Genomic DNA, 1,070,254 nt, shown 5'->3' with positions numbered 1-1,070,254 from the left:
CCTGTAGAGAAACCAGGAATTATATTGTCAGAAACTTTTCTAAGCTTGTTTTCTAATTATAAACTTAATGTAAGCACGTGGAAAATTTGAAAAGTGCAGATATGCATTTTAAAAGACATAAAAATTATTCATAATTCCCATCACCCAGATAAAACCATAATTAATTTTTTTAAATACAGCAGACTTTATTTAGATTGATGAATTAGAAAATTCATAGGGAGACAATAAACAACTAATATTGCCATTGTTTATACATTTGTAGAGCTATTTTTCTTTTTTTAACTTTTATTTATTTTAAATTTAAATTTATTTATTTTAATTAGAGGCTAATTACTTTACAATATTGTATTGGTTTTGCCATACATCAACATGAATCCGCCACGGGTGTACACATGTTCCCCATCCTGAACCCCCCTCCCACCTCCCTCCCCATACCATCCCTCTGGGTCATCCCAGTGCACCAGCCCTAAGCATCCTATATCCTGCATCAAACGTGGACTGGCGATTCGTTTCTTATATGATATTATACATGTTTCAATGCCATTCTCCCAAATCATTCCCCGCTCTCCCTCTCCCACAGAGTCCAAAAGACTGTTCTATACATCAGTGTCTCTTTTGCTGTCTCGCACACAGGGTTATCATTACCATCTTTCTAAATTCCATATATTTGCTGTAATCCCTTTTTATAAAAATACATATTTATTGTAATATTAAAGTTATTATATATATATTATTTTGCCTCTTATTTTGGTTTTTCCCTTAATATTGCATGAAGATCATTTTCCAATTTTATGAGTATTCTTTGCAAACATTATTCCAATGAGTGCATAATACCCCATCACGTAACTTCACCTAAGTATTCCTCATTGTTGGTCATTTGGTTTAGCTTCTATGCTATCTTTTAAAAAATGCTTCAGAAAACATCTTAGTGCATAATTCTTTACACAGATCATTGATTATTACTATTGTATAAGAACCTAGATGTAGAAATACCAGATCAAGAAAATTAACACTTTTAAGACTCCTGACACACAGTAAATAAAACCATATATATCAATGACTTAGTATAGTCCCTGACATAAAGTACTAATTAATGCCAATTTTTAATAACTTGCCATTCAAAAAATATTATATTTTATTTATATTCTTATTGTCATCCCCCTTTAACTAGAATTTTGTTAGAAAAATATCCTTACAAGAAACTCTACTCAATGTTATATGCCAGCCTGGATGGGAGAGGGGTTGAGGGGAGAATGGATCCATGCATATGTCTGGCTGAGGCCCTTCACCATTCACCTGAAACTATCATAATGTTGTTAATCAGCCACACTCCAATATGAAATAGAAAGTTTAAAGGTTGAAAAAAATATCTCTGAATCTCCTTTGACACTTGAGGGTAGATCCCAAGTTCTGATCACCCAACACCACCAACTACGAACCTACCCAGGTTCTGTATTAGTTTCAGGTGGGGCACGTGTGATTTCTCATCTCTCTGCACTGAACATTCAGAAATGTTCCAAAGTTCAGGCAACCCCTCTCTAAACCACAGCCTTTAGTGCCATGCTGTGTGTGAAAGTGAAAGTCTTAGTCGCTCCGTCATGTCCAACTCTTGGGGATCCCATGGACTGCATAGCCCGCCAGGCTCCTCTGTCCATGGGATTCTCCAGGCAAGAATACCAGAGTGAGTTGCTGTTCCCATCTCCAGGAGATTGTCCCAATTCAGGGATAGAACCGGGGTCTCCCACACTGCAGGCAGATATTTTACCATCTGAGCCACTGGGAAGCCCATGGCACACAGAGTGCCATGCTGCATGTAGTTTACATTTTCTGAATTTGGGGATAAGGTAAACTGACCTGATACCCAGAACTGAACAGATGGCACATATATTCACATCCAAATGAGAAACGTTCTACGTGGTTGGTATCCTTCAATGAATAAATTTCTACTTTATCCAAACCTTGCCAATAAGAAATTACCAATGTTATTTTTCTATTCCATAAGGCACTCAGCATACTGTTACTGTGAGTATTTGCTTCTTTCTCCCCTATTTTTAAAGGCATTTTTGGTTTAATGCATAGGGTTGTATTATAGTTGCCTTGCACTTGAACATAGGGATGATTTATAAAGGTTTCTTACAAGTGTGTGCTATGCAATCTGAAAGGGCTGACCTTTTGTCACTCTTAAAATTGGGAAGGAATTAGCTCATTAAAAGGCAGTATCATATCCCTTATTCAGCTGTCATGAAGTTCGACTTGAAATACAATGTATTTTAAGCCTAAGCATATATTCTCTCAAAGTATGAGTATAGTATCATACTTCATACTATTATAATAGTTCAATATGCTTTGTGTAATTCTATAAAATTCCACCCTAATGTTTCTTAATAATAGCAACGATTCAGCTGTACTACAAGAAAAATCATGTCCTCTCCCTTAAAGGTTCACCATGAATTCCTCTTGCTTTATTACTAAGTCTATATATGGCTATTATCCAAGTCCCTTAGCACCACTATTCCAAGCGAATTTTACTGTATAACATCATGAGCTACACACATAACATCGATTAGAATAGTCAATTCACTTCTGAGGTCAAGAGTGGGGTTTCTTCCCATTAGGACATAATTCTATACAGCTTGAGCCGTGTGTTCAGCGTCAGATTCATATTTTAGTTTGTGACAACTGAAATACTGCAAATAGTGAGTACTCAAGATAGAGTTGCTGTTGTTGTTGTTCAGTTGCTAGGTTGTGTCCAACTCTTTGAGATACCATGGATTGTATCACGCCAGGCTCCATGGGGTTCTCCGGGCAAGAGTCCTGGAGTGGGTTGTCATTTCCTTCTCCAGGGGATCTTCCCAGGCCAGGGATCAAATCCATGTCTCCTGCATTGGCAGGTGGATTCTCTACCACTGAGCCACCAGGGAAGCCCCAAGATAAATTAAGTAAAGACAAATATTAACCTATGATCCCAACACATATGGTCTGAGAACTTTCTGTAGGCAAAAAAAAAAAAAAAACACATCCTATTCATCACTATAAGTGCTTATCACAGGACACATAGTAGAGATGAGTTTTGTAAAAGAAAGGGAAAGAGAGAAGAAGTTAAGGAAAAAGGAGGGAAGGGATGGAGGGAAGAAGGAAAGGGGATTGAAGTAATATACCACACGCAACAACTTGTACTTAAGTCCCCTACTCACATGTTTCTGGCCAATCGGCCCTCAAACTTTGGTGCCATCATTTATGCTGCTTATGACCACTATCATACTTGACCTTGGCATAGTCACCTGGATTTGTTTCCTTTTATTGCTGATTTTGACTTTGTGATACAACCTTACTAGTTGTTTGTTGGACTGTGAACTCCAGGCACAATCACTACGCTAGTCTGCTGTTCAAATGGATTGCTTTATTTTGTTGTTCCAGGATCTTCTCTGGGTGTCGATGGTTTGGTTTGGAATTTTCTAAACTGGACCTTGGTTAAATCTGCTATTTAAGCAAGAAGAGCCAAATTTTCTTGTTCTTAATACTAATCTCACAAAAATTCTGACTGGTCCAGCTATCACAAGAGAATATACTCAGAACTCCATTTTTAGCAGTCCTGAAAGTAATTAGAAATATCTTTATAAATATAGGGTAAGCAAACAATAGAACTCAAAAAGTATTCTTATGTACAATTTAAGAAGAACTTTAGATATGCACAAAGAATAATTAGCATGAAGATAATCTAACAGGAAGGACAACCAAATGCACAAACTCAAACTTTCTGGTTTCTCTCTTTCTGTCTCCCTATTACATATTTAACAGTTTTTAACTATCTAGTTTACCCTCTAATTTATTTTGAAATTTTTTCATTCATATTTTTTATTTCCAAAGAGCTATGACACAAATCCCAAGTTTCTCCATATCTTTAAGAGCACATAAAACCAGGGAATTTGAGGGTCAAAATACTTCAAAGGAATTCCAGAAAAACATCTACTTCTGCTTCACTGACTATGCTAAAGACTTTGACTGTGTGGATTACAACAAATTGTGAAAAATTCTTAAAGAGATGAGAATGCCAGGCCACCTTACCTATCTCCTGAGAAACCTGTAAACAAGTTAAGAAACAACAGTTAGAAGTGGACTTGGAACAATCAACTAGTTCCAAATTGGGAAAGGAGTACATCAGGCTGTATACTGTCACTCTGCTTATTTAACATCATGAGAAATGTCAGACTGGATGTATCATAAGCTGGAATTGAGATTGCCAGAAGAAATATCAACAATCTCAGATATGCAGATGATACTACTCTAATGGCAGAAAGTGAAGAGGAATAAAGAGCTTCTTCATCAGGGTGAAAGAGGAGAGTGAAAAAGCTGGCTTAAAACTCAACATTCAAGAAACTAAGATGATGGCATCCAGTCCCATCACTTCATGGCAAATAGATGGGAAAAAAGTGAAAACAGAGACATTTTATTTTCTTGGGCTCCAAAATCACTTCGGATGGTGACCGCAGGCACTGCATAAATAAAGACGCTTCCTTCTTGGGAGGAAAGCTAAGATAAGCCTAGATAGCATATTAAAAAGCAGAGGTATCACTTTGCCAACAAAGGTCAGTATAGTTAAAGCTGTGGCTTTTCCAGTAGTCATGTACAGATGTGAGAGGTGGGCCATAATAAAGAAGGCTGAGTACGGAAGAACTGATGCTTTTGAATTGTTGTGCTGGAGAAGGCTCTTGAGACTTCTTTGGACAACAAGGAGATCAAATCGGTCAATCCTAGAGGAAACCAACCCTAAATATTCATTGGAAGGACTGATGCTGAAGCTGAAGCTCTGATACTTTGGCCACATGATGCGAAGAGCCGACTCACTGGAAAAGACCCTGAGGCTGGGAAAGATTGAAGGCAAGAGGAGAAGAGGGTGGCAGAGGATGAAATGGTTAGACAGCATCACTGGCTTAATGGACATTAATTTGAGCCAACTCCAGGAGATAGTGAAGGACAGAGGAGCCTGGAGTGCTGTAGTCCAAGGGGTCACAGAGTCTGACACAACTTAGTAACTGAACAACAACAACAATATGTGATTCCACCTTCAGTATATTTGATTTCAGAGCAAATTTAAGATTTTGGAAAAGTGACATGGCTCAAAAAAAGGGAGCTTTATTGTGGCAGATAGATTACAAAAGAGCGAAGGAAGCAATGAGGCAAGGAGACCAACTGAGATGTGTAGTCAACTGTGTGCATGCTAAATTGCTTCAGTGGTGTCTGACTCTGTGCAGCCCTATAAACTGCTGCCCACCAGGTTCCTCTGTCCATGGGATTCTCCAGGCAAGAATACTGGAGTGGGTTGCCATGCCCTTCTCCAGGGTATTTTCCCAACCCAGGGATCCAACCCACATCTCTTATGTCTCCTGCATTGGCAGGTGGGTTCTTTACCACTAGTGCCATCTGGGAAGCCTCGAGTAGGGGTAGCAGTTTAGTCCCTAAGTTGGGTCCAACTCTTTGAGACACCGTGGATGGTAGCCTGCCAGGCTCCTCTGTCCAGGATTTTCCAGGCAGGAATACTGGAGTGGGCTGCCATTTCCTTTTCCAGAGGATCTTCCCCACCCAGGGATCGAACCTGGGTCTCCTGCATTGCAGGCAGATCCTTCACCAGGAAAGTCACAAGACCAATTTATATTTTATTCTTCAAGCTTTTCTTTATTTTCTAATTCTTAAGAAATGAAGACATATTTTAAAAAGTCAAAATAATGACTCAGAGTTAGCACTGATAGAGAATGCAAGAATGAAAAAGGAATCACACTACGATCAGGACCTCTTCTCACAAATTGGATTAGAGGACATCGCAGCTCTATGGATGTTCTGAAGGCCAAGAGTTCCAACTAGCTCTGCTAAATTTATTAAGAGAATAGAAATTCTCTTGATCAGTCTTGTCTTTGTCCCTTTCTGTGAACAACTGTGGAAGTAAGAACACAACCATATATTCACTAAGGGGACCTTGACTTAGGAAGTATTATATTTTATGGAACTTTTCTTTTAATTGCAGAGATTTTCTATTTATTGAAAAACATTTGCATTGACTTTGAATGAAATAAATAATCAATTTAATGTCTCTGAAATTCTTAACTACCTATATTGCAGGTCCTGTATATCTAGGAAAACACAATTCACACACTCTTGTTTCAGGAAGTGAATAGTCTTTTGGAAATATCCCAGCCTTGGTGGCACCGCTTTGTCCTGTGAGTGTCCACGCATGTCACCAAGTATAAAATGCACGTGGACTGCAGTGTGACCATCTCCTGAGCAGGCCTGAGGCTCTTTCCCCAACCCCTGGGTACCTGAAGTTTAACTAGCCTCCTGAAAAATATTTCTTATCAGTTATCTACCTGGAAAAATTATTAACCATGTTCTTTAATATTTACTGAGATTTGTATTATAAACTGTATACCAATGTTCTTTTTGACATTGATTTCAAATGTCATGAGAGATATTTAAATGAAACATAATTAGAAGAGGCAAAATGAGAAAAAAATAAAAGAAATATTCCAGCCTTCCCTAGGCCCAAAATGTGATTCCTGCTGCCATTTTTCACCAGTTCTTTCTCATAACATTCCATCTTTGGCATCCAGTTCAGTACTTTCTCTGCTCTCCTGTACTGCTTAAGGTTATATTGAGCTTTTATCACTCTCTTTGAAATAGAAATTGACCTGCTGTTTACAACAGTACTGTTAAGTAATACAATTAAGTATTTGTATTCTCTCCTCTCTCCAGTCTTCATTGTCACCAAATAAAACTTCATACACAGTGTTTCCCATATTTAAGGGTTAAACTGGAAAACCTGAATCAGCTATAAAGCAATCCATCTCGGGGCATAAATTTTCCTTGGTGCTTTTAGTTTATTTATTAACCTGGGAAAGTCTCTCTCTTGAGAGATTCTATGGATTTACAAAAAAAAAAAAAATTAAATACTGTCTTAAATTCTTCCAATGTCAATGTTAAATTTTACAGTATATATATACAATGATCTGTTAGAACGGCTACTATTAAAAAGATAGAAGATAAATACTGGTGAGGACATAGAGAAAAGGAAATCCTTGTCCCCTTTGATGGGAATGTAAATTGGTATAGCCACTGTGGAAAATGGTATAGAGTTGCCTCAAAAAATTAAAAATAGAACTTCCATATGATCCAGCAATTTCACTTCTGGGTATATCCAAACACAATTAAATAACTATCTCCAAGAGATATATGCGTTCCTATGTTCACTGAAGCATTGTTTACAACAGTCAAGGAAACAACCTAAGTAACTATGGATGGATGAGTGGATAAAGAAAATGCAATAATTACAGCTGACCCTTGAACAACATAGGTTTCAACTGTGCAGGTCCACGTATATCCAAATTTTTTCAATAAATACATACTACAGTACTACACAGTCTACAACTGGTTGAATTCAAAGATGCAGCACTAGGGACACGCAGTGCCAAGTGCCTGGAGAATCAGCATCCTTAACCCCTAGCTTGTTCAAGGCTCAATTTTATGTAAAATGAATATTAATCAGCCAAAGAAAAAGTCCCACCATTTGCAACAACATAGATGGAACCTATGAGCATTATGCTTCGTTCTAGAAGTCAGAGAAAGATAAATATTGTATGAGCTCACTTACATGTGGAATCTTAAAAAAAAAAAAATTGGTGGCTGCAAGAGTTGAAATGAAGGTGAAAGTGAAGGTAGAAAAAGGATAAAAATTTCCAGTTATCAGTGAATAAATTCTGGTGACCTAATGTACGGCATGGTGACTATAGTTAATAATGCCATATTATACACTTGAAAGTTACTCAGAGTATCTTAAAACTTCTCATCACACCCACAATAAAAGGTAACTATGTGAGATGAATTATCATGCTGTACACCTTAAACTTACACAGTGTTATACGTCAATTATATCTCAGTACAGCTAGAAAAAATGTCACATTATACCTACCTTATGAATTAGAACCATTAATGATAGTCTAGAAAATAACACTCAGAATTACTATTTAAATTAATAAAAGAAATACAAACTAATACCATGAAAAGAAACAGAATCTGAGAGGCCAATTTTGTCATTTTTATTATATGGATTTACTAAAATCCACAATTCTCTGAACTATTAAGGATTCAAAGCAGCAAATACAACTCACCTCCTTTTTTTCTTAAACAAAATGACCAAAGAGTCTGTAACATTTAGAAAACTAAGTAATTACTTTCATGGTATTAGAGTGGGTTTTGATTGATTTATTTTTATCCTTCCAAGAGAAATCCTTTTCCTTAACAAAAATCCTTAAAATGCCACCTGAATTTTCACAAACAAGACAACAGCCACCCCTGACTTTTCAACTTTTAAACTGGATGAACACTTGTAGGTCTTACTTGACCTCTCAGCCACTTTTGATATGGTGACTATTTCCTCTACCTTGAAATTATTTCCTCCATCATCTTCTAAGATTCTTCTATCTTGGATTCATTCTTCTATGGTACTCTTTCTTAGCTTCCCTTAAGCTTTATAGTCCTCCTCTTCCCTGTAAATACAGTTTTTACCAAATTTCCTTCATTTATACACTTCTGATTCCTATTAACCCTTTGTCATGAAACATCTTAACCAATCTTGTGATTTCAACTACCATCTGTTCAGCAATGAGTTTCAAATCTATATTTGTCTCTCAGATCTCTATTCTAAGCTCCAACCCATATATCCATATGTTTATTATACATCATTCATCTCTAAAGCAATAGATCCCCAACTGAACTTACCATTTTTCCCTTATATACCCATTCTGTCAAAACCCTTTAATGTGGATCATTACCTAACTATTAGGATGAGCCAGAAACTGAGCAATCAACTTTAACCATTCTATCATTTCCATCCAGTATTTAATTTTTCATCCTGTCCTAATGATCTAACCTCCTTAATAGATCTTTCACCAACCCCATTCTCTCAGTTCCTACCACTGCTACTGTAGCTCAGACACTCATCACCTCTTCCTTGCAATCAATCCCCAACAGCCTCTTAACAAGTCTCCCAAGTTTATTCTGAAACTTTTCTATCCCCATTTCATACTGATCCAAAGTTGTTATTCTTAACTGAGCAACTAAAAGCTTATATAAATGTTAGGGAAGGAGTAGGGTGAAAGAAGAGACTCTTCTTTAATTAAACAAATCATATTACTGATAAAGTAATTTAAAAATTTTACTGGAGAGTAATAAATTTTATGTTGAACTTCAGATCTTTTAAAGAAAACCACATTATTTCTATGTATATTGAAAAAGGGTGTGTATTTTAAAAAGAAAGAAGGGAAAAAAACTATATTGCATAAGATTCTTTAGTGGGTCCATATTATCTTTAGAATAAAAAGCCATTTGTTTAGCATGTTTTATAAGGCTCTCTATGATCTGGCTCCTGTTGATCTCCCCCAGCTTCTCATCAGTGATCACTAAACATAATACTGCACAGAGCTACAGGTGATAAAAGGCTATTTTCTTTGCACATGATATTTTCTCTATTTAAAATACTCATCCTATAGGCATGCACACACATACACACATATTTCTTTCTGGCTAGTATCTTCTTCTCTTCAAGAAACCCATCAAGTAAAACTGCCTTTAGAACATCTTTGACAACAAAATAAATTATTTCCAGTATTAAAAAAAAATGCCTCTCTCTGCTCTTATCTTTAAATATTGAGTGAATTCCTCTGTTATATTACTCATCACACTAGAATAAAATGCTTGCTTTTTTATCTATATTGCCTTCTACACAGTGAGCTTCTTGAGAACAAAGATTACATTTTTCATCCCTATATCCCCATTATCTAACCTACTATTTAATAAGTGTTTTCTGAAACCACTTTTTTAATGTTCTGGTAAACAAGAAACAGTAAACAAATACCTTAACAGATTTGTTTTGAATAATTCATATTTGCAATCCTTTAGCTTATAATGTAATACTTAATACTAAGAGAATAATCACTATATGACTAATTGCATTCTACATATTATGTAACAGAGAAACTGAAGTCTAAAGTACTCAATGAAAGTCATTAAAGATAAAATAAGACATAAAATTCCATATTTTTTAATTCTGAAAAAGTAAAAGCTAGCCAGTTAGTCAAATAAATTAGGTTTAGTTCATTTGGTGATTTTCTCTTTAATTGGCTTTAAAACTCAAATTTATAAGCCTATTAACAAAAGAAGACAAATTGCTTCTAGTAGACAGAACATAAGGAAATTCGGTGACTGCAAACTAGCCTGAATAAATTGTATTGCAAATCATTTTTGGAGAAAAGTAGCCCAATTAAGGAAGATAAACTTGCTATTATTAGCTAAAATGATCCATTAATGTTTTTATTATTATGTGTATTAATTATTATGCAACCAACTAGTTAGGTCAGCTCTGATTTGTTCCAATTGAACATACAATTAACAGTTGAACATAAATTGAACAGAAAATTAACAGTTAAATTTGAGGAATCACAATAATGATGTATTCCTGACCACTGTGAAAATATGTTTAAAACATCTGACTGCCTGCCAAAGTTGTTTATCATCTTAAGCTAAAGAATTGCACAGGGAGTTGAAGAAATGAAAACAGCATTTGTTTATAGCTCACCTGGCCTGTTACACAACTACTGTATACACAGTGTGTGATCAGAATCCAGGTTAAGACAACAGCTTTACTGCCACCAACACAGTCAGAGAAAAGAGTCATCTCCAAGGTCTCACAATGCTCCCTGGCCATGGCCAACACCTGGACATTCAGGCCACTGGTACCCAATATGCTATAAATCAGGGGACAGAGCGTGGCACCTTTACTATCATTCCAGATCAACTCTGCTAACCTTCTGTGGTATCCCGGCCTTATTTCCTTCATTGTCTAACCCTCTAGTTATCCACTTGAATTATTCATTCTTCCATTCACTTATTCTTTCACAAAAAAATATATTAAGTTCTCACCTTGCACAGGCTCTGTGTATCATGCACAGTACACGGAGGATTCAAGATGAGGTTCCTGCCTTTATGTAAGATTTTATATTCCATCTGAGGAAATAAGCATTACTCACTTAAATACATATAATTCTTAACAAGCATCATAAGGAAAAAATATACAGGATAATGAAGATATGAAAAAGTGACAGAAGGATCTCTTTTAATTCCTCTTAGTCTTTCTTACTTCTCTGCTCAGTAATTGTCTAGTAGCTGTCCACTGACCAAAGCTTTCACACCTGAAACACGAAGATGTTTGAGAAATATTTTCAAGTGGCAGGGATATTCCTCAGATGTATCTAAATTTTTTTAATATTTTAAGTACATGCCTTTAAATTTCATATATATTTTCAGGTTGTGCAATTTCTTGGAGTAATATTTATCATAAGCTTATTATCTATTTTGTAAATGTAAGAAAGAGATCTTTTGGTCAGTGACTGGCCTTATAGGAGCTTTTGGGCCTAGTCCAAATGTCAAAGTTTTGATGGAGTTATCCAGAAATTAAGGTAAATGTGAAAAGTTAGCTAAGACTCCTTTTCATTAGAGTTGACAGGAGAGAAAAGAAAAATAGTTTTTAAAAAATCTCATGGCTATCCTGTAGGATAATAATAAAGTTATCTTGTGAGAGACAGTTCATTACTATGCATTAAAAATGGCCCAGCACTCACATTATCACACTTCTATGCCAAGGTAAGATTCAGCCATACCAGGATGGTATTTAAAGCATCAGAAACTGTAAATCAATGTCCACTGTTTAAAAACCTGAGCCTGACTGGTTTTGCATATGCAACAAATTCTGTAAAAACTATTAATTTAACAATTTTCAGTTCCACCTATTCAGAGTTAGTGTTACATAAACTGTCAACCATAGTCAGGTTGAAGAGAGGATGGATATACTCAGGGGAACCTATCTTATCAGTCTGCCCCGCATCATCTGTTTTAAAGAAAGGAGCTGACAAAGTCAAGGACAAAGTAAGGAAAGCTGCAGAGTTTACGAATCTCTCAGGTTAGGGTTTTACTGCTTAAGTACAGATGCATCCTTGGCTTTAAGATCCCCCTTTCACTAACACAAACTCCACTCCACCTTTCCTAGCACCAAGGAATGATTTTACCACTGAGGGCAAAGATCAATAACATGTTCTAATTTGGGACACAAAGAATTTTCCTGGGGGACCAAAGATTATGATATTACTTCCAGGTAACAGGGCTTTTTCCAGTTTTTTGAAAAATTCAGACATGAGAATACTGCTTCATAGGAAAGTAGGAAAGGCAAAGAAAACCAGAGCAGCCCTTAGTCAAAAAGATCTTAGAGGTCAGGCATCCCCTCTCAAGTGGCACAAGTTTTTGGAGCTTTTGTCATGCCTGCCGCTGCCCAACGCTGTCTGACCTACTTGACTTTGAGCCGGTTCAAGTCTTTCAGATCGAACCACCTGCTTAGTGCCTCCCCAGGACCTTGACTAGGCTGACTGCAGCTTCCCAGTAGCCTGCAACAGGCCTGACCAGCTCGTTAGCCAGAACTGGGACGCCGCGGGCTGATCCAATGCTCCCTCCTAACTCGTGCGGCTTCTCACCTACCAGAAGATGTCACAGCCATGGGCACAAGCTACTTCTAGCTTTGAAAGCCACAAACACATACACAGTCCCTGATTTTTGCAGAGCCTTACCCTGGGCATTCATACTTTATACTCTTTTGGATCAGCTCAAAACTTCTCCTGAAAGAGCTCCCAGTTTGTGTTTTGTACTTATTCTTCTTTCTGCCAAGGATACTTTTCTGCTGCGTCTCACCACATTACATCATTTTTATTGATTTATATTTCCCAACTCGGGGTGAAGGTTTTCTACCTATTTAGATATCCTAAACATTATTAATTACCTATGTACATCCTGTTTAACACAATGGTAGGTACCACAATAGCATCACTTGTTCGCTCAAAGAGTTTTGAGACTGTTACTTTGATCACCATATGAGAGTTAATACTGTGGTTTGGAGATGACAATGATAAAAATGCTATATATTTAGCAGATACAGCTTACTAAACCACATTCAAAATTGGAGAGTACCATACTAACCAGTGTAAAGTGTTACTTCCCTGCATGAGTGGCTATTTGCAAATATAGCTGATATACAATGTGGCAAACAAGAAAATGGTATGACATACGACAGTAGAGATGCTGCAAGAATTGCCATGCAGGCACTATACTGCTGTTCTCAAGTACTACCTACCATAAATTCTCACAAGATTAAACTGTCTACCAGAGGAAGCAATGAACCATTTTCTTTATGCTTCTTCCATTCGGCCAGAACTCTAAAATTAAAATAGAGGAAGTGAAAAAGAGCCTCTACTTTGAAATCAGAGTGGAGAGCACCAAAGAGCACATCTGTGACTGGTTCAAACTTTGGATGGACTTACGTGACCTTGGACAGGCCTTCTCAGGTGGCGCGAGTGGAAAAGAAACCCCTTGCCAATGCAGGAGATGCAAGAGATGCAGGTTCAATCTCTGGGTCAGGAAGATCCCCTGGAGGAGGGCATGGCAATTCGCTCCAGTACTCTTGCTTTGAGAATCCCATGGACAGAGGAACCTGGTAGGTTACAGTACATAGGGTCGCAAAGAGTCTGACATAGCTGAAGCAACTTACCATGTATGCACACATGTGACCTTGGACAAGACTGAATCTCAAAATTCTCAGTTGCTTTCTGCTTTTATTTTTATTTTTTAAGGAATTATTATTATCTTATAATTATTATTATTAATCTCTCTATTAATGTGAGGATATTATAAAACTTTCATGTGTCACTAAAAATGAAATATGTATGTGATAAAACTACATAATTTGACATGTGATATATAAAAAATTCGTTTGAAATGTCATAAAAGAAATACTGTGGATGCATATATATGGTTACTAGATACGCACAGCACAAGTGTGCCACCACTCCATTTCCTGATATTATGAGCTTCCTAATTATGCCTAAGAGAAGTTTCTTCAGTATTTACTATAAAACTGCCTTGGTGGTGCCGAATTCTCTTAGCGCTTACTTGTCTATAAAGCTTTTGATTTCTCTATCAAATCTGAATGAGAGCCTTGCTGAGTAGAGTATTCTTGGTTGTAAGCTTTTTGCTTTCGTCACCTTAATCATGCCACTCCCTTACAGCCTGCAGAGTCTCTACTGAATAATCAGCTGATAACTTAAAGGGTATTCCCTTGTATGTTATTTGTTGCTTTTAATATTCTTCTTTGTATTTAAATTTTTGTAAATTTTAAACCTCCAGTTCTTATATTCTAATTAACATGTAAGGAATGAAATAAAAATTCATATAAATTTTTAAGATATAAGAAGAAACTTCAAGAGAATTATCTTTCCAAACACTCCCCAAGTACATGCCTATGCATTCAACTTTCAAAGAGCACATAATTTAACTCTCCTCTGACTTTATTGAAACTGTAATCAAAAGTTTTGGGAACAGAACTTTGCAGTGTATATCTTAGCTTTGCAACTAAGTGGGTCTTTTTTTACCTTGAACAAATTATTTAAACTTTTTGAATCTCCATACCTCCATCTGTAAGATGGAGCTAATAATACCTCCTTGACAGATTTGCGAGCTTCCAACAGTAAAATGTTAACTCTTGTCTAAAAGAGAAGGTACTCAATAAAATTTCCCAGTTTCTCGCCTAGCATCCATGCTTCCCACTTTGTTAAAACCAAGCAAGAGAAAGGAAAACAAAAAAGTGTACTATATACATTTTTCCTTTTCACCCAAAACTACCTCATGAAAATTCTGCAAAGTATCTTGATATAGCTATAATATATTTTTATAACTGCATTATATGCAGCTAGCATAGTTCAACCATTATAATGGATATTCATTTTCCTCCCAATTTTTCTTTGCTTAATTAAACGTCCTTATATATGCATACTTTAACTCTCTGGTTTAAATAACCAGAATGGGATTGATAGATCAAAGGGTATAAGGTATTTTCCTTTTTTATTATAATAACTGTCCTAACCCCCCAAAATAAGTAATTCATATATCTACTAGCAATTTTTGAAAATACAGTTTTCTTTATATCCTTGTAAGCAGTAGGAAGATTTCAGTCTCTTTTATTTTGGCTGATATAATAAGGCTATAATGACATCTTATTGTTAATTTAGTTTGCATTGCCCTGACTTTTAGTGAGTCTCATCATTTCATTTTTCTTTGTTGACCTTTAAGATTTGCTGTCCTATGAATTGCCTATTCATGTCCTTTGTCCAGTTTTTCAATTAGAAACATACCCTCAATGATTTTTTTTAGAGATACTTAGTATTTCATTATTTAGAAAAGAAATAGAGTCCATCTGTGTTTTTGGTAAATGAACTTTTAAAGCTTAATGTAGTCTTTTCTGGCTTGTTTAAAAAGTTTTGTTAGAAATCCATAAATTTACTCCCTTTAAGTTTGTTTTATAATAAATCATGTATTAAATTCTGGTGGCAGATTTCCTGATATTGAATCATCATTCATTCCTAAAATAAAATCTTTATCATAGTGTATTAATTATTTGATCAATTGTAAGATTCTTTTTCTAATATTGAATTCATTTTTCAACATATATGTTAAAATTTCAAATTGATCTAGAATATTTTCTCTACCTAAGGGATACAAAAATGTAACACTTATGATCATTTACATGTATATTTGTGTGTATATGTACATATACATAGTTTTTTTCAAAACAACTTTTCCCCTATCAAATCTATTCGAAATTGAAAATGGCATACTAAAGTTTCATTGTTAATGTAAATTCTAATAGATTTTATTTTCTAATAGATTTTAGCTTATATATTGAGTTGTATGTTTGGTACACAAAAGTTTATAATCAGCATATCTCCTTCATAATAGAAATTTTGTTATTATATAATCACTCTTCATCCCGATTAGTCATTATATTTTAATTTCAACTTCTCTAATATAATTAATGTTATTCCTGCTATATTTTATTTAGATTTACCTTGCTTCTCTCTGCCCATATATTTGCTATAATGTGTTTCCTATAATGTTAGTACATGGCTGTGCTTTTTTTACTTCAATTTGATGATCTCTTTTTTTGTAAAGGGAGATTTCAATTAACATTTAATGTAATGACAGATATAACATTTCATTCCTTATGTTACATCAGTTCTGTGACAGTACTTATTTTAAAATAGGAATTTGTTCCAACATGACTGATATATTAGGGAAAAATTTGGACATAAAATAGATTTTATGCTACTAAGCAACCTAGATAGCATATTGAAAAGCAGAGACATTACTTTGCCAACAAAGGTCCATCTAGTCAAGGCTATGGCTTTTCCAGTCATCACGTATGGATGTGAGAGTTGGACTGTGAAGAAAGCTGAGTGTCGAAGAATTGATACTTTTGAACTGTGGTGTTGGAGAAGACTCTTGAGAGTCCCTTGGACTGCAAGGAGATCCAACCAGTCCATTCTAAAGGAGATCAGCCCTAGGATTTCTTTGGAAACAATGATGCTAAAGCTGAAACTCCAGTACTTTGGCCACCTCATGCGAAGAGTTGACTCATTGGAAAAGACTCTGCTGCTGGGAGGGATTGGGGGCAGGAGGAGAAGGGGACGACAGAGGATGAGATGAATGGATGGCATCACTGACTCGATGGACGTGAGTCTGAGTGAACTCCAGGAGTTGGTGATGGACAGGGAGGCCTGGCGTGCTGCTCTTCATGGGGTTGCAAAGAGTCAGACACAACTGAGCAACTGAACTGAACTGAAGCCCTCATGTCGCAGTTACTGAGCCTGTATGCTCTAGAGCCCACACACGGCAAATAAAGAAGCCCACGTGCCACAACAAACCCTGGAAGCAGCTAAATAAATAAATAAATTTTGTCTGCTTATGAATTATTTATAAATATTTTCAAAAACCCTAAGTATAGGCAGACTACTGTACTGGCTGAATGAGCCATATAACTAACACATAAACACACCATGCTAACAACTGGGACATATGTTGGCTACCTCAGTCCACAGTATGTGTTATCCTACATGGTTCTGACTTCCTATTCTTTTGAATTAAGAACTTCTCCACGTTAAAAAATACTCTTTTAACATTCCAAAGATGGCTAAGCATCCACGTTCAAAAACCTGTAAGTAGAGCCTATAAAAGAAAAGGTTTAAATATTGTAGAAAATCTCAAAATCAAGTGTTCTGAAGGAAATAAGGGAAAACATGTGTCTCCCAAGCAAGAAGCATAAGGGAATCCACATTGTGGATCATCAGAGACAATTTAGCAAAAATAAAGTCTATGCTGGGAATGGCTTCAAATGCTGTGAAAATAAAATATAAACAAAGTCTAAAGAAATAGAAAAAACTGAAAGATTGTTGAGTATATGAATTAGAGACCAAATAGCATAACAATTGAGAACAACCTTTCTCACAAACAGAAAGTACAATTTATATACTAAGACTTCATTCACTAAACACTGCAGCTCGTGGTGGTTTGTACCTATTGTGGTGGGGCGGTGGGGGTGGGGGGTGGTAAATTAAAGGAAGTAAAATTAAGGACTTCCCTGGTGGTACAGTGGATAAGAATCTGCCTGCCAATGCAAGGGACACAGGTTCGATCCCTGGTCTGGGAAGATCCTACACGCTGCAGGGCAACTAAGCCCATGTGCCACAACTCCTGAAGCCTGTGCTCCTCGAGCCTGTGCTCCACAAGAAAAGCCACTGCAACGAGAAGCACACACACTGAAACTAGAGAGTAGCCCCAACTCTCCACAACTCGAGAAAAGCCCAAGCAGCAATGAAGACCCACTGTAACCAAAAATAAATAAATAATTTTTTTAAAGAATGGAAGCACAGATGAGAAAGGAAGATTGAATAAGAGCATCTCTGTCAAGAGAAGGCTTGCCATTTAATTTTTAATAGTAGAGAGGTAAGAAAGATACGTATCTGATTAAGAGCCTCATTAACATAACTATTAAAAGTGGGAAAATATAGAATATACCAATTAATGTAAATAAATAATGAAATGAATCATAAGCCTCTAGCCAGTTGAAATAAGGAAAATGTAAAATGCAGTCAATTCTTTAACTCAACATATTAATTTCTAAAAATGACTGTCTTTTGCAAAATCATGCAATTGAAAGGCTTGTAGAAAAACTGGAGTTGGACGTATGACACTGAAAAATTTTGTCAGTGACACATTAATAAAAAGATTGTAACCTAATAAAAATGGGAGGGCAATTTTCTCTCTTTTATATGCCCCCAGATAAAACTATTTAAATGCTTTTACTTTTCTTCCTCTTATCCACTATAAACTCTCAGGTTTTGCTCAAACAGTGTACTTTAGGTTGTAGGCTAATATTCAGTCTTCATATATCCTTTTATTTTCAAGACTCCATAATTAACACTACATTAACAGTCCAAGCAGTAGGATATTATCATCCACATAGATTTAGCTCCAAATCCTTTTCTCCTCTCTGTGTCAGGGTGTCTCTTCTATTTTACTTGTGGTTTGAATATGTTGCTTTCTCAGTTCTTTTCTTCTAATGCAGCATATACTCCACCATTTGCATAATCATAAATATCTTTCCTACATTCTGAAATATGAGTATCTTTTGTGAGCACGTTAAGATTGCTGGCTTGAAGACTTTCTCCTTTCAAGACGTTACTCCACTCTCTTCTATATTACCTTTTATAGATGAGAAATCCATTGACAGATTTCTCTTTCCTTTGTAAGAATATTTTTTGGATAAAAGTTTATGAGGATCTTTTAAAAAACATCCTACTATGAAATCCTTAGGTGTATGTATTTTCTCCTCAATTCTACTTGAACATCATTAAATTCTCTTAAGTCTCTCTTCATCTCTAGGAAGTTTTTTATTGTTGGTTTAATCATTTATCTGCTCTTTTTTCTCCTTCCAGAACTCCATTTCTTCACATATTAGTCATCTTCCAAAGTCCTAAAACTTCCATAAATCTATTTTTATAATGTACGCATTGAGATCTTTCTTTCCTTTGATCTTTCAAGCCACTAATTTTCAGGTCAACGTATTCATTAAGGTTATACTTAAGGCATAAGTATAAACTCAGTTGCTCAACACAATTGCAGTGTATTTCTTTTTTATTTTATTTATTTATGGCTATGCTGGCTCTTCGTTGCTGCGCTGGCTTTTCTCTAGTTGCAGCAAGCTGGAGCCACTCCCTAGTGGTGGTGTTCGGGCTTCTCATCGCACTGGCTTCTCTTGTGAGGCACAGGCTCTAGGGTGCTTGGGCTTCAGTAACTGCAGCTCCCAGGTTCCAGAGCACAGGTTCAGTAGTTGTGGCATTCAGGCTTAGCTGCTCCGCGGCATATGGGATCTTTCCAGATCAGGGATCGAACCTGTGTCTCCTGCATTGGCAGGCAGATTCTTTACCACTGAGCCGTGACAGAAGCACTGTCGTGTATTTCTTGATCCCATAAAGTGTAAGTGGTAAAAGTTAGGGGGAGTCTGCTGTGCTCAATCAAGCTTGTTTGGCAGAAACTTGTTATCTTCAACATAAGGTTTCCCAAATCACCTTAGACGTCTCCATTCAGCCAGCAAATGGGGAGAGATTAGACATCACCACTAGAAGTCTGTCAGTTCTGGAGCTGGTGCGCACATCACTTCTAGTCACACTCCATTAGCAAGAGCTCTAGTGAGGGTATTCATTAGGGTGAAAAGGGCTGGGGAATGTAATCCACCTACGTGGCCAGGACAAAGAAGGGCCAAGTTGTGTGGAACACATCACAGTCTCCGTTACCTTCAATTCTTCTGGTAAATTCTTCAATTAGAAAATCTTTTTTCTTTTTTAAAGGGAAACAATAGATTTTATTTTTGTTTGTTTCTTTGTTTTAGCTTCAAAAGACTTCTTGAAAAGTATCTGAATCTCCTTAGAACCCTAGATTTCAGTTTCAAATTATTATCTATCTCATCCAGAAGTTCAATTCTGCCTGACTTGTGTCTTGTTTGTTCCGACCCATCTTCCTCTCTAGTTGCTGGACTCCTTTACATGTTTTTGGCTTTGTTTCATTTTTCCTGCTCAGTGGCACTTAAAGCATAGTACCAAAGTGGTGAAAGTGATACATATATTGGAGGCCCAACAGCAGTATAGGAAGTCTTGCACCTGTCATTCTCTCCCAGACTTGGGTACACGAAAGACAATCTGAGGATGGTCCAGTTCTCTTTTGCTTTATTATTTCTCTCTGGAAAATGTTATTTCCCCTTTGGAAACTAATGGAAACAACGCCTACAAATATGGTGATCTTCCACTAGGTTTCCACTAATTCTAAAGGGCCAAGATCTCTACAGATTACGGTGATTAACAATCTAGCCCAAGGCTCCTTTTAGTGGTGCTGGGCCACTTAGCCCATCAGAGTGGGAGACATGAAGGCTTCATTTCCACCCAGCCGTTCCATGGGTTCTAGCAGCCATTTGAGTCAGGAAAGACAGTTTGGATGGAGTAGGTAGGTAGTGAAAAGGAAGAATACCCAGTTTAGTTTACCATCTTCCTAGAATCTCATGTTTTTAATCTTTGCACATTAACTTAGAGAGACATTTTTTTACCCAACAGCAAAAATGCAGTGTCAATCTTTTAAACTCTACCTGCTTATTCCTGTGTTATTTAATGAAGAAATATATGAACAAAATGCAAAACACAAAGATTCTATGATATGTTACAAGAAATATAGTTGCATCCACCCCAAAGATATATAGTAACATAAACTCAATTACTGATGAATCAAGATCTTATTATATGCACCTTGGTAAACAGCCATGATTCCAATGTAATTATCATTAACTCTATAAGCAGAATTAGGCCTTTTTTTTTCTTTTTTTTAAGTAACAAAATCTTCTAAACTTTCATTTTTTACCATCAATATTTTAAAATAGACAAAGTTTAGAATAAAATGCTTAATTTATCACAAATTTTAAAAGTTTGTCAATTCAAATTAATAAGATTTTATTCTGAAGACAAAATATAAAATAAGGTTCTATATAACAATAATATTCATGTGTCCTTATATTGGAATTTAGTAATCAGTACTTCCTAGATCTATTTATACTTATTATTTTCTAGAATAATCATGAATAATAAAGGCATTTTCTATTCTCTATGATTTTAACAATCACTCATTATAATTAAAATGGCTTGAAAATATCTTATTTGCCCTGGAATGAAGAAAAAAACTTAGAACTAAAAGAGCTATTATTTTGACTTGAACAACAATTACCCTTTTGCTCCCATCACGACTCTTTCTTACTTTCAATCCGGGGTTTGGTAATTTGAAAAAAAGAAGAGACAGGTAATGAAAAGAATTATATGAAACTACCTCTTCTTACCACCATTTCAAAACTTCAGTTTTAGAGGCCTAGTGACTGCAGTATTTATTATTCAATAAACTTGTAATTTCTAACAATGAAGCCAAATTTTATAACAATCAGGCCATTTGTTTTTCCCAGGAAACTTGCCATAATAGAATTACCTTTCAAATTGCATACTATTATTATGGAGTAGTATTAAAACACTCCTACTGTGAGCATTAATTTGCACAAACCACCACTGTACTTGCTACTCATGGGAATACAAATAACAAATTACACTTTTGAAAACTACATTTGAATTTGAAAATATGACCAATATCACTTGTTATCCCAAACAAAAGGAATTGGCTGTGGTAACTGGGTAAAAATATGACTGCTAACATCCAATATGTTTTCCAATTAGAGGATTTCATGTGCAAAAAAAAAAAAAAAAAACTTGGTTAGTTATAATTATGAGGGTGTTTTTTTGAGCCACTCTCCACGTTTCTCCTTTGCGTTCGTGGGTGCTCAGTCACGTCTAACTCTCTGTGACCCCATGCATTGCAGCTTGCCAGGCTCCTCTGTCCATGGTATTTTCCAGGCAAGAATACTGGAGTGGGTTGCCATACCTTCTCCAGGGGAACTTCTCAACCCAGGGATGGAACCTGCATCTCCTGTATCTCCTACATTGGCAGGCGGATTCTTTACTACTGAGTCACCTGAGAAGCCAAGATATCTTTGAGGGGTTCTTTAAACCAGCCCCATCTGAAAATGGAAAACAGTGTGGAGGATGTCAACTGGGAGGAATTTAGAATGAAGCTTAAGAGTACACACTGTTTCCATTCTCTTTCCATAGTGAATTCAGTTTCCATTTCAAACAAGTGAGGCTGAGCAGTTTCCTCACATGCCAGAAAGAAAAAGAAATGTGGTTGTTATTCTCCAGCAAAGTCCTCACACAAGCAGGGGAGTAAAAGGAAATTTCACAGGGATGTTAATTCTGCCACTAACTGTTCTGCTATCCACTTTCCAGGTAAACAATGAATTGCTAAGAACATGTGAGGCAGAAGGTAACAGCTTACGTAAGGGCAAAGAAACATGGAATCATCTGGATAATTGATGGAAGAGTAGGCTGTACCGAGTGGGTGCCATGTAGGAGGAAAAGGTACCAGGACATGAAACTGGAAAATCAGGGGCCAAATTACTTAGTTCATCTCCACAAAACATCCTGCATATTTAACTTCATATGCTTTTAGGATGTGAAATAAGGAAAAGCCTCATGCACACACACAAAAAATGGCTTCCAGTTCAATTACTTCATATGCTTTTAGGATTTGAAATAATGAAAAGCATAGAGGAAAAGCCTCATGCACATAAAAAAAATGGCTTCCAGTTCAATGGAGATAACAAGAAACTTGATTAAGAAAAAAGACAGACTCAAGACATATTTATGGGAAGAATCAAAAGGACTTTGTGTCTGATGAAAGGGACGTGGCAGGAAAGATAAAAGGAATAGGCTAGGATAAAAAGAGAAGTATAAAATGATTTTCAGTCTTCTCATTTGGAGACTGGGTAACTAGGAGGAGGAATGCAAGAACAGAAATGTATTTGAGAATGGGTAGGATGAATTAAGGAAATTAATTTTAAACTCTTTGAGCTCTTGGATATAGGACATTCACCTCAACACTAGCAAGTCTTATAATTCACATTCTGGGGACCTCCCTGGTGGTCCAGTGGTTAAGACTGCCTTCCAATGCAGCGGATGCGGGTTTGATTCCTGGTCAGGAAGCTAAGATCCCACACGCATTGCTGCCAAAAAACCAAAACATAAAACAGATGAAAATACTGTAACAAATTCAATAAAGACTTTAAAAACGGTCTACATTAAACAAAATTTTTGTAATAAAATAAAAATTAAAAAAAATTCACCTTCTGGGTGATTACAATTTGCTCAGTCATGGTGAAATACACCATGGAGGAGCAGGGATAGAACATCATTGAAAGTCGCCAGTGAGTTGCACTTGGAGATCTGCTTAAAGGACCAACAGGAGAGCCATACTTGCCTTCCTACCAAAAAATCCCACTCAAAATGCAGATTGGTTCAATCACTACGAAATTCCTCAAAAAGTAAAGTTCCTCAAAAAAACTAAAAACAGAGTTGACATGTGATCCCACAGTCCCACTCCTGGGATATATCCAGACAAAACTATAAAACAAAAAGATATGATACATGCACCCCTATGTTCACAGCAGCGCTATTTATAATAGCCAAGACCGGGAAACAAGGTAAGCGTCTGTTGACAGATGAATGGATAAAGACGATGTGGTACATATACACAATGGAATATTACTCAACCATAAAAAGAATAATATAATGCCATTTGCAGCAACACGGATGGACGTAGAGATTATCATACTAAGTGAAATAAATCAGAAAGAGAAATACAAATGTCATATGCTATCACTTACATGTGGAATCTCAAACATAATACAAATGAACTTATCTAGCAAATAGAAACAGGCTCAGAACAGACTTGTGGTTTTCAAGGGGGAGGGGGCCTAGGGAAATGGAAGGATTGGGAGTTTGGGATTAGCAGCTGCAAACTATTATACACGAATGGATAAACAACAAGGTCCTACTATATAGCACAGGGAAGTATATGCAATATACTGTGATAAACCGTAATGAAAAAGAATATATATGTATAACTGAAACATTTTGCTGAACAACAGAAATTAACAAGATATTGTTAGTATCAATTATGCAGTGTGCTTCAAGTCACTTCAGTTCTGTCCAACTCTTTGCAATTCCATGGACTGTAGCCTGCCAGGCTCCTCTCTCCATGAGATTCTCCAGGCAAGAACCCTGGAGTGGTATGGTCCCCTCCAGGGGATCTTCCCAACCCAGGGATGGAACCTGCATGTCTTAGGTCTCCCGCAATGGCAGGCAGGGTTCTCTACCACTAGCGCCACCTGAGAAGCCAGTACCAACAAAAATCCCACCAGTCAGCTAGTACCCAGGATACCATCAGTGGAGTCCCCAAACAAGCAGAACAGTCTGTACAGGAAGGCACGGTCCTTCCTTAAATACTCGGTTGAGGACACTGACAAGGGCGAGGTGTCCGCTCGCCAAGAGCTCAAGTACTGAGGCTCTAAACCCAGCTAAGAAACATGAATGGGACCTGACCAAGGCTGGAAGGATGCAGGGTTTGGGCCCACCAGCACCCGCCCCGTCACCCTCCCCAACATCATCAAGGACGCGCAGTACCTCAAGGGGAACAGAGCAGCATGGCTGTTGGTCTCCAGGAGCCGCCGAGCAGAACCGCTAGACAAGGAGCACATGCAGGGCTTTGCGCCTCGACCCAGGGGGTGGGGCACTGCGCGGATCCAGCCGGAGCGTCCGCACGCCCCACGCTGTCTCTACGCACGCTGGCCTCCTGCCCCGCCCGCGGAGCCCAGCTCCTTGTGGAAGTCCGTGTCTGCCTCAACCTCCAGGTGGCACCTGAAGGGTCCTAAACAGGAAGCAGGGCCACGTAGTAGAAGAGGCGCGGTGGCCAGCACGCCCGTTTGTCGTGAAGGCCCCGTGGGTGAGTCCTTCTACTTCACCACCGCCCTGAGGTCCACACCTGTGGCCCGGCCGCGCGTGGGTGTCTGACCCAGAGCGACGCTGCAGGCAGATAGCTGCCCCAGGCAAGTCTCGGCGGAAACACGCAAGCACAAAGACCTGAAGGAAGGCGTCCCAGCTTCAGATAATTTCCAAAATTGGTTATAAGCAGCCTTCCAGTTCCTCTTCCCTGGCGCCCTAGTCCAGCGAGCAACCGACCGCAGCCAGGAGCTCTCGCGTCTTCCTCGCCACGCCTCGCCAGACTGTCCAGACCCATGTTGTCCCACCTGACAGATTTCAGGGCCCACTCCTGCCATCGCTCCATGTGAGTGATGCCTTTTCACTCGATGCCTTTTCTTTCCATATCTGTTTCAAGATTTCAGAGCAACACAAATGCCCTCGCAGCAGGTACTTATTTATCTGTCTGGTGGAAATGGCTTTAGCAGTGAGACCCAACACTTTTTCATTTTTTTCAGAGGGAAACTCAAATGCCCCAAATATTTTAAATTACTGCATTAAGAGGTTTACTGAGTACATTTTTTTTTCTTCTTCTCAATTTTAGCGGGCTAGAATCAGGCTCCATCCATTGTTTCTGTCCATTCTGTTTGTGGTATCTCCTACTCAAACTTCTTTCAAGTTAGTCAGTAACACTTGACTTGATAATAGAAAAGCAGCCCTCCTAGAAAATACATCATCTAGCTATCACTGTCAGACAAAAGACTTAAAAAAAAAAAAAAAAAAAAGGGAAAAGGCATTCCTCACTTTCTCTGTCCACTGTAGATTCCCATGCAATCTACAAGAGTGAAACTGCTTTCTTTAACGTATGCCTTGAGTGATATTCTAGTTGAGAAAACTGGTAGCTTCTTTATACCCAGCCTACCAGGAATATTTAAGAATGTGGCTTTTTCTGACTACACCCCTCCAGTTAACACTATCTGCCACTTTGTGTGGCACTCTCTTGCCTTGTAAATACTAACCTCTGCTGCTATTCCAACATATGCAAAATTGTGGTGATTGAAGCTGAGGTTCAGAATGTTTTGAAAAGTTTAGATAAGAAACCAGTTATAATAAACTCTCCTTTCACAATGGTTCTATGAAATCATGACCCGTTGACCAAGGCAGGCCGTTTACTCTCTGTCTGTGGAAACTTTAATACTTGTGATATGTGCAGCACCACTCTCTCCTGCAAGTCATGAAAACTCTCCTTTCCTCCTGTGGCTTGCCTGTCTCCCATTCTAGAGTTAGTGGTTGGGTACTATAGGACTAGAAATGTGTTTTAGTTTGCTATGGTGGCCAAGACAAAGTACCAAAGACTAGATGGCTTAAACAGTAGAAATTTATTTTATCACAGTTTCAAAGGCTAGAAGTCCAGGATCAAAGTGTCAATAAGGTTGATTTCTTCTGAGGTCTTATTCTCTGGCTTGTAGGTGGCCATCTTCTCCCTATACCTTTATATGGTCTTCCTCTCTGTACACATCTACATCTAAATTTCCTCTTATAAAGAAACATGGCCATTTTGGATTAAGGCCCACCCTAATGACCTCATTTTAATTTTGTTGTTGTTCAGTAACTAAGTCATGTCTGAACTCTTTGTGACCCCATGGACTGCAGCATGCCAGTCTCCTCTGTCCTTCACTATGTCCTGGAGTTTGTTCAGATTTATATCCATTGACAGTGATGCTATCTAACCATCGGATCCTTCTCCTTTTGCCTTCAGTGTTTTCCAGCATCAGGGTCTTTTCCAGTGAATTAGCTCTTTGCATCAGATGGCAAAAGAACTGGAGCTTCAATTTCAGTATCAGTCCTTCCTGTGAACATTCAGGGTTGGTTTCCTTTAGGGTTGATTGGTTTGATCTCCTTGCAGTCCAAGGAATTCTCCAGAGTCTTCTCCAGCACTGCAATTCAAAAGCATCAGTCCTTTGGTGCTTAGCCTTCTTTATGATCCAACTCTCACATGCATACATGACTACTGGAAAAACCATAGCTTTAAATATATGCACCTTTGTTGGCAAAGTGGCGTCTCTGCTTTTTAATACACTGTCTAGGTTTGTCATAGCTTTCTTTCCAAGGAGCAAGTGTCTTTTAATTCCATGACTGCAGTCACGATTTGCAGTGATTTAAATACATCCTTGAAGAACAATTCCAAGAATACAGTAACATTCTGAGTTACTGGGGGTTAGCACTTCAGTATATGAGTCTGGGGAAAACACAACTTGGCCCATAACTGGATGAACCAAAGTTGGCCAATCAGTATATCACATATGCCTAAATAGAGAGGTTGGCCCCATTTGAAGATCTTTTCAAGCAAGATTAAGCAGTGTCTTTTTGAAGATTGGTAAGAATGTGGAAAAAAGATCATATTCTACTTTCTCAGATCCAGAGTTCCAAGAATGATACAGATTTGGAGTTTACCTTTAAGGTTATAAATATTTTTTTTTTTTTTTTTTTGCTAGGTAGAGAAAACTGTTAAGCATCAACATGAGGAAAACAGACATGAGAGAGATATGGGGAGAAAGAGAACTATCCCTTTCTGATATTATAATATGCACATACATCCAGCATGTCTAAACTAGGGAGCTTCTGTAATATTTATAAGGCCATATGTTTTTCTTTTACTACTTAGCTTGGATCTGACACTTTCAATTGAAGTGTCATTTTCACTTCATTTTCAATTGAAAAGCCTAACTAACTAACCATGGAGAAATAGATACATTTGGTAACATAGGTTAGGTAGACCAATGGTTTATACTGCTGCAAATATGAATCAATCATAGATTACCAAGCACTGTTAACAGTCACTGTGTGTACATGCGTACTAAGTCGCCTCGGTTGTTTCCAACTTTTTGCAACCCTATGGGCTGTAGCCCCCCAGGCTCCTCTGTCCATGGTATTCTCCAGGCAAGAATCTTCCTGGCCCAGGGATCAAACCCCATCTCTTGTGTCTCCTAGCATTGGGAGGTGAGATCTTTACCACTAGCACCACCTGGGAAGCCCTAACAGTGAGTGCTCCTCCACAATTACTCCTGAGTCCTGGAGAAGCATCTCACTCAGACACCTGCATGGGTTTCAAGTTTCTTCAGCAGTTGTGGCCTGAGATTTTTTTATTACTGAAATGCTTGTGGTCTCACATTCATGTCGATCAGTTCAGAAAGTTAGATGATCACACAAGATAATCAAAACATGCACCTTTTAACCATTTAATTTGTTTCATAAATTAATCTCTTTATTTTATGTAGGTCTCTCACCATGTGTAGGCTTTTGGTGACTAATTTCCTTTTCATATTCTTGACCTCTCAGCTTCTCGCCCGTGCCTCCCTCCTCAAGTCCAGCCATTTGTTTCATTTGTTTTTCAAACTATACTCTTTATATCTCTGGGGTAACTACATGAAGTCAGTGAGTTCTTTATGTTCCAAAGGTACCTTCATCACCCTAGAGTGGATAATATCACAAAACAATAACAAACCCTGGCCTGAATTTAATCTTCTGCCTGGCTTATATTTAACATGGTTCAATTTGTCTATCTCTCCTTCAAGTCTCCATCTACTCATTTTTTAAACATGTTCTCTAAGAACATAGGACTCTTCATACTGGCTATCCACCAGTAATAGCTTTGGCATCTCTAAACCCATCTCGGAGAAGGCAATGGCACCCCACTCCAGTACTCTTGCCTAGAAAATCCCATGGATGGAGGAGCCTGGTAGGCTGCAGTCCATGGGGTCGCTGAGGGTCGGACACGACTGAGCGACTTCACTTTCACTTTTCACTTTTATGCATTGGAGAAGGAAATGGCAACCCACTCCAGTGTTCTTGCCTGGAGAATCCCAGAGACGGCAGAGCCTGGTGGGCTGCCGTCTATGGGGTCGCACAGAGTTGGACACGACTGAAGTGACAGCAGCAAACCCATCTAGCAATTCTTTGAAGAGTTTACACTGCTCCTCCTTTCTCACATCTGCTCAGATTTTCTGTAACTGTTTGGTATCCCTCTCATAAGTATGATTGGAGTGAAAGTAAATGGATTCCAAAACCGTTCTTGCCTAGAAGCTGGGAATTAAGATGAATGATGTTAGTCATGCAGCCCAGTCCCAAATCTGCTTAAACTTCATCCAGCATCTAATCCAAATTAGAATGGGATCTTCAATCACATATCAAAAGAAGTTAAAAGTTTCAAAATTTACAATTTGAGCCTTGAGGCATTTCATTAGATTAACAGATGGTATGCTACATATTGGGCAATACAGGAGCTAAAAATGGGATTGGCAAGACTACACTCACAGGGATCATTTCTACAGTTTGTTACTAAAGAACTTTTCTTGCACATGTAGAGCAGTGATAATCACTGATAAACCGGTGATCTAGTAAGTTAGAAAAAATGGTGAAGGGACTGGCTATTGTGGATGTTTTGTGTTTTGTTTTAGAGGAACTCTTTGTCTACAAGATCAAGAACCTTTAAAATAACATAAAAAATTCCAGAATTTACTAGAATAGTTTAAAATTTTTTCAAGTGTAAACAGTACAGTAAGCTTGCTGATTGATTGAAATCAGGTGGTAGGTATGTTGCTGCCTTTTACGACCCTATGAACTCTTTGTGACCCCATGGACTGTGGCCCCCCAGGCTTCTCTGTCCATGGGATTCTCCAGACAAGAATACTGAAGTGGGTTGCCATGCCCTCCTCCAGAGAATCCTCCTGACCCAGGGTTGGAACCCACATCACTTATGTCTCCTATATTGGTGGGGAGTTCTTTACCACTAGCACTGCCTAGGAAGCCAAACAGTTGAGTAAACTTACTAACTGATTGCAATCAGGTGGTAGGTGTGTTATATTAGTATCTATGTTTTTTGAATGTCTGAAATACTTCATGATGAACTATAGTAAAGAACTTTTAAACATGCCAACCTTGGACCCAACCAAGTACCAAGGTGTTTCATTTTGAAAAACTCTGGTTCCCCTTTCCCTCCCTAATTTGGAAACTGAGAAATAGATACAGAAATCAGATAATAATTATAACATCATCTTTATCATTTGTGAAGCCGCTTGGGTAATGTTGCTTTAGGTCTCGAGTCAAGTGCCTTGCTGACCCTGACCTCCAAACTGAGGCACTCACCCAAGCCCTGGCATGGTGGACACCTGCAGAAGCAGAGCCCTCCCTCGTGACAGCACTGGATGGAAGTGTGTCTTCTCCGCAGGCAGGAAGATGTGAAAATATAGGAACAAGTGGCTAAAATGAGTAGAAGGAGCCTGAGAGAGCATCTTTGAGTACTTGAAATGTTCTATTTCTTGATCTGTACTGATTTTATAAATATTTAAAAATGAGAACATCTATCAAGCTATCAAATCTATTAAGATTTAAGGAGTTCTCCATATATGTTAGTCTATTAGGACTGACACCTCAGAATACCACAGACTGGGTGGCTTCAACAACTGAATCTATTTTTTTTTTTTTTTTCAGTTTTGGAAGGCCAGAAGTCCAAAATCAAGGTGCCAGCAATGTTCTCCTAAGGCCTCTCTTTTTAGCTTGCAGATGGCCATCTTCCTCCTGTTTCCTTATATGTTTTCATTTTTTCTATGCATACCCATGCTGGTATCTCTTTATCTTCTTATATAAAGAGGGCAGTCATACTGGAAAAGGACGCCACCCTCAGGACTTCATTTAACTTTAATTGCCTTTTTTAAAAGCACTGTCTCCAAATACAGTCACATTGGGGATTAAGGTATGATTGTGAGGGTTGAGGGGCACCATTCAAGCCATAGCACCCTATATCTGGTATACTTCAATAAGAAAGTTAAAAAGAAAAGCTGAAGCAAATTCCATAAAAAGGGAACACTTCAATGTAAACAAAGAGGCAGAATTCACTGTATGAATTTAAGACATCTCAAACTTTTTAGGAAAAATTTTTATAATGGAAGCAGGTGTGAAGGGAGAGATGGGAGGCAGATGGGGGTGGGTAACAGGAAGGAGGTAAGAGATAAACAGATGTGGAAAGGGAAGAGAAGGGGAGAGAAAGGGAACGATGGAAAGGGGGAAGAAAGAGAAAGGAGAGGAAAAGGAGAGAGAGAGGAAAAGAAAGAATAAATATGACTCTATAAGAGTCAAATATATGGCTTGATGATTAAATAAATGAACTCTAGAAGCTGACTGCCTGGGCTTATGTCTCAATACAGTCACTGAAGAACTATGTGACCATGGGGAAATCACTACTTCGTTGCATGAAGTAAAGAATATACCTACCTCATGTGATAATGGAGAAGGCAATGGCACCCCACTCCAGTACTCTTGTCTGGAAAATCCCATGGATGGAGGAGCCTGGTAGGCTGCAGTCCATGGGGTCGCTAAGAGTCGGACACAACTGAGTGACTTCACTTTCACTTTTCACTTTCATGCATTGGAGAAGGAAATGGCAACCCACTCCAGTATTCTTGCCTGGAGAATCCCAGGGACGGGAGAGCCTGTTGGGCTGCCGTTTATGGGGTTTCACAGAGTCGGACACGACTAAAGTGACTTAGCAGCAGCATGTGATAATATACAGAATTAAAAGAAGTGATCCATGTGCAGCTTGGCATATGTTTAAGCAAGTACTGTATAAACATCTACTATTATCAGTCAAGTTTAAGACTTCGATCTGGGATCCAATGTATAAACAATAAATGAGGACCTACCTCCCTCTATGAAGACCCAAGGATGGTGCACAGCTTGGGAAATAGACCATTCCCTTTTTCAATCCCATGCTTGCTCCTTCTGCTTGGGCCTAGGTTTGAATAATCACAGCCAGCTCTGAACATAGAACTAGACAGATTGTTCCACTGAACTGTGCTGAGGTGGCTGGAATGTACACTATAGTTCTCGTGTGATTTTATTTACGTCTGATCTTTCCCAGCATAAATCTGATTTCCCATCTAGGAAGTGCTGATATCCTACCTTTCTATGATAAAGCTAAATGAGAAATCTGCAGTTCTCAAATGTAATTTTTTCGACATGGGTTATCTTGCTAAGTTTTTTTTTTTTTTTCTTTTTTACACTGAAGCAACCAAACAAAACAACACCTCAGCAAAGGCCTTTTTATTCCCCTCTAGTTCACTGTGATACAGGTTGACAGAGCACACCAGCCCAGAGGAGAATCCTTGCTGAAAGATGAAAATGCTAGCATTTTGTTCATTTCCTACCTTGGCACTTCCGGAGGCTACAACAGCATGCTCTAACTGGGAGCTGGAAAACTGCAGGTAATGTTTACTGTGTCTGTTTATTAAAAGGTGTTAACAAGTAATTGCATGGCATCACCCACTTAGACACATCTGCAATGGTATTTTTACCCTGAGTCTGAGGAATGTTTCCTTGGCATAGATTTTTAAGAGCTTTTAGAAAGAATATGATTCTATAGTAGATGCCAAATTTGTGGCTTCATCCAGTGCAATTCAGATGGCAGACAGGATGTGGTTGAGCAGTTATGGGGGTTGCAGTGAGTCAGCTATGGAGACAAATGTTTCCATGGTGACCTTCCCCATTCATTCAGTATGAGGCCTCCTCACACCCATGAGAATTAATGACATGGCATTAACACTGATAATCATAATGAAGAGAGCTGTCTGACAGTGGGGCAACCCAACCCTGACGTTAGTGAGGAAATAAGATAGAGGAATTTAGCCAGTGTGTAGAGGAATAAAATATTGAACTACAGCGAAAGGAAATCCATTTCTTTTTCTTTTATAGAACAGTTTTCCTGCCAGAATGGACCCTGCTGCTGACAGGCTTCTATAGTCTCCCCTCTGAGAATTCTTTTAGTACTACAACCAAGTGGGGGTGGAAATAAATAACCCAAAGAAGTGATTCACTGGAGGTCAAAAGAAACAGGATGAGAGAATATAGAAGGGGCACAGACTTAAACTCCACTCAGTCGTCCCAGTTTGTTTGTTTGTTTGCTTGTTTAAATACTTTAAAATGTTCCTTAGGAGGTCCTTTTAGGAAAAAAATCTTTCTCCTGAAAAACTTACCTTTTTCTAGAGCTTTGCAAAACTTTTGTTCCTTTCAGGGAAAAAGTGCTTTTCACCTTGTGCTAATAGCGGCACTTTACTTCTGTGTGCAGAGATGTGGGGCATTGTACAAACAAAGAATGTGAAACACTGGGAGTCTACCCTCTACCTCAGATGCCAGCCTGAGTAGAATTACAGACACAAGTTTTTCAGAGCAGGATGTAGCTTTTTCACAGGCTCCTAGAGGACCGGGCCTGGTGATTGACTCCGTCAGTTGCATGGTTATCTCCTTTATGAAATTTTAAAATTCCATAGAGCAAAAACTTCATCTTACTCATCTTTGGCATCATAAGCCCCACTCCCAATGCACATGCACACATGCAAATACTTGTGCACACACAAACATTAATCTAGCATCCTTCTTTATGCACCACACACCACATTACTACATATCTATTCATGAGTGGATTTGATTAGCCCATAAAACCTCCGGTGAGGCAGTTAAGCAGTTTGTATATGAAGTTTTAGAAATCCATAGAGCTAAATTATGACAGTTTTTTAAACTGTGTAGCACTGTTTTGCTTTTTGAAATGTTTAGACAAGCAGATTTGACACAAATACAGTAAAGCCTGAGAGGTAGTAAATGAAAAACATGTGTGAAAAAAATCAAGACACTCTCAAGACAGCTGGACTATTCAGATTGTTTAAATAACGTCTACAGAATGCTGATGCTGGACCTACCGTGACATTTATTAATCCATCAAATATTTATTGAGATCCTACTTTAATAGCTGTTTGCTCTGTGCCAAGCACCATTTTAAGTCCTTTATCCTTAGTAACGTATTTAATCTTCTCTAAGACGTAAACATTATTATTAAAACCTATCTTTCAAGCAAGTAAACTAAAATACAAGTAATTTAAGTAACTCATCAAAATTGACACAGATAGTAGAGGTGGAGTCATAAATTGAGCCAAGCAGCCAGGCTCCAGATCATAAGCTCTTAACCCCTCTGTGATACCGCTAATTCTTGGGCTGGGAAGTCAGAATAAAGCCATAATCAGGAGGTACGTCCTTTTTCATTGTTTTCATAAAGCTTAGAGTTTTGAAAGAGAGACATGCTGAAAACAACCAATTACAGTCACAAGCAGCAAGTGCTATATGAGAGCCAAGGAAGAACTATAGGGACAGAGCAACATAAATCATCCTAACCTACGGACTATGAGGCTTCTCACAACGAGGAAAAGATCCAGAGAGTAAATGAGGTGCCATTTCCATACCAACTTTGTTTCCTGATTGTTGTTGGTGATGAGGTATGAATGGCTGAGCCAGAGGGGTTGAGTCATGTTCAGGAGGGAATCTTTCCAAGTAATTCCTAAGGTCAACTGATGAGAGACACACCTCTGGTAAGTGTGTCACAGGACAGAAAGCATCTGACTAGACAGGGACCAGCATACCAGGCGAAATGTGTCAGCCTGGTTGACTCTTGGGAGGGAGTTGGGAGAGAGACTGTTGGGAGGGAAAATGTTTCCACAAAGCTAGAAGCATAGATGTGGACATTCTAGAAAACAGGGCAGTAATAATACTGAAAAGCTCTGCTAAGGTAAGAGAGAATGCCGTAGATGTGACAGATTTTGGGGAGCCAGGCACCTGCTAGAGAAAGTCCCTCTAAAAGTCAATCTAAATCCTGGTGATCATTACACATTTATATCCATCACCGTAATAGTACATATTGAGCAGTTTCTGTTTACCAGACTTTATGCTAAGACTAAGGGGAAACAATTATTATTACTACTGTTGTTGTTGTCATCATCATTGTTGTTGTTATCCTGATCAAAGTTATGACACAGGAGAGCTGAGGGCCTGACCCATGAACATTGCTCAACCCCAGAAGTTATTTGTCATTTATGGCTGCTGATTGCCACCTTTTTGACTCTGAAAGTTGATAGTCAAATCTAAGGGAATATATTGAAAAAAAAATGACAGTTTTTTTGCTCACTTCAAAGTCTTTATGAATTTCAAGTATTGGTTGATTAGCTTCTTTCAGGCAACACTCATTACAGCAGATTATGTAGGACAGGGCACAGTGGAGGTCAGAAGAAACCCTAAAACTGGGGAAAAGTATATTTTAAAACATTAGGGAAACAAATAAAATAAAAAGAGTCAAGAGGACAAACATAAGTATTAGCACTCAGAACAAGCCAGGAGTTTTAGAGGCCCCAACAAACAGCTTCCAGATGATCAGCAGAAAAAGAAGGGGTAAAAGTAAAATGTGTGACCAAAGAGGCAGGCTATCTGAAAATTGCCAGGCAAGCCAGAGCAATGTAGAGACAAAGCCAGACTCATAGGACATGAAGCCAGGACCCCTGAGCCCAGGCTGCCTGCTTTCTTGCCCCTGCTTGTCGGGTTCCCTCCCATCCTGCTGAGAATGAATGAGCTTGCATGGAGACCCACATATGGGGAGAGCAGAAGCAATAACCATAAGGGAATCTGTAAGTGGGGGCAGGAGCTGCTACATCAGAGTTAGTTTAAATGGTTAATGGTCTTCCAGTGTTTCCTAGGTATACCTCAAGTGACTGAAGTATTTAGACTAAAATATTCATTTTTAAGAAGTAAATGACTGAAAAATCATTCTTAAAACCTTATGAGATACGAGGGGCCTTATTTGGGAGCCACAGAATTTTAATGCTTTCCAGTACTTTCCTTCTGCAACTTTGCAATTGCCCTGTACTTCCCTTCTGCATCCTCTTCCAACCATCATCACTTCTAGGCTCTTCAAACAGACCAAAAAGTGGCAAATGTGGAACATCATTTGAAGAGTGTATTGCTCCTGACACCCATGTTTAAAGGCATGTCTTTCATGCCCTTAATTGTACCTTTACATTTAATTATAATTATGGGGTTAGCCATGGAGAAGGCAATGGCACCCCACTCCAGCACTCTTGCCTGGAAAATCCCATGGACGGAGGAGCCTGGTAGGCTGCAGTCCATGTGGTTGCTAAGAGTCGGATACAACTGAGCAGCTTCACTTTCACTTTTCACTTTCATGCATTGGAGAAGGAAATGGCAACCCACTCCAGCGTTCTTGCCTGGAGAGTCCCAGGGATGGGGGAGCCTGGTGGGCTGCCGTCTATGGGGTCTCACAGAGTCGGACACAACTGAAGTGACTTAGCAGTAGCATGGGCTTAACCAAAATGTTCATTAAGGTTTATCATAATCTTATGGAAAATCCCAATGAACTTTTTGGTCAACTCAATACTTTACAGGATATTTGTTCATCTTTCATGCATCATATCTAGGACTGCTAAATATTGGGAAAAGTGATTTGAACATATCCTTTATCAAATGCCAATGCTTAGATAAATGTATTTTCACTATCTAGGCACATAGTACTTAACTTTGTTATTCCTTTTTTAAAATACAGGTTCTACATAAGGTTATTGAATTCAAATAATAAATTCTTTGAAAATCTATACCTGAATGAGTTTCAAGGAGAGTCCTCAAAACCTAACCAGTTCACTAACATTGTGAACCAGGCAGTGACTTCCTTATTTCAACAATAGGAAGTATTTTTATGACCTATAGTACCTTGGGTGGTACTTTAGGGATATATGAAGCAAGAAGTTCCTTCCCTATTTGCAAACCTCTAGCTACAAATTATGCCCTTGGCTGACTGGCTTATTAAGGATTTGATGTATTGTCTTTTGTCCTTTGGCTCCTGTCACTGTCTTCACTTTCCTGTCCTTTTCGCGGTATCTACTGGATTCTGGAATCTCTTTTTGGTTGCCTTTTCTCCCTTGTACAAAATGTTGTCTTGTCTTCTCAGCATTTCAAAAGGTTTCCCCAGTGACTTGAATTTGAAGAAAGCTGCAGGGTCGTAGTTCAGTGGCAAGCTTAGAATGACAGTGAAATCCCTAAACAGGGACTACTCTTTCTGAATAAAGAAATCTAAAAATAAAAGCTGTCTGCAGCTGGGACTGTGTGCCAAGACAACTATCACTGAAACGCAGAAGAAATTGAAAGCATAAATAAAAAAACAACCTTGCTAGAAAGGACTAAGTTGTTAAATTGGTTCCAAGATAGAAAACTAGAAAAGGCCAATTTCATAGTAGGTGGTTTATCACTCACAGATAGTTTAATGTAGTGGAAGTTTGATTCATCCAAGAAACGTCAGCCCCGAGATCGAAAGGACACAGCAAAGAGACTCTAAGTCAGCCTGACTTCCTGAAAACAACTGGAGAAACTTCACGTTCCCAGGGCACCACTTGCTGCTTTTCTTCCTTCTACACAATGAACCCTGGTTATTTTATTGATTTCTTTTCCACCAAAGAGCTTCCTTGGGATGGCAAATTTTTTAAATCATCAGAACAAATCCCAAGTCTCCCTCTCACTAAACCCATTCATGCCTGGCATATGATTTCACAACATCCTAGTTTGGGGCTCCTATAAGCTCACTCTGACTGCTATTTCAGTGCACTTGACCTCCAGTTTTTCAATCCCTCCCTCTTAATTCTGCCTATCATCCCCATATAGTTTCACTTCCTTTTCTCCTGGAAAAGTTTAGACCACCCCCTTGGTTATCATTTGGTATCCATTAGTGAAGTCTCAAATCCCTATACCCACAACTGTGATAACACTTGAGGAAAAAGAAGTATACAATTATGCAGCTAGTGCTATTGGAAATGTGTGTTTGTCTTTTCAACTGGACCATCCATTGCTGCTCAGCCATCCGATGTGTTACTCTTTCAGCTCCTTCAACTATGAGCCACAAATATGACTTCAGATCTAAACCAAGCTTCGAAATCCTCTTTATTCTGTATGTCCCATTTTTTCTAAAGAGATGATCTGTAATGGGGAAAAGTGGGGCTCTCTATGGCACACAAGACTACAAATTATTTCTATCTACATGGCATATCACATACTCTGTACCAGGATAATTGAAAAAGCACTTCTTCTAGAACTTTTTATTTGATCACCCACTTTTATGGTTTTCCTTCAGATTATAAAATCGTGCTTATTTCTCTTAATTTAGAAGGAAAAAAAATGTCTCAAACCTGTGTTCCTTCTCTAGCTGTTTCCTGCATTCTCCATCCTTTTATTGTGAAGGGTAGCCTTTACCTACTGTCTTTACTCATTCACTCACTTTCTCACATTTCACTTATTTTAATGAATATCATTCTTTTACATCATCATTAAAATAATGCATGTACCCATTTTTAAGTGAAGAATAGTAATTTCCATACCTCCTACTGTCTACCTGCTGCTTTGACTATTCTTGGCCCCCTCTTTTAACACGTTAGGCTACCTAAATGCTACCATTTTAATACATCTCTTCACCAATGGATGTATTTTTTTTTCTTCCCTTATTTAATAGAGTAGGTTCTTCAGTTCTGACAGAGCTTTCTAAGTTCTTGTGTATCTGAAAATGTTGCTCTTCTACCCTCATGCTTGATTAATAGGTGGTTTGGGTGTTGAATTCTTTGTTGAAAAACAATTTCCCTCATAATTTTGAAGCCACTACCCTTCTATCTCTAGCATCAGTTGAGAAGTTCAATGTTATTGCAATTATTGTTCATTTTTTATAGTCAATTTTAAACTTCAAAAAAATTCTCAAACATAAGGAGAAGTGAATAAGTAGCACAAAGGATTTCTTTCCTGTTCCATGTGAAAATATATTGCCAATCTGAAGGCTCAATGCCCTGAATACTTAATCATATATCTCCTACAAAGACATTCAACATGCTCCTACATTAAAAAAAAAAACAAAACAATACAGTCATCAAGATCAGAAAGTAAACATTGATGCAAAATTATCAGCTAACTGGTTTAACACTTTAGGCCACCACTTTGGACCCTATTCAAGTTTGCCAATTGTCCCAATAATGTTTATTAATATTTAAAGAATCCAGTTCAGAATCACCTCTCACAGGGATCTTTACTCTCCCTTCAGTTCAGTTCAGTTCAGTTCAGTTGCTCAGTTGTGTCTGACTCTTGGCGACCCCATAAATAGCAGCACGCCAGGCCTCCCTGTCCATCACCAACTCCCGGAGTTCACTCAAACTCATGTCCATAGAGTTGGTGATGCCATCCATTCATCTCATCCTCTGTCGTCCCCTTCTCCTCCTGCCCCCAATCCCTCCCACCATCAGGGTCTTTTCCAATGAGTCAACTCTTCGCTTGAGGTGGCCAAAGTACTGGAGTTTCAGCTTTAGCATCAGTCCTTCCAATGAACACCCAGGACTGATCTCCTTTAGGATGGACTGGTTGGATCTCCTTGCAGTCCAAGGGACTCTCAAGAGTCCTCTCCAACACTACAGTTTAAAAGAATCAAGTCTTTGGCACTCAGCTTTCTTCACAGTCCAACTCTCACATCCATACATGACCAGTGGAAAAACCATAGCCTTGACTAGACGAACCTTTGTTTGCAAAGTAATGTCTCTGCTTTTCAATATGCTATCTAGGTTGGTCATAACTTTCCTTCCAAGGAGTAAGCATTTTTAAATTTTATGGCGGCAATCACCATCTGCAGTGATTTTGGAGCCCCAAAAAATAAAGTCTGACACTGTTTCCACTGTTTCCCCATCTATCTGCCATGAAGTGATGGGACCAGATGCCATGATCTTCATTTTCTGAATGTTGAGCTTTAAGCCAATTTTTTCAGTCTCCTCTTTCACTTTCATCAAGAGGCTTTTTAGTTCCTCTTCGCTTTCTGCCATTAGGGTAGTGTCATCTGCGTATCTGAGGTTATTGATATTTCTCCTGGCAATCTTGATTCCATCTTGTTGCTTCTTCCAGCCCAGCGTTACTCTCTTAGTCTGGGCCAATTCTTCAGTTTTTGCTAGGCTTTTATAACTTTGACACTTTTGAAGAGGATGGGTCAGCTATTTTGTGGGACAAATAAATGACCCTCTGATTGGGTTTGTCTTGTGATTAAATTCAGGGGATGCATTCTTGGCAAGACTATAACATAAGTGATGCTATATCTCTCTCAGTGAATCATAACAGCTTTATAATACATGGCTTCCCTGGTGGCTCAGAGGTTAAAGCGTCTGCCTGCAATGTGGGAGACCTGGGTTCGATCCCTGGGTCGGGAAGATCCCCTGGAGAAGGAAATGGCAACCCACTCCGGTATTCTTGCCTGGAGAATCCCATGGACAGAGGAGCCTGGTGAGCTACAGTCCACGGGGTCACAAAGAGTCAGACATGACTGAGCGACCTTTCTTTATAATGCATGATACATCTCTATCCATTCTTTAACTTTTAAACCTTTAAGCCCGTGTCATTATATTAAATATATATATATCATGTAGACATGTAATTGAGGACTTCTTTATCTGTTCTGACAGTCTTTGCCTCTTAATTGGTACATTTAAATCATTTGAATTGATTTTGATAATTGATTCTGATAATTGATTTTGAATGAATTTATAATTATTGATACTGCTACTGCTAAGTCACTTCAGTTGTGTCCGACTCTGTGCGACCCCATAGACGGCAGCCCACCAGGCTCCCCCGTCCCTGGGACCCTCCAGGCAAGAACACTGCAGTGGGTTGCCATTTCCTTCTCCAATGCATGAAAGTGAAAAGTGAAAGTGAAGTCGCTCAGTCGTATCCGACTCTTAGCGACCCCATGGACTGCAGCCTACCAGGCTCCTCCATCCATGGGATTTTCCAGGCAAGAGTACTGTAGTGGGGTGCCATTGCCTTCTCCGATAATAATTGATAGAGTTGCATTTAAGCCTACAAACTTACTATTGGTTTCTGTTTGTCACATTTCTTTCTTGACTTTTTCCCTCTTTTACTTCTTTTGGATCATATAATTGTAGCATTCAATTTTTTTCTCCACTGTTGGTTTATTAGCAATATCTATTTGTTATATATATATATGTATATATAATTACTATTTATTTATTTATTTTTGGCCGCACTGGGCCTTCGTTGCTGCTTGAGGGCTTTCTCTAGTTGTGGGGAGGTGAGACTACTCTCTAGTTGAGGTGTTCAGGTTTCTCATCGCCGTGGCTCTCCTGTTGAGGAGCACAGGCTTCTAGGTACGTGGGCTTCAGTAGTTGCAGTACTTGGCCTCAGTAGTTGTGGCTCACAGGCTCCAAAGTGCTGGCTGCATGGTTGTGGTGCACAGGCTTACTTGCTCCACGGCCATGGCATATGGGATCTTCCTGGACCAGGGATCAAACGCATACCCCCTGCATTGGCATGTGGATTCTTAACCACTGGACCACCAGAAAAGCCCCTGTTTTATATTTGTAGTGACTTCTCTACAAGCTACAATATGCCTGTCAACTTTTCACAATTTGCTTTTAAAATTATTAAATTATTTAAGCTATTTATTCTTGATATACCTCTTTATGTATAATGTGAGGACATTACAGTATAAACTTATATCTCCTGCACTTCGTACTCTTATCATATACTTTACTTCTATATATGTCATCAGTCACAAAATACATTGTCATTATTTTTGCTTTAAATAGTATAATATCATTTAAACATATAAAAAATAAACAAAACAAAACAAAAAGAATTTTATGGAAGTTGAAAAAGTTCTGGAGATGGATGGCGGTCATGTGAATGTACTTAGTGTGAATACATAGTGTGAATGTACTTAATACTACTGATCTGTACACTTAAATATTAAAATGGTAAATTTTATGTTATGTATATTTTATTATTTAAAAAGAAGAAAATATTTTATATTTACTACTAATTTACCACTTCTGGCACTTTTGAGTCCTTTTTATACATATAGTTTTCCCTCAGGGAACATATACCTTCAACCTAAGAACTTTAATATTTTTTGTAGTTAATATCTGCTTGCGATTCTTCCAGCTTTTCTTTCTCTAAAGAAGTCTTGCAACAAAAGCAAAAGTAAACAAGTAGGACTACAACTAACTAAAAAGCCTCTGCCACAAAACGAAAGGCAGCCTACTGAATGGGAGAAAATAATTACAGATCATACATCTGATAAGGAGGTAATAGCCAAAATATATGAAGAACTCATTCAAATCAGTATCAAAATACCATTAATTAGATTAAAAATGGGCAGACTATCGGAACATATATTTTTTCCCAAAGAACATGTACAGATAGCAAACAGGTGCATGAAAAAAAATGCTTAAAATCACTAATCATCAGGGAAGTGAAAATCAAAACCACAGTGAGATATCTTCTCATGGCTGTTAGAATTTAAAAAATAAATAAATAAATAACAAGTGTTGCCAAGGTTGTGGAGAAAAGGGAAGCCTTGTACACTACTGGTAGAAATATAAATTGGTGCAATCAGTATGGAAAACAGTATGGGTGTTCCTCAAAAATGTAAAAAAAGAACTACCATATCATCCAGCAATTTCATACTTGGGTATTTATCCAAAGAAAACAAAAATCTGAAAAAAAAATGTGCACTTCTATATTAATTGCAGCCAAGACATGGAATCAAATCTAATTGTCCATCAATGGAGGAACAGAAAAAGAAAATGTGACATATACATACCATGAAATATTATTCAGCCTTAAAAAAGAATGAAGTCTTGCCATCTGCAACAGCATGTGTGGACCTTAAGGGCATTAGGCCAAGTGAAATGTCAGACAGAGGAAGGAAATTGCTATATGGTCTCACTTATATGTGGAATTAAAAATAAAAGACAAAACAGAGATCATAAATACAGAGAACCGACTGGTAGATGCCAGAAACTGGAAGTGGGCAAGTGGGGAGGTGGGCAAAATGGATGAAGAGGATCAAAAGTTACAGACTTTCAGTTATAAAATAAATGAGTCCTGCGGCCATAATGTACAGCATGGTGACTGTAATTAATAATCCTATATTGCATATTTGAAAGTTACTAAGACGGTAAACCAGTCAATCCTAAAGGAAATTAGTCCTGAATATTCATTGGAGAAGGAAATGGCAACCCACTCCAGTATTCTTGCCTGGAGAATCCCATGGTCGGAGGAGCCTGGTGGGTTACAGTCCACGGGGTCGCAAAGAGTCGGACACAACTGAGCAACTTCACTCACTATTCATTGGAAGGACTGCTGCTGAAGCTGAAGCTCCAAAATTTCGGCCACCTAATGCGAAGAACTGACTCATTAGAAAAGACCCTGATGCTGGGAAAGATTGAAGGCAGAAGGAGAAGGGGATGACAGAGGGTGAGATGGTTGGATGGCATCACTGACTTGATGGACATGAGTTTGAGCAAGCTCCAGGAGTTGGTGATGGACAGGGAAGCCTGGCTTGCTGCATGCAGCCCAGGGGGTCACAAAGAGTGGGATATGACTGAGCAACTGAATTGAGAGTAAATCTCAGAAGTTCTCATCACAACAAAAAAATTATAACTATGTATGGTGACAGATGTTAACTAGACTTATTGTCCTTATCATTCTGTAATATATGCAAATATTGAATCATATTGCACACAAGAAACTAATATACTGTTATATGCCAATTATATCTCAAAAATCTTTAAATTTAAAGCCTTTATTTGCCTGCTTTTTTGGAAAATATTTTGTTGGATGTAAAAATTCTTTTAGCATTTTAAGAATACTGTTTCATTACTTTCTGACTTGCATGTGTCTGAAAAGCAGTCATCTTATTATGTGCTTATTTTGCCTGTGGCAGGTAGGACTTAACTCATTTGTTAAGGAACTACAGTGCTCTGCTATCTGTTGGCCAGTGTCTGAAAATAATTGTTTCATATATTTGGTCCAGTTTTCTAATTGTTTGGAAGGTCATGTCCTATACCAGTTTCTCCCTCATGGATAAAACAGAATTTGCCATCTCAACTCACAAATTACGTTATTATGTAAATACATGTTTTCTTCCTATTAAAATACAGATATTTTTCACCTGGATTTAAAAAAAAATTTTTTTTAACCAAAATGAAACTATAACTTTCTATTTGTTTTCTATTTCTCTTATCTACATATTTGTTCCTGTCTTCTTTCTTGCTTTCCTTTTTCGAAATTAACCTGACTTTTTTCTTTTGAATGTGTCTGCTGGCTTTTCAAATGTACATTTTTACATTATTTTTAATGAATGTTTATGGGATTACAACATGCATTATTAATTTACCATGATCCACTTAGAGTTAATTATATAGCATTTTAAATGAAATCTAAGAAATTTGCAAAATGAATTCCTTTTATCTACTCCTGTCCTTTTAGTTATTGCTGTTGTATATATTATTTCTACAAATATAGAGTTTGTAGTTTCAATCATATAATTTTTTTCTCAATCATAGGTTTATAGTTTTGCTTTTGTCATATGACTTTTATAGAAACTAACAGAATATAATTGTATATTTAGTTGTGTATTTACTGAACACTGGTGAAAGAGATGGAGTTAAGAATATACTTGGGTCCTCATATTCTGAGAATTCTGTAGTCTAGGCTTCTTGTCATTCCATAAAGGAAGGCCACTTCTCTCCATCTCTTCCATACTTCTGTTTTTATTTCACTGTAGTAAAGATTTTTTAACCAGAAGCAAAAGCCAGACTCTGAAATGTTTCATCTCTATTTCTTCCAGTATCTGGTGTGTTCGCTGTAAAAGGAAAAAAAAAAAAAAAGTGTCAGTTTCTTTTGTCTTTTTCTTGCTACTTTGCTGACTCTTCCCCTGACCTTCTTTTGCTGTTTGAAGACCATATTCTGTCTTGGTATTATCCATTAAATGGGGTTTGACTTATGCCTTATGTCTCATTCTGCTTTAGCCAGGCTGAGCTCCTTGTTTCCTGAATTCACCCTGCTGTTTTCCCAGCCTGTTTTGTCTGTGGTTCTCCTTTGGAGGGACAGTACCTTCATCCATTGACCATCTGGAAAAACACCTTTGAACATTCAGGTCATGCATCTTCTGCACCCACAAGGCTTCTGTTTCATCTCCTCTCTCCCAGATGGTAAAAACCATACCTTCTTTTGGGCCTCCAAGGTGCCCTGCATATCCTCCTGCCTTTGTTCTCTTAACATTTAAATGTACTTGTTTGTTTATCTGGCCTTTACCAGTAGTTTTAGATCCTAGAACACACCTCTTTCCCTTTTGTTTCTAGCACTGTGTCAGCACTGGGAGTAGCTGAATGAAAAAATAACTAATTAACTGAACATATGAAGGAAGAAAATGGCAATCCACTCCAGTATTCTTGCCTGGAGAATCCTGTGGACAGCGGAGTCCGATGGGCTGCTGCCATGGAGTTGAACACGACTGAAGCGACTTAGCATCCATGCATGCATTGGAGAAGGAAATGGCAACCCACTCCAGTATTCCTGCCTGGAGAATCCCAGGGACAGAGGAGCCTGGTGGGCTGCCATGTATGGGGTCGCACAGAGTCGGACACAACTGAAGTGACTTAGCAGCAGCAGCAGCAGCAGCATGAAGGAAGGAATATAAGTTTGAATGTATTATGTTGTAATGGGTAATTTTAAGGTAATAAATATTTAAACAATAAAGCAGTATCATAAACTGAAGTTAAATTGATAAGAAAATATAAAGATAATGTCACAAAGAAACAGTTAAGAATTGACCAAATCCTAGTTGAGATCTCTAAATATAACTTGGATCCCTGTGTACAAGTTTTTCCATTTTTTTCCTTGTGAAATGTAGATTGGCATGGAATCTATAGCTGATTGGCACAAGATGCTCACAGCATCTGACCAAGCATAAGAAGCCAGCATAAGAGAGTTCAAGAAAAAGAATGCCTTCCCTGGAAAGACAAAATACAAATGTGCTCAATCATTTTAGGAACTGGTAGAGGAATGGATTTAAAATTCTAAAAAAGTTAAGTCCAAGACAGAAAAAAAAAAAATTGTCTCTTAAAAATCAGTGTTTCAATGATGAACAATTTTGGCCAATTAAAGTTTAGAGTAATTGCTATGGTGATTTTGGAAAAGAATGAAGCTAATGAGTTTCTGAATGTCAACTGCAATTTTTGAGTACTTTTAATTTGCAATCTCTTTATTTAATGGAGAAAGCATTGAAGATTCAGTCTGGATGTATTCAAACTGCATTTTAGTCTTTACAGCTGTACTTTACCATAGGAATTAGGTTCTACTCTAAAATCCATTCAGTTTTTGGAAGTCAAGTCTTAGATATCCCCATTAAGAGTGTCAAATCATATACTGTGTCAGATTCCAAAAATAACTTTGCTCAGTGTTATACAGGATAAGAATCTGGCCTGATATACTAATCCTCTGATCTAGAGGAAAATAGTTGACAGATTGCTTGACCTAGCAAATCATTCAGATAACTCTGCTAGGAGCAATGGCCCTGCCATTTTTTTTAATATAAATTTTTGATTCCTATCAATTTCACTGAAGGAAACTTTAAGAAAAGGGTCCAAAGATTTTTTTTTAATTCACTGTACTTTAAATGTCTATTTCAAGTAGATAGAAAGCAATCCCCTGTCTTTCCTAGTTTTGCAGAGGCAATTGGAGGAAATAATAAGAGTGACAATTTGTCTTTTCCTTCCTTTTTTAGATATTAATTATGATAAATGTAAAAATACAGCCCAGACACCTACACATTTAAATCTACTTCAGCCTAGACATTTACCTGAAGATCAATAGCTTGAAAAGCCTCGTAAACCATGTGCATACATATAATTGGTCCTTTTCCTCTCACTTTAGAACTTTGCTTTTTATTTCCTAGTATTGATGTCTACAGAGAAAGGAATGAAATGACACTACAAAGTCTAACGTACCAATCACATGAGCCCCGTCATACAAAGAAGAGAAGTAATGAGCTGACTTTTCTCATTTTTCTACTTGCATTTTCCCCTCTTGATTTTTAGCACCAAGCTAATATTTGATATCAGAAAAAAAGCAACGGAATGAAAACACGAAAAGCCCAAAAAAGTTATCAGACCAAGGATGACTTTCTGTGCTTTTCAGATTCACACTGCCAATTATTTCAAGGATAAGAAACTCAGAGATACAAAGATTACCTACTCCTACAAATACATTATTTTCCCCTTAGTTGTCAGGATGGCAGGCAACACAAAAACAAACATGAAAAATATCTGTTTTCAATGTTTTTATGTTCAGTTAGTGGTTTTCTAGTCCAACATTCACTAAAGCAAACTACTGTAGAAAAATGCCTGCCCTGTGGTTTCACTCTCTCTCCCTCTTGTAATTGAAGGTCTAATGAGAGATCCCCCTAGTTCTGAGGTTTTAGTTAACATGTGTAAGACTGATTTATGAGCTTTGACCTTTCCCTGATTAACTCAGGGCCATTGATCTTTGCTTTCCTTTTTTTTAAATTTCATTTTTTATTTTTTGTTAGTATCATCCATTCTTTATTTTTTTAATTGAAATATAGTTGATGCTATGGTAATTTCTGCTGTATAGCAGTGATTCAGTTACAACATATATATTCTTTTTTAATGTTCATTTCCATTATTACTTATCCTGAATATTAAGTATAGTTCCCTGTGCTATATAGTAGGACCTTGCTGTTGATCCATTCTATTTATGCCTGCATCTAATAACCCCAAACTCCCTGATCTTTGAAGTAAGCTTTGATCAAGATAAACACACATACACAAATGAAGAGTTCAGTACAATTACTTAAGCCCTAGAGGACATTAAATTTTAACAAGTAATATGTAGGTAATGGTCCATGTTATCTACAGATCTATTAAGACATTATATCTAATTGTCTGTACTTTTGCAATAGACATTCTTATGCTCTTTTCTCCATCAGTATTTGATAAATTGTAAGCAAGAACTTGTACCCCTCTCCAGTAGTAGTCAATTGTCACAGCAATATTACATTTAAGTGATTTTTTTAGACTCTCTCAACATACTACTTTAGTGGGCCTTCAAAATATTTTTCTGTAAACAAATAACTTTTCAAAATCATACCATGGTATCTAAATAATTTAATAATATTTTAGAACTCTAAAGGCTTTAAAGGTTTTACAAAAAAAAAAAAAAAAGATTTCACAGACAAGCATCTTCCTTTGACATAAGAGATACAAAGCCCTGAGAGAGGAAATGATCTGATCAAGGTCAAACTTTGAGTTAGTGAACAAGTCAGAACTAGGAAACAAAGACTTGTCAAGTGTGAGATATCACTAAATAATGATAAGATGTCCGAACATTTCCATTATCTTTCTTTTTTCAGCTGTTTATATGTTTAAAAGCTGTTTTTAATGGGTTATTTCCTTACCAAGCCCCTAAAATATAACCTTTTATTTTCAAACTTTAGGGTTTTTTAAATTTAAAAATGTACTTTCTATTGAAGACTTAAGGATTTTGAAAGAATAACTTGGAATTTGAAAATGGACTTTAGAACTTTAGAAATGCTTGTCGCTTTATATGTCCCCTGAAAATCTATTTGGTATTCAAGATGTTTATTCATCAAGAATTTAGGGGGGTACTTCATTATTCACATGCATGATTGATAGCTGTTTCTGATTTTTTCACATTTCTTACTTTAAACCCAGCTGGTATTTGGTGGCAAATAGAAGACTGAAAACTAAGAAAAAAAATTTATAAATAGACAAGTTGAATAACTTTCATATTTCTTCAGGGAGATTTATAGGCTGTTTAAAGGAGTCACAAATTTGTATTTCTGGAAACTGACCCATTGAACTAATCATATTCTTTTTTTCTAATGTGAACATCTTTGCAAATCCTTTACCTTTTTTTTTTTTTAAGTTGCTATAAACAACTTTTATTTTTTATTTTTTAAATTTTTAAATTTTTTATTTATTTTTTTTTTTTACTTTACAATATTGTATTGGTTTTGCCATACATCAACATGCATCCGCCACGGGTGTACACGTGTTCCCCATCCTGAACCCCCCTCCCACTTCCCTCCCCATACTATCCCTCTGGGTCATCCCAGTGCATCAGCCCCAAGCTTCCTGTATCCTGCATCGAACCTGGACTGGCGATTCGTTTCTTATATGATATTATGCATGTTTTAATGCCATTCTCCCAAATCATCCCCCTCCTCCCTCTCCCACAGAGTCCCAAGACTGTTCTATACATCTGTGTCTCTTTTGCTGTCTCACATACAGGGTTGTCGTTACCATCTTTCTAAATTCCATATATATGTGTTAGTATACTGTATTGATGTTTTTCTTTCTGGCTTACTTCACTCTGTATAATAGGTTCCAGTTTCATCCACCTCATTAGAACTGATTCAAATGTATTGTTTTTAATGGCTGAGTAATACTCCATTGTGTATATGTACCACAGCTTTCTTATCCATTCATCTGCTGATGGACATCTAGGTTGCTTCCATGTCCTGGCTACCTTTTTTTTTTTAAACCCTTTAATTTTGGAGAAGAGTATATTGCTCATTTTGTAGGACCTTGTATCTAATGAAGTAGCAGACATTAAGCAAATGTTACTGAAATTTATTTGAGACTATGGCCTGGGATTTTTCATTGTACAAAGTATAGTCTGACATTTTAAAATTATATTTATACATGTTAGTGCCTTACCACTTACTTAGTCACTAGTGAAAGAAATAGACTACAGATTTAAGAAGTCAAACCATAGGAGACCAACAAAGCCTTTAAAGGCTCCCAGTTAACAAATTTATTAATTGGTATTTTTATAACTGCTGTGTGTATGTATATATATATATACTTTTATAACTGATTTAATTTCTGTTCTCTTTGTTATAGATTAAGAAGTGATTTGACACTGCCCTGATGGTACAGTAGATAAGAATCTGCCTGCCAATGCAGGGGACATGGGTTCGATCCCTGGTCTAGGAGTATTCCACATGCCATGAGGCGACTAAGCCCCTGCACCACAACTACTGAGCCCTTGCTCTAATACACACACACACACACACACACACACACATGCCTGCTGCTCCTTGTCAAAAGATGTGCATGAGTTCTAAAGTGAGTAATTGTCTGTCCTGCCCTTATACAGTTTGTACCCAGCTGTTGCTCTGTGACAGAAGTTACTCTCTACGGGATATAGCTTTGTATGTAGATCTCTAGTCTAACAGTTAAAATGATGCTTTTTATCATAACCACAAAGCACTTAATTGCACAGAGTAATTTAGGAAAGCGACTCTGGGTCAAGACAGATCGTAATCTAAGGCAGATAACACTGATGTAGAAAATGTTCAGGGTAGGCAGACAGCAAAATAATAAGCTATGAGTAATTACAAAGATAAAAATTAACAGCTTCACTGTACTTTTGTTCAGGATAAATGCACTTCGGACAACTCACCTTTCATTGCTAAATTCTTTAAAGGGATTTCAGCAGCTATTATTTTCTCACTGAGCTGTCACTACTCCAGAAATCAAACTTTCAGAGCACTTTATCACTGGATAAAGGGATAAGGGATGGGATGAAGAATATGGCAAAAAATAATTAAGTTCAAAGAGTCATTTCTGTGCAACATCATTTGAGCCAATTGTTTTCACCCCATATACCATATACATAGCTAATTACTAAAGATCATCCTCCTTCATACAAGGGATGACTATAATTATCAAGCACTTTTTTGTATTCCTTGATTAAAAACAATTTTTAAATTGATTAAAAACACAAGAAGAAAATTTATCTGGGGCTCAATTGCCTGGTATACTCAAATCTCAAATTGCAATTAAATGAAAGGAAATGATCCTATCAAGTACACAGGAAAACCAGAGGATAGTGTCAGTTGAAGGAATTGTTACACCAGGTCTCAGTTCAGTTCAGGTTAGTCGCTCAGTCATGTCCAACTCTTTGCGACCCCATGGACTGCAGCATGCCAACCCTCCCTCTCCATCACCAACTCCAGAAGATTTCTCAAACTCATGTTCATTGAGTCGGTGATGCCATCCAACCATCTCACCCTCTGTCGTCCCCTTCTCCTCCCGCCTTCAGTCCTTCTCAGCATCAGGGTCTTTTCAAGTGAGTCAGTTCTTTGCATCAGGTGACCAAAGTATTGGAGCTTCAGCTTTAGCATCAGTCCTTCCAATGAACACCCAGGACTGATTTCCTTTAGGATGGACTGGTTGGAACTCCTTGCAGTCCAAGGGACTCTCAAGAGTCTTCTCCAACACCAACAGTTCAAAAGCATCAATTCTTCAGCGCTCAGCTTTCTTCACAATCCAACTCTCACATCCATACATGACCACTGGAAAAACCATAGCCTTGACTAGACGAACCTTTGTTGGCAAAGTAATGTCTCTGCTTTTCAATATGCTATCTAGGTTGGTCATAACTTTCCTTCCAAGGAGTAAGCGTCTTTTAATTTCACAGCTGCAATCACCATCTGCAGTGATTTTGGAGCCCAAAAAAATAAAGTCTGACACTGTTTCCACTGTTTCCCCATCTATTTCCCATGAAGTGATGGGACCAGATGCCATGATCTTCGTTTTCTGAATGTTGAGCTTTAAGCCAACTTTTTCACTCTTCACTTTCACTTTCATCAAGAAGCTTTTTAGTTCCTCTTCACTTTTTGCCATAAGGGTGGTGTCATCTGCATATCTGAGGTTATTGATATTTCTCCCAGCAATCTTGATTCCAGCTTGGGCTTCTTCCAGCCCAGCGTTTCTCATGATGTACTCTGCATATAAGTTAAATAAGCAGGGTGACAATATACAGCCTTGACGTACTCCTTTTCCTATTTGGAACCAGTCTGTTGTTCCATGTCCAGTTCTAACTGTTGCTTCCTGACCTGCATACAGATTTCTCAAGAGGTGGTCTGCTATTCCCATTTCTTGAAGAATTTTCCACAGTTTGTGGTGATCCACACAGTCAAAGGCTTTGGCATAGTCAATAAAGCAGAAATATAATTTTTTTCTGTAAGTGTCTTGCTTTTTTCATAATCCAACAGATGGCAATTTGATCTCTGGTTCCTCTGTCTTTTCTAAAACCAACTTGAACATCTGGAAGTTCATGGTTCACATACTGTTGAAGCCTGGCTTGGAGAATTTTGAGCATTACTTTACTAGCGTGTGAGATGAGTGCAATTGTGCAATAGTTTGAGCATTCTTTGGCATTGCCTTTCTTTGGGATTGGAATGGAAACTGGCCTTTTCCAGTCCTATGGCCACTGCTGAGTTTTCCAAATTTGCTGGCATATTGAGTGCAACATTTTCACAGCATCATCTTTCAGGATTTGAAATAACTCAACTGGAATTCCATCACCTCCACTAGCTTTGTTCGTAGTGATGCTTCCTAAGGCCCACTTGACTCGCATTCCAAGATGTCTGGCTCTAGGTGAGTGATCATACCATCATGATTATCTGGGTCATGAACATCTTTTTTATATAGTTCTGTGTATTCTTGCCACCTCTTCTGCTTCTGTTAGGTCCATACCATTTCTGTCCTTTATTGAGCCCATCTTTGCATGAAATGTTGCCTTGGTATCTCTAATTTTCTTGAAGAGATCTCTAGTCTTTCCCATTCTATTGTTTTCCTCTATTTCTTTGCACTTATCACTAAGGAAGGCTTTCTTATCTCTCGGTGCTATTCTTTGAAACTCTGCATTCAGATGCTTATATCTTTCCTTTTCTCCTTTGCTTTCACTTCTCTTCTTTTCACAGCTATTTGTAAGGCCTTCTCAGACAACCATTTTGCTTTTTTGCATTTCTTTTTCTTGGGGATGGTCTTGATCCCTGTCTCCTGTATAATGTCATGAACCTCCATCCATAGTTTGTCACATACTCTGTCTATCAGATCTAATCCCTTGAATCTATTTCTCACTTCCACTGTAAAATCATAAGGGATTTGATTTAGGTCATACCTAAATGGTCTAGTGGTTTTCCCTGCTTTCTTCAATTTAAGTCTGAATTTGGCAATAAGGAGTTCACAATCTGAGCCACAGTCAGCTCCCGGTCTTATTTTTGCTGACTGTATAGACTTTTCTGTCTTTGGCTGCAAAGAATATAATCAATCTGATTTTGGTATTGGCCATCTGGTGATGTCCATGTGTAGTGTCTTGTCTTGTATTGTTGGACAAGAGTGTTTGCTATGACCAGTGCATTCTCTTGACCAAACTCTGTTTTGCCTTTGCCCTGCTTCATTCTGTACTCCGTGGTCAAATGTGCCTGTTATTCCAGGTGTTTCTTGACTTCCCACTTTTGAATTCCAGTCCCCTCTAATGAAAAGGACATATTTTTGGGGTGTTAGTTCTAGAAGGTCTAGACCAGGACAGTGGTTCTCAAACTCTAAAATAATCTGAATCAACTGTGTTTTCTATTTTATGCAAGCACAGGAATGCTAAACTGCTTCAGTAGTGTCCGACTCTTTGCAACCTTATGGACTGTGGCCTGCCAGGCTCTTCTGTCCATGGGATTTTCCAGGCAAGAATAGTGAAGTGGGCTGCCATTTCCTCCTCCAGGTAATCTTCCCACCCAGGGATCAAACCCACGTCTCTTATGTCTGTCTCCTGCATAGGCAGGTGGGTTCTTTACCAGTGGTGACACCTGGGAATCAACTACAGTGTTTGCTAAAACTCAGATTTGCCCACCCCCAGAGGTTTTGTTCCAGTATTTGCATTTCTAAAAAGTCCCAGGAGATGCTGATGCTACTGGCCTCCTCTAGGCCATGCTTTGGAAACACTTGATTAAAGCATCCTATCACTGAAAACGGTTGACAATATTGTGTCTCAGTATTTACCTAAAGGAGAAAAATCTCTTTACATCGTGGTTACCATTAAAAATGTGACTTTCTCATCAATAAGATCCCAATAACCTTCCTCTAACTTTCCTTGGCTTCCCACATAGATCATTGGTAAAGAATCCACCTGCCAAGCAGAAGACACAGGTTCGATCCCTGGGTCAGGAAGGTCCCCTAGAGAAGGAAATCACAACCCACTCCAGTATTCTTGCCTGGGAAATCACATGGACAGGGGAACGTGGTGGGTTACAATCCATGGTGTCCCAAAGAGTCAGACACAGCTTAGCGACTAGAGAACAACAACTTTCCTTGTTCCACCATTCATGGAAAAATACAAACAAAAAGAAGAATAAAGATAAATGTAATGTTTAAGTTCATATGTTATGATGAGCATTTTGATTACAACCTACAAGTATTTGTCATTCTCCATTGTATAGAATCCATGCAGCTGGCCCCCTCCACCAATGAGCCTCGCTTAGAATAAGTCATTTAGGTTAAACTCATTCCTCCTGGGCATCCACGATTGACTCAGAGAAAAATTTAGAACTTCAATTCAGCAGTTTGGGAAGCAACGTTTGCTTTTCTCCAAACCTGAATTAAGAAACAGGTCACTCCAGAAGCTACTGGCAGCCACTTTATAACCATAAGGCAGGACAGACTGAGGGCGAAGCTGAAACTGTGGGGAACCAGAGCCAGGAGAATTACAGAAAAATAGGGCTAGACTCCTCACTGAACAAAACCTGAAGCCCAGACTACTGCTAAAACTCTCATAATAAACTCTTCACTTTCATAATAAAGTGAAGTAACTACTTTTAATCTTTAAGCCAGTTTAGGTTAGGTGTACTGTACTTTAACCAAAAATAACACAAATCAAAAGAAAAGAAAAAAAAAAAAAGACTCCTACCTAAAGAGGTACAGACAATAGTAAGAAAAGACCAGAGTTAACTGAGTAAACCAAGCAGTTAGCATATTGGGAGGATGCAAATTCTCCATAAAAATGTACTGATAAACATTCTACTTAAAGTGAACTTTGGCTATTCATACATTCAAGGATCAAGATCTTATTAGTAAGAATTCTGAGGGAAAAAAGTTTCAATTGCAGGTAGTAGAGCCTGGAGAATTCCCCAAAAGGATCAAAGGAAAGAAAGCATCATCTTAGAAGAGTTAAATGTATAAGCTATTTCCATGGCCACCCTAGCTAAACTTAGATTATCTATCTAGAAAAGGAATGTAGTTTCCATTCATGAGTGCAGTTAGTCATTCTTAATAATTATTTTTGTCAACTTTACAAAGTCTGAAGTAGAGACTACTGACAATATACCAAGCTATTGTCACATATAGGTATCTGGACTGAGTAGACTACCGATTATAGTGTTTTGAGCAGAGTGAGCCAATTCAAACTGTCTTACTTTCACTCAACTTACAAAATTTCACCTTAACCCAAATTTACTTCTGCCTAAATATGTTCCATTTTTACCAACAGAAAACAAAAACAGAGCCACGAAGAGTGAGCGATCCAAGGAGTCAAGAAAAATAAACTTAATTTGACAGTTTGCCAATCAGACGAGAGACCACTTTCACTTGGCCTAAGGACAGATTAAGCCCAGTAAACCCAATAGTAATTAGAAAGAAACTTTAGGGGTGAGAACATCTGTTGAAATCCTACCTCTGCTATTCAACTTTGGACAAGCTATTTAACGTTCTTGAATACTAGATTTATCATCTGTAAAATAGGGATAACATGTAATTCATAGAGGAACTTTTCTGGTGTGAAAAATCAAATAGGACAGCATGTGAAAAGCATCTCACAGTGCCTGATAGATGTGTGTGCATGTGTGCTCAGTCACTCAGTCATGTCCGATTCTTTGCGACCCCATGAACTGTAGCCCACCAGGCTCCTCTCTCCATGAGATTTTCCAGGCAAGAATACTGGAGCGGGTTGCCATTTCCTCCTCCAGAGGATCTTCCCAACCCAAGGATCAAACTTGAGTCTCTTGCATCTCAGGCATCTTCTGCATTGGCAGGCAGATTCTTTCCCGCTGTGCCACCTGGGAAGCCCAAATGCCTTCTGGATATTAGGTGCCTAACATATGATGGTTTCCTATTTTTCCCTTACCCTAAATAGCTCAATAGCCTCTTAAAACAAAATATAAAACCATTATATTTCACCAAATTCTTTAAACTCTTCATAGAGGAGGGCAATCTGAGCTCTGTTGACCATAGGTGCCCTGAGGGCATGGCTATACTGGAGGAGTTTTCATTTTGAGAGTCCTCTAAACAGTATTGGGCAAGGGGTGCCTACTGGCAAAGGAAATCATAATAATATCCAGGGCAACGTTCAGGCATATACAAAAAAGATAACAATTAGTTCCATAGAAACCATAGAAATACAAAGTTTCCTATTAGCAAAAAGGCAGAAGTTCTTTATGTTCCACTTGACCAGCAACATTAGCATTTGACATGACTGAGTACATACACACACAGTGTGACATGAGACCCAAGGACTGAGTTTGTTCATGGAAAGTAAGTCATCAGACAATGAAGCTGCAGGAAGATTGTGTAGCCTTTTAGGATTCATTTATAAACACAGCCTCCTGGAACACCTCTACAAAGCTGGTGAAATTGTGGTCCTTTTTATTCCCGCTCACCAAACAGTAATAATCTCAAACTGCTGAGTTTAAGAAGAAAAAGGATACCTTACCAGCTTTTACATGTACCAATCCTGCTGATTTTTATGTACTAAAACCTGCACTATTGGAAATTCTATCCATCAGATGTAATGTACATTTCTAGGTCTATATTTACAAGGTATGTATTAATGGATGGGTGGCCAGAGTTTTGCTTTGTTTTTTTCTGGTTGTTTTAACATTATTTTTGTCACCTGCAATGTACTTTTTAAAAAACCTTGTCTGAATCATAGGTTCACCTGAGAAAATTGTACAATATACTCTGAAAAACAGAATGTTTAGTATAATAGTTTTGTGATTTTGCTGCCTGCCACAGTCACCTCATTATTGAAAAGGTATACCTGAGTGTTATTCAGAAGATGTAGTGTTATAAGAAAATTTAATTTCATGGGATATTAATTTATAAAGCATTCAAAAATTTCTATCATATTTATGATGAATTTGTAGGACACTGTTTGCCTAAAAGAATATAGAGAGATTAAAGAAAATATTTGTCTGGTGTCTAGCATACAGAGATGATTTTCTTCAATGAACATGGTTGGATTCCCAGTTCTGCCATTACCAGCTAGATGACCTTGAACAGATAACCTGACAATTCCACACAATCAGGAACTAAAATTAGAGAAGGATCAGTAAGTACCACAAAGATCATTGTGAAGAACAAATTAAATAATAAATATAAAAATATTTTCTAAATTTTAGAGTACTGAAGCAGTTTTGGAATATTAATTGTCTGTATTCAAGCACCTCAGCTACTTATACCTGTGTGACCTTGAGAAGTAATTTATTCTGCCTAAGAGCCCAAGTTTTGCATCTATACATTGCAGAAAAACAGTAACAACACCTATCTTCCTATCATATCTGCAGAATTCAAATGAAATTGTACTCTCTAAAAGAGCATTGTCAACTGTAAAATATTATAAAATTTTAAATGGATAGATATTCTTGTCCCAGTTACACTAATGTGATTTCTTAAAACAGAGAGACAGTTTAGTTTAAAATATTAGATTATAAACTCCATGAAGTTAGTGATTCTGTTTTGTTCCTTGATGTATCTTGAACTCCTAAAACACTGCCTGATAAACAGGTGCTCAGTAAATACTTATTCAATAAATATTAACATAAATATATAAAAAAATATATGATGAAGTTTCTATGTTAATAGGGACAGGTTGAAAAAAGGAGATTATGATTATTGTGCTACTAAGAAATGAAATGCAAGCTTCCCTGATGACTCAACATGAAAGAATCCACATGCCAAAGCAGGAAATTTGGGTTCTATTCCTGGGTTGGGGAGATCCACTAGAGAAGGAAACGGCAACCCACTTCAGTATTCTTGCCTGGAAAATCTGGTGGATAGAAAGGCCTGGCAGTCTATAGTCCTTGGGATCTCAAAACGTTGGACACAACTTGCAATTAAACCACCACCACAACACAAGACACCAACTAACAATGAGAAAGAAGAATTTTTTCTGGAGGATAAGGAAATTATTTAAGAGAGGACCGTGTACTTTTATTCCATGATTTACATTGGGAAAGAATAGTCATATTACATTCTCCTGGGGGCCAATAAATATATTGGTTTTCTTCCACATTTGTGAGGAAGAAAACAGATCAATGAAAATAAACTAGAAGCAAGCATTTGGCAATCTAGACATCTTTTCAAGAAAGAAAATGTGATGTACCTCTTCAAATTGATGTCCTTTTCTCCCTACACCCTAAGCTAAATTAAGTAATTACTGCTCATAACAGTGACTCTGAATTCTCAACGGAGTGATATCACATTTAGTGTTGTCCTTTCCAGTACAGGGAAATGTGTGTTTCATAAATGTATCCCACAATAACAAAGAATCACTACTTTTTAAAGTTATGGTATTTACTTTTTTCCCTCCAAACATTTTAATTAAGCATCTACTATGTGTTGTGAATTGTAGATAGTTCAAAGAAAGAATAAATATGACCCATATTATAATGAACTTTGTAGCTCAGTGAAAGAAAAGAAATATTTAACCTCTTTTTTGTTTAAATTACTTTATTCATTCAACCTATTTTCCTAGACAATTGATAAATATATATCAGGCTTATTTTCTGTAAAATTTAAAACAACTAATTCATATTAATATACACCTGGGTTGATATTCTGCATTTTCCTTTCCAGATAGCTTTGCTATTTACTATTAGTTTTTTGTTTGCTTTTGTGTATTTTTATGTGTGTGTAAGTGTACTAGTCAAGGTACAATATTGTTTTCCTGCATTACTTTTCTGGCCGCTTCCAATGTATATTTCTATCCAAATATTCATCTGCAGTGTATTATAATTATCAATTTACTTGTCTGTCTCACCAACAGCTATTGTTATTATTGTTTAGTCACTAAGTCGAGTATGACTCTTCTGTGACCCCATGGACTGTAGCCTGCCAGGCTCCTCTGTCCTTGGGATTTCCCAAAAAGAATACTGGAGTGGGTTGCCACTTCCTTTTCCGGGGGATCTTCCCCACCCAAGGATCTAACCATCATCTCCTGGGCGGCAGGCAGATTCTTTACCACTGCACCATCCAGGAAGCCCACATAGCACAGTACCCAGGATATTATATACACGGATTAAATACAGAAGGATGGGACTTCCCTGGTGGTACAGTGGATAAGAACCCATCTGCTGATGCAGGAGACATGGTGTGATCCCCGATCCAGGAAGATTCTACATGCTGTGGACCAACTAAAGTCCATGTACCACACCACTGAGTCCAGCTCTAGAGACCGTGGCCACAACTGAAGCCTGTGTGCCTAGAACAGTGTTCCACACAAGAGAAGCACCACCATGAGAAGCCTCTGCAGCACAAGAAAGAGTAGCCCCACTCACTGCAACTAGACAAAACCTGCGCGCAGCAAAGGAAGACTGAGCACAATCCCCAAAAAAAGTAAAAAAAAAAGTAATTTTTTTTAAATGTAGAAGGATGAAAGAAAAAAAGAAGGGAAGGAGGAAGAAGATAAACATAAATACATGTCGTGATTTATTCTAAGTGATCACATGATCTAAATAAACATGGAGAAGGTTTAACAAGTGAATATATTGATGCCAAATTATGCTAGAGATTTAAGAGCACACAAAAGCAAAACAAAGTCATAGGTGGTAAGTTTAGAATCAGGAATTAGAACATGTCTGTCTACATGTCCTAGTTAACCTTATACATTCTTTGTTGTCGTTCAGTTGCTAAGTCATGTCCAAATCTTTGAGACCTCATGAAGTGCAGCACTCCAGGCTTCCCTGTTCTTCACTATCTCCCACAGTTTGTTTAAACCCAGGGATCAAGGCCAGGTCCCCTTCACTGAAGGCAGATTCTTTACTGTCTGAGCCACCAGGGAAGCCCTATGTATTCTTTATGCTACACAAAGAGAAGTCACAGCCTCCTCAGCGGGATGGGGTCTACTCTTGCAACACAAGTCACCTTGAGCCACCAGAGGTTCAGGTTTCAGTAGCCAGACTAAAGCAGAGCATTGCGGTTGTTACCTCAGTGACACAGCAGGAAGTAGAGGAAGCACTTAATCATCTCTTTATTTTTACCTTTTTGTCTAAACTACCTCGATAATTGGCTTACATGGAGAGCTGCCAGAGGAAATTTGCCCAGTCTTAACCCTTGGTACCAATTTCTTCATTATTACCCACCCCCACACTCTAAGTAAACAATGAGACAACTAGAAACTCACTGAGAAAAGTTCTGCCAAAATTACATGCCTGCTGCTTCCAGACTTGAGAAGCAAACTCAAAAGTGATTTGCAGGGAAACAAAAGCACAGATAAAAATCCAGTCTGGTGCAGTCCTACAAAGCAGGTTTTACTGGTAGAGTGGCAATCTCAGGACTACACAATGGGAATGCTCCATGCTTCCGCCCTAAGGGCATGCCCCAGGAATCTGGGATGGCTTCCCACCACCATCCTGTCCTCAAAGGACATTTCTCACTGGTATCTGTTAGGACACCTGGAAAGATAGTATTTTACCAAAATAAACTTTTTTTTTTTTATTAAAAGTTATGATTGCACCTGCAATACAGCCCAGCATGTGGCATGTCAGCTTTGTTGTACATTATTTTCTTGTTACTATTCCAGGAAAGATCTCTATCGGTGACTGCCCGTGGAGTAGGGAAAAAATCCGAAATGGAGTGTTATAACTTATAGCCTAGAGGATATACAGAGAAAAAAAGAGCAACAACAACCTGAGATTCCATATCCTCCTTTCCCTTACAAAAGGGAAAGATTTACCTGATTTTGTATAGCTTAGTTCATACACGCTAGGATATTTTTTTTATAAGGCTATGAGAAAAGAAAGTGCTACATTCAAGCAAATTAAAAATGTTTAAAAAATGTGGACAGATAGTGCCAAATTACACACCAAAAAATGCTTTACTTGTATGACCTTTCCAATCTTACCCAAACCCCAAGCAGTTCATCCTTCATGTTGGCTTGTGTGCAGGCTTGGGAGGCTGTATTTTTCTCTCTGTCCCATCCTTTGTCTTTCTAAAGTTTAGTTTAACTGGTCCCTACTCAGAGACGCTTTTCTTCCTACTGGCTTCCTTACGGGCTTTCTCTATCAGAATTCTTACAAATTATTAATATTTCATCTATTTTCTTACTTATATCTATTTCCTTCAGGGGAATTTATGTTCCCAAATGATAAGTACTTTCTCTGTCTTATAGATCATTGCATTATCAAAACCTAGCTCTCTGCTTGACAGATATTAAATACTCAGATACTTTGCTGAATGAATTAATGAATTGTACAACCCGGTGTTAACCGTATTTAGTTTATTGTCCTTGATATTTATTTAATGCATAATCTTAAGAGTTAATTTGTTGTTGTTGTTTAGTCACTAAGTCATGTCCGACTGTTTACGATCCCATGGACTGTAGCCCTCCAGACTCCTCTATCGATGGGATTTCCCTGGCAAGAATACTGGAGTGGGTTGTCATTTCCTTCTCTAGGTGGGGGATCTTCCCAACCCAGGGATCAAACCGACATCTCATGCATTTTCTGCATTGGCAGGTAGATTCTTTACCACTGAGCCACCAGGGAAAAAACCCTAGGAGTTAATCAGATCAGATCAGTCACTCAGTCGTGTCCAACGCTTTGCGACCCCATGAATCGCAGCACGCCAGGCCTCCCTGTCCATCACCAACTCCCAGAGTTCACTCAGACTCACGTCCATTCAGTCAGTGATGCCATCCAGCCATCTCATCCTCTGTTGTCCCCTTCTCCTCTTGCCCCCAATCCCTCCCAGCATCAGAGTCTTTTCCAATGTGTCGACTCTTCGCATGAGGTGGCCAAAGTACTGGAGTTTCAGCTAGAGCATCATTCCTTCCAAAGAAATCCCAGGGCTGATCTCCTTCAGAATGGACTGGTTGGATCTCCTTGCAGTCCAAGGGACTCTCAAGAGTCTTCTCCAACACCACAGTTCAAAAGCATCAATTCTTCAGCGCTCAGCCTTCTTCACAGTCCAACTCTCACATCCATACATGACAACTGGAAAAACCACAGCCTTGACTAGACGAAACTTTGTTGGCAAAGTAATGTCTCTGCTTTGAATATGCTATCTAGGTTGGTCATAACTTACCTTTCAAGGAGTAAGCGTCTTTTAATTTCATGGCTGCAATCACCATCTGCAGTGATTTTGGAGCCCAGAAAAATAAAGTCTGCCACTGTTTCCACTGTTTCCCCGTCTATTTCCCATGAAGTGATGGGACCGGATGCCATGATCTTCGTTTTCTGAATGTTGAGCTTTAAGCCAACCCTTTTACTCTCCACTTTCACCTTCATCAAGAGGTTTTTTAGTTCCTCTTTACTTTCTGCCATAAGGGTGGTGTCATCTGCATATCTGAGGTTATTGATATTTCTCCCGGCAGTCTTGATTCCAGCTTGTGTTTCTTCCAGTCCAGCATTTCTCATGATGTACTCTGCATATAAGTTAAATAAGCAGGGTGACAATATACAGCCTTGACGTACTCCTTTTCCTATTTGGAACCAGTCTGTTGTTCCATGTCCAGTTCTAACTGTTGCTTCCTCACCTGCATACAAATTTCTCAAGAGGCAGATCAGGTGGTCTGGTATTCCCATCTCTTGAAGAATTTTCCACAGTTTATTGTGATCTACACAGTCAAAGGCTTTGGCATAGTCAATAAAGCAGAAATAGATGCTTTTCTGGAACTCTCTTGCTTTTTCCATGATCCAGTGGATGTTGGCAATTTGACCCCTGGTTCCTCTGCCTTTTCTAAAACCAGCTTGAACATCAGAAAGTTCACAGTTCACATATTGCTGAAGCCTGGCTTGGAGAATTTTAAGCATTACTTTACTAGCGTGTGAGATGAGTGCAATTCCTCCCCTAAATATCTTTCTTTTTCCTTATTTTTTAGTTATAACCACATGGATTTGTGAGCATTAAATGAAATATTATGACTAAATAGTACCATATCTAACAAAAAAGAATTCGGAAGAGTAATCTGTTGTTATTGCCTAAATTAGAAAAGGGGCAAGCAGATAGGTGAATGGGTGTACCCAATCAGGCACTTATCGGGAATTATATATTCACTCATGACAAGTGGAGGCAATTTTGAGTTGTTGATTGGCAGTTTCATGAAGGCGTAAGACCACTATCTACTGACCACAGTTTGGTTAGGAGGTGCACACATGCCTCTAGGAGGAAATCATTAAGGATACTTCTCCCTTAAGACAGTCAAGGGATAGGATTTCCACAACTTATTTTATTCAACTTCTTCTGGATACAGTGATGTCTTCTTTCTCTAGCTCAGCCCTGGAAGGAATCAACTGTGAAATGGCTGTGAGATGGATAAGGTTATCTCTGCCCATCACTACACAGCTAGAGAAAAGGAAAGGTCAGGAGAAAAAAATCTAAAGCAGAATACTGAGTCATTCTACTGTCTTTGTGAAGGAAGACAAATTTGCTGGAGGCTCATGTTTGACTTGAAACATCAAAGATGAGATTTATTCAATTGAAAAATATGGTCAATTTTTTTAAAAACCTAAAATGTTCTACTTTGGTATATATTTGTGTATAAACTTTCTTACTTTCCCCATAGAAGTAAGGAATCTTCTGGTAATGAATTATAAATTCATTTATAAATCATAAAAGTGATTTCTACTTTATAAATCATATAAGCTAAGCTAAGTCACTTTAGTCATGTCCGACTCTGTGTGACCCCATAGACAGCAGCCCACCAGGCTCCCCTGTCCCTGGGATTCTCCAGGCAAGAACACTGGAGTGGCTTGCCGTTTCCTTCTCCAATGCAGGAAAGTGAAAAGTGAAAGTGAAGTCGCTCAATTGTGTCCGACTCTTAGCGACCCCATGGACTGCAGCCCACCAGGCTCCTCCACCCATGGGATTCTCCAGGCAAGAGTACTGGAGTGGGGTGCCATTGCCTTCTGAATTAAAAATGTCACAAAGAACAATACAATATTTATTCTAACTTTGAAAATGTGTGCACATTTACATTTGGTAGCCAACATAAAATCTATACATTTTAATTTTTACCTAAAATTTTTTTAAACTAGACCTTTTCTGGTTGGAATTGTTTAATTTTTTAATCTTCTATTGCTTTGTAAAACCTTTAGCAAAGTGTATTATACAAACTCTATTTCATACTCTAGTCACAGGTCTACAAGAAGCTCTTTATATAACTAAAATAGATGACATACCAAGGTCAATATTTCCATTGACAGTGGGTCTAGATCTGCCTAAATATCCAAAGTATTTGAAGGTATGTGTTGGGAGTGGGTGGTGTTAGTATGGTTTTTTTGGATAGAGCACATCCAAAAAAAGGTTTCAGTTTATTGTTCAAGGAGTCAACTTCCTACTTTTAACACAGTGACTCTCACTCTTGTGATATACAGCCTTCCCTTTTTATTATAATTATTTTGTTATAATCTTTTTATGATCCTGAAATAAAGTTATAGATTTTGTAACCTACTAACACACATAATTCAAAAAGGAAAGAAAGAATACTTGAACACTAAATTATAAACTCATCTAAAGAAAAGGATTTGTATTTCAAGAATTCTTTGGAAGTCCAGTGGCTAACTAAGCTTTCACTACCAAGAGCTGACTTTGACCCCTGGTCAGGGAACTAAACTCCAACAAACTTCATGGCGCAGCAAAAAAAGGAAGAAAAAAAGACTGTATTTCAACAGGTAGGGACTTAGGAACTAGCACACCAAAAGACATATTGAAATTGTTAGATGCTTGCACCTATGAAATGGCAACCCACTCCAGTGTTCTTGCCTGGAGAATCCCAGGGACGGCGGAGCCTGGTGGGCTGCCGTCTATGGGGTCGCAAAGAGTTGGACACGACTGAAGCGACTTAGCAACAGTAGCAGCATGTGAAATGAATTAGATATAATTTTGATAAGCAGAGTGAGATGAACTCATTTTGTGTAACTATAAGAAAATGAAAGAGGACAAATATGCATAGATGTTAGAAAAAAACAAAACTGGTTTTACAAAAAAGTATGTTAAGTGGAATAATGCTCCATCCTACCCCAAGATTCCACGTCTTCCCTGAAACATGTAAATATATATATATATATTAAGGCATATGGCAAAGAGAAACGAAGGTGGACTACAGATTTCTAATAGGCAGATTATCCTGGATTGTTTGGGTAACATGAGGGCCCTTAAAAATAGAACAGAGTCAAAGTCAGAAGAGATGTGGAGACAAAATCAAGGTCAGAGTGATATGAGACAGACAAGGCTCACCTTCACTAGCTGTGAAGACGGAGGAGTAAAGGAGTGCTGGCAACCTTCAAAAGCTGGAAAAAGCAAGGAAATGATTCACCACCGCAGCCTCCAGAAAACACCACCGTCCTGTCAAAAACCTGAATTTAGCCCAGAGAGAACTGTGTCAGATGTCTAACTTATAGAACCACAAGATAAGCAATCTTTTCTTGTTTCAAGCCACCAAGTTTGTGGTAATCTGTTACAACAGCAATAGAAAATTATATAATACAACAAGTAAACATTCCAATCTTATATAAGAAAGGGGGACATAACCTTAATTGAAATAAAGATGATAAATAATGACAAATTACAAACTTTTATAAGGGAGAAGAAAAAGGGGGATATATCATACTCTCACAAAGAAACTATGCTTTATAGCGTCAAAATATTTTTTTATTTTATAGCATGGGATGACACACAGATATCAGAAAGTACACCTCACTTCCTGGTAGCCTACTATCTGTCAAGGCATATATTAGGCTCTAGTACTTAAAATTTGAAGTATATCCCTCTAATGGTTTGGGGAAATAAAGGATGAATTGGGAAGAAGTAAACAAGAAAACTTTATAAAGCAGTCTATAGAGAAGCTGTCCATCTGTCCTCCAGGGACAGTATCGAAGTCTGAATAACAACCCAAAATTATATAAATAATTTTCTTGTGCTTTTCTACAATAAATGTCTTACTATTAGATGATAGAATAATTTAAAATATGCAGATTCTAAGTGTTATGGGCTAAACTGTGTTCCCTCAAACACAATTTTTTTGACCTGTATGGTTATAATTTTCTTCAAATTTGGAAAAAAATTTAGCCATTATTTCTTTAAATATTTTTTCTGCCTCTCCCACTCTGGAGACTTCAAATATGTGTACATTAGGCCACTTGAAATTGTCCCAGAGCTAGATGATGCTCCATTTGTTTTCTTTTTAAGTCTTTTTGCTACTTTTTTCATTTTTGATGTTATATTCTTGTATCTATAGATTCAATAATCTTTTCCTCTGTAGTGCTTCAGTTCAGTTCAGTTCAGTTCAGTCGCTCAGTCATGTCCTACTGTTTGCAACCCCATTAATCACAGCACGACAGGCCTCCCTGTCCATCACCAACTTCCGGAGTTCACTCAGACTCACATCCATCGAGTCAGTGATGCCATCCAGCCATCTCATCCTCTGTCGTCCCCTTCTCCTCCTGCCCCCAATCCCTCCCAGCATCAGAGTCTTTTCCAATGAGTCAACTCTTCGCATGAGGTGGCCAAAGTACTGGAGCTTCAGCTTTAGCATCATTCCTTCCAAAGAAATCCCAGGGCTGATGTCCTCCAGAATGGACTGGTTGGATCTCCTTGCAGTCCAAGGGACTCTCAAGAGTCTTCTCCAACACCACAGTTCAAAAGCATCAATTCTTTGGCGCTTAGCCTTCTTCACAGTCCAACTCTCACATCCATAGTCTCCTATTAATACCATTTAGTAAATATATATTTTTAAATCTCTGACTTTGTAGTTTTCATTCTTAGAAATTCTATTGGGTTCTCTGTTATATCTTCCAATGTTCTTACTATTACCTTCTATTTTGGGCTTCCCAGGTGGCTCAGTGGTAAAGAATCTGCCCACCAACACAGGAGACACAAAAGACGCAGGTTCAATCCTTGGGTCAGGAAGACTCCCTGGAGTAGAAAATGGCAACCAGCTACAGTATTCTTGCCTGAAAAATTCCATGGACAGAGGAGCCTGGTGTGCTACAGTTTCCATGGGTTCACAAAGAGTTGGACATGACTGAGCCACGAGCACACACACACATGTTCAATCTTTCTCCTAGCTACTTTAACATATAGAGTTACAAGTATTTATATAGAGTTATATTAAAGGATTTAAATATCCTTGTTTGCTATTTATCTTTTCTCACTGGCTCATTTTGATTGGCTGATTTTTCCCCTTATGATAAGTTGTGTTTCTTCCACTCTTTTTGTGTCTATAAAAATTTTATTAGACATCAGGCAATAAATATTTTACCTTGTACAGTGCTGGATATTTTGTATTATAAAAATATTTTGAGCTTTTTCTGAGATAATGTAGTCTGATCCTTTCGAGTCTAGCTTTTAAGATTTGTTTATGCAAGACTATAGTCGTGTGTATTTTAGTTAAATATTCCCAGTGCCATGACTACACCCTACTACCCAGGGCCCTGTGAATTGTGTAGTTTTCTAGCTTGGCTGATATGTACATTCATTATTTCCCATTCTAAGTGTTCTCTTTTATTATTTTGGGTATTCTTTTCCCTCAGTTACTCTTAAGGTTATTTTCTCAAACGCATGTGCTGATCAGTATTTTGCTGACTGTAAGTGGGTGATTCTCAGTAGTTGTCCAGAATTTTATTTTCATGTAGCTATCTCTTTTTTGGTACTCTATCTGCCATGTGAACTTAAATTACTTTCTTGTCGGAATGTTGGGGCTTCCCTGAGAGCCCAGTTGGTAAGGAATCCGCCTACAATGCTGGAGACCTGGGTTCTATCCCTGGGTTGGGAAGATCCCCTGAAGAAGGGAAAGGTTACCCACTCCAGTATTCTGGCCTGGAGAATTCCATGGGGTCGCAAATAGTCAGACATGACTGAGTGACTTTCACTTTCTTTTCTCGGATCCTTAGCTCACTCCCTCAAATTAGGAAGTCCACTGATCTCCACCTAAGTTTACCCTCCATATGGTCTGGACATTCTCTCAAGGTTGGCACAATCAGAGGGCTCACCTCATTACTTTCCTGTCTGCCAGAGATCACTGTTCTTTGTATTTGAGGGTAATGTCTTGAAAACTGTCCTTTCCTAATGTGTCCAGAGTTTTAGTTGTTTCAGATTGAAGGGTAGATTTTATTTTTCTTTTTCTAACTTGGCCACAAGTAAAGTCAGTGTGTCTTTTAAACTACATCTATATCTATCTATATGGATTTTTCACATATTCAGTTTTAAAATTGGAGTTTAAATTCACAGGTCTAATCTATTTACATTCATCATTATTGCTCATATGTATGAATGTTTCACCAATCTTTATTTTTGGTTAGTTTCTTTTTAATGCTTTCTCTCTTTAACAAAAAGTTTTCCTAAAGAAGATAAGAAATTAACAAATTCTTAGAATTCTTTAATTCTCCTTCACAGCAATTCAGTTCAGTTTGGTTGCTCAGTCGTGTCCAACTCTTTGTGACCTCCTGGACAGCAGCATGCCAGGACTCCCTGGAACTTACTCAAACTCATGTCCATTGAGTCGGTGATGCCATCCAACCATCTCATCCTCTGTTGTCCCCTTCTCCTCCTGCCTTCAATCTTTCCCAGCATCAGAGTCTTTTCAAATGAGTCAGTTCTTCACATCAGGTGGCCAAAGTATTGGAGTTTCAGCTTCAGCATCAGTCCTTCCAATGAATGTTCAGGACTGATTTCCTTTAGGATGACTGGTTTGATCTCCTCCAAGGGACTCTCAAGAGTCTTCAACACCACAGTTCAAAAGCATCAATTCTTCAGCACTCAGCTTTCTTTATAGTCCAACTATCACATCCACACTGGAAAAACCATAGCTTTGACTAGACAGACTTTTGTTGACAAAGTAATGCCTCTGCTTTTTAATATGCTGTCTATGTTGGTCATAACTTTCCTTCCAAGGAGTAAGTGTCTTTTAATTTCATGGCTGCAATCACCATCTGCAGTGATTTTGGAGCCCAAAAAAATAAAGTCTGACACTGTTTCCACTGTTTCCCCATCTATTTGCCATGAAGTGATTGGACCAGATGCCATGATCTTCGTTTTCTGAATGTTGCGCTTTAAGCCAACTTTTTCCACTCTCCTATTTCACTTTCATCAAGAAGCTTTTTAGTTCCTCTTTACTTTCTGCCATAAGGGTGGTGTCGTCTGCATATCTGAGGTTATTGATATTTCTCCCAGCAATCTTGATTCCAGCTTGGGCTTCATGCAGCCTGGCATTTCACATGATGTACTCTGCATATAAGTTAAATAAGCAAGGTGATGATATGTAGCCTTGATGTACTCCTTTCCTCACAACAGTTCACATCATATAATTTTTTTCAAGATTTTTTTATTCTGGATTATTGTGGATGTATTTCTTCTTTTTATTTGGTCTTAAATGGCTACAATAAGAGCCAACTTCACCAAGTCAGTCACCTTTAATTCATGTATCTTCTGCAGCAACTGTTGGATTTTTCTCTAATTTTATTTTATTTAAAACTGTAGTCTCTGTGAGTCATTGCATAGCAATTCTCTTGAGGCTTTCTGTGTCTTCGAATTTTTTTATTATTATGCTGGCATATTTGAAAACTCTTTAAATTATTTTTCTTTAGTACTTGTAAAATATCCATTTATTATCTTCTTATATATGTTTATTGACCAATCTGATATCAATCTAGTTTTAGAGTCTTTGTTAGTGTTCTGCCCTGGAAATCTTTATATACATATGTGTGTGAATTTGGCTAGCCACACTCTTGTCTACCTAATTTGGCTTTTTTTTTTTTTAATATAGCTTCCATAATTTTAAATTCACAATCTGTTTCTACGGCTATCTGTAATCCAGAAATTCCTTTTATAATGGCTGTGCTCCTCAAGTGTCCTGCTATATAGTTCTGTGAGCTCTTTTTCACCAGAGCTAGTTCCTAAGGTTTGCTGCCCATTAAAATCACCTGTCAAGGTCCAACCTAGATAGCATATTAAAAGCAGAGACATTATTTCGCCAACAAAGGTCCATCTAGTCAAGGCTATGGTTTTTCCAGTGGTCGTGTATGGATGTGAGAGTTGGACTGTGAAGAAGGCTGAGCGCCAAAGAATTGACGCTTTTGAACTGTGGTGTTGGAGAAGAGTCTTGAGAGTCCCTTGGACTGCAAGGAGATCCAACCAGTCCATTCTAAAGGAAATCAGTCCTGGGTATTCATTGGAAGGACTGATGCTAAAGCTGAAACTCCAATACTTTGGCCACCTCATGCGAAGAGTTGACTCATTGGAAAAGACTCTGATGCTGGGAGGGATTGGGGGCAGGAGGAGAAGGGGACGACAGAGGATGAGATGGCTGGATGGCATCACTGACTCGATGGACGTGAGTCTGAGTGAACTCCGGGAGTTGGTGATGGACAGGGAGGCCTGGCATGCTGCAATTCATGGGGTCACAAAGAGTCGGACACGACTGAGTGACTGAACTGAACTGAACTGACTGAAAATCACCTGTGGATTTTTAGAACTCCCAGAGTCAAGTCCCACTTCATAGCAATTAGATCAGCATTCTAGGAAAGGGAACCACATGTTAGTATTATTTAACATTTCCAGGTGATTTCAACACGCAACAAATTTGGGAACCAGTGTTCTAGAAGTATCATCCATGCTATCGAGTAGTGTATTGCCCAATGTGCCGTCTCAATGAGTCAGGTAGTGCATGTGAGGTGGGGTTGGTGACTCCTAAGCTGAAGAGCTCCAAATACCAGAAAAATCTCTCCTATTCCAAAAAATCTCAGATCCATGCTTCACCTTTCACCACCCTTGGCAGTATCAGCATTAGAAGGAGATATTCCTTGTATTATAATTCTTTAGTACTGAACTGTATAGAGAACCACTTAATCACCCGGCCACACCCTACACCAATAAAATCTGAAACTGTTGGGGGTGGGACCTAGGCATTAGTATCTCTTAAAGTTCCATAGATAATTCCATTGTGCAGATAAAAACTGAGTACCACTCTCCCAAGAACTTGGAAAATGGAGTGGAGACACAATTGCCTGAAGACAGATTGTCTCCACCTATTTTTCTTAGATTCTTACAAAGAATTAGCTGTTTTGTTTTATAGCTCAAATTTGACCCTTGAGACATTCGGACAAGAGTTCTGAGCAGGGATTTGGAGCAGGTGTTAATTGCAGCAAGATAATGGGGGACAGAGAAGCAAAAACAAAACTATGCTATCCCAACACGAGTATGCATACATACCAATTGCTGAAAGAACAACAGAGAGGTGATAACCCAGATTTCTCTCACAGTGCTCTTCATTTTCCTGTTCTGGTTGCTGAAGGTTGAAAGTAAAGGAGGATTCTAGCAGTTTGGCTAATTTAGTATCTTGGCTGAAATTAGCATCAAAATCAGTATATATTAAAACCACTTCAAAAAATTAAATAAAATAAAAGCTTTGTACATAATGAAAAAACAGAGTTAGACTCTGGGTTCAGATGACATTTTGAACATCTTGTGGGCATATGAACATCATGCCAGATTTCTTGTTATATAATTCCTTGTTATGTAGACCTGCCCTGCACATTGCAGGACATCAGTCATCTCTGGCTCCTGTTTTTCCCTCCAAATAATAATCGTATGTTGTTTTTCAGTCACTACATTTGTGTTTGACTCTTTGCAAACCCATGGACTATAGCACAACAGGCTCCTCTGTCCTTCAGCATCTCCTAGAGTTTGCTCAAATTCATGTCCACCAAGTCAGGGATGCTATCTAACCATCTCACCCTCTGCCACCCCCTTCTTCTTTTGCCTTCAATCTTTCCTAGCAACAAGATCTTTTCCAGTGAGTCAGCTCTTTGCACCAGGACTGGCACTTCAGCTTCAGCATCAGTCCTTCCAAAGAATATTGAGGGTTGATTTCCTTTAGGACTGACTGGTTTGATCTTGCAGTCCAAGGGACTCTAAAGAGTCTTCTCCACCACCACATTTCGAAAGCATCAATTCTTTAGCAGTCAGACTTCTTTATGCTCCAACTCTCTCATCCGTGCATGACTACTGGAAAAACCATATCTTTGACTATTATGGATCTTTGTCAGCAAACTGATGTCTCTGCTTTTTAATACACTGTCTAGGTTTGTCATAATAATATATTGTGCCAAAATGTGAAGAGTCCTACAAGCCCTGAAAAATCTGAACCTTATCCTAAAAGTCACTGGAATATGTTAAGGTTTTTTTTGTTTGTTTAAAATACAAAGTTTAACTGAACAGTAATGAAGTAGACCAGGCTATCAGTTCCTTAAAGGAAGCATCACTTTGTGCCTTGACTACACCAGGGTTTAGTCAAGAGTATGGCAAACAGTAGATAATAAATAGATAGGTAGACAGATGGATTTAGACAGATGGATGTTTGGAAATAAAGAGAAATAGACAGGGACAGAGACAGAGAGAAGAACAAAAGAAGCAGGAAGACCAGTTAGAGGGGGCTAATATAGTTATTTATTAAAGTAGCAAATTAAAGTAATAATGAGGGAATAATAGCCAAATAGATGAGAAAATTTTGAAGAAATAGTCAATAGTTCCTGTGGAATAGTGTGATATAGTCAGAACAAGAATTCTGTAGCCCAGACATAACCCCTGATTTAGGTAATAATTCCTTTTTTTAATTATTATTTTTCCTCTATGTGGTTCATTCTTGTTTTGTTTTTCTGGCCATGCTGTGCGACTTTCAGGATCTCAGTTCCCTGATCAGGAATTGAACCCCAGGCTACGGCAGTGAAAGCCCAAATCCTGACCCTTCAGCCACCAGGGAACTCCCAGTAATTTTTTTAAGCACAGAGAAAGCACAGTAATATGAGAGGCCCAAAGACAGAGCTACTAAATTGTTCGTTTCTGTAGAATATGCATAGTTTCTCAAACTCATCTATATTTTTTCATATCATGTCACAGCATACTCAGGTGTATAGTAAAACTTCAACAAATACTTGCTGAATTTATATAAATAAGCAAGACTTTGTCTTATTCATGTAATCAAGCTGCTCAAATTTCTGTCACTTGCAGCTTCAACAATGGGTCTCTCTGATGTTAGCTGTGATCAAATGAGCAGGGTTTGGTGCACATGTACAACCATTTTTTAATTGTTCATCTAATTTTATACTTTATAGTTGTGGATTTATGCCAGTTCTTTTTAGAGTGATCATATTTTAAAAATACCTACTCACATAGCATTAATTATCAAAACCAGTAATATGCATATTTAAAGGAAAGATTAGGGTGTGGCAGAGGAATTTGAAGGGTGTTGCTTCCCTGGTGGCTCAGAAGATAAACCGTCTGCCTGCAATGCAGGAGACTTGGGTTCGATCCCTGGGTTGGGAAGATCCCCTGGAGAAGGAAATGGCAACCCACTCCAGTATTCTTGCTGGAAAATTCCATGGATAGAGGAGCCTGATGGGCTATAGTCCATGGGGTTGCAAAGAGTTGGACACAACTGAGCAACTTCACTGGTTCACTGGTTCACATGTAAGAGATATACCTTACTAATGTAGAAGTGAAGTTAACAAATGTGGCAGTTTATGAGAGAATAAAATCAATGGGAATGTGGGAGATAAATTAGGGAAAAAAAGCAAAAGGCAAGAAAATTTAGAGAGAGGAGGTCATGGATGTCGGTGCAAAGAAGAGGAAGCCTCTGACAAATAGAGTGCAAAGGGTTAACACTAAGTGCAGGATAGAGAAAAGCAGAGTAGAGTAGATTATAGAGAGCTTAAAAAAGAGAGAAGAACATGAATGAGGAATGGCTTGGTCGTTGATTGATTGAGATAACTTGGAACACCTTACAGAAAGATATAAAGAAGAGGGGGTTAGTGAGGAGAACAAAAAAAATTAAACACAAAAAAATTTTGCAGCATTACTCACAAGGTATTATCGTAAGATATGGAAACAACCTGTGTCAATCAACAGATGAATGGATAAAGAAGTAGCAAATACATACAATGAAATATTATTCAGCCATGAGAAAGAAGGAATGCTACCATTTGATCTTGAAGGCATTATGCTAAATAAGCCAGAGAAAATATTGTATGATCAGTTACATGTAATGTGTGATCTAAAGAAGCTGAACTCATAAAAACAGATAATTTAATGGTGGTTATCAGGGATTGGGTTGGGGTAGGACAGGACTGGAGAGATGTTGGTGAAAGAGCAGGGGAAAAAAAGCTACAAAATACAGTAAGAAGAAAACAAGTAACCAAAGGTACTTTAGTAAAATTAAAGTCACAGTGTTAAAGTTATTAAGTGAAACAACAGAACTGAGGTTGTGCTGCAGAGATAATAACTGAACTCAGAAGGCTGCTGCTGCTGCTAAGTCGCTTCAGTCGTGTCCAACTCTGTGCGACCCCATAGACGGCAGCCCACCAGGCTCCCCCGTCCCCGGGATTCTCCAGGCAAGAACACTGGAGTGGGTTGCCATTTCCTTCTCCAAGGCATGAAAGTGAAAAGTGAAAGTGAAGTCACTCAGTCCTGTCTGACTCGGCGACCCCACGGTTCTGCTCTGCTGCTGCTGCTAAGTTGCTTCAGTCATGTCCAACTCTGTGCGGCCCCATAGATGGCAGCCCACCAGGCTCTGCCGTCCCTGGGATTCTCCAGGCAAGAACACTGGAGTGGGTTGCCATTTCCTTCTCCAATGCATGAAAGTGAAAAGTGAAAGTGAAGTCGCTCAGTCGTGTCCGACTCTTTGTGACCCCATGGACTGCAGCCTACCAGGCTCTTCCGTCCATGAGATTTTCCAGGCAAGAGTACTGGAGTGGGGTGCCATCTTTTAGATAAGAGAAGTCAAACTGCAATAAAACACAAAAGGAAAACACAAGTGTTTATAAGTGTTTCATATCATGTTTCCAATTAGCAAATTTGTTTATTATATCTGACTGCAGAACAAAAAATAAGCTTTCAAGGGTGTCAGAGAAAAAGTATACCTGGGAGGATATTGAAGAGGGCAACCTACCTGTGCTCTCAAATCTAACATAGAGAAACTAAATTACAGAAACAGATGAGAACTAACTGTTGAATATTCAATAATTATGGCAAAGTCTTGGACACAGAGACAATCAGAGCACCTGTGGTTAGCAAGACCATCAAAATGACAAGGTGGTTTGTTCCCAGTTCCTCATGTGTTAATCTTCCTTTTCAGTCCATCTAATTAACCTCCCATGTTCTTTGCCTTCTGAAGGCCTTATCTCTCTTCCCCAGGGTCTGCCATTGGATAAGCATGGATAATTGCCATTAAAATGTTAGTTGATAATAGATTAAGGTGTTTTGCATTTAAACAGAAAACACTTGTACAAATCCTTTCAGACAAGTAGAAGAAGACAGGTAGCACTGTTTGTTTAAAAAATGACTGAGAGAAGTCCGAGATGTCAAGACTGCGGGTCTCCCCTGCGCCCTTAGATACACATTTTTTGGGCATGTCTATAAAGAAATATACATTTGCCATGCCCTCCCAAAGAAATATTTTATATCCCCAAAGTCTAAATGAAATTAAAGAAATTTGAATTAAACTTAATATTCATCATCCTTCATGCCCATATTTGCCTTGATGGAATTATAAGTAGTGGGGAAAATTTTAACAAAATGGGCAGGATTTTACGCAACAGAAGGAAAAAATGACTTAAAAAGAGAAATGTGGTAGTACAGATTAATGTGGGTGGTGAAAATCTACATTTTCAAAGTTAATAGTGCTTTAAACGATGTTGAAGGCTAAGATAGCAGTCAGAGTGGGTAAAATGGAATATAATTGGAATAAAGGAGAAAAAAGCATAGGCAGCAGAAAGGCATATAGGATAGTATAACCTTACAATGATATATATTTCTTAATAACTTACGGCAAATCTTGATAAATTGTAAACTATTTCTCCCACTCCATTGTCTTTTTACATACGTTGTGACTCTTACCTATTCACAGCAGCAGATGAACTTCTTCTCGTCATAAGAGTAACTGAATGTGAATACAGTCTGAACAGAGAAGTCTTTCTGAAGAAAGCTGTTGTATTCTTTATTGGCAGATACTGTCTCACACACACAGTGCATACACAGATCTCTGATAATATTTTACACCCCATTTTGTGAAAATAAAGTATTTTATAAACACTAATTAAATATCACAGAAGCTCCTATTAACAACATCTAAAAGAATACAGTGAACCTACCAGTTCCACAGAATGAAAACCACAATTACAGAAATTTAATCAAACTGATTACATGGATCACAGCTTTGTCTAGCTCAATGCGACTATGAGCCATGCCATCCATGTAGGGCCACCCAAGACAGATGGGTCATGGTGGAGAGTTCTGACAAAACATGGTCCACTGGAGGAGGAATGGCAAACCACTTCAGTATTCTTGCCTTGAACACTATGGCAACAGAGAACAGAGAACCCCATGAACAGTACAAAAAAGCAAAAAGATAAGATACTGAAAGATGAACTCCCCAGGTCGCTAGGTGCCCACTATGCTACTGTAGAACAGTATAGAAATAGCCCCAGAAAGAATAAAGAGGCTGAGCCAAAGCAAAAACAATGCCCAGTTATGGATGTCACTGGTGATGAAACTCTGATGCTGTAAGAACAATATTGCATAGGAACCTGGAATGTTAGGTCCATGAATCAGGGTAAATTAAAAATGCTCAAAAAGGAGATGACAAGAGTGAACATCGATGTTTTAGGAATCAGTGAGCTAAAATGGACCAGAATGGGGGAATTTAATTCAGATGACCCTTATATCAACTACTGTGGGCAAGAATCCCTTAGAAGAAATGGAGTAGCCATCATGGTCAACAAGAGTCCGAAATGCAGTACTTGGATGTGATCTCAAAAATGACAGCAGGAGGAGAAGGGGACACCAAAGGATGAGGTGGTTGCACGGCATCACCAACTCAATGTACATGAGTTTCAGCAGGCTCCGAGAGTTGGTGATGGACAGGGAGGCCTGGCGTCCTACAGTCCATGGGGTAGCAAAGAGCCAGACAGGACTGAGCAACTGAACTGAACTGAACTGAACCAGTCCTGCAATTATTGGACAAGCATGCAGAACACAAATTCAAGAAGAGTGTTGTGACCTCCAGATATCTATTCTCTTCATGGTTCTGGGAAATCTATTACAAACCTCTCTTATCATATATCTGATCAAAAATAAGCTGTATTTACATGATTATTTAGTAGTTGTTTTGAATCAAACTATCATATTGTAAAGATATTTGTCAAGTTCAGTTCAGTTCAGTTGTTTAGTCATATCCGACTCTTTGCGACCCCATGAACTGCAGCACGCCAGGCCTCCATGTCCATCACCAACTCCCGGAGTTTACCCAAACTCATGTCAATTGAGTTAGTGATGCCATCTAACCATCTCATCCTCTGTTGTCCCCTTCTTCTCCAGCCTTCAATCTTTCCCAAATTCATGGTCTTTTCAAATGAGTCAGCTCTTCGCATCTGGTGGTCAAAATATTGGAGTTTCAGCTTCAACATCAGTCCTTCCAATGAACACCCAGGACTGATTTCCTTTAGGATGGACTGGTTGGATCTCCTTGCAGTCCAAGGGACTCACAAGAGTCTTCTCCAACACCACAGTTCAAAAGCATCAATTCTTTGGCTCTCAGATTTCTTTATGGTCCAACTCTCACATCCATGCATGACTACTGGAAAAACCACAGCCTTGACTAGATGGACTTTTGAAGGCAAAGTAATGTCTCTGTTTTTTAATATGCTGTCTAGGTTGGTCATGGTATCTGGTCCCATCATTTCATGGTAAGTAGATGGGGAAACAGTGGAAACAGTGTCAGACTTTATTTTTGGGGGGCTCTAAAATCACTGCAGATGGTGATTGCAGCCATGAAATTAAAAGACGCTTACTCCTTGGAAGGAAACTTATGACCAACCTAGATAGCATATTCAAAAGCAGAGACATTACTTTGTCAACAAAGGTCTGTCTAGTCAAGGCTATGGTTTTTCCAGTAGTCATGTATGGATGTGAGAGTTGGACTGTGAAGAAAGCTGAGCACTGAAGAATTGATGCTTTCGAATTGTGGTGTTGGAGAAGACTCTTGAGAGTCCCTTGGACTGCAAGGAGATCCAACCAGTCCATCCTAAAGGAGATCAGTCCTGGGTGTTCTTTGGAAGGAGTGATGCTAAAGCTGAAACTCGAATACTTTGGCCGCCTCATGCGAAGAGTAGACTCATTGGAAAAGACTCTGATGCTGGGAGGGATTGGGGGCAGAAGGAGAAGGGGATGACAGAGGATGAGATGGCTGGATGGCATCACTGACTCAATGGATGTGAGTCTGAGTGAACTCTGGGAGTTGGTGATGGACGGGGAGGCCTGGCGTGCTGCAATTCATGGGGTCGCAAAGAGTCAGACACGACTGAGTGACTGAACTGAACTGAGGTTGGTCATAACTTTCCTTCCAAGGATTAAGGGTCTTTTAGTTTCATGGCTGCAATCACCATCTGCAGTGATTTTGGAGCCCAGAAAAATAAAGTCAGCCACTGTTTCTACTGTTTCCCCATCTATTTGCCCTAAAGTGATGGGACTGGATGCCATGATCTTCGTTTTCTGAATGTTGAGCTTTAAGCCAACTTTTTCACTCTCCTCTTTCATTTTCATCAAGAGGCTCTTTAGTTGTTCTTTACTTTCTGCCTTAAGGGTGGTGTCATCTGCATATCTGAGGTTATTGATATTTCTCCCAGCAATCTTGATTCTAGCTTGTGCTTCATCCAGCCCAGTGTTTCTCATGATGTACTCTGCATATAAGTTAAATAAGCAGGGTGACAATATACAGCCTTGATGTACTCCTTTTCCTATTTGGAACCAGTCTGTTGTTCCATGTACAGTTCTAACTGTTGGTTCCTGACCTGCATGTAGGTTTCTCAAGAGGCAGGTCAGGTGGTCTGGTATTCCCATCTCTTTGAGAATTTTCCACAGTTTATTGTGATCCACACAGTCAAAGGCTTTGGCATAGTCAATAAAGCAGAAATAGATGTTTTTCTGGAACTCTCTTGCTTTTTCAATGATCCAGCGAATGTTGGCAATTTGATCTCTGGTTATTTATGAAGAGGTAATCTTATATACTATTCTAAAATGTTGCCCTCAAATGCAGTTTAGGTTATTTTTTTTCTATCTCTAATATTGTTTCAAGCTTTTTTGTTTTTACAGTGCACTGTTTCTGATTCTTCCTTTCTCCTACTTCCTTTTCAGTATTTATTTCCTCTCAATATAATGTGCCATCTTTTAGTGATTTTGTGTTCAGTCCATCTGTTAAAGTTCTGTTTCTGTATTTTTCTTCCATTCTCTCAATCTAGTAATTATCTTCTCTGGATCATCTGTTTTCTCAGTATTAGGGGATTCCTCGTATTTGCAAGTCGGAGAAGGCAATAGCACCCTACTCCAGTACTCTTGCCTGGAAAATCCCATGGATGGAGGAGCCTGGTGGGCTGCAGTTCATGGGGTCGCTATGAGTTGGACATGACTGAGTGACTTCACTTTCACTTTTCCCTTTCATGCATTGGAGAAGGAAATGGCAACCCACTCCAATGTTCTTGCCTGGAGAATCCCAGGGACGGGGGAGCCTTGTGGGCTGCTGTCTATGGGGTCGCACAGAGTCGGACATGACTGAAGTGACTTAGCAGCAGCAGTATTTGCAAGTAATATTGAAAGTTGATAGTAGATCATAATAAGCCAGGCCCAAAATACAGAAAGAAAAGGACTAGAGAAAGAGGCCAACAGAAGAGTAAGTAGACTGGGTCAGTGCGAAGACTTCCAGTTTTAAAATTATTTGGAATTTTCACTTATTGGTCTGTTTTTATTTGAAAATTTTTCTCTGTGATAGTCACTCAAAAAATATGTTTAAAAGAGAAAATAAACTATGTTAAGTAGTTGATAAAGTGATGGTGCACACACTATTTTTTCCTTTTTGGAATGTCAGTATCTGAAGAACATCTGAATGTGTTCTATTAGTATAGTATAGCTTGTTGACTTCATCAGTTAGATGTCAGTATCTTCCTCTTGTAATTGTTTACAAAAGTAGTTTATGATTTGTCATCTTTCCTGCAAACTGTCCTTTGGCAATGCCTGCACTTCCAGCCAAATCATGTGGTATGATTAAGGTTTGAAGGGCCCTAATAAATAGTAGAATCTCCTTGATTAGGAGTTATCTCACTTATCTGGAGGATATTGTGTTAGTTTCCCAGGACTGCTGTAAGAAAGTGTCATAAACTCTGTGACTCAAGACAGTAAAAATGTGTTATCTCACAGTTCTGAAGCCATAAAGTCTGAAATCAAGATGTCAGCAAAGCCGTACTCTCTCTGAATGCTTTAGCAGAGGATCCTTCCTTGCCTGGTGGTAGCTGGCAATCCTTGGGTTCCTTGGCTTGTGGCAGAATAGCTCTAATCTCTGCCTGTGTTCACATGGCGTTCTTTCTGTGTGTGCATCTGTGTCTCTTTTTCTCTTCTTGTAAGGAACCCAGGCATTGGATTATGGTCCACTTAAATCCAGTATCACCTTGTCTTAGCTTGATTATTTATGCAAAGATCCTATTTCCAAGTAAGGGTTAAGACTTCCACACATGTTCTTTGTTGACACAATGCACTGCATACCAGATGCCTTTCCTTATGTTTCCCCATGTGAAATCACATTGATGAATTATCTAATATGATGCTATATATAATGGAGATGTTTAATTCACTTGATTTGATTTTAATTTCTACACATAAAATGCTGTTTACCATTAGTTAAATTGGTGGTATGGGTCTTAAGAAAATTGCCAATGGAAAGGATTTTCTGTTCTCATCTGTGAAAACAGGTTGAAATGAAAGTTTGGTAATGACATGTTATTGGATATTTTATATATTGGTCAAGTAATATTTTTGCTTTCATTTTTAATACATTCTTTAGAAACACAAAATCCTTTTTAAAATAAATCAGACTGTGCTAAAATATCCAGGAGTAAACACAGAGTTTATTATTACAAAATAAACTGCTGCTGCTGCTGCTAAGTCCCTTCAGTCGTGTCCAACTCTATGCGACCCCATAGATGGCAGCCCACCAGGCTCCCCTGTCCCTGGGATTCTCCAGGCAAGAACACTGGAGTGGGTTGCCATTTCCTTCTCCAATGCATGAAAGTGAAAACTGAAAGGGAAGTCGCTCAGTTGTGTCCAACTCTTCGTGACCCCATGGGCTGCAGCCTACCAGGCTCCCCTGTCCATGGGATTTTCCAGGCAAGAGTACTGGAGTGGGATGCCATTGCCTTCTCCAAAAAAATAAACTAGGACTACTTTAAAACAAAGTAAGGTGACTCAGGCTTCACTTGAATGGAGAGCAGATGTAAGATCTGAATATTCAATAACTACTGAGCAGAAAGAGTGAACCTCTATTTTTTGTTTGTTACAGTTAATTATACTAATTAAAATTAGAACTTCCACCATTAAAATTACCCACAGCTGTATGGTTCTTGCTGCTATTGTTGGTGCACACTGAAAATATTCCAACAGAGGGCACCAGGAATTGTCTGTGATTAACATACCCACACATTCTTGTCACTTTGGAAAGATTGCAGACAGCATAACTAATAAAGTTATTGTGTTCTTGTGAAAGAATAATAGCATGTTTGAAGAGACTGTATTAACCCTGTTGTAAAGTATTGCCTGCACTCTGTATTAAAGGAAATGAAATAACAAAGATAAAGTGTTTTTAATTCTTACACTGTTTGCTCTTGCTTGTTTTATTCCATTTCAATTTACACCTATATTCAAGAACACACAAAAAATGTATCACCCACCTCAAAGGCAGTTTTATTTTTCCTACACACTTTTGTAACAATTTGATGCTTTAAAGAACAAATGTATAATTTAGCTTAAAAAGTGATGAATAAGAAACATTGTCCAATCTCAAAAACTGTGAACTCAATTTGCTATGTTTACTATTATAAAAGAAAAAAAAAAAAAAAAGAGGAGGGAAGATGGAAGGGAGGGGGAGGAAAGACAGGAATAAGAGAGAGAAGAGTTTTGTTATTTTGTTTTCCTTTGTTGACCTTCTGAAATTTCTATTTACTGGATAATAGTATTGATAACAGGTTATATCATGGCTGTAAACTCCTAGAGAATATAATAATAAGCAAACAATCAGTATTTCTAAAATCCCAAGCTTGAAATTAGAAAATTTTAATATCAGACTGATCATTATTAAGGCCATTAATGCCAACAGTATGTTCACAAACATGAATAGTCATCCAGACCAACAACCTCTATATATAATGAAGAAATTCTTTGAAAGGAGGATAGTGTGAGATACAGAAATTATGGAAATTATTTGAATATTTCGCTATTTTGTGATAGCTTAAAACAGGAAAGGGAATTACTGAAATTTTAGACTACAGAATTTATATTTACAACATTGCTGCTACTCCTTTGTCATATTACTTACCTACGATAAAGTTATGCCTGAAAATAAGTAATATTTACATATTGATTGCTTCTCTATTCATTGTGGTCTAACAAATCTTCAGAGTGTAGCTCATGAGTATTGATGTATGAAAATAAATTGGATTCCAAACAAATTTTTTAAATGTTCAAAGTTAAAAATTTGAAATTTTTTTTAATGAAAAAAAAATCAGAACAAGATGAAGCTCCAAGGTCCTGAGTGGCAGCTGATGGCCAGTTCAGGCATTATTTATTAGATATGATCCAATACTTAAAAATCAGATCAAATTCTCTTTTATTCTTAATGGATATCATTTGAAATCATCCTTGTGTGGTGATCTAGTAAATATAAAATCAGTTACCTTTTTAAACAACTTCTTTTAAGAGCAGAGTTCTATTGCATTCCCATCTCTCTCTCTTTCTTTCTAAGATGTATCTGTAAAGACATTGGCTTCTCATCAGCAAAAACAGCAGCTGGAGAAAGGCCTTCCTACGTATTCTGTCAGGGGAACTGCAAGGTTAGGTGAGGTTGTAATAGACATAAAGGATTTACTGACATAACATAGATTGCATGCTTTCATTCTCTCTGTTATTTGCGCCTTTCTCTTTTAATGGAAATGAAAACAATTATAGAGCAGAAAAGATAAAGCTCTCCTCTGAGAGTACTGTATTATGGTCCATAAAGAGGTATAAACTGACAAATATACGTATAAGGTAGGTATTTACACATCAGATGACACTAAACTTAATTGCTATTTTCAAATTTTGTAGGAAACAGCTGTGAAAATCAACCCAAGCCAACAAATCAATAATAGTCTATATAAGTTAAGGAAGGTTTTATTACTACTCTTTATTTCAATTCACATGCTTTCTGAAACTGCTATCAATTATCTGGCATTCCGATATTTCAAACGTTGTTAATAAATTGTTTCTTTCATAAATTTACCACAATTTGGACTTTCAAAATGATATTGGGCTTCCCTGGTGGCACAGTGCATAAGAATCCACCCACCAGTGCAGGGGACACTGGTTCGATCCGTGGTCAGGGAAGATTCCATGTGCAACTCAACAGACATCTAAAGCCCATTAGCCACAACTACTGAAGTCTGTGTGCCTAGAACCTGTGCTCCGCAACAAACAGAAGCCACCCCAATGAGAAGCCTGTGCACTGCAACTAGGGAGAAGCTCCCACTCCCCGCAACTAGAGAAAGCCCGCACACAGCAACAAAGACCTAGCACAACCAATAAATAAATAATAAAAATAAAATTAAAAAAAAATTCTCGTTAGACAAAATTCCCTGAATCTAGCCTTGAAGATTTCCTTTTGTATGCTGACAGTTCTTCAGTGTGTAAACCCCATCCTAAGTCCTGTGGTACTATATCAATCAAAAATTGTTCAGCAAATTGAGTCTCAAATCTCAATCTAAAAATGAAAATAGAACTGTAAAAATATACTTGATAGGGCTGTGTTTAATATATGGGATGCAAACATTATGAAACTGACTCTGTTTGATTCATACTTAATGAAAGAATCATATAGAAGTATGGAAGTGGCCTCATCTGTCAAATTCAACATTCATTTTAAAGTAACATTTTTAACTTTAAAATTGAATCATATTTCTTGCAGTAATTTTAGGAAACAGACTTCATTAAAGCACCATAGATTGAACTCTTGTGTTTATTTCCACTCCCTCTAGAAATGAAAGGAATGGAAGTCATGGAATTGTAATGATAATAAATGAATTAACCCTCGAGGACAAAGAGAATTAGAAAGAAGACAATAGCAAGTCAAAGATGGGGACACATTTTTGAAAATAAAAAGCAGGTGAGAATAATCAAATTGGCAGAGCTAAATGAAGATAAAATCTAGGCCTGCAAAGGAGAATTTTGAAGATTAGCTATCAGACTCACTTCCTCAGAATCCCAGAAAATCTAGGACAGAAGCTCTCAGGACTGGTTCAGGCAGAGGCGTGCCCTGGATCCATGGACCCTCAGATCAGCTTCCCACTCCAGCAGAGGGCCTGAGGTTTAATCAGGGATACTGAGGCATTGTACTCACAAAAGAAATACATTAAATGAAAGACTAAATGCTGAATATAGGCATAGCTCATTTTATTGCACTCTGCATTATTGTGCTTCATAGATAGTGAGGTGTTTTTTTCTTTTTTCTTTTTTAACAAATTGCATGTTTGTGGCAATCCAGTGTCAAAGCAAGTTCATAGGCATCATTTTCCCAACACTCATTTACTCACTTCTCGGTGCACAATTCTCACAATATTTCAAATTTTTTCATTATTATTATATTTGTTATGGTAATGGGGGTCTTTGATGTTATTATTGTAATTGTTTCTGGGGTACCACCAACTGCACCCGTGTGTGCTTGTGCTAAGTCACTTTAGTCATGTCCAACTCTTAGCAACCCCATGGACTGCAGCCCGCCAGGCTCCTCTGTCCATGGGATTTTCCAGGCAAGAATACTGGAATGTGTTGCCATTTCCTTCTCCAGGGGATCTTTTCAACCCAGGGATTGAACCCATGTCTCATATGTTTCCTGCCTTAACAAGAGGGTTCTTTGCCACTAGTGAACAGCAAACAACTGATAAATGTGTCTGTCCTGACTGCTTCCAGAACCAGCTGTCCCCTCATCACTCTCTCTCTCCTTGGGTCTCCCTATTGCCTAAGACAATCAGATCAGATCAGATCAGATCAATCGCTCAGTCGTGTCCGACTCTTTGCGACCCCTTGAATCGTAGCACGCCAGGCCTCCCTGTCCATCACCAACTCCCAGAGTTCACTCAGACTCACGTCCATCGAGTCAATGATGCCATCTAGCCATCTCATCCTCTGTCATCCCCTTCTCCTCTTGCCCCCAATCCCTCCCAGCATCAGAGTCTTTTCCAATGAGTCAACTCTTCACATGAGGTGGCCAAAGTACTGGACTTTCAGCTTTAGCATCATTCCTTCCAAAGAAATCCCAGGGCTGATCTCCTTCAGAATGGACTGGTTGGATCTCCTTGCAGTCCAAGGGACTCTCAAGAGTCTTCTCCAACACCACAGTTCAAAAGCATCAATTCTTCGGTGCTCAGCCTTCTTCACAGTCCAACTCTCACATTGATACACGACCACAGAAAAACCATAGCCTTGACTAGACGAACCTTTGTTGGCAAAGTAATGTCTCTGCTTTTGAATATGCTATCTAGGTTGGTCATAACTTTCCTTCCAAGGAGTAAGTGTCTTTTAATTTCATGGCTGCAGTCACCATCTGCAGTGATTTTGGAGCCCAGAAAAATAAAGTCTGACACTGTTTCCACTGTTTCCCCATCTATTTCCCATGAAGGGATGGGACCGGATGCCATGATCTTCGTTTTCTGAATGTTGAGCTTTAAGACAACAATAGTGAAATTAAATCTTTCATGACCCTAAAATGGCCTCTTAAATGTTCAAGTAAAAGGAAGAGTCATATGTCTCTCATTTTAAACCTTAAGCTAAAAATGATTAAGCTTAGTGAGGAAGGCATGTTAAAGCCAAGGTAGGCTGAACAAGGTAGGCATTTTGTGCCAAGCAATTAGCCGAATTGTGAACGCAAAGAAAAAGGTCTTGACGTAAATGAGAAGTGCTACTCCAGTGAACACACAAATGATCAGAAAGTGAAACAGCCTTATCTCACCAGCCACAACATTACCTTAAACCAAAACGTCATCCAGAGCAAGTTCCTGACTCTTTTCAATGCTGTGAAGACTAGGAGAGGGAGGAAGCTGTGGACGAAAAGTTTGAAACTAGCATAGGTTGATTCATGAGGTTTAAGGAAAGGAGACATCTCCATAAAAGTGCCAGGTCAAGCAGCAGGTACTAATGCAGAAACCACAGCAAGTTATTCAGAGAATGTACCTAAGATAATAAAGGTGGCTATACTAAAGAACAGATTTTCAGTGTATATTAAATAGCCTTCTATTGGAAAAAAAGATGCCAGCTAGCACTTCTATAGCTAGAGAAGAGAAGTCAGTGTCTGGCTTCAAAGCTTCAAGAGACAGGTTGATTCTCTTGTTGGAGGAGTGACGTAGTTGTTAACTTTGAAGTTGAATCCAATGCTCATTTACAGTTTCAAAAATCTCGGACCCCTTAAGGATTATGTTCAATCTAATCTGCCTGTGCTTTATAAATGGAAGAGCAAAGCCTAGATGACAGTACTTCTGTTGATAACATGATTTACTGAATATCTTAAGCTCACTGTTGAAACCTACTGCTCAGAAATAAAGATTTCTTTCAAAATATTACTGCTCATTGACATTGCAGCTGGTCACCCAAGATCTCTGATGGAGTATACAAGGAGATTCATGTTGTAGTCATGCTTGCTAACACATCTATTCTGCAGCCCAGGAATCAAGGAGTAATTTCAACTTCCAAGTCTTATTATTTAAGAAATACATTTCTCAAGGTTATAACTGTCATAGATAGTGATTCCTCTGATGGATTTGGGCAAAATAAATTGAAAATTATCTGGAAAGGATTCACCATTCTAGATAGCTCTGTATTTCAAGAGAAGGGCTTTGTGCTGCATCAGATTTCTTAAAGATAATATTCATTTGGGGGAAGAAAGGGCAAATAAGAGGGAAGCAGGGAAGAAAAGGAGGAAAGGAATAAGGGACAGAGAGAAGGAAAGAAGGAAGAAAGGAAGAGAAAGACCAAACATAGGCAAAAATACCTATCTTTTGCATTAATAACTTGAGTTCAGAATTCCCATATATAGAAAACATAAAATGTTTTCTTTCATCATCAAAAAAGGAAATATAAATATTCTGGGTATATATGAGATATAGTACTAAGTGAAAGTGAAATGGACCAGTACAGTAAACAGTTACATGATTCACAGAGCAAGGTGGCAGAGCACCGAGGGCCATCTATCAAAAACTTTGAAAATAGTTGGATTATAGCAGATAATCATGGGACTCTTAACAGTTAGTATACAGTGGCAGGCATCACTTTTTGAGATGTGTTGATAAAATGAAATTTCTACATTTAAATAATTTTACCTAGAATTTAGCATTCTATCTCCCATCATGATAAGGAATCATATCTTTTTGTTTGTTGGTTTTCAAATGGATACCCCGATAACATCTAGTGTTCTCCCCTGTTTTCTAATAGGAATCATTTCAATTCCACTTTTAATAGCTCACAAAAGAGGCTCTGATTTATTAACCCCTGATCAATTTTTAAACTGACCTTTAGTTTTTAAGCTGACCTTTAGTTTAATCCAAGTTTATTGAATTTTTACAAAATAAAAATAAAGGAGAAAAGTTGAGAGTCAATATAACAAGAGCAATTCTAAAGGAAATTCACATCTACAATGTCTTTCCTGAAATTCATGGAGCAAGCTATGTATCAAAGTTAAGAAGTTTCAGAATTTTAAAACAGTGAAGTCATACACACACCATATATCACATTCTTCTATAGGTCATATGTAGAAGAACTGTAATCAAATGCTATTGTTGCAGGGAAATGTGTTAACATTGATAAGTGTGTAAAATAGAGATCATAAATTACCTCGTGTTCAGCTAGGTTCTGCCATCATGTGAGTTTCAGAGCATCTTTTGGTATTCAGATTATTTTGGATTTCAGATGTGCAGGAAAAGCATGATGGACCTGTAATTCCAATATGTTGAGAAGAAGAAAAGAAAATGGTGGCATTAAACAGGAGAAGAAAGCCTTCAATATGAAAAAAAAGCATATGCACACATTTTAACAGATTCCCATTAAACTTCAAAGCACTGATAAAATAGATATATGGTTGGTAGATTTCAATTACTGTATTTCAATTCATTTTTCTGGAATTTTAATAAAATAGCTGTGCATTTTCTGTGAAATGTAGCTATGGATCATGTAGTCAATGTTGTTTTTAGAGGAAAAAACTCAAGGATTATGAATGATGGTATGGTAGGCAGAACCATAGAAATTACAATATACATATTTAAGATAGCATACTTAAGATATATTCATATATACTTATATTAAAGATAGCAATTTATGTTCCTATTACATTGGAACATCATTATGATACTATCATTAAGTCTGTGTAGAACAACCTTATAGATAAGACTATCACAGTGACGTCTTTCACATATAAAATGTAGTACATTGAGACTGAGAGCAAACTGACTTCTGCTTTCTTTTAAATGAGAGAAAACAAGAAAGCAGGAAAGGAATAAGAGAAAAAAGGAAGAAAGGGAGGGAGGGAGAAGGTATATTTCATTCTGGTGAATAATGTATTAGATATTTCATGTATGATGGTAGAAATTGTTAGCTCAAGTTTCCTGCTTAAATTAAAATATGCAGTTAATTTCAGCATGGTTTTTGTATGCAATTTTGCTTTTTAGAAACTTGATTTTTATTCAAATTAAATTGGACTTTGATAAGTTGAAAAGAAATTGGGTGCACAAAGTAGCCTGAGTACTTATGAAGTTGATACTATTAAATGCCATGTGCCCATTCCTGCTGCTGCTGCTAAGTTGCTTCAGTCGTGTCCGACTCTGTGCGACCCCATAGACGGCAGCCCACCAGGCTCCCCCGTCCCTGGGATTCTCCAGGCAAGAACACTGGAGTGGGTTGCCATTTCCTTCTCCAATGCAGGAAAGTGAAAAGTGAAAGTGAAGTCGCTCAGTCGTGTCCGACTCTTAGCATCCCCATGGACTGCAGCCTACCAGGCTCCTCCGTCCATGGGATTTTCCAGGCAAGAGTACTGCAGTGGGGTGCCATTTCCTTTTCCAGTGCATAAAAGTGAAAAGTGAAAGTGAAGTCGCTCAGTCGTGTCGGACTCTTAGCACCCCCATGGACTGCAGCCCACCAGGCTCCTCCATCCATGGGATTTTCCAGGCAAGAGTACTGGAGTGGGGTGCCATTGCCTTCTCCGGTGCCCATTCCTACTCCTAAGCAAATATAAACTCTACTGTTACTCTGTAAATCATCTAATGAGTAAGTCTTTTCATTTCTTTAACACTGTCTCCCTTAAATTCCAGAATGTTAAGCCATATAAAAAATTATTGTAATTAATTTCAAAATATAGTAGAAATAGCTTTGTATTAGGCATGGTCATTTAAGCCTAGTTGAGACTAGATGAAAGAAGAAAAGGATAACTATTTAAACAACAAAAAACCATTCTGCTGCAGGCCCCATGAGAAGTCATGTCACAAATGTTAGTATTATTTAACCTTCATCATAACACCCTCATATGTATACTATTGTATATTTTATAGATAAAGAGATTTATCCAAGTCACAAGTGTTACCAGTTTTTCTGTCTCTGGATTGGTAGCCTTTTCTTAATATCAGACTAGCACTTCTTTTTGTCCTCAGTCTGAAAAAGGTTTAATCTACAGAGCCATGTAAATATTTTCCTGATGCTAGGAGCTTAGTAGAATTCTCAATTAAATTCTCCCACTAAAACATCAAACCATACAGGTTCTCCCCCAAAGTTTCTGGCAACAAGCCTATCGAATCACTTCGGAGCTACACAGAGTGTAAGAAATTGAATCAGGAGCTCAAGTGCTTAATTTGTGCTATTATCCCCACACATCCAGGCTACTACTTGTTTTTAGCTTCACATATTCCCTAATCTGCACTCTGGGGCTCTCAATGCCTGTCATCCTTGTATCTCTCTATTAGACTGGGGCATTTTAGATTGAAGGAAATTAGACATGCTTCAAAAACAGCATCTCTGAAATATTATTATGGCCTCTTGCAACCTACATTTCTGTCTCTTTGTCCAGAATGTTCAGGAAACTTCAAGTAGTGCCCAGATGTTTTGAGACATTTGATTAGCAGGAGTTATTTCTCTGAAAGTGTGAGGGATTTATTTTGAGATGTGTGCTGTTACTCTGACTGCTGCTATAAAGCAGTGGGTTGTTCTTTCCTTTTTGCCATAGGAGTACTTTATAATTTCAGTAAGATTCTCTCTGCATGAAATAATGTGCTTTAATGTGGATTTCCTGCAGCAATCCACAAATACTTCTCTGTGGGACTTTATGTTTCAACCAATTCAATGTACTCATATCACTTTTAAATTCATTTTTACTTACATTTTTATAATGTTCACCTTGACTAGTAATTTTAGCTTTATCATAGATATTTTTGGTCATATTCTCTCTAAATCTTAAAGCCCTAGAACTCTGAACCACGAGGCAAAAAGGTTTTTGTTTTTTTTTTTTCCTCTTGGAACTCCTTTCTCATATGGAATGACAAGTTTTAGGTCATAAAATATTAAATAAAAATGAAAAATTTCCTCAATGTTAACATGATTAGATTGGATTAAAAAAAATAAAAGAGTCTGGCTTTTGATAACTTGCATTACAGTTTGGCCAAGTTAAAACAACATTCTTATTTGGGTATATTGTACATATATATATTTTTCCAACCTCTGGACTGGTTCTTTTGGTTTAAGCTTTATAATTCCATTTCCAATTTCAATAAACTTTATTGGCATGGCAAGGAATGCGAGCATGGTTAGAATCCATAAATTATGTTTGTGACTTTAGGGCAGCAGGTTTCACAGAGGAAATGGGATTTTTTCCTTGCATCTTCATTTTCCATTAAGTAAGGGAAATGGAAGAGAATATTTCAGTCCTAGTAAGACACAGCAGGAGAAGGAAAAAAATGAACTTCTCAGAAGGACTGCTTTTTGCAATGAGCCATGAACCAGAAGCAAACATTGTCTTTAAAGGAATAAAAGAAATACCAATTTAATATTTTATATCAAAATAAAATGTATATACAGTAAAATATGCAGATTCTGTGAGACCTGAAATTTAATACAATTTTGTGGACCCTACTTAAGAAAAAAAATTACAAGTAAAATTTAATTAGATTTAAGATGATAAAAAAAAGCACAATAACAGTGTATTTTTAAAAAACTGACAAAGATCACAAAATTCAAGAATTATTAATGTTGCTAATTATAATAATTAACTGCTCATCATACCTGTATAATATTTTTTTCTTTATGTGATAATTTCTAGGAGAGAAAAATATATGGTGTATTTACAATTGTATATGCTGTGTTATTTAGTATGTTTCCTCCAGAAGAGGATTTCTGTTTTTTGCAGGCAGCCTCCCATTACTTTCAAGTGTTTTATATTTGGAAAAATTATCTCACTAGCTTCTGGGTTAACACATTTCAGAACTTTATTCTCCTCCACAACCTACCTATATACTTTAGTGTCGATTACTGTAGAGCAGGTCATATACAATTTTTACTCTTCCATCTTCATGTCATGATACTGGGGAGTCAGCACAGTACATCCATGGAGGTCATTTCTACACCTGGACAACCAGGAATAACTTACCATGAATGTGATTGCAAACCACAAAAATGTATTTCACTAAACCAGGATTTCTCAGCCTGGAGCTACTGACATTTTGGGCCCAATAAATCTTTGTTGGTGGGAGGGAGGGGCATTCTTTGAATTCCAGTGTTTGGCAGCCTCCCTGGCTTCTCTATGCCAGTAACATTTCCACCTTCCAACCCAGTTGTGATGCCCAAAAATGTTTCCAGACATTGCTGAATATCTCTTGATGGGCAAAATTATCCCCAGCTGATAATCAATGCATTAGATAATCCATTGTGTTTCCAATGCATCTACTTAACTGAATACCAAAAACTTAACCACTACCTAGTATCTCTCAGTAGAACCAAACATGGAACAGGAAAAGATGAAGAGGAAAGACACAAAATCATAACCAATTGCATATATAATATCTTTTTTCCCACAAATTTTACAAAAAGCTTATGCTTATAGGAATACTTTATTAGGGGCCTCGCATGGTATTGGAAGGGTGGTCAACGCAAGGGGCATTATAAATCAGGGGTCATTCACTTTACTAAATCAGTTTCTGTTTGTACTTGAGACTGGAAAGAAAATAACTTTTGATACTTTTATATTTTATTATTCAACGTTTCCCTGAACTTAGATAAAATGTTCCTAAGAGGCAGTGGTTGTTTAAATTGTACTGAATAGGGAAAAGGCTGGGTTTCCTCATTCATTATTACTTGCCTGGGTCTCTAGGGTGATGTGGCTGAAGGTCTGTTAGTGAAAAACATGTGTAGTGTTCAAATAATAAGGAACTGAGCATTAAGTTAAATAAGTTTCTTGCCTGCAGTGTGATGTTTTTCAAGCATAGTTGGCAACAAAGCCTGTTTTCATGGAACACTCATTATCTCACCAGACACTCGTTATCATTTGGAAAAGAGTTTGATAAATGATGGTGTTGTGGTAAGAAGGGTTAGAAGATGGCATTTGGCACGAGAGAGTTTGGGGTTCAAATCTTGGCACAGCTTTTTACTGCAATATGATCATTACAAAGACAATTAACCTCCCCAAGTCTCTGAAATCTTATCGGCAAAACTGGAATCAAAAGACCTGCCCTACTGCATTTTGTGAGATTTAAAGATAGCCTATAGAAAGTACATTATACACTGCCGGACACATGGTACATGTCCCATAAATTACACCTCCTATTAATGTTTGAATGTGCTCCTTCAAAGCACTTTAAGGAAGCATTAATCTGAAATCATAGGGAAGACATTTGTATGGAGTTGTAATTCTATTAGTTTTTACTGAACGTAGATTGATTCACTTTCTAGGGAGAATGAAATCTGCGTGGATTTGTTGAACCCCATGAAATGTTCAATAGTTATTTGTGTAAAACTCTCAGCTCTAGATGAACCAAACAGCTTTTTCTAGTAGAGAATGATTCATTGTTAATTTAATACAGGCTTACATGAAATAATAGTATTCTTAGTAAGGTTATACGCCAAGTATCAAGCATGGTTGTGTCTAAGTGGGTAGGGATTGTAATGTTTAACAGTTTTCTTCTTTCTAATTTTTCTGTAATCAACGTGTATTATTTTTATAATGAGGAGATAAGTTATTTTGAAAACTTAAAATAGTAACCCCCTGAGTTTTTTGGTGCTAATATTCTGGTAATGCTTATGATCCTAGTAGGAAGAGGATATATCTATTTAGGTAGTGCTAACAGCAACAACAGATAGAAAATACAGTTCTTCCAAGACCTAAAAATAATCATAGCCTTTAAAACTAAAATTGATCTTTAGGATCATCTTTCCCTGTACTTTCCTGTGAAATATGAAAAAATGGATTCCTGGAAGCTTAGAGTACTTGCAAGCAGTTAGTTAATGACAGAACCCGGACTCGTGTGCTTTTCAACACATTTCTGTGTAAGAAAATAATGCAGATCCAAGGTGACAGGGAGAAGTGTTGATTAAAAGGAATGTTGATGATTCATGGCTGTCAGTTCCATAATTCATGTTTTAATTCAAATTGCCCTACTAGTAGAATCCCAACTGCCTTGTTTCTTTGCCTCTTAAAACGAACTCTTAACAGCAAAAGTCTAAAATAGTCACAGACTGTCTTATGATCTACCCCAATCCCCATCTCCCTTTTAGCAGTTTCTCCCTGGTTGTGAATCTACTTCTTCTCCCCTCTCCACTGTCTTACATTATTCCTGGTTGCTAGAAGTCTCTATCCTGGCCTTCACTCAAAATCTCCCCATTTCAAAATATTTAAAAGGATCCCAGTTTTTTCCCACCTTCCCTACCTCCGGTTACTTGTTAACTCCAACTTAAGCTTCAAGATTTACCTCAAATCTGTGTTCCTGTCTCTCAAGCCTACACCCAGTTCCTAAAGAAGCATTGTGTTTTTCCGTACAGTTTTCCTTTATTAAAATTGTGGTGCATTTCTTTCCCCAACTGGCATATGAGTCAGACAAGTCTTCTCCATTTTTGTAACAAGTTAACCTGAAATAGGTTGCTAAATAAATAGTGCCTGAATAAGTGAATTAGTCTCGCTGAGGTAGTGTGTGACTGCTACATGTTTAGGGGACAAGGATATTATAAAAATAATTCAAAATGAAGTGTGAATGACTGATAGATCTTCCACTCTACCCTCACAGAAACATCTGAATGCTTGATAAGATACCATAAAATGATGGCATTTTAGACAAAGTGACTCTGGAGAGGTCCTGTAAATTTGTAACATATCGGCAACCAGGTTGCCTGTTTCATAGATTATACTTGATGTACACAGTGACTAGAATAGTCTGGTACAAGAATCTACTGGAGCAAAACACTGGGAAATCCTAGCAAGGCATTGGAAAGTTGGAAGGAGAGGAAGAAATGAGAACACACTGCTCAAACAACTGGTATTGCAGGTCTTAGAGCAGAAATGGACCACAGAAACCTATGTTCCTCATAGAGGTTTGGTCACCAAACTGCTCTTTAACTGTATTAAATTAAATACACCCTCTTCTATGTTGACATCGGAATAAATTTCATCCTCCAGTTAAACATTTTAGTAGCAGAACCTGACAACCCAGATCCCAAATTGTCCCCATTAAAAGTGAGAGAACCATATGGGAGGGAAATAAGCTGAGAGAAGATATTTTGTCTGGAAAATGACAGAAATTAATTGCTTCTCTATGTTTTCACAGGGGGCTTTTTTTAAACCTCAATTGTGCCTCTCATTTTTGCCTTTACTCCTCGTTCTTTCTCGCATATCATCCTTCACATGCCCACACTTATCATTAGATGATAACAAGTTCTTGGAGGTATGGGACCCTGTGCATTATCTCCTTACCCCTCAATGTCCAGTATAGAGCATTAGATATAGGAAGAAAGGGAGAGGGAAGGAGGGAGGGAAAGCTGCAGAGAGGAATTGCCCTGTTAGTAAAGTACTGATTGTGGGTATATGGGGTGAACGGGTCGCTGTTGGGGAGTGGAGGTAACTGGATGAGCTGCAGTTGGCAAAATGGAGGTTGAAGATCAAAAGGAAGAAAAAAGGAGATGGAGTTGATGGACCAATTGCAAAATTAGTTTCAAATTCAATTGTATTTTCTGTGATTACTACTAAGAGTTTTGCAGCCTGGTGTCTCAATTTGTATTGAAATGCATGTGTGCATGCTAAGTCACTCCAGTTGTGTCTGACTCTTTGCAACCCCATGGACTGTAGCCTGCCAAGCTCCTCTGTCCATGAGATTCTCCAGGCAAGAATACTGGAGTGGATTGCCATGCCCTCCTCCAGGGGACCTTCCTGATCCAGGGATCAAACCCATGTCTCTTAACATCTCCTCCATTGTTAGGTGGGTTCTTTAACACTAGTGCCATCTGAGAAGCCCCTGTACTGAAATAGTTAAGGCCAAATTTTCAATTTATTCTACTGCTAAATAACTAATCTTCCCCTGGGCTCCTTAGTAAACTCATCAGCAGCCATATTACTACTGGACAAAATAGCTCTGTGATAGCTCTCAGTTCAGTTCAGTTCAGTTCATTCACTCAGTTGTGTTCGACTCTTTGCAACCCCATGAATCGCAGCACACCAGGCCTCCCTGTCCATGACCAACTCCCGGAGTTCACTCAAACTCATGTCCATCGAGTCGGTGATGCCATCCAGCCATCTCATCCTCTGTCATCCCCTTCTTCTCCTGCCCCTAATCCCTCCCAGCATCAGTCTTTTCCAATGAGTCAACTCTTCGCATGAGGTGGCCAAAGTACTAGAGTTTCAGCTTTAGCATCACTCCTTCTGAAGAACACCCAGGACTGATCTCCTTTAGAATGGACTGGTTGGATCTCCATGCAGTCCAAGGGACTCTCAAGAATCTTCTCCAAGACAAAAGCATCAATTCTTTGGCGCTCAGCTTTCTTCACAGTCCAACTCTCACATCCATACATGACTACTGGAAAAACCATAGTCTTGACTAGACGGACCTTTGTTGTCAAAGAAATGTCTCTGCTTTTGAATATGCTATCTAGGTTGGTCATAGGTTTCCTTCCAAGGAGTAAGTGTCTTTTAATTTCATGGCTGCAATCACCATCTGCAGTGATTTTGGAGCCCCCAAAAATAAAGTCTGACACTGTTTCCACTGTTTCCCCATCTATTTCACTTGCCAACTCAGGTGTAATTTTTCTTCACTGAGAAATCATACCTTTTGTATCTGAATCATGTACTTTCTAAGGCAGAATAGGCTGAAATTAAAGGCATTTATAATGTCTTACCTTGTCTCCTCAAACATGTCTATTTTCTAAGATTTATAGATTCTGTACCAAGATTTATTTTCTTGATTGTTCTATCAAAAATTTGGAAGACCTGGTTGGGTCATCCTTATCACTTTCTCTCACCATTATCCAAGGATAACTGGCAGAATGTCACGTAGAGGAGATAGAAACTTAAAAGCTACTAGAATTCTGTGATTTAGAGATGAATAAACTTAGACCAACTCTTTGCGAAGTTGCTCAGTCGTGTCTAACTCTTTGCGACCCCATGGACTGTAGCCTACCAGGCTCCGCGGTCCATGTGATTTTCCAGGCAAGAATACTGGAGTGGGCTGCCATTTTCTTATCCAGGGGATCTTCCCAACCCAGGGATCGAACCCGGGTCTTCTGTATTGCAGACAGATGCTTTACCGTCTGAGCTACTGCTGCTGCTGCTACTGCTGCTAAGTCGCTTCAGTCGTGTCCGACTCTGTGCGACCCCATAGACGGCAGCCCACCAGGCTCCCCCATCCCTGGGATTCTCCAGGCAAGAACACTGGAGTGGGTTGCCATTTCCTTCTCCAATGCATGAAAGTGAAAGTGAAGTCGCTGAGTCTCGTCTGAATCTTAGCGACCCCATGGACTTCGGCCCACCAGGCTCCTCTAGGAGAAGGCAATGGCAACCCACTCCAGTACTCTTGCCTGGAAAATCCCATGGATGGAGGAGCCTGGTAGGCTGCAGTCCATGGGGTCGCTAAGGGTCGGACACGACTGAGCGACTTCACTTTCACTTTCAAACTTAGACCAGATTTTAACCAATAGCTTTTATGGTAATGCATGGTACTTTTCCGGAGAAGACAATGGCAACCCACTTCAATACTCTTGCCTGGAAAATCCCATGGATGGAGGAGCCTGGTAGGCTGCAGTCCATGGGGTCGCTAAGGGTCGGACACGACTGAGCGACTTCACTTTCACTTTCAAACTTAGACCAGATTTTAACCAATAGCTTTTATGGTAATGCATGGTACTTTTCCGGAGAAGACAATGGCAACCCACTTCAATACTCTTGCCTGGAAAGTCCCATGGACAGATGAGCCTGGTAGGCTGCAGTCCATGGGGGCGCAAAGAGTCAGACAGGACTGAGTGACTTCACTTTCACTTTTCACTATCATCCATTGGAGAAGGAAATGGCAATCCACTCCAGTGGTCTTGCCTGGAGAATCCTAGGGACGGCGAAACCTGACGGGCTGCCGTCTATGGGGTTGCACAGAGTCGGACACGACTGAAACGACTTAGCAGCAGCAGCAGAAGCAGCAGCAGCAGAAGCAGCAGCAGCAGCAGCCTGGTACTTTTCAATGGTAATCCCTGGAAACACTCACCCTGACAAGTGGTTAATTAGCACATGCTTGAGTATGTACTATTAAATCTTAAGGCATTTTAGCTTTCTGCAACTTTGCATTTTTCATCTAAAAAGTTTTAAGAAGCAGGGAATAGAACCTCTTAACCTATTTTACGAATCTACAAAGCTTGAGTACCCATTCTCCTGGGACAGTTTTGTTCATTTATTGGGAGACTTAACTCTTGGTTTACAAAAATGAAACCAATACATTAAAATATAAATAAGTAAATGAATCAAGGAAAAAGGAAAACCAGGGTAGAGTAATACAATGATACCACTGGAAATTGAGTATATAACTACGAAGACCAGTAAAATGTACATAACTGTTAAATAAAGACCACAAATTTAGCAGAGTTCCCCAGCATCCAAAATAAAAAGGGAAACCCAGAGAGTTACACAATTATTTATAATATATAAGTAGACAAGTTTCAAAGAAAACATTTTTTATCTATCAGACAATCTTTTCTTATACTGAGTCAAAATTTTAATTTCGGTAACACTATCCCCAAAATGAATTGAACACAATCTTGGTTTCAAATGCAAAATACAATAAAATTATTTATTTTGTTATATTTTTGAGAGATTACAATATAAACTATAATGATGGCAGTTATCTCTTGGCCATCTATATGTTTTGCTTGTTTATCATCCATCTCCCTCTGCTAGAATATAAACACAGAGATTTTTGCCTACTTTGCCCCATTTGCTTAAGGAGAATTGTGCCCAGCACCACGACGCACACAGTGAATATTTATTAAATAAATGAAGAAAATAATCAAGTTGTGTGGGACAGACTTGCAGGAGAGGTGTCTGAGTCACACTACCCTATTTAAGGGGGTAAGCCAGTAACTAGGTCCTATGCTGTCAACCTGACTGCAATTTATTTACTGAGGTATTTTACAATGGAAAGACAACATTCTGAATATGAGGTTATCAACTTAGCTTTCCCTTCTTGATGCTATCTAGAAAGGGAGGAAATCCTCAAACACTCAGGTCTAAGATGAAGTAACCAGCTCTAAGCTTCCCATGTGGCATTAGTGGTAAAGAATCCGCCTGACAATGCAGGAGACATAAGAGACACGAGTTCAATCCCTCAGTGGGGAAGATCCTCTGGAGGAGGGCATAGCAACCCACTCCAGTATTCTTGCCTGGAGAATTCCATGGATAGAGGAGCCTGGTGGGCTACAGTCCATAGGGTCACACAGAGTCAGACACGACTTAGTGCAACCAACTATTTTAGAGGGCAATCTCACTTTACCCAGGACACCTTGGATTTAGAATAACAGCTCTCATTGCTGCAATAGTAACTGAGCTTTGAGTATCATATGATGAGTTGTAAACCTAAAACTTCAATATCTCTGGGTGTAAGTAAGTGAGATTGATACCTATTTATTATGCACAGAAGAAAATATTTCATTAGTAGGAAGACCATAAAAAGAAGTAAACTAATTAAGTCTGCATTCTTGATCAGTATTGTAATTATAAAAAATGTATTAGAAATGAAATAAAGGCAAAAAATGGGCTTCAATATCTTGCATCAGAATAATACTTTTAAACCCCAATGTCTGTACAAGTCAAGATTTTCTTACTCTGTTTTGTTGTTCTTAAACCTTCTCTCCAGGGGTTTGTTCTCTCATTATCTCAGAATTCTACATCTTTTCCTGCTAGACTATAAAGCTATTTGACCTTGAAAGGTCTTTTCATTCATCCATTCATTCATTCCTCAACTCCATCCATCCATTCATTTTTTCCTCAACTATCATTAATTGAACAACTATGAGATTAATTATTTCATGGGTGGAGATAAAATGATAAACAACACACAGTCATTGTTGATGTGTGTATTGTTTGACTTCCGTTAAATTAGAGTGACAGCCTATGCACCAATGAAGCAAAAATTTGGTTTCTAAGAAGGCAATGATCCCCAGAGTTAATGACCAACTGATTCACATAAAAAAGATTCAGATAAGTGGATATGATGTCATTGTCTGTGGGCCTTCTGGAAAATAGAAGAAATATATTCTCAGCCATTTCAATAGTTTATAATCCATAGAAGACAGGACAGTGAAAGTTACCACAGGAAATATACCAAATGGAAATGACGGTTAATCTTCAAGATAGCTATGATAAAGGCTGTTTCCTAGTTTATGTGTTCCTCTGACTGAAGAATATAGTTATACCAAAAAAGAATGTGATTGCTAGCATTTACAGTAAATGATTTGTAACAGGTTAACAAGTGTATTCATTGTAAATACAGAAAATTACAAGTATATTTTAAAAATTTTATAAAATTTCTATCACAAGTGAATCTTTGTATGGTAATTCAATATATTTTTGTCATTCCAAATGAGAAGGTTTTTTTAACTTGGAGGAAGTTTATTTTATTTTTTCCAGTTTTATTGAATATAATTGACATATAGCACTGTATAAATTTAAGGTCCATAGTATAATGATTTGAGTTATATATGTCATAGGATTACCATAATAAATTTGGTGAACATCCATGGTGTTGGAGAAGACTCCTGAGAGTCCCTTGGACTGCAAGGAGATCCAACCAGTCCATCCTAAAGGAGATCAGTCCTGGGTGTTCATTGGAAGGACTGATGTTGAAGCTGAAACTCCAACACTTTGGCCACCTGATGGGAAGAGCTGACTCATTTGAAAAGACCCTGATGCTGGGAAAGATTGAGGGCAGGAGGAGAAGGGGACGACAGAGGATGAGATGGTTGGATGGCATCATCAACTCAATGGACATGGGTTTGGTGGACTCTGGGAGTTGGTGATGGACAGAGAGGCCTGGCGTGCTGCAGTTCACGGGGTTGCACAGAGTCAGACATGACTGAGCGACTGAACTGAATATCATCTTATATAGATACAAATAAAAAAAAGAAAAATATTTTTTCCTTGTGATGAGAACTGAGGAGTTACTCTCTCAATTACTTTCATATGTAACTTACAGCAGTGCTAATTACATTAATCATGTTGCTTATTACATCTCTAGTATTTATTTATCTTATATCTAAAAGTTTGTACCTTTTGACCACCTTCATCCAACTCCCTGTGATCCTCCTCTTGTAATCACAAGTATGATCTCTTTTTCTATGAGTTTGTTTGTTTTGAAGTGTAATTGATCTACAACACTATGTTAGTTCCTAGTGTACAATGGAGCGTGATTTAATGTTTCTATACATTTCAATATGATCACCGTGACGATTCTAGTTACCATCTGTCACCAAATAAAGATATTACATTATTGTTGACTATATTCCCCATGCTATACATTTCATCCCATGATTCATTTATTTTGTAACTAGAAGTTTGTACCTCTTAATTTCTCTCATTTATGTCTCTCATCCTACACTCCTGCCTCTTCTGGCAACTACCTGTTTGTTCTTTATAGCTATGAGATTGCTTCTGTTTTGTTGTTTGTTCATTTCTTTTTTTTAGACTCTACACATAAAAGTCAAAGCATATAGTATTTGTCTTTCTTTGTCTGACTTAGCTCACTTAGCATAACATCATCTATGTCTATCCATGTCATCACAGAAGGCAGGATTTCATTCTTTTTATGACTGAGTAATATTCCATTGTATTTAATATTCCACTGTGTGTGTGTGTATATATATATATTGCATCTTCTTTTTTGAATTCAACTGTTGATGCCCACTGAGGTGCTTCCATATCTTGGTTACTGTAAATAATGCTACAATGAGCATGGAGTGCAATATCTTTTTGAATTAAAGTTTTTGATTTCTTCAGAAAAATATCCAGGAGCAGATTTGCTGGATTGTATGGTAGTTCTATTTCTGATTTTTTGGAGGAACTGCCATTATTCTCTATAGTGGCTGCACCATTTACATTCCCACAAACAGTATATGAGGGTTCCCTTTTCTTAACATCCTCACTGACAGTTGTTATTTCCCGTCATTTTTTACATTTGATTTTTATTATTTATTCATTTTTGGCTGTACCGGGCCTTTGCTGCTGCTTGGACTTTTCTCTAGTTGCTCCTCTCTAGTTGCGGTGCGCAGGCTTCTCGTCGCAGTGCTTTCTCTTTGTGTGGAACAGAAGCTCTAGGGTTCACGAGATTCAGTGGTTGTGGTGCCTGGGCTTAGCGGCTCTGTGGCATGTGGATTTTCCCAGATTGGCGACTGAATCTATATTTGCTCCATTGGCAGGCGGACTTTTTACCACTGAGCCACAAGGGAAGCCCTATTTCATGTCTTTTTGATAAAAGGCATTCTGACAGGTGTGATGAGAACTCACTGCGGTCAAAACAAATGCTTTGAAATGGCGTATTTCTTTAACTCTGGAGACTGGGGCCAGAGTGCCTGGATTTGTGCTTTAACTCACCACTTACTTAAACAAATTGCTTGATATACTTGAGCATCAGTTTTCTTATTTTTTATTTGAGTTTGTACCATGGGCATAATAACTTAAAAGATCAATTGGGATAACCCATGTGTATTAAGGTTTCCATCTATGCTGAGAAATCTGTATGCAGATCAAGAAGTAATAGTTAGAACCGGATATGGAATAACAGATTGGTTTCAAATTGGGAAAAGAGTACGTCAAGGCTGTATATTGTCACCTTGCTTATTTAACTGATATGCAGGGTACATCATGTGAAAAGCTGGGCTGGATGAAGCACAAGCTGGAATCAAGATTGTCGAGAGAAATAACCTCAGATATGCAGATGATACCACCCTTATGGCAGAAAGTGAAGAGGAACTAAAAAGCTTCTTGATGAAAATGAAAGAGGAGAGTGAAGAAACTGGCTTAAAACTCAATATTCAAAAAATGAATATCATAGCATCTGGTCCCATCACTTCACAACAACTAGATGGGAAATAATGGAAATAGTGAGAGATTTTATTTTCTTGGGCTCCAAAATCACTGCAGATGATGACTGCAGCCATGAAATTAAAAGGCGCTTGCTCCTTGGAAGAAAAGCTATGAGAAACCTAGACAGCATATTAAAAAGCAAGAGACATTACTGACAAAGGTCTATCTAATCAAAGCAACAGTTTCTCCAGTGGTCATGTATGGATGTGAAAGTTGGACCATAAAGAAAGCTGAATGCCAAAGAATTGATGCTTTTGAACTGTGGTTTTGGAGAAGACTCTTGAGAGTCCCTTGGACTGCAAGGAGATCCAACCAGTCAATCCTAAAGGAAATCAGTCCTGAGTGTTCATTGGAAGGACTGATGCTGAAGCTGAAACTCCAATACTTTGGCCACCTGATATGAAAAACTGACTCATTGGAAAAGACCCTGATGTTGGGAAAGATTGAGGGCAGGAGGAGAAGGGGACAACAGAGGATGAGATGGTTGGATGGCATCACCGACTCGATGGACATGAGTTTGAGTAAACTCTGGGAGTTGGTTGGTGATGGACAGGAAGGCCTGGTGTGCTGCAGTCCATGGAGTCGCAAGGAGTCAGACACGACAGAGCTATTGAATTGAACTGAACTGAGCCATGCTATAACAAATTATTACAAACTTAGTAGCTAAAAATTATACAAATTTGTTATCTTACAGTTCTGGAGGTCAGAGAAGTGGACTTGAGTAGACGAAAATGAAGGTATCAGTAGGGCTGCATCCCATGTGGAGGCTCTAGAGGAGAATCCATTCATTTGACTTTCCCAGCTTCTGGAAACTACTTTCATTCCTTGGTTCCTGGTCTCCTTCTCTGTCTTCAAATATAGTAGTGTAGCATTTTTCTCTCCTCTCTCATTTCTGCTTCCATTTCTCCATCTTTTCTCTCTTACTTTACTGCTTCTGTTTTATAAGGATCCTGTGAATTACTTTGAGCCTATCCAGATATTCTGGGCTTCTCTGGTGGCTCAGAATCTACCCGCAATGCAGGAGACCCTGGTTCAATCCCTGGATAGAGAAGATCCCTTGGAGTAGGAATGGAAACCCACTCCAGTATTCTTGCATAGAGAACCCCTTGAACAGAGGAGCCTGGCAGGCTACAGTCCATAGGATCACAAAGAGGTTGGCATGACTGAATGACTAACACACACAAAAAAATGTTCCAGAATAATATTGCCATCTCAAGACCCTTAACTTAATCACATCTATAACATCTCTTTGGCTATGTAAGACTTCCTAGTGGCTCAGACAGTAAAGTGTCTGCCTACAATGCACGAGACCTGGGTTCAATCCCTGGGTCAGGAAGATTCCCTGGAGAAGGAAATGGCAACCCACTCCAGTACTCTTGCCTGGAAAATCTCATGGATGGAGGAGCCTGGTAGACTACAGTCCATGGGGCTGCAAAGAGTCGGACACGACTGAGCGACTTCACTTTTGGTTATGTAAGGGAATGTCTTCATGTATTCACAGGGTCCAGGGATTTTTTGGGAGGGGAGTGAGCTTGTCATTATTCCACTTATGAACTCACACAAAGTGTTTCTTCAGTTAGCTAATATTATTATTTCTGGGGGCTTCCCTAGTAGGTCAGTTAGTAAAGAATCTACCTGCAATGCAGGAGACCTGGGTTCCATCTCTGGGTTGGGAAGATACCCTGGAGAAGGAATGGCTACCCACTCCAGTATTCTGGCCTGAAGAATTCCATGGACTGTGTAGTCCATGGAGTTACAAAGAGTCACTCACGACTGAGTGATTTTCACTTTCACTTTAATTATTTCTGGGGCTTCTCTGGCAGCTCAGATGGTAAAGAATCTGCCTGCAATGCAGGAGACTTGGGTTTCGTTTTATGCACATTTCCACTGGCAACCAGCTTTCTCTAAAGTTTGTAGAAATTAGTTAAGTGACAATTTTCCATTATGCAGAAACTGAAATAAAACTAGGCTTTGATCAACTCAGCCTCTGATTCTTTTCCCAAACAATTGTAGTTTGTCATCTTTTGACTTTCTGCTGAGATGAGTGGACCATTGCTTTTTACAAACAGTATTTGTCAACAAGTAAAGAGCTAATTGACTATTTTATCATGGGCCCAAAGAAATTACATGTGATTTTAGTACTCCACTGTGTTTGCATGCCTATTTTGTAATGAACTCTTCTTTGCATTTATTTAATTTAGGCAGTTGTGAAGATTTAGAAGCATATAAATGTTACAACATAAAGTTATTTTATATGTCCTCCAACAAGTCTTCTCAGGTGATTTGAAAACATTCAACAATGAAATGAGAACTTATTTCCAGGATAAAACAGGTATTGCAGTTATTGAGAGGAACATCTTAGCAAACTACTTCACAGAAAGCCTGTTCAAGGAAGTTCAAGCACAAAATAGTAGTTTATATCTCATGCCTTTTTTCCCCATGCCAGTCACAACTATCATTTTCTTCAAATATAGGTTAAAACTAGTCATCCCTGAAAGATTTTCTCTCCAACTGCAGTTCACCAGGACCTAATACTTTGCTTTCTGTTTCTTCACATTTTGAATATATTATGTATTACACACACACATCCACACGCGTATGGCTTTTTTCCCACCTCTCTCTTTCTCTATTTTTTTGGTTTGTTAATCTCAAATGTAAATGGCTAATTCCTCTGTATCCCTGTAGAGTAACTAGCGCTGTGTTGTACACTGAATCAGTTCAATTCAGTCTCTCAGTTGTGTCTGACTCTTTGTGACCCCATGACTGCAGTACGCCAGGCTTCCCTGTCCATCATCAACTCACAGAGCTAGCTCAAACTCATGTCCATCGAGTCGGTGATGCCATCAAACCATCTCATCCCCTGTTGTCTCCTTCTCTTGCCTTCAGTCTGTCCCAGCATCAGGGTCTTTTCCAATGAGTCAGTTCTTCACATCAGGTGGCCAAAGTATTGGAGTTTCAGGTTCAGCATCAGTCTTTCCAATGAACACTCAGAACTGATTTCCTTTAGGATTGACTGGTTGGATCTCCTTGCAGTCCAAGGGACTCTCAAGAGTCTTCTCCAACACCACAGTTCAAAAGCATCAATTCTTCAGCATCAGCTTTCCTTATAGTCCAACTCTCACATCCATACATGACTCCTGGAAAAACCATAGCTTTGACTAGACAGACTTTTCTTGGGAAAGTAATGTCTCTGCTTTTTAATATGCTGTCTAGGTTAGTCATAACTTTTCTTCCAAGGAGCAAGCATCTTTTAATTTCATGGCTGCAGTCACCATCTGCAGTGATTTTGGAGCCCAAAAACATAAAGTCTCTCACTGTTTCCATCATTTCCCCATCTATTTGCCATGAAGTGATGGGACTGGATGCCATGATCTTAGTTTTCTGAATGTTGAGTTTTAAGCCAGCTTTTGCACTCCCCTCTTTCACTTTCATCAAGAGGCTCTTTAGTTCTTCTTCATTTTCTGCCGTAAGGGTGGTGTCATCTGCATATCTGAGGTTATTGATATTTCTCCCAGCAATCTTGATTCTAGCTTGTGCTTCATCCAGCCCGGCATTTCACATGATGTACTCTGCATATAAGTTAAATAAGCAGGGTGACAATATACAGCCTTGATGTACTCCTTTCCTGATTTGGAACCAGTCTGTTGTTCCATGTCCAGTTCTAACTGTTGATTCTTGACCTGGATACAGATTTCTCAGGAGGCAGGTCAGGTGGTCTGGTATTCCCATCTCTTTCGGAATTTCCTACAGTTTGACTGTGATCCACACAGTCAAAGGCTTTGTAGTCAATAAGGCAAAAGTAGACATTTTTCTGGAACTTTCATGCATTTTCAGTGATCCAGCGGATGTTGGAAATTTGATCTCTGGTTCCTCTGCCTTTTCTAAATCCAGCTTGTACATCTGGATGTTCATGGTTCATGTTCTGTTGAAGCCTTGCTCGGAGGATTTTTACACTTTACTAGCATGTGAGATGAGTGCAATTGTGCAGTAGTTTGAACATTCTTTGGCATTGCCTTTCATTGGGATTGGAATGAAAACTGACCTTTTCCAGTCCTGTGGCCACTGCTGAGTTTTCCAAATTTGCTGGCATATTGAGTGTAACACTTTCTCAGCATCATCTTTCAGGATTTGAAATAGCTCAACTGGAATTCCATCACCTCCACTAGCTTTGTTCCTAGTGATGCTTCCTAAGGCCCACTTGACTTCACATTCTAGGATGTCTGGCTCTAGGTGAGTGATCACACCATCATGGTTATCTGGGTCAAGATCTTTTTTGTATAGTTCTTCTGTGTATTCTTGCCACCTCTTCTTAATATCTTCTGCTTCTGTTAGGTCTATACCATTTCCATCCTTTATTGAGCCCATCTTTGCATGAAATGTTCCCTTGATATCTCTAATTTTCTTGAAGAGATCTCTAGTCTTTTCCATTCTATTGTTTTCCTCTATTTCTTTGCATTGCACACTTAATAAATGCTTGCAAATGACAAAATGAATTCTTTGCTTTGGTTAAAGAGGACTTCGGCACTAAAATGAGCCCCTATGTTTGTGTGTAGGTTTCAGTGGTTCATTTTCTTGTCAGGCTTCCCCTGGTTATGAATTTAGTGGCAGTGCCAACAGCGTAAAGGGAGGATTTTATTGGAGAACATTTGGAGGATTAGAAAAATCTCCAGAGCTTTGGAAGCACCACATTTTGTGTTCAGATTTCTATTGCATTCTGTCTCAAGACCAGAATAAGCAGAGACGAAAGATGGCAAGATCTGCAGGGTTCCATATGTGAAGCCAGCCCCTCCAAAGTGAGTGGGAGGAAGGAAAGAACATGATCATTAGAGAATTTCTCATTCATCTGTATTAATTCTCCCCAGGCTGCAACTTTGCATATAGGCTTTTAACCCTGCAAAATGTGTTATGGAATACAGGATGTATTTGATTAGTTTGAAGAGTTATCATCTTTCCTGGATTTTACTGAAATAAAAAACAAGCAAACAAACAAATACCCCAGGATAATTTGTCCATTCACACCATAATCATTCAAACAGGATTCAAAGAGATTCTATACAGCTAGTGCCCTGTATGTCTTTTTTTTTATTTTTTTATAGTGAGCCATGGGGAAAATAAATACTTTTTTTGGCATGGAAATTACTTACTAGATAAAGGGTGAATAAGACACCATATAGTATCCCAGAAAAGGTAATTTATCAAACACATAGGGTATCAAGAAGACCAAACATTTTTTCCCCTCAGAGTTCCATCTTTTATTAATATCGTTTAGTTGTCTGCTGCTGCTGCTGTTGCTAAGTCGCTTCAGTCGTGTCCGACTCTGTGAGACCCCATAGGCGGCAGCCCACCAGGCTCTCCCATCCCTGGGATTCTCCAGGCAAGAACACTGGAGTGGGTTGCCATTTCCTTCTCCAATGCATGAAAGTGAAGTTGCTCAGTCGTGTCCAACTCTTCATGACCCCATGGACTGCAGCCTACCAGGCTCCTCTGCCCATGGGATTTTCCAGGCAAGAGTATTAGAGTGGGCTGCCATTTCCTTCTCTGTCATTTAGTCTAGGCTTTTTGAAAATGGGAAGAGACACTGAAGTCAGAATACACCAGCTCTGGAAGTGACTGTCACCGTACCATCCCTCTACGTGCATGCCAAGTTGCTCAGTTGTGTCTGATTTTTTTTTTTGCAACCCCATGGACTGTACCCAACCTGGCTTCTCTGACCACAAGTTTCTCCAGGCAAGCATACCAGAGTGGGTTGCTGTGCCCTTCTCCAGGGATCTTCCCGACCCAGGGATGGAACTGGGAAATACCCCCCATCCCTCCACCTCAATCCAATTCACACTTGTATGATTGGCTTCCTTTTTGACCCATGCTTGTTAATTATATCCAGCTGTAGGCAAATTGTTCTTCCAAATTGGCAACACTGAGCTCTCTGCTGCTGCTGCTGCTGCTACGTTGCTTCGTGTCTGATTCTGTGTGACCCCATAGACCGCAGCCCACCAGGCTCCCCCGTCCCTGGGATTCTCCAGGCAAGAACACTGGAATGGGTTGCCATTGCCTTCTCCAATGCAGGAAAGTGAAAAGTGAAAGTGAAGTCGCCCAGTCATGTCTAACTCTTCGAGACCTCATGGACTGCAGCCTACCAGGCTCCTCCATCCATGGGATTTTCCAGGCAAGAGTACTGGAGTGGGGTGCCATTGCCTTCTCCGGAAACCTTTGGAACATGCACTATTTTGACTAGTGTTTCCTGAACTAATCCTCAGTTATGGATATTTCAAAAGGTTCAAGGGACTTCCAAAATAACTCTGGGTTTGAGTACAGTGCATTTCTTTCCATTTGATCCCAAATTACCTAAGAACATACAGAGAGGAGAATTTCCCTAGAGACAGGCACATAGCAATCACAATTCCATTTGTTTCTGGATCCTCTGGTGTCAAGATCTCAGTAGTAACTGGCTAGGTCCCAGCACTAATCCTGGGATCACAGGGCTTTGCTCTATAGTCTCCAACACTCACCCAGAACAATATCTTTCAAAGGCATAACAGACACTTTTTTTTTTTCCTGGAAGTCTCTGTTCTCTTGAAGGGCTTTATTGTCAGAAATTCCCTTCTCCTCCCTTCCTGGAGGACTCTACTGATAGCATACATACCCATGCAAGGCTGTGACTGTAAGGAAGTGTTTCTAGTACCCACCCATCCCCCCCACCACCATTCAAAGAGGAAATAGAAGCGTATTTTCATCCAGCAGCTAAGAAGCTCTATCTGATGAATTGGTATTGAGAATTTTGGCACCTGATTCAAATGAACATTTTTAGAGATGAGAATTAGGTACATAGCCATGGAGGAGGGTGGAGGGAAAATAAGATTCAGAATTAGAATACGCAGGTCAGTGTGACAGCTCTGCTACTGACCAGCATCAAACTGGCCAAGTATTTTAATCCCTCTAAACTTTGGTTTTCCTTATTAGTTAAGTGAAATTAATAATGCTACCTGCTCTACCTGCTTCACAGGGTTGGAGTGAGGATAGGTTGAGATCATGTGAATAGGCATTACAAACAGAAAGAATCATATAAGCAATCAATTGTTATTAACAAACAGAATATTATCTAATTGCTTATCAATGCATGCTGTGAGTATACTTGTGATCTGTCATTGGGTAAATAAAACCTTGCTTCTTCTGGGTATAGGTTTGTCCATAATCCTTAAGTGAAACAAGAGAAAGAGAAGAACATTTACTCAGCATTTAATATCATCTGGGCCCTTCATATCCATTCCTATAAATAATTTTATACCTAAACAGTTTATATATATTAAAATATACTATATTTCATTCAGTCCTCTGAAAAATCTGATTGATTAGCTGCTGCTGCTGCTAAGTCGCTTCAGTCGTGTCCGACTCTGTGCGACCCCATAGACGGCAGCCCACCAGGCTCCCCCATCCCTGGGATTCTCCAGGCAAGAACACTGGAGTGGGTTGCCATTTCCTTCTCCAATGCATGAAAGTGAAAAGTGAAAGTGAAGTCGCTCAGTCGTGTCCGACTCTTCGAGGCCACGTGAACTGCAGCCTACCCGGCTCCTCTGCCCATGGGAGTTTCCAGGCAAGAGTACTAGAGTGGGGTGCCATAGCCTCAGCCCTTAAAAGGTACTTAAAGCAGTGCTTCCCAAATTTTGTTCCTTGGAAGCGTAGTCCTGAGAAACACTTCTCTTTTAGAGTTATCTAGTCCAAAACTTTGAGAAACAATGTATTCTCTTCCTCCCTCTAGCAGATGCATTTTGTCCAATAGCATCCTGGTAACTGTGGAAAAGTTCTACAAGAGAAAATCCAGCTCTAGTAAAGGAATCTGTTTAACTTTGCTCAATCCAGAGTTCTCCAAGCTTATTTGATCTGGAGACCCTTATTTTCCAATTATACTTGCTAAATTTTGATAGAACTGAGATTCTACAGAAAACATTTTGGCAAGCATAGATCTAAATTCATGATTACTGTTCTGTTCAGTTCAGTTCAGTCGTTCAGTCGTGTCCGACTCTTTGGGACCCCATGAATCGCAGCACGCCAGGCCTCCCTGTCCACCACCAACTCCCGGAGTTCACTCAGACTCACGTCCATCGAGTCAGTGATGCCATCCAGCCATCTCATCCTCTGTCATCCCCTTCTCCTCCTGCCCCCAATCCCTCCCAGCATCAGAGTCTTTTCCAATGAGTCAACTTTTTGCATGAGGTGGCCAAAGTACTGGAGTTTCAGCTTCAGCATACTATTACTCTGTGGCAAATCTGCAATCAGAATGCAAACCTGTCTTCTTTAAAAGGACACACTAAAACTATATATCAAAAAGGGTTGGAAAATAGGGAAGGACAGTCATAAAATTTCATTATCCTACATTTACTTCTAATTATATCAGCATTATAGTTTTTGGGTTTTTTTCAGCCTCCCCCCTCCCCTTAGTTGTAATCTGTATATGTTGACTTTGTCTTCTGATTATTTACATACAGTAAAACATGTACAACATAAAAATGATCACTTTAGCCATTGTTAAGTGCACAGTTCCATGGCATTCTGTACTTTTTACACTGTTGTGCACCGATTGCCACCGTTCATCTCCAGAACATTTTCATCTCCCCAAACGGAAGATATATCTGTATTGTCTTCTGATCTTTTTTACTTAATATTTTATCAGAAACATTTTTCCACTTTGCAACTTACTCTTTTTTTTTGCAACTTACTCTTTAAAAAAAAAAAAGAAAAAAATTTCGTTTCTAAAGGCTGTGAAATATTCAATCCAGATAATACTTATCTGCCTATGGTTGGGGAAAGTGAAGGTGAAAGTCGCTCAGTTGTGGCTGACTCTTTGAGACCCATGGACGGAATTCTCCAGGCCAGAATACTGGAGTGGGTAGCCTTTCCCTTCTCTAGGGAATGTTTCCAACCCAGGGATCAAACCCAGGTCTTCTGCGTTGCAGGCGGATTCTTTACTAGCTGAGTCACAGGGAAGCTCAAGAATACTGGAGTGGGTAGCCCATCCCTTCGCCAGCAGATCTTCCCAACCCAGAAATCAAAGTGCGGTCTCCTGCATTCAGGCAGATTCTTTATTTTTATTTTTAGGGCAGATTCTTTACTAACTGAGCTATGACGGAAGCCCACCACTTTTGTATTATTTCTAGTTTTCTCTCTTGTAAATGATAAATAACTGTGTCTATAACATTTACCATATTTTGGATTATTTAGAATAGCTAGTAGATTAAAGAATATGAACATTTTCGTTTTTGGACATGTTGACCATCTTTTTTTTTCCTGTTATACCAAGTTTACACTTTTATTGTTTGATGGCCATATTCACCCATTCTTTCAAATGAACAAAGACCTAGTAAATTCCTAATATTTGCTGAGTAATGTGTGAAAGGTACACATATATTTTACTCAAATCATTTCAATATACTGTAGACAGCATTAGGTATTGTGGCCAGCATTAGTGACAACTAAGGGCAAAAGTACTGATTATTTGCCCACAAGTCTTACTGCATTTCTTTGATTTTTAGTGAGAGGCATCCTTGCTAGTTTGCTGATTCTATTTGAGGATTTCCTTCTCTGTCTTTGTTTTCCCTTGCCCACTTCTTACTCATGTATGTACTGTTGGACAAATTACTTAATCTCTAACTTTGTTTCCTCACTTTAGTGGTGCTGCTGCTGCTGCTAAGTCGCTTCAGTTGTGTCCGACTCTGTGCGACCCCATAGACAGCAGCCCACCAGGCTCCCCCATCCCTGGGATTCTCCAGGCAAAAATCCTAGAGTGGGTTGCCATTTCCTTCTCCAATGCATGAAAGTGAAAAGTGAAAGTGAAGTAGCTCTAGTGGTAAATAATTCACCTGCCAACGCAGGAGACACAGAAGACACGGGTTCAAGACTTGGGTTGAGAAGATCCCCTGGAGTGGGAAACGGCAACCTACTCCAGTATTCTTGCTTGAAAAATTCCATGGGCAGAGGAGCCTGGCAGGATACAGTCCATGGGGCCAAAAGAGTTGGACATGAATGAGCACTGAGCATGCATGCATGCATAGGATTATTGTCTGAACTCAAGTAGACTTTGTATATCTTAATGTCTCAATGAGATATTGTATGTCTTAAACCAGTGCCTAGTACATTACAAGCACTCTGTAAACATGATCTGTTACTGTTATTACTTCTAAGATGGAGAAAGTGAGATGAATGCTCTATTAGTTGACTCAAGGAGTGGGCAAGCTAGAACTATGTGCACTTTGCCCTGGCACTGTATGTCAATTTTTAAACAAGCTTTCTCTGTGTTTAAACAAACCTACTGAGTCATGAACTTCCTTCATCTTTCTTTCAGGAATAGAAGAAGAGATTAATTAGTATATGGATGGTGGTGGTGCTGGGACATTTGTTTTTCCTGAGACACATTGCTGCTAAGTTTTACAAAGTTCTGCTAAGTCCTTTAAAAGAAAAATATATGTCCTTCAGTTTTTTGTTATCTAATATTCAGGAATATTCTTCAATCAAAGTAATAGGAACATTGATGTGCTAGGAGTTATAGGTTGATGACTTAAAAGATTATACGTTGCACCCTAAAGAAGAATGAACTTAATGCTGAATTGAATTGACAAGGGTCAACGTGCCAAGAAGCTAGCTATACAATGCCCAATTATGTTTAATCAAGCATCTATCCGTATCAAATTTTTAAAGAAGCTATTTTTCTTGCTGATATATTTTCCTGGCTTTATATGTATATAAAATGAGCTCTATCATAAGTTTGGTCTTTAATAGAAGAGAAGAGAGAAGCGGACGTGCTCAGTCATGTCTGACTCTGCAATCCCTGTAGCCCGCCAGGCTTCTTTGTCCATGGAATTTTCCAGGTAAGAATACTGGAACAGGTTGCCATTTCCTCCTTCCGGGACTCTTTCCAACACAGGGTTGGAAGCTGTGTCTCTTGAGTCTCTCACATTGGAAGGAGGATTCTTTACCACTGCACCACCTGGGAAGAATGGGGTCTTTAACTGCATATACTTAATCTGAATAAAGGAATATATGTCCTGGCAAATTGTGTGAATGTTATATTAAACTGAACGTCACACTGTCTTGATTTACAAAAGCTAAAGATGTCTAAGTAACTGACAGATGTCAATCAACAGATTCCATTGTTCTAGGAATGGTATATATGACATCAAAATTCTGAATAAAAATTGTTTCTTCAATTGTGACCAGATCTATTTTATTTGCTATTTTACAAAAATGAATACAGTATACTCTATACAGTCTTTTCATAGAAGTAAGTAAGTGTGGCATATGGTGAAACCACTTCAAGCTGCTGAAGAAGCAGCAAACTGTAAAATACTTTACTGTCATAATATAGCATTATTTTTCTGCGTACAAAATCTTTCGTTGCTGTTTTCATTGTCCCCATTAAGTTCTTTCGCGAAATAATTAACGTCTTAAATAGTTCTTAGATATTAAAAACAAAACAGAAACCATTTCCCACTCCAGCAGACCCTGTGAAAGGCAAGGATAATAAGCCTTGCAGTTCTTAGGTTCTTCCAGAGGGAAGAAGTGGAAAGAGGCCGAAGGTTTCAGAAGTACAAGCAAAGTCAGTGAAGCAGAGAGTAAATTATTCGGCAAATGATAAACCAGAAAAAAAGACATGCCAGCTGTTCACACTGGAAAGTTACTGAACGTTTATTTTGGTTCAAGTTTTATTTTTATATGAGGAAGGAACAATAAGTTTTCTACGGGGGTGGGGTGTCTTATTCCTTATGACATCAATAGGGAACAGGGTTTGCGATGCAGGTGGGTGTTTCCTCTGGGCGCTTTCCTCTACGAGTGTAGACTCGTCCTTCTTGCCGGCCACCGCTCCGCTGGGACCTCTGTCTTGGGGACAGAACCCCGAGACCCCTCTGCGTGGGCGACGGGGTGTCTCTGCGATCGCCCCCTGGGGCTCGGCCACGCTGCTTTCCCAACTCCCGCTTTTCAAACTGCAATTTCTGTAACAGGGCAGCCAACGGCGCGGGTCCCCTTTCCCGCCAGCTACCCGCGAGCGGCGGCGGGCGGCCGGGCTCGGGCGGCGAACAAAGGCGGCGCGGAGCGCGGGCGCGCGGCCGGGGTTGGCGCGTGTCTCTCCGGCAGGAGGCGGCGGCGGCGCCGCGCCCGAGCCTGCATTCCTCAGAAGCGCCCGGAGCCCGCGGGGCGACGTCACCCCCGGCTCCGCCCCCGTCCCTCCCCGAGCAAAGTAACTCTTGACTAACAGGAGCAGCCTCTGCCGAGCATGGAGAGCAGCCGCCGCGACCGGCCGGCGACACGGGCGACGCTGGCGCCCCAGAGGTAGTTTGGCTCCCGCCGAGCAGGAAAAAGTGCGGGCGCGCGGCTATCCACTCCCGGCGCTTACCCCGCCAGGCCCGGCTGGCCCCTCAGCGGTGGGTTTCGCTGCGAGCCTCCCGGCAGCTCTTTGCAAAGCGGCTTGAAACTTCTCCCAAAGTCGACATGGATACGGCGGCGGCGGCGCTGCCCGCTTTTGTGGCGCTCTTGCTTCTCTCCCCCTGGCCGCTCCTGGGGTCGGCCCAAGGCCAGTTCTCCGCAGGTGAGTGGCCGAGGGGGCGTCCGGAGCCCCGATGAGTGCCCCCAACCTGAGGCTTGCCCGGGGAGGGATCGGATTCCTCTCCAGGACCGGTGGGCAGAGGTTTGGGGGGCGGGGGGAACGGGCAGACGGAGAGAGGTCCCCCGACTTTGTGCCAGGTGGGACGCGGGGCGCCCGACTGGGCGCCGTGGCGCAGGTAACTTTCCTCGTTGCGCCCCATTGTTCCCGGCGGAGGCTCGCCCCGGGCGCAGGCGGGCCGGGCGGTGCGGGAGTGCGGGCGGCAGTGCTTTTCTTGGGAAACGCGGAGCCTCGGCGTGTCGCGCTGACTGCACCGCGCCGGGGAAGAGAGAAAGAAAAAGTAGTAAACGACTCTGGGGACGGCTACTCTGTTGCTCGTGGTGCGGGCTTGTAGCTCTCCGCCGTTAGAACATTAAAAAAAAAATTTTTTTCCCCTCGGGAAGCCATTGTCAGAAAGGTGGAGACTCGAAGGGACCGACCTCGGCGTGCTTTGCCAGGTGCTTTTTGTCCTGGGAATAACCTCCCCTGACTATTGTCTAACTACTTCCCCGTCCCTCCCCCAGTCCTTTTCTCGTTCTCTAGCGCGGGGCTGCTCGTTGGGCTCGCCCCGTGGGTTAGGGCACCGCGCGCAGCAGGTTCCGTGTGTGTGTTGGCAGAGCCTGTAGGATGTTTTGAAACATGATTCTGAGGAGCCACACCGAGCGGTTCTGGGCAGCGAGGTTTGGGCGCCGGGTCGGGGAAGCCTGACCCGCGCGGGGTGGGAGCCCGTTCCTCCCGCAGAGCCACCGCGAAGCTGGCGTAGCTCCTCCCGGAGCCGGCCTGCCTGCTGGGGGCTGTGAACGACTGCCGCCCGCCGCCAAGAGAACCCCAAAGGAGGCGTGCAGTGAGGTCTCGCCAGTTAGCCCTTTTGGGTTCTAGTGGGTTCTGGTAAAACCACTTCGACAAGTCCGTGAAACCCCATTTCGCCCAGTCTCGTCCTCCGTTCCCTGCCAGTTTTGTCATCCTTCCTGTCGGTGGTTTCTTTCGTTCTCTCCTCTGGGGGCTCTGAAGTTTCACCAGGTGGACGCTGAGGAGCAGGCTCCCGGGCGATCGTCTGCCTCCCGCCGGTCTAGACAACTTTTCTGGCCTGTCCACCCTGCTCAGCTTGGCTGGCGAGCGCGTCTGCTGCCTTGGTTCTCAGTGCAGATGGAGACGCAGAGGTGGCCGAGGGAAGCTGCAGAAGACGCGGGAAGCGGCAGCCGCGCTCCTGGCTGAGGCCATGGGACGCGGAGAACGGACGAACTTTGCACTGTCGGTTTCTCTCCTTGTTGTGGCTGCCTGGTTTCCTGGAAATAAACTCAGATTGTTGGTTTCCGGAGTAATGTTTATTTCTCTTGCGTCCTCTTTCGGCCTTCCCGCCCCCTTTTAGAACTCTATAAAAGGAGTTGGACAACAGATTCAGATGGCAGCATGTGATGTGTACTCAGGCAGATTATGAAATGCAGGGAGTACAGGGAAAGTTATGTATACAGGTGATGTTTGCAGAGGACTACAGCTCTGTGCAATGAGTGAACCGATAGCTTAATTTTAATTCTTTCTGGAGTAAGCATTCGTGCAAGCGTCTCTGACAGGTAGTGCTGGTTAGTATTGGAAGCGTGCTTGATGTAAGACGTTGTATGTAGGCAAGTTGGAAGTGGGTATTGATTTCTGCACAGTGTTTGTCAGTGCACGCAGAGCTTACCCTTGAAAAGGCATGTAGTTTGTTAATTGAAAGTTGGAATTCTACCAGTTGCATGATGAAACTTACATGTATTCCAAATTTGCAACTATTAATGTTTGAATAGCTGATGGATATGTTTTTATCAGTGAAGAAACTTTCCCCTTTTCTCCTTTCATATGTTATTTACTCTTTACTGACCAAATAAATATTAGATTTCCTCCAGCAGAATGTATAGATGAGCTTTTCTGATCCTTGGAGTTCAGGTATCTCTAATGAACAGTTGTGTTCTTAGACGTCCAGTTTTAAGTAATTTAAATAAGCCCGGCTTTTCTTTATTGACAAAGCAAAACACTTGACTTTATATTTAAGTAAAAGAATGTGCAAGCCTAGTAAATGCAATTCTGGCAGGACTATATCTCAAAATTTTACTATTCAGGATTTGTCTATATGCCCAGAAAAGAATGCCTTTTATTCCCAGAGTTCAGATTGTGGATCTGCCTTTCTCCATAAATTAAAAATTTGTTTTTTTAAAAAATTTCTATTTTCTGCCTCTCCTAAGTCATTTGTTATTCCACTGTCATCAGATTTTATGGCAATCAGATTTGTTGCAAAAACATAGAGTCAGAGATTGCAAGTGTATTCTTTGTTGCATTTTTTTCTTACTTTCTACTTTAAATGATGAACTTTTATTTCATTCCAGAAATTTAAATAAAAATGCTTTGAAAGTGTAAAACAAATACATGTTCAGAATTGTAAACTCTCCTGTTAAATATATTTTAAAAATCACACTATTTAGGCCAGTTTTCACTTTTAGATATTATCATGTGGTTCCTAATGTAGTGATAAGCTTCAAAAGCAAAATTTGAAAGACTACAGACCCTTAGATCTTTGATATATCATGTGCTCAATCTGGTCTGCTTTGTTTAGGCCACAGTTTTAGGAATGTTTTCATCATTTGTGACTTTTCCCTTAGCTGTTGGAGTTAAGGTGTAGAAATGCTACGTGGTGACCCTCTTGAAAATCTAAACTTCTAGAGCTTCCTGTAAATCTCAACTTGTGTTCTTTCAATTTGATCACTCACTTAAAACAGCACCTAAAAATGTGTCATATCTGTGTTATATCTGGGGAAATTGAGGCATGGAAGCACAAAAATGTACTGAAGTTTATTCATTGGGTGTATAGGTGTTATCTCTTGATATCACAATGTAAGAACGTTTTCTGTATTAGGACTCAGATGGCTGACAAAACCAGTCACAGATGAGGTAACTGGAGACTCAGCTTTCTCATCTGCAAAATGGGGATAATGATACCTGTTCTGACCTTTCCACATGGTTTTTACGAGGATGGGGTGAAATAATTTATGTGAGCTGGCCCTGTACATTGTCAAGCTTCATGTAGCTATCTGGGATGTAATCATCATATATTAAGGTAGCTAACTGCCTTGACTTCAATCTTTTCTTGCTCCCACATTCTCCCCCGTAAGTTCAGGATGGTGTGTGTGTGTGTGTGTGTGTGTGTGTGTGTATTTGTGTGTTTCACTCGGCCAGTCATTCATTTTAATTGTTGTTGAACATAAACATCCCAGATTGGCCAGACCATAATTTTATCAGCACAGTGAGAGAAATTATCTTTTATTTATTTATTTTGAACTTACCTCCTGTAAATCCTTACTTGAGTTGAACCTGTAGAAGAGTCACTATTAACATTCGTAGTATTCCAACTATAGAAGAAATTTATTTTTAGTCAGTTTCTTTAACTGTCTGTTTACCTATTGGCTATTCAGCCTGTTCATCTCAGTGGGAGAAAAATGCAGCTTTTTAGATGCAGTCTTATCTGTGACCTAGAGAGGGACTGTTGTCTCTCTAGTGTGATGTGAGCCTGGAAATGCAACTCCAGAGCCTGCCTTGGATATAGTTCCTGGCATGTCACACTGTAAGTGTTTACTCACTTGATCCCTTAGAACCTTGCAACTCATCTAAGCAGAGCCACTTTCTCAGTGTCTCATTCCTTACTGTTCCATATGTGAGTTAAATTTCTCTTATACTTAATATCTGTACTGGCAAGATCCATTAGAGACAGCTTTTTAAAGGGTTGCCTGTCAGTTTTCTGGTTTTGATTGGCCAGAATCTCGATCCCTCAATTATTAAAACTGCAAGTTCTAAACTATTATTAATATGTAACCATACATTTCTGGGACTGGTTTTTCTTTCACTAGTCTCCATATATCTGATTCTGTTGATTTTGCCTAGATTGCAAGATGTTGTTTTGTGTCTGGCCAATCCAGACGGGAAGAGGCAGGTCTGGCTGCTGTTTGGGCTTTGGCATATGTGCTCCTGACAGCTCTTCTCTTTATATTCATAAATATGAATTTGAAAAATAAATCAACCCCTCTGCCACTCTACCCCCTCCCACGCTTCTTCCCCCTCCCCTCTAGCAACAACAAAGCCCACATGCACATCTACAAAATCACAGCCTTTTTGTTTTCACCACATATCTTTTGGTGCTGATCGTGTTCTTAAAAACTGGAACTATGACTCAACCATTACCCGGAGCAAACACCAGTCCTCCTACCTGATCTTATATTTCAGGCAGTCATGGTTTACTACATGTTTTTATGGCCTTTAACAAACATTTGATTTATGTGGTATGGCCCTATATAGAGAAACTAGGTTGTTTCCTTCTAATGCTTCTGAAGTGCTGTGTTCTAGGTCTGCTCAAGGTGGTGATACAGACAGTGTAAGTCATGCTAAATATGGATCTGCTTCTCTGAGGCATGGAAAATGCTGTCCTTCTCTGCCTGCGCGCTTCTTATTTCCCTTCCTTGTTCTTCACTGAGGGCAGGAAGAGGAATACTGGAAGACTGAGAGCAGGAAATCATCAAGGGAGTTTACAGATTGTTCTTAAAGACAAAGCAAAGAACACTGGGATCTTGTGTGCGCGTGTTAATCTTTCATTTAATTTTCTAAAGGGAAAAAAAGCCCTATTTTTTAATTTGTTTATTGGAATCAGCCTTTGCCTTTGTCCAAACACATTCATTTCTTATTCTGTGGATATGAAAACTTCCCCCTGTGTATTCCTCTCAGACTTTACCCTTTGATCATGTGTCTGTTTTGTGTCCCTTTATCAAATGGTATTTCTTTTTGCCTAAAAAGGTTGTAATTGCTTGTGAATGTGTTTTCTTTTTTTTCCATCAAAACTCATGTTGTTTGTCATAGTTCTGAATAATAGTATTTTATCAATTCATGATATCTTGAGTATTTGATATCAAAGTAAGTACATCAATCAGGCTAATTTTTATTTCAGTTGAAAGTAGAAATAAGCTTGTAAATCCATGAAATAATCTTTTAATGTTGCAGAGTATTTGTGCTTGTATGTCTGTAGAAGTAAGAGAGACTTTGAGTTCCTTTTTGTAAATGGGGATAGAAAACATTTGAGTACCATACTGCCCATTATTTTGAGATAAGTGACATATATCTAGGCTTTGGAAAACTTTAAAAGTTATGTTTGGATGTGTGATATCAATGAGAACTGTAGAGGTAGATAGTTTACAAGGTTCAAATTTCATCTTAGTGGAAATGTGTTTTTATGAAAAATGCTCTTAAACAAACATAGTTTCACATGAAAAGTTTTATTAGTTCCATGAAGTTCTGTTGGGAGGGATATGTTTATTTTTCTGTAAATATTCTTATGGAGATTCTTTTGATTTGTTGTTAGTATTTTAGTAATAAAAACTTGACCTTACATAATTAAAAAAGTTTTGTGAGGTTTTGCAGATTGTTGAGCTTCTGGGAAACACTGGGCTTGGGGTGTAAGAATCACATTGATCCTATTGTGGAACATTGCCATTTCCCCACTCTACTCTAGTTGAATTTTCTGGCATTCTCTTCTGTATGTTGCTAATCCATCAAAATTACACGTGGCTTATCATGTCACTTGCAGTTGTTTAGGAGCAAATTAAGTGGTCTTGAATGAAATAATCCATGTTTCTACTTTATATGATCATAGACAGAGCTCTGTTAGTAAAAATGATGAACAGAGCAGTGCTGACTAAATCCTTTTACAGGTATCATTCTAGGAGTTATTTTCAAAAGAACCCAGATAGAAATAAATCCAAATAAAATAGTGTTTAGAATTACCGTGTGCATTTATTTTGTTGAGAAAGTTGAAAGATGTAAATATGTTCTTATGTATATATGTTCATACATACACACACATATCTTAACAATGATAGAACATCATTGTCCAAAGGTTCAAGTGAGAAGGAAACCAAGGGTATCTACAGATGGAATCAAATTCCTATACTTATATTCTAGATAGAGTATTTTTAAAAAGAGTGATTTGTTTTTATTTATTTCATTTATGGCTCACTGGGTCTTTGTTGCTGTGCAAGGGCTTTCTCTAGTTGTGGAGAATGGAGGCTACTCTCTAGTTGGGGTTCATGGGCTTCTCATTGCAGTGGCTTTTCTTTTTGTGGAGCACAGGAGCCCTGACTCACAAGTGGCACGTGGGCTCAGTAGTTGCTCAATAGTTGTGGTGCCCGGGCTTAGTTGCTTGTGAGATCTTTTTGGAAAGTGAAGTGAAAGTGAAAGTTGCTCAGTCGTGTCAGACTCTTTGCGACCTCATGGACTATAGAGTCCATGAAATTCTCTAGGCCAGAATACTGGAGTGGGTAGCCTTTCCCTTCTCCAGGGGATGTTCCCAACCCAGAGATTGAACCCAGGTCTCCCACATCACAGGCGGAGTCTTCACCCGCTGAACCACAAGGGAAGGCTAAGAATACTGGAGTGGGTAGCCTATCCCTTCCAGCGGATCCTCCTGACCCAGGAATCAAACCAGGGTCTCCCTGAATTGCAGGTGGATTCTTTACCAGCTAAGTTATGAGGGAAGCCCGGGTTCTTTCTGGACCAGAGATCAATCTGATGTCTCCTGCATTGGTAGGTGGATTCTTTACCACTGAACCACCTGGGGAGCCCTAGATTATTGAGTGTAGAGAACTATTTTGTCTATTGCGTAGATGAAGAAACTGAAATGGAAAATATAGGAACTATGTAATATAGAATAGACTGCCCTATGCTGCTGCTGCTGCTAAGTCGCTTCAGTCGTGTCCGACTCTGTGCGACCCCATAGACGGCAGCCCACGAGGCTCCCCCGTCCCTGGGATTCTCCAGGCAAGAACACTGGAGTGGGTTGCCATTTCCTTCTCCAATGCATGAAAGTGAAAAGGGAAAGTGAAGTCGCTCAGTCGTGTCCGACTCCTAGCAACCCCATGGATTGCAGCCTACCAGGCTTCTCTGTCCATGGGATTTGCCAGGCAAGAGTACTGGAGTGGGTTGCCATTGCCTTCTCCAAGACTGCCCTATTCCATACTTTAAAGGAGAAACTAAGAAACCTAACTCCAGATTGGTGTCTATTTATATAAACTCTTGCCTATGCAGCCTGCTTCTTAACCAGATGCTTGCAGGCTGATTCTCCAAACCCAGTCCAGGGCAGCAGCTGATGAGCTGCAAAAATTCCCCTAATCCTTGTCGGGTGGTAGGGTGACATGGCAGCTGCTTAAGTGGACGGCTGGCCACAGCTTCTTGATATGACTCGACTTAGGTCATTTGACAAATTCAAGAGTAGAGAGAGGAAGACTTTCTAATGTCCTCACTGCCCATTTAAGGAATGATGGCTGATTGCTTCATGGTCATTGGATTTGTCAGTGGCAAGATGCCCTAGAATATAGCTACCTGAATTATGGTCCATGAACTGGCAGCATCAGCATCACCTGGGAACTTGCAATGATTTTGTGATCACATAACAGAGCCCACGGCAGACCTACCAATTGAGAATCTGCATTTTAACAAAATCCCCAGGTGATTTGCTTGAACAGTTAATTTTTGAGAAACCCTGCTCTAAGACAAAGAAAGCTCAGCTTGAAAAGATGTACCACATGCACCTCACTGTAGAATTGTAAGAGTACTGTGAAAGGATTAATTACAACATGAAATAAATTTCCCTGGAATTATATTTCTGATCAGTATTACTTAATTATAATTTATCACCCAGACACATCAAAACAACGAAACTATTCAGGTTTTTTTTTTTTTTTTTTTTAAAGAATACTCAGACAATTTTGAAAGAAATATTCCATAAGAGAATAAAAATAAGACTAAATAGGTTTGATTATGAATGTATTATATAATATTCGAGGGTAAACATATTATCTGAGGAACCAAGCATGATAAATGCCAATCATTTTTACATTGCACATTGACATATTGATATAGAAGACAGTATTCCCTCTTTTTTTTTTTTTTTTTTTTAACCAGTGGCTGCAGTTTCTTGTTTTATATTTCTCTTTTTCTTCTAAGTGTAATTTAAGGATCTTTGTAATAAGGAGCTCATTTATAGGATAGTCAAATTTAATGAATAGGAGTTAGGTAGAATGCATTAACTATCACTGATATTCTTTTTACTATCTTTTGTGCTCATATTTAAGAACAGAGATTCTTGTCAGTTTTCTCCAGAGAAAAATTATGATGTAATAGACAGTGTACGCTATTCATGTCAAAACACAATTTTACTTGCATTTTATAGCTTGCTTTAGCATTCTTTGAGAAAATGAATTTTCCCAGAAGACCTAATTGCCTTCTTATTAATAAGCCTGTAAGTGTGTTTTATTATCCAGTTACTATTCTAAATGTGTCTACTTTTGCTGGCTGTTTGAACAGTGAAGTCTCTGATTAAATCACAACTGCTCTATTTGTTTTTGCCATTCACAAGTGACTCAGAAAATACTGGCATAATGACCTGGTTATGGCAGAAACTAATGGAAAACAAGAGATATAAATTAATGTTAACCCATGATAGTTGGTTGTATTGTGATATCAGGAGGTGGGGTTTGGCTCAGTATACAGCAGAATTCTCTACATGTTTGATACTGTAAGTGAAAGTTTGCTTAACCTTTATTGTTTTAAATACACAAATATAGTTGCTAGATTAATGTATAAACTACAAATCAGTGATTGCCACATTTATTCGACTTAGACACTAGTGTTCTATGGAAAAGGTTTAATTCTGGACGGATTAGGGGTTAGGGGAGAGCTTGATGATGGAGAGAAACTCTGACAAGTACTCGCATGCATCTTGAAGAATTTTAGTCTGAAGTCTCTGATTTGTTACCTTTTCTAGTTGTACACCAAAGTCTAGAGCTTGCTGTTCATACTCGTTCTACTTTTATTCTTGTCAGCAAAAATTAGGTCCATTTATTCCCTCATTCACTGGAGAGGAGAGAACAAAAGCAGTTGCCAAAACAAAAATAGAAAAAAAAACAACAATAGGAACTTCCATCTACTGAGTGCCTGCAGCCTGGTAGGCCTTATGGTCAGTATTTTACATAATTTAAAATCCTCACTGTAATCCTTTAAGATTGGAGTCATCTCTGTTTTGCAAACTTCAGCCTAGAGAGATTAAGTATTAACTTGCCTTGGGTAACAGTGTGAGGACTAGGAGAGCCAAGATTCATTATTGAATATATACACAGATGTAATAGTCAGTGGTAGAAAATGCAACCTAGACTGCTTGCAACAAAAGGGGAATTTATTGTCTCTCCTGACAGTTCAGGTGGAGCTTTACTTAGGAGTTCATATAATTGTTTTGGGATATGATCCTTCTCTGTCTACTCAATGTAGTTTTGGGGTGTTCTAGAACTTTGGTCTTAGGCTCCCTGTAGAGGTGAGGTGGTGGCTTCGGCAGCTCCCAGATTCTGGTCCGTTAGGATTGTGTGAACTATGTGCTGGGTCTCTGAAGGGGCTCTGAGGGTCACTGGAATGGGCTTCAGTCAATCCTGTGTCCAGCTCCTAAGGGGAAGTATGTAGATTGGCTTAGTTTACTAGGATTCTGGACTCAGCCCTAGATCCCCCAACCAGGTCATGGGAGACTGTGGATCGAACCATGAGTTGTCAACAAATCGAGGAATAGGTTCTGGAAAAGCAGCCAAACTGCAATGTGGTTGCTTGAGATAGAATTAAGTAAGCTGTGAGCAGTGAAAGTTGAGAGGGGTGCGCCTGTCCTGTGTGTGTATTTGTAGTCCTTCTGAGCGGGGTGAAAGGAGGTGCTGGAGAAAAGACAGTTGGAGCTCCCTGATCTGGACTCCTAGGTGGTAACATCAGGGAGCCATGGTGGCCTAAGCCTTAGCCTCTAAGGGGAAGGGAATAGGTCAGGAAGAGAAGATTAGAGGCAGTCTGCTTCTAGCAGATTTGTGTGTTGCAAATCAGCTAGCTGTTCATCATTTAGGGAGTGTTTCTTTGGGGTCCTTAAGCCCTACTTTAAAGCATGCATATTATTATTTTCACGATTGTATTCTCTTTGCCTTAGTATTGAATAGGTCCAATATTAAAATTTGACAGAATTTTGAGTTAAGTTTTGAGTCAAGTAAAGCTGGCCCTGAGTGAGGATCAGGGGCCCAAATGTGACTGTGCCGGTTTAGAGCAGTGTGCCCTCTCTTCTCTGGCCAGGGCAGCTGGCCTGGCACTTAGGGGTGAAGGCGGTGCTTGTGGAGGAAGTGTACTGACTGCTGTGTGTTCAGCATGCTTCCTTTTGTCACTGGAGGTCTACCTTCACACTCCTTTGTCTTATCTTAAAGAACTTAATGAATTGTTATTTTCTTCCCTGTCCATTGGCTGCTTGCTTCATGACTCGTTTTTACCCCTGAGTATATCTTCATCAGATGTGATAACTGTGACTCTTGTATGGTGAAGTAACACTTTGCCTGACAGCCTGGTTGTTTGAAGCAGATTGCTGTATAGTCTTGACCCATTTTTGCCCCTTTATCTAAACTGACATTTAAGTACTTAGGAGGTATAGGAGGTGAAAGATTTAGCAGTGATCTATTCAGAAAGAACAGGATGCTTTGGGTTCTTTGGAGGTTTCTGTACAGAAAATTTTAGTACACAGAGAACTGATTTCTGTAAGACTGTATTCCACTCTGAGCTCTGTCACTTTCTGGCTTTGAGGTTTGGAGTAATTCCTTTCAGTTTGACCTTAACTTCCTTATCACTAAAATTGGAATATTACAATAAAGTGATTTTATTAACTTCTCTGGTTACTCAATAGGACACTTTTAAAGGTAAAATGAATAATATATGTGAAAGTACTTTTCTGATTAGAAAGTACCATAAATTTTTTTGGGGGGGGAATATAAACTTGGGTAATGAAGATATTATTGTTGTTGAAGGCATAGAATACATGGTGAAAATGGAAATGAAAACAATAATGAGATGAAAACTTTGTATATTTGTATATCTAAGTTATGGGTTGCCATCTAAGTTGTTTGCATATCTAAGTTTTATCTTGGAGAAAGTGGTATGGAAAAGGAGTCTGTAAGGTTCTTGTGAACAAGAAATTTTGTTATGTATCATGAAACTTAGCCACCAAATTTATTTTCACATATATGTATTTCATATATATGTATACAAATTACTCTCTAATGCTCCAAAAGACATTTTTTCCCACTAGATATGTTAATAAAGATTGTGTGTATGTGTGCGCTCAGTCACTCAGCTGCATACTACTCTTTGTGACCCCATGGGCTGTAGTCTGCCAGGCTGCTCTGTCCATGGAATTTTCCAGGCAAGAATACTGGAGTGGGTTGCCATTTCCTTCTCCAAGGAATCTTCCCAGCCCATGGATGGAACCTGCGTGTCTTGCGTCTCCTGGGTCTCCTGCATTGCAGGCAGATTCTTCACCCTGCACTATCATCACCCTAATACAGATTGTGTGATTATAAAATATTTTTACTGGTAATTTTTGAGCGTACGTTTTAAGGACTGTTCTCTTATATGGCAAGTTTTGTGTATAGTTTTTCTTTTTGAACATTTTTTATGAAGAGAGAAAAAATATTCTTGCTCTCTGAGCTGGCTGGCCTAATTGGTGAGAGCATGATTTTAAGGTTTGCATTGATGTATTTACTTAACCACTCCACAGTTCTTTGAGCATATCTACTATGTGTTCGTGCCATGGCAGAGGCTGGGTACACTGGTGGGCACAGATATGACTATTATGACAATTAAGGAGCAGCAGTCTTTGCATAGCTCCACATTTAGCAACTTAGGGGTGAAGCCATGTCTGTTTTGTGACTGACCTTACCCCTGTGGCTTGGCAAGTCTCAAAGCCGAAGCCTGCCTCTTACAGTTTGTGGGTCCACAATGCAGTGTGTCAGCAGTCTTTCCATATCCTTGAGTGTACACACAAAAGACTAGAAAGAAGCCTACCAAAGAAGAACTATGCAGAGATATTCCACAATGATAGTAATATCCCACCAAGTGGAAATTCCCAGAAGTTGAGTAATTGGAAGTGTAAACAAGTTGGGTAGAGGAGGGAGCATGTTTATTTTTTGGAAGCTCACTTTTTTTCTTTTGGAAGCAGAGGGTTGGGAGATGTCCTCATAGAGGACAGTGTATGGAAATATGCCCGCACAACCTCAGCATCGTGTGCAGAGGCTCTGGTTTTTGGCCACAGATTTGTATTGGCCGCAACCTACAGCTGCTTATCAACGGCTCTTGGTGCCGAGTCTAATCTGCCTCCTCTCTGCTGCTTCAGTGGAGCTCTTTGTCCTGAGTAGTGGGCAGCCACTAGGTAGGGGATCTGGAGAGGGAGCCAGGAATCGGGGTGGACCTTGACCATCACCCAAACTGCCCCACACCTGCATCCTGGAAGCAGAGCAAATTCTATTCCCGGCTCTTGGGTCAATCATTTTGAAGGGGAGCAACAGTTTTGTCGTTTCAATATACCTATTGCCCTACTAGAAAATGGAGATTCCAAAAATATCTGTTAAACAGGGTACACAGCACTTGTAGTGAGAGAATTAAGCAGAAAAGTAATTTTAGAGGTGTGTAAACTTTTTTGAAGCAAAGTCAAAATTGCCAAGTTACAAAGACCCAAGCTTCAAAAATAGAAATTTAGGAAACTGTTTAAGTCAAGTCACTAACATTTTATGCCCATTTCATATTTAAGCAAAGGATATTCATTGACTATATAGCATAATATTTAAGATTACCCACTTTGGAAACTGATTGCCTGAGTGTCAATACTAGTTCTAACACTTTCTTGATGGCCCAACCACATTCCTTCAGTTTCCCCATCTGGTGGGATGATTCAAATAGTGTCTGGCATACTAAAAAAAAAAAAAAATTCACCTTAGCTTTTATTATTGTCATCATCATCATCAGTTTTTTTTTTTTGGAGCAGAGAAATATTATTGCAGGGCCAAGCAAGAGGAACGGGTGGCTTATACCCCAAAACCCCAAACTCCCCGATGCTTTTTAGGGAGAACTTTTTGTAGGTGTAATTTGGGTGTGTGACTGTCCTTTGATTGGCTTGTGATGAGGTCAGAGGGCAGTGTTCCAGGAATCTTGTGCTCAGCCTTAAGTTACCATCCTCCATCTTGGTTTGGGCCTTAGTTTCAGTTCTCAGGACTTAATGAAGCACAAGTTCTTGATGTCTTGTCACAGAATTCAGTCAGAGACAAAGTGATAGGTAAGAAGTGGTCTTATTTAGAGAGATACACTCTCCATAGACAGAATATGGCCTGTCTCAGAAGGCAAAGGACCTGGGGAGGGAAGCACACTCCACAGAGAGAGTGTGTGGGCCAACTCAGAAGGCCAGAAGCCATCATCAGCATTATTACTGAACTGAATTAAACAATGTTTGCAGAATATCCTGACCCGTGCTGTTATCTTTTAAAATTTCTAACTGCATTATCTTTTACTTCAAAATAAAACAAGCAGAGAGTACATAATAGAATGCCTAAAATAGATCAGCATGTCTGCTGATTAACGAAGACCACGGCAAGCACTATAAAGAATATAATTCAGTGTTTATGAAAACAAGAGAAAAGATACAGTGATTCCTAAGAATCAGAATCTTAGGATGAATGACAAAAACCAAAACCAAAACACTATGAAAGTGAGGGGGGAGGTGGGAGCTAGAGTGAATGTGTGAAAAGGATTCAGTTTTTAGTATAAACTACCTAAAACAATCTGTGGAAAATGCATTTAACATTTTTTAGGGATCTTGGAAGCAAACTGTGGAATAGTTCCTAAAGAGATGGGAATACCACATCACCTTACCTGCCTCCTGAGAAATCTGTATGCAGGTCAAGAAGCAACAGTTAGAACTGGACTTCGAACAACAGATTGGTTCCAAATTGGGAAAGGAGTACATCAAGGCTGTATATTATCACCTTGTTTATTTAACTTACGTGCAAAGTACATCATGCAAAATGCTGAGCTGGATGAAGCACAAGCTGGAATCAAGATTGCCAGGAGAAATATCAATAACTTCAATATGCAGATGATACCACCCTTATGGCAGAAAGTGAAGAGGAACTAAAAAGTCTCTTGATGAAAGTGAAAGAGGAGAGTGAAAAGGCTGGCTTAAAACTCAACATTCAAAAAATGAAGAATATGGCATCTGGTCTCATTACTTCATGGCAAATAGATGGTGAAACAATGGAAACAGTAACAGACTTTGTTTTCCTGGGCTCTAAAATCACTGCAGATGGTGACTGCATCCATGAAATTAAAAGGCGCTTGCTCCTTGGAAGAAAAGCTATGACCAACCTAGATAGCATATTAAAAAGCAGAGACTTTATTTTGCCTTCAAAGGTCCGTCTAGTCAAAGCTATGGTTTTTCCAGTAGTCACGTATGGATGAGAGAGTTGGACTATAAAAAAAGCTGAGCGCTGAAGAATTGATGGTTTTGAACTGTGGTGTTGGAGAAGACTCTTGAGAGTCCCTTGGACTGCAAGGAGATCCAACCAGTCCATCCTAAAGGAATTCAGTCCTGTATATTCATTGGAAGGACTGATGCTGAAGCTGAAGTATCTGTTCTTTGGCCACCTGATGCAAAGAACTGACTTACTGGCAAAGACCCTGATGCTGGGGAAGATTGAAGCAGGAGGAAAAGGGGACGACAGAGGACAAGATGGTTGGATGGCATCATGGACTGAATGGACATGAATTTGAGCAAGCTCCAGGAGTTGGTGATGGACAGGGAATCCTGGCATGCTGTAGTCCATGGGGTCGCAATGAGTCAGACCTGACTGAGCAACTGAACTGACTGAGGGAACTTGGAGGAGTTGGGGAATTTGGGGGCATTGGTGAAACAGCTTAACTCCTAGAGAGATTTAATCTCAATTAAAATATGAAAACTCTAATTTGAGAATGAGATTAAAGTGAGAATTGACCAGAAAGTTGGAGAATGTGATCTATACCCTCAATAAGTGTCCAATCCAGTGAGACTTGGTAATGTCTTGTCTTGGACTAGCACTCAGATATGGAAATGAGATCATTAGAACTAAAGAGCGCTAGGGAGGCTCGTTGACTCCTAAACAATGTTTTCTGCCTAAAGGATATAGAAAAGGAAATCTGTACTGCTTCATCTGCATTTGATGCATGTTAAGTAAATGCATTGCTGCCACTTAGAATAGTGATTTACCTATGAATTTTAGATAACATTTTTTGTTTTCTTTTTGTTGATGTTTAGTTCTCCTCTGCCTAGGTAGTTTCAAATCTGTTTAAACCCCTAGGCTTTTTCAAGCCCTTGTCAACAGGGTTAAGGCCTTTTAGAGTCCTGTTGTACAGAGCATGGGGCTCCTTGAAATGTTCTCAACTGTTAGCTTACTTGCAGAATTGCCCTTTGGCTAGTCAGTGCAAAGGAAAGCCTTCTAAACTTGAGCAGGGATTTCACGTCCAGTTTAAGGTTTGGATCTCGTTCTCTTTCACCTTATTCTAGCTTTAATTGAAATAAACTTCCCTTTTCCATGGGTTATACCTGTGAAAATATTTGTTCTACAGATATAATTAAACATTCTTCTCAACTCTCAGAGAAGCTGTTTGTACTGCAGGGTTGAAGCTTGCAGAAATAAGTGTTCATATAACTATAATAATAATGCAGTTATTTTGTCCTGACTGGATGCTTCTACTGACATGGGTCTTTGTGATTCTAATGGCAGCAAGTGTCTTCATAAGCTCCTCTCCATTTACAAAATAAGTTTTTTGAGATGTTGTCATTTTGCTGCACTGTTTGACCAGGTTCATGTCTTAATAAAAGGGAACTTTAGAAAACAAGCTTTTATAGCACGTGCAATCTTAAATACAGATCCATTCAAAAAAGGGGATGTGTACCTTGACTGCCCTCTGCTCCAAAATCATGACCAGGTTATTTGGAAAGCAGATTGACCCTTATATATTTCACAACAAACATATAAGGGATATTCAATCAGAAAAAGATTATTAATTAAGAATGGCAGAACTATGTATAATAGACCATATACTTAAATGTATACAGGAACTATAAGTTTTAGCTAGTGTGGTTGCAACTGTGGCTTCCAGTCTTCTTGCCTGAGGGAATTGGACAAACCCATAACCAGGTGCAGATATTTCTTGAAGAACCAGGTGCTCTGACTCCTTGCTCTTAAGGCAAAGTCTCTTGGATTCTGAGTGTAGATTGTGTCCTTTCCTAGTCAATTCTTATCAGGAATGCAGATCCTAGGGTAGGCCTGCTTTTAAATATGCTGTCTAGGTTGGTCATAGCTTTTCTTCCAAGGAGCAAACGTCTTGTAATTTCATGGCTGCAGTCACCATCTGCAGTGACTTTGGAGCCCCCAAAAATAAAGTCTCTCATTGTTTCACCATTTATTTGCCATGAAGTGATGGGACCGGATGACATGATCTTAGTTTTCTGAATGTTGAGTTTTAAGCCAATTTTTCACTCTCCTCTTTCACTTTCATCAAGAAGCTTTTTAGTTCTTCTTCACTTTTTGCCATAAGGGTGGTGTCATCTGCATATCTGAGGTTATTGATATTTCTCCTAGCAGTCTTGATTCTAGCTGGTGCTTCATTCAGCCCAGCATTTCTCATGATGTACTCTGCATATAAGTTAAATAAGCAGGGTGACAATATACAGCCTTGACGTACTCCTTTCCCGATTTGGAACCAGTCTGTTTGCCGACCAAGGTCTGTCTAGTCAAAGCTTTGGTTTTTCCAGTAATCATGTATCATGTGAGAGTTGGCCTTTAAAGAAAGCTGAGTGCTGAAGAATTGATGGTGAGAGTTGGACTATAAAGAAAGCTGATGCTGAAGAATTGACACTTTTGAACTGTGGTGTTGGAGAAGACTCTTGAGAGTCCCTTTGACTGCAAGGAGATCCAACCAGTCAATCCTAAAGGAATTCAGTTCTTAATATTCATTGGAAGGACTGATGCTAAAGCTGAAACTCCAATACTTTGGCCACCTGATGCGAAGAACTCACTCACTGGAAAAGACCCTAATACTGGGAAAGATTGAAGTCAGGAGGAGAAGGGGATGACCGAGGATGAGATGGTTGGGATGGCATCACTGACTTGATGGACATGAGTTTGAGGAAGCTCTGGGAGTTGATGATGGACAGGGAAGTCTGGCGTGCTGCAGTCCACGGGGTCGCAAAATGTTGGACAGGACTGAACGACTGAACTGAACTGAGTGGAGGCCTGGGAATTGCTTGGAGGGCTGTTGTTCACTTCTTAGTGAAGAAAAGTACATAGGGCGGTGCTTTGGATTTCCCACAAGTACATGCTGTTCACTGAAGTATCTATTTAAGATCTTCCCTCTTCTCTGGGCAGTTTACTCTCAGCTTGGAGTCTGGACAGTAGTAGATAGAAGCACTCTATCCAACCCCATCACTCATTCATAATTACACCACAAGCTTCTGTGGTTGCTAGCACGTTTTAGAAAAACACGTAATTTTATTGAGTGTCTCATGTTGCTTTCAAATATAGTCAAGTAAAGAGGAGGAGAGAAGTGAGTGGCAGGATGTCATATCAGTGTTTATTTTTTCAGGTGCTAATTCCTTGAAAGCAGTGAGAAGTTTCCTTTGAGGTGGAGACTTATAGCTGTTGACATCCTCATCTATTGTTGGGATTACAGGCCTACCAAGCGTTGTCTTTTATGTGAGCAGTGTCAAAAAGGATATATCTATTCTGTACATTATGGCAAGAGACTTAAACTTTAATGACAGCATGTCAAAGATAATATCCTTTTGAGGTTGTTAAAATAGGAGATACCAGTCTAAATTATTAGCCCTTTACTTTCAGCAGTACCTTGCTGGGGCAGGCAGCATTTCTGTGTGCATTCATATGCTTGATTAAGATCCCTTTTAGAGCCGGTGAGCAAGGGGCCTCTTCATTCACCAAGATGTCTATGGGCAGAACTTGTATCAGTTCTTTCCTGTTAATTTGGTTAAGTTCACCAAGCATTTAGTACCTGTCCGTTTTGTGTCAGTCAGTGTTTTTAACCCAGAAAGCAAAAAGATGAAAACATTGACTACACAAGGATCTAGAGAAGTGAAAGTGAAAGTTACTCAGTCCTGTCCGACTCTTTTCAACCCAATGGCCTATATACAGTCCATGGAATTCTCCAGGTCAGAATACTGGAGTGAGAGCCTTTCCCTTCTCCAGGAGATCTTCCCAACCCAGGGATTGAACCCAGGTCTCCCACATTGCAGGTGGATTCTTTACCAGTTGAGCCACCAGGGAAACCCAAGAATACTGGAGTGGGCAGCCTGTCCCTTCTCCAAAGGATCTTCCTGATCCAGGAATCGAACTAGGGTCTCCTGCATTGCAGGTGGATTCTTTACCAGATGAGTTACCAGGGAAGCCCTTAAGATATGATTCAGAGTAGGGGATACAGTGAGAGATGGACAAGGGGAAAGGACAGTCACTTACTCTTGGGGTAATTAGTTAGATCTTTCCGGATCAGAATGATAACCATGGCAAAATTCCCTAAAATGAGCACACAGTGCTCATGGAAAAATGAGGAAGTAGTGGTGTTGATTGTAAATGTTTAACCATGAACTCCCCCCACTCCCAAAAAGAAAAGAACCCACCAAAGTTACAATTCTAGCATTTGCCGGTTTCCATCTTGTATATAGTCCCCACTATGGCTGATTTCAAATACTAATATGATATTACAGACACAGAGTTGGGAAGAGGTGCATGGGAGCATAGCACTGAATAGTATTTGCACCATACAGATACAGGAGAAAGAAATACCCTTGAAAGATAAATATGGTATTAATAGTAAAGTATAGTAAAATAATTAGGAGGTGAAAAGTTTTAATACTTCTGTTTTAAATATAATTTATTCAAATGTAAGTTTTTATGATTTCATTTTAAATGGCTGTAAGGAACAATTGGCTTGCAAACTTGCTGAAAAATTTAACTGTTAAGTACTGGTATGGGCTTGCTCCAGCATACTACTCAGTGTGTCATAATCTTGGATATGGGTGTGAGGGACACAGTGAGTGACTCTTCTTTAATTATGGAGCCTTTATAGAACACTCTTTCCAAACAACATAATTCAATTTTTCATTTTATTTAAAAAAATTTAATTGGTGGATAATTGCTTAATGATGTTGAGTTGGTTTCTGTTGTACAATGTCATGAATCAGCCATGTGAAAGTGTTAGACACTCAGTCATGTGTGACTCTGTGACCCAACGGGCTGTAACCAGCCAGGCTCCCCTGTCCATGGAATTTTCCAGGCAAGAATACATGTATCCCCTCCTTCTTGAGCCTCCCTCCCACCCCCGATCCCACCCCTCTAGGTCATCACAGAGCACCGGGCTGAGTTCCCTGTGTTACATAGCGGCTTCCCACTAGCTGGCTGTTTAACACATGGTAATGTATATATGTCTGTGCTACTCTCCCAGTTCATCTCACACCATTCTTCCCCTGCTGTGCCCACAAGTCCGTTCTCTACCTGCATCTCTACTTCTGCCCTGCACACAGGTTCATCAGTATCATTTGTCTATATTCCATATATATGCGTTAATATGTGATATTTGTTTTTCTCTTTCCCAAACTAGAATTTAGTGTGAGAAAGACTAGTCCATCTTGAAACCCTTTTAGTGAGGATTTGGTTATCAACAAGGTTTAGGTTCCTCAATGTAAAATGCTGATGGCAGAGGCTTTGGAATGTCTACTGTGGAGCCTAATTTCAGGAAGAGTCCTGAGAAGACTGTGTTTCTGCTTAACTCAAGTTTCCTTACTGTCCAGGGTACACATCTTTAGTAGTAGGTGTTGGTCTCAGTTCAGACTCTCCTTAAGAGACTGTTGCTACTGCTGCTGCTAAGTTGCTTCAGTCGTGTCCGACTCTGTGTGACCCCATAGACGGCAGCCCACCAGGCTCCCCCGTCCCTGGGATTCTTCCAGGCAAGAACATTGGAGTGGGTTGCCATTTCCTTCTCCAATGCATGAAGGTGAAAAGTGAAAGTGAAGAGACAGTTAGAGCCCTGCTAATCTACTTAAAGAGTGAGCTTTTCAATGCCTTTGAATTATGTACATTTTCATGCTAAGCATAATCTTTTCCAGAATATTACACAGTAGGTAGTGGGTTTCCAGCCACTATGGCTTGAAAATTATTATATAATCCTGGTAATAACACACTGCTTGTGGCCTCTCCAGCAATTGTGTTACTCAGAAATATTTGGAGAATAAATATCAGGGACAGTGAATGGATTTGTATCACATTCTGCTGTACATTGTTGTACAGTAAATTGGTAAATTTTTTTTAATGTATATGAAATTAACATCTACAAAATCTATCTTTTATATAAAATATATATCTGTTAATTTATTTGAGGTTTCGGTTTAATGATCTTTTGTTATTATTATTTCTTATTGAATTATATAGTTTAGCTTAAGTTACTTTTCTGGTTCTTTGATTTAAACATTTTTTCATTAAATTAATTTCTACCAGTGTCACACAAATGAAATGTTTTAACATATGCTCTTTTATATTTATTTCTATAAGCAAGAATATTCCATGTTCTAAAAAATGTCCCCTAGGTTAATCCTGCTAAATGAAAATTCCTGCGCATTCCTGTCTGCTTTTGTTAGGCTCTGCCCACAATGAATTTAGTGTTTAAAAGTAAGATATGCATACTTTAGAGTACATTGCAAGATATTTTTTATGACATTGGCAGATCGTGAATATATTGTGTATATATATATATATATTTTTTTTTTTCTTTTGGTGGGACACTGTATGTTTGTATGTGTGTGAGTTTTGATTGAGTTTTGTAATATATAGCAAAGTACCAACAGTGCCCAAGTGACTTATTTTGGCAAAATTGATTTCTCTCTGTACATCTTATCTAAAATCTTTCATCTCATATCTGGGGAAAATCTATCTTCCCTCCTATAGGACAATTTCAAGAACTTGGAAGCATTCCAAACTTAACAATTTGAAACTAATAACAAAATTCTTCCAGTCTGTTCAGAAGAAAATACAAATTTTAATTCTTCTCAATTAGTAGTCTCTCATTCTTGAATAAACAAAGTGAGAAAAAAGAGACAAATATTATTCAGTATTATAAATGTGTACAGGTATACCTCAGATACTATCCATTTGCTTCCAAACCTCTGCAATAAACTGAACAGTGAAATAGAGAATCACATGAATTTTTTTGTTGCTCAATGCATATGAAAGTTATGTTTATACTATACTGGAGTCTATTAAGTGTGCAGTAGCAGCATGTCTAAAAAAACAGTGTACATACCTTAATTAACAAATATTTGATTGCTAAAAAATTCTGATCATCTTCTGAACCTTCAGTGAGCTTCAGTGATGTAGTAGTAACATCAAAGATCACTGATCCCAGCTCATCATACATATAATAATAATGAAAAAAAATTGGAAATATTATGAGAATTACCAAAATGTGACACAATGGCATGAAGTAAGTAAATACTGTTGGAAAATGGCGCTGAAAGATTTGCTCAATACAGCATTGTCAGAAACCTTTAGGTTGTAAAAAAAAATCTCAATATCTGACAAGTACAGTAAAGTGCAGTAAAATAAGTTATGCCTATAGTACATAATTGAAACTTTGCTTTTTGCACTTACAGGGTCATAGAAAAGAGGCGTATGTTAATATAAACTCTCAGGGATTTACTTTATAAAATCAATTTATGCTGTATGACCTGGGATCAGTAGACTTTAAACTCAATCTCTTATCTTTATGCCTAGAATACTCTAGCAATTAATTGTTATTCACAAAGATGACTGACTTAGCTGTACAATCAAAGATTTAATTATGCTAGATATATTGCAATTCAGAAGGTTGGAAAGCTTACCACTAGTGGTCACGGTGATTCATGGTGATTAAAATTAAAGACTCCCTCCCCTCCTAATTCTGAGTTAACCACATGATTGTATAACTTGGGACAACTCATTTCACAGCATCTGTTTTTGAGAGACAACTTCCACTTTGTTATTTTATATCTCAACAATGTTTATGCAGCAGGACCTGATAAAGATCTGTAATTCATTTCTCCCTGTATTTAGCCACCTTTTCAATGAAGCCTGATGACGTGACACAACAATTTTTATCTGAGCATCAGGAATTTACCTGATTCTGTGTCAGTAACTGAAGCCTTTGCTGTGTATTTCTCTGGGCTGTTTATGTGTCCAGTCTAGATTTTGATTTCGAGGGCAAAAAAAGAGCCGTTTTAATGTTTTAGGTCCATTAACCTAGGATGACATTTATAGGAAGTATTATTTTCAATAACTAATATTTTAGTGTTTACTGGGTCTAGCTCTGAGCTAAGAACTTTATTATAAGCCTCAGCTTAGTAGTTTCAAAATGCACGTAACCGCTCATTTTGTGAATACCAAATTCAATGTAGTTGGTAGCAACCAGTGTTTTACAAAATAAAGTAGAAGCGAATATAACAACTATAGTAAAAATAAGCATGCATCTCATAGAGGAAGTATTGTTTCATGAAACTTTGGTTTTAATTAAATAGATTTATTTATCTTTATGTTTCTGTGTATAATATGAGAGACCAAAAAAATTGGGAAAGCCTCTACATTTTTTTCATATAATGCTCACTACAATCCTATGAAGTAATGCAAAGTCTGTGATGCGTCCCAGGTCAAGGGTTTATAAACTCCAGGGTCATTCTTTAGCTGTTATGTTCTGGCACTTCTAGTTGATTGCAAGAGCACAGGTTTTGCTTAATTTGGTAAATTACTGATTTAACTTACCTGGGCCTCTTCCCTTGTCCTCCCTTTGGGAATAATGCCACCACTTCCACCGTAATTCTTTACGGGTTGAAAGTGTCAAATAAGGTAATTTATATAAATATGCTTTTTTAACCTTAAAGGAGCTACAAAATAAGGTATTATTATTACTTCGGTAACTTGCTCTCTGGCTCTTCAAATGCTTATTTGACTGCCAGGTTTGACTAGAGATGATTGGATTTGAGTGCCTCTTAAAGTAGTCTACAATTCATTGTTTCGAGTTGAGATCATTCCTGTTGAGTACTTTTTATAGTTTTTTGACAAGATGTTGTGAATAAAGTAGCTATGATGTTTATTTACCGTTTCTTTTCCTATTTTGGCATTACTCTATATAAAACAACAGAAGGCAAATAAACTTTGGACATACCTATACAAGCTCATTATCCACATTTGTCTTCAAATAAGCCTGCATCTTGGTTTTAAAGGAAAAATAACACTGTGCAAATAAAACTTGATTTTCAACAAAAGTTTTAAATACCAATGGGTGATAGTCAATGGAAGATCTAAAAAGTTCTAAAAGAAAGATGTCTACGACCTATAGAAATACAACAGCAATGGAACAGAAAGCAAATGTAAAACCTCTAATTGATAGTAAAACTTTTGAGTGGAGGTGATTTAATAAATAAAAGTAGCCAGTAAAGTAGCTAGTTGTCTCCTGCCTGTCTCCCCTCCTTCTGTCTCCATCTCTTTCTTTTTCACTCTTTTTCTTTCTCTCACTCTCTCCTCCAAGTCTTCTGTCTTTCTATCTATGTGGCCCTCTGATCAAACTTCTTATTAAGATGTATGTTTTTGTTGTTTAGTTGCTAAGTCGCATCTGACTCTTGTGACCCCAACGACTGTAGCCCGCCAGGCTCCTCTGTCCATGGGATTCTCCAGGCAAGGATATTGGAGTGGGTTGCCATTTCCTTCTCTAGGGGACCTTCCCCTCCCAGGGATTGACCTGAGTCACCTGCATTAGCAGGAGGGTTCTTTTTCACTCTGTATTTACCTTGTGGCCTAATTTTAGAATATAATGATAAAAACTTACATATTTTACATTTTACACATCAGTATGGAATAACCTCATAACAGTATACATTCGGAGCCTTAGAGTTATGAACGTTATCGTCCTTAAACAGATTTCTCAGCATTTGGAGGAATCGGCAGATATCTAGACAGAGGAGCATTCATGCTTCTCTTCTCTGCAGTCCCTTAGTCTAGTATTAACTAAAAGAATAGGAGGATATTGGGATGCAAATTAGCCAGAGGATGGCTCTTTGCCATGTGTTGTTTATTGAGCTGAGTAAACATCTCCCGAGTGGGTTGGAGGGAGGTGTTAGTTTAAGTGCGCAGGAGGAGCCCCCATACTCCAAGTGCTGAGCTTTCTCAAAGAAATACCCTAAATGTACATTCCTGGGCTCCTGAAGGGAGGGGCAAGCCTTCCGGAACTGTCCTTAAATTGGAAGTCGGGATCCTTCGAATGTAAGTGTGGCTATGATTTATCTTTTTACAAATTGAGAAAAAGAAAATTTTAAGGAAATAGGATAACTGCAGTTGCAGGGGATTTATTTACAGTTCCTACGAGAACTAATTGTTTTACTTTCTCACACTTCAGCTATAAACGGTACGCTAATAGCAAAGTACCCATACCTATTCATGAGAAAAATCCTCTAGAGAACTTAGGCTAGTCAACATGTTAAAAAACACTTATAAAAAATACTTCAAAGTCTAAAGAAAAGTTTCTTTTTTCTCTTTTGGCCGTGCCATAGGTCATGTGGGATCTTAGTTCCCCAACCAGGAATTGAACCCACACCCCCTGCATTGAGAGTGCAGAGCTTAACCACTGGAATGCCAGAGAAGTCACCAAATTTTTTTCTGAAGTATTCAGCAATTCATATTTTAAAATGATTATTCACAAAGTCCCCTCACACCACATCCAGTTGCTGAGATTTTACTCTTGAGTTAGTTAGATCTGAAAGAAGCTGAAGCTCCAATACTTTGGCCACCTGATACTAAGAACTGACTCACTGGAAAAGACCCTGATGCTGGGAAAGATAGAAGGCAGGAGGAGACGGGGACGACAGAGGATGAGATGATTGGATGGCATCTCTGACTCGATGGATATGAGTTTGAGCAAGCTCCGGGAGTTGGTGATAGACAGGGAAGCCTGGCGTGCTGCATGCAGTCCGTGGGGCTGCAAAAAGTCGGGTGCGTCTGAACTGAACTGAACTGATAGAAAGGGAGGATTGAGTTAGTTAGATCTGATAGAAAGGGAGAGGAAAAAAGTCTTATGATAAGTGACCATCACTTAAACTTTGGGTCTAAACTAATAGAAGAGGGCTCATCAAAATAGGCATGAATTCATCCTGTGAGAGAATGTGTAATAAGAGTGATGGGATAATGAGAAAGGACAGGAAATGGAAGAATTCAGTTAAAACAAGAAAGCCATAGGATTTAAGCCTATGACTCTCATTTTTTATGTTACTTGGTTAAGTGTGAAATTTTACATTTACTTGTTTCAAAGCAAGATAAAAATCTCAAGTATTTAGAGCAATTTTATTTCCGTCTACTTTATGGTAAAAGTTTTATTTTTTCAATGTATAGCCAGGGATTATTAAGTTAAAAAATATTTTAAAAAGGCATTCACTTTAACTCCTTTCCTGGCAGCTTAAAGCTATTAAGATTAATGTTCTGTTATTGATTAGCACTTACATGTTTATTTGGTACCTCTGAGGTGAAAATTTACTTTACTGCTGATAGCTAGAATAGTCATCTCCAATTTTGACAATTACTATAAGGCAATTTTATAAGTGATTAGTCCCATGCTGTTGTGTGTGTGGGAGGGATATAGCATAGAGTTATTTTGTTACCCTTTTGGGATATTATCCTTTTTAGTTTATAAGTAATCTAATATTTGTTACCTTTAATGTTTTACTGATTCAAGAGTCATGCTGGCCTTCTTTAGTTTACTGTGATGCCAAGCATTATAAACATATTCTGAGTAAAAATTTCTGAGAGGAACTATATTCTCCATTTATAAAGAATTTTTTTTAATAATATGAGAGCAATTCCACAAGTCACAGCTGAAAATACCATGTTACATTCATTATCATTAGCTCATTATCCTACCTTGTGTAACATTTATTTAAAAATAGAGTTAGTTTATACAGTGTTTATTTGTTTAGAAGATTTTGAATTTCATAGGATAATAATAATTTTAAAGGCTGTGTAAGTGTTACTAGTGGTCAAGCTAAAGAAAATGACATTATTTCAAATATTGCTGCTTTAGGATCTTCTGGAGAAGGCAATGGCACCCCACTCCAGTACTCTTGCCTGGAAAATCCCATGGACAGAGGAGCCTGGTAGGCTGCAGTCCGTGGGGTCACTAAGAGTCAGACACGACTGAGCGACTTCACTTTCACTTTTCACTTTCATGTATTGGAGAAGGAAATGGCAACCCACTCCAGTGTTCTTGCCTAGAGAATCCCAGGGACGGGGGAGCCTGGTGGGCTGCCATCTATGGGGTTGCACAGAGTCGGACACGACTGAAGTGACTTAGTAGTAGCAGCAGCAGCAGCAGCAGGATCTTCTAGGACAAGGCTATGTAAGGATTAAATCTGGACTTGGTCTCAAAACCCCAAATATATTTCATTTGGCTTTGATATTTTATATTAAGAATAGTAATTTATTAAGTACTAATTATGTGTATAGCATTTAGTTAGAAACTGTCAAGCAAAGTATATGATAAATTCCTTACTAGATGAAGTATATAACAATCATAGGAAGACTTACATATTCTTTGTTTTCTACTTCACTACTGGATAGGATTTTATGACTTAGCTTCCTCTCTGTCTGACCTACTTTTCATCCTGAGGACTTAAGGAAATGTTTTTTTTTTTTCCAGCCATCAACATTACTGGAATCTAAGATGAGACTTCCTTATTAGGCCTATTTCTCCCAAGGTTTTGGAGGACTCTCCATGAATCTTTAAATAGATATTGAACATTTTCACTGTGGCATGTTTTAGGGACTGAGGACATGGTCCTTTACATCATGGACCTTTCATCATGGTCCTTACAATCTAGGGTAGACTGATGTTAAACAGACTTATAAATCATTTAGTAACCATAAGGTTGTTAAATTCTATAAAGCAGGGGTTTCCAGCTTCCTGGATCTAATGCCTGATGATCTGAGGTGGAGCTGATGTAATAGTAACAGAAATAAAGTGAACAATAAGTTTAATGTACTTGAATCATCCTGAGACCATCTCAACCATCCCTCTTCTCCTCCCACCCCCCACCCCGCCACACCACGCCCCTCAGTCTGTGGAAAAATAAGTCCTCCATGAAACTGGTCCCTGGTACCAAAAAAACATTTGGGACCACTGCTGTAAAGAATTGTAGGGAGAAATATAAGGAGAAGTTCTCTCAGGATTACTGCCCTTGCCTTGGAGTCATTGAGAACCCAAGAGTGAACAGGAATTTTTGACTTGAAGAAAGCTGGATGAAAGATACCAAGTACAGAGCACAGTCTGCATGAAGTCATGGAGACTGGAGAGAAGATGGCATTTTGCAGCAGCTGACAGAAGCCCACTATGGTTGGAGGGGAGACTGTAAAGAGGAGCTTGGCTCTAAGAAGTTGTGATGATTTTCTTGAAAGGAAAAAGGAAACCAAAGTGGGAGAAAGACATGATCAGATTTTCATTTTATAAGGATCATTGTGAGCACAGGTGTGAAAAATGGTTTGGATAGGACAAATGGATTTGGGGGAGACAAGTTAGGAGGAAATTCTTGTAATCTCAGGAATGATAGTGGTCTAGTTGTAGGTAGGATGGGAGAATAGATAGGTAGGAACAGTTAACATTTACTGATAGATTTGTGGGGACTTAGAGGGAAGGATAGAGAAGGCAATGGCACCCCACTCTAGTACTCTTGCCTGGAAAATCCCATGGACGGAGGGGCCTGGTAGGCTCTAGTCCATGGGGTCGCTAAGAGTCGGGCACCACTGAGTGACTTCACTTTCACTTTTCACTTTCATGCATTGGAGAAGGAAATGGCAACCCACTCCAGTGTTCTTGCCTGGAGAATCCCAGGGACAGAGGAGCCTAGTGAGCTCTGAATCGACTTAGCAGCAGCAGCAGTAGAGGGAAGGATGAGAGATGGTGCCCAAGCACTTGATTTGAACTGTAACATTTACCAAGACAGGAAACTTTAAAGTTGGATATTTTGGATCTTTGCCTCCCAGAAAATTTAAAAACAAATTTGCATGTTACTTTCCCCCTGCATAATTCTGTTTTATGCATCATGACTGCATATTCTTTTCAATATTGTTTCCCTTTCTACTATGGTATGTGTGTTAGTATATGTGCATGTGTGTATGTTGAAAACTTAGTCATTAAAAATTACCCCTTTCAGTTCCAAACAGCTGGTTCCTTACCCCTGCATGGGGAGATGTTGATTCTTTCTCCTTTATACTTTAGCTTCCTTGAGAGATAACCTTGACTCTTTCTGAAGTTCTTCCTTTGTTACCTTTCTCTTTTTTAGAGCATATGCAAACACATATAGATGTCTGTGTATGCCCCAACCCATCCACACATACACAGTTTCTTTTAGATTGCATGGAGTTGATATATAATAAGATACAGAAAAGGAAGAAAACTTTAAAAAAAAATTGTTTCCTCTAATGAGTTGTCTTAGAAAATGCACACATACTAGAAGGCTGAGAACTGAGAATTGTTTTTTTTTTTGAGGGGAGGCAGTAGCAAAGATTTTGTTATATAAATAAATATATAGTAGCATTTGGCTGCTTACTAAAGTCAGAAAAATAGGAGTTCAACCCTTATTTTTCCCCACATACTTTCAGGGCATTATAACAGTTTTAATGTGAATTGTAAAATGTAGGAGGTAGACTCTAATTCCCTTTCACACACATAAATCAAGTTTCAGGTTCTTTCGGAAATGTTTACTAGAAAACATCATGGGCAGACTTTAAAATGCTTTTGGATTGCATGACGGCATGGTGCCGCTGCGATTGAAGGCTTGTAATATTTTATTTTCTTTCCCAAAGAGTCAAGATAAATCCTGTAAACGTTTTTTCTTGTTTTGTTGTTTCTGTTGTACCATTGTATTTGGCCCTAACCTTTTACCCCCCAGGAAACAAAAGTGTTTTCTTACTCTGGGTGCCTGCTGAGTCCTCCAGCTGTTGGGCAGTGGTTTCAAAGCTGTTCCTTATTTACACACTGTAATTTTGGCTTGTCAGAAAACTTCCCGAGTCTTGTCTGCTGTTCCCAAGTCTTGTGTGCAGAGTAATACTATGAACAGTAAAGGATGTGTTTTGAAGGGGAAATCTCTGTCAAAACTTACTAGAATGCAGCTTGTTTTATTATTTAACACAAAATCTCATATAATTAAATTATTTTATTGTTGTTGTTTAGTCGCTAAGTTGTGTCCAACTCTTTGTGACCCCATGGACTATAGCTTGCCAGACTCCTTTGGCCATGGGATTTCCCAGACAAGAATACTGGAGTGGGTTGCCCTTTCTTTCTCTAGGGAATCTCCTGACCCAGAACCCGGGTCTCCTGCATTGGTAGGCAGATTCTTTACCCCAGAGACACCAGGGAAGGCACATAATTAGATTATTGTATGCTTTTAAAAAACTGGTCATGATGAAATTCAACATAAAACCTAGTCTACAAAAACTCAAGCAAATTAATGAATAGCCTGTTCCAGTATCTACTCCTTATCCCTTCACCATTAACAGGAAACATGTTAAGCCATGAGTATATGCTAGGCACTGTTTTGGGGTCTATTTAGACTCTGTCCTCCAGGAACTTCAGTCTGTTGAAGGAAATAGACATGTAGAGAAATATTCTAACCCTTTTAGGAATGAAATGCTGAGAGAGGACAGATTGGAGAGAAACTGGCTTTCCCTGGAAAAGTCGAGAAATGTGTCACAGATGAGGGAACAGTTGTGTTAAGTCTTACTCTTGGAATTTCCAGATGAAGAGCAGGGGAGTGGCTTAAATATTTACAGTATTTACCAGTTTGATAAATTTGATTATCGTGTTGGGTCTTGGCATTGTGAGAACATACTGAAGAGACAAATTACTCTATTGGGGAGTGGATGGATGGATGGAGTTTACCTAGTAAGTGATAGCAGTTTGAGATCTAAAGATGTGCAGGAATTAGAAGGATAAGAGAGAGCCAAGTAGGATTTTCTAGGCACAGGGAGTAGCCTGTGAAGAGGCCAGAGATAAAGCAGTAAGAACTGCATCTGGTGTTTTGAAGACAGAGATGAATGTGGCAGTTTGTGGGGGCTAGAGTGAGTCAGAAAACTCTTGGGTCTTGTTCCGAGGGGTGTTGGAGACAACCTCATACATTGAAGGATTTTAGGCAGGGGAGCGATAGGATCAGACTCCTGTAATAAAAGGACTATGTTAAATTCATTTAAAAAATTGGGAACATTGTGAATCAATTCACAGGGGACGCTTTATCACCTAAAACTCTTCCTGTCTTGATGCTCAATACTTAGGCTCTTAGTCAGTTATGCTTAGGCTTTGGTTAGCTTTTGTCATCCTTTGTGTGTGATAATTTTGGCTACCCTTGTCCTTTCTGCTATCAGCCATTCTCTTCCATATTCATCATGTTTGTGGTAGACAGAGCCCTGGCCAGGATGAAGGGCAATTGAGAAAATAATAAGATAACGAATTATATATTAATATAAGCCTAATGTATAAGTTGGTGGTACGTTTCGGTGTTCACATGAGTACTTGAGTCTGTCTAAATTAATCTGATGTTCTCATCCCTGTTTTCCAGCTCAAGAATCAAATGCAGGTAAAATAATTGGAAATTATTGGTATAATCCAAACTACATTACAGTTGTCAAGTGTGGTTACATGGGAGCCAGGCTGCTTTTGTGTGCTTCCTCATAAACATTCTTTCCGTATTCTTTATCAGCACATAATCCTGAGACACAAAAATCTATTGTGTCCCACTGGGAATATGAGAAAATCAAACCTATATGTTGGCTTTGCTCTCATTTTGCTCCTGGTTAGGAACTACTAACATTTCTATATTAATCACCCTGGTTTTGAACTGAGATAAATGTTTTCAGCAAGATGTGTCCTACATTTTCCTCAAATATATCACTGTACCCATACAAGATTATTTTAAATACAGATTACAAATAGATGTCTGTTTTCATGCGCCTGATGCTATGCTTTGTGGGTACTTGTTAGAAATGTTAATTTGATAGATATTAGCCTAATATTTCAGAGAAGGCAATGGCAACCCACTCTAGTACCCTCGCCTGGAAAATCCCATGGACGGAGGGGCCGGTGGGCTGCAGTCCATGGGGTCGCTAGGAGTCAGACACGACTGAGCGACTTCACTTTCACTTTTCACTTTCATGCATTGGAGAAGGAAATGGCAACCCACTCCAGTGTTCTCGCCTGGAGAATCCCAGGGACTGGGGAGCCTGGTGGGCTGCCGTCTATGGGGTTGCACAGAGTCGGACATGACTGAAGTGACTTAGCAGCAGCAGCAGCCTAATATTTAAGTATGTACATACCACTTCCCCATTTGCCAGATATTTTATATAAGTTAACACATTTTATCTTCACTGCATCATATCCTGCCACTTGAGGACACAGGAGAAGGCAGCCGTCCGCCAACCAAGGGGTGATGCCTCAGGAGAACCTTGCGATCACTCTGATCTTGGACTTCCAGCTTCCAGAACTTCAAGAAAATAAATATGTTGTTTAAGTCATCTAGTATGTGGTGTATTGTAATGGTGGCCCTTACATGTTAACACACAGATTTTTGCATATGAAGAAATAGAGGCACAGAGAAATTAAACAACTGACTCAAGGTCATACAGCTAGAAAATTACCTAGTCAGGGTTCATGGAAAGTGTGATTATTTAATCAGTGTAGTTAACCACTCTGCTGTACTGGTTCTCAAGCAGACAGAGCCTCCCACTGCCTGGGCCTGGCTTGTGTGACTCCATCCTGCCTCTGGCATTTTCCTTTCCCTCCTTTCCTCTGCCCAGCTCTTTGCTTTCTGGTGCACAGTATCCATGGCATGTTTGCTTTGGGCCGTACTGTACAGGAATGATAGATCTGCAGAATCCCTTACTTTTATCATGGTTAGTAATTTGTGTGGCTCAAGCAATTTCATGGTTCAGAATGAGCAGGGTCAGCAACACTGTTGACATTTTTCTTGTCATGCATTAACTTTTCAAATGATAGCAAAGCTCACCTTCATTTTCTCCCCCAGCATTAGTCTCATTGTTTCTATTACAGGATGCCTTCATACTATATCCTTGCCATCTTTTGAAAGGAATTTCTTTCCAAGGACAAGAGGGAAAGGGAGAAATTAGAGGAGAATTTGTTTGAATTAAAGTGTCCATGTTAATACCCAAGACTGGTCTAACTGATGAATTGAGCACTTTTTAATTATTTTAAAGTATGTTTAAAATAAAAATATTTTGAAGTATTTAAAGTACTTTTGTTTAAAGTAAACAAAAGTAAACATATGTTAACATGTTGCATGTTTTAAAATGGTCTTTAAAATACGATAGTGTTTTTGGTAGATGCTAATGTCTCATTAAACATAAATAAATAGTGCCGTTATAAAAATGCAGTGACCACTGAGGGTATGTTGTGGGATCTTGTCTGAAAATACATATAGAATGAACCATATACAAAGCTACCTTGGGATTGGTCTGGGAAATAATCAGTTTATTTCTGAGATTATTAACTATTTCCTATGAATTTGCAAATGTGTAGGTTGTATAGGAAAGCAAAATTAATAAATGAATACTTGAATTCTTGTCCTGATTCTCCTTTTAAGATGTAATTAAAGGAAGACTACTTTGTGTACTTTGTCAAGGGCCTTTCATATCCATATAATTTAGACATAGATGAGAAAAATAAAATTACACCATAGTGATTAATGTTTAGATTTTATATTTTACTTACTTTTATATGATTGACTATTACATGATAAACAGAGTTTAATTTCTGAAACTATCTTCATATCACTTCACTTTTTGTTATGATAGATTAGAAGAAACAAGAGGTATTGTGCTTTACTCTAAGTGTGAAATTTTAAACATAAATTGCCTTAGAATGATTTATGATGTATTTTTTTCTATCATAGAATCACTTTGTTATCTCTGTATTTCTATTTATAATTTCAATAGAAAATATATTTTATTTTTAAAATAAGACATTTGACTTTATTATATAGTTACTTTATTTAATACCTGAATGTGCCCTCAGTTTTATGTCACTGAAATTGGTTGCTGTGGAAATATTTTCAAAACACTATGCTTATGATTTGTGGAACGTATATTAGAGAATTGTTCTTTTTTTTTAAAGTGCAGTCTTTTCTCAAGCCTACTCACAATAAAAATAAAAGGATATAATTTATGAGAAAAAGAAACAGGAGAGTTTTTTTTCCTTCCCATTAGAGGTCAATGATTTTATGTCTTAGTGTAAATTTTGTTTATGTCTGTAAACTTGGGGATTTTATTTGCTAGTGACAGATAAAAGAAAGTAATTACTGCATTTTTTCATTGTAGATGAAACTCACTTTTAAGAATTTTAATCAGATTTTAAAGAATTAATTGACATTTAAGTTTATTTATTGAAAAACTTCAATACCACTATAATAATATAAATATAATGATTTTCTTCATGAACCATATTCCCACAATACTCACTCCCAGAAATGCTAAATCTGGGCTACCTACTGGCAAAACTAACTCTGTAAATAGGATTTTTTTTTTCTCTGCATTCAAGCAGTTTTAACATGGACTTATCTAACATGACTCTGATATTAACACCAATTCCAATGCACATTTATTTTTCAACACCACCAAGGAGTTTATTCAGTTCTTACACTGTTTACCTGGGAGATGACATCAGACTCTGGCTCAGTGTGTAAAGAATCCACCTGCAATGCGGGAGACACAGAAGACAAAGGTTTGACCCCTGGGTTGGGAAGATCCCCAGGAGAAGGAAATGGCAACCCACTCCAGTATTCTTGCTTGAAAAATCCCATAGACAGAAAAGTCTGGTGGGCTGCAGTCCAGTGGGTCACAAAGTGTTGGACACAACTGAGCAACTAAGCGCCACAGTTTAAAGGCTCAGTGCTGTAAGGCTGTTCCTCTTCCTTCAGATGCCAATTGCAAGTCCAGGGTGTCACCTCTGTTTCTGATAGACTGTAGATTGCTGGTTTCTACATCCTCCTTGGTTTCAGTTAATATGCTAGAGTGGCTCACAGAACTCAGAGAAACATTTTACGTAGTAAATCACTGGTTTATTATAAAAGGATATAATTCAGAAATAGCCAAGTGGAATAGATGAACATGGGAAGGTATAGGGAAAGGGCTCAGGGCTTCCATGCCATTTCCAGGCACCCAACTCTCTCCCAATCTTCATGTGTTCACCAAACCAGAAGATCTGTGAAACCCATTCTTATTGAGTTTTATGAAAGCTTCATTAAAGGAGCGTGCATGCTCAATCGTGTCTGACTCTTTGCGACCACATGGACTGTAGCCTACCAGGCTCCTCTGTTCATGGGATTGTTCTAGTTAGAATACTGGAGTGGGTTTCCATTTCCTCCTCCAGGGGATCTTCCTACCCTGGGATCGAACCTGCGTTTCCTGCATTGGCAGTCAGATTCTTTACCACTGAACTACATCACCACAGGGATAAGATTGATTAAATCATTGGCCCTTGGCAATCAAGTCAACCTCCAGCCTCTCTTCTCTCCCCAGAGGTGTGTGTGTTTTGAGGGGTAGGACTGAAAGTTCCAACCCGCTTGTCATGTGATTGGTTCCCGTGGCAACCAGCCCCTCCTTCTGTGTCCCTCTCCTGCTTTTCAAAGGTCATCTTCTTTGCATAAACTCAGGTATGGTTGAAAGGTATTTGTTATGAATATCAAGACCTTTATTGCTCTGTTCACTTAGAAAATGCCAAGGGTTTTAGGAGCTTGTACTAGAAAGAAGGATGAATACCAATATATATTTCGTGTTATAAATGACAATATCACAGTGCTCAGTTTGCAAGGTGAGATGAAACCCTTGTTTCAAGGATAATTATCTGCTATTGTTTAGGTTCCAAAATGTTCTTTTGAATCCTAGAGTAGGCAACTGGTTTGTGAATGTCCTGCATCTATCTATTCCCCATTCTCACTTCCAAGTATAATATTAAGCAGGCCTGACCCTGCTTAGCTTCTGAAATCAGACTCGATTAGGCATGTTCAGGATGGTATAGATGTAGACCATTCCCCGTTCTGACAGCAGCATCCAGACTTTGGATTGTGAAAGTATACCTCCATATTATGTTAATATGTAGTCTTGGAGGAACTTTTAGTTAAGGTGTCCTTTATTCAAAGGTGGGTAACTAAGACACCCTAGGGAAATAAGAGTCCTACCCTAGAATTTCTTCAAGTGAGACAATAAAGCTAACAGCTGCTGAAATTTGTAAGATTTAAAGAGTGAGAACCCATGGTACCCATCTTACCTGCCTTGTGGAGAAAACAGAACTGAACTGAACAGAGAGAGCAACTGAACATTTCCCACCATGTTGAAAATCCCTGGTTCCAATTATTAAAACTAAGGCCCAACAAGCCCAGAATGGAGTTGCTTATTCTAAGCCTCAGGTCACCAAACCAAGATTTAATTACAGTTTTATCTCCCCAAAGTGGAATTAAACTAGTCTATCAGGAATCACCTGATCAGCTGTAATTAGGTAGTCTGTCTGATAGAGCCTAAGGAAAGTAACAGTGCAATAACCATTCTTTCTTTTTGGCCTAGTGTTCCTTGTTTCTGCTAGGAACTATAAATGTCTTTCATTTTGTACAGTTCCTTAGAACTGTTATCTGTCTGCTAGATTGGGTGCTGCTTGATTGGTGAACTATTGAATAAAGTCGATAAGATCTCCAAAATTTATTCAGTTGAATTTTTTTAACTCAACTGTTTATGAGAACTAGCTCTTCCCTTGCATATCCTATGATATATCATTCAACATTTCCTTTGCTTCCACAAGTCAATACATTTCTCCTTTTGCTTAAGCTAATTTGGGTTCAGTTTCTATCACAACCAAACTGATAATCAAATAGTTTTCTTCTGTGTTCATATTTTATCTCTTTAATTCATAGATTATTTTCAATAGTTATAAGCATAGCACACATAGTTTTGATTCAAGCTTTTTTCTAATTAATATGTGTAATAACACATTTTTCTTAAATATTTTCTTTGTTTTTGTCATAAAAACATGTATGCTATATTAATTCATACTATACCTTGTCATTTAACCCAGGTTAAATATTTATTTTTTTCACACCTTAAATATTTTTTTCTTTGCAATTAAAGATTACAAGGAACTTTGTGCATTTTTACTAGTGTTCTCTGGGTTAACTTCTAAAAGCTTGATTCTTGAAAAAAAGATGAAACTATTTAAATGCTTAACTTCATTTTGGATTCCTGAATGAATATTCTACATTTGTATTGACAGCAGTAGATGTTTACATTATTTACCTACAACTGTACCAGCTTTCGGAGAAGGCAGTGGCACCCCTCTCCAGTACTCTTGCCTGGAAAATCCCATGGACAGAGGAGCCTGGTAGGTGGCAGTCCATGGGGTCGCACAGGGTCGGACATGACTGAGCAACTTCACTTTCACTTTTCCCTTTCATGCATTGGAGAAGGAAATGGCAACCCACTCCAGTGTTCTGGCCTGGAGAATCCTAGGGATGGGGAAGCCTGGTGGGCTGCTGTCTATGGGGTCGCACATAGTCAGACACAACTGAAGTGACTTAGCAGCAGCAGTACCAGCTTTATTATAATTTTAAAAAATTAACACATTTTAATAATATATTCTGTATTTAATTGCTTATTGAATCCTAAGTAGTTTTTGTTTAGACTCTATGATCTCTCTCATAATTTTTAATACTTTCACCCTATTTCAGTCCTTTATTAATTTACTCATTATTATTGGAATACATTCCTAGCTGACATTTAGTGTATTCAGTCCTCCCATTGCCACTCATATTTCATCTCCTTCACTTATTAAGTGAATCACCTTGAGCAAATATTAAATTATCAATTCATTAATCTAGATGGGGCTAACATTGTTACCTATCTTGGAATGGCATAATACATGTGGAGTACTTAGCATGGTTTCTGGCACTTAGGATGTAAGATAATTATAAAAAATTTATGCTTCCCTTGAAATCAGTAGAATTTGCCTACTCTAGGGTATTTGTCTTTGTGGGCTTATAACTGGTTTCATTATTCCTGGGAGTATCTTTTCTCTTTCTGAGCTATCCTTACATAGCTTCTTTCCCTTTTTTGGGTATACCTGGTTCACAGTTACTTGGAGGATAAAGATTACTGACAAAGAGAATATAGATTATGAGGCAAGTATTAAATTTTTAGATTGCTTAAAATTCTAATAGTCTGACAGAGTCCAGTTACTCACATTAGGTGTGCGTTGTCCCCAAAGAAATGTTGACTTTAGAGAGAAAAATCAAATGTGTGGTATAGCAGTGTCAGAGTTGGGATGCAGGCACTTAATGATATATATTTTTTAACCACACTGCACCATATGTGGAACTTCCGAACCAGGGACTAAACCAGTGCCCCTGCACTGGAAGCACAGTCTCCACCTGGAAAGTCTGGTACCTGCTTTTTTTTTTCCTCACAGAAATCAGAATAATGAAAGAGCATGGAATTTGATGGTGGTGGTCTAGTTGCTAAGTCGTGTCCAACTCTTGGGACTGCATGGACTGTAGCCTGCCAGGCTCCTCTGTCCATTGGATTTTCCAGGCAAGAATACTGGAGTGGGTTGCCATTTCCTTCTCCAGGAGATCTTCCCAACTCAGGAATCGAACCCAGGTCATCATCTCCTGCACTGCAGGCTGATTTCCCAACTGAGCTACAAGGGAACCTTTTTGGTGCTCAAATAAAACTGAATACAGATCCTCTGCCAGTTGCTAGTTACTTTAGTCCAACCATTGTTTGACTTCTTCTTGGTTCAATATGAAGATTAAACATACCCGTTTATGCCTCTGTTATAAAGAGTAAATGAAAAACTGTTACCTAGATTTTCTTTAAAGTATATTCAACCCTTGAGGAAAACTGGTGTTAGTCTTCATTCTTAGAAAGTGTTTTCCATGACTGCTTTTCTGATTATTGTTAACTTATTCTTTAATAATATGTTTCCAGCAGGAGCACCATCCTGTTTCTTCTTGGACCCTGTCAACTTTCCTCCTCTGCTTCTACATCCTCTCTGTGGTGATTGCTTCTAACTTTGGTCCTGGTGGAAGATTGCTCCCCATCTGCTACCTGGGATCTCCCTTTGTTCACTAGCATCCCTCACTGTGAAAGCAATTGTAGCTCAAATGATTCTCTTTCCTTTTCTTGCCTTTTGCGTCTTTGTTTCACTTCTTTTTTATTATGGCCACACAAGTTATCTCTGTGTCTCTTCTCCATGAATGGGACTTTGTATTTAAGGTATACAACATGATTTGATAAGCATATACATAGTGAAACGATTACTACAGTTCAACTAATTTTAACTTGTCATTTCCTCAATAATTACATTTGTGTGTGTGTGTGTCATGAGTGCACCTGAGATCTACTTCCTTAGCGTATTTCCAGTGTTCAAGACAGTATTGTTAAGTATCTGTGTCATTTTCAATGAATAATTTGTTAGATAAAGCATTTTAATGATACAGATCTTATACGATTATGTTAGTATTGGCTGTTAAGCAAGCTTTCCCCTCTCTATTTTTCCCCCCCAATAAAGGGAATTGTTAGAAATTTGATGGCAGCCTAACTGAGTGAAGATTTAATAGCACAAGCACTAGTTACTTGCATAGAACCTGACAACAAATAGTAGTATGTGGCATTATAAACAGTTGTTCTGTATTTATTTATTTATTTATTTTTCTGTATTTAGAATGTTACTACTTAAGTTGTTTTTTAAAATGTGATCATGGGTTGATTGCAACAAAGCAATAAAAAAAAATACTAGGTACTTCTGATGATTTTCTTAATGATATAGTTGAGCTGTAATTATATAGCTTGTATATATTTGTGGATAGCATTAAAACTTCACATGATTGAGATTGTTATGTGTAGATCATTATTGTATGTAGACCATTTTTATTGTAGGTTCAGAGACTTCACTCTAATGCTTTGAATCCTATGAGCATCCTGTTGAGATTGCCTGCTAGATAAAATGGAAATTTAATTTTTATGGGTTTGTATGTGTTTTGATATTATGGCAGTTAAGGTTGTGAATTTGATTTACATCTTCTGAAAGAAAGGAACAATTGACTTTTAAAATGTGATTTTATTTGAACAAACTCTACTTAATAAATTTATTTTTGAGGACAGTATTCAAAGACAAAATATAGATGGGGATAATTTCCTATTGCCCCTCTACATTTCTGAAGTATAACAATATTTTCTTAACATTTTGATTTTTCAATAGAGCTTTAACAAAAAAGTCATTAACAAATGCCTTATTTGCATTTTAAAACTTTACAAAGCATTACTCAGGAAACATTTTCTTCCCTAGTTTACTTTTGACTCTGGGAACAAATAGTATTAGTATTATCATTTGATAGCTGGCTCCACAACAATGAAAATAGCATCACAGATTCAGTTTTACTCAAATTTGTTGAAGCTGGTATTAGATAGTTTAACTTGTTAAAACTTGGAGACAGATGTTGATTGATGGTTAATAATTCACTTGAAGATATAGTTAACAATATAAACAGAATTTAAGATAACCTGTAAAACATTACTTTTTGAGAAGATTTAGATTTCATTTTTACTCTTAGGAGTGTCAAAATGTTTCTAAGCCTTTACTCTTAGGGCTTCTTAGGTGGCTCAGTGGGTGAAGAATCTACCTGCAATGCAGGACATGTAGGAGACTCGGGTTCAATCCCTGGGTGGGGAAGATCCCCTGGAGGAGGGCATGGCAACCCACTCCAGTGTTCCTGCCTGGAGAATCTCATGGACAGAGTAGCCTGGTGGGCTATATTCCATGGGGGTTGCAAAGAATCGGACATGACTGAAGAAGCATTTACTATTAAGGCTTCTATAAAAAGTTGTAGAAAGAAGAATTAGTGGAACTGAAACCCACTATTCTTGGGAAAATTTAGCTTTGATAAAAGATTACTGCTTATTTAACCTGTTTTATACTGTCTTGGAAATAATTTAAGACCAAGAGTTATGGATAAGCCCATGAATGCCACATAAAAAAAAAAAAACAAACGCTTTTTCTTTTTTGTATTCGTTTGATAAACATGATCATTGTAACATGTGTATCATTAATTCCAATATTTGAAGAACACTTTGGTCAGTAGTCAGGGGATGTTTCTGAGGAATCAAGGGACATTGGGGCTATATAACAAAACCATGAAGAGGAGAAAATACATTGAAAAGGAAATGACTGACTCTGGAAATTACCAGGACATCCTGTGCAGGATGTCATTACCAAAACTGTTCCATTATTTTCATAAAAAGATAAAATCTATACACACCAGAGGACAATAGCAAACTGAGACATAATTGGCCTGCGATAATCAAGGACATTTCATATTGCATTAGACTAGTACTTTTAATTAGAGTTTCAGTTTAATTAGAGTATAATTCTCAACTATTTGTAGGCACTATCTGATGATAAGAGTATAGAAGTTTTATTTAAGACTTCATAGCACGGCAACCCACTCCAGTATTCTTGCCTGGAGAATCCCATGGACAGAGGAGCCTGGCAGGCTGCAGTCCATTGGGTCGCACAGATTTGGACACGACTGAAGTGACTTAGCACACACACATCAAGTGATAGCCACAATTGCTTGCAGAGTAACATTGAATGCACAGCATTGTACAATAGGGAAATGTGTGGTTTCCTTTTCCACATTAGATTTACATTTCTGTGCTGTTTTTTCTCCCCTTGTTCATCTTTATAAGTAAATAGTTACTCAAAAAGAGAGCCAGGCTCGATATTACTACACTTAAACTATTCTTATTCATAATATATGAGGAAAAGAAGATGAGAAGAAAAGGAAATAAAAAATCAGAATTGTTATTTTTGAATTATATTTCTTTCATGAAAGGCTTTTTTTTTTTTTTTTTTTGCTTTTAAACAGTCAGAGTAGCAGAAAATAGATGTAAATGAGTCAATAGGATAAAATGTGTTGGCAGAAAAAATCCCTCTCTTTGAGGCCTTGATATTGTAATGTATTATTCAAGCATTTAAAAATGAATAAATAGAAAAATTACTGGGCCTAATGTTGGTGGTATTACTGCACTCCTCAGAGCCCATGTCTAAATACTAAATAATTAGATATTCAGATTCATAAAGTTTTATTTTATCAAGAATCCTGCATCTAAGGAAGTTCGTCCTAACTTGGCTCAGTTAGGAAAACCGGGTAGTGTCGGCGCATCAAGGGCTTTTATGAGCAGGATACCACCTGGTTCCTCCTTGCTCTGACTTCATTTGTTGTTGTCTGGGATAATGAGAACTGTTCATTGGCTTAATGCCCTGACTTGTAAGAGACAGATGCTATCAGATCCCTTCTGTCAGAAGGATTCCCAGAATAAGCCATTCAACCAAGAACAATCGGTGTCTTGTTGATTGCAAACAGTAGGGAATTCTCTGTATTTTCTCGTACCTTGCTTTTTCTATTTGTGTTTGTCCATTGGAAGCAGAAACTGTTCACTGACTGACTAAATGAAGGGGCACATCAGTGGCTTTTTCGTGACTTGGCTGTTCTTTATCACCATAATGTAACCACTCAGTTTCTGAAAATGTCCACATTGCCAGTACATGTTTAGGGTTTCTGTGGAGCTTATCTTCTGGTGTGTGTTTCTATTTGTCTCTTCTGCTATATACATCTTGTTTTAAACAGATCTCTATTTATAGTCCTTTTTCTTTTTCCACCTCCTCCTGTTTCTTACTGTATGATCATGCGTCATTCACAGTCAAGATTTTCTTTTGTTCTGTTCCCATTAGAGTAGTTTAAGCCATACATTGAGGCTGAAAACAAACACAGTGAAGTATAATGTAAATGAGGAGAGGAGATAGATAGAGCCAGACCACAAAGAATGTTTTTGACTTCACATTTTGGTGAGGATAGGCTTTATAGCTCTAGCTATTTCACTTGGTACTTCACCTCTTTGGAGGGATGGAGAATATTGTTCAGCATTGTCTAGGTCTTATTTGGACTCTTCAGTCACTCTTTCTTTCTTGAATACAGCAAGAACATGCTTACTGTCACTAGGAGTGAGGGTTAAAAACAAGCAAACAACAGCACAAAAAGAAACCCTGTAAACTGCTAATTTGTATTAAATGCGTGGGATCCGTGCAGCAGGATTTATATATTCGTTCATTTATTTATATATTTTATGTTTTGATTAGAATAAAATTATATTCTGAGAAGAAAATGCACAGCAGCCAGATGGTCCATTTTAGAACCACTCTTGAGTTAGTTAACAAGCCTTTAATGAGCATTTGTGTTCTGGGAAATAGTATGCTGTATAGTTCTGGAAGAGGTAAAAGACCTATAAGACCTTTTAGTTTTGTAAATCTTGTTGGAGACTCTTGAAATTATATTCAAAAAATTCTTGGTAGAAACTGAAGACAAGCTCACATGAAGTTAACAACGTTAGCAGTTTAAAACAAATGAGTGGAAGGGATGTAATGTGATCAAAATATGAGGAAACTGAGGAATGATATGTGAATCTGATCAAGAAAAAAGGAAATAGATTTAGAACTGGAAGAGAAAAAGGTATGAAAGTGTTTCTTAATAAAGGGAGCCTTGATACCACAATTTTTGCAGTACAATGTTGCAGATGTTGCATGGGGAAATAGGAAAATAACTCAAAAAGTGAATCACCATTCACACACTCTCTCAAGATCTGGATTAGTTAGTCTTTTGGCAGAAAAGACTTAACATTGTTGTAGCTTCTAAGTATGTTGTTGTTCAGTCGCCTAGTCATGTCTGACTTTTGTGACCCCATGGACTGCAGCACGCCTGGCCTCCCTTCCTTCACCATCTCCCAAAGTTTGCTCAAGTTCATGTCTATTGCATTGGTGATGCAATCCAACTATCTCATCCTCTGATGCCTTCTTCTCCTTCTGTCCTCAAGCTTTCCCAACATCAGCTTGTAAGCATTCAATACTATAAAGTGAAGTCGCTCAGTTGTGTCTGACTCTTTGCAACGCCATGGGCTGTAGCCTACAAGGCTCCTCCATCCATGGAATTTTCCAGGCAAGAGTCCTGGAGTGGGTTGCCATATCCTCCTCCAGGGGATCTTCACTACCCAGGGATTGAACCCAGATCTCCCGTGTTGGAAGCAGACGCTTTTACCATCTGAGCCACCAGGGAAGCTCCAACACCATAAAGCAGTATAAATACAAAGTATTTGGTATGCAAAATTGCAAAACATTAAAAAGATAAAGGATCTCATGTTCTAAATCTTGACAAAATCATTAGTGTATGAGATGAGGTGAGTGACCAGTTAATTGAATTTTAGTAATTGGTTATATATTTAGTTTTTATGGTAGAACAAAGTTGAATATGTTACATATGAGGTGATGAAAATGCATATTCAAAATTACTTCAAAAGATAAAGTGTAATTAGGAGTTTTAAATAATTTTGCTCTTTGAAATTGGAATTGGAAATGCAAGCCTGTTTGAGTCCCATGTCTGTATTCAAACTGTTGTGAGGACTCAACAATGAGTAAAAAATAGAGGATTGTCTTTCCAGTGTATTGTATGTACTGACCCAGCAATGGGGGTTACAAATTTCATTGATGAACATGACTAAAAGAGTGACTTAGAGAAGAGGGATATAATGGTGAGTAATGAGAAGTGAGTTTGGAGAAGTAGTGGAAATATTATTAAGGGCTAACATCGACCCCTGTAAGGTTTTAGGCCTTGTATAGTGTGATGCATTAAGACTCAGAGTTGGCCTTGGTGATTGATGTGATTTGGGGAAGCGTCCTGGTACAGAGGGTAGAACATTGGACTAGAAGTCGTGAACCCTGTGTTCTGTAGCTTCTGCTCCATCTCCCAACTAGATATGTAAACATAGGAAGTTACTTCACCAATTTGAGCCTTTGTTTCTCATCAGGAAAACATAGATCATGATACAGATCATAGATATGATCATAGATCACCTGACATAGGTCAGGTGTCCTTGGTACTTGGTAAAGGTCATTCTAACAATTCAGTTATAAGAAGAAACTGAAGGTGTATGGAGGAACTAGAGACATAATCATTAATTCACGTGTGAGGAGTAGGGGCTTGGGCTAGAATGACATTTCAGGATGAAGAAAGGAGAGATCAGGGAGATATGGTTGTGGTAGAAATGACAGAGTTTGCAGACAGCTTGAAGTTTGAGGATGAGGAAGAGGGAAAGAGACAAAAATAACTACATTTTGGAGCCTAGGGGATTGGGAGGACTATGAACACTGAATGAACCCTGCTGACAGTTAAGGGAAATTTGCGAACACTTGCTTATTGTTGGGGGAAGAAGACGAGCTCAGGTTTTCACATGTCAAATTGTAGCTGATGTCTGAGTGAGATGCCCTGGAGGCATTTGGAAGTATCTCAGTAAAAGAAGAATGGGAGCAGTCAGGTGTGGTGGTGGCTCCTGGGTGTCAGCCACAGACTCTTCAGAACTAAAAGTGAACGAGCTCATTGAGGAAGGAACGGGAAGGAAAAAAGAGTAGGGACCTAAGGTTGGAGGGAGAGTGATGGAAAATTCTTTGTGTAATTTACAGCCAGTGTGTGAAAGTTAAGGCGGGTAACAAATTAGAGAAATGGGGGCCAAGGAGACCCAAGAGATCGAGAAAGCCTGTGATAATAGGTGACCTGAAGTAGTCTCCTTGTACTATTTCCAGGCTATGGGGGTGGCAGAGGATGACATGGTTAGATAGCATCACTAACTCAATGAACACGAAATCTGAGCAAACGCTGGGAGATAGTGGAGGACAAGGGAGCTGGGCGTGCTGCAGTCCATGGGGTCGCAGAGTTGGACATGACTTAGCAACTGAACAACAACAGCAAAGTATAAGAAAGAATTTTTTGGAAAAAGTAGCAATTATAATTATCCCCTATTTTAGCCACAGGACAGAATATAGAAATTCTAAGCAGGAAAATAAACAGTATGAAGTAAAATTCAAGACACTCAATTTAGTGTGCCAAGAGAGAAGAAAAATATCCTCCCTCACCCTGAAGTCTGTCTTCAGTGAGCAATTAACAATCCCTTCTAATGCTTTTTTCAAATCTTACCTAAGCTGCACTACCCTTTACCCAAACAAAGCATATCCCTTGCAGCAAGATAGAAAACCTCTGTGTGACATCCCCACTTCCTTAACTACTGCGATTAAAAATATACCCCTTCCCAATCTGTTTACTACAAAGAGGCCGTGGACTAGCATTGTTTGATCACGCCTCATCTGTAAACACTGTGTGTGAGTTCAAATGGATTTTGTTACAGTGGAATTTGGACAGTGGGATTGAGTCAGTACAGGACTTTATGATGCTGTTTAGTTTGTAAATAAGAACTTGAAGTAGAACTTTCGGTAACATCTACCTGAGGATGGCAAAGATTACTCTCTTACTCCCGCTCCCCAGCTAATTTTCATTGTTGTGATCATATCAGAAGTCAAGTGCGGATTTTTTTTTTTTTTTAAATCTGAGACATCTAGTCAGTTTCAGTAACTTGGCACTGGAACTGTATATTTTATTGAGGCTGGGGAGGTAAAGCACTGGTGAACATCTGGACTATTGAGTACACCACTAAAATTGCCGCAGGACCAGAGGTCCTCTGGATCTCAGATGGGCTAGTCCCTGAGCAGTATTTTTTTTTTTTTTTTTCAGCTAGAACAATACCACGTCCAGTCTGGTATAGTCAGTGTTTGCTTAGGAGTCGGTACCCCTGCCTCAGTCCCTTCCCTTCTACCCATTGAGAACTTGTGGCTTTCTCTGTAGCTCTTTTGAAAGGAATGGGGATCCTTCTATCTTGGGCGAGGAAGATAAAGCTGGCAGGATGCTGAAAATGGGGGTGACGGAGAGCTGAATACTCAACTTGCTTAGTCCAGGGAGAGGAATGTCTGCTGACTTTTGTATACTAGGAATTTTATTCTGAACAGTATATCTCATTCTACAACTGAATGCACTTCTTAATTTGCTTGCAAATTAGCAAAACTTTTACAATATTTTTTTACTACTTTTTTTCCCTAGCTATACTTCTTTTCTTTGATGTGGCAGAACTATGAAAATGTTCTGCTAAGTAACATAAACCCAAGGCATGCTTATCTTTCCTTTGGTTGAAAAACAAAGCAGTGCCCCACATGTATTTGAGGTCATGTCTCTTCTAGAAGCGGCAAAAGCATCATAAAAACACAAAATGGCCTATATCCACATTCTTATTTTGCAGTATTATTCTGTTTGCCTTTGTCAGGATAAAGGTCATGTTAGGTTTCCCTGAAAACGTGTATTCCACTTTCCAGAGGAGATAGGTGACCAACGGCATGTGAGAGCTGTTCCAGCATTAGTAAGTAAAAGTACCAAGCAGTACTTCAGGTAGGGGGCAGTTCACAGGGAGGGAGAATAAACCACTGCAAGCATCTGCCTCTGACTCGTGGATGCATCCCATTGCAGCCACCAAGGCTCAGACATAATAATGGTTCTGGACTGGATCCAGCGAGGAGGGAAAAAGTGAGGTTCTTATGTGTACGCTGATTTCACTATCAGAGAATAAAGTGTGGGGAGGAGAGATGTGGGGAAGGTGGGAAGGAATCCATGAACCACAGCAGAATTGTGCCAGTTCTTAAATTCTTTGGTCTTTGTTTTGTTCTTTTTTTCATTGAAGATTAATATCAAAACAGTCTCTCCAGAGATTTCCTATGTTCATTAATTCAAGTCAAGAAGAATGCCTTGCCTCTTCTTTCAATTACTTTATTTAAATAGCATCAACACATCCCTCTACATGTAGTGCCTCATTCTTTCTCTGATTTAATGGTAGTGACAATGGCATATGGAGAATGACTCCAGGGCGTGAAGCTGTTAATGCCTCAGAGTTGAGCTCCGCCTCTTCTCAGACCTGTGAAATGAAGGTGGTTTTTGAATAGGAACTTTATTATCATCAACTTTGCTCTATTCTTCATAGAAAAAAATGCCACTGTTAAACTGGTACATTTGAATATGTTCTGTATGTGCCAAGTTTATATCACAAATATTAGCTGCTTTTTTACACAAAAGAATTGTTCCTTTCTGGGTGTTTTAGAAAGCACTAGGTAAGTGTGTTCTTTTCTTTAGTGCTTTTAAATAAGATTAGTTGATTTATGGTAGTTACTTCTCTTGAAGTTTAGCTTTTAGACTTTAATGTATAAGTTACAAAAAAGAGATGGCAGTTTATGGTAAATGTTGACTATAACGGTGAAAGTAATGGTGCTACCTTTTTTCCCTCTCTGGTGCAATATATCTGCAAGAGATTCCTAAATGTAACTGTGTGTATTTTTTTTTTTAACAGAATTTTTTAGCTTCCTGAATTAAACTTGGCTTGCTTTATTTGGCAATAAGTATGTGACCTTTTCAAATATTTAATTCAAGGTAATTTCACATCAAAGTGGTTAAATATTTTTATTCTGTGTGGCATTCTTAACTGTTCTGCTTCTTAAAATCACGTTTTAACTTTTTATTGCCTCTTTATTAAATATTTGGAAAATCAAACATATGTAGGCATTCCTTTTTATGTAAGAGTGGTAACTAACAACTTATTGATAGTAAAATTTGATTGTTTTTAAAATTTCAAGGTTGATTTTTTTTGAAAAGCAGTTTAGAAATAACCTATATTTATTTACATTTATCATTATCTAGACCTTAATATCATATGGTCTAAATTCCTCAGTAATTAATTGCAGATTTCTAGGACTTAAATAAGTAATAAAATATAAACCTCAAAAATACTCAGGAATTTGTTGAATCGAATCAAAATGAAGTTATGTTTTTTTAGCCACGAGTGAGAACAATTATTTTCAGAGGTCTACCAAGTCATAGTAAAGACAGTGTTGAAATAAAACTGAATCTACATATTTTATACACTTGTGAAATGAAACCTGCTTTATTAAAATAGCTTTATGATTTTCTAGTGTGTTATTTATCTAAAGATTAACACCTACATGACAATGCTGCTTACATAGTTTGAGTTGACCTCAGACAGAACGGATACTCTCCAATGCACAGGATGTACTGGACATATTCATAGTCAGGTACTATGTGAGATGTTTTTGAGGGTCTGTTTACATGACCCTGATACAAACAAAATTTCTTCTTACTATGAGAGGAAATGGTGCTGGTGAACACAAGGATTGTTATGGAAAGAAGTAGATCATGGGCAGCAGAATTAGTCTGCTAATTGCCCTCTTTGGGGAACTGCAGAATAAGATAATGAATAAAATGTAACAGAAAAAACCTATGTTGGGAAAACATCCTTTCTAATCTTTTGATCTGTCTGTCACAACCAGTGCTAATTTTGAATAATTGATGCAATGTTGATGAAATGGCATTAGTGTAAGTATGAAATACCTTACAGAGATACTGAACATGGTACTAGCATGTGGCTGTAAACCCTCTCTTTTATTTGGAAGTGCCATCTGTTTCCTCCAAAAGAAATTTAAGCTGTTTTTCCCGTCAGTGAAATATGGTTGACCGTTTACTCAAAATGGTATTCCAGCTCAGTCCTTACCTCTGTGCTTTAGATCTATTTTAGGCAGTAACCACAGGGGTGCCCAGGAGTGCCCAGGAGTGTATCTTAATCTCAACATTTTTATAAGCAGCTGTGTCATTTGCTCACACATGCTTCATACCAGTCCTTCAGAGTTCCAGTTACCAGATGATTCTCTTTCCTTCCTCACTGTCTCTTTAAAATTTCCCATACCTGTACCTCCTGGCTATTCCAGTTGCTTTAGCTAAAGCCCTCAGAATATCTTTTTTGGACTATTGCAATAGGCTCCTTATCTGCTCTCCTGCCTTGGCTGTATAAATGACCTGCTCTAACCAATCCATCTTTCACTGCACTCTGAAAGTGATTTGTCTGACACAAAAATCTGATCATGTGGGTTCTTTCTTAAATGTTCACTGCTTCCCTGTGGCCAAAGGAATATAGCTTTACATCTTAAATGATTTCAATGTATGAGGCAAGCTTTAAATATATTATCTTGTATAATCCTCACAGCAAGTAAATGAGGTACTTTGCTAACCCTTATTATCTCCATTTTACAAATAAGGAAACAGACACACAGAGTTAAAGTGTCTGGCCCAAGGTCACGTAGCTGATAATGACAGGGCCTGAATCTGGCCCAGGGAGCCTGTCTGTAAAAACTACACTATGATGCTTCTAACTTCTTAACTTCTCATAAAGGCAAGGTTTGAAACCCAGAGTGGATGGAGAGAGGTCGTACTCATTTTATATCTTCTATACTGTGTGTGTGGCCTGCCTTGCCACTCACTTCCTAAAAAAGTGATTGTTTAAAATTTTACCATATAAAATTAATGTGGAAGGGTAATAGTTCTTGGTCTGAGAACTGGTGTATCATAAATCTTAATAGTTCTTAAGATATCATGTTCCTTGTATGGCTTAAATTTTAGTTGAGCTCATAGACATTTTTAAGTGTACTTACAATACTCATACATGCTCTTTATTTTTTTGGGGGGTAGTGTCTCTTTTTGTCTTTGTGTAGTTGACAGTTTGGGGTATACATTTTGCTCCAGAGAGAAATATAATGACACTGAGCCTTGGTATAAAGATTCTTCACTTCTTGCTCCAGCCTGAGGCAATCATGAGTTTTCAGTTGTTGCAGAAGTTCAGAAAACTTAAATTTTGATAGACAGAGCCATTGAAAACTTTTTGTCTTAAAGTTTGATTTGAGAGAAGGAATATACAAATACAAATAGCCTCATTTTACCAACTCCTTCTCATTCTTTCAATTTGCAGTTTATTCTAAGCATTTATTCAGTCTTCTGAGGTCATTGATTTTTCCTTCTAGTGTCAGATAAGTTAGAAAGACTATTTTTTCCATTGAAAAATGTGTTATTTCTTGGTCATAGTTTAAACTTCTGTGAATGACTCCAAACAGGTCAATGTCTAGTCTATCTTCCATATGCGAATCCTTCATCTATTTGATGAGGGCCAGCCTTTCTCCCTGTGTCACCTCTCCTTTAAATAATTATTCAGCTTCCTCCCACAATACGACTTTCAGGTTTGTTTGTTTGTTTTTGCCATCATGGTCCCACTTTGAATTTGAAGACCCAAGTATATTATAAATAGATATGGTTTAGTGTCATCTAGCCCGGAGAAGGCAATGGCACCCCACTCTAGTACTCCTGCCTGGAAAATCCCATGGATGGAGGAGCCTGGTAGGCTGCAGTCCATGGGGTCGCTAGGAGTTGGACACGACTGAGCGACTTCACTTTCACTTTTCACTTTCATGCATTGGAGAAGGAAATGGCAACCCACTCCAGTGTTCTTGCCTGGAGAATCCCAGGGACGGGGGAGCCTGGTGGGCTGCCGTCTATGGGGTCACACAGAGTCGGACACGACTGAAGTAACTCAGCAGCAGCAGTGTCATCTAGAATATCAGATATCTTAAATAGAACCTCATTGTTGGTCCCTGTTATGGCTGAATTGTGTCCCCTCAAAATTCATGTGTTGAAGTCCTAACTCTCAGTATCTCAGAACATGACTGTATTTGGAGATACTGCCTTTAAAGAGACACTAATGTAAAATGAGATTATGAATGGGCTCTAATCCAGTGCACCTGGTGTCCTCATAAGCAGAGGTTAGGAAAGGAAAAAGAAAATGAAGAAATTAGGGCACAGTCAAGTATAGAGGGAAGTCCATGCAAGGACACGGTGAGAATCTGCCCATGTGTAAGCCAGAGAGAGAGGCCTTTTAAGAAACCAGATCTGCCAACACCTGGATCTTGGACTTCTAACCCCAGAATTGTAAGAAAAAAAAAAAAAAAAAAAATATATATATATATATATATATATTTCCAGTCACCTAGTCTGTGGTATTTTGTTAGGGCAGGGTTCATAAACTAGTATAGTCCCTAAACTTTGTACCCTAATTCCTCAAGCCCAAGATGATTATTGAATCATGTGGCCCTGGTAGGTTAAGTGAAAAGGAATGATTTATGCACAAACTCACAATTGAGATTGTACAAAATGTGAGGCTTTGTTTTTGTGTTATTTTGTCTTGAATGTCTGTTTTCTACTTTGAACTGCATAGTGAGAGACAGCAAAGAATCTGCCTGCTGAGCAAGAGACGTGGGTTCGATCCCTGGGTCAGGAAGATCCCCTGGAGAAGGGAATGGCAACCCACTCTAGTATTCTTGCCTGGAGAATCCCATGGACAGAGGAGCTTGGTGAGCTACAGTCCACGGGACTACAGAGCTACAGACACAACTGAGTGAATAACACACACACACGCTGTAGAAATAAGTGTTCATTTTTGAGTGAAAACAGTGGAAGTTAAAAAATATGGCTTTTAAACGTAACTGGTAACTTCACAGGATAGGTTTTGTATAACGTAAATGGGAGCTTCACAAGATAGGTTTTGTGTGCTGATGAGCAAGGTATTCTAATTATTTGAATCTTGAGAACATTTGCTTGAGTTGGTGTTCTGGAGCTTGAGAGATTTTAGGACCATCAAAGATTAAGAGTTTTAGAAGTTCTAAAATTCTCCAAGAGCTCCTTGAAAAATAACTAGCAACAGATGAGTCATTTAATATTTCTGAACACCTTGATTTCTGATCATAAACTGGTACCATCATGGATTCTGTGATATATAAACAGATTATGAAATTACCATTTGTATCCATCATAGTAAACATTGACTTGGGAAAGAATCATTAGTGGATGTTACATTGCGGGCAGAACCATTTTGATGGAGAGTAGAATATTTGCCTGGTCTTAAAGCATCACTCTACAGATTTTTACTAACTGTAAGGGCAAAAAAGAGTACTTGTATAGTGGAGAACAGACTTAAACATCATTAAGGTGGGGCACAAAGATATCATGTGCATCTGGGTATAATATGATAAGAAAAACAAAATTATTTTTGTTATGTTCTGATTATGAGTAAGTTACCTGAATCTGATCATGAGGAAACATCAGATAAACCCAAATAGAGGAATATTCTTAAAAAAAAGAAAAACACCTGGCTTGACTTCTTCAAAATGAAAATGTCATGAAATACAAAAAAAACTGAGAAATTGTTTTGGATTAAAGAAGTCTGAGAGATGTGAAAATTAAATGCATGATCCTGGGTTGACTCCAAGACTGGGAAATATAGGTGAAAAAATGTTATTGAGACAACTGACAATGGAACATGAACCATGAATTATATCAGGGATCAGAAAAACCTTTTATCCTGTAGTTCAGTTCAGTTCAGTTCAGTCCCTCAGTCGTGTCCGAGTCTTTGCAACCCCATGAATCGCAGCACACCGGGCCTCCCTGTCCATCACCAACTCCCAGAGTTCACTCAGACTCACGTCCATCGAGTCAGTGATGCCATCCAGCCATCTCATCCTCTGTCATCCCCTTCTCCTCCTGCCCCCAATCCCTCCCAGCATCAGAGTCTTTTCCAATGAGTCAACTCTTTGCATGAGGTGGCCAAAGTACTGGAGTTTCAGCTTTAGCATCATTCCTTCCAAAGAAATCCCAGGGCTGATCTCCTTCAGAATGGACTGGCTGGATCTCCTTGCAGTCCAAAGGACTCTCAAGAGTCTTCTCCAACACCACAGTTCAAAAGCATCAATTCTTTGGTGCTCAGGCTTCTTCCTAGTCCAACTCACACATCCATACATGACCACTGGAAAAACTATAACCTTGACTAGACGGACCTTTGTTGGCAAAGTAATGTCTCTGCTTTTGAATATGCTATCCAGGTTGGTCATAACTTTTCTTCCAAGGAGTAAGCGTCTTTTAATTTCATGGCTGCAGTCACCATCTGTAGTGATTTTGGAGCCCAAAAAAATAAAGTCTGACACTGTTTCCACTGTTCCCCCATCTATTTCCCATGAAGTGATGGGACTGGATGCCATGATCTTCGTTTTCTGAATGTTGAACTTTAAGCCAACTTTTTCACTCTCCACTTTCACTTAAGGGACCAAATAGTAAAATTTTTAGGCTTTGCGGGCCATAGTATCTCTTTTGAAACAACTACCTAACCCTGCCCTTGTTTGCTTTGTTGCCATGGACAAAACAGAAAATGGGCATGGCTCAGTTCCAGTAAAATTTTATTTACAAAATCACTTGTGGGTCAGGTTCAGCCCAAGAATTTGCTGAACTCTGTATTATGTAATCATATTGTATCAATTTTAAAGTTTCTGAATGTGGTAATAGTATTGTGGTTATAAGAGTATTCTTGTGGTTTGGAAATACACACCATGGAAATACTGACGGGTAAAGTGCGTGCTATATGCAACCAACTGCTATTGTTTAGGAAATGTAACTAAATTGTATAGAGTTACATAGAATAAATATTGTGGAAAGGGAAAAAAACAAATGTGACAAAGAACGTTGAAAATTCCTGTATTTGATTAATAGAGGATGTGCAGGAGTTCTTTGTATTATATTTGCAACATTTATGTAAGTTTGAAATTACTTCAAAATAAAAATATAAAAGCAAATTAACAAAGTTCCAGGTACTGAAAGGAGGTAAAGAAACAAAAAACAAAAGTAACAGTCAACACACACGTGCACGTACACCCACTTCCAGTGTGTTTGGGTGTGTTGCACCATCTGTGACATGCAGAGCCATGTGAATAAACAGAAGCTACAAAACCAGGCTTCTAGGGGACTATTCAAATCAAAGGCAGAATTCATGAAGGGGGTGGGGGCGGGAAAGAATGGAATTAAGAACAAAGGCTCAGCAGAACCTCCTGATTTCACAGGGCTTTTATGTTCTCTTGAGGGACCGAGCCTTGTGGAGAAAGCAAGGGTAGCTTCTGCTTTTGTCTGCTTTCCTTCTCCTCCTCCCAGTTTCTGTGTCTCTTTCCTGTTCTCTGTACATCCCTCTTCAGCCCTTGTGTTTCAGTTATTGGTCTGTTTTTTAGTCGTATTCTTCTACTTTTCACCTCCCCTCTCATAATTTGCTTCTGATATGTTCTTATACATTAACTCTGTTACAAAAACTCTTATAAGAGAAACATCATCAATACAACTGTGTTCAGAGCCTTTGAAACCCAGCCCCCAAACTGCAGTGAAAATATCCAATATTAACCTCACATGCATTCGCAGATATCCACTGGACCTCTAGCTTGTGAATAAAAATAGGAAGGAATGTGGCTCATCTGTGAGTCCATTAGCTTGGTCCATTTCACAGTCAGGCCACTGTCTCTTTATTGATTGGCCTGCTTTTGGTGTGTGTGTTTGTATTTTGGAGGTTGTTTTATATCTATTATGTGCATTTCTGATTTCCATTTTTCACTTGTGATTGTTTCCCTTTGAAAGTGAAGTCGCTCAGTGGTGTCCGACTCTTTACAATCCCATGGATGGTAGCCCGCCAGGCTCCTCCCATGGGCTTTTCCAGGCAAGAATACTGGAGTGGGTTGCCATTTCTTTCTCCAGGGGATCTTCCCCACCCAGGAATTGAACCCAGGTCTCCTGCATGGCAGGCAGACTCTACCATGTGAGCCACCAGGGAATCCTTTAATCCTTTTGTTTCCCTTTAAGACCTCTCTTTTCCCCACTGATTTACTCTCCCTATCTACTGAAGCGACTTGCAGCAGCAGCAGCAGCAGCAGCATACTCCCTATCATGTCTCTATTGTCCCATTTGCACCTTGCCCCAAACTCTTCTTGATAGCTGTTTTTCCTTTTTTGTTGCATATAAAAAAGTATTTTATATGTTAAAGATATGTATGTGATGACTTAATATATGTACACATTGTGAAATGAGAACCATAATCAACTAATATATTCACCATCTCACATAAGTTACCATGTTTAGTGTGTGTGTGGTGATAACACTTAAGATCTTCTCCCTTGGCAAATTTCAAGTGTACAATTCAGTATTGTACAGCAACTCTACATCATCACCGTGTTGTACATTAAATCCATAAAATGTATTCATCTTATAACTGAAAGTATGTACGCTTTGACCAGCACCTCCCCATTTCCACCCTCCCCACCACCCCCACCAGTTCCTGGAGACCACTCCTATTCTCTGGTTCCATGAGTTTGACTCCCCCCACCCCACCCCAATCATATTGTTTTTCTTCTGGAACAAGATTGTTCCATCCTTTTCTACTTTTATTTCATAATATCTAAACTTCTCTGCCCAACTCATTTTCATCTATTCATTTCCTGCTCCAGTTTTTGCTTCTAAATGTATTGAAAATCAAACACTTTAATTTGTTCAGTAAAATTTTACACACACATAAAATCACATAGTTAACTAGAAAACTGAATATTCTGCAGATGCTTTTTAGGCATATTTATGATAGTGGTTGGGCTTCCCAGGTGGCTCTTGTCTTCCAAGCAGGAGACCGCAGGTTTGATCCCTGTGTTGGGAGGATCCCCTGGAGATGGAAATGGCAACCCACTCCAGTATTCTTGCCTAGAGAATCCCATGGAAAGAGGAGCCTGGTGGGCTATAGTCCATGGGGTCGAAAAAGAGTCAAACATGACTGAGTGGCTAAACAGCAGTAACAGCAGCAGTGTGATAGTGTTTGGGAAAATGTTGCATATATGTGCTCTGAATGTTTTTATCTACTGGTTTCAATTGTCAGTTACTCTCAGGCATACTAAACTCATTCAAGCTGAGAGAACACTGTTGAATAAAATTTATTTTTAAATGTGCTTCAGTGGTGTTTGTTGAAGGCACTATCATGTATTCTAACAATAGGATATTTTGACTTTCCAATTAAAAGAGACATAGTGTTAGTCGCTCAGTCTTGTTTGACTCTTTGCGACCCCTTAGACAGTAGCCCACCAGGTTCCACTGTCCATGAGATTTCCCAGGCAAGAATACTGGAGTGGGTTGCCATTTCCTTCTCCAGGAGACCTTTCTGACCCAGGGATTGAACCTGTTACCTCCTACACTGGCAGGTGGAGTTTTTACCATTGAGCCACAAGGGAAGCCCTAAAAAGAAGCTCATTATAGATTAACAAAATGATTTCATAGAAAAGAAAGCAAAGCTCAAACAGCAATTCGTAATTAGCATTCATGAAACAGAGAAACAGCTTTAGAGCTCAGAGGAATCTTAGTCATTTAGTTGGGTCCTACTCTTTGCAACCCCATGGACTGCAGCCCGACAGGCTCCTTTGTCCATGGAATTATCCAGGCAAGAATACTGGAGTGGGTTGCCTTTCCTTCTCCAGGGGATCTTCCTGACCCAGGGATCAAACCCATGTCTCTTGCTTTGCAGGCAGGTTCTTTGCCATCTGAACCACCAATGAAGCCCCAAAGGAATCTTAGAACAGTTCAATAAACTCCATTATACAAAAATAAGGAAACTGAGGCCCAAGGAGAAGTAACTTAACTGTTTTAGTGAGGTCTGAAGGAGATCACTGAAGTAGATTGCCGGGAGAAATATCAATAACCTCAGATATGCAGATGACACCACCCTTATGACAGAAAGTGAAGAGGAACTAAAAAGCCTCCTGATGGAGGTGAAAGAGGAGAGTGAAAAAGTTGGCTTAAAACTCAACATTCAGAAAACGAAGATCATGGCATCTGGTCCCATCACTTCATGGGAAATAGATGGGGAAACAGTGGAAACAGTGTCAGACTTTATTTTTTTGGGCTCCAAAATCACTGCAGATGGTGATTGCAGCCATGAAATTAAAAGACGCTTACTCCTTGGAAGAAAAGTTATGACCAACCTAGATAGCATATTCAAAAGCAGAGACATTACTTTGCCAACAAAGGTCCATCTAGTCAAGGCTATGGTTTTTCCAGTCGTCATGTATAGATGTGAGAGTTGGACTGTGAAGAAAGCTGAGCACCGAAGAATTGATGCTTTTGAACTATGGTGTTGGAGAAGACTCTTGAGAGTCCCTTGGACTGCAAGGAGATCCAACCAGTCCATTCCGAAGGACATCAGCCCTGGGATTTCTTTGGAAGTAATGATGCTAAAGCTGAAACTCCAGTACTTTGGCCACCTCATGCAAAGACTCTGATGCTCATTGGAAAAGACTCTGATGCTGGGAGGGATTGGGGGCAGGAGGAGAAGGGGACGACAGAGGATGAGATGGCTGGATGGCATCACTGACTCGATGGACGTGAGTCTGAGTGAAGTCCGGGAGTTGGTGATGGACAGGGAGGCCTGGAGTGCTGCGATTCATGGGGTTGCAAAGAGTCGGACACGACTGAGGGACTGAACTGAACTGAACTGAACTGAAGTAGATCATGAGTTTTGCTTTTTTTCTTAACTGCATGGGATTGTTAGTTTACCCTTATGCTTAGGAATGAGATTTTATAAAATATTTTGTTAGTTGCAAAGTTTTTATTGTATTAGTTTTTTATGGCTGTTGCAACAAATTGCAACAAAGTCAGTGGCTTAAAGATGACAAAATTTATTAATTTGTATTTTTAGAAGTTAGAGGGATCTCACTGGGCTAAAATCAAGGCAGGTCCTGATTTCTTCTGGAAGCTTTAGAGTAGACCCATTTCCTTACCTTTTCCTGCTTCTGGAGGGCACCTATCTTCTGTGGCTCCTGGTTCCCTTTGTCTGTTTTTAAAGTCAGCATGGTCAGGCCACACCCTTGTCACAGTGCTCTCTCTCAGGTTCTCTTCTGCTTCCTCTTCCATGTTTAAAGATACTCATGATTACATTGGGTTTACCAGGTAATTCAGGATAATCTCCTCCACTCAAAGCCAGTTGATAACAGCCTTAATTCCATCTGCAACCTTAAGCCCACTTTGTCACATAATCTAACATATTCACAGTTTCCAGAGATTATATTTTCTGGCTGCTATATTAGGATATAGACACTTCTGGGCTGGGTTGCGATTATTCCATCACAAGTGCTAGTCTAAGTATTTGTGTTAAAATAAAAATGAGAATAGAAACACATTTGTTTGGCGGCACAGATATAGACTTATTTGATTGTTTAATGTTCCGATTTCTTCCATATGGAAGAAATATCCTTAACCCTTATGTTAGGGCATTTCCTTAAAGGTACTATAGGATGTTAATAAATAACAACAGTATAAGAAATGGCCAGTGTTTTGTTTCATTGGATTTGAAGTGGCTTTCTGGGTGAGGATATAAATTATTTTGGAGGTATTTTCAAGTTATTGGAAGTTGAGCAACTCAGGCATGCTCTCCTTGTGCACATTCTTAGCTTAATAATTTATAACAACAACTTCCCTTAGCATATATATCCAGCTAACCACAAAGATAACCTTTTGTTTCTTGATAGATGGCTTAATATATGCTTTCTAGCTAGATAAAATAAATGGAGGAAAGCACTCATTTATAGTGGTCAGTTCTATTTTGTTCAAGGTTAGATACTGGTCTGGTTTTGTTAATCTTGCCATGGATATTGTGATCTTATTTTTCTACAACTCTGAAAAGTGCATTTATCATTGCTATCAACAAACTACCTTGTTTCAAGTTTGTGAGATTTATTTATCATAGGGAGCTTCCATGAGAAAGGAACTTGTGTTGATGAAATCAGATACATTACTCTTTTTGGGGGGGAAAAGTTGTGTATGTTGAATTTCTCTAGCTTGAGGCAGTGTTTCTGTTTGGTACAGAGGTTTCAGAAAATTATTTCTGATTGAGATAGAATTGCAAATCTGTGATTAAAGGAAAGTGAAAAAACACTAATTAGGTGGGAGATAGGAGAAAATAGTACTAGTAACAGTCTGTGTCTTTATGGGGAGTAGGAGTGGACATAAATATAAATGAATGGCCAAGGCAGAGGTTTAGATGCTGTCCATGGAAATTATGGAATTCCTGGTGGGTTTGTTAGGAAATCCTTTTCTTTAAATCTATCTCCATGATAATTTTGTAATCATAAAATTTTATGGTCAGAGATATAGATTCAACAGTATTATAAACTTGAGCACTGAAAAGAATGTCAGTCTAAATAGAGACAAAGTACATTATCTGAAAATAAACTTTATATAATAAGAAATATCCAGTGGTGCTATTGACAGGCAGTTAAATGAGGGTCCTAATAAACTCCTGCTGAAGAGTGTAGTTAACTAAAAGCTTGGAATTCAAGATATGTGTGATGTTGCCAGAATGAAATTTGTTCAAGATTGTGTGTGCTTTATGTATATATTTGTAAACAGAGAAATATCAGCTTCTTAATATTTGGAGAAACAGTGAATTCCAAATTAGTTAGTCCTGATGACTCAATTACCAATAAAAAAGACTTGTCTTCTTTGTTGTCAGGTAAGATTTCTCAGATTAGAATGGTCTTTGTTTGATGAGAACTTGAATGTCTACTAATTGCCTGGTATGCTAGATGGCATCACTGACTCAATGGAAATGAGTTTGAACACGCTCTGGGAGATGGTGGAGGACAGGGAAGCCTGGCACATTGCAATCCATGGGGTCACAAAGAGTCGGACATGACTGAGCAACTGAACAACAGCAATGCGAGGTGGTGGCGTTCCCTGATGGCTCAGCAGTAAAGAATCCACCTGCGATGCAGGAGACTTGGATTTGATTCCTGGGTCAGGAAGATCCCTTGGAGGAGGGCATGGCAATCCACTCCAGTATTCTTGCCTGGAGAATCCCATGGACAGAGGAGCCTGACAGACTGCAGTCCATAGAGTCACAAAGAGTTGGACACGACTGAAGCGACTGAGCATGCACACATAGCATGCTAGGTGGTCAACAGAGGATACTGAATATAAGCAAATTTAGCCCTTGACCTCGTGGACATTATAGTCTCGTGAGGAAGATAAATATTAAGTAATTTACACGCTGCTATGAGTATATTGGAAAGCTTCTCCCAAAAAAGTAAATTTTGATTTGAGGGACAAATAACAAATAATAAAGCAATGAACTAGAGGAGGGCACAGAGTTCAATCTGAGGGAACTACATTTGCCAAGCCACCAGGGCTTCCTTGGTGGCTTAGACAATAAAGAATTCACCTGCAATGTGCGAGACCGGGATTCGATCCCTCGGTTGGGAAGATCTCCTGGAGAAGGGAATGGCCACCCACTCTGATATTCTGGCCTGGAGAATTCAATGGACAGAGGAGCCTGGTGGGCTATCGTCCATGGAGTCACAAAGAGTTGGACACAACTGAGCGACTTTCATTCTCCGCTCTACAAGGACTGTGTGACTAAAGGTGCTGGAAACCATAAGAGTACAGAGTGGAAGAGTGTGTTGAGTGAGATGAAGATGGAGAGGAACATGATGCTGAGGTTAGGGATAGACAACAGGAAGTCATTCAAGGGATGTAAGAAGGGGTAGTAATGGTGGTGATAAAATTGCATTTCTGTTTCAGAAGATCATTTTGTCTGCAGTGTAGAAACTAGAATGGAAACAAGTAGGAATGGCATCATAAAAGGAGTTGAGACCTTTGTAGTTAGACAGGTGAGAGAAGTTGATAACTTGGTTTTCTTAGAATATGGAAAGAAGTGGATGGATTTGAAAGAAAGTTAAGAAGGTAGAAATCTCAAGATTTGATGATGGATTTGATGGGAGATGAGAGAGAAGGTGGAGTTATGATTGTATCCTTTTTTTTTTTTTCTTGGTAAATCTAAATGATAGGAATATTATTTGCTGAGAGAGGGAGCCCTGGAAGTGGACCACATTTGATGGTGAGGGGGGATGTAGATCATAAGCTTAGATACAGATATGTTACAAATGCCTTTGTGACAAACAAGTTGAGAGATCAATTAGGCCGTTGGATATATAGGTCTAGAGTACAAAGGGAATGTTTGGGTTAGAGAACTTTATGAGACATCTGCTTAGCTTGTAATTGAAGCTTTTACTGCTAAGAGATTCCAACATTTAATAGCCAATGAGAGGACAGTGAATCTGCAAAAGAAACTTAGGAGTGGCCAGAAAAGTTGGAAGAAATATTAGCTACACATCATGGAAAGCAAAAATGTGAAGAGAATGGAGAGGTCATCAGTATTAAATTCTGCTGAAACATCAAGAAGAGTGAAGGCTGAAAAATGTGCATTGCATGGGTGATGTGAAAGTTACCTGTGACTTTTAGTCAAAGTGTAATCAGTGGTATGAACCGGCAAGGTTTCTTATGGTGGGTCATAATTCTTCTTGGAATGGATACTTAAACTTTCCAGAAGTGGTCATTTGCTGTTTTATAGAGTTCTCATCTGTATGCAGGGCTTTCTTTCTTCTTCTTTCTCTCCCTTCTTCATTTACTTTACCCTCTCAGAACCAGAATAGGATTTGCCATTGTCAACAATACACTGTTTGCCCTGCTATGAACACAGCTTTTCTTTGTTCCTCTTATCTAAAATCCAAAATAAAATAATAAAAGCTTCTTTTGTTATTTTTAGTACCTCTCAGGAATCTTAATTCATTCTCAACTTTAGTCTGCCAACATTGAGAGCATGTTTCGTTTGTGTAATTTTATTCTCTTAGTCTTACTTAAATTTTTTGTATATTAAATACTTTGGCTCAAAGAAAGTACTGTTTGTATTGCTTTAAGTATACCCTACCTTTTCTATCTCATATTCAATTGTTTGTTTGTTAGAATGATCCATATTCCCTTTACTCTGTACTTGCAAAATCATTAATAGTGTTTTCCTATCCCCAGTGAAAAACAATTTATTTTTAAAATGTCTATATACATGACTATGTAACTATTGTTCCCCTTCCTGGTTATTAGGAAGGAACCTAATTCTTTCCCATGTTTTTAGTCACTTTGCATTTCAAAGATTTTCAAAAATTTAAAAATTTCTAGTCATTTTATGCATTTCAAAGGCTTGAAATGGAGCTACTGCCAGTTGTTACCCTAGGGCCAATAGGAGTCTTGTACATTATGCATAGGAAATTTTTCAACTGTAATTGTTTTATTCTTTAGATTAAAAAAAAACCTGTTGGTATACTTGCCACTCTTGCTCATACTATTGTCTTCTTTAATGTCAAGACTAACTTGCACTGCAATTTGTATGAATTGTCTGACACATGAATTAATAGGTACGATATTGAATATCCAGTGTATTTTTCTTCTTGTGAGGTTTCTCCTGTTTGTAATTGTAGCATTGATAAAGACTTGGAAGTAGTTATTATGAGACAGATTGAATCAAGTAAAGTGGCAGTAACCTACCACAAAGACAAGCTCAGTAATTTTTTCACTTACTCTGAATCACAATTGTCAGGGCTTACTGCATGGGCAGGCAAGTTGTACAGTCACATGGAGCCTCAAATTCAGAAGGGAATACACGCTTGGGGTTTAATGGCCTGTGATTGCTGTCTTGAAATTTGTATTAATTTTGAGTTTTGTAAATGGAACCCCATGGAAAAATGGAGCAGGAAATTAAGACTTGGGCCCTCAACTCACATGTGGTCCACCTCCCGTTGCCTCTTGCCGCTTTGAGATGGGTTCTTGGCCACCTGTTCCACTGCCACCCAGTCCAGTGGGCTTCACCCTCTGTCCCTGGAAGGGAGCTTGGGTGCTGGTGCGGGGAGAGTTAAATCTCAGTGTGTGCTTCCTGCTTATTGAGTTGCAGTAAAGGGGCCCAGACACTTTTGAGAGGTTGTAATCACTCCTTGAGTATTTATATGTCTAAGAGAGCTTAACATTAAATAGCAAATAAAATATATTATGATGAATTGAACACTGTGAAAGAAAGGTATTGACTATCTGGTGATGTCCATGTGTAGAGTCTTCTCTTGTATTGTTGGAAGAGGGTGTTTTCTATGATCAGTGCATTCTCTTGGCAGAACTCTATTAGCCTTTGCCTTACTTCATTCTGTACTCCAAAGCCGAATTTGCCTGTTACTCCAAGTGTTTCTTGCTTTCCTACTTTTGCATTTCAGTCCCCTATAACGAAAAGGACATCTTTTTTGGGTGTTAGTTCTAGAAGGTCTTCATAGGACTTCATAGGACTGTTCAACTTCAGCTTCTTCAGCATTACTGGTTGGGGCATAGACTTGGATTACTGTGATATGGAATGGTTTGCCTTGGAAACGAACAGAGATCATTTTGTCAAATGATCAAAGATGAGCCAAAGATGGAGAAGCTCTATACAGTCAGCAAAAACAAGACTGGGAGCTGACGGTGGTTCAGATCTGCTGCTGCTAAGTTGCTCCAGTCGTGTCTGACTCTGTGCGACCCCATAGACGGCAACCCACCAGGCTTCCCCGTCCCTGGGATTCTCCAGGCAAGAACATTGGAGTGGGTTGCCATTTCCTTCTCCAATGCATGAAAGTAAAAAGTGAAAATGAAGTCGCTCAGTCATGTCCGACTCTTAGCAACTCTTAGCGACCCCATGGACTGCAGCCTATCAGGCTCCTCTGTCCATGGATTTTCCAGGCAAGAGTACTGCAGTGGGTTGCCATTGCCTTCTCTGTGGTTCAGATCATGAACTCCTTATTGCAAAATTCAGACTGAAATTTAAGAAAGTGAAGAAAACCACTAACCATTCAGATATGACCTAAATCAAATCCCTTATGATTATACAGTGGAAGTGAGAAATAGATTTAAGGGACTAGATCTGATAGAGTACCTGATGAACTATGGACGGAGGTTCGTGAGGAGATAGGTTCGTACAGGAGATAGGAGTCAAGACCATCTTCAAGAAAAAGAAATGCAAAAAAGCAAAATGGCTGTCTGAGGAGGCCTTACAAATAGCTGTGAAAAGAAGAGAAGCGAAAAGCAAAGGAGTAAAGGAAAGATATACCCATTTGAATGCAGAGTTCCAAAGAATAGCAAAGAGAGATAAGAAAGCCTTCCTCAATGATCAGTGCAAAGAAATAGAGGAGAACAATAGAATGGGAAAGACTAGAGATCTTTTCAAGATAATTAGAGATACCAAGCGAACATTTCATGCAAAGATGGGCTCAATAAAGGACAGAAATGGTAGGGACCTAACAGAAGCAGAAGACATTAAGAAGACTTGGCAAGAATACACAGAAGAACTGTACAAATAAGATCTTCATGACCCAGATAATCACGATGGTGATCACTCACCTTGAGCCAGACATCCTGGTATGTGAAGTCAAGTGGGCCTTAGGGAGCATCACTATGAACAAAACTAGTGGAGGTGATGGAATTCCAGTTGAGCTCTTTCAAATCCTGAAAGATGATGCTGTGAAAGTGCTGCACGCAATATGTCAGCAAATCTGGAAAACTCAGCAGTGGCCATAGGACTGGAAAAGGTCAGCTTTCATTCCAATCCCAAAGGCAATGCCAAAGAATGCTTGAACTAATGCACAATTGCACTCATCTCACATGCTAGTAAAGTAATGCTCAAAATTCTCCAAGCCAGGCTTCAGCAATACATGAACCGTGAACTTCCAGATATTCAAGGTGGTTTTAGAAAAGGCAAAGGAACCAGAGGTCAAATTACCAACGTCTGCTGGATCATGGAAAAAGCAAGAGAGTTCCAGAAAAACATCTATTTCTGCTTTATTGACTATGCCAAAGCCTTTGACTGTATGGATCACAATAAACTGTGAAAATTCTGAGAGAGATGGGAATACCAGACCACCTGACCTGCCTCTTGAGAAACCTGTATGCAGGTCAGGAAGCAACAGTTAGAACTGGACATGAAACAACAGACTGGTTCCAAATAGGAAAAGGAGTACGTCAAGGCTGTATATTGTCACCCTGCTTATTCAACTTATATGCAGAGTACATCATGAGAAATGCTGGGCTGGAGGAAGCACAAGCTGGAATCAAGATTGCTGGGAGAAATATCAATAACCTCAGATATGCAGATGACACCACCCTTAAGGCAGAAAGTGAAGAGGAACTAAAAAGCCTCTTGGTGAAAGTGAAAGAGGAGAGTGAAAAAGTTGGCTTAAAACTCAACATTCAGGAAACGAAGATCATGGCATCTAGTCCCATCACTTCATGGCAAATAGATGGGGAAACAGTGTCAGACTTTATTTTGGGGGGCTCCAAAATCACTGCAGATGGTGATTGCAGCCATGAAATTAAAAGACGCTTACTCTTTGGAAGGAAAGTTATGGCCAACCTAGACAGCATATTTAAAAGCAGAGACATTACTTTGCCAATAAAGGTCCGTGTAGTCAAGGCTATGGTTTTTCCAGTGGTCATATATGGATGTGAGAGTTGGACTGTGAAGAAAGCTGAGCGCCGAAGAATTGATGCTTTTGAACTGTGGTGTTGGAGAAGACTCTTGAGAGTCCCTTGGACTGCAAGGAGATCCAACCAGTTCACCCTAAAGGAGATCAGTCCTGGGTGTTCATTGGTAGGACTGATTTTGAAGCTGAAACTCCAACACTTTGGCCATCTGATGTGAAGAGCTGACTCACTTGAAAAGACCCTGATGCTGGGAAAGATTGAGGGCAGGAGGAGAAGGGGTTGACAGAGGATGAGATGGTTGGATGGCATCACTGACTCAATGGACATGGGTTTGGGTGGACTCCGGGAGTTGGTGATGGACAGGGAGGCCTGGCATGCTTTGGTTCTTGGGGTTGCAAAGAGTCGGACATGACTGAGCAACTGAACTGAACTGAAAGAAAGGTAAAAGCAATGTTTCCTGAGTTTTGAACAAGGATCCTGCATTTTCATTTTGCTTTGATCAAATTATATAGTTGGCCCTGATAACTGTTAATAGTGAACTAAAGCCCAGAAACAAACTTCACCTTTGCAATTTACTGACAGTGTTACAAGATTAGAGATGAGATGAAACATTTTCAAAATGTTTAGTTTTTTTTGAAACATGGTATAGGAATGATTTCGTTGTTCTTAGAACCCAATTGTTTTATGATAGTAGTTGTCTTTCCACAGGGCATGCTACTAGTCTTTCAATTTATGTTTCATTTAAAAAAGACTTGAAATTGAGCTATCTGCACTCTCACAATAGTAACAAAAGGAATTTGAATTTAAAATATAGATTTTCAAAATTAATTTCAAATATTGTACAATTATGTTTATTCTTTTTTGAAAAATAAGCTGCTTGTTAGTAATTGTTTAATAATAAGTCTTCTTCAAGATCTTTTTTAAAATCATGATTGCATTTCATGACAGTGTTGGGTGACTTATTTTTAAGTTGAGCACAATCATTCATTACCTTTCTCTGGCTCCCACTGTGCATTTCAACCATTCTTTTACCCTCAGTTCACTTAAGTTACCATACTGCTTTTGTTGGACAATATAAGTTTTATTTGTTTTACTGATGGTCATGTTTGCTTTGGACAAGGCCTTTTGATACATAAGAGTAGTGAAGGGCTGCCCATGGCAAATTCTCAAACCTCTTTTCAACATTAAAATGAAACCCAAGAGAAAGAATAAATTTGATTTAATTTTTCCATCTATAACATGTGTGACCTCTGTTATTCCCACTCCTGTAGAACAGCAATGTGTTTGTTGTTTTATTTTTATCTTAAAAAAAACACAAAAAACCTCAGTGACTTTATTTCTAAATTTAAAAAATTGATGTTTATTGTAAATTTTCGGTATAGCTTTTACTTTTTTTGCTTTCAGAGATATGCTTTGTTGATTTTATACAAATCAACTTTTAGCTTTCTTTAATGTCTGCTAAGGCAGAACACACAAACGGACATTTTGGGCTATTAATGCGCGCCTCTCTTAAAAGCTGGGCATGGCAACCCACTACAGTATTCTTGCCTGGAGAATGCCATGGACAAAGGAGCCTGATGGGCTATGGTCCATAGGTTCTCAAAAAGTCGAACATGACTGAAGTGACTTAGCAGACACGCTATGCCAATATTTATCCATTTTATGACTTAGCATTTTCTTATCTAAGTGAAGTCACTCAGTTGTGCCCGACTCTTTGCGACCCCATGGATAGTAGCCTGCACCAAGCTCCTTGGTCCATGGGATTTTCAAGGCAAGAGTACTGGAGTTGCCATTTCCTCTCTAGAGGTTAAATTTACCCTTTGACTTAATATGTGATTTTTCAAATGATTTCACCATTGAAACAATTGTTTATCTAAATAAAGATGCAAAAAGCTTTTGTGTTGATTGTAATTTGGCTTTTTGCCTAAAATATTATGCAATAATAAATAGGTGCTTGCATACTAGCCAGCTATGTAGTTTTTCCTCTAAATTTGTCATGGAATTTAAAGGTGAAATCTTTTATTTAAAAGTAAAGTTTCACTTTATTATAGAGAAGACTGAATTATCTTATGGGAATTATAATAAAATTTGAATTAAAATGCTTCAAATTTTGCTTTTATTAGCTACCTTAATTTTATGTTGTGGTTATCTAAAAAGGGACATTATTTAACATTAATGTAAAAATTTGTTTTATATAAAACTAATTAAAAAGTGTGTGTTAGTTGCTCAGTTGTGTCCGACTCTTTGTGACCCCCTGGACTGTAGCCCGCCAGACTCCTCTGTTCATGGAATTCTCCAGGCAAGAATACTAGAGTGGATTGTCATTTCCTTCTCCAGGGAATCTTCCCAACCTAGGGATCCAACCCAGGTCTCCTGCACTGCAGGTGGATTCTTTACCATCTGAGACACCAGGGAAGCCCAGTGATGTAGAACTATATACCAATAAGAATTCTTAGAGTGGCTGGTGGATGTTGGCTAGGTATGGTGTGAAGGTATAGTTTACAGGTAAATTGAGGCTTTCATGATTTGAAGAAGTGAATGTATATCACGGACATGAAACGTATGTAAGTAAGCAGAGCTCCAAATCTTAAACTGGTTATTAACCCTCAGAAACACAGGTTACTGGGTGGTGAGTACACTAACTATTCGTTTTGACTGTTTTGATACCGTCAATTCAAGTGTGAAAGAGCACAGAGTGAGGCCTGGGCAAACATGGAAGAGCACTGCTGGGTTCTCCCGGTTGTGAATAAGTTCCGTCACCTCTAAACCGTTTCCTAGGGCTTCCCTGGTGGTGCTTGTGATAAAGAACCCGCCTGCCAATGCAGGAGACATTACGAGATGGGATTCGATCCTTGGGTTGGGAAGATCCTCTGGAGAAGGAAATGACAGCCCACTCTAGTATTCTTGCCTGGAGAATCACGGACAGAGGAGCCTGGCGGACTACAGTCCATAGGGTCACAAAAAGTCGAACATGACTGAAGTGACTTGTTAGCAACCATTTCCAATTACTCTATTTGCCACATAGGGGCATCACTGTTTAGAGTTTTAAAAATGTTTCTCCCTCTTTTGTGGTGATATTTTATTGAGGACAGGTGTGTACTGTACTTTCTCCCCAGTAAGCCAGTTACTCAGTTACTCCTTCCACGTGGCATACACGGTGGTAAGTGCCATAGGTGTGGGACTCAAAAAATGTTTCGTTTAGAATTAAAATATGCTGTGTTTTCCTTTGATAGTTTTCCATTCTTCCCCTGTTTTCATTTTGCATTCTTCATTTCTCATTCTAACTATTCTCTTTTGTTTCTAATGTCCCTCTCCTGTTACTCTCTAAATCTGTCCTGTCCAAATGGTAGCCAACTAGCTAAATGTTACGTTTAGCCCTTAAAATGTGGCTAGTCTAAATTGAGATCTGAGATAAATGTAAGTTGCATAATGGATGTGTTATGAAGAAAAGAATGAAAAATATGTGCATTTTTATGTTGGTCACATATTGAAGTGATAATATTTTGGATATATTGCATTAAATATTATCAAAATTAATGTCATCTGATTTTTACTTTATTAAATGCAGCTAACTAGGAAATTTAGAGTTATGTTTATGGGTGTAATTATATTTCTTTTGGAATGTGCTTCTCTGGATCCTTTTATTGATTTTTTTACTTGTCCTCCTTGAACAACTTCCTTCCTGTTTTATCCTCATTGCCCCTTCCCAAAATTTTTAGAGGTCAGAAATTAGAAAAAATGTTTACTCTCCTGAAACTGTCTTTAAAAATAAACATTAGATTACATATTTAGCAACAACAAGCCATGGAGTATTAACACATGCTACCACATGGATGGACCTCAAAAATATTATGCTAAAAAAATATATTATGCTAAGTGAAAGAAGCCAGTCACAATAGAACATGCACTAAATGAGTTCCCTTATATGCAGTGTGTAAAAGCTCTCTAGAGACAAAATACATCAGTGTTTACCTAAGGTAGGGGGGAAGGGGTTGTGAGGAATGACTACTGGTAGGTAGTAGGTTTTTAAGAGAGAAGAGCTGTAAAATAATGGTGATATTCGAGCAACACTGAATATACCAAAAACCACTTTAACAGAGTGAATTTTGTGGTATGTGAATTATATATCAGTAAAGCTGTTAAGGGCTTCCCTGGTGGCTTAGAAGATAAAGAATCTGCTTGCAGTGCAGGAAACCTGGATTCAATACTTGGGTTGGGACGATCCTCTGGAGAAGGAAATAGCAACCCACTCCAGTATTCTTGCCTGGAAAATCCCACGGACAGAGGAGTCTGGTGGGCTACCATTCATGGGATTGCAAAGAATTGGACACGACTGAGCGACTAACACTTTCATTTCAAAGCTGTTAAAATAATACCAGATCATGCTCATCACATCCAAGTGTCATTCAGTTAGTCTTTTTGGTGCTCTGCTTTCCTTTTTGTGCCTCTTAGGGCAAGTTTGCCTTATTCTTTACAAATCAGTTTAGCCTTCTTAGAAATTAAGTGTCTTTGTTAATGTTAGTAGTAGTGGTTAGGTACTTTTGTTTTAACAAAGGAAAACATAGGTCAATATGTGTTGGAACTTTTGTAAGCATTTACAATCCCTTTTTCAGATTGATGTGTGTTCAGAACATATTTTAATGCCATTTCCCCTAAGGGGACTTGTGAGGCAAATGTATTTAAGTGTCATTTTAATGCCTTTTTATAGCTTTTATTTATTCCTTTACACCTCCATGATGTTCCAACATCTGATGAATTGTGGCTTTTCATTAGGACTTCTGGATTTCTTATGTATAAAAACAGAATAATAAAAGAGAAAAAAAATCTTTTCTTCCAAGATGGTTATACATATCTATTTATATTACAAGTGGATAAATATGTATTTTTTCTAAAAATTCTGGACAATACATGCATCTGTGTAGTGAAGAGAAACATTTCGATTAAATCAGTCCATTATTAAAAAAAAGAAAAAGGATTAGTGTCAAAATTATTTTTAAACAATTTCTTTCAAGCTTCATTTTATTTTTTTCCAGCTTAATTTTTCTTTCACCATTTTCATTTAAAGATGGCTGCAAATTATAAAAGCTTATGAAAATATTATTTTTATATTTATATCTATAAATGTTCACTATTTTAATCTGTCCTCCATTTTGAGGTGCTTGCTTTTCTAACCTTCAAAGTAAGTACCTAAGTATGTGTGTGTGCTCAGCCATGTCCAACTCTTTGTGACCCCATGGACCATAACCTGCCAGGCTCCTCTGTCCATGGAATTCTCCAGGCAAGAATACTGGAGGGGGCTCCCATTTCCTACTCTGGATATATGTAAATAAACATTTATAAAACTAATATAAATTTTGACAGATGCTACTTTGAGTCTCTGTGTTGATTTTGGTAATTTTTACAATATTTCTAAGTTTTTCATTGTGATTGTATCTGTTATGTGCTCCATGATCATTAATCTCTGATATTATTATGCATGCTGGAGACTTAGATATTGGTTGGGATTTTTTTAGCAGAAAAGTATTTTAAATTAAGAGATATATATATATATATGTATATATTTTAGACATATTGCATTCTTAATAATTGACTACAGTTTGGTGTAACATAACATTTATATGTACTGGGAAACCAAAAAAATTGTGACTTGCTTTATTGCAGTGTTTACTTTATCGCAGTGTTCTGGGACCGAACTCGTGGTATCTCTTGGAGGTATGCCTGTGCTAGCAGCTTCTTTTAGTCCATAGAGGGTGGACTTTGCTTTGGGGGCCATTGCTTCCTCACTGGTTCAGATGACTTTGTTGTTCCTGTGAGTTTCAGGTAGTCTTTTAATAGCAGCTCTGGGTACAAAGGTTTCAAAGTCATCTTTTCAGAGAACTCACATGGGGAATGACTTATATCATTTGGCTCCAAGGTGGAACATGGTGAGGTGGACGGAGATGCCCTGAGGGTTGTGAGCTTCTTTTCCTTTGTTCTTTTTTCCCATTGTAACAATGGATGGTAAACTTTGCCACATCATGAAAAGTGAAAGTGAAAGTCGTTCAGTCGTGTCTGACTCTTTACGACCCTATGGACTATAGTCTATGGAATTCTCCAGGCCAGAATACTGGAGTGGGTAGCCTATCCCTTCTCCAGTGGATCTTCCTAACCCAAGAATCAAACCAGGGTCTCCTGCATTGCAGGTGGATTCTTTACCCACTGAGCTATAAGGGACACTATGCCACATCTTGGTACCTGACTTGTAGAAACTGTGAATATTACTTAGTGTGAGAATCTACTGACAAGGAGGTTTTGATTTATTGGAAATTAAAACTCTGAGGAACATATAATTAATGATTTTCCAGATGAGAAGTCTACCAAAGATCCCATCACACCTAGTATCCCCTTTCTTCCTTTCTAATATACGCTAGGTAAATTTAATGCATAGTACCCATCTTTAAAGGGGCTTCTCTGGTAGCTCAGTCAGTAAAGAATCTGCCTGCAGTGCAGGAGACCTGGGTTCAATCCCTGGGTCAGGAAGATTCCCTGGAGAAGGAAATGGCAAACCACTCTAGTATCCTTGCCTGGAAAATCCCATGGACAGAGGAGCCTGGTGGGCTGCAGTTCTTGGGGTTACACGATTGAGTGACTAACACTTTCATCCATCTTTAAAATCCTAAAAATTCCCATTCAAAACCCTAAAAGATGATGCCATCAAAGTGTTACACTCAATATGTCAGCAAATCTGGAAGACCCAGCAGTGGCCACAGGATTGGAAAAGATCAGTCTTCATTCCAGTTCCCAAGAAGGGCAGTACTAAACCATCAAACAGTTGCACTGATCTTCCATGCTAGTAAGGTCATGCTTAAAATATTGCATGCTAGGCTTCAATTACACAAACCAAGAACTTCCAGACATCCAAGCTGGGTTTAGAAAAGGCAGAGGAACCAGAGATCAAATTGCCAGCATTCGCTGGATCATAGAGAGAATTCCCTTGGAATTCGCAAGGGAATTCCAGAAAAACATCCACTTCTGTTTTATCCAATGTGCTAAAGCCTTTGACTGTGTGGATCATAACAAACTTTAGAAAGCTCTTAAAGAGATGGAAATATCAGACCATCTTACCTTTCTCCTGAGAAACCTGTGTGTGAGGCAACAAGCAACAGTTAGAACCCTGTATGGAACAACAGATTAGTTCTCAGGATTGAGAAAGCAGTATGACAGGGCTGTGTGTGGTCACCTTATTTATTTAACTAATACACTGAGCACGTCATGAGAAATGCTGGGTTGGATGAGTTAGAAGCTGGAATCAAGATAGGCGGGACAAACATCAACAACCTCAGGGATGCAGATGATACTATTATAATGGCAGAAAGTGAAGAGGATCTAAAGAACCTCTTGATGAGAGCAAAGGAGAGTGAAAAAGCTGGCTTAAAACTCAACATTCAGAAAAGTAAGATCATGGCCCCCAGGCCTATTACTTCATTGCAAACATAAGGGGGAAAGGTGGAAGCAGTGACAGATTTCCTCTTCTGCTCTCAAATCACTGTGGATGGTTACTGGAGCCATGAAATCAGAAGACGATTACTTCTTGGCAGGAAGGCTATGACAAACCTAGACATCATGTTGAAAAGCAGAGACATCACTCACTCTGCTGACAAACGTCTGCATATTGAAGGTTATGGTCTTCCCAGTGGTCACAGATGATTGTGAGAGCTGGACCGTAAAGAAGGCAGAGCACCAAAGAATTGATGCCTTTGAACTGTGGTGCTGGAGAAGACTTTTGAGAGTCCCTTGGACCGTGAGGAGATCAAACCAGTTAATTTTAAAGGAAATTGACCTTGAACACTCACTGGAAGGACTGATGCCTAAGCTGAAGCTCCGGTATTTTGGTCATCTGATGTGAACAGCTGACTCATTGGAAAAGTCCCTGATGCTGGAAAGATTGAGGGCAGAAGGAGAAGAAGGCGCCAGAGGATGAGATGGCTGGGTGGCATCACCGAGGCAATGGATATGAATTTGGGCAAACTCTGAGAGATGGTGAGGGACAGGGAGGTCTGGTGTTGCTGCAGTCCATGGGTTTGCAGAGTTGGATGATTCTGTGACTGAAGAGCAACACCCATCTTTAAGGGCTTCCCTGGGGCTCAGACTTCCCTGCAGGCTTCCCTGCAGGCTGCAGACAGCCTGCAATTTGGCAGACCTGGGTTTGATCTCTGAGTTGGGAAGATTCTTTGGAGAAGGAAATGGCTACCCACTCCAGTATTCTTGCCTGGAAAATTCCATGGATAGAGAAGCCTTACAGGCTTCAGTCCATGGGGTGGCAAAAAGTTGGACATGACTGAGTGTTAAACACAGACACACACACACACACACACACACCCATCTTTAAATGTTCCAGTTTTCAAACTATGAGGATGAATTTTTTATCTGCATATAATTTTAAGACAAACACATGTATTTTCAAAATTCAGTTGGTTTTAGTAATCAAAGGATTTTTTTTATTATTTAATGACCATGAGAATAGTTATTGATCAATTTGTGTTTGCCTTTTTATTGGTAATAAAGATGGGTGTAGGGAACAGGAAGAAGAAGAAGAATATAATGGATTTTTTTCATATGTTTAACAAAGAATTACATTTAAAAATGGTCTTGTTCTTTCAAGTGGTATTTTTTTTTTATTGTGAACAGTTTAAATGAGATAACCATTTATTTCTAGTCACCCTTGAGATATCTAGTGTATGATCTTTTCTGAGGTATTTTACATTTCTTAGTATAGAGTTTATCTATCTTGCACGTGTTTTGCTATGTATCCCTAATCTGTGAGAAGATTTATAGCTTTTTATTAACTTTATTTTGTCTTTGTTTTATAATGAAGATGAAACACTGGTTGGCTTAATTTCAAGGATAAGCCCTGCCTGTCAGATGAGTTACTCTTCATCTCCCTTTCCTGGCTTTGTTTCCATCTGTTCCCCAAAACATTTACATCTTTTCCAATTTTTAGTTTTAGTGAGGGAAAGGGACTGATTTTGTTGTTGTCGTGTACCTTTACAACTCACACCATCAGATTCAGGTAAGATAGCTGGAAATCTGCCCGTATGGAAAGTATAGTGTTACCCCAGTAGAGAAAGTTGAGAATAGGAATCAGGTTTTTTGGCCTTATCGACCGCTTGTACATTTGACAGTACAAGGTATTTGAGGGCAGTGCATGTGGAAATGTTAAGGAGTTAACATTAATAGTCCTGTGGCTAAACAGATGGTGTAATTAGCCCACAATGGGAAGAGCAGCATTTTCATGTTTGGATAAAAAGGGCTCACTGTGGGTGGTAGAGTTAAGAGGTTCCAAATGACAATATCTTATAAAGATAAGGACAGTGACGCTTTCATACTTCATGGTTTAGGCGTTCATGTACATATATATAAACTCTCAGCCTGTTTTATTTAAGTATACTAACTCTTGTTACATTTAGGAATAATTCTCTGTTAAGTGAATTCAGCTTAGTCCAGGAGATATGGCCAAGTACTGTGGAGGATTCAGAAAAGAATTTGGTCTTTGTACTCAAATAGCCAATTTTCTGGAACGTGTTCATAGGTTAGTGGCAAATAGAGGACCTGACAGATATTTTTATAGCAAAAGTATATTGTAAATGATTAGTTCTATGAGTTACTTATCCAAGTTCAATATTCCTCAGAAGGAAAATATTTTCAATAAGATAGTGGAAAGTAGTTCAAGGACTGTGTGTCTCTTCATCATCTAATAGTGTCATTGCTTTTCTATGTGAAATAGTTTGCTTTTGTCAAATGTCATCTATTCCAAACTATATATATTTTTATGTGATACAAAAATGATACAATAAGCAAGAAAATACACTCAAATGGATAAAAGGGCCATGGCAAGCCCTTCTGTCTGTATAATGTGAACATGTTTTCCTCAATAAAAATTTAGAAGTTGACACTGGTTGTATTTTGTTCCAATTGATTTTACTCAAATTTTTTAATAATGTAAATTTAAGATAATATCAGATACTTTGGTTAATTATTAGAGAGATATTTGGAAAGACTTTTTTTTTTCCCTTGTCAGCCCATCTGCTCCTATGGTACAATCATAATGCAGAAACATTGACATCTCAATTATTTCCATGGCAACAAATTGATGTCAGGATCTCACATTTGACTTCACTGCAGGACCAAATATAATTTGGATTACAGGGATGGATTGGGAGTTCTTATTGAAGCACAGGTCTTTAAGAAAGAAGATTAAATATCTTTGGGAAATAATTTTAAGCCTTTAAAAAATGTAAGTGTACTTTTAAAGAGAAAAGTATGAGTATACCCAAAGTATATGAATACTCTTCTATCTTTCTGTGTATACAAAGCCATGAGGAAAGGCATTTACTGTCTGACATTTGCAAGTAAGAGTTTGCATCTGATTTATTGTTTACTCAAAAACTTAGAAAAATAGAAACTTAGGCAGTTGTCTGTAGCACCCAGAATAGTAAAGGTCCAGAACCATCTTGCTTTTAGTGAAGTAGTATGTATAAACTATCAGTATATGGTAGCTCCGCCTTAAATGATATACCCTGTTTTTGATTGAGGATATCATAACGATAGGTGATCCTGCACACTGTATGGATGGCATAGCTTTGGAAGATTTTGTGGTACTTTGCCTTCCTTCTTGTCTCGTTTTGTGCTCCAGTGAAGAATATTTAGTATTTTACTATTTATTCCAGTTATGAGTTCTGTCCATTCTTTATTGCTAATGCTCAGGGGAAACAGTTAGATTTGATTCCTATGAAGAAACTTCTGTATTGAATCTAAGTTATTTCTGACCCTGTTCCATAGCCCTTGGTGTATAATTTTTAAGTTCGTATTCAAGCTCATGAGGGCTTCTGCCCTCTCTGACTATATATTGAAGGCAGACACCATGTCTTTATACTCTCAGTGTCTGGCACATAGTGGGTACTTTGTTGAAAAATACATGTGATCTCATGGATTGTCAGGGTATTACAGATTCTCCGAACCTTGGCAGTGTCACTCCATGCCACATATTGTGTTTTGCAGGTTTAAAATTTTGGTTTAATCTGTTTTTAGGAGACTGATTCATTATAAGTAAACTGAAAAGAAACTGACTCATAATGTATGCTTGGAGATAATTTCCTGATTCTATCTATTAATTTCTTTTAATAAAAGTCAGTGAAAGAGATAACATTATAGATTAGATGGTTTCTAGGTGAACCCACCCTACTCCAGTACTTTAGCCTAGAAAATCCCATGGACGGAGGAGCCTGGTAGGCTGCAGTCATTGGTGACGCTAGAGTCGGACACGACAGAGTGACTTCACTTTCACTTTTCACTTTCATGCATTGGAGAAGGAAATGGCAACCCACTCCAGTGTTCTTGCCTGGAGAATCCCAGGGATGGGAAGCCTGGTGGGCTGCCGTCTATGGGGTCACACAGAGTTGGACACGACTGAAGCGACGCAGCAGCAGCAGCAGCAGGTGAGCCAGTCCTGCAACTTGATGACAGCTGAGGGAGCCAGGTGCCCAGGACCCAGCTGGCCCTCAGGCCCTTCATTTAACCTAGAGAGAATAATTGTATAGGATCAATAGGAAAGCATGTTCTCACAAGTACCAACCAGGTGAATTCCCAGCTCACAATAATTATCCCTCTTTGAGAACAGCCCAACCACAGAGGTGGACCTGAAAAAATGATATGCAGTGTCCTTGGCACTTATCCCTGACCTCTGGCCACCTCTTAGGGGTAGACGACTAATCTAAACTGTACAGGTTTTGAAATGGGAATGGGGAGGCTGAAGCTGGCTGAAACTCTTACCTTAATGGCAGTGTCCATATACTCCAGTTGCTGAAGCCTCTGTGGACGGTGACCCATGGAGACTGCTGCTGCTGGTAGATCTCCGAGGTGGGGATGGGGAGAAGTTCAGTGCTGTTTTGAGGCCTGGACCCTACAGTGGGCAGCCGTGACGAGGGCTCTGGTGCTCTGGGAACACACTTGTCCCTGGGGCCCCAGGTCACCTGCCGGCCCCAGGCTAGAGGGCTTAGAGGGCCTTGGGGAGAAGCTGAGATCTGCCTCTCATCGCTCTCTAGGCCTCGAGGACCACCTCAAGGCTCACTGTTGGTGGAGCAGGGCTTCTAACTCGCGCTGCGTCAATGGTCGCGCTATGCCAACTGAGCCAACGGTTGCGTGCTCAGTACTTACAACCTTGGCCTCCTGATTCTCAGGCCTTTAAACTCAAACTGAATTGTACCACTGGCTTTCCTGCTTTTCCAGCTTGCAGACAGCACATCATGGGACTTCTCGGCCTCCATAATCTTGTGAGCCAATTCCTGTAATAAGTATGTATGTATATGTATATACACACACACATATATATATATATGTTATTAGTTACACGTATATAATATATAAATTACAATATGTATCCCTCTTGGTTCTGTTTCTGTGGAGAAGCCTGAGTCATACGACAACCAGCAATTATGTTCTTCTCTTCCCCTAAAATGACTTGCACATTTTCGCCCTTTCTCTAATTATTGCTTCAGACAATAGAGTATGAGTAAACTTGCAATGCTTCACTTGTGTATCATGTTCTCATTTCCCGGAGAATACACTCTGGGGCTCTGTGATGATGATGGCCCTTGTATGTCAAAGGTTTACTTTGTACCTGTTGTTGTGCTGAGTTCTTTATTACACTATCACGTTCAAATTATTTTAATAACCTGGGCGATAACTACTCTTGCTTTCCTATGTGACAGAGTGGGGAAAAGAGGTAGAGAAATGTGCAGTAACTTGCCTCAAACTACATCCTGGAATAAGTGGACAAGCTGGGAGTTGAATCTGATTCTGGAATCAGGACCCTTGCAATTGGGCTCATATCGAGATGGATAGATTTTTTTAAAATGTGGATATGGGGATTTCCAGGTCACTCAAGTGGTAAAGAATCTGTCTGCTAATGCAGGAGCCACAAGAGTTGCAGGTTCAGTTCCTGGGTCAGGAAGATCCCCTGGAGCAGGAAATGGCAGTCCACTCCCCAGAGGAGCCTGGCGGGCTGCAGTCCACGGGGTCAGAAAGAATAAGACACGACCGAGCACGCAAGCAAAGCACAGTGCTGCCTTCTAATTTTTATTATTTTCAGTATTGGAAGGTGAGCTTGTTTCCAAATCCTGAGAAAGTCTCACTATAGTCACAGCCTGAGTGGGAATGGTAGTTTCCTGTCTGCAGTATCCCTGCTTTCAAGGTCGCAGAAGCAGAGAATTGGCATGAGGCTGAAAAGAAAATGAGTGTACTTAATGATAAGAATTTTAATGAGATTTCAAATGAGCAAATATACCCATTTTGGGATCATTTAATTTTTTTTTTCCACGCAGCTTAATAGCATTGCAGTAAAAACTTACTAATTTAAGAATTGTGGGCAACACCTGTCTGAATTAACAAAGTCTAAATTGTAAAATAATTTTGTAGAAATTAAGTTTTATTATTTTTCTGATACCTATAATTAGCTTGTCAATTAGGAGCTGAGAAAACTAAGCTTCTGAGTTACTAGAATAGTTCATTTTACATTAGTACTCTTATCTTCAATCTTCTTTATGCTATTAATTGCCTTTTAAATTACACTAATATTTTCTACAGAGAGATCAGTTCTTTGTAAAAGGCTTTCATATGTAGCATTATGTTTAATACTCACAAGAACCCCTACTTTTTAGACTAGTCAGTTTGATGTGAAAGGAGAACAGAGATGGTTTCTTCAGGACAACATGGCTGGTTAGCCAGTGCCTGGTTGGAACCTGTGTCATTTGAGGCATTTTATTAATATTACCAACACACAAATATTTACTGTTTAGACAATCATTTTTGAATTATCATCAAAGTTTGTTTAACAGCATCTGAATTTGTGTTTTTCCCTCCTCTTTCCTTCCCTGCCCTTCCTTTTTTCCTTGCTCTACTCCCCTTTCCATCTATCCGTCAATCCTGATTTATGTCTACGAAATGTGCAAAGAATGTGTTTGTGTTAAGCAGATTTTTCAGCTTTTCAATTTTTTTGGTGGTCATTTAAAATTTTCACTAAATTCTTATTACAATTCAAATTTATTCTCATTGGATCAGATCATTTTAGATTGTGGTTAAGTTATTGATTGAATTTGTTTTCTAGTGTTTTGTTATTTGGAATATCTATCTAGAACTAATTTGAAATAGTCTCTGTAATTGACTATTGTAGTGTTTTAGGATAAGAATAAAGTAGATCCGTCTTCTGTCCTCTATAGTCTACTTGTATTCAGAGCTCTGAAGATTTTAAGTAATAGAATTGGCACTGTTTATTTTGAACAAAGAAACCAAAATCATTGTAAGGACAGTGCTGTGCCTAGTTGGTATGGGACAAAATCATGTCCCTTAGTAATCAACTAGAGTCAGGAGCTTATATCTGTCTTCATTCCAATGAAGATAGACATAAAATGGAGACTTCCTTACTATATTGTTCCTTGTCAATGTATAATCTAGAATTATTTTCTATAGAAAAAATGTTTTTAACCTGCTAGGGCTGTTTGGTTTTCTTGAAATACAGTTCATAATGGGAAGGTGGCACAGTTCTCTTCCTTATGCATCAGTTAGCAGCATACTAAGTTGGATTCTCAGTGTGCATTGTATTTTAAAAAAATTTCTCCCGATGATTCTTATGTGCAACCAGGGTTGAGAAGCACTAATCTAGAGCTTGGACATAGCTCAAATACCAAAGTTTTATTGCTTATTATAAAAGCAAAATTACAAGGTAACTATTGTTTTTACTACTGATATATTCTTTTGCCAAACTTTATTGCAGCATATGGATTTCATTCAAAGCAATTTATTTAGGTGTGTTCTGGGAGGTACTTGTTTATCTTTGTTAAATTAAAAACTAAAGTAAATGTATCATACAGGAAGCACTCTAAAGGCAACCTAAAAATAATACACTAACATTTCTTCAAGGCTTATTCTATGCTCAGTTTTGTGCTTAGCCCTATTATAGTCTTTAGTCCATTTAAATCCTCCTAACACCTTAGAGAAAATCTAATACTTCATGCAATGGAAGAGGAACCAGAAGCTGAAATTTTATCTGCTTGTCTAAAGTCATGGAATAAGTAAAGGGTGGGGCAGGGGCTGATGGGTGCAAACAGTTGGGAGACCCAGAGACTGTGCAGTAAATCCCAGTTCTCTGCTTCTCTCAGAGTGAGACGTGTTTAATCCCATCCCATCCTTTGTGTGAAATGTTTTTCTACTTTTATTGTGCAGCAAAGAAGTGGAATGACTCTGGGTTTTTAATCTTCAGATTCTGCCATAGAATCTGTAAATAAAATGGTCAAATCTATTATTTGTGATGGTTAGAATTTTTATTAGACCATTATATAGTGACTAGCATTTTTTGAATGGTTAAAATGTGGTTACTTAACTTTATGATATCATTCAATCATGAAGTCTACAGGTTAGTTGTTTTTAGCTATTCTGTATGCCTGAGGAAATAGGCTTAAGGAACTTAAGTGTCACAGTGAACTTTGAACCAAGGCTCCTCGCAGTGTTTATTCTTAACCACCTTTTGCCTATGAGGTAGCGGAAAAGTTAATAGAAATTAAAGAGTGCCTTGGAGAATAGCATATAACCTTCTCCAGAAGCTTTTTAAAGTTGTATCTCAGTCAATACAAGAGACTTAGCTAGCAACGAACACCATGAATTAACTTTCTCAATGTCAGAACTTGGTCATATCTCTTTAATCTGTTTTCATTTTTTTACTTACTTCCTAGTGTTAAACAGTGAAGGAATAAGATGTTCACTAATCATGACCAGTTCACAATTTTGCTGTGGTTTTTCAGTATGTTTTGCTCATTATTTGGAAAGTGAACGTTGCTCAGTCATGTCCGACTCTGCGACCCCATAGACTATATAGTCTATGGAATTCTACAGGCCAGAATACTGGAGTGGGTGGTCTTTCCCTTCTTCAGGGGATCTTTCCAACCCAGGGATCAAACCCAGGATTGGAAATGGGCCCTCAAAAGAAATCTTGTTGTATTTTATCCTTTTGTGGCTTGCTTCATTATAGATGTAGAATTTAAACTTAAGAAAATATGCTCGTATTATTATATTCTCCAGTGATTAAAGCTTAGGTTTTAGAAGAGGTACATAATTTTACCTTATCTAAAATTTTTAAAATATGGAAGCTCATAAAGAGAATACAGTGAATCCCTACAATACTTTGGTAGTAAAGACACAATGAATAACCAGCAACACATTAACTCGGGGGAAAACGTGATTTTAAGGTTATATCAAACATACTTGAATATACTTAAAGTGAAAAATTGGAAAACTTATATGGATGGCCTTTCTTATTTAAAAGGCAGAGGGGCTTTTATGTGAGAGTTAGAAAATCCAGAAAAAGTGATGGGAGACCCAAACAGACAAACACAGGAAATATGATAAGCCCAGACTTGATAGTGGCAGCGTGAACTGGTGACGAGCATTCTGAACTGACCGAACACTGATGCTGACTTTGAGAGTGGGTTCACACTGCCACGCGTCCTGTCCTCAAATAGTCCTGGGATCACTAGGACATCTCCTTGTGAGACTGTAAGCAACTTGAGAACAAGAACAAGCACTTTCTTCTTGTATCCTGAGGAATTAACATAGTGCTTGGCATTTGTAGGCTCTGTTAAGTGTGCATCAGTTCAGTCAGTTCAGTCGCTCAGTTGTGTCTGACTCTTTGTGACTCCATGAATAGCAGCATGCCAGGCCTCCCTGTCCATCACCAACTCCCGGAGTTCACTCAAACTCATGTCCATCTAGTCAGTGATGCTATCCAGCCATCTCATCCTCTGTCATCCCCTTCTCCTCCTGCCCCTGATCCCTCCCAGCATCAGGGTCTTTTCCAATGAGTCAACTCTTCGCATGAGGTGGCCAAAGTATTGGAGTTTCAGCTTTAGCATCAGTCCTTCCAGTGAACACCCAGGACTGATCTCCTTTAGAATGGACTGGTTGGATCTCCTTGCAGTCCAAGGGACTCTCAAGAGTCTTCTCCAACACCACAGTTCAAAAGCATCAAATCTTTGGCACTCAGCTTTCTTCACAGTCCAACTCTCATATCCATACATGACCACTGGAAAAACCATAGCCTTGACTAGATGGACCTTTGTTGGCAAAGTAATGTCTCTGCTTTTTAATATGCTATCTAGGTTGGTCATAACTTTCCTTCCAAGGATTAAGTGTCTTTTAATTTCATGGCTGCAATTAGGACACATAATTAAGAATATATCTTAATTTTATTAAGAGTTTAATAAAAATCCTATTGAGAATCATGTTACAGTAGATGATGAGCCTTTAATTCAGGTCAGTGGTTCTTAAACTTTTTGGATCCATAAGGATCCCTTTATGATTTTTAAAATTATTGAGAACACAAAAGAACTTTATGTGGGTTCTATTTACTGATATATCCCATCTACCATGTAAGAAAACTGAGAAGTTTAAAAAATAATAATTAAAAAGTTCATTACTTGTTAACATAAAACATACTTTTGTGGGAAAAAAACCCTGCATTTGCAGAACAAAAAATTTAATGAGAAGACTGGCATTTATGTACATCTTTTATGATTCGCTTTGATTTTCTAGTTCATTAGAAGACAGCTAGGTTTTTATATCTGCTTCTTCATTGTCTTTTGTAATATGTTCTTTTGGTGTAATATATGAGATAAAAGGGAGGTGTATTTTAATAGAGGATGTTCTTTGATACTGCACTAATATGCTACAGATTGTAATTTCTTAAAAGTTAGTTTCAATGAAGAATTGAAACATCTACATTGAACATTTTGTACCTTGTTACAGTAAAATATGTTTTGCTCTTTGTATAGATTTTTACCTATGCATGATTTTATAGCATCATGTATTGACCAATTGGGAAATATCAGTTCTCTAAGTTAAGCAGATCTGGATGTGGACATATTTTATTAAGTGACTAGTCAAGCAATAACATTTCTTAATGTCAGAAGATGTTTTAAGTGTTGGAAAGCTCTCAGGCTCAGGCTGGTGGATTAAATTTTCAAGATACTGCTACTGCTACTGCTAAGTCATGTCAGTCATGTCCGATTCTGTGTGACCCCATAGACGGCAGCCCACCAGGCTCCTCCGTCCCTGGGATTCTCCAGGCAAGAACACTGGAGTGGGTTGCCGTTTCCTTCTCCAATGCAGGAAATTGAAAGTGAAAGTGAAGTCACTCAGTCGTGTCCGACTCTTAGCAATCCCATGGAATGTAGCCTAGCAGGCTCCTCCGTCCATGGAAGTTTCCAGGCAAGAGTCCTGGAGTGGGTCGCCAGTGCCTTCTCCATTTCAAGATACTAATTTTCACTTAAAATTTCAATTTTTATCATTGGCAACAGACACTGTCAGTTATTTTCCTTGAAGTGACAGGTTCACTTGCTCTTTCCTCCCCAAAATGTCAGTCATACCCAATTCTGAATAGGTTGTCTTCAGTCATTCATTCAAGTAAAACACAGTGTTTTGTGGAAAGAGTGGCTAGTTCACCGCATATCTCAGTCTCATAAGTGCTTTTTGTTTGAGACGGTTATCCCATTGTATTTTGATATGCAGTGGAAATGCTTTATCCATTTTTCCTTCCTTTACTGTATAGGATATTAAAATGGCATGTACTCAAGGATTGTGATTTTAAAAATTAATTAATTTTACTGGTTTATTAAAGACCTTCTTAAGTGAAACTGCACTTTATTTATTGCGATTGCATGTCTCTGAATGTCTGCTAGTAAAATTTGGTGTCTCTGTTTTGATTTATGCTAATGACATTCACAGCTTGACTCAACATTGCTTTTGCACCATCAGTGAGAAAGATAATAGTGTCTTAGTATCATTATGAAAACAGTTTTGACGTCATGATTCCTAGAAGGGTCCTAGGGAACTCATACTTTGTGTAGCATTGGTTTAGGGGAGTGGTTGTCATGTAGATGTAAAGTAATTGTTCTTTATGTAAAAAAAAAAATATCTTGATACTATCACAAGTAGAATTTCTTCCATGTATTAGAATAAATGGTTTTGTTTAATTGGTTCAATAACAGCTTGAAAAAATTAAATTGCTATTACTGAGAAGAGGATAATTTGTTTTTAATTTTCAAGTAAATCAAGTACAATAATGCCTCACAGTGCATTTCTTAATAGTGATCTCGCTTATCATTACAACTATATATGTATCCTGAGAACCAAATGCTGTTTGAACGTGTGACATACTTCTTTACTGTCAACGTATTAATTGTTTCTCTGCTTATAGAGTTTTTGATTTGAGTTTTATTCTCCTACAGATAGATTTCACACAGTAAGTATATGGACAAAAATAAGTTAAGGGTAAATGTGTTTTTTTCTTCAGTTATTGCATTCACATAATCTACACAAAAGTATTAAATATTTATTCCTAATTTTGGTTAACAGTCAATTTAAAAAATTGTACCATGAGGGAAAAACCTATATATTTTAACCTGGGATCAGAGACCAGAGTATATAAATCTTTCTAGTATTTTCTGTTTTTTTTTTTTTCCCCCTCCTTTTCTTTCATGTTTCCCCTGTGGGGAATAAAAGCAACACTAAAGTATGAGCTCAAACAATGAGAGAAGTGTCCTTCTAACAGTGATAATGCTTAAAATGCATTTTCTTTTCAAGTTTTATGAAAACTTAAAACAGTTTCCATAGATTGATAATCAAACACCAGGAATGACCAAAATAGTAAATTCTAATGAAATAATGAAATATAGGTATAAGTCTGTGTTTTCATAATACAAAGTTATGTAGATAAAGGAATCATTTAATAAGTGTTGTATAGGAACCTGTTTTCAACTGTGTGCTGTATGAGATTTTGTGAACCCTCTCTTGATTCATGTGCATGGTTATTTTTAAAAGTTACTCAGTACATTTAAATACAATTTTTAAACCTGGAAGGCTGTCAGAAAGGAATGCACGAGAAGTTGATGTGATCTTTGCCACTTAACACATGGCTAAATATTTTGTTAGGGGCCCACTTTTGAATGTTGTCTTGGTTAATATTTTTGTGGGCTAGGTTAATGATTACAGTTTGGATTGTAAATGATATTTGTAATTTCTTGCCCCTACCCCACTCCAAACATACAGAGTGAAACACCTTTGATCCCTGATGGCAAAGAGCTAGGACCTTAAAGAGCTGCACACATAAATAATTTATTTCCAATCATTATTTAGTGCCTCAAATATGCCATGCTCTGCGCTGGGGCTAAAGATAAAAGAGTAACAGGATAAGGTCTTTATAGTCTAACAGAGGGAGACAGTAGGGAATGTAAGTGAGAAAAGTGTTATGAACTCTAGAATAGGAATAGATACAGGGGGTTCAGTAAAAGCTTAGTTTTATGGAGAAGTTCTTGTTGTTTATCACTCCGTTGTGCCTAACTCTGTCCCCATGGACTGTAGCCCACCAGGCTCCTCTGTCCATGGAATTCTCCCGGCAAGAATACTGGAATGGATTGCCATTTCTTTTTCCAGGGGATTGTGTCAACCCAGGGGTCGAAGCTGGGGCTTCTGCATTGGCTGGTGGATTCTTTACCGCTGAGCTACCAGGAAAGCCTTATGGAGAAGACAGTATGTGAAATGAAAAGACCAGAAAAGTCTGTGTAGAACAAGTGACCAACTGCAATTATATGTACCCAAATGATGTAATCCTTATAAATAGCAATCATATATTGATTCTTTAGGTCTCTGGAACCAAAGTTGTTAAAAAATGAATAGTTCTTAGTTTAGTCCACAAAAATTTATGAAGCATCTATTTGGGTTTTGGTGAGCATTTAATGAAATAACCTGTATACAGTGCTTAGCATGGTGCCTGGCATATGGTAGATGCTTGTTTTATGTCAGCCATTGTTATTTTGTCTTAAACTGCTTTAACAAATCTCATGGGAGTTAGACCTCAAAATAACTCAAAAAATAAACTTTCTTATTTCCCAGTTAGGTGGAAATCTTGGCTTTCTTGCCTAGCCCTGTGCTCCTAACCAGGAGAAGCTTGCCTACTCAAGCTAGTGTTGATACTGATTTCGTAGAAAGTAATGCTGTCCAACTCTTTTCCTTTAAAGTGGGATAATAAATATTTTCTAATCCCACACTGTGTACACAGTGCTGTGCTGTGTTTTAGAGGTAAGAAACTCGAAACTGAAATTATATTTGTCCTTAAGGAGCTTACATTTTATCATCCTAAGAAAGATAAATATTTAAATAACTAGGGATAGAACACACAGTTTAAAAAAAAAGAGGATTGATTATTACTTAGCTTTGTCTCATTTAAGCTTTAGATTTTCTGAGGGGTAAAAAACCATAAGATTGTAGTTGTTAGAAAAGACCTTTGTTAAAAAGATGTTTTGAGCATTTCCCCCTACTGTTTTCCTTAGTTTTATTTGCAAGCCAGAGCAGGTATTAAAGATGAAGTGTTCTGGTGGGAGCGGTAGCCCGGAGCGCTTGAAGCATTGCTAATTTCAAACCTTGTAATTTAGTTAAATTGAAACATAACTGCATTTAGATGAATGGGCCGCTAGTTTTCCTTCCCAAAGCAAACATGCCAACCTTTCATTACTTCTTGTCTGCGCTATGGCTTCTGTGTAATTCCGATCTGCTCATTTACACATAATTGACATGTTATGGTGGTGCAAATTTTTTTATTTTGAAAAAAAAAAGCTTCAAAAAAATTAGGGATGCTTTCTATAGCATACTGCATCAATCATTTTACATTTTGAAGTGAAAATGAGGGAGTGATTCCAGGTAACTTAGTGTTCCTGTGGAAGGTGGTTTGGCTCAAGCGTTTTTAAACCGGGAAATGAATAAGTGACACAGTAGGTCTGATTACAAACACAGTTTATCTTCATTTGGAATCCATGACTTCTATTAAATTTAATTACTTCCCCCGTGGCTTCTATTAAATTTAATTAATTTCCCCTGCAGCTGGCATGGTGGAGGTGCTGCTGCTAAATGAAGGTGATTGCTAATTGAGGGAGTTTTCTGTAAGAGGTTTTTTACCCATTTTCTCTTGTTTATTTGAAAATCTCTTATCCAGCCAGATAACTCAGGACATTATTCAGAAGTTACAGGTTGCAAAGTCATACATGAGTTCATCAGCATTACTTAGATCTGTGGGGCTTTTTTGTTTTGTTTTCTGTTCTGATCCTTCAGTTAACATGTCTTTTTGGTGAGAGGCCAGCCTAGGATTCTAAGTAAGGGAAATGTGCCCGGTCTTAACCTAGACAAGATGGGATCTGTTAGGCCAATCTTCACGTGGAGGTTTCTGGCAGCTATTCCAAGGTCAACTGCTGTTCAATTTCGAAACACGGAGGAAGAGAGGCAAAGCATTCTGCATTTGTGGACAGTGTATTACCTGTCTAACAATTATTATTTGGGGAACTCTCTCAAATTAGACAATCTTATTATTAATATGATTTTCTCACTAGGGAGTTGCATGATAATATAAACATCAGTATATATTCCTAAGGCAAAGCCAAAAATTTCAAAACATTTTTTAAAATCAGGATATTAAATGTTATATACCTGTTGTGTTTGGTTTCTACAAGTTGGCCACATGTTAGGGAAAAAAAATGTATAATGTAAATAGATCAATATTCATTTAATGCATTTTTATTCTTAGCCTTTCAGTTTTTATTAGAAAAGAGCTTTTATTTTTGAGCATCAGTGTGTGCCAGAAATTATATATACATTGTATATACATATATATATATATACACACATAAGTCATATATATGTATATATATGTATGTGGTGGTGATGGTTTAGTCACTGTCATGTCCAACTCTTGTGTGTATACATATTTTATATATATAATATATACACATTTACACACACATGTATATATATGGGCTTGCCTGATGGCTCAGCGGTAAAGAATCTGTCTGCAAAGCAGGAGATGCGGGTTCCATTGCTGTGTCAGGAAAATCTCCCAGAGGAGGGCGTGGCCGCCCACTCTAGTATCCTTGTCTGGAGAATCCCACGGACAGGGGAGCCTGGTGGGCTACAGTCCATAGGCTTGCAAAGAGTCAGACATGATTGAAGTGACTAAGCACACACACATACATATATATATATATATATATATATATATATATATATAAATTAGCAGTCCAGCAGAATATTCTTTACACATGTAAAATTGAAGTTCAAGTTCTTGTTTTTTCTGTCAATAATTAAATGCCCATTTAAGTGGTATGTGAAAGTCCTGGCTTTGGAGGAAATTCTGTTCTTCTTTGAGTAGACAATACTTGGGTAATACTCCTTTATCAACAAGCTCTTTTGAAAGCTATTTTCTGAGTTTTTCATTATCTCATTCTCTTTTTATTCTCCTGCTTTCCTGGCTACATCTGCTTAACTCAAACTGGGAAGGCCATTATCTCTTCAAATTTAAATTTTAGTTTAATGTCCTTGGGCATTCATACTGTCCATGTTTAACTCAACTGTGGTGTTTATCCATGACTTAGACTGAGCTTATTAAAATACAAAGTACAAAATATAAATTATCTGTTTTTTTTTTTTTTAGAATGACCAAAATGTTTTGCTCTGCCACCATTTTAAAGAAATTAATTTATTTGCTTCTTTTTAAAGCTGTTTACTTATTTTGCTGCACAGGTCTTGGTTGTGGCACTCAGGTTCTTTAGTTATAGTGTGCAAACTCTTAGTTGTGGCACTAATTACCTGATCAGGGATCGAGTCTTAGCCACTGGATCACCAGAGAAGTCCCTCGATTTGTTTCTTATATTTTTCCTTTGTGAGATGTAGCTTTTCTTGCTATGTTATGATGTAATTATAATTCGATTTGCCATCTTTATTTTAAAATTGTAACCGACTTCTGAAGTTTCAAGCTTTAGAATTCTGCTAAAAATATACATTTGTGTACTATTTACCAATACTATCAGAATTTGAATTGCTTTTCCAATAAATCTTGAGTTTTCTTCTCAATTAGTCATTAAGCGCCTGATCGTTACTTCTTAGACACTGTGTTAATGTACTGGCTTTACTAATTAGAGCCATGAAAATGCAAAAGTCAATCAATGAATAAATTAGTGCTCTTTGGTAACCCTTTATGTGCCTGTGACTATCTTCGGTTATTCTGTTCTGTACATAGTAAGAGATGGCCCTACCATTTTGGCACAGTTTTTGTTCAAATGCATTTTTTTGCTATGTATGAAGACACAGTTTTATTGCTTGAAATCTCATCATTGCATAGGAGAAATGATATAGGTGGTTGGTAGGGTGCAAGTATCTGGGGTTAGAAACAGCTAGGTGTGTTTTACGGGCACCGTTGGCCCTGTTTCTACAAGGAAGAGACTTACGGGTGGCCATGTGGTTGTGGGCGGGAGGCCAAAGGGCTTGTTACGAAGCTGCGTTTGATAACAAGCACATGTTTATTTACTTGAAATGTTGTTTAATTGAGGTGATTTGGGAGGCCTTAGAAAAGGAGGGAGGGAGGTTGTTAAACTATATTCCTTGCACACTGTGGTCCCACCAATGTTGAAGGAACGAGAGATAAACAACCGAGATAAAATAATGGAAGAGAGAGTTAAAAGGAGGGAGGTAGGTTGTTAAACTTTATATTCCTTGCACACTGTGGTCTCACCAATGTTGAAGGAAGAAGAGATAAAAAACCGAGATAAAATAATGGAAGAGAGAGTTACAAAAGTCATATAGTACAAAAAGGGGTAGACAGTATACAGAAAAGTGAGGTGACTGTGGCAGTAAGGGTAGAAGGATTTTATCCGGCAGGAAAGAGGATTTAGTGAGGGAAATCCACCTGCTTAATTTATTTATGGTTCCAGAACTAACTTTTGCCTTTTACAAATCTGCATCTCTATTCAGAATTGTAAATAGCATGTTAGTCGCTCAGTTGTGTCGGACTATTTGTGACTCCATGGACTGTAGTTTGCCAGGTTTCTCCGTCTGTGGGATTCTCCAGGCAAGAATACTGGAGTGGTTTGCCATTTCCTTCTCCAAGGGATCTTCCTGACCCAGGGATTGAACCCAAGTCTCCTGCACTGCAGGAGGATTCTTCACCATCTGAGCTACCAGGGAAGCTTGTAAATAGCATAGTAGTATCGTCAAGTATTTTGAGGACATGTCTATTAGTATTCATCTTTGTCTTTTTTGCTATTTGTTCAAATAACTTTTTAGGACCTGAGATTTGACTTTTGATTATTCTTTGGTTGATCTGGATATGGAAATCTGAGGAATGAAGGGTTAGTTATGCTTGTTATTTGGATGTGAGTAGCTACTGAGTGTTAGTGGTGGCTGTAGTATCTTTTGAACTGAGTTACTAGATATTCTTTTCTGCTGGTTTGTCTTTAGGATGCTGATGCAGATCATTTGTGCTTTCTTAACCTGTTCTTATTACTGTGATAGTGAATAAAACTAGCTGCCTAGCTTTCATGTGTAACCACCCTATACATGTCTACTTAAATTGCTAATCTGTGATTACCTTTTGGGAGGTCAATATTAGTGAATCTATCTTGTTAACCTTTTCTAGGGAGAAACTGATTATATTATACATTAATTATTTTGTCTTTTTTCATGGAACATAGTTCCGATTCCTAAGCTAACATAGATTAATGCTTTTCTGGGTTGTCTAGAGGAGATAGGTAAGGTCTTAACGTAGGGAGGCCAACAATGGTCTTTGGAAGGACCCTTGAGTGTGAACTCCATTCCTTCCTGGCATGAAAACAAGTTCAGTTCAGTTCACTTCAATCACTCAGTCGTGTCCAACTCTTTGTGACTCCATGAACCCCAGCATGCCAGGCTTCTCTGTCCATCACCAACTCCCGGAGTTTACCCAAACGCATGTCCATTGAGTCAGTGATGTCATCCAACCATCTCATCCTCTGTCTCCCCTTCTCCTCCTGCCCTCAATCTTTCCCAGCATCAGAGTCTTTTCAAATGAGTCAGCTCTTCGCATCAGGTGGCCAAAGTATTGGCGTTTCAGCTTCTGCATCAGTCCTTCCAGTGAACACCTGGGACTGATCTCCTTTAGGATGGACTGGTTGGATGTTCTTGCAGTTCAAGGGACTCTCAAGAGTCTTCTCCAACACCACAGTTCAAAAGCATCAATTCTTCAGTGCTCAGCTTTCTTTATAGTCCAGCTCTCACATCCATACATGACCACTGGAAAAACCATACCTTGACTAGACGGACCTTTGTTGGCAAAGTAATGTCTCTGCTTTTTAATATGCTGTCTAGGTTGGTCATAACTTTCCTTCTAAGGAGTAAGCGTCTTTTAATTTCATGGCTGCAATCACCATCTGCAGTGATTTTGGAGCCCCCCAAAATAAAGTCAGCCACTGTTTCCCCATTTATTTCCCATGAAGTGATGGGACCAGATGCCATGATCTTCGTTTTCTGAATGTTGAGCTTTAAGCCAACTTTTTCACTCTCCTCTTTTACTTTCATCAAGAGGCTTTTTAGTTCCTCTTCACTTTCTGCCTTAAGGGTGGTGTCATCTGCATATCTGAGGATACTGATATTTCTCCCGGCAATCTTGATTCCAGCTTGTGCTTCTTCCTTCCAGCCCAGCATTTCTCATGATGTACTCTGCATATAAGTTAAATAAGCAGGGTGACAATATACAGCCTTGACGAACTCTTTTTCCTATTTGGAACCAGTCTGTTGTTCCACATCGAGTTCTGTTGCTTCCTGACCTTCATACAGGTTTCTTAAGAGGCAGGTTAGGTGGTCTGGTATTCCCATCTCTTTCAGAATTTTCCACAGTTTATTGTGATCCACACAGTCAAAGGCTTTGACAAGGTCAATAAAGCAGAAATAGATGTTTTTCTGGAACTCTCTTGCTTTTTCGATGATCCAGCGAATGTTGGCAATTTGATCTCTGGTTCCTCTGCCTTTTCTAAAACCAGCTTGAACATCTGGAAGTTCATAGTTCACGTATTGCTGAAGCCTGGCTTGGAGAATTTTGTGCATTACTTTGATAGCATGTCGGAGAAGGCAATGGCACCCCACTCCAGTACTCTTGCCTGGAAAATTCCATGGATGGAGGAGCCTGGTGGGCTGCAGTCCATGGGGTCACTAAGAGTCGGACACGACTGAGCGACTTCACTTTCACTTTTCACTTTCCTGCATTGGAGAAGGAAATGGCAACCCACTCCAGTGTTTTTGCCTGGAGAATCCCAGGGACAGCGGAGCCTGGTGGGCTGCTGTCTATGGGGTCGCACAGAGTCGGACGCGACTGAAGTGGCTTAGCAGTTGCTAGCATGTGAGATGAGTGCAATTGTGTGGAAGTTTGAGCATTCTTTGGCATTGCCTTTATTTGGGATTGGAATGAAAACTGACCTTTTCCAGTCTTGTTGCCACTGCTGAGTTTTCCAGATTTGCTGGCATATTGAGTGCAGCACTTTCACAGCATCATCTTTCAGGATTTGAAATAGCTCAACTGGAATTCCATCACCTCCACTAGCTTTGTTCGTAGTGCTGCTTTCTAAGGCCCACTTGACTTCACATTCCAGGATGTCTGGCTCTAGGTGAGTGATCACACTGTTGTAATAATCTGGGTCATGAAGATCTTTTATGTACAGTTCTTTTGTGTATTCTTGCCATCTCTTCTTAATGTCTTCTGCTTCTGTTAGGTCCATACCATTTCTGTCCTTTATTGAGCCCATCTCTGCATGAAATGTTCCCTTGGTACCTCTAATTTTCTTTAAGAGATCTCTAGTCTTTCCCATTCTGTTGTTTTCCTCTATTTCTTTGCATTGATCGCTAAGGAAGGCTTTCTTATCTCTCCTTGCTATTCTTTGGAACTCTGCATTCAAATAAGTATATCTTTCCTTTTCTCCTTTGCTTTTCACTTCTCTTCTTTTCACAGCTATTTGCAAGGCTTCCTCAGATAGCCTTTTGATTTTTTGCATTTCTTTACCATGGGGATGGTTTTGGTCCTTGTCTCTTGTACTACATCACAAACCTCATTCCATAGTTCATCAGGCACTCTGTCTATCAGATCTAGTCCCTTAAATCTATTTCTCACTTCCACTGTATAGTCATAAGGGATTTGATTTAGGTCATACCTGAATGGTATAGTGGTTTTCTCCACTTTCTTCAATTTCAGTCTGAATTGGGCAATAAGGAGTTCATGATCTGAGCCACAGTCAGCTCCCGGTCTTGTTTTTGCTGACTGTGTAGAGCTTCTCCATCTTTGGATGCAATGAATATAATCAGTCTGATTTCGGTGTTGACCATCTGGTGATATCCATGTGTAGAGTCTTCTTCTCTTGTGTTGTTGGAAGAGGGTGTTTGTGATGACCAGTGCATTCTCTTGGAAAACCTCTATCAGCCTTTGCCCTGCTTCATTCTGTACTCCAAGGCCAAATTTGCCTGTTACTCTAGGTGTTTCTTGGTTTTCTACTTTTGCATTCCAGTCCCCTATAATGAAAAGGACATCTTTTTTTGGTGTTGGTTCTAAAAGGTCTTGTAGTTTTTCATAGAACCATTAGCTTCTTCAGCGTTACTGGTCGGGGCATAGACTTGGATGAACAGTATGGAACAGTATGAACAATACGAAAATAAGTACTTTTTATCAGTTGAGTTAATTTTCTAATCTTTGGTTTTCTTATTCATGAAAGAGCACTTCAGAACATCGAGGACAGCCTGACTTAGCTCTTTGTTGATACTTCTGCCCAGTGACATGTTCTCCCTGCACTGCTGAAGTTTATTTCATTCTTTCATGTCTTCTGAAATGCACCACTTAAGGACTAATGTGGGTGATTCTCTCCTTTAAAAAACATCAAATGCTTTCAGGGGTTTAAGTGGCTACCCAAAATTCCTATTGTAAGTAGGATGTGAATAAACTCTTTATTGAAAAAGAAATACAAATTTTAAATAAATGAAAAGATGCCCAGTTACCCTTATAATAAAGAAATGCAAATTAAAAGTATAGAGAGATGCTACTTTTTTCACCCATCAGATTGGCAGATGTCCTTTGCTTTGTTAGCAAAAGTTTTGGAAGCAGACGTTTCCTTACATGTGGTTGTTTGGTTTGCGAGTTGGAACATACACCATGGAGGATAATTTCGCTATGCCCATCAAATACAGATGTGTCGTGTGTGTGCTTTCAGTCGCCCAGGCCTGTCCAACTCTTTGTGACCCTGTGGACTATAGCCTGCCAGGCTCCTCTGTCTATGGAATTTTCCAGGCAAAAATATTGAAGTGAGTTGCCGTTTCCTACTCATGAGGATCTTCCTGACCCAGAGACTGAACCTGAGTCTCTTGTGTCTCTTGCATTGGCGGGTGGATTCTTTACCACTGTGCCATCTGGGAAGCCCCTGATACAGATGGGTATATCCAACAACAGCTCCCCTGAGAATTTATTAAAATTATGTATGTACAAGGTGTTCATTGCAGTATGTTTTAATAATGAAAGACTGAAAAGCAGCTAAATGTCTAACAATAGTGAGCTGCTTGATTCAATTATAGTCCATTCATACAGTGGGAATATTTCCCAATTGTTAAAAAAATGAAATAATGAGGCAGTCCATTATATACTAATATGGAAAGGTGTTCAAGACATTTTATTAAAGATAATTTTTTTTAAAAGGTGCCTCACACCATGTATAGTTTGTTGGCTTTTCTATTAGACAGAAAACAAAGTGTATTCCCATTTGCTTTCATACACACATACATACATATAAAAATTGTTTTTTTAGGAAGAATCCATAAGTAAATGATTGCAGTTACCTGTGAAAGAGGAAATTTTCACTATATTCAAAATTTAAAGATAATTTTGGAACATGCATATGTATCCTCTATTTTATTGTTTTTTGTTCAGTTGCTAAGTCATGTCCAACTGTTTGCAACCCCATGGACTGCAGAATGCCAGGCTTCCCTGACTTCCATTGTCTTCTGGAGTTTGGTCAAGTTCATGTCCACTGAGTGGGTGATGCTGTCTAACCATCTCATCCTCTGCTGCCCTTTTCTCCTTTTTGCCGTCAATCTTTCCCAGCATCAGCATCTTTTCCAATGAGGCGGATCTTCACATCAGGTGGCCGCAGTATTGGTAGTGTCCTCTGTTTTAAGTGAACATCTTGAGAGTCCCTTGGACTGCAAGGAGATCAAACCAATCCTAAAGGATATCAACCCTGAATATTCACTGGAAGGACTGATGCTGAAGCTCCAATACTTTGGGATGAGTTAATTCTATTACAGTGTTTCCTTCTTAACACTTAGGTGAAATGAGTTGCCCTAAGGTGAGGGAGAAGTTTTGAATCAGAAGGAAGAAGGAATATGGCAGTTGCCTACCATTCAGTCCTCAGAGAAGCAGGACATTACCCATTCCCTACAGTGGGGATGTCTTGGAGCCCTTGGGATATCTGAAAATTAGGTAGTAGGAGCTTTGCAAGGAAATGGAGGTAAAAGGATGCCAAAGGCTAGTTTAAATTACTTTGAAAATTTGCCTACAGCCTAGTAACTCCAAGCAAAGCAAAAGATAGAATGGGGACATTTTTCTTATTCTTTCTTCTGCTTCTCATGTGAATCAGAATTTAAATCAGATTCAGAACCACAGTTTAAAGCAAAGCTTTGAATTAGCACATGGTTGAGGTATATTACAGGCCAAATATATTTAATTATCTACTCTGGGAACCTTAATGTTTAGAGTCTGGTTGCAATGGGTTTTTACTTTCAACAGACTAATACTCAAACATTTGTAAGACTAATTAGGAACAGCATGTAATCATTTGCACGCTCCTAGACCCTGTCATTCAGTGTGTACTTTACTCTTTGCTGTTTGGCTTTTTTTTTTCATACTTTCTCTTTACCCTAAAGCATAGATTTTTTAAAAATGCTGAAATTATACTAGAAATCAAAAGATGTTAAAGGAGAATCTATTATTGTAAACCTATTATAATTCTTTCAAGGTTGAATTAGCCCTACGTACTAAGGCTGATGGTTTTAAATTATATCACTGTGAACAGTTTTTCATTTTTCTTAATTTTTTATTAAAAAATATACTACTTGCCATGGGTAGAATTTATCATGGCTCTGGGAATTCACTGGTTAATCAGAGTTTTGGTGCTGTTTAATTTGTAGTTTTATAGAAAAAGATGTTTATCTACTTTGTTCCTTCATAACCGCCTCCCCATGCCCTTTGGCAATTTAATTGTAAAATATTGTGAAGTAGGAGGATAGTGGAAAGATACATAATGCTCAACTGTTGTTTCTCTCTTAGTCAATTTATGTTTAGTAAAGAACTTTACCACCATTTATTGGAGTCTTGATCTCTTAGGAAATATTTCTTATTTTTAAAATAAGAATTAAAATTAAAAATAATTCCTTGATTGATGCTAAGAATTTTGTAAGCAAATCTCAGTGTGCCCCATGTAGTATAAACATGTCATTGTGATGCTGAAAGCTCAGCTTCTCTGTACACTGGTGCTGAATCAAAACTTGGAAACAGGGTTTTGGATGAGGTAGAAAAGGATATTTTTATTGCTTTGTCAGGCAAAGGGGGACACAGTGGACTGATGCCCTTGAAACCAAGTGTCTCAACTTGGGGAAGATAGTGACAAGTTTTACAGTAAAAGAGGGCATGATCAGCTCACGGACATTCTTCTGATGGGTTGGTGGTGAGGTAAGTAGGAGTCAGCACTATCAACCTTCAGGTTTAACTAGTCTGGGATCTGCTAGCTTGTGGGCAGCATACCATAACTTCTTCCACCTGGAGGGGCTTACAATATCTGCAGAACAAATCAAAGATACTGTTGTGTTCATCCATTGATGCCCCAAGGCTGCTGTTGACTGTTTCTTCCTGGTCTCACATCCTATCCCTTTCGTAATTAACACTTGCTTGAATCTGCCCATTGGAATTTAGGGAAGGTCATTGAGGTGAATGAAGGAAGTTTCTTATAAGTAAAGAAATGCAGGGCACAGGAAGGCCATGTGCACAGGAGCCCCACAGGGCTCTGCATGGCATCAGTTGTATACTGGAAAGAACTTAAGATTTGGAGATCTGATTGGAATACTGACCCATAGCTTCCTAATTATACAGCCATATTTAAGTTATTTTTCTTTTGAGGTGTTTATTGTATACCCAGCATAAAGTAGAAGCTCTGTAAATGCTAGCCATTATTTAATTATAAAAATAATTTAATCAACCAGCTGCTTGATCACTAAGAGCTTGAGATGGTACTTGTATTTGGTAATTTGCTCACATTTCAGTTTTAGAGCCGTAAGTTGCAGGAAAGAGAGCAGGGTGGGAGAGGATATTCATATCCCACGTATCAGGTAAGTCTCTGGGATGGCCACCAAGAGTGGGTTCTTGGTTTTTTGCGGGAAAAAATTCAAGAGCAAGCCACAGTAAAGTGAAAGTTTTATTCAGAGAGATACACACTCCATAGACAGAGTGTGGGCCATCTTGGAAGGCAAGAGGCAGCAGGATATGGGGTTGTCAGTAAATTTTATAAGGGTGACTAATTTCAACAATACATAGAAGAACTATACAAGAAAGATCTTCATGACCCAGATAACCATGATGCTGTAATCACTCACCTAGAGCCAGACATCCTGGAATACGAAGTCAAGTGGGCCTTAGGAAGCATCACTACGAACAAAGCTAATGGAGGTGATGAAATTCCAGTTGAGCTATTTCAAATCCTAAAAGATGATACTGTTAAAGTGCTGCACTCAATATGCCAGCACATTTAGACTCAGCAGTGGTCACAGGACTGGAAAAGGTCAGTTTCATTCCAATCCCAAAGAAAGGCAATGCCAAAGAATACTCGAACTACCGCACAACTGCACTCATCTCACACACAAGCAAAATAATGCTCAAAATTCTCCAAGCCAGCCTTCAACAGTACATGAACCATGAACTTCCAGATGTTCAAGCTGGATTTAGAAAAGGCAGAGGAACCAGAGATCAAATTGCCAACATCTATTGGTTCATGGAAAAAGCAAGAGAGTTCCAGAAAAACATCTATTTCTGCTTTATTGACTATGCCAAAGACACTGACAATGTGGATCACCACAAGCTGTGAAAAATTCTTCAAGAGATGGGAATACCAGACCGCCTGACCTGCCTCTTGAGAAATCTATATGCAGGTCAGGAAGCAACAGTTAGAACTGGACATGGAACAACAGACTGGTTCCAAATTGGGAAAGCAGTACATCAAGGCTGTATATTGTCACCCTGCTTGTTTAACTTATATGCAGAGTACATCATGAGAAATATTGGGCTGGATGAAACACAAGCTGGAATCAAGATTGCCGGGAGAAATATCAATAACCTCAGATATGCGATGACACCACCCTTATGGCAGAAAGGGAAGAACTAAAGAGCTTCTTGATGAAAGTGAAAGAGGAGAGTGAAAAAATTGGCTTAAAGCTCAACATTCAGAAAACGAAGATCATGGCACCTGGTCCCATCACTTCATGGCAAATAGATGGGGAAACAACGGAAGCAGTGAGAGACTTTATTTTTTTGGGCTTCCAAATCACTGCAGATGGTGACTGCAGCCATGAAATTAAAAGATGCTTGCTCCTTGGAAAAAAAGTTATGACCAACCTAGACAGCATATTAAAAATCAGAGACATTACTTGGCCAACAAAGGTCCGTCTAGTCAAAGCTATGGTTTTTCAAGTAGTCATTTGTGGATGCGAGAGATGGACTAAAGAAAGCTGAGTGCTGAGGAATTGATGCTTTTGAACTGTGGTGTTGGAGAAGACTCTTGAGAGTCTCTTGGACTGCAATGAGATAGAACCAGTCCATCCTGAAGGAAATCAGTCGTGAATATTCATTGGAAGGACTGATGCAGAAGCTGAAACTCCAATACTTTGGCCACCTGATTGGAAGAACTAACTTATTTGAAAAGACCCTGTTGCTGGGAAAGATTGAAGGCAGGAAGGGAAGGGGACAACAGAGGATGAGATGTTTGGATGGCACCACCAACTTGATGGACATGAGTATGAGAAAGCTCCAGAGTTGGTGATGGATAGGGAAGCCTGGCATTCTGCAGTCCATGGGGTTGCAAAGAGTCGGACATTACTGAGAGACTGAACTTAAGTGAATTTCCTAGGGTAATGAGTGGGAAAGGTATTCCAGCTATTTTGGGGAAGGGGTTGACATTTTCAGGAATTTGGCCACTGTCCACTTTTTGACCTTTATGGTCGGCTTTGGAGATGTAACGGGGCCTGTAGGGGTGTCATTTAGCTCTCTGATGTGTAGCAGTGAGCTTTTACTTGGTCTCAAGGTCTAGTGGAAGTCCCCTCCTCTGCTATTTTGAACCTGTTTGGTTTAATCAGTTTATGTCATGTCTTCGGGCTATGTCATTCTTTTAAAGGTTTTGCCCTGCTCCCTTCCTGTTTCAATATGTCCTTTTTCTTCAGACTTTTCTCAGGCTAATTTGGTACCTGGGGCAGCCTTCATTCACTGTTTATATATCTTTGTAAATTGATAATGCATTGCATCTGAGGTGGGGCAACAGCTCTCTGACTTGATCCCCAAATCAAAGGAGGTAAGATAAAAGGCAGATGGAGAGAGCTAGTAGTAGTTAGCTGGATAGAGGCAGAGAGACAAATGCTGACTGGTTCTGTGTTCTCTGTTCCTGCCCGTGGCAGGCAGCCAGCTGTTTCCTTAATTCCAACTTCTCTGTGCCCTGGCAGTGATACAGCACATTCTTCTTAGAGAAATCCCTTCTGGCAATGGCATTTCAAAGAAGAAACTTAAGAGGAGAAGAATCATTTTGATTTAGACTGTTAATGTGTGTGTAAGAGTAGGTAGTGAAGAGCCAGGGATTGGCAGCCAGTTAAAAATGGCATGCTAAATCTTCGTTTATTCTTTCACTCCTATGCAGAGGTTGGAGTGTCAGTGGGGGTCACCCAGAGACAAGCCTGTCTTTCAAGTCCCGTGAGGTGACATGGTTTATACAGTAAATCAGCCCCAACATATTATTAATACATTCCTTTGAACCCCGCACTTCTAGGAATAGCGACACCTCCTGGCCAATGGTGGGATTTTTTTTTTTTTACGTTCCACTCATTGGCTCTCCTTTGGGCGCTCGTTCTACAAGGATGCAGCACCACTCAATTGGGAAGAGCACTGCCTGTACTGTTGCTTTGGGTGGACCTTCGTTATTTCCCCACCTGCCTCTCATTTAATTTTACCTCATTCAGTTTCTTTCTAGCAAGGGTTTCTCTATCTCCATTCTTTTCTCACCACTTTTTGGCCAACTAAATTTTAGGAAAATCATTCACAAAAGCAACATAGCGTACCAGTTAAGGCTGTGGAGTGCCATGCCTGGATTTTTGATTCCTGTTCCTATCTGGTGGTCTTGGACAAGTTAGCTGGTACTCTGTGCCCTTGCTTTCTATAAAATGGGGAAAAATAATACCTATCTTACAGGCTTGTTTTGAGGCTAAAAAAAAATGATGTATGTGAAGTTCTCAGCATATCCTTTTATGCAAAAACATTATTGATTGTTTGCTTTTATTATTTAGCTGCCACTGTGCCCTTTCATTTATGTACCGTAAATAATTTCAGTTGATAAAATTAGTGTCAGTATATTGTCTTTTTTTTTTTTTTTTTCTGGCAAGCCAATTAGTTGGCTTCTCTTCTTAAACTACATTCAGTCCTAATGCCAAAATATTTTATTTCTGGTTCGGCTTATGTGAGAGCTCAATCGGATGACTGGAAACGCAGGTTGTTTTCCCTAGTTTCTCAGTACTGACTCTTCTGGCAATACTTGGTCCAGCTTCACAAAATGGCCAAGCGATATTCCAATATGAAAGGGGTTTACTACTTCTCAAAAAATCATGATTGCTCTCCTGCCCTTGGTCCATCAGCTCTTTGTGATTTGTACCTTGAGAATAATCTCTAATGATTGTTTGGGTCAGCATCTCTCTTTCAAGTAACAGACAAGGAAGTGCTTTAAAATCACCTCCTAGCAAGAGAGAAAACTATCATTTTCCTTTACTTTCATCAGCTGACCCAGGCTGTTCTGTATGATTCTTGGTCTTTGCCCAGCTTCTTCCTGGGTGCTGTAATAAAATCAGACCTAAACCGCTGGCTAGTTATATTGAGATCATTCCCACACCAGGAAAATTGTTAATTATTATTATTGATGATAGATGTACATTCTACCTTCAGTTGGTTTTTAGTCCCGTTGATTTTTAAGAGAAGCTATTTAAACATTTTGTGGGACTCAAAATATTAGACCCCTGTCATGATGGCTATTGCACGCTCAATTTTTGGAAGGTTTAAACTTTGGAATTGTTTTAAACAACTGAGGAACCTATTTGACAGAATTTCAGCCATAGGCATTTAAAAAATTATAAAAAAGACACATGAGGTTTACACATGAGGAATATTTAAATTCCTTTCTTGAAGTGAAGTAATTCTGTTTATTCAGGTTTTTTTTTTTGGAATGAGCTTGCATAAGAGGGGGCTTTCGTGGTGGCTCAGATGGTGAAGAATCTGCCTGGAATATGGGAGCCCTGGGTCCGATCCCTGAGTTGGGACGATCTCTTGGAGGAGGACATGGCAACCCACTCCAGTATTCTTGCCTGGACCATCTCCTTGGACAGAGGAGCCTGGCAGGCTATAGTCTATGGGTCGCAGAGTCACACGACTGAGTGCCTATGCACGGAATGGCACAGCATAAGAGGAATTCTGGTACGTTGATTTTTTAAAAAAATAAACTAGATAACATTTCCTGAGTTTTTGAAGTGTCAATCATACTGCATGTGCACAATCTCACTTAACACAATGCTTTCATATATATATATACACACACACACATATGTATATGTGTGTATATTTATACCTGTTAAGTTCTATACCTGATTCATATAGCAAGTAAATAAATTGAGATTTCAGCAAGTGAAGCGGTTTGCTCAGGGTCACATAGCTATTAGTGGTAAATCTACCCTACTCTTGCTTACAAATTTGTTCTACTATATTATACGTCTGTCCAGGTTCAGAAGTATCTCCTTACACACTAGTATGAGTAGTTTTGAACCAAGTAAAACACCCTTCTTAACGTGTATGCTTTCTTGTCTATCCTGGCTGCTTTACTCAGGAGAAAAAGCCACATCTTGTAATTGTGCTCAGAGACTGGGTTTTAGTACATCTACCTGCCTTCTCAGAGATGTTGTGAACTGTCCCAGAGACAAAACAGTATTGTCGCTTCAATTCATCTGGGTTGTTTTGTAGGCTAGTTTGTCATCCTCCTGAAGGAGTGATTTTACTTGTGTGATTCCTAGACTGTTGTTTAACTGGATTAAAAAGTACACATGTCAGGCACTACTGGCTAATGATGGTTGGGATCACATTCTCCAGGACCGTCTGGGAGATCTCTTCCTTGGGACCTGGGTGGCTCTGTACAGAACTCAAAAGAAAGCTGTCCTTCTGTCTTCTCTGTTATGACTTTCTGAATTGTGTTCCTGTGACATTATCTGCTCTGCTCTAGTGCCTTCCTCCTATCTGTTCAAAAGAGGGTGGAAGTTTCTTCACAAATGTCTTAAAAAAAAAAAAAAAAGGAAAGGTTAGAAAATGCTATAGAAATTGAATAATTAAAGAATGAAAGATAAAATAGTTAAAATAGTAAACTCAGAATAAATAAAACTATAAAATCAGTTAAATGAATACATTTATTAAGGAAAGAAAATTTAAAGTAACAAGACAAATGCTAAGTAAAAATATAAAAGTTAAGTTGAGTAAAGCACATTGCTTTAAATATGTGTGTGTGTGTGTGTGTGTGTATTTTTGGACACAACATACCTGTATGCTAGAATTAACATCGGTTGAGACTAATCTCGTGTTTCATGCTTTTGGTTACATGACTTAACCAAGCCCTTTGAGAGAATATTAGACTTTGGAAATCTTGATGACCACCTTAAATAGCTTCATCTTGGGAGGGAAATAGGGACGTAAGAATGTTTTTGTATGGTTCAGATGAGAGCTAATAATCTTGTGGTTTGTAATGGATCTAAATGGTTCTACAGTTTTTCTCTAGTCACTATTTTTAAAAAAATTTATTTATTTTTTAACTGAAGGATAATTGCCCTACAAAATTTTGTTGTTTTCTGTCAAACATCAACATGAATCAGCTGTAGGTTCCCTCCCTCAAAATGGTCCTACAGTTTTATATAGACCATGTTAAATTATGGCTTTTTGCTATATAACTATAGTTCTACAATAATAATAACTAGCATTAGTTTAGCCCTTTGTCTCAATTACTTTATTGTATTTGCAAATGTATTTTGATTTTACATATTGCAGTTGTTCAGTTGCTCAGGCATGTCTGACTCTTTGCGACTCCATGGACTGCAGCACTCCAGTCTTCCCTGTCCTTCACCATCTCCTGGTTGTTACAGTAGTAATATCCTGTATATCCCGGATATTACAGTAGTAATTCCTAAAAGGTTGAGTTTATGTCAGCAGCCTTTTTTTCCCTGTAAGACTGAATCCTATTTAAGATATACCAGGGTATGCATACAATAATGTTATCACAATTTACCTGCTTCGTAAATGAGGAAGCAGTGTTTCTCGTCCTTCCTTGTATCGAAGGTAAGAAAATGTATAGTACATTTTCCTACTATTTCTACAAAGATTGGTGGTATAAAACAGTAATTTTTTTCTTGAAAATGCCAGGCTACCATGGGTACCCTGTCCTTGCTTGTGCTCAGTTGCTTCAGTCGTGTCTGACTCTTTGCAACCCCAAGGACAGTAACCCAACAGGCTCCTCTAACCCAGGCAAGAATACTGGAGTGGGTTGCCCTGCCCTTCTCTAGGGATTGAACCTGTGTCTCCTGTGGCTCCTGCATTGCAGACGGATTCTTTAGTGTTGAGCCTCCTTGGAAGCCCCTACCCTGTCCTTAGGCCAAGTCTTATTCATTTGAGTATGTCCCTTGGCTTTACAAGGAAGCAGTTTTACTGTTGAGTATCTGTGATTTAAAAGGAGAGCTCATGTTAAGTTTTACTGTGCACTTAAATGAGGTTTTATAAGAGATACTAGCTTCATTAAAAAAGAAAGAAAGAAAAACAAGCAATTACGTCCCGTAGGATGCTAGACTATTAGATGGTTTAACAAGAGCATGTCTTGAACTTTTCCAGTTCACAGTGAGGATTGCGTTTTAGTTGATACGTTCTTGACGTTATTTGTAGCATCTGATAAATTTGAAAGCATATTTAAAAAATGATTTTATTCTGATATCATCAGACCTGACCACTAGTTGAGCAGAGAGATTAGGATCTTAGTTATTTATTAAATGAAACATTTTTCAGACTGCTTATAAGACTGCTCATAAGATACCGATAGTTTGTATTTTTTTCAAAATGTGTTTAAGATATAATAGACATTTGTGTTTTAAGACAACACAAACATATTTAAATAAACATACTTATTTAACACAACACAACATATTTATTTAAAATTTATAAAGAACCTCTCTAAAGAGCATCTCTAACATAATACAAAATTTGAATATTTGCATAATAGTGAATAATATTTTTTAAAATTACCATGTTGATTAATATTTATTTTTGTCTGGGAGTGTGTGATAGACATTGGAGAGGGAGTGCCCAGTATGTACTTGCTCTTTCTGGAAGATGCCATGTATGTTCGTATATCCAGACCTCTGCTTAAGCATCCTTGGTGCCAGTCCAGGGCCTGGTACACTCTAGGCTGTTTAATCAATATTTACTGAATTAATATCTGCTTTTTCCCACTGTGGCCTTTCTTGTCTTTTTCCCATGGCAAATTTCTGCGTATATTTCAAGGTCAAATCTAAAAGTCGCCTCTTTGTGGTTTCCCATCCTTTTTTTCAACAGAATTAATTCTGTGCCTGTTTTGTTACACTCTCATAATAGTATCTAATACGCTACATTGGCTATTGTGTTCTTTCTGTCTTTTTTACTATCATTAAAAGCGTGTAACATGTTTTAGTTGGCATTACATCACAAGGTTTTAAAATACTCCTTGATAAAATAGGCACTCAATACATGCTTGTTGATTATAATAAAATATAACAGGGTTTGAAGGAGGGTGATTTGGGAAGGAACTCACATGCATTGACTGCCTAGTGTATGGTAAGCTCTTCATTAGTTACTTGAAAATTCAATGCCATGTAATAGTTCAGATAATCTTGGAAGAGAGGAGATACTGTCTTTATTTTACATCTTTTACCTTCAGTGAGGGAACTGCATGGCTGACAAGTACAGAACAGTCTTAGACTTTCTCTTCTTTCATCTCATATCAAAGCTGTATTAAACTGTCTCCTGAGATTTTTTTTTGGCAGGTTTTTTTTTTTCCCTTCTTAAGTCATTGCTAAGCTTGAATGGTAGAGTCTACTATTTTCAAATCTAAGTTTCTTCACTTAAGTTGCTCATATTATAAAAACATACCCAATTTCATACTCATTTATCATGGAGACTCCATTCTTCCGACAAGTAACATTTTCATCATTACAATCAGATGCAAAATCTCTTACAAACTACTGTGATTTGAATTCTGATCCTTTATGACTAAAATCGGAGAAGGCAATGGCACCCCACTCCAGTACTCTTGCCTGGAAAATCCCATGGATGGAGAAATCTGGTGGGCTGCAGTCCATGGGGTCGCTAAGAGTCAGACACGACTGAGCGACTTCACTTTCACTTTTCACTTTCATGCATTGGAGAAGGAAATGGCAACCCACTCCAGTGTTCTTGCCTGGAGAAGCCCAGGGACGGCAGAGCCTGGTGGGCTGCTGTCTCTGGGGTTGCGCAGAGTCAGACACGACTGAAGTGACTTAGCAGCAGTAGCATGACTAAAATACCTTGGGAGTGAATTAAAAAATGAAAACAACACCCATAATTTAAAATGAAATGTATATAGCATTGAAAGTTATGTAGACATATCTCATGATAGTGGATATTCTCACTTGTATTCGATCTCTATTACTTTAAGTCTTTCAAAATAATTCATTCATAATAATACACAATGCATTGTGTAGAGTAAATTTATATTCTCAATCACTAAGGCAAACCTCTGGAAGAGCCTATGCTATATACAAACATTTACATATATGCACTTATATTGACTTATTTACAGTGATGCCTATTTCTTTAAAACACTCTTCTGCCCCTGTTTCTCACCACTAGATTGCATTGAAATGCATTGTAAGGAGTATATTCTATAGCTGAATTGGATGGAGATTTGCTTTTATTTACCAAGCATTAGTTTGATATCACTTTGGAAGTGGTACGGTTACCTTTCTTTCATTATAGTCTAACCCTTGCTGTTAAAAAGGGAAGTTTAATGCCCTATTTCCGTATTACTACTTTTTAATTAATAGGACATTATCAGGGAATATGAATATTTTTATCAGGAACCCTAGGAAGTTTTGAAGAAAGTGAAAGTTGCTCAATCGTGTACAACTCTTTGCTACCCCATGGACTGTAGCCTGCCAGGCTCCTCTGTCCATGAAGTTCTCCAGGCCAGAATACTCGAGTGGGTAGCTGTTCCCTTCTCCAAGGGATCTTCCCAACCCCAGTATTGAACCCAGGTCTCCCACATTGCAGGTGGATTCTTTACCATCTGAGCCACCAGGTAAGCCCAAGAATACTGGAGTGGGTAGCCTATCCCTTCTCCAGGGGATCTTCCCGATCTAGGAATCAAACTGGGGTCTCCGGCATTACAGGTGGATTCTTTACCAGGTGAACTACATTGGTAATTGGCTCAGGTGCTTGGAATAAAATAGTAGTCTATTTGAAGCCATAGGTTTGATACCTCGTGGACCACCTGGTGGTTCCCAAAAGGTTGCTTCTACCTCAGGCATTTTGAACTTGATATTTGCATTTGCTCTACCTGGAATGACTCTTTGCTGCAGGTCTTCACACTGGAATCCTTCATCCGGTCATTCCAGTTCCTCTGATGGGAGCATGCATACCCACTGTTCTGCCTTACATTCTCAAATTTATCTGCCATTGCTTGTAGAGTGTAGATTCTGAATATTTCATTGTGTTGTTGCATTCCAAATGCTCAAAACAGTGCCTGGCATTTAATAAATATTTACAGAACAAGCTGGAAGTTTGTATAGATAATTGGGCCCACGATCTTTCTAGTAGTCTACTAATGATCTGCATCTTTTGAGTGCTAGAATGGCTTCCCCTTAGCTTAGGGGTATGATGCTCAGTGATAGGGTAGTCCTGCTGTAGAATTCCGAGCAGCTTCAGTGGATGAATAGACTCAGTATGAGCCCTGAGCAAGGGAATCCTTAGAAAGAAGATTCATCAGTTCACATTGTCTACAGATTCTTACATGATTTCTTATATCACTGTATATGGATAGGACAGTGCTAAGTGATTGTCTCTTGTCTTGCTAGCTGATAGTGGTGGTTGGTACTGTAAGTGGGGAGGTTGGTGAAGGAAGAGGTTAAGGAGAAAGGACTAATTCTGGTGTGACAGTCATCTAGGATGGAGAAGACAATGGCACCCCACTCCAGTATTCTTGCCTGGAAAATCTCATTGGCGGAGGAGCCTGGTGGGCTGCAGTCCATGGGATCACTAAAAGTCGGACACAACTGAGCGACTTCCCTTTCACTTTTCACTTTCATGCATTGGAGAAGGAAATGGCAACCCACTCCAGTGTTCTTGCCTGGAGAATCCCAGGGACAGGGGAACCTGTTGGGCTGCCGTCTATGGGGTCGCACAGAGTCGGACACGACTGAAGTGATTTAGCAGCAGCAGCAGTCATCTAGGAACTGACAGAAGTTTTAAAATTTTACTTTGAGGAACACAGAGGTAATTAATAAATTGATTAAATCAATTTAAGTAATCTCTAAGTAAATTAATTACATCATGAAAGTTTTGAAAAGCGTCTTAGTATTTTTACACTGTCTTCTTCCTGGCGAACACATTTCACTTGTCTAGGGTTGAGTACAGCGATTATTTTCCAGGATATTGATGTACCTTCCCACTGTCAGTAATGGCAGGAAGTGTGCTGGCTGAGAGGAGTGGCTCTGCGACCATGAATGTAATTGCAGAGCATTTCTTGTGTGCTTTATAGAAAGTGGTTGGGAGAGGATGGTGGCTAAGAGTTTGGGTTCTAGAGTCAGATTACCTGGATTAAAGTCCTGGAACTGTCCTTAGTATCCAAGCTGTTTAAACTTGATTGAATTATGTAAAACCTTCCTAGATTTTGTTATTTGTGAAGATAATGATAATGTTTTCTTCATAGAGCTGTGACAAGGATTAAATGAGACAATGCATGTGAAACACATAAGCATTCTCTGGCACATTGTGAGTGGCAGTAACTGTTATTATTAATACAATCACTGCTAGTTCTATATCTTTAACGTGTGCCTGTTCAGTACTGATGCACATTACAACACATTATCAGTTCAGTGCAGTTGCTCAGTCATGTCCAACTCTTTGTGACCCCATGGACCATAGCATGCCAGGCTTCCCTGTCCATCATCAACTCCCAGAGCTTGCTCAAACTCATGTGCATTGAGTTGGTGATGCCATCCAACCATCTCATCCTCTGTCATCCCCTTCTTCTGCCTTCAATCTTTCCCAGCATCAGGGTCTTTTCCAATGAGTCAGTTCTTCGCATCAGGCAGCCAAAGGATTGGAGCTTCAGTTTCAGCATAGTCCTTCCAAGGGCCTCCCTGGTAGCTCAGTCTGTAAAGAATCTACCTGCAGTGCAGGAGACCCAGGTTCGATTCCTGGGTTGGGAAGATCCCCGGAGAAGGAAATGGCAGCCCACTCCAGTATTCTTGCCTGGAGAATCCCATGGACAGAAGATCCTGGCAGGCTATAGTCCATGGGGTCACAAGAGTTGGACACAACTTAATGACTAAATCACTACCAGTGAATATTCAGGACTGATTTCCTTTAGGATTGAATACATCATGGGAAAATGCAGTAGAGGATGGTCATAGTCCTTCAATTTATTTATGTTTTATGTTTTGAAAAGAGAACTTGTGCTTCAACAGTTACAATGCTCGCTAAGTGGAAGACACCCTATGGAAGGTTGAAATTAATGAATACCTAAAAATCTCAAAGCTCTGAAGTCTTCAGAGTGTTTTCAGTTTATTCAAAAAAAGAAAAAAAAATTTCCTTGACAGTTCTAATTTGAAATAGGAACACTGTGTATTTAATTTCAGGTAAATCAAGAAAAAATGGCTTTAGAAGGTTATCTTATGCAGGAACAAAAATTTTCCTTTGTTTTCACCTCCTTCCCCCGTGGGGGAAGGCCTTTTTAGTTACAGATGACAAGATGTAGTGACAAAATGTTCAGTAAAACTTTAAAACTATAGCTCTTTCTTTTGAAAGTGTTAGATTTCATTCCTATATAATTTTAAAGAAAAAGTGAGTATTGAACGTGCTGACTCTATTCATTTTCTCAAAGCAGAAAGCACTTGTAGGAGCATGGTGTGTGATAGGGGTCATAGGGAGTTATAAGAAGTTATAAGGATTAGGCTACATTTGAATTTTTCACTTAAGAAATAATTAAAACCCACTGTTGGGTGCTGAAAAGAATAAGAAGGTGAATAAGGCCCAGATGCTGTTTTGGGATGTTTTGGGATGTATTTCTTCCAGGTAGAGACCTCAAGAAGAGCTTTAAAATAAGCTGGTTTTTGAACTGGATTTGGAACTGATAAATACCGGTATACATTGGAAGCCATGAAGGGGAAAAGCATCCTTGATAAAGGGCCTGGAATGTGCAAGGACTAGACTGAAATCAGAGGATTATATATGGGAAATAGTGCGTTATGGTTTATTTCTCCAAGAATACTAGTCAGAAGAGATAACATGCACAAAGAGGTTTCTATGGTGAAATTGTTATTGAACTGATTTCATGTACCCAATGCACAGTGAAACCAAATAAAGCAAAATGTCAGAGTGTGGAGCACAGAAAAGTTTATTGTGGGGCCAAGCAAGGAGAACAAGTGACTCATGTTCAAAAGTTCTGAACTTCCCGAATTTTTCCCAGACTTTTTTTTTCTGAGAAGAAAAATTTTTATAGGCAAAATTTGAGGTGAAGGCTGTAGGGTGTGTAGCTTTCTTCTGGTTGGTTGGTGGTGAGGTAGCAGGGGATGCTCCTGGATCTTGCCCTCAACCTGAAGTTGCCATCATCTGAAGACCCTGATGCTGGGAAAGACTGAGGGCAAGAAGGGAAGGGGGCAACAGAGGATGAGATGATTAGATGCCATTATCAACTCAGTAGACACATGTGTGTCAGTCGCTCAGTCACGTCCGACCCTTTGAGACCTCATGGACTGTAGCCCTCCAGGCTCCTCTGTCCATGGAATTTCCTGGCAAGAAAACCAGAGTGGGTTGCCATTTCCTTCTTCAGGGGACCTTCCTGACCCAAGAATCGAAGCCTGGTCTCCCGCATTGCAGATTCTTTACCATTTGAGCCACAGTGGACATGAGTTTGAGGAAACTCTGGGAGATAGTGAAGGACAGGGAAGCCTGGTGTGCTGTAATTCATGGGGTCAGATACAAGTTAGCAACTGAACTACAATGAACAACCTGGGTGGGAGCTTTTAGTTCTGCAGAAGAGCTAAAAAATATTGCATTTATATTACTTCAGGGTGAATCAGGACCCTGCCCCAAGGCTGCACTAGTGTTTCTTAGTTCAGTCAGTTCGGTTCAATCACTCAGTCCTGTCTGACTCTTTGCGACCCCATAGACTGCAGCATGCCAGGCGTCCTGTCCATCACTAACTCCTGGAGCTTGCTCAAACCCATGTCCATCAAGTTGGTGATGCCATCCAACCATCTCATCCTCTGTCATCCCCTTCTTCTCCTGCCTTCAGTCTTTCCCAGCATCACGGTCTTTTCCAATGAGCCAGTTCTTTGCATCAGGTAGCCAAAGAATTGGAGCTTCAGCTTCAGCATCAGTTCTTCCAATGCATATTCAGGACTGATTTCTTTCAGGATTGACTGGTTTGATCTCCTTACTGTCCAAGGGACTCTCAAGAGTCTTCTCCAACACCACAGTCAAAAGCATCAATTCTTTGGTGCTCAGCTTTCTTTATAGTCTAACTCTTACATCCATACTTGACTACTGGAAAAACCATAGCTTTTACTAGATAGGTCTTTGTTGGCAAAACAATGTCTCTGCTTTTTAATATGCTGTCTAGGTTGGTCATGGCTCAGACAGTAAAGCGTCTGCCTACAATGTGGGAGACCTGGGTTTGATCCCTGGGTCCGGAAGATCCTCTGGAGAAGGAAATGACAACCCATTCTCGTACTCTTGCCTGGAAAATCCCATGGACGGAGGAGCCTGGTAGGCTATAGTCCATGGGGTCGCAAAGAGTCGGACACGACTGAGCGACTAAACTTTCAACTTTCTAGGTTGGTCATAGCTTTTCTTCCAAGGAGCAAGTGTCTTTTAATTTTCATGGCTTCAGTCACTATCTGCAATGATATTAGAGCCCCCCAAAATAAAGTCTCTCCCTGTTTCTATTGTTTCCCCATCTATTTGCCATGAAGTGATGGGACCAGATGCCATGATCTTGATTTTTTGAATGTTGAGTTTTAAGTGAACTTTTTCACTCTCCTCTTTCACTTTCATTAAAGGGTTCTTTAGTTCCTTTTTGCTTTCTGCCATAAGGGTGGTGTCAGCTGCATATCTGAGGTTGTTGATATTTCCCCTGGCAATCCCCTGATTCCAGCTTGTGCTTCATTCTGCCTGGCATTAAGCATGATGTACTCTGCATATAAGTTACATAAGCAAGGTGACAATATACAGCCTATCGTACTCCTTTCCCAATTTGAAACTAGTCCATTTTTCATGTCTAGTTCTAACTGATACTTCTTGACCTGCGTGCAGATTTCTCAGGAGGCAGGTCAGGTGATCTGGTATTCCCGTCTCTTTAAGAATTTTCCACAGTTTGTTATGATCCACACAGTCAAAGGCTTTGGCGTAGTCAATAAAGCAGAAATAGATGTTTTTCTGGAACGCTCTTGCTTTTTCGATGATCTAGTGGATGTTGGCAATTTGATCTCTGGTTCCTCTGCCTTTTCTAAACCCAGCTTGAACATCTGGGATTTCATGGTTCATGTACTGTTGAAGGCTGGCTTGGAGAATTTTGAACATTACTTTGCTAGCATGTAGAAGTAAAGTATTTTAGAGATGAGTGCAATAGTGTGGTAGTTTGAACATTCTTTGGTATTGTCTTTCTTTGGGATTGGAATGAAAACTGACATTTTCCAGTCCCGTGGCCACTGCTGAGTTTTCCAAATTTGCTGGCATTTTGAGTACAGCACTTTCACAGCATCATCTTATAGGATTTGAAATATCTCAACTGGAATTCCATCACCTCCACTAGCTTTGTTTGTAGTGGAGGCCCACTTGACTTTGCATTTCAAGATGTCTGGCTCTAGTTGTGTGATCACACCATCGTGGTTATCTGGGTCATGAAGATCTTTTTTGTATATTTCTTCTGTATATTCTTGCCACCTCTTCTTTTGTATCTTCTGCTTTTATTAGGTCCATACCATTTCTCTCCTTTATTGTGCCCGTGTTTGCATGAAATGTTCCCTTGGTATCTCTTGAAGAGATCTCTAGTCTTTCCCATTCTGTTGTTTTCCTTTATTTCTTTGCATTGATCACTGAGGAAGGTTTCATCTCTCCTTGCTATTCTTTGAAACTCTACATTCAGATGGGTATATCTTTCATTTTCTCCTTTGCTTTTAGTTTCTCTTCTTTTCTCAGCTATTTGTAAGGCCTCCTCAGACAACCATTTTGCCTTTTTGCATTTCTTTTTCTTGGGGATGGTCTTGATCACTGCCTTCTGTATAATGTCATGAATCTCTGTCCATAGTTCTTTAGGCACTCTGTCTATCAGATCTAATTCCTATTTTTCATTTCCACTGTATAATCATAAGGGATTGATATAGGTCATAGCTGAATAGTCTGGTGGTTTTCCCTACTTTGTTCAATTTAAGCCTGAATTTGACAATAAGTAGTTCATGATCTGACCCACAGTCAGCTCCTGGTCTTGTTTTTGCTGGCTCTATGTGGCATCTCCATCTTTGGCTGGAAAGAATATAATCAGTCTGATTTCAGTGTTGACCATCCGGTGACGTCCATGTGGAGCATAGTCTCTTGTGTTGTTGGAAGAGGGTGTCTGCTATGAACAGCGCATTCTCTTGGCAAAACTGTGTTAGCCTTTTCTCTGGTGCAAACTTGCCTTGATTTACTCCTCCCTTGTTTCTGGATTACTTCTCCCTTGTTTCTGGATTACTCCTCCCTTGTTTTTGTTTTCCCTGCTTTCCCTCATTAGTAGCTGTTTGAATCTGCCCTTTGGAACTCAGGGAAGGTCTGGTAGGCTAAATGAAGCCTATGTCCTACAGACAAGAAATAGGGAATACAGAAAGGATTTGTATTTAGGAACCCCACAGGGTCCTGCTCAGTTTCAATGTTCCCTATTCCTTTTTGGAAGAGAGAGGACACCAGAAGAGTACTCCAGTGGTTTAGGCCTAAAGAAATGCAGATTTGATTGAGAGAGAAGAAGTGGCTGGGCATCATAACCAGGATTCTTTCAGGACTTGTAAAAGAAGGAATCCTTCTGAACTGCCACAGGTATCCGTTACTTATTTACTTTCTAAGCCCTATCAACCCCGAATATTCATTGGAAGGACAACACTGAAGCCGAATCTCCAACACTTTGGCCACCTGATATGAACAGCTGACTCACTGGAAAAGACCCATGTGCTGGAAAAGATTGAGGACAGGGGGAGAAGAGGAGGAAAGAGGATGAGATGGTTGGATGGCATCAGCAACTCAATGGACTTAAGTTTGAGCAAACTCCAGGAGATTGTGAAGGGCAGGGAAGCCACGTGTGCTGCAGTCCTTTGATTCACAAAGAGTTGGAGAAGACTTAGCAACTGAACGGAGAAGGCAATGGCACCCCACTCCAGTACTCTTGCCTGGAAAATCCCATGGACTGAGGAGCCTGGTAGGCTGCAGTCCATGGGGTCGCTAGGAGTTGGACACGACTGAGCGACTTCACTTTCACTTTTCACTGTCATGTATTGGAGGAGGAAATGGCAACCCACTCCAGTGTTCTTGCCTGGAGAATCCCAGGGACGGGGAAGCCTGGTGGGCTGCCGTCTGTGGGGTCGCACAGAGTCGGACACGACTGAAGTGACTTAGTAGTAGTAGTAGTAGCAACTGAACAACAACAAGCCCTATTTTATTCAGGCATTGTGAGAAGTGTACCTTGAGGTCAAATGCTGCATTTTTGAGAGCCATAGACCTTATCTTAATTCTTATGGATGTTAACTTGACAAGATAAGCAGGCTTAAACTTCCTGTCTCAAAATGATTTTTCAGTAGTCATTCTTTCCCTTCTGAAGATCTTTACTTTCTTGCTATAAAAATGAAAATTTTATCCACATTTTATTTCTGTAGTTCTCTGAAGAGTAATTTAATGTCTTATTTTTCCTTAAGATTTAAATAAATTAAAATCTATGTTCACTGCTCTACATTCTAGTCTGAAGAACTCAAGAAATGTTTATTGAAAACACTGACCATCCCATCTCAAATAGAAATATTGATCCAGTAAATTATTATGAAAAGACATAAGGTTTGTTCAATATATAATATTTAAATTGCTCTGAAATATATCATTTGACTCTATATACTGGCATAAATGTTATGAAACTCATGGTTGTATTTTTTCTTTCTCCTTCTCTGCTGTCTCTGACATCTCAATGAAACTACAACAGAAACTATTAAAGTTCCAGAATTTGTCCATAATGATTCGTTAGAGTTTAGTCACTTTATAAAATGTTAAACTTTTCTTTTGCCTTTTATAATTTTTAGGTTGATGGTATTCCTGGGTCATGAGAAGAACTGAAAATAGTTTTTATTTATTGTTAGCCACACAGCTGTTATTACTAACCAGTGATCACATCCTCATTTACAAAAAAACAAAAAAGAGAAAAAACTCAGTTTTCTTTTTATAAATCAGAAGAGCTGGACTTCCCAAAGTTTTTCAGCCAGACATTTTAATTTGATCTTAGGTGCTCAGAAAAGAATACACCCAGCTTTACACATCAAAGGGTTTTTAACTGCCAGAGAAAGCTGAACTTGTTTTAAGATGACTGTTGTGAGTTTGGCCGCATAGATTAGGGAACACATAAGAGTAATTTTGAGAATTTTTATTTTAGCACAGTATTTTATTTTACCACACAGTATTTATTTTACCACTGATTTCCCAGGTTATTATGTTAGTCACTTTAAGCTTTTAGCCTCTGTTTTCTAACATTTCTACAGATCAGAAATGCTCAAGTTTATTTTTTCTAAAAACATCTGTGATATGTTATAAACTATTTTGAGATCTTTGGGAAAAAAGCATTCACCCATACTATAATGAATGGGACCAATAATTTGTTAGTTAAGAATCTTTCGCTTTTAGGCAAAGGTCTGACTGAGGAGGAAAGGAATGTGTTAGAAACTTACATGGGAATTTAATGATGTCCAAGGATAAATTGAATAATAAACAAGTCATGGGGTGGTCAAGAATGCAGTCTGACCTCTGGAACAAGTAGAACAGGGACACAGAAACCCTTAGGGTGCTATCTTCATTTCACTTCTCTATGTCACTGTGCTTTGGCTTCATTTTTCTTTCTTTGAGGAACACTTCTTTTTTCCCCCCACACAATAGTACGACTATTGAGAATTCTCAAATTTTATATCCTAATTTCCATCTGTGGAGTGAGTCTTGGTGGTGGTTTAAGTCACTAAGTCGTGTATGACTCTAGTAACTCCCTGGACTGCAGCCTGCCAGGCTCCCCTGTCCGTGGAATTCTCTAGGCAAGAATACTGGAGTGGGTTGCCATTTCCTTCTCCAAGGGATCTTCCTGATCCAGGGATCGAACCTACATTCTCATGCATTGCAGTCTCCTGCCTTGCAGATGAATTCTTTACTGACTGACCCACCAGGGAACCAGGTCCAAAATTCTAGGCAGAAAATTCTGATGTGTTGTGTTTGGTTCCACCGTGGTGCCAATTCACTATGGTAAGGGAATGGTTAGAGGAACGGACATTGCAGTTTCCTGAATAACCGTGTTGATTAGGAGTAAGGCTCCTGTAAAACCTTCAGATAGATGCTGTGCAAAAATCCTATGTGTGGCAATGCCAAAAATAATGATATGCATGTGTTACTTGATTTGAAGTTTCCTTAAAAAATTACCAGTAATTGTATCTGTATGAATTATCCTAGTGGCACATGTTTTATTTTTCAGAGTGTAAGACAGTTTTGTGGTACTTCAGATCTAGAAAGTGGAGAGGAATAAATTTTTATTTCAGAATGATTATAAGGTATTGACATCAATTTATACACACACACATGCATGGACACACACAAGAACTACAGCATTAAAGTCATACCTTAAATAGCATTAAAAATGTATGAATGGGGAAAAAGAATGCATCATGAAAAATTAAACTTTATCTTTTATCAATACACTTAGAAAGACTACAACATGAAAAAGGGGTTGCAGGCAGACGGTTCTTGGAATAGAGTTACAAAGCAGCTCTGTTGGCTCCTAGTTTCTGGCTTGGGCTCTAAAGTGGGTGAGACTTTGTATGTTGCTTAGCAATGTGTGTTTTTTCTTTAAATGGATCTCGCCCTCATGAATCATGAATTGTTAGTTTACAACAGTAAGGTGTTCTTGCAAGCCTGCCAAAACAGTAACCAAACCCAGGCCCATTTTTGTATCAGAAGGATTTTAAGAACAGAATTTTAGCTTCTCAGTTTTATTGTGGAACTTGAAATATTATCTACTGATCATTCTGTTATTATAATTATCCTCTCACTGTGCCTTTTTTTTTTTTTAACGGAGATCTTTGTGATTCCAGTTGAAAGCAAACAACAGTGCTGATTAATTCCACTATTTAGCAACTCATTTGGGGTTTATTGTGTGAAGTGGGAAGCAAAGAGGTGCTCCCTGGTTTAGTTACGGAGTCCTTCCTTCCTGAAATGGATTGTAAATCTGGAAGTGTGAGTATTCGAGAAGATAGTCTTGAGTGCTTTGTAAAAAATCTCATTCATCCTATTCAACAAGTTTTGAATCTCTCAGAAGAGTGTTCTGTTTGATTGAAAAAAAAAAAAGATGAAAAAACTCAATCAAACAATAAACACTCCCCCCCCCCCCCATTTCCACTAAAAAAGAGAGAATCTTTTTTTTTTTAAATCCTTTCATCCAGATGGGATAAAACACTAATATCTTCTACCGTAAACACCAGTGTTCTTTTTCAATACTAATGGGATGGTTTCTGACAACCAGCCCCCCTCTTTTGTTTCTATACCCTCATTTGTTCCCACCTTTACAAACTAATAAACTCAAAAATTGTATTTTCCAATTTTATTTTATGTGGTGAGATCCCCTCCAAAGGACACTTTCTTGCTTTTATCATTTTCAATACAAAGTATTTTAATAGTTTTCTTTACCAGTTAATGTACTAAACGTACAGTCAATTTTCTTTGTTTAACGATGACAAGTGGGGAAAAATAAACTTACTGGATTGCCTGAATATTGGTTTAAAATGATCTGAGAGTGAATGCATGTGTGTATATGAGCAACTGGAAGCTGATGTCTGAGAGGCAGATGGGCCATTGAGGCAGGAAGGTAGGTTTTCTCACCTGGGCACAGACAGTCTCTTTCAAATACCAACACTAGATTTTATCAGTTTCCCTAGAGTTGAACATGATTTATACTAAGAACAGCCATCTCATCTCTGTCTTCATCTGGTTCAGATATGCACACACTGTGGCTTTCTGTCCTATGCTGTTCACAGTCTGAATGTGCTACTTCAGTGCTAGTTGGCTGATCTTTTCATGGCTTAGTCTTGGTGCTGCTATTTCCGTAAAATCCTGACTGTAAGTGGCAAATATGAAAGTGTCTCTGCTTTCTTCTGAGCACTACATAATTCTGCTTGTACTTTCTGTTGTAATTACCACAGATCAGTCTGTGTTGTTTTATGTTCTTGACCAGCCTTCTCCATGCAACTCTCTCTGTAGGTATGTGCAAGGTCTCATTCACCAAAGTAAGACTTACACAGTGTAGGGTCTTCTGTTTGCGTGCTTGCTTAGTCCCTCAGTTGTGTCCGACTGTTTTTTGTGACCCTATGGACTGTAGCCCTCCAGGCTCCTCTGTTCATGGGATTCTCCAGGTAAGAATATGGAGTGGGTTGCCATTTCCTCCTCCAGTGGATCTTCTCAACCCAGGGACTGAAACTGAGTCTCCAGCTTCTCTTGCATTGGAAGGCAGATTCTTTACCACTGAGCCACCTGGGAAGCCCTAGGGTTTTGGATTTCTTAGGTGGTAATTAAACAGTTATTGATTTAAAACAACAATTGATTCACAGATCAAAGAAGGAAAAAAAAATAATACATTTTAGCTTTTTACTAGGAAGACTTTCAGGCAAATTTGTGCAGATTTAAGTTTTGTATTTATGTTAATGATTACTTTCACTCTGTGTAGGAAAAAAGACCATCCTCAGAATTCCAGCCTCATTGATTGAGACAGTTTATGTTTTTATCTTTCAATCTGATTTCATCATTTAGGATGACTATTTTTCTCTGTAGACTTTATAGCTAAATAAAGCCCTTTCCTTTTTCAGGGAGAATGAACAGTGATATTTTAAATAATAGGCAAAGTAGACTGAGTATGCATGAACAGTATTTGGAAATGTATTGGCATAAACTCATGACAAAATAGATCTTATACATACATGTTCAGTGTATGATCATTCCTTTGCTGTATTCATTGGGCTTCTTTACTAAGCATCTACTGAAGCCAACCTCCTGGGTTACCACAAGAGGAAGGGGGCCATTCTCTGGTGGGCTAGTGGTTAGGCTTCTGGGCTCTCAGTGCTGTTCAGTTGCTTGTGGGGGAATTGAGATCCAGCAAGCCGTGTGGTGCAGCCAAAAGCAAAAGAATTTGGAAAAGAATATATACATATATGTATATGCATAACTGAATCACTGCTGTATACCAGAAACTAACACAACATTGTAAATCAACTATACTTGAGTTAAAAAAAATAAGGATATGAAAAGTGAATAGTGTAGGCAAAAGGGTGGTCAGATGAAAAGGTCACAGATGCTGTGCAACATTTAAAATTTGGCACAAGCTGTGATGCGTCAGGTTAGTTACCTGCTGCTGGTCTTTGGTAGGGTTCTGGTAACGAGGAGGAGACAGGGTGGTTCCAAAGTGACAGGTTTGCAAGGCATGGGAGCTGCAGACCCGTGCTTGTAGTGATCCTTTAGGACTTGCAGAAAACGTCTAATAGGGACTGTGGTCTTTGGTTCAAGCCACATTTGTTCCGAATGGAAAAAACTTTGTTTGGAATGTTTGGAATTTTGAGGAGGGAGAGTTTGAAGGAACTATGTTAAGAAAGTGGCACCTAATCAGTTTTAAATGGTCGTTACTTTATAATAAATAGAATTCATTAAATGTAGTATTGGTAAAATGCATTTTAATTATTTTTTTTCTGACAAGATACAGTGTCTTCTGGAATGTTAGCATCTATCTTGTGTGTGTGTTTTTCAATAAAAACCTTAATTAAAAAGCACACTCACTTGCACCTGATCTCCTTTTACTTCCGTTTTCATCCCCTGGATATGGGTAGAAAGTAATGCAGTACATTATCTCAGACTGAGAAGAATTGCTCAGCATGTCTCTGGGAATTAGAGATGAAAAGGCCGTGTTCTTCTTGGCTTTTTCACACCTCAGATCAATGAGATTTACTGTGGAATGCAGTTTGTTCCTCAGGGAGGAAAGGTGAACTCTGACTTCATGACACTATTATTAGGAATGAGAAAATTAAGGAAGAGGGACTGGGTGACAAAAATACTACTGTGATAAAAGAAATATGCAGTGTTGTTGCCTAATTATTAAATATTTGTTTGTTAAGTGAAGAAATGAAGTTGGAGTGATTTATAATAGTGATAAGTCCAGAAACCACGTCTAATGGTACACCCACAGATTAGTTGCTTGTATTACAGTGATCTGTGCCTGTTAGCATTACTAAATGACTCCCATGTTTTCCATTATAATATTATTGTTTTTTGAGTTTGCATTATTCACCATTATGTGTTTTCTATGTATAAACAGTATATAAACTTCTCTTTGGAGGTGCTTTGGATATTTAATAGCCTGTCCTTGTGTGAGGTTCAGGGAGAACTGTTATCCCTAGAGCAATTTAGAAATTAGAGTTAACTCTTTATTATCCTCCTATATAAGACCTTCGAAATGGCTCATATTATCTTAAAATGTTAACTCCTAGGCTCTCTTCAGAGAAGGCAATGGCACCCCACTCCAGTACTCTTGCCTGGAAAATCCCATGGACGGAGGAGCCTGGTAGGCTTCAGTCCATGGGGTCGCTAAGAGTCGGACACGACTGAGCGACTTCACTTTCACTTTTCACTTTAATGCATTGGAGAAGGAAATGGCAACCCACTCCAGTGTTCTTGCCTCGAGAATCCCAGGGATGGAGGAGCCTGGTGGGCTGCTGTCTGTGGGGTCGCACAGAGTCGGACACCACTGAAGTGATTTCGCAGCAGCAGCAGCAGGCTCTCTTACCTCTCACAACTGCCACATCTTTAATCTTGGACCACTTCTTAAACCTAACTAGTTTGTTTTCTGGAAATATAAACATTAACCCAAGGGGGGAAAATAGAATTACTTTTCCATTGCATAATCAGAGTATATACAAAAATAAGAGGAAAATATAAAATTTAAATAAAGTTTTCTGCTTCACAGGATTTATATCCATATATGACATAAGTAAATATGTGATTTGTCCTTAGTAAATATCTGTTGAATGATGACAACATTCTCATTTGTTTTAAATTTTTTTAAATTAGCTTAGAGAGTGAAAAGAATAAATATATAAAATCTTTAAGACATAGGAGTTCATACTAAGGAATTTAAAAAATAGAAAGCTTGTAACCCCACTAGTCTGAAAGAAATATTACAATTTTGGGGGAACCTATCCTTTCCATCTTTTTTTACATGCATGTCTTTATGCATGCATAGTAGGTATGTTTTTTGTGTATCCATGCATCCTCCTTGCTTTTTAATTCTAAAGGAAAGCCAAGCTATATTGAATCTGTAAACTTGTTAATTGAAAAATCAGTTCAGTTCAGTTCAGTCGCTCAGTCGTGTCCAACTCTTTGCAACCCCATGAATCGCAGCACGCCAGGCCTCCCTGTCCATCACCAACTCCTGGAGTTTACTCAGACTCACGTCCATCGAGTCAGTGATGCCATCCAGCCATCTCATCCTCTGTCCTCCCCTTCTCCTCCTGCCCCCAAGCCCTCCCAGCATCAGAGTCTTTTCCAATGAGTCAACTCTTCGCATGAGGTGGCCAGAATTTCAGCTTTAGCATCATTCCTTCCAAAGAAATCCCAGGGCTGATCTCCTTCAGAATGGACTGGTTGGATCTCCTTGCAGTCCAAGGGACTCTCAAGAGTCTTCTCTGACACCACAGTTCAAAAGCATCAATTCTTCGGCGCTCAGCCTTCTTCATAGTCCAACTCTCACATCCATACATGACCACAGGAAAAATCATAGCCTTGACTAGACGGACCATTTATAGTTTTATTTTCCCCAGTCACTTGCAAAAAAGAAACATCTGTATACCACTGTAGTAACGGTAGATCTGGTTTTAAACCTCATTTGGTTCAGACCTTCACCACTGTCACCCAGGCTATTGCAATCACTTCCTCACATACTGTCTTTCTCCTTTGTGGGTGGCCCTCTACAATCTGTCCATTGCAGTTCTGCTAACCTGGTCTTTCTAAAACAAATTTCATTGGTATCCCTCACCTGTAAGGTAGGTCTTGGGATACTTGGCATGACATACAATGCCAGTCGTTACTGAGCACTGTTGACCTCTCCAGCTATTCTCTTAGGACCCTTCTTTAAACCCGATACTCCCCGAAAACAAAGTTAATCCAATTTTAGTCATTCTTGTTTGTGTACCTGCTGTTTTCTTTGTGTGATGGTCTTCATTCTATCTTCAAAACTTAGTTCATATGTCAGATTTTCTGGGAAGTCTTTGTTAACTACCTTCCAGAGTATAGTGTTTATTAATCACTTGTCTACTTGCTATACACAAACTGTGGTTTTCTCATACTGTGATTGCTTACTTATTTCTCTAGCTCCCTTTATGGCAGCCACTTTTTTGTTTCTGTATGTCCATTATCTAGTGCAGTACTGGTACTACTGGTACTGAAATCAGTGTTTATTGATTTTAATTATTTACTGGTGACTGGATTCATTGAGCTCTGATATCACCTAAGACATTATCAGCTCCAAATATTTAATTCCAGTCATCACAGACTTAACATAGCCAAGCTTTTTAAAAATCATACATATAATAATAAAGTTTTTCATTTTATATTTTAAATTATTTTCAATGGTTTTCATTAAAGCCTTCCTATGTTTCTTATACCTAGCTATATTCACACAGTCTACTGTGATTGAGGGAATAAAGTCGAGTTTCTTATAGGTGGAGATTTAATGTTATTGTAATTGTAACAGTTGTTGGATTTTGCTTCATTTTTGTATGATGTTATTTTCTACAAGGCTCTCCTGCTGCCTCTTGGGCTCAGGTGCAACTCCTCAGCTCAAGTCTGTTCTCTCAGAAGAGAAGGGGACTTGACAACTGGAAATTATCCTCAAGAGTCATCGCTGCCAAAGTGGTTTGTGAGAGTGATTTGTGAAAAGAATGTGTTTTTTTTTTCCCTCCCTTCACTACTGTACATATCAAATGGAGCCTTTTTTTTTTTTTTTACTACTGAAATACAAATGCAGTGTTTTGTGTTTATTAAAATAGTAAACCATTATTTATTAAAAGGAAAAACTTTTTAAAATTGTGGTAATTGTCTTATGCCCTTGGGCATTAAGCACAATTTTTTTATAGGATGCCTCATCCAGGTTTTCCTCAAGATTGAAAAGAAAAATTCTTAGAGAAAAATCTCCTTTCCTTTTATTTTTCACATAGCAGCCTTGGCATTGGAGAATTCTAAGGTTGTTGAGGAGATTTGGAAGATGACATGCAGAGAATAGCTCTTCCAGGTTATGCTGACCCTTGAATCATGTGAGCAAGTGAGCAGAAGTTAAAGAAATGTTATCAAAGAAAAAGCAAGATTACCTGCTTTAATAACACCTAAGCCCAACTGTGTGCTTATGAACAGTTCTTGCGGTTTCCTCATTCTGCTGTATGTCGTCAGGACTCCAGTTGCTTTTGTTTTTCACATGGATTGAAGGATATACGAGCTTTTGAATGAAAGAGAAACAGGTTTTAATTTACCAATTATTAGTTATATGACCTTGGCCAAATTGAGTTGTTCTGTATCTAAGTTTTCTGAACTAAGAAAACTGAAAGGAAAAAAAAAAAAAAGGGAACAAAAATGGCTAAAAGTTAATAGGCCCCTAAAGGAAGCAGAAACCACAGTAACTGAGATTCTAATGCCCTTGGGTCACTACTTGGGAAAAAAAAGAAACTGGTTCCATTCAGTTTTCTCTTCTAAAAAAGAGAACATTTTCATTGACTCTATTTTTAAATATTAAATGACATTAAATATTCATATTAAATGAAAAAATTGGAAGTTAATGTTTGTAAATATTAAATAATATAAAATTAAAAACCTGTACATTTTAGAGTAGTGCTGCTTATAGGATTTGACACATAATATGTGAATTTACAAAAAATACTTAGGTTTCTTTCTTTTTGCAAAATGTGATCCTTTTTAGAGCAGTTTTGTTTTTCATTTTCTAAGCCACGTTTAGAAATGCTTGCAGATGACTTTATTACATTTGGTCAGCTGGACAGAGCAATGAAGAACTATTCTCTAGAAGAGGAAGTTTTGAAAATAAGTTGTAGGAAAGCAAAGCAATCCAACTTCTTTTTTGATTCATTTTTTTAAAATTAGGTGAATGATATACAATGTTGCTATCTAAAAAATCTTTTATTCTGAGGAAATTTCATTTGTGTACACTAGCTAAGAAAAAAAAATTAGAAAGTTAAATTGGCTGATGAAGGCAAGCTGAATAATAAACATTGCAGGAGGATGGTATGTAATAGAGAAAAAAGAACTGCTTCACAAGGAGAAAGGGGACCTAGGATAGAGATTCTCTTTCATCATTTACTGAGTCTGGGAAAGTCAATTAACCTTAGAGAGTCCCCAGTGTAAAAGGAAGCTGAGTGACCTTTCCTACCTAGAGATAGGGGTCCGATTCAATTAAAATATTGATACTCCTTTTCTTTCTTCTATTTATATACTTGGAGAAAATGGAGTGTTTTTCTGTGAGCTTTCGTTTCATATAATATTACAAATATATTTAGTACAGATAGGCTTGTTCCTTAGAATTTGGGAAATATCAAATAGAATGTTTTTCTCCACGTGCAGTTTCTTTTAAAGGCTGAATGGATCTAGTTTCTTTTTTTTCCCAATTAACGCCCACGGGTCACCAGAATCTCAGTACTCTCTGCTTCCTTTAAGGACCTATTGACTTTTATTAGTCTTTTTATTTTTTTTTTGGATCAGGGTTTTAAGGTCAATTCAATAGGATAGAAAGAGAAAAATTAGGAAATAAACATCAGTTTGAATATGAAAAAGTCAACAGAAATGAAGCTTTGTTTTGACAAGTTGGTTCAGTAGGGCAGTCCTCATACAGTGATCATTCAAGGCTCAGCTTCACTTGTATCCACATATAGACGTCCTACCCTCACTAAATTGTAGTCTAGGTTAAACAAAAAGTAACCTATGCTTAAATGATCCTTAAAGTCTTTTCCAATTCTGAAGTCTAATGGTTCTGTTACACACAATAGGGTGTAGTCTTTGGGAAGATGAAATTCCTCAAATGTGTCATATCATTCCATCTGAATTGTCAAGTGAGTTCAAAGCCATCTTAACGCAATACTGTTGATACCACAGAGGTCCTGTCTTGAGATGAAGGGTGTGAAAATATCCAAGCATATGCTGAGGCCAACTGTCCTGAGACTCTAGAGGACATTCCTGTACTGGGTGGAGAATTGTGCTCAACGGGCTTGAGAGTCTATTGCAACTCCATAGATGCTCAAATTTTTTCATTTTAAATAAATGAACATTTAAAGTGGATCCCTGCATTTTCCTAGAAAACTAGGGAGGACTTCATTGAGCTAAGGGGCGAATTAATGTTTTTTTTAATACACTGGTCTGAGCAGCACTCCATGCTGATAGGTACTTGGCAGGTAACTCTGATATTTAGTTTGTCTGTCTTTATGGGATTGCTTTGAGCTCTATTAGGAGTCAGGTTAGAATGTCCATGCCTTGTCCTGCTTCAGTGGTATGTAGGCGGGCTTAAATACAGTCACCATCCTCAAATAGTTGGTTCTAGTAAATTAAAAGCCCTCTACTACTGAGGAAATACATGGGTTGTAGATGCCGAAATAAACTGGGTTAAAAATAATTGTTACACAAAAGAGATGCTAACTGAAAGAGGCACGTATCCTTGCTCTCCCAGCAATTTCTCACTTGTAAATGGCATCTCTGAAGGGACTTCCAAATTCCTGGTGCGGGCATGGAGAGTAGACAGCTGAGTCACAGCTGCTAAAATCAGACGATGCCTCTGTCCCCATCTCCAAGGGAAGAAATCAAGAAAGAGATGAAAGAGAACTTGCGCCAATATCTTACTTAAAATTCACTGGTTTCAGAAGTCTATGTGATTCTTAGGCTGAGAGGAAGCCATTACTTGAATAAATGGGAGTGTTGGAACATGAAATCTGCTTTTCCTAAGGGACCTCTTGTAATTGGTCATAGTTTGTGCAAAAATGTATCTCATTTCTCCAGAGATCTTTCCTGTGCTTGTAGGAATGCCTGTGGTAGCTGGCTCATGGCTTAGGGCTGCTTGTTTAGTTTGCATTTTCACTTGGTAATACCTTGCTTGCTTGTTGGCTTTTCTCAAGTTGAATGCCACTCTTTCCTTTGAAAAGCTTATTCCCATCCCTTTGAGGAAAGCTCAGAAATGCCAACTTTGCTTGGATTTGGATCCTGGATTGGTGCCTTACTAGCAATGTGACCTTGAACAAATTGCTTAAGCTCAGATAAACTAAACTTATGTTAATTTCTTCATCTTTAAAATGGAAGTAATTTTTTTTTTTTTTTTTTAGTTGCTCAGTTGTGTCCAACTCTTTGCAACCCCATGGTCTGTCCAGGGAACTCTCTAGGCAAGAATAAAATGGAAGTAATGTTAGTATCCACTTTTCTTAGGTTACTAGGAGGATTAAATGATTTACTTCATGTAAAGCATTGAGAACAGTACCTCACCCACAGTAACCACTCAGCCATTGTTAGCTGCAATTACTGTATTGCTGTTGCTGCAGTTTCATCTCTACTAAAGTCACATCTCTTTCTTTTACTACTCCGGACACTTTTATACTTCTGCTGCTGCTACTTTTACCCTGTACCTAAAGAATATCCCCTTATGAAAATAGCATTGAAGATGAGTACAGGGAGATGCTAATCTACCAAAAAAGTTAACACTCTAGCTAGAGGAAGAGCAGTAACAAATCAACATTTGTTCAGCATCGCCATTATAAATATTGTTTTAGAAATTCCTGTGAGTTTAATAATTATACATACACTTACATACGTAATTATACATACACTTACACACAAAGGAGAACAAATGTAGCATTATATAGACATTATGAATGTAGGCTTTGGCTTCCTTGGTGGCTCAGTTGGTATAGAATCTGCCTGTAATGGAAGAGACCCTGATTCGATCCCTGGGTCAGTAAGATCCCCTGGAAAAGGAAATGGCAACCCACTCCAGTATTCTTGTCTGGGAAATCCCACAGACAGAGGAGCCTGGAGGGCTACAGACCATAGTCCATGGGATGAAAGACTTGGATGCAACTTAGATAGCATCACCAACACAGTGGACATGAATTTGAGTAAACTCTGGGAGATAGTGAAGAACAGGGAAGCCTGGTGTGTTGCAGTCCATGGAGTCAAAAAGAGACACAACTGAGTGACTGCTCAACAACGATACTTTGAAGCCCTGGTACCATGAATCGTAACTTTATTTTATTTACAGCATTAGCAAAATGGCCGGGTACTATAAATTTTAGGAAACTAGTAGCTATCCTAAATCTTGAGTTCAGTTCAGTCGCTCAGTCATGTCCAACTCTTTGCGACCCCATGAACTGCAGCACGCCAGGCCTCCCTGTCCATCGCCAACTCCTGGAGATCACTCAAACTCATGTCTATCGAGTCGGTGATGCCATCCAGCAATCTCATCCTCTGTCGTCCCCTTCTCCTCCTGTCCCAATCCCTCCCAGTGTCAGAGTCTTTTCTAATGAGTCAACTCTTCACATGAGGTGGCCAAAGTACTGGAGTTTCAGCTTTAGCATCATTCCTTCCAAAGAACACCCAGTACTGGTCTCCTTTAGAATGGACTGGTTGGATCTCCTTGCAGTCCAAGGGACTCTCAAGAGTCTTCTCTGACACCACAGTTCAAAAGCATCAATTCTTCAGCGCTCAGCTTTCTTCACAGTTCAACTCTCTCATCCATACGTAACCACTGGAAAAACCATAGCCTTGACTAGACGAACCTTTGTTGGCAAAGTAATGTCTCTGCTTTTGAATATGCTAATTAGATTGGTCATAACTTTCTTTCCAAGGAGTAAGAGTCTTTTAATTTCATGGCTGCAATCACCATCTGCAGTGATTTTGGAGCCCCAAATCTTAGCAATATGTAATAAGAAAATATAATGTGGGAAAGCCTAGAAAGAAATATACACCAAAATGTTTGCACTGATTCTTTCTGGTTGGTAGGAATATGTGTGAATTTTTAATTAAAAAAAAAAAAAACAAAAGACAAAAATCTGATGTGTATTAGTGCTTACTCTGTGTTGTGAAGGCTTCCCTGGTGGCTCAGCGGCAAAGAATCTACCTGCAATGCAGGAGACACAGGTTCTATCCCTGGTTGGGAAGAACCCCTCGAGGAGGGCATGGCAACCCACTCCAGTATTCTTGCCTGGAGAGTCCCATGGACAAAGGAGCCTGGTGGGCTACAGTCCCCTGGGTCACAAAGAGTCAGACATAACTGTAGTGACTTAACATGCCTGCACGCATGTGCTGTGAACTGTGTTAAATATTTTATTTCATGTTAACAATAACTGTTGGCTTTACACTTTGTATTCTTACCAAATATTTTCATTCATCCCTTCTGAGATCCATAAAGCCTTTCTGAGTTTGTGAATTCTAATGCATCTAAAGATTGCAATTGCAAAAATGCATATCAAATTGTGCATATAGTAATTTCCTGTTACTGATATCTGCTTGAAGCTATCAATATGTAGAGAATAGTTTTGATCATAGGACTGAAATAAAGCTGCTCTCAATTTTGGAGTGGAAACTTGAACAGTCTCCTCCTTTCTCTGTGAGAAAATACATGTTTATATATTCTGGTGTATAATGTATACAATCATGTTGACTGGTTTAGGTCTGACTTTTCTCCATGGTAACATTGAGCTTTGAGGGGAAAAAAGATATGCCTGACATCCTGGGTCCTTAGAGAGATTTACTTTGTGTCTTAAATGTTTGAGAAGAGGAGTGTGTTCATTGGTTTTCTTTGGAGGCTGTGGTTGTTATTGTGATTATAAATTTAAGTCTGGGAAGAAAGTTTTACCACTGAAGTCTCAGCCAAGTTAGTGATTGGGCAGGAAGTCAGCTCTCCTGCCTTCAATTACTTACTCTGCAGTTCCCTTCCCCTGCGACTTCTACATCAGTGTTTTATAGTACTATAAAATTTTATTCTTTGACTCACACAATTCTCACTTCACCCTTGGAGGTGTAATTAATGCCATTGGGTCAGATTCAATAGTCTTTCACTCACTGAGCTTTTGTGGTCTTTAAAGAAATCAAAGATATCCAGTTCAAGACTGCATTTAGTAGACATTGCTGCAGCCTGAGGCAAGGCCACATGCCAAGTCACTAGCTTTTAATGACTTTTAATATTTTGGTAGAAATAATTTTTCTTGAAAACATGGCTGTGTTATAGCCAATATCTCCACAGCAAAAACAAGTGTTTTGTTCTGTGTTTACAAGATGCTTCAAATACATGAAAAGCACATTGCAGTATGCAACCTAGGCAATCCCTTTTATGGACTACTGAAGGGAGGGTAAGGATGGGATGCAGAATCTTATACATGGATTATGCTCATCATGTGGGGGGATTCTTGGTTATAGATATAATCGCAGCAAGGAGAAGGTTCCTAGTCTCATACATTTCCCTTTAGATGTGGCAGTTAACAGGTTAGAGGTTAAAACTTGTTGATAAAGAATCTGAATGCTTCTTACTTGTGTTAAAACCTCCTGTGTATATATCTGGGCAATTCTTACAGTGATACAACCTCATATGATACATGGTATCATGAATGGTTGGCCACTTGATATGACTGCCACTTAGATTGAGTAGGGTACAGATTCCACTATTATATCCATGTAGGCCTCACCTTAGTGGTCTCTGCCACTGCATCCCTCAGCTCTTCCTTTGGACTTTCAAGCTCTTAGTCTTTAGTACAGCTCCCCCACTTCCACTGCTCCCCCAAGTTGCTTCTGTTTCTTCCCCAAGAGATGCTTTCATTCCTCTGAGTCTCTGTCACACGGTGTCTGCAGCCCAACAGCCCTTCTCCCTGTTATAACTCACTCTATGGAGCATTTCCTGAAAGAATTGTAGTCAAATACACCTACTTGGAGTATCAGCTGATTGCTTGCTCTAAACCATGATTGTCATGCCTCAGTTCCTCCAGCTCTACTTCCTCCATGCATCATCTTGGTTTAACTAGAATACATGTTAACATCTAACTTGTAGACTAAAATTAAACACAAAATTGAGAGATAAGATCAGGGGTTTGAAAGGTACTTGAAGTTGGAAGATATTTTCCTATTTCTTCTAATAAGGTTATCATGTGATTTCACTAGTTGATTGAATTATATTCCACTAGTTAAAAATGCTGTTTCTTGAAATAGATTTTATTTTACTAATATCAGATTATTAGAAGAATATAATATTAAAAGTAGTAGCCAGATAGTTATAATCATAATCCGAGCATTTCATATGGAAATACTTATATGTCTGCATTCTCTGACAAAGTTATCAACCCATCCTTTGAAGATAAAGTAGCATCAAAAATGCTTTTGACATGTTTAGCTCTCTATTACGTTGTAATCTGTTTTGCAAACTGGTTGTATCTTCAGGTGAGGCCTGAACTTACTAAAGTGGTAAGTGGAAAGGATCTATGTTTTATTATTAGATGTCAGGAGAATACTAGAAAGTTATACTCAAAGCTATTCTTTTAGATAATTTTATTTTGGACTGATTTACAATGCTATTGCTGCAATCAATCTTATCCTGAATGGTTTATCATAAACTGTTTCTTCTTATAAGCAGTTTTTCTTTGTTTTCCCAATCTGGATAAATAGCCAGTTGAAAGAACTGGTGGTTATGGCAGGATACTTTTATATCCTTCATTGCCTGTGACCCCAGTTCTTCTTTCCATTTGTCCACTGATTCAACATTTTTTTTTTACCTCTATCTTTGAATCTTTTTATTGTCTTAACATTTGCCAAATAATTGCTAGATTATGTCTTGCCTCTTAAAATGTACTCTGTCTTTATCTTCGTAAGTTGATAGTATTGAACATTTATGATTTTCATGTGAATTAAGTAATAAAATACCTTACTTGTGCTCATTAGTGAAAAGTTTCTGGTTTTAGTTGTGAAAAATTTTTCTGTAAATGCCCTCCAAATTTGAAGGTAATCTTTATTGTCTTTGGATGTTATTGAAAAGACCCATACATAATTTGTTTCACTCTTTTGGAAGTTGGTTGCCCTAGCTTGTTTTGATATTATAGAACTCAGGAGGACTGCACATATGTGAACATTTTTGTAGGGTAGATTTCAAGAAGTGTTATTGCTGAATTGAAAGGCAAGTGATTAAAAACCAAATTGCACCCCCCTTCCCCCACCAAAACAGTGCCATTTGCCCTCCTATTTTTAACCCATGCAATGTCAACAACAGAAGAGCCTGGTGGGGCTACAATCCATGGGGTAGCAAGAATTGGACATGACTTAGCAACTAAACCACCACCACCAAGTATTATTAATCCTTGAAGATTTTGCAAATGATATGGAGAAAAAATTCTCAGTTTTGTTGCAATTTGCCTTTACTCAAATAGTGAGGATGGCAAACTTTTCTTAAGTTTACTGAGACATTGATTAGGGGCAATTTGTTTTTATGAATTATTTGCTAGGATAACCATGTCCTTGTTAGCTTTACATTGTAATAATGTCTTTTATTTTATCTATTTTTAGAGCTTTGACAGTTTCAAAATACAAGCTACGGCTTGAGGTGAGAAGTGAGGCAGTAAAGCTGTCCTCCTGCACAGCAGATACCAGACTTCAGATGCTATCTCCATACTGTCACTGCTTTTAATCTATTATTCAGATCTGTATGCCGGCTCTTCACCCCCTCATATTTGAAAATAAAAATTTTCCAGATTTTTTATGGTTCATTATGAAGAAGTGTGTTTGCCTTTTATCTGTAAACTGTATAGTTCAATGGTCATTTACAGTTTAAAGTTGGTCATTACATTATAGAGCAAAAACTGGAGGGAAAATTAAACATGTTAAGTAAATGAGATATAATGCTTCAGTCAATCATGTGAATTTGATGAGACAAGGATATTTCAGGTCTGTAGGTATTTTTATACCTACTATTCTTGGAAGCCAAGAGCCCCTAATACCAATGGAGTCTGCAACAAAAGTTAACTTCCCTGTATGAAATTATTCTTCCAGGTCCTTTCTGTACTGAAGCATTTTTTTTTATATTTTTGAATTTCATCTGAAATTCTAATATAGGCAGAGTCAACATCTTTAAAATATTTTTATTATATAAGAATAGTTGAATTGTGGTAGTTTACATTTTAGAAGTTCTACTAGGGAGTAGAATCAGTGGTGGTATGAATTTTTGACATATAATGGAATTTTTTTTTTTATCATATAAGCTGCTTTATCTTTTTTACAAAGGCCCAGGAATGATAGGATATTGTTGTAAGCTTGTTTGTTTTCTAATCCTTCAAATTTTGGTCATGTTACTTTAAAAGTATCCTGTAAATATAAAACAATAACAGGAATCTCAGATGTTTTCCTTACTGAAACCCTAACTTAATGATGCCTTAAATGTGTATAGCATGTGGATTTACTATTCACAGGATATTGTGGAGAGATTTTCAGAATTAATTGGCACAGTATTCCTATGTAGTAGGTGGAAATAGAAGCCAAACTGGCTTTTTTTTTTTTTTTTTTTTTAATTGAAATGAGAGAATAAGGATATAGGCAGGCCTGAATCTCACTTGGTAAAGCCCTATGTAAAAACCTTATTCATCGTTCTCCCAATTATGACTCTCTTCATTAGGTTAGAATGACAATTGACTTACACGTTGCTTAAATGTCTGTGTTGAGCATTGGTTTTTGCTGGTTGAGAGATCTTTACTTTATGTGGTGATTCCTCTAAATGGTTGCCGTATGCACTGTCCTGATAAAGAAAATTTGAGCAGAGAAATTCATTGTAATACAGGCCTCAACACTGACTTGGTCAGAAGTTGATATATTTAAAGGCTAGTGAAAGTCTCAGCAAAACATTGGTTAAAGCCCAGATTGCTTCCTTTATGGGAAAGGGGCAGAGATCTCTGACAAGGTCTCTTAACATCACTCAGTATTAATATAAAGATTGCTTGTGTTTGGGTGAGTGGCTTGTTTGCTGGGAACCTGGTAAAAGGCCAGACTGACTGTTTATATGATGCTTAGAATGAGAGAACTGGTTAATACATTGGAAATCAGTAATTAACATACTGACTGAAATGATGATATCCAGCTTTTTAAAATTCTAAATAAAGGAAATGGCAGAAAGAACCATAAGTCTTTGCTCCTTAGAATGTTTTAAGAATGGTGGAAAATCCAACATTCACTTGTACAACTTCTCTAGTACACCAAGTCTAGAAAGATTTCAGTAGTTAAAGGGCTTCGTATTAATGAAAAAGAGAAAGTTTTCTTTTTACTTTCAGGATGCATTTTAATTACTAAATTAGTTGGTTATCTTTTCTTCAAAGTTTATTTCTGCCTTACACAACTGAATTGTTAAACTTCTTCAACTGAGAATATTTAAGATTCCTTTGCCAATATGATAAAAAAATTTAATTCAAGGCCATAAGGCAGATCTTTGCTATTCCTCTAGAAGGTTGGGTTATGGAGTTCCGTTTTACATGGCTTCAGCATTTTGCAGAACTCCCTTCATAAATGAAAAATGATCCATCACCCATCATGCTTGAGCTGAGTCAGGAGCCACTGCTGAAATAAGCCAGAATGTGTCTGATATGGGTGAAGTGTAGCCTACCAGGAATCCCTCCCTGAGAAACAAAACAAAGAAATGTTTAAATGTGAGCTTGGATGGTTTCCAATTTTACCAAAGTGTAACTGTGGCTTCAGTTGTGAATTGTATTTTTCAGTACATTTACTCTCTATTACTTTGTTCACTGAGTTTGTCTAGATTGTGTATCTAACACTAAACAAAAAAGATGAGATTTTACTAGGAGAGAAAAATTTTTACTGGATAAAAAATAGGAGAAGAAACTTGGGTAAATACATTAATATGTTTTGCAAAAACACCTGGTTTCTTACCCTAGAATTCCTGTAAGGGCTACTGCAAAAATGGCCAGAACAAATTGCTTTTGATTTATTTTAATGTTTTTAAAGAAGAAAAGTCACTTGTTTATACATGTTTTACGGAAGATGAGGTGAAAGTGAAGGTTGCCAAGCGAGAGTGATAGGATAGTATCATATACTTTCTTAGGCGTCAGTCGCTGTATTGAAATAAAATTCTTTGCTGAAGTTACTAGTTAATCAGACTTCTCTGATAGCTCAGTTGGTAAACAATCTGCCTGCAGTGCAGGAGACCTCGGTTCAATTCCTGGGTCAGAAAGATCCACTGGGGAAGGCATAGGCTACTCACTCCTGTATTGTTGGGCTTCTCTTGTGGCTCAGCTGGTAACAAATCCACCTGCAATGTGGGAGACCTGGGTTCAATCCCTGGGCTGGGAAGATCCCCTGGAGAAGGGAAAGGCTACCCACTCTAGTATTCTTGCCTGGAGAATTCCATGGACAGAGGACACCACTGAGCAACTAACACTAGTAAGGAGTCTTTCCTATTGCTAGCATCAAGCCTAAGGGACTTTGATATGTAATGTGGTTCTAAGTTTACTACATTTTATCCATAAAGGTTGTAGCACCGCCACACCATTACATGGGTAGGAAGGGTAGGTGCTGCTCTCTTTGTTGAGTAATGGCTTGAGGTTGTGCTGAAAATATCTAACGACTCTTCATTTTGAGAAGCCATTTATTTTCATGGTTGAGAGTAAAGAACCTGTATTCAAACCTGGGTTCAAATCCTGACTCTGATATTTACTTGCTTTGTAACCCTGGGCAATTTTATTTTTCTCTACTAAGAGGTACTTTTCATTAATATGTTCCTTTTACATTTTAATAAAGCTCTTTTCATCTGTGAAATCATTTCTATGGCTGTTTGGCATGTAATCATCCATTAGCTCCATAATGAGGTTGGACGAAGTCACATATGTACTGTCAGGGCTGCCCAGGTCTCCAAGGCTTATTTTTGGAACTTCAACTTGTACCTGAGACCTGAAAATTAGGAATGAAGACTTGGATTATGCACGTCTGACTTCTGGGTACCCTTCCACAATGGACATGTGCTTGGGTATGTTTGAGACAGAGGATTGGAATCCTGTTTTCTTTTATCTACTTCCTTGATTCACACAATTACTTTTAATTTTATTTCATTTATAGAAAAAGCACCAGACCAGTGATCCATAAGAGGAGATAACAAATGATTGAGTGAATAAATGTATTTGGGTTCACACACATTATGTGTTTAAATATTTGCATGCAGGTATGCATGAATATGATGGGTCATAATGTAAAATATATTTCCTTTTGTCATCTTAAAACCTTGAAGCCCAGAAAGGACCTTGAAAGTGTTTTCAGCTCTTGAATATTCTCACTTTCTGATTTAAACCACTGTCCAGCCAGACAGTCTGATTTGCTTTTAGACATAGTACTGTCATTCAGACCCCATTTCCAGCTTCAGTTTCTTGGCTGCTGCCTACTTGGTATAAGGGAAAGAAAATCAGGTCATATGGAAGTGAGCAGGTCTTTGGAGGAGAAATCAAAGATCTTTGGTTGAAAGCTTTAAACCAGACTGTGTACTACCTGTAATTTTCAAGAATATTTAAGATCAGAGTGATCTAATCCAGATGTTGATGAACTGTGGCCTGCAGGCCAAATCCAGGATGCCAACTGTTTTTATACCTTTTTTTTTAATTGAGAAAAAAAATTTTTTTTGGCTACTTCTTGTGGCATGTATATTCTTAGTTCCCCTGCCATGGGTTGAACCTGTGCCCCCTGCAGTGGAAGCACAGAGTCTTTACTGGACCATCAGGGAAGTCCTGCCATCTGTTTTTGTAATAAAAGTTTTGTTTGAATACAGCTGTACCTATTTGTTAGGTAGTCTCTGTGGCTACTTTTTGCTGCAGTGACAACAGTTATGTAGTTGTCACAGAAATGATATGGCCTGCATAACCTAAAATATTTATTAATTGGCTTTTGATAGACGAAGTTTGCTGTCTTAATCTAAAGGAAGGTTATTTCCTTACTGAAAACATATCTGATGAATATTCAGAGAAAACTGGTTATGGTAATATAATATTTTCTTTATGGGGACTCTCTTTAGTCTTTCTGGGTAAACTGTGTAGAAACTATAAGTTTCTTTCTTCTGCTGTTTAATATGTGCAGGAGTTTGCCTCTGTATAGTGTATATACAGAATACATTGTTAAGAATGGAACATAAAAAAATAAGGGTGCTGTTAAAAAACTTGTTGAATGTTAGGGGGTTTATGTGTATTATCACTAATCCTCATACAACTGTACTGTAACTATTATTATCTTGATTTTATTGGGAAGGAAATTGAAACTCAAGAAAATCAGATAGCAAAGCTGTGTATGTGCTCAGCCGTCTCAGCATGCTTCATCTAGAAATGCTGTCTCTTCTTCTACCGCATCATGACAGTATATGCCAATTTGTTAAATTCCTCGTGTGTGTGCGCGCGTGTGTGTGTGTGTTCAGTCACTCAGTCATGTCCAGCTTTTTGCGACATCATATAGAGTGTAGACCTCCAGGGTCTTCCGACCTTGGGACTTTTTCAGGCAAGACTATTGCAATGGGTCGCCGTTTCCTTCTCCAGGGGATCTTCCTGACCCAGGAGTGGAACCTGTGTCTCTTGCGTCTCCTGCCTTGGCAGGTAGATTCTTTACCACTGTGCCACCTGGGAAGCCTTGAAGTTGAGGAGATTTTAATATTGCTTCTTTGCAAAGATGGAGGGAAGTAAAATTGGACTTATTTTTCTATTCTGGTTAATTTAGTCTTATTAAAGGAAGATTATTTGGCTAGTAGTATAGCATTTGCTTCAAAACAGACAATTTGAATAAAAGTCTTACTAGCTAAATAATCTTGGATTATATATATTATACATGTATTCTTGGCTTGAAGTGGTATTAGATAATTTATGGGTGTGTTTGAAATGAGCTCTTGAATCATCATTGAGTCATTTATATCTATCAATAAATGATGGGTTTGAATTTCCATAAATGTATTTCAAGTTCCTTTTCCTTTATGGAAGAGCTAGGCTGAAATAATATTTTCTTATACTAATTAACTACTAGCAGGGCAAAATATGTTTTTCTGGATCTGAAGTTATTACCTTTAACCTTTTTTCATAAATTGTCTTTAGATCCTCTTTGTTATTGAACCAGAGCAATGTGTTAAATATAAGTGACTCATACTTATGAGCTCGAAGATATTCATCCTTTTCATCTATTTGGATTTTTTTTCCTATTTGAATTTCTGTACGTAAATTGAGAACAAGCATTGCTTACCCTTAGGTTGGAGATAAACTTCCTAAACACTGATTATGATGTGTTGATTCTTATTTTGTACCTTCAATATTCCAAAAAAGTTGAATGGGAAAAACAATCTATTAAGATGTCCCAGTAGGTTTCAGAGGAAATATGAACTTTATTTAAAAGCATCAATTTTTATACTTTTCCAATAATCTGTTTTTCTGGAAATAGACAATGTTGCCTCAGATTATAAGTGGAATTACATTTAAGATATTCAGTAACAAGTTACTTTTCTGTTCTTCTGAATTTTTTTTTCTGTGAAACATATTGGCTTCTTTGTAATGCATTTTGGGGCTTATACCAGTAAAAATATATTATGGTTTTGATTAGCATAGATACAGATCATCTATTCAAAGCTAGTTTGATTTAGTATTGCATGTGACCTAATGTGACACGTATTACCCTTTCTTTGGAGGATAGATTGTTTCTTAATGGAGGAAAGATTATTTCTTAATGGAGGGTTGATTATTTCAAAGTTGGTGGTCACTTACATGAGCAAATTTGTGTATCACAGTTTAATTCACAATTGGAAAATATTAATTTGTCCATTTTTGAGGGTCATAAACAACAGTATTTATAATATTGCATTTTGCCAACATATTTTATCTAGAACTTTTTCTCTTTTCAGAACCCTGTGTATTCCAACTTAAGAAAATAAAAATTAAAATGGCCTCTATCTTTAGCTAAATGAGGCTTTTTCTTTACAAATAGTAAAGAACCATGAAATATAATTCTATATGTTTCTTGCTATTTACTTCAGTCAGAAAATTAAGACTTCATAGATGCTTTGAAGGGGTGGATGTGGAAGGTCATAGTACAATGGCTTTTGAAAAAATGTCCTCCATAAAATGTTCAGAGTTGTCTGGGGGACTACTGACTTTTTATTTTTCTCCAACTCAACTTGGTTCTAAATTAACCTGACCCTGAGTTTTATGGAAAGTTTTGATATCAGAAAGTATTTGACTTTAATATTCCTACTCTCACGCTTCCCCGGTGGCACTAGTGGTAAATAACCTGCCCGCCAATGCAGGAAACGTAGGAGATGCAGTTCAGTCCTGGAGTCAGGAAGATCCCCTGGCGGAGGACATGGCAACCCACTCCAGTGTTCTTGCTTGGAGAATCCCATGGACAGAGAAGCTTGGCAGGCTACAGTCCATAGGGTCACACAGAGTCGGACACGACTGAAGTGACTTAGCACACACACTTTGATTCTTATACGATTTCACAGAAAGGGTCTCTGTTTCCATACTGCCTCATAGAGCCATCACCATCTGTTTAAATAAACACTCAAGAATCTCTCTAAATTCTAGATGTTTAGGCAATATAATTTTCCAGAGAGGAATATTTTAATTTTTTATATTTTTGTATTTAATGTTAGTATACATCCTTTCAGTGGGAATGGAAAGAAATTTAGGCAAGTCTAGATTAGCTTGATTTTTATTTTCAGAGGAACAGCTTGCAATGCCCCACAAATGGGTTGTGCCAGTGGAAGCAGGCCATTGTGTGACACATCTGTACCTTAGCTGGCTGACGACTGGCATAGAGGAATTAGCAATCTGTGAAATGGCTCTTCAGAAGTAATTTTCCTCCGAGGGTCGAGGAACTTGCGGTTGTCATTTCACTGAAATGGTTTTGCTTCTACTTGCAGTCCTGTCACCAGCAGCAAACACAAAAACTGAAAATGTAAGGTGTTTCCTTGTTCATTTTTCATCCTCTCTGCCTAAGTAAATTTCTTGAACATCATTTCAGTGTTGCCTCCTTTTGTCTAGCTCAGTGGAGCTTTGAGTTTGTACGTTAGGTTTTATTTATGAATTAGAGCCTTGCTAAGATCTCTCTTTTAAATAGGTCATAATACTATATATAAAAATGTCTTAAACAGAGGGACATGTGTGTAGAAGATGATGTATTAAAGAAGACTTTGTTTTTAGTCTAGTGAGCCTTAAAGGTAAACTAAGGTTATGCAAAGTTAGCTCTAGTTACATTAAGTGCTGTCTGTTGTAAGGTTAAACCAAGTTATCTACAGACATTTTCCCCCATTACTCTTTAAACTTCACATAGCTTCTGGAGTGTTATTTTTGTTATCATTATTATTAATGTGCCTTGAACTGGATCATACTCCTGGATGAAACCCTTTAATGACTTCATACAATGATAGACTAAACCCTAAATATTTTACGGTGTCTGAAAATCTCATATTTAGTTTTTTGTCCCTGAATGCTTTTCATTCTCATTACACAGAATTGAGATTCTTCAGCATCTCCTGTTCCTTTAGATTTGTTATGCCCTTGCTTTTGCTTTTTCTCTAATTGCATTCTGGCCTGGCACATCCTTACTCATTTTTATAGGCATGAAGCCTTCCGAAACCAACTCAGGTATAGGCAGCCAATTCATTTGTCATTTGTGTTCTTTGTGGCTTTGGTCATACTATTATGATCCCTTGTTGTTGTTCTTTAGTTGCTGTCATGGCCAACTCTTTTGCGACCCCATGGACTTTAGCCTGCTAGTCTCCTCTGTCCATGGGAATTCCCAGTCAAGAATTCTGGAGTGGGTTGCCATTGTGTTCTCCAGGGGATCTTCCCCACCCAGGAATTGAACCTGCATCTCCTGTATTGACAGATGGATTCTTTACCACCGGGCCACCAGGGAAACCCATGATCCCTTGTAACATACTGTATTTTATATATATACACTTTCCCACTCATGTCCATCCATTCCATTCATCAGGCCAGGAATAGTATTTTTGGTATTTCTTATTATCTAGTCCAGTATACTGTATTAGTTCTTAACCTTGAACTTCAAAATTCTTTACAAAAAGATTGATAAACATCTTTTGCTGCTGCTAAGTTGCTGCTAAGTAGCTTCAGTTGTGTCCAACTCTGTGCAACCCCAGAGACGGCAGCCCACCAGGCTCCCCCGTCCCTAGGATTCTCCAGGCAAGAACACTGGAGTGGGTTGCCATTTCCTTCTCCAATAAACATCTTTTACCAAAGATTAATTCCTATGCTACCTATGTAATGCATAGATATATTGTACTTCTTAGATTAGAACTTATTGTAAATTACAAAATAAAAAATTATCTTAAAGACAATTCTTTTATCACCCAAGTCAGATGGACCAGGAACTTTTCCTAAGATTCTTGACTAATATGGCAGTGATGTGCAACAAATAACAAGGGTTGACCCACTTATTTTGTATAGCTACACTTAGTTGTTATTGCTAATAAGAATCCTGGAGGCTAAAATTAACAATGGCCATGAAGGACAGCAATTAAGGCCATTTGTCTTCTAAATGTGCCAATGTAGGTTCCACTGGTAGTTTAAATTTATATATGGAAGTCACTCATACTATTACAATGGGCAGTGAAGGCCCTGAAGGTATGTGTTGCAAAGCAGTAAGTCATTTTAGGGTCATGATAGCAAATTATATGTTGAGACAAACTTTCCCATTGCTATGGAAAGATTCATTTCCTAACAACCTCTTTTCACTGATTAATTTTAAATTAAAAAGTACATCATTTTTCATGACAGCATTTATATAAAGGCTATTTTAGGCGTATTTAAATGACAGTATTAAGACTTCAACCTGCTGAAATTTTGTTATTGTAAAGGATTGATGTGGCCATAAGAGTGATTTGGGGATACCCAAGTCGTATTCCACTTTTGATAAAGATTGCTCAGGCCATAGTGTGATCTGAACATTTCTGACTGCGTTTTTTGCCTATAACACTGGCTTGTCTCTGTCATTGGTGAGAAATATAACTTTTATTCTCAAATTGATAAACTTTTGATGAGGGAAATGAATTCTTCATTTACTGAGAATTTATAGGCCTAAAGTTTAACGGCCCCCCTAGCCTGCTTTTAGTCAGAGAATTCAGAGTTTCTTCACAAGGATCCCCATGGAAACTAAACAAAAAAGCTACTTGAAAGGAGACAGGTTATTGGTTTTTCTCATTAAATCCACTGCTGGATTTTCATTAGTTCTAATCCATTTTCATTCAAGATTAGATATATAGGCCAGTTCTGATTTTCATGAATTGAATAAGTGAAATATGTTGAGTTGTGTCTGCCTGTATATGCAGTCTGAGATGCAAAAGTAATTATTCTTCTGCCATGAAATTACCCCAGAAAATAAAGCCAGGAAAAATGACTGATGTAAAGGGGAAAGGCCACCTCCATTTTTTAAAAAAGAGGTTATTAAATAAAGTGAAGGTGCTGAGAGGGATGGTAGGTTAATCTGATCCGGTTTATGCTTCATTCAGTTTTTCCCCACTTTTGTGTCATAATTGTGTATGAAAGTAATCTAAATAAAGTATGGAAGCGTGTTTCACTGACCACAAGCACTTTAGACCTTATAAAAGTTTAAGTATTTCGTTTGCTATTATGACTAGATTTCAAAGTGTTCTTTTAAAGCAAGAAATTTGGTAAAACTTAGATATTGTGGGACTTCCCAGGTAGCTCAGGTGATAAAGAATCTGCCTGCCAGTGCAGGAGCCACAGGAGACCCGGGTTCGATCCCTGGGTGGAGAAGATCCCCTGAAGAAGAAAATGTATACTGGAGGCAACTCACTCCAGTATTCTTGCCTCAAAAATTCCATAGACAGAGGAGTCTGTCAGGCTACAGTCCCTGGGGAACTTGCCTTATAAAGACAATTTTCACTCTTTTCCTTCCTTCCCTTCCCCTCGATAAAGCTGTTAAAAATTATTTAGATTCCTGGTGGTTTATATAGTTAAATGTATCTTCTATTATTCATATTTAAAAATCTGTGCCTCAGCCTTACTTCTGAGGCTCAAATCAATCTCTTATTCAAACAAGATACTGATAGAAGTTTCAATGTATGTGAACATTTAATGAAAGTAGTAATAGATAGAAATACTGTTTACTATTAAATTTATGAGTACCACAATGTACATTGCAATCTAAGGTGTTTTCCAGCACATCTACTGTTTAGAATATAACAGTAATTCTTCTTTTCTCCTTTAAGGTGGCTGTACTTTTGATGATGGTCCTGGAGCTTGTGATTACCACCAGGATTTATATGATGACTTTGAATGGGTACATGTTAGTGCTCAAGAACCTCATTATCTGCCACCAGAGATGCCTCAAGGTAAGAGTCATTCTGCTTACTGAGGTTGGAAAAGCCCTTTGGAATATGTAGCATTTTCTTATATTAGGTTATAATATAATAATTTGTTATAACAAACTACTGTGGTCAAACTACTTGACCCCATCAAAGACCCTCAATGGATTCTTTGCCTTTTCTTGAATAACTTTATCTAATCCTTTGCACCTCAAGAAAATTCACTGTAATCTTCGTTATCTCTGACCCTGAAAAAAGGTAAGTATTAGTGCTTATTTTCCTGTTTAATAAAAAAGCAAAATGGAAATAAAACCAAACATAAAAAAATAAAAAGAACATCCAAAATCCTTTCAAAACTGTCTACATTGTGAGATCAGCTCACTTACTACCTCTTCTATTAAATCATGAGATTTGATGTAATCAGACCACTTTAATGGCAGAAAGCAAAGAAGAACTAAAGAACCTCTTGATGAGGCTGAAGGAGGAGAGTGGAAAAGCTGGCTTAAAAACTAAATGTTAAACAACTAAGATCATGGCATCCGGCCCCACTACTTCATGGCAAATAGAAGGGGAAAAGGTGGAAGTAGTGACAAATTTCCTCTTCCTGGGGTCTAAAATCACTGCAGATGGTGACCAGAGCCATGAAATCAGAAGACAGCTGCTTCTTGGCAGGAACCTAGATAAACGTAGACAGCGTGTTGAGAAGCAGAGACATCGCTCTACCAACAAAGGTCCATATAGTCAAGGCTTTCCCAGTGGTTGGTTGTGAGAGCTGGACCATAGAGTAGGCAGAGTACCAAAGAATTGTTGCCTTTGAACTGTGATGCTGGAGAAGACTCCTGAGAGTCCCTTGGACACCAAGGAGGTCCAACCGGTCCATCCTAAAGGAAATCAGTCCTAAATATTCATTGGAAAGACTGATGCTGAAGCTGAAACTCCAATGTTTTGGTCACCTGATGAGAACAGCTAACTCATTGGAAAAGTCCCTGATGCTGGGAAGGATTGAGAGCAGAAGGAGAAGAGGGTGTCAGAGGATGAGGTGGCTGGATGGCATCACCGAGGCAATGGCTGTTGAATGTGGGCAAACTCCGAGAGATGGTGAGGGACAGAGAGGCCTGATGTGCTGCAGTCATGGGGTCACAAAGAGTTGGACGCAACTTGGCGACTAAACAACAGCAACAACCAGACTGGAGAAACTTTCTTGTTTCATGGTAGGGAGAGAGCTTATCTCATGCCATTGGCTCTCAGGAGAGACAGGCTAGACAGAGATGGAGATGGAGAGGACTTTTGTGAGTTGACTGTAGAAAAATAAGGCTGAATCCTGCTTTCTTTACCTTGATCCTGTTACATCCTTTGCATTTTGGTTTTGTGAAATAGTACATCTTCTTATTGTTTAAGCCAGTTCAAATTGTGTTTTCCCTTAATTATTAATAACATAGGATCTTAACATATACATACCATTTTGTACACTGCTGCTGCTGCTAAGTCACTTCAGTCGTGTCCAGCTCTGTGCGACCCCATAGACGGCAGCCCACCAGGCTCCCCCGTCCCTGGGATTCTCCAGGCAAGAACACTGGAGTGGGTTGCCATTTCCTTCTCCAATGCATGAAAGTGAAAAGTGAAAGGGAAGTCGCTCAGTCGTGTCCGACTCTTAGTGACCCCATGGACTGCAGCCTACCAGGCTCCTCCGTCCATGGGATTTTCCAGGCAAGAGTACTGGAGTGGGGTGCCATCGCCTTCTCTGATTTTATATACCAGCAGGCTAATATTTGTGTCTTCATTTCCAGACTAGTTTGGAATTAATGTCAACCTCTGTGTGTATATTATTAAATTGAAAAATTGAAACTGCAAATAGAAATTTTAAAATACTTTACTAAAGAGAGTAAATTACTTTCCTATTACTTAGAAATAAAATATGGAATATAATTATGTATAATCACATATATAATATACAATATACTGATATTTAATAATGTAATATATTAATATACTATGCAATAATACATCATCATTGTTTTATAGTATATTATATGTGTTTGATGAGATATTTGCCTCTTAGTAGTAATTTAAATTTTAAAATATAGTTTCAGTGTTTTAATCATAATATTATACACTTCAATTTTTCTTACTGTTTCACCCCATGGTGTACTCTTTGAGAGTAGTGTGAATTAAATCTGCTTTCTACTCTAAATTGTCACTTTTCATGGGTGGGTAGACAAATGGATACTTCTGTAGCTGAGCTGAGCCATAGTTTCCAGAGGAATAAATTGGTACTAGGCAACTAGTACTCTTTTCTTCTCATATTTGACCCTTATGTTGTCAGTAGACTTATTTATTTATTTTTGCATTCTTTATGATTTCCTTTATTAAAATATTAAAACAAAACAGGTAAAACAATAAAATAGAAGCCATGATAATGTTTTATTTGGTGTAGTTAATGACTATAAGGAGGTTTCAAAGAGTCTTCTTAGCTTGCTGCTAATATTCTATGTATGACCTGGGTAGCATGGTCACTTCATGAAAATCCATCCAAGCTATGCTTAAAATTTACTTTTTATTTTTTTTTAATTTTAATTTTACATTGAAATATAGTTGATACACAATATTGAGTTAATTTCAGGTGTACAACAAAGTGATTTAGTTGTACATACACAAATATCTATTCTTATTTAGATTCTTTTTCCATATAAGTTATAACAGAATACTGAGTAGAGTTCCCTGTATTGAAGAGTAGGTCTTTGTTAATTATCTATTTTATATTTAGTAATATATATATGTTAATCCCAAGCTCCTAATTTACTGCCCCCCCACCCCCACACACACTTTACCCTTTGGTAACAGCAAGTTTGTTTTCTGAGGCTGTGAGTCTGTTTTTGTTTTGTAAATAAGTTCATTTGCAACATTGTTCTTTATATTCCACATATAAGTGACATCATATGTTATTTGTCTTTCTCTGTCTTACTTCACTTAGTATGATAACCTCTAGGTCCATTTATGTTGTTGCAAATGGCATTATTTCATTTTTGTGGTTGAGTACTATTCCATTGTACATATATACCACATCTTCTTTACCTATTCATTTCTTGATGAAAATTTAGCTTGGCTATTGTAAATAATGCTGCAGTGAACATTGGGGTTGCGTGTGTCTTTTCGAATTATGGTTTTACCTGGATGTATTTCCAGGAGTGGGATTGCTGGATCAAATGGTGGTTCTGTTTTTAGTTTTTTAAAGAACCTCCGTACTGTTCTCCATAGTGGCTGTACCAGTTTGCATTAGTGTATGAGGGTTCCCTTTTCTCTAAACTCTCTCTAGTATTTGTTGTTTGTGGACTTTTTGATGATAGCCATTCTGACTGGTGTGAGGTGATACCTCACAGTAGTTTTGATTGCATTTCTATAATTAGCGATGTTGAGCATTTTTTCAGGTGCTTTTTGACAGTTTGTCTTCGTTGGGGAAATGTCTATTTAGATCTTCTGCCCATTTTTTGATTGGGTTATTTGTTCTAGACTCATTTAGTTGTGTATTGTAGGTTTGTATTTTCCCTCAAAGGTACATAACCTTATTTTCCTGGTACATTTTAGTTAAAGAAACTTCTGTAATATTTTATCTGCGCTTTCTCTGAGATATATTTAGACTGAATTTTTATATAAAAGTAGAAGGGGTGGGCTGGGATGCACATATTTTGACTGTTTATCATCAGAGAACAATCAGAAAGATGTTGATTTATGGAAATGTTACCATTGTTAATTACCATTGAAGATGGGTAATGAATAGCTGAAGAGTTACTGCTCAGATGACCTTGTTGGTTCACCTTTGATGAGCAGCTTAATCGGTGGTTACAGTACAGAATGATGTGCACAGAAAATGAAAGTGTTTGAAATTCAGCCACATCTTTCAATTAATAGGACATTAAGTAATTAATCATGCAGAGGAGGGAAAAAGGTCATGGCCATTTTATTTTTGCAAATGCAATTTGTATTTGGTTTTTGTAGATGTTGAAGGAAAGTATCTATGTATCAGTTCTTCTTTTTCTGTTCTCTTTTTATCATCTACACCACTTTTTTTTTCATTTTCCCTCTGATATTCCTTTAAAATACTCACTGAACATTATTCATAATTTGGAAAAAAGGAGATACTTAGATTTAGCCTATTAAAATTTTATAAATGATCCATTTATTTTAAAATAGACATGTTTATTTTTCTCACTTATTAAAAATGAGAAAACTCAAACATATAGCAGCCCAAAAGTAAGGCTGAGTCTCTGATGCAAACATTTTTTTTCCCCATGGAACTATTTAAAACATTAAAAAAAAAATAGAGTATAGTTGATTTCCAATGTTGAGTTAGTTTCAGGTATATAGCTAAGTGAATCAGTTATACATATTCTGGATTGGCCAAAAAATTAGTTTTTGGGTGTTTCTGTAAGATGCCTAGTTGGCGCAGTGGTGAAGAATCCACTTGCCAATGCAGGAGACATCCCTGGGTTGGCAAGATCCCCTGGAGGAGGAAATGGCAACCCACTCCAGTATTCTTGCTTGGAAAATTCCATGGAGAGGGGAGTCTGGAGGGCTGCAAAGAGTCAGACATGTCTTAGCAACTGAGTGTGCGTGCTACAGAAAAATCCAAATGAACTTTTTGTCCAACTCAGTGTATATACATTTCCATTCACATATACATATACATGTACATATGGCTTCCCAGGTGCTGCTAGTGGTAAAGAACTTGCCTGTCATTGCAGAAGATGTAAAAAGAGATGTGGGTTCGATTCCCAGGTCAAAAAGATCCCCTGGAGGAGGGCATGGTAACCCACTCCAGTATTGTCTGGAGAATCCCATGGACAGAGGAGCCTGGTGGACTACAGTCAGTAGGGCCCCAAAGAGTTGTATACCACTGAAACAATGGTATTTAGCATGCATGCACGCATACATGTACATATATTCAGTCTTTTTTAGATTCTTTTCCCACATAGACCATTACAGAGTATTGATAAGAGTTCCCTGCGCTATACAACTATTTTATAAATATAATGTGTGTATATCAACCCCAGTCTCCCAATTTATCCCTCCCTCTCTTACGCACTTTGTTTTCTACATCTGTAACTCTTTTTCTGTTTTGATACATGTTTATTTGTACCCTTTTTTAGGTTTCAGATATGAACAATATTATATTTGTCTTTCTCTGTCTGAATTCTTCACTCTGTATGATAATCCCTATCTAGGTCCATCCATTGTGCTGCAGATGACACTATTTTGTTTTTATTCACTGAAAAATATTCCACTGAATATGTACCACATCTTCTTTATCCATTCCTCTGTTGACTGATGGGCATTTAGGTTATTTCCATGTCCTGGCTATTGTAAGTAGCACTGCAGTGAGCATTGTGGTGCGTGTATCTTTCTAAATTATTATTTTCTCAAGGTATATGCTAAAGAGTGGGATTGCTGGATCATATAGTAGCTTTATTTTCTGTTTTTTTTAAGGAACTTCCGTATTGTTCTCCATAGTGACTATACCAATTTACATTCCCACCAACAGTGTAGGAGGGTTCCCTTCTTTTCACACCCTCTCCATCATTTATTGCGTGTAGATTTATTGACGATGGCCATTCTGACTGGTGTGAGGTAATACCTTTTTGCAGTTTTGATTTTAATTTCTCCACTAATTATTGATGTTGAGAATCTTTTCATGTGCTTTTTAGTTATCTGTATGTCTTCTTTGGACAAACGTCTATTTAGATCTTCTGGCCATTTTTTTTTTTATTGGATCATTTGTTTTTTAAATATTGAGCTGCATGAGTTGTTTGCATATTTTGGAAATTAATCCCTTGTCAACAATCTTGTTATTGGACTCTCTTTACAATACTTGGACATTGTTAATTGGCATCTGTTTGTTGATCTTTTTGTCATAAAAAGGTAGCAGGGAAGAGATAAGAGAGAATAAATAGATTAGATACTAAAAGAATGAAGATGAGTAGAAAAGAAAATTACTTCTTTTTGTTTGAAGACATAATGCTGTTAATGATTGCTTAAAGTGTTCTTCAGCAAAGCTGCCTTTGTCAGCTGATAATGATGGTGATTGAAAGGCCAGTGTAGGACATTTAAAATAGCATGCAAAAAAAATGAGTATATCCTAATGGCCAAAAAATCATATGAAAATGAGAGTACCTGCTCAACTCTTACATCAAAGGAATACAAATTAAAGCCACAACACGAAGAAGCTACAACACATGGAGCAAGAGGATGAAAATTAAAATTTCAAGTGTTGGTGAGAGTATGGAGCAAGTGAAAGTCTTCATGTACTGAACTTTGGTCAAGTATCAATCTGTATAACCATTTTGTATAGCCTAATTTCCCGGAAGACCCATGGAGTATCAGCCCAGCAGGACTCAGTACACATGTTTTCTAAATAACGTGTACAAGAGCACTTACAGCATTAGTATCCAAAATAGTCCGAAACTGAAAACAATTCAAATGTCTGTCAACAGTGCAATGAATAAAATCCTGATAAATCCACATAATGTTGCAATGTAAATGAACAAACTGTTGCTATATATGATATGAATGAATTTTACACACATAATCTTGAGGGAAAGAAACTAAACACAAAAGGGTATGTACTTTTATTTATGTAAATTTCAAAAACAGGCAAAACAAATTGATGATATTAGAAGTCAGGATATTATTTACCTAACAGAAGGACCTGGAGGGGTGGGGAGTGGTTAGTGCTTGGAAGGTGACAGGAAGGAGATTTCTGGATACTGGTAACACAATCTTTCTTGATCTACATGGTTTATTCACAGATAAGCTGAAATTGAAAAATCATTGAAGTGTATAATTATGAGTTGTGTTCTTTTCTCTATATGTCTTATATGTTAATAGAAAATGCCAAGAAGTAGAATAAATAAAATCACAGCTCACAAGGATACTTTGGGGAAACTAGACAAAGAATTAAAAGATGTTACAGATTAGAATGAAAATATATAATAGGATACCTCAAATGGGTTCAAACTCCTTTTTTTTTTCCCTCACCAACCTTTATCCCTTTTCCCACATTCAAAGATAATATGCTCTTTGACATCTCTGAGCCTTTGTATTAATATGTTTCCTTTCCTCTGTTTAGGCAATTATCTGTTTATCCATTCATCAGACTCCTACCCATTCTTACTATGTCTGCTCAAGTTCTATCTGCTTTGGGAAGATTCTCCTGGCTGGCATGGAGTTTTTATATATTTCTTCTGTCCTCACTTTTCAGATATGCTGTCCACTGTACCTGGTACATGCTTCAATTGCAGGCTGTTATAATACTTTAAAATATCTCCTTTTCTCCACCAAACTATAATGTCCTCATGAACATAAATCATATTTTTCATCTTTGGTTTTCCAAGACACTATTTCATTTTACTTAGGGAAAATGTCAACTTATATAATGTGGTTTAAAATATTTTGGTCAAGCATTAAACAAAAAACGTCTCCCTCTTGCTTTAAAATTAATTGAATTAAAAATACCTTACTTCTCAATCATTACATTCAGTTCAGATTTTAATGTAATTAGAAGATCTTCATATACTTAATAATATTTAGCTTTTGCTTTCATAAATGATTTCATCTATTTATTTTGGTTTTAATTTTAAATATTGTTAATACTACCAAGAAGGAGCTCGTTTTAAGGATCTCTCTCTTTTTCTTTTGTCTTTTACTAGTCAAATTAATTCCAATCTTCTACTCCTTAAAAATCTAGGCTATAAAAATCTAATCCATAAAGAATGAGAGGTGTTGCAGGGAAGTAGAAATTGTTCTTCGATCTCAAATACATCTGTATTCTTGACCTTGTCAGATGTTCCTGTCTACTTATGACATCATGAAACGAATTCACTGGACCATTTTGCTACATGTTCTGACCTAGATCCGAGCATAGACATTGTGATTGACATCTCAATAAATTTATCTTCATCTGTAATTATGACTCCTTTTTCCTTTTAACAGGTTTTGTAAAATGACTAATTAAATTTTAGTTTAGAGTCTCTAGAGTACTCATCTGACAGTTTAAAATTATGCTATGCTGTATTCTACCTTCAGTCTAGTACTTTTCCCCGATGATAATGTAAATCACTATGCAGAGTCCCTTCTGTAAAATGCACACATTCTGTCTATCTAAGTATCTGTTTATGTCTGTCTATCACAAAAATAAAAGCCCTTTGTTAATAAATTAATCTGAAGGTTGAAGAAAGAAACCATTCCTCCTAGGTTATAAAGCTTAGTGAGGTTGTGATTCAATAGTTTAAAAGCCCAACTAAGTATCAATTCTGCCCCCTTGTCAAATCCTCAGACTGAAATTTAGAGAGCAAATGGCATTACACAGAGAAGAATGAATACTGAACAATACTAATAAATGTGCCTGTAAATTCATTTATTATTTTTGGAAGAGTGTATCTTTTTTTTAAATTTCTTTTATCCAAGAGTTTATAAATACAAATAATTAGCCAGGTTGTTAAAATAAGTTTTGTCTTCTTCACATATTTATTTGAAGAGACTAAATGTTTTTTGTATTCAATAGTGAGCATGCATAGGTCTCATGATTTTGTGCCTGGTTTTCTTCTGACATTGTATCATATAGGGAAAAACAAATGAAATATTATATTTAAATAATAATATTTGTTAACTAACACAATTTCAGCTAGATTTTTCTATATAGCAATAGTCCCTTAGTTTTCTAGGTAAAGACTTACTCACAACTTACTAAATAATACTAGTTATTCAGTATATCACATTTTAATATATCTAAGAAATTTCAAGGGAGTTTTTGTGTTGTCTTACTGTTTGTAGTCGATAGTCTGTCTCATTGGGAACCTTAATCACTCATTAAAATGAGTGGGTAGCCTTGCAATCACCCTCTTATGACAGTTGATAATAAGGCATGTGTTTCTACAAGATCATAATTGCTAAATTCTCACATATCTGAGTTAACAGAATTATTTGATATCAAATCTGTCAGAGTCAAAATATGGCAGAAAGTGGTAGAATAAAGTTATGTGCATGTAATGTTGGTTAAGTGTTACAGCTAGTTTTGTTTATGTTAGAGGATAAAGCAAATCAGGCCAAAATGTTGGTTTATTCTGTTTGCCGTCTGGTTATTATTGTCTGTTAATACTAGCAAAGATACTGTGTTGTGGACCTTGCAGTTGTCTTAAGCACCACTTGAGAGATGGTTTATAGTGGAGAGAAGAAGGGAAGGGTGGCAAGGAGAGAGAAGGAAAGGATAAGAGAATAACTTAACGTTAGTTCATTAAAACAGATGGAAATACTCTAAGTATTGAATACAGGCAATAGAGTCTAAGAAGGGGACAGAGCCTAAAACCCTCAGTTTAAAACTAGAAGGCTATGCATCAAAATCATTTGATTTTTAGATTTAAAAAAAAAATAGTAGAGTTCTCTTTTTGAAAGCAGTACTTCTCAGCACTCAAATATGTAAAATTGATAACTAAGAGCCATGGTCCCAGAACTTGCTTGCTTTGTACTCCCTAACATCCCTACCCTACCCCTTTCTCCACCACCCAGTTCCATCAAAATGGCTTCTCCAAGAAATACTTACGGAAGTAACATTCCAAAGGACAGCTTTAAATAGTTAAATGCACATTCAGCACTTCAGATAAGCCTGCTCCCATTGGCTATGACTTATTGGTAGTTTACTGGGTTCCTACTATACCAGGGACATGATATATATTTTTAATCCTCATGTGGACCCTGAAAATTAGTGACAGTTTAGAGATAAGTGGAGTGAATAACTTGCTTAAAGCTGCTTAGGGATCAAATTTGAAGTTGGGTCTATCTGACTAATATCACAATTATTCTTGCTACAGTGCTATCCTTCTTGATAAATTGTGGTGTAGCTGATGTATTTTCTTCACTTGGTCTTGCATCTTTAAATCCCCTATAAAAGGAGCTATGTATTAGGTTTATTCCACAATGTTTTCCTACAACTTTGTCTAGGTCCTGTTTTTTCCCAAAATTTAAAAGCTTGAAATGACTGTCTCTTAATCTTCACATGAAGTGGAGTCTGAGACTTGCTGTTTGGAATTGCAGTTGAGCTTTGGGATTTCCTCATGGTATTCTCACCCACTAGTAAGAGGAGCTGACCTTTCTTTGACTTACCTGTATGTTATTTTTAGTTATTTGATGAACACTTGCTGCATGGCTGTCTAAGCAAAACCTTGGAAACATATATATTATCTGCTGTCTCATTAGAGCATTTATGGTAGAAGGAAAAATTTTGGACTAAAGAACTCAGACTAAAAATTAGGGTTTGAAAATAGTTTTAAGACATTGTTTGCAATAGGATATTTTCGGACCTGAATTATGGGCTTATTTCAACATGCTCTTCCAAACCATATTATCATGTGTCTGTTGGTGCTTTTGCCCTCAGCACAGAGAAGATAGTTTACCACATTTGAGTTGCTTATTAAAAACAGTAGGAATCGGAGGCAGTGCAGGGTCAGAGAGTGAAAGGCTGTAATGGACCCTGTGAAGGGTGAGCTACTTCATGAGGGCAGGTTTTTAATGTAAGTACTGTTACCCTTGTGCACATAAATGCAGCGTGAAGAATGTCTAAATTACAGTGGACAGAAGTGGCATGCTGAGACAGGAATATTTTCCTGTTATTTCAGGTACGTAATGTATCTGAGTTAGATATGTCTCTGTATATCTCAGGGGGAGAAAACAGGTCAGTATTTAAAAAAAAGAAAAGAAATTAATATTGGTGTCAGTGTTAGAGAACTTCCAATCTCCTAAATGAATTAGGGGTACGAATACAGAGTAATTTCAAAGACTATCCAGTCATCTTTAACATGTGCCTTAAAATCAATACATGGTCTAAGGAAACAAAATTACTTTTCCTTGGAGGGGAGAAAGACTGAAAGTACAGTTATGACCTTATCCGTCCCTCTCCAAAAATAAACTTGCCTCATGATGGCTAAAGAACTCTTTTAGACATTCTCAGCTTCAAAGCTTTGTCTTCAAACATTAGAATGCCAGGGGAAACAAATTACACACAAAAAAGCAATGAAATCTAAGTGATTAAATTAGAGGTTATTTAAAGATATGTGATGTTAATTTTCTCCTATAGTTAATGTTGTAAAAAATACAGAGCTATGTGTATATATTTATCATTACATTAAAAAGATGCTTTGAATATCTTCGAAGATTGTCAGTTTTCAACCTTGTATATGTCGAGAGTATGTTGACAGACCTTTCCCCCTCCTTGAAAGAGGAAAATTATTGATTATTTAGTTATTATAATAATTAAATTATTATTCCCTTGTTATAATAGAAGTGAGATGTTTTATACATTAAGAGCATGTGACAACTTATAAATGCCAGCAGCATCATGAAATCTTCACCTGGGGATGTAGATTAAAAAGATACACTGACTTGCTTCTTGTAGTTTATGGACTAAAGTAGGACAATTCTACAAATTTTATCAAGTAAATTATATGTTTCTGTTCCTCTCTTCCTCCCCTAGTTCTGAAATAGTTGGTGGATTAAATAGAAAAGTGGAATGGCAAATATGGCTATTTAAAAAAAAAATTATATTTTGAGTGCATGGTTTTTATCCAAGCTAGGGTAGACTTAATGGATAATTTTTAAAAAATGCTCTTCTGACCACTTAGGCATTTTTACATGTCATTTCACTTAAATTCCATAAAAGCCTTTCTAGGTATGTATTAACACATCTTTTAGATGAGGGAACTGAGGTTCAGCGAGGCCAAGTAAATTTTCAGAGGTTTCATGTCTTGGGAAACTCAAGACTGGGAATTCAAGTATAAACAGATATAGCATAAAGATCTCACTTTTGACCTCTCTGTAAACAAACTGGAGTACAGATCCTTCCTTTAGAGACTACAGAAGAAAAAAAGCTTCAGGGCTGACTTGAAAGTATGGCAAAGCTTCTCTCTCATGTTTTCTCCAGCTCCAGATGGTAGAGAGCCCAAGTCAAAATGTCTTTGAATCATAAATAAAGAAAGCTGCTTTCACACAAGAGGAAGACCAGGATTGCTAATTAAGTGATGTCCTTGAGGTTCCAGGTTCTTTTGTCTCTCAGTTCCTCTACTGTTAAGGTTATCTTTTAACCTCAGGCTTGCTCCCCTCATGGGTATAAGATCTGTAGGTATTCTAGGTATTAATTTCAGACACTGAAAAAAGAGGTTGTCTCTTCATTATGTCTGTTTTTTTTGTTTTTTAATCAGCATAAAGAACTTTTCTGAGATGCCCATCAACAGATTTATCTTCTTGTCTAATTGGCCAAAATCATGTCCCATACAACCAGTGGTGAGCAGAGTAAAACATGATTGAGTGATACTTTCAAGCCTGTACTCCTCTCCAAGATGGAGCAGAGGTTGAAGTTAGTGCCAGCTTCTTCTGATCTTGTTGCTGCTGCTGCTGCTGCTACTGCTAAGTCGCTCAGTTGTGTCCGACTCTGTGCAACCCCAGAGACGGCAGCCCACCAGGCTCCCCTGTCCCTGGGATTCTCCAGGCAAGAACACTGGAGTGGGTTGCCATTTCCTTCTCCAGTGCAGGAAAGTGAAAAGTGAAAGGGAAGTCGCTCAGTCGTGTCCGACTCTTAGTGACCCCATGGACTGCAGCCCACCAGACTTCTCCATCCATGGGATTTTCCAGGCAAGAGTACTGGAGTAGGGTGCCATTGCCTTCTCTGGATCTTGTTGCTAGACAGGTTGTAATGGAATAAAGATGGGGAGGATACTGGGTAGGTAACAACAATGCCATTACAGAACTATTTGATGCAGATATAGTAGGAAAGGGATATAGGTAGTAGAATTCAGAAGCTGTGACATTTAGAAGAGTGGACAAATAAAGCAATTATCATAGCAACATGATATTCTCTAATGCATTGAGAGCCTAGTGTCACTTTTTCCTTGATTTCAAAGCATTTACTGTATCTGTAACTTGAGAAGTGGAAAATCTTCCTGCCCTATTTCAGTTATCTGGACTTCACTTGTGGCTCAGCTGGTAAAGAATCCACCTGCAATGTGGGAGACCTGGGTTGGATCCCTGGGTTGGGAAGATCCCCTGGAGAAAGGAAAGGCTACCCACTCCAGTAGTCTGGCGTGAAGAATTCCATGGACTAGTTCATGGGGTCGCAAAGAGTCAGACCTGCAATTATTACTATTGAGGGATTTTATATTCTCTCTTGTTTTCTTATGACATAGAAGAAATAAATTAATATACTTTATAAAAACTCAAAAGTTATAATGTAGATGAACATATGCTAAAGATATATTAATTGATTAATGTAGAAGCCAGGAGGATGGTAAGGCTTGTTCAAAAGATTTTAGGAACAAGGGAAGCATTTATAGGCATGAAAAGAGTGCTGTAGTAAGATTCCTAATTTTATACTAAATAAGTTAATGTCTAACAGGGTAATACATCTGAAACCTTTGAGGTTATCTTTACTACCAAACAGAAATCATATGCTACTCTACTAGACAAAATTTATTTGCTCTTTAAAATCTCATTTGTATTGCCATGAGCTTTCTGCAAGTTAACATCTTCTCTCACAGATTTATAAAATGTCTTAATCAGTAATGAATAGTGAATCAGACAAAAGTACATACAGTTAAAAAATTAGCTGCTCCTTGAGTGAAGAATATGTAGTCATTCTTTTGCCTAGTTTTTTTAACTTTTTTTTTTTTAACCAATTCCCCGTTATGAACATACTCTCCAAAGGTAATTCTTGTTAAAAAGAACAACATAAAAAATAGCTAAAATGTATGGAGCATGCAAACAATTATTTTTAGTTTCTATGGTCTCACAAATTAAGGGAACAAATCTTTGTGTTTGTGCAAAGTCCTTTTGGCAGCAGCAGTAAAGAGCCTGCCTACCAACGTGGGAGACTTTGGAGATGCAGGTTCGATCCCTGGGTTGGGAAGATCCCCTGGAAGAGGGCACGGCAACCCACTCCAGTAGCCTTGCCAGCAGAATCCCTGGGACAGAGAAGCCTGGTGGGCTATGGTTCATAGAATTGCAAAGAGTTGGACACAGCTGAAGCCATTTGGCATAGCACAAAGCCCTTTAGGAAACTTCACAGTTTATGAGCAAAGGTTTTTTGAAATTTTTATTTTTCTGAATTCAGAGTCTTAGCATGCAGGCAGAATCTAAAGAATTAATGCAGATTAGTCACTTAACTAGGGCTTCCCTAGTGGCTCAGAAGGTAAAGAATCTGCCTGCAATGCAGGAGACCTGGGTTTGATCCTTGGGTAGGGACGATCCCCTGGAGGAGGGCATGGCAATCCACTCCAGTATTCTTACCTGGAGAATCTGCATGGACAGAGGCTACAGTCCATGGGATTGCAAAGAGTTGGACACGACCGACTGACTGAGCACAGCACTTGACTAAGATAGCAGCATAGGTGACTGAGGACAAGGGATAATATCAATATTTTAATATTACATATATTAATATTTATTACCATAATATTTATATTGATTTCTATTAATATTTAGTATTTAAAAATAAAAATAGATTCTATGAAGTTGTGTTTGTTTTTAATATCAAAACCATAATAAAATCAGTTTAATGCACCAAAGAAATTACCTGAAGAGATACAAAATCTATGCTAAATTACACAGAAAGTTAGGAATAATTTTACAACCTGTTGTTAAGAGGAGATTGAAACTGCTAAGATCAATTTGTTTTTTAATATAAGGAAAACGTACTTCCAGTCTGGCATTCATGTGATATTTGGCAGTAAAAGCGAAGGAAAAAATCACAAAAAAGCCTATCAAAATTGAGTCAAAGTTTTCAACACAGTTTATTGCTTCTTTTTGGGACTCATTATTTGCAGGTATTTAGTTCAGTTCAGTTCAGTCACTCAGTCATGTCTGACTCTTTGTGACCCCATGAATCGCAGCACACCAGGCCTCCTTGTCCATCACCAACTCCTGGAGTTTACCCAAACTCATGTGCATTGAGTCGGTGATGTCATCCAGCCATCTCATCCTCCTTCCTCTCCTTTTCCTCCTGCCCACAATCCTTCCCAGCATCAGGGTCTTTTCCAATGAGTCAACTTTTCACATGAGGGGGACAAAGTATTGGAGTTTCAGCTTCAAAATCAGTCCTTCCAAAGAACACCCAGGACTGATCTCCTTTAGGATGGACTGGTTGGATCTCCTTGCAGTCCAAGGGACTCTCAGGAGTCTTCTCCAACACCACAGTTCAAAAGCATCAATTCTTTGTCGCTCAGCTTTCTTCACAGTCCAACTCCACATTCGTACATGACCACTGGAAAAACCATAGCCTTGACTAGATGGACCTTTGTTGGCAAAGTAATGTCCCTGCTTTTCAATATGCTATCTAGGTTGGTCATAACTTTCCTTCTAAGGAGTAAGCGTCTTTTAATTTCATGGCTGCAATCACCATCTGCAGTGATTTTGGAGCCCCCCAAAATGACACTGTTTCCACTGTTTCCCCATCTATTTCCCATGAAGTAATGGAACCAGATGCCATGATCTTAGTTTTCTGAATGTTGAGCTTTAAGCCAACTTTTCCACTCTCCTCTTCCACTCTCATCAGGAGGCTTTTTAGTTCCTCTTCACTTCCTGCCATAAGGGTGGTGTCATCTGCATATCTGAGGTTATTGATATTTCTCCTGGCAGTCTTGATTCTAGCTTGTTCTTGTTCCAGCCCAGCGTTTCTCATGATGTGCTCTGCATATAAGTTAAATCAGCAGGGTGACAATATACAGCCTTGACATACTCCTTTGCAGGTATTATACTTTAAAAATATCCAAAATAAATTTTTCTCTGCAAGCTTGTTACAGTTTCTTATGTCCACTGAAGTTTTACCTGGACTACTTTGTTTCAAAGTTCTGAAATAATCATACTTATTTTTTCCTTGAAGACAAAATTACTGTCTTTTCCCTGGTACATAATTGGTCATCCCTTGGTTCGTGGGCAACTCCACTTAATGTCAAAAGTCTGTTTCAGAAAAGCAGATATTCTATGTGAGATTGCTATATAACAAGAAGTCAATTTCCTATTATTTTAAATGAGAAAAATTTTAATGTGTCACATTGCTAACCAAAATGCCTGATCTGTTAATTAAAACATAATGAAAAGACAGCAAATGTAATAAGTTATCAAAGTAGGTGGTATAATGCTTGTTGGAGATGTCTGGATGGCTTTACTGACTCGACGGACATGAGTTTGAGCAAGCTTCGGGAGTTGGTGATGGACAGGGAGGCCTGGCATGCTGCAGTCTGGGGTCGCAAAGAGTCAGACACGACCGATCAACTGAACTGAACTGAACAACTGACAATGCTTGAATTTTTTTTCCTCATCCAAACAATTAATATGATTCAAATAATTAAATATATTAGAGTTTCTTTGTATGGAATAGATTGCTTTGTATTCATTATATCTGCACACATACCACCTGTAGTCACACTGAACTTTTCAAAATAGTCACACAATTCTGATGTTTCAGTCAGTTCAGTTCAGTTCAGCCTCTCAGTTGTGTCCGACCCTTTGCGGCCCCATGGACTGCAGCATGCCAGGATTCCCTGTCCATCACCAACGTTGGTGATGCCATGATGCCATCCAACCACCTCATACTCTGTCGTCCCCTTCTCCTCCTGCCTTCAATCTTCCCCAGCATCACGGGCTTTTCCAATGCGTCAGTTCTTCGCATTAGGTGGCCAAAGTATTGGAACTTCAGCTTCAGCATCAGTCCTTCTAGTGAATATTCAGGACTGATTTCCTTTAGGATTGACTGGTTTGATCTCCTTACAGTCCAAGGGACTCTCAAGAGTCTTCTCCAACACCACAGTTCAAAAGCATCAGTTCTTTAGTGCTCTGCTTTCTTTATAGTCCAACTCTCACATCCATACATGACTACTGGAAAAACCATAGCTTTGACTAGATGGACCTTTTTTAGCAAAGTAATGTCTCTGCTTTTTTCTTAGTTTTATTTACATGCTATATTGATTTTTTGTGTGTGTGTGTGACATAAGTAAAAATATTTTTTAAGGAAAAAATAATGGCAAAAACCTTTGTTTTGAGAGATATCTTTATTAAGTTGGATATTAAAACAAAAATTATGCTACTGAAAAAAATGTTAACAAGGGAAACCTTTTGTGGGAACACCTGTGGATGGAATGCGTCAGAAGTTCACCTGAAGCTAGTTGTCAGGACAAAGGATTTTTTTTTAATTTATTTTTTATTGAGATAAAATTAATTGATAACATTATATGTTTCGTGTGTACACCATTATATTTCTACTTCTATTTACACTAGCGTGTGCTCACCACCAAACATTTATTTTCTATCCATCTCTGTACAGTTGATCCCCTTTGTCCATTTCGTGACCCCTGACCCCCAGGCTCTTCCCATCTGGTGACCACTGTCCTGTTCTCTGTATCTGCTTCTTTGTTAAGACAAAGGTATAATTTTTTAAAAAGAAAAAATGTTAATTTGAAATTCTTGATTCAGTTGTTGGTAAAGAGTAAGCTTGTTAGGGTATGAGTATGCTTTCTAAATTAGTAGCTGCTTCAACAAATATATGATTCTTCTCTGAAATGTTTAAGAAATAAATTCAGTATTAACTACAGATAACATTTGGTATCCAATTTGTCTCCTGGTTCTAGTGTTTTACTCTGTTCCATACAGGGCTAAGAAGTAACAGAATTTTTAGAAAGTAAAAACCTGTTTAAACTGTAAAAGACTTGTGAATGTAACCCTATTGCTGATTTTGATTTTCAGTTTTGTAGCTTAAAACACTGATATCTAAAATGATGCTAAAGGATATGGCAGTGTTCATAAAGTGATATAGTTCTTGAAAATAAAGAGACTGATGCTTAAAGTTAAGAGTAAAGTGAAAAAAATACTACCATTAACTTTCATGCACCGTGTTTGGTACATAGACCTGCAATAAGTAATTGTTGAATGAATGACTCAATATGAATGAACTTTTCTCAACTTTTTTTCTTGAAAGTGTATTATTATCTCGAAATTAAAATTATTTTTTCCTGAATAAATAGAAAGGTTGATAATACTGATAAAAAAGAGAAAAGGGGGTGCTTTAATATATTCTACTGCTCAACTGGCCTCTTAAAATATTTCTATGTAGATGAATGGAGTGGGTCTGGGTCTGAGTGGTTTTCCAACCCTGTTGTGTTTCCTCCTTTTTCTATATGGAGAAATGATCTTTGGTACTTATCTAGTCATTTTTGTACTATTTTCTCATGGTTAACACTATAATAATATTTTATTGTGTTATGTGTATGCTATGTGAAAGTTTTGGAGTTTTCGATCTTCGCAGCAGTTTTGAAAGATGGTATTTCATATTGTTTTATTATTTAACTTGGCTCAGTTTAGTTCAGTTGCTCAGTCATGTTTTACTCCTTGTGACCCTATGGACTACAGTATGCCAAGCTTCCCTGTCCTTCACCATCTCCTGGAGCTTGCTCAAACTCATGTGTATTGAGTTGGTGATGCCATCCAACCATCTCATCCTCTGTTTTCCCCTTCTTCTCCTGCCTTCAATCTTTCCCAGCATCAGTGTCTTTTCCAGTGATTTGGTACTTCTGTTTAGGTTGTCAAAGTATTGGAGCTTCATCTTCAGCTTCAGTCCATGTAATGAATATTCAGGGTTAATGATTTCCTTTAGGATTGACTGGTTTGATCTCCTTGCAGTCCAAGGGACTCAGTTTTAGAAGATGATGTTTCATATTATGTTTTATTGTTTAATTTGGCTACTGAGAGTATAATTGTGACAACAAAACCTTGCTTGATGTCATAGGCACTGCTTTTTAATTTTTTTTGTTTGAATTACTCAGGTAGATTCATTGCCAGTGAAATCGAGACAGGGACTCCTTAGCTTGGTAGAGGTGACTATTTCTTCTGTTCTCTTTTACTCAAAACTAAAATCAATGAAGACAATAAGCCAGTGGGAAGAGAGGACTATTGCTCTTGTATGTCACATTCCTCATCATAAAGTCCAGGTTTCTCTCTAGTCACAGTGTTTTATAGAAACCATTTGTACTGAAATCCGTTTAAAAAAATAGGACAGCTTTCATGTTTCACTCTTGTTGCAGGCTGAGCAATTTTTTTTACTGAACCAATGGCAGTGATCTAGATGTTGTTTGGAATTTCAAATGCTCGATATCTGAGTTTAGAAAGTGGATACCTACAGGCCCCAAGAAATTGTTTGAGTGGAAAAATAAAGAGAAATGAGTTGTCAACAAAATGATTTATAATTTTTATATGCTGCTTTTAAATATTCACTACCCTTTTTTTGTACACTTGACTATATGTGCTTCTACTATAATACTATACTGTAATAATATAATAATGCTAGTATACCATAAAAGGCATTTTCCCTTTGTGCTCAATTTTTCTTGTATTTTGACACTTGAAACCCCCAGATTCAGTTATTGTAAAAACTGTTTGGGTAGTAGCACTAGGCTAGTACCCTTAGTTCATCAAAACGAGTTTCCATTTAATCCAAAAGAGACTTCATAGATTATCTCTAGACCATCTTTTTATTTTACAAATAGAATACTGTAGGAATAGGTGAACTGACACAGAAATTAGAGTCACGTGAATTCAGATACAGCTTTTATTGCTTGCTATTTTGTCATGATACAGAACCTTTTTGAACTTCCATTTTCTCATTTGGAATAATAAAACTCTCTCTCTCTCCATCCCTACTTCCCTCCCTCAGTTTTTCTGTTCCAATGAAAGGGAATGTTTCTGCAGCATTTGGTAGTATCTAGCATGTAGTTGATACTTATTAAATATTATCTCTCCTCTTCCCTCTGGCCCAAGGTGACATGGCTGGTTAGTAATCTCATTAATCTGTAAGAAATTGATTTGAATTTCTTTCACTTACCTTTTTTTTAGGAAGGAATAAATTGCCTTTCCCCATTATACTTTTTCAGCAGCTCATTAGGAATTATTTTATGTCCAATTCAGAAAATTACCTTTCCTACATGACTGTTCACTGAATGTAGGTGCTTTGCACTATGACACATAATGATATCTGAAAATGATTTCCATAGAACAGTATTGTGGGTGAACTTGAACATCTCAAATATTATTCTTAACTAGGATAGGTTATTTAAGATATGAAAGAATTTGGGGAAAGGTTTATTTTTTCTCAGTTTATTAAGACTTTCTACATAATTATTTTTCTATTTGGCTTACTGAAGTGCTCTGTGATTATTCTTAACACTTTAAAAATGAAATACATCATGTAACTTTGAATTTTATTTAGTGTTGAAAGCAGCTGCAGCCTCTGACATCATAAAGACATAGAAAGAAGATGTATAACAGCATTTGAAATATGGAGAAACTGGAAACATTTTTTTAAAAATGCCTTATTCTACCAAAGCTGTGTCTGTTAGTATACAGATATCATCAAGCAAACACTCGTAAATATCTAGAATTGAAAAATTGCCTCTGAAACTGTCTGATATGGTTTATTGTTATTATTTTTGAAATCTGAATTTTCTATCATGCAAACTGATTTTTGGTTTTATAGCTTAAAGTAAATCTTGTGTACATACTTATGTAGCATCTACATATTTAGGGCAAATTTTAATTTTTTATCAGAGACCAGAGATATGCCCAGGTTGTTAGTTGTAAGTTCTTGTTCTAATGAGTAAATAGATTTTGTTGGCTCTTTTGATATCTTGATTTCCTTTTTTGAAAAATGAGAGAAAGGTAAGTTCAACTCCTCTGCTGTTTATATATCACATCTACATATTGTGTTAATAATGAATTTTCATGGGAGATATGAACCTTTCGAAATGTCATATTGTATATGTGGTGTTTGTGTCTGTGTGTAGGTATGAATGTAAAGTTTCCAGGGAAATATTAGATGCTGAATATCAGACAAAGTCACACAGAAGAGCACAGAATTTGTTAGAGTCCAAAATTCGATGGTTCTGTAAGAGGAAATTTGAGTTTTTAATGGGGAACAGAACTCACACTTTGCTCATCTCCTGGTCTGTTATTTTGTACTTACTCAATCAAAGATGATGTCTTTCTACAAAGTCTCCCCTATGTCCTTTTATCTCAATAGCTTCAAAGGGAGTCATATCTAGAGTTTAAAGGATTTAAAAATTCTTTATTTTCAAAGGATTTTTCTGTGAAACTTTCTTACTGTTAAGAATGTAATGTTAATTTTTTTGCTAGATGAACCCATTTTTTGATGTTCTTCTTGCCACACAGTATTGAGACTGAAGCCTTATTTTCAGGACTTTATAACAGGATGAACATGAGTTAGAAAGTCCCTTCCTTACTTTGTCTTCCAAGTACGTGTTCGTGGGACAGCTTAGATAAATTGCTTCAGTGTGTTCTCTACTTTTGCAACTCACTGTTGATTGTTTCAGGTAAAACTATAAGTAAAAGCAAGCAGAATAAATAAGAACAAAACATTATTAAACAGAAAAATAAAGACTGAGGGGATTTACTCTCCACTTTATGAAGTGAACACCGTGGATTCACTTACCTTAGACTCAAAACTTTTTCTCCTTGAGTTAGCTAACTAATGTTCAGTTCAGTTCAGTTCAGTCGCTCAGTCATGTCCAACTCTTTGTGACCCCATGAATCGCAGCATGCCAGGCCTCCCTGTTCATCACTAACTCCTGGAGTTCACCCAAACTCATGTGCATCGGAGTCAGTGATGACATCCAGCCATCTCATCCTCTGTCATCCCCTTCTCCTCCTGTTCCCAATCCCTCCCAGCATCAGGGTCTTTTCCAATAAGTCAACTCATCACATGAGGTGGCCAAAGTATTGGCGCTTTAGCCTCAGCATCAGTCCTTCCAATGAACACCCAGGACTGATCTCCTTTAGGATGGACTGTTTGGATCTCCTTGCAGTCCAAGGGACTCTCAAGAGTCTTCTCCAATACCACAATTCAAAAGCATCAATTCTTCGGTGCTCAGCTTTCTTCATAGTCCAACTCTCACATCCATATATGACCACTGGAAAAACTATAGCCTTGACTAAATGGACCTTTGTTGGCAAAGTAATATCTCTGCTTTTGAATATGCTATCTAGGTTGGACATAACTTTCCTTCCAAGGAGTAAGCGTCTTTTAATTTCATGGCTGCAGTCACCATCTGCAGTGATTTTGGAGCCCCCCAAAATAAAGTCTGACACTGTTTCTACTATTTCCCCATCTATTTCCCATGAAGTGACGGGACCAGATGCCATGATCTTCGTTTTCTGAATGTTGAGCTTTAAGCCAACATTTTCATTCTCCTCTTTCACTTTCATCAAGAGGCTTTTTAGTTCCTCTTCACTTTCTGCTATAAGGGTGGTGTCATCTGCATATCTGAGGTTATTGATATTTCTCTCGGCAATCTTGATTCCACCTTGTGCTTCTTCCAGTCCAGTGTTTCTCATGATGTACTCTGCGTACGAGTTAAATCAGCAGGGTGACAATATACAGCCTTGACGGACTCCTTTTCCTATTTGGAACCAGTCTGTTGTTCCATGTCCAGTTCTAACTGTTGCTTCCTGACCTGCATATAGGTTTCTCAAAAGGCAGATCAGGTGGTCTGGAATTCCCATCTCTTTCAGAATTTTCCACAGGTTATTGTGATCCACACAGTCAAAGGCTTTGGCATAGTCAGTAAAGCAGAAACAGATGTTTAGAGAGAACCAAATGACCTTCAGTTCAGTCCAGTTCAGTCACTCAGTCGTGTTCAACTCTTTGTGACCCCATGAATTGCAGCACGCCAGGCCTCCCTGTCTATCACCAACTCCCGGAGTTCACTCAGACTCATGTCCATCGAGTCAGTGATGCCATCCAGCCATCTCATCCTCTGTCGTCCCCTTCTCCTCCTGCCCCAAATCCCTCCCAGCATCAGAATCTTTTCCAATGAGTCAGCTCTTCGCATGAGGTGGCCAAAGTACTGGAGTTTCAGCTTTAGCATCATTCCTTCCAAAGAACACCCAGTACTGATCTCCTTTAGAATGGACTGGTTGGATCTCCTTGCAGTCCAAGGGACTCTCAAGAGTCTTCTCCAACACCACAGTTCAAAAGCATCAATTCTTCGGCATTCAGCTTTCTTCACAGTCCAACTCTCACATCCATACATGACCACTGGAAAAACCATAGCCTTGACTAGATGGACCTTTAGGAATCTGCAAATATCTTCAAACTGTAAAAGATTTAATGGTATGAGGAAATATAGCCAATGCCTTATGAGAGAAAGGAAATGATCAAAACATTTCTTTACTATGAGCATGTTGTTTTGGAAGATGGAGGCTCTAGGTTCTAACACTTATGACTTGGAAATAAATCCATTTGATTTGGACAAAAGGTCCTATCTTTAAATATAAAATCAGGACATTAATAGTTGCCCTTTATTTCCCAAATGCTAATGTAAGGAACAATATAATACATGGTTGTGAACATACTTTGGAAACAGTGAATGTAGATTTTAATAATCCCAACAAGTACCTCAGGTATCATGTTGGTAATGACATGGATTGGCCTTGTGTCTCTAGTTATTCCATGTCATTTCAGTAGCCAGTACTTCAAAAGAGAGAATTATATGTATGGTTCATAGAAGTGCATCACACATCATGTAATTGATTCATGGCATTTTATCCTATGACTGTAAGTAGCAATGGCAGAGTATAAAGAGAGAGTGGGAAGCAAGAACCCGGTACCCTGGAGTGTGTGGAAATAAACTGGCTGAAATAAGAGTTGACTGAGTTCCGAGAAGAACAGGGTAGAGCTTTAGTCAGAAACTATAGAATCTACAAGAAGAATTTCATGGAACTGAGGCAAGTGGCCAATAATTAGGCACTATATTTTACTTTCTTTTCCTAATAGTGCCTATAGTTGTACTTTACTGTGATAAATATTCAGTAATTAAAATAGATTCTTGCAGTTTAGTTTCTGAGGTCATTTTAGTTATAACAAATGGCTCATTGTTTTATTTTGTTATTTTCAATCTTATTTGAACTTTACATAATGTAACGACAGTACTGGAATGGAGGTAAAGATAGAAGATAGTTATATGTATGTAGCTGCTGCTGCTGCTAAGTTACTTCAGTTGTGTCTGACTCTGTGCGACCCCATAGACGGCAGCCCACCAGGCTCCGCCGTCCCTGGGATTCTCCAGGCAAGAACACTGGAGTGGGTTGCCATTTCCTTCTCCAATGCATGAATGTGAAAAGTGAAAGTGAAGTCACTCAGTCATGTCCGACTCTTCGCGACCCCATGGACTGCAGCCTACCAGGCTCCTCCATCCATGGGATTTTCTAGGCAAAATACCGGAGTGGGGTGCCATTGCCTTCTCCATATAGGTAGGACTAGCATTTAAAAAAAGAAAATGGAACATACCAGGAAGTGACAGTATTCTACCCTGTAAAATTTCCCCCAGAGTGAAATACATATAATTTTTTTGTTGTATAGCACATTTCATGAGATTATTTGGACTTCTTTAAAAAAGAGAGAGATTCTATGTGTGTATTAAAAGTAATTATTTTAATTAATAAGCCAACAATTGTTAATTATTTTAATAATAAAAAATTAATTACTTTAATTATTTAATTAGTGGTTGAGACTTCACTTTCCTGAGGGGGCATGGGTTCCATCTCTGGTTGGGGAACTAAGGTTACACATACTGTGGTATGTGGACAAAGAATGAAAATAAAAGTAAACTAGTAATTATTTTGGAGAATATTCTTTGTTTTCAGTTTCCTGAAAGGTGTTTTTCTCAACATTTCTTCTTTATATTTTCAGTGGAGATTTGTCATGCTTATTTTTGTTCTTCGATTTTATAACTAATATATGCATAGCGTACAAAAAGGTAAATAACACAGAAGATGGTTTAAAATCACAAATAAGTCTCATAAACAAAAGAAAATCACTATCAATATTTGATGTTATTTTTATTTTGCTCCCAGTGAGAATTTATATGTACATTATATTAGTATTGGAGAAGGAAATGGCAGCCCACTACAGTATTCTTGCCTCGGCAATCCCATGGAGAGAGGAGCGTGGAAGGCTATAGTCTGTGCTAAGTCACTTCAGTCATATCTGTCTCTTTGTGACCTCATGGACTGGTGCCTGCCAGGCTCCCCTCACCATGGGATTCTCCAGGCAAGAATACTGGAGTGAGTTGCCATTTCCTTCTCCAGGGAATCTTCCTGACCTAGGGATCTAATCCTTGTATCTTAGATCTCCTGTCCTGCATTGGCAGGCAGGTTCTTTACCACTAGCACCTGGATGGGGTTGCAAAAAATTGGACATGACTTAGTGGCTAAACAACGCTGTATTAGTATAGTCTTTATGTGTTCATCTCTGTGTATGTATATGTATGTTTACATGATGATGTAATGACTACATAGGATAAAAGACTCTTTTTTTTTGGTTGTTAGTCACTCAGTTGTGCCCGACTCTTTGTGACCCCATGGACTGCAGGCTCCTCCGTCCTCAGTCCATGGGATTTTCCAGGTAAGGATACTGGAGTGGGTTGCCATTTCCTTCTCCAGGGGATCTTCCCAACCCACGGATCAGAACCCCTGGGTTTCCTGCACTGCAGGCAGATTCTTTACTGACTGAGCTATAAGGGAAGCCCTTTTTTTTTGGTTACCTAATATATTATCTGTTTGTCCTCATGTTGCAAGATATTTTGGGGATGGGTAATGTACAAAGATTCTTAATCATGTGAAAGTGATATACATTTTAAAATATTTCCACAATACTAGGCATATATATTTTTCCTTCTTTTTTATTATCCTTAATGCTGCAATAAATACCCCAAATTTTATAGTTTATAATTGTTATCTCTGAGCAGGGTGGTTCAGTGGGAATTACTCAGTCTTGTCCAGAAGTGCAGCACCGCTTGTGCTTTGTTTACCTTACTTTACTATATGTATTCTCTACTGTGTAAATGCAATAATTTCTATATATATGAATGAATGTAACTTATAGTTCATACTTATTGAAAATTTAACTTTCACTTCAATATGTGTAGTTAATTTGTTGTATTTCTGTAAATATTTGTGAAGCCCCAGATCCTCAAAACATACTATATCCACAGATTAAATCTAAAACATATTTCTTGACTGCATTGGAGTTGAACAGAGCAAAGAACAAGTCTTCTTTTTCACATTAAGAAAGGAAAAGTTTTAATGTATTTAAAATGCAACTTGATTTATATGCTTATAACGGTTCTGAAGTTGATTAAAGTCGGTGGAGTGAATGAAAATTTCGTGTAGTTCTCATTTTACTTGACCTTCCATGTTAATTAGGACATTTTCCCCATTTATTTTGGAGCTAAGTATATTTTCTTTGTCTAGTAAATCGCTTTGATTCTACTTTTTTGGCTTCCTCTTGCTTTATGAAGTTGATCACTTTCAGATCCCCTTTGACTTTCCTCAAGGTTTTAGGTAACACTAAAGCACCATGATGAAGATAATGCAGCCAGTTCTAGTGGCCGTCTACTACTTACCAGCTTGTTCATTCATACACTTTACAAATAGTCATTTAATGTGTGCCAGATATTCTTCCTGGCACTTGGGTTGAATTCATGAACAAAATAGATGAAGTTTCTTTACCATCAAGGAGCTTATGTTTTGATGAGATGAACGATAATAAAAAGTTAGAAGTAAAATATACAGTGCTCTTGAGTGCTATGGAGAGGACTTAAAAGACTGTGACAGAGAAAGCCATGCAGATATCCAGGGAAAAAGCATTCCAGGCAGAGGGATCAGCCAGTGGGAAGTCTGAAGGAGGAGCGTGTCCACATATGGTCTTAAGAAAAGTGAGCGTGAAGGAGTGTAGCAGAAGATGAAGTTGCAGCAGAAATGGTGATTGTATAAGCCATCAAGAGGACTTTGCAAGGTTTTAAGTGGAATGATGTGATTTAACTTGTGTCATGATGGAGTCAAACTGACTAAATGATGTGAAGAGTGGACACTGGGATGGAGCAAGAGTAGAAACAGAGAGACCAGTTAGGAGCCTGTTGTGATAATCTAAGTGAGAGAAGATTGTGACTTCGGACTAGGGTATGGTCAAAGGAGGTATTTAAACATTAGGGTTAGTGGAACTGGGTGACAGATTGGATTTGTGGTGTCAAGTGTGAATAAAAAGTGTTTTGGCCTGAGTACTTTGAAGGATGAACTGAGATGATGATGAATGTGGGCAGGGCAGATACTTGGAGAAGTACACAAGTTAGGTTTAAGAGATGTTGAATTTGAAATACCTACATGTTTTCCAAGTCTGTTATTTAGGGGAGAAGAGTACATACTTCTAGAGTCTTCAGAATGTAGATGATAACTTGAAACCATGAAAACCAGATGAGCTCACAATAGTAGGTATGATTAGGGAACAGAAGGGCTCCAAGGACTGCACCAAGGATTACTCCAGTGAGTACGCATCAAAGATGAGGAGAAATATGCAAAGGGAACTGAGCAGTAGTAGCCTGTGCCATCAGAGGAATATGCCCCTTATTGACAAATACAGCAACAATTACTGAGAATGATGCAAGTGAATTTGGAGTGGAAGAGAATTATAAAAATATGTCTGCTGTTCTATCTTTATCAATAAAAGAAGGAAAATGATATGAAGCAAGGTGTGAAATTAATATTAAAATGTACACTGGAGAGGTCCTGGAAAATTGGAAGATAGGGACATTTTTGTTTCTGTGGCTGTTTCTGTCTTTTTATGTAGCAGGTAAAATAATGAAATACAATTAATTGAAATATGATAAAAGATAATCATACATGCAATAGAAATATTTTTGCTACTGAAGAGATAGTTTTTGTGCTGAGATCAAGGGATACCCATAAGTCTGCACAAGCATTGTCTCATAAATGAACTTGGAGTGACCACTAACACAGGAAGAACTGAATGGTGAAAACCCCACATTCTTGATCATTGTTCTTCAACATGCATTTATTATATAATTGCTTTAATAGTTTGTACTGTGCTCAGTTGCTTAGTCATGTCCAACTCTTTGCAACCCTGTGGACTGTAGCCTTCCATGCTCCTCTGTCCATGGGATTTCCCAGGTAAGAATACTAAAATGGGTTGCCATTTCCTCCTCCAGGGGATTTTCCCAACCCCAGGAACAACAGTGTCTCCTCTGTTGGCAAACAGATTCTTTACCACTGAGCCACCTGGGAAGCCCCAATGCTGTATTATTATTAGCATAATGGAATATTAGGGTACTAGGTCTAGAAGAGAAGATAATTTCAAGTAACATTTAGGGAATGCTTTAAAACAATTGTTGAATTCATGTTTTTAAAACTGTCTACATTTTAGAATAAATGGGGATTCTTTATAAAGGACCATTGCCACATCCTCAGAAGCTCTTGTTATAATTGGTTTGATTTCAGGCCAGGGCATAGATACTTATTTCAAGTCTCCCAGGAGGTTCCAATGTATAACATCAAGCAGTAAACTTTAAGTAATGGAAGAAAAGAACATGTTTATCTGTGTATGTTTTGTGTAAACCATCTCCAGCATTTTGTGTTACAGTGCTTTATCCTGTTTTATTTATAGATGTATTAAATATGGAATCAGTGCCTGATTGATATATATGTACTGCACAGCAAAATGTGAATTGACGTAGAGGTGTATGGCATAAAGTCAGGGAATGAAGTTTAAGGCCTAAGCCTTGAAATTGTATTTAAGCATAACGTCATTGGATGAAATACTCTGAAAATAACATGTGAACAGTTGAGTTGGTTGACTAGCAGTTTTAGTACACAATTTTTAACCAGAACTTTTGGTGTGCTATTGTGTACTTTTCTTTTACTTCGAAATACTAACTAAAAATATACTGGAAGGCTTCCCTGGTGGCTCAGTGGTAAAGAATCTACCTGCCAATGTAGGAGACATGGGTTTGACTCCTGTTCTAGGAAGATTCCAGGGGCCACGGAGCAACTAAACCCGTGCGCCACAGCTATTGAGCCTGTGCTCTGGGGTCAGGGAGCCGCAACTGCTGAGCCCACGCACCTCAGCTGTGAGGCCTGTGTGCCCTAAGAGCCTGTGCTCCCCAACAAGAGAAGCCATAGCAATGAGAAGCCTGTGCACTGCAACTAAAGGTAGCCTCCATTCTCCACAACTAGAGCAAGGCTGTGCAGGAAAAAGACCCAGCAGAGACAAAAATAAATTAATACGTAAAATTTAGAAAAATTACAAAACAACAACAATGAAAAAACAGTTAAAAATATACATATTGGGATATTTCCAATCTTAGATTACCATTTCCTGTCTTGAAATTGCTTCTTTTACTTTCCAACGTTTACCGTGTTTGGTGCATTCACATGGGACTATGCTACATACCCAAAGTCACATATACATACGTACCGGTCTTTTCTGTTCATTTTCCCATTCCATATTCTATTCAGAATTTTGCAAGGGGGCAGTTGGAACAATTTATGACATTGACTTATTAGAAGTTTCTTTGTGAAATGCCAAGAAGTTAGATACACTCCTTTGAGAGCAGGGTAAGGGTGTATCTATGTCCCATGGAGTAGTTATTTGTATCCATCATGTGTGAGCACTTAAAATACAGCCTAACTAAAATGGTCTGTCCTAATTATCATTATCTATCTTCAGTAACTTAAAGTCAACTAAAAAGGACCAACTCCAGATAGCCTTTATTTGTCTTTAGGTCTCTGACTTACTCTTTAACTCTTTGGAAATTCGAGGATTAAATGAACAATGTATGCAGTGTACTTACTGTACCTCTGTCATTTTTCTCTTGGCTTTCCTGGATATATTTAATGTGGGAATGGATCGAAACCTAATATTGCTTAATTCTCTTGTTTTTGCATGATGCTGTGGATGTGTATATGAACCACATCCAAAGCATTGAAAAATCTTCTCTATAGACTCTTCCTCTGTTTTACTTCTTTATTTTTAATTTGTGTTTATCACCATTCATTACCTAGTATTCTTGTACCTTGCCTCTGAAGTCCATTCCTTTATTATGATGTAAGCGCCTGGTAGCAGGGATATTCCTAGAAAACCTTATTTGGCAGTTTAAAAGTTCTGTCGTCATAGCTTGTGCATAGAATAAGAGAAATGGGGCTTAAGACTATGTAGACCAGTTAATTTGTCCTAGAGAAAGGCGTGCTAATTGGATAGTCCCAAAATAAAAGGGATAAACCTAAGATAACTGGGACAGTGTTCATTCTATACAGTTGTGTGTAATCTGTAAGCATCTTTCCTCACAATAAAATTCCATTAACTCATAGCTTAAACAGTTTTATCAAAGAGCTGAGAATTTGGGATGAAGAGTGAAATCTGAAATGGCCTGTCTTCTTGGGATTAAATACACATTTACTTGTTATTCAGGGAAGCAAAAATTTGATTTAGTGGTTACAGTGTTCCAGGTATCCCATTTTGACCTTTTGGATAGGAGGAGGCTGACTAAGCAAAGAGATGAGCTGGGGTGGAGGTATGCTGATGGGATGTGAGAAGGACAGTGGCAGATTGTGGAGGATTTGGAAATGTTACAAGTTGTTACAGTAACTACCATTCAGATCTATAAGAGTAATAACAAAATTACAACAGTAGTCAAAATGTAAATAGATTGCATTAAAATATTTTTATGAGACTGTATAAAATTAACATGTGCTAAGAAGCTATGCAATGTGGTTTAGAAATGCTTTGCAATGAGTGCTATTTCATGTGATTGATATAGAAGTAGCCATTTATTTTACCAACTCCACATTACAGTACAGAGAGAGTCCAAACTGATTAAACAGAGGTGACTAATAGAATGAATTGGCAGGATAATAATGGAGAGGGGGAAAAATCAAAGAGAAATCAAGTGTTTCTTAAGTCTGTTGTTGTTGGGGGCAGTGGGAGCGGCAGAGTGTGGAAGAACATGGTTTAATTCATAGACAAATCCCAGTATTTATATTTATTCAGTTTCAATTCACTGAGTTGTCTGATTATAATTGAGTTGTTCATATTGTGCTCTTGAAATGTTTTGAGGCAAATGAAATCTTCTAAGAATTCAATTATATTGAAACAATAGCCATGAGACATTATAAAGTTATTGCCCATGCTAACAAAGGGCAGAATGGGAAAACATCATGAGTATTTAGTAGTGTTGCTGTGATGGCCTTGAACCAAATACTTAAAATTGTTTTCAAGGTATACAGACTTTAATAGTGATGTTTTGGTAATAAATCATGAAGATAATCTGTTTATCCTTAAAGTAGTAAGGTAAAAGTTCACTTTAATGATGTCAGTGGATTCTTTTATTTTTTAAGTCTAGTAAGACACGTCTGAAACTGGTTTACACAATGATGATTTTCCGGGTGGTACTTTTTTAATAGAAATTTGAAATGTTTAGGTGAAATTTTATTTTTTTACCAGATTTTTTTAATACAGATCATTGTTTATGCTTTGGAAATGTGATAGGCAAATTAATAAACCATCTAATTGCATTTTTTATTTATTTTTCTACTGCATACTGAGTTGCTTCAGTCCTCTCTGATTCTTTGCAGCCCTATAGACTATAGCCTGCTAGACACCCTTGTCCGTGGGAGTCTTCAGGCAAGAATATTGGGGTGGGTTGATGTGCTCTCCTCCAGGGGATCTTCCTGACCCAGGGATGGAACCCATACCTCTTATGTCTCCTGCATTGACAGGCAGATTCTTTACTACTAGCACCACCTGGGAAGGCAGCCAACCTTTTTTCTATTGTCAGTTTATTTTTATTTTTAAAATAGAGATAACACTGAGTTGTAAGATTATGTTAGCTTCATGTGTACACAGTATTTCTACTTCTGTGTACCCTACACTGTGCTCACTACCAAAAATTTAGTTTTCGTTTGTCACCAATCAGTTGATCCCCTTTGCTGACATCACACCACCTTCTTCTCCACACCTTCCCCTCTGGTAACCACTACTCTATTCTTTGTATCTATGTGTTTGGTTTGTTCATTTATTTTGTTGTTTATTAGGTTTTTTTTTTTTTAATATATATATTACATGAGTGAAATTGTACCGCATTTGTATTTTTTTCACCTGACTTATTTTCAGGTGATAATCTTGAATTTAAAACTTGAGTTTTCTTGAGTGGGAAATTTTCATCAGAAAAAAAAATAATGTCCATTTAAATAGGTTTTAAAGTAGAAAAATGCAAACTTGATATGATTAATTATCTTAATGTTAAAAAGGCACTGCTTCATGAATAATATTACTATGAAAAAACTACATAAGACCCCTAAGACCTATAAAAGAGAAATATTTTATTTAGAAAATGAAAAAAAAAATATCTGGAGCAATAGCTTAGGGAACTGTGAATTCCATTCCCCACTTAACTGTTAATTCTGTAGCTGTGAGCAACTAATTTAACTTTCCAGAACCGTTTCCTCATTTGGGTAAAGGATGAATAATACTTTCCAGCCACATCAATAACAGGGATGCCCTGTTGGATGATGATGTTTATTTAGTACATTAAGCTCTGTAAGTGGGAGGGCAAGTACTGCAATATGAGCTCAAACTGTTACCACTGATGCTTGTTTTCTTTTTTTTTTTTTATGTTTATTTAGGAAGATATTTATTTTGCATCTGCTATGTGCAAGAGGCTAAACTACATGTCCTTCCTGATAGATTCTAAGCCCCTGATGTTGTTTCCATTTTTTACTTATTATTATAGCTTGTCTAAGATCTCGTTTCGAATCTTCTACGTGGAAGTAGTCAGCAAATATTTATTTAGGCCATAAATATGAATGATATAATTTTATAAACATACCTTAAGACATAAAGTGTGTGTGTGTGTGTGTGTGTAGGGGGGAGACAAACTGAATTAGGAGGGATTTTTTTATTTGAACAAGAGCTCTAAACTTTATTTGCCTTCACTGTTAATTTCCTTCATGATTAAAGTGTGCTTTGTCTTCAGTTTTTCAGTCTCTTATGTGCTTTTGTTTTACTCTCGGTCTTTGTTGTTTCTGATTTTGAATGGTTTGTCTGTTTACCAAATTGTTGGCTTTAAAGGAAAGGGACTCATGTTCCCTACTTTTTGGTTAGTATTTATCTTCCCTCAGTGGAACAAAGTGCACAATTCTGGAGCAGATTTCAGAAACATGACACCCATATCTCTATGGCATAGGCCACACTAGGTGTGCACTGAAATGCAAGACAAGAGCTATAACTTAAAAACATTTTTAAGAATTTCTAAAGCTTTTTAAAAAATTGAATAAATTTTCACAATCTGTACAGTTCTCAAAAAATATATGTTGAGCTTGGAAGAAGGTAATTTCTATTAAATTTAATCTACTAAATGTAATTATTTGGACATGCAGTACAACTAAATTTCTTTTAAATATCTACCTCTATGTCAAGAATTTAAGGATAAAGAATAGTTTTCACCTATAGCATTTTATTTTACAAGGTGAAAGGCAAAATTAAATCTAGACTTATCAGATCAGGGCCTGATGTATTTTGAATATCTTATAGATGTTTATCCATAGTGTGCTTTCTACTGAGGTTTTACTTAGAATGTTCAATCTTTGAACCTTATTTACATACAGAACCTTTCATTTTCTCTTCAGAGCTCTTTGAAGTTAAACTGTACTTTGGAAAGATCCTACTTTATAAAATCATTATTATTGCACTTGTGAAAACTGCATCTCTTCAGGGATATATAAGTAGGAAATGATTCAGTGAAACTTCAGTTGAGAGTGGTGGGACAGTGATGAGGCAAAAATCAGTATATAAACGTAGTTTCACGACAACTTTTTTTCCCTTGGTGAAATGCCTGCTATATCTTAAAGGCTGAAAGCTTGACTTGTGAAGTGGTGGTGGAATTTAAATTGCATGCAATGTCAAGGCTCTTTTAAAGAAAGTGAATTAAGCCAACTATGCAGTTTAGCTCTTTGGTGATTTTTGTTCTTTTGGAAAGATGTGAAGAGTTTTATTTTTATACATTCTCTGAATAATGGAAAGATTTTCTGGTATCTGAATTTTAAATAGCATTATTGTAGTCTGTAATCTTATATAGTACTTTGGACTAGGGAGTGCTTTAGAAACCTAGCTCAACTTCCTTACTTTACAGATATGATAATTTTAGTCCCAGAGAATTTGCCATACTTGCTTGGTGAAGAGCGTAGAGCTACTTAAAGTTAGGTTATAATAGGGATGGCTGGTACCTCACTTTGTTCCTGTGACTCTAAAGAGTTAAAGAAAAGGACTTCTGACTCAGTGCTCCTCATTCCAGTTACTAGGAATCTTGGGTCAGTAGCACGCACTTTGTGTTAAAAATAAATTGGAAGTAACTTGAAAATAAAGATAAAGCTTCATGGGGGAAAATTAGGAATACTCAAAGGAAGCTACAACTAGTCAGAGGAAGCAACTGGTACAGACAGGATCTTGCTCACTGGCCTTGTCACAGATTTGCCTGCGTTTTTGTTTTAATTTTTTTTAGCAGGAGTTAATTATTAAGGTCCCTCTCTCCCTCTATTGGAATTGCTCTAACACTAATTGATTTTGTTTTGTTTGTTTAATTAGAGTAAGTGTGGATCATGGCCCTGCCTTTTTCTTTTCATTCCAGATCCCACTTCAATGTATTTTCTTTGCTGTCACTCTAAATTCAGTAATTCTCTCCTTCAGTCTCTGCTTCCTATTTCCCTGCTTATCCCCAACACCCTTCCTTTTCCATGTCTGAATTTCAGTGAAATTGATTTTATAATTTCCTGACATTTGTAGATTTAATACCAATGACTTATAAAATAAACTCAACAATTCTAGAAGGAGATGACATCTGTGCATTTTGCATTATTTTTGATTGTGGAAGTGGGGAAGGCTATAGATGTGCATTAGAGAGTAAAATCTTAAAAATTAGTTGCTGGATTCACTTTATTTTAATTGCTTTATAAAATTGAACTCACATTGTAACTCATTAAGAATCTTTTTTTCTCAAAGGTTCTCTCCAACTCTCAAGTAGGGCATTACCTTGTATTTTTTATAGTAGTTAATGGTTTCCATTTTAGTGCTGTTATTATGTTCTAAGAGACCTGTATTTGATGTAGAGCTCTAGTATTAATGAGGCCCAAGTTACGGATCTGATTTATATGTGAAACAAACTTGAAGGAGAGACACTTTTTATTGCCATACTTACTATTATCATTTGTTTTAATATGGGCCTCTGTCAATATGACTCAGAGATTCAGCAAAGGGCAGTGGTAATCAAACTTGCCTACTTAGACTCTGAGGAAGCTTAGAAAAATACCTGTGCTTGTTCCACCTGAGAAGAATTAAATTTAACTTCAGGGATATGGCAAGAGTGTTGGTTGTTTTAGAAGCATTGCAATATATCTCAGGGTGGAGAGTGTTGGATACACTAAGAGGATCTCTGAATTCACCAGGATTTGGCTTTGAGAAGTTAACTGTTTTTGGCCCAAGTGGGTATTCTCATGAGTGTGTTACAGAGCTCTAAAATTTCTAGAATCCTGTGATATCTTGGTAATCTTTCTTTAAGTTAATGTTGTCAAACTGGATAAAATCAATGATAGAAGGGCCTTGGATAATTCGGTACTGCTTATTGGCAATGCTGGAAAAACAGCAAGACTACCACCTACAGTAGAATTGCATTTAATTTAACCATACATCATATCAACAAATATTTATTTAGGGCCTGCTGTGTATCAGACATGGGATTAGAGAAGTGGACAAGAAAGCAAACTATTTTGCTCCTATGGAGTTTAGATCCTGAGGAAGATGCCACATAACAACGACCAAAGTACTCTCTCTTTTTTTGGCCACACCAGGATATGTAGGATCTTAAAGTGTGGAGTCTTCCACACTTGTTCCACAGCTGGACATCCAGAGAAGTCCTGGAAATCCCATTTAGTAGGTACCACACAGCTCCTGTCCTCCATGCACCCATACCCAATGTGACTAGTGTTGAACAGTTGAGCATCAGATGAATAGTTGCCTTGGAGTTAGAAGTCTGCTTCTGTGAAGACAGGTATCATCTGACAGTGGAGTCATGCTCTGCATCTAAAGAAGCTGATACTGTGAGCTGGAGGAAAGAAACGACAAGATGAAGGGAGTAGCAAGTCCATGTTTATTATCTCTCATGCATGTTCACTGAGTCTAAAAGCAGGCAAACTGCTTTTAGATTATGGTGATTCTAATTCACTCTCTTATGCTTGCTTCGGCAGCACATATACTAATTCACTCTCTTTTCTGGTTCTTGAAATTGATTTGATATAATTTAAGCATGCACATGAGCTGCCTCCATATTGTCATGGTATATTATTATTGCTGTAAAGGTGCAAGGCACTGTGGACACAAAAGCTCTGGGGTTGGAAAGACTTGCTTGATTTTTCAACTTTATCTCCTATTAAGTTACCCTATATTTCTTTTGGCCTTTATTTACTCAGTCATCAGGTTGATAAAATAATGTCCACTTTGTAGGGACATTGTCCAGGTTTGATATATGCAAACCCCTTAGTCTGGTACTTGGTGTATATATACAGATGCTTGTTGTTGTTTTAGTTGCTAAGTCATGTCTGACTCTTTTGCGACCCACTGGGCTCCTCTGTCAATGGAATTCTCCAGGCAAGAATATGGGAATGGGTTGCCATTTCCTTCTCCAGGGGCTCTTCCTGATGCAGGGATCGAACTCATGTCTCCTGCATTGGCAGGTGGATTCTTTACCGCCGAGCCATCAGGGAAGCCCATATAGATGCTTAGTGAGCAGAAATATTTGCATTATTATGGAAAGGAGCAGCAGTTTTTATTTAATACTTGAAATCAAGAAATAGAGCCATTATAAGAACTTCAATATACCACAGCAGAAGAGGTGTGTGACATAATTTGTGTAAATCCTTTGGTTTAAGGTTGGAGTGTTTTAACTAAATCTGTTGGATTTCTTAGAACTGCTTTGGATAGCTACAGTGTTTTTGCCCAAGTGACTCAAGCTTTCTTTTTTACAGACTTTTCCAAAAAAGTGCCCCAACATCTGTAATTTACCAGCTAGAGAGGTGGTGTTAGTGGTAAATAACCTGCCTGCCAATGCAGGAAATGTAAGAGACACATGTTCAGTTCCTGGGTGGGGAAGATATCCTGAAGAGGGGCATGGAAACCCACTCCAGTATTCATGCCTAGAGAATCCCATGGAGAGAGGAGCCTGGTGGGCTATGATCCATGGGGTCACAAAGAGTCAGACATGACTGAAGCAACTTCAGTCACACACACAAAGAACTGGTCAGAGTCGTAAACTACACAGAAGCATCTAGGATTCATTTCCTTTCTGCGCTTATCTTAGGCTTCTTTGTTTGACCTCTTTGTGTGTTAGTTGCTCAGTCATGTCCAACTCTTTGTTATCCCATGGACTGCAGCCCGCCAGGCTCCTCTGTCCATGGGATTTTCCAGACAAGAAAACTGGAGTGGGTTGCCATTTCCTTCTCCAGGGGTTCTCCCTGACCCAGGGATCGAACCTGGGTCTCCTGCATTGCAGGCAGACTCTTTCCATCTGAGCCAGCAGGGAAGTGGGTCTTTGACCTCTATACTGACAAGTTTTTCTAATGGTAAAGGGCCAGTTCATCAGGTGTACTCTGTGGAAGGGCTTATCTGTCTACTACTCAAATAACTCCAATCTTCTGACTGATTTGATCATAGAGGAAATCTCCTGGCTTAGTTCTTCCCATAATGTTTGGCAAAAAGATTCAGAAACTTGGAAAGCACTACTTTCTGTGGCTTGAGATATGGTGACAGGTATCACAGCTGTAAAACTACTGATAGTTTCTTTTAGAGTACTTATGGATAGCTTGGAATTTGGATACCAAAACCTGATTAGGGTTTAAACCAATCTTATCAGGTTTTCCTTGTTCTTGATTTAACTTAAACATACAGAACTATTGTCTTGGAGAATACCCAACCTTGGAGCTAGGAAAGGGGCCTGTTCTCTTTGTTCTAAAAGACTGATATTGACAGGTTATGTAACAAACACATAATCACAGTCCCAGAGTGCCAAAACGCTCTTAGTAGGTGAAGTAGGCCCACCACAGTAGTGGTTATGTACCATTGAAGAGCTCGTACACATGAACATCAATGGTCACTGACCAGAGTAAAAGCCATTTCCACTTCAGGTCAGTTTAAGACTTTGGAAGAACTTTCATCATCTAAATTTTAATCCTCTGAAAATATTTTCATTTTGCCAATAAATTTGTTCTTAGATAAATAATACCTAAATTTTCCTTTCACCTCTACTTCTATTCAAGTGAAATAAAGCCTCAAATAACACATTAGACCTTTAAACTTTTAACTCAGAAATGACTTTTAAACTGAGTATCTTTGATTATTTCAGGCTCTGGATACAATTGTTAGAAAAAATAAAATTGAGCTTGTGGATTATACCCAGATTAGAGCTTGAATTATGCCTATGATGCCTACAAGATTTTGTTCATGTCTGTGGTACTTCCTGTAGCCTGTTTTGCTAGGTTCTACAAGACTTCCAGGACATTGGAAATTGGTTTGAATCACATTATTTATTAGACATTGTTTGTCATTTTTGAAATATATTTAATGCAGATATATGCAGATACAGTGTGTTTATAATAACCTGTTCTCAAATTGGCCACTAGCAATACAGAAATGTAGTTCATTATAATCACACAATGACTAGGAAAAGATGAAGTCATTGATTCCATCACAGCAGTACCGTTTAATAAACTCAGACTTGGATACATGAGACAACAGGAAAATGAAAGTTTTTTTAAAAAAATGGATTCAGAATATTAAAGACATTAAAAAGCCTATGGGTCACCCTAAAAGGAAAGCCAGTATGTGGTAGAAATGATGTGACTATTTATTATGCATTTAAATGAAAATGTGGATGTGTAAACTGTACTTACATAGGTGAATTGAATAAGTGAGATAACTAATTCTTATCCATATACTTTACAGTAAATGATCTAGGTATTGTTGCTCAGGAAGTGTTGTTTGTTTAATTTGTTTTGAAGAAGTCAGTGGTCATTATTGACTATTGAACAGCTTAATAATGCTTCCACTTTTCTTTTTCAAATGTTTTCAATAGCTTATCAAGATTTGTGAGATGTTTGTGAGAATAAATTGAACCTGTTTTCATGCAGGTGACAATCTGTTATGTGTTTCTAATGATATGTTTTTATAGTCATTCAGTATTTTACTGCACAATATTTGTTGAATCCAGTAAAAGTAACGCAGACTTCTGTAACTGTCTGGCAAGTTTATGTATGGATCATTTTTCCCCCATAATAGGACAAGAAGTAAAATGTAATTGTTTGAATGCCATTGCTTCTAAGAAATATATAAAAATATGAAACTTAGCATTGAGAATGTTTAAGAAAATTAAGCCTTGAACTCCATATCACAATCTGTTAGACTTTAATTATATAACAGTACAAAATAAGTTTCCACGTTTGAGTTACTATAACTATATAATAATGCAATGATAAAATTTGAATATGATCTGTTTATTGCATAAATTGCTAGATATCTAATTTGGAGATTACAGAAACACCAAAATGTTTACATTTTTGTTCCGTTAATTACTTGCTCAGGGCTTTGGTTTCCTTATTTTTGTAATGGAAGGGGGAATGAGTAAATAATTTCCTTCTATTTCTGAAATGCTGCAAATTTGATAAGGTAATGAACCATGAGTGTGAGTATGGGGGTATCGTTGGTAGGGTGTTGGTTTTTGAAAAGTAGCATTTACAAACTTAAATTCTGGGCCTAAAGGAAACACATAGGAAATTCTCCAGATTTACCAAAGGGGAACATCCTCCTTGATAAGTTTTCTGGAACTGTTTGAATTATATCCCCTGGAGAAGGGAAAGGCTGCCCACTCCAGTATTCTGGCCAGGAGAATTCCATGGGCTGTATAGTTCATGGGGTTGCAAAGACTCAGACACAACTGAGTGACTTTCACTTTCACTTTGAATTGTATTGTGAATAGTTTTACTTCACCATGATTGATCAAGCATCAGTGGTAAAAGTAATAGAAATGAGTGGTCAGGAAACTGATCCCCATATAAAGAAGATGCAGTGTTTATGCCTATTTCTAGTGAGACTGGAAGTTATGAACCCCAGTATAGGGAGGGACCTGATGGAGGCCTCCAGATGTTCAGATAGGAATGGACGCAGTTACTTATTATACCAAGCAGTTTAGAACAGTCCATTGTTGGGACTATCTAGACTAGATTATGTTATAGTTTATTTCTTACAGATTACATGTCTATAACAGTTCGTTGGGAACTTTGTATTGATACCCAAGAGACCCATTCTGACTGAGGCTCTGCATTTTTTGTAGTTACACCATTTGGATCACTGAACTTTCTGTATCTCAGTGATAAGAGAAGACAGTGACTAGAAAAATATCCTTTCAGCTGCTTTTTTCATTGATCAGAAAAGTCACATTATATCTTCTAGCTGCAAGTAGGGTAGGAAAATGTGGACAGCAGATGGAATGCTTGATGCTCATCACTGCTGTGACACAAAGATGCCACAGAAGCAGGTTGCCTGCGTCTTTTTAAGTCAATATAGTTGTATTAACTAAAACAAATTTGACTTTTAATAGTGGATTTGCAATGATTCTTCTCCTTTTTATCTTGGCTTCTCTTTTTGGTACCAGTTCTCTTTGATTTATGATGCCTATTTCATGATAGTTCATTTTCCAATTTACACTGTCATCTCTGTTTGAGGGGAAAGTATATGTACATTTACTGTGTACATTAAAATTATAGTCTTTACCTCTGGTATTCTTTGAATAAAAATTTGCACACACATATATGTTTATGTATATTTATACACACATATATATGTTTATATATTTATACTCTGTAATTTTTCTCTTTGCAATTCTGGCATTAAGTATGGTTTCTACCTCTATTTATAAATGTAATTTTGTTTGATACTGGCTGTTTTAAATTTTTAATTCAACATTTAAAATTCATTTCAGTAAGCTTGGTAATTCAGGGGTTCTTAATCTGTCTTTTATATATAGAAACCAAGACTGCCATTATTCTTTAGCAAAAATTGCACATTCTTTTCCTTAATTCTTCTCAGAGGTTAATGAGGAATTGGAGTTGTGTTTAATAAGTGACTGAGTATAATTTCAATGGTGTTTATAAATTCTTTTCAGAATAGTATATACTTAAAAGGACCTGATTATATCTATATTCTCAAGTTTACAAATTATGTTCACATAAGATTCTGTTCTGTGCTCTAAAACATGAGAGACGGATTTATTTTAATAAAATCTGGTTTATATCTTACTGTGTTAAAATGTCGAGAATATATGAGTGGGTGGGAATGAGCTGAAAACTATAAAATTTGTTATTTGCAGGGCATTTATTTGGCAAAATTTTCTTTATTTAGATGAATTAAACAATTTAATGTTATTTAAATATGAAAAATGTTCCATATTTATTGAAAATTATACTTAAAGTATAATTCACTGTGCTTAGTGGCTCTTGTAGAATAAACTGTGTTATGAAAAATTAAAACAAAATAGTGGATAGTAGCTAGATCCTGTTTTTGTTGTTGTTGTTGTTATTTATTTTGTTTTTAAATGGAAATAGAAGTTTAGTTTCATGGAGGAAGACTGATAACCATTCCTAGGCACAAAATGGGAGAACAGACTTTCTCACAGGTAAATATTTTTCTCTCTTGAGATAGTAATTTTATGTGTATGTTTTGTCCACAACTACCTATATGTAGAATTAAAAATTGTATTGTTGAAATAAATTCTGGAATCCTAATAAACTGTGTTAGTTATAAGACATTCTAAGTAACTGGAGAGCTAGTCCTTATAGATTTATATACTTGACATTTGGCTATGTTCATTTCAAGTAGTTAATGGTACCTAATATGCTCTGAATTCTTAAGTGTAGGAAAGAAATAATAGGGGTAGTGTATGTTCTAGTCCCATTTTCAATATTTCTAAAAAAGTTTAAAGGCTGTTGTATATTTATCTTGCAAATTTGTTCATTCTAGCAAAATATTGAAAGCCTTGGATATTTATTAAAATTGTATAATTTAGAATTGTGAAATAAATTATTTCATGTTACTCAGAGCTCTCAGTAGACAACATGTTATTCAGAACTTTGAATTGTCCGTATTTATATATCTGAAAGAGTTCCAGAAAAACATCTATTTCTGCTTTATTGACTATGCCAAAGCCTTTGACTGTGTGGATCACAATAAACTGTGAAAAATTCTGAAAGAGATGGGAATACCAGACCACCTGACCTGCCTCTTGAGAAACCTATATGCAGGTCAGGAAGCAACAGTTAGAACTGGACATGGAACAACAGACTGGTTCCAAATAGGAAAAGGAGTCCGTCAAGGCTGTATATTGTCACCCTGCTGATTTAACTTCTATGTAGAGTACATCATGAGAAACGCTGGGCTGGAAGAAGCCCAAGCTGGAATCAAGATTGCCGGGAGAAATATCAATAACCTCAGATATGCAGATGACACCACCCTTATAGCAGAAAGTGAAGAGGAACTAAAAAGCCTCTTGATGAAAGTGAAAGAGGAGAGTGAAAAAGTTGGTTTAAAACTCAACATTCAGAAAACGAAGATCATGGCATCTGGTCCCGTCACTTCATGGGAAATAGATGGGGAAATAGTGGAAACAGTGTCAGACTTTATTTTTTTGGGCTCCAAAATCACTGCATATGGTGATTGCAGCCATGAAATTAAAAGACGCTTACTCCTTGGAAGAAAAGTTATGACCAACCTAGATAGCATATTCAAAAGCAGAGACATTACTTTGCCAACAAAGGTCCGTCTAGTCAAGGCTATGGTTTTTCCAGTGGTCATGTATGGATGTGAGAGTTGGACTGTGAAGAAAGCTGAGTGCCTAAGAATTGATGCTTTTGAACTGTGGTGTTGGAGAAGACTCTTGAGAGTCCCTTGGACTGCAAGGAGATCCAACCAGTCCATTCTGAAGGAGATCAGCCCTGGGATTTCTTTGGAAGGAATGATGCTGAAGCTGAAACTCTAGTACTTTGGCTACCTCATTTGAAGAGTTGACTCATTGGAAAAGACTGATGCTGGGAGGGATTAGGGGCAGGAGGAGAAGGGGACTACAGAGGATGAGATGGCTGGATGGCATCACTGACTCGATGGACGTGAGTCTCAGTGAACTCTGGGAGTTGGTGATGGACAGGGAGGCCTGGAGTGTTGCGATTCATGGGGTCACAAAGAGTCAGACATGACTGAGCAACTGAACTGAACTGATATATCTGAGACTAAAAAATATTGAGTACAGAAATGTTATATTAACAACAAGCTCAGGCTAATTTTGGTCATACATTGCTATCCAACCCAGCTTGGTTTCTAAGATGTTAGTTTCATCAATGTTTGTCTAAAAGCATAGACAAGCACACTGAAGTTTTATTGATGCTTAGGTCAACATTAAGAGAATCACACGGGATCCAAGAGATTATGAACATTTTGAAGAAGTAGTCTAGGATTTCTGCCAAGGGAAATAGAAGATAGAATAAATTCGGAGGTGAGTAACTGGCTTCATACTTAACATCCATATTAGGTTAATACTCGATGTGTTTCTCAAATGCTAATTAGTGATTCACATTGACATTATGTAATAGGAGCTGTCATCATGTCTTAATGTTCTCTGATTGATGAAATTTCAAGAAGATGGTGTTGAATAGGTCAAAATTTTGGAGTCTTGTCTATACCGCTTACTGGCTCTTGATTTTAAGGCATTGCTTCCTCATCTTGAATACAAAGATTAAGTGAGGGTTAAATGAAATAATATATGGCAGGGCTATGCAGATGACACTACCCTTATGGCAGAAAGTGAAGAAGAGCTAAAGAGCCTCCTGATGAAAGTGAAAGAGGAGAGTGAAAAATATTGGCTTAAAGCTCAACATTCAGAAAACTAAGATTACGTCATCCAGTCGCATCACTTCATGGCAAATAGATGGGGAAACAGTGGAAACAGTGTCTGACTTTATTTTTTCAGGCTCCAAAATCACTGCACATGGTGATTGCAGCCATGAAATTAGAAGACCTTACTCCTTGGCAGGAAAGTTATGACCAGCCTAGACAGCATATTAAGAAGCAGAGACATTACTTAGCCAATAAAGTTCCGTCTAGTCAAGGCTATGGTTTTTCCAGTGGTCATGTATGGATGTGAGAGTTGGACTATAAAGAAAGCTGAACACCTAAGAATTGATGCTTTTGAACTGTGGTGTTGGAGAAGACTCTTGAGAGTTCCTTGGACAGTAAGGAGATCCAACCAGTTCATCCTAAAAGAGACCAGTCCTGAGTGTTCATTGGTAGGACTGATGTTGAAACTGAAACTCCAATACTTTGGCCATCTGATGTGAAGAGCTGACTCATTGGAAAAGACCCTGATGCTGGGAAAGATTGAAGGCAGGAGAAGAAGGGGATGGCCGAGGATGAGATGGTTGGATGGCATCCCCTACTCAATGGACATGAGTTTGAGTAGACTCCGGGAGTTGGTGATAGACAGGGAGGCCTGGCATGCTGCAGTCCATGGGGTTGCAAAGAGTCAGACACGACTGAGTGACTGAACTGAACTGAACGGAACTGGGCTTAACAGTCTGGTCTTATACATATTAGGAGATCAATTACTGTTGCTTGTTTTTCTGATAGTAAAATGAACAAGAACTGGGAAATAAGAGGAGTTTATTTTTTTAAAACTTCGTTAGATTAATGTTAAAATCATTGGAATTTTAAGAGATGTTCTTTTAAACATTTTTATTCTTAAAAGATCATGCATATCTCAAACAACTTTTCTATTATAAAAACGTTGTAGGATCTAACCTTGAGCAACAAGGTGATAAGCATGGTTATAAGCAGGAATATATGCATGACTATAAACATGCTTATATTTGAAGGGAAATAAGACATTTCTGTTTATTTTGGATAAATGTATGTTAATGAAGAAGGCTTTCCCTTACTTTGAAGCACTCAGGAAGCAGTGGATTTAACCACAATAGAAAATGTCTGTGAAAGACACCAGCCTTCTCTTGAGTCTAGACTAAATGATAATTCTAGTTGATCAATTTACTGAAGTATTACTGTGTAGCCTATGGCTAATGCCTCACTAATGAGTTGGGTAGTAAGCAGACAGTCACAGATCTGTTTCAGATATTTTTGTTGACTTCCAAACACACACGTTTTTGCTTTTGGATGGATAATAAATGTTATAAAAATTGTATTCTTTAGGGAAAATTGCATTACACCATTATATAGAGAATAATATTAGATTTACTCAAAGATAGAAAATATGCTTTTTAAATCAAATAAAATGAAAACGTTAACAAATTTATAGAGTATAAGTACTATTACAAATTTAAAACAAGAATTTTTGCAGTCTATTGAAATGCATGATTCTTAAATATTTTATCTTGTGCACAAAATACAATATAGTAATCCATGAGGCACAAAATGTAAGCATAAAATAAATGAAATAATATCATGTGGCAATCAAACTGGAAAATGGAAACAATTTCTTAAAATTAACTGTTTCCTACTTGATAAAGCACTCAGGTTCAGCAAGGCAGTGATTTTTCTAGTGTTATATAAAGCTTCCCTTAAGTTATTCACCATTTGTTTTCTTGGACTGCCAGGGATGGAGCAGGTACAGAGTACTGGGAAATCATGTTGTTCTTTTTCAAAGTGTGACCCAAGGGTCCCCTACATCAGAATTTTTTTGGGTGCTTATTTTAAAAGGGAGACTTCTGGGCCCAAACTTCAGAAATTGTGCTTGTTGATGAGCACAACCATTGTGTTGGGTGGTTGCCCTCCAATTAGAATCCTAAGCCACACTTGAGTGCCGATACCATGGGAAGTCTGTACGTTAGTGAGGCAAAGGTAGATAGTGTGTGGTGTGCATCACACATCCTTCCTAACTAGCATGATTCCCACATGATGGAAATCATGGTGACTCAGATGGTAAAGAATCTGCCTGCAATGCAGGAGATCTGGGTTCGCTCCCTGGGTCAGGAAGATTGCCTGGAAAAGGAAATGGCTACCCACTCCAGTATTCTTGCCTAGAGAATTCAATGGACTGAGATTCCTGGTGGAAATCTGGTAGCCCTGGTGGGCTACAATCCATGGGGTTTGCAAAGAATCAGACATGACTGAGCGACTAACACACAAAGACTTTTATCCATGCGTGTATCACTCTTCCCACTTTTCTCCTGCCTTCAGATCTGAGCAGTTGATTATATTTTCAGGAACTGCTCTTCCCATCAGAGATTTATTACTGCTTTCTAGCTTCTACCTGCAGCAACTTAAAAATTGAAACAAGCAACTCACTTCGTATTATCTTTCTGCCTACCCATGTGCTGAGATGATGCGCTGGATATTTTTGTCATTCAAATGAACAAGAGTTCTATTTGCATGACTTATCAAGATTATTGTTTGCTTTGAAACAGCAGACTGAATGTCACTTCCAGATAATCTGCTACTAAGGACAGTTTAGTGCCTTTGAGTTAGTCCACTGTCCGGTGACAATCTCTGGTAGAGTAAACTTCCCAGTCTTTGGAAAATGCGCCAGAGCTGTGCTCGAGGTTACTTCTTTCATCTTTTTCTTATTCTTCTGCTGTGGCTGAAACTTAGGGATGTACAACCCCTTCTACTAATATTTCTTTGTGGTTGGAGCAGTGTTTTCATTCAACTGCTCACACCTGGGTTATTCTGAAGAGATCGCAGGTATTGAACTCTTCACGTGCCACAGAAGCCTCGAGGTATGGTGCAGGAAGAGGAAGGAACAAGTTGCATAGAGATGTATGAGAGAAGCCCTCTCCATTGATGGTGTCTGAATAGGATTATAGGTTCTGGCCTGAATCTGCCCTTTCAGGGCTAAGGACCGTTACAGTAAACCGAGATTATCATGGATCAAGTGAAATTCAGTCTCTGCTTTGTTACAGCTGCTTAGATTATCACTGGCTGCTCTTACCACTCAACTTCTGAATAAGTAAACCTCTTTTGATGTATTTGAATATTTAAGGTTGTAAAAACACACTGAATTTAACTTTCAGAAAAGTTTACAATTCTGAAATAGATTCTTAATTGATGCAGGCTCTTTGAGTGGGCCGGTTCTCTATGAGTGGCTTCCAGGTGGCGCAAGTGGTAAAGAATACATCTGCCAGTGCAAGAGACTCAGGGTTTGATCCCTGGGTCGGGAAGGTCCCTGGAGAAGGAAATGGCAACCCACTCCAGTATCCTTGCCTGGAAAATTCCATGGACAGAGGAGCCTGGCAGGAGTCCATGGGCTTGTAGAGAGTTGGATGCGACCAAAAACACACACATAAGTGACATTTCCTATTATCATTCATGTATTTCACAGAAATTTCATGAGTGTAGGCATGGCAAAGAAAGATGATTGTATGGCTATATAACATCACTACTAGTTATTATTAAAACTTCTAAGTACTTTCAGTTCAGTTCAGTTCCGTCGCTCAGTCGTGTCCGATTCTTTGTGACCCCATGAATGACAGCACGCCTGGCCTCCCTGTCCATCACCAACTCCTGGAGTTCACTCAAACTCATGTCCATCGAGTCAGTGATGCCATCCAGCCATCTCATCCTCTGTCGTCCCCTTCTCTTCCTGCCCCCGATCCCTCCCAGGATCAGGGTCTTTTCCAATGAGTTAACTCTTCTCATGAGGGGGACAAAGTATTGGAGTTTCAGCTTCAGCATAAGTACTTTATATATTCCTAAATGTGATGCTGCATCTTAAATTTCTAAAAAAAAATGCACTGATAATAGAGATTTATAATCAAGTTAGGCAGACAGACATAAAGTATAATTTCAGTATAAGATGTATTACCAGTATAATATGATCAATAATAAGTTAATTATAGTAAAGTACTTGAATGGAAATATTGTATCATTTTTCTCTCATTTTGAAAAATAAAGACAGTTGCTCTTGAATATTTATAATTTGTAATTATAATTATGAATATTTATAATTATCTAAGGATGCATATTTATCATCATTTGGGTTGTGCTGCTCTCTTTTTCTGGTTACAGAAAGCTATTCTGTAAATACAAGTAGGCTCAGGCTGGGAACAGCGTGTACTGTGACAGTGTCCAGAGATGCTGAATTCTTATCACACGTGGCGGGACTAGGTGTCTGCCTGCTGAGGCTCCCCACATAGGCTGTAAGAGATTTCCGTCTCTCCTTGCTCCTTTCCTACTCCTGCGTTCCTTGCCTTCTAGGGGAAGTGACTCCTTAGATCATGTTATACTCTTCGTAAAGGGCAGTTAGAGATCAGAGGTCCGTGATCTCTATTTTGCCTTTTTTCTACTGCTTAATATTGTGATATCAAATGAGAATATTAAAATATGAACTCTGATCCATGGCTGGTTAAATAGTTTCTAAGTAACAACTACAGAATGAACACATTTAGAGTCCAGATTTAATAGCGTGAGAGATGCTGCCTTGCATTGTTTTATTCTATAATTGCAGATAAAGGAAAAGAAAATATGGAAGATGAAAAATGTCTCAGTTCTTAGTTTATGAGGGATGGATCCTTGTACCCTACCTTTCTCTCAACACTTCTGGGCTCCATCTCATTTGTAAATTGTGTCTAGAAATTTTCCAAGTCCCAGCTTCACCATAAAGTACTACTCTTATGTGAAGTACTGAAATTCACATTTCTTTTATTCTTTCTTTGAAGTTTAGCATTTCTTCCCTTTTAGATTCAGAAAAACTATGTACCATGTTAGAAAATGCATGAGGCTAAAGTGGAGTCAGAAGTCATAGTTTATAATTTCAACTTTGATCTTGGTTATTATCTTTGTGACACGGAACCAACTGAAGTATTTCTAGACTTACATTGTGCATATGACTTTGTAAAGCGATCTGAAGTAGAAATATGGATTCAGGTATCATCAGCACAAATTGATGGCTGAAGCCATGTTTGTGTGGAAGATTGACCATGAAACATTGCAATTTCTATTGTGAATAAAAGACACTCAGATGAAAATCTTTAATTGAGGGATCAGCAGAGAAAGGAGCGGCCTTAAGGAAATTGAGGAGGATCATCAGAGAGGTAACAGGAAAAATAGCAATAGTTGTGTCAGAAGTACAAGAATTTCAATAACAGAAGAAGGTAAATTCCTCCTGTTTCTATGGAAAGATGTACAAAAATGAGAAACACCCTATATGCATGCTAAATTGCTTCAGTCATGTCTGTCTCTGTGCAGCCCGCCAGGCTCCTCTGTCCATGGGATTCTCTTGGCAAGAATACTGCAGTGGGTTGCTTTGCTCTCCTCCAGATCTTCCCCACCCAGGGATTGAACCCTCATCTCTTATGTCTCCTGCATTGGCAAGCTGGTTCTTTACCAAGAGCACCACCTGGGGAGCTCCAATAGATTCATTATTAAGGACTCAGTGATCATGGTGGCACTAGTTTCACCCAGAGAAGTGGACAAAAAAGCAAGGTTGCGGTGAAGTGTGCTCACTGTGCAAGTGAACGTGTGCCTTCAATAAGCTTAGGTGGAAACTGGGAGAAAAACAGGAGATAGACAGGAATCTGGACTGAAATGAGGGGCTGTTGTGGAAATGGAGGAGGTTGTATGCAGGGGCTAATCGGTGGAGAAGGATAACAAAAGATAGAAGAGAGAATGGGTAGAACTGTTGGAGGAGAGAATGGGGAAGGAAGTGAGGTCCTGCATCTGGAGAGAAGGCTTAGCCTTGAGCAGTATGAGTAACACCTGTGGGTTAGGTGTTTCTCCCTCTGGCTCAGTTGAACACATTGTATGGACTGATTCTCCTGTATTGACTTTGCCCCAAGCTATGTGCCTTTTAGTTGACTCACCGATTTTTATCATCTTGAGAGCAGATGGTTTGAGAGTGACTAGGGAAAAAATAAGCAATAGTCTCACCCACAATATGAGATTACAGCAGAAAAAAATGTTTATGTCTAGAAAAATTTGGAACTTAAGTGAAAATATGTTTTTAAAATTTCCTTACATTCTTTTTCTTTCTTTTCCAGTTGTTATAATTTTACAATATGATACGTACACATACACACTGACACCTTATTACTGGTGGAGAGAGGCTGCTCTGCACACACTCAGTTCAGTTTAGTTCAGTTCAGTCGCTCAGTCGTGTCCGACTCTTTGTGACCCCATGAACAGCAGCACACCAGGCCTCCCTGTCCATCACCAACTCCCGGAGTTCACTCAAACTGATGTCCATCGAGTCGGTGATGCCATCCAGCCAGCTCATCCTCTGTCGTCCCCTTCTCCTCCTGCCCCCTAGGCCCTCTATAAATATGTGTGGATTGTGCCTTATGAAAGGCATTAGAAAATCTTTCTTGGATAAAATTGGAATGAGAAAATACAAGACTGACAGTGTCCCATTTTAAGTATTTCAATTCTGCTATTTTAAATTTTAAATAATTTGGACATCATGGATATAAATGTACTTTTCTGTAGTCTTTGGTAAAATAGTTTGCTTAGCAGCTTCAGCCTATACTGTTTCACTTTTCTATACAACATAATTTACTGAACTCAATTGTTCTGAGTGTAGGTGTAGGAAAACTCTTTCATTTCACAACATAACATTTCCAGGGTAAACGCTGCTAAAGAGAGAATGTTTAAGCAGTGTACAATAATGAAGTCAATATACCTTTAAGAATTTCAGAGTTAGCTGTTACTATAAGGAAAAAGTATTTTTTTGTTCCCTCCAGTAAAGTGTTAAACTCATTAAAATGTCTGCTATGCTTAATTTCTATTAAATATTTGCCAGTGAAATAGCTATACTTGTTTTAAAACATGCTATAATTTGGACTTAATTAATTCAGACTGACCTTGACTGGGTAAGGGCTCACCATTAGAGACTGAAAGCATGTAATTAAAGGGCAGTTCAGATGAAAATAGTTTGGGCTTGAATCTGAGCTCCATCGTATACATCAGCTATGTAGTCTTTTGTTAGTTTAACTGTCTAGGATTCATGTTTCATATGAAACAGGAATTTTTACCTGCACATGGAATGAGTTAAAATTTATGAAGTGCTTAGCACATTGCCTTACTCTTTCTAATGATGGTAGTCATTCTGGTTGCTGTTTATATTGATTCCTGTGTTAGATAGTAAAAGAAAACTGAATAAAAACCATAACACATCCAAAATATATTATGTAAAGAAGTGCACTCTATAAGAATGAGTATCTTAGGAATCTCATTTTGTTCAGAGGAAAACCATTTCTATACGTAGAAAAAACAAATATGTTAAAATGTAAGTAAACAGTGATTATCTCTGGGTGGTATGGTTATAAGTGCTTTTAATTTTAAAATTTTTTGCATTTTTTCATATTTTCTGCAAGTAATGTGTATTACTTTTGTAAGATGTATGCAGCAAATTGTTATAATACAGATCATTCTAAATATGAAATATTTAGAGATTAAATGCAAAGTTTACAAGAGTATGAGATGAATCTTTTTATATTTGGGATGCAATTCCCTTCTAAAAAAATGAAGTACTTTCTGGATTTAATCAATGAACATGGTAATTAACTGGGCATTTTTAGCAGATTTTACATTCTGGGATAAGATTCTTTTGCCACCCTGCAGCACACTTTTGAGATGGCTCATTGTTAGTGAGTGTTTATTCAAGACACGAAAACCAGCATTTTAGCATGGAAATTGCTGGGTAAAGAAGGGTAAAATTAAAATAAGACAAAAACCAAACCAGACTTCACCAAATCATGTACAAATTATTTCTGGAAGGTTTTTTGTCTCTTACTTTATTAACAGTAGATCATCATGAGATGATTTCAAACTCCAGCATGTGGGTAGTGTTCTTTCACTAGAGTTCAGTATAAACATGGTTATTAATATCATTATGACTGTGTTTTGTGGTTCCTTTTCATGCTTATGTTTTTTTTATCTTGAGAATTCACATTTATTGGGAACATGTGTCACAGTCTCTCTCAATAACTAGTTAAGGAGGGAAAAAGGATGAAGAATTTTTTGGCAAGAATGCCTAAAGTAGAGGATCACATACTAGCTGGAATAAGTTCAGGCAGTCTTTTCTTGTACAACTGTTCAGCAGTCCACTGGCCACATGGTCAAATTTGTTACTCCAGTTTATTAATTGTAATTGCATAAAACACAAAGTTTACTTAGGTGGTCAGCCCACAAATCACTATGTAAGTAACATATGTGTATCAGGATCAGTGACAATCTTTTCCCTTCTTTCAAAATCTGTTGGTGAGCCATTGCTGCTCATTTGTTTTGGTTCAGTACACGGCAAGTAGGTAAGTTAGGTTGTCTCCTTGTCTCCCTCTGGCCAACCTACATGACATTTTATATAAGTGGGTTATCTAAGAGTAAATTGTCTGGCAAAGATGAAAGCACAGTGAAGAAATAGAAAGTGATAGTGCTGAAAGTAAAGTTTGAATCGAAACTAAATGGAGTTAATAGAAAAAATTGCTGACCATGGAAATGTTGACCTTCCGGCTCTTTAGGAGACCAGATATGTGGCTGAAGGAGAATAATTTGTCATAAATGAGAAAAGAGATTGTGACAATAAAGGAAAAGATGTCCCAGATGTGATACCAGCAAAATACTCAGATTAAAGGAATTCTTGCAGTTATTTCACTGACATCGCAGGTAGATTCTTCACCAGCTGAGCTACCAGTTTCTGACACCAACAAATTATGATGATATCAATCATACATTGTGAAAACAAACAAAAAATGAAAAGTTATTAATATACAAATATAATCATTTTAGGGCTTCTCTTGGTAGCTCAGCTGGTAAAGAATCTGCCTGCAATGCAGGAGACCCCAGTTCGATTCCTGGGTTGGAAAGCTCTGCTGAAGAAGGGACAGGCTACCCACTCCAGTATTCTTGGGCTTCTCTAGTAGCTCAGACGATAAAGCATCTGCCTGCAGTGAAGGAGACCTGGGTTCTATCCCTGGGTCAGGAAGATCGCCTGGAAAAGGAAATGGTAACCCACTCCAGTGTTCTTGCCTGGAGAATTCCATGGACAGAGGACCCTGGTGGGCTGCAGTCCATGGGGTTGCAAAGAGTCGGGCACAACTGAGCGACTACCACACAACACATGACGCTTTATGGAGGCATAAATACTTGTTAGCTCCTCTGTTGGAGAAGGCAATGGCACCCCACTCCAGTATTCTTGCCTGGAAAATCCCATGGATATAGAGCCTGGTGGGTTACAGTCCGTGAGGTTGCTAAGAGTCGGACACGACTGAGCGACTTCACTTTCACTTTTCACTCTTATGCATTGGAGAAGGAAATGGCAACTCCAGTGTTCTTGCCTTGAGAATCCCAGGGATGGGGGAGCCTGGTGGGCTGCTGTCTATGGGGTTACACAGAGTCGGACACAACTGAAGCGACCTAGCAGCAGCAGCAGCAGCAGCAGCTCCATCTGTAAGATTTATGAAGAAAAACAAGCACTGTTTAAACTACTTTTAATAGTTTTACAGTTCAGTTTTAATTTTGAGATAATTGTAGATTCTCGGGAAATTTCAAGAAATAATAAAGCTCTTTTATGTTTTTCATTCATTTCATCTTGATGATACCCTCTTACATTGTTTGTATCTATGGTATAGTAGCACAATCTGAAAAATTACATTGACACAATCTGACCTTATTTAGATTTCACCAGTGTGAAATGAACTTATATGAACTTATATATATATGTGTGTGTGTATATGTTCATGTGTGTGTCTGTATGAACTTCTGTGCAATTTTATCACATGTATATTCGTATAACCATCACCATGGTCAAGAGATATTGAACAGTTTTGTCATAACAAGGATCCTACAGGCCAACCTTTTATTGTCATATCTACTTCTCCCTGACCCTTCATCAATACCCACTGGAAACTGCTAATCATTTGGCTTCACTAATTTTGTCATTTCTAGAATGTTATTGCGTATGTATGCATGTAGTTATCGTGTGTGTGTGTGTGTACTCTGTATTTTTGAGGTAAACTTTATTTCACTTTGCATAATTTCCTTGAGATCCATGCATATGACTGAGTGTGTCTGTAGTTTCTTTTTATTGCTGAGTAGAATTCCATAGTATTTCTGTGCCAGTGTTTCGTTAACCATTCTCTCACTGCAAGACATTGTTGTTGTTTGCTATTTGGTGTTATGAATAAAGCCACTAAAAACACTTCTCTACATGATTTTGTATAAGTGTAAATTTCTGTTTTTTTTTTTTTAATATAAATACTTGAGGGCAGTTGCTGGATAGCATGGTGGATGCATGTTTAGTTTTGTAAAAAATGGTCGATCTGTTTTACAAAGTATCTGAGAAATTTTGTATTCCCACCAGTAGTACACAAGAGTTGATATTTTGTAGCATCCTCTCCAGCACTGGGTGTTAGCACTATTTTTTAATTTTAGTCATTCTGATTGTTATTTACTGATCTCATTGTGGTTTAAATTTGCATTTCTCTGATGGTTGAAAATACTATTTTTCATGTGTTTATTTGCTGTCTCTAAAATGTCTTCAGTGGGGTGTCTCTTTCCCCTTTTTAAATTGGATTCTTTTTTAAGTGTTGAGTTTTTCATGTCCTTTACAAATTTTCTCAACAAAATTTAGCATTTTATATTTGAGTGTACTAAGTAATTATTAGTTTTACTTTTTAAATTTGGCTGTAAATTTATGACTGAAAATAAGAACAGAGTTTTGACAAAAGTTTTTAAGAACCTCTGAATAAACATAAATTTCCTTGTTGATGATAAGGATCTATTTGGACATATTTAGGTTCAGTTCACTTCAGTTCATTTGCTCAGTCATGTCTGACTCTTTCAACCCATGAACTGCAGCATGTCAGTCCTCCCTGTCCATCACCAACTCCTGGAGTCCACTCAAACCCAAGTCCATTGAGTAGGGAATGCCTTCCAACCATCTCATCCTCTGTCGTCCCCTTCTCCTCCTGCCCTGAATCTTTCCCAGCATCAGGGTCTTTTCCAGTGAGTCAGCTCTTCCCATCAGGTGGCCAAAGTATTGGAGTTTCAGCTTCAACATCAGTCCTACCAATGATCACCCAGGACTAATCTCCTTTAGAATCGACTGGTTGGATCTCCTTGCAGTCCAAGGGACTCTCAAGAGTCTTCTCCAACACCATAGTTCAAAGCATCAAATCTTTAGCACTCAGCTTTCTTTATAGTCCAACTCTCACATCCATACATGACCACTGGAAAAACCATAGCCTTGACTAGACGGACCTTTGTTGGCAAAGTAATATCTCTGCTTTTTAATATGTTATCTAGGTTGGTCATAACATTCCTTCCAAGGAGTGTTTTTTAATTTCATGGCTGCAGTCACCATCTGCAGTGATTTTGGAGCCCAGTAAAATAAAGTCAGCCACTGTTTCCACTGTTTCCCCATCTATTTGCCATGAAGTGATGGGACCAGAGGCCATGATCTTAGTTTTGTGAATGTTGAGCTTTAAGCCAACTTTTCCCCTCTCCTCTTTCACTTTCATCAAATGGCTCTTAGTTCTTCTTCACTTTCTGCCATAAGGGTGGTGTCATCTACATATCTGAGGTTATTGATATTTCTCCCAGCAATCTTGATTCCAGCTTGTGCTTCCTCCAGCCCAGTGTTTCTCATGATGTACTCTGCATATAAGTTAAATAAGCAGGGTGACAATATACAGCCTTGACGTACTCCTTTTCCTATTTGGAACCAGTCTGTTGTTCCATGTCCAGTTGTACCTGTTGCTTCCTGACCTGCATACATATTTCTCAGGAGGCAGGTCAGGTGATCTAGTGTTCCCATCTCTCTCAGAATTTTCCACAGTTTATTGTGATCCACACAGTCAAAGGTTTTGGCATAGTCAATAAAGCAGAAATAGATGTTTTTCTGGAACTCTCTTGCTTTTTGATGATCCAGTGGATGTTGGCAATTTGATCTCTGGTTCCTCTGCCTTTTCTAAAACCAGCTTGAACATCTGGAAGTTCATGTTTCACGTATTGCCTAAGCCTGGCTTGGAGAATTTTGAGCATTACTTTACTAGCGTGTGAGATGAGTGCAGTTGCGTGGTAGTTTGAGCATTCTTTGGTATTGCCTTTCTTAGGGATTGGAATGAACACTGACCTTTTCCAGTCCTGTGGCCACTGCTGAGTTTTCCAAATTTGCTGGCATATTGAATGCAGCACTTTCACAGCATCATCTTCCAGGATTTGAAATAGCTCAACTGGAATTCCATCACTTCCACTAGCTTTGTTTGTAGTGATGCTTTCTAAGGCCCATTTGACTTTGCATTCCAGGATGTCTGGCTCTAGGTGAGTGATCACACCATCGTGATTATCTGGGTCGTGAAGAAGTTTTTGTACAGTTCTTCCTTGTATTCTTGCCACCTCTTCTTAATATCTTCTGCTTCTGTTAGGTCCATACCATTTCTGTCCTTTATTGAGCCCATCTTTGCATAAAATGTTCCCTTGGTATCTCTAATTTTCTTGAAGAGATCTCTAGTCTTTCCCATTCTATTGTTTTCCCCTATTTCTTTTCACTGATCGCTGAGGAAGGCTTTCTTTTCTCTCCTTGCTATACATTGGAACTCTGCATTTAAATGTGTATATCTTTCTTTTCCCCTTTGCTTTTCGCTTCCCTTCTTTTCACAGCTATTTGTAAGACCTCCTCAGACAGCCGTTTTGCTTTAAGCATTTCTTTTTCTTGGGGACGGACTTGATTCCTATCTTCTTTACAATGTCATGAACCTCCGTCCATAGTTCATCAGGCACTCTGTCTCTCAGATCTAGTCCCTTAAATCTATTTCTCACTTCCACTGTATAGTCATAAGGGATTTGATTTAGGTCATACCTGAATGGTCTAGTGGTTTTCTCTACTTTCTTCAATTTCAGTCTGAATTTGGCAATAAAGATTTCATGATCTGAGCCACAGTCAGCTCCCGGCCTTTTTTTGCTGACTGTATAGAGCTTCTCCATCTTTGGCTGCAATGAATATATTCAGTCTGATTTAGGTGTCGACCATCTGATGATGTTCATGTGTAGAGTTCTCTCTTGTGTTGTTGGAAGAGGGTGTTTGCAATGACCAGTGTGTTCTCTTGGCAGAACTCTATTAGCCTTTGCCCTGCTTCATTCTGTATTCCAAGGCCAAATTTGCCTGTTACTCCAGGTGTTTCTTGACTTCCTACTTTTGCATTCCCATCCCCGATAATGAAAAGGATATCTATTTTGGGTGTTAGTTCTAGAAGGTCTTATAGATCTTCATAGGACTGTTCAACTTCAGCTTCTTCAGTGTTACTGGTTGGGGCATAGACTTGGATTACTGTGATATTGAATGGTTTGCCTTGGAAATGAACAGAGATCATTCTGTCTTTTTTGAGATTGCATCCAAGTCCTGCATTTTGGACTCTTTTGTTGATTATGATGTCTACTCCATTTCTTCTAAGGGATTCCTGTCCACAGTAGTAGACATAATGGTCATGTCAGTTAAATTTACCCATTCCAGTCCATCTTAGCTCGCTGATTCCTAGAATGTCAGTGTTCATTCTTGTCAGCTCCTGTTTGACCGCTTCCAATTTGCCTTGATTCGTGGACTTAACATTCCAGTTTCCTATGCAGTATTGCTCTTTACAGCATTGAACCTTGCTTCTATCACTAGTCACATCCACAGCTGGGTATTGTTTTTGATTTGGCTCCATCCCTTCATTCTTTCTGGAGTTATTTCTCCACTGATCTCCAGTAGCATATTGCGTACCTACCGACCTGGGGAGTTCGTCTTTCTGCGTCGTGTCTTTTTGCATGCTCAGTTTTATAGCCCCACACTGCTAAGCAAAGTGAGGACTATCTTTAGAATTATGACTGATACATACTTTGTTAGGAGGGATATGCAGGATGCTGTAGAAGCTCACAGCCGTTGAGAATGTGTTGGCTCATTCAGTATCTGTATATGAATAGAAGGTAGCCAGGCAGAGATAGGTGGAAAGGCCACCTTTCAGGCAGAGAGAACTTTATATGCAAACAGTTAGAGTTATGAGACATGGCAGTTTAGAGGAAATAAAAAGTTCAGTATGGATGAAACATGATGCAAGGAGGGATGGAGAGAAACTGCAAAGAAAGGAGGAGACAGGGCCAGAAAAATATCGTAATATGTGTTAAAACACATGGTCTTTGTACTGTGGTCATGGGAGAGACCTAGTTAAAACAGATTCACAGAGATCCCTTTGACCACAGTATGGAAAATGAATTGTAGGACAATACAGCTAGAATATTTAATACTTTAAAGAAATGTTTTACATTCAAATGTAAATGTTTTGATATGTGTGTGTTTAGTGGATGATTTTTATTTGCAGACTAATTTAAATAATTATATACTAACTTAAAGCCCCAATATCAAAATGTATAAGTGCACATAAGTTGAGCTACTCTGTTTAAAATTGAGATGGATGGTCCAGACTCTAGAGCATCATCTGATTCTCCTTTCCTATCTCATCATATCTTGACTGCATTTTTAAAATCTCAAGTAGTGTCCCTTGTAGGCTAGAGTGCATGGCAGAGAGGCCCCTTATCATTTCAATCATGACATTTTAGCTTTTACTTGTTTTGTGTAAGTTTCACTGCATGATTTCATTTTTATAAAAAATCTCCCTGAGAACATATTCAAAAATCCTTACTCTAAGGGCTCTGGAAATTTAAATTGGTAAATTCTGATTTAGAGAAGGAAAAGTTTAAACCCTGGGATATATTTTTAGTAAGAACTAGATGAGAAAGCAAAATTTGAGAAATTTTATTTATTCAATTTGACTTGTGAAAATTATGTGAAAAGCTGATGATCTGTCCTCAGAGATATTTTTTATTTTTGAGGTTTATTTCCAACATACTTAACAGTTATCTTTCAAATTTTTCAGATCTTTAAGGGATTATACTGAGTTTTCTGTATCCTGTCTGTCTGAACATGTTGTGTTTAAATTTGCATTTCATTTTCTGTGGTATAAAACTCACCAATCCCCTCACATAAAATAGGAATACTGTTGTGTTTGGATTTGCAGATGTTTTCGTTTTATATCAAGTCACCACTCATTTTGACATAGTGGTGTTATCTTTTACTTCCTTCATGTTCTGAGATCCTTACTCTTGATCAGATTACTCATTCTTCAGGCCACTGGACTTCTTCTAGTAGGATGTGGTAGAAGTTACTATTTTGAAATTGAATATGTCATTTTTCGAACATTTTTAGAATCCTTGCTGATTTTAGGATTTGCCTCAGTGGTGTAATTCAATACCTAGCAAAACATCACACATTCTTGTGTTTACATCAGTCCAGTTCAGTTCATTCGCTCAGTCGTGTCCAACTGTTTGCGACCCCGTGAATCGCAGCATGCCAGGCCTCCCTGTCCATCACCAACTCCCGGAGTTCACTCAGACTCACGTCCATCGAGTCAGTGATGCCATCCAGCCATCTCATCCTCTGTCGTCCCCTTCTCCTCCTGCCCCCAATCCCTCCCAGCATCAGAGTCTTTTCCAATGAGTCAACTCTTCTTATGAGGTGGCCAAAGTACTGGAGTTTCAGCTTTAGCATCATTCCTTTCAAAGAAATCCCAGGGCTGATGTCCTTCAGAATGGACTGGTTGGATCTCCTTGCAGTCCAAGGGACTCTCAAGAGTCTTCTCCAACACCACAATTCAAAAGCATCAATTCTTCGGCGCTCAGCCTTCTTCACAGTCCAACTCTCACATCCATACATGACCACTGGAAAAACCATAGCCTTGACTAGATGGACCTTTGTTGGCAAAGTAATGTCTCTGCGCTTGAATATTCTATCTAGGTTGGTCAAAACTTTCCTCCCAAGGAATAAGCGTCTTTTAATTTCATGGCTGCAGTCACCATCTGCAGTGATTTTGGAGCCCCCCAAAATAAAGTCTGACAGTATTTCCACTGTTTCCCCATCTATTTCCCATGAAGTGATGGGACCAGATGCCATTATCTTTGTTTTCTGAATGTTGAGTTTTAAGGCAAGTTTTTCACTCTCCTTTTTCACCTTCGTCAAGAGGCTTTTGGTCTCTAAAATTGAAAAAATAGAGGTGAAACTATCTTTCTTTCTTTTTTAAAAATTTTAGGTTAGAAAATAGGAGCAAAAGAATACTGCATTAACTGGAGATAAAAACTATCTTTCTGGCTCCTAAGGAGTTAGTGTGGTTTGGAAATTCAAAGATCTATTAGGCCAATAGGTAATAAGAGTTTAGTGATAATTTTTTTTTCTATTTTAAGTTTAAATATTAAAGAAAATTTTGATCCCACAGGATTTTTTTTTTTTTTGCCATGCTGAAATATAGGCACAATGTTTGTATTTCTTTCAGTTATTCCAGAGAAGGTAGAAATCTCAATTTTTATATTAGCTTCTTCTTTTAAAAAAGTTGACTTAAATGTTCATAAAATACTCTACTGACTGCAGAAAACAGTTCTCTGGATACTGTGTATCCTTTGAAAACTTTGATCCAGAATATGCATTTCTGGATTTTATCAATGTTAGTTTAATGGATGAATACTTCTGGGTACTCATCCTTACCGTGTGTCCTCTTTTTATTTTAGAGCATTTTGATACTGTGGATATATCTACCTGTCCTTAAATTTTATCTAAGTTCTTATCCTGCCCACTGTCCCCCTTTGCAGTCCCAACACCTGTAATATCTGCTGACTCTTTTTTTTACAACAGGCTGAAGCTTTTGAAGTTTAAGAACATTTTTATATCTGACCCCTATTGGTACCTTCAGTACCTTCTTACTTGACTGTGAGCTAGCACCTTAGAATCCAGTAAAGATTTAGTGTCTTTGCTCATCTAGCTGTTCATTCTGGCCTGTTATTTTTGGCTCTTCTTCTGCTGCCTGGAGTTCTTAGTTCTTACTTTCTGACATCGCTATCAATTGCATGCATGTAAGTCACTTACATGGACTTGGTACATGGTTTTCTCTCAGTACTGGCCACAAAGAAAATTCTGCTTCTTGTTCTGGAACTGGTGAGTAGATTTCCCATTTGTCCTGATTTTCCTGGGATGGTCCTGGTTTGTACTAGTTACCTGGGCACAATTATTTATAGTACACGTTTCACCCTGTGTTTTCATTTGGAGGAAGACTTAAATGGTCACCTCGGGTCTGTCGTTACTGGAGTTTTCATTGTTGGAAACCTAGCCCAAACCTCAAGTAGGTTTCAAATGTATAAAATTTTATTATTGCTCAAATAAAACAAAGCAGGCTATAACACCTATGTCTTTTCATCAAAATTCTGCATGTATTTTACAACTAAAGCCTATGATGTGCACTGACTTTTGTTGAGTAGTGTGAAACTATAGTTGTGTTACCTTTCCCTCTTAGCAGAATCAGCTTCTGAAGATATGCTTATTTGTTGTTTACTAAGGCAGTAAAACAGCAGAAGCTCTTTACCTAAATTGTCTCAGTGGGCCTCTCACCGCGTTTCATTTATTCATTTATTTATATTTGATACAATAAAACAAAGATAAGAAGGCAGAGATCATGAAAGGATAAAGCTAGAATGAATTTCTGTTTTTTCCTGTTGATAAAATCTCTCATTCGTCTTCAATCGTTCATTCAATTATAAACCACTATCCCAGGGATTTAATTCTTGGGAAACAATTCCACTGGGGAATACTCACGAGCAAATTTATTTCTAATTTTGTTTCCTGCTTACATTTGACTAAGTGAAAGAGCCTAAGAGGTATGAAGAATAGCGACATCACATGTTTTAAGTTTTGCTGGAGTACTTCCCATTGCCCTTGGTTGACTGTGAAATGTTTTTTTTTTTTTTTTTTTTGTCGTTTCTCTGGATTTTGCTCTTGAGTTCTTTGGGACTCTCACAAGAATTTTCTATTATACCATATTCATATTTCTTTTCATGATTTCTCATTTACCGTCATTTCTTTTTTTACCTGTAATTGCCTTCTTGTGTAGTATAAGGGAGGGTGGGTATGGTATGGAAATCTCTGTTTGCAAAAGCCCACAGCAATTACTAGCATTCTTAGATAGTTGGGTTTTCATTTACTTACTTATTTAATAAGGACACAGTCATTCCTATGCTGTGGTGCCACATATTTTTATTCATTGGTAGCCAAATTAGTGATTATTTTTCTTATCAGTGCTCAACAGGATGTTTGATTTGCTCCACCTCCAATTTAGAAGTTAAACAAATTACAGACCTTCCAAGTTTTCATACATGACTTATTAAAGGCATAGCTAAAAATACTTAATAACTAACTGAAAACTAATTCTCTTCAATTTGACTGCTAGGATTATATTTCTGTAAAACTTCTCATATAATGCAAGAAGGAAAAAAATAAGAAGTGATTGTATATTTTTAAAAAATAGATTGAAGTATTTCAATTGAAAAATAGATATTTGGGTTGTAATTCTGATAGAAAATTTTTGTAAATTGTTATGGCTGGAATACTTACTATGAATAAAATACAATAAACATAAGTCTTAACTGCAAACATATGTAAAGATTTAAGGGAGAGGTTTTGGTATGTTCTTCCTCCTGGAGGAGGCAACACAGCCCACTCCATTATCCTTTTGATATGTTCTTTCTCCTGGAGAAGGAAATGACAACCCATTCCATTATTCTTACCTGGGAAATCCCATGGACAGAGGAGCCTGGCGGTCTACAGTCCATGGGGATTGCAGAGTCAGACACGACTGAGTGAGTAACACTTTGATATGTTAAGAAGCATTTCAATATATTGAACAACCATTTTATTTGAAAGTGTATGGTTTTTTTTACTGGCGTACAGATGGTAGGTTTGGAATTAAAAACTCTAGAAGTCTTCATCAGTATTTGACTAAATAACTCATTTTTGGCATAGTTTATACTTAGGGTTTTCTTTAATCAGATGTATTAGTTAGTAGTGCATTCTATTTTATATGGGCTTCCCTTGTGGCTCAGCTAGTAAAGAATCCGCCTGCAGTGCGGGAGACCTGGGTTCTATCCCTGGGTTGGGAAGATCCCCTGGAGAAGGGAAAGGCTACCCACTCCAGTATTCTGGCCTGGAGAATTCCATGGACTATACAGTCCATGGGTTCGCAAAATGAGTTAATTGGATATATATTTAGAAATAATGTAGCTTAATTTGATATTTTTATCCTAATACTGCTATAGTGACTTTTGATTATTACTGTTCATCACAGCCTTTTTTTTTTTAACCAAAGCATTTATGTTCGTGTGAAATCTGTAATAGATGGCCTCTGCTGAGAGCCTTGTCTTAATGTGTGTGTGTGTGTGAGTTGCTTAGTCATGTCCAACTCTTTGCAACCCCATGGACTGTAGCCTGCTAGGCTCCTCTGCCCATGGAATTCTCCGGGCAAGAATACTGGAGTGGGTTGTCATTCTCTTTTCCAGGGGTTCTTACTCAGGGATTGAACCTGGGTCTCCCGCACTGTAGGCAGATTCTTTACCATCTGAGCCACCTGGAAAGCCCATGTCTATGGGTAGGGCAAAAAGTTCATTCGGATTTTTTCATACTATCTTATGGAAAAATCCAAATAAACTTTTTTGGTCAGCCTAATATTTTTTGTCATGTTTGGGTTATTGACATAATCAAATTTCTATGGGTACTGTATTTCTGACAAAGGAAGATTTCACGAATTTTGAATAAACTTTTTGAGCAAAAATGATAACAGCTATTTCATGTTTCTAAAAAGTAAAATGAAGTTGCTCAGTCATGAGCCTTGTCTTAATGTGTGTGTGTGTGTGTGTGTATGAGTTGCTCAGTCATGTCCAACTCTTTGCAACCCCATGGACTGTAGCCTATCAGGCACCTCTGTCCATGGGATTTTCCAGGCAAGAGTACTGGAGCGGGTTGCCATTTCCTTCTCCAGGGGATCTTCCCAATCCAGGGATCGAACCCAGGCCTCCCGCATTGCAGGCAGATGCTTTACCCTCTGAGCCACCAGGAAAACCACCATGTTCCTAAGTCATAGAATATTATGTTTCAATGCTCGGCTGCACTTTTAAATTTCAATGAAAATGTAGAAATTGAAGTATTGTTAATACATAAATGTAGGAAACTTTTAAATTTCTTAAAGTGTTTGTTTTCAGAAAATGGAATTTACTATCTGAATTTGTCCTGGCTAAATATAGTGTACATATACTTACATATTTTGTGCAAGAACAATAATCGAAACATGTATGAGGTGTGAGATTGCTTTACCTTTATATGCATCTGCCGCCCCTTCCATCTCACATGCTTATTCATATAGAGACTTACGGATTTAATGAAAAACCTAAAGTTCTGTGATATAGGGTGGACTTCTTGGACTTTCCAGATGACACCAGTGGTAAAGAATCCATCTGCAAATGCAGGAGATGTAAGAGACACTGCTTCAATCCCTAGGTTGGGAAGATCCCCTGGAGGAGAAAATGGCAACCCACTCCAGTATTCTTGCCTGGAAAATCCCATGTAAAGAGGAGCCTCGTGGGCTACAGTCTTTGAGGTCACAAAGAGTCCAACACTATGGAGCATGCACACACTGTATGCTTGTGCTTCTTAAAAACATATAAGCAGACAAATGAAAAATAATCTCAATGTTTTACATTGACTTTTCTTGACTATAGATTTAATTCCAGTTCTATAAATTTAGAGATACCTCAGAATGGTAGATATTGGCTTTGCAGTGAATTAGTCCATCTTTCAGTTGCCTGAATTAGCAACATTTTTAAGGTACCATTTTGACAAGGCAGAAGGTATAAACAATGTATTGATGATATTCTCATTAGCTCAAGGAAAAATGTCAGAATTCCCCTGAGTCACCAAACAAAGCCACTGTGATAATAAATGATCCGTCTTCTCACCTCTCCTCCCCATTATTCCTGCCGTCCCACCAAGCTTGCTGATAAGTGTGACTAAGACTTTTTTTCACAGTGACAGATCAGAGATTAAAAGAGTAATTTATATTATTGTTTCTAGTGAGATTGTAATAGTGACATTGTAATTGTCATTTGTTAGGAAGCCTCATTTACTGTTTAATGTGCTTGAGAGTCAAAGTATTATCACTTAAGGTTAGACTTTTGATGCATGCAAATTCATATTTTTTTCATTCCTTTACTATTATTAATAGGGTAGCAAGTATGTGGTTCTCATTTGTCATAGATCTGCTGTGTGCCAAGCCTCATACCGAGTGCTTTGTTGATACTTCCCCATATTCTGCATGCCAGACCTGTGAGGCTGGGTATGTTATCCCTATTGGATAGGTAAAGGACCTGTGTTTTAGAAAAGAGAAAATAATGTACTGAAGATCACATACTGACATGTATTGAAGTGAATTGGACTGACCCCGTCCGAATTGTTGGGAATCACTTTAAGCTTTATAAGTGTTTTATCTTTCCCTAAGGTCTGTCTGCTTATTGAAAACTAGAATCTGCCCTATATTAATTTGTCAGGCAGCTAAAAAGAAAAAATTCTATTTATGTAATTTATGAAATGTTTTAGATTGGGACTTTACAGCAGACTATCTATTAATAAGATCATTATACTCAGGAAATTAATTGACGTTTTTATTATACTATAGGATGTATCAGAAAATTGGCTAAAACCTCCAATGTTTTTTTTAATAACAGGATTACTCGCTGTCAGGCAAAAAAAAAGACTGCTCCTCAGTGTTCATCTTTTTGTTTTCCTTTGCTTCCTTGATTATTTAAAATATTTGTCATTTAGGTACATCTTTCAATTTCAGTGTTTTTCAAACTTTTAATGTATAAAACACATGGCGAAATGAAATGATCTCTAAAGTTTTTAAAACCTCAGAACTTTGTGAAGCTGTAGCCACTCAGCAGCCTGACAGGGCAATATCAGCACTATAATACCCTTGTCTCTCCCTTTTCTTTTCTGCTTCTGGTTGTTATTCATTGGGATATTTTTGAGACAGCAGGTGTATACTAAGGTGAAAGTACATTTTTACTGCTATTCACTAGAAAGACAAAGGTAGATAAATAAAACATTTATTGCCTGATTTATATATCCTTTTAAAGTGTAACTTTAAAAAAATAGGTAAAGTAAGATTAAAAAAAGAACACCAACCACTTTCCTTTGTAGTTAAAATTGAGTGCTTCTATTTTGAGGATTTGATATATATAATTCTAATGGAAATAAAGCTTATACATTGAGATTCATTATCTTGGAGCATTTGGTATAGCAGACAAGGTTGTATTAAACACCTTCATGGTAATAAGATGTATCAGTGAGAAGGGATACAAATGCAGATAGTGTATTCTTCCCCTGTGTGGTGATTAGCACATATATTATCTCTCCAGTCTGAGTTATGTACTGAAGAGAAATCCTAGATAGTGTTGGAGGAGAAATAAATTGGAAAACATTCTTGTTTCTCCTGAAGCTGAGCTTCACATCATAACTTAATTATTTGTGTCTCAGATGTTGGGATTTTCTCAAATGTCAGTGATTCAATTAGCCGATACTTATTGATTCCTGACCCCTTCTTTAGTACAATGCTGGATGCTGTGGTTTGAAGCAGTATAGAATATTGTCATCAGCAAGATGGCTTGTCTTCTTGAGGAGATGGCAGACACACACAGAATAATTAAAGAATAGACAACAGGATGAAAGCAGCTACCATTCACTCGATATTTCCTTTGTGCTTGTCTCAAAGTTCAGTGTTTCATGTATATAATGGGAACTAAAATGCATCTTCTTGTCCATACCTGAAGGCTCAATTCCCTTTGGTTTCACATCAAAGAGAAGCATATATTCAATATCAAAAAACATTTAAAATAGTATGCATGCATTCACTGAAGACTCCCGCAGATTTATGTGTGAGTGTATGTGTGTGTGTATGTTTCAATGTTTGTGTGTATGATGTATATCATGATAAGTGGAAAAATTGCTTTTAAAACTATCTCTTTATATGGCTCCTCAAAGGTCCCCGTCACTAATTTTGGCTCTAATTTTATCTCTGAAAAATATATTATTTATATTGGCTTTATATTTAGAAACCTACCTTTTAACCCCCATTCTTCTACATTCAGGGTCATTGTTTTCTGTTGCCCAGATAACTTTCTGTCCTTTATTAAATAAAAAATATAGTTTCTCTGCTGCTGCTGCTGAGTCACTTCAGTCGTGTCAGACTCTGAGCAACTCCATAGACGGCAGCCCACCAGGCTCCCCCGTCCCTGGGATTCTCCAGGCAAGAACACTGGAGTGGGTTGCCATTTCCTTCTCCAATGCATGAAAGGGAAAAGTGAAATTGAAATCACTCAGTTGTGTCTGACCCTCCGCGACCCCATGGATTGCAGCCTACCAGGCTCCTCTGTCCATGGGATTTTCCAGGCAAGAGTACTGGAGTGGGGTGCCATTGCCTTCTCCGATAGTTTCTCTAGATTAATTTAAAAAATTTCCCCTCTATTCTCCTTGTCCACAGGGGTATGACAAAAACTGAGGAATATAAACAAAAGTCCTCCTTAGAAATGAAGGATGGTTGAAGAGAGTGGAAGAAAGACTGACAATAATAGTTTTATTTTGCTGAGGCTGACTGCATATCTTCTGCACTGTGGGGTATCACCTTGTGTTTTACAATATTTTGGAAAACACAAATCTCCCGTTGGTAGAAAATTCAGGATAAGGAACCTGATGTAGGTTGAGTTTAATTTTGAGAGACGTGTGTGATTTCTTAGGCTGAGTGGTGATGTGAGGGTTTCTGAGAGAGGGAGCAGCATCAGTGGATGCAAGAAGGGTGATGACATAAGAGAAATATTCCCCCTGGTACTGTTGATCAGATATAATTGTTGACTTGTTTACAACAAAGAATCAGTGTGAGGGATTTGAGCTTTGTGGGGAGGAGTGGTAAGAAGAATGATGAAGTATTTTTGATATAAGAGGCCAAAGCATAGAAATTTGTTGGTTTTTCAGATATTTCTATGCAATCTCTGAAACATTTAAAGGGATAAATCTGTTCCATTGTATGAGTTCCCAAATTGTTATAATTCAGGTGGTGTTATCCCTGTTTTGCAGATAATAAGCCCAGTTCTCTATAAGGGGAAGCGAGTTGTGAAAATCACTTAACTTTCAAGCCATAGAGCCAGGATTTGAACCAAGTTTGATCTCACTTCAGAATTCATTCTTTTAACTGTATGCGTAAAAATATAGACAACATTGCAGATGTTGCTTAATCTGTCCTGTTTATTTCAACTAAACTTGGGAGAAATAATAACTTTGTCCTTATGTATTTTGTTAAGCAGCTAAAAATGCAAACAACTCTTTCACATAATTTATGAAATGTTTTTGGATAAAGAAGGTAACAGCTGAATTTCTATTTAAAATTTTTATTTCAAAGGATTTGTTAATAGAAGTTTTATCATACTATAGAAGTAGCCTATATGAAATACCTTTTTGTGTAAATTAGGTCATCTTCTATTTCTTTATTGTATTGTATTATTTAAATGTTAGAAAACCTTGTATTCTTTTCATTAATGATAATATCTATTGATTTAAAAAAATGTTTTATCTAGACATACGTCATCTGTCTTACTGTATTGTTCAGATATCCAAAACAATGTTCTTTAGAAAGATAGGGGACATTTTCCTTCATTTCTGAGTTTAAAAAGAGTATTTTTGAATTTTTACCAATCAAAAAATGATGATTGATGTATGTTTTGTTAGCTGTGCTTTTGAAGATTTCTTCTAATTAAGAGACTTCTTGTTTGAAAATTTGCTAGAATGAACTTGTTAAAAAGATGATTTTTTTAAAGTTTTCTTTGAAATTATAACAACTTTTCCTGTGGTTTTCCCATTTAAATTTTGTTCTCAATTTGAATTTTCTGCTTTAAGTGGGAATACATTTATAGTTTATAATACACTTTAATACAATTGATAATACCCTCTTCTACAGTCAGCACGTTGCTACTCAAGGGTGCAGAGATGATGCTGGGGAAGAGATATAACTACATGATGGCTTTTTTTTTTCTTGATGTAACTGCACTAAATTTTAATATTGAGATAAGTGGCCAGTCAGTGGTTATACTTCTTAGATTAGTTTTGTAGGCAATCAGAATTGACTATCTTCTCCATTCACAATTTTATATAGATTTGGTTTTGGGGCTTCTGGCAAAGTGCTATAGGCATGAATGGAAAACTTTACCTTAGTAACAAGTCAGAACTATCTTCATTTACTCATCATTCATTATTTAATTTATACTTTCATATAACTTTCACTGTTACGTAGATAATTAGACTTACGTCTAAGATCCCTGGCTTGGAAAGATCCCCTGGAGATGAAAATGGGTACCCACTCCAGTATTCTTGCCTGGAGAATTCCATGGACAGAGGGGCCTGGTGGGCTACAGTCTAGGACATCGCCATGAGTTGGACAGGACTGAGAAACTAACACTTTTACCTTTTTCACCTCTAAGATACTCAATTGGTGAAGATAACTAAGGAGTAAAGACTCCTGCTGCCTAGGAATGCAAATATGATTATAAAATCAAGTTCACAACCAATAAACCTAGATTTCCTAGTCACTGAGGCCTATATTACCATTCTAGTTGAACTTCAAATTATATGCAAGCTTCCTGGCACCAACTTGAAAAGGAAATACATAATTAGTTGTTTAGTTTTAACTACTTCCGCAGAAAGAAAAGCCCTCCCTAGTATTAGATTCTAAGGCTGAAGGCAAAGAGGAAGCCATATAACATAAAGTGATGGTTCTCATTTTACGGACATGACTCTGAGTAAAATGTTTTTCTTTAGAAAAAGAAAGTATTTTCCTCCAAGAAAATGAATTTACGTTTGTACACAATTTTGCTCCAGTGTGCTTCTACTTGTTTTCTCACTGTGTAGCTGTCTGTATTATAAATGATAAGTCTTCTTTGAGGGTGAGTATTATTAAATGAGCTAGGCATTGCTTCTCAACCTATAGTCTATAGGTACTTTCTCTGAGTCCTATGAAAGTTTAAAATTTTCTATGTTTTTTGAGTCTAAAATTAATACTATACACATTTAAGATAATATGGGTGGTTAAGAAATAATTCAAAGGCATTATTTGCATTTGTGTTCATGTTGTAGCTTTGTTAATGGAAAGTACAAATTGCATCTTGGTTTAGGGCACAAATGAAGGTTTTAACAGCAGTTCACATAGGGAAAAGTGATGGAAACCTTTAGCTACTGTGTGGCAGAAAATAAATGTATAAGATTGAGAAATTATAGTAAATTGGACATTTTATTAGCTTGAAAAAAGTCATTAACAGTAAATATAGTAAATAATCAGAAAAGTAATGTTTATAAACAACTTTAAGTTTTTCCTATTATTGTATTTTGGGACACACTATTAAATTATTGGTCCAACAAAAGCATGAATCAGTGGCTAAAAATCACTATCAAAGAAAAATAACAATGATGTATTAATACTGACTCAAATGATGTTTCATTTTGATCAAAATCAAAAGAAGAATCAAATCCAAAGTGAAATATAATTATACAATACAGTATATATGTTTTCACATAGTGTTCACTATATAATATTTGCAGTGTTGATTCTACAAAACATAATTTATGACATTAAATTAGTATTAATTTAAGTTTTACTGATTTTTACATTTGTGTGGATAAGAGTATGATAAACTTGTTATAATAAGTTAATACTCAGAGATTATCTGTGCATAATGTAAATTAACACTGAGGTCCATGAGAAAGTTTTCCTTTTTAAAGATTAGTATTTTCTCGGGTTTAAGAAACACTGAATCAGGTTATTTCTAAACTGTTTGCTGCCCATAGGGACTTAAACCATGCTTTCTTGCACATTTAAGTTGATTAAAGTAAAAGTCATAATGCTTACTCATTGCTGGGTCTGCTAGAATGAGGGGATTCCTTTCCTTGTGTGACTGACATACTGAGACTGGTGCTTGAAACAAATGTTTATCAACAGAGTAAGTCTTGAAACCCTATCTGGTTGCCATGTTTACGTTATGAGCCATATGGGTTTACTCTGACAGTTCAGACCAATGAACTCTTAGCTATTTTTACTGGTTTGATAGAGAACCAAGAAATAGTTTATGCTTAGTTGAAATGCCATATTTTAGGAGGAAATTCTAGCCACTGGAGACTTTTTACCCTTCTTGTAGGTCATCCAAATGAATCTATTTAGTTGGTCTGAGAATTAGATTCCTCAGGCATCTGCATCTCTCCTTTGCTCACCTCCTGAACAGTCGGCATCTCTCACCATCACCCTTTTTATCTCATTTTCTATTGGATGGCAAAATTTTGGATTTTGTATTGTTGGGGTAGTAATTTTGATTTTTGGATTTCATCCTACATATGATGCTGGGCACCTGGAAAGGTAGGTGGAACCACTCTTTCCATTACTGCCTTAAAGAACTTGATCATGAAGTCATTTCTATCTGTAAAAGGAGAATCAGAGGCCCTGTGGTCGGACTTAGTGCCCCCTGTAGAGGGAAGTCTTGAACCTCCCCGCCAACCCAACCCAAGGCCAAGATTGATATCAGAGTGAATTTCTTCATTCAGCAAATGTCAGTGCAGCTAGTTTATCCATGAAGTTGTTTGTTTCATTTATTTATTTATTTTCATGTTTTCAGGTATACAAGGACACTTACGTGCTTTTCTGGGTTCCAGGAAGCAATTTTAGGCCAAAACTACTGTGGAGACAATAGTCACACTAGTGTTTCAATCACCATTAGTTCCAATTTTTCCTCTCTGATACATTTGTCTGTTTTCAGTATCTTCTCAGTTTTTTCTTCCCCAGAACACATTGTCTTTTAAATTGAATGCTGCTCAGGATAAATATACAGCACACTCAACCGGGAATTTTGGTTTTGTATTTGAAAAAAATAAATCAGGAGACAACTGTTCGGATTCGGAGATGTGCTTAGTGAAGATCAAGAGGTGAATATACTCGAGATACGCAAACTAGTCATGTGTGCTTGTGAGTGCAAGATTAAGTAGCTTTCATCCAGCTGTAGACAGAGTCTGTTGTGAGGTCTTGGAAATCACCCAAATTATTAATTGCTATTGAAATAATACTTCAGTAAAAGATAGTAAAAACATTTGGAGTTATCAGAGATAGCCATGTAAGTTAAAAGTTTAGAGTGAATTTCTTTGGAAGTATTTCTGTCAGTATTAGGGATAAATGGTTTGCAGTTAGATTGTTGTGTTCCATGTCCCATAATAATATATGGAGTGACATTAACTTGATTAAATCTAATCTGTAGTACCATATTTATAAAATATTTGAGATTTTGTTGAAAAGTTTATGAAAAGCAAAAAACACAGTAAGGTTGTGGAATTTGCTTCAGTTCAGTTCAGTTGCTCAGTCGTGTCTGACTCTTTGCGACCCCATGAATCGCAGCACGCCAGGCCTCCCTGTCCATCACCAACTCCCGGAGTTTACCCAAACTCATGTGCATCGAGTCAGTGATGCCATGCAGCCATCTCATCCTCTGTCGTCCCCTTCTCCTCCTGCCCCCAGTCCCTCCCAGCATCAGAGTCTTTTCCAATGAGTCAACTCTTCGCATGAGGTGGCCAAAGTACTGGAGTTTCAGCTTTAGCATCATTCCTTCCAAAGAAATCCCAGGGCTGATCTCCTTCAGAATGGACTGGTTGGATCTCCTTGCAGTCCAAGGGACTCTCAAGAGTCTTCTCCAACACCACAGTTCAAAAGCATCAATTCTTCGGCGCTCAGCCTTCTTCACAGTCCAACTCTCACATCCATACATGACCACTGGAAAAACCATAGCCTTGACTAGATGGACCTTTGTTGGCAAAGTAATGTCTCTGCGCTTGAATATTCTATCTAGGTTGGTCAAAACTTTCCTCCCAAGGAGTAAGCGTCTTTTAATTTCATGGCTGCAATCACCATCTGTAAAATGTATGTGGAGATGATTCACAAATGTGTTTATAATAAGCTAAGCTCTTTTCTCTAAGATACAGAATCATACATCCAATAGCCTACTTGACATGTTCTGTGGTATGTTTCAATAAAATTAATGCCCCTTCTTCCTTAGGTGATATTTATTATTCTTTTTGGCAGTCTTTCCTATATTTGGTGAATTTCTTACCTTACAAGTTCTCATGACTTCAGAAAGAAGTCCAACACCTTTAAGCCATCCTTGTAGCCAGGATATTAATAGGTGACCAAATCTCCACCTCAGACCACTTAAATGAAGTTTGATTAGGAAGCCATTGTCTGCAGAAAAAAGACATCATGAGGATTTCCTTCTGCAAAGAGTTGAAGCATAGACATCCACGGTCAGCAAAATATAGGACTCAGCCTGGGTTCTAGGAGAAGTGTTTGTACTCAGTGATGGGTCTCCACTAATATTTTGGTTATTGTTTGGGCTTTTTAGTTTTCTTTTTAAGTATGTTTCTTTTTTGTTGAAAATGATGTAGTAGCTTCTGTTGTTTACAATAAAAAACTTGAACTGAACTTTCCTCCCAAACTGATCTCTGTCCAGTATGCCAAGACTCAGGAAATTGTACCACTGTCTATTTGGGTATATGAGCAAGAAACATAGTGGTACATTCTGGACCCCTGTCTATTCTTCACTTCTGTTTCTCATTCACATCAGTTCTCGTTGATTTTTTTACCTCTTGTGTAGGTTTTAGATGATTGCTTCATATTTTCTTTGTCATCTGCTATCATAATTAAATACAGAATTCTCTATGAGAATGCTGTTACTATTTCCTAACTGGTCTACACACGGCAGGCAAAGTGATTTTCCAAAATTTAAATCTGATTTAGGACAGCAGTTTCTGCTTCCCCCAGCTTAATGCTTTTCTGTGTCTTTCTATAAACGGTGAAGATGAAGGCAAAGGTCCTTATTTTGTTTACAAGGCCATCTTGGTCTGTTCACGTCCTTTATCTCTGCTTCATCTCCCCCATTTTCTCCAAGCAATTAAAAAATTTAAGTTATGTGTTACCTTTGTAAACTGAATTTCTTATCCACTTTGATGGCAGTATAATATACAGACTAAAGAAGATGGATTTAGTATTAGATTTGGATTGACTTCTGAGCAAGCTACTTTTTTTAAACCCCACATTCTTCCGTATCATATTAAACACTTACATATTTGATATCTTTCTCACTAGAATGTTGGATGAATTAAATAAGATATTTTAACTGTTTTATACAGTTCCGTTAGTAACTTTCCACTTAGCCTTCACCATCAGTTCCATTAAATGTGACATCTGCTCTGTGTAGATCACTATGCCTAATCCTAGCAGTAGCCCCTAAGACCTTTCCTTTTTTGAGCTTGGAAGATTCTATGCCTTATAGACTCGAAGGTAGGAAATGTAAAATTTGTAACTCACCTAGAAAGGTTCATCGGAATTTCCTAGAGAAGGTAGAAATTAGGCTTTCAGGGGAGAAAAGGAGACCACAAGTCTTTCAAGCAAAAAGGAGGGGTAAAACAAGGCAAAAAATACATGTCTATCATTATGAATTGTGAACTATGAGTTCATGCTGATGATTCATTGCAAATAACACATTGCAATGTTCATATGAACTATACTCGTGAGGATTCTGGGTACCAGGTAAAATGCATGGTATTATCTGTGTCTGTGCATACACTTGGTTGCATTTAGTGGATGTGTATGTATCACCATGATTAGAGTACTTGTAGAGTTTAGTCACTACTTGTAGGACTATTTAAAAAGCAATCCCTTTTTTAAAAAAGTTAGGTAAACAGTTCTTAGGGAGATATTTGATAATATTATAGTTAGAAGGAAAAAAAAAAATGCTGGAGACATAACCCTGCTTCTGGTTATTCCCAAGGGAGAAAAACTGGATCCTATAATGGGTGCTTAAGGTGTTTACACTTACGAATGTTACTGAAATCCTAAAGTACATCTCAATAGTAGAGAGAGTCAAAAATTTGAAGTTACTCAAAGTTCCCTCTTCCCTTCTCCATATTCTCCCTTTTGTGGGGAGGGGGTTATGGGTTGGGAAACCCCTGTACTTGATTGTTGGTCAGAGTTCCCACTGCTACTTGTTTTTTGGCTGAAACTATTTTCTATTTTAGCTTCTACAGTACATCCCAGAGGGAAGCTTTACAAAGTTAGTGTGGGAACAGAAATGCAACAGTTTCTCAATGTTTGTGTTCACGCATTGAGCCTTAAGTTAGCATTCATGAAAACAAAGTTTAATCCTTAGCTGCTCTCTGGACAGCAAGAGCCCTGTTGGAATGGAGGCCATTTGCACACTTGCAGCATGCAGTTTTTGTGGATATATTTAAAAGGAATGTTTTCTTGGAGGAATAGCCTTGGGTGATTGTATTTGCTAAGAGGAAGTTGAATAAATTGTCCACAGTCAGAGGAGTATTTGCACACTCTTTCTTTCCTCACCAGTGGTCGATATGGTACTTCACAATTGACCAGGTATGTTTTAGGGGTGTCTTTTCTTTCTTCTTCTTCCTTTTTTTTTTTTCTTCTGTTTTTGTGTTTGATTGTTTTTAAATAATAGCTGGATTGGCAGCATTGGAGAGATGGATTAGCTTATCTTAGAAAACATTATTATGCTTTATTCTAGTATTGGGAACCACTAATTCCACTACAGCTATCAAAATTAATGTAGGCTTAGAAGACTTCTAAGGGGTCTTGGATTTTTTTTAAAAAATTGTATTATGTCCTTGAATTATAGAAGATTAATCATCTTGTGGCCAAAAGCAACAATCTTAACATTTGAAGTGAAGATATCATTCTCTTTTGCTTTTATGTTTCCTAGGACTTTGGTTTCTTTTGTCATATTTGGATGGTTTATGAAGATACCTGGGGAGACAGAAAATAAACATAAATCCGATTTTATTTTCCACTGTGTGTTTCCCTCTTTTCTTTTGTCTTTCCAAATTTTGCATTTAAAGTGGAGGCACTTCATTCCTCTCTTTTTTTCATCTTGCTTGGACCCTCTATTTCTCCATACTCAATTTCTCATTTTTCTCTCATGTTTTGTGTTCTCATTCTCTTTTGCCCCACCCTCTCCCCTCATCAGTTTGTATTATCAGGCAGGCACTGTTTTCAAAAACAAGCAGATAGATTTTTGGTTTAAATAATATTTTGTAAGTAAAAAAGTTAAAATACATTTTTACTTAGTTCCCATTTCTGTAATCCCTATGACAATCCTCTCAAATAGTAATTTATTATATCTATGACATTTACTTTTTCTGGGACTGACTTTCATCAGTTAAGTGGTAGAGGAGAGGTGGATGGTTTGAAGTGGGTGGTATCAGCACCAGGCTGCAGAATCAGGTCTTTGACTTCAGAGTATGACTTTTTTTCTTTTTTGGCCATTTCATAGATAGGAACATGATTTCCTTGGGATGAGAGTAGAATAAATCTTATTCCTTTTTTTCAAATCTTCTATAAACTGTCTCCTATTGTGATTTCACTTTGAAAGTGAAAGTCGATCAGTCATGTCCGACTCTTCGTGACCCTATGACTATTCAGGCCATGGAATTCTCCAGGCCGGAATACTGGAGTGGGTAGCTAGTCCCTTCGCCAGGGATCTTCCCAACCCAGGGATCGAACCCAGGTCTCCCACACTGCAGGCAGATTCTTTACCACCTGAGCCACCATGGAAGCCCAAGAACACCGGAGTGGGTAGCCTATCCCTTCTCCAGCAGATCTTCCTAACCTAGAATCAAACTCGGAATCCTGCATTGCAGGTGGATTCTTTACCAACTAAGCTACCAGGGAAATTTAGAACTTTAGAATTTAATAAAAGAAGCAACTTGGAACTCTTATAGACTGATTATCCTTGAACCTGAGAACTCAGCTGAGAAATCTCACTCAACCTGAGTTCTTCTCTAATTGATCATCTTTTGCCATTTGCTTATTCAGGAGTAGTTGTTGACTCATTACTAATTTTGAGTCAAAATAAAGCTTTGTTCTCCTGATATATGGCGTATTAAAATTTTTAAATAGATTTTTGGTACCCTTTAGGCACATAGTGACTACTGAGGGAAGTACTTTGTCTTTGGGAATATCCATTTATATGGAAATAAATAAATACTGCACACTCATTCTGGACTGACCTTAAGTTCTGGTCTTTTATTATTAATAGAATTAAGGTATATCCAGACAACAGGCTGAACTTGATAATATGATACTTAGGCAGTTTCCAGAGACTTCTACCTTCTCATACCTTTCAGTGTTCTTTCTAGTCTCAGTTCCTTTGAGAAGGAAAGTGATGCTGACAAAACTGGCTCTAGAATAAAGACTCTCTTGCCTTTTGGGGTAAATGCAACTCTGTTCATTCTCTCTGAAGTTGCTTTTCATTTTAGCAGCTACTTCTCAAAACATTTCAGTACCACATAATACAGAAGCTCCACAGCTTGGAGAGCCATGGCAGGAGTGCCAGAATTTCAGAAATTGGAGAAATCTTCCAACATGTGTGGGTGCGTGCTGAGTTGTGTTCAGCTGTTTGCAACCCCAGGAACTGCAGCCTGCCAGGCTCCTCTGTCCTTGGAATTCTCCAGGCAAGAATATTGGAGTGGGTTGCCATTCCCTTCTCCAGGGGAATCTTCCTAACCTAGGATTTGAACCTGTCTCCTGAGTCTCCTGCATTGGTGGGCAGATTCTCTACCATTGTGCTACCTGGGAAGCCCAATCTTAGTACAAGCAATCTTAAACTTATTTATCCTTTTATAACTGTTGCTAAGGTTAGGTGTGTATATGTGTTTCCAGTGTGTATTTCCAGATTTTAAAGATAATAAAAGTGAAAGAGGAGGATTAGAAAGAAATAGGAAGGTGAGAGCTGGGAAGGAGGGTTGATTCACAGGGGATAAAAAGGGTTAGGTAGAGTTGTGAAGGGAAGGGTGGAGAAAGTTTTGGCTGTCTCTGTATTGGAAGTTTTTAAGTTTAATACTCATTAGCATTATCTCATTTTTAACCTTTGAAAATGTTCTTTCATGCATTGTCCAGTATGATTCTCTGAACTATTTAACAGAGAAAGGAATGAATATGACTGAAGGAACACATATTAAGGATCTGCCTAATCAGTGTGGTTTAGTACATCATAGACACAGTCTCATTTGGTCCTGACAGCGTACCCTAAGGGCTTTAGGCATTTCAAGACAAAGAAACCAAGACAGAGAAAGGTTTAATTATTTGCCCAAGCTAGAGAGTTGAAGAGATGGGTTATAGTGGGTAGGGGAAACTGGCATCCTAAAAAATCCTGATGAGAAAAGTACAGCAGGTTGTAAAATTTGCCTGCCTTTAAGGAGGGGGGTATAATAGAGGTGAAAATTAAAATTCAGGTGGTCAAAGGGCTAGTTGGGTTCATGCTTTTGCTTTCTAAGATGTAGTAGGGGAAGGAGATAAAACTGTAGTACAGTGTTTGGCCCAGTTTCTAGATCTTAATGTGTAGCAGGTAAACTTCCTGAGGTGACTAGTCTCCCAAGAAAGAAAAATTTTGTGCTCATTTCATCTGAAATCTTCGTACAATTCTGTGTTTTATGAACATGTTAGATGCTGTTCTTGAAGATAAAATACATTTTATTTTCAAATGTTAAGATAGCTACCTAGAACAAACACAAAGCCCTTACTCAGGAATTAAGAGAAATTGTATTCCTGCATAATGTGGATAAAAAAGTTCAGACAATTAAACAGACAGAGCTTCCCTGATGGCTCAGACGGTAAAGAATCCGCCTGCAATATGGGAGACCTGGGTTTGATCACTGGGCTGGGAGGATCCCCTACAGGAGGGCATGGCAACCCACAGCAGTATTCTTGCCTGGAGAATCCCCATGGACAGAGGAGCCTGATGGGCACAGTCTATGGGTTCGCAAAGAGTTGGACATGACAGAGCGACTAAGCACACACGCACACAAAGTTGTTGGACTAGAATCCTGTGAAGTTGCAAGTTTAGTTCTTTTGTGTTGGAGCTTGGGAGACAAATGTAATTTTTAAAAATGTGTGCCTCATTCTGTCTTTTAGAAACAAACTTAGTGGAAGGCATTATCTTAAGTAATAGAATAGGGGGAAGGAATAGTTAGGGATATTGGGATCGACATGTACACTGAACTGTATTTAAAATGGATAACCAGCAAGGTTCTACTACTGTACAGCTCATGGAACTCTGCTCAATGTTATATGGCACCATGAAAGGAAGGGGATTTTGGGGAGAATGGATACATGTATATGTATGGCTGAGTCTCTTCACTGTTCACCTGAAACTATCACAACATTGTTAATTGACTATGTATCAATACAAAATAAAAAGTTTTAAAAAATGAAATAATAGAAGTTAGATGTTTGAAGAAAATAATAACAGACTGCAACAAAAGTGAGGGCACATCCATCAACCTTACCAAAATCATGGGATCTCTGGAAGGAAATGTCAGTATTGAAAACATTGTTTTGTTTTTAAGAACATTGTTTAAAGTTATTTCAGATTTACTGTCTTACTCCCTTCTTGTCTTTGAAAAACAGTACTGCTATAACTTTTGAAATTCTTCATCTTTTTGCTTGCTTTTTTCCCCCTTCTTCTTCTTTTTTTTTTTGCTTTAGTTGAGTTCACTTAGACTTTACCTGTGCAGAATTCCTCTGTTAAGTGCTAGGAGGAAAAAGAGGTTTCTGATCTTGAAAAGACTGCATGAGAAAAGACTGCATGGCGGGGGGGTGCTCTGATCGATATGGTACATTTGTTACGTATGAGAGCATTATGGAAGTGCTGCAGACATGCGAGCAGAAGGCACAAATAGGTGGTTGCCAGATGTCATAAATTTTCCGCTCCGTCTGAAGGCTCCTGACATTATTCTAGAGTTTTGAATGAACAAGATAAAGTATGATTTTAATGTGTGTGTGTCGAGTTTTTCAATCAGATAAACAAAGTGGATTCAGTAAATGGCAAGGGCTATGAAGGCAATAACAAAGAATGGCATGTTAGAAGGAATCTTGGAAGGAACTACTTTATTAACAGACCAGGGAATGCTTCACTGATAGGTGGTATTTGAGCTGAGACCTGAACGATAAAAATAAGCCAGCTGAGGAGAGATTATTCCAGGCAGAGGAAAACCCAGTGTAAAAACACTGATAAGAGATGTAAACTTGGATTTTTAAAAAGCAGAAGTCCACTGTAGCTGGAGCAGGCTGAGGAAGAGAAGGTAGGAGATAATGTGAGAGAGGAAGGCAGGGGCCAGGTTGTACTGAAGCTGATAGGTTAGAGTGAAGAGTTTGGGTTTAATTCTCACTACAGTGTGGAGATGAGAAAAGATGAATTGTTTTGGGAAAATCTGGCTGCCTGTAGAAAACTGTTGTAGGACTGCTAATATAGAATTCATGAAGCCTGGTAGGAGTCTATTCTAGTTGTGTTCCTGAGAAATGATGGGAGCTGGGTGAACCAGCTAAGGCGAAGAAATGTTGGGTGGACTGAGGAGACAGTTTGGAGGCAATACAGATTGTTAGTGACGTACAAGAGGAGAGTGAGGGAAAGATCGACCTGCTTTCTAGGTTCTTAGTTTTAGTAACTTGCTATATTATGTTGCCACCTAATCAGATGAAGCAAAATGGGATGAGGAGAAGAAGCTTGATGAAAGGAAATGAGAAGCTGAAAAATATTGTGAAAAGCAAGACATTGCCTTCAGTTTAGTAATGGCAACATAAATGCTTAGGGATATTAATCTTAAACAACAAAGAAAAAAAAAATCGTCCCTGATGGATTGGGAGCCAAACTGTGATTTCGGTCGTCACTGTTCTCTTTCTCGTGCTCCTGATTATGGCTTCTGAAGCTGGCTGGGCACGAAACTGTATTAGTGTTCAGCGTCTTGAGTTTTTTCCCATCAACAGTTTCTGGCATGTTTTTTGTTTCTACTGAGAAAACCTCACTCACTGCCAAGAACTAACTGTTTTGCACAGTGTGTTGGTGCTTTGGTAGCTTTTGATAACTCTTCAAAATGGTCTTCAGAACACACAAACATGCTTTTCTTATTAAGATAGAACATTACTTAGACTTTGGACTTGGCTCTTCCTGGGTCTGTTCTTCTCAGCCTCTGTAATCACATGAGCCAGTTCTTTCCAATAAACCTTTTTGTGTGTGTGCGTGTGTGTGTATCTATTTCTTTCTCTCATGAACCTTGATTAATACACCCTTTATACTGGTATAAAAATATTCAACTTTTTCAATTTTTATTCTCCAGACATCCAACATCTCAGTAAAGACTTTTGTTTCATAAAGAACGTCTATATACCATGCAGCAACTGAATGAGTAGATTCAGTATAAATATGTACACTGATAAGGTTCTCATTATAGCATGGAGTTGAAAAGAATTATGCATGTTAAAATATAGTGATTCTTCACATGTACTCCAGGGACTGCTGTGGGTCCTCAAGACCATGTCAGAGCATCTGTGAGGTCAAAACTACTGTCATAATGACACTGTTTTTCTTCTCATTTTCTCATGAGTGTATGGTATAATTTCTCAGAGGCTACATGATATTTGATACTACAACAGATTGAATGAAGAAGATATCTTCTGTTAAGTCATACATTAAAGAGATTTGCAAAAATATGCCTCCTTTTATACCATTTTTTGGGCAAAATGTAATTTTTCATAAAAATATTTTATTTGGGTTAATATATAATGGATTTATTATTGTTAATATTAACTGAATTGACAATTTTTTTTTGAAATTTCTTAGTTTGAATTTCTACTATGGTCAATATTGATAGAATTCACAGGAACAAAGGCTCCTTGATATTCTCAATATTTTTAAGACTGGAAAAGAGATCCTAAGACTAACATGTTTGAGAACCATTGCTCTAATAGAAGGTTTTATATATGTAGTCAAGAGTGACTCTGATCAAAATGTTAAGTGTGTACTTCCAAACATTATATACTCTTTTCATCAAATGATTCTGTTTGGAAGCAATATAAATCAGTTCCAGTTGTTTGCTTTATTTTTGTTGTTGTTCTGAGGTTTTCTGATAATTTATCTCACATATAAGTAGAGTTGGTACACTCTCAACAGTTATATTTTAAGAGCTAGTCTCTTTGTCTCCTCATTCATTCAGTCATTCAACTAACCAACCAACTAGTATTCACTGAATTTCTATATGCTAGGTCTTTGCCAGATGTTGTGTCAGTTCATTGTTGAGCAGTGCTAAACTATCCTTTATTATCTGCTCTGTAAGAGCGCAGCTTGACTCTTTAAGCATTTCTTCTTTGAAACTAGCACAGTGTTAGCTTTGTCAGTAGAGGGCCCCAAGGGGGCATTTCAGTGGAAAGGAGCTTCTAACTCTTGATTGAGCTGTGTTTCTATTTAGTTTCTTCTTGATGGTCCCACAGGGCTAAAAGTTTCCCAGTGCTTGCAGTGTCTCAGAGATCTTGCAGCCCCAGTGCTGGCCTGGTGACCACCTTTCTGTGGCTCTGCCCAGCATTCACACAGCTCACCCCAAACCTGCAAGTGTTTCCTGCTTGGCGGCAGGTGTGGAACAGCTCTAGCCTGAGTGACTCAGCCAGGTCTTCACCACCCGGGGGCTGCAACCACATCTTCTAAGCGAGTCTGATTTTCGGCAGTCTCTCTCCCTGTTCCACATTTTTGTTCCTTGGGTATTGTGGTTATCCTTTAGGGTTCTCTTTATACCTTTAAAATCTCTATACTCTTGGATGAAATGATTGTATGGCATTGTCGACTCAATGGACATGAGTTTGAGCGAACTCCAGAAGATAATAAAGGACAAGGAAACCTGGTATACTGCAATTCATGGGGTTGCAAAGACTCGGATATGACTGAGCAACTGATCAACAACATCACCCTCTTATAGTTAATAATTCTTTATATTGTACTTTTGCTGTTACATTTTTTTGCATGGCTTTTCTCTTTTGATTGGACTCTTGAATGAATCATGTACTTTCTAAGAGAATATTATTACTCTTTTGCAGGATATACATGTTCCTATGTAAATTATTTAAGATTTGTGTAAAGGCAGTGTATAATTAAGGGATAGAACAAGAAAGGCTGAAACTGTATATCAAAGGCAGGGAAAGGTCAGGGTGGGCTGGGCTGAAGAAGAATAGTGTAATAATTGACCAGGGGCTAAGATGAGGGGAGGCTTTCTTATAAGAGATTGAACCCATTCTGGAGAAGGAAACTGGCGTGATATGTGGGGAGAACAGTGAGTGCTCTTGTCAGGTTGGTGAAGCTGGTTTGTGAAGAGAAGTAGTGAAAGGTAATGTAGATGTAGTACTTTGGGTAAGATCATGGAACGTGGTTAGTACTAAGCAGAGAAGTGGAAATTTCTCTCTGCTTACTTTACAGGGAGAATACAATGGATTTTGAATAAAAGCTGACAATGAAAATATTGTTAGTGTTCAGAAAGATATATATATATGTATATATATATAAATGAAGGAAGTTTAGGATGAAGTGTAGAAACCTATTTATCATTCATTATTTTCTTAGCAGTTAATCCTATTTTCTCTGTTACTATGTTTTTTTCCTAAAAGTATAGCATAAAGATAAAATTTTCATTAATACAGAAAATTCATAGGACATTGTTTGTTTATCTAGATTTTGGACTGCCGTGTTTATTAATATGGAATTTGTTTTCTTTGGCTTTCTAAGTAAAAGCTAAGTACTTGCAGCCTCTCTTTTTAATGAATTGAAGTAAATAAGAAGGTCCTAGTTTTTGTATTTTTTTTTTTGAAAGCCAAGATGCTGTTAATCTGTGGGATACAAATAGGATTAATTTTTAAAAGGCAAAAAAACAAAACAAAACAAATTCCGTGTTTATTTCCTAAGTATTTATCATTATCCATTTGATGGTCCTCATGTAAGATGGCATTCATGTAGTCTTTCTTTCTTTAAAGTACAAATCGATTGCATGCCTACTGTAGAACATTCAGTGAATATGTGTGAACGAAAATAAAACAGAAGACAAAGTACAGCACCCCCCTGCCCTGATAATACAGTTGACATTTTGTATGCATTTTTGTTTTCTTTCAATTGTATCTACATGTTTATGTGTTCATATATGAATACACCCACTCACTTATACCAATGCTTTTATTTAATATAAATATATATTTTCATAAGTGAGTATAATATTTTATAACCTGTTTATTTTACCTAACATATTGTATTTTCCATTAAATGTTTTTAATAATATAATTTTTAATGACTGCATAAGTGTTCATCAAACTTTTATCATAATTTTACAAATTGCCTATTATTGGAATTTTAAATACTTTTTTTCCCCTTATTTTAATGAGGAAAATGAGAATTTTTTTTTAAGCCTTTATCTTTGAACATACACATGATTATCTAGTGTACCTTCCTAGATTTGGAATTGCCAGAGCAGAAGGCATATAACTTTTGAAAGATTTTTGATTCTCATTGGCAATTTGCTTTCCAGAAAGCTTATACTTTTTAAAAGTTTTAATTATAAGCATTTATGTTTTCTTCCTCTGTCTTAAATGATATATTTGAGAACTCTGTTGCTCAAGAGACTGTAAGGAATATTTGTAAGGCCACACTAAAGAAGTCACGTTTATTAAAATTAGTACATTATATCTACGTGCACACAGATGTTTCATTATTAAGCCTTGAGATAGCTAAATTACAGCTGAATAGAACTAAACTCATTAGAAATCTGAGGGATTAGTTAGCTGATAACTAAACAATAGTAAATACGCTTAAATTACAATGTGAAGAATGAGGAAGTGCAGACTGTAGACTTTGTTGATTCTATGTCTTGGTAGCCAGTTATTCTGGGAGACTGTGGAAATAATTTTTAGAAGTTGATAAGAATAGCATAGTGTTCTCTGTGTTTGGGATGATGGAAGGGAATCTTGGGTCAAACAGGTAGCTACCTCCATGGTGCCTACAGGGCAAATTGCCACTAATATGAAGTCAGATGGCAGAAGGATTTAGATGGCTTTTTGATGCTACTGCTTGTTTCCTCCTTTTTGGAACTGTGAAATAAATGCATGATACTCCATAGCACTCAGAAAATGTAGCAATAGTCAGGCTACATTGAAAGAAGTTCATTTAGCAGAAACATTTTATAAAAATGAAATATCAACACTTGTAAAACTTTATTTAGCCTGCATTGAATGTCCTTGAAATGCTGAAACAATTTGGCAAGGTTTTATTTTGTGACTTCTAATGATCAAATTGGTATTCCTACAAATTAATATACTTTGCTTATCCCATTTTCTTAATAAGAAAATTATTGTAGCTTAAAAGTGCAACTGGCTGAAAATGGCTAAATGGTCTTAATGGTAAATATCATACTATATAAATAAAATGTGAGACAAAATATTTTATTTCAAAGTTTATTTCATAATGGAAGAAAATAATTATTTGAAAGCCTATAAGTCATTTAGAGAGCACTATTTGAAAATTGACAGAAGTCATAATTGATGCAGAGTTGTAAAAATAATTTAAATCCACTAATGCCATAATGTGTCATTGAAAAAATACTGATAGCCATGGAGAAATAGGTCACTACGTTTGTGAAGAAGCTGAGGCCCAATAACACTAAGTCACTTATCTAAGATCTCAGATCTGGTCCTTCTTAAAAGCCATAATTGATCTGTTCTGCTGTGGTGAATCTGAAAGACATCTTTGTAGTTCAGCCATGGGACTGCAGAATGTGAGTATAACCAAGAACAGAAGCATCCTGCTTCTATAAATTGGTTTGGGATCCAGAATATCTTATTTGAAAGAAAAGGACAAAATTTCTTCAAAACATACAAGGATAGTTTATTCTATGAATGTGCAATCTGTGAAAATCGGGAGCGGGGGTTATAAGAAAAGAGAACTGAGAAAAATTAAGGGAAAGTAATGTCAATGATGATCACTATAGTAAGCTTATTCTGTCCTTGGCTTAAATAACTAACAGTGTTATCACTTGAAATCTTCACAAAAGTTCTGAACCATATAATACCCATTGACCAGGAATTGTTCAGACTTGAAATCTTGAATTCTGGTTTCTTAAATAGTTGAAGCCCTCCTATGTGCTATGATTTGAACTTGTAAATTGAGGGTTAATTGAACTGGGTTGATGGGAAGTCAATGAGTGGTTAGTGTGCCATGGAAACAGTTACTATGTTTTAAGGAGGAGACACAGAGGGTTGATTAATTCCTCAGGTTTGTCAAGAAGAGAGGTCAAAGTGTAACCTTTGTGGGTTCTGTAACACTACATATAATACATTTTGCAGGGGGAGTGTTAAAATTACACCCTAGGGAAAAATATTTTACAATAAAATTTGTGTTCTACCTTAAGTGTGATAAATGGGTATCATTACTTGAAATGTAAATATTTACATTTTTGTAATATATGACTTTGTTAACATCCACAGGGACATGAGAAAAACTGGTTGTGTTTTTTTTTTTAAAGCTCCTTGGACTAATATCAGCAGTTAATGTTCAAATCCCATTTTTACACTTAGCTCTGTATGACTTTGCTTGCCACACAAAGAGTGTGTGTTTGAGGGTGGAAGTATGAGGAACTGGGAGGTTGAGATTCTTTATGTTATTTTCCTCCTCCTGTTAGATTTCCAAATGAATATTTATTAAGCCAAACGTAGTGGAGTAGATTAGTGATTTCAAACCAGGTATCTGGAAGCTCTATAAGACCATAGAGACTATTGCAGATTCAAGGACAATATAAGTGGTGATTAGCTGTCAACTTAGCGGAAGAGGCTCCAAGTAGGTGAATCTGCTTTGTGTCAGATTCTCAGTTCTAGAAATTTTGGCATTTTTACACTTCAGTCCTCACACTTACACTGCAAAGTATCCTTATTCCTTGAGCAAGTCCAGAATTCTTAGTACATTGCAAAAGGTCACACAACTTGCTTACATGATGATCCTGGAATCTGAGATCAGAAATTGATTCTGATCTGTACTAGTAGCCCCTCTCTGAGTTAAAATTATGAATGGGGAAAGAATAATACACTCCCTCTGTAAATCAGGCCAATAATACATTTCTTTGATTGTTTGCTAAAAGACCTTTGTTTAGCAAGAGTAGAGATAATTTAGGGTGGGAATCTGGATTGAACCCAGCTCTGCATGATCTGTTTGACTTTAAGTTACTAATTGTGCCTCAGTTTCCTAATCTGTAAAATAAGAATAACAGATTATTGTGGAGAGTAAATTAATTTGTACATGTTATGTACTTTGAACAATGTCTGTTACTCCCTATGAATTCAGTTCATCTATTCACTTGTTTGATATCTTTCTATATCTCTGTTCTGGAAGACATAGTCTTTTTAAATTAAATTTAATACTCAGAATAGATTGGTATCATTTTTAGCTTTATTTCTGTTATTATATTTTCCCTTTTGCTTATATATCTATTTGGTCTTATTTTATGTGATGTCATTTCAGGTTCCTATATGATAGTGGACTCTTCAGATCATGACCCTGGAGAAAAAGCCAGACTCCAGCTGCCTACAATGAAGGAGAACGACACTCATTGTATTGACTTCAGTTACCTGTTATACAGCCAGAAAGGGCTGAATCCTGGCACTTTGAACATATTGGTTAGGGTGAATAAAGGACCTCTTGCCAATCCAATTTGGAATGTGACTGGATTCACGGGTAGAGATTGGCTTCGGGCTGAGCTAGCAGTGAGCACCTTTTGGCCCAATGAATATCAGGTAATCATCTGTTCTTTTCTAGTTCATGATTTGATGTCCTTGGATCTCACTGTGTATATAATACTTAGAGGTAAATACTAGCCCCATAGGGATGAGAGATGATTTCTTTAGTCCTCCTCCATCACTGTTCTGGAGAAAATGTTTAAATACATTGGCACAAAATCTTCAAAGTACAGAAGATATTTCAACATATGGCAAAAGGTAGTTTAGGTACAAAATTTGTTGGTTGTTTGGTGAAGAGCTGCTTACTGACAGACATATTTCTGTATCTCTGTTCTGGAAGAAATAGTCTTATTGAGTTGAGCATAATATTCAGACCGGATTGGTTCAATAACTTCCTGAAAATAATATTCAAAAAATAAAAATGAAATAGGGCTTCATGAAATGTCTTAGCTAAGGAGAGGCATCTTCAATAATTTTAAAGTATTTTGTCAGTTACATAAAGTTAAAAGCAAACAAAACCTCACCAAGAATTTGAGTTCTGGCTTCAAGATAAAACTAAAGGATTTCAGTAAGAGTTTAGAGTCTTCATTCTAGTGACTAAGTGACTGCTTCATTCTATCCCATTGCCACTTGACTGTCTAATTACTCATTATGACTCGAAAGTCTCTCTGTACATGACCTATCAGGGCTTTTCCAGCCCAACCATTAAAAAAAAACAATCAACCAAAAACGTGGTCCATATGTTGGACCAACCAAACGTGGCCTTTGGATTCCGCTCCCCACAAATGCTTGATGTAATTATGAGTAAACTGGACAATGAATAGTGTCAGTACCTACATTGTGAGTTGTGTGACTGAGTTTATATGGTTTAACCAAAAAAGTCCATTTACCAGTTTGGAAAGTTGTTAAGTAATCTTCATGTGAGGTTCAGTACCTGCTAACAGAAAGTTACCTCTCCTGAAAATTCACTTCTTTGCTAGATTTTGGAATTTAAACTTTTAAAAGATTTGCCTATTTGTATCTTATTATAGAGCTTAACAGAGATGGGTTATGTAAAAGTATATTTTTATTATCATCGGTGAATAATTTATAAGGTAATAACAGTTTTATTTCTGCTTTTAAAAAAAGCATGTTAAGCTTTTCTTTATTCCTGGGAAGAAGGGTGAGGGAATCAATCCATTGTTTTAATTGCTTTGTTTTTGAATTGATTTTTTGTTTGTTTGTTTTATTAAAAGTCTCTTACTTCATAGTTATAGTTCTAAAGGTAAGGTTCTCCATTTAGGGTTATGTGTCTATGAAGATTTCAGTGGATTCTTATTAGGTGCTAGTTGATTCCATTATTCCTGAGCAGAAGGATGTTTCTCAGCAATCCTGGAGAGCCATCTGCTTCTTCAGGGCGCACAGCTCTGGGAGGGCTGCGTATGTGGTAGGTGAGTGGATGGAGCTGTGTAAAACTAATGCTAAGAGCACTGAAGCAAGATTAATGGGCTCATCTCTGACAACAGTGGGCTGATGGCTGTCATTGCTGGGTCAACCTCACAGCACATTGTTTTTATACTAATTTCTTTATAATCTGTTACTAGAGCTTAACACAACATTGAAAAGAAAAAGCTCTGATTCAGCAAAATATAGCTGCCAATGAATTCAGCCTCCTTAAAATAAGTTAAAGCTCAGATAACAAATCTAGCAGAAATATTAAAAATTTGGATTCTAGAGTCCAGTTGCTTATATTCAACCCTGATTTTTGTTTGCTACCTGCATAGACAGTTCAAAAGAATGAAACTGTTAGTTATATCTTTGGAAATAAAAACCCATAGAGGTAGATTTTGGTAAATTCAACAAATAATGTATCTGTGGTATCATACTGCTGATCTTTTGTAACTTAGAAATAGAATACATTATGCTTTCTCCTATTTTTTGGTAAGATCTATCTTTGAATCATTGATATAACATTTTCTTTCTCTCTCTCTCTCTTTTTTTTTTTACCAACTTGTAATTTCTATTTTATTTTGTTATTTTTAATTGAAATATAGTTGATTTACAATGTTATGTTAATTTCTGCTGTACAGCAAAATGATTCAGTTATACATATATATTTATCTTTTTAATATTCATTTCCATCATGGTTTGTCACACTTTACTGAACATAGTTCCACAGTAGGACCTTGTTGTTTATCCATTCTATTTGTAATAGTTTGCATTTGCTAATTCCAAACTCCCAGTCCATCCCTCCTTCCTCCAGCCCCTCCCCCCATAACATTTCCTTATGGTGCAGATTTCTGTAATGTTACTTTTAATGTTGAGTTATAATACCAAGAACTGGATAAATGTTTCTTTGTTCAGTCTCATTTTTCATGACAGAGCTGCCTAGGTTACTTCTACCTGAGGTACTTTCAATAAAACTGTGCAAAAGGAACCTGTGCAAGTTTCAACCTGGCCAGTGAGATCTTTTTGCGGATCTCTTTGAGAAAATGATTGCTAAATACATAGAACCTGTGGGTAAATGTCTCTTTGTTGCAGACTAAAATTTGAGCAATTTCTTACGTGATTACTTCCACATCCTTTTCCTTAACCTGCAAAGCTTAACAATCAATGAGAGAAAATAACAGAGTAGAATATTTTTTATTCATGTGTTTAGTGCTCAGTAAATTACTTGATTGATGTTTTCATCAATTTTTGTCATTCAGATACTAGTAGTATCTGTATATCAGTTATTAGAAACAACTATATTTATGTAGGATTTTTGCTATTAGGAAATAACATGAAAAACTTTTGACTATTGTTTAATGCAGAAACTTTATGTATTTTTAAAATTAAAATATAGCCATTGCCATGTGCCATTTTACAAATCTACTCTTTATTCTTAAAACAATACCATTTATTTTTAATTTTTCCAGACTCTAGGTTAAGTAGAATTGTGATATTCTTAGAAATTGATCTCCTTGGTTCCACAATTTTCTCAACTTCTCTTCTCCAGAGATCTTACACTCTCTGGACTTCTTTAACCTTTTTTGTTTGTTTGTTTTAACTTTCTCATTTTTCTAACTGCCTTTTCTTTTGTTTGTCTGGTGAAGACGCCTATCTTTCTTTGCTTGAACCATTCTGTATCTGACCACCCATCTTGTACAACCCCTTTTCACCCAACTTTAATAATAACAACAGAAGCAATCAAAAATAGGCTGAGAATACTACTACTTTTAATTATTAATAGTATGGGATAACCTTTGTATAAAAATCACAATCCTGGAAGTGAAAACAAATGGTCCTTACAAGCCAGTCCTTCTCTTTTCCATTTTTCTGTTGAACTAAATATCTGAAAAAGATACAATATATCTTTGGTATGGTTTTCCCTTCCCACAGATTCCATCTTATCAGATGCCTAAAGAGAAGATTGATGTGGTAATTTGATTACTAGTTTTCAACCTCAAGAAACCTCAGATTTGAAAAAAAGTACATGAAATTGTGAAATAAAGGCAAAAGTGATTCTTTGAATAATGAATTTTGGTTATCTGGAAGATTAGGATAAGGGCCCATGGACTCTGGGGCCAGCACTTCCTAGGCGAATCTTGACTCTACTATTTAGCAGATGTACAACCTTGGGGCTGTTTTTTAATCTCTTTTACTGTAGTTTCCTCATCTGAAACATGAGGATCACAACAGTACCTGTCTCACTGGGTTTTCTAAGTATTAAATGAGTTAATACATACAGAGTGTTTGGAACACTCTATCGTAGGTGTTTATACTAGTAAACTACTCTTACAGTGGGTGTTTATCATAAATTAGGTTAACATTATGTTGAATAAGTAAAAAATAACTCTATTGGATTTAATAACTGCTCAGCATTTTTCTTTAATTGTGAAACATACTGTATATTTTTTAAATAGCAGATTTAGGTTCATAGTCAATTTGAGAGGAAGGTATAGAGACATCCTTATGTATCCCTGGTTCCCACACATGCATAGCCTCCCCCATTATCAACTCCTACAAGAGAGGTGTGATTGATGAACCTGTGTTGGTTATGATAGATGAACCTGTATTGACACATCATAGTCACTCAAGGGCCTTCCCCAGTGACGCTAGAAGGAAAGAACCTGCCTGCCAATGCAGGAAACATAAAAGACTCAGGTTCAATCCCTGGGTTCGGAAGATCTCCTGGAGGAGGGCACGGCAATCTATTCCAGTATTCTTGCCTGGAGAATCCCATGGACAGAGGAGCTACAGTCCATAGGGTCTCAAAGGGTCAGACATGACTGAAGTGACATAGCACAGCACAGCACAATCACTCAAAGTCTATAGTTAATGTTAGAATTCACTCTTGGTGTTATATATTCTAAGACTTTAGACAAATATATAATGACATGTATTCATCATTATAGAATCAGAGTATTTTCACTGCCTGAAAAGTCCTTTGTGTTACACCTCCTCTCTCCACCCCACTCTCTTTTTTTCTGGTTTTTAATTTATTAAAATGTCTAATTTTTTTACACATTATTAACACATCATGCTAACTTCTGGAGATACACGGGTAAAATCCCTCTTTTCCTGAGGCTTACAGTCTAGCTTGGCCCTTTAAAAATGTAAAGAGAAATAAATGTAAAGATAAAAATGTTAATCAGAGGTGGGGTCTGCCTTTAAGGAGCCTCGTCCAGATGGGCATGTGAGATATGTGTAGATAAAACTTTGAAACAATATATATTTAATAGCAATTATTAAATGACTTAAGAGGGATAGATATAAAATGAGGTGGGAAAAATGAAAACAAAAGAATTGTTTCCAAAGTAATTTGAGACAGAAATGGAACTAGAATTCTTGCCTCTTGATTTCTCTGTTCCTTGATTAGTTTGCTTTCTAGCGTATCTGTTTTGGTTAACCAGCACTGTCTATAGTGAAACAGGACGAGCAAATGTGAATTAATTTCTGACATAAGTGTTGCAGTGATACAGTAATGCATAAGGAATTATTTCTCACCTGTGTCTTCAGAACAATAGATGTCTTTTTAGCTTAGTGTACTAATTACAGAAAGTAGCATATTACATGCATTTTTTTTTTGCCATGGTTACAAGTTGCTATTTCCTCCTATTTTTATCCACCTTAAGTAAGTACTGTAAAATTTTAAATTGCTCGCTAAACAGAAGCAAAAATAAAGAAAACAAAAAACAACCCAAATATCATGAGGTATTATCTTAGTGTTGAATCTGAACTGAAGAATAGCACACCTCTAAGAATATAATTTTCTCCACTCTGGAAATCTGACCTGTCTTGAATGTGTAAAACTAAATTCTGCTTTGGGATTAAACCCATTAGTTTCTTACTGAACAGTGAGGTTGTTACCAAATGAGGCAGGCAGACATAACTTCCAAAACTATTAGTGGAAACCTAATCTGCTGTTTTCCATTAACTGGGTGCACATCATTAATCACAAAAATGATGCGTGATGAAAACTACAGGGGTTTGGCCTGAAATTGGAAAGTGATAATATAGCAGAATGTGCCTTTTTTTTCTCACCCCCTAATTCACTGAGAAATAAACACTGAACTTTTGCAAGCCATTTTCTTCTTAACATTTTCCACTGGTTTAAAAAAAAAAAAAAAAAACTGTAAGAACTGGACAAGCATGGGGTCTTTTATTTTTGTTTCCATTTTAAAGGTTTATGTTAACATGTACTGCACTGATATTTTGGCAGTGGAATGTTTGTTGCACTCCAGAGATACTGCTGCTTTGGATCCAAGAAGATTGGGACTTAAACCAAATGACTGTTTACATAAATAAAAAGTCTCTAAAAGATTACTCTTGAAGGAGAGGGGCTGAAATAAGAGCATGCTCATGAACCATCCATGCAAAGCATGAGGAAAAGAGGATAGCACTCCTGTGCCATAGCTCTTGGGATGCTTCCAATGTTTATTGGTCTTTAGCCAACCTTGTAGAGCACCACGGAAGAAAGGAGGTTAGCAGTATTTTTCTTTCCTAGATGGATTTTCTTTCCTAGTCTGCTTGAGGCACCATAACAAAATACTACAGACCAAGTGACTTAAACAACAGAAATTTATTTCTCTTACGGTGTGAAGGCCAAAGATCAAAGTGCTGGTCTATTTGTTTCCTGGGGAGAGCTCTCTTCTTGGTTTGCAGATGCCTACCTTCTCCCTGTGACCTCACATAATAAAGAGAGAGTGCTCTGGTGTCTTGTCCTCTTCTCCTACAGGCACCAGGCCAATCGGATTAGGGTCCCACTCTTTTGAGCTCGTGCTAAGTCATTTCAGTCATGTCCTACTCTTGCGACCCTATGGACTATAGCCTTCCAGGCTGCTCTGTCCATGGGATTTTCCAGGCAAGAATAGTAGAGTGGGTTGCCATGCCCTTCTCAAGGGGATCTTCCCACCCAAGGATCGAACCTCAGATGCCTCCTGCATTGGAGGCAGGTTCTCTACCACTAGCACTACCTGGGTTCTTAATTACCCCCTAAAGGCACAGTCTCCAAATACAATCACATTGGCAGTTAGGATTTCAGCATATGAATTTGGTGAGGTGTTGTAGGGGACACAATTCAGTCCATAACACTAGGTATATCTTATAGGTGTAATGTCGTCATTTACAGCCATTATAAGTGACTCTGGCTCATTATTTTATATGACAGTATTGCAGATATTATGAATTTTTCTGTTCAGTAGTCATTCTACTTACTTTCCCCAACTTACTTTGCAGATAGGAGTGGCACAGCACTAGCCAATGAGTTATGATGGAAAGTCAGCTGGGAGACTTCTGGGAAAGATGTTATTCTCTGATTAAAAAGAGATCCATGTTGTTGCATGAAAACATGACGCTTGGCCCAACTGTAATTATTTTGTAACTCAGAGAAAGAAGATAACAAATTGAGGGTAGCAGAAGAAAGTATGGAAGGATCCAGGGTCCTACTCTCAGACAACAACAAGAGCAATAAAAATAGTATTATAGCAATTTTTAGTTGAGTATTCTCCCATGCAGTTTAAGACATCCTATTATATCATGTCATATCTTTCTTGAACTGTCAGACACTCCCACCTCTCAACACATTGTTTGTAGATAGCACAAGTGAGATATATGGCAAAATTAAAAGTATTTGTATCTATCTATGAATGAAGCAGTTAATATTTTTCAGTCCAGTTGCAGAGAGAAGACAAAGCTATATACCTGAAAATGTAAATAGGACTATGATAGAATGAATCAATGATTGAAAGGAATAGAAAGAAAGGAAGGAAGGATAATTTGTTGAGATTCTACTATGTATAAAACACTGAGCTGGATACTTCCATATATGTCACCTTTACCTTATTTTAATACTTGATCAAGTGTTAAGTGAATGTTTATTATCTTCATGAGCATGGACTCAGTTGCTGATTATGAAGTGGTCAAAATTATTCCCCTTTTCTTCTTTACTAGTTCAATTCTGTTTTAAAAAATTTAGACTTCAGCCATATCAGTGACATCTGAAGTTAATCATAACTAGGCTTGTTTAAGTTCTGGTAACAGTATTTGCCTAACATGGGCATTCTGGCTCATTTTTACAGTAGCACCATACCTTCTGTTTGATGGGCTGTTAACAAAACAGCTTTCTGCTGCTCATTTTTACTCTTAGTGACTCCCTGTTTGTTTCACTGAAAGTACTCCCAATAGATTTGACAAAACTTCCACATTATTATTGTCATTGTTTTTCTTTAAAATTATCATCCTGCCAGGGTGACTTCTCTCTGGTTGTGTCAGTGATTTGCCTTTATTATAAAACACCTGCTTTACTTTCCCTTTGGACTCTGTTTGCTTTGACTCATTGATGAAAGTTACAGTGTGTAAACAAATTAAGAAAAGAGTCCTAGTAACACAATTACTATTGCAAGTATATGACAGAAGTCTCTTGTTATTCTACTATATTATACTTGTTTTCATTTAGTATAACAGGAACTGCCAAGTATCTCTTCACTAATTTTTTGAGAAATATCTCCATGAATTAATGCACTTCCCATTTAACAGATTGGAAAAATAATGAGCAGTAAGCAGAATTAGGCAGTATTGTTCAGTTGATGACTTTTCTTAGGAGTTTATTTCATCCAAGGGGACTGAGGAAGACAGATGTTCCAAAGAGTGGAATAGATGCCCATATTTCTCTTGCTCACTCACTTGTGTTCAGCTCAGCTTGTTGATTCCAGATTAATGCAGTTCTGATTCCTTGTTTTCCATGCCTCTTTATCCATCCACTCCAATATTCTTGCCTGGAGAATCCCATGGACAGAGGAGCCTGGTGGGCTGCTGTTGATAGGGTCACAAAGAGTTGGCAACTGAGCACCCACAAATGGGCTGATCTTCATTTACCAAGATGAACAAAGTATATATCCTACTGGGGGAAATTGATTATATTCTTTGCAGCCAAAGATGGAGAAGCTCTACACAGTCAGCAAAAACAAGACCTGGAGCTGACTATGGCTCAGATCATGAACTCCTTATTGCCAAATTCAGACTTAAATTGAAGAAAGTAGGGAAAAACACTAGATCATTCAGGTATGACCTAAGTCAAATCTTTTACGATTATACAGTGGAAGTGAGAAATTGATTCAAGGGATTAGATCTGATAGAATGCCTGAAGAACTAAGGACGGAGATTCGTGACATTGTTTAGGAAGCAGTGATCAAGATCATCCCCAAGAAAAAGAAATGCAGAAAGGCAAAATGGTTGTCTGAGGAGGCCTTACAAATAGCTGAGAAAAGAAGGGAAGTGAGAGGCAAAGGAGAAAAGGAAAGATACACCCATTTGAATCCAGAGTTCCAAAGAATGGCAAGGAGAGATAAGAAAGCCTTCCTCACTGATCAATGCAAAGAAATAGAGGAAAACAGTAGAATGGGAAAGACTAGAGATCTCTTCAAGAAAATTAGAGATACCAAGGGAACATTTCATGCAAAGATGGGCACAGTAAAGGACAGAAGTGGTATGGGCCCAACAGAAGCAGAAGATACTAAGAAGAGGTGGCAAGAATATACAAAAGAACTGTACAAAAAAGACCTTCATGACCCAGATCACCACGATGGTGTAATCACTCACCTATAGCCAGACATCCTGGAATGTGAAGTCAAGTGGTCTTAGGAAGCATCACTACGAACAAAGCTAGTGGAGGTGATGGAATTCCAGTTGAGCTATTTCAAATCCTGAAAGATGATGCTGTGAAAGTGCTGCACTCAATATGCCAGCAAATTTGGAAAGCTCAGCAGTGGCCACAGGACTGGAAAAGGTCAGTTTTCATTCCAGTCCCAAAGAAAGGCAATGCCAAAGAATGCCCAAACTACTGCACAATTGCACTCATCTCACAGGCAGCAGGAGCTGCATGGGCTGGTAAAGTAGTGCTCAAAATTCTCCAAGCCAGGCTTCAGCAATACGTGAACCATGAACTTCCAGATGTTCAAGCTGGTTTTAGAAAAGGCAGAGAAGCCAGAGATCAAATTTCCAACATCCACTGGATCATCAAGAAAACAAGAGAGTTCCAGAAAAACATCTATTTCTGCTTTATTGACTATACCAAAGCCTTTGACTCTGTGGATCACATCAAACTGTGGAAAATTTTTGAAGAGATGGGAATACCAGACCACCTGACCTGCCTCTTGAGAAATCTGTATGCAGGTCAGGAAGCAACAGTTAGAGCTGGATATGGAACAACAGACTCGTTCTAAATAGGAAAAGGAGTATGTCAAGGCTATATATTGTCACCCTGCTTATTTAACTTATATGCAGTGTTCTCAGTATCATGAGAAACACTGGGCTGGATGAAGCACAAGCTAGAATGAAAGTTGCCAGGAGAAATATCAATAACCTCAGATATGCAGATGACACCACCCTTATGGCAGAAAGCGAGGAAGAACTAAAGAGCCTCTTGATGAAAGTGAAAGAGGGGAGTGAAAAGAGTAGGCTTAAAACTTGACATTCAGAAAACTAAGAGCATGATATCTGGTCCCATCACTTTCTGGCAAACAGATGGGGAAACAGTGACACATTTTATTTTGGGGGGCTCCAAGATCACTGCAGATGGTGAATGCAGCCATGAAATTAAAAGATGCTTGCTCCTTGGAAGAAAAGTTATGACCAATCCAAACAGCATATTAAAAAGGAGAGATGTTACTTTGCCAACAAAGGTCTGTCTAGTCAAAGCTATGGTTTTTCCAGTAGTCACGTATGGATGTGAGAGTTGGACTATGAAGAAAACTGAGCACTCAAGATTTGATGCTTTTGAACTGTGGTGTTGGAGAAGACTCTTGAGAGTCCCTTGGACTGCAAGGAGATCCAACCAGTCCATCCTAAAGGAGATCAGTCCTGAGTATTCATTGGAAGGACTGATGCTGAAGCTGAAACTCCAGTACTTTGGCCACCTGATGCAAAGAACTGACTCATTAGAAAGACCCTGATGCTGAGGATGATTGAAGGTGGGAGGAGAATTGGACTCCAGAGGATGAGATGGTTGGGTGGCATCACCAACTCAATGGACATGAGTTTGAGTAAACTCCGGGAATTGGTGATGGACAGGGAGGCCCGGCGTGCTGCAGTGCATGGGATGCAAAAGAGTCGGACACAACTGAGCGACTGAACTGAACTGGGACAGAATCCCTAGGCAAACACAAAAATACAAGATACAAGAATCATTTCCTTCTAATCCATTTAATCTGACAATGCTATACCATTTATAATTACAATATCATATCAGTAAGAAAATTATAGATAACAGGTTAAAATCAGTTCCTCCTCAGTTATATTGTCTGCTTACTTTGATGGTTAATTAGAATTGGTGGTTGTTTCCATAGGCTTTCGAGTTTCTGTACAACTTTAATTTCTGTGCTTCCTCTGTCCATTTTCTTGTCAAAGACTGATTTTTCTTTATTTTAGACTGCATGTGGTATGTAACAAAATATTGCCTCATCAAGGGAAAAACAAAACTAAATTGGGTGACAGTATGTTTTTATCTAAAATTTAATTTTTTTACTGTGGTGATTTCAGTTTCCATTCTTAGAACATAATGGAAAAAGGAAGGGTTGTAATTATGTCTTTTAGTATAAGCTTTTCAACTGAATGAATGTAGTTGGTAGAAAATACAAAGGAAATGTCAGACATATTTGTAGTTTCTATCTATTTTACCATTCCTTTTGATAATGTATAGAATAATTATTCTGTTGTTAGTAATACAAGTGGGAAATTAAAGGAAAATAAACTTTGGACTTTGTAAATTAAAACATCCACTTATGTAATCTCGTAGACAATTTGTGGTTCATTTTAGCTGTCTTGATTTTCAAAAGGAATTTTTAAAGCTGTCATTATAAAACTAGCTACTACATGTTATTTCTGCATTTAGTTATATAAATAACCATTGCACACACCACTGGAATTCCCTGATGAGATTTAGATTCCTAATATTCTTTGAATGATTTTTTAAAAAATCATTCTTCTCAGGTTTCTCAAAGCAGTAAATCAATTCTCATTTTATGTTTAAAAATAAGATGTATAGTCATAAATTTATACCAGGTAATGATTCAATAAAGTAATAAAGAGTTGAAAATTCTATCAAAGAGTTGAAAATTCAATCAAAGATTGGTTCAAACTTAAACATCTTTAGATCCTGGAGTTTTGCAACAACAGCACAAATATAATACTTGGAAATAGATATAGCGATTCTCTGGGTTAATATTTATTAAGACACTTTTGGTTTGGCTGTGAACTTTGACTAGTTAAACATATGAAGAGGTGAAGCCAGTTTAGGTCCATAAGTATTGGAGTGAATTTCTACCCTGTTTTGTTTTGGTTGCTGTTCATTTTATTTTATGTTTTTCTCTCTTGTTATCTACTGCCTTGTTTTGGGGAGGGGACAGGTTGTAAGCAAAACATTAAATACTTAAACAAGTAACTATTTTTTGAGTATGTCTATAATGTTAAATATTGTGACATGATGCATGAGAATTAGAAGGAGATGGTCTCTCTCTCTCTCTCTCTTTTTTTTTTTTTAATCTCAGTAGAGAATAAAGGTGAGGGCATTTTATGTATTGGGTAAAGTTTTAAACTAGAAGTTTTTCAGTCTTTGTTCAATCCCAGGTCAATTGATCATTAGGTTCTTGTTCACTGAGTGACTACTTTGTGTGATCTTTTGAATTTTAGTTGCTAAGATATGGGGCAATAGCTAGTCTACTAATTATGCATCTGTTTTATGAGGTAATGAAAGCCTCAAAGTATTCTGTTTAAAGCTCTTATTTACAAATGAAAGACACCAACTAAAACCAGCAGAGACAAAGATGGAATTGGAAAGATTTGGGATTCTCTTACAGCATGTTAGGGAAGTGGAATATCTAACCCTGAGGAAGGTAAGTGTCCCAGAATAGCAACAACAACATTGTCTTTCTCTCTGTAGGTCACTGTGAATGACTCATTAATTTATCTCTTCCACAAGTATTTATCAAGCAATCTAATCTCTGCCAAGCACTGTTCTGGCTGCTGGGAATATATAGTTCTAAATAAGTGTCAAGGTTCCTGTTCGCCCAGGAATTCTACTCTAGTGGTGGGAGGGAGGAAAAGAGATGAATAAGTAAATGAGCAAAATGTCAAATGGAGTAAGTGCCGAGAAGATAATGTGAGAGCTGGAGTTCTAGAAAACATCTTGGAGTAGGTAGTTCAGGAAGAACCATTGGAGAAAGTGAGTTTCACCTGGAGATCTGAATGGCAGAAGGGACCCAGGCTTGCAAAGACCAGGGAAATGGTGCAAAAACAGAGCAAGCAGCAAATAAAGGCCCTAAATTTGGGGAGATTGGCATCGTCCTTGAACAGAGGACAGGTGGTTGTTACTGTTCAGTCACTAAGTTGTATCCAACTCTTTGTGACCCCATGGATTGCAGCAGGCTAGGCTTCCCTGACCTTCGCTGTCTCCCAGAATTTGCTTAAGTTCATGTCCATTGAGTTGATAATGCCATCTAACTGCCTCAACTTCTGTGCAGAGGGTGACATGGATGAGGGGACAGTCGGAGCAGTGGTCAAAGGAGACCTCTTCTAGAATGAGATGCATCTAATTTTAGTTCTGTGAAGCTCTGCCATCCAAGAAACAGTTTGAACACTTTTAGAAGATTTTTGTCAAGGGATTCTGTTTACTCATTTTTGGTCTTATTTTGTACATCTACCAGATTTATATTCTTCTGTAGTCTTTTTCACTGCTTGCTCTCTAGTCACAGCCCTGCTTGCATATCATCTTGATAATGGTTCCCTGACTGTTTTCCCTTGCCTTAAATTCTGTTATAAATCAGTTACATTTGGACAGATGCTATTTCGGTGATATTGACCTTCTCAGATTTTGTCAGTGTTTCCTTTAAAGTCAAAATGTTTAGCCTTCATTTGAGGGGCTTCATAATTTAGCCTCAGGCAATTACTTCAATCTCTCTACTAATTATTTTTTACACACACCTTCTGCTTTAGTCTGAAACGTGCTTTAGTTGTTCTTTGGTCAATTTGGGCACTTTGTGTGAATTTAAACATTATATATATATACACACACACATATATATAATGCTTATCTATATCTTAATATGTATAATAAATACCTATATAGAATATGTCTACCTTACATATAATATTACATATATGCCTATTTATAATTATATGTTATATATATAAATATATGTGTTATATATTATCATGCTAGATAGCTTCAGTCATGTCCAACTTTCTGCAATCCTATGGACTATAGCCCTCCAGGCTCTTCTGTCCATGGGATTCTCCAGGCAAGAATACTGGAGTGGGTTGACATTTTCTTCTCTAGGGGATCTTCCCAACTCAGGGATCAAACCTGCTCTTCCTAGCGCAGGGGTCAAACTGGCGTCTCTATGTCTCCTGAATTGGCAGCCGGGTTCTTTACCACTAGTGCTGCCTGGGATGACATTGTATATTATACGTGAAAGTGAAAGTCACTCAGTTGTGTCTGACTCTTTGTGACTCCATAGACTGTACAGCCCATGGAATTCTCCAGGCCAGAATACTGGAGTGGGTAGCTGTCTCCAGGCCAGAATACTGGAGTGGGTAGCCGTTTCCTTCGCCAGGAGATCTTCCCAGGGATTGAACCCAGGTCTCCCACATTTCAGGTGGATTCTTTAGCAGCTGAGCTACTAGGGAAGCCCAAAATATATATCTTCTAAAATGCCTTTGATTTTTCCTTTCTCTTGTCTAAGTTCTGTTTTTGCTTTTAGACCCAACTTTATGCTCACTTCCACCATGAGGGCTGTGCTTTGCCACTTCATTTCTCCTCGTTATCTGTATTGCTTCCATTGCTATTTAGATATATAGCTTATAATGTTTCAGAGAGTCTTGTATTTTGTGCCCCTTGTGAATTATAGAACCTCTTTGAAAAGGGACTGGGTTTGCCATAAAGACAGTTTAATATTTACATTGTGCTTTGTATTTTGAAGGCAGTTTGATGACTTAAAAAAGTTATCTGCTCAGTAGCATTGAAAGGTCATTAAAAGTAGGACTACTTTTATTTTAGAGATGAAGACTGAGAAAGGATAATTGACTTATTTAAGGTCATGTTGCTAGCTAGGATTGCGTTGGGTTTCCTAGAGGTAAATTCTAGTTCCTTTCTAGTGTGCCAGGGTGTGTCTTTGTTGATAATGATTTTTCAGCCTTGGTCTCAAAGGACAATTTGATTTTCTGATTGTATATTAAGTGATGGTATAAGAGTAAGGTTATAATTATTTCACTTCCATATACCACTTCAGGAAGTTTTTTCTTCTTATTATTTGCTAATATTTCTTTAGAAACATTGAATGATTTTATGGTTTGTCTATTAAGAATTGACTGGCTGAAGTAAGCTGAACACTTAAGGGCCAGTCTAGAACTTTGGTGGACTGGATTTCATTTCTACAAGCAAGTGTTTATTTTGTTGTTATTGCATGCTTTGCTCTAATCTAGGCTCTGAAATCGGAGAAGGCAATGGCACCCACTCCAGTACTCTTGCCTGGAAAATCCCATGGACGGAGGAGCCTGGTAGGCTGCAGTCCATGGTGTTGCTAAGAGTTGGACACGACTGAGCGACTTCACTTTCACTTTTCACTTTCATGCGTTGGAGAAGGAAATGACAACCCACTCCAATGTTCTTGCCTGGAGAATCCCAGGGACGGGGGAGCCTGGTGAGCTGCCATCTATGGGGTCGCACAGAGTCGGACACAACTGAAGCGACTTAGCAGCAGCAGCAGGCTCTGAAATAAAACAAGTATGGAAATAATTTCATACCTTTTTTTAGGGAATATAAAGTCCACTCAGGAAACTGGTTATGTGCTGACAAGTTTTGGTGGTAGGTGATGCTTAAATGGGGTTCTGTTTTACATTCATCTCATGATTAAATGGGGTTCTGTTATACATTTTTCTCTGATTTTGCATATATTTGCAAATGCCATAATACTGGAGTGGGTAGCAATTCCCTTCTCCAGAGGATCTTCCTGACCTAGGGATTGAACCTAGATCTCCTGCACTGCAGTCAGTTTCTTCACCATCTGAGCCACCAGGGAAGCCCAATAAAACAACAGGAAGAAACAAAAGTCTTCTGAGGGAGATAAACGTCAGTATTGGCTCTCGTATGAGCTCCAATAGGGGAGCAATACACAGGCTCTGTGGTCAGAAAAAATGGAGTGGCATCTGGGTATGCATAGCAGGAGTGAAAAGGAGTTCGTTTCCCCATGATGAGGCATAGACAGTGCCCCCAGCAGTCCGAAATGGGAATGATCATATTGTGTGAGGGGACAGACACTGCTAAGTCGCTTCAGTCGTGTCCGACTCTGTGTGACCCCATAGATGGCGGCCTCCCAGGCTCCCCCGTCCCTGGGATTCTCCAGGCAAGAACACTGGAGTGGGTTGCCATTTCCTTCTCCAATGCATGAAAGGGAAAAGTGAAAGTGAAGTCGCTCAGTCGTGTCCGACTCTTCGAGACCCCATGGTCTGCAGCCTACCAGGCTCCTCCATCCATGGGATTTTCCAGGCAAGAGTACTGGAGTGGGGTGCCATTGCCTTCTCCAGGGGACAGCCACATTCATCTGCTGAAGTGGAGGGTTTTGACATGAAGAGGAATGAAAGATGACATTGAGTTGGTTAGACTTTGTTATTTAGAAGTTTCCAAATTCAGGTCGTGAGATTTGTTAATCTGATTCCTAAATGTTTGTGAACCACTCAGAAGAGTTAATCAGTGGAGCAGTGTGATAACAGTGATGATTTTTGAAAGTCATTCTTTTGAAGACTGAACTCAGCAGATCAAAGGTAGACCTCAACTCAGCGTTTGCTGGTAATCCCCATACTGCTATTCTTCAAGCTCCATCTGTTCAAATGAGACTCTTGAAGTTGTGACATTCAACGTTTTTGGATGAAAACCTGTGGGGGGCAAGGGATATTTTTGTTATTTAGTTCCCTTTCTGCTAGGTAGAGATTTATTTATTATGAAAGGTAATCAGGTTTTGCAGACAAATTCACATTTTTTTTAAAAAAAGTCTATTCAGGGATTCTGCCTTTGTCAACAGAATTACTAAATTTTGTTCATTTAAGCTTATTCTTTCCACTGAGATCATCGGGGAACTTTCTTTTATTATAAAGGATGAAGGCTGTCCAGGTGATGCTCTTCTCCTCCATCTGCCCATTAAATCCTTAATCTCTTACACCTGGGTGGCTTCTAATCCTTTATTTGCTTTATGTACCAGTGGTTTCAAGTTGGACAAGTTCTGTGTCAAATATGCCAACAGAGTTAAGTTTCCTTGTGCCATAAAAGGGTATGCTATGCCCCAAGATCTCCTGGAAAATAAAGTAGATTGTTGTTCACAAATGGGTCTTCTGGTTTTAATGCAGCCCAGTTAGTAAATGGCATTCACTCACTATACAACCAGGAGTGCCGTATTGATTGGCAACAGGAAGCTCCTTGTTCATGTTGAGAGTTCCTTTTGCTGGGTTGCTTGCCTCTGAGAATTGTCAATGTGCTGCCTTTGTAATGCAGTAAAAGGTCCTTTCTGCCTTTTTTCTTTTTTTTGCTATTTGCTTCTCTGTTTGGAGCCCACTGATGGACTTGAGTTATAAAGCCCAGAAGTTTTACATGAGTTTGTTTTTGGATGTTGTTTGGTCAGGGTTCTGTTTGGAAGAAAGTCAGGAAAATAATACAGGAGGCAAAGTTATCCACTGCTTCTTAGTTATCACTGTACTACCTTAAATTCAGTGGGCTACCTTGTCAAGAGTTCATGCCCTGAATTGAATTTCAGGCTTGAACCCCACTCTAGTTCAGAGACAGCTCACATTGCAGAAACAGTCTGCTCAGTTCAGTTACATAAACCTTCCTCACAAATCATCTCTATACCAGTGAGAGTTTGTATCCATCAGCTTACCTTGTGGGATAACTGGGAATCAGGACAGGCACAACCCATTTCCTCTGTTCTTCAAGTAAAACCCTATAGAGAATATAACTAACTTGATAAAAGACAGTGCTTCTTAAGTCAAGACAGGGTATATCTCACTTAACTTTAAAAAAAAAAAAAGGGGGGAAGGAAAAAAAGCATTTTTCCTCGTCCAGTACTTTTGGGTCTCTATTTAGCTGTCATATAAATGTATGGCATTGGTTTGTAGAAGCAGAGGCTGCAACATTTTATTTTTTCATTTCCATTGCTAAAAAAGACAGAAGATAGGGAGATTATTTAAACCATAATTTGTGCTGGCATTGCCTGGAGGAGGTGAACTGGTATCAGCCTATTTGAAAATGGAAAAATTTTCCATAAAAATGGTGTTAGTTAACTTTGAGAAGTTTTTTAAAATTATGAATGTTTTAATTTGGAGGGAATCACATGCATTAAGAGTGACACTTGGACTTTTTAATTACAACCTGACCACATAAAATTGCTTTAATTCTTAACTGTTATCAAAGTTCTCTCCTTCAGCAATACAAAGTGGTTAGGACCCTGAGAAGTTAATTATAGCTTCTGGCAGCACTTGCAGTGCGAGAAGTTTCAAGCTGTTTTTCTGAGCAGCCCCCGCATCCTGGTTTCTTGTTGCTTTGGATAGGGTTTGAGATCCTCGCTAATGGACCTGTGCTTCCACATCTGGTCTCTGACATTTCCCTACTGTTTGGAACTTTCCCAAAGACACCTGACTCTTCCTGGACTCCGGATTTTCCCACCCTTCTCTGCCTTCAGTTTTGCTTCTAAGGCCTCTTTATGGAGACTGAAAAAAACTGGAGATCTCAGAAAAACATAGAATCTGTCATTTTCTTAAGAAATGATGCAAAAATTTTTTAAATCCAACTCCCCAAATCAAATTTTAAAAACTCACCCAACATTAAAAAACTGGAAATAGAACTGCCATATGACCCAGCAATCCCACTGCTGGGCATACACACCGAGGAAAGCAAAACTGAAAGAGACACGTGTACCCCAGTGTTCATCACAGCACTGTTTATAATAGCCAGAACATGGAAGCAACCTAGATGTCCATCAGCAGATGAATGGATAAGAAACCTGTGGTACATATACACAATGGAGTATTACCCAGCTATTAAAAAGAATACATTTGAATCAGTTCTAATGAGGTGGATGAAACTGGAGCCTATAATACAGAGTAAAGTAAGCCAGAAAGAAAAACACCAACACAGTATCAGTTCAGTTCAGTTGAGTTGCTCAGTCGTGTCCGACTGTTCGTGACCCCATGAATTGCAGCACGCCAGGCCTCCCTGTCCATCACCAACTCCCGGAGTTCACTCAGACTCACGTCCATCGAGTCAGTGATGCCATCCAGCCATCTCATCCTCTGTCGTCCCCTTCTCCTCCTGCCCCCAATCCCTCCCAGCATCAGAGTCTTTTCCAATGAGTCAATTCTTCACATGAGGTGGTGAAAGTACTGGAATTTCAGCTTCAGCATCATTCCCTCCAAAGAAATCCCAGGGCTGATTTCCTTCAGAATGGACTGGTTGGATCTCCTTGCAGTCTAAGGGACTCTCAAGAGTCTTCTCCAGCACCACAGTTCAAAAGCATCAGTTGTTCGGCGCTCAGCCTTCTTCACAGTCCAACTCTCACATCCATACATGACCACAGGAAAAACCATAGCCTTGACTAGATGGACCTTTGTTGGCAAAGTAATGTCTCTGCTTTTGAATATGTTATCTAGGTTGGTCATAACTTTCCTTCCAAAGAGTAAGCGTCTTTTAATTTCATGGCTGCAGTCACCATCTGCAGTGATTTTGGAGCCCCCCAAAATAAAGTCTGACACTGTTTCCACTGTTTCCCCATCTATTTCCCATGAAGTGATGGGACCGGATGCCATGATCTTTGTTTTCTGAATGTTGAGCTTTAAGCCTACTTTTTCACTCTCCTCTTTTACTTTTATCAAGAGGCTCTTTACTTGAATTATCCAGGCCACAATTATGGTGTGGGTAGCTGTTGCCTTCTCCAGGGGATCTTCCCAACCCAAGGATCGAACCCAGGTCTCTTGCATTGCAGGTAGATTCGTTACCAGCTGAGCTACCAGGGATGCCTTAAAAACAGTCTTAAGTACTAGTGAACAGGGAAGCCCTATAAACAGTCTACCTACTAGTGAAAAATGCCTAAATTAACTATTTAAGCCAGATATAGGAGAAAAGGAAACTTTAAATCCTCTAAATTACTAATAATGAATCTAGTATTTTGGGTGATTCATGCAAGATAGGAAAAAAGAAAAAGGGAAGTCTGTTCAAGTCTCTCCATTAGTCAGTTTTATTTCAGCTGTTAATTGTTCTGCACCAAAATGACAGTGATAAATCAATGAAACAGTGGATCTGGGGTTCTTAAAAATGTACTGAAAGGCATATTAACCTTTCTTTTTTCAAACTTGCAAACAGTTAACTCTCCTCTAAAGCAATCAGGAAGAAAATGCTTAGAAGTCACGGTAGAATAAAGAATTATTTTTATGTTCAGGAACATTTTCATTTAAGAGAAGAAATACAGAAATAGCAAGATAGACACAATGCTGTGATATCCAATCAATCTTTAAACTGCTATGAATAGAATGTTTCATTTCTTGTAAGTTTTGTTTTATAAAGCGTGTTTCTTACCTTTTTCCTTTTTAGATTGTCAACCTGTTACTATCATCTTAGAAGGACCTGGGAACACATACTGATTGTGTGTTGAAATGAATTCTCTGGGAATTTAATGTTCTTCTCAATTCTCTTGAGCAAATGAATCTTGAAATGGTTTTTTTAAAATGCACTGTCACAAATAGACATAAAGATGGCTTTTAAACTTAGTAATTGGTAGATTTACACATGTTTTCAGCTGAAAGGCTTTAATGATTATTTTATCCAAGCCCCTGATTTTGGAAACTCATTGAGGCTACATGATCTCTGTGCCATAAAGAGAAAAGTGTCTGGGTGGGCCAGGACTTCCTTTCTGTTCAGTTTCAAGATAACTAATCATTTAAAGTATTTTACAATCACATACCTTCTTCCCTTTAAAGTGAAAGATTGTTTTGTGTGTTTTTATCATTTGTATCCCTTGAAATTACTGGTTCTATACAATATATCCAGAGAAGGCAATGGCACCCCACTCCAGTACTCTTGCCTGGAAAATCCCATGGACGGAGGAGCCTGGTAGGCTGTAGTCCATGGGGTCGCTGAGGGTCGGACTCGACTGAGTGACTTCAATTTCACTTTTCACTTTCATGCATTGGAGAAGGAAATAGCAACCCACTCCAGTGTTTTTGCCTGGAGAATCCCAGGGACGGGGGAGCCTGGTGGGCTGCCGTCTATGGGGTCGCACAAGAGTCAGACACGACTGAAGCGACTTAGCAGCAGCAGCAGCATACAATATATCACAGATAGTTAAACAAGTTAAAATATCTGTAATGTTTTGTTTCCCTGGTGTTGAATGCTGCTACCTTCAGCATTGACATAAATTAAAGAAAATATTACTCTGAGTGTTATCCTAATTTTTTTTTTTCATGAAGAAGCGTGGTCCTTGTTCTTAGTATTATACTTTGGTTGTGCTTGGCATGATTATGTGGAAAGAGCTCTTACCTCACCCCATTTACTACTGAAGAGCAAAAAGCACCAGTGGGGCTCTCTTACTGTTTTTTAAGTAAACTACCGGCAAAATATGGAACACGCTTCATAGTAGTTTTTATGCTCTAGAATTGCATGAGTCATGGGCTGTGATAGGATCTTCCACGATCTATTTTATTCTGACCACAGTGCAGCTTTTGTTTTTTGACTGTAAACACCTCTATTATTTCAACAGGTATTAAGACTTCAAATAATTGTTAAGTGAGTGTTGTAATTGAGATAATCGACTCTTGGAACTGTAATAACAGTGGAAATCTTTTGCTCTTTAAATTCTGTGTAAAAGTAGTCCAAGCATTTTAAAGAAAAACTCTCCGTTTTAGAAAGAGAAATTTGGTTCAACAATTTATTTTAATGGAATAAAATTAAATAATGAGTCTTCATGCCACAACTTTAACTTAAGTCTTCCAGCTTAAAAAGAAAATCAGTTTATAGGAGGGATTATGTTAACCTCTTGAAGTAGTACAGAGTCACTTTTACTTAAAGACTACATGATTTATAATCAGAATAATATGAGTGAACATTGAATGGTATTCCACCCATATTTAAACACCCGGACAGTGGCATGGAAGAGAATTAATGAAAAATATAATAGGGCAATTACACTTATGGATATGATCTCCAAGTATTTATTCCTATCTCCCTCTTCAGCCATAGGCACACCTTCATCCATATCCCCCTCCACCAACCAAGGACATCTTCCTATAGACTGACAGCTGTTTTAACTCCTTAAAGGAAGAGCAGTAATAGGGGTTCATTGTGAAATAATCTCATGTACACAGAGTTCAGTGGATAAAAACGGGGACTAACTTTGAAAGATCTGGTTGGAGCAGAACTGATGGGGTATTGGAATTAGCTTACTAACTTAGAAGACTCTTTCAGTAGTTTAGGTCAGAGATAGAAATGGAAATAGGATGAGATTGATAGTGTAGACTTGAGTGAAATTAATTAATTTTCCAGAAATGGTTCAGAGATGGAATTGTCAGGAGTTAAAGTTTGATTTTGCATGTTAGAGAAAGAAGGCAGAGGTGATACCATGATTTCTAATTGTGCAAGCATAGGGAGTGTGATGCAATTTATTTTGATATTGGTTATTTCAGAGGAAGCACATCAGTGTATTTGTGTATGTGTGTGTGTGTGTGTCCTGGGGGTTGTGGATCTGGATGATGCTCATTTAGTTGGCTATGAGTCATCTGTGTGAGGCTGACTCATAGTTTATCCTGGGCTTCCTGGTGGCTCAGACCATAAAGAATCTGCCTGCAATGCAGGAGACCTGGGTTCGTTCCCTGGGTTGGGAAAATCCTCTGGAGAAGGGAATGACTCCAGTATTCTTGCCTGGAGAATCCCCATGGACAGAGGAGCCTATTGGGCTACAGTCCAGGGGGTTGCAAAGAGTCAAACAGGACTGAGTGACTAACACTTTCACCTTTTTTAGGGATATTTTTAAAAAGTCAGGAGAAAGATTTTAACTAGAAAACAGATTTGGAAGTCATCAGCATGAAGATGCCGATAAAAATCAGAGGAAGCTAGTATTACCCAGGATGAATAAATTGAGTGTGAACAGAGTTTCATAGACATTATTAATCTGTAGAAGAGTCCAGCAAGTCAAGTCTGAAAAGGAGAAAGAAGGGAAATACAAAGAAGAGAAAACCATGAAACTGAGTGACAGGAAATTGGAGGGTAGAGAACATTCAAGGAGGGTAAAGATAATATCAAATTATGCACAAATCTCAAAGAAGATAAAAGGGGTTTATTGACTTTAATATGAAAGACTTTACTTTTCATTTCTTAATACAGGTTTTGAGTAAATAGAGTGAATAAAGCAAAAGGAGGGTAAACAGGTCTGGGGCAGAGAATATTCCTCCCCACCCCCACTCCCAGCATCTTATAAAAATGTTTTTTTTTTTTCTCCTTTGGTTTATTTAGTTTGCTTTTTATTTTTGCTTGTTCACAATTGTTAATTTACTGGTAGGAATTTAAATGAATGAAACGCTCCCTAAGATCTGCTGTTCTTAGTAGATGTTTCTGAATGTGTTACAAAGTAACCTACCCTATGTAAGCAAGACAATAAATGTAAATGATTTTACATTTTGTGTATCTATTTTAGGTTAGCTAGATCATTGAGATCATATCCTTATCCTAAAAGAATAAAATAATAATAGTTTTCCAGCAGTAAAAACAAAGCATTCCAATTATCAAAGAATATAGCAGCAGTGATGCTTCTTTTTAAAGACTATGTATATTAAGACAGAATTCTATAAACTGTATTTATTATAGTTCGATGTGAATTGTAGAATAAAAGTTTCTTCTAAAATGAAGAAAACATAATTTTTGCCTTTACATCGCCCCCAGAGGCTCTGATTTCATCAATATAGAGTGGGGCTTGAGACTGAATTCCACTCTCTAGTGAACTAGATCAAGCCAGGACACAGAATGAGAACCTTTTGCAGCACTGCCCTGAAGTGGTTCTTCTTGAATTTAATGCCTATCTTACCTAAACTTCTCCTGTCCTACAATCTTTAACCAGTTTTGGTGGAAGAAGTTGGAAGGGGTTTTCTTTGGTGAGCCTTAAAGCAGCCTGTTTCTTTAAGCAGCAGACCTAATCCAAACTTACTGAATCTTAGAAATTTGTGCACACTGTGTACTGTACTCTTAGAATTTATCTGTGTGTTTTAGTATAGCAACACGTATCTGTGTACTTTAATATAGCTTCCATTCCTTCTTTCCTCCTCTGTCCTTCCTGCATAAAATCTTCTGTATCCTCTTCATTTACCCTGACACATGAAAGGAGGTTTACAGAAACCTCCTAATTGTCTTATATAAATGACTGTGCTAAACTGAATGGTTAATTACATTAATGGTGTTTTACATTTTATTTTTCTGAATTATCTCATATTTCTTGGATGGTCAAGGCCTCTTTTATCTTTTAATTAGTGAAAACAAATCAGTGCCATAAGTCTCTATTAAATTATTTTAAATTTGAAGGACAGTAGTTTAGAATATTCATATGGTGACACATAGTTTATTGTATATTCTATTTCTCAACTGCAAGCTAATCATGATGTGGTTAATTTGTGAAGGAAAATTCAATATTCATAACCTAAGGATTTCCATATAGTATAATAAAATCACATATTCAGTTATATACCTGCTTATGTAGGATATTATATACTTCCTGTTCCATACTATAATTTGCCCAAATGTATTTTTTTGCATTACATTACATTAATGCTCTGGCTGTATTCTCAGAGATATATGATTTCTTTTTGAGTTGGTCAGCACTCTGTCATATTTTCACATTTGCAGGATTATAATAATTTCTACAGTCATGAGTTATTTAATAAAAATTAAATCTAAGATAAAGCAGAGGCAGGATATATATCATACAAATATTATATAAACTATACATTTAGCATATCTTAAGCCATCACAGTGGATAAGCAAAAATTAGGCTCCTAGCCTGTGTGATTTTTAGCTAAAAGTTTTGTTGGTTACTGCAAGTTTACCTCAAGTTCAAATATACTGTCTATTTACCAAAATGACAGAGATGAAATGTACTTAGCATTATCTCTTGTCCTAGAACTTTAGTAAATTGACTTAATAGCACTCAGTGTGTCAAATGCAAGCGGAGAACTGAGTCTGTCTTCTGTTATGTCCTTTTTGCACTTAAGTTCTCTGTGCTACTCAGTCACAAAAGGATTGCTGAAATGAATCAAATTCTATAATCAGTCACTCCTCTTTCCTCAGATGGTTTAATTATTATTGTTATTTAATTTTAGCTGACCAAACAACCTGTAACTCAGATAATTTCTCAAGAAATATTTTGATCTATTATATTGCTGTGGAAGAGTTCTGAGTTTTACTTTCCCTAAATTTTATTGGCTACTTTAATTCTGTCATACACAGGCTGGTAAATGATGTTTGCTATTTCTGGTAAGGTTTTAGAAATCTCAGCCAGGTGAAACAAAGAATAGCTTAAGACAGTCTGGAAGACAGAATCATTTTTGTAACCACAAGCTACCTCTAGTTGCTTTATACTGCTGTCTTTACTTGCGTCATCTATTTTGACATTCGCAACTGGATGAAGTGAAATATCATGTCCAGTTTATAAAGGAAGAAACTAAAAACTTGGTGAATTTTATTTAACCAGGGTCACAATGGTAGAAAATTTCACTTGTGTATTAAACCCCAAACTGTCTCACTCCAATTGCTATTCTTTAACCACCAAGACATTTTTTTTTTCTTTAATAAAGGTTTCTGGAATTCCTTCTGACAGCTAGGCATTCTTTTAGATGTTGAAATAAAAATATGAATAACTCAGTACTGTTACTTTAGTTTCCTGTCTTTTGGGGATACTGGAAACAAATGTCATATTAAAGGATTTATGTTTGAAACATATGGCATAATTCTTATGAGAAATGTATGGATTACAATCATGAAGTCAACACACAATTATATAAAAACTTATTTATATATGTGTTACTAGTATTTGTTTTATTTTTATTGTGAATATTTATTTTACTTATAAGAAAAATGAAATAAATCCTATAGTGTATATTAATGTATATCTTTATATATACTCAACTACTTCTATATATATATACTTTATTCTATATATATATACTTTATATATACTCAACTACTTCTACTTCTTGTAGATTTATAAAATATATAGTACTTATTCTTATGGGCACCGGACCAACTTTTTAATTCAGAATTTTGTAGTATCTTGTTAGTAGTCAATTCTAGCCTCTACTAAGAATGCCACATAGTTGTTTTCCTCACTAACAATGGTGTATTTTATTTCTCTCTCATGCTACATTGCAGTGGCATGAACTTCTAAAATCATAGATTTTACCTAAGTAGTGAAAGGAATTAAAAGTTCTGTTGAGAGGACCTTGCTCTTTATCTATAACAACAGAAGTAAAAACAAATGACTATCAGGGCCAAGTTGTGTGAACTGGACCAGTTGCAAGAAAATTGAAAGAACCAGAGAACGAGGGAGAATATTCTTTTAATAAAACACTGTGTCAGTCAGTCACAACACATATGCAAGTTGATTTCAGGGAAAGGACCCCTGATGGGTGATCCCGACTGGGAAAGAGTATAGTACTCCTGAAGAGATTGATAATTGTAACCAGAGCAGCATTAGAAGTATCTGTATGATGTAGGAGCTGTTGTTAATAAACGCTAGCTATCAACAGATATTGATGGTAAAATAACATGACTGTATGGAGCGTCTCTGAGTTCAAATTCCGTAGCTCAGCCTCTTCCAAGTGACGTGGCTTTGAATATGTTGTTTACTGTTTTAGTTTTCTCTTGCTGCCATAATAGATCAGCCACAAATTTAGTGACTTAAAACTCCCAAGTGCATAATCTTAGAGTTCTGTGGGTCAGAAGTCCAATGTGGTCTCAGTGGGCTAAAATCAAGATATGTGTAGCAGCGTGTTTCTTTCCAGAGTTTCTTGGAGGGAGTATTTCCTTGGCTTTTCTAGCTTCAAGAGGCTACCCACATGCATTAGCCCTTTGTCATTTACCTCTTCAGAAACTATAGCAGCAGGTTGAACCCTTCAACATGGCATCACTCAGATTTCTTCTGAAGTTACATGCCTCTCACTTTCATCTCCCTCTTCCACTTTTGAGAACTCCTTATGATTATATTGGGCCTACTTGAGTAATCCAGGGTACTTTCCCCATCTTAAGGCCAGCTGATTAGAAACCCCTTAAGTCCCTTTGCAAGCTTAATTATATCTGCAACTTTAATTCCCCTTTGCCATACAACATCATAAGCACAGTTTTTGGGGATTAGCATGTGGATATTTTCTGGGACCATTATTCTGTCTACAATACTCATCTTTTATTTTTAGTTCCTTCACTTGTAAATGAGACTGTTGTGAAGATTAACAGTGAAAACAGTAAATTGTACTAAGTGCCTTATCTGCTGCTGCTGCTGCTGCTGCTAAGTCACGTCAGTCATGTCCGACTGAAGTGTGTGACCCCGTAGACGGCAGCCCATCAGGCTCCCCCATCCCTGGGATTCTCCAGGCAAGAATACTGGAGTGGGTTGCCATTTCCTTCTCCAATGCATGAAAGTGAAAAGTGAAAGGGAAGTCGCTCAGTCGTGTCCGACTCTTAGCGACCCCATGGACTGCAGCCCACCAGGCTCCTCCATCCATGGGATTTTCCAGGCAAGAGTACTGGAGTGGGGTGCCATTGCCTTCTCCGAAGAGCCTTATCCAATGACTGGTATATAGTGGTTAGCATTCAATAAGTGGTATCTGCTGTTACTTCTTGCTTCCTGCATTGCCTTTCCTATTATGCTCCCACTTCTTATTCTGTATTTCAGAAATCAATCTTTATAGGTTTTCTCTGGTGATCAGAAGTTTCAGATGTGTTGCCTTCATACCGATAAGCATATGAAAGTGAAAGTCTTAGTCGCTCAGTCGTGCCCAGCTCGTTGTGACCCCATGGACTGTAGCCTGCCAGGCTCCTCTGTCCTTGGGATTCTCTAGGCGAGAATATTGGAGTGGGGTGCCATTCCCTTCTCCATGGGATCTTCCCAATGGGGACTGAACTGGGGTTCCCCACACTGGGGCCAGATTCTTTACCATCTGAGCCACCAAGGAAGTCCAACTACTAAGCCTACTGAGAGGCTTAAATAAGTTAGAAATTTTGAGAGCTTAAAAAAATTAAATTGCTTATATGTAGAATCCTTTAAAGCACCCTCTAATTCTCTATCCTATATCCTAATTCTTCCATTCCATGAAACTACATCAGTGTTTTCAGACTTGAGCAGGTGTCAGAATACCTGAAAGGTTTGGTAAACTTAGATTTTTGGGCCCAATCCACAGAGCAGGCTCTTTAGGACTAGAGAGATTAAATTTCCAGTGTCCCAGGGGGTATTGAATGCTGTTGGTGTGGAACCACTGTCCTTTGAGAACCACTGTTCTAGAAATAACCGTGAAGACAGTGTGGTTTATTTGGCTTTCTTCCTGTGTTCAATTAAGTGTATCTCTTTGTTTTCTCTTTTGCTTTGGTTGTTAGCTCTTTAAATACTGATAAGACTTGGGTAGTGGTAGAAAGTGTTAATTTTTAATGGAAATGTATAAGCATTTTTTAAAAATCCCAGAATGCAAATATGGTCTCTAAAACATTGTATTTGAAGTGAAGCAAATTATAACCACTGAGTAGATATAAAAAATTGGAGCTTAGATATAAAAAAATAGCCAAGGAAGTCTATCTTTCATGTGGATTTTTTCCCTTATTTCCCATCTTTTTTTCAGTCAGTTAAGCAGGCAGTTTTTCAATTGTGAAAATCATAAAACTGAATGGTTCTCCATCTAATTGTGTTACTGCTTCACAAATCAAGTACCTTTTTAATAATACTGTCTTGAAGTTAATAAACATAGTGCTATTATTTTGCAACATGACATTTATGCATGAAAAATAAAATGTTAAATTAATAATGTTGTTTGACACATCCTTGAAATTGTCCTTGAGTTATAGTACTATAAAATACCTAACAATTTGTGGCATGTTTAATCTTAGATTTACTTTGCTGTAGAACCCTAAAATAAGTTTCTGAAACTTATTTCATCTCCATAAAGTATATTATGATGGCACAGGTCAAATTTTCTGTGTTTATCTGTGTGGTAGAGACTGATATCTTAAAGGGAGGAAAAAGACGTCAGAAACATTTCCTTAAAAACTTCAAAGTTGTTAAAAAAGTTCAGCTGTATAGAATCAAGTGTTCTTTTTAAATTAATATTCTTTTAAAGAAATTTAGGGTCATTTCATTGATTAGACAATAACAGAGAATCAAATATACTGTTGAAATACTTTGAACTTTTGAGTGACTTAAACTCCTCAAGTCAAACATTCTCAATACTTTTTAAATAAACTTAAAATGGAGTTGGATTTTATAAATTCAATTTGTGGCTCATTTCCTAGAAGACTGTCCCTTAAAATAGACATTAATTCATTGCTAATGAGTTATATTTGTTGTAAAATTAATGTTGATTGATAGATCTTAGTGAGACACAGCTCCCAGAAGTCTGATATCCACAAGAATCTCTAGAATTTAGGGTCTACATTGGTAGTTTGTAAATGTTCAAGGGCCTAAGAATGATTTGATTTGCTTCTTAAAAGTCCAGGCCCAAAGGATCCCACTGTGCAGAGAGTATGACTCACTAGATCTTCAGTAGAGTCTAGAAATTCTCATTTATAGCATTTATTTTGGGTGGTTCAAAACAAATTATTCAGGGATCCCACTCTGAGAAGCACTGGTGTAGGTTATAGCAATGGTGGGCATAGATTTGATGGGAGAAAGAGTGGATCATTTAAGATGGAAAATGGACAAAGGGCAATATATTGATGAAAAGGAAGAAGAAAAGTGAAGAACCTGACCTAGAAAGTGTGTGTGTGTGTGTGCATGTATATATACATATATATACATAGAGAAAGGTATTAGGGAAGGCCAAGAAATGAGTCTCGAGTAACATTGATGATTATGAAATAAATAAAATGAGCCCCCAAATTAGAATAGCCAGTGAGTATACAGTGAACTAGAAACTTTCACTGAACTAGTAGAGCCAAGGCAGTTTACTGTCAAGAAGCAAGCCAGGCACCTGAAGAATGACTTTTGTGTCTAATAATTAGCCTGTTTCAATGAAAAAGGCTCTGATAGAGTTTTGAGTGAAGAAGCCATATCTCAGTGGGTTTGTAAGTTACTTAGATATTATAAAATACAGGAAGTAAGTAGACAGTAGAAATTTGGATGAGAAGAGTAGATTTGGACAGTAGCCATGGGATAATCATGATCCAGTGAAGGGTTCTTAAAAATGAGAGGAACTACTTGAGTATCTTTATAAAAGGCTGAGAAACGAGCAGAAGACACAGAAGAAATTGATGACAGATGAAATGAGATTCCAGGAAGGCAAGCAGTAAAAGCAGTGAGTTGGCCATGAAAAGGTGAGGTGAACTCCTCCTTCAAGAATGATGGAAAGCAGTAGCAATATTGGTATGCACAGAAATTTATAGCTTGGTAATAAGTTAAAGGAAGTGGTGTCCAATTTCTTTTATTTTTTTATTTATTGATAAAGTTTGAGGCTTTGATAAAGTGAAGAGGCTTACTGTATATGTGAGTCTGAAGAATAGACAGTGCAAAGGAATCAAAGTTACAAGTAAGAGAGGAACTTAGATTATCCACTGTGATAAAGTGTTAGCTCAATGGAGCATTCTCTAAGGTGCAAAAGCAGAAGAGGAGAAGGAATTTGAAATTATCATCCTTGGGAGAAATTCTGCTTTTGTCCATGAAAGATTAACTGTTGTAGGAGTTGTTCTCCTGGGCAAGTTTTTAGGTGTTGGACATCAGGCAATACAGTATTGTAATCTCCGAGAGATGAGAAACAAGTGAGATGATCTTCTGATTGTCCCAGTTTATAACCTGGAAGTAGTAACCAAGCCTGGCACAGGGAGGGGACCTAACCAGAATCCAGCACTTTCACTGAGATCTTTATTCTCTCAGGAAACTGAGATCAGAGTTGAGGGGCCTAAGTGGTGAGAATTGGTAGGGCAGGGAAGTGTAGAGAAAGATGCACAAATAGAGAGCTCCAAAGATTTGCAGAAAGATCCTTGCATATACACCAGTGAAACTGCAAGAGGCAGGATAAAGAATCCCTGGAAAGCAGCAGGACAAACAATTCTCAGAATTCACCCAGAGTTGAGGCTGATTTGCATTTCCACCAGTCAGGGTGGACAGCCTTCATTATACACAGAGTATTACCTAATGCTCCACCTAGAGTTCTCAGAATGACATTGTCTTACTGAACGAGTAAACTGGCCTTATTTTAAAGGCCAAGGCTTAAAAACAACGCTTCAGAGGGTTATATTGAATCATATATAATGGTGTGTGACACCCGCCCCCTCCCCACCGCCACAAAAGCTCAAGACTCTTTAAAGAGATACAACAAAATCCAGCACCAAACAACATAAAACCTACAATGCTTCAGTTCAGTTCAGTCGCGCAGTCCTGTCTGACTCTTTGCAACCCCATGAATTGCAGCACGCTAGGCCTCCCTGTCCATCACCAACTCCTGGAGTTTACTCAAACTCATTTCCATTGAGTTGGTGATGCCATCCAGCCATCTCATCCTCTGCCGTCCCTTTCTCCTCCTGCCCCCAATCCCTCCCAGCATCAGGGTCTTTTCCAATGAATCATCTCTTCACATTAGGTGGCCAAAGTATTGGAGTTTCAGCCTCAGCATCAGTCCTTCCAATGAACATCCAGGACTGATCTCTTTTAGAATGGACTGGTTGGATCTCCTTGCAGTCCAAGGGACTCACAAGAGTCTTCTCCAACACCACAGTTCAAAAGCATCAATTCTTCAGAGCTCAGCTTTCTTTATAGTCCAACTCTCACATCCATACATGACCACTGGAAAAACCATAGCCTTGACTAGACGGACCTTTGTTGGCAAAGTAATGTCTCTGCTTTTGAATATGCTATCTAGGTTGGTCATAACAATGTTTAGCATTCAATAAAAAAATTATCTTGCATGCAAAGAGGCAGGAAATGATGAACTATAAGTAGTAGTTGGAAAAAATAATCAAAGAAACATACTCTGGAAAGACACAGATGATGAAATTTGCAAACAAAGTTGTTAAACAACTATTATATCCTTATGTGCCATATGCTGAAGAGACAAAAGAAAATTGTGAGCATGAGAAGGAAAGAAATGGAAGATACAAAATTGATCCAAATGGAGCTTCTAGGGATATTCCTATTGCTATGAAGTCATAGCCATAGAAAGTATCAAAACTGAAACAAAAAGAGAAAAAAATGTGAAAAAAGAAGAACAGAATCTCAGTGAGCTGTGGGTCAGTATCAAAGAGTCTAACGTGTAATTGGGGTCCCACAGTACAAGAGAAGGAAACAGAAAAATATTTATAAAAATAATGGTTCAATATTTTCTAAATTTGTTGAAAACCATAAACCCACAGATCCAAGAGGACAATGAATTCCAAACAGAATGAATGGAAATTAAACCACACCAAGGTACAATCATAATGAAGTAACTGAATACCAGTGATAAAGAGAAAAACTTAAAAGCAGTAGAGGAAAAAGGCATAGCCCCACACTCTTCTGTGGAAGAGAATGTTCATAATAGAGGCTGACTAGACTCTAGTTTCACCTTGGGGTGGGTAGAGACAGCCAGCAGCATTCAGAGCTTGTTGATTGGGTCCCACTCAAAGGGGAATTTTGCAATGGCAGAGGTCTTCCAGAGGGCAGATGGAAGAGCATTTGGGGGAATTAGGGAGAGGGAAGGGAGTCATCGAGTAGAACTCTGAAACTAAGAGGGACCCTCTGGTTTCTGAGGATTACCAGGATTGTAAGGAACAGCATTAGTGTTCTTGCCTTGATTTATGACATTCTGATGTTAGAAGTAGCTGAGAATCTCAGATAGTAACCAGTGTGGCTTCAGGACAACCATATGCTTCACTGCAACATTTGCACAGGGCTGGCAGAAATCACTTTTTAGCTGTTCTTGTAAAATTTTGGTAGAAAAAAGAATTGTCTTCCTCTTCCTATTGTGTATGAGTACAGAATATTGGTATGTAAACCTAGTAAAACATAAGAATATTCAACTTTATGTATTCATGGCAAAGCACAGTGCCTGGCCCATAACTTGGGATTTAATAAGATATTTAATGGACTTGTCCATGCTCTCTTAATTGGTGGCATCTATTTAACCAGAAACAAACTGAGATTTAAAAAAATCCACAACAAACTCCACATTTTACTTAACAGCCAAGCAGAATCACAGTGGCCTGAAGTTACACAATTGTATGGCAGAGCCTTATGGAAATATTAGTTGCAGTCTCTGTTCCTGAACTTTGAAGGGAAGATGATGCTTCTGACCTACTTTGTATGTTATTATGAACAATAATTATAAAACTTCATGTACTTTATAAAATGTTCTGTAAATGCATCTCTTCTATAAATATCACGCTGACTTTTAAATGTAGGGCATTCAGTTTTGGTCCTCCCAAAGTCGTATAAAATTGAGAAAAATCTTCAAGAGTCTTGTTGAAAAGTAGAAATGTCCATTGTAACATTCTATACCATTCATTGAGTGCACATTTTAAGCAGGGGCCATATGAGGCCCAGAGTTGTAGAGGATAGAGTTTCTGTCCTTTCAGAACAAATATGGGTCAGTACTGATCGTCAGTATTGATGGTCACATCAGTATATGAAAAGTAGCATGTGATTAGCATGTGTTATGTACTGTGGCTGTGAACTGAGGAGGCTGAGTATGGAGGTGGGCATCTAATCAACATGATGTAGAAAAGATTTCCCTGGTGGTTCAGTGGTAAAGAATCCACCTGCCAATGTAGGAGATGTGGGTTTGATCCCTGGGTTTGGAAGATGCTCTAGAGGAAGGAATGGCAACCCATGAGAAATCCCATGGACAGAAATGCCTGGTGGGCTACAGTGCATGGGTTTGCCAAAGAGTTAGACAGGACTTAGTGACTAAACAACGACAAGAAGAACAAATACTAAAGATTTTAAGGATTTTAAGGAGGGATTTGAATGGTTAGGATTTACTCCTGGAAACAGGGAATGGCATTTAAAACTGTTAGGGAGTTGAGAAATGGGCTTTTTCAATGAATTGGAGAAGTCCAAACCAATAGAATTTAGGATTGGTTTTGGAACAGAGAGCAAGAATGGCTTCACAATGGAACCAGACTGTGAAGACCTGTGAATGCCAGACTAACTAGTTTGAGCTGCATCCAGGAAAAAAACAGAAAACTACTCTGAAGTGATGAATTTACCTGTGATGAGTAGCTTCAGAGCCTTGCTTTAGGACAGTTTAAGTTTTTGCCATTTCAGGAAGATCCCCTGGAGAAGGAAATGGCGACCCAATCCAGTATCCTTGCCTGGAAAATCTCATGGACAGAGGAGCCTGGTGGGCTGCAGTCCACAGGGTCGCGAAGAGTCGGGCACGACTGAGCGACTAACACGCAACGCGTGTCACTGGCAGCTTTACAGAGTCAGTTATCCTTGTTAGTGGGCTGTTGTAGTAGTCCAGGTAGAGAGGGCTAATGGCCTACAGAGTGGAATGCAGTGTGAAAGAGAAACGAAGGGGGGATATGAGAAATATTGCTAGGAAGTGTTTATACTGTACAACACAATGAGTGAATCCTTAGATTAATGAGTTGCTGCTTTGTTGTTTCCTTCAAGAGCAGTTTAATTATTTCTATAGCTAGTTACTTTCCTAATAAATGTTATTAATTTTAATTTTAGTGTAAATGTGCATATTGTTTCCATTTCTATTGTTTTTCTGTCTATATTACTGTATCAGAAAATGATCACTTAGGAATGATAAATTTATGGAGTAGAATACTGAAAATTATTTCACCTACTCGGCAATGTTTATGAATTTATAATAATAATGATTTGCATATAAAACTTTTACATGGTTACACAGTTGTGAAACTCATCTCATAAATCAAGCAGGTACTCATTGTATTTTTCTTTACTGAGCTAGTTTTACTTCTAGGTTACTGTTTCGGACTCCTGTTTGCTGACTAGACTGGGCTCTACTGCAGGGCTTCTCCGTTTTGGTTCCTTTTCATCCTTGTCATTTTCTAAATTGATGGGGGCTCCCCGGGAGGAAATGGTCTTTGAAGGACATCTGTGCACTCAGGACTCTGTAGCAAGGGCAGGTCAGGAGGGAGCCTAGGGGTGAATGTAAAGCTGGGTTCTGGCTGTACTTGCCTTCCGCAAAGAATGGGGCGCTTTGTCCAGGCTAAGTGTGGCTTGTTTTAACTAAGCGCTTATGGTGGGCTTGCTTACTGAAATGCCCATGTAATAAGTACCAGCCTTTGGTGTACTTACTTGTAGGACTAGTATACTCATATTTATTATGTTAATTTTGCCTCTAATCTCTTTCAGCAGTTATCTCATTCATTTTGATCCCAACTGCCATTTCTTTTTATTCTCATAGCTGTATTATTGTCTTGTTTTTCTTTTCTGGTATAGTGAATATGGCTTCCCTGGTGGCTCATTGGTAAAAAAATCCACTTGCCAATGTAAAAGACATAGGTTTGATCCCTGGATCAGGAAGATCCCCTAGAGAAGGTGGCAACCCACTCCAGTATTCTTGCTTGGGAAATCCCATGAATAGAAGAACTTGGCCAGCTAGAGTCCATGGGGTTGCAAGAGTCGGACACAACTCAGCAACTAAACAACAGCAACAGTATAGTGAATACATGATGTTGTAAGATACTTTTGGAAAAGAACTCATAGTATTTTCTGGAGGTCTCTACTAATTAAACTTTACAGAATACCTGTGAGGTAGATAGGACTGGATAAGGATATTCAGCAAACGATTCACTGGAACACGTTGTCTCTCTGTTATGACAGAAGATTATTATTATGTTAAAATGTTTATACACTGAGTACATAAATTTGTTGAGATTGATGTAAATCCAATCCCTTAAAAAATATGAACAATATGAAATATGGACAATAATTAAAGAATTATTTCAGATCCACACACTGATCATCTTTTGGATAGGTTTGTTTCCTTTATCTTGCTTCTTAGGGAGCCATGTAGGGTGGGAGCAGTGAGCTACAGAACTGGGATTCCAACAACTGAAAAGCTCTGGTTCTTGATAGCATGATTCAAAAATTATAGCAAGCTCCTCGACCATGTGTGTGACTCATATGCATGTATGTAATAGCTTAATTGACTTATATAATTAGTATTTATCTGTTGATATCCTGACAATGTTTGTTGAAACTAAGGCAGGAATTTATGCTTTGGTAGAGCTTGATGTGGCTCCTCTGGATTACTTTTTTTTTTTTTGAAACGTAATTATGCTAAAGAATTTCTGACTTAAGTGAAGAAGCTTCACTATGTTTCTTAGTTGAAAGCAAGATCTAGTCCTAATGTGCCTTAATATTTCCCCCACTTTAACATATGGATTCTCTGGGAGATAGTAAGTAAGTGACATAGAAAGGGAAAACTGGCAAGGGAGGTTTTCCTGTCTCTTTCTCTTTTTGCTCAATTTATGCATGCTACCTTTCTCTTCCCACTCCTCCTACTTCCTGCAACTGTTGAACAAGTAAGAAAGTTCCAGTCTTAGATTCCCATTCTATCTATACACATAACGATAGAAGATTAATTCTGGTGGAGATTCTTGAGTGTATCAGAGAAGCTTAGGAGTTGAAAGAACATTTAGTCTGTGTCAGCACATGGTGGCTACTCTGAACCTCTCTGTGTTCTATCAGGATTACAATAAAGAGGGATGTATGGTGGGCTTGGAATCCAAAGAATGACAAGTGCAGATAAAGGTTGTTTTAATGTGTAGACATATGGACTCTGGGCTTCCCAGGTGGCGCTAGTGGTAAAGAACCCACCTGCCAATACAGGAGACATAAGAGACACAGGTTCGATCCCTGGGTTGGGAAGATCCCCTGGAGGAAGGAAAGGCAAACCATTCCAGTATTCTTGCCTGGAGAATCCCATGGATAGAGGAGCCTGGTGGGCTATAATCCATAGCGTAACAAAGAGTTGGATATGACTGAAGCAACTTAGCACACAACGTGCATGCATGCATATGGGCTCTGGGTTGATGGGAGGTGTTCTCTTATTGCTGCTATTTAAGGCAAGTACTCCTTCCTGGGAAGGACTTATGGGAAATAGAATTCTAACAATAATATTATATAAAGTCCTGATTCTGGACCTCAAGTGCCAAGTATAAGGGACTTCTTAGCGGCTGGTAAGATGGAGAGTGAGGTAGTAAAAGTGAAATTAAAGGAAAACTAACATGTCAACCATTTAGCCTCAGAGAGCCTTCCTTTGGGGCTCCAGAAATCTGATTCACATGCATTTAGAGGGAATGGTTAGGGGGTGGGTAATGGAGGTTATCTTCTTTGTATGCTTAACATACAGATTATTTCTGAACAGACAGAAGACTAAAGATTGTTTTCTTTGCCATTAGACCCAAAAGCTCAATCCTGACCTCCTGTCTTTGCCTTGTTTGGAGAACCTTAGCCTGGACAGGCCTGTTCTCAGGTCATTCCCCCAACTCCCTATGTGGCCCCAACCTCCGCGGCCGCCTTGGCTTTGGATGGCCATTTGATCCCTGACCAGCTCTGCAGGGTTCTGCAGAGTGGATCCAGTTAGTGGGGTCAGACGATGTCAAACTGTCTTTTTGTGTTGGTGTAGAGAAATAATTGCTGTGTTGTGCCGTAAAATTTGGCTGAATATTTGCAAGTGTAGATTTCTCTTGCCAACTCTAATTGTGTTAAAGTTTCAAAGTATGAAATCACTATTATAAGTTTTTTCTTGAAAGTTTGATTTGCTTAAGTAGCAGAGTATTTTTTTTTGAAAAGAAGCATTCAAGTAATTTGCTATAAAAAGTATGAAAAATAGATTTTGAAATTACTGTAAAGTCCTAAACATCTAACATGACTATGATGACTATATTAGCATTTTCTAGATTTTTCTAAGTATGTTTTATAGTTGTAATCATAGTATAAATAAGCTTTCATTTCCAGTTTAAAAGTCTAGATATTTTACTATAATAAAGTTTTCCCATTTCATTTTGACTTTTTGTGTGTGTGTGATTATAATTTAAGACTAGAAATTATATTTGAGAAAATGTTATAGTTAACTTAGTAATTCAGTTGATTTTGTATTTTTTTCCTCTTAAGGTTTGTGTAAGTGAAGTGAAGTGTTAATCACTCAGTTGTGTCCGACTTTTTGTGACCTCATGGTCTGTAGCCTGTCAGGTTCCTCTGTCCATGGGATTCTCCAGGCAAGAATGGTGGAGCGGGTAGCCATTCCCTTCTCCAGAGAATCTTTCTGACCCAGGGATCAAACCCAGGTCTCCTACATTGCAGGCAGATTCTTTACCAACTGAGTCACCAGGAAGCCCTAAATTTTGCATATATAGTTTTAATTTTATCATATTTTATTTTATGTCCTTATACCTTAATTCCCTCAAGATGACATTTGACCTCAAAAAAGATGACTCATGAGCTGCATTACTGTTAAACTGCTTTCTAAAAATATTGTCACCAAAAGTTATTTTTAAACTTCTGTTTTATTAGGTAGTATTATTTTATTTTCTTTGGTAACATTTCCTGGTAGTCCATGCATAAAGAGGAGAAGGGTAGTGATGACCACTAAGGTTAGATATAAAAGTGCTTTAAAATGTGCTCACTGACACTGAGAAGCTGCTATTTTCTATCGCTGTGGTATCTGCCAGACCTCTGGGGATGGATCTGCAGAGTCTTGCCCCCAGTCCTCTAAACCCAGAGGAACACTGGCCAGAGGAGACTGATTTAAGAAGTGCAGATGTGGGTGATTTTTTTTTTAAACCTTGATATTTTCATAAATCCATGATTTTTAAAATGTTACTCCTGCTAATAAAGGTAAACAACAAAAGCTTTTCTTTCTTTCTGTGTCTGTTTCTCTGTTTCTGACTCTGTCTCTCTGTCTCTATGTCTCCTTGTCTGTATGTCTCTGACTCTCTCTCTGAGTCTCTTCTAGCAAGTCAGTAATTAACAGACACTTTACTGCCTCATCACTTCTTTTTCTAGTCTGCAGGTAACTATTATTTACAAGTATATTGATAGTGAGATGCTTAGAGATGACTGGTGATGGAATTTGAGAACTGGTTAATAATAAAAGCATTAGCGTTTACCATGAATTTTTTCCTCCAACCACTGAGTAAAATTTGGGAGGGAAATGTGTAGTAGAAATCATATATAACTATTCTTAAAATACAATAAATAACATTTTAGTAGTCATTTTGGTGATGCAGTTTTGCATTCCTTTTCATGCCTATCTAAAATGTTTCAGAAGAAACTTGATGAGAGTACTTTCTTCCATTGTTTTCAATTAAAGAAAGGGAAAAAACCCAAATAGCTTTCTGGTTTACTGCTAAAGTATATCTACTTGGCTTCCAACTGCATTGATCCCTATTGAAGTGGCTGTTGCTATAACAGATTTACCTGATAAGCAATTCTGTAGTCTACTAAGGAAAACCATTCTTTGGGGAATGAGTCCATTTACTTTGTGTTTTTAATTAAAGTTGTCTAGTGCTGGAGTGCCTGTTGCTTTTATATTTTTCAAACATCACAAGTCAATTCTCTTTTTTTTTAATTTTTCTTAATGTAGGGTCTGATTTACATTATTTTTTTTTGTCATTGTTAATTGGAATCAGGCTGTAACACATTCAAAGAACAGACTTAAGCACTAAGCGGTTTTTCCAGGCAGCTTTTATAAATCTGTCCTCAGTAGAAATTTGGGAGAATTGTTCCTCCAGGGACTGGTGTGATTTCCAGCTCTGAGTTCTGTTATATTCAACATATAATGGCTCACAGTGTGAGCTACTTCTAGTCTAAATAAGTGCTTAAGACATATCTCAGGGTGATTAATGACTTTGTGGGAAAGGTAAACACAGCATTTTGTAGATTGGAGACCAGGACAAACCAGTCTGATTCTGTTCCCTTCCCTGGCCTCCTGGCCCTGGTCCCCTTCCTGGATTATTCTTGTTGCTGATTAGAAGTCTCCATGCTTTTTTCTGTAGAGTATGTTGGGGTGTAACAGCAGCACTGACCTGAAATCAGGAGGTTTGTATTGGAACCAAGGATAGTACATTGTCTCTAATACATTTTGATGTATTATTAGATGTTATTATTATTATGTTAGATGTATCTCATTATCACAGCCTGTAAAGAATTTTTTCCCCCATGTTTTTCTCAGCCAGTGTATTAGATACTGTCTGCAATCTTTTGTATGTTTGGTAAGTATTAGACAGTGATGTTCTCTTTCAAGTGTTTGATAATAATAATGAATAGACTAAAGCTCAAGACCGAGCTCTGTGGCTTTGTGCAGGATGGCTTCTTTCTGCTTGATAGCAATGCATTTATCACCTCTTTTTCCAGTATAGAGGTGAGACTAGTCAGAAAGTGACATCATTATGTTATTTTCTATCCCTCAATTCTGCACATTGCCCATAAAGGTAGTACAATAGATTTTACAAAAAATGCTTTAATGAATTATGGGCAAATTATGAACTGCATCATTTCCTTTATCTATTATTCTTGTACTTCTAGCTTTTCTTTGGAATTACTCAGAAAATATTCGTTTAAATATTAATAGAATTTCACTGAGGACTTAGAAGCATTGATTTGGAGGGCTTTTTAACTCAATTTGTTAAGTTTGTCAAGTAATGGGACTGTGTTTGTCCTTGTGTTCGTGTATTACGCTCATTTTTATTATTCTCAGTGTCAGCAAATAGCACATGGGATCATTCAGCTGTTCATTCAACAAATAGTTTTAAGTACTAGAAAGGAAATCATATACTTCTCCAAGTTTTCTCCATAACTTAAGGGTATAATTTATTTGGACTAGGGGGCTGGAATTAATTCAAGATTGCTATTAATTTAAGCCTAAGCTATTGACTGAGGTCATTTCATAAATCATGGTACAGTGTTATTCTAACCACACAGAAACTAATGTCTGTTCTTTCCTCAACCTTCACTCCTTTGGCCAGGAGTCTGTTATGAGCTAGCTGCCAAAGCTCAACATCAACTTTCCACCCTAGTTATTGATCTCATTTCAGAATCAGTCTCTGTATTACTATTGCTAGTCAGGGTCAGCAGGAATATTGTTTTGAGAGAGCTGGTCACACATTTCATTAGGTAAAATACGATTGTTCTGACCACTTTTCTTTTTAAATTGATTCGCAGTGTTTTGCCAGAGCTCTTGCAAGCCTGTTCTCTAATAGAGGACAAAAGATAACCATTTTCTTAGATAGTTTTTCATCATTTTGTTATCTCAATCTGAAAGTGGCATGCATTGACAGCTGTTCCTACTGTTAATGTGTTATTTTCTTTTGTCAATGTACTGAGACTGACTTTTATTTGAAGGGCTCATGCAAGTGACCTTGGATTAGACTTCACAGGTAGTATTTCTTAAACTTAGCTCCAAGGTAAACTTCCTATGTTTCCTTTACTGAGTTACTTATTTTCCCCCTCAATCAACTGAAGCAGACGGCTGTTTTCACCTTAGTGAAACTCTTCTTTCAGGTTCACACTCTTGTGCCATACTGTAAGAAATAGACTTTCCAGGCAGCAGATCATGCACTGTCTTTCAGTTAGAGAAGATTTAAAAAAAAACTTTTCTAAAGAAATCTCTATTCCTGTGGTATTATTGCCCTCTGCAACGAAGGGGTACCCAAGTGGACATGGTCAGATCTTTTTAAGGCAATAGTCCTTAATTCTTATTAAAGTATATAGGCTCCTTATACACAATTTCTTAAAATTTAGAGTTGTTGAAACATGTGTGTGTGTGCATTTAAATGGCATTGTTGAATAGTTTTATGCCATAGTCCTTTTCAGGAAGGGAACAGTCTTGAACTCATTGGAGCCCATGATTTGGAGAAATAATATTTGAGGAAGATTGCTTAAAAGGTAACTGATCCTTTTTATCTCTAGGTTCCCATATTATCTAAAATCTATCTCCAAATCAAACCAGATCTTCAGAGACTAGCACAGGAACACATCAGCTTTTCTCCCAAAGAAATTGTTTTATTGAATTAAATTACACTGGGAACTGCATGTTGCATTTATTGCTAGAAAGCTGAGAACCAATTTATGGCTCTCTAATATGAAGTATATAAATTTTATGGTAAAAATATATGAGCTTTATTTCTGGCTCTGATATCTTTATTCTCATTTTTCTCTTTCCCTCTGATTTTACACTTGTGGAGTTTTCTTGTGGCTAATGTATCCTTTCAGCTACTTTTAGTCTTTTCTAGAAAAGAAAGGAGACAGATCTAAATAAATACATATAAAACATCTGTAAGTGGAAAAGAATAGTTATGAAAGAAATAAATTTGTTTTCTTTTTGAACTTCTCTTGAACTTCTGTGTTTAAATACAGTATTTTTGCTGCCTTAAATAAGATGTACTGGTAAATGCTGTTAGTAGACATAAGTAAATTTGTGTTTAAATTACTCACAGATATCATAAAACTTTACATATGTTGCCTTGAGCAGAATCTTATGCACTTGTGTATTCAATAATTTAGTACATTGGCATTTGTAATTAAGATGTAGTATCTCATAATAACAAATTATTTTAATATTTATTTAATATTTAATTGATGCTAATTGAATATTTAATATAGTTTTAAAGGTTTACGTGTATTATTACACTGGTTAAATTCTACAAAGGAGACATTGCTTATATATAATACCCCCATTTTGGAAGCTTGATTGGTTTTGGTTTGTCTGAAAGAACAAAGAAAAATATATCGTGTGCAAAGAAAAATACAATACTTAATCTGGAAAGAACCTGGAGCATTGCTTATAATATGTCAGATGTAGCAAGTTGTCATTTTAGCCCAATGAAAAATTAATATCTAAGGGTACCTTAGAAAGCATTTTGTCCAGCCAGCTTTCTCCTTTTATAGGTGAAAACAATTTGGGGCCTAAATTTGCCACATTTGTGATATTGTACAATGAATTAGTGACAGTGGGATTTAAAGTCCTAACTTTCAATAATAAGTGCCCTTTGTATTGTGTCGTGTCTCCCATTGTTGTGGTTTATTTTCATTCCAGAACATTCGGATATTAAGTCCCCATGTAAAGTCTACTCATTGAACCATGCTTACCTCCTGCCATAGAGTTGAGTAATCTAATCCTATTCCCTGTGATTACCATCAGAAATGTCAACTCCTGGTTTAGTATTTTTCTCCTTTCAGTCCCTCACTATTGTAACCATTCCTAAAATTAATGCACTGCCCTCACTTACTAATTTATTAGTTCTTTTCTCTTTACAAACAAATACAGATGGGGGCTATAGGTACTTGAACCCTTCTTTACCCTTTTTAGGTAACATTATGGAACTTAACCGTTGGTTGTAAACAAAGACACAAAAATTCCACAGATAAATAAAAATATACAGTAAACCATCTTAGGGCTATGAACATTCTGCTTCACATTAAAAAAAGTAAACAGAAATATATATAGAAACAATTCTTGCAGTGTTGCATGCAAAGTAAGAGCACAGGCTTCAGAACCATTTGAGTTCATTTACTGAGCTCTATGATATTAGTCCTGAGTTTGATCTCTGGGTTGGGAAGATCCCCTGTGGGAGGGCACGGCAACCCACTCTAGTATTCCTGCCTAGAGAATCCCCATGGACAGAGGAGCCTGGCGGGCTACAGTCTGTGGGGTCACAAAGAGTTAGAGACGACTGAGTGACGAAGGATAGCACAGCACAGCACGTGAAATTAGTCAACATTTGTGAAGCTTAGTATCTTAACCTCCAAAATAGATTTAATACCTGCATCTTAAGTGTGTTGTTAGAAAATAAAATGAAGCAGTGTCACGTACTGCACACGCTATTGAAACGCATAGTAATGTAGATGGTAAGTGTTCACACTAGCGCCTGATGTATTGCAGTCACACAGATTTACTTATTCTTCATTGGGGAAACAGGAGCATAAGAGAGCTTATGGTGTAAATGAATTGATAGTATTCCAACGTGCTTTCAAATGTGATTCTGTTGAATAATTTTAGTTATCAGACCTCAGCATCAACAAAAGGGCCAAGTTCACTCATACTGCTTTTGTTGGTTAGCTTAAACCAGAAATTGCCTTTTAACTTTTTTCATGATAATTGAAAATGATACAGACAGATATTTACTTTATCTAAGTGAAATCAGGCTATTTCACTTACTACTCTTTCCATGAGCTGGCCTACAAATTTAATGGTGAGACAAGCTACTTGTGAGTTTTAGAAGGTATTTCTGAATCATCTGTTTGGACCCAGAATAAAATGCTTTCAAATCTATTTCTGTGGTGACCAGTGGAACAACCTGGGCTTTTTATTTGAGTGTGAATGCCAGTGATTTCCTCTGCAGACCTATCTGCCAATGGGACAGACATAATTTTAAATTTATTTAGGGGAATTGTAAGCCCCAGTAAGAGTTCACTATGGCTGGATAGTAAATTTGAAAATGATCAAGAATTTTCAAGTTATGTTTTTAATAATTACTGAGATGTCTTTATAGGGTCATAGTAATAATTTACTTAACGGAGTATTTGATTATAGTTGTAGTTTTCTGATTTTTGTAAAATGACAGTTTCTTTAGGCGATGAAAAATGTTTCATTTATCAGAGACAAAGTCTAGGCAGGGAGAATATACCCTCTGGTATCCTAGGAATGCACTTCTTTTAGGAAAATAAAACAGTAACAATTTGGTAATGCAATTTAAAACATCTTATTTATTTGAGATTGTAGGTCATTATTATTTGAAATAGTGGGTCTATTCTATTGGCCAACATTTTAAAAATTATAATTGTATTGTAAAGTAAAGTCAAGTGAAGTCGCTTAGTTGTGTCCTACTCTTAGCGACCCCATGGACTGTAGCCTACCAGGCTCTGAGGAGCCTCTCAGTCCATGGAATTTTCCAGGCAAGAGTACCGGAGTGGGTTGCCATTTCCTTCTCCAGGGGATCTTCCCAACCCAGGGATCGAACCTGGGTATCCCACACTGCAGGCAGATGCTTTACCGTCTGAGCCACCAGGGAAGCCTATAATTGTATTGTAAAAGTAGAATTTAAACATCAAGCAGAGTACATCATTTGAAATTTAAACGTCATGGAGAATGCATTATGTGAAATCCTGGGATGGATGAAGTACAAGCTAGAATAAAGATTGCTGGGAGAAATATCAATAACCTCAGATATGCAGATGATACCACCCTATGGCAGTAAGTGAAGAACTAAAGAGCTTCTTGATGAAAGTAAAAGAGGAAAGTGAAAAAGCTGGCTTAAAACTCAACATTTAAAAGACTAAGATCATGGCATCCAGTCTCATCCCTTTATGGCAAATAGATTGGAAAACAGTGGAAAGTGACAGACTTTATTTTCTTGGGCTCCGAAATCACTGCAGATGATAACTGCAGCCATAAAATTAAAATACACTCGCTTCTTGGAAGAAAAGCTATGACCAACCTGGACAGCATATTAAAAAGCATAGATGTTACTTTGCTGACAAAGGTCCATCTAGTCAAAACTATGGTTTTTCCAGTAGTCATGTGTGGATGTGAGAGTTGGACTGTAAAGAAAGCTGAACACCGAAGAATTGATGATTTTGAAATTGTGGTGTTGGAAAAGACTCTTGAGAGTCCCTTGGACTGTGAGGAGATCCAACCAGTCAATCCTAAAGGAAATCAGTCATGAATATTCATTGGAAAGACTGATGCTGATGCTGAAACTCCCAGTATTTTGGCCACCTGATGCAAAGAACTGACTGGAAAAGACCCTGATGCTGAGAAAGACTGAAGGCAGGAAGAGAAGGGGATGACAGAGGATGAGATGGTTAGATGACATCACCGACTCGATGGACATGAGTTTGAGTAAGCTCTGGGAGTTGGTGATGGACAGGGAAATCTGGCATGCTGCAGTCCATGGCTTTGCAAAGAGTCGGACACAACTGAGCGAATGACATGAGACGTTAAACATTTGCCTTTTACAAAATAGGAGCTTGATTTTTAGTGGTTTATGTTGTTTTTACTCTTACTGTAATATATTCAATAAACTATGTTCACTAATAATTTAAAAAGGAACCGTGGCTTATCTGTATATATAAGTTTATAATAATAGTTTTAAATTTTATTCACTGCATTATTGTTATTCATTTTGACAGTGAGAAGAAAGCTTGTAAAGTTCATACTATTGTGGGACTCTTGAGACATTACAGTAGTAAATTGCTTCTTTTGCATTGATTAATATTTCATGTATCCTTACTAGAATTCTTCTTAACTGGGTATTCCATGAGTGTATTCAAGGGAGATGATTCTAGATAGTCTTGTAACCGAAATGCATGACTGTTTTTCCATTTCACACAGACATCCTTTGGTCTAGAGTTCAATATTAAAAGTGATTATAGCCGAAGACAGTGCATGTTAGATTGTAAATTTGAAGGAGTTGTGAAGACTCAGGTTTAAAATCTGGGTTCTTTGTATAACTAAGTTGTCCAATTTTGATCTTCTGCTGCTTGTAAATTTAATTTTACATACTTCATTAAGGTAGAGAATGTATGATTTTGAAACAGTGAGATTTGGGACTTCACAAAGATGAAATACTACTGCTTCCTGAAATACTTGAGATATTCTTTAATGTCATACTAAAATTCCATTGTTTATTATTTTTAACTTATATTTTCATGATTAATCCATGTGTGGTTAAATCCCTTATAATCAACATATGCAAAACTTTATGATTGATTTTAGAGTTCTTGTTTTAGAAGACTGAATTGTTAATATAATTAAGGGTGCTGTTAATATTCCAATACTTATTTCCCTAATAAACTTGCAATTAAACCTCTCAGTTTGATTAAGTTTAAGTGCATTTGTTCCATCTTTCCATCAAATAGAATGAATAAACATGTGAAGTTTGCTAAAAGCACACAGCATTGGCCAGAGATTATATAATAATAGTCTTGGAAGAGAACCAGAGATATTATAATCACAGTTCACTGACTATGAGTAATGATTTCTTCAAAGTTGAGAACATGGTGTGCTAGTGTTTTTTGAATCCTTAGACTTTGATCGAGGAGGGGGGCTTCAGAGCTTAGGCCAAGGTGCCAATAGAGATTTGCACCTGATCAGACCTTTCTTTCTTTTTTTGTTTTGAGTAGATAATAGGTGCTTCTGCCAGAAAACCAGATGAAAGCCTAGCAGGGGAGATTACTACATTAGTTTTATCAGCTACCTTTCAGCTATGGCTATTATAAAGCTGATAACAGGGTGGGGGTGAATGAAATCATCTGTTTTCAACCTCCCTGTGGTGCTTTCATCATGATTTGTTTAAGTACCAGGAGGACCATGTCTACAGTTAGGACACCTGGTCGGGCCCCTTCTCCATCGCTGTCAAAGTTTAAAGTGCTTAACTAGTAATCACTGCTCTGAGTCTAAGGCAATAGGGTACCATGTTTCGTTTGGTTTTAACTTGGCAGCTGCTGTGGCTTCTTTGGCACCTGGTCCTCTGCCAGCCATCTCAGTTACCTTGGATTAACTTCAGATGAGTTTTTTTTTTTTTTTTTTTTTTGAAATTTGTCTTTCTCCCACTGTTATCAAGGCAAAAGGTTGCAGTTTCTGTTCTCTTCCTCCATAGACTGTAACACTAAGGCAGCCTTGTGTGTGTGTATGTGTTTTCTTTATAATTTCTTTCAAGGCTGTCCTTGATGATAAGGATTTGAATGAAGGATGTCTTCCTTGCCACAAGCTGACAAGGGCCACCTGATGCAAAGAACCAGCTTATTGGAAAAGATCCTAATGCTGGGAAAGATTGAGAACAGGAGAAGAGGGTGACAGAAAATGAAATGGCTGGATAGCATCACTGACTCAATGGACATAAGTCTGGGAGATAATGAAAGACAGGAAAGGCTGGTGTGCTGCAGTCCATGGGGTCGCAAAGAGTTGGACATGACTTAGCGACTGAACAACAATAAAAAACAAAGCAAGAGCTGGTTTCTTTGTTGCCTGACTGGTTCAGTGATTCCTGTATGACGAGATTTGTTTTGTATGACAAATTTGTTTTATATGACAAAGCCATTTGTATGACAATGGCTACATTTAAACAGAATGCTTCCTGGGATGGTTTTGCTTCTATTTTTTGAGTGCAGAAATAAATTAAAAATTTCCTTAGTAGCATTTTAAATAAATGTGTACTGTTTAAATACTCTTTAACTACTCTTCAAAAGCGCATTCTAAAAGTTAAGACTCCTGGGTGTTCATATTATACATTCCATAGAGACATGTGTATATATGATGTTTTTGAGTTTTCTGGCATCTGTACCATATGTGGAAATGCACAGAATGCCTCTCTGATGTGAAGTGCGTTTAGTTTGTAGCATGTTGGCTCTTCTATTAGTGTTTACTAATTACTTATGCTCATTGCATATAGTTTTGTAAAGTAGGAGAATGAATGTTAAGTATATTGATCTTTGAGCCAGTTGAACTCAAAGTTGTAATACTGAAATCTTTTGAATCCAGTTTAACCTATATGCTTCTCTTTATTTTTTATCTGAGAAAAATATGATGTTGCAATTTAGACATTTTCTAAGGTTTCCTCAGTACTGAAATTTTAGATGACTTGAAATATAATTTTACTATTTAAAAGGATTATGCTGTGTGCTGTGCTTAGTCGCTCAGTCATGTCTGACTCTTTGCGACTCCATGGACTGTAAGCCACCAGACTTCTCTGTCCATGGGGATTCTCCAGGCAAGACTACTAGAGTGGGTTGCCATGCCCTGTTCTAGGGCATTTTCCCAGGCCAGAGATCGAACCTAGGTCTCCTGCATTGGATTCTTTACTGTCTGATTCTCCAGGGAAGCCCAAGAATACTGGGGTGGGTAGCCTGTCCCTTCTCCAGGGGAACTTCCTAACCCAGGAATCTAACCAGGGTCTCCTGCATTGCAGGCAGATTATTTACCACTGAGCTACCCAGGTAGTCCTAAAATGATTATATTTATACAGTAATAAGTTTGCATTTTTTTTCATAATGTATGATTGACATCATCATGATTTGTTGGTGTCAGAAACTACCCAACTTACAGCATCATTCCTATGGGAAAGCCTAATGCTCTTTACAGCTATCTGTAAGATGTGGTTTCTGGGAAACCCATCATGGGCCAAAAGTAAAGGCTGCCTGCTATGGGTTAAAGATAATTGACTAGAAAGTAGATTCAGTGGAAGGGAAAGTTAATTCATTTAAAGACTTTTCTTGTTGCCACCGAGAATGCTAAATTGATTTTGCCTTATTGTATAGAAAAACTGCATCACATTCATTATACCGGAGGAGTTACTTTTGGAGAATATATTGCCTTTTAGTTGCTACATCAATGATTTTAAGATACTTAAAAAACAACGATCCCAAATTTAACATCTGCCCATTCTTTTTTTTTTTTTTCATCTGCCCATTCTAATCCCTAGGACTTATGCAGGTGGTAAAAGAAATGTAAATAAAGAAAGATTTTGCATAACTGTAGCTGGCTACTTTATACTTTCAGTTATCAATAGTTTAGGTCTTAACTGTTTATATTTACTCTTTATACTCCAACTGTGTCCAATTTTTGTGTTTATATCAGTACCACATCATTCTCATAATTTCTCTAGTTGGAAATGTTGCAGTTGAAACTGATTCAACTTTATCATAACCCAAACTACTCTTCATTTTTTCATGATAGAATCAGTTTTTGAATTGCATTGTCTTTGTCATGTTTCATGTCTGGGTTACATTCTTTATTGCCACCATTACCTAGATTTCTATATGTCATTCTCTTGATTAACTGGCCTATCCGGCATCAATATCCACATTAGGGCATCCTGCAAACTGGCTTTGAAGCATCAAAACTGTATGCCTGTTTTTCTGGCCCCTCTAATCATACCCTTTGCTTTTGAACTGTGGTGTTGGAGAAGACTCTTGAGAGTCCCTTGGACTGCAAGGAGATCCAACGAGTCCATTCTGAAGGACATCAGCCCTGGGATTTCTTTGGAAGGAATGATGCTAAAGCTGAAACTCCAGTACTTTGGCCACCTCATGTGAAGAGTTGACTCATTGGAAAAGACTCTGATGCTGGGAGGGATTAGGGGCAGGGGGAGAAGGGGACAACAAAGGATGAGATGGCTGGATGGCATCACTGACTCAATGGACGTGAGTCTGAGTGAACTCTGGGAGTTGGTGATGGACAGGGAGGCCTGGCGTGCTGTGATTCATGGAGTCGCAAAGAGTCGGACACGACTGAGCGACTGAACTGAACTGAACTGAATCATACCCTTTAATTGTCACCTTCTTTTGAGCCATTCCAGCCTCACCTCTGTGTTTCAACATATCTATGTAGCTACATCTACATAACCCACATAATGTCTTTTTGTACCTTCTCCCTGTACCTTCTTTTTGTACCTTCTCTTTGTACCTTCTTCTCTTTTTGTGTTTCACCCTGTCTCTGGCTTCTTGATTGTTGAGTGAATGAGTGATAGTGGCTCTGTAGTGTCTGATTGTTTGCGACCCCACGCGCTGTAGCCCGCCAGGCTCCTCTGTCCATGTAGTTCTCCAGGCAAGAATACTTGAGTGGTTTGTCATTTCCTTTATTGGTGGGATTGTCTGTATTTTAGGTTTGTAGCCAAATGTCCTGCTGTATTGCCTGATGTTATAGATAGGTACTTTTCAAATTTATTTTTTCTTCTGTTGAGCACAAGATTCATGTTTTCTACTGTAACCTGTCTTCCCCCTATTGTCTTGCTCATTGCTGGGCACAGAATTAGTTGCTAAAATTAGGAATTGCTGCTTAAACCCTTAACTCAGTTTAAGTACTTATATATTTTTTATTTATGCTATCTAATGATATTTGTTTCACAGATATTTACCTATTCAGAACATTCTTAGTTTTAGTAGTTAAAATATCACATAATACTTTTTATACATGTAATTTAGAAATTTAGTTTTCATGTATTTTCAGTGACAGGTTTACAGCATTTACTTGTAGCTGTTGGCTTACAATTAGTCAATTTCATTCTTATTCTAATAATGAAGAAATTAATGAATTTAATGAATGGACTAGTTACAAATTTTTGCAGGACAGCAATATTCCAATTTTTTTTTTTTTTTGAAATAAAATTGACAGACTCCGGGATTTTAGAGTTGAATATTAGAGGGCATTTTACTAAACTTCCTTTGTTTTATCAAAGGGAATAAATCCCTGCCCTCTGGAACTTTTCTGGAACTAATTAACCCTGAGCTTGTGAGCTTAAGACACTTACCACGTTACTCCTGTCTGGTTCTAACTTGACAATGAAATTACTGATTGGTATGGTCTCTTTTTTTCTGTCTGTAACATCAGAGAGATAGCTTGTACATATGATTTTCATGAGTGTAGAAGTACAAAAAATGACTGAAGAAGATCAAAGATAAATGTCACAAGTCATCTTCAGTGACTTCATATTTATATTTTATTGGTGGAAAGAAAATGAAAATACTAATGACTGTTTCCCTCAGGAATGTTAACATACAGTTCTGTCTTTCCTGTCAAGGTAAGGAAAGAAATCTGAAAAGTATCTCTCAAGGCAGTACATTAAATCTTTTACTTTTGTTTTTCAAGTCATTAATAAACATTTGAATTATCTTATTTTGTCTTTAGAAAATACATAGGTAGCAAAAAAAATGAAATAGTAAGAATAGATTGAATATACTGAAAATATTTTGCTTTAGATGACATTTATATTTAAAGAGGACTTAGGACTCCAGATAAAGGACTGATTTAGGGGTAGATGATCATATTATTGTACTACAGTAATTTAACTAGAGCCATTATGTTTTGGAGATTGTAAAACAAATGAATTGTTAAAAATAATTTTACTGTTCACTGGGGCACAGTGATTATTACAGAATAACGATAGTTTCTATCTGTAATGCAGTTGGCAAACAAGTCAATTGCTTTATTCTTTGCATGTCTCTGATGCTTTGTCTTTCTGTATATGGACCCTGATTCCCAGGAAGACTGAAATCAAGTATTTCTAACAGTTCTCTGTCTTATATAAACTTTAATTAATGATTCTCTCACTTTCTTTGTGTTTTTTGCTTCCTCTTATGTAAGAAATATGTCTTTTTGTGTTCAATAATGGATGACCCTTGAAATTTAGTGACAAATGTGGGTTAATTTAAGTCATCATCATCAATTTAACGGGCACCTCTAGCAATACGTTTTTCATTTTTAAAAAATTGTAGCATGAAGCAAAACATGTTTCTCTGGGGAACAGCAATGATTATTAGATAATCACACACCTCTGGGCATAAGACTGGAAAGGTATAAACAAATGTATCCATTCCTTTGACACAGTGATTATTTCATAGCAACTGAGTACTTCATTCCAGTCTTCCCTGCCACTACTATCTCATTTTCCTGTTACTCTATTAGACTGAAAGAGGAAGAATAGAAATTTTCTAAGGTGCTAAAACACGATGCTGATAGTTTTATGATGGTTCAGTGTATATTTCAGCCGAACTGTACATTTCCTTATAATCACAAGAAAATCAGAATGGTCCATTAACCCAAGTAGTCTGAAAATAGATCTATTTAAGCTCTTTTATTTATTTAATTTATTTATTTATTTAAGCTCGTTTCTAGTTAGACTTACCAGATCTATTTTCATAAATCTCAATTTTTAACTTATATACTATTGCTATTGACAGCTTTGATGTGCACTCTTGCGTGTGTATATTTGCACCATCCTTAGGATATTTAAGCAAGAAATGAATATTTTACTTAATGTTTCAGAGTCTGTACATAGACATGGTTCCAAGACCACAGACAAGGGAGTTTTATATGTTTTTTCTACTAACTGTGGAGTCTTGTGGGTTGTTTGGTCAACTGTTCAGTACAAACTTTTCAGGGGAAGATGCTTTGTGACTTGTAGGTAGTAACTATATGTTGGAGGAAGAGTTATACACTTTTAATGAGCATGGACTTTGGGATTAAATCCAGTTAGAGTAAAATCCCAGCTGAATCACTTGCTTTCTCTTTGCTTATACAACTTATTTATTGTGTCTAGACCTCAAATTTGTTCAAAAGTGCCTAAGGTACTGTCTGGCAAATAAGTGTTCAGTGAGTAGTAGTTCTTTGTTTTTCTGTCTCGTGTTTGCCATCATGTTCGTAACTTTGGTTGGACTATGTGCTTTGGATGGTTAGGTGGGTCGGATGTAGTGGTTAACAGCTTTGTAGAGAGACAAAAATAAAGACACCCAGGCATTGTTCTATCCCTGTGGATAACATGAATTGATCAAGAGATTCCTGAAATCCTGAAAGGTCATTGTAAATGTTTCTTGTCAGCATATTGGAGGTCTTTCCTGAGAGCTGTAGGAAGCCTCACTGAAGCCATGACCTTTCTTAACTGGACTCTAATCAGAAGTAAAGAATGTAATGAATGCCTATTCCATGTTAGAATAGTTCACATGTTATCATGAGATCTCCTTCAAATCAGCTCTGTGTTTGAGAGAATGAATAAGGCATATGAGAGGTTCATGAATTATCACATAGTAAAATCATGACCCAGGACCCCAGCTTAGGTGGGTCAAAGCTGAATTATAAACCTAGTCATGGCTTTCTTGGGTTTGTGTGTTTTACATATATGTGGCCACATGTTTTTATTTTCTGTTTTTATTATGGATGTGAAAAACAAATATAAATAAAGGAGAGAGATCTTTGCTCCTTTGAAAGGCGTAAGTTTTAAATAATACAGTAGTTAATAGGTTTTGGTGCAGTAATCAATTATAGAAGAATAAGGGAGAGAGAGAACATAAAATATTTCATACTTTATTGACTGACCTAAGTAACTTCCATTCTTATAAATTGGTTTTAGAAATGCATCACAGTTTTGCCTGTTCAAAGATGCATTTATGGCATGTAGATGAATCAGAGACTTTCTTCCTTTTACCATTTACTTTGTAAAGACTCATCACTGATATTGATTTGTTATTTTCTGGGTATGCATTAATCTGTGGATATTTTGTTTCTGCTTGTTCCTGAAAACCTGTATATCAAAAGTATCATTTAATTAGCTGTACTGTTATAATATTAATAACATAATAGCCAATCTTATAATAAATTATAAAATGTTTCATTTTGCTATTTGATAATCTCTAGAACAGAGTGCGATCTAATTTTCAGGTGAACTGCTTAGCAATTCTGCCCCCAACCTCAATTACAGTCTTCTGTATACCTTCATATGCTACTTTAATTTCATGTTTTCACTTAAATCCACAGGCAAGCCCTGTTGGTTAAACAAACTTGGAAATGCTTGGAAGCATTGTTTGAAGGAAGCATATAAAAGCTTCTGTGTTGAGACCTGGTTTAGTACAAGATTATTTTATTTCTTGCACTCTGTATGCCTTGCCTAAATTCTTCCCTTTAGTATCATTTTGTTCTTACTTGTGTAATCACTACCCTGGTCTTCCAGACATGTTGCCTTCCCTCCTGGTGAAACAGAATCATAATTCTAGAGAGACGTTACAAATATTACAGTTCAATGATTTAATTTTATAGGAGAAAACATTATGACCCAGAGAGAGTGACCCAATATCACCTGTCAGTGGCATAATCAGGATTAGATCCTGGCTCTGATTTCTGAAACCAGTGTTCTTTAGCTCATATATACCTGTATAGACCTTTTGAGTGTATTTAAGTTTTGACTGTTAGGCGAGCACATTATTTAATTTTTCTCAGCTTCAAGATATGACTATTAATAACTGTGCTACCTACCTTGCAGCTCTTTTGTGTGGAACAAATAAAAGAAAGTGCATTGAGGTACTCTACGTTATGGTTCTTAGCAATGATGACTTGCAAATTTAGTGCACTTTATAGCCCTTCAAGTTTGCTGTTAATCTGTGGTAGAGAAAAGATGCCCTTATGGAAAGAGCAGGACAGCGTATATCACCATTTATATGATATCATTGTTTAAAATACCAGGTTGTTTTTCTATAAAGGAAAGATTATTTCTTTAATCTTGGTTTTTTAAATTAATTTTATTTATTGTAATTGGAGGCTAATTACTTTACAATATTGTGGTAGTTTTTGCCATACATCAACATGAATCAGCCATGGGTGCGCATGTGTCTTCCTGTCCTGAAACCCCCCAGTCACGTCCACAACTGGGTGTTGCTTTGGCTCCATCTCTTCATTCTTTCTGGAGTTATTTCTCCACTGATGTCCAGTAGCATATTGGGCACCTACTGACCTGGGGAGTTCATCTTTCAGTGTCCTATCTTTTTGCCTTTTCATACTGTTCATGGGGTTCTCAACACAAGAATACTGAAGTGGTTTGCCATTCACTTCTCCAGTGGACCACATTTTGTCAGAACTCTCCACCATGATCTAAGCCACAGGGGCTGACTGTGGCTCAGATCATGAACTCCTTATTGCCAAATTCAGACTTAAATTGAAGAAAGTAGGGAAAACCACTAGACCATTCAGGTATGACCTAAATCAAATCCCTTGATTATACAGTGGAAGTGAGAAATAGATTTAAGGGCCTAGATCTGATAGATAGAGTGCCTGATGAACTATGGAATGAGGTTCGTGACATTGTACAGGAGACAGGGATCAAGACCATTCCCATGGAAAAGAAATGCAAAAAAGCATAATGGCTGTCTGGGGAGGCTTTACAAATAGCTGTGAAAAGAAGAGAAGTGAAAAGCAAAGGAGAAAAGGAAAAATATAAGCATCTGAAAGCAGAGTTCCAAAGAATAGCAAGAAGAGATAAGAAAGCCTTCCTCAGCGATTAATGCAAAGAAATAGAGGAAATCAACAGAATGGGAAAGACTAGAGATCTCTTCAAGAAAATTAGAGATACCAAGGGAACATTTCATGCAAAGATAGGCTCAATAACGAACAGAAATGTTAGGGACATAACAGAAGCAGAAGATATTAAGAAGAGGTGGCAAGAATACACAAATCTGTACAAAAAAGATCTTCACAACCCAGATCATCACGATGGTGTGATCACTGACCTAGAGCCAGACATCCTGGAATGTGAAGTCAAGTGGGCCTTAGAAAGCAGCACTACGAACAAAGCTAGGGGAGGTGATGGAATTCCAGTTGAGCTATTTCAAATCCTGAGAGATGATGCTGTGAAAGTGCTGCACTCAATATGTCAGCAAATTTGAAAAACTCAGCAGTGGCAACAAGACTGGAAAAGGTCAGTTTTCATTCCAATCCCAAAGAAAGACAGTGCCAAAGAATGCTCAAACTACTGCACAATTGCACTCATCTCACATGCTAGTAAAGTAATGCTCAAAATTCTCCAAGCCAGGCTTCAGCAATACGTGAACGGTGAGCTTCCAGCTATTCAACCTGGCTTTAGAAAAGGCAGAGGAACCAGAGATCAAATTGCCAACATCCGCTGGATCATCAAAAAAGCAAGAGAGTTCCAGAAAAACATCGATTTCTGCTTTATTGACTATGCCAAAGCCTTTGACTGTGTGGATCACAATAAACTGTGGAAAATTCTTAAAGAGATGGGAATACCAGACCACCTGACCTGCCTCTTGAGAAATCTGTATGCAGGTCAGGAAGCAACAGTTAGAACTGGACATGGAACAACAGACTGGTTCCAAATAGGAAAAGGAGTTCATCAAGGCTGTATATTATCACCCTGCTTATTTAACTTCTGTGCAGAGTACATCATGAGAAATGCTGTGCTGGAAGAAGCACAAGCTGAAATCAAGATTGCTGGGAGAAATATCAATAACCTCAAGTATGCAGATGACATCACCCTTATGGCACAAAGCGAAGAAGAACTAAAGAGCCTCTTGATGAAAGTGAAAGAGGAGAGTGAAAAAGTTGGCTTAAAGCTCAACATTTAGAAAACAAAGATCAAGGCATCCGGTCCCATCACTTCATGGCAAATAGATGGGGAAACAGTGGACACAGTGGCAGACTTCATTTTTCTGGGCTCCCAAATCACTGCAAATGGTTACTACAGCCATGAAATTAAAAGACTCTTGCTTCTTGGAAGGATGGTTATGACCAACCTAGACAACATATTAAAAAGTGGAGACATTACTTTGCCAATAAAGGTCCCTTGGGTCAAGGCTTGGTTTTTCCAGTGGTCATGTATGGGTGTGAGAGTTGGACTATATAAACAGCTGAGCACTGAAGAATTGATGCTTTTGAACTGTGGTGTTGGAAAAGACTCTTGAGTGTCCTTTGGACGGCAAGGATAATCCAGCAAGTCCATCCTAAAAGAGATCAGTCCTGAATATTCATTGGAAGGACTGATGTTGAACCTGAAACTCCAATACTTTGGCCACATGATGCAAAGAACTGACTTATTGGAAAAGACCCCGATGCTGGGAAGGATTGAAGGCAGGAGGAGAAGGGGATGACAGAGAATGAGATGGTTGGATAGCATCACCGACTCAAGGGACATCAGTTTGAGTAAACTCCAGGAGCTGGTTATGAACAGGGAGGCCTGGCATGCTGCTGTCCATGGGGTTGCCGAGTCGGACATGCCTGAGCGACGGAACTGAACTGGACATCTAGGTTGCTTCCATGTCCTAGCTATTGTGAACAGTGCTGAAATGAACATTGAGGTACATAGGTCTCTTTCAGTTTTGGCTTCCTCAATGTGGACAGCAATGGGATTGCTGGGTTGTATGGCAGTTCTATTTCCAGTTTTTTAAGATATCTCCCCCTGTTCTCCAGTGACTGTACTAGTTTGCATTCCCACCAATGGTATTAGAGGTTTCTCTTTTCTTTACACTGTCTCCAGTGTTTATTGTTGTAGACTTCTTGATGGCAGTCATTCTGATCAATGAGAGATGGTACCTCATTGTGGCTTTGATTTGCATTTCTCTAATAAAGAGTGATGTTGAGCATTTTTCATGTGTTTGTTAGTCATCTGTATGTCTTTGGAGAAATGTCTGAAAAATATGGAATGCTTCATGAATTTGCATGGCAGTCATCCTTGTGCAGGGGCCATGCTAGCTTCTGTATTGTTCCAGTTTTAGTTTATGTGCTGCCCCAGTGAGCACTAAATCTTGGTTTTCTTGTTAGCAGTGGATAACTAGCTTGGTATTCCAATATTGCCACCGTAAGCATGTTTGTCCAGTTGGAAGAGAAGTTTCAGGAAACCACCAACCATTATTTTCATTTATACTTTAACTCACTCTTCCCTGATTCTTCACAACATGTTGGACAGATTTCATAATTTGTGATCATTTTCAGTTATTAAAATCCCGGTCAGTCCAGTTTAAGTGTGCGTGCTCAAATTTTGCTTCCCTCCCCTCCACTCATTCTCACCTAGACTTGCAGTTGAGCTTTCAAAGGAGAGAAGTCAGTACACAGTTAACTGTTTCTTTTGTCTTCTTGCCAGTACATGATTGGAAGTGGACACAAAGGAGGCAGAGATCTTTTTCCTTAGTTGGACCTATGTTAGCTGTCAGGAGCAACCCCTGATTTTACTCTGAGTTTGTTTCTTTTATAGCTGTGCAAAAACTGCCTTGTACTGGCTCACACAGGCTGATTGTTAAATATTCAGAAATTTTGTGATCTTGCTGTTAAAGTAACCATTACTAATTGTGTTATATAAGTGAATTATGCTAAAAAAGAAAATTATAAATACTTAAAACTGATCACTTCCTAATTAACTTGCTTCATTTTATTGTCTATACTCTTGATGTTTATCTTTTTATGGTACAAAATACCATATAGATGATAGTATGCTACTGCATGTCTCTTCCCACTCTGCATTCAGTAACTTAGCATTTGTAGCTTGAGATTGGCCACGGTGGGAGTATTTTCACCACTGAAATAATACGTGTCACAAACCAGAATCTGTCGTCTTTCCTGCTTTCCCAGTAAATTGTGGAAAATTTACCAACATACTACTGGGGTCACCAAATTATGGTTCTTTCTGGTCCCTTCTGTTACCACCACAGCGAGTGTCCCTCCACTAACAGTCTCCTCTTCATTCTTAGGTGATTTTTTCCAAATTCTTCTGACAGCTTCTTCATAAAGCATTAACCTCCCCCCAGCCACCCTTGGAGCCATTTGCCTTCTAACAGGTACTCCCAGTACTGATGAGTGATTCCTCTAGAACCTTCTTTCTATTTGGCCTTGGAAAAGTTCCCATGGAGTAAGCCCCTGCTTCTCCTGCCTCACAGAGGTAGGAGTGCCCATTATGGACTGTAGTACATTACTCTCCCTTGTGAGATCAGCTGGGGGTCAAGGTAGTAGGCCCTATAAAGCTGGACCTACCACTGCTCAGCAAACCCTGAAGGAAGATAGGCTGTAATTGTTTATGAATTATTTAGAATGCTGTGTACTTTAGGACATTTTTTGCCTTTGGCTTAGGACAGTTACAACTTCATGCAAAACAAAGAAGTACCAGTTCATCTCCTATTGTAAAAAGACTAAATTAGCCAAAGTATTTTGTATTTTTTTGTTATTTCACAAAATAGACTGTTGATGTTGATGTTTCATATTGACATGCAAACTAAATGAAGTAAAATGTGGATATTCCTATCATAGGCCCTGCTCTTAAACTGATTATCTAAAGCAACTGGCAGTTTAGATGATTTGGGGTAAAGTATCTGTTTCTGTTTTCTTCTCTGGCATGCCACCCTCATAGCCAATAAGCAGGAATAGTTTTATCTTTTTTAAAGGAAAACTCAAATACTATCATTTCTTTTCCTTGGGAAGTTAGTATTCTCTTTGTACATGGATATTTAATGTTTCTCAAAGTATTCACTGCTATAAAAAAGGGTTCAAAAATTTAGGATTGTTAAGACATTGATATTGATGATTGACATCTGTATTTTAGCTTAAGACTTAGACTCTAAATCGGATTCCCTTAAGATAAAATCCCCTTTAAAGGGGATATAATTTATAATACATTTTTACTGCATGAACTTACTTGGTTTCAAAAATTTAATCTTGAGTTTGTCTCACATGAACCTGGGGGAAAGCATGGAAAGTGGACATAAAATTGGTGTATCAACAATTTTGCATTGTAGTATAACTTTCACCCTTGCTCCTTAGTTTGTCGTCATAAACTTGGGATAATATCTGAACCTGGAAAGTAATATTCGACTCTGATAGCAAACCACATGGTATGGCATGATCCAGATAAAGCACCTTGACTGGTTTTGTCATTTGTACACATAGAGAGGCTTTTCTCAGGCTGAGTAACTAACTACTGGTGTGGGAGCCTAGGTTTAATCATGTTACTCTTGATAGTGCCATGAAATAATTAGTCCACCATGTAAGGGCCCAACTCAATGCTTTCCTTAAGAGTAGAGCCTACATTCTTGATTCTTATGGAATTTGTATTGCTTTTATATGAAAATTTACTCTGACCGTCTATTTGTATCTTTTTTACTTTTGATTTCACTATCATTAATATGCCTCCTAAATGCTAGTCTCCAGATTTGTTGAAATGCATATTTCAGAGCTCTGCTGTCCAGTGAGATAGTGACTAGGTAGATGTTATTATTTAAATTTAATCCAAGCTAAATGGCAGCCTAAGTGCCCATTGATGGATGAATGGATAAAGAAGCTATGGTATAGATAGACAGTGAACTATTACTTAGCCATAAAAAAGAAAGATAGCTTACCATTTGTGACAGCGTGGGTGGACCTAAAGAGTATTATGTTAAGTGTAATAAGTTATACATAGACAAATGCCATGTTCACTTACATATGGACTCTGAAAAGCAAAATAAATGAGCAAATACAATCAAGATATATACAGTCATAGATACAGAGAACATAAAAGTAGTGTCAGAAGGGGTGGAGTGATGAGAGAAATAGGAGAGGAAGACTAAGGGGTACAAATTTACAAAATAAATGAGTCGTGGGGATGAAATATACAGAGTAGGAAATATAGTTAATGAGAATGTAATATTTTTGTATGGTGACAGATGGTAACTAGATTTACCTTGGTGATGACTCTGTAATGTATAGAACTATTGAATCACTTTGTTATGCTTTGGGAACTAACTTAGTGCTGTGGGTCAATTGTACTTCAAAAAAATAAACAATCTCGTAGAAAAAGGGATCATATTTGTGATTACCAGAGGTGGGGGTGGGGTGGGGAAGGGAAATTGAATGAAGGTGGTCCAAAGGTACAGACTTCTAGTAAATAACGTAAATAAGGTACATAAGGACGAGGGATGCAATGTAAACTGTGATAAATGAGTTATCACTGTTGTAAGTAATATATAAAAGCTATTAAGAGAGTAAATCCTAAGAGTTGTCATCACAAGGAAAAATATTTTTTTCTTTATCTATAAGGAATGATGGATGTTCAGCAGACTTACTGTGGTAATCATTTCATGATTTATTTGAGTCATTATGCCTTACACCTTAAACTTATACAGTACTGTATATCACTTATATCTCAGTACAACTGGAAGGTAAAAATTAAAACAAATACTTCTTTGTTTAAAAAAGAAAAATACATTTTCTCAGTCACACATTTCAAGTGCTGAATGCCCACATGTTGCTGGGCCACTATGTAGGATGAATAGATATAAGTTTCCATGTGGAACAGAGCTCTGTCGGATGGTATTGCTCTAGACTCTGAATCTCCCTTTATAGTACCCATCCTTTAATAGCTGTAGACATGTGGCTAGATTGTATTGTAAACATTTTGCTAATTCAAAAATCAAGATAAAATGTACCTTATAAAGAATCTATAATGATAAGCCTATGATAAAGGCAGGAGGAGAAGGGGGTGACAGAAGATGAGATGGTTGGATGGCATCACTGACTCAGTGAACATGAATTTTAGCAAAGTCCAGGAGATCTGAAGGACAGGGAAGCCTGGTATGCTGTAGTTCATGGGGTTGCAAAGAGTCTGACATGACTTGGCAACTCAACAACAATAACAAAAGATTGCATGGTGTTTTACCTATATAATGGAGTAAAATAATTTAAGGGCTAGCTTGTAAAATTGACTGTTACTTATTTGTAACAATACTTTTCTCCTTTAGAAACATTATCTTCAAATTTCAAATCCATACAACCCATTGAAAAGTCTTTGTGAATATTGATTTCTCTTTTTATATCTTTGATCATGTGAGCAACAGGATATAAAACAGTGCATCATCTAATATGTTGGAACAGAAATTGAGGTTTTGTTTTCAATTTCTAATTTTAAGCATTGGGTTTGATATAGAGTGAAAAGTAAAGATAAGGTAGGACTTATATTTATACAAGTGAAATAGAAAATGAAGTTCAGAGCTGGATCGAGTGACAGATCAAGTCAGGTAAAAAAGAAATTATGGCTAAACAGGTTCCGGATGAAAACTGATTAGATCCCTCAGACTGTAACTAAAGAGAGAAGTGGAAAAGCTAAGAGAATGCAAATCAGTTTTGTAATTTCTTTGGTTAAATTTTTCCCCAGATTTTAAAGAGGAACTACACAATTAAATGTTAAGCTGTTAAAGGAATGTTTCTTAAGGGTCTTTAGAGAACTTGTTACTACATTTGATTTTTTTTTTTTTTTGTAATATCATCTAATTTACTTGAAATTTCTGTGACAGCATACTTTATTTTTTTCAACTTTTTTATATTTGAGTATAATTGACTAACAATGTTGTGTTGGTTTCAGGTGTACAATAAAGAGATTCAGTTATACGTGTATCTATTCTTTTTCAAATTCTTTTCCCAGTTATGCTGTTACAGAGTACTGAGTTGAGTTCCTAGTGCTATATAGTAGGTTCTTGCTGGTTATCCATTTTAAATACAGCAGTGTGTACAAGCGACAGAATACTTTAATAGTGGAGTTGAAATGAGAAAGAGTTTTGTTCAGAGTATATTTTTAAAATTCAGATCAGTCATTCATTCGTGTCTGACTGTGGAACTCCATGGACTGCAGCACGCCAGGCTTCCCTGTCCATTACCAACTTCCAGAGCTTGCTCAAACTCATGTTCATCGAGTTGGTGATTTTTAAAATTGTGGTTATATAAATCTTTAATTGCTTAGGAGATTACTAAACTGCTTTCAGAAATGGATGTTACACAAGTATTTACAAGGAAAATATTCCTATCTCTCTAATTCAAATTAGAGAAGTGATACATTACAGCCCTATGACTGGCTGGCCTCCCTAACTCTCATTTCTATTTTTCTTACCTGAAAATCTGTGTATGGAAGGCACACTTCATGCCACTTGCTGTGCTAGGGACACTGAAGGTGGCAAAGATAAGGGCCATTTTTTCCATTTCCTCAGCCATCCCCATAGTTAATACCATCGTCACCCTTTCCTTGAGTAACTGCAGTGATCCCCTTAATAATGCTTCTGCTTCTGGCTCTTTCTCTCTCACAAACCACTTCTCCTCACATTTGTCACCACCAGTTTCTTTAGATCATAATTCAGATTATGTCTTTCCTCTGCTAAGCCTGTTCTACTACATTTAGAATAAAATCCAATCTCTTTTTTAAAAAATGGATTTTAAAATATATTTTTGAGGAAGCCAATGTCATGAAAAATATAGTTCAGAGAATAATAATATAATCTTTGGCCTAAGAAAGAGTTTCTAAGTTACATCAGTAAAACCAATTCTAAAAGTTCAAATACCAAAAGTTGAAAAAGTAAAAAGTGAAACTCTCCACCCAACCCCTCCCTCAAGGTAACTACTGCTGGTTGGGTCTGTATACTTTAAGACTTTTTTCTATGAAGTTACAGTCCTGATTTTACCTTCTCAGAGACTTCCCCTGATCCTGTGTCTTACTCTTTTTCTTTTATTATGTGCCTCCTTAGCACGTTGTCACCATACTATATATTCATTTATTGTCTTTCTTCTGTATTAGTATTTTTTTAATGAAAGCACCAGCTTTTTTTATGTTGTTCACCTTTTGTACACTTTATGCGTTCAGTAGATAGTTACATAATGTTCAAATGTATATGCTATGCTAAAAAGGGCATAAACATGGAAATCAGTATTTTAACTCCATAGTTATCTCCTTTACTTCCTTTTTCCCATTTCCTTGGATTTCTCTGAGCAGTTAGCTCTTGTATTAGCATGGGTACTTCAAGAAGAGGTGAAAGAAAATATGAAATCAAGACCTCATTAATCTATTAACCAATTAAACCATGCGTGATTAACTCTGTGGTATCATTGCATGTGTAAAATATTTTGATCTTTTAAACAGAATCATATGAAAGCTTTAATTATTACCTTGCTTAATTTAACTTTATGTAGTGGTCTTATTATAGAAATTTTAAGAGGTTTCCTTTATCTTTTTAAAGAAGAAAATAGGTACAAATAGTATAGATATAAGTAAACTCATTTTTTAAATGAATGTATCTATAGTGTAAGTAAAAAGCAAATGATTTTATTTCCTATAAATTCCCCCCAACATATCTCTTCAAAATATCGTACTTAAGTAGTTGTTAGTGGTCCTAATTGATTTTTCAATTAAAAAAATACAGTCTGACATTTTTTCTTTCTATCAGACTTATCACTAGTAAATTTTAGGCCTATTTAAAAATCAGAGACCTCTCTGATTTTTGAGTCTGAAGTTCGAATTAGTTTAGTAAGCTGTTCGTTTTTTGATGACATATAGTATAGGAAAAATTAAAGATGAATTTTCACCCATCTCCTGTCTATGAAAACTGAATTTAATATAGATTGAAATAAATAAAAATTTGCAATTTATTACAGCAATGCAATACATGTACTTGCTATTACTAATGCAATAAATTGTACTTACAATAAATTCACTTCCAATTTTATAAGTCTCAGAGTAAAGACAGTGTTATGACATTATTTTCAGTCTCATATTAAATTTAAGTAAATTCTCTTCTCTATGATAATTTACCTTAAACACTGATGCTTTGGTAGTAAAATTTTGGATTAACCAAAAAACGGACAAACCACACACACACACATTTTCCTGAAGATATAATAATATATACTTGCTCTCTTCATAAATATGTATATGAATGTAGGGATAAAATTTTCTCACATCATTTTACATGTGTACAATAGGTATTTCTTGATTTGCTGAGTAATATCCAAACATGTTTAAGTGTAATTTTAGATATTTTGTTCTTTCTGGTAAGATTCCAAGCCTTCATTCTGGTGGTTGTTACCAGTGTCCTTTTTTAGGTATAGATCAATCACATCATCTCATTTGTAAAACTCTTCAAAGGCATGATACTGTTAGGCTAAAGGGCAGACTCCCGCTTCTGGCATAAATGTCTCTGCAAGGTAAGGTCATGGCCTCCTATTTCCCAGCCTCATCTCCTTGTTCTCATCTTCCTGGGTGTGTGCTCAGTCATGTCTGACTCTTTGCGACACCATGGACTGTAGCCCTCCAGGCTCCTCTGTCCATGGGAATTCTCCAGGCAAGAATACTGGAGTGTGTTGCTATGCCCTCCTGCAGGGGATCTTCCCAACTTAAGGATTGAACCCAGGTCTCCCGCATTGTAGGTAGATACTTTACCCTCTGAGCCACCAGGGAAGCCCAAGAATACTGGAGTGGGTTGCCTATCCCTTCTCCAGGGGATTTTGCCAACCCAGGGGTCGCCTGCATTCCAGGTGAATTCTACCAGCTGAGCCACGTGGGAAGCCCTTTTCTTCCTGCTGCTGCTACTGCTGCTAAGTCGCTTCAGTCGTGTCCAACTCTGTGCGACCCCATAGAATACCCTATCCCTGGGATTCTCTAGGAAAGAACACTGGAGTGGGTTGCCATTTCCTTCTCCAGTGCATGGAAGTGAAAAGTGAAAGTGAAGTCGCTTAGTCGTGTCCGACTCTTCACGACCCCATGGACTGCAGCCTACCAGGCTCCTCAGCCCACGGGATTTTCCGGGCAAGAGTACTGAAGTGGGGTGCCATTGCCTTCTCCGCCTCTGCTTAAGTATCCCTAAAAGTTCTATAGATTGCTTAGGCCAGTACATCAGGAAGTTCCTATTTTTGCAAGTGATCTTTGTTTACTCTGATACTTTGTTTCTTCTTCATTTTATGTTTTGAAACTACCCTGAAATCATTTCCTGTTTGAATCATTGCTTTCCCATATAGAAAATAATTCATCAATCTTTCTCTTGTTGTATGTCATTGCTCTGCATAAGTCATAGATCTTTTCTTCCTAGAAGTTGTGGCTCTGTCTTTTATCCATCTTTACAGCCCCAGGGGCTGGCATGCTTAGTGTGTGCTCACTAAGAGCTCAGGGATACAGATGATCCCTCTGACCAGAGAATCTCTCAGAGAGATTTTCTGAAGTCTCTTGCTCTTCCCCCATGTGGAGGAATTCTCTCCTTCCTCTGAACTCTTAGATCTCTAACTCTGCTGTTCTTTTTGACAATGCCACATTTCTTTTTAAAATTTTTATTATTTATTTTGAGCTGTGCTGAGTTTTCGTTGCTGTGCAGGCTTTTCTCTAGTTGTGGTGAGCGGGGGCTGCTCACTCTCTAGTCGTGGTACTCAGGGTTCTCATTGCAGTGGATTCTCTTGTCGCAGAGCACGGGCTGTAGGGCGCACAGGTTTCAGTACTTGTGGCACATGGGCTCTAGAGCACAGGCTCAATAGTTGTGGCACATGGGTTTAAGTTGCTCCGTGGCATGTGGGATCTTCCTGAATCAGGGATCTAACCCACGTCTCCTATGTTGGCAGTCAGATTCTTTACCACGTAGCCACCAGGGAAGCCCCTACATTTAGTTCTTAACATGTCCATCTCTTTCTGCCACGTTGTGACTCTTTTGAGGTCAGCGTTTAAAAATTAGGTACTTCTTTCTTTCTAGCGACTATCAAATATTATGCACTACATTTTTGGATGCATAAATGAGTAGCCAGTGGTTTAAACTTTACAAACTTAGTATTTTTCTTAATATATATATATTATTGAAGTATAGTTGACTTACAGTGTTTCAGGGGCACAGCAAGGTGATTCAGTTCACATAGCATTCATATATTTTAAGTGTAGTGGGTTGTCTGAAAAAAAGAACATCTATAACTCTAACCATGAATTGATTTTCCATGCAAAGAGAACGATGCTGAAGCAAGGAGACTAGTTTTTAGAATGAACTCTTCCATTAGTAATTGTAGGACCAAGACAAAGACTTCTAGCTGTTTCTTTATCTCTAAACCAAGGTAGATCAGTTTAGATGAGTGGTTCTCAGATTTTATCCTGCATGAGTATCACCTGAAGAAACTTTGTGCCTGGGAGTTTAGCATTTCTATCAGATCTGCAGATGCTTCTGGTGCCAGAACCACATGTCAATTTTTGACTTGGTCTTTCTAAGGTATTTTTCAATCTTCAATATGATTTACTGATATATTAATGTCATTATGCACAACCAGTGCAAAGTTTCAGTAGGTTAAGTATTTTCGGATGTCTCTGGAAAAGGCCTTTGCTTTTCAGCAATTTCTAATCTACTTTAGATTCATTTGAGTGACTCAAATTTAGGTGATTCAAGTCATCTAAATCACTCTAGTTGTTTCCTATTGTTTATGCTGTTCATTAAACAGCATACTTTGCCCTTATAGTGTCTGTCACATTCCCTTACCTATAACCAAATCCTTCCAATAAACTAAGGCTTTTCCTCCTTTTTCATTCTCCATTCTCAGTAAAGATAGAGCTTATCGCTCACTGTCTATCTATGAAGACCAATTTTATTCCATTCTTTTTGTCTGCTGTAGGTAACAAAAATGGTTTATGAATCAATCACATTTTTATATAGTTTTAGGCTTTTGTAATTGTACATAGAGTTCCAAGGATTTCTTTCTCATCAGTATTGTAATTTCTAAAATTCTGTGCCTCAGATAACCCATTTTTTATTGATAGCCAGACACCCAGAGCAGTTATGAATGTTCTTCAAAAATAATATTGATTTTATTATATAGAAAAGGATGTCCATTTTCCTTCTTTTTTGACTGAGATTTCAGACTTCAGTTCTTGTTAACTTCAGACCTCTGAATAGTCTAGGTAACAGCTTTTTGTCTTACAGTTTTATCAAGAAAGATTCTTAAGCTATGACTGTGTCCTTCCCTGATGTATGACACGATTTTTATTAACTATGTCACTGAATATTTTAGTTGATATTCTGAAAATAACTAATTGAATGTGTGTGCACGCTTGTGTGTGTGCACCCATTTTTCAGGAATGCTGAGATATCTAGTGTTATTGTGGTGCTAGGATTTCTTCTAAAGTTTTCCACTAATATCTTAAATTATATAATAGGTATATCTGTACTCTTTCATCTTTGGAGTCAAAGATATCACTGTTCTTGCGAATTTAAATGTAAAATAAAATGGGAAAAAATTCATGGAGTTATTTATCCTTGCATTCAACTAAGTGCACAGATTGGTTACACTAATTGTATAAAAATCTCTCTCTACCTTGATCTGAAGCTATTTTTTCAAGAGGAAATGGTAACATATAGTACCTTTGAAATTGCTTAATTCTTAAGCCAATATGATGAAAATAAAGAGTTCTCTTTTTACATGTGGTCTTAACAAAATAATTACTTATTAATATGTTTGCATCTGTGATGTGAGGGCTCAAATTTAGCATCCAGTTGAACTTTGCCTTGATGGTGACTAATCTGTTATACTACCTGTGGAATGGCATTTAATTACCTGGTTCACTTAAAGCTTGCTTTTCTCTTTGATATAAGTGCATGACATTGACAGATTTTGTATGTTAATTTTGTATATATTTTTTAATGTGATAGTGCACATACGTTGATCTGCTCATTTTAATTTTCTTAATTGAGTTCCATGAGTATAGATTAGAGTTCTTGAGAGTCAGTTAAGTTTGGTGAGAAACAGACTTAGTGTGTTAGTTTGAGAGCACTTTATTTTCAGATATAGTTGTGCAAGTGAAGTGATCTGCTGTGTGTGAGATTGGACTGTTGGTGCTAAAATTTAAAAGGTTCTGCCTGTGGATTGTAAGAAGACAAATGGCACATCTCTAGAAGCAAGGAAAAATAGTACTGTAATTCAGTGTCATGTTGATAGAAATAGCAACCTTAACCAGTCATCTTTTATTTTTGGCTCCGACAACTAACCATAAAATATAACCCAGATGGTGGAGCTATGATAGTAAAGATACAGAGATGACATTTTGCTGATGAATTTGCTACCCTTTGCTTCCCCACTTTCAGTTTTATACTAAATCTTTATGATGTAAGTTGCTTGCTTATGTATTTAAGGACAGACCCATAGGATTAAAAATGTGATGAATGGCATTTTTAGATCTTGGATTATTTCAGTTAACTTTGTTTAATTTCCCTCTTCTCATAATTTTTTTGACTTTTTCTCTCTTTTGCCAAATTCTTACTCTAACATAAATTAGGCTGTGCCATGAACAAGTGGGTCCTATTTCAATTTATTTCTGAATACATATTTAAAGACATATTATAGTATTATGCCTAGTCTGTCTGCTTATTTTGGAACTGGGGATTCTAAGGAATGAAGGGAGTTGGACACATTATACTGTGGTTTCTAGTCTCAGTCAGCTTTACCATAGAAGACCCCAGATTGAGATGAAAAGGGTTAGGTAAGGGTACCTTAGTGATGTTGGTGTAGTATTGTTCAAAACTTTTTTTTTTTTTTTGCATTAGAGATTAGGACTGGGTAAGGTAGTGGGTGTGTTGCTGTGGTACTAAAGACTTAGAGTTACCTCACGGTCGGCAGCATCCATGCCACTGAGGTTTACCTTGTCGCCTGGTTTCTCAAAGGCTGGGGGGTCTTAAAACAGTGCCTGTATTGAATCAGTCCCTGGAGCACGACAGGAAAGGGAGCAAAGGGTGAATATTTATGGAGAATCTTCTAAACACATATAATCTCTTTTTTAAAATATAAATTTATTTATTTAATTGGAGGCTAATTACTTTACAATATGGTATTGGTTTCGCAGCGGAAGCATGTTGGGCCCATATAATCTCTTTGAATCCTTACAGTGACCCCTTGAGGTCAGCACAGGATTTGAGTTGAGGTCTGTGACTCTTGAGCTCGGGCTCTGCCTGACACTGCTGCTGCTGCTGCTAAGTTGCTTCAGTCGTGTCTGACTCTTTGCGACCCCATAGACGGCAGCCCACCAGGCTCCCCCGTCCCTGGGATCCTCCAGGCAAGAATACTGGAGTGGGCTGCCATTTCCTTCTCCAATGCGTGAAAGGGAAAAGGGAAAGTGAAGTTTCTCACTAGTGTGCCCTTATCTCTGTGGTGTATGTGTTTTCATTATCACAAGAGACATATCAAAACCTTATTGAGAAAGCAATACGTGCCTTCCTCCTCCCCAAATGCATCTTGATAATATAGAGAATATGCAGATAACACAAAAATTCCCCTTGCATTTATTTTGTAAATATTATTTATTCTTGATTCAAGTTTTAAGTTTATCTATTTTCAGAGATGGAATTTTTCTGGGTGTCTCTTAACTACATTATGGAGTCATGTGTTGTTTTATGCATATGAATCTACATCAATATCTATTCCAATTAAAAAGACCAGTGACAGTTTCTTACAAGTATAAGTTTAAGGAATGATAATTAATTGAAGTAACTAATGGACTATTATTATGAGCTTAAACATTATGGCTTCAGCTCTAAAAATTATTCTTATTAGGTCCTTTACTTAGATCTTTGAGATACTTTTGGTGATTATGTTAGAGATAAGCCAACTCCTTGGGCTAATTTGAAACATAGGAATGTACTTTCCTTGCATATTCGTCTTAGTGTGGAGACTTCTCAGACAGCCTTCTTTGGCCTTTTATTTTGTAGAGTCTTCTGTGGAGTTAAATGTTTTCGGTTTTATTTTCTCTTTTTGATCTGTGGTCCTGGAGTTTTACTATTGCTTGGACACTGGCATGTGCTTTGATTGATGTCCTGTTGTTTATCAGGCAAATACAATACCACCCTAGCAAGGGTCGCATTTGGATGGATGCTGTAGTTTTTCTGATGCAAGTACAGTCTTATTATACCTACTGTTGTCTTCCATGTTAGATGATGTAGCATTTCCTCTCATCACTTAGGCAATTTAAATCCCAGGGTATTTTGGTAACATTGAGTTTTATTCAAGAATACTTGGCTACACTATACACAGAATTTGCATTCAAAAATCTACTTAAGTCACATATTATTATAATTGTGTGTGGATATATAAGGTTTTGCGCATGCACCTTTATGTGTGTGTGTGTGTCTGTGTGTGTTTCTGTTGCATGATTGACATTGTAACTATACAAAAACCCTGCATGTATTCAGGTAATAGTGTAGGTTTTAGGATCTCTGGAACTCTCATTACTCTTTTTAGAAAACGAATTCCTGTATCATGCATCGAACCTGGACTGGCGATTCGTTTCACATATGATATTATACATGTTTCAATGCCATTTTCCCAAATCATCCCACCCTCTCCCTCTCCCACAGAGTCCAAAAGACTGTTCTATACATCTGTGTCTCTTTTGCTGTCTCGCTTGATGGTACAGGTAGGGAGGGGGGTTCAGGATGGGGAACACATGTATACCTGTGGCGGATTCATGTTGATGTATGGCAAAACCAATACAATATTTTAAAGTAATTAACCTCCAATTAAAATAAATAAATTCATATATATATATATGTATATAAAGAAAATGAATTCCTAATGTTCAGTCTTGACAAGACTGGTCCTCCAGAGAAACAGGCCATATTTAATCTCAGGATATCTTAAGGAAAATAACTGACTGATTTTGAGTTTTTGCATACCTGTAAGTCGTGAAGGTGCTAAGGATAGCTAAAATATGAAATGTGAAATGGTTTTAGATGAAGAATCAATTGCAAAAGAATTGAACATGACTTAGCGACTAAACAACAATGTATGTCTTAAGTGCCTTCCATATTTAGTAGGCATTATATTAGAATCCTCTAATTGCTCTCTCAAGCAGCTTTACAACCAAAGAATATACCAGTATATCTTTTGCTTAAATAGTTTATCTAGGTACTTTTTGCAATTGTAGGTATTTTTCAGGAGTTAAACAAACAAGTAAGCAACCAATGTCAAGGACTGTTAAGAATGCATTCGTTTCAGAAAGCCTCCAGGCCTTTACTAAAGAAATTTTCACATGTTAGACTCTTAGAAACCAACTATTACATGACTCAATAGGCAAGCCAGCCTGGCCTGCAGGGGTCTAACAGGGTGAAGCTCCTAATTCTATACTTTCAGTGAAACTTTATTGAGAGAGCAGAACCCCAGACTGACAATAGCTCTATGAAAAGAGCTATTGTGGGTGACTGCTTTTTTACACTGGACTTCTGTTATCACCTGCCAGTTACATGCATATTAATTTTTAACTATGAACAGAAATACAATATTTTTACACTTGAAAAGAAACTGGATTCTATATTTTAAAGTTGCCACATAGTTATTTGGTTTATTCAGTATAAGATCTTCTGGGGCCTGTAAGCAGAAATTTATTCCTCACAGCATTATTTAACTATTCAAGGGAAGTAATTATGTTTTCATGGTTTCTAAATTAGCTTGGGAAAATTATCTGGAACTTTCTCAAGGGAGAATCATTTTATTATGTCAACAAAATTTTGAGTTAGGTAAAACTGAATTAAATACCTTACCCCCATAATTCCCCTGAAGGCAAAACTTATTAACTAGAATAATCTAATACATGGTTGTTTTCTGTAACATGTTGGAACTCTTTCCAAGTCCCAATTGTCAACAGGATTCTTGTGTTTCACTGATGCTGTGGAGAATAACCAAGTCACTGCCCTCAATGAGCTTATATTTTAGTAGGGAAGATAAACCTTGAAAATTTATTTAAATAATTAATTATGTTATAATAATCATGGTCTGTTGTAGCTCCACACTTAGGATGTGTGTGTGCTCAGTCGCTTCAGTCGTGTCCGTCTCTTTGGGACCCCATGGACTGTAGCCCACCAGATTTATCTGTCCATGGGATTCTCTAGGCAAAAATACTGGAGTGGGTTGCCATGCCCTCCTCCAGGGGATCTCCCAGACCCAGGGATCGAACTCACGTCTTGTGCGTCTCCCACATTGCAGATGTGTTCTTTACCCACTGAGCCACCTTGGAAGCCCACACTGCGGATATGTCTTCCCAAACAGCCTCTAAAAGGGCAGATATTAACACCCTGCAGCTTAGAATCAGGTTAGTGGGTAGGAATCACCGTTGTCCCTTTGAATTCTTTCCTTTCAACCATGACATCATCCTCCTGAGTGAAGTCACTTTCTTCTATCCATCCTGAACTTTAATACTGGTGTCAGGCTTGCTTTCTTCACTTCCAGGGCCCACCATTGTCCTGATGGCTTCAGGATCATTGAGGGAAGCCCCTTGGTAGTTCCTTCATCTCTTCATCTATAAAAATCACCTTCCATATTTTACCCATATGTGAAAATCATTTACCTTGTTTTAATCCGCTGCTTATCAAACACATCTTGTAATATCTCACAGTGTTCTGACTTTACATGTAAGCATCTCACTTTCTGACCATAACATAAATTCATTTCTTTCTACTTGATTAATTTTACCAAAGTCATCCATCAGCCTCATGGGGAGCACTTGTCCATCAAACCATCTGTCTTTTGCTAATTCATCAACTTGCTTATTGTATCACAACTTTATTTTTTAGTAATCTTTTTGTCACATTTTCTATTTCCATAAACTCCTGGATTCCTTTTTTTTTTCTTTCTGTCTACTTTTTATGGGCTTAAGATCAAGCAAATTCTACTTTCAATAGAACCATGCTCCATGGTAGATCAGGATCAGTAGAAATTCTCAGTTACCAGCTTCAAATGGGCCCACAATACTCCTGGATATCCTATCACATTTTTCTTTTCAATTCCCTTTCTCCTCTCCTCTCCATTCTGCTCCATTTGATTCTCTCAAAACTCCAGCCATTCCTCCTACCCTCCTACTCTCCTACCCATCCCTTGTAGCTGAGAAAACCGAGACCATGCAACAGAAACTCCCCTATCTACCAATTCTACAGATTTACTTGCATTGTTTTTCCTTCTTTCCTCATGTTATAAATAGAGTGCCTCCACTGACCTGGAATTTGGATCCTGTGCTTTCCTATCTCATACTAACAGTTATCATTTCTCTCATGTATGCTCAGACTTACCCTATCAAGTTGAATTATCCTCATCAACTTCTAAATCGCTAAGTGTTTTCTGTCCTAAAAATGATAATAAAAAGTTGAACACTTCCCTTGACCCTACGTCTTCTTCCATTCTTGGTTAGATTTCTCCAGAAATTCAGGGAAACTACCTGTAAGAGAATTATAGACATCTCCACTCCCCTGCTCTGTTCATCATTGTCCAATAGGTTTCCATTGTCCCATTTCTGTTACTTCATACAGATGGTTCTTCCTTTGATCACTCTTAATCTCAACATTACCTGTAAGAAGTGATTTTGTTCCAGGTTTATTGAGATATAATTGACATGTAACATTATGTAAGTTTAAGATGTAAAGTGTTTTGATTTGATACAAGGATGCATTGCAGAGTGATTACCACTACAGTATTAGCTAACACCAGCATGTCACATAATTTCCATTTCTTTTTTGTGGTGGGAACGTTTAAGATACACTGTCTTAGCAACTTTCAAATATGTGGTACAGCAGCATTAAGTATAGTCACCATGCTATACCTAACCTGCCTCCTGTATGCCGGTCAAGAAGCAACAATTAGAACCAGGCATGGAACAATGGACTGGTTCAAAATTGGGAAAGGAGTACGTCAAGGCTGGACATTGTCACCCTGCTTATTTAACTTATATGAAGAGTACATCATGCGAAATGACAGGCTGGATGAAGCACAAGCTAGAATCAAGACTGCTGAGGGAAATATCAATAACCTCAGATATGCAGATGACACCACCCTTATGGAAGAAAGCAAAGAGGAACTAAAGATCCTCTTGATGAAAGTGAAAGAAGAGACTGAAAGTTCAGTTCAGTTCAGTTCATTCGCTCAGTCGTGTCCCACTCTTTGCGACCCCATGAATCGCAGCACGCCAGGCCTCCCTGTCCATCACCAACTCCCGGAGTTCACCCAGACTCACGTCCATCGAGTCAGTGATGCCATCCAGCCATCTCATCCTCTGTCGACCCTTCTCCTCCTGCCCCCAATCCCTCCAAGTATCAGAGTCTTTTCCAATGAGTCAACTCTTCGCATGAGGTGGCCAAAGTACTGGAGTTTCAGCTTTAGCATCATTCCTTCCAAAGAAATCCCAGGGCTGATCTCCTTCAGAATGGACTGGTTGGATCTCCTTGCAGTCCAAGGGACTCTCAAGAGTCTTTTCCAACACCACAGTTCAAAAGCATCAATTCTTCGGCATTCAGCCTTCTTCACAGTCCAACTCTCACATCCATACATGACCACTGGAAAAACCATAGCCTTGACTAGATGGACCTTTGTTGGCAAAGTAATGTCTCTGCTTTTCAGTATGCTATCTAGGTTGGTCATAACTTTCCTTCCAAGGAGTAAGCGTCTTTTAATTTCATGGCTGCAGTCACCATCTGCAGTGATTTTTTGAGCCCCCAAAAATAAAGTCTGACACTGTTTCCACTGTTTCCCCATCTGTTTCCCATGAGGTGATGGGAGCAGATGCTATGATCTTCGTTTTCTGGATGTTGAGCTTTAAGCCAACTTTTTCACTCTCCTCTTTCACTTTCATCAAGAGGCTTTTTAGTTCCTCTTCACTTTCTGCCATAAGGGTGGTGTCATCTGCATATCTGAGGTTATTGATATTTCTCCTGGCAATCTTGATTCCAGCTTGTGCTTCTTCCAGCCCAGCGTTTCTCATGATGTACTCTGCATATAAGTTAAATAAGCAGGGCGACAATATACAGCTTTGACGTACTCCTTTCCCTATTTGGAACCAGTCTGTGGTTACATGTCCAGTTCTAACTATTGCTTCCTGACCTGCATACAAATTTCTCAAGAGGCAGGTCAGGTGGTCTGGTATTCCCATCTCTTTCAGAATTTTCCACAGTTTATTGTGATCCACACAGTCAAAGGCTTTGGCATAGTCAATCAAGCAGAAATCGATGTTTTTCTGGAACTCTCTTGCTTTTTCCATGATCCAGCGGATGTTGGCAATTTGATCTCTGGTTCCTCTGCCTTTTCTAAAACTAGCTTGAACATCAGGAAGTTCACGGTTCACGTATTGCTGAAGCCTGGCTTGGAGAATTTTGAGCATTACTTTACTAGCATGTGAGATGAGTGCAATTGTGTGGTAGTTTGAACATTCTTTGGCATTGCCTTTCTTAGGGATTGGAATGAACACTGACCTTTTCCAGTCCTGTGGCCACTGCTGAGTTTTCCAAATTTGCTGGCATATTGAGTGCAGCACTTTCACAGCATCATCTTTCAGGATTTGAAATGAGAATGAGAAAGGAGAGTGAAAACCTGGCTTAAAACTCAACATTCAGAAAACTAAGATCATGGCATCTGGTCCTATCACTACATGGCAAATAGAATGGGAAACAGTGGCTGACTTTATTTTCTTGGGCTCCAAAATCACTGCAGATGGTGACTGCAACCATGAAATTAAAAGTTGCTTGTTCCTTGGAAGAAAAACTATGACCAACTTAAATAGCATATTAATAAGCAGTGACATTACTTTGCCAACAAATGTGCATATAGTCAAGGCTATGGTTTTTCCAGTAGTCATGTATGGATGTGAGAGTTGGATCATAAAGAAGACTGAGTGCCAAAGAATTGATGTTTTTGAACTGTGGTGTGGGGGAAGACTCTTGAGAGTCCCTTGGACCGCCAGGAGATCAAGCCAATCAGTCCTGAATGAAATCAACCTTAAATATTCATTGGAAGGATTAATGCTTAAGCTGAAACTCCAATACTTTGGCCACCTGATATGAAGAGCCGACTCACTAGAAAAGACCCTGATGCTGGGAACCATTGAAGGCAGTAGAAGAAGGGGATGACAGAGGATGAGATGGTCGTATGGTATGATCAACTCCATGGACAATGGTTTGAACAAGCTCCGGGAGATAGTGAAGGACAGGGAAGCCTGGTGTGCTGCAGTCCATGGGGTTGCAAAGAGTCAGACATGACTGAGTGACTGAACAACAACCATTCTACACATTAGATCCACGGAGTTTATTCATCTTGTAAGTGGATATTTGTGTTCTCTGGTAAGACATCATTTATATGTGGAATCTTGAAAAAAGAAAGAAACAGAGACTCGAATGGTGGACATCAGAGTCCTGTGTTTGGTTGAAATGGGAACATGTTCATCATAGTGTACAAGCTTCTAGTTATAAAATATGCATGAAGGTATTTTTAATCTCTGTCTTAGTGCTTGATCAGCATTTGGTCCTGAAATCTCCCCTTCAAATATTGTCTTATTGGCTTTTGTGATACCATTTCTCTTTTATATTTTTATGCATTTTATTTTTTCCTCAATTTCCTCTTTCATTTTTATAGGCTTATCTTCCTTTGTCCTATCAGGGTGAACTGTAAGGCAAAAATGGAGACGGTAGCCTGGAATGGATCCTTGAGAATCCAATGCTTAGGCTTCACATGAGAAAAAAAGAGAAGTCAATTATATTTAATGATGTTAACATACTTTTGTTCATGTATTTCATACATTGTGTGTATGTATATGCTGTGTTTATTGCTTAGTTGTGTCTGACTCTTTGCAACCCTAGGGACTGTAGTCTGCCAGGCCCCTCTGTCCATGGAATTCTTCTGGCAAGAGTACCAAAGTGGGTTGCCATGCCCTTCTCCAGGGGATCTTCCCAACCCAGGGATCCAACCCAGGTCTCTAGCATTGCAGGCAGATTCTTTACTGTGTGAGCCACTGTCTATATATAATTTGTTACTATTGTTATTCAGCTAGCATTTGTGAATGTCTGTTATGTGCCAGATACTGTGAATAAGCTCTGTGGACATAAAGTTGAGTCAAGCACAGCTTCTGACTTTGAGGCCTCACATATACATATACATATCATATACATATCACATGTACATATCAGAGATGTAGATGTATATGGTTTACTAGCACTGATACAGATAGACCTGAAGCCTTGGTCATCTTGACTAAAATGACTATTTTATTCATTATCCAAATTTGGACAGGGATATATAGAAATCAACCTATTTTCTATTTCTTTAAGTTTTGTTTCTGGTACATTTATTCTTTGAAGGTGAGTGGGTAATTTACTTTAAACTTTAACTATAATCAATGTTTAAAAATTCAAATCACAGAAAACATATTTGAGAAGGTTTATGGGTGTGCTGCAATTCATGGGGTCGCAGAGAGTCGGACACGACTGAGCAACTGAACTGAACTGAACTGATGGGAATACAATACTAGTTTATCCTAAGGGTTTTTTTTTCTCCCAAATACATGACAGGGAGTTAAGTTTTTTGAAAAGAGAGGAGATAATGAGAAGAAATTTCATTTTAGTACCTGTGTTCTTTACAGATGTTTTTTCCCGTCATGGCAGTGGTGCTCCTTAACCTAGAACACTGACCCTGTGCCAGGAGCTGTTGTTAAATGGTTCAGGTGTGTTAGCTCATTTAATCCTCCTTTAACCCTGAGGTGGATAGTCACAGTTTTGTTTTGAAAGAAAAGAAACATGGCTTTAGATTGTATATCAGTTGAAGTTACACAGTAACTTTACATATGTTTTTCTATAAGGCAAAGTTAATACTTAAAGAATATGAACGAAATGTATCTAACTTTGGAGCCCACACTTTAAAAAAACATTGGCGTATAACTGCTTTTCAGTGTTATGTTGGTTTCTGCTGTGAAATGAACTGAATCAGCTATATGTACACATATATCCTCTCCCTCTTTCCTCCCCCACCATCCCAGCCTTCTAGTTCATCGCAGAGCACCACGTTGAGTGCCCTGTGCTATATAGCAGGTTTCCTCTAGCAGTCTGTTTTATACATGATAGTGTATTATGTCAAACCCAACCTCCCAGTTCATCACACCTTCTCCTTGCCCCTGTGTCCACATATCTGTTCTCTACATCTGCGTTTCTATCCCTGTCACATGGAAACACCCTAAATGTCCATCAACAGATCAATGGATAAAGAAGATGTGCTACATGTATATAACAGAATATTACTCAGCCATAAAAATAAATGAAATTGGGTCATTTATAGAGATGTGGATGTACCTGGAGTCTATCAAACAGGGTGAAGTAAGTCAGAAAGAAAATGAAAGTGTTAATCAGTTGTGTCCAACTCTTGCGATCCTATGGGCTGTAGCCCACCAGGCTCCTCTGACTATAGGATTCCAGAGACAAGAATACTGGAGTGGGTTGCCATTCCCTTCTCCAGGAGATCTTCCCAACCCAGGGATCAAGCCTGGATCTCCCGCATCACAGGCAGATACTTTACCATCTGAGTCACCTGGGAAGCCCAAGTCAGAAAGAGAAGAGCAAAGATTAATGCATTAATGCATACATGTGGAATCTAGAAAAATGGTACAGTGTAACACTGTGAAATATTGAAAGAAAATTAAGTTCAATTTAGGGTTAGATTTCTCGAATCCATAATACCTTGTCTTACATGGCATTTCGTATATCATTTAATCATTATATATATATCATTTAATCATTTCACATAAACCATTCAATATTCATAAGAAACTTCAATATGGACAAGGCCAGTGTTGTCGATCTGAGGCTGTGAAGACACAGTTAAATAAATTGCTTGGGTTCCATGTGATAGCAGACCAACAGCTAGAGCCCAGTCTCCTTACTTGGAGTTCAGTTTCCCCTTATATGCGGCATTTCTTCTGCATTAATTGTTTGCCAAAGGATAATGTCAGTCTTGTTCTTTCATTTTCTCCCCTCCTTCAGTTCGACTTTACTTCATTTATTTAGTTAATAATCCAAGAATGTTGCTAGAGTAGCAAAATTTTGATTAGAATCATCCCCTTCAGTATTTCAGGTAATGGAATGGAGTGGAAATAGCATGAAAAGCGGAGCCCTTCCATTCTGTTCTCAGGTTGGCCTCTTGGGTGGGTTCAGGTTGACATAGGGTATGGCTTCCCTTGCTCTCTTCCCCTGGGAAGCCCTCGTTGACTATTTGACACCAAGCATTAGCTCTGACCTGAACATTAGCCCGAGCAAGTTTTGCGTAATTAAGCTATTGAGATTGGTTTTCCTTGAGTGGACAGGAGAGCCTTACAAGGTAAGGGCTCTGCTGAAGTGATAAAGCTGATTAGATCTTTAGCAATAAAGGAATCTGCTCTTAGAAATTTTCTCTTGGTCACGTTAATGAGGCAGAGACAACACTTAGCAGGGGAAATGAGGTCACTGAAAAGAGAAACATTTTTTTTTCTTTTTCTTTACTAAAGAACCAATTCTTTCACTCCATTTTAAATCAAGGCCTAAATTTATTGTCCAGAATAAAGCCCAATTTAAATGAACAGATAAGAAACTTTTCTTCAGGGATGTAGTAAACATGTTTAAACTTATCACCCACATGAAGCAAAGGAAGTAAAACAATTCAAGAAAGTAAAACTAAGATAAGCCTAGAATTGAAATAATTTAATTAATGCTAATTGTAACAAAACTGAAATAATGAACTGATTATTCAGCTGCATAGTCTATTCATAACAATGTATTTTTTTCCAGAAATAATTTTCTCATTTTTTCTTTCTGTGCCTTCCCTCCTTCCCTTTCCTTAAACTACCATCAACCATTCAAGCAAATAAAGCTTGTTTTCCTGGGATACACTTATATAAATGTCATTTATTAACAATGTATATCATCTTACATTTTCATTTATATAGTACTTTTACAGATGCTACTATTTGTTTCATGGAACCTTTATAATGAAAGCTGCGTTATCTCCAAATGAGACTTGGCTCTAAAAGGTTATGTGATTTGCTCAGTGATTTGTATACAGGAAAAGTGGGTGTCAATAACAAATTTTCTCATCCCAGAGAATGTGACCTGTACCACAACTGCTTCAAATTATACTTTTTAAAGTTTCTGAGTCTCTCTTCTGTTTCTTGCTAAGTCTTTGTTCCAATATTTAGAAAATGACATAACAGTTGTATCAAAACCTTCACAGGAAATGCAGATTGTGTACACACACACACTCACACATGCACTCACATATATTTCTGTCTTTATAGAGTAGCCCTTCTTTCATCATGAAGCAATTGTCTTCCCACAGAAATCTCTTTGACTTCACAACTTCAGCTTATTCCAGGGAAATTAATAGTCATACAGTGCAGACTTAATGTAGAAGAGAATTAGCATAGGAGCCAGTTTATGGTGGGAGTGATTGAAGAGGGGGTGAATCATCCATGCAGGCTGCTGTGTCACACTGTCTGGCTTTGGGGTGGATATTGGTATGGTATGAGAATGGAAAGGGTGTCATGCTCATGATACTGCTATTTAGTCAGTATAATACCTGACTAGTTTGCTATTTAAAATGACACTTTATAAATTTAACATATTAGACTTTTAAAGGAAATTTAAAGCTTATTTAAAGGAATATTCTACTGTGTTTGTGTCTCTGACTTGAGAGGAAATATAGTGAAGTTGATAGATTAGAACCTGGAGGTTGGCTTGGGTTCATTCTTGGCTCTAAGACTTGTTAGCTGTTAGACTTTGGTGCAGCCACTTAACTTTTCTTTAAAATGAGGATAAAAGTAATATCTACCTCGTGTGATTCTAATTAAGATATTTGTATGTGTGCAGAGAGGTAAAGAGAGAAGAGGGAAACAAAAGTAGATGTGAGCATGAATGAACATGCTCAATTTGAATAGTCTCGAGTATAGTTCAGTTCAGTTCAGTTCAGTCACTCAGTTGTGTCCGACTCTTTGCGACCCCATGAATCGCAGCATGCCAGGCCTCCCTGTCCATCACCAACTCCCGGAGTTCACTCAAACTCACGTCCATCGAGTCGGTGATGCCATCCAGCCATCTCATCCTCTGTTGTCCCCTTCTCCTCCTGTCCCCAATCCCTCCCAGCATCAGAGTCTTTTCCAATGAGTCAACTCTTCCCATGAGGTGGCCAAAGTACTGGAGTTTCAGCTTTAGCATCATTCCTTCCAAAGAACACCCAGGACCGATCTCCTTTAGGATGGACTGGTTGGATCTCCTCCCAGTCCAAGGGACTCTCAAGAGTCTTCTCCAACACCACAGTTCAAAAGCATCAATTCTTCGGCGCTCAGCTTTCTTCACAGTCCAACTCTCACATCCATACATGACCACGGGAAAAACCATAGCCTTGACTAGACGGACCTTTGTTGGCAAAGTAATGTCTCTGCTTTTTAATATGCTATCTAGGTTGGTCATAACTTTCCTTCCAAGGAGTAAGCGTCTTTAATTTCATGGCTGCAGTCACTATCTGCAGTGATTTTTGGAGCCCCCCAAAATAAAGTCTGACACTGTTTCCACTGTTTCCCCATCTATTTCCCATGAAGTGATGGGACCAGATGCCATGATCTTTGTTTTCTGAATGTTGAGCTTTAAGCCAACTTTTTCACTCTCCTCTTTCACTTTCATCAAGAGGCTTTTTAGTTCCTCCTCATTTTCTGCCATAAGGGTGGTGTCATCTGCATATCTGAGGTTATTGATATTTCTCCTGGCAATCTTGATTCCAGCTTGTGCTTCTTCCAACCCAGCATTTCTCATGATGTACTCTACATAGAAGTTAAATAGGTAGGGTGACAATATACAGCCTTGACAGACTCCTTTTCCTATTTGGAACCAGTCTGTTGTTCCATGTCCAGTTCTAACTGTTGCTTCCTGACCTGCATATAGGTTTCTCAAGAGGTAGGTCAGGTGGTCTGGTATTCCCATCTCTTTCAGAATTTTCCACAGTTTATTGTGATCCACACAGTCAAAGGCTTTGGCATAGTCAATCAAGCAGAAATAGATGTTTTTCTGGAACTCTCTTGCTCTTTCGATGATCCAGCGGATGTTGGCAATTTGATCTCTAGTTCCTCTGCCTTTTCTAAAACCAGCTTGAACGTCTGGAAGTTCATGGTTCATGTATTGCTGAGCCTGACTTGGAGAATTTTGAGCATTACTTTACTAGTGTGTGAGATGAGTGCAATTGTGCGGTAGTTTGAGCATTCTTTGGCATTGCCTTTCTTTGGGATTGGAATGAACACTGACCTTTTCCAGTCCTGTGGCCACTACTGAGTTTTCCAAATTTGCTGGCAGATTGAGTGCAGCACTTTCACAGCATCATCTTTCAGGATTTGAAATAACTCAACTGAAATTCCATCACCTCCACTAACTTTGTTCGTAGTGATGCTTTCTAAGGCCCACTTGACTTCACATTCCAGGATGTCTGGCTCTAGGTCAGTGATCACACCATCATGATTATCTAAGGTTTATCTATTGAGCATAGTAAGTACTCAGTAAAAATTCCCCTCCACTTCAGTAATACTATCTGTCTCAAACATTACCAGAAGACTCTTAATGGCTAACTTTAATTGATTCTTTTTTAGTTTTCCTTGAGCTCTCTCCTGTGTTTCGTGCTTTTTGCCGTGACCTGTGCTTTCATGCTAAGTCTTCAGTCTTGTCTGACTCTGTGGCACTATTGCCTGTAGCCAGCCAGCCTCCCCTGTTCATGGGGTTCTCCAGGCAAGAATACTGGGTGGGTTGCATGCCCTTCTCTTGGGAATCTTCCCTATTCAGGGATCGGACCCACATCTTTTAAGTCTCTTGCAGTGGCAGAAAGATTCTGTCCCACTAGTGCCACCTGGGAAGCCCTCATCTGTTTATTCAGACTCTCAAATTTCTAGTTTATTGTTCTCTTTTTGTGCTGTTACTGCAAGCTTCGTGTTTTCACTTTCTCCCATAGAGGTCTTAAGTCTGTCCTAGAACCACAGCCTGATTCCAGAATTGACAAATATTCCCATGAGAAACGAGAATCCTGGCATCACACTGGAGAGATCCTGTACTTAAACATTTGTGCCCCTTTGGATGCCGTTGTCTATGCAGATATCTGATGTTTTAAAATTATAGTTGTTATAATTTATTTGGCTTTTTTAATCCTTTTTGTGGGAGTGTTGACCTGCCTGAAATCTCCTGATCCTTCTCTTCCTTCCTCGACTGTTAGGTCTGAAATGTACTTTGCTGACCTTACTTCTGCTGGCTGTCGTATTGCCTTCCATTTCAGTGGTTTACTCCTCTTTATCTTCCTATGCCATATTATTCACCTTTAACTTTCAAATCTATAGCTTACTCACTGCCATGATGATGACTTTCAAATCTATAACTTTATTCTAACTTTATTTCTTCACTCTGAGATATATCTGTAGTTATTGCCTAAGCATTTACTCCATATGCATTTTAGGCTTAGCGAATCTATTACGTCTGCAATGTACTTAGTTATCTTCTTCCTCAAATCTGTACCTTTTTCTGCATCACATGTTCTAGCTAGGGATCCTGATAATGTTGGGATATGGGGTAGGCTGCCCCAATTATGCCTTAATGATATACTGATTATTTTGAATTGAAGTTACTTAACAATGGCCAATGCAAGAGGGCTACTCTGACCGTCCTTTCCATCTCCCTGAAAGCAGAGAGTGAGTCTCTCATGTGAAAGCTGTACCCCCTGCCTCTGGGTGTAGAAAGACACCCTTAACACTGGAGGTAGAGAATTTGAAGCTGAAAAACCTGTGTGAACAAACATGTTACTCCTCTGATTTACTGCCCCAGGTCCAAACTCTGTTTATTCTTCACTAATTGTGCACAAAGTTTCATTGCCCTGTCACTTCCCACAAATTTAGTGTTTCTTTGTCCAGAAAGCATAAAAGCTCCCTGCTTTGGCCATTTCTTAGGTCCCATTTCTATGAGGTCTCCCTGTACACGATTAAAGTTTGATCTCTTTCTCTTGTTAATCGGTCTTGTGCCTATTTTATTATTAGTCCAGACACAACAGCTCAGGAAGGATAGAAGGGAAAATTTCCTCCTTCTTGTCAATAGACAATATAGTGCAGTACAGTCCCTAGGGACCCAAGCCAGAAATCAGAATTGTCCTATTATTTCTCTACAACTAATGAATTAATATTTTCTATTTTTTAATATTTCCTTAGCATTGTTTATCTTTCCTTTTTCATCTCATCTTTCTATTTTCACTGCTACTAGAATCTTTTGGTTTCCAGTCTTTCTTTGGGGCCATCCTTCAACTTTGAAGCAAATATATTTCTAGTAGACCAATTTGATTGTATTTTATTCCTATTTTAAACATCAATTTCCAATGTGTTTCCTAAAATATTTTGCAAAATACTTCTATGATGACCCATGTATCTCCATAAATAAAGGAGCCCATCATAAAATAAAATGTTGAAGCATGGCATGCTAAATCTATTTTCTCTTGAGAAGTAACAGCACACGTTATTAAGGTTAAGGGAAAGTCTATTAAGTAAGTTCTATTGTTGACTATAACAACATTCTATAACATGAGCTTATATTTGAACACTGATTTTTAAAAATATATTTATTAAAATATTTATTAATACATACATATATATATTTTAAAATTGATTAACCATTTACAGGATATACTCCTTGTCTTCACTCCCGTGGTATTCAAAGTCTTCCATGCCTAGTTCTCTTCTGTCTTGAGTTTTACTAGCCATACAGATTATGTTCATTTGGTTTCTATTTTATGTGGTTGCTCTTACCTGGCATAATTTCTATCTAATGACCTCTTTCGTTGAAAATTCAGCTACTGTATTTAAAAGCTTAGATCAGTTGATATCTTAGCTGGTTTAGCATTCTGCTTCAAGTTGATGCTCAATGTATGTGAAATAAATTAAAAAAATGGAAAAAGTCAGTAAGGGAAAATTTAGGGATAATGGATTTTTTATATCTGCCTATATATTGCCCATTCAGGAAATCAATGATATTTGCTTAAAAAAAATTGAGAGTTGCTGACCTCAATAATTTAATTGTTCTTCAAAAAATATTTTGTTTTCCTGTACAGACACCATTTTAATCTTTATAGGACAAAAATTAAATTTTAATTTTCTTAAGTGTGTTACAGCTATTCTTCCTTCACTGTGAAAATTCCTTAAAAATGATTGTTGAAAATGTTTTCTGTTTCTTCCTGACAGGTAATATTTGAAGCTGAAGTCTCAGGAGGGAGAAGTGGTTATATTGCCATTGATGACATCCAAGTCCTGAGTTATCCTTGTGGTAGGTTGTGATAAAAATTATATTTTTCTACCTCCTTTCAAGACTTGTCTTATATTGGTAGTGACTGTTGATTGTTTATCCTTGGTCATTGCTATCTCTTTTGTTGTTGTTATTCCTAGTTTTCTGTTCAGTTTAAAAAGATCACTGAGGTATTTCTAGAGTTTTTGAGCCAAATGTTTTTCAGACTTGTGCACATGTTAAAAGATTCTTTTAATTGTTCAATTAATGTTCAAAAGAAAACCACAGTCTCAAAATGGTATCACTCATGCTAAAATTCCATGATACCAAACCTAAATTTATACCTGATCTAATTACAGTTTCAGCCTCTTCCAAAAACTTAATCCTAATTGACTTGTCTTGATTTTATGGTCAAGTACCAGTAAGAAAATTTGTCCTGTGATCCTTCTCTATGCCCCAGAGGAAGAAGAGGTGATCTGAATCATAAAACTCTTGCTGTTCCTTTTCTTCTTCAAGAAGAAAAATAAATAATAATTTCTTTTCTTTCTGTTAATAGCTCCCTTGTCCCACCCTTCTTGTAAAAACTTTCCATTTGTATAACCCCTTGGATCTGTCTTCCAGTTGATAGATAAAATGTTGCCTCATTCATGAATCTCCTAACAAAGCTAATTAGATCTTCAATTTATGTAGTTGATGCTATTTTTGACAGAAGAAAATAAAAATCAAGGGACTCATTCCATCTTTTGACTTTATTAAATTGCTTAGGAAAACAAAGAATAACAAATCAGAGTTCAGTGAAAAGAAAATAAAAAAGAAGCTTTATTAACTTATGTGATCTAAGTTGAAATTTGGAATGAAGTGAAGAAAATGAATTAATTCATCTTATTCTTAATTTAAGACTAATTTTTTCATGTCATAGTAAGTATCTGGCTAATTCATAATAAACAACAAGACAATAGAAAGCATACAAAACAAGAAACTGAATTTATTTATGCATCATTTGATGTGTCCTTAGATGCACATTAGTTGGTCTTCAGACGGGGGAACTAAATTTGTGTTTACATCACATACCCTGAAAGACAATTATTGCACACATTCAGTAGAGCCAGACATAAAGCAGTTCATACTTCAGCTATATCTCCCAACAGCAGCATTTTTTAGGGCCCATGAATTCTAGGTGATCTGTTCAGTAATCCTCCTGATGGAAATTCTCTAATAATTTGTAAGCAGCATGCACAAAGGCTGCCATTGCCAGAGGCCAGGGCTAATACTCCTGCTAACTGGTTGTCAAACTCTGGTGTGCATCAGAATTGCCACCAGGATGTGGCAAAAATCATAGGTTGCCTGGGCCCTCCTTTGGTTTTCATTGTTCTCAGGAGATACTAATGCTGCTGGTCTTTTGTTCCCAAGTCATGAACACTGTTCTAGCTTGTGTTCTAGTGCAAGCATTGCTTTTTTGAAGCACCTACTGAGATGAGGCCCTAGGGAAAGATGAAGCAGGCAAGAGTTAAATGATTGTGGTGTATCCTAAGAAATACATGTAGTCAAATACATCTGATGTAATCTAAGAAAAAGGGGAACAAAATTATCTCACTCAAAGTTCAAGTTGGCTTACTAAACTCTTTCAGTCCATTCATATATGAGAACCATGTTTCCATCTATTGTTCATTTACATGTCTTTTGAAAGAAGATATTGAAGAACGACTTTCACGAGTTAACCAAATTTTTAAAAAATATTTAAATTGAGCACAACAGTAGTTTCATTGTGATATGGTCCTCCATGCTCTGTCTTTACTCACTGAGGATTAGCTTTTCCTGTTTATAGTTCCTTTCAGTTGAAAACGTACATAACTTCAGCTTTACAAGGTAATTATAAGAGAATGCTTGTTTGACAGTCATATAACTCATGTATATTTTGATTGCAGTCATTAGTGTTTTGTTGGTCTAATATTTCTTTCAGGTAATTTTCTTAGGACCATAAAGCAATAGGAAGTGGATTTAACAACAGTTAAATTAATACTCTGTTTGAGAGAAGGAAGAACAGTCCCTTGTTCTTTGAAGTACCAGAGGATTATGCAGCAGTTATTGAAAGTTTTAAAAAAGGGAAAGAAAGCGTTAAGCGCTTCAAGTGTGATTTAATAGTTCAATGGCCATGTATATGTCCAGTTTTGAGCTATCATTCTATGTTTTCACTATATCTTTCTATTATGCCATGCTTTGTGCCTGTTTGATCTCTTTTGCTTGCTTTGATATGTAACTTTTATTGTCACCTGTATGCAACCATCTGCCGGGGTCCTCAAGCAGTAATTGTTGGGTGCTCATTCTGTATAGAATTGCTCTATCAATTATGGTGAAATACGCAATAGAGCTACTGAGCTAAAGAGAACTGACACTGAGAGATGCAGCGTTGTCTTTCAGCACTGAGAAAACTTCCATATGACATTAGTCTTGGCCAAAGCTGTAAAAGTATTAACAACATTACTCTGTTGGGAAAAAATAACAAGGCGTGTTTTCTTCATGTGAAAGAAAATAATTTTTTCTTGCCTTCACAGATAAATCTCCTCATTTCCTCCGTCTGGGGGACGTAGAGGTCAATGCAGGACAGAATGCTACTTTTCAGTGTATTGCTACAGGGAGAGATGCTGTGCATAACAAGTTATGGCTGCAGGTAAGGCCACACTGGCAGCTGAGCTAAAGAGTACACTTGATTAAAAAAAAAAAATCACAAATTATTTTTCCTTGTATGTGTGAGGTGGTCATGGGAGGATGGAGTGTAGTGAGTATATGGGTGGGACAGGTTGTCTTTTCTGTAGGTTTAATTTAATTGGCTACAGATTAACTTCCGATCCATTTTTGGAATATGAATAACTGTATAATTAATAAGTGTTTGGGTTAGTTCCTTGTGAAACCTAATGATTCTCTAATGTTATGTCCAAACTGTAAAAACAATTTTTCTAGAGTCATTCAAAAATAGGGGAAAAAAACCTAAAATTTAATATTTAATATTTTGAAAGCTCAGCTTACAAGAGCATAGTCCTTAAGTAGGAACTGTCATACTCTGATAAATTTTTTCAAAAGTGTTTTAAAAAGCCTTTGGGAATGTTTCTGGAAATGTGAATTGGAAGAGAGCCAACTAAAGTATTTTCAGGATTTTTTTGTGTAGGGGTTAATCACAGACCCGAGGACAAGATGTTTGCTGTGCACATATTAAATTTGCAGTAAATGGTATATAGTGAATAGCAGTTTAGCATACCTGTTGGGGAAATGTAAATGGTGCATATAAAGAACTTTAAAAGAATCTGTGAGAAAACAGTGACTAAGGAATGTGCCATGCCTTCAGAGAGTTATCTGTCAATCCTGGGGCAGAGATTGGTGGGAGGAGCAAAGAGCAGCAGTTCTAAAGCCTTGAGGCTGGACTCAGGACTGATGATTGTTGATCTAAATATTTGAAGCTAGAATGTAAGTAATTTCCTCTGAGAACCTTTATTATTGTTATTATTATTTAATTCTATTTGCATCAGAATGAGGAAAGGGATTTAATTAGTTAGAATTTTAAATTCCTGAGAATGTCAGTAGAGACCAAAAAGGAAAATCATTAGCTTACTTTCTTGAACATAGACATCAGGCTTTATTTTATGATACCTTTAGAGAGGTAATATTAGTGTTGTGAGTCATCATTAGTGTTGAGGTAACATTAGTGTTGAGGGTTGCGGGAGGTTGGAGTAATGATTATAAGAAATAATTATTAAAATCATACCTAGTATAATGCCTGGTGTTGTACTGGGTGTTATAAATGTGTTTTTTCATTCAATTCACACATCCACTCTAATGTTAATAACAGATGTATTTCATATAAATCTAATTATCACTTTTGTCATTTATTTGATATGTGGGTATTAGGATAGCATCCTGAATATGTGTAAAGGAAATAAAGTCTCTCCTTTTTTTTAACCTTGTGATTATGCTAATTTCCCCCACAGATACTGAAGTATGAGATAATTCTTCCTGTAGAGTGTACTATATAATGTGCAACCTGTTTTATTATCTAAACATCAAATCACAATCCTTCTTACTTTCTCTCTCAGCCTAAATAGTGTTAAGAATGTGTTTAGATATATTTTCTAATTATTTTGCTAATTGTTTTTCATTTAGTTAGGAGTATTCTTGGCATTTGATTTTAATTGTGATCTGTATACTCTTGTCTTGGAGAACCAGAAACTCTGTAGTCTGCCCCTGGTTTTATGCTCCAGGATTTAATGTGACATTGAAATAAAAAGGGTTTTGTATACTTTGTACCAGTTGCCTTGTGGCAACAAAGACTTTCTGGCCCTCCTGGTCTGAGTGGGTTGCAGTAAAAATACTTCTCATTTATTATTTTTTAGATTGACTCATTTCGTTATAGTTTTAATAAATTTTCTTCTTGTCCTTTTTCAAATAAAGATGAAAGATAAAAATACTGTTTGATTTCTATTCGACTTTCTCTTTTCTCTTCTTTCTCTTTACATTTTCCAAGGTGAATTTGTGCATTTCTTGTCTATTTTGACATTGCCCAATTCTACAGTAGTTTATATACTTATTCATGAAAAAGCTTTTCTGCCTTTTTCAATAATAGACCAGTTAAATTACCTTAACTTATTCTCTCAAATCATTCTCTGTATTTAAGATATATTGAAAATTATGAATTGCCTAGTTTAAGAATGTTTTCAAATAAACAAGATTGAACTGTAGAGATAAAATTGTAGATGTATACATATAATTGATATCTGTATCTGTATAGAGTAAGTGCATCAAAAAGTGGCCAATGATTTTTTAAAAAATGATCCATCTTTTGCAAAAGTAGTAGAATCATAATAAAGGAGGAAGAAACTTGATTCCACAGTGAATCTACACCCAACACATAGAAACAGATGTCAAGTTATTTTTGCTTGATGTAGAAAAACTTTTTAAGGTCGGGAGGCCCAGTTCTTAATTCTAACTCTTTAATTCTTATAACCCAGTTAATCGTGTGTGCTTAGAGAATTCATTAAGCTCTTCCAGGCCTCAGTTATCTATAAAAGGAGATGTGGATAGAGATCAAAATCACTTTCAGCCATAAGATGAAAACCAGGTCTTTATATTATTTTTGATAGTCTGAAACATGGTCTTAATCATTTGTTTTTCTGTTGTTGTTTGAAGAAGCAATGTAAAATTTTTAAGTTATTAGTTTTGTATGGGGAAAACAGTGGAAATGAAATTGAAGTTGCTCAGTTGTGTCTGATTCTTTGCGACCGCATGGATTGTAGCCTAGGAGGCTCCTCCGTCCGTGGAATTGTACTGGAGTGGGTTGCCATTTCTCTCTCCATGGGGAAAAAACCATGCCTTAAGTTAAATATCACTGTGAGAACAATTCTACTTAGAGTCTCTGCTGACTGCTATGAATGTCTGAAATGACTCAGAAGAAAGGCCTTTGCATTCTGTTGCAAATTAATGGAATAATGGAGTAGCTATAGTATACCTGTCATGGTCAGGGTTAAAAAAAGTCAGCCATCAACTTATTGTGTCCTCCAAATCATCTATATTATGTAACGTGTGTGCTTGCTCTGTTGCTGAGTATGTCTAACTCTTTGTGACCCCTAGACTGTAGCCTGCCAGGTTCCTCTGTCCGTGGAAATTTCCTGGCAAGAACACTGAAGTGGGTTGCCATCTCCTACTCCAAGGGATCTTCCCGACCCAGGGATGGAACCCATGTCTCTTGCATCTCTCACATTGGCAGGCAGATTCTTAGCACAGCCTCCACTGCACTGCCTAGAAAGCCCATACCATATAATATATTGAGCTGCAATTGTTAAATGTTTGAAGATGGGGTAAAAGAACAAAAACTAGAAAAGCTTCCAATTTTCTACTTTTAAATGAAAAATGATACACAACAACTGCCATGAATACATGATCAGTTCAGTTCAGTTCTTGCTGTTCTTTGCAACTCTGCATTCAAATGGGTATATCTTTCCTTTTCTCCTTTGCCTTTCCCTTCTCTTTTCATAGCTATTTGTAAGGCCTCCTCAGACAACCATTTTGGTTTTTTTTGCATTTGTTTTTCATGGGGATCGTCTTTATCACTGCCTCCTGTACAATGTCACGAACCTCTGTTCATATTTCTTCAGGCACTCTGTCTATCAGAGCTATTCCCTTGAATCTTATTTGTTACTTTCACTGTATAAATATAAGGGATTTGATTTAGGTCATACCTGAATGGTCTAGTGGTTATCACCACTTTCTTCAATTTAAGTCTGAATTTGGCAATAAGGAGTTCATGGTCTGAGCCACAGTCAGCTCCTGGTCTTGTTTTTGCTGACTGTGTAGTGCTTCTCCATCTTTGGCTGCAAAGAATATAATCAATCTGATTTCAGTATTGACCATCTGGTGAGGTCCATGTGTAGAGTCTTCTTTTGTGTTGTTGGAAGAGGGTGTTTGCTATGGCCAGTGCATTCTCTTGGCAAATCTCTATTAGCCTTTGCCCTCCTTCATTCTGTACTCCAAGGCCAAATTTGCCTGTTACTCCAGGTGTTTCTTGACTTCCTACTTTTGCATTCCAATCCCCTATATGAAAAGGATATCTTTTTTGGATGTTAGTTCTAGAAGGTTTTGTAGGTCTTCATAGAACCGTTCAACTTCAGCTTCAGCAGTATTGGTTGGGGCATAGACTTGGATTACTGTGATACTGAATGGTTTGCCCTGTAAACGAACAGCAATCATTCTATTGTTTATGAGATTGCATCCAAATACTGCATTTCGGACTCTTTTGTTGACTATGATGGCTACTCCATTTCTTCTAAGGGATTCTTGCCCACAATAATAGATATAACGGCCATCTGAGTTAAGTTCACCCATTCCAGTCCATTTTAGTTTGCTGATTCCTAAAGTGTTGATTTCACTCTTGCCATCTCCTGTTTGACCTCTTCCAATTTACCTTTATTCATAGACCTAAAATTTCAGGTTCCTATGCAGTATTGCTCTTTACAGCATCAAACTTTGCTCCCATCACCAGTCATATCCACAACTGGGTGTTGTTTTTGCTTTCGTTCCATCTCTTCATTCTTTCTGGAGTTATTTCTCCACTGATATCCAGTAGCATATTTAGCACCTACTGACCTGGGGAGTTTGTCTTTCAGTGTCCTATCTTTTTGCTTTTCCGTACTGTTCATGAGGTTCTTATGGCAAGAATACTGAAGTGGTTTGCCATTCCCTTCTCCAGTGGACCACGTTTTGTCAGAACTCTCCACCATGACCCGCCCATCTTGGGTGGCCCTACACGGCATGGCTCATAGTTTTGTTGAGTTAGACAAGGCTGTGGTCCATGTTACCAGATTGGTTGTGCCTTTCAAGAACTCCAAATCTGATTCTGAGTGCAGAAGGCCACTGTAACTCTATGAGGAAGTCAAGCAATGATTTACAAACACTCCTCATTTCTCTTTCCTCTTTCCATTCCAGTCAAAGAGAACTCCAACCATGGTGGCGCTGGGAGGTGATAGCATTGATACGATATTTAAGGTAGTTTTATGTATACAAGGACTTCCCTTGGTGGCTCAGACGGTAAAGCGTCTGCCTACAATGCAGGAGGCCCAGATTCAATCCCTGGGTCAGGAAGATCTCCTGGAGAAGGAAATGGCAACCCACTCCAGTATTCTTACCTGGAAAATTCTATGGACGGAGGAGCCTTGTAGACTACAGTGCATGGGGTCCCAAAGAGTTGGACACGACTGAGTGACTTCACTTTCTTTACTTTCCTGGTGGCTCAGACGGTAAAGCATCTGCCTGCAATGCAGGAGACCCAGGTTCAATCCCTAGGTTGGGAAGATCTCCTGGAGAAGGAAATGGCAACCCGCACCAGTATTTTTGCCTGGAAAATTCCATGGACGGAGTAACCTGGTAGGCTACAGTCCATGGGGTTGCAAAGAGTTGGACATGACTGAGCGACTTCACTTTCACTTATGTATACAAATACATGTAGAGAATAACTTCTCTCCATTTTTTAATCCTGTAGATCTCATATTTTATTTTTAAAATTAGCTTACAATTGCTATTTCAGTCATTTTATTGTTTAAAACGACATACCAATTAGGTAAAAAATGGAGCACAAAAAGAAGATGCAATGAGTTACCTGAGATAATCTGGGATAATCCATAAGGCATATCATAGTGGTTTTGCTGTGTCTTTAATGTGGTTCTTTCCTGCACTGTCTCAGCTATAATATTAGTCTTAGAAGTAGGTCATTCACTCCAGCAATTTAGAAAACAATGACAAGATATAGAAGCCAAATTAACCTCCTTGTACATGCTGACTGAACTACTGATGCATGAAGCAATATGGATGAATGTTTTTGAAAGTCCACTGAGTGTCAGCAAGCTATAAATCTGGTGAAATCATGGGGCTTTATAGAACATCATTTTTAAAAGTATGTTATGCAGTTCATTGACGTTGGATAAGGGAATTAGGATAAAATCTTTAGTTGCTCCTAGAGAACTTTCAAATTCCTTTTCTTTCTAAAGCTCGGTGAAGTTGCTTTCATTCTAGATGTGAATACCACTTCCTTTACAGCTTATAACTTTCAGTTTTTCCCATATAAATAGCTTTTTAAAATGTGTGCAACAAGTTTTAGAACTATGCCTACTTTGTGTTCCTGAGAAACCCCAAGTGGTAAAGAATTTGTGGATCGTCACTAAAGGCTTATGGTAAAATCCAGATTATGAGAAACAAGATCACAAGTGAAATTTTAATGTACAATAAAATAAAATAATAAAAGTGGGTGGTTATATTCCTGAGAGGCATCAGATAATTTTTTCATAGGAAAGATACAAAAATAGGTTATATATTTTTGTGGGTTAAAAATTATAGTCATGTCCTGTTTATTTTATCCCAATCCAATAACATGGATAATAGATAAAGTGATGGCAGGAAAACGTGAATATGTAAGGAAATAATAACATGACACAGTAGTTCCAAGTATTTACATAAGAGAAATAAAAGCACATGTTCACAAAAAGATTTGTGGAAGAACATGTATAACAGCTTTATTCATTATATAACCAGTAATGTGAAGAACCCAAATGCTCATTAAGTGGAGAATGAATTAACAATTTGTGGTTCATTCACGCTACTCATCAATGAGAAAGAGTGCACCACCGATATATGCACCAGTGTATATAAAGCTGAGCAACGTTATGTTTTCAGAAAGACAAGAGACACACAAGACTGCATGTCATGTATGTCTTTATTTATATTATGTTCCAGAATGGACGATATTAATCTATCATGATAGAAGTCAGAATAGTATTTGACTGTAGAGGGTGAGGATCAACTGGGAATGAGCAGGAAAACTTTTTGAGATAATGTAAACGTTATATGGCTTTGTTGGGGTTTTGTGTCTATGGGTACATATACATTTGTCAAAACTTAAGGTTTAACCAGTTCACTGTATGTAGGTTACCTTAATAAGCCATGAATGAGGAAAAAGTGAGTATATGAAACATTTTATCTAATAACCAAATCACTGGCAGTACTAATCAAGCTGTAGATGGCAATAGCCTACAAACCTTACCTGCATTTGTGTCCATTTTATCTGTTTGAAACCATTTGATTAGGTTCAAAAGTAATTTTTAATTGTCACTGTAAACCAAAGTATAGACTAAAGCATGTTCTGAGTGTTCTGTTATCAGAACGTATTATAACATTCAAGGATGTGAAAGAGTTGAAACAGGGGTTGGACTGTAACTTATAAATGAGTATTCTTTCTTGAGAGTCCAGTGTGTAAGTGGACATCTACATGGCAAATCAAATAGAGCCCATTGCTGGAACATCTGTCAGGCCATATGCTTTGGCCTCAGGTTCAGTGTAGAAACTAAAATGCTAATGACTCCATCCATCATTACAAAGCTTGGTGGGCATGCATCGTTTGGTTGGACAGAGAAAATGCACCAGCAAAGTTACTGAAAGCAGGGAATTGTGTGGGGAGATTTGGTGGCACCATTTGTTTTGGTGAATTGAAATGGGGCTGTTTAACGTGTGACGGGTAATCCTATGCAGATTGCCATGAAAGCAGTGGCAATTGGGCCAATCTGTCAGTAATCTCCCCAGGTGCTGGCAGTGTGCCTTCTGAGTGGGGCTGCCAAAACAGGCAAGCCAGCCATCTCTTTGCCCTTGGTGAGGCTCATCACTGCTAATGTAGTGTGATACAGCTAGTTTCTCAGCCAAAGGAAATGTCATTCCTTCTGCAGCAATGGATAATTTAAGCAATAGATTGAGAGTAGAATTAGTACAATGAGATGCAAATTGCTCTAAAAAACAACCAGCGAGAGGCTGACCTTTTGCGGTACCAACTGTTGTCAGCTGAGGTTCATTGAAAATGGTTGCTGTGAAACTTCTGGCCACATAGTGTTTTATCTGTCCGGGCAAATGTAGTCTTGTTCCTATGTGGCATGTGAACATCGTCACATAGCACTGGAAATTAGAAGCATGATTTTAAAAAATGAATAATTTGAAAGTACAGAAATTTTATCTGGTGAAATATATCACCATGATGTTTCAAATGCCAACTTGATTGTTGCTTACAAAGCTCTTCTTGATGCTGCCATACTATAATATTGTCTTATAGTATAAATATATGTCTATTTATACTATGATAAAAAGTGCCTGTATCATACTTAATTTACACATGGAATTTTACTATCCCTGAAACTATTTCTTTCTGAGAAAAAAAAATCTGGTAATTTTTCATTTGTCATAATAAATGGAAAATCTTGGAAGAAATTAATCTATTCCTAGAAACATACAGTTTATAGCGGGCAATTAATTGAGAAGGAATTTGAGAGGACTATTTCAAAGCCAAACTGATTAAATATTTAACATGTGATTAATTCACATTGGGTACCATGGGGATAGGGGAAGAAAGGAATGAAATATGGTGAAATTGTACTAATGTCTGGATTTGGTGATAGTTCTGACATTATCTTGGTGAAAGTTCTAACATTTTATAGATTATTGGCCCTGTGGCTGACACATATCTGAAATATTAGAATAACAAAAAGCAGTATATAATTACCAGAACCATTAGTAAAGTCAGAGAAATTATGTCAGAATTGCTAAAGGTACATTGTTATCTTGAGACTGGGAGAATGGATACATTTCTCCAAATAGTAGAATACTAGGGACACAGAAGTGGCATTTAATTTGTTTTTTTTTTTTTTATAGATACTAAAGTACAGTAATAACCAGTGGTTTCAAGCTATTTGGTGAAAGATATAAGCTGATTATAAGGAAGACCGTTGTAATTGCAGGGCTGTTGAAACCTAGAATGAGCTACTGTAGGAGGCAGTAAAATTAACAATTAGTGACAGTAGCCAAGCATAATCTGGATAAGCATTTGCTAGAGATGTCGAGGACATTTAAGCATGAGCCTGAATACTTTTTAAAGCTCCTTTCAGCCCTGAGAGATACTGGTATAACTGAGTAAGAGATCATATGGAATCTAAGTCCTGTGCTATTTCAGAGTTGAGAGAGCACTCCAAAGATTGGAGTAAGTTTAATGAAATCGTTAAGGAAAATTTCATTGAGTCTTTAAAGGGCAAAAGCAGGAGATGCAGTTTCAATCCCTGTGTTGGGAAGATTCCCTGGAGGGGGAAATGGCAAGCCATTCTAGTCTTCTTGTCTGGAAAATCCCCTGGATAGAGGAGCCTGGAGGGTTACAGTCAATGGGATTGGAAACAGGACTGAGCAACTGAGCACACACACACTGAAAGACATACAGGACATGGATAAGCAAGGATTAAGTGGGCATGCTCATCACTGCAGTTTAGTGTGTGTGTGTGTGTGTATTGGGTGGAAATATCAAGAGATGAATCTTCTTACAGTGGAAGGTTCACAATGGGAAGTAGAGGTAAATACAGTTTATGGAAGAGATGGGACAAGGCCATGGTGGGGACAAAAGCAAGAAAGAAACTACTGCTGGCACTACAGATATCGCGTAGTGAGAGCCTAGGATTGGACTGTGCCATTGAATTTTGAAAAAAAGTGTGAGGAGAGAAGGAGAAGAACCCGTGAAAGAAGACTGTTGAGTTTGGATCAGGTTGATACCAGGTGAAAGAGTTTGGGAGGATGTGAGTGAAATAATAAAGACAGATTACTAGAATATTATAGAGTAATAAAGGTTTTTTAATTGCCTTAAGCATTTATTTTTGACAGTCTGTGAATTTGTTTTCTCATTTTCTGTCTGGGAATTAATTTGCCTGTTCGACCCAATCATTTACTTGTTTCCCCTTCTACCTTGATAATTGCATGTGAGTTTTCCTAAATAGAAGTGAAAAATGGGGAAACGTTTTCATTCCTTTTCACTCTTTTTAGCCTCAAAAAAGCTTACCAAGACAGTCTGAAGCTTGTGGCCAAATTAAATCTCTGGGTGTGCCTCATTTCACTTAGGAGAGTTCATCTAAGAAAAGGCTGTTGGTGCTTCCCACCTTGCCTCCTGTATCCTGTGGCTCACAGAGCAGGACTAGCATTAGAGAAGAGTATCAGACATGTCTATTGTACTTTCCTGACTCCTTGTAAACTGATAGATGATCACTAGCCTGCTGCTTAATTCTAATTTTCTCTGTTTATCCTATTTAAGTATTGAAGTGAAGTGTTAGTCACTCAGTCATGTCTGACTCTTTGCGACCCCATGGACTGTACCCTGCTAGGCTCCTCTGTCCATGGAATTCTCCAGGCAAGAATACTGGAGTGGGTTGCCATTTCCTTCTCCAGTTTGATTTACAATTAATTCTACTCCACTTAAAAGACCATGATCTATTTGGTAGCTAATAGCTATGATTCTTGTCAGTCCTGTTTTTTCTCAGGACATTGATTTATTTGAGTTCATGGCGTTATATCTTCCCTCTTGACTTCATGTAAAGAATTATAATCATTGGTCTTGAAGTAAAATCACTGACCAAGTATCATGGATTATGTTTATCTTTTACCCTTTCCATTTTGGGTGTATATATGTATGTAACAAAGACCATCAGAAAGTGTAATCATATTTAATTTTTAGAATTGCTAAATATTCCTGAGGTCATTTTGGTTGGCTTTGTGTGGCTTTCTACCATCAAAAGTTCAGTTCCTCAAAGTTATAACGCATTGTTTTCTTTCTTTGATTATTCATAAACTCTGAATTTGTTGTCTGCAGATTACACAATTGACTATATATGAATAATGTGTGGAATATTGTTTGTCTTCTTTATTCCTTGAACATATCTGTAAAAGCCTGGCAGTGTAGAAGCTCAAGGATTTCTTCTTATCAATATCGATAAATAACAATTGACTGTTCTTTCTGTACAAGAGTGATACACTCTCCTACTGCTGGCAGAAGATTCCTTTCAGTGTGTTTCTCAGGTGTGTCATGTCAAGCACGTTACAACTTTTAACTGAGCTCCTGTGACCAGTGTTACAATATGGGGCTCTGGCAGTGGGCTGGGTCTCTTCTTAATGAAAAGCAGTCTGATTTAAATATCTAATATTTATAAAATTATTTTATTTTAGAATTAAACATAGAGAAACCTCACAAGAAGTGAAAACTATGACTCAGTGAAGTTTTATAAGATACCCACCACACAGATCATGAAAAAGACTACCAGCCGTCCTAGAGGCTCTTTTCAAGTTCTCCATCTCAGACACAACTGAGTCATCTCCCTACCCCTATAAATAGTAATTATCATGACTTTTAGCCTTTGTTTTTCTTATGGTTTTTGTCATATATATACTCTCCTTAGACACTATAGATTAATCTTGTCTATTTTTAAAAATATATCTTTTAAAGTCCTGTTAATCTCTATATTTTTCCTGTGCCCTTTTTTCCTTCCCAATTTATCTGTTGAGCAACCCAGGCCATTTGACTTGTAGTTTTCACACAGTCTGCGTTCTACTGATTGCATACAAATGTCCTCTTCAGTTCATGTTCCTTTGAATTTCCTGAAAATTGGCAGCCAGATCTAGATTCAGGTTTGATTCTCTGGCAGTACAAGAGGTGGTACATAGTGTGATTACCAGAGGCACAAAACGTCTCATTTCTTTTTTTTTTTTTTTTCAATCCTGATACCAATTGGTGCTTAATGCCTATATTCATTCCTGGAGGTTGTCAGTTATGATATTCTGGTTTTATTATTTCTTTTGTGTTTTGCTTAATTAATGAAGACATGCTTCTCATCATCTACTATTTGACTACACAATGACACAGTTCATTTAAAGAAAGGGATGGTAGCTTCTCAACTCTTTAATTATTGGTTTTCAGTATAATTGGTTGGTTCCTATCATCATCAAAGACGACAGATTCTTCTTTTTTCTTTTTATTATTATGAACTCATGGATTTATACATATTTAATGGACTTCAATGTACTGCAATTGCTACTGTTTTTTTAAACTCAAATCATACCACTTTTTGCTGGTGGTTGGCTCCTGAATCCTTTTGATATGCCTTCAGTCTTCTTTGATAGCTTTATTGTTGCAAGGAATTGTTTTATGTGATTGTGGAACCTGGGTAGGCAAGTTAAAGTCTATAAGTCAAGCACTTGCAGAGGGCAGACTGGAATACTCAGCCACAGACTAAAGTTGCTATTCATAGGTGGAATTTCTTCTACTCAGGGAGGCCTCTGATCTACTCTTAAGTAAGATTATCTAGGATATTCTCGCTTACCTAATGTTGGTTGGTTATGGACTTTAATCCCATCTACAAAATACCTTAGTAGAGACAAATAATTAGTTAATGTATTAATTGAATAACTTGGGACTGTAGCCTTGTCAGGTTGATACATTAAAAGAGCATCACAATTATCAAATATATTATTCACTTAGATATTGTTTTATCTTCATAATATTGCTATTATTAGAATTTGCAGTTAGAACTTTTACACAGTTATCTCACCTATTATTCTCAGTATCTCTGTTAAATAAACCTTTACAAAATTGATGTCCCCATTTTTAGATGAAAAGGCAGAGACTTGAGAAGTAATGAGAAATTGTGAAGCTAATAAGTAGTCATTTCAAGACTAGGCCATAGGAGTCATCTCCTATAGTTCTGTCTATTTACTCATGACCTCTTTGTGTGGTTCCTCATATTGATCGCCTTGTCCTCACATCGCAAAGATGCCTTTGCTTCTTAGGTTAAAATTCATTTTCGTGTTTGATAACTGACTTTATTTTTTGTTAAGCTTGGCTAATGTTCCTGATTTTCCAGCACATTTCCTGCCTTATGTCAGAATTACAATATTTGCATCCTTTTTTCCTGTGTCAAATATCATTTACCTTGTTCAGTCTTTTCATTGCCATATAGTAAATGGGTGGTGAACTTAGGATTATAATTTTAGTGTAATTTCTCCTAAAGGAACATTATTTCCTTATTGTTTAATCTACTGAAGTCAGTATGATTTATAATGGATATAAATGAGTGCTTTTCTCAAAATAGTAACAATTTTTTTCTAATTTTTTAAATTTATAAATGTCTAAATCTTTGTCGTGATACTCTTTCATGTTTCTAAAATTCTTTGATTTAATTGTTCAATAATAATGCTGCTGATGATAGCTTTATCTCTATGATATCTATGAGAAAGAAAAAAAAAATTCATATGGCAGACAAGTCCCAGGAAGAAATCCTCAGGTCCTTGGCTGGATTGTTATATGATTCACTGATTCACATCAACCTTAATTTTAGTGGGTAAATTTAAACAGATTAGTTTTGTAAAGAGCACTGGTATTGAAAAATTATATGCAGTCCCCTAAATATTATTCTATAGGAATTTAAATGCAAAACATAGAAAAACAATCACTTGCCCTTTTTCCAGCTCTTAAGAGGATGGAGGAGACACATATCATTATGAAACGTAGTGAAAAAGAAAGCAATAAATGTAATTTAATTTTTCTTCATGTCAGTAGAGTGAAATAATCTCTGCAAGTGTTCTATGTACCACATTATTTAATTTAAAATTAAATTGGATTAATTTTATTCCTCAAGTTTTGAAAAGAGAGACTGAAGTAAACTATTCCATATTTTAACCATAGCATATTAACCTTTAGGATTTCAAGCTGAAAGTAACAGAGAACCAAATGTGTTATATCATTAACAGGAAATCCAGAAATAGGGGGGCTATAAGAACTGTTGACATCATTTCATTTTAAAATTTTTAAAATTTTTCTCAAGAGAGTAAAGTGAGGATTTATTAAATGGTATTACATCCACGGGGTGAGAGTGGGCAGACTTGGGTGAGAAGCTTCGGGCACCATTTAGATACATAATCAAGAACCTGATTCTGTTTTTCTCCTTAATGTGACATCCTCATCATTTTATTCATGACATTGAGAAAAAGAAGAGGACCCACTGTGCTTTCTCTAGAAGTGAGGATATCTTTCTGGAAATAACATGGCTTATTCCTATTATTTCTAATTGGCCAGGATCACACCCATTTTTAGACCTGTCAACTGTTCATAGGAACTGGACCTCCATGATTGTTTTTGACCAATTGTCTCAAGCTGAAATATCTTGATTCATAACCTATGGATCTTGTAAAAATATAGATTTTGATTCAGTAGATCTAAAGTGATCTCTCTAAACTTTGCATTTGTAATAATCTGACAGGTGATCCTAATGCTAATGCAATAATAAATACTGGGAAATAACCAATATTACCACTCTACTTTATGCCAGGAATTGAACTTGACAAATAAATACTGCATGTACCCTGCATGATGAAGCTTACTTAGTTTAATTAGAGGACTGATAATAGTCAGCAATTCCAGTGACTTGCCTAGAGTTACTTGGTAAGCGATGAGTCTCAACAACCTATACTAGAGACTAAATAAGAAAGCATGACAAGGATCTGGGGTGGGCGGGGGAAAGAAGAGGAATGAAGACAGCAAAGTGCTAGGTTATAATCCTTGGATCATATAATTTTGTGGTTCTTAGTATTTCTCAGAGTTGGGGATTTTGCAATGGAGAAATCACATAAAAATCTCCAAGCAGAATAAAGAGCCTGGAAATGAAGATTATAAAGGCAGAAAACTATACGTGAACACTGCTGCGTAGGGATAAAATTACCATTACTTTTTTCCGTCTTTCATAGCCCTGCCTACTCTGCTAAATTGATACTTTGTAGGCAGGCAAAGATCTATTATTTTAGATTATAAAATAAAAAGTTATCATTATTTTTGAATTCTGAAATGTAAATGCCATAAACTGCTCCTTTTAACTTTAATGCATTACTTGAAGTAAATAAAATGCATTACTTGAAGCAAATAAAGTACATAAAGCAATGTCTAGTGTAGTAGACTACATTTTCTCATTGATAAAATGCATTGATCAAGACTTAACAACAAATAATCAGCTCATTTGACTGGACCTGTGATACAAATGAAGTAAAAACAGCTCTGGTTTATTTTAGAGGAAATATTACTAAATTTTGCATCTTTAAACCTAGTTTTGAGTTTTAATCCTGCTACTAACAGGCTATATATGTATCACATTTCTAATCTTTCTGGATTTTGATTTTATAATCTATAAATTAAAGTGACTATCACAGAAAATTTGAATTAGAGAACAGTGATAGAATCAGGATAACAGCTAATATAACATGAGGGACATGGAGGGGCTTATTAAGTGATTTTTGAAGAAAAATCTGAAATTATGACTACAATTATTTTATTGTTATTTTGAGAGATAATTAGCACTTAAGTGTACTATACTCATTAATTATATCAACAATATGTATCCTATATAAGCATATACATGTTATCGCTTTATTAGTATAATAAAAATCATGTACAAACACAGTGTAATGAACTTAGTGATCTCCGGATGGGATCACCTTAAGTAGAGCCCTCAGCAACTCTAAGTTGTGGCTTAGCTCAGAAAGAACTTTGTATAAATGATCTCTAGATGTCCTTGAGGTTCTATATTTCTGTAGCTTCCCTTTAGTATTCATTTTAATTAATGATTATTATATATTTTGCTATAATAACTTATGAAAGCCTCAGGAAGTTTTACATGACTCTTACCTTTAAAAATATCATGTGTATGAATTTAGTACATTTTAACAAAGAACTTTTTCCACAAAATAATAATATATTGCATAATATGATGCTATGGAAGAAAAAAATGCAAGATCTGAAACCCTACCTTCAGGATGATTTCAGTACACAAAATGGTAAAAGGGCATCCAGATATAGAATATGTTATAGAAGTGATTCAAGGTAGAAATGCGGGTTACATTTTTATGATAATCTCTGAGTTTCTGAGACCCTATTCATGACAGTTTCAGTGGGGATGGCAGGTAGAAGAGTATGTTTAAATTGATGAAATGTGAGCTCGAGGCTGAGAGGACATTGTTTGTCTTCATAGCTTATGTCATTATGGGCCTCATCTAGGAATACCTAAGAGTTGTTGGTGTCCATTGTGGGGTAATTCAGATTTTTCACAAGAGCAAATGACTGATTCCAGCAGAAGTCAGTAGTGGTCTTGTAACTGTTGCAGAGAAATAGAGTAGATCCTATATTGGCAGTACAGAAACAATGGAAAGTTTTTAAAAATTTGGAATTCTTCCAGGCTAGTGAAAATGTCTGAAATCACTGCTTATAAAGTAAATTAGGGTCAGAAAGTGAGGTCTCACTAACAATGCAAAAGACTGAAGGACTAGGAGACAATGTCAGCAGCAACTGTGATTCAGATTGAGAAAGCTGTTTTAGCACAGGAACCAGGTAGTAGTGAAGGCTGTTGAGCATTGCGGAGGCCTACGTGAATTTTGGGATCATGAGAATATTCACAGAACTATGGTGGAGAGGGTAATTTGACCTGGTAGATAATTGATTGGAAGTCGTTGCAGAGGCTGGGAATTCCAGAAGTTAAGAGGTTGTTTGAGTGGGATTGTGAAAGAGCGATATGCAAGTGAGAAACTGGGATAGAGGATAAAGTAGAAGACACTGTGCCATCCTTTGGGAAAAGTTTGGAGGAAAGTGTTACTGTGAGATGAATGACAACGAAGATGGAAAGATGAAATAATCATTATTGAGAGTAAAACATTAAGGGTATACTTATAAACTCATCACAGAAGAACATGGATTTTGAAATCCATCTTGAAAGTGCTAAAAGATGTGAGTGTGTTTGTGCAAAGTAAGATAATTTAGAAGGCAAGTAGGAAGTGGGAGTTGATTGGTCTTCCAAAGGAAGAACTGAGAACTATAAATGGTAGTAAGAAAGGTGGTGGAAGATGGAGAGCACCACTGGAGGTGTAAATTGGGGGAGATGAGGTGAGGGCATGTAGCTGTATGAGTGCTGAGTCATGGTCTGCCTTCTCATTGGAAAATTAATATTAAATAATGTGATAACTGAAAAAATGCAGGTTGAGATTTACATGCATAAAGTTTTTTTGTTTGTTATGTGATTATAGGGAAAGAGAATTCAGGCTGCATTTTATGAATTTATATTTTAGGGCTGGTGAGTATAAGCTGCTCTTACTCTTTGTGGGTTAGGAACAAAGAATTAACAAAACACTCAATGAATGAAAAATGCCAATGTTAAATTTTGGACTTTTTATCTGCAGGTATATATAAGTATATATACGTATATATATGTCAGGTCCATGGATCAAGGCAAATACTTATATGGAATGTCAGGTCCATGAATCAAGGCAAATTGGAAGTGGTCAAACAAGAGATGGCAAGAGTGAATGTCGACATTCTAGGAATCAGAGAACTGAAATGGACTGGAATGGGTGATTTAATACAGATGACCATTATATCTACTACTGCAGGCAGGAATCCCTCAGAAGAAATGGAGTAGCCATCATGGTCAACAAAAGAGTCCAAAATGTAGTACTTGGATGCAGTCTCAAAAATGACAAAATGATCTCTGTTTGTTTCCAAAGCGAACCATTCAATATCACAGTAATCCAAGTCTATGCTCCAACCAGTAACGCTGAAGAAGCTAAAGTTGAACGGTTCTATGAAGACCTACAAGATCTTTTAGAACTAACGCCCAAAAAAGATGTCCTTTTCATTATAGGGGACTGGAATGCAAAAGTAGGAAATCAAGAAACACCTGGAGTAACAGGCAAATTTGGCCTTGGAATACGGAATGAAGCAGGGCAAAGACTAATAGAGTTTTGCCAAGAAAATGCACCGGTCATAACAAACACCCTCTTCCAACAACACAAGAGAAGACTCTATACATGGACATCACCAGATGGTCAACACCGAAATCAGATTGATTATATTCTTTGCAGCCAAAGATGGAGAAGCACTACACAGTCAGCAAAAACAAGACCAGGAGCTGACTGTGGCTCAGACCATGAACTCCTTATTGCCAAATTCAGATTTAAATTGAAGAAAGTAGGGAAAACCACTAGACCATTCAGGTATGACCTAAATCAAATCCCTTATGATTATACAGTGGAAGTGAGAAATAGATTTAAGGGCCTAGATCTGATAGATAGAGTGCCTGATGAACTATGGAATGAGGTTCATGACATTGTACAGGAGACAGGGATCAAGACCATCCCCATGGAAAAGAAATGCAAAAAAGCAAAATGGCTGTCTGGGGAGGCCTTACAAATAGCTGTGAAAAGAAGAGAAGCGAAAAGCAAAGGAGAAAAGGAAAGATATAAACATCTGAATGCAGAGTTCCAAAGAATAGCAAGAAGAGATAAGAAAGCCTTCTTCAGCGATCAATGCAAAGAAATAGAGGAAAACAACAGAATGGGAAAGACTAGAGATCTCTTCAAGAAAATCAGAGATACCAAAGGAAAATTTCATGCAAAGATGGGCTCGATAAAGGACAGAAATGGTATGGACCTAACAAAAGCAGAAAATATTAAGAATGGATGGCAAGAATACACAGAAGAACTGTACAAAAAAGATCTTCATGACCCAGATAATCATGATGGTGTGATCACTGACCTAGAGCCAGACATCCTGGAATGTGAAGTCAAGTGGGCCTTAGAAAGCATTACTAGGGACAAAGCTAGTGGAGGTGATGGAATTCCAGTTGAGCTATTCCAAATCCTGAAAGATGATGCTGTGAAAGTGCTGCACTCAATACGCCAGCAAATTTGGAAAACTCAGCAGTGGCCACAGGACTGGAAAAGGTCAGTTTTCATTCCAATCCCAAAGAAAGGCAAATGCCAAAGAATGCTCAAACTGCCACACAATTGCACTCATCTCACACGCTAGTAAAGTAATGCTCAAAATTCTCCAAGCCAGGCTTCAGCAATATGTGAACTGGGAACTTCCTGATGTTCAAGCTGGTTTTAGAAAAGGCAGAGGAACCAGAGATCAAATTGCCAACATCCGCTGGATCATCAAAAAAGCAAGAGAGTTCCAGAAAAACATCTATTTCTCCTTTATTGACTATGCCAAAGCCTTTGACTGTGTGGATCACAATAAACTGTGGAAAATTCTGAAAGAGATGGGAATACCAGACCACCTGACCTGCCTCTTGAGAATCTGTATGCAGGTCAGGAAGCAACAGTTAGAACTGGACATGGAACAACAGACTGGTTCCAAATAGGAAAAGGAGTACGTCAAGGCTGTATATTGTCACCCTGTTTATTTAACTTATATGCAGAGTACATCATGAGAAACACTGGACTGGAAGAAACACAAGCTGGAATCAAGATTGCTGGGAGAAATATCAATAACCTCAGATATGCAGATGACACCACCCTAATGGCAGAAAGTGAAGAGGAACTCAAAAGCCTCTTGATGAAAGTGAAAGAGGAGAGTGAAAAAGTTGGCTTAAAGCTCAACATTCAGAAAATGAAGATCATGGCATCTGGTCCCATCACTTCATGGCAAATAGATGGGGAAACAGTGGAAACAGTGTCAGACTTTATTTTTCTGGGCTCCAAAATCACTGCAGATGGTGATTGCAGCCATGAAATTAAAGGATGCTTACTCCTTGGAAGGAAAGTCATGACCAACCTAGATAGCATATTCAAAAGCAGAGACATTACTTTGCCAACAAAGGTCTGTCTAGTCAAGGCTATGGTTTTTCCAGTGGTCGTGTATGGATGTGAGAGTTGGACTGTGAAGATGGCTGAAGGCGGAAGAGTTGATGCTTTTGAACTGTGGTGTTGGAGAAGAGTCTTGAGAGTCCCTTGGACTGCAAGGAGATCCAACCAGTCCATTCTGAAGGAGATCAGCCCTGGGATTTCTTTGGAAGGAATAATACTAAAGCTGAAACTCCATTACTTTGGCCACCTCATGCGAAGAGTTGACTCGTTGGAAAAGACTCTGATGCTTGGAGGGATTGGGGGCAGGAGGAGAAGGGGACGACAGAGGATGAGATGGCTGGATGGCATCACTGACTTGATGGACGTGAGTCTGAGTGAACTCCGGGAGTTGGAGATGGACAGGCAGGCCTGGCGTGCTGTGATTCATGGTGTCGCAAAGAGTCGGACACAACTGAGCGACTGATCTGATCTGATATATAAGTATATAGACACATGCATACATACAAGATAATATGCATGTACATATCATTTCAGATATAGAGAAGGGTGTTAAAGATACAGTAGATTTTAACATTTTAAAACTTATTAAAATACTTAATTCCTTTATTATTTACTAGTTTAAAAATGCAAAGTATTTCAAACATTCAAAAAAATTTATAAAAAAAGCAAAAATTAACCACTAATATGCCCAGCACTCTAATTTAATAGAAACTGACACTTTGCTTTTTTGTCCTAATTTTTCTAAACAACTTTTTCCCTAAGATTTAAACATATTTCAGAGGAATATAGGAGATGTTGTGCGTTTACCAGGACTGTACTGGTTTTAGTTTGCTTAGTTTAACTGCCATGTTGAATTTTACTGATTGGATAAATCTCAGTTCATTTATCCACTACTCAGGTATATTTTATGGGATCTTTCCCATACTTAACTATTACAAATGATTCTGAGTTGAGCATTCTTGTACATATGTGTGATCACACATGAAAGGGTGATCCAAATGTAGAAATGGAACTATTGGGTTCTATGTTTTATGCATCTTCAGCTTTACTAGATAGTAGCAAATAATTGTCTAACATGACTGTAACCATTTACACTTCCATAGGTAATTTTACTAGTCTGTTTTACACTATTTGATGAGATGATACATCAAATAATGTAAAAGGATACCAGGAATACTTAGCATTTTACGTACCAGACGTGAGAATGAGGATCATGGCCATTTATCTTTCATAGTTGTGGCTTTCCTTTGCCCTTTGTGCTATCTTTGATATAAAGAATTTTTAAATTTGGGCTGAGGATCTCTTTTCATGGTTATTATACATACACATTTTCTCTCTTTATAGCCTCTCCATTTGTTGACAGGATTATTTGTCTTTTTCCTTATTGAACTGTAGAAGAATTTTATATAACCTGACTGTTTATCTTTGATGGCTTTTTTCATGACAAATAATCTTATCATGGTTTGTGGCTTGCTTTTTTCACTTTATATATGATATCTTTCAATATATAGAAGTTAGCAATTTTATTGTAGTTGAATTTGTCAACCACATTCTTTATGGTCTTGTGTGAGGCATCCTGATATTATAAATACGTTTTCCAATAGTTCATTTTGAAAGTTGACAGATATGCTTTTAACTTTTAGGTTCCTTTGATTACTTCTTTTAAATGGTATAAATTGGCTGTCATTAATGCCAAAGAGATAAAAGTTTGCAAAGAGTACACATTTTGGCTTGACTGTAAATTATTCATTGGTATTTTATAGTCATCCTGTCATGATCGCATGCTATGCATTTAGAATACTGAGATGCATTGACCATGGTCTCAGTCTCCTGAAAGGGACAAATCTAATAAGCACATGCAGTGCAGTATAAGGGCTAAAAGAAGACTTTACATATATAAAACCTGGGAGAAGGGAGATGGCAGTGAATTATTTGCCAAGAAGCCATTATCTGTCCTGCTAATTCATATACTCTGGGCTAATAGAAATTTTATGGAAAACTGAGATTACTATTATAGTTTAGCACTACACCCCTTAAGGGAAACCAATATTAACTTACATCCTTTTTCTGATTGAAAGACAATAGTGAAAATTTGTGGGGCTACACGAATATTTTCCTCCTAATTTTAACAAATAATAAGTTATCACAGATGTTGTTTGCCAGGATGCTTTAAATTTCTGGAAATGTTAAAACCCTGTTTTATAAAAGATTGGTTTTTGTTTACAGAGACGAAATGGTGAAGATATACCTGTGGCTCAGACTAAGAACATCAATCACAGAAGATTTGCTGCTTCCTTCAGATTGCAAGAAGTGACAAAAACTGATCAGGATTTGTATCGCTGTGTAACTCAGTCAGAACGAGGTTCTGGTGTGTCCAATTTTGCTCAACTTATTGTAAGAGGTAAAGTAAAATTGCTTTCACTTCATGAAATTGCATGGCTTCATTAGAACAAAAGCGACTTTTGTAGATATTTGGATTGATTTTTAAATATAGTGCTCTTTATCTCAAATTACTGCAAAAACCATATCATTATAAAAGTTCTGAAAATATCTTAAGGTCAAATTAAGATTGTTGTTATCTGGTGTGTCCGACAAGTTTTCAGTAAGTGATTTTTATCAAAAGGAATCTATTTAATACTCGAACAGGGCTAAACATACATATAATACTTTATTTTGCCATCAATTTAAAGCTACCAGAGGAATTGGTGAGGGATTATGATACATTGGTACTTTTCCTTAGTGGATACTTGAAAAACAAGTACAAGTGCATGTATAAGTACAAGTATAGTATAAGTAAGTATAAGCATAGTACTTATACGTGTATAAGTATAGTATAAGTAAGTATAAGTATAGTACTTATACTTGCAGAAGTACAAGTACAATGTATATTACAGTCACTGAAAATTGACTGAGTCCCTATATAGTTCACTCTTCTAGGTTGTGGAGATACAATGGTTAGTAAAATACAAAGACCCTCCCCTGTGTATGTAGGGCTTCCCTGGTGGCTCAGATGGTAAAGAGTCTGCCTGCAGTGCAGGAGACCCAGGTTTGATCCCTGGGTCAGGTAGATCCCCTGGAGAAGGAAATGGCAACCAACTCCAGTATTCTTGCCTGGAAAAATCCCATGGATGGAGGAGCCTGGCAGGCTATAGTCCATGAGGTCGCAAAGAGTTGGACATGACTGAGCAACTTCACTTTCTTTTCCCTATGTAGCTTAACACTGAGGTATAATAGGCGCATCATATATAAAACTGTAGTATCGCATCAAGGGATGTGTTATGAATAAAAATAAATACACAAAATGAGGGGGATTGATGGTTTAATTAAGATGATCTGGAAGGCCTCTTTGTGAACATGACAACTGAGCTGAATCCTTCAAAAATGAGGACGTCAGCCATGTGAAAATTTAGAGGAAAAGCAACTTTTGATGAATAGACTATCATGTATCAGTTGTTTATAATAACAAATGAAAATAATTATAAACCATATAAGTCTCTTTAAGGAGAAGTTTGGCAGATTTTAACAAAAACATTCCATCTGGACTGAGATTTGTCAGAGGTGTCAGGGAAGGCCTTTGTCATTGACTTTCTTTGAGATAGAATCTGAAAGTTGAGAAAAAGTTGCTCAGATGAAGGTTGTAGTTTTGAGGGGCAGGGGTAAGAAAAAGAAGGATCAGCAAGCAGAGAGCAAGGCAAGTGTCAATGCTTAGAGGCTAGAAGGAGAAAATGAGATAATCCACATTCAAGTTAATACATTTTATAATGCTTAACATCAAATGTCTTTTACATGTATTATTTCATTGTTAGATTTACTTGATTTTAATACTTTAACCTTTAGTACTTTCAGAAGAAAATTGAAATTCAGACTATTTGATAATTGCCCAAGGCCACAAAGATCTAATAACTGGCTGAGCCAGAATTTAATTCCATGTTTCTTAACTCCTGGAGCTGGGCTCATTCTTTTCCACCAAAGCTTTATCTCACATTAACATTATTAAATAATGCTATTAGCTGCTTATAATGCTTTTGTCTTGAGAGATTCTGTGGCTCATTAAAAAAGAGAAGTTTATCTTTGTAAATTGAATAGAACTCTATTATAAATAAAACTTTGCTTATAGCTCCAGAGTCACCTTATATAGCACATGCTTTAGTTCATGAAATCACAGCCCCAGTTCATTGACTAACAAGAAAATATGGTAATATTTAACTCCAGTGTTTAGGTAAACAAGTTAACATATATTCATATATGTTTGTATATTTATCTTTGGTGAGCCCTTTGCCTACATCTTTCTCACCTGAGCCTGACGGTATCTTTGAAAAGCCTGAAGGTGTCCTTGGGTAATCTTCAGAGTAATTAATATGCTATGGATACAAGAAGGTGGGTGTGCTCTTGAGTCATCATGCTCGCTGTTTCTCCACGGGGCTGTATGTGCATTCATGATGTGCAGCCGCTGAAGGAGACAGTAGCTTTTAATAATGCAACTAGAGTGCTTTTGACTAACCTACCGTTTTATATATGTGTGTGTGTGTGTGTGTGTGTGCTCAGTTGCTCAGTTGTGTCTGAGTCTTTGTGGCCCCAGGGACTGTAGCCCTCCAGGATCCTCTGCCCATGAAATTTTCCAGGCAAGAATACTGGAGTTGGGTACAATTTCCTATTCCAGGGTATCATCCTGACCCATATATATAAAAGGATCATCCAGACCCATATATATATAAAGAGAGAGAGGCATAAATATAGATCTAAAGATATAAAAATTTTTGAAGAAGTAGCCCCTGATGTATTCAACAGTTATAAAAGGCAGAGTTGAAGCCTTAGCTAGTTGCTCCCTTTAAATGTAAATTTCCTTCTTTCAGATAGCCATGTAGTGCCTGTTTATTTTAAAAGAGATTTATTTTGGATTATTAGATCTTCCTTGTTTATCTGAATTGAAAAGTAGATTTTATCAGAGCTTGCTTTTCTTTGCTTAGAGAATCTATATTATGGCTATTCCAGGAGTGCTACTTGAGAAGTAACTAATTTTTTCAATAACATTTATAAAAGGAAACTCTGAATTTCATAGAAAATCTTAGCTATTTTTCTTTCCCCTTTTTTCCTTTTTGTTTTTTTATGACGTTCCTGCCATTTAACCTATATTTGGTTTTACACTTTATATTGTACTTGTTGGGTAACGACATGATGGTGCTGTGAATGTACTATCCAGAATCTGTTTACATTTTAGAAATATATTTTGATAGTTTTGGCACTGTTCTTTTTCTTTTTCATGTATTTTACTTTGATGTATATTTAACACTTACAGGTGATACTTTGCTTGCAGTTTGATTTGAAAACTAATATGAAACAATACATTCTCTTGTTTGTTCAGTAAGCACCAAATAAATATTGGTACCCACAAAATACACCCTTTAGGGTCAGCTCTCCTGGTGTTGAAATAGTGCTGAGAATTAACTATGGTGACAAGTCTTGTCTCTCATTGGCACTTTCAAAGCTGACATCCTGTTACATGGATACAAAAGATGGTAATTTTAAAGGAAATTTTGGGGGCAGTGATATGAATAGTCTTTAATAAGATCTGGCATAGTATTGCCTGTTGTCAAAGATGACCCAAGGGTAAGAGTTTATTAGTGCATTTTCTCCTAAACTGAAAGTGACAGGGCATGCTTAAGGCTTTTTGGGTGCTGTTTGTTACAAATGAAAATTTCCCTGCAGAATTCTCGTGTTGAAGAGTATTGATCTCTGTGTTCCCACAGCCAGAGGAAGAAAAAAAATGCTGAAATAGACTTTATCATGATTTTAGCTTTGCTTCCAGATCATTTTGAGTAATGATAACATTTTCGGTTTGTGGAAGCCAATCTTTATTGACAAAGAAGTTTTTACAGAGATGAAATGAAGAGCAGATGTTTTGCTCAGTGTTTCTACAAGATAGAAGTATAAAAAATGTGAGATACACATTGAAATGTTTATAAACTTCAGATGAAAAGCACCACCTGTAGTCTGTTATATTATAGATTCTCATTCTTTTAAAAAAAATTTTAATTGAAAGATAATTGCTTTACAATACTGTGTTGGTTTCTGCCATGTGGTACATATACACAATGGAATGCTCAGTTCAGTTCAGTTTGGTTGCTCAGTCGTGTCCAACTCTTTGCGACCCCGTGGACTGCAGCATGCCAGTCCTCTCTGTCCATAAGCAATTCCCAGAGCGTACTCAAACTCATGTCCATTGAGTCGGTGATGCCATCAAACCATTTTATCCTCTGTCGTCCCCTTCTCCTTCTGCCTTCAATCTTTCCCAGCATAAGGGTCTTTTCTAATGAGTCGGCTCTTCACATCAGGTGGCCAAAGTATTTGAGTTTCAGCTTTAGCATCAGTCCTTCCAGTGAATATTCAGGACTGATTTAGGATGGACTGGTTGGATCTCCTTGCAGTCCAAGGGACTCTCAAGAGTCTTCTCCAACACCACAGTTTAAAAACATCAGTTCTTCCGCACTCAGCTTTCTTTATAGTCCAACTCTCACATCCCTACATGACTACTGGAAAAACCATAGCTTTGACTAGACAGACCTTTGTTGGCAAAGTAATGTCTCTGCTTTTTAATATGCTGTCTAGGTTGGTCATAGCTTTTCTTACAAGGAGCAAGCATCTTTTAATTTCATGGCTGCAGTCACCATCTGCAGTGATTTTGGAGCCCCCCAAAATAAAAGTCTCTCACTGTTTCCATTGTTTCCCCATCTATTTGCCATGAAGTGATGGGACCCGATGCCATGATCTTAGTTTTCTGAATGTTGAGTTTTAAGTCAAGTTTTTCACTCTCCTCTTTCACTTTCATTAAGAGGCTCTTTAGTTCTTCTTTGCCTTTTGCCATAAGGGTGGTGTCATCTGCATATCTGAGGTTATTGATATTTTCCCCAGCATGTTGATTCCAGTTTGTGCTGCATCCAGCCTGGCATTTCACATAATGTGTTCTGCATATAAGTTAAATATGCAGAGTGACAATGTACTGCTGCTGCTGCTGCTACTAAGTTGCTTCAGTCGTGTCCGACTCTGTGCGACCCCATAGACAGCGGCCCACCAGGCGCCCCCGTCCCTGGGATTCTCCAGGCAAGAACACTGGAGTGGGTTGCCATTTCCTTCTCCAATCCATGAAAGTGAAAAGTGAAAGTGGAAAGTGAAAGTGAAATCACTCAGTCGTGTCCGACTCTTACTGACCCCATGGACTGCACCCTACTGGGCTCCTCCATCCATGGGATTTTCCAGGCAAGAGTCCTGGAGAGGGGTGCCATTGCCTTCTCTATCAAATGGGTATATCTTTCCTTTTATCCTTGCCTTTAGCTTCTCTTCCTTTCTCAGCTATTTGTAAGGCCTCCTTAGACATAAAGTAGATTCTCATTCTTGATCTCCTTTCTTTTCCACCTGGCTGAATCAAAGATGCAACTAAATTTCTAGCCAACCGACCCACAATAAACTTTTATAAAATTCTAATTGCTACAACTGACACTCAATTTTTATTCCCATTTGTTAACTATGCTTTTGTATTATTCCTTCTGTGAAACTCTTAATTACATTTTTGAAGTTCTTTAATGTGAAAGGCATAGTCTTTTCTTTGTCTTTGTTGTTGCTTAGACAACATTTCAGAAGGCAATGGCACCCCACTCCATTACTCTTGCCTGGGAAATCCCATGGATGGAGGAGCCTGGTAGGCTACAGTCCATGGGGTCACGAAGAGTCGGACTCGACTGAGCGACTTCACTTTCACTTTTCACTTTCATGCATTGGAGAAGGAAATGGCAACCCACTCCAGTATTGTTGCCTGGGGAATCCCAGGGACGGGAGCCTGGTGGGCTGCCGTCTATGGGGTCGCACAGAGTCGGACACAACTGACGTGACTTAGCGGTAGTAGCAGACAACATTTCAGTGGTGTATAATAGCCATTATCAAAATTCTCTGAACATACATATTCAATTAATTTTGTTATCTATTCCTAATGACTACCACTGACCTCTAGCTGTAAAATGAAGTGAATGTCAACACATGTACCAGTGGAGGTGGCCCTGTAAAGCAAATTTCAGTGTTAGAATCATAAGGACTTTGGATTGTTGTTGGTATTTGCCTTTGCAGGACAATACAAATTAAGGGTAAGTGTATTTGCTGGCTTTTATAACTGAAAGGTGCAGAGATAGGCTTCAGGGTTGGTTCATTTAGTCATGAAAGATCCATGTTCTTTCCAGTTCTTCCTTCTAAAGTTCATAGTTTTGACTAAGTCAAGGTCCCTTAATGGTCACAGGATAGCCATATGGCTATACACTTCTTTGGTCTCATCCACATGAGGATAGAAAGGTTACCACCTCTCACATGTATCAAAAATTGCATGACTGCATATGGAGAGACAACTGGAATGGCCAGTAGAGGACTTTTGTAAGTGGGACTACAGAGCATATCATTGTTATTCAGAGGGAGTCTACTCACATAAAAAAGGAACTGAGGATGTTTTTCACAAAAGGTACAACTTTACCTTGAAGGACATGCAGAGTTTGGAACTTGGTAATGTAGGAGAAGGGCGTTATCATAATAAGTCAGGTAACAGTACAAAGTGGGACTTTGTGGGGAATGACGCACTGTTAATGGAGTTGCTTGTAGTTATTGTACAACTTACCCACTATACCTGTGAAGGAAAGCTGTCCCAACTAACACTAAGTTTGCATTTGAACCTTTCAGATTCTACCCTTATTGTAATCATATGTAGTTTATATTCCATTAGAGTCTGTCTAGTCCGTTGTTAAGAGTTGGACAAGACTGAGCGACTTCACTTTCACTTTTCACTTTCACGCATTGGAGAAGGAAATGGCAACCCACTCCAGTGTTCTTGCCTGGAGAATCCCAGGGACGGGGGAGCCTGGTGGGCTGCCGTCTATGGGGTCGCACAATGTCAGACACGACGGAAGTGACTTAGCAGCAGCAGCAGCAGTCCGTCTTTGTTTGCTACAGCATTTGGCATATTTTTTACATAAATACAACTGATACTATTCTAAAAATTCATAAATAAAATGTAGCTGAAGTCAGAGCAGTGGGGCTGACTCTTAAAGATATAAGGAATGAATGATGAACTACATCCCTCCCTTACCTGGGATTAATGGAGGGAAGATTACTGGGATAGAGGAAAAGATGATGGCTGTTTGTTTTTTGTTGTATATGAACCAGTTTTATATGAACTAGGAGGGTGACTTTTTGTTTAGAATGAATTTTTTCTCACTTGAAAAACAATCTTGATTTAACTAACTTGTTGTAGTCTTTTGTATATATCAGTTAAAAATCATATCTGACTCTCATTTTAGTGTTTTTATAATAGAAACAAGGGCACTTGAGAAGTGCAAAACACACATTCTAATACTCTTGTTAGCTGGTGGTTGAAAAGCCATGAAATTTCTAGCTTGCATCCTTTAGCATTCTCTTTAATACCACACACTATTGATTGTTAGCTAGTTTTCATAGCACAGCTGGTTTTCATTCAAGCTGATTCTTGAATTCATGTATAGATTCTTTTTCTAACAGTGACTTAAAAATCCCTTTTCTTTGCTTCTCTTGTAAAAACTGATCATCTTGATAGCAAATTTAGAGTTATCTTGGAGAATTCAATTTAAGCATTTGTTTTACAAAATCTGAAGTATAAGAACATAAGTATAAACCACATACAAATTTCCCCCAACTGCCCCTACATTAGGAAAATGCCTGCAGTCAGTCAAGGGATACCAAATGTGTCAAATTTGGAGGAGACCACAAATGTGGCATATGTAAAAATGCTATATTGGTACCCTTGAGTATGGTAAAAGGAACATTTGGAGTCTCCTCTCATCCATAGGAGCTGCTTGTAATTCAGGTGATTCCATTCAATGTACAAGATGTCTGGTACATTTTTAAACTCTAAATGAGCAAAAAGATACTGGATGTCCTTTATTTTATTACTGAAACACTGTTCTATCCACTATTGTGCTCCATTATTCCAAATAATTTTTCCTATTAATTTTCTCCTGTTTTGTGTTCCCTTATGCTCTTTGATGAAAGTGATAGAGTACAGCACTTGTCTCACTAGAGCAGTGATTTTCATGCTATTTATTTTCTTGTTTGTTTTAAAAATGAAAATGCAGTCAGAGTTCTTTCTGGAAGAATTTCTGAGTGTATTTGCATAGGTGAATCTCATGTAATGTTTAGCAGTTGAGGCACTGATCATGGTTTTTTTGGAATGCGTCTTTGAGGACTTTGCTTTTGTTGGAGCTTTCTACTTACGAATTTAAGAAGGATCAAAGAGGACACAGAATGATCTGCATGCCAAATAATTCCTTCTGTTGAACTCAGTGTCCTTAGTTGCTCAGTCATGTCCGACTCTTTGCAGACCCATGGACTGTAGCCCACCAAGCTCCTCTGTCCATGGGGATTCTCTAGGCAAGAATACTGGAATGGGTTGCCATGCCCTTCTCCAGAGGATCTTCCCAACCCAGGGACTGAACCCAGGTCTCCTGCATTGCAGGCAGATTCTTTCCCATCTGAGTCATCAGGGAAGCCCCCTGTTGAACCCTAGGGAATTTGATTTCACAGCACTGATGATAGGTCTACACTTTTCTTCTGAGCCTCTCAATTCTATTTTCTTGGAGTTCATGATAAATATTTCTTCTGAAGGATCTATGTCAACTTCCCAGATTTTGTAATTTATATTCCCCTCCATGCTCATTCTTTTTCTTTCTCTTAGCCCAAACCAAAAAGGAGGCAATGAAGTCAATTTGTAACTTCATTGAAAAATCAACTAACAGCCTTTATTGAGTACTTAAAATGGTAAGGGGCTTCCCTCATAGCTGAGTTGGTAAAGAATCCACCTGTAGTGTAAGAGACCCCGGTTCGACTTCTGGGTCAGGAAGATCCACAGGAGAAAGGATAGGCTACCCACTTTACTATTCTTGGGCTTCTCTTGTGGCTCAGCTGGTAAAGAATCTGCCTGCAATGCGGTAGACCTGGGTTCAAACCCTGGTAGCTCCCTGGAGCTACCCACTTCAGTATTCTGGCCTAGAGAATTCCATGGACTGTATATATAGTCCATGGGGTCGCAAAGAGTCAGATATGATTGAGCGACTTTCACTGGCACTTCACTTTCACTAAATTGGTTATAATAGGCATCAGGAAATTACAAAGAAACCCCAGACATAATCTCAGCTCTCAAGCAATTTATAATTTAATTAATTGTATAGGAGATTGTTGAATTCTTGAATATTTGGGCACAGAATTTTGACTTTGATTTTGATCAGATCTTTAATTTATAGAGGGAAAAATAATATCCTCCAATAAGTAGAAAATATACCAATGGATATTTAGCAAACTTATTAAGCACTCTTTTGGTCTATAATGTGGTATATAATTTGTACTATGAGAGTCTTATCAAATGTGAAACTGAAGCTCTATAGCTGATAGACTGGAGTAAATCATCAAAGCAGAGAGAAAATTCATAGTTTTCAGCGGTATGTGTGTGCTGATGGTGGTGTAAGTGTTGTGGTTGGACTGGACTCCATTAATTGTAGATCTTGAATTTCTTCCACTTTTCCACCACTTCAATCTTCTAGAGTTGGTAATAGCAGACTTCCCAACCAGTGTATGATTGACAGGTGTTTCAGTGTTAAGCTTTTTTTCAGTTAACATAAACTGTTTTCAAGTTAGATGTTCACATCTTTTTAAAAACTAGCTAATCCACATTCTGCTTACTAGTGAAATGGCATCAGGAACCTGACTTTCTAAGCACAAACTAGTAAATACACAGAAACAGAAACCACTGATGCCATGTTAAGTGGAAGTAAATATCAGGTAAATCAGTCAAAACCAACTTATTCAGCAAAGTTTATCATATTTTTACCGTAGAAAGAACTTTCCATTTGGGTTCATATAAATCATGTTATTTCCTTTTCTGAGAAACATTTGAACTAGTAAGAAATAAAAACAGTCAAAGGTCAACACAAATAAGTACAGATAAACATTTATATTCTCTTAATCCTGTGCATGGATTGTGTTTAGTTCATAGTTAACTAGTTTTTATAAAAAAGAAAAAAATTATAACATTTTCATGTTGAACATGAGGATTTGGAGGCTGAGGACTAGACAGAGATTAAATAATTGTAGCAAAGTATGAGCAGCTTTTCTCAGTGCATAAATCCATTACTACCTCTCCTTATCCAGCTTTCACTTACCTCTGATGTTCATTTTAGAGAAATTATGGCCTACAGAGGTGGTCTTATCTCTCATGGGCTGTAGGACAGGGTTGTATTTAACTTTAGGATATCATTTAGAAGGTAACTTTGTTTTGCTTTGTTTTCTGCCTTCTGAGCCCTCAACTAAGAACATACTTTGTTGTCTTTTCTGTAGTGTTGTGCAATTCAGAATTAGATTTAGTTGTGTTGGCACAGAATCTGTCCTTGTGTTAAAACAACAAAGAAACAACAAATGAATAATTACCTGTACCTCTGTTAGGAAGAAATTTTACCCACATGGTTATTTACATTTTCCTAATTGCCACTTGGATTTCCTATGGTCTTCTTATGCATATGGAAGGAACCATTACTGTTCTTATTTTACCTGCTACCCCCTCCAGTGAATTTCCTTCACATTAGTGAAAAAGAAAAATCACAGTGCTTTTCTGGTCCAAAGAATTTAAATGAAATATGCTCTGAGTACCACTCACAATTTCTTTTCTATCACTCACCTCCTTAATCCACAGCAAGCATCCTCCTGCCATTATACTATTATAGTTGTTATTTCCTCCACCTGGATTTTCTTTTTTTCCCCTCAAATAAATGCATATTTTCACATTCTTATCTTATTCAGGTTTCTCTCAGTTTTTTCCCCAAATACTTAAAAGTCAAATGATAGTTATTTTCTAGTACAAAATAAAATTCATTGATTTTGTTTTATAATATTTTTTCTCCAGAGTTATTTAGCTCTAAGTTTTCAAAAGATCTTTATGTAACACCTACTATTAGTATGTGCAGAACAAATATTTGTACAAGACAGTGGTCTGAAATATACTCACATTGTTGGGTGAAATATAGCAGCTAGAAATACATATGTTAATAGGCTGTTTCTTTCATTTTCTGAATTTTATTACATATCCTTGAGTGCTCAGAACTTTCTTTGCCTTCAGTGCCATTGCTTTCATCCCTATTACCATTGTATTTTTACTGTACTTTTTACTTTTTTTAAATTAAGAAAAAAATTTCTATGTGCTGAGACTATTTTTATTGAGGTTTAATTGATTTATAATATTATATTAGTTACAGGTGTACAACATAATGATTCAATACTTTTATAGATTATACTCCATTTAAAGTTATTACAAAATAATGGCTTTATTTACCTGTGTAGTACAATATAGCTTTGTTACTTATTTTATACATAATAGTTTGTATCTCTTAATCCCATATGCCTGTCTTGCCCTTCCCCCTCCCATCTCCAGACTGGTATTCACTGAAAGTGAAAGTTGCTCTTTGTGACCCCACTGACTATACATACAGTCCATGGAATTCTCTAGGCCTGAACACTGGAGTTGGGTAGCCTTTCCCTTCTCCAGGGGATCTTCCCAATCCAGGGATTGAACCCAGGTCTCCCTCAATGCAGGCGGATTCTTTATCAGCTGAGCCAGAAGGGAGCCCAAGAATACTGGAGTGGTAGCCTATCCCTTCTCCAGCGGATCTTCCTGACCCAGGAATTGAACTGGGGTCTCCTGCATTGCAGGCAGACTCTTTACTAACTGAGCTCTCGGGTAATCACTAGTTGCTCTCTGTATCTGTGAGCTTTTTACTATGCTTTGTAAAGAGTGCTCACTGGTCTCCCTCCATCAGTACTTGCCTCCTCTGAGTCCGTCTTCACACAATAGCTGACAGACTGACTGCTCTTCTGATTCTGATGGCTTCTTGGTTAGGCAATATTAGTCCAGATGTCTCATCGCAGTTTCCAAGACCCATTGTCATCTGGCTCTGCCCACCTTCCCAGTCCAGATTCTCCTTTACTCACCAAACTCTAGCAGCACTGACTTGCTTTCACTAGATCATGCTCTCTTCAACCTTAGGGCCTAGGCATTTTCTGTCCACAGTGCATCTTCACATTTCTTCAATATATTATTGCATTCCTAACATCTGCCTCCACCTCTCAATTAACTAAGTTAAGGACTCTTCCCATTGCTTGTTTACTATTCTATTTCTATAGCCAGGACCATGGCCAATACCCAGCTGATATAATCAAGTAATTGTTCAAGAAACAAAAACAGCATAGATTGTAAAGTGCCATATGAATGGCATGGTCTTAAGGTGTAGGACAGAAGAGGCAGCCTCATTCTTGACTTTACCAGTTGGGGAATGAGCTGTGGAAGAGGCAGACATCCATCTTACCAGTGATGGATGGATAGGATTTGGACAGTTGAAAATAAATATGGGCATTTTAAGCAGAGGGTGTGATATAGGAAAAGATATGTTCTTGAGGGCTATTGTTACATATAGACCACGGCACAGTGTTTCACAGGGAAGTCTGATGTGACCCTGAAATTGTACTGTGAGTCCTAACTGTGGAGCAATTTGAAAGCCTGACTAAGGAATATGAATAATTCTATCATTTGATCTGGGAACTTTTGGGAGTTTTACAGTAGGTTACTCATGTCTTCATATCTGATTCAGAAAACTAGGATGAGAGATGATTTGGAGAAAAATGAGTTTTCAGGGAGTAAGTTTAGGGGGCCCTAAAAATCTTAAACACTTGAGATGGTAAGACATCCTTAGGGAGGGTTGTGTTGGAAAGGACAAGTCAAAGTTGAGAGATTATGGTGGAAATACTGTTAAGAATATTGTGAAATGACCAGAGATGGAATAGTCAGCCTGGGATACTAGGTGAAATATAGTATTATGGACAAAAGTTTGGAATGCTTGTAGAACTTACTTGATAGCATAGGTGTTCATTTTAGTCGTAAATTCTTGCTTGGGTCACTGGAGAGACGGGTTTTAAATCTTTGGGCAAATGGGAAAGGCTTCGGCTAGTTGAAGGTTATTAACAGAGATTCAACACAAGATAAATGAAATAGACACTTAGTGTAGAGAAATTCTAGTGTATAGACATTCTTTTGGAAGCTTCCATTTCAGAATCCTTAGCCAATATTATTAGAATTTTTCATGTTGCTAAACTTAGGATAAAAGTAGATGTATGCAATTTGGAAAGAGAGTCCTGACATGGTTAAATATAATGTCTTTCTTTACTCTTGACATTATTCATATACGAAATAAACACATGTGAGATACAGCATGTGTAAATATTTTCTCCCTGCTGCTTTATGTAGATTGCTTTTTTGGGGTTTGAGTTAAGTGAAAATCTGTTAAGTGAAAATCTTCCTGTACTTTGTGCTTCATAGAAATAAAGCAAGCTCTCCAAAGACTTTTCCACTTTTTCTGCTCTTCAGAATTTGAGTGCCCCTGATAATAATGCTCCTAGATATGTTTTTTTCTTACATCAATTTTTTAAGGCATTGAAAGGAAGGCGGTTTTTCTTTCTAAGGCTCCTGTTCAAGAGCATTTCTCAGTCCTCAAAGAATGACACTCACTGCATCAGGTCATTTAAAAATATTTACTTAAGGATAAAGAGTTCCCACCTGCCATTAATTGTTCTATGTTAAAACCCCCACCAGGTTTGACATTTCTTTGTATTGTGCAGGGTTGTTAAAAAGTAGTTACCATGACCAGACTGGTTGATACATCACAATGATGAAAAGCAAGCTGTTTGGGATTCAACATGGATGGTGGAAATGCAAGATGTCAGAGGAGCCATATATTAAAGAGAATTTGAATTGGAAACCGAATCCCAATCTGCCACTGGGAACATTTTGATCATTTTGATTTATTAAACTTTTATAACAGCATTCAGATAGAGTGGAATTAAAACCCTTTAGTCCTGATAGTTTATTGTACACCAACCACTATGTAGCTGGTATCATTTTTGAAGGTTCTCTTAGCAATCAGTGAAGAAGGAAAAAAATGTGTTGGTGAGAGACTTAATTTAAAAGGCAGTTTTCACAGATATTCTTGCATCTAACTTTTAATCCCTTTTATTTGCATTGGGTCAAGTTTGAAAACAGATCTTGCAGTTTTAACCTACCAAGTACCTTAAAGTTCTGATTTTTACTGTAAAGTTTATTTGGAACTCTGATTACTGGTTTTCATATTAAAGTATTGTATTTATGGACATATCATAGGCTATCATTTCTTTCTGGCTCATGTACTTTGCACTCAGAGATATCTATTTTCTGTCTATATCTAAGTTTGTGTTTCTGAGTGTTATGAATAAATATTCAAGTGGAAATACTAATACAATTCTGAAGGCTAACTTGCAACAGAAAACAAAATAATGTATTTTCCTGCAATTACTGGAATTCCATAACTTGGATCTTTTCAAAATCATCTTTCGGCATCAGCAAGCATGGGTTTTCTTTTCTGAACAGTGGCTCTGTAATAAAGGGAAATCAATTACTATTAGAGAGGCACTATAGGTTAAAGGCATTACAGGTTCACACTTGGTTTTGCAGCTGGGACAGGGTACTTAGCTGTGAATCAGGAATGATGCCAAAGATGGATGAGACAGAGTTCAAGGAGCAGTAATGTGAGGGTCCAGGACTATCGTTTCAAGCTGTCTGCACAGTAATGATTGATGGGTTGGTGGTAAGAAGTAATAATACCAGATGATGAAAGATGCATCTCAGCCTCTGGAGCCACAGCATACCAGCTACCTGTTGGAGTTCTGGGGCATAATGATTCCTGATTTGCAACCAAACGGTTTTGCTGCATTTAGCAACCTAGATTTTTGGCAGCTGTGAAGGAAGCAAGCAGCATATCAAACACTCCTGCACATTGTAAATTTAATTACCTCATATTTATGCATAGTAGTTGTTGACAGGATCTTATAAGCTATGCTAATACGGTAGGTAATTTGTTACCTCCAGAAATCACTTTCCATGTGTCTTCTGATCATTATCATGAAACATGATAAATGATCTAGCCCATGAGGTATAAATGAAAATGAAATGGATAATTGGATTCTATGTCTAAATTGTGGCTGGAATAGTCACAGCAATTATAATTGAATTTATCTCATAAAAATGTGTTTGGCCCTATGTTAGTGACCTTTCATCATCTTGAGCCTGTGATGTTATATGAAACTATTCATAAGATAATTATAAGAAGTTTATCACAATTGTATAAAAAATTCTCTAACACTTTAAATTTTCTCTGTTTTTGCTTTATTTGCCTATAACTTGAAGTATTCAGTATTATACTCTTTATCTACAATGGATTTAAGCAGCTGATACTGATAATCTTTTGATACTGAAAATGTTCTGTTGTTACCAATGCCTTGATTGAACAATTTAGGAATATTGCAAGATATAATTGACAGTATTTTTATGAATGTCTTTTGTTATTAGCAGCACGTTTCTTTCTGTGGAATGTTAGAAGTGTATCTTCTTAATGAATGTGTGTAGTTTCTTTGATTCTTATGAGAGAATTTCTCTGAAATAATAAAATAAAAGAGAACTTATTTCAAGTATCATCAGACTTATATTCTTTCTCACATCTCTTCAATTCATTTTAAATAACAAATATTATTTTATTATAAACATTAAAAACTCCAATTCATTGATTTGATTGACATTTTTGAACAGTTACATAGGCTGATCATTGTAATTTTTGCTAATAAAAATAACTAAGATACATGATCTTTAGGGTCTTATAATTCTGTTTTTATAGTAGCTGCATGGATATCTAGTCTTTAAATTATAACATATTATTATACTTATTCTTTGTGTGTGATAATACTAAAATTCCTTTCTCATTTCTAGTTTCTTTCAATAATCGTCCAAGAAGCCAACATGTTCACTCAACCTAGATTCCAGCAAGTCTTGGATGGCTTTTTTAGAATCTAGGCAGAATCCTGTACATCTGTGGTCTGTGAAAAGCTAAGAAACCTAACTATCCTGATAATCCTTCTGCATTCTTCCTCCCTTCTTTCCTGAACATTCTTCTTGGATTTTAAACCAAGAATTATGAATTGACTCTGTAGCTTTATGAAGATTTTGGAAATATTTTATGACTCTGATAAGATTCTCTGGATTTCAAAAGTTCCTTGATTATCAAAAAAGTACATTATTCAGAATTCAATAGCCTGTCTTCTATTTGAGGGCATAGTGCTTGGTAATAAAACAAAGTCCATCAGCTCTTATCCTTAATTTCACTAGAATATTAAACTCTAGGCAGCTTCCTGGATGGTACTCAGCAAGGTGGATTTTTGTTTGATCTAGTCACCTTTGATAAAATCAGATGAAAATCTGAAGACTCTCTGGCTTTTTTTTTTAACTTCTTTCTTTATATACTACCATTATTGTCTTATTTTCAGCTTCTTGAAGCAGGATTTAGAAAAGTTTTAATATATGCTCTGGAGGAAGTTTTCTCCTCCACTTACTCTATTTTTGTATTCAAGGTAGGGACATGCTCCGAGTAACTCTTCACATTGAAAGTCAAATCATGAGTCACATTCTCTTCAAATTATTCACTTGCAGGGTAGCTCTATTTCTGTGTTTGCTGAGTAGAAATCCAGAGAGATGCTATGAGATGGGCTCACAGAGTTTTTTCTGTGAGCAAACAGAGGCAGTCCAATCGAAGTTCAAATAATGTTGACATTATTGAACTTAAATCGGCATGATTCCAGAATAATGTTAAATAATTATTTAACATTTCAGTAGAGACTTTCAAAAGAGAGATGTTATGGGAAATGTAAACATCTAGCTCTGCTTCATTGACTATGCTGAAACTTTGGACTGTATAGATCACAACAAACTGGAAAACTCTTAAAGACATGGAAATACCAGACCACTTTACCTGCATCCTGAGAAACCTGTATGCAGGTCAAGAAGCAACAGTTAGAACCGGACATGAAACAGTGGACTGGCTCCAAATTGGGAAAGGAGTACGTCAAAGCTGTATATTGTCTTATTTAACTTATATACAGAGTACAAAATGCAAAATGCTGGGCTGGGTGAAACTCAAGCAGGAATCAAGATTGCTGGGAGAAGTATCAAAAGCCTCAGAAATGCCGATGACACACCCTGATGGCAGAAAGTGAAGAAGAGCCTCTTGATGAAAGTAAAAGAGGAGAGTGACAAAGCTGACTTAAAACTCAACTTAAAACTAAGATCATGGCATCCAGTCCCATTATTTCCTAGCAAATAGATGGGGAAACGGTAGAAGCAGTGACAGACTTTATTTTCTTGGGCTCCAAAATCACTGCAGATGGTAACTGCAGCCATGAAATTAAAAGACACTTGCTTCTTGGAGGAAAAACTATGATAAACCTAGACAGTGTATTAAAAAACAGCAACACCACTTTGTTGACAAAGGTCTGTATAGTCAAAGCTATGTATGATCTTCCCAGTAGTCAGGTACAGATGTGAGAGTTGGACCATAAAGATGGCTGAGCACCAAAGAATTTTTGCTTTTGAACTGTGATGTTGGAGAAGACTCTTGAGAGTCCCTTGGACTGCAAGGAGATCCAACCAGTCCATCCTAAAGGAAACCAACCCTGAATGTTATTGGAAGGACTGATGCTGAAGCTCCTGTCCTTTTGTCACCTGATGTGAAGCGCTGACTCACTGGAAAAGACCTTTATGCTGGGGAGGATTGAGGGCAGGAGAAGTGGTTAACAGATTATGAGATGGTTGGATGGGATCATCAACTCAAGGGAAATAAGTTTGAGCAAACTTCAGGAAATAGTGAAGGACAGGGAAGCCAGGCGTGCTACTGTCTGTGGGTTTGCAAAAAGTCACACACTACTGAGAGATTGCACAACAACAAATGGGAAGTATATGAACTGTGTAAGAGTAGTGTATCATATATAGATGTATTCAAGTAAGTAATTTTCAAGAACATATATTTGTGAAGCAGAAAAAAAATCACTTGATGCTTGTATATGATGTAGATACTTCATAATATCAATATATTTATTATACATAGGTGACTATAGAACTCAACTGTTCCCTCTGAGATGCAGAGATTTACTCAAAGACAGGAAGATTTTAATGCCCAAACTTGCAGATAAACATACTTCTTGTTTCTTTTGAATTTGGAGATTTTCACATTTTGCAAGTCAAAAAAGCTGATACAATGATGTATATAAGAAAAAATATATATATGAACTCGTTGGACTTCCTGGTGGCTCAGACGGTAAAGCGTCTGTCTACAATGCGGGAGATCTGGGTTTGATCCCTGGGTTGGGAAGATCCCTTGGAGAAGGAAATGGCAATCCACTCCAGTATTATTGCCTGGAAAATCCCATGGACAGAGGAGCCTGGTAGGCTACAGTCCATGGGGTCGCAGAGTTGGACACGACTGAGTGACTTCACTTCACTTTGTGACTGATTTAACAATTTTGAAGAGAAATTTTGACCTAATTAGATTTTTGCTGTAAATACTGACTTTAAATTTCAAACTCAAGATGAGATTCTAACTGTATTGTATTGACTTTTATGTGTGTAGGGGGCGTATCTGAGCAAGAGTCAGGGACTAATTAGTATAGAACCATCCTTTCCTTATTTTTAAAATTTCTTAATTAAACATAGTGTACATATGCAGAAAAGTATGTATTAAATATATAGCTTGATAAATGTATAGCTTGATGAATTTTCAGAAACTGAAAATATATACAGTCAACAATGAAAAAATACAATATTACCAAGCACCCCAGAAGTCCCCATCACTCCCCTGCAGTCACTAACCCATTGTTCCTGGCTTCTAACAGTAATAAATAGCTTAAGTAAATGGAATTCTGTAGTTTATGCTCTTTCATCTGGCTTCTTTCTCCAACTTTGTGAAATTCATTCGTATTTTTGCATGTATCTGTACATCATTTGACATCATTGTTGTAAAATATTCTAACTGATGAGATTGCCACAATTTTTCCAGTTTACTGATTGTAGGCATTTGAGTTTTGGGGGAACATCTACCTGGAAGTGGAAATGCTAGGTAATAGCATATGCTTATGTTCAGCTTAAGTAAGTATGGCAGCTTTTTGAATTTATTGCATCAATTTATATTCCACCATGCAGTTTTAAGGTTCTAGTTTTCCATATCCTCACCAACAGTATGTATTATCCTACCTTAAATTACCTTTTTATGTTCATTCTTTTCATTTGTTCATAAATGCATTCTTTAAACAATCATCATTTGATTGCCTAATGTGCTAAGTATTGAAGTCGGAAGTCACAAACTTAGAGACAAATAAAATGTGTGTCTTTTAGGAGCTCAATAACTAAAGAGAGAGAGAAAAAAATATATGGATAAATCTTCTACAGGAAAAGGTACATTTATTTTAGGTTAGAGAGGGTGTGCTTAGGAAGGCTTCTCAGAGGCAGTGATAAATGAGCTGGGATTTGAAGATGAATGGTTTTGCTAAGTCTATAAATGGTAAAAGAGCACTTCAAGCAGCCTATAAAGGATGAAGGTGGATGAAGATAAAAGAAAGAATTCCCATAGAAAATACAAATTATTATATATGAACAGGTGATTGGTATTGAAGAGTGGTAAGATGTGAGACTGAACAGGTAAGCAGGAGACCGATCATGGTAGAGCAGTATTTTTATGTGCAGAAGTTTGCAACTTTCATCAAGGTTTCATGAAGATTTTCCTTCAATCTTGTTAATAAGACATAATTTTCCATTTATTAACTGCTGCAAAATGAAATACTTCTAAACTTACAGGCATAAAACAGCAACTGACCTATAATGCTCACAACTTCTAGGAGCCAATAATTCAGAAATGCATAGAGGGGGTGAGTTTTTCCTGTTCCAGGAATTTTGTATCCTCAGTCAGAAACACTCAAATTGACTCAGTCAGTTCAGTTCAGTCGCTCAGTTGTGTCCGACTCTTTGCGACCCCATGAATCGCAGCATGCCAGGCCTCCCTGTCCCTCACCAACTCCCGGAGTTCACTCAGACTCACGTCCATCAAGTCAGTGATGCCATCCAGCCATCTCATCCTCTGTCGTCCCCTTTTCCTCCTGCCCCCAATCCCTCCCAGCATCAGAGACTTTTCCAATGAGTCAACTCTTCGCATGAGGTGGCCAAAGTACTGGAGTTTCAGCTTTAGCATCAGTCCTTCCAAAGAAATCCCAGGGCTGATCTCCTTCAGAATGGACTGGTTGACTAGCTGAAGTTAATTAATTCAAACTCCTGGAGGTGAGAATCATCTGGAAACTTCTTCATGCACATGTCTGACGCCTGGACTAGGATAACTCCACCTGCTAACTGAACCGAGCCCTGGTGGCTCAGGGCTCCAAGGGCGGATGATCCAGCATCCACTAAACAGAGGGGAAGTGCATGGTCTTCTGTGACCTAGCATCATTCCACCACTTCTCTGGGCTGTATATATTTAGGCAGGTCTAAGGTCTCCCAGATTCAAGAGGCTAGAACATGGACTCAAGCTCTCAATAGGAACACTCACAAAAAATTCATGCCCATGTTTTCAAACCACTACAGTGTCTGTATTATTTTATGCCTTTTTTCATTTTCCTGTGTGTTGTCTATAATACCATGATAGTAACAAAAGCTGTCTAGTTTCCCCCGCCCTAGCCATTCTGTCTGTAATGTGAATATCCCCCAGTTGGGTACCATGGTTTAGAGCACATAGACTTTACCTTTGACCCCTTTCTCATCATCTAATTAACATTTGATTTTATTAAGAAGATAAAGTACATTTATCATCAATAAAGGATTCATTTAACATAGTTTGGATTTATGTATTAAAATAACTTTTGAAACAAGATAAACATATACAGGCACAAATTAGTTCCTTTACATTTTAAATGTATCTTAATGCCTTACAGGAGTAACACATCTATAGCTCTGTGATTCATGAATATCTTTCTTAACCTTTGCCCAGTGTCAAATTCTTAATTTTAAACTTGAACATGTACATAGACATACATTTAAAAATATAAGTGTATTACAGCTTTGGGATAAGAAATGGTATACTTTGGGTGCAACAGGAAGATCTCTCAGCGGTATCAACTTTTTTATAAGTGTAACATTTTACAAAAATGCATGCCAAAGAAGTGTGGTAGTTTTTCCTTCTTTTTATAATACTGAAAATAGTAGGCCTCCTTACCCATTTTTAATCATATTTTCACTGATAGAGGTACTGTTTGTAAGATTCTTTGGTACCTATGAAAATGTTTGCACATTTTACTTACGTTTGTTTTCTTCCCCCTAGCAAGTTTTCAGTTGATCTGGCTAACATTGCAAAAGGGTGGGGAATTTGAAGTTCACAGAAAGAATATATAAACAGTTTGGGTCAGTAGCCATTTCATGCCCTTGTTTGTAAAAGGCATGATATTTATCAAAATAGAAAAGGGAGGTTTCTCGTCAGTAGCAGTGGCCGTGGAAGAAGAGCCCAACACTACTGCATTACTTATGGACTTAACACCCTTTGTTTTACTCTTAGAAACTTTCTCTATCTCTGCACTGATGGTTTACAACTTGGACGCCTTCTAATACTTTATGTTGAGACGATATACTTTATTTTGGTATTCTGAATGTCTACATACCCCCATTATGGTGTGGAAATAGGGGTGGTTGAATGGAATGGAAATTAAAGGTCTCTTGCTGGCTGAGCTGTCACACTAGTCTTTAAAGTGTCATTATCTCGTTACTTTATCACATCTGTAATTATTCTTGTCTGCCCCCTATTTCCATCTGTTTATAAAAGTAGGTGTGGTAATTGTATTTTTGATGGCACTTTGACTGATGGAGATGGGGTATTGGGCCCCTTAAGGAATGTTAATAGCACTGGATGATTAAAATATTTATTTAAAAGTCCATGTGTTAATAAGGATGGTGATCACATTGATGGCTCTGTTTTTATGGCACTCCCTTCTGTTCGTCATTGTACCTATACACTCGAGTTACCTATAAAACCTACTTTTCTTAGTTCAAAGACTAGGTTCAGAAATCTGGACTTTGGTCCCCTTTTCAAATCCCCTGACCCTTATCCTAGTTGACATCAGGGATAGTCCATCTGAAGTCACTGACCACATTATGTCAAAGCTTTGCTTTCTTCTCACTTAATCAAGGGCATCTACCTCCATAGGACACATAATTGTTTTTTGTTTTGTTTAACATAAAAATTGAAGAAATGTTCCATAATTGCTAATTTGTATCATTTGTCCTTTTAAATGAATGTATACTGGGAATCTTTACACTACAAAATTGACTTGAGTCTGTGTTAGCTAATGAATGACAGTTTCTTTGATGTGAAGACTTTGAAAGTCTCTGACAGTTTATGCTTTTTGAACTGAAAAGCATCCTAAAATTATGACTATGCTGGAGCTAGTAGTGAATTCATAAAGCCTATTATCTAGAGGAACTGTCTATAGCACTGAAGTCTTATTTAATGTTTTTACTATGTCATCACAAATTGTTTTTCATAAAGTAACTATATCACATGTACACTGGAATATGCCTGGCTGAAAAATGGCACACTGTACCTTCCAGAGTCATGTGGAAATAATGGGTAAATATTAATAAGGGTAAATAAAGTCAGATTTTACAGTCATTGAGTGAAGGGACTGAATGGTATCTCTGATTTTTTTACTTGACTAAGTCATTACATGAAAAAAGTAGACATCTGTTGCTGGCTACATATGCATAAAAACTTCATGCATCATTTTGAATTGTCTTGAAATAATCACAAAGTTCACAGTTAGTCAACACAACAGAATATTTAAATCCAAGGATCAAGATGGCCGACTTACATTTGTTGTTTGGTTATGATTAAATATTGGAATATTCTAATTTCATAAGTTTTAAAATTTTTATTAGATTCACGAGATTAAAAAAATTTAATATTCAAGATTTGGAATATAAATGGCGTTACTCCAAATCCTTTGGCCTGTTTGAATCCTAGGCATATATAACGTGTTACTGGGACATACGTATATTATCATTGCTGAACACAGTTCCCCTCCTTTCTCCTACCATATATTTTTTTATTGTCTTACCTCGTAAAGCTGACTGATGGTGATGTGATTACCTGTTTACGACCCTAGACTTGAGGGAGCCAAAGAGTTGAAGACTCTCCCAGTTTTACTAGTGACCTGATTGTTATTCTTGGAATCAGCTGGATGTTCTTTCCTTGAAACACATGAACAGTTTGAGCTCTGATCAGGCTGAAATGAGAGATTAAATGGCCATAAGAGAAATATTCTGTATTAGTTTATGACTCAATCAAATGGATCTATAATTTCCATCATAACATATGTGGCTTGCTCCCATGCCATACAGATTGTGGTACTGATGGAATCTTTTGTAAAGTTGTTGAATATTTGCAGTAATTCATAATTCTGAACCAATTCATTGCATAGATATTAATTATAGTTTGTGGACAAAAGGAAATAAAAATTATAGTTATTTCACGGTTTTAGGTTACATAGGCTAAAAAGCAAATAAACTTTACTTTTAAAAATCCTTTCACCTTTTCTTATACCCTAAATATGAACCTAACTTTCTTTTTAGTTTCTGGTGGCGGATCTCAAACAGGGTGTTGCCGCTGTGCCTTTTTAGGTCAAGCAGGTAATAAAGTTATCAGCAGTGTTTTCAAATCTAGATGAATAAAATGCCATGGTAATATACAGGATATGAAATTCAGTGTGCAAAATTTGCAGTTTTGCTGCTGAAATGATTCTTCTTATTTCAGCACTTTAGGCAGCAGGAAAGAGCCATGTCACTGAGATTAAATACTGTAATTCCACAGACCTTGCAGTTAAAAAAAAATGAATGCAAAATCACATAAGGATTGAAAGACAAAATAACTTTCATGTGAGGAGTGGCATATTTAGTATCAAAATGTTTTCCTACCCTGAATTAAATTTTTGCTCAAGAAACTCAAGTTATTGGTACACATTCTGGTATTATTAGTGCAACTGTATATTTGATAAAGTATTTTATATTCAAATTTGTATATATACATAGGAAATTTTTCTTCACATGGAAAATCTTTTTTTAAAGTTTACTTGATTTGACTAAAAGACAAAAAAGAATTATTATATAGGTTTGCAGCTATGCCTTTTTTTTTTTTACAAGGTGGATAAATCATTTGATGCCACTTGGTCACTAAACAATTGCCTAGAAAGTGTTCTTTTGTTCCAGTCAACAAACTCCTTTAATTAAATAGTAACATTTTGTAGGTGTCATGTATCATTGTCAGAGCAATTGGCTAGCTACATGGTTCAGAGCTCAAGGTGGTAAATCTTATGTTTTGAGGACTTCATTTCATTATCCAAAAATAAATTAAGCAAATTTATAAATAAACATACAAAGTTTTACTATTGCCAACTCCAAATTATGGTTCTGACACTGAAGTGGCAGTCTGTGTCTTTTGGTATGGAACAGACAGAATTTATGTGGATAATTTTTTCTTACAGTGACATGGATGACTTTTTTTCAAGGTGTTCTTAAGTCAACCACTCATTCTGTAGCGAATTACTGAACTTAGGCACTGCAACAGAGACTGGGAATGTAATGGTGAAAAAGTTTGATGAGCGTGTTACAAAATTTATTGGAAAATAGAGAAAAAAGAAAGAGCAAGACCACTTGTGGTCTCATAGTTCCCTAATCACTGTTATTAGCTGTTTGGTGTATTTCCTTATGGTAGTAGTGGTTAGTGGTTTTCTTTTCTCTGTCTCTTTCTTTAATTAATAGGAATATAGTTTTTACCTTTTAAAATGAAAGCTTAAATAAACTAAACATTCAAATGTCACCTGACATTTGTTGTATAATCTTCACAACTTGTGTTCTTGAAGTATATGATGGAATGCTACTGAAATACCATAATTTGTGTCATTTACCTATTGTAGAATATTTTGATTGCTTAATTTTTTGCTCTTTAGATATAGGTTTAATTGTCTCTTTCCATTAGATTTCCAGAAGTGGGATTACTTTAGTCTGTTAACACATCTTTACTTCTTGATATACGGCTTTCCAAAAATGTCAGTTCAGTTGTTGATGAGTAAGTTGCATACTTACACACCCATTTAACTGTGCCTCATTGATGATGGTCAAGCCTGTGTGAATAAATGATCACATATTTAGTGTTTGCACCCTCTTCAAAATACTGCTCCAGTACTTTTTTGAGAAATGTAAATGTGTGTGTGTGCTTAGTCACTCAGTCATGTCCCACCCTTTATGACCCCGTAGCCCACTAGGCTCCTCTATCTATGGTATTCTCCAGGCAAGAACACTGGAGTGGGGTTCCTTCTCCAGGGGATCTTCCCAACCCAGAGAATGAACCCGGTTCTCCTGCATTTCAGGCGGATTCTTTACCATCTGAACCACCAGAAATGAAACAATGTAAATGTAAATGATGTAATTTTAGGTAAGTATAACCCCTGGATTTGTGAGGGGGAATTATTTTTCACATTGTAGTGTTTCTCTAGGGGAGTCTATAAGTATCTTGGGCTGGAGGATTTTTCATTTTGTGGGACTATCCTGTGAATTTCATGATCAAGTAATCTTGCTGCTGCTGCTGCTGCTAAGTGGCTTCAGTCGTGTCCGACTCTGTGTGACCCCATAGACGGCAGCCCGCCAGGCTCCCCCATCCCTGGGATTCAGGCAAGAACACTGGAGTGGGTTGCCATTTCCTTCTCCAATGCATGAAAGTGAAAAGTGAAAGTGAAGTCGCACAGTCGTGTACGACTCTTTGCGACCCCATGGACTGCAGCCTACCAAGATCCTCTCTCCCTGGGATTTTCCAGGCAAGAGTGCTGGAGTGGGGTGCCATTGCCTTCTCTGAAGTAATCTTGGCTCTAGCCAATTCAAAACAAGTAACACTCCTCAATCATTAGAACAATTACTATTAGTGAAAAACCGCTGGGGGAGAATGAAGAAAGTCTTGTTTAGATAGATATAAGTAATGATTTAAAAATACATAATAAAAATAAATAAATATATATATATATCATTAAAAAAGGACTTTTTTGTTCAATTGCATTTTTTTAATTCTAAAATAGTACTGCCTACTTATAGCTGTGAAATCATGGGTGTTTATTTCACACTTCTCAGGATTTTTTGTGTATGTGAAATTTTATAAGGGTGGGCAGTGGGGCACAGCACACACTCTTTCCATAGCCTCAGTTCAGTTCAGTTCAGTTGCTCAGTCGTGTCCGACTCTTGGCGACCCCATGAATCGCAGCACGCCGGGCCTCCCTGTCCATCACCAACTCCCGGAGTCTACCCAAACCAATGTCCATTGAGTCGGTGATGCCATCCAGCCGTCTCATCCTCTGTCGTCCCCTGCTCCTCCTGCCCTCAATCTTTCCCAGCATCAGGGTCTTTTCTAATGAGTCAGCTCTTCGCATCAGGTGGCCTAAGTATTGGAATTTCAGGTTCAACATCAGTCCTTCCAGTGAATATTCAGGACTGATTTCCTTTAGGATGGACTGGCTGGATCTCCTTGTGGTCCAAGGGACTCTCAAGAGTCTTCTCCAACACCACAGTTCAAAAGCATCAATTCTTCGGTGCTCAGCTTTCTTTATAGTCCAACTCTCACATCCATACATGACTACTGGAAAAACCACAGCCTTGACCTGAGGGACCTTTGTTAGCAAAGTAATGTCTCTGCTTTTTAATATGCTATCTAGGTTGGTTGTAACTTTCCTTCCAAGGAGTAAGCATCTTTTAATTTCATGGCTGCAATCACTATCTGCAGTGATTTTGGAGCCCAGAAAAATAAAGTCAGCCACTGTTTCCACTGTTTCCCCATCCATTTGCCATGAAGTAATGGGACTGGATGCCATGATCTTAGTTTTCTGAATGTTGAGCTTTAAACCAACTTTTTCACTCTCCTCTTTCACTGTCATCAAGAGGCTCTTTAGTTCTTCTTCACTCTCTGCCATAAGGGTGGTGTCATCGGCATATCTGTGGTTATTGATATTTCTCCCCACAACCTTGATTCCAGCTTGTGCTTCCTCCAGCCCAGCGTTTCTCAGGATGTACTCTGCATATAAGTTAAATAAGCATGATGATGATATACAGCCTTGATGTACTCCTTTCCTATCATACGTGTAATTTCCATGGAGATGATAATAGGTAACAACAACCTATTTTGATTGATACGTGGTCTAGATGCTGGCATAGGAACCTCATATTTAGCAGCATCCAAACTTTGTGATGTCTGAGCATTAACTTTATTTGGCCAGTTCAAGCTTATGAGCCACCTGAATGATAGGATTTGAAGAAAACATCTATCATTAGATTGTTGGATTTAAAAGGATTTTAATATATTAAATAAAATTTTTTTACTTTCTCAATGCACAAATATGTCAACATAATTAAAATGATGCTTTATCTGAAAAATGATTCATAGAATTTACTGACTACATAATTGATATGGGCAAATATCATGAGATAGTAGTCCAAAGAGTGAATCGAGAGGTATTCAGCTGCCTAAGGAATTCGTTAGGATTGGAAATCTGAGGTATCAGTGATAAGAGTGAAAATCATGAAAGAACTATTAATCTTCTCATAAATATATTTTCATTACAGTTTATAAAATGTGACTGCATGAGAAACTTTGTTACATCTTATACATCAAAACACTTTCAACAGTTTACTTCATGTTTTTATATCTTAGGAGAAAATTAGACAAATTATGTTGCCATTTATGTGATATCAAATGCCCCCAGCAATGCTTTTATTATCTGTAACCTGCTTTCCATTTCTTATGGAAGGAAAGGCCATCTTCTGTTCATCAGTGTTATTTCAAATTTCTTGAAACAGTCAATACCATTAAATTATATTTTTATCCTTTTGAGGCATAATTTAAGATCATTTAAAACTGTCATAGGGTAGCTGATAAATAAAAGCTTGAGTTATTTTGTATATTGATGTTATTCTTCCTGCATTTGTCGTTAATGTTCTTTTCCATTTACTTGAGCATTTAATAGGTGATGTGGAAGAAAATTAGACAAAATGAAGCATGAACTAGTAAAGTTTTCTTTTTAAACTATAACTGGGTCAAAATTTTAATAAGAGGAATGATAAAGGAGTAGAATAATATTGATTTGAATTGATTCATTCATTTAAGTAAACAAATGACAGCAAATAAATAACTCCAAGGCAAATATTCTAATTGTATTTTTATAGGAATTTAGACATAGAAAGGGAACATTGACTCTTGTAGCCATTTCCAGTAATAATTTTCATCCTCTATATTTTCATTTCCTTTAAAAAATAAATAGCAAGGAAAAAGCAATGTGGATAAATTATTGCCTCTTAAAAATAATTTTGACTGTTCTGAACATAGCTAGGAAATATCCTAGGAGAATTATTTTGCTAGCTTCCTACCAACTAGATTAAAGGTAGAGTCGTGATGTCTCCCAGGAGTAAGAATGAGTTCATAATCCATGTCTGTGATAGGCTGAAAATGATACCAAAAATCTAAGATCCTAATCTCTGGAACCCATGACTACTTTGAGCAAACTCTGGGAGATGGTGAAGGACAGGGAAGCCTGATGTGCTGCAGTCCAAAGAGTCCGACACAACTGAGCGACTGAACAACAACGACTATTACCGTATTTGGATAAACTGTCTTTGGGGATGTGTTTAAGCCAAAAGTCTTGAGATGGAGATAGTATTTTGTATTATTCATGTGGACCCTGCATGTGGATATAATCACAAATACCTTCTCTGGAGGTTCAGATGGTAATGAATCTGCCTGCAATGCAGGAGACCTGGGTTAGATTCCTGGGTCAGGAAGATTGCCTGGAGAAGGGAATGGCAACCCAATCCATTATTCTTGCCTGGGAAATCCCTTATAAATAGAGGATTGGAGGGATTTGGCTACAGAGAGAAGAGGAAAAGGCAGTGTGAACTGTGAAATAGAGACTGGAGTAATGTGGCCAAAAGCCACCGGATACCAGCTGCTAGGAGATACTAGAAAAGGCAAGGTACTGATTCTCCCCTAGAGCCTTTGGAGGAAGTATGTCCTGGTACCACCTTGATTCCGACCCAGTGATTCTGATTTGGAGCACCTGGCCTCCAGAATCATGAGAGAATAAATTTCAGTTATTTTCAACCCACACTTTTTTGGTAATTTGTTACAACAGTCTTAAGAAACAAAGGCGTTTTTATTGCCTGCTTCTATAATGAGAAGGCTTATCTCAAGATAATTTTTATCAAGCCTTCTCTGACAAGTAAACAAAACAATGTGGAAGGATATAGGATTGAGAGGTATTTAATGTATTTATTTGAAAGGACAAATGTAGAAGTGTCATTTGCTTTGATATTTACTTTGTTGAGTGACTTTTTCTGGCTTCATAGCTTCAACTTCTGATTTTGCATTTTATTAACTCAGTGTTGATAAGTGACATGTCTGTTTGTAAATAGCATTGTAATAGGAATAATTGAATGAGAATATTCTTTCATAATGAGTTACTTTGATTCCAAGACACTTTTAAAAATTATTTGAAATAAGAAAACAAATAAAGCAATTTGAATGTATAATTGCAATTTTATAATAGGTTTAGCTCTAGAATAATGAATATAAGTCATTAATTGAAAGTTAATTGGTAACATCGGCAAAGTTTATCTTGTATTTTGGGGATTGCACGCTTCAGTTGATACATAGTGTACAATTGGGATTTATTCACACCACACCTCTGGGTCTGATAGTGTATTAAGTTATGAAGAATATTAATATTGTTCTGCAGAACAATTACTTGTTCATTTGCTAACTGATTAAAATTCATGCATAATTTATTGAAATGAATAGAGATTTTATAAATAAGCCTCCTTGTTCTCAAGGGGCTAAAACCAAAATGCATATGCTAATATGAGGCAACTTTTTACCTCCAACATAAAATTTAATATGTATTGGTATATTAGTCTCATTAATGTTAGGTTTCACTTATAATCATGCTCTTAATCAATGTATATGTTTTTAAGCCTCTCTGAATATTGCCACAGTTCTGAATTTGAGCTAGTGCTTTGATTACTGGACTGCCCTTTTGTTGACTTGACCATAGTAAGTGAGATGTAACACTGATCAGAGTGAATTATTGGCCTCTTTGGTCCAAGAACCTGATTACAACAAACTCAGTTCTTCATGTACACAAAACACTAGTGTTGAATATTAATTTTCAGGTTTAAAATTTATATGCTCCTTGGCAGAAACAAAACAAAGCAAAACAGCATCAAATATAGGGCTTGTTGACATGCCTTAGAAATGTAAAGTCTTTTAAAATTCTTAAAATTATGCCTAGTGTGCCAATGAGGAAATTATAATAATAACATGTGCAGGTCTACTCAGCTAATAGTGTATGCATTTTAAAAACTAGATCTCTTGACTTTAAATTTCATTTTCTTGTACATGTCATTTCTTTAAAGGTAGAAATGATAGAAGAAACATTATGCTTTACTTTTTCACTTGTTTCTAATATATGTTTTGTTGTAGCTTTCCTCTTCTGTTCTCCTCTTTTGTTTTCTCCTTTATTTCCATGACAATAATATGCAGAGTTGTGATGGTTGAGGTTTTATATTCAATGTACACTTATTAGGTCAGGTTTCACCCTACCCATAAATTTATAGATTAATCCCAATGTTTGTTATGTATGATTCATTTGGCAAATTATTCCAATGTAAAATATCAGACCTCTGCACGTTATTGTTCAGCTGTGATATGAGTGAGGCATTGCTGCTCTGGGTTAGAATCCCAGCAAGCTGTGAATTTAGTATCATTTCCTACTTAAATTAGTCAGTACATGAGCCATCTGGAATGAAAACAAACATTACAGATATGAGGCAGCTCAGTTTATTTGCAAAATACAGACTGCTTCTTAAAATATGTGCAACATTTAGATAGTCTGGGAAGATATTTGCATTTTTTCTATTACATTCATTTCTCTATTCAGTTTCATTTTAGTTTAAGATTTAGAAAATATATCAACTCTCTCTTTGTCTACCAAAACTTTTATAAACTTGAAATATAAAAGTTGTTAGACAAGTTGCTGAAATTTCATGGTATGAATTGTCCAGCTTTATTTTGTTTAGCTGATACATGAAAATTCTAAACTATTTTGGTATTATTTAGACTTTTTCTTCTGTAGCTTCTCAATGGAATTCAGCTGTGAATTTGTAAATATTAATTCACCCTATACCCAATTTTGAATATATGCTGTTGAAAAGAATTTTCAAACCATTAGAGATTTTGTACTTAAAATTTATAAATCAGGTGTTAAGCACTACCTTTCTATAAGAAATAGTGATAATTTTAAATGTAAGCAGTTTACAAAGCTCATGGTCCCAGGTGGCTCAGACCGTAAAGCATCTTCCTGCAAGGCAGGAGAGCCAGGTTCAATTCCTGGGTTGGGAAGATCCCCTGGAGAAGAGAATGGCAACCCGTTCCAGTATTCTTGCCTGGAAAATTCCATGGACAGAGGAGCCTGGCAGGCTACAGTCCATGGGGTTGCAAAGAGTCAGACATGACTAAGTGACTACACTACAACACTAGTTTATATAGAATATAAATAATCTTAATCTGAGCTTTATTTTCACTTTAAACAGGAGCAGTAGTGAAACACAAGTTTATATGATTTTACTGATAACTAGTTTGAAAGCTGTTGTGTAATGATGATTCTTGATGTGACTGACTATATTCTTCAAGTCATTTGGGCAGAAAAAAAACTAGTATTACTCACTAGGTACCTCTCCCTCCAACGTCTGATATTTTTAATCTCAGTATCTATTTTCTACATAACTCTCAATTTAAAATGATGAATTTACTGATTTATTATTTCTCCCTTGCCATGTTATATGAATACCCAATGTGTAGAATAGCTTTGCAGTTAGTAATTACTCAATAAATATTTGTCATATGAATTTTGGAGGAAGATTCTTGAAAATTAACCTGTATAGAGATTTAGTCCAGCTTGATTTATTCCTTATGTTAGGGATGTTTTTAAGACAAGGGTTCATAAGGTGGAAACTACACATTGGAGTTTAAAAGCAAATTCTGAGCTACAACTGGAAATCTGTACCAGAAGTATACGTTTTTTGTTTTTGTTTTTTCCAGTGTTGTATTATAAGCATTCATTGCCATTAAAATAGGAAATCCAGTTTAAAAAAATATCAGCTGTATTCTCTTGTTTCTATCTGCGTCTTCTCCTTGAGATGAAGAGGTGGACTCCAAGAGGATTGTGTGGTTGCATTTAATAGCTTTTCTTCATATAATTTGCTTTAACTTTTAAAAAAAAAAAACACCTTTGAAACAATAGATTAACACTTTCCCTTAAAGTCTTTTGGATCCCCAAGAAATGTTCTTTCTGAGACTTAAAGAAGCTTCCATCTGATCGCAATGTAGTAATTAGAATTCATATGGACAGAGCTAAAGCTATGGGATCTTACATAAAGTTCAATATCAAATTTCACCTGTATTGTTGTTAAGGGGAAATAGTTCCCTAATTCATTATTTATCATATTCATAAGTTCAACAATTGATATATTGTTTCCCAAAGTTTCTTTCTAAGGTATTCAAGATTAAATTGCAGTGTACCTTTGACATTTGAGTTTAATATTTGATGCATTGCTTTATCACATGCTCCTCCCAAAGGCCAGTGATATGTAATGATTTGTGATTTTGCCTCACTGTCAATTTCAGTTTATTATATTGAGAGATAGATGTATGGAAACAAGTCATCATTCGGCATCAGCTCCTGAGTTCAACGTTGCTATGCTTTCTTTTCATTTCATCTGCAAGAAGTCTGCAGAAGTTAAAGAAAAAAAAAACAGCAGGAACAAAAACATGACTTGGACATATTTTATGAACAAAATAATTAGTTATAGCAGTATTCATTAATTTGGAGATTTGTCAAGATCCTAGTTCCTCAAGAATGTTAATGTGTACTGTGTTTAGTAGTTAATCAGAGCTATCTATCTCTAAATATTTTCTTTTTATTTCCCTTGGTTACTGTGTCTTAACAAATTTATCTCCTGAAGAGGCATGTTTTTAATTAAAAAAAAAAACAAACTTGTGGTAAAAGGGTCATATCCCATCTTGAAAGTATTTGCTCTTTAAAAGTAGAGTTTCCAGACCACTCATTCCCAGTTTTCTTTTAAATATTTATTATGAACTCCTAAATAGAATAGGCCTTAAACCTTTAGAGTTCAAGAGATATAAGTATATCTATGCATTATAGTCTTTTGGGTGTTTAGCTAATGAGATTGTTCATCCGTCTCTCCTAGAACCACCGAGACCCATTGCTCCTCCCCAGCTACTAGGCGTTGGGCCTACATACTTGCTGATTCAGCTAAATGCCAACTCCATCATTGGCGATGGTCCTATTATTCTGAAAGAAGTGGAGTACCGAATGACATCAGGGTCCTGGACAGAAACCCATGCAGTCAATGCGCCAACTTATAAATTATGGCATTTGGATCCAGATACCGAATATGAGATCCGTGTTCTGCTTACAAGACCAGGTGAAGGTGGAACGGGGCTTCCAGGACCTCCACTAATCACCAGAACCAAATGTGCAGGTAAGACTGAAGAGCAGGCTACTCGGCCTAGTGAAGGAATCTAGCATAAGACATAATATTCTTCCAATATTAAAAATTCTAATTATTTGTTACATGATTAGTCATATTATTCTAAGATTTCCAGAGTATTGGTAAATTGTAGCCTTAATTATGTCATCAATTTGACTGATTTCAGGGCAGTGTGAATGTTTCTTTATTATTATTGTTATGAATCTACAGTCTTTTCTTGCATGGTAATTTTGCTCAGCTTTCTTGTATTTAGCCCAAAATCTCTGATTGATGCCAGTGAACCTATTATTGAGAAAGAAAACCTTCACAGTTTAAGCAAGTGTTGAGTACCTTTCTACTATGTGCAAATTGTCTGTCTTGATAATTTTGTTATGGTCAGTGCAGAGGCTGTATCTGATAATACGCATAAGAAAAGTTACTTTGAGTCAATCCTCAATAAAGTCTATTCAGAAAATTCTGTTGGGGATTAACACAGCAGCTGGAAACCCAGCTTTAAAATACAGGGTCTTTTCTTAAGTCTTTAAAGCTTGTATTGTCTTCCTCATGCCTAAAACAGAGTGGTGAAAATAATAGCATATGGAGAAAACAATAAGAAATGATGAAAAGTGAAATAAAAAGTACTGTATAAACATGCATCCTGTTCCTTATTGCAACGTATTATTATAATGAGAAAAATCATTAGCTATTTATTAAATCCACTGATAAGTTTTATTATCTAATTTATTGGGTGCACTTTTATTATACTATTTATTTTATTGTTTTATTGTTGAAAATAGTTTAATTTTTTAATTTAGTTGAAAGAGTTTTTTTTTAATGTCAATCATTATGTTGAAACACCTGCAGAGTTAATTCATAGGTCTGTATGTCTTGAACATTTAAAGATTTAGATTCTGAAAATTGAAAACTAAGACCATAGGGATATATGAAAATGTAAATGCCTGTAATGTGTCTTTTGTTTCTTTGACATCTGTTTAACAGTTACAATATTCTGAGGCTACCCACCAAGAGTACTGATCTAACATTAAAGTAAAATTCATGCAATTACCTAATGTATTGTCATCCCTAAAAATATTTTATTCTGACTCATTTTATATATTCATATTTACATATTTCCTATATAAATATTTAAAGATGCTCACTAGTAGGAAGCTTCACTGCTGAATTTTTAGTCTCAGATTTAGACAATAGACAGTTTTCTAATTTGCTGATTGTGTCATATGTTTATCTTGTGGTTGGAAAATAGCTTAATCCTGAAGACATTAGGTAAGTCTCTGAGGCTCAGCCTAAATCACACAATTTGCTTTTCACATTTTCAGTACAGCTAAGTCTTTTCACTTTAAGTAATGTGACAAATTATTCTTATTGTAGTAGATGAATTTCCTGTGGGGAAAAGCAAGTTGACTCTACAACCTCAACTAGTCAGAGAAATAATTTAAAAAGGAAGCAATATGGAAACTGAGAAGTGACTCACTCTTCCAAAATTAATATCTAGTGGTAACATAAAATGAGGAATGGTGGGGTCTGTTTTATTGGAGAAATTATCCACACATATTTTCTGATAAAATTACCTTTCTCTCCCTTTACATTTAATCCTTACAAGGTATATACAAACAAAAGTAATACATGTTAATTTACTATTCAAGTGAGCTTCCTCTTGATTTCTGGGCCCAGACTTCTTTCTTTTAAATATCTCATCTGCCTTATTTTTTACCAAAATAGATCCTTAAAAATTAGCAGTACCACACAATGATTTGTTAATATAATGTAATTTTTAAACTAGAAATTATTTGAAATTGGTCATTGGTCTAAAGGCCAATGGAAATTGAAAATAAATGAAATTGTGTTTTGGGGCTAGTTATGCTGTATTAAGTGGATGGAAACAACATTTTGAGGAACATTGATTTATCCCTGTTAAATGCTTATGTTCAGAATGCCTATTGAGCTGAAATAAGTAAAAATATGACTGTAAAGTGCTTTGAGGTATTTTACTTTGAGAATAACCTTATCTTTGTGGGAGGGGACAGAGTAAAAATAACTTATGCTCATAGCTGCTTTCAAATTTATAAATGTCTTGACATTTTTAAATTATATTGGTCTATTTTTGATATGTGAAAAACATTTAATTTGTGGGTTCTGTGGCATAAAATGGTATGAAGCTCATTCATTTGCAGTTTTACTTCCAACCGTAAAACAGTTTTTGAAACTATCTTTCACATGTGGTGAGTCTTTGTCACATATCTTTATTAATTTATTAATGTTCTCATAGGTGTGTTTGATGTAGGTTTTATGGTAAAAAATGCTTATAGACTAGATTTTCAAGTACATTGTAGACTGGAGAGAAACTATGGTTACTGTTTTATAGGAATGTCTACTAATTATGCTCTCTTATTAGCAAAAGAGGGAAAACTTACGGAATTAGATGTTCTATTAGCTTTTAAATCTCTGAAAAGCAGAAGTTGGGTATAACTGATGAACATCACATATCTAAATACAGTCAGTATAGGTTAAAATTATGATGTCCGTCTACTTCCCCTCTTCAAGAGTTCTTTCCCGAGTTTAAGATCCTTCAGACCCTACCAGCGTGAGTATCATCACTGGCCTTAGTCTGGTGTTTTATAGCAACGAACAGAACACAACTTATGCTGACTATGATATTCTCTGATATTTAGTACAAAAATTCTTCATAATCTGGGAAAATAATCCCTTTGAGATGACAAAGATAACTTTTGGAGAGGTTCTCATCTAATTCTATTAAATTGTGTAAACTCTGAATATTGTTTCTGTAAACCATTCCATTTTAAGAAATACTAGTCGGATGCCATGTTGTAGGGTAATGTTTTACCATTAGTATCATCTGGTTGAATATTTTTGTTTTGAAATAGCTATTTTAATGCATTCTACGTGTTAGACCACCAAGAAGCCTTGAAGATAAGTATAATTTTTTTTAGCTCTGTGTGTGTGTCTGATATCAATTTCACATGAATTTTTTATAAGTAACAAATAGGGTGATGATGACTTCCTGCCTCTCAGAAATTCTTATTTTTTTATTTTGGTTTATCACAAAGGAAAAATCCTTGACTACTAGATACCTATCAGAGAGTAATTAGTTTATATTTACTGTCTTAAAAACTCCATTTTAATGTAGTGAAGCCTTTTAAATTTTACTTCTGGCAATAGTAATTTTTTTTTCTTGGCAGAAATCTGCCAATAAATAATTTTACAGCAAGTTAATGAGTTGGCTTTATTTATGTGTGTTAATGAGTAAGTTTTATATTTTAAATGCAAATGTACATTTTCATAATACAGTATTGATTGATGTTGCCTTATAATTACTTGGATATTATTATCCCAGTTTTGTAGCTGGTGAATGTAAGACTTAGGAAAAACAAAGTAAAAAATAATGATTTGTCTAATCTTCAGTCAACTGGGCAACCGGGGCTCATACCTATTTTCTGGTACTTGAAAAACTGAATTCTTTCCCTCTTGCTCCTACTATGGGCATTTCTTTTCCCCCCTTCAGAAGAATGTAGCATGGATATATGAAAGTATGGTATCTGGGAGGGATGTACATTTTTATAAAATAGAATCTGCATGGCTGAATTATTCCTTGAGAAAACATAGCTTAATATTTGCAATTTCAGTTTTATTGAAAGCACAATTGATTAGTGTGCTTAACACTCAAGTATACACTCTTTGAAATATTTTAGACAGGTAAAGAAGTGTAAAATATGTTTTACTCTATCCTTTTCTGAAAATGTTCTGCCTAGTTGCCAAAGCATTTCTTTGTTTTCCTTCTGAAGTACATTAAAATCATTTGGTAAGTACGATTACCTGCTTCAGGGTCACTCAAGTTAGGAGAGGTGGTAATTACAGCCTCTGGTGGCTGTAGCCAGCTCTGCTTGCCTCTTGCTTCTCTTTGTGCCTGAGGGTATGATTCCTTCACTGTTAGCTTACAGCCTGACCCATGTTATTGTTCACATAATGCTTTTTCAAGCATTTTATACATTTTAAAAAATGTGTAAATGTGAAGTTGTCTTAAATGGGAAGTAATTCAAAAACTTCATTGAACAATCAAAGACAGCACACTTGTTTTTTCAGTGTGTCTATTTCCCCTGGGTATGCCATCTGGTATAGAAGCTGAGAAAATACAGTTTTCTCTTTCTCTTATTAAATGGAAATAAAATATGCCATCATCAGAAATTGTCTGCATTGCATGTTTTGGCAATTGCATGTTAAAATTGCTCTTTTAAATTGCCTTCTGCTTCTGGGTAACCCATTGTGGCACTGCTTTATGATTAACTGACATTTTAGAAGCATCTCCTTTATAGGGAAGGTCAAGAGTTCAGGGTGTCCATAACGTAATATATTTACACAGTTGGGAAAGCTACTCTCTACTCTTATATTGAAGTTCAGTGCTCTTGGCAGTTTTCATTGAAACATGTAGATCTATGAAGCGGTGAAAAAAGAGTGTGTCGTATTTTAAATGTAAGCATTTACTCAAACTGCTTTTTCTCTCCTAAGTCCAAAATGGAAGAAAACAAAACAATACTCAGGCATACACCAGAAACAGCAAAGTATGGAATTAAATTTTGGCCTTTTGGCTGTGGTATCATCAGCAAAATGGAACCATATGTTGATTTTTATTGTGGTCAAAGATAGTTACCAGTCACAGCTATTCATCACTGAACCTCAGCCTTGCAGTTAAACAAAAACTAAATTAAATAAACAACTCTGTAAGAATTGGTATGGTTTATCAGTGTAAGGATGCCATACTATTTTATTTCAACTAAAGATTTTTATCATGGTTTGTTTTAAAATTTTTTGAAATTTATTGATTTCTTATATATGATCTTTATATGAATTCTTTATTATTTTTGAATTTTAAAATGTTATTATTATTGAAGTCAAATAATACAAAGATAAAAAGCCATAAGAAAAGTAATAGAAAACAACATTTCTTCCATTTTCTTAAAAATCTAAAAGGGTAAAACCCTTACAAAAAATTTTTTTTCTCTTTTAGTAAGTAATAAGTGATACCATTTTTCAGATTCTACAGGGAATATTTGTTTGAAAGACATTTATCTATTCAGAGAAAATTCTGTTGGCTTTTTTGTTTGTTAACAACATTGGGTTATATACTAAGTCTTCTAAGCTATACAAGCAGTTCCTTGCACTTCAGTTCCTAGCAGTCACAAGGGACAGCCTCATAAACAAAGAGTAAAATGCAAAGCGAAAGGAGTTTAGAGGAAGAATTTCTTCCTCCTTTTCAAGAAAGTGTTTTAGAGAAGCTATCACCAGGAAAGGATGGCTTTTAAGCTGGATCTTAAAAATTGACTATGAGTTTTTAAAGCAGAAACAACAGAAAATAGACAAAAAAAATGGAGGAATCACATGTTTATCCCAGTTATAAACATTGCTGAGTTTTGGGGGGTTCTGAAAATAGATGGAGCATTGGCTAACTCTGAGCTGTGGTAGAATTGAAGCTCTGGGTGGGATGTGGCCAGGGTTAACATAACCCAGACTGCTCCTCTGTTGTTTTTAAGAAGCAGACTGACACGACTGGATTTGCTTTTAGAAAGATCTTTTCATCTCTGTGGAAGAGGAGTTAGAGCTTAGGAAAGACTGGGAGTAGAAACAGCATGAACACATGCTTATAATCTTAATTATACTGACTGTAATCTGCTCTACAAGCATGTCTCTCTTATTTTAGATCAGAAATGAAAAATCTATAAACTCCTAGAAAATATTATTGTTTCTAATAATCAAGAAAGTTCTTTTCATTAAAGGGATTTTAAAAACTAGCTTACTTTAATTGTTTGATTTACTTTTCAAGTATGCGGGCCAACCACTCCAGTACTCTTGCCTGGAAAATCCCATGGGCGGAGAAGCCTGGTAGGTTACAGTCCATGGGATCACAAAGAGTCGGACACAACTGAGCGACTTCACTTTCACTTTTCACTTTCATGCACTGGAGAAGGAAATGGCAACCCACTCCAGTGTTCTTGCCTGGAGAATCCCAGGAATGGCTGCCGTCTTTGGGGTCACACAGAGTCGGACATGACTGAAGCGACTTAGCAGCAGCAGCAGTGCTTTAATACACATGCAGAATCCATGGTATAACACATTATTTTAGAGGAGAAAAATTTTGACGGATTAGAGAGAAATTCAAGACCTATTGTGTATTTGATGGCATATTTGTTCATTTCATTAATTTTTTGAGGTCAGAGTTGCATACATAGCCACACTGAAGACTGCAAAAGATACAGTATTAATAAGACAGGATTCCTACTCTTCAGGAACTGCCTGTCTAGTGTTAGGACCATAATGACAATAAAAGCATACTAAGTGATATAATAAAAATACAAAGCACTTTGGAACTCCAGAGATGCGAAGATTAATTTTTGACCCCAAAACAATTTTTCTCAAGCAATAAGTTTGAAAACACTATCACTGTTTTCTAAACACAGCTGGATTAACACTTCTCTAAGCCTTACCCCTAATTCCTTAACTGTGAAATAATGCATAAAACAATGTTAGGCCAGTAGTCACCATAAGGACAATTTGCCTTCTCTTTTTCCTGTTCTGTTAACACATAGGAACTATATGCACAGATGGAGGTATTATATTGAAAATATAATTCACGTTCCTAATTCAAGTTATCAAAGTATTTGTTGTGTTGTTGCTTTTGATTCTCTGTGTTTCATGGATTATAGAAATGTTAAATTTCCAGGGAGAGAGAGATTAACATAATATCATCAACTTCTGTTAACTCTGCTAATGGTCTATAATGCTGGGAACCCCCAGCCTAAAACTGATGAAAGTTGAACAAATATGAAATGCTCTTTTCCACTGCCCATCTTGGTTCTTCTCAGGCATGGGATCTACCATTAACTATACATACACTTCATGGCACATTTTCTTCTAGCTGTGTCATTAACTAAATAGAGTTGGGTTGCTTGCAGCTTGAAATTGTCTTCTTTTGACTTATATGGCTGCTAGAAAGCATTTGGTAACCAGTAAAAATGACCTCTTTTAGTTTATCCACAGTACTTTACTACATGCTGTCTGTCAACAGTGTCATTGAGTACTCTTTATTGACTTCATTTGTTTTTATTGAATTATGCAATAAAGCCGACAAGTGGAAATGATTTGAGTAACAGCATCAGTTCTATTAAATATCCTGGATATCCCCTCTGGTCCTAGGTCTTTTAGTTGATATTAGGAAGTAGAAATAGAAATAAAAATGTATTAATAGTGTCAAATGATAATAAAGGTAAGAACGTCTGAAGAACAAACCAGTGCAGGTAGAGTTAAGAAACTGTGGATCATATTGGTCTTCAGTGGTGCCAGTGTGGTTACACTGGTGTGTAGAATTGTTCTTGGTTTTATTCCTTTTTAACTTGATTTTCTTTCTCTGTCTTCAGTTGTCACTGTCTGTTTAATTCCTTCTTTGAATTATAATTTTTTTTCCTTTGGAATAAAAAGTAAAATTTTTAAAATCAGGATTTGGCAAAAAAAATTGCAGCCACATTTTCCTTGGGGATGTTTGATGGGGAGGAGTACTGATTATTGTTTTGGGAATTCACTTATTTTGAATCATTCTAGTTTTAATTACCATTTTTGAAGAGTGTTGGTCATTCTATATAATATCACAAATGGAAAAAATTACTTTATAAAGGTGTATCTCATTATTTTCTTATTTTAACTTTACTCTTAAGAAAATCTAAAATCATCTTAGAATTTCACATTTTGATCTTAAATGTCTTCATACAAGATACGGCCTTATAGCTAATAATTACTATAAGGGTGATTTTTTCCATCCATTTCTATTTCCACCAACCTGTGTATAAACCACAGGCTTCCCCAGTGGTCAGCAGTAAAGAACCTGCTGTAATGCAGGAGACTCAGGAGAAGCAGATTCGATCCCTGGGTTGGGAAAATACCCTGGAGGTTCTTGCCTAGAGAATCCCATGGACTGAGGAGTCTGGTGGGCTACAATCCATAGGGTCACAAAGAGATAGACAGGACTGAAGTGACTGAACACACAGGCATGCATGCATACAGAGGAGAAAAAAAGCATAATCAAAGGAAAGATAATGAGTGAATTTTAATCTCAGATATTGTAAGTAACATTATACTATGTGAATCCAATAAAAAATGAACTTCAAAGGGCAGAAATTCATGCCTTTCATGTCATCCTAAGAAAGATATGTGCAAATTCAGCTGTCACTGCATATGATATGGCCTAGAAATCATTGAGTGATGTCCATTTTAATTGTCTCAGCCAAATAATATGAGCCAAGTTTGAATTTAAATAGCTTATCTTTTATTCTCTGGCTTTGTTACTGTTTCCCACCTCTATGTAGTCGTTCATGAGTAAAGAATAATAATCAAGCAAAAAAAGTTTATTTTTACCTGATACTTTATTTTTAAGAAGGTACTGTTAAAATATATGAACATCATATTTTTGTACTAATGTTACATGTGATTCTATAATACTTTTGTATTTATAATACAAAACACATACCTTTAACACACACACAAACACACACACACACACACACACACATATATATAATAGACTCCTCTTTTAAAAGTAAATATAGAGGAAAGTGAAATAACTAGTGTGCCAATTATTAAGGATTTTTTAATAGCACCATATGCATAGATGCTTGCTCAAAATTCAGGTCACATTTATTGGAAGTCATATCGCTTTGCTAGACATTTTTCTTCTCGAAGATATATCTTACAGGTAAATAGAGGTATGGATATCTAGTTTTGAAGTATACATGGCAGTAATCTTTGCAAAGTTTGTTTATATGCTTTTATGAATTTGCAACTCTATTTGCCATCCAGTAAATTATAACACTAAAAGAAGTTTAAGAAAATATTTTAGATGTTTAATTTCTCCAATACTAACCAATATAATTCTAAAGTATTATTCATTTTATCACCTTTATATATAGCATTTTAAAGCATTTGGAAAAACTTAATGTAACTTAAAAACAAATCGGCATATTGATGAATCTGTGAACTTGGACAGATATTGGAGCTCTACCTAGTAGTTAAAGAACTACAATATGAAAATAGCAATAGCTGTTCCCTCACCACGCATTATCATGAAATCATATTGCTGTAGGCCATGATATTTTTATACACTAATTAATATACATCAGATTATTAGCATAGATTCTCTGATGGTTTGGGCCAGCAATTGTGTTTTCCTTGATTTAGTCATTAAATTTTGAACTCCTACCAGCACTGTGAAAGCTGGGCTTAAAGTAATGAAGAGATGGCAACTTTTCTCACCTATCTTACTTTTAAAAGAAAAATTAACAGGTAATTTAGTTAACTTCTTATAACAAGTGACAATGTAGAAACTGACTCATCATTCTATGTAATTTTCTTAAGTAGATTTTTTCCTATGTATTTCTACATCACATAAAATACATCAGTAGAATACAGAACTCTGCTTATTTTTGAAAGCAACAGGGAGAAAAGTTCTCTGAATCCTTCTCTCTGGATCAGATTAATTCTTTAATTTCTGCTTCCTTTTTATTTCTGGTTTACTGTTCACCAAAGGAGAAACTCATTTTTGTAAGGCTAAGCTCCAGCAATGAACCAGTTACTTTTACAAAAGGTCAGCTCATTGAATTAAATTAATACTTGATTTTCTCAGCTTAAAGGAACCAGTTTAGGTTTTCTTTTAACATTTTTACAGTCAATTTCAACAATTTGGGTGCCATCTTTAGAAATTATATAACTAAGGGATACTAAAAAGCAGAATTATTGTTCCCGAGTTCCCTTTTGTGTTTCTCCATTCTCTCCTCTGGTGAATTCTGCATCACAGGTATGTGTGTACACTCTGCACGTGTCTGCTCTCTAATACAACCAACTTTGCTCTGCTTAGAAGCAGAAAATGTGACAAGGGAGCACTAACTATCCCTAAGCTTAAGATTTTGGGAGGTTCTTTACTACAGTCCCAGATTTTGTGAAGACTTCATTAGAATTTACCCACTAAAATAGTTTTTATAAATTATACATAAGAAAGCATCCCACTAAATTTCACAAATAGAATTTTCTTTAAAAGCACTCTTTTTCTTATTTATTGCTATTGAAGTATAGTTATTTTACAATGTTGTTAACTCTTGTGTTAAACACCGAAGTGTTTCAGTTATACATTATACATGTGTGCATTCTAAGTCGCTTCAGTAGTGTCCAGCTCTTTGCAACCCCAAGGACTGTAGCCTGCCAGGCTCCTCTGTCCATGGAATTCTTCAGGCAGGAATACTGGAGTGGTTTGCCATGCCCTCCTCCAGGGGATCTTCCTGACGCAGGGATGGAACCCACGTCTCTTGTGTGTTCTGCATTGGCAGGCGGGTTCTTTACCTCTAGCTCCACTTGGGAAGCCCACACTTTATATGTACTTTCTTTTTAAAATTTTCTTTTCCATTATGGTTTATCATAGCATTTTTTAAATTGGAGGATAATTGCTTTCAATGTTGCTTTAGTTTCTGGTGTACGGCACTGTGAATCACCTATAAGTATACATATATCCCTTGTTGAGCCCAACAGTGTCTATATATTTTTGTCATTTTTGTCAATACAGTATTACTCTTCTCTACGCTCATGCTTTTTCTTTAAGATATAAACGTTAAGATATATACAATTTATTTTACATTCTATTTTATTTACCATGACATTAACTGATTTCCTTGTTTCTACAGGACATTCGAACCATCATCTTTAATGATTGCTTAATATTCTATTGAATATATGTGCTAGAATATATTTAACCATCCTATTAGTGAAAGAAAGCTTAGGCTAACACCAGTGATTGGCTATTGTGAATGTTACAATGAGGATTGTGCATTTGCTTTTTTCTACATGATTGAAAAGTTCTTGACACATACTCTTCAATTTCTCTGTAAGTACTGTATTAATGCACTTTACTGGATCAGCAAGGGCATGCATGCCATTTTAGCACAAGAAAGTACTTTATAATTAATCAAGTCCATGTCCCCCATTTATCACTGTTCTGGGCACTGGGACTCAGTGAGGTGATCTGACCAATATTTTACTATTATTAGATAAGAAAACCAAGACTGTCATTCAGATTGCATTTCTTGTCTTTTGCATGAGTGTCTCCTACAGGTCAGACAATACCTTAACTGCTGGTCATACTAAAATGAAAATTCTGCTCTGTAGCCACTCAAAATCTGGGGAATCATGTTCATAGTAATTCCCATGCATTGAGTACTTACTATGCATGATGCACTAGTGTAAAGTCTTAGATTCAGATCCCGGCTGCCTTGAATGCATTTCTTTGCTGAGCTACCTAGAGAGGTTATCAGATTGACTTATGGGTAAATAATTAGACAAATAAGTGGCATGAGAGATATGCTTTTAGTCTATGGAAGCATAAAGGAGCCTTGAATTTGAAGTAGGAGTAGAATTTCATGAGGCAGCAGATCATGAGAATTAGCAAATATCAATTGAGATTTGTGAGTCAGTAAAATCTAGATTGAATGCTGGCTCTAATATTTACTGATAGGCAAGTAATAGTCTCTCCAATATTTCATATTGTCATGTATAAAAATAATGATGTATAATTGTACCTGCCCAACTTGCCATTTGTGAGATAATCAGCCAAGTGTTAAAACTGAGAAATGATTGTTAAATTTTCAGGAATTTTGCCAGTGGTTTTAAAATTATTATTAAAAAATAAATCACACAAACTTTTACAGATATATCAATTATCCTTTAAATAAAAGTAATACGTACTCAAAGCTTCCTAATTATTTTAACATATTGAATTATTATCTGTATTCTTGAGAAATTGATGTCTATTTTATCTGTATGTTGGAGATATAATGACACACTAATGCTCATCTCTTACGGTTCTGTCTTGAGAAGCTTAAAACTATAGTTGGAGTATTTGAGCGTGGAGACTCACAAATGCTACAGATCACGGCTTTGTCCCTCACCATCTCCTCTGCTTTCTAGACAGCCAAAATCATGTTGAAAATGTTAGACATTTTCCAGCACACTGCTAGAGATAATGTGTGTAAAGTGCTTCCTTAGCACAGATGCAGCAGCCCATAGTAAATATTAGCCTTTTTTACTTAACAAGCCATTACATTAAAATACATTTTTTCTGAGATTTAAAATGATTATAAACATGTAGACTATGTGAAAGAATTATGAACTGAATACCCATATATCCACCACTACGTTTTCTTTCATTGTATTTGCTATCTCACACATCTATTCACCTTTCCAACTTTTTCTTTGTCCATCTTAACCTTATAACATTATTTTAATATATTAGAATATTTTGCTCAAGGGAGTGATTTTAAAGATTGGTTAGTTTGAATGTTTTTATTAAAATGGAATGGTTTGGCTTTTAGAAATATTTCTCTAGTGGTAGTTTGGGAAAAGGATTGAAAGGAAATTTCAGGACATTTAGAGGTTTCAGAAGGAAATGGCAACTCACTCCAGTGTTCTTGCCTGGAGAATCCCAGGGATGGGGGAGCCTGGTGGCTGCCGTCTATGGGGTCGCACAGAGTCGGACACGACTGAAGCGACTTAGCAGCAGCAGCAGCAATATCATTCTAGGCAAAAATTGATCAGTGCTTGAACTGAAACAGTACAAATAAGGATTCCGGTACTGAGGCAGAGTTGAAAGAGATTGAGAGATGCAATCTGTAGAATTTTGAGACATTGGAAGGAATTCTGGCTTGAAAAATTAAGGTATAGTGACAAGTTTTAACTTGATGAGGTAAAACTTTGGGAAAGTGTTAGAAGGGAGGTTGCTCTGTTTAGGTATAGTCATGGGTCCACAGTTCAGTAGAGAGGAAAAAGAACAGGATTTATAGATTGGGCATCATCACCATTTCATTTCGTGATTTTGGAGTCATGGGTATGCTTTCCTTGAATTAAACATTCAAGTAAATTTTGTTCAACCATTTTTAAAAAACCATACTCTTTTTCAGGGAGTTGAATTATACTGGATAACTTAGTATCTTTTTGGATTACTGAAGCTGTTAAATGATTTTTATGTAGAACCAATAAAAACATATAAAGTGACTATTTTTTATTTACAAATGCATTAAACTCGATCAGTATATACTTTAAAAAGACTGGTCAGTTTGTCGAATTGTGAATTCCATAGTTGCTTTTTTAAGTGTTCCCCATAATGGTTAGCTTAGAGCATTATGCTAAAGACAGAATAAAAATGTGGTTTCATGTTGGTTTTTGTCAGCTGATCCTTGGTGAACTTGCCAAGGATCTGTTCTGTGCACTTTTGTCTCCTTTCTCATCTGCTCTCTTACCTCCTTTGACACCTCATCTCAAAGATTCATGATGCTTTTATGCAGAAGGCATGCCCATTAGGTATCTCCACACCTTGACAGGAGAGGGTCATGAATATATGTGGGAGGGATTAGTCTCAGAGGGTGCATGGTCATTCTTTGGGTTTCTAGTATGGCTAAATAGTTAGGTAAACACTGATACTCTATTAGAACTTTGAGCTATAAGAACTTACTTTTTTCAATTTTGTATCAAAGTCTATGCCTGAGTGCTTTGAGAATCAACTAAAATAATTATTCTGATTCTTTAAAAACTCAGTTCAGGAACCTCTGTAGGACAGATTTAAATAACTAGACTTTTCAAGGATTTCACCAGAACAGATGAAATAAAGTACCTATTTATTTCAGCAAAGAGCAGAAAGTAAGTGTTTCTTTGTCAGATTTTAGTGGAATGTTCTTATAATCTAAAAAGTAGGTCAGCAAGACTGAGATTGTATTATAAAACAGCAGTACAAATATCTTCTTAAGGAAATGACTTTACAATTACCTATTATTAAGACAAAAATGTAGAATTTTTAGTGATTTATCCCTTAAACTGTTCCGTAGTCTTTGAATATAATGCTAATTATATGGGTTAGGTTAATTGGATTTCTACTTTTTTTTTTAAGCTGATCACTTTTTCTCTGTTACAATATTTTATAATTTTGTGAATAATCAGTAAGCCTTTCTTAAAGCTCTGTTTGCTCTAATTATTTATGTAAAAGGATTTCACATGAATTACAATTTCAGTGAAAGGATTCTCAAAATACATTCTAAAGTTGATTAATAATTCTTTTATTATCTTTTAAGAAGATAAGTTGGTATCACCTCTACTATGAAATTGACTCTGAGAAAAAGTTTCAAAGTTGGAAATCTATTAAACTTCTAGAAATATATTTTGACAGAAACATATATACATATACTTGTAACAATAAAATTAGAAAGTGGGTAATATTACTACTATTTTAAATTTAGAATCAAGAATTGATCTGATGAAAATTTGGGAGTTAGAAATATTTTTTTCTTAATACAGTGAAATCACAGCCTTTTAGTATACCTGTCATCAAAAGTCTGGATAATAGAGAAATGCATACAAGCCTGCATGCAGCAGAATAGTGGAACAGACACGATGCTCCCATATTACAAACAGTACACAGGATTTGCGTTTCATGGGACGAGTAAGGCGCTTATTGTATTAAGGTTGTTAGCAATGAATAGTGCATATGTGTTCAGTTAAAAATAGATCCTCAGCTTGGACAGGTGATATTTAAAGAGTTGGAGTGAGAAATGGTTTGGCAGTGTAACAAGGCATGCACCTACCTTGAAAGGAAAGAAGGAGAGATAGACATTTCCCATTACTACCTACTGTTAAGGTGCTCACATTATCCCCTAAACAACCTCATGCTTGTGGCAATAATCATGCACTGTCATTCCTTGTACTAATATAAAAGTGCTGTTCAATCTTTTTAACAAAAACTGCATCACCTCTAGCTTGGCAAATTTTCATCACTCAGGCCCAGTTGATGTATATATAGGTTGTGACACTCTGCCTTAAGTGACTTTGGACTAACTGTATTGAGGAAAGTAAAATTTTACTTAAAGTGTTACTTTTTTGTTCTGTTTTCCTTTGCTTCTCTCCCCACTGCAGCCTACCCTCACTATTGCCCAGAGTTCAAATTCATTCTACTTCCTTGTTCCTTTGTAAGCTATATCATTATATCCAGAAAGCATCATAGTGAAATTGAAGGAAACTCTCCATGGCTATATGTTGTTGTTCAGTTCCTAAGTCCTATCCAACTCTTTTAGACCTCATGAGCTGCAGTACACCAGGCTTCCCTGTCTTTTATTATCTCCCATGTTTGCTCAGACTTACATCCACAGAGTCACTAATGCCATCTGATCATCTTATCCTCTGTTGTTCCCTTCTTCTCCTGCCCTCAATCTTTCCCAACATCAGGGTCTTTTCCAATAAGTTGTCTCTTCATATCAGGTGGCAAAGTATTGGAGCTTCTGCTTCAGCATGAGTCCTGCCAAAGAAAATTCACGGTTGATTTCGTTTGGGATTGACTGGTTTGATCTCCTTGTTGTCAAAGGGACTCTCAAGAGTCTTCTCCAGTGCCACAGTCCAAATCATCAATTCTTCAGCACTCAGCCTTCTTTATGGTCCAACTCTCATATCCATACATGACTACTGGAAAAACCATAACTTTGACTATATGGATCTTTGTTGGCAATGTGATATTTCTGCTTTTTAATATACTGTCTAGATTTGTCATAGCTTTTCTTCCAAGGAGCAAGCATCTTTTAATATCATGGCTGCAGTCACCATCTGCAGTGATTTTGGAGGCCAAGAAAATAAAATCTGTCACAGCTTTCACTTTTTCCCCTTCTATTTGCCTTGACTTGATGGGACTGGATGTTGCTTTTTTGGTTTTGTGAATGTTGAATGAATGTGTGTAATTTGCTTCTTTGTTTATATATTTTGTCCGTTGTGTGTGTGCATCTGTGTCCACATGCAACTGTATACAATCAAAGGGATTCACAGAAGTTTTGCTTTCTTACTACGGCTCTATATCTAAAAAGACCTATTGTATAGTTTCTATAACCTTAGCCTCTTAGAGTCCTTTATGGTCTTTGAGTTGGTGTGATGTATGTACAAAAAACAAAGCCTTTTTGCTTTGATGATTTTATGTTACAAGTTTTATACTCCTAAAATGTCCTGATTTAGAAATAGTTTTCTTACTTTTTCTCTTCTTTAGTTGCCTCATCTGTATCTCTCACAGAGAGAAAATGAAAGGTTTATTACATTATTACTTTAAAAAATGACACACGAATTCTCAGTGCTAACTCCCAAAATGGCACTCCTGAAAAAGAGGTCATTGCTCTGGTTACTTAATATACCAGGTAAGATATGTTTGCATTTTAAATAAAGTACTGACTTAGGAAACTTTAAACATATTACCTTTAAAAATGTTGACTAAAATCAATAGTTTTTCTAAACTATTTTAGAAACATACAAAATTGCAAAGGAAATATCCTTGTCTTTAGTCTCCTTGTCATTCTTTCACAGTGAGGTAGCCTATGTTGACTAAATGCATAACAAGAATAACAATTAGAAAAATAATTTTATATGTGATTTTTATGTAATTTAGAAATTAATGATCACACTCTTTTTTCATAGCAAAGTGAAAGCGAAGTCACTCAGTTGTGTCCAACTCTTTGTGACCAATAATTAAGTTTTGGGGAAAAATTTTTGGTATTGTTCTTAATTTAAACTTCTGTGTTTAAGATTTATTTCATTTGATGGAGTGCTTGCTATCAAAAACTATATTAATGTAATGCAAAGTCAAGTGGGCCTTAGGAAGCTACACTACTACTACACTACTACAAACAAAGCTAGTGGAGGTGAGGGAATTCCAGTTGAGTTACTTCAAATCCTAAAAGATGATGTTGTGAAAGCGCTGCACTCAATATGCCAGCAACTTTGGAAAATTCAGCAGTGGCCATAAGACTGGAAAAGGTCAGTTTTCATTTCAAACCCAAAGAAAAGCAATGCCAAAGAATGCTCAAACTACCACTAATTGCACTCATCTCACATGCTAGCAAAGTAATGCTCATAATTCTCCAAGCCAGGCTTCAACAGTATGTGAACCATACGTGAACAGTATGTGAACTTCCAGATGTTCAAGCTGGTTTTAGAAAAGGCAGAGGAACCAAAGATGAAGTTACCAACATCTGTTGGATCATCAAAAAAGCAAGAGAGTTCCAGAAAAACATCTACTTTATTGAAAATGCCAAAGCCTTTGACTGTGTGGACCACAACAAACTCTGGAAAATTCTTAAAGAAATGGGAATACCAGACCACCTGACCTGCCTCTTGAGAAACCTGTATGCAGGTCAGGAAGCAATCTTTAGAACTGGACACAGAACAACAGACTGGTTCCAAATTGGTAAAGAAGAACGTCAAGGCTGTATATTGTCACCCTGCTTATTTAACTTATATGCAATCATGGGAAACCCTGGGCTGGAAGAAGCACAAGCTAGAATCAAGATTGCCTGGAGAAATATCAATAACCTCAGATATGCAGATGACACCATGCTTATAGCAGAAGCAAAGAACTAAAGAGCCTCTTGATGAAAGTGAAAGAGGAGCATGAAAAAGTTGGCTTAAAACTCAACTTTCAGAAGACTAAGATCATGGCATCTGGTCCCATCACTTCATGGGAAATAGATGGGGAAACAGTGGAAACAGTGACAAATTTTATTTTGGGGGGCTTCAAAATCACCGCAAATGGTGACTGCAACCATGAAATTAAAAGACGATTACTCCTTGGAAGAACAGTTATGACCAACCTAGACAGCATATTAAAAACAGAGACATTACTTTGTCAGCAAAGGTCTGCCTAGTCAAGGCTATGGTTTTTCCAGTAGTCATGTATGGGTGTGAGAGTTGGACTATAAAGAAAGCTTAGCACCGAAGAACTGATGGTTTTGAACTGTGGTGTTGGAGAAGACTCTTGAGAGTCCCTTGGACTGCAAGGAGATCCAACCAGACCATCCTAAAGGAAATCAGTCCTGAATATTCATTGGAAGGACTGATTGTTGAAGCTGAAACTCCAATACTTTGGCCACTTGATGCAAAGAACTGACTCATTAGAAGAGATCATGATACTGGGTAAGATTCAGGGTGGTAGGAGAAGGGGATGACAGAGGATGAGATGGTTGGATGACATCACTGACTCAATGGACGTGAGTTTGAGTCAACTCTGGGAATTGGTGATAGACAGGGAGGCCTGGCGTGCTGCAGTCTGTGGGGTCATAGAGTCAGACATGACTGAGTGACTGAACTTAACTGAAGTATAAAAATTAAATTTTTTTTCCTTCCTATGTACCTAATTCTGTCATTTTGCTTTCTCACCAATTGTGTTGTGATGAAGTTTGAACATATATTCATTTATAAAGTTTGAACATATATTTATTAATAAATACATATATATATTACTTATATTATTATGTGTAATATTATGCTTGTAGTCTTATACACAGAGCACAGGCTATATGTCTCATGGTAAACACTAGACTGATTTTAGAGTATATAAAACATTATTGAAAGGGTCTTTATTTTATTATTTATATATTTACAAATGATTATATGTGTTATTTATATCCTTCTTATCTTCAAAAACAATATGAGATGGTTTACTGGAACATACATGATTGAATAGAACAACAAAAATTGATAAGTAACTTGGGGGTTAAAGGATACTAGGGGAAAAGAACAGATAGATTTAGGGGGGTAATAAAAGTAAATAAACATTTATGTCATAGAATCTGGTGTTATTAGGGAGGCCATATTTGGTTCTGAATTTATTAGTAGTAAAAGTAAAGTCAACTATGGTATTATTTATAATAAAAATCCCATTTATCAATCACTTATAACATTCTAAGAACTGTTCTCAATATTTGACTCATAATTGTGTTATTTAATTATTGCAGTACACTACAAAGTGGTGGTTTGTTAAGTTTTACCTTTGCCAGAAAGGAGTCTCAGAGAATTTAAGAGTTTTGTCTCAGGTCACACAGCTATTAATTTGTTGAGTTGGGATGTGAATCTGGATACTTCCGACTCCAAGATAACATAGTCTTATCCATAGAAGTCATAGGTTTCATAAGATAAAATAAGTTAGTTGCTTCAGAAAAATATACCTTGTCTTAATTTTGAAGATAAGAAAAAAAAAATTAGCTTCTCAGGAGCTCAGCCTTGATTTAAGGATAAAATGGAATCTGTCTAGAGGACTGTCTTTAATGCATATCCTGCAGGCAATCCTTTTGAGTATCTCTTTCCTCTTGTTGCTACCAAATTATTTTGTCTTGAGGCTATGAGTAAATTGATTTTCTAAAAGCTATGTCTCCTATGAGCAGTTGATATTAAAGCCACAGGAAAACTCGCCAGTCAGAATTTTAGTAACTTTCTCCTCATCACAGTATAGAAAAAATACTCATATAATGGAGAACTAACTTAGAAATTCATCTGTCACACAGAATTTTGATAAATATCCAATGCTATATTAAACAGTTTAAACCATTTTCTCATAGGTGTTTTGCTTTTCTATCATCTGTTACCTCTTAAAGTATAATTGTTCTATTTCACAAACTTTTACAAAGATGATAAATTAGATTTTAGTTTCATTAATTTTTAATACTTGAATATTTATTCATATAGTACCATATGAGTTTATAATAAATTTTATTGCTTATTTTATGAAACTGGAGATATTTCTGAGAGTTTGTCTTCGTGAAAGCAATGCAAAAAAATGTAAAAATCATCTAACTAGTAGTTCTGAGTCTCAGTTATTTACTTGCCTAGTCGTGTGTGCATTTTGGGTCTGCTTTGTATTACTTTATGTAGATATTTTAAAAATAAGGTTAGTATTTCCTAGTTTACTTTTCTATTGAATTTCTATCATAGTTTGAAAGGTTGAAATCAAGTGTGCAAAAAAAAAAAAAGCAAAATCACCTAAATGTTATGTTATGCAGGAAAAAGTTATCAATTATTAACTTTTGGTGAATTTCATTTTATGCATCACTTTCTATGTGTATGTATGTATATTTGTGTAAAGAGGAAAAAGATAGGGGAAGGGTTAATGGTTGGATAAAATAATTTGTAAAGTGTGTTCCATATGTACTAGTTTTTAACAATAAATAGTTAATTATATATATTAAAATAGGAAACTAGGCAAAACTAAAATAATGACTGACAGCTAGGTAAAATTTTCCCATCACAAGTGTTTATTTCTTTCTGTTCTTTCTTTGACTTTTTTCTTCATGTAAGGTTTGTTTAATGTAATGTACCAAAAAGTCCTGGGTGATTTTATCTATAGCAGTTCTAAAAATAAGCTTGCATATATAGAATTTACACGATATCCATGAAAACATGTAGAACCACACCTGTGAGATTTGAATGAGTGTTATGTTTTTATTATGTGGGGAAAACAAATCTAGTCAATGAGGTCAAGTATGTTTTAAAGATCCTAGAAAGTAAGAAAATGGATTACAGTAAATATTAAGTCATCAGAATCATTTTTGGAAATTCAGTATTGGATGGCAACTTGACTTTTTGCTATAAACATGAATATCCTAGCTTACTGGCACTAATTAATAATTAATAACATCTTATAAACATTGTTATTTTACTTTGTGATATTATGCAACATTTATATTGCATTTTGTAGTTGTAATTCTTACTGCTCTTTCATACTACTTCCAAATCTAAGTGTTTAAAACCAGTCATTTTACCATGATTTATCTACTCCTTTTCCATTTGATATATCACTTTTGAGTGGAATTTTCCCAGTAGATTGTTTTGGAGAATGTGGTATTTTAAGGTTTTTTTTTTTTAACATATATTAATTATATGAACAAATATATCAAATCATCTTTTGTCTTAGTTTCTCTTTTTATTATTATCCATAGAGCCCAGGTGGCAGAGTAGTAAAGAACCTGCCTGCCAATACAGGAGGCACTGGAGACACAGGTTCGAACCCTGGGTTGGAAGATCCTCTGAGTAAGGAAATGGCAACCCCTGCCAGTATTCTTGCCTGGAAAATTCCATTGACAGCAGAACCTAGTGGCCTATAATCCAGGGGGTCGCAATGAGATGGACATGACTGGGTGACTGACAGGCACGTGCAGAGTCACATTAATCCAGTTTAGTAGCTCATGGCTGAAAAATTATTCCACTCTGTGATTTGTCATTTAGTATCATTCTTCCACAGATGATCATTTAAATTATTTCCGGGTTCTTCTCAATTATAAGCAATACTGTAATGGATATTTTTTGTATATGTCATCTTTAAGAATATAGAAGTTTTCCTGTAGTATATTACTAAAATTGGAATGCTAATGTCATATGGTATGTCCATATTTGCTTTTATCAGAAATTGTGAAATTGCATTCCAAAGTATTATATTTGGTAATGCTTTCACTGTCAATTATTAAGTCCCAGCTTCTATGTATCTTCTCTAGTATTTAAATCATCAGGCTTTAATTTTTGGCAGCCTGAGTGGAAAACAGAAATTTAAGTTTTTTATTTATATTTACATATTTTGATTAATTACCTAATTACCCCAAGCTTGAACTTCTTCTTACTTAGTCACTTGTATTTCCTTCTTGGTGAATTGTGGCAACTTAATTTTCACTTCCTTTTCTTTTATAGCCCCTTCTTTGAACTTTAAATATTTACAATTAGAACAGTTTTATTCTCCAAAGTATTTTTGAAAATATGGAAAACACTTGAATGTTTTCCTGTGTTTCATCAGCTAATTTCATTTTTATGTATATTGTCTGCCTTTTTTCAGATGTTCATTTTTTCTGGCCTTTCTCCCACCTTCAGTGATTTGCTAAATGTTGTTAGTCTTCTACCATTCCCAACTTTATCAGTATTTTATGCTTTTTTAAACTAGTATCTATTAAATGCACATCAGCAAACTAGTTCATTCCAGCTAATGATTAGAATGCAGAAATTAACTTATATCTAGTTCTGTATCTAATAACTTTGTAAGATACTGATATTAACTATATTAATGGTTGCAAAGCTGACTCATATTTTTATCATAAATTAGAGGTGCTGGAGATATGTAGTTTCACCAGAATAAATCATAATATACTAGTCAGCCAATTTCATGTAATATCATATACAAAGCTCAGTTAAACTTTAAAGCTGTTAATAATCCATTACAACCAGTGGGTAAAGATTTTCTTTCATGGAGAAAGTAACTGAGAGATAAACATAGGGTCATAACTGGTAATGACTAAGATTATAGGATCATGATTTATTCTAGAACAGATGCCATAGTTTGTTCATGATGAGACCTATACCTCTGAATTTAAACAGTTGTCTCAGAGCATTACCTCTGTTTCTGATCATCATTAATGCTCCTTTTCAAATATCTGGATATCTATATATTGGGTTTCCCAGGTGGTGCTAGAGATACAGAACTCACCTGCCCAGACAGGAGACATAAGAGGCGTGAGTTCAATCGCTGGGCCGGGAACATCCCCTACAGGAGGGCAACCCAATCCAGTATTCTTAATATTCTTGCCTGGAGTGTCCCATGAACAGAGGGTCCTGGCGGGCTATAGTCCATAAAGTCACAAAGAGTTGGACATGACTGAAGTGACTTAGCACTCATGCATGCACGTCTATATATTTAGGTATCAGATGTGCCATGTAGTAGCTTCAGTGATGGCCACTACTGGGAGGTGTATAGAGTTGGTCATGGAGTGTCCTCTAAAGATAATGGTTGAAGATATTGATGAAGGATTTGTGTGTCTGATGAGAGGGAGCTGTAAGGAAAGATGATGGAGGAGACTGGAAAGTATCCCTTTGAAACAGGGGTTCTTAACCTTATTATTTTAGATTTGAACTCACCATGGGAGAATTTATACATGAAAAAAAATTACATCTTATTTCCTCTAATTTTCAACTCTGAGTATTTCCTTTACTTGTGAATAAACACTATAACCTGTGATAGTATTAGTAACATTGATGACTTTGTTTCTAACAGACTTCACAGATATTTTTATATCACTGTTACAGATGTTGTAGAAAGCTTAAAATATCACTTACTCTTACTACTACTTTTAAATTACAGTATTTTATAGGCCTGTCTCCATTTAAAGCATTACTAAATAAACATATTTATTACTATATTGCGTGTTTAAAAGATAATGTGATACCTGTTCAGATCAGATCGGATCAGTCGCTCAGTCGTGTCCAACTCTTTGCGACCCCATGAATCGCAGCACGCCAGGCCTCCCTGTCCATCACCATCTCCCGGAGTTCACTGAGACTCACGTCTATCAAGTCAGTGATGCCATCCAGCCATTTCATCCTCTGTCTTCCCCTTCTCCTCCTGCCCCCAATCCCTCCCAGCATCAGAGTCTTTTACAATAAGTCAACTCTTCGCATCAGGTGGCCAAAGTCCTGGAGTTTCAGCTTTAGCATCATTCCTTCCAAAGAAATCCCAGGGCTGATGTCCTTCAGAATGGACTGGTTGGATCTCCTTGCAGTTCAAGGGACTCTCAAGAGTCTTCTCCGGCACCACAGTTCAAAAGCATCAATTCTTTGGCCTTCTTCACAGTCCAACTCTCACATCTATACATGACCACAGGAAAACCCATAGCCTTGACTAGACGAACCTTTGTTGGCAAGGTAATGTCTCTGCTTTTGAATATGCTATCTAGGTTAGTCATAACTTTCCTTCCAAGGAGTAAGCGTCTTTTAATTTCATGGCTGCAGTCACCATCTGTAGTGATTTTGGAGCCCAGAAAAATAAAGTCTGACACTGTTTCCACTGTTTCCCCATCTATTTCCCATGAAATGATGGGGCCGGATGCCATGATCTTCATTTTCTGAATGTTGAGCTTTAAGCCAACTTTTTCACTCTCCTCTTTCACTTTCATCAAGAGGCTTTTGAGTTCCTCTTCACTTTCTGCCATAAGGGTGGTGTCATCTGCATATCTGAGGTTATTGATATTTCTCCCGGCAATCTTGATTCCAGCTTGTGTTTCTTCCAGTCCAGCGTTTCTCATGATGTACCCTGCATATAAGTTAAATAAACAGGGTGACAATATACAGCCTTGGCGTACTCCTTTTCCTATTTGGAACCATTCTGTTGTTCCATGTCCAGTTCTAACTGTTGCTTCCTGACCTGCATACAAATTTCTCAAGAGGCAGATCAGGTGGTCTGGTATTCCCATCTCTTGAAGAATTTTCCACAGTTTATTGTGATCCACACAGTCAAAGGCTTATTCATTCTAACTCATTTCCAGTGCAACTCTGTATTTTATGCATTTGTGAAACAACTTCTTATAAGAAGACTGGACTTTAGTAGGCTGCCAAAGGGAGTCATGGCATAAAAATTGTGTAAGAAACCTTTGCTAAAAGTGGTTAGCTAGCTCAGTTTGCCTTTAACCTTTTTTCTTTTTTTGGACATATGACAGCATCTCTTCTTTTTCTCTTCCATCAAGCATAAAGTTCTAAGGGAAAGTGAGAAATATTTTTTTATCAAGCTGTTTGTCACATTGTTTTATATTTATGGCATAAATGCACCCCCAGTTAATAGGGAAAAGACAAATTGGTAACTTATTTATGTTTGTTCCAGCCCAAAGAAACTTAAAACATCACAGTGGAGAAAAAGCATGATGATAACTGTACTTTAAAAATTTCTTGTTAAAAGGATTTAGCTTTAACAAATGATGGCATAGAAACATCATGGGTCTGTTCCTTAATAGTCTTATATTTTATTTTGATGTTTAAAATGATTCTAAGAATTACTGATACAGTGATAAAGTAATAAGAACGTCTAAAGGTGTGCTAGTCACATAGAAAAGAAACCAGAAAGGCATGTCATTCCTGATGTCCACATAATATTTTTTCTGAGGTCTTGATCACCATCTCTGAGGACACTGTGCAGATCTTGTTAATATTTGCAGCTTTCTGTAAGTTGTTTCAGTGCTCAATTTTGAAAATTAATGGACCTCACCCAGATAGAGTTAACTGGCAGGAAAGACTTTCTTTGACTTATTGAACATATACTAACGTGTTTGGCTTATTTTTAATTGAAATATAGCCTTCACTCAGGATTTGACAATTAATTATTTCTAAATATAATTGGATCTGTTGCTTTTACCTCAGGCTCTTTATATGTAACAAGTTTAAGACAGTTTTAGTGAGTGTGTTATCTGTGCCTACATTCTGGTTTTTCTACCACAGATAGACTTGGTAAAGCTTAAGTAGATCTAAACCATTATCTTTTCTCCTTTTTCTCTCTTTTACAAACTCACAAACATACTGAAGATAAAATGAGTAAAATTAGAAACAAACAAAGTTGAGATTCAGTTGATTGGTAATTGTATTATATATCATACATTTTTATTCACATGTAAAATCTGTGTTTTAAATAGTATTAAATTTTAGTGAAAAGGCTTATAAAACATCAAAGTCATACAATCCTGCATAACAGATAAACATCAAACCTAATATCTCCATTATGTTGTAAAATAGAATATTTTCACTTACTGTTATTTAAATGTCATCCCCATTTCCTTTTTGTAGTGCTGATGTTAACCTTGTGAGCTCTAAATTGTCTGGAAGTTAATGGTCTGTTATATAATAGTTCTTAGTGAAAGAATATTGGATTATATGATGCAGTTTGAACTGCAACTTGATCTCTATCTTGTAATGGTAAATAATGACAGTCTTGCTTGAAATTAGCGACATTTGTTTTTTTCTGCTGATGGTGTACTTAGTATAAAAGAAGGATTTTTTTTTTTAATCTTGATAAACATTTATTTGCCCATCATCACACCTTGGTTCAGGGCAAAAAATAAGAGAATGAAAATGAGCATACTGCTAAAGGGTAAAGATTTCTTTGTGAAAATAAAAATTTGAAGATTATTATGTTAAAGTTAGTAAATTTAGAAGCATTATGTTCTGTCAGGTCTCATATATGCCCTTGTCAAGCTTTTTGAGAGTTTTATTTTTTTAATTTTGTAAGAGTTAAATTTGAATTGAAGCTAATGTAACTGACAAGAGGGAAATAGAAGCAATTGGCTTGCACTAAACAAGTTTGAATGGTTGTTAATGTGAATGACTTTCAGGCAGTGAATGTCAGAGAACAGTAGATTACTTTCTTTACCTCAGGCATTTTAAGCCATCTCCTGTGGTAGACTGACATAATTTCTCTTCCTCTCTCTTGAATCTAGGAAGCAAAGTAATTGGACTCTGGTTAATTTTGGCCTATGGCTGATGAAGATAAATCATAACGAGCTATGGAATATACACTGACAATTCACATAGGGCTACTAGAACATGAACTTTCAGTAATGCACTAATAAAATATTGTTTTCTTCTGTTGTATACTCAAGAAATCCCTGGAATTGTTAATTATGAATGCAATCATCATTTGTTATTTTTGACAGAATTTTATAGACAAAACAAATTGTCTAAACGTAAGCTACTGTGTTTTTTAGAACATGGGCTAGAGTTTCATCCTACCAATTGTATCCATTATATATAGCTTTAAAGTAGCATGTTTAACACAAACTATTTGAGGTCTGAAAATAATAGATGTGGAAGAGAATTCAAGACCATCTGGTCTAGGCCCTTTGCTTAAGGCTCGTGAATGTATAAATCATCTTGAGCAGATGGAGGTGTAGTTACCTAAAATTTTTTAGAAATAGAACTTCTAAAGCTTCCTTCAATAACTCATTTCTGAATTTGATCACCCTGCTGAGGGACTATTTTATATTCAAACTATTTTTTATAAAATAGTCTTATGTCATTTTCTAGGCTTTTGGGGACTAATAAATCACCTCAGTGTTTCACGTGGTCAGTATAAATTTGTTAAACTATGCATTTATTAATATTTAAAAGTGTTATATTGATTCTTTTCAGTGCGTTAGACACTGTACTAAGTATTCATTTACATTATTGCATTCTGTTCAACAAAGGGTAACAATGTGAGCAAGACACAACGTCTAATGAAAACTTGATCTATAACTTTAATCCAGAGTTTTCTGACTCAACTTTTTCCTCAGTGTGAGAGCCCACACTTCTTCCCACTTTGAGTCAGATTTCTGTGGATTTGTGATTCCTGCACTTTATATCATGTTACTGACTCCTTTCCTTAGTTACTGGGGGAATAATCAATGTTGCCCAACAACTTTCTCATTGTGACCTACTCCACTCAGAGCCATTTCATAATTCTGCAAATACACTGTATACCTGTTTATGTGCTGTATAAATATGTATCTTATATTTATATATTTATAAATAAATATATCTCTTTTATCTGCTCCAAGAACTAGTTTTCACCCTCTTGGAGGTGCAGTTTCTGCTCTTCAAAATGAAGGCAGTGTATCTCTATTACTCTACCTTTTGGATTGTATAAGTGTACAATTCTTTTACTCAGAAGTAATGACATGTTTATTTGTTGAATAACGAGGAATAATAAATTGGCAGTAATCCTTCTGTGTGTGTTAGTTGCTGAGTCATTTCTGACTCTTTGCAACCCTACAGACTATAGCCCACCGGGCTCCTCTGTCCGTGGTATTCTCCAGGTAAGAATACTAGAGTAGGTTGCCATTCCCTTCTCCAGGGAATTTTCCCAACCCAGTGATGGCCCTGGGTCTCCTGCACAGCAGGAGGATTTTTTGCCATCTGAGCCACCAGGGAAAACCTTTAGTAATCCTTATGTTTTCAGTTTAAATGAGCTTTCCAGTGTCTTGAAGTAAGAATAATAATTTAAATAATTGTATAAACATCAGAGCATAAGTGAAACGTGATACTTAACAATATATAATTTGTGCTACTGGGGGAAAAAAACAAACAAACAAAAAAAACAAGATATAAGTAAATGCAATCTGGCTGGTTTTGTCTATTCTGTAGACCTTACTCCAAATTTTGTGCTTATCTACAGACATCCCATTCTTACTATAAATCTGTATTTTTCCTTGTTTTGACATCACAATCTATTCCCATAGAAATGATTAATACCTTACATTTATTTTTCTGTCTTCACAACAGGTTCATAAGGAGATTGTCGGGGGGAAAAATAGACTTTATTGGCACCAACAAACTTTTAAAGATGATGAACATCATTTTATGTTCATCTTCATTTTCCTTTAAATTCAAGAGTTATAAATTGGTGCTTTAGAAAGTGTATATGTGAACTTTGCTTTTCATTGTGATTTCTTTCAAAAACCATATTGGAGTATGATTGTTTTATAAAGAATTCAAATAATGGGTTTTACACAATTTTAGTTTTATACCTTAAATATAAAATTAGCTCACACCACTGGCTAAGGAAGTGTACTAACTGAACACAGCCAGCTTTATCATGTTCTGTAGGAATATAGCAGTTAGGAGTAAGCCTCGCTGGTATCTTATTATACTGGGCAAGGAAGTGGAAGAGGATGGAAGTTATTTGGATTTTCCAAATGTAGTCTGTGACTTTGGTCTACCTCATTGGATCAAAAAAGTGAAAAGTTGAATCCTGAAATATTTTCATACCTTTTTGGAGGTAAAGTCTATATGCAATTGTTCACATAGATGAAAATGACAATTTAGGCTTAAAAATCTCTTCCTTTTATGATAGTATCAATTTCTTTTTTTTGTGAAAGATTTTTGTTCGATACTGAATTTTACAACCCTTCAGATCTATGGGGGCCATTTCAGTAGTGTTATCTGTCACCTAAAAACTAAGTTTGACCTCGTTGATGACCTCATTGATGTTTAGAAATTAAAAAGAATGCCATATAATACACTGAGAGCCATACATTTGGCCCTGGAAATGATTTTCATGTATATTAATCCTGAGAAGTTCAAAGAAACTTCAGAAATTATCACCTGGGAGGGGAGACTTTTGCCAACCATGACATTTTCCAGCTACACATAGAAAAGAAGGATAGTATATATCTAAGTGAATGAAATAGAAGAATCAAACAGGTTTCCAGTAAAGACTGAGAGAAAGGGGGGAAAAAACCTACGATTAATGACTGTTTGATAAAGGTCTTAGAAGTAGAGAGAGAAATATGAAGTGTCCACTGCAGATATGTTTTGAGTTACTTAAAAAGTCAGGTAATTGTGGCTGATTCGTGTTGATGACAGACGAGCCTGGTGAGCTACAGTCCATGGGATCGCAAGAGTTGGACATAACTTAGCAACTAAACCACCACCACCACCATAGCAGAAACCAGCACAATATTGTAAAGCAATTATCTTCCAATAATTTTTTTTAAAGTCAGTTATTTGAGAGCACTAGTGCTTGATGTGGATTTAGATGAAGAATAAGAGTGAAAAATGGGAAACTGAAACTGGGAAGTTTATGTAGACGTCTGTAATTTAACTCCTGGTGATTTATGTTGAAATGTCAGTATGTTGTGGATAAAGCACTCAGACTTCCCTCAGTAGCCTTGTCTCTCTACAGTTAAATGTGTTCACGTCCCAAGGTGAACTCAGCTCAGTCAATAAGAGCTAAAGGGAGAGGCCATTCACTGAAGTGTTTTCATTTTACCATGGATGCTTTAAAATTTATTTTCCTTGGGTATTTATATTTAATGCCTTTGGATGAGAAAATTAGGTAGTTAAGTGATTGTGGAATGTTTTTGACCATTCACGAATTGCATAACAATCTGAAATCTAGTCACTGATATTAGAAAAGTATTATGATTTGTAGTGCTTTTTCATTTAGTCAACTGTGATGTACTTTGTATGTTTATGTATGTGCTGTGTGCTTAGTTAGTCATGTCTGACTCTGCAACCCTATGGACTGCAGACTGCCAGTCTCCCCTGTCCATGGGGTTTCCACCAATTAATATAATAAATATATATATATCAAAAATGATAATAAAGAATATACTATAAAAAAGAACATAGTTTGTGTGTTTTAAGAAGTGAGATAATCCTGAAACATCTTGAAGTACCTTTCCCATTTAAAAAGAAAAAATGATTGATGGTGTCGAAAGGATGAGATAATGTACAAAGGGTTTAAGGAGACTGAAAATCCATAGTCTATGCTCAGACATGAAAACATAGTAACTCTCCAGTGGGCACTAGAGCAACATTCTGTGATCACACACATTAATACCACTGCAGAAAAATCAAGGGGGATGATCAAAAAACTATAAGTTGTTTCATCATAGTTCAGAGTTTGGGTAAACAATTACAGGCCTATGTTAACTCATGTAAATTCTCACAATATCAGGGTGAGGTATTATCCTCATTTTAAAGGCAAATAAACTAAAACGAAGAAGTAGTAGTTGAGTTCTTTTTAGTCACACAGTTATTAAAAGAAGGAACTAGAATTTAAACCACGGCAGCCTGGCTCCAACAGTTCTTTGTAACAAAGGTGCTATAGTGCTTCTCTGATATGTGTACATGCATAGGTGCATGCGTGTGCACAGACAGGGACACTTGCACATAAGCAAACAATTATTTAAGGACAATTTAGAGGTGGGTCCTAAAAATTCTAATCATTTGTATCCTTGAAATGATAACTATTTTTTGTTGTATTTAATTTTGTTGCTAATGGATATTAACTAAGTTTTTAATACTCTGTTTTAATAAATATTAAAACTTATTAATAAACATAACTTAGTTTACTTTTTTGCCATTCCACATTTGGTGTTTCATTTTCCTTTAAAATTCATAATGTATGAGTTTATGCTAGGCATTGCAATTTTGTGACAGCTTACAAAAAATACTTAGATGACCAAACACTGAACAAGATTTGAATACATCAACTAATAATTATTGAAGCTAGGGACATGAGGCCTTGTTACATTATTCTACTTTGCCATATGTTTGAAATTTTTCATAATAAACAAAAATGAAATGTAACTTCTGGCATCAATTGTATTTTCATCTTGTATCACTACCCAAGTAACAAGTTATGCAAATTTATAATGCCTGGAAATTGGGTTTTCATTTTCATTATTTTTGAAATTATCTCTAATTGCATTTTTATTTCCTCTTTGATGAAGTAATTCCTTAGGTGAATCATTTTTTCAAATATCCAGTTAGTTTTAATTAGGTGTACTGCATTGTGGTCAGACAATTAGATGGTGTAATTTATGCCTTTTCAGAATTTATTAAGCTTTTTTTCATTAACCAAGTAAATTATCACTTTTTTTGCATAGATACATGTATTGTTAAATGTAGGCATTCTTTTTAAAAATGTGTTATTTCACTATAATTTAGTCTTATTGTCATTATATTATTAAAGTCAGTTATGTCGCTTATGGTTACAGGAATCTTTTAGACATGCTAATAATAGAATGATCAACAAAATAAATTTTGATTGTTTTCTCCTTTTTATAACTAATATTTTTTCTGTTACTATTCTAATACCATAGTCTTAAATACATACATTTTTGCAATTTAACAGTCATTTATTATGAATTATCTGTGTCATTATACAGTACCTCATTTAAATTATTAGTTATTCATATATTGGTTATTTAGTAGCAAATGCTTATAAAAGATATAGCATGCAAATGGGATCACTAAATTATACAGAACAATTGTGACTCATTTGTTCAATCTAAGCAGATAATCCTGTCTTAGCTTTTTCTCTTTCCTTCTTATGGAATTTTTCTGTCATACTCGTGGCCTGTTACAGTCATAAATCACTTCTTAGCTAAAGAATACATGCTTCCAAATTCCTAATCTTCCATCATCATTATTGATGGTATTTATGGTGTTTTACTTTTTTTCTTGGGACCAGGAAAAGTGAAGCTTATTTTGATAAATTTAGGCCCTAACTACCCCTTTATATTGGTTGTCATAAACCCTTTATGGCTATTTTAATATTTAGAAGAAAAGGCCATTTTTTCCATAAGAATATTGAATGAATACATTTCCATCAAATGAAATGATTAACAAGGTCTTGCTGAATTTTGTATTTTTTCACTTAGTGGGCATGGCAGATAGAATGTTGTCACTGTCTGTCAGAAAACTGATGTAATGCCTTTACCTTAAATTCCTTCTAAACTGGCTGATTCTTAAAGGGGAGTGCAGTGTTTTTACTTACATAGTCATTGTCGCCTGAAAGATGGATTTCAATCTATAGAACTGTGGTAAAAATGTAATGCTAATTGTAGTTTGAGTGGTTCAGTCACCTTCTGATAATACAGTTTTACACCCAAGTAATTTAAATCAAATTCTAGAAAAAAAATTTTCTTTCTTCTGATAGTAAATATATAATATGCTCTAACAAATAGGAGAACCCACATGCTAGAGAAAGATGAACATGATTAAATAGATGTAATTATTTTTCTTTTACTGTGTACTAATAGCTTTCTCGACCATGTCACAGCAGCAACAGCACATTGTGCTGTGCACCTTACTGAGAAAACTGTCCCATTTTATTGGTCTTCACCATCTTGCCTTTTTTCACCTTTGCCATTTTAACTCATTGCAATTATGTTTTTCTCATGTCTAAGATCTTCTTTTGATTTGATTTCAATTATGTTTCTCATGTCTATGATCTTCTTTTCATTTGATTTCACATATAATATGCATCAGTTATTTATGTTCTGTTTTGTAAATCAACTAATTTCTTCATGAATTTTATTTTATTTTTCCCAAACACATTCTGTGCTCCTTGAAGGAAAAACTGTCCTATTTCTGGGCCATATTTCGTATTGTATTCAGTTTTAGAGAGGTGGAAGCCACGTGATCAATTCTAGTTTGAGTTGTTTAATTTTAACAAGAGCAGTTGGTGTTCTGAGGGTCAATATTCAGATGTGTTTGAGTCCTGGCCTGTCTCAGGTAGTTTACTAAGTTCTTCCCCTCAGACTCAGGTGATGCCTGATAATTCTATCACCTTCACTCTTTCATGACTTGCTCCCTCTATGTACATCACAACTTATAAATGCTACTCTCTTCTGTCATGATCCTCCAGCTCTCAGCAGGCCTTTTTGTTTTTGATCACCACTTTGCCATCTAGGTCATGCTTTCTCCACATTTCATTCTACCACCCCATAGGTACCTTAACAAGCCATAGGTAACTCATTTCTTACTTTCTTTTGAAATGAATCCATGCTTGCATTTCTCAGTTCAGTTCAGTTAACTCGCTCAGTCGTGTCCAACCCTTTGCAACCCCATGGACTGCAGCACTCCAGGCTTTCCTATCTATCACCAACTCCCGGAGCTTGCTCAAACTCATGTCCATTGAGTCGGTGATGCCATCCAACCATCTCATCCTCTGTCATCCCCTTCTCCTTCTGCTTTCAATCTTCCCCAGTATCAGGGTCTTTTCCAAGGAGTCAGTTCTTCTCATCAGGTGGCCAAAGTATTGAAGTTTCAGCTTCAGCATCAGTCCTTCCAATGAATATTGAGGACTGATTTCTTTAAGGATGGATTGGTTGGATCTCCTTGCACACCAAGGGACTGTCAAGAATTTTCTCCAACCCTGCAGTTCAAAAATATCAATTCTATGGTGCTCAGCTTTCTTTATAGTCCAACTCTCACATCCATACATGAATAATGGAAAAACCATAGCTTTGACTAGACGGACCTTTGTCAGCAAAGTAATGTCTCTGCTTTTTAATATGCTGTCTAGATTGGTCATAGCTTTTCTTCCAAGGAGCAACTTTTAATTTCATAGCTGCAGTCACCATCTTGCATTTCTCAGACGCTTTGATTTCCAGCATTATACTTAAACCTATTCAACGTCTTCCTCTGCACTGCTCTCATTCTATTTTTTTCTAGTCTCCTTATAAACTCCAATTCTTCAGTCTCTCTCAGCTCATCCACAACCTGCCCCACCTCCACCCCACACACAAACACACCCCTCAGATTCTGTTCCTTATTTATTTTACCACTTTACTCACCCTGGGCTAGGTTGAGTAACGTTCATGGCTCCCCCTTCATGATGCCAAGTGATGAGATGTCTTTTCACTGTACTGACTGGCTTTAGTACTCGCCCAGTTTACCATCAGGACTTTCATTCGTCTCTATTCAACCCATTTCTGAAAGCAGATGCTGACCCTAATAATGTCTCTTTCTTTCAAACACCTAACTACTCTTAACTCTCATTTGAAAATCTTACCTTCAATTTTAGTGAGAAAAATCAAAGCCATCAGCTCTCAACTCTACAATTTTTTAAAATTTTTTATATTTGTTTTAAAATTTTTTTTAAAGTATGATAACACATTTATGGGAGACTTGGAAAATGCAGAGTTGATTATTCTTCCTTTTCTTTTCTGAACACAACCAGTTTTCCAGAATTTGCTACTTCCTGCTTTCCTCCCAATCTAATGGCAAATTCATCCTATGTCTTTTTCAAGTATGATAACCCTTTTCCAAGTGCACTTAATCTTAGCTTGTTTTATCTTTCCAGAAACTCTTTCCTTCAAGTACTTTGTCTTATGTCTTTCTCTTCACTCATTACTTTGATTCTTTCAAACAGCCTACAAATATTCATATTCTTAAGGGTCTTTTTTTTTCTTTTTTTTACTTTACAAATTTATATTGGTTTTGCTATACATCAACATGCATCCGCCACGGGTTTACACGTGTTCCCCATCCTGAACCCCCCTCCCACCTCCCTCCCCATACCATCCATCTGGGTCATCCCAGTGCACCAGCCCCAAGCTTCCTGTATCCTGCATCGAACCTGGACTGGTGATTCGTTTCTTATATGATATTATACATGTTTTAATGCCATTCTCCCAAATCATCCCACCCTCCCTCTCCCACAGAGTCCAAAAGACTGTTCTATACAGCTGTGTCTCTTTTGCTGTCTTGCATGCAGGGTTGTCGTTACCATCTTTCTAAATTCAACCATATATATGTGTTAGTATACTGTATTGGTGTTTTTCTTTCTGGCTTACTTCACTCTGTATAATAGGCTCCAGTTTCACCCACCTCATTAGAACTGATTCAAATGTATTCTTTTTAATGGCTGAGTAATACTCCACTGTGTATATGTACCACAGCTTTCTTATCCATTCATCTGTTGATGGACATCTAGGTTGCTACCATGTCCTGGCTATTATATACAGTGCTGCGATGAACATTGGGGTACATGTGTCTCTTTCAATTCTGGTTTCCTCAGTGTGTATGCCCAGCAGTGGGATTGCTGGGTCGTATGGCAGTTCTATTTCCAGTTTTTTAAGGAATCTCCACACTGTTCTCCATGGTGGCTGTACTAGTTTGCATTTCCACCAACAGTGTAAGAGGGTTCCCGTTTCTCCACACCCTCTCCAGCATTTATTGCTTGTAGACTTTTGGATCGCAGCCATTCTGACTGGCGTGAAATGGTACCTCACTGTGGTTTTGATTTGCATTTCTCTGATAATGAGTGATGTTGAGCATCTTTTCATGTGTTTGTTAGCCATCTGTATGTCTTCTTTGAAGAAATGTCTGTTTAGTTCTTTGGCCCATTTTTTGATTGGGTCGTTTATTTTTCTGGAATTGAGCTGCAGGAGTTGCTTGTATATTTTTGAGATTAGTTGTTTGTCAGTTGTTTCATTTGCTATTATTTTCTCCCATTCTGAAGGCTGTCTTTTCACCTTGCTTATAGTTTCTTTTGTTGTGCAGAAGCTTTTAATTTTAATTAGATCCCACTTGTTTATTTTTGCTTTTATTTCCAATATTCTGGGAGGTGGGTCATAGAGGATCCTGCTGTGATGTATGTCGGAGAGTGTTTTGCCTATATTTTCCTCTAAGAGTTTTATAGTTTCTGGTCTTATGTTTAGATCTTTAATCCATTTTGAGTTTATTTTTGTGTATGGTGTTCAAAAGTGTTCTAGTTTCATTCTTTTACAAGTGGTTGACCAGTTTTCCCAGCACCACCTGTTAAAGAGATTGTCTTTTCTCCATTGTATATTCTTCCCTCCTTTGTCAAAGATAAGGTGTCCATAGGTGCGTGGGTTTATCTCTGGGCTTCTATTTTGTTCCATTGATCTATGTTTCTGTCTTTGTGCCAGTACCATACTTCTTGATGACTGTGGCTTTGTAGTAGAGCCTGAAGTCAGGCAGATTGATTCCTCCAATTCCATTCTTCTTTCTCAAGATTGCTTTGGCTATTCAATTAAGGGTCTTTATCAAAGAAAAGACACTGTTAAGATCCCCTGGAGAAGGGAAAGGCTACCCACTCCAGTATTCTGGCCTGGAGAATTCTAATGGCTCTATAGTCCGTGGGGTTGCAAAGAGTTGGACACGACTGAGTGACTTTCACTTTCACTTTTCATTTTGACCTAGTGGTCTCTTTTCCCTTCACTAATAAAGTTCTCAAAAGAATATTATACTTTCTGTCCCTATAGTATTTACTCACACATTAATCATCTGTTATTCAGTTTATTTGAATATTCTATTGAAGCTTCTCTTTTAAAAGTTTGTAATAACTTTCTAATAGCAAACAAGTCAATCCTCTTATATACTGTGTACAGAAAAAAATTTTGTGTAAAATATAAGCATAAATTTATAGAATATGCATATCACTTGCATACATTTTTGCTACATCTGAATATATACATATTTTAAAATTTGATTTACATTTCCTCTATGAAGAACTTACTGTCTTTTCTACTACTTGTTCGAGATTAGCTTATTAGATGAGTGTTGATCTCTCTCTGGGTTCTTTAACCATTTATGCTTCCTTCTCATATCTAATATAACAAAATAACCTATTAAAGTGATGCCTATAGCTAAATATTAGAATGAAACACTTTCTTTAAAAATGCCTTAATTTGTTCTCTCATCCCTTTCCTCTGTTGCTGAGTATTTTTTTCCGTAAAATGAAATAGTCGAGTAAGCATATCAGATATTCTTGAATTGTTATCATCAGAATACCAGGCAAATGTACAGAAATAAAACTGAAATTCATAAGACTGGGAAAAAATATCTTCCTCCCTATTTTAGCTTTTCAAAATTTTATCTGTCCTTTAATTCCCAGCTCAATTTCCAACAGATCATGAAATTCAAGTCAATATAACAAATATTTATTGAACTCCTAAATGACATGCTTCATATTTCTCATATCTTAATCAAAATTATTTTTACCTTGTATTACTTTAGCATTTTGTTTTTCTACTACCAAAACACTTGTCACATGATATTCTTTATTTGAGCTATTGACAATATAATAATAAGAACAGACATTTTAACGTACTTCTTTCTCCCAAATACTGTGCTAATCACATGACCTACCTTATATCTCATCTCCAGTGAAAACCTGAAAAGTTGATGTTATTGTTCTCATGTAGTAATGAATAAACAGGAAGTTTGTCTTTTCTCCCAGATCATATAGACACAGTCTGGGCTTGACATTGAATTTGCCCCCTTTTTAAAATAACCTGTATTTCCTTTCTCCCATATTTGTATGTTTATAAACTTGTGACTCCTCAGTAAAACTGTGAGATCAAGGAAGGAAGAAAGCGACAGATAAACAGATGTTTATGGTATATGATAACGGGGCACATTTTCAAAGCTTTGATAGCAATCAACTGTTTGAAAGTTTCAAGGAAAGCTAACAGAAGGAGTGACAGTTGGGATGCCTCTGGAAAAATGAGCAAGGCAGTCAGGGGTCAGAGGGGGTGTCACATTCCCTGAGAAAGGGATTGGGGAGTGCAAAGTACAGCCCTTTCCCAGTCCAGTGAACCTAGAATATAGGGCATATACCAATTCACTTGTTTTGGGTTGTTTGCTTCACAAACACTGAATGGTTTACTAGCTCCTCGCTCACATCCAGAGACCAGAGACTGAGTGTTTTCTGTTGAACACTCAGTTTGTTTGGCCTATTGCCTGGTATGTATTTGTGTAAGTCAAAAGAATAAATTCAGAAATGATTTTACATGATATTAAAAACTTTAAAAAGCAGCGCCAGGCCTAGTACAGTAATTATAGATCTGTTACCTCATTTTCATCCCAACCCTGGGGGCTTTATTTTTTGGCTTGCTGTCACAGTGATGGTAGCAAAAATTACAGCCAAATGCAGTGAACTTTCTGGCATGCCCTGTAACCTAAATTGATACTAATGAATGTTGTAAGACTACATCTTGCTTCTACCCCAGGAGCATGCTTTCTGGCTCTTTGACCTAGTGGAATGATAAGAATCACTTAAGGTTGTGGTTACTGAGGAAGATCCTGTAATTTTTATGAAATCCTGGCATGTCATAACTCCCAGACACCATTTCATAAAACAAACATCTACAATTACCTGAAAGTGATCTGTTTTAAAAGCATTTAGCAATGAATATTTCTTCTCTTACCTGCATTTATTTGCACACAAATCCAAAGCTGATTTCGTTTTGGCAGAATGAAGGAAAGAGAGAGGAATGATGAGCATAATAAAAATGGGCTTCAATATCACAAAATAGGAAGTTAGTTATGCTCCCAACACTGTATAATCTTCTATTTACTGAGATTTTGCCCCTCTCCTCCTTACTGAGATTTACAAAGTGCTAGAATTTTCATCAAATATCTGCATGCTCTATTTTAATTCTCACAGCTACCGAGGATGTACATATCCTTAACTCCACTTAAAATAAGTGAAGCTGTAACCTTGGATTAGGCAAATGTCACACAGCGGATCCTAGATTGAGACTGAACTTCATGCTCTTAATGTTCCAAAACTATCTGCTGCGTGTGTACAACACTGTATTGTTACTGCAATATAAACACTATTAAAAATTTAAAACATTGTTCTTAAGTCAGATAAATCTTAAACATCATTATAGCACATTTCACATTTCTTATATTTATTCTATTTTCATGTTAGTATTGTCTTCAGTGTATTATTATTTTATTAGCTATGCTATGTCATAAAGATTGTGTTTGATATTCAATGACAGCCTACACCATAATATGAAGCAGGCTGATTCAATTTGTGGTTCCCTTTGATTAAAATGCATCAGTCATTTATGTAAGATATGGTAGACAAATTCCTCTTGGAATCATGGAAACAGGTAATTAAATTCTGTCATTTCCCCAAACTTTGGCTTTGTTCTTTTTCTGGAAAGACATTATATAATCTTAGAGTAAACCAGGTCTCGTTCCCCTAAAGTTAATTAACATGCAAATAAATTTCTTACACACTAGTGATTGTTCTAAGTAAATCAGTGTAGCTAGAAACACTTTTAATCAAAACTTTAAAGCATTTTTTTCATAACTAAAATGTTTTGGAAGTTTTGCAAAGATAGGAAATGGAAAGCTAATGCATTTTTTTCCCCATAATCAGTCAATTCTTGGTTTTTACTCTGATGGGTACACTGAAGAAGTGATAATAATATATTGAAAACCTGTTAAGGAATATCAGGTCTTCTCAGGAAATGAATAACAAAATGCTAATGGTTATCATTAAACATTTGATCCAGAACGGATCATAGAGGAATGTTTGTGTATATATATATTCTCCCTACTAAGGGAGTGTAGCCACCTTTATTCCTGTATTATTCCTGTATTATCCAACACAGGAATTACCAGTACCTTCTAGATCATTTCTGGAGTAGAAATTCTTTGAAGGAAGAATTTTTTTGTTACTGTTATTAACTTTAATTCCATATGCCTTGCATAATCTTTTGTATAGTATAGCTATACATAATAATATATGGTAATGAAATTTCTGAATGAATATTTTTAAATTATCAGGATTTTCTACCTCACAAAGCACTCTTTTATTTTTAGACAGTACCTACCTACTTAAGAAAATGTGTTCTCATTCACCCTTCTGGCACTCACAACACCCTAAATTATTCTTCCATGATGTTCTGCAGATGTTTGAACAAGTTGCTCAGAGTCCTCCTTAAAATAGACACTGGTGGGGTTGTCCCAGTGCACCAGCTTTGAGTGCCCTGTTTCATGCATCAAACTTGGACAGGTGATCTATTTCACATATGATAATATACATGTTTCAATGCTGTTCTCTCAAATTACCCCACCCTTGCCTTCTCCCACAGAGTCCAAAAGTCTGTTCTTTATATCTGTGTCTCTTTTGCTGTCTCGCATATAGGTTCATTGTTACCAATTTCTAAATTCCATATATATGCGTTAATATACTGTATTGGTGTTTCTCTTTCTGTATATATATTGGTGTTTCTCTTACTTCACTCTGTATAATAGGCTCCAGTTTCATCCACCTCATTAGAACTGACTCAAATGTGTTCCTTTTAATGGCTGAGTAACATTGCATTGTGTATGTGTACCACAACTTTCTTATCCATTCATCTGCCGATGGACATCTAGGTTGCTTCCATGTCCTATCTATTGTAAACAGTGCTGTGATGAACATTGAAGTACATGTGTCTCTTTCAATTCTGGTTTCCTCAGTGTGTATGCCCAGCAGTGGGATTGCTGGGTTGTATGGCCATTCTATTTCCAGTTTTTTTAAGGAATCTCTACACTGTTCTGCATAGTGGCTGTACTAGTTTGTATTCCCCCAACAGTGTAAGAGGGTTCCCTGTTCTCCACACCCTTTCCAGCATTTATTGTTTGTAGACTTTTGGATAGCAGCCATTCTAACCGGCGTGAGATGGTACCTCATTGTGGTTTTGATTTGCATTTTTCTGATAATGAGTGATGTTGAGCATCTTTTCAAGAGTTTGTTAGCCATCTGTATGTCTTCTTTGGAGAAATGTCTGTTTAGTTCTTTGGCCCATTTTTTGATTGGGTCATTTATTTTTTCTGGAATTGAGCTGTATGAGCTGCATGGGCTGCTTGTATATTTCTGAGATTAATTCTTTGTCAGTTGCTGCGTTTGCTATTATTTTCTCCCATTCTGAAGGTTGTCTTTTCACCTTGCTTATAATTTCCTTTGTTGTGCAAAAGCTTTTAAGTTTAATTATGTCCCATTTGTTTATTATTGCTTTTCTTTCCATTACTCTGGGAGTTGGGTCATAGAGGATCCTGCTGTGATTTGTGTCAGAGAGTATTTTGCCTATGTTTTCCTCTAGGAGTTTTATAGTTTCTGGTCTTACATTTAGATCTTTAATCTATTTTGAGTTTATTTTTGTGTATGGTGTTAGAAAGGGTTCTAGTTTCATTGTTTTACAGGTGGTTGACTGGTTTTCCCAGCACCACTTGTTATAGAGACTGTCTTTTCTCCATTGTATATTTTGACTCATTTGTCAAAGGTAAGGTGTCCATAGGTGTGTGGATTTATCTCTGGGCTTTATGTTTTGCTTCTTTGATCTATATTTCTGTCTTTCATCAAGACAGTAGTTTTGTAGTATAGTCTGAAGTCAGGTAGGTTTATTCCTCCAGTTCCTTTCTTCTTTCTCAAGTTTGCTTTGGATATTCAAGGTTTTTTGTATTTCCATACAAATTGTGAAATTATTTGTTTTAGTTCTGTGAAAAATACCATTGGTAACTTGATAGGGATTGCCTTGAATCTCTAGATTGCTTTGGGTTGTATACTCATTTTCACTATATTTATTCTTCCGATCCATGAACATGGCATATTTCTCCATCTATTTGTGTCATCTTTGACATTTTAGTTTTCTATATATAGGTTTTTTGTTTCTTTAGGTAGATTTATTCCTAAGTATTTTATTCTTTTCTTTGCAGTGGTGAATGGGCTTGTTTCCTTAATTTCTCTCTCTGTTTTTTCATCGTTAATATATAGGAATGCAAGAGATTTCTGTGTATTAATTTTATATCCTGCAACTTTACTATATTAATTGATTAGCTATAGTAATTTTCCAGTGTTGTCTTTAGGGTTTTCTATGTAGAAGATCATGTCATTTGCACACAGTGAGAGTTTTACTTCTTTTCCAATCTGGATTCCTTTTATTTCTTTTTCTTCTCTGATTGCTGTGGCTAAAACTTCCAAAACTATCTTGAATACTTTTTGAAAGTGGGCACCATTATCTTGTTCCTGACTTTAGAGGAAAGCTCTCAATTTTTCGTCATTGAGGATAATGTTTGCTGTGGGTTTATCATATATGGCTTTTATTATGTTGAGGTATGTTCCTTCTTTGCCTGCTTTCTGGAGGGTTTTTATCATAAATGGATGTTGAATTTTGTCAAAGGCTTTCTCTGCATTTATTGAGATAATCATATGGGTCTTATCTTTCAATTTGTTAATATGGTGTATCACATTGAATTGAAAATATTGAAGAATCCTTGCATCCCTGGGATAAAGGCAACTTGGTCATGATATATGATCTTTTTAATATGTTGTTGGATTCTGATTGCTAGAATTTTGTTAAGGATTTTTGCATCTATGTTCATCAGTGATATTGGCCTGTAAGTTTTTTTTTTGATGGCATCTTTGTCTGATTTGGTATTAGGGTGATGGTAGCCTCATAGATGAGTTTGGGAATTTACCTTCCTCTGCAATTTTCTGGAAGAGTTTGAGTAGGCAGGTGTTATCTCTTCTCTAAATTTTTGGTGGAATTCACTTGTGAAGCCATCTTGTCCAGGGTTTTTGTTTGTTGGAAGATATTTTATTACAGTTTTGATTTCCATGCTTGTGATGGCTCTGTAAAGATTTTCTGTTTCTTCCTGGTTCAGTTTTGGAAGGTTATACTTTTCTAAGAATTCATCCATTTTTTCCAAGTTGTCCATTTCATTGGCATATCATTGCTGATAATAGTCTCTTATGATCCTTTGTATTTTTGTGTTGTCTGTTGTGATCTCTCCATTTTAATTTCTAATTTTGTTGATTTGACTCTTCTCCCTTTTTTTCTTGATGAGTCTGGCTAATGGTCTGTCTATTTTATTTATCGTCTCAAAGAACCAGCTTTTAGTTTTGTTGATTTTTGTTATAGTCCCCTTGTTTCTTTTTCAATTATTTCTCCTCTGATTTTTATGATTTCTTTCCTTCTACTAACCCTGGGATTCTTCATTTCTTCTTTTTCAAGTTCTTTTAGGTGTTGATTTTTGTACTGTTTCTTGAGGTAAGTTGGTATTGCTATGAACCTTCCCCTTAGCACTGCTTTTACTGAATCCCATAGATTTTGCATTATTGTGTTTTCATTTTCATTCGTTTCTATGCATATTTTGATTTCCTTTTTTATTTCTTCCATGATTTGTTGGTTATTCAGAAGTGTGTTGTTTGGCCTCCATATGTTTGTATTTTAAATAGTTTTTTTTCCCCTGCAGTTTACATCTAATCTTACCGCATTGTGATCAGAAAAGATTTCAATTTTTTTGAATATACCAAGGCTATATTTATGGCCCAGGATGTAATCTATCTTGGAGAATGTTCCATGTGCACTTGAGAAAAAGGTGAAATTCTTTGTTTTGGGGTGAAATGTCCTATCTATGTCAATTAGGTCTAACTGGTCGATTGTATCATTTAAAGTTTGTGTTTCCTTGTTAATTTTCTGTTTGGTTGATCTATCCAAAGGTGTGAGTGAGGTATTAAAGTCTCCCACTTTATTGTGTTACTGTTAATTTCCCCATTTATACTTGTTAGCATTTGCCTTATATATTGAGGTGCTCCTATGTTGGGTGCATATATATTTATAATTTTTATATCTTCTTCTTGGATTGATCCTTTGATCATTATTTAGTGTCATTCTTTGTCTCTTTTCACAGCCTTTATTCAAAGTCTATCTTATCTGATGTGAGTATTGCTACTCCTGCTTTCTTTTCGTCTCCATTTGCATGAAATATCTTTTTGTAGCCCTTCACTTTCAGTCTGTATGTGTCCCTTGGTTTGAGGTGGGTCTCTTGTAGACAGAATGTAAGGGGTCTTGTTTTTGTATCCATTCATCCAGTCTTTGTCTTTTGGTTGGGGCATTCAACCCATTTATATTTAAGGTAATTATTGATAAGTATGATCCTGTTGCCATTTATTTTGTTGTTTTGGGTTTGAGTTTCTAAACCTTTTCTGTGTTTCCTTTCTAGAGAAGATCCTTTGGCATGTGTTGAAGAGCTGGTTTGGTGGTACTGAATTCTCCCAGGTTTTTCTTGTCTGTAAAGCTTCTGATTTCTCCTTCATATTTGAATGAGATCCTTGCTACTTATAGTAATCTCGGCTGTACATTTTTTCTCTTTCATCACTTTAAGTATGGCCTGCCATTCCCTTCTGGCCTGAAGAGTTTTTATTAAAAGATCAGCTGTTATCCTTATGGGGATCCCCTTATGTGGATTTGTTACTTTTCCTTGCTGCTTTTAATATTTGCTCTTTGTGTTTGATCTTTGTTAGTTTGATTAATGTGTGTCTTGAGGTGTTTCACCTTGGGTTTATCCTGTTTGGGACTCTCTGGGTTTCTTGGACATGGGTGGCTATTTCCTTCCACATTTTAGGGAAGTTTTCAGCCATTATCTCCTCAAGTATTTTCTCATGGCCTTTCTTTTTGTCTTCTTCTTCTGGGACTCCTATGATTTGAATGTTGGGTTGTTTAACATTGTCCCAGAGGTCTCTGATGTTGTCCTCATTTCTTTTAATTCTTTTCTTTTTTTTCCTCTCTTCTTCATTTGTTTTCACCATTCTATCTTACACCTCACTTATCCTATCTTCTGCCTCAGTTCTTCTACTGTTGGTTCCCTCCAGAGTATTTTTGATCTCAGTTATTTCATTATTCATTATTGATTGACTCTTCTTGATTTCTTCCAGGTCCTTGTTAAACATTCTTGAATCTTCTGAATCCTTGTCTCTAGTCTATTTATCTGTAACTCCATTTTGTTTTCAAGATTTTGGATCATCTTTACTATCATTATTCTGAATTTTTTTCATGTAGACTCCATATCTCTTCCTCTTTTGTTTGGTTGGGTGGTCATTTATCTTGTTCCTTTACCTGCTGAATATTTCTCTGCCTTTTCATTGTGTTTAGATTGCTTTGTTTGGGGTGCCCTTTCTGTAGCCTTGAAGTTTGTGGTTCCTCTTTATTAGGGAGCCTACTCCCTGTGGGTGGGGTTGGACTAGAGGCTTGTCAAGGTTTCCTTATTAGGGGAACTTGCGTCTATGTTGTGGTTATTGGTGCTGGATCTCTTCTCTCTGAAGTGCAATGAAGTTTCCAGTAGTGAGTTGTGGGGTGTCTATGGGTTTGGGCAGTCTGTCTTTTAATGCTCAGAGCTGTGTTCCTGCTTTGCTGGAGAGTTAGTCTGGTGGTCTTGCTCTGGAACTTGTTTGCTGTTGGGTGGAGCTCAGTTTTAGTGTAGGTATGGAGGCTTTTGGATGAGCTCTTGTCTATTAATGTTCCTTGGAATCAGGAGTTCTGTGATGTTCTCAAGTTCTGGAATTAAGCCTCCTGCATCTGGTTTTCAGTCTGATTCTTACAGTAGCCTCAAGACTTATCCATCCACACAGCATGAATGATAAAACATCTAGGTTAATGGTGAAACAATTCTCCACAGCGAGGGACATCCAGAGAGGTTCACAGAGTTACATGGAGAAGAGAAGAGGGAGGAGGGAGATTGAGATGACCAGGAGGAGAATACGGGAGTCAAAATGGGAGAGACCAGTCTAGCCAGTAATCAGTTCCCTAAGTGTTTTCCACAGCCCAGAACACCCAGAGAGATTCACAAATTTAAATAGAGAAGAGAAGGGCAGAGGGAGAAGACAGAGGTGACCCGGGGGAGAGAAGGGAGAGTCAAAGAAGGAAAGAGTGATCAAGCCAGTAATCACACCCCTAAGTGAAAATGGGTACTGAAGATTAGATCCTTAAAGGTACAAAACTGATAACAAATACCAAAAAGCAAAGATTAAAAATCTAGAGTAGAGGTTAGACTTTCACAAATACAATATTAAAAATATAAAACAAAATCACAAAAATTATAAACATATATATGAAATTTGCTTTAAAAATAGGGTCTTTTTTTGTAAGGTAATAGGTTATAAAAATGAAACTTAAAGGAGTAATAACTTAAATTTTAAAATTTAAAAAGTGGTAATAGTAAAAATATATCTTGGAATGTCTCTGGAACTGTTGTGGGCAGTGTGGGGTCAGTTCAGTTTCAGATAGTTCATTGTTCCAGCTTGTACTTGTTCTCAAGGTCTATAAGCCCCCTCCAGTGCTTAGTCAGTGTTAACTACAGAGTTTTAATCTGTTGCACCTGTCACTTCCAGAGCAGTTCCCTCTTCTTTATTTTGGCTTCCTCTGTTTGCAAGTATCTTTGGTATCTAATTTCTGCCCTGACACAAGGGGGCGAAGGTAGTCACTTATTTAGGCTCACTTGTTCAGTTGTGTTGTGGGGAGGGAGGAACACTGCAAACAAATGTCGCTGGCGTATGTGGGGAGTGCTTGCAGTGTATGGACCAAGCTGGGTTTGCTCCAGCTCGTGGTGTGTGCCTTCTGGCTCCAGGGTGCTCTGCAGGAGCACCATTCAAAGCGGGGTCTGTGTTTCGTGCACTTCCCAGGTCTAAGCCACTCAGGTTCAGCTCGTGTGTTTTGTGCCCTTCCCAGGTCCAAGCAGCTCAATCGACCAGGTGCTTGGCAAGCGCACTGTCCCAGGTGGGCCCTGTGTCTTAATCACCTCCCCAGTCCCAGCTGCTCAGTTTCTCAGGTGTGCCATGAGAGCACCATCTCAGCTGTCCTGTTTGTCTCTTCTGGGGAGCTGATCTCAGGCTGCGACCCCCCTGGCAGATGTCAACCGTCCAGGATCCCAGGAAGACGTGGTTAGCAACTGGGAGCCTGCTCACAGTTTGGTGGAGGATGCCTGTCTCTGGGGCTGAGATTGTGCCTTGCCTTCCGGCTCTGGCTGTCACATGCCTGCCTCTCTGCCTCTGGTGGGGTGGAGGGGCCTGTATGCAGCCGGCTAGCTCTCCTTTGGTATTCACTCAGTCCTTTGTTTTGTGAGTGGGCCAGGCTGCACGTTAGAGCCTTCCCCGGGAAAGTTCTCTGTTTTTTGTCTCTCTCTGACAATCCCACAGTTTGGGTTCCTACCTCCTGTTAGCTCCCTCTGACTGTCCTTAGGGCATTCAGGCCTGGTCCTTAGCCCAAGCTCCAGCAATGCAGCCCGCGCCTCCCTGTCCAGCTTCCACTCGCTGGCGGCAGCCGTGATCATCTCGGCTACTTCTCTGCTGGCAGTTGTGGTTAGGAGCATATCCTGTGGTTTTTATTTTTCTTTTTTTCTCCCTGTTATGTTGCCCTCTCAGATTCCAAAACTCCCCACAAACCTGCCTGTGAGAGGGTTTCCTATTGTTCGGAAACTTCTCCTTCAGGACTCCCTCATCAGGACAGGTTTCCATCCCTAACTCTTTTGTCTCTCTTTTTGTCTTTTATGTTTTGTCCTACCTTCTTTTGAAGAGAATGGGCTGCCTTTCTGGGTGCCTGGTGTCCTCCCCCAGCATTCAGAAGTTGTTTTGTAGAAGTTGCTCAGCATTCAAATGATCTTTTGATGAATAAGTGGGGGAGAAAGTGGTCTCCCAGTCCTATTCCTCTGCCATCTTTAAACATGCCTCCTGCAATGAGCTTTTCTCTTCCCTTTTTCTGGTCACAGAGATTACATTGCAATGCTTGGCAGACTGATGACCAATCAATTTAAATTCCTATGTTTTTTTTTCTTGTTTCTCTCCATCATATAATTATTAGATCAATGACCTTTAACCTTCTCCGCCACAAGCAAAACGTCATACACTGTAGGAGCAGTGAATTGGGGGTAAATTGAGCAGGCCAGTCTTCACCTGAGTGGATGTAGGGAGGAAGGACAACTATAAACTTACATTCTTAGTTTTGGTCCATCATATATTTTCTTATGCGCAACACTGTCTCATTTCTCAGGTTTTAGTTTGTTTTTTATCTTATGTTATTTTCATATGAACTGTTGTTGAACCAGGGCATACACTCATTCATTTGTATGAGACAGGCTTTAAAACAAAACTGAAGTGCTCTGTGTTGAACCCTCACCGCCAATGAAGATTTCTCTGTTTGAACATCAAAAACTATTGACTTTTATTTTGTGCATCCATTTTCTTTTTAAGGTTTGGTGTTTATCTCTAATGATATTATGTTTTTGTCAAATGTACAGTCTTAAGAATCTACAAAATGTATAGGCACTTGGAAATAGCTCTCTCCTGGAAGAGAGGCACTAGTATACCTGCTTGAATGATGAACATCTGAAAGACTATCCTGGAAAAAGAATTAAGGCTTTGCTGTTTAGTGCCAAAAGGATGAGTGATTTCTCTGAAAACAAAGCGCCCCTGGTTTCTTATAATTTTAAGTACAAAAACTATAGAAAAGTGTTAGCTGTTTTGCCTTAAGTAGATTATTACTTTACTAGAAGGTTTAAGTATTTCTAAATGTTGTCCTTTGTATTAATAAATGTTTCCTATATCTATTTGCATAAATCATGTGTGAATGTTCTACACAGCATAGTTTTATATTAATAAATGTGGTGAAAACCAGTATATTTGCTACTTAAATAAATAGTTAAATGGAAGCAATAGTCTTTTTATATGAAGCAATACCTCAGAAGATAACAGGAGAGCAGACTGAGGTAGAAGAATGAGCTAATTATATTGGAATAGGAGAAATGTTCCCACTTTAGTTCTCAATTGCCTATTTTTTCAAGCTATTCATTTGTATTAAAACATGTTCCAAATTAAAGCGATTATATGATGCTTATAGATTGTGTAAATGAGGTATACAATTGTCGAGCATTATACACTGCTCCACAGAATGATATTTAAGTATTAATTTTAATACCTTGTCATGGCCTTTTATATCATTTTTGTAGGATAGGCTGCAGAAAAAATATCATTTTGCTGACTTGGTCTGTATATTAAAACCACATGGTAGAACAGACTCCAACAAACAAATTATGTAAAGCAGTACCTTGGAATTTTAAAATTTTAAATCAAGGTAATTGAGGTATAATTTAAATAGATTAAAATTTACCCTTCCAACACACAGGCATATGAGTTATCAGAAACCACATAATCAAGTTATAAAACATCTCCACTACTCCTAAAGTTTTCTTCACGTCCCCTTTGCAGTCACGTTTCAGTGTCAGTAGTTTTAGCACCTCTATTCTCATAGACCCACAAACAGGAAGGGAGTCAGCCTCTAACCTCTGATTTAGTGGAAGTAGCTGAACTAGGGGGCCACCCTTCCATACATAACTATGTGTGGAAGGGTCAGGGTACCACACCTGACCCAGCTGCAGCCAAGGCTGGATTTATGAGAAGATGGAACACTCATCAAACCAAATCAGTGAAAGCATTTCCAAGAAAACTTGTTGTCTTCCCAAAGGCACGGGCTTCCAGTGCTAGGAACATAACATATTGAGTATCTATTTATAATACTTATTTGGTTAAAAAATAATTAACTTGTTACCAAAGAGTTACAATTAATTATTTTAAATAGGAAAGAATTTTAATTTGCTAACTATAAGATATCTAGATTGAAAGGTAATAAATACATTATGTATCTAATGTTAAAGGAAATTTATACATGGTGCCAGTATAATCTGAAATAATTTATATTTATTATTTTTTTAAAAAGGGTAATCTTTTGATCATGTTCAATGCTTTGAAATAAAATAGATTTTTAACTCTTGCTTCTTTACCTCAAAAATAAGAATTGTATGACTTTTAATTTCTGAAAATATTTCAAATCTCACCTAAGTATGTTTGTTATTCAGTGCCATGTGTGCACAGTAAAATCAGCTTTGAACCAAAGTCAGAGACACAGGTTCCTTCATAAGTAAAGGAGCAATAATCTGATGAATTGACTTTTAGTTTTCTTGAAAGTCAATGTGATTTAATTGCTCATGATTTCATTTCATTAGGCGATTCTTCTGTATAAAAGCTTGTTACAGGTGATTGCATTCCAAATATCTTGAAGTAATTATAGACACTTGTTTTTGCATAGCTTTTGTGAAATAAATTTAAACAACATGTCTAACAGTTAAAACTTCATTTCTGACACCACAGTACTGCCTTTTCTGAGAGATGGAGCTCACACCTTCTGTTTTTTCCCTAACTTTGGAACACATGGTAAAGAAGCATTAAAAATATAATTTGAAAAGATACATGCATCCCAGTGTTCATAGCAGCAATATTTATAATAGCCAAGATATGGAAGCAACCCAAGTGCCCATCAACAGAGGATAATTGGCTTAAGAAGATGTGGTCTGTGTGTGTGTGTGTATAATGGAATATAACTCAGACACAAAAAGAATGAAATGTTGCCATTTACATTACTTTTATATTTACATTATTTAGTGCATAAGTCAGACAAAGTAAAATATCTTACAATATCGCTTATATGTGGAATCTAAAAATAATACGAACAAGTCTATTTACAAAACAGAAACAGAGTCACAGACATACAAAACAATCTCATGGTTATCCAAAGGAGCAATGGAGGGACAATCTCAGGGTATAGCAGTAACAGGTACTAACTAAATATTATGCATAAATTAGTAGCAAGGATTTATTTTATACTATTGGGAGTTACTGGAGAAGGAAATGGCAAACCACTCTAGTATTCTTGCCTTGGAAATCCTGTGGGCAGGGGAGCCTGATGGGCTACAGTCCATGAGGTCACAAAGAGTCAGATACGACTGGGCAACTTTCACTTTCACCTACATTGGGAGTTATATTCAATTTATTATAATAACTTTTAATGGAATATAATCAGTAAAGCAAATAGCTGAATCAGTGTGCTGTACATCTGAAATTAACACAATATTGTAAATCAACTATACTTTATTTTGGTTAAAATGTATAATTGTGAGAGAAACTGCACATCTCTGTTTACAAAACCACAGAAACCTTCCACCATTATCCAAATACTTGTGAGAGTTCCATGCCAGTTATATTGATTATATATCTGGTAAAATGCATACATTAATTCAATGCCATTGAATACCTATTATGTGCCAGGTAGAATTTAAATGCTGGGAACTCAGAAAATAAAATCATAGACTTCATGGAACTGAACTTGTATTGAGAGAAGAAACAATAAAAGAATAATCGTGTAGGAATGCTAAGTAAAATATAAAGGCTAGGGAGAAAAAATAATGCAAGGGGATGGAAAGTGTTGGCAAGGTTTTATTTTGATAGATAACATGACATGGTCAGGAAAGTTCTCTCAGAGGTGGTGACATCAGAGCTAAAGTGTAAAAGATGAAGAGCAAGCCATGTGGCTTTCTGGGGAAGAATGTTTCAGCAAGGGAAACAACCAGATCTAGGCCTCAAAAGGTTAGTGGTACTCAAAAGTGTGAACATGAGGCTGGTGCCCGAAATAAGCTATTTATCACCAACGTAAAAATAAGACAGAACTTGAGAGTGAGCTTTTTTAGCAATTTGATATGGTAATTGTGTGTGCTGAATCTAGTATTTGGTTTATGGTACATGTGTTTGCTTTTTTATTTCAGTGTTAGTCATTTATTTTATTGTATTTCATAGAAGTTTAGGTTTCCATTAGATTGGGGTATAGGGGCTGGTCCTACCTCTGAGATCATTTAAGAAGTACTGTGTTAGAGGCAAGAGAAAGGACCTTGATTTAAGGAGGGAGGACCTTGTATCACTGAACTTCTATAGGACAATGAAGAGGTTCTGAGTGAAAAAACCAAGCTAGGCAGTTAAGAGTGAGAGTGGGGATAGAAAAGATGTGAGGAGTGAGATATGAAATAGTCCTCCCAGGGAGGTGAGTAAATTGGGAAATAGAATAGTTGGCTGGCTGTGCTGAGGACCCACCTCAGGTTTGTGGTCAAAAATTGAATGTGAAACCAGGCATCATGGTTATGCAGTTTGTTTGTTTGTTTGTTTGTAAATTTTATTCTTGAGCAAATTTCAGCTACTTCATTAGAAGTGCAGAATAGGCAGAGAATAGAATTTAACTGTGAGTTAGGATTTCTCCAGGAAAATATTAAGAGCAACAAAATAGTTGAGAATTTGTGGAGGGATGTGATTATAATGATGTGATTGGAATCCAAGCTGGGCAAGGAGGGGCTAGAGGTCGCAAGAGTATGATGATGGTTTGGACTGGAAGTCCTAGTAAGGTCAAAAAAATCCTGTTAAACAGGGTGTATTGGAGAGCATGACCTGAAAGCTGAGAATCGTTAGTCAGTGAGAGGGATGTCAAAACTGGTGTTTTGGAAATGTTGCAATTATTAGTAATAATTGAAGTGGAAAAGAGGTAACAGTGATTATGGTAATATGCTAAGATACTAATGGAGAAACTTATTTTTTCAGTCTCATGTAGGACAACATAGCATTACACTACCATGGTTTACATGAAGTTGTCACTGTGAAAAAGAATATTGTTCTTGTTCCAATGACATTTGGAACAAGATTGTTCCGTGGAACACATGTGTTCCAATGACATTCAGTGTTTCAAATCAAATCATTAAAAAGGTTTTCAGCAAATGCTTCTTTTAATTCAGTGTATAGTTCCCTTCCATGTCTGTGTCTTGTGAGAGGTTAACTTAATTCTTCGGTATAAGTCGATATACTGAAAGAAAGGGAGAGAGGGTGAGGAGTTGAGTTATAATCTTTGTGTCTGCTATCATATAGTTTAATGCCAACCTCTTGCTTTTTCCTTGAGCTTCGCTGTGTCTGGGAGCTGGAGAGGAGGCATTTATAGTGGAGGGATCTGCATGATAGGAGACAAAGCGGGAGGGGGTGGTTAATACATTTTAGGACCAATCAACTTTGGAAAAATAATATTGAACGTTTTGAATCATCATTAACGTGGATAGGTTTTGAAAAGCATGTAAGAATGTCAGTATTTTATTAGATCAGAGACTATAAATATCTTGGAGAGTTATATTACAATAATATAAAATTATATTTAAAAGCAATGTACCAAATTATATTTTGCTGTGGCTTAGTATATGATAATACCAATGTCTTTGTGTGTGTGAAATGTGCATTTATATGTATAATATCAGGATACTTAGATGATGAGGTATTGCATGAACAGAAGCGTATTTGTGCTTTATTAGACCTTATTTTTTATTGAAAGTTAAGATTTACTGGTATTTTCTTCTTGAGTCCACTGCTCTAAAAAAAAAAAAACTTCAACAGTTTTCTCTATGTTTCCATCTCTATAAGAGATATAGTTTTATTTAGAAGACATATGTCTGTGAAAGCAATATATTAATATATGTGTGGTGGTATTTATATTCATAACTTCCAATGGAATGTTATATTCATAACTTTCAATGTACTCCCCATGTTTGACTTGCCTGGATGAGAGTTGTGGAGGATTTGTTCACCTTAAATGATATTTACTCCTTTTACTTCATTACACATAATCCACCTGTGCAAGATCTTAAGGCCCACAGTAGACTTTATACTCTACTAGACAGCTTATCAGCTTCTCTGCAGGCTCTCAATTTGAATTTTAAAGTAAAAATGAATGAATTTATGTTGCTTGTTGAGCCTGTGTTCTGAGCTACATCAGCTCTCTGGTTCTGGAATGATAACTAAAGAATCGAAAACAAGTTCATGATTCTCATTTACAATGATTCTATTATATCTATATGGTTATATATATATATGCACACACATATACATTTATATATTTACACACTTATATGTTTATATACACACAATGCATAACTATATGCACACATATATGGTAGTATTTCTTTGGGGTATTTAAGGAGAAGAGCTGGTTATTTGTTGTCAAAAAGAATTTGATTCTTGGAAGAAGAAATTGACCTCAATTTGGATGTACAATACATTGTACCTTCTACTTAAAAAATGAGCAGTTTTTTAAAAGTAAAGGTAAAGCTGGAAAACACTGAAATGTTTTTCTTCTGGCTTCTGTACGAATTAAGGTTTAAACAAATCCCAGTACATAAAAAAAGCCCAAAGTATCAAAAGCCCAAGGCCAAGGTTAGTGGTAACCATTTTATAATCAAAGCCAATATAAAATTTTTTGCAGCCAAGGTTGAATTAATACTGTTGTTTTAGTACATAAGGAAGCTTTTTAAAAGGTAGTAATAGTTGCTCAGTCGTGTCTGACTCTTTGCAACCCCATGGACTGTAGCCTACCAGGCTCCTCAGTCCATGGAATTTTCCAGGCAAGAGTACTGGAGTGGGTTGCCATTTCCTTCTCCAGGGGATCTTCCCAACCCAGGGATCGAACCCAGGTCTTCTGCACTGCAGGCAGATGCTTTACTATCCGAGCCACCAGGGAAGCCTTTTTTTAAAAGGCTTTTTTAAAAGGTGGTCAAAGGCTTTTCCTTAGGTTTGTACTCATATCGGTATCTTTCTCATATTGCTTTTAGCTATTCCAAGAGTCCATATTCCAAAACTCCATGGGATTTTAGTAGAGGAGTTTTGTTTGTTTGTTTGTTTTAGGCATGCTTTTATTTTTCTGAAGTATATATTAAGCTCTAAAAGTATTTTAGAATCATCTCACATTTATTTTCTTTTAGGAGAGCTTATTATTTAATATGCTCGTTGGAACTTTTCTGGTAGTAGTTGAATATATAAGAATCTGTCCAATGTTTTTTCAATATATACCTTTTTATCAACATATATAGAAGAATATTATCTTTGGAGATATGGCAATATTAGTCAATAGTATACACGGGAAGTTTAAGTTTCTTTCTCAAGGTTGCTCCCTTGAACCATAAACAAATTTGTACTACTGTAACAGAGTAAAATGTTAATTATATATTTTCAAAGTTCTTTTATGGTACAATAAACTGACATGCTATTTAATAAAATATTGCATGAAATAAAATAATATAGCTCTTCCTTTGCAGTTTAATTTCATCAAGAATCAAGCATTCATGTGATTAAATTTTCTCACCAATCAAGAAGTCAAGTTATGTTTGATAGGTGATCAAAATGCATTGAGTGTGAAAATGCAAGTTAACAGGCTTACTGGAAAAAAGTGACAGACACCAAAACAGGCTTCAAGCCATGAGAACAATTCTCTTTTATGATCCTTGCTTCTGAATGCAGTCTTCTGCTATGTGGTAAAAACAAAATGCTGTGTCTTTTTTATATAACTAATCTTCATACTTAAGGAGTATAGATCGTTTCTGCAAATACAAAAGTATTTTGTTTAAAATGAAAACTGAGCTTTTGGGTGAATTTTAACGTACTTTGAAATGCAGAAGCCAAGAAAAAATTAAACCTGTAAGACTAATTATATATATCTACCTACTTGATTTGTTTCTGTTTTTTCCTTTTGAAAATGTTTACCTGTAAAATGAACATCCTAAATTCTAATCATAGTACTTCTTAAGAGTATATTCAGTAGCTCAAATAATCAATTTAGTTGTTTTGGAAAAAAATCATTTTTCCCCACAAATCACTTAAAAATTACTTGTATAAGACACAGTAGTCAGTGTATTCAAATGATGCTTATTGCAAGCATCATGAAACCAAAAGACACCATAGCCATAATTCAGGCTGGGGATGGGACTGGTAAATTAGAGATTTCATAGGCAAGCTCTTGACATTTATACTTTGAGTTATTTATTTTAAAGTTAGTATTTAAAATTAAAGGTAAATATGCTTATATATATTTTTAATTTGCCAATTTCAGAGGCCTCTTGTACAAATTATATGTCATCCCTCTAGCATTATAATTCTCCTCATTTTGTTTGTCTGATTCTAAATGATGTCTTATATTTAGGGTTCTTCTTCAAAGTGGTGTGAACAATATTTTAGCTGTTAGAGATGTTACTCATATACGTCCAGATTACCAGGTATGCAATGAATTCTACGTACTGCCAGTGTTCAAGAGCCAGGAAGCAACGTGTGCATTTGGATGGAAGAAAAGGGTACAATAGCATTTTGAGTATGAAATGAGAGAATGTTTTCCTTCGCTGCAGAAAAGGAGATGGTAGGATGATGGTGTCTGAGTAGTCAGGTTGTTCACAGCATTTGTTGGAGTTCTGCTTTCTCTTCTCTCAATCTTAATTTTAATTACTCAATTATTTATTGGAGCTTAAAATAAAATGTTGCTAGGGAAATAAAAGCAAAATCACTGTGTCCTTAAGTGTGGAATTAAAACTAAGGGATTGGTACTGACATCAGTTGAATTTGGAGAACTAAAGCAGTTTACTAATTCTTTAGTACTCTGTAGTTGACCCAGAGCTCCTGGATGTTGATTCTGAACTCCAGAAACTGTCAGTGAAAAATGACCTTCAAAAGCAGAGACATTACTTTGCCAAGAAAGGTTCGTCTAGTCAAGGCTATGGTTTTTCCTATGGTCATGTATGGATGTGAGAGTTGGACTGTGAAGAAGGTTGAGCGCCTAAGAATTGATGCTTTTGAACTGTGGTGTTGGAGAAGACTCTTGAGCGTCCCTTGGACTGCAAGGAGATCCAACCAGTCCATTCTGAAGGACATCAGCCCTGGGTGTTCTTTGGAAGGAATGATGCTGAAGCTGAAACTCCAGTACTTTGGCCACCTGATGCAAAGAGTTGACTCATTGGAAAAGACTCTGATGCTGGGAGAGATTGGGGGCAAGGGGAGAAGGGGACTTCAGAGGATGAGATGGCTGGATGGCATCACTGACTCAATGGACGTGAGTCTGAGTGAACTCCGGGAGCTGGTGATGGACAGGGAGGCCTGGCGTGCTGCAATTCACGGGGTCGCAGAGAGTCAGACACGACTGAGCGAATGATCTGATCTGATCTGATCTGATATTAGGAACAATGCTAAAACAAGAGAGACAGAGCAGAAATGGATAGGAGAAGAGAGATATTTATTGACTGCATTAAGTTTGTGTTCAAAAGGAATCCTAATAATCATTCAGAAAGACTCCCCCAAAGTATTAGTGTAAAAACCCATTTTCCTAACTGCAGTGCTCTCAATAGAGACCTTTGAGAGCAAAAAGAAGATAGGAGCTCTTTAAACTATAGTTTCATAAAATTCCAATTTTCACATGTTAGTGATATGTCTTTTTTGTGACATTTTATTGATAAAATGCCTGTGATAACTATAAAGGTATTTGAGCTGTCATCACTTCACATGGGGATCAGGGTAGCTGCTTCCAAGATGACCTGTCTTTACCCAGGCTTTCCTATTCAATCTATTCTATACACCAACAGATTTTTTTTCTTACACTTTTTTTTTTTTAATTGTCATACTTGATTTCCATGCTCTCAACTTGCAAAGGCTTAGCACTCTTTGCAGGAAGCCCAAATTCTTCACCCAGTATTTAAGATTCTCAATAATGTGTCTGTTCTCCATGTAATTTTACCTCCCACGGGTCCCTGACCAGAGCCTAAGTTCCCACTGGATACATTTTCTTCCTTCTGCCCTGTCCTCTGACCACAAGTTTGGTTCATGCTGTTTTCTCCAGTCTGTTCCAGCTCATGTGACTCTCCCTTTCTCGGAACTTTCACTGGTAAATATCCCTGCATGTGTTCCATTTGATTGAAGTCTCTTGGGGAGACAAAAACCCTGTCATTTCTTTTGTATTTCCCACATCACTGCTGTGATGAGGAAGACTGTCTGCAGAGAAAGCACTCAGGTGATTATAGAATATGTCCATTAAGTCTCCCTGGTGCAAGACCCTTACTTTATCTCCCATTATGCTTCCACGCTGAAAACTAAACAGAGGATCTGAAAAGCTCAGGATTGCAGGTGCTGCAAGGACCGAGTGTCTAATTTCCTGAACTCCTGAATAATGGGTGGGGAGAATTATTGTTTCAGTATAAAAATGAAATTGATTAGCAAATAAAATGATAATAAAAATGAGGATGATTTCTCTTAATTGAAAGAGAGGTAAAAATAATCAAAACTAGTACTTTCAAATAAAAAAAGTCAAAATGGCAAAAGCATCAAGAAGAATTTAAGAAGTTTTAGATAAGTCAGTTGGGCAATTGTCTCTAAGATGTAGAGAAAACATCTAATCATTTTGAATATGAAGTGAAATTATGGAAACATCCAAGAAAATGAGGTTTCATGTGGTTTCTTCATCCTTGCTGATCACTGCTCAGGCATCTGTCTGCAGTGCAAGAGATCCAAGTTCAATCTCTCAGTCGGGAAGATCCTTTGGAGAAGGAAATGGCAACCCACTCCAGTATTCTTGCCTGGAGAACTCCAGGGACAGAGGATCTTGGTGGGCTACAGTCCATGGGGTCACAAAGAGTCGGATATGACTGAGTGACTAACACACACACACACACACACACACACACACACATGGTTTGCATACCTATTTTATATTCATCTGAATTTGGGCAAAAAACAATCTCTAGTGGGCAGGATAAAATTATTCTAGCCAGTCTGGTATTTATGAGGATAGTACATACTAAACATCTCTTTCATATTTCCTAACATCTAAAAATCAAAATGTAGGTGATTTCCATTTTTAATTTGAGGACTGAGTATATATTAGCTGTTTCAAAGAAAAGTAATTTGGCCCAGATCCAGAAAGACATCTGCCCTTGATAATAATAAGCCTTTGTTTTTATAAAGCTATATATGTTGAAAATGAAATACTTGTTGCTTAATGAATTTGTAGCAGGTGTTTATGTTTCAACTGGGCAAGAAAAAGCTGAAGGGGGAGATACCAATTCTGTGAGGTGATCCTCCTTTGTTTTTCTTGATTAATACTTGATATTTTTAGAAATAATTCACAAGAGATATATAATCTTTGCATTCACTGCTTGGAAAGTTTCATATGACCTACTAAATATTGCATTGCTATATTATTTTAGCTTCTGGGGACATTTAGTATAATTGCTTTGGCTGTTCTTCATTAGATTGTGAGCCTCCCTTTGCTTCAAAAAGAATATCTTGGATACTGTTTGGGTTCAGCAAATAGATATTTGTTACTCTTAAGAGATATTGAGATTTCTGTGTTAAATGGTGTTTGGCTACCAACCCTGGACATAACAACTCTAAACTTCCCACCAAGTTGACTATAATGACCCAGAGAAAGGTGACAGTTCACAATATAGAACACAGACTGAAGGCCAACTTGCTGCTGGAATTTGGGAGGAATTCTGGATTTTTTCCCTGTATTTAGTTTCAGACAACTTCAAAAATACAGCAGCTGAAGTAATATCATAGTGAATACCTGTGTACTAACCACCTCCATCGTGTTACCACCATGTTACTCTACTTGCTTTGTCATACACGTATCCATAGCTCTGTTGTTGGAACTATATTTTTAAATGCAGCTGATGGGTTACATGTGCTATTCTTCTGAATAAAGCTAAGTAAGCAGCAGCAAGCTTCCTTGAAGCAGGAAGTAAAAACTATATTGAATCTGACTTCAAAGTTTTTCTCAATGTGAAAAGCTGGTCAACTAGGCCTATATTGTAGAAATTTTGCTTTTCAAAGTAATCCCCATCTTCAAGTACCCCCACTTATTGGTTTAAAAATCCATGCAAGAAAGTAACTGAGAGTATCAAAGAGAAATAGAGCAGAGAGAATATGTGATTACATTTTGCACCTTGCAGAGTACAGTGCCCGCAAGTTGGACACTAAAAGTGAAAGAGGACAATCGTAGGTAACAGTTTACGCTGGAGCTTCTCATTTTTGGGTTATTCAAGTTATTCTGAATGTTAGACTTCTGGGAATGGGAGAAGAATAAGATCCAGCTCAGGGATGTGGAGCTTCACCAGAGATAGTCTGCTAGATTCTAGAGCTTGAAAAGGAACCATGTACATCAATTAGCCGTGAGATCAGCTGTCACAATGCAGCAAAGAGCAAAGGATGCATTGTTTTTGTTAGTTATCATCCCAAGTTCAGTCTAGCTCCAGGCTTGTCCAAAAATACACAAACAAAAAAGTAGCATAGGAACTTCATTTTTAATAAAAACACTACAGAATTAGGTATTTAGAAGTAAATACCTGAAGAAAATACAACCGCATTTAGTGGTTTGAGGAAAAGTAGTGAGTCAAGAATTTTATAGCAGTCCAATTAACATTCATATGAGAAGGACACAAAAAGACATTTTTTATTAAACATAAGTTTAGATAATATACCCTCATGCAACTTGCATGAATAAAGAGCTTGAAGGGGCCATGGCATTCAATTAGTTTGACATTTCAGTTTTTGGACATTTCAAAGAAAAAATTTAGTTTTCCTTTGCACATTTGGATCCCAGATCTGAGGAACTTGGGGTGCATGTTTGATAGGTAAAGCCAAGGAAAACTTGAAGTGCTATCTGTAATGCCTTTCTCCGGTGTTCTACTATTTCCTCATTTCCTGGTGCCATATGTATGAGTCTGCCAAGGCTGCCATAACAAAATACCAGAGACTTCGTGTTTTAGACAACATAAGCTTGTTGGCTAGAAGTTTGAAGATCAAGGTGCCGGTAAGTGCTTCTTCCCGAGGCCTCTCTCGTTGGCTTGCAGACGGCAGCCTTCTAGCTGTGTCCTCACATGGTCTTTCCTTTGTGATGTCTCTCTGTGTGTCAAAATTTCCTTTTCTTACTAAACCCAGGGCTCACCGTTAGGGACCCTATCTTAACATGGTCACCTTTTTAAAGGCCAAATACCATCACATTCTGAAATACTGGGGTTTAAATACAAGTTTGAGGGGAAGGAGGGGAAATTCAGCCCATAACTCCATGTTTATTCAGGTATCTGATTACCTCTCAAAACTCTACCAGATGCTATTCTTTCTTGAGCACTCAATAACAGTGGCCAACTTCTTTATGTGAGAGTACCACTCAGGGGCAGACACAGAGCACATCGATAGACTTGATTTCACTACTGCAATACACAGACACTTGAAAATTAGCAGAACAGAAAGACACTGGAATCACAGCAATATCCTAGATGCAAAGTTCACTAAAAAGGCCTTGCTCCTAAAAGAAGGTGGCTGGTGCAGAGCCTTGTGTGATTCCACTAGTGTCCACTTTGAAAGTGTATTAGGATTGTAGCAGCCAGATGGGCATCACATCATTCAGAGTCACTTCCTAGGCAGAATCTCAACAGCACTGAAAAACAGTTCTGAGAAACCCTGGCTTCACATGACTGTGTAATACAAAGAGTCAACAGGACCTTTTTGTTGTGGAGCAGCGGGTAGCTAAGAGTTAGCAACGGCTTCCACCTAGGGAAGCCTAAGCCATAGTGAAAGGTAGACCCTAGCATGTGCCTTCACGAAACCAAGAACTCCAGCTCTTCATCAATAGCCCTCCAACTTGTTAAGAAACAGAGTTCAACAGTGGTTTCCACAAACAGTGAGGGTGAGAAGAGGAGACTGCATGGGTTTTGTGAATACATATCAATCATGGTTAGACCTTGCTCCTCATCTTGAAGGCTAAATAAATAAGAAAATTAAAAAATGTGGTGATGTTTTAGTCAGGGTTCCCTAGAGAAACAGAACAATTTGAGTTAGTGAAGGGGAGTGGATAAAAAGAAAAGAGATTTTTTTAAAGGAGTTGACTCATGGAGCTATTGAAGGTTTGTAAGTGCAGAATTCACAGGACAGACTTAAAGGCTAAAAGATGTGGCAGGAGACAATGTTGCTGTGTTGAGTCCAGAGGCTGTCTGGGAGCAGAATTCTTTGAAAGTTATTTGTCATTTCTCTTAGGGTCTTCAGCTGATTGGATGGCACCCACCCATATAATGAAGGTTAATCTGCTTTACCCAAAGTCTATTGATTAAATGTTAATTGCATCTAAACATCTTCCTTTACAGCAACATCAAGGGTGGTGTTTGCTATACAACATGGCACCAGGGCAGTATAGCTAGGTTGATACTTAACATTAACAGGCACAGGTGACTAGGAAAGGTTTGCAAATTTGATGAATGAAGAATACACTTATACTGGAGGAAGAGAGCATAATGTTGATAATATTGTAGAAAACAAAAAACAAAACTTCAGAACATATATATTGTATTCTTAGTACAACTTTTAAAAAATAAGACCTCTGAGATGAGAGCAACTAGAACTCAAGAATATTTTTCACATTATGCATGCATGTTGACATCAGTCAATGTCATGTCCAACTCTGTGACCCCGTGTACTGCAGCATGCCAGGCTTCTCTGCCCTTCACTGTCTCCTTTAGTTTGCTCAAACTCATATCCATTGAGTCAGTGATGCCAATTCAACCATATCATCCTTTGTCACCCCCTGTCTCCTCCTACCTTAGGTCTTTCCAAGCATCAGGGTCTTTTCCATTGAGTCAGCTCTTCACATCAGGTGGCTACAATATTTTCAGTTTCAGCATCAGTCCTTCCAATGAATATTCAGGATTGATCTCCTTTAAGATTGACTGGTTGGTCTCCATGTGGTCCAAGGGACTCTCATGAGTCTTCTCAAGTACCAGTTTGAAAACATCCGTTCTTTAGTGCTCAACATTCTTTATGGCTTCCTTTTCCTTCCAACTCTCACATCTGTACATGACTACTAGAAAAACCATACCTTTGACTATATGGACCTTAGTTGGCAAAATGATGTCTCTGCTTTTTAATATGCTGTTTGGTTTGTCATAGTTTTTCTTCTAAGGAGCAAGTGTTTTTAATTTCATGGCTACAATCAGTGTCCACAGTAATTTTGGAGACTAAGAAAATAAAATCTGCCACTGTTTCCACTTTTACCCCTTCTACTAGTTATAAAGTGATTGAACCACATGCCATGATCTTACCATTTTGGATATTGAATTTTAAGTCAGCTTTTTCACTGTCTCTTTCAACCTCATCAAGAGGCTCTTCAGTTCCTCTTCACTTAGAGAAGCTATAAATATGTATGTATGTTTGTTTTGGCATCTTAGAGATGCATTTGGCTGCAGGAATGGAAATATCTGCATAACCACAAATACAGTTTACTCTGCTAATCAGTAGTAAATAGATTTACTAATGAGTATTGCGATAATATTGTAATTGGAACCATTCACAGTTTAAAAAAAATTAGAACTCATGGTTTTCTAAACCTTTTTCCAATTTGGTTGCAGGGGGCAGTGTTTGAATCTTAAAATATTTGGAATTTTATACAATTCTAGTGATTTATACTTAGAAAAGCTAGAATATTTTGCATGGGGACCATTCTGGAAAATAGAGAACATAGAGTTTACTATAAGTATTTGAGATCCACAGCAGCCAATGTATTATTTTTTACTTTGAAGATTTTCCTTTAGTCATTATTCTGTACAGATGGTGATGAAAGTATTACTGTTTTATCCTTGCTTGCGGCATTGCCCTTTAACAGCATACTCATTAAGATATCCAATTTGAGTTTTTACATTGTGATATGCATTTCCTCAAAGTATAAACTCTTATCTTTTTTATCCTCCAAAAAAAGTTTACAAATGTTATCTCAGATAAAATTTTTTCATCAATTGTGTATATATATATATATATATAAAATCATATATAATCCCTTCAAAAGGATATTTCAAAGTTAAAAATAAAAGTCCAAAGTCATGCCATGTTTTGTTTTTAAAATTTTGTCCAGGCAAATGAGAAATATCGAGATTCCTAATATTCTTAAGTTTAGTCATCATCTGTGTGTGTCATATACAAAAATATGTTTTGGTTCTGATATCTATGTTAGATCTCAGAATGATACAAATTTTAAAGTGGAAGAGTTCTTAGAGATTGATTGTCAGGGTCATATTTTAAAAATCACATAGTTCTATTCATATTGTCCAAAGGAAAGTTATTATATAGAGTAAGGGGTATCAAACTAGTTTGTAAATTACATGCTAATTTCTAAATGTTCATTTCAAACATTTGATATTAAGTAGTTGGCTTTAGGGTTCCCCCAGTGGCTCAGTGGTCAAGAATCCACCTGTAGTGCAGGAGATGCAGAGATCCAGGTTCAGTCCTTGGATTGGGAAGACTCCCTGGAGGAGGAAATGGCAACCCACTCCAATAAACTTGCCCAGAAGATTCAATAGACAGAGGAGCCTGGCGGGCTACAGTCCATGGGGTTGCAAAAGAATCAGACACAACTGAGCAACTAAACAACAAAAAGCTGTTTTTAATCTGTTCCTACATAAGTAATCTGAGCTAAAATTTTCAGCATATTCCTCTCTTCCTTAAGATTGAATTTTTGACCGTTGAAACCTTGTTAGATAGGTTTCTGTTCTACTTCATTTTGTAACCGATATGATAATGAGTCAATCTCTGACCGTTTCAGTAGCTGTTGAGTGTGTCTCTCTGTAGAGTTGCTCCCTTAACTGGAATGAAAGATGTTGACATCCAGCTGTTCAGATCTGGCTCATGGGAAAATCATTATTCTCTAGTTTATGTGTCATCAAGCTTTACAAAATGGTGTGAAAATAGCTGTAATAGTTATTAGTATTTGCTAGTTCATCAATTAGACTTGCAGCAGCATAGGGAGAACTTAGGTTGTATGTGGTGGGAAATTTTTGTGGAAGATAGAATGAATATGATAGTCATATAAAAATGAAAAGCAAATATGCTATGATCTTAACTCATGTCACTGTCCATGTAGTAATTGCATCATCTGTTGTGATTCTGGAAAAATCTATGGTAAAGATTGATACTAGTGATTTTCTCCAGAATCAGGGAAGTAACTATAACTGATGACACTGGTTCTTGTTTTAATTGTACAACCTGTAACAATTTCTATTTTTGATCTTTTATCTTATACTTCTAGTGTGTGCTTCATCTCATTGCTTCAGTTGTAGATATAGAACATTTTGTAGTGTGTGTGTGCATGTGTGCTAAGTCGCTTCAATTGTGTTTGACCCTTTGTGACCCTAAGGATTGTAGCCCACCAGGCTCCTCTGTCCATGGAATTCTCCAGACAAGAATACTGACATGGGTAGCCATTTCCTTCTCCAGGGGATCTTCCTCACCCAGGGATTGAACACACGTCTTCTGTCTCCTGCATTGGCAGGTGGGTTCTTTACCATTAGCACCACCAGGGAAGCCCATTTTGTAGCACAATGGTTTATAGATACTTGTCTGAAAAAAGTATTTAGCCTTTGAGGACAACTGTGGGAATAATTATTTAAATATTTTGTATGCAGATTATTAACCAGTATCATATTTTTCTTCAGTGTAGATATCAGAGCTAATTTTTTTTAAAAAGCTAATGACAATTTACAAATTTTGAATCACATTATCATAGCATTAGTTGTTTGTAACTTAACATTATTAAATAAAAATAATGAAAAAAATTCTAGAAGAGTTAGTCATGCTTTCTTGTAAACTGTGAGATGGTAGTTTAGAGATATCCCTTTTAAAACTTAGTCTCATTAAAAGACAAAAAGAAGGACCATTATAAAACTTCACTTGACCTGAAGGAGGGCATTTTATTCAGCAGATGTCCTAATTTTACTTCTGGCTCGAGGGGCACTGGAAGGTTTTCAGCCCAAATAGCAGTGAGATTGGATATCTCTTCTGTACTGAGATGCTGAGATGCCTGGGAACAGAGAAGAGCTAATTTTACTGTTGAGCAGTAGTTAATAGTCTACCCGGGTCTAAATGCACACCTGTCATCCTCTCACAAGCAGATGCAGACTAGCGTGTGCTTAGTGGTGGTCTCTCACCTGACGTGGCTCCCCATAGATTTTTATTAGGTCATGTGTCCTCTATTCAGTCCCCACCTGATCACCCATGTTTTGCTACCAAGAAGCAGCTTTTCAAGCAACACACAACTGAGATTTGGAAGATAGCCAAAGTCACAATTGCTGCTCTATCTTCCAGTGACTTTGAAAGAACACCACTGCATGAATTGAATGCTCAAAACTCTGTCCCTGCACAATCTATAGTATGTTATTTCAGTTATACTTTTTACTGCCTCTTAGGGAATTGATTTTTCTTTTCAGTGTTATACCCTCCCCTCAATTGTCTTCTCTTAAAGAAAGAATGAAAAAAAAACTTATTGCACAAGGTGTTTGGAAAGAGGAGCAGACAATAGGCATTTATAATCCCATGAGAATATGAATTGGATTGAAATTATAAACAGAAAACAATAATTGCTCTTTCATGCAACAGCAGATTACATAATTCTGGAGTGGAAGACTCACCCCAGAACCTTGTAGCTTTCAAACCAGCTTCCTTAAAATGTAATTCAATTATTCACTTGTTTGTGTTTCATATGGATTGTTTCCTTATTAGTTAGTCTGTTTCCAGAATCTTGAGTTTCTAAATTAGAGGTGAAATCTCCCCTTTTTCATGTATTTTGCATACCAATGCCATCCTTTTGTTTGTGGATATACAGTTTAGTGTTCAAACAGTCCCCAAGCATTTAATCGCCAAATGAATTTTCATAATTTTGACGTAGTAAGTTAAAATGACAGTAAACATGTTCAGTGTTCAACAAGATTTACAGTAAATAACCGATTTAATTTATTTAACCTAGCATTTCTTAAATTAGAAAACAAATTTAAAAAACTTTTATCCCATGATGCCTGTTTTTTCCTCACTATCTGGATTAATGTGTAGATAAGAGAATTGCACAGATTCAGAAGACGGAAAAGAATAGCTAGGACTTGAAGAGGCAGGGATAGACAGATAAGGTGAGCCAGATTTTTAGGTCTCCAACTGGTAACTAGTGGAGAATGGTACACCTCACTGAGATGGGACACTGGCGTATGTCACGACATTCATGTATGTCCTGGCAATAAAGTGGGCCCATTGTTTTTGTTCTATTGTCCTTGTTTTGAAAGCATGTCAGTCAGTGCATTGCAAGATTTACTGTTGAGAGCACATCCTTGGAAATAATGTAATTTTTGCAGAAAATAAATATGGTATTCTAGCTTTGTGAGGAAATCGAATTTAAATGAGTGAGTTAGAAAACTACAGAGAAAATAAACAGAACAAATTGTATTCCACATTAAGTTGCCTTAATCTTTTGATCCAAGTAGTTATTTAATTTCTGCATTATTGTCATCAAAAAATATTCCCTGATTTTGACAAAATATACCATATCATAACTCTTTCTTTATTCTCTTAAATCTTCTCACTCAACAATAGAAGCCGAGTTGTGCATTCTGAGCTGGCAAGATGATTGTCTGAATGTGACATTATCTGATGACACTCAGAAAGCCTTTAAACATAAAAGATATAGAGAAATGCTTCATTGCTTTCCTTGGATGGAATTTTTTTTTCCTTTAAGCCTAAGCAAGATTAATGTTTGCAACTGACATGATGACACATCTAGTCATGAAATGACAATGAAATGTATACAAAATGGGAGTAGGGACATGCCTAATAAAATGCACTACCTTAATTTTTTCTAAATACTATTAGTTTGAGATTGTTCTGAAGGTAATGATGTTCAACTTGTAAATGGGTTGAATATGCCATTATGTTTTTACATTTATGTGCATGCACTGATTTTGTTAGCTGTGATAGATCACCTCACTTCTGCCTTGACTCTTGTGTCTCAGAAAAGTGATGACATTTCTTATTCCCTTCAGTTCAATTTAGCAAACATTTATTGAGTAATTTCTCTATTTACGGTACTGTGAAACTGCCTCTTGTATGAGTATCACAGAAAGGAAGAGAAGAATCTGAGAGCATCAACTTCATTTAGACAAATATTTAATTCCTGGTGATTAAAACTAATCAGTGATTGAATGAAAAAAGTAACTAGCAGTATTACATTGAAGCAGTGGATTCTAGTTTGATTAGAAAAGCTTTTTTAAGTTTTTATACAAGCCAATTTATTACTGAAAACATGTATGTATAATACTGGTGAATATTATATCTTGAATATCTGTGATAAAAAGGATTACTCTGACAGGTATGGAGAAATTATTTGTGGAGACATTGAGCAAGGTGTGGAATAATCAGAATTACAAGAAATAAATAGATGTAGGAAAAGTCATAAGCCAACTTAAACAGGTAAAGGATAAATCAAGTTAAGGCAAATTGTGTATTTTCAAAGCAAGAATGAAGACCTGTATTCAGTCAATATCTCTGGCGCTACAAATCCTAAGTCTGTGCAGCTAGTGGGGGTATTTCCTGCTAGAATCAGTTCACGTTTACCTCACTTTTCAAAATGGACACTAGTTACACCTTTGATAGAAAGAACTCTTGTTGCAGTACTTGGATGGAGTATTGAAGTATTAAGTTTGTGTCATTTCTGTGGCTTATTTAGTTTTCATTTGTCATGCATTCCAAGAACATCTTTTTGGTACTTTACATTAGCTTGCAAATGTACTAAAGTAATTCAGTCATCCGACTTTTCCATCGAAGAACTCTGGCATTAGAGACGGTCGGTGAACCACAACTTCTGGAAAAGCCTGACTCCTTCATCTCCAATAGGACAATTCCCTTGAAAGTTTTGACTGTCTTTTAAAAATTCATGTGAATTTTCTATTTTTCTTCTAGCATTTTAGCATAATTTCTTCCCTAAGTTTTTGGAATCCAGGGAATGTTGGCCATTGTTAACTTGTGGTTTCTCCTGTTTCTTATGTACACATACACCTTCATTTGAGATACAGTATCATACAGATGCTTTTAAGGACTTTACCATGAGGATGTGAAACATTTGTTCCAGGTACTATGAGAATTCTAGGAAAGGAAATGATGGCTGGGCCTGTGTCTGTTGAGAAGGGAACTTTTCAGCAGGGCTTTGAACGATAGGAGTGCTTTTGGTAACTTGAGAAAAAGAAAAGGGGAAGACCTTCCAATTTGAAAGAAGGTGCCAGCACTTGCATAAGCTGTGTGCCTGGACAATGGAGTGAGTATCTAAAGATGAAGACAGAAGAATGAATAGATCACCTTTTTGGCTTACTTTGAAAACTAAGGATTTTGGTCCACAGATAGTAAGTTCCTCTTTATCAGTTCAGTTCAGTTCAGTCACTCAGTTGTGTCCAACTCTTTGTGACCCCATAGACTGCAGCACACCAGGCCTTCCTGTCCGTTGCCAACTCCTGGAGTTTACTCAAACTCATGTCCATTGAGTCAGTGATGCCATCCAACCATCTCATCCTGTCATCCCCTTCTCCTCCTGCCTTCAGTCTTGCCCAGCATCATGGTCTTTTCAGATGAGTGAGTTCTTCGCATCAGGTGGCCAAAGTATTGGAGTTTCAGCTTCAGCATCAGTCCTTCCAATGAATATTCAGGACTGATTTCCTTTCAGATGGACTGGTTGGATTTCCTTGCAGTCCAAGGGACTCTCAAGAGTCTTCTCCAACACCATAGTTCAAAAGCATCAATCCTCTTTATCATTGAAAGTCATTAAAAAAATTAAATCAATGTAAAAGCCCAACAGATACTTGTGTAAATATATATTTATTTCAAAATGTATAAATTTATAAACCAAGAATATTTTGATAAAAACAAAAATTGAACTTTGTTGTTTTAAGATGAGATCTGCTGTCTTACTGGCCTCAACATCTAGTTGATTTCTGCATTTTGTTTTGGTTTCATGGTGTCAGGAAAATCTCAGTTCATGTGGATAATTCATGTAACTTAAAAAAAAGTGCATTTTAGTAGTTTGCTTTGAATCTCAGGATAATCTCTTATAAAGCTGATCCAGAGGCTTAAAAGAATAATTGGAGGTTGTTATTTTAGTTCAAAGTCACTAAGAGCATTCAACTGCTGTACACAATGTTCAGCAAAGAGTTCAGTTTGGGTGAAGCAAACTGAAATGCTGTGGAGTACTATTTAAAAACAGTCTCAGTTACATCAAGGTTCTACTGAATCAGATATTCAGTACAAGTTTGCAAAGTCATTTTTATCTTACTTTGTATGTTGAGTCTGAACAGCAAGTTTTAGTTTCATCAAAGACATATTCCATGCAGGTAGCATTTTGACCCTGCATCAAGAAAGTGAGTTTGTTCAGCTGAATAAAATCCTATGCCAAAACATTGCCTCTCTATCCTAGTTGAGATATTTATCTAAAAAGATCTGCTCAGCAGCAAAAATTAAAAAGTAATTATTCCTCTCATTTCCAGTTGTTGATTAACAACATGCCTCATGACCAACAGTGAGCTTTGGTTTCTTTGGTAAGAAGAAATTCTGAAAGTCCCCACTGTAATTTATTTAAACTCCATTCATGAATATGAAATACAAGTTTTAGGCCATTATCTCCCAGTGTTTGGGAAGATGCTATCCTTACTAAATAGCATTCTCTTGGCAGTACAGCACATCAGGGCTGCCGATATGTAGTTCAACCTTCACTTCTGTTCAAGCTGCCACTGTGCTTGCTCTCACCAATCCCATAGCATTATCCAAGGTGCTGGAGAATGTGGCCCTGGACAAATGAGTAGACCTCTCTATACCTCAGTTCCTTTATTGAAAATATCGTGTTCCTGGTACTATTTCACAATCCTAAGACTATTTGGGGGAAGGAAATGTCAACCCACTCCAGTATTCTTGCCTGGAGAATTCCATGGACAGAGGAACCTGGTGGGCTAAAGTCCTTGGGGTCACAAAGACTCATACACGACTGAGAGACTAATACACACACAGTGCTGTTTTATCATAATAGTTGTGAGAAAAGAATATCTGTTAAATAATTAGCCTTTTGCTTGGCAGATAGTAGGTTATAAAGGGTTCAATTGTGTCCCTTCATAAGATAAGTTGAAGTCCTAATTCCTATTACCAGTGACTGTGACCTTATTTGGAAATAGTATCTTTGAATATTAATTAAGATGAGGTCATGCTGAATTAAAGTAGAGCCTCAATCCAATCACTGATATACTTGTAGGAGGAGAGCAGAAACAGGCAAGAAGGCCATGTGAAAGTAGAGACGAAGATCGGCGTTATGCTGACACAAACCGAGGTAAAATCACCAAGGATTGCTGGCAGCTGCCAGAGATTAAGAGAAAGGCACAGAACAGTTTCATTTTCAGAGACTTTAGAAGAAACCAACTCGGACACTTTGATTTCAGATTTCTAGCCGTTACTACAAAAATGTACATTTCTGTTCTTTTAAGCTATCCATTTAGTGGTAATTTGTTATAGCAGTCCTAGAAACTAGTACAGTAAGTAATCAATGTGTTGTCACTCAGTCGTGTCTGACTCTTTGTGACCCCGTGGACTGTAGCCTACGAGGCTCCTCCGTCCATGGGATTTTCCAGGCAAGAATATTGGAGGGGTTGCCATTTCCTTCTCCAGAAGATCTTCCCGACCCAGGGATTGAACCTAGGTCTCCTGCATTGCAGGCAGACGCTTTACCCTCTAAGCCACCAAGCAAGGGGCCACTGTTTTTAAAACTAAGTACACATTTAATGTCAGACATAAATTCTCTTGGTTTTTTGTAACATGGCCTTATAGAATATACGCTAAAACAAACTCAGAGCTTTGTTTTGTGCCATGTAATGTTGTAATTTTATTTCTCCATGAAATAGTTTTGCAGATTTCACTGCATTCTACACACTGAAGTGTCATATGCTTGTTATTGCCACAAGTAGTGAAACCAGATAACAGGAAATAATCATACAATTTTCCATGTTAGATGAACTTCTGCTTCTGAGTGATAATTTTGGAAATACTGCTTTTATACTTTTGTCAATATTGTTTACAGAGGTTGAAAAATTACATTGTCCAAATATGACCTGTCACTTATTTTTGATCCTTACAATTTTGACTTTTCTAACATCAGTTTCTTCAGAAATTTTCTTAGTAGTATTTATTTCAAATGAGGTGAAATGTTTTAGTATTAAAATTTAAATAAGCAATCCCCACAACTGAGGTCAAGAAGACAAAATTCATTCTAAAGTTATTTATTGGCTCCCACCTGTGTGCCAGAAAGTCATTCAAAGTACGTGGAACATGTTAGTAAACAAAACAATGATCTCTGCCCTTTGTGGGGGAAGGGCAGTGATATAGTAAATGAGTCAATTATATAATAAGTTGGAAAGTAAAAATTAGGGAAAAAGTCTTCATCATGACATGAACATGAGCCAAAGATACGTATTTCAGCTTGGTTTGAAATTTAACTGAATGCATTGAGCATATATAAAAGTAATATCCTTACCTTAGGATTGAAAATAAGGAAAAATGCCCTTTATCACCAATCTCATTTAACAATATACAGCTGCTGCTAAGTCGCTTAAGTCGTGTCCGACTCTGTGTGACCCCGTAGACGGTAACCCACCAGGCTCCCCCGTCCCTGGGATTCTCCAGGCAAGAACACTGGAGTGGGTTACCATTTCCTTCTCCAATGCATGAAAGTGAAAAGTGAAAATGAAGTCACTCAGTCGTGTCCGACTCTTAGCGCCCCATGGACTGCAGCCTCCCAGGCTCCTCCATCCATGGGATTTTCCAGGGAGGAGTACTGGAGTGGGGTGCCATGGCCTTCTCCAAACAACATACAGCAGTGCTCCCTTATTCATGGGGGTATATATTCCAAGACGCCCGGTGGATACCTGACACCAAGGATAGTACAGAACTCTATGTACATTGTTGTTGTTCAGTTACTCAGTCACGTCCAGTCTCTTTGCAGCTCCATGGACTGCAGCATGCCAAGTTTCCCTGTCCATCACCATCTCCCAGAGTTAGCTCAAACTCATGTCCATCGAGTAGGTGATGCCATCCAACATTCTCGTCCTCTGTCATCCCTTTCCCCTCTTGCATTCAATCTTTCCCAGCATCAGGGTCATTTCCATTGAGTTGTCTCCTCACATCAGGTGGCCAGAGTGTTGGAGCTTCAGCAACAGTCCTTCCAATGAATATTCAGAAATGATTTCCTTTGGGATTGACTGGTTTGATCTCCTTTCAGTCCAAGGGACTCTCAAGAGTCTTCTCCAACACCACAGTTCAAAAGCATCATCTTCAGCACTCAGCCTTCTTTATGGTACAACTCTCACATCCATACATGACTACGGGAAAAACCATAACTTCAACTATATGGACCTTTGTCAGCAAAGTACTGTCTCTGATTTTTAATATACTAAGTTTGTCATAGCTTTTCTTCCAAGAAGCAAGTGTCTTTTAATTTCGTGGCTGAAGTCACTATATTCCCAGTGATTTTGAAGTTCAAGAAATTAAAATCTTTCACTGTTTCCATTATTCCCCTATCTATATGGCATGAAGTGATGGGAACAGATGCCATGATCTTACTTTTTTGAATGTTGAGTTTTAAACCAGCTTTTTCACTCTCCTTTTTCACCTTCATCAAGGGGCTCTTTAGTTCTTCGCTTTCTGCCATAAGGGTGGTGTCATCTGCGTATCTGAGGTTGTTGATATTTCTCTTCACTGCTGAGTTTCCCAAATTTACTGACATATTGAATGAAGCACTTTAACATCATCATCTTTTACGATTTGAAATAGCTCAGCTGGAATTCCATCACCTCCCCTAGCTTTGTTTGTAGTGGTGCTTCCTAAGGCCCACTTGACTTCACACTCATCTGGCTCTAGGTGAGTGATATTATCATCATGGTTATCCAGGTCACTAAGATCTTTTTTGTATAGGTCTTCTGTGTATTCTTGACACCTGTTCCTAATATCTTCTGATTCTGTTAGATCCATACCATTTCTGTCTTTTATTGTGCCCATATTACATGAAATGTTCCCTTGGTATCTCTAATTTTCTTGAAGAGATCTCTAGTGTTTCCCATTCTATTGTTTTCCTCTATTTCTTTGCATTGATCACTGAGGAAGGTTTTTTTTTTTTTATCTCTCTTTGGTATTCTTTGGAACTCTGCATTCAGATAAGTGTATCTTTTCTCCTTTGCCTTTAGCTTCTCTTCTTTTGCCAGCTATTGTAAGCCCTCCTTTGCGTTTTTGCATTTCTTTTTCTTGGGGATGGTTTTGATCACCACCTCCTGTACAGTGTTGTAAACCTTTGTCCATAGTTCTTCAGGCACTCTATCAAATCTAATACCTTGAATCTGTCACTTCCACTGTATAATTTTAAGGGATTTGATTTATTTCATACCTGAATGTACTAGTGGTTTCCCCTACTTTCTTCAATATAAGTCTGAATTTGGCAATAAGGAGTTTATGATCTGAGCCACAGTCAGCTCCCTGTCTTGTTTTTACTGACTTTATAGACCTTCTCCATCTTTGGCTGCAAAGAATATGGTCTATATGATTTCATTTATTGACCATCTGGTGATGTCCATGTGTAGAGTTGTCTCTTGTATTGTTGGAAGAGGGTGCTTGCCATGAACAGTGCATTCTCAGCAAAACTCTGGTAGCCTTTGCCTTGCTTTACTTTGTACCCCAAGGCCAAACTTGCCTTGAAGATACTCCAGGTATCTCTTGACTTCCTACTTTTGATTCCTGTCACCTATGATGAAAAGAACATATTTGAGGGTGTTAGTTCTAGAAGGTCTTGTACGTCTTCATATAACCCTTCAACTTCAGCTTCTTCAGCATTATTGATTGGGGCATAGACTTGGATTGCTGTGATATTGAATGGATTACCTTGGAAAGAAACTGAGATCATTCTGTTGTTTTTGAGACTGCACCCAAGTACTGCATTTTGAACTCTTTTGTTGACTGTGAGGGCTACTCCATTTCTTCTAAGGGATTCCTGTCCAGTAGTAGATATAATGGTGATCTGAATTCAGTTTGCCATTCCAGTCCATTTGAATTCACTGATTTCTAAAATGTTGATGTTCACTCTTGCCATCTCCTGTTTGACCACTTCCAATTTATCTTGATTCATAGACCTAACATTTCCAGGTTCCTATTCAATATTGATCTTTACAGTATTGGACTTTACTACAGACGTGGGGAGTTCATTGGTCTGTGTCATATGGTCTTGCCTTTTTATACTCTTCATTGGGGTTCTCAACGCAAGAATGCTGAAGTGGTTTTCCATTCTTTTCTCCAGTGGACCACATTTTGTCAGAAGTCTCCACCATGTCCTGTCTGTCTTGGGTGGCCGTACATGGCATGGCTTATAGTTTCATTGAGTTAGACAAGGCTGTGATTCATGTAATCAGTTTGGTTAGTTTTCTGTGACTGTGGATTTCATTGTCTCCCCTCTGATGGATGAGGATAAGAGGCTTGTGGAAGCGTCCTGATGGGAGGGACTGGTTCTGAGTAATGGAGGAATGCTGTACTAGAGATCCTAGTTAGTGCAGTAAAGCAAGAAAATGTGAAAACCTATAAGCAGATTTTAAAGGAAGAAAGAACACTGTGCTTACTCAAAGATAATATAATTGTTTGTGTCTGAAAGCCCAAATAACCTACTAAAAATCTCATGAAAATAATAGCAAGCATAAAATTTCACATGATACAAAGTGAATATTGCTTTTTTCTATAGCATCTATAAATAACTGGAATTTCAAGTTCAAAAAGCGCCCTCCCCAAATGATACTCTTAGATATATAAATCTAATATAACATATACAGAATCTGCATTTGAAGAACTACAAAGCACTAATAAAAGAAGTTTTTAAGAATCTGAATAAATTGTAGAGACATTCTATGTGTATGGAATAGAAGATTCAATATTGTTAAGATGTCAGTTCTTCCTAACCTGATTTATTGGTTCAGCACAATCCCAATCTAAATCTCTGCAAGTTATTTTTTAGATGCTGATAAACTAATATTAAAGTTTATATAGAAAGGCTGCTGCTACTGCTAAGTCGCTTCAGTCGTGTCCGACTCTGTGCGACCCCACAGATAGCAGCCCACCAGGCTCCTCCGTCCCTGGGATTCTCCAGGCAAGAACACTGGAGTGGGTTGCCATTTCCTTCTCCAATTCATGAAAGGGAAAAGGGAAAGTGACACGACTCTTAGCGACCCCATGGACTGCAGCCTACTAGACTCCTCTGTCCATGGGATTTTCCAGGCAAGAGTACTGGAGTGGGGTGCCATTGCCTTCTCCGATATAGAAAGGCAGAAGACCTCAAAAAGTCAGCATAGTTCTGAAACAGTTAAAGAAAGTTAGAGGACTAATACTATCCAACTTCAAGAATTATTTTTAAGATATAATAGTCAAGACTATGTTGTATTAGAGGAAGAATAGATACATAGATTGGTAAAATAAAATAGAGAATCCAGAAATAGACCCTCCCAATACCATCAACTGCTTCTTGAGACAATTCAGTAGAAAAGACATAATCCTTTTCAACAAGTAATTCAACATTGAGATACCACTACTCACCTATTAAAATGGCTAATATCCACTAAAAAATGAAAGTACCAATTGCTAGCAAGGATGTGGAACAGCAGAAAGTTTCATTCATTTCTATTGAGAATTCAAGTTGGTACACTGGTACTTTGGAAGACAGTTTGGCTTTTTTTACAAAGTTAGACACAGTCTTACCATGCTATCCAGTGTTTATACTGTTACTTATTTGATTCAAAAGCTTACACCTGCACGAAAAATTACATGCAAATATTTATAATACCTGTATTGCTAATCACACAAAATTGGAAACAACCAAAATTCCCTTCAAAATTTGAATAAATAAAGAGACTGTGGTACGTCCATGCAATGGAATACTGCTTGGCAATAAAAGGGACTAGCTGTCAGACCACACACAGACAGCTGGATCTTAAATTTATGTTGTTCAGTGAAAATGATCAGAACTGTTTTTAAATAATAGTTACAAAAATAGTAAGTAATCATTTTTGAGCTCTAGCTGTTTGCTAGGCACTGACTGTGATTGCTGTATACATGTATCTCTCTTAAGCTTAATACTTCACTTATTCTTGATTTATAAATGATGAAAATGGGGCACTGAGAAAAGAAGAAACTTGCCTTAAGTCCCACAGTTAATAAATTCAGCCCTGTGTTAATAACATTTATTGCAGTTAAAATACTGCAAATACAGTGTATATTAAATATTTATACAAGTTCTGAATCCCTCTGTGGAACATGAGGATTCCAGTTTGTCTTAAAGCCTGGAGGGCTTTGAATGTTTTTTCCGCTGCTTGATATAAAATTTATCAATCTGTTTTTCTGGAATTTCCTTGTGACAGAGATCAAAAGTGCTTTTTGTGAATTTATATGATTTTATGTAGGAATTCATCTCAGTTATCTAGCAATTTTCCAGTCAACTCTTCCCTACTGAATTCATATTTCCAGGTGAAAATGACTTACTCTCTTATTTGGATTTCCCTCTCACTAGTATAATTTTATTTTTCCTTGTACATCCACACTTATATGTTTATTTATTTATTTAATTTGTGTCCTCACCCCATAACTTAAAAATTCCATCTTAATGATGTAAAGACATAAACTCTACTATAAGCCTCTTTCTAGAGGCTAGTAAAAATAGGTGCATGCCAAGTATATGTATATGAAGAAATAAGTAATTCAAATAGAACAATTAACAGATGGTAGGAACAATTATATATTCATGTTCCTGGCCAACAGCATTTGGTAGCTATAATTACCTTACAGGTGTTAACTGCCCTTCTATCATGGAATGAGACATCTTGAAACACTAGAGAGGCACAGTTAAATGACTGATGGCCACAAATTAGTAAAAATTCTTTTGGCTCATTTTTTTAGACATGTATCAGAAAGCTAAATGCAGTTCTTGCAGTCTAGTGCTAAGTTCAGGAAAAAAGTGAAACTTAAACAGGAGAGCAGGTGTGATGTAATCTTAATGTTGATTGCTGGGGTGGGAAAAAAGAAAAAACCTGAGCACTAAAAGATATTTAAAATTCACTCAACATTTGGAAGGTACAGAGTCTACATGGCAATCATTTAGGGAAAAGGAAGCAGCTGTTATGAATTATTCCTTTGAGTTTTAAAAATTTAGCTGAGTTTCATATGCAAATATACTATTTTCAGAAGAAGGTTCTGTGTAGATGTTTATATATATTTCATTATATACTTAAAAGTATTTACTAGAATGAAAATGTGATTTTTAATGCTGTTAATGTTCTAATCATTTTGACCAGATATTGTGAAAATGAAGACAAGCACATGCATACTCGTTAGGTTGATCTAGCTTTGTGATTTTTATTTTATTTTTGTATTGTGAAGAATAAATATTTTATACTTCTGTTCAACATTTTTATCAGTTGCAGCTCTCCACCCAAGGAGGTGTTAAATGAACCTCACTCGCTACCAGGAATGATAGTGTCTGATTAAAATTTGGACACTTCCTACTTCAATTCTACAGTTTAGTCAACACTGAATCTCTGGATTTGAGCTCTTTTCATCAGCAGCATTTAGTGCTTATTTATATTACTGTCATTTATTTTTTCAAGTTTTGTGTTTTTAATTGTTGGTTTTATTGTTTTACAAAGTAATGGTTTTGACCACTCTTTTGTAAAGTCCTGAACATAAATACAGTTCATCTCAGTTATCTTTTTTATTGCTGAATGATAGTTGTTACTCAATAAATATTTTGATTGGTTGATAAAACATCCTAAATAAACTTTTTTATTGTATTTCTTCTCTTTAAATTCTGTAGAAGAAAAATAGAATGAAATTTTTTTCTTTAAAAATTAGGGGGAAATGGTCTTTTAATTAATTTATTACTGTAAAGTGTATTTTTTTGGTAACATTTTTTAAGTTAAGTTGTTCATCTAATGTACAGAGGTAGATTATTATGGGGGAAAGTATTTATTGTGCTATATTCTCACAATGAAAAGTTTGATTTTTTAGTAATATAAATGTTATTTTTTTGAAATACTTCATGATTTTCCTTTACCATTGTATTTCCTATGATAACAGTTGAAATCAAGTATTGGTTGAAATCTTTTTAAAAAAATTAAATTGAAAAGCAGATTTTGACTTCTCAACAAACCTGATACTTTAAATTTCTCCTCTTTCTTGTGCAGTTAAAGATATCATACTTTTCTGCCTTGCTTCATATTAAATAGTCAATAAGTAAACCTTTTTTTTTTATTTAATTTAATTTTATTTTTAAACTTTACATAATTGTATTAGTTTTGCCAAATATCAAAATGAATCCGCCACAGGTATACATGTGTTCCCCATCCTGAACCCTCCTCCCTCCCCATACCATCCCTCTGGGTCGTCCAGTATCGTGCATCGAACCAAACCTTTTTAAAAGCAAATATATAAAATACATTCATTAGCGCACACACGTAGTGTCCAGGCTATCCGTTTTGTAATACATTAGCATGAAAAGATTGTCACTCCACCTACATGGCAGTGTGCAGCTAGTGTCTTTTTGACAGGTTCCAAACATAGTGGAATTACTGTATTCAAGATAAATAATCTGAAATTGAGATAAAGATTTACTTTGGTGACACTTGTTTTAGGTTGGAAACAGCTCAGAAGTTTCTGAGTTGAAAATGTCTATCAAAAATACATCAGAAGCTTTTCTAATAAACATTATAGTTACTGATTTTCCATTATACTTAAGGCCACAGCATTGCAAAATTCATATGAAAACAGGCAAAAAACATGATTGAGAAACATATAAAACTGAGGGATTTATCTTTTGGGATAAAGTCCATTTGATTTTTTTAGCAAATTCACTTTTCTAGCTATTATCTTCTCATAGACAGCTTTAGCTTATTTCTGGAAATAATTGGCAAAGTCACCAGCACTATTAGAAATAAATCCTTTGAGAAAATACTTTCAAGCCACTATTATATAGTTCTAAATTTTTAAAATATATATAGAAGTTTGTGAAATATTTTTAGCAAGAAGACTTTTATATTTTAAGAGACTGTATTCTTCATTTGGAGAATAAAGTTGATACTTAAGTAACAATTCAACTAAAATAGAATGCCATTTTGATCTTTGAAAATTGGAAGGAATAACAATCAAAAAGTATATGTTTTTAACATATCCTCAGCTTGCCATTTTTTTGTTTAGTTATGTTTTCATGATAAAATTTTTTTAAATATGTTTTTATTACTAAAGAGAATCAAGCCCAAATAAGTATGCTTTACTACATTTTAGATTTCATTTAATTAATGGATTATGTATGAGTCTAACAGATGGATGATATTTAAATTTACTCCTGTCACTTTAATTTTTTTGCCTGACTTTTTCAAAACAGCTGATATATACTGTTAGCGTATTTAAATGTTTCTAACTGTTCTGTTCAAGACTAAATAGACCCTTGAAACGTGTAAGTCACTCAGTCGTTTCAGACTCTTTGCAACCCCATGTACTATACAGTCCATGGAACTCTCCAGCCCAGAATACTGGAGTAGGTAGTCGTTCCCCTCCAAGGGATCTTCCCAACCTTACCTGAGAGAAATCCAAGAAATGAAGTGCACTGACAAAATTATGTATGGGGAATGCTTGTGTGGTTCTGAACTTCTGAAAATGTTCTTTACAAGACAAAGCTAAGGAAAGCTGATGACTAAGGATTAACAAGGAAATTTCCTTCTCATATTTAAAATTGTATAGTTGATAGAAAGCAAGGCCAGAAATAAATGGCTGGGTTCTCAAGTGGAAAGAGGTTAATAGTGGGTGCCCTCAGGATCAATTTTAGTATTGATGGTATTAAATCTATTAGTGATTTGGAAGACAAGATGGAAAAGTTTTGCTAATGTCATGATTTTATTTATTTTAGTAAAAACAGGGAAAGATTAAAAACATTGCTAATAGAAAAAGTACATTTAAAACATTAATAGTTCATTATAAACATAATAGTTAAAAGAGTGATTTGGCTATCCTTATATATGCATGTTAATCACTCAAAGTAAAGTGATGGGGGTAGTTTTTTCAAGCTTTACTGTTAACCTAAGAGAAGTGATGTGTAGTTCAGTTTTCTACTTGCTTTTCTGAATTCTGTTTTCCCTATTCATCAAAAAAGGTTTCCGTATTAGAGGGAAATAAAGCAAGGAAAAATAACACATACATATACATATATATATATATATATATATATTTATAAACCAAAACTATACTTAGAGCCAACTGCTTGTTTTTACTAATTTGAGAATTGGGACTAGATAGAAGGCAATGGCACCCCACTCCAGTACTCTTTCCTGAAAAATCCCATGCACGGAGGAGCATGGTAGGCTGCAGTCCATGGGGTCTCTGGGAGTCAGACACGACTGAGCGCCTTCACTTTCACTTTTCACTTTAAGGCATTGGAGGAGGAAATGGCAACCCGGCAACCCACTGCAGTGTTCTTGCCTGGAGAATCCCAGGGACAGCGGGGCCTGGTGCTCTGCCGTCTATGGGGTCGCACAGAGTCGGACACAACTGAAGCGACTTAGCAGCAGCAGCAGCAGCAGCAGCTAACACCAGTGCCATGGTATTTGCTCAACAGTCATGTCACGATGCAAGTCCCTGATAATCTAAATTTATTGCCATTGGACACAAATCACATCAGAAATCTGATGGATGGAAGAATAAATTGAGTTATTTTAAACAATAGGTCACTATGATTTTTAGTTATTAGCACCGTTTTTTTTTGCATATGAATGCTGTAATGAGAAAACCTTTGGATGGTACCTGGATCACTTTCTCCTCTGAGGCAGCCTCCTTGTGGAATTTGTCTATTTTCTGGCTCTTTGATCATATTTACTCAATCACAAATAAGTAGCTTAATTACGGAAACAGGAGAATCATTAGAACTTTAGAACAAGAATATAGATACTTATATCCCCCAAACTAGACAACTTTACAAAAGAAGCTGTGAAGATCTTAATGGATCAAAATAAATTAGATTGGAGATTTAAAATACAAAAAGCTCCAGAAGGTAAGTATAATATAAAATGTCATCTTTAGGAAATGCCAATTTCTATAGACAGTGCAGTCACACATTAATTTGAGATTCTTCCTTCTAAAGCGTGAAGGTCTGCACAACTGAGAATGTTATACTCTTTTCCTAAGTATTACCTAATCAATTTGTTTTTGCTCAATTGTAATTGAATATATAGTGATCGTTATCCCAAGTTACAATCACACAAAGCTTAGTACGGAAAATTGGTTTTCAAACTGCATTTTATAGAACTGTCTTCCAGGAGGAACTTTAGTAGATCACAAATACTGTCACCCATAATTCTGGAATTCAGAATTATTCTTCAAAACAGCTTTGCTTTCTGCCACACTTACCTGTTTCTCTTTGTTTATGCTGTATATTACCTGTTCCCAGATATAATGATTAATATAGTAACATCTTCTTGTAGCATCACCTTTACAAACCTTTACATAAATCAGTTAGCTTGATGTTTTACATAGAGATCAGATAATATTGCTACTACATTTCTAAGATTAAGTCTAGAAAACATTAATTAATTATAAATTGAATAAGGGAAAACAAGACATATGTAAAACTTATAAGAGGTTATGGATTCTAAATCTATATTTAGATAGTTCTATATTCCTCTTAATCTTAATCGTCTGTCACCAGTTAACAGATACTGTAGGTAGAAGATGACAGATTAAGACATCAAGTATCAAAGATAGAATTAAAAGCATCATAGATTCCCTTAAAAACATAACAAAAATAGAAAAAATGTTATGAAAAGCAACAGATCATTGAGATAAACTGTACAGAGAGTGAGACAAGCTGTGATTTGCAAATATGTTAACAGTAGTTTTTAAGGTAAGACTTGTTCAGTATAAAAGCATGTGAGTATTCAGATTTTTAATTTTAACCTCAAATCCTTTTCCATATATATTGTTTAATGTCATAACCATGTCAGCCTTGAGAGCTCTTGCAAAATAGGTATTAATATTCTCATTTTACTAGCAGAAAAAACCTTCTATAGAATTGTAGTATGAAATTTTGCTTTCACTCTTTTAATTAATCTTAAATGGTTTTGTTATTTACCAGATACTTCCATGAGTATTTTTATAATCAGTTTTTCTTGATAAATGATTTTCTTGCAGCTCTATGCATACATATGTATATATGTATATGCATATATGTGTGTGCATACATATATATGTGTATATATGCATATATATATATATATATATATATATATATATACACACATATACACACAGGCATTCTGCACATTTTAACCTAAGCATATTTTGAATTGTGCCAGGGAAACACACATGGGGAAATAGAGCCATGGTGGAGAATCCTAATTTATACATGAGTCCATGGGGTCACATAGAGTTGTTCACAACTGAGCCCCTGAGCACAGGACAGAGGTTACATTGCCTGGAAAACTTACGGGGACCTTAGTTCTGATTGTCCTACATGTATGAGCCAGAGGATCTTGGGAGGCAAGTGTGTTTGACTCAGAGACAGAGAGAGGATGTGATTGTGTTCAGTCACTGAGCCATTCAGGTTGGCTGGAGTCCAGCATGACTGTGGGTTTGGTGAGAGGTGCAGGCCCAAAGTCAGAACATGCCTAGAAAGCAGAGTGTGTGTGTGCTTTCAGAGCTGTTTGTCATTATCCTGAATGTGACAGGGAGTAGAAGACTGACATGGTGGCATTATATATTAGGAATATTACTCCTGAGAACAGTATTTTCATTTGTTTTTTTTCAATCCCAGAGTTAGGGCACATGCACAAACAGACTGGTGATTGCAGGAAAACATAAAGACTGTATTCTTTTTATCTGGGCCACAACTTGATATGGGCACCACCTCTTTCATAAGCCTCATCACCTGTACTTGCCACTCCTGTATCTTGATTGTCACCACACCTGCCTTTATTTCCATGGCTTCTCTAGTCTGCCCTGTGCTGTGCCTCTGTGCCTTCAAGCTGAGCAGTCTGGATGGAATACCCCTCCTACAACTCTGATTAATCAATTCTCCTGCCCCCGGAGGATGTTACTGACATCTCTCTTCTTCAGGGGAGCTTTCTTGGTGCTTTATTATCAACTGAAGCTCCCTTATTGTATGTTGTCATAATTTCTTGCTGTTTTTCTTTAAAACAGCAATCACAAATTTAATTAAACAATATTTCTTACCATTAGGATATATGTGTTAGTCACTCAGTTGTGTCTGAAACTTTGTGACCCCATGGACTGTAGCCCACTGGGCTCCTCTGTCCATGGGATTCTCCAGGTAAAAATACTGGAGTGGGTTGCCCATTCTGTCTTCAGGAGATCTTCCTGACCCAGGGACCAAACTCAGGTCTCCTGCATTGCAGGCATATACTATCTGAGCCACCAGGGAAGCCATTAAGATATATATATATATATATATATATATATATATATATATATATATCATACAGTATGTGTGTGTTTTTATATGTACATATATATGCATATCTGTTATTGTGTGTGCAGAGAGAATAGTTAATGACCCTTTGTAATTTTTTTCTATATTTCTCTTAACTCTGTGTACATAATATGTATTGTATCTGGGTGTAGTTAATCAAAGCAATGCCATAGAAACGTTTTGTATCCATCATTGTATGACTATAAACTCAAAGTATAATTGTGATTATAAACAAAAGAAGGCAGACCTGGAGGTAAGGAGATTAATTAGGAGGCTCTTTCATTGTTCTAAGTGATAGCTGGAGGTAATAACAAAGGGATGAATTTTAGAGTAACAAATAGTAAGATCTGAAACTTGATTTGATGTGAATGTATGGAAGATAGGAAAAATTAGTTTATACAGGATGACTCTTGGCTTTGAGCAAAATGGTGGGCGATATAGGAAGAAGAACCAGTTTGGAAAGAGAAATAGGGGAAAAAAATGATGAGTTCAGTTACTGACATGAGTTTAAGTTGCTTGTAAGAAATCAAACTGCATTTACTCAGTGAATTAAACTACTTTACTTCACCACTAAAGTGAAAGCTAATGAATATGGACTTTGAACTCAGTGTGCTAAACTGCAATTAGGTACCTTGTTTTTTAAAAAAAGCTTAGTGAATTATTAAGGGTGGTTATGACTCTTCTTCCCCTGGAGGTACTTTTTAAGTACACAGAAGCATTTCTCTGCTGTGTTTTGAAAATGATCTTGCCAAGGCAAGGGAATTGCCAGTCCAGATAACCTGTCAAGAACTCTCACACCCCAGAGCTTTGAATCTGTGATATAGACAGATAGATAGATAGAGAGTCATCACTCAGTCGTGTCCAACTCTTTGCGAGCCCATGGACTATAGCCTACCAGGCTTCTCCGTCCATGAAATTTTCCAGGCAAGAGTACCAGAGTGGGTTGCAATCTGTGATATACTTATCTTTATATTTACTCTATCACATGCTTCTAGTATACCAGTTTTCATAAACAAATGCTTTCCTTTTGTTAAGCCAATCAAAATTCATTGTAATTTACTAAAATATGTTCTTTCCATCATAAAATTAAAGTCAAGATCTCATGTTAATTTAAAAAGTACTAACTCTTCAATACCTTGGATTTCTTTTTAATGAGTCTTCATCTAGGAAAATTATATGCTTCAAATGGCGCTAGTGGTAAAGAACTTGCCTGCCAATGCAAGAGACATAAGAGATGCTGGTTCCATTCCATCATCCCTCCAGGGAAGATCCCCTGGAGGAGGGCATGACAACCCACCCCAGTATTCTTGCCTGGAGAATTCCATGGACGGAGGAGCCTGGCAGGCTACAATCCATAGGGTTGCAAAGAGTCGAACATGACTGAGGCAACTTAACATTCACGTACACAGTCTTAAATGCAATTATTTTGTATTTTTTCATGATTCTCTTCATTGAATTGAGTCCAAGCCAAGTGCAAAAAGCAAGGGCTTAGTGGCATTTAAAAAATAGAAGTTAAATTGTTGTATTAAAAAGTTTGAATATTAAGTTAAAGTCAATTTATAAAAGTACATTTTTGGTTAATCACATCTGTAACTCATTATAACCATCCATCTGGTTCACCAAGATTTTCTTCACCTTGCTCAATCACGGATAGTAGTGAATAGAGGCACACATTTATTGAAGCTATGAAAACCTTCACCATTACCCTCACCTCTATTTTACAGGTAAAACTAAGCATTCAATTGTAAGTCATTGTTTGATATACCTACTGTGTATTAGATATTCATTAGATTCTGAAAATGTAAAAATAAAGAAGAAATTAGAGTTGTATACATTTTAGTAGTAGAGATAAATATACACACTGATCATTTAAAAGTGTAAGTTTCATGATATCAGTGTCACAGTGCATTATAAATGCAGCTAACTGAGGAAGAAGGGAATGTGGGATTAGGGAAAATTTTCCTAGAGAACATCTAAGCTCATATGAAAATAAGATACCTAGTATTGAGCTAGGTGATATTGAAAAATGGCGGGGAGTAGTTAGGCAGGTGGGTTTTGAATGACAGAGGGGCAGTCAGAGAGGGGAGTATACTGAGGGACACAGCAACAACAGAATTATGGAGGTAAGAAAGATGCATGTGATATGAACTGCAGATAGCTTGGTATTCCAGCAACATTCAGAGGGAGAAAGTGGTGAGAAAACAGTGAGGAGGTACATAGAGCCTGAATCTACAAGAGTATTGTATACTTTGCCAAGGAATTTCAAATTTACCCACTAGGTCAGTGTTACTAACAACTTTGGTATCTACAGATGGCATGAGTGGGTGAGTGAAAGTCACTCAGTCATCTCCAGCTCCTTGCGACCCCATGGACTGTACAGTCCATGGAATTCTCCAGGCCAGAATACTGGAGTGGGTAGCCTTTCCCTTCCCCAGGGGATCTTCCCAACCCAGGAATCGAACCCAGGTCTCACATTGCAGGCAGATTCTTTGCCAGCTTTGCTACAATGGAAGCCCACAGATGGCATCTGGAAGTTTAATTCAATTTAGAAAATACAGGTAATTTTTTAAATACAACTTTATTATAATTTAGTGATAACTGTTTCATATTAAAAAATATCATTAATTGCAACTTTGCTTGTTACTTGTATGTAGTTTTAAGATGAATGTTCTGAGAAACATCTTAAGTTCTAAATCCACTCTGTATTTTCTCTCTTCTTTATTTTCTCTAAGTTAGTAAGTGCAACTCTTAATTATCAGATCAGATCAGATCAGTCACTCAGTCGTGTCCGACTCTCTGCGACCCCATGAATCGCAGCACGCCAGGCCTCCCTGTCCATCACCAACTCCCAGAGTTCACTCAGACTCACATCCATCGAGTCAGTGATGCCATCCAGCCATCTCATCCTCTGTCGTCCCCTTCTCCTCCTGCCCCCAATCCCTCCCAGCATCAGAGTCTTTTCCAGTGAGTCAACTCTTTGCATCAGGTGGCCAAAGTCCTGGAGTTTCAGCTTTAGCATCATTCCTTCCAAAGAAATCCCAGGGCTGATCTCCTTCAGAATGGACTGGTTGGATCTCCTTGCAGTCCAAGGGACTCTCAAGAGTCTTCTCCAGCACCACAGTTCAAAAGCATCAATTCTTCGGCGCTCAGCCTTCTTCACAGTCCAACTCTCACATCCATACATGACCACAGGAAAAACCATAGCCTTGACTAGATGAACCTTTGTTGGCAAAGTAATGTCTCTGCTTTTGAATATACTATCTAGGTATTATACGTCAATGGAAATGATGTCTACCGAGTCTTTAGTCTGTCAGTTCTGGATGTTTAGAGCTAGCATGGAGCCAGAGATGGTGATAGATATTTTATTGGAAAATACTTTTAACAAATTGTGTGAGTCTTAGGTTGACAGAAGCAAGACAGCTATACAAGCAAGGGATAGGGTGAGAAGGGATGGGGGAGAGGGGTTTAGGATGTGGCGGACACATGTATACCTGTGGCTAATTCATGTTGATGTATGGCAAAAGCCATCACAATATTGTTAAGTAATAATCCTCCAATTTAATTAATAAATTTTAAAAAGTGTTTTAATGACATAATGATAAATTGGTTTTAATATACTCCTTTGTTGTATTCAGTACTAGCAATTTTTTCATGTTTTGTTTTAGCATTATATATATTTTAAAATATATATACCAAAAGAGCACCAACCTCTGTCTCCTCTGTCTCTAAAAATATTTAAAAAGAATTATGTATTGAACAAGATTAAAGTTGCAGCAGTTGTATTGTTGTTTTGCTACTCAGTCATTTTAATAAGTCTTTCTGATCCTCAGTATTAAATATGTTGATATTTTGTCTCTGATATGATAGATTTAGACTATTTAATAAATTCAATATGTTGTCAAAATTGGGCCCTTTTGGCTTGCCACTTAAAATCATTGAAATGGTCTTTAATAGCATGATCAGTGGAGGAAGAAATGTGTTTATTGCATCCTTCGTTTTGACGACCTATGTGAGCTTCTTTCCCACTGATAGGATACAACAGTATGGCAGAACAGTTTTGTATTCACTGCCCATTTCTTCATTCAGTACACAGAAAATCAAACTGAATATGTTCCCCATTTTATTATTTCCTTAAACACTGAATCAAGATCTGATAGCATTATGCTTCACTCTTGACTGTTCTCAATCAATAAAATACCTGTACTGACATATGAGTTTTATTTAATTCTCTATTCAAAGTGCTAACTTTCCCCTCTACTTACTTGGCTGTGTTCTACCAGTGTTTAATTCACTGCCTTGTTCCTGTATCTGTGTGTAGTCCTGGTTGTGGGTGGCAACTGGTACCGAAATTTATGGAACATTGTGCTCTGAAGTTTATTCCACACAGCCATTAAGGGTACATCCTCCACACATCAGTGATTTGTTCAACTGTTGAATGGAATGTCTACTACTACTTCCAAGAGACAAGCATTGCTCTTTCACATCATATAGTTCCTCCATGACATTATGCAGTGTTGTAGGCTGCAGCCCATGGGGTCGAGAAGAGTCGGACACAACTGAGCGACTTCACTTTCACTTTTCACTTTCATGCATTGGAGAAGGAAATGGCAACCCACTGCAGTGTTCTTGCCTGGAGAATCCCAGGGATGGGGGAGCCTGGTGGGCTGCCATCTATGGGGTCGCACAAAGTATGACACGACTGAAGCGACTTAGCAGCAGCAGCAGCAACAACAATATTTACTAGTGTAGACATTCTGTCAATAGTTTTTTCTGACTTTTGAGTGTATAATATATATCTTTCATTGTCTCAGTGGCTTTGTGAAACTCCCAGAAATAGTGTGACTTTAAGTCTCTTTTGGTCCCTTCTTTTCCCTGGTGGCTCAGATCGGTAAAGCGCCTGCCTACAATGTGGGAGACCCAGGTTCAGTCCCTGGGTCGGGAAGATCCTCTGGAGAAGGAAATGGCAACCCACTCCAGTACTCTTGCCTGGAAAATTCCATGGGTGGAGGAACATGGTAGGCTACAGTCCATGGGGTCGCAAAGAGTCAGACACAACTGAGCGATATAAAGGGACCATGTTTGCTGACTAAGTTGTCTACTTTGTCATGGAAAGCATTATTTTGCTCTTATTCTATAAAATCTTGTTTGATTTAATGTGGAGTTTATTGATTTTGTTTTAAAAATGCTGTCCAAAGATCTATTTGACAGTATTTTATTATAGACAGTATAATGGGATCTAGAGATGAATGGATCACTAATATAAGACAATGCAAGTTTCAAGAACTTAAGTTGTCCTTCCCTTTTGGGGGGCTTTTTAACATCTGTGTCCTAGCACAAAAAGATTTACATTACATTTTGATGCTTGAATCTTGTTCATTCTTTATGTTAAGGACCTGGATATGTTGTTCATTACTGTTTTGGGGTTTTGATAAACCACTTCTGAAATATTAATACTTTTTAATTGTTGCCATTTAAAAAAAATAACAATTTAATAACAAATTTAACATGTGTGAATAATAGCACACACAGCTTGAAAATAAATTAGATGAGAGAACTGGTCCAAAAATCTTTTGTGGCAGATGTGTGCCATTAATAATGTAACAATTAATAAGAATATGTGAGTTACACTAAAAATCATAATTAATCTTACATTTGAAACTTTTGACATGTGAAAAAGAGCAAGGATGGAAAGGATAATCTAATTTAGGAGGCTAGTTTTACTATTCATTTGTGTTTAGCTACTCTGATGTTATTTAAAGAGCTATGGTCACAATAGTATAAATTAAATGTAAGTACTGGGGCTTAGTAGGTATTTTACATTTTAATAATGTTGCAGTAAATTGTAATCCCTTTCTATGGAAAACTTTCTACATATTATTATTTATATTTTCTGGATTCCTTAATACAAATTCACTGTTTCTAACAGTATGTACACTGTTAGTATTGTTCTTGAGTTTGCCATAATTAGATTTGAATTCTGGCTGAACTATCAATAAGTTACTCAACTAACTTCTAGTCTCAATTTCATGTTTTATAAAATTTGAGAGGAAAATGCCTACCTTTCAGAGTTTTGTGAGCATTAAATGATTTTTTTTTTAACTTAAAGCTTTTCCGTGGCATGCAGCAGGTATTTAATGCTTAGATGCCTCCACTTTTTAACTTTTTCTGTGCTCTATAGCCACATCAAAAATTTTAATTTTTTTTTGCTTCTTTTGTCACTTTAGTGGGTTTTTACTGACAGTGTTTAATTGCTTTGTTGTTCGGTCGCTAAGTCCTGTCTGACTCTTGGCAACCCCATGGACTGCAGCATGCTAGGCTTCCCTGTCCTTCACTATCTCCTGGAGTTTGTTCAAAATCATTTCCATAGATTCGGTGATGCCATCCAACTATCTCATCTTCTGTCGTCCCCTTCTCCTCCTGCCTTCAATCTTTCCCAGCCTCAGGGTCTTTTCCAATGAGTCAGTTCTTCGCATCAGGTGGCCAAAGTATTGGAGTTTCAGCTTCAGCATCAGTCCTTCCAATGAATAGTCAGGACTGATTTCCTTTAGGATGGACTTGTTGGCTGTCCTTGCATTCCAAGGGACTCTCAAGAGTCTTCTCCAACACCACAGTTCAAAAGCATCAATTCTTTGGCGCTCAAGTCCAGCTCTCACATTCATGCATGACTACTGGAAAAACCATAGCCTGACTAGACGGACCTTTGTTGGCAAATTGAAACCACTACATAAATTCAAAAGTCGGATATGTGTCATCAATATCTTGAAGCAATAAATTTCTTATACTTTTGAACAATCTATTATTGGCATTTAAACAATACTAGCTTTTAAGACGGAGAAGGCAATGGCACCCCACTCCAGTACTCTTGCCTAGAATATCCCATGGATGGAGGAGCCTGGTGCGCTGCAGTCTGTGGGGTCGCTAAGAGTTGGACACGAATGAGCGACTTCACTTTCACTTTTCACTTTCATGCATTGGAGAAGGAAATGGCAACCCACTCCAGTGTTCTTGCCTGGAGAATCCCAGGGATGGGGGAGCCTGGTGGGTTGCTGTCTATAGGGTCACACAGAGTCAGACACGACTGAAGCGACTTAGCAGCAGCAGCTTTTAAGAATGTACTCAGGAGTAACTAATTTTGACTGATGTGTGTTTTTGCTGTTTAGGGCTTTGGTATGGTTTTGACATGGCCTGGTGACATAATGAAGCAGTTGAGAGATCATTTTCAACTTCATGTAAAATTAAAAGAAAATTGCAGGGATGAGATGGTTGATAAGTGAAAAGAAATACGATTGTGTCAAAGAGAAAGTAGAGGCCTCTTGCTGCAGGGTCTTTGGCCTGTGCCCCAGAAGGGGACTGCTGTCTCGCTCAGTAGGAAATGCCATCTTGATTATGCCTCTCAACGTGAGTCCTTACTCCATGATGCAGAGCCTCACTGAGGAGACCACACATTCTATTGGAGAAACTCGAAAGCCTTTCTTTTTCCAGTTGTCACAAGTATTATTCTTCAATACAGATATTTTCCTCATATTTTCAAAAGAAACATGATGAAATAATATGTATGTAATATAAGGCAATTTGATATACAATTAACAGTTGTTTTCTTTTTTGCTTCAGTCTTTGATAACAAAACATGATTATTTTATTTAAAATTTTATATATATATATATATATTTTTTTTTTTTTACTTGAACATAAAGCTTAAAGGTGTTGAATAAATACCATTTATTTCCCCATCACTTTTTGCATTATACTACTGGCACCCCACTCCAGTACTCTTGCCTGGAAAATCCCATGGATGGAGGAGCCTGGTAGGCTGCAGTCCATGAGATCGCTGAGGGTTGGACACGACTGAGCGACTTCACTTTCACTTTTCACTTTCATGCATTGGAGAAGGAAGTGGCAACCCACTCCAGTGTTCTTGCCTGGAGAATCCCAGGGACAGGGGAGCCTGGTGGGCTGCCGTCTATGGGGTCGCACAGAGTCGGAGACGACTGAAGTGACTTAGCAGCAGCAACTGTGGGCTTCCCTGGTGGCTCAAACCACCAGTGAAGAGTCTGCCTGCAGTGTGGGACACCCAGGTTCAGTCCCCGGGTCAGGAAGATCCCCTGGAGAAGAAAATGGCAGCCTACTCTGGTATTCTTGCCTGGAAAATCCCATGGATGGAGGAGCCTGGCAGGCACAGTCCATGGGGTCGCAAAGAGTCAGATGCAACTGAGCGACTTCACTTTCACTTTCACTTTGGGCTAGAGGTTCTGTTACATGCTTTTGCTCACTCCAGGGATATCAGTCAAAAAGATGAGATGGTTGTCTTTAAATATAACAGATTTAATGTGTTAATTACTGCAAGTTTTTCATTGTTTCATTCAGTGGGTTAAATTTTAAAGAAGCCTTTACTATGTGACATTGTGTTCTAATCCTTGATGGAGTCAAAGAAATATGGCATAACTCATGTCTTCACAAAATGTTCCCTTGGAAGAGAGAGGAGGACATTCTAAAAGTCCAACATATATTGAAATTAGAGAGTATTAACTTCACCAGGAGAGTAACAGCCACAATGATGAGCTTGAATAATTGTTTTAGTTAACATTTTCAATATAGAGTGCTTAGGATATCTGGAAAATATGGACGACATTTTTTGAAAAAGATTCCCTAAATGGTTATAATAATCAAACTGGGACTATTTTAAGAAAAATGTTTCAAAATGTCTTTAAAATATATATTTCTGATGTACTTCATTGCATGATGAGCCAGGGAAATGCATTATGCTTTACTTCAGAAAATGCACACAAAAATACATTCTCAATGTATATAAAAGAAAAAAAGGAGAATGAGATGGAATTGCCAAACCTCAGTTGTTGAGTATAACATTTTAGTGGTTTTCTTAAGGCCTTTCCCTTTTGATGTAATTTTAAAAAAAGAGAGAGAGAAATCTTACATGCTAGTGAAGTTCCGTAACCTTAGTTGTTGAAATATAATTATTTGAATTTTTATATGGTTTAATCATGGGAATGTATTAGTAGAGAACTAGATATATTGTCCTGTATTCAAGGTAAGTTATTATAATTTCAGAAGAATCCAAAAATTAATAACTTGGATATTCTTTAAGTTAAATCCAGTTTTAAAGAATTCATAGTAATGTACCTTTTGTTAGTTGCTCTGATAGTTTGGGCTTGCCAAGTATTTTTTTTTTTTTTTTTACTTATACAAAAAGGCATGCTAAAGTGTTCCAAGAAAGCATTACTGTTTATTAGAGTATTATAAATAGCTAAAGGTTGATCATGACATTTGCTTGATGGAGATGTCCCTACCCAACCATTCAGATAGATAAATAAACAGCAAAACCTCTTAAACAACTCTCCCTATGGCTTTGCATTCAAAACAAGAATTCTTGAAATTTTCAATTCTAATGTTTAATGATTTATTGTAAACTTCACTTATAGAGAAAAAGAGTTTGTATTTACATGTAAGAAATGAGTGAGTAGGCTCAAAGGATTCAGTTTCTGTTCAGCAGCATTATCTATCCTTTTGTAGAGGTCTCTGTTAGATTCCTGTTAGATTTTAGGACTGTTTTTATTCTCATCGATACGTTACTTAATACTTTACATGCATATTCTCCAAGAACCTGAAAATGGGCCATGTAATCCAGAAATCATTTTAAAAAGTTTATTTAGTTGACATTTTGAAAATTATAAATGAATGCTTTTACCTTCTGCTTGGAGAATGAAAGATGAATAAGTAGCCATAGATGACAAGTGATCCAGTTTGGGGTAGGGGTGGGTAGGGGTAGAGACTTCTTCCCAAACTTCTCTAGGATTTTATTCTTACAAGTGATAATGTTTTAGATAGATCATCAGTATAAAATTACAATAAAATTAATAGCCACATTTTATTTATAAAATGTGCCAGGTATTTTCTTAAGTACTTTATATATAGCATCTTATTTTATTCATACTACTTACTGTTGTCTGAGGTAGGTACTATTTTTTCCCATTTTGTGGATTTGAGAATGATGCATATGGATGTTAAGTAAGCTCTATAGTAACCAAAAGTCCGATTCCACAATCCATTCCCTTTAATCTATTTCTTACACATGTATTGTCTATCCAGGAGCTGACGTCTCTGCTCTCCTAATGTGGCTACATTCAATAAATTAAGAAGTGTACCACAAGTAAAAACACATAGAGGCTAGGGAATAGGGTTGTGAAATTTGTTTTAGGTCGCTAAAATAAACAGACTAGTATAAATATAAGCAGTACCCAAAGGAACTTGGCCCCAGAAATCAGAGCACATGACTGACAGTAAACTCATGGTAAACAGTTCTGATGCAGGCTCTAATTATAGAACTAATTCTTTAGGTCTCTATGCAAATAAAAGAGATGTTTAATATGTGTTCAATGACAGCAGCTGTTCTACAGTGGAATCTAAAACAAAGGCAATTATTTATGAATTAAGCTCAATTTATAGAGAACATCTAATTTTTAAGCTGAAATATCAGATAATGTAGATACCAAAAGTTTATTCTTCTTATTCTTAGGTTTTGAAAATAATATCCATTAACTTCAAGAATTTTTTTTTCTGTCTTGATGAGGTTTATTTTGATATGTAATGTTCAAATCTCTTAGATTTCATAACATCTCCTTTTGGGTAAATTTCCTTAAAGTTAATATATTCATTGCTTTCTTATTCTATGCTTAGCACTGAATAAGAAATAAGTGAAGTGGTAAATGTGTTCCTTGCCCTAGAGAAACTTGCTCCCTAGTGGAGAAAATAAGAAAAATATTTGAAAGATCAATAACAATAAAAAGCAGTTCAAAATGAATATCACTAAACCAGCCTGATATTCATTATAAATAAAATGTTAAAGTACTTTTCAAGTTTCTGACATTAAATGAACACCTCCTTCTGTCAAAGATATTCCACCTTAGTTTATTTTTATTTAATTTTTTAAATTGAAGGGTAATTGCTTTACAGAATTGTGTTGTTTTCTGCTAAATATCATCGTGAATCAGCCATACGTATACATATGCCCCCTACCTCATGAACCTCTCTCCCATCTCCCTCCCCATCCTACCCCTCTAGTTTATTACAGACCCCTGTTTGAGTTCCTGAATCATACAGCAAATTCCATTGGCTGGCTTTTACATATGGTAATATAAGTTTCCATGTTGCTCTCTTCATACATCTCACCTTCTCCTTCCTCCTCCCCCAAACCATGTCCATAAGTCTGTTCTCTATGTCTGTTTCTCTATTCCTGCCCTGGAAATAATTTCATTGGTACCATCTTTCTAGATTCCATATATATGCATTAGTGTACAATATTATCTTTCTCCTTCTGACTTACTTTCAGTTCAGTTCAGTTCAGTCACTCAGTCATGTCCGACTCTTTGAGACCCCATGAATCGCAGCACACCAGGCCTCCCTGTCCATCACCAACTCCCAGAGTTCACTCAGACTCACGTCCATCGAGTCAGTGATGCCATCCAGCCATCTCATCCTCTGTCGTCCCCTTCTCCTCCTGCCCCCAATCCCTCCCAGCATCAGAGTCTTTTCCAATGAGTCAACTCTTCGAATGAGGTGGCCAAAGTATTGGAGTTTCAGCTTCAGCATCATTCCTTCCAAAGAAATCCCAGGGCTGATCTCCTTCAGAATGGACTGGTTGGATCTCCTTGCAGTCCAAGGCGCTCTCAAGAGTCTTCTCTAACACCACAGTTCAAAAGCATCAATTCTTCGGCGCTCAGCTTTCTTCACAGTCCATACTCTCACATCCATACATGACCACAGGAAAAACCATAGCCTTGACTAGATGGACCTTTGTTAGCAAAGTAATGTCTCTGCTTTTTAATATGCTATCTAGGTTGGTCATAACTTCCTTCCAAGGTGTAAGCATCTTTTAATTTCATGGCTGCAGTCACCGTCTGCAGTGATTTTGGAGCCCCAAAAAATAAAGTCTGACACTGTTTCCACTGTTTCCCCATCTATTTCCCATGAAGTGATGGGACCAGATGCCATGATCTTAGTTTTCTGAATGTTGAGCTTTAAGCCTACTTTTTCACTCTCCACTTGCATTTTCATCAAGAGGCTTTTTAGTTCTTCTTCACTTTCTGCCATAAGGGTGGTGTCATCTGCATTTCTGAGGTTATTGATGTTTCTCCCGGCAATCTTAATTCCAGCTTGTGTTTCTTCCAGTCCAGCGTTTCTCATGATGTACTTTTACTCGCTATAATAAGGCTCTAGGTCCATCCACCTCATTAGAACTGACTCAAATGTGTTCCCTTTTATGGCTGAGTAGTATTCCATTGTATATATGTACCACAGCTTTGTTATCCACTCATGTGTCAATGGACATCTAAAAAATTTTGATTTTTTTTTAAATTCTGTAAAATTTATTGTAAATAATGCTGCAAGGAAATTGAGGTACATGTGTCTTTTTCAATTTTCGTTTCCTTGGAGAATATGCCTTGGAGTTGGGATTGCTGGGTCATATGGTGGTTTTATTAAAGAATCTCCCTACCATCTTCTAAAGTAGCTGTATCAATTTGCATTCCCACAAAGAGTGCAACAGGGATCCCTTTTCTACCAATCTTCTCCAGTATTTACTGTTTATAGACTTTTTGCTGATGGCCCTTCTGACTGGTGTGAGGTGATATCTCGTTGTTGTTTTGATTTTCATTTCTTTAATAATGAGTGATGTTTAGCATCTTTTCATGTGTTTGTTAGCCATCTGTATGTCTTCTTTGGAGAAATGTCTGTTTATGTCCATTACTCTAGGAGGTGGGTCATAAAGGATCTTACTTTGATTTATATCATTGAGTGTTCCTCTATGTCTTCCTCTAAGAGTTTTATAGTTTCTGGTCTTATATTTAGGTCTTTAATCCATTTTGAGTTTATCTTTGGCGAATATAGTCTCTTCAGTAAGTGGTGCTGGTTAAACTGACAGCTACATGTAAAATAATGAAATTAGAACACTTCCTAACACCATCCACCTTAGTGTTTCAAAGGTCTACAGTAACCTTTTCCCCTCCTGTCACTTGAATTCTCCCAGTAATTTCACATTTTTATCATTCAAATTGAATCTTGTCTTTGCTTCTTAAGCATGAAAACATGTTAAGGCTATTTCTAGAGGATACATGTGGTCAGTAGTTTAAATTTCATTTTATAAATAAATTTAAAGGTAGAATTTTAATGGTGACTTTTCTGTTATTAAAAGTTACCTTCAATCAGCCAAAATTTGTAGCTCATTTATTATGTGCTAGGAACTTACTGACTGCAGAAGATAGAAAGATCCATTAGTTCATCATTCATTCACTCATTCAATCATCAAGCTAAATATTTATTGAAAAATGATTATGCACCAAGCATTGTAGTATTGAAACAGGGAATAATAAAATAAAATATAGATGATATTAGATGACAGTAAGTGTTAGGGAGAAAAATGAAGCAGTAAACAAACAATAGATTTTAAATAATGTTAATACAGAAAGTTTCAGTAACATATGACATTTGATTAAAGCCCTGTAGCAGCAGATGGCGTAAGAAAAATGGCTATCTGGGAGGATATTCTAGGCAAAAGATAGAGGAAGTGCAAAGGCCCTGCCAGAGGCAAAAGTGTGCCCTGAATACTTAAGTGGCATCTGATATGCAGATTGGGTATCCCAGGTGGCTCAGTGGTTGCAGGAAACACGGGTTCAATCCCTGGGTCAGGAAGATCTCCCAGAGGAGGAGATGTCAACCCATTCTAGTATTCTTGCCTGGAAAGTCCCATGAATTGAGGAGCCTGGTGGGATACATTCGATGAGGTCACAAAAGAGTTAGACACTGCCTAACAGCTAAACAACAATGTGTAGATTAGACAGAGTAGAGGAAGATGAGGCCAGACAGGGAGCAAGGGTGGGGATGGGGTGGGTAGGAGAACACGCTGTACCTAGAAGCCCATTGTGATGACTGAATTTCACTCTTCCTCTGACTTAGGTGGGCATCACTGGAGGGTTTTTAGGGGTCCTTCTGACAACTAAGAGGAGCAAAAGTAGAAGCAGATGTTCATTCCAGTGTAGTCTGAGTTCAATTTCACTAATTGCAGTCCTGGGGTGATAGTGGCTAAGATCAAAGAAGTAGCAGTGCTAGAAGTAGTGATAAGTGGTCAGAAGCTAAACATACATTGTAGAGAGGATGGGTAAAATTGTTGATCAAATGCATGTATAGTGTGAGGTGAACGAAGTCCTTAGGATGACTCTAAGGTTTTTGACCTGGATACCTAGAATGTGGAGTTATTCTACGGAGATGGGAAAGACTTTCAAAAGTATTTAATGATAAATAGGCTGAAGAATAGCAGTAGCTTAGTTTTGCTGATTTTGTTTGAGATGCCCTTTAGCCCACTCAGTTGAGATGACTGGAGGGCAATTGGATATATGAATCCAGAGTTCAGGGAGAGAACCAGCTGGAGATTCTATTCAGAAGTGTTTGCCTTTCCAATATATATTTTGCTCCTCCCTACATGGATGAATACACTGATAGAAAAGTACTGAAAGTGTGGCTAGAGTTCTTCCCTGTCCAAAATGGCAACCAGGATTCTCTGCAACCCTGGTATTGTGTGTTTGTTTCTGAAGGCCCTTCATATCCACTCCCTTCACTGTGAAAACATCTAATCATCCAAACGGAGCTTGATCATTACTACTATGGTGAAACAGCTTATTGTTCCTACCATTGAAGTTGTACAGTTTCATCTGCCTCTTCAGCCCAAGTGTTATTTGTATCACAGTAAGATACAGCTTACCTGTGTGTGGACTTGTACCTCTCCACACTGTGAGTTGTACAGGGAAAGGGAGTCGTGTCTTATTTATTTTTTTATCCTAAAGAACTAGTCTGGCCCATTTGTATTATCTGCTAGATATTTGTTAAAATTATCCTAGTAGGAGTTAGCTCTGGAGTTTATGCTGTGTTATAAAAGTGGGCTCTATATGGCAAATGTATTAGCCAATGAATTATTCTAACATTTATTTAGTTAGCATTGTTTCTTCAAGGCCTGTTTTATATGTACTATTTATTTCTATAATGGGTATATTTTCTGATTTCAAGTTTCCATATTAATATAGGAAACCTGAACACAGAGTTTCTTTTCTTTTTTTTTTTTTTTTTACAATCACTCTGCTCTTTAATTCAATTCACAGAAGTGCTGAAAAAGTAGACATTTCTATCTAAAAGGAGAAAAAAGGGTTTGTATAGAAGGTATTTCTGTTATACAAGTATATTACACAGCCTGGGGCAGTACACACAGTTTCTTAAAAGATTTTAAGGTAGGAATATTCAGACCTTAAAACATGGACATAAAATATAGCACAGTTCCTTAAGAGTTTTTGAAACAGGAATATTCATAAAGCAGATTTGGTTATGAATTTTATATTCACTAGGTTATTTGCTAACTTTAAAATGATTGTATTTATTTTTCTAGTAATTAAGTTTGTCCTCGTTCCTTTATCTTAAAAAAGATTGTGAATCTTCCATTTTAATATAGGCTCAGATTTTCCCAAGTGTGAGTTAAGGAGTTCATTATTCTTATCTCTGTCAATTTCCTAAGTTACAAATGAGCTGAAGCAATTAATTCTTTCAAGTCTCCTGTAATTATTATAGTGTGAGGCAGGTTTCCTTGTGGTTTTGTAATTCTTTGTGTCACATTTTCACTGTGTTTACTATCTCGACTTGACGCTTGTTGACATGCTGATTCATGTTTTAGTGTACTGGATGGATTCTTTTCATCTGGAGGAATGCGCACAAAGAGGTCACATCTTATCATCACACTGGCATTTCTAGTATGTGTCAGCCATATATCTCCTTTTAATTTAATCTCTGAAAAATGTACAGGGATTTCTGCAGCTAAGCTGTACAAATCGATAAAATTTATAATCAAGGCTTCCTAATCTCTAAACCTAATATAAAACTTCACAACTATTGATTACATGTGAAGGATCTGCAAGCTGTTAATCATGCATGAAAGCATAGAATAAGTGGTGGCTTCAGAAATGGAAATGGACTAATAATTATCACCCCTACAGTCATCTGTCTTTTTGTTCCCCTGAAGCAAGCATGTTACCAGACACTTGCATTTTATTAAATTAAATGATGTGTTCCAATATGTCAATAGCTACTATCTCTTTCAAAATTTGTATTACTATCGTTTTTTTCTCTTATCATTTAGAAATTTTCTTGTCTTTCTTCAGAAATGTGATCCAAAGCAAATTAGTCTGTTTTGTAAGTTTTCAGAAGGACTGAGAGCAGGATCTAAGTTAATGTATTAAAATTCTGATTTTTGTAAGGAGTGAAATGAGCCATACATACTTGGAATATCATTATAATGTAATCGTTGTAGTTTATTTTAGGGGGCTTAAAGGACTTCATGTCATAAGATAGCTTCACTTAAAATGAGCCCTCTTAACTTTTCATTTACTACTGTTGGAGTTATGTAGTTGAGGAAAACATGTACTATTTCTTTTTTTAATTTATTTATCTTAATTGGAGGCTAATTACTTTACAATATTGTAGTGGTTTTTGCCATACATTGACATGAATCAGCCATGGGTGTGCATGTGTTCCCCATCCTGAACCCCCTCCCACCTCCCTCCCCATCCCATCCCTCTGGGTCATCCCAGTGCACCAGCCCTGAGCACCCTGTCTCGTGCATCAGACAAAGCAGTGTTAGAGGGATTTGGATAATGTGAAAGAAAGTGAAGTCGTTCAGTCGTGTCCGACTCTTCGGTACCCCATGGACTGTAGCCTACCAGGCTCCTCCATCCATGGAATTTTCCAGGCAAGAATACTGAAGTGGGTTGCCATTTCCTTCTCCAGGGGATCTTCCTGACCCCGGGAGTGAACCTGGGACTCCCGCATTGTGGGCAGATGCTTTACCAGCTGAGCCACAAGGGTAAAAATATATATAAATGTGTTTTTTTCTGTTAGACCTAGCCACTCAAAAGTAAAGAAATTTAGACTATATTCCTGATTCACTTTATATCTACCTATAAACATATTGATGTAAAAGTTAAAATATTTAGTTTTATATCTCAGTGAGGGATTAGGGTGCTAGAAACTGACTCTTAATTTTATTATAGCTTAGAATAAAGTATTGCATGTCTTATGTCGCATAGAATTATTAGGCCTATGTTAAATAAATTAGTATCTGTGACAGCATAGTGAAGAAATGAACCTACTCTCAAAGAGCATACAGGAAATAAAGACAAAAATAAATTCATTTAAAGTCTTTTTTACGTCATATATCATACTGCCATGATATCTGGCACATGTCAAGCCCTTAATAAATGTTTATTTCAAAAGAAAAAGAATATACATAAGTACATACTGGCTCAGCACAATTCAGTTTTAGAGAAATAAAATTTGTTAAGTACTGTTCTATGCAGGGATCACTAATGTAATCTTCACACAAATGTTAAGGTAATTTACCACATGAGATTAGCTGAAGCTCCAATACTCTGGTCACCTGATGCAAAGAGACGTCTCATTGGAGACCCTGATGCTGGGAAAGATTGAAGGCAAAAGGAGAAGAGGGCAGCAGAGGACGAAATGGTTGGATAGCATCACTGACTCAATGGCCATGAATCTGAGCAAACTCCAGGAGATAGTGAAAGACAGGGAAGCCTGGCTTGCTGCAGTTCATGGTGTCTCAGAGTTCAACACAGCTTAGTGACTAAACAGCAACAGAGATTAAGGTGGAGCTTATATCAAAATGCTGAGCGATGATTAGCCGCAAAATCTCATCATTGGCAGAAAGCCTCCGATGATCATGTCTGGCTCACAGATCTGCTGGTGGACTGGCTATTGGCTGATCTAGACAACCTTCGCTTGTACAACGAGGTGACTAACTCAGCTGTGCTCCATATGCATCTCTTAGTCCAGAAGTGATGGTGGAGCTCACAGGACTCCTTGAGATATAGGCTGAAAATCAGCACAACACCACTTTTGCCTCATTCTGTTGACCAAAGCAAGTCACGAGGCAAGTACCAAATCAAAAGATGGGGAAATAGACTCCACATCTTTGGTGCTAAGAGTTGTAAAGTCACATGGTCAACAGTATGGATACAAAGAGAGGTGAAGAATTGGAGACATCACACACAGAATTGAGTTCTTAAGTTCTATTTTCATTAGCTCTTGAACGCAAAACATATTAAAATTAGTTGCTTTATTTTTCAGGAAATAAATGTTCCAAACATGTACTATGGGACCAACCACTTTGCTTGGTATACAAAATATTTACATCTTTTAGTTCAATGGAAGAGGTCACTTATCTTCTTTTTAGGAGTGGAGAAAGCACTGAAAATTCCCTCTAAAGTTTTGTTTGTCTTTTTCTCACTTTGTTTATTTTACATTAATTTTTAACTGGGGGGGTGCTTTATAGTGTTGTGTTGGTTTCTGCTGTACAACGGCACAAATCAGCCATAATTATACATCCAACGCTTCCCACTTGGGCCTCCCTCCCCTCCCTCCATCCCACTCCTGTAGGTCATCACAGAGCGTCAGGCTGGTTCCCTGTTTTGTCATAGCTGTATGCAGTACCTCTCTAGTCATCTTGTTTTATACACTGTATGTTATGAAGTAGTGTTTTACATAATAATTTTTTAAGATAATATGCAATCACTATATTTTGTGTCTGAAAAATGTTTTTGGTAAACATTTTTATGAAAAATAAAGTTTATATTATGGTAGGAGATTGTTCTTTTCTTCTTCAATAAATATTTTAAAATGCCTTTTCTTTTTCTATTTCATGTATTATCCACGTATATGTGCTTTATGTTTTAGTCTTAAGTGTTGTTTAAAGTATAACACATAAGCAGAATATGTAATATCAGAGATGAATTAAAGTGGGTTCACTGATTGTAGTTACATGTCTCTTCCAACACAGTCTAATATTATTAGATAAAAATTTAAGTGAAAAATATTAAAGAGTCCCCAAATTTTCAAGTCCCCATATTTTGAGAATTAGATTTAATAAGACAAACATTAGGATTTAACTTTTGGAAAAAGTAGTTATTTTAGTCTTTTTCTTTGTCCCTTTATGAGTATGTATTTTTGAAAAGCAAACAACGTGCTTATCATTATTGTAGAGAGGATGCAAATGTTGCTAGAATTATCTGATGAGCTTCTGTCAGGCTCTTGAGAGCAGTGAAGACATATTTTGGTTTAATTTGATGCTGTGCTTAGTATTATTCTGATGGTACTGGGTAAGTATTTCTATGACTCTGTAGGAGAGCTGAGTGAACCATGCACCCCCTGTCATTCTATATCCCCTGAGTCCAAGCATGTCATTTCAACAACACAGCCAGAAAGCCAAAAGAGCTGACAGTTGGTTTGTGATTATTCCTGGACCTGAGGCTCCCTCATGTTACAGTACTAATCAAGTCATCTCACCAACTTATCATTAACTCAATTTGACCCGTGGGAGCAGAGATGAAATCTTTTTGGCAAGACTAATGATGCTGTAAGATTGAAAAGATGTGCAGTGTAAAACCTTGATTATTCTCAGTCATTACCATGAGGAAAAGAATAAAAATACAAAGCATCAAATGGCGAAAGTAAAGACAGTGTCTTCCAGAGCACTTAAGCATTTTCCTCCCCCATGGTATGCCAATGTTTCCTTCCTTTTTTTTTTTTTTTTAGAAAGTCACCTTTGTTCAGACACTTCATCTCAATTATTTTTTACACTAACAAATATTTTCTCTGGCAGTCAAGAAATTCACTTCTCTTTTATTTGTTTTGATAAATGGAATGGAAATTGTACTTTGCAGTCAGCTTCTAAGCTTTCTCAGGAAAAAGCAGCCAGGAACACGGAGCTCCCTGTCATGCTTCAGCGTTCTTAGTTCATGACATCTTCGACAAGATTTTCCTTTTCTTCTTGGCATGAGCTTTGGGATAGCTTCTATTTCTCTCTGACTGACAGCTGGATAATAAGTTTTATCACTAAAAGCTGATTCTAGGGAAATGTGATCCCTGCTCTCGATTCTCTTGTATTTGTTAAAGCTTTTGTTTTCACAACTCTTTCAGAATAACCAGAGATTATCACTACAGAAGCACCTGGATATTGACCTGTCCTGGCAGGTGCTATTCAGCAAATACCACAATTTGAATTTCCTTTTAACTGTTATTTAGAACCACTTATTAACTATCCCCATCTTTTACTTCTTGGCACTGGGTGGAAATACTTAATGGCTCAACTTAGGGGCTGTTGGACGAATACATGTCCTCAAATGAGGGTCGTTTGTTCTGTGAAGAATAAGAGGCACTTTACAGAACCACTTGCTGTTGAGAAGTGACTCAAAGTAAGCACGCTCTGTCGACCCGTGTCTTAATTTTTCTTAATGTTTAGAGAGTTATTAAGTAGGTTTTCATTTTGTCCTATCAAATTGTATTAAATATTTGCCACAAAAACTATTACAGACATAAATCCCATACTCGATCTGTTTAGAATTTAAGTAAGGGCAGTGATGTTATACTTCCTTCTTTATCTGCTAATTGTACATTACTGGTCATAGATTTGATATGCCACTTTTCTGCTATATCTGTTTATTTTTTCTTGATTTCATGTCACCTTTCTCATTGTAGCAACTAGGAAATAGGTGAACAATACAAGGGAAGTGGAATGGGAAAAGTTGTTAACCCTAGCTGATCAACATTTGGCAGAAAAGATAAAGAAAACCATAGTCTACTGAAGTCACACTTCGTGGCCTCTTGCTCTCCACTAACACATTGCAGTGTTTGGATTTCTCCACTTCCATTGACGGCACCATTGACCCAACCCCCAACTTTATTTTTCTAAAGCAATTAGTTCACTGTGTTAATTTCCTGCTCTGTTACTATTTATTAGGTATAGATGAGGTTACTTTTTGTCATGACATTCAAAATTTTTCTAATGTGTTTTCAATAAATATTTCCTATATAATCTCCTATTAGATAACTTGTATAGCAACCAAATGGGATTGCATATTTTTCCAGTTTCCTCTACATATTTATGCATCTTATTTCCTCTTCATTTGTATTATTTATCCAAACTAGTCTATAGATCTTCTTGCATTATTCATTGAGACCTAATCCAAATGTCTCTTCCATTTGACAGGTGGAAGGTTTTTCTTTCTTAAATTCCTGTAGTATCTTATTCCATTCACATACATTTCTATCATATTGTTTCAACGCTTTATCTTTTTCTTAGTTTATCACCTTTACTAAATAAGTGTTAGGCTCCTTGAAGTCTATTATTGTTTTATTCACTTCAGAATCCTCCACAGTGTCTTGTATCATATACTTACATAGTAGGCAACCCATTTTTTGTTTCATAATAAATGGATGGCTTGTTCAAAATATTTTAATATGATCCTTTGCTTCCTGAAGATCACTACCTTCCTATATTTCTTCCCAAGTTTCTGCCAAAATTTTGCTCCACAACTTTTATCAAATCCTTGTTTCTTTCCCAAATTTCATTTTGCTAGAAAAGCAAAATGAGAGAGAGAGAACATGTATGGAATACATAATAGAAATTTGAAAGTAGAAAGTTAAAAATTGGAAAGAAGAAAGAACATTTAGTAAATTTCAAAACACTGAACAGATAATGCATTAATAAGTGGGATCCCCATTGTTTTATCATCATTGTGGTGACCAGTGATGATTGTTATAAATATTAGCTACTGTGATGTCTCTACATACCATTCACCACACAAACTCATTTCTTTAAATTACTTAATCCTTTAAAAAGCACTTATGCTCAGCTTTATGCAACATAGCACCGCCGCCGCCGCCAAGTCGCTTCAGTCGTGTCCGACTCTGTGCGACCCCACGGACTGCAGCCTACCAGGCTTCTCTGTCCATGGGATTCTCCAGGCGAGAACACTGGAGTGGGTTGCCATTTCCTTCTCCAAGTAACATATTGAGTCCTGAGCAATATCCTGCTTCCATTTATTCTATAAAAATTAATTGTTTCAATTTTAAAGGTTAACATTTTTATTTATGCATTCATATCTCAGAAATAAATGCTATTATTGATAAGCCATAAGAATAATGGATCAGGGTGAGAAATTTATGTAATTTCATTGTCAAATTCTCTGATAGAATTTACTTTGAATGGATTTCATAGTAGTAGAGCATTATCACCTCTCTACTGTTTATATTCTGATGTTTTTAAAAAACCTATGTACACATGGTTGTCAAACCATGTCAGAGTTAACAGACTTCAGAGTTGTTGCATGGCAGAGTGCCTGTTTTATGTGTGTATGTATGTGCATGTGTTAATACATGTATATGTGTATGTATACATAAATGTACACACGTGAGCACATATATAACATGTATGTAAATATAGCCAGAATGTCCAACTTCAATAAAAACTGGAAAAAATAAAGAATATGTCAATTAAGAAAAAGTTTAATTAGAGAGTGACTTCCTCTGAGTTATTGCAGATGCCTTAGAGCTCAAAGTAATTGAGTTTTGACTTTAGATGTGCTTCTGTATGTGTGTGTGTGTGTTTACTTTGTTGTATGTGGGTTTCTGAATATTGCCCTGGGTTAGAGTAAAATTACATTTTAAGTCACTATGTTAGTAGTAACAATTTGTTTTGCAGCATTTATTCAAGTCATTGTGAAAAATATAGATTTTAAATACCATATTGACCATGTAGAAAGATTCTTTGCTTATTAGAAAGGTATTTCTTTTCACAAATTTTCACTTTTTATACCAGTTAATAAAGTATTCACTACTGGTATTATGATTGTGGTTTTTGCACATATGTATAAGATTTGTTAACCTACCTTTTCCAGATTTTGACTTAGAGTTTTAAAATCTAATTTATATTAGTGTCAAAGTAAGCAGCATTTAAGTACACCAAAACAAAATTCTCAAAGTGAACTCTGTATTTTTTTACATATTACATAATAAATATGTCTTTGTTCAATTCTTAAAAATGAATAATTGAGTATGTAAAGTTGTGTCTTTAAGATTGTCTGGATGTACTTTTATTTTAAAAATTAAAAAATTGAAATAGAATAAAATGTGGGGAGGAGTGAGTTATTTCTGCTTTTGACAGTGAGTCCTTCAGTGCGCACACATTTGCATCTCTTCTTGCTCTTCCATACCTAGAGAAATGCCAGGCTCCTGCAAACTCTGACTTGCTCTAGGGCTCTTCAGAATGTGAAGCAGTTCTAATAGGCAGTCAGCTAGTTGCAGCAGCTGAGCAGACCTCGAATAGCACGTACATTTCCTATTTTCAGTACTCCATAAAGTGGTTGAATAAGGGAAGCCAGAAGGCAAAAGAAATTGGATATAATGAGATTAGTTAGGAGAAGGAAATTTCTATTTATTTTTGTAGATATTTAAGTTTATAAATAGAGAAATTAATTTTTTAAATTATTTTATGATTATCTTGGGGGAAAAATGTTAATATGTAGTCAGTAATATAACAGGAAAATTTTAGTCTATGACGTATTAAGTAGCTTTTTTTTTTTTTTACCATTTTGCATGTCTACTTTTTTCATACTCATATATATACTTTATTATTTCTTTCTTTTTTAAAAAGGATGCATATATGCATCTAAATTGGCTGTTCAGAAACATGGTCTCTCTATGATGACTACACCCTAAAGTCTTGTGTAACCTTTAAACCATTCCTATGATTATCTGCTTTTTTTGTTTTTTGTTCTTTGTTTTGGTGGGGGGTGGCGTTTATTGGCCTTATAGTTTCTACTCATTGCCAAAGTTAGTTAGGTAAAAATTTCTTCCTCTCCTACCAAAGAAGTTGTGTCATACATCTGTAAAACAGATTCCTTTTAAAGTTTTATTTCATTGTATTTTTTAATATATTTATACCCCTTTAACTCATTTCTCTGACACCTCATCCACTGCTTTTGGCAAATGTCAATCTGTTCTCTGTAACTAATCTATGATCTTTTGGGGGAGTTATTTTTCATTTTTGTTTTTAAGACCGCACATGTTAGAGACATTATGTGGTATTTGTTTTTCACTGTCTGATTTATTTCACTTAGCATAATACCCTGGAAATCTATCCATGTTGTTGCAAAAGCCAAGGTTTCGTTCTTTTTCGTGGCTTAGTAGTGTTCTATTATACATATGCATATTTGCATATATATGCATAAATATATAGGAAATATATTTTCTTTACATATTCATCCCATGATGGATACTTGAGTTGTTTCCTTGTAAGATAGCTGCACTGAACATGGGGATGCATATATCTTTTTGAGTTAATGTTTTTATTTTCTTCAGGTACATACCCAGAATTGGAATTGCTAAATCATTTGGTAGTTCTATTTTTAATTGTTTGAGGAACTTTAATGCTATTTTCTATAGTGGCTGCACCAATTTACACTCCCAACAGTGCACAATGCGTCCCTGTTGTCAACATCCTCAGCAACACTTCCTATTTCTTGCCTTTTTGATAACAGCCATTCTGATACATATGAGGTGATATCTTATTGTACTTTTGGTTTGTATCTCCCTGATGATTAATGATATTGAACATGGTTTCATGTACATGTTGACCATCTGAATGTCTTCTTTGGAAAATATCTATTTGGATGTTCTGGCTATTTTTTAATCATTTTTTTTATCTTTTGAATTATAGGAGTTATTTATGTATTTTGGATGTTAACTACTTATCAGATATATGATTTGCGAATAATTTCTCCCCCTGAGGTGGTTACTTTTTCAGTTTTTTAAGTTTGATGTAGTCTCACTTTTTTTTTTTTGCTTTTGTTGCCTTTGTCTTTGGTGTCAGATTCAAAAAAATCATTGCCCAGAACCTGTGTCAAAAAGCTTACTGCCTATGATTTTTTCCTAAAAGTTTTATGGTTTCAGGTCTTACTGTCATATATTTAGTTCATTTTGATTAATTTTTGAATATGGCATAAAAGAGTGGTCGTGTTTCATTCTTTTGCATATGACTAATTTTCCCAACATCATTTAATGAAGAGATAGTTCTTTCTCCATTGTATATTCTTGACTCCTTTGTCATAAGTTAGTTGACCAGATATGTATGCATATATTTCTATGCTCTCTATTGTGTTTCTTTGATTTATGTTTGTTTTAATACAAGTATCATACTGTTTTAATTGTTATAACTTTGTAATATAGTTTGAAATCAGGGATCATGTTGCCTCCAGCTTTGTTCTTTCTCAAGATTGCTTTGGCTATTTGGGTTTGTGTGTGTGAGTGTGGCCCCATACAAATTTTAGTATTATTTGTTTTATTTTTTTGAAAAATAAAATGCCATTGGAATTTTGATAGAGGTGAAAATTGACTCTGTAGATCACTTTGGTAGTATGGCCATTTTAGCAATATTGATTTTTCCAATCCATGAGCATTGAATATCCTTCATTTGTATCTTCTTCAACTTCTCTTATGCTTTTCTTAGTCTTTTAAAGTTGTATTGGAATGCAGGGTAAGGGCAAATTGAATAGTGAAATAAAATGAAAAGGTGTGTGAGAGTGAGTGATCACTTGGAGAAAGAGAAATTTGTAAAGGATAAAATGTCAGATTCAAAATGAGCGGTATATGAAAAAAAAGTATATAGCTACTAGACCTAAAAAATTAAAACTGAGAAATAAATACTTATTGGTATTATCTCTTATTGCTGTATGAGATATTTTCATTATATATGCCAGGTATTTTCTGGAAAAATCTTACTTTTCATTCTGTATACTTTTCAAATAAACTATGGACTAACTGCAACAGGGTCATTCAGTTTCATGTGATTGTTACAACAATATCACAATTTATCTGGGAAGTTTTGGATGATCCTATGTATGAGTGCCTGGCCAGTTTGTGGACAGTGGTGCCAAAGACTGTGTTTTCAGTCTAACTAGATGGAAATGAAAGTGTCATCATCTCACTCTTGTGCCTGGCAGGAAAAACGGTAACATAGCGGTAGACATATAAAGAGACTTTTTTTTTAATGATTAAAAACCACGTCTTTGTTCTAGCCTATTTAACATGCTAAAGAGAAACACTGAAGCAAAAGTGATAAAATAGGGAGACTGGATATTGTAAACAGTCAGAAGATCAGCAGACAGAATTTAAATCCTAAACTTTGAATTCTATCAAAAGTTTATATGTATATTTGTGTGTATATATATATGTATATATATATATAGTCTTATGGTTTTAAATTAAATGGCCACCAGAGTGTAATTTAGGCTTGCCATCTGTGTACTATGCTGATTATTTTTACACAACTAAGATTTTAATCTTAAAAAATGAAAATTTATAAAAACACTCATGTTGGACTTTTTGGATTTTTTATTATTTTTCTTTGCTTTTTTCCTACTCATTTCTATTTTGCAAGAGCACTAACTAACAATCCCTAATGAGTTAACAGAGGCACCAACAAAGCCGTGACCTTCACCTTGACTTTGATCTCTTTGTCAAATCAATGTATTAAAGTTTTGCTGTGTATTTGTTTGTTTAGTATGTAGACTTTGCCATGGCCATGACTTTCATAGAGCAATTATTTTTATTAAGTTAGACGATTAAAGTTAGTCTTGCATGAGAAAAGTATACACTTGGGAAGCAGTGATGGATGGACTCAAGTCTTGAGAGTGTTTAGCTCTGCCAGAATTTTCCAGTTGAATGGAAATTCACCTCCCAGTTTGGTTTGGGTGACACTCTATGGATTGTCAAACCTGAGTGTTTCCTAGAGAAAGACAAAAAGAGATCAAAAAGGATAGATGACAGTGTGAATATCCACATGTGTTCTTGCAATTTTTCTCAGATATTTTTCTGCTTTGATGAACAACATCATTACTGAAATAATAAATGTTAATTAATATCTGCGTCATTCTTGTAAATGGTAGTTTAGTGATACAATTAGACTAATTAGTATACAGCATAGCTTGGTGACATGATAAATCATAGAGCAGAACATGTTGACTCTTATCCATTATGATGTATTAGCTAATTCACTTGCTCAATAATGACAAAAGATGGGGAACAGGGCAGTAACAATAGAAACAACTATAAAAGCGTCATGGCCACATTTTCAGGTTTTTATTTTTCTACCATGTTCCTGAGAACTATGGACTATGGACCTTTTACATTTTTTTCCTTTTCTTTTTGCATTGGTAAATCATAACCCCTGAAAGAAACCTTCAAGAACAAAATCATGAGGAACTTCCCTGGTGGTCAAAGTTAAAACTCTGCTCTTCCACTGCAGGGGTTACAGGTTCAACAGGTTCAACCCTTGGTTGGGGACCTAAGATTCCATGTGCCACATGGCGTGGCCCCCCAAATAAAATAAGATCATGAGTAAATAAAGAAACAATAAACAATGACTTTCCAACTTTCCTAGGTTCACACATGTTGTGTTATGTGCAGTGTTATACTTTTTCAAGATGATTCATGGTAAAGCTGACAGCTATCTGCATATCTGATTAATTTTTCAGAACCTATGCGAACCCCAAAGACTTTAAAGATTGCTGAAATACAAGCAAGACACATCGCTGTGGACTGGGAATCCTTGGGTTACAACATCACTCGGTGCCACACTTTTAATGTCACTATCTGCTACCATTACTTCCGTGGTCACAATGAGAGCAAGGCAGACTGCTTGGACATGGACCCCAAAGCCCCTCAGCATGTTGTGAACCATCTGCCACCTTATACAAATGTCAGCCTCAAGATGATCCTAACAAATCCAGAAGGCAGGAAGGAGAGTGAAGAGACGGTTATTCAAACTGATGAGGATGGTATGGTCGTACTTCTTTACTTTTTAAAGGGGAGACTATATCACAGGATTATGCATGCTCTTACAGTTTTGCCTAGAGTTCCCAAAATTGAAGTGGATCCTAAAATCTGCTAAATACTCTTAACAGGGTTAACTTTGAAAATAGTTGGTCTTAAACAAAAACCTTAATATTCTTCACAGTAGCATCAAATACTAGATGAACTCTTCCTTTACTGTTTTGTCTTTATACGGTGTTAGAAAATTGGCAACTGTACTAAAAGTCTAAATATAGATTATATTAAATGTTCAAAAATAATTTTTATTGTTCGTGGGACCATATCAATTACCTATTGGGGAAATACCCTTAACTAAAAATTTAGTTTTTTGCATTTTACAGACCAATAGTAATAGTTTTCATTTCCTTTAGATTTGAAAGCAATATTGTTTACCTGTTATATTCATTTTTAGATAGTTTTATTTAATTATAAATATAAAAGAAAGTCAAAGTTTATATTTTTAAGTCTGAATAAAGGTCTGTATCAGATATTGGCAAGCTATCATCTTTTATTTATTACCACCCAAGCAATTGAATTATAATTTGCCCAACTTCTGTGTGTATTACTTCTAAATTATTAAATACTAGGAAGAAACATTTATATTAATATTATGAATTATACACACTTTTACTATAGCATGTCATTAATATGAGTATGAATACAATTGTCTATTTTAAAAAATGTATCTTAGACAAAAGCAATATAATAAAAACACTATATGCTTCCAAAGTAAGACATTTCATTTTCAAACCTTCCTTTTATGAATGAAAGTATGCAAGAAGGAAAAAAAGTATGCTATATAGTGAATTGAGGCAAACCTGAATTGGGAGTCAGGAACGTGAGTTTTCAATCCTGGCTCAAATAACACATGTAACCTTAGTAAGTCCTTTCACCCCTCTAATTCTCTACTTCTCAGCTCTATATGAAAAGTTTAAATTAGATGATCTCTAAGGGTCCATCCTGTTCTAAAATGTTCCTTGAATAGCTTGTTAGGATGGCTACATTTTTATTTGGGTTTCAGAAAACAGGATGTATTTCATACCCTAGTGTTCCCAATTTCCCCAGATTCTGAACTTTAGTCTCAGATGTATATTTTGATGCCTACAAGTATGAGATTGCCATAAAATAGGTCAATAATACCAAAATTTCTAGAAATTCTCCTTATTACTTTAAACATTTTCACTCTGAAAAATGAAAATGATCTTGTATTGTTTTGCTGTTTTTGTTGAAATAAAGGGAAGCAAAAGCCTTTAAACTTCATTTAGCTCACTCAGATTTTCAAGGAAACAATCTTGTCCTAAAATTATACATATTCCTAAAATTTCAAAGACTTATTCATGATAAATGTGCTTTTGTCATTTTTGAAATAATAGAACAGATTCACCTGAAATAATTCACAGATTCATGTTTGAACTTGCACTTAATCAAAACATTAACTATATTATAAAGAACAAACCCTATTCTAACATATAAACACATAAACATTTGTATTGCCTCCCCCACAACACACATACAACACATATGCTTATGAAAGAAAGAATGGTTGAGTGTAGCTGTTTCATAGGTAGAGAATCAAAATGGGAAGTCTAAGCATGGATTCAAAAGCTCTGAAAAAATGTCTATCTCATTTCATAAAATGCAATAATACTGTGTCTGATTACACTAGAGATTAAGTAAAGTTTGTTTACCATATTTTGTTAGTTTCAGGTGTACAGCAATGTGATTCAGATTGTTTTTTAACATTATATCCCATTATATTTTATTTGGTAGCTTCCCTGATAGCTCAGATGGTAAAAAATGTGCCTGCAATGTGGAAGACCAGGGTTCATTGCCTGGCTCAGGAAGATGCCCTAGAGCATAGTTAAAGATCAGTTCGGTCGCTCAATCATGTCCAGCTCTTTGTGATCCCATGGACTGCAGCACGCCACGTTTTCCTGTCCATCACTAATTCCAGGAGCTTGCTCAAACTCATGTCCATTGAGTTGGTGATGTCATCCTACCATCTCATCCTCTGTCATCCCCTTCTCCTCCAGCCTTCAATCTTTCCCAGCATCAGGGTCTTTTCCAAAGATTCCGTTCTTCATATCATGTGGCCAAAGTATTGGAGTTTCAGCTTCAGCATCAGTCCTTCCAATGAATATCCAGGACTGATTTTGATTGACTGGTTGGATATCCTTGCTTTCCAAGGGACTCTCTAGAGTCTTCTCCGATACCACAGTTTAAAAGCATCAATTCTAACACATGTGTACCTGTGGTGGATTCATTTTGATATTTGGCAAAACTAATACAATTATGTAAAGTTTAAAAATTAAATAAAATTTTTAAAAAAAGCATCAATTCTTCAGCACTCAGCTTTCTTTATGGCCCAACTCTCACATCCATACATGACTACTGGAAAAACCATAGCTTTGACTAGACGGTCTTTTGTTGGCAAAGTAATATCTCTGCTTTTTAATATGCTGTCTAGGTTGGTTATAACTTTCCTTCCAAGGAGCAAGTGTCTTCTAATTTCATGGTTGCAGTCACCATCTGTGGTGATTTTGGAGCCCAAGAAAATAGTCTGTCATTGTTTCCATTGTTTCCCTATGTATATGCCACGAAGTGATGGGACAGATTCCATGATGTTCATTTTTTGAATGTTGAGTTTGAAGCCAAGTTTTTCACTCTCCTCTTTCACTTTCATCGAGAGGCACTTTAGTTCCTCTTTGCTTTCTGCCATAAAGGTGGTGCCATCTGCATATCTGAGGTTATTGATATTTCTCCCTGCAAACTTGATTCCAGCTTGCACTTCATCCAGCCCAGTTTTTCACATGACGCACTCTGCATATAATTTAAATAAGCAGGATGACAATATACAGCCTTAACATTTTCGTTTCCCAGTTTGGAGCCAGTTCATTGTAAAATACTGAATATAATTCCCTGTGCTATGCAGTAGATTCTTGCTGCTTATCTATTTTATGTATAGTAGTCTGTACCCATTAATCCCATACTCTTACTTTGTCTCTCCCTCCCTCCATCTCCCCGTTAATAACTAAGACTCTTTCTGTTTGTATATAGATTCATTTGTGCTGTTTTTAGATTCCACATGTAAGTGATACCATATAGTATATGTCTTTCTGTGTCTGACTTCACTAATTGAAGTATTCTATAAATCCATCCATGTTGCTGTAAATGACAATATTTCATTCTTTTTATGATTGAGTAATATTTCGTTGTACGTATATTTACGTGTGTATGTGTATGTTTATACCACACCTGCTTAAGTCAGATGAATCAGTGGTAAAGAATTCACCTGCAGATGGAAGAGCCGCAGGAGATGCGGGTTCAATCTCTGGGTCAGAAAGATCTCTTTGAAAAGGGAATGTCTACCCACTCCAGTATTCTTGCCTGGAGAATTCCATGGACAGAGGAGCCTGGTGGGCTACAGTCCCTGGGATCGCAAAGAGTCAGATACGACTGAGCACTCACTCACTTTCCTTAAGCCAGTTGTCTGTTGAAGGGTACTTGAGTTTGTTTCCATATCTTGGCTACTGTAAATAGTGCTGCTATGAACCTTGGGATCCATGCATCTCTGAATTAGAGTTTTGTCTTTTCTGGATATATAACCAGAAGTGAGATTGCTGGATCATGTGATTATTCTATTTTTAGTTTTTTAAGGAACCTCCATATTGTTCTCCATAGTGGCTACACCAGTTTACATTCCCACCAACAGTGTGTGAGGATTCCCTTTTCTTCACATCCTTGCCAAGATTTAGTATTTGTAAACTTTTGCTGATGGCCATTCTGACACATGTGAGGTGATACATCCTTTTGGGTTTGATTTGCATTTCTCTCATAATTAGGATGCTGAGCATCATGTCATGTGCCAGTTGGTCATCGGTATGTCCTCTTCAGCAGAATGTCTGTTTAGGTCTTCTGCCCATTTCCTGACTGGGTTGTTTGGTTTTTTTGACATTCAGTTGTACAGGCTGTTTGTATATTTGGACATTAACCCCTTGCCATTTGCATTGTTTGCAAATACTTTCGTCCATTCTCCAAGCTATCAATTAGTTTTGCCAATGGTTTCCTTTGCTGTACAAAAGGTTTTAAGTTTGATTAGGTCTCACCTATTCATTGTAGACTATACATTTTATAACTTCTGAGTTAAGTAAAAAGAATGTACTCACATGTTTTATTGCCTACACTTAAAAGTGAAAAAAACATATATTTTCTTAATTGATATTAAGTCTCCGTTATACAAGTTTTATGCTTCTTTAGTCAGTCATAGGGACTTCCCTGGGTGTTCAGAGAGTAAGGAATCTGCCTGCGATGTGGGAGACCTGGGTTAGATCCCTGAGTGGGGAAGATCCCCTGGAGAATGAAATAGCAGCCCACTCCAGTATTCTTGCCTGGAGAATTCCATGGACAGAGGATCCTTGCAGGCTACAGTCAGTCCATGGGGTCGCAAAGAATTGGACATGACTAAGCAACTGACACTTCACTTCACTTAGTCATTCTCTAAAAATATAATTTATTTTGATGGTATTATTTGGTTTGAGTTTTTAGTCTGCTTTTCTTTCCACAAACCAAAGAATGCTGTAAGGCTTATTAAATTCCTTTTTCATATTGCATTCAATTTTTTAATTTATTTTTTATACATATATGACTAGATTACTAGTTAAGAAGAGAATTGCCATGGAAATTTAAGTTATGTCCTAAAGTTGATCAAACTCATGACTATTCTATTTATTTTATCTAAAAAAATTTTTGTAAAAGTAAAATGGAACTATTTAGCCTAATTTCAATATTATTTTTTACCCTCCTTTTAACCTCTTTTGAAGAATGTTTTTATTATTTGTAATGATATTGAGTTGTATATTATTATTTCATGGTAGTAGAGTTGCAAAGTAATTCCTTCTGCTATAAAGTTTTTTTTTTTTTTTTTTTAAGTTTTGCTTTATATGTAAGACTAGATGAAGTTCAAGCTTTCTATGAAGTATTTGCAAATAATTCAGTCTTCAGATCAGAGCTCCAGTTTCTACATAGGGTATTTGATGTGTTTCAATGTTCCTGAATTGGGGGCACAGAATATCTAAATCACAATCTATTGTTGGAAGATGGATGGGTTGTGATGATCTAATTAAGTCAGTCTTACTAAATTATTGCTGCCCCATATACATAGAAAAATAATAAATTTTCAGTCATCTAGTTAAAGAATATAATTTCATGAATAGAATTCTGGGGACATCCATAAATCATGAGAGCAAAGCTAGAATGATTTCCCACCAGAACCCTAAAGTAGAAGTTATATTTAATTTATTGTATGCTTTTTTTAATGCATAGGTAGAATTTTTTGTATGAGATTTTGTTTTCATTTTTTATTCTTGCATTCATAAAAATCAATATTGTTAAGTTAACCCTGCAGGAAAACCTGGTTTGGGAATATTTTTTGGCTAATAGAAAGCTTTCTTTTAATGTGTATTTATTATATTTTAAAGGCTGTTATGCTTATTTAATATTAGCCTACCCCACTCACATTTCATTCTCCTCTCTTCCCTTTGAGAATTACATTTTAAAGGATTTTCTTATGTGAAAAAATTTTTTTTAGCTGAAGCAGCTCCCAAATAAATTACAAGCAGGGGAATAAAAGTCAGCATTCTGTTTCCATTAAAAGTTGTTGATGTGGAAATGTGAGGTGACATTTCCTGCAATATAAAGACTGCAGTGGTGATGGTCTTAGTAACTTCATGTTGTATTTGCACAGATCATGTGTACATATAGATGTTTTTTGTATGTAGAACTATCTTCCTTCAAATGTAGAAATTATTGAACGTACTCTGTGCCCACACTCCTTTCCCTACATGTTTCATGTGTGTGTTCTCCTCTGTGTAATTCTTGCTCTCATTCACCATACTGGCCCCAGTACAAGGGCAGTAATTAGAACACTCTCGGCAATCATCTTCTCACAAACTTTTCCATAAATGTATGAAGTGAATCCCGTTGACAGAGTAGTACATGTATAAGAAGAGCAGAAAAATACACCAATTCTGGGAAGGCTACTTTCTAATTCTACTGTTCTCTGTTCAATGCAGAATTTACTAACATTTAAAATGATCCCTATTTGTGAACAATTTGACACATCCATGCCATTTCGTTTTTTTTGTTGTTGTTGTTGTCAAATCATGTTTGGTGAATGCCTATAGTAATTATAATACCATCAAATAAACATTTACTCACGAACTGGGGCTTTCCCTCCACCTCCTCCCAATAGCCACCCTCTATGAGAGGTGGGAAAAGGTGAATAAAAGCTTTCCCTTAAGTTACAGTTGTAAGCTTATTTCATTTGGGTGAAATAGAAACAATAGATATTCTCTTGCAGAACAAACTGATGCCCTTGGTAGCCTCAGCAGATGCCACAGATTACACACAGGGGCCATCGCAGCCCCTCTACCTTGATAACTGCATAGCATGTGCCGGTAGTAGCCCTGGGAGTGAACAGGAGTGGATGCCTTTGGTTAACTTTCCCCCAAGCCCTCGGTTATTAGATGCATAAACATATCTTGTAGAGTTTAGTCCCGGCATCTTTTCTGTTTACTGTGGGTTTTTTCCTTCATGAATTCATTATTAATGTGCCAAATTATGATGGCTGTCCCAGAGGTCATAACATCATTCATTGTCTCCTTCTGGATTGAAATAAATCTTACTCCTTTGACATATCATTCAGAATTTCTTGATGCTGCTGGCCACATTGCAATGCATTCCCTTTGATCCAGTGATTTTTAATTTATTTCCATCCTCACAAAATTGCTGTAGACTCTGAAACTACATTTCTAGATAATGTCATGTGTGAAGTTTCATGTGTAACGTTTCACTGAAACGTTAGGTTAAGGAAAAATATTAATTAAAAAACTGGGTTGATATTTTCAAAAGAAAGCATACTTTCAAGCAAAGTAGGATGGATAGGATATATTTTTAAACATTAAGGGAACAAAAATGCTGGATATTTATGTAAATAAATAGCAACTAAATCTTTAAATAAAATACATTAAAGGAAAAACACAATAGTAAAGGATTTTGTATTTTGTCAATAGAAGCTGACACATCATTCATTGTTGCCACCGGGTATTGTCAGTTATATGACATTTGCAAATAAGGCCTGGAATGGTTTCTCACGTCTTGTCATACCTGGGGACACTTCAAAACTAGTTATGCTGATTGTTGAGTTCTAAAGAAGTCTGATGTTGTAAAGTGGTTTGATTCTTTGCTTTGAAAAAGGGAATTTCATTTAAAAGACTGAAGCAACAATTTTGAACCTATTCATCTAAAAGAGGTTTTTATACATTGCAATAATGCTCTTTTTTTTAAATTATAGAAATGTAATAAATGTAGCTATGAAAGACTGACTATTAATGAGCATGTTAATTCAGTACCGTATGGTTTGGCTTTTGAGTCTAAGGAGCATTAATTATTATTATTACTTATTATTTTATGAACATTGTTTATAGAGATACTTTAGGGGCTTATAATAATCTTCAAAAAATCATTCAGGGAAATCTTTCAGGGCAAGCTCTGTTCTTGAAACAAATTACAAATGAGCCTTCACATTATTAGAGGGATACAACAGAGAGAACTAGACTACACTATTTAGCTCTCTGAGGTGATAGAAAATTCTGTTGAATAAAAATAACTTTGCAGTTGTACATAATCTGCATTAGAAGCTTAGAGATTTATTTTAAATTCATATGTATTCCCACATAGTAAAAGCTTGTCATACAGCTTCTTTTCTTAGGGACACATTTTTATTTATTTTATTTACTTTTAACCTGTTTATCCAGCTTACATGTTTACTTTTTTATGTTTCTGATATAAGGATCCTTATAACCAATAATGTATTTATATGTAGTGCCTGGCCCTGTACCAGTCAATTCTCTTCAAGGAACCTCTTTTGAAAATAAGATTTTCCTGAACTGGAAAGAACCTTTGGATCCAAATGGAATCATCACTCAATATGAGGTACTGGGAGAATAGGAAGTTTAATGAAATGTGCATTGAAGGGGAGAACCAAAGAAAATGTTACAGAGAAATAATGGAAAAGAAGTAAATGAGAATTAGAGGATTAAAATCACTATTAGTTCTTCTCTGTTTTAATTTATAAATTCCTCTAAGTATCAAAATGAATATTATATGGTACCTAGACTTTTCATATTCTTAAGTAAATATTGTTTTAAAGAAGTAGGATGGAATTTGCCAACAGACTTACTGGTGGTTGTAAAAAGAATAAATTTTTACAAAATTAAGAAATTCATATTTCATACTATGAGTTAGGGAAAACCATTGAATGAAGTTGCTTTTAGGGTAGGGGAAAACACCTGAAAAGCAAAATATATCATAAACCTCTCTATTCCAGAGCTTCATCTCAACTTTGAATATAAATCATTATCTTATTTGTACATGTGAAAAGATGAAAATAAAATGTCCTTTTAATTGCACAGATATGTGGTCTGTTCTTGGGTACTAGGTGTTGTTTCCAGTATAAACTACGTTTTAGTGGCCACAGAGTGCATTATGAAAATGGAGAATTTTGCTTTTTTTCACTTTTAGTGATTGGTCTATTCAAAGTATTTTTCTTGATTCAGTTTTGGTGGGAATTTCTTGTGTTTCACATGCATTACATTATATATGACCATAAGATTTTATATAAATATGTATTCATATTTATGGCTTCCCTGGTGGCTCAGTGGTAAAGAATCCGCCTGCCAATTCAGGAGACACGGGTTCAATCCCTGGGTCAGGAAGATCCCCTGGAGAAAGAAATAGCAACCCACTCTGATATTCTTGCTTGGGAAATCCTGTGGACAGAGGATCCTGATGGGCTTCAGTCCATGGGGTCACAAAAGAGTCAGACATGACTTAGTGACTAAAAGAACAACAACATTCATATTTAATTATATTGATTTATCTTTTGATGGAAGAAAATAGATGTATATTGATCCAGTCAGATAACTCTAGGTTTATCTGTAGATAAATAGATAGAGATGGACAGACAAACAGATAATAGATACAGAATAACAGTGAAATAACCATATCAAAATGAGAAAGAAAAGAAGGGGAAAAAAATGTGATTCACTCCACACAGATGCCCTTGAGTGCTATCTTGTTTAAAGGGTTTTTTTTTTTTTAGAATGTATTATGATATGTATTGGATATGTAATAGGAAATAATATTTCTTAAAACAGGTCAGTTACAGCAGCATAAGATCATTTGATCCTGCAGTTCCTGTGGCTGGACCTCCCCAGACTGTATCAAATTTATGGAACAGTACACACCATGTCTTCATGCATCTCCATCCTGGGACCACCTACCAGTTTTTCATAAGAGCCAGCACTGTCAAAGGTTTTGGGCCAGCCACAGCCATCAATGTGACCACCAATATCTCAGGTATGAAATGAATAAAGTGCAAACACAATTGGTTTGTAATAGCATATCCTAAAGAATCACAAATACGCTGAGTGTAATTCACGTCATTTTTTGAATCTTTAATATAGTTAGTCATGATTGAAATCAAAAGTTTATAAATTCTTTTTGTTCTTCCATGTTCATTTTTATTATATTTCTACGGAGCAAAACAATTCAGTACATGGATATTTGGTTTGAACTTTAAAACTTGGTTACAATCACTATATCTTGGGAACACATAATAATCAAGCTAAGGCTAATGAAATTTATGGTTAGTGTGGTTCCCAGGTGTACTTGAACTTTTAAAGTAATTTATCCCTTGAGTCTAGTAATTCTATCCTTTAGCAATTTAAAAACAATTTAGAGTGAAATTGAGGTATTGGAGGCATGATGCTTCTCAGTATGATTTATGCATATGTGTGTGTATGTATAGTGCACATGTGATATACACACATATGTAATATAATACTCATATACATTTGTACCTATTTAGTCTGTTTATTCTGCTTCCTAAATAACTCCCAGATGACTTGCCTCTCTCTCATGTCACCATTTCCACCTCTCCATCTGGATTGTACTTAAAGCTGTCATTGACATGTCTTTCTAAGAAGCACTGTTGCCTTAGACTTACCTTGCTCCTGTGTTTTTTTTGTTTTTCTATTGATCTCTGTACAACATTTATTTCTTTCTTAATTTTTTTCAAAATCTAATATATAATATTTACTGTATTATGCCTACTATGATATTTTTACATGATTAGCATTTGTGACACTTCATTTTATGGCCCTCTTCATCCTTTTCTCCTATCCATGGGCTTCCCTGGTGGCTCAGAGGGTAAAGCGTCTGCCTGCAATGCAGGAGACCCGGGTTCAATCCCTGGGTTGGGAAGATCCCCTGGAGAAGGCGATAGCACCCCACTCCAGTACTCTTGCCTGGAGAATCCCATGGACAGAGGAGCCTGGTGGGCTACGGTCCACGGGATCGCAGAGTCAGACACGACTGAGCGACTTCACTTTCATTCCTATCCATAAATCCAAAGTTCCAGTCACAGCAAACTATTATATTGTCCGTGTCCTTTCACATAATGGTATCTTCATATATTCTGTTTTTTTATCTCTGGTATATTTTTCCCATGTTCTCTCTTTCTGATGAGCTTTTACTCTTCTTTTAATATTCAGCTTAAGCACTGCCTAAATAGTGAAGTCCTCTCTGTTTTATCTTCCAGGTTCCCAGCACTAGTTTAGAAGAGTGTGGTCCCCCAGCATCAACTTCAAATTAAAATGTCCTAGAAATGTACATTATCAGGTCCCTCCCCAGACTTTCTGAATCAGAAACGGTAGACAAATGGGACAGCATTCTGCATTTTTATTTTAAGAGCTCTCCAGAAGTTTCTGATCTCCCTAGTCTGAGAACCACTGTCTAACTGTCTCCTATTTTGGTCACCTAAATTCTTCTATAATTTTTTGGTGTTTATGAGACTGTCACTCTTGATAAATCTGAATACCTACTTTTAACTCTATAAATGTCAAAAACCATGCTTCATTTACTTCTATATTTATAGCAATTCTTGTAAAGTTTAACACATAGTAAGTATTCAGTAAATGTTCAATGAGTGAATGCAATACTTTAAACTTTTTATTAGATACCATTTGTTCATAGTTTTTCTGGTAATGTACATATTTCACTGGTCATATCCTCCCTTAAACGTCTTTCTGCATGGAAATGATCAAAAGCCATTTAAGGTTATTCACCCAGTTCAGGATTAGGAAGCCTCCTTACCCCCCAAAATTATCAAATATTTTGAAAAAATTTAGATTTCTTCTTTTTAAGAATCTGGCAACGAGGGCACTAATTCTTGGAAATTAACAGCCAAAGTGCTCATTTCCGTTCAGCATACTTTCTAGATATGTCTCTATTGTGACCACAGTGGTGAAAGTGATCAAGATCAATGCTAGGTCATTCCACAACCTTTAGGTCGAAGCAGCACCACCTCCCCAGGCAGCCTTTTACCTAACTTCCTGCCATTTCTGTCTCCACATCTCCATGTGCAACTCCATAACCGGAACTCCCCAGAGTCTATGCTATTAACACCTTCCTCCCATCCCATCAATGCTGGTTTCAAGATCTCAGGAACCTAGAAGTTAAAACATATTCATAAAATGTTTGGAGTGTGTGTCACAAGTTGCAGATTATAATTTAAAATTTAACGAGTCTTCTTATCTTCTGCTGCTTTAGGTTCTCAGAGTTAACATTCAGTGGCATTTGTTAAGGTATAGTTTAATTTTAAGCATTAAATTAATTTTTTCCTTCATTCAGTTCAGTCGCTCAGTCACCTGTCCGACACTTTGTGACCCCATGGACTGCAGCACACCAGGCCTCCCTGTCCATGACTAACTCCTGGAGTTTACTCAAACTCATGCCCATCACCGATGCCATCCAACTATCTCATCCTCTGTCATCCCCTTCTCCTCCCACCTTCAGTCTTTCCCAGCATCAGGGTCTTTTCAAATGAGTCAGCTCTTCTCATCAGGTGACCAAAGTATTGGAGCTTCAGCTTCAGCATCAGTCCTTCCAATGAAAATTCAGGACTTATTTCCTTTAGGATGGACTGGTTGGATCAGGATCATTTATTCAGTTTGAACTATGATATATTCTTGTTTATTGATTGAAACTTTCCCCCTCATTAATCATTTATCAGCTCCAACTTTACCTGACTATGAAGGAATTGATGCCTCTCTCAATGAAACTGCCACCACGATAACAGTCTTGTTGAGGCCAGCACAGGCGAAAGGTGCACCTATCAGGTAAGAGGGGAAAACCGTAGTCAGAGGGAAAACAGCCAGGAGAACAGATGTTTTCTCACAGCCATTCAGCAGCCAATATAGTGGTTCATCTTTAAGAGAAGTTCATTTGACAGCTCGTATCAGAATAGTTTTATTTTTGTTTTGTTTGTGTTTGTTTGTTTTTTTGGTCAAACCTATGAAGAGATTTTTAAGAGTAAAATTCTAAGGGGATTTTGAGATATTCATGAACTGAACCATTCACCTCTCTGTACTGTTTGATTTAAGAGCATTGTTCTTTGAATTTTTTCTTTCTCTAGCCCCATTTCGTTTCCCTTCCTCTGTTGGTATCTGTGGTATACGAACTTTGAAGGTATTTGTCAAGAATAGAGTGAGAAAATAACCCCTGTCCATTGTATTAAATCTGTTATGAATAAATTCCACATGAGTGAAATTATTGATTGAATAATAATATAGATTGCTATGCTATGCTATGCTAAGTCACTTCAGTCGTGTCCGACTCTGTGTGACCCCATAGACGGCAGCCACCAGGCTCCCCCATCCCTGGGATTCTCCAGGCAAGAACACTGGAGTGGGTTGCCATTTCCTTCTCCAATGCATGAAAGTGAAAAGTGAAAGTGAAGTCGCTCAGTCCTGTCCGACTCTTCGCGACCCCATGGACTGCAGCCTACCAGGCTCCTCCATCCATGGGATTTTCCAGGCAAAAGTACTGGAGTAGGGTGCCATTGCCTTCTCCGAATAATATAGATTACATAATAATAATATATTTTCATAAATATGATTGAAAAATAGGAAACTGTTAGGAAATAAAAGGAGAATAGTTCAAATGAATGTGGCTTATGTAACCTTTTAATTCCTAAATTGTTGCTTATTGGAAATTTCATAGTAAATATTAGAATTCAATTTGCCATTTAACTTAACTATCTAGTATTAAAACCTCCCACATATTATCCTCATCTTGAAGAAATTATGAGCCATGTTAGTTTCACGGATTGAGTGAAATTATTTCAATGATTTTAATTCCTGTGTATTTGTAATTAGATAAATGTACAAAACTTTAGTAGGTTTCCATTTGAAACTTGTAGATTTGTTGGGTATTTTTGTTTATATCCCTTTCTGGAGAAATAAATCAAGGCACAGAAACCATTGCACGTATATCATAATTGAGTCATCTCAAGTTGTTTACATATTCATAAAATATTAATCTTTGTGCATTATATGACACACTTGACCTTATGGGCACATATTAACCATGTAAATAATCCTGTATCACTGGAAAGGAAGAAATATGTTTGTTAATTAAAAAAGAAAATATTGATAAAGGAACCTGAGTCCATAAAGGAAACCCTTACCTCATGTCTGGCTAAAAGTCACAGTAATACCACAGCAGAGAAAAAAGAGATGATCGGATACATTTGTAATAGAGGCACTGGATACTTGAAAATGCAAAGTCTATAATATTCTTCATGAATGAGTGATCTGTGAGGAACTCTGATTTCTGATCCAAAGAAGAAAGAGAAAATGTCTGCATTCAACATCTTTAACTATTGACAAGTAATCAGAGTTATTCACATCTTCTACCTGTGATAAAATTTACTTTATACTTGTTCAGTTCTACTACTGTTGTTTAAATGAGCTGCCTTTTTAGAGTTATATTTGAGTGAACTCAGCTCTACTTAATGTAAGTTGCACACACAGTATATTATTATTATTACACAATAGTGCCACATAATGTAGCCTAAGCTCTTTATTAATTTAATGAAATTATTATACAAATATTAATTGACCATGTATTATGTGCAAGGCACTGTGCTAAGCATTGTAAACCAAATAAAACAATCGCAACAGAGCACAGACCTTTGCCCAGATTTGTCATGGACAATCTGTGTCTGCAATGAGAGGGGTCTTCATCCTTGTAAATCTTTTTGCTCATAGTTGATGTTCACGGACTTTGTTGAATTTTTGAATATATGTATCTAAGTCACAAGTCTTTCTTTGACTTTATTTGCATTTACTTACCATTATATTTGCATTATATTTGTGAAGAAATAATGTATACCCCAGTGAAAAGTCTTGTCCTAAATAATGCAGAACTTAGTATCACCAACCACTTTATTCTTCAGTATTCATTAAGACTGTGTCCATACACTAAAGTAAAATTTGTATAGTGCAGTTCTAACAAGTGTGATTCTTTGACAAAATTAATTTTTGAATATATAATTATTCTAATGGGCTTCCCTGGTGGCTGAGACAGTAAAGAATTTGCCTGCAATGCAGGAGACCTAGGTTCAATCACTGGGTTGGGAAAATCCCCTGGAGAAGAGAATGGCCACCCACTCCAGTATTTTTGCCTAGAGAATCCCATGGACAGAGGAGCCTGGTGGTCTACAGTCCACTGGGTCACAAAAATTCGGACACAAATGAACGACAAGCACAATCATTCTAAAGCTTGAAAGTTGCTGCTTGACTTAACTAGTCCTTTGAATCTCCTCACCAACTTTTTGAGATCTAGCCTTAAAACTGTCATTACTTGACAATCATTACTATGATTCAAAATTAATATTACCAACATTTGGAATCATTTCCCTAGAATGCATAATTTATTTTTTTCTAAAGCATTTTATATATTTCTGAAATGAATTCAGATTTTAACCTGAGTAGATATAATTATAAATTAGAATTCATAGAATGTCCCAGTTATTAAAAGACTGACCCAATGTAGCTGTGTTTTCAAATAATGAAAATAGCAGTGAAATGTTGCAAAAGCACAAGAGAAGAGTTCCTCAGTGGTGAATTCAGTTTGTTGTAAGATGTAATAAATGAATATGTGTTTTATCACACCTTTTTCCAAATATAAGCTCAGCCAGTTTTAAGCTGGCAAGAAACTATCTATTCTAAGGTATAACTAAATGTTTATTTTGTAGGCAAAACCTATTCTTGCATTTTAGAATATTAAGTACCATATATTTTAAGTTAGATAATTAGGACATAGTCATGAAATGCCATCAAAACCATCATTTTCCCCACAATTATATTAGAAAAAGAAATTATCTGATGCTCAGTGATAGCTTAATGGGCTTCCCAGGTGGTGCCAGTGGTAAAAATCCCACCTGCCAGTGCAGGAGGCATAAGAGATGTGGATTTGATCCCTGGGTCAGGAAGATCCTCTGGAGGAGGGCATGGCAACCCACTGCAGTATCCTTGCCTGGAGAGTCATGGACAGAGGAGCCTGGCAGGCTACAGTCCATGGGGTCACAAAGAGTCAGACAGAACTGAAGTGGCTTAGCACTCAAGATAGCTTAACAGGAATACAGATCAAAATACAGAACTGGGTTTAGCTGGAGTTCAAACCTTGTATATTAGAGTTACTCCCTGGGTCAATTGGTCACTTATACACAAGTTGAAACATTATGACTACCCTCTTCGTTCATCTGCAGAATATTTCATTTCATCCCAGAATTTTAAAGAGATTAAATAATTGCACCTGAATTTTCCCACCAGTGTCACACAAGAAAACTTATTTGAATTCCAGATAAAAATGCTTTGAAATTTAAGCAAAGATGGACATAGCACTTTTCCCCCATTTTATGAGTACACAGGTCTTATGGTCCAAGTAGAATCAAATAGATGTTGTTTTAACTTAATGATTATTTCGCAAATGTTTAGGTAACAATGGTGACACAAGTTTGAATTGGATAATGTTTATTTGAAGGTAGTGAGAGCAAGATGGAGATAGAAGAATGTGGTAAGGTATTAACCCCAGTATAATGAGTACAGATTTTGACAGTGGGAGAGCATCACATAATTTTGACAAAATGGAATGTTAGAGTAGTGTAGTTAATGTTCAAAGTGGTGTTTGAGCAAAATATCAGCAGTATTGAAAATAATTCTCTTTTGCCTTCTCCATGGATGCTCATGGTATATAGAGAATATTCAAAAAATAACTGACTGAATCGGTGGCTAGATAGGTGGGTGCCTAGATTACATGATGGATAAAGGAAGGCAAGGAAACTAGGCCAGTAACATGATCATAAAGTTATCAATACTTCCCTAAAGATGGAAGCAATTGAGATGAGAAGAAATCGTATATTGCAAAGGAGCTAGAACATGATTTAAAATAAAATTTGTTAACATTAACGCCAACATTTTGAGCTTTGTTGATTCTTAAACTAGTAGTTCCTCTTACAGAAATAGGAAAGTCATGAGAGACCTGCTTTGCACGGTTAAGAAGTGAAGAGATGCGGAGCAGGAAATGTAACGGACATCAAAACGATAATTATGTAAAGCAACTATACTCCAATAAAAATTAATTTTAAAATATGGTAATTAAGCCTTTACTCTAAAAAAAAAAAAAAAAGTCTTTTCTCTGTGGATTATCAGAATGTTGGCACTGGGGCAGTCAATAGGAATGATGGTGGCTATGAGATCTGGGAGGTTTGTTGGTTAGAGGAATTGTAAAACATTGGAGCTAGGGAATTTCTCCTAAAGCTTTAAGGAGACATTTTCAATTAAAAAATGAGGAAGTATACACTGTATACTTTGTGACTTGGTATCACCCAGAAATCATACAAGCTAAAACTTAAATCAGAATCACGGAGGGTTTACTTACTAATGGGTTAAAAAAAAAATCCATGGAAGGCAAAGGTAACTTTGCGTTCATATCCAACATTTTTAAGCGTTAAATCAGGAAGAATATCTACCATGTCTATCATATAATTGCTTTGAGTTAATGGCAAAAATCCCTATAAAGTCTTACAGCTGAAGGGAACTTGTATGAAAGAAGTCATTATTTAGCCTCCTAAAAAACTAAAAATGATGCCATACCGATGTTTAATCAAAGTATAGTATAATGAAATCATCCTTAGTTTTTTACCTAAAGAAATCATATTTTGAGTGTTGAGTAAAGATTCATGATGTCAGTATATTGATTTTAACCTAATTATAGAAATATTTTTAAAATGTAATTAAGAAGAATGGGGAAATATGAAATATAGGAAGAGTGAATAAAATTATTCATGTGGCTTTGGAATATTTAAAATTGCCAGAGTACTAAACTAAGTAATATTTAGATCTAGCTAGACTTAAGTACCATTAGGTAATTAGACACCACAAGAATGAAAGAGCATAGGCCAATTTCATGTAATCAGTCAAATAACTTTTAATTTGATTTCTTATTTCTTACTTTCTGCCCTTTAATTAATTTGTAGTGATAAATAAGTATCAGGGAAAAAACAACTTTAGAAAAATGAGGAGTATATGGTTAAAGAACAGCCTACTCAGACAAATTGAACAAGGAAGATAAGAAAATTTATTTTAAAAATGAACTTTATAATTTTAGTTTGGAGATCCATCTCAAGTTCAATGAGATCTTTCCCAAAGAGCAGACTTGTCTTCTCTTATTCCTCTCCAACATCAGCAGTTTGCTTTTGTTCTTAATAGATCTGAAGAGACAAGCTGTCGTTTGTGAAGTTCTTTAATTTGGATTGTACAACCTGTGTCAGTTTAATAGAATTAGTTAAGACTGAATGTTCACTAGATGTTCTGGATTTTTCTAGAGATGTGGGCTAATTAACAAGGAATTTATTTTTAAAGATTAAGTTAAAGATTAACAAGGTTGGGTAATTATCAATATTGTCCATTAGGACAAGAATATAAGGTTAGATTTATTCGAGTAGTGTGCATATGCAAGTTTATCCATATATATGAATGTATCCATAGGATATACAGATGTATAACATACAAATATGGATTCTAAATTGAAAATAAGCAGAAAAAGAAAAGACTAGGCTTGCTTAACATAACATATGTCAGCTATGATCTTCTCTCTCTCGCTCTCCAAGGGCTATGCTTATGTTTCCCTGTATTTTAAAATTGACAAGTGCCTGCTCCACATACCCCTCAGAGAGCATGTATCTTGTCAATAGCATTCCTTGGAGCTTAGAGACCCAACTTGGCAGAGGTATACGGAAATAATTTCAAATAACATAGAATTCTGCCTTAGTTACTTTCTCAAATCTCAATTTCTGACATTAGTACAATTTCTGTCCTATTTCTAAAGGAAAGGAGATTGATACCAACCTGCCTATTTCTTAGCACAGTTTTAATGGAAAATGGGAACTTAAATAATTAGGGGAAAAGAAAATCTTTAATATACAAATCTCCTTTCTCTTAATCTGTGCAACTTTCCTGTTTGTAAGTATGACGGAGTATGTATTAAGTTAAACTTTTATACTCGATTCTAAACTAGCATAGAATTTAATGTTTATTGTCTTAGATGCAACTTTTATCTCTCTCTTTCTCTCTCCTTTATTTTTTGGAAGTTCATTAAAGAAAATGTTCTATTACTGCTGGCGATTCATTGAATAGCAACTATTTTCTCTATATAGAATGATCTAATTTGCCTGGAAACTCAAGATTCAAACATACAGCCCTACACACAGCTGATTTATTTTTAATTTATATGTGACCATAGTACTTTCTCTCATAATTGTCAGGAATTTAAATTACATATTTTTTACAAATTTATTATATATATATGTAATATACAATAAAACAACAATATATTAATAATGTCCATTTTCTCAGATGTACATTACCTTCAAATTTTATACATTACCTAAAAAATGTATATTTTCCTAAAGAATGTCCTACAGAGAAAATTATTAATATACCAGTTTCAGAAATAGAATTAAAATTTTAATTAGTGGTGAGATAGATATTTACTTTAAAGTTCAATTATTTTCTCTCCTTTCCTCTGTAAAAGACTAGCTATTAGAGAAAAGTTTTAAGACTTTTAAGAAAGGTATTAGAAGCTTTAGGTTTGAGCTTTAATAGGCCAAATACCATCTGTTTCTACAATTTGTAACATTTTATTATTAACAACTCTAGAAGAAGGAGGCAGTCTATTTCAGTGGCGAGGACAGATTTCTGTCCATCTGTGCCCGTATTGCAGCATGTCACTTGTGCTTTAGATCTGCATAGCTCTGAGCCAGTGTTGATGCCATGGCAAGGTCAAGAGGTGGAGAAGCCTGTCAGCACATCCTGTCTCTAGCGTGATGACAACCACAAGCTGTGCTTCAAGCCCCGCCCTGAGGCAGTCACTCTGTTGAGCCTTGGAGCGAGGCCTTCCACACTATGATTTCAAAGGAAAATGTTAACTTTAAACATTTTAAAATATCAGACAAAAAACTTAATGTATGATATGTCTCTGGTTAATGTCAGGTTCCTTATTAAGGGATCTCATCTCTCAACATTTAAAAATGTGCAGAGTTCTATGGTGATTTTTCTTTTCTTTTTTTTCAGGTCCTTAGTGATTATATTGGGGTTGGGGGAAGCAGAATCCATGTGAAATGCTATTTTACTGCAAAAGAGCTTGAAAATCAGAATACAGGAGGTTAAGACTGACTTTAAAGACTGAAACATTGCATGTTGATATTAAACACCCCATTCCTTTTTTTGAGAAAGCTCAGTATCTAGAATCTCTAATTGTGTGCTTTGTTTTTCCTTTTCTTTTTCCAAAAAGTGCCTATCAGATTGTTGTGGAGGAACTGCATCCCCACCGAACCAAGAGAGAAACCGGAGCCATGGAATGCTACCAGGTTCCTGTCACGTACCAGAACGCCATGAGTGGGGGTGCACCATACTACTTTGCTGCCGAACTGCCCCCAGGGAATCTTCCGGAACCTGCCCCATTCACAGTGGGTGATAACAGAACCTATCAGGGCTTTTGGAACCCCCCTTTGGCTCCACGCAAAGGATACAACATCTATTTCCAAGCCATGAGTAGTGTGGAGAAGGTGAGCGTCCTCCAAGATTTTGCTTTTTCACTGCCCTGAGGATTAGCCACAGTCAAATGTTATAAATACTCAGTAACATTTGTCAGGGGAAGAAAAAAAAAATTCAGTGTGTAGGGGGTGTTGTTTCTGTTCCTAGCAGCATGCACGGTTTGGGGCCTACTGTAGGGGTGGGGCTCCATGCCAGTTATATTGCACAGGATTCCTGTTTCCTAGTAACTGCTTCTCTTTGAGCCCTCTTCAGGAAAGCCCACAAGAGCAATTGTGAGTAAAATGATTTGAGAAGATGGGTGTACTATTGCCAGGCCTCCAGCCCCTGTAAACATAGGGCATTGTTCTGTCTTTTTTGCTCAATAGTGGCACACTTCAGGAGATTAAATTTACTACAGGATAAACAGAATGCTTGTTCCACAGCAGGCTAATAAACCCTTATAAAGTTTTCAGGGGGTACAAGCCAAATAGTAAATAACTGGTAACAATCCTCTGATTACAAAGTAATAGGGCGCCTGTGGTAGATCTGACAGAACCTAAACAGAAGGCAGCCTGGCGATGGCGGGATGCTGTGCGGTTAGAAAAGTCTGTTTTCTGTTCCCTGGCGGCCCCTCCTTTTCCCATTTTGGACACAGTTGTTTTTGAACACTGCCACGGCTCCCAAATGAATATTGAAGAGGGAAAAACAACAGAAAGTTAGAAACTACCAGCGGTTCCATATGTAGGGAAATAACCTGGGCTTTCATGTCTCATGCTGTTCTCCTGAAAGATTTTCTTTCCTAAAGCATATTTTATTTATTTATTTTTTGCAGGGAGGTATAGAAAAAAAATTGAGAATGGAAACCTTCTACAACTTAAAATTCAATAGAAGAATGACAATATTATGTACTTTGTAGCTATATAGGAAATTGCTGGGTTTGAGGAATTGAGTCCCTGAGACGGGTACCTGGGAGATGATGTGGAATATCCAATTGCAGCAGTCCTATTATATCCTGGAATCATTTCATTGCACGACATAGTAATCTATTTGCATTTCTGTAAGGGATCGTGAGAACTTAGGGTATTGACTGGGTGCTTTTGAATGAAAACTTAATCTTTGTGCTTATTTGTATGGTTGGATTACAGTATAAGGAAAGGAAAATGTCCCAGAATCTTCTAAGATGTACTTCAAAGCCAGAGGCTGCTCATGATTAAAAATGCTCTTCTCATCTTCTAGTTTATTTTTATGTAAGTAGGAGTCAGCTGCCTACTTTCTACCCACACATCATTCCGTACCGCTGCCATGATGGGGCTGCTCAAATAAGAGACAACCACAGAAGTTTTATTCCATTCTGGGTATAAAGTAGCATAGTTCTGTGTTTGGGTATTCATCTTTAGAGAGGTGAGAGATTCCAAATTAACTTTTGTAACTTGGTCTGTGGTATGAGAAAAGTGTTAATAATGTCTGTTACTTATAAAGAATTTTCTCTGGCACTCTTTAAAAGCTTTGATATGAATTTTCTCTTCTAATTGTTAATATATCTACATGTGGTTTAACCAAAGTACAGAATAGCAATAGTATGTTTCACAATTATCTTGGGAAAAAAGTATTAAAATTGACATGGCTTCTACCAACAGAGACCGGTAATCCTGATGGAGTTAACAGCAATTGCTTTTAAGAAATCAAAATTCCTTTGAGCCTTTATGGTACTGTGAAATAGTCTCTTGGAGTGTACTGTGAAGGCTTTAGGTCAAAGTTAAATAATAAAAGTGCAGATTTTCATTTTTAATTACTAATTTTTCCCTCAATGCTTTACTTTAATTTAAAAATAACAAATGCTTAAGAGGAAAGTATATAAAGTCTTGGTTTATCTGTCTATAAAACTACCCAAGATGGAGTTACATACACATCTTGAAAACAAATAGCCTCTGTTCTGTTCACCGCCTTTAACATCCCATCCAACCTCTTGGATTCAAGGATATATATTCAAAGATATAAACTGAATGAACTAAATTTTGGAGGAGCAAACTGCAGACCTCGAAGTGTGTTTCACCCTCCTACTACCAGTCCACAACATTTAAAAACAAAAGGAAGAGAAAAGATTTTTTAAATTCTGAAATGTCTTGTCCTTTCCCATTTCTCCTTCAACTTCCTGATCTCATCTGTCTAGCAAGAGGAAGAAAAATAATCCCACCAAGAAATATTTAATCCCTAGCACCTAAATTAGAAAAGAAAAAAGAGCAGATGAAATATACTGCAACTGTGATGCAATTTTATGACTTTCATCATTTAGCTCCTTAGTCATGCTAGAATCAAAGCAAAACTGTCTAGTATTCAGCTTTGGTCTGAATCTACAGGTATGAAATGAACAAGAAATTTATATTTGGGTCTGATTTGTATTAGCTTTGCAAACATATTTTTCTTTATGATCAGTCAAAAAGTACAATAAATTCAAATAGAATGCTGGATTGTTTGTCCTAGCAAGATATCCTGTTTCATTACAAGGTAAACAGAGATACCTAAGTCTTTAGAAAATACTAGTTTTTTAAAGTTATTTTACATTTTTTAGAAATCTCTGTGAAAACATCTAAAAAATAGTGTCTTTAATGCTGTGATTCTATTCCTTGGAAACCTAATTTATAACCCCAGATTAATCTTCATACTAGTTGTAGTTTATGAAATAGGAAACATTACCTATAACTGACTATTTTCATTTTTTTATAACTGACTTTTTTTTTATTCCGTCAGGAAACTAAAACCCAATGTGTACGAATTGCCACCAAAGGTAAGAGGTTTGCTTTTTTTTTTCCCCCAAATTCCATTTGCCAACTTTCTAAAATGAAAGAGCTTTGTTCCCTGCTTCAGGGCTAATTAAATGTGGCACTTCTATTACAGAGTATTTGTAGTTGGGCCCAGGTAAACTGCCAGCCAAGGTTTTTGACTCACTTGGGTGTCTTTAACAAGTAATGGTGTGCTACTTTTTATCCCCCAGTACTTGACTGGAGGAATCTTGTTATGACAATAAGAAGGATTTAGAAAACTTCAGAAGGGTTTGTTTCTGCCATTTTAGTGTCTGAGAGGTTTTGTGCTGCTGATTAGCTGCTAATTAAAACCTCAGCAATATCTGCTCAAAACAGCAAATGTCTTATTTAACAACCTCTGTTACTTTTGGTTGTAGACAATTAAACACAAAAGACTGAGCTAGTCTAGGCATATGTAACGGTAAGGATGGAAACAGGTCCATATCAGTAGAATAGATGGATTGAAGATTTTTTCCTTTTTTATTTAAAAAAATTTTTTAATCCAACTATTGCCAAGAAATTAGGTCTGGGAACAGCCAGGGCTATTTCTCCTGACACTGCATATTATAGTTTAGTTGTGTTGTTTCTTTAAGAGACAGCATTTTCATCTTTGAATGAATATTTAGAGTTCAGAGTGGGAGAAAGTCTCCTGTATTCCACTATGTTTATAATCCTTCATTTAAGAGTTATGTAACTGTGCCAACAGGGAAAGAGAGCTACTTGGTGTATTCTAGCAAGAGAAATGAGAAAAAGCTGTCCACACACAGACATAGGGCTCCGCAGAGGGTTGAGGCTCTGGGTGGTTTGCTGCCAGAATTAGTATTAGGTCCCCATTCATAGCAGTAGTTGATTCATTTAGAGGAAAAAATGAATGGCCATATTCTGTTTGTGCTGGCATCTTTCCTTTCATCATTTTTCTCCATCTAATCATCAATCTGCTCAATTAAGCGTTTGTTTTATACTCTTGATTTGTAAAGGCAATAACAAAAGACTTTTCCCTTGACTCATGAGGAGTAATAAAAAAGCCTCACAGAAGAGAAAGTAATATACACTTTTCAATTCAAATACTAGGATTCCTCATGATATTTTTAAAAATAAAGCGAACTTAAATGAAGGAAAAGAGAATGCATACATAGATGCATGAAGTGTATAGGCATTTTATTTTAAAAACTTGGCATATGTATCAAGAGTTAAAATTGAAATTTTTAGAATATAATAGCAGAAGGCATTTAACTCCTAAGTTTTTCAGATTTAAAACAAAACCAGAAATGTAAAATGGTCTCATATCAGCCTTCAGGAAGTTTTTAAAATATGCATATTAGTGTTAGTCACTCTGTCCGACTCTGCAGCCCTATGGATTGCACCCCATCAGGCTCCTCTGTCCATGGGATTTTCCAGGTAAGAATACTAGAGTGGATAGCCATTCCATTTTCCAGGGGATTTTCCTGACCCAGGGATTAAACTTGCATCTCCTGCATTGCAGGCTGATTCTTTACCATCTGAACCATAAATGATTCTAAAATTTTAAGTTTTCTTGTTCAGCTATTTGGATTTATATATGCTTAAGTGTTATTTTGTCCCTCACTCATACAAATAAAATTATGATGACCAATAGCATATGATATTTTGACTTCAGGAGAATTGAAATTTTGGAAATCAGATTTACCATGTGGCAGAATATTTGCCAGAGACTCAGAGGTAATAAGATATAGTCCATTTATGGGAATTTCTTCTTTGCCTAGAAATCCAACCCTGCTGTGCTTCTGGGTCTTAGGTTGACAGTGTTGTTTCTTGAGTGAAAGAAATCTGGCCTTTGCCCCTTCTTACTGTTCTTTTAAGTTGAACAAAATAAAATAAAATTCTCATTCTAAAAATAATAATGTTAGAGTACCTCAGTTCAGCTGAGTCGCTCAGTCATGTCCAACTCTTTCCTACCCCATGAATCACAGCACGCCAAGCCTCCCTGTCCATCACCAGCTCCCGAAGTTCACCCACACTCATGTGCATCGAGTCGGTGATGCCATTCAGCTATCTCATCCTCCGTCGTTCCCGTCTCTTCCTGCCCCGACTCCCTCCCAGCATCAGGGTCTTTTCCAATGAGTCAGCTCTTCACATGAAGTGGCCAAAGTATTGGAGTTTCAGCTTCAGCATAAGTCCTTCCAATGAACACCCAGGACTAGTCTCCTTTAGGATGGACTGGTTGGATCTCCTTGCAGTCCAAGGGACTCCTGAGAGTCTTCTCCAACACCACAGTTCAAAAGCATCAATTCTTTGGTGCTCAGCTTCCTTCACAGTCCAACTCTCACATCCATACATGACCACAGGGAAAACCATAGCCTTGACTAGACAGACCTTTGTTGGCAAAGTAATGCCTCTGCTTTTGAATATGCTATCTAGGTTGGTCATAACTTTCCTTCCAAGGAGTAAGTGTCTTTTAATTTCATGGCTGCAGTCACCATCTGCAGTGATTTGGGAGCCCAGAAAAATAAAGTCTGATACTGTTTCCACTGTTTCCCTATTTGTTTCCCATGAAGTGATGGGACCAGATGCCATGATCTTAGTTTTCTGAATGTTGAGCTTTAAGCCAACTTTTTCACTCTCCTCTTTCACTTTCATCAAGAGGCTTTTGAGTTCCTCTTCACTTTCTGCCATAAGGGTGGTGTCATCTGCATATCTGAGGTTATTGATATTTCTCCCAGCAATTTTGATTCCAGCTTGTGCTTCTTCCAGCCCAGCATTTCTCATGATGTACTCTGCATATAAGTTAAATAAGCAGGGTGACAATATGCAGCCTTGACGTACTCCTTTTCCTATTTGGAAGTCTGTAGTTCCATGTCCAGTTCTAACTGTTGCTTCCTGATCTGCATATAGGTTTCTCAAGAGGCAGGTCAGGTGGTCTGGTATTCCCATCTCTTTGAGAATTTTCCACAGTTTATTGTGATCCACACCGTCAAAGGCTTTGGCATAGTCAATAAAGCAGAAATAGATGTTTTTCTGGAACTCTCTTGCTTTTTCCATGATCCAGCAGAGGCTGGCAATTTGATCTCTGGCTCCTCTTCCTTTTCTAAATCCAGCTTAAACATCTGGAAGTTCACAGTTCACATATTACTGAAGCCTGGCTTGGAGAATTTTGAGCATTACTTTTCTAGCATGTGAGATGAGTGCAATTGTGCAGTAGTTTGAGCATTCTTTGGCCTTGCCTTTCTTTGGGATTGGAATGAAAACTGACCTTTTCCAGTCCTGTGGCCACTGCTGAGTTTTCCAAATTTGCTGGCATATTGAGTGCAGCACTTTCACAGCATCATCTTTCAGGATTTGAAAGAGCTCAACTGGAATTCCATCACCTCCACTAGCTTTGTTCATATTGATGCTTTCTAAGGCCCACTTGACTTCACATTCCAGGATGTCTACCCCTTACTATTATTGTGAAGATTAAAGTAGTGTGTATATATGAAATGCCTAAATCGCACTTAGTGTAACTATGAGTTAAGAGTTAACTGATCACCATAATTACTATATTCATTTAGCATTTTTACATGGAAAGAAAACACACTATTAAGGTAAAATTAACTTACCTGACTATGTTTTTATTATTATTAGAGAATAATTGCTTTACAATGTTGTATTGGTTTCTGCCATAAAACCATGCAAATCAGCCATAAATATACCTGTGTCCCCTTCCTCTTGAATCTCCCTGTCACCCTCCAACTCATCCCAACCCTCTAGATTTTCACAGATTACCAGGTTGATCTCCCTGTGTTATCCAGCCACTTCCCACTAGCTATCTATTTTGCATGTGATAATATATATGTTTCAATGCTGCTTTCTCAGTTTGTTCCACTCTCTCCTTCCCCTGCTGTGTCCGTAAGTCCGTTCTCTATGTCTGTGTCTCTATTCCTGCCCTGCAGAGTTTCACAGCGTACAAGTATAGTCAGCTATGGTATATAAAACTTTTCAGTATGAAAACTAAAACTTTTGCTGCAGAGCATTTTGAAGATACACTTACTAAATGACATAACCATATTGATTAGGGAGGGATGAAGGAACCTTCTGGACAAGGGATGATTGGATATTTCACAGGTATCTAGTATATATATATATGCAAAAACCTATTAAATTATATACTTAAAATTGTGTGCACTATACTGACTTAGGGCACTGAAAATTCTTTTGCGAAATGTGAAAGAATTTAAAAGCCAAGAGCCACGCACCTATGGACACCTTATCTTTGACAAAAGAGGCAAAAATATACAATAGATTAACGACAATCTCTTTAACAAGTGGTTCTGGGAAAACTGGTCAACCACCTGTAAAAGAATGAAACTAGAACACTTTCTAACACCGTACACAAAAATAAACTCAAAATGGATTAAAGATCTAAACATAAGACCAGAAACTATAAAACTACTATAAAACTCCTAGAGGAGAACATAGGCAAAACACTCTCCAACATACATCACAGCAGGATCCTCTATGACCCACCTCCCAGAATATTGGAAATAAAAGCAAAAATAAACAAATGGGACCTAATTAAACTTAAAAGCTTCTGCACAGCAAAGGAAACTAAGCAAGGTGAAAAGACAGCCTTCAGAATGGGAGAAAATAATAGCAAATGAAGCAACTGACAAGCAACTAATCTCAAAAATATACAAGCAACTCCTGCAGCTCAATTCCAGAAAAATAAACGACCCAATCAAAAAATGGGCCAAAGAACAAAATAGATATTTCTCCAAAGAAGACATACAGATGGCTAACAAACACATGAAAAGATGCTCAACATCACTCATTATCGGAGAAATGCAAATCAAAACCACAATGAGGTATCATTTCACTCCAGTCAGAATGGCTGCGATCCAAAAGCCTACAAGCAATAAATGCTGGAGAGGGTGTGGAGAAAAGGGAACCCTCTTACACTGTTGGTGGGAATGCGAACTAGTACAGCCACTATGGAGAACAGTGTGGAGATTCCTTAAAAAACAAAGTAGAACTGCCTTATGACCCAGCAATCCCACTTCTGGGCATACACACCGAGGAAACCAGAGTTGAAAGAGACACGTGTACCCCAGTGTTCATCACAGCACTGTTTATAATAGTCAGGACATGGAAGCAACCTAGATGTGCATCAACAGATGAATGGATAAGAAAGCTGTGGTACATATACACAATGGAGTATTACTCAGCCATTAAAAAGAATACATTTGAATCAGTTTTAATGAGGTGGATGAAACCTGAGCCGATTATACAGAGTGAAGAAAGCCAGAAAGAAAAACACCAGTACAGTATACTAACACATATATATGGAATTTAGAAAGATGGTAACGATAACCCTGTATGCGAGACAGCAAAAGAGACACAGATGTATAGAACAGTCTTTTGGACTCTGTGGGAGAGGAGAGGGTAGGATGATTTGGGAGAATGGCATTGAAACTTGTATAATATCATATGTGAAATGAATTGCCAGTCCAGGTTCGATGCATGATATTGGATGCTTGGGGCTGGTGCACTGGGATGACCCAGAGGGATGGTACAGGGAGGGAGATGGGAGAGGGGTTCAGGATAGGGAACACATGTATACCTGTGGCAGATTCATGTTGATGTATGGCAAAACCAATACAATATTGTAAAGTAATTAACCTCCAATTAAAATAAATAAATTTATATTTAGAGGAAAGTAGAAAAAATAAATAAATAAAAGCCAAGAGCAAATAGTCCATACACTAGAACAGCACGATCATTTTGAAAATATTTTAACCTGTGAAAATTATCTAAAAATCGTCCTGTGTTTCCTGCTTTCTCGGAAGTCACATCTGAAAGCAACACATAAAGAGAAAACAGGTGTTTATTTGACTGGTAGAGAAAACATGTATAATCAATGTCATAATTTCTAAAATAAATAGTGATATAAATATATATTATGAGACAAAAGAAGTGTTCTGGGAGTTAGGGTCATTGATGTTGGGGTCATTGATCCTGCTCTCTGACTCACATTTATATTAAGAAGTCTTTGAGACATATGTGTCAGGAATGGAGTGGAAGCATTTAATATAAATTGCGCTGGAAATCATGAAAGTCATAAACTGTTTATAAAATAGCATATCCAAAGCCAAAACTATGAACATACAAAAAGGAATTTAGTCCAGTGTTATCTTTGAAAAGCAAAAAGGAGAATAAGTCTCAGGAAAGGTTCTTGTGGTACATTAAGAAAAGGAGGCAACCTTAAAAAGTCACTTGTCCAGTGAAGAGCACTGTGCAACCTGGATACTCAGCATGTATAGACAGAAGTCTCTCGGATCACTGAAACATCACTGTTTTAGGCTGCTATCAGTTTGCTTTCTGTCTTTTTACTTATAATTACCTATAATGGTCTAAATTGGTATACACCCACAAAATTATTTTTAAATTAGCAGCTAAGAATCTGGTGCCATGGTACCATAAAGAATATATACCATGATAATTTTATTTTTTTTTCTCAAGGAAATTATGCTGTGAGTGATATTTTAATAGTCAGATTTAAATGTGAAAATAATATACAAATTATAATAGAAATCACTCAATGGATTTTAAAAAGTACTTCTCTGGAAATATGTTTTATCTGTGTTTAACACTAGAATATTATATCATTTAAAATGTTCTCAATATGAAATAATCATTTATGTAACCATGTACTCATTTACATAAAATTATTCTACAGGCAAGCAAGCATTGATGAGTAATCAAGATATCAAATAATTCCCTAGAATAAAACTAAGAAATAAGACCAATAGTGTATGAAATTGAAAGTATTATCATCTGTTTATATAAGTAATTTGATTTACACTTTGAACCTATATTTTGTTCAGTTTTCCCTCAGATGAATTTCTGGTTTTCTAAAAGAAAACTGGCAACTTAAATTTTTAATTTCATGGTGGTTTCTATGTTGATTAAATCTGTCCATTCCAATAAAAAGTATCAAATCTGATAAAACAGAAAAGTGTAGTATAAGTAAATTTATTGGAACAGAGCATTTAAGGTGAGAAAGGAGTTTCTTTTCTTAAGTTACTGAAATACAGCTATTTTTTTACGTTATAACAAACACAAGTTTTCCGGTCAGAAATGATTTTATTCCAGATCTCCATTTGTAAGTAGTTTGCTTTGGCAAACTGCTGTTTGTCTACCCATTAACCATTCTTTGACTTATTCCAATTTCATTTGGATGTCAATATGCCAGCCATATATCTAGCATTTATCTAATACCTGTTATACACCAAAAATTCTAGGTTCTGGGGACAGAGCAGTGAATAAATATAGACAAAGTCCTAACTTCTGTGAACTTAAATTCCAGTAGAGGGAAACACACCAGACAGAAACACATATGTGATATGGTGAGGGTAGGGGATGAGGAAACATGTGTCTAGGGCATTGCTATTTTGTGTACGTTTATCAGAGAAAGAGGGACAACAGAGGAAGAGGTGATTGGATGGTATCACCAACTCAATGGACATGAGTTTAAGCAAGCTCTGGGAGATGGTGAAGGACAGTGAAGCCTCGTGCCCTGTAGTCCATGGGGTCTCAAAGAATCGGACACAACTGAGAGATTGAACAACAACAACAACATCAGAGAAAGACACTCTGTTAAGGTGAAGGAAACAAGGGAGGGACCCATGCAGGGGAGAGTCCTCACAGCAGAGGGAAGGTGGCCTCAGCCTCAGGGGATGAATCAGACTGGTCCTTATTAGTGATTGCCAACAAAGGTCCATATAATCAAAGCTATGGTTTTTCCAGTAGTCATATATGGAGGTGAGAGTTGGAACATAAAGGAGGCTGAGCACCGAAGAATTGATGCTTTTGAACTGTGGTGTTGGAGAAGACTCTTAAGAGTCCCTTGGACTGCAAGCAGATCAAACTAGCCCATCCTAAAGGAAATCAGTCCTGAATATTCATTGGAAGGACTGATTCTGAAACTCCCATACTTTGGCCACCTGATGCGAAGAACCACCTCATTAGAAAAGACCCTGTTGCTGGGAAAGATTGAAGGCAGGAGGAGAAGAGGACGACAGAGACTGTTGGATGGTATCACTGACTCGATGGACATGAGTTTGAGCAAGCTCTGGGAGGTGGTGAAGGACAGGGAAGCCTGACGTGCTGCGGTCCATAGGGTCTCAAAGAGTCGGACATGAATGAGCACTGAACAACAACAACAACAACATACTTTAGCTTAGTCAGAACAACCTGGAGGGCTTCGAAAAATGGATTGTTGGGCATCAGCTCCAGAGTTTCTGAATTAGTAGGCCTGGAGAGAGGCCCAAGAATGTGCATTTCTCACAGGCTTATGCCGACACTGATTCTACTACTACTCAGAGGATCACGCTTTGAGATCAATCACTGGACTTCTAAGAAAATGTTTTCTTCCTGAATTTTAGAAGGAGAGATGGCAAAGACAACCACCAACTCATCCATCTTATCATGAGCATTATGTTGTAAGGATTTGATATTTAAAAAGTGGAGAGCCAAATTGGCTAACAAGAGGAGAACAGCAAAGAAAACAAGCCAACTCGGAGACCTAACAACTCTGAGCTGAGCAAGCCATTGCTGGAACTCCTTAAACTGTATATTTAAATGTGAAACAAATAAATGTCCTTATTATCAAAACCACTAGTGGTGGGTAATCTGTTACCTGCAGCAGGTATTGTCTAAACTGATGTTTGGTTTTTATTTTCCCTTAGGAATAGTAGTGAAAAATAAAATTGACATTTAAAAATATGGAATCTCTTATTAGGTATCAGTCTAGAGTATCAGTTTAGTTCAGTTCAGTCACTCAGTCATGTCCAACTCTTTGTGACCCCATGGACTGAAGCACACCAGGCCTCCCTATCCATCACCAACTCCCGGAGTTTACTCAAACTCATTTCCATTGAGTCGGTGATGCCATCCAACCATCTCATCCTCTATTGTCCCCTTCTCCTCCTGCCTTCAATCTTTCCCACCATCGGGGTCTTTTCAAATGAGTCAGTTCTTCACATCAGGTGACTAAAGTATTGGAGTTTCAGCTTCAGCATCAGTCCTTCCAATGAATACCCAGGAATGATCTCCTTTAGGACGGACTGGTTGGATCTCCTTGCAGTCCAAGGGACTCTCAAGAGTCTTCTCCAACACCACAGTTCAAAAGCATCAAATATTTGGCACTCAGCTTCCTTTATAGAGTATCAGGAATCCATTTGCCTCTTGGATGTAGGTACTTTGATAGGATTTATCCTAAGTCCCTGAGAGCTGGGAAGGAAGAACCAACATGGTTCTCCGAGAAGCCAAGGGAAGAGAATTCCAACCACTGAATTATTCATATCTCCATTCACCCATTTATTTAGTATCAGCTTATTTATTCTTTTGATAAACCCAAGGTTGACCTGTAATTGTGAAAGGTGTTCGTTTAACTCTTGTAAGTTCCCATCCCAGGAATGGTCTAAATCAGATCATTATTAATTCAGAGTATTACTAATGTTAAACAATGATGATATAGATCTTTGCCAATCCCTCAAAATAATGTGACTTCAGTGCTAGCATACATTTTAAGTGTGCATTCCAATATTAAGAAAAATTTACTTGTCACAAAGGTGTAGGTGTGGATAGATTTTATTAATAATATATGACAAAACATATAAATTCTGGTGATATTTTATTTACTTTATTCTTTCTTCCCTCCTTTGCTATCTTTCCTCTAATTACTGGATAAGATTAGTTTTTTTTTAAAAAGAATTTGCTTTATAGTTTTAATTTTGTCTTATGCTGCTTTTGTCAAATTTTTCATTGGTGCCCTTTTCTCTGAGTGTGCAGATGGGTAAAAGTTCTTTTTTGAGTGATCAGGCATTCAGAAATAACAAGCATGAGAAGAAAAAGAACTCTAAGTCTGTCAAGAAGTTACAGTAATACCATAGAAGCTCCATTTGGTTGTACCATGTGTGTGGAATCTTTCTGACTGAATTCATTCCCACCATATTTATCACAGATGAACTTGAGTGCATCTCAACAATCTTGGCTCTTAAATTGCACTCTTGTGCTGTTTTTACAACTGCAACAAAGGGGGATTTGAAAGTAGGAGTGAGGTCTGAAGAAAAAATATATTTAATTGGGTCTCAGGCTCTAAAATCTTAACCCTAGTTTCTTAAATTGTGCAAAGATGCTTTATATTTTGCCAGGTATATGTGGAAGGAAATGGTAAAGCATCAGAAAGAAATTTTCAGATCTGCTTACACTGCTGTTTATACTGATGGAGGGGCTTCCCTGTTGGTGCTCATGTGAAGAATCTGCCTTCCAGTGCAGGAGTTGCAAGGGATGTGGGTTCAATCCCTGGGTTGGGATGACCCCTGGAGTAGGAAAGGCACTCCACTCCAGTATTCTTGCCTGGAAAATTCCATGGACAGAGGAGTCTGGCCGTCTACAGTTCAGGGGGCCATAAAGAGTCAAACATAACTGAGCAACTGAGCACATACTGGTGAATCTAAGGTCAACTGTGATAGTTCAGTTTGGCTAGTAAGAAATTCTGGATGGGGTCGGGCTTTTATTGGTCCCTAGGATTGAATTATCTTTGAGAAAGCTGCCAGCTCTTCTGAAAATTTGTAATCAGTGAGAATAATTTTATTGTTCTTCCTCTGAATGCCTAAGTACTCCTGCTGGTACTCATACTCCTTTGTCTTGCAAGGGAGAAAAACTGTGCATCACTTTTCCAGCCAATTGTATGTCTGTCCTCGTTTTCAAAAATTAGTCTAATTTGAGGTTTCATTCTTCTTCAACTCAGAAGGGAGGGAATTGCAAGAAAGTATATTGGTAATAGACTACAGCCTGAGGAAAACGAAATTATATCTATGTGAAACCAAGCAGGGAACAAGTACACTTTTAATAAAGCTTAAATCAGTGGTTCATAGCTTGGAACTAACTTCTGTTAGGCAGCAGTATTTCCTTGTGCTCTGTCAAAGACCTTATCATTGTAAATTTTTTCTTTCAATATAGAGCAAGTTACTAAAAATTCGCAGCTAGTAGATTTTTTCAACTTATTTGCAAAACTAAAATATCCCTTTGCTTTAAAAAAAACTATAGTAGAATGAAAATGTAATATTTCTACAGTGAAGTTAAAGGCTAATGATTCTCCAAATTATATATTATCCAGAAATCTCTTAGGATAAAGACCTGTCTAGATCAACTGTAAGGTTTATGAGAGTAAGGGCTGTATCTGGTTATATTTATGAAGTCCATGCCTGATATTTAATACAAATGCAATCTTTTTGGAATGAATGCTGTTGTTTTCTAGAATTATTCCACTTTTCAGTGCCTTTAAGATGTATTGGTCATGTTTTTTTACTACGTTTTTATTAACATACTTCAGACATAATTTGAAGTATTTGATTTCTTTATGAATAAAAACTTTGTCCTCTTGGTAGTCTTGTCAGTTTTTGCTTCCCTTCCATCTAAATTATGCTACACTATTAGAATGGGAAAAAAATGTAAAAAGAAAAATTTTGCTTGAGTGACTAATATCATTATTTCAAATATTAATTTTCACCTTTATTCTTTAGGAGAAAAATAGGTTTAAAAAGTGAAGACTACAAAAAATAGAATAAAAATTGTGTATGTAGTGTAAGTATGTATGCTATATAAGTATTCTAAAGTAATGGGAAGCTTTCAAAAACTGCAAAGTTACTGATGGGAAGTTTCTGGCCAGTGATGATTTTTAATCTAAGAAGCCAATTGAACTTTATTTACTTATTATTATATTTATTTTATTATAACTTTAGCAATTGTATATTAAGAATATTAGTAGACATTATAGAAATTTGAAAAGCATTTACTCTATTTTTTAATAAACTATTTTTTTTAATTGAAAATAATGCTAGCATACACAACTTTGTTATATGTAGAATATTAACATAAGCCAAGGAATGCAGGTGGCCTCAGGAAACTAGAAAAAGCAAGAAAAACAATTTTCCCCTTTGAATCTCCAGAAGGAACACAGGCCTGCCAGATCTTAATTTCAGTATTGTATGATTCATTTATGGGCTTCCCAAGTAGCACTAGTGGTAAAGAACTCATCTGCCAATCCTGGAAACATAAGATAGGTGGGTTTGATTCCTGGGTCAGGAAGATCCCTTGGAGGAGGGCATGGCAACCCCATCCAGTATTCTTGCCTGGAGAATCCCATGGACAGATAAGCTGACAGGCTATAGTACATAGGGTCACAACGAACTGGACATGATTGAAGTGACTTAGCACACAAGATTCACTTAGGACTTCTAACTGCTAGAACCATAAATAATAAATTTGTGCTTTTTTAGCACACAAATGTATGGCAATTTGTTACAGCATAAAAAGTAACTAATACAATTTTGGTACCTGGAAGATGAGTCTTACTGAAAAAATTACCAAAAAATATGGACATGAGTTTGGAATTGAGCAGAGGTTTGGAAAAATTTTGAGGAGCAAGACAGGAAAAGCTTGGGTTGCCTTTAACAGACTGTCAGTAGAAATATGAATATTGGGGAAGAGTCAAGATGACAGAATAGGAGGACATGGAATTTATATCTCCTCGCAACTATATCAAGAATACATCTACGAACGAAACAGTTATCACAGAACACCTGCTAAACCCTAGCAGAAGGTCAGACACCTAAAAGAACAAGAAGAATCCCCATGCAACCAGGTAGGATGAAAGAAAGAAAAAACAAAAAGAGGAAACAGGAAGGGACCAGCACCCCTGGAGGGGAACTGAAAGTGAAGAGAGGTTTCCACGCTCAGAAAAGCCCATTCACAGTGGGGAAATCAGCTAGGGCAGAAAGAGGATTGGTGAGAAATGCTGCAACTGGTCTGTGAAAGGCAGGACACAGTAAGAACTGTGCCCATGATCTGTGCTGCTGCCTGCATACCCCAGCCTGAGTCCGGTGTCTCCTGGTGCGGACAGGGGCTGAGTGATGGAAAGTGGTGTTTGAAGAATGGACCCAGGGAGGGGACAACTGCTGGCTGTGAAAAGACAGCATGAAGGGATAGGAGTAAGGAGTTCCACAACTGGGAATGTTTTCAGAAGAAGCTACACAAACATTCTGACTTTTCTAGAAGAAACTATAGAAGCACTTCTCTGGGTCACCATAGAAGCAAGGTACCATCGCTGAGTGGCATGCAAGGGGGGGGGGGCCTCCACAGCAACCTCCTTCCCTCCCAGCCAGCCTCATGGCTCCATGGGCGCTAGGAGGGGCACCTGATCTAAGCATGCTTGTCCACTTCTAAGCCAAGGAATCCTCTGTCCACACAAGCTCCAGAGACCACCAACAAATACAAAAGACCATAAGAGACTACATGCCCCCCAAAATGACCAACCTAGAATAATGGACACATTTTTAGGAAAGTGCAACCTTCCAAGACTGAACCAGGAAGAAACATGAAAATATGAACAAACCCATCATAAATAATGAAATTGAAACTGTGATTAAAAATCTTCTGGCAAACAAAAAGTCCAGGACAAGATGGCTTCACTAGTGAATTCTATCAAACATTTAGAGAAGAGCTACAACCTATCTTTCTCAAAATCTTCCCAAAAATTGCAGAGGGAGGAATACTCCCAAACTCATTCTATGAGTCCACCATGATTCTAATACCAAAACCATACGAAGATATCTCACACAGAAAAGAATATTACAGGCCATTAATCACTGATGAATATAGACACAAAAACCCTCAACAAAATACTAACAGACAGAATTCATTAAAGGAACACACACATTAAAAGGACAATACACCACAATCAAGTGGGATTTAACCCAGGGATGCAAGGATTCTTTACACGAATCAGTCAATGTGATACACCATATTAACTGAAGAATGAATATGATAATCTCAATAGACACAGAAAAAGCTTTTGACAAAATTCAGCACTCATTTATGGTAAAAAACTCAGGAAGTGGGCATAGAGGGACCCTACATCAACATAATAAAACTTGTACACGACAGACCCACAGCAAACAACATTCTCAGTGGTGAAAAATTGAAAGCATTTCCTCTCAGGTCAGAAACAAGACAAGGATGTCTACTCTTACCACTTTTATTCATCATAGTTTTGGAAATTCTAGCCCTGGCAATCAGAGAAGAAAAAGAAATGAAAGGAATCCAAATTAAAGAAAAGAAGTAAAATTGAAACTGTTTGCAAATGACATTACACATAGAAAATCCTAAAAATACCATCAGAAAAACTACTACAGCTCTTCAATGAATTGGTGAAGTTTCAGGTTATAAAATTAATACACAGAAATCTGCATTTCTTTATACTCCTGAACGATGAAAAATCAGAGAAATTAAGGAAGCTATCTGATTTACCATCGCAACAAAAAGAATACCTAGGAATAAACCTACCTAGAGAGGCAAAGGATCTGTACTCAGAAAACTATAAGATACTGATGAAAGAAATCAAAGATGATGCAAACACATGGAGAGATATACCATGTCCTTGGATTGGAAAAATCAATATTGTGAAAATAATTATACTACCCAAAGCAATCTACAGATTCAAGGCAATCTTTATCAAATCACCAAGAGCATTTTCACAGAATCATAACACTTAAATGTACCATTTGTATGGAAACTCAAAAGACCCCCACATAGCTAAAGCAATCTTGCAAAAGAAAAATGGAGCTGGAGGAAATCAGGCTCCTTGACTTCAGACTATATTACAAAGCTACAGTGATCGAGACAGCATAGTACTGGCACAAAAACAGAAATATAGATTGATAGAATCGGTAGACAGCCCAGAGATAAACTCGTGCAGCTGTGGTCACCTAATCTAATCCAGAGGCTAGAACATACAATGGTGAAAAAACAGTCTCTTCAGGGAGCGGTGCTGGGAAAACTGGACAGCTCCGTGTGAAAAGAATGAAATTAGGAATGAACATTCCCTAACACCATACACACATAAAAAAAACCTCAAAATGGACTGACATGTAAGGCTGAACACTATAAACCTCTTAGAGGAAAGCATAGAACACTTTGACATTAATCACAACAAGATCTTTTTTGACCTATCTCCTCCTCTTCATAATCTTCTAGAGTAATGAAAATAAAACAAAAGTAAACAAATGGGACCTAATTAAACTTGAAAGATTTTGCACAGCAAAGGAAACCATAAACAAGACAAAAAGATAGCCCTCAGAATGGGAGAAAATATTTGCAAACAAAGCAAGGCAGTACTGATTCCCTATTTTAATCCTTTGTTGAAAAAGGCAAATGCTGAGTGATAGAAAATTAAATTATTTTTATTCTTAGCAATTAAAAACAGGTCTTTAGAGTGAATCCCCACATCAAAAGGATTGCATTATTTTTATTGCAGTGTTATGGTAACATGAACTCTGCCTCTCTTTTTTTTCTGTATTTATCCTATTGCAGGAATAAAAGATTAAAATCCAGTTTGGCCTCATTGAAACACATTTACAGAGTGTTATAGAGAATTGGTTTATGATTATTATCCCATAATAGACAAAGTATCCTTTATCCTCTATCAGTTTAGTGTCTGAAATTATGCATTCTATTCATTTTTTAATGAAATGTGGATTAAAGATTCTCTAATTTAATAAACGGCATAAGAGTCAAAAGTTAATTGGATCTTTGTTGAATGAGCAGTGACCACTGTGTGTGATTGATGGGAGGAAAAGTCAGTGAATTACATTTTTAATTTGTTTTATGTATTTAAAACTTTTAGATTAGTAAAATGTGTATTTTTTTAATCAGTTTTCTCAAGTAAATTATGTAGCACTAATTATTCTTATAAAAATCATGGTAAAATCCTAATTTCTTTCAAAAATAAAAATTTCTCAGATTCTGCAAATCCGAGATATAAAAAATGCCACATGCTTGAGTACGTATAGTTTATTATGTTTTCATTTTAAAGACAGAAAATGAATGTTATTACCAAGACATATAAACAGTTCTAGATTTGTCTCCTGCTGTTTTTTATGAGTTTCAACCAAACTTTAAAGTTTGCAATCTTGTTTAATTCTTACCTTGTGGCTCAGATGGTAAAGCATCTGCCTGCAGTGCGGGAGACCTGGGTTCGATCCCTGGGTTGGGAAGATCCCCTGGAGAAGGAAATGGCAACCCACTCCAGCACTCTTGCCTGGAAAATCCCATGGATGGAGGAGCCTGGAAGGCTACAGTCCATGGGGTCACAAAGAGTCGGACACGACTGAGCGACTTCACTTTTCACTTTCTATTCTTTATTCTTAGAGCTCCTGCTGAATTTACTGGGAAAGAGGTTACCATCTCCAAGCGCTTGTTTTAGGAAATGCAGAAATTCACATTTGCAAATACCATGGTGAAGGTGACAAAGTGATTGTCACCACATTTTGCATAACCCTGGTGGTAGCAGAAGGAATTTTACAATTTAAGTATCACTGACCTTTCATGAAATATACAGATTGTCCTTTTAAACCTCTTGGTGATAGATGTTTGTGTGTGCAGACTTGCCTTCCATATTGTAAATTCAAAAGGACAGTGTATTCATTGCTGTCCATTGCTGTTACATAAGTTCCCTATATGCAAACCTTCAACTTGCAAACTTTCAAAGACCTGAACATATGTTTGCATATCCAGTCCCGTACGTGTAGTTCACATGTCTGACGTACATCATATGTGTGCATCCTCTACAAGCAGTTGTGCTTTTGTGTACTTTTTGTACAATACTGTAAAGAGTACAGTAGTACAGTATGTTTATTTCAATCCTAAGATGTCTAGATGGAGAAGACAAAGGCATCCCACTCCAGTACTCTTGCCTGGAAAATCCCATGGACGGAAGAGCCTGGTGGGCTGCAGTTCATGAGGTCGCTAAGAGTCGGACACGACTGAGCGACTTCACTTTGACTTTTCACTTTCATGCATTGGAGAAGGAAATGGCAACCCACTCCAGTGTTCTTGCCTGGAGAATCCCAGGGACGGGGCAGCCTGGTGGGCTGCCGTCTATGGGGTCGCACAGAGTCGGACACGACTGAAGCGACTTAGCAGCAGCAGCAGCAAGATGTCTAGAAACAAGCATAAAAGCAGTGGTAATATTGTTGGAACTGCCAGCAGCCCCAACAGGGAGGCCTGGCGTGCTGCGATTCATGGGGTCACAAAGAGTCAGACACGACTGAGTGACTGAACTGACTGACTGTACTTTTCAAGGTACTTTTAAGATTTAGTGTTTTCTCTATTTTTTGCTATGTGTTTGTTTTTTATGTACTTTTTGTGTGTGTGAAAAGTATTGAAACCTTTACAGTACAGTACTATATAGCCGACTGTGTTGTTTGAGCACCTAGGCTGACTTTGTTGGGCTTAGGAATAAATTGGACTTAGGAACATACTCTTGGAACAGAACTTGTTTATATGTAGGGGGCTTACCTGGTGGCTCAGGTGGTAAAGAATCTGCCTGTAATGCAGGAGACCCTTGTTCAATCTCTGGGTCAGGCAGATCCCCTGGAGAAGGGAATGGCTACCCACTCTGATATTCTTGCCTGGAGAATTCTATGGATAGAGGAGCCTGGCAGGCTACAGTCCATGGGGTCTTAGAGAGTTGGACACTGCTGAGCGACTAACACTTTCACACTTTCACTACCGTATTTATAACACCTGTGCCTCTTAAAGTCCCAGTCTTTGCCTTTAAGGGAACCATCAGTTCTTGATACCTCCTGCTCTCTTGGTCTCTTTGCTGCTATCTTCCCAGGTGAAAATTCACCTGGGCTGTGCCTTTGAGGTAGGGTTTCACTGTATTGGTAAAGCTTTCCTCTGCTCTCCCTGTTAACCATCATCTCAGTTCTGACTTCTTTATAAAAAGTTGCTTTGTATTGGCCAGGTATTCTGCCGACATGTCCAGCCAGTAGGGAAGATAGTTTGAAGTAAATGTAGTTCATTGGTGGTGATCTGACAGTGCACTAAAGATAAGAGCAAGTAAGAAAGTTGTTGTTGTTTTTTTGTGTGTGTGAAGAAATAAAGAAGAAAGAAAACTAAAGGTCCTAAGAAATATGTAGCTAACACTTCACCTCACATAATTCAGTTTTTCTCAAGGCTGGCTACTGGGCTTCCCAGGTGATGTTAACAATAAAGAATCCACCTGCCAATGCAGGAGACCAGGAGGAGGGCATGGCAATCCACTCCAGTCTTCTTGCCTGGAGAATCCCGTGGAGAGAGGAGCCCAGCGGTCTGTGGTTCATAGTGTCACAAAGAGTAGGGCATGACTGCAGTGACTTCACACACATGCTAGGCTTCCACCATATCAATTTTTAGAAGTGATCATGGTAGCAACTACTTTGTTAACCTGTGATTTAAAAAAGAAAAATTGTTTTACATCATCATTGTGAACAGTACTCATCCCTTGATTACATCTTTGTCCATTGCTTACTTCCCTACACCTACCTGTTCCACCAGCTGTTAAACACTGACAATTTGGTCATCCATCTGCATTGTTTATTGTCTGCCTACTCTCTTGTCAGGCACTAAGCCTGATGTTGAACTTCAAGGGAGCCAGGCATGGGATGCAGGGCAGGACACCTGTATGCAGTTACTATGCAGAGCAGATTTGGGGTACAAATAGTCATTGGCCACATCTGTCTTAAATCACGAGCTATTATCTTCCTCATGGAGATTCCTCAACTCTACCAACATCTGTTCTTGGAAATAAAATCCTCCCCTTTTCATTTTGGTAGGATAGTTACAGTCTATGTTATATAGTTGCTATAATCTGGATTTAGCTCATAACTTCCATTTAAACAAATATCTTCCCATCTGAAAACTATGGACGTGTTTCTGTTCAGATTTTAAAAAACAAATCACCAATCTAATTTGTGTGTTTTAGACACAAAATTGTACATATTTACCTAATGTGGGGATTTTTTTCCAGACTTATTTATGATCATAGAGGCATACCTATATTTCTCTATATTTGACCTAGAGATAGATTTTTTTAAATGCCATCATCCTAAGATAGTGGTCTGAAGCTTACATTTTTTAACTTCAAACATTTTGGACATATTTTCCAGTTAGAAAATACAGATATTTCATTGTGTGAATGTATTTTTAATTCTTCACCTTTTGAGAGACAGGCATCACCAACATGGCATCACCAAAGCAGTGGACATGAGTTTGAGTAGACTCCGGGAGTTGGTGAGGGACAGGGAAGCCTAACATGCTGCAGTCCATGGGGTCACAGAGTCAGACACGACTGAGCAACTGAACTGAACTGAAAAGCCTTGTGTTGCATGCAATTATGAATTAAACATTGTCTGTCATAGGACAAATTCCTAAAAGTGGTATTTCTAAGTTTTATACATATGTATTATATAGTATATTTATTTAATATATATTTTAATATTTTAAAATATATTTACTATATTAACTATTAATATATAACATATACATATATATTTTAAAATATTACAGCCAAATTACACTCAAAAAGAATTATACAAATTTATATTTCAAACAGTGTACTAGAATTCTGCTTTCTCTATACCTTTATTACTACTAACTGAAATCAGTCTTTAAGATTTTGCTTATCTAATCAGTTCAGTTCAATCACTCAGTCCTGTCCAACTTTTTGCGATGCCATGCACTGCAGCATGCCAGGCCTCCCTGTCCATCACCAACTCCCGAAGTCCACTCAAACTCATGTCCATTGCATAGGTGATGCCATCCAACCATCTCATCCTCTTTTGTCCCCTTCTCCTCCTCCCCTCAATCTTTCCCAGCATCAGGGTCTTTCCAAATGAGTCAGTTCTTCGCATCAGGTGGCCAAAGTATTGGAGTTTCAGCTTCAGCATCTGTTCTTTCAGTGAATATTCAGGACTGATTTCCTTTAGGATGGACTGGTTGGATCTCCTTGCAGTCCAAGGGACGCTCAAGAGCCTTCTCCAACACCACAGTTCAAAAGTTTCAATTCTTTGGCACTCAGCTTTGTTTATAGTCCAACTCTCACATCCATACATGACTACTGGAAAAAACCATAGTTTTGACTAGACAGACCTTTGTTGGCAAAGTAATATCTCTGCTTTTTAATATGCTGCCTAGGTTGGTCATAGCTTTTCTTCCAAGGAGCAAGCATCTTTTAATTTCATGGCTGCAGTCACTATGTGCAGTGATTTTGGAGCCCCCCAAAATAAAGTCTGTCACCATTTCCATTGTTTCCCCGTCTATTTGCCATGAAGTGATGGGACTGGATGCCATGATCTTCATTTTCTGAATGTTGAGTATTAAGCCAACTTTTTCAGTCTCCTCTTTCACTTTCATCAAGAGGCTCTTTAGTTCCTCTTCGCTTTCTGCCATAAGGGTGGTGTCATCTGCGTATCTGAGGTTATCTAATGGACAGTGTTTTATTGTATTATAATGAGATCCACATAATGATACCACTGATAGTTTTTTTTAAATCATCCAGTGAAGAATGAAGACATGACCACATGAACACAGTTAACTATTCAATTTATGTGATGCATTTTGTTTCAAGTTGATGAATGAAAAAAGTTAACAAATATTCCAAACTCTTATTTTGAAGTCTACTACTTTGGGAAAGCCTGGAAATACTTCAGAATATTTCAAGTGCATAGTGGTGTTGTCACGTTTCCCAAGCTACAGTAGATTTAAAATCGTCTTGAATTATGATATGCTTTTATTAATCACCGATAGTCTGATTTCCAAGTTCTTCAGACATTCTTTCATTGACTGAGGCAATATTCGTAGAAGTTGTGAAAACTACACTTTTTATTCTTTAAAAGCAAATAAGGCGTGTCAAAAAATAACCAAAGTCGAGGAAATTATGAGGAACCACAAGAATAAGTTGGGGTTCATCAAGTAAGACTGTTGGCAGAAGCAAATGTGCAGAATGTTTTTAAATTCACTGCTAAGAAATCTTTTTAAATCCAGTTTTGAGTATTTGAAAGTCACATAATACTTCGCAGAATGACAACAAGACAAATGTCACAATAATCACAAAAATACATAAAGTACATTCTTATTTTAAATTTCTCCTTTAAAAGAGATATATAACCCAGGCAAAAAAAAAAGTTAAAACAATATGCACATCACCAGCTAAGTTCAGTTTGACTTCTGTTTACCAGATGTTTTGATAGAAATCTTCTTCAGTGTTCAATATAATAATGTCTTTGAAACATTGCTGTGAAACTTCTAAGCCATATATCCTGTTTGTTGATAAGGAATATATGGATTGGGGAATCAGTGTTAAGACCACACGGACATTTATTGTAAAACAAAAATTAAAGTATTACTCTCAATATAATAATTGTTTTAAGAGTCTTAATAAATAAAGACAAATTTCAACATGATATATACAGTCATCTAGAGCAATATAGTATGGAGAAAATAGAAAAATATTTCCCCTTGCTGAACTGTGGATTACTTCTGCTTTAGTTTCGGAGGAATTCAGTTTTAGAACTGACCTATGGGGTGCTCATGTCCTTACTCTATTGCCATGATCACAAGATTATTTATTTACCAAAATGATGCTAAAAATCTTTGTAGATGTCTATACATGACTGCCTTCTCTCTAATTTTCTTTACATAAAGACATCAATGAAATAAATATGTAGTGAAATCCTGATTATACTAGACTTAAATGTGTTTTTTAAATATGCCTTCTTAAGCCTTGATAGGCCAGGGTCTAGGAGACTCCACTGGAGAACTCTCAAAGGCCTGACTTGCCCCATATTTTGTCATGCTTTTATTTGGATTCATTCACAATAACAGCTGCTCATCATGCAGGGTATTGGAGAATGACCTAAATTAACTTTTCTGCAGGAAGTAAAGGGACCTCAGGATAGGAGACTGCAGTTTCAAATTTCCCCTGAGATGTAAATTAATTCAGTCTTTATCTGGGATGACTTAAAGGACTTCGTATATAATGTCTCTTGTTTCTCTCAAAGAGGATCTATCAGCATCAGACACCTAGGTCGAGTCATCAAATACACAGGTCTACTTACTGAGAAAAATCTGATTAGTTCAGAATAAAAGGGTGAGGGGAGAGGCACTGTGAACAAGGCTCACTTCCAAAAAGAATGGGTTAGGAAGAAGACTAAAAGAAATCAGGTCATTTATTTAGGGGGTTAAAAAAAAAAAAACATGGATGATTAGCAGTCCCTTTTAAGGAAACTTTATAATTTTATGAGGTACTTTTCTTTGCCATTTTGTTAATTCTTTATTTCCAAAATTTATTTCAATATGTTATTAAGAACTTGTCATCCTGTATATTAAGTATAAACAATCTCAGGAGAACAAGGATGAATAAAATATGTTTATTGATCAGTAGGCACTCACATGCTACTTTTCTACATTCATTTTCTTGCCGTTTTCCATTGATGAAGGCTATTTATCTTCTCTTTTTTTTTGGCTTGTAACTATAATTTCTGCTCTTAAATTTTTTGGTTTTTTGATAACCATTTCTTAGGGCTTTCCAGGTGGCACAGCGGCAAAGGCTCCACCTGCCAGTGCAGGAGACACAGAAGACACAGGTTCAGTCCCTGGGTCGAGAAGATGCCTGGGGTAGGAAATGGCAACCCACTCCAGTATCCTTGCCTGGAAAATTGCATGGAGCGAGGAGCCTGGTGGGCTACAGTCCATGGGGTCGAAAAGGGTCAGACACAACTGAACAACTGAGCATAAAGTCATTTCTTAACCTATAAAGTTAGTGTTCTTTACACAGCTGTTACTGTCTTAGAGTTTGCTTATCTGAAAGATTAAATGTCTCCAAAGATCTCCTGAACAGAGCTGCTCCCAGGACTATGATGTGGCCGCTACAAAAAATAAGATCTTATAAAACTCAATGGTTTTGTTGGACTTGTTATCCTCTGGCTCTTGCATTCCCTGTGCCTTGATTGGCAGGGACTCTTTTTGTTCATATTTTGAGGAATTTTTATGGAGCAGAGATTCCTAAACATAGTTTTCAAAACAATAACTCGTCCTCAAAATAACAACTATTTTGTAAAACCTTTACTGTCATGAAACAAAATCCATTTAGTGTACCAACATACATAATTCTTTAAAGTCCCCAACCCTAATATATAAAAGAGCTAAAGGAAATAAAATAAAATGTTCTTCATTACCTAAATGACTGAACTCAACCATTTAACAGACACACCGAATACTGATGCTTATTGCTATTCTTAGAATCATAGAATACAACATGTATTAATGCAGACCACCCTGCCCTCCCCCAAATAAATTTTATAGATCCTCGGCTCTAATCATTGGGAGACTCAAATGTCTCTACACATTTCCTAGACGCTTCCAGAAGTCACTAGCTGCCTTATTGAGAACCAGTTATAGAACATAACCTTCAGTGCATATTTTTGATGTGTGTTTCTATTTGTTTGCTCCAAGGAAGGCTATGTTGTGAAGCTTCTGTGAGCATAGAATCATAGCATATTTTCTTTTTCGAGTCACTGAAATAGAACCCAGACATGCCACACGTGGGCCTGATATATTTTAGTAAATATATCTTCAAGTGGTATATCGTAAATTGAAAATCTGAATTTCCTAGTATGATCACTGTGTTGCCATCATGGGTCAAGATGAATTGGCAGAAACCACTTACTGAAGGATTTGATAATGTTTCATGAAAAGAGAATTAATATGATTGTTTTTAATAAGTAATGTCCTATGAGTGGCAAGATAGCATTTTACAGGGAAAAAAAAAAATGAGAACTCCCCAAATTTTTTAACCAACACAAACATTAACTAGTTTCAAAATCATGTCTATTTCACTTTCATCTTTCTCCTTACTACTATTTCTTTGTCACACAGCTCATACATCCATGAAACACAACTTTTTATAGCCATGAAACAATTTCCTTCACATACGTGCTTCTTCACCAAATTTTTCACTGTATAACACTTCAAGTTCATTTTACTCAAATGAATCCACAAATATTAAGGACTTAGTACTTTACATAACTCCAGTTCATGTTTCAACATATCTTGCCCATCTACTTTTGATTTCCCCGTCCCTTTTCTTCAGATTAAAAACAAAATAAAAATAACATCTGACACAACTACTCTACTCTCCAAAGAGGAATTGTAAAGTGTAAAACTTTAACAGTTTTAAATGCTGAAACTGTTAACATTTTAAAATGTTAAAACCTTTTTTGATGGTCTGTTTTAAAATCTGTGGAGCCTATAGTTTTCACAAAACTCAGATCCTTTGTCTTCTTTGTTATCAAGCTCTGTATCACCTTATTTACTTTATAGTATCCTGAATATTTATTATTTTTGCACCAGCTCCATGAACGAATGAGTGAGTGAATGAATAGAACATGTTTGTTAAACATGCAAATATAAAATCTAAACAAGTAAATATATTTATTCAGTCAAGATTTTAATGATTCTTCTCCTTTACCAAAGGGAAGCTTGTACCAAACACCTTGGTTGAAATACTGCTGATCACAAACAGGCCCCATCATTTTGAATGTATGTCATAGCTTTGTTGTTGGATTATTTTCTGAAAACCTAAGAAGTGGATTAGCTTCCTTCCTTAGCTGCTTTTCTCTATAGTGAGGCGCATTTAGACTTTAATTGCTCTAACAACGTCTATAGTTTTTTTTTTTTTTTTTAAATGCACTACCCTTTGTATATCGGAGAAGTCAATGACACCCCACTCCAGTACTCTTGCCTGGAAAATCCCATGGACGGAGGAGCCTGGTGGGCTGCAGTCCATGGGGTCGCTAAGAGTCAGACACGACTGAGTGACTTCACTTTCACTTTTCACTTTCATGCATTGGAAAAGGAAATGGCAACCCACTCCAGTGTTCTTGCCTGGAGAATCCCAGGGAAGGGGGAGCCTGGTGGGCTGCTGTCTCTGGGGTCGCACAGAGTCAGACACGACTGAAGCGACTTAGCAACAGCAGCAGCTTTGTATATAAAAAAATAGTATGCATAACATAATTTTGAAAATGATTTACTTACCATGTCTACATTTTGACCAGGACATAGCTTGTATTGGAGAACGTACCTGGATTCAAGAAACAGGTCATATGTGTAAAAGAGTATTTCTTTTTCTGCGAAGACATGTGATACCTGAGGGGTTCAAGTTCTTGTTGGCATTTTTAGGACCCTACTCAGGTCCAATATTGTGTATAATATTATTCATGACTTGTGAAATTGACCTTTAATCACCAGTGCTACTTTACAATACAAAATCTTTCATTAAATGTATAACCACCATTTCATTTAACTTCTAACTCTGTATGTCAGTAAAATAAAACAAAAATTTAGCTTAATGCAGTAATAGCACACATATGCTGTTCTATTCTAAAATCCTCAGAAATCTGGCAAGGTGAAAATTGGGAACATAGCTATGATCTCATGAAGTTTGAATACAGTCCTAAACGTTTTGGAAAGACTTGCCAGCTGGATTTTCATGCTCTAAGTCTGACTTCAATAATTGCTATTTTCTACCACAGTTTAGCCAGTATACCTCAGTATCTCCAGACATTCCCACCAAAACCCACTTTAAAACTAAGCACAGCTCTGGCATCTATGCTTCCATCGTGTACCAAACTCAATAGTTCTTTTCTGTGCTACTAATCAAGTTATGCAAACAACTGGAAACAATTTAGAAATACTGGAAATATGTTCTGTCTTTTCGTAACTTCTTCATACCTCCTACTTCCTCTGCTTCTCAAAAGCCCCATGTTATCTCCACCCACATTCCCATCAGTTGTCCAGACAGAAAAACTCAGGTGCTTTCTTTCTGGGAAGAAACATAGCCTAGAACTGGTTCAAGGTACACCTCTGGGTTACCAAAATCAATCTTTAAAAAAATACTTATCAACCCGAATAAGACCTGTTGTCAAGTGCAGAAATTCCATCCTGGCTGTGCTTTTGCTTCTCACATGGTGAACCTCACTGCCGACAACATTCCTTCAGCAGCCAGACCTACATCTGCACCAGGAGTGATTGACTCCTTTCTCCATGGGACTGATTTAAAATTAAAAAAAAAAAACTGTAGATCCTACATAACCTTCCAACTCTTGGAAATAAGAATTACTGCATCTATTCATCCTCTTAAAGAGGTGAATGTTTTCACCCTGATAGTTTGACTGTTTGTATTTGATGCTTGATTTTTTAAGTTTAATTATAATCAGTTTATAGGCGCGTAAGACATTATAATAATGACCTTTATATTTCGTTGAAAATTTCATGTATTATAATCAGAGTTTAGAATTACTGTCCTAGAAGTATGACTTGATGAAGCTATTGGAGCAGTGACCTTTACAAACTTTTAACAAAATAGTGAAACTCCTGTTTGTTGTTGTTGTTCAGTTGCTAAACTGTGTCAGACTCTTTAAAATCCCGTGGACTGCAGCACACCAGGCTTCCCTGCCCTTCATTATTTCCTGGAATTTGCTCAAACTCATGTCCATTGAGTCGGTGATGCAAGTTTACATGCTGGAGGTGAGAGGCAGCAGCCAGAGGAAGCCACCAAAGTCTGTCTTCTGCAGAAACTGGTAATTAGGAACAGGTCAGAGGTCAAAAGCAGATAGAACAGGCAAAACAAGCAAGAAACACTTGAACTTCTGCTCTTGTGACTGCTGCTAGACTGCCCCCTGCTGGAGGCTGAAGCAGTGCAGCTTGCTAGCTTGTCACACCTGACCCTAAAGGTCCTTGTGTGTTAGTTGCTCAGTTGTGTCCCACTCTTTGCGACCCCATGGACTTTAGACCACCAGGCCCCTCTGTCCATGAGATTCTCCAGGCAAGAATACTGGAATGGGTTGACATTTCCTTCTCCAGGGGAAAGATGCAGCCAAAGACAGGGCCTGACCTTGAGTGCTTTAATTCAAACAGGTCACTAGACCAACAGGTCAGGTGCTTTTCTTATAGAAAAAGAAAGTAAGTGGGTGACACATCTCTTAGTCACTTTGAATTTTAGTATTTCTTAAGCTATCTTAAAGAGCTTCGCATATGGCTCAGTGGTAAAGAATCCACCAGCAATGCAGGAGCCGCAGGATCAAACACAGGAGTTTGATCCCTGGGTCTGGAAGATCCCCTGGAGAGGGAACTGGCAACCCACTCCAGTATTCTTGCCTAGGAAATCCCATGGACAGAGGAGGGTGTTGGGCTATATTCTGCAGGGTCCTAAGAATTGGATGTAACTGAAGTGACTTAGCATGCACCAGCACAAGCTATCTTAGTTCAAAATCTACAAACTGAAATACAAAGGAAAAGATAAGGAAAATGAGAAAAGAAAGAAAGGCTCAATGTTTCTGATTGCAGAAACATTTAGGGGAATGGGTTATTGGAGAACAGAAGCATTGGTGATTTTTAAAAATGAAAATAACAGTTTGATTACTTGGCTTTTTCTCATTATCTGTCTCCTCCTTGCAAAACCCCCCACAAAAAAGGTAATTACCACAGTCTAGTCTTACATAGAACATTCAGAAATTTATACTGACACTGAAGTTACTTCATTAGTTTTTTTCTGAGAGTGACTCAGGAGAGTTCAGTTTCACATCTCTCCTCTTCTGAAGTTCCACCATTTAGTCTGCAGCATTTGTATAGTGTTATCGTCACACAACTTGTATTATCTTTTTGTGCATTTTATTTCCAGACAAGGGGCAAAGTTTCAGGAGACAAAAGCCATATCTTTAAGCTGTAATGTGGAAAAAAAAATGCACCAGGCTTTGGAATCAGGCAATCCGAGTTTTACAAATCAAGTTGTGTGGCTCTAGCCAAATCACCAGTCAACAGCATTACCTAAACTTTAAATTCAGTTAGATGAGTGGTTTTTAAGGATGTGGGGCAAGATGAAGTTAAAGAGCATTCAAAGCTTAGCTTCCTTATCACTACTTCAGCTACTGTGTCTGCTCTCTCATTTATTTCCTTTCTTGGGTTTCTACATCAGATTTTTAATTTTTTTATTTTTAATTTTTTTTTAATTCCTTGCTATTAAAAGTTTTTATGATTTGGCAGTGTATAATATAAGTTCCAAATCTGGACTTTCATTTCATCTGCCAGACATATATTTAGTGTCTTTCTTTACCTAATGAGTGTCCAGTAAATATTTGTTAGGGGATAAAAATGACTGCTGAAATTCAGCTATTCAATCATGCAGTGTTCAGGTGTTTATAACAATTTCCATGCAAAAACTTTAGTACAGCCTATAACAAATGACATTTTCAGCTTTTGAAGAGAACTCCTTTCATGTCAGTTTGAAATTCTTCTTGAATTTGATCTCTGAGTTATGGAAATAAGAAGCAGACCTGATGTGCACATGCTTTGTGCAGAGAATGAGCTGCTTTTAAGTGAATACTTTTAGCCACCATCTGATCAACCATGTAGGACTGATTCTGTGGAAATGGAGAAACTTTCCTTTCTCGTCTGAGTCACACATATGAAGGCTTTGATAAGATTAAAATAATCCAAGGAAGCAATTTCAAGATGCACAGCTAGAAACAGGAGCTAAGAAACATCCATGTCTCACATGACACAATCACCTAAGGGAAGAATCAGGTTTTAAGGACCGTCTACAGATAACGTCAGGATATACAGATAAATATGAACAACTTCTGGCTGAGCTGGCAACACTACTGGCTAACTAAGGAATCTCAAGATGTGTATCATTCAAAATATCTCTTGCTGCTTTAGAGTCTGTGTTTTAAAGAGCCGGTTATGCTGTCATTTGAAGGTTGTACTTTTTTGTGACTCTTGTCACTTTCCGTGCTTTGTCTTTCACCAAGCCTGTGGACCCATTCCCCAGTTTCTGTGAGTGTTAGCTGCCTGTGGCTCACAACTCCCCTCTGCCCTCAAAATCATTTCTGGTTCCAAAGCACTTGCATTTCCAAGGGCTTTATGTGCTCACCTCTCAACTCTGGCAGCCTACTGGCAGCAACTAACTGACATGGAGGTAGAGAAGCCAGCTCCCTCATTTCAAGGTGAAGTCAACTTTAGGGGCAGTTCATGCTCCTCACCCCTCTCCCCAGTGGGAGCAGGCTAAAGTTAGACTCCAGCTGAGACCACAGTCTTACCCAGCTTCTTTCCCTGTCTGATCCTGCTTTCCTCTCCTTTTCTCCTGAAAGCACTCATTTAAGTCATGTGTGCCCAAATCCTTGTCCCAGGCTCTGCTTCTCGGGAATCTAACATAGTGCAAGTGATACACTGGAGGGCACAAATCCTGTTTTCTTTATCCCTTCTTCTCAGTATCAGCACTTCTGGAACACAATACTCACAAGTATTTTGAAGAGTGGGCAAAGTTTAAAAAATTGATCCTCTGCTGGCCACGTTCTCATGGTGAAATATGGATAATTGAAGTCACAAGTAGTCTTACACAATTCTAACCTTATTTTAAGTTGGAAATCTTAGCTCACTAAAGATTTAGGAAGTTGGCAGAATAGGGGAGCAGAATGATAATGTCAAAATGAAATCCAGTTACCATCCTCATCTGCCATCAGAAACTATCAAGACATCATGTCAAAGAGCAAACATTCTCACTTATGGAAGTATATAAGAATATTTAATTAACATAATTATGTTGCACACCTACTCTCTGCCACATTGAAAAATAAAATAAGATGTGGCTCATACTCTCAGTGGATTGTGAATAGGGAGAGAGCCTGACAAATGAGCCAATAATTATGACAGAATTTGCCAAGACAAAAAGCAGAGTGCTATGCAAAATGGCACTTCAGCTGGTCGAAAGACCAGAGACCTTTTCTAAAATAGGGACCAGTATAAACAAAGTTGATGAAATGTTTAGGGAGGAATAAGTAGAGAAATTAGGCTAAAAGGTGTGTTGATGCAGAGTTATGAAAGGATTACACTCTTCCATAGTCCTTTAAGAGTCAGGATTAAACTTAATCTTGAGAGTGGGGGTCAGCTATCAATAATTCTTCAGGGTTTCATTTTCTCCTCTGCTTTAAAAATTATTAAAACAGCTTATTAATAAAAAGTGTCTTGAAACAATATCCTTAAACAACTATTATCATTTTTGCTTGTTTCCTTTCTCTGATCAAATGCTTACATATTTTCCAAAATTGTAGCAGTTGTGATTTCTCATTACTTTTACTTATTGTTGAATCATGAGTTTCTCCCATATGATATATTTTCCTTTTAGGTGGCTAAATACTGTTATTTACTTTAAATTACATTATCATTTTCATTTTCCCTGAAAATTTTGTAAGATATTAAACAGGCCAATAGTAGGATCATATTTGGGTTTTAGAAAAGCCACACATGAATGCTGGAGATAGATCAAGATAAGCAGAACTTGGAATCAGAAACTTCAGTAAGGGAAGCACTACCAGATAGACCAGGGAAGAGGTGATGCCATCCTCTGTGACTTATCCTCATCTGTAAATAAAGATACAAATATCTGCCTTACCAGCCTTGTAGGTTCTTGTGAAAGTTAGTTGAAATAATATATTAAAAGAACTTAGCATTTATGAAGCTCTTAAGTAATCATTCATTCAACAGAGGAAGTTGCTTTAAAAAATTGTTTTGAAGGTCTCTATGACTTTTGGGCACACAATATCCTGGAAAACACATTGAAGGCAGGTGCTTTCTTACTCATTTTCATGTGGCTAACTATGCCATTTGACCTATATTTTTACCCAGTGTACATATTTCTTCAGTGAATAAACTAATGAACAGTCAGACAATAATTACCTGTTTCTACATGGACAAACAGTTCTGTCTATGGGGAATCATGGTTTTCTTAGAATCTGCTTCTAAGAAAAATGATGTATGCATTATTCCAAGAAACCATGAATAAGTGAAAATGCTTTAGTCATCACATGGTGATAGTTCAATGTTTTCTTCTGTCTTAAGTGAAAGTGGGTATTAGCTGTGTGCATTGGTGGGACCACACAAGTGATTGGTGTAAATTGTGAAACAAGTGGTGAGAACCTTCAAGAATCCAGAGTTCTCTGGGTGCCATGAAATATATGGCAAGGCTGGAGAAGAAGTGAATCGTTTATTCCTTTGTGGCACTGAACTCAGTTACAATTTTTTGTGTAATGTCTACCTCCTCTTCTGGACTGCAGGCTCCATGAGAGCAGAGCTTCAGTCACCCTGAGTTTGCCCTCAGCGGCTGTCACAGCAGGTACCCAAAACTATTTATTAAATGAATTAACAAATACAAACTGAACGAGTGAAATGGGGCGATGTTTAGAGTGTCGGGTAAGCCACAGTTTCACTGTGAGGATATGTTCTATTTATTGCAGTGGGAAGGGAAGCAATATAAGATGATTAATACCTTCCTCATCTACTACTGAATCCCTGCTTCATTCTAAAAATAGTTTTTAAAAGGTTTGCATGAGACATTCTATGTAAAAAAATGCTGACAATATTTTTTCAAAATTATATAGTCTTACCAAACTGTATTATGTGTTGCAACTGCATGTCAGTATCTTTTTTACTCCATAATATTAATACTTAATGTAAGTTCCATATACATGCAAAGCACTTCCAGATATATATTCAGTGATCTAAATGTATATTCAGTGATCTTCAAAACAAACCTGGAGAAGATTTATCCCAAGTTGAGAAAACTGGGTCTCAACAAAACAGAATAACTTGCCCAGAGTACATGGCAATTTTTCCTGCTGCCTTTTTGATGTGTAAAACGATGTCATATTTGATTCTTTGGCTATTCTAATAACAGCAGAACAAGTCTGTAAAGTTATTCTAAGATATTTAGATAGAGATCTCTTAAAAATACAAACTAGACATAATATGATTTTCATCATTATAATACACAACCACATATGTAGATGAAAGTTTCATGGACCATAAACTTTCAGAGAACTATTGATAAATTATCAACTGCTTTATCAACTTTTCCCCCAAAATGCTCCTTGTCAATTTCTAGTTGCTATCTGTAAGTGGATTATAAGCTTTAGATATATCATACTTAGTAACTCTTTATTCAGTGCATGACATTTAAAATAATATATATATTATTTCTATTAACAAAGGAATTAAGTCTTTTTTACAGTCTGAAAATGTCCGAATAAGCCAAATAAACATGTCCCTTACCCTGTAGTTCTCAGACTGAAAAATAACAATTAAAAATAACCTTTGAGTAAATACTTCCCCTGTTTATCCAAACTTAGAACAGGACTAAGCCAAGAGTTTTGCTTTCCTTGGCTTCTTCCATAATAACCAACTATCGCGGTTGGTTAGGTTTTCTATTTTTTTTCATCCACAATTTCTTAGCATGTTTTGTTAGCTTTTCCTCCTTTTTTGGTGTTTCTTGGGGCTTGGATAATGGCCTGTCTCCTCTTCTTACTTGTATTCACTGTACAAGACTTTACCATAGCTGCAATCATGCTCAGTTTTAAGACGGCTTTCAGACCTGTATCTCTTAGATATCTCTTCTGAATTACAGCCCTGTAGCTGTCATATCTTTCTCGCTGGCACATAGACTCAAGGTCAAAACTAACCTGATTCCGCCCCCCCCACCACTAAAATCTGCCCCTAGTCCAGTGTTCTTTATCTCAGTTTCTATCACTACTATCCACTGAGTGCCTCAGATACTTGGTTTTTTTCTCTTCCTAACATCCCCTATCCAGCCAGTTACCAAGCACAATTAGTCCACTGCCTACACTTCTGGAATCTGCCTGCTTTTCTTCCCCAGGTCCACTGCTGCTAGTTCAAAGCTACTCTCATCTCTTGCTTGAAGCACTATAGTATCACTGCAGCTGGTCCTTCCAATATGCCACTGCCTTCTTCCTACTGACTCTTCATATGATAGGCAGAGAGAGCATGGAAAAATACAGATCTGTTTATGACACTTTAAAATACTTGTTTTGGTTTCCAAATGCTGTTAAAATAAAGGTTAAAGCCTTTAATCTGCCCTACAAAGCCATGCATTATCTGGTTGTAACCTAGTGTTAAACTGTGGCCTGTGTCACTTACTACTAATTAGCCACACTAAGCTGTCTTGAATTTCTTGTTGCAAGAAGGCCTTTGAACCTGCCCGAAATGCTTACCCAACATGTTACCTTCATTTTTAATCACTACTCAGGGCTTGGACCTGGGCCGCCTTCCCCATACTCTTGCTAGAAGATTTCAGTACAGCTGCAATCATTATACTGTGCTACACTACAATTCTATACTAGGATGCCTTGAAAACCTGTTTCTTCTATGTCAGGCCCTCTTCAGAGCTGCAGCCCTATGACTGCAGTATCATCTTTGTCTCACTGGCACGTACCCTGAGGCCTCAGTATAATTATCCTTTCCTTATTCCCCAAACTAGATTAGAGTGTTCTTATGATATCCTGTTTTTTATGTCAGAAGATTGATCACAGTTAGTTGTGTAGTCTTTTGTCCTTTAAGCTAAAAAGCTGAGTTCTAGATCTTACAGGCTGATACATCCCCAACAAGTACCCAGTGCCTGGCATGTAAAACCATGTAGGTATTTGTTGAGTAAATAAAGATGCCATATTGCTTGGTTTGGATAACATAAATTTATCTATGATCTTTTATATTTTGAAACTTTTAAAATGGTGTGCTATTTTAAGAGTATGTATTATTTGAATATGCACTTTAAAAGACTATTGTTTTCCCAGAGAAATTATATATTTGAAAGAAATTATATCATTTGAAAGACTATAATGGACTACTTTAACAGTTATTGCTCTTCTTTGAAATGATAATTTTTATTCTGGGTAGTTATTTTAAAATAACCAATTTCCAGTATAAAGCTTGCCCTATTTAGTCATTCAAACCCTTAAGAACTATATGTAAATATTATATATATATATATATAAAATGCTAACTAACAGTATCATTGTAACTATCCTTTTTACTAAGAAGAGGTAATCTTTCTCCTTTGTAATTTGACTGGGGAAGCAAAGTCATATAGTCAGAACTACTTTACCCAAAGAGAACAAGCTTAGTCAGTTGAACAGTTATAGAACCTCAGCACTATGAAAGTCTCTCTAGCAAGATGTGGATGGGGAGAGATGGGGAACAGGTGAGAGAACATTAGTCCTGAATAAGACAGCCCTTCCTTGCCTTTACAGAGCTTATAATGTAATGGGGAACACACACATATATTTAACTAAGTATGAATCAAATAGTAATCAAGACCGTTTAAAAAAAGACTATGAGATTCTAATTTTAAGAAGATATTTTTAAAAGATCATGAGATTTTCATACATGAAGTGTTAATTTGTTACCAGGCAAGTGGTGAAAGCATTTATAGAAACATGGATTGGAGGTAGACATTGAAGGAACAAAGGCCTTGCAACAAAAAGACGAGGCAGGACAGCAGCTTGAAATGTGTATGTTTGGAACATATCAGAAAGCATGAGGAAGTGAGGTATTGGATTCCTTTCATTATATTAAGGACTTTGTGAAAATAAGGTTGGAGCACATGAATGATTCTCAGATTTTTTCCAAATACAGCCCTTCATCTGTTGAGAAATAGCTATTATGCCTGGATTGTGTTATCTTACCTGATTTAAAGGAAAGACGATTTTGGTTCATATACATATAGAATAATAAAGTTTTGAAGCACATTGCAGGCCCTTATCTCTTTAGGTACTATGTGTATGAATATGTTTCCAATGAGGAGAGGTTCTGTTAGCAATAGAAACAAATAACTAACAATGGGAATTAAGAGAAGCAGACCCGCGACAGGAACTGTCAAAGGTGGTAAATGATCATCTCTGTCTTCTCGGTTCCCTTCGACTCAGCATTATCACTTTGATTTCTTTCCCGTGGGATTCTCTTGTTTACTTAACACGTGTGTCTTGAAAAATGCTGTTTAAAATACATTGGAAAGCATATTGATTTTATTAGGCTGAACAATGTGTGCTCAGTCACTTCTGTTGTGTCCGACTCTTTGCAAACTTATGAACCATAGCCTGCCAGGCTCCTCTGTCCACAGGATTCTCCAGGCAAGAATACTGGAGTGAGTTGCCATGCCCTTCTGCAGGGGATTTTCCCAACCTAGGGATCGAACTTGCATCTCTCGTGTCTCCTGCATTGCAGGTGGATTCTTCACCCACTGAGCTAAGCTGAATAGCCACCTAAAAATATCAAGTTTTTATCTCTGGAACCTGTAAATGTTACCTCATAAGCAAAAAGAATATCTGAAGATTTGAGTAAGTTAAGCCTCTGAACAGGAGGAGATTATCTATATTAACTGGGTGTCTATTATAAGAAGGAGGAAAAGTAAAGACTTAACATACAGAAAAGAAGACAGTGTGACCACACAGGCTGAGATTGGAAGTGATGTGATGCTAACTGTCAGCAAAGTTGGAAGAGACAAGGAACCTCTTCTCCCCTAGAGCCTTTGAAGAGATCATAGCCAGGCCAGTACTTTGATTTTGACCCAGTTATACTGCTTTTGTACTTCCGGGCCCCAGACCTATGAGAGAATGAATGGGTGTTGTCTTAAGACACCAAGTCTGTGGTATAGCAGCAGTTGGAAACAGGTATGTAGATGGGAAATTACTCTATGAACTTTTCTCTTAGATGTGGCTGTTTGGTCAGCATTTTATCTTACCTGAGGATGTAATCAGGGATTTTCTAAACTACAAACCTTTGATTTTCATCTTTATTTAAATGTGTTTATGTTTTCTTTCTCTATAGGGTACAACAGTTTTGCAAAAGATTTATAAGAATGTCTTGTCTCCTTTGAGGTTCAGCTTAGATACCTTTGATATCGTAAAAGTTGGGGAAAACAATCTGTCTACATCAGAGACTTTGGAATATTAATTCATAGAAACTAATGAAAAAAAAAAACAAAACTTGGCCTCATGGGGATAGAATGTCTTATGCAAATCTTTGTTGTCAGCCAAGTTCACATACGCAGAATACAAAACTCTGTTTCACTGTTTATTGGGGATTTGGAAATAGCTTGAGATAATCTAAAGGGGCTGGTAAATTCCTCTAGCTTTGTAGAATTTATTCCACACATGTCACAGATATATGTGTACTTAGTATACTGCGAAATAAACTAGCACCTTGTACTAGTTTGAAAAGGTAAATATTGCTGTTACATTTTGTTCTCTCATATTCCTTTTATTGGTACATGTTAGTGAACTGCAAAAATGTACTGGTAATACTGCAAAGTATACTGGTAAATTCTGGGAATTATCAGAGATTAGTCCAAACAAAGCTCTACTTTTATATACTACAAAACTATTAAATTATTCATTTCTACTCCTGCTACTGAATTTATATCTTTGGTCAGTGCAAACTTATGTAATAGAAATTATTAATACTTTCTTTTCTCTTAAAAATGTTCAAGGTGGACAAGAGGGTTTGTAAAATCGTGGTTTACTGATGCCATAGCAACATGATCTTATATTGAGAACATCATCTGTTACATTGCAGGTGGCTGTGGTCATGCGCTTAGATTAGACTTTCAGTTCTAAAGTACATGGTGATACAATAGGATAAGATTTATCCGGATGTTTATGCAGCACTTACAAGGAGATATTTTCACATGTTCATATGGGTTGAAATGTCATATACTTAAAGGACTGAGTTACTGTTATGAATTGGAATATTTATGTAGCTTTGAACTTCAGGTGTAGGTTAAAATGCTTATTTTGCAAAGAAAAATATGGGTAGATAGAAACCAAAATCTGTGAACAATCTGATTGCTGAAGAGATGATCTCTAATGGCAAAAATAAGAGATTAAGTGATTCTCTTTTAAAATATACTACATGAGAAGTGATTGTTTCTTTATTTTTATCATATTTTTCAAAAAGAATATTTCCCAGCAGAGTCTTAATAGGAAACCAGAGCAAAATGTAGAACATTCAAACACATTAGGGGCAAATTCAGTGCTGGATATAGTGACTGGTTGCATATTACTCAGAGTTCTCCAGAGATATGAAACCAGTAAGAAATTAGTAGGGAAGGAATTCTGAACAGATGAGTGGGTCTGAGGTTGTCTGATCCTCTCTAAAGAGTGGGTACTAGATTCACCTAAATACACGTTTAGGTCATAAAGATTCCCAAGTGAGCGGTACCCACTGATGTCTCAGAAACTCCCACCTTCCTCTCAGTTCTTGGTTGCAACACCAAGGCACCAATAGCTGGGCACCCTGTCTGTTCCTCTCCATGAGTCCCTTCCCTTAGCTATGCAGTCCAATATGCTTACTTTTACCATGATGTTCTGCATAAAATTCCCTGTAAATTCTCTGATAAATTCTAGTAGTTTTCAGAAATTAGTTAAAATGTGGTTCTAGTTTTGTGTCTTATGAAAATAACACATTTTAAATTTGATACTAAATTTATACATTTATTGTATTGCAAACATAATAGGGAATTATTAATCTTGTCTTTTTCCTTTAAAATGTGACTGGAAAACAAGAAGATTTATAAGGTCATAGTTTGCTGACCAATTTTAAAAACCAGCTGGCTTTCCAGAGTAAGTCAGGCACATCCCTTCTCACCCATGTACCCATCCCGTTTTGTTCCACCAGATTAAATGATTCAAATAGCAGCACGGTTAGCCAAGGTCCCGTCAGGAAGGAAGATTGTAATGGTGAAGAAGGGATAGATAGAGGAATTTTATTTGACCTAAGTATACTTAGTTCCTTTACCATCAGTGAGATGCATGCTTCTAAACTTAGGCCTTCCATAAGGGATTTTCCTTAAGGACACTCCTCTTCCTTCCTTCCCTATTTCTTCCTTCTTAAAGCTATCCTGAGAGTCTGCAGACTCTCCGTCCTTCTTTCAGAAGCCATCAAATGTACTCTCAAAAGAATATGTCACACTTGGCATCCTTTCACGCTACAAACAGGAGCCCTAAGTCATCAGTCAGATATTCTGCTTCTTCAGGTGTGTGAGGTTAGACATACTGAGAGGATAAATTGAGGTGGATTATAATATCATGCAGAGAAGGCAATGGCACCCCACTCCAGTACTCTTGCCTGGAAAATCCCATGGACGGAGGAGCCTGGTAGACTGCAGTCCATGGGTTCGCGAAGACTGAGCGACTTCACTTTCACTTTCCACTTTCATGCATTGGAGAAGGAAATGGCAACCCACTCCAGTGTTCTTGCCTGGAGAATCCCAGGGACGGGGGAGCCTGGTGGGCTGCCGTCTATGGGGTTACACAGAGTCAGACACGACTGAAGCAACTTAGCAGCAGCAGCAGCATAATATCATGACTAGAAGGATTTCCTTTCCCGGGAGAGTTGTGTCATAATTGGTTCCTTTTATGAAATCCCTTGTGATGTAAGGGCACCTTGGAAAGAAAAGAATATTCTTTCTTTGAATACAGCATGGTTGAAACCCAGGACAGTTTATCTCCTATCAGCATGTTTTGGGGCTCACCATTTAGTAAAATCAGATCTACCCATTCCCACTGTCCATGGGCATCAGGTAAATATGTCTATAATTGTGCAAAAAATTTGCACTGCCTGAGAACTGCCTGTTCACAAGAGTATTTACATTCCTTGTCAAGGCTCATTCATTTTGCCACCAGAAAGGAACAGGACCAGCTTTCTTATGTGGATTTGGATTGAAATCCTTTTGACTCTGAGTTCACTTCTGACGAAAGAGTGGTGGGTGGACTTTTGCCAGCTCACCTGCTGTAAATGCGGCTTGGAAATCACTGATGCAGCACGGATGTGCAGCTGAGAGTGTAGAGCTTGTTTGAGGCACTCGCACGTATCCTGCTCTTGTTTCCTGCAGATTCAAGACTCGATTGTTGGAGACAACTCACAGGTCCAGCATGGATCTGGAAAGGAGATGGGAAGCAAGCCAAATGAACCTAATCTAGGGAAATGAAAGGAAGAAAAGTTGAAAGGAGGAAATAAAAGAATTAGAGTAGAGGCTTATCTTTATTTTTGCAAAATAGAAGGAATTATTATGTTGCAAAAACCAATAAGAAAAACAGGGTGGAGCCTGTGTTTACCTGACACTTCACTTGTAATTTCACCTTTTTTTTTTTTTTTGGTCAAAGCAATTAGAAATCAATCTTCAGTTAAGAATCTTGGGATAATTAATATGCACATGATGTTGTTAATAACTTATTGACTATTTTTGAGGATCACAGTTTCTCAAATTATACTTGATTATCCAGATTTTAGTCTTTGCTTTACCTGTGTTGGCCTTTTCCTGGCTTCTGCTGATCCCACAACTCAGTTCTCTACAGGTCAGAAAAGTTCAGTAGTCTTAAAGAAGAAAAATGTATTGAGGGTGGGATTTCATGATGTAGATTTGTAATCTCTGTGTCAGCGCATGTTGGTTTATGTAGTGATCTCCAGCAGTCAAGATTAGGCAGGATCTAGCACATAATCTGCCGTCTATGGGGTCGCACACAGTCGGACACAACTAAAGTGACTTAGCAGTAGCAGCACATGATCTACCAAGTATGTGTACACTTTGTAGAAGAGCACAGTTGTCCTTTGAAATGTTTGGTTTTCTATATCTCCAAAACATGAAAATGTGTTAGTTTGTGAGGACTGAAAAATAATATGTTTATAAAGTCTAAGGCTTAGCAAAGCCCATGGGAAAGAGTAAGTTCACCTTGAGATTAATGGAAGAAGAGTTGATCAGTGTCGTCCAAGACCAGCAGTTCTGCCAGGGAGTATTGAGGACTGGGAACGTAATGTGGGCTCTGTGATACTGGGGCACATGGCCTCAGAGATCTCTTCGGAATAAATGAATGTTTTTCTTTTTCTCCATAAGCCAGGAGTCCCTGACTGTAGCAGGACTCACTTGGAATGAGGTGCTTAGAAACCAGCTCTAAGGAATTCAAAACAGTAAGTGGAAAAAGTATGTGAGCAGTGGATTCCGTGAGCTTGGAGGTCACTGAAAAAGCAAATATACTAAAGGTCGAAGGAAAATGAGACCACTTGTTTGAGGGCTCTGAGAATTAGAATTTAAGGGAAGAAAAGTAAAGGACCAAAAGTTGGGATGTCAAAAAAGTGAAAAGATAAAACAAACAGACAAAAAACTCTCAGTGGTTTAAAAGTTAGTCACCGTGCAGGACTGGAAAAGGTCAGTTTTCATTCCAATCCCAAAGAAAGGCAATGCCAAAGAATGCTCAAACTACCACACAATTGCACTCATCTCACACACTAGTAAAGTAATGCTCAAAATTCTCCAAGCCAGGCTTCAGCAATATGTGAACCATGAACTTCCCGATGTTCAAGCTCGTTTTAGAAAAGGCAGAGGAATTAGAGATCAAATTGCCAACATCTGCTGGATCATAGAAAAAGCAAGAGAGTTCCAGAAAAACATCTATTTCTGCTTTATTGACTATGCCAAAGCCTTTGTGTGGATCACAATAAACTGTGGAAAATTCTGAAAGAGATGGGAATACCAGACCACCTGACCTGCCTCTTGAGAAATTTGTATGCAGGTCAGGAAGCAACAGTTAGAACTGGACATGGAACAACAGACTGGTCCCAAATAGGAAAAGGAGTTCGTCAAGGCTGTATATTGTCACCCTGTTAATTTAACTTCTATGCAGAGTACATTATGAGAAACGCTGGGCTGGAAGAAGCACAAGCTAGAATCAAGATTGCCGGGAGAAATATCAATAACCTCAGATATGCAGATGACACCACCCTTATGGCAGAAAGTGAAGAGGAACTCAAAAGCCTCTTGATGAAAGTGAAAGTGGAGAGTGAAAAAGTTGGCTTAAAGCTCAACATTCAGAAAACGAAGATCATGGCATCCGGTCCCACCACTTCATGGGAAATAGATGGGGAAACAGTGGAAACAGTGTCAAACTTTATTTTTCTGGGCTCCAAAATAACTGCAGATGGTGACTGCAGCCATGAAATTAAAAGATGCTTACTCCTTGGAAGGAAAGTTATGATCAACCTAGATAGCATATTCAAAAGCAAAGACATTACTTTGCCAACAAAGGTTCGTCTAGTCAAGGCTATGGTTTTTCCAGTGGTCATGTATGGATGTGAGAGTTGGACTATGAAGAAGGCTGAGCACCGAAGAATTGATGCTTTTCAACTGTGGTGTTGGAGAAGACTCTTGAGAGTCCCTTGGACTGCAAGGAGATCCAACCAGTCCATTCTGAAGGAGATCAGCCCTGGGATTTCTTTGGAAGCAATGATGCTAAAGCTGAAACTCCAGTACTTTGGCCACATCATGCGAAGAGTTGACTCATTGGAAAAGACTCTGATGCTGGGAGGGATTGGGGGCAGAAGGAGAAGGGGACGACAGAGGATGAGATGGCTGGATGGCATCACTGACTCGATGGACGTGAATCTGAGTGAACTCCTGGAGTTGGTGATGGACAGGGAGGCCTAGCGTGCTGCAATTCATGGGGTCACAAAGAGTCAGACACGACTGAGTGACTGATCTGATCTGATCTGAAAGGAGAAAAGGATATTTCTCAGGGTATGGGAAAGCTAAAGGCACCACCAATGGACATTCTTCTGAGAATGAATTTTTACCAAGCACATACCTTTAAAAATAGTGGGCAAAAAGTTAAGTAGGCTATTTGCATTTACACTATAAAACTCTATCTCACAAGCAATGTCCTGTAGATTGTTGGTGGTTAAATCTGTGACACATGTGAGGGATTTGGAGATCAAGCATTTCCTGATTCCCTGCAGTTTTTGAGAGAGGGAGATGCTGATGTATGCCCATAAAGAATAAAGATACACACACCTAGGAAACACACATAGGAAACAAACCTTAATGAGCCTTCTTTAAGGTTATCTCATTTACTCTTTCAGTTCAGTTCAGTTCAGGGCCTCAGTCGTGTCCAACTTTTTACAACCCCATGAATCGCAGCACACCAGGCCTCCCTGTCCATCACCCATTCCCGAAGTTTACTCAAACACATGTCGGTGATGCCATCCAGCCATCTCATCCTCTGTCGTCCCCTTCTCCTCCTGCCCCCAATCCCTCCCAGCATCAGAGTCTTTTCCAATGAGTCAACTCTTCGCATGAGGTGGCCAAAATATTGGAGTTTCAGCTTTAGCATCAGTCCTTCCAAAGAACATCCAGGACTGATCTCCTTTAGGATGGACTGGTTGGACCTCCTTGCAGTCCAAGAAACTCTCAAGAGTCTTCTCTAACACCACAGTTCAAAAGCATCAATTCTTTGGCGATCAGCTTTCTTCACAGTCCAACTCTCACATCCATACATGACCACATTTACTCTTTAATATGTATGAAAATAGGCTTCCCTTGTAGCCCAGCTGGTAAAGAATCTACCTGCAATGCTGGACACCCTGGTTCAATTCCTGGGTTGGGAAGTTCCCCTAGAGAAGGGATAGGCTGTGCACTCCAGTACTGGGCTTCCCTGGTGGCTCAGATGGTAAAGAATCCGCCTGCAATGCAGGAAACCTGGGTTTGATCCCTAGGTTCGGAAGATGCCCTGGAGGAGGGAATGGCAACCCACTCTAGTATTGTTGCCTGGAGATTCGCCATGGACAGAAGAGCCTAGCAGGCTACAGACCAGGGGGTCGGAAAGAGTTGGATGTGACTAAGCACAGCACAGCACATGTATAAAAATATTATTGCCCTGTTTCATAAAAGAAATTGATATTCACAGAAGATATCTAACCTCTCCAAGTTCATATAATCAGTGAATTTAACCTGTTGTTTAGCTGCTCAGTCGTGTCCAACACTTTGTGACCCCATGGACTGTAGCCCAACAGACATCTCTGTCCATGGGATTTCCCAACCAAGAATACCTGAGTGTGTTGTTATTTCCTTCTACAAATATTAATCTCACTCCTCCTCAAACTCCACCATACTTCCATTAGGCTGTGACTTACAGTACAGGTAAGAAACAGCCTGTAAGTGTGTAGAAATTCAGAAGCAGGTGAAACTGAAGAACAGAGGAAAGCCTCACTAAAGTGACAGAAGTTTGCTATTGAAAGGGTCCTATTTAAACAAGGGAAGGGCTTTGAGTGTAAAAAAAAAAAAAATTTACTATCTAGAAGTGGACCAAATGTAGTCAATTAAGTATCTTGAGTGTAAGTGTTTGCTAGATATTTTGAGATATTTCATAAAAATTGTGAAATATAGCCAGTGCTTAGGTAATTTTCAATGATCAAGAAACATTTAAAAATGTGACTCCTATCTGTTCACTCACAGCCAAAAGATATTTTAGGATTAAAACCAATCTCAAGTTCTAAAACATTTATTAATAATTTAGACTTTATACTAAATTATCTTGGAATAGCTGGAACTCAAATAAAATCACTTTTTAATCTGGCTCCTCTGTGCAATATTAAGGCAGTCTCTAATTTAGTAAATAAACACCTGAGAAAATTGCACTGCAACCTCTATTAATATGATTTAAAGCATGTTGTGTGTTCTTCTGAGATATGCCAGATTAATGAATTTTCCAAGCCTTGGTGGAAAATGACCTGCTGAAAATGAAAGTGGAATTCATAAGTAAAAGCAGCCGAAAGCAGCTAATCTTAACCCATTTTACAAATAAGGAAAGTGGAAATAGGTTAAAAGTAGGTCATATTTATTTTGGGTTATGTCACATCTTTATAATTTGAGCACTAATAAAGGTTTTGTTTGGTTTCTACTTCTTTCTCTATTATTTTAAAGTATATTACATTCATGTGTGTGTGTGTGTGCCCTGTTTGTGTTGTAACTGGCATATTTGGATGACTGGCCCAGATCTGGCATTTTGAGTTCTGTGCCAACAAAAATGTCAAGTGCATTTGCCTTTTAATTAAATGTAATGCCTAGATTTTAATATTCCATTTTTTTCCCCTGAAGAAGAGACTTTCCTGATCTTATAGTTTATAGGAGGAAAAAAAAAAAATCACTGACATTATCATGAAGCGATTTCCCCCAACAACTCCAGATATCCACGTTATCACTTCGTAAACATTTTACATTAAGGTTCAGATTTTAGTTCTCTAGCCTACTTTGCTGTAAACACTGTGTGTGGATACATGATCCGGCATTGTCTGTTTTAATGTATTTTCCTTATTTCTCAGTAATACTTAGCTCACTCTATTTTACTCTTAATAGGGCACTACTGCTTGAATGTCCCACATGTAATAATCAGTATGCAGAAAATGTAGTTCCTTATTTTACACTTGACTTACCACTTCCTGTACTTTTGGTATAAATGTGGTCTTTCTTATTCCCCAGGGCCATAGCATTATATTATTTGCCTTCTTATTTTTTTACTTCCCCAAGTAAGTCATTTTTAATTCACTCTGTTGTTATTCTCTGATCACCTTTATTACTTGAGGTTTAAAGAAAACCCTTTTTTTAAATCAAGTAGACAGCTCTAAAATCTCTGAACCCCATTTGTTACCCAGTTGATAGACAAGGCAGGGCTTCCCTGGTGGTTCAGATGGTAAAGAATCTGCCTGTTATTCAGGAATCTGTTTGAATCATTGGGTCAGGAAGATGCCCTGGAGAAGGAAATGGCAATCTACTCCAGCATTCCTGTTTGGAGAATACCATGAACAGAGGAGCCTGGTGGGCTACAATCTATGGGATCACAGAGTCAGACATGATGGAGTGACTAACACTTTGACTTTCTAGATAAGGCATTTGATGCATTTTGCTACTGATATGATACACTCGTCCTTTTCTCAGTAAAAAGCCACGCTGTCTACCTCTAGGTTGTTCAGAGAAATCTTCCTTCACCTTTGAATCTAAAGAGTCACTGTGGTCTTCTGTCTCACCCCCTATTTCAATTCTCAGTGTAGAACTTCTCACTATCAGATGATGCTTATTCACTTATATCTTACATCTTCACAACATGAATGTAAATTGCATGAGCGCAGAGATATTATCTGTCTTATTCAGTGATGAATGTTTGTGTGTGTGTCCTGTCATGTCTGACTCTGTGACCCCATGGACTATAACCCGACAGGCTTCTGTGTCCATGGGATTTTCCAGGCAAGAATACTGGAGTGGGTTGCCATTTCCTTCTCCAGGGGATCTTCTCGACCCAGGGATCAAACCCATGTCTCCTATGCATCTCCTGCATTGCAGGCAGATTCTTTACTGCTGGGCCACCAAAGAAGCCCGGATGAATCTTAAGAGGCTGGAATTGTTTCAGGAACATGCCAGGAACAACAGTTAATTATTTATTAAAGGAAGGAAACACATTCCTTCTTCATGGATATAAGATTCCATTCATCCATGTATCTCCTCATGACTGCTTTTTCTAGAAAGAATTTTATCTGACTGCCATTTTATTGGTATTTTTATTTCTCCAACTTTACTCCTTTTTTTATGTTTGTGATTAGACTTCTCTTGATTTGATGCTCTTTATTTGAACACATACTAGCTGTGGTTCAAAACTCTAGATTTGTAAAAAGAGTTATTTGAATTTAATTCTGTTTTATAGAGTTATTACACTTACTGAGGCCTTATATACCAAGATTTGTCCTGAGGACTTTATGTATTTTAGCAGATGTATCTTTCCTTCAACCTGGAACCTAGGTACCTATATCATTTCTTTTTTTACTGATAAGAAAACTGAGGAAAGCTGTGGTTAAATCACTTCCTCAAGTTTACCCAGCTAGTGAGCAGCAGAGCTGGGACTGAAACCCAGATCAATATCTTTGTTATAAAAATATGGAGCTGATCCTCTTAAGGGATGCAGAGGCAGTCCATGTCCTGTGTCACCTCATGATTACTGGCAGAAGCTGATGCAGGTTCTCTTTTTTAGGTGAAGGCATGATCAATCTAGGTCTGAAGCATTCTCACAGACTAACCTAAAGCAATTAACTCACAAGCAAAGGTCACCAATCATTCATGAAAGTAATCACTGTGAAGTATAGCAAAAAAAAAAAAAAAAAAGCAGATCTTAATTCTCAAAGGACTGCAGGGATTGGGTTGTTGGGTACAGAATAGGAAAGAACTAAGAGCTCTGTACAAATTATTTAAAGAAACAAAAAATGCAAACCACAAAGATTAGCAAGATGCTATCAAGAGTAACTAAACAAAGAACCATTTGCAAAAAGATCAAATGGAATGTTTCCACAGTTTTGAAATTTAGAAATAACTCCTTGGATGGATTACTTTGACAGCAGCATTGACAGAAGTGAGGGGATCATTTATCAGCCAAACTTTAACCTGAAGAAGTTATCCATAGCAAAATATAAAGACCAGCCAAGATACTTCAGAAGGAGAGGACTACACATGGAAACATGCCCATGATATATCATAACATATTATAGAGCTATACTAACCTAAAACAATGTTATATCAGCACACAGTATTTCCTTTTGGGAAATAATGGAAAATCTGTAAACTGAATTCCTGCATTTACGTAATTTAGATGTAAGACATAAGTGGTTTTGTAGATCATTGGATCAATTGAAAAGTTGTCCACAGAAACTGGATGTTTATTTAAGGTGGAGGGGACTGAAATATCTTCCTACTGTATATTATACTCAGGAAGCAATTCCATATAGATCCAGGGTTAAATATTAAGTGCACAGTTTTAAAACTTTTAGAGAAAAAAAGAAGACATTGTTTTTATTAATTCAAATAAGTGATTAGTATATTTGACTTCATTAAAATTAAGAACTGCTGTATCAAGATATTCTATATATAAAGTAAAAGAAACATCACCCAATGGAAGGTATTTGCAGCACATATAACTAGCAAAGAATTAGTGTACACACATAAAATATTACTGTAAATCAATAAGAAAAAGATGAAAACCAAATGGAAAAAATAAATGGGTCAAAGTTATACACCAAGCATTTCAGAAAAGTAATAGGTATAAATACTTCAAATAAGTATCTCAAAGATGATTTTAGTAATCAAAGGCATAATAGATATCATTTTCTAGCCCTAAATTGGCAAAAATTACAAAATTCTGATAATGCAAAATATTAAGGTGTAATTTAAACAGGGATACACTGCTGCTGCTGCTGCTAAGTCACATCAGTCGTGTCTGACTCTGTGTGACCCCACAGACAGCAGCCCACCAGGCTCCTCTGTCCCTGGGATTCTTCAGGCAAGAATACTGGAGTGGGTTGCCATTTCCTTCTCCAATACGTGCATGCTAAGTCGCTGCTGTGAGTATGTTAAATTGGTAACAATTTGGCATTATCTTATAAAGTTGAATATTTGCAATCATGTAATAGTTACAGTCAAAATCTGCTGGATGCATTCTATGGGGCCACAGTTTGCCAACCCCTGGAATAAGATCAAGGAGTATTTTGGGTATTTGAGGAATGGCTGAAGCTTTTAATTGATTCTGGTTTAAGATACCCTAAAGTGATTGTCAGCAGATGAGATCAAAAAGGTTGATTAGAGCTTCATTTTGAAAGGCCTTATATGTCATACCAAGAACTTCTGCCATTCCTCTTGAATAGAAAGCAGTTAAAGGACTCATTTAATCACCTTTGCATTTTCAAAAACTCATTTTGGTGGCAATGTAGAGGATAAATCTGAAGAGGCCTACATGGGAAGCAGAAAGGCTTAGTGAAAAAGCAAGATGACTGAGTCTTGATCTGAGTTAGTGAGAAGATGCAATCAAGAATTAATGACAGATTTCAGAGGTAACATAGCAGACAGACTCAATTGTGTTTAAGAAGAGAACACCTAAATCTGTATTTTACCCAATTGATTAAATTGAAATGGGAAGCTTAATGAAAAATCCATAGGTAAAATTAAATTTGCCCTTCATTGAATACTATGAAGTGAAAAATCATATTTTATGTAGTTTTTGACCCTTAAGTACTTTTCTGAAATGTATTACTTATTTCTTTTGCTTTTACAAAAAGTATTTCTATTATTTCTTCAGGATTTTATGTAACATTTTGAACTATGGGTTTAAAAACAAATTTAGAGAGTCTAAGACTTCAAAAAGATGCCTTAAGCAGTGTGAAATTAATTTAAAATATTTGTAATATTAAGCTATACTTCTATATCATAGTTGTTTAAAGCCTCCATAGACTTCTTCACTGTTATTTTCCACATTAGAAATTTTGAGATAATGTCCATATCTTTATTAAGCAAAAACAAAACTATATTCTTGTTTTCATTTTTTAAAAAAGGTGTGACACATAGCCATGTTCACTTTTCACCAATATAAAACTCTGATAGACCCTGTTTTTTAATCAATAATCTAAGACTAGACAAGTTTCATAAAATCATATGACATGATGAAGCAAGTGACTTCAAAGGATCACTGAGTTAAATAATGCATGATTCAAGATGCCCTTAAGGCTTAGCCGTCCACTGTGGCGGACTATTTAATTAATAACATGTACTTTACAAAACTCATCATTATATATTTATACAATAGACTGCTAAGATTTTTTAAAAACTGTTTTTCAGTAATATCAGTTCCCCTATTCATAACTTTTAATTTTTTATATGATAGACCCAAAGGGCTAATATCTAGGCTGTCTCCATCCAAAGCAGCAGAATGTATTAATACTTCTACTTTCCACTACACATGCTTCAGTTTATAAAAAAAAACTTCCCCCATCATTACGATTTGTGTGTGTGTATGCTCAGTCACATCCAACTCTGCGACACCATGGACTGTAGACCACCAGGCTTCTCTGGCCATGGAATTTTCCAAGCAAGAATAATGGAGTGGGTTGCCATTTCCTACTTCAGGAGATCTTCCTAACCCGGGGATCAAACCTGCATCTCTTGTGTCTTCTGTACTGGCAAGTGAATTCCTTACCGGTAGCGCACCTGGGAAGCCACGTTATGTCAATTACTATCCCTAAAAACCATATAAGAAGTTCATCTTATGCCAATACTCAAAAACCAGCCCCCCCCCCAAAAAACAACAACAACATATATGCCTGGTCATATATATCCTTGTGTTTTTTTAAGCCAACTGATTTTCTTTGTATCATTATAATCAACCGTAGGCAAGTTTAGTTTTATCCTTTTATTTATTCAACCAATATTTTGTACTATTACACCCTTCCAGGTCCTATTAGAAATATGGTGGTAAGCAAAATAATACATGGTCCCTGCTTTCATGGACTTAGCCACAATGGGAAGCCTTGGAGAGTTCTAGTTGACATGATCTAGTGACATGATACAGTTACAGTCTTAGAAAGACTTTGTGCTGCAATGTGGGTTTTGATGTGGATTAGGCAGAGAATGCAGTCAGGGAGCAGAGAAGGCAATGGCACCCCACTCCATTACTCTTACCTGGAAAATCCCATGGATGGAGGAGCCTAGTAGGCTGCAGTCCATGGGGTTGCAAAGAGTCAGACACAACTGAGCGACTTCACTTTCACTTTTCACTTTCATGAAAGAAAGGAAGAAGGAAATGGAGAAGGAAATGGCAACCCACTCCAGTGTTCTTGCCTGGAGAATCCCAGGGACGGGGGAGCCTGGTGGGCTGCCGTCTATGGGGTCGCACAAAGTCGGACATGACTGAAATGACTTAGCAGCAGCGGCAGCAGCAGTCAGGGAGATAAAACATGTGGCTTCTGTGTAATCGGGGTAAAGGGTGATGTTGACCAGAGTTAAGTAGTAGTCAGACATGACTGAAGTGACTTAGCAGCAGCAGCAGCAGTAGCAGTGGAGATAGAAAAACTAGAGACAGGGGATACTTTTTTTTTTTTTTTTAATTGGAGGCTAATTACAATATTGTGGCGGTTTTTGCCATACATTGACATGAATCAGCTATGGGTGTACACGCGTCCCCCATCCTGAACCCCCTTCCCACCTCCCACCCCATCCCATCCCTCAGGATCATCCCAGTGCACAGGCCCTGAGCGCCCGAGACAGAAGATACTTAAGTAGTAGTACTCTGCAGTTAATTGTATGAGGGGAAAAATGTCAAGTGATCACGCATGCCAGTTTGCCCAGGACAATTCTAGTTTTTGCCTTTTGTTCTGTCATAATTATTGAGTATCCCCCTTCACTTTCAAACGCATTCCAATTGAATGATAAATTAGATGTTAATCCTAGATATAAGGAGAGAGAGGAACATTCAAAAATGATGCTCAGCTTTCTGTTTGAATGCTGTATAGAAAGTTGTGTCTTCTGAAAGTGTAGATACACTAGGGAGGAACTGATATAAGGGTAAGATTATGAGTTCAGATTTGGATATGGTGTGTTGAAAGTGACTTTCCTACATTGAATGCAGACATATAAAAGAATCCAATGACTACATGGGTCAGGAACTCAGATTGCTGTCCTTGGTTAGAGATATGTGAATGTGGTATATATCTCTTTCTCAAAATATCTTATGGCATATACCCTTCTTCTTGCAATGACGTGAGGTGATGAGATGCCTGCTTGATAAGGTGAGGCAAGATAAATGACATAAACATTGTGTCTTAGCATTAGGCTACTGTTGACCTTCTAGTGATGTGTCAGAAGGAGGATCATCTGCTTAGGATGATCCTGAGTCATGCAGCCATGATGAGGCTGATGGTTGGATGTCAGGAGCTGATGATGTGATGGTTAGGGTTTCTGAGTGGGATGGATTGGGAAGGTGCAAAATTTCATCATGCTACTCAGTGTGCAAGTTAAAACTTATCAATCATTTATTTCTGGAATTTTCCGTGTAATATTTTTGGATGACAGTGTGCTACAGGTAACTGAAACAGTAGAAAATGAAACTGAATTGGAAGGAGGGGGCTACTGTATATTGATCTGAGAGTGATCAGCATGGATAGCAACTGAAGTGATAGAAGCAGATGAAATCACCAAGCCAAAAGTATGGAAACCTGTGTCAGAAGGTTCAGGTCATCACTGAGGAACTCAAAGCAGCATCTATGTTCTAAAGGAAATGAGGGAGGGACTCACAATGGAGATTTGGAAAGAAAAAGCCTGCGTCATAGGAAAATTGGGAGATGATCAAATAATGGAAGCCCCAGGAAGGAATGTTTCAGGAAAATAGAGTAGACAGCAGTGTCAGATGCTATCAAGAGGTTGCGTGAAATAAGTATACATTGAACTCAGTAACTAGTCTGTCATTAGAGACGTTGGTGATGGTGGATTGGTGCCATTGGGGGACATCAGCCTGGTTATAAGTAATAAGTAATAACTGGGAAGTTAAGTATGAACAATTTTCCAGAATTATAACTGAAGAGGAGAGAAAGCATTATTGAAATACCTGGAGGATTTGCAGTATGATGGTGTCTCTAAAGACACTATGAGATCACCTAATATATTGTACTTAGAGGCTTCTATCTTTAATATCCATCATGAAAATGGATTGTACTTGTATGATTGCCGCTATTGTGTAATTTTCTTAATTAAATTTATGTATTTTTTAGGTATTTGTATGTTTTTTACCTAAGTAAAGTTACTTCAACTATTTTTGCCCCCAAAAAATGCATCTCATAAATTTGTTCCATAAACATAAAATACTGCCTTAGTTATTTTCCTGCTGTCCAGAGAATGATGTTGCTCTTGGCTTCAGAACACTGGGGACTCTTGGAATATCCTTTGGCAGATAAGAAAGGTGAAGATTTATGGCAAAGGAAAGCGTTTCTGAAAAAGGTGCTCCACATTGCCTTTGTGTATGTGCAGAAATTATAAACGGGGCTCAGGGGTGCAGTCACTGTAATAGCTTTTTGCTCTCTTTGAAGAAAATAGAAAATGCTCACTTAGGGGCTACTGCTTGTGTTTCCATTAATGAATCTTCTAAGCTTGAATGATTTTAAATAGAATATTTATGTTCCTTGGTTTAGTAGGGCAAAAACTTGGAGAAATGCATGGGATTAAGTATCTAATGTAATAAATTTATGCAGACATTTCATAAAAAATGCTGTTGGTAATAATAAGTCATAACTAAAGACTTTGAGGAGGATTCACAATCAGTGGAAAATAACCACCAAATCGTATCTTCCTGAAGAATTTGATTACCTTCTCCACTCAAGATTTAAACTGATTTGAAGCATTGAAACAGTGGCTGACTTTATTTTTGGGGGCTCCAAAATCACTGCAGATAGTGATTGCAGCCATGAAATTAAAAGACGCTTACTCCTTGGAAGGAAAGTTATGACCAACCTAGATAGCATATTCAAAAGCAGAGACATTACTTTGCCAACAAAGGTCCATCTAGTCAAGGCTATGGTTTTTCCAGTGGTCATGTATGGATGTGAGAGTTGGACTGTGAAGAAAGCTGAGCACTGAAGAATTGGTGCTTTTGAAGTGTGGTGTTGGAGAAGACTCTTGAGAGTCCCTTGGGCTGCAAGGAGATCCAACCAGTCCATCCTAAAGGAGATCAGTCCTGGGTGTTCACTGGAAGGACTGATGCTGAAGATGAAACGCCAATACTTTGGCCACCTCATGCGAAGAGTTGACTCATTGGAAAAGACCCTGATGCTAGGAAGGATTGGGGGCAGGAGGAGAAGGGGACGACAGAGGATAAGATGGCTGGATGGCATCACCGACTCGATGGACATGAGTCTGGGTGAACTCTGGGAGTTGGTGATGGACAGGGAGGCCTGGCGTGCTGCAATTCATGGGGTTGCAGAGTCGGATATGACTGATCGACTGAACTGAACTGAAGCATTGACAAACAACTCTTTTGCACAAGACTTGTAATCATGACAAACAAGCTGTCTTACCCAACTCAGATGAAGAAGCTTTGTTTTTGGGGTTTTTTTTTTGTTTTTTTCTTAGCTACTTGGTTAATATTAATTGAAGTCCAGTGTTTTATAAGGACATATATTCTATGACTTTAAAGTAGTAACACTGTTTTACATAATAAATTATAAATGTTTCACTACTTTGCACCCTGAATACACCTGCAGGGTTTCAGTATCTTTGGTCAGAAGTTTACTTTTAGATTTGACTATTATTTCTGGAAATATGTTTAGATTAACTCATGAGAAAATCAGTGTTATTAAATGAAACTTCTAAAACTTTTCAGTCTTCTGTATTTGAAATTATTTAGCCATCACCTGCATGTCACTTTTGTTATATAATTACTAATCGCAGTTAGTATTAAGGCTGGCTGTTCATACTGTGTATATGGTGAGAGATGTCTACCTTTGGATGATCCTAGTAGTTCTGAAGATTCTTATGAAATATAACATGTGCTACTTAAAGCATAATATCCTTGTAAGTTTATCTCATAATAGCATTTGTTTAATTGAATTAAAATGCTATATTAAAAATAGATTTACCTCATTAAACAAGAAATAATCTTCCAAAGCATTGCAAAAAGATTAATTCTGGGAGTTACGGCAGAAAATCACAAAGGAATTATGCATACCCTCTGAAAGGCATGTGTCGGAGAAGGCAATGGCACCCCACTCCAGTACTCTTGCCTGTAAAATCCCATGGATGGAGGAGCCTGGTAGGCTGCAGTCCCTGGGGTCGCTAAGAGTCGGACACGACTGAGTGACTTCACTTTCACTTCTCACTTTCATGCATTGGAGAAGGAAATGGCAACCCACTCCAGTGTTCTTGCCTGGAGAATCCCAGGGACGGGGGAGCCTGGTGGGCTACTGTCTATGGGGTCACACAGAGTCGGACACGACTGAAGTGACTTAGCAGCAGCAGCTGAAAGGCATGTATAACATAGAACCTTATTAGAGAAAGCTTTAAATCGTGAATCATGATGATTTGTTGCATGCCCTAAAGTTTATTCTAGAGATTTCTACATCAAACATTCTGTCTCCCTATCTCAAGCAGTAACTGTGTCAAGCCAATCCAATTTGACAAACAATTTATTGCAAACAATAAATATATTCCTTTTAGTTTTATATCCAACTTTGAAATATATTCCCCCTGCTTTTATTGAATATCTATGTATATGTAGATAAATATGTAAATATAGTTACATAAACATGCACAGTGACATACGTGTGCATTCCTGACGTGGCTGTTGGGAAAGAAGAGATCTCCAATATATTTAATGCATGTTTTGATGAATTGATGAACCTTAACATGTAGTTTGAAATGTGGTAAGAAATTCAGTCTGAGTCAGACTTGCCTGTGGATCTCCAGGAGGTGAGGGTCGACAGTTTGGCCTCAAGCCAAACAACAGGGAGGAACACAGCCCCAACCATCAACAGAAAATTAGATTAAAGATTAACTGAGCATGGCCCCACACATCAGAACAAGACCCAGTTTCCCATACAGTCAGTTTCCCATCAGGAATCTTCCATAAGCCTCTTATCCTTATCCATCAAAGGACAGACAGAATGAAAACCACAGTCAGAGAACACTAACCAAACTGATCACATGGACCACAGCCTTGTCTCACTCAATGAAACTATGGGCCATGCAATATAGGGCCAACTAAGACTGATGGGTCATGGTGGAGAGTTCTGACAAAACGTGGTCCACTGGAGAAGGGAATGGCAAACCACTTCAGTATTCTTGCCTTGAGAATCCCATGAACAGTATGAAAAGGCAAAAAGATAGGACACTGAAAGATGAACTCCCCAGATCAGTAGGTCCCCATTATGCTACTGGAGAAGAGTGGAGAAATAACTCTAGAAAGAATGAAGAGACAGAAACAAAGCAAAAACAACGCCCAGTTGTGGATATGACTGGTGATGGAAGGAAAGTCTGATGCTATAAAGAACAGTATTGCATAGGAACCTGGAATGTTAGGTCCATGAATCAAGGCAAATTGGAAGTGGTCAAACAGGAGATGGCAAGAGTGAACATTGACATTTTAGGAATCAGTGAACTAAAATGGACTGGAATGGGTGAATTTATTCAGATGACCATTATATCTACTACTGAGGGCGAGAATCCCTTAGAAGAAATGGAGTAGCCCTCATAGTCAACAAAAGAGTCTGAAATGCAGTACTTGGGTGCAATCTCAAAAATGACAGAATGATCTCTGTTTATTTCCAAGGCAAACCATTCAGTATCACAGTAATCCAAGTATATGCCCCAACTGCTAATGTTGAAGAAGCTGAAGTTGAACGATTCTGTGATAACCTACAAGACCTTGTAAAATTAACACCAAAAAGGATGTCCTTTTCATCATAGGGGACTGGAATGCAAAGGTAGGAAGTCAAGAGATACCTGGAGTAACAGGCAAGTTTGGCCTTGGAGTACAAAATGAAGCAAAGGCTAACAGAGTTTTGCCAAGAGAACACACTGGTCATAGCAAACACCCTCTTCCAACAACACAAGAGATGATTTTACACATGGACATCACCAAATGGCCAATACTGAAATCAGATTGATTATATTCTTTGCAGCTGAAGATGGAGAAGCTCTATAGAGTCAGCAAAAAACAAGACCTGGAGCTGACTGTGGCTCAGATCCTGAATTCCTTATTGCAAAATTCAGAGATAAACTGAAGTAGGGAAAATCACTAGACCATTCAGGTATGACCTAAATCAAATCCCTAAACAATTATACAGTGGAAGTGACAGATAGATTCAAGGGATTAAATCTGATAGACAGAGTACCTGAAGAACTATGGACAGAGGTTTGTGACATTGTACAGGAAACAGTGATCAAGACCATCCCCAAGAAAAAAAAATGCAGAAAGGCAAAATGGTTGTCTGAGAAGACCTTACAAATAGCTGAGAAACGAAGAGAAGTGAAAGGCAAAGGAGAAAAGGAAAGATATACCCATTTGAATGCAGAGTTACAAAGAATAGCAAGGGAGATAAGAAAGCCTTCCTCAGTGATCAATACAAAGAAGTAGAGGAAAACAGTAGAATGGGAAAGACTAGAGATCCTTCAAGAAAATTAGAGATACCAAGGAAACATTTCATGCAAAGATGAGCACAATAAGACAGAAATGGTATGGACCTAACAGAAGCAGAAGATATTAAGAAAAGGTGGCAAGAAAACACAGAAGAACTGTACAAAAAAGATCTTCACAACCCAGGTAATCACGATGGTGTGATCACTCACCTAGAGCTGGACATCCTGGAATGCGAAGTCAAGTGCCCTTAGGAAGCATCACTACGAACAAAGCTAGAGGAGGTGATAGAATTCCAGTTGAGCTATTTCAAATCCTAAAAGATGATGCTGTGAAAGTGTTGCACTTTGCACATATGCCAGCACATTTGGAAAACTCAGGAGTGACCACAGGACTAGAAAAGGTCAGTTTTCATTCCAATCCCAAAGAAAGACAATGCCAAATAGTGTTCAAACTACTGCACAATTGCACTCATCGCACACGCTAGTAAAGTAATGCTTAAAATTCTCCAAGCCAGACTTAAGCAATACGTGAACCATGAACTTCCAGATGTTCAAGCTGTTTTTAGAAAAGGCAGGGGAACCAGACATCAAATTACCAACATTCGTTGGATCATAGAAAAAGCAAGAGTTACAGAAAAACATCTACTTTTGCTTTATTGACTACACCAAGGCCTTTGACTGTGTGGATCACAACAAACTGTGGAAAATTCTTCAAGAGATGGGAATACCAGACCACCTTACCTGCCTCCTGAGAAATATGTATGCAGGTCAAGAAGCAACAATTAGAACCAGACATGGAACAAAGGACTGGCTCCAAATTGGGAAAGGAGCACATCAAAGCTGTATATTGTTACCTTGGTTATTTATCTTATATGCAGAGTATATCATACGAAGTGCCGGGCTTGATGAAGCACAAGCTGGAATCCAGAATGCCAGGAGAAATATCAATAACCTCAGATATGCAAATGACACCACCCTTAGGACAGAAAGCAAAAAGGAACTGAAGAGCCTCTTGATGAAAGTGGAAGAGGAGAGTGAAAAAGCAGGCTTAAAACTCAACATTCAAAAAACTAAGATCATGGCATCCTTTCCCATCACTTCATAGCTAATAGGTGGGAAAACAATGGAAACAGTGACAGACTTTATTTTCTTAGGCTCCAAAATCACTGCAGATGGTGACTGCAGCCATGAAATTAAAAGATGTTTGCTCCTTGGGGAAAAAAAAAGCTATGGCCAATCTAGATAGCATATTTAAAAGCAGAGACATTACTTTGCCGACAAAAGTCCACTAGTCAAAGCTATGGTTTTTCTAACAGTCATGTACGGATGTGAGAGTTGGACTATAAAGAAAGCTGAGCACCGAAGAATTGATGCTTTTAAACTGTGGTATTGCAGAAGACTCTTTAGAGTCCCTTGGACTGCATGGAGATCAAACCAGTCAAGCCTGGAAGGAAATCAGTCCTGAATATTCATTGGAAAGACTGATGCTGAAACTGAAACTGCATACTTTGGCCACCTAATGCAAAGTATTGACTCACTGGAAAAGCCCCTGATACTGTGAAAGATTGAAGGCAGGAGAAGGGGATGACAGAGGATGAGATGGTTGGATGGCATCACTGAATCAATGGGCATGAGTTTGAGCAAGCTGTGGGAGTTGATTATGGACAGGGAAGCGTGGCGTGCTGCAGTCCGAGGGGGTCTCAGAGTCAGAAGCGACTGAGCGAATGAACTGAACTGAACTTCTAGTTGAGATTGGAAATTCCCTGAAGGCTGGATACATGGCAAGTGTCGTCAGAAAGGATAACTCCCTTGCTTAATGAAGAAGCAACTGAAGGCTTGCTTTTCTTTCTTGAGAATTATAATTATCAGATACTGGTCCATGGGGAATTTTATCCTATCCAATCGAAATAATATGTTAAGATGGTTATAGTGAATTACTTTGGAGAGTTAACTGTGTTATCTGTAACACTTTTCTTCAAACTATGTTTCCTACTGATTTACCTTTAAATTGCCATTTTATGAAATGATGCTGATACTGGATTTATTTGTTCTTTTTCATTTACTCCTTGGATAAATTAAAAGTTAACCTGTGTCAGTCCCCTTTGGGAGGAGACTGTGTCTAGTTGAAACACTGGAGTAGATATTTAAATGTGTGGGTTTGTAGAGAAAGAAGAGGTTGGAAGTAGAAGCCAAGAGAGAAAAGCTAAAGAAGAAAGGATTGAATATAGAAAAATGGATACTTGTTAAAACGGAATTTAATTATCCACTAGAAAGGTCTGAGATCAGATTTAGGGATCCCCTTGTTTGTTCATTCAGCCATCATCTCTTGACACTGCTTTAAGGCAGTTTCCTAAATGTGCGTAATTCTAAGAATCACCTGTTCTCTTGTCACATCGATTCTTAGCAAGAAGGGGCCATGGACCTGGAAACATTGAGAAATGCTGCTTTAGAAGATGTGTTAGATTTTGTCTCTGTTCTTGAGGAATTTACAATTTATTCCGTATCTCTAAGCCTCAGGTTTTTTTTTTTTTTTTTTTAATCTGTAAAATGTAGATAATAATGTTTTCCTTGCCAGTTTTCAAGGCAAATAAAAGAAAAATGTCTTCGGAGGTCTACTGGAGCTTGTAGATTGTTTAAGATTTGTAATATTAATTGTTTTTGTATGTGAGAAATGGTGGTTGCTTTGAGAAAGAAAGAAAGTGAGGAGATACAAAGAATTAAAAAAAAACTTTCATCTTCTCAATGTTCTGTTTTTCAAGTTTATATTCTGGATTTTATTTGTTAAGAGGATGTGAAATATTCCTTGACAAATTTGTTTTCCATTGGTTATTCTTGTCTTCCTCCAAACCAGCAATTTATTTCAAATCTTTTAAATCATATCATAAACTCACACCTCCAGCACTTACACTGTAATCCCTTGTGTCCCAGATAAATGCCATTGGCACTACCTTAATGGGTCATGCATGGCACCTTGCAGCTGAGCAGAGAAGGACTTGTTGAATGAAGTGGTAAAAGAATGAATCTCTAAATCCAACCGCATCTCTTTCCACTATACTCATGGCTAAAAATCCTGTGTCCTTACTTTTAAGGACACTTGAAGAAAAATAGTTCATCATTCCTTTTATTTTTTTATGTTAACAACATCCCTTTTCAAAAAACACTTCCCTTAACCTTAAATCTCTCATGTTGGAGTTTAGCATGCTACCATATTTATATTTTCAAGTTACTTTTATTCAAATAAAATAAATTGTCTTTCTGTAGTTATCTTTAGCTGGGAATAATTTTCCTTTCTGTGATAATTAGCTGCTTTCAGTAATTTATTTTTTGATTCATTTAGCAGCAGCAACAGAAGAACCAGAAGTGATTCCAGACCCAGCCAAGCAGACTGACAGAGTAGTGAAAATCGCAGGAATTAGTGCTGGGATTTTGGTGTTCATCCTCCTGCTCCTAGTAGTCATATTAGTTGTAAAAAAGAGGTAAGACCTGATTTTGTTCTGTCCCACTCATTCACTGTTTATGTCATGGTTACTAGTTTTCAGACACTTCTTTGTTTCCCTGAGCTCTTTTTAAATGAGAATAAACAACAGAATTGAATTTTAGCAATATTGCCAGCATCTAAGTATATTTCTCCTGCTTGGAAAATAAATTCTAATTGGTTATTTGCAGTTTAATTTTGGATATAAAATTTGCTTTTGTCAATTTAACCTTGAAATCAATGTATGAATTAAATTCCGCAAATGCTTGAGATATTAATGTATCTTATATTTTGAAGTTTTTTTTATTATACATGGCAAAATAAGAGTTTCTTATGATATTTGGTCTATGAATTATTTTGCACTTTTACTGTTTTTCTAAATGTTGACTACAAATAAGATATGAGAAATATGAACATTATTTTATGAAGTTGTATATTAATATTCACTGACTAAATACTTTAGCACTTTAATATGAAGAACCAAATTTTTAAATTGAGCATTAGTGTGTTATACTATATCAACGAATATCGCCATCTTCTGGAATTATATGAAGATATTAAGACCTACAGGAATTTAAATTGAATTATATTTGGTACATTAAGGTATACATCTACCAGAAAGCATTTCAAAGAATACAGTTTTTATCATTTGAACTTTTTCTTATTCTATAAAATATCATTATCTGTAAGGCATTGCTTTAGAAATTAATGGAACTCTCCAATCCTTCCAATCATATGTTTTAAACAATATTACAATCTGGAAGGATTACTAAAAAACCTTTGCTAAGTATAGTTCTAAAATATTGGTGTATAGATGTATTTCTCATTCATTAATTATATTGAATATAATAAAAGATGTTGCTTACTTTATACTAAATCATATAATATACTATTTTGATTGTTATTTTGTACTCAAAATAAATCATGAATAATACAGATGACTCATACTACATGTTTAATGATTCCATAAGAGTTTATTTTAATGTATTGCCTCTTTACAATTACCCCCTGGAGATATATATGTTGGAGAAGACACATCTGCATTAGAAACATTAGGTATGCATTATAGTGTTTTGTGTTAAATTAACTACATACGTGCTTTCCCCAATAGTGCTTTCTCTTTTTGCTGTTGTCTACCTCTGTGGTTGGAAATTATATCATATTTGAGACAGGAAGGTTTAAACATTTTACTAATAAATTTGCCAATCAAGATCAATAAAATCATTGAATACAACTTTCAGATCTTATGTTTCTACTTAGTTTAAATTTATATTTGGAGAGTTAAACTAAACTCTCTATATTTAGAGAGTTAACTTTGCTTTAGAGTTAAAAGTATTTCAGCTACTTCAGGCTGGATATGAAAACATGAAAATGGCCTCTGGTTTTGTCTTAGTTAAAATTGGGTTAATACTGGTTTTATGGGTTAATTATTTGAAAACACTTATTTGTTGTGGTAGCCTTTCTAATCTGTGGCTGTTTGTTTCAAAAATAACCAAAAACGAAACATAAATTTTCTAAAGTACATCAAAACAATCTCTAAGCATGATTTTTTGGTGTGGTTAAAATGTTCTGACAACTCTCTAAAACTGCCTAACGCATCAAATTCTTTTCCTGGTTCATATTTTAAATGGTTGGATAAATGAGCCTCTCTATTAAAATGTTTAATGTTTGAGTTTTCATAATTATGCTTTAATTGATTGTCTCCTACTAGGAAGTATGCTAGGGTTTTTGTTTTTTTATTTTCTCTTCCTCATCACTACCTCTAGGACTAGAGAAGTTGCAATTTTATAGGTAGATAAAGTTACATGCTTAGGTATATTATCTTCTGTATAATATAACCAAGAATCCCTTACGTATCTAAGAAACCTCATAATAACTTTTAGTTATATGTAGTATATCACACATATACTGTGTATGATTTAATCATAAATATGTTTGTTATACATACACAAAAGTATAGGTATTATAACAATGTTAGATAGCATCAAAGTTAACAATTTTAGTATATCATGTAGTCTCCCTATATGATATGCTAATATACAAATTTATAATAAAAATAATGGAAAAGTAAATCATTTTAGCCTTGCATTATCTTTACTTTTATGGGAAATTGTTAATTTTAAGAGACTTTATCTCTTACTAGGAGTAATATATGTAGGTATATTTCTCACGTTGAAAAAAATTTCTGTGTATTTTTGGTTGTTATATAAAGAAATGGTTTGGAATTTAGTAAAATTCTGCAGTGAAGGGTCTATATAAAGTAAGTTTTTAGGCTAAGAAAAGGGATATTGCATCTTTCAAAACGCAAAGTCATTTTAATTTAATCACTGTTGAATTATTTCCAAATGTATGCCATTTTTTCATTGGTTATGTATTATTTTAAATTTGCAGCATGAATACATTAATAATTCCAAACATAAATTTGAAATTATGTTTCAGTACAGTAAATGTATATGATATCATGGTCACATACATCTGCTGTAGAAATGCCTTTGTGCATATATAGTATATGGTGCATATGTATATTCACATAATATATGTATGTACCTGTGTATTAATAAGATTTAATGACTTATTTATAGAAATTAATGTGTCATTCTGCATATATTCTATATTAACCTAATAGATCTTTATGTTTTGTATTTAAAGAAAAATAGTCAATTTAGTGTAGAAGTTCTATACACAGCTATTCCATCTGTCATGACATTTAGATGGTAATGGATGATATTATGCTTAACTGCATGTTAAAAATACACAATCCATTTAATTTTTCAATTTTTTTGGCTATAGAAAAGTCAGCATGTTATTTTTTCCAAATTATGTATTTTAAATTTTATTTTCTATTGCGTATCTGTCTGTTTAATTGCATGGCGAAAGATATCTAACCAATGCATGAGCAAATTGAAATCCAAACAACAACAACAAAAAAACATGAATTTTATTTTATTTTATTTTACTTTTTAACGCACATTTTTCTGCTTTATTGAATGTGACAGAGTCACGCTTTTCATTCACCATTGCTTCTCTTTTTCCACTGTCTGTGATTTGCTTGCCAGGAGGAGCTACTATTCTTACTCCTACTACCTGTAAGTAGAAAATGGGTGATATACGACTTTACATGTGTTAAAGATGCAGTATCCCTTTTCAAAAAAAAACAACAAACCAAAAACAGAATGTTTGCAATTTTGATGACTGCAAAAAAAGTATTTTTCTGGACTCTAAAGCTATAAAGTTTACTAATTAACCTATTTTATTAATAGGTTATTTTTAAAAAGGGATATTGTATTTCTGTATGTTCAGCTACTTTTAATTTTTATTTACGATTTTCCATAAGTAGTCATAGTCTATAGCCCAAAGCATCATTTACATACTTAAGTCAAACCTGTACATTATCAATATGATATCTCACTCATCCGGTAGAGATAGTGGTTGCAATTCACTAATACCTATTTTTACATGTGTGTGCTTTAGTTGCTCAGTCGTGTCCGACTCTTTGCAATCCCATGGACTGTAGTCCGCCAGGCTCATCTGTCCATAGGGATTCTCCAGGCAAGAATACTGGAGTGGGTTGCCTTGCCCTCTTCCAGGGGATCTTCCCAACCCAGGGCTCAAACCCAAGTCTCCCCCATTGCAGGCGGATTCTTTACCGTCCGAGCCACACTGTTATATCTGAAAAAAATGACCCAACTGATGTATTCATAGAAGAACATTCAAAATGCCTTCACAGAATGCAAATCAGGTCAGGTCTGACTGTGATAACTTCTCTCCACATTTCCAGGAATCCGGGATGGGTTGTGACTTCAGAACACCTTTGGTTTAGCTATGTAGGCAATCAGTATGCTCTGGTGAAAACGAATGGATAAAAATTATAATGTGGCAGTGATAAATAAAAAAATCTTTTTAGAGAAGAAATTTCGAGTTTATTTATTATGACTTAAATAGGACAATGATTTTGTAAAACCAAGATGAAAAAAGAAAGGCTGTCAACCTAAACAAAACATAATAGGTGTTACATATCCTTTTTTGTGCTCCAAAGTTTTAGCTCTTCCTATGCTTAAGTATGAAATGCTACTCTTGATGAGGAAGGAGAGTGTTGTCCAGTCTGTTTCAATAATCATTCTCAGCTTATTACCTTAAATTCCAGCGTATACATTCAGTCCAAAGGAATGATACAACAGAGTATTCTTGGTCATTGCTTGATCAATATTTGATCCACCAAATTTTGAGAGTCAAGGATTTTGATTAAGTATTTGGTGCACATATCCCACAGTATTTACTTCACTAAGTAAATTTAAGTTAGCTTTACAGAAAGATTTGGTGAGAGTCTCAATGACTATAACAGAATTCTGCCAACAGTTTAAATATTATAAACATTTGGCTTTTCAAAATCTGATAAAATAAGCAGGTGTAAAGTAACAGTGCTCCTAGCTTATTGTGATGGATCATAATATCCTTGTTAAATCATGTTTGATGAAGCCAAAGGTAATTAAATGTACCGTTTCATACAATGATGGAGCACTTTTCCTCTTTATAGCCCACCCATATATCCACCTGCAGAAGTTTATGCTGTTGGCTGCTTTGATAATGAAAGTCATTTGCACATCTGTCAAACTCAAGTAGTTGCAAAATGATCTGCTTAACTGTCCTGAAGCGTACATTATATATGCTGGTTTCTCAGATGGAGACAAAATATCAAACATGCAGGAATCAATAAATATTTAATTCTGAGAACATCAATAAGGTTACCATTAGTCATCCATTTATCTATAATATTAGGATTAGATTGCCTTTTTATAGACGTGTGGCATTTCTGTATTCTAGACTGTGCATTAGGCTTTGATACTGTTACTGAAGTACTTAGGGTTCCTGGCATTATCAATCATAATTAGAAAAAAGTTTAACAGACTTATGTTTTTAAAAGCTGCTTAAACAGATCTAGTGAAGCAAATCTAAATTAGACAAGTTTTTAAAAGAAATGTAGAAATAAATTATAGTAAAATTTAAAAGAAAACCAGATGTAATCTTTGAACTAAAAATTCATTGGCATCGTCATAGTAACTGTCAGTTCTTGATCAAAGCACTTAACTCTAGTGATAATATTTATTTCTTTTGTAATAACCTGAATTAAAGCCTACCTCACAGGGTTGTTGTGAGGATTAAGGTATTAAAAAAAGCTGACAATACATGGTTGGCAGATATCAACAAAGGTTTTATATATATTCTCTCATAATCTATCTACTAACAAAGGTTTGTGAATCTGAAAAGTAAAAGTCCTTCATTGCTATGAAATCTTTTACCTGTCATGCATTTGACAAGTTCATTACTTCTTATTTTTTCTCAATCATAAAATGTTTAAATTATATATTTTAAGGTAAAGCCTCAAAATTTAAACGTCTTTACCATTTGCTTCAATCTATCTGTCTTCAAATTTTTACATTGTTTTTAATCCAAATTTCAAGTTGTCTTATTTTTAGCCACGTCAATCTCTCAGAATTTTTGAGGAATAAATTTATTCTTTCTTCTTATCCAAGAAACAAAGACTGAAAGTTATTTCTTCAACTCTTTTTTAAACTTTAAAATGGCAAAGCATTTGTGCTACATCCACATTCTTCTCAAATTTATAACAACTAATCTTTAACTCTTAGAGCAGTGACTGCTTCATATTATAATACACATGGTAATGTGACAATTAAAAAAAAGTAACTGGATATAGTATAAGGGCTTAGGCCTTGGAAGCAGGTCATTCTTTACTGCATATTAGATTAATAACCTTGGGCAAGATATTTAACTTGTAAGCCTCAGTGAACTCATCTATACAATTAGAAATCTCATGCCTCCTTCAGTTCATTGATTTGAGAATTAATTGAGTTAACAAATGACAAGTGCCGAGCATATAAGAGACCTAATTCATCCATTCAATCAAGTATTTATTGAGTGTCTGCTATGTGCCGGACACTGCTCGGAGTGCTAGGGCTATACAGAGGGGTCGTCCCTTCATGGAACACACAGTGGGAAAAACAAAAGGATCCTTGCAATGATAATGTGATAAGTATTATTATAGGCAGAAAACATGGGGCTTTAAAAATACCTACCAGGGAAACCTAGTCTGAGAAAGGTTGTATATGCTCAGTTAGAGAAGTCTCCCTGATGAGGCAAGACAGAATTGGAAGTTAACCAGATATTAGAGGTAAAAGAACAATGTAGGCCGAAGAACAAATAGCCTATAGGCAAGTTTGGAACTATCTTAGAGGTAAGTTTGAAAAGTGAAGGCTGTAGAATAACCTATGACCTACTGATGTATAATTTGCCCCATCATTCAGTTCAGTTCAGTCGCTCAATCGTGTCCGACTCTTTGCGACACCATGAGTCGCAGCACGCTAGGCCTCCCTGTCCATCACAAACTCCCGGAGTTCACTCAGACTCACGTCCATCGAGTCAGTGATGCCATCCAGCCAACTCATCCTCTGTCGTCCCCTTCTCGTCCTGCCCCCAATCCCTCCCAGCATCAGAGTCTTTTCCAATGAGTCAACTCTTCTCATGAGGTGGCGAAAGTACTGGAGTTTCAGCTTTAGCATCATTCCTTCCAAAGAAATCCCAGGGCTGATCTCCTTTAGAACGGACTGGTTGGATCTCCTTGCAGTCCAAGGGACTCTCAAGAGTCTTCTCCAACACCACAGTTGAAAAGCATCAATTCTTTGGCACTCAGCCTTCCTCACAGTCCAACTCTCACATCCATACATGACCACAGGAAAAACCATAGCCTTGACTAGACGGACCTTTGTTGGCAAACTAATGTCTCTGCTTTTGAATATGCTATCTAGGTTGGTCATAACTTTCCTTCTAAGGAGTAAGCGTCTTTTAATTTCACATACACTCTTCCAAAAAATAGGACCACTTGAAAGAATAAGAAAATATACATATTTAGATTCGTGACTTCTCTTTAAAAATAATTTTAAAATTAGAAACTATTCTGGGATCAAGTGCCAATGTTCACTTAGGTAATTTGCCCCCTAAATTACTCTCCAATTCCCCACAATCCCCACCCTTCTTTGTGCTGTCTCACTATGGGAAGCAACACTTTTATATTCCCTGTCTAAAACCTGTTAGGAGTTTTACGGAGCTTTTGCCCACTAGCCTAGAAAAAAGAGGTAAGAGATCTTTCAATGAATAGAGCAAATATTGCTGCTAAATAATGGTGGTGGTGACGTGGTTGTGACGACGTAGTGGTCGTGGTAGTGGTGGTGGTAGTTTTTGTTATACTTTTGTCATTGTTTTATTATTGATAATACTATCCTTATCATTGTTATTATTTCTAAAATGTATGCCATTTCCATCTCTAAAGCTTAGTTTATGACTATCTTAGGTGTCATGTATGCTATGTCAATATATTGGATATTGTTGGGTATGTATGCTTGAGGCTAAGGACTATAATTCTCAGAGAAAAATGTCCTACACATGAGTAGCTATCAAATTAATAGATTAATTTTCTAAAGGAAAAGCTTTTGGACATAAACACAACTACTAAATAAATAACTTTTTTAACATATTTGTAGTATATCAGTATATTTATTCTAGTACAGATACTAATGAGAATCAGAAAAATTTACCCTAGTTAATAATCCAGCTGAGAAATGGTATTCTTAAAATAACTAAAATATATTTCCAAGGCCTCTAAACTGCTGCCATAAACTTAGAACATAATCTGGCAAACTGTAGGCATTGAGAGTCCCTTTCTTTTTATTAATATGAGATGAATTTTATATACCTTAGTTTTTTAATTGCATGTTTCATGTGTAACATTCACAACGAACCAGATTGTATTTCACATCCTTGGTATGTAAGATAAAGATGTCAGTGTCTGAGGAGCTCAAAAGTCTAACTCTGCTCATTTCCAAATCTCCTGTGTCATTTATGTAGCTGCATCTGTGAGGCCATTTGTAGTTGGCACTCTGCCATGGGGTTCTGAAACATATTTTTAGGATCTGACCATGTTTGTTATTCAATATTATGATCATTTGCATAATACCTCTACACAGCATTTTCCAAACTCTTCTCAAAGTACTTTTCTTATAAAGTACATAATTTCCCCATATATTCCTGAGTATTTGCCTTGTATCAAGCTGCAGTTGATTCTACAAATTTCCTGATTAGGTTTGGATTAATGTTATATAAATATATTTAAAAGTGTTAATTCTACACACTGCACTTTTACTGAACAAAAAGACAAAGAGTGAAGAATAGAGTTTGTCTATTTTAACTGGATGACTGTAATAAAATAAACTTTAAAAAGTAGTCATGTTATTTCCACAGAACATCTTCTGAAATTTTGATCAAGCGTGTTAATCACCCAGAAGAAAAACCAAAATTTAGCATTAACTTTTCTTTGAACAACACTACTAAGGAAGCATTTACTTACTGTTTTAATAAAGTATAGTTATGCTTTATGATAATTTATTGTAATGATAAAATACAAGAAGTGATGAGATATTTGGGTTGACAGCTTGAATGTTAAAATATCCATATGACAAATAAAACAGTTTTATAGCAATCAACAGATATTGTTTGGATGTCAAACTTAATTCCTGAAATTATGACATATTCTTAGAGTTTCTAAACCAAATCTATATCTTTACCCTCGGGCTTTCCTGAACTACTTACTGCTGGTGTCAGTTCTCCTTCAAGCCTCACACTAAGGTTTCCCTTTCGTATTTGTCTTGGCAGCAAGCTTGCTAAGAAACGCAAAGATGCTATGGGGAACACCCGGCAGGAAATGACACACATGGTAAATGCTATGGATCGAAGCTATGCTGATCAAAGCACTCTGCATGCAGAAGACCCTCTTTCCATCACCTTCATGGACCAACATAATTTTAGTCCAAGATGTAAGTTCTTTACCAAAATTTTGATCAATGACTTTTAAAGCTATTTAATTTCTCTCGAATTCAACACATTAGCTTTTGAATAGTGAGGGGAAATAAGACAGAGAGTGGAAGAAGAAACTGGAAATAGAAAAAGTGATATGGAATAAATGAGTTTATCAGAAGACTTCAGTCTTGATATTTGATTTAGTTTAACTTCAAACTGTATGAATTTTATTACTATAAGAGACATTCATACACCACTCAGACCAAATCTTATTGCTTTAAGTTAAAATAGATTGCCTACATAAAATTAGCTCATGTCAGAATTTATAATTGTTTTGTATTTGAATCTTCCATTGTGTAAGTGTAAGTCTTTGAGATATGAGATATCATAATTCTTTCTGGGAATTATTGGCATGGGAAGTCATTCTATTTAATTATTCTATAGATGCCTCAAGAGTTTCAGTAATAAAAAGTTAACCAGAGAAAAAAGAAATCTACATACTGTTAAGTATCTGGTGTGAAGTCCAAAAATTTACTTGAACTGAGGGATTGACAGGGAATGGTGAAATCCATCTATTCACTCATCTATGTTAAGAATTGCAAATGTTTATCTGTGGAGGCATATCTTTTAAAACAGTTCCTCTGAAGTATTGTTTAATGCCCCATGATCAGTATTACTGTTTATCGTCAAATTTTCTAGAATTTTGTTTATCCCATTCCGTAGCACTGTGTTTATTTTGTTACTTAAAATTAAGTTCAATTACCTGACTGTCTCTTCAAATAAATAAGTGAAATTGGTACTTGAGGAAAGCAAATTGTGTTTATCCTTGGCCTTGTGTTCACAGAGGCATTTGCCACAGATCCCAGTTTGGGAAAAACTGTATAAGGAAAGAAGTAAACAATAGAAGTGTTATTTTTGATACAGATTATAAAAATATGTAGTGGTAAGACTGAGAAAATAAAGTATTTGTAGGTTTATGCATTTATGGCTTTTCAAAAGGGGATGTTTTTTCTGAAATGTTCAGCTTAGTGCAAACTTTTTAAAAATTATTGGCCATGATTTTCCCTGATTTGTACCTATATCACATTAGTAGTTAAGGATATTATAATGAGTCATTTTGGAATTTAGTTTTCATAGTGATAAGGACTTTCTGATCTGTTCTATTTTTTTTCACTGTAAGATAAATAATAGAGAAAAACATAAAACGTTGCTATTGAAAGTTTTGCTAAAAGTATAGATGTATCATTTCTCTAACCACTTGATTTAAAATTAATTAAAGATTTGAAAGAATTTTTGTTTCCAAAGCTTTTCTATCTAATGCCTGTATACCTTATTATGAAGTTTGAATTTAGAAGTATATCTATAAATATACACTTATGAACTTGGAGAAAGGATTAAATCTATTTTCCAAAGTTAGCTAAAGTGGAATGAATATAATTACCTCTCTAAGTACCTCTCACTGGATAGATCTAAATGCATTTTTCCCCCTAATTTTATAATCTTTATAAATTGAAGTTGAATCTTCTTGGTTTTTAAAATTGGACTGACTACTGAACTATAATTATAGATGTACCTTTCCTGATATTTTGAGGTAACCCAAGTTGAGAAAGAGAATGGTCCCTTTGCAGGTTATAGTAATAAAGAAAGTTTAATATTTATATTTCTTAAGAAATGATAAATCTATTTTAAAGGAAAAAAGACTATGAAATACAACTTTAGGGCAATATATTCCTTCATGAGCTTTGTTTTCCTGCAGTGCCCAATGATCCACTTGTGCCGACCGCTGTGTTAGGTGAGGCCCTAATTCTTTGTCATCTTTTTTTGCATGGATCACACCTCCTTGCATGGGTTACAGCTTTGTCTACACAGTATTTACAGGGCAGAAGCAGTTTGATTTTGAAAATGTAGTCCTGATTTTATCAAAGAGAGCAATTGTGATCAACCCAATTAGATCTAGTACATTTCAAATTAGTTGGGTATACTTTTTAAAAACAACTTATCCTTTAATTCTTGGTTCTGTTAGATTTGGAGTGAGTACAAGGACCCTTAATATGAAATATATAACTAATGTTTATATTTGCAAGTTAGTAGAATGAATCCAAATGTACACATTTCAGGGGCCAGTGCTACCAGAATCGCTAGTGTATATATATAAAATATACCTGATTAAAAGGGATTTTTCTAAATCCTCCTAATTTTATAACCACTAAAGAATGCATTTCCAAGTAAACATTTGGCATTTGTGCATTTGCTTTAGTTTTGTCTTAGTTGAGAATTTATAAATGCAGGTAAAATTGCTATAGTATTAATAATGGAGTTTTGCATTCTATATGCACTTTACATGATAAGTGTTATCTGTCAAAAAATTTACATTAAGCCAAGATTTACCACCACATTGGAGAAGGAAATGGCCCACTCCAGAATTCTTGGCTGGAGAATTTCATGAACAGAGAAGCCTGGCGGCCTACAGTCCATGGAGTCGCAAAGAGTTGGCCACGACTGAGCAATTAACACTACCAGTGCATAACATCTAAGACAGCTAGTATTGCTAGTAATAAATAAGACCTTTTCAGCTGTAAAATTAAATAAATCTTTAACAATATATTTAAGAATGCAAAGGGTTTCATTTCGATTTGTGCTCTATCCCTTGACTAATTACACAGCAATGATTCATGACCAGCTGGCTTGTATGTTCACAAGTCGTCTTATCAGTTTGTCCCCCGTGCTTCTAATATTTAAGATTTAATCAGAGAAATGTAGAAATTGCCAGATAAATGTACCTTTAAAATTCCCAGTTCTCATGTTTTATATTTAAATTTCTTTGAACATAAGACATCAGTTTACACATATTTTTATTATCAACATATTTAATGTTTAATTATATTTTCAAAATATGTTAGGACAATACAACTAACTCAGTTAAGTAAAATATACCTTTTTGACTAAAATAGTTATTAAAAGCTAAAATTTTAAAATACAAGGGTATATTCTAAAAGAATCTGTAAGTCAGTGTTTTCTGTCTCTGACTGCACTCTCCCTTTGATATTCCCACCAATAAGGTCAGGGAAGTGAGCTGGGGAATTTGCCCCAAAGGATGGCCTGATCATATAGGGAGGAGCCAGGAATTATGGTCTTTGAGAGGCATCAAATTCCTCTGAAAATGTCATCTTCTGTTGAGCACTGTAGAATAAGGTCAGCATCAAGCTCATAAGTTAAATTCAATGAAGTTATTAAAAATTCAAGGAAAAAGATAGTTACCTGTTAAAATTTCATTATGGTAATATTCAAAGACATGTAAAATTGGGTCTAATAAGTCTCAGTCCGCCTGTGAACTCACAAATATGAACTCACGAAAATATTCATGAAAAATGTCTTTGCTTCCTCTTCAATAAAATGATATAATAATTCTTACCATACCTTCTCCACAGAGCTTAGTAAAGAGAAAATGAGATAATATATAAAGTTTAAAATATTATTGTAATAATTTTCCCATGAAAGAGGATATTTATTTTTAAGGAAGGCTAGGGTTAACACAATAGAATTATAAATCTATTCATTTAAAAAATCATTGTGCATTTTATTTCATTTTGTAAGTCAAGCTGGTTGATATTTTTTATATTTCTTCTTTGAAAGCTAAATAGCTTGTTAATCATACCAAATTTAGAAATGATTTGTTGCATTCTTCATCATTCTTGGAATCACCGTGTTTATAGTTGTTTTACATCAGTTGATTTTGTATTTATAAAGCAATTTTTGAAATCACTTCAAATATTGCTTGATATTAATATCTGCTTACTGATTTAAAAAGAAGTCAGAAACTTTTGTATTGATTCATATTTTTGTTTTCTTGTGTTTTACTGCTGCATTGGGTTAAAGTCCCTATTACTGGTAAGTGTATTGCAAAGAACTATAGAGGACCTTTCCATCAAAGAAATATTTAAAGTTATTCTTAAATGTGTAGTAAGGATAATAATTAGTACATGTACTCTTGCTTCTAGTCGCATTGTTAGGTAATTCAATGAGGTGAGGTAGAAATGTATAGATATTAATAATTCATATGTAATTATTTAAAAAAAATACTGCTCATTGTACTACTGTATTAAGCCTAATGCAAAGCAAAAGGCACTGTCTACCTCATCTTGAGACGTAATCATGTAAGATCTGGAATACGGATGAATCCTCTGTTTCTTACTGAGCCTTTGACAAATGTAAATATTCCACTGCTCCAGCAAGTACAATGTGAGCTCAGGTCTGCTTCACAGAGCACTGACTACCTTTATTCCAGCTTGGGTGATTGCATTTTGCCTTCCTGACATTCTGTTCTCTTTACTTCTTATCCTAAGCTGTATGTTCTGTGATAGTGCCCCAATCAGTGGCTTCTGGATTTAATTTTACAGGGGAGATGTATATTTCTTTATGTCAGTCTATTGATTGCAGTATTTTAGCAAAGGTAGACCAACTGAGTGTCATCTCAGAAAAAATAGTAAACGCTCATGAATCATGGTTGCTAGCAAATGTTTGTGTGTAGAGGGGTGGGAAACCAGAGTAAAAAGTGTCAATTCTTTTGGGTATTTTTAGGTCACAACAGAATCCAACAGAATTTTTTTTTTTTTAATTCAATGTGGAGTTTTAGAAGTAAATGCAAAAGAAAAAACTACGTTCAGTCTAGTAAGAGAAAATAAAGTAAATGCAATCAAGCTAAATTATAGAAGCACACAAATCTGATTGTGGGGTTCTTTTTCTTTTTTTTTTTTTTTTTCCTTCTCCAGGAAGAAAAAATGTTTATCATGGGGACAACAATTCATTTTTTGCCATATCCTATTTGTAGAGTTGGTGATAGAACAGGCAAATGTACCAGCACTTGAAATATGTTTAACTGTTAACTAAATATCGTTCTCTACAGTATGCAGTATCATTAAAACAAAAGTTCCCCTAAGAGTGTACTTTCTCTTCTGTTAATGAGTATGGCAGTATAATGTTTGCCAAAGTAACACCCCTTAAAACATTTGTTTTTTTTTAAAGATGGTAAGTTTAAATGTGATCATTATAAGCATGCTTCTTCTCGTTGTAATGATTAGCACTATGGTCATTAAAATAATATTTATTTTTCAGAGGTAAAATGTTCTTGTTCTTTTCTTCCTTCTTATGACAGAGACTTAAGAGTTTCTTTTCATTTTAAGCTAACAACACAGTTGGGATGGGGCCTGCACTTAAATGTGGGTGGTGAGGGATTTAATGGATTTGTAACTAATTGATTCATTGAAATATTGAAATATTTATTGAGTGACTGCTTTTACCAGGCATTAAGAATAAAAAGAAAAATATGACTCTTGTCTCTACATGCTAAGCATTTAGAGTTTAGTTAGAAAAAGAGATCAAGAAATAAATGATTAAAATATATTGTAAGTGAAATGAATGTAGGAGAACAGAAGGCCATGGGAATGTAAAGCAGGCGCTGTGTAACTCAGCCAAGATGGGCCATGGAGGAATTCCAGAAAAAGTATCTAAATATTTTGTCCCAGAGACAAACCAAGGTTTCTTGTACACAGTAACCAGAAGAGTCAAAATGTATCAGCAATAAAAAACAGCAATAATAGTAAACCAAGGGAGTAGAGATGAAGTGTAAATGCACATGTAACCTGGCTGGCAGACATAGTGGGCTGTGGGCAGATTCTGTAAATGTTCAAGTTTATGGGTCTGGAGTATTTCATGGTAAAAAGTCCCAGGTGGAAGGGCATAGTAGGACCACAGTGGGGATGGGTTGCCTATATAGGGAGGTTGGGATATGGGTGGGAAAGAATTTGTTCAATTTAATCAACAATGAAAACACCTGTCCAATTGACAACTTGATCTTCTGGTCTCACAATATACTACTATGACTGCAGATACAAGAAAAAAGTCAAAACTCAGCAAAATCTCCCACTTATACTTCTTTAAAGTGGATCAGCTGTTTCTCTACATCTCACAGCATCTGTTGTCTTGCTTGTATACACATATTAATAATATTCCCTTACCTCCTACCTGGAGCTGAAGTAAAAGGCTTTGTCTTTATAGGGATGCTGCCCGAGGTCTGTACTATATTTCTTTCTTCCTCCTATTATCAGAAAGATCATAAGATCTTAAAATCTGCTTTGCATAGATATATATTAAACAAGGTAACTTTGTCTTTTTTTTAATCTTCTGGAATCTGAAACATGGCAGATGAGAACCACAGTGCTACAGCAGAATCCAGTCGTCTTCTTGATGTACCTCGCTACCTGTGTGAGGGGACAGAATCCCCTTACCAGACGGGACAGCTGCACCCAGCCATCAGGGTAGCCGACTTACTACAGCACATTAATCTCATGAAGACATCAGACAGCTATGGGTTCAAAGAGGAATATGAGGTGAAAGTTTCAATACTATGTTGAATCTTACTTCTAACCATGATACTCAGCAGAATTTAGCAGCTTTTCCTCCCATTTACATAGCAAGCACTGGAATACTCTGTAGACCCTCTAATCCTTTGTCTATGAACAATCTAGTGGGCATTTGAGGAGAAGGATGTAGATGATTGAAAAAAGGATACTTCCTGGAGGTATAGCTGGGTCAAAATTCATTTTAATAAAAAATATTGGATTCCATAATTTATTTTACTATGCTACTTAGAGACCAGTTTGTTAGACCTTATGTTTTCCCCACTCAAAAATCCATAGCAGAATATCTTGAGTCCTAGTGTACCTTTGCAGTTTCTGCCATTTGAATGACCTAAGCAGTGGATACTTGTCTGCCTCTTTGCGTGTTGACCCTCTGTTGAAAATAAGATCAAGCTATGGGTGTTAAATGTGTTACTTGTCACTCTGAGTTTTGTTTTGAGGATTATAGGTTGAGGGTGGCTGGGAAGAAAAACAGAGTACTGCAAATTCAGACAACAAAAAGCAGCCCAAAAAAAGGTGTGGGAAATTCTTTCATCCTTATTTCCCCTTCCTACCCAAAGTAAAACAGCAAGATTATACTACAGAGGAAGTTATTTAACTAAACATCCCAATGTACGTAATATAGCAAAAAGGAAATAGTTCTTTTGCTACTTTTCACTTATGAGAAATGTCACTCTGGGGTGTAGATGTACCTCCACCACCAAACACACACAGTTAAAATGAAAGAAGCCAAGGGGTACCTTACTTTGAAAGACCACCTAAAATATAATACCTTTAACTTCATAAGGAATCTTCTAAACATCGCCTTTTATTCACAGATTACTTGTTATACCTTAGTTTGGGAGTGAATGAAATTATTTTTGAATTTTGAATGTCGGTTTTAGATATAGGCTGGAAACACTATGCTGTGGTGACAAAATAGCACAAGGAATTACAATATTCTGTCAGAACTATTTGTTGTTGTTGTTCATTGCATGTGTATTCCTGTGTACCTCACTTCAAAGACCATTGGCTCTTTGAAGACCCCCTTTCTTGTGTTGAGCAAAGTTTTTAAGTTTTTCTGCAAAAATATATCTATACCCATATTTTAAATTGCTGCATATGGTAATTAAACCAATCAACAAATTCATCTGTTCCAAGATTCTTGGAGATGGTGACTCTTTTTAATTTTCATATGGTCTCTTGTTGTGGAGACTGAGTCCTTTTCATGATCTTCAAAGAAACTAAAATGTGATGTATTGCACATGATTTAATGAATAATTATGGGAGAAAACAGGTTTTCTTTGTCCTGTTAGAAATGCTAAAGGAAGCATATTTTTGAAAGATGCTCATTAAAAGTAGTTTTGAAGTCTCTGATGCTTTCTCTACTTCCGTCTCACAAAGCTGCAGTGATGTTAAATTTGAAATACTTTCAAGGCTCCCCGCCCCCCTGCTTTTTTTCCCCTAAAGTTGTTTCTTGTCCTCAATTTGAACTCAGTCCAATCCAAGATGAACAAGTATGAGTCCAACAAACAAGCTTTGAGGTCTGAAAATTGATCTTGTTCACTGCTGTAGGACTCCCTTCCTCCCTGAGAAAGTGGCTTTTACTATTTTAGTCTTTAAAACAGACAGACTTGATTCAAGGAAAGGAATTAAATTCAGTGTGCTTGTTAATTGTGCTTTTTTCTAGAGCTTCTTTGAAGGACAGTCAGCATCTTGGGATGTAGCTAAAAAAGATCAAAATAGAGCAAAAAACAGATATGGAAACATTATAGCATGTAAGTTCTCTTATGAGTCTTGATAAATGTAAAAGCCATGTGTAGAAGATAAAGGGTAAATTTTCAGTTACTCCTTCTATGGTTTTAAACTTTAAAAACAATCCCAGAGGATGGCGATCTGTATGAAGTAAGCTTTTTAATATTATAATAGCATTGGATATTGGCAGCAATTCTGAAATTGTCATCATTCTCATTAATTGACTCAGATTCTTCATCTTGTGGTGATAATGTGCTGCTGGATTTTATGTTTGCACATAAATGCCTGGAGGTGTCATTAACAACTGAAAATATTAGGATAATGAATATGAAGGATTTTTTTCATGGTAAATTACTATAACTGTTCCACCAAACACATTCAAGGTGGGAGTGTTATTCCTTCCATATACCTTGTTTCCTTTCTTGGAGCCAGTGCCTGAATCCCATTTGCTCCAAGTTATTTATCATTAGGGACTTCCTCCTGATTAAGTCTTCAAGGTGTATTCATGAGATAAATAAATTGATTTTATTCATATGAAACCGTAGGAGCAGTAAGAAAAGTGACAGATAGTTTAGCTTGTAACTAGCTGCCGATTTTACTTAGACTACTTTATTCTCAATTTAAATTATTTTACACTCTCTTTTGAATACATCAGAGTTTAACCTTTGTGAGAGTAACCATAACTCTCACAAAATAAGAAGTTGAGAGTAGGGTTTCGAAATTCACTCCCTAATTCTGTGGCCCATTTGCTGTAAAGTACAGGGAGAAAAGATCCCACCCATTTAAAATCATGCCTAACAAGCAAAATTAGGAGTTAAGGCAAGTTTAGTAATTCAGAAAAATTTATGACTGAAATGATGATTTATCAGACATTACTATCATGTCTACTAAAAATTTCCTAACTATGAAGATGCTAGTCATTGAAGCTTTCTTAACAAAATATTATCATCAAAATAAGTAATGAGTTCATTAAAGTTCTTGCATTTTTTCAAATGACTGGTATCCAATGAAATTTTGAAAGTATATTATGGATAATCTGTTGTTAACCACTGAATTATGTTAAGTTTCTACTAGGGTCATTGTCTCAAAACAGGGGGGAATTTTAATAGCTTTTATTTGATCCTTTAAAAATCTCAGATGATCACTCCAGAGTAATTTTGCAACCTGTTGAGGACGATCCTTCTTCAGATTACATTAATGCCAACTATATAGATGTAAGTATTTTTATCCTGCAGTATGCCCAATTTATTGGCTTATATATATATGTATATATATAAATCTTTTCCTTGTTATTACCTATAAAGTGATTGCTAGCTTTTTAAAATAAAGAACAAACTGTACACTTTTCTTTGTTCTGCGTCCTAGTACTTACTGACGTTGTTGTGCTTTCTTTCACACCTGACTTTGGTTTGGGCTGTAGATTTGGCTGTACAGGGATGTAAGTACCACTATATGTAAATAACAGCACCCTATTATAAATACTTAATGTAACTACTCTTAACTACAGTTTTTCCTAATGCTTACTACTAGTTCTCTCTGCATGCTTCACCTAACTAGCCTCATACAGTATATCTATGTTCATTTTTCTGTAACTCCTTTACATGTGTAAAGATCTATTTTACCTCCCTCCCTTTTCTATGTTTAGAAAAGCAGGATCATTTTTAGCTTTTGACAATTTATTATGTACTCGAGTTTTATTTGTTGATGGTTTCTGTTTCTGGCTTTTATCCTACCCTTCCCTAAACATATGTGAGAAGCTGGATAGTATGATGTGTATTAGTGTTTCTGAAATTTTACCTTTTTACATTTGACTTCTGATGTTAAAAATGGGTAGGGAGACTATTTTGTGGTGTGTGGTATTGGTTTGTAAAGTATTAAAATTACCCAGGCAAAATAATTATAAAATTGCATTTATAAAATACACATATCACACATATATATTGAATCATAAAAATGAAAGTTTGTTTTAATATACATTCCACTGTTCAGTGTTGGTTAAAACATATGTACATGCAAATCCTTTGTTTAATGCAAGTAATTATCAAATAAAATAAAATATTAAGGATGCAGTATACTACATCCAAGAAGGACAGGCTCTGTTCATATTTCTTGGTTCAAAATCACACTGGAAATTGCAAGAATTAATTCATCCCTCTGTCCCTCACTTTCCTCATCTTTACAATGGGGATAATAACAATACCACTAACCTCATCATTTTATTGTGAGAATTAAATGAAGTAATTCATGTTGATCATTTAGCACAATGCCTAGCACATATTAAGCACTCATTAAACTTCACTATTTAAAAAAATAGTTCAGGCATACTGAAATGAATTAATTCTAAATTTGTATTACTTGTAAGGCAAAAGATAGAAATATCAACAATTGCAGCATATATGATACATTTATAGATATGCAAAATATATGTATGATTAAGATCTAACTTTTTATAATTTCTATAAATAAGAAATAATTTTATCACATTTATTAAGTTCATGTTTTATAGTTATTTTGTGACTTGTCATTATTTATATATTTGAATTAATGAATTTTATTAACTATAGTCTTTGAGTATATTGGTTAAATTTTTGATCATTATTTTACTCTCATTCAATATGGAAAACTAAACAGTCTACTCTCTAGAATAAAAATATCAACAGTTCTCTGACAAATTCGTACTTGTTCTTACCTGTTTAGTTTAACCTTGGTTTTCTGCCAAGACCCTGGCAGGACATTTGGTCCTATCCAAAACATCCGTTAAAGACATTTGGTCCATACCAAAACATCCTTGATTTTTGCTCCTTTCCAAAATGTCCATGGAGACATTTGGTCTATGCCACAAGTCCTTGATATTTGGTGCCATCCAATACTATCTGGCATGGACCAAGTATGCTTATGGACATTTTGGATAGGAACAATTTTTAAGGACCTTTTGGCATGGACCAAATGTCTTATGGACATTTTGGGCACAACCGAGGGTCCTATAAATATCAACAATTTTTGGTATGCACCAAATGTCTTACAGATGTTTTGGATAGGACCAGATGGTCTGCTAACTCAGGCTTTTACTAAAGCCCTTTGCTGAAGACACAACAAAGACAAAACTTAACCCTATTAACATTTTTGCTACTAATGATCTATTGAAATTTAAATCAATTGAAAGCAACTGACAACTTATCTTTTATTTGGAGTAATTTCTTTATGGAACAATATCAAGTGCTTAACTATATAAAACTCTTGGCACACTATAAAAAGAAAGAAAAAAGTACTAAACGTTTTGTTCAGGATAAGATGCATTTTTTAAAAGATTTTTTTCCCTATATATGTGTGTACCTATAATTATGTGTGTGTAAATTAATATTATCAGCACATACAAAATAGTTTTGGCAGATTCCTGAACATATTATCAAATAGAAGTATTCTCTAAAAAAAATCTCAGCAGGACTTTGACTTGATGCACACATGCATTGTCCAGCTCTAACATTGGAATGTTCTGTTATTTTTTTATGGTTCTAATATGTCGTTGTCCATCTGTAATGCAGTGTGTTGTACTTTTGGATGATAAAATAAGAATTAATATTTTTGGACACAGTTTTGCCAGGAATGAAACTAAAGATTAACATGAAGGCATAAACATTGTAGTGAAACCAAACAAAATCTATAAAGTTATTTTCCAGCAAGCAAAACTCAATTGTGCAATATTTATTCTAATCAGACCCCTTAAAATATTTAATTTTTGTTTTATTTTTACCTTTCAGATAACCTAGGTTTGAGAAGTGAACTATGAGTTCACTACTCATTTCTGGACTTTTTACTATAACTTAATCTTAACAGGTGGTTGTCTTCATCTTTTTATGCCTTCATTCATTTATTTCTGACACTGATATAAAATGATGACCACTTTGTTCTCCTATTTTAGGGCTACCAGAGACCAAGCCACTACATTGCAACTCAAGGTAAACCTTTGCCTTTTTAAATAGAGTAGAATAACCAAATGATAATAGAGTAGAATAACCAAATGATAATAGAGTAGAATAATCAAATGATAACAGAGTAATCAAACTTGCTTAATTCATCTATATGATGTTTTCTTGAAATTTGATCTGAGTTAAAAAAAAAAAATCAGCTCTTCCAGTTAACACTGTTCTTTATTCATCTGTATAATACAGATTGTTTTATCTCTTTAACATGTATATAAATTAAACCTTGGTTTACTTTTTAAATTAAAAGTAAAATAGAACCTGCTGGTAGTCTTTGAGATTTGGTTCTTGGTATCTGGATGTCCCAGAGCACTAGTAAACAGTGCTGGGCAGAGAAATTACTTATTTTTGATGAAAGCAACTGAGATCTCATCTTATATAAGGTGCCTGTTTCCTTGCAACAGAGTTTGTTGGCCTGGCATGTAATAGTACCCAAGGCCAACATTGCTATAATGAGATGTTGGACTGTCTTGCAACAATTTTTTTTTTTCAAGTCAAGACTAAGACATAGAAAAGGGCTGAAGGGACCTTATTTGAGTTCATTCTTCGTGGAAAAGTAGAAGAAAGTGAAGAAATCTTGTTAGAGTGGCACACTGGAGAATAAAAGTATCCTAACGACCATACCAAGACCACCTCTAGTTATCTCCCCAAACTGACCACTGACCATCAGATAAGAAAACTGCACATCTTCTTTTATAAAAAAGGAAAGTAAAACAAAAGTTAATTTGCTGTTTTGACAGAGGTTATTTTCTAAGTGTTTTTCACATATCTTTGGAGTTACTGAGTTTAATTAATTATAAACTCTTTAAAGTTAGAAAGATCATCCATGGTGAATGATATTCTTGTTTCATGCTATAGGGTAAAGTTTAGCCCAGTAGATGCTTTTGCAGCTCAGAGATGATACCATAAATTAGAACATGTCCTTATGTATCTGATCAGAGAAGGTGATGGCACCCCACTCCAGTACTCTTGCCTGGAAAATCCCATGGACGTAGGAGCCTGGTAGGCTGCAATCCATGGGGTCACGAAGAGTCAGACACGACTGCGCGACTTCACTTTATATATCTGATAGTTCTTCATTAACCCCTAAACTTCACTGTTTATAAATGATGTGTGTATATTTAATTAGTAATGTGTGCTGTTTGGTTGATGGTGGCATAAGACTTCCTATTTTCCCATTTACATGAAGACGAATTAAAGTAACTTAGAGAGAGATATGGAGAAGGCAATGGCATCCCACTCCAGTACTTTTGCCTGGAAAATCCCATGGACAGAGGAGTCTGGTGGGCTGCAGTCCATGGGGTTGCTAGAGTTTGACACGACTGAGTGACTGCACTTTCACTTTTCACTTTTCACTTTCATGCATTGGAGAAGGAAATGGCAACCCACTCCAGTGTTCTTGCCTGGAGAATCCCAAGGACAGGGGAGCCTGGTGGGCTGCCATCTATGGGGTCGCACAGAGTTGGACACGACTGAAGCGACTTAGCAGCAGCAGCAGAGACAGATATAGCCCCTGCTTCCCTGGTGGCTCAGTGAATAAAGAATCTGCCTGCTAATGCAAGAGACACAAGTTTGATCACTGGGTCAGGAAGATCCCCTGGAGAAGAAATGGCAACCCACTTCAGTATTCTTGCCTGGGAAATCCCATGATCAGAAGAGCCTAGTGGGCTATTGTCCATGGGGTCGCAAAGAGTTGGACATGACTGAGTGGCCTATACAACAACAACAGAGACAGATATAAGTACCCTAAAAATTAGTGGTGTCTTCTGAATTTGAAAACACAGAAGGCAAACTGAAGCAAACAAACTTGTATATATCTATTTTTTGCCTTTAGTGTGAATTTAGATATGAATTGAATTGAATACTTTTAATGACATTTTGTGCTAGGCCTTTATGTTTTCTACTTTGGTTAATTTAGTTTATATTGTCCTTTTTCTTATCTACACTTCTTTTTAACTACAAAATTTCTCTGATAACATACTATTCAAATTCATTTTTTATAGGCCCAGTTCATGAAACAGTGTATGATTTCTGGAGAATGATTTGGCAAGAACAGTCTGCATGCATTGTGATGGTCACAAATTTAGTTGAAGTTGGCCGGGTAAGAGGCAAAAAACACCCTGTGTATTATAAAATATGAGTATAAGTTGAACAGCAATCCATAACACACTTAGAATAGAATACCATTCAATTGTTTGAAAAACTTTCTTAGGCATAGCATTTCAACTGAGTGCTCCTAAGTGAGTCTTTGATTGCTAAGAAATTATTTGATTTCTCATTTATTAAAGTAAATAAACTTTGATTTTATGTTAGAATCTAGTTCCATTGTCAGGCTTGTATGTTTTTATGAGATTACACAAAATCTTTCTATCTGTTGTGTTACAGATTATTTTATGTATGTATTTTTTTATTATTTATGGATTTTTAAACTGTCTTTTAACTATGACCTGAAGAGTTATCACTGAAATTAAATCATCTTGGTTAATGTGTATTATATATTCAGGTTGACCTATATATACTTTTTGTCATTTAGGTTAAATGCTATAAGTATTGGCCTGATGATACCGAAGTTTATGGTGACTTCAAAGTAACTTGTGTAGAAATGGAACCACTGGCTGAATATGTAGTTAGGACATTCACCCTGGAAAGGGTAAGTACCCTAACGTTCTACAATATTAAGTATATTGAAATTGTTTCTTTTTTTTTCTTTTTTTAAAATATAAACTTATTTATTTTAATTGGAGGTTAATTACTTTACAATATTGTATTGGTTTTGCCATACATCCCTGTCAAGAGTTGTTTTAAGGATGCTATAAAATCCATCTATTTATTTATTCATTTCACAAGTATTTATTTGAGAGCATAACACGTACCAGGCATGTTTCTGAACCTTAAGACACATTAAACCCTTTCTTTTGTGGAGCTTATAATCTGTTGAGGGGAAAAAGGCAGTAAAAGTTAATAAATAAATACATCATATAGTTTGAAAAGTACCGTGTATAAAAATAATGTTGGGAATGGAAACAGGGAACATTGCTGAGGTAGAGGAAGGAATAGTTTACAGTTTTAAAAGAATGATCGGGAAAGGAGTAGTTGAAAAAGTAACATGTGATAAAGGCTTGAAGGAAATGAGGGAAAGAGTAATATATCCCATGGAAGGATTATATCCCAGGGTGAGTGTCCCTGGCAGAATATTCCTGATGGAGGGAACAGTGATTTCATAGACCTAGAGGCATGATATTCCTGTCTCAGTGAGAAATATACTGGAGTCTAGGGTATTGAGAGATAGGTAAATGAAAGGGAAAGAAATGTGATTTAAAGTCAGGGAAATTACAGAGCCAGATAAGTGAGGTCTTGTGAGCCACTATGATGATTTTAGTTTGTATGAAAGGTAAAAGTAGCCGGCCATTGGAGGGTTTGAGCCCAGGAGTAATATAATCTGACTTTTTTTTTAAAATAGGTTCAGAAAGACTAAAGCTAGTGGGCAGTGTGAGAGGACTAAAGTAAGACATAAAAGCAATAACATACATTGTTACAGAAAAGTTTAATAAATTTGACCACACAAAAGTATAAAATTATCTGTATCAAAATAATTAATTAAAAGATGTACACACAACAAAGAAATTGTGATTATTTACTATTCTTAACTCATAGCTTTAATATAAATATAAAGGAAATACTAGAATCTCTGCCCCACAAAAAAGCAACTGCTAACATGCCTATTGAAAATGTTTAACCTCATGTGCTGATATACCATTTTTTTCCTTTTTTTTTAATAAAAATTTATTTATTTTAATTGGAGGTTAATTATTTTACAATATTGTATTGGATTTGCCATACATCAACATGAATCCACCACAGGTATACACGTGTTCCCCATCCCGAACAGCAAGCACTTTTAGAAAAATAATAATAATTCGGATTGATTTTAAGAGTATGATGAGACATATTTTCATGTGTTGCTGATCATATTTAAATTGCCATAAACCCTCTGGCTTTCCAGGTGACACTAGTGGGAAAGAACATGCCTGCCAATACAGGAGACATAAGGGACATGGGTTCAATCCCTGGGTCGGGAAGATCCCCTAGAGAAGGGCATGGCAACCCACTCCAGTATTCCTTCCTGGAAAATCCCATGGACAGAGGACCCTGGCAGGCTATAGTCCATAGGGTCGCACAGAGTTGGACACAACTGAAGCAACTTAGCACACATGCACACAAGCTCTCTGTAAATCAGTAAAGCAATTTATCTACAGAATTTTAAAATATTGATATCATTTGACCACTAATTTTACCTTCCATGCACCTATCCTAAGAAATTTATTTAAACTACAATTGACTTCATGGGCTTCCCTAATTGTTCGGTTGGTAAAGAACCCATCTGCAATGAGGGAGATCCGGGTTCCATTCCTGGGTTGGGAAGATCTCCTGGAGAAGGGAAAGGCTACCCACTCCAGTATTCTGGCCTGGAGAATTCCATGGACTGTATAGCCCACGGGGTCGCAAAAGTCAGACACGGATGAGCGACTTTGACTTTCAGTTCACAATGACTTCATATATAGTCGTAGATATTTTACATAGCCGTAAATGTCCACAATAAAGTTATACATCCATGATCTAGAAATACCACTCTTTATAAATGATATTTAAAAGTAATTTTACAAACATAAAAAATAATTAGGGGAAATATTAAGTGGAAAATTACCAGTATACAGAGCAATATAATTATGATTATCATATTTATAAAGTATGTATGAGAATTTCTTAGACAAATCAAGCAAAATAAGCAAAGATGTAGGAGATTTCAAGAAAAGAACCATCAAACATGATTTAATGAATAGCTAGATTCCATTATCATCAAAAGAATGTGGAATATATATTCTTCTTATAACTTCATTTAAGCTTATGAAAAGTCAATCATGCCTTTGCTGTCCACCTGGAACTATCATAACACGGTTCATCGGCTCTGCGTGCATGCTAAGTCAAATCAGTGGTGTCCGAGTCTCTGTGGCCATATGGGCTGTAGCCTGCCAGTCTCTTCTGTTCATGGGATTCTGCAGGCAACAAAATGAAGTGGGTTGCCATGCCCTCCTCCAGGAGGTCCTCCCCACCCAGGGATTGATCCCACCTCTCTTATGTCTCCTGCATTGGCAGACAGGTTCTTTACCACTAGCGCTACCTGGGAAGCCCCTCATTGGCTATACTCCAATATAAAATAAAGAGTTAAAAAGAAATCAATCACAAACTTAGTTATAAAGGAAACTTAAATACATAATAAAAATTCAAAATGTTTCCAAAATCCAGTGGAAAATAACAACAAATCACTGACCAGCAGCTCCCTAAATTAGACTCAGAAATCACCAAAGTCCTCTTGTGAATAATCTTTGAATGAACTATTGCCTTCTGATGCAAAGAGCCGACTCATTAGAAAAGACCCTGATGCTGGGAAAGATTGAAGGCAGGAGGAGAAGGTGATGACAGAGGATGAGATGGTTGGATAGCATCACTGACTCAATGGACATGAGTTTGAGCAGGCTCCGGGAGATGGTGAAGGACAGGGAAGCCTGGCATGCTTCAGTCCATGGGGTCGCAAAGAGTCAGACACGACTGAGTGACTGAACAACAATTGCCTCAGAACTAAAATTATATTATGAAGATAAATAATTTTATATCAAAATATTCTACAAGTTAGGAGAAAAATATATAATCAAAAGTGATTTCTATTTTGAAAGATAGTCTAAATCTTTAAAAAAAAAAACAGTTAAACTAGAATATCAGGAAAAAAGTCAATAAAACAAAGGGAAAAATAAATATAAAAATGCTGCTGCTGCTGCTAAGTCGCTTCAGTCGTGTCCGACTCTGTGTGACCCCATAGACGGCAGCCCACCAGGCTCCCCTGTCCCTGGGATTCTCCAGGCAAGAACACTGGAGTGGGTTGCCATTTCCTTCTCCAATGCATGAAAGTGAAAAGTGAAAGTGAAGTCTCTCAGTTGTGTCCCACTCGTAGTGACCCCACGGACTGCAGCCTACCAGGTTCCTCCATCCATGGGATTTTCCAGGCAAGGATACTGGAGTGGGGTGCCATTGCCTTCTCCAATATAAAAATGAGACACTGACAAAAAAAAATAAATTTAATCAAAAATCTATTTCCTTGAAAAGATCGATAAAGTAACTAAACTACTTGTCAATTCCAAATGAAGAGCAATCAAAACAAAATATGTGACAAAAGGGACAGAGCTCTAGCTATACCTGCTATTAAGAAAGTTATATTATGTGTGAACTTAGAGACAGATCTTAGTCTAGATACAATGAAATCCTAGGAAATAATAATTTCCAGTATTTAACCCAAAGAGAGATCAGGATCTGAACAGCTGGTAAAAGAAAATAAGAGTGTTGAAATTTGCCATTAAAATTGCATTATGGGTTCATAATTGAGGTGTCTTTAACCTCTAAAGAATAACTAAGGAATAGCTAATGCCTAAGTTAATCAAAGTATTTAGGCCGTAGAAAAACCATTAAAACCAACTAAATATATTTTAAAAGCAAGCAGAACTGTGATGACAGAACCACATAAAGATAGGACTCTCTCAAGCTCTTCTCTGTCTCTCTTTTTAGATCTCTGCCTGTTTCTCTTTCTCAAGTATGCACACATACATACATTGCAGACCAGTTTAATTCAGGATATACTGAAAATGTGAATCCAGGACTGAATTAAGATCACTACATGATTTATCATGATTATTTTTTTAAGAATTCAAGGATTTTACAACTGTGGTAGGAAATCTAGAAGAATATTTCATTATCTCAGTGCATTAAAGGAGCAAAATCCTGTGATTTCATTAATAAATATTGTAATGCACTTAGTTTTATTTAAAAGACATTTATAGTAATACTCTAATTATATTAGAAAGAATAAGGAGACTCCCTAAACATGATAAAGCTGTTTCAACAATAACCAGTAGCACACATATTAAGGAGTGAAAAACTAGAGGCATTGAAGTTATTAATATAATCAGAGATGTAATGTGGATAATCATGCTCACTAGTGTCCAACATTTTTGGAAGCTCTAGGAAATTAAATAAGACAACAAAAGGAATAAATGGCAAAACTATTAAAAAGGGTGAAATTATTTTAAGGTGTAATGATTTTATACAAAAAAAAGCTAGTTAGAAAATTTAAAAAAAGAAAATCAAAATTAGTTAAGTGACTAATTCAAGACATATTTCATTATATTATTAATAAAGATATAGATTTTTAAAAATCTCTTTCATAATAACAAAAATTCTTAAGTGTCTGTTATTGTTGTTGTCCAATTCTTTGTGACCTCATAGATTGTAGCCCACCAGGCTCCTCTGTCCATGGAATTCTCGAGGCAAGAATACTAGAGTGGGTTGCCATTTCCTTCTACAGGGGAGCATTGCAACACAGGGATTGAACCTACATCTCCTGTATTGCAGGCAGATTCTTCACCACTGAGAAACCTGAGAAGCCCTCTGAAGGATCTAGAAATATATTTAGCAAGAAAAAAAACAGGTCCTAAGTGAATAAAACCATTACAAATGTGTTGAAGGACACAAAGATATGAATAAATGGAGACATGCCCCATGTCCCAGAATGGGAATACTTGGCATTAATACCTCCTTATGGAGTTGATACAATACTAATTATAACATTCAGTTCAGTCGCTCAGTCATGTCCGACTCTTTGCGACCCCATGAATCGCAGCACGCCACGCCTCCCTGTCCATCACCAACTCCCGGAGTTCACTCAGACTCACGTCCATCGAGTCAGTGATGCCATCCAGCCATCTCATCCTCTGTCATCCCCTCTTCCTCCTGCCCCCAATCCCTCCCAGCATCAGTCTTTTCCAATGAGTCAACTCTTCACATGAGGTGGCCAAAGGACTGGAGTTTCAGCTTTAGCATCATTCCTTCCAAAGAAATCCCAGGGCTGATCTCCTTCAGAATGGACTGGTTGGATCTCCTTGCAGTCCAAGGGACTCTCAAGAGTCTTCTCCAACACCACAGTTCAAAAGCATCAATTCTTCAGCGCTCAGCCTTCTTCACAGTGCAACTGTCACATCCATACATGACCACAGGAAAAACCGTAGCCTCATTACTAGGGTTTATTTTTAATTTATTTTCCTCATATAAAAAACACTGGAAAAGAGTAATTTTTTAAAAAACCATATATTTGAAAATTACTCAGGAAAGTTAAGTAAAATGAAAAATAAGAAAACATGCACTGCCAGATATTAAAATTTTCTAAAAAGAGCAATACCCTTACAGCAACTCCAGCAAAAGGATCAATGCTGAGGAGATGGTCTTTGAACAATGTATGGCCTTCCTCAGTAAAGTTGACTTCAAAAGTACTTAAGAGAGTGATTTTACTTGTATGATTCCATAGTGATGTTTATCATTGTTACTGTTATACTTATTTGTTGAGCCCTGCTTTGTGTGGGGTTTTGTACTTGGAACAGAAAAGAAAAAGAATTATAAGATGTGATCTCTGGCTTCCAAGGCTTTGGTGATATTTAGGATAGAATCTAAAGATAAAATTTCTCATTTAGTTCATTTATTTCATGCAATTTTTTCTACCTTTTCTGAGGAACAAGTGAGATTGAGATTTCACAGAGCTCATAGTAGAGTTGTAAATATATAGACTATAGTGGTGCTTGAGGGGCCACAAATGTGGATTCTTAAAAATAAACTCTGCAGCATCTCATCTGAATTTTCCAAGTGCTGTTCATACAATCTATGGGCTTCTTTTAACAAAAAGGAAGGGAAAAGTTTGAAATGTGCATTTAAATGTCTCTCTAAAAATTAACCCAATAGGAGAAAAGCACAGCGATGGATGTTTGCTTCTTTCAGTTTGTGTTTTTGTTGCTATAAATAATCCTTTGTGTGCTGATTTATTTCACAGAGTTAAGAAAATAGGCTGGCCAAAGAACAGTTTAGCTGTCTGTATATTTTTACAAACCCATCTAGAGTAGCACTGTTCTGGAAAATCCCTACATGCCATGCTTCAAAACCATTTTCAACATGGATAAGCAAAGCATTAAAATCTCTTTGTGAGGTGAGAAGCAGAAAGTTGCTTTTATACACCACTTGAGAACTCAGTGCGTTGGGTCAACAGGGCAGCATTTTAACTTCCCGTTTCTTCCTTTTCCCCTAATCATTTTATGTGTTGTCATTCCAAATAAGGAACAGACTGTCAGGGTAAATAAAATTTACCCAGACTTACAGAACTGAGCAAGACTTCTTATTTTCTTTCTTTGGCAGTTGTCTGAAAATAAAGGTAAGCTCCTAGGCCATGTCAGCATCCTTTTTCAGCAAAAGCAGTATTTTTGATAAATTTCTTATGTTTTTTCGTTGTCAGTCAGGTCTAGTACCCATGGTTGTCTTTAATGGCTCTATTTTGGTCCTTGAAAACACTTCTTTATGTCTTTGCACAGAGGGGATACAATGAGATCCGTGAAGTTAAACAGTTCCATTTCACTGGCTGGCCTGACCATGGCGTGCCCTACCACGCTACTGGCCTCCTGTCCTTCATCCGGCGGGTCAAATTCTCCAACCCTCCCAGCGCTGGTCCCATCGTTGTGCATTGCAGGTGAGTGGTGGTCCAATCGACATTGACTTTGTGCAGCCAGCTTTTTTAAAGTATCCAAACAAGGCTTGTAAACACAAAAACTAATGCATGCTTACAAGGTTCCAGTTTGCAAGTATAACAGATAAGGTAAAACAGCAATAAAATAAAAGTTAGCTTCTAAGGAGGATATAAAAGAAACTTCAGAAATAAATGCATTCATCTTAATGTGTGTAGTATTGTCCATAATTGCGAGTGTAGAAACTCTGCCTTTTAGTGGCAACATCTGCATATGTGTTGTGGTTTTTTTTAATCACTTTTGCAAAGCCTATATAGTATGGAATAGTAGGTAAAGCCAGAGAGTTCTTGCCAATGTAATAAATTCCTAATAGAATCCCAGCTTTTAGAACTATATTTGAGGCATACAAAGTTATTAAATGGCCTAAATTACAAGAATTTGTGCTGTAAAACATCTACTTCAAGAATTTTTTTAAAAGCCATCCCTCAGAGGACCTTGAAAACTACATTAGTAAAATCCAGCATATATATGCCAGAAAAATGTGAATATTATCCAGACTTTCTTTTGATTAGAAACTTCTCTTAAAACAAGTACCCAGAGACACTAAAAGCAAATTACATGGCCTCATTTTGAGATATGAATAGAAAAATATATACTGAATTTGAAAAGCTTTTCCTAAATGCTGCACACCATTCTCAAATACTATCCCTTCCAAGGTACATAATAGGTTGTGCTTAAGCATTTTTCTTTCCCTGAAAGTCCAACCTATTCAGTATTTAAATGACCACATATGAAAGGGGAAAAATAAAACAACAAAGAATGAAATAAAAGTAAGGCGTCTCATTAGGATCAGATACTGTGTACCTTGAAAAAAAAAAAAATCTACAATTCAATCCTCCTCAACAAATCTGATGTACTCTTCAATTACTTTCCTGTCTCAAACCCTGGGAACAGTGACTGAGAAGATGGTAGGCAAGAAAAAGAAAGAGATAGCCACAATACCTTTGACTTAAATTTCTTAAAGAACAATTAAGTTTAAGAGAAATGACCAAATCCAGACTTCAAAGAAATAATGTTAATAGTCTATCTGTGCATTTAGAAAATGAGATAAATGGGTTTTCAATTATGTAGTGTCTTGACTTATCATAGAGTTTTCCTTTCCTGTGAATTGCCTGCTTCAGTAGTGCTCCAACAGTCTCAGATATGCTCTCGAAACACAAGTGTCATTTTCTACTTCCACTTGGGCATCTGAACTTACGGAAGAGAGGGAGCTGACTACAAAGTGATTTTTCCATAAAAATCCAAACTATACCTTTTTGCTCCATTGACTTATATGTATAAAACTGGAGAAATCTTCCCAATGGGTAAAATAATCAACAGTATATTATGATTCGACTACTGAATTAAATACAGGAAGATAGTATTATCTTTGTGACCTGTTAAGAATTATATTTCATACTTAACAATTTATTTTCATTTTTTCTTTGGATCACCATGTAAATATTCTTTCTACTGTTGGTCTCCTCCCCAGTAATAACGAACATTTTCATCCCCACCCTCACTATTAACACTTCCCCTGAAATGTGACTCCTCAGATTTTCCATTTAAAGGTTTTAGATTAATGTTCTTTTGCCTTGACCAGAAACTGTCTTCCTAAGACAGCACCGCTGCATTTTGCTAGAGTGCCCACAACGACATCAGTATGAGTCTATCTCAGATGAAATTTTAAAGCATAAATCCATTCCTTGATCAATTCTATGAGCTTGAAATTTTTGTAAAATGAAGACTGTGTATAAGAGCTGTGAAACTTCAGTGCCATCTATACATGATTTTCAAAACACAATTTGATTTACAAAGTTTATATTTTTTAATTTGTTCCAATTCTCAGTTTACACCAAAGTAGGTTCTCTACATTGAAGCTATTTGTTCATTAACAAGCATTTACACAGTACATACAAATTATGTCTTATACTTTGTTGAATCAATTTGATTCCACTTATTTGAAAATCGGATGGGTCTTTCAATTTGTATAGACATGCTTCCTGCAGTTCTTTAGATCTGCTTATTTTTCAGTGCTGGTGCTGGACGAACTGGTTGTTACATTGTGATTGACATCATGCTGGACATGGCTGAAAGAGAGGGTGTTGTTGACATCTACAACTGTGTCAAAGCCTTAAGATCTCGTCGTATCAATATGGTCCAGACAGAGGTGTGTTGATTGTTGATTAACCTCAGGTGGTCTTTCTTGGTTTGCTTTCCAACATTTATCAAACTAAATAGTAGGTATTTGTCCCATAGAATCAATAGTAACTCATCAAGTCATAGAAAAAATATTGGTATTTTTATTAATATTTTTATATAGAGAAAATTCTTTGATGACAGGAAACTTGTATTAAAATACGAAAATTTTATTTCTTTTGATAGGAACAGTACATTTTTATTCATGATGCCATTTTAGAGGCCTGCTTATGTGGAGAAACTGCCATACCTGTTTGTGAATTTAAAGCTGCATATTTTGATATGATTAGAATAGACTCCCAGACAAACTCTTCACATCTCAAAGATGAATTCCAGGTATTTATTATTTCTAGAGATTTTTTATGAGTAACTTATTACAATTTGTCCTGGACATTCCTAATTCTTCCAAGGAATGTCTTTCAAGTCAAATTTATAACCTTTGACCCTATTTTAAGTATAATATAATACATGTCTCTTTCATTATACAGTTATACAAAGTTATAGAGTCAACTTTTGTATTAATGAGCTCATATCATATCTGCTGTATTTTGAAGGACGAATGAATTCAGACTCAGGGAAAAGTATGGGGAAAAGGTACCATAAAAGTCAAATTTAGTGATAATTTGTGTGTATTTACAATCTTTTTTAAAATGCAGTCTTATAGATTTTGACCTTCTGTGTCACTCAAGCACGTTAATAATAATAGCTGGAGTTTGTGCAAAACATCATCTCTAAATAATCCCAAATGTTTTCACTGCCCTTAAAACATCCCCAAAACTGTTGACTATGAAATCAAGAATAACTCTAAAAACCTAATACTTTGATTCTTTGCCCAGTGCTCTTGGCCATAGCGTGTCCTCAAATCTGGCACATTAAAATGTTATTACAAATTATAAATTTGATGATGGGGCATCATCATGGGCTGCTCTGACTGCATTTTCTTTGGTTAGACAATACCTTTCGCAGGTTGCTGTGTTGTTTAGCATCCCTTTCCCTTGTCACTTCTCAGGCTTTAGGAGCTTTAACTACGAAGTCTGTCAGCCTGTCATCATGGCAAATGTCATTGACTTGCACAAATCCTTTTCTTTTTACTTGGCCTCCTAAATGCCTGATAGATCTGTGTTATGCTATGAAATGGGTCACTGTCTTTTAACCTGGGTTCCCTTTTCTTTCCAGACCTTGAATTCAGTCACCCCTCGACTACAAGCTGAGGACTGCAGTATAGCATGCCTGCCAAGGAACCATGACAAGAACCGTTTTATGGACATGCTGCCACCTGACAGATGTCTGCCTTTTTTAATTACAATTGATGGGGAGAGTAGTAACTACATCAATGCTGCTCTTATGGATGTAAGAGACTGCTCTCTTTGTTAGTGTAAAATGTAATGAAAAGCTGCAAAATTGATGAACACTGGCTAGGTTCTCTTTTCAAGAAAATTTAAATGGCCTAAAAAGGAAAAGTAGAAACATTCATTGTAATACAAAATTTTTTGGACAATGATTTTGAATTTCCCTTACAATGGTTCTTAGGCACTATAAATTTTAGGCTTGACTATAAGTTTGACAGTTGATTTTCAATTGTTATAAAGTTTTTGTACAAGAAATGTCTGCAGGTGATAGTTTTCATCCTGGTTATTTTCAGGAAAGAGAGTCATGCTTATCTAGTTTGAATATAGTTGGGAATGAATTTTTTAAATCACAGAGTGTCATATTCTACTGAAATTGTGTTAATTTGGAAACTTTCATCTCTGACACTAATAATTTATAGCTAACTAATAATTATTCCAATAATTTATAGCTAACTTGTTTCATTTATTATTAATTAATAAGATATAAGCGAAGGCATGGAAGATACCATGTTAACACATCAATCATCATGAAAAGAACTCTCTTGCCCTACTCCAGTCTTTGTATTGTAGATGGTACAGCATGTACTCACATGTCAGCATCCCAAAGACACACCAATATGGAAATGGAATTTTAAAGTAGTCTTTTTCCATCTTGTTTTGCTTACCTTGGGAAGAAGCAAGAAGGGTTTTAAGTTCAGCATCCTTTTGGTTTATCACCTTCCTTCATAGGCATCTCTAGTTTTTGCCCTTTAGACTATGGAGCCTTAATAAGGAGAAACCAGAGTCAGGGTTCATTCTTGGGTGATGAATAATGAAGCTTTCTAAGTTATTGCTCCTACTGAGTTCTGCAAAATTAGTTTCTGATAGTAGAGGCTTGTCAAAGCGTATGTGCCACTTCTAATTTTCACCCAGTTACTTTGCTTTTCTTAATTCTACAGAGCAGAATAGTTTAAAGGTAAGCTCAAGTGGAAAGCTACTACTCTTGCTGTGACCAGAGTCTTGCCTAGTTATTACTCTTGTCCCCTGAAGTCACACTAGATCCTCATTATACTTTTTCTTGCCTTTTAATCATCTGCAAAGTCAAACATACTAAATATAGAGAAAACACACAGACCTTTTTTTTTTTTCTGAGTCAGTCTATGTTTAGAATGAAAAAGGGTGAGAAAAAGAAAATAACATTGGGAAAGATATTTAGGCATTTTTTGTCTTTGACATCTCTTTTAAATTTTTTAATTTCCAGGTGGTTTTCTGGTCAGTATGAAGACAGAACCTTGTATTCTATGTGTTCCTATCTTCTGTTTAACTCACTGTGATTCAACACATATATTTTATAGTCGAAACTGCCCTGTGGATTTGGTAGTGTGGTTGGGACTACAGAAAAGTTAGGTTTGGTTTGGCTTATAAGAACGGGGCTCATTGTTCAACACTCTCACCTTCCCTTCCTCTCTACCCCATTGTAAGTGTCGTACACCCTTTCTCATGCCTGTGAAGATTATGAGGTGTGGCCAAGAATCATGTGATATCAAACCCTTAGATGTACTCTTGCACTTAGAGAGGAAAGAAATAGGAAATCTTCAGTCTTCTCTCATATCGTCTTCTCTTCTTCTGTCTCCCCACCCCTATGACTCAAAAAAGGAATAAAAGGCTTTTCATCTCCCTTGACTTACTTTCCTATGGAGCAGACATTTAATTGGAAGGAAAGTTTATTTCTTTCTTCTGATCCTTTCTCATAAGCCTTCATATCTTCCTTAGGAGGGCACTCACCCCAGCTACAGGTGTGACTTTTTGAGGTCTTAAGGTCAAGTAGAAGCTGTTGGTGAATTACTGTCTCCCCAGATTTATCCTGTAGTCATCCATGGAGTGAAATGCTATGGTTAGCAGCATTTCCCAAATGGTGATAGAATCTATGAAGCTCAAAGGTCAGTTTCTACACTAGTGTTGAGACACCTGAAGGAATTAAAGAGTAATATGATAAAACTGAGTTAGCAGATCACTGACAATTTTTATCAGCATTAAAGAAATCTATCTCAGGCAGCTGTCTAGTTATATTTTTACAAATACTTAGTTTATTACATAGAAATATATATTTCTGTTTCAGTGTAGATCATTAGTCTGTAGAATGACAGATTATCTGGCCAGATCAATTTATCCTCTTTCTGGGAAGAGAGAATGCATTGTGTCCCAATCAGGGGGCCTTGGGTCAATAAGGAGTCATTCCCTCTTACCTGGGGCCAGGGAATGCATTAGTTTTACTCTGTGGCACTTGAAAAATCTTTTTATTTATTTATTTATTTTAATTGGAGACTAATTACTTTACAATATTGTAGTGGTTTTGCCATACATTGACAAAAATCAACCATAGGTGTACATGTGTTCCCCATCCTCAACCCCCCTCCCACCTCCCTCCCCATCCCATCCTTTAGGGTCATCCCAGTGCACCAGCTCTGAGCACCCTGTCTCATGCATTGAACCTGGACTGGCGATCTGTTTCACATATGATAATATATATGTTTCAATGCTATTCTCTCAAATCATCCCACCCTCACTTAAATGATTGAAACTATCATTCTGATCATTGATATACATTAGAAATTCCCAGAAAACTATGGGATGTGAATTGCCTACAAGATGTGTTGATAATGTCAATATAAAATAAAAGCACATGAGTTTGAGGCACATGTGGTTTTTCTTATTTGGAGTGGAGAAGAGCCAGCCAGACAGTTCTATAACAGTTGATAGCTGATAGACATATATTCATAGACAGACACACACACAGAAATTTTATGTCTTTGGAAGACTAAGAGCCTTCTAAACTTAGTCTTCTAGACTAAGACTAAAACAGCCCAACAGGTACCTCACAAAGGATCTTAGCCTCAAGAAGTTTTTGGTTGGTTTTTTTTTGTTGTTGTTTTTGTGTTTTTTTTTTGGTATTTGTCGTATATTTACTTTTATCAACAAAATTAATTCTTGGCTTGAATTGCTGCTGAGGCATCAAAAGCATACTATCAGACTGACTACTTACTAGTTGCAGTATGTTTCAGTGGTCCAAATCTGTTATTCCACGGCTGGAGCAGCAGGCTGACTTCATCTCCATATGAAGATGTTGAGTCTCCCCAGCCCTACCTTGAAGTGTATTGAATCTGCTTGTACAACTGATTATTCATTCTAAGTTATTATTTTTCCCTGTCTACCTTGTTTTTTTCACAGAGCTACAGGCAACCAGCTGCTTTCATCGTCACACAATACCCTCTGCCAAACACTGTGAAAGATTTCTGGAGATTAGTGTATGATTATGGCTGTACCTCCATTGTGATGTTAAATGAAGTCGACTTGTCCCAGGTTAATGGTTATGGGTTTCTTTTGTATACTTACACATGACTTAATAAAGTAGTAATAAAATGCTAACATCTGCTTTATGCTATCCTAATTAGAAAAAAAATAAGGCTCATTTTATTTTTCTTTCAAAAATATTCACATCTAGGGCTGCCCTCAGTACTGGCCAGAAGAAGGGACGCTACGATATGGTCCTATCCAAGTGGAATGTATGTCTTGTTCAATGGATTGTGATGTAATAAACCGAATTTTTAGGATATGCAATCTAACAAGAGTAAGTCATTAATGCTTTTAACTGAATTGATCGAGAACAGGTGATTACAAACATAGTGTGGTACATTTCCTTTCAGACAAAAGAGAGAGTAAAATTAATAGAAATTATATAATCAATCCCAAAGCTACTAATCATCTTATGATTTAGAACGGCAATAAAAATGCATGCTAAAGACAGGAAATCAGAAATCCTGGAAGCTAGGTTTCTGGGTCAGTTACTAGCCTATTGTATTCTATGTGGAAATCAAAATGCAGATTCCCTGGTTCAGTTGAGTTTGATTGTCTGGGCCTGGCCTCTGAGTATATGTAGATTTATCTCAACGTTAACTTCAAGTCTTATTAGCATTGATATCCAGCCCAGAAGAGGTATGCAGTTGAAAAACAGGAATATAATATTGATGACAGGAGAAAGTGACGTGTTGGATCAGCCATTATAGAAGGGATCTGTGTCGCTATTCCAGTTCTGCTTAAATCACATATGTCCCTGACTCTCCTCCTACAACTCATCTACAATTTCATCGCTCTGAATGGCTCAGCCTCTGGCTCTGCCCAGATATGTAGCACGATGCAGTGCTGCTAGCCCTTGCCTTTTCCCAGCAGCAAAGTAGCAACTGTCCTTCGGGAACCTTTCTTTCCTTGATATTTCCTGTGTTTTGCCATCAGTGACAAACTGCCTGGGGTCTGTCCTTCAAAAGACCAAAAAGTACTAATAAAATCTGTCTAGATTATGTAACCACATAGCAAGGAGAATTTGAAAAGAAATCAGTAGTACCTCCCATGGAATTATGGAATTTTCTCCTTTTTAAAGACAAAGATTACTCTTTTCTAGAGCAGCAGTTCTATGTACGTGTATTATTTTCAGTGTGTAATTAAAATTGTCATGTTACAGTGTTCCTCACATCAAAATGACTATATGTGCTTCTGATTAATGTCTATATGTGTATAAGTAGAGAATAAAATCATATCCAGTTCTATTGTTCATTTCAGTGGGGGAAGAAAAGGATAACTTCAATCATGTCATAATACTCATGCATATCTTAGATGTTAATTTAAAGAATCTCATTATGTCTGCACATCTGTTACATTATGGTTCTACTAATATTTTAGCTGAGAAACTGTAGCTACTAAACTAAGAAAGTAGAACCTACCTGTTAATCGAACTGTTTATATGAAAAATACTCTAGGAACAGGAACTGAAATTTGTTTTACTTTTTTTGGGGGGGTCAGCATATTTATTTTCATCTATATTTGGTACTCAAGCACTTATTAGTGTGTGATTTTTCTTTTTTTCCTATTACCATTATTTAATATCTTTCACCTCACCATATATTTAGTATATGCCAACTAGAGGTTGGGTGCTAAACTCGGTAGTTCCTTGTCCCACCAAAGGATGTATGACCCTTGCATGTGGAGCTTCAGGTCTGATGCCTTATGATATGGCTCACTTGCACATACAAATTCTTCCTTGTATTTTCACTTGAGGGTTTAATGTCTTGATTCATTTATTCAACAATACTATTACTTGGAAAGTAGTTTTGCTAGGTTCTAGTGATAAGAGATTTTAAGGGAAAAAGAGGTTTTCTTGTCCTTAAAGAATTTATATTTTATCAGGGAAGATAAACATTAAACAACTTGGACAATCATTTATCTACAAATAAATGAAATTTTTATAGAGAAAAAGTACAAAATACAGAGGCTTTGGGTGATCTAACAAAGCTGGATGATCAGAGAAGACTTCTTTGAGGCCATGATATTTAAGACAAAATTTGAAAAATTAGTAGGAGCTATTTGGGCATGGGATAGCCAGCTACCTTGGTTTACACAGGACAGAAAGTTTTCCTAGAATACATGAATTTAGGCACAAAGACCAGAAAAGTCCAAGGCAAACCTAAAGCAAGTTGATCACTCTGTTTGGGACTGAGAAAGGCAAAGGGTTCCGTATATGCAAAGTTCCCAAGATAAGAAATGACTTGGTAAATAGATTAAGAGAAGGCAAATGTGTCTAGACCTTGACTAGCTTATTAGAATAAAGGGAAATTGAAGGAAGAAGTGGAGCCTTATCTTACAGGTATTTTTAAATGATGGCAGCAGTTTGGGCTTTATGCTAAGATCATTTGGAAGATATTAAATCAAGAAGTGACATGATCATATTTGCATTTAAATCATGATGTCTACAATAAGAATGGTTTGAAAGGATATCAAAGTTTGTTCAAGGAGATCAACTAGGAAGTAATTATTATGATTTGTGATTTGAGAATACAATGATATCAGTGGCAATAAAGAAAAGATGAATTTGAAAGTTATTTAAGTATAATCATAGTAATTGATTATTGAATATGGAGTATCAGGGAGAATCTTATATGAAGATAATTCTCATGTAATTTAGAATCTTCCTGCCCTGGCATGTACATATTTTGGACTTTTATTAGCTAGATTCAGTCTAATGTGTCATTTATGTCATAGTGTAAATTGGTATGAAACTTGTTTGCACTCTCAGTCTCTAAGTCGTGTCTGACTCTGTGTGACCTCATAGACTATAGTCTGCCAGACTGGAGTGAATTGCCATTTCCTCCTCCAGGGATCTTCCTGACCCAGGGATCAAACCAGCATCTTCTGCATTGGAAGGTGGATTCTTTATGACTGACCCACCTGGGAAGCCATGAACCTTTTACTTTCTAGTAAAAATTCTAGCCCTAACTTATTTACATAGAAATATTTTTTCCCTCAACAGCCACAAGAAGGTTATCTGATGGTGCAGCAGTTTCAATATCTAGGCTGGGCTTCTCATCGAGAAGTGCCTGGCTCCAAACGGTCATTTTTGAAGCTGATCCTGCAGGTGGAAAAATGGCAGGAGGAATGTGAGGAAGGGGAGGGCCGGACAATCATCCACTGCCTGTGAGTATGGCGTCTTGGCTGGGCCATTCAGGGGGCCGTGGTGCTCGTTCCATCATTAGCCTTCTTTTTTTCCTCTGCTAAAGAGTAACTCCCATCTTACAGACCTCAACTAGATATTCTTCTAAAACAATCTTCCTGTTTCACAATTCTATAATTCACTACTACAACTTTTGTATTTTTCAAACTGATTTTATATAGTTATCATATAAACTCTTGAACACTACTCTAAGTAACTTTTCTGATTTACACTATGCACAAATCTATAAAAATCTCAAAGTATCTAGCTTGCAGCAATCTATGCCTATAGCGTGTCCCAGCCCTAAGCATAAGCTGTTAATACCATCCTCAAGTATCTTCCTCTCTGCCCTCCACACAAACATGTACACATGTGAAGCAAAATTAAAACACAAGGGGGAAATTAAAAACATAATATTTTCTTTTCCAAAACATATATGATTGTGTGACCTATGGTCACCAAAAACGTCCATCTAGAAAACACCTTTGTTTTCTTTGCTTTCAGAAATGGTGGCGGGCGAAGTGGCATGTTCTGTGCTATAGGCATTGTTGTTGAAATGGTGAAACGCCAAAATGTTGTTGACGTGTTCCATGCAGTCAAGACACTAAGGAACAGCAAGCCAAACATGGTGGAGGCCCCGGTGAGTCACGGTCTTGGATGCTGAAGTGGCGGGTAGAGGTTAATCAGTCATATACCTACTTGTTGATCTGACTTCATTCCCAGGGAATGAAATGTGTAAATGAGTCTTTGTGGGGACCTTCCTGCTCTAACTCATGAATTGCCAAGTAACTCCTTCTACACCCATAAGCTTAGTCACATATTGTATAAACTGCTAATGATGAAAACTAATTTCATTTAACTTGGAAAATGTATAGGATTTTTTTTTATTTTGAGCAATAAATATTTGTTACAGTAAACTTCGATAAATGGTTCTGTAATAAGAAAAATCCTGTCATCTCGGTTTTATTCTTGGTATTTCTTAAAGCATATTGAGTTAACTGGTAAAACATTTTGAGGGATATACTTCTAGATTGTATCTAGCGCTTTAGACACCCAGTGTTTTTAAAGGGCAAATGCAATTTATTTTAGTCATTATCTATAATTCCTCCTTTCTGGTCAAATTATAATTTTTTAAACTATTGCCATTGATAGTTTTCACCTTTTACCAATTTTAGATTGTAGTCATGTGATTTTACTTGAATTAGCCATGGCTCATAAAATCAGAATTCAGATTACAAAATAAGAGCAGGGAGGTGTTAATATGTGTATGTAGGAACTCATCTGTTTGAAGCTATGTGTAGAGGAAGAAAGCAAGTTAAACTTTTAGCATGTTCAACGTCTAAAGCGATGTCTGTGAGTTATACATATGTGAATGGTGGGAATAGGTCAGGAGCAGCTGTGTAGTTTATGCTCACAGAGAAGTAAACCAGAAAAACCAAGACATCATTGTTGCTTGCCCTACATTTATCAAGATGATCAGATAACTAAAATGAGCAATTCAATAAACCTTTAAAGTATTTTCACCACTTCCTGCTCATGGATTGTTCACACAAGTGGTACGTTGCTTCCTGAGACAAAATCTGAAGAGTTACATTTATACGGTTTCATTTTTAAGAGCAAGTCACAGACTTCTTCCCCTTTGACAAGTCTTCAAAGCCCCTGTCTTCCAGCTCATACCTTAGGTATTGCTGGTATCCCAGTAAGATGGTAATGGCTTTGACCGGGGTGTTGGCAATGGAGATGGAGGAAGGCGGATAGATTTGAGGGATTTTTAGGTAAAACTCTGAGGTCTGTTTACAAAATGGGCTGGTAATGGTTAGGTCTTTAAACTCTCTGCCTTCTGAATATTTTTTCATATAAGTCTGCCTCTGTCTCTCAGATCAAGTCTTCCTAAAATCATCAGCAAGATCACTTCTGGCCTCAGAATTCAAATTATACTTCCAAATTTAACTGATTTCTTACTGTTCCTTAAAAAAAAAAAAAGCCTATGATTAAACTCTGCCATTCTAGAACCTTCTTGCTACTAAGTCACTTCAGTCGTGTGAACCCACCAGGCTCCCCTGTCCCTGGGGTTCTCCAGGCAAGAACACTGGAGTGGGTTGCCATTTCCTTCTCCAGTGCATGAAAGTGAAAAGTGAAAGTGAAGTCGCTCAGTCATGTCTGACTCTTAGCGACCCCATGGACTGCAGCCTACCAGGCTTCTCCATCCATGGGATTTTCCAGGCAAGAGTACTGGAGTGGGGTGCCATTTCCTTCTCCCAGAACCTTCTTAAGAGTTACTATTTACCTTTACACTCATGTCCCATGAATCTTGTCTAAACACCCAGTCCTTTGATTTGTTTTTAATCAAGGTTAATGATTAGTTCCTTGTGATACTGAATTGAACTGACGAGTTTGGTAAGAAAATACAGAATGTAAACCAATTTGCTAGAGACTGATTAAAGAGATGTAACTATTCACAAGCACTTTTTGGTTCTTGAGGTGTACTTGCCACAGTGGTAGGCTAATTTAAATCACACCTACTTGATAATTAGGGCAGGATTGCTTGGGGAAATTTTTTACTTCCCTCTTTTATTGCTCAAGATACCCAAAAGTTCTCTTTTGAAATAGCATGAGTTTTAGATTGTTTTATAATTCAGCCTAAATTTTACCCACTTGGACTGAATTGAGAAGATTTTACTACATGTTACAAGTCATAATTTGTAATGCAGTCTCCGAATTTTTCTAAATTCTTCATAACGGAGCAGCATATAGATGGACTGAGAGGAAAAGCAGTTTTAACTCAAAAAAGTTTGTCAGCCAAGTTATCTTAAATAAAGGCAGCAGAAATAATTTTTCTGATAAAAGTAGGCTCAGAAAAAGTTAGGAACCACTAACCATTTTTGAAACTTTTAATTAAATACTCTGATGGAACAAAAACTATGTCAAAAATTAAGAATTTAGATATTCACATATGTAAGTCAAATCATTATGCTGTACACCTTAAACATAAACAGTGCTATATATCAATTACATCTCAATAAAACTGGAAGAAGAAATTAAGAATGTGGAATTGTGGAATGGCAGTTTGAAATAACTGGCTTATTTATACCACTAAGGAAAATACATAAAGTGTGGAGAAAAATTACTTGCAAGTTCACTCTAGGATTATTTAAAATTAATAAAAAATAAATGTCATCTTATAGTCAATCCATATATTGGACTTTTATGTATATTAAAAGAGGTGTTAAATAACATGAGAAAAAATATATAACAATGCTAAACAACAGAAAATAAAATATAAAATCATATCCTCAAATATAGGTATGCAATTATATTTATTCTAAAATACTGTTTCAAGCATGCATAAAAATGGTCTGAAGCTAAGGTAGTATTTTAAAACAGTTATTTCTGATAATAGATTTATAGAAACTTTTTCTGATTCGTAATCTTTCTATACTTGGAAATTTTTCTGTACTGATCAGGTATTACTGTTATAATCAAATAAGCAATACTGATGTTTTTTTAATTTGATACAGAATATGAGGCAAAGACAATATATATTTTTACATCAACTTCCTTTTTCTTAAACAGCAATCATTAGACTCAAATGTAAAATAGTATATGCCTTGATGTTAAACTTGTCTATGGAAAAAAAGTTTGTAATTCTTGAATAATCTAAATTGAATGTGTTCTCCATTCTTTGCCTTTTTCTTGACTTCAGTCCACCTTTCTGTTTTAACATCTTTCAGGAGCAGTACCGTTTCTGCTATGACGTGGCTTTGGAGTACCTGGAGTCGTCTTAGTTGGAGACTTCAGAGTGCATCCCAACAGAACCCATTCATCTGTTGAGCCAGCAGCTGTTGTACCTGTCACACCTGTGCAGAAAGATTTTAATGTGGGGGGGTGGGGGTGGGAGACTTTTACATTTGAGAGGTAAAAGTATTTTTCTTATGAAGTTGTGTATCTTAATAAAAAGGACTCACTCAATTAGTTTCTATTACTGTATGAGAACATCAACATTTCATGCCACATAAATTATATTTCATAAGCAGCAGATTCACATGAAAACTTATCAGTGTTTGTACAGTGAATAGGCAGCGTTTTCTCTCCTGGTTTTGGTACAGCAGCCAACACGTGTTGCATGAATTAATACTTTCTTTGTGGCATTTTTCTCCCTTTTTCAGATAAAAGATGTTAAAACTTTCAAGGAAGAAGAAAGAAAAGCTGTGCAAATTCATAGGAAAGTTCATTTTTTATATGTTTCAAGTGTAGCAGATCTCTATATAAATATATAAATATATATAACTGGCTTATTTTCTTTTAATGTGCAATGATGGATGGATCATTTAAAGTTCTTTCTTAAAAAAACAAAAAACCATAAGCCAAAGACTCAAGTGTAAATATGTCTATATGGAGAAAGCACATTATATTTATTGGTTACTTACATTCCTTTTTTGATGGCTAAAATACTACCACCACACAATCTTTTTTTTTTTTTTTTTTTTTTGAAGAAAGGTTTTTCTTTCACTAAAATCAATTGTAAACAATTTTTGTAGATTATTTTTTGTATGTTTAGTGTAAGTAGAGGATAAACTTTTTAATTCATAAATCAGGAAGCAATGTTCTTTAAAGTGATTCTCTTGTGTACATGCTTGTGAATTAAATTTATGTAAAACACCTTGGCATTTGGGTCTTTTAATGTAGGACCAAATTAAAACATTTTGCTGAAAATATATAATTTTTCATGATTTCCTTAGGTCAGTATGGTTTGGTAATCATTATGAGAACTGCACACATTCAAAGGCCTTGCTGATGACTTGTGTAATGTTGAACATAACCTTTAAGCATCATTTAAATTTTAAAGGGATTGGTCTTTTCAGCCTATGACCAAGCACTGGTCAAAAAATCAAAACTGCAACATTTATGCTTCTGCAGTCAAGTGTTAGCAAACTGTAAACTGTCAAGGTGATCCAGTGTTTCTTTTGATGTTTACATGCACAAGCTTTGAGTTCTGAGCAAGGTGTGAACGAATCGATGCCAGATTCCTATTTTGTGCATCATCATGGGATTCTCAAGTGAACCTTTTTAAATGTGATCTTGTACACTTGCTCCGTGTAGCTGTAATTTCACATCATCAGCTTGCAGTTTGTTATTGACTAAAGCATTCTAGTATCCTCTTTTTAGATTGCCAGTTCATGACATGGTGCTTATGAAGATTTAATTAAAGTAAGAGTGAAATAAAACTTTTATAATTACAGCAGTTATTGTTTACACATCATTTTCTCCCCTTAATTTTCATGCCTTCACTCCCAAATAAATACCCTATTCTCCGTGACAAAAGTAGACAACATGAAATCTATTAAAAATAAAACTGATGTCCAGATACAAATTTCTTTCATTTTTACTCTTTAACTTGAATTTCCAAAATTCCAAATGAGTGGAGAGAAAAAAAGGACAGGGAATTAACACCAACTTTTTTTTTTTAAGTTACTGTATTTTTATGTCACTACCATTTTATGTAATAAAATTTCCTTATTTCTCCATATAACACAAATAGCAATTGTCATCCCAATTTTACCAGTGATAAAATTGAATCTGAGAGGGTAAATGTTTTGTCAACAGATGTAAATCTGAGTCTGAGGCTTCCCTAAAGACTCAGTGGTAAGGAATCCACGTGCCAGTGCAGGAGACATGGGTTTGATCCCTGATCCAGTAAGATCCCACGTGTCACTTAGCAACTAAGCCTGTTGAGCCTGTACTCTAGAGCCTGGGAACCACAACTACTGAGCCCATGCACCATAGAGCCCGTGCTCCCAAACAAGAGAAGCCACTGCAATGAGAAGCCCACACATCGCAACTATAGTCCCCACTCATCACAACCAGAGAAAAGCCCGTGCAGCAATGAAGACCCAGCACAGCCAAAGAAAAAAGAAAAAAATCTGAGTCTGATAAATTACTCTCTTCCACTGAACACATTGCTTCCCCGATGGCATGGCAAGGAAAATTTGGCACTTCATTCTTACTGTTCCTCATTAATTGATTTTCTCATAAAGCATTATCATTATGGCCATCTTCCATTTGCTTTGTACATTATTAAAACATTTGTGACGTTCATTAGTAAGAATTTAGATAAGGGAACTCATCTTTTCCTAGGGAGACTAATTTTCATTTAAACACGGATGCATTTAACAAAAAAATTACAAACTCACCCAAGATTGGGTTTCCCAGTAATGTTCAATGTTAATTGAAGGATTCTGCTTTGCTACATGACCCTGATTTCCTTTCTAGTCACAGGATTAAACTCACACCTAACCAAAGTCACCAAGAATACTACTGACCACAAAGCTCAGAGGTCTGTGTGGCCTCCAAAATTCAAGCAAAGAACAAAAGGAGTCCTTTTTGTCTCCAACAGGAAATAAAAATGTCATGCTTGCTCTGTACAGGCACCACCACAGAGGCCAGTTCATCCAGAGACACTTGGATTAGGGAGAAGGATGGGACACTAAATCTGTTTTTTATTTTAATACTCTTATTCAAAATTGATACTTTATACTATTGTGGAGTTCCCTGTGGAGTCCATGTCCATGGCCATGTCCCACTCAGCTGTGTCCTTCTAAGCAGGAGATGTCTTGGTAGAATTCTTAAAAAGTGACCATGCTTTTCACAATTAAAGGCCTCCTATGTCCATGTCAGTTACTTCTTAAATGGCTGTCATGATATGGAATTTTATAGATCCCTTTCCCATGTATTATCACTAGGAAAATGTTGGAAGTGGGTGGGCAGAGACACACAGCAACTGAGAATTTGAGTTCTAACCTTAAAAATAAGTTTTCACCTTCTTGTCTGAGCTGCCTAGCCTTTTTTCTAATATTTAGTCTTTAAAGAAAGAAAAGGATTTTGCATGAATGTGTTGCTGTTTTGCAAACAAATGGTCTCTAACATTGGGAGATACACAAAAAGGAAAGTATTTCTACCTGGACCAGGAGAGAGAAAAGACATGTTTACCTCTTTACTGACGAGCTCATTTACTATTCATCTGGAGATCTCTTGGGTTCCAGGTCCTTACGTAATAAGCTTAGAAGTCAGACATCAACAGTTGCTCCCTCTCAACTCTGCTCTGTTGCCAGAAAATGGTGTACCTAAAGTTCTTAGGATCTAAAAACCTTACTAGACACCTACAAATGTTAAAATGCAAGAGAGAAATATCTGTAGCCCAGCTACAGATAGGAGATAATCTGTTAGCTTTGCAAGACAATTCTTGATATATGCCTAACTTTCATAGGGGAGTGACATATATATGTATATTTTATTTCTATGCACTTGAGTAAGCATTTTTTACACCAAAATAGCCAGAAATTAATATACTGTCCCATACCTTGTGTAATATGTAGAATATTTACTCTATAAGATATTTCCATAGGCAGACATGCCACAACCTTCCTAAATTCATTTCAGTGTTTTAGGAAACACCCCTATTTAATGTAAGGGTGATAAGCTATTTTTATCAACACTGTCATAAGTGAAGACAGAAGATAGCTGACTGGGCCTCCTGTTAGGATTTCTACTTACCTATTATTTCAGAAAGTCTTCCCACAGCTTAGGGAAGCTTGGAGTGGGAGAGATATTATCTTAATTTGTTCACAACTCTGCTCTATTCAAGCGGTCTGCAGAGTATTAGATTATCTCTCTGAAGCAAAAAAGGAAAGCTCTGTCTTGAAATCTGCTTTAAGTAAGCTATAAGTGGCTTCTAGAATATAAATTATCCAAAAATCAATGGAAATATGGTAGATATATGACACTTCTGAACTTCCAGCTTTTTCCAAAGTGAACTGAAATGCTAACCTGGAAGATAACAAACACCATAGAGATACTGTTATCAAATTCTGAAAAAAAAAGCAATGGAACTGATTTCTAAACTGTTGAAGCAACATAAAGTCACTATGGAATATCAGCAAGCTTTCTTTAATATTAAGATCTGCTCAGGGAGGGAGTGGTAGGGAGATTTTATGACAAATACCATCTCTTTATCATGCACTTGCCAATTGTAGAAAGGCTGTTACAATACTTGAAATCTAACCCAGAAACTTGTGTGCTGATTTGATCTGATGTCGTGTTCATTTCAACTTAGTCTTATATGTTTTATCAATCTTAAATCAGATAGGGGATATATAGCATTTAGGACAAAAATACAAACCCTCAGTATGGATGAACCTATAAGCCTATTATACAGAGTGAAGTTGGTAAGAGAAAAACAAATATTGTATATTAACGCATATATATGTTATCTAGAAAAATGGTACTGAGGAACTGATTTGCAGGGCAAGAATAGAGACACAGACATAGAGAATGGATTTGTGAACACAGTGGGTGAAGGAGATGGTGGAGCCAATTGAGAGAGTAGCACTGACACATACACATTACCTTGTGTAAATAGCTTCCTTCCCTCCCCACCCCTCCAGGTCCTCACAGAGTACCAGTCTGAGCTCCCTGTGTTATAGAGCAGCTTCCCATTAGCTATCTGTTTTACACATGGCAATGTGTATGTGTCAGCCTCATTGCTGATTAGCTCAGTTGGTTAGACCATGTGTAAAATAGATAGCTAATGGGAAGCTGCTGTATAACACAGGAAGCTCAGACTGGTACTCTGTGAGGACTTGAAAGGGGGTGGCGAGGGAAGGGAGTGGGAGGGAGAGGATATATGGATACTTATGGTGGATTAGTTTCCTCCCTAACAACAACGGAATTTTTATAATATCTGAAAACTGAGGGGACTTCCCTGGTGGCTCAGACAGTAAAGAATCCACCTGCAATGCAGGAAATGTGAGTTCGATCCCTGGGTCAGGAAGATCCCCTGGAGAAGGAAATGGCAGCCCTCTCCAGTACTCTTGCCTGGAGAATCGCTTGGACAGAGGAGCCTGGTGGGCTACAGTCCATGTGGTCGCAAGAGTCGGATGCGGCTGAGGGACTGACACACACATGGCTGATTAATGTACGACAAACCAACACAACATTGTAAAGCAATTATCCTCCAATTAAAAATAAATTTTAACAAAGCGGCATAAAAATATACAAACCCTCAGTACTCAGATGCAATCTAAGTAGATGCAGAATATGAAAAGCAAACATATCTAAACTGAATCACCAATGAGTTATTTTCTTAAATAGATGTTAGAATACACAGATGAACAAAGCCCATGCACTCCCACTATGTTGCATGGTCTAAGAGACAAAATCAAACTGGGAAAGTAGAGAAAACAAGATCGTTATGGCCCCCACTTGTTATTTTTGAGAAAGAGGAGATGCCTGCAGAGCCAGCAGGGTACTCTGAGTGAGATAAATAGGCCAGGTATATCATTGCGGTTGTATTATTACAGCAGACATCTTTAGCGTATGCATTTTTGTAGGGATTGTTTTCATCTCTACAAAAATATATCTGCCTCCATTTTTATATTAAAACACATATTCCTTCTGTTCATTTTGCATTTCCTTCCTTTCAGTTGAAAAATGGATAGTACATATTCTGCCATCTTCAGCTCTGCTACAAGAAGCACAATACCATGAAACTGATGATAAACTGTTGCTTGACATGGGGACCAGAGGGAACGATGTGAGGAGGCCGACTCCCACTTGGACGTGAAAGTGGACCTGGACAAATGCCCAAAGAGAAGGGCATTCATCTCCCAGCAGTTTGCTGCATGGGGATATGGGCCCTACAGTGTCTCCTCTCTCAAGAGGGTGTGGAACTCTAAACCTTTGTGTGGATGCTTAAAATTTTTGAATATTAGCGACCAATTAAATTCAAAACCAAAAATATGCCTCCAGCCCAACTCTGTAAAAAACAAAATTTGTCAGGAGGTTTCCTCTGGTTGTCTGTTGTGACCTCCACTGTAGAATAGCTATTGTTTTACTTTGAATTTTTTTTTAAATGTATTTTAAAGAAACATGAGTTTTGGTTGTCTTTAAGTAGCTATCAGAACTATTTTTCATACCTGTTCTTGGTTTCTATTTACCTTATTTTCTCACATATTTTTCTGTTTTAAAAATATCTGTAGTTGAGTCTTGACTCTAAAGATGAAAAAAAAAAAAAAAAATGAATGTCAGTGTCTCTGGTCCCTTCTACCTGGACTAAATTCAGAAGAACATATTTCAGAGAGTAATTCACACATTTCACCTAACAAAAAGCCCCAAAATGATGACTAGAAGATAATTCTTCTGGAAATAATAATATTGAAAGCTCAAAAGGGGAGCCCTTGTTCTGTGAGCCGTGGGATGGCCTGACCTTAGTCACAAGTGCAGTAAACCATCTGTGGAAGCGCCACCCTCCAGATTGTGATGGTACACGCTGACTTCCATGGCAGGTGCAAAACAGTGTGGGCTCCTGCCAGCCCACAGTGGGGACCTGAACTCCAGTTCCATAAATCTAATTATCTGAAGCACAGTCAACAGACTGGAATTGATTTCTCTTCACCTTCATGTTATAATCTTGGCATGATAAAGTAAGTATTTGTTAATCACTTGCTTTCCAGTGTTAAATTCTGTATTGCCAGAGTGTTCAAATGTGGTTACTGAATAACTTCACATAAGAAACCTTCATGAAATTGTGGAAGTATGAGAGAGATTACAGATGATCAAATCCAAAGTCCTTAGGATTTAGCCCTGCTAAATTTAAGAAATTAAAGCTAACAGGAGTCATGTGTATTAGTAAAGGATAAGATAAAAAATATTTTAAGTTTGCCCACCATTAGTCTTCATTACCTTTGTTATTGCTGCTCCTGCTGCTAAGTCGCTTCATTCGTGTCCGACTCTGTGCAACCCCATAGACGGCAGCCCACCAGCCTCCCCCATCCCTGGGATTCTCCAGGCAAGAACACTGGAGCGTGTTGCCATTCCCTTCTCCAATGCATGAAAGTGAAAAGTGAAAGTGAAGTCGCTCAGTCGTGTCCGACTCTTCGCAACCCCATGGACTGTAGCCTACCAGGCTCCTCTGTCCGTGGGATTTTCCAGGCAAGAGTACTGGAGTGGGGTGCCATTGCCTTCTCCGACCTTGGTTATTAGACCTCCCTTAAAGAATGATTAAAGGACATTCTTCAAACAAAAAAAAGAAATAATAAAAAAGGAAATTTCCAGCATCAAAAAGGTAGAAAGGACAATGCAAGAGCAGAATTATGGGCATATACAATAGAATATTCCTTTCCTCATGCATATGTTTTATAAATTACATTTGATGATTGAAACAAAAATTACAATGCCATCTGACATTCAAGAAAATAATATTTTGAAGTGGGAAAGAACAAGGAATATAAATAAAAGTAAGATTTCCATACTTTACTGAAAGTGGTAAAATAATGACGCCATTAGTTTATAATAAGTCACATACTGTTACACCCAGAGAAACCACTGGGAAAACTACACCAAGAGATACGCTAAAAACATTATAAATGAATGAAGATGAAATCTTAAAACCTGTTTAAACAACACAAGGAATTAAGAGAAGAAAAACTGGGGTAAGAACCAGAGAAAATAAGACTTAAGTGCTAACATGCCAAACTTGAAAAAGACAATACAAAAATGTTAAATTACAGACAATGTATCTCATGAATTTTACATAAAAATATTAATAAAATATTAGCAAACTGAATCCAACATAGTATAAAGAAATTATGTACGTAACCAAGTGGGATGATTTTTATGTATGTAAGGCTATGTATGATTGATTTGAAAATCAATCAATGTTATATACCATATATCAACAAACTAAAGAAAAACAAAAGCATGTGATTATACTTAGAAAAAGCATTTAATAAAATCCACCACTTATTCATGATTAAAATCTCTCTAGTGGGGAACTTCCCCAACTTGATAAAATTCTCTAAACTTGATCTAAAAAAATCTGTGGTTAACTTCATACTAAATGGTCTAAAACTGAATGCTTTCTCCCTCATCCGAGGGACAAGCAAAGATGTCCTCTCTCACTACTTTATTCAACATGTACTGGAATTTCTAGTTTTCAATAAAGCAAGAAAAAGAAACAAAAGTTATACAAATTTTAAGTATAAAACTTTTCCTGTTTGCAGATGGCATGATTATCTATGTAGAAAATCCCAAAGAACCTATAAAAAGTCCTAACAAAAATAAGTGAATTAAATAAGTTCACATGATAAAAATCAACACAAAAATGTTGATTGCATTCCTATATGTTAAAAATAAATATGATGAACTGAAAAACACAGTGTCATTTAAAACTGGTAACAAAATGAAATACTTAGATATATATTTATCCAAACATGTACAGGATTTACCTGCTGAAATTACAAAATTCTGATAAAAGGAATCAAATTATACCTAGACAAATGGAAATATATATAAGTTTAGGGATTAGAAGATTCAAGATAGTAAAAATGCCTGTTCTTTCCAACTGATCTATAGGTTCAGTGTAATTTCTATAAAAATAACAATAAGAATTTTTTTTAGAATTTTACAAGCTTATTGTAAAATTCATATCAAAGGACATAGGCACTAACTAAAATAATTTTAACTAAGAATAAAAAATGAAGGGAATCACTCCATCCAGCATTGAGGCTTCCATATTACTATATTAATCATAAGAGTACAATATTAGTTTTAGGAAAAAACAGAAGGATTTCTGGATTTAGGCATAAACAGTATTCTTAGATTTAGCCACCAAAGTATGATCCCTTAAAACTAAAAATTGCTAATCTGAACCTCATCATGATTAAAGTCTTTTGCTCTGTGAAAACCCAAGTGAAGAGGATGAAAGACAAGATTACAAGATAATATTTACAAATTATATATCCAATAAAAAGGCCAGCATCTAGAATACATAAAGAACTCTCAAAACTTAGCAGCCAAAAAAAAAAAAAAAATTAGAAAATGTGCCTAAGACAAAAACAGACATCTCACTGAAGAGGATATGACAAGCTTATTGAAAAACTGTCTAGCATTCGTATCTGTTAGGAAAATGAGCACTACTACACATGCATCTGAATGGCTAAGATAAAAATGACAACTGCTGCTAAGTCGCTTCAGTCGTGTCCGACTCTGTGAGACCCCACAGACGGCAGCCCACCAGGCTCCTCCGTCCGTGGGATTCTCCAGGCAAGAACACTGGAGTGGGTTGCCATTTCCTTCTCCAATGCAGGAAAGTGAAAAGTGAAAGTGAAGTTGCTCAGTCGTGTCCAACTCTTCGCGACCCCATGGACTGCAGCCTACCAGGCTCCTCCGTCCGTGGGATTTTCCAGGCAAGAGTACTGGAGTGGGGTGCCATCACCTTCTCCAAAAAATGACAACACCAAACATCAAATGCTGGTGAGGATGCAGAGAAACTGGACCAGCATACATTGCTGGCAGAATAGCAGGGCCATTCTGTGAGCATGACAGATGGCAGGGCCAGTCTATGAGAGCCTGACAGATTCTTATAAAACTTAACATGCTATAACATACAACCCAGAAATTGTGTTCTAGGCATTTATCCCTCCCCAAGTGAAAACTTAATGTTCACACAAAAATCTGCACACGCGTTTTCATAGCAACTTTACTTGAAAAAACCCCAAACTGGTAAGAGCCTAAGGTCCTACACCAGGTAAATGGTTAAACAAACTGCGGTACATCCGTACTATGCAACACTACTCAGCAATTTAAAAAATAACTACTGATTTAGGCAATGACTTGATAGAATCTCCAGGGAATTATACTAAGTGAAAAAAGCCAATCCTGATAAGGCATATGCTCTTTGACCCTTTATATAACTTAAGGACAGAATTTTAGCAATGGAGAATAGTTGTTGCCAGGGATTAGGAACGTGGGTTGGTGGGTGAATGAGGGGTGAGTGTAGCTATAAAAGAGAAACATAAAGGATCCTTGTGGTGATGGAACCATTGAGTGTCTCGGCTGTAGTGGTGTATGCATGAGCCTACACAATGTGACAAAACCGCAAAGAATTAAACACACACACACACAAATGAGTAAATGCAAAACTGGACAAGTCTGAATAAGATTAGTGCGTTGTATCACTGGATGTCATATTGTACTTTAGTTCGGAAAAGACTTTAAGCTTCCCTAGAAGATGAGATTCAACAAGAGAGATTACTCTTCTGACCAAAGATATGCCACAGCACACACATCACCTACCAGTGATCCAACCTACAATAATAAAATGTTTTAACCACTCCTCAGGGGAAAATAATCCAAAGCCATCTCCCCGTTTATTAAATCTAGCAGAAAATATTAGGTAGTCACTAACTCCTGAGCCCATAATCTCTTCTTCGAATGTAAAAAGTACCCATTTCTAGCCCATTTCTTTTCTTATTGTTGCATTGGTAATAGCATCAAAAAGAAAGAGAATACAAAACCGGATTTTAATCCACATCTTGAGTTTGTCCAGAATCATGTTCAAAAGAGTGAAATTAGATAGAAAAGACAAAATATAGAAAGCAAATAAACAGTAAAAACAAATGCCTATTGATATGTGCTCTGTAGAGGATTACAATGGATGATTTTTCAACAAATTTAGCTAAAGCTGCAGATAAGAGAGAATTCTTTCAGTCCACGGCCCCAGAATAGGAAGAAGCTGAATGTGTACAAGAAAGAGAAAGTGGCCAGTGAGATTGGCGCCCCCCGGGCAAAGTAGTACAATGTGAAATTAGCAAGAGTGGTCCACGGCATGTGGGTTTAGTACACCAGAGCCAAGAGTTTGAATATGTTACTCATTTTGGCCCTTCACTCTCTCCACACTCACAATGTAAAATTCAGGCCTTAACACATTGTATCATACATGGTAGATTTCAATAAATGTTTATTAGATGTAATTCAAGCCAGACTTAGAATCTAAGCCTCTTTTTTCTTCTGTTTTCCTCAAAACACCACTCAGTGTTTTTGATTTAAAAAAAAAAAAAAAAAAACGGACAAATAAATGAAACCCACAGACATCTGCTTCTGGGAATCTTCCAGGATTTTCCTTTGAGTACACTGGTAGTTCTTTCCCCTAAGTACTTTGGCAATTCATATATAGTATTCATGAATTCAATGAGCTGTTTAGTGAGTCATTTGACTCTGGAGCATGAGAAACAAAAAATAAATCTGGGTCTAAGGAGATTATGGCAATCCATCCAGTTCACTATCACTGATGAAATATAAGCAAAATCTTTCTCCATTCTAGTCCAAACACAAAAATGACAGTAACATATAAACCTAAAAACATAGAGCCTATATAAAAACTGGAAATGAAATCTCAGCAATCAGAGTGTGGAGGCTTTCTTCAAAAGCATATGGAACCCTGCAGCAATGAGGGGGCTGAACAGTGTAACCTCTGGTGTCAGGGAAGATGGGCTAGCCCCAAACCGAAGTCACAGGACTGACTGTGGGTTCTTGGACACCACTGTGTCTACATTGTATCAGGACCCCATTGGAGCCTAAATTGTATCAGGGTAGGAGAAAAACAGACTGCCCTTGATTGAAAGGTGTCATCGCCACTTGAACCTATTGGGAACTCACAGTCTAGAAGCATGGTACTTACTCTGGGTAAGAATCCTGAAATGGTACTAGATTCTTAGGGCTTCTGTAGTAAATTACTACAAACCATGTAGCTTAGAACAACAGAAATTTATTGTTTTAGTTCTGGAAGTTAGAAGTCTGAAATCTAGGTGCAGGCCCGGTCACATGCTCTTTGACATCTACAATCTATGGGGAGAATTCTCTAGGTATTCTAGCTTCTGGTGGGTTACCAGCAATCCTTAACATTCTTTGTCTTGCAATTCCATGACTTTATAATCTCTATGTTCATCTTCATATGGTGTTTCTCCTGTGTCTCTTCTCCTCTTACGATACCAGTCCTGTTGGATTAAGGGCCCACCCTATACATTATGGCCTCATTCTAATGTCGCTAATTGCATCTGCAATGATCCTATTTCCTAATAAGTTCATATTCTGAGATACTGGAGGGTAGGACTGCAACGTGTCTTTTGGAGGACACAGTTCAAGCCACAGCACACAGCATTAGACAAGACATCCAATCAGACTCCGCAAGTGTGAGGAGAGAATGAAGATATTTTCAGAAACAGTCATCCCCTAACAGTGATATATACAGAACTGCATCCTCCATGGTTACTGCTACAGTATCCCCTTTCTCCATATTTATGCATCCATAAAATATGGTTTTACTGGATTTTAAATGTTATATAAATGTTACAGTGTGGGTATCCTGCTGCTGCTTCCTGTTTTCACTTGTTATATTTTTGAATTTAGTTACTTTGTAAAGCAAGTCCAGTTTTTAAAATTTTATATGGTATTTAATTGTTGAGATATAACTTACTTTATCAAAATTTTCTCTCGTGGAGGACTGTATGTTATCCCCTAGTCTCCTTTCAAAAGTGCATAGTTTTCTCTACTGGTCTTTTCAGAGTCATCCCCTGCCCTTCTCTGCCTGGCTGTGTGTACTGGGAGGCTGACCTCTAGGCTTGCATCTCTGGAACTCCCTGGCTGTCTGACTTAGCGCTGGGTGTGGCCAGGGCCAGGCACCAATGGGAGGTCAGCTGGCAGGAAGACATGGTGGTGGTGCTTCCCACTGCTGGTCCACATTTTTTATAGTGGCTGCATTCCTCACCAATCGTTCAGCTCTGACTTTAGCTCCCCAAATTCCAGTAACACTGCTTCATCCTTTGGATCTCAGCTGACAATGACTGCCATCCCTTGCCACTTCCTGGGTGTTTAAGCAATCTTTATTGGTCCCTCAAACTTGCTAAATTTGTAAATAATATATTTTTCTAATCCCTCAATTTACTGGTTTGAGTACCATCATCCATTTCTTGTCAAAATCTGGACCGATACACTAACTGATTCCAGAAGTTGTCCTAACACTGGGTCCATCAAATTGGATTAAGGATTAGGTTATTTATACATCTGAGGAGTGTATGGATGATCTCTTTGCCTATGGGAAATGGGCCCTTGGTAATCTGAGGCAAGCGATAGCTGGTATCTTTACTAAAACAAATCTGCCTCTGGCAAGTGGTATGTGCCTACTGCCCCAGCAAATGCTTTTCTTTTAGTTTTCATCAGTTAGTAAAACCTGAAACATCTCACCCTTGCCCAGCAGTTCAGCAGTGCACCTTTGCTGTCTTTTATCAAAGCTCCGTCTGATCTCTGTCATATTAGAGTCTAGACTAGAGCAGTGATCCTCACCCAGTGTCATTTGTGAACTGGTTTCTGGCCCCTGTTTCTTCCTTGTCCCCAGTGAATTAGGAAGCTTGTGCCAGAATGTGAACTATGGCATTAAGTACATTGTTCTGTTCAGCTGACAATGTTTTTTAGCAAGACTTTTTTTTTGTTTTCATAAGGGAGCAGCACCTTGATTTACATTCTGGTGTAAGCTCTTTTCCTCATTGTTACAGACAAGGGTTTTGAATAGCTGATATTCTGGTCTGGGTTGGCAGAGGGGGTTGATTACCTTGACATGCAACAGAATATCATGTTGGGGCACCAGGAAGAAACTAACAAACAGATGCCTTAGGAAGACAGCACAGTTGAGGGAGGGCAGAACCCACGTAAAAGGCTCCCAGACCTCTGATGTTATGAAGTTCCTAGTAGGACAATGGTACAAAAACGCCAATACACTCCCTCTTAAATGAGAGACAAGTTGCTTCACTTTGCAGAGCCCACAGCAGAAGGAGCCCGAGGACTTAGTTTACCTAAGGCTTTATATTTGGGTATACGGCTCTGATCCATCTACTCGGTAACCCATAAGGCTCCTGTTTAAAGAGATATGTGGAGCAAGAGAAGATCTGCAGTAGATCCAGGCTTTTGCACAGGTAACCTGTCACTTAGACCTGTGACCCAACAGATTGAGTGGTACTTGACAAAATATATGGAGGAACTGAATGAAGTATGTGCCAGCAATAGTAACATCACAAAGCAGATTCCTGAGGTTTTGGAAAGAAGACTATTTCCTCTTCTGTCAACCACTATTTTCCAGTGGCAGATTTGCTTTGTGTTTGCTACCAAGCTACAACAGAAAAGGAACAACCCAATATAGTATGAAATACCACATGACTCTAAGAATGGACTATAAGTGTGTCTACCATCAACTGAAGACATTAGGAAGTTGGATGCATGCAACAGCATTCATTCCCCCATGAAATACGATTGGTATGCATGTGTGTGTAAGACTGAGCCTGAGCAAGTCAAGAAACCACAAGTAAATTTCAATAGTAATGGCCCAGCACCCCCTGACATGTGCTGCTATTGTTTACTTTCTCTTCCCTAACTTTTCTGGCCATATTGAGATCCTAAAATCCTTGTGGTCTTATTAGGTAGTGACCAGATTGTCCATTGGTATATCAGCACCATATGTAGCCTTCCGGCTTTGCAGGATCTATGATAAAGGTTGGCAAACAACTACCTCTAGCCTAAATTCAGCCTGCCACCTGCTTCATACTGCTAAGAGCTGAGAATGGTTTTTACAACTGTAAATGGTTTGGGGGAAAAAAATCAAAAGAAAAACATGAGCTTATAACATGTAAACACTATCTGAGATTCAAATTTCAGTGTCTATGTATATACTTCTCACACTATGATGACAAAGCCTAAAATATTCACCATCTGGTCTGTGATAGAAAAATTGTGTTGATCCTGATTTGGAAGCCTAGAAATTATATTGTCCCAAATTCCTAGTAGATTAGATTCCACTAATGGGAGGTTCTCATGGGAGATTCAGAAATAAGAAAAGAAGCAGAAGGCAGTTTTCTCCTACAAGGGGTAAGGAAACTTCACGAGCTGTGGCAAACAGCTGATAGGTGTCACCAGCAGTTTCTAGGCTTTCCCTTGTGAATTAGCCACAAAAGTAGAAGAGAGATCCCAAGTGACTCCTGTACTTTATCATGTCTTGATTTCAAATGGCATTTTCCCTAGGTTTCACTCTTCCCACTCTTCCAAAGTCTTGTGTGGGCTTTGCATTCTCCTATTGAATTCCTTATTCCTAGAAATACCTACATTTTTATTTCTGGTCTTCTGTGCAAACCTCTACGGACCCAAAAAGAAAAGCACAGAATCACTGAATGAAAGAGAGTAACTAGCACATCAGTTCAGGTCAGTTCAGTTGCTCAGTTGTGTCCAACTCGTTGTGACCCCATGGACTGCAGCACATCAGGTCTCCTTGTCTATCACCAACTCCTGGAGTTTACCCAAACTCAAGTACACTGAGTTGGTGATGCTATCCAACCATCTCATCCTCTGTCATCCCCTTCTCCTCCCACCTTCAATCTTTCCCAGCATCTTGGTCTTTTCAAATGAGTCAGTTCTTCGCATCAGGTGGCCAAAGTATTGGAGTTTCAGCTTCAGCATCAATTCTTCCAATGAATATTTAGGACTGATTTCCTTTAGGATGGACTGGTTTGATCTCCTTGCTGTCCAAAGGACTCTCAAGAGTCTTCTTCTACACCACAGTCAAAAGCATCAATTCTTCAGCACTCAGCTTTCTTTATGGTCCAACTCTCACATCCATACATGACTACAGGAAAAAACAGTTTTTACTAGACGGATCATTGTTGGCAAAGTAATGTCTCTGCTTTTTAATATGTTGTCTAGGTTGGTCATAGGAGCAACCTATGATCAAGTAGCAGGCGTCTTTTAATTTCATGGCTGCAGTCACCATCTGCAATGATTTTGGAGCCCAGAAAAATAAAGTCTCTCACTGTTTTCCCATCTATTTGCCATGAAATAATGGGACCAGATGCCATGATCTTAGCTTTCTGAATGTTGAGCTTTAAGCCAACTTTTCCACTCTCCTCTTTCACTTTCATCAAGAGGCTCCTTAGTCCTTCACTTTCTGCCATAAGGATGGTGTCATCTGCATATCTGAGGTTATTCATATTTCTCCCGGCAATCTTGATTCCAGCTTGTGCTTCATCTAGCCCAGCATTTCCCATGATGTACTCTGCATATAACTTAAATAAACAGTGTGACAATATACAGCCTATCCATATTTGGAACAGTCTGTTGTTCCATGTCCAGTTCTAACTGTTGCTTCCTGACCTGCATACAGATTTCTCAAGAGGCAGGTCAGGTGGTCTGGTATTCCTGTCTCTTTAAAAATTTTCCACGTTTATTGTGATCCACAGTCAAAAGCTTTGGTGTAGTCAATAAAGCTGAAGTAGATGTTTTTCTGGAACTCTCTTGCTTTTTCCATGATCCAACGGATGTTGGCAATTTGATCTCTAGTTCCTCTTCCTTTTCTAAATCCAGCTTGAACATTTGGAAGTTCACAGTTCACGTACTGTTGAAGCCTGGCTTGGAGAATTTTGAGCATTACTTTGCTAGCATGTGAGATGAGTGCAATTGTGTGGTAGTTTGAACATTGCTTGGCATTGCCTTTCTTTGGGATTGGAATGAAAATGGACCTTTTCCAGCCTTGTGCACACTGCTGAGTTTTTCCAAATTTGCTGACATATTGAGTGCAGCACTTTCACAGCATCATCTTTTAGGATTTGAAATAGCTCAACTATAATTCCATCACCCCCACTAGCTTCCTTCATAGTGATGCTTCCTAAGGCCCACTTGACTTCACATTCCAGGATGTCTGGAATGTGAGTGATCATACCATTGTGATTATCTGGGTTGTGAAGATCTTTTCTGTATAGTTCTTCTGTGTATTCTTGCCACCTTTTCTTAATATCTTCTGCTTCTGTTAGGTCCGTACCATTTCTGTCCTTTATTGTGCCCATCTTTGCATGAAATATTCCTTTGGTATCTCTAATTTTCTTGAAGAGCTCTCTAGTCTTTCCCATTCTATTGTTTTCCTCTATTTCTTTGCATTGATCACTGATCACTAGCACATAGCTGCTGCCATAACTGAAACGGCATGTCTTGTGAGAAAATGAAAAAAGGAGTTCTTACCTATTCTGAGAAATCAGGTAAAGTTGACCTGAGGAAGTGAAGACTCATCTTAGGTCTGAAAGAATAAGAATTAACCAGGCAAAGAGCTGAAATTTTCAGGCCAGAGGAAGTGTTATAGGAATTAGTAGAGGTGGAGGTTAAGTCACTAAGTCGTGTCTGACTCTTGCGACCCCATGGACTGTAGTCTGCCAGGCTCCTTTGTCCATGGGATTCTCCAGGCAAGAGTACTGGAGTGGGTTGCCATTTCTTTCTCCAGGGGATCTTCCTGACCCCGGAATCGAACCCGGGTCTTCTGCATTGCAGTCAGATTCTTTACTGACTGAGCTATAAGGACATAGCATAGAAATGGGACTGGTGTATGAGTAACCCTTAGGAAGAAGAATATGGTGCTATAAAGGGGGATATGCCCTTGGGATGAAATCTCCAGAGCAACATGCAAAATAAAGCAAGAAAGAGAGAGAAAGGCCATAGAATGCAGAAGCTTTTAGGCTGTGTTAAGGATTAGGGTCTTTCTCCCATGAGCTATGGGAAATATTTTCATGACCTCTGTAGATCATAAAAACTTTATGGAAGCAATGACATGAGAGATGTGATGGGCCAGTGGGTAGAAGAGAGGAGGGCATTCAAAATAGGACAAGAAAGGTTAGTGAGTTGTGTATTAGCCAGTGTAGCTGGAATAGAGTTGAGTGGGGATTAATTTAAAGACAAAGTAAAGAACCTAACATGGCAAGAGTTTGGATTTTATTTTGTTGTCAATCAAACGTTATTCGGGCAACCATAACCACATTTCTGGAGATGGTTTTTGTAGTAAACTTAAACTGAAATATCAAATTCAAATTTAGGTTGAGAAATACTGTTGGCTTTGTTAATGACTGTTTTTGTGGTTCTTAAAATGAGACAAAGAGGCTTAAAGATACAGGAAATTGGTGGCTTTGGTAAAGACTTTACATTGTTTTATATTTTTAAAAAGATCCGCTGCAGAGAGTAGGGTGTTCCTTATGCCAGGGCTGTAGAAATAAAGGAAATAGATTACTGTACTTTTTAATAATTGATGAGTATGTGAACTCCTAGGCTGTGTTTTCAGTACCCAGCTCTGGCAATCTTATCTCACAAAGAAGGCAAGGAAAGGATGCTAACTGAAATTTGACATGCAGGTCTTTGAAAGACATGAAAGAATCACTTAAGTATATATTTAAAATTATCATTTCTTGTTTAGAAAGAATGACTTCAACAACATAATTTTGTGCACATTTACAACAGCTAGCTAAGACAAAACAATTATCATTTTAACAGAGTTAGGAAATGTTGCAGATCAGTTTCCCTGACAAGAGACCCTGAATTGGAGACTGGCTTGCAAGCAAGCAGTTTATTTGGAAGTGGTCTTGAGAACAGCACATGAGAGGGGTGAGGAACACAGGATTGGGAAGAGGGAAAAGTTTAATGATGATACAGCAGCAACAGAGCTGGGATGGATCTTCAGAGTTGCAGGTCACCCCCACTGAGGCAGAGGTCAGTTTTCCTAACTGCGTATCAACCGGTCACTGGTGGCAATCTACCCAGAGGGAAGGCACATAACCCTGGAAGAGGAAGCTTCCACAAACCAAGTGTAGTTCTTAGAGAAGGGCTCAGCTGAGAGCCATCAATAGTCAACACCTCTGACAGCTGGGGTATAGGCACATGGGCTCCAAGGAGGGACCTGCGAGGTACACCATTGCATTTATTACAGTTCACCCCTGGTGTCTGTTAGATCCATTGACTTCACATGATTTCTCCCATCTGAAATCAGCTCTTCCAAGATTCTGGTTGGTCTCTATTACCAGAAAAAAAAAAAAAAAAACATGCGTGAGGACAGTTAACAGTACAAACTGAAGAACCCTCTGCTGCAGCTAATTTCAGGGATACACATGACCTTCCTCCTCTACTACTTATTCTAGATTTGCCTCATCCTCGACTAGCTCTCTGTAGGTCTTGATGGCTTATGTGTTTGAGGGATGCAGACTCTTACCCATAAGGGATGAAAGTCCCTAGTCCTGTGCATTTCCCAAGAAATAGCTGCTGTTCTTGACTACTTACTCTCAATAATGGATATAGGAGAACCAACAGATGACCCAGTGGACCAACTGGCTGCCAAATGAACTCTTCCCTGTCCCTGTTGTATACCAGCGGCCTTGCCTCCCCAGGAATATCAAAATCAATTATACCTGCCATGAAGGTGCTAACATTGCTTACCTGCTGAATTCTGGGTACAAGAAGTTTGAAGTGTCCAGGAATCAATTTTGACTTAAAATTTGGTGGGACTCCTACTGTGTCTTCTGACAGAGGGGTTCTCTGTTTGGAAACCAGAATATCCAGAGCCATGGAGCCTAGAGTTAAAGGTGTAGGAAGCAAAACTACAAGTAGGTCACTGAGACTGATGATCACTAGAGCCACTCTTATTTGCACCCCTTAGTTCTTGTGCCCATGTGAGTATATGTTGGTGACCCGAAATAATGCAACAGATATTGATTTGGGGTGTGTTTTATATCACCAGGGATGGTGCCCCATTATCCAAGCTGGCGTCTCATCTGCACCTTCCATCACCCCACCAAGTTGGTAGTTTCTGGGTAATACAGAATGTAACAGGATCAATGGAACCCATGAGCATGTGCTCATGGCTGAATCACTTTTGCTTTAAAATAGTTTCTCTGGCTTTGTTTGTTGTTTTGAGGAATCCCATATTGGTAGATCAAAACTCTATAATTGGATAGTGGTAATAGTTGAGGTCCTGAAATCAATAAAGGTAAACCATACCCAGAATAACTGTTGGTTCCAGTCAACATAAATCACTGGTTTTTGCAGTGTATAAGGAATCCAATGTACTCAACTTGCCACCAAATGACTGGTTCATCTCCTCAAGGGATTTTACCATATTGGAGGCTCAGCACTGGTCTCAGTTGCTGTCAGATTAGACATTTGCCAGTGTCTAAAGACACAGGCTGTGTAAGCATCAGTTAACTGTTGTATTCTGTCCACTTGGTTGCATGGATATTCTCTGGTATTAGCATACAATACAAGGATCTTCATACTCCATATCCTCTCTGATACATGTTGCCAATACATCTTTTCCAAATTTCCTTGCCTGAAATCTTCCAACTTTTCTCATACCAGGACCCCAAAGAAATAGCCAAGCCATTCATCACTGTCCATGAATCAGTGTATTAATATATCCATACATGACTATTTTTCTTTCCATAAAATGTCAATGACCAGGAGCACTGCTCAAAACTTGATTAAGTGCTATAGCTTTCTCTAACCACTTTCTTTCAAGGCCACCACTAAGCAGGGTTATAGTGAAATAGCAGTTTATTTCCAGCTTATACCCATATACTGAGTCAACCAATTCATGAATTTAACTTGGCCTTTTCTCTCCCAATTTTAACTGGTCACTTCTCCCTTAGCTATTACTAGTTGATGAGAGAAGAGTACTTGTGCAACAGTAACAGGTGACATGGTGGTCTGCACTAGTTCACCAATATCTCATTACAATTCAATATTGGTAAAAATTCTAAGAATTGCACAGCAAATGATGAAGTCCTTATTGCCAGATGGCCAGCTGTGGATCTGGCTCCAAAATCACATTACTGAGTTTGCTTCCTAGGCATACTTCTAGCACCAAATTTCTTAGGTCAAATTCCCCAGTAAGCAAACTCTAAGACACCAGGATTTGCTTGCAGGTTTATCAAGGAGTGTCTTTACTGGGGAACAACAAGGGTGAGCAATGAGGAAGGCAAAATAGGGCAGAGGATGAAATTGAATTGTGATTAGTTGCAACAGAGGCCTCACCTGATCCTATGGAGATTTCTGAAACTGGGATAGTCTTTCAGAATTATCTCAACTGAGTCAAGAGGATCAAAAACTTTGTACCATAACTCTGACTACCCAGTAAGTTCCAGCTGGCCTCAAAGAAGTGTTTTAATATTAACTGAGGCTACTTCTTTCAACTGAGGATAATTTCCAGAGATGAACTCAATTAAGAGTCCCTGGCAGCAACACTCCTAGTAGCTAAGAGAATGAATGCACTAGTTTTGAGCCTTTAACATTTATTTCAGCTGAAGTTTTACTAAAGTAATCATCAAAAGTATGAAACCAATATATATTTGGGCTTTTTAAAAAGAAAAAATATGCAGAAATGTGTAATCTTGTCATATTTGTATTACAAGAAGTAAGTGGAAAGATAAAAGAACAGAGGCAGTAAGCCTTTGGGGCCCATCCACCTTTAATGATTAATATTTTCCCTCCAGCTAAATTTGACTTTAAAGAAATCCCTGCCCACTATACTGAGTTTGTAGACCAAGAAAAGACAAGCACAGAGAAATTTATAATAATGCTACAATCAACTTTGGGCAGAGGAAAATTTTTAAAACCGACACCTCTGACACTAGTAGTTCTGGTTCTTAGTGAAACACAGGGGAACTCTCTTTTAATTTCATAAGTACTTTTAAAGAATTTTGACTAGTTCTGTTTTGCCACTTGAGACATCTCTTTTACATAAAAATTAGAAGAAACATAGACAGTATCCAAAACGCTTGGTTTCAAGTCTTGTCTGCTACCTAACAGCTGGATGACAAATGAGTTTTTAAATCTCTCTATGCCTCAGTTTTCTCATATTTAAATGTATGGGGATGATAATGAACCTGTGTCATAGGTTAAGAAGTACTTTGTAAAGTGACTGACATTACTCCATCAATGACCATGGTTATTATTTTGTCATCTAAGCATATGTTTTGCTATCCCTTCACACATAATCTTGATAATTTATGGTCTCTTAGCAGAAAGTCTTTGTTGTGTTGTGTTGATCTTTATTGTATATTTCAGATTCCACATATGGCTGCTGGAGCAAATGCAAACTGGTTCACTGAGATTAACTGTGGAATCTGTGTCAAAAAATAATCCATTAATGCCAAGACTAACACTACAAATCTAGACGCTTGGTGCCAAACTAGGAATGGATTCCTAGCCCAGATTTTGCCATATTTTTTAGAGATAATTAAGATTATGCTATATGCCTTTTAATTATTTATTTTTGGATATATTAAGGCTAGATAAAGTATAAGTGTTATCAATATTACTTTTTTACAGAATAATCCAATCTTGGTAGGGTACAAACAGGAAAGTTTAATTTTTCTTCACTACTGCTTTCAACCTGTTTGCTTTGATGTACCCTTCTTCATCCCTTGATGATATCTAGAGCAGACAGATATCATAGCTCCCATACAACTTTCAACTGAAAGAAGTTTATGTGTTATAAATTCCATGACAGACTACAACATGACCAACATCTTAATCCAGTTTTTAAAAACAGCTTCCTTCCCTGTCCTAACTCATGCTGACCTGGAGTTTGTGGACTTGAATTAGTGGGGGATCTATTTATTTATTCCTTTACTTCCTTTTGTATGTATGTGTGTGTATGTTTGGTAGGTTTATTCCACAGTCTATCAGTTTTGAGCTTCTACTACCAGCAGTCCATCTTCATAAACGAGGAACTTCAACGTGGATTCATCCTGGCTCTGTCACACCAAACTGCTGGGAGTTTTGGCTGTTTATGGCTCCCTGCCTTCAGGCCCTGCAAAAGAGGCTGCTTCAGTTAGCTTCAGTCTTATCCAGATAAGAGGTAGATATCTAATTCTATGTCCATGAATGCTCCTGAACTCCAGAGGACACAGGTGAAGCTATTGAGTGTTCTCTCACTGCACCCCACCTTGGTTCAGTGAGCTCAAAGGTCTGTAAGTTTCTGAAGCTCAGCAGGTATGGGAGTGAGATAATCATCTTTGGATTCTTTTCTTGGGGAGAATAGCTTTCGAGTGGAAGGGACATGTGAAAAGGATAAAGGCATATAGGAAAAGCCACAGTCCTTTCCTTTAATCTAATAATGACTATTGATAATGACTAATAATAAAAAAAACACATAAAAAATCAAACACCATACCTGCCAGAGATGCTTGGAGGGATCAAACAAAACCTGTACACAATAGGAGACCCCACAGAGACTGAGTCAGACTTGCCTTTGAGTGTTTGAGTGTCTCCTGCAGAGGTATGGGTCAGCAATGGCCTGTCCATAGGGGAAGGGGTTCTGGGTGCAGCACATCTGGATATGGCATAAGCCCTCTTGGAGGAGGTTGCCATTAACCCCACCATAGAGATGCCAGAACTTACACAGGACTGGGGAAACAGACTCTTGGAGGGCACAAACAAAACCTTGAACCAGGACCCAGGAGTAAGGATCAGTGACCCAACAAGAGACTGACCCAGACTTGCCAGTGAGTGTCCAGGAGTCTCTGGCAGAGGCATGGGTCAGCAATGGCCTGCTGTAGGGTCAGAGGCACTGAATGTGGCAATGCCTTTTGAAGGATTATCTTCATTACCTCCAACATAGTTGGGCCTCAGGTCAAACAACGGGGAGGGAACACAGCCCCATTCATCAAAAGAAATTTGGATTAAAGATTTACTGAGCATGGCCCTGCCCATCAGAAAAAGACCTGGATTCTCCTTCAGTCAGTCTCTCCCATCAGGAAGTTTCCTTAAACCTTTTGTCCTTGTCCACTGGAGGGAAGAGAGAATGAAAACCACAATCACAGAAAATTAATCATACTGAGCACATGGACCACAGCTTTGTCTAACTCAATGAAACTATGAGCCATGCTGTGTAGGGCTACCCAAGATGGATGGGTCATGGTGGAGAGTTCTGACAAAACATGGTCCACTGGAGAAGTGAATGGCAAACCACTTCAGTATCCTTGCCTTGAGAACCCCAGGAACAATATGAAAAAGCAAAAAGATAGGAGACTGAAAGATGAACTCCCCAGGTCAGTAGGTCCCCAATATACTACTGGAGAAGAGTGGAGAAATAACTCTAAAAAGAATGAAGAGACAGAAACAAAACAACAACAACTCCCAGTTGTGGATGTGACTGGTAATGGAACCAACGTCCAATACTGTAAAAAACAATATTGCATAGGAACCTGGAATGTTAGGTTTATGAATCAAGGTGAGTTGGAAGTGGTCAAAGAGGAGATGGCAAGAGTGAACATCAACATATTAGGAATGTTTATATCAGTGAACTAAAATGGACTGGAATGGGTGAATTTAATTCAGATGACCATTATATCTACTACTGAGGGCAAGAATCCCTTAGAAGAAATGGAGTAGCCCTCATAGTCAACAAAAGAGTCTGAAATGCAGTGCTAAGTTGCTTCAGTTGTGTCCGACTCTGTGCGACCCCATAGATGGCAGCCCACCAGGCTCCCCTGTCCCTGGGATTCTCCAGGCAAGAACACTAGAGTGGGTTGCCATTTCCTTCTCCAATGCGTGAAAGTGAAAAGTGAAAGTGAAGTCGCTCAGTTGTGTCTGACTCTTCGCGACCCCATGGACTGCAGCCCACCAGGCTCCTCCGTCCATGGGATTTTCCAGGCAAGAGTACTGGAGTGGGGTGCCATTGCCTTCTCCATGAAATGCAGTACTTGGGTGCAATCTCAAAAATGACAGAATGATCTCTGTTCATTTCCAAGGCAAACCATTCAATATCACAGTAATCCCAGTCCATGCCCTAACCAATAATGCTTAAGATGCTGAAGTTGAATGGTTCTATGAAGACCTACAAGACTGTCTAGGCTAGCAACCAAAAAAGGTGTCCTTTTCATTATAGGGGATTTGAATGCAAAAGTAGAAAGTCAAGAGATACTTGAAGAAGAGAGAAATTTGGCCTTGGAGTACAAAATGAAGTGGGGCAAAATCTAACCCAAGAGAACACACTGGTCATAGCAAACACCCTCTTCCAACAACACAAGAGAAGACTCTTCACCTGGACATCATCAGATGGTCAATACTGAAATCAGATTGATTATATTCTTTGCAGCCAAAGATGGAGAACCTCTATAGAGTCAGCCAAAACAAGACTGGGAGCTGACTGTGGCTCAGACCATGAACTCCTTTTGCAATATTCAGACTTAGATTGAGGAAGTAGGGAAAACCATTAGACCATCGAGGTATGACCTAAATCAAATCCCTTAATGATTATACAGTGGAAGTAACAGAAAGATTCAAGGGATTATTTCTGATAGACAGAAAGTCTGAAGAACTATAGACAGAGGTTTCTGACATTGTACAGGAGGCAGTGATCAAGACCATCCCCAAGAAAAAGAAATGCAAAAGAAAGGCAAAATGGTTGTCTGAGGAGGCCTTACAAATAGCTGAGGAAAGAAGAGAAGCAAAAGGCCAAGGAGAAAAGGAAAGATACACCCATTTGCATGCAGGGTACCAACGAATAGGAAGGAGAGATAAGAAAGCCTTCCTCAATGATCAAGGCAAAGATATAGAGGAAATGGAATAGAATGGGAAAGACTAGAGAGCTCTTCAAGAAAATCAGAGATACCAAGGGAACATTTCATGCAACAATGGGCACAATAAAGGACAGAAATGTTAAGCACCTAACAGAAGAAGATGATATTAGTAAGAGGTGGCAAGAATACACAGAAGAACTATACAAAAAAGATCTTCACGACCTAGATAACCACAATGGTATCATCACTCATCTAGAGCCAGATACCCTGTAATGTGAAGTCAAGCGGGCCTTAGGAAGCATCACTGTGAACAAAGCTAGTGGAGGTGACGGAATTCCAGTTGAGCTACTTCAAATCCTAAAAGATGATGCTGTGAATGTGCTGCATTCAGTATGCCAGCAAATTTGGAAAAACTCAGCAGTGTGCACAGGACTGGAAAAGGTCAGTTTTCATTCCAATCCCAAAGAAAGGCAATGCCAAGGAATGTTCAAACTACCACACAATTGCACTCATCTCACATGCTAGCAAGGACTTCCCTGGTGGCTCAGATGGTAAAGCGTCTGCCTACAATGCAGGAGACCTGGGTTCAATCCCTGGGTCGGGAAGATCCCCTGGAGAAGGAAATGGCAACCCACTCCAGTACTCTTGCCTGGAGAATCCCATGGATGGAGGAGCCTGGTGGGCTACAGTGCATGGGCTTGCAAAGAGTCGGATACAACGAGAGACTTCACTTTCACATGCTAGCAAAGTAATGCTCAAAATTCTCCAAGCCAGGCTTCAACAGTATGTGAACCGTGAACTTCCAGATATTCAAGCTAGATTTAGAAAAGGCAGAGGAACCAGAGATCAAATTGCCAACACCCGTTGGATCATCGAAAAACCAAGAGTTCCAGAAAAACATCTACTTCTGCTTTATTGACTATGCCAAAGCCTTTGACTATTCCTTGGAAGAAAAGCTATGACCAACTTGGACAGCATATTAAAAAACAGAGACATTATTTGACAATAAAGGTCTGTCTAGTCAAAGCTATGGTTTTTGCAGTAGTCGTGTATGGATGTGAGAGCTGGACTATAAAGAAAGCTTAGTACTGAAGAATTGATGGTTTTGAACTGTGGTATTGGAAAAGACTCTTGAGAGTCCCTTGGACAGCAAGGAGATCAAACCAGTCCATCCTAAATGAAATCAATCCTAAATATTCATTGGAAGGACTGATGCTGAAGCTGAAACTCCAATAGTTTGGCCACCTGATGGGAAGAACTGACTCTTTGGAAAAGACCCTGATGCTGGGAAAGATGGATGGCGGGAGGAGAAGAGAATGACAGAGGATGAGATGGTTGGATGGCATCACCCACTCGATGGACATGAGTTTGAGTAAGCTCCTGGAATTGGTGATGGACAGGGAAGCCTGGCATGCTGCAGACCATGGGGTCGTAGGGTCGGACATGACTGAACGACTGAACTGAACTGAATAATGACTCTCTGAAATGACAACTGTTTTACTTCCAGAAAACCCTTTCCAAGCTTTCAGTCTTTCCGTTATATACTCTGGACATGTGTGACAGTCTGATGATGGTAGGATTGTTTGGCATATCTTCAAAAGGTCCCTCAGATGTGTGTATTAATAATTAACTCTTCTTTAGGCTAAGTGGGTCCCTATCCTTTCTGTTTTACAAGTTTGGTGTTTAGCCAAAATTCTAGAAGACCTAAAAAAAAATGTTCAGACTCAGGGGTATGCTGGATGATTCATCTCTTTGTTCTTTAGTGTTATAATTTTCAAAAGGGATAATAGTGCCTACAAAGAGAGTTGTTGTGAAACTTAAATAGGTAATCCATGTAAAATCTACAGATATTTAGCACAGTTTTTTTGTTTTTTGTTTCTTTTTCTTTTAAACAAAGCAGATGTAAAAACAAAAAGGCAAACAAATCCAGCAAACCTAGCCCCTGCCTGGGCTGCACTGTGTCGGCAGGAGCCCTTCCTGAACTCAGGGATGAGCAGTGGCCTGCACCAGTGGGTATGGCTGTGCCTGTATGATTGCTGGCAGCCTTGGCGGCCTGCTCACGTTCGGCATGACACACTTCACTGTCCACTAGATGGATGCCTTCCCTCAGCCTTTGCCCCCTGAGGGCCGAGTGGGTGGGTATCGAGCTGTCATTCTTGCAGAATTTGGAGATGCAGTCTGAATGCAGTCTAGATGTTGCAGTTAGACAAATCGATACATCCTGCCTGCTGGCCGGAATCAGGATGGGGACATCATTCAGCGCCTCACTCAAGACCATCTTCTCCAGTGCTTGGACTCAGACTGTCCCTCCTGGCTGTGTCTGTCCTCGGACAGCCTCTCTTCTCTATGGACTCCATAATGTGCAGGAGCCGTGGGCCTCAGCTTGGCCTTGTCCCACAAATACTGCAGTTATTCCTGCCTCCTCTGGAGCACGAGGCAAGCATTTCTTGTGGTCACATAGCCGATGTTTAGACCCACGGTTGTGGTGATTTGGGGCAGACTCATTCTTCTGGAGTTACTGGTAAACCAGGTGTTTGACTGCTCCAAGAAGACAGTCCTCTTCTGGCAACGTCTAGAAATGCAGGATCAGGATGCAGTAGTGGCCCTGAAGAAGCATGTCCTTGTACAAGTTTCCAGTCCGTGTGTACCTCTGTGCCTGCACCACCAGGGCTGCCACGTTCCTGGCCCACTGACCCCACGGTGACCTCGCACTGACCTCACGTGGGGCTGGATGGGATGCTTGCAAGGGCCTAGCACAGCTCTTAGTACAGGGTGAGAATTTAGGCAATCTTACAGTCTGGTATCTTTATTTCTCTATAAATAAATGTTTATGACGTGTTTATTTATTCATTTACTTAACATGTATTTGTTGTCGATTTGTCGCCATTGTTGTTCAGTTGCCCAGTTGTGTGTGACTCTTGCCCACTCTATGGACTGTACCCGCCCAGTCTCCTCTGTCCGTAGGAATTCTCCAGGCAAGAATACTGGACTGAGTTGCCATTTCCTTCTCCCAGGAGGTCTTCCTGACCGAGGGATCCAACCCAAGTCTCTTATGCCTCCTGCATTGGCAGGTGGATTCTTTACCACTAGCACTGCCTGGGAAGCCCAACATATATTTAGCAAACACTTAATTGTCAGAGGCACTTTGGGCAGGGGTGGGTAATTAACAAACAAGACAGATGTCATGAATCTTACATTATCGACAGGGGAGGCAAAAAATAAACACTCGAGTAAGATTTTCTAGCAGATCACTTGCAGAAGGGAATGGCAACCCACTCCAGTGTTCTTGCCTGGAGAATCCCAAAGACAGACGAGCCTGGCCGGCTACAGTTCATGGGGCTGCAAAGACTCAGACACAACTGAGCCATTAATGCTTTCACTTTCAAGATTTATAATGTGTCAGGTGAACACATATATCCTACAAAGAAATATAAACAGGGAAAGTGGATCAGGAGTGTGGAGAAGTGCTGCTATTTTAAGTGCTGTAGGGACTCGTGACTGAAGTGACTTTGCAGCAGCAGCAGCAGCAGGGACTCATTGATGAGGTGACATTTGAGCAGAGATCTGAGATAAAGAATATTATTCAGTATGTTGGCAGAAAATGTGTTAATTAAATTCAGGATAACAATCTCCAAAAGTTTGATATTATTTACAACTCAAAGGGGTAACTAAGTCTTATGCCCAATGAAGAAAAATATTACCTGGAATTGAGTAGATTAATTCAGTTCTTCAGGAGATAGTTTATATTAAAAATATTTATTGGTCCAACCTGAAAATCTTCCTTTCTCTTTCCTTTAGCTTTCCTTGTGATTTTTTTGTTTGTTTGTTTAAGGTCAGGCATGAACTAATAGGAATTGTAAACAGGCTCTAGTGTGAAGTTCTGTGTTCCTCTGGCTAGAAGCTGAGCTGTGTTTAATGTTTGCTCTAGCCATAGGTGCCACTGGCTTTAGATTCCTGAAATGTCCTAGCTTTTGTCTCCCTCTTTTTGGAAGTTTCCCTAAGAACTCCTCCTTAGATAAAGTCTGCATATTGCAGCTCTTTCATTATTATCATTGTTTTCATTGCTATTACACTGGAGTCCTGTTGGTGTGATAGAAAGGTGTGGCAGAGGAAAAGTAATCTATAATTTTATGACGTAAAGTCATTTAATGTACCTATGTCCCCAATTTTTGACTTTGACTCTTCTTTGCTTTCTTCTTTCCCTCTTAGGTGAAACAGGAAGGCTAGAGGGACCTGAAGTTGGGTGAAGGCCCTTCCCTTTACATAGACTAAGGTGCTGGTAGAGTCTTTTCCCTTGGACAGTAGGCCTTTGATAACAGAGAATGCTCTGGATATATTTCAGAATGGTTACTTTTCCTCCCCCTGCTAGAGGCAAGATGGAATAATTCATAGCTCTTCACTAAAAGCCTGGATGGGTCCCAGAAACCCATGAAAACATAGGGGCAAGAGCTTATTAAAAAAAATAAAAAAGAATTATTGAGGTAAAGCTTATGTGGTTTCTTAGGTGGTACAGTGGTAAACAATCTGTCTGCCAGTGCAGGAAACGTGGGTTTGATCCCTTTGTCAGGAAGATCCCCTGGAGAAGACAATGGCAACCCACTCCAGTATTCTTACCTGGAAAATCCCATGGACAGAGGAGCCTGGCAGGCTACAGTCCATGGGGTCAAAAAGAGTCAGACACGACTGATAAGCTTAGCTTATATAGAGATATGTACACATCATAATTATACAGCTCAATACATTTCCAACAAGAAAAAATACCCATGTAACCAGCACCTGATCAAGAAATACAATATTGGCAGCATCCCAGAACCCCACGAATAACAACTTGCAGTCACTGTGCTCACAAAGTAATCATTATCCTAACTTCTCATAGCATAGATTAATTTTGCCCATTTTTAAACTTTATATAAATGGAATAAAAAAAGAATGGATTATTTGTGTTTGGCTTTATTTCAATCAATATAATGTTTGTAAGATTAAACTGTGCAATTGCATGAAGAAGTAGTTCATCACTCTCATTACTGCATTTATTCATTCATTCTGCCTTGTTGAACGTTTGAATTGTTTCTTGTTTTACTCTATTAAGTATATGCTGCTATGCACTAGTGTACTTGCCTTTTTTCATGAGCGTATATAGTTATTTCTGCTAAATGTATACCCAAGTTTATATCTAAGAGTAGAATATATGCATTTGTTACTAATGGATATTGAGTGCCAAATAGATGTGCAGGTGGCTATAACACTTTAAACCTCTGAGCATTTGAGTCACTCCACATGTTTACCAATACTTGTTATGATCAGTCTTTTTTAATGTATCCATTTTTGTGGATGTGATGTGAGAAGAGCAGCTGATAAAATATAAAGCCTATCTGTTAATTTTGAAGATTGCCGTGTGGCAGTCTTGAACTGTTGAGTTTTATCTCTTCAGCACCTTGATATTTTCACAAGTTTTCTGTGGGTTCCTTGCCTTTTTGCAAGTGTCTCCTGACTAGACCCATTATCCAGAATCTTGGTCTCTCACTGTGCTCCATAAATTGGCAGATTTCCTGAAGAAAGTATGTTTTCCATCTCTCCTTTTATTGTCTTTCTTTCTGTGGCTTGAAACAACAATCTTTACTTTGTTATTGATCACAGTTTCTGTGAGTAAAAAATTTGGAGAGATTCAGCTCAGGGTATTCCATGGTGTTGCAGTCAGTGATGTGGAGCTGAGACAGTGGGTGCTGGAGCAGCTGGGGACAGGCTCTTCATGGAATGCTGGGGCCTCTCTTTTCAGGTAGTTTTGAGTATCTCCATCTGGATTCTACATGTGGTCTAGTTTGGGCTTCTTACAGCATGGTGTCGTCAATGCAGTTGGACTGCTTATGTAGTGGCAGTAGAACTTGACTTCTTAAGTTCTGTGCTTCACCAGTACTCCAACACTGTCAAAATTATATCAGTTCAGTTCAGTTCAGTCACTCAGTTGTGTCCGACTCTTTGCGATCCCATGAATTGCAGCACGCCAGGCCTCCCTGTCCATCATCAGCTCTTGGAGTTTACCCAAACTCATGTCCATCGAGTTGGTGATGCCATTCAGGCATCTCATCCTCTGTCATCCCCTTCTCCTCCTGCCCCCAATCCCTCCCAACATCAGGGTCTTTTCCAATGAGTCGACTCTTCGCATGAGGTGACCAAAGTATTGGAGTTTCAGCCTCAGCATCAGTCCTGCCAATGAACACACAAGACTGGTCTCCTTTAGGATGGACTGGTTGGATCTCCTTGCAGTCCAAGGGACATGCAAGAGTCTTAGTATGAATATGTACATATATTTTTGTATGTATATATCATACATCATAAACAGAGGTAGAAATAGAAGTCCTATTTGATGAAATCTTATTTATCTGTTCTTAGAAACACTTGCAAGGGTTTCTCTGAAACAAAAAATGACTTTTACTGTTTTGTTTGTTTGCTTATTTTTTAAGGGAGAAAATTTTAGCCAGCATAGTCTCTGAACACTACATCTCTTCCACAGGAGACTCAATATAGAATAAGCTACTCTGAAATTTGTGGATTTCTAATTCTAAATAGAGTGTCATGAATTCATGCTTAAAGCTTTTGATATAACCCATTTTCAGAAGTGTTGAGGACAGCTCTTATAATCCACAGTATACATCAAATACCCTATGTTGATCTACAATTAGATAGTGGAAATGCAGATGGATAAAAACATTGACATCATTTTGCCATCCACAAACATACCACTAAATGTATTTCTGAGAGGGTTGAAATGAGTAGTTCATACTGTCATTTTATGAAATGTACTGTATTTGTGTTAAGAATTGATGGCAAAAGAAGAAAATAATCCACTGTGATTTCTGGTTATTATCAGAAATCTGGGTTTTTCTTAAAAGAGCAAGAAACAGTAAAGTAGGTGCCTCAAGGTCACAACACTCAAAGAAGTAGTGAGTCAACAAGACAAAATTAAGATAAATAATGAGGAGGAAGAAAATGTTGAAAGACAAATATTGAATTATTTTTGTTCTTTTGGTTTTTTATTTTTCCAAATATTAATGTTATTGAACCTCAGTTTTATCATAGCCATGGTAACAGTTATGATCAAATGTTGATGAATGGCTCATTAATAATATATAAAAATGCCTAGTATGTAGTGGAGACTATATTATTTGTACTTGTCAATGGAAGTAATAACAGTAATAATCATAATAGTTCAGTTCAGTTGCTCAGTCATGTCTGACTCATTGCTACTCCATGAATTGCAGCATGCCAGGTCTCCCTGTCCATCAACAGCTTCCGGAGTTTACCCAAACTCATGTCCATTAAGTCGGTGATGGCATCCAGCCATCTCATCCTCTGTTGTCCCCTTCTCCTCCTGCCCTCAAACCCTACCAGCATCAGGGTCTTTTCCAATGAGTCAACTCTTCGAATGAGGTGCCCAAAGTATTGGAGTTTCAGCTTCAACATCAGTCCTTCAATGAACACCAAGGACTGATCTCCTTTAGGATGGACTGGTTGAATCTCCTTGCAGTCCAAGGGACTCTCAAGAGTCTTCTCCAACACCACAGTTCAAAAGCATCAATTCTTCGGCACTCAGCTTTCTTCACAGTCCAACTCTCACATCCATACATGACCACTGGAAAAACCATAATCTTGACTACAGTGACTTGACTGTAATCTTGACTACTTTGTTGGCAAAGTAATGTCTCTGCTTTTTAATATGCTATCCACATTGGTCATAACTTTCCTTCCAAGGAGTAAGCGTCCTTTAATTTCATGGCTGAAGTCACCATCTGCAGTGATTTTGGAGCCCAAAAAAAATAAAGTCTGACACTGTTTCCACTGTTTCCCCATCTATTTCCCATGAAGTGATGGGACCAGATGCCATGATCTTCGTTTTCCGAATGTTGAGCTTTAAGCCAACTATTTCACTCTCCTCTTTCACTTTCAACAAGAGGCTTTTTAGTTCCTCTTCACTTTCTGCTGTAGGGTGGTGTCATCTGCATATCTGAGGTTATTGATATTTCTCCAAGCAATCTTGATTCCAGCTTGTGCTTCTTCCAGTCCAGCGTTTCTCATGATGTACTCTGCATAGAAGTTAAATAAGCAGGGTGACGATATACAGCCTTGACGTACTCCTTTTCCTATTTGGAACCAGTCTGTTGTTCCATGTCCAGTTCTAACTGTTGCTTCCTGCCCTGCATACAGATTTCTCAAAAGGCAGGTCATGTGCTCTGGTATTCCCATCTCTTTCAGAATTTTCCACAGTTTATTGTGATCCACACAGTCAAAGGCTTTGGCATAGTCAATAAAGCAGAAATAGATGTTTTTCTGGAACTCTCTTGCTTTTTCCATGATCCAGCGAATGTTGACAATTTGACCTCTGGTTCCTCTGCCTTTTCTAAAACCAGCTTGAACATCTGAAACCATAATTACAGAAAACTAGCCAATCTGATCACATGGACCACAGCCTTGTCTAACTCAATGAAACTAAGCCATGCCATGTAGAGCCACCCAAGACGGATGGGTCATGGTGGAGAGGTCTGACAGAATGTAGTCCACTGAAGAAGGGAATGGCAAACCACTTCAGTATTCTTGCCTTGAGAACCCCATGAATAGTATGAAAAGGCACAATGATAGGATACTGAAAGAGGAACTCCCCAGGTCGGTAACTGCCCAATATGCTACTGGAGATCAGTGGAGAAATAACTCCAGAAAGAATGAAGGGATGGAGCCAAAGCAAAACCAATACCCACTTGTGGATGTGACTGGTATTAGAAGCAAGGTCCAATGCTGTAAAGAGCAATATTGCATAGGAACCTGGAATGTTAGGTCCATGAATCAAGGCAAATTGGAAGTGCTCGAACAGGGGATGGTAAGAGTGAACGTCGACATTATAGGAATCAGCAAACTAAAATGGACTGGAATGGGTGAGTTTAATTCAGATGACCATTATATCTACTACTATGGGCAGGAATCCCTTAGAAGAAATGAAGTAGCCATCATGCTCAACAAGAGTCCGAAACGCAGTACTTAGATGCAATCTCAAAAACGACAGAATGATCTCTGTTCATTTCCAAGGCAAACCATTCAATGTTATGGTAATCCAAGCCTATGCCCCAATCAGTAACACTGAAGAAGCTGAAGTTGAACGGTTCTATGAAGACCTACAAGACCTTTTAGAACTAACACCCAAAAAAGATGTCCTTTTCATTATAGGGGACTGGAATGCAAAAGTAGGAAGTCAAGAAACACATGGAATAACAGGCAAATTTGGCCTTGGAGTATGGAATGAAGCAGGGCAAAGGCTAATAGTTTTGCCAAGAGAATGCAGTGGTCATAGCAAACACCCTCTTCCAACAACACAACAGAAGACACTACACATGGACATCACCATATGGTCAACACTGGAATCAGATTGATTATATTCTTTGCAGCCAAAGATGGAAAAGCTCTATACAGTCAGCAAAAAAAGACTGGGAGCTGACTGTGGCTCAGATCATGAACTCCTTATTGCCAAATTCAGACTTAAATTGAATAAAGTAGGGAAAACCACTAGACCATTCAGGTATGATGTAAATCAAATATCATTACATTACTTACATTCTCTGTTAGTTCTTGAGGTAGATAAACAATTATTTTTATTTCAAAGATAAGACAAATGAAGCACAGGAAGTCATACAGCCAGTGTATGTTCAAAACAGGATTAAACATTATGCCACAGTGTCTTTCCTCTATACACCATTTAGAAAGAATAATTTTAGACCGACTAGTGTGACTTGCAGCAGTATTTGGTGGCAGTTGAAGATCAAAGATGATCAAAAGAACTTTAGTGTGATAAGCAGTAGCATAACTCTGGACTCCTTTACCACCACAGGCAAGCAGAACTAACTTGGCAGAGTTACTAGTCTTTCAGTTACATCTTGGAGAAGGCAATGGCACCCCACTCCAGTACTCTTGCCTGGAAAATCCCATGGATGGAGGAGCCTGGTGGGCTGCAGTCCATGGGGTCGATAAGAGTCGGACACGACTGAGAGACTTCACTTTCACTTCTTTCGTGCATTGGAGAAGGAAATGGCAACCCATTCCAGTGTTCTTGCCTGGAGAATCCCAGGGACTGCGGGGCCCGGTGGGCTGCTGTCTTTGGGGTCACACAGAGTCGGACATGACTGAAGCGACTTAGCAGCAGCAGCAGTTACATCTTGAGATGCAGATGCTTACCATTACTACTGCTGCTATTGCTGATGCTGCTGATAGTAATAACAATAAAAGCTAATACTTACTGATTATTTACCATGGGCCAGACCATATTCTAAGCATTTTATATGATTAATCTATTTAATCCTGAGAAGATTGGTGATGGACAGGGGTGCCTGGCGTGCTGCAGTCCATGGAGTCGCAAAGAGTCAGACACGACTGAGTGACTGAACTGAACTGTACTGAACTAAAAATTTATAAATAAGGAAACTGATAATTTAAATAATTCACATAGTGCAACTCACCTGTCTTTTTTCTTCAACAATGAACGCTTAGAAAACCTGACCTGGGCTATAATTAATCGTTCATTCCTCTATGTTCCTATATAATTAGTCACTTTTAAACTACTTCTCATAATGTTAATTAAAAGTGTTCTACTTTTCTCTAGAGAAAGGGATTCTTGTTTTACTTTTCCCGGTATCCTCCCAGCATTCTACATTGGATATAGTTATTCTGGCTATCTGTTGCTATGTAATATTTCATTCCAAAACTTGGTTAAAATAACAATATCTTTTATCTTGTCTGAGTTGACAGCTCAGTGGCTGATTGTCTCTTAGGGTCATTCTTGTGGTTACAGTCTGATGGCTTGTGGCTGGAGTCATCAAACACATGTCTGTCACTTGGGCTGATTCGCCATCTTTCTCACATGGCTTCTGTGTGTGGTTAGCCTGGGCTTTCTCATACTGTGGTAGATTCGGGGGCATTCAACCTCTCACAAGGTAACTGATTTTTCCCCAGAACAGGGATTTCAAAAAATAAGTAGTAAAATCTCCCAGTTTTTTAAGGCCTGTGTCAAAAAGGAACAGCATTCATTCTGCCTGGCCAATTCTAATTAATTGGAGCTTTTGCAGAGCCCATCTAGATTCAAAAGGAAGAGAACTAGACCCCTCCACCCCCTATCTCAATTTGAGAAATGTCAAAGAATGTGTGACCATCTTTAATCTACCATACTGGCGTTTCTCTGTAGGTGTTGGATAGATAGATCAGTGGATGGATAAATGAAAAATATCTAGGCCAAAGAAAGCACATAGATAAGAAGTGAGGGGTAAAGATTAAAAATATTTATGAAGAATACTAAAGTTTACAAGTACTTGGGAATATGTGTCATGTTCTTGATATTGCAATGGAAGTTATATTGGTAAAATATATAATACATGTATCTGTTCATCGTGTGTGTGTATTAGGCAGTCATGTCCAACTCGTTTCTACCCCATGGACTGTAGCCCACCAGGTTCCTCTATCCGTGGAATTCTCCAGACAAAAATACTGGAATGCGTACCTGTTCTCTTCTCCAGGGGATCTTCCCAACCCAGCGAATGAACCCTGGTCTCCTGCATTGCAGGCAGATTCTTTACTGTCTGCTGCTACTACTGCTAAGTCACTTTAGTCGTGTCCGACTCTGTGCGATCCCATAGACGGCAGCCCACCAGGCTCCCCTGTCCCTGGGATTCTCCAGGCAAGAACACTGGAGTGGGTTGCCATTTCCTTCTCCAGTGCATGACAGTGAAAAGTGAAAGTGAAGTTGCTCAGTCTTGTCTGACTCTTAGTGACTCCATGGACTGCAGCCTACCAGGCTCCTCTGCCCATGGGATTTTCCAGGCAAGAGTACTGGAGTGGGGTGCCAGGAAAGCCCAATAAAGACAGACTGTTGTTGAGTTGCTAAGTGGTGTCCAACTCTTTTATGACCCCATGGACTATAGCCCACCAGGCTCCTCTGTCCATGGGATTTCCAGGCAAGAATATTGGAATGGGTTGCCATTTCCTCCTCCAGGGGATTTTCTGGACCCAGGGTTCAAACCTGTGTCTCCTGCATTGCAGACAGATTCTTTACCATTGAGCCACTGGGGAAGGCACATATATATGTTAACTAGATGCTTCCTAATTACTCAATATGAGCTTCCCAGATGGCTCAGTGGTAAAGAATATGCCTGCCAATGCAGGAGACGCAAGAGACATGGGTTCAATACCTGGGTTGGGAAGACTCCCTGGAGGAGGAATGACAACCCACTCCAATATTCTTGCCTGTAAAATTGCATGGACAGAGGAGCCTGGCAAGTTACAGTCCATGGGGTCGCAGAGTCGGACATGACAGTGCGTGTGCGTGTGCACACACGCGCACACACACACACACACACACACACACACACAATTGCTCAATAGTAAAGAATCCATCTTCAGGGCAGGAAACATGTTTTCGCTCCCTAGGTCAGCAAGGTCCCCTGGAGGTGGAAATGACAACCCACTCCAGTTTGCCTGAAAAAGTCCCATGGACAGAGGAGCCTGGTGGGTTATAGTCCATGGCATTGCAAAGAGTTGGACACAATTGAGTGACTAAGCACATATACACACATATGCTAATTAGATATGCCACAGGTTTTTCCTTTTCATGCTATTACAGCAGAATAGAGGTGTTTGAAAAATTTTATTAGATATAATGGCTCTTGGCATTGCCTTTTGATCAGGTTGGCTTATTCTCTCCTGTTTTCATTTAAGTGTTTCTTCTCCACTTAACAGAGTTGACACTTGAAAATTCAGAGACTTGGAGTACTCTGCCTTTTCCCCCCCATGGTTTTCCTATTCTTTTGCATAAAAAATCTCAAATAATGTAGTGGTTTTATCATTTTTTTTCCTAAATGCTGAAAGTGATTCTAGACCTTAGCTTCTATCTTATTTTGCAGTCTTCTACGCAACTCAGATAGCATATTCAAAAGCAGAGACATTTACTTTGCCAACAAAGGTCCGTCTAGTCAAGGCTATGGTTTTTTCCAGTAGTCATGTATGGATGTGAGTTGGACTGTGAAGAAAGCTGAGTGCCGAAGAATTGATGCTTTTGAACTGCGGTGTTGGAGAAGACCCTTGCGAGTCCCTTGGACTGCAAGGAGATCCAACCAGTCCATTCTAAAGGAGATTAGTCCTGGGTGTTCTTTGGAAGGAATGATGCTAAAGCTGAAACTCCAGTACTTTGGCCACCTCATGTGAAGAGTTGACTCATTGGAAAAGACTGATGCTGGGAGGGATTGGGGGCAGGAGGAGAAGGGGATGACAGAGGATGAGATGGCTGGATAGCACCACTGACTCAATGGACGTGGGTTTGTGTGAACTCTGGGAGTTGGTGATGGACAGGGAGGCCTGGCGTGCTGCAATTCATGGGGTCACAAGGAGTCGAACATGATTGAGTGACTGAACTAACTGACGTAGTAGGCAGAAGAATTCAGTCATTTCATAGCCATCAAAACCAGAACAAACTTCCTTAACTCCTGATGTCTTCATCGATGCTTCTGTCTCAAACCCTCTTCTGTCCCCATCACTTAGAAATTGCTTTTTATACTCACACAAATTATTTCAGCTTCCTCACTGCTTCCTAGAAGAGTAGAGAAAAATATGGAACATGAACAGGGACATAATGAGAGAGTAAAAACCACCAGTACTTTAAAAGTTAAAATCAGCAAAATATGCAAAATGCCTTGAGGCAATGTAATATCACTGTCTCACAGAAGGCAGAAAATTACTAGGAGAAATTTAAATGATGTGCTGGAGAATGTCAACTGCATTCGGAATGGAGCTTTGGATTTTTATAGGAATTGAATACACATTTCAGTCATTAAAATGAAACACTCTGAAACTGCTTCAGATTGAACTTTACATAGGCAGAGGAGGAAATTACAATTAAATATATCATGCCACGTTTTTAATTTATGAAATGAGACATGGAGTATTCTGAAAAAGGAAATAAAATGAAAGTTTGCCTCTAGAACCCCTTCAGTTCCTCAAGTGTCAAAGTTGGGGACCAAAATTTTACCTCCATAACCACCCTGTTAAAACTCTGTGGGAAATAATGTAGATGTGACCTTCAGAGGCTTCTAGAGAGTGACTTACAACCAGAGGCAAACAGATAATACATCCTTTTATCACTGATTTTTTTTGGAGAGTTTCTTCTTAATAGCCACAGAACAAAAAATCACAGTCTCCCTCTCCCACTTCACTGTACCTTCATTGCTGGGGTTGTGGGCTTTATTTGGTTACCACATTCTGCTTTTTATTTCTGATCTCATTATATTTCTATTTTGTTAATGCTGTTTCTCCTTAGATGTGAATATCTGAGTTTCTAACCTAAATGCACTTCCTCACTGCCTGTTGAATTGATAATATGGATATGGCATCCTTGACCTTAGACAGTAACTAGTTGAACTCCTCAGTTAACCAAAGGGGCCCAGACTCTTTCTGAGGAGTCTCCTGAGACTCACTCATGAACTGGGCCTCTGTGTCCTCTGCCTAGAAATATGCAAAATCTCAAAGGAACTACTAGATATACCACCCCCTTTGCCGCAGATGGCAGGGGCTTCCAACCAGCCAGACAAGAATAATCCTCTGAGAATCACAGGTGACACCAGAGATCTTGACTGAGGTGACACGACATTTTATATACAACTCTCCTTCTAAGACACCATGTCTTAAAAATCACTTCCTGAATACTCCTGTCAACTTTGTTATTCCCACTGGTCCCCACCAAACTTTGCTACCTTGGGTTGTTTTTAGAGTCTACTCAGCATATTGCTGTTGTTGCTTTTAAACATCCTTTTGTTTCCCGTATTACAACCCACCAACAACAGTTAGACATCTTTCTTCAATTGGGGAAGATGGATCATTTTTTCAGTTAAAAAGGTGTAGTTAATCACACAAATATGACATTAAAATCTGGGCTCTTTTAAAATAATAGCTGTGCTTCAGAAAGAACTTAATTCTTTCTGTGCATCTTCCTTTTCTCAGTTCTGTCATTCTTATCTCACACCTCAAAGATCCAGTATACTTGTTTTCATTTCCTTGTTCTGATTGGAAAGATTTGAAAACTATATCAAGAGAAATTTAGCAACATGGAAATTTTCTCTGTGCAATAAAAATCTGGCAGTAGGTAATCCTGTATTGGTGTAGCAACCCTGTCATGCCCTAAGGATGATCCAGTTTCTTTAATTCGTTTTCTTTTAAATAAACCTTTTATTTTAGAATAGTTTTAGATTTACAGAAAAATTATCAAGATTGTTGTAAAGAAATTATAAGGAAAATTGTTATGTATGTTCAATTTCTTCTCTTATTAACATCTTGCATCTTACGTTCATTTGTCACAATTAACAAGTCAATACAGATACACAATTGTTAACTAAACTCGACTTTATTCAGATTTTATTAGTTTTCTAATGTTACTTTATTTAAGTTATATGCAGAGTACATCATGAGAAATGCTGGGCTGGAGGAAGCACAAGCTGTAATCAGGATTGCCAGGAGAAATATCAATAACCTCAGATATGCATATGACACCACCCTTATGGCAGAAAGTGAAGAGGAACTAAAAAGCCTCTTGATGAAAGTGAAAGAGGAGAGTGAAAAAGTTGGCTTAAAACTCAATATTCAGAAAACTAAGATCATGGCATCTGGTCCCATCACTTCATGGCAAATAGATGGGAAAACAGTGGAAACAGCGTCAGACTTTATTTTTGGGGCTCCAAAATCACTGCAGATGGTGATTACAGCCACTAAATTAAAAGATGCTTACTCCTTGAAAGGAAAGTTATGACCAACCTAGACAGTATATTAAAAAGCAAAGATATTACTTTGTCCACAAAGGTCTGTCTAGTCAAGGCTATGGTTTTTCCAGTGGTCCTGTATGGATGTGAGAGTTGGACTGTGAACAAAGCTGAGCACTGAAGAATTGATGCTTTTGACCTGTGTTGTTGGAGAAGACTCTTGAGAGTCCCTTGGACTGCAAGGAGATCCAACCAGTCCATCCTAAAGGAGATCAGTCCTGGGTATTCACTGAAGGACTGATGTTGAAGCTGAAACTCCAATACTTTGGCCACCTGATGCAAAGAGCTGACTCATTTGAAAGGACCCTGATGCTGGGAAGGATTAAGGGCAGGAGGAGAAGGGGATGAGAGGTTGGATGCCATCACCAACTCGATGGACATGAGTTTGGGTAGACTCCGGGAGTTGGTGATAGACAGGGAGGCCTGGCATGCCTTGGGTCATGGGGTTGCAAAGCGTCGGACACGACTGAGTGACTGAACTGAACTGAACTGAATGTTACTTTACTGTGCCAGAATGCCATCAAGGATACCATATTACATTTACTTGTGACATCTTCTTCAGCTTCTCTTGGCTGTGACAGTTTATTAGACTTACCCTGTTTTTAATTACCTTGACAATTTTGAGGGGTATTGGTCAGATATTTTGTAGAATGTCCTTCAATTGTGGTTTGTCTGACGTTCTTCTCGTTGTTAGACTAGAGCTATAGGTTTGGGGAAGGAAAACTCCTAAGGTGAAGTGCTATTAGTGTTGCATCATATCGAAGGTACATGTGATCAACATGACATCACTGTTGATGTTGACTTTGATTACCAAGTAAAGGCAGTGTTTGTTACGTTTCTCAACTGTACAGTTGACATTTCCATCTTTCCAAAGTATACTTTTTGGAAGGAAGTCATCATATACAGGACACAAAATTTGGGGAATTATGCTTCACCTCCTGGGGTAGGAGAATGGAGAATATCTGTATAAATTTTTTTGGAATTATTCTGCATATTTGTGTTTTATTTCATTTGTTTATTTATTCAAGTGTTTGTTTTTATCAGTGAAAGTGAAAGTCGCTCAGTCATGTCTGACTCTTTGCAACCCTATGGACTGTACAGGCCTTGGAATTCTCCAGGCCAGAATGCTGGAGTGGGCAGCCTTTCCCTTCGCCAGGGGATCTTCCCAACCCAGGGATCAAACCCAGGTCTCCCACATTGCAGACGGATTGTTTACCAGCTGAGCCAAAGGGGAAGCCCGTTATATCAGTATGAACTCATGAATACTTATTTTTTACTTTGGGTTGTAATACAATATTCTTTTTTAGTTTGCTTATAGATTTGGCCATTGAGATTCTTTCAGTTGTATCCCTTTGAAATTCCCTATCAGACTGTGTATATGTGTGTTTTGTTCCTTTCTGGCACAGTGAAATACTCCAGGTTCATCCTGTATAGTTCCTGCTTCAGCCCTAACATTAGTCATCCATTTACTTAATTATTCAATACCAGTATACTCTTGCCTGGAAAATCGCATGGACGGAGGAGCCTGGTAGGCTGCAGTCCATGGGGCTGCTAAGAGTCGGACACGACTGAGCGACTTCACTTTCACTTTTCACTTTCATGCATTGGAGAAGGAAATGGCAACCCACTCCAGTGTTCTTGCCTGGAGAATCCCAGGGACAGGGGAGCCTGGTGGGCTGCTGTCTCTGGGGTCATACAGAGTCGGACACGACTGAGGTGACTTAGCAGCAGCAGCATACATGTATAGCAATGTTAGAATTGTAACCCATACCCCCATGGGAAAAAAACTAAATGGATGGTGGTTATAAAAACCACTCTCTCACTGTTGCTGTCAGAGTTTAGAAATAAGCAAAGGGAGGAAGCAAGAATGACCCATGTAGTAATAAATTAGCATTAAAGAGATCACTGTGAACTCATGTTTAGCTTAATGTAAATACAGATATATAGAGATAAATATTTATAAATATGCATATATATGCAAGATTCTATACACATAGATATATTTCCTTGTTCTGTTATCTGAGAAAACCTAGAAACAGTGACATCTCAGAGGCAATGAGTACACCAAGTACTCAGATCTTGGCTTCTAGTACCATCCTCCAATAAATGGAATTAAGTTTTCTTGGAGAAGTGACTGTAGGGTTGGAAATAGAATACAGGAAGTGACTGTAGGTAGGAAATATAAGATGAGTCTGTATTTGCATTTGATTAGTTTTCTTATCTTGCTTTCAGTCTTTGAAAATTGAAATGCAAAGCCCTCTTTTAATTTTTAATATTCTCAAATATATCTTTTAAAAAATATTATAGGCTTCTTGTGTATTAATCTGATTTAATTCATTAGACAAAAGCCACACCCAGAGATATCTTCAAGGTACGCCCTTTCTACTTTCACTGTACCTCTGAGGTTGCTAAGGTTCTTAAGGTTCTCAAAGTTCACAGAAACCCTTTTGTTTAACTGAAAGGCATTGCTTTAAGGTCTTTTTTGCCTTTTTATCTGTCTGAAAGGTGGCACGAAGCCCTGCCTTAGGTTTTCCTGATAATCCTTAGTCACATTTTGGATTTGATCTTTGGCTTGAGACCCTTTCTTAGTTTGGGAGGCTTTTGCTAGCTGAAAAAACTGTTTCAGGGGCCTTTGCACACTCTTCAAATCCCATTCGAAACCTGAATAATTGCATTTTAGTTCATCTCTTCTCTCATTTTACCATAGGCAGCTCAAAGAAACCAGGCAGCTCTCTCAACACTCTGCCTATAAATTTCCTTAGCTCTATCACCAAGTTCACCAGGTACATTTTCTAATTTCCATGTTACTTCAGATGACAGCTTTGTTCAATTTTCTATTACTATGTAAAAGGATCTCCTTTCCTTAATCTTCTAATATTTTCCATACTTTCCTTCAAGCTTCCATTAGTCCTCTGCCAAAAGCAATGATTTCTCCTAAAGAATGTTGATTGCTATATAATATTGTGAAGATACTCAATGCACAGCATTGTGAAGTGTGCACTTAAAAAAGGTTAAAAATAGTAAATGTTATGTTGTGTACATTTTACTACAGTACCTCAAGACAGTCTCCTTGAGGTCTTTCAAACTTCACTAATTTTTTCTCCATGCCTCTTAGGCTTTCCTAGATAGTCTTTTCAAGGCCCTTCTAGCTTTTGCCTGGTTTTAAATCCAGCTTCACATATTTTTAGTTTTTATTATGGTACTGACTTTAAGGTATTAAATTCTGTTCTAGTTCTCTATTGCTGCATTACAATTTATGGGTCAAAGTCAACAACAATCATTTTGGTTCTGTGCCTCATGCAGTCGCAGTGAGTGACTGGGGCTGGAGAAGCTGAGGGCTGCATCTCTGTCTTCCTGTGATCGTAGGGCTTCTCTGTTGGTCTCCCTGTGTGGGTTGTTTTGGGCTTTCTTACAGCATAGTGGCCTCAGGGTAGTTGGGCTACCTTTGTGGTAGTTGAGGGAGCCAGCGTGAGAGTCTGAGCAAGCAGGAAAGAAGGTGAAATGCATTTAGCCATCTATCCTCCCAATTTTTACAGCATGGTACCTCCCATATTCAGTTTGTTTCAAGAGGGACCCTGTACATTCATAGGGAAATTACATCCTGTCTTTTGAAGGAGAAGAGAAAAGGTAAAAAGGCACAATTTTATTTTATGTACCTGTGATTACTACAAAAAGCCTCTGCCTTTGGCATGCAATGATACAGAGGTGGAGGACCTATTGGAAAAAGAAGGCCAGGACCCTCTGCGAAGCAAGCCTCCTCTGCTGCCTAGAAATAAAAGTTATAGATAAATATTTTTTTTATTAAAACGTATACAACATAACATTTACCATTTTAAATAATTTTTAAGTGCACGTTTCACAATTATGTGCATTGAGTATCTTCACAATGTTACATAACGATCACCACTCTTCAAGAGACATCATTGCTTTTGGCAGAGGGCCAGTTCATGATGACCTGAACCAAGTTCAGTGACAAGGGAAAAAAATCACAACTTCTAAAGAGGAACCGTGCTAAAACAGAAAGATTTGGGGCTTGTTGTGGAGGGCTTAACCAGGTGCTTATGTATCACCCGGGTTTCCCAGGTGACTTAGACAGTAAAGAATCTGCGTGCAATGTTAGAGACCCAAGTTTGATCCCTGGGTCAGAAGATCCCCTGGAGAAGGGAATGGTTACCCACTCCAGTATTCTTGCCTGGAGAATTCCATGGACAGAGGAGACTGGAGGCCTACAGTCCATGGGTTCCCAGGAGTCAGACACAACTGAGGACTTTCACTATGGATCACCCAGACACCCTGCTGTTAGCAGCTATGATGGCTGATGCTGGACTTTTGAGAAGAGTAGAAAAGCAGTTAGCAAAATGAAGCAAATGTGACTATATTTTCTCTAATTTTGTATAACTCATCATACCTGTTGCTTAGAGTTAAGACTGCATATATTAATCTTCAAAAACTGGAAAAAGTTGACTTTGAATTTAACTTTCAGCTTAATATATTCTTAGCAACTGTGTTTGCTAGAGTGGGGGTTATTTCATTTCTGACTCCTAGTAACTCAGACATTAGAACAGATAAGGTAAGTGACAAATCCGTTTTCATTCTAGTATTATTATAGCTCTTTGCTGTCAGGAAAGCCAGGCTGTTTTGCTTCCTTTCTGTAGGAAATTGTCAGTTGATAGGCAAAACTTCAAGAATAATTAAAAAAATAGGCTATGTTCATTCCCTTGGGAAAATCAATCTTTTGCAAATGTATTTAAATGAATTCAGTATCCTTTCCTTTTAATAGTGCTTATCTGGGCAAAAACATTTATTTTAGATTTTATTATGGCACCCAGAAAACTATGATGCTTCTTTAAAAATAAATTATAGTGTAAAAGTAAAGAGGAAGCTGATTAAAAAAAAAAAAAAGAGCCTCAGGTACATTCCCTGTGTATCTCCCACTGTGTTATGTGCACTTAAAGTATGCCAAATAAATCTCACAACACTTCCTGTGACCTGAGACTACCTTGAAGTGTCTCAGTAAATGTTTAATGCATCTGTCCCTTAGCATGCCAGGAGGAGAAAGTTTTAGGCAGAGGTAGGTTTTGACAAATATCACAGGTTAATTCAGCAGGTGCTGTTGCATCTGTGTAAATCAAGGTTTCACAGTTGCCCAGAAATACTGGGAATTTCTCCTGGCCATTCTCTTTGGGAAACCAGACTTTGACACGTGGCTTAGGTCACACACGAGTGTCACTTCATCTGTTTATCTCACTTCTTCCTTCATAAAAACATTAAAAATTTGTTTTCATCAATACAAATACTTCTGCTTTGAGAATGCTAAAGGCCATGGTGTTTGTGTTTGGAAATGGAGATGAGATGGCAGAGCTGTCTGGGGGATTGACGTGGGAAAAGAGATACTAAAAGCTCTAGGACCATAGGAAGGTTCACTATGTGCGTGGTGCACTGTGGGAATGCGCAGTGGGTCCTTTCCCTTTTATGGTAATACACCGCGGGTGATACGGTTACATTGTTTTAAAGATGAGAAAGCCAGGAGTTGGAGAGTTTAAATGACTTGCCTAGGATCTGTCTGGTGAGGTGCAGAACAGAAACAATATGACTTCATGGTCAATGACACCACCTATCATACTGTGTTGGAAGAGAGGCAGAAAGGAGAGAGGAAGGAAATACGTGGGCTTCCATGCGGCTGTTTAACTTCATTTGATATGTATCCATTCAGTGTAGTTTACTAATTGTAAAATATGGAAGGTGTTAGATGTACATAGCTGATTATAGTTGCCTTTAAAACAGAGAGTAAAGTGAAGTAGAAAATTGCTCAAAACCAGAAATCAAAGATTTCAATTTCGGTACCACCTCTATTACAAACTAGCTGAGTGAACACGGCGGGGGCGGGGCGGGGGCGGGGCGGGGGGGGTGGTGTGTGGGCGGGGGGGGTGGTGTGTGGGCGGGGGGGGGGTGGTGTGTGGGCGGGGGGGGGGGTGGTGTGTGGCGGCGGGTGTTCCTTAGACTCTTTTTGTGACATGCAGAGAAAATAAAAATGAAAGATGGAGAGAGAACACTTTAAGTTCCAGATGGCTTTTTGATTTGTGGTTCCAGTTTTTACCTGATCCCCAGCTGTAAGCTTGCCTTTAAACAATTCTGAACGTTTATAATAATTTTACTCTTCATATTAATCTAACTGGAATTGGCCGCTGTTACTGTCAGCTAACACAGCAGGAAATACCTGAGTCTGGTCCAGTCTGAGTTTAAAAATCACATGAAGATTTAAGAGCTCTACCCTGCTTTCTAGATACACCAGGTTCACAAATCAAGCATTATGAGGACTCCAGGTTTATATTTACCTTTACAAGGTTTATGTTTATGTTGGTCTCTTTTGCTGGTGTGCGTGGGTCCCTTTATGACACCCTTCTCCTTGTAGTAAAGGAGAAGACCTAGGCTGCTCCAGTGCCTTTATATAGATAATAATGCTTAGCATCAGCCTTTTGTGATCAAGTGTACAGCTCTTTGCAGAATAATACCTTCTGCATAAGACTTTTGAGGGCTGTAGTTATCACAAGTTATAAATATATAGTCTCAGGATTTTCTTCCTTCAAGTAGCCAATTCAAGTATCCAGGCATAGTTTACATGAGAATTTCTTAAAAAAAAAAAAAAAAAATTACCATTATGGTCAGGTTAATAATCCTTCTCTTTCTTTAGCATTAAAATGCTGATTATAGAGTATGTGTTATAGGTTTATTCATTTATTTTTAATGGTGGGAGTCTGTCCTTTGGAGTGTTAATTGCCAGTTTGGAATTAATGATGAGGCACTGTCTATACTGCCATTAGGACCCGACTAGCAAAATGGCCAATGGATAATGACTTCTCAGTTTAGTCAAGTCACGCAATATTCTTAAAAAACACCACTGAACCATACAGTGAGGACTTTTAACAACATAGTAGTTTGTGTTCTCTCAGATATCAGTGAGATAAGCTGAGTCATGCTAACTTCAGCAGAAAGGAGAAATGTGTTAGAAGCATTTTATGGTACCTCATAGAATCAAAGGAAATGTTAAACCATTAGACATTTGAAATGTGGAAACCAGGAAAAGCAGATCTCAGAAGCAGGAGTTTGTGACTAGTTTTGAAAAATTTTTGTCTTTAATGACACTTAATTCACAATTTTCAAATTCTAAAATTCTGGGGAAAAGCATCTGATTGCCCTTGCTCATCTCAAGTCCCTTCTCAGTCAACTATGGTCCAGAAAGTGATCTTACAGTACAAATATGGCTAGGGCAATCTGAAACAATTGCCTGATAGTATGTTATTTAAGGTCCTTGGCTATAAGCAACAGAAATTGAATATGGTTTAAGTAGAAAGCAAATTTATTTTAAGCATAAGAGAGTTCACTGACTGCTGGGCGGTAAAATGATCAGATTTAGAATCTTAAAATGCAGCAGGAAGTAATTATCTTGTCTTAGCATTGCTAACCACTGAAACAAAAGTACTTTATTTATTTTATTTTTCTTACTTTCTTTATCATATTGTTCTCAACATTTAAGTTTCCCACAGAGAGGATATAGTTCAACTTCGGTCATCTTTCTGACTTTTCCCCTAGGTTTATTTTTTTTTTTCAATAAAACAATTTAATTGTAATGTTAAAAAAGTAGAAATTCTTTCTAACACTTTATTTAGGTTTCAAAGTATGAAATAATTTTTAAACAAATATAAAGCTAATTTTCTGACTTTTATTTCCATAAAATTAAGAACCTCTTCAATCTATTTTAAATGCTGGAAAACAGTTTTACTATTCATCTTCCTTACTTGCTCCTTCCATAGGAAAAACTCCTTTTCTGGTGAAACTGGGATAAAGGTTCTTGTATGGTTTAATCTTTCTCTCTCTCTCTCCTGCCCACAAGAGGACTACTTTATCTTTCTCTGTCCTGGTTTTTATTAGTAAGCATTAGCAAATCAGAGTCCAAGGCCTGTTTTCTAGAGATAGGCCAGAAAACATGACTTGTGAAGGAAGTTGTGAATTTTTTAAAGTGTAGAATATGGAACTCTCTCAACTGTCAGTTACAAGCTGTGAACTTGGAAGAAGGTGGTTGGAGGCTCTAATTTTAGCTGATGTTCACAGATCTATTATTTACCCTAACTGTACCAAACAACAAATAGATAACATATTGAGAGAGTTAATTCTTAGGTAGGTTGATAAGGAGTCTAAGGCCCTCAAGGAGGAGAAAGGGGTACAGGGCTCTTGAGGAGAAAGGGACAAACGTTTTTACTTTCCTGCATCTCAGTCACATAAAACGGTGTTTGTTTTTTTCTTTAAGCCCAGAGCTAATGATTACACAACAAAACAACTTGTCCTGCTCAAGGGTATGTTTATCCTTAAGCTCTGTACTATTGATTCATTTCAGTTGCTGGGTCATGTCTGAATCTTCGTGACCCCAAGGACTGCTGCATGCCAGGCTTCCCTGTCCATCACCAATGCCCAGAGCTTGCTCAGACTCATGTCTATCAAGTTGGAGATGCCATCTAACCATCTGTTGTCCCTTCTCTTCCTGCCTTCAATCTTTTCAAGCATCAGAGTCTGATACAATGAGTTCTTTGCATCAGGTGGCCAAATTATTGGAGTTTCAGCTTCAACATCAGTCTCTCCAATGAATATTCAGGACTGACTTCCTTTAGGATAGACTGGTTTGATCTCCTTGCCATCCAAGGGACTCTCAGGAGTCTTCTCCAACACCACAGTTCAAAAGCATCAGTTCTTTGGCACTCAGCTTTCTTTATAGTCCAACATCCATATATGACTATTGGAAAAACCATAGTTTTGACTTGATGGACTTTTGTTGGCAAAATAATGTCTGCTTTGTAATATTGTCTGGGTTGGTCATAGCTTTTCTTTCAAGGAGCAAGTGACTTTTAATTTCATGGCTGCAGTCACCATCTGCAGTGATTTTGGAGCCCAGAAAAATAAAGTCAGCCACTGTTTCCATTGTTTCCCCATCTGTTTGCCATGAAGTGATAGGACTGGATGCCATGATCTTAGTTTTTGAATCTTGAGCTTTAAGCCAGTTTTTCCACTCTCCTCTTTTACTTTCACCAAGACTCTCTTTAGTTCTTCTTTGCTTTCTGCCATCAGATCAGATCAGATCAGATCAGTTGCTCAGTCGTGTCTGACTCTTGGTGACCCCATGAATTGCAGCACACCAGGCCTCCCTGTCCATCACCAACTCCCGGAGTTCACTCAGACTCACGTCCATCGAGTCAGTGATGCCATCCAGCCATCTCATCCTCTGTTGTCCCCTTCTCCTCTTGCCCCCAATCCCTCCCAGCATCAGAGTCTTTTCCAATGAGTCAACTCTTCGCATGAGGTGGCCAAAGTACTGGAGTTTCAGCTTTAGCATCATTGCTTCCAAAGAAATCCCAGGGCTGATCTCCTTCAGAATGGACTGGTTGGATCTCCTTGCAGTCCAAGGGACACTCAAGAGTTTTCTCCAACACCACAGTTCAAAGCATCAATTCTTCGGTGCTCAGCCTTCTTCACAGTCCAACTCTCACATCCATACATGACCACAGGAAAAACCATAGCTTTAACTAGACGAACCTTTGCTGGCAAAGTAATGTCTCTGCTTTTGAATATACTATCTGGGTTGGTCATAACTTTCCTTCCAAGGAGTAAGCGTCTTTTAATTTCATGGCTGCAGTCACCATCTGTAGTGATTTTGGAGCCCAGAAAAATAAAGTCTGATACTGTTTCCACTGTTTCCCCATCTATTTCCCATGAAGGGATGGGACCAGATGCCATGATCTTCGTTTTCTAAATGTTAATCTTTAAGCCAACTTTTTCACTCTCCACTTTCACTTTTATCAAGAGGCTTTTTAGTTCCTCTTCACTTTCTGCCATAAGGGTGGTGTCATCAGCATATCTGAGGTTATTGATATTCTCCCAGCAATCTTGATTGCAGCCTGTGCTTCACCCAGCCCAGCATTTCCAATGATGTCCTCTGCATATACATTAAATAAGCAAGGTGACAATATACAGCCTTGATGTACTCCTTCCCAATTTGGAGCCAGTCTGTTGTTCCATGTCTGGTTCTAACTGTTGTTTCTTGACCTGCCTACAGATTTCTCCAGAGGCAGGTAAGGCAGTCTGGTATTCTCGTCTCTTTAGGAATTTTTCACAGTCTGTTGTGATCTACACAGTTAAAGGCTTGGCATAGTCAATAAAGCAGAAGTATTTGTTTTTCTGGAATTCTCTTTTTCTATGATCCAACAGATATTGGCAATTTGATCTCTGGTTCCTCTGCCTTTTCTAAATCCAACTTGAACATATGGAAGTTCACAGTTCACATGTTGTTGAAGCCTGGCTTAGAGAATTTTGAGCATTACTTTACTAGTGTATGAGATGAATGCAGTTGTGTGGTAACTTGAACATTCTCTGGCATTGCCCTTCTTTGGGATTGGAATGAAAACTGACCTTTTCCAGTCCCATGGTCATTGCTGAGTTTTCCAAGTTTGCTGGCATATTGAGTGCAACAGTTTCACAGCATCATCTTTTAGGATTTGAAATAGCTCAGCTGGAATTCCATCACTTCTGCTAGCTTTGTTCATAGTGATGCTTCCTAAGGCCCATTTGACTTCACATTGCAGAATGTCTGGCTCTAGGTGAATGACCATACCATCGTGGTTATCTGGGTCATAAAGAGCTTTTTTGTATAGTTCTTCTGTGTATTCTTGCCACCTCTTACTAATATAATCTGCTTCTGTTAGGTCCATACCATATCTGTCCTTTATTGTGCCCATCTTTGCATGAAATGTTCTCTTGGTGTCTCTAATTTTCTTGAAGAGCTCTCTAGTCTTTCCCATTCTATTGTTTTACTCTATTTCTTTGCATTGATCACTGAGGAAGGCTTTCTTATCTCTATTTGCCATTCTTTGGAACTCTGCATTCAAATAGATATATCTTTTCCTTTTGCTAATGATTGTATGTACTAATGATTATATAATAACAATATATCTTGCTCAAGAGCTTGTTTCTCCTTCTTAATAAGAACCTCTGACTAATCTTGTTATTAAGACATATGTTGTGGGAGTGGGTCTGGTAAGACCTTTCTATTGTTAGTTCTAATCTTGTTAATTTAAATGCATATTGTAGGAGTGGGTCTGGTCAAATTATATAAGGCACTCTCTGTTTGCCTTCTGATGTCTATGTCAGAAGCTTTGTCTTTTTCACTGTAATAAAACTGCCACACAAAAGCTCTGAGTGATCAAGCCTGGTCCCTGATCCTGAAGCTGAGTCTTCAGAGATCCAGAATCCAATATCGTTCACCATGAGCTATCAATATCGCCATCATCACTGTGTTTCTTATGGTTGCTTTCAGTTTTGTTTGTTCCTAAGTGGGAGGTACAGTAAACACATTCAACATCCAAACAAAAGCTTTAAAACGATTTTCTGTGATTCTTCTAAAGCTACATTTTCTAGCAACTTTCCTGGAAGTCCAGTGATTGCAACTTCACCTTCCAATGCAGGGAGTGTACATTTGGTCTCTGGTCAAGGAGCTAAGATCCCACATGCCTCTCTGCAAAAAAGAAATAAAAGAAAAGAAACCAGGACATAAACCAGAAGCAATATTGTGACAAATTCAATAAAGACTTTAAAAATGGTCCACAGGGGGAAAAAAAATCTTATAAAAATTAAAAGTACATTTTCTATAAATAGGGGAAAAGATGGATCCACCAGTAATGTAGTTATATTAGGACTTCAGTAAGTGAAAAATAATTAAAATAGTTAAGAGTAGAATGTTGAGGGAAAAAAATTAACCAAGGGATTGAAAGATTTGTACACTGAACACTATGAAATATTGATGAAAGAAACTTGAAGACACACGTAAATGGAGAGATAGCTTGTGTTCATGGATTGAAGAATTAATATTGTTAAACTGTCTTCTACCCAAAGCAGTCCGCAAATAAAATGCAATCCCCATACAACCTCTAGTGTGGCATTTTTTTACAGAACTAGTAAAAACAATCTTAAAATTTGTATGGGAATACAAAACATCCCAAATAGCAAAAGCAATCCTGAACAGGAACAAAGCTGGAAACATTACACTTCTTGATTTAAAATGATATTATAAAGATATAATAATCAAAACAGTATTGTCGGTGCTTGTATAAAATAAACAGGCCCATAACAGTGGAACAGAATAGAGAACCCAGAAATTAACCCACACATATACAGTTAGCTAATTTTTGGCAGAGGAGCCATGAATGCACAATGGAGAAAGGACAGTCTTTTGTCAATAAGTGCTGTTGGGAAGAGTGATTGGACCCTTACCTTACCAAAAAAAAAAAAAAGACCCTCAAGCACAAAATGAGTTAAAGATTTAAACATAAGGCCTAGGGCTTCCCTAATAGCTCAGTGGTAATGATTCCCCCTGCCAATGCAGGAGACATGGGCTCAATCCCTAGTCCAAGAAAATCCCACACGCCACAGAGCATGTGTACCACCACTGTTGAGCCTGGACTCTAGAGCCCAGGAACCACAACTACTGAGCCCACATGCTGCAACTGAAGCCAGTGCCCTAGAGCCCACACTCTGCAACAAGACAACCCACCACAATGAGAAGCCTGTCACTGCAATGAAGAGTAGCCTCTGCTTGCCACAACTAGAGAAAAGCCTGCACAGCAGTGAAGACCCAGCATAGCCAAAAATAAATAAAATTATAAACATATAAGGCCTAAAAGAAGGAAACATCAGGAAAAGACTCCTTGATATTGGTCTTGTCAGTGATTTTTTTTTTTTTTTTTTGATCTGATATAACATCATGGGCAACACAAGCAAAAACCAAACAAGTGGACTACATTAAACTAAAATGTTTCCTTGCTGCAAAAGAAACCATCAACAAAAATGAAAATGGAGCCTATGGAATTGGAGAAAATACTTGCAAAATGTCTATAGGAGAAGGGGTTAATATCCAAAATATATAAGACAACTCAGATAACTCATAACTAAAGCAAAACCAAATAACCCAATTTAAAAAATGGGCAAATGATCTAAATAGTCATTTTTCCCAAGAAGACATACAAATGGACAGCAAGTATATGAAAAGATACTGAACATCACTATCACCAAAAAATGAAAATTAAGACCACGATGAGATATCACTTCAAACCTTAAAACAACTACTACTAGGCCCCACAGCAGACTTCCCAACCTGGGGATCCGGCAAAGGGACTGGGAATCCCCAGGGAACCTGACTTGGAAGGTTAGCAGAATTTGATTACAGAACTTCCACAGGACTGGGGGAACAGAGACTTGGGGTGGCACAAACAAAACCTTGTGTGCACTGGGACCCAGGGGAAAGGAGCAGTGACCCCACAAGAGGCTGAGCCAGACCTGCCTGTGAGTGTTTAAGAGTATTCTGCAGAGACATGGGTCAGCAGTGACCTGCTGCGGGGACAGGGGCACTGGTAACAGTAGTCCTGGAAGGTGTGGTGTGTCGGCAGAAATCTTCTTAGAGGAGGTCACGATTTAGCCCCACCATAGATCCTGTAGCTTACCATAGAGCTGCTGAGCAGGTGACCCACAAACTAGAGAACAGTCATACCAGAAACGTTCACACACTGTTTCAAAGGTTCTAGACTCCACATCAGACTTCTCAATATGGGGATCCAGCAAAGGAATTGGGAATCCCTGAGCCTTCCAAGTCTGTAGATTTCCAATATACTCTTGGGAAAAAGTGGAGAAATAGCTGCCAAAAAGAATGAGGAGGCTGTCAAAGAGGAAACTATGCCCAGTTGTGGATGTGTCTGGTGGTGAAAGTAAAGTCTGATGCTGTAAATAGCAATATTGCATAGGAACCTGGAATGTTAGGTCCATGAATCAAGGTAAATTGGATGTGGTCAAACAGGAGATGGCAAGAGTAAACACTGACATTTTTAGGAATCAGTGAACTAAAATGGAAGGAAATGGGCAAATTTAATTGAGATGACCATTATACTTACTACTGTGGGCAAGAATTCTTTAGAAGAAATGGAGAAGCCTTCATAGTCAACATAAGAGTTTGAAATGCAGGACTTGGATGCAGTCTCAAAAATGACAGAATGATCTCTCTTCATTTCTGAGGCAAACCATTCAATATCACAGTAATCCAAGTCTATGCCTCAACCACTAATGCCAAAAAAGCCGAAGTTGAATGGTTCTGTGAAGACCTATAAGACCATCTAGAACTAACACCCCAAAAAGTTGTCCTTTTCATCACAGGGGATTGGAATGCAAAAGTAGGAAGTCAAAAGATAACCCAGAATAACAGGCAAGTTTGGCTTTAGAGTATAAAATGAAGCAGGGCAAAGGCTAACAGTTTTACCAAGATATATAACACTGGTTATAGCAAACACCCACTTCAAACAACAGCCCAAAAGATGACTCTACACATGGACATCACCAGATGGTCAATACTGAAAACAGATTGATTATATTTTTTACAGGGAAATATGGGAGAAGCTCTATTCAGTCAGAAAAAACAAGACCTGGAGCTGACTGTGGCTCATATCTTGAGCTCCTTATTGCAAAATGCAGACTTAAATTGAATAAAGTAGGGAAAACCACTAAGCCATTCAGATAAGACATAAATCAAATCTCTTACGATTATACAGAGGAAGTAACAAATAGAGTCAAGGGATTAGATCTGATCAGAGTGTCTGAAGAAGTATGGATGGAGGTTGTAACACTGTACAGGAGGCAGTGACCAAAACCATCCCCAAGAAAAGAAATGCAAAAAGGTAAAATGGCTGTCTGAGAAGGCCTTGCAAGTAGCTGAGAAAAGAAGAGAAGCAAAAGGCAATCAGTAGAAAGGGAAAGATATACCAAACTCAGTGCAGAGTTCCAAAGAATAGCAAGGAGAGATAAGAAAGCTTTTTTTAAGTGAGCAATGCAAAGAAATAGAGAAAAGCAATGCAGTGGGAAAGACTAGAGTCCTCTTTAAGAAAATTGAAGTTACCATGGGAACATTTCATACAAAGACAGGTACAATGAAGGACAAAAATGGCAAGGACTTAACAGAAGCAGAAGATATTAAGAAGAGGGGGCAGCAAGGATACACAGAAGAACTCTACAAAAAAGCTCTTAATGACCCAGTTAACCACAGTGATGGGGTCACTCACCTAGAGCCAGACATCTTGGATTGTGAAGTCAGGTGGGCCTTAGGAAGCATTACTACAAACAAAGCTAGTGGAGGTGATAGAATTCCAGCTGAGCTGTTTCAAATCTTAGAAGATGATGCTATGAAAGTGCTGCACTCAGAATGCCAGCAAATTTGGAAAACTCAGGAGTGACCACAAGACTGGCAAAGGTCAGTTTTCATTCTAATCCCAAAGAAAAGCAATGCTAAAGAATGTTCAAGACAGTATGGTACTGGCACGAAGACAGAAATATAGATCAATGGAACAAAATAGAAAGCCTAGAGATAAATCCATGCACATATGGACACCTTATCTTTGACAAAAGAGGCAAGAATAGACAATGGATTAAAGACAATCTCTTTAACAAGTGGTGTTGGGGAAACTGGTCAACCACTTGTAAAAGAATGAAACTAGAACACTTTCTAACACCATACACAAAAATAAACTCAAAATGGATTAAAGATCTAAACGTAAGACCAGAAACTATAAAACTCCTAGAGGAGAACATAGGCAAAACACTCTCTGACATACATCACAGCAGGATCCTCTATGACCCACCTCCCAGAATATTGGAAATAAAAGCAAAAATAAACAAATTGGACCTAATTAACCTTAAAAGCTTCTGCACAACAAAGGAAACTATAAGCAAGGTGAAAAGACAGCCTTCAGAATGGGAGAAAATAATAGCAAATGAAGCAACTGACAAACAACTAATCTCAAAAATATACAAGCAACCCCTACAGCTCAACTCCAGAAAAATAAATGACCCAATCAAAAAATGGGCCAAAGAACTAAATAGACATTTCTCCAAAGAAGACATACAGATGGCTAACAAACACATGAAAAGATGCTCAACATCACTCATTATCAGAGAAATGCAAATCAAAACCACTATGAGGTACCATTTCACGCCAGTCAGAATGGCTGCGATCCAAAAGTCTACAAGAAATAAATGCTGGAGAGGGTGTGGAGAAAAAGGAACCCTCTTACACTGTTGGTGGGAATGCAAACTAGTACAGCCACTATGGAGAACAGTGTGGAGATTCCTTAAAAAACTGGAAATAGAACTGCCTTATGATCCAGCAATCCCACTGCTGGGCATACACACTGAGGAAACCAGAAGGGAAAGAGACACATGTACCCCAATGTTCACCGCAGCACTGTTTATAATAGCCAGGACATGGAAGCAACCTAGATGTCCATCAGCAGATGAATGGATAAGAAAGCTTTGGTACATATACACAATGGAGTATTACTCAGCCATTAAAAAGAATACATTTGAATCAGTTCTAATGAGGTGGATGAAACTGGAGCCTATTATACAGAGTGAAGTATGCCAGAAAGAAAAACACCAATATAGGATACTAATGCATATATATGGAATTTAGAAAGATGGTAACAATAACCCTGTATACAAGACAGCAAAAGAGACACTGATGTATAGAACAGTCTTTTGGACGCTGTGGGAGAGGGAGAGGGTGGGATGATTTGGGAGAATGGCATTGAAACATGTATAATATCATATTTGAAATGAGTCACCAGTCCAGGTTTGATGCATGATATTGGATGCTTGGGGTTGGTGCACTGGGATGACCCAGAGGGATGGTATGGGGAGGGAGGAGGGAGGAGGGTTCAGGATGGGGAACACATGTATACCTGTGGCAGATTCATTTTGATATATGGCAAAACCAATACAATATTGTAAAGTTAAAAAATAAAATTAAATTAAATTTTAAAAAAAGAACTACTGAAAAACTAAAACTAAAATAAAATAAAATAAATTCCATATCCTAAAAAAAAAGAATGTTCAAATTACTATACAATTGCACTCATTTCACATGTCAACAAAATTATGTTCAAAATTCTTAAAGCTAGGGTTCAGCAGTACATGAACTGTGAACTTCTACATGTTCAAGCTGGATTTAGAAAAGGCAGAGGAACCAGAGATTAAATTGCCAACATATGCTATATCATAGAAAAAGTAAAAGAATTCCAGAAAAGCATCTACTTCTGCTTTATTGACTATGCTGAAGCCTTTAACTGTGTGGGTCACAGTTAACTGTGGAAAACTCTTAAAGAGATGGGGATACCAGACCACCTTACCTGCCTCCTGAGAAACCTATATGCAGGTCAAGAAGCAGCAGTTAGAATCAAACATGGAACAATAGTCTGATTCAAAATTGAGAAAGAACTTCGTCAAGGCTGTATATTGTCATCCTGCTTATTTAAAGTATATGCGAATACATCATGCAAAGTGCTGGGATGGATTAATCACAATCTGGAATCAAGATTGTTGGGAGAAATATCAACAGCCTTATAGCACACTAAAGGCAGAAAGTGAAGAGGAACCAAAGAGCTTCTTGATGAAGAAAAAAGAAAATGAAAAAGCTGGCTTAAAGCTCAGCACTCAAAAAATGAAGATCATGGCATCTGGTCCCATCACTTCATGGCAAATAGACAGGAAAACAATGGAAACAGTGACAGAATTTAAATCACTGTGGATGGTGACTGCAGCTTAGAAGATGCTTGCTCCTTGGAAGAAAAGCAATGACAAATCCTGACAGTGTATTAACAAACAAAGAGATAACTTTGCCTGCAAAAGTTCATATAGTCAAAGCTGTGGTTTTTCCAGTAGTCATGTACAGATATGCGAGCTGGACCATGAAGTAGGCTGAACCCCAAAGAAATAATGCTTTTGAAATGTGGTTTAGAGAGAGTCCCTTGTGCAGAAAGGCGATCAAACCAGTCAATCCTAAAGGAAATCAACCCTGAATATCCACTGGGAGAACTGATGCTGAAGCTGAAGTTCCAATACTTTGGCCACCTGATGCAAAGAACTTACTCATTGGAAAAGACCCTGATGCTGGGAAAGATTGAGGGCAGTAGGAGAAGGGAGTGACAAAGAATGAGATGGTTGGATGGCAACACCAACTCAATGGATGGTGTTTGAGCAAGCTCTGGGAGATGGTGAAGGACAGGGAAATTTGGCATGCTACAGTCCATGGGGTTGCAAAGAGTCAAACAGGACTTGATGACTGAACAACAACAAGAGTAATTATCAAAAAGTCAAAAGATAACAAGCCCTGTTGAGTATATGAGGCAGGAGATAGATGGGCTCCAGACTGAGCAGCTGGGTTTAACCCCTGTGAACAGATACTCCAGCATGAAGATAATAGCAGGAGAGAGGAGGAGCTGAGCCCTGCCAGTATAAGAAATGAGAGATAAAGAGACCATGTATTTCTCATTCTTGAGGTCAAGGAGACCTTCCCAACTATGCATGCACAGAAAGCCTCCTCTAGGGTCAAAGAAGGAGGGGCCACTACCCCATCATAGGCGATGTCAGCCTACCTATAGACCTTTTCACTAGACTTCATCTTGGCTAAGAGATGTGCATGCACACAGGGAGAACCCTGAGACAAACCAAATATGGACTGAGCCAGGCAAACAAGATGACTGACCAGAGGAAACCTATAAGAAATGCCCTATGATTCAAACTCGATAAAGGACAGAAATGGTATGGACCTAACAGAAGCAGAAGATACTAAGAAGAGGTGGCAAGAATACACAGAGGAACTGTACAAAAAAGATATCCACAACCCAGATAATCATGATGGTGTGATCACTCACCTAGAGCCAGATATCCTGGAATGTGAAGTCAAGTGGGCCTTAGAAAGCATCACTACGAACAAAGCTAGTGGAGGTGATGGAATTCCAGTTGAGCTCTTTCAAATCCTGAAAGATGATGCTGTGAAAGTGCTGCACTCAATATACCAGCAAATTTGGAAAACTCAGCAGTGGCCACAGGACTGGAAAGGGTCAGTTTTCATTCCAATCCCAAAGAAAGGAAATGCCAAAGAATGTTTACTACTGCACAATTGCACTCATCTCACATGCTAGTAATGCTCAAAATTCTCCAAACCAGGTTTCAGCAGTATGTTAACTGTGATCTTCCAGATGTTCAAGCTAGTTTTACAAAAGGCAGAAGAACCAGAGATCAAATTGCCAACATCTGCTGGATCATGGAAAAAGCAAGAGAGTTCCAGAAAAACATCTATTTCTGCTTTATTAACTATGCCAAAGCCTTTGACTGTGTGGATCACAATAAACTGTGGAAAATTCTTCCACAGGTGGGAGAGAAGGGAGTACCAGACCACCTGACCTGCCTCTTGAGAAATCTGTATGCAGGTTAGGAAGCAACAGTTAGAACTGGACGTGGAACAACAGACTGGTTCCAAATAGAAAAAGGAGTACGTAAAGGCTGTATATTGTCACCCTGTTTATTTAACTTATATGCAGAGTACATCATGAGAAATGCTGGGCTGGAAGAAGCACAAGTTGGAATCAAGATTGCCGGGAGAAATATCAATAACCTCAGATATGCAGATGACACCACCCTTATGGCAGAAAGTGAAGAGGAACTAAAAAGCCTCTTGTTGAAAGTGAAAGAGGAGAGTGAAATAGTTGGCTTAAAGCTCAACATTCAGAAAACAAAGATCATGGCATCCAGTCCCATCACTTCATGGGAAATAGATGGGGAAACAGTGGAAACAGTGTCAGACTTTATTTTTCTGGGCTCCAAAATCACTGCAGATGGTGATTACAGCCATTAAATTAAAAGACGCTTACTCCTTGGAAGGAAAGTTATGACCAACCTAGATAGCATATTCAAAAGCAGAGACATAATTTGCTAACAAAGGTCCATCTAGTCAAGGCTGTGGTTTTTCCAGTGGTCATGTATGGATGTGAGAGTTGGACTGTGAAGAAAGCTGAGTGCCGAAGAATTGGTGTTTTTGAACTGTGGTGTTGGAGAAGATTCTTGAGAGTCCCTTGGACTGCAAGGAGATCCAACCAGTCCATTCTGAAGGAGATCAGCCCTGAGATTTCTTTGGAAGGAATGATGCTAAGGCTGAAACTCCAGTACTTTGGCCACCTCATGCGAAGAGTTGACTCATTGGAAAAGACTCTGATGCTGGGAGGGATTGGCAGCAGGAGGAAGAGGGGACGACAGAGGATGAGATGGCTGGATGGCATCACCGACTCGATGGACGTGAGTTTGAGTGAACTCCAGGAGCTGGTGATGGACAGGGAGGCCTGGCGTGCTGCGATTCATGGGGTCGCAAAGAGTCGGACATGACTGAGCGACTGAACTGAACTGAAAAACAATATTTTGAGGTTCCTCAAAAAACTTAAAAATAGAACTATCACATGATCCAGCAATCCCAGAGGATTGGGTATATAGCCAGAGGAAATGGAAACAGGATCTTGAAGATGTATGTGTGCTTCCAGCACTATTCACAGTAGAAAAGATATGGAATCAGCATAAGTGTAGCTTAGTGGATGTGTGGATAAAGAAAATGTGCTATATATAGTGGAATATGATTCAGCCTTAAAAAAGAAGGAAATCTTGCCATTAGTGATAAAATGGATGGATCTGGAGGACATTAAATAAGTCAGACACAGATATAAAAATATCATGTAATCTCATATATGGAATAAAAAAAAAAGAAAGTCAGAATCATCATAACAGAAAATAAAATGATGGTTAGAAGTTCAAGGGTGGGGATAATGGGGGATATTAAGCAAATGGTGCAAACTTTCCCTTATAGTATGAGTAAGTTCTAGAGGTCTAATGTACAGAACAGTAATTATATTTAATAGTAATGTATACTTGAAATTTGCCAAGACAGTAGATCTCAAGTGTTCTCGCCACAAAAAAATTTTTAAAACATAACTATTTGAGGTGATAGATATGTCTGTGATTATGGTAATGACTATAGTAATCATTTCACAGTGCATATATTTATCAAAAATCCTATTGTACACTGTACTTTTTTATTTCTTGATTATACTTCAATAAAGCTGAAAAAATATAATATGGAGTTGATTCTGAAAATGTTTCAAGACTAAAAATTAGCATCTCTTTGAGTTCACAGGTTAGGTAAAGTCAAGCTAAGTTTCAAGTCGATTCTTCTGATAACCAACTGCTGCTACTGCTGCTAAGTCGCTTCAATCGTGTCCGACTCTGTGTGACCCCAGAGACGGCAGACCACCAGGCTCCCCCATCCATGGGATTCTCCAGGCAAGAACACTGGAGTGGGTTGCCATTTCCTTCTCCAGTGCATGAAAGTGAAAAGTGAAAGTGAAGTCGCTCAGTCATGCCTGATTCTTAGAGACCTCATGGACTGCAGCCCACCAGGCTCCTCCATCCATGGGATTATCCAGGCAAGAGTACTGGAGTGGGGTGCCATTGCCTTCTCCACTGATAACCAAAGCAAGGGCATTTATAAAATATAGTACTTAGAATTTTCTTTGTAATACGGCTTATCAAACCACATAGAACTTTCTAGAGATTATGCAATTATGCCCTGACTTGGCTGTGCCAAGGATCCTTTCACTTTTAAAATTATGTCCTTATATAAAATGATATATAGCATAAGGGATTCATGCCATAGGGATTTCCAAAGTGACAAGAAAAAGGAATGTAAGTTTTTCTTAGTATCTTCACAGTTATATTCTTATAGAAATAATAGTATAAGACTTAACATCTACTGTTCAGTAAGGGATATGAGAGCAAGACTTCATCCAGATTAGGTCCTAGGAAACATGCAATCCTTGATTGCCACCACCTATTCAAAGCTGGTAGTCTTGGAATATGGTCCATGTGACCGAATTCTAGGGTATGGGCTACAAAGTCTTATTCAGAACAAACATGTTTAGCCTCTTACTGAGGTTGATATTTGCTTAAAAGGCAGATGAAATAATGCATTGGGGATTCAAAGCCTGAATTTCTAGTCCTACTTAGTTGACAATTGAGAGTCTTTTGATGATACAGATGTCCTAGCATTGGCCTGTGGCCAGGTGTGGTCATGACCTTACTCTGTCACCTTGAGGAAAAGAAGAGGAGGGTGTACTAGAACTTAATCTGCTTCAGTTTTGTTAATTCAATTAAATGCATATATGTGAAAGTTGTTCATTTGTTCTTTTAGAAAATATTTTTAAGCACACTTCTTGGAACAACGAAGCACATGCAGCTGAATTAGAAGCAAATTAACAATCCAGAAACAGAAAAAAGCATGCAAAACCACTTAATAAGAGATGTTCAGCTAATGAGACTCCTATGAAAGGAGAATTCTGAAAATGATTGAATGATCAGCAAAGGCTTCATAGAGCTAAAGGAATTAGAGATAAACCTGAAAAGATGAGTGTAAGAGACATTATTGTTTTGTTTTGTTTTTTTCACCCAGCATCTCTTTGCCTTTCTCTGAGGGAGGAATCACTTCCTACTTCACTCTCTATCGAGGTGTTTTGTGTTGTGTTAGAATAGGCCTCCAACCTAACCTAGCCAGTCAGAGCATTACAGCCACCTGGCTGTTGCGGTTGTTCAGGGATGAATGCATAATCCAGCCAGGCTGCTGAGAAAAGCACACGATAATGATCTTTTTCCTATTAGATTAACTGCATGTTCGTAGAACAGTAAGTGGTTCTGTGCATGGATTAATGTGTCTGAAGCCTCTGTACATATATACTGGGATTGAACAAGGAACTAATTGGATGGCAGGTAGTGGGAGGCAGATGTCTCCTATTAGGAGTAGAAGGTTACAAATGAGCAAGGGGAGAAGTTTAGAATAAACTAGAAATACTGGTTTAGAGTTAGAGATATCAGATTGAACTCATGTCTAGCTTAATGTAGATATATAGAAATATTTATAGATATGTATATATACAATGGTCAAAGCTGGAACAATTTGAGCTACAAAATGTAAAAACAGAGTGGTGTTAGAGCATAACCAGAAGCTTAAAATAAATATTCATAAATCCATACTGATTTAAATACATGAGTGAATCAATAAATGAGAGAGAAGACACAGATCTCTCATTCAGCAGAATTACAAAGTATTTATGTAGCTACTTCCCCCTCAAGGAGCTAGAACATAAATTCCCACCCCTTACAGGTTCAATTCACTCACTTAGTTGTGTCTGACTCTTTGCGACCCCATGGACTGCAGCATGCCAGGCTTCCCTGTCCATCATCACCAGCTCCCAGAGCTTGCTCAAACTCATGTCTATCAAGTCAGTGATGCCATCCAACCATCTCATCCTTTGTTATCCCCTTCTCTTTCTGCCTTCAATCTATCCCAGCAATAGGGTCTTATTTACCCTTAAGAATAGACTATGCTAATTACTTGCTTCCAAAGAGAATAGCTTATATGCAGAGTACATCATGAGAAACACTGGACTGGAAGAAACACAAGCTGGAATCAAGACTGCCGGGAGAAATATCAATAACCTCAGATATGCAAATGACACCACCCTTATGGCAGAAACTGAAGAGGAACTAAAAAGCCTCTTGATGAACGTGAAAGTGGAGAGTGAAAAAGTTGGCTTAAAGCTCAACATTCAGAAAACAAAGATCACGGCATCCGGTCCCATCACTTCATGGGAAATAGATGGGGAAACAGTGGAAACAGTGTCAGACTTTATTTTTCTGGGCTCCAAAATCACTACAGATGGTGACTGCAGCCATGAAATTAAAAGATGCTTACTCCTTGGAAGAAAAGTTATGACCAACCTAGATAGCATATTCAAAAGCAGAAACATTACTTTGCCAACAAAGGTTCATCTAGTCAAGGCTATGGTTTTTCCTGTGGTCATGTATGGATGTGAGATTTGGACTGTGAAGAAGGCTGAGTGCCGAAGAATTGATGCTTTTGACCTGTGGTGTTGGAGAAGACTCTTGAGAGTCCCTTGGACTGCAAGGAGATCCAACCAGTCCATTCTGAAGGAGATCAGCCCTGGGATTTCTTTGGAAGGAATGATGCTAAGGCTGAAACTCCAGTACTTTGGCCACCTCATGTGAAGAGTTGACTCATTGGAAAAGACTCTGATGCTGGGAGGGATTGGGGGCAGGAGGAGAAGGGGATGACAGAGGATGAGATGGCTAGATGGCATCACTGACTCGATGGACGTGAGTCTGAGTGAACTCCAGGAGTTGGTGATGGACAGGGAGGCCTGGCATGCTGCGATTCATGGGGTAGCAAAAAGTCAGACACGACTGAGCGACTGATCTGATCTGAAAGAGAATAGTATGAAGGGAAAGGAAATGTAAATTGGCTTTGGAGAACACTTTGGTAAACACTCTTACCTTGAGATGATGAAAGTTATCATCATCAGTGACACGTCATGTTAACAGCATAAATCCTTGACATGATGAAATGGGAATAGTATTTCATCTTTCTCCCCAAGCTTATAACCTCAGTCTAACAATGAGAAAAACATCAGGCAAACCCTAATGGAGGGACACTCTACAAAATACCTGACCAGTACTCCTCAAATTGCAAGGTCATCAAAAACAAGGAATGTCTGAGAAATTGTCACAGCTTAAGCAGCCTAGGGAATCATGGCAACTAAATGTGAGTAGGTATCTTGGATAGGATTCTGGAACAGGAAAAGGATGTTAGTAAAATGTAATAAAATTCTAATTAAGTACTGACTTTAGTTAATTTCAATATTGGTTTCTGACTTGTGACAAAAGGACCACAGTAGTGTAAAACGTTAGCAGTAGGGGAAATGGGTGTGGAGCGTACAGGAAACCTCTGTACTAACTTTGCAGCTTTTTGTAAATCTACAACCTATTCTAAAATTAATTATTTAAATATAAAAAGAAAAAAGATTGTCGCTCTACTTTATAAGCTCCATTTTGAATGTGAAGTCCTCTAATGATCTTCTTTGCAGCATGGTGATAGTAGGAACTGGCTCCCCACACCTCATTCTGTTCAGACGCCTTTGCTCTAGGAATAGTGTTGCAGGAAATAGATTAACAATATTACATTACTTTTGAATACATACCATCAGAAAACAAATACTTATATAATGTGGTTGTTGCTATTTATGATGTCAAGAGTTATCTTCCCTGATAACAAACTCTTGAAGGTATATTCATGATTCCTGAGAATGAAATAAATATGTCTTCTAAAACAATAAGCTCACAAAATGATGAGGCTGGTTGCAATGCTCTCAGAGTTTAATTGGAAAACATAGTCACTGAGAAGGTAATTTGAACTATAACTATAAATCTTTGTGAAGAATCATCATCTATAACTAGCCTTTTACTTCATTTATTCTTAGCTATTCCATGTATACAAAATAAATTCTTAAAGAAATTGGATGCACTAGAAAGTAATGAAATTTAAAGTCATTCTTTTTGTAGAAAGTGAATCTGTAAACCTCTCCTGTTACTACCCTTTCAGTCTTTTTTTGAGATTTTTATTTGGTGGAGTGGGATGAAGGAATGTAGTTTCCAAACAAATTTGTTTCTTTCCATAAGGAGTTTCTGCCCTGGGTTTTCTTGTCACTAAAATTTATAACTTTTCCAACTTTGAAAATGATTCCAGTCAAATTGTGTATCATGTGCTTACTTTACAAAATAGAGGGACTTTGAGAAGCACAGAGATCTCAGTTATGTATTGCTTATCTGTCAAAGGAGAAAGTTAAGTTCTTCAGTTTTTAAAATACTTTAGAAAATAGGAATCCTGGATCATTCTTTCTTCAGCATACATATATGCAAAAAATAATATAGTTTTACTAGTGGTTGCTATTTTATGTTTGTATGTTTTTGTTATTTTTATTACATTCCCTATAATCAATCTGCTATTGATACTACAGTTGTGGTCACTGCTTACCTCCCAACATTAATCCTGTAGAGTGAGGTACAAAAAAGAAGTTGTTTATAAATAATAATTTCAGTGAAGTGAACGGTTTGTACTCAAAAAACTGACTTGGGTTAAACAAATAAATAAGTTAAATTTACCAAACTAAATAATTTACATTTAATGTGTATTTTAATATTTTATTTTGATAATTCATTTTATTTTTACCATACAATGATATTTTAGTACATTCTTTAATTTTAGGTCTGAATTTTAAAAAGTCCTGACATTTTAAAGAGGTTGGCAACCTATCAGTGTTTGTTTCAAAAATTATTTTTAAAATTTGATTTTTTTAAAAATTTTATTTTATTTTTAAACTTTACATAATTGTATTAGTTTTGCCAAATATCAAAATGAATCCACCACAGGTATACATGTGTTCCCCATCCTGAACCCTCCTCCCTCTTCCCTCCCCATACCATCCCTCTGGGTGGCTTAGGACTGAATTGTTTCTCAGAGAGTGTATTACCACACTAAAATATGAATGACATCCTTGATGATCTATCAGATATAAGAAATTGGTGAAAAAGAGAGAATTACTGTTAAAAGTCTGAAAATCCTTTCTACAAGCATATTGCAGTTAAGTTTTAAAATAATGTTAGAGTTATAGCATAGAACCTTCTACCATTTGGAGAGAGGAAATGGAGTCTCTTTTATTAGTGAAGGGATTTTATTTTTTTATTAGTCATTATGGCTCTGAGGAGAGGGATTGAGGTCAATGGCAAGGCAAAATGGCAGCACAGAATTCATAGGATGATGCCAACATCCACATCATTCCTCTCCCCAAGATTAGTTTTTCACTTTGTACCTTCTCTGCACTGTCTGGCAACAGGCAGAACCCCGTGCAAAGAAATCCATCCTTGTGAATAAATCCTTCTCAAGGTGAGCAGGTTTAGCTACCTAACTGCTGCTTAAGCTCAGGAACACTCTCCCTAGAGAAACCGTCTTAAATCTTCAGGTCTCTTGGATTTGGTATCCTTCCTAGGCATTCCCATAAAGTAGTCTGCTCATCCCTATGGAGAGCTTCCAGAGCTTTTTACAACTTTATACACTGGCTTGTGATTTTTAAATTGTGTGCATGATCTGCTAAAATGTAATTTAAGGGCTTATTTATTCTCAGTGCCTTATGTAACCACAGGCACAGAGGAAGGGTCAACAAATGTTTGCTGAAAAAACAATTAAGCATAAGGATAGAAAACAGGATGACCAGAATGATAAACCTACTTGGGAAGAACTGTCAGCTCTACCTTGAACTTCATCCAAAAAGAGGATAAAAATGCTTGGAGGCATAAGCTTCTTTGAAAGTGGGGCCACAATGAAGGCTGTGACACAGTCACTGGGGAAAGTGAAAGATTTTAATTTAGCAATCCTTTTAAAGATGTGCAGTTTTAAAGATACCCATGTGGATTTTGACAAGACAAATAGGTTGTTTCATAGCAGATTTTAATTTTCTTTCTCGATGATTAAAATAATTCATACTTATTCCTCTAAATTAAAAATGTACATAATTACATCTCCAATTGGAGATGGAAGAGCAAGGTGCTCACAATACTGCAGACAGGGATCCATTTAGCGCACTGGTAACACTTATGATAGACATCTATGATTTTGCCCATCAAATATTGATTTCTCGTATTTTTGGTAATAGCACACTGATTTTCCTTTGAGTCTTATCTCCCAGCTTGGTGTTTGTGATTTACCTGGGGCAACTGCCTAATAAAATCTGAAGTGAAGCACATGAGCCAGATCTGGGCAACTAGCATATTCCATTTTCTCAGTCGCAATAATTGGCTGAGAGATAGACACGCAAACCAAGTTGAATTAATCAAAACTTATCCTGGGACTTTTCCTGATATAAAGAGAAGATACATTCTGTCCTCTATATCCACAGGTCTGTCATCCACAGTTGGTTGAATCTGTGAATGAGAAACCTGCAGTTATGGAGGGCCGCTTATATTCATTGTATTATGCCATTTTACATAAGAGATTTGAACATCCGATTTGGGTATGGCAGGTGGGGCTTCTGGAACCAATCCCCTGCTAATACTGAGGGATGATTATAGTTTCTTCCCATTGCACTTGGACCTATGGACATCTTGAGATGCTAGGGGTCAACACAATCACATGATGTCCCCGAAGTGCAATCCATGCAGCAGGAAACTGAGCCTGATGCCCTGGTAATATTGTGCAGCTCTCCAGAAGCAGCTATTGGTAGGTAGAATTACTTCTTACCTCATCAGTGACTTGAACTAATAAATTCCACATTTTGAGCAAAAATCAGGGAGTGATTCCTCTTTTCTAGGCAAGACCAAATTTTTTATTTTTCAAAATAAACAATGAAGAGAAAGCTTTATAAAATGAAGAGATTTAGCTACCAGTGAAAATATTCTCTAAGGTTTAGTTTTCACTCAAAGGAATATTGTCATATTCAGATATTAAAATACTGGTTTTAAATCCCTGCTTTGTAGTTTATGTAGTGAGGGGATTTTGTTTGTTTTTTAGTATTCAAGTAGTTCTGCTCAAATTTCAACAAAGTAGATACACAGAGATTAGCAAAGGAATGGACATTTTATACAAAGCCTATTTTTAGTATTTTTTGTTTTTTTTCCATTACTTTTCTTTTCTTTTTTTTTTTTTCTCTTTTATCCAACATTGCTTTCTTAGGGCAGAAATCATTGGCAGTGATTACACTAGTTATACTTGTGTGTGTTAGTTGTTCAGTGGTGTCTGACTCTTTGCGACCACATAGGTTGTAGCCCACCAGGCTCCTCTGTCCATGAAATTCTCCATGCAAGAATATTGGAGCAGGTTGCCCTTCCCTTCTCCAGAAGATCTTCCTGACTCAGGGACTGAACCCAGGTCTCCTTCATTGCAGACAGATTCTTTACCATCTGAGCTCTGAGGGGGGCTACAATTATAACTCTAGTATCAACTTTGAGGTTTATTGATGGGCAGATCCATCTCTATTCTTTAGTAAAAGCATTGTGCAGCGAGCTCAGAGAGTTTTCTCAACAGAAACAGATTTTTTTCAAAAGGAACTTTTGAAGCATATTTGAATTATTATAGTGATGGGAAATGCATCTTTTAAAAATTTATTTCTTTTTAATTGAAGGATAATTGCTTTACAGTGTTGTGTTGGTTTCTACCAAACATGAATGTGAATCAGCCATAGGTTTACCCATGTGTCCTCCCACTTGAACATCCTTCCCACCTCCCTTCCCATCCCACCCCTCTAGGTTGTTACCAAGCCCTGGTTTGAATTCCCTGAGTCATACAGAAAATTCCCTTTGGCTATCTATTTTACAACTGGTACTGTGTGTTTCCATATTACTCGCTCTATACATTCCACCCTCTCCTTCCTCCCCAACTCCACCAGCCATGTCTGTAAGTCTGTTCTCTGTGTCTGTGTCTCCATTGTTGCTTTGCAAATAGGTTAATCAGTACCATCTCTATAGATTACATATATATACGTTACTACACAATATTTGTTTTTCTCTTTCTGACTTACTTCACTTTGTATAATAGGCTCAAGTTCATCCACTTCATTAGGGTTGACTCGAATGCATTTTTAATGGCTGAGTAATATTCTACTCTATAAATGTTCCACATCTGTCAATGGACATCTCAGTTCAGCTCAGTTCAGTTCAGTCGCTCAGTTGTGTCTGACTCGTTGCGACCTCATGAACCGCAACACGCCAGGCCTCCCTATCCATCACCAACTCCTGGAGTCTAACCAAACCCATGTCCATTGAATCGGTGATGCCATCCAACCATCTCATCCTCTGTCATCCCCTTCTCCTCTTGCCCTCAATCTTTCCCAGCATCAGGGTCTTTTCAAATGAGTCAGCTCTTTGCATCAGATGGCCAAAGTATTGGAGTTTCAGCTTCAACATCAGTCCTTCCAATGAACACCCAGGACTGATCTCCTTTAAGATGGACTGGTTGGATCTCCTTGCAGTCCAAGGGACTCTCAAGAGTCTTCTCCAACACCATAGTTCAAAATCATCAATTCTTTGGTGCTCAGCTTTCTTTATAGTCCAACTCTCACATCCATACATGACCACTGGAAAAACCATAGCCTTGACTAGATGGACTTTTGTTGGCAAAGTAATGTCTCTGCTTTTTAATATGCTCTCTAGGTTGGTCATAACTTTCGTTCCAAGGAGTAAACATCTTTTAATTTCATGGCTGCAATCACCATCTGCAGTGATTTTGGAGCCCAGAAAAATAAAGTCAGCCACTGTTCCCACTGTTTCCCCATCTAGGTTGCTTCCATATCCTAGCTATTGTAAATAGAGCTTCAATAACATTGGGTTACAGTGTCTTTTTCAAATTTGGTTCCCTCAGGTTATATGTTTAGTAGTGGGATTGCTGGGTCATATGGTGATTTCAAAGACTACATGAACAAATGCAGAGATATTCCATCCCAGATATTCCTGGGTTGGAAGAATCAATATTGTGAAACTGACTATACTACCAAATGTAATCTACAGATTCAGTGCTGCTGCTGCTTCTGCTAAGTTGCTTCAGTTGTGTCCGGCTCTGTGCGACCCCATAGATGGCAGCCCACAAGGCTCTGCTGTCCCTGGGATTCTCCAGGCAAGAACACTGAAGTGGGTTGCCATTTCCTTCTCTAAGGCATGAAAATGAAAAGTGAAGGTGAAGTTGCTCAGTCGTGTTCGACTCTTAGCAGCAGGACAAAAAAAAAAAAATCTCACAATTCATATGCAAACACAAAAGACTCTGAATAGTCAAAGAAATCTTGACAAAGAAGAATGGAGTTGGAGGAATTAAACTTCCTGACTTTAGATTATACTGCAAAGCTATAGTCAACAAGACAGTATGGTACTGGCACAAAAACAGAAATATGGCCAATGGAACAAGATACAAAGCCCAGAGATAAACCCATGCACCTAAAAGTACCTTATTTTTTACAAAGGAGGCAAGAATATATAATGGGGCAAAGATAGTCTCTTCAATTAACACTTCAGGGAAAACTGGACAGCTACATATAAAAGAATGGAATTAGAACACTTCCTAACACCATGAAAGTGAAAGTGTTAGGCACTCAGTTGTGTCCAACTCTTTGCAGCTCCACAGAGTCTAGCCAGCCAGGCTCCTCTGTCCATGGGATTCCCCAGGCCAGAATATTGGAGTGGGTTGCTATTTCCTTCTCCAGGAGATATTCCCAACCCAGGGATTGAATCCAGGTCTCCTGTATTGCAGGCAGATTCTTTACCATCTGAGCCACCAGGGAAGCCCCTGTGTAAAAGAATGAAATTAAAACACTTCCTAACACTATACACAAAAATAAACTCAAAATGGATTAAAGATCTAAACATAAGACCAGAAACTATAAAACTCTTAGAGGAAAACATAGGCAGAACACTTTATGACATAAATTACAGCAAGAACTTCTATGACTTAGCTCCTAGAGTAATGGAAATAAAAGCAAAAATAAACAATTAATTAAATGTAAAACCATTTGCACAGCAAAGGAAACTATAGACAAGGTAAAAAGACAACCCTCAGAATGGGAAAAAATAATGGCAAATGAAACAGCTGACAAAGGATTAATTTCAAAAATATACAAGTGGCTTATACAAATCAATGCCAGAAAAACAAACAAACCATTCGAAAAGTGGAATAAGGACCTAAACAGACATTTCTCCAAAGATGACATACAGATGGCTAATAAACACATGAAAAGATGCTCAACATCACTCTTTATTAGAGAAATGCAGATCAAAACTACAATGAGATATCATGTCACACCAGTCAGAAATGGCCATTATTAAAACAATCTAAAAATAATAAATGCTGGAGAGGGTTTTGAAAAAAGGGAACCCTTTTGCGCTGTTGGTGAGATTGTAAATTGATACAACCACTATGGAGTTTGGAGTGGAATTCCAAAGGAAACAGTATGGAGTTTCCTTAAAAAGTAGGAATAAATGAAATGAATCTTTCTAGGAGAAATGCCATTAGACATTTCTGCTTATTGTTGTTGTTTAGTTACTAAATTATGTCCAACTCTTTTGCGATCCCATGGACCATAGCCTACCAGACTCCTCTGTCTATGGGATTTCCCAGGCAAGAATACTGGAGTGAGTTGCCAGTTCCTTCTCCAGGGGATCTTCCTGACTAAGGGATTCTTTACCAATTAGCCACCAGGGAGGCCTTACCCAAGGACAAAAGCTTTCAGTCACAAGTATTTATTCGTTCTTTTCCTAAAAGTAAAGGACCAAATTTCAAGCACAGGATGCTTTGTCTATAAAGGGGTCAGTTTTGGCCACATGTCCTATGGAGCAGACTGTAAGAGTTCCTATAGCTTGCAATTTATTTATTGCAGGGGAGATAATAACCACTGAAGAATAAGCTTCCAAAAGAGTTGTAATAAGGAGAATGACTTAGATTCATACTTTAGAATGATTGTGTGTGTGTGTGTGTGTGTTAGTCACATACTCATGTCTGACTCTTTGCAACTCCATGGACGGTAGCCCACCAAACTCCTCTGTCCATGGACTTCTCTAGGCAAGAATGCTGGAGTTGGGTTAACATTCCCTTTTCCAGAGGATCTTCCTGACCCAGGGATTGAACCCCTGGGTCCTGCTTGGCAGGCAGATTCTTTAGTACTGTGCCACCTGGAAAGCTCATACTAGTTGAATTGAGTCGCAGTCCAAGGGATCCCAAAGAGTCAGACATGACTAAGTGACTAACACTACACTAATAGTGAGGAAGGAGGTTTTAAACATTTGATAGTCTGAGAGCTTTTACCTTAATATTGGAGAGGGTTGGGTGGTGGCCTTCATCATATAGGCTCAGTAAGCCTGGGGAGAGGTAGCAGACTTGAGAAATGTCCCAACAGTAGACCTGGATTCCCTCAGTAATCATTTGGTTGAGCGGATGGCAGAGAGGAAAGTATCATTAATAAGACCTAGGATTTTGGCTTGGAGAGTTGGATGGAGAGTGGTGTTATTTACTGAAATAGAAAATATAGAAAGAGGAGACAGATTGTGAATGGGGGTGGGGTGGAAATGGGGACAGCAAAAGGAATTAAATATTCAATTTGGGGCATGCTTAATTTAAGGTTTGAAAATTATCCAAAAGGTTTTATATAGATCTGAATCTCAGAATTTGAGGACAGAGACACAAATTTAGAAGCCATCACTATACCAGTACAGATCAAAGCATCAAAGGTCATAATGGGAAACCCTTTGATCTACTTATTTTTGGCTAGCATTACCTTTTCTGAGAATATTTAGTATAGATCAAGTAATTCATAAAAATTATAATGTGGCCATCATTTTTTTAAATGAGTATTAGTTGCAGATATATAAAGGTATTTCACACAAAAAAAACATTATCTTAAATTTTTCTTGAAAATATTGAAAAACCAGTACCTTTGGGCTTACTTTCTTTCCTGACAAAAACTGGCTGGAGATGTAACACTTAAAATTTGCATTTGAATACTCAAGACAGATGTTCTGAGTGAGAGCAAAAGAACCAAGATGTGGAAGGTAGAAAAATAGGAAAATGAGGAAAGCCATAAAAGAGTATTTAGGAAAAGGGCATAACTATGAATATGAAGGTAAGATAAGGAATTAAAAAAAATCCACAGGATATAATAAAGAGGAACAGGGCAATATGTGGCTTCGGTGAAAACTGTGCAAAGAAGGTGATAAAAACCACAGAATTAAAAAAAAAAAATCTGTTTGTCAAGAGGAAAAACATCTTTTGTCGTTCATTGACTTTGATCTTTAATTTTTTTTCTTCTAAAAACACACACTCTAAAAATTAAAATAAAAACACACGTTCATACACATTAGGAATATAAACTTTGGTACCTAATCTATATTTTTTCTATGCTGCTCTCCTCTCTCCTCAATTTTTAATATAGTTAGCATTTTTCATAACAGAGTTTTCTTTGAAAAAATTTTTTGTAGTGGCATAGTGTAGTCATGTGGATAATTGATGTAAATATTTCTCCATTCTTTTTTTTTTTTTTTACTGAAGCAAGTAAAGTATTTATTAGGAGGAAAAAGAACAGTACATGTGAATAGACACACGGGGAGACTTGGAGAGACAGTCTCTGAGCACGCACTTGTGGTGGTTTGAATTGCTTTCACGGAGCATTTCTTCCAAGTTTCCTTTGGCCAATCATTTTCATTTGCCTGGTTCACAGTCCATATTTGGTACATCTCAGGATTCTCTCATGTGTGCTCACACGACTCTTAGCAAAGATGGATTCTACCCAAAAGGCTTATCGGTATAGCATTCCTTGACATCACTCCCCCTTTGAACTCCACGGAGCCTTTCTGAGCATATGTGGTCAGGGAGGTCTCTTGACTTTGAGAATGAGAAATAGTGGTCTGGGCAGGGCCCAGACTCCTGCCTTAATTATACAGCTGTTCTTGTCTTCGAGTTTCAGTCCACATGGAATGAATCTCCAATCACTTTACCCTGGGGTGTTGGGGGCATCTACCTCCTGCCTCAAATGCCCCCTGAGAGATGTAAACTCAAAAAATCTTTATTGGGAAGATCAAGGGCTGTCTGTCTTTCATAATTTCTTCAGGCTGACAAGGGGCTCATCAGTTCAGTTCAGTTCAGTCGCTCAGTCGTGTCCGACTCTTTGTGACCCCATGAACTGCAGCACTCCAGGCCTCCCTGTCCATCACCAACTCCTGGAGTTCACTCAGACTCACATCCATCGAGCCAGTGATGCCATCCAGTCATCTCATCCTCTGTCGTCCCCTTCTCCTCCTGCCCCCAAGCCCTCCCAGCATCAGAGTCTTTTCCAATGAGTCAACTCTTCGCATGAGGTGGCCAAAGTACTGGAGTTTCAGCTTCAGCATCATTCCTTCCAAAGAAATCCCAGGGCTGATCTCCTTCAGAATGGACTGGTTGGATGTCCTTGCAGTCCAAGGGACTCTCAAGAGTCTTCTCCAACACCACAGTTCAAAAGCATCAATTCTTCGGCACTCAGCCTTCTTCACAGTCCAACTCTCGCATCTATACATGACCACTGGAAAAACCATAGCCTTGACTAGACTGACCTTTGTTGGCAAAGTAATGTCTCTGCTTTTCAATATGCTATCTAGGTTGGTCATAACTTTCCTTCCAAGGAGTAAGCGTCTTTTAATTTCATGGCTGCAGTCACCATCTGCAGTGATTTTGGAGCCCCCCCAAAATAAAGTCTGACACTGTTTCCACTGCTCATAGGCCCTACCTAATTGTGGTCCCAGAGCTCTTACCTGTCTCATTAAAGGGGCCCCTGGGTGACTTCTGCTATTGTTTCCACAGGATTGCTGTGGGGGATGGTTTTAGTCCCTGCATCACCATTGTCCTGTGATGCCCTAGAGAAAACAAACTAAATAATTGGAGAAAAAAGGGCTAAAAAGATTAGTATAAAATTATTCTTCTGTTGCTAGGGGGAGGATTGGGCAAGAGACATTAGAATTTTCTTCAGTAGGAAAATGAACAATTCTGACCTTGTGCATTACTGTTCTGAGGCTTGGGCTTCCGGTAGAAGACCATTTTTCCATCAGAAACTTGGCTAAAATTCCTTATGGAATGGGCAAGGGATTGCCATGGCCCATGATACACTTACCTCAGAGTAAACAAATCCAGCATTCTGTCAACAGAATACTTCTCCGTTCTTATTTTTTTTCTCCTGTTTTTGGCCATTAAAAATAGAAAGTGCTTCAGTGGATGGTATAAATAAATCTTTGGTTGTATCTGATTATACTAGATCAAATTGATTTAAATATAAAGTTAGATTTCAAGATAGATCACATCAGTTTTCAGTATATGTGAGTAAGTATCATTAGCCATGTGGGTTTCATGAGTTAAATATTTGGTGGTTCTAACAGCTGTTGAACGTATGTGTAAATGTTTCTTACTCTGAGGGTGGATTCTTTGTCTTCATTTAGTTAATTTTTCTTTAGATACTTTGAAGCTGTGTTATTGGATTCATTACAGATTTAGGGCTGACGACTTCCTTGTGAGTTGATCACTTTTCCATTATTAAGTACTTTTATGTCTAATAATCGGAGAAGGCAATGGCACCCCACTCCAGTATTCTTGCTTGGAAAATCCCATGGACGGACGAGCCTGTTAGGCTGCAATCCATGGGGTCACTAAGAGTTGGACACGACTGAGCGACTTCACTTTGACTTTTCACTTTCATGTGTTGGAGAAGGAAATGGAAGCCCACTCCAGTGTTCTTGCCTGGAGAATCCCAGGGACGGGGGAGCCTGGTGGGCTGCCGTCTATGGGGTCGCCCAGAGTCGGACACGACTGAAGTGACTTAGCATAGCATAGCATGTCTAATAATGGTTTTTGTGCTTAAATCTACATTATCTGATATAGGTGTAGTTTCCTGAGCTTTCTTTTATTTAATATTGTCTTGTAGATTTTTCTACCCCTTTGGCTTTAGATTTTCTGTGTACTTAAAGTATATTTTTTTAAGTAATATATGTTTTCAGAATACATTTTGCCAATATTAGTTTATTACTCAGATTATTAGCTAATATTTATTTTTTTATTAATTCAAATTAATTCAATAAACAATATAGTTGAGTTTATGCTACCACCTTATTATTTTTCCAGCTAATTTAAGGTTCCTTTTCTTTCCTTCCTTGCCTTTTTTTCTGGGTTAATTAAAAAAAAACTCGATTATTCCACTTATTGTGTTTTAGTGGTTTTCCTAGAAATTATAACACACATTCTTATTTCAGTCCAATGCTAACAAGTACTTTTACAACTTCTCTAGAAGGCCAGAAACTTGGAACATTTAAATTCATTTACTAGTATCTTTAGATACTTGTATTAGTATTATCATTTTTTTTGCATTATCGTTTAGCTATAAATAGTTTGCATATATTTTAAATTTTTAAATCATTAAAATTATTGTTTTGTACAGTCAACATTTATTCAGTTAACCCATGTATTTGCCCTCTTCATTACTCCTTGTATTTTTGGTTTTTGGTCTGAGATCATTTTTTTTTGTCTGAAAAGCACCCTTTAGTATTTGTTTTAGTGCAGGCCTACTAAAGACAAACTATTTTGTTTTTTTTTGTCTGAAAATATTTCCTTTAACTTTTGTAGATTATTTTCTCTGGAAGTAGAATTTTAAATTGGTAGTTATTTTCTCAGGATTTTAATGATTCTGTGTATTCTGGCTTTATTGGTTTTTGTTAATAAGTCAGCTTTTGTCTTACTGTTAATACTTTGAAGACGATGATTTTTTTTTTCCCATGTATTGCATTTAAGATATTCTCTCTGACTTTGCTTTTTAAATGTTTTAGTATGTTGTTCTTTGGTATGTTTTTCTTTGTATTTATCCTCTTTGGTATTCTTGGCAATTCTTTAAGTATCAAAGTCTTTTTTAGCTTTGGAGAATCTTCAACCACTGTTTCTTGAAATGTTGCTTTTCCCTCTATTCTCTTTCTTCTTTTATGTTATGACTCAGTTTCAGATCAGATCAGATCAGTCGCTCAGTCATGTCCAACTCTTTGTGACCCCATGAATTGCAGCATGCCAGGCCTCCCTGTCCATCACCAACTCCCGGGGTTCACTCAGACTCACGTCCATCGAGTCAGTGATGCCATCCAGCCATCTCATCCTCTGTCGTCCCCTTCTCCTCTTGCCCCCAGTCCCTCCCAGCATCAGAGTCTTTTCCAATGAGTCAACTCTTCACATGAGGTGGCCAAAGTACTGGAGTTTCAGCTTTAGCATCATTCCTTCCAAAGAAATCCCAGGGCTGATCTCCTTCAGAATGGACTGGTTGGACCTCCTTGCAGTCCAAGGGACTCTCAAGAGTCTTCTCCAACACCACAGGTCAAAAGCATCAATTCTTCAGCACTTTCCCATGAAGGGATGGGACCGGATGCCATGATCTTCGTTTTCTGAATGTTGAGCTTTAAGCCAACTTTTTCACTCTCCACTTTCACTTTCATCAAGAGGCTTTTGAGTTCCTCTTCACTTTCTGCCATAAGGGTGGTGTCATCTGCATATCTGAGGTTATTGAGATTTCTCCCAGCAATCTTGATTCCAGCTTGTGTTTCTTCCAGTCCAGCGTTTCTCATGATGTACTCTGTATATAAGTTAAATAAACAGGGTGACAATATACAGCCTTGACGAACTCCTTTTCCTATTTGGAACCAGTCTCTTGTTCCATGTTCAGTTCTAACTGTTGCTTCCTGACCTGCATACAAATTTCTCAAGAAGCAGATCAGGTGTTCTGATATTCCCATCTCTTTCAGAATTTTCCACAGTTTATTGTGATCCACACAGTCAAAGGCTTTGGCATAGTCAATAAAGCAGAAATAGATGTTTTTCTGGAACTCTCTTGCTTCTTCCATGATCCAGCAGATGTCAGCAATTTGATCTCTGGTTCCTCTGCCTTTTCTAAAACCAGCTTGAACATCGGGAAGTTCACGGTTCACATATTGACTCAGTTTACACATAAGTAAAAACCTTTTCAATATGGCTGAACTGTCCCTTATATCCTATTCTTAATAGTTCATTTTTTTTTCTTTTTTTTCTTTTATTTTATTTTTAAACTTTACATAATTGTATTAGTTTTGCCAAATATCAATAGTTCATTTTTTATATCTCTCTGAATGGCAATCCGCTCCAGTACTATTGCCTGGAAAATCCCATGGACAGAGGAGCCTGGTAGACTACAGTCCATGGGTTGCAAAGATTCGGACACGTCTAAGCAATCTTCACCAAAGATAGTGTAGATATTTTCTACACTCCCTATTTCCAGTTCAACAGTTTTCTCTTACTATATGTCCACACTGCTGTTAAATCAATGTTAAAATTCTTAATTTTAGCTGTATTGCATTTTCAACTCTAGAATGTTCATTGAATAGCTTTTATAAATGGCAATTATCTTCAGAAATTCTCCTTCTTATCTTAAAGTTTGAACATATTAACAGAAATTATTTAAAATTGCACACCCAATAATTCCTATATCTAAGACACCCATGGGTTTTTTTTAATGGCCTCTTCTTTTTTTTCTTTGTCCTGTTTTCTGGCATCCTTATTTTCTCTCTCCTTCCTTCATTCACTTTCCTTCCTCCCTTCTTTCCTTCTTTCTCTCCTTCCCTAGATGTTATCTTGAAAAAATTTTAGAAATTCTGGAGTTCTGGTTGTTTTTCTCCTAAGAAAGCTTTCATATGGAACTAAAATGGGCAGTTTACCTTAATCCAGTCAGGGATTGAATGAAATTTAGTCTGATCTTCAATTTTTGTGAGGCCTATTTTGTTTACAGTCAACACTGTCTTTTAGGGAGCAGTCTTCAGGGTCCTGCTGAAGGCAAGGGATATTTACTGGAGCTCCTTCCTCCTCCTTGGCAGGCCCTGTTTTCCCGTCTCTATGAGATTCTGAAAAGCACTTCTGGCTTCTGCAGCTTCTTACAGAAGAAGCTTTCTAACTACTCTCTCAGACAGTCAACCGTGTTCTGCTTTTGAACAGACCATATCTTGAAGGGGAAACATGGCACTGAACAACTCATTTCTTTGAGTTTCCCTGGATACCTTGCTGAGCTTCCCCAGTGGCTCAGTGGTAAAGAATCCGTATGCACTGCAGAACATGAAGGAGACATGGGTTCGATCCCTGAGTTGGGAAGATCCCCTGGAGGAGGGCATGGCAACCCACTCCAACATTCTTGCCTGGAGAATCCCATGGAGAGAGGAACCTGGAGGACTACAGTCCTTGAGGTCACAAAGAGTTGGATAGGACTGAAGTGGCTTAGCACGCACAGATGCCTTGCTAGCCCCAAGTCCCAATTTTTGTCTCCCTAGCTATGTGCAACTGCTAAGACTCAGCTCTGCTCCTTTCCTCTTTTACTAGCACATTTTCTTTGCTTCTCAGTCTCTCTTGGTGCCGACTATTAATCCACAAATGGCTTGAGGGGAAAAGAAGTGTAGAATACTGGATTTCCCTTACTTTGTATTTCCCTGCCTTTCAAGATCTTGACTCTTAAGTCCCAACTGCCCTGATGACTCTCCTGTTCCTTAAAACAGATTTTGAAAAACTATCCATTTCTCAAGTTGTCATAGGTAGAAGAGTTGGTCAACTCCAAACTCAGCCAGAAGCAGAAGTCCTTAAATATTCTTATTTTGTGTGAATAATAAGTGATCTTCATAGATCCAGACATTAATTCTTTATGTAAAATATTTTTTCTATTTTTTAAAGCTCATTTTTTATTTATAGAAGTGTTTTATATGTCTGTTGTCAAATTTATTAGTCTTTTCCTTTAAGACTTCCATTGATGCTAAGAAATAATTCTCTCCTTACCTTCTTCAGACATTTTCCCTTTTGGTTTGCTACTGTTTAGTCACTAAGTTGTGTCTGATTCTTGCAACGCTATGGACTGTAGCCTGTCAGGCTCCTCTGTGCATGGGATTTCCCAGGAAAGAATTGAGTAGATTGCCATTTCCTTCTCCAGGAGATCTTTCAGACCCAGAGATTGAGCCCATGTCTCTTGCACTGGCAGAAGGATTCTTTACCACTGAGCCACCAGGGAAACACTTTCCTTGCAATTAATTTTGTTGCATGGAATTTTGGGAAATTTTTATTTAAAAATTATTTTAAATTATTTGTTGAATGAATTTTCCCCTACTGCTTTAAAATTTCATCTTTTTCATATAGAATTATTATTTATACTGTTGACTGAAATAAAAATGAAAAATGTGAGAGCTGTGGGTTTCAGTTTTATTTGAGCACTTACTGAGAACGGTAGCCCAGGAGAAGCCTTTCAGAGAACTCTGAAGAATTTATCAGAAGAGGTGTGGGGTGGAGATTTTGGAGAAGTGGTGGTGGGGGTAGATTTTGGAGAAGGGGTGTGTGCAATCAAGCACACATCTCAGTGGAGGGTTGCTGCTAGTCATGAAGAATAGCCATCTCAGTTAATGATGTTAGTGCTTTTCTATGAATGAGAACATGCAAGACAATGAGTTCTTAAAATTTTCTCCAGAGAGTATCTAATTATCTGAAGGCCTGTTCTACCAGTTTTCCCAGAGCACAGAGTGCCTTATTCCTGATCTCTGTCCTAAACTTTCAGGATATCAGCAACCAAGGTGGCTAATGACTCAGTTCTTGTAGAACTGGGTAATGAAGCACCGTCTTTACTTGGCAATGCTTTGATTTTTTTCTGCATTCTCATTGATCAGGCTCTTATTACACCTGTAATCTACTGTTTCAGTTATTAAACTTTAAGCATTTATTTTACTACCTGGTGGTTCAATACTCTCTTAATATTCTTATTTATAGTCAATTTTATCTCAGCTGTTTATGTCAGGATTTCTTTGCCTAAAGTGTCAGAAGTGATAATGGTCTGAACTGAAGTGGTAGTAGTGGAGAATATAGAGCAAGAAAAAGGTGAGTGATATTGATTATTGCTGCCTATAGTGCTTGAGGGATTTGGAGGCAGGACATGGCATCTCTCACGATGCAGCCTTCAGGCTTGATAAACTGAGGCAGTGGTAGTGTCATTAACTAAGACTGAGAATATAAAAGAAGGAGAATGTAACAGAAAAGGAGGTTCATCTGTTCCTAGAGCAAAAGCAGGAGAAGCGAAGACTATTGTAAAAGATTGATAATACTTTGAAATGGCTTCGTTGACTAGTAGGATGAAAAGTTGATGTGGGAAAATTTTTTAAAAAATCAAGTGAAGTCCAGTTTGAGTTAGATATCAAACGAGATTTGCTATAGTACCACTTCTAACCGATACATGATTTTCAAGGAGCAGTCCACAGCAGCCCTTTCCAGATACTCAACCATGTGAGAAGCAAGCTGTAAACAATGTTTGCAGTCTATTGAAGGGCCTAAGCTTGGGAAAAGGGGTGCAGAAGGCAGACTGATCAAATTTAGGAGGATCTTGAGCAAAAACAAAACAAAACAAAACAAAACAACTGCAAATGAAAAAGTACTTAGAAGCTACAGGTGAAAAAACTATTGACGTGACCTTATAAAATTTAGTTTTTTAAAGAAAGAATTGAAGCCAGGCAGACTATTGCAAATATCAAGTATGATTTTAAGAGTTAAAAGAGTTTTATAAGGTCTTGTTTTTATTTTCTTAGGTTATTTACATAATGAACGCACCCTGGCCCTCTCTGTCTGGCTATGCTCTTTGCAGCTTAAGGCTAAAACAATTTCTAGACAGGGAACATGGAGTCCAATTTATAAGTATAATACGCAGATTCTTAGTTTCTTTTGCTGTGTTTGTATCACCCAGTCTTCTTTTAGTCACCTTTATAGAGACTTGGAAAATGTCACCTTGAATTGTATACTCTAGCTCTAAAATATTGTCTCACTCAAATGCAAAGGCTAGGAAGGAAGAAGATTTTTTAGAGATTTGTTTTTAATGAGGCTTCTTTTGCTTCCTTTGACTTTGGTCATTCCCAACCCTCACCATTTCAAATTTGGACCCCACGATCAGAGGTGTAGAATTTTGGCCTTGTAAGAAATCTGTACAATTTATTAGGCTCTAACTTTTTCTCTATTAAATAAATGAGACAAATCAGGGACAGAGAACATAAGGCTGATGTCACTGGTAAGTCAAAGGCAGAGCTAACCCCAGGAAATTCAGATTTCCTAACAACAGATTTAGATACTTTCACTATAGTGTGGTGACTAGAAAATTCATATTGATTTACTGTATCACTTTGCACAGTGTACCCCTCCCCCACTCTCCTTTAATATTCAGCAAAATTTTTAATGTGGAAAAATAAAAAGGGGTTTCTGATCCTCCCCCTCCAGAGTATCAGATTTCTGAAAAGAGCTGACACAAAGCACTTTTGTAACCTAATTTTGTATAAAAGCCCTGAGAATATGCAAATAAGGCACAGAGCCAAACTTTAGAAGTGAAGTGAAGAGACAAAGAATTGATACACTGCCCTTTTTAAGATTATACTCTAGTCCTGAATTTCTGTTCTTTCCTGATTGACAAGCCACAAACAACTCCGACCTCAGACAGCCTGGCCCGTGCTGAAGATGCACACCTGGACCAGCAGCAGATGAACACAGCTACTTGCCAGTTCTCATTTTTTTGGCAGTGTCTGTTCAGACATTCTCACCACACCTCCATCCTGTTCTACTTCAGTGTTAGAAGGAAATGAAGCCACAATGAGAACTAAAAAGAGCTGTAACACCCTTTGTCCCCTGCCTGCCTCTTTCCTCCCTTCTCACTCCCCTCCCCACATAGAGTTACTCCACCCCAAGCAGGCTCCGGTGTGACACTCTGATAAAGGAATGATGAGCTGGGACTGTAGCTGCAGACAAGTGACATTCAGAAGCCAAAAGCTTCTGTAAGTACCAGGTCTGCACAAGATCCAAACCAAAGCAATGGCATTGTCCCTGGAAGAATTCATCCACTCCCTTGACCTCAGGACCCTCCCCAGGGTCCTAGAAATCCAGTCAGGCTTCTATTTTGAAGGTAAGCACCTTCCTATCTCTTGATTGGCTAGAAGATGCTCATAAAGAATATACTGTTAGGAATTTTAGTGCAAATTTTTAAACAGAGAATATATGAGTTCTCGTAAAGGAAAGGTCATTATCAGAGAAAGTAATTGAGAAATTGTCGAGACTTAATAGTGTTGAGGAAGGGAGAAACTGGATAAGACTCTGGTGTGGATAGGGGCTAGGAATTGAGTGAAGCCTCTTGAACTTTTTGTAGGGCTTTAAATAGTTCAACATGAATTATTCCTGTCTTTCCTTTGAAATTGGTTGTAATTCAAGTGAAAAGTTATCTGTTTCTATGTTTCTAGAACATAAAATAAAGATTTTTGGAACTATTAAAAGCACAGCATTTAGGAAGAAAATTTCACCAAAATTTTAACCACTTCTAAATGTTACTTATATCAATGCTTCTCTCCCTCTTTCTGTAGTGGTCTAACTTCTAATTTCTTTAATAATGGCATTCATATTTAAAGGTATAGAAGTTCACATTTACTAAATACAGGGTAATTTTTATAGAACCTATGTCAGAGTTCTAAAATCAGAGCTCAACTAAGACTGTTGAATAAGTTAGTGTGCTTTGGTGTAACTGTATTACTTCAGAAAAAGCATTAAGACTTACAACATATACAATACATACCCTCAATTTTTTTAAGCAGTGGTTTGAATATACGTAAGACAGAGTCATTTTCTGGGGAAATATATATTTCTGGTTCCAAGGGTGGGAGAATTGAGCCAGTAGTACAATTAAGTCCAGAAAAAGTACCGGGAAGATAAAAAACTGTTGGTGGGCAAATCTTCCCCATTTATAGACAAAATAATTTTTTAGATATTATGAAATAAAAAACTATTGATGAATGTCAGACCCAGTTCACACACACACAAACACACACGTGCACACCTGTGAGTCTGTGCTCGAGAGCCTGGGAGCTGCAGCTACTGACGCCAGAGTGCTCTAGAGCCCGTGCTCCACAACGAGAAGCCACCACAGTGAGAAGCTCTTGCTCCACTTCTAGAGAGTAGCACCCACTCACCGTAACTAGAGAAATCCCGCAGGCAGCAATGAAGACCCAGCGCAGCCAAAAATAAATAAATAAAATCACTTTATAGGAGAGATTAAGTTAACCTCTTGAGGTAGTACAGAGTGACTTTTACTAAGGCTGTATGATTTATAACAGAATAGAATGAGTGAATGTGGGCTTCCCAGGTGGCACAGTAGTAAAGAATCCACCTGCAGTGTAGGAGATGCGGCAGACACGGGTTTGATGCCTGAATCAGGAAGATCCCCTGGAATAGAAATGGCAGCCCCCTCCAGTATGCTTACCCGTGGACAGAGAAACCTGGTGGACTACAGTCCATGGGGTCACAAAGAGTCGGATATGACTGAACGACTGAGCACGCATGCACAGGCAATGAATTGGTGTAGGCAGCCATCAGTTTTAGTATAGACCATTTTGTTTAATTCATTTGTAAATTGATTATTTTGAAGCAGACCATATTTTTCCATATATATAATACTGTGAAATCTATCTTTGTCCCTAAGCTGTCCCCAAGTCATTTTTTTGGTCTCATGGTTTGTGCTTTTAAGATTTCACATTAGGAAGTTCTTCCTCATGTTTCATTTACAAAGATATTTTCTTATGCTATTTTAAATCAACTTTGCAGCTTTATATTTCATATTTAAATTTTAACTATGCCATGAAGTGCAGAGGAATCCAATTTTATTTTTTTTCCATATAGTAACAGCAATTTTCTAGCACCATTTACTAAGCTAGCTATCATTTTCCCTCTGATTTGTGTTGTTGTCTTTAAGTTATATGCTCATAACTGGGTTGGTTTGTCTCTTAAATATCTCTTCTGTTCATTAGTCTGTGTTTTCTCAGTTGTGTTCAAGCATTGTTTTTGTAACTATGGCTTTGGTTTAAGCATAGTTCACATATAAACCAATCTCTTTGCTCCTTTTGTAGCTATTCACAGACCTTTCAAACATGTCTTTAAATAAATCAATGGATTACTTTAAAAATCCAACTGGAATTTGTATTAATGTTGATTTTATAGATTAACTTGGGAAGAATTGAAATTTTTGCTTTAAATCTTGCAAAAGAACAGACTGTGTCCATGTGTTCAGACTATCTTCATCCTTTAATACTTTACTATTATGTTATACTTCACTTAAGAGAAAAAAGCATACATCTTGATGAATTTTCACAAATTAAGTATATTCGTGTAACCACCATCATGGTCAAGAAATAGAAAATTGCAAGTATTTTGGAAGTTACATCTTGTGCTCTTTCTCAATCATTATCTACTATTTTCCCAAGAAGTAACCCTTATCAGACTTTTGCCCACTTATGAACTTTATATTAATGAAACATTATAATAGTATCCTTTTATGTTTGGCATATATGTTCAACATTATCTTTATAAAATTAATCTATACTGTTCTATATAGGCTATTCATTCCAGTGTGTGTAATATTCCAGTAGATGAATATATTGCAATTTATTTATCCATTCCACTACTAATATGTATTTGAATTATTTCCAGTTTGAAGATGTCTGTTGACGTTGTCATAAACATTCTTATTTATGTGTGTTCACACATGTATAATATTCAATTGTGTATATAAAGGAGTGGAATTGCCACATCTCACAGGATGCATATGTTTAGTTTGGGTAGGTAACAGAAAACAAGTTTCTTAAGTAGTTATACTACTTTACCTTCCTACCAGCACAACATGAGAGTTCTAATTAATCCATATTCTTGATAACACTTGATATCAGTCTTTTTAAGATAATTGAGACTAATTTAGATATAATATCATATATTTTCAAGTGTACAAAATTATGATTCATTATTTGTACATATAGCAAAATGATCACCACTATAAATCTAGTTAACATTTATTACCACACATAATTACAGTTTTTCTTTTCTTGTGATGGGAACTTTTAAAATTTACTTTCTTAACAAGTTTCAGAATCTGGTTCTCTCCAGAAAAGACTAGGATTTAATTTGTAAGTGATAAGGCATCAGTTTTTTAAAAATCTCCCTGATGATTAAAAATGAAGCCAAATTTGAGAACTAGTATTGTGAAACTAGTTCTCCCAATTTTTTTATTAGCAGTTCATTGGTTTATAGAGAATTGACATGATTTTTAAATGAAGTCTTCTTCTGAACCATTAACCTAGTTTATCTGTCTAGTTATATGAATAGATATCTTTTCACTTCTGTCGATAACATTTAATAATTTTTATTTGTGAAGTTCTTACACTTCTATTTCAGATTTATTCTTAGTTGCCTGATTGATTTTTAAAATTCCATTATAAGTGGTATCTTTTGAAGTTTTCATTTTTTCTTTGTGTGTTTGAATTCTAAGAATATATCTTTAGATTATTTTATATTTGTTATATACATATTTACATTTTCTGTAAATGTTGATAGGTTCTTATTCTTTCCAATGATTATACTCTATTTTCCTTCAGTTAAGTATTAGCTAGTGTTTCTATCAATAGTATAATATCAAATAAGAGTAATGATTTACTCATTATTTAATTGTTTCACTCACCTCACAACCATAGAGAGAAAGTTTTAATAATTTATCATTAAATATAATGTTTGCTTTAATTTAAAGAAGTTTCTAGTTTTCTACTAGTTTTTTAAGTCATAAAGATATGTTTACTTATCAAACTTTTAAATAACTTCTGTGATGATAATATGATTTTTTTACATTGATTTTTTAAAAAATCTTAAGTCATTTATTTGTGGAATAAGATAAGTTTGGTTATATATCATTGAATTCAGTTTATTAGTTTTAAAGAACTTTTGTATTTCTTTTAGGGTATGAAACTGGCTTATAATTTTAATCTTGTATGACATCCTACCCAGGTTTTTGTATTGAGTTATGTTGAGCTTATAGAATTTCTTGGGTAGAGTCTTTTTTTCTTCTTCTAAAGATATTATATAAATTAGATGTAATTTCTTATTTAAATATTTAGTAAAATTTCAAAAAAGCCATTCTGAGCTGGGATTCCTAATGTAGATATGTTTTTTGATTATGACTTCAGTTTTTAAATAGTAAGGTCTTTCCATCCATTAGCATAGGTTATCTCTCATTAAAAAACAAACAAACCAAAAATTCGTCTTTCTGATCATGTATCAGAATTAAAAAAAAATGTCTCCATAGAGATCCTGTGTATTCTAAAGCTAGTTCCTAGAATGCAGACACATGCACGTGTTATATTGCTATATTGACTGATATCATATTTCCTCTGTTCTCACCAATTACTACTGAAGTGGAAATGTAAGTACATATTACTATGATACTGATGAATTTATTAATTCTAACAATTTATTTTTTATTTCTCTGATTTTCCTAAATATTGATATCATTAGAAAACATCGAGTTGTGTCTCTTCCCTAATATGTTTTGCAACTGTTCATTTTTCCTTATCTTGATAGTATGGTCCAGAGCCTCCAGTACTGTGTTAAAAAATGAGAATTCTGAATTATAAAGAAAATGTGTTTAAAATTCCTTCATTAAGTACAATATTCTAGAACTGGTGTTTCAGTTCAGTTCAGTTCAGTCTCTCAGTCGTGTCCGACTCTTTGCAACCCCATGAATCGCAGCACGCCAGGCCTCCCTGTCCATCACCAACTCCCGGAGTTCACTCAGACTCACGTCCATCGAGTCAGTGATGCCATCCAGCCATCTCATCCTCTGTCGTCCCCTTCTCCTCCTGCCCCCAATCCCTCCCAGCATCAGAGTCTTTTCCAATGAGTCAACTCTTCGCATGAGGTGGCCAAAGTATTTAGTCATCACTAAATTAAGGAAGTTCCTGTCTATTTCTTGCTTTCTAGGTGGTTTGGTTTCTTTGGTCTGCTAATGAAATTACCTTTAAAAGATTTTTCAAATTGAAGAATCTTTTAATATAGTATTTATAATAATATTTACTAACATTTGAAATACAAAGTAGGAGTTTGATATATTTAAAGATTTTTGCGTTTGATCACAACTGAAATGAGCTAATAGACTCATTTATAATTTTAGATTCAAGATAACACTAGCTTTCTAAAATTAACTACATAGATTTTGTTGTTTTCTTTTTCTTGAGAGAAATTTATTTGAAAAGAGAGAAATGGGCCTTAAACTCTTTAATTTGGTAGAATTCTCTTATAAGAATAACTGGATGTGAAATTTTGGGGTGGGAATTCAGAATTTGGTTTGGTAAAATCCTCTGTTGCTTTGCTTCTCTCCTTGATTTCTGGCTCTATTATTTTCTCATGTCCTTTGCTCTCTTGCTCCTTTTCTAGCTTCCTGGTATAAATCACAGTCATTTTAAAAACATTTCTTGCTTCTTGGTATGTATGCTTAAACCTATATTTTTCTCTAGATAATTCTTTCTTTCCCATACATTTTGCCTTGTAATATTTTCACTTTTACTCAGTTCTGAGTACATGTTTTTCCTTTAAATAAAATGGCTATTTATTTTCTGATAATATAAAATTGTCTTTAGCTGTTCTTTGCTTTTAATTACTAGTTTTATTGTATGTTGTTAGAGAACAGTAGTCTATATTGTATTATATTACTGTTTCTTTGAAATTGATTCAGGCTTCCTTTATGACATGAAACGTGAAACATCAAGTGAGTCTCAGCATGGACTAGCTTATATAAAATACAATAACACATTATTAGGCATTGTTCAAAAGGCTAGAATCATGGAAGAGAGTGGGGAAGCCTCTACCCTATTGGGACTTATATTCCAGTGGCTGGAACAAATGACAAACAACCAACAGATTTGATATATACACAAGTACCATGAAGAACTAAATAAGTAGAGAGCAAAGCAAGAGGGGGGGAGATGATCTTTTGCTAGGGCAATCAGGGCAGTTAGCTTGCGGAGATGATATTTGAGCAGAGGCCAGAATAAACTGAGGAAATGAGTCTTGCATATTTCTGGAAGAACATTTCTGCTGAGGACAGAGCAAGTGTAAACCATATAACAGATCTCTTCATCTAATTAAGACGCAAAAAGGAGACGAGTGAGGATAAAGCAGAGCAACTGAGGGGAAACTTAGTGGAAATGAGGCTGAGGACATAGGGATGCACAAATTTTGTAGGCCTTAAAAGCCATATAATACATAATTTGCTACAGAGTGGGGCTGGGGAAGTGAGTGGGGACCAGTAAGATAAAATGATCAGTGAAGTTTTCTCTGAAGAGCTGGCTTAGTAGCAGAGACCTGAATGCTGAGAAGGAATCAGACAAGAAAATATCCTGGAGGTGAGTGTTCCAAACAAAGTGAACGGCTAGACCAAAAGGGGCTTAGTCTGTTTGAAGAAGAGAAAAATATCCTTGTACCTCAAACGTATAAGACAAAAAAGAGAGGAAAGTCATATGAGAAGGAGATTCAAGGAATGGGCAAGAGCATTTCAAGGAGTTTAGATTTTATACCTGGTAATGACCAATTCGCAGCAGAAGATTGACAGGACTTGATCACCATTTTAGGTGGGACTGCACAGGCTTTTGCGGGGCAAAACTGGGTTGAGACACTTTAGGACTGTGTGATAATCCAGAAGAGAGTTCATGTTACCTTGATTCAGTTGGAAGAGAAATAACCAATTTAGTGCATACTTTGGAGGTAGAAATGTCAGGACTTGCTGATAGATTTGATAAGGGTGTGAGACAGAAGAAGACTAAATGATGCATGGGAGGACTTTGACCTAAACCATTAGATAGATGTTTGCACCTTTGACAGAGTTGTGAAGACCTTGGCAGGGTAGAGGTTTGATGGAGAAAGCAAAAGCTGTTTTGGACATGTTAAATCTGTTATTCACCCAAATGGAAATTTCAAGTAGACAATTGAAAAAAATAAATTTTGACCACACATTGAAATAATGACTGGAATGCCCCATCCATGAGCTAATTGATCAGGACTTTATTCAATCAAAAACCTTGTAGGCCAAAAACAAAAAAAAATGAGCACATACGTTAAAATTCAATTTCTTTATTGTTATTTATGGTAATTCTAAAGCATATACAGAAATAAAAATTGTAAGAGGATAAAGATGAAATTAATAATGTTTTAAACAATTTAAATTTTTTATTAATAATTTAATAATTTAATTTTTATTAATAATAAACCCTTTTTCTCTCATAAAAGTTAAATTGTTATATTAACTATTATTGAACATTATTGAAAGTATTAAATATTTCCATTATTGAATACCTCAGTATTTGAAAAAATGTTGATTCAATACCATGTGATAGGGTGATTCAAAGACATAGCTGTAATGTATTTATTTAAGTACTTGTTTTAAATAATAGCCCTTAAAGATACCTTGTAAAGGTCCAGTATACATCATGTACACACCATATAAAATATACATTTAAGGAAGATTTATCTTAATGTTGGTGGCCATCAATCCATATGTGAAATAATTTTCTGCATAAATCTGATTTTGGCAGTTTCACCAATTGTACGTAGCTGATGACAAGTTCGTACTAGGAATAGAAGTGTCACTCTGTCATTCTCTTCTTGATAGGTTCTACAATTTTCAATTCTGAAATGTCTTTGTAGGCATCTTACAAAGTTATTGTCTATTTTGTGGAGAGTAGAAAATAGATTATAATAATTCTTAACTTGATCTGTATAAAATCTATTATATGGAAGTATTGCAAGAAAATAAGTGAATGAAGACAATTGTTTTAATTGATATTTTTGGAATTCTGAAACTGTCTCAATATATTGTGAACTATACATGTCATGTGACCATCTGGTATAGGAATAAATTAAATTTTTTATAATTAAATACTAATAGAGTTTAAAATTAAATTTTAGAAAATCTTTAGAGTAAATATTGGTATAGTTTAATTTTATTTTTATATAAAAATTAATACAAATTGAAGCTCTTCTATTTCTTCTTTTATCTCCCTTCTCATAATAATAATTATCATAGATTTTCCTCTTTGAATTTTGAGTACATCATAGAATTGGACTTCCTGACTCTTTTGTGACCATAGGACATGGGACTTGCATTAGCCAATGTAATGAGAGCAGAAGTAAGGTGCATCATTTTGAACAGATGCTTTAAGAACCAGTTCATAATTTAACATATTTTATCCCGGTGGATCATGTCAAAACGAAGCCTTCAACAGCCTGGATCTCTAAGTAACTATGATTATTAGAGACCCTGCCCTCACTCATTTGAATTGGACGCATAGTGAAATGAAAAATATACGTTTATTATTTAAATCTCTGAGAATTTGAAGTTGTTTGTTGTCTCAGCATATGTGTGTGTGTGTACATGTGCTCACATGCATGTGCACACACGAGCATGCTCATTCATGTCCAAATCTTTGTGACCCTACGGCCTGTAGCCCACCAATCTCCTCTGTCCATGGGATTTTCTTTGCAAGAATACTGGAGCGGGTTGCCATTTCCTCCTCCAAGGGATCTTCCTTACTCAGGTATCAAACTCACATTTCTGGTGTCTCCTGAATTGGCAGATGGATTCTTTACCACTGAGCCACCTGGGAAGCCCTATTTCAACATAATACTTTCCTTACTGACACAAGTTATATTCATTAAACTAGAACTGCATTTATTACCAACTAAAAAAAAAAAACAACTAGATATTAGACAAACTCTGGAGAGAGTTACACAATCCCAGGAAAGTTAGTTGATAATAATGTTACCACATATTTATGGAAAAGTGAGTTCACCACTCTGTATTCAGGAAATATTTGTTGCTTGACTATTCAGCATATTGCTAATATTACCATTTATCACTGATTACTTCATATATGTAGCCAGTTTGATGTTGACTTAAAATTTTGGCAAAAACAAAGTTTGTTTGTATTATGATCTTGCTCAATTAACTGGATGTTGAAAAATGGTTTTTCTCTATAGAAATAATATGTGCACATGGCTAGAAAATTGGAAAATATAGAAGCATAAATATTCAATAATTTCATCAAATATAAAGAAATATGATTAACATTTTGATGTATTAACTTCTAATTTTTACAAAAGTATGAATTAACTTTTAAAAGGAGAAAAATTTATGCCAATTTCTCCACCATGCTTTATCCAGAATATCGCCACTCACTGTGACCTCTATCTACCCCCTTGGTGGGTTCAAATCATCATAACATATTGCCAGGATTATCAAAATAGCCACCTAAGTTGTCTCCCTACTTCTCTTTCACTCTTGAAGTTTAGTCTCATAGCATCCAGAGTCATGCTTGTAAGTGGTATGTCAGATTATGCTGCTTCTCTGTTAAAATATCTCCAATGGATTTCCAATTTTTTTCAAAATAAGGACCTTCCAATGGGTAATAGGCTTTTATTTTTCTCTTTTTACTCTCACTATTTATCTGACTTTATTGTTTACAAATCTTTTCCTTCTAACCCCATTGACCTCCTTATTGTTCCTCAAACTTGGGATATGCTCCTGCCTTAAAACTTTGCTCCCACTTTTTCCTTGAGTTGGCAAACTCTTCAACTAGATGTCAACTTGTGAGGCTCATCTGACCACCCTATTTATTACAGCAAAATTTTTGTTCCCTCTTCCCTATATTTCCTGTACTCACTATTAAATTCTTCATTGTTTTGGAATCAAAACACTATCTTCTTATATATCATGTAGGTTATTTATTGTTTATTTTTCTATCTTTTCCCATTAGATTTTTCTTACAGTTTAAATGAGGTATTAATTTTCTAAACTATAAAATTCATCCCTTACAGGTATACAATTCAATGATTTTTAGTAAATTTATAGAGTTGTGCAACCACCACCAATGTTAGACCATTTCCATCACCCCAAAGAAGTCCCTTGAGCTATTTGTCAATCATTATTGCTTACATTTCCAGCCCCAAGCAACCACTGCTCTCCTTTCTGTCTATAAATTTGCCTTTCCTATACATTTCATATGAAATAAATCATACAGTATGTACTGTTTTGAAACTAACCTTTTACTTAGCTTAATGTTTTCAAGGTTCATCTATGTTGTAGCATATATTACTATTCTGGTGTGTTTTTTGTTGCTAAATATTTTTGTGTGTATGGATATACCACATTTTGTTTATTCAACACCAAAGGCCATTTGTATCATCTCCCTTTTGGAGATAATATGAAATAATGTACCATTTTAATTTCCCATTTTACAATGAATTTGGATTCCAGTTTCTACAAATTCTTGCTAAAACTTGTGTATCTTTTGTTTTATAATCAATGGTATCTCACTGTAGTTTTAATTTCATTTCCTTAATGACAAGTGATGTTGAACATTTTTGCCTGTGCTTAGTAGCAATTTATTTGCCTTTTTTTGAAATAACATCTCTTCAATTTTTTGGCCTTTGTCCTCTTGTTATTGAGCTGTAAGACTTATCTCTGTATTTTGGATATTTGATTTGCAAATATTTTCAGATATATAATTGAAAATATTTTCTTCTGTTCTATGGCTTGTGTTCATTTCCATAATATTATCTTTTGAAACAAAAAGATTTTAAATTTATAGTCAAGATGTGTCATACATTTTTTTATCATGTTACCTAACCCAAACTTACAAGAATTTCCTCCTATTTTGCGTTGGGGGTCCACCAGATCACTCCTGGTCTTGCTGATTTTCTAGAAATACAGAACTCAGAGAAGCTGTTAAACTGAGTTACAGTTTACCACAGGGAACAAAGAAAAATTAAAGCCAGTAAAGAAAAAGGCATATATACAACAGGGTCTATGAGAAAACAAATTGCCAGTTATCCTCTCCCAGTGAAGATACATGATATTTAATTCTCCTAGCAATGATTGTCACAATAAGGACAAATTATTTCCAATTAGGGAAGCTCATCTGTGCCTTTGTATCCAAGGTTTTTATTGGGGCAATTACACAGGCATTAAGGATTTGTGTGATTGACCTCAAATCCTGGGTCTCCAGACCCTCTAGAGATCAAGCGGTGTGGTATGGTCCAGGACCCCAAATAAACCCTAAAAGGCATTCACCATAAATTACATTGTTAGCATAAATTACTGGTGTGGCCCAAGATCCCAGACATACAAAAGCACTCTTATCTGACAGGATATTCCAAGGGCTCAGATGTTTTCTCTCCAGAACCAGTTAAGGGGTAGTCCTTTCTTTGATATGTGCAGGGTTTGAGCACCCTAAGTAATAGTTAACCCTCTACTGCACAGTTTTATTTTTTTATACACAAGTTTTACCTCTTATCTCTAGGTCTAAGATCCATTTGCACTAGCTAGAATTTTCTAAAGCCTTAATTCCAAGTAACTTAAGAATTAATCAACTATCTACACAGCTATGAAACATGCTGGGAATGACTCAGGTATAAGCAGCTCTCTCTGGCTGAGAGAGGTGAGGGAGTTAACCAAACCGATATCTGGTGAATGGCTTTCCAAGTTGCGAGAATATCTTTAGCCAAGTACTATGGTGAGAGTATGCTGGTGTATTTCAGAAAAAGTGAGAAACCACTAAGGCCAGAAGGAGGAGGAGAGTGAACAGAAATAATATCAGAGGGGAAATAGTGCAGAACCATATGCAGTCCTTTTGAATATTATAAGAGTTTTACTTTTAGAATTGGGAACTTGGAGGTACCGATCTAAATTAGCAAAAGCAACTAAAACAATGCAAGGACTTTCCTCATCACTTTGAATATAGATTCTATTAGCCATTTCTTCTGTTTACCAAAATGAATATTGATGAAAGCACACATACATTTGCAGAAGGGAGAGCATAGTTTTGCTTAAATAAGCCCATAAATATAATGTTCAAAAGTGTTTTTTATAGCAATTTTTAAATACCATGAAAATGTTTTCCCTCTTGGGGAAAGTAAGATTTAGAGGAGATAAGATTTTTAAATATTGTGTTTTGAATATATTAAGTATCATATTTCTTTTTCCTGCCAAAATATGTTAAAATTATGGAAATTAGTCCTTAAATTGTATCTGCCTCCCTGCATTTCTTCTCTCTATCCTTCTTTCTACAAAATGAATAGAGTATGATTCTTGTCCTTAAGGACTCTTTAGGCCAGTAAAAGAAGATGGATTTAAAAAAAATCAATACATGTGCTATATTGTGAAATGTATTTTAATGAACTGTTTTGAGAACACTGAGAATTTACCACACAAAAAGCTTACCAAGAGGTGATGATATTTTTCTGCAGCCTATATAGAAAATGAGCAAGCAAATAAGAAAATTTCAGAATGAGAAAAAAATCTTTAGATCATTATACAAGTTTGAAAATTCAAAATATGATCCAAGAACAGCTCAGAGAATAATAGGTGATCAGGTTATTTGTGGTCATATCTTAAGTGGCTTCTGAGCTATAATAAGGATATTGAATTTATGCTATAATCAGTAGTAACTTATAAAAGGATATTATTTTCATATCTGATTATAAAAGTAAATCATGTTGATCGTAAATTTGAAAATTATAGAAAAAGCTAAAGAATTTCTGAGATTTTAAGGCAAAAAAAAAAAAAAAACAACCCTCAGATGAGTAGATTAGACATCTATTGCAGTAGAGGTTTCCTAGATAAATATGAGACAAACTGCAAGGAGCTAATAGCAGCTACAGATAGAAAAGACAGGATCTGTGGTCTTTTTGGGTCAAATATTCTGAACTTCACAGTTTATGAGCTGTGAGCAAGAGGGAGGGGTTGATGACAGATCAGAGGTTTCTGGACTAAGGAAACATGGTAGGTGATAAAAATATTACTTGAAAGATTTGCCACAAGAGCAGCGGTGGTTTTGGAGATGGAGGCATGATTCAGTTACATTCCAATGAACAAGAGCTCCTGTAGGACATTCAGATGCAGATGAACGTTAGCCCACCAAAGATGTATGTCTGAAGTAAAAAGACTAGTAGGCTTACAAGATTTAATATATCAGAATTGTAAGTGGGTGAAAGAAGCCTTATTATTTCAGGATTGCCCTGTAGTGCATGCGTCAGGTCAGAAATATGTGGATCTCAAAGAACAACGTGGAAAGTGTGGATAGAGGAGGAGTTGGTCAAGCTGACAAAGAATAAAGGGAAAAAAGTCTCTGTTGAAGGAGAAATAGGAGAAAGTGGGCTGGTTTGTCAATCAAAATAAATGAACATAAAGCATTAGAATGAAAGTGTCAGATATAACATTTGCTATTAGCACATAATTTATGATAGATTATTGACTATGATAGCTCTATATACTGAAGGATTATTATGGGTTGGGTATCTTTGTATATAGATTTGGGTATGTAAGCATATGTAATGAGTGTATAAATGTATTTTGCATATGTATGTCTATACATAAATATATGTGACTATATCTAATACAACACATATAATTAAATAATATTTTATTCTCATCTATACACAAATTTAGTACCTGTATGCATATATATATAATCTTATTAACTTTTTTATATTTATAAGTACATTTAATCCTTGGTGTTAGCTGCTGAAATTATTATTATGATTTCCATTTTCAAGTCACCTATTTGCCTATTTGCCCCAGAGATAAAACTTGTAAAGTTTATTCTTGCTCTTCCTACATGAAGAATTTATGATATTCTGTAGTGAATCCTATCTTTATAAAATCATCAACATTTTTAGAAATTTTATAACTATTTACTGTTTGACTATACAATTGGGTAACAGACAAACACAAGAAATAGCTTGTATTGGATACACATTTGTTTTGTCTTTTAGGGCTTTCTTGGTGGCTCAGTGGTAAAGAACCTGGCTATCTGTGGGGAGACAAGAGATGTGGGTTTGATCCCTGGGTTGGAAAGATACCCTTCCAGGGCATCTCACTCCAGTATTCTTACCTGGAGAATCCCATGGTCAGAGGAGCCTAGAGGGCTACTGTTCATGGGATCACAAAGAGTCAGACATGACTGAAGTGATTTAGTATGCACAGGCATGCATATTCTACTACTGATTACAATTTCAATAAGTATGATGTTAAAAATTAACTTGAATTGGTTAAATGCATTGAATAATGATACACAGTGAATTATGAACTATATGAACATGACTTTTATTAATTTGACACATGTATGAGTTCATATGACAAAAAATTGTGCCTATTTTAATACTTACATAATTCTTTTATGGCTAATTGACTTTAACTTTTTTAAGATTTAATTTAATCAGCTAGTGATATGATAGTAAAATCAGGGAAAATTTGAAAATTATAGCATTGTATTCAACTTGTGTTTATTCATATTTCATAAATTTTAAATATTAGGGCAAAAGAAAATTTTTTTTTCACTTTTTAATATGAGTTCACAATATTGATATTGGTTCATAAGGTTTAATTTAATCAGCTAGTGATATGATAGTAAAATCAGGGAAAATTTGAAAATTATAGCATTGTATTCAACTTGTGTTTATTCATATTTCATAAATTTTAAATATTAGGGCAAAAGAAAATTTTTTTTTCACTTTTTAATATGAGTTCACAATATTGATATTGGTTCATAAAGGCTAATGAAATATGTCCTGTCATATTTAGGAAATAATTTCTGTTAAATGAAAACAGAGCACCAGTATTTCTCTACATGAGCTTATATTCATAATAATGCATTAAAGATGAACATTACATTTCTAAAGTAGAATTTTCTAAATATTTACAACATATTCTGTTGAGCTTCATAGGTTTAAAACTGCTCTTGATTCACAAAGACCTAAGTTTGCAGATAGTGAAAGTTGAACACTTTCAATATCTAAGCTTTACAATTCAGTAAAACTTATTATATCCCAATATTTGAAATTGATCATAGGATTAATTAAACAAATATAAATTTGGTCTATTTGTGTCAGTGTCGGTAATACACAAAATTTACATTTATTAAAGCACAATATTATTTGAAATGATGTTAAATGTTTTCCTATAAAAACCTTGGAATCATATTTTATCTAAGGCTTAACACTTCAGCTACTATATATCTTGACTCTTAGATTGGTTCTAGGCCATACACTACAGATCAATGAGTTCCCCTTTTAGTGTAATTAAACATTACATTTTAAAAAATAAAATCAAAATATTTGAAAATATAAAAGAATTTTTAAAGTGTGTGGCATTTTTGTGTTTGTACTTGAATGGAACACATTTTTTTCCTAAAACTTAGCTCAAGCAGAACTTATTTTAGGAAAAAGTCCTAAAATAGAAACAAGCAAAAGAAACTCAGGTAAGAGTAATATCAGTTGTTTTATTTTCAAAAGCTATAGAGGAAAATAACTGCCAGGAAGATTTTTGTGTTTAACTTAAGTGGAAATGTCCCAAAATGAGGGCATTTTTATACAATGGTACACACTGTTCACATCTATTGTAGAATATTCATACTTTAAAAATTCAACTTATTTGTTAAATGTCAAGCTTGACTATGCAGTATAAAGATGAAAAAAAATGGAAAGCTAGCATATGTTTTCACATATACTCATATAGAGATTATTCATATGCTTCCTTCATTTTATAAGTATAAAGAAGTGACTAAGCAATAAATTAAGTAAAAATTGTGTTTCTTATTGGCTTCTATGTTTTCAAATACTGTGAAATGGATAATTTGTTTAGGGTTATTAATTACCAAATTCCTTTGAATAAGTACAAATTATTCATCAATTATTTAACATTGAAAAACATTTTCTAAAGAAAATGAAAAAGCTTTGGCTTTATGTGTAGTAGTTTATACTTTTGTATAATATGATACCAGCAAATTTTTTAGGCCCTGCTAAATAACTGGAGAGTAAGCACTGAGAATGGGAGAAAAGGTAATTTCAAGTAAGGTGTTAAAAATTCTAAAAAATCATTTTTAAAAACGTCTATCTTTGATGCAATATTTAAGGTCCGAATTTTTTTAAATTGCACTTTAGTTGGGGCATCTACTTTGTTCTACTTCTAATAAATATTTGAAACCATTGTACCTTTTTAAAGCAGATTTTAGCAAAAGCCATAAGATGAAATTTACTTAAATGAAACAAAATTTTTCACATGAAATATTTTTAAATGGCAAGGACATTATTTGAAAATTTTGTTGTTATTTGATGAAAAATAATTTATTAGGAAATGGGGAAGGTTTTCACTAATCTATGTAATGAAATTAATTTTCTGATTTTCCGTTTTACTCTAGGTTAGAAGGGTTGGGCTTAGTGATTCAGCACTTAATGTCAGTTAAGGAAAGAACACCTGCCCCATAAACGATGTATAAATTCTAACCACAGACTAAAAGCCTTTTTTTTTTTTACTTCTTTGTTGACATCAGAAAAAGCCTAAAACATATTTAAAATATTTTTTCCCAGAACTTGTGAAATCAAATCTTGAGTTTTTAATTAACTGTTCATTATCAGAGGCCACTCTGATTTTGAATATTACTAACATAGTTACTGATTTAAATATATTCCAATTTAAATATAGTGTATGTATTTATTCCAGTAGTTTAAGGAAAAAAAGCAATCATTTAGAATGTTCAGAGAGATTATAGAAACTTGACAGTAATGAAAATTTGAACTTGTTTTAGAACAGACACAGGCTGGACCTTCCTCCACTTTCCTTCCCTGCCTGCCTCCCTTCCATTCTCCTGTGCACTTCAGTCAGATGAGACTGGATACATTTACTGATACTCTTGAACAGCAGTATACTTGGAATAGCAGTCTTGTGCTGTAGTAAAACGGGAAGAGGGGCGGGCGTATAAAATAAAACACTGCGATCAAGATTTTCACTCAAAGAAAGGACAGATAATAAAGAGGATAATAATAGAGGTGACACCTGAAAAAATTCCAGGTCGACTGTACACGCATTGCATGCTTAAAAAAAAAAAATCAAGATTAGGAGGTGTCTGTGACTCTAGTGACCCGGGCTGTAAGCTGGCACCGGGGTGGGTGTAAATCAGGGCTGCCGGAGAAGGGTTAATGCACGCTCAGCTCCTGTTGATAGGAAAAAATGCCGAGGTAGAGCCGGCCTGGAAAGGGAGGGTTGTAAATCCTGAAATACAAGCTTAGCAGAGGCGTCGGATAGGAAACAGACAGAGCAGCTCCCGGTTTGAAAAGGCAGCCGCAGGCTGTGCGGTTGCGATGCTGCCAACCCACCCCAGTGGACTCGGTCTGGTCTCTCTCAGTGCATCAGAGTCGCGACAGCAGAAGCAGCTGCTGACAGCCCCAAGGATCCATTTTTTTTTTTTTTTTTAAATCTCGCTTAATCCTGCCTTCTTGGAATTTGTCCATTTAAAACAAACAAAAGTTATTTTCTTCATTTCTAGTAAATCTACACTTTTTAGAATAAGACAGTATTCCAAATCAACAAAACTAACCTCCTCCTTTTAGAGGGGCAGGCTTGTCCACAAAGTCTTTGTGCAAGACTTCCATTCACTGATTATTAATGAAGAGAGGAAGAAAACTTTCTTTTTCCAATAACAGGATCAACAATTATCTTTCTTAATGATATTTAACAAAGGAAAACAAATGATTAAATAAATCTCCAAGAATATCCATTTATTGAGCTAATACTCTACATGACTGCTAATACCTGGCAGTATGCTGAATTTGCAGTAACAAAGCTCATTAAATCACCATAGATCTCCCTAAGAAGACTCCTCATGAAATCAGACATAACAGCTACAGAAGTGTGTCCTGTCCATCTCTACACTAACAAATGCTTACAATTATGTGGTCACTCCTGGATTGGTATATGATGGAGTTTTGGTCAACTGCTGATTAGAACATTGGCATTTTCTGATAATATACCTAAGGAAACTTTTTTGTATAGAAATAACATTATTGTGAAGATTTTTTAAAATAGTACATTGAGTAAACTACTTCTTATGGCAACACACTTTAAATGAGTGCTTTAAACCACTGAAGATAGAAGTAAGTATGGAATTTTTGGTTTTTGCTGTTAAGAACATTCTCTTCTTACTTGGAACAATAAGCCTTTTGTTTATCAGTTGTCATTAAAAATTTGACAGTGATATTGTCTACTGATAGATGCCATTCACCTGACAGGTGACCTGCAACATTGTATTTTTACTCTTGGGCTCCATGTTAGTTGGTTTTCTAACTCAGATGTCTTTTGAAAAGAAAACATAATTATTCAAGGGAGTATCATGTTTTAAAAACCCACAAGCTCAATGCTCAGCAAAATTTAGCAGCTCTCATTTGTTGAAATAAGCCCATGGTGTTATTAATTTCATTCTATTTATTAAGAGTGTGTGTGCTCGGTTACTCAGTCACATCTGACTCTTTGCCACCCCATGGACTGTAGCCCGCCAGGCTCCTCTGTGCATGAGATTTCCCAGGCAAGAATGCTAGAGTGGGTTGCCATTTCCTCCTCCACGGGATTTTCCTGACCCAAGAATCGAACCTGTGTCTCCTTCATTGGCAGGTTACCAATGCACCACCTGGGAATCTCATTTATTAAGAATAACTGATAAAAAAAGGCCATGCCAAACTTCCTGGAGAAAATGACTTTAGTTTCAAACTGACTAAGAATTGATGTCACCATTCACCTTTACTAGGTTATTTTTTGTATGTTGTTAGCCTTCAGTCCTTAGAAGCATATGGTCTCATAAAATGAAATTTTATCAAATGTAGAATGTTTATTTGCAAACAGACGTCAAAATACTTATATGACCTGTGTGTCAGCTTGATGTAGTCTAAACTATTTGTCTTTTTAAATACTCTAACAGCACCTTCCATGAAAGGCTCGTTAGAGACTTCTGCAGCAATATTCCAGCTATCTTTCTGGTTAGATGACAACGTTGCTTGCCAAACCAGGATTGTGAAGCCCAGGACCTATATTGGGCTCACTTAATTCTACCCCTTTTCAAGAAGAGGAGTGTCTGTGTTACATTTGAAACTAATTTTGAACACCACTCATTTTTGGCTCAGATGATAAAGCATCTACCTGCAACGGAGGATACCTGGGTTCAATCCCTGGGTCAGGAAGATTCCCTGGAGAAGGAAATGGCTACCACTCCAGTATTCTTGCCTAGAGAATTCCATGGACAGGGGAGCCTGGTGGGCCATAGTCCATGGGGTGGCAAAGAGTCAAACACAAACTGAGTGACTAACACTTTCACTACCAATAAAGCCATCTTAATACTAATATCCATTATTCTAATTTAAAAAACTGTGTTAATAGGAGATAAATGTAGACGACACTTGTGGGAGTTGTTTTGAGAATATGAGCTTCTGATTAATTTTGGAGGGGGTTAACTAGTTTATACTTGGGTTCTATATTTCTGATTAGTGTACTTCAAATACAGACATTTTTTATCCCTTACACAGGACTATAAGTTAAACATATTGGACACATACGTGTGTATCTCATTGTCTGTGCTGAAGTATATTCAGTTCAGTTCAGTTCAGTTCAGTCGCTCAGTCATGTCCGACTCTTTGCGACCCCATGAATTGCAGCATGCCAGGCCTCCCTGTCCATCACCAACTCCCAGAGTTCACTCAAAGTCACGTCCATCGAGTCAGTGATGCCATCCAACCATCTCATCCTCTGTCGTCCCCTTCTCCTCCTGCCCCCAATCCCTCCCAGCATCAGAGTCTTTTCCAATGAGTCAACTCTTCGCACGAGGTGGCCAAAGTACTGGAGTTTCAGCTTTAGCATCATTCCCTCCAAAGAAATCCCAGGGCTGATCTCCTTCAGAATGGACTGGTTGGATCTCCTTGAAGTCCAAGGGACTCTCAAGAGTCTTCTCCAACACCACAGTTCAAAAGCTTCAATTCTTTGGCGCTCAGCCTTATTCACAGTCCAACTCTCACATTTATACATGACCACAGGAAAAACCATAGCCTTGACTAGACGGACCTTTGTTGGCAAAGTAATGTCTCTGCTTTTGAATATGCTATCTAGGTTGGTCATAACTTTCCTTCCAAGGAGTTGCTGCTGCTACTGCTAAGTCGCTTCAGTCGTGTCTGACTTTGCGACCCCATAGACGGCAGCCCAGTCCCTGGGATTCTCCAGGCAAGAACACTGGAGTGGGTTGCCATTTCCTTCTCCAATGCATGAAAGTGAAAAGTGAAAATGAAGTCGCTCAGTCATGTCCGACTCTTAGCGACCTCATGGACTGCAGCCTACCAGGCTCCTCTGCCCATGGGATTTTCCAGGCAAAAGTATTGGAGTGGGGTGCCATTGCCTTCTCTGACACCTCACTACAGAGCCCCCCAAAAAGTCACGTACTGCCTTACCTACTTGTGACCTTCTCTCCTGTGAGCCCTTTTCCCAGAAGGCCAACCCCCCTAGGAGTAAGCGTCTTTTAATTTCATGGCTGCAGTCACCATCTGCAGTGATTTTGAAGTATATTAAGTAATAACATTAAATATTTGTCTTTGCACGTGTCCTAGATACTCTATTCTTGCTCTCAGTGGAGGAGATCTATCCAGAGTTGCTTGTGTCTTGTTTTCATTCTTGTAGTTTTAACTAACTCCCAAATTTGTATCATTTCCCAGGTTGACGTATGTACTGATTTTCTTTTACTTTTTTTCCATGATTTGTAACAGTATCTCTCAAACCTAAGTAAACTTTGGAATATACTAGGGAACTTTAAAAAAACAAAAACATCTTTCTGGATTCTACCCTGGAAAATCTGATTTAGAATTTTTGGAGTAAGCCCTAGAATCTTTATTTTAAAGTGTTCTCCAATTAATTCTGGTGCAGCCTGCTGCCAAGCAGTTGTTCAAGAGGAACTAGAGAGGACTATTGCTACTTAAGTATGACCATTTGACGGCAGAAAAATATATTAGGAACTGAGCATGGTGTTTCCTTTCCAGTTTTTCCACATTTTAATACACCAGCTTCCTCTTAGTGCCCCAGCATTGTGGTCTGGAAGTCACTTTGGCCACATTGTTCTGTTTTTGTTTCACTAGTTTGTGGACGGCCATTTCAGTATTTGTGGCCACCAGTCTATTCTGGCTCTCCTCACCGAATACTTAATGGCACCTGGTAACTTCTCCTTGCCTCTCCTGTCTTGCTCTTGCTCCTAAGAGCAAGCAGCCCTTAGGAGAACTTTCTTAGAAACATAGCAATCAGTATATTGCCTACAGTTCAAATCCACTCTTCATACGTTCTCTTCAACCGATTTGTATTGTAATCAGATCATCTTGAAAAGACACTGCTGCTGCTAAGTCGCTTCAGTTGTGTCCGACTCTGTGCGACCCCATAGACGGCAGCCCACCAGGCTCCCCCGTCCCTGGGATTCTCCAGGCAAGAACACTGGAGTGGGTTGCCATTTCCTTCTCCAATGCATGAAAGTGAAAAGTGAAAGTGAATGCCATATACTTGTTTAATATGTATTAATTTCTTTAAATCTGAAAAGTGCTGTTTTAACTTTCTGGAATGCCTATCCCTTAATATTGATAACTAGCCTTCCAGATTGACCCCATTTGGCCATAATCATACATCACCTACTACATATGTAAGAGACTATACTTTAAGTTGTTTGTGGCTGATTTCATTAGCATAAGAGGACAATCAAGGTGATACAAGAACACCCAAATTACCCAAGTTCTGAAGCACTTTACCAGTAGCAGAACCTAGGCTCTCATATAAGCTTTTTTTTTTTTTCCTTCCAAAAGATGCTACTGTTCAATACAGTGGCCACTAGCCATTCTGTGGCAATTTAAATTGAATACGTTTTTAAATTGGGTTCCTCAGTTACATTAGTTACATTTGAAGTGCTCCTGAGCCCTTTGTGGCTGTTAGGTGCAGTACTGGGCAGCTCAAATTATATGTCCATTTTTGCAGAAAGTTTGAATGGACAAACTGCTGCTGCTCTGAGTCCCTCTGGGACCATCTGGGTGTCCCAAAGGTAGGAAGAAACTCACATTTTTTCCAGTATCAATGTAACCCACAGCCTCTATTGCTGTTATCATGACTCTCCTAAGGACTTAGTGCAGTTAGGGGTTATCCATTTTCCTCAGGCTCCTTCTACTGCTTCGCTTTGTCTTCCTATGTTCATGTGCTTGACTGAGGCTTTCTTAGTCTGCCACTGATGTGAGAAGTTGCACGGCACCACAGGCATGATACACACACACACACACACACATGTGCACACACACACACATATGTTTAAATTAAACCCTTTATTTGAGATGACTGTGGGCCTGTGAAATTGCAGTAATAATACAGAGAAACCCCATGTAACCTTCATCTAGTTTCTAATGGTTGTCACGTGTTACAAAACTAAGGTGCATCTCAGCCAGGATATTGGCATTGATACAGTGAAGGTGCAGAGCATTTCTGTCCTCATGTCGCTCCTGTGGCCTTTTTATAGCCACACCGACTTCCTTCCCACTCCCCCCATCTCCTACTTAACCCCTTTTAACCATTATTCTGTTCAGCATTTCGATAATTTTTTCATTTCAAAAGTGTTATGTAAACAGAAACATGCAGCATATAACCTTTTGGAATTGACCTTTTCACTCAGCATAATTCTCTGAAGATTAATACAGATTTTTGGATGAATTAATAGTTCTTTTTTTCCTGCTGAGGGGTATCCATAGTACGGATGTACCACAACTTATTTAGCTATTCACATGTTAAAGGATATTTGGCATGTTTCCAGTTTGGGGCTATTCTAAAAAAAGCTGCTGCAAACATTTGTAGACAGGATTTTATGTGAAAATAATTTTTTTATTTCTCTGGGATTAATGCCCAAGAGTGAAATACTGGTAGTTACATGTTTAGTTATGTTTTTAAGAAACTGCCAAACTGTGTTTTCCTGTGACTCTACCATTTTACATTCTCTTCCAACAATGTACAAGTATTTCAGCTTTTCTGCATCCTCACCAGAATTTGTTGTTGTGACTTTTTTTGTTTTAGCTATTTTGAGAAGTATATAGTGATTCTCATTGTGCTTTTAATTTGCACTCAGTAATGGCTAACAATGTTTTCATCTGCCATCTGTGTTTCTTCCTCAGTGAAATGATTGCTCATGTCTTTTGCCCATTTTCTAATGGGATTGTTTGATCTTTTACTATTTGATTTAATTCTCTGTAAATTCTATATCCATGGATTGCAAATGTTTTCTTCTAATCTGTAGCTTGTCTTTTCATTTTTTTCACATTGGCTTTTACCTAGAGTTCTTTTTATTAAAATTATTTTGAATGTGTGTTAAATTTTGCCAAATGCTTTTTCTATATCAATTTAGATGGTCATATGCTTTTCCTTCTCTAGCCTATTTAATATAGAGGATTGTACTGGTTGGTTTTGAATATATGAACCAACCTTGTATCTTTGGGATTAACCACACTTAGTTAATATACAGTTTTTAAATATATTGCTGTATTCTATTAGCTAAAATTTTGTGAATGATTTTTTTGTCTATATTGGTAGAAGTATTGGTCTGCAATTTTCTTTCTTGTGATGTCTGTCTGATTTTGGTAGTATTAGAATCATAAAATAAATTGGTACATATTCTCCCTTCTCCTTTCTGAAAGAAATTGTATAGAATTGGTGAAAATACTTCCGTTTAAGTTTGATAGAATTCTGTAGTGAAACAACCAGGGGCTGGAGTTTTCTTTTATAGGACTTTGTAATTATTAATCAATTATCAGAATAAAGAACTGAAACAATTATTTATTTTGTTTTGGGTGAGTTGTGGTATATTGTGGTTTTTGAGGAACTGGTTCATTTCACCTTAGTTGTTGAATTATGTAGGTTAAGTTGTTTGTAGGATTCTCTTTTTTCCTTTTGCCATCTGGAGGGTCTGCAGTGATTATCTTCTCATTTATTCCTCTTATTTGAAATGTATCTTCTTTCTTTTTCAGAGTTTCTAATGGTTGAAATCTTTATTGATCTTTTCAAGGAATCATCTTTCATTGATTTTTCTCTCTATATTATTTTCTTTCCAAGTTCTTAATGAAAAGGCTTAGAATATTTAACTTGAGATTTTTCTTTTTTAATATCATCATTTAGTAATATACATTTCCCCTCTGTACTTCCTTATCCTTGTCAAAATTTGTGGTTGCAATTGTTGCAATTTTCTTTAGGCCTACAGATTATTTGGAGGTATGGCATTAGGTTTTTAAGTGTTTGGAGAATTTTTGTTATCTTTCTGTTATTTATTTTAGTTTAATTCATTGTAATCAGAGAATACTATGATTCAGTTCTTTAAATTTGTTGAGGTTTGTTTCATGGTTCAGAATATCTCAGAACGGATGGGCACTTGAAAGCAATCTTCTTCTTTTTTTTTTTTTTTAATTTTATTTTATTTTTAAACTTTACATAATTGTATTAGTTTTGCCAAATATCAAAATGAATCTGCCACAGGTATGCATGTGTTCCCCATCCTGAACCCTCCTCCCTCCTCCCTCCCCATACCATCCCTCGTTAGATAGATTATCAGTAAGGATATAGAAGATTGCTTTCAATCTTCTATATCCTTACTGATAATCTAATGTTTTGTCGGTTGTGGAGTGATGGATGTTGAAGTCTCCAACTATAACTGTGGATTTGTCTATTTCTCCTTTCAGTTGAATCAGTTTTTGTTGACATATTTTGTAGCTCCCTTGTTTGATATATACATATTTAAGATTGCTGTATTTTCTTGGTATATTGACCCTTTTATCATTACATAATATATATCCCTGTCCTTAGCAATTTTCTTCAATCTGAAGTTTACTGTATTTGATGTTAATATAGCTCCTCCTGCTTTCCTTTGATAGATTTTTGCGTGATATATCTTTTTCCAACCATTTTCTTTCAGCCTGTCTATATTGCTATATTTGAAGTATTTTGTAGATAGCATATTTTTGGGTCATTTTTTTTTTCTACTCCACTCTATCAAACTCTTTTAATTGATGTATTTAGACTGTTTACATTTAATGTAACTATTGTTATGTCAAAGCTTAAGTCTGTTATATATTTAGTTTTCTGTTTGGTTTCTGATTTTTATTTCTCCAACAGGAGATGAGATGCATTGCCTCGTTATTGCTAGGTGGGGTTAGAAGCCCAGGTTCTCCTTTCAGCCTCTTTTGACACCCAAAGGAGAAGGGCTCCTTCTTACTGCTGGTCATAGTGGGACTACTGACTCCTCATGAGTTTTTCACTGATACCACTCTTGATAGGAGGGATAATAGTGCCTCATTACTCTTGTGAGTAATGGTCTCTTGTGGCGAGGGGGTGCCTAATTACATTGGGCAGTAGTGGAAATCCTGATATTTCACTGACATCCTCTGATTTCACTGCAAGGGGGAGGAGTTGGAAGTCTAGACTCCTCACTTGGTTTCCCTGAAAGAAAATGGGAATTTATTACTTAGTCTTACAAAGATATAAGTCTCATCTCTCAATTCTGCCTTTTCTGACACCACCTCAGCAAGGGGTGGGTGAACTTCTTACTACACTCACTGAGGGTGCAATTCTAATAACTCTACCCAGCCTTTTCTGGTGTAGGTGGTTGTGAAACTAACCATTTTTCTGTGGTGTTTGGCTTGAGTAGAGTGATCATTGTCAAAAAGCTTTCTATTTTACTAGGCTGTTCCTTTCCTGACTTTTTGGCTAGAGAGAACAGAATTTATTGGAGTTTTTTTTTGTCTGTACACATTGGCATTTCTAGGTTGCCAGCATCTTTAGTTGCAAGTCTGGAGTATATGAGGTTAGGAAAATGTATGTCTACTTCATCTTTCCAGATACAGAAGTCTCAGCTGAAGCACCTTTTAATAAGACTTTAAACTTGAGATAAATACTCCTAGGACTCAATAAATATTTGTTAAGTGGTCTTATAAATTTAATACAGATGTCCTATTCATAGAGCCCAAACCCAGACCCTTTCTCCTAGTACATGTTGTTTTTTTTTCATAGTAATTATCTTTTTATAATCATATATTTGTATGGTTCTTTGATTAATGCCTTTTATTTCAGTATATTAAATATTTCATGAAGGTTAAGGTCATACATCATTTATATCATTATAAATGATATTATATCAGTAGTAATATATCAGGTCACCATTATATCAGTAGTACTTATCATAGTTATTTTGCTTGGCACATAGCATGTATTCAGTTAATTTGTTGATTAGATTAATGTGGAACCACAGATACAGAGGGCTGACTGTATAGTATATGCAGATTTTCAGCCACCTGGAAGGTGGCACCCCAAACCCCTGCAATGTTCAAGAGTCAACTGTATTTGTGTGGATGGGGTAAACAGACAAGGTAATTTTCAACCAGAGCCACCAGCCGAAGCCACTAGTCGTCCCAGACCTACCTTAGTTGATCACCTCAAGGAAGACGAATTTCAATATGCTGGTATACTTGTAACCCATTTGTGGCAAACTAAGACGCTTACTCCTTGGAAGGAAAGTTATGACCAACCAAGACAGCATATTCAAAAGCAGAGACATTACTTTGCCAACAAAGGTTCGTCTAGTTAAGGCTATGGTTTTTCCTGTGGTCATGTATGAATGTGAGAGTTGGACTGTGAAGAAGGCTGAGCGCCGAAGAATTGATGCTTTTGAACTGTGGTGTTGGAGAAGATTCTTGAGAGTCCCTTGGACTGCAAGGAGATCCAAGCAGTCCATTCTGAAGGAGATCAGCCCTGGGATTTCTTTGGAGGGAATGATGCTAAAGCTGAAACTCCAGTACTTTGGCCACCTCATGGGAAGAGTTGACTCATTGGAAAAGACTCTGACGCTGGGAGGGATTGGGGGCAGGAGGAAAAGGGGACAACAGAGGATGAGATGGCTGGATGGCATCACTGACTCGATGGATGTGAGTCTGGGTGAACTCCGGGAGTTGGTGATGGACAGGGAGGCCTGGCATGCTGCGATTCATGGGGTCTCAAAGAGTTGGACACGACTGAGCGACTGAACTGAACTGAACTGAAGGTTCCTTAGTACAGGATGGGAAAAAAATTTATCTTTGATGTATGCTTCTTGATTCCCAGCCCAAGTCTGTCTTTTCAAGTTTCTGTTTTCACTTCCGTAATTTTCTCTTTTTAGAATGACAAGAAAATAACATTTTTTTATTCAGGAGAACCCCCATGCCTATCCACAGGAAGTCATTCATCTTTCATCTTAACCAAGAAAATCACACCAGTTTACAATAGTATAACATTATATTGAGTTATTTTGTCTTAAACAACATCATATGAAATAATAATAATGACACCAATGATGGCTAATGTTTCAGTTCAGTTCAGTTCAGTCAGTCAGTCAATTGAGCCCTAAATAGGTGCCAGATTCTGGGTTGTACACTTAAAAATTGATTTTCTATTTTGATCCTCAAAGCAACTATCTGAGGTAAAATTGCTATCCTCATTTTAAAGATAAATAAATGGAGGTTCTAGCCCATTTTACAGAAGATATTGCCTGAAGTCACATATTTATCAAATGTAGGTTCTACTTTTGACACTGACTCTAGAGAAGGCACTTTTACCTGTGATTTTTACCTAGTTACATGCCTAAGAATGAGTACAGAGAGGAAGTTGTGTATGCGTGTATTCAACAGTTGTGTCTCTTAATAGAGATAAAGTTCAGCCCTGAAATTTCATCCTTCAGTCTCAATGCCAGCAACAAACCTATCTTTTGTGTTTCAAATAAAAATGTACATTTTTTCTTCATAAGACAATGTAAATTTTATAGGCACATGAAGCCTAATTTAAATCCTGAAATATGCATAAATTTTCCTTACCATTTGAGAGACTATTAACTGTCCCGGTACCTGTATCTGTTCTCTCGGTCTTCTATGGTAACAGAGATTTCAGCTGTGAACACAGCTGCCTGGTTAAAGATACCCATCTCTTGAAGCTTAAAGTATCCACTTGATTATGCTTTAGCTAATGGACTGAGATAGTAGGTGACATTTGAAATTTCTATTGCATGCCACTGAAACAAAAAGAATGTTTCCTTCTCTTCATCTCTCTTTCTCACTAGTTGAAATTCAAACATGGTGGTAGGTGCTGAAGCAGCCACCTTAGAACATCCCCACAGGCACTATCAAACCTTTTCTGGAACAGTCAGTGGCATGTGTGTTTTTGAGGGGCATGATGCCTTGTTGCAGAACTGCACAAATGCCATTGACATCCAAGTAAGTTGTGCTTCAGGTACTTTTATAATGGGCAACCTATGCTGTAAGCAGTGGCCCTGAACATATTTCCATCATTGGACAGATTGATTTGTTTTAAAGAACAATGGATTATGACTATCTTCAGACATTTTAAGGCTGCTATATATGAGAATTAAATAACTGTTTTCTGTATGATTCCAAGGATAAGCATAGTTCTCAGTGTCTCTATACCCTATAGGAACACATATTACACTTAAAATGCAGAGCTTTTAACAATAAGAATTTCTCAAAAGCATGCATGCACACCAAGTGTGTCACACTAAAATAATTGGAATTCCACCATTGAAAGTATTCAAATATAGTTTAGACAACCAGTTGGTAGAGATATTGTATAGAGACTCAGTCATTTTAATATATTAGTAGGATGTGATGGTATTTAAGCTCCTGACACTAAGACTAGTGATTCAAGAGATCATTAGAAATAATGGCACTTGGCTGAGAAATAAAAATGAAATTGAAAGTCATCCTATGGCTGCCATTGGGCTATATATAGTTGTGATTATTATCAAGTTAGATGTTTTATGCCTTAATTCAGGCAGCCACCTGAAAAAAAAAATGATGGATGAAGAGTCTGTATTCTGCCAGATTTCTTTTAACTAGGCCTTTGAGAGTAAATTAGCCAAAACGGACAACTAAAATCTTTAAAAATAAATATCTCCCAAGGGGGCTTAAAGAAAGCAAGAAAAGTCAGAGTACAGAACTGGGCTCAGAATAATTTATACCTGGCATGCTATCTTCAATTGATGGATAGTCACTTGGAAATTTATGTTGAGGCGGATTATTAGGCCTCATCTTGATTCAGCTGGAAATGTGCCATGGATGATTATTGATGGGAAGAGAGAATGGAAGAATATAGTTTAGATATTTGCCATTTCTCTCATTGAGAATACCTGGCACACTAGCCAGATAGAACTCACAAAATTCATCTCTTAGGGGATTTCACGTGCTCCTGGCTTTGTTCCTTAGCTGTGTAGATGCAGCAGTTCAAAGTGTCCAGGTTCAGTTAGGTTCAAGCACTGTCTCATACAACTCAGAAGAGTATAATGTACAAATCAGAATGCCAGTGTAATAGTTTGCAATTAGAACTATTACTGTCAAGTTGATTAAAATTCCTGTGTCTTTCAGTCAGGGCACTCAGGCCACTGGTGATATTGAGATAGATGAGTTAATAATACTGATTTTGTATATTACATTATAACTTTCCCTTTTCTAGTATATTCAGATTTTTCTCTAACTCTAACTCCCTGAGACTACATCCTGGTTCCCTGCACAGACTGACTGTGGTCATATTTGTACTTAACAGTTTACAGAAGTGCTTCTGAAACTACCTGTAGTGAAGGCCCAGTTTATTTTCTTTGCCCAATCCATTATAAATGGGTAATTTAATACAAATGAATTATTATAAAAATAAAAAATAAAGGCATTTAAATTCAAGTATATATATCTTTATTATTTAATTCCATGGATATAAATTAATTTCAAAATTCATATCTTGTAAGCAAAATAGTTAATGAAGTATTCAGTGCTAATGAACTTAGGGTAAATTATAATATAGTGAAGTTTTATCTTGTATGCATGGAGTAAATGCATTATAGTACATTGGAACCCATGTATAAACAATTCAACCAATGTATTGATATTCTTTAATCAATATGGATATGGGATATGGAGAACAAGTTTATTATTTTAAATGGCTATGGAGGACTACAGCAGCTTTATTTAACATTTAGGATATAATACATAGGCAAATGTATTGAAGTATATAAAATGTACTTGAAATCAAGTCATTCCTAAGATAATAAACCAACTCTGAATGCAACATTGTTCATATAATTATATGAACATATGATTATGACATTATTTATGATGTAATTTTGAGAATTAAAATCTGGGTAAAGCCAGGGGAATATTTGGTCAATAATAATATTGGGAGATACAAACTATTGACTTGCTCCATCATCATAGGGAAATGTTTCATAGCTATGTAGGAGGGATACTCATTTCATACACCCTGAGTTCCCTTGTTCTGATACTTGTTGCCACAAAGAGCCATGATGATGACTTCTATGGTTACACCAACTTACAAACCCTCTAAGCACAATTTTATTTAATCTACTAAATTGATTCTACCATTAAACAAACTTTAAATTTTTAGCTGGTGCATGACACTGAATCTTTCTCCATCAACTACTAAAACCTGATTGTCTAAATGCTGCATATTTTACTCAGAGTAGTTGAAAAGTTAGATATTTTCTGGCCTCACTATGATTTTAATCTGCTTTATTGACTCTTGGATTCCATTATTTTCAACCTATTGTGGCTTTCATTGCTTCCATGTTCAGACTTTTTAAGACTCACCAACATTCACTATAGTTTCTAGCGTATTTCTGTCTTTAAACTTGATTTCTCAGTTAACACTTAAACCTAAAATTCACCAGAAAAAAACCCCACACTGGTAGAAGTAAGAGAGATTATACCTTAGCTTTCTTTGGTATTGGTCATCATTTGCCTTAATACTTGGTGCCACTGTTTTGCCCTCCTCATATTGATAGTTTGGCAGAAGGAATGAGAGTCTCTATGATCTTGAAAGATCATTTCCTATTAATATTCAGATGTACCTCTCAGTGGTACACCTCTCAGATATACCTGATATCCAGCTGGTGGAATCCATCCCTAGTAAAGCTGCAAGTTTGCTGTTTTATGCTTACTTATTTGCAAACTACATTCGTATATCATATTCATCTATTTTTAGATATATTCTTCATGTCGTGGGTGGGAATGACTTTGTCTATGCCATACGGGGGATGGAGACAGTTCTCTTTATGGAAGACTGGCTATGTAAGAATAATAACAAAGAATAACTTTGTCACAACTGTTTATGAGTAGCAATGATAAATCTCTACTAACAAGCCTAATCCATAGATAGTGTCATACGATATCAGTTTGACTTTACAGAGTAAATTAAATCAAACTTAGATCATTTTATGAACCTCATCCTCAAGCCCAGCAATATAAAAATGATAAACATAATGGAAAAACAGAAAATTTAGCCCCAGAGATTCATATTATAGAATTACTTGCTCTTAATATTCTCTGTCTAGGGAATTCACAAGGTGACCAGCTAATCTCACATATACTTGTACATTTGTTATTAGAGATATAATCCATGCCAAAGCCTTGGGTTCAGTTCAGTTCAGTTCAGTTGCTCAGTTGTGTCTGACTCTTTGCGACCCCATGAATCACAGCACGCCGGGCCTCCCTGTCCATCACCAACTCCCGGAGTTCACTCAGACTCACGTCCATCGAGTCAGTGATGCTATCCAGCCATCTCATCCTCTGTCGTCCCCTTCTCCTCCTGCCCCCAATCCCTCCCAGCATCAGAGTGTTTTCCAATGAGTCAACTCTTCGCACAAGGTGGCCAAAGTACTGGAGTTTCAGCTTCAGCATCATTCCCTCCAAAGAAATCCCAGGGCTGATCTCCTTCAGAATGGACTGCTTGGATCTCCTTGCAGTCCAAGGGACTCTCAAGAATCTTCTCCAACACCACAGTTCAAAAGCATCAATTCTTTGGCTCTCAGCCTTCTTCACAGTCCAACTCTCACATTTATACATGACCACAGGAAAAACCATAGCCTTGACTAGACGGACCTTTGTTGGCAAAGTAATGTCTCTGCTTTTGAATATGCTATCTAGGTTGGACATAACTTTCCTTCCAAGGAATAAGCATCTTTTAATTTCATGGCTGTAGTCACCATCTGCAGTGATTTTGGAGCCCAAAAAAATAAAGTCTGCCACTGTTTCCACTGTTTCCCCATCTATTTTACATGAAGTGATGGGACCAGATGCCATGATCTTCATTTTCTGAATGTTGAGCTTTAAGCCAACTTTTTCACTCTCCACTTTCACTCTCATCAAGAGGCTTTTGAGTTCGTCTTCACTTTCTGCCATAAGGGTGGTGTCATCTGCATATCTGAGGTTATTGATATTTCTCCTGGCAATCTTGATTCCAGCTTGTGCTTCTTCCAGTCCAGCGTTTCTCATGATGTACTCTGCATAGAAGTTAAATAAGCAGGGTGACAATATACAGCCTTGACGTACTCCTTTTCCTATTTGGAACCAGTCTGTTGTTCCATGTCCAGTTCTAACTATTGCTTCCTGACCTGCATACAGCCTTGGGTTAACTATGTTTTAAACTGTTGATGGAGAAAGACTTCTACTCTATTCCCAGTAACTTGTTGTCATTTACAGTAAAGCTAAGTTATAATTTAACATTCACTAAGGATCTAAATACTAATCAACAAAAGAGGTGCAATTATTTGTGCACATGTGAGGAGGGGTATAAATATAGTTAAGATGATATTTTTCTTTAGGAAAGCATAGAAAATTCTAATGTATTTATATATATCAATGGTCAGAAAATAATACCACAACTGCAGGCTGTGTAATGATCACACAGCGGTTATAATGGAGATACATGTTATCCTGCTTATTTAACTTCTATGCAGAGTACACCATGAGAAATGCTGGGCTGGAGGAAGCACAAGCTGGGCTCAAGATTACCAGGAGAAACATCAATAACCTCAGATATGCAGATGACACCACCCTTATGGCAGAAAGTGAAGAGGAACTCAAAAGCCTCTTGATGAGAGTGAAAGTGGAGAGTGAAAAAGTTGGCTTAAAGCTCAACATTCAGAAAATGAAGATCATGGCATCTGGTCCCATCACTTCATGTAAAATAGATGGGGAAACAGTGGAAACAGTGGCAGACTTTATTTTTTTGGGCTCCAAAATCACTGCAGATGGTGACTACAGCCATGAAATTAAAAGATGCTTATTCCTTGGAAGGAAAGTTATGTCCAACCTAGATAGCATATTCAAAAGCAGAGACATTACTTTGCCAACAAAGGTCCGTCTAGTCAAGGCTATGGTTTTTCCAGTGGTCATGTATGGGTGTGAGAGTTGGACTATAAAGAAACCTGAGCACCGAACAATCGATGCTTTTGAACTGCGGTGTTGGAGAAGACTCTTGAGAGTCCCTTGGACTGCAAGGAGATCCAACCAGTCCATCCTAAAGGAGATCAGTCCTGGGTGTTCATTGGAAGGACTGATGTTGAAGCTGAAACTCCAATACTTTGGCCACCTGATGTGAAGAGCTGACTCATTTGAAAGGACCCTGACAGCTGGGAAAGATTGAGGACAGGAGGAGAAGGGGACGACAGAGGATGAGATGATTGGATGGCATCACTAACTCAATGGACATGGGTTTGGATGGATTCCGGGATTTGGTGATGGACAGGGAGGCCTGGCGTGCTGCGGTTAATGGAGTCGCAAAGAGTCGGACACGACTGAGTGACTGAACTGAACTGACATGAAATTACTATTAGAGCACAGAGAAAAGAATTAATTCTTAGGTGGAAATAAAGGAAGGCTTTGAAGAAGACAATGAATGAGCTAAATTTTTAGGGTTGGTTGAACTTAGACAGACTGATGATGGAATGAGTGGTTGGCATGGCAGGGCTGAGAAGTGATGGCAAGGGGAATGGAGGAAAGGATTACATGCTGAGTAAAGGAAAAAAAAGCCTCTAACAAGTTTCCTCTTTCCTGACTGCCACACATTTTCAACTTTGTAAAAGAAAAGGAAGAAAAGCTTTGGAACCAATTTTTTTTTTTTTCCCTGTGTGATCCCAGCATTGCTTATGTGGATTGTCAAATAAGGGATGGACTCATAAAAAGATATTAATGTGTCATTTTTATTGAGCAAAGTAGCATTACAGAACAGGTGATTTCAAAGGCACATGACTCTTTCATTACAGCCTTCAGGGGCAATGTTTGATCACTGAAAACAGGCTGCTTTGTTCCAGCTTTCTCTGATGTTTGGCATTATCCTGAATACATATGCTCTGACTTGGAAAGAATCAGTCTGTAAAGATTTAATAGATTTGAGATTTGCATATTGAAAATGCATGTCTTGTGGTTAAAAATGAAATGAAAACTATTTTTATATCTATATACACACAACACATTATTCAGACACACATCTCAGCAATTTTTTTAAGGCAATTAGGCACATTATAATGTGCTTGTTCTGAGATTATGAGTGTTGGCTGTTTTTTAAATTAACCATTTTATATTTTCACTGAGGAAAAATGTATTGTAAGAGACATAATAATGATAACAATGTACAAGAACTCTTCAAGTTTCAGGAGTTTGTGATTTGCTGTATTTCTTGTCACCTATCATGGACATAACTTTCTAGAGTTGGGTATCACTGACTTCTCTCTTTATTAAAAATGAGTTCATAGCTTTCTTACTTAGAGAAAATCGCAAGTCACAAAGAATTAAAGACAAGTATTAAAGATTAACATTCTCATGAGGCTCTTTTCCTTGTATGACTGAAAAAAAAGGGGGGAGGGATTTTCTTTTTTCAAAAGAAGAGGGATGATTAGAAAGAGACCTGAAGTGGCAAAAGGTTTTTGTATGGTGACAAAAACTCATAGAATTTTCTCTTAGAATTTTGACTTCTGTCCCCTATGAGTTGATGTGTAATCTCACATAAACTCATCTTTTAATTTTGAATTCCGGTGGAACCTTTGCAAAAGAGATGACATTCCAAGTGAGTCAGTTTGCTATACATTACATCTGCAATTAGACATTCATTGCGTTGAAGTTAAGCCAGACTTCTGCTGAAATGGGAAAGATCAAATTATATTCCATTTCATGTGACAAAAATCTTACCATGTCACTTTGCTATTTTAAATCCTTCCCTTTCCATATCCCCACTGACACATCCTCTGCCTCAGTGACACTGAATGCTTCCTCTACCTGACATGTCCTTCTCTCTGCTGAGTCTTGCTACAATCTCAGAACAGAGACTATTTCAGTTATACATTTGTTGTCTAGACCAGTGCTTTCCAGACCTTAATGTACTTATGAATCATCTGGGGATCTTGTTAAAAATGCAGGTTCTGATTCAGCAGGTCTGGGGTCTGGCTAAGATCCTAACAAGCTCCCAGGTGATGCGGCAGTCCACACTTTGGATAGCAAGCGCCTAGATATGTATGACCTCTCATTAAATTGGTATTAGTTCCTGAACCCTGATAACTGAAAATGTAAATTCTCTAACTCTGAGGTTGCTTCAGACTTTAACTGTTTTATTGTTGTTGTTTATTGGTAATTTTATAAACACACTGCATGATCTGGATTCCCTCTAATTCTCCAGTCTCCTTTCTTACCAGTTACCACTTCTTACTTATATTTGAGACATAAAATATTATGTGAAGTTTCCAGAATGTATCAGACTCTTTCACACTTCACTGCCTTTTCAAATACTATATCCTCTCCTGCCCTAACATCTTGTGAGGTTTCCTTTAAAACTCAGCTAGGCTGTCGTCTCCTGCATAATTCTTTCTCTAATCTCTCTACCATGTAATTGCTTAGTTAAATGCTGCCAATTTACTCCCACAATGCCCTGTATTTTCTGTATTATAGCGTTCTTATAATCTGCTGCAATTGTTTGCTTACTTGTCTCTTCCCTTCAAAACAGTGCTTCTATGGAGAAAACATATGCATTGGACCTCTAATGCATGCGTGTGTGCTCAGTTACTTCAGCTGTGTTTGACTCTTTGTGACCCTATGGACTGTAAGCCACCAGTGTCCTCTGTCCATGGCATTATTCCAGCAAGAATACTGGAGTGGCTTGCCATTTCTTCCTCCAGAGGATATTTCTGACTCAGGGATCAAACTCACGTCTCCTGCAGCTCCTGCATTGGCAAAGGAACTCTTTACCACTGAGCCACCTGGGAAGCTTCTATATCTCTAATTACAATGTCAATTAGATTACTGCCAATTAGATTACTGCCAATTACAATGTCTGACACATAGTAAGTGTTCATTAAAGATTGCTCAATAAATGAGGAAGGGAGGTTGATGTGTTGGTAGATATACAATAATATAATGCAGCATTTTTTTCATGAAGCTTAAAATTAAATTGGGAGTAATAGAAACTAAAGTCATAAAAAGTTAAGTACAGGATGAGATAATACTGTAAAAGTAAAATGCTACTGTGAGATTAATTGCCAAATGAGAATCAGCAAATAACTATTCTGAGCTCACTGGAAGAAAATGTCACTGTGGATTTATTATTATTATTTAATATCCCAGTGTATTCCATAAGGGATTTGAGATGGCCAACAACACAATGTATTGAAGTTAATGAAAAGTAATGAACATATGTGTTTGTAGTTAAGGGAATAATGTGAGAAAAGAAGCAAGTTTTGGAAGGATACGAGGAGTGCATACACTAGCTTGTCTGCAAAAATGACCCTCATTTTTGGACAATAAGATTGGTGTGCTAGATTTCATTTCCATTCTGCCTGGAAGGCTGACTCCTGTGGAGTCAGCAGCTCCATTGTCCTCTAGCTTCTGGCTGAACTGGGGTGCACTGGCTTATGATCCAGTGGAGGAAGAGTGAGATCAGGACATTTATGTTCTCATGTTTTTTAGAACTGGCTGTGCTTGTGTGTAAATTGTCCCTTTGTTGAAACCTCTGTGTTGTTGTTCAGTTGCCCAGTTGTGTCCTTTTCTTTCCCACCCCATGGACTGTAGCACACCAGGCCACTCCATCCCTCACCGTCTCCCGAAGTTTGCCCAAGTTCATGTCCATTGCATCAGTATCCATTGCCCAAGTTCATGTCTATTGCATCCATTGCACACATGAGTCATGCTGTGTAAGGCCACCCAAGATGGACCAGGTCATAGTACAGAGTTCTGACAAAACGTGATCCACTGGAGGAGGGAATGGCAAACCACCCCAGAATACTTGCTCTGAGAACCTCATGAATTGTGTAAAACCTCCTTAAATCATTCTGATTTGCATATGTCCCCTGCTCCCTGTTGAGACTGATACAATCACAGAATTGTTTAAAGCTAGATTAAATGCCATTTCCTTCTGCAGAGGATCTTCCTGACCCAGAGATTGAACCTGGGTCTCTTGCATTGCAGGCAAATTCTTTACAGTTTGAGCTACAGGATAGACCTAGATTAAATGCTGGGCTTAATAGCTTTCATAATAACCATTAATGCTATAAAAATGTTTTAGATACCTGCTATATCTGTGAGAAAGGGTCTCAGCAGAGAAAAATTCAGAAAACCAACCAACTAACCTAAAATCTTATGCTCTTATTGTTCATATTTTAGTGTGGTAAAGAGGATTTAAATCATATTGGAGGAAAGGAAATTGATATATTTTAAAATCCCACAGTTCTGCAATGTTTATTTATATCAACCTCTAGTTTCCTGTTTTATTGTAAAGTGACAGTATCACAGAGATGTAGTTTGGGGGTTGTTTCCTGTTCACTGAGGGTAGGTTATCCAGAAGTTTTGCTTCTCCTGTTTCCTGTTGCTCATCTTTTACTTATTTCACTGTTCAATGTTTATCCATCAGGAGATATAAAAGAAAACTTAAATAGATGAAAAATTTAGGTTTGACATCTATGGTAAAAGGTTTCTTAGGAAGCAGACTGAAATCCTGAACTAAAATGAAGCTTTTCAGTTTGCCTGGATTGGTCTGCCCTCTATTGCCATCAGATATTGAGAATTGTTTCCAGCTTGTCAAAAACAAGAGAAAAAGTGGGCAAAATGTTATATTCATGATGATGAAAAGAACTAGGTATTATAAATAGATGTAATGCTCTTAATATGAAACCCAGGTATACAAACCCTCTGTCTTTGGAGATTAGATTGTATTACAACCTTGTTTGCAGTGTTTACTTAGATCATTATTGACTCATGTGGGTTTCACTCTGTGACCTAGCAAGAAAATACCATCAATTCCAGCAGGGAAGACATGGCTGAGCTTGACCTTGGAAAGTTGAGCTAGGGGTACTGAAGAAACCATAAATTCAATTTACAATAATAGCTAAAATAAGATTGTTTACACTTTGCCAGTGGATGAAGTGAAAAATCTAATCTTTTTCCTAGCACATGTTGTACATTTTGCCACGCTTGATTAAATTCCTATTTAGCAGGTGTCTAAGAGAAGAACTGAATAAAAACGCTTCATATGAGGCTTTTGATTCCTACTTTGGTCTTCATTATTGAATTCTTTTTTTCATCCTCTTTTCAGGTTCTATTTATGAAATGTTTGGAAATGAATGCTGTTTGTCAACAGGAGAAGTGATTAAAATTACTGACCTCAAAATTAAGAAAATCATGGCTGAAATTTGTGAGCACGTTGAAGGTTGTGTGTCTCCACAATCATTTGAACTGCCTATGAATTTTCCAGGTACATATTTTGCAACCATTTCTCATTTGTAAAACTGTATTGTTAAATGTTATATAATCTCTACAACTGAAAACAATGAAAAAATGGTATTTTTTGTTTTATTCTAGGGTAGTGGGTGAAAAACTCAAGTCTTATAGTTCAGTGATTTTTAAGGACTAACAGAAGGCAAACATTTTCTTGCCTTTTCAGTAAACATGTTTTACTTAGGGATTAATATTTTCTGCTAAGAGATATTTGTGAGTTCAACTATATGCACCATTAGTTGAGCTAGATAGTGGGAATGAAGAAATTACAGATATATTTTCATAATTTATGTAGAACTAATTAATCTTTCTTAATCATAGTTGCACTCTTTATTCCTAGCTCCCTGGATCACTGCTAAACTTCATTTTCTGGCCTTACTGACAAGTTTGGCTTCTCTTCTTTGTCTAGATAACTCTGTCATCAAAAATTAGCTTAGATATTATGCCTGCTAGAAAACTTTTGCTGAATTTGTAATTCAATCTAGATATCACTCTTCTATGTTACCACAGTATCTTGGGCACCATACTATACACCTTCAGTTCAGTTCAGTTCAGTTCAGTCGCTCAACGTGTCCGACTCTTTGCAACCTCATGAATCGCAGCACACAAGGCCTCTCTGTCCATCACCATCTCCCAGAGTTCACTCAAACTCACATCCATTGAGTCGGTGATGTCACCCAGCCATCTCATTCTCTGTCGTCCCCTTCTCCTCCTGCCCCCAATCCCTCCCAGCATTAGAGTCTTTTCCAATGAGTCAAGTCTTCGCATGAGGTGGCCAAAGTACTGGAGTTTCAACTTTAGCATCAGTCCTTCCAAAGAACACTCAGGGCTGATCTCCTTCAGAATGGACTGGTTGGATCTCCTTGCAGTCCAAGGGACTCTCAAGAGTCTTCTCCAACACCAGAGTTCAAAAGCATCAATTCTTTGGCGCTCAGCTTTCTTCACACTCCAGCTCTCCCATCCATACATGACCACTGGAAAAACCATATCCTTGCCTAGACAGATCTTTGTTGGCAAATTAATGTCTCTGCTTTTCAATATGCTATCTAGGTTGGTCATAACTTTTCTTCCAAGGAGTAAGTGTCTTTTAATTTCATGGCTTCAGTCACCATCTGCAGTGATTTTGGAGTCCCCCAAAACAAAGTCTGACACTATTTCCACTGTTTCCCCATCTATTTCCCATGAAGTGATGGGACCAGATGCCATCATCTTCGTTTTCTGAATACTGAGCTTTAAGCCAACTTTTTCACTCTCCTCTTTCACTTTCATTAAGAGGCTTTTGAGTTCCTCTTCACTTTCTGCCATAAGGGTGGTGTCATCTGCATATCTGAGGTTATTGATATTTCTCCCTGCAATCTTGATTCCAGCTTGCTTCTATCAGCCCAGTGTTTCTCATGATGTACTCTGCATATATGTTAAATAAGCAGGGTGACAATATACAGCCTTGACGTACTCCTTTTTGTCTTATTCTTTAGACCAGAGTTGGCAGGCTTTTTTTGTAAAGGACCAGATGGTAAATATTTAAGACTTCACTTGCCAAATAGTCTTCATAACAACTACTCCACTCTGATGTTGTTACATGAAAGAAGCTACAGACACTACTTAAGCCAGTGGTTGTGGTTCCATATAAATTTATTTCAAAATCAGGGGGTTGGCAGATTTTGACCTGTGAACTATAGTTTGGTGAACTCTGCCTAAGAATAAAACCCATATAGGAGACATCAGAGACACAAGTTCGATCTCTGGGTTGGGAAGACCACTGGAGGAGGTCATGGCAACCCACTGCAGTATTCTTGCCTGGAGAATCCCATGGACAGAGAAGACTGGCAGACTACAGTCCATAGTGTCGCAGAGTTGGATACAACTGAAAAGACTTGTCATGCACGCATGCAATGTGGCAGTAAGGTGTGGCAGGGGTAGAAACATTCTCTAGTCCTATGATTATGTTATAATATTTTCGTGAACTTGTGCCTCTGAATTGTGAACTTCACGAGTGCTTCTTGGTGCCCTTCCCCACATCCTTAGTTGGGACAGTATGGCTAGAGTGGGTTGGAGTTGGGTATTTCCCTTCTCCCTCATGGAAAACCAGTGCAGGCTAAAGCTGGGTATTTCCCTTTCCCCAAGTGGAAAGGCGAGAGTGGGCTTTCTTGTGTATTTTCCCGAAGTTGAAAGCTAGAGTGGGTGTTAGCTGTGTATTTTCATCCCTCCAGGTCAGTGAGTCTTAATAAAGCACAGATTAAGAACAGAATGATCTGGCCTGTTTCAAAAAGGGTTTTTCTACCTTCCCTCTATGAGAAGCATGAGGGGATTTTTCTTTGATATTTACTGTGAGAGCTAGGTTGAGTTTTTGGTGGTAGAACTTAAAAAATTTGGTCCCTCCCTATGACTAGATCTCCCTGAAGGTTTTTTACTCTCATACTTGTCCACTGTAAGCCTCCAGCAATTTGTTGATTGCAGTTCAGATTTGTATACGCTGGTACTGGTTTTTGTAGCAGTTTCTTCTCTAGTAAATTGTGATTCTCTGTACTTGCCTGTAGGTCTCTCCAGTTGTGGAGGCAGTACTTTGTCCTCTGATCTCACTTCTCTAATGTACCTAAGAATAGTTATTGAGTTTTTCAGTTTGTTCAGATTTCACTTTTCTTTTGGACAGAGGGATATCTGCCAAATTCCTTGTATGCCAGACTAGAAACCAGAAGTCTGGTGCTTTTTTAAAAAATATCTAATTATCAGATCAGATCAGATCAGTCTCTCAGTCATGTCCGACTCTTTGCGACCTCACGAATCGCAGCACTCCAGGCCTCCCTGTCCATCACCAACTCCCGGAGTTCACTCAAAGTCACATCCATCGAGTCAGTGATGCCATCCAGCCATCTCATCCTCTGTCGTCCCTTTCTCCTCCTGCCCCCAATCCCTCCCAGCATCAGAGTCTTTTCCAATGAGTCAACTCTTAGCATAAGGTGGCCAAAGGACTGGAGTTTCAGCTTTAGCATCATTCCTTCCAAAGAAATCCCAGGGCTGATCTCCTTCAGGATGGACTGGTTGGATCTCCTTGAAGTCCAAGGGACTCTCAAGAGTCTTCTCCAACACCACAGTTCAAAAGCATCAATTCTTCGGCACTCAGCCTTCTTCTCAGTCCAACTCTCACATCCATACATGACCACAGGAAAAACCATAGCCTTGACTAGATGGACCTTTGCTGGCAAAGTAATGTCTCTGCTTTTGAATATGCTATCTAGGTTGGTCATAACTTTCCTTCCAAAGAGTGAGCGTCATTTAATTTCATGGCTGTAGTCACCATCTGTAGTGATTTTGGAGCCCAGAAAAATAAAGTCTGACACTGTTTCCACCATTTCCCCATCTATTTCCCATGAAAGGATGGGACCGGATGCCATGATCTTCGTTTTCTGAATGTTGAGCTTTAAGCCAACTTTTTCACTCTCCACTTTCACTTTCATCAAGAGGCTTTTGAGTTCCTCTTCACTTTCTGCCATAAGGGTGGTGTCATCTGCATATCTGAGGTTATTGATATTTCTCCTGGCAATCTTGATTCCAGCTTGTGTTTCTTCCAGTCCAGCATTTCTCATGATGTACTCTGCATATAAGTTAAATAAACAGGGTGACAATATACAACCTTGACGAACTCCTTTTCCTCTTTGGAACCAGTCTGTTGTTCCATGTCCAGTTCTAACTGTTGCTTCCTGACCTGCATACAAATTTCTCAAGAGGCAGATCAGGTGTTCTGGTATTCCCATCTCTTTCAGAATTTTCCACAGTTTATTGTGATCCACACAGTCAAAGGCTTTGGCATAGTCAATAAAGCAGAAATAGATGTTTTTCTGGAATTCTCTTGCTTTTTCCATGATCCAGCGGATGTTGGCAATTTGATTTCTGGTTCCTCTGCCTTTTCTATAACCAGCTTGAACATAAGGAAGTTCACAGTTCACATATTGCTGAAGCCTGGCTTGGAGAATTTTGAGCATTACCTTAGTAGCGTGTGAGATGAGTGCAATTGTGTGGTAGTTTGAGCATTCTTTGGCATTACCTTTCTTTGGGATTGGAATGAAAACTGACCTTTTATATGTGTGTATATTTAGTGATTTTTTCAGTATTAGTCCAGGGATTACAATTAATGTCTTAATTTTTAGCAATCTAGTTTGGATTAGCCAATCTAATTTCAATGGTATAAAAATTTGGCTCCCATATAGCTCTGTTTCTTACTCCTTGGTTCAGTTCAGTTCAGTTGCTCAGTCATGTCCAGCTTTTTGCAACCCCATGAACTGCAGCACTCCGGGCCTCCCTGTCCATCACCAACTCCTGGAGTCTACCCATTGAGTCAGTGATGCCATCCAACCATCTCATCCTCTGTCGGCCCCTTCTCCTCCTACCCTCAATCTTTCCCAGCATCAGGATCTTTTCAAATGAGTCAGCTCTTCGAATCAGGTGGCCAAAGTATTGGAGTTTCAGCTTCAACATCAGTCCTTCCAATGAACACCCAGGACTGATCTCCTTTAGGATGGACTGGTTGGATCTCCTTGCAGTCCAAAGGACTCTCAGAGTCTTCTCCAACACCACAGATCAAAAGCATCAGTTCTGCGGCACTCAGCTTTCTTTTTAGTCCAATTCTCACATCCATAAATGACTACTGGAAAAACTATAGCCTTGATTAGATGGACCGTTGTTGGCAAAGTAATGTCTCTCTGCTTTTTACTATGCTGTCTAGGTTGGTCATAACTTTCCTTCCAAGGAGCAAAAGTCTTTTAATTTCATGGCTGCAATCACCATTTACAGTGATTTTGGAGCCCCTCCAAATAAAGTCAGCCATTATTTCCACTGTTTCCCCATCTATTTGCCATGAAGTGATGGGACCGGATGCCATGATCTTAGTTTTCGAATGTTGAGCTTTAAGTCAACTTTTTCAGTCTCCTCTTTCACTTTCATCAAGAGGCTCTTTAGTTCCTCTTCACTTTCTGCCATAAGGGTGGTATCATCTGCATATCTGAGGTTATTGATATTTCTCCTGGCAATCTTGATTCCAGCTTGTACTTCTTCCAGCCCAGAGTTTCTCATGATGTACTCTGCTTATGGTGTTTTTATTATTATAAAAATCATATCTTATACACTGTGTGCCCATCAGCACAGATTGTGACTTTTTTATGCAGCTTTTTTTTTTAATAAGCTAGGAGAAAAAAAAATGAAAGCAAAGCATTCATTTAAATGTCTTTTACTTTTGTAGTTACCTTTATTGATAACTCTTATTTCTTCACATACACTAGAGTCACTGATTTGTGTCCTCTCATATCAGCCTGAAGTACCCCCTTGAGTGTTTTCTTGTATGGAAGGTTTGGTGGTGATAAATTCTCTCAATTTTTGTTTATCTGGAAATGTCTTAATATTTTCTTTATTTTTACAGGATTTTTTTTTTTTCTGGACAGAGAATTTTTGGTTGATAGTCCTTTTCTTTCAGCACTTTAAGTATGTCATCCCAGTGATTTCTGTCCTCCATGGTTTCTAGTAGAAATTAGCTTTTAATTTTATGAGAAACCCTTGTACATGATGAATCTTTTATTTTCTCCTCCACCCCCACCTCCCCCACCAAATTCTCTATTTGTTTTTACTTTTCAACAGTTTAATTATGATGTGTCTAGCCATGGATCTCTGAGTTTATTCTACGTGGAATATGTTGAGTTTCTTAAAGTGTAGATTAATGTTTTTCATCAAATTTTGGAAGTTTTTACCATCATTTCCTCAAATATTCTTTCTACACTTTTTTCTCTTTCTTCCGAGATATTCATTTTTCACATATTGATATGCTTGATGATGTATCACAGGTCTCTGAAGCTCTGTTTGTTTTCTTCATACTTTTTGTTTCTTAGAATGTATAATCTCAGTTGACCTACTTTCAAATTTGACTTATATTCTCTATTTGCTAAGACTTGATTTCATACTTCCTTTTCATCCTGTAGACACAGTTTCTTTTGTTTCTTTGAATATATTTAACATAGCTGTTTGAATTCTTTCTCCAGGAACTCTAGTGTCTGGGCTTCCTCAGAAACAGTTTCTGTTGATTGAATTTTTTCCCCTTGCTTATGAGCCAGACGTTCTTATTCTTTTGCCTGTCTTGCAATTTAATGTCAAAATTGCATATTTTCAACAATATAATGTATCAACTCTAGAAGTTGGATTCTCTTCCCTCCTCAGGTCTTCTTATTGCTGATTGTTTAGTGATTCTTCTGAACTAAGTCTGCAAAGTTTACATTCTCTGTTACATACAGCCATTGAAGTGACTGTATAGAAGTCACTTCACTTCACTTCTGCTATAGAAGTCGTTGCTCGGAGGGCAATGAAAGTATGGACAGAGATTTCCTTAAACAACTGGAACCAAGAAGTTTCCCAATCTTTGAAGAGATTCTGTGTTTACTTGGAGATGCATTCAAACACTCAACCAAGCAGTTGAAAACTCTTGCTTAACTTTTATTTCCTGCTCATATAAAGCTTCAAATTCAACCAAAATTGAAAGTTTATGGACTTCTCAGGTCTTTCTTGAGCATGCACACAGTTTTGGGCATGTGCATGGTCATATACATTTATGTGGCCCTCTAGATTTCCAGGAATGTGTTAGAACTTCTCAGTGTCCTTATGGACACCTCATTCCTGAGCTTTTCATTTTAGGCTTTTTGGTTAACCTTCCTCCTCCCCAACTGTTACACACCACAAAAATTAAATAATTGCCTCTTATTGTTTTTGACAAATGCCATGAGGAAAAGTCTTTTCCCCCTCACTGAACTCAAAATAGACCAAATAGAGGCAGCATTACAAACAGAATCTTCCACGGAGTCACCAGACATGTCAAATAATAAGTATTTTTGAGAATGAGATTTGAAGGAACTCCAGCTTCTGCCCCATCTTATGACTGCTGGCTTTGCTATGATTGTAGGTTGTTGGTTTTCAAGCTACTATGAAGTTGAAGAGGGTAGGAAGAGTGGGAATACAAGCAAGTTAAAATGCCACAAAGTTTGCTGTTCTTAAAAAGATTCAGCTCTTAATATTTTTCCATTAATAAATTTTCTCCAGATTGCTGTAATTCTTTGATTAGTTTCCAGAGTTCTGAAAAAATTAATCCTGGTGATTTTTTTTTTAAACCAGTTTCTCTATTGCTTTTATGGAGGAGACAATTTTCAAAGGCCCTTATTCCACCATCCCTTTGACATCATCCACTCTTCTGTATTGAAGTAAAGTATACAAATGTAGATTCTTAATTTCTTGTTGATAATTCAAAAGTTTTGATGAAGATGACCATAACATTGACAATGGTATGCATGGTATCCTTTCTTTGCAAATAAAGACACCTACTGAAGAAAGATATATAGCTTTTAATCAGTAAATATAGCTGTATAGATGCAACTCCAGCAAATGAAAACTCAAGCAACAATTAAGAAAGAAAAGCTTTGTAGTGAGTTGGCAAGGACTCTTTAAGGGAACAAACTGAAAGCTGATTTTTTGCTAAAATGTGAGTGGGAAATTAAGCTTGCAATATACATAGCTGATTACATCACATATCAATGTTATGTTTCTAGATATATTTATTATGTTACCTAAAAAATCTTCAATATAGTAAAGGAAATAAAAAGCAATCACTTCAACTGTTTATGGAAATAAACATATTGTATTAGAAGCATAATTTGTTTTTTTATTAAGACAGCCCACTTGGTTAAGTCCTTTTATGAGCTAGAAAACATGTCATTCTTGTCAAATACAACAAAAATACATTCTGATATTTGGTAGTCGATTGCATTCTCCACATACACCAGTAAATCATGTAAAGTTTGGGTTATAGTAAAGTTCCAATCTAGATTACTTCTTGGAAATATTTGTTTCTCCTTCACAGTGTTATTAAACATGTGCAATAAATGCTTTCTCTTTAGACAAAAGAAGTATCCTAAGTTTCAGTATACTTTTTTTTTCTGATGGTCAAAGTTTATTTCCAAACAGCAAACTTACATAATATCTCTAAACCGTATGTTCAAGAAAGGCTGTGGTTGCATCTGTAGATTCACCATTAAAATTACATGGTTAGATTGAAGACATTTTTCTGTTTGAATTTTTAGATCATATTTTATGAATTTTATTATTGTGGAAGAATACTGTTGTGTAGGTGTGTGGAAGTGTGGTAGTAGAACTTAGATATGGAACATTTCCTGCTACCCTACACTCTATCCTGCCCACATCACAGTCTCAAATGAGAATCCCAATGATGTGTCAGACACTGTTCTAAATACTTATACATGTAAAACTGTTCTAAACACTTTTATGTATATATGGATTACTAATTGAATTCACATTTTGCATATGAGGAAACAGAGTTACAGAAAGGCTAAGTAACTTACCCAAGATCACATAGTTAAGTAAGTGGTTATGTTAAATCTACCTTGGTGGTGGTGGTTTATTGCTAAGTCGTAACTGACTCTTGTGACCCCACAGACTGTAGCCCTCCAGGCTTCTCTGATTTCCCAGGCAAGAACACTGGAGTGGGTTGCCTTTTCCTTCTCCAGGGGATCGTCCTGACCCAGCAATTGAACCTGTGTCTTCTGCATTGTAGGGGGTCTCCTGCATTGCAGGCAGATTCTTTACCGCTGACCCGCCAGGGAAGCCCCTAACTCTACACTAGCACTGCCCAGTAGACATTTAATATGCTTTTTCATCAAACATTTATGTGGCTATCCGAGAAAGCTTCATTTCTTCTACTCTTGGGTTTCTCCTAAGTGATCTAAGCAAGCCCAAAATGGAAATCATAGTCTTCTATAACCTAATCTCAGTAGTGACATACCATCATTACTGCTATATTTTTTGATCACACAGGTGAATACTGGTGATCTGGGTGGGGACTACACAAAGATGTGACAACCAGGAGGTAGGGCAGGAATCACTGGGACCTATCTGGGAGGTTACCAAACACAAATATTTTTAAAAGTTAAAAAAAAAGTGAATTAATTTTACAAATATATTTTATTTAAAACTATGTGTCTAAAGTATTGGGGCATCCCATCTGCCTGCAATGCAGGAGTATTGGGTTCAATCCCTGGGTCAGGAAGATCTCCCAGAGAAGGGAATGGCTATCCACTCCAGTATTCTTGCCTAGAGAATTCCATGGACAGAAGAGCCTGGAAGGCTGCCATCTATGGGGTCACAAAGAGTTGGACATGGCTGAGAGACTAATATACTTTCACTTTCATCTAAAATATTATTCTTTTTATATCTAATCAGTATAAAATTATTGAGATATTTTACATTATTTTCATGTCAAGCATGAATTTTTAATACATTAAAACCAAGCATATATTTTCCACTTATAGCACATATCAAGTCTGACCATGCAAATTTCATGTGGCCATATTTCAAATGCTCAATGCAGTGCTCCAGCTGTGGTACTGTATTGGAGAGCTACAGTATAGATCCAAACCATTCCAGAGTCTGTGCTCTGGAGCACTTCTTTCTTAATCATAGAAAAGAGTAAAGTAGTCTTTCTGTCAACCAGCATCAGTGTTATAATGAGGATCTGCAAACAAAATAAAAAATTAAGAAAACACAAAAAAGAACAAAAATTAAACAAACAAAAAATTATGAGGATCTACAAATCCCCCAGATACATGGCATTCTTTCTAACTTTTCTGTTATATGCAGTAAGCCTTGTAATGTTTCTAAATTAATGCTACTCTTAAATAACATAAAATAGGAATTTTTAAATGAATGTTGGAAATTCATTAACTATAAAATTTCTTTCATATGTTTAATGGACTGGAGTCATGCTTTAAAGACAGACTTTAGACAGTGCTTCCTACATAAATTAATTGCTACCAGATAAGTGGATAAATGGATTTCATTTGTCAAGAGGTCAAGCCATCTTTAAGTAGCCTTGTAGCTGCCAAGCTGACTTGCCATGCTTCATAAATTAGATCAGTCATGAAACAATAAGCCCATATGAATGCAGCAGTTAATTTCTCATGGCACAGCTGACAGCGTGAGCATCATGCTTTAGTGGTTCCCCTTGAGTCCCATCTCCCACAGGTAAGATGGGACTGAGCCAGGTGGATGTCTAATCCACAGTGGAGAAATATTGAGTTCAGGAAATCTCCAAAGTGTAATGAGTGCTTCCCAACCTGCCATTCTTTGCCCTTGAAGAAAATGCTGCCTTTATTACCTGGAATGTAAGAAAATATCTTGGGAAAGAGGAGGGAGACTTTAGGATCCTAGAATGTCTCTCAGGAGGGAGATACTCTCTACTATTTCCATACTGGTCAGGAAACAAATCTTTTACCTCCAGTTTCTGAGGCATGTGAAATGCTATGGAGAATTATCCTTTAACATATCTATATTACTTAACAGTAAAACTCTTTCTAAAATCATTTTAATTATAAATGTGAAAATTATAGGAAAGTAGTAATAATCAGTGACAAAATTGGATGAGTAATAACAGTATTTCTTCATGAAATTGATTAAGGTTAAATGATTAAAATTTATGAAACTTGCTCCTTTATGCATGGGTACTAAAACACCTAATACATTGACATTTTTCAAAATGAATTTCTCATTGTTTTATTTGGGAAAATATATACTTAATTGATAGAAAATGTAACACTACATTCAGTGGTGATTTATTATGTTTCATGTACCATTAGAATGACTAAATCTTTTATGTTTAGCCATTTTATGATTGTAGCTATAATTTTTTACTATAATATCAGTTTATAAAGGGACCTGATAGGAAAATTGTGTGAAAATATTTAAAATATACTTAATAGCTTTATAATACACGAATAACAGCTTGTCTTCATTTTTTAAATGACTTACATTAAAAGAAGCAATCTATACACCAGAATTTGCTGTTATTTTTCCATCTGGATGTTATGATGACACGTGATTCAGAAAAGCCATACTTAGGGCTCCCCGATTTCTGGACTATTTTCTATTTCAGGAATCATGGGCCATTCTTCCAGGTTTTGTGGGTCAACTTCTCTTAAGACATTTCTTCCCCTCTGTGCTCACTTAAGCAAAATAGATTCATCTCTGTCTCTTACATGAAATATTTTCCTAGACTGGTCATCTTATACCACACAAGAAAATGTGAAGTCATCTAAATGCTCAAAAATTAAGACTTTTACAATAATTTTTAGCTCCATTTTTTTTCCTGTGTTTTCTTCTCTGTAGTACGTGATCAGATTTCTTTTCCTCATCTTTGGTCTTTGAATAACTAAAGTATATATTATCTGAAAGACAAATAGACCAGCAGTTCTAGCTCAAAATGTTCTCTTTGCCCAGCTGTGTACCTCTTAGAATTAGACTGGAATTCTGTCAGAAAGATGATCTTAAAATAGACTCTTTTACAACTGGCACTATTCTATAAGTTCTCATAATATTAATATTGTAAGCACTTCTTCAAAAAATCTATGTCATCACTTTTTGCTCTTACCATCTCCTTCTTTTTCATGAACAATTCCTTCAAAGCTCCTTATGGTGTTGCCTCAGCAGTACCAACATGGACTCTTATGAGAGGAACCAGACTGGACTGTCCACCCAAATTGTCTACTCAGGGCTTCATTTCTTGAAGTAGATGTTGCTAAAGAACATTGCTGTACTTATATTTAGTTATATATCAGAGATTTAGAGTTTATGTCATTGAAGAAAAGATTTTTAATATTTTATTTTTTAGAGCAATTTTAGGTTTTCATAACACACTTGACATGAAGTACAGAGATGTCCCACACACACCCTGCCTCTGCATAGACCTAGCCTCCTCGATCTCCTCCCAGAGTGGTACACTGGTTACAATTGGCACATCATACTTGACACATCACAGTCATTGAGGTTCATGGTTTACATTGTGCTTTACTCTTGGTGCTGTGTGTCCTAAGGGCTTAAAAAAATGATATGTATTCACCATTATGTAATCATATTAGAGTATTTTCACTGCCCTAACGATCCTCTGTGTCTGGTCTCTTCATCTCTTCCCCCAAACCTCTGGCAACCATTGTTTTTTTTTTTTCACTGTTTCCATGTGTGCTATGCGCTCAGTCTCTCAGTCATGTCCTACTCTTTGCAACCCCATGGACTATGGCCCATCAGGATCATCTATCCATGGAGTTTTCTAGGCAAGAATACTGGGGTGGACTGCCATTTCCTACTCCAGACAATCTTCCCAACCCAGGGATTGAATTCACATCTTTTGCATCTCCTGCATTGGCAGGTGGATTCTTTATCACTGCACAACCTGGGCAGCCCAAATGAAAGTCAAAAAAGAGAACAGTGTGTGTGTGTGTGTGTGTGTGTGTGTGTGTGTGTGTGTGTGTCTACTCAGTTGTGTCCGACTCTTTGTGACCTCCTAGACTGTGACCTACCAGGCTCTTCTCTCCATGGGATTTCCCAGGCAAGAATACTGGAGTGGGTTGCCATTTCCTACTCCAAGAGGTCTTCAGGATCCAGAGATTGAACTCACATCTCTTGTGTCTCCTGCATTGGCAGGCAGATTCTTCACCACTACACTGTATTCATAGTTTTGCCTTTTCCAAAATATCATACAGTTGAAATAGTGGACTATGTAGTCTTTTCAGATTGGTTACTTTCACTTAGTAATATACATTTGAGGTTCCTCTATGTCTTTTTGTGTCTTTATAGCTCATTTCTCTTTAGCACTGAATAATATTACATTGTCTGGTTGTACCATAGTTTATATATCCATTCACTTACTGAAGGACATCTTAGTTGCTTTTAAGTTTTGACAACTATAACTAAAGCTGCTATAAATTTCATGAGAGTATTTGTAGGAACATAAGAAATCAATTCAGTTCAGTTCAGCCGCTCAGTCGTATCCGAATCTGTGCGACCCCATGAACCACAGCATGCCAGGCCTCCCTGTCCATCACTAACTCCCGGAGTCCACCCAAACCCATGTCCATTGTATTGGTGATGCCATCCAACCATAAGGAATACAACTTTTTAAAGTTATAAAATATACTGATTTCTTCTAACTTTGCAGATGCCACATATATCTTGTAGAAACTTAGAAAATGGAAGAAAATGCAAAGAAGTAAATGTAGAAAATGGAAGAAAATTCAGGGAGCTATAGTCTCATCACTAGAGCTATTTAGCATTAATATGTAGTGCATTCCCTTCCATTGTTTACAAGTGCATTGTACACCTACACACATATAGACACATGTTTTCATATGAAAAATAAACATATTTGTGAGGACTTGCCAATGTCATTAAATATTCTTCAAAACATGATTTTTATTTTCTATATAATGGTCCATCATGTGGCTATACCATAATAAATCCATTCCAAACATGATCATTTATGCAATTTCATTAGAACAGTCTTCTAGCTAAAGTTTTGTCTGCACTTGTGATTATTATGATTTCATATACATAAAATTATGACTTCAAAAGTAAAAATGTTTTTAAAGTTTTGATGCATATTGCCAAATCACATTCAATAAAACTTCTGCCAATTACATTCCACTGCACCAAAGAATTGATGCTTTTGAACTGTGGTGTTGGAGAAGACTCTTGAGAGGCCCTTGGACTGCAAGAAGATCCAACCAGTCCATTCTAAAGGAGATCAGTCCTGGGTGTTCTTTGGAAGGAATGATGCTAAAGCTGAAACTCCAGTACTTTGGCCACCTCATGCGAAGAGTTGACTCATTGGAAAAGACTCTGATGCTGGGAGGGATTGGGGGCAGGAGGAGAAGGGGATGACAGAGAATGAGATGGCTGGATGGCATCACTGACTCGATGGACATGAGTTTGTGTGAACTCTGGGAGTTGATGATGGACAGGGAGGCCTGGTGTACTGCGATTCATGGGGTCGCAAAGAGTCGGATACAACTGAGCGACTGAACTGAACTGACTGAGAAACTAATAAGCGAAGAAGGCAATGGCACCCCACTCCAGTACTCTTGCCTGGAAAATCCCATGGATGGAGGAGCCTGGTAGGCTACAGTCCATGGGGTCACCAAGAGTCGAATACGGCTGAAGCGACTTAGCAGCAGCAGCAGCCGCAAAAACTAATAAGAGGCCCAATTTGACTGCTTTTTTTGAAGTAGGGGAGTTGGTCTGTTACACTTAGTTTTTGATGATGAGGTTAATTTTCATCTTTTTTCTAACATACTCTGTGCCTTTTTGCATTACTTTATTGGGAAGTTAGAGACGGTCATGTCTAGGCTGCTAGACAATCGACATTTAAATCCCTCTCAGTCAGATATAAAACATATGGAGCTCCAGTTTGTTTATCTGCAGTGTCTAAAGTGATCATCAACAGCAAATCCAGTCTCTCTGATCTCTTTTGCAAATTATTTTCAGGGCCAAAATCTGAATAGTCTGAACTAGTTTCAAAGGTGTTAAACCTTGCCAGATCTCCCAGCGCTCTAACGAGGCTCATCTCAAAAACTGCTCATGAGCTCTTGCTGACCAAGTACCAGGTCAGATCTTTTGTATGAGGTTCAGGAAAAATTTTCAGAGCCAATCCAGTGGGAATTATGGTGGTATTCCCAACTGAAGAGCCATTGCCAATTTCAGGTGGGATTTTCAAATTTATGTTATTTGAGTTATTTTGGTTGCCTACTAATATGGGATCAAGAGGATGTGCTTAGGAAGAAAATATTCCTTTATACATGCTGGTGAATTTAGAAAAAAATGTTTGGTTTTCTTTATTGTGCAAATCAAAATCTATTTAAATCATAAGCTCTGAAATCCATTTAGAACTTATGGTTACATTGGAAAACTATATCTCTTCCTAATTTGAATTTAATGTAAACTGATTTTTAATTGTTTTGTATAACCATGGATAACAGATTTTTTTGAACACTGCATGGTAAAAATCAGCAAATATGTCAGAAAAAGCACAACATTAAAGGAAACACCACAGCATATGTTGACAGTTATAGAAGAATTGCTGCTGTTTTCACCCTTCACACCAGAATAATTTTTTCAATATTTACCTCCCATGTGTAGAGAGGGAAACATATGGGGCTTTACATAATCATAAGCATAAACAGGTGGCTACTTAGGTACATTTAATTTGCAAGCAGCATCAATACTGAACAACACAATCAGCACCACATGGCTCCCAAACTCTTTCCATTAGCAAAATTAAGATCATTAAAATAGAGGGAGGGTATACTCCTCCCTCAATTGGCTTCAACTACCCTTCAGAGCCATGAATAAAACACATTTTCAAAAATGCCTTGGCATTTTGCTGCTTCTTTTCTTCAAGGGAACTTCAGCAACTGTGTATAATGTATACCTTGTGAATAGCTACAACCAGCGCAATATCTGCATTTAAAATGTGCTTACATCTCCCTATAATCAGCTTATTATGAGCATAATATTATGATGGTTAAATTCTAAGCAAATTTATCGAAGCACGGAGTCAGACAGACTCCTCAAAGCCACCTGGAAATATTTCCCCAAAGGCAGTCCAGCTAAAGAAGTCACCTGAGGCGCTTTTCCATAAATAAACACTCTGGCATAATCTACAATGGTTGCTGGGAATTAGTTTTACTCGGCCTGTGTCACTTACTACTGAATTGTGGATTCTGCATATTTTGTCTCATCTAATTTGACCCAAACTGAAATACCTAGTGTGTAGTCTTCTGCCCTATAAGTGTTAGTCTCTCTGATGTTATAACCATCCTACAATGGCTTAGAACTCCAGAGTGAAAGAAAATGAGGTGAAAGAATAGCTATTATTTTTTTGTTTTTTTCCTTTTTTGGTGCTTGCTATGTATTAAGTGCTATCTAAGTGTGTTACATGTATTGACTCATTTAATCATCAGAATGACTTTATGAGGAGGATGATACAATATTCTCCATTTTACAGAAAAGGAAATTATAACTTGAGAATCTAAGTTCTCAACTTTACACAGTGGGGGAAGGACTGAGGTCAAAATTAAACTGTTTGAATCAAAAATTCTTACTCTGACTACTTTACTTTACTGTTGGAATAGTAGTATGTTGCTGGCCCTGAAAATGCTAGTGCCTGAAATCACCAAGGGCCAGAAATAGTAAATCTGTAATATTTCGATTATCCTCCTAATAAAGCCTTATGAAAGATTTGAGGGGACTAATTGTCTATGGGGGTTCTTTCCAGTCCTGAAGCCTCTTTGTGTGTGTATTCTTATAATAAAAGGGGCAGTGCTCTGCAGAACTGCAAGAGTCCAGAGAACTGTGCTCTTGTCAAAATTCATGAAAAGAAAAATTTCTCACATCTTCTCACTTCATCCTAGGTCTATTACTCATTCTCGCTGTTTAGTAGAGACAAAGTTTTAACATGAACAAGGATATATGGTACTTTTATTAATAAAGCCATGATTATAACAGAGTTTTAGGTATAGACATAAAATTATATCATTTGATTTTAGAATCTAGCATTATTTACATGAGTTATTTGCTAAATATCTCAAATGTGTTAGATATGCATAGTCAAACCTTTTAAGGACTTAGTGGGAAAATAAGAGTGTTTTTCATGTGGTGTTTGAACCATTAAAGTAAAAATGAATCAAAAGATTTTATGATTTATTATTTTTTACCCCCAAGTAAAAGAACTATTAAAAACCATTAATAGCTATTATAGATAATTCTGATTTCATTATACATGTAAAGACATTCAAACATAGGAATCTACATCCTCACTTAGCATTTAACATTTAACAGACTTGGTCACCATCTAGATATGTCTTCTCCCCCCCTAAATACCCCATTAAATTCCTATGCAAAATTTTCTTACGAACTTTGACTTTCCATGCGTTCCTTTTTTGCTACTCTTAGAGACTTCTGTCAAGATTGTTAGAATCACTTATCAGTTGATGATTTTCAATAATCCTATAATTGAGAAATCTGAAAAAGTTTTTTACAGCTTGGATGTTAATATTATTACATTTCATTACTTTGCCCAAGAATTTTGTGGGGTTTTTTGCTTTGATAGGGTATTTCATGCATCTCATTAAATCTGAAATTAAGTAGAGATAATTGAACTAAAATTTCTAGTCAAAATACCAAATTTGGGGTAGTATTGAAGAAGATAGTTTTTGTAGGATATCCTGACTTAAGAATTACCTTGGGAATATAACAAAATAATAGGAAAATGCAGAATAAAAAACTTACATAAGCAAGTATAAAATAACAGGGATCCTTAAGAATTTGATAAGTTCTAATGAGGTGGATGAAACTGGAGCCTATTATACAGAGTGAAGTAAGCCAGAAGGAAAAACACCAATACAGTATACCAATGCATATATATGGAATTTAGAAAGATGGTAACAATAACCCAGTGTACGAGACAGCAAAAGAGACACTGATGTATAGAACAGTCTTATGGACTCTGTGGGAGAGGGAGAGGGTGGGAAGATTTGGGAGAATGGCATTGAAACATGTAAAATATCATGTAAGAAACGAGTTGCCAGTCCAGGTTCGATGCACGATACTGGATGCTTGGGGCTAGTGCACTGGGACGACCCAGAGGGATGGTATGGGGAGGGAGGAGGGAGGAGGGTTCAGGATGGGGAACACATGTATACCTGTGGCGGATTCATTTTGATATTTGACAAAACTAATACAATTATGTAAAGTTTAAAAATAAAATAAAATAAAAAAATAAAAAAGAATTTGATTGCAGGACAAAGTGCCATTTTAAGAGGCAGAGGCATATACCCTCACAAAAATAAGTGAAATACAGTTTGCTTTACTGGCAAAGAGACTGTACTGGCAGAGAGACAAGACACAAGACAAAAAGTACATCATATCTTTGTACAACAAACACTTTTGATTTGTCTCTAAATGTTCTTCTTCACATAGATCAGTCCATTGGAAAGTTTTGAGCAGTATCTCAAATATATATGTATTTATTTAAAATTATGTGCTTGCATATATATTTTATGTATTGTTAACCTATATCTCTGGAGAAGGCAATGGCACCCCACTCCAGTACTCTTGCCTGGAAAATCCCATGGATGGAGGAGCCTGGTGGGCTGCAGTCCATGGGATCGCACAGAGTTAGACACGACTGAGTGACTTCGCTTTCACTTTTCACTTTCATGCATTGAAGAAGGAAATGGCAACCCACTCCAGTGTTCTTGCCTGGAGAATCCCAGGGACGGGGGAGCCTGGTGGGCTGCCGTCTATGGGGTTGCACAGAGTCGGGCACGACTGAAGCGACTTAGCAGCAGCAGCAGCAGCAACCTATATCTCAAAGACTAATTTCTCTATGATGATAATGGATATAAATCTACATTTTGACAACTTTAAAGTGTTAAAGAAATTTCAGCCACCTTTCATATTTTATTAGACTAGAGTGTCGTTTTATTTCATAATATGGCTAAAGAAAAACTTGAGTGAGAGTAGAAATGTCAGCTTCATCATTTTTTTCTCCTTGTTTGTGTTGTATTAGTTTTTATTTTATTTTTATATTTATTTTTATTTATTTTAATATTTTAAATATTATTATATTTATATTTATTTTTATTTTATTTTCAATACACAATTTTTTTTGCAAGAAGTGTGTGAAGTCGTTTATCCATTTGGTGAGATTTATTTTATTTAAAAACAGTGATAGTATATTCTGCAAACCCACTTAACATATGGCCAGGTGATCTGCTGCACACTCAGAGTACATGATCTGATAGGCAGTGTTGTCAGCCCCATCAGCTTGTTCAGTTCCCTGGACTCCCACATGCCTACACCTACAGGCATGTGGCCACCTGATATATGAAGAGATGAAACTAGTGCCAATCAATGTCTTAAATATCAGTAAGTTCACTTTCTCATCTTGCTTGTTTTAAGAAGTTCTAAGAATTTCTGCACCCAAAAGGAGAGTGAAAAGCTAGACAAACAATTTATGGCTCCAAATAATAGTGAAAGGTTTAAATGTGTAACCTTGTGATTAAGCCCTTGAGCTTTAGAGACACAGAATCCTACTGTGTATTTTACGTGCTGTGAGATGATAGAGAATTTATGGTATCTCTTTAGACTTTCCTGTGCTGATTTGTGAAGTGTTTGTTTTTTATTTCTAGCTACTTCATATTATTATTCAGAAAATTGAATTCTATCATGAGGGAAATTTCCAGCATATTCTAAGCTGCTAATATATTAATATCCTAATTTTGAAGGTATGAGAGGAAAATGAGAATTAGTTCATAAAGTTCACTCTAGGATTCCTTTTCTCAGAGTTGGAGGGATATGTTTGGTTGGAACTGTGAAAGCAAGCTAGAGATTCAGTTCAGTTCATTTCAGTTCAGTCCCTCAGTCGTGTCTGACTCTTTGCAACCCCATGGACTGCAGCACGCCAGGCTTCCCTGTCCATCACCAATTCCTGGAGTTTACTCAAGCTCATGTCCATTGAGTTGGTGATGCCATCCAACCATCTCATCCTCTGTTACCCCTTCTCCTCCTGCCTTCAATCTTTCCCAGTATCAGGGTCTTTTCAAATGAGTCAGCTCTTCACATCAGGTGGCCAAAGTATTGGAGTTTCAGCTTCAACATTAGTCTTACCAATGAATATTCAGGACTGATTTCCTTTAGGATGGACTGGTTGGATCTCCTTGCTGTCCAAGGGACTTTCAGGAGTCTTCTCTAACACCACAGTTCAAAAGCATCAGTTCTTCAGCGCTCAGCTTTCTTTATAGTCCCAACTCTCACATCTGTACATGATTACTGGAAAAACCATACCTTTGACTAGATAGACCTTTGCTGGCAAAGTAATGTCTCTGCTTCTTAATATGATGTCTAGTTTGGTCATAGCCTTTCTTCAAGGAGCAAGCGTCTTGTAATTTCATGGCTGCAGTCACCATCTGCAGTGCTTTTGGAGCGCCCCAAAATAAACTCTGTCACTGTTTCCACTGTTTGCCCATCTATTTGCTATGAAGTGATGGGATCAGATGCCATGATTCTGGCTTTCTGAATGTTGAGCTCCAAGCCAACTTTTTCACTCTCCTCCTTCACTTTCATCAAGAGGCTCCTTAGTTCTTCACTTTCTGCCATAAGGGTGGTGTCATCAGCTTATCTGAGCTAGAGATTAGATGAGGAAAAAAGATTGTGAACTCTTCACAGTGATCTTATGTGAATATACAATTCGAATATAAATAGTATTGTAGTATACAGTTGGAAATTTTGTGTTTTAAAAAATTTCTCCCTATTTGTATGAGAATTGATGAGGTAAAGGAAAAAGTAGGAAAAAGTCTGATGAGTGTAAATTCTGCACAGTGAACCAGGAATTTATTTTAGCTCTTTTCATATTGGAGGGTCTAGAAAGGCTGATCAGTGGAAAGCAAGGGCCTACTTGTAAGATCATACACATTTTTTTGTGAACTGGAATAAATATGTTTTCATAGACAGTGTCCTTGTAAGTCATTTGTGCAAAAGGGAGGTAGCCTGGTGTGTAGGTAAGATTATGACATTTGGATTTCAAAGGTCTGAGTTGAGATTCTATAGCCATGACTGAGAAAATCATGACTTTTTATATTCCTTGGTAGTATTTATTTTACTGTTCTTAAAAGATTATAAATGATGCATATGAAAAAAATTGTTCAAATTTGTTACTTTTTAAGCAAATTTCAGTTGTTACCATTAATAATAATGATTGCAGATCATTAAGAATTAGATAAAAATATAAACTTCCCAAAAGCCTAAGATTCAGGATTAAGATCTCAAAGACTAAATTTACTTACTGACTAATTTTCAACAGACCAGCTGATTACATTTCCTTATAATTTTTGTTTCTCAAGAGACACACTCCATATTAGTGATTTCTCCTAAGTAAAATAAGAGTAGTATCCTTTTTGCATGTGTGCTAAATTGATTCAGTAGTGTACAACTCTTTGCAACCCTATGGACTGTAGCCTACCAGGCTCCTCTATCCATGGGAATTCTCCAGGCAAGAACACTGGAGTGGATTGCCTTCCCCTCCTCCAAAGGATCTTTCCAACCCGGGAATTGAACTCATGTCTCTTGTGTCTCCTGCACTGGCAAGTGAGTTCTTTACCAGTAGTGCCACCTGGGAAGCCCATCCATTTTAATAGGTGACAATCAAATTTGGAATAGAAATCTATTTTCTTTCTGCTTTTTAAGTTAAAGTGTTAAGATTATATATTGTCTTATTTTATTATCACTGTAATTATCACCCAGCTCCTGAAATATGTTTTGTTTTGTTTTGAAAAAATAATAGATTATATTTTCTCCACTATAAAACTATATTGCTTTAGTTTATTATGAAATTATAGTTCCAGTATTATATAATTCATATATATATGTATATGCAGGGCTTCCCTCATGACTCAGTTGGTAAAGAATCTGCCTGCAATGCAGGAGGACCCCGGTTCAATTCCTGGGCTGGGAAGATCCACTGGAGAAGGGATAGGCTACCCACTCCAGTATTCTTGGGCTTCCTTTGTGGCTCAGCTGGTAAAGAATCTGCCTACAATGTGGGAGACCTGGTTTCAATCCCTGGGTTGGGACGATGCCCTGGAGAAGAGAAAGGCTACCCACTCCAGTATTCTGGCCTGGAGAATTTCATGGCCTGTATAGTCAGTCCATGGGGTGGCAAACAGTCGGCACAACTGAGTGACTTTCACTTTCACTTTCATATGTATGTGTATAGATATATATTTCTATATACTTGAAACTAGTATATATGATATTGAATGGATGTTTATAAGGAGAGACTCTTGGACTGGCTCCAATAATATATAAAGAAACAAGTTAATAAAATATTTTAATATACTCTGCCATTTAGTATGCTAAACTGTGTCCTTAATCATCTTCTAAGGAAAAACACACAAATTTCTTAGATAGATTTTTCTTGCAATAGAGACATCCAACAAGACAGCTCTGAAATGTGTGATTAACTTGAAATAATAGTGGCCCTAGGGTTTCAGGCTTTTCTACTTCATAACATTTTGGGTCTGTTATTACCTTAGGTGAACCCAATTCCCCAGGAAAGAAGATGCTGAATTAATTCTTCTGTGACTTATGTCATCAATACAGCTAGGATAGAAATAAAACTATATTTCTCTACGCTTATGAGATTCTAGGTAGCTATTATTTAAACTTATTTCAGAAAAACTGCTAAATTTTTTATACCCTTATAATGCCTGTGGACGCTTAGAAATAAATCTTCCCATGGAGACAAATAAGACTAAACATGCGCATACACTTGCACACGGATGCACACACACACACACATTCAGTTACTGCCGGGAATTCAAGAGTACTGTTTTATTGGATTTTCCCTGATACAAGACATAACAAAATAAGAAGCTCCTTCAAAGTAAATGTTTTTTCCCTTACTGTCTTCAAGCACACCATGCAGAGGATGAACACTATTTGATCTATAAAAGTTTTCAGGACAGATTGCACATGCTATCTTCCTCAGTCTTAGGATTGCATCACATACTTTTTCAGAACATTTATATTTAAAAACAATCAAAATCCTGTATTTTTTTTCTTTGAGTAAAATAGCAACATAAATCTTTGTACCCTAACCCAAAATACATGTAAAAAACATTTTAATCTGGTTAATAATAATTGGATATAAAGATAAATTTAACTGGACTGTATTTTTGACTAAGTGACAAAATAACTTTTCTAAGCTATATCATTCTTCTAGGGTTCTTTAGATGCTGCCTTCTAAGTGGATGCTATTATGTAATATTTTCTTAATTTACTTTGGAGTTAAGCAAGCAGTTACCTAATTTTTCCTTTGTCCTTACTTTCTTTGGAATTTAATGAAATTTATTCAATAATTAAATTTCTGGTAGTGTTACAAAACAGATGTGCCTATGAAATAAATGCAAAATAATTGAAAGAGAAGAATTAAATTTAAACTTGCAAACATAAAAATCTGTGTTACTTGACTGTCCCAATAGTACTGGAAGAAAAAATTTGAAATAGTGAAACTAGGAAAAAATTAGAGCAGTAACAGAAAGAATGAATGATATATAATCAAGAGATTTCAATCCAGAACAACTTCCTAACCTGGCATTTCCCAATGAGAGTTATGTGAGTAACTAATACATACGATATACTGTTTTGTAATTTATTAATGAATGTTTCTCTAAGAGTTTTATGATGAAAGAAATTTGGGAAATTCTTCATGTTATATTCCTCTCTTATGAGTCATAGTGCATCTAAAGTTTCTGAGAAATTTCAAATTACTTGGAAAAAGGTAGATACTTTTTCTTATGGTAAAATATGCATATCATCAAATTTACCACTTTAAAGTGTACAATTTAGTGTCATTAAGTTCATTCATGATGTTATACAGTCATCAGCATGGTCAAGTTCCAGCTAATAGCTTTGCAATTGTTAACTTGACCATGAAACAGTTTCCTACTGGAATATCTTTTAATTTTGGTGTTTCCAGAGAATATATATGGAAATACTCATCTAATCTAGACCTTTCATTTTAAAAGTTAAAAATGTGATCTTGAGAGATTAAGTGCCTTGCTTAAGATCACACATGTAGTTAGGAGAGAGCCAGTATTTCATGCAGATTTAATTTTCAAGAAGTGCGTCTTTCCTATTTCAAAATATTTTCCCCTTGTTTCCATCTATGAGACCCGTCTGGATCTAACAATCCAGCCTACAGATAATACATTAAGATATACCCTAGAAGAATTCGGGGTTAAAACAACTATCTCTAATTTTTCAAAAAAGGTACATTACTTTTAAATGCTATGTTTTACTTGCTTTATAACTCTCTCACTGTGATTTACTTATGAGAACTTTCATTGTTAAGAACTCTTTTTAATTCACAGAATTCTGTTCGCAGGTCTTTTTAAGATTGTGGCTGATACAACTCCATACCTCACTATGGAAGAGATTACAAAAGCCAACCATATTAGACCAAGTAGACCGAATCATCCTTGCTTCTATCATCAGAAGGATATAAAACTAGAGAATCTCATCATAAAGAAAGGTGAGCGAATCATGCTCAACTCAGTGGAAGAGATCAATGGAGAAATAATGGTAAACTGTAGTGTGCTAAGGAATCATCAAAATCACTCATTTACTTTGCCTTTGTCACAAGAAGGAGAGTTCTATGAGTGTGAAGATGAACATATTTATACCCTAAAGGAAATTATCCAATGGAAGATCCCCAAGAACAGAACACGAACTGTGATACTTACAGGTTTTTCAGCTAAGTGGGACTCAACAAATCCATTCCCTAGAGGCTTTTATGGCGCTGTGATTCTCAAGCCTGTTTATGAAATTCAAGCTGTGATGAAATGTAAGTATCTACTGAGAATGATGCTTTATGAGCAAGTTTGTAGGGTTTGGGAAAGAGGAAGATTTTAGTCTAAAGAATGAAACTCTGTCCCTACTTATCCATTAAGCCCATTGAGAGTTAGATTCTCATCTGTAAATAAGCAAGCCATGTATTTGTTTCAAGAATTAAATTCAATAATGCATTTAAATGAATATTTTAAATTGTGTAATGCTATCCAAATATACATCATGAGAAACACTGGGCTGGAAGAAGCACAAGCTGGAATCAAGATTGCCAGGAGAAATATCAGTAACCTCAGATATGCAGATGACACCACCCTTATGGCAGAAAGTGAAGACGAACTAAAAAGCTTCTCGTGAAAGAGGAGAGTGAAAAAGTTGGCTTAAAGCTCAACATTCAGAAAACTAAGATCATGGCATCCGGTCCCATCACTTCATGGGAAATAGATGGGGAAGCAGTGCAAACAGTGTCAGATTTTATTTTGGTGGGGCTCCAAAATCACTGCAGATGGTGATGGCAGCCATGAAATTAAAAGACGCTTACTTCTTGGAAGGAAAGTTATGACCAACCTAGATAGCATATTCAAAAGCAGAGACAACTTTGTTCACAAAGGTCTGTCTAGTCAAGGCTATGGTTTTTCCAGTGATCATGTATGGACGTGAGAGTTGGACTGTGAAGAAAGGTGAGTGCTGAAGAATGGATGCTTTTGAACTGTGGTGTTGGAGAAGACTCTTGAGAATCCCTTGGACTGCAAGGAGATCCAACCAGTCCATCCTAAAGGAGACCAGTCCTGGGTGTTCATTGAAAGAACTGATGCTGAGGCTGAAAGTCTGATACTTTGGCCACCTCATGCGAAGAGTTGACTCATTGGAAAAGACCCTGATGCTGGGAGGGATTGGGGGCAGGGGGAGAAGGGGACGACAGAGGATGAGATGGCTGGATGGCATCACCGACTCGATGGACGTGAGTTTGAGTGAACTCCGGGAGTTGGTGATGGACAGGGAGGCCTGGCGTGCTGCGATTTATGGGGTCACAAAGAGTCGGACACGACTGAGTGACTGAACTGAACTGATCCAAATGTAAAATGCTGTAATTGTCAGGTACAGACAGATTAAAATATTGATTTATTTTTATCACTGCCAGTTAAACACAGTAAAAAAAAAAAGAGTTACATTTTAGAACACAGCATAGTTGGTTAGAAATAAGCTTTCTTATATTGTTATTGTTGTTGTTGTTGTTCAGTCACTAAGTTGTGTCTGACTGTGACCCCGTGAACTGCAGCACACCAGGCTTCCCTGTCCCTCAATATCTCCCAGAGTTTTCCCAAACTCATGTCATGGAGTCAGTGATGCCTTCCAACCATCTCATTCTCTCTTGCCCCCTTCTCCTACCCTCAGTCTTTCCCAGCATCAGGGGCTTTTCCAATGAGTCAACTCTTCATATCAGTGACTAAAATATTGGAGCTTCAGCACCAGTCCTTCTAATGAATATTTAGGGTTGATTTCCTTTAGTATTGACTGCTTTGGCCTCCTGGCTGTCCAAGGGACCCTCAAGAGTCTTCTACAACACCACAGATCAAAAGCACCTATTCTTCGGTGCTCAGCTTTCTTTATAGTCCAACTCTCACATCCATACATGACTACTGGAAAAAGCATAGTGTTGACTGTATGAACCTTTGTTGGCAAAATGATGTCTCTGCTTTTTAATATGCTATCTAGGTTTGTCATAGCTTTCCTTCCAAGGAGCAAACATCTTTTAATTGCATGTCTGCAGTCACTGTGCACAGTGATTTTGGAACCCAAGAAAATAAAATCTGTCACTGTTCACACTTTTCCCCATCCGTGTGCCATGAAGTGATGGGATTGAATGCCATGATCTTAGTTTTTTGAATGTTGAGTTTTAAGCCAGCTTTTTCACTTTGCTCTTTCACCCTCATCAAGAGGTTCTTTAGCTCCTCTTCATTTTCTGCCTTTAGAGTGGTATCCTATGTATATCTGAGGTTGTTGGTATTTCTCCTGGCAATCTTGATTCTAGCTTGTGATTCATCCAGCTTCGCATTTTGCATTATGTACTCTGCATATAATTTTAAAAAGCAGGGTGACAATATACAGCCTTGATGTACTCTTTTCCCAATTTTGAACTAGTCCATTGTTCCATGAGCAGGTCTAACTGTTGCTTCTCATCTACATATAGGTTTCACAGGAGTCAGGTAAGGTGGTCTGGTATCCTCATCTCTAAGAATTTTCCAATTGTGGTCCACACAAAGACTTTATCATGGTCAATGAAGCAGAATAGATAATTTTTTGGAATTCTGTTGTTTTTTTATATGATCCAATGGATGTTGGCAATTTGATTTCTGGTTCCTCCACCTTTTCTAAATTCAGCTTATACATCTGGAAGTTCTCAGTTCACACACTGTTGAAGCCTAGTTTGAAGGATTTTGAGTGTTACCTTGCTAGCATGTGAAATGAGTGCAACTGTATGGTATTTTGAACATTCTTTGGCATTGCCTCTCTTTGGGATTGAAATGAAAACTGGCCTCTTCCAGTTCTGTGGCCACTGCTGAGTTTTCCAAATTTGCTGGCATATTGAGTGCAGCACTTTAACAGCATCATCTTTTAGGATTTTACATAGCTTTCTTGTATGGAGATGGTCAAAAGTGATAAGGATGCAAAGTTACCTTAATGTATCCCTTACTCTTATTTTATGAGAGCCTTTTTTCTTTTTTTTTAGCCATCCATTACTGCCTTACTGCCTTACTGCCATCCATAAATCTTCCTATCAGCTGAAAGTTCCTCTGACTTAAGGGAAAATAATGTGACAAATTAATTCACACTAAAGTGTGGGTTAAATATTGAAATATATTTGATAATGTTAGCTTTAGGTATACAGCATAGTGATTCAGTATTTTATAGATTATACCACCTTTAGAGTTATTACAAAATAAGGCTGTACTTCCTTGTACTGTACAATATATCTTTGTTGCTTACCTATTTTATATATAGTAATTTGTATATCTTAATCCCATATCCTTATCCTGCCACTCTCCTTTCTGTCTTCCCATGTGAATGTATTTTTGTATGTAACCTTAATAATATTTTTAAAATTGTGTTTTTTAACTTTTTATTTTATGTTGGAGCATAGCTGATTAATAATATTGTGGTAGTTTCAGATTGACAGCAAAAGGACTCAACTATATGTGTATGTGTGTGTGTGTGTATATATATATATATTCTCCAAACTCCTCTACCATCCAGGCTGCCACAGAACATTGAGCAGAGTTCCCTGTGTTATACAGTAGGTCCTTGTTGGTTATCCATTTTAAATATAGCAGTGTGTATACATTTAGCCCAAACTCCCTATCTATCCCTCCCCATGATCCTTTCCCCCTGGCAACTGTAAGTTCTCATTCACCAAGTCTGTGAGTCTGTTTTGTAAATAAATTCATTTGTATAATTTTTTTTTAGATTCTGCATATAAGGGATGTCATAAATACTTTTCCTTCTCTGTCTGACCTACTTCACTCAATGTGACAATCTCCAGGTCCATTCATATTGCTGCAAATGGCATAATCTTCCTAAGATTTTTGCATTTTAAAATAGGAATAGCTGTATAGAGCCTTGTAATCCTAAAGAAATTAACACCTTGACTTTTTAAGATTATGGCACATAGCAGGGCAAGTATGGAGCAAAGAGTTCTGTATTTTCAGTCAGAAGTCCTGGATTCTAACTCTTGTCAATAACTGGTCAATATGACAAAAAATTGAGATCACAGTAAACTTTAGACCTTACATTAGTGTTCTGGCAGCTTTCACAAAATGTAAAATCAAAATTGGTAATTGGATTTTCCTCAATTTTCATAAATAATGGGTAGCATTTTCTCATTTTAAAATTGGTTGTTTTTCTAAAACCATTGGCAGCTCCTATAATGCAGATGCAAATGAAGGTGAACCCAGAACCTAAATATATGAACAAGATAGCTACAATATTTAATGAATTTATGTTAGGTATCACAAAAGCCTTCACTGAGGAAATGACATGTAAACTGAGATCTGAAGGCTGACTAGGAGATGGGCAGGTAGAGAAAGAGAGGACAACGTTGGAGGAAGCAGATGCAGCTTACAGGAAAGGAGATAAGCAAGAGATTGTGGTTCTAGTGCAGCTGGCATGAGAAAAGAGAAGAGAAGGTAGGTTGAGACAGTCATCAAAACATGCAATGGAGGAGTAGAATCAGGCATGGTGGGTATTGAAATATATGGGTTAAATAAGGGATTAAATAGGGATTCAGATCAGATCAGATCAGATCAGTCACTCAGTCGTGTCCGATTCTTTGCGACCCCATGAATCGCAGCACGCCAGGCCTCCCTGTCCATCACCAACACCAGGAGTTCACACAGACTCACTTCCATCGAGTCAGTGATGCCATCCAGCCATCTCATCCTCTGTCGTCCCCTTCTCCTCCTACCCCCAATCCCTCCCAGCATCAGAGTCTTTTCCAATGAGTCAAGTCTTCGCATGAGGTGGCCAAAGTACTGGAGTTTCAGCTTTAGCATCATTCCTTCCAAAGAAATCCCAGGACTGATCTCCTTCAGAATGGACTGGTTGGAACTCCTTGCAGTCCAAGGGACTCTCAAGAGTCTTCTCCAACACCACAGTTCAAAAGCATCAATTCTTCAGCACTCAGCCTTCTTCACAGTCCAACTCTCACATCCACACATGACCACAGGAAAAACCATAGCCTTGACTAGATGGACCTTTGTTGGCAAAGTAATGTCTCTGCTTTTGAATATGCTATCTAGGTTGGTCATAACTTTCCTTCCAAGGAGTAAGTGTCTTTTAATTTCATGGCTGCAGTCACCATCTGCAGTGATTTTGGAGCCCAGAAAAATAAAGTCTGACACTGTTTCCACTGTTTCCCCATCTATTTCCCATGAAGTGGTGGGACCGGATGCCATGATCTTCGTTTTCTGAATGTTGAGCTTTAAGCCAACTTTTTCACTCTCCACTTTCACTTTCATCAAGGGGCTTTTGAGTTCCTCTTCACTTTCTGCCATAAGGGTGGTGTCATCTGCATATCTGAGGTTATTGATATTTCTCCCGGCAATCTTGATTCCAGTTTGTGTTTCTTCCAGTCCAAGGTTTCTCATGATGTACTCTGCATATAAGTTAAATAAGCAGGGTGACAATATACAGCCATGACGAACTCCTTTTCCTATTTGGAACCAATCTGTTGTTCCATGTCCAGTTCTAACTGTTGCTTCCTGATCTGCATACAAATTTCTCAAGAGGCAGATCAGGTGGTCTGGTATTCCCATCTCTTTCAGAATTTCCCACAGTTTATTGTGATCCACACGGTCACAGGCTTTGGCATAGTCAATAAAGCAGAAATAGATGTTTTTCTGGAACTCTCTTGCTTTTTCTATGATCCAGCGGATGTTGGCAATTTGATCTCTGGTTCCTCTGCCTTTTCTAAAACCAGCTTGAACATCAGGCAGTTACGGTTCACATATTGCTGAAGCCTGGCTTGGAGAATTTTGAGCATTACCTTACTAGAATGTGAGATGAGTGCAATTGTGTGGTAGTTTGAGCATTCTTTGGCATTGCCTTTCTTTGGGATTGGAATGAAAACTGACGTTTTCCAGTCCTGTGGCCACTGCTGAGTTCTCCAAATTTGCTGGCATATTGAGTGCAGCACTTTCACAGCATCATCTTTCAGGATTTGGAATAGCTCAACTCGAATTCCATCACCTCCACTAGCTTTTTTCGTAGTGATGCTTTCTAAGGCCCACTTGACTTCACATTCCGGGATGTCTGGCTCTAGGTTAGTGATCACACCATCGTGATTATCTGGGTTGTGAAGATCTTTTTTGTACAGTTCTTCTGTGTATTCTTGCCATCTCTTCTTAATATCTTCTGCTTCTGTTAGGTCCATACCATTTCTCTCCTTTATTGAGCCCATCTTTGCATGAAATGTTCCTTTGGTATCTCTGATTTTCTTGAAGAGATGCCTAGCCTTGCCCATTCTGTTGTTTTCCTCTATTTCTTTGCATTGATCGCTGAGGAAGGCTTTCTTATCTCTTCTTGCTATTCTTTGGAACTCTGCATTCAGATGTTTATATCTTTCCTTTTTTCCTTTGCTTTTCGCTTCTCTTCTTTTCACAGCTATTTGTAAGGCCTCCCCAGACAGCCATTTTGCTTTTTCGCTTTTCTTTTCTATGGGAATGGTCTTGATCCCTGTCTCCTGTACAATGTCACGAACCTCATTCCATATTTCATCAGGCACTCTATCTATCAGATCTAGGCCCTTAAATCTATTTCTCACTTCCACTGTATAATCATAAGGGATTTAGATTTAGGTCATACCTGAATGGTCTAGTGGTTTCTCCCTACTTTCTTCAATTTCAGTCTGAATTTGGCAATAAGGAGTTCATGGTCTGAGCCACAGTCAGCTCCTGGTCTTGTTTTTGCTGACTGTATAGAGCTTCTCCATCTTTGGCTGCAAAGAATATAATCAATCTGATTTCGGTGTTGACCATCTGGTGATGTCCATGTGTAGAGTCTTCTCTTGTGTTGTTGGAAGAGGATGTTTGTTATGAGCAGTGCATTTTCTTGGCAAAACTCTATTAGTCTTTGCCCTGCTTCATTCCGTATTCCAAGGCCAAATTTGCCTGTTACTCCAGGTGTTTCTTGACTTCCTACTTTTGCATTCCAGTCCCCTATAATGAAAAAGACATCTTTTTGGGTGTTAGTTCTAAAAGATCTTGTAGGTCTTCATGGAACCGTTCAACTTCAGCTTCTTCAGCATTACTGGTTGGGGCATAGACTTGGATTACTGTGATATTGAATGGTTTGCCTTGGAAACGAACAGAGATCATTCTGTCGTTTTTGAGATTGCATCCAAGTACTGCATTTTGGACTCTTTTGTTGACCATGATGGCCACTCCATTTCTTCTGAGGGATTCCTGCCTGCAGTAGTAGATATAATGGTCATATGAGTTAAATTCACCCATTCCAGTCCATTTCAGTTCACTGATTCCTAGAATGTCGACATTCACTCTTGCCATCTCTTGTTTGACCACTTCCAATTTGCCTTGATTCATGGACCTGATATTCCAGGTTCCTTGCAATATTGCTCTTTACAGCATCATACCTTGCTTCTATCACCAGTCACATCCACAGCTAGGTATTGTTTTTGCTTTGGTTCCATCCCTTCATTCTTTCTGGAGTTCTTTCTCCACTGATCTCCAGTAGCATATTGGACACCTACTGACCCGGGGAGTTTCTCTTTCAGTATCCTATCATTTTGCCTTTTCATACTGTTCACGGGGTTCTAAAGGCAAGAATACTGAAGTGGTTTGCCATTCCCTTCTCCAGTGGACCACATTCTGTCAGATCTCTCCACCATGACCCACTCGTCTTGGGTTGCCCCACAGACATGGCTTAGTTTCATTGAGTTAGACAAGGCTGTGGTCCTAGTGTGATTAGATTGACTAGTGATCTGTGAGTATGGTTGCAGTGTGTTTGCCCTCTGATGCCCTCTTGCAACACCTACCGTCTTACTTGGGTTTCTCTTACCTTGGGCATGGGGTATCTCTTCACGACTGCACCAGCAAAGCGCTGTCATTGCTCCTTACGTTGGACAAGGGGTATCTCCTCACCGCCGCCCTTCCTGACCTTCATGTGGGATAGCTCCTCTAGGCCCTCCTGCGCCCATGCAGCCTTTTGTCCAAAGGGCAAATTAAGAGATTTTCTAGCTGGATAAACAAGATAGAAGTGTAGTGAGGCTGCTTATTCTATGGCAGAGTACTAATATAGTGGTAACCTAAGAGGGACAGCTGTTCTTAATGGGTATTTCAGAACATTCAACCAGAGCTCAAGGTCTATTGGAAGTGGAAAGAAGTTAATCTCATTTCCAAGCTTCTGGCTTGATTTGCTGGCTGAATAGTGGTGCTGTTTAGTAAATATTAACATTGACAAAGAGCAAGGGATATTAACTGAATTGTTTAGATGGACTTAAATATGATTTCATACTAATAACTAAGGTCCCAGAAGAAATTGCCTTTGGATAAACTAAAATCCTTCCCACAAGGTTTTAATCCAATTTCTATTCTTTAATAATATTAAAATTGGATTTTGATTTTAATTATTCTGGATCTTTAATTTTTAGGGATTATTTTAAGCATTAGCTCTATTGTATAGAAATTTCAGGATTCTGGATTCTGTATGAGACTGTTTTATCTGTATACTGACTGCAGAGTATTGGATGCTGGGTGTTCAACACAAAAAGTCCAATTTTAAAAATTGTTATTATGGGCATTTTTCTTCTAAAGATAAAATGTAGACTTTAAATTTTATTTTCAATTTACTTTTAAAAATGTTATTGGAGTACAGTTGATTTATAATGTTATGCTAGTTTCACGTATACAGCAAAGTGAGTCAGTTATACATATATCCACTCTTTTTCAGACCATTTTCTATTAGAGTATTGAGTAGAGGTCCTTGTACTATACAGTAGGTCCTTATTAGTTATCTATTTTATATCTAGTTGTGTGTGTATGTCAATCTTGATCTTCCAATTTACCCCTCCTCCTTCTTACCCCTTAGTAACCGTAAGTTTGTTTTCTACGTCTGTAATTCTGTTTCTTTTTATACATAATTATTTAGACTGTTTTTTAATTAACTGTGGTCTTATTTTACATTATTATTATTTTTTTTTATATTTAAGAGTTAAGCTTGCCTTGAAGTCATGGGTATGTGGTCTGCTAAGTTATTTTTCAATGGCTTTGAGTGTCCAGCATAGTTCAAACTCCTCTTGAATCCTTTTCTGAAGTGACAAGAAAAAGAATAGATCTGGGTTAGGAACAGGGAACCTTAGAGAAACCTTACAGCAAAAAGCAAAATGAAAAATATTGAGAACTATAGGAAGCTATGAAATTATTGATTTGTTGAAAAGAGAACATAGCAAGTAAATAGAGAAAAGAGAAATGTAAGATATTCTACTCCAGGTGCTAGTTTTTAACATTATTAACGGGAAAATTTAGACTTCACTAAAATAGAAAAGTATCCGAAAGTGTTTAAATGAAATATTTGTTTCTGGAAATTCTTGGTTGTATTTCCATTATAGGCCAAACCTCTCTAACTCTTACCATACATTTAATGATTTTTTTAAAAAACTAAATCTCTTTGGGAAAGAGATATAAATAACCACCTAAGACCTCTAACTACAGGTTTCATATAAGTCATAGCAAAATCAGTTTGTGCCTTTAACAAAAAGATAGAATTCATACTAGTATAACAGATGGAATGAATAATATTTCCAAATGAAAAATGGAAGCGGCCATTTAAAATTGCTTCAGAAAACTAGAAATCTTGATCGTTAAAACTTTTTAATGAAGTTATGTTTTGATGTATTGATTGATAGTTGTTTCTTTACTAGTGGAAATTTTACAAGTTATAAAGTTGCATTTTGCTTTAAGAGAAACCTTAGTGCCTTTCAAAATCTGGGGAAAGGTTTCCACTCAAATATATGATATATTAGTTCATTTATGAACACAGAGGGCTGAAATCATACAAGCAAAATGGTGTTATCAGAAAGACAGTATCTGAATATTGTATAATAGGTGACAGAAGAAAAAAATGAAGAAAAAAATGCCTCAACCTTTCAGTATTCTGAGACTTACTCTTTCTCTCATTTATTTAAAAAAATTCCATTTTTATCAAATCAGAAATATCACATAGTGGTAAAAAGACAAAGTTATCAGCAAACCCATATTCTTGATCATTCCCAAATTTCCCCTACATTCTGCAACTCTGAAGTAACTTCTTTAAATATTTTGCTCCTGCTTTCTTGTATTGCCATTCACATTTCCAAATAATATATGATATTGCTATTTTTCAAGCGATCAATTTTAGACATAAACTACTGACTTTCACTTGTGATCTGAAGATTTAATGGTCTTATATTCCTACTTTCTCTTCTCTTTCTCCTTTCTCTCAGTTTATGGTAAGTTATGGTTAAGTAGTTTCATTTCTGTGACAATTCATTGCTGAATCAGGTGGTAGATAATGACCATAATTCCACTTCTCTATAACTTTATTTTTTTATAATAATGACCTTACTATTTCATTGCTTAATTTTCCTCAGTCTTCTCCTAAGACTTGAAGTATGTTCCAACATCTTTGTTAAAAAAACAACAACAAACTATTCTCTACAATTTTCCAGAGCCCAAACTGTCAGGAGATCTACATCTTTTATTTTTAATCCTGCTGGAACTCTCCAACCTCACGCTCCAATCTGTATCTGTGGATCTCTAGAACTAATGCTTAGGTGCTTGGCTTAGGTTGGGATGCTATAATTAAAAAATACTGTAAACTGGGGGTTTATAAGCAACAGGCATTTGTTTCTTACAGTTCTGGAGGCTGAAAGTCTGAGATTAGGTTGCCAGCACAGTCGAATTCTGAAGAGGAACTCTTGCAGGTTGCATGCTGACAATATCCTCACACAGTTCAGAGCAGAGATGGAAAGGAAACTCTGGTGACATTTCTTTTATTTTCTTTTGGCTGCACCACATGGCATGTGGAACTTCCCCCACCAGGGATCGAATCCATGCCCCTTACAGTGGAAGCACAGAGTCTTTACCAGTGGACCCCTGTGGAAGTCTCCCTCTAGTGACTTTTGCAGCTTCGGTTGCTTGGTCATGTCTCTTTGCGACCCCATGGACTGTAGCCAGCCAGGCTCCTCTGTCCATGGTATTTTCTAGGCAAGTATACTGGAGTGGGTTACCATTTCCTCCTCCAGGGCATCTTCCCTACCCAGGGATCGAACCCGTGTCTCCTGCATATCCTGCATTGAAGGTGGGTTCTTTATCACTGCACCACCTAGGAAAACCCTCTGGTGACTTTCATAAGGCCTCTAATCTCATTTATGAGGGCTCCATGATTTTATCTATCCTTATGACTTTAATTCTAATCACCTCCCAAAGGTGCCGCCATCTGTATCCCTACATTGGGAGTCAGTTTCAACATATGAATACTGGGGGACACAAACATTTAGTCCATAACAGCGTTGTACTGGAACTTCCATTTAACACCATCCTGGCGGTTATCTTCAAATTGCTTCTGTGTTTACTAGCAATTTCTTAACTCAAATAACATTCTTTTCTGGTTTTCTTTAGTTTTGTGGAGCCCATACTCTACTTGTTTCCTAAGAAATGTGCTGCTGCTAAGTCGCTTCAGTCGTGTCTGACTCTGCGCGACCCCATAGACGGCAGCCCACCAGGCTCCCCTGTCCCTGGGATTCTCCAGGCAAGAACACTGGAGTGGGTTGCCATTTCCTTCTCCAATGCATGAAAATGAAAAGTGAAAGCGAAGTCGCTCAGTCGTGTCTGACCCTCAGCGACCCCATGGACTGCAGCCTTCCAGGCTCCTCCGTCCATGGGATTTTCCAGGCAAGAGTACTGGAGTGGAGTGCCATTGCCTTCTCCAAAGAAAGGTGCAGAGGATATTAATTAGTTGATTACAAGACCTGCTTGTTTGAAAATATCTTTATTTTACACTCAAATAAGATGGATAGTTTGATTATTTCTAGAATTCCCAGTTGAAAACTACTTCTCAGAATTTTGAAAGCTTTGCTCCCTTATCATCTACCTTCCAGTTTTGCCTTTGAGAGATTATCCATAGTGTTCAGAAACTGCACAGCAGTGGACTTTGTGGTAGGTCTGTTCTTTCATTGTGAGGGAAGTTTTCAAGTTGGAAATTCAAGTGCTTCATTTCTGGGATAAATTCTCTGGTAATTGCCTTTCAACTATTTTTTCTATTGTTTCATTCTGTAACTTCTAATCTCATGTTGAAGCTCCCATACCGATGTAGAACTATTTTCTTTGTGTTTTTTGTCTTTGGTTTACCTTCAGGGAACATTTCTTAACTACATTTCCAACTGTTTTAATGAATTTTTAATCTCAGCTGTCATATTTTTAATTTCTAAGAGTTATTTCTTACATCATTTTTTAACTGTTACCATATTCTTGTTTTAAGGACGCAATATCTTATCTCACTGAGAAAATACTATTTCTTAAAGTTTTCTGCATTTCCTTGCATTTTATCTGCCTCTTCCAGTCTTTTCTTAGTTTTAGTCTGTCATTCTTTTTTTTTTTCCTAGTCTGTCATTCTTGTTAAGTGTTTTTTCTCAAATGCTTAGTAATTATTTGCCATTTGTTCCTATTTGCATGTGAGATAAAAATTTAATTTAATTTACAAGTGAGGTACTGTTTATATACAAGCTCTTTGCTTTGAATTTAAAGTTTAAATTTTTTTGGCTTTTTCTTTGGAGAATTCCTTAAATTCAGATCCTGTGAGTCTTTCCTCCAGGACTTGTTCAGTTTCATCTGAAAAGAATGTTCTTGATACCGTGTGGGGCTTATGAAACTATTGTAATTGAGTGGGGTAGTTGCTGAGGGTTTCACCGTTCCCTCAGAGATTGATACTTCTCTTTTTTGCTTTCAGTCCCACACTTCACTGCTCACCTATGCTCACTTTCCAGATACTGGGACTCTGTACTGTTTGCTGCAGTGAGAGAGGTTGGAGGGGTTGTCAAGCCACCTTCCCCAAATTAGAATTGAAGATCTGGATTTAATCAAGCTTCAAACCTTCACATAATCCCCTTCTTTTGTCCTCTACCTTCTCCACCTTCAGAGGGGCCTTATGCCATCAATTGCAGAGAAGGCTTTGGCACCCCACTCCAGTACTCTTGCCTAGAAAATCCCATGGGCAGAGGAGCCTGGTAGGCTGCAGTCCATGGGGTCACGAAGAGTCGGACACGACTGAGCGACTTCTCTTTCAACTTTCACTTCCCACTTTCATGCATTGGAGAAGGAAATGGCAACCCACTCCAGTGTTCTTGCCTGGAGAATCCCAGGGACGGGGTAGCTTGGTGGGCTGTTGGCTATGGGGTTGCACAGAGTCAGACACAACTAAAGCGACTTAGCAGCAGCAGCAGCAGCAGCATGCCATCAATTCAAAAGCCTTTGGAGTGTCATGTGGGGCACAAAAGATTGACTTTTCATTGGAGTCTACTCCTTAGGTACATCAGTTCAGTTCAGTCACTCAGTGTCCGACTCTTTGTGATCCCATGGACTGCAGCATGCCAGGCCTCCCTGTCCACCACCAACTCCCGGAGTCTACTCAAACTCATGTCCAACTCATGTTCAAGTATCAGTTCTTCTGCGCTCAGCTTTCTTTATAGTCCAACTCTCCCATCCATACATGATTACTGGAAAAACCATAGCCTTGACTAGACAGATCTTTGTTGACAAGGTAATTTCTCTGCTTTTTAATATGCTGTCCAGGTTGGTCATAACTTTCCTTCCAAGGAGTTCAGTTCAGTTCAGTCGCTCAGTCATGTCCGACTCTTTGTGACCCCATGAACCTCAGCATGCCAGGCCTCCCTGTCCATCACCAACTCCTGGAGTCCACCCAAACCCATGTCCATTGTGTCAGTGATGCCATCCAACCATCTCATCCTCTGTCGGCCCCTTCTCCTCCTGCCCTCAATCTTTCCTAGCATCAGGGTCTTTTCAAATGAGTCAGCTCTTCTCATCAGGTGGCCAAAGAATTGGAGTTTCAGCTTCAACATCAATCCCTCCAATGAACACCCAGGACTGATCTCCTTTAGGATGGACTGGTTGGATCTCCTTGCAGTCCAAGGGACTCTCAAGAGTCTTCTCCAACACCACAGTTCAAAAGCATCAATTCTTCAGCTCTCAGACTTCTTCACAGTCCAACTCTCACATTTATACATGACCACTGGAAAAACCATAGCCTTGACTAGATGGACCTTTGTTAACAAAGTTGTCTCTGCTTTTTAATATGCTGTCTAGGCAATGGCACCCCACTCCAGTACTCTTGCCTGGAGAATCCCATGGATGGAGGAGCCTGGTGGGCTGCAGTCCATGGGGTCGATAAGAGTCAGACACGACTGAGCGACTTCACTTTCACTTTTCACTTGCATGCATTGGAGAAGGAAATGGCAACCCATTCCAGTATTCTTGCCTAGAGAATCCCAGGGAAGGAGGAGCCTGGTGGGCTGTTGTCTATGGGGTCGCACAGAGTCAGACACGACTGAAGCGACTTAGCAGCAGCAGTAGCAGATTGGTTATAACTTTTCTTCCAAGGAGTAAGCGTCTTTTAATTTTTAGTAATTTTTTAAACTTTCTTACTCAATTTCTCATGTATTTATCTTCTCAATGCTGGAGATAGTTATTTCATTGCTATATCGTATCCAACTCTTTTTCGACCCCATGGACTGTAGCTCACCAGGCTCCTCTGTCCATGAGATTTCCCAGGCAAGAATACTGGAGTGGGTTGCCACTTCCTCCTTCAGTGGATCTTCCCAACCGGGGATTGAACCCGCATCTCCTGCATCTCCTGCATGGGCAGGCAGATTCTTTACCATTGAGCTACCAGGAAAGCCCCAATAAAGTAAATGTTTATTATTCAATAAATTAAATACTTGAACGAATGAATGAAGCAACTAAAATAATTGTTTCTGTCTATGTATATTGTACAGTACAAAGATCCTGTTTAGGTAGAAGAGGATTTTCTCACGTACCATATCCAGATTTGATTTGTTGCAATGACATATTTATGAACTTAATAGCTAAGGAGAATGAATATTCACTTCATGGCACCAAAGTTAGTGTCAGTTATATATCAGTTATATAACTATAAATGATACTAACTTTGGTGCCATGAAGTGAATATTCATTCTCCTTTTATAGTCATATAACAGGCTTCCCAGGTGACTCAGCAGTAAAGAATCTGCCTGCACTTCAGGAGCTTCAAGAAGCATGGATTCAATCCCTGGGTGAGGAAGATCCCCTGGAAGAGGGCATGGCAACCCACTCAAGTATTCTTGCCTGGGAAATCCCATGGATAGAGTAGTCTGGTGAGCTACAGTCCATAGGGTCGCAAAGAGTTGGACATGACTGAAGCAATTTAGTATGCACACATAGTCATTTAACAAGTTCAGTTTTTATTAGTGATGTTTTTCCTGATGTGTCCATGAAAATATTGTGACATAACATGATCTCTAAAACCCATGAATACTCTAGCCAGCTTCCATTTCACTGTCTTCCTTTAGGCAGAAATCTTACTACTAATATAAACATCAAACAGCAAGCAGAGGAAAGTACAGTTTTTACTGCATTTGTGTGTGTGTGTGTGTGTGTGTGTTTATTCTTAAACTACCGATAATTATGTTTATTTATTCTTAAACTACCAATAATTAACATTTTATCAGTTAGAGTTCTCCAGAGAAACAGTATACAATTTTATATAAACCAATATTATATATTATATATAATTATATGTATATGTATAGTTATATGCTATTTAAATATTTAATTCATTTTAAGGTCTTGGCTAATGTAATTATGGGGTGGAGGGCAGTGGCTAATAAGTTCTATGTCAATCAGACAGGCTGGCACCCTGGAAACATAGGCAGAAGTTTATGCTGCATTCTTGAGGCAGAGTTTTTTCTCTGGGAAACCTTTGTTTTTCAGCTGATTGGATGAGGCTTATCCACATATTGAGAGCAACATCCTTTATTTAAAGTCAAGTGATTTGGATGACAACCACATCTACAAAATACCTTCATGACAACAGCTAGATCAGTGTTTGATTAAATAACTGGCTACAACAGGCCAGGCAAGTTGACATATCAAATGAAGAAAATATGTTAATTGTATCATTAAATATAAGAAAATGGCTCTTCACTTTTCTTAGCTTTTATGAGTTAAATGAAAATGTAAAAGACAGAGTAGTGTTACAAGATAAAGCCATATCAAATGCAAGATTTCTCAAGGGCAGTCATGATGATATTTTTCCTGCTACAAATGTTGGAGAGTGATCCAAAAGGAACTATATCTGTTTGTAAATATAAACAGAAGTAGAACCAGAGGAGGACACCCAACAAAATGGAAATTCATTGTATAGCTTCTCTTAAGTTGAAATGAAACTGAATAATTGGGAAAAAATTAAGTCACAGAATATAAAGGAAATTGAGATCAAATAGATGAATGATAAATCAAATTTTAATTTAAATGTCTATAATGAGGCAAGCTCAGAAATTATTAGCGCATCTAATAATCATTGCATAATAAAGAGTAGGCTGTGATGCAAAAATGCAACCAATTCACTGAATAAATGAGAGTTGGAGACAAAATTTATGAAAAGACTTTAGAGAAATATAAGTGTAGACTTAAAGTAAATAACAACAACAAAAAAATCAAACTTAGAAAGTGAAAATTTCCCCAAAATACATGGACTATTTAACCATAATAATATAGGAGAAACTAAAAATTGAGAAAAACTGCAGGCTAAAATTTACAAAATTTAAGATAAAAATATGTCAAAACAACCATCTTGCCTTCCAGACTTGAATAAGATTGTCTCAGTAGATTTCTAACCATGTACTGCTAATTCAGGTCTAATTGCAAAGGATGGGTCCCTGAATGCTGAGTTGAGACCAAGAGTATTCTAGAATATTAGCTGTCCAAGGATTCACATATTGTCTAATATTAGTCAAGCTTAAATATATACCTGTATTTTCTCTTTAAAGATAATTTTTAGTGCAGTCCCCCAAATTCGTACTTAGGTAAAAGAGTTGTTGCAGTGGGTAATGCAGAAAAGCATCACATTATGATTAACATTAGCCCTAACTGTAAAAGGGACTTTCCCTGAAAGAATAAGCAGAAAGACAGAATTTAATGAAATGACTCAGAAGCAGAGGGAGGAAACCAATGCTACCTTTTTTAGAGAAAATGGAATGGAAGTTTTTTTCTTAATAGCTCCCTTTGGAAAACCAGAAATGTACCCAATAATTCATGTTTACCCAGGAAGAAAATTTGGAAAGTGTTAATTAAGGTTGTGTGAATATATATTGTTTTTACTTCAGATTAATTTGAAACTGGAAAATTTGTAATAAACACTTTCAGGAATGCTTCTCATGCTCTGGGTTGGTGCCTTCTTATCTCTTTATCAGTTTTTTGTGAAGATAACTTTTTTGGGAAATTTTCTAGTTTAGCTCCCTCACTGTAACCATTTTCATTTTTGGTGATGACAGAGAGTATTACATTTTTCCATTCCAGTTATAAGTTAAAAATGCTTGTTTAAAGATATGTAACACACACACACACACTGGAATTATATATACCAAATGTAAGCAGTGGTAGTCTAAAGCTAATAAAGATTGTAATGTGATATCTCCCCTCTTATTTTTTAAAAAATATTTTGCAACAGCATAAAACCATCTATTTTGTAAGAAAAACAGCAGAAATGTTGATTTATCTTTCTCTTGACACATACTTAGATATAATAAAATTTGTCATGAAAGTATTTCAGTTTGAAAACTTAAGTATATCATATCCAAATTCTAGGAAACTTAAAACTATATGTTATTATTTTAACTTTTGGCTATGGAGAACTTTTAAAATCCTAAAAGATGATGCTGTTAAAGCGTTGCACTCAATATGTCAGCAAATTTGGAAAACTCAGCAAGAGGCACAGGATTGAAAAAGGTCAGTTTTTATTCCAATCCCAAAGAAGGACAATGCCAAAGTATGCTCAAGCTACTGTACAATTGCACTCATTTCACATGCTACCAAGATAATGCTCAAAATCCTTCGAGTTAGGCTTCAGCAATACATGAACTGAGAATTTCCAGATGTACAAGCTGGATTTAGAAAAGGCAGAGGAACCAGAGATCAAATTGCCAACATCTGTTGGATCATAGAAAAAGCCAGGGAATTCCAGAAAAACATCTACTTCTGCTTTATTGATTATGCCAAAGCCTTTGACTGTGTAGATCACAACAAACTGTGGAAAATTCTTCAAGAGATGGGAATACCAGACCACCTTACATGCCTCCTGTGAAATCTGTATGCAGGTCAAGAAGCAACAGTTAGAACTGGGCATGGAACAACAGACTTGTTCTAAATTGGAGTACGCCAAGGCTGTATATTGTCACCCTGCTTATTTAACTTATATGCAGAGTACATCATGTGAAATGCTGGGCTGAATGAAGCACAATCTAGAATCAAGATTGCCAGGAGAAATATTAATAACCTCAAATACACAGAACGTGGCAGAAATGGCAGAAAGTGAAGATGATCTAAAGAGCCTCTTGAAAGTGAAAGAGGAGAGTGAAAAAGCTGGCTTAAAACTCAACATTCAAAAAATGAAGATCATGGCATCTGGTCCCATCCCTTCATGGTGAGGTGCTTGGATGGCATCGTTGACACAATGGACATGAATTTGAGCAAACTCCAGGAAATAGTAAAGGACAGAGAAGCTTGTTGTGTTGCAGTCCATGGGGTCACAAAGAGTTGGACTCAACTTAGTGACTGAACAACAATGGAGAACTTAAAACATGCAAGAGTAAAGAGAATATTATAAACAATAACAAGGATTTTGTTTTAATGTATTATCTAACAAAATGGTAAAATATATAAAATTTGAAGTTGATGTAACAGCAATTAGATGGAGTGAGTTGTCAGTAAAGTGACTATCTGTGGGCTTCATGGCACTTAGTAGAGATAGACAAATGATCAATTTCAGCTTCTCTTCCAAACGTACTGTCAAATTAATCTGCCAGAATTCTATTTAATTTGGTCATTATTAACCTCAAATATTCCAGGGACAGATCCTTCTTCAGACATAGTCTTATGTCTTTCAACATAAGACTTTCAACAGGTCTCTTCTCCAAACTCCCTGCTCTCATTTAAAATCCTGAGACTGGATTACATGTTGATCACTGACCATATCCTTTTAGTCTGCTTCCTTATCTATAATTGTGGTTTTCTTAGGGTGTTCCTTCTCCTATCCTCTCTTGGCTTGTAATTTCTCCCCATCCTTAAAGACTGATGTTGTGGCCACATCTTTTCTAATATCTATCTTTGGCCCCAGCCAAAAAAACTAGATGTGTTATTCCACTCTTTTTCTGTCTACTGTAGTTTTAATTGAGCCTTTTACATGATTCCATGTTCTTTCTTCCTCAGCATATCAGCTTTACTTCAAAAATATTTTTAGTCATTACCTTAGAGTTTGAAATGTGCACGTATAATCTACGTCTACTTTCAACTAACACTATACCATTTCATGACAAGTGCAGGTAACGTATAACAGAGTATGCCCACTTACTCTTTCCTGTCTCTTTATACAGTGCTGTCATTTATTTCATTATCAATGTGCCGTAATCATCCAATATGTTGTTGCAGTTTTTATTTTGAACAAACTGTTATCTGTTCTATCAATTAAAAATAAGAAAAATAAAACATTTTACTTTGCTTTCATTTATTTCTTCTCTAATACTCTTCTTTCTTCATGTAGATCTGAGTTTATGACATGTAATTTTCTTTTTTTTTAATTTAAATTTATTTAATTTAATTGGAGGCTAATTAATTTACAATATTGTATTGGTTTTGCTGTACATCAACATGAATCCACCACAGGTGTACAGGTGCTCCCCATCCTGAACCTCCCTCCCACCTCCCTCCCTGTACCATCCCTCTGGGTCATCCCATTGCACCAGCCTCAAGCATCCTGTATTCTGCATGGAACCTGGACTGGCGATTCGTTTCTTATATGATATTATACATGTTTCAATGCCATTCTCCCTAATCATCCCCACCTTTCCCTCTCCCACAGAGTCCAAAAGACTGTTCTATACATCTGTGTCTCTTTTGCTGTCTCGCATACAGGGTTATCATTACCATCTTTCTAAATTACATATACATGCGTTAGTATACTGTATTGGTGTTTTTCTTTCTGGCTTACTTCGCTCTGTATAATAGGCTCCAGTTTCATCCACCTCATTAGAACTGATTCAAATGTATTCTTTTTAATGGCTGAGTAATCCTGCATTGTGTATATGTACCACAGCTTTCTTATCCATTCATCTGCTGATGGACATCTAGGTTGCTTCCATGTCCTGGCTATTATAAACAGTGCTGCGATGAACATTGGGGTACACATGTCTCTTTCAATTCTGGTTTCCTTGGTGTGTATGCCCAGCAGTGGGATTGCTGGGTCATAAGGCAGTTCTATTTTCATTTTTTAAAGGAATCTCCACACTGTTCTCCATAGTGGCTGTACTAGTTTGCATTCCCAGCAACAGTGTAAGAGGGTTCCCTTTTCTCCACACCCTCTCCAGTATTTACTGCTTGTAACAAAATAGAAAGCTCAGAGATAAATCCACACACCTATGGACACCTTATCTTTGATAAAGGAGGCAAGAATATACAATGGAGGAAAGACAATCTCTTTAACAGTGGTGCTGGGAAAATTGGTCAACCACTTGTAAAAGAATGAAACTAGAACACTTCCTAACACCATACACCAAAATAAACTCAAAATGGATTAAAGATCTAAATGTAAGACCAGAAACTATAAAACTGCTAGAGGAGAACATAGGCAAAACACTCTCCGACATACATCACAGCAGGATCCTCTATGACCCACCTCCCAGAATATTGGAAATAAAAGCAAAAATAAACAAATGGGACCTAGTTAAACTTAAAAGCTTCTGCACCACAAAGGAAACTATAAGCAAGGTGAAAAGACAGCCTTCAGAATGGGAGAAAATAATAGCAAATGAAGCAACTGACAAAGAACTAATCTCAAAAATATACAAGCAACTCCTGCAGCTCAATTCCAGAAAAATAAATGACCCAATCAAAAAATGGGCCAAAGAACTAAATAGACATTTCTCCAAAGAAGACATACAGATGGCTAACAAACACATGAAAAGATTCTCAACATCTCTCATTATCAGAGAAATGCAAATCAAAACCACAATGAGGTACCATTTCACGCCAGTCAGAATGGCTTCGATCCGAAAGTCTACAAGTAATTTTCTTTTCTCTGAAGAACTTCTTTTATGTTCCTTGCAAGTCAAGTCTACTGTTGACATAGTTTATCATTTTTGTTTGTCTGAGAAAGTCTTTATCTCTCCTTCACTTTTGTAGGGAAGGTAAAATTTCACCTTTACCCTCTTAGAGTTTTTTGGCTGGAGCTGAGGATTAAACTGATCTTAGATTAACAGGAGAAAAACATACACATTTGCATAAGTTTGACATGGGAGCCCTCATAAGAAAATGAAGACCCAAAGAAATGGTGAAACCTGCAGCTTTTAAATTGGGTTGAATAACTGAGACTTTTGTGGAAAAGTATACTATGAGGAGAGGCTAAAGGAAGATAAAAATTCTTTTGACGAGGTCTGTTTATTCAGAATTATCTTGGCTTTGACTCCTTGTTAAAATGTTTTCTTTCTTCTGGTATGGAGGACAACTTTAGCATGGAGTTTTTAATCTTCTGTTTTCAGGAAGAAAGGGGAGATTAGCATGTTCTTGAATCTGCTACTTTTAAAGTACATTTAGCTCAAAATAATCCTTAAACCAAAGAGATATTTTGAGATAGCATCTTCTTCCACCTTGACTTTTGAAGGCTAATTTTTCTACATACAAAATTCTAGGTTGGTATTTTTTGCCTCTTTCAATACTTTAATATGCTGTTTACTATCTTTCTGCTTTTCTGAAGAGAAGTCCAGTGTAGTTCTTAGCTTCTTTCATCCAAAGGTCAAATGGTTTGTTTGTTTTTCCTTTTGGCTTCTTTGTTTTCTCTTTTCTTTGATTTTCTGTAGTTTGAATATGATATGTTTAGGTGTCAATGTTTTGTGTTTACTAACTTCATTAATTTTGGAAAATTCCCAGCCATTATAATGTCATGATTGTGCCTTTTCTCTCCTTTTTTCCTTCTGGCATTCCTCTGATGTGTGTATTACACCTTTGGAATTGTCCTACTGGTCTTTGAAATTCTCAGTTGTTTTTTTCATTCTTTTTCTTTTCAGTTTGAGAAGTTTTTATTGAGATCTTCAGACTCACTGATTCTTTCCTTAGCCATATATAGTTTATTAATGAACACATCAAAGGTATTCTTTAATTCTTTTCCCGTGTTTTTAATTTCTAGCATTTCTTTGTGGTTATTTCCAAGAGTTTCCATCTCTTTGCTTACATTAGCTGTCTTTTCTTATATTTTCTTCCATTAGAGCCCTTAGTATAGTAATTATATTTAAATTGCCCAATCTGATAATTCCAAAATCTCTTCCATATCTGAGTCTAGTACTGATGCTTCGTATTGTGTAAGCAGGCTGTTGTTCGCCTTTTAACATACCTTGGAATTTTTTGTTGAAAGCTAAGCATGATGTATAGGATAAAAGAAATTGAGGTAATAGGTCCTTAGTGTGAGCTTTTAAAATAGGAATTAGGCTGTGTTTGTTGGTTACTGTACCTGTAGGAGTCAGAAACTAACATTTTAAATAGTGTTCTAGCTTATTATTTCCCCTGTTGTCTTTCTCGAGACCCCTACTTAAATAGGGTCATAAATGCCATTCTTTCCATTGTAATCTTCTGCTGTTATATATGTCTCCTTGATATGGTTGGTGAAGTGCAGGGGAGCGGAAGCATTCTATAATCCTGTAATTAAGTCTCAGTCTTTTACTGATCTTGTTTCTCAGCTTTTTTCCTCACATCTCTTTAGTGAGATAGAATGGTCATTGGGGACTGGAGTTTGGTAATTCCCTTCTCACATCAGTTAGACTCTGTAAAACCCAAGCTGGCTGGGCTGTAGCAAAATAGATTTTCTTAGCTCAGGCCTGTTTTTTAAGAAGTGAATCATCTGGATGTATTTCAAAACGGTTACTTTTCTCCTCACCCTGCCTAAAGCATGAGAGGAGTTTTCTCAGAAGAATGAGCAACAGATAGATTAGGTTTGGGTTGGGAAGATCAGAATTTCAGTTTAAACGTGTTAATTTTGAGACATCTTTTAGACATCCAAGTGGAGAGCTTAAGTAGATATTTGGAGTGCAGGAGAATTATTTGGCTAGAGATACACATTGGAGAATCATCAGCATACAGATGAGACTTAAAGACAGATGTGAGACTGTGTAAGATCATGTGGGTGTGAGTGTGGACAAAGAAAGGAGCAGAACCAAGAAACATTAAAAGGTATGTGTGTGGGTGGGGGGGAGTGGGTGGTGTGTACAGGAGAAGGAACCAGCAAAAAAGTTGAGATGAATTATAAGAAGGAAATAAGTGAGAAAATTATATAGCAAAGAGTCAAATCTACTCTGTCAAATGCTGCTGGTATTACAAGTAGGATCAGATAAGCTAGCATATCTTCAGTGGATTTGGTACAGAAGCATTGAATATAGGTCAGGAATTGGATACATAAAAATTGAACAGAAGTTAGGTAGCCTGGCCCATAGGCTTTCTCTGGCAATAAAATCATCCTAAAGTAAGACTCTGATGCTGGGAGGGATTGGGGGCAGGAGAAGAAGGGGAAGACAGAGGATGAGAAGGCTGGATGGCATCACCAACTCGATGGACATAAGTTTGAGTGAACTCTGGGAGTTGGTGATGGACAGGGAGGCCTGGCGTGCTGTGATTCATGGGGTCGCAAAGAGTCGGGCACGACTGAGCGACTGAACTGAAGTGAACTGAAAGTATTAAGACAGTTCTTTCCCCACCGTACTCATTGTGCCCAAATGCAGATTGTGATCTAGCTTGTATTATGGTCTTTATGTTCAATTTAGAATCCTCAGAAACTCCTTAGTGGCATCTGTTCTACCAGTGTCAAGCTGTGCCCTCAACTTGAGAAATGACGTGAGTCTATGAACCCATCTAGTATAATTCTTAAACACTGTTCATTTCAATTGAAATAAGTGTGATTTTAAAGTTTCTAAAATTACCTTGGGTTTCAGGGAAACCTATGGCAACAATTTCAAAAGTTTGAGTTTACCAAATTTTATAAAATGAACTGATAAACCTTTTTTTTTTTAACATTTCTCCCCTTTTCTTTTTTAATGGAAAATCTTTGCAGTTTTTACTGACCTTAAACTTATAGACAACCATTGATTCTTTTTCTTTTTTATGTTGAAGAAAATAAAATAATACAATGTCATACTGTGTGTTTTTAGGAATTCTCTTATGCAGCATGTACAAGTAATATGACACAAATTAGTTTTCAGATGATGCATAAACAGTAATACAAAACATATTAATATAGGTAATGTTTTATAAGAGAAAAATTCTGTCTTCCAAATATTCCAAATTATGCAATTACAAAAGCATACAGGGAAAAAGAATATTGACAGAAGTGTGGCTAGATATACTGGAAAACAATGGTAGATCATAGAAAGGCTACAAAACACTGTTGGGAAATTTTCAAGAAAATACAAACCATTATAAAATCCTTTTAATATTAATGTAAAACTTTATTTTTTTGATGCAAGACCATCCGTAAGGATACTGTGTGGAACAGTATATGGAGAGCAGATGATTTCAGGGCAATATTTTAAGTCTTTCTGTAGTCTCAAAGAAAGACTTCTGAGACAGTGGGCTCTTGGGAAAAATAAAGAGATTCATTATTCCCAGTGACACATTGGCAGAGAATACACTGGTAAGCACTCTGCCAGCAAACCTAGAATTCCTGAGTGGTCTTTTGACTGTAACTTTCTGTACTACTCCTTATCTATCTAGGTGTTAAGGTAGCAACAGCAAAGAAAGGAATAGTTTTCACGTTGGAAAAAGACTGCCTTTTGGTATCCATTTCCACATATTAATTAATCCTGAGTACTTTATATCCCATGATTTTGCAAAACAGTTATACCCCATAGGATAGAATTTTGTATATAGAATGTATGTCTTGAGACTTATGCAGGAAGAATCTTATGTAAAATACCCAAACTTTCCTCTAAGATGATTTTACATATGCTATCTGGACCACAAAAACATGACCTAAAATGATATAATAAATTTTCTGGAAAAACACACATACGTTTAAACACATATACATACATTCATGTATGTTATGTATGATAAAATTACAAAAAAAAAAAAAAAAAACCCAATGGAATAGTTAACACCAAAATCAGAGGAATGACTACTCTTAGGTTAAAGTGAGGATATGATTTTGGTGACTTTTGTAGGGCTCCAAGATACTAGTTAATGTCCATTTCTAAAACTAGGCAGATTTATGGATGTTGGTTTTATTTACAGTCTATTTCATTTTTAAATATAAAAAAGGGAAAGTCATGTATAAGCAATGTTATATCATAAGCATCTGAGATTTTTGAATAAATTTATTTGTGTTACCTGGACTGAGTTTTTTTAACTTTCTTTGAAGTGAAGTCACTCATTTGTATCCAACTCTTTGTGACCCCATGGACTGAAGTCTGCCAGGCTCCTCCATCCATGGGATTTTCCAGGCAAGAGTACTGGAGTGGGTTGCCATTTCCCTAGAATATTTATTTCATTAGAGTACAGTTGCTTTACAAGGGTGTGTTAATTTCTGCTGTACAGCAAAGTGAATCAGCCACATATATACATATTTCCCCTCTTCCTTGGATTTCCTGGAGTGATTTTAATACTACTCCAGAGCAACATTTTGATGCAAAAAATGTCTTTTCTTTTTCAGTCCGAAAGGATATAGTCCGTATCCTCCCCAGTTTAGATGTTGAAGTCAAAGACATTACCGACAGCTATGATGCCAACTGGTTTCTTCAGGTGTTATCTACACAAGATCTTTATGAAATGGCCAATAAACAGTTCCCCATAGTAGCTGAAGTCATAGAAGCACCCCAAGGAAACCAGCTACCCATAAGCATTTTACAGCCTGGGAAAACCATTGTGATCCACAAAAAGTGCCAGGCATCAAAGATCTTGGCTTCAGAAATTAGAAGCAATTCCTCTAAAAGACACTTCTTGATCCCCACTAGCTATAAAGGCAAATTCAAGCGGCGACCTCGAGAGTTCCCAACCGCCTATGACCTTGAGATAGCAAAGAGTGAAAAGGAGCCTCTGCACGTGGTGGCTACCAAAGCCTTTCATTCCCCCTTTGAGGAGCTGTCATCTGTCTCTGTCGGGGATGAGTTTCTAGTGCATCACTCACAGACAACTGAAGTCCTCTGTGAAGGAATTAAAAAAGTGATGGATGGTCTGGCTTGTGAAAAAATCCTCAAAAATTCCCGTGAGGTAGCACTGCTCCCTTTGTACATGGACGGAGGCTTTGTAGAGGTGATCCACGATAAGAAACTCTACCAGATTTCCGAGCTTTGCGCACAGTTTCGCCTGCCCTTCAATGTGAAGGTGTCTGTGAGAGATCTTTTTATTGAAAAAGACATTTTGGCTGCTATACCAGGACTACAGTTGGAGGAATCTATCACTAACTCTTATCTCCTCATAAGTGACTTGGCCAACCCCAAGAAATGCTGGGAAATTCCTGTTGGCCGCGTGAATATGACTGTTCAGTTAGTTAATAATTTTTCTGGGGATACAGGATCATTTCTAGTCAGTACTCTGGTCGAAGAGATCACTGAAGAACAGTATTACCTGATACGGAGATATGAAAAGTCCTTCTTGCACCCTCCACCTCGCCCTCCAAAACATCCCTCAGTGGAAAAAATAGAGTTAACTCCACTAAGCCTAGCAAAACAAAAGACAGTGAATCTGCCCAAGTCTCCCAAGGTAAGGCTATGATTTTGCAGTTTTTCCTCTTGAGCGTTTTCCTGGAGGCAGTTTATTTCAAGTCTTTTCTGAATCTGGTTTTTGCTTACTTCTCTTCCTTTCATGCCATATTTGAAATGAGCCTTTCTGATGCACAGTAATGATTGAACATCAACAGAGCATAAGCTGTTATAGCATTTTGTATTTTGATGCTTCACCAGTAGATGTGACAAGAAGTTTAAGAATTAAAAATAGCAGGGATGGCACTTGATTATGATGACCCAAATTGCTGTTTCAATGGGTTTTGTTAATTAGGAATGGTTTATAAGGTGCTTCAGAAGCAAATCTCTTTTATTTTGGAAGAGCTGTTCATTTTTTTCTAGGTGGAGTTGTGTTAATATTACATCCAGGAAATGAGCACACAATAAACCCCCTTCTTCTGGGGGTGGGGTACCAGTAGCATGCGTCTATGACACATGTCTTCATTTTGTTTTATGTGCAGAAAGATGCAAAAGTGTCTTGGCAGAACTGTGTGAGAATATGGGCATCTGCCCACATTCAGCCTGTCTGAGAATTGTCATCTTTAACAGTTCTTTTGAAAAACAAAATCAATAAAACTGCACACAGTATGAGATCATTATAGAATTAACAACTCCATAACCACTCTAAAGATTTTGGGAGGGGAGGGGTTTCAGCTTCATTTTCTCTGAAAGTTTTTGCCTCTTGGAAACCACCTGCTGAGTGCCTGGAAATCACTTACCCCTACACCAGGGAGCTCAGGTCCTTCATCTGGCCGGCAGTGGTTAGTTCTCTGGTGTGTGGAGAGAGTGCATTCTGGCCTGGCAGATGTTGAGCTGGCAGCTTGGGGAAACAAAGCAATTAGTAAAACAAAGAGAGATGCTGTGTTTATTCTCTATACTCAGGAATGATAGCAGCCTCAGGCTTCAAGGATGTGGGTATGGAAATACTTTTACTTCTACATTTCAAAGATTGCATTCTGATTGTTTGCTGGGGAAATCCAATAAAGATCTTCAAACTCATCTTCAGGAAAAGATAAAACCAGCAGAAGTTTCCTTTCCAGAAAATCAATTTTGAAGGAGTCATTCTGAAATTAAACTGTTTCCAAATAATGTTGATTAACAGGCTGCTAAACATGGAGGGTGTCTGGCTTCTCCTGTTTAATATATTTTTATTACTGAATCAAATGTGAGAGATGGAATGCTGTTCTCATTTTTAGTGGGAAGCAGAAGAAAGTCCCATCCCCCTACCACCACCCTCTCACCCTCTATGCCTATGCCTATATCTATGCCTAAGCCTCCAGAACTGTTGAATACACTACATTGGAAAGCAAAAGAGACTTGGCACATGTTCTTAAAATTAAGGACATTGAGATGAGATTATCCTGGATCATTCAGGTGGGTCCAAGTTAATCACAAGAGCCCTTAAAATATCTTTTTCACTTGAGGTCAGGGTCAGAGAGAGATGTGACTACAGAAGAACTTTAGAGAGGTGGAGCATTTCTGCCTTGGTAGATGGAGGCAGGAATCATTGAGGCAAGGAATGCGGATGGTCTCTAGAAGCTAGAAAGACAAGAGAGCTTTCTTCCCTAGAGCTTCCAAAAAGTTTCGTAACTGGTTAAAGTAAATAGGGGTTTCCCTGAGTTCTGTGAGCCACTCTAGCAAATTAATAAACCCAAGGATGGGATTCTGGGAACCTCTGACTTGTAACCGTCAGACAGAAGCTATCAATAACCTGGGGACCTACTACTTGCAACCAGCATCTGAAGTGGGCAGCAGTCCTATGGGACTGAGCCTTTAAACTGTGTTGTTTTGCTGGCAAAATGGTTTATCCCTTCCTTTTTCCTTTTAATGAACATCTGAGTTCATGTACCTTTGGAGAACTTAAGGGTACACTAGGATTCAGGGGTGATTAGAGATAGGATGTAGAACACAGCCAGAGTGGGTCTTCGTTTTCATCAAACATTGGGCATGACTTGTGACAGTTCCTGCATCTCGTAGTTTCATCACTAGAGAAGAATGTAATTTCTTTGTTTGGTTCCAATTTTTAAAAGAAGGAGGAGTTTGGATCACATGCCCATCTCCTGTTTCAATCAACTCATTGGTCATCCCAACTACAGCCAGGATTGGTGGGGAAAGGAATGACAACTAGTTGTCTCAAATAATAGAAATATGGGAGCAGTATGTGAAGGCCCAGAGATATAAAAGAGTAGGTGCCTATTACAAGTAGGAGGGAAAAGACCCAAAATCCCTAAACTACTAAGAAAGCATTTGTAGAAAAAAATAAATTAAAAAAAATTTAAATGTCCTTTGAAATAATGTCAAATGAAAATGATCTATATGCTTTATTAGGAAAGAAACATAAAGCGATAATGTTGTGTCTAGGTTACTGCTTAGAAAACCTTCCAGTCCTCCTCCTATGTTTCTTAAATGATATGATACAGGATACTGATGAACAGTCAGATAAAGGTCTGGAAGGGTCAGGAATTTCTGGGGTGTACAGTACTATCCTTCTGGTGTGTGGATGTGTCCACTAAACTGAAAGTTCTCTGAACTCTGTACTTTTGGGAATTTTATGGACTTTTCCTCTTGTAAGCATGAACAATTACTAACTCCTCTTCCCGTCCCTCTCCTCTAGAGAATGGGGGTTAGGCCTGAAAATTCCAAGCTTCTAATTATGGCTTGGTGTTTCTGGTGACAAGCCCCCATTCAAGAGCCATCTGAGAATCTACCCAGAGTCACCTTATTAGAACAAAAGGCGCCCCTATTGATAACTTATGGTGAAGGATATGAAATTCGTGACCTCCAAAGAAGAAGATTTAGCTTTGGGACCAGGGACCAAGCTTGATCATTCAGGCTCTTGTGTGGCAGAAGTTTATTACAGTGAAAAAGGACAGAGAACACTTCTGCCATAGACATCAGAAAGGGAACAGAGAGTGCCCCCCTCGCTTCCCACAAGATAGATCTTAAATTAACAAGATTAGAACTAACAATAGAAAGGTCTTACCAGACCCACTCCTACAAGGTAACAAGATTAGTCAGAAGGTTCTTGTTAAGGAGGAGAAACAATATACATTGTTATTATATAATCACTAGAAGTGAAGTGAAAGTCACTCAGTCATGTCCAACTCTTTTCGACTTCATGGAATTCTCCAGGACAGAATACTACAGTGTGTAGCCATTCCCTTCTCCAGGAGATCTTCCCAACCCAGGGATTAACCCAGGTCTCCTGCATTGCAGGCAGATTCTTTACCAGCTGAGACACAAGGTAAGCTCATTAATACAGAGCATTCTGAAAGAGATGGGAATACCAGACCACCTGACCTGCCTCTTGAGAAACCTATATGCAGGTCAGGAAGCAACAGTTATAGTACTGGACATGGAACAACAGACTGGTTCCAAATAGGAAAAGGAGTACGTCAAGGCTGTATATTGTTACCCTGCTTATTTAACTTCTATGCAGAGTACATCATGAGAAGCGCTGGGCTGGAAGAAGCACAAGCTGGAATCAAGATTGCCAGGAGAAATATCAATAACCTTAGATATGCAGATGACACCACCCTTATGCCAGAAAGCGAAGAGGAACTAAAAAGCCTCTTGATGAAAGTGAAAGAGGAGAGTGAAAAAGTTGGCTTAAAGCTCAACATTCAGAAAATGAAGATCATGGCATCTGGTCCCATCACTTTATGGGAAATAGATGTGTAAACAGTGGAAACAGTGTCAGATTTTATTTTGGGGGGCTCCAAAATCACTGCAGATGGTGATTGCAGCCATGAAATTAAAAGACGCTTACTCCTTGGAAGGAAAGTTATGACCAACCTAGACAGCATATTGAAAAGCAGAGACATTACTTTGCCAACAAAGTTCCATCTAGTCAAGGCTATGGTTTTTCCTGTGGTCATGTATGGATGTGAGAGTTGGACTGTGAAGGAGGCTGAGCGCCGAAGAATTGATGCTTTTAAACTGTGGTGTTGGAGAAGATTCTTGAGAGTCCCTTGGACTGCAAGGAGATCCAACCAGTCCATTCTGAAGGAGATCAGCCCTGGGATTTCTTTGGAAGGACTGATGCTAAAGCTGAAACTCCAGTACTTTGGCCACCTCATGCAAAGAGTTGACTCATTGGAAAAGACTCTGATGCTGGGAGGGATTGGAGGCAGGAGGAGAAGGGGACGACAGAGGATGAGATGGCTGGATGGCATCACCAACTCAATGGACATGAGTTTGAGTCAACTCCTGGAGTTGGTGATGGACAGAGAGGCCTGGTGTGCTGCGATTCATGGGGTCGCAAAGAGTTGGACACGACTGAGCAACTGAACTGAACTGAATGGGCTTAAAGAAAATAATGTCTTATGTGACTAAGACAAACCAATGTAGAAAAAAAAAGTTTGTCCTTTTCTCCTCATTGAGAGACCCTCCTTTCTACTCCTCGAGGGTCTCAGACTCATTCCTCCTTGAGGGCCTGGGACTCTTTATCAACCTACCTAAAAATTAACTCTCTCACTATCACACAGAAAATTCCAGGGGATTTAGAAACCCTGTGTTAGGAGCTGGGATCAAAGACCAAATATTAGAAAATAAGATGTTCCTAGTATCTTTTCCCCTAGGAATTTACAAGGACTTCGGGAGCTCTGTGCCAAGAACCAGGGACAGAGATCAGTGCATGTATTTTCTTTTATCACCAGCTGCTAAACTAAAACAAATGCTATCTTCGATTAAATTCATACATGTAGGATTCCAGATCAAATTAATAATTCCTAACTGTTTATTTGGGGCTTCCCTGGTGGCTTAGAGGGTAAAGCGTCTGCCTGCAATGCAGGAGACCCAGGTTCAATCCCTGGGTCGGGAAGATCCCCTGGAGAAGGCAATGGCACCCCACTCCAGTACTCTTGCCTGGAAAATCCCATGGATGGAGGAGCCTCGTAGGCTACAGTCCACGGGGTCACAAAGAGTTGGACACGACTGAGGGACATTTTCAGACCCCACATCGACTCTGTGTCTAGTTCTGAGTCACTTTTCTAAACAATGTTGATTAACTGAACTTTGTTAAGATGTTAAGAGTTATTTGTTAAGATGTTAAAAGGTCCACGAGTCATTTTGTTCTGTGAATGATTAGGGAAACTGAGTGATAGTCTAAACTTGAATGACTTAGTGCTAGATGATGTTAGTTATTTTATATTTGAAAGAGCTGTTTTGTAGCAACAGTGCATTCTTATTTTCCATTGTGACATTGGTTGAGAGTGAAAGGAAGGACATTTTTGGTGTAATACGTTGGAACTTATTTCCTGGCCCTGAAAAGGGTTCAGCAGAAGCTAGGAAACCCTAGGTCAGTGGTGTTATCAAGAGATACCTGCTTGATGGAAAGTTTATCAGAATTGAGAGTCTATAATTCTTCATGATTAGTTTCATCATTTCTGGTGTGGTCAATAAAGAGCTATATTTTCTCTGAAATCAGTTTAAAATGCCAGAGTATGCTCTAATTTACCTGTTTTCAGATCTACTGACTGCCTCATATTCAACATTTTTTCTCACCATGAAGATAGGACTTTATTCAGTATTTTTGGATTTTAAACAGAAACTCTGTCAGTTTCTTCATAATGTACTTGAAAAATCTTGCAACCAACCATTTTTTATCACAATGTCATCCTTTCAAATATTTCTTTCATATTTCTTCTGATATCTGCATTAAAGCTCTTCTATGTATGCTTTTGAAGGGATTGAATAAGATTTAAAAAAAAATATTTGTAGGCAGAAAGCAGCCATTGAAAGGAAGCCTCGAAGATTTTGGATTGTATGAGGAATAGTGCCTTAAATTCAGATAATAATTTGTAAGGGTTATTTGGAGCTTAACTACTCAAACTGACTTGACTCATGAAAATACCATATTAAGGGAAGAATATCAGATCCTTCATTGTATAGTTTACTTTTGCCTTCCCTTGGTCCTTAGCTTTACAAGATCATTTCTTGTACTGTTAATAATAGAATAGTTGTATAGGCTGTCTTGGAGAAGGCACTGGTGACCCACTCCAGTACTCTTGCCTGGAAACTCCCATGGACGGAGGAGCCTGGTAGGCTGCAGTCCATGGGGTCGCTAAGAGTCAGACACGACTGATCGACTTCCCTTTCGCTTTTCACTTTTCACTTTCACACATTGGAGAAGGAAATGGCAACCCACTCCAGTGTTCTTGCCTGGAGAATCCCAGGGACGGGGGAGCCTGGTGGGCTGCCGTCTACGGGGTCGCACGGAGTCGGACACGACTGACGTGACTTAGCAACTTAGCAATAGGCTGTCTAATAGTAAGAAATTAAATATACACAGTGTTAATCAGATTCACTTGTGATAGGTATCAATTGTCAGTTATGAACTGCACACTTCACCTAAGAAGTTTAGAAATTAAGACTCTCTTAGGATAGGTTATAAGAGCTAGAATATTATAGAATTGTTTCCCAAGGTGAGATTGTCAACTGTTCTCTAATACCTAACTAAGAAAGCACTCAACTGTAGTAGAAATTTAAGAATTGTGGTTTGGGTGTAAGCCGGGCAGATGAGTTGGGGATGGATTTCAATAGAGATGACAGCACATCTCCAGGCCCATGAAGTTACACTGGAAGATTCTGTTGTTGTTTTTTAAATGTGATAGTTCAGTGTTTGGAAGAATAAGGTTTGGAGTCTGGGAAAAAAAAAAAAAAGGGATAAGAATGCACCAAGCAACCTTTCAAATTTCCTCTTAGGTTTATATCATTTAAAAATAGTCTTTAATATTTGTGCGTTCTGATACTTAATCAGATGAAAACAATGTTATAAAGTGATTAAATGTTATAAAGCGATTAAATAAATTAAGCTGGGCCTAAAATTCTGTTCCAAATAAGAGTGTTGTAGAGTAAACTCTCCTTCTCTGGTGGTTAGTTTCTCTGTCAGAAGTAGTTTCAGATAGTTTGAAAGAGCATATCCTCACTGGGGTTTTTGCCTGTCCTGAATATATATGGCTATGACTTCTGAGTGCCACATAGGAGAAATGTAACTTCTATATTCTGATGAAAAAGCCTATAACCAGATAGAAAAACAAACCTTTGGTTGAAAGATGAGATATTCCACTCCTTTGGAGACTACATCTGGGACCAGAAATCTTGCATTTCACTAACTCTGTTTGGCCATTTAATGCCCAAGTGTCCACTTTGCTGCCGGAATGTCTAGATTTCTGTCGGACAAGAACACCCATAGGAGACATTAAGGCAAAGAGCAGGGGAGGCAGTTATGGCAAGGTACTATGAACTGAGCAGAAAACAAACCCTGTACCAGAATTAGAGTGAGAGCTGAAAAAGGCAGAAGGAAAGCAATCGTTTCTGGGAGTTGCAGAGAAAGAACACTTCAACAGCTGCTGCTGGGTACAGAGACTCATTTCTGATCTGGAGTGACAGAGTGGCTGAAAAGTGTTAAAGAAACCCACACTCTTAGGCTAAATCTAGATCTTTAGAGACATCCACTCATTTGTCATCTGTAGGATTTAGTCACAAAGGATGTGATTTGTTTTTGTTTTTGTTAAGCTGATGTGGTGTAAAGACATTAAGAGTGGATTTGTAACCAACTCTGAACTTCTAAAGACTGATGTCTTAGTGTGTCCTCTTGTTCTAACATAGAAGCTTTAAGTCTATTTTGCTGTGAATAGAGAAAATTAATGTCAGCCATTTTCAAAGACCAAAAGCAAGAAATGTGAAATATAGACATACTTAAGAAATTGGGGATTTAAACTGAATAACAAGGAAAATAAAGGGAATCTATGTCTTTCTTTAAAAAGACAAATTTTAACTGTGAGATACAGTTTTAGCATATGTTAGCAGATATTTGAGCTTTTATTAGGGCCAGATAACATACAGATTAGTACATGATGGTTTTTGAGTTCCCTGCAGTTTGTAGTTTAGTAAATGGGTTTAGCCTGTAAATAGCCAACTATAGTAGGACAAAGTGAAAAAGATGGGAAAATCAGGCAAAGAATGAATAAAGGAAGTGCTGGGTTGAAAATGAGCCAAACCCAGTTTCCAGCTGAAACCTTGCAGGTAGAAATCTGTGCCCATAAGACTGTTCTATACATCAGTGTCTCTTTTGCTGTCTTGTACACAGGGGGATGGTATGGGGAGGAAGGAGGGAGGAGGGTTCAGGATGGGGAACACATGTATACCTGCGGTGGATTCATTTTGATATTTGGCAAAACTAATACAATTTTGTAAAGTTTAAAAATAAAAAAAAATAAAAAATAAAATTAAACTAGAAAAAAAAAAGAAATCTGTGCCCAATGGGTAGCACAGAATATTTATAAGTACTTTTTGTGCTGTTGGACGTGGGAGAGTAATCAGAACTTTTAAAACTTTCCTCTAGTTATGACACATGAATACTTCTAGCCCAATAGCCAAAGAATGGTTTAAGTGAATTTTAAATGAAAAGTAATTGGTTAAAGTAAGACATTAGAAAACATTGTCCAATTTTAAGGGAATTGCAAGCAAAAAATGAGCAAGCTGTAAAACTAATAGTAAAATACTATTTTTTTCTAAGGAGTTTTTGTCCAGAGAACATTATTTGCATTCCAGGATGGTTGAAGTACACTCCTGCTTAGAAATACCTGAACAAACCAAAAATTTGGCCATCTTTGAGCTTTCTGCCAACTGAGAATGCTCTCACTGGGTGAATGAGAAAGAGCTGATGAGAAACACTGATTAATACTGTTCCTTGCTTCTCTCTCCCATCTGTGGAGTCAAGAAGTAAAATACCACCAAATAGGTAATCATTATATTTTCAGTGTTAGTATTAAAGTTCCACAAAAATATAAATTAAAAAATATTTATTTTTCCAGTAGATTTGCAAAACGATTAAATGAAATTTGGAATAAATTGTTTCACTTTAGATTTTTGGCATTTACAAAGGCTTTTCACTTTCTTAAATGTCAATAACCTGGATACCCCTATTTAGAAATGAGCAACCTTAGGAGAAGAATCAGCAGTTTGGAATGTTCAGTGCACAGTTTGTATAAAGGGAAGGCATTTGAATTGCCAACTTCCTATAATTTCTGTAGTGAGCTTAGTGCCTGGAATCATTGAGTTATGTGTGGGCTCACTAGATAGTTAACTGTTGCTTTTTGAGTTTGCTACATTCATTTTCTTCTAAAATTTATAAAAATCCAAAGAGCAGGTGGAGAAATCTAGAGAGGGTAAGTTCCAAATGACTTTGCAATTTCCAAAATGGATTCATATGATTTTTTTCATTATGGTATTTATCAGTTCTGAATTTATTTTAGAATAAAAACCTTGCCTAGAAAAAATTGACAAGGCATAAGCTATATATTTGAGTAAATACATTTTTTGCAAGTCAACCATTACTTTTAATCGCTGATGTAAGACCTACATAAATAAGGACATATGCTTTGCTTTGCAAACCAAATTTCCTGCGTAAATGTTAAGATAGAAAATGAGCATAAGATGGTTCTGAAAGAATGCATAAAAATAGGCTTCCCAAAAATTAGTATTTTTCTAAAAATTTATAGAGAAAGAAATGATTCATACAAATGCATTATTTAAGGACAGACTTTCAACCAGGCTTTTGCAGCATTAATTCTTTTACATTATACTTCATCCAGACTCTAGCTTCAATATGATCATGATGTCATAGTCATGATCATTATGATGAAAAATACTTCTAAAAACACAAGTTGCTTTTAGCTGTCTTGTAGGACACACCATTAAGATGTTTACCATGACCAATTACATAACTAATTTTAAATCTGATGAGAAGAGGAAAATATTAGGGGAAATCTTATAAAATCAGAAGGCCATTGACTAAAAATTAGTCAAATGGAATAATTTTATATATCAAAGACCACAAGAACTATATAATAAGTCTATAGCTATTTGTTGTTATTGTTTTGTAGCTAAATCATGTCTGACTCTTTGTGACCCCATGGACTATAGCCCGCCAGGCTCCTCTGTCCTTGGGATTCTCGGGCAAGAATACTGGAGTGAGTTGCGATTTCCTTCTCCAGGGGATCTTCCTGATCCAGGGATCAAACCCATGTCTCCTGCATTGGCAGATGGATTCCTTACCACTGAGTCACCAGGGAAGCCCACCTATAGATATTTATGCAGATACAAAATGTAAAAGGGTTGATTGTAAAATTATGGAGTTAGACAATATATTGTGTAGGAGATAAGAATGGAATTTTAACTTGTGACATTATGCTTATTTAGCTCACTGAACTTGATATACCATTTGTCCTTAAGAGAAGTTTGTTGTTGTTTTCAAATGCTTTCCAAATATTAACTAATGTTTAAACAGTGTGCAGTCACCAGTTATGAGATAGGATAAAACACAAAGTTTTATCCTTTGAGAAGTGTGTTCCTTTAATTGTTATCCAAGGATAGGAATTGCCCTACCACACTATTTTTCTCCTCATTGTCTCTGGTTCCAGCTTCTTCTCTGAGCTATAATCATTTCTTCTTTTTCCAGTCATGCTAGACACTTCAGCCAAATTCTCTCACATGGTTGTCAAGCATACTGTATTCAGGCAGTCTATGTTATAGACAACCTCAGTCTGTATCAATAATTTAAAAAACCTCCTGCTTACACCTCTATTGCTGGCATTATGCTAGGTGTATTTTCTCATTTAGTCCATCACACTTTTTCATGAAATGAGTCTTGATATTTTTTGCAGGGGAGGTAATTGATACTGAGAAGTATGTAATGATTGTGGTTCCAAGTGGTATTCAGGTTGCCAAATTTTATGGTCAATCTTTACTGCTCTTATTATTTAGATACTAAGCAGTAAATGTCACAGTTCAATACCCCCTACTTTTTGGAATCTTTCTTCATTTTCTGGAAAGGCATACACTACTAGTTTTCTTATGCTGCAGGGGTCGACTTTTCTTTTGAGGTCCTTGCTGGTTCTTCCTCTGGTCTTCACATCTAAGTGTTCAAGTGCCTTGGAACTCAATTCTTACTCTCTTCTCTATCCATGCTCAGTCTTTAAGTTCCTTATGATACTCACAATTTATTTTATACATATAAAATGGCTCTCAGTAAAATCACTTATATATATGGATTTATTAAAGAAAGAAACTAGAAATGATCTCCTATTTTTTAAAATTTATTTAAATGTGCTTGGATATCAGCTTTTTAAGGAAAGTTCATTCTTTGAGAGATGCCAGCTTCTACCAGTGTGTCTGGTCTGTAGCAATTATACTCTTTTCATGTACCTCTAAAAGACATCAAAGGACAAGAAAGTGGTGACATGAGGAAAGACACTTCCTTCTAGCATTTTATTCTTATAAATATGGGTTTACCATGCTCAGAATTTTTCTTTACTGATCCAGTAATGAGAAAAAGCTGGAGAATACCTTAAGCTATTTGAGATAGAAATTTAGGGAAGACCTAAGGCCATTACTGGCATAATCAGAAAGTTCTTTAGTGACAATTCAGATTTAGCTGAAATAAATTTCAGGAACTAGAATGAAGACTAGGACTCGAATTAGGAATTTTGAAATTTCCCATCAAGTTGGTGATAACACAGATACAGAGAGAATAGGAAGCCTTTTATTTATTGAGAGCTATGGACCTATACAAAGAAGAAGACTAGTGAGGATTAATGAGTTATGGATCTCAAAAAATGAACATATTCTTCATAAGTCAAGGAAAATCAGAGCATATTACAGATGCATAGAGAAAAACTAAAACTATATAATTGCAATTAAAGATTGAGGAGAAAGATTTAAAAATCTATTGATTTGAATTTCTTTAAATATTACTTTAATTGTACATTGTGCATACAGTGTTTTAAAATTATTTATATCAATAATTATTCTAAAATATTTAAAATAATTTTTATAATTATTTATAGTTATTTTAGTTCCATAGATATAAAACCTTAGCTGTGTGCCATTTACTATGATCAGCAAATGGAGACGATCAGGTGAATGAAATATAGTATCTGTGCTCAGTGGACTTTCTGTACAATGAATTAGACATAGGAAAACAGACAATTACAGTATGGAAATTGAAAAGTCTTGTTTCCAGGTTAGTATTGGGATTTGGAAGACAACTTATTAAAATCTCTCGAAATGTGGGCTCCCCAGGTGGCTCAGTGGTAAAGAATTCCCCTGCCATTGAAGGAGACGGAGGAGATGTGAGTTCGATCCTTGTGACTGGAAGATCCCCTGGGAGGATATGGCAACCCGTTACAGTATTCTTGCCTGGAAAATCCCATGGACAGGAGCGTGGTGGGCAGTCCATGGAGTCAGAGTCGGACACAACTTAGTGACTGAGCACATACACACAATGAAATGTGGGACTGAGCTCAGAAAGGATATTTAATGACTCAGTTGAAATATGTAAGTTTGGACATGTAGAAACAGTCAGATGTCACGTGATGTTTAGAGTGATTTAGCCAAAAAAAAAAAAAAAAATCCTGTGTTGGCTATAGCGTGGAGATGTAACCTTATCAAGATCTGTTGTTGTTCAGTCACTCAGGTGTGTCAGACTCTTTGTGACCCCATGGACTGCAGCATGCCAGGCTTCCTTGTCCTTCACTATATCCCAGATTTGCTCAAACTCATGTCCATTGAGTTGTCTCCTGGATCCTCATATCAGGATCTAGGAGAAGCTTAAAATGTCTGTAGCACAGTGTAATAATATGAGGGTAGAAGACCAAAGAGGGTTAGGATATAAAAGGTGAATCATTACCAAGTTTCTTAGGTCAGGGCTCCAAAGTTGTTCAGTTCATTTCTTTATCACTCTGCCATAGATGGGGAATGAGACTTTCTCAGAATCAGCATGTTAGATTTCCTGTCACACTGCATGTTCTCAAAGGTCAGAACTCAGTTTTCATGTTACTTGACCTACCCTTTGCCTGTTTCTGTCATCAGGTCCACATGATTGTGGACCCCTTTCTTCATACCGAATTTCCTAAGGATTGTTCCCATGTTCTTACAAACCTTGCCACCATTCCTTAACTCTCCTACCTTTAGTCTTTTTTTTTTCCAAGAGGTACTTCATTTTGTTATTTTCAAGTCTCCTTTCACAATAACCTTTGGTGCCCATTAAACCCACAGCTTCAACTTTTAGCTTAGGATTCGAAACAAACTATTTCTCATTTTCTCCTTATCTTCCTAACTTAAAAAAAAAATACTATACTTCAGTGTTTTAGTACACCTAAAAAATGAAGAAAAAAAAATCAGTTGTATTCCACACTAAAAAATAAGACTTGTTCTTTCTAAACTGCTCTGTTTTTTAAGGAACATGGATTTTCTAAAAAGAAATAAATGGAGGCTATTGTAGCCTCCCCAGGTGGGAAATAACAATAAAATTTCTATTTTAGATACAAAACATCTAGAAAAGACAAGTTTATAGAGACAGAAAACAGAGAAATTGTTGCCTAGGGTGGTGGGTAGGAGTAGAAATGAAATGCAAACAGATAGCATAAGGTAACTTTCTGGGTGATGAAAAAGTTCTAAAACTGGATTTTGGCAATAGTTGCACAACTCTATAAATTTAGTAAACTCATTGAACTGTACACTTATAAAGTGAGGAGGGTTTTCTGTTTGTTTGTTGGCTGCATGGCACGTGGGATCTTAGTTCCCTGACCAGGGATTGAACCCACATTCTCTGCCTTGGAAGCATGGAGTCTTAACCACTGAACTAAGAGTAACAACGTCAACAGGTATATATATATATGGCTGAATCTTTTCACTGTTCACCTGAAACTATCACAACATTGTTAATCAGCTATACCAGGATACAAAATAAAAATAATTTTAAAAACTGCATCTCATAAAGTTATTCAATTGTCTAGTTTAGAAAAATACTCTAATTATAAAGCAGATAATCCATTCAAATAGAGGCAAGGATACCAATTAGAAAGCTTAAAATACTAATATGAGAGAGAGAAGATAATTGCCTCTGTGACTGAAAAAGAAATATTCAGAACAATTTTAGGTGATGCTATTTGTAGGATGTGTGACTGATGAAGTGTAGGGAGTAAAAAAGCACTGTATAAAGAAGATATCCAGACTTCTGACATAAGCATCAGAATGGATGGTGATGAAACTCATTAAATCAAGAACACAGGACATGGAGGGATGGTTTTGCAAGGAAAAAGGAAGAGTCTATTTTAAAGTATGCTCAGTTTGAAATATCTGTGAGATGTCTGAGCTGAGGTGTCTGGTTAGAAGTTAACAGTCTGTAGTTTGGGAAAGAATTCCAGGATGAAGTTGATGATTCAAGTGTCAGGAAATATAAATGGTAGATGAAGTTCTGGGAGAGGATTAGATGAAACTGGAGAGTGTGTAGCTCATGAGAAAGAATGATGGAATTCTGTGAGGAAATCCAAAATATAAGGGAAAAAAGAGGTACATAAAAAGCCTAAAAATAAGCAATTGGAGAATTTTATTAACTCAATGCTTACAATGAATCAGTCAGTACTCTAAGCTTTCTTACCTGTGTAAACTCATCTAATTCTCACAAAATCCAATAAAGGTAGTCTCAAATTTATTACCTCAATTCTAAGGTGATTAAGGCTGCTCAACGTTGTATAATTTTCCAAGACCAAAAGCCTGAAAAAAAAAAAAGTCTGGATTATAGACCTTCAGGTAGATATAATGAACAATATTTAAAGGGACTCAGTGCCACTCAGAATACTTGTGATTTTAGAATCAAAATTCAAGCTGTGGCTAACTGATGCTTTTATTTTTCCTCATAAAAAATGATAGAACTCATCAATGTTCTCAATGTGTGTGGGACTTAAAATTTCATGGAATTTTAAGTTGTCAAAGGAGAATTTTTTTGAAGCATGGCATCCTGTATTAAGGACCTATATCAACGGAAACTCCCTTTTCTGGAACATGGAGGGTTGTCATTGTGTGGATAGAGAATGGTGAACTGGAAATAATGCAGTAATGATAAATCTCTAGCTCTAGCTCTATCCACTACACTTACTTAATTAGCCAAAGAAAAGTGTAGTCCCTGTATAACGGGATGAGAAAGTGTAACCTTCCTTTATGCCTGGATGTAGAAGGAAATCTGATACTAGTGAACAACACAAGGACTACTCCACTGTCTTTAAAAACATTAATCACATTTAATCTTTCTTCTGTATTTCTTATCTTTCTAAATGCTGTATACTGAGTAACTTAAACCAGGCACCTAGGAACAATCCGTTTTTTGTTTTTAATTTTTTTACTCTTCCCATTTGTTAATTTTTAAATTCTATAGATTCTATTTATTAACATCTCTTGAATATATACCTCCTCACTTCAGGTTGTCATTATTTCTTGGATGGATTATTGAGACCATCTTCTAAGTACAGCTGACTCTTGAACAACACAAGTTTGAATTAAGTGCATCCATTTATATGCAAACTTTTTCAATAAATGTGTAGCCTTTATTTCTGGTCATACTATATTCAAATACATTCTACACATCACTGACATATTGATCTATTGTAAAAGGAAACTCTTACTGTGTAGTCTCTTGCTAAAAATCTATGTAGTTTTCCTTTGAATTTTTTTTTTATCATCTGTCCCTTATGTATTTCTAAAGCCTTCCTTCTATGCATATCTTTCTTCACATTTATACTTCAACTAGACTAAATGTGTAATTCGCAAAGACTTGATTCTTTCCTCAGTTCCCAATCTTTGAAAGGAATTTTGTTATTTTTATCTGTTCACTGGTGACTTACTAAATTTCAAATAACTAAATAATTCTCATTAAATCCTTTTAGTGTCCCTATGAGTGTTACTAGGCTTTCCAGGTGCCTCAGTGATAAAGAATCTGCCTGCTAATGCAGGAGTCACAGGAGACGTGCGTTTGATCCCTGGGATGAGAAAATCCCTTGGAGGAGGAATTGGCAACCCACTCCAGTGTATTGGGCGATCCATCCCAGGGGCAGAGGAGCCAGCAGGCTACAGTACATAGGGGTTGTAAAGAGTTAGACATGACTGAGTGACTGAGCACACACATGCATGTTACTATTATTCCCAATTTATAGGAAAGGAAACTGAAACTCAGAGAATAATTGCCCAAGGAAAGAGAGCTACCAATAAGAGTTAGAGCTAGAATTCTAAACCATCTTTTATGTTTCATGTAAGCGACTCTATGTTTTCACCTGTCGTAAGGAAATTTCCCTGCACTCCTGCACCTCCCAACCTTCAGCCCACACATATGTTTGGTACTCCTAAATGGGTTTCTGTAACAAGCCTTATGAAATTACTATTGCAGTACTTAAAGTGTTATAATGGTTTTTACCTTTCTATCATAATAATTAGACTTTATGATTCTTTAGGCTAGGGACTATGTGTATTTACTTCCTTAGTGTTATTAAAGTTCCTGGTATAGAGAAATCACTCAATAAATGTTTGTGATAGGGAGAAAGAAAGAAAGGAAACTTTACCTTATTTCATTTTGTTTTATTTTTCTCTAAATTAATTCCTTTGAAAACCATATATTAAAAACAGTCTTCAAATTTGTCACATTTGGGGTATTTCCAGACTAGTGGTTCTTAGTATTTCTATGTGAAAGTATTAAATTCTTATACACCCAAACCGGTTCATTTCATTTGTGCCTACTTGTATTGCTTTTAAATTTATTCCCATTTCAGTGACCTAATACATGTTGATCAATCCCATTTAGTTCTAATTTTTTTTTAAAACCTGATTGCGTACACACTTAAAATATATAATCACATATATGCATGCATAGAGATGTGTGCTCTGCATACATGTATGTGTGCACACATGTGTATGTGCATAGGTTATATATTATTGAACTCACCTGATATTATGAAGGTGATTTCAAAATATATAAATACTATTCATTAAGAAATTCTTCTTAATTTTATATAGCTTTTTTATCACATAATAAATTTCTTTAAAGTCTGCTTCTGGATTGTTCATCTTTTTTCAGTGATTATTTTATTGTTGAACTATGATCATACCTTTAAAATAAAATCCACTGTTCTATGTTTATATAAAAATATACTTTTTAAATGATTTTAAGAATAAGGCATGACATTTTAGGAAGCAGAAGGACAAAAGAAGAAAATAAAATCACCAGTTATCTTATCACATTAAATTTTTTTCTGGTAAATACTGTATTTCCATTATTAATATACATATAGGCTCCTGCACACATATATGTGTGGGTCTGTATTTATCTGTGATAAAGTGATATAAAAATATAGGTGCATATGTATGCATAGGTACACATGTGTATAGTCTAACAGATTATTACATTTTACTCATTGCCCTAAAAGTACACCAGAGCATTGCTCCAAACCTGAGACTAAATGTGGCCCAATGAACCCTACATAGTTTAAAGTGAGCTGCTAGACTGTATATGCAGGACTTGGAACATGAAGTCCTGCAAGCTCTGGCAACAGAGATAGCCAGTGCTGTATCTTGGAAGCCAAAGGAAACTTGATACCAGTGAAGTCAGAAGCAAGTGTTCTTTAAGTGCTGGAGCATTTCATCTCACTTCAGGTCGAGAAAGAGGAAGACTGAGAAGTTAGCAAGGGGAGGAGAGATTTATTTTTCTGAAAGTTGACCACATCCTCTGAGTTTTCTGCCTCCAACATTATGAGTAAAGGTAGTTGGGCTCTTCTTTCTCACCTCAGGTATTGTGATGAGATTTTCAAGTAATTCATTTGGAGATCATGGCATTGGGCTGTGGGAGTTTGAGTAAAATAGGGACTAGTATTTGACATATATCTACAAAGTCAAAAAGTAGGAGGTTATGATGGAAGAAGCTCTCCACCTGGGGTGAGTGATACTGGGAATAAACTACATTTCCGTCAATGACTCAGCGTGTATGTGGGTTTTCTGCAGACAAGATATGAACTTGAGGGAGGAGAAGGGAACGTGACTAATCGGTGTATTTTCTGAAGCCCAGGAGCTGAAGGCGATAGTTGTAAGTGGCTAGCCTTTGGCAAAGAAACTGCAATGTCATTCATAATTAGGATGTTTCTAAGTAATATGCAGAAGTATTCCATGAATGAATGGGTCAGTGTTTAACTTTTGCCACATCTAAATTACAGAGATATCAGCAACGCAAGACAGTGTATATACTTCTCCTTATCCCTTTTTCTCCCTGGACCCTCTGCTAAAGTGAAAAGGAAAATTTAGTGAGTAGGGGAAGGAGACACAGAGAGTTAGTAATTAAAAAGTCAATACTTTCTGTTTCTCTGTTATAAACTTGGAAGCCTCTTTAGGGCTTTAGCAGTTCAGTTCAGCTCTGTCCAGTTCAGTAGCTCAGTCGTGTCTGACTCTTTGCGACCCCATGGACTGTGGCTCACCAGGCTTCCCTGTCCATCACCAACACATGGAGCTTGCTCAAACTCATGTCCTTAGAGTCTGTGATGCCATCCAACCATCTCATCCTCTGACATCCCTTTCTCTTCCTGCCCTCAATCTTTCCCAGCATCAGGGTCTTTTCCAAGGAGTCAGTTCTTCACATCAGGTGGCCAAAGTATTGAAGCTTCAGCTTCAGCATCAGTCCTTCCAATGAATATTCAGGATTGATTTCCTTTAGGATTGATTGGTTTGATCTCCTTGCAGTTCAAGGGAATCTCAAGAGTCTCCTCCAATACCACAGATCAAAAGCATCAATTCTTTGGTGCTCAGCTCTCTTTATGGTCCAACTCTAACATCCCCATACATGACTACTGGAAAAACCATAGCTTTGACTAGATGGACCTTTGTTGGCAAAGTAATATCTCTGCTTTTTAATATGCTGGCTAAGTTTGTTGTAGTTTTTCTTCCAAGGAGTGAGTGTCTTTTAATTTCATGGCTGCAGTCACTATCTGCAATGATTTTTGAGCCCAAGAAAATAGTTTCTCACTGGTTCCATTGTTTCCCCATCTACTTGCCATGAAGTGATGGGAATGGATGCCAAGATCTTAGTTTTCTGAATGTTGAGTTTTAAGCCAACTCTCATTTTTCACTTTCATTGAGAGATTCTTTAGTTCTTCTTCACTTTCTGCCATAAGGGTGATGTCATCTGCATATCTGAGGTTATTGATATTTATCCCAGCAATCTTGATTCCAGCTTGTGCTTCCTCCAGCCTGGCATTTCTCATATGTACTCTGCATATAAGTTAAATAAGCAAGGTAACAATATACAGCCTTGACGTACTCCCTTCCGGATTTGGAACCAGTCTGTTGTTCCATGTCCAATTCTAACTATTGCTTCTTGACCTGCATACATCTCAGAAGGCAGGTCATGTGGTCTGGTATTCCCATCACTTTAAGAATTTTCCACAGTTTGTTGTGATCCACACAATCAAAGTCTTTAGCATAGTAATGAAGCAGAGGTAAATGTTTTTCTGGAATTCTCTTGTTTTTCTATGATCCAGGAGATGTTGCTAGTTTGATCTCTGGTTCCGCTGCCTTTTCTCCAGCTTGAACATCTGGTCATTCTTGGTTTACTAACTATTGAAGCCTTGCTTTGAGAATTTTGAGCATTACTTTGCTAGCATGTGTGATGAATGCAATTGTGCAGTAGTTTGAACATTCTTTGGCATTGCCTTTCTTTGGGATTGAAATGAAAACTGAAATTTTCCAGTCCTGTGGTCACTCCTGAGTTTTCCAAATTTGCTGGCATATTGAGTGCAGCATCTTTAACAGCATCATCTTTTAGGATTTAAAATAGTTCAGCTGGCATTCCATCACCTCCACTGGCTTTGTCATAGAGCTGCTTCCTAAGGTCCACCACGGAGCCACCAAGCGGATGACCTACAAACCGGAGAACAATTATACCAAAGAAGTTCTTGTACTGTTTCAAAAGTTCTAGGACCCACAACATATTTCCCAACCTGGTGATCCACCAAAGGTACTGAAAACCCCCAGGGAATTTTACTTTGAAGTCCAGTGTGATTTGATTACAGAATTTCCACATGACTGGGGAAACAGACTCTTGGAGGGCACAAACAAAACCTTGTGCACATCAGGACCCGGGAGTAAGGAGCTGTGACCCCACAAGAGACTGAGCCAGATTTTCCTGTGAATGTCTAGGAGTCTCCAGTGGAGGCATGCATCAACAGTGGCCTTCCATGGGATCAGGGGCACTGAATACAACAGTCCTGGGAGATCAAGCATGCTGGCATAAGTCCTTTTAAAGGAGGCCGCCATTACTGGAGGGAACACTGTCCCGCCCATCAACAGAATATTGGATTAAAGGTTTACTGAGCATGGCCCCACACAAAGAAAGACCCAGATTCCCCCATAGGAACTCTCAACCATTAGGAAGCTTCCACAAGCCTATTATTTTTATCCATCAGAAGGCAGGCAGAATGAAAACCACAATCACAGAAAATGAACCAAACTGATCATATGGATCACAGCCTTGTCTAACTCAATGAAAGTATGAGCCATGCCATGTAGGGCCACCCAAGATGGATGGGTCATGGTGGAGACTTCTGACAAAATGTGGTCCAATGGAAATGAGAATGGTAAACCACTTCAGTATTCTTGCCTTGAGACTCCCATGAACAGTATGAAAAGGCAAAAAGATATGACATTGAAAGATGAACTCCCCAGGTTGGTAGGTGCCCAATATACTACTGGAGAAGAGTGGAGAAATAACTCCAGAAAGAATGAAGAGACTGAGCCAAAGTGAAAACAACACCCAGTCATGGATGCGACTGGTGATGAAAGTAAAGTCTGATGCTGTAAAGAACAATATTGCATAGGAACCTGGAATGTTAGGTCCGTGAATCAAGGCAAATTGAAAGCGGTCAAAAAGGAGATGGCAAGTGTGATCATCAACATTTTAGGAATCAGTGAGCTAAAATGGACAGGAATGGGTGAATTTAATTCACATAACCATTATATCTACTACTGTGGGCAAGAGTCCCTTAGAAGAATAGAGTAGTCCTCATAGTCAACAATAGAGTCCAAAATACAGTAACTTGGGTGCAATCTCAAGAATGACAGAATGATCTCCGTTCATTTCCAAGGCAAACCATTCTATATCACAGTAATCCAAGTCTATGCCCCAACCACTAATGCCAAAGACACTGAAGTTGAATGGTTCTATGAAGACCTACAAGACCTTCTAGAACTAAGACCAAAAAAAAAAAAAAGCTATCCTTTTTATTAGAGGGACTGGAATGCAAAAGTAGGTAGTCAAGAGATATCTGGATTAATGGGCAAGTTTGACCTTGGAGTACAAAATGAAGCAGAGCAAAGGCTAACAGTTCTGCCTAGAGAATGCACTGGTCATAGCAAACACCCTCTTCCAACCACACAAGAAATGACTCCACATGGACATCACCAGATGGTCAACACCGAAATCAGATTGATTATATTCTTTGCAGCTGAAGATGGAGAAGCTCTATACAGTCAGCCAAAACAAGACCAGGAGCTGATTGTGCCTCAGATGATGAACTCCTTATTGAAAAATTCACACTTAAATTGAATAAAGTAGGGAAAACCACTAGACCATTCAGGTATGACCTAAATCAAATCCCTTACAATTATTCAGTGGAAGTGACAAATAGATTCAAGGGATTAGATATGATAGACAGAGTTACTGAAGAACTATGGGTGGAGGTTCATAACACTGTACAGGAGTTGGTGATCAAGACCATCCCCAAGAAAAAGAAATGCAAAAGGGCAAAATGGTTGTCTGGGAAGGACTTGCAAATAGCTGAGAAAAGAAGAGAAGCAAAAGGCCAAGGAGAAAAGGAACGATACATCCATCTGAGTACAGAGTTCCAAAGAATAGCAAGGAGAGATAAGAAAGCCTTCCTAAATGATCAGTGCAAATAAATAGAGGAAAACAATAAAATGGGAAAGACTAGAGATCTATTCAAGAGAATTAGAGAAACCAAGGGAACATCTCATGCAAAGATGGGCTCAATAAAGGACAGAAACGATATGGACGCAACAGAAGCAGAAGATATTAAGAAGAGGTGGCAAGAATATACAGAAGAACTATACAAAAAAGATTTTATTGACCCAGATAACCACGATGATGTGATCACTCACCTAGAGCCAGACATCCTGGAGTGCGAAGTCAAGAGGGCTTCAGGCAACTACAGGACAAAACCTCAAACTAGGAAAGGACTCTGAGGTTTGGTTTTTATACTAAGCTGGCCTGAAGTTTAGTGGCTATTCTACAGATGTGGATTTTTATGAATTATTTGATTACTGAAAGCTATGGGATTTCTCCAAGATTTTATGCAGAGTTAGAACAACTACTAGTTCACAGAGATATGAAGTGATATAAAAGAACAAGCATGAAGTTGGTTCTGGTCATATCCTATCAAATCCAACTTGCTCAATAAATTGTTTATAACTGTATGTGTGTTTGCATACCATGTGTGCATATCTCATGTACAAATATATATGTTTGCAAATGTGCAATGCACTTATCTCCTCCTTTTGAATATCAAGTTTTTTCAATGTCCAAATATAAGCAAATATGTTATCCGTTTCATATAATTTTTGTCATACCAGTGCCCCACTCCTTTTATTTCCTAAAATTTATGTTGAGGTGTTTGTTTTCTCCTTTAAATTTTCTTTGCTTTCATGCTTGTTACTCTTTATTCCTGTATTTTACCATTTTGTTTTATATTTTTTGATATAAAAAAATTGTGCACAATGAACATATATAGTTTGCCGAGTTTGGTCGTAAGTGTACACCCATGAGAGCATCAGCACAGTCTGTGTCAGAAACCTCATTCATCACCTCCAAAAGTTTTCTTCCACCCTCTTTATTATTGTTGCTCACTCTTTCTTAAATCAGGTTTGGTTTTCAGTCACCCTAAGTCATTGGAGAATTCCATGGACAGAGGAGCCTGGAGGGCTACAGTCCATGGGGTTTCAAAGAGTTGGACATGACTGAGTGACCTAACACTTTCACACCCACTTTAGCTCATCTCACTTCAGTTGCATCAGATTGCTCTGATCTTTAGTGCCTCACCCCAGTGTATGAATACAGTTTGTTCTCTTCAATTTTTCAAGGAAACACTAGCAGTGCACCCTTGGGTAAACATGAATTTGCTGAAGGTCTAGTAATAATAGCTGGGAACAGGAAGTGAAAGTTCTAAATCCTCATGTTTAATGATTAATTCTTGACCCTTAACCCTCTTCATGGAGAAGGCAATGGCACCCCACTCTAGTACTCTTGCCTGGAAAATCCCATGGACGGAGGAGCCTGGTGGGCTGCAGTCCATGGGGTCGCACAGAGTTGGACACGACTGAAGCGACTTAGCAGCAGCAGCAGCAGCAGCAACCCTCTTCAGGTTTTATCATTACATAAAATCAATGCTTTTCTATCCAGGATTGTCTCATATTGGTTGTTGCTTAACAACAATAAAAAGAGTGATAATAAAAACAAACTATGAATTTAAGTAATAAATAATTGAACTAAGTTATTAATTTAATGAATTCAAAATCTCATTCTCATAGTTTAGTTATGTAGTTTTAAGCTTGGAAGGCCTGACCTGCCTTGAAGTAAGATCCACTTATAATTTATTCTGTATCTTTATTTGTTTTCTTATTTAACTCTCTATTCCATGAGGAATTTATTTTGTGCATTGCATAAGATGAGGATCAAACTTTATAAAAACGGATCCATGTATTTCTCAGTACTATATATTTGCTAGACTATTCTTTACCCATCTGTATTGGAGGCAGTTTCTCGATTTTTTATTCTATTTCTTTGGTTTACCTGAGTCGTCTTAATGCAAAATCAGTAACTCACAATGCAGTATTTTCTAATACATCTTTTTTTTTAAATTTTTTTTTGTTAAAGGATAATTGCTTTACAGAATTTTGTTGTTTTCTGTCAAACCTCAACGTGAATCAGCCATAGGTATACATATATCCCCTTCCTTTTGAACCTCCCTCCCATCTGCCTCTCCATCCCACCCCTCTAGGTTGATACAGAGCCCCGGTTTGAGTTTCCTGAGCCATACAGCAAATTCCCTTTGGCTATCTATTCTACATATGGTAATGTAAATTTCCATGTTACTCTTTTCGTACATCTCACCCTCTCCTCCCCTCTCCCCATGTCCATAAGTCTATGTCTGTTTCTCCATTGCTGCTCTGTAAATAAATTCTTCAGAATCATTTTTATAGATTCCATTCTAATACATCTTAACACTGACATATATTTTTCTTTTTATCAATAATTGTTGAAGTTCTTGTCTTATTCTTTCAAATTAATTTTTAAAACCATATTAATTTCTATATATACATCTGATGGGGCTTTTGACTGAAATTATGTTGAACTTAAATATTAATTTGGGAGAATATAAATTTTTTGATACTTAGATTTCCCAACTTGATAAATCATTTGATATTCCATTTAGTTAAATCTTCTCATTAAAATCATGTATCTTTCTAACAATTTTTCATGCAGTTGTGATGTTTCATCACATTAGAGGCCCTTCCTTGAGATTTAGAAATATTCAGCACTGTGGTACTTTCTCTGGTGTAGGATTTACATATTTGTGTGGGGCTTCCTAGGTAGTGCAAGTGGGAAAAAATCGGTCTGCCGATGAAGGAGACAAAAGAAACATGGGTTTGATCACTAGGTCAGAAAGATCCCTTGGAAGAGGAAATGGCAACACACTCCAGTATTCTTGCCTGGAATATTTGATGGACAGAGGAGCCTGGCGGGCTATAGTCCATGGAGTCACAGAGTCGAACGTGACTGAGCACAAACACACACATTTGAGTAAACTAGAGGGTATGTCTTTTAACATGGTGATCTTCTTTTAGTCAAGTCTCTCAATCAGAAAACATTCCTTTATTGTTATGTTCTAAGTACTATTTTAAGTACTGCATATAAATCAGTAGCAAAACATCTTGGTGAATGTTTTGATACCACATTTAATATTATATTCTGGTAGGAGTAAATGATATAGAATGTTAGAGCATGGTAAGTGCTATGAAAAAAAAGAATAAAGCAAGATGTGTGTGTTCGTGTGCTCAGTCACACCCGACCCTTTGCCACCCCATAAACTGTAGCCTGCCAGGCTCCTCTGTCCATAGAATTTTTAAGGCAAGAATTCAGGAGTGGGTTGCCATTTCCTCCTCCAGGGGATCTCCCTGACCCAGGATCAAATCCACTGTCTCCTGCCCTGGCAGGGAGATCTCTTACCACTAGTGCCATCTAGGAAGCCCCATAAGAAACATTAAGAGTATGAGAGGAATAGAATACTTTTAAATAAGGTGGTCATAGTATGCCTTACTGAAAAGACAGCACTTTTCCAAAGACTTGAGTGGGTAAGAGGAGATACGCAGAGACCAGGGAGAAGTGTTCCAGGCCATGGAGAGAGATGGTACAAATCCTGAGACAGGAATGTCCCTGATGTGCTTGAGAGTCAGCTGGACAGCCAGAATAGTTAGAATATAGTGAGTGAAGGAGACAAGGGGATGAGATCAGAGGAAATGAGGAAGCCATTTGTTAGTTCTTCGTAGGTCATTGTAGTGATTTTCACTTAACTTTTCATGAGATGTGAAACAACTGGAGAATTGAGTAGGGGAATGAGATAAACCATCTTACATCTTAAACTCATTATGACTTTTGTGATGCTTTAAGACAGTAAGGGAGTAAGGATGGAAAACAGGGGAACCAAATGGGGGTCTTGCCCACATAATACTGTCCTGAGCCAGGGTGGTAGCAATGGAGGTAATAAGAAATGGTAAGTTCCAAAAGTATTTTGAATGCAAAGTTTAAAATATTTCTTCTGGATTGCATTTTTTCTTCTACTTTCAATAAGGGATCTTCATTTTATAATTTCTTTACTGCTGACTTTTTAAATTTAGCTTATTTCTAGTTGGGTTCTCTTAATATAATTTTCTTCCCTTGGACTTTCAGTTCAGTTCAGTTGCTCAGTCGTGTCAGACTCTTTGCGACCCCATGGACTGTAGCACACCAGGCATCCTTGTCCATCACCAACTCCCAGAGCCTACTCAAACTCATGTCCATTGAGTCTGTGATGCCATCCAACCATCTCATCCTCTGTCATCCCCTTCTCCTCCCGCCTTCAATCTTTCCCAGCATCAGGATCTTTTCCGATGAGTCAGTTCTTCACATCAGGTGGCCGAAGTATTGGAGTTTTGGCTTCAGCATCAGTCCTTCCAGGGAACATTCAGGACTGATTTCCTTTAGGATGGACTGGTTTGATCTCTTTGCTGTCCCTTGGACTTTATATGGGTGTAGTTCTCTTTTTAAAATATTGAAATTTTAATTTTAGCTATGATTTAAAAAAATGAAAAAAAATCTGTAAACTTGAAGAACATAATTCTTGTCCTGGCTCTGTTACTAGTTGGCATGTAATCTGGGATAATTTTAGCATCCTTGACTATAAAATAAAGTTGGAGTTAATAATTAGTACTATTTCTTTGAACTTAAGTATTCTACAAATCTCTGATCCCATATTTATACAATGGTCAGTAAAGAGTTAAAGTAACAGAAATATCTTCACTTGAGTTGCATGAAATATCAACATGTTGCTTAGCCATAGCTGAATAATTTTAAAGAGATGAAACAGAAGTATCCAAAAAATAAGCTTTTGGTACTTTGGGGCAAAGTCCTTATCTATAGTATTTGATTGAATGTGGCCTGTTTTGGCTTCTTAATTCTGCACTTCGTAGGATTTGGCCCATTTTCTCTTATCTCTTTTCATGCTTCTCTGGAAAGACTTTCCCAGGAACTGCCTCTTTTCAAAATCACCCTTTCCTATTTCAAGCCTGCTGTTCCAAAGCTTGTTTTATTGTGGTTGTGTCATTCCATTAGATGTGCACGCAAAAATATCCCCATAACCTTTTTATTGTCTTCATCTTAAAATTTCCCTGTACTTGATGCCTTTCTTGAAATTTCTTTCTAGAGCTACCGATTCCTTCCCTATGTTGCCACTGAAACCCATTCGTCATGTGTAACTTTCTCTTCTCACCTAGATCATGCAATACATTTGTTTCTGTGCAGTGGTGCAGCCCAGTCCTTCCAGAAGCTAACTCAATTTGTTTTCAAAGGAATATAACAATATTGTTTTCCCCATCTAAAGGGTGTTACATTTGTGACTCTATTTGGCACTGAGAGACCAGAATTAAAATACTAAGAGGCTATGGAATGAAAGACAGAAACAACTTGTTCTTGCAAATGGAAAGAAATTTACTCCCATTTAGCTAAAAGCACAAGACCTTTTAATCAAACATTTAACATCATGACCAGGCCAGGAAAAAAGTGTACTTGCTCAGTTATAATTGGTTCAACTCACAGAAGTGGATTTCTCATTGTCTGAGCAGCTACAGGAAATACGGCTAATAAAAGCAAATGTCAACCTGACTGAAGCTGTTCTATAAAGCCCTGCCAGACCACTCTGTACAACTGTTATTTCCTATTATGAAACTAAATCTTGAGTCATGGTTAAAAGGTAATCAGTGTTCAAGAGAGTGGTCTGTAGAGGTAAGCAGTAATTCAGATTTGATTGGCAGCATAGGCTTTTCAGGGAATAGTTCAAAATAAGGAGCTCTTTGAGAGAGCCAGAAACACAATCCAAAATGAAAATTGTCAGAATTTTCCTAACATTGGGTTATCGATAAATATGTTACAAAATTTTCAAGTTGTGTCTTTCCTAGCAGCTATAATTAAAAATACAGCTATAATTTTAAAAAATGGTTTTGTGCACTCCATCTCATTTGAGCCCTATAACACAACCTTGTGTTATGGGCATGATTATCACTATTTTATACCTAAGAAGACTTGCTCAAAGTTCCCAGGTTTGCAGTAAGTATCAGGGTGAATATTCTCCATGCTCTCCTGCCAGCAGAGCCCCTGAGCTTCTTAGGATCCCAGATGCCTCCTGGAAAGGTAGTATATGAATGATTCTATCAGTATTATGCTGTATTGTTCCTTGTAAGGAATCCATGTTTATTGTTTCCATCATTGGCCAGAGTAATTGCACCTTCATCACAGGGGGGTTATAAAGACAAAATCCCCCAAATAACACATGTCTAAAAATGAACATATCACAAGGGAATTAGAAAAGCTCAATTTCTCCTGTTTTATATGCAGATTTCATGATTTGAGATAAAGTTGTTTCCTTTAGGTCAAAGATATTGTGATAAGGTACATCAGTAACTTAAATTTAGAAGCAAATGCATATTTATTTTTATATAAAAATGGTGTTGTTACATATTGTTGCAGAGACATGTTGTAAACCATTTTCCTTTTTGGATCTGTACTGTTTCTGTAGTTCTGTGTGTTAACCAGATGAACAAAGATTGTGGTAAGCTAATACACTTGGACTGTTTATTGGCATTGTTTCTAACTTTTCTTCGAACTTTATAAAATTAATGTCTCTCTGTTTCTGTTCTGTCTTCCTTCCGAGATAGAGCAGATCTGAGTTTCTGGATATTCCTCACTTTACTTAGGAGAATTTTCCAGTTTGGAATAAGTAATGAAGTTATCATGACCATAGTTCCCTTGGAATTCCTTAGAATTTTATTTTTAATTTTACCACCTTATTTGCTAAAGTTAATATTGATGTACATATCCCTTTTGTTAGACTGGAATAATCTGTGCACTAAATACCATATTTCAAAGTGTGTATGACTACCCTCAAAAGATGCTAAATAAGTCTTTGTCTGGAGTTGAAAAAGAGAACAAATTTTCAAGACACTTAAAAAAAATCTTTCATAGGCAAAAAATTGAATTATACACCGAACTCCTGTAGTTTCAATGCAAAGCTAAATCACTTTAGAACTTACTTCTAAACTACATGCTAGTTCCAGTTCAGTCGCCCAGTCATGTCTGACTCTCTGCGACCCCATGAACTGCAGCATGCCAGGCCTCCCTGTCCATCACTAACTCCCAGTGTCTACCCAAACCCATGTCCATTGAGTCGGTGATGCCATCCAACCATCTCATCCTCTGTTGTCCCCTTCTCCTCCTGCCCTCAATCTTTCTCAGTATCAGGGTCTTTTCAAATGAGTCAGCTCTTCGCATCAGGTGGCCAAAATATTGGAGTTTCAGCTTCAACATCAGTCCTTCCAATGAACATCCAGGACTGATCTCCTTTAGGATGGAATGGTTGGATCTCCTTGCAGTCCAAGGGACTCAGAGTCTTTTCCAAAACCACAGATCAAAAGCATCGATTCTTCAGTGCTCAGCTTTCTTTATAGTCCAACTCTCACATCCATACATGACAACTGGAAAAACCATAGCCTTGACTAGATGAACCTTTGTGACAAAGTTGTCTCTGCTTTTTAATATGCTGTCTAGGTTAGTCATAACTTTCCTTCCAAGGAGTAAGCGTCTTTTAATTTCATGGCTGCAATCACCATCTGCAGTGATTTTGGAGCCCAAAAAGAAAGTTTGCCACTGTTTACACAGTTTCCCCATCTATTTGCCATGAGGTGATGAGACCGGATGCCATGATCTAAGTTTTCTGAATGTTGAGCTTTAAGCCAAATTTTTCACTCTCCTCTGTCACTTTCATCAGAGGCTCTTCAGTTCTTCACTTTCTGGCATAAGGGTGGTGTCATCTGCATATCTGAGGTTATTGATATTTTTCCTGGCAATCTTGATTCCAGCTTGTGCTTCCTCCAGCCCAGCGTTTCTCACTATGTACTCTGCATATAAGTTAAATAAGCAGGGTGACAATATACAGCCGTGACGTACTCCTTTTCCTATTTGAAACCAATCTGTTGTTCCATGTCCAGTTCTAACTGTTGATTCCTTTTTTTTTTTGGACTTGAATTTATTTATTTATTTATTTTTTGCTTTGCGGTATATTAACGCATATATATGGAATTTAGAAAGATGATAACAATAACCCTGTGTACGAGACAGCAAAAGTGATGCTGATGTATGGAACAGTCTTATGGACTCTGTGGGAGAGGGAGAGGGTGGGAAGATTTGGGAGAATGGCATTGAAACATGTAAAATAACTGTTGATTCCTGACCTGCATACAGGTTTCTCAAGAGGCAAGTCAGGTTGTCTGGTATGCCCATCTCTTTCAGAATTTTCCACAGTTTATTGTGATCCACACAGTCAAAGGCTTTGGCATAGTCAATAAAGCAGAAATAGATGTTTTTTCTGGATATCTCTTGCTTTTTGGTGATCCAGCAAATGTTAGCAATTTGATCTCTGGTTCCTCTGCCTTTTCTGAAACTAGCTTGAACATCTGGAATTCATGGTTCACATATTGCTAAACCCTGGCTTGGAGAATTTTGAGCATTATTTAGCATGTAGTTGCTAATCATACTCAATTGATTATCAAACTGTGTATCAGTTGGTTGGGATATGTAGATAAGGCAAAACAAAACCAACACACGAGAAAAAAAAGCAACCATAACCTAGAATGGTCAGGCCATGTGGATTATTACAGGCTATTGAAAGGACTTTATTCTTCTGCAACTTCTATAGGGAACCACTGAAGGGTAAAGAGCAGAGATGTGTTATGATATGACTTAACACTTTAAAAGAATCACTATGGTCCTAAGTGGGTCATAAATTATTAACATTGGCAATTGTCAAGACACTGAAACTTTGTTTCTAGAATGTGACCCAGATATTGCAACCATTTTATTATACTTTTGAAATTTATTTGAAAATATTTTTACTATATCAAAATGAAGCCTATTTTATTTCTGTAATACTTTGTCATATTCAGGGCAAGGTAGAGGATAATGAGGATTAAGTGAGGTAACAGTGTGAACAGAATTTGTAAGATACAAAAAATATATTGCCTATTCAGTGACATAAAGGGTTAGTTATTATTTTTGTTGTGTCTTTTCAAGAAAAGATATAGGAATAAAATGTTAAGAAAACTTATTTTCAATTAGGATACTGCAGTCTAAAATGTATTTTAGTATCATGTTACTGCCAGTAAATGATTACTTTTAAAAAAGTTCAGACAGTTCAAAGGCAATAATTATAAATATCATTGATTTCTTTAATGAACATGTCAATAATGATGAAGAACCATTTTACTTTTCCCCCTTTAGACTTCCAACCTTTCATTATTAAATAATAGAGAATTGTAGAATAAATCAGGAAAGGTCACTAGACTGCTTAGCCTCAGCACCTAAATCTGACTACTGGAAGGCAATTCTCTGTGAATGTAGTTCTGTTAACCCAGAGTCCAAACTTTATGAGGAAAGACCATTGTTCTTGGTTAAAGGATGACTAAAGAGCAACCATGTCCTGGAATATAGAAATAATATATTGCTTCAGAGGGATTTTGAGACTTATTTCTCTTGTAGATATTAGCATATATCCCAGAGTAAAAGTCTCTCCTTATTCAAAGAGGAGGATGGGCCACTGTGTCAGCCAAACTGCTGAGTGTCATGCTTTTGTGAGTCTGTGAAACAACCCCTCTGTATGGGTAGAGTATTATCATGCTGCCATAACCTTGCCAGTAATGAGATGCTCTGTGAATGATAAACTGTGTTCTGATCTGTAGACTTTGTGTTTCTTGTTAGAATATCTATCGATTGATTGATTTATCAAACGAACAATCAATCAATCTATCTATCTACCTACCTATCCATTTACCTACCATCTACCTGTCTACCTATCTATCACCTGGGTAGTCTGATTTCTCATCTTCTAAGTGATGTCTCAGATCCTTCACAATTTCAGATTAAATACTGATATATTCTTTCATGAGGCTCATGCCATAGTGACATTTGTATTGAGAAATGGGATTTGCTTTGTGATACTCAGTTCAGTTCAGTTCAGTCGCTCAGTCGTGTCTGACTCTTTGTAATCCCATGAATCCCAGCACTCCAGGCCTCGCTGTCTATCACCAACTCCCAGAATTCACTCAGACTCATGTCCATCGAGTCAGTGATGCCATCCAGCCATCTCATCCTCTGTCGTCCCTTTCTCCTCCTGCCCCCAATCCCTCCCAACATCAGAGTCTTTTCCAATGAGTCAACTCTTTGCATGACGTGGCCAAAGTACTGGAGTTTCAGCTTCAGCATCATTCCCTCCAAGGAATTCCCAGGACTGATCTCCTTCAGAATGGACAGGTTGGATCTCCTTGCAGTCCAAGGGACTCTCGAGAGTCTTCTCCAACACCACAGTTCAAAAGCATCAGTTCTTTGGCCCTCAGCCTTCTTCACAGTCCAACTCTCACTTCCATACATGACCACTGGAAAAACCATAGCCTTCACTAGATGGACCTTTGTTGGCAAAGTAATGTCTCTGCTTTTCAATATGCTATCTAGGTGGGTCATAACTTTTCTTCTAAGGAATAAGCATCTTTTAATTTTATGGCTGCAATCACCATCTGCAGTGATTTTGGAGCCCCAAAAAATAAAGTCTGACACTATTTCCCCATCTATTTCCCATGAAGTGATGGGACCGGATGCCATGATCTTTGTTTTCTGAATGTTGAGCTTTAAGCCCACTTTTTCACTCTCCTCTTTCACTTTCATCAAGAGGCTTTTGAGTTCCTCTTCACTTTCTGCCATAAAGGTGGTGTCATCTGCATATCTGAGGTTATTGATATTTCTCCTGGCAATCTTGATTCCAGCTTGTGCTTCTTCCAGCCCAGCGTTTCTCATGATGTACTCTGCATAGAAGTTAAATAAGCAGGGTAACAATATACAGCCTTGACATACTCCTTTTCCTATTTGGAACCAGTCTGTTGTTCCATGTCCAGTTCTAACTGTTGCTTCCTGACCTGCATACAAATTTCTTAAGAGGCAGGTCAGGTGGTCTGGTATTCCCATCTCTTGAAGAATTTTCCACAGTTTATTGTGATCCACACAGTCAAAGACTTTGGCATAGTCAATAAAGCAGAAATAGATGTTTTTCTGGAACTCTTTGCTTTTTCCATGATCCAGCGGATATTGGCAATTTGGTCTCTGGTTCATCTGCCTTTTCTAAAACCAGCTTGAACATCAGGAAGTTCATGGTTCATGTATTGCTGAAGTCTGGCTTGGAGAATTTTGATCATTACTTTACTAGCATGTGAGATGAGTGCAATTGTGCAGTAGTTTGAGAATTCTTTGGCATTGCCTTTCTTTGGGATTGGAATGAAAACTGACCTTTTCCAGTCCTGTGGCCACTGCTGAGTTTTCCAAATTTGCTGGCATATTGAGTGCAGCACTTTCACAACATCATCTTTCAGGATTTGGAATACCTCAACTGGAATTCCATCACCTCCACTAGCTTTGTTCATAGTGATGCTTTCTAAGGCCCACTTGACTTCACATTCCAGGATGTCTGGCTCTAGGTGAGTGATCACACAGTCATGATTATCTGAGTCATGAAGATCTTTTTTGTATAGTCCTTCTGTGTATTCTTGCCACCTCTTCTTGATATCTTCTGCTTCTGTTAGGTCCATATCATTTCTGTCCTTTATCGAGCCCATCTTTGCATGAAATGTTCCCTTGGTATCTCTAATTTTCTTGAAGAGATCTCTAGTCTTTCCCATTCTGTTGTTTTCCTCTATTTCTTTGCATTGATTGCTGAAGAAGGCTTTCTTATCTCTTCTTGCTATTCTTGGAACTCTGCATTTTGATGCTTATATCTTTCCTTTTCTCCTTTGCTTTTCGCTTCTCTTCTTTTCACAGCTATTTGTAAGGCCTCCCCAGACAGCCATTTTGCTTTTTTGCATTCCTTTCCCTATGGGATGGTCTTGATCCCTGTCTCCTGTACAATTTCACGAACCTCATTCCATAGTTCATCAGGCGCTCTATCTATCAGATCTTGTCCCTTAAATCTATTTCTCACTTCCACTATATAATCATAAGGGATTTGATTTAGGTCATACCTGAATGGTCTAGTGGTTTAAGTCTGAATTTGGCAATAAGGAGTTCATGATCTGAGCCACAGTCAGCTCCTGGTCTTGTTTTTGTTGACTGTATAGAGCTTCTCCATCTTTGGCTGCAAAGAATATAATCAATCTGATTTTGGTGTTGACCATCTGGTGATGTTCATGTGTAGAGTCTTCTCTTGTGTTGTTGGAAGAGGGTATTTTCTATGACCAGTGCATTTTCTTGGCAAAACTCTTTTAGTCTTTGCCCTGCTTCATTCCATATTCCAAGGCCAAATTTGCCTGTTAATCCAGGTGTTTCTTGACTTCCTACTTTTGTATTCCAGTCCCCTATAATGAAAAGGACATCTTTTTTGGGTGTTAGTTCTAAAAGGTCTTGTAGGTCTTCATAGAACCGTTCGACTTCAGCTTCTTCAGCATTACTGGTTGGGCCATAGACTTGGATTACTGTGATATTGAATGGTTTGCCTTGGAAACGAACAGAGATCATTCTGTCGTTTTTGAGATTGTATTCAAGTACTTCATTTCGAACTCTTTTGTTGACCATTATGGCTACTCCATTTCTTCTGTGGGATCCCTGCCTGCCGTAGTAGATATAATGGTCATTTGAGTTAAATTCAACCATTCCAGTCCATTTCAGTTTGCTGATTTATAGAATGTCGATGTTCACTCTTGCCATCTCTTGTTTGACCACTACCAAATTGCCTTGATTCATGGACCTGACATTCCAGGTTCTTATGCAATATTGCTCTTTATAGCATCAGACCTTGCTTCTATCACCAGGCACATCCACAGATGGGTATTGTTTTTGCTTTGGCTCCATCCCTTCATTCTTTCTGGAGTTCTTTCTCCACTGATCTCCAGTAGCATATTGGGCACCTACTGGCCTGGGGAGTTCCTCTTTCAGTATCCTATCATTTTGCCTTTTCATACTGTTCATGGGATTCTCAAGGCAAGAATACTAAAGTTGTTTGCCATTCCCTTCTCCAGTGGACCACATTCTGTCAGACCATGACCCGCCAGTCTTGGGTGGCCCCACGGGAATGGCTTAGTTTCATTGAGTTAGACAAGGCTGTGGTCCTAGTGTGATTAGATTGACTAGTTTTCTGTGAGTCTGGTTTCAGTGTGTCTCCCCTCTGATGCCCTCTTGCAACACCTACCGTCTTACTTACCAAGCACAGCCACTGCTCCTTACCTGCTCCTTACCCCTACCCTGGAGGGGTATCTCCTCACCACCGCCCCTCCTGACCTTGAAAGTGGAAATGCTCCTCTAGGCCCTCCTGAGCCCAGGCAACCACCGCTCCTTGGAGGTGGGTTTGCTCCTCCCTGCCGCCGCTCCTGGCCTCGGACTTGGGTTAGCTCCTCTCAGTCACGCTAAGTGCGCCGGTCGCAGCTGCCTGCGCTAAATGGTATTAGTTATTTGTGATAGTAGTTGTCAAGATATTCCGTCATTTGTTCTCTATGATACATTCAAAATAGACATGAAATAATGTGTGTATAAATATCTTCTTCACACACACACACACTTTCAGGATTGTTGATATGTATAGGTAAAGCACCTCCCTGGCCGAGATGATGACTTTGAATTTCATTGAAACATAAGTTTAAATACGATGTCATATAGAGAACATGGTGACATGAGTGCTGCAGAATGTCATGCTGACATACTCAGCAGATTGGTGATCTCTTTTTCTTCTTCGCGTAAGTAGCTATGCAGGGTTTTTGCTTTCTGGTTAAGGAACAAGAAGATGATGTGGTATACATTTGTGTATGTGTGTGTGTGGTGTGTGCATGCATGTACATGTGTGCCTGTGTCTCTGCATGCAAGGGTGATGGAGAAAGGCGGAGGGTAAATGAAACAAAAAAGTTAGGAGATTTAGAATATGAAAAGGATAACCTGATATTTTATATTTTGACTGCCACAGCTGGTATCACAGCTTTAGGAAGATGTGATGAGTAATTGCTGAATGATTTTCAATAAATGGCCTAGATATAGGACTATTCCCAGAAAGTATGTGGAGTCAGGTCAAGGAATGGAAAATCCAACTAAAGAAGCTTTTCAGGGAGCTGCCAGATTGATGTAACAGTGTCAATGCTCAAAAATGAGGCTATTTCTTTTAAAAACAATTGTTTTATTGTGTAAAGAATGCTTAACAAGAAAGCTAGCCTATTAACATATTTTAAATGTATCTTTGTGTGAATCACAATAAACTGGAAAATTCTGAAAGAGAAGGGAATACCAGACCACCTGACCTGCCTCTTGAGAAATCTGTATGCAGGCCAAGAAGCAACAGTTAGAACTGGACATGGAACAACAGACTGGTTCCAAATAGGAAAAGGAGTACATCAAGGCTGTGTATTGTCATCGTGCTTGTTTAACTTATATGCAGAGTACATCATGAGAAACGCTGGACTGAATGAAACACAAACTAGAATCAAGACTGCTGGGAGAAATATCAATAACCTCAGATATGCAGATGACACCACCCTATGGCAGAAAGTGAAGAAGAACTAAGAGCCTCTTGATGAAAGTAAAAGAGGAAAGTGAAAAAGTTTGCTTAAAGCTCAACATTCAGAAAACAAAGATCATGGCATCTGGTCCCATCACTTCATGGCAAATAGATGGAGAAACTGTGGAAACTTTGGCAGACTTTATTTTTTTGGGCTCCAAATCACTGCAGATGGTGACTGCAGCCATGAAATTAAAAGACACTTACTCCTTGGAAGAAAAGTTATGACCAACCTAGACAGCATATTCAAAAGCAGAGACATTACTTTGCCAACAAAGGTTCATCTAGTCAAGGCTATGGTTTTTCCAGTAGTCATGTATAGATGTGACATTTGGACTATAAAGAAAGCTGAGCACCAAAGAATTGATGCTTTTGAACTGTGATGTTGGAGAAAACTCCTGAGATTCCCTTGGACTGCAAGAAGATCCAACCAGTCCATCTAAAGGAAATCAGTCCTGAATGTTCATTGGAAGGACTGATGTTGAAGCTGAAACTCCAATACTTTGGCCACCTGATATGAAGAGCTGACTCACTGAAAAGACCCTGACGGTGGGAAGGATTGAAGGCGGGAGGAGAAGGGGACAACAGAGGATGAGATGGTTGGATGGCATCACTGACTCAATGGACATGAGCTTGAGTAAACTCCAGGAGCTGGTGATGGACAGGGGAGGCCTGGCCTGCTGCAGTCCATGGGGTCACAAAGAGGTGGACCTGACTGAGAGACTGAACTGAACTGAACTGAAGTGTATAATACAATATTGTTTAAAACAGGTGCTATATCATACAACAGCTCTCTAGAACTTATTAATCTTGCTTAACTGAAATTTATGTCCACTGATTAGTTATTCCCATTTTCCCATCCTTCTAGCAACCACCATTCCACTCTTTGACTCTATGAATTTGATTACTTCAGATACTTCATAAACATGGAACAATGAGGATTATGTCCTTGTGCCTGACATTTCCCTAAGCGTAATGTCTTTCAGGTCTATCCATGTTGTCACATTTCATTGGATTTCCTTATTTTTAAAGGCTGAACAGTATTACACTGTATGTATATACTATATTTTCCTTATCCACTTATCTATCAATGGACATTTAGCTTGTTCTTGCCTCGACTATATGAATAGTGTTAAAATGGATATGAGAGTGTGTATGTCACTTTGAGATCTTAATTTCAATTCTTCTGGATAAATACCTAAAAGTGGCATTGATGGATCATATGTAGTTCTATTTTTAATTTTTTCAGGCACTAAAAACCCTGCATGCCTCTCTGATGGCTACAGGGTTACTGGTTTTCACAGCTACTATAATTGCAAGGCTGCTGGTTTTCAAGAGAGAGGAGGACTAAAGCAAGTAAGACCCTACAAAGCATACTGTCCTCATCAAGATTCAGTCATTTTTCTTGAATAAAAGATCTCAGATTCTTGCAAATATTTAATTAATCTCTGGAGTTTTTAGAAAGTTGATTCTGATGATTTTTCCCAGTGTTCATTGCTATTTTGGAGGTCCTTAGTCCACAATTCACAACTGTTCATCTTGGGAAAATTAATTAAAATCCTTCCTCTCAGTTTTCACATTTGTGAAACAGGGATAATAACATATCTCAGAAAAGTTGTGAGTATTAGACAATTCTATTGAGGAAAATCACTGAGAATGGTACCTGGCACATAACACCCAATAAACACTGGCCAAGATGATTGTTTACATTCATTTTAAATCTGTAAGCTCAGATATTAACAAACTTATCTTTTAAAAAAATTAGTTTTATATTTACAATGTAAGTCACATTTTATTTTTTATGAATTCATTTATCTGGGTAGATGGATTTATAGATTATATTATACAAAGTTTCAGATCACAGCAGTTGGTAATGTTTTATATTCCATTACATTGAGTATTCCCTAAAGCTTTTTGAAACAATACGAGATGGCCAACCTGTTGGAGATATTATGCTTATACTTACTGTTCAAGTATGTAGGCTGAAAAAAATCACACTAAAACAGGGTACTTTTGTTACTTCAGAAAAATAAGCCTGTTACTTTTTTTTATGTACTTTTTAAAATGCATTTACAAAATTACACTTTTTGAAAGGACTGTCTCAGGAAGAAAATGTAAAATTTATAATATTTTATGAGGTACCTAGAATTACAAAGTCATTAAGTTTTTATGAAATATTTTAAATTTTAATAACAAGCAAAGATGCTTCCTTAAGATATCTTCTCCCAAAGGTGAGTGGATGTTAGAAGATGAAGCTATTCCAGTGCCTTAAATGTCAGCAAGCTTGAGCCTGTCAGTGAATGGGATTAGTACATAATCAAAATGGATAACTTGGAATACTTAAAAATAATAATTAGGTATGAAAAATCATCATTATTTCCCCTCTCTTTTGTAAATATATTGAGCATAATATTCATGTAAATATTCACTTCAGGTTTTCTTTGGGGATTTATTTTTTTAGTTAGTGTTCTCAAGGTTCTGATTTTTGAATAAGCAAGCAAAGATGTTGGTTTACCAGCTGTTCTTCTTCTCTAAGACTCAACTGATATATTTCAATTATTATAATTTTGAATATTTTGATATATTAAAGATTACATCAAATTAGATCTAAGAGAGATAAATATACTTCACATAAAACCTTCTAATCATTCTGAAAAAAACTTATTTCTTAAGAATCAGCATTTTTACTTAACTTCATATAATCTTTTCATGTATACAATGAATATTTTATATATATGTTGATAGTGTGACTGCCTTTGCTATCTGATGTTTTGGAAAGAAAATGCTTTCATAGGTAAGCCCTATGACAATTAGACTCTTTCAGTTGTTATTACCAAAAACTCATCCCAAACTAGCTTTAGTCTCTTTTCTGTCTTCTCACCTCTGTATGTGTATATGTTGGTCACTCAGTCATGTCCTATGTGACATGGGGTCCCTTTGTGACCCCATGGACTGTAGTCTGCCTGGCTCCTCTGTCCATGAAATACTCCAGATGAGAATTCTGGAATAGGTTTCTATTCCCTTCTCCAGGGTATCTTCCCAACCAAGGGATCAAATCCTGGTCTCCCACATTGAAGGCAGATTTACCTGAATCTGAGCCACCATGGCTCAGCCACCTGAGCTTTCCCTAGTCTGAGCCACTAGGGGAGCTCCCTCACCTCTGTAGTAGACTTAAGAACTAGTAGCCTTGCAAAACACAGTATCTGTGAAAACAAGCAACCTTACAGCCATCAAAGGATCACGTTGAAAATAAAGGGATGGAAAAAGATATTCCAAGCAAACTGGAACCAAAAAGAGCAGAAGTGACTCTACCTATATCTGTGCTGTGCTTAGTCACTCAGTTGTGTCTGACTTTTTGTGACCCCATGGACTATAGTCTGCCAGGCTCCTCTGTCAATGGGGATTCTCCAGGCAAGAATACTGGAATGGGTTTCCAAGCCCTCCTCCAGGGGATCTTTCCAACCCAGGAATCAAACCCAGGTCTCCTGCATTGCAGGCAAATTCTTTACTGTTTGAGATAAATACTTATATCGCACAGATATATTTATCTGAACTTGTATATCACAAAATTAGACATTAAGTAAAAATTGCTGCAGGAGATCAAGAAGATCATTACATAATAATAAAAAGATCCATTAAACAGGAAGATAAAACAATTACAAATATACATACACTGAATAGCAAAGCATTTATATATGTAAAGCAAACACTGGCAGATCTGAGGGTAGCGATAGACAGCAATAAAATGAAAATAGGAGACTTAAATAATCCACTTTAAATAATGGATAGATTACTCAGACAGAAAGTCACTAAGGAAACAAGACCTGAACAATATTAAATACCAAACAAACCTGATAGACATACACAGAACTTTCTACCCAACAGCAAGCTGTCTGCACATTCTTTTCAAGTGCATATGGAACATCTAAGATCACACGTTAGGTTATAAAGTAAGTCTTAAGAAATTCAAGAAGAGTGAAATGATCTCAATTATATTTTCAGATCACAATGGAAATTAACTAGAAATCAATAATAAAAGAAAATTGGAAAATCGCATGAATAAATGGAAAATAAAGAATACACTTGAGCAATTATTGGGTCAAAGAATAAATAAAAAGAGAAATTAAAAAATATCTTAGACAGACAAAAATGAAAGCACACCAAAATGAGATACAGCAAAAAACAATACTAAGAAGGAGTCTAAAAACACCTATACAATGTAGATCTCAAACAAGGAAGATCTAGAATAAACCATTCAATTTTATACCTCAAGAAATATAAAAATGACCAACTAAGCCACAATTAGCACAAAGAAGGAAATAATGAAGATTAGAACAGAAATTAGTTAGATAATTGGAGAATAATACAAAAAGCAATAAAAACAAGTATTATTAAAAAGAAAACAAAACTGATGAACCCTTAGCTAGACTAGGAATAAATCAGTGATCACGCAAATAAAATCAGAATTAAAAGAGAAGATATTACAAATAATGACGCTGAAATAAAAGTCATAAGGGATAATTGTGAACAACTGTGAGCTAGCAAGGTGGACAACTTATAGGAAATGGATAAATTGCTAGAAACATACAACCTACTAACACTGATTTAAAAGAAATAGAAAGCCTGAACAGCTAAATAACAGGGAGATTGCATCAGTAATCAAAAAACTCCCTACAAAAAAAAAGCAAGTACTAACTAAGGATAACATAGCAGGTGAATTTCAGTTCAGTTCAGTTCAGTCGCTCAGTTGTGTCTGACTCTTCGTGACCCCATGGACTGTAACACGCCATGCCTCCCTGTCGATCACCAACTCCCGGAGCTTACTCAAACTCATGTCCATTGAGTTGGTGATGCCATCCAACTATCTCATCCTCTGTCGTGCCCTTCTCCTCCCCCTTTCAATCTTTCCCAGTGTCAGGGTCTTTTCAAATGAGTCAGCTCTTCGAATCAGGTGGCCAAAGTATTGGAGTTTCAGCTTCAACATCAGTCCTTCCAATGAATATTCAGGACTGATCTCCTTTAGAATGGTCTGGTTGGATCTCCTTGCAGTCCAAGGGACTCTCAAGAGTCCTCTCCAACAACAGAGTTCAAATGCATCAATTCTTCGGTGCTCAGCTTTCTTCACAGTCCAACTCTCACATCCATACATGACCACTGGAAAAACCATAGCTTTGACTAGATGGACCTTTGTTGGCAAAGTAATGTCTCTGCTTCTTAATAAGCTGTCTAGGTTGATGATAACTTTTCTTCCAAGGAGAAAACATTTTTAATTTCATGGCTGCAGTCACCATCTGCAGTGATTTTGGAGCCCAAGAAAATAGAGTCAGCCACTGTTTCTGCTATTTCCCCATCCATTTGCCATGAAGTGATGGGACCAGATGCCATGATCTTAGTTTTCTGAATGTTGAATTTTAAGCCAGCTTTTTCACTCTTCTCTTTCATTTTCATCCAGAGGCTCTTTAGTTCTTCTTCACTTCCTGCCATAAGGGTGGTGTCATCTGAATATCTGAGGTTATTGATATTTCTCCCGGCAATCTTGATTCCAGCTTGTGCTTCATCCAGTCCAGCATTTCTCATGATGTATTTACATATAAGTTAAATAAGCAGGATAACAATATACAGCCTTGACATACTCCCTTCCTGATTTGGAACCAGTCTGTTGTTCCATGTTCAGTTCTAACTGTTGCTTCTTGACCTGCATACAGAATTCTCAAGAGTCAGGTCAGGTGGTCTAGTATTCCCATTTCTTGAAGAATTCTCCACAGTTTGTGGTGATCCACACAGTCAAAAGCTTTGGCATAGTCAATAAAACAGAAGTAGATGTTTTATCAAATACTTAAAAGAAATATTCATATTAGTCTTTTTTAAAGTCCTCTAATAAATCAGAGAGGGAACACCTCCAAACTCATTTTATGAGACCAGCATTACCATGATACCAATGCCAAAGAAAGACACCACAAGAAACGTAAACTTCAAGCAAATAGCCCTGATTAACATGGATGCCAAAAGCCTCAACAAAATATTAGCACAACAAATTCAACAGCACTTTTTAAAAAGGATCATGTGCCATGACCAAGTCGGATTTATCCCTAGAATACCAGAATGGGTCAACCCATGCCAGTCAATCAATGTGATATAGGAAAATGAAGGAGCAAAAATTATATAATAATCTCAAATATTTCAGAAAAAAGCATTGGCAATATTCAAGACACTTTTATGACAAAATTCTCAAAAAATTAAGTATAGTCAATTAACACAAAAAAGACCATATATGAAAAACCCATGGCTAACATACTCAGTGGTGAAAACGAAAAACCTTTCTCTGAGATCTGGAAAGAAGGCAAGATTGCCTACTCTTCAACACACAGTGCTGGGAAAACTGCATATCTGCATGCAAAAATTAAATAGAGTCAGATGCGTTAGCGACTAAACCACAACAAAACCTTATACCATACACAAAAATTAACTCAAACTGGATTAAAGAGTGACGCATAAGATCTGAAACTCCTAAAAGAAAGCATGGAGGAAAAGTTTCTTGACATTAGTCTTGGCAATGATTTCTTGGATACGATATCAAAGGCAACGAAAGCAAATAGATACACAATAGAGTGAGACTACATTAAACTAAAAAGTAGCTGCACAGCAAGGAAAACTTTCTACAGAATAAAAAGGCAACGTATGGAATGGGAGAAAATATTTGCAAGCTATATATCTGATAAGAGCTTAATTTCCAAAATATATAAAGAACTACAACTCAATAGTAAAAAAAAAAAAAAAAAAAAAAAACCTTGATTTTAAAAATGAGTGAAGGACTTGAGTAAACATTGTTCCATAGAAGATATACTGATGGTCAATTGATACATGAAAAGGTGCTCACATCAATAATCATCATGAAAACGCCAATCAAAATTACAGTGAGATATCATCCTCTTTTTAGGGTGACTATTTTGAAAAAGGAAAAGTATTATGTATTTGAAGTTATGGAGACGTTGGAGCCCTTGTACACCATAGTGAGAATGTAAAATATAGCTGTTATGGAAAACATTATGGAGTTTCCTCAAAAAATTTAAAACTAGCATATGATCCAGCAGTTTTACTTTTGTGTAGGTATCCAAAGAAAATGAAATCAGGATGTCACAGAGATATCTGCATTCCCATTTTTACTGCAGTATTGTTCTTAATAACCAGGATATGGAAACAATGCAAACATCCACTGACAGATGAATGGATGAAGAAGATATAAAATATTCATACAGTGAAATATTATTCAACCTTAAAATAGATGGAAAGCCTATGAATTTGTGACAATATGGATGGTCCTTGAAGACATTATAAAAAGTGAAATAAGTCAGTCAAAAAAAGACAAATACTCTAGATTCCTCTTTTGAGGCATCTAAAATAGTTAAATATATCAGATCAGATCAGATTAGATCAGTCGCTCAGTCGTGTCCGACTCTTTGCGACCCCATGTATCGCAGCACGCCAGGCCTCCCTGTCCATCACCAACTCCAGGAGTTCATGTGATGCCATCCAGCCATCTCATCCTCTGTTGTCACCTTCTCCTCCTGCCCCCAATCCCTCCCAGCATAAGAGTCTTTTCCAATAAGTCAACTCTTCGGATGAAGTGGCCAAAGTACTGGAGTTTCAGCTTCAGCATCATTCCTTCCAAAGAAATCCCAGGGCTAATCTCCTTCAGAATGGACTGGTTGAATCTCCTTGCAGTCCAAGGGACTCTCAAGAGTCTTCTCCAACACCACAGTTCAAAAGCATCAATGCTTCAGCGCTCAGCTTTCTTCACAGTCCAACTCTCACATCCATACATGACCACAGGAAAAACCATAGCCTTGACTAGATGAACTTCTGTTGGCAAAGTAATGTCTCTGCTTTTTAATATACTATCTAGGTTGGTCATAACTTTATTTCCAAGGAGTGTCTTTTAACTTCATGGCTGCAGTCACCATCTGCAGTGATTTTGGAGCCCAGAACAATAAAGTCTGACACTGTTTCCACTGTTTCCCCATCTATTTCCTATGAAGTGATGGGACCGGATGCCATGATCTTCGTTTTCTGAATGTTGAGCTTTAAGCCCACTTTTTCACTCTCCACTTTCACTTTCATCAAGAGGCTTTTGAGTTCCTCTTCACTTTCTGCCATGAGGGTGGTGTCATCTGCATATCTGAGGTTATTGATATTTCTCCCGGCAATCTTGATTCCAGCTTATGCTTCCTCCAGCCCAGTGTTTCTCATGATGTACTCATGATATAAGTTAAATAAACAGTGTGACAATATACAGCCTTGACAAACTCCTTTTCCTATTTGGAACGAGTCTCTTGTTCCATGGCCAGTTCTAACTGTTGCTTCCTGACCTGCATACGAATTTCTCAAGAGGCAGATTAGGTGTTCTGGTATTCCCACCTCTTTCAGAATTTTCCACAGTTTATTGTGATCCACACAGTCAAAGGCTTTGGCATAGTCAATAAAGCAGAAATAGATGTTTTTCTGGAACTCTCTTGCTTTTTCCATGATCCAGCAGATGTTGGCAATTTGATCTCTGCTTCCTCTGCCTTTTCTAAAACCAGCTTGAACATCTGGAAGTTCATGGTTCACATATTGCTGAAGCCTGGCTTGGAGAATTTTGAGCATTAGTTTCCTAGCATGTGAGATGAGTGCAATTGTGCGGTCGTTTGAGCATTCTTTGGCATTGCCTTTCTTTGGGATTGGAATGAAAACTGACCTTTTCCAGTCCTGTGGCCACTGCTGAGTTTTCCAAATCTGCTGGCATATTGAGTGCAGCACTTTCACAGCATCATCTTTCAGGATTTGGAATAGCTCAACTCGAATTCCATCACCTCCACTAGCTTTGTTCGTAGTGATGCTTTCTAAGGCCCACTTGACTTCACATTCCAGGATGTCTGGCTCTAAGTCAGTGATCACACCATCGTGATTATCTGGGTCGTGAAGATCTTTTTTGTACAGTTCTGTGTATTCTTGCCACCTCTTCTTAATATCTTCTGCTTCTGTTAGGTCCATATCATTTCTGTCCTTTATCGAGCCCATCTTTGCATGAAACGTTCCCTTGGTATCTCTGATTTTCTTGAAGAGATCTCTAGTCTTTCCCATTCTGTTGTTTTCCTCTCTTTCTTTGCATTGATCACTGAAGAAGGCTGTCTTATCTCTTCTTGCTATTTTTTGGAACTCTGCATTCAGATGTTTATATATTCCCTTTTCTCCTTTGCTTTTCGCTTCTCTTCTTTTCACAGCTATTTGTAAGGCCTCCCCAGACAGCCATTTTGCTTTTTTGCATTTCTTTTTCTTGGGGATGGTCTTGATCCCTGTCTCCTGTACAATGTCACGAACCTCATTCCATAGTTCATCAGGCACTCTGTCTATCAGATCTAGGCCCTTAAATCTATTTCTCACATCCACTGTATAATCATAAGGGATTTGATTTAGGTCATACCTGAATGGTCTAGTGATTTTTCCCTACTTTCTTCAATTTAAGACTGAATTTGGCAATAAGGAATTCATGTTCTGAGCCACAGTCAGCTCCTGGTCTTGTTTTTGCTGACTGTATAGAGCTTCTCCATCTTTGGCTGCAAAGAATATAATCAATCTGATTTTGGTGTTGGTTATCTGGTGATGTCCATGTATAGAGCTATCCCACGTTGAAGGTCAGGAAGGGCGGCAGTGAGGAGATACCCCTCGTCCAAGGTAAGGAGCAATGGCTGTGCTTTGCTGGAGCAGCCGTGAAGAGATACCCCACGCCCAAGGTAAGAGAAACCCGAGTAAGACGGTAGGCGTTGCAAGAGGGCATCAGAGGGCAGACACACTGAAACCATACTCACAGAAAACTAGTTAATCTAATCACACTAGGACCACAACCTTGTCTAACTCAATGAAACTAAGCCATGCCCGTGGGGCAAGATGGGCGGGTCATGGTGGAGAGATCTGACAGAATGTGGTCCACTGGAGAAGGGAATGGCAAACCACTTCAGTATTCTTGCCTTGAGAACCCCATGAACAGTATGAAAAGGCAAAATGATAGGATACTAAGAGAAACTCTCCAGGTCAGTAGGTGCCTAATATGCTACTGGAGATCAGTGGAGAAATAACTCCAGAAAGAATGAAGGGATGGAGCCAAAGCAAAAAGAATACCCAGTTGTGGATGTGACTGGTGATAGAAGCAAGGTCCGATGCTGTAAAGAGCAATATTGCATAGGAACCTGGAATATCAGGTCCATGAATCAAGGCAAATTGGAAGTGGTCAAACAAGAGATGGCAAAAGTGAATGTCGACATTCTAGGACTCAGCAAACTGAAATGGACTGGAATGGGTGAATTTAACTCAGATGACCATTATATCTACTACTGTGGGCAGGAATCCCTCAGAAGAAATGAAGTAGCCATCCTGGTCAACAAAAGAGTCCAAAATGCAGGACTTGGATGCAATCTCAAAAACGACAGAATGATCTCTGTTCATTTCCAAGGCAAACCATTCAATATCACAGTAATCCAAGTCTATGCCTCAACCAGTAATGCTGAAGAAGCTGAAGTTGAACAGTTCTATGAAGACCTACAAGACCTTTTAGAACTAACACCCCAAAAAGATGTTCTTTTCATTATAGGGGACTGGAATACAAAAGTAGGAAGTCAAGAAACACCTGGATTAACAGGCAAATTTGGCCTTGGAATACAGAATGAAGCAGGGCAAAGACTAATAGAGTTAAATATATAGATATACGTAATAGAATAGTAGTTACCCAGTGATAAAGGGAGGGGAATATGTGGAGTTGTTCTATGGGTAAAAATTAAACCAGATGAGTAATCTTGAAATTAATTTACAATATAATGCCTATAGTTAACAATGAAGTATTTACTTCAAAACTGTCTTAAGAGGATAGATAACATGTTAAGTGGTCTTATCACAAAACAACAACAAAAACAGAGTCCCAAGGAAATTTTTGGAGATGACAAGTATGTTTAAATAAACATTTGTTAGGTTGAGTCATAGTTTGTCAGTGAGCTGAGGTTCAGGAGAAGACTGCAAGAGAATTAAGACTGAAAATTGAGTACTCACAGGTCCTGGAGAAAGTACATGACGAGCCTGGGGGGTCCACATAGCCAAGTCAAGGATCCAACAGAGACCTGGCAGGAATAGGGGCACATGCCTTTATTGGGGTCCCGATGGGGTACTTTGGGGTTCCTGACCTAAGCCTGGATTGATCAATTCAGACCATAAAAGAGGTTTTAGTAAGCTCTGTGGAGTGTGTAAAGGGAAGACCCTGGGAGACAAAGGAGATTTTGTCACAAGGGCTTTTGGGGAAGTCATATTAGAAACTTACATTTACTTGTGACTCTGCAGGTTGTCATCTAGAACACAATCTTACATGAAGGGCTGGTATTAGTTTAAGGTCTTCAGGGTGCTTGGCTAAACCAAATAAATGCCAAGACAGCAATACTCTGGAGTTGTTTAGCTAGACAGCGCCCAATGAGCCACACCTCCTGGTCTTCCAACTAAATGTAGTATATGTGTCACTGAGCCAGTTCTTGGTCTAAATCTGAAGAAGTCTTGGTAGGTTCTACTTTGCATTCTAAGAGAGCCCTGAGCTGCCATGTACAAAAATAGACTCTTATTGAAGAGCCCGTTGGGATACTCAAATCATCACGACATCCCAGCAGAACCCAGAATTTTCCACCAAAGTGTCAGACACAATGCACCATCTTGGATGCTGTAGACCCAGATGACATTAATAGAGCTGAACTCAGTTGATTCACACAGTGGTGGAGATAATAAGATGGTGTTGTTTTAAACCACTAAATTTGGGGGTGATTTGTAGTTCATTGATAGGTATCTGAGACACTCATAAGTCACTAAAAATAGATTATATGGAATAAAAATGAATGAATTGCCTAATTATGATTTCCTCACTTTGAAATTGAGTTAAGGTTAACTCTTTTTCTCTGACATATAATTACATAGCCAGTATTATTAGAGTTTTGTATAGCTGTTGTTGTATTAATTACTATACTTCTGGTTGCTTAAATTCTTTCTGAAGTTTGTTTTTTTTTCCCAAAGTTAAATGAAAGTTAAGCCACTTATAGATTTGGCAGTAAAGAAGATACCAGATGTCACATATGTGATGAAAATATTCTTAATTTTCCTGTTGTCATTAAAAAAAAATCTTTTAAAATCCTTTAGTGGAAGTTTAGATTTGTATCTGCTTATCAGTCATAGGAAAATATAATTTTTTTAAATACATAAAATACTTTAAAGAAATTGCTGAGTATTTTTAATAGTGTCTTCATTTTAATGATGGGAAATAGGATAAAGAGGCTCAAACGTGTTCTAAAAATATAAATTTTTCTTTTGAAAGTTTCTAGCTTAGAACTTGGCATACTAGTCATGCTGAAATATATTTGGAGTATGTGTGTTAATCAGAAATAGTGATTCTTTAATAAGCTGGTACTTCAAAAATATTTTGATAGGTCTCAATGCTTCCACATTGTTTGATTATATGAGACCATTACAAAAAGCTACATTCATTGCCTTACTCCCAAAGGAACTACATTTCAGGCCAAAGTTTTATTCTCTTATCAGCAAAATCTTGGGATTACCTCTAGATTCTTAACCATTTTTCATCCTCAAAACCATGAAAAAAGTAACTTAGAGAATTTTTGTGTTTAGTTTGAATCAGTGTATCTTTATACACACATAGACATTGAACTCTGGAATGTATCTAGTTCTATCATCTTGATTTAGCATGACTTGATTTTTATGCTAAGAGCTCATGACTGGCAGAGCCAATAGAATTCTAATATACAAATTTTATTTTTATAAAATAAGAATTTCTTAGTTATGGAGTATTTTCCAACCTCCTCCCTTAAGTGAGCTACAACTAAATGAAAAGGTTGGACTTCTAAATTATTCAGTAGAACTTTTTACATTTTTAGACTTCTCCGAGAGTGTAAACATCATAATAACATTAGATTTAAAAGTTATTGCTCTTATTTCCAGGAAAAAACCGTAACAATTATAATCTGCTGGCAAGTTCTCTTACTAAAGAGAAGAATGGAATTATAGAAACAAGAAAATATTTGAATATTTGAATGATTCTGGCTTTACAGAAATGAACCATAACATCCAAGGTTTTTTCAGAGGATAACCTCTAAAGTTTAATCTTTAGACAATTCAATTATAAAGAAACTTTTTTTAGTTCAAATATAAGGACTCTTCCTTAAAAAATAGAAAATTTATAGAAATCCAGATGACATGAAATAAGTGAAACACTGCTTAATCTCACTAAAAATCACAAATATACAAGTTTTAAAATAAGATATTTGAATTCACTAGGGGAAAAGAAAGGTAATAAGATAATCAAAAAGTTTGAGCTAACAGGTTCCCTTATACCCTGTATGAATATTTTTGACCTAGCATTTCCAGTTAACATTATGTGACCTATAAAATGCCTCCATAGGTGCATTCAAAAGCATAACCATTGTCGCATTGATTCAAATAATGAACATATGGAAGCAATATAAATATCTATTAATAGGAGAGATTCTATAATCTAAGAATATCCATAATGCATTTTATTTATTTATTTAAAAATTTTTTTCTTCAGTGTATAGCTGATCTGCAATGTTGTGTTACTTACAGGTGTACAACAAAGTGATTACTTTTACATATGTATGTGTCTATTCTTTCAGATTCTTTTCCCTTATAGGATATTAAAAAACTTTGAGTATAGTTCTTTGTGCTATAAATTCCTTTTTGATAATCTATTTTATATATGGTAGTGTGTATATGTTAATCCCAAACTCTTAATTTATCCCTCTCTCCCCCTTCCCCCTATGGTAACCATAAATTTGTTTTCTATGTCTGTGGATGTACTTCTCTTTTGTATGTATTAATAAGTTTGTTTCTATCATTTCAGCTTCCATGTATAAGCGATATCATATATTTGTCTTTGTCTGGCTTACTTCACTTAGTATGATAATCTCTAGGACCATCCTTGTTGCTGCAAATTGCATTTTAAGAGTGGGACAGATTTAGATATATTATAAAATAAAAGTATTCAAGATGTATTATTACATGAAGAAAGCTATGCTGAGTACAGTGACCCTGAGGAAAAAGGAGGGAAAAATAATGAGGTAAGAGATATGCATATATTAATTTTGTATTTATGTAGAAATAAAAAGAATGGGAAAAATTTAAGGTACAACTTGAAAGAATCTCATCTTTGGTTTTAAATTGTGCTTAGGTAAACCATATATAATCAAATAATTTCATAGTTCCAACTTTCAAAGTGAGGTTAGTGATTGCTATGGAATATAAAGGTAATTTTTAAGTTCCATTATCTAATGGGGTATAGATAAAATCTTTGTAATCCAGAACAATAAGAATGATTGACTGTAGACACAAAACCTGAGTTTATGGACTGAGTGATACTGAACATGTTGCTTCACCTCTGTTCCTCTCTTTCCTTACTTGTAAAATGAATCTAGTAAGTTCCTGGGGGAGATCAAAGAAGATATTATAGGAAAATATTTCATATGCTGCCAAGCACATAAGTCTTCAGAAATGAATATTTTAATGTATTCATAATAAAATAAACTAAAAAATTTAAAACAGCATCTTAAATCACTGATTAGAACAAAGTAAAGACAGTTAACTTAAATGATTAACCCAATTTAATGGAATCCTTAAAAGCATTAGTTTTATTCAAGTTTATTTCTTTCCTCATTAAATTTATCATTTGAAATGTAGCTTTAGAAATTCAAATAATTCTTCTTAATATAAGTAATGTTTCCATGTCCCTATAGAGTCATAAACTGACCAGAATTTAGAATGTCACCTGGTAAAGAAAGGTCTGTAAAGTAAATTAGAAATGAATGTTGTCTTGGATATGTTTGAAACACTGTAATACTTGGATTTTAGATTGAGCTCAACTTTGTGTTGTTTAAGGTTAAAAGATTCTTCCAGATTAGCCATATGATAAGCAAGAAAGTCTGATCCTATGCTAAGGAATAGGATTAAAAAATTTTTTTAAAGAAAAGTCTTTATCAATCACAGCATTTCATTCTGAGTTAAATTGCTGAAAACTGATGACCATGTCACTTTGGTATTTTATAGAGTAATGTTCTTTATGGAGATTTACTGACACTGAAATATCTCAAAGTGTATTTATTTATGAAGGTTAATTCACAATAGTCTTACTAAGGTAAACTATTTTAAAACAAATTAAATCACTACTAAGTGATTTAATCACTAAGACCAGGTCTGCAAAAACTATTAGAACCTGATAGCAGACAGCAAAGCCAATATAATAAACCCAAAGTGGTACTTCTACATTCAACAATGAGCTTTACCTAGGTAACTGTGTAGAAATGATGAGTAACCTGGGAACTTTTGTTTAGAAACATATTATTGAGACTGTTAAAATTCTAATCTGAATAATTGTCTGAATGCATAAATAATTCAGCTTATAATTGTATTGTGTAATTATAATATTCTGAATTTTTAAAATGTAATTAATACTGTTTGAAGCTCTTTTTCACATTTAGCCTTTATTCTTTCAAGAAAAGTAAGTCCCCTGTCTTTCTTCTTTTTGAAGAAGAGGCATGCATATTTTAAAATAAAGTGGTGATAAGTATCCCTATTCTCTTGTCTTTATTGGAAAGTATGGTTCCTTTTTAGGTAAGCCAAGTCTCACTACAAATGACAAATTCGATGATGAAGCAAAAACATTCACACTTTGAAGTCAGAAGAAACAGCTTGCTGGGTTGACAGAGGCAAATGGAGGGAAATGTGCCTAGAGTTGTTAACGAACCCAGAAGCACAGCATGGCATTTAAGTTAGTTAGAAGGGATGGAAGATGAATCCCTGGAATACAAATAATGTTAGTTAATATTTATTTAGCTTTGAAAGTACATTTCTTTAATTAAATAAAAGAAGCATCATATTCCTCTACCAACTTATAATCTGTATGAATGGAGAAATCATTAAGTAGCTAAGCTCAGAACTAGATAAACTATTGTGTATCTGCACGGCCCAGAGAAAGAGATTGTAAGAGGAAAGAAAATGCATTTATGGACATTTTATCATAAATCATTGATAAATAACTCATGAATGTATTGGACCTATTGAATAAATTTTACATGTTTATTTAGCTGAGGAAGGGAATTCTCTGATTTCTGGAAGTAGAATAGAAAAGAGGCTAACTATGTATTAAGAGCTACTATTTTTTACTTATAAATTAAGCATTCCTTCCATGAAAATAAACATTCAAACTGTGGAAAATTCTTAAAAAGAAGGGACTACCAGACCACCTTACATTCTTCCTGAGAAATCTGTATGCAGGTCAAGAAGCAGCAGTTAGAACAGGACATGGAACAACAAACTGGTTCAAAATCGGGAAAGGAGTATGTCAAGGCTGTATATTATCACCCTGCTTATTTAGCTAATGTGCAGGGTACATCATGAGAAATGCCAGGCTGGATGAAACACAAGCTGGAATCAAGATTGCTGGGAGAAATATCAACAACCTCAGATATGCAGATGACACCACCCTTATAGCAGAAAGTGAAGAGAAACTAAAAAGCCTTTTGATGAACTGAATGAAGAGAGTGAAAAAGCTGGCTTAAAACTCAGCATTCAGAAAACTAAGATCATATCATCTGGTCCCATCACTTCATGGCAAATAGATGGGGAAAAAATGACAACAGTGACAGACTTTGTTTTCTTGAGCTCCAAGATCATGGTGACTGCAGCCATGAAACAAAAGACGCTTGCTCCTTGGAAGAAAAGCTATGACAAATCTAGACAGCATATTAAAAAGCAGAGACATTGCCAACAAAGGTCTGTCTAGTCAAAGCTGTGGTTTTTCTAGTAGTCATGTATGGGGATGTGAAAATTGGACAATAAAGAAAGGCGAGTGCCGAAGAATTGATGCTTTTGAACTGTGGTGTTGGAGGAGACTCTTGAGAGTTCCTTGGACTGCAAGGAGATCCAACCAGTCCATTCTAAAAGAAATCAGTCCTGAATATTCATTAGAAGGACTGTTGCTGAAGCTGAAGTTCCAATAGTTTGACCACCTGATGCAAAGAACTGATTCATTTGAAAAGACCCTGATGCTGGGAATGATTGAAAGCAAAAGGAGAAGGGGACAACAGAGGATGAGATGGTTGGAAGGCATCACCGACTCAATGGGACATGAGTTTGAGCAAACTCTAGGAGATAGTGAAGGACCAGGGAGGCTGGCATGCTGCAGTCCATGGGGTCTCAGAGTTGGACACGACTTGGCAACTGAACAGCAGCAACAATAAATGACTGTTTTAAGCTGCAGAGTCAGAACTCAGATGATTGCTTGTACTCTACTACTTCTTGGCTTGTAACTCCTTCCCATCCCAGTAAGTCTTACATCTACACAATATTTAGACACAATAGTATGTGATAATTTGCAGTTTACAAACAAAATTGAATCTCTTATGCTTTGAAGCTAATGTGCTGGAGTTAGATTCACCATACATCTCAATTTGGGCTTTTATTTTTCTCTCTTCTTCATCTTCTATACAGCTACACTCATGACATGGTGAAAATTTTGTTGCTTTGTGATAAATTTCCAGAATATAGCCAACTGATGATGTTGGTGAGTAGTAAAGAGACCTAAGAGAGTAGCAATTCTTATTCCTCAAATAGCTTTATATATGATTTTGGCCTTGTGTTTGTAAGACCATTAAGAGTTAGAAGAAACTACTTACCTTCTTTTTCACTCTGTATTTCTGAATTTTTAAGGAAGAAATTATGAACTATAATAGTATTTTTGACTTTGAAAATTCTTGAAAGTCTCAGGGAGTATCTCTTGAGAATGCTAGGGTCTCCAGTAGCAGGATTTATAGGACACTTGTAGTTTACAAGAAGCTTTGAAATTCAAAGTTAATGAGGTTTCCCCCATGGTGGCCTATACAAATGGAGATGTCAGAACAAAATGAAGCATAAACTCCTACTGGAGTTGAGGGTGGTCTAATTTTATTATAATGTGGAAGGAAAGAGAGAGGGCAGAACAAATAATAACATTTATATTCATCTCTTCAGGTAAAGCAGAGTTGGAACAACTTCTGGAAGCATTAAGTAAGAAGTAAGGAAATATAGCTATCAGAAATTAAATTAGGGAATGTGCAAAGTGAGAAAATACACAAGCTGCTGCTGAGTTACAGTGTGATTATCAGTGTTCTCATTGCCTTTGAATAAAGCCACCATGTAATATGTCTCCTGAATCCTTACCAAGGGCATTATTTTATTTTATTTTTAGAATTAATTTTTTATTGGAGTATAGTTGCTTTACAGTGTTGTGTTACTTGCTGCTGCTGCTGCTGCTGCTGCTGCTGCTAAGTCACTTCAGTCGTGTCCGACTCTGTGCAGCCCAACAGGCCCCACCGTCCCTGGGATTCTCCAGGCAAGAACATTGGAGTGGGTTGCCATTTCCTTCTCCAATGCATGAAAGTGAAAAGTGAAAGTAAAGTCGCTCAGTTGTATCTGACTCTTAGCGACCCCATGGACTGCAGCCTACCAGGCTCCTCCATCCATGGGATTTTCCAGGCAAGAGTACGGGAGTGGAGTGTTACTTGCTACCATATAGCAAAGTGAATCAGTTGCACATATACATAATTCATTGATAGATATATGAGACAGAGTTCCAAAGAATAGCAAGGAGAGATAAGAAAGACTTCCTCAGTGATCAGTGCAAAGAAATAGAGGAAAACAATAGAATGGGAAAGACTAGAGAGCTCTTCAAGAAAATTAGAGATACCAAGGGAACATTTCATGCACAGATGGGCACAATAAAGGACAGAAACAAGATAGAACTAACAGAAGCAGAAGGTATTAAGAAGAGGTGGCAAGAATACACAGAAGAACTGTACAAAAAAGATCTTCATGACCCAGATAACCATGATGGTGTGATCACTCACCTAGAGCCAGACATCCTGGAATGTGAAGTCAAGTGGGCCTTAGGAAGCATCACTACAAACAAAGCTAGTAGAGGTGATGGAATTCCAGTGGAGCTATTTCAAATCCTGAAAGATGATGCTGTGAAAGTGTCATACTCAGTATGCCAGCAAATTTGGAAAACTCAGCAGTGGCCACAGGACTGGAAAAGGTCAGTTTTCATTCCAATCCCAAAGAAGGGCAATGCCAAAGAATGTTCAAATTACTGCACAATTGTACTCATCTCACTCGCTAGCAAAGTAATGCTCAAAATTCTCCAAGCCAGGCTTCAGCAGTACATGATCCATGAACTTCCAGATGTTCAAGCTGGTTTTAGAAAAGGCAGAGGAACCAGAGATCAAATTGCCAACATCTGCTAGATCATCTAAAAAGGAAGAGAGTTCCAGAAAAACATCTATTTCTGCTTTATTGACTATGCCAAAGCCTTTGACTGTGTGGATCACAACAGACTGTGGAAAATTCTTCAAGAGATGGGAACACCAGACCAATTACCTGCCTCCTGAGAAATCTATATGCAAGTCAAGAAGCAACAGCTAGAACTGGACATGGAACAACAGACTGATTCCAAATCGGGGAAGGAGTACATCAAGGCTGTATATTGTCATGCTGCTTATTTGACTTCTATGCAGAGTACATTATGACAAACGCCAGGCTGGATGAAGCACAGGCTGGAATCAAGATTGCCAGGAGAAATATCAATAACCTCAGATATGCAGATGGCACCACTCTTATGGCAGAGAGTGAAGAACTAAAGAGCCTCTTGATGAAAGTGAAAGAGGAGAGTGAAAAAGCTGGTTTAAAATTCAACATTCAGAAAACTAAGATCTTGGCATCTGGTCCCATCACGTCATGGCAAATAGATAGGGAAACAATGGAAACAGTGAGAGACTATTTTTTGGGGCTCCAAAATCACTGCAGATGGTGACTGTAGCCATGAAATTAAGACACTTGCTCCTTGGAAGAAAAGCTATGACCAACCTAGACAGCATATTAAAAAGCAGAGACATTACTCTGCCAACAAAGATCTGTATAGTCAAGCGATGGTTTTTCCAGAAGTCATTTATGGATGTGGGAGTTGGACTATAAAAAAAAGCTGTGCACTGAGGAATTGATGCTTTTGAACTGTGGTGTTGGAGAAGACTCTTGAGAGTCCCTTGGACTGCAAGGAGATCCAACCAGTCCATCCTAAAGGAGATCAGTCCTGGGTGTTCATTGGAAACACTGATGCTGAAGCTGAAGCTCCAATACTTTGGCCACCTGATGCGAAGAACTGACTCATTTGAAAAGACCCTGGTGCTGGGAAAGATTGAGGGCAGGAGGAGAAGGGGACGACAGAGGATGAGCTGGTTGGATGGCATCACCAATTCAATGGACATGAGTTTGAGCAAGTTACAGGAGTCGTTGATAGACAGAGAAGCCTGGAGTGCTGCAGTCCATGGGATCATAAAGAGTTGGACACGAATGAGAGACTGAACTGAATTTAGCTGACACAGAGTCAAGGAGGACACCAAGGTTGTTAATTTGAGAAGTTGGAAGAAATAACTTGCCATTTACTGAGATAGAGATGATTGGTAAGGAATCATGATTGAGAATAAATGAATGTGCCCATCACTCAGTCATGTCTGACTCTTTGTGACCCTGTAGACTGTAGCCTGCCATATTCCTCTCTCCATGGAATTTTCTCAGCAAGAATATTGGAATGGATTGCCATTTCTTCATCTGTAGGATCTTTCTGTCCCAGCAATCAATCCCATGTCTCCTGTGTCTCCTGAATTGCAGTCAGATTCTTTTCCTCTGAGCCACCTCTTTCCTCTGAAGCCCAACATGGTTGAGAGAAGGGGAGTAATTAAGTTTTAGATATAAGTTTAAAATGCCTTGCACATACAACTATACCCATTGGAGGATAGTTGAATATATATTATATATTTAAGTTCAGTGATGAGGGAAGAGATTATAGGTGGAGATGTAATTTTGATTATCTTCAGTCTATGATAACTGAGCAAATCTCAAAGGTTATTTATAAATATTACTCATTGAATAATTCAATTAAAATTTATGAGAGTACTATGCCGTGTTCTATTTAATAATGATAAACAGAAATTTATTTGTAATCAAACTCCCTTATTTTAAAGTACTGTAATTAATTTAATCATCCTATGTCCAGTAATACTTATATATTAAGCACCTTTTTTTTTAGCATTTTTTTAATGTGGACCATTTTTAATGTCTTTGTTGAATTTGTTATAGTATTACTTCTGTTTTATGTTTTGTTTTTTGGCCAAGAGGCATGTGGGATTGAACCTGCACCCTCTGCATCAGAAGGTGAACTCAACCAATGGACCACCAGTGAATGCCCTTAAACTCTTTTTTTTAACTAATTAAAATAAGGACACTCTTCCTAAATTCTGAAAATATAACCATTTTCTGTACATAACACTATGACTTCAGTCTTTTAGTATCTTTTTCAATATTCTTTGAATCTCTAGAATTGAGTTCTTTTGTTAAGCATTATAAGTCCTTCAATTGTGCATAGAATTGCACCAACTACCTACGTACCTGCTTAAAAATATTAAACAGATTAAAAAGTCTCATAATCCTTTATTATAATTTTGATCGTTACCCAATAGAGAGCCAGTTTCATTTTTCATGGAAATGGTCCAAGAATACTTTCTTTCAAGAATGCTTACCTAAATAATCTGTAGTCCATTCATTCTTCAATATACTCCAAATTTTTTTTGTGTATCAAATTACACAATTATCCATATACTTCCCTTCTTGTAAAAGATATTCTCTGTTATTGAGCTCTTTCTTCTAAGTGACTTTTTGAGTTTCTGCTATAGGAAACTTGACATTCCTGTTATTTTTAAAATTCAACAAACATCTATTGAAAACCTGATAGGCATTGAGTTCTTTATTTAGTATAGTGATATATATTATAATATGTATTTATTTCAGGGTAATTAAGAAATAAGTTTTTTTTCATTATCATACAGAATTTTCATAAATTCTACTAATAAAAGCCATATTTCTCTAAGAAATGGATTTATTTTCCTCTTAAGATTAATATAAGTGTTAGAATTGATAATGTAGCCATCATTTGGCGTACTAGGAAGTCTGCAATTCAGCTCTCTCAACTGTAAAGGACCTATGGTTTGATTTTTGTATACTCTCCGTTTTGATTCTAATTTTGTTGTGTTCTCAATTCTTTATTTTTTGTAATCTGTTGGTTTTATATATAATTATAATTGATGCATATCTTTTTTGTAATGAGGCTAAGCATATATATATGTATACATACACATAAATGCATAGATTGTGGCTATATCTCTATATATTTGTATATGTATATATATGTGCTATATGTGGCTATATATATATCTATGGAGAATAAGTTGTATTATTGTAAAAATATTTGCTGCCCTTATCTATCTGATTTTTCTTTACTAGGTTATTCTTGAAGATAGATAATATTTTTGTTACCATTGATATCAAACTGGTCCATGTGTCTTGACTTAGCTGATGAAATATGACTCATACGACACATGCCACTTCCAAGAAGAAGCTTTAGATCCTGTGCTTGGTTCCACCATTGTTCTCAAGAATTAAGTTCTAGATAGTAGCCACTTCTTCAATTTGGTCTCAGATCTTAGCTACAGCTGAACTATGACAAGCATATAACAGGAATAACAAATAAACCTATATTATAACCCATTAAGAGTTGGTGATTGTTGATACTAAACTAATTAATTATAAGCTAATACAGTTTATTCATATATATTATTCTGTATTACCTACCTATGTAGCTATGTAAGTGAATTAATTTCTCTTTACATACAAACCACCTAAACATACTAGTCCCTTTAGAGACTCTTACATTTTAAGTACATTTTTGTCTATTCAAGAATCTATATATTTCCCTAAGGTTTAAATACATCATCAGTAACTCAAATTATAATTGTAGAAACAAGTAACATTACTGCATGACTAATATGGTCACTAGCCATGGGGGCTACTTAAAATTAAATTAACTAAAGTAAAAATAGAGTTTCTTAGTTCAACTAGTCACATTTCAGGAGAAGAAAATGGCAACCCACTTCGGTATTCTTGCCTGGAGAATCCCAGGGACAGAGGAGCCTGGTGGGCTGCCATCTATGGGGTCACACAGAGTCAGACACGACTGATGCGACTTAGCAGCAGCAGCAGCAGTCACATTTTAAGTGTTCAAATAACTGCATGTGGCCACTGACTAGTGTAATGGATAACACAGATATAGAATATTTCTCTCATTCCAGAAGGTTCTACTGGAAAGTTCTATTACCATATAAAAGAATGTTCTTTTGACTTTGCTGTACAGATATTTTTTATTTCCTACTTTTCTTTCTAAATAAAGTAGTGGCCATTTTTTGATCATGACACTATTTTGTTATGATTTTTTGCCACAAAAAAAAATCACAAATTGGTAGGAACATTCTAATGAGGAAAAATCTCAATTGAAAAGTCATTATATGCTGTTCACTTAATAGGACAAAAACCCAGTGTTATGGCATTTTCTATTAGGATATAAATAATTAGACTGCAGAGAAGGCACATTTCAAAGTTCAAAGTGACATTACCACTCCCTCATAAAAGCTAAGCAGTGAGTCACTCTGATGAAACTCACTTTTGGAATTAATTTGACTAGCATATCAAAATACTACAAAATACACTATCACTCTAAACTTTATTTCTTCAGCTAAATAAAGTAGCTGTCATTTTAGTAAATAGTTAATAATTAGGGAAAATTCTAGATGATGCAGTTGAGTGACAATGAAAGGACTCAGAGGAAAAAGCCAAAAGCCTCATTTAAAAGTTCCAGAATGCTTTCTGAAATGTTTTGTATACTGATCATTCTGATCCGATTGTTTTTATTATCATTTTGTCAAAAGTAGCCATTAGAGGCAATGGGCATTCATGTTGAATAAAATTGAATTTGTTCATGGAGATATTCTGTTAGAGAATGTCACACAATAGTTTCCATCTTTGTGCTTCTTTCTTTATGCTTCTACAAATGTGAAATTGATTCATAATAATCTTAGATATGGTAAAATGTGTCCAAGATTTCATAGTTGCATTTGAGGCATTGATCTACCTCAGTTAGTGAAAAGTTAGTGAGATTTTTGTTGCTATCTTTTTAACCATACAGCAACTCTGTACAGTTGTTCTTATAAAGTCATACAAATTAGTAGCTGCTTGGTACCTACTACATATTGGTAGTTTTACATATAGATTTTTAGGAAGTTACACTGAACAGTGTTGAAATGAAATTTCTAGTTTTTTAAAGATAATGATGATAAAGTCTTTCTTTTTCAAAAAGGAATATTATTTAATGACATTTCCTAGTTACATACCATGAATCTTTTTCCATACTTGGATGAATTAATGTTGACTACTGCTGCTGCTGCTAAGTCGCTTCAGTCGTGTCCGACTCTGTGCGACCCCATAGACGGCAGCACACCAGGCTCCCCTGTCCCTGGGATTCTCCAGGCAAGAACACTGGAGTGGGTTGCCATTTCCTTCTCCAATGCATGAAAGTGAAAAGTGAAAGGGAAGTCACTCAGTCGTGTCCGACTCTTCACGACCCCATGGACTGCAGCCTGCCAGGCTCCTCCATCCATGGGATTTTCCAGGCAAGAGTACTGGAGTGGGGTGCCATTGCCTTCTCCATAATGTTGACTATTGATTACTAAATCATGACATGTGATTACTAAATCATGATATGTAGGATGAGAATATTGCAAATTTTATGATACTGCTTTGATTGTGGAGGATGTTTATACAAATACATATTTAAAAGTTATGGTAAGTTGATATTAAAGTAAAAAAACATATAAAATGTTATCTTGATATGCCAGATGGTTTCTTCCAGCATTCTCTAAGGTGTTGGAAAAAAATGTTTATTTTGGATAAAAATATGAAGTGTTAAACATTTTATTGAAAACCTCACAATTCTTGTTCATTGACATCTCAGTATAAATCCAAAACGTGCTTAGACTAGGAAGTTGAACTAACCAGTCTTTTACAACATTTCCTTTGAAAAGGATAGCCTGGTGACTCTAATGGTAAAGAATTTGCTTCTAATGTGGAAGAGCAGGTTCAATCCCTGGGTCAGGAAGATCCCCTGGAGAAGGGAATGGCAACCCCTTTCAGTATTCCTGCCTTAAGAATTCCATGGACAAAGGTACTGTTCATGGGGTCACAAAGAGTCGGACATGACTGAGCAACTAACACTTTGAAAAGTATTTGTAGTTCTTTACACTCTGTTGTGTCTGACTCTTTGTGACCACATGGACTGCAGCACACCAGACTTCCCTTGTCCTTCACTATCTCCGGGAGTTTGCTCAAACTCATGCCCATTGAGTCAATGATGCCATCCAATCATCTCATCCTCTGTCACCCTCTTCTCCTACTGCCCTCAATCTTTCTCAACATCAGGGTCTTTTCCAATGACTAGGCTCTTTGCATCAGGTGGCCAAAGTATTGGAGCTTTAGCTTCAGTGTCAGTCCTTCCAGTGAATATTCAGGGTTCATTTCCTTTAGGATTGAGTGGTTTGATCTCCTTGCAGTTCAAGAGATTCTCAAGAGTCCTCTCCAGCACCAGAGTTCAAACACATCAATTCTTCGGTGCTTAGCCTTCTTTATGGTTCACTCTCATATCCATACATGACTACTGGAAAAACCATAGCCTTGACTAGATGGACTTTTGTTGACAATGTAATGTCTCTGCTTTTTAATATGCTGTCTAGGTTGGTCATCACTTTCCTTCCAAGGAATAAGTGTCTTTTATTTTCAGGCTGCAGTCACCATCTGCATTTATATTGGAGCCCAAGAAAATAATGTCTTTCAATGTTTCAATTTTTTTCCTCATCTATTTGCCATGAAGTGAAGGGACTGGGTGCCATGATCTTTGTTTTTTGAATGTTCAGTTTTAAGCCAGCTTTTTCACTCTCCTCTTTCACTTTCATCAAGAGGCTCTTTAGTTCCTCTTCACTTTCTGCCATAAGGGTGGTATCATTTGCATATCTGAGGTTGTTGATATTTCTCAGGGCAAAGTTGATTCCAGCTTGAGCTTCATCCAGCCCAGCATTTCTCATAGTGTACTATCCATATAAGTTAAATAAGCAGGGTGACAATATACAGCCTTGATGTACTCCTTTTCCTATTTGGAATCAGTCTGTTGTTCCATGTCCAGTTCTAACTGTTGCTTCCTGACCTGCATACAGGTTTCTCAAGAAGCAGATCAGGTGGTCTGGTACTCCCATCTCTTTCAGAATTTCCCCGTTTATTGTGATCCACACAGTCAAAGGCTATGGTATAGCCAATAAAGCAGAAATAGATGTTTTTCTGGAACTCTCTTGCGTTTTCGATGATCCAGCGGATGTTGGCAATTTGATCTCTGGTTCATCTGCCTTTTCTAAAACCAGCTTGAACATCAGGAAGTTCACGGTTCACATATTGCTGAAGCCTGGCTTGGAGAATTTTGATCATTACTTTACTAGCATGTGAGATGAGTGCAATTGTGCAGGAGTTTGAGCATTCTTTGGCATTACCTTTCTTTGGGGTTGGAATGAGAAGTGACCTTCTCCAGTCCTGTGGACACTCTTGAGTTTTCCAAATTTGCTGGCATATTGAGTGCAGCACTTTCACAGCGTCCTCTCTCAGGATTTGAAATAGCTCAACTGGTATTCCATCACCTCCACTAGCTTTGTTTGTAGTGATGCTTCCTAAGGCCCACTTGACTTCACATTCCAGGATGTCTGGCTCTAGGTGAGTGATCACACCATCATGATTATCTGGGTCGTGAAGATCTTTTTTGTACAGTTTTTCTGTGTATTCTTGCCATCTCTTCTTAATATCTTCTGCTTCTCTTAGGTCCATACCATTTCTGTCCTTTATCGAGCCTATCTTTCATGAAATGTTCCCGTGATATCTCTAATTTTCCTGCAGAGATCTCTAGTCTTTCCCATTCTGTTGTCTTCCTCTATTTCTTTGCATTGATTGCTGAGGAAGGCTTTTTTATCTCTCCTTGTTAGTCTGCATTCAGATGCTTATATCTTTCCTTTTCTCCTTTGCTTTTGCTTCCCCTCTTTTCACAGCTGTTTGTAAGGCCACCTCAGACATCATTTTGCCTTTTTGCATTTCTCTTTCTTGAGGATGGTCTTGATCCCTGTCTCCTGTTCAATGTCACCAACCTCTGTTCATAGTTCATCAGGGACTCTGTCTATCAGTCTACTCCCTTAAATCTATTTCTCACTTCCACTGTATAATCTTAAGGGATTTGGTTGAGGTCATAGCTGAATGGTCTAGTGGTTTTTCCCACTTTACTCAATTTAAGTCTGAATTTGGCAATAAGGAGTTCATGATCTGAGCCACAGTGAGCTCCTGGTCTTGTTTCTGCTGACTATATACAGCTTTTCTATCTTTGGCTGCAAAGAATATAATAAATCTGATTTTAGTGTTGGCCATCTGGTGATATCCATGTGTAGAGTCTCCTCTTGTGTTGGTGGAAGGGGTGTTTGCTATGACCAGTGCATTCCCTTGGCAAAACTCTATTAGCCTTTGCCCTGCTTCATTCCATACTCCAAGGCCAAATTTACCTGTTACTCCAGGTGTTTCTTGACTTTCTACTTTTGTATTCCGATCCCCTATAATGAAAAGTACATCTTTTTTGGTGTTAGTTCTAAAAGGTCTTGTAGGTCTTCATAGCACCGTTCAACTTCAGACCATTCAGGTATGACCTAAATCAAATCCCTTATGATTATACAGTGGAAATTAGAAATAGATTTAGGGTCTAGATCTGATAGACAGAGTGCCTGATGAACTATGGATGGAGGTTTGTGACATTGTACAGGAGATAGGGATAAACCATCCCTAAGTAAAAGAAATGCAAGAAAGCAAATGGCTGTCTGAGGAGGCCTTATAAATAGCTGTGAAAAGAAATGAAATGAAAAGCAAAGGAGAAAAGGAAAGATATACCCATTTCAATGCAGATTTCCAAAGAATAACAAGGAGAGATAAGAAAGCCATCCTCAGTGATCAGTGCAAAGAAATAGAGGAAGACAACAGAATGGGAAAGACTAGAGATCTCTTCAGGAAAATTAGAGATATCAAGGGAACATTTCATGAAAGATAGGCTCGATAAAGGACAGAAATGGCATGGACCTAACAGGAGCAGAAGATATTAAGAAGAGGTGGCAAGAATACACAGAAGAACTATACAAAAAAGATCTTCATGACCCAGATAATCATGATGGTGTGATCACTCACCTAGAGCCAGACATCCTGGAATGTGAAGTCAAGTGGGCCTTAGGAAGCATCACTACGAACAAAGCTAGTGGAGGTGATGGAATTCCAGTTGACCTCTTTCAAATCCTCAAAGATGATGCTGCATTCAATATGCCAGCAAATTTGGAAAACTCAGCAGTGTATACAGGACCGGAAAATATCAGTTCTCATTCCAATCCCAAAGACAGGCAATGCCAAAGAATGCTCAAACTTCCGCACAATTGCACTCATTACATGCTAGTATAGTAATGCTCAAAATTCTCCAAGCCAGGCTTCAGCAATACGTGAACTGTGAACTTCCAGATGTTGAAGCTGGTTTTAGAAAAGGCAAAGGAACCAGAGACCAAATTGCCAACATCTGCTGGATCATCAAAAAAACTAGAAAGTTCCAAAAAAACATTTATTTCTGCTTTATTGGCTATACCATAGCCTTTGACCATGTGGATCACAGTAAAGTGTGGAAAATTTTTCAAGAGATGGAAATACCAGACCACCTGACCTGCATTTTGAGAAATCTGTATGCCGGTCAGGAAGCAACAGTTAGAACTGGACATGGAACAACAGACTGGTTCCAAATAGGAAAAAGAGTACCTCAAGGCTGTATATTGTCACCCTGCTTATTTAACTTATATGCAGAGTACATCATGAGAATCACTGGGCTGGAAGAATCACAAGCTGGAATCAAGATTGCCAGGAGAAATATCAATAACCTCAGATATGCAGATGACACCACCCTTATAGCAGAAAGTGAAGAAGAACTAAAGAGCCTCTTGATAAAAGTGAAAGAGGAGAGTGAAAAAATTGGCTTAAAGCTCAACATTCAGAAAACCAAGATTATGGCATCTGGTCCCATCACTTCATGGGAAATAGATGGGGAAACAGTGGAAACGGTGGCAAACTTTATTTTTTGGGGCTCCAAAATCACTGCAGATGCTGATTGTAGCCATGAAATTAAAAGAGCTAACTCCTTGGGAGGAAAGTTATGATCAACCTAGACAGCATGTTAAAAAGCAGAGACATTACTTTGCCAACAAAGGTCCGTCTAGTCAAGGCTATGGTTTTTCCAGTGGTCATGTGTGGACGTGAGAGTTAGACTATAAAGAAAGCTGAGTGCAGAAGAATTGATGCTTTTGAACTGTGGTGTTGGAGAAGACTCTTGAGAGTACCTTGGACTGCAAGGAGATCCAACCAGTCCATCCTAAAGGAGATCAGTCCTGGGTGTTTATTGGAAGGAATGATGTTGAAGCTGAAGCTCCAATCCTTTGGCTACCTGATGTGAAAACTTGACTCATTTGAAAAGACCCTGAGGCTGGGAAAGATTGAAGGCAGGAGGAGAAGGGGATGACAGAGGATGAGATGATTGGATGGCATGTTCGACTCAATGGACTTAAGTTTGGGTAAACTCAGGGAGTTGATGATTGACAGGGAGGCCTGGCATGCTGCAGACCATGGAATCACAAAGAGTCGGACATGACTGTGCAACTGAACTGAACTGTACATAGCCAAGGGCTTTAGCATAATCAATGAAGCAGAAGTAGATGTTTTTCTGGAATTCCCTTGGTTTTTCTATGATCCAAGAATATGGGCAATTTGATCTCTGGTTCCTCTGCTTTTCCTAAATCTAACTTGTACATTGAAGTTCTCAGTTCATGTACTGTTGAAGCCTAGTTTGAAGAATTTTGAGTGTTACTTTGTTAGCATGTGAAATGAGTGCGATTGTTCCATAGTTTGAACATTCTTTGGCATTGCCCTTCTTTGAGACTGGAATGAAAACTGGCCTTTTCCAGCCCCGTGGCCACTGCTGAGTTTTCCAAATTTGCTGGCATATTGAGTGTAGCACTTTAACAGCATCATCTTTTAGGATTTGAAATAGTATTTAGGTCCTTTTCATTTAGAGAGTCAATGCCTCTCATGTGCTTTATCCTTGGATTCCTTTGCCTGTGTCTAATTAGTGATGATGATGCTAATGCCAGGTATAGTTTTGGAGCATTATGTGTTTTTGGAAGAAATGTGTTCTGTAGATACTTGCAGTTTTAGAAGATAAAGGCCTCACCCATCAGCAGAGTAAGACTTTTGCTTAAAGAATCTATTACCAAAATAACAAGGTGTCACATAATTTTTTAAGGAGGAGGTCTTTTGAAAATAATGAATGTGATAAAGTTTTAAAATAACTTGATTTCTTGGGAGATTTTTCCAATTAGCTACAATATTTTCTAGAAGCATAGTCCTACATGCATGTTTCATTATGGACATTATAAAAATTTCCCAGGTTATCAGTAGGTAATTTATAAACAATTCACTAATTTGAACAGTTGCCACAAATCACCACTCTTTCTTCATCCAATCCATCATACAATCTTTCCCAGATTGTAAAGCAGCATTCAAAATGCCCAGAATGCACTGCTGTCCTCCTTCTTCCTAATATAACCCTTTTTCAAAAACCTCTGTTCCAGTCTTCAAGGTTATTTTATGATTCACTTGATGCAATTTTCCTATCAACCATGATTGGTTTGGAGACGGTCACAGGATCCAAGATTGCCTAGTTGAGACCAAAGAGAGCAAGTATATTCTTAGTTGAGTAGAGATGTTTCTGTCTTACAGTGGATGTGAACAAAGAAACATTTTTTGGAGTTGCTGCTAGCAGTCATCTTGTGGCTATGACCAGAGTTGAAAAGTTGACATAATTGACATGCTAAGAATGACAAAGTGGAGCGAAGCAAGAATCTAGGTCCATAATAACATCATTGGGCCACGGCATCATAAGTTGTAGCTTCATACACATTTCACTATAAAAATTATATATTAAATCAGCTTGAAAATATTATTTGTATTAAAGTTAAGCTACATTGAAACAACTGTTATGAGAAAGTCCAGAAGCTTAGACATATGGTTGAGAAAATTTATAGAAAATTCTCTCAATAACTTTATCCAAGTGTAGGAATATGGTCCCTTGTAAATTGAGGACTGCTTGTATAATCTATGCCTTGTAAAGCATTTAAATAATATGAAATGAATATTAAGTTGCTTTTTTATATCATATTTTAACTTTCCCATAAATCTCAACCATTAACTTTAAATTGTGTAAGTAATTATCCAGTCTGGGAACAAACAGATTTTTCCTGCCTTAAATCAGATAAAAAGATTGAGTTTTACCATATTTTTTTTTCTATTGTTTGAGTACCTAAATCCAAACATTTACTAAGAGGATAGCTCTTATATTAATGATGCATTAACATTCTAATTTAGAATTTGTGATTAGGCATAAAGAAGCTGTTGCCCATAATTAGCGAGTTGTTTTGTGTTTTCTTTTTTGGGTTGACCATACAAAATACTATACGAGGTATATATAAAATCAAATAAACAAATTCAATACTGAAATATGTATGAAGTGATAACTTTCCATGCTGGTCAAGGCTATGAGGAGAAACTATAATTGACCCATAAAGATAATATATAAATGATGAGATGTCCTTATTTAATTTTCACTTAAGAGATAGTTATTTTTCAACTGCAGTTGATCAGCATATGCTTTACTTGGAACAGGATACCAATAATTCCTTCTCTGCCCTGCAAGGACAGCTTTCTCATTACAGCTCAGGTCCCACAAAGTTAGTTGACTGAGACCTGGACAGAAGTGTGATAATATTCCCATAATAAACAATGATTGTAATGAGACCAATGACATTTTATTTGTATAGAACATTTTTTACAAGCATTTCCAAGTGCTCTGGGAGATAGTGCTCCCATTTTATAAAGAAGTGAGCAGAGGTTAGGAATGGCTTTTATTAGTATCCCAGACAAGATCAACAAAATGCCTTTTTAATTAATATTTTGATCCACTCAAAATTCTGAATCTATCCCTATATTCTGTAGTACTCGAGACATGGGGTTATTATGGTCATTGGAGCTGGCTACAATTCTCTATGATGTATTATGCTCCAATAAACTTCCAGTTCAAAGTCCAGAGAATAAGGCCTATTTTACAGCTTAAACCTCATCTTCAATCTAGTAAGGTCCAGGAACTTTTAACCTTATGGCCGGGTAATGCTTTGTCGGGATCTTATACAATAAGATTACTTAATTGGAGTCTTAACCTCCTTTCAAAAAGTCTCTCAAAAAAATCTCTGGTCCTAAGGTATCTACTTCAGACTCACCTGTGGGTTTACTGCTACATTTGAGATGCCACTTCCTGTAAAAGCATATTGGACATGCAACAAAAATCCAAAGAATTGAAAGTGTGATACAGCCTTTTTATGAATATAGATCATTCTTCTCTGTTTCAAATATTCTTTCAAAATAAGCTGCTGATGTGCAATGCTTCATATGTAGTTTCATGAAGACTTTTCCTCCCCATTAACTTGACATAGAGAGCATCAATCCTGGAGTTTGAATAAATATCGAGTTCACTTGCTTGCTTACAGTCAGTTTATAATCACTACTTATCTTTATGCTCTTGTCATATTTGAACAATGGAAACTAAAGAATTTGCTCACACTGTGAGGGGCATAGACTGAATAATTACGTGCTTTTCCAGATAAAGGAAAATAGCTTTTACCATGCAGTGAGCTCTAGACTCAACGAGGCATAATATCCTCAGGGCTAGATCAGGTTTTACATGTGAGGAAATTTTTTGCCAATAGCAATATTCTGACATATGAAATTGTTATAGGGGCCATATTGAAAGAATCATGGAATGTTAAATGGAGTGAGACCTTAAAGTTCATCTTATGCTACTATTTCACGTGTAGGTATGCTATTCCTAATACATTGCCTAGCCTAGAATCAATTAAAAAGTTAGGAGTCAAACTGGGAATGACATTTAATCTCCTGACTTTCAATTTAGGCTGTTTTCACTATGAAATAATTTGAAGTATGAATATGGCTCAGACAGTAAAGAATCCACCTGCAATGCAAGAGACTGGGATTTGATCCCTAGGTTCAGAAGATGCCCTGAAGAAGGAAATGGCTACCCACTCTAGTATTCTTGCCTGGAGAATTTCATGGACAAAGGACACTGGAAGGCTAGAGTCCATGCATTTACAAAGAATTGGACACAACTGAGCTACTGACACTTTCATTTTCACAAAGCATTTCATAATTATATTATTATAGGTTAACATGGAGTTTCTGAGAAAGTGTGACTTTCTCAATGTTATGTAGTAATAACAGAACTATGATTAACATCCTTGTTTCTTTTTTTTAAATAATAAATGTATAATTGACATATAATGTATTATTTCATAATAATTTTGTATTTCTGTATTTGTATACTTTGTGAAATGATCAACACAGTAAGTCTAGTTAACATCTGTTATAGTACATAGTTAAAAATTTTTTTTCTTGTGATGAGAATTTTTCAGATTTACCCCCTTAGCAACTTTCAAACATGAAACAGCATTATTAACAATAGTCACCATGCTGTTTATTACATAACTATGTCATATTTATATTTTACTTATAAATGTATACCTTTTGACTCCTTCACTCATTTTGCCCTCTTGTAACCCCCAGCCTCTGGCAACCACAATTTGTTCTCTGTGTCTCTGAGCTTTTTGTTTGTTTTTAAGAACTGAGATCATATAATATTTGTATTTTCCTATTATTTCACATAACATAATATCCCTAACTACTTACAGTTTGACACAGTAGTACAGGTACATTGTATAACACACCTGTATCTTTTTGTTATTTTCCGTATAAAATTATAGCATAAAGATATTGTAGGTTGTCTTTTTAAATGACTTTAAATATCTACTTTATATGAATTCACCACAGTTTCCCTACTGTTATCCTGTATTTTTTGGAATTTTAATTGTCATTTTAATGACCATTTTCAATATTCCTCTATAAAATTGTTTATATTTAAAATTAGTTACTTAGGCTTTTTTCTCACAAGTAGAATTACTGGTCAAGGGTATAATAATGTTTAAAAGTCTTGATATATATTTCTAAGTGACTTTCTGTAAGATCTGGGCAATAATTTATGCTCTCTCAATTTAGATACATCTAAGAGTGCTGTTTTTCGTCACCTTGCTTTGATTGCTTTATGAAGTTAAAGAGAGGATTTTGTTTAAACATCTCTGAAGCTCAGGAGCCATTTTAGCATAAGTTCCACTGTGTTTTCTTTCTTTATATTAGTCTTTTCTCTCATACTTTTCCATTGTACATTTAAAACAGTATGAAGGATCTGGGGTAATATAAGGATATTAAAGGGAGATGGGAAATGGAAGGTGGGATAATGAGGAAAAAGAGACTACCAAAGACAAATTTTGTTTCTGCTGAAAATTTCCAAAGGATAAACCACTCTTTAACTTCCTGAGCTAAGTCAGCAGATGATTCTGGCAAACCCAATAAGGACATTTTCAGCTTCTGTAACTTATTGAAGAATAATTGCCGAGAGCGGGCAGTAAAAAGTCTGTTCTAGGGGCAACTCTGATTATTGCATATGATATAAAATTTTGGTAAGCTGGTCAATTTCAGTGATTTAATAAAAGTTTTATGTACAGATCTCAGTTATTTATCTTTACTATCTAGTCTTTTTTTCATGGCCAAAAGCAATTTTCCAAAGGTAACATTAAATTGTTGAAAGTAAAACCTAGTGAGCTGTTGTACTTTTACCTAAGGAAACACCTATAGGCATAATACAGAAATGACTATAATAATATTGAGAAACATAGACTAGCTTTTCAATACTTATTCATGTTTTCAACATAACTTATTCTAAATACAAGATTTGCTTTTGTGATACATTATGTACCTGAGAAATTTGGGTTAAGGTTTATGAAAGGAATTGAGTTCATCACCATCTTCTTCATCCTTGCATATATGTCAGGCAGCCTGGGGCACAACAAGATGTCCAGAATTGTTTGAATTTAGCTTCTGCCCACAAAGCTAATAACATAGCAACTAAAAAATACTTGTAGACATTTTTCTTAATAGAGTCTAATTTAAGAAACCTTTATACTTTATCTGCATTACATTTAAAGACTAGAAAACTTATCCTCTGAGCATTACCATTTTGTCCTGCTCTTTTCCCAGATATCTCATTCTTTAATTCCTCTTAAACACCAAGCATATTTCTAATATGAACTTCTTTGCTTCATTCCATACATATCCATTAATTTCTAAATGTCAACCTGACTTTTGCATTGAATTTACCTTTGGGTAAGATAAAACTTGAAGCTTAGGCTTCATATCTGGAGTGTTTGGTACCCAGATTAGCACACAAGTGACAACTTTGAAATTAAGAGACTCTAATGCAAAAGCTATCAGGACTTCCCTGATAGCCCAGTTGGTAAAGAATCTGCCTGCAATGCAGGAGACCCCAGTTTGATTCCTGGGTCGGGAAGATCTGCTGAAGAAGGGATAGGCTACCCACTATTCTTGCGCTTCCCTTATGACTCAGGTGGTAAAGAATCCACCTGCAATGCAGGACACCTGGGTTCTATCCCTGGGTTGGGAAGATCCCCTGGAGAAGGGAAAGGCTACCCACTCCAGTATTCTGGCCTGGAGAATTTCATGGACTGTATAGTCCATGGGGTTGCAAAAAGTCAGATATGACTGAACAACTTGCAAAAAAAAAAAAGCAAAACTAGCCAAGAGAAGACAGTCACCTAAGTGGTGCTTCTTGCCCTTCAGTCTCCTGTGCACCACTTATTTGGATGCTTACCTTCCTCAAGAGAATAGCCACTTTTTCGTTTATGAATCATCTTTTAGCATGCTATATATCATTATAAGAATAATTTGATCTTTTATTTGTTAGCCTTTTCAACAAATTATTTTTAAACAGGAAGAAATACTCTTAATAACATTTTTATTGTGATGAAAAATACATGATGTAAATTTACCATTTCAATTGATTTTTAGGAATACAATTCAGTGAGATTAAGTGTATTCATATTGTTGTACGACTGTCACCACAATCCGTTTCAGGAACGTTTTCATATGCCCAAATTGAAACTTTGTACCCATTAAACAGTAAGATCCATTACCCCCACTGACTGGCAACCAGCATTCCGCTTTTCATCACTATGATTTTGACTACTCTAGGTAACTCATATAAGTGAAACCATACTATATTTGTTCTTTGGAGTCTGGCTTATTTCACTTAGCATAATAACTTTAAAATTTCTTCATGTTGTAGCATGTGTCACAATTCCTTTTCTAAGGCTGAATAATATTCTACGTTTTGTTTATCCATGCTTCTGTCAGTAGACATGTGGTTTGTTTTCATCTTTGCCTATTGTGAATATTGATATACAACCATCTGAGTCCCTGTTTTCTATGCTTTTGGATGTATATCCAGAAGTTACATTGCCAGGTCATATAGTAATTCTGTGTTTAATTGCTTTAGGAACCACAATATTGTTCCCCACAATGATCCATATCCTTTTCTCCCCTGAATTTCATGTAATTCTATTGACTGCTCTGCAAAGATCTGGTTTAAATTGTTTTCATTTACTCATTCTACAGTAACCACTTCTTTTGTCATTTTTCACTGGTGTTAATTATTTGCATGGGGATCAACTGTCACCTGATGGGAAGGTACCTGTGTTCCAATGATTTCTTCTGTGTTCTGTCAAGCCTGAACACCTCGTGTAACCTTGACCATTATCTTGGTCAAGCAGTAACTATAATTCCCATTTTGTGGATTGAGATATTGATTAGATGAGCATGTCTGTTATGAGAATGAGTTGGCATAGCAAAGGATTAACTGAAAAGCAGAGTAACCACAAACAACTTCCACAGGTTACTTAGGGATTTGAAGAAGCTGGTGGTAAAATCAATTTCTAAATTCCTAGCTGAATACTTTCTGCTGTGTCTCTAGACTTTTGTTTGCTTTAAGGCTTAAAATTTTATTCTAGAAATGTTGCAAATCTTTAATTGGCTTATCTTCCTCAATGCTCCATTTTGCATTTTTATTTTATTATGGAAAAGAGAGCATAATATATCTGGCAGATTCTTCCAACTTTAGTAATTCTAATTCTATAATATTGCAAATGAAGTTTGATAAACAACAGCAAACAGTGGTATTTTAGGAGTTATTTTCAAAATCAGAAGAAATTCCAAAAGAAATAAAAAAACATAATTTTATATAAATTAAGGTATAGGTTCAGTTCAGTTCAGTTCAGTCACTCAGTCATGTCCGACTCTTTGCAACCCTATGAACCGCAGCATGCCAGGCCTCCCTGTCCATCACCAACTGCCAGAGTCTATGTAAACCCATGTCCATTGAGTTGGTGATGCCATCCAACCATCTCATCCTCTGTTGTCCCCTTCTCCTCCTGCCCTCAATCTTTCCCAGCATCAGGGTCTTTTGAAATGAGTCAGCTCTTCCCACTGGGTGGCCAAAGTATTGGAGTTTCAGCTTCAACATCAGTCTTTCCAATGAACACCCAGGACTGATCTCCTTTAGGATGGACTGGTTGGATCTCCTTGCAGTCCAAGGGACTCTCAAGTCTTCTCCAACACCACAGTTCAAAAGCATCAATTCTTCGGCGCTCAGCTTTCTTTATAGTCTAACTCTCACATCTATACATGATGACTGGAAAAACCATAGCCTTGACTAGACAGACCTTTGTTGGCAAAGTAATGTCTCTGCTTTTCAATATGCTATCTAGGTTGGTCATAACTTTCCTTCCAAGGAGTAAGCATCTTTTAATTTCATGGCTGCAGTCACCATTTGCAGTGATTTTGGAGCCCCCAAAAATAAAGTCTGACACTGTTTCCACTGTTTCCCCATCTATTTCCCATGAAATGGTGGGACCAGATGCCATGATCTTTGTTTTCTGAATGTTGAGCTTTAAGCCAACTTTTTCACTCTCCACTTTCACTTTCATCAAGAGGCTCTTTAGTTCTTCTTCAATTTCTGCCATAACGATGGTGTCATCTTCATATCTGAGGTTATTGATATTTCTCCCGGCAATTTTGATTTCAGCGTGTGTTTCCTCCAGCCCAGTATTTCTCATGATGTACTCTGCATAGAAGTTAAATAAGCAGGGTGACAATATACAGCCTTGACATACTCCTTTTCCTATTTGGAACCAGTCTGTTGTTCCATGTCCAGTTCTAACTGTTGCTTCTTGACCTACATACAGATTTCTCAAGAGGCAGGTCAGGTGGTCTGGTAGTCCCATCTCTTAAAGAATTTCCCACAGTTTATTGTGATCCACACAGTCAAAGACTTTGGCATAATCAATAAAGCAGAAACAGATGTTTTTTTGAAGCTCTCTTGCTTGCATAGGTTACTGACCCTTAATACTGAAAACACACTAGAAAACTTAATAGACAAGTTTAAAGAAATTGGTAAGCTTATTCATATTTTTATAATTCATGTATTTTGGACTGTTATCTTTCACTGTTCTGTGTCTATTAACCACACGCTTACTGAGAAGTGGTGAGGTTAGATAGTATATTTACAAATTTAAAGCTGATTTTTCTATAGAACTGCAGTATTTGTAGAGTTTTATTGGTTCACATAGATGGTATCTATAAAATTTAAGAACTTTTAAGATGTGGGCAAGAAAACATGTCATATGTATATATATATATATATATATATATATATACACACATATATATACACAATGAGGGGAACAAGAAAGTAAAAATATTTTCAAACATGATTACAAAGGCAAAATTTTTTAAAAGCTTTTGATTTTTAGTTAGAACACTTGCTGATAATATAAAAAAAATATATGTATACACAGATACATATATATATCATAAAATGCCTACTAAATTCTTATTTCTTTTTTCATAAAAATTATTGCAGGAAATAGTTTATAGTTTGTATTTTGGAATCCTAGTAACTCATAAATGCTCTCTGGAGGTCTGATGCTATGTCCATCACAGATGCTTCAGTAAATAATTTCTCCCTTTTCCACAGCCATTTGTAACCATATACTATCTCTTTTTTTAAGTAGTAAAAGAAAAAAAAAAAAACTGGTCAGGTTGTTTATGCCTTCATGTCTTTATATAGCAATAGCAGAATGAAGCTGACCCTGCATATAGTCATCAATTTCACATTCCACTCAGAAGTTTTAGGCCAATTAAGAGGCACTTTGTGGAAAATCAGTTGGATTGGCCATGCAATTGAGTTTTTTAAAAATCACCTTTTAATCTTTTGTTCAATTTTTTTTTAAACTACTGGGCTATGACTATGAACAGTTTGAAATTTATATCCATTAAAAAGTTTTAGCAATGTTCGAATACTCTAGAGGGCTCCAAACTTCTGTAGTATTTGTCTGACAAGATACTGTCATTAAACAGGGTCAAAAACTGGTAACTGCACTCTCCCTCCACCTCCCAAAGTCAGTCACAATTATGCTCCTTATTGTTTTTTCTGTTTTCCATTTTCAGCCCTACTTCATGGGCTTTGAAGGTGTTTGAGTTACCAGCACCTAATTTCATGGATATTTTAAATGATTTTAGGTGTTCTTTGTGATAAGATATTCCCAGCTTCCCAGAAAAGACCCATAAAATAGGGGGGGGAAACCCAATTAGGTTCCTACTGCCAAAGTTCTAATCATTTTTCTGTCTCTTTCCCTGGAGGAATTGGGGTAGAATCTCTATCCTAAGGTCCAAGTGTCCCTTCTCCAGTGGTTCTTTTTCCAACTCTGTCTTGACATGACCATGCATATGATTAGATGATACTGAAGAAAATGGACACGGGCGCTGACCTAGAACCATGCCTTATTTGAGAAGAGATGCTGGTCTGCTTGGTACCAGTGCATATCAACTGAATGTGAGCCCTTTAATCAATGATATTAAAGCTACCATAAGCTTTTAATAATTAGTATAACAGAGTCATAGCATACAAGAATAATGGCAAAGTGGTTGAGTGCAGATTTACATAAAGTCTCATTTTAGTTCTGAAGAGCTTGTTAGGTTTACAGCACTAAGTAGGCTGCCCAGGCCCTCTGTATTTCACATACCACCGTCTTCTCACACTGGTGCTTCTTTTTTTTTTTTTTTTTCTCTTTATTCTTAACCCTTGGAAGTAATTGGAAGTAGTGAAGTGAATATCTCAGTCATGTCTGACTCTTTGTGACCCCATGGACTGTAGCCTACCAGGCTCCTCCATCCATGGGATTTTCCAGGCAAGAGTACTGGAGTGGGTTGTCATTTCCTTCTCCAGGAGATCTTCCCAACCCAGGGATTGAATCTGGGTCTCCCACATTGTAGGCAGATGCTTTACCATCTGAGCCACCAGGGAAGTAGTAACTGTCATTTATTTTTACCCCACAGTTTGCTCACTCTTGCTCTCTCAACTCTTTTGTTCTTTGGAAATGAAAATTTGTTTTTCGACTTGGGCTTCTTATCCATCTTTTGGAAAGTGAAAAAGTGAAATTGAAATTGCTCAATCATGTCTGATTCTTTGTGACCCCGTGGACTGTAGCCTACCAGGCTTCTCTGTCCATGGGATTTTCCAGGCAAAAGTACTGGAATGGGTTGCCATTTCCTTCTCCAGAGGCTCTTCCTGACCCAGGGATCGAACCCAGATCTCCCACATTGTAGGCAGATGTTTACTGTCGGAGCTACCGGGGAACTATCTAGCTCCCAAATACTTCTCTTTGGATGGCGTGTATTTGAGGTCTCCATCCCCAGATATTCACAGTACTGGCCTGTCCAATAGACAGGACTAAAAGGCATTGATCAGGTCTGTCTCCTGAGGTACTCTTTTATCACCAGGGTCTTCTTCAGTTTAATCACTGCATCCTCATGTTCTTTGGGAGGTGTCAGTTCATTTACAGCTCACTTAGCAATAGCAGTTCATCTGGGTGCTATATCTAAGAGTTCCTCTTCAGAGCTATAGAAACATCTAGGGTTAGGTCTATCCAAGAAAACACTGCATTTGTGATAGATACTCTGAATTCAGTTTGGACTTTGTATCCTCATGTGGTTAATTATTTACTCTCAGGTTGTGGTGGGCTACATGGAGTACCTTAAAGTGTCTACATCTTGGTCACATGAAAATCTAACTCTTATCTTGTATGACGAAAGAACGAGTATGTCCTTATATGGCAAGGATGTGATTAAGTTAAAGATTTTGAAAGGAAAAGATTATCATGGATTAACAGGTAAACCGTAAATGACATCATCTACATCTTATAGGACAAAAAGTGAGAAATTTTAGGCACACAAAACCACAGTGGAAAAGGCAATGAGGCCAATACTGAAATGAAGCAGCCATGAGCCATGGAACACCAAGAAATGTCAACAGCCACCAGAAGATGTCAAAAATGCTTCTTCTCCAGAGCCTCCAAAGAGAACAGAGCCATGCTTACACCTTGATTTCAAACTTCTGACCTCCAGAACTTTTAGAGAATAGATTTCTGCTGTTTAAGCCAACCAGTTTAAAGAAGTTTGCTACAACAGGAATAAATATCAGACCGAGGTATCTCAAGTCTTCCCAGAGAACCATGGATAGGCATTTATTTCCCAGGCATTTTAAAATTTTACAGAAATAGCCTAGTCAGAAGGCCAACCATGAGTTAATAATTGATTAACTAATCCACCATGCAGGTATTAAGAACCCACTGGAAATTTCAAAGGTGAACAAGCAGAGAGACTGCCAGGAGCACACTGTGTGGTGGGGTGGACGCGAAAGAAAGCAAAGTCAGGGCCTGCTCATGTAATTGCAAAGTATAGAAGAGGAGGCATTAAATGGGGCTAAGAAATAATCCTAAGGGTCACAGAAGGTGGTCTAGAGTTTGTCCTTTGGGCTATAGCATAGCATTTAAATTTTAAATACCAGAGAAATTAAATCGAAAACTCTAATTTTATATGATAAACCTAAAACTCTTTGCTGTTGAAATAAAATAGAAATGTCTCTGTTTTCAACTCTCATGAACAATACCAGAGCCTCCACTAGTTGCCTTGTTTCCCTATGTGATTCAGTCCCCAATGCTCCATCCATAGAAAATTTTCCTTTCCCATGCATGATTGTATCCACATATGCTACATTGTTAGGCAACTGGATTATAGCCCCATTCTCTGTGAATGACTGTGAATTTAGTTCTGGATAATGAGGTGTTTTTTTTTAACTTAAATTTATACTGAATTCTAACACTTGCTTTATATTATGCATATGAAAAATAGTTTGTATTCTCTAGATGTGCAGCAGACTGTTGTGTGAAGTAGGGTGACAGGGAGAGAACGAGAATCTGGGGGCAGGGTGGGACTTCCCATAGCTTTGTTCCATAGCTGAGCTTTTCTCTGGTAGATGTGAATAGTGTGAGTGAAGTGAGTGAAGTTGCTCAGTCATGTCCAGCTCTTTGTGACCCCATGGACTATAGCCCACCAAGCTCCTCCATCCATGGGATTATCCAGGCCAGAATACTGGAGTGGGTTGCCATTTCCTTCTCCAGGGGATCTTCCCGACCCAGGGATTGAACCCAGGTATCCCGCATTGCAGGCAGATGCTTTAACCTCTGAGCCACCAGGGAAGTTATTTTTCCTTCTACCCTTCTGGGTTCTTGGTTGAGACCCTTGTAATAAAAGACAGATTACCAAAAGGAAAGCAGAGGTTTATTAACATGTAGACCTCATGTATTGGGGAAGGAAATGGCAACCCACTCCAGTGTTCTTGCCTAGAGAATCCCAGGGACGGGGGAGCCTGGTGGGTTGCTGTCTATGGGGTCGCACAGAGTCGGACACAACTGAAGCGACTTAGCAGCAGCAGCAGCAGCAGACCTCATGTATAAATGAGAGTAACCCTGGTAACACCTAGGGTAACTGAGTATCCCAAAGAGATAGCTTTAGAATTTAAGTTTAAATACCATCTTAATCAGGAAAGGGTAGGGGAACATAGGCCCTTTAGAGGGGAATCAATGATTTTTAGGAAACATGTTGTTGTTCCATCACTAAGTCATGTTCAACTCTTTTATGACCCCATGAACTGCAGCACACCAGGCTTCCCTATCCTTCACTATCTTCTGGAGTTTGCTCAAACTCATGTCCATTGAGTCAGTGATGCCATCCATTCATCTCATCCTCTATCGCCTCCTTCTCCTCCTGTCCTCAGTCTTTCCCAGCATCAGGATCTTTTCCAATGAGTCAGCTCTTTGCATCAGGTGGCCAAAGTATTGGAGCTTCAACTTCAGCATCAGTCCTTCCAATGAATATTTAGGATTGATTTCCTTTAGGATTGCCTGGTTTGTTCTCTTTGTGTCCAAGGGACTCTCACGAGTCTTCTCCATCACCACAGTTTGAAAGCATCAGTTCTTAAGTGCTCAGCCTTCTTTATGGCTCAACTCTCTCATCCATACATAACTACTGGAAAAACCATAGCTTTGATTAGATGGACCTTTGTTGGCAAAGTGATGTCTCTGCTTTTTAATATGCTGTCTAGGTTTGTCATAGCTTTTCTTCCAAGGAGCAAGCATTTTTTAATTTCATGGCTGCAGTCACCATCCTAGTGATTTTGTAGCTCAAGAAAATAAAGTTTGTCATTATTTCCACTGTTTCCCCTTCTATTTGCCATGAAGTGATGGGACCAGATGCCATGATTTTATTTTCTCTTTGAATGTTCAATGTTAAGCCAGTTTTTTCACTCTCCTCTTTCATCCTCATCGAAATCTTTCATCCTTATTGAGAAAGAAGAAGAGATCCTTAGAAAAAAGATAAGAGCTATGATAGTTTGTGACAAAGTCTGTCTGAATGTGGTGTTGACTTCTGGTCTTTTCTGTGATAAGAGCCAACCAATCTCAACCTGAAACCCCCAGGGAGGAGATCTATGACAATTGAGTTTTGGAAGATCTATCTTTTAATCAGATAAGGGGAGTCCAGAGGCAGACTCTCCCTGCATTTGCTATTTTCCAAGTACCTACAGCTCAAAATAATCAATATACTAAGGCAACATGTTTTGAGGTGGCATGCCCTAAACTCCTGTAGTCATATTTTGAAATTATATGTTCTGCTATCTGTCAGTACTCCCTCAGTCACCATCACACCCTTGACTAAGAAGATTCTTTTCACAAGGCCCCTGTGAGAATATTCCTAATTTATCCCCCCTATATAAAATAGAGGGGTTTGTGGACTTCCCTATTGAATAAATAGTTACTAGTACTGATCCCTGTCAGGGATATGAATTTGTTATAGGTAAAAATAAAAAATAATTAAATTTGAAAATGCAGTGACATTCTCTCCAACATTGCAAAGATAGATAAATTCTCAATTGGAAATGTCACTGATCATTGAGACAAGCCTTTTCTTCTAGAATTAGTTTATGATCTATTCATGCACATGTAGTTGGAGAGTAAAATTCTCAAACCTAACACATTAGTCAAAATATCTCAAGGACATATGTATAAAAGAGGTAAAATTGAATGTATTTACGTAGCTCTTTGCCAAGAAAATGAAAATGTTTTAAGTAAACACTCTAGGAGCTGAGATTAGATGAGAATACTTGAGATACGGGTGGCATTTGAATTCTTCTTACTTGGCTCTGCTTGGAGAAACACAATACTCTGAAACCTTCTCTGGTGCATTTACCAGCCTGTTGGCATCCTGATCATCAAGAAAAGGTGCCAAATGTGATCCTGAGAAACTCGGTGTAAGCCTAGAGTTTATGTAAATAGCCGTTGTCCCAGAGATATACATATCATTTGAAAAACTAAAAACCTCTGCCGTGGAAGTCTCTTTTCAAAGAGATATTTAATCCTGGAGCCATGGAGTTCTGGCAGATTTCCAATATTCTATCCGAGTACACGGATGTAATCTCACTGCTTTGCAAGCAATGAACAGCTAGATTCTGTAAGGTACCTGCGAAGAGTCAGGGAAGACTGCCATCTGGTGGGAATGTAAAATTACTACTGAAATACAGTCACAACCTCACTGTTGCTATTTGCTTACAACCTAACTTTTAAAGCAAAAATGAAACGACGTTTTACTTTATTTTCTTAAGAGCTAAAATTTTAAGGCTTTTTTTTTTCAAATTTTTATTGGAGTATAGTTGATTTGCAACGTTATGTTAGTTTCAGGTATACATCAAAGTGAATCAGTTATACATAACACATATATCCACGCTTTTATTTTTTACAGTTTTTTTTTTAATGTGAACCTTTTTTAAAGTATTTATTTAATTGGCTACAATACTGTTTCTGTTTCCTATTTTGGTTTTTTGGCCACAAGGCACGTGGGATCTTAGCTTCCTGATTAGGGATTGAATCCACTCCTCATGCATTAGAAGGCCAAGTCTTAACCACTGAACTGCCAGGGAAAGGCCCTATAGACACTCTTTTAGATTTTTCCACATAGGCCATTATGCATCAAATATTTCAGTGGGTATCTCTAAAAGATATAGATTCTTAAACAATATTGTTATATTCTTGACAACATTAGAAATAAGGCCTAAATGTTATTATCAAGTTAGAATTCAAATTTGCCTGGCTGTCTATTAAATGTTTTTTCTAAATAAGATGTAAAGATTACAATTGAATGACATGTTTTAATCTATAGATTTTAATCTTTAATCTTTTAATCTGTAGATTTCTTTCTGTTTTTTCTCAGTTTGTTTGAGAAATTGGATTAATTCTATAGTTTTCTACAGCAAAAATTTTACCAATCGTATCCCTGTGGTTTCAGGAGTGGAAATGCTCTTCTTTTGCCAGTTAAATAGATCAGTTGTGTAGAAACTGAAATTAACTGTGATATTTTAGTTGTTTACCAAACACCTTCTCTTTTTAGATTTCTTGTACTTCACATAGGATTTCTGTGTATCAGTTTTTTCCTTGGTCTACCACATGCCATATATTCTTGTTGTTGCTGTTCAGTCTGACTCTGCGACCCCACGGACTACAGCATGCCAGGCTTCCCTACCTTCATTATCTCCCAGAGTTTGCTCAAACACATGTGCATTGAGTCAATGATGCCATCCAACTATCTCATCCTCTGCCACCCTCTTCTCCTCCCGCCCTCAGTCTTTTCCAGCGTCAGGCTCTATTCCAATGAATCGGCTCTTCACGTCACGAGGCCAAAGTATTGGAGTTTCAACTTCAGCAATCAGTCCTTCTAATATTCAGGGATATTTTCCTTTAGGATTGACTGGTTTGATCTCCTTGCTGTCCAAGGGACTCTCAAGAGTCTTCTCCAGCACCACAGTTCAAACCCATCAATTCTTCAGTGCTCAGCCTTCTTTATGGTCTGTCTCTCACATCCATATATGACTACTGGAAAAACCATAGCTTTGTGTATATGGAACATTGTCTGCAAAGTGATGTCTTTGCTTTTCAATAAACTGTCCAGGTTTTTAATACACTGTCATAGCTTTTCTTCCAAGGAGCAAGCATCTTTAAGTTTCATGGCTGCAATGATTTTGGAGCCCAAGAAAATAAAATCTGTCACTGTTTCCACTTTTTCTCCATCCATTTGCCATGAAGTGATGGGACCAGATGTCATGATTTTAGTTTTTTGTATGTTGAATGTTAAGCCAGCTTTTTCACTCTGCTCTTGCACTTTCACCAAGAGACTCTTTCATTCTTCTTTGCTTTCTGCCATATAATCTAGATGAAATATATTGTAGATGTCATGCATTCTAAGATTGCTTTGCCTGTGAGTTCACTTCCTTTGAAGATGTTCTTCTGACATATTTTCTTATCTCCCAGAGTTTGCTCAAATACATGTCCATTGAGTCAATTGACTCTTGAAGCTTGGAAGATTCAGATTTGATTTTTTGGAAGGACTATTCCATAAAGAGTGCTGTGTATTTCTATTAGGAGGTACATAACATCTGGTTGTCTTTTGTTTTTATTTATTAAAAAAATTTTTATTAGAGTATATCTGCTTTACAATGTTGTTATTAGTTTATACTGTATAGCAAAACAAATCAGATATATGTTTAAATAGCCTTTCTTTTTTGGATTTCTTCCCATTTAGGTCACCACAGAGCATTGAGTAGAATTCCCTCTGCTGTATAGTAGGTTTTGGTTTGTTTTTATAAAGTTGGCAGCTGTTGATGATCATTGTCAACTCAAATTATAGAGCAGTTCTGGGTCACTGGGTCCTGCTTCTGATTTAAGAGATTGGATATCCTAAGATGGGACTCTGCCCAGCTACATGGTGGCACCCTGGATTTCAGGGAATTGCGCTGCACTGCAGACTTGATAAACCCGATCAAGGTGTTTGAAAACTTTGTTTTCTAGTTTAAATAAAATCAGACCTCACAAAATGGACAATCTTTTTTAATTACAGAAAAAAACTGTCGATTTAAGAATCCATCTGCCAATGCAGGAAATGCAAGTGCTGCAGGGTCAATCCCTAAGCTAGGAAAATCCCCTGGAATAGGGGATGGCAACCTGCTCCATGGAGAGAGGAGCCCGTTGGGCTGCAGTCCATGTGGTTGCAAAGAGTCAGATGTGACTGAGCACACACATAATACAAAATAAAGATTATATTACAAAGGACACTGTTAAGAGAGTGAAAAGATAAGGTACAGAGAAGGGAAGACTATTTATAAAATAAATAAGGAATATTAAAAAAAAAAACTTGTATTCAGAGTATATAAAACTTACCAGTCAATGACAAAATTACAGACAGCACAATACAGAAAATGGGCAGAACAATTGAGTGGTTGTTACTCACAAAGTACTAACAGTTGCTTCACAGTGACCAGTATAACACTGAAGAGATAGTTAATTTCACTAGTCACCTGAGAAATGTAAATTAAAACCACAGTGAGGTAACACTATAGATTCATAGAGTGGTTAAATAAAAAGACAGACAGTATCAAATCTTAGCAAGAATATGAAAAAACTGAATCTCACATACTCTGTGAGACTATAGTCTGGAAAATTGTTTTGCAGGATCTACTAAAGCTAGGCGTATACATCCCCTATGACCTAACAATTTTGAGCCTACAGAAATGTATGCATATGTGCACCAGAAATAAATGTATATACATGTGTACAAAAAGACATGTATTAGAATATTTATAGCAGTGTCATTTGTAATAGCTAAAACCTGGAAACAACTCCGGTCTTCTTCAGTAGTAGAGTATATTAATAAATTTTGGTATATTTGTACAATGGAATTCTTTCTGAACTTTTGGATAAGAAGAAAGAATCTAGACACAAAAGAGAATATGCTCTGTTATCCAAAATATGAAAAGTTTCCAAACAAAAAATAAAACTGAACTATGCTATCAGAAGTCAAGGTAGTGGTTAGCTTTGGGGAAGAGGAATTGAAAATGTGAGTGGGTTGAGGCATGAGAGAGTTACTAAGTTGCTATTAATACTCTATTATACTTCTAGTATTTCTCTATCAGCCACATTAAAAGGAAAAAAAATTAACTAGTCAAACCCATCAAGATGTCAGACAAAAAGCTGAAATTATCAAAAAGGTTGAAATAAGGGTTTACAAACACTCTGACAGCAAATTTCACCGTATTTTATACTGTGCTATATGACATTAGCAACTGAGAAAATGAAACCTTAGTGATTAACAATATATTTTAAAACTAAGCAATAAGGAATATGAAGACATAGTTTTTCAGTGCTGTTTATAATTATGTTATTCTAAATCTAGTACTTCACTCTACTTAAAAGTCACTGTAATTAATGTTAACTTGAGTTTTTCTAATAGTAGTAAGGAAAAAAATTACATATTATTGTGTAAACTAGTTCTTCCTAAAAATGGCTAATGTAACACAAAGAAGCAATATGGTGACAAATTAAAACCATTTCTTTTTATGAAAATAACCTTATAAGATGTATAGAAAAAAGCTTAAGATTTTAATATGCTAGTATATGTAAAAGGCATAAAATATGGTGCCTGACACTTGGTAAGCACTACATAAATGTTAGCTGTTATTGTTATTTATTCAAACAAATGACTCAGTGAGGGAGATTTTCTATAAAGCTGTGCGAGAGTTCAATTTTTCCTGACAACATGTATGTTCATTTGTTTTGCTAGATTGTGCCTCAATAATGGAACCCATGAAATATTGTTTAATGCACTGGAGAAGCCATGATTCTCTCCCTTAATGATTTCTTTAGTAAAAGTATTGCTTTATGGGTGAATGAAGTTCAGCTAGTTGATAGAGGAGCTCCCTTATCTAGAATTTTTAAAGTGATCCTAGAGGAGGCTTAGAGTGGTGAATCCACACATGAAATGTACTCCCAGTGTCATTATATGCAAGTTACTATAGCAAAGAAATTGTAGCCAGGAGTTTATAAAGTTCTACAGGATGTTTTGGATATGGTTAATTTATAGAAACAAAAGTAAAGTATGTAGTTGGATCCTCAACTCACTACACTTTGTGAGGCGGGAATGATTATGGCATTCTTTTGTGCGATATAAAGATTTATTTATAAATTATCTGACAGCAAGTTATTTTTTCCCAAACTGAAGATTTATTATTAAGATTTATTTTACAATAAGTCAAGTGTTCAAATTTGCCTACCTAATTCATGATTCCAATTGCTTGTTGATTGTCTATAACTTAGAGCAATACATACATACACATTTGAGCTAGCCTTTCAATAAAAAGGACAAAAGATAACTAAAAAATCACTTATAAGGAATATTTTTTAAAGGGTGGTTTAAAAATATTTCTGATACTATGAGCTTTAATTCCTGAAAACAGCATACAACATATAAAACCTCTCATCTTACAAACTTTAAAAACTTAGAAACAAAATTTTTAATCATTTACAAACGCTTCCAAAGAATTTCAGTGGGTTTTGAACACAGTATTTAAAATCTTAATTAATTGACAACTCAAATCAGTTTGGGTTTTAAAAAACAGTTGTATGTTAGGAAAGATAAGGTATTACTAGCTGTATGACATTACTTTGTACTACATTATCTTTGCAAAATCAGTAGACTTTGTTGAATTATAAGCATCATGATTTAGTGAGAGCAATTAACAATGTACTTTTTCCATTTAGATCAATGTATTTTTGTGAAGCGCTACTTTTCATTGGTGACACCCACTTAAACTCAGTCTATAAATCAACTTAATTATGAAGGAAACAATTGAATTGCTGTATCACAAAGTGTTAAATCAAGATTTAAAAAATAATGACAACTATTCCATTTTTCTCTGTATTATTAATAAATGAAATAAAATTTTGCTTAAAATATTTTTACTTCCACTTTATTAAATTTCCTACTTTGTTTTATAATCGTATGTTGTATAGTAAATATACACACATTCATATATATTAGTAGAGTACATATGTAAAATTTTGTGTATTTGTGCATGCATCCCCTGGAGAAGGAAATGGCAACCCACTCTAGTATTTTTGCCTGGAGAATCCCAGGAACAGAGGAGCCTGGCAGACGGCAGTCCACAGGGCCACATAGAGTCAGGCACGACTTAGCAACTGAATGACAACAACAAAACACATGCATCACATTTATGTTTTATGCTTAAATTTTTTATTATTAAAAACATGCAGTCAGAAAGGTTTAGAGATCACTGATTTAGAGGTTGGCAGGAAAGAGAAAAGATGATGAAAGAGATGAGTGAATGAGGATCCAAGAGAGAAGAGAGTACAGTGTTTCTGGAGACTGAGGGGAAAACATTTTTTAAAAAATGATGAGGTTGGTAACAGAGTTATGTGCAGCAGAAAGCTCGGGAACCATGAGGTCTGAGGAAAGGCCATGGGATTTATGACTGATGATTAGAAAGTTATTGGTGAAAATATTTTTAGTCAAGTGGCAGGCACAGAAACCAGATTCTATGCAGTAAATATCAGTTAATACATGAGTAGGAGAAAAGGAAAAGGAGCAATAAGAATAGTCCACTCTCGCTAAAGTTTGGCAGAAAATGAACAAAGCAGTGGAGAGGCAGAGTCAGAGAATAGTGTGGAAGTGGGCATAGTAATTGAGACAAAGGAAAGGTGGGAAAGAAAGGGTCCAGAGAAACAGGGTCAAAGAGAAAGAGGCACATACTTTAGAAAGTGGACAGGACATTTTGCAAGTCAATGTGAAAGAAGAGAGATTAACTGACTTTCTGAAAAAAGACAAGGAAAGCTGTGGAAATTGATTTCAAATAGCCATGATCTCATTGAATTAACTGATTAAATATGATTGAGGAAACCAGGTTGCAACTTCAGCTTGATAAAGGAGGGGAAGATTTTGAAACATCATCCATGCATGCCTCACAAGGAACTGAAGTGGCGATCCTCAGATTGCTGAGCAATACTGAGGACCCGATGTCACCAGGCAACGTGAACTTATGTCAGAGACAAATGGGAAAGTTACAAGACTTTAAAAACAACAACAACTAACAGCAATGAGCCACCTTTCAGGAAGTGAGAGAACAGAAAGTGACTTCTAGGAATTAGCAAAACGAGTGGAATAGAAAATGAAAATCTTAACAACCACAATGCGAAAACTGTTAACGTGGGTTCCAAGGATCCCTTGGGTGGGAAAACAAGTGAGATAAGGAGGAAGCGAGAAGGAAAAAGTGAACTGAAGACTGAGAGGGCAGAACAGGGCTAAGTAAGAGTGTGTGCAGAGGAGAATGCTGGACCCAAGACCTGGATGATGGAGAAACTCTGAGGGACAGTGAGATCCAATTCTAACTGTACTTTGCACTTACAAGAGACTTAAAAATGAGCAGAAAATAAAGTGCTACAGAGGCATGAAATGTTAAATCCTTTGATGTCATTTTGGTACAGGAATGGCAAAGAGCTGGACAGAAGCTAAAAAAACCATTGTGAGCAAAGTGGGAGAGGATCCTAGAGATGATGGAGGGATCATGCCAAGATTGTGTAAGGAATTTAGAGACATTGTTGGATGGTGGTATGAGAGCATGCTTTATAAAGGGCATGGAGAATGGGGTGTATGAGCAGAAAGAGGTCAGAAAGCAGCCTTATGGGGAACGGGTTTCACAGAAGTGTGGCCAGGCTTGAGGTGAGGAGGTGGGAAGCAGCCTTTGAGGATGACATCCTGTGTTGGGCACTCTTTCACAAGAACAGGAGAGTTTTGCATTTTAGCAGCACTTTAGTGGCAAGAGTGCCATTTAGCATTTCATAGAATGCAAATACCTGAAGAAATAGATGAATCATACTCATCAAAGTTGTTGATGACTCAATTCATAGTATAGCAATGTTTTAAATCAGGTTGCCAGGATGGATGCCTTTCAAAGACCCATGTGAAAGCCTGCATTTTAATACCCAGAAGGTTAAAATGGTTTCAAATGTAATTTTTAAGAAATGAATTTTAAATTCTTTTTCTAGATACAGAACTATTATATGGTAGACTGCAGTTCCCATCTGCCATCTGCAGCAAGCGTTGCTCTGCTGGACATTTTTCAAATGCTATTCGTATGTCCACTGATTCAAAACTAATTTCACCAAAACTAATCTAAACAAAAAATGTGTCACATAATTTATGTTGCTAGAATTTCTGTTTCTCTAATTCAAATTAAGATTAATTTTCCTGCCCTTTGGCCACAGATTGCCCTTACAAAGTCTAAGAGTTAGGATTTTCCAATTAAAATAGGAGCCATGAAAGTTATAATAACCATATGAATTAATGATCTTAAAACTTTCAGGAAGGCCAAATAATGAAAAAGAAGAAAATATATTTCTACACAAAGAGCTATTCCTGTGTTCATAATAGTAACACTGTAAGTAAGCCAACTGCTGTATTTTATAGGGAATGCAGTTGTCACAGCCCCTCTAAAACAGCAAACACTTTTACATGCCTGTCCATGATCTAACAAGTCTAACATCTTTTGAGGGCAGCCAGACTTCTCATTTATTTCCTTAAGAATAACAAATGTACAGAGTAGCTGTCTCTTCTGACCTTATTTTAAAATAAAGGTATGTTGGTCAAGCATTACCTCAAGTTTCCATTTCATCTTCGGCTTAATTCATAGAAAATTAGAGTGGCAAGAAGTAGATTGAATTGAGCTTGACAGAACAGTGTGAAGAGGTTCTCTGCCCTGAGAATCTGGAGGAAAATTCTTAAATTTCTTTCAATCAAAGTGTATTATTATTTTGAGTTCTTCTTATACCTATAAACTAGGATTTGATTTTTTTTTTTTTTTTTTGCCAAGACAGTGGTCAAATAAACATCAAATTAAGATGGTGGGATTTGTAGATGTCAAATTGTCTAGTTGCCAGTTTTCAGCAGAGGAAAGAGAGAACGATGCAATGCAATATATGAGTACTTGTTAACTTTCTTTGGTACATAATATGTTCTGGAAACAGGTCTTTGAAAGTAGGCTTAAAGGTTTAAAGTAGGCTTAGTAATAACTGAAGGGTTTCTTTCCCAGAAAGCATGGTGTGATTTGTGATGTATGATGCATGATAAAATCTCTAATCGTAGTTGCAAGAGGGATAGTCTCCTTTGGATCTGGCCCCAGCAAGTCCAGCTGGAAGTGGAGGGCCCTGAAGGGCAGAGATGGAAGACTCTCATCTCTTATCAGGGCAGCTAGGGAAGCAGATACAGGCATCTTTATTTCCCATGGGCCAGTTGTCTCTTTTCTGACCCAAGGGAAAGGACAAGGCAAATAGAAAACCCCAGATCTTGCAAATGTCTAAGCTTCTGGGCAGTCCTTGGAGCAGGCTGGGATAAGAGGGCTTGGTCCCACCTGTTAACCACAATTAGGCCCAATAGCATCTAAGTGTCAAGCCACATGTGTGCATACACCTGGGATTGTTGCTGAGGCCCCCAGTCAGCTGCCAGCTCAGAGTCTGGCCAGTGTTATCCCAGGGCGCAAAGAAGGTGTGTAATGGTAGAGGAGGGAAGAGCCCTGGCTGAGGAGGGTGAGCGATGCCAGCAAAGGCTCTCAGAAAGGCCAGAGAGGCCATAGCCTGAAGCTCTGGGAATGGAAAGGAAGGTGGGCTTCCAATGGGCTTCCAATGGGCTTCCAATGGGCATGCATATCACAGGTCTGGGCAACCTGCTTGCAAACAACCTAAGGCTGGAAGGGACTGAAAATGTTTCAGAGATGGTTTGTCTTTGGAATTGGACAGAGCAAGCTCAAAAGCATTCTCTTTCAATTGGTACAGAGAATGTTTTCTTTGCAGAAAAGACAGTTAATTTGTGTAAATGGATGATTGTATGAAACCTCAAATTATTGTATGAAACAGAGGACTGTTTATATGGATGATCAACTTTAGATTGCTTTTCAGTTGATATTCTTGCTTATTTAAATATTTTCCTCAGGAAAAAAACCAAACATTTGTCTCCATTTAATTAAATCTTTATAGTGCACAATGAGAAATTTATTACTTTTTCCAAACCACTTGATAACCTTCTACATTATTTATGGTGATTCAACCATAAATGAACCAAAGAGAACACACACATACTAGAACACAGACTACATAGAGAATCACATGTTCTCCTGGAGTGATAATTTGAATGTGCAGAGCAAACCTATATTTCTTGTGATTAGATTTTGGTCTTTGCTTGTTTATTTTAATGTATAAGCTCGAATTATTGTTGCCTTTTTGTTTTAAGTAGAATTTAATTCCGAGGAATAAAGTTCATGAGAAATTTTTCCCTGAATATTTCACATTTGAAATTTCTTCTCAAGTATCCCTTGAATTCAGTACCTGAAATGAAAAAGTACAGGCAGTGTAAAAGAGAAGTTATTTATATAAGCAGAGAAGGAGGTCACTTTTGTAAGTCTGTTAAGAGAGTGATTGATTTTTTGCAAAATAAAAAGTAAAGTACATTAACTGGAATATTTCACATTATTTTAAAAGTGGATGATGTTTAGTTCCTGGACCAAGAAGTCCCTATGTGGCTTTCTAAGGAAAAGCAAGCGTTATTTGTCCTTGGGGAGAAAAGATACAAGTGAATATAATCACAAAATGGGAATCTCAATGAATTGTTTGGAAAAGGGTAATTTTTACCCAACAACATGGCCTAAGGTATGAGACGAAAGATAGATTTGAAAAAGTCTTTCAATTTTTTTTCCATGGCTATCTGAGTTAACTTTTTTGGGACAATGTTTATTTGCTCCTTTCTTTGTGCATGAGAAAAATATCCAATATCTTGTAATTGGATCATTGCTTTCAGCAGGAACACTAAAAGCAGTATTTAAACTGCAAGCCAAGAATAACATGACAAATAATTTAATAGTCATTTTATATTAGCAGACAGGATGCTAATGACTCATTTCTAATGACAAGTTAAATGGAAGTTACACAAAATGAACAGGATCTGTTTTTGAAGTACTATAGAGTGGTCACAAAGGCCCAATGACTGCCAGTTCAGATTTATCTGCGTTCCTCTCTATTCTTTGCACACATCTTATTTTTCTCATTTTTCTCGGACTTGATCTTCAGGTTAAAAGCTTGATATCACTGCAGCAGTGCCAAACAGAGGGTTTTATTTCTTCTATTATTGTTAGGCCACAATTTCATGCCTTGGGAATATGGGGCCACTGTTTATACATACTCAGTTCTCAGGTTCTCACTTTCCCTGACATCACCATTATTTGATTTATAATTTCCATAGGTAGTGACTATCTAACGTGAATCAGAGAAATATGTGAGATGTTACATGACATAGTGTTTGCAATGATTGCAACAGTAAGTTCATTTAAAAGCACGGGATTTGTGATGTGTTTTTTTGATGGATAAAAGAAGTTAAAATATGTGTGCCTTTCAACTATATAAGTTTTACTATTAAGAGCGAGTGGCTATCACTCTTAACATGTGAACATGTGACTGTGTCTTGGCCATTGATAAGCTGGCCTCTTTTTTTTTAAGTCATAAAAATTGTCTGTATTTTATTCATGCATTTCTTTGTTTAATTTACAGTTATTCAATACTATATTTAAATGCCAAAATAAGGACTAAAAATAGTATAGACATCATCTTTATTTTCAGTGGATTTCTGTTTTAATCAGAAGATAGATATCAATTAAACATGAAGCTAACTAACTGTTGTTTAATTGTATTTGTGAAAATTGCATTTCAGTAGAAGTACAAGTTTCTCAAAAACTTGGAAAAAATGTTGCTAGCTAAAGACTACATGGTGTTGAAAACTGTGTAGGAACTCCAGACTTAGTAAAATTAATGAGGAAGCATTTGTGAAGAACATTCTAGATGAATGAAATAGCAGAGTCACATGGAGCAAAGTTCTGAAGGCACAGTGGAAGAACTTGAGAGATAGGAAAGAAGGAGAGAAAGCCACGGGGCAGAGCAAGAGGTAGAGGGTGGGGAGTGGGTGGGGTGGGGTGGGGAACTGGTGCTCAATAAAGAGAAATTGGCACTGAAAAATGGAGCATTATGGGAATTTTACTGCAGCACAAAATCAATACCTGGGGATGGTTTGAAGACTCAGGGACCTGGAGGGAAGGGCTAAGTGAACAGGGTTTAGAGGACGTCATGGCAGGGTTAGTAGCTTAAGAGATGAGTACCTCCCTTTTCATTGGCTGTAGTAACTAAAGCAAAGAAGAGCTTGGAAAGCTTCACTGAGCTTCCCTAGAAGAGATCAAAATGTGGGTACTGTCTCTAGCAAAGTGGGGTTCTTAATTGTTGAAATGCTGATATATAAAATGTTCAACCTGCCCAGAGGTTTACACCAAGAAGCTCCAGGCTTTTGTAATAATTGAACCATTCTGATCAAGAGCTCATTTTCTTTCCTCAGCCTTTCATGTTAAGCTTTCAGGTTTAAGAATTTTATTTAAATTCTTCATTCTTCTCTGAAGTCTGGGATATACATTAGTTACATAATTTGCATGAACTTTTATAACATTTTCTCCTCAGTGTTTTAATGTCATCAGTTGAATTTGGTATGAAAAAGCAGGAAACTGCATTCCTTTTGAACTTAATTTACTTCTTAGTACTTCTCAGTAATAAGTACCATGATTTAATACTCATCTAATAACTTGAGATAATAATATATTTTCCTAAGTATCTAATTCAAAATCAGGAAAATATTTTTTTTCAAAGCTATGAGGTACTACACACTTGAAAATAATTTAAAAAATTCATATCAAATGATGGACTTAGCTTTTATGGGCTGTGGATGAGTCAAATATAAACAAGTACAGTGGCTTAATAAATATCAACAAGTACAGTTCTAGGTAATAAATATCAATATTCAAGCTTTGATCTTTTGAGTTGTCCCCATAGTACCATCAGGATTCCATCTTTTGTCATTACATTGGCCAGGCTTTTTGGCAAAGGCTTTGGCCAGTGTCAGCGTCAGGAACCTCATCTACAACGCAGGACCTGGTGGACCAGACCCAGAAGGAGGTCCAGCCCCATCCACCACTGCTGCCCCTACTGAGGGAAAGAAGTAGAAGCAAAGATAGAAGAATCTGAAGAGCCTGATGATGACAAGAGCTTTGGTCTTTTTGACTAAACCTCTTTAGTAACACATTCAATACAAAGCAGAGCTCTTAAAAAAAAGAAGGAATTTAAGAATTATCAACAAATGGCTTCTGTACTCTTCTACTGTACTCTTCTAATTCTCTGCCTAAATAGTTGGCAGACATCTAAACATGGATCCCCAACTTCTGGGATCTAATGTTTGATGATCTGAGGTGGAGCTGATGTAATAATAATAGGAATAAAGTACACAATAAATGTAATGCCCTTGAATCATCCTGAAACCACTCCCCCTCACCCTGGTCCATGGAAAAATTGTCTCCCATGAAACCAGCCCCTGGTGACAAAAAAGTTGGGGATCACTGGTTTAAGAAATTATAATTGAACAACTTAGAGTCTGAGGATATTTATATTTATGTTTATATTCTCCCAATGTTCCCAGTATCTGGGATACTAAATATAAATGGTTGTTGGATGTACCAGTTATCTATTGTCACACAATGCTGTTCATTCATCAGAAAAACTTAGTGACATCCAGATAAAAACATATTTTTCATGAGGCTCTGGAGTGCAGCTGACCTAAGTTAGTTTCAGCTGATCTGGTTGGGTTTGACCAAGTATTTAAGACTCTTCTAGCCATTAGTTGTCTCAACCAGGATGACTGGGGTAGCCTGACTCTAATTTCTGTCCTGTTCAACCTGCAGAAGTCTAGTCTGGGCATGTTCTCACGATGTAGGGGAAGGACACCAATGAGTAAAACCAACTGTGCAAGCATTTTCAACTGTGTGTCACATGTGTCAATTTCCTGTTGGTCTAGCAAAAGTCACATGGACAAATCAAAAGTCAGAGTAAGAAGGCAGTGCAAAATCATACAGGAAGGGCATGGATACAGAGAGGAGCAAGAATTGGGGCCATTGGTACAACTGGTCCATTGAGTGAATACATAGATCAATGAGTGATGGAAGAGCACTGGACTAAGGGTTGGGAGACATATCCCTGAGGCTTGGCACTGTTCATTCTGTTAATCTGGGCATATTGTTTAATTATGATGGACCCTAATTTCCTTATTGGCTCTTCCCAAACTTTAAAAGCCTTTGATTCAAGCTTTTAATGACGTTTTAATGAATTTAATGCTGTATAGAGTCTATAAGAGAAACCTAAGGAAAGTTGTTCATTATCCTACTCTTTAGTGAACCAAAATGGCTAGTGTGGATGGCCAAAATTGATTGGCTACTTTTGACTCCATGAATCTCTGAATATTTTGTAATCATATCCAAACTGAAAGACTTCTAATCTGAATTTCAGTAAGGAGCAATGTGCTGAAAATTCAATTTCTTATTTAAATTGAAAATTCAATTTAGTGCTTGCTCCTCTCTGATGATTCTTTTGAAGCATACAGTATGTCAGGGCAACATCAGACACTATGACATTTCTTATATGTGAGATGTGTTTTAGAGTCCATTGATGTTTTACTTTAATAATTCATTGTTATGATGAATTACCATTCTAAAATTGACTAGAGGAGCTTTGTCATACTTGGATAATGTTGATAAAAATGTGGGTTATTTTAAAGTAAATATTGTGATTAGTTTTATAATATAAAAGGTGTAGATAATAACAGAAGTGAAACCTGTTCTTCATTATACAATAAATAATTATGTAACATATAATGAAAGTCTGTATTACTAAATTATTAAGAATAAAAATGAAGCAAACAATATTTTATAAGCTTCATAAGAAAGTAATGTACACAAATGGGTTTTGAAGATAATATTCTGTGTCTGAGAGGACTTGTTACTTGAATCACTTAGATTGCCTCAAAAATTCAACACCTAGATTACCAAAGTATATTGTTGAAGATATAATCTGTAACCCACTTTGACATATGGACTGTTTGATTTCAGATATACAGAAATAACTCGCCATATGATAAGTATCCTTGTCATACACTGGGTAGCATTTATTTTGGACTGATAATTTACTTGTAAAATCAATCACTCTGGTTTGTGTCATTTCAGAGTGTCCACGTAGACAGATCCAAGAAACTGTACTCAAATCAAGCTGGTCTGGACTCAAAAGTACCAGCTGGTTGTCAAAATGATTTGGCTGATCTGGAGAAAGAGAAGAGAAAGACTGCGGCAACTGCAGTAACAGGTACCAATGCAACCACCGGTTGGTTAAGCCTGTGATACTGGTTTTAACTGCCTTTATGACAAAGGCAAAATGTACAGATTCTTATTACCATTTTGTTTGGAATATATGACTCGATCAAAGCAACAGCCCAGACCTGTGAATCTCACTGAAATTTAGTTTTAAGTGAAGCATAATATTAAACACTCACATTGACAAAAGATCTGTTCATTGTTTGCTGTTGTTAGATTTTTCTTCTCATTTATGATTTTCATGCCCAAGGAAGTGTTTTTATTCTAATACTACTTGTATTATCATGACAATAATATTGCTATATGTTTGCTAGATTTAACAAGAAGGATTAATAGCTTGAGAAGAGGTCAAGATAATTGAGATGCTTTTAATTTTAGAAAGTGTCAGATGGGTAGCCTAATGCAGACTTGAATTATAATAGTTTAGTTTATAGAGACAGTGTTCTGATATTTTTCATCTCTACTAAAAGCAAAATAAGAGCAAATGGACTTGTCAAGAAGTTGATAGCATTCAATTAAGTTACCCAGACTAACTTCCATATTGTGGAAATCTGGGATAAGTTAGCAAGGGAAATGAGAATTTTCTTTCTTGGCAATATTTTTAAACACACCAAAGAAGCTCAATTTCTATTACACTTTATCTTTGAAACTTCACATTTCGTTTGTAGAAAAATTGAAACTGTAATTATGCTTAAGCATATGGTTTGTTCTTTTTCCCTCCTTATTTGATTTTGTAGCCAGCACTCTTTTTTCCTCCAAGGGCATGTAAAAGTCAAAATACTAGATATAAAGTCTCTGAAGTGTTTCTGCTCAAACTCTGACTGTGCAATCTGGGTTCTTTCATGTAGTTAACTTACTGGCTTCTGACACTCCTATAAAAATATCCCATAGAGCTTTTCTTATTACCTTTTCATTGAGTCTTTCTGAATGATAAAAATGAAATTCTGTAAAGGGCTTTGAAAACCATGCATATTGCAATTCCTCCAAATTTCAAATACTAACCAAGTGTGACTATAAAAGAAACAACTACTGCAGTGAAAATTGGCTGCAGTGTGCTGAGTCTCAGGCTATTATTAATTCATCGGAAACTATTTTTTTCCTTAAGATTATGGATCCTAAAAAGTACAAGATAACACAATTGCTGAGATCAAAGTTTTTGTTTCAATCATTGGAAAACTTATTATCTGATCTTCCCCTGTGTGTGAATCTTCCTGGGATGCTATATGAGAGTTCCAGGTTTGTGCTGTGAATGAATCAGTGCAGAGTATGATACAGACCAGGGTAGGAACTGCTTTGAACCTATTGCCTGTTAGTGATGGTTTAAGAAAAAAGAGGACCTGGAATTAAAGTGATGGTCCTAGGCAAGTGAGACTTACTAACTTTACTCAAGAGAGTAAAATGAAATCTGCTTTATTACATTAATTTCAACAAGAATTTATTTAAAAACTACACAGTATGTGTCTGGGCAATATTTGCAATTGCTTTCCCATTTGAAATTACAATAAATTGTAGAGTCTATCTTCATTGTGAATTATAATTATATGACAGTTCCATAATAAGAATACAAAAATAAAGCAGAAATATAATTCTTCAAAATTCACTTTTGTGAAACTTCATATATTTTCTTCATTAAAAAGAGGCTCTTTAATCTATGTGTGTGTTGATAGCTCAGACGTATCCAACTCTTGCTACCCCATGGACTATAGTCCACCAGGCTTCTCTGTCCATGGGATTCTCCAGGCAAGAATACTGGAGTGGATTGCCATCTCCTTCTCCAGGGGATCTTCCCAATGCAGGTATCAAACCCAGGTGTCCTGTATTGCAAGGAGATTCTTTACCATCTAAGCCACCAGGGAAGCCCCTTTGGATCTATACTTAACATTTACTGTACTTTGAATGAGTAGCTCATCTGTGAATATTCATTAACTACCTGATAGTTCAGGATGGACAAATCATACTCCTTCTGAGTTTTCTCCTCTTTTTAAATTTTAGACACAAGTCAGTCATTTCCTAAATTCTCTTCGGGTGAGAATGGCAGTTTTAGAGTCTCTGCAGCGTATCGCAGAGAAAACAAAGCAAAACCAAACAAAACCTTATTAAGACAGGGGAGCTGCTTCTCCAGTTTTGCTCCTTCTGGACACCCAGACCTTCTTCTTTCAGTTAGATGAAGTGGAACCATTTCAGATCTGTATCTAATAATTATACTGAGGGGAATTATTTATTTTGAAATTCACTACAGACGACTAGAAGATTCGCTCTAAATGGCTGAACACATAGTGTAATGAGAGTTTGCTCTGTTGTGGCCGGGAGCACAGGAAATTCTGCCACAGGATCGGTGCTGTCAGTCCCAGCTCCTCTTCACTTAAGAAGCTGATGAAAATACCACACCAGATCTCAAGGGTGACCTTCCTCTCTGGATCCTCGATTCGCTCTGGCTGTTTGACAAGGCCCATATCTTATTTAGGGAACATCATTATTAAGTCTGCACATTGTTTTGTCCATAAATTACCAAAAGAACAGTTCTCTGAAAGTAGGATGATTACGTAGTTAACTTTTGGATTCTGAACCTAAGACTAAACGTTAAACGTTGGCTACTGCATTTACCAGCTGTGTACCACAGACAATTTGCTAACATCTCTATCTCTTTATTTGTAAAGTTGGGTTAATAATAGTGCTATACTACAGGCTATTTCAATGACTACATTCGATAAAATAGGTTAAAATTAGTATGTCTGCATGCTAAGCTGCTTCAGTTGTATCTGACTATTTGCAATGCTATGGACAGTAGCTGGCCAGGCTCCTCTGTCCGTGGGATTTTCCAGGCAAGAATACTGGAGTGGATTGCCATGCTCTCCTCCAGGGGATCTTCCAAATCCAGGGACTGAACCCGCATCTCTTAAGTCTCTTGCATTGGCAGGCAGGTTCTTTACCACTAGCACCACCTGAGAAGCCCAAAGTTAGTATAGTACATAATACACTCCAGTTGAATTATGGCTATTATAATTAGTGTCTGCATATTTATGAGTTGATAGCTAAGGAAAATTTTGCCTCCTGACTGTATATTTTGCAAAGTCCTGGCTCTGACCGCTTGATATGTCTCTTATAGTCTCTGAGTTTCTGTCCATAGTATTTCCCTTTGAGAATTCTATCCTCTTGGGAATTTCATGGCCTCTATGAATCTTATGTACATGAAAAGTGATTAGAAATCTTTTGGAGATGTGTCACTGAATCCTCTGAATCTTTGAAGCAATGCGATCCTACAGAGACATGGAAGCCTTGAGCCTCCCTAAAGGACCCCTCCGCCTCCTTACCTCAGCTGCAGTAGCTCAAGAAGAGCACAGTTTCCATGGTTAATCAGTGACAGCACTATTTTTGAAGAGATGACATGTGTTAAGTGCAAGTGTTTGTTTTGAGCTACTTGTTTCACATCCAGTTTCCAGGGTAGACTTGCATATGGAAAGTTTATTGAGAAGTGTTTTGTGGAACAGCACATAGGTTGAGGAATGAAAGCAGGTCTGGACAGACAGAGAAGTGAAATCATAATGGAGTCACAAGAAAGACCTCAGCTGATGGCACAGGGCACTGTGGAACTGGTGTGGCTCTTCTGAGTTGTCCTGCGTTAGGACCAGGGGGCCAGGTTTTCATGGCCCCCGCTTCAGTCCATCATTGGGTTCGGCTGCCTTTGGAAAGGGGACATGACCGTGGGCAAGTGGCTTCCTTCATCCCAGGGCAAAGTTGTTTGGTACCAGAGGATTATCATATAGTTGTGAGAAGGATCTGGTTATTGTGTAGGTCACACATTAATTGCAGAGATTTCTTCTGGTGATCTGACTGGCTAAACAGAAGAATGGTTTTCTTTTTTCCTCTTTATATATTTGGTTTTACCCTACGTAAATGTTCTCTATTGAGTAAATTTTATACTCTTCTGATCAACATTCTCTAATGAAATTTCCTTGCTTTTGAAGCTCCAACTATATTCTAATTATCCTACATCTTTATATTAAACCCAAGCCACGACTCACCCTCCATTAGTTAGACTTGTTGAGTAGTGAGAAGATCCCTGGGCCAGAAAACAAAATGCAGGGACAGTAAGGTCTAGGTCCAGTGCTGTACATGCTAGCTGCACAGCCTTTCACAGGGCATTCCATTTTTCTGAATTATATTTTCCTCATCAAAATATGAGATGCCCCAGGTAATTTTGATGTCCTTTCAGTTCTAAAAGCATGTGATTAGACGGCCTTTTTTGATATCATAGAGTCATGACACTATGATAAGTTAAGACTTTCATCTCTAAGTTAAGATTCACTTAGAAACAATTCACCACATCTAGAAACATACTTACGGTAAATTAAACAGATAAGAGGAAACAAGTTTCATGGAAAAGGTTTTCATTAAGGTCATGGCAGAAGGTAGAAAGAAAGAATGGATTTATAAGAAGATAAAGAATTCTTTATACTGAGCTTTAATTCAATGTTAATGTTTACTCTAAACTTCAGATTTTACTTATATGTTGGGAATCAAAGCATAGGAACTTCTCTATAAAACTGTTTGAGAATTAAATAAGGTGAGGGTTCCATTTTAAAGACCTTGACTGAATGACTGAATATATGTTATTTAAAGGTAGGCACTTTAGAAATAATAAAATATATCCTTGTTTTTCAGTTTTACTAAATGCAGACTTCAATAATTCATTGTTATTCTAGATAATATGTAATTTTAAGCTCAATAATTACTTTTACTCCTAACGACAAGAAAATCATTGTTTAAGATAGCGAATAATTTCAAACTGATAATCCAAAAATCTGGTATATCTTTTGTCCTTCTACTTAACATCAGTGCAGATTTTTCATAATATAAACAAAATAATGACACCAGTAGAAAATCTCACATTTCCAGGGAATACTGTTTTCAGTTTAGAAATACTGACAGCCTAAAGTAAAACATTATAAGTCTGCTCTTCCTTTTATAGCAACCTATTAATATTTCCCTCTTTTTGGAAGGTTTAAATGTTGAAGAATATCCTGGAAGGAGAACCCACAGTCATTTCTTTCTTTGAACAATTCTGAAACATCATTTCCTATTAGGCAGTTGTGTGAGTACTGACAGCCTTGCCCCTCTTCTTCCCTAGAGATTAATTTATTTCCTGCAGTGCTTGCTCTTCATGGAAAATCTGACTTGTCAGCCTTCACCAATGGGAGATCTCATCAGCAGAATGTTAATTATAAAAGCAAAACTATATACCATATTGAAAGGCAAAAACAGTTCTCCAGGCAATTCAACCTTTTTGTTTTCTTTTCTCTCCACTTCATCCTCTCCTCAGACTGTGCCTCAGTAGGAACATTATCTACTGGGGAAACATTCTGCGAGATGGTGGGGTATAGAGGAAATGTGTAGGCTTTGCCACCAGACAGACCCAAGACTGAATTCTAATTCAAAGAATGTTGAATTTCTTTGGGATTTTGTTTCTTTATCTGAAAACTAAACATAAAAATGCCTGCCTCATATGAAATTATATAATGAGACTGGCAGAGAGTAGACACTAGAAAATTATTCATATTACCATAGTCTTTGTTTAGCACCTACTGCATATTGACTGGTGTGGCATAATAGTAACCATGTCACATGTTAATCTATTAGAGATTTGAAGAAATATATCTTTCAGCTTTAGGTGTTAGGCATATGAGATGAAGACACCTTATTGAGATGGCCTGTTTGAAACTTTACTCTTCATTTCCTTTCTCTTCTCATCACCACTCACACTTTTCATAATGCTCACTAGATACTTATAAACTTATTTTTTTTCAAAAGTCAGTTCTTAAAAAATTAAAAGGTGTTTGCTAATAGTTTTAGACCTATCTATTCAGGTTGGAAACTGTGTTTGAGTTTACTAAAAGTTATTTCTCTAAAATTGTCAGTTTCTGCTTGCTTACATCTCAGAAACAAAGTTTTGGTGAATTAAGTCTTGAGACAAAGAAGATTGTCAGCAAAGGCGGTGGCAGCAAAGTAGAGATAAAGTTGAGAGATACAAAATGAAGAAACAAAATAAATTATTTTAAGTCCAGGATGATCACTCTTTCAGTAGTATGATTACAATTAACAAATCTGTTTAAGTATATTCACTTTTTTATTGTTGCCCCCACATGGTTTTATAATTTGTGTATAACACTAGAAGGAAAACCAATTAAAGCAAGTGTATCATTTTTCTGTGATAAAATAGGAAAAAGATGTCACAATGTAAACTCATAATAAATGAGACCTGATACAGGGCTCCTACAGCAGACAGGAGTTCTGTGCACAGAGCAAAGAAAAGTGCTATTCTTTCACATGGCAAAATAATATTTTTCTTAATGACCAGTGACAGTATTTTAACTTGGGTAGAACAAGGGATTGGATCTGTATGTTGATCTTTGCCTTTGACCTTTATAGAGTCATATGCACATCATTAATTGATCCTTTTTAATGGTAAATGCATTTTTTGAAACTATAGAGTTTTCTTAAAAATAATGAGCTTTTGAGCCTCTCCCCAATTTCCTAATTTTCCTTATTAATAACTTCTAATCTTATCATTTTAAATTTCCTTTCCCTTTTTTTCCTAATCTTTTTTTTCTTATTGGCAAAGGACTTTCTTTTACCTATTATTTCAATCAATTCTGTTTTTTATTTTATTCACAAGGCCCATCTTTAATTTGGCCAATAAATTAAGCAAAGCAAAAAGGAACAGATAACTTTGAAAATTTGTCTCAGTGAGTCTCTAAGTTCTTGTACATAAAATGGTCATTTAATGAGCATGTTAAAAATACATATTCTTGGGATTTTTTCTCTCTAGTAGTGTTGACAACCTCTGGTGGGTTATATGCATCCCATTGCCTGTTATTGTACTGCCCTCAAGCTAAGAATATTTGTCTTTTTTATTTTTCAACCACTTAAAAATATTTTAAGATATTTAAGATAAAATACATATTTAAAATAAAATATTTATCAGATATTTTCTGACACATGAAAATTTACCTGAAATTCAAATTTCAATTTTTATATAAAGTATTACTGCAACAGAGCCACACTTATTCATGTGCACATTGTCTGTAGCTGCTTTTGTGCTTTATCAGCAGAATTGAGTAGTTTTGACCAAGACCATATGTAAAGCCTAAAATTTTTACGATTTGGCCCTCTAGAAGGAAACTTTGCTAACCCCTGCTCTAGAGAGTCTGATTCAGAAGTTCTCAAGAAAGAACAGTAATTGAATTGATTTCAACATGTGTTTAGGTGATTGTTATACTGAGGTCTGACGACACTTTGAAAGGTAATACAGTAGGAAAATTATGAACAACCTGTCTCTTCTTCTCCCCTTCTCATCACCTACTCCATCAGCAATTCCTATTGGCTTTATCCTCAAACAGTATCTAGAATTTATCTTTTTTGTTTTTTCACCTAGTTCACTGCCATCAACTTTGTCCAAGCCATCATCATCTTTCATCTGGATTCTTGTATTAGCTTCCTAACTAGTCAATCTGCTTCTGCCCTTGCCTCAGTATCCTCCATTCTCAACAGGCCAGCCAGAGTGAATGTGTTAAAACCTAAATCTGATCATGTAACTCTTTTCTTCAGAATCCTCCAGGGATCTCTCCACTTCTGTCTACCTTGGCCTCCCAGCTGCGTCTCAGAAACCCTAGGGGCACTCCATCCTCAACACACCACAGGCTATTTTCTCTAAGTGGCATAGTCTTTCCCCTAGAAATTTGCATGTTTTTTGAGATTTTTTTTTTAACTTTACATAATTGTATTAGTTTTGCCAAATATCAAAATGAATCCACCACAGGTATACATGTGTTCCCCATCCTGAACCCTCCTTCTTCCTCCCTCCCCATACCATCCCTCTGGGTGGTCCCAGTGCACTAGCCCCAAGCATCCAGTATCGTGCATCGAGCCTGGACTGGCATCTCGTTTCATACATGATATTTTACATGTTTCAATGCCATTCTCCCAAATCTTCCCACCCTCTCCCTCTCCCACAGAGTCCATAAGACTGTTCTATACATCAGTGTCTCTTTTGCTGTCTCGTACACAGGGTTATTGTTACCATCTTTCTAAATTCCATATATATGCGTTAGTATACTGTATTGGTGTTTTTCCTTCTGCATGTCTTTTATCTTTGTCTCATTTAGGTCTTTCCTTAGCCATTACCTTCTTGGCAATTCCTTTCATGAACACCTTATTTGAAATTGTAATCTCTTCATAGGGGTCTACTGATCTCCTTTATGCCATCTCACATGCTGCACACCTTGCTTCGTTATTTTGATTATGGCCCATCTTCCCCACATGTGGGCTCCATGAGGATAGGAATTTTTATCCATTTGCTCTGTCCTTAGATTTAAAAGAGTTCTTGGCTTACTGCCAGTTCTCAATAAATATTTCTTGAATAGAGAAATGAAGCCCAGACTCCCATTCTGTTTGACAGATTATGTGTGACAACTATCAAAATGCAAAAACAATTGCCAGGAGTATAAGTCTCATCTTTGAAAACTGACATAATATCTTGTAACCACCACAGATGAGAAGAAGAATAAATTTGTATCATTTGCTTTTTTCCCTCTCAACCAGTAACTTAGACAAAAGATGCTAAAGGAAAGTAAGTAGAGGAAGGGTACATGGGTGAAAATTCAGTTGAAGATGTTTGGAAGAGATTCTAGAAAGTTTCACAAAAAAGTGCTTCTTAGAGCAAGTAGATGTGGTTACTGCAAGTTTTACTTTTCAACATAAGGTTGAGCAGTTTGAGGAAAAGGACACTCAAAGTTCTCAAAAGGGAAAATTCAGGGCATGACTAGCCTTGGTTCAGTTAACTGTTTGGGAAAAATCAGCTTTATAAGAGAATGTAAAGTTGGTGATGGACGGGGAGGCCTGGCGTGCTGCAGTTCATGGTGTCACAAAGAGTCGGACACTACTGAGTGACTGAACTGAACTGAACTGAAAGCATTTTTAGATATACCTGAACTGGATTCCTCAAAAATCAGATGAAATGGAGATTTTCTTTGACTTTAATACTCTCATTCAAAAAATATCTCATCTAATCTTACATATTTTTAAACCTTCATTTTGTGGATTAAACAGTCATCTGTTCTCACATAGATGTTGACTATTGAAGAACTATTCTGACTATTGAAGAACACATTTTTGAGAGGAAAACAAAACAAAATAAAACTTCATTCTGTTTCTGTTCTTCTGTGGATGAAGTATTTGGCTTGAACTCTCAGGAACTGAGTGTACATGATTCCACAGCCTTCAGTTAACATCATCATCTAAGTAATTGTGAATTTTCAAAAATAGTCAGTATTCAATTCAAGGTAAGAAACATCACCTCCAAATTAATTTGGTGACATTTTCCAAAGGAGTAGTCGATGAATGCCAAAAGGTTTGATAGCTTTAAATCAATTTGAATTTTAAAACCTAAATAATTGTCAGAAAAATCAGTTCCTTCACATTTTGAGAATTCTTGCAACTTAATTCAATAAAGAATAAAGTTTCTATTCAACATGAAATCAGCTGTGTCTTAACTTCAGCTGGCCATTAAAGCACAGGCATCATTGAGGGGATCCCCGCCCTGGGTGGAAGAAGGGGCTAATTCAGGCAGAGAGAGGCAACTTATAAGGTCCCTTCCAAAACTAAAATTGTTGAAATCCTATTATTTTACATTGAGATAATTTAATTATTTTAATTCCTCCCCTCCCATGTTTCTGCTTAACTCTGTACTATCTTAAATCAATTTATTGACAAGGGAAAGTAAGACTAATAACTGTCAAGATGACAGATTGAACTTTCAAGCTACAGGTTTGTGTGACTATGAGATAGTAATAGCAAGTAATATTTCTGTTGCACTTTACATTTTACAAAGCACTTGCAGGTCCGTTATTACATTTGATGTTTCCTCAATGCTATGATTCTGTTATTGCTACCAAAACTTACTCACTTGTAAGAAAATGGAATTCAGAGATTTCTCAAGACACACAGCCAGTAAATCTTAGAATCAGGATTCAGATCGAGTTCTTCAGATTGTTTCTCTGTACTGCAGTGTATCTGTTTCATTTGCCCTCCCCAGCCTCTCCCCTTAGGAAAAGCTATGCTGTCAGGGAGAAATTTGGTTGTTATCCCTTTTTGCAGATAAAGTCACAAAGATAGTCTGTGGTGGAAGTGGGGATTATATCTGGGCATACTGCCTAAGAATCCTGTGTTCTTTTATCTAATGTATATTCCACAGTATGTAGTTTTATTGCTGTTTGTGATAAAAGGAAGACATGAAAATCTAAAGGCAGCAGTTGGGGATGGTGGATGATGAGGAAAGTGAAATCAAAGAGAGCATGGGGTCTAGACGATCTTTCTCTCATCTGACCCCACCTTCCAGCCCCCAGCCTCACTTAGCACTGAGGGGGAGTTGATGGAAGAAAATAAATTTAGGCCGTTAGGGGAATTAGCATGATGTGTGGAGAAATTCCACTTTTTTCTGCTTTGACATCCCCTTTCTTTTTTCCCAGTAAGTCTGTGAACTCCTCGGAGATTACAGACTGTATGTTTTGTCCTTATATTTTACACAGATAGTAAAACTAGGTAACAGTTGAAGAAACAGTAAAACTCTTTATTGCAAAATATAAAACTTTTACATTTATTGACTCATTTGATCTTTGTCATAACCCTGTAAGATAGGCATTATTGTCCCTTCCCCTGACCTTGTTTTCAAAGATGAGGAAATAAGGTACACAAAGGTTAAGTAACTTCCTTAAGGTTATAGAGCCAGTGTGTAGTAGAAAAGGAAGGAAGAAAGAAGGAATGAAGGGAAGAAGAGGAAGAGGGAGGAGAGGAGAGAGGAAGGCAAGAAGGAAGGGAGGAAGAAAGGAAGGAAGCAGAGGAGAAGGGAGGCAGGAAGGGAGGTAGGGAGGAAGTCATAGGCTAATGAACGCTCAGGGGCAACAACCTCAGAGAGTTCCTCTCCAGGTCCACGAGGCTAAGCACTTACTAGTAGATCATTAGTGCAATGAGGAGTGCACAAGTGAAAGAAATGATCAGTTTTCTGTCCTGTTTGACCATTATAGTTCACGCCATTAGAATTTTTTTTTACACCCCATGCTCCACAAAGCCATAATGCAAAGAAGTGTCCATCTTCCCTGAACACAGAGTGCAGGGTAGCTTTCTTTCCTTGAGAATGTGACATGATGTCTTTTTTTAAAAAATTAATTAATTTATTTTAATTGGAGGCTAGTTACTTTACAATATTGTAGTGGTTTTTGCCATACATTGACATGAATCAGCCTTGGGTGTATATGATGTCTTAACGTCAAGTCTGTGCACATGTTTATTAGAAACTCGAGATTGTACAGCTTTTGCTTGAGACCTGTTGGCTTTTTTCATTTAACATTATAGGTACCCTTTTCTCCTCCACTAGATTTGAACTCCAGTGCATAGCCATTGTGTCACAGCTGAGGTGATAGGTCTGCAATTGGACATTTTTTAGAGCACAATCAAGCTCTAGCCTCTTACTAGCTGTGTGATTGCTAGGCAAGTCTCTTAACTTCAACTTGGAGTCAGGTTTTTGCTTTACATTACCAGATAAAAGAGTTTTTATAAGCATAAACTAAAACACAAAGAAAAGCACATTGTAAACTGAAAGACACTTAACAAATTTAATGTATTATCTCACAGAAATATCTACTTTGTTTTTGAAGGGTTAACGTTAGTTCCTGGAGTTTGGGGTTTTTTGTTTGTTTTGTTTTGGTTCTTATTTTGTTCTCAGTTCTCAAAAAATTTACAGGCAGGTGAGTGTCCTACAAACAGTACTTGAAAGCAAGTAGTTTCTTTCTTGACTATTTCTAATACATGTTTCTGATGGACCCCTCTTAATCTTTTTTTCTTACAGAAATCTTCAAAACTGAAGAACATAAAAAATAACGAGATGTGACAGAAGCCACTTGGGCAGTGAACATAAATGTTGCAATGTAAAAGCAAACCTAGCCTTTTAGCTGAAAAAATAGCCCCGAAAGGAGTCTGGGCCATTGCAAAGGCAAAGACAACATTAAAAGTTTAACAGATAAAACTTAAAGAGCAACCTAGGATATAAAAGTCACAGTCTATTCTGCTGTGCTAAAATCTACATGTATTTTTTTTATTGTTTCTTGGGACATGTTTATTTAATGTGCACGTTTTTTTGTGGTTTCTATTCCCACTACTGACAATTAAGCAATTGAAAATTACTTTTATACTTTAGTTTCTTAGTGAAAAATTTTAAAATAGGATAAAAGCTCACCAAATGTCTTCACTTTCCTTAGAATTTGTTTTGCCATTTTTTAGTGTTATCATTATTGTTAAAAATAACAAAAAATAATTATATGAGAAGTAAATATATGGCAAAACCAATACAATATTGTAAAGTAAAATAAATTAATTAATTAATTAAAAATAAATAAATTTTTTAAAATTTTAATAAATAAATAAATAAAATAACCAGGTTTCTTATGTGATTCCCTTGGAGCTGTGGAAATAAGTTTAACTTCACATTTTCATTTAGTTTTAGAAACATATAGTGAAAAATGTGTTTGACACTTGACAGTCAAAACACTGTGAGTTACAGGAAGTTCCCGTAACTTTTTCGCCTGTGCCTTAATAACCAGAGTTCATTACTGCAATATCACCAAAGACCTGATAATATGCTTTATTAATTTATGTACTGTACACTAGATAACCCTTTAGATACATGTTTATTAGGATTGTATGGAAGCCATTTCATTTATATATCATTTATGTAGTAAGTATACAGGGACAACATTGTTTTGCCTCTAACAAAATGACATGATAGAGAATTGTACAGGAATTATGCATGTGTGCTGTTTTGTTCAATTCTTGTGACCCCATGGACTATAGCCTGCCAGGCTTCTCTGCCATGGAATTTTCCAAGCAAGAATTTTCCTGGGGTGGTTTGCCATTTACTCCTTCAGTAGATCTTCCCGATCCAGGGATCAAACCCATGTCTCCTGCATCTCCTGCATTGGCAGGTGGATTCTTGAGCACTGAGCCACCTGGGAAGCCATACAGGTATTATACAGGAATTTAATGGCCAACTTTGGACTTGGTGCATAGGTCGTGCTGTAGACAAAAATATAGGTAATCTCATATCTCCTAATTATTTTATATTATGTATAGAAATTATTCACTCTTTTAGTACTAGTTTATGAAGACAAATCATGAAACAACTTTTCAACAGAAAAAAAATTACAATGAGAAATCTTTCATAAATGCTTATATTCTGACTTAACTTGCTTCTCTGTACCTTTTTTTCTTCCTTTTTAAGTGGAAATGGATCCTGATTTCCAGTACCCTAAGGATTATTGGGTATGATTTGATATGGTAGTATTTGTTATTTATGATTTCTGAATTTTTCTGATGCTTCACTTTTAAGTATTTTCATTGTTTGTGCACATAAAAACAAAAACTTTTAAAAGATTATGTCCCCACATTTGATTATTGAAGTCCACTGAGAATCCTTTCTCAACAACTTTGGCAAATTCTTGAAACTCACAAACCAGTTTGTTAATTTTCAAATAATAATGGTTAGTATTTTTATATGTTATATGAGAACAGTTAAGTCTGTACTTTTAGTAAGTATAATTCTTTGATTAGAAATTCAAGAGAATGCATGTCTTAGTTCAGTTGTAAATCAAGAGCTATCTAGTGGAAATCATATATAACATTTCTAATAATGCAAGTCCTTTTATGTACTGTGTTTCTGGCTTTCTTGAATTTGAAAGATGTAATATACTTCATGATCACCTATGGAAGATTTTGGGAGACTGAAAATAAAGTTTGTTTTGCATGTGTGTATGTTCTCTGTCATGTTTAACAACTATCATCTTGTAAAAAATAAAATATTCTTTAACTAGGATTGAAATCAGTTCTTCAAGGAAAAGTTTACCTGGGTTGACTTCCCAGGTGGCACTGTGGTAAAGACCACCGGCCAACACAGGAGATGCAAGAGATACAGGTTCCATCCCTGGGTCAGGGAGATCCCCTGGAGTAGGAAATAGCAACCCACTTCAGTATTCATGGCCAGGAAAATTCCCTGGACAAAGGAGCCTGGCAGGCTACAGTCCATGGGGTCACAAAGAGTCAGACACGAGTACACAAACATGCTTGAAACATGTTTACCTGTGTTAAAGAAGCCAGGAGAAGTGAGGTAATTACTCCTCACTCTGCCACCCACAACCAAGGACCTATAGGCCTGAGCTCAGCCATGTCTAACTCTTGGAGACCCCATAGACTGTTTCCCAACAGGTTTCTGTGTCCATAGGATTAACCCAGCAAGAATACTGGACTGTGTTGCCATTTCCTAATCCGAGGAATCTTCGCCCAGAGATAGAACCCACATCTCCTGCAGCTCTTGCATTGCAGGTCATTTCTTTATTGCTGAGCCATCTGGGAAGCCCATAGTGCTGAGCACAATGATCAAATTTCACAGTATGATGGGGCTGCATAGATAGATGCCAAGACCTCCAATAATCAATGCTGCCTTCTTGCTAACTGAATTAAACAATCTGGGGAAGGGAATGGAAAGGGGGTGAGAAATGAAGAAAGAAAGGTGTTCTTTGAGACATGTTTGGTTTTTATAACCAAGACTTTAATATAAAAAGTATTTGTTTTAAGATCAAAGTCAGTATTAATGAGACTTTTGAATGTTTATCCAAAGGCTTAAGTTACAACCTTCTTCTAAAAGGAAAAGGGTATGTAAAACCCCTGGGAAGAAAGAGTCAGAATCCAAATATATCCCAAAAGTCTGGAATACTAGAAACTCAAGCCCAAGAGAATGAAAACTGTTTTATGATCAAAAATTTGCAGTTTGACTCTTTACTGCTTCTACTGCTACCACTGAGACCCACTTTCAATCATCTTTTCTTGGTTTTCTGCAGTAACCTTGTAACCGTTCTCGCCTTTCCTGTTTCAGTTCAGTTCAGTTGCTCAGTCATGTCCAACTCTTTGCGACCTCGTGAATTGCAGCACTCCAGGCCTCCCTGTCCCTCACCAACTCCCGGAGTTCACTCAAATTCACGTCCATTGAGTCCGTGATGCCATCCAGCCATCTCATCCTCTGTCGTCCCCTTCTCCTCCTGCCCTCAATCCCTCGCAGCATCAGAGTCTTTTCCAATGAGTCAACTCTTCGCATGAGGTGGCCAAAGTACTGGAGTTTCAGCTTCAGCATCAGTCCTTTCAAAGAACACCCAGGACTGATCTCCTTTAGAATGGACTGGTTGGATCTCCTTGCAGTCCAAGGGACTCTCAAGAGTCTTCTCCAACACCACAGTTCAAAAGCATCAGTTCTTCGGCACTCAGCTTTCTTCACAGTCCAACTCTCACATCCATACATGACCACTGGAAAAACCATAGCCTTGACTAGACAGACCTTTGTTGGCAAAGTAATGTCTTCGCTTTTGAATATGCTATCTAGGTTGGTCATAACTTTCCTTCCAAGGAGTAAGTATCTTTTAATTTCATGGCTGCAATCACCATCATTTAACACAGTACTAAGACTGATCTCATTAGAACATATTATTTCACACCACAGTCGCTTCCCACCTCACTCAGAGTAAAACCCAAAATTCCTAAAATGATCTGCAAAGCCCTACAAAATCTGTTCCTGTTACTTCTCTGACCTCTTGTCCTCTCACTCACTGTGCTTAAGTCATGCTGGCCACCTCACTGTTCATCCAACAGGACTGGGCAGTCTTACCTCCAGGCCTTTTCCTTTGCTTTCTTTCCACCAGGAAAAGCTCTTTGCTCAGATAGCCATACAGGCCAGTCTCTCACTTCCGTCAGGTTTCATCGTACAAATGCCTGCCCTGACCACACTGCCTCATAGTGGAACCCCAAACCCAACCCCACCTGGTTCTTCCTGTCTCCTTCCCATTTTCTTTTTCTCCCAAGTAATTTTTTCTATCTAACATGCTATGTGTCATCCTGAAATCTTTGAGAGTGGCATTGACTTCTGCCAGTACACTGAGATACAATATTGTTTTATGATCACCATATTGGCCAGAAGTAAGTGAAGATGTTTTTCAGGGATTTGGTTCAGCTGTTTCTACTCCATGAGCCCTTTGCCACAGTCCAAAGGACCACTGCTGTGGCTTTAAGAGCCACTATGTCTATGTGTTTTGATTATAACTTGAGAAATGAAGACATGACTGCTAGCAGGGTCTGTGGAATCAGGGTACCCACTGGGAGAAAGAACGGACCTAGAAGACTTTATTTATTACTTGACCTACTCAGAGCAGAGTTGCCTGCTGGCTCAGATGGCAAAGAATCTGCCTGCAGTGAGGGAGACCTGGGTTCAATCCCTGGGTCAGGAAGATCCCCTGGAGAACGAAATGGCAACTTCTTGCCTGGGAAATCCCAAGGATGGAGGAGCCTGGCAGACTACAGTCCGTGGGGTCTCGAACAGTCAGAATCAACTGAGCGACTTCACTTTCACTTTTTCACTTTAAGAGGACTTGTACTATTTTTAAATCTAAGCACAATATCCATGACTGCCACAGTTGTTTATTATGTATGTGTGTGTGTGCACAGTCACTCAATGATGTCTGAATCTTCTGCGACCCCATTTAGCCCACCGGGCTTCTCTGTCCTTGGGACTTTTCTGGCAAGAATACTGGAGTGGGATCCTGACCCAGTAATTGAATCTCCATCTCCTGTGGTTCCTGCATTGATAGGTGATTCTTTAACACTGAGCCACCAGGGAAGCCCAAATATTTTATTAAGAGTGTAAAATTAAAACTCTTTATAAGTATTGTGGGAACAGTATATTGACAAAGACTCAATACCTACTGTACTGTACAACCGAAAAAGAAATAAATTCATTCAACTACAAACAGTGTTTACTGACATCTACTGGATTGTTTTACTTATAACTTTATAAATTGTGAAAAATTTTAAATACATTATAGTCTGGACTGAATCAAGTGTACTTTATTAAGTTTCTTTGGTAAGTAGAAGTTTATTACACACTCTGTTTATTATATATATTATATACTCTAATGTACTGGAGCCACACCAAAGAATGCCCTTTAGGTAACCAAGCTGAGGGTCTTTAGTCTCTGTAGCTTCCCTATGCTGATATGACTCACACTTTTAATGTGTTTTGTCATTTCTTGATCCCAGTGCTATGACAGTGCACATGAGATACTGCCAGGATTCTCCTGCTCTGCGTCGTGCTTTTTACCCCTCACTAAGCTAAGCAAACTTGATGCTGGGTAAGCCTAATGTGTCTTGTATATTGGTTGACAGTCTGAAACAGAAACTTATGCTAATGTTCTTGTCCTTGTAAGAATATAAAATAAACATTTAAAATATTAGAAAAACAGTTATGGCTCAACAGGAGAGAAGGTTGTAGGGATAGTAGTAATTAAGTCATCACCCAAAATGCAACAAAAAAGACAAAATGAACTATAAAAGAGATATTAAAAGACATTCAGATGAGTTTTAGAAGGCATAATATTTATTATAGAGAAGGAAATGGCAACCTACTCCAATATTCTTCCCTTGAAAATCCCATGGACAGAGGAGCCTGGCAGGCTACAGTCCATGGGGTCTCAAAAGAGTTGGACACAACTTAGCGACTAAACAACAATACTTATTTAATTAGAGTTAGAACAAGAGAAATTGGGAGACTGGCGCTCGGCTGAGGTAAGGCAATATTCAAAGAGGTGATACAGAGAACTCTCTGGAATTAGTAGATAAAACCAGTTCTCATTAAAGTACAGAATATCTCAAGAAGGACAAAAAACCCAATTTCCCAACAGATGATATAAGTGAAATTTGAGAAGATGGCTACCAAGTTAAGGCTGGGCAAACAATAAACTTTACCAAGACCAAAGGAGAAGCTGGAAGCAAGGGTTCTGGGGGAGACACTCTTAACATCCATGAAACAATAATTTTTAAAAGTAGGAATAAAGAAACTTTTACAAGTAAACAAAAACAGGGAAGACTTACAATCAGTTGACTTCTCAGAACAAAACTATATAAAGGATGTACTTCAAGAAAGAAAATAAATCCAGAAGTGAAGATCTGAGAACCAAGAAAGAATGATACATTAAAAGAGAATTCACTGAATGGGAGACAATATTTGTCATATACACATCTGACAAAAGAATTGTATCCAGAAAATATAAAAATAACTCCAACTTCCCCGGTGCTCAAGTAGTAAAGAATCTGCTGGCATTGCAGGAGACCTGGGTTCGATCCCTGGGTTGGGAAGATCCCCTGGAGAAGGGAATGTCTATCCACTCTACTATTCTTGCCTGGAGAATTCCATGGATACAGGAGATTGAATGGCTGCAGTCCATGTATTGCAAAGAGTCGGGCACAACTGAGTGATTAACACTTTCACAAATCGTTAGGTAAAATGCTGATAGCTTAATTTTAAAAAAAGGATAGAGAACGTAAGTGAGCATTTCATAAACAATTATATCCAAATTTATAATGGGCATATGTAAATGTGCTCAGAAACGGCAATCTTTAGGAAAATGCAAATTAGAGCCATGATGACATATACCATTACAAATTCAGCAGATGTCTAAGATTTTCTTTTAATGACAAAAACAAGTATGAAGAACTTGTAGAGCAATCAGTTGCACATATTGCTGGTGGGAGGTTTTTCTTTCTTAATATTTATTTATTTATTTGGCAGTGTCAGGTCTTAGTTGTAGCATACCAGATCTTTGCTGTGTCATATGAGGCATGCAGGCTCTCTAGTTGTGGAATGAACACTTAATTGCTGTGAGGTATGTGGGAAACTTAATTCCCCAACCAAGCATTAAACCCATGTCCCCTGCACTGCAAGGTGGAACTTTAACCACCGGATCACCAGGGAAGTCCCACTGGTGAGAGTTTAAACTGATACATCTACTTTGGAAAACTACAGTATCTACTAAAGACAAACAAATATCTACTCTATGACTCAGCATTTCCACTCCTAGGTATAAATCAAACTCCAATTAAATTAATTAAAAAGAAACTGAGTACATCAACCTAGCAAAGGACATGTAAAAAAGATGTTTGTAGCAGCCGTATTCACAATAGCTTCAAGCCAAGCATGGTCTATAGCCATGAGCCATAGAACAGACAACTAAACTGTGATGCAGCAACATGAATGTGATGATACATACAACAATGAATATATTTCAAAACCATGATGTTGAATGATAGAATTCAGACACAGGAATAGTATATGCTACATGATTCTTTTTTGTTACATTTACAAGATGTCAACCCTGTTTTATGCTAATGGAAGGAAGTCTGTGGTTTGCATTTGGGTTGGTAATGACCAAGAAAAAGTCATGGCACTTGTGGGTGTGTCATTTAGAATATGTTAATATATTACAATGAATATATAATAAGGCTCAAGGTCTACTGGAAGTCAAATCCTGGATTTGGAATTGAACCCATGTCCTCTGCATTGGCAGGCAGTATCTTAACCACTGGACCACGAGGGAAGTCCCCTGACATTTTACACGATTGGATAATCCAAAGAGGGTATCAAAAAGGCCAGCCAAAATGAAAATGTAGCAAATCAATGAACCGTGATAACAGGGACAGTGAAAGGGGAATCAAAACAAGAATGGAGTTGTGGAAGAACAGCTGATTGGGAGAATGTTGACACTGCTGCCGTGTGAGAGACTTTAAGTACGCAGTCAGAGAATCTACTGCTGCTAAGTCACTTCAGTCGTGTCCGACTCTGTGTGACCCCATAGACGGCAGCCCACCAGGCTCCCCCGTACCTGGGATTCTCTAGACAAGAACACTGGAGTGGGTTGCCATTTCCTTCTCCAATGCATGAAAGTGAAAAGTGAGAGTGAAGTCGCTCAGTCGTGTCCGACTCTTAGCGACCCCATGGACTGCAGCCCACCAGGCTCCTCTGTCCATGGGATTTTCCAGGCAAGAGTATGGGAGTGGGTTGCCATTGCCTTCTCCATAGAGGAATCTGATGAAGGCATAAATGAAGAAAGTGGGTGTGAGGATGAAGAGGCCTAAAAGGTGGTGACAGCACAAATGTTCATATTACAGGGACCTTCTGAGATATTTCACAACATTGCAAGAGTAGAATGCTGGATGCTGATCCAAACTTAGAAAAAAAGTATGACAATTCACCAAGGTATACTTGCTCTTTATTGTAAGATATATGATGAGAAGAAGGAAGGGACTGTTTGTACTATTTCAGATGTGTTTTACCAAGAGACATGGCACTCAGTTCTCAATGGTTTCCAGTTTTAAATTATAGTGTACTAGATAAATATTAGTTTTACTATTTTTTGTTTGCTTGTACATTTATAAATGACAGTTTTGAGGCTTCCCAGATGGCCGTAGTGGTAAAGAACACCTCTGCCAATGCAAGAGACCTAAGAGATGCCAGTTTGATACCTGGATCAGAAAGATGCCCTGGAGGAGGGGATGGCAGCTGACTCCAGTATTCTTGCCTGGAGAATCACATGGACAGCAGAGCCCGGTGGACTAAAGTCCATGGGGTCCCAGAGTCAGACACAACTGAAGCGACTTAACACACGTACATAGCAGACATGATTCTTTAATGTTTAGACAGAATTTTTAAAGACCATGAAACAGTTTTAATAGCTCCCATTGACTCTTAAGAGCACTTTGTACAATGTCAGCTTGCACAGTCATTTTTATGGTCACCTACTTACTACTGTGTAAAGCAGAGTGAGGGAAAAAGTATAGAGGTATATAGTTTGATGTTTTCGCAATAAATATATTACAGTTTTAAAAATTGCTAAGAGAAAATGTTGCAACTGTATTATATAGTAATTGTTATCAAAATAAGAAGCACATAATTAATGACTTTTGGGAATGGTGTCAGGCAGAGAAACTTCAGTTCAGTTCAGTTGCTCAGTCGTGTCCAACTCTTTGTGACCCCATAAATTGCGCACGCCAGGCCTCCCTGTCCATCACCAACTCCTGGCGTTCACTCAAACTCACATCCATCGAGTCGGTGATGCCATCCAGCCATCTCATCCTCTGTTGTCCCCTTCTCCCCCTGCCCCCAATCCCTCCCAGCATCAGAGTCTTTTCCAATGAGTCAACTCTTCGCATGAGGTGGCCAAAGTACTGGAGTTTCAGCTTTAGCATCAGTCCTTCCAAAGAACACCCGGGACTGATCTCCTTTGGAATGGATTGGTTGGATTGCCTTGCAGTCCATGGGACTCTCAAGAAGTCTTCTCCAACACCACAGTTCAAAAGCATTAATTCTTCAGCGCTCAGCTTTCTTCACAGTACAACTCTCAAATCCATACATGACCATTGGAAAAACTGTAGCCTTGACTAGATGGACCTTTGTTGGCAAAGTAATGTCTCTGCTTTTGAACATGCTATCTAGGTTGGTCATAACTTTCCTTCCAAGGAGTAAGCATCTTTTAATTTCATGGCTGCAATCACCATCTGCAGTGATTTTGGAGCCCCCCGAAATAAAGTCTGACACTGTTTCCACTGTTTCCCCATCTATTTCCCATGAAGTGATGGGACCAGATGCCATCTTCGTTTTCTGAATATTGAGCTTTAAGCCAACTTTTTCACTCTCCTCTTTCACTTTCATCAAGAGGCTTTTGAGTTCCTCTTCACTTTCTGCCATAAGGGTGGTGTCATCTGCATATCTGAGTTTATTAATATTTCTCCCAGCAATCTTGATTCCAGCTTGTGCTTCTTCCAGCCCAGCGTTTCTCATGATGTACTCTGCATAGAAGTTAAATAAACATGGTGACCATATATAGTCTTGACGTAGTCCTTTTCCTATTTGGAACCAGTCTGTTGTTTCCATGTCCAGTTCTAACTGTTGCTTCCAGAAGCAGAAGATATTAAGCAGAGGTGGCAAGAATACACAGAAGAACTGTACAAAAAAGATATTCATGACCAAGATAAGCATGATGGTGTGATCACTGACCTAGAGCCAGACATCCTGGAATATGAAGGCAAGTGAGCCTTAGAAAGCATCACTGCGAACAAAGCTAGTGGAGTTGATGGAATTCCAGTTAAGCTATTTCAAATCCTAGAAGATGATGCTGTGAAAGGGCTGCACTCAATATGCCAGCAAATTTGGAAAACTCAGCAGTGGTCACAAGACTGAAAAGATCAGTTCTCATTCCAATCCCAAAGAAAGGCAATGCCAAAGAATGCTCAAACTATCGCACAATTGCACTTATCTCACACGCTAGTAAAGTAATGCTCAAAATTCTCCAAGCCAGGCTTCAGCAATATGTGAACTGTGAACTTCCAGATGTTCAAGCTGGTTTTAGAAAAGGCAGATGAACCAGAGATCAAATTGCCAACATCTGCTGGATCATGGAAAAAGCAAGAGAGTTCCAGAAAAAATATCTCTTTCTGCTTGACTATGCCAAAGCCTTTGACTGTGTGGATCACAATAAACTGTGGAAAATTCTGAAAGAGATGGGAATACCAGACCATGTGACCTGCCTCTTGAAAAACCTGTCAGGTTAGACCAGTTAATGTGCAAGAATCAATAGCTTCTCCTCACACCAGACTCTCCTGCAATCTGGTGATGATGCATATTTCCCATTATTCTAAGGCCATAGGGGGTCATTACCCTTGATTATTTCTTTCTAAACGTGTCTCATGCCCATCTACTGCTTTCCATCTCTTTCTTGCCTTTACATGGACTCCTTTTCCTAACTGGCATGATCTTCCATCGCACCTCAATGAACTCAAGTGAATGGCAGTGTTCAAACATTTCCTCTGTGAGTGCTGAAAGATTCACTCAAGCAGACACCACTATCCCCACTTCTCCTCTACTACTATAGTTCATAAGACAGAATTCAGTGTTGTGAATATTTGTTTGCATGTATTTTCACCGAATTCCTGGTATTCAGGCAGTTTGTGTCATTTGTCTTTGTGTTTGGACTGGCACACTGCAGGTACGTAATACATGATTTTTGAATGAATAAATCTTTAATGCTGTATAAATTCAGTTTACTATGCTGTCTTCAACATAGATTGTTATTTTAAACTTTATCTAGTCTCATGAGGACATAATAGTTAAATAAATGCGTGAAATGAAAGACTTTGTTCACTGATGAGTAAAAGTGAGACTTGACCAGTGGGGTATCTTTCAAGACACACCCCGGAGCCATTTTTTCCAGGGCTTACAAAACATTTAGAAGACTTAAATAAAATGCTAATACCATATGTAATGCTTTTTGGGCAGGGTATAAATTTAGCGCACACACACACACACACACACACACATATATATATATATATAATGATTTGATAAGCACTGAGAGCATTGATTTTGGAGTCAAGTTGACCTGAATTCAAACCTAGATTTGTCATGTACTGGTTGAGTGATCAAAGAAATGGGACTTCATCTCTTTATTCATAAAATAGGGTGGAGGGGGCAGCAAATGATGTCTGTCTCTTGAATTATCATGGAGACGAAGTATGATGACAGAGGCTCATGGAGCACCACCCAGTGTCTGGCACTTGATATGAGCATAACTTAACAATCTCTTTCCCCCATTTCTTTCCTCTTTTTTTCAGATTGCAATATTGTTGATGTTTTCACTATCCATACTGTATATTATATTATTGTTTTATTTGAAATAATCTTTTTGAGCATTTGAATTATGTCAATAGAAATAATCTATTTTCTTTTTTAAGATTGAATTATAATTGGTTTACAGGGACTTCCCAGGTGGTGCTAGTGGTAAAGACCCGCCTGCAAATGCAGGAAACATAAGATATGAGGGTTCGATCCCTGGGTCGGGAATATCCCCTGGAGGAGAAAAAGGCAACCCACTCTGGTATTCTTGCCTGGAGAATCCCACGGACAGAGGAGCCATCAAAGTGATTCATATATGTATGTATGTACATATGTCTGTCTGTGTGTATATATATATGTATATATTTTTTTCAGATTCCATTATCAATTATTACTCCACTTTAAATATGGTTCCCTGTGATATACCATAGGACTTTATTGCTTATGTATTTTATTTATAGTAGTGTTTATCTGTTAATTCCAAGCTCCTAATTTATCCCTCCCCTCATTTCCTCTTTGGTAACCATAAGTTTATCATCTATGTCTGTGAGTCTATTTCTATTTTGTAAATAAGTACATTTATATCATTTTTTTAGATTCATGTAAGTGATATCATATGGTATTTGTCTTTCTTTGTCTGACTTCACTTAGTATGATAATCTCTAGGTCCGTCCATGTTGCTGCAGATAACCTTATTCGTTCTTTTTATGACTAATATTCCATTGTATTGCATCTTCTTTACTCACTCATCTGTTGATGGACACAGGCTGTTCCCTTGTCTTGGTTATTGTAAGTAGTTTCACAATGAATATTGGGGTGCATGTATCTTTTCAAATTAGAGTTTTACCTGGATATATGCCCAGGAATGGGATTGCTGGATCATATGGTAACTCTATTTTTAGTTTTTGAGGAAGCTCCTTTCTGTTCTCCATAGTGGCAGCACTAATTTACATTCCCACCAACAGTGTAGGTGGGTTCCCTTTTTCAATACTCTCTCCAGGATTTATTATTTGTAGACTTTTTGAAGAAAGCCATTCTGACTGGTATGAGGTGATACCTCTATGTAGTTTTAATTTGCTCTTCTCTAACAGTTAGCAATATTGAGCATCTTTTCATGTGCCTTTTAGCCATCTGTATGTCTTCTTTGGAGAAATGTCTATTTAGATCTGCTGCCAATTATTTTTTATATTGAGCTGCATTATCTGTTTGTATGTTTTGGAAATTAAGCCCTTGTCGGTTGTATCATTTGCAAATATTTTCTCCAAGGAATTGTCTATTTTTGATTTTTTTTAAGTCTGTATTCAACTCTTGTTTATTCATTTGTAAACTTGCCATGAAAAATTTAAAAAAACACAAGCAAGCTTTATTTTGTCCCAAGTAACAATTAGCTATTATTTCTTTACATGTATACCAGCCCTTACTGCCATGATATGTGTATCCAAGGACTAAAATCTGTTTTTCCTATCTGATTTCAAACATTTGAGTAAAATAAATATTGGTAAATCTATGCCAGTTCTATCAATTAAATATCAATTTAACTTTTAAGGATAAAATGGGTAAAAGTAAATCCTGTATCTTGTGTATAGGGAAATTTTGTCCTTCTTATGGGTAAAGCAGTTGAACACTGTTTAAGGCTCAACATATTAAATCCTATTTTTCATAAACCGAAGAGTTGTGAATAACATTGTGTATTTCATTTTTATATTATGTAAACATTAGAACTAATGCTTAGATTTCAGTTTATATTGTTTTCTGTGTTTATTTTACTTTAACCTAATTGAAAACATCTGATAAAAAATTTGGCATGTGACTGAATTCTAACATTGGATATGAAGAGAATGGTTCATCATAGGGATGACCACTAGATGGTGCTGGTTGCCTAATGTATAAATATAAGCCATTTTTTCTCAAACGTTTGCTCTCCCTTGTTTTCACCGATGTTTTCCAAATACAATATCTTATTCATGCTGTCAGTAAAATTGGAGCTTATAAAAACCTAAATTTGGAACATCCAAGTTATTTATAAAATGCTTCTGACTCTCCACTCAATCTTTTTTCTTCATGTCCTAAAAGATAAGAGATAGTTTATAACTTTCAAACCTAGAACTTAGTTATAATATCTAAATAGTTATTTTCAACATAATTAAAAATGCATAAACTGCCTCCTTCCATGTCCTCATTAATTTAGATATTTTTACTGTTAAGAGTACAAATGATTCAATTATGGTATAACTTGGTTCAGCAAGACACTTTTATTATCGAACTAGGCTGAAAGGGTAACTGTCAAATTTTCTATTATAAAGTGTTTCTTCGGAGCTAGAGAAGGGCCAAAGCAGGTTCAGAACACTAGAAGTTGGGGAAAAAATTTTTGGTTATGTCTGAAATCCACAGAACTGAAAGGGCAAAATTCTGGTAAGGCAGTTTAAATTATTGTTTCCATTAATCTGGCAGGCTTTCATGTTTAATTTTTTTTTTTAATGTTCAAAAGCACTGAAGAAAACAGAAGTAATGCAACCCAGGAAAGGAATAGAGAGGCTACATATCACCTCCAGGTCAGTCAAAGAACATGTTGCAAAGGACACGTAGAGAGGTCAGGCCAGTTGTGGGAAAGCCATAAGGTGTCCCGTTAAGTGTTGTTGCAGAAACATTGGATGAAATATCTAGAAGTCACACTTCCTTTCTTGATCATGCATTGTGATGGCTTATATCTATGACTGAACTTATAATGCTTTGTCTAGCCATACTATATAAGGTAAAAATCAGAGAATTTGTAGAACCTATAGAATAAGCTTCCCAGGTGATATTAGTGGTAAAGAACCAGCCTGTCAGTGAAAGAAACATAAGAGACACAGGTTCAATCTCTGGCTTGAGAAGATCCCCTGGAGAAGGGCATGGCAACCCACTCCAATATTCTTGCCTAGAAGATCCCATGGACAGAGGAGCCTGTCCTAAAGGCAAGAATGTAGGGATTCACTATGCTTAACATACATTGTTCTCACTCTGGGTAGTTGATGGCTTTAGATTATGTCACTTATTAATACTCAGTCTTTTGTTGTATTTTATTTATTTGTTTAAATGCATTTGCTTCTTTTAATTGGAACACTCAGTTTTGATGGCACACACTTCTGGTATTATATGTTAACAAGAGGTTTTATGTTGTGTTTATATACAGAATGTTAGGCAGTGATGGTCTAGTTAACCTCGTTTTGTGCTTATGCATTGCCTCCTTTGTCATATCATACTGCTAGTTGTTTTTATTCAGGAGTGTTCTGATTGTGTGTAGTTCTGTGGTTCAAATATGCAGATATGAAGATATTTACTTTCCATTACATTTTTAAGAGTTATAGGCAGAAATTGGTAGTAAGTTAGCTTTTAGAAAACGTCCTTGCAATTTTTTTGCTTTGGGAGGGAGGGTCCATGACTTCTTTTACACACATTATTTTCTATTTTAATTTATAAACACAATATAATATTTTCAGGCTTTGTTTCCTCAGTGATTATTATATTAATAAAATAGAAAATTTAATGGCATTTCTGGAGGAAAAATATGAGACTGAAAGTGTGTTTTAACATCAAGTAGAAATGATGATTTGAAGTAGGAGGACTCTAATATTACTCATCATTTAAAATATCGCCAGCAACTTTCAGGAACAAGCCATATGCTTGTTCAATCCATGAGTTCTTCACTAAACCAACAAAATTACTGGAAGATGCCTGTGCATTCACACCTACCTAAGAGGAAGGATCTTATTAATATTTAAGCAACAGTAAAATCACTCCAAAATCGATTTTATTTATGCATGTAATTTTACAGTCTTATAAATGAAGGAAGAACTCTGTGGTTGTTAAATATATGTAAAGCCTTTCATGCTTAAAACGCAGGAAAAAGCTTAGGCAATATTGGGAGGAGCCTGGTGGGCTATAGTCCGCAGGGTTGCAAAGAGTAAAAAACAGCTGAGCAACTGAGCAAGCACACACCCGGTGTTAGATATGCATCTGGAATGGACTGAAGAGCTTTCAAAGTGTATCATATTCATAATGGCTAGAATCAGATTTGTAATATATGCTTATGCATTAGTTTTTTTGTTAGAATGAGAACTGAGGGAAAATACAGCATTTAATGTAATAACATCTAAAAAATAAACTGGTTTATAAAAGTATAACAAACCTGTGTTTTCCATAATCAAATTTAAACCATGTCTGCTCTCTACAATAAGCCTTACATTTGGCCAACAAATGTTCAATTTTAAGAACCACAAAATTGTTTCTGATCAACTCTGCAAAAACTGCTTCCACAGTTATATCTACACAGAGAGTTTTCATAAATTTGAAATTTCGGTTAACTAAATCCCTCCATCTCCATCCTTCAAGATGTTGTAGTTTTATCTTTAATTTAGCTTCTAAAGAAAGGACTAGATGAGTATTCATCAATACTTTGTTGAAGAGAATTGAGCATGATACATCACATTATAGTAAAATTATTATGACAATAGTACACTTTCATTATAGGAATCTCAATTCTTAGAACAATGTAAAGTTCAACATACCAAATATCTTACCTATTTTTAAAACAATATATTGCCCTTTTATACCCCAAAATAGTTAAAATTCAAGAAGAGAAGTAGCAGCCCTTATTCTTCTCTAACACATGTAGGAGATATTTAGGCAGGTTGCATAACAGACTCTGGGAATTAACCTATGAAAAACCTGCTTCAAAACTGAAAGTATCTGAGAATATTAAAAATATAGAACTATATATTTTCACCCTCCGGATTTCCTGGATTCAGTGACAGTTTTCCATGAGCTGTGTTCCTTCAGCCCTAAAAATAACTCATCAGTCACCTCAGTTCAGTTCAGTTCATTCACTCAGTCGTGTCCGACTCTTTGAGACCCCATGAACTGCAGCACACCAGGCCTCCCTGTCCATCACCAACTCCCAGAGTTCACTCAAACTCACGTCCATCAAGTCGGTGATGCCATCCAGCCATCTCATCCTCTGTCGTCCCCTTCTCCTCCTGCCCCCAATCCCTCCCAGCATCAGAGTCTTTTCCAATGAGTCAACTCTTCACATGAGGTGGCCAAAGTACTGGAGTTTCAGCTTTAGCATCATTCCTTCCAAAGAACACCCAGGACTGATCTCCTTTAGAATGGACTAGTTGGATCTCTTTGCAGTCCAAGGGACTCTCAAGAGTCTTCCTCAACACCACAGTTCAAAAGCAAGGAGTAAGCATCTTTAATTTCATGGTTTTTAATTTCATGGATGCAATCACCATCTGCAGATATTTTTGAGCCGCCCAAAATAAAGTCTGACACTGTTTCTACTGTTTCCACATCTATTTCCCAAGAATTGATGGGACCAGATGCCAATCATCTTCGTTCTCTGAATGTTGAGTTTTAAGCCAACTTTTTCACTCTCCTCTTTCACTTTCATCAAGAGGCTTTTGAGTTCCTCTTCACTTTCTGCCATAAGGGTGGTGTCATCTGCATATCTGAGGTTATTGATATTTCTCCCGGCAATCTTGATTCCAGCTTGTGCTTCCTCCAGCCCAACGTTTCTTATGATGTACTCTGCATATAAGTTAAATAAACAGGGTGACAATATACAGCCTTGATGTACTCCTTTTCCTATTTGGAACCAGTCTGTTGTTCCATGTCCAGTTCTAACTGTTGCTTCCTGACCTGCATATAGGTTTCTCAAAAGGCAGGTCAGGTGGTCTGGTATTCCCATCCTTTTCAGAATTTTCCAGTTTATTGTGATCCACACAGTCAAAGGCTTTGGCATAGTCAATAAAGCAGAAATAGATGTTTTTCTGGAACTCTCTTGCTTTTTCCGTGATCCAGAGGATGTTGGCAATTTGATCTCTGGTTCCTCTGCCTTTTCTAAAACCATCTTGAACATCTGGAAGTTCATGGTTCATGTACTGCTTAAGCCTGGCTTGCAGAATTTTGAGCATTACTTTACTAGCAGATGAGACAAGTGCAATTGTGTGGTAGTTTGAGCATTCTTTGGCATTGCCTCTCTTTGGGACTCAAATGAAAACTGACCTTTTCCAGTCCTGTGGCCACTGCTGAGTTTTCCAAATTTGCTGGCATATTGAGTTCAGCACTTTCACAGCATCATCTTTCAGCATTTGAAATAGCTCAACTGGAATTCCATCACCTCCACTAGCTTTGTTCGTAGTGATGCTTTCTAAGGCCCACTTGACTTCACATTCCAGGATGTCTGGCTCTAGGTCAGTGATCACACCATTGTGATTATCTGGGTCATGAAAATCTTTTTTCTACAGTTCTTCTGTGTATTCTTGCCACCTCTTCTTAATATCGTCTGCTTCTGTTAGGTCCATACAATTTCTGTCCTTTACTGAGCCCATCTTTGCATGAAATGTTCCCTTGGTATCTCTGATTTTCTTGAAGAGATCTCTAGTCTTTCCCATTCTGTTGTTTTCCTCTATTTCTTTGCATTGATCACTGAGGAAGGCTTTCTTATCTCTCTTTGCTATTCTTTGAAACTCTGCATTCAGATGCTTATATCTTTCCTTTTCTCCTTTGCTTTTTGCTTCTCTTCTTTTCACAGCTATTTGAAAGGCCTCCTCAAACAGCCATTTTGCTTTTTTCATTTCTTTTCATGGGGATGGTCTTGATCCCTGTCTCCTGTACAATGTCATGAACCTCCATCCATAGTTCATCAGGCACTCTATCAGATCTAGTCCCTTAAATCTATTTCTCACTTCCACGGTATAATCATAAGGGATTTGATTTAGGTCATACCTGAATGGTCTAGTAGTTTTCCCTACTTTCTTCAATTTAAGTTTGAATTTGGCAATAAGGAGTTCATGATCTGAGCCACAGTCAGCTTCTGGTCTTGTTTTTGCTGACTGTATAGAGCTTCTCCATCTTTGGCTGCAAAGAATATAATCAATCTGATTTCAGTGTTGACCATCTGGTGATGTCCACGTGTAGAATCTTCTGTTGTGTTGTTAGAAGAGGGTGTTTGCTATGACCAGTGCGTTCTCTTGGCAAAACTCTATTAGCCTTTGCCCTGCTTCATTCCATAATCAAATGCCAAATTTGCCTGTTACTCTAGGTGTTTCTTGACTTCCTACTTTTGCATTCCAGTCCCCTATAATGAAAAGGACATCATTTTGGGGTGTTAGTTCTTAAAGGTCTTGTAGGTCTTCATAGAACCGTTCAACTTCAGCTTCTTCAGTGTTACTGGTTGGGACATAGGCTGGGATTACTGTGATATTGAATGGTTTGCCTTAGAAATGAACAGAGATGTTCTGTCGTTAGTGAGATTGCATCCAAGTACTGCATTTCTGACTCTTTAGTTGACTGTGATGGCTACTCCATTTCTTCTAAGGGATTCCTGCCCACCATAGTAGATATAATGGTCATCTGAGTTAAATTCACCCATTCCAGTCCATTTTAGTTTGCTGATTCCTAGAATGTTGACATTCACTCTTGCCATCTCCTGTTTGACCACTTTCAATTTGCCTTGATTCATGGACCTAACATTCTAGGTTCCTATGCAGTATTGCTCTTACAGCATTGGATCTTGCTTCTATCACCAGTCACATCCACAACTGGGTATTGTTTTTGCTTTGGCTCCATCCTTTCTTTCTGGAGTTATTTCTCCACTGATCTCCAGTAGCATATTGGGCCCCTACTGACCTAGGGAGTTCCTCTTTTAGTATCCTATCATTTTGCCTTTTCATACTGTTCATGGGGTTCTCAAGGCAAGAATCTGAAGTGGTTTGCTGTTCTCTTCTCCAGTGGACCACATTCTGTCAGACCTCTCCACTATGACCCGCCCATCTTGGGTGGCCCCACACAGCATGGCTTAGTTTCACTGAGTTAGACAAGGCTGTGGTCCGCGTGATTAGATCGACTAGCTTTCTGTGATTATGGTTTCAGTGCGTCTGCCCTCTGATGCCCTCTTGCAATACCTACCGTCTTACTTGGGTTTCTCTTATCTTGGACGAGGGGTATCTCCTCACTGCCACGCCTCCTGACCTTTAACATGGAGTAGCTCCTCTCAGCCCTCCTGTGCCTGTGCAGCCACTGCTCCTTGGTCGTGGGGTTTCTCCTCTCGGCCTAACTTCAGTCACCTAAGTTGTGTTAATATTTCTGCCTGCAACGAGAGTGGTTACTGTTTTGCTGACTAATTTCTGATTGACGTCTGTCAATCAGACACATGTTCCAGACTACATTCTGCCACAAACACGTAGACTTCATTTTTAGACAACAGTACTCTCTTGTATATGTATGTGTAACTTTGTTATATGAAAGCATATATTTGTGCTAGTAATAATATATAACTTTTCTCAACTTAGTTTTTATTCAGCACAGTTTTTCTCTCAGTTAAATGTTAGAGATAATCAGTTTAAATTATAAATCTTAAACTTAATGGCAGTTATGTATTTTAAGAAAACAGCCTGTTAGAATCAAATAAAGATCAAATTAATACTATTTTAGAATAAGATGTTAAGTGAAGTGCTATTCAATATGCTTATTATACAGAATGGTGTTAGAGTAAGTTCCAAGGAAGAAAAGCATAGCAGTCGGTATTGTTGGTGTAAGATAGTCCTCATGTTTTTTAGATGGTGGGGCGGAGTGCACAGTATGTAATATTTGCAATAAAAATGAGGTTTCTTTTATCTGCTCTTCACCTCTTTAGTCTAGAATCCATCCACCTGATACAAGATGACTTTCGTTCATTTTACGTTTACATTCCAGTTGACAGGAATGAAGGATAAGTTCCTAAAATCTTGAAAGATACGTTTGAAAATTCTACACATGAGTCTGCTCATGTGTAGGTAGAATCTGCTCGTATTCCACTCGGCACGTCACTGGGCTGTATCTAGTCAACAGAGATGCTGAAAAATAGAGGCTTTGTTCAAAGTATGTATATGGAAGGACAAACGATGCAGTGAGTATTATGTATAAAAAATATTGAGTTATATTACTGTGAGAGAAGGGAGAAAGTGAACATGGAGAAGAGTTAGTGGTCTTGGTTGCCAGCTGTATTCCTATCACTCTCATAGAGGCATCTGTACTTTCCCCACAAGTCTAACAGTCTTGCCAATTCCTTCTTTGAACAAAGCCAACCTAAATCCTTGTACCTGCTGGTTAACTTAAAACTCAGTGTTTAGAGTTTTAAGTGCTGTGCGGTCCTGCTAATCTGATCCAGGTGAACTCTTCATATTAGAATTACTGATAAATGGAAAAAAAAAAAAAAAAAAACACTTTTTCTCTGTTCCTACTAAATGATATGCAATATAAAGAACATATCTAATTTAAAACTTTCCTTCTGAAAATGAATGTATGGAAAGGTCCCAAATTACCTGGGTTTTGGTCACTCTGTATTATGAATTCAAGGCAGAGAGTGCTTCCTGGAGCAGAGGGGTAGTCTCTTATAACTCTGCTTACAGATTGGCTACATTCAGTTTAAATCCCTCTCTTTCGTAGGAATTTGAATTTAACAAATGCCAAAATTTTGAAAATTTTAGTCCTTTCTTCTAATGTCGCAACTTTTCTTTGAACAAGAAAAGTTAGTCTGTTATATACCTGGCAATAATTTATACAAATATTTTGCCAGAGCAGACCAAGGATCACTAGGTTTATAGACTGAAACACCTAGCTATTTCTCACTTTCCCCACAAATGCTTACACAAAGTCAAAGCCACAAAATTTGGACACTTCTTCCTACCTTATTTTTTTATTTTTTTAAAAGAATTATACCAGACTTGAACCATTGGTTCCAATTTGGGAAATGCGTACGTCAAGGCTGTATATTGTCACCTTGCTTATTTAACTTCTGTGTAGACTACATCATGAGAAACGCTGGGCTGGATGAAGCACAAGCTGGAATCAAGATTACTGGGAAAAATATCAATAACCTCAGATACACCACCTACAGATGACACCACCCTTATGGCAGAAAGTCAAGAAGAACTAAAGAGTGCCGGGAGCCGGCACATTGCATATTGAGTGCATATTGCATATTACATATTGAGTGCAGCACTTTCCACAGCATCATCTTTCAGGATCTGGAATAGCTCAACTGGAATTCTATCACTGCTGGGAGCCAGCGTGAGGAACTCCGCCCATGACAAAGGTCATGAGGAAGGAGGCTCGGCATACGCAAAGGCGGGATCAAGCTTCAGGAGTCCCCCTGGAAATTCTCGAGCATCTACCCCCAAAACCAGAGTCTGCCTACTTTCTGCTTTGTGCTTTCACCTACACCTCTGACTTTACGGGGGGCTGTCCCCCACTACCTCTCTCTGAAAAAAGAGTTAGCTTACAGTTCCAGTTAATAATTCCAGGGTGTGACAGTGTTTAACCTACAAACTCCTTTGGAAATCCTCTAGCCTGCCTGAATAGGTTTTTCCGGCCACATGTGATTGTTCAGAGCCTCCCAACTGTGAGAGGCAGGAGATGTTCTAAACTGTCTAAACGCAGATTCTTTTGAGTAGTTAAAAGATTGATTAGAAATTGTATTGGTGAAGGGATTTTCACTTGTTGGGCCAATGTTTGCTGCTAAGTTTCCATATCCCTTACCTGCTGTGTCCCTGGCAGTGTATTGATTAATATAATTGGTGTAAGTAGTAGCTTTAATGTTTGTAACCTGGGACCCTTGAGTTACTTCTTTTTCTTGTTATAGCCCACCACACCTTTGCTCTGTAGGAATGCAACTTTATCTAATGCTTTTGGAGGGTGGCTCCTGACCAATCACCTTTAGAGAAAAATAACTTTTCTGAAGAAAGGGTCTTAAAATGTTAACAGGCCTCTGGGCCAGAAGATGATGCAAATCACCTAAGCTTTTGCATATGGTAAGTTTGCAGGAAGAAAGCCTGGCTTGCTGCATGACTCTACCCCATTATCCTCTACGCATAACTTAAGGTATAAAAACTACTTTGGAAAATAAAGTGCGGGCCTTGTTCTCCGAAACTTGGTCTCCCCATGTCGTTCTTTCTCTTACCTTCTGGCTGAATTATTCAGCCTCTTTTCTCCACTGAATTTCCTCACTGAGCTATCCTTATTTCAGCCTCTTTTCTCCACTGAATTTCCTCACTGAGCTATCCTCATTCTATTACTCTTTATATCGTTGATAAATATTTAAATAAATAGGTCGCCTATGCTGTCTCTCCTTCGAATACCCTGGATCAGCCAGGGCTGGACCCCTGCAGGTGGAGCCCGAGACAGGTGTTTTCGAAGGTAAGCTCCCCAAAGTAATCAGGGTCATAAGCCCTATTGCTCCCCGTTCTTGGAACAACTGGGTCATCAGCCCTCTTGTTCCCCCACGGAGCAGTTTGGGTCATCAGCCTAGTGTTCCTCCCTCGGAACAATCTGGGTCATCAGCCCTATTGTTCTTCCAGTGTTCGGGATGGCTAGGACCCCACTCAAGGGTGCCGCGGACCCCCCTGTAGGATAGACAGGGCCAGAAGAGTGGGAAGTGTTGAAAGTGTTAAAGAGTTAGACTTAGAGAGAGAAAACGGTTTCTAAAGTTAAAAGGCCAAAGAAAAGCCTGATCTTTTAAAAGCTAAAAGCTTTATCTTCTATTATACTTAATTTTCTGACATGGGTAACACTGAAACTAAGAATGGCAACTCTTTATATAAGTAATCTTGAAACTGTTAAAGAGGCTACTGTTAATTTAGATACTTGGGTGAAGGTAAAAAACAACTAAAAACTTAACCTATAAATATGATTAAAAATGTTCTGGACCCTCATCATGAGGCTGTGGGATAGCCTATGAGAGAGGCTATAGTGGTGGATGGTAGTGGGTCTCCACCTTCTGCGCAGATCATATTTTCTGCCATTGACGAAGAAAAGGAGGGAGACTGTGCTCTACCTCCCAAGGAAGGAGAGGGCTTACATGACGCTGCGGCCGGGCGCCCTGGCAAGCCCCCTCCCCCTCTACACAAACCTTTAAAAATTTATCCAACAATTTCTGATTTAAGGCGACTACTCCACCTCCGCTTGCACCTCCCAGGGCCTAAAAATTCCCCAGTTTACATCCAAAGTCTCCCAGAACATTGCCTAAAGCTGAAAAAGATAAAGATTTCTTTTAAACAAAGGAGCTTTTAAAAAATACACAATACACAGAGCCTGCTCCTTGCAGAAAACCCCCTCAGGGAGGTCTCACCCAAGCCAAAAAAAAAAAAAAGAGAGAGAGAGAGAAAAATTTTTTAAAAAGTGAAAAGAAAAAGAAAAAAGAAAAAAGGAAAGAAAATAGAGAAAGATCTAAAGATAGAGAAAGAGCTAAAGAGTGAAAAGGAGAGAGGAACAGAGAAGGAAGGAATCAGGGAATGCAGCAAGATTGAGAAAGGAAGAAAGGAACTTAGAAAAAGAGATAGAGAGAGAAAGAGAGAGAGAGACTGTAAGAGACGCTGGGACCAGGCGCCCTGGCGAGCTCCCTCCCCCTCTGCGCAAACCTTTAAGAACAAAAAAACAAACAAACAAAAAAGGCTTATCCACCACTTTCTGATTTAAGGCGATCACCGCTGCCTCCGTTTGCACTTTCCAGGGCCCAAGAGTTCCTCACTTTGCCCCCAAAGCCTCTCAAAGTGTTGCCTAAGCCTGAGGAAGATAAAAAGTTTTTTGAACAGTGGAGATTTTAAAACAGACTGCGTGCACAATATGCAGAGCTGTGCTCTTTGGAGAAAACCCCCTCAGGGGGGTCTCACCTAGGCTAAGAAAAAAGAGGACCGGTAAGCGGATTTAGCAACAATATCAACCCCTGACTTGCCCGTTGCTCCGATTCCAATGGGAGTGGCTGGCCCCCTGCCTGAGGGCATTGTAGGACTTGTGCTAGGGCGTAGCTCGCTTTCTTTTCAAGGAATTTCGGTGGTGCATGGTGTACTAGATTCTGATTATACTGAGAAATTAAAGTTTTGATCTCGCCGCCTACCAAAACTGTGCAAATTAATAAAGGTCAAAGAGTAACACAGCTCTTGCTTTTACCTTACTATCAGACAAGAAAAACCTGACTTCTTAAGCTAAGAGCCACAGAGTGTTTAGATCTAGTGGTCTAGCCTTTTGGGTGCAGGAAATTACAGCTCCAAGGCCTTTAAAAGATCTTTTAATTCAAGAAAATAAAATGTCAGGGCTATTAGACACAGGAACAGACGTCTCTTAACATTTATGGGAAAGACTGACCCAGCTCCTGGCCAACACATACTACTGAAAATGAGTTGGTGGGATAAGAGAAAGTGGTATGCGGGGTGGGAATGCTGTAGAGGAAAAGGTGAGGGAGAGTTTAAAACCTTGAAAAGCAGTGAGTTCCCTGTTGCTGGAAGTATTCAAGCAAAGATTAGATGGTTGCTTGTCATCTAAAAAGCTATAGACCAGATTTGGTTTACAAAACGATAACTGGAGAAGCTTATAAACATGTTGTGCAACACCTGTTTACTTGCTTCTCATATTTAGGTCTGCCAAAACTTTTGAAAACTGATAATGCCCCTTTGAAGCTGCGGAGAGATTGTTTACTAACTTTAAGTGATTTCCAAAAATTATTAGGGGACATTAATTGGATACGCCCACATTTAAAACTGACTACTGCAGATTTAAAGCCTTTGTTTGAATGCTTAAAAAGCGATCCTAATTCCAGTTCTAAGAGAAAGTTGACTAATAAGACAGACAGCTCTTGTTAAAGTAGATGAGACTTTAAATGATCAGTTAATTAGGATTAATATTACCAAAAGATGAGATTAAATTATTCTTGCCATAAAACACACCTACAGGGTGATTGTGACAAAAAGGCCTATTGGTTCCATCTACCAGTGACCCCAAGAAAAATAGTGTTATCTTATCCCAGCTCGGTGGCACAATTAATTATAAAAGGAGGAAAAAAGAAGTGTGGAACTTTTTAGAAAAGAAGTAACAAATATAATAATTTCACTCAATAAGGATCAACTGCAAGTCTTTTACAAAATAGTGATAATTGGCAAGTTGCCCTGATAGATTTCAGGGGTCAAATTTTGTTTCATTTGCCCTCAAGCCCCTACAGTAGTTAAAAGTTCAAAAATGTTAGATTGGCAGTTTGAGGATACCTGTGGAACTTTCCAACCCTATGTAGTTCCTACGCTCCCCTTTACCCTATGGGGGAGGGACGTGCTGTCTCAAACAGGAGATACTCAGAGAAGGGTTTTCTCAATTTCTTAGTTATCAACAGGTGGTACAATTAACAATACTTTATATATTGTTATAAATACGTAATATAAATATATTTGCCTAATTAGTTTGCCTAATTAGGTATGGGTATAAATAAAACATAATAAAGGTATATCTAATTCTATTTATAGATCTATACTTAATCAATTTGTATATAAATTAATGTGTATACTATGTATGCATATTATATATATACTGTATAATTAAATATATATTGCAGTAATATAATGTGTGTGTGGCTGATATTAATTGGTATGGATTGATGTGCTCTGATGATATATGTTTTATATACTGTAAAATTATGTATGTGTGACATGTATTATTGCAGTACATTGGTCTGTGTTGGTTTGTATTAGCTGTGTACATGTTGTATTGCTGTAATATATATTAATTAATATATTAATTATAAAGATTAATTCAAGCATATTGATTTATATATATTATATGTCAATAAGTTTATACTTGTTGCCATATATAAATACATATATAAATACATTTTGCATTTAGGTATATCTGTATACCAAAATGAGATAAGGAGGTTATACATTTATTATTTAAATTTATACAGAGACCTAAACTAAACATTACACCTAAATTAACATATCCCTAAATTTATGTTGTTAAAATGTAAATTTAAAAAATTTTAAAAATTAAATTGACAACTGCTTGACAATTCCTTTGCCATAAAACCCCCATAGGTGTAATTGGGGTGGCCAGACAAAAAATTGGTTTTATAGCAAAACGGCTCCCTAGAGTGGGTCCATCTTCCCGCTCAAACTAAAAAAGTAGCGGCTTCTTATCCAGGATTGACAGCTACTTTGATATTAAAGGAAAAAAGCGGAACATTGAATTATTTGGTAAAGAGCCATCAGAAATTGTAATTCCATATAATAAGGAACAACTTGGTGCTCTTCTAATGTTTGATAAAAATTGGCAGATTGTTATAGGAAACTATTTTGGTCAAAATTTTACATCATTTACCCTCGCATGTTTTGCTGAATTTTATATCCAGACATCCAGTTATTTTTCCTGTCAGATGTAAACAATCTCCTATTCCAAATGCTCAGATAGTTTTTACTGATGGGTCAGTAAACAGTAAAGCCTCCATAGTTACTAAAAATCACCAAAAGGTTTTAGAAACACAGGAAACTTCAGCTCAGAGCGCTGAAATAACAAGTCATAAAGGCTTTTGCTATGTTTGCAGATGAGGAATTTAACCTTTATTCTGATTCTCAGTATATTGTCAGGTTGTTTCCACACACTGAAACTGCGGTTTTTGTCTGAAAATAAAACTACCATATTTCATTTGTTAACTAAATTACAGCAACAAGTTTGGAAAAGAAATAAAATATTTTTCATTGGACACATTCGGGCTCATTCCAGATTGCCCGGCCCTTAAAATGCCTTTAATGATTTGGCTAACTTGTTAACCAGAAATACAGTGGCTACTGTGATTGAGGAGGCCAGAGCCTCTCACTCACTTCATCAATACACTACTGCTTTAAGATATCAATTCCAAATTCCCAGAGAGACTGCTCAAGAAATTGTGCATTCTTGCTTATATTGCCCCACTGTTTATAATAGTCTACCTATGGGAATTAATCCTCGTGGTCTCAAACCTAACATACTCTGGCAAATGGATCTAACTCATGTTTCTTCATTTGGAAAACTGTCCTTTGTTCTTTAACTGTAGACACCTTTTCTCATGTTATTATTGCAACTGCTCGTACAGGGGAAGCAATTAAAGATGTAATACAACATCTCTTTACTTGTTTTTCATATTTGAGCCTGCCAAAAGCTTTGAAAACTGACAATGCTCCTGCTTACACTTCTAAGTCTTTTCAGGAATTTTGTATAAAGTTTCAAATTAAACATAATACTGTCATCCCTTATAATCCCCAGGGACAGGCCATTGTTGAAAGAGCACATCAAACATTAAAAATCCAAATTCAAAAACTAAAAGAAGGGGAGTTTAAGTATAGCTGTCCCCATCAAATCTTGCAACATGCTCTTTTTGTAATAAATATTTGCTCTTTTTGTAATAAATATTCTAAATACTGATCTGGCTGGAACTACTGCAATGCTTCGTCATTGGTGCCTGGAGCAATTAAATGCAAAACCATTAGTTAAATGGAAGGACCTCCTCTCAGGACAATGGAAGGGTCCTGACCCATTATTAACTAGCGGTGGAGGATGTGCTTGTATTTTTCCACAGGATGCAGATTCTCCAATTTACATCCGGGACAGGCTGATTCGACATATTGCAGTCCCCCAGACATCCAGTTCCCCCACTGCTTCGATCACAAAAGAGGAGCCCGCCAGAAGGGGAGGCAAGATAAACATCGAGATCCTGGCGACACTGACGGGGCTGCTGCAGTGCGAACTCCAACCAGAAAATAATTCTACTTATTCTGTTTTGGCTTGTCTACCCTCTCCTTATGTTTTTCTCTTTACCAATGATTCTGGAAAACTTAATGTACATGTGACTTTCACTGGTGGAACCAATGCAGTGACTTGTGAACAATGCATGCTCTCATCTTGTTTAAACCCTCAATATAATGTTTGCTCCTTTGTAATGTTACAATGTCCACCTTATCTTATGATGTAACCACTTATTGATATAACTATAGTCTTGCTGTGTTACAACAACTACAAGATTTAATGTGATCGCGACGATTTGTGGGCTTATGTATTTTAGGAATATCAGCTTTGATAGCAGCAATTACTTCTGTTACTGCTGCAGCAATATCATTGACTCAACAGGTGCATACTGCCCAATATGTTGATACTATGTCTAAAAACGTCTCCTTAACTCTAGCAACACAGGAAGCTATAGATAGAAAGTTGGAGATGAGAGTAGATGCCTTGAAAGAGGCAATAATGCATATTGGGACTGAGTTACAGGCTTTAAAAGTGAAAATGGCTCTGTCTTGCCACGCTGATTACCGGTGGATATGCATGACATCTTTAAAGGTAAACGAGACAGATTATAAATGGGAAAAAAATTACAAATCATATTTCAGGTGTTTGGAACAGCTCTGACATTGGCCCGGACTTAGGGAAACTTCATAATCAAATACAGACCCTGGAACACTCTCGACTGGATTTTACCGCCGCTGGAGCAGCTAATGACTTATTTCACACCTTCTCTAACTTTATTTCTGGAAAAAACATTCTGTCTAATATCTTTAGTTCTAATTTTGCTTCTCATAATCATTCTTCCTTGTATTGTCAGGATTCTTCAGCAGAACATTCAAAAGCTCGCGACTGAGCTGCATCTGGCTGTTTTAAGAAATAAAAAAGGGGGAGATGCCGGGAGCTGGCATATTGCATATTGAGTGCATATTGCATATTACATATTGAGTGCAGCACTTTCCACAGCATCATCTTTCAGGATCTGGAATAGCTCAACTGGAATTCTATCACTGCTGGGAGCCAGCGTGAGGAACTCCGCCCATGACAAAGGTCATGAGGAAGGAGGCTCGGCATACGCAAAGGCGGGATCAAGCTTCAGGAGTCCCCCTGGAAATTCTCGAGCATCTACCCCCAAAACCAGAGTCTGCCTACTTTCTGCTTTGTGCTTTCACCTACACCTCTGACTTTATGGGGGGCTGTCCTCCACTACCTCTCTCTGAAAAAAGAGTTAGCTTACAGTTCCAGTTAATAATTCCGGGGTGTGACAGTGTTTAACCTACAAACTCCTTTGGAAATCCTCTAGCCTGCCTGAATAGGTTTTTCCAGCCACATGTGATTGTTCAGAGCCTCCCAGCTGTGAGAGGCAGGAGATGTTCTAAACTGTCTAAACGCAGATTCTTTTGAGTAGTTAAAAGATTGATTAGAAATTGTATTGGTGAAGGGATTTTCACTTGTTGGGCCAATGTTTGCTGCTAAGTTTCCATATCCCTTACCTGCTGTGTCCCTGGCAGTGTATTGATTAATATAATTGGTGTAAGTAGTAGCTTTAATGTTTGTAACCAGGGACTCTTGAGTTAATTCTTTTTCTTGTTATAGCCCACCACACCTTTGCTCTGTAGGAATGCAGCTTTATCTAATGCTTTTGGAGGGTGACTCCTGACCAATCACCTTTAGAGAAAAATAAGTTTTCTGAAGAAAGGGTCTTAAAATGTTAACAGGCCTCTGGGCCAGAAGATGATGCAAATCACCTAAGCTTTTGCATATGGTAAGTTTGCAGGAAGAAAGCCTGGCTTGCTGCATGACTCTACCCCTTCCCCCATTATCCTCTACGCATAACTTAAGGTATAAAAACTACTTTGGAAAATAAAGTGCGGGCCTTGTTCTCCGAAACTTGGTCTCCCCATGTCGTTCTTTCTCTTACCTTCTGGCTGAATTATTCAGCCTCTTTTCTCCACTGAATTTCCTCACTGAGCTATCCTTATTTCAGCCTCTTTTCTCCACTGAATTTCCTCACTGAGCTATCCTCATTCTATTACTCTTTATATCGTTGATAAATATTTAAATAAATAGGTCGCCTATGCTGTCTCTCCTTCGAATACCCTGGATCAGCCGGGGCTGGACCCCTGCAGGTGGAGCCCGAGACAGGTGTTTTCGAAGGTAAGCTCCCCAAAGTAATCAGGGTCATAAGCCCTATTGCTCCCCGTTCTCGGAACAACTGGGTCATCAGCCCTCTTGTTCCCCCACGGAGCAGTTTGGGTCATCAGCCCTACTGCTCCTCCCTTGGAAGAGTTTGGGTCATCAGCCTAGTGTTCCTCCCTCGGAACAATCTGGGTCATCAGCCCTATTGTTCTTCCAGTGTTCGGGACGGCTAGGACCCCACTCAAGGGTGCCGCGGACCCCCCTGTAGGATAGACAGGGCCAGAGGAGTGGGAAGTGTTGAAAGTGTTAAAGAGTTAGACTTAGAGAGAGAAAACGGTTTCTAAAGTTAAAAGGCCAAAGAAAAGCCTGATCTTTTAAAAGCTAAAAGCTTTATCTTCTATTATACTTAATTTTCTGACATGGGTAACACTGAGACTAAGAATGGCAACTCTTTATACAAGTAATCTTGAAACTGTTAAAGAGGCTACTGTTAATTTAGATACTTGGGTGAAGGTAAAAAACAACTAAAAACTTAACCTATAAATATGATTAAAAATGTTCTGGACCCTCATCAGGAGGCTGTGGGATAGCCTATGAGAGAGGCTATAGCGGTGGATGGTAGTGGCTCTCCACCTTCTGCGCAGATCATATTTTCTGCCATTGACGAAGAAAAGGAGGGAGACTGTGCTCTACCTCCCAAGGAAGGAGAGGGCTTACAGGACGCTGCGGCCGGGTGCCCTGGCGAGCCCCCTCCCCCTCTACACAAACCTTTAAAAATTTATCCAACAATTTCTGATTTAAGGCGACTACTCCACCTCTGCTTGCACCTCCCAGGGCCTAAAAATTCCCCAGTTTACATTTAAAGTCTCCCAGAACATTGCCTAAAGCTGAGAAAGATAAAAAAGATTTCTTTTAAACAAAGGAGCTTTTAAAAAAATACAAAATACACAGAGCCTGCTCCTTGCAGAAAACCCGCTCAGGGGGGTCTCACCCAAGCAAAAAAAAAAAAAAGAGAGAGAGAGAAAAATTTTTTAAAAAGTGAAAAAGAAAAAAGGAAAGAAAATAGAGAAAGATCTAAAGATATAGAAAGAGCTAAAGAGTGAAAAGGAGAGAGGAACAGAGAAGGAAGGAATCAGGGAACGCAGCAAGATTGAGAAAGGAAGAAAGGAACTTAGAAAAAGAGATAGAGAGAGAAAGAGAAAGAGAGAGAGACTGTAAGAGACGCTGGGACCAGGCGCCCTGGCGAGCTCCCTCCCCCTCTGCGCAAACCTTTAAAAACAAACAAACAAACAAAACAACAACAAAAAAAACTTATCCACCACTTTCTGATTTAAGGCGATCACCGCTGCCTCCGTTTGCACTTTCCAGGGCCCAAGAGTTCCTCACTTTGCCCCCAAAGCCTCTCAAAGTGTTGCCTAAGCCTGAGGAAGATAAAAAGTTTTTTGAACAGTGGAGATTTTAAAACAGACTGCGTGCACAATATGCAGAGCTGTGCTCTTTGGAGAAAACCCCCTCAGGGGGGTCTCACCTAGGCTAAGAAAAAAGAGGACCGGTAAGCGGATTTAGCAACAATATCAACCCCTGACTTGCCCGTTGCTCCGATTCCAATGGGAGTGGCTGGCCCCCTGCCTGAGGGCATTGTAGGACTTGTGCTAGGGCGTAGCTCGCTTTCTTTTCAAGGAATTTCGGTGGTGCATGGTGTACTAGATTCTGATTATACTGAGAACTTAAAGTTTTGATCTCGCCGCCTACCAAAACTGTGCAAATTAATGAAGGCCCAAGAGTAACACAGCTGTTGCTTTTACCTTACTATCAGACAAGAAAAAACCTGACTTCTTAAGCTAAGAGCCACAGAGTGTTTAGATCTAGTGGTCTAGCCTTTTGGGTGCAGGAAATTACAGCTCCAAGGCCTTTAAAAGATCTTTTAATTCAAGAAAATAAAATGTCAGGGCTATTAGACACAGGAACAGACGTCTCTTAACATTTATGGGAAAGACTGACCCAGCTCCTGGCCAACACATACTACTGAAAATGAGTTGGTGGGATAAGAGAAAGTGGTATGCGGGGTGGGAATGCTGTAGAGGAAAAGGTGAGGGAGAGTTTAAAACCTTGAAAAGCAGTGAGTTCCCTGTTGCTGGAAGTATTCAAGCAAAGATTAGATGGTTGCTTGTCATCTAAAAAGCTATAGACCAGATTTGGTTTACAAAACGATAACTGGAGAAGCTTATAAACATGTTGTGCAACACCTGTTTACTTGCTTCTCATATTTAGGTCTGCCAAAACTTTTGAAAACTGATAATGCCCCTTTGAAGCTGCGGAGAGATTGTTTACTAACTTTAAGTGATTTCCAAAAATTATTAGGGGACATTAATTGGATACGCCCACATTTAAAACTGACTACTGCAGATTTAAAGCCTTTGTTTGAATGCTTAAAAAGCGATCCTAATTCCAGTTCTAAGAGAAAGTTGACTAATAAGACAGACAGCTCTTGTTAAAGTAGATGAGACTTTAAATGATCAGTTAATTAGGATTAATATTACCAAAAGATGAGATTAAATTATTCTTGCCATAAAACACACCTACAGGGTGATTGTGACAAAAAGGCCTATTGGTTCCATCTACCAGTGACCCCAAGAAAAATAGTGTTATCTTATCCCAGCTCGGTGGCACAATTAATTATAAAAGGAGGAAAAAAGAAGTGTGGAACTTTTTAGAAAAGAAGTAACAAATATAATAATTTCACTCAATAAGGATCAACTGCAAGTCTTTTACAAAATAGTGATAATTGGCAAGTTGCCCTGATAGATTTCAGGGGTCAAATTTTGTTTCATTTGCCCTCAAGCCCCTACAGTAGTTAAAAGTTCAAAAATGTTAGATTGGCAGTTTGAGGATACCTGTGGAACTTTCCAACCCTATGTAGTTCCTACGCTCCCCTTTACCCTATGGGGGAGGGACGTGCTGTCTCAAATAGGAGATACTCAGAGAAGGGTTTTCTCAATTTCTTAGTTATCAACAGGTGGTACAATTAACAATACTTTATATATTGTTATAAATACGTAATATAAATATATTTGCCTAATTACAGTTTGCCTAATTAGGTATGGGTATAAATAAAACATAATAAAGGTATATCTAATTCTATTTATAGATCTATACTTAATCAATTTGTATATAAATTAATGTGTATACTATGTATGCATATTATATATATACTGTATAATTAAATATATATTGCAGTAATATAATGTGTGTGTGGCTGATATTAATTGGTATGGATTGATGTGCTCTGATGATATATGTTTTATATACTGTAAAATTATGTATGTGTGACATGTATTATTGCAGTACATTGGTCTGTGTTGGTTGGTATTAGCTGTGTACGTGTTGTATTGCTGTAATATATATTAATTAATATATTAATTATAAAGATTAATTCAAGCATATTGATTTATATATATTATATGTCAATAAGTTTATACTTGTTGCCATATATAAATACATATATAAATACATTTTGCATTTAGGTATATCTGTATACCAAAATGAGATAAGGAGGTTATACATTTATTATTTAAATTTATACAGAGACCTAAACTAAACATTACACCTAAATTAACATATCCCTAAATTTATGTTGTTAAAATGTAAATTTAAAAAATTTTAAAAATTAAATTGACAACTGCTTGACAATTCCTTTGCCATAAAACCCCCATAGGTGTAATTGGGGTGGCCAGACAAAAAATTGGTTTTATAGCAAAACGGCTCCCTAGAGTGGGTCCATCTTCCCGCTCAAACTAAAAAAGTAGCGGCTTCTTAACCAGGATTGACAGCTACTTTGATATTAAAGGAAAAAAGCGGAACATTGAATTATTTGGTAAAGAGCCATCAGAAATTGTAATTCCATATAATAAGGAACAACTTGGTGCTCTTCTAATGTTTGTTAAAAATTGGCAGATTGTTATAGGAAACTCTTTTGGTCAAAATTTTACATCATTTACCCTCGCATGTTTTGCTGAATTTTATATCCAGACATCCAGTTGTTTTTCCTGTCAGATGTAAACAATCTCCTATTCCAAATGCTCAGATAGTTTTTACTGATGGGTCAGTAAATGGTAAAGCCTCCATAGTTACTAAAAATCACCAAAAGGTTTTAGAAACACAGGAAAACTTCAGCTCAGAGCACTGAAATAACAAGTCATAAAGGCTTTTGCTATGTTTGCAGATGAGGAATTTAACCTTTATTCTGATTCTCAGTATATTGTCAGGTTGTTTCCACACACTGAAACTGCGGTTTTTGTCTGAAAATAAAACTACCATATTTCATTTGTTAACTAAATTACAGCAACAAGTTTGGAAAAGAAATAAAATATTTTTCATTGGACACATTCGGGCTCATTCCAGATTGCCCGGCCCTTAAAATGCCTTTAATGATTTGGCTAACTTGTTAACCAGAAATACAGTGGCTACTGTGATTGAGGAGGCCAGAGCCTCTCACTCACTTCAATACACTACTGCTTTAAGATATCAATTCCAAATTCCCAGAGAGACTGCTCAAGAAATTGTGTGTTCTTGCTTATATTGCCCCACTGTTTATAATAGTCTACCTATGGGAATTAATCCTCGTGGTCTCAAACCTAACGTACTCTGGCAAATGGATCTAACTCATGTTTCTTCATTTGGAAAACTGTCCTTTGTTCTTTAACTGTAGACACCTTTTCTCATGTTATTATTGCAACTGCTCGTACAGGGGAAGCAATTAAAGATGTAATACAACATCTCTTTACTTGTTTTTCATATTTGAGCCTGCCAAAAGCTTTGAAAACTGACAATGCTCCTGCTTACACTTCTAAGTCTTTTCAGGAATTTTGTATAAAGTTTCAAATTAAACATAATACTGTCATCCCTTATAATCCCCAGGGACAGGCCATTGTTGAAAGAGCACATCAAACATTAAAAATCCAAATTCAAAAACTAAAAGAAGGGGAGTTTAAGTATAGCTGTCCCCATCAAATCTTGCAACATGCTCTTTTTGTAATAAATATTTGCTCTTTTTGTAATAAATATTCTAAATACTGATCTGGCTGGAACTACTGCAATGCTTCGTCATTGGTGCCTGGAGCAATTAAATGCAAAACCATTAGTTAAATGGAAGGACCTCCTCTCAGGACAATGGAAGGGTCCTGACCCATTATTAACTAGCGGTGGAGGATGTGCTTGTATTTTTCCACAGGATGCAGATTCTCCAATTTACATCCGGGACAGGCTGATTCGACATATTGCAGTCCCCCAGACATCCAGTTCCCCCACTGCTTCGATCACAAAAGAGGAGCCCGCCAGAAGGGGAGGCAAGATAAACATCGAGATCCTGGCGACACTGACGGGGCTGCTGCAGTGCGAACTCCAACCAGAAAATAATTCTACTTATTCTGTTTTGGCTTGTCTACCCTCTCCTTATGTTTTTCTCTTTACCAATGATTCTGGAAAACTTAATGTACATGTGACTTTCACTGGTGGAACCAATGCAGTGACTTGTGAACAATGCATGCTCTCATCTTGTTTAAACCCTCAATATAATGTTTGCTCCTTTGTAATGTTACAATGTCCACCTTATCTTATGATGTAACCACTTATTGATATAACTATAGTCTTGCTGTGTTACAACAACTACAAGATTTAATGTGATCGCGACGATTTGTGGGCTTATGTATTTTAGGAATATCAGCTTTGATAGCAGCAATTACTTCTGTTACTGCTGCAGCAATATCATTGACTCAACAGGTGCATACTGCCCAATATGTTGATACTATGTCTAAAAACGTCTCTTTAACTCTAGCAACACAGGAAGTTATAGATAGAAAGTTGGAGATGAGAGTAGATGCCTTGAAAGAGGCAATAATGCATATTGGGACTGAGTTACAGGCTTTAAAAGTGAAAATGGCTCTGTCTTGCCACGCTGATTACCGGTGGATATGCATGACATCTTTAAAGGTAAACGAGACAGATTATAAATGGGAAAAAAATTACAAATCATATTTCAGGTGTTTGGAACAGCTCTGACATTGGCCTGGACTTAGGGAAACTTCATAATCAAATACAGACCCTGGAACACTCTCGACTGGATTTTACCGCCGCTGGAGCAGCTAATGACTTATTTCACACCTTCTCTAACTTTATTTCTGGAAAAAACATTCTGTCTAATATCTTTAGTTCTAATTTTGCTTCTCATAATCATTCTTCCTTGTATTGTCAGGATTCTTCAGCAGAACATTCAAAAGCTCGCGACTGAGCTGCATCTGGCTGTTTTAAGAAATAAAAAAGGGGGAGATGCCGGGAGCTGGCATATTGCATATTGAGTGCATATTGCATATTACATATTGAGTGCAGCACTTTCCACAGCATCATCTTTCAGGATCTGGAATAGCTCAACTGGAATTCTATCACTGCTGGGAGCCAGCGTGAGGAACTCCGCCCATGACAAAGGTCATGAGGAAGGAGGCTCGGCATACGCAAAGGCGGGATCAAGCTTCAGGAGTCCCCCTGGAAATTCTCGAGCATCTACCCCCAAAACCAGAGTCTGCCTACTTTCTGCTTTGTGCTTTCACCTACACCTCTGACTTTATGGGGGGCTGTCCTCCACTACCTCTCTCTGAAAAAAGAGTTAGCTTACAGTTCCAGTTAATAATTCCGGGGTGTGACAGTGTTTAACCTACAAACTCCTTTGGAAATCCTCTAGCCTGCCTGAATAGGTTTTTCCGGCCACATGTGATTGTTCAGAGCCTCCCAACTGTGAGAGGCAGGAGATGTTCTAAACTGTCTAAACGCAGATTCTTTTGAGTAGTTAAAAGATTGATTAGAAATTGTATTGGTGAAGGGATTTTCACTTGTTGGGCCAATGTTTGCTGCTAAGTTTCCATATCCCTTACCTGCTGTGTCCCTGGCAGTGTATTGATTAATATAATTGGTGTAAGTAGTAGCTTTAATGTTTGTAACCTGGGACCCTTGAGTTAATTCTTTTTCTTGTTATAGCCCACCACACCTTTGCTCTGTAGGAATGCAACTTTATCTAATGCTTTTGGAGGGTGGCTCCTGACCAGTCACCTTTAGAGAAAAATAAGTTTTCTGAAGAAAGGGTCTTAAAATGTTAACAGGCCTCTGGGCCAGAAGATGATGCAAATCACCTAAGCTTTTGTATATGGTAAGTTTGCAGGAAGAAAGCCTGGCTTGCTGCATGACTCTACCCCTTCCCCCATTATCCTCTACGCATAACTTAAGGTATAAAAACTACTTTGGAAAATAAAGTGCGGGCCTTGTTCTCCGAAACTTGGTCTCACCATGTCGTTCTTTCTCTTACCTTCTGGCTGAATTATTCAGCCTCTTTTCTCCACTGAATTTCCTCACTGAGCTATCCTCATTCTATTACTCTTTATATCTTTGATAAATATTTAAATAAACAGGTCACCTATGCCATCTCTCCTTCGAATACTCTGGATCAGCCGGGGCTGGACCCCGGCAAAAGAGCCTCAATGAAAGTGAAAGAGGAGAGTGAAAAATTTGACTTAAAAGCTCAACATTCAGAAAACTAAGATCATGGCAACTGGTCCCATCACTTCATGGCAAATAGATGGGGAAACAGTGGAAACAGTGGCAGACTTTATTTTTTGGAGCTCCAAAATCACTGCAGATGGTGACTGCAGCCATGAAATTTAAAGATGCTTACTCCTTGGAAGAAAAGCTATGACCAACCTAGACAGCATATTAAAAAGCAGAGACATTACTTTGCCAATGAAGATCCAAATAGTCATAGCTATGGTTTTTCCAGTAGTCATGTATGGATGTGAGAGCTGGACCATAAAGAAAGTTGAGCACCAAAGAATTGGTGCTTTTGAACTGTGGTGTTGGAGAAGACTCTTGAGAGTCCCTTGGACAACAAGGAGATCCAACCAATTCATCCTAAAGGAAATCAGTCCTGAATATTCATTGGAAGGACTGATACTGAAGCTGAAACTCCAATACTTTTGCCACCTGATGTGAAGAACTGACTCATTTGAAAAGACCCTGATGCTGAAAAAGATTGAAGGCAGGAGAAGAAGGGGACGACAGAGGATGAGATAGTTGGATGGCATCACAAACACTCAACGGACATGAGTTGAGTCATCTCCAAGAGTTAGTGATGGACGGGGAGGCCTGGCATGCTGCAGTCCAATGGGCCACAAAGAGTCGGACATGACTCAATGACTGAACTGACTGACTGACCCACTTTTAACATCAAATGCTTTATGACACCTATCTTATAACCAGTAATTGAAAATTACAGAAAGTATAACATACCTATATACTAATGAAAATACAGCAGGATGCTCCAATGAAACATGAAAGAGAAATTGAAGTAAATTAATATTAATGAAATATGAATTTTAAGATGTAAATGGTCAATCACATTATTCCTATAAGGGGAGTAACTTAAATAAAGCAGTTACAAGTCTATACTCACTTATATGTTTTTAAAGCAGGAATAAAAAAAACCATGAATGGTTTTCACATTAATGATGTCATTCTCCACCAAGATAAACTATTAATCACCTAACAAAGTATTGTAACAACTTTTCCTTGAGTTACCTCCTCATGATATTTAAGTGAATATTAAACATGCAAAAATATACTGTTTACAAATTTAATGAAATTAAGACCTAGACTTAAATAATTATAAACAGATTTTTCAGCTATATAAATCGTCAACCAGACATGGATATATGACATTTTTTCCTTGTGGTTGATATCTCTGTAATTTGTCCAGAAGACTTTTACTTTATCTTCCCTCTTCCCTCTTTCTCTCCTCCCATCCCACACTAAATGCTATTATTTCCCTGTCCTAGGGAAGAGTAGCATCTAAGTGAGGAATGAGGTCCTTTCAAAACCATATGACTGTAATATAAGAAATACTCCTGACTCTCCTTTCCAGCTGTGTTGCCCTCTACATTTTCATGGTACTCTGTACTTATGATAGCTTTCATTGTATAAGCTATGGGTCACTTATCCGCTTATCAGTATTTCTACAGACTGAGCTCCAAGTATCAGGAACAATGTCTTTTTCAATATTATAGTCCTAGTATCTAGCACAATGCCTGCTTCCTTTGTTTTGTTGGGGTTTTTTCCTACTTTATTTTTATTGGAGTATAATTGTTTTTCGATGCTGTGTTCGTCTCTGCTGTACAATGAAGCGAATCAGCTGTATGTGTCCATATATCCCCTCCTTCTTAGATCTCCATCCCACCCCACTCCATCCCACACATGTGATCATAAGAGAGCACCAAGCTGAGCTCCCTGTGCTTTATAGCAAGTTCCCATTAGCTATCTATTTTATACATGGTAGTATATATATGTCAATCCCAATCTCCCAATTTATCACATCCTGCCCCCGTGTCCATATATCCATTTCCTACATCTGCATCTCTATTCTTGCCCTGGAAATGGTTTCATCTGTACCATTTTTCTAAAATATTTTCATTTATATATGATATTTGTTTTTCTCTTTCTGACTTACTTTACTCTGTATGACAGACTCTAGGTCCAACTTCATCTCTACAAATGACCTAATTTTGTTACTAATATTATGCTAAGTAATATTCCTTTGTATATATGTACCACATCTTCTTTATTCATTCAAGTGTCTTTGAACATTTAGGTTGTTTCCATGTCTTGACTATTGTAAACAGAGTTACAATGAACATTGGGGTACATGTCTCCTTTTGAGTTACAGTTTTCTCAGGGTATGTGTCCAACGTGAGTTTGCTGGCTCATATGGTAGTTCTATGTTTAGCTTTTTAAGGAACCTCCATACTTCTCTCCACAGTGGCTGTATCAATTTACATTCCCATCAACAGTGCATGAGGGTTCCCTTTTCTCCACACCCTGTCCAGCATTTAGTGTTTGTAGATTTTTTGCTGATGGCCATTCTGATCAGTGTGAGGTGATACCTCATTGTAGTTTTGATTTGCATTTCTCTAATAATTACTGAGGAGAAGGCAACGATGTTGAGCATTTCATGTGCCTCTTGGCCATCTGTATGTGTTCTTAGGAGAAATGTTTGGGTCTTCCACCTATTTTTTAACTGGCTTGTTTGGTTTTGTTTTTTGTTTTTTTTGATTGAACTCTATAGTTGTTTGGGGGCTTCCCCAGTGACCTGGGGTAAAGAAGCCACCGGCAGTGCAGAAGCTGCAGGAGACCTGGTTTTGATTCCTGGGTCAGGAAGATCCCCTGGAGGAGGGCATGGCAACCCATTCTAGTGTTCTTGCCTGTAGAATCCCATGGACTAAGAAGCCTGGTGGGCTACAGTTCATAGGGTCACAAGGAGTCAGACATGACTGAAGTGACTTAGCCTGCATTCATGAGCTGTTTGTATATTTTGGAGATTAATCCTTTGTCCATTTCTTCATTTGCAAGTATTTTCTCCCATTCTTAACAATCAAAAAATGTCAGCTGACTTATTGGAAAATGTAATGAATAAGAAGCAAATAGAACATGTTTTAGAAATGAAGGGCTTCCTAAACTAGCTCATCTTATTGAAGATCTTGAGTTCATCTTTGTAGACATGTAGACACAGAACATTAACTTTGTTCCTGTGCCCAACATTGTCAGAGCTCCAGCAATTCATTTACATTAACTAAGTCCAAGATAAGCTCATTTAAAAGAAGGAACACTTTTATCTATTTACAATAGAGATGCCAACTTGGCTGTACACTCATGCTCTCAACACATGGCATTTGGCCCTGCAGAGGAATCTACCGAAGAAGCCAGATTACTCAATAAAATCTGTACAGGAGAAATCAACTGTTTGGGTTTAAGGGCTTGAATCATTAACTGTTTGGGCTTAGGGGCTTGGGTCATTCTGATGAATCAAGCCTTTGAAGATAGAGTAATAGGAGTACTGTTACATTTCTCTGGTCTTATTAGGACTACAAGACAGAGTATTTATTTTCTCTGAAGTTATTAAGAAAAAGTTTCATGTGCTGTTAACACAACTCTTCAAACTATTATAAACTTTCTTTTTATTTTTGACATAGTTACATAGTGTATACTTTTGTGGAGTTTTATTCTTTTGCATGTAGCCCTTCAGTTTTTCAAACACCATTTTTTGAAGAAGCTATCTTTCCCCATTGTATATTCTTGCCTCTTTTATCATAAATTAAGTGACATATGAGTGTGGACTTATCTGTGGATGTTCTAGTCTGTTTCATGAACTCTGTATCTGTTTTGGGGCCAGTGCCATACTGTTTTGAGAATCGCAGCTTTGTCATGTATTTTGAAAATGGGGCAACATTGTTCTTCTTTCTTAAGGCTGCTTTGGTTATTTGAGGTCTTTTTTGGTTCCATACATGTTTTAAGATTTATTCTAGTTCTGTGGGAAAATGCCTTGAGTATTTTCACCGGTACTGCTTTGGATCTTTAGATTGCCTTGGATAGTATTGTCATTTTGACAATATTGACTCTTCTAATCTAAGAACACCATATATCTTTCCATCTGCTTGTGTCATCTTCAGTTTCTTTAATCAATGTTTTCTAGTTTTCAGAGTATGAGTCTTTTGCTCCCTACATGTGTGTGTGCTAAGTCACTTCAATTGTGTTGAACTCTTTGCAACCCCATGGACGGTAGTTGTCTGGCACCCCGTCCATGGGATTTTCCAGGCAAGAATACTGGAGTGGGTTGTCATACCCTCCTCCAGGGAATCTTCCCAACCCAGAGATCAAACCCAAGTCTCCTGTACCTCCTGAATTGCAGGTGGATTCTTTACCACTGAGCCACCAGGGAAGCCCTTAACCTCCTTGGTATTTTACTCTTTTTAATGCGATGGTAAATGGGATTGTTTTGTTAATATCTCTTTCTGATCTTTTGCTGTTGGTATACAGAAATGAAACATGAAAGATGATTTTTTGCAACACTTTGTAGTAGCAAAAAGTGAATATGGTATTATTGAATGTACATTAAGACAGTATAAACCATGGTATATATTAAACAATATCCACAATCCAGGAAGTTTTACTATGTTTATTTTATATCCTTTATTTACCTTCAGATTATATATATATGTGTGTGTGTGTGTGTGTGTGTGTGGAATATATAAACACACGTACATATACAAGAAGGGACTATGATTTATATATATATTAAATGAACAGTCTGAGCAATCACAGCAAATTAATACCAGAATTACTTTTAATTCAATCTTATTTGAAACAAGGTTGTTTGAATGAGGCACACTATTGAAATGTCAGTGATGAATTAGTGGAGATGGCTAGTTATGAGGTGAGAAGAAGTGGGAAATTTTTTCCTATGAAATTGAATGTGTACATCTTGTTGGCAAATATACCTGGGTTACTCTAGTGATAATCATAATTTGTCTCTTTTTCCTCTAAAGTCATTTAGTCATAATGAGAAGTCACCATGGGAAAGAAGTTAGAAACATCTATTCCTGCCACATGGCTATTTCACGTCCAGTTCACACTTCTGAACTCATGAGAGTCTCTCATTTCAGATGATGTAGAAAGAGGAAGGGAAAAAATCTCTCCACATTGCCTGCATACCTGTTAGTTTTGCATATTACACTGGCAAAAACTGGAAATAGACTCCCATAATCTTCAAGTACAGACCTGATGGAAAATGGAAGGGGAGGAATATTCCAGTGGAAAGAACTTTAAATAATGCATCTGCTTCTTCACTTTGCTTAGATGGCCATAGGTACAGATATACACTACCTCAATGTCAGTAGTCAGAGACTTAAAAAGGACATCAGTGGTGAAGATGACTTGGGGGATATCAAGCAAATATTTCAGCAACTTAATTTTCCTCTAACCAAAGCTGATCTGAATATTACTTCTGCTGAATCAGTTCAGCGCATTTGCTGAGTCGTATCTGACTCTTTGCAACCCAATGGGTTGCAGCATGCCAGGCCTCCCTGTCCTTCACCAACTCCTAGAACTTGCTCAAAATCAAATCCAGCGAGTCAGTCATGCCATCCAACCATCTCATCCTCTGTCATCCCTGGCTCAGCCTGCCTTCAATCTTTCCCAGTATTAGGGTAGTTTTCCAGTGAGTTGGTTCTTTGCATCACATAGCCAAAGTATTGGAGTTTCAGCTTCAGCATCAGTCTTTCCAATGAATATTCAGGACTGATTTCCTTTAAGATGGAATGGTTGGATCTCCTATCAGTCCAAGGGACTCTCAAGAGTCTTCTCCAACACCACAGTTCAAAAGCATCAATTCTTCGGTGCTCAGCTTTCTTCATAGTGCTCACATCCATACATGACTGCTGGAAAAACCATAACACTGACTATATGGACCCTTGTCAGCAAAGCAATATCTGTGCTTCTTGATATGCTGTCTAGGTTGGTGATAGCTTTTCTTCCAAGGAGCTTTTCTTCCATGTGTATCTTTTAATTTCATGGCTGCAATCATCATCGGCAGTGGTTTCGGAGCCCAAGAAAATAAAGTCTGTCACTATTTCCATTGTTTCCCCATCTATTTGCCATGAAGTGATGGGAACAGATGCCATGATCTTAGTTTTTTGAATGTTGAGCTCTAAGCCAGCTTTTTCACTCTGCTCTTTCCCTTTCATCAAGAGGCTCTTTAGATCCTCTTCACTTTCTGCCATAAGGGTGGTATCATCCGTATATTTGAGGTTATTGATATTTCTCCCAGCAATTTTGGCTCTAGATTGTGCTTCATCCAGCCCAGCATTTCGCATGGTGTACTCTACATAGAAGTTAAATAAGCAGGGTGACAATTTACAGCCTTGACATACTCCTTTCCCAACTTGGAACCAGTCTGTTGTTCCATGTCTGGTTCTAACTGTTGCTTCTTGACCTTCATAGAGATTTCTCAGGAGGCAGGTAAGGTGGTCTGCTGAATGCTCAACCAGAAAATAAGCAGACATTTATAAGCCCCGAACAGGGTACTACACCCTCACAGTATCACCAGACTTCCTGCTAGCCGGTGAATTGCAGTAGCTTCCTTCCATCATAGGAGGTGCAAGAGTTTATACTCATTGAAAATAGAACCACATTCTGTTAAGTGCATTTGCTTTCCCCAGTTAAAATCTTCTGCCAATACCATCTTTGTAGTTTTGTGTAATGCCCTAATTATTAGTATAACAGTTCACTTTGCATTGTTTCTGATAAAGGTGTTTTTTTTACTGGTAAATATCCAAGGGATTCACTGTCTTCACCATAAGAAACAAACATGATATAACTGTAAAAGAGCTTATATCCCATTTAAACCTTATCTCCAAGGCGATATCCTAGGCAGCACATAATATAATATAAATCAATTTTATTAAGTGGTGACTTTTCTTTCATTAGAATTCTCAGCCTGTGAACCAAGTGATAGAGAATGCAAGTGATTAACTTTTAACTTAAGCGCTTAACGTCTCCTCTAATGGGCTACACACATACATTTTTCTCTTCTCATGCCTTCAGTTTTGTGCTCTGTTGATTTAAATGTTGTAGGTCTCAAGCTCTATAGAACCAAAAGAAGTACTGCTATTCAGTAATTTTGGACTCTTATATTTCTTAATCACCAAAAAAAAAAGTGTATTGTTGTATTTCCTAGGTGACTGATATTCATCGTCCAGGGGAGTTAGGATTGCTGCTACAAGGAACGAGGAGAAATGTGTCTGTTTTCCAGGTGACTATCTAGGTATCTTTTTAGTACTTTTAAAACTAGTGGCAATAATTAATAGGAGAGTTCTGCAAGCCAATACTACTACAGTAGAGACACTTCAAGAATACAAGGTTGAGATATTCCCAGTTATACAACCAAGACCAGAATTTGAATGAGTATGGAAAAAGCAAATTTTAACTTTCCCATGACTAGTTTCAATAATGCTACTATAAAAACTAGGCATATTTTTCCTTGTTAGATTATTTATATATTTTTGTATTTTAATTGGTTTCTCCCGGGTTCCATCTCCTATTATTTCTTGGAAGTTTGACCTGAAATACTAGTCGTTGTGTCACAGAATGTCAAAGGAGGAATTTTAATGAACTGGAAGGGGAGTGATCTTTAACCAACCATAGACGGGTATAGAAACTGAATGACAAAACTTGGATTTCCCACCATCTGGAGAGTGGAATAACCCAATTCTTTTGTAAGAGGGTTGTTGCCATCATGTTTGATCATGAAGCTGTTTTTATAGGTATTTGAAAGGATAGGAGGATGTTACATATGCTGAACTGACAAATATATGGACTGTACAAATGTGTTGCATATTGTTGATTCATCATCTTTATCCCTTAAACTGGCAGGGAACTACATCTCCTTAATTTTCTTGTTAGGAGAGTTCAGGGTTTGATCACCACAAGAAGTAACATGTAGTTTTTGTAATGTGGAAGAGAAGAGACCCTTATTCTTCTCTGACAACTGTGGCCAGACATTTGGGAAGTTTGCAGTGAAGGTCTGCATCAGAATTCTCTGATAAAAAACCTATTTCAATATCAAAGATACTTTAAGTCATAGGTGGCATTTTTATATTTGTAGCCTCCTGAGCAAGACACCTGAGGTTGCGCTTTAGGGTCCAGGAAGAGGGCCACACCCTAACCCATAAAACCTGTGGATATATTTATTACCTCAAATTATACAGAAATTAAGGTTGCAGATGGAATTAAGTGTACAGACATTCAGATGGGTAGATTATACTGACTTATTCTTGTGAGTCAAGTCTAAGCACATGAGCCTTTAAAATCAGAGAACCTTTTCTGGCTAGGTTAGAGAGAAGTGAGGACAGAAGAAGGATCAGAGAGATACATGCACCTTGAAAAGGACTCTACCTGCAATTCCTGCATTTGAAAATGTTGGACACACTATTAAAGAAATGATATTGAAATAGTCAGATATTTGCTCTTATAAGTCAAGTCACATGACTGTAAAAACTACTAATTAAGCCTGATAAATTAGTAGTTTCCTAACAAATGAAATATCATGAGAAGCATTGCCTTTAGTGACATCATTTTCCAGCACGATAAAAATATACAATTCTGAGTTGTATGCACATTTTTTCCTTTGGAACATGAGGTCATTATACTTTTGGAAAACTAAGGTCGTATTTAAAGTACAGGGGGCTTCCCTGGTGATCCAGTGGAAGTCTGGACCAAGAATCAGCCTTGCAATGCATAGGGCACCAGTTCGATCCCTGGTCCAGGAAGATTCCACATGCCAGGAAGCAACTAAGCCCATGCCCCACAACAGCTGAGCCCCTGGTTTAGAACCCAGGAACCCTAACTACTGAGCCCATGTGCTACAACTGTTGAAGCCTGCAGACCTAGAGCCTGTGTTCCCCAACAAGAGTAGTCACTACAATGAGAAGCCCGCACACAACAATGAAGAGTAGCTGCCACCGGCTGCAACTACAGAAAGCCCACATGCCAGCAATGAAGACCCACCACAGCCAAAAAGTAAAATAAATAAGTAAATAAATCCTTTAAAAAAGTAAAGTGCAAAAATGTTTTATATAGAGAGATAATTACTCTCTAGACTCAGGAAACATGGAAAAGAAATCAAAAGAAATATAAAATAAAAATGCATTTTAGTATGTCAATGTTGAAGCAAATCACACCACTTATTTAAGTAAAATCATTGAAACATGACAGCTATAAATGCAGACCCATATACATATATATGTATATTATATATGTTTTTACTAGAAGTAAAAATGCCATTAATGACTTTTCTATCCATGATTTCTGTTTTTTAACATTATAAAAACCCCACCACTCAACACAATATTGAAGCAACCCTCTCTTAAATTACCTCATAGTGGCATATATAGAAAATTAAATGAATATTTAATGTACAACAGATCATTTCTCCTTAATAGGATTAAGACCTAGGCTTATCCAGTGTTGAAAACAGTATTGAGGTTCCTCGGGACACTGAAAATAGAATCACTATATAATCCAGCAGTCCTGCTCCTGGGCCAAAGCTACAATTCAAAAAGATATATGCACCCCTCTGTTCATAGCAGCACTATTCACAATAGTCAAAGCATGGAAACAACTCAAATAAAGAAGATTTGGTACATATATACTATAGGATACTACTCAGTCATACAAAAGAATGAAATAATTCTATTTTAAGCAACATGGATGCACCCAGAGATTATCATACCAAGTTAAATGAGAAAAAAAACAAATATCATACAATATCACTTATACATGGAATCTAAAGTATCACACAAATGAACCTAGCTATGAAATAGAAGCAGAATCACAGACATAGAGAAGAAACTGGTGGTTGCCTAAGGGGAAGGAAGTGTTTAGGGGAGAGATGGAGCAGGAGTTTGAAGTTAGCAGATGCAAGGCTTTTACATATAGCACGGATAAACAACAAGGTCCTACTGTATAGCACAGAAAGAACCATATTCAATATCCAATGATAAACCAAAATGCAAAAGAATATATATATATATGTGTATGTGTATATGTATAAATGAATCACATTGCTATACAGAAATAATTAACAAAACATTGTGAATCAACTATACTTCAATTTTAAAAAAAGAGCTAGGCTCAGAAACTGCTTATTTTCCACTACGTGAGTGCTTAGCTGAGTATGGGTATGGATCATTTTTCTTTGTGTAGATTTCTCGCTATCTCTCTGGAAGTCTCTCACCCTTCCTTCCCTCTGTACTACATGACATGAGCATCCCAGCCTAGGCAAGAGCAGCACCCTCAGCAAGGACCCCTTCCTTTCAAGTTTGTGTAGCTAAAAATTGGGAATTAGTTCTTGCCTTTCCTTTCCTACTAAAATGCTTTTACTCTGTGTTCTCAGAAGACCCCAAACTCACAAGTATGTAAGCATTTACAACATGAGCCTTGTTCATTTATCTACTTTCTTCAACGGGACATAGCACCACCATCGAACAAGCTATGTCTTGTTCAATGTTTTGTTCCTAGACCCTTACACAATACCTGGCTCATAATATAGACACTCAATAAATTTTTGTTCCATTACTGGAAAATTGAATAGATGGAACCATTTAAGAAGCCATAGATGGAATGGCCTTGACCACAAAGGAAGTGACCTTGTCCACAGGTAAAATTTCCTCAGTCCTTGCCCAGGATCTGCTGTTCCTTTTCATGAACAAAAAGTTTACTTTGTTTTTATGCCCAACATTGATGGCACTTACATACTTGGTTCACATTAATCAGCCAAACAAAACAAAATAAAATTTTATTTTAAACACAGGACTGATTTATATATTTATGATAGGCAAACATGGCTGTGCATTCATGCTCTTAAGATGGGAACTTTTGTCCCTGCAGAGGACTCTCCAAAAGAAGTCAAATCCCATGGACACAAAACCTGGGCAAGTAAACAATTGAACCCACAGGCTAGTATCATTAAGCTAGGATATTCTGATGTAATCTTATTTCCTTAATGATCAGTTTATAAGCATATGACATTTCTCTCTGGCCTATTTAGAACAGGAGACATACTGATTACTTTTTTCAAAATTATTCTATGTACAATTTCATCTTCTATTAAGACAATCCTTCAAACTTCTATAGGCTTTCTTTTCATTTTTGGCAAATTTTAATAAATTACTTATTGTATAATTTTGAGGTGGTGGAACTTTCCAAAATTTTAGGATGACCTCCCGAAATAGAGATCTGATGTATATGAGTTGTTTATCATTGAGTTTAAAAGTCTTTTGCTAATGTCACTAATCTTATATGATCAAAGCTGTCTACTAAATCAGCAAACGTTTCTTGACAACTAGCAATTGGTGAGACACTCCACTGTGCTTTCATTTTTTTTTTTTTACATTCTCCTAGCATTAGATTCCAATGATATTGATACAGTCTCCTCCAAGAACTTGAGTGATTTTCACATTGTGAACTCTGGACTGAAGACCTCAGCATTTTTGTCATATGTATCCCAGGGGAGGCCTTATTTTCTTTAGTTTTACTCATTTAGGCAAAATATTGTTTTACAAAGTTATTCAGACAATTTCTTTTCAATCTCACACTTTTCAGTGTTTGTGACATACAGATAGGTTTGTTAGAGTCCACATTTCATCTTCTTATAGTATATCCTACAAGACCTTTTAGAACTAACACCCAAAAAAGATGTCCTTTTCATTATAGGGGGCTGGAATGCAAAAGTAGGAAGTCAAGAAACACCTGGATTAACAGGCAAATTTGGCCTTGGAATACAGAATGAAGCAGGGCAAAGACTAATAGAATTTTGCCAAGAAAATGCACTGGTCATAACAAACACCCTCTGCCAACAACACAAGAGAAGACTCTACACATGGACATCACCAGATGGTCAACACCGAAATCAGGTTGATTATGTTCTTTGCAGCCAAAGATGGAGAAGCTCTATACAGTCAGCAAAAACAAGACCAGGAGTTGACTGTGGCTCAGATCATGAACTCCTTATTGCCAAATTCAGACTGAAATTGAAGAAAGTAGGGACAACCACTTGACCATTCAGGTATGATCTAAATCAAATCCCTTATGATTATACAGTGGAAGTGAGAAATAGATTTAAGGGCCTTAGATCTGATAGATAGAGTGCCTGATGAACTATGGAATGAGGTTCATGACATTGTACAGGAGACACGGATCAAGACCATTCCCATGGAAAAGAAATGCAAAAAAGGAAAATGGCTGTCTGGGGAGGCCTTACAAATAGCTGTGAAAAGAAGAGAAGTGAAAAGCAAAGGAGAAAAGGAAAGATATAAACATCTGAATGCAGAGTTCCAAAGAATAGCAAGAAGAGATAAGAAAGCCTTCTTCAGCAATCAATGCAAAGAAATAGAGGAAAACAACAGAACAACAGAATGGGAAAAGCTAAGGATCTCTTCAAGAAAATCAGAGATACCAAAGGAACATTTCATGCAAAGATGAGCTCGATAAAAGACAGAAATGGTATGGACCTAACAGAAGCAGAAGATATTAAAAAGAGATGGCAAGAATACACAGAAGAACTGTACAAAAAAGATCTTCACGACCCAGATAATCACGATGGTGTGATCACTGACCTAGAGCCAGACATCCTGGAATGTGAAGTCAAGTGGGCCTTAGAAAGCATCACTACGAACAAAGCTAGTGGAGGTGATGGAATTCCAGTTGAGCTATTCCAAATCCTGAAAGATGATGCTGTGAAAGTGCTGCACTCAATATGCCAGCAAATTTGGAGAACTCAGCAGTGGCCACAGGACTGAAAAAGGTCAGTTTTCATTTGAATCCCAAAGAAAGGCAATGCCAAAGAATGCTCAAACTACCACACAATTGCACTCATCTCACACGCTAGGAAAGTAATGCTCAAAATTCTCCAAGCCAGGCTTAAGCAATATGTGAACCGTGAACTTCCTGATGTTCAAGCTGGTTTTAGAAAAGGCAGAGGAACCAGAGATCAAATTGCCAACATCCTCTGGATCATAGAAAAAGCAAGAGAGTTCCAGAAAAACATCTATTTCTGCTTTATTGACTATGCCAAAGCCTTTGACTGTGTGGATCACAATAAACTGTGGAAAATTCTGAAAGAGATGGGAATACCAGACCACCTGATCTGCCTCTTGAGAAACCTGTATGCAGGTCAGGAAGCAACAGTTCGAACTGGACATGGAACAACAAACTGGTTCCAAATAGGAAAAGAAGTTCGTCAAGGCTGTATATTGTCACCCTGTTTATTTAACTTATATGCAGAGTACATTATGAGAAATGCTGGACTGGAAGAAACACAAACCGGAATCAAGATTGCCGGGAGAAATATCAATAACCTCAGATATGCAGATAACACCACCCTTATGGCAGAAAGTGAAGAGGAACTCAAAAGCCTCTTGATGAAAGTGAAAGTGGAGAGTGAAAAAGTTGGCTTAAAACTCAACATTTAGAAAATGAAGATCATGGCATCCGGTCCCATCACTTCATGGGAAATAGATGGGGAAACAGTGGAAACAGTGTCAGACTTTATTTTTCTGGGCTCCAAAATCACTGCAGATGGTGACTGCAGCCATGAAATTAAAAGGTGCTTACTCCTTGGAAGGAAAGTTATGACCAACCTAGATAGCATATTAAAAAGCAGAGACATTACTTTGCCGACAAAGGTCCATCTAGTCATGGAAGTGAGAGTTGGACTGTGAAGAAAGCTGAGTGCTGAAGAATTGATGCTTTTGAACTGTGGTGTTGGAGAAGACTCTTGAGAGTCCCTTGGACTGCAAGGAGATCCAACCAGTCCATTCTGAAGGAGATCAGCCCTGGGATTTCTTTGGAGGGAATGATGCTAAGGCTGAAACTCCAGTCCTTTGGCCACCTCATGCGAAGAGTTGACTCATTGGAAAAGACTCTGATACTGGGAGGGATTGAGGGCAGGAGGAGAAGGGGACAACAGAGGATGAGATGGCTGGATGGCATCACTGACTCGATGGACGTGAGTCTCAGTGAACTCCGGGAGTTGGTGATGGACAGGAAGGCCTGGTGTGCTGCGATTCATGGGGTCACAAAAAGTCGGACACGACTGGGCGACTGATCTGATGTGGTCTGATAGTATATCCTATCAAAATGTTATAGAATTTGCATACAGGGAAATCCACTGTTTCTTGTATACAGATCTATGGATGTTGACAAATGCATAGAGTCGTATCCCTAGCACATTCCCCAATGGCTCAAGTGATAAAGAATCTGCCTGCAGTTCAGGAGACACAGGAAATTCAGGTTTGATCCTTGGGTCGGGAAGATCCCCTGGAGGAGGGCACAGCAGCCCACTTCAGTATTCTTACCTGGAAAATCCCATGGAGAGAGGAGCCTGGTGGGCTACAGTCCAGAGGATTACAAAGAGTCAGGCATGGCTGAGCACGCACACATGTGTTCCCAGCACCATAGTATCACATACAACAATTCTGTCACAGAAATATTTACCCCTTCTTACTACCCTTTGGTACTCAACCTTTTCTCCAGACCCAGTTACTGGCAATGACAAATGTGGTTTTCATCCCATATTTTTGTCTTTTCCATAATTTCATATGAAGAGTATCACACCCCATGTTGCTCTTGAATTTTTTTTGTTTAACAAATGCACTTGACCCTTTTTTGTTTCCTGTATCAATAATTTGTTCCTTTTTATGATCGACTAGAGTTCCATTATGATAAACTATGCACTCTAGTTTATCCATTCACCTGTGCAACAACTTCTGGATTGTTTTCCATTTTTAGTTTATTTTGTGTGTGTGTGTGTTAGTTACTCAGTCGTGTCTGACTCTTTGTGACCCCCATGGACATAGCCCACCAGGCTGCTCTGTCCTTGGGATTCTCCAGGCAAGAATAATGGAGTGGGTAACCCTTCCCTTCTCCAGGGGATTTTTCTGACCCAGGGATCAAACCTGGGTCTTCTACACCACAGGCAGACTCTTTACTATCTGAGTCACCAGTGAAGCCTAGTTTTATTTTAGCGACTATTAAAGTTACTATTGATGTACAAAGATCTGTATAGTCAAAGCTATGGTTTTTTCAGTAGTAATGTATGGATATGAAAGTTGGACCATAAAGAAGGCTGAACACTAAGGAATTGATGCTTTTGAACTGTGGTGTTGGAAAAGACTCTTGAGAGTCCCTGGGACCGCAAGGAGATCAAACCAGTCGATCCTAAAGGAAATCAATCCTCAATATTATTAGAAGGCCTGACACTGAAGCTGAAATGCCAGTATTTTGGCCACCTGATGCAAAGAGCCAACTCATTAGAAAAGACCCTGATGCTGGGAAAGATTGAGGGCAGGAGAAGGGGATGACAGAAGATGAGATGGTTGGATGGCATCACCGACTCAATGGACATGAGTTTGAGCAAGCTCTAGAAGATGGTGAAGGACAAGGAAGCCTGGCATGCTGCAGTCCATGGGGTCACAAAGAGTTGAACATGATTGAGCGACTGAACAACAGCAATAAAAATTGATGTACAGGAAAGATATTTTTTTTTTGAAGTAAAATTTCAAATCACTTGGGGAAGTATCTAGATAAAAAAATATCACTTGAGTCATATGTAAACCTATGTTTAACTTTATAAGACATAAACAAACTATTTTCCAACAAAGCTCTACTGTTTTGCATGTCCATTTGCAATAACTGAGAGTTTCTGTTGCTGCCCATCTGGCCAGCATTTATTAATATCAGTTTTTTTCCCTCAGTATTAACCATTGAAATAGGTGTGCTTTGGTATTTTATTGTGGTTTTAACTTACATTTTCCTGGTGACAAATTATATTGAACATCTTTTCATGTGTTTATTTGTCAATCATATATCTTTTTGATGAGGTATCTGTTCAAACCTTTTGTGTGTGTGTGTTAATTGCTCAGTCATGTCTGATTCTTTGCGACCCCATGGACTCCCAGGTTCCTCTGTCCATGGAATCCTCCAGGCAAGAATACTGGAGTGCCAGAGTCCAACTCCAGCAGCCAGGGATTCAACCTGAAGAGATGACAGTGTCGGCCAATGAGACAGCCTCTCAGTTTTCTATGGACTGCCTGTTTATTCCAAGTTTAAGATTCTCTTTTATACTTTTACAAAAAACATTAGGCCAGAGGTTTGACATTTTCAGTTCCCCCTCTCCCAGATTTATTATTTCCATAAATCATTGTTGCTCTTCAAACAGAGTTCCTGCTTCAGTGATTCTCTGGGAATCAGCCTTATCATCTATTATCTACCTCTTCTAATGTGTCCTATAGTTAACTTGTGATTACATTGTAGCTCATGCTACATTCCTCAATTTACTACTTATCTTCCTAAATCCTGTTTGCCCCTAACATCCTGAGCTCACTATCTCTTAAAAAGGCTTCTAGCTATAGTGTCTCTAAAAATTCCTAACTTCTATAAGCTATAGTAAAATGTGCTAACTTTACAACATTCCTTAAATCTTTAACTTCTAACTGTTCTAATTATTTCTAAGCCCTAAATTCAGTAAACGCCTTTGCCATAAACATTCTCCTCACAAATAGGCTTCAGATATCAATCTCTCCCATGGCCTCAAGCTACGGCCTATGTGTTCATCCTGGAACACTCTTTTGTAAAAGTCCTTGAACAAATGTCAAAAGTTAACTTTATGAATTATTTTCTGAACACAACTGCAGAAGGCTTTGTGCCTTCTCATGCTCCTCTTAAGAACAGTAAGCACCTTAACATTCCTTTTCAGTCAACTCAGCTGAGGAGAGGAAAGGACAAGTCAGAATTACAAGGCCTAACTCCTTCATCCTGGGATCCGGGCCTGCGGAATGAGGAGAGGGGGCTGGGGACCGTGCCTCCATTTTGTCACTAATGCCTAACGTGGCTCCCGACACTGGAGTGGGTTGCAATTTCCTTCTTCAGGGATCTTCTGGATCCATGGATTGAACCCAGGTCTCCTGCATTGGCAAGCAGATTCTTTACCACCTGAGCCCCCAGGGAAGCTCTTTTACCCATTTTTAATTGGGTGTATTGTTTTCTAAATCTTAAGTTTTACGAATTCCTTATGCATTCTAGATATAAGACCTACAGTAGCTACGTTATTTGCAGATACTTTCTGTTAGTGACTTTCCCTTTTATTCTCTTAACAGTGTCTTTTGCTGAGCAAGAAATTTGATTTTGGTAAATCTCTGTCTGTCTACCTATCTACATACATGTGCTTTTTTTTTCTTTTTTCAGATTGTGCTTTCAGTGTTATATCTCAAAACATCACTAAAATCAACATCATGGAGATTTTTTCCCTATGTTTTCTTCTGAAAGTTTTAGTTGTGCAGTTTATATTTTGTCAGTAATCCATTTTGAGCTAATTTTTATACAAACTGTGAGGCATAACCCAGGATTTATATTTTTGCATATGGATATCCATTTACTCTAAGCAACATTTCTTAAAAATATTCCAATTGAACTGCCTTTGCACCTTTGTCAAAAATAAATTGACAGTGTTTGTATCATCTATTTCTCAGTTCTCTGTTCTGTTCCATTGATCTATCCTTTCATTAATACTATACTGTCTTGATTACTCTAACTTTATAATGTCTTGAAATCAACTAGTCTTCCAACTTCATTCTTTTTTGGGGGGGGGGGGCGGGGGCATTTGTTTTAACTATTTGAGTTCTTTTGCCTTTCCATATAAATTTTATAATCCATATAAATTTTGAGCAATGTAAACATGGCTCATTCACATTTGCAAGAAGCTTGTTTTGAGACAAATGTGGGCTGCATCAACTGAATCTATGTTTCAAATTTAGGAGAATTTACATCTTGACTATTATTTAGTCTTAGGCTCAATAAACGTATCGCTTATTATCAATGACTTGGATTCATATTTTTGGTGATTGCTTCAGGGTTATAACATACATAATTAACTTATCCCAGTCAGCTTCCAAGTGATTTTTATACCATGGCATGTATAGTATAAGCATCTTAATATATGTCCATTTTCACCTTCTAGGATAATATATTTACCTTGTGTATAAGTTATGAACCTCATGGTACATTTTCACCATTTTTGTTCAAATAGCTGGTTATCTTTTCAGGGTTTTACATTTTAAGGAAAAAAGTTGTGTGTGTTTGTCCATGCAACTGCTATTTATTGTGTTCTTCTCACCTTTCTGCAGATCTACGTTTCCATAAGATTTGCTGTTTCTTCTGCCTAAGCATCCTTTAACATTTCCAGTGCTGTGGCTCTGAAGGTGACCAGTTCTTTAGCTTGGATATGTTTGAATGCTTCTTTATTTTATTTCTTTAAAAAATATTTTTGGTTATTATTTATTTATTTACTCTAGGTTATTATTTTTTTTATTTAAAGGTATTGCACTATGTTACTTGCATTGTGTGTGTGTGTGTGTATGAGAAGAAATCAGCTTATCTTTATTTTTTACATAATATGTTTTTAAGCCTCTCTGATATTAAGGTTTTACCTTAATCACTGGTTTTGAATTATTTAATTATGATATGCCTTGGTGTAGTTTTCTTCACGGTTATTTTAAATGGAGTTCATTCATCTTGTTGGATGTATGAGTTATCAGTTCAGTTCAGTTCAGTTGCTCAGTCATATCCAACTCTTTGTGATCCCATGAATTGAAGCACGCCAGGCCTCCCTGTCCATCAACACCTGTGTCCACCAACACCTGGAGTTCACTCAAACTCATGTTCATCAAGTCGGTGATGCCATCCAGCCATCTCATCCTCTGTCGTCCCCTTCTCCTCCTGCCCCCAATCCCTCCCAGCACCAGGGTCTTTTTCAATGACTCAACTCTTCGCATGAGGTGGCCAAAGTATTGGAGTTTCAGCTTCAGCGTCAGTCCTTCCAATGAACACCCAGGACTGATCTCCTTTAGGATGGACTGGTTGGATTGCCTTGCAGTCCAAGGGACTCTCAAGAGTCTTCTCCAACACCATAGTACAAAAGCATCAATTCTTTGGCGCTCAGCTTTTTTCACAGTCCAACTCTCACATCCATACATGACCACTGGAAAAACTATAGCCTTGACTAGACGGACCTTTGTTGGCAAGGTAATATCTCTGCTTTTTAATATGCTATCTACGCTGGTCATAACTTTCCTTCCAAGGAGTAAGCGTCTTTTAATTTCATGGCTGCAATCATCACCTGCGGTGATTTTGGAGCCCCCAAAAATAAAGTCTGACACTGTTTCCCCTGTTTCTCCATCTATTTCCCATGAAGTGATGGGACCAGATGCCATGATCTTAGCTTTCTCAATGTTGAGCTTTAAGCCAACTTTTTCACTCTCCACTTTCACTTTCATCAAGAGGCTTTTTAGTTCCTCTTCACTTTCTGCCATAAGGGTGGTGTCATCTGCATATCTGAGTTTATTGATATTTCTCCTGGCAACTTGATTCCAGCTTGTGCTTCCAGCCCAGCGTTTCTCATGATGTACTCTGCAGAGAAGTTAAATAAGCAGGGTGACAATATGCAGACTTGATGTACTCCTTTTCCTATTTGGAACCAGTCTGTTGTTCCATGTCCAGTTCTAATTGTTGCTTCCTGACCTGCATATCGGTTTCTCAAGAGGCAGGTCAGGTTGTCTGGTATTCCCATCTCTTTCAGAACTTTCCACTGTTTATTGTGATCCATACAGTCAAAGGCTTTGGCGTAGTCAATAAAGCAGAAATAGATGGTTTTCTGAAACTCTCTTGCTTTTTCGATGATCCAGCAGATGTTAGCAATTTGATCTCTTGTTCCTCTGCCTTTTCTAAAACCAACTTGAACACCTGGAAGTTCACAGTTCACGTAATGCTGAAGCCTGGCTTGGAGAATTTTGAGCATTACTTTACTAGTATGTGAGATGAGTGCAATTATGCGGTAGTTTGAGCATTTTTGGCATTGCCTTTCTTTGGGATTGGAATGAAAACTAATCTTTTTCAGTCCTGTGGCCACTGCTGCGTTTTCCAAATTTGCTGGCATATTGAGTGCAGCACTTTCACAGCATCATCTTTCAGGATTTGAAATAGCTCAACTGGAATTCCATCACCTCCACTAGCTTTGTTTGTAGTGATGCTTTCTAAGGCCCACTTGACTTCACATTCCAGGATGTCTGGCTCTAGGTCAGTGATCACACCATCGAGTTTATCTTGGTTGTGAAGATCTTTGTACGGTTCTTCTGTGTATTCTTGCCACCTCTTCTTAATATCATCTGCTTCTGTTAGGTCCATACTATTTCTGTCCTTTATCGAGCCCATCTTTGCATGAAATGTTCCCTTCGTGTCTCTAATTTTCTTGAAGAGATCTCTAGTCTTTCCCATTCTGTTGTTTTCCTCTATTTCTTTGCATTGACCACTGAGGAAGGCTTTCTTTTCTCTCCTTGCTATTCTTTGGAACTCTGAATTCAGATGCTTATATCTTTCCTTTTCTCCTTTGCTTTTTGCTTCTCTTCTTTTCACAGCTATTTGAAAGGCCTCCTCAGACAGCCATTTTGCCTTTTTGCATTTCTTTTCCATGGGAATGGTCTTGATCCCTGTCTCCTGTACAATGTCATGAACCTCGGTCCATAGTTCATCAGGCACTCTATCTATCAGATCTTGTCCTTTAAATCTATTTCTCACTTGCACTGTGTAATCTTAAGGAATTTGATTTAGGTCATACTGAATGGTCTAGTGGCTTTCCCCACTTTCTTCAATTTAAGTCTGAATTTGGCAATAAGGAGTTCATGATCTGAGCCACAGTCAGCTCCCGATCTTGTTTTTGCTGACTGTATAGAGCTTCTCCATCTTTGGCTGCAAAGAATATAATCAATCTGATTTTGGTGTTGACCATCTGGTGAGGTCCATGTGTAGGGTCTTCTCTTGTGTTGTTGGAAGAGGGTGTTTGCAATGACCAGTGCGTTCTCTTGGCAAAACTCTATTAGCCTTTGCCCTGCTTCATTCCATAATCAAACGCCAAATTTGCCTGTTACTCCAGGTGTTTCTTGACTTCCTACTTTTGCATTCCAGTCCCCTATAATGAAAAGAACATCTTTTGGGGGTGTTAGTTCTTAAAGGTCTTGTAGGTCTTCATAGAACCATTCAAATTCAGCTTCTTCAGCATTACTGGTTGGTGCATAGGCTTGGATTACCGTGATAGTGAATGGTTTGCCTTGGAAACAAACAGAGATCATTCTGTCGTTTTTGAGATTGCATTCAAGTACTGCATTTCGGACTCTTTTGTTGACCATAATGGCTACTCCATTTCTTCTAAGGGATTCTTGCCCACAGGAGTAGATATAATCGTCATCTGAGTTAAATTCACCCATTTCAGTCTAGATTCGTAGAATGTCGACATTCACTTTAGAAAATTTTCAGCCACTATTTCTAAAATAATTTTATCTTGCCCCTTCTTCTGGGACTAATATCACATATATTTTATGGTGATTGGAGTTCACCCACAGCTCACTGATGTCTTGTTCATTTTTTAATTATTTTTTTCTTTGTTCCTTGTAGGTTCTTTTGTTATGTCTTCAAGTTTACTAATCTTCTTTCAGCACTTAGTGGTTGTTAATATCACCAGTTGTTTATCTAATTGGTTGTATATTTGTCATCTCATACATGGTAGTTTTTATCTCCAGGAGTTTGATTTGAGTAGTTTTTATTTTGTTTCTATGTTTCATGTTATAGTATGATGTCATAGAAAGATTCTTGGGCTTTGTTCTTGGTTTCTGAAATAAAGACACTAAAATCCTTGGAATTTCTTAAGTGATACATGATAAGATTCTCTTTCATTCTAATACAATGTCTCTTGGAGACTTCGATAGCTTTAGGATGGGGATGGTTACCAGAAAGACCAAGTTCTGATTGGAAACTGAGAACTTTCAGTCCTATCCTCAACCTCCAAGGGTGGGAGATTAAATTAACTGCTAATGGCCAGTAATTTCATCAATAAATTCTATGCACTCAAATCCCACCAAAAAGTCCTAAATGAGTTCCCAGCTCAGTGAAAACATAGAAGTACTGGGAAACGTATGTGCACAGAATGGACATGGAAACTCTACTTCCCTCACCCTGCCTTTTGTGTATCTTTCCATTTTTACTTCCTGAGCTTTATTCTTTATAACGAACCTATAATAGTAAATAAAGTGCCTTCCCAAATTCTGCAAGCCATTCTAACTAATTATTGGGCCTGAAAGAGGTAGATTGTGGAAACACCTCCAACTTCATAGTCAAGTTAAACAGAAGAGTGAGTAACCTAGGGGCCTGATCTTATGACTGGCGTCTGATCTGAGAAGTTTTGTGGGACCGAGCTCTTAAACTAGTGGAGTCTTAAGATAACTCTGGGTAGTTAGTGTCAAAATTGAATTACATTATACAATACCCAGTTGAAGAATTGATTGGTATGAGGAAAAAACCCAACACATTTGGTATCAGAAGTGTTGTGACTAAAAATAGCTCACATAGCCAATAAATCACTGCAAAATACAATGTCATGAAGTTTTGCCAAATGTTTTCTTCTAAGAGTTTTATTTTAAGCTCTTACTTTTAGATCTTTGCTCCATTTTGAGTTATTTTTTGTAAATGGTATGAGGATCCACCTTTATTCTTTTGCATGTGGGTATCCAATTTTCCATGTACAAGGGTTTGAAAAGAGTGTCTTTTTCCCATTGAATAATCTTTGAAACCTTGCTGAAGATCATTTGACCATAAATGTAAGTGTTCATTTGGGGGTTTTTATTTTGTTCCATTCATCTATTTGTCTTTTATATTAGTGTCATGCTGTTTTGATTATTATAGCTTTATAATAAGGCTTGAAATCAGGAAGTATAAGGGCTCTAACTTGGTTCTTTTGTTGAGATTGTTTTCGATAATCAAGGTCCTTTCAGATTCCAAGTGAATTTTAGGATGGATTTTTCTGTTTTTGCACTAAACACCATTGGGATTTTATAGATCATTTTGGATAGTTTTGACATCTTCACAATAGTAAGTCTCTAATTCATGAATAGAGGTATTTTTCCATTTATTTGCCTCTTCTTTATTTCAGGCACTTTTTATTGTTTTCAGTATACAAGTCTTTAGTTTCTTTCAGTTTACTTTAGGTTGTATTGTGGTAAAGAACCTGCCTGACAAGGGAGGAGATATAAGAGACATGGGTTTGATCCCTGGGTTGGGAAGATCCCCTGGAGTGGAAATGGCCACCTACTCCAGTATTCTTGTCTGGAAAATTCCATGGACAGAAGGCTGGCAGGCTACAGTCCATGGGGCCATGAAGAGTCAGACTTGACTAAGTGACTGAGCACAATAATATTTAATTCTTTTTGATAGTATTGTAAATAATTTTCTTTTCAGATTGTTTATTGTAACTGCACAGAAACATAACTCATTTTTGTGTCTTGATTTTATATCCTGTGACTTTGCTGAACTTGTTTATTAGTTCTATCAGCTATTTTGTGGAAATCTGTGGATTCTTTCTCTTATTCCACATATGAGACTATATCATCAAAGAATGGAGATAATTTTATTTTTTCCTTTCCAATTTGGATACTATTTATCTATTTATTTGTTTCCTAATTACTCTGGCTAGAATTCCCAGGTCCATGTGGCAAAATGAGGCATTCTTTCTTGTTCCTTTAAGTATTATAATCTTTGACTGGATGATAGACATACTTCTATTTCTCCCCTTTATGCATTTATTGTTATAGATTCTACTTTCACATGTTTTAAATGCTGCAATATTGAAATTGTTATTTTTAAGTCAATAATCTCTTAGAGACTTAAATAATATTAAGAAAAAATATCTCATATATTTACACATGTAGTTATTATGTCTGGTAGTCTTCTGGTATCATCTTTATTCTACTTGAAGAACATCCATTAATAATTCCATGTAGTGAGTATCTATGATGTATTGATTTAGAATTTGTATGCTTTAAAAAGTCTTTATGTAGCTTTCATTTTTTGAAAAATATTTTTGGTAAGTATAGAAGCAGGTTCTTCTTTTTTTTTAAGTGATTTACAGATGCTGCTCTCTTGTTTTTACTGTTTCCAGTGACTTTTTAGTAGTGGTTGATTTTAAAATTTTCTCTTTATGATTGAATTTGATATTTATAATTTGATTATAATGTGTATTGGCAGTTATAGTCTTTATTTTTTGTTGAGTTTCTTAGACTGGTTTTATACATTCAATAAAATTTATTTCTCTTAATTTCAGTTCTTATTTGATAATTCTAATATATTTTCAATTCTGTGTTGTTTTTATTTGTTGCTCTTTCTCTCAATATTGGTCATGTTTTACTAATTTTGGCATGCTGAAAATTTTTGATTGCATGACACAGGCCTAAAATATTTGTTACTGTTTTGTAGGTTAAGTGAAAATGTATATGTTAAATTAAATGTAAAAGTTTTTTTTTAATTTTAATTTTTATTCCTGAAATACATTAGACAATACAAGAGCAGTACTGACTGAAGGATAAGACTCTTCTATGTACGCTACACAAAGCTCTACATTTTAGACACAACCATAATTCTATCCATATGTAAGCACCAAGCAATATGCCTAAATGTTTTTTGGCCCTGTTTTTATAATCTTTAAAATAGTGATAAGAATCTTTTAAATAGTGATAATAGAATAATTGTAAAATTACATGAAATAATAATTTAAAAAAGCCTAACAAGTAATCAGAGGTAAATAAATGCTAGTTCTCTTCCCTCCCTACCACTAAGCTATCAAGTCAACAAAAAAGTACACTACAAACTGTACTGGATCATAGAGAAGCTTTAAGTTTCATCTTCTAATCTGTCCTAAGGGGAAAAATATGGTTTTGTCCTCTTGGCAGAGTGGGGGTAGTGTCACCTGAGAGATATCTTTTACATAGAAATAGAACTATTGAAGAGTGAGATCACCAAGAGGGGGACATAGACAGTTCTGTCACAAGAACAGGGCTAACATCTATTAGGGACAAGACAGCAGTGAGAGAATCCTAAAATACGGACATGAGGCTGAGCCCATCCCTACACTTCAGAGACCCAAGCATAGTCACTCAACCAAGATCAGACAAGGGAGCCAAGA

General features: G+C 37.4%; 2 protein-coding genes, 2 non-coding genes and 1 pseudogene across 19 annotated transcripts; 4 read left to right on the top strand and 1 right to left on the bottom strand.

The window, feature by feature from the left end:
* The first annotated feature begins 29,169 nt into the window (after positions 1-29,169).
* On the top strand, positions 29,170-29,262 carry LOC113898918 (annotated as a pseudogene).
* Positions 29,263-114,521: 85,259 nt separating this feature from the next.
* On the top strand, positions 114,522-727,101 carry PTPRK (protein tyrosine phosphatase, receptor type K). 16 transcript variants are annotated; one of them, XM_027551481.1, is made up of 35 exons: positions 114,556-114,909; positions 257,056-257,178; positions 344,468-344,739; positions 430,379-430,460; positions 432,971-433,086; positions 454,641-454,815; positions 487,747-488,040; positions 599,048-599,350; positions 607,267-607,376; positions 608,600-608,801; positions 611,518-611,623; positions 619,143-619,416; positions 622,133-622,169; positions 681,021-681,156; positions 682,170-682,211; positions 684,212-684,241; positions 689,877-690,037; positions 691,777-691,812; positions 693,897-693,908; positions 696,222-696,406; positions 698,106-698,193; positions 699,308-699,384; positions 699,591-699,608; positions 702,090-702,126; positions 704,154-704,251; positions 704,684-704,800; positions 711,606-711,760; positions 713,829-713,964; positions 714,180-714,329; positions 715,170-715,343; positions 718,550-718,681; positions 718,824-718,949; positions 721,680-721,843; positions 722,364-722,499; positions 725,591-727,098. In XM_027551481.1, exons 1-35 carry the CDS (start codon positions 114,813-114,815, stop codon positions 725,642-725,644), a joined length of 4,455 nt encoding a protein of 1,484 aa, XP_027407282.1. In that variant the 5' UTR covers positions 114,556-114,812; the 3' UTR covers positions 725,645-727,098. The 16 variants fall into 16 exon arrangements, with proteins under 16 accessions (XP_027407294.1, XP_027407282.1, XP_027407281.1 ...); XM_027551480.1 differs by having other exon boundaries at positions 681,018-681,156; XM_027551485.1 differs by lacking the exon at positions 682,170-682,211.
* Positions 402,273-402,380, bottom strand: LOC113898948. Its single transcript, XR_003512800.1, has one exon. It is a non-coding gene; the product is annotated as a U6 spliceosomal RNA (small nuclear RNA).
* An 82,919-nt stretch (positions 727,102-810,020) lies between the features above and the next one.
* THEMIS (thymocyte selection associated) lies at positions 810,021-1,007,830 on the top strand. The gene is made up of 6 exons (XM_027551479.1): positions 810,021-810,197; positions 848,409-848,567; positions 872,403-872,861; positions 898,388-899,436; positions 995,319-995,454; positions 1,007,362-1,007,830. Exons 1-6 carry the CDS (start codon positions 810,107-810,109, stop codon positions 1,007,391-1,007,393), a joined length of 1,926 nt encoding a protein of 641 aa, XP_027407280.1. The 5' UTR covers positions 810,021-810,106; the 3' UTR covers positions 1,007,394-1,007,830.
* Positions 904,207-904,278, top strand: TRNAC-GCA. Its single transcript has one exon. It is a non-coding gene; the product is annotated as a tRNA-Cys (tRNA).
* Positions 1,007,831-1,070,254: the final 62,424 nt, after the last annotated feature.

Source organism: Bos indicus x Bos taurus, chromosome 9 (genome assembly GCF_003369695.1).
Source record: "Bos indicus x Bos taurus breed Angus x Brahman F1 hybrid chromosome 9, Bos_hybrid_MaternalHap_v2.0, whole genome shotgun sequence".
Taxonomy (NCBI): domain Eukaryota; kingdom Metazoa; phylum Chordata; class Mammalia; order Artiodactyla; family Bovidae; genus Bos; species Bos indicus x Bos taurus.
Note: the sequence above shows the minus strand (reverse complement) of the source record. Positions and strands in the feature narration are given on the sequence as shown.

What these genes read in the sequence shown, in the direction of transcription:
- PTPRK (XM_027551480.1), top strand. Translation starts at nt 114,813, where the DNA reads ATGGATACGGCGGCGGCGGCGCTGCCCGCTTTTGTGGCGCTCTTGCTT. An exon ending in ATAACAAGTTATGGCTGCAG is followed by an intron (nt 433,087 to 454,640) that starts GTAAGGCCACAC and finishes TTTTGTTTACAG; the next exon opens with AGACGAAATGGTGAAGATAT. An exon ending in TATTCAAACTGATGAGGATG is followed by an intron (nt 599,351 to 607,266) that starts GTATGGTCGTAC and finishes ATTTATATGTAG; the next exon opens with TGCCTGGCCCTGTACCAGTC.
- THEMIS (XM_027551479.1), top strand. Translation starts at nt 810,107, where the DNA reads ATGGCATTGTCCCTGGAAGAATTCATCCACTCCCTTGACCTCAGGACC. An exon ending in GTCAGGCTTCTATTTTGAAG is followed by an intron (nt 810,198 to 848,408) that starts GTAAGCACCTTC and finishes TCCTCTTTTCAG; the next exon opens with GTTCTATTTATGAAATGTTT. An exon ending in ACTGCCTATGAATTTTCCAG is followed by an intron (nt 848,568 to 872,402) that starts GTACATATTTTG and finishes TTCTGTTCGCAG; the next exon opens with GTCTTTTTAAGATTGTGGCT.